Source organism: Pezoporus occidentalis, unplaced genomic scaffold, assembly GCF_034315485.1.
Source record: "Pezoporus occidentalis ecotype Australia unplaced genomic scaffold, CSIRO_AGI_Poc_V1 ctg194, whole genome shotgun sequence".
Lineage (NCBI taxonomy): Eukaryota > Metazoa > Chordata > Aves > Psittaciformes > Psittacidae > Pezoporus > Pezoporus occidentalis.
The window spans coordinates 18,638-899,484 of NW_026913791.1; the positions used below are offsets into that span (position 1 = coordinate 18,638).

Here is an 880,847-nt window from a genome sequence, read left to right on the forward strand (position 1 = left end):
TTTCTCATGAAGAAAGTGTATTATTTAGAGTGGGACTTTCACCTAGGATGATGTAGTGGAGTGGGTAGGTGGGGTGAGAAGGATACAGAATTATGGCCAATGTGTGAGGTTAAGTGTGATTTTTTTTAAATGGGACATGGAAGTTATTTGCATAGTCTTTTTTTAGTTTTCTTGATAAGTTGACTGTTTTCTGATAGAATTACTTTCTTGACTGATTAGTAAGTTAAGTAGGGGTGTTCAGTTAAGGCTGTTGTCTTTTTTCATGCTAAATGCACTTTGTATTAAATGACTTTGTATTAAACTGAACTTTTTTTGCATATTTCTAAGAAGTTAAGATGAAGCAGTACTAGATGGTGTGTTAAAGCGTAGACTGTAGTTTATTGTTTCTAAGGCTGTGGGACCACTTTATAAAGTTCACATCCTCGCCTTTGGTTCTGGCCACATAATCCCACTCTTGTGATACAACATGGTGTCCTATATGACCCACATGAAAAACTGATCCATCTGGACCCATCTGAAAAGAAAAAAAAAAAAAAAGGTGATGCCTTCATCTCAGACCTCTTTGTAGATTCACTTCATAGCATAGTTCCACAAATATTTGTGTTGACAGAGTTGTCACAAGTATTTGTGGCAGATTGGGTGCTTTGGTGATACGTATAGATTAGTTGTGATTAGGTAAAATCCTGGGTTCTGCCTGTCTGCTTCTTCCAGTTATACCCAGTTCCAGTTTTCCTGTTTCACAGTTGAGATCTTTCTGTCTTCTAGCAGTTCATCAGGATTTCCAGCCTCTTTCTGCAGTCAGCATCCACTTATTTTGCTAATGTAGCTGCTCTCCTTACCTATTTGTTCATGTTTAGCATTTCCTGTAGCCTGCCTTCATCACAGTTCCACCAGGATTTCTGTTGTTAGATGCTTCTCTATCCCAAATTCCAATTTCTTACTACAAAACAAAAAAAAAACAACTTCTTAAAAAAGTCAGATGTGTCTTAGGCACTAAGAGACTTTTAAAAAATTCCGTATTTGTGCACAGAAATTACTAATTATTTTGACTGAGAATTGAGGGGAAAAGGCAGCAGGGTGGGAGTATCAGTCTGAGGCAGATGCTTCAATGTATGATTTCAGTGCAAACTCTTAATTTCACCAAGATGGAAGAAACTGAAAGCAGTTTCAGAAACTGAAATACATAGAGGATTTGTCTGTATGGCAAAAAAATTTGATAAGAGTGGTTACTTTTCTAGAGTTCTGCTGTACAGTTACACTTTTATAGTTCATATTTAGTTTTATATTGCAACTTCATCTTGGAATGTTTGGCTGGAAAAGGGGTGATGCTTCTATCATGCCCATCCTCCCAATAAATTTCCTCATAGGTATCCCAGAAGAGTGACAAATATCAGTGCAGGCAGATGATTTGATAATGTGCTGCTGCCTGGAAGGGATACAAAGGAATGGATGTACATTGCTTGTCATTGTCATATTACTTGCTGGTTTGACCTTTTTCTTTATTTTGTGGTTTTAGAGGAGTTAGTGTAAGACAGCGATGGAGAGGAGGAGGTTAAGCTTTTGTTTTCATGCATCCTATTATTTCAGTACCAGTTTCAGCTTACTTGTCCATTACATTCCCCCCCCCCCCCCCCAAAGAACTAGAAACATTTTTTTTTACATAAGATGATCTCATTCAGAAGTTGTTTTTTATGTTGTTTTGCTTTTTCCCTCATATGAAAGAATATGTTTGTTTGACCTGTTGAACCCACCTATTTTAAGGAAGAAAATTGAACTATCTGTCTGGTTCTTTGCCAGTTTTAGTTTGTGGTAAAGCATGTCCCTTGCGAGTTTGCTTTTAAAACCTGTTGATAATTTTTCCTACTGTTGTAAATTTTTCCTTTTTCTTTATTTTATTTTGCTATCCTTATATATAAGATAAATATAAGTAGTCCCATTCTGATGATCTGTATTTTGACCATACGTAGTATAATATTACTCTGTCAGAGATGGCTGAAATCTCAGACTAATTCCAGATCGTGGAGCTTCATAACTTATTTATTTTTACTTTTATTGTGTTTAAACTTTTATTGTAGCTTCAAGCCACTTATTGTTATCTATTACCTCAAGTAAGGTCTTCATAGTGTCTTTTGATGGAGGTTATTTCTGTCACTTGAAAGTATTGCTTATTTTAATGTAATGTAAAATCGGAAAAATACAGTGTCTTCTTCAGAAAACTGATTTCTTGCTAATGTGGTTATGCTAAGCTCAGTATGTGTGGGAAGAGATGCTGGCATACTCTAGATGTGATAGACTGGTGAATATAATTTGTTAAGTGGAATTCATCCCTAATTTAGTAATACCACTTTGTTAGGAAGTGGTATGCTTTATATGTGGAGATAAACCGAAGTCCTAATAATCTGATGTCTGTGCAGGTTCTCGTCTGTTGAGAGGTTCTACTTTTTTTTTTTGTCTTGGGAAACTGCTTCTGTAAGGGATTAGATTCTGTTTACATAAATAGGTTCTGCAGTCTTCACTTTACACAAGACACTTTCCATTTTTAAAAATGTAGTGTTAAATAACATACTACTGCTCTGCAGAGAATTTTAAGAATTGCTATTTTATACCACAGAGATACACCAGTTTTATTTATTAGCTTAAGTCATCTAGGAATAACACATTTAAGCAGCACTATGCATGCTTACAGTGTATAAAATCTAATTGGTTTTCTTTGTCCTGTGTCACTGAAATAATGTGGTCTGGAATGTATAGCTGATAAGGTAATGGTGTGATGATCATGGTATCTCCAGGCAATTGGAACATAATAGCTTATCCAGGATACCTTTGGTGTAATTCTCTGTGGAAAATACAAAACCAGAAGATGTAATTTTATGCCTGCTGCCCCTGTGGGCCATGGCATTGAACATCTGTGAGGTCCTGCTAATGATCAGATATTGTGTGCATGCATGCTTAGTGTGTGGATGCAGTGATTGTTTACAAGTTTATGGTGTGCTCATAATAGAAGGTAATGACAAACAGGAGATTCATGATAAATGTTATGCTTTTTCTTTGTTAAACCACTTTAAGACTGAATTACAGATACAGGGTCAGGTCAGGCTCAGGTTTTGTCAACACTGATGATAACTGTTTCTGAAGTAATTTTGGAATTTACTGCAGTATGGAACTAGAGAGTGCTACTGCTGTCAGGCATCCACAGTTGCAGTATCTGAACATTGGAAGGCTTTAATCTTTATCACCATGCACTGTTATCATTAAGCATGAATTGATACTGATTGTTAGATGAGACTCAGAACAGGAAGAGAATAGATTGTTTTGGTTCAGTAAGATTGTGATTCAGTATACTCTAGGTGAGATGAAGAAACTGTTGGTTGGCTTCTTGTGGAAGACTATAGCTGTTGTCTGTTTTCATAAAGTAGTGACATCAATTGACTGTTGGAGACTTTTCTGTTGCAGGAGTCTGTGTCCCACCTTACCCCACCTTTCTCTTTGTTGATATTGTATGTAATGTTAAGATACTCATCCTAAGTACCATATATATATATATATATATCACCACATAATTAGAGGCTTCCATTGCTTTGGTGCTTTCAGGTCCTGTATGCTGGTATACCCAGTATGTTTATATACTGACCTCTTTTCTTTACATTTATAGCTTAGGGACGCATTGAATGTACTTTTAACTGTGTACATTTTTCTTAATTCTGGGCTTCCTTTAAACAATCAATTTTTACTTGGTTCCCAGATAGCCAGTACTGGCTTAACTCAGTGAAGAAATTGGTTATTCTGTGTATCTAGGGAAGCAGTTGCCTCTTTCTGCTGTCCTTTACTCTTCGTTTCCATCTCTGTGTAAATTTATTTCCTTGTTGCTAGATGTTTTCACACACACAGCTCAACAATCACTATCTTCTGGTTAAGTTAAATAAAAATTCTAGTGTAACTGATGACTATGGTGTGTATCAGTAGAGTCCAGTTAAAGCTATGCAGTGCTTTAAGGGTTCTCAGGTGCTAAACTGCATACCCTAAAACTGCATCCTGCACTGGCATCAAATTCTGGCTTGTATGTGAGGTGTATGACAATTTTTGTGCAGCAGCCAAACTTCAGTCTAACTCTGAAGAAGTTCCTTAGTGATTAACGTATGACCACTCCCTGTAAGGTGTCAGTATCAGCGCTCTCTGACTGTCTTATGAAGGTCCTTCCCCTCAGGAGACAGATCAGAGTCCCTTTCTTACTTCAAAGCTTTGTCTCTGTCTGCATTACATTCTGCTTTCACCTCTGAGTTCTTGATTTACTGGGCTTTGCAAACCAGCCATTTTGCTTCTTAGCTGATTCTTTCTCTTCAGACTTTTGAGTCTTCATTGGAATACTCCTTTCTTAATTGTTGATGTGGCTTTCTGAAGAACTGCTTAGACCTAAAAGTGCATTTAGTTTTCCTTGCACTCCTTGTTCTAACTCATAAATGTCTTGTAAAATGGGCAGTGTTCAAAACAACGAATTAATTTTCCACTGAATTTTTCTGCTGTGGGAGATGTGGTGGTTCTAGGTGTAAAAAAGAAACATGTAAATGGTTATGAAATGTAAAGAAATAGTAGTTTATTTTAAAGACATTTTTTCCAGTGAAACTTCTGGGAGGTAAAACTTTATTTACCCCACTGTGGTTTCTCTTCTTGTGATATTGTTCCTTTTGTTGTTTCTAAAATGCTCTTGCATTTCCCAAAGGTGACTAGGCACAGCAGAGGTTGTGTCTTTCCTGCTGTGAGTAAAAGCAGGTTGTTTTGGAGATGAAATGTACAAATCTGAGGAAAAATGTTACTGTTTCAGCCATTTCTGAAACGTCTTCTGTGGATGTTCTTTACTGATGGAATGGTAAAATAATAAAGATTTTTGATATTAAGCCTCTTTCTGATTGCATCACTGCTACATTTTGGTTTTGGCTTTTTCTGTATCTTTTATTTTACCAAAGTTATTGCACTATGGGGTTTTTGTTAAAGTGTGTTTAATTTTTGCAAAAATCTCTGTCAGAATATCTCTTTACTTTTGTTATGTACATATGTCTTTCCTTTCAGCTAAGGGGAACTGTAGGAAAGCCAACGATACAGGTTTAAGTAACTAAGAGTGTACCTGAATATTAGAAACAGAAGGAACTTGATGGCGAGGGGGACGCAAGCTGAAATGATATTGGACTCTTTGTGGTGTTCATTTCTCATTGTTTCTGGTTCCATTACTGGTATGTCTAAGTAGCAGCTGGACCTTTTTGTTCATTTCCATTCACCTCCATTCACCATTTACCTCTTGCATGTTCACCTGTTTTCCTGGCCTTATTTTTCCACTCTTTGTATGTGTTTTATTATGACAGTTCTCTGCAGTTTGTTGAATTAAGAAATTCCACTGAATAATTGAAATCTAATTTGATTTAGTTATCCATGTAATAGAATTTATGGTGCTTCATGTAACATCATCATAGAAACAACTTTTATTATTTCACTGTAACTAGATAAAATCCATCTCCTCATTTGGCTCAGTTTATATTTTGAATTGTCAACTTAAATGGGGGTTTGTTTTCTTCTCTCACCAGTATGAAATCCTAAGTACTTGAAAATAAGGCAATGTCCAAAGGCTTTGTCATATATAATCTAAATTTAATAACAGTGTAGAAAGAAAAATGTGGACAAACCTGTCAGCTCTGGTTACACATCGTGAAGTTTTGAGTCGTCAATATGAAACTGAGTTCACTTTTGTGAAGTCAACAGGTTATGAAGAAAGATTCAGTAATCACTATTCTATAGGGATTTATGGTAGTGCTAGATGTTCATTCATTACATGCTGTTCCTAGTATGTTTTTTCAAGTAATAGCTGTTGGGCATGGGCGCTGGTGCGTAGACTCTGCAAACAGCTGAAAGCTTTGTGTGGCTTTTGGATCCGTAGATCTGTTTCTGTCTTTTAGCATCAAAACTGGTTCACTTCCATTGTAAACAAGGTAGACTACATTGTTTTGCTTAGGTGAAGAATAGGTTTAATGTGAACTCAGGAAATCATTTCACTACTGTTGCGTAGATGAAGGTTATGCAGGGATTTGCAGCCAGTGTAAATTCTGAGTTGTTGTCAACTGATTAAAATTAAATAGCAGAACTAATTGTTTTTCACTGTGTATCTAATTATAAAACATGTTTTGACAATGCATTTCATAATTTGTTGTAGTATCATTCACTACCTGTTTTTTATGTGTCTGGTCAAGTATCTTCTGAGGTTTGAACACCCTAACACATGACTTGTCATGAATTCATTTGTTTGCACATCTTTAGTATGATACAGTGAATCTCTTCTAAATAGTGAAGAAGGATATTTTGCATCTGAAACCTAAATTAGCATTTCACATTCTTAATTACTTTACAGCGTTACTGTTCTTTATGTAGGACACTTGTAAAATTGCTAATTGCTTCTTAAAAAATCTGTTACTGTTTGTATGTCCTGTTGCAGTCTTTTTAGTAATTAATAAATAATTTAAATGTTGATGCCTTTGTTTCTTTCCCAACAGTTTTCAAAGTCTTGTTAATGTGATGGCATAAACTAGTTACAAGGCATTTGGATTGCATCATGGATATCGCCAACGGTCAGTGATATTGAGTGGCGCAGTAAGAGTCTGCTGTATGAAATGTCAGAAGTCTGTATTTCTTCTAGTTTTGCAATGGTAAGTTTTTTGCATTTTGTGCTAAGTAAATAATAACTTTTAAACTTGTTATGTAAGGTATATTTCTTTAGAAAGTAACATACCAGCAAGTCAGTAACAATTTCTATCTTATGTATTACTTCTGATGTCTGTAGAGTTCAGCAGTAATTACCAAAGTGTACATTGGGTTTAACTTACTTTATTGGTATCCATTTGAAATGTAAGTTACTCATCCTTAACGTGTGCTGGCCGTAATTAGAACAACCTAGGTGAAATGGAATATCTAAATGACCCTGGTTTTCATGTTTGGGCTCATCCTCAAATGAGATCACTTTTCAGAAGGTATTAAATGTGGGTGGTGTTGTGGTTTAACCCCAGCCAGCAGTTAAGCATCAGACAGCTGCTTGCTTCTTACCCTCAGTGGGATGGGGGAGAGAATCAGATCAGTAAAACTGAGAACAAACTTGTGGGTTGAGATTGAAGACAGTTTAATAGGTAAAGCAAAAGCCACGTGAGCAAGCAAAGCGAACCACAGAATTAATTCACCACTTCCCATGGCCAGGCAGGTGTTCAGCCATCTCCAGGAAAGCAGCGCTCCATCACACATAAAGGTTATTTGGGAAGACAAAACACCTTAACTCTGAAGGCTTCACACTTCTTCCTTCTTTCCCCACCTTTGTATGCTGTGCATGATGTCATATGGTATGGAATATCCCTTCAGTGAGTTGGGGTCAGCTGACTGGCTCTGTCTCCTCCCAACTTTTTGTGCATCCCCAACCTAATTGTGTGCAGTGTGAGAGGCAGAAGAGGCTTTCGCTCTGTGTAAGCGGTGCTCAGCAACAATGAAAACATGCCTAAATTGTCAGTGCTGTTTCCAGCACGAATCCAAACCAAAGCCCCATACGAGCTCCTAGAAACTAGAAAATTACCCTAGCCAAAGCCCGCACATGTGTAAAAAGGGGGAACATACAAGCAAGTTTATTAATGGGGGAAAGAGGTATTAACAACTGTTACAGACTACATAGTTACATGGGCGGTTTTCTCTCTTCAGCTCAACTACTGGTGTTTTGCTCATTTGCCGTTTGCCATATTATTTATATTTTTTCTTAAGGCAGAGTTCATTGGACATGTCACGCTTTGTTCTGCATTGTTAGTTTTAAATGGACAGAATGGAAGCTTGTACTACAGTTCTTTAGCTGTATCTCCAGGAATGCAAACAGTGCAGCTTTCCAGGCATCCGTGAAAGGCAGCAGAAATACCTACCAAGCAGGAAGGTTGTAGCAGCAGAAATACAACACAGTTTTGCAACATTTAAAATTTCTGCTTTCTAACTGCCTTTCCTCATTAAGCAAAATGATGTGGTGTCTTACACAGTTGTATCTAGAACTACATCAAGCAGTGCTTCTAGAATATGTTACTTTCGTTAAGAAATCCTCCTTGTCTTATGAATACCTAAACAGAGACATTATAGCAATTACTGCTAATTGCTTAAGAGATGTACTGGTCTTGTCCCATTCTGTCTGTTCTGCTCTAGTACCATCTGATGCCGAAATAGTAAATATGTGAGAATTTATGCTGTCTGCTCTCCCTCCCTCCTCTCTTTGCTGAAGATGCAAAATGAAATAGTTTGCCTCCATTTGTCATTTTCAGCCTTTCTAAATAACATGTAAAAGGCTTGATTCTGTATTAAAAATTTTAAGTCTTCACATCATGTCAGTTGAACAGGTTTGTATAATCTGAAATTTGGATAGATGGAAAAGGAAAAGTATATCATTATGTACAAATGTGAATCCATCATGGATATTGTGAAAGGTTGTTGGTGGTACGCAGTTTGAAACGTTGAATTTTTAAAGATGAAATGGATAGAAGGGTAAGACTGAACTGATTTCTCTTAAAGATGTTATTTTGAGATTGGACAAATCGAGTACTCCTACATTTCACCCTGAAATCTGAAATACAGACACTCAAACTGGAGTGTTGAGAGAGAACTGTTTTAAACTTAGCTTTCAGTCTTACTGAACTTAAATCTGATGTAGGTGATGATTCATCTCACCAACTGTATGAAAAGTTTTGACATGGAGAAGGCTTGGGAAACACCCTTCTAGTACTTCAGAAAAGACTACTGAGAAGATAGAGCCAGGCATTGACGTAAATGTTGCAGAAATAGGGGAGATCCCGCCTAGGTGTAAGAAAAAACGTTCACTGTAAAGGTTGTTAAACACTGGGACAGGTTGCCCAGAGAAGCTGTGGAATATCTGTACTTGGAGGTTTTCAAGACCCAGCTGGACAATGTCCTATGCAACTAAATGTGAATTTAGTCTTGATGCTCATTTGAGCAGGAGGTTGGACTAAATTGCCTCCCAGAGTCCTGTCCAACTTGAATGATTTTATGTTTCCAATTCAGGCATTTTGTTTTACTTGGTTTTTACTATTAATGACTGTAACTAGGTTTTACTGTTGTGATTTATTTTTTGGTGCCCTGTTAAATTAGAGTTGCAGTTCTGTTTTGTTATATGAGTGATCTGTTTTTGTTTGAAACAACAAGTGAGCAAGCAAATATGATTTTAATGATTTCCTACTTCATGTGTTAAACCATGTAACTGGAAATTGTGGGATATTAAGAATGTGATTTGATACCTCTCATTTGATGAGACAAATAATAATACCAATACATTATATGATATGTACAATACATAAATACAATATTTTAGGAACTGGAGCCTAGCTGGAACATTCCACTCTTACATAAGGCATAACTATGAACAACATTCACATACAAGTACTAAAGCCCGAACAGCCACAAATACCAAGTCAGCTACTCTAGCTTAGATGGAAAATTTCTTTAATGCCCTAAAGAAATACCACAGAAAGAAGTGGTATTAATACATTGCATAGGCATGTTCAATTTTATGTTAGATACATTTGTGACAATGTATTCTTCAGATTTTCTATGTCTGTAGGTGTTGAAGTATTTTTTTTTCTGATTGTTTTGTTTACATTTTTTGAAGGTTTCCCAATGAGTGGAGCATGATGAACATACTTTAGGGACTTGCCATAGTATGGCTGCTTCTCGATCTACTCGTGTTACAAGATCTACAGTGGGTTTAAATGGTTTGGATGAAAACTTTTGTGGTAGAACATTAAGAAACCGTAGTATTGCTCATCCAGAGGAAGTTTCATCTCATCCTCAAATACGGTCAAGGTCACCAAAGAAGAGGCCAGAGTCTGTGCAAACTCAGAAGGGCAGTAACGGTGGAAGAACTACTGATTTGAAACAACAGAGTGCACGGGAGTCATGGGTGAGCCCTAGAAAAAGAGGGCTGTCTACTTCCGAAAAAGATAATGTTGATAAACAAACTGTGGAAAATTGTGAGAAAAAACAAGCAGAACCTGTTTCACCAGTTTTGAAAAGAATTAAGCGTTGTCTACGCTCAGAGGCACCCAACAATTCAGAAGAAGACTTGCCTGCTAAAACAGAGAAGGAATCATTGGAGCATAAAAGCTTAGTGTCGGACAATGATGCAGTCTCTACAGGGACTAAGCGAGCTTGCCGATGTCTTATATTGGATGATTGTGACAAAAGGGAAGTTAAAAAGGTGAATGTCTGTGCAGAAGGATTTAATAATTCTGCAATAGTTGATGAGATTGGAGGCTATCAGACTGTCAATGGAGTTGGTGAGAGAGACTCAAATTCTCTTAACTGTGATGACTGTCAGCTTGATGGGAACACTAAGCAAAACAGTGCTGGTTCCTGTACACCCAAGGACAAAACAGTAGCAGAAAATGGAAACTCATTTGCCCATTCTTCATTGTTGCTTAACAGCAGCAAGGAGGACAGTGTTGTAGACCATTATGTGCCTTGCACAAACTCTCAAGAACAGGTAAAGTTAGAGGACCACAAAACAATAAATGACTGCTTGCCTGAGGAGCATGCTACTCAGGCATATGAGCCAGCTACAGGGTCCTTTTCTGAAATCCAGTCATCTTTGTTAAGGGATTCGGAGGAGGAGGTAGATGTCGTGGGAGATAGTAGTGCCTCTAAGGAACAGTGTGCTGAAAACACCAATAGCAACCCGAATACTCATCATGACAGTGCATCGAACTCAGGTGAACCTGAACCACATTCTTCAGTGCTGGACTGTGTTTCAGCTCCAGTGACATCCATGTCAGAACTTCAAGAACACAGATACACATTGAGAACTTCACCACGAAGGGCTACCCCTGCCAGAAGTAGCCCTACTAAAAATAACTCTCCTTGTAGAGAAAACGGACAGGTTGAGGAAAATAATCTTAGTCCCACTGAAAAGAATGTACCTGTAGGTATTAATAATATCAATGGATCTCCCCAAAAGTCTGAAGAAATTAAACAGAACGAAAAAGAGAGAAATGGTAATACGGGAGATCATGGGAATGATGGACTAAGAAAGCCACTTTCTGAGGCTAAGCTTGTTGCTGGATATGTACCATCTGCCAAAGAGAGTGCCAACATCCACACTGCAGAGGATGATGAGGAAGAGCCTGATGTGTATTACTTTGAATCAGATCATGTGGCATTGAAACACAACAAAGAGTATGTGTAACTATGGTAACCATGAATTCTGCTTTTGTTTCTTACCAAGAATATATAAATTAATAAGTATCTAAAGTACTTTCATGAAAACTTAAGTGTTTTATAATTTTCATACTCTACAGTCTTCACTTTTCTTCCTTGTTTCTACCTCAAATGAAATTAAACTATTTAATATGCAGTATGGTACAGCAATGTGGTTTATACATTTCTAGCAATATGAATTCTTAGCCAGAACTTTTTTATTTTAAAACACATCTGTTACATCTTTTCTCAAAAAAACTATCTGGAAGCAAAACCAAAGGAATTATAACCCTTACTTAGAGTTCAGTTATTTTTCAGCATATCAAAGAGGCACAGCACACACAGTTTACAAAATTATCATTCTGTTTTACGTAGAATTTAAGTTTAGATACCTATTTTCAGAGTGTAATGGGAAAGACTTAACTTTATTGTGTTAATGAAGCTAAATTGATCAAATGCAGCAATTTGAGAACTTTCTCCAGAGTAAACTTTGTCTACATTGCTGTTGATATTCATCAGATATAAATATCTACATGTTTATTATTAGAAAAGAGCAGTAACTTGGTAACTTGGTTTTGTATTTATCATCTAAATGTCTCTAAGTAGAACTGTTGCAATCGTATGTTTGTGGTAACTTTAAAAGATTCCTGAAAGAAAAGGGCAATTTTCTCAGTGAAGGAAGTTTACATGGAGAAAATTTTTCTTCACATGATAGATGGGGCCACAGTTTCTATTGCAGAGGCTTTGTAATGCTGTTTTGATCTCTGTGTTTTGCAGTTTAGTAGATGCTCTACCTCTTGTGAGTAGTGAAAGGTCAAATACAGATGATTGTCAGTTTGTTGCATATGAAGAGTTAAACTGCTGCTTGTTGTTTTTGTATATGATCCAGCACAGTTGTAATGGATATGGGGCACAAGGCACAGATGATCGTTTAATTCAGTAGAAGTTTGGCTGGATTTTTTTGGTATTAGAGTTGCATTATTTTTAGAATGAAATTTGGTTCAGTACTGGATATTAATAAATTATTTTAATTGGAGAAAATTCTAAATTAGAGCATGGTTCCAACAAACTATGATTTCAAAATAATGAGCAAATATTTGCAGCTTCAGCCTTGAGCCCAAAGTGTATGCACACTTTTTCTGGTAGACAGAGAGAAGATTGCTGTTTCCTTAATTATAAATGGGGGAAAAATAGACTGTTGTCTTATGGTTTTTAGATGATTTTGTATCTGTGTGTAGCATGACTTTGCTAGTTATGTTACTACAAAGTTACATTAGCAGTGTATGTTTTTGTGCGGGAGGTTTAGTGTTTATTAGGGAAAGGACAGTAAAGATCATATCAGATTTTTAGAAGTAACCTGAATTTTTACTTATTTCAAATTAAACATGTCTGAAATCCATAGTTTTTAAAGATCAAAATCTGCAATTGAGTGTTAGTGCTGTAAAAAGGATCAACAAAACAGGTTTTGGTGGGTTTGTTTTGGTTTTTTGTTGTTTTTTTTTTTTTTAATCTGTTCTTGCACTTAAACACAGCTCTGAAATGTTCTTGAGGAATTTCAGGAACTAATGTTTGTTTAGTTAGGTTTTGACATACGCAATTGCTCTGAAGATACTAGCCTGTTAGAGTTTGTTGGAAAGCTTTTGGGATTGCAGCTAGGACTTGGTGGCTTGCTGGGAACTTGCTGCATGAATGCAGAATTCAAGAAATAATTACTATTATTTTTATCCTGTCTTACTGATTTTGGGTGCCAAAAAAAGTCAGAGCTAAAATTCTCTTCTAGATCAAGACAGAATAATTTCTACTCTTCAGAAGGGAAGCATGCTCCCAAAGGTAGTGTGTGTATATATATAATTGGGAAATTATGGGCAGTCTTTCTTTATAGTAGTTTGTTTTTTTGAAGAAAATAAATCTAGTATTCTGATGGTTCCTGTTGGCAGTAGGATCCTTCTAAAGAGCTTAAGTCTGTATTTTGGTATTTGAGTGCACTTGTCCTTTACCTGGAACTTTGTAGTTCAAGAGTTACAGTGCACTACAGCCTTTTTAAATTTTAAAAATACCAGGGTTCAGTAGAGGATACTGGTAATTTGCATGTTGCAGTTCTTGAATAGTGTCTTAATTATACCTTTGTTTAATCTCATTTGGTGCTTATTGTCTAAAAATGTTAAACTGAAAATGAAAAAGGTTTTAGCAGAAATATTTTCCTCGATTAGTCAGATGCAAAGAATTTCAGGGTTCCTATGTGTCAGGTAATGGCTGTTTGCTTTGCCTGTTATGTATTTCTGGCTGTGCGAAATATGCCGATCAGATCTTCAAATGATGCAGAGCTTTGGTTTTCTGTGCTTCATCAGTCTGTGATTAAACTTGTCTTGATGAATGATTATTCTCTCTGGTTTGTATTTCTACTCTCTTTTAAACGCAAATTCAGAGAGACAAGTAGCATCTTGGCTAAGTTGAGGAGGCAGGTTTCTCAAAGAAGGCATTAGTATCATTCTTTAGATGTTCCACAGCAGGAAAAAAAAAAAAAAAAGCTATATTCCTCTCTGTTGTCGAAGCAATTTGTTATGTCTGTAAACTTACATTATTTCTTGTTACATTACATAGCTTGATGACATACACATTCATACAGCTGATTTTCACTCTCCAAGAAATTATTATTGTAACATTGGTAAAGTATGAATATACCAAAGCTTTCAACAGCTGTTGATAAGGATTTCTATAAGAAAAAAAAACTAAATGTATATTGTGGTATTTTTGTATGAACTTTGTTGCTTTTTGACTGCTGTCATGTTTAAACAGCATTCATATATTGGTATTTCTGGGTAAACTGGATGATATATTAGGAAAAATAGTCATCACATGAAGCAAATCATGGAATATTATTATTTGGAGAGAAGGCTGAAAGGGTGGATGATCCACAGCCTCCATAATAAAATAGATCTCTCCTACAAAGACACATCTGAGATCTCTAAACAGAAATTTTATTGCGACATAGACACTCATGTAGGTAATAACAGGCTGATCTGGGAGACTGTATAATTGTAAAGTATTGTTAATTTTTCTGTTATTGCACACATAATTTGAATTTTTGTGTATTATGATTCCTCTCAGGATAATGTGGTTTAGTGCATATTTGAGAAATGTGCTTGTATGTTCTAGCTCAGAAACCTTTGTGTTTTCTCTTGAGATACTTTCATAAAGACTGAACTTGTTGATTTAAATCTTTTTAGACTGCTTAATTTTATATGGTGTGCTTAATGTTTTGTGTATGTCTTTTCTCAGGAGTTTCCCATATCTCTGTACTGTATCCTTTTATAGTTTAATTCTTTCTTATAGTGCTGTAGCTTACTTTAATTTTTTATGCTATGCAGTATTTTATTCTCAGTACATTTCCCCCTTTGCCCAGTGTTTCATTTAGTGCCCTTTTTTCTTTCTTTGTTGTTCCTTTCTTTCTCTCTTTGGAGGTTTGCAGTGTTTGGCAGGTGTTAAGTTGCATGAGGGGAAACGCTTTATTTAACACTTAATTCTGAGGTCTAGATGAAATTCTGATTGAGGAATTGAGTCTTCGTATGCATATAATGCAGTATACAGGGTGTTTCTAGAATCCTGTAGACTGTGGTTAGCTTTGTAGGAACCACGTAGGCCTGGAGGTAAGCTCACCGAAATGCAAGAATTACGCATGAGCACTTGCTTACAGGCATTCAGCTGCTGGAGTCAGGACCTTGCATTTGTTCAGTAGATAAATATTTTCATACATCTTTCATTTCATTTATTACTTTATAATATTAAAAATAGTAATAGCTGTACTGACATTTAAACTGAAGACAGATTAAAATGGAATATTTTAATACATGTCTTTAAAACACAGTCTTGTGAATTCACACCTAGTGTGGGCTGTCTTACTGCAGAGGCCTTGGGGACAGAGGACCGTGTAGGATTATGCAATCAGATTTAATATAGCATTGACAATTCATAGTAATACTGTTAATGTTTTTGGGTGCATTTTTAATGTTACATGAATGTGAGAAAGAAAAGAAACATCTGTGTCATTTCCTGTGATATTTTGTATTTAGTTCTGTCTCAAATGTTTCTGCCTAATGAATCAGATTGAAACAGTTCTCCATGAAAGTTACTGCGTGTGACTTGTTAGAATAGGTTCTGGTGCACCTTGCTGCTTATTTGAGAAGTGCCTTAAACAGACTCTTCTTAAAGTGTAATTGTAATATAATCCTGTACCAGTCTTTTTCACTAAGGTGAACTTCTGGTTTTACCAGCACCATGTTTTTTCCTTAATTGGATGACAACTAGTACTAAAAATTAAAACATTTTTTATTAATATATTTTTAAGGTAAAATCTCCATGTCTTATATATTTTGGGCAAGAATAAACATCAGTTTTGTAATTTATCCCCATATGTTCTGATCTGTGTCCCAGAATTATGGTCAAATTTATCACACAGTATGGATTTATTGTGCAGATAAGTCAGATAATCTAGTATTTATTTGTTAGCTAACTAGGAGTAGCCAATATTGTAGAATAAATTATCTTCCTATATTATTTTTAAGGACACCTTTGTCTTATTTTTTGTGAGGCACAGCTTTAGTCTGAGGAGACTTTGATTCTCACGTTGTAGTAAATGGAATCGATATAAATCAAGTTACTTTTTGTAGTAGCAGTTTTAATCCATACTGGGGTCAAAAATGCAAGTTGGCAAGTAACTTACAAACATGTAACCTCTGAGTACTTCAGAGAATGTCATCAATATAGAAGAATTGAGGAAGTACACATTTTTAGTGTCGAAGAATAATAGAAGTTAATAACTTTAAAAAAGCATATGTGCCATATATATTAGATTTAATTCACCCTTTGTTCCACACAAGAGTGGTGTGACATACACTGATACTATTAAAACATGTTAGTGTAGTTGGCATAGAACCACATTTATTTAAGAAATATAAGAAAACTTTGCTATATTTTCCATGAGTTTAAAGTATTAAGTGTTTTGAGAATTTTGTTACTGCTAATGTTATTATTTTATATGTTTAATAAGATAATTTCTATGTATAAATACTTATCAGTGGAGGAGTTACAAGTGACACAAAATTACTGCAGGACTGAAGATTATGTTTTAGTTAAGAGTATTTTTGTAATCATAGAATCATGTACATAAATTAGAGTTCTTAATTTGCAAGAGAGAATGCCTTGGGCATGTGCTGCATCTTCTTTTCTCTGTCTAGTAATAGGCTTAACTCTAGGAGCCTTTAAATGTCAAGTACATTTGTCAAATTCATTTTTCTTTCTTGAGCATAGTTATCTTGCTGTCAACCACAGCACAATCCCAGTGAACAGCACTATCAAGCAGTGTGATTCTCATTTAAATAATGCCTCCTGTGGAAAGCAAAGCCTCATTTCTTAGGGATTTGTGTCCTTTGCTCCTTGAAGTCTTTTCGCTCCTGATGTGCCTGATAACCTGCTTTTGTTCTTCTGCCTGTGCTCTGACCTTCAAGAGTCCTCTGTTGCAGCATCCTGTGATGATCCAGAGTGTGAGCTGTCCAGTGCAGAGCCACTTCTGTGCTGGCTGTCTTGGTATCAGTATGTGTGGGTGCTGACCCGAGAATGTGAAGAGTAATAGTTCTCCAATAGCCTTTTTCTTGTGGAGACAGTAATTATGGTCTCTCACTGTTTCCAAACTGCCAGTTTTTAGAGAACATATGGGAACTTTTCTTTCAGAGTTGTTTGATCAACATGAATCAAAAATCATGGCTGGCAGGGGGAAATGCAGAAATTTAAGGAGAAAAAAAAACAAAAGAAACTCCAAAAACAAGACCACAAACAAAACCCCCCAAAACCTAAACAAAAACCCAAAACAACAAACTCCACAAACTTTACTATGTTAATACAGAAAAAAAGAAGAAAGTTATTTTTCTACCTCTTGATTTGGAAATGCATACCATTTCTAAAGATCCTTATTAGTAAATTCATCAAAACTGGAAAATTAAGTATTAGTAAATATTAAACATGTTTTCAATGTGTAGGAAATACCAGTTGGGGAAAAAAGTTTTTTAAAAAAATATTCTTTGGAAATTCATGGTCCTAATTTAAAAAGAGAGAAAACCAAGGAAAGGTGGGGTCGTAATCTTTTCCCCTGGCACAAGGGAGAGTAACGGTCTGGCTGTGTTTTTGGCAATGCACACAAGGGATGCTTAGCAAAGGCAGAAATGGTGAAGTATGGTTATGCCAATGTAAGGTGTACCTGGTGGGACAAGGAATAATTTATATTATAGCTGCCTACTTGGTAGGGAGGTACATGCATTTCACTAAAATACTAGTAAGTGTAGTGTTGCCACCAAGAAAACAAGAACATAGTGACTGGCAGATGCTATGAGAATGCAGCTATCTTTACTCTTCAGTTTTAACTAAACTAGCTTGAATAAACTCCATTACCAGACGTAATATTTGTTGTAATCTTACATGACATTTTGATAGCATCTCCATTATGAACTGCAAAACTGAGTGGCAGTATCTTTTAAAAAGGAATTTTATGATCAGTGTATATTAATGTTTTAGTATCAACAATAAGTTCTAATCAAGATACATGTTTCTTTAGTACATACAAAGTACTCAAACTATTTTGAGAGGAGGACAGATCCTACTTTCAGGTTTCCTTTAAATTTTATTCTTGATAGGAATAGCCAGCTGATTCTTCAGTTTTTCAGCATTGCACATCTTTCTTTGCTTTGTGTAGTTCAAGGTGAAGATACACTGTTATTTTGTATAACAATCTTTTGGAAGTTTTATGCTTCCTAGGCCAAAGACCAAACATGTGCCTGTCCATGGATTATTATCATATTGAGTGCTAATAAAACATTTTTCTAATTTTCGTTCTTTAGCCAAAAAAAAAGATTAAGTGAATTTTTTTTGTGTTGCTGTTGGAGCATTCGGTTTCTCATGATTGCACATCTTGCTCTTGTAATTCAGTTACAGTCTTCAGATATTACAGTAACAGAATACTTGAGGGGATATGCTGTATATGTATATTCCTAAGGCAAGAATATACACCTTAATTAACTGGGGGAGTTGTTCCTTGGGTTTTAGTAAAAATCTTTGTAAACTAAAATAGAGTGTGTTGAAGGAGTACAGTGATCAGTGGTGTCAACTTTCTCCAGATGTTCAGAGGATTTCTGTGCAGTTGGTCGGTCTCATGGTAATATGGGTTGCCCCTTTTTGGGAAGAAAGCCTCTTCTGAATTATTTCTTCCCCCAGCATCTTCTTAGGAAAGTGTCTAAGTGGAGATGCTGGAGGAATCTGTGGTATTTTTCTCAGTAGGGGAATTGGGACCATTACAATTAGAAATTAGGAGCAAGAGTTGAGGATGTGCTGTCAGTCTGTCTTTCTGTGCCCTTTGTGAAGAAAATAATTTTACTGCCACTTCATCATGTCACTCCAAGCCCTGAAAATAGAGGGATGACAGGGACCTATCTCTTCTTTCCTACTAAATGTCACTGTCCCGCAGGCAAATACTTTACAAATTGCTGTTCAAGGAAGCTCAAAAAGCTATATTAAAATGTGTTAACTGGAGGAGGGCTGATGGATGATGTTTTAACCTTTCACGTTGACAAGACTAAAACAAGTTACACATTTGTTTAGAGACACAGAGACCTAATTGCTACTAAAATTTTTGAAAACTTGTTGGAAGTGTGGGTGTTTGGTGAAAGTGCTTTTGTACAGCTAGTATTAAATCCTGCTGAGTGCGGTGGACAGCTCTTGACAAGAATGAAGCCTATAGAAGTGTATGAGTGGGTGTTCTGTTTCTGGGACAGAGTTAAGGATTTAAAAGGAACGGGACATAACATTGGTTCATAACCAATAAAGTACCAGTAAGGTGCTTGAAATATGAAGTTTGGCACTGTGAAAGTTAGAAGGAAGGTGAAAATAGAGTGGAAAATGGCTTTTTTGCATCCAGGTAAAAGACTGCAGAAGGGTTTCCTAGTTTGGTTGAGGGTTTGTTGTTTCTTTTAACAGGTTTTGGCTTAGTTCTGGGGGTTGGTTGGTTTGTTTGTTTGAAGTAGGGGTGTGTTACTGCCTGAGGCTGGCATTTGGAAATAGTTTGTTCTGTTACTGGCAGGGTATACTTGGAGAAGCCACTTAATGTATGCTTTAGTTGTTTCATGTATAAAATGGAGGTACAGTTTAATGTCTTGGAAGTCTTTTAGAAGCATGTTGAATATGAATAGAGAAAGTACAGTAAATTGCAGTATGTGTAAAGAGGTTAAGCTAGAGTGGAAAATGATTTCATAATGAGTGGCTGAATTGACTATAAGTAGATTACCTTGGTCATAGTATCTAAGCATTAGGTAAGCAAAACCCTACCATATGCAGCTTTATTCAGGCAAAGGTGCTTTTATAAGTCCTGGTAGGACTTGGTATGTGCTCTTGCTGATTATGCCCTTAAACTCTTTTCTGTTTCTGAAGGGAGATCAGGGAAGGACCACTCTTTTATCAGTGTCTTTTGCTTCCTTGTTGCTGTCATGTGTGTTCTACAAATCTAGCATTGAATCCCAGCACTCCTGCCTAGTGCAGTAACAGATTTGAAATCTCTGGTGCACATCAAAATAATTCGTGAGCAACTAGACAGTGTCAAAATTACTGTGTTCATGGCACTGGCAAAGGTCTCAGGCCAAGTTTAAAAGCTGGAAGCATTATCTGGTATTTGTGAACTGAAACAAACAAACAAAACCCAAACCAAAGCATTTATTTGAAATCAGAAGTTTATGTTTGATCTGATTTAAAGATTTCTTCAGGAAGCCAGTCTCTTACTGCAGCTGGTTTAACTTGGGAATTTGAACTGCCATTAATGTTTCCCTTTTCCTGCAGTAATCTGCAGTCTTACGATGTATTTATTATAATATTTTCTTATAAGAAAACTAATAAGGGATTTCTTTTCCGAATCACTGTTGGTAGAAGAAAATCCGAAGTGATGAATGACTAAATATAGGAGAGCATGTTTTAATCTGTACTTTGCCAGAGTGCCAGTAGATGGCAATAAAACAAAGACTTGCTTCAAGCCTCCTTATTGCTGATACGTACCTATTTTGTGTCCCTGCTCTTAGAAATACAGAAAAAAAATTCGCTTTAAATTAGATAGTGTTTCTATATGTATTTTAGCCATGTTCTGTATGAGACACTTAAATCCTACCTGCACAAGAAATAATTGGTATTTCTAATACAGAATTTTAGTTATGGTACACACATTTTTACCTTCTAATACACAAAAATGGTGTTACAGTACTTTTTATCATATTGTGAACTCTAGAACTGTAGAAGTGCATTTATTTTGGGAGGGGAAAATGATGACCACCAGCTGCACAGCATTTTGTCAGTTGAGAGGATAAATCACTTCTTTCTTGTTAGGTGTCAAGGTGCGCATTTTTTGCGTGATACTAAATGATAATTTTAAGACAAGTATAGTTGACAAAGTAGCTTTTTTATTTCAAGTAACTTTTGTGAGCATCCAGACAGTAAATTGTAGGGAACGCTGTGTGCTGATTTTTATGACAAAGCAGAAATAATTTCTTGCGACAGTTTTCCATTGTTAATAAGTGTCACCTTTGTCACCTGCTAGCTTGTAAGGCTGTGTTATATGCTGCTAACCTTTTACAAAAACACTGAATAGAGTTGCATTAGTGATCTAACAATAGTTAATATTTAAGTAAGGGAAAAATTATTGTGATAACAGTGGAAGTGTCTTGAAATCGTATGTGGTACATGCTGAAAGCAAGTAATAAACATTTAGCTATGTGTCTGTAAGACTGAATATTATGTGAAAATTTGAGGCATTCAAAGTTGTGTGAGCTCATATGTGTATATGTAAATGAGAATATTCATTATATCAGTACTTCAAAGGTGATTAAGTAAGGTTGAAAAAGATGAAATAAGGACTAAACTTTGGACTGGCAAGGACCTCCTTCCATTTATTTTCTTTGAGGGGAGAGTAGAAGTAATACTGTTGTTTCCAAGTCTCTAGCTTTAAAAAATTATGTTGGAATATTAGATAAGGAAAGTCCAACTATAGTGCACAGGAGTGTTTTGAGATACCTCTTGATAATTTCAAATTTATGCATAAGTTTACTTTGGATAAAGACACGCAACATAAAAATTCTTTTTTATGGATGAAACCAGTGGCAGAAACTTTCTCATGTGTTCTGAAGAATGTTTGAGCATTAAGACTTTATAGGGGGCTTATATTTAGAGGAAGCTTGGCATTTTTGTGGTGTTTTGGTTACCAACATCCACTTTTATGTCTGCTCCTTATATTGTTCAACAAGACAAAAGTGATGCTTCACATTTAGGTACTGCAATTTAACTGGAAAGCTTCACTTACTTTATTTCATCCATTGATTTGAATTAGCTTCCTGAAAGTTTTGATTCCATATATATTCTAAATTTCGTTGGCTCCCGATGCAAAGAAAATAAGATCTGTGATGTACCTATGGGTACATAGATCTGAAAACGTAAATACTTCTATCACAAGATTGGAAAAAAATGGGGGAAAAAGACAGATCTCAGAAAACTGTATCAAAGTGGAAATGGGTCTCATTAAAGTACTAGCTACACTATTTTCAAGCTTTATCATAGATGAGAGGAGGCTGCTGTGTCCCTAATCACTATTAGAACAAGGTTTATGGAAATGAATAGTGTAATAACTAATTGCTTATGGCAGGACTTCGAGAAATGTGGCTCTGCTATGTCGTAATTATTTTATGGAGCAATCTAAAAGTGTGGAGTAATTATTGCTGCAGCAGAACTACTGAATCAGCAGGAATCCCTGCTCGTCAGTATCAGTCTTAAAGAAGTGGCTTTTGTTTTTTAAATATTGATCCCTCAAAACCCCATGTTAATCAAGGTTTCTCAGCATAGAGATTCTGAAACTGTTTCTGTACTATAGTGAACTACTCAGGTGTTCATCTGCAAGATTCCTGGCAGTTAACATAGTTTAAGAAATTACAAGTGTTTCAGTACTGGGATTGTGGAAACACAAAATTGCATTCTGTAGCATGAAAGTTTTCTTTCAAAGAAAACTGCTTCGGGTTTTGAATGTGCTAACAATTTAGTAATTAGAACTGAGAAAAATGTAACTTCTGTCAGTGTAGAGGATATGACTGACTGTGAGTTTACGCAGATTATGCAGTTTTAGTTGGATGAGTTTGTTTTGGCAGAGGAGAGAATTTTCCTTGGTAATTCCTTACAGATCTTTCAGAAAAAGTTACGTAACTGTAGCTGGGTAATTTAGAGATTTCTCTTTGAGCATCCATTGAAGGATGGAACCAGTTTTGGGTTTAGTGAACAGGGTCCCAGTTAACTTTCTTTTTATCTTCATTAGGCTTTTTAAATTTTGGAGGATGTTAGCCCAACTGCAGAAGGTAGTTTGAGTCATAATTGTTGTGCTTATGTACACAGAACCTTGGAAGACATACAGTAAAATTGTTAGCCATGAGTTTTTTCTTTTTTTTTTTTTTTTATATAGTCCTGGAAATTATGCAGACAGTCTGTTGCTTAATGCGCCATAAGTATCATGTTACTGCTTGAGGCTGAGAAGCCAGAACAGACAGAGGCTTCGAGAAAGTGCTCATGTGTGTTGTTATTTGGCTTACTGCTTTTTCTGAGAAATACTTGGCTTTATTACAGTCATGTAGGGCCAGAGAACTAAAAGCCTATAAAAACATGTGAAAACAGTAGTGGTTCAAAACTTAAAAGAACATATGTGGCCATATTATAAGACAGTGAGTTAAGAAGTTGTGTTGGAATTTAAAAGGCAATGCAGTGGTTTGGAGAGAATACAGCAAATCTGAAGCACCTGAATGTGGACCATGCAAACTATGCATTTCATGATTAGTATTTTCAGTTTTTTACTGGCAATGTGAGACCCCAAAATTCACATTTTGGTGCATTTCAGTACTTCTGATATTCATTTGATAAAATTGCAGTCTTATTCCTGGATTTCAGATTATATTAATTCGTATGAACTGGAAATGTATGTTAAAAGTAAATAGCTCCAAGATAATACTTTTCTTCAGCAGAGTTAAAAAGAGCGCCAGGAAATCTTTGTCTGAACAGTTTGTTCAAAACCCCCCTTTTCTCTCTTGAATTATTTCATTATAATAGTGCTATATAGGCACAGATCAGCATCACATGACATGTTTTTGAATGATCCTTACATTTTTCTAGTATTATATATATGTCCATGAAGACCAGAGGTATCTTTTTTGAACCCTTTGTGTTCAGGTCAGTGATTGCTTCAGTGAGGTCATGTGACTGTTTTAATGAGGGAAGTAATTGGAGTTGAGTGTTCTTGTTTGGGTTTTTATTTCTCCCAAAGTGCATTTTCTTCTCTTTCCATTCAGGCGAAATTATTTACGGCCACTTCATTTGAATGGTTTCTTCCTCCACTTTACACACGATTGTCATCATTAAATTAGTATTTCATCTTAATCGCCAACATTTGGTTGCTGTTTTTCTTCTATGTAAATGTTTTAAATGAAATTATTATTTTCTTTCAATTTCATTTGGAAAAGCACAAAGCTGGGCAGCAATCTGTTGGTAGTAACTAAGATCTTAATTCCATGTGTGGTGGAATTCCTGTAAGCCTGTAGCACCAATGTGTGGTTTTGTCTCAGGTCAGTTTTGATGTGCCATTACTATGTTCCTAAGTTATTTCTGAGTTCATTTTTCACCAGTTCAAGAATAGTCCCAATAATTATCTTCCTTTATGTGAAGTTATTTTGTTTAGAAGAAACTGGAGCACAACTTCCAGTACTGAAAATATTCCTCTACTGTTCCAATATCTGTGTCCTATTTAACAAGCATTTTAGGTCTTAGTTGCATATAAAATTGAACATGTGCAGACAAATTTAAGTAATAATAAGTTCATAACATAATTGTATCCTACTGTTTTTTAAACGAGTTCAGTATTTTTCAAATTTGAGAACATATAGATATTTTTTATGTTTTCAAATATTATAGTTGAGTGGAAAGAAAATTACCCTTTTTCATGGGGAGGCAGAAGTTTAATGTCTAGGTAGGAACTTCAGTATTTGGTGGTACGAAGCTTGTATTTTGCCTTCAGGCTGTTTACATCCCTCTACTTAAATCCTTAGCCAATTACCAATGCAGTAAATTGAAAAACTTCCATTAGCTCAATAACCTCTGGATCTTTTCTGTAATACATGTGGAATTCATTGTGTTAGGCTTGTCTTTGTTTAAGCAATAAGGGAATAGAAAGAAAATTTACTGTAGTAGTGAATAGATCTTATCTGGTTTTATTATACATTAGGTTGCATTTTGTGCTGAACTAATATACAGTTATAATATTAAATGTCAGAAAACATGTGCATGAAAAAAGTTGATATACAGTAATTTGCAGCAAAGGGGCCATGGGTGACTATATGATTTGGAAACTGAAGTGGGCAACTCTAAGTTTAAAGGTATTAAATATACTTACCCATTTTTTAAGGCTGTGTTACAATATAGTATGATTTCCTGAGTCAGCTTTATAGAAAACAGTTTGGGAAACATACATTATTGGGTAAGGTATGATAGTCACATCAGTGACTCTTGAGTGTATCTGATAAATAGACTATCAAGATTGTGTGTGAATCTGAGACAGCAGGTTTGAGGGAAGGCTCACATTTTCATTTAACTTATATATTCTTAGAGGAATCTGTTTTGTATGTATTTATTTTGCAAATCACTTATTCCTTGGTTTATTGTTACATTTTATAAATGATTCTCATATTCTGCTCCAAGATGAGGCTTCTGCGAAATGATAGATGCAGTTTCTAAGCCATTCGTGTCCACCCTGTGAGTGGTTGAGTGAAATGTTAAAATTCTATGGTAGAGCCATTTGTATTGGTTAGAAGGAAGCTGATTTTGAAGTCAGAGACTTTGTAAGCAAAGCTTGTTGGTCATAGCTATTGAGAATATGAATAGATTGTCCTTGATACCGTACTATTCTAGCTAGTGTAGAATTTACATTTAAAAGAAATCACTGGGGTTTTTTTTTGTTTGGTTTGTTGGTTTTTTTACTGGGTTTATATAAACTCATCTACTTCTCAAAATAGATTTGGTGTATTTTTTATATAATTCCGTAAAAATGCCTGTGAACAGTTTCAGATAAGCTATGAAATGTGGTAGGTGCTAGTAGGTAATCATGCCTAGTATTTAGATGGGGGCTGGTGTCACTTTTAAAGATGAATTTAGTGAGACGTTTTCCTTTGTCTCTGTAGTTATCAGAGACTGTTACAGACGATTGCTGTACTCGAGGCTCAACGTACTCAAGCAGTTCAAGACCTTGAAAGTTTAGGCAGACACCAGAGAGAAGCGCTGAAAGATCCTATTGGATTTGTGGAAAGACTTCAGAAGAAGGTATTTCAATGGGCTTTACTTAAGTCTTACTTTGAGGTTGGTTGGTTTTTTTTTTTGTAAATAACTAGTAATGCATCATCTATAGAAATCAGACTTCTGTATACTGTATATACTTGCATAAACATTGAGTTTAAAATTCTGTATCTGCTGAGCAAATGTTGCTCTGTTTTCATATTAAATCTGTAAGACCTAGGTCTTCAATGATTTTATTAGATATGCTTTCATTCCTTTTTTTGGTATGTAGAAATGTAACCTTTAAATTTCTAATTGTAGTTTAGGCATTTTAATGTAGAGGTGACTGGAAGTAATTCATAGAAGAGCATCAGATCAAGAATTCATAACTTTCTCATTAAAGAAAGTTAAATGTGCTGTGAGTGTAATTTGGTAGGGTATGTTCCGAAGAGCAGGAAATGTAGTTCGTAACTTGCAGCCAAAATGAACACTAGAAAACATACCTGCGTTCTGGATAACATAGAATATTGGGGAGCATTAATTTTGATAAGGAAACATTTTATTTTCAAGCTTTAATAAAAACTAGCAACAGGGATACTGAAAAATGCTTAAAGTTTGAATACTTTCTTGCTGCCACATCTACCAGTGGCAAACGTGCTTGACCTTCTAGTCTAGTAGCAACATGTATTTCAGTGAAGCCGAAGTAGGTATTTTATGGTGCTGTTACAGTATCACAGTATCACAGTATGCTGGAGATTGGAAGGGAACTCAAAAGATCATCTAGTCCAATCCCCCTGCCAGAGCAGGAACACCTAGATAACGTTACACAGGAATGTGTCCAGGCGGGCTTTGAATGTCTCCAGGGAAGGAGACTCCACAACCTCCCTGGGCAGCCTGTTCCAGTGTTCCGTCACCCTCACTGAGAAGAAGTTCCTTCTCAAGTTTAAGTGGAACCTCTTGTGTTCCAGTTTGCACCCATTACCCCTTGTCCTGTCATTGTTTGCCACTGAGTAGAGCCTGGCTCCATCCTCGTGACACTCCCCCTTTATATATTTATAGACACTTATAAGGTCACCCCTCAGTCTCCTCTTCTCTAAACTATAAAGACCCAGCTCCCTCAGTCTTTCCTCATAAGGGAGATGCTCCACTCCCTTAATCATCTTGGTTGCCCTGCGCTGGACTCTCTCCAGCAGCTCCCTGTCCTTCTTGAACTGAGGGGCCCAGAACTGGACACAATATTCCAGATGGGGTCTCACCAGGGCAGAGTAGAGGGGAAGGAGGACCTCTCTCGACCTACTAACCACCGCCCTTCTAATACATCCCAGGATGCCATTGGCCTTCTTAGCCACAAGGGCACAGTGTTGGCTCATGGTCATCCTGTCGTCCACTAGGACCCCCAGGTCCCTCTCCCCTACACTGCTCTCTAGCAGGTCGTTCCCCAACCTATACTGGAACCTGGGGTTGTTCCTGCCCAGATGCAGGTCTCTACACTTTCCCTTGTTATATTTCATCCCGTTATTCCCTGCCCAACTCTCCAGCCTGTCCAGGTCTCGCTGGATGGCAGCACAGCCTTCTGGCGTGTCAGCCACTCCTCCCAGCTTAGTGTCATCAGCAAACTTGCTGATAGTACACTCAATTCCCTCATCTAAATCATTGATGAATATATTAAATAATACCGGTCCCAGTACTGACCCTTGAGGCACTCCACTAGTTACAGGCCTCCAACTAGACTCAGCCCCATAGACTACAACTCTCTGGCTTCTCTCCTTCAGCCAGTTCGCAGTCCACCTCACTACCTGGTCATCCAGTCCACACTTCCTCAATTTAGCCGTGAGGATGCTGTGGGAGACTGTGTCAAAGGCTTTGCTGAAGTCAAGGTAGACCACATCCACCGCTCTGCCATCATCCATCCACCGTGTTATTTCCTCATAAAAGGCTAAGAGATTGGTCAAACATGATTTCCCCCTGGTGAAGCCATGTTGACTGCCCCTCATAACCCTCTTATCCTTGATATGCTTTAAGATGGCACCAAGGACAAGGTGTTCCATCACTTTCCCAGGGATGGAGGTGAGGCTGACCGGTCTATAGTTACCCGGGTCGTCCTTCTTGCCCTTTTTGAAGACCGGAGTGACATTTGCCTTCCTCCAGTCCTCAGGCACCTCTCCCGTTTCCCAGGACTTGGTAAAGATGATGGCGAGTGGTCTAGCAATGACTTCCGCCAGTTCCCTCAGCACCCGCGGGTGCATCCCATCTGGACCCATGGATTTATGGACGTCCAGATTGCTCAACTGATCTCTAACCCATTCCTCATCGACTAAGGCAAGTCGCTCCGTCGACCTGACTTCATCTAAGGTCTCAGGGGTACAGGGCTCTTCAGGACTGCCTGCAGCAGAGTAGACAGAGACAAAGAAGGCATTCAGTAACTCTGCCATCTCTGCATCTTCTGTCACCAGGGCACCCATCCCGTTCATCAGTGGGCCTACATTGCCTCTGGTGTTAGTTTTGTCTGCCATGTACTTGAAAAAGCTCTTTTTGCTGTCCTTGACCCTTCTTGCCAGGTTTAATTCTAAGGAAGCCTTAGTCCTCCTAGCTGCCTTCCTACATCCCCTAGCAGCAGCCTTATATTCCTCCCAAGTGGCCAGCCCCTCCTTCCATGACCTGTAAACTCTCCTCTTCCACTTGAGCATACCCAGCAATTCCCTATTTAGCCACGCAGGTCTCTTGGCCCTCTTCCTTGACTTCCTACGTGTCGGGATGCTCCGATCTTGAGCACGGAAAAAGCAGTCCTTGAATGTCAACCAACTATCCTGGGCCCCTTTTCCTTCAAGCAGCCTTGCCCATGGGATTTCCCCTAGCAATTGCTTGAAAAGGCCAAAGTTTGCCCTGCTAAAGTCCAGGGTTGCAATTCTACTTGGTATTCTACTAGTCCTACCACACAAGATCCTGAACTTCACCATCTCGTGGTCGCTGCAACCAAGGCAGCCCTCTACCCTTACTGCTTCAACCAGACCCTCCTTGTTAGTGAGGATGAGATCCAGCAGCGCTCCTCTCCTGGTCGGCTCATCCACCATTTGCAGAAGGAAGTTATCATCCACACACTGGAGGAACCTCCTGGACTGCAGCTGGGTTGCCGAGTGGTCCTTCCAGCAAACATCAGGGAAGTTAAAATCCCCCATGACGACCACGGCCTGTGACTGTGAGGCCTCTCTCAGCTGCCTGTAGAAGGCCTCGTCAACTTCCTCACCCTGATCTGGTGGTCTGTAACAGACACCTACAACAGTATCCCCCCTGCCAGCCTGCCCCTTAATTCTCACCCCCAGACTCTCAACTCGCTCATCATCTGTCCCCAGACAGAACTCTGTGCATTGTAGTTCCTCTCGCACATAAAGAGCAACCCCACCACCCCTCCTGGCTGGCCTGTCTTTCCTGAAAAGGACATAGCCCTCCATGACTATATACCAGTCATGTGAGCTGTCCCACCATGTCTCTGTAATTGCCACCAGATCATAGTCTCCTGACTTAACACAGGTTTCCAACTCCTCCTGCTTATTTCCCATGCTGCGCGCATTGGTGTACAGACATTCCAGGGAGCGAGCTGAGCACACCGATTTCACCCTAGGATTATAGGAGGCCTCCCAGTTTTCATTAATTCTGGAGCGCTGCCCCACTGGGGCAAGCCCAGCAACAACCCCATCCCCCTTCAAATCTAGTTTAAAGCTCTCCAAATGAGCCCTGCGAATTCGTGCCCCAGTATCCTTTTGCCTCTGTTCTCATAAGTTTGTTGACACCTAGGTTTAAAGAGAGGTCTGATAAAAGCCCATTGGTTTCAGGAGTTGTCTTTCCATTAGATTTTGAGATGAGCTAATATAATAGCATACATGATGTAGTACTGTTCCATTTGATGATCATTATACAGGGAAATACTAATGATTGTTGAAAGTATGTGGTGTATTTTTGTCTCTAAATAAAAAGAAGGTTGACCTTGAAATAAAGTGCTGAGTTTTGCAACAGCTGTGTTCTAGTCAGAAGACAACAAAATCAGTGTAAAACAGATGTAAAGTTTATCAGATGGTAAAACTCAGAATCTTACAGTTTCCTGTTTTAAAAAAGGTACAGATCCTGGGCAAGCAATATGTTTAAACAAAACAAAAGATAGCAACAGGATTTGGAAGTCAGAATATAGTTGAATGACTTACTGAAGTCATCTGATTTCAACTGTGAAATACATGCTTTAAAGATTTATGCTCAATAAGCCATCATTGACCGTGCCGCTGCATATTGTATATGCACTGTTGTGTATTATTTTTGAAAGATACCTTCTTAAAAAAGACTGTGTGCTGCATGGCACTTGAAAAAATCCAATTTTAAATTCTCCTGTTAGCTAAAAAGCAGTATCAGGTTTTCATAACCTATCAGGATTTATAGTTTTATGTTTGGATAGGCAGCAGTTGCATTAAATATTGCTTTTCATTTCTCATTCTTGTTTTTTCAGGTTGATATGGGTCTTCCATATCCTCAGAGAGTTGTTCAGCTCCCTGAGATTGCCTGGGACCAATACACCACTAGCCTTGGAAATTTTGAGAGGGAATTTAAAAACAGAAAACGTAACAGTAGGAGAGTAAAGCTGATTTTTGACAAAGGTAAAAGGAAAGTGGGCATATGTCATAAGAAAGCAGCGACCAGTGTGGAGGTTTAGTAATTCCTTTTTTGTTGCTTATAGTAGGTATACCTGCAAGACCAAAAAGTCCTTTGGATCCCAAGAAGGATGGAGAGTCTATTTCGTACTCTGTCTTGCCTTTAAGCGATGGTCCAGAAGGTTCTACAAACAGTCGTCCACAGGTAGTTGTTACAAAATGAAAGATAAAATTTTACAAAATAGGGTTTTTTTTTCCCTTTTTTTTTTTTTCTAATATGGGGTAGGGATAATCCTAAGTGCTGCTTTAAACATTAATATTGGTGATTATGTCATTCATATACTCAAATCAGAGAACTTATTTTGGGTTTGGGCAAATTTTAATTCAAATTTTCATGCATTTTTTTGTTTAGGTTTTGGTTTTACTTCAGAAGGAAACAGTTAAAATCAAGTTATCCTGATTGTACTTTTTCTAAATACGTGTTCCATTTTTATACTGTATTTAAGCAGATGATAAGGGGGCGACTTTGTGATGAGACCAAACCTGAAACTTTTAACCAGCTGTGGACTGTAGAGGAACAGGTAGGAGCAAACTGTTCCATTTTGTAGCTGTAGTAACATACGTGAGAATAAAAGCTAATTTTCTAATAATGTTTAAAGGCCTTAAAAATAGAGAGTCCCATGCATGTAGATACTCATCTTTTGACAACTCATACCGCTACTAGAAAAGATCTATTTATGTTTTTTCCATGTTGATTTAGAAAAAACTTGAGCAATTGCTGTTGAAGTATCCACCGGAGGAAGTAGAATCCCGACGGTGGCAGAAGATAGCTGATGAACTGGGAAATAGAACAGCAAAGCAGGTAACAAGTAAATCCCTTTCCTTGAGTTCTTGTTTTTTAAGCTTTTTAGGAAGCGCTAATAACAGATTATATCCATTTCTCTCTTCAACACCAAAGTGATTTATTTCTAATTTGGGGTTTTTTTTCTGTCAACACCCCTCCTCCCCCAGGTCATAAACTGAGGGATTAAAAAATAGGGTTTATTTTTTGTAATGTTCAAAAATAAAGCAGTAACAATTATTTTTTTAGGAAAAACATTTGACTGCTTGGGCACCGTTTGCTTTGTGCTGTGGTAAAAGTGATGTCAATCACTGCATCTTAGCACTTGATACAGATTCATAGAAGATTTGTCTGTAGATGTCTTTTTTAATAGCAATAAATGAAATCCAGTGTCTTATTAGTAATCACTTTCTCTTAAAAATGTGACAGGAAGGCCTGCATTTTACTATTAAAATGTGACTCTTGATCTCAAACACAGAATTTTAAAGGTGCCCCAAAGCCCAAGGGAAAGCTGCCAGACCTAGATGTTCATTAGATTTAGACAGCTTGCATTTAATTCTATATAGATAGTGACACCAGCTGCTTTCAGGTTGAGTTACACCAGAGTGCTGAATTTCCTTCACCTCAATACTGCGGAATGGGCACACATGTGAATACTTACAGACAGAAGAATTAGTTCTGTACTGGGGCTGAGACCCGCAAAAGGACACAGTTACAGAGTCACTGAGTATATCTGCATCTGACTTGTTGGGATTTTTCCCTTAAAATTACATAATTTCACCATTTTGACCAGAAGTTAAAATTGCTGATGTTCTGTGCTTACAGTATTTTAATTTTTCCTGTTTCAGTTGTGTGTGTTCAGGTAAAATTATAAAACATATTTCACTTTTCAAGATTACCTCATCTCTGATTGTATCTGTACTTACAGGTATATTTCTCCATGCCTGAAAAAAATGTATGCTTGCTTATTTTATAAATAAAATGTAGAAGTACTTTCTGTATGCTGTGTGATTTTTTTTGTCATTGTTAAAGTGTAAGTTTAGCTTCAGCAGATTACAAACTACTAAAATTCATTCTGTTCTATCACATTTTTTGCTGGATTTCCTGTGTACTTTTAAACAATGCTAGGTTTTTTTCTTCAAAATCTGCCTTTGAGGTATCTCGAAATACTACAAAAGCAGTATTATAACATAGGTAATGGTTGGAGTACTTCTTGCACAGTAGAAAATGAGGATTTCTTGTTCTTATATTATGAACCAATGTAGCAATGCTGCAAAACTTAAAAGCGAAGGCCTGTTATGTTTCATCTGGCACTTAACTGTCACATGTTGTTTTTCTAGGTTGCCAGTAGAGTGCAAAAATACTTTATTAAATTGACTAAAGCTGGTATTCCAGTTCCAGGAAGAACTCCAAACTTATATTTATATTCCAAAAAGGTGAGATAATATCACAGCAGTAATTCTGTGTTTCTGTTTTCATTTGCGTGCAAATTGAGTCTAAATCATTACTATCATTAGTGGATTTAAGTCTTGATTAGTGCTTTCTTACAGGCTAGTTCCAACTTGCATGTAATTTTTACTTAATAAAGTAATCTTTTGCTTATGCCATTTGGACTGTAGAGTGAGTTGAGTGCTACTGTAGTTTTACATCAACGTGTTAATTATCTTGGGGACATGAAGTGTCAGAAAAGAGAACATGGCAGTCAGATTGCAGGCTGAACTAAGAGGGTTGAATGATTGGTCTTTGTGTACTTTTTCCTCATTCTTAAGTTTACAGTACATGATCTTGAAGAGGATGAAAACCCTGTGGGAAGCAATAAAAAGCCCTGTAATTCTTGTTGTACAGTCATCTTCTAAATAAAAAAAAAACTTAGAAAATTATATATAAGTGAACTAGCACAAGCATAGACTAATGACTGAAATGTCATGTTTTATTTTGATTTGCAACAGATAAGGTGATTGAACTAGAATTGTCATAGAAATGACCATTAAAGTACAGTGCTTTTCCAGATCTTGAAATGGATGAGAAGAAGATTTCTCAGGCCTGTATTCTTTTACATTTGCAAAAAAAAAGACTAGAATTCTGCTCAGACCAGTCATATATTTTGATTTCAGTAATGTGGTACTTTTGGGTACTTGTGATGTTTGAAGAGAGTAGTCTCAGGTTCTGTGGGGGCTTTGTTTGTTTTGTTTGGTTTTTTTTGTTACCATTGTGTTTAGAAATTTCTTTAAAATCTATTAAAATGGCATTTTGTAGATTAACACTACTTTTTGCATCCCGGTGTCCCTGATGTTTTCTGTTTAAGAATAGAGTAAGCCTTACACTGCTCTGCAAAAAGGCAATTTGCCCATTTAGTCCCTTGAAAGGTTGGGAACAAAAGTTACTGCCAGAGGGGCACGATACAAAAAATCTACCACATCTCATCTTTAATGATTTAGAATGTTACACATCCCCAGTTGTCTCTGAGGACTGCAAACAATAAGTGCTTGTATCAGGGGCTTTCCAGTTTGCCATCCAGCATGGTAATGCCGTTTTACTTTCACCGGGATTTTACCCTACTATTCTGCTCTATAAACAGAAGCAGGGAAGGTGCAGGCGTGACTCTGTCTGCCACCTTGACTATTGGAAAAGCGCTTTTTGGCAGAAGAACCAAAAAACCAGCTGGAAACTTTGATACCTTAAATACTGTGGTGAGATTCATGTGTCAGAACCCTAAATTTTTGTGCAGTTTACTGTGGGGCTAATTTCAAAAGGGGTTAAAAATTCATTTCTGAAAATTATAATGCTTTAAATTCTTTATGTCACCTTACCATATTAAATGACCTTAGTCACATGTCTTTTCTTCTCTAAGTTTTATTTGGGAAACTGTTATTATGGAATGTGAGTAATGCTGTCAGGGAGCAGATAACTGTATTTCAGAAACAGTGGGAATGCTTCATCGGTACCCATGTGACATTTTAACCATATTTGTCACTAATTTGAAGAGTGAGCCATAAAGTTACTTAATCCTGTTGCTCAGCATGCAAGTACAGTATAACCAAGAGTGAAACATATTTTTTGTAAAATTATTAACATTCTTCTACTGCAGTGGTAATGTTACTGTCCTACAGATTTTTCTTAAGTGTATATGTAGACCAGATCTATCTTACATCTATTTTCGCATTGTGAATCATGTCCTCATTACCAGGTCTTTAGAGTAAGGTCGTTGTGCCCTGGTTTGTATTGAGGTAGCATCTCCATTTTATGTTTGTATCCCACGTAAGAAAAACAGGAGATACAAAAATCAAGCAAATATTGTGTGTGTCAGAATTGAGCTCTCAGTCTGCTAACATAGCTGTCTACTTAGAGCACAGATTGACAGGCTGTAGTTTTTCCAAAGTCTTCAGTGCAGATAACATGTGGCAGAAAGGAAATGCAAAGGGTTATTGGAAGCCTGTGTCATGCTTATGCTGTGCTTTTCCTTATTTTGATATTGAGTATGCATATAAGCTTACTGCAGTATTTGCTTAATTGCCAATGATACAAGTATGGAAATTGGATGCTATACTTCAAGCATGTATCTGCTGGAGGATTAAAACCATAGATATATTTAATGTAAGTAATTGCATCAAAAGGGATGTTTCACAAGAAGGTTCTTGTGTTTCTCCATGGGGATTGCCCAGGATGTTTTTTTTAAATGGTTACTGGGGAGGTGAGAAGCCTATTCAGTTCGTGAACATCCTGTTGAAGTTACTGTGTATATCTCTTCATATGGCATAATGCCTCTTCTGATAAGTGATACAGGAAATTAAACAGGATGCATTAGTTATATAATTATATATAATATATATTATATTATATATTATATTATATATAATATAACCTTTATCTACTATTGGTGAAAATAAAACCAAATCAGAGATTTAGGGCTGTTAGGCAGTTCTTCAATTATGGCTTATCATTTTCAACGTAATGCTTATATAATATCATTAATGCACCTGATTTTAAGGTTAATCCAAAAGACACATTTCCCACAGGAAAAATGCTAAACTGTCTGCTTTTATATAGCATTTTAGTTTATTCTTCACCAGAAGTAGAATTATGTTAAAAAGAGTATTCAAATCCTCAATTAAATTCCTAGGTCATAACTCTGTGCGCAACAGTGCTACTATTTAAGTAGAGACAGTTTTCCTTTCTTGATTTCCAGATTTGCTATTGAATGCAGATCTGTTTTTTGTTAACAGAAAATTTAAATCACTGTGTTAGCTCAAGCTGAAATACTGTCTAACCTTATAAACGGAATTATTTTGAGGGGGGTTGAAATCTTAAAGGAAACCAGAAAAGCAGCAAAACCCAGGAAGTCAGTGATCATGAAGCAGGTGAAAAAATTCTACGCAGTGAGTAGTACATCAGTCTTAGAATAAAATGTTCATTTTTATTTCCTTTTTATTTCATGAAGTGTAGTTCTTCTGCAGATCTGAGATAACCATCTTCCAATCGTAACTACAAACTTCATCTCTTCCCTGAAGAGTGAATGGAGCTAGTCTCAATTCCTTGTTATATTTCTGTCTGCATTAGCCACATTCCATTGAAGATAATTCATGTACAATTTGCGTTTACAGATACGCACAACTGTAATATACTGCTAGTTCCCTCTTCGGAGGTCAGATCCCTTTTTAGAGATAAATGGTTGTACTGCAGTATTACAGGTTTGTTACTGATACAAGAACCTTTGGGATAAAAGGTCTTGCATAAAAAGTCTCAACTTACTGCAAACATTCCTTATGCTTTTATCTGTGTGACAGAAGCTAGACACAGTGTAAGACAAGTGGTTTAAAAAATCCACTTTTCATGCTTCTGTTTTTGATTCACTTTTTTTCTTTAAATTGAGGAATGTAAGATTTGACATTTAAGATGTCAGAATGGTGGCCTGGAAAGTAGCTAAGTAAAAAGTTGAGTCAGTTTCATTCACCCTAAATTCTTCTTTTTTCATATTTAATATTTTTCCATGGGGAATAAGTAATGAGGGCTGAGTGCCTTTAAGTAATCTATTTTAAACCTGCTGTGCATGCTATACCTTCAGACAGCATTAAAGTTGAAAGGTTTTAGATATACACTAATGGAGTAATTTATCTCGTCTAACATTTTTTAGGTTCCAGTCAGTGCCAATGAAAAAGAATCTTCAGAGAGCGATTCTTTCTTTACTCTCGGGAACCTTTTATGAAACCAGTGAATTGCCTTTTCTCTCCCTGGACTAGGAAAGAAATCTGGACAATTAGCCTAGATTTAGATTTTTCTAAGGCACAAATTAATAAATTGATGATTAGTATTAATTATGAACTGGTCTCTTGGATCTTGGACCTGTTCAAAGCTGCTTCTTTGTTTAGTTTCACATTCACGCTGTTCATGACTCTTGGAAGTTTTTAAATATGTGTGTACTTCAGTTCTCAGTCTTCAAAAATTGTAACAGCTTTATTTTCTGTTTCTCTGTTGTTGTCAGTCTCAGTTATTTAGTGGTAGAGCTTTTATGGTAAGGGCTCTTTTTGTCTGCATTCATACCAAAGAAGTGTTGCGCTGTTCATCTTTCAGTTGTTGTGGTGGACAAAAACTCCAGCTGTATGAGGCTCTGATACAGAGTTTTAAGTAGAAATAATGGAAAAGATGATAGCCTATTTAGTGCAAAAGAACAAATTTCTGGCAAGGTTTTACCAATGAGGATTACTTAAATAATAGCCAAGGAATGTTTTTAAAAATATATCATTTTTTTACTGTAGTCATCAAGTAGACGGCAGCATCCTTTAAATAAACATCTTTTCAAACCTTCAACTTTCATGACATCTCATGAACCTCCAGTTTATATGGACGAAGATGATGACAGATGCAGTTTTCACAGCCATATGGATACTGCAGCAGAAGAGGAAGTATCGGTATGTGATTAAAATCAGTCAGAGAATGTCTTGCTTACTGTCATTTTAACTTGTTCAGTGAATAATATGAAGATTAAACACCTTTGCCATAAAATAAATATCATCAAATCAGTACTGAATTGTGGTAAGATTCATTAGCCATTTTGAATTTCAAATACATAATTCATATAATGGCCTCCAATTGCAGAAAACTTAGCCCAAGTCAGAAAAAGAAGCATGGAAAGGAATGAGTAAACATTTTGGTCCTGAAAGACCTTTAAAAAGTTTTAATTGCATATTTCCAAAAAGTGATTTGACATGAGATAGGTTTGAACATCATATGAACTCTATAGTTAAGATTCTGGTTAAAGATGTGTTACACAGAGCTCTGCTGAAATTTGAATGCTGCTGGCATCTTTTTTTGTCTTCCTTCACTAGCTGAATTAATTATGGACTTTTTGGAAATCTGCTTCAAAGCGTGAACTAACAGACTGAGTTGTCAATCAACAATCAAATTTATGTGTTTAGAGGCAAATTCTAGTAGACATCCTAACCCAATGTATTATTACGTTGTGTAGCGTTCCACTTTCCTAATTTATCACATTCAATAATACTACTACAAGAATTCAAATATGTATCTTTCCCACTTACATACAGAATCATAGAGGGACTATATCCTACTGGTAGGATGCTCGGTAAGTTTCGCAGCTGGTGTGAATCACTGGTGTTACCATGCTTAGAGTGAAGAACCTGACTTGTTACTTTTTTTTGGGGGGTATGTGAGCTTAGTGACATCTTGTGTGTGAACAGCTTGTTGCATAACAGAAGTACTGAGGCCACCCAGTGGAAGTCCATTTGTTTCTTTTACTGACTTTTTTACATGCACTGCATAGTCTTCCTTATTAAATTTGCTCATCTATTAGTCAGTCCTGAATCTCATCTTCACTCACATTCTGTATTCTCTGTCGGACTGTCTTTTTGTTCATCTGCAGATATTTTGGGTAATGTTTCATATTCCTGTCAGAACCTTAAAAGGCCTGAAAAGAAAAAAGTGTATTAGAAGCGATGCAGGTTACTATTTATCTCTGTAGAATTGGTTTTGAGCAAACAGTCCTTCATCCTGTATTGTTTTTAAATACCTGTTTTAGAACTGTTCTGCATATTTTCCTAAAACATCTTGGTTTTGCCATGGTGTCCTAACTCTATTAAATATGGTGCCATAAATCAGCTGGGATTTATTTTAATTAGGCTATGAGCTGCTGGTTTACATTTGTGCAGTGATAATGGTGGACTTATCCCATCCCACCCACCCTGTCCTTCTCCCCACCCCCACTGGGTTAAGCTTTTCTTTCTCCTCTAGTGCAGCCTTTCCAGCTGGATATTTTTATGCCTTGCAGTAATATAGAAAGGGAAAGGTGAGCTCAGTTACCAAAGAGATCCCCATTATCAGTGCAAAATAGAAGCAATTTGGAAGAAAAAGGTGATAATGAGATATATTCAAAATGAATGTACAGGATTCACTTCTAATGGTAAAAGTCAGGTCTCTTAGTGACAGTCACTGACTTAGAGAAAAATACTTTGCATCAGCATGGTGGAGAAGAGATTCAGCATAGCAAGAAAATTATAGGAAAGGTTTCCTTTGACATCTTTACAATGGAAGTACCACGTGCTGTTCCCTTGTAAAGACAAAAGATTTTGCCTGGATATTGCCAGTCAAATTGACTGGCGTAACCATTCCTGCAAAATTGTTTTAGTATAAATGAATTGTTACCCAAGTAAAGATCCTCTGTTCTCAACAGAATGAATTTACTTTCCTGTTATGATTACTGTATTTTGTGAGTAGTCTAATTGTTTTAGAACACAACTACTTACTATCGCAGAATGCAGTGTCCACACAAGGAACTATTCATTATACAGTTATTTTACAGACAGGCAGGTTTTCTGAGAAAAACCTGTGAGAGTTGCATGGAAACTGAATCCCTGTTTTATATTAAGAGACTGTAGTTTTATCACCACACAATTTAATCATGTCACTTATCCTTGAATTTTTTTTTAATGTTTAGTCTTTCATATAGGCTCATAATTATAATTGATAAGGCCTTAGAAATTCATCACTAAAGAACAAGCCTTCAATAAAGTTACTAAATAATGCAGATTCTTTAATTGTCACAGATTTGTAAAAAAGAAGTTGAAATTATGTGTATAGGCTACATTAGAAGAATTTTGATTACTGTCTTGTAGTTGTTTCCCATAACGGAACATTCCTGTCAGTATAGGATCTGCAAACTGCTCTACATCAGTAAAGACTTGTCATCTTTGAAAACAGCTGGCATCTACCAAGTACAGCTGCTACAATTAAATAGCCATCTTGAAATGGGTATCTGAATTAGAATGAGAGCTGCTGCCTTCTAACATTGAGGTCTTCAAACTTTGTGGAAGAAAAATGCATGAGAAAAAACAGAAATGGCATGTTTCTTTTAAAAGAGAGAATCATTTGTTGTAAATCCCTGGCAAAGTTGTTTGCACCAGCCAGTAAGGAGACAAAATTCTTCATGATTTAGCAAAAATAGCCATCTATTTTCTTAAGCTGTTAAGAGACAGCATGAAGTAAAGGGATGAAAGAGCTGGATAACTGAAACTAGTACTCTTCCAGTCATGGAATGAAGCTTCTCATCACTTTTTTTCTTACAGGTATAGGTGAGAAGTTAATATTGTTGAGATTGACTGTCTTATAATAAAAAAATACATGTAATGGATGCTTGGTACTGACTTGATTTATGGATATTTTAAAAACCTGAGTTTGTGTAAAAATTCTTAAAGCTGTAAAAAGTTTTTGGGGTGTCATTTGTTTTTAGTATTTTATCTTAGAAAGCACATCAGAGCAGTTGATCATAGCTATCATTAATATTATTCCATACCATCCCACAGAATAGTAAAAAGAAAGAGCAATTAACTTTGATAAAACTGAACAGAAATTTCAGTTCTCAAGTATAATATCTGTTGCTAAGCATTTTAAACTAAAATAAAGCTAAGGCTTCTACTACAGCTACAGTTTTACCCCCAGTGTATGGATAAGTTGATTAAGTGCGTATTGCAGTTAGGCATGTAATGATCTCATCTAATGAGCTAATGAGAAAAAAACCTGGAATTAGTTAGGCGCTCCTCTCTTCTTTGTACTACAGCTGAAGTCTTCACCAGAATCAGCTTGTTTGTGTTTTTTGTTTTAGTGCAAATAGTAAAGTATAAATAATACAAAATAAAGTGTAAATTTTGTATATGCTGTTTTGTGCTAGGTTTTAAATAATAATTGCCCAGTAGAGTTCTTAGGATATATTGCCAATGTTTTCTCAAAGGTTATTAATTATACATAGGGATTTATGGAATATACAGTCTCAAAGTAAAGAATGTTCCTCATTTTTCTTTAACGATGAACAGGATGAAGAGAGTATTCCAATAACATATCGAGAGTTACCTGAATACAAAGAACTGTTAGAATTTAAAAAATTGAAGAAACAGAAACTCCAGCAGATGCATGCAGAAAGTGGATTTGTGCAGCATGTGGGATTCAAGGTGAGTTTAAGAGATGTTCTTCTGTTACTCAGTGGATTGTAAATATTTTCAAAGACAACATGGTTTGGATTTCCTAAAAAGGCTTTGTTTAATACAGCACATTTGGTTCCTTGGTTCTTGCTTACTGTTGTCTGCTTTTTCTTGTACTTTTTAATAAAATCAACCCAAGTAACTCACTTTTTCTCATAGCTCAGGTTTCACTGACTACTGATACTGTGTGGAAATGAATAAGCATGCTGCCTTTTCCTCATTTTTGTTATGAAAACACAACCTGAGAGCTGTATTAAATCATTAAAGATTTGATTTGACACTACACTCTGATTTGACAATGATTCATTGACGGTGATTCTCTATCATTTTGTCTCTACCTGAGGCCAGAGAAGGGACAGAGATTTCAAATGAGAGCAGTAATAGATTAGTAATTTGTTTGTTTTATAGCAGCTTCCCAATTCTATCAAGTACTGACTTGCAGAAGTTGAAGCGACGACATGAAACAGTGGTTATGTGAAACGAAGAAATTAAATGTTAAGTTAAAATAATGTGTTGTCTCAGGCTGCATGAAAGAAAGGACGTCTCTAAACTATATTTTCTAGTTTGCAAGGGATTTTCTGTGTAGCTGGTTGCTGTGTCAGAACAGGTTCTTCAGCTGGTCTAGTGTTATGCAGCAAGTATTTTTTCCTAATCCCTATTTATATAAGAATGTGAAGGTACTCAGTTTAAATTTCCATTCAGAAGGACTGGAAAATTAAGACAGGCTCATTAGCTGACATTGACAGATGTAATCATGTAGTTAAACCACCAAGGTGCTCTTTATTTTTGCTATTTCTCTTTGATTTGGGAAGATTAAAAGAGTGAAGTTTTAAGACAGATCAGACTCCTGCGTAACAAATCGGTTGCTTTGCTAAAACTCTGAAACGTAAATTGGCATTATGCAGTGTAAGCATTCAAAGTTTTAGAAGTTTCTTTGCGATCTGAATCTGATTTTATTATGCATTATAGTAAGCTATGAAATGGCATAATTATATGCTATTTTCCCTTAGGAGTGGTGCCTTGCTCCGTCCACGGGGTTGGATGTAGCTCACCTAATCAGCAGACATTCAGAACACTTGGTTCTGCGTGGCCTTCAGCCTCATTTACTACACATTATTCAAACTTTACTTTGAATAATGAATTATTGAATCCCTAGTGGGCTTTTTATGGCTTTCATTGCTGTAATATCAGAGCACTTTGCAAATAGGTTTTTTTTTTCCTATAGAAATGAAAGGCATGGTATTATTTCTGCTTCATGGGGAAAGGGAAGTCAGAGCACAGAAATTAAGGTCAAGGGTTTCCACTGTCTTGGTTCTCAAATTGAGATAACGGGAACCAGATGGTTTTGGTTTTATTTCAAGTATTTAGTATTATTCTGAAGTTGATGTTTTCAGAGAACAGTCCTGAGTGTGCTTAGTCCCTCATTATCAGCCCTCAAACTCTGAAAGCCATCTGTGGAAGGAAGGGATGCAGCTGTATCCCTTTGCAAATAAATCTGTTTGTAAGGTGTTTGTTACCCTGAGTGGATTAATTGTGGCCAGGAATGAGCTGTTGTTCAAATGGGTTTCAGGGATGCTGCGAGAGAACTTCAGGTTCTGGAGAAAGATGAGCTATGGGAGCACAGGGAGGTTTCCCATGTTTTCAGTCCTATCTCTCCAGCACTGTTCATAGTTCAGATTTTTTGAAAGTTCTCCTTACCTCCAAGTCCCATTTCCCAGGTTTTCTTTATCAAATATTCTTGCATTTCTGTCCCTATTCTCCATCTTCTCATGAATTTTTCATCCAGTCTTGATGTTTTGTTTGCATTTTGTTTCCTCATCTTCATGCCACACTCTTCTCTCACTCAGCTCCTGTTGTGTTGTCCCTGATTCTTCTCAGGGGATTAGCTCTCCACTTCTTGCTCAGCTTTAGTTTTAGACTTCTGTTCCCTTCCCTGAACATGTTCTCCTGCTTCCTTCCCAGCCACCTGGCTTTTCATTCCAGCCCACGTAAAATGTGGTGTTACATTTCCGAAGTCTGATAAGGACATCAGTCTGACCTGTTGCAGTAGCCCATCAGCAGCCTCCCAGCAAGCTCTGCTGGTCTAGTCCTGCTGCTTTCTTCTGCCGTGGAAAGTGGATCTATAGTTAGACATTTTCTATGGTTGGACATAAGCTATAGAAGCATAACATTCATGTGCTGTGTCACAGCAGTTCTTACAGCCACGTGGGGATAAGCAGTGACTGCAGGCAGGACTAGGTCTGCTTCTGTTGAGCAGGAGGATAATGTCAACATGGAGCATTTGGGACACAAAGCGAGAGAAAAATTCATCAATCCCCAGGGCTCTGGAGGGCCTCTCGTAGAGTACAAGGACTTCTTTATCCAAAACACATTATGATCTCTGGTGAGGGGAATTCAGCTCTGGGCTAGCAGTAAATGACATACGTACAGGTCTTCCTTTATGGTGTATTGGTGTACAATGTTAGTAATGCAAGTGGTTACAGTTGGTGTGTTTTCAGTGCTCTTCCATTTGCTTCACAGTGCGATAACTGCGGAATTGAACCTATCCAGGGTGTTCGGTGGCACTGCCAAGACTGCCCTCAAGAAATGTCCTTGGATTTCTGTGATTCTTGTTCTGACTGGTGAGCAGCAAACACTTCTACTTGTTTGTAATTAGCTTGAATCTCTTTATGTGGCTTAGTTGCTATGTATGTTGGAAATCTTTGCTCCAGCATAGGAAACATATCCTGTGTTGGGTAAAGTGGAAGATACTTTAGTTTGTATTTCTGGGAGATACATTTTGTAACATATTCTGGATGTATAAATCTTTTTTTCCTAATGCAGTGGACAGGTTTGCGACTGTTGAATAGTGGGGGAAATTACACTTTAGGAATTAATTGGTACCAAATTCGGTATGAATCTGTTAATATGATCACTGTTTCTAAAAGTTAAGGAAAATGATTGAATTTTAAACTGTTATCTTTTTCTTTCCCTTGCAGTCTGCATGAAACAGAGATTCATAAGGAAGATCATCAGTTAGAACCTATTTACAGAGCAGAGACATTTTTAGACAGAGACTACTGCATGTCCCAGGGCACCAGTTACAATTATCTTGACCCAAACTACTTTCCAGCAAATAGATGACATGGGAAGCAGATCTACCATCTTGGGCTTACTATCCTCTTTGAAAAATAACAATGGCACCATTGTTAGTTCTGTGCACATTTTGGAAAGACTCTGCTTTCCCTGAAATGTCACTCACAGCATGACAGCTTCCTGGGTGTACTTGTCAAACTACAGCTTTGAGCTGTCATGGTTCTAGATAACTGAACAGCAGCTGAACATTCCTAGTGTGCAGAAGGTTTCACTGGGAGAGTTTTCTTTCACCACGTTAGTCATTTTTAGGTGGTGAATCTAAACACAAAAGAAAAACATACAAAAGGGTGAGCCAGAAATGAGAGCACACATTAAAGATAGAGTAAATTCCAAAGGCTTTGAAGAACTTGGTTATAATGAGATCCAGAGGAGATGAAGTATTTATATAAAAACAGTTTAGTAGCTTGCAGTTTTGTTGTGAAATAGTTTTCAGCACAGTAACTGACTTCTTTAGGCAAGGTTTTAACCAATGACAGTGTTTGCTTCTAGGATGTACTCTAAAAACTGCTCACTGTCTCGGCGATGGTTGGTTACAGGCCTTTATTAAATTGGAGCTGCTTAATCCCGTTGACTTCCAATTTTATTAATTTTGGTTGGGTTTTTTATTTTATTTTTTAAACCACAACAAACTCTATATTACCAACAGTGAAGCACTACAGGGGGCAACTGTGGCATTGCTTCCTTAACCAGCTCATGGTGTGTGAATGTTATAAAATTGTCACTCAGATATATTTTTTAAATGTAATGTTATATAAGATGATCATGTGATGTGTACAAAATATGGTGAAAAGTGCCAGTGGTAGTTACTGTGTAAAGTCTCTAATACTCAACATTAACTCCTTTAAAATAAAATACACAGCCTTCTGCCTCTGTATTTGGAGTTGTGAGTGCAACTCATCAAAGAAAACTGCCTAATATAAATCATATATATGGTAATAATTTTTCCTCTTTTGTAGTCTGCACAAGATCCATGAAAGATTGTATTTTTATTACTATTTAAACAGTGATTAAATTTAGCCTGAGCAGTGAGCAAGGGTTCACATGCATTCTTTTATACTGCTGGATTTTGTTGTGCATCATTTAAAACATTTTGTATGTTTCTTCTTATCTGTGTATACAGTATGTTCTTAAATAATGTTCAATTGTCAGGAGAACTGTGAGAAATAAACTATGTGGATACAGTCTGTTTATATATAGAATGCTTGCTGTGACTTCCTTTCTGTGTAGTTCTGACTTTTTAATCAAGATGGAAAACATTCAAAGGACATTTTAATACATCATGCAAACAGTCACTGTGCAGCCCTGCGAGATGCCCAGTGCCCTCCTCCTCTGCTGTTCATTTCCCTGGGAGCTGGTGGTGCTCTGCGCCTACTAACACCCACCTCGCCCTTGCAGCGTTAGCGTTCTAGTTTTACTTGTACCTTATGCGCAGACTGTTCTTTATCAGATGTCAGAAACCCCAGATTTCAGTAGCCTCGGGACACTGTATGCCATTGTCTGAGAAGCTTTGTAATTATTGTGACATATTTTAGTTAATATATTTTCTATTGAACTGTATAGCTTGTGATTCAGAAACACTCGCTGATTTTATAACTGTGAGAAACTTTCAGTTGCTTTGAAACTTGAATACTCAGAATAATGAGCTAGAGAAGAAACTAATTTGACTTAAAGAGATGGCAATAAGAAGGATAATTGGCTGGCTGCATCTAAAAACTTTAAATATAAATTGATTAGAATGAAGTGTTGCAATACCTTTAGGTGTAGTTATTTTTTGCTTTAAAAGATGATTCAAAGCATTTAATCTGTTCAGAAGGTAATACAGTACAGTTGCTAAGACACTGAGCAGGTATCATATGTAAACATATCTCACGTATCTTAATATACTTAGATGAATTTAATAAACCTTAAAAAATACTACACAAAAATTCACAGGATGTATTTTAGTTTTCAGTCAGAAAAGATTACTGCCCTGAGAGGCTCTCTAATGACTAAAGCATGTGCTTTCCACACCGTTCGTGCTGTTTGTAGGAAGCTGAAGCTGGGGAAGGTGTTTTATCGGGGAAAGATTCTGTGGTAATGCTTGCTTTCTGTTGATACCCTGAAAAAAATGGTTGGATGAGAATAATAGAAGTGCATTAGTGAAAATGTTCAGTCATCAGTTTAGGATGGCTTGGGAAGAACAGCAAGCCGTGGTGTAATTCGAATGAGTTTGGAAGCAGAAGGAGGATTTCAAGTCTGAATCACCCAAGCAAGAAGTATCATGGATAAGTCCTCTTTTTATTGACTGTGTATAAATATTTGTATTTCCATATGCATGCATATACAGCTATTTCTGTTGCATACATAACATACGCAAATAGGTACCTAATGCACATACACTCAGTCAAGCATGGGAGGTTTTGGTTTTTCCCATTGAAAAGACCAGAAGAAGCAGAAAGAAAAATTAAAACTGAAACTGTATGTTTTGTAATTTGATTTAAAAGAAAAAGAGGACTAGCAGCTGATGTTGCCTGTGTTCCCATCCCACACAAGTACGGTACTCCACACTTTTTAACTTATATTGTAATTACAAGTAATAAAAGATACTGCAGAGCACCTACACAGATGAATTTGCAACTTCATGATAACTCCAGAGTATTTTCCTGCTTTCTGAGGCAGAGTATTTTACTTTAGTTTTTTGGAAAAACTACTACAACCCTGCAGCACACAGCTGGTGGTGCTTCCAGGCTCGGTTTAGAAACACCAGCCTTCTTCAGCTGACGCATTCTCAAAGTCTCTTCCTTAAAGCTGTTGTACTGCAGGCGTTACTGGTCACTTGATGGCACTGGTCGAGGTGGAGAAGCACTTCTAGAGCATCAGTGGTAAAACGTAGGCTATAAAAGGACCCAGGAAAGAAGGAACATCCAGGATATGAAGGATAAGGACGTTTTAACCAGTCCCTTACAAATAATTGAATTAGCATTTACATGGCAAATGCCAAGGAAGAGAAAGGAACCAGAAGAATGTGCCCTGAATGGAAAAAGGACATACTCTGTAAGCATGCCAATTTGAGCGCTATTTTCAAGTCATGTACTGTGCTTTGAAAAGGATTAAATCCGCATATACTGTAACAGAAATCATTACTCCTCCTTTTTGTACATGTTTTATTTGTATTATGTCTTCATTACAAGAAAGGTAACTTCAAAAATACAAATCTGCCGCATAAAGTACAACATTGACAGTAAGAGCAGTCATGCAGCCCACTTCAGCTGTGAGTTCGTCCAGTAGATCCAGTACGAGGATGCAGTTACTTCACAGGAATGTCGAACAAGCTTTTATTTAGCTATCAGTATACCAAAGAAACCACGATACTTTGGTTAACCGAACAGAAATACGATGTGACTATTACAGACTTCTTTGCAAATATTACAGATAAATGGCTTACTAAAGGTGCAAGCAAAATGAACCCAGTCACCCATAATGGTTTCCTATTTTGTTATCTTTTTATTCCCACCCCCCTCCCCCCCTCTAAGTTTTGGCAATGCCAGTACAAGACAATAGATGATCTGAATTTTGCAATTGAAATAGTTCCCATGTAGGATTTAAAGAAATCTCCATACATTCTTTCTCATAGTCAACTTTATATGTAGACTTAATACAGTAAAACTGCTGTTGATACGGGTAATTACCGGATTGCACATTTAACTACACAATACAATCATCATTTTCACCTCAGCTCACAAAACTGGGAAGTTGTCATTTATAATATCTTACAATTCTCAGCACAAGACAAGTCCCAGAAATGGCGTCTGCTCCACAGTAATGGATTGACAGGCTTCCACGGTATTAGTGTCTTCACCTTCAGTTAATTTTTCTGCTTCTTGTTGCAATACAGTGTTCTGGGGACATGGGAAAAGTTTATTTTAACCTCTAGCCTGACTGATTCCAGCTGTCTCACAGCTGCATGTAACAGAGAACAGATTTTGGTCTCTGAAGCCCAAGAACGAGCCAAGTGACACCATTAAAATTAATACTGTTAATTAAAGTAATAATCAATGGGAAACTTGTATGCAGCAATGTTAATATGCTAAATGGTGAGTGAGGTGGTGGAGGAGCTCGCTGCCTGCCAGGCACTGTCTGATTTCCAATCAAACGAATGAGATACCAACCAGAGCTGCTGTTCATGCTGCTTTAAACTCGTGAAGAGCAAACAGCCAATGAAACAAGATGGTTCTTAGAGTTAGCACACAAACCACTCCACTGAGTGTGCTGTCGGAACAGAGGAAAAAAGATTTTGCCTAAAAGAACATACCACATGCACGAATCCAGATACCTCTCGAGAAAGCAGTATTGCTTTGAACAGCATTTTAGTCATGACTGTCAAGTGCCCGTGAGTGAGGCTGCGAACACAGTTACTGCGTTTCTGTGGGATAACAAAATGCCGCCTCTTGCTTGTTCAGAAAAGAGTCAATGGTCTTGCAGATGTCCAGAAAAACCTCCTCTTGTGTTCTTTCTGCATCAACCTGTGGAGCAGGCAAAACACATCAGTTTTGATTAAGACACAAAGATTTATCTCAGAATCTAAACACTGACACCAAAAAATGTTCCAATATAAAATAAAGGTTGTTGCGTTTCATATTATAAGCATTCCAGTGTAGAGAAGCAGCTTCCATAAACCCAGTTATTCACTGTTTCCACAGATTTATGTGAGAAGTTTCTGTAGGCTCCATCGCCTGGAGCAAAGTTCGTGAATCAAATGAGGGAGCTTAAGCTCCTTCTCCTTAGTACTCATGTTTTAAAGTGAAATTACACCTCTGATATAAAGAACAGTTTCAAAAGATACTTAGAAACTATTTTGACATTTAATACCCTCTGAAAGAAAACTAATAGAATAACTTGGGTATCATACCATTAATAACATGAATAGTACTGACTTGTTAATTTGTCATCTAAAAGGGTCAGGCAGGGTATGTAATGCTTTGATGGCCTAAAAGCTTTCAGGTGGCAGTAGCTTGTGTTTCCGTGCATTTGCACTTGCAGGCTGGGTGAACTGGTTCTGGTTTCATGATGAGCTTTGGGCGACACATGTTTTACAGTGGCGCTAGTTTTGTTGTACAAGAACTTGCTTTCATTGAAGACTTTTTTTTTCTCTAACACCCCAAGGATTCTGTTGTGGCCAGAGGTTGTCCAGGCTGTTCCAAGTTACTTTTTGTGACTGGACTTTCAAAAGCATAGTGAAAGCCTTGAGCCTTTACCCAAAAGCAAGCTTCCTCTCTGCTCCTCCATGCTTGGTCTTTCATGCATGCATGCCATGGAGTTTGCACACATTTAAATGGACCTATGAGAACTTTGCAAGAGCCTGTTCTGAACTGTGCGCTGCATTTTCATCCCCAACTAGGACGCCAGACAACTGCAGTGTTTGAAGGAGACATTCGTGACCATCATGCTTCCTGACAGCTCTTTGTTCTGCAGGAGACTAAGAGGAGTTTCTAACTCCAAGAAATGTGTTTCTAAAATAGGCCGTGCAGTTCCTCTAGACACGGTGTTGGCTTGCAGCCTGTACAGTCTGACTGCACTCCATGTACGTTTAAGTCCCACGGTGCCAAGTCTTGTGTGGGAGTCAGCAGCTGCTCCTTGCAGAGATCCAGCAAGGGATTGCATTCACACTCCATAGCTTGGTTTCGCTCTTGGTGGCATCCACAGATGCTGTGAGGTTTGGTCCCTTGTTGCATCCTGTTGGAAGTGTTGGCACATCCAGGCAGCCTGCCTCCACACGCAGCAGTTCCAGCACTGGGAATGGCCAGCCTGGCTGGCCTTTAAGGAACTTGCCCAACTGGGTCCAGGCCTGCAGGACTCACTGCAGGGGTATCCTACAGCCTGAGCTCAGCTGCCCTCTCCTGCCTGGCAAGCTTTCAGTGGCTTCTCTGGCTTCCTTCTCTTGCTCTCTGTCACACTTGTGCTTGCTGCTTTAGGTAAAGCTGAAGTACGCCTATACTGGAATAGTTTGTGAAGCAGCAGGTGGTGCCTTAGAAAGGTCAGTTCTCAAGGGCTGCACATCTCTCAGAAGCTTTCTGGGCCACAGAAACAAAGGGTTCAGGAGAGGGTTACTTATGAGTAGCAAAGAGAAAAGAGGAATGGTGAGCCATTCTGGACCAAATGCGCACCTTCTCCAGTTACAATAAAACTAGCAACTCCCATCTCTGCTGCCATAAGCTTGTTTTGCCTGTCTCAACTGCAAAGACACCTTTTTTCATATTGCTATCCCACAGGAAATATACTACTACCAGGGCGAAGGCTACAGCCGTTTCAAAGCTCTCTTGTCTTAATATGTATTTTTATTATCTCTTTATGCCATAAATACATGTGCACTGATCTGACCCTATCAGAACAGCTGATTGCTGCTGGCTTTTCGGTGACCTCGTCCAGAGCTGGGTCTGATACTCAGGTCTAGGTCTAGGCACTTCTGATGAAGAACTGGGTTTGTAAGAGTAGAAATTGCCACCCTTTATGGCTGGCTGGAACACTGACTTCCAAACTGCCACGGTAAAATACGGGTAAGCATGACAGCACCAGTGCTTCCCATGCTGGCCTCCTAAATAACAAAGGTCCGATTCATAAAACTAACTTAAAGTCATGGCACAAAACTAACTTAATGTGACAATAAGTCACAGCCAGTGCCACAGTAATTCAATGGTGCTCTCTGCAGCACCAGGAGAAAACAACTGTATTTCTCATTCTCAGATTACAGCAAATTTCATAAATTAGAACTATTCTCAAGGTTATTCAAGGCTACTCTCTCCTCATAAAAGCAAGATCCAGATACAGTTTTCCATAGTGCTTCTGCATTTTTGACACTTGTGGCTTCTGGTAACATCAAACACAGAGAAATTTAATGAGCTCATGTGGAAAATGACTGGACTAATCATCTCCAGAGTGCAATGTTGCTCCTTCTGGCATCAAATCAGCCAATTAACTTTTCAGTCATCAAATCTCCATTTGTTGTAGGTTTGGGGATTGAGAACCCTAAATGCATACTGCCAGTGAGAAAAACCTGAGTGTCTGTAGAGAGGATGGCTGAGGACCACTGCATTCAGACAGACTGAGATTCTGGGATAAATTCAAATCAAGTTCAGCTGTGTAGTCACTAAGGTTTATATCTTTGCCGCTAAGAGGGTGTTAAAAACCTCTTTGAGACTGTCCTGGTTCTTGGAGCAATGGATCAAGCTGTCTGGAAATGCAGTGGAAACTGCCCAATACCTATTTGCAATTGGTGTGAATTTACTGCTGTTTTATCTCTAATCCCCTGCTAATGTTTCTGATGTATTTTTCTACATCTTACGGGTCACAAGCCACCACGGGGGTGTGACACAGAAACACTTGTTCCTTTGTTTCCCACCTACTTCCCTACCAGGGTTAATGATTCTCTGACAACCTTTCAAAAGACAGCAGTAAATTACATACCTGCTATCACCAGTACCCTTGATTCTCCCTCCTCTAAATGGAAAATTACACATTTGCCCCTCCCCTGAGACATTTCTAACAGGGGATCAGTATGAGAAGGCTCAGAAGTGGAAGATGCTGAGAGGGTGGATGGTCTCTTATTCTTTCATAACAGTTATGGACAATAACTGCTGCTTACTCAGCATGTGACTTCAACTGATTTTAGAAAGAAACAGTAGAACACTGGAATAAGAAGAAACAAAGAAAAACGCATTTTGGTTGAGCTTCATAGGCTAATCATGTGATCTGAAATAGAGAAGGTTTCTGGGCATCCCTGAAATCCTCTGCTCTGGACTGCCTTACTTATTTATTATACTCTTGCCCTTACTCTCAAATTACCTTGAATAAGGAACCTGTATTTAAGACACCTACCGGGTATCTTACTTTAGCTAGATAGGATCAGTTTTGTCTTGCTTGACTACCAATGCATTGTTCTTCTCCATTACTTGTTACCCTCCTACATACTGTCACTTGAAGAAATCTTTAAAGGATGAGTCAGGTATTAGAAACAATCTGGGTTTTTTTAATCCCTTTCTTCTCAATTGACAGAGGAATACATATTCTAGGGTATTTACATTTAGCCATGTTAAAAGACAAGTAGGTGCCTGCTAAATTTTCAGATGCACTTTCCGGTGCAGCTGTCGTGAAAATCACTGAGAAATAGATTTTAAACCCTTAGGATCTACCTGCTTACTACAGCTACCTTAGTGCGTTTTGTTTCATTTAATTTCATTCATCTGAAACATCTGATTCCCAGAGAATCAGGCAGCTTGGAGCTGTTGTTTCTGTGAGTAGTGCCTTAGTCCCTGTGTGGGACTAAGTCCCAGTGCAAGGTCTCTGTTAAAAAGCACCCTCAGCCAGTTTTATCTTCCCTTGTAAATACATCCCCAGCAGTTCCATCACTGTTCTTCATCTCAGCTGGGGTGCTGAAAGGATGACTATTGTTTATTCCTGTCACGTTCACAGATGTTTCACCTGCACCTTCCACACTTCTACTGTTGAGCAAAAGCACTGACAGCTAATCTTGGTCAAAAGGGAACAGTCCTGATCTTTTGGCAGCTTTGTCAAGCCACTGCTCTTGTTCAGAAGTCAGTGGAATGGAAAAACATTCCATTTCCAAATATCACATTAGTTATTTAGGAATGCATGGATGCACAATAATCTAGGTTTAGAGAAGGTCACAAAATTCTCATTGATCAAAATGGGAATGCTGTTACAACCATATACCTTTGTCTCTTCTGTGCAAGTAAAGCAAAGAGAATTCCTACTGACTGCAGAGGAAGCTAAGTCAGACTTGAGTTTTTCTAGCCCTGCTGTGCTCTTTAGGCTCCTTCCATCCATGCTGTAACACCCATTTAAATGCAGAGAATAAGCAAGCTAATGTGACAACGTAGTCTCAAGCACACCTCGATATAGTGTGACAGCCCAGATCCTCCTCCCCTGAGTCCTCACCTAACAGCTAACTCTCACAGCAGACTTTTGCTGGCCTTATGTCCAGGACTGAATTTTACATTTGCATATTCAATAGGCCTGTTTCAGGACTGAAAGCTTTTAGGCTGAATGGGACAAGTTGAACACGTACCACTATTAGCATGTGCTGTTCCCGATCTGTGGAAAACTTTGCCCAGCCCTAAATACACTTAAAATGGAGAAATCAAATAATACCAAATAATACCAAACAATACCAATGCCAACCCTATTTTCTTGTTAAACGAGTCTATTTAAGAAACCTGATTTTCTTATCTGTGGCAAAGCAGGGACTGTGTGCTGCAGTTAAGCCCTACAAGACATGATCACTTACACAATTTCACCTAGAATTATTAAAGGTGCTTAGTCACACACTGCATGCTGGCATACGTAAGTTGGCTAGAAAAGGTTAATATTGAATCTTCATGGCAGTTAGGTGGTGTTTAATATTCCTCTTAAAATCTCAGCATTCTCTGAATGATGAAGAAAGTACATGGCTGGAATCTCAAGGGACACAAAGCTCACAGGGGCCTTCCACTGAAGAGCTGTTCCTGTTAAAAAAAACAAGCCTGGGCAGGAGTAACTTCCCAGAAGAAGGCAACTAAAGATTCTTTTAGACCCTTCTTCTCTTCCTTTCTTAAACAGATTTTCTTCAGATGCTTTTGGCCGTCGCAGACTGATCTGGATCTGCAAACAGCACCTTCAGGTAAGACACTACTTCCCTGAAGTCTTCCATCAGTATTGCCTGAGGAAAAGCATGCACAAGCCTCTGGTCCATAGTTACATGAAGGTCCATGGGTTATTTTAAAAACATCCATTAGTGTAGATGAGAACTTATTTTAAGAGGTCTTTAAATCAACATTTGTAAATCAACGTTTGTGGCGTTGCCTGAAATGGATTAAGAAACACATAAACAGTTCTTTCGGTGAGCAGAATTATAGAGGCAGCAGCATCTTTATGGCAGCATTAGTATCTTCATTCAGTGTTGGTCAATGCTGCAGAGTAATAAAACCCACTTAGGTGTGAAAAGATTCCCAAAGCTCAAAACATGTTATAATTAAAATCAGAACGAAAAATACTAAACACGACAGGTTTGATTCTGCTCAGGCACCAGGCTGCAGGCTTGTACCCAGGGCTGGCTGAGGGTGACGAGGACAGCTTTGGGAGGCTTAATTTTAAAAGCCTGCCTCTGGTGAGTATTTTGGCACTGTTCTCTAAACGCTGATAAATGACTGAACATGTACTTGTCTGCTTCATAAGGGTTTGGGGGGACACACATCTCTTTACTTAAATCCATAAGGGAATCCCATCTTTGATACCAAGTGTGTATTTTATCAGTTTCATAAAAAGCAGATGAGGTAGACACTGCAATACAGAGTACCTGTGTTCAAGAAAAATAGACCATGTTTTTGAACCTTTAAAGGATATTTTACATGATAATGTTTACAAAGCAGATTTTACAGAGTTTTCATACCCAATAGCTCCATCCAGAAAATGGAAGCACGTTGAACACCGACATTCATCAGAAACAAGTACAATACAGACATTGTCAGACAAACAGTGTAACCCTTGTTCAAGCAATGCACAAGTATTTTCTAACATGCAAGCACACAATGCTAGCTCCTCAGAACACTTAATGGTAAAGAGTACAAAGCACATATCCAGTTCTGACCCCCAAACTAGGCAAGTCCCTTAAGGAGCTAATGAGCTATAAGCTTTCAAGAAAAGACTGCATGATTTAACACTGCACAAATTGCATAGGAGATGGAGCAGAAACTTGCTTCTGAAGTATTAAGGAAGGACAAGGAGAGTCCAGGTCAAATGAAATAAGGCAGACCATAAATACAAAATCCATGTGGAAGTATTTAGTGTGGTTTCGTTCTCTCTCTGGGGCTGTCACTTCCTTGATGCTTCAAAAAGAGAAACGCTGTGGTAGGCACAGCTCACTGAAGTAAGAGATACAGAAAGCTCCGTTTTCCTTTGCATAGCACTGTGTTGGTGTATTGGGTACTGGACTGAATTCTTAATTAGACACATCCTTGCAATGTTGGCAAGGAACCTCATCAAAGAAAATACAAATAAAACCAGATAATGGTTCTTCAGCTTAAAAAAAGAAAAGCAACTGAATTTTTTTTTCTGCCACTCTAGAGCTTGCCTTCGGTGTACTTACTGTGGGCTTAGCGAAGAACACAAATCAGGACTCTTCCTTTGAGTATCATTTTCCTCAGGACTACATCATTCATTCTGTTCTCGGTCAGGATATGGGTGCATAAATTAGCTGAATGTTTCTCTTTTGGGAACTTTGTAGAGGAGAAAGGTTTGGGATCTGTGATTGCATGTTTGCTACCACCTCTAGAAAAAAGCTCCCATAACATTTCCAGAAACTATTATTAGATTCTTTCCCTTTTAAGACTAGAAGGATCAGTAGGACTAGATCTTTCTGTAGCTGAACATAAGGGACAGTTTGCCAGAAGAGAGCAGAAAAAATTACGTAAACCCCATAAACTTCCCATGTAAATGAGTTCACAGATGTGCCAGCATATACATCAGGTAATTGCACTGATGGAATATTTCTTGCTTCTCTCTAAAGTTTTGATTAGAGGATAAAAAGAAAGCTTTAAATATCACATCCTGAGCAGGTGTAAACTGAGGTAATTCACTGAAATTAATATAACTGTATCATTTAAAATATCAGCAGAAAAATCTTTCTTGTGTGCAGGTCTGTTTTATTTCAGGATATACACTGTCAGTTTTGTAAATTTAACTAAAGGGCCTTGGATTAACATAAACTTTCATCTTAATTCTGAAAGCCCCTATAAAGAAATAAACCTGATACTTAAAGAAAAGCTTTCCATCATTAATGTTTAATAAGAGAGTCTATGCAGGTGAGGTAGTGATTCAGGATATTCTATGATTCTATGATATGTTCTCAGATGCAGGATAAATCTGTGGGTTTATTCTTTCAAGTTCTACTGTGGAACCCAGAAGTTTGTAGAAGTTGTAAATAAACCAGGGGAGCATAAGATGAGAACAAACTAGAAAGTGCAGAAATGAATACAATTCATCAATGGTGTTGTGACAGTGTTTTCCAACTATTGCTTATATGATGGAAGTAAAAAGCAATAATTTAATTTAAAAAGTCAAGCAGTTTACCTTGCATAACTGTGTCTTCCTTTCATAGTATGCAATCATAGGTTTTGATGCTTGGTAATAGCTTTCAATTCCTTCCTTGATGGTTTCAGCATTATCAGTGTGCTGACTGCTCTGATTTCTCATCAGAAGGCGACTGCTCATTGTTTCTGTGGAGCAGTCCAGGCAGAACACAAGTTTTGGTTCCCCAATCTAGAGACAAAGGAAAACATCAAGTTTTCAAACTGCTGGCCTGGTAAAACTGGCTTTGTTTGGATAATTTTAAAACAAAATGCTACCGAAAAGGTCATCAAGGAATTTATCAGCAGATTACTTCTGAATTTGCCTATGCAGAAGTCATGCTTATTTACAAACAACTCTTTTTGTAGCAGCACTTAGCAGCATTCAAGATGAAGGCTGTGTTTGATGGGGCTCTACATACACAGAGAAAAAGTGATAAGATCTGAAAAATGCTGGCTGGGCTAAAGCCAAATCTGGACTGCAGGCTGAGTCTAAAGGGATAAACTCCACTCTATCAAGTAAAATAAATGTGTTACAGGATCAGAGAAAAGCAATGTGGTAATTTTTCTATGCAGTTACGTATTAGGTCCTTCAGTGATGCTTTCAGGCTTTTTCTCATTCCTTCCCTTTTTAGCAGGGATTTGGAGAACACCTTTTAGGAAAGAATGAGAAGTTCTTGAGAAAAGACAACTGCTCTTCACACTAGTGATCATCAGAAAATCATGTTTTTACAATGGCTACAGCAAAGAAAGTCTAAATGACTGACATATTGGAACTGTCATTGCTAAAATTGTTGAAAGCCCTTAAAGGAAAAAATATTCTAAAGGTAAATATTCCATGCTAGGCCTTCTGCATTTGACTGAGGATGTCTGGATTATGTTGACCTTTCCACCACCGTAATGACTTTCTAGGACATGGCTGAAGCAAGGGAATATGTTGGACAGTGCAATGACAGGCTTTTATCCATCCATTTTTTCCACACAGCTCAGAAAACATAAATGCTATTAGTAGCAGCAGTATTGGGTGTAGGGATTAAAAAAGCCAACAATGCAGTTTTAACAGTGCAAAAGACTTAGATTGAGAAGTTAAGAAAGATGTGGGCTCATACAGTGATTCAAACAAATGTCCTTTTTGTATAACTGGACTAGGATGGTGAGAAGTTATTTCCTCCCCCTCCACATGAGGAACTCTGTGTCTTTTCTAAATTAGAATAAATGTGAAATGATTCCTTTAATCAGTTATATCATCACCTCACAATGAGGATATAAAGGAGTCCACAGATCAGATAACAGTATCTTGTTTGATAGACCAGGTCTGATTTGCTTTTGAAAAACCTGTTATGTTTCTCTTAAAAGTTTCAAAGTTGCTGTTCTCCGGAATTCACAAAATGTTACAGAAATGTCATTCTGCCAAGTTAAAAAATTGCAAAAGTAAAAGTCATCAGATATTACAGCAATTTGTATGACTGGATTTTTTAAAGTTACTGTTTTCCTGGCACAATTTAGCTTAAATAATGTGTGTTGTGGGAACATCTGCAGGAAGCCAAACAAGTCTAATGTATTGGGTCTTTATTCTGTCTTACTGGGTATCTTCTCCCTGCTGATGTGGAACTTATAATTTAATATTGTTTTTTACTTTCCACTTAGCAGAAAGACTGAGGAGGGAACAGGGATGTGCTTCTCTAGAATTATGGCTAGGTAAAAGTACAGTTATATCACAGAAAGGAATTGAGCAAAACTGGCTGGAGACTGAGCTTACATAGACTTACTGAGAAGCTTACAGCCAGCCAAGATCACCCTGTGAACACTGAAGTGCATACACGGATACAACAGGGTTGAGTTGGCACGTTCAAAATTACCACTTGGGGTGCTTGTATTTTACTCCAAATGTCAAAGGCAGCCCCGGGCTACAGGATCTTTTGCTCTGCAGTGTCTACAGGAGCTGAAAGGAGCTCTGCTTTTGCTCTGGATGCATCAAGACTTGTTTGCCTGGCAATGCCTCAGTCCAGGACGCTCCAATCTCTTAAATCCTGCTTTATAGCATACACCAGTGTTCACAGGACATGACACGTATGCCTGCCAGAAAAGTAGTACTGCTGAAATAGTCCCTCCTGCTACACAAAATGAAAGAAATCTCCAATGTCTTTGTAACAGTGCATGACATTCTAGTAAAGGAACTAATAGATCGACATTTCTGTGAATGGTGTCTATAACAAATTCTATTATGCATTATTTTGTGCAGCTTCTGATGCCTATGTCTTGCTAGGGTTTTGTGGTAATCAACTAACCAAAGCAGCTAAAGGTTCAGATGATCCATGAAAGTTTTATTACCTTTTAAACTTGAATGGGAAGTTTGTGGAGTGTAATCTGAATATAAACTTAACTATTTACTCTAGCTAACCAATAGTTTTCTCCTAAACCCTGGCAAATTCATTCATAGGGCTTATAGAGAGTATTTTCTGCAGATAGGGAAATGTACAGCTGAGACCTCTCAGTAGGTCTTAGCACATACTGAGGAAATCAATAACTCTCTGAACTGCCATGCAGTCACTTGCAAAACACTCTTTTTATGGCTGTGCCACCTCTTACTCATCACAAAAATAAAATCTGTGTTTTGCTGTTTCACAGTGGTAGCACGCTGTAAAAGAGCCGGCTCAATGGTAATAGATACTGACTGAAGTTATGTGCTTTCATGAACCTACCTCAAATAGCGCTCGATGAGATTTTCACAGTAAGTACAGCAGCCATCCACTAGAATTATACAAATGATTCTAAAAATGGTGCTTTCCACTAAATGTGAATTGTTCCTGGTTCATATTAAATTTGGGTAAAATCAGCTTTTACTTCTGCTGGTATTAGAGGGTCTGTGTAGGTGAGGGCAAAAGCTGGAGTTATATATTTATGGGGTGCCCAAGTTTCAGCGATCAGCAGTACAATGCTGTTGGGTTGGCTGTTTACATGTCCCCATTGCAATCAGCTAAAGATGGGCACCCAAGCAGCATCAAAAGTACAGGTGTACCTTAATAGGAGTTATAACAGCATTACAATTATATGATTACCTTGCTCTCAAACTCTTCTGCTTCTTTCAGCTCTTGGGGATACCCATCAATCAGAAAACCTTTTGTGTCCCCCAACTTGGAAATCATGGCTTCCTTCAGTAGCTTTAGGACAATACCCTGCATTGAAAAGAAAGGGAGCAACTTGGTTAATCATAAGAAAGATTGATACATTGTTTGTTACACCGACTTTAGTCCTAGGCCCTTGACAACTGCCTTGTTTTGCTAAGAGCAGGTCCTGTAAATACAGGTGTTTTTCTTGTCCTGCAGGCAGCAGGGCATCCGTTTTTTATTCTCTCAGGTCCAGCTGTGCTACATAGGTCTAGTGTTGCAAACCATCCAAGAGTTCCCAAAATGTCCTCTAGATAGCTGGGAATATTTCATAGATTCAAAATTAGTACCTATGAAACTGGAGTACTGCTGCAGCATTTTGCAATCTGATTGCATTTGCTACATCATTGATATAATTACACTACATGGAATGCGGTAAGAGACCCCATCTAACCAAACACACTGAATAGCAAAGCAATCAAAATCAAGACTCGGCACAGCTTTTAGTTTCCCCCAGGCAGCACTTCCCAGTATCTTTCATTAACAAACACATTCTACGATCAAACTGCACTTGCTGAAGACCCATCAAGAGTTAGGGCTGTGGACCTGCCATGTAAAAGTCAAGTCCAGCTGGGAACGACAGACTCTGTCTTCATAGTGACCATTAAACTGCAGTCCAGCTGCTCTGGGATGTCAGCCAGCTCTGCAGGGAACTGCTGCAGGCATTGTAAATTAGAGTAGCTGCCAGGAGGACCAGCTCCGAATCTAAAATGGGAAGCTACAAAACTGGCATCAAGTTTCTGTTCCCTGTACTTATTCTTACATTTTGCAATGCATAGTGCAGCTTGTGTCTCACTGTTTTCATGACTAATTTGTAGCCTCTCTGAATCAAATGCAAAGAAATACTGGCAGAGAAAGAAAGATCTGGCAATGAGGAAACTTCTCTCTCAAGATGCAGGTTAATTTTACTTAAATCATCAGCTCTAGTCTCCCATTTCCACCCTTTTAGACAATCTACTACCACTGCCTTTGTTTAACCATTAGGACCCCAAATAAAACTGTTGCTTACTCCAGGCACAGGTTCACCACATTCCATGATGTATTTGATCAGTTTGCTTCTCTCTGATAATGATGATAACTCATTTTGGAGAAGGTCACCAGTGGACAGGTGAGTAAATCCATATTTCTTGGCTAACTGTTCGCATTGGCTACCTTTGCCAGAGCCAGGCCCACCTTTGTGAGGAAAAAAAAATATAAAATTAGAAAAGACTTCTAACTTCTCAAACTATAGCAACCAAGAAAATGGGAGGAAATGGATGAGACTGTCTATTTCAAAATTCACTTTTTTTTTAAAAAGACACTATACAGTAGAACAAGTCAGATACTTCCTTTCTGCTGGCTCAAAATGTGCCCTGAAGTTGAAGGAGTTAACAACAGTGTGAAATCTCTTGCAGGAAAGAACCTGTTCCTAAAACACCATTACCATGTAAAGGGACAACATAAACCAGACTGCCGGTGGGGAAGGATATTTCAGTGTATGTTCAGCTTGATAGCTGCAACAAATATTAGCAAACTAACATCCACTGCATCCTTGGGAGAGAAATATTTTGCCCCCATTTGTGGAATGGAAAGGTATAGGTAAAGAGATGGTGAAACCTGCCTCTGTTATGTGGGATACCGCACACATAGGTGTACATTAACTAAACTCTTTTGTATTATAGTGAACGTAAAATTTCACAGTGCTTGTGCTGTTTCGCTTGGAAAGCTTTCACATCCTGGCATGTCTGCAGGTAACAGAGCTAGGTACTGAAGCTGCTCAATACTGACAAAGGCTCGGTCATGGCCTCCCTGCAGCCGCAGCACTGGCTTGCTCTTCAAGCATGCTGCAGGGAAGTGCAAGAATAAAACACCGGGCAACAAAGGGCACATGGAGACCTTGTTACCACCTGCTTGTCTACATCCACAGCTGTAAAAAACAACTGAAAACCACCTCTGAGCCAAGCCTGGAGCCAGACACCAGGAGGGGTGCAGGGAGTTTCAGCTCAGGTGAAGCTGCTCAAATGATTTTTCCACAGGCTGAAAGGAAGGTGTCTGCAGCCGGCCCTGCCCCTAGCCACTGGGGGTCTGTGGGAGACAGGGACAGGGGGTAGGGTAGGGCAGGGCAGGGCAGGGGCTCAGGTGAATGCTGCAAGTGTCAGAAATGGCACCTGAACCCTCCCTCCTCCGTTTGACGGGAGAGAGAACATCACCTCAAGAGACCCAAAATTGCCCTTTTTTTTCAGGGGCAGTCCCAGAGACCTTGGACATCCCTTTGCTCTGCAGGTGCTGCCATTGCCCTGTCCCACCTCCTCAGTGGAGGTGCCTGCTTTTCCTTCCTCACCCTGAAGGCCAAGATAAAGAAAACCTATTTCAGTCATGCTTTTTAAGCAGGTGACTTCTATTTATCAACTGTTTGGACTTGCAAATATGACAACACTCTATTATGTGGATGCATGATGCTTGAAAACATGTGATTTTCCTTTTTGTTTATTTTTCCATGAGAAATATAGGAATAATATTCATAATAAGAGTGAATTTGGCACCATCTCCTCCTGACTTGAACTTTCTTCTGATTTTTGCATTCAATTTAAGAAATAATTTCTCTGAGCATATAATTTACAGAGAAGTTACAATACTGTAGCTGAGAATAAAAACTAGGCCATAAGGAGGTAGCATCAAAAGAACATTTTTGGTATACTATAACCTGGAGTCTTTTACTTCAGCTTGACAAAGACAATTATCAGCCCATGGTGTGAGAATCACACTTGTGCTACAATTTTAGCTGGAAATATATTTGTCACAGTCTCATTTTCTTGCCAATGTGGGTTGCATGTTGTTTTTCTGTTGCTTTAATAAGACGAACATTTTTCTTTTGTAAAAGCACTGACTGAAAGAAAACAAGGAATAAATAAGCGTGGCTACAGAGAAATGGATGCAGAGAAATTACAGACAAATAACCTGTAACATGTAGTCATAATTTCATTTCTATTCTGTTTTGGTTTCTTACATTAGTAAGTTTGTGTGTGTGTGTATGTGCTTGTTTGTACATTGTCTCCTGGTCTTGAATACATTAGCAGTGCAGTAATTGCATCCTATTTATTTGGTGTATATACACAGTATTAGAGAAAAAAAAAACAACAACAAAACCAGCTATAAAGATTACTTTATTCTGTTTCTTATGTAACTGTTTCTCTTCTGAATGTGGAGCCAAACAGAAATTTCATGTCTCTTTGTGTACTAAATAGACTAGATCTCTTTTAGATATAACAATGAAAGGACAATTTTGTGTTGATTAACAGGTAAATATTAAGGTAAATATTAATGTGCTTCTACAATAACCTTTATCTGTTAGTATCTTAAAAGAGACCAGTAACGAGTGGCATCCCTCAGGGATCGGTGTTGGGACCGGTCTTGTTCAACATCTTTGTCGCTAACATGGACAGTGGGATTGAGTGCGCCCTCAGCAAGTTTGCCGATGACACCAAGCTGTGTGGTTCAGTTGATACGCTGGAGGGAAGGAATGTCATCCAGAGGGACCTTGACACGCTTGTGAGGTGGGCTGATGCCAACCTCATGAAGTTTAACCATGCCAAGTGCAAGGTCCTACACCTGGGTCAGAGCAATCCCAGGCACAGCAACAGGCTGGGCAGAGAAGAGATTCAGAGCAGCCCTGTGGAGAAGGACTTAGGGGTGTTGATTGATGAGAAAACAAACATGAGCCGGCAGTGTGTGCCTGCAGCCCAGAAAGCCAACCATATCCTGGGCTGCATCAAAAGGAGCGTGACCAGCAGGTCAAACGAGGTGATCCTGCCCCTCTGCTCTGCTCTTGTGAGACCTCACCTGGAGTATTGTGTGCAGTTCTGGTGTCCTCAACATGAAAAGGACATGGAACTGTTGGAACAAGTCCAGAGGAGGGCCACGAGGATGATCAGGGGACTGGAGCACCTCCTGTATGAAGAAAGGCTGAGAAAGTTGGGGGCTGTTCAGCTTGGAGAAGAGAAGGCTGCGTGGAGACCTCATAGCAGCCTTCCAGTATCTGAAGGGGGCCTATAGGGATGCTGGAGAGGGACTCTTCATTAGAGACTGTAGTGACAGGACAAGAAGTAACGGGTTAAAACTTAAACAGGGGAAGTTTAGATTGTATATAAGAAGGAAATTCTTTCCTGTGAGGGTGGTGAGGCACTGGCATAGGTTGCCCAGGGAGGTTGTGAATGCTCCATCCTGGCGGTATTCAAGACCAGGGGACGAGGCCTTGGGTGATATGATTTAGCGTGAGGTGTCCCTGCCCATGGCAGGGGGGTTGGAACTAGATGATCTTAAGGTCCTTTCCAACCCTAACTATTCTATGATTCTATAATGCTGCGAGACTGACATACATACAGGGCATATGTATGGCATACACCATAATGAGAATTACTGTGCCTCCAAAACATTAATTAAAATCGACCATGTTTACTTTTTACAGAAGAGTTCCAACAAAGATGAGATTAAAATGCTGAGCTCCTTAAAGACAAAAAGACATAATTAAATTACATTTATATGCTGAAAATGGTAATTTTTATGGCCACTGCTATTAATTTAGTGCCATTTGATGAGTAGCAAAGCATCCTACTGCTTGACAAATGTGTATGACCCACTTTACAAAATCTTGTGCTTTCGTATCAGCGAATGAGATGACAGTTCTTGCTTGGCCTGATAAGAGAAAAGGCTGAATGCCCCCAAGAAATTCAGCATTGAGGGCCAAACACATACTTGGTGTTTACACCAATACTAACTTACATGCCTGAAGTTAAAGTATTAGTTAATGTCTTGTCTCTTTCTGAAGACTATTATTTAATGTGACTGAAAAAGAGCTATTTAGGTGGGAAAGAATGTGAAAGTGCATTTTTTTGTTACGGATTAGATAATTCCCCCCTGCTCAAAGTATGTACTTAGAGGGATGCTACAAACCCAGCTTTAATAGCAAATTAGCCATGCAGTCATGAGGGTTACTATCAATTTGTAGTGTTGCAAAAACTGTATTTTGCTCTTTTAGAGGGTCTCCTTATTAACTCTATGTATTTTTCTAAAAAGAATAAGAAAAAGATAATAATTTATTTGAAGAAAGTTTATAAGGAACAACAGCTGCATAGAAAATATAACAAAAGCTAGCACAAAGATATTTTCAATTTAAAAGGCTTCACTGCAACTTGTTATGCTGTTTTTCAAACAGAAAAAAACTTGAGGCATTGAAAAAGGTAGTGCTGTTTTCCCAGAGCCTAATTGTTAGGAGGAGGAAAATATGTCCCCACTTTTGTTGAGAAGGCGTAAGATTCTTTGAGAACATTGTCATTTTTTCTGCATGATGTCATCTTTTACTTTGCCTATGCATATTTTGGGGAGAAAAAAAAGATTGTGTTAACAGCCTGATTCATGCTAACTTGCTATTCAGATTAATCACGTTGTCTTCTAACTTTCATATATGACATGAAGGCAGAGTTAAAGCCTATAAAATGGCCAGAGGAATTACAAGTATTCTGTGACCTGCAGGAGAATGTAGAACTGCCAGCAGACCTTCAGTGTTAGCACACTTGTACTATGCTAGTATCACTAAGCACAGACCATACTGCTTAAAAATTAATTCCTTAACTTAATAAAAATAAGAAGTGCAAATTAAGAAATTGAGCACATTTTATCAGTCAGTGAGACTGTTCTTGGAAACTGAATCCTTTGTGTATCCCTTTGTGCTTCCTGATACAAAGAGTAAGCAAGTATCTGGAATCAAGGTACTAGATAGAGCACAGAAATTAAATGTGGTTCTGTATATTGCTTTTCTGTAGACAAGGCTGGATTAAAAGATTTACACGCTCCCTTAGTGCAGTTTTCCCTGCCATTATGTTGATTCAGCTGCCTGTGAAACTGTGTGAGGAAATCATCTGGTAAATAACTTTCTGGCAGCACTGCTGACTTTAGTGGTTACCTTTCCCTGTTTAATTATTGACTGTAGAAATGCTTCATAGAGAGCACCTCAAGAGGACAAGAAGAGTGGTCCCTGTGGGTAGGAAGAAATGACAACCACCCAAGCAGCACTTCTGAATGTTTAATTGCCTGCCTTAGATCAGTGAAAGATCTCGGTTTAAGAAATGGAGACTCTTACGTTTGCTCTCCCTCATGCCCCAATCTCCCTAAGACTATGACAGACGCAAGCCTAGGCATGTGATTCAAAGGTACCGGTCTGGCCTGGAGCACCAAATCACAAGCAGATGAATTAATGATGCTAGAGGGACAGGAACAGATGAATTAGTGATGCTGGGCCTGCTGCTGTGAATGAGCAAGGACAGGAACAAGCAGCATGAACAGTTCATGAACCAGCTTTTCTGCCAGAAATATTAATAAAGCAGAAGTGTAATACAGACAGACTGAGATGTCTCTACTTGAAACTTGCCAAGTATTACAAGTTTATCATACACCAAAATAACATAAACATTTACATAAAAAGCCCGCAGCAGGATTTACAAGAGAGTCCCACCGTTCATTTTAAAATATTTCCAATTCTAGACCTTATTTTCATAATGATTATCATCCCTGTATCATGGAAAAGTGCTTGCAGGGGAAACCTAGCTGCACAGTTGGCTGGAGTCTCAGAACTGAAATCAAAATAACCCCAGTCAAGTTATCCTTCATATTCAAGCTATGATTTTGGAGGACTTGATCAGTTTGGCAATTCTATCAATGCTACTCGGATTATTTATACAAATAAAAATATGCCTTAGCTTCAGAAGATGGCCTTTGGAGGCTTCTCAATAGCACCTCCTCTGCTGTTCATGTATGATTTTGGTCTGAGTGAAACCATATATGAATGATGCTACTGTTTAAAAATAACAAAAACAACAACAAAACCAAAAAAAAGCCCTCAGCATTTGTTTTTCTTATTTCTGAAACATGATTTTAATCAGAAAACAACTTGGCATATGTTAGCAGAGTGATGTGATGGCCTGGAACACCACTGTGTTTTCACCATTTTCTTGAAGGAAACATGTTTATTTCATGGCAAGTCAGAAAAAGCAGTCTTCGTTAACTTCTACTGCTATAGCTTGGACTGACTGACTTTTTAGTTATCAGCACTGCTCATCCTGTGCCTATCTGATTTTAGAAGGAGCTGTAATACAGGAGTTGTACTGTAATTAGGCTGGAAGGGACCTCTTCTGGTAAAATGCCCTACTCAAAGCAGGGCTAAATTCCAAGTCGGATCATGTCATTCAAGGTCTGGCATATCTTAGACAAATAAACAGTTTTATGGTTTGTGATCTTTGGGGTGTTTTTTGTGGTTTGTTTGGTTCGGTTTCGTTTTTTTTTTTGGGGGGGAGAGTGTGTGGTTTGTGGTTTTTTTTTTGTATGCACAAGAAGCCACTGGCTGCAGCTGGTAATGTTTAACCTGTAAGTGTAGGTGGAGGTAACATCTTCCAAGTGTCAGCTAAAAGGCTGGTCTTACTTACATTGAGTTTAAACCATTTGGTTCATCAGCAAGAACAAAGATTCTACAGAGGAAATTAGACTGACTGAGTTTTAAACACCATGTTTAAGAGTAAGTGAGGAGCTTGTCTCTGGTCCAAAGTGCAGAAAGATTCCTGAAAATTTTCTGCTTCAATTTCAGCCTCTACCAAAGCCAAACGTGGTTGGCTTGAAATACTCCTGTAGAGGATAGGGAGAGGTAGTGCTTCCAGTAATTTTGTTAGTTATGACAATTTTCTGGATGTGATATACAGTATTGCATTAGTTAAGAATGATGAACTCATATATTGTTCACTGCAGTTAAGAGTTTACGTTTTGTATTGCTCTGATGAAAAAGGTTTTTTTGGTTGGTATTTTTCTTGTTTTATTAATGTTAGTTTTGTGGTTTTTCTTTCTTTTGTGACTGCCAGTAATTACGTAAGTTTTGAATATTAGCACATCCCACAAATTTCTCCTGTTCATTTTTTAATCATGAATTTTACTTTTCAGGCCAAATTTAACTTGCTTTTGCCTCTTTTATTACTGTGCTGTTATTTTCCATGTTTTTGAGTTGCTGTTTCTATGTCTTTGCTTAGCTGTCTGGATAAAACGTTGACATTGTTGCTTAATTAATCCAAGTTGGCTATTCTTCCAATTCCTACGTTAGTTCTAATGTAAAACTTTGCTAATTAATAATAATTTTAATTATTCTTTTTTTTCGTCTCCCTTTTTGGACAATTTTCAAGAGAAATCAATGGGGGAGGGAAATTGTCTGCTTTTTCCCCCTTTTGTCTTATAAGCAGTATCTCAGTTTGTCAGCTCTGGCAGATGGTGTGTGTATTTCAATTAGTCTGTAAACTACTTGAAATGCACATCTTTAGAACTCTAGTTTTAAAACAACTTCATAAGCATCTTAGTATTTCCTCATGAATACATCTGTGTAATGAGTAAACATTCCTAATAACACCCAAGACAGTTTTTTCCCATTCAAGTATCTACAGCAGTATGCTTCAACTCATCTTCTCTGCTGTCTTTCTAGTCAAGGTATGGTGGGCTGAACATTACTAGTGCTGTCAAGTGCAATGGAGTACTGAGCCGCTGAGAATTTGTGGTGCCTTTTCTTTCCCCCTCACTCCCCTCATGTATGATAGTTTTGCTGTTTTCTTTTGAGGCTTCTTCAAAGTTTTCTTTTGTCCCTATGCAGTTCACAGAGATCAGACTTCAGCGCGATTGACACAAAAGGAAGACAACTTTACTGCTTAGGCACATAGAATTCAGTTGCTTCCTGTGTATTATATTAAACCTGGAGAGCATTGTGCATGTGCATGTGATTCAGGCAGATTGACCTGCCTGAAAAGGCCACAAGAACTTGTGGCCACTCCAAGCTAGCACCAGCAAAAAATCTGTCTCTGGGAAATACCATTTATCCTCACTGCCTAGATGGAGTTAAATCAAGCTTTTTCAGTCAAATGAACAACCACAAAGATCTCATGATGGTAAAAAAAATTCCAGGATAAAAATATACACCCTTACTCTTCAGGTCAGACTTCATGAAGCTTTTTTCAGGGGTGAGAGGATGGGGGTGGGGATGGGAGTATTTTGGGAAAAAGTATAAATCATTCTGCATAATTTGTGGAAAAGTAACCCACCACACTTTTCATCATAATATTTTCAACAAACAAAACTTAGAATTTTGATTAAGCACCATTTTCCTCTGGTCCTAGACAGCATTTACTAGAAAGTCTGAGGTGGATTTAAGAGCAGGAATAAATAGAGGAAAAGGTATGTTTTCCAGTTTTACTTGGAAGATGTCCTATAAAAAAAATTATAAATGAAAACTAAAACCCACTCTTTGAGAATGAAAAAGCAGTCCAGAGATAAATGAAAAATAGCCTTACCATGGACAATTTCAGAGGCAAAAGTCCTTGAGTGTCTTCACTTTTTTAAAATCTGTGTTTGTACAAACCCAAGCATAATTTTCCAATAAGATATGTGAGGCAGAGAGAATGAGAATTTGACACTGTAGTGAACAGCAGGAAGATGTACTTCAGTAAGCATGGAATTAGAGTTTGCTTAAAGGCTGAAAATTGTATTATGCATCTTTCCTTTAGGAGAAGTCTTCAACAAGCTCTTCAGGAATCTAATTTTACTTTTCCAAACACATCCACCATCGGTTTTCAAGAAACTGAGTATTTAGTTTAATATAGGGTAAGGTGAAAGTGCAACACATGAATGTGCTATCTCATCACAGAATCCTTTAGGCTGCAAGGAACCTCTTGTGATCATCTAGTCCAAGAACTCTGTTATATCAGGGTCAGCTAGAGCAAGTTGTTCAGGACTGTGGCCAGATGAGTTTGAAACACCTCTAGGGATGGAGACTCAACAGTCTCTCGGGGCAATCTGTTCCAGTGTTTGACCACCCTCACCATAAAAAAAATGTTTTCTTGTGTTCACATGGAATTTCATGTATTTTAAGTTGTCCCCATTTTTTCTTCTCTTGTAACTGGGCACTACTGAGAAGATTCTGACTCCCTCATCTTCCCTCCCATCAGGTATTTATACATATAGGTAAGATCCCTTGGAGCCTTCTTTTCGCCAGGTTGAAAAGTCCCAGCACAATCACCCTCTTCTCATCTAAAAGATGCTCCTTTCCCTCAGATATCTTTGTGGTCCTGCACCAGACTTGCTCCAGTAAGTCATTATTTTTCTTGTACTGGGGAGCCCAGAATGGACCCGTACTCCAGATGCAGCCTTGTCAGTGTTGAATAAGGATCACCTGTCTCAATCTGCTGGTATTGGAATGTATTTTTGGTACCTGTTGAATTCCAAATGAAACTTCCATTCATTTATGACTATTTTTAGATGTCACTTTTTTTTTAACCCCTTTGGAAAAAGAATGCACAATGTGACTTACTTTTATGTAAAATTTCCCATGTTTAAGCATCTCTCCTTAAACAGTTTCCTTGCAAAACAGTTCTGAAAAATTCTGCTTGATACAAAAGCAATTACTCTTTCCAAGTAATTAGTAGTAAGCTTTAAGCTGAAACTTGTAAATACTCTGGTTATAATTTTTTTTAAAAGGCTGTTCAAAATTTCTGCTAATTACATAGCCTCATTTATAGATCAGCATTAACTTAGCGCTTTTTCTCTGTGGACTTTCAGGAAGCAATATAAACCTTGAACCTGCAAAGCATCAGTGCTTGCTAAGTATCATGCATGGTGATGAGTCCATTGACTGTTTAACAGCCTGTTGAGCACTTGCAGAATGGAAACCTGTATTTAAAACAGTTGTTTCACAAATGAAGAGGTGAAAAGACCTGACTTTTTTTTCTTTCTTTTTTTCCACCTAACCCTCAAAATTCTGAGTTATAAATCCAATCTAGTAATGTTTTTACTAATGCTGGTGAGGCACCTTTGCTGCTACACAGCACTAATGTAAGAACTATAAGGTCATTTCGAGTATGTTCATACTTCAGCAGCCAACCTGCTCTGAGCTTTACACAACTGTTGTTAGCATGGTCAGACCCAGGATAATAACATGATATTAAATCTTAACTCCCTTTCAAAAGACTAATCCACCACTGCAGTGTAAATACTCTTAACCAAACTATTCTGCCAAACTTTAAAAGAAATCACATACTTGAAGCTAAGTAACATGGGGATTTTCAAATGTAGCAGTTGAAATAAGGAATCCTACTTACCAACAACAAAAATTATGTTTGATTTCCTCAGGTCTTCTGAAAAGTCTAGAATGAAAAAAAATTCTTAAGTTGGCAAGAGCTACTGATTTTTGATTAGATACTTCCCATACACACTGAATTGTGTAACACTCAAGGTGATCTGATTTTACCTGACTTACTTTTTGTTATAAGGCTCTACATTCCAAAAGGAGCTATTATCCACAAGCCTATTTATCTCCCAGTTTCATAGTTCTCACTGCAGATATGATAAAAATATTGTACCTGAAAATCAGACCCTGCACATGCACAGTTTCTTTAAAGGAGAGAAGCTGATGCATCTTGATGTAATAAACTGCCTCCTGAGCCACTGAAATTTTCTCTGTTATTACATTATAATTGCTACAGAAGTTTGTCCACATCCCATTGAGATTGCACTATATCTGAGATGCAGTCTTAAACTCTCTTGAGCCTCAAATTCATCCAAATAACAGTTCTCTTAACTGAAATCTAAGTACTACTGTCATTTGATCACCCAAACTACAGTATGTGCTACAGCTTCACCTTTTGCTGAAATTGCAGTTTTTAAAAAATCAGTTCCTTCCAGTCTGAGTCCCAGTCATTAGCCTGATTATACCAGTAGAGATCTGGCACCATCCCAGCTTGCTGGGATTTTACTGTCTTTGACTTAATCCCTTACAAGGCACATTAATTTACCACATACAACTTTGTTTTTCACAATGTGGTGTGTACATCTTTTATTACATAATACCATTATCCATAAAAGGTTTTGATTAATCCTTTCGTTCCTCTCAAACTCTTAGCATCTCATACTTTCAACAAGCTTTTAATAAGTTCCAATTTCTGAAAACACCTATGAGATCTGATGTGATTAACAATAATATTTTTTAATAACTTTGGATCCACTGTCTTTCACAAGATTTAACTTGCATTCAAAGAGAATTCATATGATAAAATCCTTTGAGACCTAACTTTCACAATATAAATACCTGAATTCACTTTATCTTGTAAGTAACTATTTAAATACAAGGGGAAATCAAAGGTTTCAGAATGAAATGACAAGTGACACTGAATAAGAAACTCACCTCCTGTGCTCTCATAACCGGAAAAACTTGATTGATCCTCCTCCTATTAATTAACAATTGACAAATTGAAATGGACATTCTGCATAATTAGCATTTCTTCTTTATCTGATTATCTGTATACCTTAATATCTTCTCCATAATTTAACCTCTCAGTTTTAATCTATGTTGAGATATGGTTAACAATGTCACTGTTGGTACAGTTTCAGTAGTACATGAGCACAGAGAACCCAGGATAACTTGAGATGTTTAACTGGCCCATGCTGTTTTTGCGAAGATTAGCTTTTTCAGTGCCCAACTGCACAATTCCAGCGAACTATATAAGCAATCAGTGTGCATGCTGAATTGCTTCTGAAGAAAATACGGTACAATAAGCTGTTAGTAGTGGAAAGGCAATACTCAAGTAAGTTCTTGAAGTGAACTACAATACAGAGATGAAATTAAGTCTTTGGTCTAAACCAACTTGAATGTGTTCACCTTCAGAATGCCACACAAGCTGCAAGCTGATGAACTACAAAGAGGGATTGCACCAGGGAAATGTAGAACTTGGCATTTTTTTTTGTTTTAATCCTGATATTTGGTCACCTGGAGTTATTTTGTCACATACTATATAGTACAACCAATGAGGAATTACAAATACTGGCCAGCAAGAGTGTCCGAGTGGAAGTTCTTTGTTCTTCTTATAAATCAGAATTATATATATGCTGGACATAGTCTAGGCTCTTGAGTGTCAATATACTCACACTATCAGTGCTTTAATCTAATCTATAAAATATCAATAATAGCATTGGCAGTAATGTCCTCGTATTACATCAACAGTGCACAATATCAGCACTGAATACATTATGTTAGTGCTCTCAAAAAACAACAGGGTTATGAAGCTGTAGTTTCCTACAGTTTTGCTTCAGTGTGCTGTCAGAAATAGGCACTGCTAGACATTTGTACAGCGGCATGAACAGATGAAGTGAAATGAGCGACGTGGTGAATAGAACAGGTGAACTGCTGGCCACTGTCATTTGCAAGGCTCTGGCGCTACCCTTGCAGGTTTCTCCTTGTGTTCCCATCATCACTGAAACATAAGTACTCTTCATTAGGCTGAAGTATCATTACATTGGCTACACAGAACATTTTCATTTTTTTGAATCACAGTAATTCTCAGCCTATTACACTGCAGCAGAACTGCCATCTTAAATATAAAAAAAGGGGACGGGGGAGAGGGGGCAAAATTGAAAAAGCAGCTGGATCCACTATGTTTGCAGGAGGAGAGTATTTCAGGGGGGAAAAAAAAACCCAACATTTTCAGATGAGAAATTAATCTTTTTCCTACAATTCAAGTGACAGTATTATCCCTACCTTTTTCTTTGATGTAATAACACAGTAAAATATTTGCCCCTGCAAAGAATGTTACATATAAAAGGCCTGGGTTTAGATTCAGTCACTTATCATGACTTTGAAGGTTTACAGATCAAAATCATTGTAGGCACAAAGTTCAGAGTAAAGTTTCTTTAAAAATGGAGATCACAGTCCTAAGTTTATAGTCAAGTGAAAGAGGCATTATTACTTTCAAGTATTGCTCTTTGTTCTCCCTTGTAATTGCAGAATAAAACTGCCTCTGAACCCTGGTGGCCTGTAGGTAATAATAAAGGTCAGTTTAAGTCAGGAACAGCTCTAAGGTTTTAGAGCTGAAATATGTAAAACTAGAGACAGAACTGAAGCTAAATAGGCTATCAGCTGCTTTTTTTTTGACCAACCACATCGGCTTTAATAGAACAACAGGTTAACAGACCAACAAGCCATGCTCACATAAGGAACAAGTGCTATGAAAAGCCATTTAAGTGAATTCTAATTGCAACTCAAAAGCAGTAAGTGTGAAAGCGACATTGCTGAGAACCCAGAACATCAAAATAATGACTTCTGTTTCTGTCTGTAACTGCTCACTTTTCAGGTGCAGAAATAGTTTCAAAAGAATTGCATTTTTGTTTTCCGCTCCCCCCCCCCGAAGGACACCTGTTTCATAATTCTGTATTTCAAAAAATAAGTTATTCCATAAAAACAGTTTCTCAGACAGAACTCAACAGCACCCAGCAGGGGTGTAAAGAGGACCTGAAAGCCTGGTCTCTAGGAGAGACAAAAGTCAGGAGTGACAAATTAGAACAGTTGGGCTACAATTACTTTGGCTTTGATGACAAGCTATTCCTACACAGGTTTTGCTATCCTATGCTTAAACTAACTTAGAACCATTTCCTTTCACCCCTTTCCTCCCAGTTTCCTCAAAAGTACACCAGTTTTTCTGCTGATCTAGGTGAGAAGCTAGATCTGCTGTTTGATTTGCAGTCCCTTGTAGAGTACAGCAGAGACTGTCCTCCTGGTTAATGTCAGTCTCCTCTTATTTACATTTCACAATACCTATTTCTTATTGTGTCTTTCTAGCAAGTGGGTCTCTAAACTGTGAATGGCTTCACCTGTATCAGCCTGAAAGTACTGTGCTGCCCGTTTACCAAAGTGCTTTGGAAAATACCTGCTGGATTTTGCAAGGGATCATATACGGAACGAATTCCCACATAAGGAAGAAGTCCCACCAATTACCAGATTCCTAATAGTATTATACACCACGTTGCCATGAGGAATACAGTGATTTAGCAGCAGAACAGTCTCTGTGCTCATGGTATAGCCGTTTCCATTTAGTTGAAAACAAGGTGAGGAAGACTATAATCTTGCACGTAATGAGTTTTGAAGAATAGTGAGTAGTCTGTAATTTAAGATGCCTTTAAAGCCAGTTTATAGCTATAATTATTATCTGGAAACATATCAGTTAGTGGGGTATAGCTGTGTAACTGCTTAAACACCATCAATAGTAAAGTCATTGTTAAATAGGTAACTTTTCTACCTATAAAGAATCTCTCATTCGATATTTTCCTTCAGAGTTGGAAAATGCAGGCTTCCAACTGTATTCTAACCTTTTGTCGTTTAGCTCATTAATAAGAAATATCTGACTAGTAGTATGTACTTCATAGGTTAATGAGTTTAAGTCACTGCCTGTCTTTGCTGGGTGTGACGTAATTTCCATAATCAAGAAATATGGCAGCAAGTCATGGCAAATAATAAGGAAATGATATAGAATTCTCCAGGTCATTGAGTATTGGTACTAATGAATTAGGACCCTTAAGTCATATTGCTTTCAAGAAAGCAATAAAATATATATATATTTTTTTCTAATGATGGGACATTTCTTCATTAGGATTTAGCATTTGTAAATGTTTGTTACCTGATGGAACGACAAAGCTTTTCTGTTACACATTAATAAACTCTGCTCCAGCCCTTGATGTTTTTTTCTATTTTTGTAACATGGAATAAAAAGTTCTCTCTTATCACCTTTTAGTTACTTGAATGCCTCTCAAAAAATAGTGATGAAAAGTGCCTGATACATTTTATTCAGATTTCTAACAGATATGACAAGAGTTCCTCCTAGAAATTTACTGAAGAGGATAAACAATCATGGATTAAGGAGCAAAGAGGCAGTACAGCAAGACTGAATTTAAAATACAACATGATTGTTGCCTAAGCTTATACTCAATTTTCAAGATTGAATTAAGGAATGTAAACATTCAAAGGAAAATATTAGGCACAAATTACTTAAGCAAATAAAAATTACGTGTTTATCTGCCTAAAAATATTTGTTGAGAGTTCAACTGAATGCATAAGCATTAAAAAAAGTCAAGCCAGGAGCACAGACAAATGTAAGTTTAAGACTGACATAATGTATACAGCAAGATCTACGTAGTTTAATCAGGGTGATCTCATCAGTATCCCTTTGGGAGTGCAGGTATCTAACCACCAACTTCTCAGCACACTGTAGTTACATAATTCTCCCTTTGCTGTTGTCAGGTATGCAGAACACTTGTGCTTCTCCAGCATTTTATTTCTTCAAAGAACACTCAAGTTCCACATATATCTTCCCTGTAGTTTCTTCGGGAGTAGAGGCAAGGGCAGGATTTCCATTCTAGCAAGGAGTTCCATTCAGACTTGACAATGTAAACACAGTTGTATATGGAAACAGAACTAAGTTTAGGACTTACATTTCCACCTTCTCCTCTTTAGCCTGTAGAATATTTACTTTGAAATCTTTGTGCTAGTAAGGTAATGTTTAATGAGATTTTAAATGTTTACAGATGACGCTTCTACATCTAGTAGCCTTAAAATCAACTTAAGCTCTCAATGACATAAAATCTTTCACTGATTGAGACTAGTTCAGGAAATCAGAAAGCAATACGTCTGAGCACCATCTGGATATACAGTTTACCTGCTCCAGCACAGTCCAGTCTGCCGCAATCTATGCGGTTTTAGAGTTTGACATGTGTTTGCAACTGCATTTATTAGGCATCCACCTAATCACAGAGGATGGTATTTCAGATTAGATGTATGCAGCCTCTATTTACAAAAATGTAGTTATTACTGAGTGGGGTCCTTGCATATATTACAAAACATAAAGACACTGAACAAGCTCTAGCTAGCCAAAGCTAAGCATTGAAAAAATTGGGGCTAGTCAGAGCTCATTAGTGTAATCTGTCTCTTAAATGCCTGTAAGCACCCATGTTTTGTTTTTATGAGATATGATGGGCTAGCTGCAGGTTTTATGTATGGGCTGTGGTCCCTGGGAATGGGGTTTATGAGCCATACAGTTGTTTGCCATTAAATTTGATTCATGATTCAAATCAGTTTCTGAGGCTGGGCTGCTTTATGCGAGTATGAGTTAAAAGTGTGTCTCTGGAAAGCATGGGTGGCTGTGCTCTGATCTCCTCTGGTCCAGAACTAATGAATATGTCTAAATGAGATAGGGTACAGTACGGATGCATTCAGGCTTCAAGGTTTTTATTTCCCTGCAAGGTTTATCTTATACTGCTCAGCAGAATGGAGTTATTTATGTTAAAAGGGCTAATAGTAATTAAGATAACAGAACAGTGCTACGTCACTTGAGGTGTTTTTTGTTTGTTTGCAGTGCATAGAAAGTGCAAGAAAGCCTAGTGTTTGTAATAGCATCTTCAAGATGCTGACAGATTATTAGATTGTTATGATTCCCTTTAATTTCTAGGTTTCTAGCAAAGACAAGAATCTCTATGCCGTTATTCTTTTAAAATAAACCACATTATCAGTTCTGAAGATAGAACAGATATCTACGTATATGGAGGTAGAAATTAACTTGGTTTTAACACTTGTCAAAAGCTAAATTTTAATTACCTGGCTTTTAAAGATATGAAAGATTTATTTTCTGATTTTTCATTTGTTTCTATTTGGTCTTTGATAGCATAAAAAATAATAGAATAATTACCAGTTTTTTAGAGGGGGGAAAAATTCACAGTCTGTTTGCTATAGTGTGTGGGGTTGGGTCTTTAACTTCTGTTGTTTGTTTTTTTTGGCTTGGGTTTGTTTCCCCGCCCCCCCCCCCAAAAAAAAAATACACATGATTATTAAGCATGCAAATGAAAGCAAAATTTCTTTGATTTCATACTGATTTCCAGACCATGGCAAACTGAGTAAGATTTCAAAGAAATTAACTTTGAACGGCAAACTTACCAACTAAGGTATGCAATAAGAACACCACTCCCAGCAGAGTAGGAGCATGCTGCATGATCAGAGCAGCATAAGAGTGTTCTGGTAAACCAAACACTTCATCTTAGGTTCAAAAGGCTGGACTTGAGGGAACAACATTGATCTAACTTGAAGAAAAATTGGGGCTTGAGATTTAAATAGCTTTGTGTTTTGAAGAAACTTGAGAGACTTGACACCCATATTATCTGTGCATAGTTATTATCTATTGCTCATTTTAAAGTACTTGTCACATACTGTGTTCAGTAGATCTGTGCCTACAAATTTTACTCTTCGGTAGATTTGTGCCTACAAATTCTTCCCAGAATTTATCACTACTTTTCTTTTAGCATTATTTGTTTTTTTGCAAATCATCATCACTCCTTAAATGATTCTTGTCTATGTGGAGTATTAATGTTCTCCCCCCCCCCAGGGGCTTTTTGATACATCAAGCCACTGCAACAGGTAAGTGCAGCAGGGTACTTCCAGTGCATTTGATCCACAAACTCGGTGCTGCTGAGCTCCTTTTCTTAGATGATCCTAATGAATGGATCTCTCAAATCACCATTAGCACTGTGTATGCAGAGTCTCTCTGACCTCTCAGGGCAGGGTTCTCTGCCCTGAACTGTTACATTGCCTTCTGAGAGCTGGAATTCAGTGGTTTGGATTTATTTTCTTTTTTTTTTTTTTGCTTATTTGTGGTTTTTTGTTTGTTTTGTTTTTACCTTTGGATGAAAAAGGCTTTTCTGCAGGTCAGTCTCAATTCAATTTACAAAAAGAAAGAAGAAAAACATCTTGGCACAGAGAAGGACAAGGATAGCGTCTTGTAAGAATAAGACCAGCATGTGGTCTCAGATCCTGTGATTTGCTGCTATTAAGACGAAAATTGACAGCTGTGCTCAAATTTTACCTCTCAGAGACCTTCTCTGCTTAATGTTTGACCAAACATATTCTAGGCTTACTGAAATGCCTATTTATGTTTTATTAGATAGTTTTATAAATTTCCATAAGGAACTTCCATGGTATTTACAAAGCACTTCTCTGTTAAGAAGGGATTTAACCATGGGACTAAACAGTCCACTGATCTGAGATGCACTACTGTGAAGGAATTCTAAAACTAGGCCACTCCTTCTGACTGGAATTTAAGCCCAATTTGACTAAAATTGACTGCAAAATCACGGGATACATAAGGAGTAAGAAGACACCAAGCAGGAAACATATGGCTTTCTAAAAATACATAAAGGTTTATTTTTTCAATTTTTTTTTTCCCCAAAGTGTTTCCAATGTAGCCAGAGAAGCCACACTTCTGCTTCAGAACAGTACACAGAAGTTTAAAGAGCAGTTTTCTATCCCATATAGTAAAGTAGCATCCTTGCAATCGCTGCAGTTTAATATGTAAATGTAAAAATCTATGGTATGTACTTTTACAGTGATTAAAAAATATAAATACATTTTATAAAAAGCTGTTTCTTCAGCGCTTTAAAACACAGGATTTTTTTTTTGTTAGAAGCAACTTAAAGGAAGGGCTTTGGCAACTGTTTAAGGGATGCTGGGCTATGTGAACAGAACCTGTCCAAAGCCCGAGTAAGCTGTCTAAATCTAGGAGGTGGAGGGATTAAAATACTTGCTTGCATTTATCAGCTTTAGATGCAATTTGAAGTGTTCTGATGTGGATCCTATTTACATCAATTGTGTGGGATGCTTGATACTCCCCAAGAACTCTGCAGGTTCCCTGGGCTGTAAAGCTAGACATGTAAAATTCAGAACTCCAATTTAGCTGTAACGGTATATTTTACGCATGAAAGGATAAAGCCTCAGTTTGCCAGCAAAGGGGCAAACTGGTGTGAGGGAAGGAGGTACACTATCCTAGTGCTATTGCCTAGAAATAGGAGGGTAACATACTGTAAACTCTAACACTTTTGTTCTACAGACATCTTCCACTGCCCATCACAGCTGCAGGCAGCGACTTTTGGTCCAGAATCTGAAAAGAAATGGGCAATGCCAAGACTTCAGCTAACCTTGGCAGTTTAGGTGTCACTAATATACATATCACCAGAAAGTAAATCCAAATTATGTCTGTGAAAGGAGGAGCAAACAATTGTTGCTGACATTCCAAAAAAAAAATGCAGATTGAGCCTATAGCAATATTCTTGCCCATTTCACCACATTTTCACACATGGGGGAAAAGAGAGTGCTAGGCTTTCTTTTGCATGCCTTTACTAGAGTGTACAATGGTGATTTTGAAATAGAAAAATAATTCTTCAAGCTTACAAAATGATATAGACGCACCAAATCACACTTGGCTTGAGCTTATTAAGGGAGCACTTTGTAACAGGCAAACTGTAGTACTTTGTTTCTGGAACTGATTTCTTTTTTTTTAAGCATTTAATAGGATAGTTTCCATGACAACTTGAACTGAGCAGATTGTTCACTGACTTCAGTACATTCCTCTTAAACATCTTTCTCTGTAGGTAGGCCTGCCTCTCCAGCTCTTTCATTTCTTTGGGCTCTTACTCATTATCTCCTTTTGCAGACATCCTTAAACTAGATTGGACTCCACCTTTCTGCGCTCTTTAACAAAAACAACGTGTTGAGGGGTCAGAGTTTCACGATCATTTTCTGAGTTTCCTACAGTCCGTTTTCTTTTCTATCACGTACGCCTGTTTCAATCCATTTCCCTGTAGTACCAGAATGTGTTATTCAAACTGATACTGCTGCGTATCAGGGAAAGAGAAACGGACACTGCAGAAATGTGCAGCATTAAAAGCCAAAATGGCTTCTGGATACTCCTGGTCATTTTACTAAGACCTGTAATGACTAATGCTGCACACATATATGAATAAAACTGCTGTTATACTATAAGTTCCTTATGTTTTTATGTAAAGAGAAGGCACGTGATTAATATAGTACATTCTAGACCTGACCCCTTAAATATTTTAATCCATTTCAAAGCTTTAGAAGTTGCAATGAAAATTTACTCTTGGAGATGTGCAGTTTGTTCTTTGTCATATTGTAATGATAGAACTGTAGGATAGCTAGGGTTGGAAGAGACCTTAACGATCATCTGGTTCCAACCCCTCTGCTATGGGCAGGGACACCTCACACTAAACCATGTCACCCAAGGCCATGTCCAACCTAGCCTTGAACACTTCCAGGGGTGGGCTAGCCACAGTTCCAGTGCCTCACCACCCTCACAGTAAAGAACTTCTTCCTAATATCTAATCTAAATCTATCCTCTTTTAGTTTAAAGCCATTACTACTTGTAATGCCAACCCCTGGACTACTTTGTCTGAAGAGTTAAAAAAATTACTTGGATTGAATCTTTGATGTAAAGAAAATTGAGTCAAAACATTGAAAACTGACATGAAACATAATAAATGGAGTAAAATGGCCTTTGGATTAATCCACAGAGCTTTAGTTAAATGAGGCTTTCAATTTGCTGCTGCCCATCAGTTTTAGGAATATTTGTGTTTTGCTTCTTCATTGAAAAGGGCTTTCGGGGCCTTTTCATTATCTCTCTTAAATATTTAAGTTTAAAGCTATGATAATCAGTCAGGCTAGAAATGTTGTTATAATCTTGGTAGAAATGGAGTCTGTTTTTCATCAGTTCACTTAAAGCTTTCCTCCTGCTTCCCTAAAGCCTGGATTTGTATGTGCTCTGGGTGGGAAATGACAGCAAGCTGTAAGAAGAATTGTCACTACATGGCAACAACTTCTAATCAAGAGCTTGTTTCCTCTTTTTAGAATGAGAGTAACTCTCTTCGGGGTTTTTTTTCCTCCACTACTTTTTGGTTTTGCTTGTTGCTTTTCAAGTGAGCTGTCACATTTTCTAATTATAAAACATTCTGCACTTGCAGCAAAGATTGGGTTATGCAATTTTCTTAATTCAATAGATTGCTTGTCACTGCTGAGCAGAAAACCTTTTGTTATCTTTCAGTCTTTTTCACACCTATTTTTCCTAGGTCTTTGACGTACTTAGGACGGTGAATGGGGGAAAAGAATCATGAAATAGTTTGGGTTGGAAGGGACCTTCAAAGGTCATCTAATCCCACACCTCCATGATGAGCAGAACATCTTGAACTATATGAGGTTGCCCGCTACCACATCCAGCCTGGATGTCTCAAGTGATGGCGCATTCACCACCTCTCTGGGCAACCTGTGCCAATGTTTTATCACCCTCATTGTAAAAATCTTCTCTTCCATATCCAGCCTGAATCTCCCCTCTTTTAGCTTGAAACCATTACCAGCAATCTCTCTTTTGCATACACCATTGCATTTACTTAATGCAGTCTTGACACTGGAAGGACACGGAAATGCCTCAGTTATGACCTGGTAACTTACTTTGAGGCACAAAAACATGTTTCAGTGTTTTGTAGATGTGAAATATTCCCCTTTTCCCCAATATTAAGAGGCCAAACATATTTCTAAGGTTTTTACTTGAAGTATACCTGATTTTCATGTTTTCCAAATTTTAAATTACTAATTCTAAAAGCACTTGTTTAGGAGTGGATTCACTCTACAATCATCCTCTAATTAGTCTAAGCATTCCTCAGACTAGTTAAGGTTGTCTTGAAAACCTTGTATTCACAAGAAAATAACTGGATGATCTTTTTTTCTGGAACTCTGATAGGATTTTGTGATGCCAATTTTTCAATATTCCCTGAATGCACTTTGGCCTGAATGCACTTGAAATAAGCCAAATGGTGTGCTTCTAATTAAAAATCCAAGTGTTAAAGGATAAAGCTTGTCTGATCTCTGGAAACAAGTGGCATTATATTCACGGCTGTTCTGGCAAAGTTAGGAAATTGAATGGCAGGTATAAATGAACCAAGTGACCAGTGTATCACACTTGAGAGCATTCCAGCAGCAAAAGAATCCTTATTAAACCAGATACTAGTCACAACAGTGAGTTCTGCAAATTGAAAATATTCTATAAAGCTCATTAGAAGCTGTGCTATTGCACCCAAAAATAAGGGGCCTAAAATATATTCCTGATGCCTTAATATGGGTGAAAATATCTGAACATAGTTTATTGTGCTTTTACATTTTTCAATCAAGCCGTGAACATAGTAATCATCACCGCAGAAGCTATACGGATTGCTACCATGTGAAACCATCTAGTTCTTCCACAAGGCACACTGAAAGAGTATGTCTGCTTTTATTTTTATTTTTTGGCTGAGTATCTTTTGGGCAGTCATTCTAAAAACCTAGATTATTCCTTCTGTAATATAGGATCTCATAGCTACAGACCTGAGAGAACAGAAAATAGTTATTAGTGATTTGGAGAAATAAATAGTTTTTCTTCAAAAAAGAAAAAAAGTGGGTATTTCCCACCTGCCTTTCAGTGCTGTAGGGACTTAGTGATTGCAAGTGTTCTAGTCCTACAAACATCCATGCACAGCCAGTAGGAAACAATCAGCTTGCTTTTAATTTAGTTATATTAATTTAATTGCATGTTCATTTATAAAATGTACAATACAAAGCTCAAGCTTTTTCTGAGTTGTTTTTAATTCAATTTCCCCTACCTCGTCCTCCAGAAAAGCCAGGTCTTAGTCTGCATTAGTGTTGCTTTGCACTGTTTCAGCAACAGGTACCAAGTGTTTCTTGAAGTACTTTGCTGTATTTTAGAGCACTCCTAGATGCTGATAACTGCATTGGTAGTTGGAACCACACCACTTGTTCTCCTTGTTCCTGCCTGCCGTAAGAGAGATTACTCTGGAAAAAATAGCATTCATTTAAAGAACTCAGATACACCTTTGCTAGCTTAGGCTACACAGGAGATTTTCCTGGCTCATTCCTACAATGAGAAAACACAAAGGTATCTGCGTATGTCCATTTTAGATGTGCCAAGTGATACTCATGCCCAGCTGTGGCTTTGTCTTTAGTACATATTGTGTACTGCGCTAACCACCAACTCCTCTTGTTCAGCGACTACCAATATGTTCTGCTAAAATTCAACCATTTTTAGCAGCTCAGCTGTGTAAGGTTGCTTAGAAACCAGCCTTCTTATCCCCCACATTCTCATGACAGATTTCCTATGCAATAACATCACTTCATGACACATTTGTATCCTCATACGTGTTCCTTTTCCACTTGAGATTCTCTGAGTAAAGGTTGCTGGTGCTTCACCCAATTCATAAACAGCATGTGGTAAATCACCGGAGTATTAAATCACTGCAACAATAAAAATGAACTCAGATTTTGAATGCGAGCAGTTCCTTACTCCTGAATGTAGTTATCGATCTTTTTGTGCAGATAGTAATTTCTAATTTTGTTTTTCAGACTTGATAGCTGGATGTTATTATGACTTTATGACAATCTCCGCTCCCGTCTTTGCTTCTGTATAGAATACTTGCTTGCACCATTTCAAAATTGAAATGGTGAGGGCTTTTGGTTGCAATTGCTTTCTCCTTTATATTTTCTTTCTGTTTGTTCAAGGCATCTCAGATGAACTGGGCATACAGATTTTTACTAGTGATAGAAATATTTTTTAAAATGTCACTAATAAGTATCAAAGATATCAACTTGCAGATTAACAGAATCATTGTAGCTACTTTGTATTGAATGTATCTCTCTGACTGATGGGTTTTTAGCACTGTTTTTACTTTGTTTGTCCTTTTCTGTTTGCTAACAGTATTGCACTTTTGCCAGAATGGCAATGTGTTGGGCTGGCAAAATAATGAGAAAGGCTAACTGACACATCTGGTGGAAAGAGTATTTGCTATTGACCAAGACCATAAGGTCCCACTGTAGTTGTATTTAGTCTCACGTAAGAACCACAAGCAAATTGATGCAAATTAGTGTTTTTATGAATATATCATCAGTGAACCATGTGGTTTGAATTATAAATCAATATAATTTTCATATATTTTTTTCTGTTAATTTTATTTTGTTACTATAAAACTTATGCTTATTATATTTTAACAGCATTTCAAACATTATGTACCAAGAATATAATTTTGTTACTGTTCATACTCTGCCAAAAGAATGTTATTTAAAATGTTAGTAAAATGCAAAATTTATATAATCCAAACATGATTTAAATATATATTCTGCTTTATAGGGCATAAAGGCCTAAATCCTGCAGTAAAGAAGTAGTACAATCAAGACAAAGATAAATTTAAAGGAGTTTCCTGGGGTAAAGAATGTTTTAAGAAGAATTTATGAAAGAATGAGATTTAAATTTGGATTTGGGGACAAAGGTAAGGTGTCTGAAAAAAGCCAAACTGAAATAACTGATCTGAAAAGAACAGTGAAAGGATTGTAAACTAACAGAAAAGAATAGGGCTAGAACATGTCACATGATGCAGGCGTGGATAAATTGTTGCACAGAATACTGTAAAACAAAACCAATGAATGAACAGATGATACTGAATGAAATTCAGTTTTGTTGGTCCTGTTTTTACCACTAGCTTTAAAATTCCACAAGAAAAGATATCTTTTGTGAATAATGAGGCAAGAGGTGAGAAAATTCACAACTGCATTTAGTTCTGATAACAGAAACACAAAATAACATTCATTGCCAATCCTCTCCAAATCTAGAGGAGTGTTTGTGGTATTTGTGAAGAAAATGGAAGCAGAATTGTGTAAAAGTGAAAGGCAGAAAGCAAAACATACAAAAACACCACCCTTAAGTATGGTGGTGTGATAAGCAGTTGGCTTTAAAAATAATTATAAGTCATTCTTTTAATGCTTATCCACACCACAGCAACAAGAACAGTAACACTTATCCTTAGCACAGTATCCAAGCCACTGGAACCTCATGTGTTTCAGTCTGTGCCCATTGCCCCTTGTTTTGTCTCAGGGCACCACTGAAAAAAACCTGACTCCATCTTCTCTGCACCCTCCCATCAGATTTCTGTACACATAGATGAGATCCCGTCTGGGCATTCTCTTTTCCAGGCTGAACACTCAAAGCTCTCTCAGGCTTTCCTTGTAGGAAAGATGGACAAGTTCCTTAATCATCTTAGTGACCCTTCGCTGGACTCACTTAAGCAGCTCTATATGTTGTACTGGTGAGCCCAGAACTGGACACAGTAGTCCAGATATGACCTTACCAGTTTTGAGGTGAAAATGAGAGGGGAAAGATGGATACAACATTTTTCCACCTCCAGCCTTCTTTCTTTCTACATATAGGGAAAACACTATCAAAATTCAGGTTTTGGATGTGGATAGAATGGGATCAGTAGAAAGGTTGGTTTCAACACACTGTCAGCATCTGTTGTCGTTTCATTCTTCTTTATTTCTTCACACTTTTTCAAGGGGAGAATGTTCGATTTAGTGTTAGTTATGTTTCACACTTCGTATTTTCATGCCTCTTTTTTGAAAAGTTTTTTACTCTCCCTTCTTAAATATACAATAGGCAAATTGTACAGTCCATTCCAATGATTCTATTTACCATGTTTTCCAACATTTTAAAATCTGTGGAGGAAACTCAGCAATCACAGAATCATAGAATGGTTGGAAGGGTCCTTAATGCTCATCTAGTTCCACCCCCCTGCCACAGTCAGGGACACCTTCCACTACATCAGGTTGCTCAAAGCCCCGTTCAACCTGGCCTTGAACATTGCCTGAGATGGAATGCACAGTAATTGAAGAAATGGAGGATATGGGCTTTTAATACCACAATAATATTCACTCTTTTCTCCTAACCAGAAAAACAACCTCTGTGTATTACAGATTTACTCATATTGCACTTAAAAAGATCTTTGGCTTAGGTACCGTTAAAGTTCCACCACCTTGTTCAGACAAATTGTAAAGCACAGTATGTATATAAACTAGAAAACTGTCTAGAAAGAGGCCATATATACAGAAAATTACCTGGTCTTCAAAGTCAAAATCTGTATAAACAGGATCACCAGAATCCATAATCAGACTGCAATCAAATTCATTTGGCCCTAAAATAGGAAAGAAAATTAGACTTCAGAAATGGATTGGAAATTTTCACTTTATGTGGTAGAACACTATACCATTTCCAGTTGTCTTTGTGTATGCAAAAACTGTTATTGAGGAACCATTCAGATTTGCTGTAGTACCTGAGTGAATGCTGTTCCTTCAACAAAGCCTTCAAAACATCCATAAAAGCTACCACAGACCTTAATAAGGAATGGTTATACTAAATGGTGTATTGCTTCAGCCTAGATTGCAATTTTATTGGGCAGGGTGTTCTGTGTGCCATGACTTGCAATTGTAAAATTGCCACAGGCACCTTGACTCTAGGGAGAATAAAAACCATGTTTAGGAAAGAGAAAGGAAATACTGACTAACTTGTGATTAGCAGATAAGGATCCTAGATTGATGTTGATGGGGGACCAAAACAGCATGCTTCCAGCAGCAATGGTCCCCATTCCTATCCTACCCCTTTTCAAGATGACAGTGTGGCTCTGACCCTTCTCCCCATCATCTCCCTGTAGCAGGATCAGCAAGTCATGCATATTCTTGCACTTGGGATGACAAAGTGCATCAAGGCTTCAGCTGCTGAGAAGCCTTGATCTTACTGAGCTTTACAGTTTAGCTTCAGCAGGTTAAGAGAAATTGGCCTTGGTATTTCAAGAAATCATATGGGGGGTAATCATTGCGAAACCACAATGGGAGGATAAACCACTAATCATCTTTCTACATAAACAAAGGAAAGGTATAGCATGACATATATGCCAGCATTATCTCATTCCTGAGCAAGGAATGTCTCCTGTACTTGCTAGATTGTGAAGCCCTAAACCAAATCCTGTACATGTTCAACACAAATTAAAATATCAATAGGTGTATTTTTCACAGCATTGTTAGAATAACAAAAATACAGTAATGAAACACAGAGATCTAAAAATTGTGACCAGCCAGTAGCCACAGGTGAGTCCAACCACTATCTTCATGTGGGAAGCAACAGGTAACACCAGGGGAAGTGTTAAGATGTGCACTGGTTTGTGCCCTTATGTCCCCAGACCAGCTCAGTGATGAAAAAGAGACTATAGCTCTCTCCCTCCTGAGTTACAGGTGTGTCTATCTGGTATGATGCTCCTGCAAGCACTGGTGGTGAAGATACGTAGTGTTAAGACTATTGCTGACCTGGAGTTTTCTCACCATTGTAGATGTATGCTTCCTGTAACAAGCATTATCAATAACAGATTTTGCAGTTCAATTTGTGCCAGATGCATTTATGTATTATCTGCTTTTGTTTCCTTTTAAAGCTTACATAGTAATAATCTATGTAGTTGGTAAACTAAACATCACAAAGAGAACAGAGAGAAACTGGATGTCACAATGACTAAAACCATAACTGTTTAGTAGAGATGATGATGCAGGGTGTCTTAGTTTGCAATCCATATTACAGTTGCTGCCAAATTAATCTTTGATGCAATCCTAGAATATGCAAGAGATACCAGGGAAAGAGCTGGGTCTACCATCTGCTGGTGGGCTTTGTGTCCCCCCCACTGTTCATGTATACTTTATCAGGTTGCTATAAAAAAAGTAACAGAAATGGATTATACTCTTGCTGCCATCCAATGTCACATGTATATAGGCAGCATGTTCTCTGGCACATACACTTTACGATCTTTAGAAAATACCTGTGTGTAAAAGATACATGCAACCAAATAGATTTACAGCTGCTGAGAGAATATTAATTTTTTGATTTATTTTACACAGCTGACATCTTGCTCTTAACATTGTATCATCGTTGGTAATATAACTAAGCCTTAATCATCACCCGCATTCACCTATCTTGACACATCAATCACTTCTAAAGGCCCTTGCGTGCAAGTATTTGATTAACTATCACTTAACCAGCACGAGCAGTATGTATCCTTAGCTAGAAATGTTAGTATGAAATATGGTGCTGCAAACTTAAATGTAAAGGTCAGGCTGAAAATGAATACTCATGCATAATGTATCTTAAGCAATAAAAGCCATAATGGTTATACAATTTTAATATGGTCAAGCATCTTAAGACCCTTTTTCTTGAACTAGGACACCAATTTCCTTGGGGAAGCATATCTAGGGTATATTCAAGTAAGGTCATGAAAATTGAAAATATATTGCTTTTCTTTCTTTGTTCAATAAAAACTAACAAACTCCATAACCATCTATCACTGAACAGCATACAGACTTCTCTACCCTTCTCAAATTGCCTCAAGACACATCTACCAGAAATTAACTGAAGCAAACGGCTACTCCCAGGGCAAGACAAAATAACAAGGGGACATACAAGAGCACTTGTAAAATCCCTGGTGCAGTTTGAATAAGGATGAGTAGTTTGCTATCCTCCAGCTCAGTTTGTTGTTGGAGGGAGCGTATTTTGTTGAGTTTGGACTAAATCTTCCTAAAACAGGTCTTCTGGGGAAAACAACAGGCTCACTAACTGCTAGTATGTGTGGCAGCAGAAGTGTACCAGAAAGCCACTTTTACTGGGAGTCAGTAATTGTGGTAGGAGGTGAAGCTGCTGAGGAGGCTAAAGCCAAGGGGAAAGTGTTAGGTTTCCGAAGCTCAAGTTCCAATCAGCACCATTTTATATAAAACTTTTGGCAGTGTTTAGCTGTCAAGAGAAACACAAAATATTGGCTTAAGGAAAAGGGCAAGACTGGTGAAAACATTTGGAAGCAAACATGTCCTGCTGCTTTCGGTGAGTCTGAGGGCTGCACATCTGCTCTGACAGCAAAACAGGGGATTGTAAATAAGGCTCATTGCCTTTTCTGAGTAAGTCGTGTTTTTCCTTTGACATGTTGGTGCACTGAGAACTAGGCTATAAAAATATGAATGCTTGCTTACCACTGGAGGAGAGTCTTACAGTCTGAATTGTCCTAATTCCTTTCAAAGGCATGCCCTATTCCACCAGGTAATCTCAGCTCTTAGTTACCTTAGAGCCTTCCTGTGCTTGTATGAACCTATTGCAGCTGATCTAAGTAACTGTCTCAATTTCAAAAAGGGAAACTCAACCACTAAAAAAACCTCAATAGAATTAAGAAACTGCATTGAAAGCTCTCTGCCATGGGGAAATAGCTTGCAAGCAGCTGACCTGAAAAGCCACTCCTGCAACTTAAAATATGCTGCTTCAATTTCACTGCATGCATAGAGTAGAGATAAGGGGAAACCTGGTCATTTTCATGTGCCCTGTGATTTCCCTGGGGGAAAACCAGAGAGGATTTTATTAGGTCCAGTACTGCACAATTAAAAAATAAATCAGTTGGAAATTTTTATTAAATCCTCATTAAATGAATAATCAGCTCTCCAGGGAGGAGCAGGCTGCTGAAAAAAGAAACAGCAGAGCAGCTAGAATGCATTCCTTTCTCTTTTTTTTTTCTTTTTTCTTTTCTTTTCTTTTCTTTTCTTTTCTTTTCTTTTCTTTTCTTTTCTTTTCTTTTCTTTTCTTTTCTTTTCTTTTCTTTTCTTTTTTTCTTTTTCTTTTTTTTTTTTTTTTTTCCCCGGGGTTTCTGCTCTGACACTGAAGGCATCATTCACAAAGATTAGTCTTGCTAGAAACCCAGAGGATCCACTGACACAGCACTGAGGGACGAGTTGAATTAATGGCTGGCTGCAGTTGTACAAGGGTGTGCAGACAAGAGATCCTCCTGCCAGGTCTGACAGTCAGTGAATGACTCCCGTGGAGTCACTTCCTTCACCATGAGGCTGTACTTCTAAATTTTATGCCATATTTTACATATTATTTGCTGCTCCTCAGATGAATTTCACAGGATTAGTTATGGAAAGCTGAGAGGGTATGGCTATTACGGCAAATGTGTGATTCCTACCCCAGAAATGCACCCCGGAGCCCAACGGCATCATGGCCATAAATGTCCCTGGTCCTGTAAAATATTTCAGTGTTCTGAGCCTGGGTGCATGTCACTTTCTCTGAAAGTATCACTTTTCCCACATGCAAATGTCACACATTGCTTTTTCACAGTTCATTAAATTAATTTATACAATGAAACTAAATTGTACCAATCTGTCTAAATTTATCTGCAGTTGATTTAACTTCCCACTACAAGGTATCTATACACCATCATGTGAGTTAATTAAGTCTGCTTCTTGGACCATTTATGTTTTGGCAAATCAGCTAATGTATTTCCAATCCTTGCTTATATTCATTACTTATTTCAAATCCTGATAACAGTTCTATTCAATATGGTTCATTGGCTCAAGTATGCCCATACTGATATTTTAACAACCATAGTATTTGCACTGTTCAACATCGACTGTCATAAAAGTAATCTAAGACTATCCTGTGAAATACGTTGCTTCTCATAATAGCATGTTTAAGCTCAATAAAATAAAAATGTCTTTTTATGTTATAGAACATGCTCTGAAGCACTAACAACTCAATGCATGTTGCATATAAGCACTTGGGCAAGACAAATGCTTAGAAGATAAATTTCAAGTGGAACATAACAGAAATAATTTACTGAAGGACTGATAAGAATTAGAATGGTTACCTTGTAATTTTTCTCTTGGTAAGATGCTTCTAATACAAATTTTATTGCAACCTTACACTCTTGAGTTTCATAACAGGTTGCTCATAGCAACAGTCTTACTATGTCACAGAAGGCAATGAGAAAGTTGTATTTTAATTTATAAAATAGTTTTCTTTCAGTATATATTCTTACATAGTTGATTACAACTGGATTTTACAGGTATAACATATGAATTAGATTGATATGGAGGCATGAAAATATTAGAAATACTGTTTACATTAGCTGCTAGCAACTAAAATATACTATAATAGCACTAATAAAATTAAAAGACAAAAAGTGAGATCAAGGCAATTCTGGAATTGCAACTCTAGAAATTAAATATCTGGTCTCATAGGACCTATAGAAATCCTGTTTCTTGATGGTTGAACTTGATGATCTTAAAGGTCTTTTCCAACCTAAATGATTCTATGATTCTACTTTGAATCTCCTTACTATTATTGGTACTTTGAATCTCCTTACTATTATTGGTACTCAGGTTAGGCACGAATTCAATGATTATGGCATGGCTTCTGATAAAGCTTATAGCTCTCCAGCTATTTAGGCGAGGGATTTATTAAGTAGATCAGATTTTCATGGAACTGACTGAAACTCATCCAGAATCACTACCTTTTTTTTTGCAAACTGTTTACCTTTTGTCAGTCTCTTTGTCAGAGCAGCACCTTTATCCCACTTCTTTCATCTTGCTATTCAGTACTTAGCTCATTTAAGTAGGGAATCAACAGGTATCTATTAATACAATGCTATACATTGTGAATGCCATTTTAGGTTTGAAGTCATTCTCTTGCCTCTAGGAATAAGGCTAAGCAAAAAAGAGGTAAGTGTGCCACCTAGTCTTTATTCTTGCGTGCATCATCACAAAGCTGACCACTAGAAACCTGGGGTTTTAGCTAATACACTTTATATCATTCTCAATCTCCCACCCCGTCTTGTTAATTTGTCTTTTTGTAATTTTGAACTTTATCAAAAACATCCTTACAGGTGGGTTTTGTAGGTTAGCAAGCTTGGAACCCCCTTTCAAATCTTCAAAATATGGCCTAATCATTCTGTCTGAAGCACTTCTCTTTACAGGTATCTTGCTAGCAAAAAAAAGTAATCCCCCCCTTGTCAAAAAAAGACAATAGATGTATTGCTACTATGAGACCACATTGTGCTTCATCAATTCCTTCTTCCTTAGCAGCTCCCAGATGATTGTTCACGATTACAAATACCTGGAACTACCCTGTCTGCCAAATTGTTGTAGATGAGTTTTACCTTAAACAGGGGGGAGATCACATACATGATTTTTTTTACTACATATATCTAATTTTTGTTTTAATAAAGCTTGTAAATTTTTTAGGAAAATATTTCACTTAAAATTTCTTTTTCTTTTTGTATGCTGTTTCTGGAGACGTTTATAACCTCATCTACCTATATAACCCTCATGGTCTACTTGGAAAGCAGCCAGGGATGCAATCTGTAAAAAGAAAAAGTTGTGAAGTTACCAAGGAACATTTTACTGTTCCCCTCAAGGAAAATATCTGACAGATGTTACAGATTTTCATTGCTTTGATTTTTAGCTTCAATTCTTTTGCAGTCTTTTGTCCCTCAAAGGCTTTTACTTTGAAGACATTCAAGCCTCAGTAAGCACAAATAATAAATATATAAATAAATAACACTCCCAAATATATGACTAATATTCACACATAGCTTCAGAATCAGTACCAATTATTAGGGAGGAAGTACCATTAGTCTCATAGGACTGGTTTTATGGTGAAGACTGAGGTATCACCTGAAACTGAAACTGCTGACAACTGGGACTGATCAACTTGCAAAGATTTTGTATTAATAATATAGTTGTTTAGTGGACTATCTATAGTATCTTAAGGTGAACTTGTAGATAAACAAGATGTTAGGTGGGTTGTATGACGCTTCCAAGTGTAATGATACTTTTTTGCCCTTAATTATGCAATTGTTTGAGAGTGGTCAAGACTTTGCTACAGTACATACACACATACTTGAATATGAAAAAGGCATCCCACCAACGTCAAATGCAATATAAAAAGGTAGTTCTTTAAATCTTACTTAACTCACCTGTTGCAGCCTCTTTGTTTGCAAATAGTTTATTCTCAACTGCTGAACTTATGTCAAAGAACACTTCTTCTTCATCTCTGTCTGCATCAAACTTAAAAAAAAAAAAAAAGTTGGTAATCAGACACTGCTTGCTACTTGGCTATGTTTTACAGAAATATGATTTTATTAAATTAAAGGACATTAAATACAGTTGCTCTGGATTTTTTCTTATTTCTTGAATTGAGGCCAGGTACATCACTGTGGAAAAAATGGAATACGGTAATCTCAAATTACAGGAGCAAGCAAATAACGGTCACAGCAGATGACTATTTTCAATCTTTCTGTTTTAGGATGTGGAATGAACCCCAGGGCAAAAAACATTAGATTAGTGCTTCCAAACTCATGAACTTCAGTGGGCTTTTTCTTCAAGTCGGATACTGTTGTGCACCTCTGCAGATATCTTGCCAATACCCACCTGCCATGGTAAAGATAATAGGCAAGAGGAAAAGCCATGGAGAAAGAGGTTTAAATCCTAATAGGACCTTTGCTGGAGATGCTAACTTTTATATAGATGAAGTTATTTTCCAAGTATCTCTAATACAGTGTGATACTTAATTTTAGATACTGAGCTGCTTGTCCAACACCCACCATTGCAAAATCAGTATCACGCTTTGCCTTATGATGATTTATGTGTTATCTCTATTACTTAAGCTTTTTTGTCACTGGTAATGAGATTTGCTTTCTTATGGAATTTTCCATCAGCATCTCAAGGTAAACTCAGAGGCAAATATCAGCCCAAGAGTTTAAAGTGGCAGATGCCAGAAAATAGTGGAAAAATAGGGAAATAATATCAAAAAGACAAGAAGGATTCTACAAATTGCATCTTTGTGAACAAAAGAAAATAGAAGCTTGTTGGACACCAGAGAGTGCGGCAACCATTGTAGAAATTTTGCTGTGAAATAAGCTTAACTTCAACACCTGTGTGCTCAAATCTTCATTGGTATTAGTCACAATTTAAATCTTTATGGTTTTAATATTTAGCTTTATGCTTAGCTCAGCCCTAGACTTCATTACTATCATAGGTAAGTCTCTATAATCATCAATACAGAGAATTTTCTGACTGGCTTTTCGAATTGAGTTTCTGGCTCTGACCCTGAGGACCACTAGGAAGTTCATCTTGTGATGTGGGTAGACATTTATCTGTTCTTGAGGAGTTCTTTAGTCATTCACTGTTACTCAAAACTCAAAGCCTTATTTTTTATTTATAAAGCAGAAATTTGTGTTTATCTGATAGAAGGTTTACATCTTAACTTGTGTCAAAACTGGGGCTTGTGGAAGAACATGTCTTAAAGTTGTTGGGCTACTGTTAAGAAATTTATTATCCATGCACGACGAGCAGCTTTGAAATTTCCTTGTTGATGTCCTGGGTTCAGCAGTAGCAGTCATTTTTCTCTTTTAAAAAAAGAGTATTGATCTTTGCATTAGCCTGTGCCTGAGGAAGTGTGGGGATATGCGTTTCTGTCACTTCCCAGCAAAAAATGTACATGTTTCATTAGATATGGTAGGGAAGACTTATCATAAAATACAATGTTTGTGGGTATGTGTACACATAAAACCCAGTAAATTGTAATTGGGTTGTGTCTGATTGTTACTGTGTAGGTCACACCACACTTGGAGAGATGACAGGTTTGCTTTCTCATTAGTACCATTCCTCTGAATAATCCAGTTTACCATGAAAAAAAAACACATGATCAATCTCAAAACGTTCTGAAGATTCCAAGAATTTGAAACATCGACTTCCCCCATTCAAAGAACACCAGCTGTGCTTCAGTACTCTGAAAATCTGGGTTTTGTAATGAAAGCCTGTATTGTCACCCAAAGAAAACCAATTATTTGAAGCTTGCACATAGACTCAGTTTTCCCCTCACAAAATGAGAATTGTAATACCCTGAGCCACAGGAAGACAGGGCAGCTTTCAAAGGGAAATTATTTTTGAAAGAAACAAAGTAACCATGTGAGTTCTGTACTTCACCAAATTGCTAAACATTTCAAAATGAAATCCTTGTGATAATTATTGGAGGCTTGAATGAAACATAAAAGGTACTCAAACAACCCTATTCACAAAGAACAAACAGCAATAAAACCTGTATTTTTAGTAGACCATGTCTATAAATCAATAGGTTCCTTTCCCTCTGAAAACAAATCCCAACTTCAAAACATAGCTCTTGGCAACTGAATTATCTACTGTATCTTTATGGATGGCTTAGTTCAATTATAGTCAAGGCCTATGTTTTATAGAAATATGATTCTATTAATCATGCCAGTGAAAGCACTTGCAAAACACAAGACACCAACTGTATTGCTACCTGAATTGATATCATCTTTACCAGTGATACAGGAAGAAGCAAAGTACCTCTTCCCTGTGAGGTCAATGGGGTTTCAGGTTTGAGCTCTCTCTAGTGTTTACCTCAATGAGGCACTAATGACGGTTTTGTACTTCACTGTGTCTATTTTGTTGGACTGGGAAAGATGAGGGAGACCTCTGAGGACAAGAGAATCATATTAATTTACAAGCCAGCCTAAATCTCTGAGCCAAGAAAGGCTTCATAAACCTTTCTGAAGAACATTTGGGGGCTATGCTTGGTAAGAATCCAGTAAAGTCTTTTGCCTGCCCAACACAGACATGTGGAAGCTGCTGGGCAGCAATCTCCACATCACTTCTGTGAGTGGTCCTGCTTTCAAGATTTATCTCCCTATGACAAAGGAAAGTGGGGGCTTTTTCTACCTTCTCTATCCTCAGTCAGTTCAGTAATGGTGTTTCTGTGGGAGAAAGAGGTAATAAAGCATCATTTGGGAGGATGTGAATTTAACAACACCCACACGCTGTAGTTACACCACATACTGTTCTGCTTCCACCTGGTTTGGAGGAACACATCCCAAGGATTAACGCAGGAACAAGAACAGATCTCTGAATCATAGAATGGTTATGGTTGGAAAGGACCTTAAGATTATCTAAGATTTCCTTTTAGCTGATTTTCAGCTAGTTTTGCTTTACTCTGACATCATGGTAAGTAAAGAAATTACCAGTAGAAGTCATGTACCTCAGTATATATTGATTTTATATTTTTTTAAATAAATGGTGACTGCAAGAATAATGGGTTTTCTGGAAAGTTTATCCCAGTTTCATGTGAACATAGTTGAATTGGAGGATTTGATGCTGGCACAGTTATATCTCAAAATGATGGAAAATATTTTCTAGATCTGTGCTGTAAATAATTCTAGGGAATAATAATTCTAGGGAAAGTAAATAGTTCTAGGGAAAGCAGGTTTTACTTGCTGCTCTCAGAGAGAAAATGGTTAGTGTTTCTAAATAAGCACCCAACAAATCCCAGCCAACAGAAGGAGCTTCACAGAAAAGTACCTGAGTTGTTGAACACTGTGAATCTCACTGGTCAATGACGATAAATGGAGGTTTGGTAATACCAAATATACCTCTGTATATATTGGTTTCTTTTGTTGGGTGTTTTTTTTTTTTTTTAAATAAACCTAGCTTTTTCCTCATGTGTATTCAGGGGAAGCATCAAGGAAACTGCAGTTAACTAGAATTTTGGGTGAGGGTGAAGTGAATCAGCTCGGCACTGCCCCCTGAAGACTGATTCAGCCCTAATGCCACTGCTAGTCTCTGCAGGTGGTTTATCCAAAATGACAGCCCCAAAATAAAGGGAGATCATTATAGTCGTTCAAATTAGAGCACAGGAAAACCAGAAAGAAGTCCGCTTGCAGCAGACTCAAAGAGAGCTCTTCTTTGTGCACTTTTAAATAAAGTTAGAATAGGAGAAAGCACAGTCGTCCGTCCCCCCCCCAGGCAAATAGGTGCAGTTAAATAACATTGGCAACAAAAGATAACAATGTCCTCTATTTTAGAACATGACGAATGTCAATGAAAATAAAATAAACCATGTCCAAATTAAAATAATGGCATTGGGCTGATTGCTCTATGGTAATATTCTCATCCACCTCAAAATCAAATATGATTACAGGAATTGGATGATGAATGCTCTATTTGCTCTCTTTGCTGGCAAAGATTCCAACAATAACTGCAATTCATACATGTCTTGAGCATTTTCCTAGTCATTGAAACATGTCACATATAGAAATGCCCTAAATATTGTACATTTAAAGGTACAGGTGACCTGATTATTAGACCCACTTGCTGCAAGGTGGTCTTTCGACCTCTTGGACTTGCCTCAGTAGAAAGTTATTTGTCACTGGTCTTCAAGAGCAGGAGTAAGCACAGACTGCTAAGTCTCTGACCACTGTAGTCAATGCTGGTCAGGAGAAAAAACCAAAGGAGTTGCTTTGAGTTTTATTTAAGTCACTTCCTCAGGTAGAGACCTTCCTGTGGTGCTTGACTGATCTTTGGCTGTGGAAAACAGGCCATCAGACCTCCAGTCATATAAATAGGTTAAGAGATTTATTTTTTTTTTCTGTTAGACAAAGCAATGTCTCTGAAGGGAGATTTATAGTGCACAATTAAGTGAACAGGAGTCGGGTTGTGCTGCTTAGTCAGGGGGTCTAATTAGATGTAGGAACAGGAGTGCTGAATGTAAGCCAAGTGATAATGACATCAAGGTGTTTGGCACAGGGGTGATAGCTCCTGGATGCTCAGAGCACTGCTAGTATCGACAGCTGATAAACTGGAGGGAATTCCAGATGGGCTGTGAGAATGATTCCTTGCCTACCATGTCTAATAAGGGAAGAATTAGAGCTGAGATCAGAGAACACTGAAAAATATGTTTCCTGTAGCTTTCTATGGGAAAGAGAAATTTTAGAAGTTGTTATATGAAGCAGACAGAATTGTAATATGCAAGGATGAAAACAAGTGAGTCAAATTCAGAATTGAAGCAAGCAGCAAAATTTATTCCCATGTCAGTTTCTTTACTGCTTAATTAACCATAATTGGCAACGGATTCCCCATGAATTTAAAAATTTACATACTGTTCCTAAAAAGAATTGATTAGAGTCTGCAGTTTAAAAATTGCTCTATATAGCCTTAGCTGTCACTTCTAACTTTATAATCATTAAGCAGCTATATGCGGAAGTGAAAACAATTATTGTTTAGGAAGTGGAGAAATCATCCATATATTGTTATCTGAAACAGAGGAGGGTGTGACACAAAAACTTGTGTCACAGTTATCCCATGCTTTTGAAACAGATAGCTAGTTTAGAAGTCTGATTGTACCACTGTCAGAGTGCTGGTAGTTTTTGGTGGAAAAGGTGACAATCCTTTAGGTGGTAACATAAAGAGACTCATAAGATTGAGCAAGTTATAATGATTTTTATGTGCTAGTAGCTAAAACTGTGACAAGAACAACTCACTGTTTTTATTCAGACTAGTTTAGGCAAGGGTTTGTTTCTGAAGTGAAAACATGAAATAAGAAATAGTTTTATTTTAACCTTGGTAATACTAAAAAGTGAAGTGAGACACATTTACGTATAGAAGTGCTGCTTTGATTCCCAGACACCCACATAGAAATGCTTTTATTAATGTTGCTCCATCCCTGATTTGCTTCTCTTAATAATTACAAGCTAACTGACTGGTGCAGTTACTGCTACAGAACTGCCCAGGGAAGTTGTGAATGCTCCATCTCTGGTGGTGTTCAAGGCCAGGTTGGACAGAGCCTTGGGTGACATGGTTTAGTGTGAGGTTTCCCTGCTCATGGCAGGGGGGTTGGAACTAGATGATCTTAAGGTCCTTTCCAACCCTAACTATTCTATGATTCTATGATTCTAACTGTGGAAAAAGGAATTAAAAAAAAATCAGCAATATGGGAAAACAGTAAAAATATGTGAAGAAAAATGCATAAGGTAGGGTAATAACCATTGGAAAGGGAGGACAGGAAAAAAGAGACGAAGGCTTGTATAGGAAAAATAATAGAGAGGGACTGAGGAATGAAGCTGTAATGTGCAGGCTGGGAACTCAGGGAACATTTCCCTATTATAAAGTACTCACAGAATCACAGAACGGTTTGGGTTGGAAAAGACGTTAAGATCATCTAGTTCCAACCCCCTGAAAAAAAACCCTCTGGGGGAGCCGCAGGCAGTAGGATGCAGCTCCCCACCACCCTGCCATGAGCAACGCTGCCCCAGTGAGCAGCCCCAGCCCCTGCCCCAACTTTTAACAGTACTATTTAAGAAAAAACAAACCAAAAGCAAAACAGAAACAAAAAACCTCCAAAACGCCATAAAATGGGAGGAGGGGACACAGGGAAGACATATTTCTCTGTAATCCATTCCTTTAGTTCTAATATTTTCTATCTTTTGTATCAAATACTCTGAGATCTCAGATTAATTTTTTATAAGATCTTGTATCATGTACAGAAGAAAATCTACAACTGAAATTACACTAGAGCTTACCAGTGATTAATAAAAAATTATGCAATTAGGAGAAGTCATAAATTTGTATTGCACAGAAATTTAGAAAAGAAACCAGAGATTTTATCACCATCAATATGACCTGAAGGAATACTCCAGGTTATCTAAAATAAACCAATTAGCACCTTATTTTTTACCACAGAAGTTCCAACAGGATTCACAAATCATTGCAGAGTCCCCATGGTTTATCATTAGAGTTTCTCAAGTTCCGTTTGTCAACTGTCTATTGCTACAAGCGCTACTTCTAAACAAGTGTGAGGCTGAATGTTCACCAGCTCTGAGTGGAGCTGATAGTTCTGTAGGGGCTGCTGCTAGTTGTTTATCCCAACCTTATTTACTCAAAATCTGAAGCCACTAACTATGTAATTTTTGAACACACATGGACAGAATCCAGTGTGGTAACAAAAAATTAAAATTGAACCATCCAATTCAAGTAATATCTTCTAATAGCATTAGTGAGAACTGAAATGACCCTCAGAAGAGTAAATAAGCAGTTATAATGGAAACTACCAGCTAACTGCTTTATATACTTCAAAATGTGAAAATACAAACCTGCACACACATATGCACAGACAAATCAAACCTGCTCTGCTTCTCTAGAAACGAAAAGATGGACCCTGAATAGATTTAGGGATTTTGTTATTGCTGACATGAAATGCAAAAATTACATCTGATTCTGGCTCACTCCCACATTAGTACAGAAGAAGACATCTTGGGACACTTGTTCCATTGCTAATCGTCACCCTGTTCTATTAATTTGGCAGTAAATAGACAATGCAGTTACCACAAAAGAGAGGCTTTGGGGTTTTTTCCTCTTAAATTTATTTTCTATTATTTCATACTAAACTCAGGAACTTAGTGCCATGACATACAAGTATGAAGATGTTCTGATAGTTTCATTCCCTTCACAGTAAAACTCGGTTAAGCCAACTTGTGTATGGAACTCATGATATGAGCTCTATGATACCAAGTAAATGGTACGTCTTATCCAAAGAAACAGTAAGAAGCAGAAGTAATAGTCCATCTTTGTAGGTTTATGTGGAGTAATAGCTTTTGATAGGCAGAAAGAGGGGCAAGTTCTATCTTTATGCTGTGATGATGTTGCGCAACACCCTGACCTATCAGTTTTCAGCTATTAAAAATTAGTGTCTTGGGCAACGTGGTGGTGAGAGTTGATGGGACACTGCAATTATGACTCTTGTAGAGCAGGAAATCAGCAAACTGAAGGACAGCCAGATGTGATTGGGGGTGACAGCAGAAATCGATTATTTGGTGGCATGGTAGGTAAAAAAGTAATGAACTGGGAAGAAAGCAATTACTTGTTTGGTAGAGAAGCTGATGGAGAGAGTGGTGCCACGGGGTGGTTTTAGAACTTCCATATTTTTCATGATACTAAGATGCAAAATTTTTCTGTCTGAGCAGATATTTAAGAGCACTGGCTGGTTATTTTTTTTTCCCAATAAGGATATTAATCTGCATAGTTGGTGACTATTATGTGGAAAGCAAATATATTGCTGTTTTATTTCTGAAATAATTTTTGCATCACGTTTTCTGTTTCCTTAGAGGAGCTGTGAGTTTCCAACAGGCATTGTCCTCCACTACAGTTTTATCTCTTTTAAATTTTTTAAGCTGACATCAGTTTAACATAATAATAAACAATTCACGATGTTTCAGCTATTTCTCTACACTACTATGGCCCCTACAATAAATATTCTTTTTCTTTCTGAAGCTGACATCAGGAATCAGAACTGAATTAGGCACCATATGCATTAGTTCACATAGTATTTAAGGGGCATGATTTGTATGTATTTCTTCTGGGTTATCTGACTTGTCAACTTCTAGGACTAACTTTTCAAGCTATAAATATAGCCAACATCTTTTACATATGAACTCTCCATGCATATCCACTTTTCATAGATTGAAAATTTGCTCCTTAACATGTATTACATCTGTCCAGCAGCTCCTATACTAAAGTCAGCTATATTAATAATTTTTGAAGATTAATTAAAAACAGGGGATGCTTTAGCACATACATATATAGAGACATTTTCTACCTTGAAAGCACAAACACACTTTCTTATTTTTAAAAATATGCATTCCACTGTTGGAGTAATTTTCGCTACGTGTTTGCTTTTTAAAGGGAATTCATAGAATCACAGAATTGCCTTTAGAGGCAAATGGTATTACAAAAATCCAGAACAGTCATGTCAAGCATCAAGACAGATCACTGCTGGAGAGCTTGAATAGAAAACTGAATTACAGTCTGAGTTAGGAGATGCTCCATGATTTATTTGTCACTCAGTTCCTGTAGAACCCAGGAAAACACTCAGCCTGAAGGAAAGATCATCTTACTCTGGCCACCACTGGGACTAGAATAAATGATTTGATTTTTTACTTTAATGCACTTAACCCTCCAGGAAAGGAAAGACATTAGTGCTTACAGAAAGTCAGGTATGATTAGATGCTGTCCAAATCCTCATACAGCTTTAATAGCCCTCCGTGTCTTAGCTCGCAATAGCCATTCCTTCCTCTTACATTATTGGAGCTCACAGTGACACTGCAGATGACGAAGAAATAATGTAAAATTCAGTATTTCGAAACCCAGGCAAAGGGAAGAACAGCATAAACAAGTCTCATGGAGCTCAGTCAATAACAGCTGTAGTTGTCTGTTTGCTATCTTCAGCGGTATTACAGGAAGATCTAGAACTACTCAACTCTTCCCCAGATACTTTTGTTTTTTTCATTCTACAGCAATAATGCTTGTCCTCCAGTAAGGTTTTTTTCCTAGGAAGGCTTCTGATGGAGCTTGGATGTGTCCTTGTTCTTCAGAAGTTCCTGGGAGCTCACCCTATTTCATGTAAAACAGGAGACTCTTTGGGAATAAACCAGTTAAGGTCTGCTTGCTACACTGTAATTCCACTATTTCCTCCAGTACCATATGAGATATTCCCATTCCCAGAGCACCCAGTTCAGTGAAATAGCTCATCACTAATATGTTCAAATAAACACTTTTCTCAATCCCTTTAGTTTTTAATATTGAGCGCAACAGTATTTCCCAAAGGGAATGAGCCCTAAAGCTTCAAGAGATTAACGAATACGTTTGTGTGTAGAAAGATGTTTTCCTGAATGACATATAAAAAATACCTGTTTTCTATTGCCTGTATTGCTCTCGGAGCTTCTGTGTCACTGTGCCTTTTGTTTAAAACAAAACCAAACTGTTTTCTAGTATCAGCTCCCACAGCATATACAGATCGCAGGTGGGCACCCCAAATAAATATATAGGAACACTGGTTTCCCAGGGAAGGTCCATACAACCAACAACTGTAATTCAAATACGGCAACTAAAATACATTTTAGACAAACTTGGAAAAAAAAACATTTCTTCCTATAAATATTATTTTCTTCCCGTGATAACCTGCACTCTGCTTCAATGAAAAGCATTGATACTGCTGCCAAATACAAGTATTTTGTTTTCAAGATCAATAGCACTTCTACTTTTGACTTTTGTGGCAGAGCTTCTGAATGAAAAAATAGTAAAATATTGTAGGTTAGTCTTTTACCATTAGATGATGTCATAACAACTATTACCAAAAATATGACTTTTGGCTGTGTCTCATCACAGTTCAGCTACCAAATGAAGGCTAACATGAAAAGTCCTGAGTTAATTTCTGCTGCAAATGTAATTAGTTAATAAAGCATGAGAACTAGTGACTCGGATGCAAGAACACGCATGGGGTATACTATAGGCTTAAACATTAGCTGTTGTGGGGTTCTCATATGCAAAATCTGTATTTAATTCAGGAAATAATTTGGTATTTGTAGGTGTCTGAAACCTTAGCAATATCCGTAATTTCATCTGCAATAGTTGAATTTCAAATTGTAAGAAGCAGAACATTTGAAAATTATTAGCTTTTCCTGTTTTTTTTCTTCCTACAGCAGGGGCAGGTTGGAACTAGATGATTTTAAGGTCCTTTCCAACCCAAACCATTCTATGATCCTATGTTTCTATGCTCCTTGGAAGACAAAAATATATTTTCCTTGACAGATAAACAGTTCCTGAGTATTTAAATAAATTCTGACCCAGGATAAGCAGTGTTTCCAGTGGTGGTCTCTAGGTTAATAAACTTTGTAAATGGCATTGGAATAATAGTATTCAGCAAATGTCAGTTTGAGTTCAGGATGGGCTCACAAAACCAACTCCCAGTTGTACTGCCTCAGGAAGGACATGAGTTTGTTTCCTGCAGCAAGAAGTGAGAGCACTGCTATTTTAATATCTGTACCAGAAAGTTCTGTTTATCTGTCTAAATTATTGGAGCATGTTGTTTCAGAGCACAAAGGAGACTATTTGGTTTATAAATGAAAGCTGGCAAGCTACGGAGATAGTGACAGGAACTATTGCTTTAGTCATCATGGAATATGACATTCTTGCATCTAGCGTGTATTTTCTGGAACCAAATGTAGGACAAAATCCCACGTGATTATGTAGGCAGAAAACATTTTTTAAATATCATAAAAAAGTGGATGAAGTGGAACTGATTGACATAATTTATTTAACTTTTCAAAAGCTTTTGACAATATTTCTACTCAGAAGCTATTAAATAAAACATAATTTTAGGGAAGCACTGAATAATATAATGGGAAATGTCCAAGGGATATGTTGTCAACTATGAGTCCAGAGAATGACAACTATACTGATGAAGCAAATAGTACAAATCATAAAACAAGGGCAGCTCACCCTGACTCGGGAAGTAAAGTCTGAAGAGGGACAAGAATATTTTCCGAAAATGTCTGTAATGTGACAATAGTGGCTGTCCTCTACATGCCTGTGAAAAGAAGTCCCTCTGCAGATTTCTTGTCAGCCCCTTTAACTACTGGAAGCTGCTCCGAGGTCTCCCTAGAGCCTTCTCTTCTCCAGCTGAACAACCCCAATTCTCTCAGCCTGCCTTCATAGGAGAGGTGCTCCAGCCCACCGAGCATCTTTGTGGCCACCTCCCTTGACCTGCTGGTCATGCTCCTTTTGATGCAGCCCAGGACATGGCTTTCTGGGCTGCGAGCACACACTGCTGGGTCATGTTGAGCTTCTCATCAACCAACATCCCCAGGTCATCCTTCTCCTCAGGGCTGCTCTCAACCCATCCTTGCTCAGCCTGTATTTGTGCTTGGGATTGTCCTTACTGTATAGTTTCAATTCAATTGATACTAGGCTTAAAGATACCTTCTATTGCATTTTTTTCCTGTTTAAGATTCTAATTAAACAAAAGGCATTCAAGAAAATGAAGACTTCTTTACCTTTGCAGTGAAATTATTTAAAGTGGGGGAAAAATGACAATGTGAATACAACTGGGTATTTTGCTTACAAAAGAGATTGTGCGGGATTTTAGATTCCCACACTCATGTTGTTTGGTTTAAGCTGTAGTGAAGTAGAAACCAAAGTCTTTTTAAATATTATTCTCTGTAACTTTTTAAAATTCTGAATGAGATGATAATGGATAATCTGACTGTAAACATCTTTTTAAACAGAAAACCCAGATGATCTTAAGCCTAAACCTTAGGTCAGGTTTCTGGCCTGAACTCAGTTTTCTGACATGCTTTGGCTACCTGTCGCATTTTTAAGTAATATATTATATGGCATTACACATTTGTCAAATTCAGTTGGTGGGTCTCACCCCTAATTAATAATCATTAATACAATTCCCTCCGTTTGCATATCATAAAACTTACTAGATCTTTGAACTCTTATGGAGTATTATATCAAAGGTAAATTATTTTTTCATTCTAAGGAGCATGATCTTCTCCAGGGGGCATAATAAATATCAAGCAAGAAGTATCAATAGTAAGACTCCCTCTAAGAGTGGACTTGTTACAATTTATACAACAAAGGCAAGATTTGCAGAGTTTTCATTCAGATATGCTAGCTCTTAAGACTAGTTTTCAAAATCTTAAGTTAAAAAAAATGCTTGCATTCTATGCAGTCATTACAACTAAGAAGGAAAGGGAAAATTTCCTTCTACCTGGAGTATACTGTTCAAGCTCACAGAAACTGTTGGAAGTCACTATCCAAATTTCCAGAGAACTGCAATCTTATTTAATTCTATTAGTTTTCAGAGTAGTTTACACTGTAAAAGGAGAAAAAGAATTTAAAGGTAGATCCTAATTCTTTGTAAAGCTTACTCTATTAAAATTCTGCCAAAGGATTAGGGGAACTAACTGCTTCCTCTAGCATGGACAGTCTGCAGAGAGCCCATTTCTATATACTGATTCTACAAGCAATCAATTTTGCCGACACCAATTTTTAAGCAATTCCCTGATGTTAACTCAACACTCTATTACCTCATGTAATGAAGATCCTGAGTATTTGCCTGTGATTTAATTTACAAATGTTTTCCTACAAACCCTTCTCTAAGGTGTACAACTTTTATAAGTGCACAGTCACTGAGGTAGAGAATGACTCGCTTTCTGTAATTATGTCCCATCCTTATTCTATTATTTGTCCTTATTCATCCCCAAGCAAATCATATATTTGAAAAAGGTTGGAGTTAGGTCTTGTTTTATACCTCAAATATCAGCCATTTTCTAGTAAATCTTTTTTCAGAGCACTTTTTTTTTTAAATCAGCAAAGTTCACTGCTCTTGTGCAGTTCATGGGAAAAAGGGAATTCTGCAATCTTTTTGAACTCTGCTTAAAGTAAAAAGAGCAACCGTGACCTTTAACTTAAAGAATAATTCATATTTACAAGGTATGTTATTAGAATGGGGTTATAACAAATTGTTGTGCACCTTCACAAGAAGCTATTAAATAAACTCTACGTAATGTTCTCTCTAACATAACTGGTTGTTAAGCTAAAGGTGTTAGTACCCCCTTAGTTTCTTTCCAAGAAACACTGGCATGGTTTCTGTTACCAAGTCATAACCTAACTTATGACAGAATATCCAGGCATGTTTAATTTATTCTGTATTACACTCACCCTACTAAATTTAGTGATTTTTCTGAGTGGTCTCCTGGCTGTAGTTTAAGAATATAATGAATAGTTCTTAAACCCAAACTCATTTCAGAAACCACATGGCTCCTGACCCTCTTTCTAAAGTTCAAGAGATAGGAGAGAACATGAATTGCATAAATGAAGAAAAGCCTCTGTTCATGGTACTGGAATTGAGCTCATTTGTGTCTTACACCCCATGAACAAGGTTAGAGATGAAAGCACAAAGGATGCACAAAACCTGTAATGGCTGTTACAGCAGACTGAGGTGACATACCTACCATGAAGGACAGCAGAGATAATGTTCTTGTAAAAGAAACAAAACAAGCTGTGTTGGCTTTATGTGTATCAGTATTATTTAGAATTTTATGTGGTGAAATTCTTACTATAAGGTGGAGACACGAAGAGGATTACTGGATTTCTTTTTCAGTGTATTAAGGAATGATAAATTTAATAAGCAACTTGACTACAAATAGTGTTGCCCACATTCTAGGTTCCCTTTTTGTAATTGCTCTGCATTTGTACAGAAGTCTGTTCTTTCCAGTAGAGCAGACCAAAAAACCACAGAAAGCAGGACGCAGCAGGAAACTAGTAAAAAGTATGTTTTTTAATGGCATCTTGCAGTGGTAGGAGAGGGTGATGACCTCAGCATTACAAAACCCGTATTATTACCAAATGACAATGGATGGTAGAATGTAAGAAATGACAAGACTTGACTTGCTAGACAGAGCAAAGAATTTTAAAATACTGGTATTTAAAACATGAATGTGAAGTTTCAATTTGACATTCTATTTAAGGACGGGAGGAAAAATCCAGTGAAGGACATAATGAAACAATGTTAAGATTTGCCTAAAACCAATGTACTGTTAGCAATTACATTTTTAACAAAATGGATCAAGAGGTAACATATGTCTGACCAACCCTAGATATAGAAATCATATCAAATTACAGTGAAAAGATGCCACATTTCACACATTAAGTCCTCTGCTATACTGTGATTGGCATGAATGACCATGCGGTTGGAATAAAAAGAGATTAATCATTGAGAATGGAGACAACAGTTCTTTTGTCATGGAAAATTACAATGATAATTGGGATTGCAGCATTATAGTCACATCTTGTGAGGTTATAGTCACATCTTGTGAGGCTTCTTTTCCCATTTTAAGTAGATTACTGGATTGCAGAATGTGACATGGTGACAACAAAGTGAACATATATTCAGTGGCCATTAATGAAACAAACTGCAGCCCTATATCAGATGGAAAGGTACAAATGTTAACCCTGGGAGTAGAAAGGATAATAACTGTGCAAGAGAATAAGGAAACATACTTAGTTATGGAAACATACTTAGTTATAGCAAAGACAAACTGTGGAGGATTCACAAGGGAGTCTTTACCAAGAACCAAGTATCAGTGAATTTTAGAAGAAAGGATTTATTAATTCAGTGAAGTGCTGAGTTCACACAATTGTGGTGTTTCCTAGATCTGAAATATTTCATACAGTTTTTCAAAGCTCTGTTTGGTTGTATTAGAAAAAAAAAAAAGAAAAATTCTCCAAAGAGCTATTAGAAACATTCTAAAGGATATTCTGCAAGGGGGGAGGTTAAGAGAAAGCTATTTTTCTCACTGTAATACTGTCTAGTGTGGTGTATTCCCTGAGTCAGAACGGATGAGTGGCTTTTTCAGCACTCTCAGTTCTCCACCAAGAGTGTAGCTGTGTATAACCCTGTCCTGTTACACCTAAATGCTGAAACATGACTCCAGAATGCTAGAGAAAAATGCCAGAACAGATCCAGCAGTTTAATTGCATCAGACTTCCTGCTGACAGTCTGAGCGTTTCTTCTCCATTTTGACACTTAAAACGGCTTCCATCAATACAATATCCATGGTATTCACAAATGTGAATGAATTCAGTTTTATGATGCATTTCAAAGTAAAAAGTGTAATCTTTTATGTTGCTCCTCTCTTACATGCAGTATATCTACAGGAAAGGAGTAACAGGAGCAAATGCTCAAATAATTACAGGATGATACTAGATCTCATGACTAGAGGCCAGTTTACTCAGGCTCATTTCACCCATTTAAATCAAAGTTGAATTGATATCAGAACAAATATTCAGTTGCTATGTCCATCAGGAAACAAAAATATTTAACAATAGCTAATGATACTAACCTAAGATTCAGAAAATTAGAATGTTAAGTACTGGAATTGTAGGGCATGAGCCACTGGTGTAGTAACATTTTAATAGGACTGTGAGAGTGAGAGCTGTAAGACCATCCTGATTCTACTAATGAAGGAAATTGCATAAGTTGATATCTAAACTTTTTTGATCAAATGTCAGCAAAATGGCTTTGCCATGTAGTTGGAAAAGCACTGACTATAAACTTTTCATAGGGAAGATCCATCACTGGTAATCAGGGCTAGAAATCACTAATGGAACTTTTGGTAAGAAAGTGGCATTTTAACATTTGCAGCAAAGCATGGCTGAAATGCAGCTTTAGTTTTTCTGCTGGGTGTTCACAAAATCAAGTGTAGTTTAGGACAGGAAAATTTGCTTATGGATGCCAAGTATTCCTGATTCAACACAAGAGGACTTTCCAGAGATGTGGTATTTTTTCCAAGTGGGTTTCCTAATGTAAGTCTCCTCTAAATAAGAAAAATAGATCTTCTTTAATCCTCACTTTAACTATAAAAAGGAAATTGGAAGCTAATATTCACTCAAAGGATGCAGCTTAATTACCTTAAGATGAACTGCTCAAAATAACTTGAAGAATATGTAGGGCATGTTTCTTTAAACATCTCCCACAGTTCATTTCTCTGCATGATAACTTGGCTTAATTACTTGTCTTAGCTTTAGCTTCAGATCTGTAAAAAACCTGTTAATTTTAAACACATACCAGTTTTCAGAGTGCCATAAATGGATAAAACCTGGGATAGTATGTCAGAAACAGTATTCCCTCTCTCTTTCTGGACTCATTGATGGCTAATTCTATAGCCAGACGTCAAAGTTTATTTCTTTTTTTCAAAGTTTACTTATTCATTCAAGCTACTGGGTGTACAGGGGGCAGGGCAGATTTCAAAGAGCTGGTATTTATTTAAATCATTGTTCCTCCAAAGTTAGAAAATAATATAGTGTTGCAGCAATGCTATTCGCTTCAGCAAAGAATTTCCCCCCGCAAGGTTTTTCTCTATGCTTGCCATGTACAAAGAGGGCATGTTTCCAAACTTGGTTGTTCTCTGGCAGACATTACTATTTCTGGTATACTTGTCGACATAAATCATATAATTAGAGGCTGAAAATGTTTTAAAATTGAAGTGTGTATGGTGCACATGCTTCCACATACACATGAATTAATCATCTATCTTTCCCATATAAAATGTGCATATATTTACAAACAGTTTGTTTAGACACATTTCCACATAAATTTCATTTACATAGCTCCTTTTATATGTTCTTTAAAGTATCTCACAAAGCGGTAAAGCAAATAGTTTTGAGACAGTGTAAAACCTAACCACATTGCACAGACCTTCTCTAGCTCAGCAGCAACACAGAAAACAGTTACAGGTTCTTTCTTATATCCCAGTTTTTTTTCTGTAACAGAGCTACCAAACAAGCTATCTGGATTCCTCTTCACACCCCCACTTGGTCATGCCCAAGAAACCAGAAGTACCGTGAAGAACCAGTCATCTTAAAAGCTAACATGTTCCTGCAAGACTGTGCTCACGACTGTGGTATTTTTATAACAGCTGAGGCATTTGAAAATATATTGGTAGCATTGGGCAAATCAATGGGAAATCTCAGCTGTACCCTCTACAAAGTAAAGCAAGTTCAAACCCACATCTACGACTTGTGGGGAGAAAGGCTACACTCACAATGAGTATACATACAACAGGTCCGAGGGAAATAATTTTTTCCAAGTCTGTATCAATTTGCAGCCAAAATGCAAGATCCAAGGAATCAGATGCCATGTATATGAGATCCTGAACCTGCAGCAGGGGAGTGAGAGAGCACAGCGGAGGTGGTGGCTAACAGTCTCTATTGCGAGCATTACTTTACGGAAAGGGGTATGGGATTCTTTTAATTTTCTTTTTAAGGACTGTTTAATACAAAACTGCATGGATGAGAGTAAGTACCACTACCATAAAAACAAGAGAAGCTAGTATTTCTGTATTCTCCCAAACCAGATGCAAGTTTCTCCACCAAGGAGATGACTCTTGGAACTGGATTCTGGTTTGGGAGAGGTGCCAGGCAGCTGTTGCCATAAGGACTTGCAAGCAGGGTGGAGGTTCAGGTCATGCCTCTGTATAACAACTTCCTATAGATAAGATCTGGATTGACCTTGAGAGCTGGTGAAAAGGCTGCAGGACCCACATTTCTCACATGGCCAGGAGGCCAAGAATTAAAGGAGGAATTCCCCTCAGGGATATGGTTTAGTGGTGGTCTAGGCAATCCTGGTGTAACGGTTGGACATGATCTTAAAGATCTTTTCCAACCAAGATGATTCTATGCTTCTGTGAGCAACTGGAAGTCCTGTGGAATCAGCATTCACAGCTAAAAAAATAAATAAATAGAAAGCCCAACCCTATAGCTGGGCAGTTATATGGTAACACAGAAACTTTAGAAATAGATTATAACTGATATTTTCATCAGCATATTGGTAAATCACAGCCTGTAGCTGAAGTTCATGTCAGTGTGCAATGCTATAGCAAACCCCCTTTTTTTAACCAAATCAAGAGAAAATTTATATAACATGGTTCCGTGGGGAATTTTTCTGTGACAGTTGACAGCCATTAGGCTTGTTCGATGCTAATGAGGGCAGACAGCTACATAAGTTATTTCCCTCACCCGCAACTATTTGACTTCTAAATCTGTGCTCAAAACCCATTTCCAGCTTCAGCTGCTTTTTCTGGGTTCCCTTCACTTCTCTGACTAATCTGAATGTCATTTTAATGTTTTGCATAGGCATGGTAAAGTCCCTAAAAGGAAAAGTGAGACAATGAAGATATCAGTGAAATCAGCATTTTATGCCACAGGACGCTGTCCTGCTCTGGCTGCTTAAATAGCATCCAAAGACGCCTTGTAACATTTAGAATTTTAGTCTTGCTAAAGGCAGTCTTTTTTTCTTAAATACACACAGACTTATTAACATACCAAGGTTGACGCTGAAGCATTATGTTTACATAAAATTATTACAGATAAGGCAGACTGGGCCTAATCCTGTCTCCAGTAAGAGGAACTTCCACTGCTACAATGATGAGCTCTGTAAATTCTTTTTTCTGCCTAGACTAACATATTTCTACAAAGAAAAGCTAAGCTCTCCAAGAGCAACTTTAATAACTGTGACTGAAAGGTTTTTGTAATGCAATGATCTCCTCTCCATTGAATACACCAATATCTAGACCAGATTAGAGTCCAAATAAAGTGGAGATTTAGACCCTTTTCAAAATGGCAAGATGCATGATGTGTATCACTGGGGTGGGAATAGAAGAGTTTTAAAATCCATCTGAACAAGGCAGAGTAGTTTAATTACCATTTCTTTTCTACCTAACTTCTCCTCTATCCTACCATTAGTTTTGGTTTGATATAAGTAACTACTTTCTGAAATACAGGTCAGCTGGAAATACAAATCCTGCATGTTATCTTGCTCTCTTCACCTCTGGTAACTTTTTCCTCCGATACAAACAGAATAGCAATAACCATAGCATGCTCTAATTTTCTACTTTACTGAAAATGGCTGATTGCTACCAATGGATTTATTTTATATAATAAGTAGTTATCATTTTTTTCTTGCACTGAATTATCAGTAAAAAAGTACAACTGTGGTATTCTTCAATGTGTGTGAGCACCATCTAATATCCTCTCAATGCTCATTCCTTTCTCTCCTGAGTATAGTTTCTGCCTATAACTGAGAAAAACTTAACTAAATCAGGTGAGAGGAAAAAAAAAAACAACATGTTTTCTAGGTGAAGAGGCTGTTTTCTATGGCATTATTTATTTATTTATGATTTAGAGTTAGAAACATTATAATACCAGTGCTACAACAGTTTGTTCATTACGGTCTGCCACGCTGTATTGTTGTGTCCTCTAAACTTCCCTGCAGTAGGATAAATCACATCTGATGGCATGTAAATGAAAAAGTTTCCTGGTTAGAATACTTTTATATCATAGTAATTTATTCAAAGGTCAGTGAATGTGATCTCCTTGAGCTTTATCCTACAGTTCTTAAGGGCTAGGTAGCTCAAACCAGCAAGTCTAACAATGATGAAACATCAATATAATGTCCAAAAGAGAAAAGTACCTTGAAATTAACAAAATAATAAATCAAGTTTCAGTTAATTTTCCAGCTGATTCTTAAGAAATTCTTTTAATAGGAATCTTCTTTAACAGCACGTTCTCACCAGACAACAAAGATGGGCTGGACTAGACCTTCAGCTAATACAAACCAATTTTCTCCTGAAACAGCGTACCTAGGCTGGGGTACCAGGGGTGGGGGTAGAAAGAAGGATTAACTTTTTATTATTTGTAACTAACAGCACATTTTTTCAGAGCATGCTAGCTCTGTCTCAGGACAGCAACCACATTAAAAGCATTAAAGCACATTAGTTGCATAGGGATTCAGGTTTTTTCATTCTTTGCTTTACTTTTTCATTATTATCTAGTTAAAGAAATATTAAATCAGCATTAGAAAGTGAAATGATACCATCCTGTATCTCCAGGAGTACTGTAGCCAAAATAAGAAAGTACCTAACAATGATTCTCATAGGTGAGTGATATGAACCACCTAAGTATTTTTAATTGAACAGCAAGAAGCTTGTATACACAGACCCTTTTATTTTGAAGTTCTCTACTCATGACACACCTCAACAATAGCCTTGCTTCTTGGGCATACATACCAACTGCCATGTCAGCACCTGAGACCAAATATAATAATATTCTAATATATTCATCTAAACAATTGCTAGATGGCAAGAAGGATATTAGAATGGATTAAACTGTGCTCAGAACTGAAGTCCTCTGAGTATCTGCAGATCATCTAGGCATTTACATTTTCTCCTGTTTATAATTTAACATCTTCCCCCCCCACACCCCCCCACACACCCAATTTGTGGCTTAGCTATTGTCTAGATAAACAATATATAATGTTCTAAGATTTTTGTAAACTTACTGATACAATAATTGCCAGCATATGCATCTATTTATATCCAATATTGTGATATCTATTATTATTGCCTTGATACCTTTTGGAATAAAGTTTGACTTAAGTAAAGTCAGGTTTTGGTATGTTAGATCTATTGAAAGATTGCTAAAAGGAATGCTAAACACAGACCATGTATTCAAGAAAATATCAGATATTTACTTCTCTTTCTTAATTTTAATGAAGTTTACATTGTTCAATTTGAACAACAATCCAAAATCTTGGATACTCCAACTTCATTATTCTGAAGACAGGATTTTTCAGAAAGGACAGAGTTATATCTCCCCATTTCTTAAAAGTACTATAGGTGGGGCCCTCGTTTGTATTTTTGAAAACAGAAACCCAGGTCAGACTCTGAGACCACGGATATCATGCACAGACTGAAAACAAGGCATATACAGCAGCAAACAAGTACAAGATATGCATTATATAAAATTATCAAAGATGAAGTGGGGAAAAAAAGAGATGAACGGAAAGAATTACACCTAAGTAGCCTCATCAATACAATCTGAAATGACGAACATGGTTTTTACTTCTATTAACTTAACCAAACTATGTTAACCCCAATATGGAGTAACTGTTGGAGCAGGAAAAATTATATTCTTTGGGAATTTACATGTGTATTTCCTTGCTCATACAGTGTCTAACAGTAAGCTATAATTTTATCAAACGTCTCTTCATTTATCATACTTAGTTATATTTCAGTTCATTTTTCTTTCTCTCTTAGTCTGTTCATTGATGAAGCCCAACATATTTAACTAGGTGTTTAAAATTTGAGTTGTGGTTCTAAAATTATAACTCTCCATAAGACAAACAGTTCTGTTTCTTTTCCCTGAGTAGAATCAAGCCACTTGGTAGAAGAAATGTTTGAGATTTAGAGCTCTGAATACCAGTGACAAGGTGCAGGTAGAGATTTAAGAAAAATGTAAAACTTTTTTTCCTCCTGGTCAACACTGACCTTGCCTGACATTGCCGCAAGGATTCACTCCTCTAGGAATTAGTGTACTGTAATTCTATTTTATGCTGTTCTAGTTCTTACACTGATCTCATCCGTGTAACATTTCAGTGCTCTCCGAGTTCAAAATTATAATCATCAGGATGAATGTGATTTTCTTTCTTGCATCCTCTTTCTGCAGGGAAATAATATGCACAAGTGTATCAAATGACGCATTAGCGTTAATACCACATGTATTACACAAATACATAATAAAGGCAAGTCGAAGAGACAATGATTCCACAGGGAGAAAGTGGTGATGAAGACTGCAGTGGTTCTTGGATCCTACGGTTTTCTTTTCTATTGATAAAAGGCTATGAAAAATTATATAATTCTTCTATTATCAAAACCAGCAGAAAGCTCAAGTTCCCCAGTGAAGAAGACATTGGGGATCAAAGCCATTTGGAGTAAGAAAATATCTCTCCACTGATGTTTTCTTAAAGGAATAGTTGGCAGAGATATACTTCAATGTCCCATTGGATAAATGAATTTCCAACAAAATGAACAAACGAAAAGAAATTACATTGTTAGAGGAATGTCAAAACTCTGTAGATGATGCTGATCTATAAATTCACCATGAAGAAAAGGAACAAATGGTGATAATGTAACCATTTCTCAAAGTGTTATTTTCAAATTTACAACGTGCTCTACTAGTATGTAGTTTCCTGTGTGGACTTAGCATGTTTCCTCTGTTTTGAGATCATATGTTTTAAAAAATGTCCTTTTATAGAAAGTTTCAGTTGCTTACTTGCTCTGCAGTATCCATACCTGATCTCCTTTTATTACTCCTTCCCCAGCTACTCCTTTCTCTCGTCTATCCCCCACCACCCCAGTTGCCTTAGGCAACTGGAAGATGTATCTTCCATATGCAATGAAATCCTATGGAAATGAGGTCTGGCATATACATTCTTTGTCATCTACAGAAAGGGATCCTATTATCCACTGGCCACGAAATTACTTGTGTCTCTCATGGCTTGGCCTTACTAAAACATCCAGAAAGGGAAAAACAGCTGAACTGTAGCAACTCTAATGACAGGTGAACAATGTCTCCCTTCCAAAGTCTAATTCCCTTCACTTCTACACCAATGTAAATTTAAAGTAGGTGATCCTGCCCCTCTACTCTGCTCTTGTGAGACCTCACTTGGAGTAACTTGTACAGTTCTGGTGTCCCCAACATAAAAAGGACATGGAACTGCTGGAACAAGTCCGAAGGAAGGCCACAAGGATGATCAGGAGCTGGAGCACCTCCAGTATGAAAACAGGCTGAGAAAGTTGGGGCTGTTCAGCCTGGAGAAGAGAAGGCTGCGTGGAGACCTCAGAGCAGCCTTCCAGTATCTGAAGGGGGGCTGTAAGGATTCTAGGGAGGGACTCTTCATTAGGGATGGTAGTGATAGGACAAGGGGCAACAGGTTCAAACTTAAACAGGGGAAGTTTAGATTAGATATAAGGAGGAAGTTCTTTACTGTGAGGGTGGTGAGACACTGGAATGGGTTGCCCAAGGAAGTTGTAAATGCTCCATCCATGGCAGTGTTCAAGGCAGGGGTGAACAGAGCCTTGGATGACATGGTTTGGTGTGAAGTGTCCCTGCCCATGGCAGGGTAGCTGGAACTTGATGATCTTAAGGTCCCTTCTAATCCTAACTATTCTATTATCCAATGATTCTAGATCTCTGTGGAATTACAACACCACACTTTGAGTAGATACCATATAGTCAAGAAGTAAATTCAAATCTTAAGAGATTTTTTTTGATATTAAAGACATTTTTGACGTTGCAGAGTCAGTATTATCTGCATGTGCTGTTTACTTGGTCTGTAGCAGACAGTAATATAATGTTCACATGCCACATTATCTTTTCCACACCCATCACAAACATCTCCTTTCTTCAAAATCTAAAGAGGTACCTAAGGTGAATGTTACAATTTAAATTATCCTCATAATTCTCAAGAAACAGAGCTAAATGTAGAAGATGAAACCTCAACAGGAAAAACATCTTCTGTTTTACCTGTCTTATCCCAGAAAAGGAATTCAATCCACATGCCCCACATGCTTTACCTACAAAGGCACATTTTCGCTGAAGAGCTAAGTATGCTTTCTACAGGAGGAAAGGCTATAGAAATGTAATAAAATACACACTTCTTCAATAATGGGGAATGACTTCCTAAAATTCCAGTCCTCTTGTCCTTCCAAACACAATCCTCAAACAGAACAGATACTTGCTAGGGAAAACAATGTTGTAATTTCCATAATAACTGAAAAACAATTTCATAATTTTGAAATTCAGAAGGATGTTGAAGTACATTATTAAGGCATCATTAGATGACTTTGCAATTAAGGATGCTTTGGCCCATCATGAATCTGACCAGCACATAGAATTAGTCATATTTGCCATGAGGAGAATGTACCAATGGGAACTACACAGGTTATTTAGACTACCAAAATAAAAAAAATATGCCATCTGTGCTCTCATGGTGCCTGCTGTAGTACCATGTTCTGTGCATTGTTACAACCAGTCAGTAATTCAGAACATGTCAATAATTCAACATTGTCAACTGCTTATTGAATTTGTCATCATTAAACACTTAAATACTTCAGCAAATACTTGCTAGCCCTACTTCCATAAAGTGCTTCTGGCTTTCTTTATGAATGCAGCTTTTGGTGTGTTTTGTGTTAGACATAGTGAGTAATTTCTAAGCAAAGGGTTTTCAACTAGTTGGTAAAGCATTTCATGCTTGCAGCAAAGAATTTACATGGTGCTTACCATGTCACCTGTGTGCATGTGAGTTTTGCTTTTACTGCATTTTGAAGATAATACTCTTTCAGAAAACTGGAAGTTTGCTGTCAGTAACCATGATTTATATCTAAACCACAATTTGATTCACCAACCCTGTCTTAAAGCAAAAGGTCCAAGAAGCCAAGTATAACCACAGCAAAAATTAAGGTTTCAGAGGTATATACTAAAGGACTTACTGTGATGATTAGCCCTTTTTCCTGGAAATATTTAACCAATGGAACAGCATTCTGCTTGAAATTCATTAGTCGTCTTTGAGTGGCTTTCAGGTTATCATCAGGTCTTCCTTGCTGTTCAGCACGCTTCAGTAACCTTTCTTTCAGCCTTTGACTGGAGCATGCCAGGAACACCACCAAATCTGGCGTACAGATCTGTAGAAAGAGCAATTCAAGAAATATCTGATTAAGCCGACTACCCAGCACTGCAGGACTCAACAATTCCATTATTAGGTGAGGCTCAGGTATGCTTTTCAGACTATTCTAAATACATAGTTGACAGTTATTCTGTCATTTCCTGAGATGAACTAATTATGACAGTTACTTTTACTACCACATAACAGCTTTAAGGCACATATTCACATGAAAGTCTATGAAGGTTAAGTTTCTGTGTTAGACTTTTTCATGCAATACGGACATTATCAAAAGTAGCTCTGTTAAATTAAGGTTGCTTCATTAGTAGTAGAAGAATAGTAGTAGAGATTTGGGGAACTTAGAGAGCATACAGTAATAAAGAAATCCAAATTATGACACAGATTCTGAAAGAGAATGCTACAGATTTCAATGCCTTTCAGGTCAAGGAACACCATCTCATGAAAGGGAATGGCTGATGCACCTTGCAGCAGACTGGGCAGACAGACATCTCAAGCCCCAGTGTGGACATCCAGCGTGGATTGGAGCTTCCTAACATACAGTACACAGGGACTCAGAAATTATAACTGCAAATCAGGGATCTAGTAAAGTGAAGGACAAATGAAGTTTATACATTAGTAGTTTTACTGAGTATTTCCATTTCTATGGATCCTAGTAATAGTGAAGAAATATGGTAAGAAATCATTAGGTGACCCAAGCTGTATCTGGCCATCTCTTCACTTTGAACACTCACTTTCAAACACCTTCAGGACTAGCATTTATGATGTACTCAGGTCTGTGAAGTCAGTCTGTAAAGTGTAGGACTTAAGCTTTTGCGTATCACATAACTTCACATACAACAACAAACCTCACAGATGGTACTTAGAATAAATAGATTGCTCATGAAAGTATTAGCTTTAACAGAAAAAGAGGAAGGAGACAATAGTCTCTTTCTGTTTCAAACATGGGCAGATCTGTCTAACACAAACATGAGAGTGCAGCTTTCCACAGTCAGTCTCAGTTCTTCAAAGAAACTGCGTCTGAGTTAAGTGCAGCCTCACAGCAAGGGAAGGATATGAACACCACCATCAGGTGTGCAGATTCTCATCTGCTTCTTCCCAGAAATGGACTGGCCTCACAGGTCAGTTCCTGTTGAAAAAAATGGGAAAGCATGCACAATGCATTGTAAAATGGGGATAATAATGAGGTAGAACACAGTAATTATTGTGGAAAATCAATTAATTAGGTTTTCATTATTTCCTATTGCTTTTTAAAATGGAAAGTTCTCTACAGCAGGTGAATACTGCTGTTCTTAATTTTTTTACTAGTAACAGCAACAATGCAAAGGACAGTATCAGAATCCCAGGAACTAAAACTATTTTTTCTAACACTCTAGCTTTGCTAATTTGAAATGCATTTTACTCACAGAAATAAAATGTCAATGAAAACAATGGTTTAAAATTCTCAGTTCAAGAAGCCTAGTTTCAAATGAAGTATTGTCTAGAAGGTTTTCTGTTGAAGTGGAAAAAAAGGTAATTCAAACATATTTGAGGTAGGAAGACAAAGCAGATTCTGATTATGTGATATCTCTATGAATTAAATTTGAAGAATATTTATTTTTATCATCAGAAAGTAGCTGAAAACCATTTAATAAACAGAAGCCTCTGCTTCATTTTAGATGCATGAAAGGGCAACATCTCTTCTATATCCATAGGTAGTCAGACCTAATAGCACTTAATGTATTTCTTATACATGCATTTACAACCTGTGGGGTAAAAGCTTAAAATGTTATTGATAATTCACTCCTGTTTTCAGGAACCACTCTACTTCCACCTACCTCAACTGCACGTGTCTGCAAGACATGCTCAGAAATACTTTTAAGTTGGAAAGAAACAGGCTAGTGTGAGCATACAGACATCTGGGATTACTTCTCGAGAAAAATCTAGTTCTCCTGCGTAAATATGAGTAAAAAATTGCTTTTTTCTAACACAGGAAAAGGGCTTTTTATGACTCATTTACAAAAAAAAAACGACAAACCCAAACCTATTTTTTAAACTCAGAACTAACTGTTGTGGAGTTTTATGACTGGGGAATAAGTTTTATTCTGAGACTTGGCTTGTAGAAGAGGTGTATAGAACCAGCACAGACAGAAGAACTGGATTCCATCACTGATTTTCCATAGCATGCTTATCTTTTGCTAAAGGCAGAAGGTCTTTTTCATGTCCAGAAATGCATGTGAGGAAGGACTTCAGGTTTTAGGGAAATAAATTTGACTAGTTACTAACTGGAACTCAGCAGAAGGCAGAATCTTTGCCTATGGGAACAGACAGGTTTCTGGTTATTTACAACCTTCTGAATTTTAAATGGGACATAGAATGTGTGGCAACAACTCAGAATAAAACGGGTGGGTACATCCTCTCATTTTTTTAGAATAGTATATACAAGTAAGTAAATACTACTCTCTTTGGGTCTGAATATCCTCTGAAACTGGAACTGGGAGTAAATTGAGAGTAATCCCATGCAAGTTGGTGGTGCTACTGACGTAAAGCAGTAAGTGGAAAGATGTTTTCTCTAGGGATATTTTCTACATCTCCTCTTGTTAGTGAGAGTAGTGCGGTTGTTTGCTAGAAATTAGATGATTACATTCTCTCTCATTATTCCTCATCAGGCACTAGACAAAAATGCTCTGTTTCTTAATTCCTGGTGTGTTCTACTAGATACTCCTGAGAAAACTCATCTGACAGCTCATGAACAACCATCATTAATTTAACAGTGCACTTTATTCTAATTGATAAAGGTTTCTAGCAAGCTAGCTTATGTCCATTGTATGGGTGCTCTCCCTTGTAATTACTGAATTGCTTTTTATAGTTCCATCTCTGTTGGGTTACTAGACTGTTTGCATAGTTTTTTCTTGGTTTAGAAAAGCAAAATAATGAATCATGTTGTCAAAGAATGAATCCTGCTCACAGTTTTTTTTTTCTCAAGTAACTGCTTTTGAACCATATTCACAGTGCCTAAGAAATAAGCTTCCAGAAGATTGCCCTGGCTACATAATTAGGCCCCCTAATAATTGATTAAGAGCAGCAGGTGTCTTTAGGGAGAACAGATTTTCATCTGTGCAGTGCAGCTAGTAAATAGGAATCCCTATCTGCAAATGTTAATGCTAAAAAGAAAGGTCTAAGCAGACCTCTGGTTCAGAACTGCCCAGCAGGCACCTCCATTTGCTCTTCTGAGGATAAAGAACTGAAAAGGATTGAGCTCTCCTTTGGCTAGTTTGGCTAGCAGAGTCCTTGTCAGAAAAATAGGAAACCTGAGGTCTAGGATCTCATACCCAGCAGAAAATTGAAGCAGGACAGTGTTCTACCTTCCAGGAGAGAATACAGACAGTAAGACTATTCCACAGGCTTCCTGCTCAAGTTTGGCTTTAAGAAAGTAATGGAAAACTCACAGGGCCAAGGAGAATGAATGAGAGGAACCACAGCAGTGCAGATAGCTGATATGCTAGCCCTCCAACTCATACAAATGACTGGGTACATAGATCCAGTAGGAGACTGTACCTGAGGCTATCAGCCTGGAACAATTAAGTGGAGATTTGGGAGAAGGGAGATAGAAATCGAGGAAGGAATGAAACGAAGAAGACACACAGACCATGGTGGGAAAAAAAAAAAAAAATGCCTTTACCAGAACAAAAACCTATTGCAGAGAAGAGATCCTTAAGAAGATTCACAGAAAGGCTGCATTCATTTTTCTAGTTGTTCTGGAGCCCACACTCCTGGCCAGTGACAGAGCAGGTTTCCTACAAGAAGCTCTTTGCAGAGCATGAGCTTGGCAGACAGTCATAGCTTAGCTGCCTACATACAGGTCAAACACCTACATCAAACTTTTGAGGGGACTGCAGACGTCATTTCTGCTTTGAGGTTTAAGTACTGGACTTGGAGGAATAGTACTGCTGTCCTTAGCCTGTGAGACTGTGAAAGTACAAGTCAGTTTTTCCCAGCATCCTATATATTGTCATCTACATAGTTCTACTTTAACACAATTACTTTCCATAATAATCTTCATAAGGAATATATTGGTGAGTTAAACAAAGTTAACTTGTATCACAGCCACGATTAACTAGTTATTCTTTGTAGGTGTAGTGTATTTATGAATATTCTTAATGACATTTTAAACAAAGAATCAGTAAAATCTACTGCCTCTTCATTATTTAAATTAAAATTTACTTCTTCAAATACAGTCTTGTCACCCAGGCCATTTAACACAAAAATATTTTTAAGATAATTTCTATAAAAGCAGTCTTTTATCAAGGAATTAAATTATATTCATTAATGAATATTTTATTCTAGTACCTTTTCCCCATTTCATTTCAAAACTTACAACTAATATATTTTAACCAAATTTCATCTGTATTTACACTATTGAAACTAAACATTAATATTGGTGAAGGAAATGATGCAATCAGAAGTTATGTATGAATGATTGAAAGTGGAAAAAACCCCACCAAACTAAAGCAGTAATTAAAATTAACTGGAAAACACTGAAGTGAGAAATTATTTCTCCTGGGAAGGGTAAGAACACTGCCATGTGAGAGATTACATACAAAGTCAAACTACAGTTTCTTCTTCACAAGTCATTTGAGTTCAATACACCAGTCAGAGGCATTTCATTACAGTGCTTGTGGAGAGGAAGATACTTAGCATGCTTGAGCATGCTGGTACTGTAGCTGACTTGCTGAATTTCAAGCTGACACGTTAATGGTAAATAAACCATTTCCTCCTTGGCACTTTCGAACGTGTGTTTGGAATCTAAACCTTTGTACTATTTGCACTCAGCAGAGATCATGGATACCTTAGAAATTCATTCTTTAGGATAGTTTTATGCCTAGGCTCAAACTGAAAGGCTAAATAAATCAGTATTAAATCTGTGCTGCTACACAGAAGGATTTCAAAATTACCACAACTCAGAAATTATCATCTATTTAAAACAAACATATAAACTGGCAGTTCTCTTTGCTTTTACGACATTAAAATTCATGTTTTCACTCTTATTCCACAATCATGACTGCCTGGAACTTTGTTTTAAAGTGAGAACTGAGATTCTCATACTTAAATGACTTTGGGGCTTTATTAAAAGGACCCCTATTCAAGTGTTGGTGGTATTGATTACTTTCTGAAATTAAGAAATGAGCGTCAGGGTTTGGCAACAATCCAAGACTTCCAGTGAGAGAAATTATGCATCAAATATTCAGTTTTCAAAGAGAAAAATACAGCTCTAATAAGAAGTTCAGAGAAAACTCAAACTCACAGAAAACTGCAATGCTCACAGCTATGAGCTCTCACAGGCTGCAATGACTCTGCAATGAGGAACAGACCATTAAGAAAAGAAGCTGGTGTGACTGACCAGAATAGCAGTTGCTGCTGCTGGTTGGCAAGCACTACTGAAAATCTGAAAGCATCACTGATACCATCTTAAAGACTTGCCTTCTCAAAAGATATAGATATAGAAACAGTGATATTAATAACACTAAGAGGGGAAAAAAGAATCAATTCAAATGTAAAATTCCTCAGATGTGTAAAGTGCTTTTTAATTTACTTACTCCACATTGACGTTATTGCTGGGAAGCAGTGTTTATTACTTCTGGTTTCTAGATATGAGCAGCAAAAAAAAATACTGGGAGTGCTGCAAATGATACATTCCTTTATCTTAGGCACTTCAGTCATTGAAATGTAATGTGCTTTAATACAATTCTGCCTAGCAACACGTTGAGAACTTAGTGTCCACACAAGCGTTTGGCAACATAATAAGGAAGAAATAGTCGTCTTTTAGCTATACCTATGTTTGGGAATGTTAGCATAAGTTGGTTTGCTTTGACTCGTTTACTAAAAATAACATTTTTTTTGCAGAGAAAAGTTCAGCTTCTGGATTAGTCAAAGGGATAAAAATGCGCTGGTAGTACCAGGAGCAATTATGAGTGAAGTTCGAAATAGTTCATTATTATTTTGGTTTTCTATACTAGAACATTATGCAGGACAGGTACTGTAACTACAGTTCAAACATATAGGTATCCATTTGATTTTTTCACAAAATGAAGAAATCCTGAAAGCTTAACTTAAATAGTGTCAAGTGCCAGTAACAGCTATGTGAGGCATGAAATCGAAAGAATTAATTTAGCATAAATAATTTGTTACCTTAAAAAGTCTGTAAATACAGCACAGTTAGATTTTACATGTGCTTGCAAGAGAAAGCAGACACCTTAGCTGACCTTTTCCTCTACTAATATGATGAACCATTTCCATTATAAATTAGTTTATCTTTACAATAACTCACCACAGTTCTTATTGGTGAAAGCCATGTAACAATAGATATAAAAAGGTTCAGTAAACAGCATTCAGAAGGCAGCTATAGCATTACTGTTTGGGAGCAAGACAGATTTTATTCCTTTTGTGCCTTGCCTGTCCGCTGGTCATGACCTGCTTTCCACAACATGCACTGGTGGAGAAAGGGGAGATGATCTGATGTGGCTCAGACCAAAAACTGTACAGGCTCTCTCCTGGTTCTCCTTTCATTGACCACTGTGGCTACCCCATATCTACTCCAAGTTTTGACTTCCTGTCCCTTTATGTGAAATTTGGTTCGGATACTTTCTTGATCCCACTGTATTATAACTCACAAAAAGGAACATAGGGGTAATAAAACAATACAAACTTTTCAACGAAGACCTGACATGCTTTCTTGAACTATAATGGTGTCAGGTTTGTGTAGCCTGTTTTGTTTACAGACTTCCTATTTCTCTCACATTTGTTCAATTACTGTCTGAATATCTTGTATTACTCATCTCTATTTCCATTCAGTTCTATAACTTGTCCTCCATGTTCTGCCCCTACAATTCATCATTGGGATTACTATACATATTTTTGGAGTTTGTTTCTGTCTGTGTAAACAATGGCAAAGGAGAAAGGCTATACAGTGCAAAATGCTGCTTTTAAACTGAATGCTTGCTTATTTCAAGCTTCCATGATGTGGCGGTTTTGGCTGGGAGTTTATTTTCTTAGCTAGTATGGGCTCTGTTTTGGATTTGTGCTGAAAACAGTGTTGATAATACAGAGTTGGTTTTGTTATTGCTAACCAGGGCTTGTAAGTCAAGGCCTTTTCTGCTTCTCACACCACCCCACCAGTGGGTAGGTTGGAGTCGCACAAGAAGTTGCGAGGGGACACAGCTGGGACAGCTGACCCCAATTGACCCAAGGGATACCTACCATATAACATCATGCTCAGCATATAAAACTTTGGGAAGAAGAAGGAAGGGGGGGAATCTTCAAAGTTATGGCATTTTGTCTTCCCAAATAACTGTTATGTGTGATGGAGCCCTGTTTTCCTGGAGATCACTGAACACCTGCCTGCCAATGGGAAGTGGTGAATGAATGCCTTGTTTTGCTTCGCTTGTGCATGCAGCTTTTGCTTTAAGCTGTCTTTATCTCAACCCACAAGTTTTTTCACTTTTACCCTTCTGATTCTCTCCCCCATCCCACAACAGGGGAGTGAGCAAGTGGCTGTGTGGTGCTTAATGGTGCTTAGTTGCCTACTGGGGTTAAACCACAATACATGGGGTTACAGATGAATATGCATTCCATCATACTCAAATAATGAAGGATAAGTGAACAGTCACTCTTGTCTGCTGCTCATTCCTTCCACTGGCATCTACTTTATATCCTATATGGCTGAAAGAACTGAGAAAGGCAGCATATTCTATTTACCCTTGTACAAACTTACCATCATTATTTTAATACACATCATAAAATCCAAAAGTGTTCTAGCTCCTTTATGGAACAAATGATAAAGTCTCTGTTCAAAAGCACACAATTGCACTTTAGAATCCTTGTAATCAAAACAATTAACAGCTATGAAGGGATCATGAGTGAAGAAAACAAGTTAAATAAATAGTAACTCCTACTTCATGCATTTTTTGACAGTTCCCCTAAGTGTAACCTTTAAAATGGCTTGTGTTATACAACTTTTTCTGCTGTTTTAAGGTACATAAGCATGCAAAGATCTTAAAGGGACTATCTGTAAGAGTATTCACCCATGACAAAATGTTACTAGCAATAAGAATTAGTTCTTACTCAGAACTTTTTATCAACAGATCTCTGTTCTACACAGGGTGTCTTTGTAAAAATAAGAAATATGAATTACAGAATAATGTGATTTGACTATTTGCATTTTGTGGGATTTCACCATTTTCTTCAGAGGGATATTTATTTCATTGCTTAATAGGTCTTCTAATCATAAAGTGCCTTACTAGTTAAGCAACACTGAAATTAAAACTAATTATTTAATTATTTCTCATCTTGCGGTGGAACACACCCGCAGCATTTTTAATTGCAGACCTACACAAATCATCACAACAGTTAATTACTGAATTCTCCACAACCCAATTGTGTTTCCCATTGAGGGATCTCTGAGGGCCTTAAAAGTGCTAGCATGCTTAATGTAAACAACCTGACATACTATGGATTACTGTCAGCCTCATCCCATGAAAGAAAATGGATACCACATCTGCTGATAGTCCTCCTTCCTTATCACAAGGCCTTCCTACTTATGGGTGTAGCATTATGGCTTATTAAAAGAATTTTAAGGAAAAACAAGCATATTTTATTTCTTTAAAATATAAATTCAAGCTAAAATACTGCATATATCCCACTGGATTAAATACATGGTTTATGTTGACATATCTACATCCTTTGGACATTTATTTCCATGGCTTTACATATGGTCGTATGAGAGGTCAGCTGCGAAAAAAGGTGAAAATGGGGAGCTTAAGTAAACTAAATTTTCTTTCCTGTCCTCGTATAAAAGCTCTATGATTCTTTCTTTCCTTTCCCATATTTATTTTAGTACAGATAAGGCTGAAAGGTGGTCCTATATAAAGTGCTTTGGGATTTTTTTAGAGACACAGTCATCTGTCTTTCAGGAAGAATCAGGCCTTAAGCAGTATGATGCAGCAAAACCCATTAGACTGAAAACAAATGGACTCTGAAAATATGGTCAGGTCTAAAATGACTAAATCTGAAAAAAAAAATCCCAAACCCAAACAAACCAATCTACAGGATCCCTGAAGCAATAGCACATACTAAGAAGGAGCCAAAGTTTAGGATTTCTATCATCTGTCAGTCAGGTTTTTTTCCATGTAGGTTTCTACAGTCAACAACAGCTAACCAGGCTGGCAGAAGGGAATGTTTCACATTAAATGAGGAAGTACTATAAAAACGTATTAGAAAGGTACAAAGGGAAGGTTCAAACATATATGAAACATATGAAACATCTTTCTCATCTTCTACAGCACTGCCTGAGCTTTTTCTGTTACCTCCTGGACTCCATTTCTTGGTGGTATTACTAATGGACCCTGTGATGGGTGTGCAAATGTTTAACTGGTTTTCCTTTGTAGAAAGAAAATCTGACCCTAGGGTAACTCAAAGCACTTAATTTAATTCCTGTCAGTTCTTCCTGTTTCACATCACCCATTCTTTCATAAACCAACGTCATCACAAAATTATAGCAGTAAGAAATGCACTCAAGTCACACTATCACACAATATACAGGACAAAAAAATGAGGCAAGGAAGTGACCATTAAGCCCAAATTTCTGATGTTTCACTTATAAAATAGTTTGTTAATTATAAAGGGATATAGTTGGCAACCATTGACTTTTTTCTGTAATAACTATTTTGTCTGTTTCCTTTCATTTCCTCAGTTTAGCCTTCTTTATTTTGCCCAGAATAACACCTTACAAAAGCACGCTAATGAAATGCCTCGCTGGCTGCTTTGTTTCGTTATTTCTGTCTTGGCAATGCCACTGGGAACTCAAAGAACAGAAATGGTAGTTCACCAGAATTTGTGAAGGACTTTGAGACTCTGCATGAGGCACTCTAAAAATTCAGCACTGAAACCACAACCTTTACTTGTGACCATAACTGTTATGTTAACAGTGTTTGATCAGAAAATGACATAAGCTGTTTGTTTTTCCACTGAATTTAAGTATTTTTAGACTAGTTTAAAATACATGCATGAAAACAACATGTGAGTAGAATTTGGGAATACAGTTTTAGCTGACTAAACCTTAGAATTGTAGTTTAGATACCAAAATGATCTGAATTTCTAAGAAAAGAGCATCATTTCTAGTTCACAAAAATTTGCAGAACGTGGGCAGTTTTAACCCTTATTTTATTCCAGTCTTTCCAATGCACTGTAATAAACTTGAGATTAAAAGCGTTGTGAAGATATACATTGATTTAAGTATGTTTCTCTCAGTGTAGATTAAATTGACAAATAGATATGGAAATATAATGTCTTTTCCCTTTCTAAACCACTAAGATACAAAAAATAGGAACTGTTAGACTTGATGTTATTTTCTTCTTCATCTTGAGAGGGGATTTTCATAGCTGAGGTAAGTGGCTTGGATTATTGGTTATCTTATCACATTGCCTTTTTACAAAATGTTCTGCCTTTAGCCAGGACACAATATAACATAAACCAAAAGGATAACGTTTTGTCAACCTATAATTATGAACTTGCAGGGATTTAAAGAGCAATGCTCAGTTAGAAATAACATCTAGCCTTTCTTGGAATCTGACTGTGACTGATGACTTCAAGAAGCTTAAGTGTTGCAAAGTTATGTAAGTTATTTTAAGAATAAAAACAATCTCTTACTTGGTCCTCAAAGGAGATTGCTTGAGCAACATCTCTAGGAAATCCATCAATCACTATACCCTCTTCATCAGGGATCTGCATTAACCTCTGCTTTATCTCAGTTATGGTTGTTTCCTTACACAGAGAAAAGAAGTTAGTTATTTCATTTTGTAGAGGAGGTTTTCTTGATGGTGCACATTAATACAGAATGTACAAATCTTTCAAAAGTAAACATTAACACAGGATACACTGTACCTGAGGGGCCAGTTCTCCAGTAGTAATTATTTTGGCAATTAGACTCCATTTTCTATTGCTGCTTGTGCTGTGTATCTTCTTCCTTAACAATTCACCAACTGATATGTAGTTAAATCCATAATGTTCTGCTATTTTCAAACTCTGTGTTCCTTTACCACTTCCTGGGCCACCTATTATTAATTACAAGGAAAACATTAAATTAACCTTTCATCTCAAGTACCCAATCACATGTGAAATCTTTGTTATCATCACCAATTTTCCAGCCGTTATTAGAGCAAATCTCACAGCTGCATGACTTGTTACCAGCCATTAGAAATGGGTCTCATCCACCTGATTGCAAAGGTAACAGTTTGTGAAATGAAGTAAAAAAAGGAATACAAGTCTACTTGTGAATTAAAACCAAACACACTCTTTTAGACCTGACCTCATTCTAAAGCTGCTCCTGGAAAGGAATTTTTCTTGATTTGTAGTAGAGGAACAGACAATGAACTGGTCCCTTCTTGACCTCTGTGAATCCAAAGACAGACAGATAGTCTGAAGTGTATTCATGTCAGTAAGAATCATACTTGATTAAATGAGACAATTAAATCAATGGACTAGTCAAGAAATGGAACTAATAAAATCTGCTCCTAAATACGCTTGCATGAGTTTCTGAGGTTTTCTAATTTTAAAATACAGAAAAATATTAAATAATCAGCTGAGATGTTTCCATAGTGATTTGGTACAAAGACTTTTATTGAACTACACATACTTCTGGTATTGATGCTTGAAGCATCTGATAGAGAAGCAATCTGTTAGGTTCAGCTTGCTGGACAACTTGAATAAAGAGACCCTTCAGTACAGCACAGGAAGAGTAGGTATTGAAACCACAGAAAACAGCTACCTTACATAGTGAGAAATGTTGAAGCAAAGGTCAGCTGGACAGCATAATCAAGAATGCATGTAAAAAAAAATCAGACACTATGTCTGAACTAAAAGGGCACACTACAATGTGAGGAACAGAGAAACTGTAATGCAGGATGTAAAACCAGGAGATTGTTTTGATTAAAGGAAATGCTTATATATAGACAAGCATGTTACTGAACAGCATAACAAAGCAAAACCAAACAAATGTTTTTATACTAATTCCCAACACTAGTAGCTGTTTATTTGGGAATTGTGTGTAAGAACATTGAATTTTATTTCAACAGCCAAAGACTTGAAATTTATTAAAAATATCAATTTTTTATGAACTTTACAACAATGTAATGACAGTAAATATGAACCCAATGAGCTTCTTGTTAGTAATCATATTCTTTCTTATATTATCTATTATTCCCATAAACAGCTTTTAGGCATTTATATAATGAGTATAGATTTGATTGCAGGACAAGCTTTGCAGTATTTCTTCATAATATGGTTGTGACACTCTGTGTAACCAGATTCAAACCTGTGCACCAGTATTACATGTCAGAGAGCTTTCAGTGTTACCAGTAGTCACCAGGAACTCTTCTGTATCCCGTTGCTGTATGGCAGCTCTCCATCTGGTCTTTGTAACTCAGATTGGGACCCACTTAAAGAGAATGTGCAGGGAAACCTGTGCGTTCTTATGGTGTTCCCATACCCTGCCCACACTTAGTCATACCCTTGGGAAAAAAAGGTTTTAGCATTACCCAATTAGTTTAAATAATGCTTAAATCAAGCCAGGTTAAGATAAATGCAAATATAAGCATTTATTTGGAACAACCAGCTAATCAATACAGCTACAGATGTTCTTAAAACACATAAGCAAAGAAAGAAAAACTGTATCTTATCTCTGTACAGTAAAATTACAACTGAAAAATATTTTCCCCTCATTCACTTCACTTGCTGTTTCTCTTCTGAAAGGCATCTGCTTTCTCCTTTCAGCAGATTACGTCATGTTTTACAGCTAATCTTGCATTTCAATTCTTCCAGGTGATCTAGATGGGCTTAGTTTTTCCAGTTTGTACTCCTTTCATAGACTGTTGAGCTATCCTCTTTGTTAGACTAAAGGATGTTTCCCTTTTGCAGATATGCGAGCATCTGATATACCAGGAATAATTTCCTCCACTTAAGTGGCCACACAGCACTTCTGCTTCGGCTCTCCCCTCTCCCTATAACGGCATGCTCATCCTTCTCCACGACAAATGCATTTCACCAAACCTCACATTGTGTTTCATCCCTGTTTGACAAATGTTCAAACAAGATAATTCCATGTAGTTTACAGTTTATAATAGGTTCTTGATAATCTGGAATGGTAGCAGGTTTGGAGTAACTGATTCCCAACGTCTTTTTTTCTCACATGGATGAAAACAACAGCACTAAAGGTGCAGCTAATTGTTTGACGATTGCTGCCAGTTTGTATGGAGCAAATTTTTCCAGGTGAATGAACAGGATTATTACTCCTTACTGGAATTCACTCTGTTGTAAAGATTTCCAAAAGCAACCCTCTCTCTATACAAAGCCACATACTGCAATCTAATGAGCATAACACACAAATAATGTATCTTACATGCGTGTGTGTTTATACATACGTGTATTGTTTATTACTATAAATTTAAGCAGCTTTATTTGCTGGCAATAGGCCTAGCTACTGGAGAAAAGGGGCAGTTGGTTGCAACTGCGCTTCAGAGCAAAGGGTTTATAAAACATACTGGAGCCAATGCTGTGCATAATTCCTGCAGATACAGAACTTCTAAGGAAGGAGATTCAGTTTAACTTCCCCAGAGACTCAAGACACATTTGAAACAGACTGTGTTGTATCCCAGAAAATAAAGATGCAAAATATATATAGGTAATGTAGAAAATTAGAAAGAGAAAATGTGACAACAAGGAAAACAGTATCTGCATTCCAACAATGATACAAAAGATGCCAGAAACATTACTGTTACTTGAAAAAATATCAGTCTCTGTAAAACCATAAAATAGCTGAAAAAAACTTTTTAAAACCAAGTAGACAGACTTCACACTCCTATTAGGAAGAGCTTTGCTTTGCCATTAAACAGAAGAAAAGAAAAACGTGTAGTCTGGCACTTTGAATTTCAAGCAGAAAAAACCTAATAATATGTCTGCTTTAATGTTCACAAACTTCTCATACTTTTTGTTTTTCTAATCCAAAAATATCCCTCTATGGATAATCCCTAAGTGCAATTATCTGTTTACAAGGTAAGGGGAAACACTCAGGTAATAAAATAAGAGAAAAGTGATAGGACAAAATTACTTCCCACAGCAAATCTCTGTAATTTATTGAACTATGTATCCATTCCTGACTGTTCAATAAATCATACTGAAAAACTGTTTACAAAAAATCACTTTTGTTTTTCATTCTTTTAACTTAGTCTGAGATTACACATTATTCAAGAAAAGCATGATGATTTTACATACTTCTTAGAAGATATCTAAACTAGTGAACATTTGCAGCATCTAAAATTATGTTTTCTAACTGGTTTCAAGTAATGATTTGTAGGCCCCAAAAGTTTTACTAAAGCAGTTGTTTTAATCTAGTTCTGTAAATGGATTTAAACCAACTGGCCAGCCGCTGGCTGACACTGCTATCTTTGATCTATCCTTTAAACTTTGATTGTAAAGGAAAATATAGTCTTTTAATATTCACTAATATTTTTTATTAAATGCAGTTTAAAAACTAATGCCACCAGGTAATTATTTCTTTAAGATCTTTGTATTCAGGCTGTATCAACTGTAAAAAAGTGTTTGTCAAAATCTGCTAGGAAACACATTTGTAAACACAATTTAGTCTTCTGGTGTTATAATGCCTTAGAAACTTCCCAGTGATTCAGATGTGTGCCATCCTGGCTGGTTCCATCTGGTTTTCCTAAAATCCAGTCACATACTCACTTTGCAGCTTTGCAGCTTTACATTTCACCAGAAGACTTTTCTGCTAGCACAGACAAAAGCACTCAACACCCCTCCTCCCCCCCTTTATAAGTGAGTTCTCTTTTGCCTTGGAGCTACCTGGTTCATTATAAGAATGACAGATTTCACAAAGCAAAGTTGTAAAATCCTTTATGGAAGCATTAAAAAGATCTTGGGCTAATGCATTATTAAAGAAAAGTTCACCAAATGTGCAAAGCAGAAGACAGGTCTTTAACTTCTTTTCAGTACCCAACAATGAAGGAGACCGGTACCATCTGAGCTAGGCAGTACGATTAGTTATCACTAGTTAGACATAAAAACCTTGCATAACTGAAGTTTTCACTGTCATCTTCTGCAAACTGAAAGATACGCAACACTTCTTTTTGTGTAGAATATTTGTCTCTTGAAATTAATAGTGCACTTTTTTCATTTTCTCCCTTTCATTCAGTATATTATTATTCTTTGAATAACTAGTTGAATTTGGGAGCAATTTTCTTGATACTGTGCAAAATTGGACAGTAGCTGCTAAGCTACATATAGTATTGTGTTTCTAACAGATCCCACTATAATAGAGAGACTCAGAGAAACTCATTTGTAAAATAAATTTGAAATAGACTTTGTAGATTGTTTATACTGTTCCCTATATAAATGGGGGAAGAAAAGCTCTGTAAAATCCATAGTCTGTTCGCTATATGCTGGCATTCAAGGATTTAATTTCAAATACCCCTGCACTCAGTTCCAGGGGTGAAAGCCAATCTCTCTTTATCTCACCTAGATCAAACCTTCATTCATCACTCTACTGCAACACAGCTATATAGATTTCAATGCCTTAAGAGCCTTCTGTGGTCACTGAAAAGGAGCCAGTTTTTCTCCTTTATGAAAGGAAGGCTAGCTAATTAATTAAGATGAAGGAAAGGCATGTGTTACTTCTCCATCTACTGCAAGCTTGATAGGTCAAAGGTGCATGGAGATGTTTGCATGTTGAGATTTGTAATTCTGAAACAAAAGTTTAACAAAATTGAAAAACCTAAGCAATTCTTTTTGCATACCTGAAATACCTAGCAAACTGTCTGCTTTTCTGTTTTCAGTATATTGCAATATCACATTACTACGAACTGCTGCGTGCAGAGCCTAGTCTCTTTTACTATTCTACGTACTATTCTCTGCTATGGAAGCAGTATCTCTCTTTGATATGTATAAGGCTTTACAGACTAAAAATGTGATTCTCCACCACCTGACACCTCTGCTGTAATTATTTAAATAGTCCAGAGAATCAGGGAATTGGGCCTGGTGATAAAATTTCAAAAGGCAACTATGCCCAACGACAAAGAAACTGATTCAGGAAGCTTAAATTCAGAAAAAGAACAAAATGTAGATTTACACTTAAATTGCAGCTATTTCTTAACAAAAACTATGACTGTCTGAGGCTGGAAAATACCAGTGTCAGGAAGGACACTGAACAGCACACAAAAGGGAACTTGGGGAAAGAGCACAATTACCTAATGATAACTGATCACCCACTGACCAAGAAGTTAGCACAGGATTCATTTGCCAAACAGATGTAAGGGTTAATTTATCAATGCAATGGACTAGTGACCACGTACGCCCACTCCAGTTGGGCATACATGAGCTCTCAAGGTTCTAAGTACAGAGGTCAACAGCTCCCTATCACCTTTTTGATCTAGCTTATCCAGTATTCTTAAATACCCTTTTTTGTGAGCCGGTTTTAGTACAACTACAATTGTGGTTTAGTTCAGATCTGGATCACACTTTGGAGAAGCACTTTGGTTCACATGGTAGAGCTGTCTTGAAATGCATGGGCCAGGTTTGTTTTAGTTTAAATCTAACTGGCAGATGTGCTCCATATGCAAACCATGAGCTCTCCAGTTGCTGATAGGCAGTTTACAGAACATGACCACAGGTGCTCACTGTAACCTCTAAAACACTTACAGCTGGGATGCTATATCCTCAGCACTAACAATTTCACTTCCTGACACACTCTAATTGGACTGCACCACTTGCTATTGAAGATGGAAAAATTGTGTTAGGATATATAGAGGCATTCAGTGTATTTGCAGCACAAATAAAAAGGCAAAGTAACAAAGATATGATCTTGTCAAACTGACTCTGCCTTCATACCTATGACAAGGATAATTTTTGGTCGAGGTCTTGCAGGATCAAATACATCGTACTCCTCAATTAGCTCAGCAGTTTCGGAGAGGTCGGTGTCACTCTCTATGGAAAATTGTTGGATTGGAGGGAGACGGTCATACCGTCGGTACGGGAAGTTCGAATTATCAGGCATCACTGTAAAACAATAAGATAAACAGGTAATTGTGTGGAAATACACAGAAAACTCAAAATCTATTGTGCACACAGATCTAAATAAGTATAATAAACATAAATATCTCCAAATTTTACAATGTGCTTGCTCTTACTGTAGTAAATATCCCTTGTCTCTATTTAGCTGATTTATTACACTGGAAGCACTAGAAGCCAGTTTTCTTTGGTGTTTCTTTACGAGTACATAAGCTTTTCTGTGGAGATCTGCCCATAGCACCTCAAGTTCAGCAGTGGCTTCTGAGAAGAAAAGCCTTGCATTGTGCCAATAAGCTATAGTACTAAGCAGAACTCTTCTGGTGATACATGTTGTGCAGAGAGATAGAGACAGTATTCTTGCTAATTATTTTAATGAAATGCTGGATGAAGGAAGAATAACTATGGCAACTGAGAGATGAGCTAATTACTCTTTGTTAACATTACAAATAAAATAATTACAGGTAGTGGTATAGCATTTGCTTCGACTTTCTGAGATGCACCTTTTTCTATGAGTTTATCATTTACACTGTACTTAGTAAATTAGCCCATAGCTCCCATATAAACTAGAAAAACAACCTAGTCTAACTGCACTGAAGCAAGTATGTACATCATCAGTCAGAACCAACTAAAGATATAAGTCAAGTGCACTGAGTCAACTTTACCCCTATCTTTGCAAATGTTTTAGGGAGGATACGAGAACTCTCTCCACTACTGTGTTAAACATTCACACTGCAAACATCCGTAATTAGGCTGCAAAAGACTACAATTTCCTCTCTTGCATAGCATCCGTTATGGAGGAGAAAAGCAAACACCAAAACTCAAGGAAACGGAATCCTTGAATCCTTTGCCTAAGGAAAATCAGAATGAAGCATGATCTTGTATACAAGTAAGTATAAAATAATTCAGTAGCGGATGTAAAACCACCCACAGTGCATGAAATACAACAATTTTTATATTTAATACATTACCATTTCTGAAAAAAGACCTCCTGGGCTGTCCTCCATTGAGTGGAGGCAGGGTCTTCTTTTCTGGGCTGACAAAAGTGTCCCATTTCACTTTTTCTGGCCCTCCAAGCTCTTTCACTTTCTGCAAACAGCTTTCCAAATATTCAATTGGGTCATCGGGTTTGTAACACATTAATCCATTCAACAGGCTCTGCAACGTAAGATCAGAAATACACACTATAACGACAGGTGCCAGGAAAAAACAAGCACTTTGACTTTACACTGAGAAACCCCATATTCCTCGTACATTCAGACTCTCCATTTCAAGCAAATGTGTGAGAGTGAGGCCTGTTAGATTGGTTTGGTTTGCCAATGTCACAAAAATGATTCAGGCAGGAAGCTCGCACCTTTGTCTTTATATTTGCCTCTTTACACTGTGATCAAACCTGAAAAGAGTAAAAAGTTCCCTACGTTTTTCTTAGAACTACACCTGGCAAATCTACATATTGGCAATGCACAAGCCAGCCTCAAAAGTTACATACTCTGTGTAGCCTACTACACCACTAGAATGTATCTTTTCCTCAAAGACTGGTGCACCCACAAGTATCTTATCTGTATTCTTGAGTCAACACTTAAATAATGAAAAATCAAGAGGAATACTCAAATTTCATCTTGATCAGTACTGGAGGAAAAACCCCAACCCCACAGTTCATAGGTGCTGCCAGATCTAATTGACAAGAAATTTCCAGCCACTAGAACACCCCTGCCTATGTTATGAATTCTGCACTAGTCACACCTATGAGCATTATCTGGAGTGTGAAAGAAGGAAGGAATGTCAGGCCCTGCTCTGACGCACAGTAATTGATTTTTCTTGACAAAGTGATACCTAAGTCATCAGCTCACCTCTTCACAAGACAACCTCTTAACAATGCCTTTCAGGGTGACTTCTGTTTCTTTGCGCTATTACTAAATTTTGTCCAAATAAACTTGAGGGTCACAGTTGGCATTATAATAAACAGCTCCAGTTCAGGATTTCCTCAGTCCCTTGTTATCTACACTTTATACAGTGCTTATTACTTACACACATTTAAATTTATAAAATAGGATGTCATTCCTATGCACCTCTGCCCTTACTGTACTACTTAACCGATGGCAGCAACTACCCATGTATTTCTGCAGATGTGCACTGATTTTTAAAAACTGCTAGCTCGTGCGTTAAGCCTCTACAGAAAACCAGTTCTGTCTGCATCTCCCGTTAAACCATTCACATTCTAAACGCTGTAGTAAAACATTAGCATGGTGCAAGTCCTGTAATTTTCAAATACATAAAAAGATGTCTAGCTTCAGAACAGAGCAGGGAAAACACGTAAGCGTCTCTCTGTGTGTGTTTTACACAGATGGGAGGATGTCTGCTTAGGAACAAAATAAATCAACACTGCACAGAGAAATAATTATCAACCATGAGCAGCAGGTAACTTGTCGGAAGCCAGCCCAACCCTCACCGAACAGTTGTGCGGTTATTTCCTCCAGACCCATGAAAATCTGGAGAAAACCTGGAAGACGCCCCCCGCCCGCATTCCTCGGCGGTCCTCTGCCCTGCGGGCACACAAGTTATCTGCCTCCCCGGGCTCTGGAGGAGGGCAGACCGCAGCGCTGCGCCGGGTGCGGCCGCCCGGCTCCCCGTGCGACCACGGAGGCTCCGTGCAGCAGGCAAGGAGCAGCCGCTCCCCGCCGGCTCCGCGGCCGCAGCCCCCACCCCGGGATCCGCGCTCCCCTGGCAGCGCCCCCCCCCGGCCCTGCGCGGCGCGGTTCATCGCGCAAGGTACGCGCGCCTCAGCCCCAGCTCCTCCGTCCTTCCAGCCACCTTCAGCCCGCGGCCCGCCGCGGAGTCCCAGCGCGGAGCACCCACCCCCCGACGGGGCGAAAGATGCTCCCCCCTCACCCCGCCGCCTCGCCTACCTCGAAAAGCTGCGGGATCTCCCTGCGGGCCAGATACTCCTTCGCCTCACCGGCGCTCATACCGCCGGCCGGGCAAGCGGGGGGCCGGCGGGGCGCTGCTGGGCAGCGCCGAGCCCCGGCACGGCGCGGCGGTGCAATGCGGGAGCCTCGGGAAGGCTTCCGCGGGCGGGCGAGCCGGGGCGGGGAGAAGAGGGAGGCAGAGGCTGCCCGCCTCCCCGTCCCCGCTGCACGGAGGGAGAGGGAGCGCGTTTTCTCCCCGCGGGAAGCAAGAGCGTGCGCAGGCTGCCGGGGAAAGTTTCAGGGTGTGCCGGCGGTGGGGGGCCGAGCCTGGCTGCGAGGCGCGGGCAGGGTGCGCCGGAGTAGAGCGGCCACCCCCCGGGGAGGCACCGGCTGTTTCTGATGCCCTGAAACGCGCCCCGCACGCCGGGAGTGTGTGGCAGCACTGCGGAGAGGGCTGGGCACGGGCGTAGTGCTGGGGAGGTGGTGGAAGCTTCCCGTTTACAGAGGTCTCTGCCCTTGGCATCGTTTTTTGGCTTCTGGAAGAGTGAGGCATTTTGTATGCTTTGGACTGGTAAAAGGCCATGAGCTGTGATCACTCCTGAGAATCTATGATCTGTGATCACTGGGTCACAGGATGAGACCAGAAGACATATCTGGTACAACCTTCTGAGCACAGGGCAGTTCTTGAGGTGAGCACAGGGCAGTTCTTGAGGTAAGAACAGGTTGTTCAGGGCTTTATCTAGCTTCATCTTGCAGAACCTCCAAGGATGGAGACCGCATCTGGATGGACTCTGGACAACCCATGCTTGGCTGGCTTTTTGGTGAAAAAGGGTTTTCTTATATTCATTTAACATTGCCCTTGTCTCAATTTGCCTCTTGCCCAACCACTGCACCATTGTGAAGAGTTTTGGTCCATCTCCGTAATATTTTTCATAAGCTTTAGAGAGCTGCTCTCATGTCCGTTCTAAGCCTGCCACAGCCTGAACAAGCCCAGTTTCCTCAACCCCTTTGCAAGGGCAAGTGCTCTCAACCCTGACCATCTTCGTGGCTATCCACTCAACTCACTTCAGTTCATTAATATCTCTCTTTCACTGGGAATCCCCAGATGGGATGCTAAATAGGGGTAGCTTCTGTGATACTTTGTAGCATACTGGAAGTCTGAGTAGATTTGTTCAGTTGCTTAATTGTCCTACATCAAGTCTGATCATAGAATGGTACGGCTTGGTTTGGAAGGGACCTTAAAGATCACCTAGTTCCAACTGTTCTGCTGTGGGCAAGGACACCTCCCACTAGACTGGGTTGCTCCAAGCCCCATCCAGCCTGGCCTTGATGGGGCAGCTACAGCTTCTCTGGGCAGCCTGTGCCAGTGCCTCACCACCCTCATAGTGAGGATTTTTTTCCCCCTAATATCTAATATAAATCTCCCCTCTTGATGTTCCAATTAGATTTTAATTTTGTTGAGTATCTTTTCTAAAACAACATCCATCTCATTTCACTGAGGCACGCCCTAACAGAAATAGGTTACATAAGTGCAAGCCTATGAACAACAGTGCACAACTGCTTCCCACATCTTGGTATTTTTCGGACATAGGGTAGGTCTTCTCAGGAGTCTTTTAAGAAGCTTCCCCCCCTTGTATGTGAATTGTGGATCAATATCAGCTGGCAAGTTTTTCTCAGCTGCAGCTATGTACCTTGTTTTGCTGCTTCTGTAATTAAACTGACTCTGCCCTGCCTCCAGCTTTTTATGTAGACACTGTCCTTTCTACTGGAGAGGCTTCCAGTCCTTGTTCATTCCCCAAACTGCTAAATGCTGCCCCAGAGGCAGTCCTATCATCTGACAAATCGGACTGGAGGGTTTTCCAAGCCATACAGTTACTCCCAGCAGCCTCCACTCAAAGGGCAGCCACTAACACCCTTTTGCAGCAGCCCACTGATGGATGGCCCACTCTCCAATTCACCTAGAGTATCTCTGGAAAACAGTTTGGATTAGGCAGTTTAAGACCCTTTCCAGCCTCACTTTTTATGAATCCAGTGCTGCCCACTGCGGGAAGCTGCAGTAATGTATCACTGAACTGGCCCTTCTCTTATGTTTAAGGCTGACTTTAGTTTTCACTGGAGAGTTTAGCCAGCATTCATCTGCAGTCTTTCTCATCCTCCCATGAACTCTGGACGTGGCTTTAGCTCCACTTTCCCTTTCTAAGATTTTAATACATCCAAATGTAAATTCATTGAAGAGCACAGTATCTTAATTTTGATTGAGTAAAAAATAGAGCAGTCTCTAATGTCCTAATCAAAAGGTACAAGATAAAACTGCTTTAAAAAGACTTTAAATGAAGCTTGCCAAGAGGAAGACTGAATTAAATAGGTATTTTCTTAAAATAAGATCTTTCCTTAGGAAGACTAATGGAAGATGCCACTCTATTTAGGAAGGCAGAGCTGTGGGTTTGGCATTTTGTGGGGGTTTTTCTTTTTTTTTTAATTTTGTAAAATAAAATATCAGCTGTATTATTACTGACTCAGCCAAATTGCATTTACAGGCTTTCAGCATATATATTTTTACTTGTTCACCACTTAGGGGGTAAATCAGTAGCTCATCCAATGTCCTGGATTGATAGGGAAAAATATTCCCTTTTACATGCTTTCAGTGGCATCTTCCCCAGGAATGTAAAAATATGTTGTGTAAAGTTTTGTCTGATATGTTTGGTTTTTCCTGCAGGCTCTCAGGCATTTTGCTCAGTCAGATAACACTAACAGAAAGTACAAATTCTGACTGTTTTGCTATGAAACTCTTCTCATTATGCACGTTTAAATTATTGTTTCAAAAAAAGAGTGATTTTGAGCTCATGTGATTTTTGTTGCACAAAATCAAAATCTATGTTGCAGAAATTACTGCCTCAGAAAAAAGATGGCCATTTAGGAAATCTGTCAGAATGACTGTATGAAGTGTATCTGGAAAGGATATTTTTTTTGGATCTAATAAGATGGCATTTCCTTCTGGAAGTAATTTTTTATGCGTTTGCCTTTGGCAAAATTCCTGTACTGAAACAGGGTCACAGGTGGATGCTTCTCAAAGGCTATGAAGAACATCAGCAGCAAAGGATTGAGAATATATTAAGTTGGCATGCAAAGTGGGTTATTTGCCATACTTATTTCAAGTATGTAGGCAAGGTAAAGGCAGCTGTTAGAAGGTTAGCTGGTTGTCCTTTAACAGTATCTCATCGAGATGGAAATGAAGTAGTTTTATGGCTTTGGAAAATAACACAGGATGCAAAAAAAGTCCACATAAATGAGAACATGGAATTGAATTCCAGAGCACTGCCTGTTCCTGAAGGTACAGCAGCTCTTCATGGTTCTGGGGTGAGACTGAAGGATCAGTTTGGTTGTACTTCTACCACTTCCTGTCTCTTCTGGTGAAGAAGCTACAGTCGCAAGAACAAAAATTTGCAATCAAAATGATAACATTTCTGGAAATTCATCTTGAAAACTTTTTATGGATCCTGTACCACTAAGTCGGTTCCATTACCATTCTTATTGGTGCCTCCAGTAACTACACGAAGCTGAACTAATAGGAAATTAGTATGGGACCAGCTGGAACATGCTGTTCTGGGCCTTCTCTTTTTGGTTAAACCAATTACCTAACACCCATAGCCTCCCATCAAAGCTAACTGGGTTCTATGTTTTCAAAAATCACTTCAGAATCCCCCAGTATTTTATGAGTCTTCTAGTTTTTTGTCTAGTGCCTGCTCAAGCACTAGTGGCTGGCATTTTTCACACAAGCTGCTACTCTGCTACCTACATTAAATCAGAACCAATGCTCTTGGATTGATGTGCTTTCACATGCTGGTGCAAAGTACATTAACAGTTTGAGTTTGTAGATTCTGTAACAAAAAACAATTATCTGTAGCCTTTTTGATAGAATATGCTGAATTACATGCTTCTTCTCCAGAAATAATATGCATTTTAGTGTAAATGCAGAACTTATTTGCAGCCCTGTATTTTGCTTAGTGTGGTATAAATTCAGCCAAGACTGCTGCAATGATGTTTTCATTTTAATGAGAAACCTGTTTCGGAACTCTTTTGCTACAGTGCTGTTAATGCTTTTTTGTTTAAGCTCTTAATGCTTTTTTGTTTAAGCTGCCGTTTACCCCCTCCCTTCTTAAACTTTTTTTTTTTTTTTTACTTTTCTACTCATATCGACATGTTACTGAAGTGAATTAAATCACCAATTGAAAGGTAGTGAAAACTACCTAGAAAAATCTATTCTCTGGATCTGATTTTCACTGAGTCCCAGAACTGCCACTTGACGTAACTTTTGAGGACATCAGGATAAATAAAACCTGGGATGGGATAAAATGTGCTGTTTAAAAGTGTGAGGATGAAATGTTGATTAACATTTCAATGTAAGACAAAAAATATTAAAAAAAGCCATAACCAAGTCACTGTTAAGCTTTGTTTTGATAAACTGAATAGCTGTAGCTTCTACTTTCCAATTACAGTGTAATCATTCTTGTGACCCTTCCCTGAACAGTTTCCAATTTATCAACAGGCATTTTAAGCAAAGGCATTAACCAGGACACACTGTTCCAGAAATGGTCACACCAGTGCCAGGTACTGATGTGACTGAGCCTGTATATAACACCCTCATAGTCCTCATTTTGTTGTTTTCATGCTCACGGGCTGAGTTTGTGATGGTGTTCACCTTTAGCTGGTTATCTAGCAGACCCAACAGCTCTGCTTTCCACTCAGTTTTCTCACACAGATTCCTCCACTCGAGGCTCAACACCTGCTTTTTATTCCTTGATGCATGACTTCATGTATTTGCTTGCATCCAATTTACCAAGAAAGCAGCATGCCCAGTAGCAGTAAGCTGTCCCCTTTGTGAGTTGCCACTTCACTAGTCTTTGCTCTCTAGCAGGGGTACCAGTGATTTTCTTTTTTTTTTTAATCAATAGAACTGTTATAGAGCACACAGCCAAAACACAGCTCCTAAGGGACCAAACCCCAGTATTTTCCATTTACACTTCATTTTTTGAGACCACTGAATCATGAAATGTAGGTGCATTAATTTTGATTCACTCAGCTTTCCTAAACAAAATATCTTGCAGCACTAAATAGATACCACCAGAACAGCACACTTTAATTCATCAGCCAAAACAAACCTTCTTGAACAAGTATCTGTGAATAGATCCAAGAGAATTGTAGATTCAGAGAACAGGTTGGATCTATGCTCAAAAAATGGTATTGACTAGAATTAATTAAATTCCATATAAACTATATTCTGGTACATTCTTTTCAGTTCTGTTTTTTTTCACTAAGTTCCATCTTAGATGGACAGGCCCATAGCTCCCTGTGCCAGCATCCTTTTAAAATACCAGTCTAATGTATTCCCAGAATGCAAATATTTCAAGGATTCTTACAGGCCTGGAATGTCCTTTCCAGCTGTTTTAAAAATCTGATGCAACTTATCAAATATGCAGATTTACTCAGTTGTTTTTAGTGGCTACTATTTATAAAACTCACCTAACTACCTACCTGTAATGGAGAATGTTTCATCATTATCCTGTGGTATAATTGCATCACCTGATTATTTCTCTGTATACAGAAATGTGAACATATTCCAGTCATATTATTAGGAACTTTTTCTTTCTTTTATTCAGAAAAACAGCTCTTTTAACTGCTGTTCTGCCAGTCTGACCATTGAGGTTTATGTAATTTCATTTCCTTTCTCAATTTTTACAGTTCTTAAATCTCTCACATATATTCCTTACAGCTTCTAGTATTTGTTATAGATGTTTTTTTTTATTATGTATCTTTGTTTTCAAGCCAAATTGCTTTTTAATCAGTGCTATCTTCCTTTTTTTTTTCTTTTTGAGCCATAGGTTGTTAGTACATTGGCTGTTTTGTAGCATTTCTTAAATAATTCCAAATTATCATGCTTATTTTTCCATTTAAATCCTTGTTCTTGATCTGGCTTATAATAATTAGATATTATGAGGATATGGTAAAGGCATTATGTAACTTAATAAATTCAAGGTTACCACCACAGGAAATCCTTAGGCCGCTGAGAGATGAAAGGCAGGAGATCCTGTAGAGGTTTTCCTTGTTTTTAACTCAGTCCCTAAGATGGCTGGTCACAACTGGTGAGAACACAGATAGGGGCTCACACAGACTTTGTAATCAATCCATGACAGCTTCTTGATGCTTTTTTTGCTTTTATTTTATGCCAATTATAATTAAATATCCGGCCCCAAAGTATTACAGAAATTGCTTTTAGGAAGGATTATTTTATTTTCCGCAGTCACCATTTCTCAGTAACTAATTAATAAACACCCCGAGTCATTTAATACTAAATTTTCAACAACTTAGAAATGCTGTGCTATTTTTTTCCAATAAAGTCTTCATTCCTTTGTCTTTTCAGCCTAAGGATCCAACCACAGATTTTAAGGTTCTAATCTGTCTCCAAATAATACTGTCAATAAAGCATTTTCAGTTCATCTTGTTTACTCTTTATGAACTAAGGAAATGCGGGTTGCTGTAGGAAAAAAAAAGACAAAAACAACACAAAGAAACACAGCAGAATTCTGTTATAAAATAGGCTTGAACTAAATAATGACTTGTGGGTGGTGGTGGTGGGAACAGAAAAAGAATTCAAGCACAGCTATTAAACTTTGTCTTGGGAATACTATGGAGCCTAAGATCATTAAAAAGTATGAGTGTCTGCTACTTATCATTTGGGGTTTATTTCAGTGCTATAATGGACAAGCACCTTGTGGCATTATTTCTATAACCTGTTTTTCAGTCATACAGTGAAAATCTTCCCTACTTGAAAATCACCTTGATACAAAGTGCAGCTCTTGAAAACATAAGCCTCTTTATTTATTTATTTATTTATTAAACAGTAAACTAAATGAATCGACAGTAATGCCAACTTCCCATATAAAGGGCTTAGAAGAGTCATATCATGATTTTAGGAATTGTTCACACTGAGAAACCTTCAACATTTTCTGGTACTTGTATCTTTACACTGGCACAACACATTGTGATGTCAAGTCATGGGGAAAAAGGTGCAAGTTAATTTGATGTGATGATTTTTTTTTTACTGATGGTCAAGAAGTATTCTTGGCAGGACTTTTTCCAAGTAGGGCTCCAGGACATTTTAAAATACCAAGTTTTGCTTCACTGTACTCAAGAGAAGTCAATTTTGGTCAGGTTGTACATGTATGCCAGAGAATAAAATAAAAATATGTGAATAAATAAAGAAATAAAAATTCCTGGTTTGTGACATGGCAATTTTTTTTACTTTTTTATATTTAGGATTTACAATGGTTAGTGTTGGTACTTGCTCTTTCTGACATCTATCATGGCAATAACTAGTGCTCTGGTTAAAGCTAAGAGTCACCTATTTCCATATTCACTGTATATTCAGTATATTGCCACATAGCAGTAGCTGTCAAAATCTCAGTCAGCAACTAGTGTTTGTTGTTTTGTTGCTAAAGAACTTAGTTTCGTTAGAGCTAAAGCTCTGTTTGTTTTTCATAATGAAGTGGGAAATGACTGTCCAAACCCCCTTTTCCATACCCAGGAATGCTGTCATGTAGGCAGGTACTGGCTCTCAACTCTGAATTCTCTTGTAAGGAACACATTTTTTTGTCAGGGAAGTATTAATTTTGATTGAGGTAAGTTGTTTTTCAGTGAGCTAAGGTTCTTGAACTCATCAGTTTAACTTTTTGTTCTTGGATCACGATGAACAGAATGCAATATATAATTAGATAAAAACCAGAATATAGAACAAGGGCAAGATAAAGAAACTACATCTTAAGACACAATAAGATGAGCTGAGAGACATGAGAGAAACTGGCAAACGTTTTAGTAATGAAAATGTTTTAATGGTAATTCAAAATTCATCCTTTCTGCTGACACACAAAAACATTGCCTGAATTTAGTCACCAACTTCAGTGAATGTTTTCGTGACAGTATAACAAATGAGAATTGGATCAAACACCTGTTTTCAGTAGAAGATGACACCCTGCCAGATGGCTTATTAGCAAATACAACAGTTGATGAAACTGTCACGAGATGCTTGAACTTGAACTCAGATTCAACAAAGCATGGGTTGAAAACTTTCAGCTAAATGGAAGAGTTTAGCCTGATACTGAGTAGTTTTTAACATTTGAAATTACTAATAATCATTGGCACTTCTTGAATCATCAAGACTTTTTTTTTCCCATCATGCTATCCAATAAAACCAAGTAGTTGTTCAGCTGCAGTGGTAAAGAGGAGCCTTGGCCTTATCTTACTAGTAGCTCTTAAAAGATGCAGCAATTGTGCTCTGGGAATAGAACAGAGCCTGGCAGGGTGCTGGAGTCATGACCCAAGGCAGGGTTCAGGAGAGGCTCACTAAGGACAGCTGTTTTCAGGAGAACTCCTTATGAAGTTCTGCTCCTCTGTGAACTCACTGTCTCAAGAGGCAGGTTACTATAAAAAGACACAGCTGTACAAGGGACAAACTCTGTGCCTGTGGCTTTCATATTTATTCATAAATGTTCAGAAAAAAACCCCAACAAGCTGACTCTTGTGTATTTGGAAAAGTGATCACTTGCTTCAAATGTTTTTTTCTTGTATATCCTGATCTTCATGGGTTCATGAAGCAAGGCCTGTCAGTATCTTTTAGTTCCTTTTATCCATGTTTTCTCATAAAATGAATCACTAATATGATCCTTGCCCTGATTTATTACAAATTTGAAAGAATGGCTGTCTTGAAGTTTACAGTCTTAAAAATGTCTTTGCAGCTTTCAGACTACACTGCAGCAGTGAGAAACCAAGAAGTTAATAACTTTACCATGTGTTTGAATACTTTCTATCTGATACACCAGAAATGAATTTGTTAGCAATAACACCAAGCAAGTAATTTTTTTCTTACTTTTTAAAAAGTAATTCCGTACAAAAAATGGATCAGATTCAGGAATTTTTCTAGAGTCTTTACTTTCTTTTGTTGTTATCTTATAGCTGAGTTGGTACTTTTGGGAGAGATTTGCACATTCAAAGATCTCTTAAATTATTTCTTCTTTGACATTATACAGTTACATCACCTCTGCACCAGTTTTGGACAGAATTTTTAAAATTACCCCATAGTGTAGCTGACATTTTATTGTTCTATAGAAGTTGAGTGACAATAAATGCTATTTTACTGAATTTTCCTGGCTTTCTGCTGAAAGTTTTTATTCCCTCAGCCTCTGGGCTAGGGAAAAGAGAATCACGACTTCTAGAGGTAGACTACAGTTGCCTAGCTGACTTCTTCTATGGAAACAGCATTACGAGCAATTTCTGGGAAAAAGATTGATTTTACCATTCAATATTACTAACACACACACACACAGACATACTCCCTTTCCAAAACAAATTTTTCATTTATGAATCTATGAAGATCTCCTCTGAGAGTGAGAAGACATTTCGTTTCTAGAATTCAGTGCAGATAAATGGCCTAATTGATGACTTTATTTCACAAAAAGATTTAAAAACTAATACAGCAATTTTAGATCATCATAACTAGATACAGAATTACTGTAGGAAATGGAAAAGATGGCTTATACTGTTCTGGTTTCTAGAGGTGGGTATAAGGCAGGCAAAATACATTCAGCCTCCTTAAACACTTTTAGAATCTCATGATAAAAATCTATCCATGGAAAAGAATCTGCATTAAAAATGCTTCTCATAACATGGTAATATGTAACAATGAAAAAAATTTGAAATTGTTTTCCTTATCTTGCAGAAATATGCAGGCAAACAGAATCAGATGAAAGAGCAAAAATGACTATATAGTAAAACCACCCAAAATGTTTTAATAGTGTTTGAAGTATCCTGGTTTCAAGACGATAGGAAATTAACACTGGATGCTTTCAGACCTTCCAATAAGAGGTGCTGTACAGCTGCAAAGCCTTTATTATTTTCATATTTAACAAAGTTAAATGATTATAATCCTTATTTCAAAGCTAAGTAGCAAGTAAATGTATGTAGCCTTGACCTCATATCATGATTTTCATATCATTATGCTGAAAAGATTAATCTTAGTTCATTCTTAATTTGTTGTTTAATTGTTTGCGAAACTTCAATCTGGAATTCTTGCAGTCCACAAATAGACCACACACTTCTGTACCTGCTAAACATATATTATTTTCTTGAGATATATATGTAATATGAACATACAGCTGAAATGTAAGATAATTTTTTCTAGCATTTACAGAATGTTATAATGACAGAATTTTTGTTTAAGGAAATCTTTGATAAACATCAGAGCGTTAGAGTGCAGGAAGGTGATTTTCACCAAGATAATACCTTTGCAAATGCGTCCATTAAGGCACTGATTAGTTGAAACTGACTGACTGAAGGGTGCCTTTTCTCCATACAAAAATTGAATGAGCATGTGAATTTGAATGCCTACCTTAAAATGTAAAAGTTTATTAACCACAGTAAATGCAGCTTTTACATTTTCATGTAATATATATTTAGCAGCTGAAACAGTTAGTTCAGGTCATAGAACACAACAGATACCTGGAAATGACAGGCACATATTCATGTATTGGTAATTCCTGTATCACTGGGACTACTTCTTTTCTTAATGGTCTCTTTCAGTTAGAAAAAATCTCATCCGGATACAATCCTTAAGACAAAGATAAGGTCAGGTAAAAATAAAGCGTTTGGATTTTTTTTTTACTGATGAGAGTTGCAAAATGACATAAAAACCATACAGATTTTGTAACAGCATATTCTCACCTGGGCAGCTCTCCTTAGTTTGCACAGTATCCTTATCAACTTAAGCTTTTGGCTCCAATTTGGCTTTTAAGAAAGAAACTACCTGGAGGATTGCCTAGTCACCAGTTTACTTTCTTGCTGAATGTGTTTGGTTTCATCCAGACTTTCTGCTTAGTAATAACCCATTTAATTTTTTAAGTAAAATTCCACCTTGCACTGAGTGCCAGCACCGTAACGGTGAAAAGGCCTTTTACTGACCTTCTGCACAGAAAAGAATTTCAGCAAGACTCACTTTTATAAATCATAGCTGGCTCCCAAGCAGCATGATTTCAATTTAAGAAATCATTCTGGCACTTCTACTTTGGAACAGCTTCCAGCAAATATGCTCAAATAGGTACTTTTAATTTCAAAGGGCAGAGAGTTAAGAATTTATTATGTGTTGAAGGATACACCATGCTTAGTTCAGCATGAGCTCTTTCCACCTGATCCATAGCAGCTTTTACAGTACCCTGCTAAATGAAGCTAAAGAAGGAACCAAAAGCTCTGCTTTACAGAGTTTCAGTAGTAAGAGAAATTATAAGGGGTTTCTGATCCACTGCCGCTTTTGCTCACAGCTACTCTAAAAAGGATAAGTGAGCTTTTGTATAAAAATATTTTGGGTTGTTTTGTCTTTCTACCCCAAAACTCCTGGAAAAAAACAGAAATAACCATGCATATTTACTTCTAAAAAATTTAAATTGTTCCTTCCATTGAGACTATTTCTTTAAAAGTCTTAATGGCTTATCTTTGGATTTGTTTTAAATTTTGCTGCTTGAGTGCAAACTAATGAGTTCTGATAGAATTTCAGTACCCATCACACAGCGATCTACATAAGCTTTCCTGGCAATTTACTGGATTCAGTTTTAGTTAGTGTTCAAATATTTAATGTTAATCAGTGTGATTGTACTTAGTGTACAAGTGATGTTTTTTAAAGTTGCCTCACTGCAACTTCAAGATCTTACTTCTAATACAATTTCATGAAATTGAGTATTTTTTTTCAGGTAAAGCTGATGTGTATTCAACCCTTAATTTTCAAAACTTTTGTTTGTTTTCTCATATAGTTGCTGAGTAGTCCTCAATGGAGTAAAATCTCTTGCCTGCCAATGAAGAAAATTACTTGGTATATGTATATTGCAGGCTGTAGAGTAGTCTAAGAATACACACAGTAACTTTAAGTAATGGTTTGAGAGCTAAAATGAATCCGTCTGCAACACGGCCCTTTACCTGAGTTAGTTTAACCAGCAGAGCTGGGACTCCTCCAGCTCAGTCACTACAGAGAACACCTTCCTGAGGCATTCAAATACTTGGTGTGTTTGGACACGTGACAGATTTATCACAGAGATGTCAGAACGAGTACTGGAATCAAAATGATGATTTCTTAATGATTCTAAGCCATGATATGTTATATCCACTGCTTGAAATTATGCTTATATATTTCACTTTATTTAGAGCAATTTAATTAGGATTCCTACCTTGTTCCTAATTAAGAAACCCATTAATTTTCCATTTGAGAATAAGCCCTTTTGCAATATTAATGGAAAAATACAATGGAGACGGTAATTAAAAAAGACAGTGTTTCTTTACTGCTATATTATTCACATATTTTGTTATTTTAAGAAATGAGAATGTTTTGACAAAAGTTTTCAGCATTGCTTTCTATTGAGAAAAATATTGATGCACTGAGACCAAATGTGATGTGCATTCATATTTCATGACTGCCATTGCATTCAACAAACTATGTAAACAAGCTGCCACTGTTTTTTGATGTTTTGTTTTCTCATATTTTATTTATTTTTACCAAAAGGATAAGCTGTTGCAGTGGCTCATAACCTCGCGTCTTCTGAAGACGAAATACTGGATTTTTACACAATTCAACATTATGGAACCTCCACACCTCCTGGTATTTGTATCATTAACAACAGAATAGAACTAATGACAAGGTAAAAGGTTAATTCATTAAGAACAAATGTCAACTGAATTTCATTGTCAGTTGCAAGGTTTTTGCCTGTGTTCTATTCTGACCTCAAAAGACACTGTAAAAAATGTCTGTAGACTCACTTTGTAAATAACAGTATAAAATATTGTCCACTTTATGATTCCGATGCAGAGGTAAGCAGTGTAATCTATGGATGAAAAGAAGTGTAGGTTCTAATGTGTTTAGCCAGTGTTAAAAAAAGAATCTATTGAGAAACACAATTCATTACAATTGTTTCAGCTCGACAGTATTACAAGCAAGACTTCTTTCAAGTTATTTTTCTTTGGAAGTTCCGTGTCTGTTACTCTCACCATATTATTTTTGCATATTTTTCATCAGTATTCTTTGCTATTGTAAATCTTCAAAGTACAAACATTCTGTAGTCAAGCCAGTCTTCCAGTTACAGAAATGGGAAAAAAAAAACCAAATGAGTAGAGTTCTATCATTAATTTGATTACTGTTGTTTCATTCAGGTTCCATATTTGAAGATAGCCATTTTATCAGCTCAGATATCAAACTGTAGTAGACTTGTCTGGTCAGTACGATTTTTTTAATCTATTGTATTGACAGTCAAAATGAAGAAAGTAATAAATCTGCATTTTTTTAGTGAGATAATACAGCTGAGCTATTACTGATGATTCCTTAGGAATCAGTCTTGTTGACTTACTTCATTGCAAGAGTGCCTTTTCATTTTTCTTTTGGAAGCATAATAAATAGACCCAAAGATACATTTCTTTATCTTCTACAGTAGAAGATTATCAGGTAGTACATGCAAGTCTCATAAAAATAGGAAAAAAAACAAAGAACAAGGATGAAGGCTACAGAAAAAGGGCTACACTATGATACCTACAGGTAATATAATCAATACATTGTTGTTAATACCAACAACATTAAAGATATTTAATTGGTATTGTTGGCACAGAAGAAAAAAGTTTGTGGTCAAAATGTGGCAGGTAAACTCTAGTTGGGACAATCCCTGTTTTAGGAGTTTACAGAGTTACCCTTGGGATTGCTGCCTCTCCTCAGAGGAAGCCAAGGATTGTTTGTTCCATGCTGGACAGGAGCAAGCTGACAGATGGCTCTTAGGGGGCAATTTCTAGAGAGTATGGATTAGAGGATTAGGGCCTGAGCAACCTGCTGGAGAAGGAAAGAATCTGGAAGGGCACCAAGATGTGCATCAATGTGAATAACAGCTGCAGTTACAGCAGCTTTTTAAATGGTTGTTTTAATCACAGATCATTTTGGGATACACACTTGGTGTCCCTTCTAATTACTCAGCATGAGGTACAAGAAACATTGTGGCAAAGGTCAAGCTAAAGAGACTCGGAGCATGAAAAATGCTGTGATTAGCATGAAAACAAAGCAGAACGAAGAACCAGAAGCATACGGTATAGGGCTTAATTTCTAGGGAAAAAAGCCCAGTACAGGCATGGGAGCAAACACCAAGTCTGTGCTGAGAGCTGCCTAAGGGAATAAAGATGAAAAAAAGGAAGGCAAAGCTTTTGGTACAATCTTGCTGGGGAAAAAAAAGAAGACATGATACTACCTCCAGGAATAATGCCTGAAGCACTGGCAGACTTGTGTGTCTGATGAATACTAAAGCCTATGAAAGACTGAGACTGCAAAGAAATAAAAGGCAGAAGTAGATCCATTACAAAATACACACAACCAAGCTACAGGAATCCAGAAGGCAAACCAGAGACAGATTTAAAAATGTGAACCATACACTGTATTACGCATCACGTAAAATAGAGGGAATAATGGCCATTCTTTTGTAAGATCCCAATGAGTCTGTGAAACTGAGTTTGCCCTAACTCAGTGCTGCATCTGCCCTGGGATGGAAAGGCAACAATATGACCCGAACACCTACACTCTAAAAGTAACACCTGCAGTGTGACTGTAGTTGATCCAAACATTGCTCTCACACTGCAGCAGACAGCATGTGACACAAGACTGATGAGTTTGCAGCTCCGCTTTTACATCAAGAGCAAGCCAAACCTTCCTGTAGATTGCAGAACCAACCCATGAGAAACAGCAGCAACACTAACTGGACACGTATGCTTAAACTATTCTGACCTTTGGTGAAACCTAGGATTTCAAATGTCTCATCCCATACAGGTGATCTTTCATGTAAGGAAAATTTGCTACAGTTCTTAATTACTCAGCACAAATACTGGATGTTTGCTTGTAGGGCCCATAAATGATAATCTATGTTTACACTATTCCAATGCTACTTGACAAAAATTTTGGTGGGTTTTTTTCCATTTCTTTTTTTCTTATGTAGCAAATCATACACAATGGCCTGAAAAGAATGTCATTCAAACTGAAAGTCAAGTATTCCAGAGAATTTCACAAGGTTTGGCAGTTTTTATGTGAAACAGATGTTTCCAACTTTTATTTGCAGAAAATATGTTCAGTACTTCTCACGTCAGGAATGCTTCTTGGTAAGCTGAAGTTACCTTTTGGTAACATTTAACCGAACTTTTCATTCAGTACAGACATCAGGATTTATGCCTGATTCAAAGACGTATCATCAGGATACAGCTGATGGCATTTTTCTATTGGAAAAGCTGTTGACCAGAATGCATGATACCAAAGGATGATGAATATTTGTAGTAAATGCAATGAGCAAAGAACTGAGCTTAACAGAAAGAAGTTCAGTCAAAGGTTAAGACTTTCTGTCACATTTTATCTATTCAACTCCACATGGGAGCTGAAAGGTAACAAGACGCTATCCAAGTCAAAGCGCATGAAATCAACTCACCAGTTTATAAGACTGCATGAGTACATGCTCTGAAAGATAGCTGCCTATCCTTTAGTATTACTGACGCATCTTGAACACATCTCAGAATGATCAGAGGCCTAAGCATTTGAAAGGGCAAGGAAAAAGCTTAAGCTTGTCCCTAGTCTTAAATTCAGTTAGTTTTTTAGAGCAAGAAGCTAAACAGTGGAACTTACAAGCAGGCACCAAGGGACAGACACACATAGCGCTTCTCAGATGTTTCATAAAAGGTTCACCTGGGAGACGTGAGCACAACATGAGTTGGTGGCTATAGTTTTTGATAGGGAGTTTGTCAGCCTTAGGCACAAAAAGAAAAGGCTATCTAATTACATGTCATTATTTTTATTGAGGAAACCAGCGATGCTTCCAAACAGCAAATGCAATGTTGTTGAAATTCCAACATCAATACATGGAAATATGCTGCTGTCTGAGAAAGTCATTACTGATGACAAGTACACAGAGCAGGAAATAGCTTCCATGGTTCATGGCAGGTTCTGAATCTTCACTAATGGAAGCCATCAGGCAATTGAACAAAGGTGGTGACAAGATGAGTTAGTGGAAATGAAAGAATCAAGACCAGGTGGTTTGATACATTGAAATAAAAACCTGATGATTCATCAGCTCAGAGGGATGTATGTGCCAAAGGCAAGCCTTTAACAGGGCACTTTGACAGAAGACTCAATTCCAGATCCCCCTCTCTTCTCCACCAAAGGTGGTCGTTCTCCCCAGCTCTCCTCTTTGCTCTCTAAGGCAGCTTTTGCCCTGCAGCCCAAGGCCTCAGGTCATCCTCAGCTTGGCGTGCCAGCGTCAACAAAGTCCAGCGATTCCAGCATGTTCTTCCTAGGCAGCTGCGAGGTTCGTCTGTTGTTACACCCCCAGGAGCCTCCCAAGCCAAAGGCCAGAGTGCTTTAACTTGTCAGCCAGGCCTGTCCAAGGGATGAACAAGGTCTGGGTAGGGCTGCAACACCTCATGACACAGCCAGAATGAACACGTATGCTGAAGGCGGTGGTGAGATCTGCTGCCATCCCTGCCTCAGCTCCGTAAGAAACGAATTCTAAGCAGGCTGGCAAGGCCGAGGGAGCTCTGGTATGTGACTGCGCGCGTGGCGCGCCTCAGAGCAGGCACACGATCCTCCCGACCGCCGGGCCGCCACCGGGCAGCCACCGCGCCAGCCTCCACACGGAAACTACAGGGCGCGGAGCCACAGCCGAGCATGCGCAGAACTCGCTTCTCCCCTTCCGGCAGCTGCGGCGGCCGGACCCTGGCGGAAGAGTCAGGGTAAAATGGCGGCCACGGAGTCCGGCGCCAGCTGGGTCCGCGCCGCCGCCACCCTACTCCTAGGGTGCTGCGGGGCAGCGCTCACCAGCAGTGTCCAGGTACGAAAGCTGCTGGGAGCGGTCGGCGGGGAGAGAGAGCGGAAGGTGCTGTGCTACCCTGCAGGCTCTATGCTGCTGGTTTCCCCACCTCCCTCTCTCCGCGGCCAGAGCCCGTGCCCACTGCCCTGGGCTGCGCCGGGGCACTTGTGGCGCCCCTGAGAGGGATGACGCTGGGCTCGGCGGGCGCGGTCTATGAACAACTCTCCCCACCGGCTGTTCCGGCAGTGCTGCCGGCCCCGGGCGGGGGGTCGGTCTGTCCCTCCCCCGGCCCGCCTCTCCCCGCTCCGCTCCGCTCTCCCCTGCCCCGGTGTTCGGCGGTAGAACCGCGTGGACTGTAGTGCAGGGCATCCCTGGAGCGGTGGGCTTAGCGGGCACGTGTAACTCTTGTAAACTGTTCAAAGTTAAGCGAACAGTCTTTGAACGTGTTTGTAAGTTTCTGAATCTGAGCTTATCTTTGGCTACACAGTGTAAGTTTCAGTAGTCGGGGTTTTAGGTTACTTTTCCGGACTTTTGTGGCTTAAGTTATGTGTGAATGGAATTTCATCGGTTAAAGACCAGGGTGGGGTGTTTGGGCCGTCTAGCTACCTGGCCTCACCTGGGCTCGATTGATTACCCTGACCCCCTCCCGCAGGTTGGAGACGGCATTTACCCATAGCGATGGGAGCTAGGATTGTTTATTTCAGGTGGGAGTAGTTTTGTATTTCAGTAATTATGTTTTTGCACGGTGCCTACACTACACCTGGAGTGTTGTTTGCATTTGAATTCTGCTTTATTACAGATTGTCATACTTGAAATTAATTACGAACAGGACAAAAAATAGCCAAATAAAATATGTCTTTATAATCAAGCTGCCAGTTTGCTACTTGGAATACAGTATGCTTTACATTTATTCTAACAAATGCTTTTTCTGTTGCTGTGTGTTTTGTGAGAAACCACAGGCATCAGCCCAGTACCCCTCAGAGATTTATCAGAATCTGATTAAGAATCAGCAAGTCTTGATTCTTGTCCAGTGACAGACTTACTCCTTTACCTCTGCAAAGTCTTTATCCCTTTTCTGTGTCCTGACATATGCAATCTGTTAAAGAAAACGGCCCCTCTTTGCAAAGCCCAGTGGGAGCTATGGAGATCACAGACTATAAGAAGGCTGTTATCATAGATCCTGATTTTGGAAGATAAATGTAACCACCTTGGATTTAAAATGGGTTAAAATTGCAGATTCACTCAGCTGCTTTTGAAAAGATGATATGGACAAGGAAAATAGAAATTAATGCAAGCCTCTCTTCTCATTAAGGGAGAAACTGTAGGTCAATAAATCATTTTATTTTGTTCTCAGTGTCCTTTGGAATAGAGATGTGTGGGCTTTTGTTTTAACTAAGCTGCAAGTGACTAATAGTTCTTTCTCCTTTGTTATTTTACAAGTTTCAGGGAAAGATTTGAAGCAATTAACTTGCATGAAATAGGAAAACCAGAAAAAGACAAACTACCTCTTGAAGCTTTTGTAAGATTTATTCAGAGTTTCAGTATGGTAAACATACGCATTGAACACTGTCTTGTGGAAAGAATAAAAATGAGTAGTCATTTCTTATTACTGAAAAACATCTAATGTCTCCATCTTTCAGGATCAAGCAGAACAGTTCTTTAGAAGTGGACATACAAATAACTGGGCAGTTTTGGTAAGTATGGCCCAGGTATTTTTCTTCCAATAAAGTTAACAACTTTTCACCAGGAACCATAGTAGCAACAGTCACTCAGGAATTCTGTTCATTTGAAAGAAATGGAAAGATAAAGACTTGGGAATGAATAAATTTGAAATTGTGCATGCAAATTTATTACACTGTAATAAAATTATCTTTTCAGTATGACTACATTTCAGGTACTCAGAATGTGCAGCTACGTGGCAGGATTTGTAAAACAAAAGCTCTGACAGCATTAAAACAGTTAAATTACCATAGTGCTTATTGAACAGAAGTGTAATTCTGGTATCAGAGGATTGTATCTCTTAGACCAGAAAGGCACACTTGATTTCTGCTTCTTGTTCATACTTAACCTGTTGACTTGTGGTAACAGGCTTAGAATAAAATAAATTCAGGCAGCATGATGTTTAGATCAACTGTTCTTATGCCTTTTTTTTTTTCTTTGCCATGAAGCTATTATTAGCTTTGGATCATGCTTCACAATTGGTTCTTAATCACAATTTGGGTCTTAATGACTAATTTGTTTCAGAACATGATTGTAATTACTCAGTAGCAGCTGTTTGTTTTCCAGATACTAAAACTGAGCAATATAAAAGAAAAGTTAACAGTAATTAATTAAATTAGAAGGAATAATTTCTATATTCTACAATGAACAAACTCAAAACTATTAAAATATCAATTACTACTCTAATACTCTTAACAAGTAGGTGCTTTTATGCTCCATAAAAACACACAAAGAAGGTGGAAAATTAGGTCCAAGGTGTTATATTTTCTCTTCTCAACAGATTCTCTGGTGGTTATATCTTTTCAGTAGTTCATAGGTAAGCTTTGTAACAATTGCTGCTGCTTTTTGAAGCAGTAAAAGAGGGAGGGTTTTACAGCTATCAGGCCTGGCATTGTATTGCAGTCCTTCATCAGTAGTTGGAATTAATATGCCACAGTGTGAAGAGCTATATTTAAAGCATAGGAACGTTTTCCACTGTATTGTAAGAGAGGTAACAGAGGAAAAGGGGCAGGTGCTAATACCTTGAAACGTCATAGCTAAGTAGGCCGCAGTTAGTTTTCAGAGCTTTAAATCTTGCTGAAAGGCAAGTATTCTCATGGGCTGAATCCCATGGGCTTTTTTTCCTGACTGACAGCATGATTGAGACACAAAGGGATCCTTTTAGGCTGAATTTTTATTATTATTCAAGCTACTACTCATTTCTTTTTATGAAAAGGCTAGAGACAGAAATGTTACATAGTGTAACTTACAGATGTTTCTATTTAAGAAACATACATTTTATCTGTGTTTTCTGTTCAAGGCCAGGTTGGATGGGCCTTCGAGCAACCTGGTCTAGTGGAAGGTGTCCCTGCCCATGGCAGCGGGTTGGAACTAGGTGATCCTTAAGGTCTGTTCCAACCCAGGTCATTCAATAAATCTATGATTAAATTAGAGCTTTATATTTAAAGCTGAAAAATTAAAAGACCTGTTTAAATGCTTGTTACTGCTTCTCTGTTTTTGTGTTTTTAAAGTTACCTCTTCTAACATGCTTCTTTCTGTGTTTGAAAGACTTGTAAAAGTGAAAGAAATTTGTCTCTGGAGCAGGATTTCAGTCCTTGGTGTGGAACAAACAAAAAGTGAATAAAAGTTAAGCACAAGTACAATGATAAGGCTTTAGTAAGGAACTACATCAGATTGCCTCTGAAGCTTTTTGAAATCTCATTGGTTTAAGGCCTTTGAGGACAGATTAAATAATACCTGACCTAGGGATTGATTTAAGTGCAGGAATGGCTGATCCCCAGCACTTTGCCTGTTAGAACAGGGAAAACTGAACTCCTTTGAAATTTTTGAGAATTTGTATTCAGAGTTTGGTTAGAGCTCACTTAGCTCTTTATTATATTTGACTCCTTAAATACAAATGTCCTCAGTGTATTTTCCCCTGTGTATGGCTTCTGCATGAATTCACTTATGCGTTTGTGCAAGAATGATCCCAGAATGGGTTTGTTATTGAGATGAGAACTCTTCCTTTGATTTCTCTTTGATACAGAGAAAGCAAATGAAGAAAATTTAGCTTATCCACTTATTATTGCTGAATTATTCCCTGAAGTGCCAGTTTTTATACTTCGTTGGGTTTTATGCCAATTTTTTCATGAGTCAGTGTGTTAAGAACTGATTTTTTTTTAAGATTTTATTTTCAGCATTTGCAACTTTGGTACAACAAAGACTTCTATAGCTTATATCATGAGGTTTTTGGTGTTGCTGTGTTCTTTCTGATTTGTTACTAGTTTGTTGATATTTCTGTAATCACAGTCTTCTGATGCAGTGTGCCAGGCTATTTTTATCTTTTACAGTATTTAGTATGATTTTTTTTTTCCTTCTTTTCCCAAGGTGTGTACATCTCGATTCTGGTTCAATTACCGTCATGTGGCAAATACTCTCTCAGTATACAGAAGTGTCAAGAGATTGGGCATTCCCGATAGGTGAGGGAATATTGATTAATACCGTTCCTTGCAAATGTACTACTAAAAGGCACCTTATTGTCTGAAGCAGTTTAAAAATACATTTCTCTTCCCAGTTTAACTGGCTAAAAGTAAGAAGGAGGGATGTGATTACATCAGTGTATTGAAAAGTGTGGCGATACTGTTCAAAAAATATGCCAGTTGGAATAGGTTAATTAGGTTAAAATTACGAGGAGCTATCTGGCCACTAAAATATGCCACTTGGAAAACTTGTGAAAGCATAATGTGAAAATTTATAAATGCATCAGCGGTGACTACTCTGAGATACAGCTTTTGATGTACTTTCAGTGTGGAGATGTTAGTAACCGTAACTGAACTGAAGTGTAAGACTTCCACATCTGCAGCTACATTGAGAGTCTCTAAAAGCCTGAACAAAGCTGCTGCTACATTAAAAGTAGCCTTGAAAAATCCATTTTATGTTATGTTTTTAGAGAAACCAGAAGCTTTGTCCATACCAGTTGTGCTTCTTAGTGATAACACAATAGTCAAAATAGTATCCCTTCTTTGACAATAGGATGAGGAAGGTGAACAAACTGTTCTGAAGTGTCTGAGTTGTGTTCTGAATGGAAGTTGGCACAGTTCCATCAACTGTTTTGGAATGCAATTTACTTATACCAGAATTGTGCACCAACATAATAGGCTATATCCGTAGGCTTCTGTGGAAATCCTAGTGGTTCTGATTTTTCATGTTTGTTTAGGGCACTGGTACTTTCTTCAGGATGTCTGCGTAAAGAAGTATGAACAGCTTAATCATTGCAAAATATATGTTTTACTGGATTGAATTTGTATGGCATTTTTTTGTCAACATCCAAACTGTGGTACCTGGAGTCCCAAGCTAGTTTCCACTCAACTGTGACTGTGATGCAGTATCATCCTGTTCCCTGTGTTTATTTTTTAAAAAGAAGAAGTGAGTTCTTGGTTTTTGAAAGAGGGGATGTTGAAATCTAGCTTTTGGAAATGTTTGGGAGCTGTAAATCCAAGGCAACATACTGCTGAAGCACTGTGGGCTGAAAGCCACAGAAATACGGCTTTTTTCTTTTTTTGCAGGTTGTATTCGGAAGCATCTGTCTTCTTTCCTTTATAGCCTTGGAAGAGTAGGTACCCTAGGTATACTACCTTAGGAATTCTTTCACTAGTTTTGCCCTTACCTGAGAACTTTCATGTTCTCTGAATCCATCCAGCTTGACCATGAATGTCAAAATAAGTGTCAGTTTTAGAAATACTGCAAAACCTAAAGCATATCTAAAGACTTCTGTTGTTCAGTAGCCTAATCTGTTTCTTAGCCTTACCCAAGGATCTTGAAATTGATCTCAAAAAAACAGCAATGCTGTAGACTAAGGTCAAGAAATAACACATTGGAGAAGACCTAAAGAGAGAGCATGCCTGTTTTTTCCCCCATTTACAGCAGTTTTGACATGGGTTTGTGTGGATTTCTCCCTTAGACAAACTTCTTCCTCTGTCTGTTTTTCTTTTCATTTATCATGGTTTTGGGGGTTGGGTTCTTTGGAGGGGTTTGTGCATAGCCTCATTTTGAATGGAACCATGTCAGTTTGGCAATGTAAGTAGGTTTATCCTCCAACAACAGAACTCATTAGGAGAATGATTTGTGGTTTATAACTGTAAAGTGCTCTGGTTTGTTGACATGTGGACACAATGCTCTAATTTGCAAAAGAAAAGTTTTGCTAAAGTAAAGAAAAAATGAATTCAAAAACTGTTTCTGATTCCTGGAATCATTATGCAATATAAGTCGTGTATCATGAAAATATTACTATAGTATATAATTAGGTTACTTTGGCTTAACTGTTAAGCTACGAGTTAACATCTAGATTGTTTTGCTGCATCTATGAACCACTTGTATGCAGTGGTTCTGTTTAACTGTCGTGTATTCCATATGCATGTATACGAATGCCGTGCAATATACAAACTCTGCATGTTTGTGCTCACCTGTCTGTACTACTACAGATCAGAACCTTTTCCTGAGTGCATGTGATTACTAATTCCTCTTTTTGAATAAACACATTCCTAGCAAAAATACAGGGCTAAACTGTAGGCCTAGTGATGTCTTAGTGTGGAATATTCTCTTCTGACTAATACAAAAAATGGATGTACACTGACTATCTCAGTAAATCTGCAAGGCATATATTCTCCATATAGTTCTCTTTTATAAAAATAGATTTGTACTGCTGTGCATGTGTGGAGAAAAAAAAATCTCTTTATTTCTCTTCTGTAGCTCTCCTCTCACTTCTATCATTACACCTTCATATTTATGCCAACATTTTATTCCCATTGAAATAATTTACTGTGATTATTTCTGAGGATTTATGCTTATGTTATTTTGGACAGCATTTCTCTTTTTCTCCCACCCCTCTCCCCTTCCTTTTTTGGTGGGGTGTGGAGCCTATTAGCACTTAATAACGAATAACTTTATATAAAGTGCTCATGCAGGCATATAGGTGAATGATGACAAGCACAGGAATGATGCTTAAATAGCACACCACAGTTTAATTTATAGCTGTGTGCTTGAGAGTCTGAATTAGCAGTATTCTTTGCAGGATACAGAGCTTTCCTTTTGTAAGCATTGTTTGGGAGAGCACAGTCCATGAGAAGCTATATCCAAGACAGGGTTATCCAAGGAAAGAACCAACTTCACTTTGTTCCAGACATCTCTGGCACATTCTTCCAGTGCTAACAGCCTCCAGTGACCTCTTGTTTCATATTTTGACCCAAACCTTGCCCTGCTATGGGTAATAGAGGTCTTTGGCTGCATGCAAGTTGGAACAGTTTTATAATATGCTGATTGTTTGTTTTTTTTTTTAATTGGTAATACGAAATGTTGGGTTGTTGGGGTTTTATTTTTTATTTTTGGTTTCTTTATTTCTTCTTTGAACTATGAAGAAGAAAAAATGTCTGGTGTCAGCCCATTTGTGTTCTTCAGCAAAATTCCAGTAACACAGATAGTCATACAGTAGTGCATCAGATGCAGTATAATGGTTTGAGAAATGTTCATGAGCTCCTCAAATTAAAAATTGTCATAATATTTTTAAATGATCTTAAAAGGTGCAAACAGGCTTGGATTTCTTCTGATTTAGTGCCCCATAAAAATCACATTTTTTTATGAATAGTTCTGCCAGTCTAATACCAACTGCTCTTGTGTTCATCTTTGGCCTAACTTAATCCTATAGCTGTATAAGAGGTAGCTGCATTTCTGTGTGTGGTATCCTCATAATAGTGAGGGTGTACATAAGGAAATAGGGTGTAAGTAAGCAAAGTTTCACCTATAATCCCAGGAATCTTCTTAGTTTTATAAGCCATTGTTGTAATTGTGGGACAGTTTTATTGTAATTTCTGTTTGAATGTTATATGGAAGTAGAATGTCTGAAATATTTTTGTCTTGTTTTCCATAGTCACATTGTCCTGATGCTGGCAGATGACATGGCATGTAATCCCAGAAATCCCAAACCAGCTACTGTGTTTAGTCATAAAAACATGGAGCTAAATGTCTATGGAGATGATGTGGAAGTGGATTACAGAAGCTATGAGGTGATTTCTCTTAAATTAAATCACTGGGTCTTTGGTTTTAGTGTTGGTTTAAAGATTTATACATCACCTGTGAAGTCTGAGGAAGTCTTTCTAGTCACATTTCTGGTTTTGGGCTAGGCTTTTATTATCAACTGATAGGTTTAAACACCACACCCCTCCCCTCCTTGATACTTGTTTTATTTTATTTGAAGTTTGTTATACTAGAATCATGTTATAATTCAGGTAATGAAATTCCCACAATTAAATGAATATATGGAACCCCTTGTATGTGTTAGGAATCCAAGTATTACATTTCTCTTTGGAAATGGTTGTTCAGTGTCTCATCTTGCAAACTCCACCGCTGTGAAATTTCTGGTGTGCAAGTGAAATGTTTACTTGGCATATCTACTTACATTTCTAATGTTAAGCATATGTTTTTATCAAAATACACAAAAGCCATAGTTTATACATTACTGTAAAGTAATTACTGTAAAGAAATCTGCATTCTACCATCTTTTCATTTGTGTAATATTCCTTCAAACAGTGTCTTTACAGTTAATCTTAATTTGGACATCAATTGCATGGTTTAATAGTGCTGTATAATCATTACTAACGGTTTATGGGGGAGAGTTAAGTATGTAGTAGATGTTTTATTTCTCTGAAGCTTTGTATAAAGAAGTGAAGATACAACACCGAAATAGAGGTATGTTCTTTTCATTGTGTTTTTTCCTGAGTATGGATTTTTTGCTAGCGTTTGAGCTGTGTACGTCTGCATGAAGAGGAAGTGGTGTTTTACAGAATGTTTTACAGTCGCCATCCAGATGGGTCTTACCTGAGCTCTCAGACTTATGTAGCTGAAATTAATCTTATTTTACCTTTTCTGTGTTGCAGAGGGAATTTAAGTTTATTTTTCCATGGTAACACACGCTAATGTTGGAGCATGTTTTGAGTACATGAACAGCTTTGACAAAATAAAGCTATACACTGACGGCATTTCAGATGAATGAAAATGTATTAAGAAATTATAATGGCATTAGCCTTATTTGGTGTAACAAAGCAACAGGCGATGTTAGTGGAATAAAGTAAAAGGTACCATATGATTATGAAACTGCAGTAAAACCTTAAACAGAAAATGTTTGTTTATACAGTTTATACCATGAAGTAATACTTTTGGGTATATACACTGCCTCTTTTAGTGTTCCATTACTTAATGTAACCCAGGCTATAGTTGTTAATTGATATTTTTCTCTTTAGAAAATTAGTTTGTGCTTCTATTCCTAGGTTACTGTCGAAAATTTTTTGCGTGTATTAACAGGAAGAATCCCACCAAGCACACCACGATCTAAACGTCTTCTTTCTGATGATAGAAGCAATATTCTAATATATATGACAGGTAATTACAGGTTTCTGTATACAATTTATTGATATTGTTCCCTTGGATGGGCCTGTTGAAAGCAAGAAATCCCATTAGGAGTCCAAACAAACAAAAGGATTGACAAAAGGATTTTTTTTTTTTCCTTTTTTTAGCATGTAATACTAAGTAAGAAGAAGCCTATATGGCAGTAAGTATAGTTTCTATCTTAAATAATGTATGTATACTGTTCTCACTGTACTAATAACTTTCTTTTGCTGGAGTCTGTTTGGAGAAGGAAAATTGTGTTTGCCTTTTTTATTTTTTTTAGAGGAATGGTCAGCTGGACTTCCTCTCAGCTACCATCTTGCATAACTTCTGCTTTTTTTTTTTTTTCTGCCAGGCCATGGTGGAAATGGTTTCCTAAAATTTCAGGATTCTGAAGAAATCACAAATGTAGAACTGGCTGATGCCTTTGAACAAATGTGGCAGAAAAGAAGGTGAGGAAAAAAGCATTATTTAGAGGTTAAATATTGTGTTTCCTGAACATGCCTGAAGTCTTAACCAGTAGGCCTTGCTTACCTTTGGCAGTGATACTGTCTGTTGTCCATAAAATTGCATGAAAGTTTACATTCAGAAAGAAGAGTTTTAATTTTTGTTTGCAGCTTCCTGCAGTTACAGCTGCTCAAATGTACTGTGCTTTGACTGAACTTGCATCTTAATGAATCAGTATAAACTCTTCTGTTCCTTGGGTTCCTAGCAGCTGTCCTGGTAACTAAAAAGCAAAGTATGTGAATGTTGCTTAAGGAGAGATGGATAAAGAGGCTGTTTTATTTTTTTTTTCAGGTACAATGAATTGTTGTTTATTATTGATACTTGCCAAGGAGCATCCATGTATGAACGATTTTATTCACCTAATATAATGGCCTTGGCTAGCAGCCAAGTAGGAGAAGATTCTTTATCAGTAAGTAGATTTTTGTGATCCTGAAGACAGATTTCAAAATGCCTGAGTAAAAAGCACAGGTCCTATTGTTTTTGAACTAAAAATTTCCCTTCTAATTGCTGAATGTGTAAGGTATTTAGTTACAAAGTGAGGTTTTGACAAAACTTGTAATTGCACTTTTTCTGCCTTTTTTTATGTGCCATCCCAAAGAACCGGACTAATGGATTTCTGTGCTTGCTGGCCCATTTATGCATAGCCTAGGATAAGAAGAAATTTTATGGGAAGATTGCTGGAAGATATGTGTGGGGAATATTCAATCTAGGACTTCTTACACTTGATGAACCTATTAGAGAGGGTCCAGAGAAGGGAAACAAAAAGATCAGAGGCATGGAGCACTTCACCTATGAGGAATGGTTGAGTGAAATGTGGCTTTTCAGCCTGGAGAAGACTCCGGGGAGACCTTTTTGCAGCCTTTCAGTGCTTAAGAGGGGCCAATAAGATGCTGGAGAGACTTTAGCAGGGCCTGTTGTGACGGGACAAGGGGTAATGGTTTTAAACTAAGAGGGGAGATTCAGGCTGGATGTGAGGAAAAGAATTTTTACAGTGAGGGTGGTAAAACACTGTCACAGGCTGCCCAGAGAGGTGGTGGATGTGCAGTTCCTGGAGATATTCAAGGCCGGGCTGGATGTGGTTCTGGGCAACCTGATCTAGATAAAGCTGTCCCTGCTCATTGCCGGGATGTTGGACTGGATGACCTTTGAAGGTCCCTTCCAACCCAAACTGTTCTATATACAGGAAAACCCCAGACCACTACCTTTCACCTGCTGTAGTTACATCCCAGCTGAATTACAGACAGAGTGATATGAGAGAGATCCTAGCTGGACCAAAACCATCAAGTCAGGGTTTGAACCTATGCAGACCTGAATCTGTGCAGAGCCTAGCTCTGAACCTGTGCAGATCTGTAAGATAAGCTGTCTCTCCCAGCCCTGTTTTCCGAGTTCTGAGAAGCTCAGGGCAGCCCACAAACCTTTACTGAACCATCAAGAAAAAGGGGTTCCCTGCTTTTTCGCAAATGTGGAGATTACCAGGATACAGTGTAGAAAAATGAAGATAAACTGTATTATTCAGCTTGTCAACAATATGTTTCTTTATGGGTGGTCATTTTCTTTGTGTAATTTGCCTAAGAACAAAAAATTGTTATGCTTAACTTTTGTGACATGCTGTTACATTCTATTTGCTCTCTAAATACTGAATTCTTTCCTGCAAATGCCCAATAACTGCTGTGTGTTGTTTTTAAGCATCAGCCTGATCTTGCGATTGGTGTTCATCTCATGGACAGATACACATTCTATGTGCTAGAGTTCTTGGAAGAAATTCATCCAGCCAGTCAGACAAATATGAATGACCTAGTAAGTAGAATATTGAACATTCATGAACATGCTAATGATTGTAACAGTTTCAAAACTGTTGTCTGTAGGGTTCTCCAAATGCTTTTTGTTCTTCTGCCTTTTCTCTTGGAAGCAGTTTTGGGGAGAGGGTCTTTTTGCCATTATTAAATGTAGTGATGGTGTAACACTTGATTGTCCTCAGTGTGAAAGTGGCTTGCTGGCTATGGAAAGAGATTAACCAAAATTAGCCAGATTTTTTTTACTGTTCATTGGAAAATTAATATATTATTCAATATTCATTTTGATAGGATGAAACATTTGCTCATGAAAAATGATAGTAGGAAGCTTCTAAAATCAGCTTAATGGGTAGTAGACACTTTATAGATATGGAAAAGCAGACACTGATTGTTTTGCAGAGAGATTAAGCATTTAAAATTCTAATGGTGCACTCACAAATGCCTGCAGAGACTAATTGCTCTGTATATCCGCTTAGATTCCAGAGCAAGATACATCAAAATACATCAGTGTTTGGAGTTAATTATATCTTAGATAAATATTAATTACAGCTTTTGGGGTATGAGGGAGGAGGAAAAAAAAACCCAGCCAAGCAGGTAACCTATGGCAAAATTTATGACAATGCCTGTGTAAGTTAGATGTGAGATGATATAAAATGTAAGTGTATTTTATTTATTTATTTATTTGTAACTTCACTAAAGTAATACATTATGCTTTGGTGCCTTGTAGCTGTAAATCCTGACATACTGTGTCAGTGATCCAAGAGCTGCTACTTACAGAACACATTGTCTTTAATTCATTTCTGTAAAAGGAGCAGCTGCTTGAAAGTTTTATGCCACCCTCTGTCTACAGAGGATGGTGTTAGCCTGGCTGCTAGATGTGTAGTAGAATTCACTGTAAACAGCCCACACATGACAGATTTTATGTTGTTACAGAATTGATTCAGTGACTAAGATTCAAGGTTCTTTTACTACCATGGGATTGAAATTTCTGTCCTGTAATTTAATACCTTCTGACCATGGGATACAGATGATTTTAAAATAAATCTTGTTAAACAAGAATATGCAAGTCCTTTATTGATTCTATCTTTTTCTAGCCAATTTATTCAAGCAGCACTTTAGAACTATTCTGTAAACCAGAAAATTAATTGCTGTTTAAAAAAAGTCATAACAAATGAACAGTGGTTTCTACTGTGTAAGAGACCATCTGGTAAGTGGTATAACTACTCTAGCTAGCTAGATACTAATCCAGTTGTTGTGGAAAGTGTAGAAAACTTGATAGCTGGCCAAGTAGTTTACCTTTTCAGCTCTTTGGAGAAGATGTTTAAACATTCTCACTTGTGTTTTTTCTTATATGTGAAATTCTCAGGAAGAGCTGTGGGAAGTTAACCCATACTGGTAAATTTCTTACATCATCAAAGTCATCATATGCTGATGTGCTTATTGTTGGTCTGGGAAGGGAAGAAAATGGACTGAAATATATAATGATTTTTGATGAACATGCAATGACTCATAATATGTATTTCAGCAAATGTGACCACTTTATTTCAAGTTGGTGCTTTTCAGGGCTTTATCTAAGAGTTCCGAAATGGCATATGGTTAGTCCATGGTAAGGATATAAACCCATTATTTGCCAACAGTTATAGGTGTACTTTAGAACTAGAATGCTTTGTTACAGTTGTGCTGGTTTAAGAACAAAGACCTACTTTTTATCCCAGTCTCTCTTTTTTTTTTTTTTTTTTTTGTTAATGCTTTCCAAACTCAGGACAACATTTTAAGTGGCTCATTAACCAGCTTTAAAATCATCACCTAATGTTCAGTTGTTCGATCTTCTGATATGTCAAATGTCTGCTCTTTTGGAAGAGCTGTGTATTTGCTACACTGCTTCTATTCCATCATCTCTGTACTTTTCTCCAGCCACTCTTAAAACAGCTTCTTCACATCCACCTAAGGTCTGGATATTGCATTCCTGCAAAGAATGAGGCATCTTTTTCATGATCCACTCCACCTACTCCCCACCTGCTCCGTCTGTGTTGCTAAGGGATAACATAAAGCTGTGCAATTGACTGACTGAGTTTGATCACAATTCAAAAAAATAAAGACTAAATTAAAATGTCACACATTTGAAGTTTTAAAATAAGTCTCAAATACATTTCTAAATGAGCTATCATTTGTCATAAAATAACTAAAAATGTTGTTAAGAAAAGATAACAAAGTTCCCATTTTTGGGAATTGTTTAGCTTTACTTGACTAGTATCTTATTTTAAAAAATTTATGAAAATGGATACATGAACAAATGTGTTTTCTTTAGCCAGTGTTCGCTTTTTCTTTTGTCAGAAGACCTTAGTTATTAGTGTTACTCTGCTCTGGTCTAATTGCTTTGCAGTCCTTCTTTTTTCACACTAGTACTGGATAGGTAGATTTTTTTCATACTGAAGTTGTCGTCTCAGTGCCATTGCCTATTTTTGTTTGATTCATCTCAACATCTAATAGTAGCAAATTGACAGGTTAGAAATAGTTGTGTGGAGTATCGGTTTCCCAGTTTCAGTGCTGATGCAGTTGTTTTGGGAGATTTACACTCTCTGGAGCTTGGTAGAGAGACTAATTATATAACTGCAGCATAGATTTATGCATCAAGTAATGGGATTAAAACAAGTACTTACCTTTTATAGCTTACTTCAGAGACTTAGTTTTTATGTTTGTGCCCTTAGTTGCAGCAGAGCTGAAGAAAATTGATGGCGTTTTCTTGAACCTGAAGCTTAAGAGGGTTTGTGTGCATTGACAGGTGGCTTTGTATGGGAACGTGATGAGTCTACTTCATTTTCACTTCACAGGGAGGGTAATAAAAAGATCTGCTCTGCCCCTATCTTTTCGTCAGCAGCTGTGTGGTACTCTGCCAATAGGAAAGTTTGGAATCATTAAAAACCAGCTTGGTGGATATGCGTGCTTGTGTGCTTCTCTTAAGGTAAAGGTTGAAAGTGAGCTGAAGTCTCTCTGGGCATTAGGCAGCAGCCTAATGCTGTATATTTAGAGGCTTAGACAAAAAATACAAGGTGTGGAAGAGAAACTGTAATGGAGCAGAAAGGGGGAATGGGAAGATGGAATCTGTCCTCTGTGAAGAAATGCCAGGTACATTGTTTCCTCTCTGGGAAGCTTTTTAAATGTAGGGCACTGTTGTCCTAAGAGGAGGAGCCATACAAGCCCATGTTTTTTGTGTCAGGCTGAGCGCAGAATTTCTGCTAGGAGGTATGGGCTGAAACTCACAGGCTTTGTCAGACACAATCCAGGGTAACTGAGGTTGCATCTGCGCTGAATTAATTAGGATGTGTGATTTTGTCCTAAGAATGCAATGTTTTAAGAGGTGATCTGTGATTAGGTGTATGAACTCTAGACCCAGTGACTGATGGACCTGGTTTGAAAATCGCCCGGAGAATTTAATATTAAGGAAGATGAGCAGTCATGTGGAGAGTGTCCTTTATAGTCCTGTGCATGAATCTGTTATGTTGAATGTTCTGTGTTGCTGGAATGCGTGAAGGCTCACATAACCTACACTGTTACCAGGTGGTCTGCGGGCTGTTGTTGATTGGACAGCAACATTTGCTCATGAAACTGTCCAGAGCACTGTAGAGCTAGTGCCTCTATCTAACAGGGTTGTGTCTAGCTCCTGTGTCTAGTAGAGTTGTGAATTTCACTGTGAAGTGCATTCTAATGACTGAGACATGAACTCAACTTTCCAAGCTCATCAGGGAGGTCAGACAGTGAGGCCTTGGGCTGCATTTCATGGCACTGTAAGCTAGGTAGCATTATTAATAAAAATATGAACCAGGTATTATTTATTATATTATGTTATGTGCATTACAGGGTCCCTTGAAATAAGAATCTCTCCAGATGGGAAATATTGGAGACATTCATGACAAGTGTGGTATTGTGTCCAAAATGCCTTGGTGTTGTCTTGACTATCTGCTGTGTACATTACAATCTTATTATTTAATAGGCATGCTGTCTTCTTGGATATCAAAATGCCACAACAAATCTGTCACTGTTCCGCCTTCTTATTTACTTCAAATGTACCTTTATACAGAATTGAGTCCATTAAAAACAGTTTATTTGTGCTGTTTCTGTCTTCCATGTGTTGTAATGTGTGTTAGATACCGGGGATCTGATATATAGACAAAATAGATGGGTAAAAGAAATAATAAAGTATTTAGGTAAATTGTAGGTTTTACAGGATGACTCTGTGAACTTCATGTACATAGAACACCTTTGATATTTGAAGATCCTAATTCTGCATTAATTTTCAGCCTATAAACTAGAAATAAGACTGAGACTTTTTGATCAAAATGTAAATTCTTGCTTTTTTTTTACAAAAACCTGTACTGTTACTTACTTCTCAAAGCTTGTTTACTCTTGGATGCCTCTGGTAAATATGAAGAATTTATACCTGTTTGTGCTTTTTGGAAGGTTATAGCAGCACTGCTGCATCTGTATTAAAAGTAATTTGTGCATTTAATCAGTTAGATGTAATTGATGGTTGACTTTCTCAGAAGCATTTCTTAACTCAAACAGCATAATCGTGAGGATAAAGGTTTTCTGAAATGCACAATCAAAATGTATATGCCTTTAAATGTTTTTGTTCAATCATTTTTTTAGCTGTGGAGCTTGTACTGAAATTAATGTGAGTTTGTGTATTATTTATATATTTTTTTCAGTGATTTAATTTTGGAAAGTGTATGTGGAGACTAGTGATGAATGAGGAACAGGATATGATTGTCCATCTTGGTTTCCAGTTTCAGGTCTGTCCAAAAAGCTTGTGCGTTTCCACACCTGGGCACCGAACTGATCTCTTTCGGCGAGACTCTCAAAATGTTCTGATAACAGACTTCTTTGGCAGTGTGAGAAAGGTGGAAATTACAAGAGAGACAATTTCTTTGGATCGTGACATAGCCGGATTTGAAAGCAAGTAAGTAGTCACTCTTTAGACTTGATTTGTATAGCTCTGTGCCACAGAAACAGAATAGTGGTATAGCTGTCAAGGAGAGAACTCTGATTTGCTGACATTTCTTGCAAAGAATTGGGGAATTAGTAGGGACCTGCTACTATGATGATGCTGGGGTTTGTCAGCTAGAACTTTGTTTAAAAGTGTTCATCCCTTTATTTAGACTTGTAAAGAAATACTGCTAAGGACCAAGGTGCAGATGTCAACAACAACAAAAATTAGTCCATCTTTTTTCCTTATAATTCCTTCTTTAATGTGCAAAAATGTTTTGTTACTGTAAATTTGTAATAGATAAGCTCTGAGTATAAGCCGTCAGTTGTTCCATAACAACTAGCTCTTTAATAAATGCTTTGTTTCTGTTCTGTGAATCCTCTGGCTTTTGGCATTACCTGTCCTGACAGTTTCTGTTGCTGAGATGCAGTGATACCTTTGAATAAAACTGTTGGTGCAAGTTCATTAATAGTTGTAACAGGGCTTCCGTTACTTTGGATGAAGAAAGAATTATAAACTACTTTGTATTTTTGGTATTCTGTTGCCACCTATTGGGAACATGTAAAGGAAGATGTGCTTGTTCTTTAGAGTTTATTTATCATTGCACTTCCATTTCTGTTGCATCTTTTATGTTCCATGATACAGTCTTCTAAGAGGAGGAAAACAAAAAAAAAAGGTTTGAAATAGTCTGATGTACCAGGGCTGAAATATTTTTCAACCCATAGATTTATGCAGATCATTGTCTGCCTTGTTGTTTACTGTTGCTGAAATCAAAGAATAAGTTAGTGGGTAGCAGTTTACACATGGTTTAGTATAATATTTCATAATTATATGAAATTATGTAGTATTATATGAAATTTAGTAGTAGTATTGCTATTCCACACAATTATATTATTGTATTTATCTCATATTTTATTTTCATACTGTATTTTTATCCATATAGTGTGTGTTAGGACTAACAGTATATATATCTTAAGCTGATTTTGTGACTCCTTATTTTAGAACAGTATTTAGTGACACTGGTTTTGGTTTTTTTTTGTTTGTTTGTTTGTTTTTCGTCAGTCAAGAACAGTATTGAGTGACACTAAGTTTGGTTGTTGTTTTTTTTTGTTGGGTTTTTTTTTTTTTTGGTTGTTCTAGAGGGAAAAGGAAAAAAATCTTTTGGCAAGTAACAAACATTTTGCCAGTCAAGAACCATAATGGAAACTTATTTGTGTGGGTTTCTAATTTGTGGATGATTAGAAGGAGAAATAGGTTTTGGTTAACTTTACTGTTCTCAAGCTGGAAGTGACTGGTTGGGATTTTCAGTTTTTATTTTTGAGTTAGTTTGGTGCCAATATATGAGGTTTTTTTTAGGTGTCTGTCACACTGCTGAATTTGGACACATGGAAGCAGCGTTGAGAAACTGGCACTCGTACATGGAGCAGAATATTATCCTTGTGAAATGCTCTGATATTTAATGAGAGCTGTATTACATTATCACAGCAATTCCAGTCAACTTAAATCTGTGAAATTGGAAGGGATGGGAACATTCTGGGTTTTAATAGCTAAATAGTTCTGCTTTAGCTTGAGACAGTCTTTGAGAACATGTACGCCTAGGAATGGAAGCACACAGCAGCCACTTGTGGAATACTGCCTCATGTCTGTAACGTATGTGACCAGTTTAAGTGTTCTTGTATAAAACAGTAAGTTACTCATTGCACTATATTGAGATACAATTTTAAAAAAAAGTATTTTGATTCTCAGCTTCTTGTTCCCACTTTGAAAGAGTTTATGGATAATGTGTTTTTTAATAGAGAAGAAAGTATGGACTTCATGGAAAAGTGCGGGAAAATTGTAGCATAGCCCTCTAGATAGTGATGTGGAGTGCTTGATAAAATTCCTTAAACAGAATTCAGAGATTAGTATCTCTTGGTATGACAGATCTATTTCGCTACAACAGATTTAAAAATTATAGCTTGAAGCGAATTTATTAAAAATGTTAATGCTTTTAAAAATGCAGTTTTGGAGAGCCTGCTCTGCAAAAAGCAATTACTCTGGTTTTATGTAAGGAATATTATAAGCATTACACGTATCTGTTAGGGTGTTAAGAAGTCAGAACAGTTCACAGATTATGGAACCTTTGAAAAGATACTTCCCAGATTGTTCCACGTTCATATAAAGATAACCCAAGAATGAAAGAATGTGAATTCAGTCTTAGTAAAACCATTCAATGCCTTTTGGGAAAGTAAAATAATTTGGGAAAGATGGGACTAGCACAGCCTGGTTTATTGTTTTTGCTGTCATTGGGAGAGAACTAATCCAAGCATTTAAAAAATCAAATAATCCTTCCAAATTAGTCATGAATAATCTTGTTCATGCCTAGTTCTGTTTTAAGAGTCTTTGGAAAGAGGGGAAGAAAAAGTCATGCAGAATTGAACTTGTGCCTCTTCAGGGGTTTGCAAGAAGCGTTTACCAGGAAGTATCTGATAGATCACAAATGCATGCCACTAGTACAAATTTTGATGTATTACATTGGTTATGTAGTGTGCAGATCTCATCCTGACAAAATGTATGTAGAATCTGAAATCTTTCCCTTTTTTCTGTATTGCATTCAAGTTACATTTTTTCCTAAAAGATAATTTGCAGAGGTCTTACTGGTTTAATATTTGATATAGTCTCTTGGCCTCATTCTTTTATGACTCATTTCCTCTTTGTTTTATTCTTCCCTCAATGTTAGCTTGATACCTTTTTCTCTTTCCCTTTTATACACTGGTGGCAGTAGAATGCTGCAGAATAGTTATGTTACAGAACATAACCAGAAGATGAAACAGACCTCAACTCTGATGCACTCTTAAGTAGTCCATGTTAGATCTGATTTGTTTCTTTGAAAGTTGCAGGAGTCATATGTGCAGGTAAGGTCTTTAAAAAACAACCAAACAAAAGAGATAACCCGCTGATAACACAGGTAATGGGTAGAGAAGATGCTGTCATGTGAGGCATGATCATGTTATCTTAGTGCTGGCAGACTGACCCAGTTTTCATCTACCATACTGCTGTGGCTTTGCCAAATCTTTTCAGTAGAAGTTTGTTCTTTTGTTACACACTTGCTTAGCAATTACTTTGTAATAGGGATCCACTCCCGAGCTCAGTGTGAGCAATAGCTGTGCAGCCAGACCAGAACTGACAGTTTCATGTTGAGCGCAAGCCGTGACATTGCTCGAGTGAGGCCTTTGAGGTGTTCTGCAAAGAACAACTGCTAATTAACCAAAAGAGGAGGCTTGCTCTCTGTCCACGTAGTAGAAGGTGACTATTTGTGAGGAGAAGCTTTATACCATAAAAAGAATCCTCTGCTGTTTTCCTTCTTCATAGCAGTTTCAATCTAAGCTATGTTCACTTCAAACGACTTGTTCTGCAGCTGCCACAGGCCTGACTGCGTTTGTAGCTGCCAGTTTTAGAAGAAGACCTGTCAGTCTGGGGGTTCTGGGGTTTCTGATTGTATTTTTCTACATTCCTGTGCAAGAGCATAAAGTAACCAACCATTAAGGAGTAGAAGAAATCCTGCATCTTTGGAGAAGGAGCATTGCAGAGTTTAGTATATATAATAAATTAGGAGCATGTCTCTTAAACTTGGACTGTAACTCTTCAGCCAGTTGCAAGGAACACTTTCTTCTTTTCAGCTCCTCTCATGAGGAAAAGATACGTATCAGCAAAAAGCATCCATAAAAAATTGGGATGAGTATTTCTCCTGAGGGTAGTAAGAAGTGAATTAAAGACAGCATCATATAAAACCATCCCAGTTTCATTGCTTTTGAGAATTGGGCCTCATATTTAATACTTTATTGTGGTACTACTGGCAGTGACTGTTTTCCTGAAAATGAATAAATTAGCCACTTGTGTTAGGGAGGATGCTTTTGTAACAGAGTAATTGCTTCATTTGCAGTATGTTAATGGCTGTTGTTCTCCCAGTCTGTTTTTATTTGCTAGTGTCTCTTTTCCCATCTCTTTCCTCTACTTACTTCTTTTCCACTAGTTATTTTCTGTTTGATGTGCTTAGTAAGTAAAGTTGCTGTTCTGTGTTCCGTGGGGATCCAGTTTGTGAAACAACAGGTTGGGGTCTTTTTTTTCTGGCTAGTATATGCTGTTCAGATCAGCATTTTTTATCTTAAAATAAAAAAAAGCTGAGTTTAGTCCAGGATCACCGTTCACTTTTTGCCAGATGCCTCAGACTTAACTCTTTGAAGTTCTATAAATAATTTTAGGACTACATCTGAAAGCTTTTGTTCTCCGAGAAATTCCCTGTTCTCATTTGCATCCTGACCTGCAGTTATGTTAGTGCTAAGTTCACATCAGCTCTTCCCCTCTCCCTGTATTTCCCGCCTCTCCTGTACGCGAAGGCTTTGAACAGAGTTGCAGTACTTGTCCCGGTGGCAGAAGGTCCGGGCACTCCCCGTCTGGCGGAGGAACACTGTCTCCGTTCTCTGCGCCCAGGATGCCTCCGCCTTTAAGCCGCGACCGCGCTGCGTTTTCGGCTGCCGCGGGCGTCGGCGAGGCTTGGCCGGCAGGGGGCAGCATTGGAGCGGGCGAGCTCCAGCCGCTATTGGGGGCTGGAGGGGAGCAGGCGGAGCGGGATCCTAGTGGTACTTGATGGGGAGGGGCTGGTGTGTTGGGGTTCTGTGCTTCCAACGCCATTTGTATGACAGTTTGAAATGAGATGGGGAAGGAAAGGAGTTGAAGGTTTTTTGTTGGGTTGTTGTGTTTTGTTTTTTGTTTGTTTTTTTGTTGTTGTTGTTGTTTTTTTGTTTTTTTTTTTCCTTTAGTGTAAATTTGAGGGGATAGTGTGAAATTTTTATTTTGGGCTTTTACCACTGGACAGCATCCTTGTGGAGATGTGATGTGTTTCAGTTCCAGAGTGATGCATCAATAGAAAAAGTACTTGTAAATTAGCAAACTTCTGCTAATCTGTATTGAGTTGACAGCGGGAATGAAGCTATTGTTATGAAACTCATTATTATTATGCTGTTAATTCCAGATAGCACTATTTTTCTGGAAATATATGCAGATGGATTTCATAATACTGTTTTTTTCCATGAACCATGTTAATCCATTACATATGTACTGTATTTTCCTCTAGTGCCTTACTATGAAAGCAGAATAAATTTCTAAGTGTGGATTTTTTGCCCCATGTGCATTTTAATAGCCTGCAAGTAATTACAAAAGATGGGTGAACTAATACTTGCTGGTAAATATATTGCTATATTTCTTAAAGTATTTTGTAAATACGAGTGATTTTTCCTTGCTTGCTAAAGATGGGTCAGTATATAGATATACATGTATACATAGGTTCCTATACCTCCTAGTGTAAAATAACTGTTCAAGGTAATGCAACTAAAATTAATAGGAAGGCTATAGTAGGAAAAATTGTATAGGAGGCTAGTGTTTCACTAGAACAACATCAGTATAAAATAAATAAGGATGACTGACAGGATCAAAAGGAACTGCAGGTATAAATTGTGTTGGGAAGTCTTTAAATATACTCAAGTGTTATGATGGTAATTATAGTCCCTATTTAGCAAGGGATTTTAAAAAGCAGCTTTAAAGAATTCATTATTTGTTCATTTGGAAGGGTTTTTTTGGACCATCGTTTTTGCTGGATTTTGTTGTTTGTTTTTTTTTTTGTTTAAAAAAAAATAAATTTGAAAAACTCTATCTCCCAAGTCAGGGTTTTTTTTGGATTTAAATGATTTTTTTTCTCCTCTTCCTCTACTTTTAGTGTTTTTTTTTTTTATGACATCCTGCATTTCTTCTATGAGAAAACTTCAACTAAGAGTGCCAGGTTGTGCTTCTATTTTATGTTGTTTCCAGTAGAACCCTACTTTGTGGAACTTGCGTGTAGTTAATATTAATATGCACCGATGTCAAGAGAAACCCTTTGGTCTGTTGAGGTGCTGTGAAGCACATACAAGTCAATGGAAATATTAACTTCAGCTTTTGAATAAAGTCCAGAAGCTACATGTTCGTGACTTGCATATGCAAATTGACTCACGCACATCATAGTGTTAGGTGATGGATAGGTAATGTCTAAAATTGTTGCATGGCAGATTCAAAAGGAGGTCTTAAGTAAATCTAGTAGATTTTAATGTCATCTAGATAGCTGAGAATATCCAGAAATCACAGGATGCTCAGTCTATGGTTTTTACTTAATTTTCTTTTGCCCACTCCTTTTTATGCCATTCCTGTATAACATTTTTACTTTGTCTTATTATTTCTTCTTCACCTCTTCACCCTGTGATCTTTAACTGCTATTATTTTTGCAGTTGAGTGGGCTGCTCTATAATTCCAGTCTCCTGAAGTGCTTGTTAGTCTTTCTAATGCTCTTTATATGGAGGTCTTGGCTTGATCTTCTTGCTTTGCTGTCCAGGTGCTAAATACAATTTAATGTCTGTTCTTAGAGGTACATCTGTAGTAGCGTGCTGTATGTTGCTGCTCAAGAGCACTGCACAAACAGATGTAGAATTTGGCATAAATCAGACCAGGAAATATCTTAATGTAATTTTGGCCTATTCTCAGTGCTTTGAGATAGCTTGATAATTTCAATAAGAAATTACTTCCTGTCAAAAATACCAGAACTGCTGTTGCTGTTGTTTGTTAGGATATACTTTTTTGTGTGATTAAGTGGTAAAAGGAGATAGAAAAACTGTGTGCAAAGACCTGCAAACAGGCAGCTTGAAGCAGTGATTATGGGACTAAGTTATGTCTTTGGAATTTAGTGGCCAAGCATACATTAGCATTCTTTATGCCCCAGAAATGAATCTGGGCACATAACTATTAAGTCTCTGGGGCTCAAGCAACATTACTGTTTGTTTTTTCTTTTTTTTTTAATATGGTATTAAGGCATATGCAAATGCTCTTAGTCCTTCCTTGTTCTGATATTGTGAAAAAGCTTACACTTGTTTGTTGAGTGTCTGAGGGATTACCTTCCAGATGGTCAGCGATTTCTGCTGCTGAAAATTCCTGTCTTGTCCAAAGCTGGGGGGGTGAGGGAGAGGAACGTTCTGCCTTCACAACACATTTGTACAACTGGTGGCTAAAAGACCAGAAAATGATCTCTATCTGCACCTCTCAGGTCTCTAGTCATAAAGTTTATTACTTAAATTCAAGTCCTTGAAGCCTTACTTTTGATTTTTTTTTTTTGTAAGCTGTAAAGTGAAATGTGAGTTTTGAGAGAAGAGTGGAACTCCAAAAAAAGCACTGCATTACTGCTAAGTATCTTTTTTTCTCTGTCCAGTTAGCTGTTAGAGTAGACTAATGTAGATTTCTGGCAACAGGAGAGCATGGAAGTCACAATTGCGTCAAAGGATGGAAAGAAAAATAAAAATGACTACAAAAGGTATTACTGATGCCAGAAAGAAGTGGACTTACACATAGCTTGCTGAGCAATGTTTAATATTACTTTACAAAATAACGTTTTATGTGCTTGGTCAGTATCAGAAATCTGTAGAAACTATGGGAGGGGAAATAACAGATGCTGAATGTGTCTACCAAAGTGCCCAAGTTACTGCTAAGATTACTGTTTAAAATTTGCATGACAGCAGAATATTACCTGTGTGGCAAGACTGACCTTTGAGGAGAAGAAAGTAATTCTGTAAACAAAGAACTTTGTACAAAATGGGATTTATTTAGCATTTTTGTAGGCCTTGATTTACATGAAAGGTTGATATTGGTAAATACCAGGAGACAGTAACAAGAAGTAATGAAGCACAGTAAAGTGGTCTGCATTTTCTGAAGTAGAGAAAGAAAAAAAAGAAAGGAAATTGGGATACAAAGGGAGTTGGAAGAATAGCTACTCAGGGTTGGATATGTTGTAGTGTCTTTTGAATCCTAGTCAGCTTAATTCCGTTGGCTCCAATTACTGTTTCAGAGATTTCTGGGGTTTCAGGGAAATATAGTAGAGACTGTGGATATTCAGCTTTCATAGAATGGTGACAGCCCATCTCTGTTGTGCCAGTTAATGTTAAAAAAAAAAAACAGACTAATTTGGCCACAACTTTACATGATACTGAAAAAGAATTAAAAAGCATGAACTTAGTCATCAGCCTAGAGGTCAGATCTAACTTGGAACTTCTAAGATGGGAAGAATTTATCTTTCATAAAATGAACTGGAAATTCTATTGTGAGTATATGCATAGAGGTGCGTTTATATTTTGTAATATAGCACCAGAATTTATTACCACTGAAAGCAGTATATTTGCGTATCATAAATGAGACAAATATATTTTTATTGCAAACTGAAATGACTAGGTTTTTATGTACCCTGACTATGTGTATGTTTCTTATGGGTGTGAGAATGGTTCAAATCATTGGACTTCTGAAAATATACATTAAAACCACCAGTATTGTTTAGGGATTTCCATTTTTGCTTTGTACGTACATACGGAATTATATAGCACAGAATTACCTGGATAGCATTCTGGTGACTGGCAGGAATGAGGATTTAGAAGTAAATTTGGAGAGGGGGAGTGTGTCACCCTCCCACCCTCCTGAGTGTTCAGGCATGAATTGCTCAATCCAGTAGTTCCCAAGAGAAGGCAAGACCACAGTGGAGGCTAGGATTTCCTTTCCTCTGGTGAAGGGAATAAATGTTGAGTATTGGTATTCACAGTTGCTTTAGGATAAATTCCTTGAATTATATGATAGCTATTTTAAGTTTCTATTCCTACTGGTTAAAAAAACGCCAGCCACTGAAGTCTAGCTGACATACAGATTTGTTCCAATACTAAAGGGAATGGTTGATCAGAAACTGAAACGATTAACAGTGTTGCGCCTTCCTCCTACTGCTGGAGTTTTAATTTTGCGCTGGTACTTTCTGTGTCAGTCTCTGTGTAATTGCTATTTAAAAAATAAAAAAAAAAAGAAATCAATTCTGCAGGGACCAGATGCAGAGGAAAAGGCTGAATAATACTGACCATGTATTGGGACATTTTTAGTTCCTCCACCAGTCTTTCAGAATAATCTTCAATGGTTTATAATCTTTAAATTGATGGTATGTTTCCACTCTTTTTATGTTTCTTTTCTCAATATTTAAAACAAAGTATATTAGATTGTTGGTTTTTCCGTGCTGAATGGTAAGTGACAGACGTTTGGATTTATACAGTTTCAGAAGGTGTGTGAAAGGTTATTTTGTAGAAATGGGCTACCTGTTGTACTTTGCAAGAAGTTTAAATTCATATTTAGCATGACAGGGGTACTCCTATTCCTTCAAGTTAACCATTACTGAAAGTGGTTTTGCTGGCCTGGGATGTTGCATGTTCTTAAGCCAAAACTGGGTTTATTTATTCTTTTTACAAATCTGCTACCAGAGTAAGCCACTAAAATGCATATCCCACATTACTTAATCCATACCGTAGCTGGTCCCATGTAGTTTGTTAGCCTGTTTAATTTGTACTCTGCTGGCATAGCAGAGCCTGCTGCCCTTACTGCGGGAGAGATCAACTGCAAGGAGAGAACAGATGGTCTTTCTGCTCTTCACTGAAGGCACTGTATCATGAAGGGGGCAGAGTTAATCAGTGGCTAGGACGTGCTGGCCGGGGTGGCTGACAGTGTCCTCCTGGCCAGCATGACTTGCTTTTCAGTTTGTGCAGACCCCAGATGGGCTCTTAGAAGGACAGGAGGGCTGGGGCTGCTTGGTGCCAGTGTGTTTTCCCCATGGCTGCCTTCCTGGATCTGCAGTCCAGGGCAATGGTTCTGCTGGCAGAAGCTTTCCTAAACTAGGGGAACAAATCTGGCTCGCAGATTATACATCTGAATTTCCTCCTGAGCAGCACAGAACTCTGAAGGATAGGAACGGTTAGATTTTTCTATGCAGTCAGAAAGATTACGTAAGTGTAAACTCTGTGAAAGAAGCAGATAAGAGTATGTTTTTTCTATAGTTCCACAGTGTGAGGTAGTGCATGTAATATTATAACTGTATTAAATAATTCAAATGAGATCAAAACCAAAGAGTTACTTGTATTCCTGGATGATTTCTGGTCCTGTGTTACCTGCAAGTGAGATGCGTTGCCATAGGCATGTTTCAGCCTCTCTGAAATTTCAGTAATATCTTTCTGTTTGAAATAGTAGGACAGAAGTTACATCTCTACATATTTAGCAATTTATGTCTCATTTTAGTTTGGGAGAATATAATGAACCCTGTAGTTACTGTAAGGTTTATCTCAATTTAACTGTAACATAATATTTAAGGTTCATAGTTCCCCACTGACTAGTATTTTTTTTTTTTTTTCTATTGGTTACTTAAAGAGTCTGAACCATGACTTCCTTCTAGAATAGAATAGCAATGAAGACTTCTTGCTGTAGGTCTAAATTCTATCTGGGGAATTGGAGCAGAACAGCCACTTAGTGAAACTGCTCTAAATCTCAGCCATAGAGGACATAACCTCTGTTTCTTCCTTAGCTGTCAAACAGAATGCCCTAGTTCCTTTTTCCTCTGTATGTGGTTTCCCTCTGATACAGTTTTTACTAATAGGTATTTTATTATGAAATATTCTGAGCTGACTTCTATCTTATTAGATGCTTAGGGGGCTTTACAAATGTCTCCATAAAAATATACGGTGTTCCTGTGAAACGGGTAAATCTGCACTCTGCTTTAATGTTTTAAAACTGCAAATGGTGTATGCTCACAAAAAATGCGGTTAGATGGAACATTGTCCTTAAAACACAATATTTCTACATGGCTTGTGAATCTAATGGCACTATTGAAAAATGTTAGACTGTGCATTAATCTTTGGGTTTATAAAGTAATTTAGGGAGGAGAGGAAAAAGTATTATGCCAGCTGTGGCAGGAAGATTTTGCATGCCATAGATTCAAAGGTTCACATCAGTGGTTGCTCTACAAATATTTTATACTTATAGTGGTTGCATTTTAAGTAACATGTGTTTGTTCGGTTACTAATGAGTAAACATCTAGGAAGCACCATAAAAACAGCTTCCTCAGTTGCTGACATTCTTGGGGATGCTTCCGAACAGCATTGGGGGATGTTGAAATGATATGAGGAGGGACATACTTCCAGTTAGGTGGTGGAATGTGGAGGGAAAAAGTGTACTGGCAGTGTCCATATTCTGGAGAGGGCTTCCATTATTGGTCACAGAATTCTTGTTGTATTGCACTTTCAAGGTTTTCTGCAAATGTAGTTATTTCTTTAACACTGTGAGAAAGTATACATGAGTCATTTGGTAATTATGAGCCAAATTATGACTGTTCTTAAATTCAGCTAATAGTAAACGTAAAGCATTTAAAATTATAATGCAGTTCTTAAAAGATTATCTCTATAGAATTCTGTGTACACATATGTGAGTTTTATGGTTGGTAATGATAGGTGCAAGAGATGCCTTAGGATAGTAGCAGTTAGTAGTGGACATGGAATTTATTTATGGTAGTGCATCACCCATGAGGTACTTAGTTGTGTGTTTTTAGATATCATACATAATTGTTTCTTAATGGTTTCCAACTGTTTCTTTCTACTTTCTCTGGATGTAAAATGAAGTTCTTTACAAGACACATTGAGACTGGGAAAAAGAAAAAGAAAAGAGGGAGGGGAGTTAATTTTACGTGTCAATGATTATATCATAAAATGCATCTGTGGAACAGACCTAATCCCTATGCAGCTGTTGCCTGTATCTGGCTGTGAGCATAAGAGAAAGCTGTAGAAACTATGGCTGATACAGATATCATTAGAACGGAGATCCTGCCTACTGAGGAAATCCCTCCATCTTTGAATGTGCCAAATGAATATGCAACCTGCACATGGTAACAGACTGAAGACTCAGTAAAGCTAGTGTAATATGAGTTGAAACAGGGAATAATTAATGTGTTAATGCATTTTGTGCCTCCTGTGCTCATCTAGTAATCAGATTATTTTGCTAAATGTAATCGGAATTGCACAAAAGAGTAATTATATAATACAGCTACCTTCACCATAAATTTGAAAAGAAAGAAAATCAGTGAAATGAAGCAAATTGTACATTATTTATTCTCATTTGTAATTGTCCTTGTAAAATAAAAGAGTAATTTCTAGGTATGCTTCTTTTCATACTGAGTTGGGAAAAAAATAAAAAAGCTAATAGTAGAGGAGGGAATCAGGAAGTCAGTACAGCCAGAAGTAACAGCAATATGCATGCTAGTAGTCTACCGAAGTCAAAAACCATAATGTGTTTCTGGTTATAAAACCTGAAAGCAAGGAAAATTTCCATATCGATGATACATGACAAAAAGGTGAATTATTATTGTTGAGGGAAATGAATATTGAATGCAACCCATCCCTAAACAAAGTAATGCAAAATTATGCTCAGGGTTGAATTCTACAAAATAGTAGTTTTCTTAGTTTGTAAAGCCTTTCAATTTTTGCTGACATTACTGATACTGCTTAAGAGGATGACAGTATTAAAGTTGAATTAATTTTACCTGAGGTTATTTCAGCAGCCAACACTACTAACTGGACCAAACTGTCTCCAGGACAGCCCTGCCTATTTGCACTGCAAAGTAAAGTTAGGGGCCAGAGCCAGGTAACAGTGTTCAAGTAGCAGTCCAAGAATGCTACTTTTGGTCTTTATTTTGTGAGTGAAGTAGGTAATCTGTTTGTTGCTATAACCTGGTGTGGATTTACGGATTTAGTGATCAGTCCTGTGTGTTCGATGAATTTTGTGTAATTGTTTAATCAGCTCAGTCTGACTGAATCCCTGTGTCTGAGATGCTTTATGTGAGTAAGGTGGTAAGTACTCTTGAGAGGAGCTTCCTGTCCGGAGCAGGAAAAGATGACGTTACCCTGTAGAAAATACCAAGTGAGCATCTCCTTTCCATTAATTCAAGGAAAATCAAAACTTCAAATCTGCATTGAAGAATTTAGCTCTAAACTTCAGTATTCTTGGAAAAATAGATTTAAAATAGAGTCTTAATGCAGAGTGTTTGGAAATGAGTCAAGCCTTTGCACATGCTTCATCTGTTTGTTAGCATATGGAGCTTGTTTCCTGTAGGTTATAGACCAACTTGGTAACAGACTATGTGCTAATCTTAAGAAATATTTTATTGAAGTGACCAGAAGTATTTCTGGTCTATGACAGGGAGGTTTGATCTAATGTTAATCTACAGTGTAGTGCAGAAATTAACTCAGTTCTCATTTTGTTTAGTTGTGTCTTCTGTTCCTTAGGCATTACTGATTTAGAAGTTGCTCTACCTTACATGTACTGGCATGTTAGTTAGTATGTTTTACCTGAAAAATATTCAGATTAAAAGAAAGAAAGGTACTCAGACACTTAAAACCCAAATAAACAAACCCCCTAAAGCTCCCGCTTCAATTGCTAGTTTCCAGAATTTAGTACAACTTGTCATTTTTCTACTTACTACTATGAAACACCAGGATTCTCATCTGGTACAGTATAGAGCACCTTAGTCAAGAAACTATTGTTATAGAACAGATAAGATTAAAAAAAGTCATTGGGTTTGATGAAAACCTGCATGAACAGTGGGGAAGAAAGCCAAAGTTGCCATAGCAACCACCAGTGCTTTAGAGAGAAGCTAAGTAAAATGAGGAGACGTGTAACAGAAAAATGAGGGCCATTTCGTAGATCATTAAGAACAAAAATGACGTTTTAAGGCAAATATAATTAATACTCAGCTTTTATCACTTAGAGATCCCTGATAAGCAGCAGTTTATCTTTGAAATAAAAAAATGAAGACCACTATTAATAAAGAAGTTTTAGTGTTGAGCCTGTTAGACCCTTTTAGAGAGGCACTTACATGAGTTTGGTGAAAAATGGGTGAAAGTTTGATGAAGTTAGGTTGGTTTTTTTTTTTCCTTTTTTTTTTTTTCTCTGCAGGCAGTTTTCTGAGTAACTGCAGTCTTAACCTGTATGATGGCATTTTCACAGCCTATTCCATTAGTTGTCTAAACACAATCAAAAGTCTCCCTAATACAAACATGATCCCACAGTGGGAATACTGTGAGTTCTTTGTGGAGTGGCACATTGGGTCAAATGACTGTGTAGTGCCCCCTTCAGTTGAGGAGCGATAAAGGCAGCTTTACAGTTCTTGGACATCAGAACTTCAAGAAAGAGCAGTGTTGGTAAGTTTAGCCGTGCAAGTTGCCCATACGTAACAGGTTTACATAAAATAATGTGTGCAGTTAGTTGCGTGTGTCTTTGTATCTGAACCTATGTTCTGCTATCAGTGATTAATTTAGGAGTAGATTGTACTTAACTGTCCTAGACAGTACTGTAGCCTGCAGCTTTGGATATGTGTCAGTACAGTTGTTACTTGTCTGTTCCTTCAGAAAAAATAGGCTTTGTTTCTGAATAAACAGATTTTATAAACCATTGTGAAATGGAAATGTTTTCTTCTCTCATAGAAGGATAAAACACTTTGCATTATTCCTCAGTCTTCCTGAGAATCCGAATGAAATATATGTGATAAGTTCCTTGTTGTAAAATGGGCTTAGTATTTTTTTCTCTTCTGATATCGCACAAGTTACAAATTACATGTCTATATTGAAGTGAGAATTAAAACTGATTAAGCTGAAATTATGAAATAACAAATATTGAGAAAAAGAAAGGTGATATGAATTTATGTGAATGCTCAAGGACCCTACTCTGGAAACTTCAGGCAGGAGATCTTCTCCACTTTGGCACTGAACTGTTGCTTATTTAATTGCCCCCATCTAGAAAACATTCTATAGTTTCTGTATAGCATGATTTCTGCTCCAGATTAAATGCAGCAGACTTCTTTACTAGAGTATGTAAATTTTTCCATAGGAATAATTGTGAGAAAAATGTATTCTGGATCAGTTCAGTGTTTAAATCAAGTCCTAAACGGGATATTTAATGCATTCTTGTCTATTATCAGGTTGTGGGTTGACTTGAGAAAAGAACTTTTCCAATGCAGCTGGACTTCACATATTAGTTTTGTCCTGGGGAACTGCATTATAAAGCAGTAAGCTAATAAACACAAACTGGAGTAGAACAGCTATTGCAAAAACAGCATAGGGGCTTGTTCCTGCTGCAGTTGGACTTTATCACTCGTGGTTGTAGCTCCCTGAGGAGCCTTTTTACCTGCAGACAGAGCCCTTTGTGCTGTGTGCCTTCCTCTGCCAGGGGTGTGATCCTAAAGTCCTGCGGAAATCTTCCAAATCTCAGTGTGCAGCCTTGCTATCACATAACAATTCTGTTAGGACTGTTGAGATTATGTATGGTGTGCTCTGAAGAAGTACTGTTGACATGTACTGCAAATTAGAAACTTGGAAATGTTATATTGGGAAACAGTTTACTATGGCATCTCTGTGAAGTTCCTGCAGAACTTAATGTAAGAAAAATAGTTATTGTTTCCTATCATTGTTTTTAAAGCTATGATTTTATAGATGTGTGGAAATGGGAAGTGTAGTGCTGTTAGTGGGTCATTGGGCCATGAAATATTAAGCATGTTGCGAGAAAATGTGGTATGTCATGAGGTAAGAGCAGAGCTGAGCTCTGTTTTGGCAGATTAAACTAAACCCCACTAGGTGGTGCAAGCAAATAAATCACTTTGCAAAATAATTCTCTCCAGATGAATAAATTTTGGGAAAGAGTGTCTTTCACTAAATTGAAATATACAGTCTTGGGGGGGAGGGGGGGAGGGGCAGGGTATTTGCTAATATGTACAATAGTTATTAAAATTTAACACTTAACTGTCCTAGACTGCTGTTTCCACATACAAGAAAAAAGTGTGTTATGATTTTGGCTTAGACATGTGTTATCTGCCTTTCTTATGGTATAGGCTGATGTCATGATGCTGTATGTGTAGCTGGGGTGGTGGCTTACAGAGGAAGCAGCAGAGGACTTCCACTGTGTTTTGCTGCACTATCAAAAGTGGCTGCTGTGAAATAATATCCTTCGTGGGGGCTTACTGGGGCATTTTCAGACTTAACATCTGCTTGGAGAATTCTCTGTCAGGATCTCTCTTGTGACTGTTTATCCTCTGCCAGTTTCACTTTGGATTTGCTTACCTTTACAGCACTATTGTGTACATACAATCAAAACTAATTATAAGAAAACTAGATTTCAAACAGTAAGTTACAGTAGTGTACTGTCAGTTTGCTGTCCTGAATGGAGTGAGTGAGGTTCCAATAGAAAATAAATTTTGAAATATAATGTATGCACTTGGTCTGGAAGGGTTAATGTAGTATGTCAGTGGTTCTATCATCACAAACAAACCAACCAGAAACCACAAAATAAAACCTTAAACCTGGAAACACTCCTTCATTGTGCTCCTGGAGGTGATTATAGTTTAACATTATCAGTCTGTGTTGCGCTGGGTATAGCATTGTCTTGAATTCAGACTAGATAATCTTTCAACAGCTCATGTTTTAACTGTTTTTTCTATTGCTTCTTCTTCTCCCTGACACTGAAAAGGCCTCTTTTGTAATGGTGGTTTTTACTAAAGATGGACTGGCTGGTTGTTGGTCAATGTCTTTTTATAGCCATAAGATCAGCAGCAAAAGTATTTGAATAAAAAACCCAAATTCTTGAGATAAGTAGAAATTCCTGGAATCTTCCAGTTGTGGAGAGCCATCAGCACTATCATTTTATTGTCATAAATCATATTTTACCAGAGTTTGTCTGGCTGCCCAGTGGACCTCAGGCTGCCAACTCCTCTGGGAAGGTGATGGTACCATGGCTCTGCTTGTGATACTGAGGAAACCCCTGCCTGGGCTAAAGGGCGAGTGCTGCAGGGAAAATGTAGTCAGCTGCTTAGCAGTCAGCTTGAGATACTACGTCGTCTTATTGCTGTTTTGCCCAGTATGTCTGTCTTTCAGGTATTTCTCTCTCAATGAATGTTACCACGTTTCATTCCAGGACTCTGTAATAAGATAATAACTGCAGTCACTAACCAGCTCTTTAGTGAGAGTTCAGTACTTTACAGTGCAGTATGTTTACTGAAATGGAAATTCTTTATTTCAAAGTGACTCATGTATTCATTGGTGGGGATGGGTGCATTTGCCACATTCATCCTAGTCTTGGTAAATACAGCAGGAACAGTTTTTTGGTTTTGTTTGTTTTGATGGGTTTTTGGAAATAAGGTAGGAAAACATTAAAGTATAAAAAGCCTGAGCCCATGAAATCTCAGTTGACCAGCAGCCATAAAGAATGCATATGCTAGCTACAAATCGTCAACACATACTCAGAGTTTTACAGTAAGATTTTGTTAGTGTCAGTAGGGTAGCCATAGAAGAATTGTTGCATGAGTTATTAGAGTTTAAATGGAAGAATTTTTTTTTTTCTATTTTTTTCTTAGTTTCCTTGGGTCTGGAATACTTGCTTGCCATTATACGCTTTTGGTTATCGTTAACTCCAAAATCAGAGTAGATGGTGTATTTAGAAGGCCTTTATAGTGTGTATATTGAAATACTTTGGTATTCCTGCTGAAAAAAAAATTGGTACCTATTGTTTTAGCTGTTAATATTATGGTGGTGTGTGGGAGTCCCACTCATGAATGAGCATCCACTGTAGCTAAGCAATGAATATACCTGAAGGATAGATAAATCTCTGCTGCCATGGTGCTTACGTTCAAAGTACTCTAACAATTTTGGTGACAGAATGTTAAATTCATGAAAACATGAGAGAAAATGGATGATTTCCTTGTCTCTAAATTGAAGAGATACCAATTTGATAGGTGGACCACTCAGCGGATGAAGAACTGTCTGGATGGCTGCATGCAAAGAGTTGCGGTGAATGGCTCAATGTTCGGCTGGAGACCAGTAACGAGGGGCGTCCCTCAGGGGTCAGTGTTGGGACTGGTCTTGTCCAACATCTTTGTTGGTGACATGGACAGTGGGATTGAGTGCGCCCTCAGCAAGTTTGCCAATGACACCAAGCTGTGCGGTTCGGTTGATACACTGGAGGGAAGGAATGCCATCCAGAGGGACCTCGACATGCTTGTGAGGTGGGCTGATGCCAGCCTCATGAGGTTTAACCATGCCAAGTGCAAGGTCCTACACCAGGGTCGGAGCAATCCCAAGCACAGCTACAGGTTGGGCAGAGAAGAGATTTAGAGCAGCCCAGCAGAGAAGGACTTGGGGTGCTGGTCAATGAGAAACTTAACATAACCCGGCAGTGTGCACTCACGGCCCAGAAAGCCAACCATATCCTGGGCTGCATCAAAAGGAGCGTGACCAGCAGGTCGAAGGAGGTGATCCTGCCCCTCTGCTCTGCTCTCGTGAGACCTCACCTGGAGTATTGTGTGCAGTTCTGGTGTCCTCAACATAAAAAGGACATGGAACTGTTGGAAGAAGTCCAGAGAAGGTTCACGAGGATGATCAGGGGACTGGAGCACCTCCCGTATGAAGACAGGCTGAGAAAGTTGGGGCTGTTCAGCCTGGAGAAGAGAAGGCTGCGTGGAGACCTCATAGCAGCCTTCCAGTATCTGAAGGGGGCCTATAGGGATGCTGGGGAGGGACTCTTCATTAGGGACTATAGTTATAGGACAAGGGGTAACAGGTTAAAACTTAAACAGGGGAAGTTTAGATTGGATATAAGGAGGAAGTTCTTTCCTGTTTGGGTAGTGAGGTACTGGAATGGGTTGCCCAAGGAAGTTGTGAATGCTCCATCCCTGGCGGTGTTCAAGGCCAGGCTAGACAAAGCCTTGGGTGATATGATTTAGCGTGAGGTGTCCCTGCCCATGGCAGGGGGATTGGAACTAGGTGATCTTAAGGTCCTTTCCAACCTTAACTATTATATGATTTAGAAATTAAGTTTGTTTTCCACAAAACATTTAAAATACGAAGTTAGAAGGTGCGGGACAGAATGTAAACTCTTCACCAGACTTCATGTATTTGATAATATGTGCCATGCAAAATTGTGTAGAAGGACGTTGTCTTTTGGCTTTTACATGTTTTTCTGTTTCCCTCACTTTGAATCTTTCTTGAGCATATTACAGTGCCGTTGGAATTCTTCCATTGTTTCTGCAACTGTTAGTTATTCCATATGCAGGTAGCAAAAGAGAAATCTGGCCTCATTATCTGTACTAAATGAACCAAGAAACTTAATTCTTGCCTTAGTTTCATCGTTGTTTTATGTATATGTGTATACACAGACACATACATATTTATATATAGGGTTGTGAAGGACCTTGGCAGCACTGGGGATTTTGCTCTTTTGTGTAAGGTGTATTGAGAGCCTGAAGTTCTAAAAGCTGAGTGACAGATGGGCATTGTGATGTTTTCTGCTTTATGCAGTCTCTTGCTGACGGTATCTACTGATAATGTATACTTAACATTCACATTGACTGTTAAAATGTTTTGTAGATTTGAAACATTTGCAAGAAATTGCTTTTAAATAATGGAAGAACCTACCGCTGGAATGAGATAAAGACTGAGATTAGGTTATTGATACTAGGGCTTCAATATTGGTTAAAATTGCAAATAATTTTTATGTAAACCTTTACATTTGTAAAAACCAAAAAGCTCCAAGCAAAACAAACAAACCCATGAATAATCCTCTGACAAAACAGTTGATATTTTTTGCGTGTTGTTTTTGAAAGTAAAACCAGATCAACCCATTTAATGTATATACTTCCATAAGACAGTCTTAGAATGTCATGGTCAGGTTAAGTTTGGTCATGTTCTGACTGAATACTGAAGGTTGACTTTTAAAAATTGAAGTCCTATTTTCAAAAATATTTAATATTAGTCATTGTTAGACATTTTTATTAGCAGAATAATTCTACTAATTCATAAACTATTTTTACTGTGGGCAAGGTCCAACCCATATAGGTGTTCTTGAAAAATGCACTTTATTTTTCAGGAACTTAACATTTCATAGAAGTAGCTTTTGCTTTATTACATTATGAAGACTATCTTTGCTTAAACATTGCTTAGTATTTACCATGTTGATAATTAAGATGGTGTAGAATTTGTATCAACATAGATAAGGAAATAACCTGAAACTTCTATGAAAAACCTTTTCCATGTTAAATGGTTTTACCTCTTTACCCTTGCGGTAAGACAAAACACTACAGAGAATTTAAGGTAACTGAGAAGGAAAGATGGGGAGGGACATGCCCATAACCCTCTTCTGTTCCTGCTTTAGCCTTGCCCCTTGGAGACTGCAGAGAGAAAGGGAGCTGATAGCTAGTGGCATGCTCCGAGCTATTGCATCTGTGCCTTCCCAGCAAGAAGAGAATGAAATAACCGTAAATCTGGACTTGGCAAGTGTCTGAGATGCCAGATCTTGTGTCAAGTATTTGGATGAGAAATCACCTTGGAACATTAGAAATCTGGGTAGTCCAGCCAACTTTTTGTTTTAGGAACCAGGAATAACTTGCAAATCCACACGTCTTGTACAGGTATAGCTGGCAGATATTAAAGAATTAGGTGGCATAGAATTAGGTGGAAGGAGATAGTGTGCCTCTCTCTGTCCCACAGACGTCTGTCCCACAGACCTCAGACCTAGTGGCTTGCATGGATAGGCAGGAGAATTCCCGATCATGTGCCTGCTGGAAGCTTTGCGAGTGATGTGCCATATACTTGACCCAGGCAAAGTATGACTTGCTGCCAATGCTTTTGTTTTCCTGGGAGCTGATCACTAAAGTCATTCAGGCTTAAAGGCTATGATGTTTGTAAAGTCCCTGAATTTAACGTAGGGCATGCAGTGGTCTGTGGTGGACAGGAGATGAGTCCTTTTTGGTCCTAATACTATAAGTAAGGACAAAAAGGCAGACTATAAAATACCAATATGAAGAAAAAGGATGATTTTTTTACAGGGTCAAGCATTAAGAGTTTCATTGTTCAACATCAGCAAACTCAGTAAACTTCAGTACCTTGGCCTCGGAGAGTATAAACTGGTTACGTGTGTTTGAACTTGAGGTTTCATCTGCCATTAACAAGAACAAACAAAACCAGAATACAGACTTGAAAGTGCACAAGTCACCTATCGATAACAGAAAATCATGGTCCAGAGGATAAGACTGATAAAAACTTCACAGCTTTCTGTGAAGAAATGTCCTCCTAACACACTTGGCAATATGTTACATAGATACATGTAGTGACAGGAGATCTAAAGCATTTACTGCTCGCTGACTGGAATGCTACCTGTTCTGTCTGCCGTGGTCGCTCTTAGGACTCTTAGGGTTGGCTACAGAGAGGAACAGTACTGGTGAAAGAAGGGAAAGCAGTTGGTTAAGTTTTGTGGTATAGTGTTTTGCACTTCTTGGTGTATCTTAGTTGTCAGATTTATGGAAATGTGTTACTGATCATGTTGTATTCAAAAAGATAAAATGCAACATCAAGTGTTCAGGGGAGACTTGAGTGCACAGTAAACCATTTTGCAAAAGCCCAGAACTGTAATTTTTATGATTAATTTTCTGAGTGCTGAGGGTATAGCATGTTTCTTTCCAGAAAAGCTGGGTCTATTATTGGTACCAATATATATATGGTCTTTTATAAACTTGTAGAAAGAAGTTCAGTTAGTAGGTTTTCTCAGTACTTCATTTCAGTAGGGGCTGGAAGCTGGCAAGCTGATTAGCAGCCTTGCTGTAAAGGATCTGGAGGCGGTGGTGGACACCAGGTTGAATATGAACCAGCAGAGTGCTGTCATCATCAATAAGACAAGCTGCCTCCTTAGCTACATGAGGAGGAATATGATTAGCAGATTGAGCAATATTGCTGTTACTTCTCTTTGATGCTGGTGAAGCCCCACCTGAAATACAGAGCCTGACTTTGGCCTTCCCTTTCAAGAAAGATGCTGAGATAGGAGAGAGGGGTTTCTAAGATGGTCAGAGCCTAGGCACACAACCTGTGAGAGGTGGTTGAGAGATGCTTGCTTAGCCTTAAAGAGAGAGGAAATGTAGGCTGCAACTGTTTGTCATGGAGATTGTGAAGGTAAACTCTTCTTTTGGTGACGAGGGCATTGGCTGTGGCTTGAGAGGTTCAGGTTGTACATTAGAAGTGGTTTTGCAAAGAGGGTAAAGTAGCACTAAAGCATGTTGCGCAGGGAGATTGTGGAGGTTTTGAAGAGTCAGCTAGACAAAGCCATTGCTGACCTGATCTAGTGCTGGGAGGTTGAACTGGACGATCTGTGAAAGCCCTTTAGAAACAGCACTTCTTTATTTCTGTGTAGTTAGCTACATTGATTAATTGGAGTCAGGGGCAAAAAAGTGAAGTAGGAAGCTTGAAATGGGGAGGTAAGATAGAAGGTCTGAAGAACAGGCATTGTCACTGCTACTTAGATTCTTACACTGAACTATACAGTCTCATGAGAAATTATAGCTGGATGGTACATTACATGACTCATGAACTGAAAAAATAGAAATATATCGAGTAGGTGTAGAAATACTGGAACTTAAAATATATGTATTCCAGGGTTTTTAGAAGGTGCTTGTTGAAAAGTATAACAATATAAACAAATGCAAGGACATTGTTTAATTTGAACATACGCAGGAAGGAACGGTGGTATTAAACAAACTATGAACTTTGCTATAAAGACTGTGTGTAGCCACTGAATAAAGGTGCTATCCTGGCACATTTCCATGTTAATTCTTTGTTTTAAAAACACCTTCCTGCTGTTTTCTCTGGCTATTTGTGCACTGGCAGGTGGTGTTGAATTGCTCTACATAAAGATTAGGCACTGCTGATAAACTTTCAGTTATGAAAAATGAACAAGCTTGCTTTATCCATCTAAAAATATAATTCTAACAGGTACTGGTAGTACTGTTTAAACTGCATGTGTGATGTGATGGCAGGGGAGGGTTTGGTCTTTCTGTAAAATTCAATCGCAGGTTTTCAAACTACTAGTCATAAAGCAGTAATGACCTGTGGGGTTTTTAACCACTCTTTTAAACATTTCCCATGCAATTAGGAAGAATAGAGTCCAAGGAGGAAATTTGCAGCCACAGTTACTATGTAGAGCACATAGCCACTTCAAACTACATTGAATATTTGCTACTTCAGTCTAGGTGGCAATGTTTTTTTCTGACTGGTTTGGACCATTAGTAGAGGCTTCTCTGATGTTGCTGGCCTTGTCCCATGCTGAACATGCCCCGAGTTTGGGAATTTTGATGGAGACATTTGTTCTTTTTTTTTTTTTTTTTTTTGGCCAAACCTATGGGAATAAATTAACATTGAGCAATGAGTACCTACTTTTAGCTGTGGACTTAAATTGTGATTTTCAGTGATAGAGACTTAGCTAGTCTTTTTATCTCCATTTTTTGATTAGCATTTTGTGCTTCAGCAGCATCATCATGTTGAAGTTTAAATTAATTCAAAAGAGATTTTCTAATTTACCTAAAATGTGGAATATTTGAGATAACAAAATGAAGCCCTACAGGTCATGTGTTTTCCAGTAGTAACAAAGTCAGTTCTGCTTACTTAAGCTGGTGTTCTTTTTAATTCCTTTCCTGTGTCTTGCCTAAGTATAAAAATAGAAGCAGGAAGAACAGAGCGTCCCTTCAGCAACTACACATATTTTGACAAAAGTCATTGCTAGAGAAGAGCGAAGACACAATATTGGTCACCCTGCATTAAAATTTCTATCACCTCTTTTTAGGATCTTGGAATGGTTAAAAATATGTGGCTTGACAAAGGTTAATCCCACAAAATTCTTTAGATAAGAAATTATGTGTGGATCACAGAAAGGCAGAGGAAACATTTGTTACCTTCTAGTTTTATCCAGTTTATGAACAACAGATTATAACTCAATGTGTCTGTCAGATTCTGGGAACACCAGCAGGTCTGTTTGTGATCACGTCCAGCAGAAATCCCTGTGCATTAAAGAGACTGAAGGTATTTTTTTAAACTCCAGAAATAAATCTGTACAACTCGTTTGGTTCAAAATCTTTCACATTTATTTGAAAAGAAGTGTACAGATTACAGAACGTATTTTCTAAATCAGAAGATACTTTGCTGCTTTATTCTGCAGCAATATCTCTGTAAAGGCCAGCAGACAGGAATAAAATCTTTTTTCTTTTCAGTGTAAGTTAGTAGCTTGCTTTTTCAGATAATCATAAATCTGATTGTGTCTAACGTTGATTTAGTTTTTAATTTTTGCCTTAAATTTATATTTTTTACTTTACCTCCTTATTATGTTCATTTTTGTGCAGTCTTTTCAAGCTGTCTTTCATAGTGCACCACTTGCTGCATTACAGTTCTGCAACCATCATGAAGTGGAGGTCACAGCATTGGCGGACCGGAGAATCTTCTTGTGCTTGGCATGTGAAATGCATGCATATTTACACTGTAGACATAGCTCCTCTTCTCCTCGTCTTTGAGTAATCTTTTACCCATTCAAAGTCATGACTTTCAGACTCCACAGCAGTGAACTGAGAAAGATGCATATTAGCATTCTGTTAGTGTCCTCCAAGGTCTCCCAAGGTAAGCTGCCAGCTGTCCAGCCTACCAAAGCTCAGTACTATGATAGTGAATAAAGTTGGTTGCGTTATTAGGTATATCAGGTTTTTAGAGGGGAACACCCACAGTCACCTGAGCAAAGGCTGCGGTAACAAAGAGTACACTGAATGCTTTCTTAAGTAACCAAAAGACTTGGTTTGACCCCTTGACTGAAGAAAGTGATGCCGTGAAGGAGACGTTGTGAGGATTTTCCCAGAATGATTATGCTCTTGGGTGTTCGTGTCTCCTCTTTGTGAGAATCCATGTGGTAAATAAGCTAAGCAAATCTTGCATTCCCTTAAAAAGATAATAAAAAATGATTAATTAGCACACTTTCTGGGGAAGAGCAAAGTTAACCGTGATCTCATTTTCAAGCACTGGCATTTTCCATGTATTAAGGCTTCTGTTGTTTAAACATACCCTATTCTTTAATATGTGTACATGTGTAAAGTCAGGATTTAGCAGATAGATCAAGTACCTGGCATTAATCCAAGGTCTAATTCTTAATCTTCTATAGTATGGATATGGTAGATAAATTTTTCAATGGCCAATTTTAAAAACTATTCACTCAAACCCGACATAGCTCATTTCAGCCTCTCTTTAATAGGAAACCTAATAACTTTTTGTGATGTGGTATATAAAGCTCTGGTATTTTGTTTTGTTTTTATTGCCAGATGCATGTGTGTTCTTGTACTTATAGTCAATAAAGCTATCAGCACTATATACAGATGTTGGTTAATAATTTAAATCTTTCTGTCTGGGGTGTCTGATTTAGGCCAGCGCTGTGTTACTTGCATCCTTTGGTCACATACTGACTGTCCAATCCATTGCAGTGCTGCTTTCAAGGTGCTTCTAGAAGTGGGACAGTCCATTTCAGTGTTTCGTTTATACTATTCAGGGGTTATGTGTTAAACAAACCAGGCTGTGCTTTAGGAGCAGTGTGAGCTGTGTACATCTACAGCAAATAAAGAAGGTAATCCTCAAACACCTTTTTCCGTAATGCATTTTTGTCTCTCATATCTGCTTCTTTACCCTATCCACACTCCTGACTTTTGATTTCAGTGATTACATGTAGTTTCCAAGAGAGATGATTATATATTAGGACTTAACTATCAAGGAACAGTAGCTTCAAAGAGGTGCAGTATTACTTGTGCATGGGTCATATGCATGAAAGAATGTGTGAACTGTCCAAACCATCAAATGTAGAGATTGTATAGGAAGGAAGAAATACTGGCTTTAGTCCTGTTGCCTTATATAATTAGTAAATGTGTGTATTTACCCAGAGAACCAGGTTTTGTGGCTTGTCCTGTTACCTAGACTTTTCTCTCTAAAAGTGTCTTAACAGCCCATTTCTGCCTTGAGCAAACCAGTTAGTGATCACGTTGCTCTTTTTTTCCCTGTATTTTTGTAATACTTGCATGAGATAAAACATATCTCTGCCCTAAAGCCACTGCAGCTGTTCTGTGTAGCAGACCGTAGGCTGCATTAGCACTTGTGGCAAAATATGCCACCTCTTGATGCTAGGGATTTATTTTACTTTAGCACACGTTGACGCGCTCAGGATTTTTCCCATGAGAGCAAGCATGCAAATATAAATAACAAATAAGATTTTTCACTAAATATCTTGACACATTTTACTGGATTTAGGTTCACTTTCTACAGTTTGCTTCATGCTTACTTTTCTTCATCTAAGAGCAGTCACAGTGGCAGTATAAAAATAACTTTTAAATTGAATTTTCAAGATCCTCCTCTTCTGCTGTCTCTTAGTGCTTCCCACTTCTCTTCTGATTTTCTATTTCTTTCTAGTCTTCTCCTTGAAAATCAGGATCTCCTTATGCTTTGCGTTACCAGCTGTCAGGCGTGATGCTGTATATGCTGATACTCTGCTGTGTTAGCTTGCTTTGGCACTGTTGGCAGCACTCTGCTGTCATGCTCAATTGAGACAGAAAGGACCGTTTCTTACTGGGAAATTAATTCATGAAAAATGACTTATTTTTGTGCTAGAATTGTTTTGAAAGGAATTAAACATACAAAGAAATGTGTATTACAATAAATTAGCCTTTAATTTTATAAAGGTTCAAGTGTCAGATATCAAAGAACTAAACAGTGAGGCCAGTTAATTTTGTGAAATTATAACCTCAAATTGCTCATGTGATTTGAGCATAAATTTCATCAGCTGAGATTTTTTTGTTTGTTTTGTATTTGTGGGCTTTTTTTTCTGTACATAGCTGGATTTGAGCACAACAGAATACACCCCAGGCATCTGGAGATGATCTGTGGGAGGAGAGTAGTAACCAATTTACTTGCATTCTTGTATGAAAGGAAGAGGCAAGGTCAGGAGGATTGTAATGAAGATGATCTTTCTCCTGACCTGTTCTCTTACTCCACCCTGCAAGAGAGGAGGAAGTAGAACATCCTCTTCTGTGTTGACCTTTTTTACCTCTCCTGTTACGGCCTTCAGTGTCCCTTATGCTTTCTAGAAGAGGATTGCCTCTTGCAGGTAATCCTGCCATTCATGGAGGCCCAGTGTTAGAGTGCTACGAGCTTTGGGCTCATGTAAAATGAAGTATTGTTTTTTTGGCAAATTTCTTTCTCCTTGGTGAACAAAAGCCTTTGTGGCTTTTTTTTTTGATCCACTTGCAAAACTGAACAAGCTAACCAGTCTAGACAGAATATGAGGCTGCTTCTGTCCTTGTAAATTAGATAGTCAGACTGACTTGCAGGCATGTATGATGTTTAATTGTTACCATGGTCCCGGATATTATTTTGGCTCATGCCGGCCAGCACTTTCCTGGACAATGTTTGTACATAAGATATGTGCTGTGAGTACCTAGTTTTGGATGCAGCCCTCACTTTGGGGCAGAGAATTCAGCCATGTAGTTGTGAGCTATGTCATGTTGCTTATCTTACTGGCAGTAAGCTGTCTCTGTTCTTATTGAAAAGACTATTCAAAAAATGACCTCTGTGCCCCCTTGCAGGGGATTTAAGGCTCCAGAAGCTGTTTCTGGCCTTTCCTTGGGACAGACAAATCTTGACTTTACTCCTGGAAACCAGAGCTTTCAGGATTGATATTGCTTCCTTTCATACGCAGTGTTTTATCCTCTGTGCTGCTTATAGGATAGCAATTTCTTGTTGCATCATCCAGTTTTCACCTTTATTAGAAGGAGTGACTGTACAACAGGTTTTGTTGGCAAAATAAAACAAGCAAAAAGACATGTAGAGGAAGTTGCCTTATACCTGTTACACAAATATTTAGACCAGTAAGCTGGTGCTTGCTCTGAGAAATGAAAACGGGATCTATGGAGCCTCATAATAATAATTCTCTTCAGAGGAGTTTATACTGCTTGTATCTGCTAAAATGAGTACTGAAAGTGCTATGACTGACATTGTTACACAGCTAGAACCTAGCATGCTGGACATTGTGAAGCACTTCAAAGCATTTTCCAAATGGACTGTAATAAGTACTAAAAACTGAGGACTGGAAGTTACCTCTCAATTTGTCACAGATATCATCACTTGATAGGAAAATTGGAAAGGTTATTGATACACTGCTTTATTAAACCTGCTAGCTCAAGGTAATGACTTGCTCCAGGTAGAGAATATAGTTGGGTAAAATTTGGTAAGCTTTTTTTTTTTTTTTTTGGTCAAGAGCTTTGAGGTCCCATGCTTTAATTTATGCAGTTTCATATAAAAGACTGAGATACATGCTCATCTGCTTGAGGAGGCTTATCTGCAGGAGAGAAGAATCAAAACTCTGTTTTGTACACTTGACAGCTAGTACGTCACTGAGTATGTATACAAGAACTTCATGGCATTTAAGCAAAGATTTTGAGAGAACAGTTGAGAACTTTTTCTCCAAGCTAGCTGTGTGCATGTGTTTATGTATGTTATTGTGGGGGTATATATATGTAGACATGTGTATGTGTATATACTATAATGTGCACCTGTGTAATCTATATCATACAGTGTATATATAAAATATAGTGTAGTTCAATTGACTTGATTTATTTTTTCAGAAAGTAAAATAAGAAATAAAGTCTTTCTTAATGTTGAAAGGCTCTTATCAGCCTAATTTCAATTTAAATCTAATTACTTGAAAATACATGTTTATATCATTTTCCCCTCTCTATTTTTCTAGTAAAGCTTCCTAAGGCTCAAGATTATCTTGGTAATTTTCTCCATCTTTTTAATCCTTTGACATTTGAAGAAAGGTCTTTTTTCCTGCATTTGGCAAGGAGGGTGTTTGAATATGCAAGGGAATGCTGACTGTCTAGACAGAAAACATTGCCAAATGTACGAAGTCCTTGATAGAACAGACAAGCCTTTTTTTTTTTTTCTCCCAGCTAACATTCAGTTTACAGTAATTTTAGCTGTTACTGGCAGCTTCAAGTATTTAATTTTGGGATTTGAGATACTGGTTTCTTTTTTCCAGATTTGCAGTCTTTACAGATTTGCAGGTTTTCCAGTCTGTAAAGACTGTAAGAGATAAGTGTTCCAGGTAATTGATGAATATGTTGTTCTGTGTACAGCGGTTACATATGTACAACTATGGCTAAGAAATGGGTTTATGTAGCTGGTATACACAAATCAAGGTCTTGTGTCAGCTGTCAGGCTCCCAGGAAAACACAAGTCATCTCAAATTCACACTGACTGTGATATGTTTGCTAGTCAGTACTCCGCAAATGGCAGAAAGTAGAAAGGAAACGAGTGGAAAGGTTCCTTCTGCACACTGCGGTGAAGTTGCTGAGCTCACTGTAAGTTTTGACGATTGTGTTGGTGTCCTGGCTTCAGCAGTGCATTTCATGCTGCAAGTACAAATTCATCATTGCCGTAATAGTCCAAAATCCCTTTCACTAAACCAGCTTCAGTAGTTCAGAGCTTGCTTTCTTAATTTTTCTTAAGCACATTAAATGGTTCTAGACGGGCTGTCAGTATGATCTTTGAATTATTGCCATATTTCTTTCTTTCTTTCTCCATTTTAAAATTTCTTATACAGTAAGACTTTCATACTCTGTTCATAGCAAATTTCTGGGTATTTAGGCTTTTATTTGGAGCTTAACAGCATAGCAAACCACGACAGAAATTCACAAATGGAAGAGATGTGCATTTATTGTCCTTTCTTTTACCACAGCCTGTTGACTCTCAGTGTTGACTAAGCCTATAGTTTCTGTCTCTCACCTGGCAGCTGGTCTGCAGGTAAATTAACCCAGCAAATGTGTATCATTTTTAGACTAGGGTGGGTATGAGGTAGTAATTTGAAACTGGGAAATAATGTCTTGGCCATAGTTCTTGTCTGAAAGAAATTCTTCAGCTTAGGGAAAGGCCTTGTTTTCGTAGGAATCTTTTTCTGTCCTTCATGTCCTGTCATATTACTCAAATTCCCGTATTCAGAACTCTGCTGAAACACTGAGGAATGGCTGATGAAAACCTTGAATGATACTTAGAAAATGTAGCATATGCTGTGCAGTTTCAGTAGATGAAAGCAGTATGCTTGAAGGGTTTAAAACATGCTTTCGTATTAATTTACTATCATTTAAATATAATGTCCTGGGTTCAGCAGTAGCTGTCATGGTTCTCCTTCTTGGTAGCTGGTGCAGTGCAGTGTTTTAACTTTTGGCCTGGGAACAGAGCTGATAACAATGATGTTTTGGTTTGGCCAAGGACTTTGTGAGCCTCATGCTCTGCCAGGGAGGAGGGGAAGCCAGGAGGAAGCAGAGACAGGACACCTGACCCAAACTGACCAAAGAGGTATTCCATACCACAGCATGTCATGCCCAGGATGTAACTGGGAGTTAGCCGGAAGGGCTGGGAGACTGCAGGGTTGGAAGAGGTATGGGTCAGAGCTTGGTCGGGCTGGGGGGGCCGAGTTATCAGTTGGCTGGTGGTGAGATGTTGTATTCTCTTCCCTTGTTATTTCCTTTATCATTATTATCATTGGTGGTAGCAGTAGTGATTTGTGTTATACCTTAGTTACTAAACTGTTCTTATCTCAACCCATGGGAGTTGCATTCTTTTCGATTCTCCTCTCTGTCCCTCTGGGGGCAGGGGGAGGGCAAGAAGGGGGAGAAGTGAGTGAACGAGTTACCTGACTGGGTTTAAACCACGACATAAGAACTAACAATTCAGAATCTGTAAGAGACTGCTTATAGATTCTGAATTGTTAGTTGCAACTACAGTTTATTTGGAGTTTAAAGGGATATGATGCTTTTTCTGTGTGAAGTATTCTACTCTTCTTGTTCACGCTGGTTCTTTCGCTTTTTTGAAACCAGTAGTACACACTACTGTGCTGGCAAATGCATGAATGTTTGTGGTGTTGAACTTCTATTACAGCTGAATGCTGATGTGTACTTGCAGCAAACACAGGAAATGGTGAAGAATGCCTCTTACTTTTTGAGTTGGTCATATTTGAATTATGTTGGCATGATTGAGTGAAGGAGCTTGTATTGCTAACAGTGCTGAATCTGCTCTGTAAATACAGAAGGCTTTTTAGTGTGGGGATTTCAATCCAGTTTTCACCAGCACTTTGTTCACCTAAAACAAAATGTGTAAGTTTTCTTAGGTTTCTGCTGGTAAATCTGTGGTTAATGTGCGTCAGTCAGGAAAAACTCCACAGTTACGCACATTTCTATTTACTAAAAATGTTTTCTTTCATTTAACTTTGTAAGAAATTAAGGTCTTGAAATGCACTTTTTCTTCGTCTTAAGCAAAATATTATCCTAGGTACTATATTTTTTACAGTAATGTACCTGAAACTCTTAAATTTCAGTAATTTAACTTGGTAAATAGTGTACTAACTTCCACGTTAACTTCCATTTCTGCCCAGGCTTCCAAAGGATGAGTTGGCAACAGAACCACTAAAATATGCTGAACAGCTTCCTGTAGCTCAGATAATACACCAGGTATGTCTTTCTATTTTCAGTATTTTTTTTGTTTTTGAGAATGAACAGCATCTGTAATACTTAAGCTGCTTTTGTAGGTCACACAGAATCAATGTCCTCATGCTGTAAGTATGTAAAAAAACCATACTGTTGCTCAGTTGACAACTGCTAGATTGTAAAAGTCTTATTCTGAACATAGCAATGAAAAGATGTTTGGTGTATAACATAGTTAACACTTCAGAGGTTGCTGTTAAAATTGCTGTCTACTGATAGGAAAAAAAATAGATTAATTTCTCTGAGTTTGCATTTTGACCTAAATCATATTCCCATTCCTGAAAAAGCACCAAAGTATAGAGTCATTTTTGTAGAATAATTGTCATGACAAGTTCAGTAGGGAAAACAGTCTCCCCTCCTAATGCAGTTCTGAATTAGCACTATTTTTGACTATAGTAGTGTCATCCTTTCTGCTTTCCACAGGTTTTTTTGGTTTTGTTTTAAAAAAAAACCACAAAAACAAACAAAACAAACCCCAGAGATTGTGATTTTGCCTAGATTGTGCCTTCTAACTGTTTTAAAAACATTATTCTAACTTTATTTAAAAACGTAGACTAGTTAGGGTTGGAAAGGACCTTAAAGATCATTAGGTAAACAAATGAGGGGTGATCTGAGCTGAGATTGAATAGAAGGCTACAGTTTTTATTATAGCTTATCTCTTTTGACTCAATTTATGGCAAGGAGGAGGAAGAAATCTTTTCTATGTGAAAGGTTCTATGTTCTGTTCTTGCCTTTTTCTCAAAGTTCAAGGTGTGATTCTCAATCCATCTTTCTGGTAGGTTAGAAGCCCAGTCTGCATTCACAGGTCTTCTCATTTTTTTGCTATTAGCCACAATGGGCTCTGCCTATTTTGTGAAAACACTCATAGCCAAATAACATACGTAAAATTTGCGATACACTTTAGAACAAGTGTGTTGAGACTTAGCGACTCTCCTCTAGGTGATGCTTTAAAGGAAGCAAAAAGATGTACTCTGTTGCTGTCAGAAAAAAAAAAAAAACCAAAACCCCAAAAAACCAGCAACAGCAAAAAAAAAAAAAAAAAAGTCGGATTACCATTTTCTTAATGGTACTTTGACAGTGTGATATCTTTCAGGTAATCTGGTGTACTCTGACAAATTGACTTGTAAGTTGGGGAAGATAATGAAAGTTCATCATGGGAGGCAAAATGGTGCTGTTCTCACCGCCTTGAGATAAAGAAGACTTCCAACCTGAAAACTGGGACTTGGTGCAATAAGGCAGATAGACCATGTTTGATAAAGCTGTAGTTTCAGATGGAGCTGGTTTTGAATGCTTGAAGATCAGAGACAAATAAAAGTCCACCAAATGTCAAAGTTGCTTACAATATCCTTTAAGTATTAATTATTATTGTAGAGCTTTCTGAATAACTTTGTCATGGATGTTATTAAGCATTTGAGTTGCACACTGCAGGCGGTGCTGGTTCTGCCTTAAAGGAAACATAAGCTTTATTTTAAAACTTTAAAATGTACAAGTCTTTTCTGTGAGATGTAAACACAAGGGATTAAAAAACTTCTGGCTGAAATCTGCACCACTGGGAAGAATCTCTGATGTGTTCAGAACATGGAAGATTGGAAATCAGGGCCAGTTTGTATGTCAGGAACTCCCTGGTGTTGTCAGAGCTTCAAATGACCCAAGAGCCTGCAAATGTCACATTTAAAATTCTGTCTTCATGCCTGACTCTTAGCATAAATGAATTAAACAGCAGAGCAGGCAGCCAGTCAATATGTTCTTAACAGTGAGAGTGAGCAATGAAACAGTTTGAGGGTTGTTTGGAATCAGTAAATAGAAAGTGCACATATTGGCTCACCTAGAGGAAAATCTCAAATAGGAAACAGAATTAACCTTTAAGATGGCCGACCAGACGAAATGTCATAGTAATATTTTTACTACATTAGGTGGGTAATAACCACAGAGGGTTCATTTGGCTACTGTGTGTTACACTGCAATAGAATATTGCACTGTGGAAAGGCAAAAGCCTGTTTTTTGTGTACTCTTACCTGTTTACTATAACAGATTTACTGGCAGTACAGAGCCGTGGTCTGCTCAGAGCTGCAGAACAGACCCAAAAGAACTGCAAACAACCCTGATGTAGAGAAGTAGAATAAAATGTTCATTGTTTAGCTGTCATGTCAAGAAGTCAGACATCATTCCCTGGGTTTGAATGGTGTACATGCCTTTTCAAGCCTTTAGGAACTGTAATCAGCTAAATATACTCTGCACTGGTGTCCTGGTGAATTACTGCAGCATATGTTATAATGTGTTGTTTCTGAGGGACCTGTGACAATTGGGATGTGCAGTGAGTGCAAGGCCCATGTTAAGTTTATAAGAACAAATATTTTTTAATTTAAGAAAAAAGAAAATATGAGTAAAAGCAGTGAATACTATTTGTGGAATTATGGTGCTCCATCCAAATAAATAATCACTGTGTTTAAGTGTGGGCCTTGTTGTTGGTTCTGTATCAGATTAAGATTTCTGTCATGTTAACCCGTGTTTTGTTTACCTATGGGCAGAAATAAGAACAAATATACATTAGAATTTCACAGTGGTAGACAGGCATCCTAAATCAGTATAATGCCAAAGTACATTTTAGTTGTATTTGTTAGCCAATGTGGCTGCTAATTCTATCCAAATTTCACTGTACATGTGTTCTCCTGAACACCAAGTCTACATGTTTTCCTTGGGTGTTTACATGTGATTTCTGACATTCTTTTTGGTACTTCATCTCTGATATTTTAAAAGCTTTTATACTAATGAACAGAAATGCCCTTCTGGTTTTTGTTTCAAAAAACACAACTCCCTCCCAAAAAAAGGAGGGGGGGTGGGGGGGTGGGGTGGGGTGTGTGTGGAGGGACTACTTTAATTCTGCACTTGTCTTTAGCTGAAAGAGATCAGGTGAAAGAACGGGGAAAAGATTGTTTTCATTTATCATAAAGGATATTCATTTCTGGCCTTCCAGTTCAGCAGGGTGTTTTAATAAAAGTACCTAACTTCAGTGGCAGTGCTCGTGCTCTGAATGTCACTATGTGTTAACATATTTTGCCAATCTTGGGGTTTAGGATATTGAAAGGACTTAAACTGTTACAGGTGTCTTACTGATTGAAGAATGTTTTATTGATGAAAGGCACATTTCAGTGGATAAATGCCAGATCTCCTGATGTTGTTATAATTGAAAACAAAATGAAACAGCAAATTGAGATCATGATCAACTTGCATGCTTGAGTCGATTGTAAAATATTAAGCAGATAAAGTGACGTGCTGTTAAAACAGGATGGCATTTCAGGAAACTGACTTCCAGCCTGTGGTAGCAATTGCAGAATTTACCTAAATTTGGCATGGCTTGCAGTTGCACAGTTACTTAAAAATTGAGAGTTCCTAAGTATTTTCTTACGTAGAGGAATACATGGGGGAGTGTTGGATATAATTTCTAATTAAATTAGATTGAGTTTCCTTTTGGAGGTAGGTCTTAAGCTTGTTGGATTTGTAGAGGTTTTTAACCGGTGTGTTCCTGTAGCCTCTCCGTAGAAGCCTCATTGGAAAATGCCTTGTGTAATCTCAGGAGATTATTACTGGGAGATGATGCTAACCTGCTAAATGAATGTGTCTCTCTCTTCCAGAAGCTAGTTGAGCAACTCGTGTGAGCACCATTAGCTTTCCTGAGTTTAGGCTCAGAGACATTAGGGAGCTGCCACATCCACTCCACTTTGAGGGTGTTGAGTGCAGACCACAATAAGGGAAATTAAATAAGAAATTTAAGAAAGCAGGTGGGAGGGGGATCTCCGGAATTACAAATGCCCAGGCTGATGGCCATCAGAGATGACTGTAAAGTTGTAGCTCTGTATTAAGTCTTTCAAGGTCTTTGTTTCTGTAATTTCTGTGCTTCTGTGTCGAGTTTGCCCCACCCCAAGAAAATCCTTTTGCTTTGAAGATCAGTTTTTATTCATTCTCAGGACCTTGTTCTCGCATAGTAGAGGGGTGTTAGTTTATTGCATTTGTTGATATTATTCTGTTTTCATGCTGATTTAATTGAGAGAGGTTTTCTTAAGCAGCATTTGGCAGAAACTGTTGAAACAGTATTAAGAAAATAGAACAAACTGTTTTATAGATTTTCTGAAGTATTTTTGTTTATCTGTATCACGACAATTTTAGTCTCAGACTTAAATATTTTCACAAACATTAAAGTATTTTTATGTGGCTTACAATCTTTGTGAGATGCTCAATATGAAAATCATGTGCTCGTACAGCCTTGAAAGCATAAATTTAAAATTTAGGCATTGCACTGGTGCCTTGCCCATTGCCCCATAGCTGTCCTTTCTCAGCTATATTTTCAGGCAGTCAGGGAACTACTGCAGTCAGTGATGTTATTCAGGACCTTCATATGTAAGCTGGTAGTGCAGACAAACAAAAGGTTGTTTCTCTCTTATTCAGAAATTAAGTAGCATGTTAGCCTAATGAAGCCTCATGAGCAAAGTCTTAACATTCCTGAAATAGAGCATATTTCTGAGTGCAGCATTTTTGTAAAAGATTTAAACAGCAATTTTTTTTTATTTGCTGCTGTTTTTCTCATCAGTTCTTTCCAATCACAGAATACAATGATGTGGAGTTAGCATAAATTACTGATGATTTGTTTTTGCAGACAAGGCGCAGCTGCTTTGTTTTGTTGTTTTTCATCTGGGCATGAGGGAAACCCTGTGGAAGCAGAGGCCTAGTAAAGCAGTCTCTTTTCTTCCATCTTCCTATTAAATGACTGTTGTGGGTGATCACTCTCTACTTTGGATCATTATTTTACTGCTTCTCAAGCACAGGGGAAGTTCTGCGTCTTTATCTCTTTGTTAAATTCAAATATTAGATTAGACTCCAAGACACAATAAAGATACATATCTTGGAATTAGTTTTCTTTCAGATGCTGCCTCCCAAATCTTAAAAATCTAGCAATAATTATGAGGAACTTAATTTCTGTAAGGGTAGACTACCAAAATATTCATACCCGGCAAACTCTTCTTTTGTCTGCACACAACACTGCTTGGCAGAGACAGAAAGGAAGCATAAGTGTTTTTTGTTGCTGACCAAGCATTGCAGGGGAACTGAACGTAGTATTAAATCCTTCCAATTACAGATGAATACAGTGCAATAAAGAAATGCATTGAAAGGTTTCTTCCATGAGGAACCTGAACAGTCAGTTGTAGGGTTCTTGTTTCTAACCATTTCCTACCAGAAATACCACACTGAACATTTTCTGTAAGTCAGCTGTCCAGAAACATTGGAGAATAGTAGCTTTTTCTTGGCAGAAATGTTGCATGCATGGTCCATCCTTTTTTCCCCTGCTTATGCATTAAAATATGTAACTTTGCCTCCTTCCTTGCATTTTTAGAGATTAAACCAAAGTGTATTTTAACAACAATAAAAGAATTTTCTCTTCCTATTATACAGCTTGGTTAAGAACAGTTAGTTAAGCGGTTATCAGATGTGCATGTTTGATGTGCATGCACATTATTAGCTTGTCTGGGCATCAATAGGGTCCAGTCTCTGCTGTCATTTCTTGGAATGTGAATTTATCACTTCCTCGCACAAGTGGCATCCAGCAAGGTGATGGTAACCCCTAGACCATGTTCTTCCTCAAAAACAGTCACCTCTTCACAGAGAGGTAGTAGCAGAAGCAGATGCAACTGATGCAGTGTTTTCAAAATGACCATTTTCAGCTACATTTTTCCTACAGTTTGGACAAAGAAGTATTGCACCGAACTGTTCAGATTTCTGAGGTCGTGTCTCCATTCTCTTTCCCTGACCCATGAAAACCCTTACATTTAAAAATCGGCATTGTATCTTCAGTTGTCTTTGGCACAGAATGGGACATCAGTTTGAGAGGCAGCTCAGAGTAGCTTAACTAGGGCCTGCCCCTCCAGTGGCCACACTCTCCCTGTTAGATTCCTGTGCTCATTAAGCAACAGTGAGCTCAAAACTACTGCTTAAAAAAGCCTGGCTAGGGATGTGAAGACAGCTTTTCCAAAGCCAGATACAATAGATATCAGCCCAAATTGTATGTATATCCCCTGAAAATTTTTGTTTATATTTCTCATGAGCAGGTGAGAGTGAAAATAATTGTTACTCTGTTGAAACTGAAGTAAATTTAAGGCTTTTGTGCTTATCATGGGAGTGCGCAGTTTGCCTTTTAGAACAGTGGTAATGTGAGTTGTTGTATGTGAATGTAGCGTAATCCATTTAATGGGTTATGAGACATCAGTTTCATACCCACCAGCACATAGAATTGTCAGATGTTCTATTAAAAAATACGTGAAAAGGTACCCTGGCTTATTAGTAGCTATAATTGTTAGAGGTGTCATGGTGGATTTGCAGCTTCTTTAAGAGGTAATTCCTGTAAGTGTTTCTTTTTAATAAGCACTATCTAAGATGTAAAATGAAGGAAGAGGTTCAAGAAGGGACTGTCATACATCAGGCTTTATGGAGTGCTGTAGATCTTTGTGGTTTACTCATTTGAACTTCAAATATCTGCATTTGGAGGGTTGTTAGTAACTGTATGACCATGACCTCTAAAAATTATTTATGTATAAAAATGATCTGTGCTTTTTTTCATCTGAACCAGCCATGTGTTTGAAGATCCTGTATGCACAAACTTTTCACTATACATTATTGATCTTTCTTTGTCTTTGTTTTGGCTTTGGACTGGTTGTGCCATGATCCCCTTTTGTTGGGCTTTGCAACCAGCTCACAACTGTGATTTTAAAACTGTGGTTGTTGTTTCTATTATGCTGTAGCTGTGTTTGAGCTTTACAGAAAGAGACATGTTCAAAAATGCTTACAGCTTAAAGTAAACTTCACATAGCATGTTGGCAAAAAGCAAAGGAAGGTTAACAGTGAGAGATTCTGATTTGTAGACTAAGGCCGTAAAGGACCATTATGTTAATCTCTTCTGACTTTCTGCACAAAGTACATAGATATCTTATTTATGTTCTCCCTTCTTTGTGGCTGTATTGAAATTAGGAAGGTTAACTAGAATTAAGGGAGTGAGTAGGGGCTGGTAGATGTTTAATCAAAACATTGTAATTATGGAGGGAATATAAATGAGGAGAACAATTACAGCATGTTAGTAGATGTACATGATTACAGAAAGTATGCTGTTACTGAAGAAGCAATATGTATGTGTCCCATGGGTCTCAGTTGATAATGTCACGTGAATTGCTGCACAGTGCTATAGATAAAAGTATCAATAGCGATCTTGCTTTGTTTTGGGCAGCCGATATTAGAACTTCTGCTGTCATTGCAAAAATAAGGAGGTTATTTTTAAGTGAGTTCTGTGATTTAAGACTCTTTGCTCTCCTTTGTGATCATAATAAGCTTGGCTAATGTCAGATCTTTTTTGCTAAAATTATCTCTCCAGCCACTTCATCCTCAACTTTGTAGTCCTCTATTAAGCATATAATTCACTTTTTTTTATCATTCTTTGCTTCCATGGGACTTTTCTGTGATACCCTACTCTGCATTCATTTGCATTTGTCATTTATAAGCCTGGATTCTTAGATGTTCTGAGTCTTTTTGGATTTATCTGCACTGGGTCCAATTTATTTGCTGTTCCTTCAAATATAGGAAAAGTGAATACTATTTAGGTCACTGTGGTGAGTTGTCTCCAGTGGGGATTACTGAATAGGTTTTTCAGTGCATAATGGTATGCAAATAATATACCTCTGCTTCACATGGGAATAGACTAAATATATGCCCAAGCTTTTTGTGACCTTAATATGTTTGTAGGCATCATAATACACCATGTGCTGCTGTATCCGATGTACAGATACTTCAGCTGTGGTTCAGGGCAAAGAAATGTATGAAATAACTGTGAATTTAGTATGTGATCCACACACAGTGTATGGAAGCGTATACTAGCTATATAGCTGATTTACTGTTGTAACATAAGCAGTGGGTTTTAATAATAGTCACCATCAATAAAACAGAAGATGCTTAATGTCTTGCACTTAAAATACGCTAATTCATTACATTGGTAGAGTGTCTTCATGCACGATGTGAGATGAAACTGGAAAACACACCGTAAAATGATAAATAAGTTACTCCATTACACTGGTTTTATGTTTGTGGTGTTTCACATGTAAAAGCACCTTTTAAAAATTTTGCTGCTTTTTAGTTTATTACAGGTTCCAGAGCAATTCAGAAAACAGATGCTCCATGTAAAAAAAGCTTTGCTTTAGTGAAGCTTTCTGTGCAAGAGAATGCGTTCTTCCTAAAAAACTTCATTTTACTTAAATTAACTTGTATTTCCACTGAGGATGGCTTATATTAAGCACAAAGGGAGGCTTAGCAGTTTAGACTTCGATCAAATAAACTGCGTAACTAAAAAGAGAAGATGCCAAGCCTCGCACTCTTGTACTTGAAAGTATTGTGTTCGCTCTCATGGGTATTTGAGATTAGAGAAATTATAAAGGCTTTGCATAAAAACAGGGAGTTAGAATTAATTTTTGCTTAAGCAGGGAAGTGTCAAAGCCTATTATGGTAATTTTTCAATTTTGTCTTAACTGTTCACACATTTTAAAATGGTTGTACAATTGAGCGGAGGCATAATTGATGTGTTGTGGTTTCTGTTTTTTAGCTTGGGCTGTCATGAAACATAGTTTAGGTGCATTTAGGCTTGGAAGGAATAGGTGTGCTAATTAAGTAGATGAAAATTTTCATATCATAGTGAGAAAATTTGCCTAATGGATTGAAATAGTATTCTAAGAATGGTTCCCCTGTTCTTAATTACAGCCAGGTACCAAATATCAATATTACTCATAGACAATTAAACTACAAAACCTTAGTGAGAAAGCTTAATTCCTAGCAGTAGAATTTTGGGGTTGTGAAGACTATCATGTTCATTATTATTATAGTAAATAGTAGCAGTAAAAGTCTACATTAAAAAAATGTTTCTTAATACCTTTATTTATTGTCTTTTAATGTAAATTAAAAGCTGAAAATATCATAGAATTAATTGTTAGTGCTACAGTTGTTTAAAAAATAACAAATCTTGTCTGTATCATAACAGTCTATAAAGTGGTAGGGTAGTAACATAAAATTTATGCTTGACCTAAAATGAGTTTTAGGACTTCTGTAATTAGAGGAAAACTGATTTAGTAAAGCCTTTCAATGGTAAATTAAAATCACTTGTTCTTTTAGTAAATACAATATTTAACAGAAGAAATAATCTTCTGGAGTCGCTTTCGTTTTGGTGATCAGTTTTGCTGGTCCATAGGAGGAATCTTTGTTGGAACAAGCTTTGCATTTGGGATGACACTTACTGGCAAACTTGAAAGTAAGTGACAGTAAGTGGTCATAGGTTAGTGGTAACATTGGTCACTGTTTATGCAGAGAAAGGGTCTCCTACCTAGCTTTCAGCTAATTTTTCTGCAGAAGCCTGTTTTGGCTATGAACTGCCTTTGGCATCTCCAAATTATGCCCAACTTGTTCAGAATTTTTCTGGCTTTGTCTGCAGTAGAAGCTGGCAAAAAGAGATCTGCTGTATCAGAGGGATGAGGCATGTTGTGCTTTATCGCTTTTGCTGAGACTGCTGAATGGCTTCTGACAAGGTCCGCTTTTCAGTTTCTCTTAACAGGTGTACCTTAAGAGGAGTCTGGTTCCTCCTTAGCTCTTCCTTAGAACTATCCAGATAGAAGTACAGTATGGCTGTGCAGTTTTTGTGAGACACAGCCTGGATAGGCTCAGCATCTGTTCTGGCTGTTAAATTAGTTCTCTATTTTACAGGTTTCTGGTGTTTTGTATTTGTGTCCCTGGAGTAATAGTGCCAGGAATAAGAAAGCCAAGTGTGTCTCAGATGTCTGTGTGAAGTAGAAGGAAAGAAGGGGATTTGTTAGAGCCTTAGGCAAAGGGCAACGTATTTTTAGTTTTCATTCCTTGTTTTATAGCTTAATACTGATTGCACTGGCATAGAAACAATGCTAGTGTGTGTGTAAGCCCATATGTAATTTAAATGTAAGATTAAGTTCTTACTTAATTTGTGTTACCTGTCACTACATACATGCAGGATCAGGGCCTTTCTTTGTAAAGCAGGTTACTGGAGTATGTTATAGATTGTCCACGACGCAAGATTTAATTCTGTTTTCTGGTGTCAGTTCAGTGTTCTGTAACGTTTTCATTTCTCACATTATAGTTTTTATTAATCATTACTTTTTATTGTTTGCACATGAAAGCTTCTCTGATAGACAGTGTTTATTTAAATGGTATTTCATTGAGTAGTAAAATTAGCAGTAACAGTTTTGCTAGGTTTTTTCTTCTATCTACTGTATTTATTCTGAGCTTATGCAGCATAAAAAGTAGCTGTTACCAATAAGCTCACATTTATAAGGAAAAAATATAAATGTTATCAATCTTAGCTTGACATATTGTGCAGTTCTGTGATGACAGATACCTCTCTGAACACTTTTCCTCAGGTGCAGGCACTGTTAACTCCAAATATATTTACTCATTTATCCCACTTAACTTTGTAAACTTAGCGAGGTGTTATTGGTGATTTTTTGTGTTAAGTTAATTATATTTTGTTTACTCTTCAATGGCATGCTGTGAGGAACACTGCAGTGTAACCCACAAGCTCTTGACAGGACTGATGAATGGCCAGAGATAGAGATATTGGCAGGTTGCTCTCTGGTGCTCTGTCTAGAATTGTTTTCCTAAATAATTCAGAGGGTTGAAATTTGATGAAATTATTTCCATTTAAAGAATGAATGGAAGGGGTAAACGAATAAAGTCTCCAGTAATGGAACAGTTGTGTTTATACTGTTGGACAGACAGGACAGCATCCTGCATCGTTGTTCCTGCCCAAATTCTTTGCATGAGGTTGTGATTTAGCTTTGTGCAACTGATTACTTCTGTAGTGGCTTGCTTTCTTGCTTGGCGTGTGGCACTCTGCCTTAGCCAGCCTTCAGCCTTCCCCTGGCCTGAGAGGCCCTGCACATTGACAGCAGTCTCTTCTCTGGTGTCCCTGGAGAAGCCTGGCTCTGGTGGTGGGGCTCTGATTTAGTGAGATTGTGTATTTTCAGGAGGGAGTGCTTAACACAGGAGACCATCTACAAATGCATGGTTGACAAATGATGAGTAGTACTTAGAGGGGACTGAGTGACACATGATGTCAGTAGGTCAGTAACCTGTGGTTAGTTTAGCTGGTTGGCAGGAATGGTGCCACTAGATAAAACCATCTGTGGTTTTATCTTTTTTAAAAGACTTAACCTTTCAGAAAGAAGTCTGGAAGGGTGTGTATTAGCTGTGCTCATTCATCCTTCCAGAAAGATGTCTTTGAGCCCTATTCAGCTGATGAACCTAGCGTCATGTGAATGTCATGTGGGAACAGTGAGCACGTATGATACCATAAATGTGCCATTCTTTCCTAATGACAGCTGCCTACAAAAACTCTCTGCAAGAATGGATCTGCTCTCTGGGACTCTGTTCTTTGACATACCAACCGTAACAGAGATGGCTTTCTGCTGTAGGTCTAATTATGTGCAACTGCTTTGTCTATATTTCATGATTCAGTTTTGAGGTTGTATAGCAGCTAGAGTAACTGAAAGCATTAGGTTGATATTTCAGAACAGTTCTTTTTCCTTTTTTTTTCTGCTCACATAGAAAGTCTATACAACATAAACTTGGGTGAGCATACTTGTCTGGCATATGAGTGCTAAACCGTTGAATGCAAAAATTGCCTTTTAAAAGCTGGGTGGTGACGGGGGACAAACCAGTCTATCACCAGCTGTAATACACTGGTTTCTCCCTGAAAACGAAAATGTTTTGCAAAAACCCCACAGCCATATTTGATCTTGCTCATATAAATGTGCAGGCATCTTTTGCCTCAGCCCTGCTCCGTGCATTTTTTCATGCCAGCCTCCTAAATGTAATGCCGGTTTGACTTGTGCAAGCTGGAGCTAGGAAACGTGGAGCTCTGCTGCACACACGTATCATGTAGCACACAGCTCAGGGCAAAGGAGAACTTTTAAAATTAGAATTGTAGAGCTTTAAGAAATGAGCAGTGAAAGCTACATGAATAAGGCATATTTATTTGAATTCCAGTTTCTTATGATGTAGCTGTTGAGATATTTGATTAGATCTTTTACTCAATATGGCATATTGAGCATAAGATCTAATGTTGTCTAACATCTGTTGTTAATACAGCCTGTCACCTGGAAATAAATGAATAGATACTCATGGGATATCTGGAAGAAAGAAGTGTGTTTAGAAGCATCACTACTCCTTTGAAAGGAATAGCATAATAATTTATGAACATCATGGTTGCTCCATATAAACAGAAACAACTTGGAATTTTAATGATCAAAATTATACTTCATAATGGAAGTTCTAAGGTATGCAATTAATTATATGAGATTAAGAAAAAAAACCCCTTCCTCAGAGTGCATTGGTTTGATAGCATTTGAATAGACTCACCTTCTGGTCCAGAGAGATGATGTGGGGTATCTAAGTTAGATTTCCAAGGAAGACGTGGGAGTGCTCTGCTCCTTTTGAAGGGTTGGGCTGAGCGAGGCTGGAACTTGGGGAAATCATCCCAGACTGAAACAGGTGGGAAGGAGCCTAGGCATGCATGTACTGCCTTGGCTCTGCTGAGCTCAGAGGTTGGTTCTGCTTCTGCTCCCACTGGCATTGTATTTGTGTGAACAAGATCTGCCCCACAGACTTTGGGGTAATCTTTTCTCAGGGGAAGCATACTGCTTGGGAAAACAGTGCTCCAAGAATAGCGTGGCCTTGTTTACACACTTGTAGTATTGTGAATACAAAATATCTTTGTCCCTCTAGCAGTCCCTAACTACCCCTTTCACCTCTGTTCTTTGCAGCTGCTGTTTCTTTCTGCTTAACCCAGAGTTTCAGGAGCAGCAAGTTGTTTTCATATCTGATCATTTTGGGAGGTACTCTCCACTGAGCTCTGCCCCCCTAGTGTGTATTTTTGTTGTTTTCTGACCCCTCCAATTAAGGACCTCAGGAACTTTATAATACTGTTTGTGGCGTGGCATTGTGCACTGAATGCCTTTACTCTTGCTTTTACTAATAATCTGCCTCTTTCTTAAATTAATTAAATATAAACATATGAAAAAAGGATTCTTCTTAAAGTAGCGGTGGCCAAGTTTTGGATACTGAGTCTGCTTAATTAAGCTGCTCACCTTTTATTTTTGCATGCTTTGGCTGGCATGAAGCTTTGTGTTTGCAAATGCAATTCATATATTTGCTGTGGATTTAGGTGCCCTTCTGTAAAAAAATCATGATTGTGGCTTCATATAAAATTATGAATTTGATTAAATATTAAAAAATTAAGCTCAATATACTTTAAATAGATGTAGGTGTGTTTGTTTTTTTTTTTAAATACATCTTTAAATTGTGACTTTTTTCCTCTCCAACTAAAGCATACATGAGTTCCATAATGTAACTCCCTGGCAGTTGAGCAGGCAGGAGCTCAGCCTTTGTACCTGAGCAGAGGTAAGACCTTTGCTGGGCTGGTATGTCAAAGACAGATTTGAGTGGTTGCTGCTGCCAGTATAGAGATGTGTTTGCTAGCTTTGGGTGTAGCAGATCACACACCTTAGTTTGGAGCCCCCATAGTACAACCCCTGTTATGTCTCCCAGGCAGGCATCAGTCATCTGAGCACTGGCTGGTCTGGGAATTAAACTGCACTGGGTCCCAGGTGCTGGAAAGCTCCCTTTGATTAGAAGTATATTATGTCTTGTGTCACAGGTTGGAAGATTAAGGAATAATTATTAGAACTTTAAAGTGCTGTGAAATGCTGAGAGATAACACTGAAAGTAGAGAGTAATAAGTAGAAGTACATTTCTAAAAGGCCGTTACAGATTACGTATTTTAGAAGGAAATGAAAAACTAAAGCTGTCATAATGATGTTGTAGTTTATATTATAGTGATTATACAGTTTTCAAAGTAAATATTTAAAATGCAGTTGTTGCCATTGATACATTAACTTCGTTGAACTGCTTTTCTTTCCTGTGTTCTTGAGTTTTTTTGTTGTTGATGAGTGAACTTTCTTCGTGACTGTATTAATATTGATGATATCCATAATCATAGAACTGTGGTTAATAAATGGAAACTGGGAGATTAGACAAAACTCCTTTAAATTGTTTTGCAGATTAACAGGCACCGTTTATGTTGGATTTCTCTTAGACTTTGATCTTTGTGTGGGCACAAAAGAGGATTAAACTATTACTAGATGGCTGGAGTTGTTTGATTCCCCCACCCCCTGCAAGGACCCCAATTCCAAACTGTATCTGACAAATCAGAAGTGCATACTTCCACTAAAAGCTTTGAGGACATACTTTGTGCTGCAATTTGCTTGCGATTCGTACAGATTCAGTCTGAAATAAAACATTGTGTGCTTTGTCATAAGAATTGAGAGGATTGCCCAGTTTGAAATTTTAAATTGCAAGTAAACCTGAATTATCATGGAGTGCCTCAAGGAAATACATGGTTTGATATTGGCACGATGCGCTGCATAGCAGGATTTGGCTTTTCCAAGGGGTTTTCTTGTAGTTCAGCTTGAGATCAGTAGGTTGTTTTTTTTTCTGAGATGAGAAGTAGGTGGGTTGTTTCAGTTTTGGGTCCGAGGTTGGCCTTGGGTTTCAAAGACTTGTTTTGAAATGTGGATCTTTCTTTTTCCAGATTTCAGTACTGGTCTTTAACACAGACCCTAACATAAAACTGGGTATCTTGAGATGCAAGAAAGAAAACCTTTAGTATTGTACTGGAAGAAATAGAAACGTTCATTTAAATGAAGAATGACCGAAAAGAAAACTTAGAAATTTACACCCCAGGATACATAAAATTCACCCCAATGGTCTAATATGATGGTGAGCACCACACAGACAAGTGTGTATCACTTCCCTTCAAGTGCTTCCTGATCCCCAAGACTAGTAGAGGTGGAGAACCCCACAGAGGGGTGTGCACAGGATTCTCCCTGTGCCATAGCTGCTGCTCTTTTCCAGGCAGCCCCAGAGTCCTGGGTGACATCTTAAACCACATGTGCTGCAGTAAGTAGGCCAAAACTGGGTCTAGGGAACTCTGCACTGAAACTGCAGAGACAATTAAGCATTTGAATTTAAGAATTTGAAATACGATAGCTGCCACTTTAATGGGCTCGTTGGAACACAGCACTTGTAGTGGTTTGGTTTTGTGCAGTTGCATAAGAGATTTTGCACTTGTGGTGCAAACACACCATCTGCCTCAGGTTGGGGAGGACATTCCCCGTAACAAGGATGATGTGCACATCAGTTTCCAGGTTTTGCTCACTTTCTTAAAGCCTGATTTAGAATAAGATGCTGGAGGAGACTGCAGAATTTGCATATCCCTTTTCCATTTGGGAATTACTACAGTCCAGACTATATGCACTGCTTTCTCTACTGCTGCCATCCAAATGCGAATTACGAGTTTAACCCAAAGCTTTCTGTACCTTTATTTTGTCCTGACTGTGAACAGTAACGCAAAGGGAGTTCTGTTGGAAGAGGACTGTAGGGTATGGATTATAATCATACTTACCATAGTGTTTTCCCCATGAAATGTTAATACATGATATTTTAATTTTTTTTTTGTGATGTAACATTTTAAAATTAAACCACTTTTAATCTAATTATCTTAATTCAGCTTTAATGCTTTTTCATTACTTTTTTTTTGCATAGAGCTCAAAATTTGAATTGAAGTAACAAGTATCGCATGTTTTATGAAACACCTTCATTGAAAGTCTTGGATACTTTCCATTTGGGTCCCTCCAGACCCATCCAGTTTGAAAATACACTGTTTTATCCTCTCCTTAATTACAGTACTTGGAGCAACTCTCTGTTAACTGTTCTTAAGTTCCACAGGATAATGAGTCTACTAGAACTAGAGAGCATATGACAGAAAACTGTTCACAGGAGGAAGCTTGCTGTTGCTTAGCTACCTATCTTTTTAATTTGGAATCTCCAACAATTCGATAACGACTAGCCCTTAAGCTGCTAAGTGTATTTGTTCATTTTGACACACCGTACTGTGTTACATGTGCGTTCCACCAGTGTGTACCTGCTATTACTGGAGAGATAAAGAGGGTGTTGGTGTTATGTTGTGTATATTGCAAACCCAACCTATTATGTCAGTTACAAAAGCAGCACTTGGTGTATACTGAGTTCTGAGGTGGGAACCACAGCAATGAAATTCAGAGTAACTCGAGCCAACAGAGCTATTGCTTCTGCTCCTCCAGATCAGTCCCAAATACGAGAAGTTATGCATCATTTGCAAGTTCTGCGACTGATCTGTAGTCTTTTAATAGAACACATTCTCACATCAGTTCAGGCATAATAAGATACATAATTAATTGCAAAGGAAAATACTGCAACACTTCACATTTTTTATCCCTTTAGCATTTCCTCTCAAGTGAGAAAATGCGTGACTTTCAAAAATAGCCTTTTGCAGAAATTTGCTGGAATAAGACTCTGAACTAGGGAATGTGCATAGGATAAATACTGAATTATTGGTGGTTTGTTTTTTTTTTTTTTTTTTAGGAATCTGGGAAAAACTTTATATTCACTAGTGCTTTCTGATCAAACCTAAACATGGTGCAAAGGAACAGCTTATCTGGGGACTGTTTATGGCCATAGAACTAGTATAAGCGTAGAAAGAAACTCTGTTTTTTCTAAACCATTTTTCTGGTATGTGGATCTAAAAAGGAAATTTACTCATTTGCTCTTAAAGTGATTCTGTCTTGCTTTAATAATTTTTCCCACTGGGAGAAATCTCTGTGACTCTTCCCCGCCTGTCTGCGCAGAACAGTCAAAGCACTTTATGCAGCAATGCAGTTAAGGCTTAGCTATGTTCATAGAAGGGCATCATGCCTTGGCCTCTGACTTCATCATGCAACACTGCTGGCATTGCTGTGACGGCTGGGAGCAGTGCCTGCTTCCTTGCTGACAGAAGTACACAGGCAGTGCTTTTGCTAGTGACACAGCTGTGCCAAGAGGAAAGAACTGTTGGGTCTGCCTTTACAGCGGTGCTGGCTGAAAGCTCTTTGCCAGCCTGTGTTACAAGCGCAACTTGCTGACATAATTGATGGAAGCAGCAACTCCATTTTACACAGAAATGAGTTTGATTCACAGGAGCAAAATGCAGCTTTTTGTAAAGGAGCTTCAGTGCTGTTTGCTGCTTGTGGAAGTGCCCAGCTGGACAAAGATCTGTTATTGACATTTTCTGTGTTATATTTGTCATGATTTTAGAAGGATGAACTTGTCGGTTTGACAACTGACTACATTTTTAATTCCGTGATGAACTTGGGAATCTATGATCAAGTTAATTTAAAGAAAATTACCTATTTCAGCTCTTATACTTTGTGGGCTTAGATATGAATCTGTGTAATTCCATTTTAGGTATTCAAAAGGTTTTGATGTCTGTATGCCCCTAGTGGAAAATCCTGGCATATTTCAGTATAATTTTGTGCTCAGTTAACCTCACTATTGACTTAGAGATGTACAATAGAGTTACATCTCTTTGCCTTTTTACTGTGGTTTAGTATGTGTGTAGATTTCAGTTCTGGGTCTGTAAATCTTTCTGATGAAGATAATTTATTTTTAAAATTACTAAGTAATCTTAAAGGCTGTTGTGTAGCCTCCTGTATTTTTTTGTCATTCCTTCATGTTTTTAAGTCTTCCCATTTTAACATTGCATCTCATGGCTTTAAACTGACTGTATGCGTGTCCTTGATTTCCCAGTGCGGAGCCACCACTGCACTGGCCTCTGTTTCCTTGTGGAATTCCATGGATGTTTCAGTATATGGCATGACAAAATGAAAAACCATACTCATAGATCACCTTATAAATATTTATTCATATAAATTCTTTAAAGAAATTAAATTATGTGCTCTATACAACATAGGAGAGAGAGGCTTTTAGTGTCACTGACTGCAAATTGAAGTCATTTGTCTAGAAGGGTCAGATGCCACTTTGTGGTAAGGTATTTGTCTGAGATCCAAGAAAGGAAAGATTGATAGTACAAAGAGGTGGATGAAACAGGCACTGCAAGAAGGATATGGGTTAATTAGGAGGATTTAAACAAGAAAGTTCTTTTGTGGGGAAAAGTGTCGTGTTCTGTTACTTTCAGAAGCGAGGTGTGCTGGCAGCCTTCTTGAACATGCAGAGTTGGTTTTCTCTGCTGATGTGGAGATGTGTGGTTGTGTCAGCAAGGTGGCAGATTACCAACAGCACGTACGCTGATGATGAGTGATGATGAATGCTGCTTCAGAGATTGTGGGGCTTGTGTATACACACACCATCTCTGCTGTATCTTTGGTTTTGTTGTTGTTGATGTAAATTATAATGGTGGTTCTGTGATTCCTATATCAGAGGCAAATCATTAATATTTCAGACTGCCAGGTTCTCCGGGTGTCTTGGGTGACATGGCTGTTTGTTATACTTTTTAATTACAAACATAATACTTGAAGGAAAAATCCTAAAGCTAAACCTCTGTAGCTTAGAAAATAAGAGCAGAGCAATCAACAAACATTGTTCTCTTGTTGATAGGGAAGCTGTTCTGAAAGAACAGATGCTGCAAACTGTTCCTTATTGCATTGAAGTTCACCAGCCACCTGCTACATTTAGCAGAGAACAACAAGCTCCCATACACAGATTCATGCAGAAATTGAAACCGTACCATCTTTTGTAGTAGTTATTTCACAGGACAGAAAGGGAATTTTAGAATTGGCTTAAGTGCAACAAACCCAGAATACTGTCTGTGCCCCTTGTGCCTCATTCTACACAAGGACAAAATAGTGCAAATCTTTCAGCAAGGCAGGAATAAAAAGCTCAGCCAGCACCTCAGTATTCATTATTGTAATAGTAAATCACCTCTGTCTGCCTAGGAGATCTGCAAAACATACCTGCTGAGGGCAAGAGGAGGCACAGGCATGAGGGACTGAGCCCTGTTTCTGAATATGGTAATTCTGATAGTCGTGATGTTCTTAACTAAAACTGCATTCACCTAACTGCACCTTATTCTTAGCCCCAGGGACAGATCCTGGGGCACATAGCAGCTCTTATCTTCTGCAATGCATTTCTCACTGCATGTGGAGTATCTGAGAATTTCTTTAAAGAGGAGGAAGAGGACAGGCAGGTTTTATCTTGTCTTACTGCTGAGTGTGATATAGAAAGGCCCTAACAAATTGCAGTGTATTGCTTTTTACTGAAGATGAAAAAATTGTTGAAGGGACAGGTATTTGAACTGAAGAATATATTTCTATGTTAAGAAAAAGCAGTTAGTCTCAATGAGGCCCCTGGGATATGTGATTGACATTAAAAACAATCCTGTTTTGTTTTATTATATTCCTTCAGTAACAAATCTTAGCTTCTCATGTGGTTAGATACCTGGTTTTTCATATAATTCTGAGTACAAAAGGACCAGTAAAAAACATTCTAAGTGTTGGAAAAACAGCACTCTCTTTTCTCTGTCACATTTTCACTTACAGGAACTGTTTTTCATGTGGCATTTTTTTCTTGTATTAACATGAGGCCAGATACAAGAAACTCAGTCCAAACAAATAAGTTTGAGCATGTTCCACAATACTGATCAAAGTGCACTGTCAAAGTGGTGTCTCAGGCATAGTTCTGGTCGTCTTTTTGTGGTACTTAACCTCCCTCCTTGAGTGGCAGCTCACCTCCCGCCCAGCTTTGCCACCACATCAAGAAGAAAGCTGCCTCTACTTCAGGAAGAAATACAGCTTATTGGTATTTTCTCTACTGCAAGGGCATTTTTTATTTGCACTTGATCAACAACACGGTGCCTGTTTGATGTGAAAACTGAGTATGAATTCTTTGTTTTTCTCTTTTTGTTTTTTTTTTTCTTTTTTTTCAGAAACCAAAACAAAAGGATTGGCATCCTCCTGGAGGATTTATTTTAGGACTCTGGGCACTGATCATCATAGTTTTCTTCAGAACGTATGGAATCAAGCACATGAAACATGTCTTCTGAATTCATGCAAACAAGATGACTGCCTTGACTGCTATGTTGGATTCTTTGGTGTCACCCGAGTTCCCTGTATGTGTGTTATGGCTGGAGTGAAAAACAGTGTTGAGATATTGCTTCTAAAAGTTCTTTTGAAGTCATGTCTTCTGCGCTTTCTTCTGCAGAGTCTGCCGAATGATTTTAATGTTACTGGTCAGAGATACCGTTTTATGTTGTCTTGTTTGAAACATATTTTAATGCTTTTCTGAGCAATTTTTCTTTCTGGATAAAAAAGAGGATGGACCTAAACCAACTAACAATTTCTGAGGCTGCGAATTGTAAATGGGCAAATTTTCACCCCTGTATATCCAAGTAAATCTTAGAAATAGTCAGCCTACCACTAAAGAGCTAGGCATTGCGCAGAATATTATTTAAGGTGTCATTTTATCAATGTCAAGCCATTTTGCAGGCTTTGGAATGATGTATTGAAAGCTTTCTTCACAAAAATAAACATACCCTAGAATACATGGATTTTTTCTTATTCTTTCTTCTTCCCTGTTAAATACAACCTTTAGATCAGTCCTCTCACCTCAGGCAGTTTTGAGTCTAGGATTCGATGACTTGGTGAAAGTGAAACAAAAATACATGATGAGCTCAAAAGTGAAACTGACTTCACCATGTCCACGAGGAACCCTTTCCAGGTGAGGTATTTTTCACTGCATACAATATGGACTTGGATAATTTCGGGATCTTCAGTGCACTGGATTTTTGCAGAGAAGAAGAAAATCGACTCTGGCATCAGAATGAAAAATGTTATAAATCGTTCTGTTTTTCTGAGCTCTTGGAAAACGAGCTTCATCACCTAGGTTTTGTAAATCCTGTTTTGGCATACTGATTTGTTCTTCTTGGGTTTTTACTGATGAATGTATGCTAAAAGGGTTTTGTCTGTATAATATACTGATACTAGCAAAGAGAAGGGCAAATTGTGCATGTATAGAAACAAGTCTGCCAGCAAGGATCTCTTTTGCAGTATGCTTTTGGAACCTGTTCTCAAGCTTAATCATAATAAAGCTTACATGATGCATACATAGTGTAAATGCTAGATACAGCTCTCTAAAAGTTACTAGGAAATATTTATAATCACACATATTATTAGAGCCAATATGTTTCTCTTAGAATATGGTGTTGAGCATTTTCATGTTGCACAGAACAGGCAAATCTGAGAGCGTAAACATTTTTGTTGTCCTTTTTTCTTCTCTTTCAGGTTTGCTGTGGCATCATGTCCTCAGGTCAGGGGTAGCAAACTTGTCAGAGCTGTGTAGGTGCTCACTGGGGGGGTACAGAGGAGGCAGCCATGGAGGCTCCCAGCTGGATCCAAGGACTGATTGGCAGAGAACAATGAAAACAGCAGTGCAGTACAGCTCTTGAGTATTAAAACCTTATTTTTTTTCTCCATGCACCATCTAGGCTTGGAGAGGATAAAAGCACAAAATGATCTGTATCAGAATGTAAACACTCACCTGCTGCACCTTTGTTGTGCTTTTTGGTGAACAGCAGCAGTTGTTTTCAGTAGCTCACACTAAGCATCAGGAATAGGAATTAATTTGCATTTAAACCAAAAGATTTTCTACACCACTATCCTTACAGTTCTGCAAACTGATATTCTGTGCTGGGTAATATTAGAGGCTTCTTCCCAGTTTGCTGATGAGCAGTTTTTATATAACTGTTGCACAGGTACCCCCTGCCAACAGCAATGCAGCTTCCTGTGAAATATGAAAGATCTGGTTGCTGGGAGTGATTGATGGGCCTGAGCAGCATTCCAAGTGTTGGAGCTTGGATCTCTACACAATGTATGAGGTTTGGGGTCGGTGTTTTGGATAGCACCTTTCATAAGCAATGACTTTCTGTCCAAAACCTGATGCAATGGTGACTTTTCTGAAATTCGGAACACATTCCTCCCCCTCCCTCCAGCTATTTCTAATGCAACAATCGACTAAGATCTGTTGTAGACAGACTGTATAGAAATGCAGATAGACACTATAGAAATGTGTAGACCCAGTACAGAAATGAATCCTACAGAATTTCTGAGAGGATTTGCTTAGCTTTCATTTTCTAATCCAGCCTTTGATACTCTTTTTCAATTGTCATGAATAATTTTTAATCAAATATTTATTCTATAGGCAAATTTTGTCACACTTTAAGAAGTGGTTAAAGTGAAGCTGATAGAGCTTTGTGCCTTGCTTCGGTTGCAATTACACTTCTCAGGCTCCTCAGGCCTTATTCAATTTTTCTCTTTCCCTCTTTCAGCCACCTTTTGCAGGAAGCAATAGATAGAAACATCTGCAGAACTCAGCTGAATTTTGCAAGTAGCAGAGGATGCCAAAGATGCTGTCTTCTTAAAAGCTTATTTGCTGGGGGAGAAGGAGGCAATTAGGTGGGTTATTAAAATGCAATTTATGAATGGAAGCACTCAGTAAGTGTGCCTGTGAAGGTGATTAAATTGAAGTGAGAACAACAGTTCGACTGGAATGCAGCAAACTGTGCTTCAGGCAGTTTCAGTGTTTTTCTGTGCACAGAGTGGGGAGCTTAAATAGATCGTTCTCAGAATCACCATAAAGTTGCCTGTGATAGACTTATGAGACGGTATTTTCCATACTGTGATAACTTTTATCTCTGGAATAGTTATACCCTGAAAGCAGTATAGACATGTCACAGAATTGTCTGTAAATGTGTTTTGTACAATTACTTCTTTCTTTATTTAAATCTCATAATTAATTTTCCCTGAAAGCTCTTCAAACTCAGTTTGGGATCTGGGCTCCAGGAACCAGCCAGGTCATTCTCACAAACCATTTGTGTTTTGCAGGCCAGACAGTGTGCTCATTCAATAGAGATGCTTCCTTCTTTGTGCACAGATGATCTTTGTAATGGAATCCAGCAAACAAGCCAGATGGCAGTTTCTTGATGTTTCTTTGCATAGAAACTTCTAGAGCAAAGTGAGATGTCAGCATTTTGTGAGTCTCCGTAGATAGGTTTGTGAACCAAGCTTGCCTGGGCTCGCAAGATTTCGTACATTCATGTCTGCACCATATACCACGTAACTGCATTGACAGGTCTTGCAGCAAGTGTCATGGATGTTGTTTCGAATACTCATGGATGATAAGCATGTAAGTGTTCATTTCATTTCAGCTTTTTCAGGATCACATATTGAAAGATGGTACGATTTTGAAATGAAGAAATGGTAAGTTAACAGTAGGGTGATATTCACATACACATTCTGTCATGTCTGCATTTGATTTCTGAACTCTATGAAATGCTGTATACATTTGAGGATGCTGTTCTGAATGACAAATGTATGACCATGCCCAAACGTTTACACAAATGTATGACTCTAAGCTACACTTTTGTAACAGGCTCAACAGTGAGATTTCCACAAAAACAGTGTAGAGAGAAACCAGAGCCATGAGCAGGCAGCATTTCGTTGGTCTGTGCCAGCAGAATCTTTTTGTGTCTGTGTGGCTGTCGTGAAATGCTGTCATTTTAGCGTAAGAAAAGAACATGGGATGTTCAAAAGCCTCTTTATAAATATCATTAGTGATAGCACATCTCTTCCAAAGAGGGGACTCTGAGAGTTTGTATTTTTTTGTCGGTTGTTTTTTGCCCCCAGAGGTGGTCTCCGTTATTGGTTACAGAAAAGCAAATATAATCTGGTGTCAACACACATTCCATTGTAGGGTGTCTGCAAATCGAGCCTGTTTCCATCTCATGTTTCAGCAGTCAGGGATTTCCATTCCCTGGTACCGCATGCACAAAATGTACTGGATGTGAATGGATCTCGTGGACTTATGTGCCTTCAGATGGACATTGCTGCATGGTAAAGCAGGGCTGAGTTGACATAGTACTAAATCAGTGATTTGTGAAGGAGGAAAGACCAGATTCAGCTGTAAATTTATCATGGATGGAGAGGATTTGCAAAGTGGCAAGGACAGGGAGGGGTTGTGCTGTATCCCTGTAAGAGAGGTTTGAAGGACTGACCCTCTGAGGCAGACAAGTGAAGTCTGCAACCCTGGCAATTCTGATACTGCAGTGTAGCATTCAGGGGTTGTTATGAAGCTCAAGAGCTTCTTCTCTGATGGATACTTAGAGGGAAGGAATTAAAAGAACTTTCTGGTCTAAAGATTTCCAAAACCTGACCCAATTACTCCTTCGGTATAGATGGGGAAATGAGATGCTGCCAGTTGCTGGTAATTAGATTTGATCCAGTGCTTTATTGTGTTGTGCACTGAAAAGCTTCTACAAGTTCAGGGTTGTTTGGACTTCATAAGAACAGGTGAAGTGGAAGGCAGTTCACGAAGTGGGAGTGGTGCATTTCACAGAGATCATGGCATTTGGAGACAAGGCAACCTTTGTATATGGTACAATCTGGGAGTAAAGATTGGGCGTAGCACAAAACTCACTGTGCCTTCCAGCTGTGCCTGTCACACAGCACTGTGTGACCTGGTAGAATTTTACCATGCTTCAGACTGATCCACCTTTGGACGAGGACAGGCATAAAATATTTCACCCGAGAGACTAATCTCTCCATTAAGTGATGAGCTACAGAAAATAGCAATGTGTATAATGAAAGTGTCTTCTCAACCCTCGAGCTCTATTCCGCTGGAATATGAAGACTGAATTGAGGCAGTGCTGATGGAGTGGAAAGTTGTGGCTTAGTTGCAGTGGCTGTCCTGCAGAAGTTTCTTTCCAGTATTCTACAAATTGATTGCATGTGCCACAGAAACTTTTCAGCATTCACTTCAACACTTCTGTACAATAATGAGCATAATAAGTTTTGCATTTTTTAAGTTGTGAAGGGCAAATTTAAACCCAAAACAAAAACCCACAAAAGAAATTTATTTCTCTTGGAAGATATCCTCTGCTTTGTGCACTCTACTGTTCTTTCTGCTTTTCCTCTTTCTGTGAGCTTTTAAAAATAATATGCTGTAGGGAAATGCATCTTGGAAGTGTGGGTGTTTTATGATGGAAACTAACACTGAGATCAGCATTTCATAGCACTGATTTCACTTGCAAGTTTTTTAAAATGAGTTACTTTTTCTCCCTTAATGAGGATTTCTGCCTGATTTAGTGATTAAATTGATAGTGTTTAAGGTTTTGGTTCAAAGTTTATGAAGACGTACATCTGTTAAACTTTGTGCCATGTCTTCTTCCCCACGCAAATATTAAGAACTAACTTTTTTTTTTCCTTTAATGTATATGCACAAAGAACACTGAAGCCTTCTCCAAAACTGAGCCAGGTTTGCTGCTGTGGCCAGCAGGCTGAATAAAGATGTGAAGTGTATCAGTGGAAGTTACTTTGGTGGCATCACTTAGAGCAATCCATTGACCAGAATAAGCTATAGCAGGAGCAGACTATTTCGAGTGTCACAGCAGCGCTGGCAAAGCTCCAGCTTAGTTGCTATTTCTTTTGAAGCAGGTTTTTTCACACTGCTGACCACTACGCTCTGGTGACAGCTCTGCAGAGACCAGGCCACTGGGCTCTGGTTTATTTGGGCGATTCATGGCATGTAATGCTAGTTCCTATGTCACTGTTGACTAATTTGAAATAGCAATTACATTTCCTTTCTTGCCTGCCCCAGGACTGACTGGAAGCATGCTGTCATGTATTAAATGCATGACTTGATCCACTGGTCTTGCATGCAGTGAGCATTTAAAGCTTAGGCTTTGTCCTTATATCCTGTTCCGCTACAATGGTGCTTATTTCCTTCGTCAAATGCTTTTTACCAGTGAAGAGTGTCACTAAGAATTAGATAGAGCTGTTTGGTTTTTGTTAAGTTAATTTTTCTGTACTGGTTTTCCTGTGCAGGTTAAGTTTGTGGTGCAAAATATCATGACTCAGATTGTGATGATTTTAGGGTCCCCTTACCCCCCTCAGTCTTCATAGTGCAAATGGAATGACAAATGGCCATCGGTGTATCACTGCAATGTGTGTTTGTGTTCTGTACAAATCTTTTATGTCCCCTTCCCTGCATTTGTCCTTACCTTTGAAGTCTTCTTGTTTGTATAGGTTTTCTGCCTGTGCTTTTGTTGCTCATTTTTGTATAGCTGTTCCATCTCTTGCAATCTCATTTGCAGCTGAGTGATGAGGTAGCTTTTTAGTGTTTCATGCAATGCTTGACTACAGATGTGGAGGCATATTAAAAATACTACTGTATGGGAAGTTTTCCAGTTTTGTCCAACACAAACAAATAGTCCCATTGAATTCCAGTAACCTCTTTCCATTTTGGCTTTGTGTGCAGCCTGGTTACAGCAAGGATGCAGTGGGGGGAAGCACATCCTTGCTCACTTATTTTGCCTTTTTTGTTAAAACATAAACCTAACCTGAGCTCTTGCCTTAAACCACACCAAATGTTTCCCTTTGGAATTTCCTTCAGTTTGCTGTTAACAGACTTGCATCATGCTATATGTCTGCACCCTAACAGGCTCCAACTGATCTGATGGCCAAAGTGATGTCAGCAAAGTACTAAAACCTTATACCTTGCTAAATGTGCTTTATTTTCTGTGTCCTCCCTATACATCAGGAAGTATCTAGTGTCCTAAAAGCTACTGATGCTATTTTAACAGCTGTCTGGGTTGTGTGAAGGATTAGGTGTCACTGGGCATCTCCTATTGGAGTTAAGCTTGTTCTGAGAAACCAAGTTACTGTGATGACTTTCCTTGGCTGCTGGAAAGGTTAGTCTCACTGTCTGAGCTGGATGCTTTGACACTGCTTTCAGTAAAACGGGAATGTTGTTAGATCTTGTGGCTGCCTTGCACGTTGAGTGTGGCAGGCCTGTAACTGGGCTCTAGTGTGTGAGCTGATGTTCATTGTACGTTTTTTTTTGTGCCCCCCCCTGTATTTTATGTATCTGTTTATGTAGGGTCTAGCTCCTGTATCCTGTGTCTACAAGTGACCTCTGGTAGATGTCAAGGAAGAGTATAGAAAAGCAGAGAAAATGTATTGTGACATTTTCTGGTGGAATTCTGCCTGTCACCTTAAGCTGATGATGTGTCTTCTTAGCCTTATTTCAGATGTTCAGATGGGTTGCATAGGTGAGGATCTCTTTTATCCCATGGTACTGTTGTTTCTTTGAAAGTCTTTTAGAGACACCTTGCAAAAGTAGCTGTGGAACTCAGAGTGGGTCTTCTTGTCCACTTGCTTGAGAGAACTTGAAGAAATCTAAGTAGCTTTGCAGGGCATGGCTTTTATTACCAAAGCTGCATTACATCTTAGCCAGTGTATCTTCTTTATGACTGCTAATTCTGGTCTTTGTTAGTTTTCTGTGTTTTGTGACTTGTCTTGTGTAGCTTCCTGTCTTGCCTTTCTTCCTTACAACTCCCAGTCAAAGCACTCCACAGTGAACAAGGAGCACTGTAAGTTGATCGTCTGCTGAGTGGTTTCTCTGGCTTGATCTGGTGTTCAGCAGCAGACAACATGAAGAAGCGTCTCCCTTTTCTGCTGGCAGTGCACGAGTGTGTCCTGTGAGAGCTGAGTGCCCTCCTCCTGCAGAAGGGAAGCAGATGCTGGGTTATGGCCTGTTTTCTGCACGTCTGTGTTTGTCATGGAGCCTGTTCTACAGGCAGCTGTCATAAAAGTCACCATCTTTGTCTCCACTGTGATACTGGAACTCCATCCATACAGTGGTAAAAGGGTTTCATTTGACATTTTAGGCTTTTTTTTTGTGATTTTCAGTGTAGAAAACATTTAACAATCAAATGGTTTTAGTGGTATCTAGTGTAAGCAAAGCCATTTTACAGCCATTTTACAAAACATCCTTTGAGTTTTATACTTTTCTGCTTCAGTACAGAGAAATTTCTCAGAACCTAAGACTCTCACCCTTTTGTATTGCCTTTTTTTATTTTATCTTTTTTTTAAAGGGTTGTCCTTAAATATTTTTCTTCTCTTTTCTCCTTATAAAATCTTATACATGTGATGGGCAGGGTGTGCTTTTGCAATAGGCGGCTGGAAACTCGGAAGTGATGAGTATTAACTGGGGTACCAGGAAAATTGAAGTACTAATGCCTGTGAAATTTTCTTCTCCTCTGCACTATATTTTGATGATTTAGAAGTGGTTCTTTCACTGTTTAACTCTTTATGGCTTTTTTGTTTAGCTTTTTAGTTGTGGGGTTTTTTTTTTAATCCCAAAGCTGTTTTTCATTGAGCTAAGAACCGCATCTCCTTGCATCAAATAAACTTTCATTAGTCAGAGGTGATTACCAGAATTTTTTGAGGAGTTTATATGGCACTTGTGGTCGATTCGTAGAACACTGGAGTTTCTGCAGGACAGGCATTTCTCCTGCGCCACAGCTTTTCACTCCAGCTCCAGACAAGACACTGGTCTTCATATTCCAGCAGAATAGGGCTTGACACACAAACCACATTTTATTCCTTACTCATTAGATATTCCTCATCAGACCCCCACAATGTTTTTCTTGCTGGTTTTAGATGATTGTGTCTTTGCCTCGTTAGAGCTATTTCAGGTAAAAATCGCTTAATTTGCTCTGAAGATTGCCTGAGAAGTGCTGCAGGGCAAGACCCAGGTAAGCACCTCCTGCAAAATATGATCCATTTTCACTCCTGCTCACACGTATGTATATGCAATAGGTGAAATTGCCATCATATGTTCTACTGGCTAGAGCCAGTTCTAAGGCTGCAACTTGGTCTTCGCAAGTTTCATAACCTCCCCTTTCCGTGGGTTCCTTACCCAGGAATAAACGGTATTAACTTGTCTTTTCAAGGTGCTTTAACACTTTGGATGGAAGGTTCTCTTCAAAGTGAATCATGGTTTTGCTTTGTACCGTGATGCTGGTAGCTGAGCATCTTGCAACCATTGTGCCAAAATAACAGCAGCAGTTGGACTTTTCTGTTCTTAGCTGCAGAGATACTTTGTTTATCATTCTCAATTCCACTTGTACATATCAGAGCATTTCTTTGAGATGAAAAATAGCCACTCTGGTGAAGCCAAGCATGAAAGCGTAAGGTATGCACAGAGTTCAGAACTAAAGTAACATAGATCTTGAAATTGCTGATGCCTGTAAACACCGTTTTGCAACAGTTTTTAACATGTGAAATGATGTGTGATGAAGATCATGAATCGATCAAATTATAGTGAAGAGTATAAGATGACAGCATAGGCCAGGGAATGGCAGCAGTGCCGAGTTTGTACTGTTTATCTCTGGTCTGGCAGCATTTTCTATCATGAATCTGTTTAGTTTATAACTAGGCTATAAAACCTTAGTTCGGGCTGAAATGTAGCAGTATACGCTGTGGTTCAAAAATTGTGCTTTTACAGAAAAATACATCAGTAATTTGTAAATTAAAATTGCAGCACTTTAAAAGCTATTTATATTCTATATAAATCTGTGTGATCAATCCTATTTAAAACTTGCTGTCTCCTTTGCTTCATCAGATTCATTTTGCAGTGAGTTTTATGTACACATGTCATGACTTATTTATACTTCTTGCCATTAGAAGGGGGAACTTGCTGAGACTTGAGGAGGTTGCTGGGTCAAGGCTGAAGTGAGTTTTGGGGTTGTTTTGCTTAAAAGACTGGATGTGTGTATGGGTAACAAGAACACAGTTGTTAGTAACAGAAACTGAAGAAGGAATATTTACCATCCTTAGGGTTGCCCTATTAGAAGTTAAGATATTTAGTGTCAGTTTATCCCATGTTTCTTCTTCACCTTCTTCATGCTTCATCTGCTCTACTTGGTATTGACCAGTGTTTCAGACAGGAAACAAGCATGTGGAGCACAAAGGAGCCTGTCAAGTCCCCATGTTTCTACTGAATACTGAAAGTAGATCAGTGTAATCTATGTTAAAATGATTTTGTTTTAAAAATAATGTAACAAAACATTTAGCATACACATCCTGTGGCCCTTCATTAATGGAAAAATAAGAGCTCTATTTTAGAATGGCAAGGTCTTTTTATTATTATATCACTAATAACAAAAGGATAGTGGCATCAGAGGACCTACTATGATTTGTATGATCTCTTTGCAATCACATTAGAAATGATCTGTAATCAGTTTGACAGAGTTCATCAGTTTGAGCAATATATGCTGGTTGCACGCCCCAGTATGCATGCTGAAAGGGATGTTCAACTTACCATTAGTTCAAAATCCATTCTGTCTGTTGTGAAATCCAGTGGAAGGAATAAAACATCAGTGTAAGGGGGAGAGTTAAACACCAGCTGACAAGAGCCAGGTTACAAGCAATTGGCAATAGAGCTTTGTGCTCAGTTTGTATGCCGAAAGGGGTGTACCAGGAAGAACACCGAAAGACAGCTTTTAAGGCAAAATAAGGTTTAGTTTCTTGTGGAGGGCTGCAGCAAGGGGAGTGGCTTTTGCAGGCCTGCCTTTCCGCTCCAGGCAGTGTTACAGGGGTAGCACTTTTTGCCTCTGACAGGGCAGTTCACTTTGTCCCCAGAGAATCGGGGTATCTGTAGGGTAGCTGCAGCTACTGCCGTCCAGTTTTGGGAAGACCGTGGGTTATAAGTGGGTTTAAATGATAGTGAGTTTGGTCCCAGTTCTACGTATCACCTCTAAGGTTCAGCTTCTTGGATTTAGACATTTTAAGGTAGTATTTTTGTTCTAGCTTTAGCAGCTGTCTAATGAGAGACACTTTTTATCACCTGAGGTATAACGCTTCATGCAATAGTTAACTCCTACTGATTACTTTGAAGAAATTAGAGATTCAGTGTTTTTGAGGCAAAAGGAAAAGTAATAGTGTAACTGAAATCTTCTTTATTCACAAGAAGTAATGTAACCCAGTAATTCACACTGTGAGGCTCCACTTACAGCACTCGCATTGTCCATCCTGTGGCTTGCCATGCACAAGTACTTCATGAAGAAACTGCCAAGTGTAACTTTGCTTTTTTCAAGGGGACAGTTTTGTACTCTTGAAACTCTTTTCCCATCCCATATTGAACACGATCCAGGATCTCGGAGGTCAGTGGAAATCTTGGAACCATTGGAATGCCAGGATGTTTGCAGCTGCAGTGTTGTAATATTTTGTTTTTGCTAGTGTGGCTGGTACTGTAGAACCTGGTAGTTTAACATCTTAATTTCAGAGATTTGGTCATGGTGTTTCCTGTTTCATAGTGTGTTCCCTCAGGAGGGTTGCTTCCACAGCCTCTTGCAGTGCTACAAGAGGCAAAAAAGAACACAACCCCTCCAGCCTTAGCCTTCACTGAAAAGCATGCTGCTATAACCAGTGATCTTTTTGTATAAATTTTGCCCTCCTTCCTCCTACCCCTAATTAAAAAACAGCAGCTTGACAGCACAGCAGCAAATGCACATTAATATCAAACAGAATTTTCACTACCGTTTTCTTATTAACATAGGACGTCAGTATGTAAAGTTAGCTAGATCTGCACATGGGACCATTCTTGCTGTTAAAGGCTTTAGGCTGGAACAGAGCCCCAGCTTTTTAAAAGAAATGCAACATTTGCAGATCAGATATTAATTACATGCTATATAGAATTGTATTTTTCAAACAAATTTTATAAATAAAAAGCTAGGCCTTTCAAACCATCAGCAATATTAATTTTGGATTTGAAAGATAAACAGCCACCTAACTGTGAATTAGAAAAATACTGGCCTAGGTTGCATAAAAACCTCCTTTAAATAAATACTGTAAGTTTTCACTATGAAAATTCAGTGGCATTGTACTTTAAAAAACTGTAATGATGTAACCATCTGTAATGATGCTCGAGTTGTTTATCACAAATCACATACACATACAGGAAGTCAGATGGCCAAAAAAGGCTATGTATGGGATTAACACACAGCTCGACAGAAAGTACTCTTGGTATGCTCTGCTCCTTCATCATAACTTCCTGACTGTTGTTGCCGTGATCAACTGCAAATCCCGGCACCCTTCTCCCAGAGGTTGCTTTGCTGTTCTAGAAGGTCCAACACCCCAAAGGCTGATAGAGGTGACTGTGGTTGTGGTCTTGTGCATTCGCCCCTCAGACCACCGGTTTAATCTCAGGGTGGTTTACAGTGAGTGGCTCTGGCTTCCAGTCTGGTTGGAAAAAGTGAATATTGAATGTCCGTGCCCAGTTCTCAAACACTCGTTTCTCTGTGATAAAACGGTGATGGCTGCCCTTCCGTCCCCGCTCGTGTGACATGTACATTGTACATTCGTCAGGTCCCAGAGGTTCATAATAATGATAAGGTACTGAAGGATGATTAGGATCCCTGTGGAAGAAAGAAAATAGATGGAAGACCGAGATGTTCTTTTTCACTGATTGAAAAGATGCTATCTTTAATGAACTGATGGGCTTAAATCCACTTTTTCTCCCAGTTAAACCAAATTTCTAGGTGGCTGCATTGGTTTTGCATATTTAATACATCAGAATACGGCAGAGGTGTTTTCCTTGTTCTTTCTATTGCTCTCCTTTAATCGCCTCCTCCCAGTTAAAGAAAGGACAGCAGCAGCTCAAAACCAAGGAAGAGTGCTGCAGGGCTGTCTTACTCTGAAATTTGAAGCAAAGTGCTTAAAACAGATTTATATCTAGATTGTGATTTGTAAAAAGCCTTGCAGAGGTGTTTACTGGGCTGGGGAAGAAGGGGAAGAGAGAGATAGAGGGAAGTGGTTATCTGTGTCACATCAGCTCAGAGCATTCCCAGCATGGTACACAAGGTTCTGAGGGCACGTTGCTGAGTGCATATGCATGCTAGGTCAGTGATAGAGTCTGCTGTTGCTGGTTTTATATAATCATACATCTGATGCACAAATGAGTTCTTTCTGATTCTACAACAGCAACTTTCATGTATCTAAGCTAAAAATTGAAACTGTTCTGCCACAGTATACTCCTGACACTGTGAGCCCCCTGGCATTAACCGGCAGGAAATGTGTACTCCTGTGGTGACACACAGGGTATGCTGAAGACCAATTACATATTTAGGATGAAGTTCATTTTAGCAGTTCTAACCTCAATGTTTTGATGTTATGTTCCGTAAAAGGCACATCTGTATTAAAATAAGCCAGTGATTCATTCTCCTTTTGTTTTACTCTCTATGTTAAACTGTACCCATTATGTTTTTACTTTGGGCACAGGCATTTTGGGCTGACAAGGACACATACAACCCTCTATCATAAATTCAAAGAGAGATGCCCCAGACAGAATTAACCCAACTGTATTGATCTCCACAGCTCCTATCAACAAACTGTTTTGTAGCAGCAGAAAAATAAATCCAAATACTACCATTTAATGAAGTCTTGGAACTGCTCTGTGTTAAAGCCTGAGCTAAACAGGACACTAGTACAGAGCAAAAAATCTCATGCAGATTCTGGGCTGTCAGCTCTAATATAGAGTTGATTATTTTCATTTTGAAGAGGTACTATTTAAGCTTACTTTCAATTGAATGAATCTACAACCTGTCAGTATTTTGTCCTGGTCATTATTTTTACTGTGTAATTCTGTCACCTACACAGTTCTCTAATTTTTCTTATTTTGCCATTATCCATATAGTATACGCACTGGTAATGTACAATACTGCTGCTGCTTTCCATTTGTACCATAGATTAATGTTTTAATTCAATCAATCTAGCTTCCTGGTAACACAACACAGTGATCAATCATACAGAATAACAATAAAATTACATTTCTAGAATAAGATGGATTCTAAATTTACTATATATATATTCCCACCGGAATATGTAAGACTGAAAAGAAATCCTTCAATACCTCACCTACAGAAAACATATTTGTAATGTAAAATATAACCCTAATCTAATACTTTTTTAAAAGCTACAACTATTAGATCTCACTCTTCAATTAATTTTTACAGACTTTTTTGATAAATTGGACCTCTTATTATAATCTCTTAAATTAATTATTTTTATGGTTACTGTTAAGTCTAACAGGACACATTTTAATGTACTAAATGCACAGGCCTCTGCCTATCATTTAGACTGCTCTTCCTCTCTGCACTGAAGCTGGATTTTACTCTTGTGTTCTTGAGGGTAAACCTGTGTTGCTCTGGGTAAATGAACTGCTTTAACATGGGGATTAGTAAAGTTGAAATCAGACTTTGAACAAATGCAGTCACAGTGGGGAAAAAGCCCAGCACTGCAGTAGATTTGGCCAGGATCCTCCACTGTCTGTCTCCTCACCCCAACCCTTTTTGTTATGAAGGCCTGAGTTGGGTTTGCAGAAAATCAGTTGCTGTACATCTCTTCCCTATTCCTTTGCTGTAACTGAAATTAGCAATGGATGGAAAGTCGGGTCATTTTTTTTTTCCTCCACACAAAACCCAGAGTATACAGGTACAGGGTGCTGGTGGATGAAACAGAGGAAGGAAAAAAGGCTCGATAGTGATCCTCTTGCTTCTCCCTCACTCTGGTAACTTAGTATTTACCTAGGATTGCACTCTTCTGTTGCCTCTTGGAAGAAACATTTGGAAGCCTCCCAGTAAGTGCTTTCTCTCTTACATTACTAGTATTCTACCGGTGGATATTTTAGCAGTGGGTTCCCTTTTGAAGACAGGGATTCCACATTGCATCAAAGGCTCTGAAGCTAGCACCAGAGTGTCCTAAGCCCTTAGCTCCAGGCTGTATAGTGGGTCACTGGGTTTGGCCCATCAGAAACAATCCAGAGCCAACTGCTACACAAGGCCTGGGAGGAAGAGAGGCACGGGAGCATGGTTTGGGCATCCTGTGGGGTTCAGGCATCCCCTGATGGGTGCTGTCAGGGCTTGCATTCAGGTCTGCTGGCTGAACTGGATGTGAATTCAATGCAAAAATGAAAATGCTGGTAGCTTTAGAATAGCTCTCCAAGCCTACTCTTCAGCTGACTGAGGCTTTGAGGCTAAATTCCAAATGTCATATTTTGGATTTAGGAACTCTGAAAGGCAACTTACTTAGGATGTTTTGTATGTAGTCTTTCTCCTTTCATGGGAGTTCTGGATTCCACTAGATTGCATGCTAGTAAGGTTTGCATTTGAACTCTGGCTTGAGTAGCTACACCGTAACCCAAATTAACTGTACTGTTATTTTCTAACTTTGCAATTAGCTTGTGTCACCAGCAAATGAAATGCATGAGTAATTTCTATACGGAAATTGCTTGCCACCTCATTTATTAACGTTAAAACAGATGCTGTTTTATCACTGACTGATACTGGACATTAATCAGTATTTTGTCAGACTTTGCATGCATATTAATATCACAGCTGGGAGAATCTAGGAAAGTTCCTCTGTAAAATACGCTGTACTTCCTGCCTAACAGCCTGCCAGCACAGCAACCGCCTAAGCACTTGTAACCAGTGTCAGTCTTCTACTGTTTGCCACTTCAGTGCACATTTTCCCACAGATGGTATCCACCCACAGTGAAAGCTGAAAATACAGCAAACAGTGTTTGCCTCATAAGAAACAAGGCAAAAAAACAAGGGCATCCCATATCACATTTTGGTCACATCTTCTTTTACAGATGAAGAGATATTATGAATCAATCCCCTGAAGCTGTATGTACGTTTTGTAAAATAATTTGTATTTTGAAGGGTGAATAAAGGGTCATTAATATGTTGAGTGATGGGCAAGGTGCTATGCCAGGACTGTGAAGCTTTCTGGATATTTTTTTGCCTTCTATTCCTAGGATCCCATTTTTTTGAGCTCTGGAAGAGTCCTGTTTGCCAAATCAATTATGCATTTTGTTATTAAGGTAATGAAGTGAGATTCAGGCATATGGACAAAAGGGTATGACTGTCTCCCACACAGTTTACGGTCCTGTGAGCACCCCTTCTTCCATTAAGCCCCAGGGAACATAAACTAGCAACAACTGCTTCTTTGCATTTGATTTAAAGCGACTGAAAGAGGAGACGGGGAGGTAAGAAAACACTAGATTTAAAAGCTGTACCCAAAGGAATAAATTAAGGGATTTCAAATGCCAATTTTCAGGCAAATTATCACAGATGGGAAATGGCCTGGCAGTCAAATGAGGATTCTTACAGGAAAATGATCTGGTTCCATAATTGGAGCAAAAATTATTCATATTAGTTAAAATAAAGCTTAGAATTAAGCTTTAAGTTTCTGGTAGTTCAAAAAGGCCCATGAAGAGGAGGGGGGTTAAAGAGGGCTTTTCTCACTAATACTTCAAGTCGTCTTTGTGTGCATGAGTAGCCAGATATACCTGCAAGGAATCAGCCTCTTGCTGCTACAGCTACTCCAGTGTTGGAGTTACTACAAGCTGCATTAAGGCTTGTCTGTGTCCTTCCCTCATACTGGCGATGCTGCAGAGCCACCACAAGAGCAGCAGCACTGAAGTGCCTTCAGGAATGGTGGTGCTTTCATAGGGAGGCAAGAGGAAAATCCTCCATATCCCAGTTTAGGAGGGAGTCCTGTGCATACAGCAGTCTCCTAAAGGGAGCTCAAAGAGGGAAATGCTTCCTCTCTGGGGTATTAGTTTGCTCCAGCAAAGGCTAGGACTGAGCACTGGAAAAATACATCAGGATGGCTTGTCTTTTTTGTGAGAAATGCACATGCTCTCCAAAATCTTTGCAATGTGCAAGGAGGCACAAGGTTTCATCTTACTCTAAAATGTGCAAGTCAGATGTATTTAACAACATCAGAGCAGTATCAAAGCCATTAACCCTTACTACAGCATAAATCTATAGCAAAATAAAGGGATCCAAAGTAACATATAGTTTTGCTGTAAAGTACTAAAAATTTATAATAATCAAGTCACCAATTCCAGTTCAGCTATAAAAATCAATGTCCAGTGAAAGTAAATAGAAATGAACCTAAAAAATGTTGTTGCAATTAATAGTGACAAATCTTTTAGTCTGTACTCCAGACTCCTTCACCAGGCTAATTTCCCTGCACGGGTGGGAAGCAATTTGGTTAATGATCTTAAGCTAATAATGTGTAGCAGAATCAACAGTATGATATTCACGGTACCTTTGAGATGTCCTTCACGTTACAGATGTGATACTAATGGAGTTCCATGACAGTGATCACCCACACTCATTACTTACTCCACAAATTAATACTTAAAAAATAATGGGTACTGCTGCAGTTTAAATTTGGAGATACTAACTCTGAATAGAGAAAAGAGGTTTGGGTTTATTTTAATCTTAGTGATTCTTTTGTTGCACAGCAACTGAAGTACACATACCATCTTGTGAACACACATGAGAAATAGGGTGGGGTTTGTTGTTTGGGGGTTTGTTTGGTTAGTTTTTGTTTTGTGGTTTTTTTTTCATGGTAGGTTTGTATTTTGTCTGACTGAAAACCAGGAAATGTGGCTTAAAATTGCAAAACACTTTTTTCTTTCAACTATTCTATTTTGTTGTCATATTTCTTTGAAAGGAAGCACTGTTTAACTTCCTAATGAGTGGCTGAAGAGCAAACTAAGAAGGTTAACTGTATTTATGGCAAGAGATTCCTTTTGTAGATCTTCATGGATAGCTTCTTCCAGGCATGGCAACTGCAGTTTTCCCCTTCATCACATGGCAAATAAACCTGAAGTAAAGACACTTTATATTCTTTTCATTAAGAAATGACCTTTTCCCTTTCATAAAAAGGGTGAATGTACCTTTATGTTAGGATTTTTTTATGCAGGCTGTAAGCATTATTACAGCTATCAGTGGAAGGACTGAGCACAGCCTTTTTTGTGTTATAATTTAGTGTTATATCCATTTTATTTTAGGATGTATCCTAATATAAAATGTAATAAAAATAAAATGTATCAGCTATATGAAAGCCTTTCATATGGTCTCTACCTGAAAAGTTAGTATTGAACTTTGCAGTGAATTGTGGTCTTCTGCATTTTCAGATCATCAGTTTATTCAGGAACTACTTCCATGTGCCACTGGAATACTTCTGGAGTAAGGCAGACCACCCACTTACAGAAACTGAAGAAGTGTGTCTTGGCCAACTGCAGTGACAGGAGAACTGAAATGCTGTGCTGCGAAAGGTATTTATGTTGCCTGGAATATCTGATCTGGTTTGTTATTTTCCTTGGAGAATTCATAACGAAATCTGGCAGTACATCACAGCATTTATCATTAGTGTTCTGTTATAATTTGTAGAAATTCTCACAAAGTGGTATTTAGTGTTGACATTTTATAGCGTAATTTCTTCCGTGATTTCTGCTATGTGCCCAGGACAAATGCAGATTCCGGAATGATCTTTTCAGTGCTCAGAAGGAAGTCAGAGCAGTCCCGTTCTCTGACAGATGAGCTAACCTGTCACTGCAGCCTTGCTCCCCTTGCTCTGGAAAGGATCTTGAATTAGTCAATGGACCAGACCTCAGTGAGATCACTCTATTTGCAACAGAAAATTCAAACAAGTACTTCTTAGTGAAAGGGAGTCGTGTGCAGTTGACAAAGCATTGCACTGATGCCACTGTTCCAGACTGCCAGTACCAGCTCTGTGTGCATCACTGGTCACTGAACAGGGCAGATGGGATGAGGACAAGGTGTGGCCACACAGGTACATTTTTCTGAAAGCCCAGAGTGCCAGGCCTAGGAATGGATGGACAGGTGATAGTTAAGTCAGCATAAAGATTGTTGATGTAAAACAAATCTGTATGAATTTATATCAGATCAGTACTTTGCATCATGTGGCTAAATGTGATTTTGGTCCCGTAGCTGAAATCCTGAAGACTGTTTCCCTGTATCACTGCTCCATAGCAGGAAACCTTAACCAGCACCTTGCATCTAAGTGGTGAATATGTCTGGAGGCACAACATATCCATAAAATGTACCCAAGCTGTTGGTTCATAAACAGTGTGAAAGGGGGTAGTGATTTAAGCTCAGCTCCCACTGGCAGAATCTGTGTGCTGCTGCTTCTGCCACTTGCAGCCCATGTCCTGAATGCCCCAAATGGGCGATTACAGGACTGATCATCTATTCTGTGTAGGTCCAAATCCTGTTTGGTTTTTGTTTTTTTTTTTGTTTTTTTTTTGTGGGGATTATCTAGGAAGCTAGTTTACTGGAAGACTGGGATTTATGTGACAGATCCAACAATTTTAATTGAGCTGCATAGAAAGTTCAATTTAGAAACTAGTCACTGTGAGATCTCTGTTCCTCTATTAGCTGGGGGGAAACTTTAAAACAAAAGTAATGTTTTCCAGTTCTACTTTTTTCAAGACTAATTTCATGCCAATTACTGCATTACTTTTAGCTGATAAATATATTCAGAGACTAAACGAAACCAGCAAGATGGATTAACTCTCCCACACTACAAACAACATTTTTAAATATTTTATATAACATAATTAAATGCTGTTTGTTGTCTTCAGAATCAGATCTTTGGACGTGTTAATTAATTGCTTTAAGAGGGCTGAAGATGTTGCAGAGAAAAAAAATTAAAAGATTCAGATATTTATCTGTAGCGTTCAACCTTGTTGGCTAATAATGGTTCCAAAATAATTCCTACCTGCAGAAATCCGGTGGCACCATGCCATAAACATTTATCCTGTCACAGAGCTCTAATGCGATAGACATTGTGAACCAGCCCGTGCTAAGCCAAGTGTTGGATATCTTCCTGAAAGCAAAAACATAATTAAGTTTCTAGGCTGACAAATAATTTGTGATATATCTGAAGCAACTTCTGGGCATTTTATTTTATTCTTGTGAAAGGTTATGAAAATTGGGCAACCAAGACTACTTTGCTTGTGCACCTTTTAAGGCTTTTGGTAGTGTCTTCTGTCAGCAAACTAATCTATGCAGAAAGTGTCCTTGCTGTAATTAATTTTGGGCACAGCAATGTTAATATTTAGCTGACCTTTTGTTAAGTTTACTGTAAGTGACTGAATCTCCATGTGCTATATTTATAATCTTCTGCTAGTAATGTATACACATCTATAATCACATACTAAGTGCTCAGGAAGATGCATCATGAGGGGTAAAGAGGGCTGCTTAAAATGCTGCCTCCCACAGCATGCAGAGGAGTGTGTCTGCTGGAGCGAGATTGAGCCTCAAGTGCTTGGTCTAACCCTCTTTCCTCTTACCCTGTCCATGATTTGATTTCTAGAAGCTCCCAGAACCTCACTGTGACTGCTGGCAGGAAACTCTTAGTTAGCTGCTATGCCTGTCCCTTAGCCAGCTTGGGAGTGAACCTGCCCGGAGTTGCCTCCCTGCCTGGTGGGCCCTTTGAATTTGAGTGACAGTGCTGCAAGGGAGCCCTCTAAGGCAGCTCCTTTCCTGGCCTTCTCTGCAAGATGGGAGAAATCTTTAAAAGAAGCACAGCTGATCCCAGCATTATTTATGCAAAATAGGAGAGATCTCCATGTAACTGCTCACAGATGCAAGAGATTTAGAAGCTGTGCTTAAACTTTGCTGTAGCACAGGTTCTGATCTGAAAAAGGGCAACAGTAATGTTTGGTCTTCCTAGCATTTGCCAGTTGTTGCTGTTCAGTGTGGATGAGCTGGGTACTATAATGGTTGCACAGCACATACACTGAAAGTTCTGGTCCTATGTTAAGTTCCTGCACTGTCCCTATGCTGGGGGAATTTTGGCAGTCTTGTAACAGGAGGGTCAAGGCAATGCCAGAGAGAAGCACATCTTAAAGGTGTTGTAAAGGCATGTTTAGCGGCAGCCCTAAATGACCAAGTTGGGCATCTCTCTTAGAAATGGAGGCATATAAAGTTGGGTATTTGCTCCAGAAAAAACAAGTTCACTCAAAGTCTCTCTTCAAATGTTGCTAAAGGAGACAACTGGCCTCCCTAATGCCTCCCACTCAGGTAAAGAAGTCCTGCAGGAAGAAATTCATGGTGGTATCATCTGTGAACCAGAAAGGCCTCAGATTCCTGATGGCCGCCTGTCACAGTGATTGGCTATCCTTTCATCTCTTGCTAAAACTGAGGCATGATGAGAGCACGCACAGGCTCATGGCTGGGTTGTGTGCTGTATCACGCTGTACTGATGTGGAATGTACATTAACCCCATTCTACTACACCTATATCTGCCTGACACCTGCGAAGTTTTGTGAGCCCCCCCAAAAAGCATAGCAAAGAACTCTCATCAGAGCAGTCACCCAGGTATCCCAGGTCTTGACCTCAGTCCAGGGCCGTCTTTTACAGTGACAGCAGGATGCACCACAATCCTGGAAGCAGGGACCTGAAGCCACAACAGCTACTGTAAGCCAGTGCCAGTGATCACTAACAAGTAATTCAGTAGGAAAGCAGCTTCCTAAGCTAATGCTGAACAAGTTGGTTCCAAGTAGGTCACCTAAGGGCAGCAGGAGGGGGATGTTTTGACCACTGTCACATTAAGGAATGCCTTATACGAATGTTCCCAGTTTCCTCAGTGAGTTAGACTGTTACGAAGGAAAAAAAACCCAAGTGGTAGTATCAATACCCGCTGCTTAACTAAAAGTGTCTGAAGGATGGTGGAGAGCCTGTGTAGCTTGTCCTGTCCTTTGTTGGGCATCTGACAGTGTGTGAACACCTGAAATGTACATTTTTATTGCTCCTGACATACAGACTTTCAGGCTAAGCTAGCATTTGGAGAATAACATGATTTAAGCATCTCATTAGTTCCAATTATGGAGCCTTATTTATTTTCTGAAATTGCACTTAAGCTTTGGGGGTGGTGGTGCAATTTGTCACATTGTCATAGCTAGGTCATAAGCTCAGCAGAGGCCTTCAGGCACTGAAACAATACAGTGAAACCAGTAAATAATTTTTGGTTCAAAATCATTAGGAAAGGGAGAGATAGGGAAAAGTCTAAAAAAACAATCGCGTTCCTGAGCCTGTGAATTGCTAGGTAAATCAGGAACACGGTCAGGCTAAGAGTACTTTGGAGTAATGTGCACAAGGCCACTGTTTTACCCGTCTAAGACTTTACATTCCAAAACCAAGGGAGCAATTATATCTAGACCATGACCGAAGTGGCTGTGCTTTACACAGGTCCAGCAACCCAGCTAGGCTGCCTGTCGGGTTAGTTTTCTTTTTGCTTACATACACTTACTTTGTAATTTAATGTTTTCAATAAATAGGAGAATAACTGAATTTAAATAAACTGGCTTAAAAGCTAAACAATGAAATAAAATTTAAAACTTAACTCAAGTATCACTCTAGCCTCTTTAAATACCATGTCTGTAGGACAGCAATACAGACACAGGGTTACAGTGTCTTGCCTTTTCAAGATCTGAAGAAGAGTCCAACAAAAGAATACTGTTTTTATACCTACTCAGCTGTAATGGAAGGATATGAAGAACTGTCATGTGCTTATTAGGGGAAATTATTAGATATTCTTTTATATCCTGAACTAACACACTGTGCTGATAATTCTGTAGTGCACACTAAATTACAATTAAAGGCCTTTCTGCTCCACCAAAATCTCATTTATAATCTCTACGGAAATACTCTTCCTGCAGTTATTTCATTTATGCTTCCTTTATCTAATTACTGTAATATTGGTTCTGAATCATATTTTCTTAATGTGCCCTTATTCAATTATAAAGTTATTTTGAAGTACAGGTACTTTATAATACCAAATATATTGCTCTGCAGCCTTTGTCATTCACCAAACAATTTAAGTGGCAGTGTTTTCTGAAGGTTTCCCTTCATTTCAAAATCAGGTGGTTTTTTTTTGAAAAGCACAATACATCCAATTACCTTTATTCTCATCATTCTCAAGACAGAAATGAATGGTTTGATCATTGCAACCTTGTAATCAGGCTTCTCTCTCCCTCCTTTGTTTTTTGCAGGCACTAATGTCAAGAGCTCAGCAGAAACCTCACAGGGAACAGCAAGCAGCATTCTGGGCTGTACAATGTTCTGCTCCTGCCCCCACAGCTACATAAATTTTCTCCCCTTACTAATTCCTTCCTACCCGTGTTTCTTTTCATCTTCCCTCTCTTTTGCTGTACTGCCTATTCATTTATTTTCATCTCCCGTTTTAATCTTCTTAGTCCTTCAAGTATGCTGTATGTGCCCTCTAAAGGAGCAGTTCGTACACAGCAGAGCCTGTGATTTCTTAAAAGCAACAGGACTTATTCATGCAGCTGAATTTTGCTAGTGTTCATGTGCCCTTGATTCACACTGGGAGTATAGGGTGCCCATGACTGAGTCTGCTATAAACTGGTTATAATGTCATTAATGTCTCAAATGCCTTGAAAGTATTTCAGAAACCAAGACTGAGCCTGGTGCCTGTGCAGAAACAGAAATGCTTTCACCACATGCACAGCTATAGGCCTCTTGCTCCCCATGGGTGGTGCAGAACCAGAAAGAGGAGCTTGCACAGCAAGTATCAGGAAGGGAATGGGACTGTGGCTCTCCCTGGCAGAACTGACCAGACTGAAGCAGAGGAGGTAACTTGTTCCTCAAAACTGGGAACTGCAAGTGGTCTTACACTGGAAAAGTAATCCAGGAAAGGAGGTGGCAGTGTGCACTCCTTGTGTAAAGGATCTGACCCTTAGGGCTGATGGTGGGCCATGGTACACTGCAACTGCAACTTTGTTAACTTACGTGCCTTTGCAAACAGTGGGCATACAAATAGATAATCCTTTGCACTGTTCTTGAAGGGTTCAAGTGCTTAATTCACCTTCTCGCTTCACTGTACTTTAGGTGAACAAACCTGGGAAAGACCGTAATACATCAGAACTGGCAGGGTATCTCCCCTTAGTATCCCTCCTCGTTCTGACAGAGGCAGTCTCTGGCAGAGACCCAAGCAATGCTTTGAAGATGAAGAGAAAAGGACCTTTAATGGTAAGAAACTGACCAAGTTACTGTGAGTCAGTCAAGAACTTAGATGCATAGTTCGATACACTATAACTGAACAGAGCTCTGCAAGCAAACTGAGGGGGTATGACAAAGGCAGCGAAATGCCAAGCAAAGATACAGTCACCTTCAGCTAAAAGGATACAAAAGCTTCCTTTAACACTGGTTCTGCCTTTGTTGTGCAGCCCAGAAAACACAGTCCGTGCTCTTGAGTCCTCCCTCCCACACACTTTGGTGTGTATGTACAGTATTTGTGAAGCTAGAAAATCTCACTATGAATTACTGCACAATAAACCTACCTCTTCATTTGTACCGAAGTGGTGGGGACCCTGTTCCACTTTTACAGCAGCATATTTAATAAGTAAAAAATAGGAGTTCATTAAAAATAAATTTATTTCTTGCTAGGAAGTCTTTGGTTTAAATGTCCATTTTCAGACATTATATGCTCAAGTCCTGCAGTGGGTCACTTACTAAAATTTGATTTGAAGATCTGCCTACAAGTCATAAACAGTCTCGTAAAGATGTAACTATCGTAATAACTTTCCTTTTCCCGGTTGGAAGTATAAGATGAACTGTTTTGAAGCACCTAATGTATAACTAATGTTTATTTGTTTTACAAGAAGCTTTACAGCTGCAATGTTCCAAGAATGCTTAAATTCAATAAACAGCTATTATAATTCACTGAATGGTGACATTTCCTCTATAAGAAAACATAACCTATCCCTTCTGATTTTTCAGAATCAGTAAAAAAAAAACAACTTCCAGGTATATTATCCCAAAGTGAGACTTAAACAGCTCCTGCCTCCTTGGCTGTGTAAACAGTACATCCAGCTTCTGGTATTCAAAGTTGATGAGGCAATATTCTATACAAATTATTTTGATGCATATTTTTTACTTATGTTACAAGTGATGTTATTTGGCATGTCATATTATATTACGACTCATGAGGCAGAGGATTTAATGGGTGTGATGGTCCCTCTGAGCAGATCTGAAATTGGTATGTATATATATAAACTATGTTATTTTACTACTGTATAAACATGCCCCAAATGTACCCACATAAATTCTCACCTGTCTTTCCCAGTTTCCTGTTTAAAAAGGTCATCAAATTGAAGCATCTTGTGGCGAGAAATCATATATGCTTTTAATTGAGGAAGTATCTGATTCATCAGCTGCAGGTTGTTATACACCAAGCCTTTACCATCTCTCCTCATGTAGCTGCTAGGACCCCAGAAGATAAACACGGCTCCGTGGCTCATATTTAAGAGTTCGTTGCGATTTCGCAAAATCCTCTGAATACTGGAGTGTGCAATGACTCGAAGGCTTGTTTTGTTTCCAACATCTTTTCCATAACCTCGAGTAGGTGCATCATTCATTCGTATTACACACTCTGTCTCGTCGATTCTTTCACCTTGTTTACTTCCCAGAAGGTGTCCAGAGCTGGTTACCAGTGCACAGCTCTTGCAGTGCATTTTTAAAGGCTGCAAAGACATACATACTTCAAAATTAGCTGTAGACATCTTCGCACCCACTACATGACAACTATGTTTTACATGTACATGGCATATTTTACAGCAAATATCTCAGAGCACTTTATATAATTCTCTGCCAGCAGTTTTCTGAAATAACTGGGGACACATTATCTGCACATTTCGTAGATGGGGAAAATGTTGTGTAGGTCTACAGCCCTTAAACTTCCTCCGTGGGTTCAAGTCATAGAATTATAGAATCATAGAACAGTTAGGGTTGGAAAGGACCTTAAGATCATCCAGTTCCAAGCCCCCTGCCATGGGCAGGGACACCTCACACTAAACCATGTCACCCAAGGCTCTGTCCAAGCTGGCCTTGAACACCGCCAGGGATGGAGCATTCACAACTTCCCTGAACAGCCCATTCCAGTGCCTCACCACCCTCACAGTATATCCAAGTCCTCACCACCCTTCCTTATATCCAACTCCACTGTTTAAATCCTCCTTTCCACTGCTGCTTCACACAGAGTATTCAGAGCAGCTCCTATACTATTCTTGGCTGCCAGGACTGTACTTCCACTTGCCATAAATGAGCTATAATTAGAGCATTTTTGATTATTCCCTTTCAGTCTTTTGCAGGACATAATCAATTTTAAGTCCTCATAAGCACAGGCGTAAATAGCTTTTCAACCTTGGGGTCAGGGAATTTTGCTACAGGAAGAGAGCTATACCTTGGTCCAATCCTTCCATGCTATTTCCAAGTTGCTATAGAACAAGTGTTCGTGTACCTCTGTGTTTCAACAGTCAGAGCTGGTCATTAATGTCTGTGTATATTTTACATGACAGGGAGTTAGTGCACTGAACTTTTTCTAGCTTGTCAGGTCATGTTTAAAAGTTACACAATAAAATGAAACAAGGAGGTGCCTGATCAGTGAATGGCTGACCTAATAGAATCAGGAGAGTAAAACAAGCTTCCATGAAAATGAAAATGCATGATAAATCCTATTATTGAAGTATGCCACCAATACAGATATAAGTAAGGTAAGTATGAAATTGTATCTGCCGCTCAGCATGAGAACTAAAAAGGGGCCAAGGGTTATCCTCGAACTGCTACTTTGTAACAAGAATACAATAAACTGGGAGGTAAAGACTGTTTAAAAAGGTGGCCTTCCAGGAAACAGTATCTTGCAGCATTTAAGACCAGTAACATCGTATTACAGAATATACATAGCGTGTCTTCTCCTTTCTTTGAAAAAATACAAGTGAAACAACCAACCCCAAAACCAAAACTGGCAAACCGAACTGTGGTTGCTCACTGGTCCAGGCTTCCTTGGAAGGCCATCTGGATCTACTGATCTTCTTCCCTAAGGATGTCCATCAGAAATTTCTTTTCATTGCTAACCATGAAGAATGGCATTCCAATACCATCCTGGTGAGTAACAGGTTGGTTTAATTCCAGAGGCTCCAAATCAGGCACACAATACACAGAGAACAGTTGTCTCCTGCAAGTGGCACTGGCCTGATCCTGTAACACCAAGTAGATCAAGTGTACCTAGGAGGTGACAGTATTCATTGCTCTGAAGAGTGCTAGCAACCTAAGCCCATCTTTTACAACAAGGGCCTCAACACCTCGGGTTCAAACCCTGTGGTCTCCATGGCAGCTTGTTATTCATGCTATTACAAACATGGCTAACATACCTCCAGGTGTAAACTTACTTGGTGGGTTTATTAGCAATGAGGGGACATTATGGTGACACACAATTACACTTAATATCAACCACATGTATATTGGAATCAAATAACTAAATCAGTGTGAAGTGAGGCACAGCTTAAAACTGTAAAGCTGAGAAGAAGACATAGCCTAGGTTTGAGATTATCTCAGACTTCCATTCCAAAATGGCCCCCAGTATTTGAAGGGGATATGTTACTTAAGTAACTTGGTTTTAATTTTGAAGGTAGTAAGTGGTTGTAGTCTGAGCCTTTCTTCTGTGAGAATACCTAAGAATGATTAAATGCTTTTCAGTTAAAGAGAGAATCTGTGTAATGATACAAGCAGTAAGCTTTGTATCTCCATCTTCCCCAAACTGTTAACAAAGTCCCATTTCTTTCACATACATGGATTGTAATCCTGAGCTAATGATATGGGTAGAAATGTTCATGCCTTTGTGAGCCAAGGTTCCTAATGCAGTATTTACATGCATTTTCCTTCAAGCTTTCATCTGCCAGTTTGATGAATTACCAAGCAAAAGCTCTAAGGTGAGCTAGCTGCTCCACCATCATGCTTGGGAAAGCAAGATGAAGTGCTAATGAGGTTAAAGGAAATGTAGTCAGCACCAATATTAACTCACATGGGTTTGAATATCCACATAGCAAGACATTTTCACCTAAACAATCTCTGCTGGTTTCTGGCCTACTGAGCTAAGACTTACTTGTTTCTTTTAAAAGTCTGCCAGAGAATCCATCAGTTGTTAGAAAACAAGGGCCACCATCAGCAGAGCTGTGAACACTTGGGGAGGGAGGGTGAGTGAAGGGATGTCAGCATTTGCTAAATGCCAAACACTAACACCCCCCAAAACACCTGTCCCAGATCTTGTTTGAAAACTGTTTCTTCTGGGAAAAAGTCTTTAGACTGAGAGATATTCAGGTATAGCCCCGCTACTTGAATGATGCATGGGGGCTGAGCCCATGTAGCTGCTCCGGGCAAGTCATTTTCAGTCACCTCACTCAGAGGCTTTCAGTTGTCTACAAAACTCACACCTAAAAACTGTCAGATGAATTCACAGCCAACAGCCACAACAGTCTCCTACCAGCTGTTTATAATGCTTTGACAATATTGAAAGCAAGGGGAGAAAAAGCTATTGGCTGTAATATCATCTCGTTGGGAGGCAGCAGTTGCACTAGAAATGTCATCTACTTAAGCAATAGTAATGGAGGCACAAGGCAGTTCTTTGGGATTGATGACCAGCTGGGAAAAGTTGATGGCCTGAGAATAACCAGGGGCCATTAAGCCAGAAGAACATTAGCTCCGCAGAAAGCTCTGTTACAGTAATTATTACAGTGATGTTTGGGAAAAAAGGCAAACAAAAAAAAAGCAAACCCATGACATATGAGTTACATTTCAGGTAGGAGATGCAGCTCTTGCTTCATGAGCCTTGCTTCAAAATGACCAGAAAAGGGATAGGGTGAGAGGCAGGTGAGTTTTATGGCATCTGTATTAATTACCTTGAAATGTAGCATATTGGGCATGTAAAAGCTGCTGACACTCAGTCATACCCATTGTCAGTAAGCAGCCACAGTTCCATATGTACCTGAATCACATGTACAGCACCTTGCACAACATGGCAGTGCATGTGGCTATTTGGGCAACACAAGGCAGTCATATCAACACTGACGGCACTGAGACAATGAACAAGCCAAGAATTTGCCACAAAAATTGCCCAAATTACCTCTCAGTTCCAGTCACCTAAAGGTACATCCAGGGAAAGGGAGAAGAGAGGGTACAGGACAGCAAGCTCACAGCGTGAGAAACCCGGAAGATGGCAAAATCAGTTGCTGCTTTTCTGGGATAGATGGGCTATCCCAAGGGAATGAAGGAAGCAGGTGAACCTTGCTGGTAAACCCCGTAATAGCACCTTAACGCTGTAACAAATGAGTGCAACCTTGCACCACTGTAAGTATCACAGGCCAAACTAACTCCTGGCAAGTTTCACTTATATAGATTATAGCCTGGGAAGTACTGCTGCTATATGACATACCTCTGATTTGTTTAATACCAACCAACAGACAAACAGAAACAAAAAACAATACCACAATTGTTTCTGTATATTCCAATTTGAGGCAATCCGCTCTGTTATTGACTTTCAAATCTATGTTGTTCAATGTTAGAAAAATGTTACTTTCAGACACTTTATTACTCAAAATAAATCAATGGAAAAATGTTATTCCTGATTCAAAATGTTACTCCTAGATATAATTATTTTCTTTGTGATGCAATCAAAATTCCCCCCCCCCCCCCCAAGTCTCTTATCTTAAAGCAGATTTAGAAAACAAGACAAATACTTTCAGTAAAATCAGGAAACCCTGGCAAATACATTTTTTCCTATACGGAGTACTTAATGACCTACTTTCAAACCCCTGGGTTCAGATCACTCCATTATCAGTAGTATAGAGTATTTTATCTTGGGATAAAAACAGCAAACAGCAACCAACCAACCAACAAACCAACCAACCAAGAACAAACCCAAGATCTTCTGGAGTGAAGAACACCTCACTACAGAGTTCAGCAGAAAAAGACTACCTGTCAGTTCATGAACACCAGCATTCCTCATAGATACATCTGGAAAAACTATAGATGACTTCAAAATAAATATATTGTGAAAGACTGGGAAAAGTTAAAGAATATCCAAATTCCTTTCAGATGAATGACCTTTAACTAAGCATTTGAGACTTACTTATGGCTTGTTCTCGACTGCTGGGTCATCAGCCACTGGCAACAACACTGCGTAATTAATGCATCTCCAGTAATACAGTATTTTGCCCTGGCAGCTTCAGTTCTAACTTTTTATTTGAAGCTTTAAGCTGCTTTGAGGTTTCTTACAAGCTCCTGGCTTGGGACCACTGCTCCACTAGGCTGGTTCCTCCTACCCAGTTTTCCTCTCCCGGAAGCTTTGAGGACAATCTCCCTGTCACAATGGACACCCCAACCTCTGCAGGAGCTCCAGGCATCCTCAACCCATTGCTGGCAAGTGACAAGTGGCTGCTCCAGCTCTTGTGAGCTCCTGTCACTCAGCACTGCTCCAAGTATAAAGCTTCTCTATCCATTACATCCATCCTTCATAAGCAAGCTATACATACTGTTTCTATCTGATTGCCTCCTCCTTTTCCCTAGAAGGCTGACAATTATAAAGGCCAAATCTGTTTTTTTTTTTTGAGAAATTTCTAACAATCACCTTAAAGTAGAATAGAAACCCTGAATCCTCACACTTGTGGAGGATTCTGTAAGTCAACACAGCAAGCTGTGGGGCTCAACCTGTCTCGTTAGTGAAGTGCAGCTGCACTGTACTGTACTGTACTGCACTGCAGTAGTGATTTCTACAATGCAAGTACTCTGAGAGACATGATCCTGTGAAAATAATGCAAGATCCCTGATTATTTTTGCTTTGTAATATGTTGATGTTTCATAAAAATAAGAAAACAACTAAAAATGAAAATACATACAAGCACAAAGGTTTGCTTTGCTATTTTTCAAGTCCCATCTATCTGATGCACTATGAAATGATGCTCTCGAACTAGTCTCCGAACAGTAAAAAATCATTCAGATGCATAGTGGGACATTTCAGGTAACACTTCTGTATATAAAAAGCTGGAACAAAAAACCAGACTGAAACACTTAACGTGTGAAGAGAATTTTGAACTTCAACCAAGTTCAACTTGCTCTGGTACATACCCCTTTCAAGTCTCTGGGAGTTTTGATTTTGTGGTGCCAAGTTCTGATCTAAGAAATGATTTTGCTTTGACTTTGACATTTTCACATGTATGTTCAGATGCAGAGTGTAGCTTAATTTCTACACTCTGCATGTCACCCCAGACTTCTCCCTCAAGCTTTGTGCATTTTTATTCTTTAACCCTTATGCTAGCAGGTACAGAGACCTCTTAAAGAGGGGGGGAGAAAAATCCTCTGAGCAAACACATTTATAATTTTTGTTGAACTAGGCAGTTGGAATGTTGGAGCATCTGCCATGAAAATAAACTGCATTATCGCTGAACTAAAAACACTGATTGTCTTGAAAACTATATCCTAGTGGCTGATACCACACAAGTAAACAGAAAGGGTAGGAGATACCACTTGCCCAACATTGTTCATCCTTATGCAAATCTAAGTAACAAGTGTTTGCAACAAAACTTTGCAATTCAAAAAAGGCCTGGCAAGTCTGTTCATAAAGATAAATGCATGTCTGTTTAACAAGATAAGAGATAAAACAAATGAATTTCTTATTACTTCTCTCTGTTTCTTGGGCTGTGGAGCTTGCATATGCAAATGTTATGGAAACATTAGCATCTTCATTTCCCATTGATTCTTCAGAGTTAATTATATAACTGGACTCTGCCTTCAAATATTTGATAAGTAGAAACAGTGAAATAACCAACCTTCAGCAAATGCATTCATTACAGTAGTGATCACAGCACCCTAGGCTTTATTCCTCCAAGGAATGGAGTATTTTTGTTTTCCATGATACTATACTGATGGGCATCTGCAAAACCTGTAATAAAAGTACAATCATTCTATTTTGAAAAGGCCCTTAGACATGTCTAATTCAATTTCAAAACATGAGGCTGTATTATGAAAAGAAAATAGAAAAACAAATGTACTCCATAAAGCTTTCACTGGGATAATTTTCTTAGAAAAAGTACTGTTAAGCACATTAGTCACTGAAGAGCCTTCTGCTTGTGTGAAGTGTTTTCCGGCACATTAACTCTTTTTCAGGGAACTGCCTGCTAGTCAAAGCTTCCATTAGATTAATTAAAATATGGCTCCTCTCACTGGAAAGAAAAGGCATGAGTTTGGTTACAGGACATTGACCACCTACAGAAACTGAGCCCTTTCTAGTTATATAAAATACACGCAGCAGCAGCACACGAGACTGAACAACAATGTAACTTTTAGTATATGAAGCACATTTCTCCTCTTATTAGGAAGCATGATTACAGTTGCTGATGTTTTCCCCTAAGCCACCTGAAGTGAATATAAGGTGCAACCTTGCAAATTGTCAGCACATATAAAGCTAAGATTTAGAGAGTAGTTTCTATCCTGCATCCTATAGATGTGTCCCATGAGGAAGATTAGTATCAATCATAGGCTTATTGGAGAGGGAGATAGGATACAATGATAACCTGAAGCTATCAACTAGAGTAATGGTCTAAGAAGAAAAAGCAATCAGAGAAAGAAAAGAATATCCTCAATGAAAGACGGAACTGGAAAATCAGGCAGGAATGTATCACATTGATGAACATGAGCTGTTATACAAGAGAGAGAATCATATGAACAATATACAGACTCTAAAGAAATGGTTATTACCTAATGTTTATCTTAAAAGGAGTGCAAATAGACATCCATATTACATCAAACTCCTTTACTTCTGTTCTGCAGCTAAAATACTTGCATTAATATGCAATAAAGCCATAACTATGGTGTCTTACTATGCAAAATGTTATCACTGAAGTGTCAGAAAAACAGGAATTATTTCAACAGCCTACAAAAAAGGGTATTGGACAGTCAGATTTTTGCTTTAGGAAGTTTTCATATCAACTTCTCTTATCTGCTTTGGTATGTTTTGGCACCCCTTTCCAGTTCAAATGCTCCATGGACATACTTCCTCAGCTGCTCTCTCTGCACCTGTCATGGATGTGCAAAGGTGTTTTTGAGCTTCAGGTTCAACAACACACAATGTTCCCAAGGTAGCCTCCATAATCATATTGATACTAAAGACAGATGCTAGAAACAGGTATCGGCAGCAAAACTGGTCAAAACATCCAGATGAAAAGAAAACATTTTGGAAACAGATGTTTAAAACTATCTATATCTGCAACTCTGTATCACTGTAATATTAACTGGTTTCGGACTACAACTAAATTTGAAAAACAATCCTCTGAATTCAAGGGTCAGCTCTTGAGATTTTTTGGGTGGATGGAAAAATTCAGCACTGAAATGTGCCTACTGAGGGATAATTAGATAAGTACAGGAGATGGCACTCTGTCTGCCAATATGGCATTGCTTCTCCAAAGAGATGCTCTTCAATTCATAGCAGGATGTTGAAACTATCTTCTGAGTAAGTTAGGGGTAAATAAGTTTGGGTGAGAAGGACGAGGTTAACTCCCAGTTTCTGGTAACTGGAGAAAAAAGCTGTCTGGAGACAAAGAAGGTGTCTCTTGGAAGAAGGAACTCTGAGCTGGGCAAATGAGAAGAGAGAGACCTTGAACAACTGAGCCAGGAAAGAGCTGATATCAAGTCAGCTAATTACAATGAGAGAGGTAAGAGGTCTATTTCTGCATCTACGTATTTCACAGACATTTATAACTGTGCATTCTCTTGTGGCTGTGGCACATAAACACACTCATTGTATTATTATATGCTTTACCATCAACTGATTTGAATGAAGCATAATTCCCAGGCACTTGGCTAACTCTCTTCAGTATATTCCTTGCTTAAAGATGTAGGTTATCTATAACTGGGGAAATGATATAAATTAAATCCACAGTTACCCACCCGTGGTCAAGGAATCTGAAGAGTAGAAGGGCATGCCACAGAGAGGATGCAAGAGGTAGGTTTAAGTACAGATACCACAGAAATCAAGGAAAAAATATATCATCTTTAAGTGAGCAACAGCAGAGATGGAACCTTCCTGCAATAAGGTGAAAAGTGGAGTACCAGGGGATTTGTGGGTGCTTTATACACTTTATCTGCTTTTCATTTTACATTTTTAGTCCTAAATTGTATTCCTTGGATGTGATGTGTCGTTTGAAGTGCATTTTACCTTGTAGTGACATTAAACAATTCCTGCTCACTTCTTCCTGCATGGGTGGGGGAGTATATTTCACTGGATCACTCCTTGGATCCATTTCATAATGGGAATAGGAGGCAAAGGTAAGTAAAAACAAGGCAGGAAAAAAAAAAAAGAAAAGAAGATAGGTGGATGATACCGGTTTCTTTAGTGATACCTAATGCACATAAAATTCAGCCCAAAATGCTACAATAAGATGGGTGATGGTAGTCATGGAAGAATGGAAAGGAGAGCATGGCAGCATGACCAAGAAGTGCTAGGCTGCAGAGGTTTTCTTTAAAGCATCTCTTAATCTTTCATTGTTTCAAATCACCATTACTGAATGCCTTGACATCTAACTGATATCCGTCAGCAGGAAGTTTCAAATCCTGCAAGCAGTGGTTGGACTCTGTACCATGCCTGGCTGCAGCCCAGCATTCTTGTTTCATGTGAATGAACTTCTGTCAAATGGTTTCTTCAGAGCTATAGGCACATTCTAAAGTAGTTTTTCTGCACTGGACATGTAGGTCATCCTTCCAGCTTTATTGCCCCCCCAGATAATACCCACCCACCTAAACAGGATATTTTTACAAACCCAGACCTCTCTAGAGCCACAATTTCTGCTCTCAGGAGAGATGACAGGATATTTTCTTCTTGCAGGAGAGAAATACTGAAGTGTCAACAGTTTTTTGTACAGGAATCTCTCAGTAAAGAATTAAAAAAAAAAAAAAGACGACCAGCTACTCATCAGGTGTAACTGCGTCAGTCCACTGAACAAAGATGTGACCAGGTAATTCAATCCGTCTTTACTGCATGGCCCTTGGCTTGCCCTCAGGGGCTGCTTCACCCTGCAGCAGAATGGTCCAGGACCCTCTGCCTGCAGCTGCCCAAACCCCACCGCCTTGCTGACAGGGCAAGGTGGCACCAGGTATATCAGGTGGTTCTCAGGAGCTGCCTGATGCTTCACCCTCAAGAGCCCAGCAGTCATGTCTACCTTACTGCATGAGCAGAGGTGTAACATCTGACCCCAACAGCCTGCAGCATCCCCAGGAGGGCTCTGTGCAGTGCCCCTTACCTATGCTGTCCTCACCATTCCCCTCCCTGTGCCACACAAGGCCACCCACAGCCCCAGTGGCTGTCCCACTGATGTCTCTTGCTGTGTGTGACAAATACATCTTCAGAGGACAGGGCAAGGCAGGGCAGAAAGGGACACCAACAGTGCAGGAAAGGCAAACACAGTGACAATCTGCCAGGAGATGGCATGAGAGCATAATCCTGACTCGGCCTGCCCAGTTGCACACAAGTGTCCAAACTGCTTGCAAGGAAGAGGCCTTGAGGACAGCTGGCACCTGGACAGTATTAACCAAGTGGGAATTTCACCCTGGGCATAGCAGTGTCTGCACTGTGTTAGGCCTATTTCCCAGTTTTGCCCATCTGAAGAGAAACCAACACATCCTCCCAGGAGAAACTGTTGCTCCTGTTAGTGCACACAGCCAGGAGGAGCATCTGTCCTGGAAATCCACATTTGGAGAAACAAGCAGCCAAACTCCACTGATGTGTCAGCATTTAATTATAGAGCTGGAATGTGGTTCGAATCTCTCCCTTTCTATGTGTCCTGCTTCCCAAAACACAGAAAACAGCACCAGTGCATGCTTTCTACCTCTCAAAAATAATTATCACACTACAGCTACGATAATTCAACAAAAATTAATTACGTTCTATAGAAGGGGACAGGTTCTGAAATTTTAGCTGGTTTGCTTTTTAATTATTGTATTACATTGAGAACACAGCGAAATCTTTTTAACATGCTAGACGTGCTGCAGGTTTTGTTTGCTTTGAGAGACTGCAATGGATGCTATGTTTTCATTTAATTAAAAAAATAAGTTACTAAAATAGTCTATTTTGGTTCAGTATGCGTTTGCTTTACATGTGGATGGGTTCACATCAGAAATGAGGTATTTTTTTTCAATCTGTATTGAGCAACAGACATCTGGGAAAGCAAATAAAGAACAGATCAATGTATTTTCAAAAGAAAGCTTGTTAATACAAAAACAAGTAGTCCTGTCAAAACCAGGTTATTTTTGAATAGTCACCATTTCCAAAGGAATCAATCTATCCCATAGCTAAATAGGGCATTACCTTTTTGACAAGAACAACATAACACAACCTCAGAAACTGGAATGCTTGCAGAAACCTCACACCAAGTATGGAGAGGAACTTGTAAGAGCAAGTGGTGATAAGAGAAGGGTGTGTGTGTGTGTATGGTTTCAAACAGAAAGGAGGATAGATTTAGATATTAGGAAGAAATTCTTTACCGTGAAGGTGGTGAGACACAGGGTGCCTGGAGAACTTGTGGCTGCCCCATCCCTGGCAGTGTTTAAGGCCAGACTGGACAGGGTCTTGAGCAACGTGATCTAGTGGAAGGTGACCCCGCCCATGGCAGGGGATGTGGAGACAATCTTTAAGGTCCCTTCCAACCCGAACCATTCTGTTATGAAGTATGAACTACCTTATGAAGAAACAACTTGTCTGGGTAGATGCATCATCACTTCCAGCTACGTTTCTGGGGGGCATGGCTAGCTGTTTGAATGTAGGGTGGGTTGGCTGAAACAGGCACACCATTTATGAGAAAGAAATACTAATATCCAGCTCCTGAGCAGCCTTAAAGGGGAATCAGAGAAAGATTTTGTCAGATGCAGGAAAAGAAGTGTAGGCACCCAGTTCACTTGAAATTCAAATGAGGAAACAGTGAGTTGGTGCTTTCAGGGTTAGGCAGCAGCTAAGCAAAGATTTTTAATACTGCAATTTTACATTTACATTTAGGAGTGGAGCTTTAATTGGGTTAAGTCCTGCCTTACATACCAAAGCACTACACAAGCACTAACTCTGTGTTCCAGTATTAAATAAAGTCCTAGAGAACTGCAGCCACATACCTGATTCATCACTCTTTGGAAGGCTACAATAAATCTGTCATGGAAGCCTACTAATTGCTAGTAAATCACCGTCACAAGCATATCCAAAAAGAGTAAAAATGAAGAGCCGAACATTCAAAGAGCTCTGGGGTGAAATTCTGTCCCTTTACAGATGAACCTGTAATCTATGTGAAAATAAATGATATATAATGATTACTAAATTTGAAGTCAAATCTTCACATGGGGACAATTCAGTAAGATTAGGTGACTACAGGACTATAGAGCAGCATCAATTATGAAGCCTGAAATAGTGTCATATCCCTCAGAGGCTACAAGAACTCTGAATTGCTTCATTCACCAACATCAGAAGACATTCACTTTCACCAAAGGGTCTGGGGGTTCTCATTTGGAAGAGAAAAAGAAAAAAAACAACCAGAAGGCATGAGCCCAAAGATGACTGGCAATGATCCCAATTTATCTGAGCTACCATTTGCACTGCCAATTGATGGGAAATGAAGTGTGATCAATTCTAGGCCACTGTACATCGTTCCCATTGACTGACCTGCCAATCCTTGATTGAATAATTAGTTAAGATATCAATATCTGCCATTTTGCACAATGCTCACAAGACAAAGCTCTCAAGTTTTCATAAAATGGACAATTATCACGTTATCTCTAACTACATTTTCTTTCACAGATATGACTAAGCCTTTATATTGCCAAAATATGGAATAAAAACATAACGGTGCATAAGAAGTGGTAAAATCCAGAAGCATGAAATCTAGAGGTCAGTGCAACCCCTGAAGTAATACAACATACATTTTTAATATTACAGGTGGATAATAAGCCATATCAGAAAGGATTAGATCTGTGCTCCTCATAGTTTACTTTAAGTAGCAACCTGTCTATTTTCCATTCTCAATATCAGGGGAAACAGCTAACTCGGGTATTCGGTGGTGACTGACAGCAATGCTGACACTTTAATAGCAGCTACTGTTTAAGAGCACTATCACCATTCTGTGATTCTTAAATAAAGATTTAATCTACTTTTGATGCAGCAGAGCTCTGCAGACCAGGCAATCTGCTGCTAGGGCACATGAAAAGGTGGGGGTTTCTCTAATCCCATCACCCAGTCCCACACCGAGTGTGTAACCAGCTGTTCCAAAGCCATAAATTTGACTAGGAAAGGCTCTGCCTGATATTATGCTTTACATTACAGTCCCAAATCAGAACTGCTAGCAAACAGGGACACAACAGTTACTTTTCTATCTCAGACACAAATGGTGTTAACTGCAAATACAAATCAGTTATTCAGTGCAAAAATGATGACTTGTAAATTAGGCCATTTATAAGCACCCTGGCATTTCTATGTTTAGTTCACACGCATGGACATAGTTTCCAAGTATCCATATGCCATAGCAGTATCTAAGGACATCACTTCTCCCAAAACCATTCTGTCACGGCTTTAGGTGCCTCACCACCTTTCCCCTTAATTCTCATATCTATTCTCTTATCTGCCAATGAAGAGCAAAACCAGAAATGGAAATGTGCAAACTGAAAATGCAAATGCATCATCTAAAATGCAGGAAAGTGCTAGTAGTGGCTTACAAGGCAGAAATGAAGAAACCATGTGAAAGAGAAAATACCCTACTCCACATCATGGATGACTAATTTCTTCCCACACTACACTGTAATAAATACTAGCCTTTGCTAACAAAAGAACAGGAAAGCTTTTTACCAGAGCTAATAAAGACATGCCCTGCTTAATGTTCACTTCAGTGTGCCTAAGTGGCAGACATTTCTGGTTTGCTGGTAGTAGCCACTCAGATAATCCAAAGAAAACAGATTCTTCTTTCCTCTGGGGCTGATGACAGGTTAAAGCATTATGCCATAGCTTGGTATTCACAAAAGGCTTCTTTGGACATGACACCAACCCTATCCTAGGTCTTTATTATTCAACAGGCAGAAAATATTGCACCAGTGAGGTCCTATTACTTGCTGGCTGATTGTTTTTTCGATCCCTGCACCCAACAGGTGCATGTTATAGCTGCCACATGCCTTAGTATATTTCTGTGGCTGCTGCTGTAGTGCAGTAGTTTGCATAACACTTTGAAGTGAACAGTTCTTAAGAGAGGAAATCTGCATTACACAGGCAGCACTTGTATCACAGACGAACTATATATTCAAGTTCAATGCATATCTTTTTATGTCAAACCAGCTTTCTTGTGCAACTCTTTATCAACAGAATTCTCTAATTAGGGAAGTGACACAAGTTGGACTGATCGCCCCCCTGAATTGTTTCAGCAGTGTTTGCCCACCAAGTACAGGCTATACAAGCTCTGTGCGGCCGGCAAACTCTTACTATGGAAATGTGATTTACATATATGTTTACTAATTGCAGACAAATACAGTCTGTGCATTTTGCATGCTGAAAGAGCTTTCTCTCTTATGTTCTAAATGATGCCTTTTAATCCTATTTGAAGACCAGTTATCCAACATTATGTTGCAGTATTTTATAATGCGTTTGTCCCTCCTGGTTGAAATGACCAACTCAAACCCACAGACAGATAAATTGTTAACACCCCATCTTCATCAGAAATAACTGTACACTTCCTGTGTTACCCATGGCAATTTGCATCTTAGTACTTGGTGGGCCTCTCCTTTTTTTTCTTTTTCTTTTTATCTGTGGTTTTCTACAGGGCTTAGCTCTGGTGAGTATTAATTAAGCACTGTGAGCATCATGGTAGAAAATGACTCCTTTCTCCCTGCTAGCAAGACTTGTAGCAGGGTATATAAAACATAAAACAAAATATTCTACCCTTTCCAGACTAGCCCAAAGCACAAACAAGTACTAGCATTCTCTTTGTTGTTTTACCCAGAGCAAATGCTACATCAAGTTCAAGACAGACAGTTGCATCTCGAGCAAACTGGCTCCAGGAATCAATCAACTTACCTCATCCAAGAAGATGTCTAGGCTTTTACATTTGCGGAAATGGTTACTAGACATTCAGTAATAATGACAACATGAATGGCTGACAAGACTTTATTTTCCTCTGAGATTGGAAAATTCTGATTCTGTTTGGCAATAAATGTAAATTATTTACTGTGTAAAGATATGGTAGATACCATGCAGTCTGCTACACACGGGTGTACATAATTCTTATATTCCGTAATTGTGCACTATATATGCATTGATAGAACTGCCGGCAGAATATTTCTATTTTGAATAATTTTCCACATATTAACCATTCATCTTAATATCATGACTTTCCTTATCTGACTATTTTATCAAGAATTGTTAGGGATATTTATTCAGCTAAAGCTTACTGAATTGAAAACTTTCAGTTGTTTAGCAGGTCAGGGAAAAAGTGGATAAAGAACCCTCAGGACTGCGCATGATGCCAACACCCTCCAAAATAACATTTACTAAGGAGATTTTCACAAGCAGCAATCTCTATTTATTAAAGCGGTAAAATCAGTCTTTCAATATCTGAAAGAATTAAACATTCCCTGTGAAAATCAGCCATACACCATCACAGGAGATTCCCCTTTATCCAGCATCAGTTAAATTTCACTGTCTAAATTTCTCCTTTACATCTCCATTTCCAACTGCCTAACACACTTCAACAAGCTTTCAAAGGCAGGCTGGCATCACAGAATTCTCTCTCAAACCCAGGCGGCTTCCTCTGCATCAAGTTTCTCCACTCACTATTTTTTTCAGTGTTTTTTCCTTTCCTTTGTGGTTGCTCACTCCCCAGTACATCTTCATTTTCGAGACTAAAGTCGCTGTGCCACATATATGCCATCGCAGTGATACAACGTAAGTGAAGCACATACGGCAAATTAAGACCGCATTTGAAACATCCCTGAAATCTGTTCTGAAGGATGAAGAGAACACATAAAAAACAGGATATGAATGTGCATTTCAGGATGTTAACAAAATCAGTCTTTTTTCTACTTCTTTTGTATCTGCTATTAGCACAATACTACCAATGATGGACAAACTGCAGCCCATGGACAGTTTGTAGAATCTGTCTTCCGTATGTATTCATCACTTGTTAAAAACATATGGCAGTTACTTTATGAAAGCATATTTTGATAACCAATACAAGTTCAGGTCTACGTTTTGTTTTGTTTTGTTCTTCCTCCCAGGAATACAGTGACAGTTGTTTATGACACATCTGCAAATTAACAGCTTACTGGACCTTAGTAGACAACCTAGTTGACTCAAGCATCACCAGCTGAGAAGGATGAACTGCTGCACATAAGAGCGTTAAATTGATTACCCGTTTACTCTTCTTACCATATTGACAGTTGTTACAATTTTATTACATATTTCATAATATTGCACGTTTTTCTTACATCTCCACCTCCCAGAATGGGATTAGGAGAGAACAAGTTTCTCAGAGAAGATGAGAAACTGAAAAATGTAACGTTAAGTACACAATGGAACTTCAAAAGCAAAGGAAAAATAAACTCCAAATACAATAATATTTATAGCTTATGATTTTTAAACCACAATATTAGTTGGACACTGTTTCTGACTTTTTGACTTGGGTTGTCCAGAGGTATGGTATCTAGGGAGTGTGTGAAGAATGGTCACACATGCACACTTCAGACTTCTGTAGTTATCATAACTGACATACTGCTGCTTAATCTGTATGTACTTGCTATCCAGAAGTTTCGAGTAATTCTACCTGGGAAGTGTTGCACCATACTCTCCTTTTTAGCCTGTTAAGTGTCAGGATTCCCACCAGCAGTTTGGAGAACAGTGCTTTGAGGTCGGGTGCTCTAAAAAACTTAAGCCCAGCATTTCCTTGGCCTCAGTTTAATATGTCCTCCTCCCCAAAGTAAGTTCTGCAACACAACCTGAGAATTTCCTGAATCTTCTGCAGGGTAACATTGCCTTCAGCATCACAACAACTCTCTGCTGGGTCACCCTGCTGCTGGCTCCATCCCTCTATGACAGAACATGCCACATAAGTTTCAGTGAGTCTGTTCTATTCCATCCCTCTCAGACAAATGCACTGGAGCCTCTATTTCATGGACTCATACAATCGCAGAATAAGCAAGGTTGGAAAAGACCTGTAAGATCATCAAGTCCAACCATTACCCCAGGACTGCCAGGACCACCACTAAACCATATCGCTGAGGTTTGCATATTTGCTTTGTTCTTCCCACTACAGTAAAAGACTTGATTGTGCTACTTCTCCTCCACTTTTCTTTCTGAAGAACAAGCCAGTAAGGAGTTACCTGCCACATGTCCTGGTAAAAACAGTAAGGCCATTTGGACCACTCTTGTCCTCTCTGCTCTTGCCTTCCTTCTGAGAAAAACCAGCAACTTAACTCATTCCTGCAGGCAAAATTTCTCCTCACCCTGGGAGAGTGAATTATGTGTTTCTCTGTCCAGTTCTTGGCACTGATATACAACCCCCAAGTGACAATGGGAATTAAAGGAATTAGAAAAAAGCCACCATGAGTGAGACTGTAACTCTCATTGAAATGTTCGGCAAAATCCTTCATGCCAAATGAGAGAGATGCTGCAAGATGCCTTAAAAATTGATCCCAAATGAATCAATCACCTTAGTAAGATTTGGCAGGACTGATCTGCCTCACAAAGCCAGCACTGCCTCCTGGCATCCTGAAGGTAATCATTAGTGAGAAAGCCAACAACTGAATGAATGTAGAAGCAGATGAGAATCACTTACTCCTAGGGCAGGCTTTAGCTCCAGAGATAGCCTGAACTACTGCACCATATCACTTTCCTGCCCACACTGGAAAGCTTATGTTCTGTCTCAGAGGATGCTTTCAGAATGTGATAACACAATGAGGAAAGTACAGGCTTAAGCGTGCTGTTTGCTCTCTCCAGGCTGGCAAGCTACCTACTTACATGAAACAACAATCGTACATGCTATTTTTTTCCAAGCCTTACTGGACAGTTCAACAAGGATGAGATGCTGCTGCTCTCCAGCACAAATCCTAAATTTTCTGCAGTGAACTATGATCACCAAGAGTTGCTGAAGCGAAGATATGCCATGAGATGACAACATGGCTTTCATCCATCTAACCTCATTTTGCCATAAAGGAAAATGCATCTTTTAAAAAGCTCTTTCTTGGCTAGCAGTAAATATGCAAGTAATTTATCACCAACAATACCATTATTGCACTGAAACTGATTCCATTTAAAGAACTTTCAACCCTTAAAGGGCTTCAAGCAATTCTCAGTAAATTTCCATGCCTAGATATGTCAATAAATTCAGTCTCTTAAGCTGCAAGAAAACCCATCATGGGAATAATACTCCATTTACCAAATGTATGCAAATAAATTTGACTAACAAAAAATATCACTTTAAAAACAGAAAGACAAATACTATTTGTACTTATCAGTATTAGCACAATTTTGCCCCATTTCCTTTGTTTTGTACCAGACAAACTACGAAAATGTGATTCCTTCACAGGCAATAATCCTGCTGAGCTTCACCTTTTACCCCAGTCTCTTCATGAAATTCATTCTAGCTGCCGAGTGTGACAGGTATGCAGCAATATACACTTGGTGATGAGCACTTGTGACAGCATTTAAGTTGACCCAGTTTTCAAGCTAGTTCATATATCTTAGTGTAAAAAAAATCCATATCAATGAATAGGACAGGAATGTTATTATTACATTATTGTCTCTACTGACAACTCCCCAAAGAGAAAAAGTGATCCTTTTTCTCTGTATTCAGCCTTTCCCATTCTTAGGTCATTTTTATTCTAGAGGCACATTATTGTTATCGCAAAACAAGTATATTAAAAAAAAAAAAGGAAAAGAAAAAAGAAAAAAAAGGAAAAGAAGAAAGGCAGTCTTAGCAGGGATATGGGAAAGAAGTGCTTTGTCCTAGGCAAGTTGCATTACACCCTCACAATCAAGGCAAATTCTCCCAGATTTATGGGTACAAATGCTTCTACATTAAAATCTCTTTCAAAATAACTGTGCCCGTCCATGATCACACCTTTTCTCCCCTCTCAGCACCCACAGGGCTCCTTAGCAGAGGTCTAGTGTCCAGTTCCTCCCTTCACCACCAACAGTAACACAAATTTATTCCCATTATCCACATCCTAAAGAAACCAGCAATCTCCACCATCATTTCAATAAGGCATTCCTGTCAAAAGGTCTAAAAATTCTGATATCTTTAGCCTTTCTTTTTGGCAAACAAACCATTACACCTGATCCTCCCACTGACCAAATGAAAGTCAGACTGACCAGTATTGCTTTGAAAGGTTCCTTTGTTCACTTCTCTGCTTAGCTGTCACATGGGCACATCCTTGCTTGCCTACTATTAAATATGAATTTCATCTTACTATTTGCAGTCCTGCTTCTTAAGTGTTTTTTACAAGCATGAAAAATGGTAGTTTATTGCTTCCAAGCCAAGTATTCTCTGGTCAAAATCAGAAAAGCAAATATAAAATCCCTCCTCCCTCTCTTCCACATCAGATTTGTTTCATAGAAAAGCCATTTTGTTTTCTCCCATCTATCTCTTAGCACTTGGGATCCAAACATTGAGCTAGGTTCTTTCTTCTTCTATCATAGAGATCAATTAGGATTCTGCACTCTCTGCCAGTTGGCAACTTGGTTGATGAGGAATAAGGCAGAAAATTAATTCAAAGTTCAATACTCTTTTCTATCACTTAACGCAGAAATCAGCCACAGAAAAAGGAAAAACTAGTGTGAATAATGAGAACAAATGGTGAACAGAGAGTGTACAATATGCTTGCTTGAAGGCTAAAGAAACTAGCTGATGCTCCAAGGACTTTGTGAGTTCTATGCAAAATGGTCATTGGATGATATGCAGAAAGAGGAGCAGGGGTTAAACCAAGCTCTTCCAGCATTCAGCTTGCACTTCTTCTTGCTCAGTTCTTTGTGCCTAAAGGCACATCTCCAACAAGAAATACAAAGTACTCTGACCCCCACATTAGTTTGTACTTTAGAGATTAGGGTTCTTTCCTTAGAGAAAAAAATTGTAAATCACGTCTCAGCAAGGAAGACATGAAGGGTTTACATTCTGCATTCTACATAATCATTCTAACCACGAGGCTACTCTTCAGGGCAAAGCAGAGGACCTTCTGGTTTAATTGAACATTAGATGTTTTCTTGTAAAGGTGACCTTGATCTCTCATTCTTGAGAAAAAGGTGAAGGAACTTATTTCAGGATCAGTATTTAAGACAGCATGAAGGAAGTTGTTTCTTCAGAGCCATGAATAAGCACGAAGATAGGATACATTGACATAACCCTTCACTCACTGTTTGCTGTTATCTCTTGATTTGTATTTTTGGTGTGGTTGGTTTGGTTTTTTTTTTCCAGGTAATTGTACACTGTATTAAATGCATGTTACCGGATATTTATTTACTAAATGCTGCATGAACCAAGGCGATCTGGCATTTTATATGCACACACAAGGCTCAAACAGTATCTACTAAAATACTTAGGATCGTCAAATATATTGTTTTACACATTTAATTCACAGGCATTTCTGAATGTATACCAATTCTTTCTTTTTTTTTTTTTCAACAAAGGGAAGCTGCTACTTCCTGCAGTACAAGTCTAGTGCAAAGCTAGACTTTGCACTGGTTATGTAAGCTCTGGTTATGTAATATGCTTTGGTTTTCTTCCATGCATCTTTATCTCCATCACTAATTTTGTAGTTTCAAGTAAATCCCAATGTGTATTTCCTGTGAGAATATGAAACATCGTCTTTCCTTGACACTCACAGGGAAGCCCAGATACTGCACTGCTTTTCCCGAACATAGATTTGAGTATGCTCTTGACAGAGAAGTGCCCACCTTATTGATTCAAACAATGTATGAGAGGCATCAAGGCTGCAGCAGTAGTTTAGCTGCTAACATGAATCACAAAATCTTTTTCAGCACATTTGTAGTGGGATCTTACTGCACTGAACACTGATACATAAATACAGTTATCTGACATAATGTAATTTCAGAGCAAAATCAAATCAGTGCATTGACTTAATACCAGGTTCTATGCGACAGTCTCATATTCTTGGCTGATTACTTAGAAAGTGCAGCATAAACAGCCCTGCGCAAGGAAAAAATATCTAACCTATAGAAAGTAAGATGAATAACCTTATTGGACAGATGCACTCTGAAATTTTAATTCTGCTTCAATTCCTGTTTAGCAGAAGTTCATTAAACTTCTACATCATGAGTCTGACCTAGAAAAGTAAATAAGTACTCTGTTATTCCCTTTAGAGCCCTGAGTTACTAATAAGGAATTATAAATCTCCAGTCACTTTGTCAAGCAGCCAAATACATCCCAAGTGAAACACAACTGCAAAGTTCATAAAAATGAGAGTGATTGAAATGCAAGACTAAAAATGTGATTTGTTTTATAGACCATGAATTAATACCACATTGTTTCCGCCTTTGTGAACTACAAATACAGACAAGCAGGAATGCAGAGAATACAGCTATCTTCACCTACGCAGGTCAGCTTTTTCACTGACCCTTGTTTGTCTCCTCCTTGAAAACATCAAGTTACTGCACTTACACAGCACTATTCATCATAGATGTATACATGTTATGAAGACAGATAGGTAGTTTAGATGTGAAGACACTGGGGAGCAAATACCCATAAACATTCACAGAGGCTTCAGCCAAAGTCACCATGCAAGCCAGTGATGGATTTGGTAATAGGGCCATAGCACCCTGGATCGAATTCCAGATCTGAAACCCACAGCATATCATGGGCATTGCTCCAGTGAAACAGTAAGTCTATACATTACTAGAAATTTATGAATAATCGCATTGAAGATGCTTTCTGAAACAAAGCCACAGTCCTCCTATGCACAGGGTAAAATCTGGGCTCTGCTGGAAAACTTGACACACTGATAAAAATCCTCTTGGCTCCAGCGGGTCTAAGAGTTTCCATTCCTTTCTAAATGTTTCTTAAAAATCTGATTTGGATTTGTTGATTCATTTGTTGGATGACCTCAGTTGTACTATCCAGGCTATGTTAAATATAGTAGCTTGAATTGTCATTACCTACAGCAATTAAGCCTATAATTAGATCCCCTTCAATGTCTTCTTGACTTGCAAATGCATCCCTCTAACCTTCCCTGATACTGTTTTACCATTTGACCCTGGAATATCTCTGGGTAGCTTTTCCTGGTGCAATGATTCCAAAGTCCTCTTTGAAGTAATCTGGCCCAAAAGCTAAATGCTAGTTTTAACAGTATGGTGAGAATTATTTCTAATCAAGTTTCTTCTGACTAACTACAAAAGACCTAACGCTCATTTACAAATCACCGTACTGCAGTTTTCCCCACTGCTTTTGCAGCTGTCTGCCAGAACCCAGTTTTGCCTGTAGAATGTTCTGAATGCTCCTGAAACTTCAAAATCTGCAATTATATGTAAACACTGATTCTGGTTTGGTTATATTTGGTTATATTAATTTGGTTAGGAATTCGGTTATATTAAGAAAACTGGTGAGCTCAAACTTTCACGTTGTGAGGCTCACTCAGTTCACTGTGAGGAAACCCTTCTAATGGCACCATAAAAGCCCTAAGGTCCTGCCTGCTACCAGTAATGAAGAGGGCATGCCTTATTCAGAAGAGTCATGTTCTGGTCATGACTAAACCTTCTTAAATCAGATACTGCCCATTTCGCTGCAGCCTTCTGAGGACAGAAAGGTCTGTACTATGTGTATTCTGCATAACTCTGTAAAGCAGTTTAGGACTCTGCAGTATGAAAATAATTTAAGATAAGTTATAACATGGCATCACAATTTGAATTATACCTGATGCATTTGTCATGCTGATTTTTAATTCTCTATCCACCTCTAAAGCTGAGATGGCACCATTAATTACATAGCTGGAACACTGTACCTGTATAAAAATGTGAATGAAATCACTAAATTAAGATTGCCTCCAAGAAACTGTTGCTTAGTCTCATTAGCAATACAAAAGCATAGCAATTGAAATGCACGCAAGAAGCTGTTTATTCAACTGGCCAAGAAACTTCACAGTTAGTAAAGGCAATCTTAATCTACACAAAGAGAGGGTTAATTAAAGATAGGCAAATACTTCATATTCTTGTGTTTCAAGTATCTTGTGCTCCATTTAAATAGGTGATGAGAAGACAATGGATCCTCTGGAAGATCACAATGAGATGTGAAGTACATTGTCTGAAAGATATTATAAAATCATGTGCTAAGATACTAGCACGTGTACTAGGAAAACGGAAATTAAAATCTTGTACACTTGGCCCAATTTGCATGTATTTTAGCATCCCACTGGGAAAATAAATATGTTTTGTAACTACTGACACCTTCGATGAAGTCACTGAGGGGGTTTTCCAGCTACACATAGTGTTTCAAAGACAGAATGTCACAGGCTTTCCAGCTCTCACAGAAAAAGACAGACATGGCTTTGGGCTGTGGGAAAGTCAATGTTTTACGGCTATATGGTTAAAACCAGCTAACAATCCACCAATTATTCTGTAAACTCAAGAGTAATGCTAGCAGCTGGACAGCCTGTTTCTCCACTTCAGGCAATTTAATATCTCCTATCTTTTATTTTCCTTTTCTCTCTATTCCATAAAATGCCAATAAATCCTCCTTTTCTTTAATCTAAGCTTAATTGCATTTTTGGCTGTTATCTTGGGAAATTGCTTTTCACATTCCTGAGGGAAACAGAACAGTGCCCTCATGAGAGCTGAACACAACAGTCAGCCCACTGGTCAAGATCAGCAGAAAAACTTATCTCCTTTCAAGGAATTGCCTCAGAGGGGTCAGTGGTACCATTATGAACAGGGAAAGGGCTAAATGACTTGAGGACACAGTGCACCATCAGGGACTCAGATACATGTAAGAGACTACTGGTAGTCAGAGGTAGGATTATGTACAAACATGCTAGGAATAGGATGGATACCTTAAAGAGAATTTCAAAAGCAACATGTTCACTGAAACGTAGTGAACATGCAGAAGTTGTATTATTCTAATTATAAAAGTATAATTAAAGCAGTACAATTGTCTTAATATGGATGCAGACTTAGAGGTATAACGGTGTTCATTCCATGATAAGCTAGTCTTGACACTATACATCTATGCCCATGGCAGATGACAACTATTTCCATTAGGGATGTGAACACTATAGAATAAAAACCACACTGAAACCAGTCCCAACAAAGAAGGCACATTTTAACAGCAATGTTAAATTTCTGTTAAATTTAACATTTTAATTTAACAGTTAAATTTAAAAAGAAATGGGGAAAACAGGGTTCTTCATAAAAAAGCATAAAAAAGCAGTTATCTTCTGTTTGTACATCAAAGGCACAGCATTATCAACACAAAGGAAACTTTGCTTCTCATTGATGCCCTCCTCAGGATTTGCACGTACAGCCTTTCCACTAATAGTCCTCCGTATTGTGTAATTACAGAAGATGGAAATAGGCCTGCAGTTAGGAGGTGCTTTCAATGGAGTTATCACTTTGCAAGTCTGAGCCTAGCGTTTTTATCATTTTTGATGCTTTGTCTCCCTGTGCTACTTGGAATATTTATTCAGATTATTCAGAACATTTCTGTTCCAAATATTTCTATTTTCAGAATACAATTTAATGTATAGACAGAGCAACACTGTCTGCTTCCTGACAGGGCTGATAAGAACCAAAATGTTTACAATGTAAAACTGTCTGAGAAGCAAAGCAACAGAACCGACCTCTGCAGGACAGGTGCTCAGACAGGAGTATCTACTAGTAAATCTGAAATGTATCTCACTGACAGAACCATTCTAGCTGCTCTCCAGAAATACCTCTGAAATACCAAAGGAACTCATGAGTATAGCCAAAACTATTTTTCATGTAAAACCACATCTTCCCCTGTTGTGGCCAAGATATATTCTGGACATGAACATATTCAAAACATTTTGCTGGGACACCAACATACATGTAGGTTTTTTCCTTGTACCTGAAGGAGTATCCCTCTGAACAGACTGTGATGTGCTATAACAAGCATACATATTGTCTTTCTCTGCTTGGATTTCTTCAATGGCTCTACAGAGTGTGGAAACACGTTACCCTTTGTGTTGTCCTTAGCACTGAGCACTGTTATCTCCAGTCGCTCTCTTCAGCAATGCCTCCTAGAACCCAAACTTGCACCTAGATCTACTAAGCCACTGTCCATATCAAGTTGCCCTCCTGCAGCAATTGTACAAGTAATTTGCAAAAAGATCACAACATCCATAATTCTACTATGACAACTTTGTGAGAGGCTTGGAAGGAAATAAATAGCCCTGAAACAAATTCTGCTTTATGAATTATTCTGATGCAAATTCATACTCTAAAGCATTCCTCTTGTGCTAGAAGAAAGGAATATAAACAACTGAGAATTTATTTTTATATTTGGATTTACAGGGGCCATTATGAAAAATTGATTGACTGTGACAAACCCCGAAACAAATACTAATTTAAAGAATTTGGTGAGAACCACAGTAGCGATGAACAGCTAACCCACACATTCACAAGAGTCACAGTCAAAAGATGTTAATGTCCATTACTCCTATTTAATGTTGTGGATTTTAAAATATTTTAGCTTAGATCTTTAAAACACATAGACACAGATTAATTTAAATCTGTTTGAAAGTAATGAGGATTTTTATCAAACTACTTTTGAAGAACTGGCCCTCTGGATTTCTCAGGGTATTATCATCACAGTTAATGCATTCGCATAGGAAAGAAATTGGCTTAGTCACACAATCCATCAGCTGAGGTTTGCAGCACTCTCCTCACTGAAGAAAATCATCCTGTATTAAAATTTTGAACATTTTCAAAATGCTTTAAAAGCTACAATTGTTCTGGGCAGCTGGGGCCCTTCCTACAGTGATGACTACTATGCTGGTATCACTGTAAAATTAGAGTTCTAAATCCACCGAATTCCGAATTATGCTAAAACTACTGGGTGCTGAATGTACCACGCTGTCATGGCATCTGTGGGCCAGTGAGCTCCAGCAGCTCCCTGGGGTGCAGGACCAGCGGGAATCCTCAGGGACTGGCAGAGCAGAGCCTCATCGCAGTCAGGGAGTAGAATAGGTGGGGGGCAGCCCCATGCCCAGGCATTAAGCACCTCCATGGGGATGAGGATGCACTGAGGCCAGGACAGGATGTTAGCCCATGGGCTGGACCTGGCTCAGCAGGGCTGGGCTGGGGCAGAGCTGGAGCCTGGCAGCCTACAGTGTTAGTGTTGCTGTCACTGGGGCAGGGATGGATGGCCTTGGGATGAGTTGAAATGAAGTTCCTAGGCACACAGGAGCAGTGTGTAGAGCTGTTCACATCCTCTCCAAAACAAAAGCAGAGCTGCTATGCAGCTCATGCAAAAAGTATCTGTAGATTTCGAGGATACAGATGAAGAAGACAGCAGTGCAGGGAAAGGGTTCTGTCATAAAGGAAAAGCTGGACAGCATTCATTTGTGCTGCAATATGCAGTTCACAGCAACATCAGTGTCAGATCTAATGATCTAGTATTTTAGTATTATGACATATATGGGTACCAGACAAAACATTTAGATGGCATTGCCCATCACTCCAGATACAAAGATTCCATGACAGCATGGTCAGATCAAGCCACACAAGCTGAGTAACATCATTTACAATTTTACCAGTCTAAGGCCTGTCAGAGAGTAAGACACCAGGCTATGTTCTTTCTCCCACATGTATCATTCTGACGAGTTTTACAAAATTATAAATTTGGTGTCATTATTTTATAGTAAGATATGAGATCTTTCCATTTAAGAGCCCTAAATGTGAGATACCAAGTTCAACATCAGAAGTAGTCAACTAGTATCAATTCTGGGCAGCTTGTGCGCATCCAACCAAGAAACAGTTAATGGCAACAGCCCTTTTTTAACTTCTAAAGACAACCTGTGGCCAGTTCTTCAAAAAGTCACTATGAAATTCACTTTGGATTATCTATTTCTATTTTTTCTCCAACTTTTCCTAATGCAGCTTTAAATAAACATGTTCAAATAAAGCTAGCAACACTCCAGCTCTGATAGCCAGAATCAGTCTCGACCCTCATTTTATCTTATCTGGATCTAATTACTTGATAGTAATGTAGAGTGCCAAAGACATTTTCTGAATTTCACTAAATTATTATTAGACAGATTTTGGTTCAAATCACTCAGTATAACACTATAAAGCTATATATATATATCAGTTTATTTTGTAGTATTGTTGCTTGCCTGCAGATAAAGATCACAAACCTTGGCTGGGCTTTTAAGTAAATCCACAGACTTCAGGACCAATCCCATAATCTGATCCATGTGACTAATCACATCAATTAGTTTGTACACATCCTTCTCAAATAGAAAGGTGCATACTTTTTCTCCTGAACCACGTTACGTGCATTTATTACAAGTGTAATGCATAGAATATGATATTTCAAATAGAGTATCATACGTGTCGTGCATCAGCTATGTCACAAGTAGCCACTGCTTTTTGTGAGGTGTGTCACATGAGCTGCCGATGGAGTCTGTCAAGCAGTACCTTGAAATTCAGTTATATCTCAGTGGATGACTGGTTAATTTTAGAGAGTCTAGACAGGAAGTCTGAAAATTAGCACACATAAATTTGAACCAATCATTCCTTTGCATTTACCAGCCACTGAACTACTGGTATCTATGGGAAAATGACCAGAGCTGTCTGGAATATCAATGACAAAACCCACAACAGGTGGGTACCCATCAATAGACACTGACGTATCTACCTAATGACAGTTGCACCATGTTTGAAAGGATATACAAACTCTCTAAATGAGGATGATCATGCCCTCAGCACCTATTAGCATTAATGGTCAGTCCTGGTGGAAAACCCAGATGATTCAGCCTTAGTATATACAGCACGGTATTATGTGCCACGTGAGCAAAGACCAGCTAGGTTTTCACTAATCAGTTCTGAGAGTGCCAAAGGCTCACTGATTGTTTCATCAACTCAGGTTTATTCCAAGTATAGCTCATCAGATTACAAGTCTGACAGATGCTGAAGTACCTTACAGTGTTACACAGCTGATGAGCACAGTGTTGCAACAGCCAAAATGAACGGAAGCAGAATCTTTCTTTCAAAGCATATTCCACAAAATACTAAGCTTTCTCCTTTGGAATGTACCTCAAAAAATAACTGCATCATGCGCAAGTTCTTAAATATTCAATTCAATATCAAATTAAAATTCAATATTAATATATTTAACTGCATTCTCCGAAATAGTCTACTTCTACTGTGTGTCTACAGTGATGCTTCTATACATGCTGGAGTAATATTAAATGTGGCTTTTGGTATTAATGGATCAGAACCAATGCAAGGACACAGGATGGTTGATCTGAGAAAGCAACAGGCACACAGACATTAATTGAACAATATACCTGATACATGAGGTAATCCCCATAGTGGATGTTTCACATGCTTCAGATATGTTGCTATAATATCACTGCTCTAAAGAAATACTTCAACCTTCCTCTGCAGCCTAGTAAGTAGTTAATAATCCTAATGTCATCTAGTATATTTTTAAACACTGTAAAACATTTTGTGCTATTTACCATACACACATTCAGCCTAACCAGGAGCGACACACAGAGGTATATATCCTCACACTTGTTCTGAGAGCCTTATTTCTACTAAGAGGCAGATGGCTTTGGATCACAGGACTTTAGAACCTTCAAAACATTTTGCAGATCTGTAGGAAACTTCCACTGCAGCAGCACTTACAAGAAGCACAGATATTTGTAGGTAAACCAGTTACTTATTTTATCCTGTGATGCTTCAACTTTCTTCTTGTATTTTTTCTGGTGTTTGATACACTTACAGTACTTATTTTGTATGTAACTGTAACTATGTACTAGGTAACTGCAACTAGGGTACTATGGTAAATTGGTACTATGGAACTGTACCAATATGATAAACAGTACCTTCTAGCACTTCAAGAAAGTTCTCACCGTTCAGCTGCAGGTGTACTATAACAGTTACCTGACTCTTATTTTAGATGTTAACTTGCAACTTCCTGCCTTACCTACCGTCATCGTACTTAGTCCTCAGATTCTTAAGGTCTGGAAATTGATCTTTTTATTATGTGTTTGCAGAGTTCCTGGCACATTTAGGCTTGGTTCCCTGCCTGTGCCTTAAAATACATACACAATAACAGAGTTCTCTACGGCAGTTCTCTTGGGCTGCTACTCACCCACGCCTCAGCGCCCATTTCTTTCTAGCTCTCTGGCCAAAGCAATGCAAATCTGTACATTCCACTCACAGCAAGCTACTGCACCTAACAAAGGCCAGCTCAGCACAGCTTGACCTGTACAGCCACACATAATAAGTACAATTTAACAATCCTTAAAAAAAAAACAACAAAGCAATAAAAACCCCAACTCTCTAATCTATACTTTGTAGGATCCATGGAGTGTATGCTGATTTACAGAGAGTAACAACTGATCTCTCTGGTAGAGCAAACTGACACTTATTCTGATCTTTTTCAAACAGCCTCTGACCATAAATGCACAAAATACCATGCATTTTGGTATTGTTAATGTACAGCATTAAATTGAACATGGGGCAGAAGGAGCCCTTATCATGCCAAGGCTTTATTTCTGGATAAAAAAGCACTAATGCCACTTTTATGGATCACGTCAATAGTAACTAATCAATAGCTACCCATGTGCAGATTTAAGTAGCCACATACTTCTAAAGATACTGGATCACTTCGTGAGAGGCCGTGACCTCCCGAACGCACTGATGACACTTACATGCACTGGCAGAAGCCAATGCCATTTTGGAATGAGACTAGTGTAAGCAGGAGTCTACTGCTGATTACTACAGCCCTCGCTAGCACAAGAGTAAAGCATATGCTTAAATATTTACTTACCCCCACTGAAGCAACAAATAAACTCACATGCTTAAGTACCTCACTGAAATATAGCTGCAATTATGGTGTGTTCTTCCTGCCAGCATCTTTCAATAAAGACCTCCAAACTATGTGGACATTTCTGGAGTAAGACTAACAGTGGCTGAGAGGAGGAAGCCTCAACAGCATGGTCATTGAATCATTTCTTAGCATTATCCAAGTCAGTATTTGCATGCTACTCTATCCCATACATGCGATGATATCCCCAAGTATTCAGAAAGCCAATGCAGTCATGCCTCTGAAATACAGTAGCATGCATTATTTGACTAAACACCGTGCCTCCCCAAGGGTCTGTGAAGCAACAGAAAGCCAGAGCCAGTTAGGTATTAAATAGGCCTTAAAACTGATTCTGAAGTCCCCTTTCCTAAAATCCTCTATAAGGAATGAAAAAAATTAATAAAATCTTCATCCTAGTAAGTAATTCATGATGAACACAATCTTTGGAATTTGAACACATAATTAAATGCTGCCATCATTAAACATTTAGAAAGTTTGAAACGCCTGGTACAGTTGAAAATACCAAATTTGTTAGTTACAGAGAAGTGTGACTTGCCCTGATTATTCACTGAACCCCTGACATGCTGTAACAACACACAGCACTGATGCTGGAACTTGGAACCTGAATTACTGCATTTGATGTTTGCTCAGAAGAGAAGGTTACAGACTACAAAAGAAGCTTTGGGCTTTCAGACGTTGTTTTCTTTTAAGAATCTGAAGTTGTACAGTGAAGGGACTGAGGGGGAAGGAGAACTGCTTGGAGGGAGTTAGATAAGTCGCGGTATGAAAAATTTATAGATGTACGTAAATATCTCAGTTATGTATTTAATGGTCAAACTTACAACCTTATGCCAGCACTGTGAAAGGCAATGAATCATTTGACAGAATAAATACAAGTTCATAATGGCACATCTGTACCTCTCAAACTAATATCCCATCATAACCATTAATAAGTGGTTCCTTTGGAGGAAAAGAAAAATACGGATGATGATCACAATTTGAACACAGATTCTCATCACAAAAAACTTTCCAAAATGCTTTTGATTTTAAGTTATTAAAAAAAGCCAAAAATAACCCCAAAGCTTCTTATAAGTGCTTTTCCCCTCACTTCTAAGTTCACTTGGTTTTACTAAAATGCAGCTTTTCATTTTTAGGTGCAACATAGTTTAAAAATATACAGTTTTCCAAATATGAAAAAATGGTTCTGAAATACTTGAAATAAAAAAAAAAACAATACATTTTCTTAAAATGCTTTTGTCTTCTGGCAGATTATCCCTAAAAATGAAGACCAGTATACTGATACCAAAGTATGTCTTCTTTAAGGCTTGTCCCTTTATATGCAGCATCATACATGAGAATGGTGAAAGAAACTCACCCTCTTTACTACTATAATATGGCTCACTGGCAAACACAAATTATACAAACTACACATAATACTTTCAGATCTATTCCATTCACTTAAAAACAACTGGAGAAACACTCCTACCAAGCAAATTATTTGATATTAAATCAGTAATTAAAATAAATTTAATTTAACTTGGGATTCTTTTTTATCTTAGAGCAAAGTAAGTAAATAGATCCTATTTGGTTTTATGTTTATGCTTTCTTTGATCTTCAAGACACAGGGAAATATACTGCATATTAAAGTAATTTTGTATACTTACTGTCATTAATTCCTCCAAAACCACAGTCACCAAACCACAGTCTCATTTTAAGATGGCATATAGCAATGCTCAGAAGTATTACCTCTCTCCTATGGGTTATTTATGAAGGCCCATTAAAAAAGGCAAAGGTACAAGCTATTAATTTATCCAATAAATCATAGAATCATAGAATCATAGAATAATTAGGGTTGGAAAGGACCTTAAGATCATCTAGTTCCAACCCCCCTGCTGTGGGCAGGGACACCTCACGCTAAATCATATCACCCAAAGCTTTGTCCAACCTGGTCTTGAACACTGCTGGGGATGAAGCATTCACAACCTCCCTGGGCAACCTATTCCAGTGCCTCACCACCCTAACACGAAAGAACTTCCTCCTTATATCCAACCTAAACTTCCCCTGTTTAAGTTTTAACCCATTACCCCTTGTCCTATCACTACAGTCCCTAATGAAGAGTCCCTCCCAAGCATCCCTATTAGGCCCCCTTCAGATACTGGAAGGCTGCTATGAGGTCTCCACGCAGCCTTCTCTTCTTCAGGCTGAACAGCCCCAACTTCCTCAGCCTGTCTTCATACGGGAGGTGCTCCAGTCCCCTGATCATCCTTGTGGCCCTTCTCTGGACTTCTTCCAACAGTTCCATGTCCTTTTTATGTTGAGGACACCAGAACTGCACACAATACTCCAAGTGAGGTCTCACAAGAGCAGAGGAGAGGGGCAGGATCACCTCCTTCGACCTGCTGGTCACGCTCCTCTTGATGCAGCCCAGGATACGGTTGGCTAAACTAACATTTAGCCATTTAGCTACCGGTAGCTAAAATAACATTTGTTATATCCTGCAATGTTCCTTATACTCAGTAACATTTGGGTTTTAGAAGGCAAGTTTTGTTCTTACAAGTTATGCTCATGCAATCACCTACATAGGAATAACGAATGCGCACAGCTGTCAGAACACATCTACAACTGTATTCAGACAACCAAGCTATCAATAAAAACACCTGATACAGAATAATGAAGGATGTTTACAGCTGCAAATAACTGACCATATAGGATAGCTTTTATTTAGTGTTTTGTGCCTAGCATCAAATTTAACTTCACTTTTATTACAGTGTAGTTTGGGGAGGTAATTAACCATAAATTCATTCTATGCTTAAATTCAAACCACCTTTTTTTTTAGAATTAAGGCTTTCTATGACAACAAAAGTGCATCTACAGAAACACAATTTAAAGATAGACCAGTGTAATTAAATATGACTGAGAATTCTGCACAGATCCAGGCTGGATGCTCAACTGGATTTACTCCAAAGAGGTATGTATGACTCTTTTGAGCACTGAGTATCGGGAAATTTGACAGTGCTAAGGTCCTCCAAATCTCCATCTGTTTTTGAACAGGTAAGCTGTCTGCAGTAGTTTGACTATGGCCATAAAGTCTAGCATTAGCTAGAGTTATTGGGCTCAAACCTAATTCCTGTTTAAAGACATGGAAGTCTGAGGTGGAATCAAGCTGAGGTATTGATCCCCATTATATGTAATAGGCAAAACAAGCATCGTAAGCCCTTATTAGTACCATAAGCCTCCAAGATGTACCGAGCACAAAGATACAACTGAAGTCTGGGAAAACTGAAAGGCAGAAGTAAAACAAAACATGAAACAGAATTAAATAAGCAAGTAGGAAGTAGAAAGCAAAAGAAGTAGAAAGGAGAAGAAACAGCTAAAGGCAAGAAAATGTGAAACTCAGTAAAGAGCATTACACTGTAATATAAAAGAGAAAACTTCACTTACAGAGTAGGCAAAAGGCAAAAGTCTCAAAGAGAGTACTTTTACAGAAAATATAACCGATAATGACATGGGACAATTTTAAAAGAAAATGTCTTTAGTAAGTGGGAACACAACTCATGGTCTTTCAAACACATCTCACAACTGTAATTGGTATTCAAAGAGGATCAGAAAAAATAACACTCATCAACTTTGTTCCCAACATCAAAACCAGGTTAGGAAAGGAAGGTGATCAAAAGCACACTCCAGCTACCAGCCAACTAGGTAAGGCAGTGCAAGGCGTTTACGGGAGAGAAGGAGCTTGAGGGAGGGGGGCTGGGTCACACTAACCCCATGCAGGACGACTCCACCGTGAGCTGCAAGATCAGCTGGTGTGACGATAAGCAGAGAGGTCTTAAGGCACTGACCTCCTGCACTGACTTTCAACCTTGTCCTGGGTTCAGCAGTAGCAGTCATTTCTTCTCCTTCTTGGTAGCTGGTGCAGTGCAGTGTTTTTGACTTTCAGCGCTGATAACACCGATAGTTTTAGTTATTGCTCAAATGTTTACTCTGACCAAGGACTTTCTGAGGCTCATGCTCTGCCAGGGAGGAGGGGAGGCCGGGAGGAAGCAGAGACAGGACACCTGACCCAAACTAGCCAAAGAGGTATTCCATACCATAGCACGTCATGCCCAGTATGTAAACTGAGAGTTACCTGGAAGGGCTAGATCACCGCTTGGTCAGGCTGGGTATCAGTTGGCGGGTGGTATTGTCTTCTCTTCCCTTGTTATTTCCCTTATCATTATTATTATTGGTGGTAGCAGCAGTGGTTTGTGTTATACCTTAGTTACTGGACTGCTCTTATCTCAACCCATGGGAGTTACATTCTTTTGATTCTCCTCCCCATCCCTCCAGGAGTGGGGGGAGGAAGGGGGTGGGGAGTGAGCAAGGACTGCATGGCTGATTTACGACTGAGCTTAAACCACAACAAACCTACAGCTATAGGGAGAAAAATTTCAATCCCTACCTACAATACAAACCCATCAGTGGGTAAATGAGCTATTAGAGGTTATGAAACCACTCTTGTTGATTAAAAAGTGTTTGGATTATACTCTGTTCCTTAAATCTGTATATAAACCCAGACCCTGTATCACACTTCTGTATGGAGAGTTGAAGTAACAAGAACTAAGCTAGTACAAGGGCACAGCACCTCTTCAGAGACATACTTGCAAAACAACAATGAAGCGTTGCAGAGAATACGTAAGAATATTGAACAGGACTTTTCTTACATCTGAAGTGAATGACCTAACTTACAGATGAAAGAATAGGAACTGTGTTACTTCCAGCCATGTGCAGGCAGTAGGAATCATTTGACCGGTATTATAGTAGCTTTCAAAGGACTGAATACTCAAAAGACTAGAGCAGCTGTGCCAGTCCAGCTGAGAATTTAAACTGAAATCTTGGGAAAAAGAAAAAAAAATCATATAGTTTTATTCTAAAAGGAACGAAAACTACAAAATCTCTTTTTCTGGTTTCAAGAAGCCAGAGCTTATGCTAATGAATGTATAGGATGGGAGACAAGCAATGCCCTTTGTGTATCATCATTTCACTTAAAAGCTGTTAGTAGATGGTATAGGAACAAGTCAAGTTTCTAATTCAAGAACCCCTACGCTACAGTGTTAAGATTCATGACACAAGTTCCTCCACATTTCAGCTTTTTCATATTCCAGGAACTAAAATAGTTTTCAGAGTGCAAATCAGAATAATGTATTATATGATCACATACAATATGTATACCCCCATACAGGTCTCCAGTGGAAATCCATTCTATCGTAGATATCAGTCTGTTACAGTCCAGCTAGAGTAACTCAGTCCTTTAGCTCCTATTACAGCACCCTTTGGTTTTAAACCCGTGGATCTACAGTACAAGCTCTGGTGTCTGTCATATACATTACTAAATAAAATACTGATATAACTACTAGAACAGCTCAGCATCTGAACTTATGCTGGCAGTACTGTGGCTTTCAATACTACATAACTGGAAACTCTTTGGAAAGGAAGCAAAAGGAAACATATCTCCTAGCTTCCTGGAGACAAGAGATTGCATGCCCCAAAGTAAAGAATTATTTTAATTTATTGGTCAATGACAACAAGAGCAAAACACTATCACAGAATGCATTTCAGTATTTATTACTAATACTTAAAATGCCCCATACAAGTCACTGATGAATTCAATATTGACTCCAAGACATCAGAATCCAAACCAAGTCATATTCATTTAATAAATTCTAACTGAGTACAGGATGAAAGTACTGTCTACATTCCTGGAATGCCTAATGGTGTGTACATCACATTAGGCTATCTGACATTCAGGATGAAAACCAAGATAACCCTAAGGAACAACTAGTCATTAGCATTCTGGAAGACACAGCTGCTACTGAAGGTTATGGTTGAGTGGATAGTTTGGAAAAGCACCGAATTTTAGAGAACCACCTCACAGGGGGTGGAGCAAGGAGCCAGAATATGGTGCCATATACACTCCTATCAAGAGACCTGAATAATTAAGGTAAAAGCTGACAGTTCTTCAGAGTAACAAGCTTGCAAAAGAACATGAAGAAACAGCAGGTTTAGGACTATAACTCTCCAAGTAATGACACAGATATCTGTAACATGATGGACAAGCTTATGTTAAACAAGCACCTGCCCTTATGGAGAGGAGTGTACAGCCTGTAACTACTTAAATTCAAGGTGATGGTACTATAACCCTAGGATTACTGATTGTCCTTCCTCTCATTTCTTAATGTGGCTCATCTTCTATCATAAATCTCTTAGATGTCATATATATATATCTATATATACAGTAAGTCTTCACACTGCCTGCTATGGACCTCTAAATATTCTTGCTTCACTACCTACAGAACAACTGAGTTCTCCACAGCAAGATTCAAAGTGACAGATAAAGCTTGCATTAATACACATGTGCAACCCCCTCATCACTACCACCACTCTCTAAATGCATATGCATGAGGGTCTATCTGTCTATCTATCTGTATGTCTATCATCTACCTATAACAGGACAAAACAAAGGACAGGAAGGGAAGACATTACCTGATACGCCTATCAGAAATGCCGCTACAGCAAATTATTCCATTCTGAGTGCTAATTTACCTGATAAGTTTTAAGGGTAACTGTCACACACACAAAAACACACTTCTGGTAATAAACCCTTAGCTGCTCTAAATAACCAAAACATTACAATAAATGAGCATGGTGAATAGTCACATATCCATTTCTCATTGATTTCAATGGGATTCAATGTACCATATCTGAAAAATTATACTGTGCAGATGATAAAACACATACAGCATTACAAGAATAATAATGGGTATTTCTTTCTTTAACACATAATTCTATAAACAGTACTTTGTATATTATATTTATTTTAGGGCATGTATAATACATTATGTTCCATTAGAATCAATGAGGAGTGAAAACACAATTACTGAAAATTATTTGGATTAAGATAAAGACGATTGACCTTTTAGGTTTTTTCCATGCCTTCAATGAAACAGGCTGAAAAATACATTTAAAATTACATTTACATTTAATACTAGCATAAAGGAACGAGACTTGTGACATCCAGAGGCATGGGATGGACCTACAAACCAGACAATTAAATTGCTCAGGGGAATAATGAATAAATGCCAGATCAACTCTTCATGTACTTTCTTACTACTTGCTTCTTGTCTGTCCCTTACCAAGCTTAATTTTCTACCTAAATCAAACACTGAAATCATCAGCACTTTTCTTGCAAAAACTAGAATTTAGATTCTATAGTATATGCTTAATCTTCTGGAAAACAGCATTAACACAAGCACAAGCAATTATATCAGAATATCAAATAGACGGATTTAACAGACTTCTGCAAAACCCATACATATGAACTCATTATTAAGATTTAAATGCTTGAATAAAACAATAATGCTACTTATGAAACATGTCTATGAAATGCTGATAGATTCTGCAGTTGCCAAGAGTAGCAACACACACCTGAGAATAACCATAAACACTGTAGCTTAAAACAAAAATGGAGTTGCCAGCTCCTCTCATTGAGGGAAGGAAGATAAACAGGGAATACTGACAGCAAATTACAGAAATTACAAATACTAAAAGACATCAACAGGCCGTTTTGTAGTTGTATCACAAACACACTAATGCAAAATACGAAGTTTTCTCATGCAGGACACAGGCAAATTAACTTCAGAATCAAAGACTCTTACATTGTCTTCCAAGACATTAATAGTGAACTAGCATAGGTATATTGCTACCTCAAAAGAAACATTTTCCTTCCAATTTCTACAAACTTAATCACGTCTCTTCTACTTCTTGCTTTTTTAAAGCACCCAAGTGCTATGGGGTGCTTCTTTTGAACTAATGAGATTAGAGACTTGTATTATTACTATCTACTAGTAAAAGGGAAAATGTGCCTCACTGGACTTTAAAAAAGAAGCTTTCAGTATTATGTATCTTAATGATGTATTTCATTTGAATGCTCAGCACCAGACTGCACTGAGATAACACACTGAGGAAACTGAGGAAATAACACACAGGAAAATTAACTCTTTTTAAAAAAATGTCACACTGAGATGATATATAAAGTCCAACTGGCATTTTTGAGACTACTGTTCTTCCAATAGAGGATTTAACCTTTACTGAAAGAAGATCAAGGAGGCAGTTTCTCTGACTTGGGAACAAATATTTCACCAGCTTCCACCTTAGCACCGGCATCTCAAAATAATCTGAGGTAAACACAGCTGCAATATAACTAAAACCTGATTTATTGTCATCATTGGGCTTCAAAACACAAACTTTTTCTGTTTTAAACCAAATTCACTATGTATCACTAATTCACCACAGGTGAATTATTACTACATCTTCATCCCATCCCATATCCCAACACTACATATCACATTCATATCCTCACTTTTACTGTGAATAAGATGATGAACCATTCTGAAATACAAATCTGAACTGGCACAACAGAGGCATTTCAAAAGCTGGAATAATCTTTCCAAAAGCTTTATCAGTGAGAAAATACTGAATCTGGTGTCCTCTCCCTCATACCTTCAAAACTGGTGATTTCACATACACCAGTGGATTAAATGGCAAAGATGGCAAAGAATGCCCACTGCTTTGATAGGTAGATATGTTCTCCAGCATGGACCTCCATGGGCTGCAGAGGGACAGCCTGCCTCACTATGAGCTGCACCACAGGTTGCAGAGGAATCTCTGTCCCAGTGCCTAGAGTACCTCCTCCCCTCCTTTACTGTCCTTGGTGTCTACAGAGATGCTTCTCTTACATCTTCTCTCTCTGGCTGCAATTGCTGTTGCACAGCTTTTTTCCACTTCTTAAATATGTTGTCCCAGAGGTGTTACCACCATCACTGATGGGCACAGCCTTAGCCAGTGGTGGCTCCATTGGCACTGGCTGCCAGACACGGGAAGGTTCTAGCAGCTGCTCACAGAAGCCACCCCTATTTCACTCCTGCTACCAAGACACTGCCATGCAAACCAAATACAACATCTGATTTTGTTCTCTACCCAATTTCATGGCTGAAATTCAGCCCCCTTAAACAAGTAAGTATTTGCTGCCTTTCATCAAAAAACCACAGCAGATATGCAGCAGGTCCAGCAAGTGTGGGTACAGATGTGAACTGAGTCAGTCTTACTCTGCCTAGCCAGGCTGTACCTCTCAATCAGCTGTCAGTATCCTCTTGGTCAACCACTGTCCAAGAAATAGAGATTTCTCAAGCAAACAACACACGCTTCCTTTCAGTCTAGGAAGCAGCCCTGTGGATCATTTCAAGCCCATAGGCTGCCTAGTTCATAGTGAAATTATCACTTTGAATTTCCTCTTTAAACTGAGAGTCATAATGCTGATCCATTCTTTACCCTAAGGGCTCAAAGCACTTTAGGAAGAGCTATGCAAATGATAGGTATATCATGTCAAAAGAACAATCAGTAGAATGGGACTCTTTGCCCTGTGCTTGAAAGCACCTGGCACCTTAGAGCCTCCTCTAGAAGAAGGTTTAAAGGAATAATGTTAACATAAACAAACATCTTATTTTGTAACTGTGTCCTGTTTGCACTGCCCTCAGAGCCAATTAATTCACTGTCAGGAACAACAGCAAGGTCTGTTAATAGCAGTCTCCTTGTATGCCCTTGAATAAACTATTTCTCACATACTGTCATATTATTTTCATTTCTGTACTAAAAAAGCAAATGAACTGCACAACATCACTCGCTGAAGCCAAATTATAATTTAAATGCTGCTTTCAACAGAAAGCATTAGGTAAGACCATTTCATGGGAGGTGCATCCTGTAGAACATCACCCCTAGAAGAATACATCCACAGTGAGTCTTTAGAGAAGTGTCTGAACAGTCTGCTTAAGACAAAAAATGTAGTCATTGGGATTCTTGAATTTTGGACAGATGAGGGTGCTGACAGCATTTGTTCTGTATTTTCACTCTTTCTAAACTGCCTCTGTAGGAATGAAAATTCAATGTTTACAAGTGGGAGCTACAGCAAAGGTTAGGAGACAGACATAGAACTTTCACCACCAGTTTCAGCCTTGCTAATGCCTTCGACAAAGTTATCACCATATACTTTACTGGTGGAAAGGCTCTAACATCTCAGGATGCAGAGCCTTAATTTTCTTGGGAGGGGGCACCCTCTCTGAAACCCGAAGCATATCCAGACAAAGACAAATTCATCTTGAAATGCTGGGCGTTTAATATCCAAAGATTTTAAACTAAGACTAGTTAACTTAGTCCTAGTTTATACTAAGCCCATTTCACACTCCTAAAATATTATACAGGACTGTTCAAGTGGGCACATTGTGAAGTGTCCAAGATTGGCTTTACACCAACCCTTCCCTCAGCCATTAGTACAGGCTGCAGCAAATGGGATAGAATTGAACCATTCTGTTTACCACAACAAAGGATGATACCAAAAGGAGAGAATAATTTTAGAGTTAGCATGGAGCTGCTCTAACCCTCACCTGGGGCCAAAAGTGATACAGTCCGGCTCCAGAAATAGTTTGCTCCTTGAATTTCTCTTTCAGTCTCAACTACAGGACTAAACCAGAAGTCAGTTGCTGTGTAGTAATATTTAGACACAGGATTTATATTTAAAACAGTAAATCTCTCAAAAAGGCATACAAAAGTGTAAGAAGTATTTTTACACTCATAAAGGGTTTCTGCACCTGTATCTCCAGTTTCAAGTTGTGTGACAAGTCCTTCAATCTAATCAGACAAACCATTTTTTGTTTGTTTTTCTAGCTTTTTTAATACATGAAAGTGCTCTTTTCCATTTCTTAGATTTAGAATAACACATTTAAAAGGCATTCAGAGCTCACATTAACATCTGACCAGCAGCAAAAATTGTCATTTCTATTTTATCTTTCTTAGCTCCCTGATTACAAAGTTCTATTAACTGAAAGACGGCACCAGTTCACAAAGATAATCAAGAAGAAAGGTCAGTGGTTTATGAAAGGAAGTTCTGGCCTTTCAGGGCACCACTGGGACTTGAGCTCAGTGCTTGTCTCAAGAATGAGAAGACAGAGATTCAGTGTCCCTCAATAGTATAATCCTTGCGCTGCTCATAAAATCACACAGATTTCCTGAGATATGAGGATGATCACTGAAACAACAACCCTCAAATGAGAATTCCTTACAAATACACAGGCACTATCAGAATAACATATGACAATAAGCATTGCCAAAGTCTGTATTTTATTAAAACTTAGACCTGTTGACAGAAAAACAAGTATCACTATCACTCTCACCCTTTGAAGCAGAGAATCCTAAAAAATATTTTAAAATACTGTAATTATTTCCCCAATCGCAATTCTGTATTTTCACTGTGGCTCAAATTTCCTCTGCAATATTCTCAGTTGGGCTCCTTTAACAATGGGATACAAAGATTTTTAGAAACATTCAGTGCAGGAAATATTTGGGACCCAACCACTGCCTTGGACTGCAGCCTCCCATTCTCCCTAATCTGTATGAATCTGACAGAGAGGGCCTGACCTTGCATGCTACTTGTCCCTTCTACCTTCAAATTTTATTGATCTATAGATTTCAGCACTTCAAAGTAGAACCAGAAATATCTACGCACCAACATAAGAGTTCTACTAGGTGATCAGCAGCTGATGCTTAACATCTCTCATACCCATGCCGGCAGCACTGGATGCCTCTGCTAGGAACAACTGATTAGGTTGCAGACATGGGTACTAATCCTGTTTCTGCTCATTTCCTGGGGAGAATTCCACAGTTTTAGCAAGCAAAATTGGGCTCTTTTAGTAACAGCATTTAATTCGTAGCGTTTCCTGACCTTGTATGCCTCTTCCTAGCTCCACAAAGCAGCATGTGGGAATGGCCTTGGTCACCCAATTCTACGTTTTTGTTCTGCCAAGAAATACAAAGTTACAAGAATGCCTGCCCAATCTAAGACCCTCAGGAGATGCACAAGATGGATTATAATAAAGGAAAAACAAAAAAAGCTTTTTGAGGCTGCCTTCCCTGACAGAGTCTCAACATCACTTCATGGATTACTTGTCAGGGTTCACCATTTATGAATTTGTGAGTCATGTATCTGGCTTAAGCCGCAACATCATGGCAGGAATATGTGTATTTCAGTGTCTAATCAGGATGGTCTGGTTTGTACACATTCCCTCTGAAAACTGTGTGGTGCGGCTTTTATTGCAGTTTTATTATCCATGATAACAGGATTCACTACTTGCAGTTCTCTTCTCCAACTTTCCTCATTTAAATGACAGGAACAGAATTATCTTTATTTTTACTCTTTGAAAGGGAAGAGAAAAATACTTACTTTAATCCACTGAAAACAAAGCAAACTGAGGTCATTTAGACTTTAGCTGCATAATGTTAAGCCTGAAAGACCACCTTAATTTTTTTCAAAGAAAATATTCCCTAAATCCTCTACTTCTGTATCCAGTTGCTCAAACCTCATTACAGCCATACAGAAAATAACTGAAACTTTTCGTAACTGTATTCTTCTAATTTTTGTACTTGCTCTTTAGACTTCACAAATTTTAGTCAAAGAAAACCTAGAGCTATCTAAACACTGAGCATACAGTGGGTGCCCTTTCAGTCTACAGAATTTCAGGAGACCTACGGTTTTCATCTAATGGATCAAACACAGTCACACCACAAGCGATTTTCCCATGACTCAATGTCCAGGGAAACGGTGGATCAGCATTCACTGAAAGGTTAAGGTCTGAACTGACAGTCTAAAGTCAAGAGCTTTGCTCTTAATGATGATCTTTATGGGTATATGACAAGATTTTTCCTGGTCTTCTCAAACTGTTCTTGTTTTACAGCATTGTGACAGACTTCATACTTCAAAACTATCAGTCACTTTATGCAAGCACATTTATATTCAAATACATTTCAAATCAACCTATTTGTTAGTCATCTTCTGCAGTCAGATAAGGATTTTATTTTTCTTTACACTAAAAAATGAGGGGATTACTTGAATATGCAGAGAGAAATCTGAGATGCACCATCATGATTCTTCTCCCCATCAATGAAATTAACATATCTGATTTTTAAGCAGAATGTATGTTTAATGTCATATGACAGATATCAAATGCACAATTGAATACAATATAAAATAGATGCCAAATATTGTAAGGTATAATCAATTAATGAACTTTGTGTAAGTAGTTGGTGCCAGTATGATGAATACACTGTTTCCCTAAGGACCCGAGGGTGCCCATGTTATGCTGTTCAGTGCCTGTATTTGCACTCCCCATTAGAGTTTATTAAAGCCCAAAACACTGCAGCCGTCCTGCAAATATCAAATACCATGCTTAAAGAGTTAACCTGCCCTATGTCACCAGAGTTAGTGCAAAATGTGTGTGGTTTCAACGTGCTCTGAAAAACAAGTTATTTATTTAAGTGCCTGTGTACTCATTTAGAGGGAGCTCTCAGTGTCTCTGACATAGTAAATGACACTTTGACAGAACCTGAAAGCCAAAACCAGCTGCATGGTCTTCAAAAACCCTGTTCAGCCACCACCTAAATCTGAGCTGAAGCACTGCTCTTTCTCTGTGTCTGCTATGATCTGACAGGGTATAAGTCCAGCAGTCTCAAAGGACATCCAACATCTTCACATATGACAAAGCTGTGGGAGTTACACAGTTCAGTAAAAAAAATTAGACAGCTCTTTGGAAAGTTACCAGGTAATGCTGTAATCTCCACTTTATGTGCTTCTCAAAGTATGTGCTTTAAGAGCTTCTGGAGCAGGATCTCAAATGCCTTACACACCTTTTCCATATAAGATCCCCAACTCAAGACCACAAATCAGATTCTCTTTCATTATCTTTTATCTGGGCTAAACCATCCTCTATGATTCTGTCCCAGCAGAAGAGCTGGACTGCAAGAGAACTTGAGTATTTTTCTGACGGGTAGCTCTATACAGAAGAATAGATATCTCCTATTGAGGTGCGTAACTCTCCCAATCCACTGCATATATCTCCAGTGTTATACAGAACAAGGTCTGAAATTGCACTTCCAAGCCACACACGAATGTCAGGTCTCTCAAGTGATTGCTTGTGCACCTATCCCGAGGTTGACCCCCCACAGTTTTCAAACTCCTACCTGAAATTCCTTGTTGGGCACTCAAGGTCAAAACTATGGTTTGAACTTTTTTTGTTTTACTATCCCTCATGAGGAATTAATACTCCTGTACTTTAAGGCAGGAGTCTCCATTTAATGCTTTTATGGCACCTGGAGATCCTCAGAAGCAAGGCAATATGTAAGTATAAAGTATTATTATTTAATGAGTTGAGGGAAAGAATCTCTTGTTTCAGAAAATGGGACAGTAATATGTGTGTAAAATATAAAAACAGACACTTGAAACTATATTTGCAGGAGAATGGGAAAGGAAATTGTTACTTGAGGGCTTCTTTTCTGATTACTTCAAAAAAAAAAAGCCTGATTAGAAAAGTACATCTTAGGCATCTATCACACTCCGAAGCTTCTACATAGTGTATTTTACGTACTGCTTCAACATATAACCCAGACTTCATTGTATGATTATGTTGCCACTTTGAATGAATACTTGCACTAATTGCACTAGTTGGCTATTATCAGATAATTATTTAAAAATTAATCTTCAGAAGTTTTAGGTAGGACAACACTAATTAAATTGTAGACATCCACAGTGAAATGTAAACCTCTGATACCTATAGCATAATACTGTGGCTCCTTACTACCAGTTTTATACCCTGTTGGGGCTAAAATACTAGCTTTAATCTTCCACAATGAATTTAACTTTGCCTCCCAGCTTCACCATTCTTTTCATACAGTTTTGTTTCAAGTCTTGCCTTGTCTAAATATGCTGCAACTATAGCACACTTCCTTTTCTGTGACTTAATGTTGTAATTTGAAAGGAAATCATAAGAATAATTACTGACATAATAAAACATGAACATACTGTAGACAACTCTATGGACTTTTAATTAGGAAATGTAGGTCCACAAAATTTCCCTGTTGTGTCAATGGGCTGTCACCCACTGCGCATCGTATTTTCATTAATTTAGTATTTTGAACACCTTCTGTCAACTTTGTCTTCGTATTTCACAAGCATAAACATAAAATTACGATGCTGCTAAGTAACAGCTTGAAATGCAATCTTCTCATAGAAATATGTGTAACACAGCTTCTCTTTTTATTGATTGCTCTGTGCAAAAATAAGGCATAAATACTAGGACAGTTTATTCGTTTTAATTTCTTTGCACTTAGACATGGCCTCAGTGTAAAGAAGGATCTAACCAGACTCTGACAGTTAAAGATTAACAGTCCTGCCATACCAACAGGCTTGACAAAGGAGCTTAACTTAATCCTTAAGGCAGTATGTCTTATGTGTATTACTGCATAGGAGCACAACTTTAATAAACACAGTGTAATGTAATTTTCAGTACTTTTATTGATGTAAAGTATGGGATATGAAACAGAAAAAAATATTGACAGATCTATTTGTTTTCCAAAGGAAACAAAGAGAAACTAAAAAGCTTACCTTTTTTTCTTAAGATTACTTTTATTTTGAATTTCAAAGTCTCATTGCTGTGCACAGACTGCTACACAGAAAACCAATTCCAACAAAAATAGACAAGCAGATGCAACCTCATCATCCACAATCAAGAGGCGCTGGGACTACAATTTCAGCTAAACTGGCTTCCACAGTGCTCTGTTATAGCTGGTTTTACCTCTAATTCAGTCACAAGGTTTTCATACACTTCCTGTGAGTAATGCATTCCATTTTAAGAAAGTCTTGAGAACTTACAAATCTATTGGTCCTCAGACTTAGTATGAGGTGGCTGAAATCACCTCTTGCAATTTCAAGTAAAATTAATGTTGTTTTTCTATTGGCTACAGACCATGAAACTTAAGCATCATACATGAAAGTTCAAATGTTAGGACACTAATTGTCATGTTAAAATGATTTGGTTTTCCACAGTATGCACTACAAATAGGATATGTTATCTTCATAACACACTGAAAAGTATCCCTAGGAAGTGGCATAATTAAAAAAAATCATTTCTGAGAAACTTTAATAAAGCTGATGCATGTTATCATCAATCATTTATTCTGTATGTGTCTGAGAGCACTGATAAAAGCATAATGGCTCTGATTTTAACATAAACTCTTAAGGTGCTCCAAACGCAGCCATTTCACCGTATTCCATACCTATATGAAGCCCCAAAGACAGGTTTTCAGGTTCTGTGAATTGTCTCAAACCTAGTTTTGATCTGAAGATATCGGCTCTTACAGGTTACATGTATATGTATGTATAGGGTATGTTGCTATTCCATCTTGACAGCAGTGACAGCTCTGACAGAAAGACAGAGCATCTGCACCTTCTACTGAAGCCCAAGACGCTGAACATACAGCATGAGAGCAGAAACATGATCCCCACACTTAAAGGTGGGTATCAACCTGAGCAAAGTTTCAGATCAGCAGAGCTGGGAGTGAAAGAGGATTCTAAAGCTTCATTTCACTTTCCAAGTGAAAATGTCCACAGGCATAATTAAATATACCCTGAAAGCTGTTCTGAATTGCAGAAATTGCTGCAGATCAAAAGGGATCACTGTGCTGGTGAAATCAGACACGTTAATACCAGAGATACTCTCCTGGCCCTGATACCCCTCCTCTACATCTACCAGTTGCACAAAGTACCTCATTTATGCCCTTAAACCATCATGGATACACCAACACTACTCCTGAGAATGAATATTCGGCAGACCTATAACCAGCTTCATTGCTGCCCTGCACTGCTACTGAGACATAAAGCAGATACAGCAAAAGTGAAGAATTTAACCCTAGTTTTGATTCTACTTGTGAAAAACTAGAGCTTTTAGCTATTCATAAAAATTAAAAGATAAATCAAAATTAAATCTATGGTAATTACATACAGAAAGAGTAACATTAAGGCTCAGCAGTCTTACGTTAGTGAAGCTATTACTAAATATCCTATCAGCAAAAATTCTTCGTTGACTGAAATTAAGATACACTCCTCAACATTTCCAAAGAAATATGCAGGAAATATAAATGGTAAGAATACCAGAAAACATAAACGAAAACACAAACATTGCAAACGAAATAACCAGTCTATAGAAATAGCCATGTTACAAGCAAAAACCCCTCTTAACTTCATGATTTTATGAAGCAATTAAAATCTTTTCCTTGATAAGTACATGCCCAGTGAAAAGAGCCGATTTCATCATAAATGGTAACTTAGTCATCTAAGTAGCATGATTTAGTTAGTCATCTAAATCATGCTCTGTGAACTTAATTTAGGGTCTCATTTCAAACTCTGAAAGATGATCCACAGCATCATCTATCATATAGGTTGCTCTACAAAAAAGAAATGCTGAAAATAGTCTCCTTTGTTAAGTGCACTAAACTGGTGGCAATCTAATGACCAAAATTTAAGTAATAAGAGTACTCTGAGGCAGGTAAGTAGAACTTCTGACTGAACACTGAGAAGTGTGCAATTCTACAATAAATCTGTAAGCTGGAGTTATATTTCTCAATTGTATTAGATGGGAAATTCTTGGTGGTGTGGCAGAGGACTGAAAACACTCCTCTGCAGCAGGATTAGGAAACCATTCAGATATGGACTAGCAGGTTTTCACAGGGAGATGCAAGCAAATACTGACCATGTTCTGTACAACCAACCACAAGCAAACTCTGCCCATGCATTGAGATAGGAGGATGCAGAGAAGCTCTATGGTGTAAGCTACATAACCGCACCAAATACACTGCTGAGCCCAAGATAATAAACCCTGCCTCTCAGTCAAGCTTATTAGTTCTGGCTTAGCAACATGCTAACTGCAGCTACTCAGCTGCCAGAGCAGAGTCGATGCATCTCCAACCAGCTCAAAGGGAGGGCAGAGCATGCTCTTGTCTGCTGGCAAAATCCCACACAGCCATATGCTTAGACATCATGTCAGCTGGCACTCGGCAAGAGGGGGAAACCCTCACTGAAGCGCTGGTTATTATGTATAGTCCCATTCATGTCCGAGGTAGCTCTCATGGCTAATGTGAGCAATATTATAACAAACTGTCTCAGTCTTTGTAAGGCTCATGAATCACTATTAAAAACAGGAAGAAATCCAGAGCAGAATTACAAAGAGAATACATAAGTAGATGAACAAATGGAAACAGCTGTGACTTTGCCAAAGGTTTTAAATTTTTAAATTGTATTTTGCAGAGTCACCAATAACATCAATAATGAGCATTTTATGGAATATAAGTGTTAAGGAAGAAATTATCTAAATAAAAAAAGTGGTTTGCTATGTTTTGTTTTTAAAAAAAGAAGAGCCCACCTACAATTATCTAAGCACAGGCAGAGGAGCTGGGGAAGGACAGGCAGTATTAACTCTGCATCACGCTGGCAGCTGCAGTGAAACCACTGGCTGTATGGTGAGGTTTTACGTTCCTATTTTAGAATCAACTAATATGCCAAGATGTGTAAAACTAACCCTTTTACAGTAGCATTAAGAATAAAATGGACAGCAACAATATTTAGGAGCACATGTGTCATTATTCGAATCTCCAGGGATGAAATTTAGCCAAGTGTCTGAAGGACTGACCCAGAGATGCCAAACTGAAAGTTAGAGAGGAGGCAAGGAAGGGACAGCACAGGTGGTACAACAGCACACACTCACTGTGAGCCTCTGGGCTCCGCGTAAAGACTGAGGATAAGGTTTGGAGAGCACTGCTTCCAGGCATTTGGCCAAAAGCTTTCTCATGAAGACTATGGACAAGTCTTGGAAACCACAATGTTTTCTAAACATATCTTTGCTGTGGCCAAATGCTCAATCTTTGCAAATACAAGGTGCATATAGTTTGGCTGGCTGAAGTTAAAGAGCAGCTAGTATGTCAAATGCTGTTTTCAGTCCCTGACACTGCACTTGAGAATTGCTCAGAAATGTTTTGAGCATGTCTGTACCGCTATTACCTTGGCACCCAATGTAGCTTCAGCCTATCTTGCTCCTGAATGCACAAAGCAGAGCCAGCCAGCCCCTGAAGAAACTTACCTGAAAAGATCAGGGTTTACTTGCTCAGATACAGTGTGACTATTGCGCTCTTAATACTGTGCAACTAAAGCTAACAAGCCTGTCTCAAACTGCACTATGAAGGCTTACTGATCCAACCTTCACTAGCTTTGGGATCTCTGCATCGCACTTTAGTGGCCCATAACCATGTGCTACCCTCTTGTCAGTTGCCTTGATTACCTGTTTCCTGGGATGCTTATGTTTCATACAAGTCACAAGGGTGAATTTCATTGAAACTGAATAAAAATGTCTACCCACAGAGAATGCAATGCAGGTGAGAAAGCATAAAAGGAAATGGGCCTGAATGTAACCCACGCCACTACCTACAAAACTCAGCCTGGTTTCTCAAACTGGGAGAAAAGGTTTAAACCTCATGCAGGCAGCCTGGTAAGTAGCATGTACTTGGTGATGAATGCAGTCTCCATAAGCTTATTTCTCAGCAAGCCATTTCTTAAGGAGAGCAATAGTCCTTTAACTTTCCTGTGCACAAAGCTCAATACAGATATACATTTACACAAACTTGCACCATTGAATTTTTCTTTTCCTTAGAGATAACTCTTAGACTGATGCTCTGCTGAGTGTTATTAAATTTATTTTTATGACCTGCTATAGCTGAGGGCAAGATACAGTCTAATTTAATATTGTCCAACAGTATAAAATTTACAGAATATTTTGTTTCAGCAATATTAACATCATGCCAGTACCCGAGGATGCTAATAACATACTAAAATCAAAATATAACATTTACAAAACAAAAACACATATTCCAAACATACTGACTGTTTACTGAGAAACATTCTCTTCTTTTCAATGTTATTTCTTACTAAGCCATCCATTCTGTAATGGAATTTTTTTCTACAGATGCAACAAATTCGTAACAAGTTGTATTCAACGATGAAGTACATGTTTCTATATTCTTGTTCTATGTTGCTTACAACAGTCCAGATTATTAAATCTCAATTAAGAAAACCTGATCTATGTGGCCTGTAACCCATATAAACCCATTGCTGTTCCTCTGATTGGACAATGAACATTCTGCAAGAGTTCACTGTCATTGTGAAAAAAACAGTATTTAAAGAACCCAATATTATTCTCAAGTATTCTTACAAGCTTGAGTTGCACAAGAATCTAGTATTCATTATGGCACTTAATATACACATTGTACTGCTCTTACACTGTATATCTCTTTGAATACATACCAGGCACTAACAGTATTACCAGATGTGTCTAACCTCTGTTCAAATGTGGTATATTCTTTATAGGAATGTATACATGCTCCTTAGCACCTGTTGTGTCTTTCATGTAACACCATCAAGGGGCACCCCAGAACTCCACTTCTCCATTTGTATTTTGCACTTCTGTTGCAAAAAGACTGAAGACACAGAAGGTTTCAGCTTTGACCTGTCCCCTCACTTCCCATGTGACTCTTAACCGTATTTGGGTATTTTCAGAATGACAATGGAGAACACTTAATAGCAGTTTCTGAACTGGAAAATATTTGCTTTTCCAGCTGACAGAAAACTTCAGTAACTAAGCTGGTTTTAACCCTTTAAGCCTTAACTGTTAGAGCAAAGAAGAGTGATGACTAATGGAGACTGCTAAGGGATGAGGTGAAACAGAGCGAGGTGAAACATTGTAATGCTTCACCTCACCTTCAAAGCAGCTTTTGTGCTGTCACATCTGCTTATATAGGCACCAAAAGGCTGCTGATTTGATCATAATTGCCCTAATTAGAAGTTCAATTAATACACCCAGTTCTTCCTATCAATGCCACCTCAGCAGCAAGGTTGTGCATACAGAGTGCTACCTAGTAATACAGGTTAAAACAGTAAGGAAGGTCACTGGGAAAAGGAAACTACCTCCAGTCTACTGTTCTGAGGATATCACATAGTTAGGATGACACTCAATATCCACTTACGCCCCAGGACAAGCAGAAAGGGAGAACTTAAGGAACTCTATTGAGAGATATCCATCAGCTGTGAACAAAAATTACATTTCCTGTCATTGAAAATCTCATTTAGTTCAGACTTGCTTCCACTAAGGATTAAAACCCTTCAAAAGAACACTTTGTCTTCACAGGAAGATGAAAATAGCCTAAAATGCTCACAGTGAAAGACTCTGAAAAAAGTGCACAATACAGTAACATTAAATGGTTATCAAATATACTTCAGCACGTACTAGGTATATAAATGTGGTCATTGAAACTAATGATGAAAATGAAAAGAAAACAATTCAGGGGGTTTGTATGAGAGACAGGCAGATCTCACTAGCAGACAAAGTGTTGCCAATTCCCTGCCTGGAAGTATTTGCATATACATCAAATGAAGCATTCTGCATGTTCACTAAAGAAGACAGGGAAGCAGACAAGGGAAACGGACAGCACCCACTTATTAAAATATGATGCATAAGATATTCATAAACCAGGAAAGAGGGTATTTACTCATTTGTCACTTTTCATGATTCAGGATAGAGGCTATAATCCAGAATCAATCAAAAAACAGAGGCACAAAATAAATAAGAGCATCTTCATGCTTCTGCAATTTTTCTTTTATGAAGGAAAAAAAAAAAGAAATTTGTCTTAGTCAGCTGTAAACCCAAGATAACACTATGACCAATTTCTGGTATCAGACACTGCTGTGAGATGTGACTTTTTAGCAATGTGATAAAATTAAAACATGATTCTGCATTAACTGTCTCAACCTGACCCTCCACCTCCTATTTATGTTTGGACTGAAATCAATCATCAAGATTTTGTGATACAGTCTCTGAAATAATATTTGGTTCAACTTCTGTGAAAGAATAAAGCTACATCACAGGATGTCACAAATTACGTGGGGCAAGAGCTTCACCAGATATAAACTCCAATACTTTCTCTGTTTTCAGTATAACAATTATTATTTACTCTCCTTTATCTTCTTGATAACCAGGAAATGATCAGAACACAGCTAGTTTGTGGTTGGGTAGGGTTTTATGCATCACATTAAACAGTTAAAATAATAACACCATACATTACATATAAGCCAAACATCTTTCCATTTTCAGGGACATCTGGATGTTTAACTGTACCTGTGTTCCTTTTAAACAATTATTTTAAACAACAGGCCCTGACCCATGCCTGGAGTCACTGTCTCCACTAGTTGGATTCAATATTTAATGGCACTTGTTTTAGAATAATGATAACTGTGAAAAATTACTTGGTTTTATTCCCCTCATAGCATTTGTGTTCTCTCTCAAGCAGACACCAGAGTCAGGATTCTACCAAAAAAAAATATTTTTGTCCAACTACAGAATATGGACTTTTTCATAAAATAAATGCATAAACTGCACAGCTAACTGATATCTTTATTTGAAAATACTTCAAGATACTTTAAGTAGGAACAGTGCCAGGCTAGGACTACTGGTTGTTTGCAGAGGTGCCAAACAACCTGGAAAGCAGTAAAATGTACCATCATTTCCTATCACTGTTGTGCACTCTGTATTGCACACTAGGTAGTATCATCTAGCACACAGAAGCTGCTAAAGATTTTGGACAGCAGTCATCAAAAAGAATGAACCCAGTACTATGATTTGTTAGGCTGAAAAAACACACTACTGCAGTAGCTCAAAAGTAAGAAAATACAAAGCATAAGATAGTCATTATTCAAATGTTGGGTAAACCTGGTAAAACAACTGTCCCTACCCTGTCTGTGGATATTCAGTTACATTCTCTGACTCTCACGGTTTTAAATCTTTTCTTAAGCTGACAGCATTATGAAGGGGTTTAATAAACCTGCAGCTTATCAGCATAAAAGGTAACTACAGTACCTCAAAACAATAATAAAATAGATCTTAAAAAAGCCAGGAAGCCAACCAAAGGGTGAACCAGGGGCCTCCAGGACTCCCCCAGCGCCTGGATCTTGGGCAGACAGAGGTGTCCCCAGCAAGGTTATTCTAGAATAAAGTCTCCCCCTGGCGGATCTCTCACATAATAAAAGCTCCATCAAATAATTGCATAATATAAGAGGTAACAATTTCAGAGGCAAGTAGAAACATGCAATGAAATCATGGTACATGGTTTACAACTCAGTGGGCTTGATCCCACCTCAGGCAAGACAAGCTGTTTTTTTATAAGATCCCTTATGATTTTGTGATAAATTCATTTGAAAGACACTACAACCCTCAAAGAAATTTAATTCTTTCCCATCTCCACATATGTTCATTATGAAGGTTGGTTTAGTGACACCCTCCACCTGCCCAAGCCCAAAACAGTAAATGCTTGAACTATTTAGGTAAAAAATTCCAATTCCTAACTCTTTATATCTAATACTTATTAAAAAGTATATAAAATATTGTGAGATCCAACCTGCTATTTTAAGTGCACAAAGTTTAATACCCTGGGAAAAAAAAGTTTCATGCCAGAACAACTTACTGTGTCTCAGAGCTTAAGAAGCTATAGCACTATTTGCAGAATGAGTCTTCCTCAAACACTTCATTAACTACACTGTTCTCTGATCTACACTAATTTAAAGGGATCACAAAGATTTCTTTGCATATGATGATTTACATTAGCATAAAGAAATCATTGCAATCACGTAAATTATCACATTGATCTCAATGCTCTCAAGGTATTTAAATGTGGTTCTAATAAATCATAGATTTTGTCTGCAAGATTGATTTTGATATGTTTTTTTTCTTTTCTAAGAAACAAAATCCTTGATGGCTTGAAATATTATTCAATTACATATGTGACAAATTCATATTTTACTCGCAGTACCAACTGTTGAGTCAATACTGGGTAGAAAGCTTTTTAACTATCCAGAGACATGTTCTCACATTCATTTCAGAATAGTAATATAATAGTTAAATATTTTATTTCTTGCAAGTTCTGGAAGAGTGTTAGGTTTCCTCCTTTCATTAACACTCTCTTATTTGTATGCAGTAATTGCTTTAAAAATATTAGCATTGTAATTTCTTGCTAGCACTATGATAAATCAACAGAAAGTCTTATCCCCATGCCTCTGCACAGAAGAGCATAATTCTGCCTCCCACGATGCCAGTGAGAAAACCTCTTTAATTTCAGGATTACAGTCAAAGAACTCACGAAAGATGTTAGTTTGACAGCCTGGGACTCCCGTCCTTTCTAACTGCTGAACAGCTGCAATAACTAAGCAGTGCTACACTCTGCCAGTACGTGGCTGTGAGAAGCAACAGCTCCTCAAAGTAGAAGCATAGCTGCTGCTTCTCCATTTCAATCTTTAACCTTTCAATAGTAACCATCAGCAAACCATGTTTTCTGTTCCAGATGTGGGAGTTTTTAGGATATAAACATCTGGCTATTGGGAACAAAAAGAGATGTTATTCATTCATTTCAAACGTCCACCACCAACGACTGCTGTTGCTCTGGGACATGCAGAGGCAAAATGCCAAGAATCAATGTCTGAATTTTCTTGGTTTAAGAGTTCAGCTCAACAAGAACAAAGTTTGCACTGCTAAACTGCACAAGGCTGCTAAAGCTGAGAACATGGGTTCTGATCTCTGCTGCTTGACTTGGGAAAAACAGGGCTTGCAGAAACCACGAAAGCAAAGCACTAAGAAACAAAACAGCACAAATCTGACCGAATGACAAAAGACTACAGCAAAAAGACTATAGCAAAAAGACTATTCAACACAGTAAAAAGAATATTATGTATTTTGGCTGTATTTTCAGAAACTGCCTGCTTATCTTGACAGGATGATTGAGAAACTACAATTCTTATTGAATATAAAATAAAAGGAGGAAAATTATTGGTAATTACAATACTGCAAGATCTATTTCAAAATCATTGGTACTTTACTAAGCGCCTTGATTTTCTGGCAAACAGTCTCCATATATGATCACCCAGCACTACTAAACGAGCTGTACTGTTCACAGTGACAGACATTTGTAATATATAGTATCTCACAATGTAGACAACTGTCAAATTCTATCCCTGAAATATTTATACTACCTTATGACAGTTCCTGTGTGTGTCAATACTCATATTTTAATTATGGATTTATAATAACATCAGTACTTATCAAATAGCTTTTACATATATGTGCATGCTTACTCATATTAAATACATCAGAATGGGTACGCCACCAAAAACATGACACATCTCCCCATTAAAGCTAACTATGGGATCCAGGAACAAAGTCTTCCTGAAGTCAAGAACCTGTTTCAGCTCCTAGATCTGAATGATCTAGGCATTAACCTCCCATAACTGTCATTCATGCATGAACACATTCCAAGGATGAATTTAGTATAATGGTCATTCAGCTTCAGGTCATTCAACCTGACAGATAATCCCAAGATTCTATGTGGGAAATTAAGGAAGCTATATTGTGAAAATCTACCATCCGTTGTCATTTCACTCTGACACCTCTGTGCCATCAGAAGAACATGTACCATTGCTGAAGTCATTCCTCCCTTACCCTTCCCAGCCCATTGTCCTCATACAACAGGTACTCTTCAACTCCCTCCAGGCCTCCGTTCCTTCAAGTATCACCCCCTTCTCACAGCTACAGAATTTTATCTTGCTCTCTTCTTGCCACTCTCCTAATAGTCGTTAAAACCTCCCCAGTTCCTTCATTTTCTCCCACTTTGGGATGGACTTTAATGCTGTATGCTATTCAAGCTGTCTTCTCTGTATTCTCCATTGTTCCACCCAAAAAAAAACCCCATGTTCTCTGAAAATATTTCACCATTTCTCAGTTCTTGCAATCTCTCTCCCTCTTCTCATCATCACCGATCCTGTATCCTTCTTTTCCAAGCCCTTAATGTCTGTGATTATTTTGCATTCTCCACTTTTATTTCTGCAGGAAACCTATGTACTCCGGGATTATAAATCCATGTTAAATATACAGGTCTGTTAAATTACTAAAACACATACACTATTAAAAGTCAAAGCTCTTCTCTCCATCTCCTTATGGTAATACAGTGTCCTCACTCCCCTGTAGACCACAGTGACACAGCTCTCTGCATGATCTCATGTGCATTAAAATAAAAAGCACGCTGGGAACACAGCAGGGACTGCACAATCTTCTTTCTGACCCACAGAAGTTATGTGGAAAAGTTATTAAACCTTCAGCAGAGTATTACTGTGAGGTATGAGCTACATCAAATGAAATTCAGAAATGGAGTATCTGTGAGGTTTGGGCCATATTATAATATATTAAAAAAGAGTATTATCTTTCTCCAAAACACAGGGAAACACTAAAATTACTCTGGAAAATAAAAAACACAGAATAATGATTTTAAATATGTTCTATTAATGAGGGGTGTTCAGGAGTCAGAAGAAACCAACATAAGGAGTTATGGTATCAGAGGGGCTATTCACATAAACAACCTAAAAAACTCCCATAGATGCCTTTTCAATTATTACTACTTACAAAAAAAATGATAAAAGAAAAAGTGCATATATATATCTACACCTCATCACTACAGTCATGTTCAAGAAGAACAGAAGAATGATGAGGGAACACTTCAACACAGTAGGAAGCCCCATGGCCAAACTTGCTTTTTCTACACAGACATGACGCTTGAGGATTTCCAGAAGAATCATGTAAGAAAACAAATAAAGCCTACAAGGGACCATCATGAGCTATTTTTCTGTGTTAAGAGCCCTACAGATAACTCTTGCATAGAAAGTGAAGCCAGAAGGAACAATAAAAATCTCTGTATATCAAAGTCACTAGTCTTCACACAGTGCCTCTAAACTGAGCCCAGTAACTTGTTTGACAAACATATTTTTCAGAAAGATGTCAGTCTGGATGTGAAAACATAAAGTTGAGAATCCTCATTTTCTGTGCTTGTTTTTTACAGTAGATTTTTACTGCAGGAAGTGTGTGTACTAAATATTATCTGGGATTTTGGCAGAGGGGGTCCTTGGAGTTTCCAGGTAAGCGCAGCAAACTGAACACAGCACAAGAACTAGAGCAATCTGCCTTCTGAGAAAATTACTGAAACTCAAGTATCTCTTCAGCATGGATGTGCCACCTTGTTCACTTTATCTCATTACGTCTGTCCTGTGAGATATCAAAGCTTAGGCTGTCTATCTCTGGTAAACGGGTATTAGGGTCTGACAATCCAGCCTTCTAATTCCTGTGTCAAGGGGAGGGACATCATTCTGTTCACCATTAAAGAGATGCCCCCAATTTCTAGAACAGAGACTATGGCTGACAACTTCTGCTTCCCAGGGGGAGGATGAAAAGGTCGTTTGTGCAGGAGATACAGTTCTCTTGGTTTCCCAAGACAAAATGAGCTAAGAATAAACACTTACCTACTGACTTTTCCTTCCAGCAACTAAACTTCCTTCTTTAACCCTTCCCAGCATCATCATAAACATACATTTGTAGCGTACCTCTAGCATTCATCACTAGAAACAAAACACTTCACCCTCCATCTTCTACAGGTCAAGGGAGGAGATGACCAACACTGCACATAGGCCTAACAGCAGGCTGGCCACCGGGTCCTGACCCTGTTAATCCACGCACACAGGGCCAGGGGCAACGGCACGTGTAGGAGCCAGCCCTGACAGCAAGATAGCCAGGCCAACGCGATCCCTGAGAGGATAGCCGGCGGGCAAGGAAGAGAGCTCTGCAGGTATGGGGCAGGTTCCCCCTTGGAAGGAAAGGGCAGCCCCACGACCGAGGCTCACCTTATGCTCCAGGACGCTGATGTAGCCCTCGAGGAGGCCGGCCCCGACGGGGAGCGCCGGATGGTGCTGGCCGCGTCCCGGCGGGCGACTGGGCGCCGCCGCCACCTGCTGCTGCCTCCGCCGCGGCTCCGGGCGACCCCCGCCGCCGCCGATACCGCCGTACATGAGCAACAAGCTGGTGCACATGGTGGTAAGCGCCAAGCAGACGGCCAGCCCGTGGCGCTGCGGGGGGCAGAGAGAGGCAGCTCAGCGGGGTCCCCCCGCCGCGGACCCAACCCCGCGCACCGCCGCCCGCAAGTTTCATGCCACCGGAGATCCGGCAAAGTGCGAGGAGAGAACTGGGGAATCTCCTCGTTCCTCCTCCTGCCCCCTCCCCACCCCTGCTTCCTCGCTTCTTCGCCCCTTCGTGTGCCCAGCTCCCCCGCGCCTCTCATTCCCATGCAGCCGTCTCCCGTCGGGCATCTCATTCCCGCATTCTAACGACTGTTAGGGATTATAGCGCTTTCCCCCCACACACCCCGCGCGGCTACCTCCAACCTCGTCCTTTAAGCATATCGGTTTTCTATCCGCTCCTTAAAACGCGCACACACACACAAAACCCCCAAACAGCGAGCAACACGAATAAAAGAAAGCAAGCGGAAAGTTCTTCGCCGCCGCCGCCGCCGCTGTGGTTCTGTTCTTTGCGCGATCCCGGAGCGCCGCGGGGCTGCAGCCCAGAAGAGGCTGGAGCGTGTGCAGGGGGCCCGGGGCAGCCCCGCGCCGCGCCGCTCCTCCCCGCTGCCGGAGCCGGGATGAGCAGTGCCAACAATGCACTTACCATCAGGGTCTTCATTTTGTGCGCCTCCCGCTCCCCAGCCCTCCCGCTCCCCGCTAGGCTCGGCATGGCGGGGAAGCCGCAGACATGGCTCGGCCAGGGAAGCGCCGCCGTGGTGGGGATTACAGGGGAATTACACCCGGCCGGACCCTCGGAGCCTGCCAGAGCCGGGTCCTCGGCTGCCCCGCCTGCCTCCGCCCCCTCCTCCGCCTCCTCCTGCCGGCGCAGCGGCGGCTCCAGGGCCGGTGGAAGTTAACTTCTGCCTCCCGCTCCGCCGGCGAGCCCCGGGCGGGGATGGGAGCTGGCGAGCAGCGGGAATGGCCGCGGCAGGTACCGCGCGGCACCGTCCCTCCGGCCCGCGGTGGGCGCCGGGCGAGCGGGCAGGGTCGGGGCAGGGGCTCCCTCCCTCGGCCCAGGCTTCTGTCCTGCTGGTAGCACCGGGGCACGACCCTCACATGATGTTCTTTGTATTTTTCCCTGCCAGAGAATTCGTCGCTCTCTCGCCGCCAACTGGGTCTCCCGAGGCTGGCGGCGTTCAAGCAACTCTTTATAAATTCACGTTAGTCAAAAAAAAAAAAAAAAAAAAAAATTAAAAAATCGACGCCTTCAACTCCTTGTGCGGCGCTGACACCGCCCTCTGTCACACAACCTGCCCCAAGCCATAAAAACCGGTTTCAAAACCTTTTGGCAGAACACCTCTTCGTTTTTTAACAGTAAATCTCACAGGCTTGCTCCCCATGCCATCTTTCTGGTTTCTGAGGACGGACATTTTCCCACCCCTAAGCAGCCTCCCAAAGTTTTTTATTATTTCTTTCTTTGTATTAATGGTGTACAGTTCGGTTCTGAAAACTTTATCAGCAGGTCTCAAATTACACAGATTTCTTGCTTTGGGAATTCCACATTTATGCATGTGCCCCTTCAAAACAAGCCATTTTAATGTTGATTTCTTATGGAGTTATTAAACTGACAGCATAGCATTAAAAAGAAAAATCATCTATCTCCTAATCATGAAGATATTTTTCTTGAAACTACTGATGGAAATAATGGTTCTAATAGATGGCTTCTCATTTAACCTATAACTATGTAACATTAAAGATTACATTAAGGAGAAAACGATCAGGAGGCTAACTCAACCATGGTCACAATAGCAGCTTTCTCAAGGCTGGAATTGCCATTGACATCCATTTTTTATTTTTACTAATTCACTGGAGGACTAACAGTGAAACAAATGTCATCCCTAGCACAGGCACAGTGTGCAGCATTCAGTGCCTTTTAAGAAACGAAAAAGAAACAAGAACATCAGGGGACAGCACAGTGAACACGCTTCATCATTCCAGAGAAGAATGCCATACTGCACACAGGCTTGCTATTTATTCAGTTTGTGGGTTTGGTTTCAATAGTACCAGTTGTTAAGACAAACGCAGCAATATAAGAAGAATCTTATCAGGTCTTGGTAATTCTTTATTAGGAGATTGCATTTGACACTCAAATTAGTGAAACAAAGGGCCAACTTGATGAATCATTGAAAGCAAATTATCTGTGGCTCTCCCAGGCTTCCTGCAAGAGACTACAAATGGCAACTCGTGCATTTTACAGTGCTGTTTCTCAACGACCAGCAAAGAGGTTGCTGGTGACTGACCTTTCTAAGCCTTTCTGATGTATTTTGCCATGCCAAAGTGAAGCATCATTTTTATGATTTATGCTAGTGGCTGTATGTTAGACAGCTGTTACACAGTATGTCAGACCAAATTCATTAAACTTGTGGGTTTTGGTAGAATAGGCTGATTTAAAAATCTACTGATAAAGGAGAGAAACTAAATTTTCTAATTTAATGCTTGACTTGAATAATGTCCAGCTTTCTGCTCGTCAAATATTTAATTAGATTGCCATGATGGTCATAGACAGTATTCTTGGCAGTCAAATGCTCACTGAAACAAATACAGTAGTGTAATGTAAATCCTACAGAGATTTTTATGCGTAAGTATGGGAATTTTAGAAATCATCTGGAAAACAGCCCAGCTATTTAATTTAATTTTAAATTCCCATGAACTAGTAGTTCTAGCTATCTGGAGGTTTGTCTTTTAACACTGTTGGAGTCTACATACATGTAGATACACACCTGTATACCCAACAGTTAGACTTGCAAAAAGGAGAAGACGATAGGTTGAACTCATAAGGGTTGAATCAACTTGGAAAAGAGTCAATACAGAGAACATCTTAAAGTCCATCTGACTTCTTGCTTCAACCAACTTATTTTCAATATGCAAGGGATATTGCACTGTCTGTGCATTTCTATTCCTCTTTAGAGCTAGGGGTATAGACAGATTAAAACATAAACATCTGCTTTCTCTAGTCCAGGATAGATTTTTCAACAAAGTCTGAGGAGAACATTTCATCTGCATGGGTAGGAGTGGGTTGTCCCCTTTGCCAATCTACCCCTCTTGTTTCCAGCTTTCTGGCAGCTACAGGCTGACAAAACAGTCTAATGATATAAAAATGTGCTTGTGGCAGCTTCTGGAGGACCTAAGATACAAATGACTAAAATAAAAATCCATGAGTAGAGTAAGAAAACCATGTAAGAAGTAGTGATGCAGACAGAGACAGACTTCTTAAAACTGACAACAGACTTGGAGCAACAGAGCTCTTTCACTGATTCCTAAATAAAATTGCTCAAACACCAACTGACCCTGAGCTGTCTGGATGAATGGAACTACTATCTTTTTATAATGCATTTTAACCCAGGTTGTCTTTCAGAGATTTCATTGTATAGATATAAAACACCCTTTCAAACTATGGCTGATTTTCATGAGGCTGATCTAGAGACAACACAGCATAATCTACACCTTGATATAATGAATGGAATGAGTACTCAAGTGGAAGAGACTCTTCATCTCTGCCAGTCCATCTCAGCAACTGGTGGTAGCCAAGTTGTACAATGGAAGTTAAGGTGAAGTCAATGGCTGGTATTTCTGCTGATGACCCAGATGATATTTGCCAGGACGTTTTTCCTGAGAGCACTGGATACTACCCGTGTGAGTCCAGCAAACCCTGCTCTGGACCTTGCTGGCACTCTCTCCTTCCCTTGCTAACCAGAGGCAGGGTGGTTGTGGTTGCAGTCAGTACACAGAATGCCTACACACTGGAAGCTGGAGCTACTCTTCAGCCCTGTCACCTCCTCAGAATGAAAGCCCAGACAGTCTTAAATGTTTTATTATTTTGTGACTCGTTGATGGCAGTGTGGCTCCCTTGCTGCAAAAGAAAAGAGGATGTTTTAGAGCTCTGTTTTAGATCTGTGCCCAGTTTTAAAAAGAGTAAGAAAATGAAGGTTTTGTTTATCTACTAAGCTTTACAAAGAGTGAGGAAAAAAAGGGATCTGTGTGATATAAGTAGTTAAACTCTAGGTGAGTTCTGCCTCTTAGTCTGCAGGAGTGCTGAAAGCACTTAAATACATTCCCATCACGCTATGTGTATGAAGATGCTTTTCAGAAAAAAATATTGGTGATAGAAGTGCTTAAATAGAATGGAGGGAGGGGGGAGTTTAACTGTATCAGGACCACTTTGGTATCCTTATGCCTTTGAAATGAAAAGTCTGACTTACCAAGATTCTGTAAGTGGCTAAGCATGAGAAAATATTTGTTCAAACTATAAAATTAGTCTAAAAGTGATTCCTGTTAAAGTTGCATTGTTTTATCATTTCCATTATGCTCTGTGGTCTGTGAAGCCTTGGATCTGTCTCCTCAAGAGTAAAATCCTGGGCCCACCAAAATTAACTCCTATACATCTTTTAATTCTTTTTGCTGGTGCAAGGAGCTCACAAGCAAGTAGAAAGTTCCCAGTTCTAGTTCTGCAGCCTCATGAGTGTCCTGGGTTCAGCAGTAGCAGTCATTTTTCTCCTTCTTGGTAGCTGGTGCAGCGCTGTGTTTTGACTTTCAGCCTGGGAACAGTGCTGATAACACTGATGTTTTCAGTTGTTGCTAAGTGATGTTTACCCTGACCAAGGACTTTGTGAGGCTCATGCTCTGCCAGGGAGGAGGGGAAGCCGGGAGGAAGCAGAGACAGGACACCTGACCCAAACTAGCCAAAGAGGTATTCCATATCAGAGCATGTCATGCCCTGTATACAAACTGGGAGCAGTTACCCAAAAGGGCTAGGTCACTGCTGGATGGGGTGAGGTATAGGTCTGCAGGTGGTGAGGTGTTGTATTCTCTTCCCTTGTTATTTCCTTTATCATTATTATTATTAGTGGTAGCAGTAGTGGTTTGTGTTATACCTTAGTTACTGGACTGTTCTTATCTCAACCAGTGGGAGTTACATTCTTTTCGCTTCTCCTTCCCATCCCTCTGGGAGTGTGGGGGAAAAAGGGCAGGGGGAGGAGTAGATTGCGTGGTTCTGATTTACGGCCTGGGCTTAAACCACGACAATGAGGTATTAGCTTAAACCACAATCACTAGCATAGAAAAGAATATTGCTTGTCCTGGACCTCTAGCCAGTGATATTTGGGAGGATGGCTGGGAATGTCACTCTTCACGGGGAGAAGTAAGCATTTTTTGAAGAGAAAAATGAAACCAAAGATGCTACTAAGGAGGTTGGAAGATGATGAAAGTTTGTGTGAATTAATGGGCAGAGGGGAGGTCAAAGGTATATAGGAAATGAAATATATCACACTGATACCACCTCCATGTGTTGTTTTATTATTTATGTATACATGAAATTTTAACCTCTTTTTCCTGAGAGAAAGGGCTGCATTTTTTGCATTGCAAACACAACTGGTACAAAACATTCAGCAGCCAGCAAAGTAATGAGCTTACACTATAGATTTTTCCAACTGCCCAGCAATTCATGAAATGCTTTTCAAAACTGGAAATATGCATTGAGGATTGGTCAAGAAAGGTAGAAACAATATTACAGATCAATCAATACTGTCTCTTCTTTATGAAAGCAGGCTGCCTTTGAACTTCTGACAGAAGCAAACAGTGATAGATGCATGAAAAAAATGAAATATTGCATGAAAATAGAAGTGCATATGAAAACAGAAGGGAGAAAATAGTGAGATAAGATCTGCTGAATCTGCTGTTTTTTGGGGGGGGGGGGTTGTTTGTTTTTTTTTTTTTGTTTTCTTAGTTTTCTCCCCAGTCGAGGAAGTATAAATAAAAGTATTGGATGTTTCAGAAAAAAATCTGTCTAGCTCAATTGAATGGACTCATTTGCTTTAAGACCACATGTGAAACACCATATTTCATTCTAATCACTTTTGCGCGGGGGAGGGAAAGTTAAGCAAGGCACATCCTGGAGTATACGGCACACTCAGAGTTCCATGTCTAAATTCAGAAACTTTGAAGGTTAAGAAAACAGCACAGGGGGCTGTGGATGGGGGTATCCAATACCACTTGATCAAGCCAACAGGCATGACCAGAAACTGTTCTTCATGGCCTTTTGTTTTACCATCCACCACCAAAACAAAAGAGCATACATAATCTCTATAAACAGACCACAGATTTAAGAAATAAAGCAACCAAGGACAAGAGATTGGATACATTTGAATATTCTGGGGGTAACTTTGCTGCAATAAAAAAGATCTCCACAGGGTCCCGAATAGCTTGGCTTTCATTGTGTGCATGTCTGCTACTTTTCAGAGAAAAGCTATACGAACCGGAAGTCAAACTGTTAAATAGAAAAGAATTTCTAAACTAAAAAAAAGTTACCAAGCAAATATCAGACATGAAGGAAAAAAGGAAACAAAGAAGGATAAGTGCTCATTATGGATTGGTTTGCAGTTCTTTGTGTATTATTAGAGAGTCGATAGAAACTCTCCTGCTATTACTAAAACAAACACAAACATCACTTATGATGACAGGCTGAACAACAGCTGGCAACAAGGGGATCCATTACCATCAAACTGAAAAGGCACAGTCACAGAATCAAGTAAAGTCCTACAGTGGTCAAGCTATATATAGCTTTGGTAATAGCTACTGTTCTTATCTACAGGTTTATAGAAACCAACTTTACTATTCATATAGCATATCACTATATAAGCATATATGCAAATGCAGAGCCATCAATCAGTTAATGCACAGTGTGAGAATAGCTGCCAGTGACTCCTGTCATAGCTCAGCAATTTCATGCTCGTGTCCTGTGTGCTTCTAAAATTACATGTACTTCCATTTACCCAGTATACACCAGACACAGCTACCTAAATGAAGTCTGGGGGATTAGAGCTTACTGCTGAGAGGTTCCGAGTATTGTTTCCCAGGGAAAGTGAGAGGGATTGAAGGAGGGTCTCTGCATTCAAGTGAGCTGCATGTAACAGCATTGGTTCTAGCCATTTGCAGATTCATATGGGCATAGATTTCTACTAGGAAATATCAGAGATCATGGGCCTGGGGTGCAGTCATTTTAAAGGTATGGAGATAGTGACCATATTTATATGGCTTGCTTAGTCGCAACTGAACATGAAATCTGGACCTAGAAGAAATCTGGCCATGGAATTATTTCCCATGTCCAAATCTGGGACTGCAAACCACCCTAAAAACTCTTCTATCCAGGATGAGTAGCATTGTAGGAACTAGCCTGAAACAGTGGGAGAGTTTCTCCACTGCAATAGATACCTAACTGAATGCTTCAAAGCAGCTGCTAAAACAGATGGATAGTCCTCCTTTGCAATGTGCTGTGTCCTTATTTAAACATTTCTGCCATATTATTGATATTTGTCACTTTTAAACAAATACAAAAACAAGTCTTCTCTCATACAGGATAGATGTCTTGGGTGTCTACTGGCAACTTCAAATCATGGATTACAGCAAATCCATGGCTATGTACCCTTTTTTTTTTTCTTACATTTCAGGGCAGAGGACCAAGTTCAGCTCAGCTGCAGAGCTGGATCCAACATTTCCTGCAGCAGCTGTACCCTCCTTTCTTTGAACTGCTATTAATACTTGTTATCACATTCCCCAGCCTTTGTCACCACCACCTGCCTCCTGCTTTTGAGTCAAGTGAGAGAACTTTAAAAAATCCTGTACTTTTCCCAATCACGGTTAAATATTTTATTCAAGGTTATGATTATGTATCTATTCTCTCCCATAAACTATAGTGCCAGGAACATACAGACTCCATTTTTGTTGCAGTGCTTTGACTGCCTTCTGATTATTTCCTTGGTGGGAATTGCACTTGGCCTTTAGTTTTGCTGAGTTTCTCCAGAGACCAGATCATTCTAATCGAACACTCATTCGTCTAATAGCTTTATTTTCCCTTTTTGCTTGCGATTTATTTCAGTTTAGATGGGATTATTTTATTTCTTCTTTCTCTACAATAGTGTCTGTTCATATGGTAAGTATCTAATTTTATTTGATACCAAAAGCCCCCAAATTCTGTAAGGTTTGTTCAGTTTTTCTTGTGATCAGTACTTCAAATGTGAAGCTAAGCTCTGTTTGCCATGTGCTGTTGCTGTCCTGAGTTCAAATAAATGAGGCCTTAGGCCATTTATGGTTTAGACCATAAATTCAGATGTCAAAGGAACAGGTGGCAACGTGACACAAGCTGTTCTTGCTCATTGTATGAGTTTCCTCTGCTCAGTGCCCTACTGCTTCATCTCTGTCACAATCCCAAATCACTCTCCAACAATGGTTGCTCCATTTTGCCGGGTTCAGTTTCTGTCCATTGATAAATGAGAGCTTCTCTTCTTCTAAGCAATATCAGTCTGTGGAGTTTGGAATCCAAAAGCATACCTATACTGGCACATTAACTTGGGCACAGGAGCATATTACTGTGACTAAAGCCTTCTAGGATGAAGCTGGCTCACATCACCCGGCTTGGAGCCTGTGCAGAGGAGCTCGGGTCCATCTGCACACCAGCTCCAACTCACTAGCAGTCTGCTAGGTTGAAGCACTGTGGTTTGTGGTTCAAGAACTTGCAAATAGCAGTGAAGAACAAAAGCTTACCAGAGAAGTGAAAACAACAGGCATGATGCATTAGCATAAAATAATGCAATAGCTGTTCAGTCACTGATTTGGGAGATGTTTTTTGTACACAATTTGATATCCTGCTGGTGAGAAAGTGCGGACAATATTGGACTTTCTTCCTAAGTGAGGAAAGAAGCAATTATCTGCCAGTTTTGTTTGCGTAGCTGGCTCAATCATTTTAATCAACGAAACTACTGACTTGGTCTGTTTCTTTAGGATCCTCAAAAAAATTTATCCTAAGCACTATTCATCTTCAAGTATTGTCTACACACTATGTAGTCCTCACAAAATACATGTGGCCTCATCCCTATTTACAGAAGATAGTTCTGTAATAAAGGTAAGAAATGCTGGACACTCAAATCCAGTTAAATATTCATAGCTATGAATATTTAGTATCTTGGGTACTGAAGCTCATGAAGCCTGAAGTTAGGCACTGAAAATTAGAAGCCTCTTTTGGAAATCTGAACCTTCTTGACTTCTCAAAAGCAAGTGTTCTGACTTCTCAGCATCACTTGAGGACTGGTGTGATAGCAATGTCTCCCTTCTCAGCTTGTAGTTAAAAAAGTCTCTAACAGAACTGGGCAGAAAGCGACCTCATACAAATGCTGCCTTGGAACATTACTTGGCTGTTATTCTGCACATTTCTAGCTACTGTAAGTTATAGAATCTCACAGTCTCTCATGAGCAGTTATCAAAAGCTGATAAGACACATTGGAGCCTAACGGGCCATTGGAAAAACAAGTCTTTCCTTCACTCTTCCCAAAAGATAAAGATGGACTATGCACAGGCTCATTTAATGAGAAACAGGACTGGCCTTTATTAGCATATATGCTAGACATATGGTCCAGCTCTGGTTTTAAGTTTCCTTTTCTCATCTTCTGTAGGGACTTTGCTCAGCCCTTTTTGCTTTGCACCATCTCTCTAGCCAGCAAGGTACAAGAACCTACAAGAAACTATGCAGAGCTGAGCCAGAAATGTCCAGGAGCCCCTGATCTCTGCAATACTTTCAAATTACCCTTACTGATTTTCCCAACACATTACACCTTCAACTAACCTTTCTCAAATCCCCCCATCCTCATCTTCAAGTAGATACACCTTCACTTATTCTTATTTTCATTCTGTTGTTATTTGTTTTGTGTTTTGTTTTTTGGGTTTGTTTTTTTTTTGTTTTGTTTAGGCTTTGTTGTTTTTTTTTTAAACTGTCCTTTGTCCAGTGACTGAATATCACTTTTCAACAGAGCATGGGGTGATTGCTAGCACAGCTACTTATCTGTAGATATATTATTACAGCATGTCTTTTTTGATTAATTAGAAATGCAGCACTGTACTTTTAGTTTCAGAGTCTGGGCATTATTAACTATCATACAGAAGAAAGAGTGCCCTATTCACAGCTTTACATATTTGAGGGTGAAAGAGAAAGGGGAAGAAACTAGTGTGACAGAAAGAATATATGCAGCAAATATGGATACAGCACAGTGTGGGAAGAACTTTGAGGAGTATGTCAGGAATAAACAAGGTCCTAGACATCACCGCAGGCAATCAGGAAGTCAAAAGAGATATTAAGAAACGTATTAAGTCTGATCTGCACAATTGCACTCACACAAGCAGAAAAGATAGCTTTGGGGCCCAAAGGCTGACCTGGGCTGCTGACATTTCAAGCCAGCTAATTAGGATTTAGCAAAGGAAGTAGAAGATAGTACACAGAGAAAACATGGTATGCAATGGCTGCTCTCTGACCATGCCAAATTTAAGGGAAATACCATTTCTAGATCTTAAATAGAGAAACGGTATAAAGAGAAATAACATCTCTGCTTCATGCTACTTGGAGCTTGAGACCCATTAAGAGGGAGACTGTATTCAAATCTGGGTGATTAAAGTGTATTCCTAAATTGAACCCTAAATATTTCTATATAAGGATGTTACTTCTTAGCATGCTGTGCTATCTTGAAAATACAGCTCTGATCTAAGCTGGATCTTCATCTTATCTTTCATCTCACCCAAAGCTGCTTAGTCTTTGTTTACACGCTGGCTGACCTTTCACATTTCTAGTCTATTGCTATCGAATTGTTCATAAATCTTGTCATCATTAGACAAGGTTAGCCTTCACATTTCAGAAAGGGAACACCTTTCTGCAAGCTGATGTTGGCTGGTTTTGCATCTTTGTAACACTAGATTATGCAAACCGGGTGCTGACCAGCAGATATTCTGCAACGCCAGGGTGCTGATTGTGGCAACATTGAAACAGACTAAACCATACAGGAATACCGGTTACATAGATCTATTTTACTCCTAAATGCAGGTATTAACAAATTGGCAAAGTTATTGGCCAATTGATTCAAAGTATAAGAATTAAAATAATTCATCCTGAACAATGCGTAGTTTTATTTTATGTTTAGTACAGTAGGTTCACCTGCATGAATTTGCTGTGCTTATTTAATATCCTCTTTAAGATGAAAAATGATGCCAGTCCTGCGGTAATAGCATCTTTTGACGCTGAGAAAGCATTTCACTGGATTGAATGGCAGTTTCTCTTTACTATGATGGAAATTTTAAAATTTGCTGCAAATGTATTGCATCAGTTACACTGCTCTGAGCAAGGATGCATACTAATGTCACAATACTATCTCAATTTTGGCTTTCGAGGGAGACTAGTCAAGGGTGCCCACTGTTGGTGCTATTTTTGGTAATGGAAGCAAACCAGTCTTTAAAAGACTAGGGAGATTGGGTGGCGACTCTAAAATAGAATGTGTTAGAGCTGAGGGCTTGTATTTGCAGAACTGCCCTTTAAATGGTATCCCATTTTATTATACATTAGTAACCCTTTTGAGACTCTAAAACAGATTCTGCAGGAAGCTACATTTCCTAAACAACTTCTCAGATATTCAGTAGATGAGGATTCCTCTGTCTCCTGCCTTCCTGCTTCCCCCATGTGAAATGTCAGACCCTCTTCTATGATATTTTAAGATTCTTCCTGTACTGTTGTCCAGCATTATGCTCACTTTAATAACTCTGAGAGAACGTCCTCCCTCAGTGGTGCTCTCGGGTACACATCAACCCTTACTTGAGCCTCTCCCATTCCTAGTTTCTCTTTCTGTTCTCTCACACACCAGATGAGCATCTTGCAGATAGATGTTGGCAAAGACCCTTCCACTACCAGCTCATGTAGAGCTCTAACCTGTAACCTCCACACCACTCCCAATGCTACATGTTTGGGAAGCTAGAATTAGTCCCTATGGCAACAGAGAAATCAGCAAAGTACAGGTGAAATGCTGAGAGGTAGCCGATGAAACCAAGAAGCTGGTTCTAATTTATCAGAGGCTTCTGTAATTAGGTGTAATCAGATCATCATTCCTTCTATGAAAAAGATTGCATGGCCAAGGAAATACATGTTTACGGTAGGACACAGGTGAACCAGAGAAGGTGGTGGGACATTTGGTTTGCCCTGAAATCAGCAATGTCTAACTGCCACTAGCTCTTGACATCCCTTGCCTTTCAGTAACACGGTAAACTGAGGTCTCTATGGAGGGAAAACCAACCTAAAAGTCCTAAATGCTAATTTTCCAGTCTCACACCGTAAACAATGTTGCAGCTGAAGGACCTTTCTGAAAAGTCATTACTCTTATTCTCCTCTTATTTTTATTTGTGGACTTGTAACAGGTTTAAATATAGGGTGACGTAAATTAAATACACATGAAACCAAACATTTAGGAATAAAGCCCTTTCATTACAAAACCTGAGATTTCACTGTTTAGAAGTTAAATGCAAAATCAGTAAATAAAGTTTAACAAATGTAAACTGAAAGGCAAAATGAACTCACTCTGATGAGTTAATGTAATTCCCTTATGGAATGCTAGTTTCCCTACTATAATTAATTTTAAACACTAAACCAGTATGTCTGGGTTTTGATAATTATAAAAATGCATTCATCCATGTCCTTGCAAATTATTAATATTTATCATAAGGAATATCCTGTTGACATTAAGAATCAAGGGAGACAAAGTTTTCAGCAAATTGTTACATAGCTTTACTAAAACAATAATTGAGTTTTAAATACCTGTGGGTCCAAGCCAAAGAGACATATAGGGCTAAATCCTTAAGCCTCCTTCCTAACATCAACCTCACAAATCACTCAGTCAAAACATGCACTGGACCTCAGGATCAAAGATTTGAGGACTGCAAGTGTGTGATACTGCCAAGTATCCTATGTGCTCACTTCATTCACGTTCCAATCCTGGGAGCCAAGAGTATCAAGTGTTCTAAAGGGATGAGGCCATAATGGTGTTATAAAAAGATTATAAAAGCCCCGGTAGTTCTCTTCCATTTCAGGGATAACTACTGATAAGGAAGCTGCATCATGACACTTTTGGGTTACTTCTCTGACATTTCAGCAACACTGATTATCAGTAGTTCTGTTCATGGATATTTTTAAGCCTAAGGCTTCACACTTGTAGGAACTCAAGCTCATCATCACTAGCAATAAGAAGCTTCCCTTAAGTCAGCAGGAGTCAATGGGGGTTTTTGCTTCCATAGAAGCTGCTGGATCAGATGCATACCGTCTAGTTATATGTTGGCTTAGTGGTTATGATAAACCTGAAAAGCAGGAACTGGTACCAAATATGAGGCACAGAATTTTGTAGTTCCAAAAACTTAGGTTCCATCTAAGTTTCTTTTCCGTTAAAAATAAAATAAGACAAAAATAAACCCCTCAAAAACCACTAAGCCCACCACTACCACAAAACCCCAAAACCCCACATATCTCAATAATTTCTGAAATGAAATCTGACCAGAATGTGCTTTCCTTCAAAATATACTTCAATGCAGATGCAGAAAATTGAGCCATTTAATAGAACAGCTGATTCTAACATATTAATTACGGTATGCGTGTAGACATATCTGTATACACGAGTGTACACATTAAAACTTCCTTGCTTGATAGGTTAGCTCTTAAACTTCAGATAATTTGAATGAGTAAGCAGGAACTCCCCCATAGTAACAGCAAGGATTACAATAGCAATGATCTACAAAACCTATTGTCCATCAGTTTCCACATTCATGAATTAGTGGACAACAAGTGTCATACCCACAGGTTAGGAAAAGGGAACTGAACATTGGTGGGACTATCAGGAAAACTTTACAACCTTTTTGTGGCTGATTCCTGTGGCAAACTGAAGGAGCTATGTTTTCAGGAGCTACCCAGAGTTTTTCTTTTTTCATTTTTGCAGAAGCAGAGCAGCTTAGCTCTGTTTGTGATGGGGGCTGTGAAAACAGATGAGACAGATCTAGATAAAACAAGATGTGTAGTCGTTATCCTATCTCTACTCAATGACTAAAGGAGGCAGGAGCCACAGCAATGTCAGCACAGGCAGATGTGCATTACTCCCTGTGCAGTGGTGACGCAGCAACCTTACACTTCTACAATGCAAATGAACTTACTGCGGTTTCATGTACTAATGGAAAGACAAACCGGCAAGTTAGGTAACATACTAAATATACCTATAGACTGACCAAAGAAACTAATAAATTTACACTAATCCAAAAATATCTGAGGTATACAGGACAACCATCATGGTGTAAGACAAATGGAAGAGCTGATGATGTTTTAAGGATGAACAGTTCTTGCCTCTGAAAGGGAAGAGTTTTAATTGGTTTGTGCTCTCTCATTTTGATCTGCCATTCCCAGTTTTGTTCTCCTTGCTGACCATCGAGAGAGGAGTGAAAAGAGTTGGAGTGTGTGATTGTAGGGTGTTATTTTTTATGTCAGCATTCTTCATTATTGAGTTGGCTGTTTATACTGCTGAAGTGTAATGTTGTGAAGCAGATGAGCTGGTAAGGTATGAAGGGTATTCTATAACCTTTGCTGTACTTTCAATTACCTTACAGTAACTTGGAATCCAGAAAGACTGCTCTGAGCAAAATCAAAATACAATAAGATAAACTCCATTAGGAACTGAAGCACTAGGGCTGTTATTGAAGGACAGCAAAATCATCTAATTAATAGTTATTGCATCAAAATCATGCAGCAGTTGCAGTAATGACACTGATGATATTGATACCATTGAAGATGGAGTTTAGTTCAGAATGGAAATGAGCAGAGTATTCATCCTCAACTGTATATTGCTGTAGGCAGTGGAAGGCCTCAGAGCTTCTTTGTTTTGCTGTTCTGTTGTTCAGCTGGTTGTCTTTGATAGTGCAGCTCCAAGCTATTAATATATACATTTACACAAGACGGAGCACGTTCATTTCACTGGAGCCCCATGGCTGACATTTGGCCATACTGAAGAATAAGCATTTATTGGATTTTATTCCTGCTGTTCAGTTTTTCAGTGACAGCTACATGTAGGTGGATAGTTATCTAAGGGGGTCTTCCAACTTCTTTATAATTTTTATAAGCCATTTCTCTCTCTTCTTTGGTTTGTGAAAGCTGTTGGCAGCAGGGAATGCCAAGTCCTGCATCCTGAGATAAGGTTTCATTCTCATCAGTATTTGGTTTCTGTTCAGGCTCCTGTTGATATGTTTTCTTTCTTTCACTCTACTGATGCATCTGTTTGGCTTGTGTTATTGTTCAGAAATAAACACATCACAAAAGTCTTCCAGTAACCAAGCTGATTTATGTCGGTAGATGAGGTCTTCATCGAATGTCAGGGTCAGTAAAGCTCCTGCCTGCTGTGATATTACTGCCCACTGTCTCACAAGCACTATTTATTAATATGAAATGTCAAATCCCAGAACAAGAACAAAAAACCCCACTGAATAGGACCAAAAGCTAACAAGGGAATGCAGAGAATTACCTTGGCATATACCTTGGGAATTCATCACAGTATTTTATGCCCATAACAGTAGCACTTTGATTCTGAATGGGTCATGCCATACAGCTAAGCTCAAGAGAGTCCTGTGATCAGTAGAGTCAGAGTTACATATCCTGGGTAAAGTCCTTTTTGAGTACCACTGAATTTGATAGCAAAATTATTCCTGACTTGAGCAGAGAAAAAGATTTATTTCCTTGTCTCTCTCCAGACTTCACTCGCTTGCCATATAAACTTCAAGGTTGCAATTGCAACCCCAGGTGGGACAGAGGTGCAAACAAGCATTCTAGGAGTTTACTCAGGTAAGTGACTCTGAAATACCCAGATGGACAAAAGTTTACCATACAAAGAGTATCACAGGCCTCCAGAAAAACTGTACAAACCAGCTATAGCACCTGTTTAGCTAGACACCTGCAGATTCTGCTAATTAAGGAATACTCCTCTGATGAAGATCTGGTGTAAGAGCTCCGAACTACCCACTTTCAGAAGAACTTGTTAAGAAAATGGTATCCACTCTAAGTACCTCCCTGGCTTCAAAGGTGGACACTTGTGATGGAGGCCAGCCTTTGGCTGTGTACCTTACTTTTTACATCTCTCAGCCGTAGTAAAATGGGTCACCTGGTGCTGAAACTCCTCCAAGCGAGTCTTATCTGTTGCCTCAGGAGCAAACTCACTGCTTGCTTTCTTTATATCTCAATTTATTTTCCCTAAAGGTAACACTTCAAAGCAGCAACTAACGTTCTGTAACCTTTTTATTGGTTCATCTTAACACCTGTTCATCCATTTACAAAGAGAAACTCTGTGAAGAGGAAGAATGTAAATATAGAAAGTATTGTAGTGGCCTGGACATATTCCCAGGCTTTACCATTAATATTTATGTTTAGTTTCAGGAATAATTGTAGGTTTCAGTCATTCTAAGTTGTGAATTTGTACAATGACTTAAACAAGTTATACAACTTGTTGATGCTGCATATCAGAAAAACTTGACAATCTTTTAGTCCAGAGCTGCTGACAGCACAGCTAACTGCTCCATTTCACCACGTATACACGCCACAAATCCTGAAAGTTCACTTTTCCTAGGACCTTCCTCTGCCATTCCCTGGCTTTTTTCATGAAAACTTTTTCATGCGTTTACAAGACTTGTCCAACAATTGGCATAGATCAAAAGCAGTCAGGACTGTTACTGAGAACATAACACAGCAGCAGAAGCAGAAACACTGAAAAATTCCATTTTCAAAGAGTGAGGATTACCATGGTTGTTGTGGTTTGTAACCTCCAGTCCCCAGTTACTGAGTACAGGGGAACCTCTACCCAGATTCTCAGCACATCAACACACATAAGGCCATCAACTCCATATCACCTATCAGAATAAAACTTAAAGAAAATTCTGCTCTTTGCTTTCCCCTGAATAGGGAAAGCAAATCTTTCTCTTGTTTATCATCAGCATTTCTGTCAGTACCTTGTCTCACTGTATGTAGTCTTGCATTGACATGTTAGTATGTGGTCATTTGTTCATGATTTGGATTCAGAAGGGCTGGCAGGTGTTCACTCTGGATTCCCCCAGAGAACCTGAGAAAAAGTTATCAGCTTTGTTGTTCCACTAGATTTATAGGATTATAGCTGAAATCAGACCTGGATTCAGGGAGTTTTTTTATCTCTAATCAGTAAGCAATGACGAGGGCTAATATTGTTCATGTAATATGGGCACAAACTGTCTATAGGATACAAGAACATCATTCAAACAAGGAGTCCCAAACCTAGTTTGCTGGAAATATTTGCCAAGGGAATACTGAACCAGAACTCAAGACATTTCTGTTCAGTTCTATAGCTCAACCAAACATCTAGTGTCTGAGTGGGAACAAATACCCTCACCTTGTCTATATAAGTGGGAATATTTTGTTTGATACAAGATTTACAAAATAATAATACCATATGCTGGCTAAGACAAAGTTTATGAAAGCCAAAGAAGTATTTAATAGATAGTGTTAAACTTTTAAAGATCTGTGCTCTCCCTCAAGACCTGTGCACAAGAGGTGCTAAAATCTGGCCTCCTTCCTGACACACTATGACTGAAGTAACATTCAAACTTTCCAAAGCTTCCTCTTATGTGAAACTCAGCAGAAGGGAAATATTCTTGCCTTTTAAACTTCTGTTAAGCTTCATTATACTAATTTTGTTAATTGGTTATTAAGTAGCTGATCCTAACCCTTCCTTTCAAGTCTACATCTGCTCTCATCACCATTTCTTAGTATTTTTTACAGTATTTACTTTCTATTATTTTTTTTTTAGGGGATATCCAATGCATTTATTTTGCTATTTTTCTGTGTATGCCTCTGCTTGACTGTTTTTTACCTCTCTGTGAAATACAGAACATTTGCTTGCAGAATAAACTTCATGAGTGAGTTGCTGCATTCAGTAATATTTTTCCCCTTTCTTATGCTACCACATGCAGGGCGGCCATTCTGTCTTGCCAAAGTAAACTCAGCAAAGCCAAGGCTGCCAGCTAGCAATCTGTGTTTCGTCTGGCATTGCTGGAGCAAGTAGCGATGTGTGTTATCTACATATTAAGATCATCCTTCAGAGTTAAAAACTGGCCATTAGAAAGCAAGGGTAAGAATGCACAAAAGTTACTCAAAGTAAAATGCTTTCTAAAAACTGCACCTGCTTTTATAAGAAATGGTAGCTCCAGGCACCACACACATCTTTTCATACCGGCAAACATAAGTGCAGAGGAAGGTATAGTAAATGATTAGCAAGTGGAACCACCAGATCTGCCAAGAAATTGTGCACCTTACCAAATAAATGCCAGCCAGGTTAGGCAGTACAGACACTGACTCTGGCCTTGGCACCTCTGAGCAGTAACCTTTGCCCTGCTAATAAATGGTAAAGCACAATGGCATTTTGGTTTACCAACATATGGTCAAGACCAGCAATATCTCAGTCCTCAAAAGGAAAACTCTCTCTTCTCTCTACTTCTCTATTCTTCTCCAATACTTCCCTCCTTTTTTAGAAAAAAAAATTTCATTTTCTAACTATCTAGCTAGTAGTATGCCCCTCTGTTACCAGTCATGAGCAATATTCTGTGCACTTGAGTGCACAACCATTTTAATGAGCTTTGGCAGAACATCAGATTCATTCTCTCTCTCCCTGTCTAATTACAGTGTGCCATTTGTGTCATTGTGGTTCAGGATCTATCAGCAGATCTATCAGAAATACCTATTTCTAGGGATTTATAAATAAGCAATAATAATAAGTTTTAAAATGACTGAAGAATGGCATGCTTCTGCAGTATTTCTGGCTCATTTTTACACTTTTTACCCAGTCGGTTTAAGATGTTTCTGAGGTCTTACAGCCTTGTGTAAAGAGCAAAGTTTCCTGCTATTAACATATGCTATAAATTAATTCATTTTGGTACTTCAAGGTGTTTCATAAGCTCTTGTAAAACAATTCAGTGACAAAACAATTTGCAAAGCCTCACATATGGTTCAAAGCCCTCATCCTGCAAGGACAAGTACACATATTTTACTTCAGCAGACATGCTTGTATCTAAAAGATGACTGGTGTGCTTAGAGCCAAGCCTGATGAAAGTCTTCAGCAGACCTAGATCTGCAGTAACAGGCTGAAGCTACTTCTGGACCCTAAATATTGATAAATTACTTTTAAAGTAATTTTCAAATGCTTTGTATTAGTTTTACTCATTTTCCAGCCTTGGTTTTCTCAGGACTCAGATCCTGGCAGAAAGATAAAGGATTTATATAGAGTTTTACACATGGACCAGCCAGGGACATAAATTGCTACAGTGCACTGTATGCTTTTCTCACGATGAAGGACAGGACATTGCCATCCTTTCCAGATTTTTCTGAACCCAACAAGGATTTTGCTTGAATAAAATCTGCACATAAGCTGATAAAGATGGTGCTCAAGTTGCTTTTGATTTGTTTTTAAGCTTTATGGGTAGAAATACATATACAGACACACAATACATGTACAAAAAGTTGCTTGTTTAATTTTCTAAGCTGTCAGTCATTTTCTAGTAACTGTAGACTGTAATCCAAGGCAAAGTCAAAAGGTATACTTCCTGCCTATAGAGAGGGGATCCTAAAGTTTTTCAGGGTTATAAAGCCATCAGCTTACACACTAATCAGATTTTATAATATTTACTATTTCTTTAGTAGGATTGATTCAGGGTCCACTCAAGAGATTTGGAAAATGAAGGTATCTATCTTCACAGCTGTTATCTTGCTTTAACACAGGAATGAGTCCTCCACTTTGCTTACTCCTATAATAGAACACATATTCAACTTTCCTGTAAGTCACAGTCTCAGCTTCACCTAGTGACTAAGCAGTCAGCTGCACTGTCTTTTTTATTAGTCCACTTCCTTGGCAATGCTGCAATCTGAGCCCCAGTCTGGAGCTCTCATCAGGCCCCTGAAAGGAAATGCAGCTGTGAAGTATGACACCTAGCCTGGCTCCGTAGAAGCAAGTCACTGGGTGACCTGTGGAGCTCACAAGCTGTAGAATTGTAAAGAATGTGACAGATAGCTGTGAGGGTGAACAGAAAAGCATCCCTCCCCAGTCAGCCCCTTCACCGGATTTCATGATGCTGCTAAATGTAAGTTAATGCTTTCAAAATTTACTTTCTTTTCTGCCTGGGATCTGCTTCCATTGTGCTGAACATCTTCAGGGTTGAGAATACAAAAAAAAAAAAAAGCACCCCACCAACTAATAGCTAAAATGAATGGCCAAGAGACTGTGCTGTAATAGAGACAGAGGCCTGAGTCCTGGGGAGCAGCAAGACAGGAATAGGAAAAAGGGAGCTCCTTAAACCCAGATGTATAGGATTCCGTGTGACTGTATTGAAACAGTCCACAGGTTATGTGACTCCATACTCTATCATTCCTGTGTAGAAGCCTCAGCATCTGAAAGACTCCATGGAAAGTGGCTCTATATCCCTTTACTCTTCCAATGCAAAGCTCAAGTGATCTCCCCATGTTAGTGTACATGAAATAATTTTCATTTAAAAATAATAGGAACCCATGGGCTCCGTGTTTAGATGATTCTGAATTTGCATACTAAAAATCAGTTCTCAGCTGCAGGCACCTGATATCTCAGTCATATGTACGACTGAACAGATAAAATATGTAAGAGGTAAAGCAGACCTGCAATTTCCACTAACCAGTGATATCTGGCTTGACTAGGTCATCTCAATGCAAAGAAAAATACAATAGTTCATTTAAATATATCTGTTATTTCCCTCCTATTATACCAAGAGTATATAATAAAGTTAGTAGTTCTTCTTTTTTCTTTCTACAAACAGAATTAAGACAGCCAAGTTGATAACGTGAAGAAAGAGGTGCTTTATAGGACGTCACACATGCACAGCAATTTTTATTACCATAAGTCCACCTCACTCCATACAACTATTTCACATGCTTTTTGCTTTGTTGCTGTACTGCATTTTCAAGTTGCAAGTTTGTTCTATGAATACAGAATGTCATGGCTCATGAGCTGACATTGTCAGCCTTTGCCCACTATCTCCTGTTTTCATCTATGTAGCTTTCTGGCTGCATTATCTGTAATATTTTTCTCAAGAACTAGTTTAGAAGTGGATGATGGAGTGTTACCTCCCTTATCCAACACACATGGATCTTCTCGTAAGACAATACACAGGCAGTGTCTGTCCTGTTTGCAGTCTTTCTTTATTTTTGTAAACAAAGAATGTGTAAAAAGCTCTATTATTAAATTATTCTGAATTAAAAGTAGAGCAGCTCCATTTACCTGCATCTAGCCATGACTGCTTAAGTACCTGATAACATATACCTCTCTGCATCTTACGGTTTCACCTTTCTTGTGCCTGTCTTTTCATGGATCCCTCGGGCAAGGAAGAATTTTAATCTCTCAACTATTCAGTCATGAACTTCCATATCTACAGTCCAAGTGAAATCCAGGTTTTACTATCTGGGACTGTTATGTCTTATTTTCTGCAGAACTGACTGACATTGTTTCATTAAAGGGACTGCAGGTGCTAAAAAAAATGGTGTTTCAAAGCAAAGTTGAGGAGGACATTCAGAATCTGTTGATTTTGTCTACCTTCATTTTTCAGGTTCATTGCAGTTACCAATAAAAGCCACCTGCTGCTTCTTGTGGGGACAGAAGTAGGACCCACAGTGGCCACATCCAATTATATATTTTTTTTTTTTTGCATTTAAAAGTTATTTAATTTAATTCCATCTTCAGGTATTTCAACTCTCAATAATCTGAAGTAGCATAAAACATATTGGATATGTCATTGCTTTGTGACTGTCAGTTAGTGTTCATGTAAACCTGGGATTTGATGCAAACCTTTATGACTTCAAGCGTGACATTTACCTTACACTCAATTTTCCTATTTAGAAAGCAGCAACAGTGGCTTCATGGGACTGGTGTGTGGATAGACAAACTTAACGACTGTGAGATTCTCCAATACTGTTGAGAGGTGGCCACAGAAGAATTCAGGTAAAATCTCTAATACTAATGAAGTGATCCAGTGAGGATCACAGTAACCATATACATAAACAACTTCCAGCTGGCCAAACGCTGCTGGATGACTAGTGCGAATTAATGAGTAGCCTTGGCTCTCCATTTGATTCTCTGATTTCTGTTCATTTGACAAAGTATGAAAAAATCAAATAGGGGTTTACAGTTTTCCTATTAGGCAGATGGCTGAGGACTATTTCCTCATACTGCTTTGACTTGGATCTTATTAGCCATGTCAACAAAATAGTGACAGTTAAAATGAGCTGCAGTGTGGTTTTGGAATATCTCTCTCCTTTCCTATATACAGGTAATATTTTCCAGAGCTTGCTTATAGTTCCTGAATATATATAGGAGGCTATATAGGGCCTGGATATAGCTCCTTTGTATTTGCAATGTGGCAAAAATAATTAAAAAACTGGCCTCATGGAGTTTAATTCTAAATCTGAAAATTAAATCATACAAAACACAATTTTATGAGTCATAAAAGTAAAGATTCTAGACAAAGAACATTCAGCATGGGTCTAACTTTCATTACAGCAGTTTTTCATACCATGAACTGATTTTAAGTAATAAAGATGCTCCCTAGTAGTGCCCATTAGTCCTTTGGTGCAGGCTAAAGAATGGATTCACAGAGCAGTAGAGATTGAAGTTCAAGGATGCTTTCTGACACAAAAATACAAGAAGCCTTCAGACTCCTGAAAGGTATCAGAATACAATATAATCCTGGTGATAAAGAAAGGAAAATGCCAAGCAGGCAGTGCAGCTTCCCAAATGTCTACTCAAAGAATGGAGGGCAGTGAGAATGTTCTGGAAATAGAGAGAATTATAAATAAATGAGCACAGCTGGACAAAGAAAAGACCAACTAAATGTGCACAGAGGTAATTTTAGCTAAAGAAGAAACACTGAATAAAAGAATATTTGGAGACATCAAGAAGAAAAAATTACACTAATGAGAAATTAGACCAGGAGGATTACCTTACTAATGATTCAAAAAAATGACTGAGCTGCCTGCACTGTGGGTTTGTTTTGTTTTGTTTGTTTTGTAAGTTTGGTTTGTAAAATAGAGAATTAAGAAAATGTGGTATGGACAGGCAAGTAGCAAAGAAAACTGTCATCTCTGTATGGCTGGCTCAGAAGCCCAAAGCTTTTACTACCCTGCCCCAGGGCAGGCTCACCTGGAGGCAGCATGTTTTCCCCAGATCTCTACCTTCAGGGAAAGTTTTCGAACCCCCAAATTTTCAGTGATTTGTTGCTATCAGTGAAATCTGACTTCACTGTATGGCAACAACAAGCTACAATAACATTCACAAGAAGATCCTGAGCCTGGCTGGCTATAAAATAAGGAGTTTGTATCAAGTCAGACCTCTCTTACAGTTTGAATTGCTTTAATTCTGGGAGATGGAAACACTGTGCATAGAGAAACATGAAGATACGGAGCTAGACAAGGCCTTAGGAGAAGTTCTCTTTGCTCTGAAACAGAGTTGTGAACAGAATCATAGAATCATAGAATAGTTAGGGTTGGAAAGGACCTTAATATGAAGTTCCAACCCCCCTCCCATGAGTAGGGACACCTCACACTAAACCATGTCACCCAAGACATGGGTTAGCCTATTTTCCTTTCCACAAAATCCTCTGGGAAAAGCTTACCAAAATTCCAGAGGCAGCCTGTTCCCAACCTTTCATCTTATAAATCAAAAGGTTTTCCTAACAACAAAACAACACTGTGTTTTAAACAGACCCATTTCTCCCTTTTATTGTAAGTAGACACAGGAAAATAAAAATCCCCATATTACTGTTATCTTCATTACAATTCAGGTGGTTCATTACAATCACAGGTGGTTATTACATTCAACTCCTTCTTTAGGAATCAGTTCTACCATCCTTTCATTTCTAAACCTTGTATTGTTCTTGCTGGGCATTCTCTCAGGTTTCTCTGAACTGTCTGTAGGTTTAAGTGTGAAGTTGCAAATGGAATACAGCGATCCTTGGAGAGCCCCAGCAGTACTAAAAATCATGGCATAATTAGATCACACTCCTGTTCCACACTTCAGAATAGCATTTGCTTTTTCTACACAGCATCACATTTGTGCAGTGACTCCCATTCAGTTTATGGCCGTGTAATTAACTGCAGTGATTTTGCATGGCTAATCCGTTCACAGTGTGTTGGTGTTTCCATCTAGAGACCTGTCTGTGTTGGTTGTCCCCTTACTGATTTCAGAATGCCTTTCCAATTTATCATCACCAATTGCACTTCTAATTTTCCCCTTGCAAACCTTCCCAACCTTTTGGCCTCATCTGCATTTATGGGTTTTCTTTCACCCTCCATTTCATAATCTCAATCAGTAGTGTAATGCTTATACAACCAGACATAAGAAACATCCTTGTGGGATTCCACTTGTTATGTCTTCTGAGTTTGACGTACCAACAGACTTAGCAAAACACCTCTCATAAGATCTTATTTAAAATATATTGAAATTATATTAGATATGATCACTACCAGCAACAGGATGCAAGCAAAAATTGCTGTGAAGAGGAGGCTAGCGTGTTTTATCTACAACAGTGACAATTTAAAGGAAGTAGAAAATACATACTTTACGTATCAGCGTGTAATTTCATAATAAATTTGGCAGGTTTATATTCTAGTCAGAGATAGAGAAATTATACAAAAAACCCTCTTAAATGTTATAAATGAGAGTAAAAATAATAAGTTCTTCCTCCAAAAATCAAAGTCATTCCTTGTTATGCTTTGAAGCACTGCAATCCTATAGAAAGGAGATACTGGAAGTCCAAAGAGACAGCCAAGCTTGGCAAATTAAAGCTTACAGTGAAAAGCTGAAGCAGCCAAAACAGCAACTGATTCTGGGTTGTGGAAATACTGTATCACAGCCCAGTTATGTGATTATCTTTCTCCTTGCAGCTCTGGTGAGACTGCACATAGAATTCTGTGCATAGCTTTTGGCACTCTAATACCAGAAAGGTGTCAGTGAACTAAATATAATTCAGAAAAAAATCCTGAGAGATTATGTGTTGATTAGAGAGGATGCTTTTGAAGAAGGATTAAAATAGCTAAGTTAAGATTTGCTAAGGAATGACTATAAGGAACTAAAACATATTTAAGAAGGAAGAAGTGAATTTTTTAAGTTATACAATGGATCATAATAATGAGTTACAAAATGAAGGCAAAAAAGCAAACATTACCAGAATACTATGAGAAGCTTCCTAACTCCATGGCCAAGGTATATATCTACCAGGAATTAATGAAACCCCCTTTGTCAGCAGTAGCAGAACTGGCTTTAGAAACTCAATGAAAGCCAGGAAATGGATGTCATCTCAATGAACTTTCTGAGCATATGACAGTGTTATCTCACTTCCATCTTTCAATCTCACTTAACTGTATCAGAAACTAGACCCTAGATTCAATTTAGAGTATGGGGTTTGAAAAATAGGATCTCTTAGTAAACCTTTCCAGAAGGCAGTAAAAGGTTATTAACTAAGGCAAAAATGCTATTAATGTCTCTCAGACTTAATGACTAATCACTGCTCGCTAGTGTTAAGCAACAAATGGAATGTTTAATTTTGTTCATGTCTGAGCAGCTAACCAGCAAGTGGAGGAAGTTAACAAAGGAAACAAGCATTGTCCTGGTCACATGGATGACAAGATTATATTAGATTTCACTTAGATTCATAGAAAGATCAAGGCCTTTCTCTTAGGTGATTCCCACAGCTGCATTTGTAGTAATAACCCTGCTTCTTAGACATCATTGAGAATTTTCTCTGAACTCCATCATTTGTTATATACCGTATTTATCTAGATCTACAATTCACACCGCTAACAAGAATCCTGTGCCAGTGGAAGTAAAACCAGCTGGAATTTCTGCGCACAGAATTATATATTTAGCTTGTGAAATATTCTACTTGTTTGAAGCAAAAGCTGCAAATGGCCCTTTCACTGGAAGAGAACCAAGTTCATACTCATATCAGGTGAGCTCACCTACTTCAATTGGAAATACAGAACTTCCTACCAAATAAATGAGAAATGGAATTTTAAATCTATGTTATGCCCCTTTCATTCCTCCATTAGTGATCCTGCCTTATAAGTGAGACGGAGGTACACACCATGTATTTTGATATTCATTATGCCTTTAATTACTGCATCCTAACAGTGTCATGTTCTTTGTAAACAAATAAGGGGACAAGGCATAACAATCTAAACCACTTACAAGTGTTAACATGATCCCTAGCAAAGCAGCCAGAGGTGCTAAGCAGAGATTGGCCAGAGACAGCACAACAAAGCCCAGTTTCTGCCAGAGATTTTCATAAGAGAAAGAATGGACTTTCCATGAGCATGCAAATATTTGATATCACTGCCATTTTAGTCTGCGTAGCAGGGTGCAGGCAGCCTGTTGGGCCATTCTTGCTGTAAAACATTGGCAAATACTTCTTTGCCTTCAAGGTTTGGTCTTTTGTAAACGAACTAATGACTTAAGTAACAGATGCAGGAATTAAATGGAGGCTGAGAGAATATGTACAAAATAATTAAACAAGAAAAGCACTACCGTTTTAATTAATACACATTATTCTTTTTTTTTTTTATGACAGGAATCACCTCCAGTATTTCCATTGCTTCTACCACAAGATGCTGTTTCAAAAATACTGTTCGAATTTGGTTTTAAAACCTAAATCAAACTATAAATGTGTATGTTTAAGTAATTTGCTGAACTTTAGTCCGTATTTATTGAATTTTTTTAAATGATACAAAATTATTAAATTATTATTTTTCTTTTTTAATAACCAGCTTCCATTGTCATTCTGTAAAAGCTCACAGAACTTACTGGAGGACATTTTCCTGGAAAAACCTAAACGTAGAAACAGATTAGGTACACGTCTATTTTGTACTTCAACAGCCACCTTTGATAGAGAAAACAGGCGGAAACAAAACAGAGATAAAGAATGGAGATTGTGTGTCTTGGCAGACAGATCTGCATTACCTTATACTTTATTATTAATATTCATATTGTGCCCTGGGTTAGTCACACAATACATCCTGAAAAATTTAAAAGGCATAACTTATCAGAGTCTTTTAATCTGTTTAAGAGATTTCATTGAGTTGTATTAAATTGACAATGTCGAAATCCAGAGACTGCTCCCCGTCTCTGACGAAGTTATCAAAATCAGATGAAAGTAAGCTGTGCTACAATTGTTAGGCAGGAAGCCCACCCAGGTTTTCTGCCATACTTGCTGATGAAACAAAAGCTATAGCTTGTAGAGAACAATTGAATATTTCCATGTGTTATCCTAGTAATAGCTTTCCCTGTAGAGAAGTGTCTCTTGCTTCCTGCTAACAGCAATGCTAGCTCCCTAAAATCTGACAAATGGACTGTGTTCAAAGTTGGCTAATTGGAGTCTCAGTAGTGTGGACGTGACTTTTATCGCTTAAAGCTATGACAGTTCATCTGTTCTCAAAGGTAATTTAAATAGAAAGCGCAGACTATTCTTTTGTCATCCATTGCTATATGCTCACAAGTGCTTGCTGTCACAGTTGTCAATATACTCAAAAAGAGAATTATTGTGAAGATAGTTTCTATGCATTCTTGAAGAATCTGAGTTGATTCAATAAAAGGCCCTCAAACATGAAGATAAGACAGTTTGCTTTAGCAGCTTCTATAATATTGTTCTTGAAGCCTAAAAACAAGATAATATTGTGCCTAGTTTTGGAAAGTTTAGGATTTTGGATTGTCAGAAGTATGTAGTGATTTCCATTTAGTTTGAATTCTTAAAATAAATACCATTCTGCAAAAATACAAGTTGTAAGAGCCACACTTAATTACTCCATTTTATACCATATTTTCTCCTAAAATGTGTGATAAATGTTGTCAATAACTGATCGTTTAGATTGATTTTAGGCTAGGCTGAATGTTCACTCCCCTGACTGCTTTCAGATGGGAAAGTCTAATGGCAAATTAGCAGACAGCACAGTCATCTGGATTATGCCTGTTGCACATGCCAAGGAATCCTCATTAACATTTGAGAGAAGCATATTTACAATCTTTACAGCCTGATAAACACTGAAAAAAATTACCCCAGTAAGCTTGCTTCTGATCTCACTTCAGTTAAGCAGTGTACTTGGTACACAGTTTAAACAGGTAAGCAAGCAACATCTTCAATTTAAAGGCTCCATTTGAATGCCTGCAGTTTATTTGTTTACATCAGACTTAAAGCAAGAAGATGTAGGAAGCAGCTGTAGGAATCATACAGGCAACATCTGGACTTCAGACAGTCTGGTCAGTAATAAACTAATGATACTAGATCATGGTTATAAGCCACTAAAATGAAAATGTGAACTGGCATTTTCTTCCTGTAGCTTAAATGGTCTTCTCTGTAAAATCTCAGATGCAGCGTGTTAAATTCTGAGTATCCAGAAAATTGGAAAAAAAAAAAACCCTCCTTTTTTTTAAATGTAATTTTTACAACCATTTTAAGTGCTCTAAAAATTTGGTTATAGCAGACTTCCTGAAACTTTGGAAGAAAAGATGGGATAAACAAGGCAAGATACTCTATTTAATGTTCAAACTGAGCTCCCAACTCAAGAGACCTTACAAATCTTTTCCATAAATACATTTTTATCCAATGCTGTGGCAAATCACTGCTGAATATATTAACAATTCCAGTAACCACTTACATATGCAAGTTCTTTTTCATATGACTCATCACTATCAATATATCTCAGAAATGAAACAGAGAAGAAAAAAGACCGAGTTGATTTGTAATTCATAAGTCAGTCAGAAATAACTTTTTTAAAAACAGGTTTTGAAACACTAAAATCTGTCATAGTCTCAAACCAAAAAGCCTTCACCTTGTTCTAAAAAGAATAAGTACAATAAACCTAAAAATTCTTATTTTAGAGGAGTATCTTGGCAAGCAGTGAATAAATAAAATAACCTTATTTTACCTACTCTATTTCAAGGCAGCAACTTCCACTCTATGTTCAGCCACCTCTGACTGCAGGACTAGTCAAAACCAAATCAATACAGCGATTTGACCAAAAGGGTACAGCAGTATGTCCTCCAGTTTCTCTGAGATGGCTTGCAGTACTCTGAATTACTATTAGGACTGAATATAACCTAAACCATGGCAAAGTAGATCTCTTTATCATATCTCCTTATTCCACATTCACATCAGATGTAACTAAGATTAAAGACCAGTTTCACTTCTAGAGTAGCCCAACTTCCCTTAGCATCTCTCAAGAAGCCAAACCACGGGTGATAAAAGGGCTATATGAAGCAAAGCACTCTATCTAGGCTATTTGAGAGTATGTTTGAGTCAGATGCATGAGGAGTATTGCAAAAGTGAGCTGGCAGAACTGCTGAGGATTATCATAACCCTTGCACATCTATGCTGATTAAATTCTGTAAGGCATTCATGTTTGCAGAAAGCTCAGCCCTGTATGTGTATGTGTGTGTACATATGCAGGGATTCATCCCAGAGATCACTGGCATAAAATGCAAGTTTATATAAATTGTCCACTCTCTTATAACACGAGCACTCATCTACACCAACAATGCCAAGATCTAAAATAAAGGTACATGGAAGTCTTGGATCTGATTCTAATTTTCACTAAGTAACTATATGCTTTTGACCATGTTTGGGGGCTGTAAATGGTGTGTAAATCTCAGCTAAGCAGATATTTTTAAAGATTCCTTTTCATTGCTCAACAGGTGTTCAAAACTCCTTTGAATTAGAATCAGGCCCCACCAAAAAACAGGACAGTACATACTAAGATGACTAATGACAATGGCTTCAATGCATGTCAACATACACATGGAGATAAATTCATAATGTAATTAAAACAGTTCAGAAATTCAGGAAGTGAAACACTCTATTTGCAATTTAATTCACACTAAGCCAGATTAAATTGTGTTATTTTTCTCTTCCCACAGAAAACCTTACTGGTATTTTTGGAAGTGTCTACATAAGCATTTTTTTTTATAGTTCATGAAAATAACAGAGGATTAGGCCATTTATTAACTGGAACCTGACAGCATGTAGACATGTGGTGTTATTTGCATAATAATTCAATTTAACTTCTGTGGAACTACAGACATGAGCAAGTGACTTATGTCTTTAAAAGTTTGTAAGATCAACCCGGGTTGTTTTTTTTCCTCCTTCAGTATTGTTAAATTTGGCCTTTTGCAAACACATGAGTACTGGACTATGTCAATTTAAATGAAGAACCGATGCGCCTTCACATACTGGTTTATACTGTAAAATAATCTTTATTAACTTATAAAACTTTAAGAAAGAATGACCCTCAGCTCGATATTTTCCTGACATTAGAAATCTAACAAAAGAGAAACAAATCCATTCTAAAAAGAACGTAAGAATATGTACACTCAGTTAAATGCCACTGTAGTGATTTGATAAGGTAATGGAAAAAGCTGTGTTTCTGTTCGTAGAAGTTACTATTCTGCAAGTAATTTTTACTAGTTTTGCTATTATTTTGTTATTTATTCTCTAGAATTTGGATTAGAAGATTTGCATTTTTATTCTTTTACACTGTCCTAAAGAAAGTTAGACATGTGTTTCCTGCAATGGAGATACACACAGTACAAAGGAATTTCATTTTGCTTTTTTTATTTAACTAATACTATCACAGAAACTTTTTAGCTCTGGATGAAAAATCACATCTCACTGATTTTACTAAATGTCAAGAACTGTTAGGTTAATATAACAGTTTTTTAGCTGCTTGCTTTTATTCTCCTGTGCATAGCTTTCACTACCCCTATTTTCCTTCATTTGATCATAATACTAGTAATAAAACTTCACTTCACCTTAATAAAATGGAGTCAAAGCATCTCATTTCATATATTTCTATTTTATTTTAAATAGACACTGATTACTGATCTGAAAACATACTGTCCTATACTGTTGTACCTTTCTGCCTCATTTTTCCATTTATACCCATTGTTGACTGTGATGGAATTATACTAGCAAAACAATATGATCTCAGCCTTGAGAAGATGTCTCTCTGCTAGGTCAAACAATTTGCCATAATGAAAATTGCAAAAAGAAAATAACTACATTCTCTAAACAGTCAAGAACACTGGCCTTTCTTCTCCATGCCTCACAATAACAAATTGGCCTTGACAACTTCCATCACAAAAACATTTTCATCTGTAGAAGATCTTATAATTCTTGCTCTGAGTGATTGCTTTTAGATGACACATAGCAATAAATATGAACTTTATTTAGTGGCCAGTGCTTCTGAAAGCTGCAAGCCAACTAGAGCAGCAGAATATTGAATACATAAAACTGCTATTAAGGAAGGTTAAGGCTGTGTCATAAACTGTCTAAAATGTTATTATTATTTCAAGCTCAAGCTGATATGTGTGTGTACTGTTGGGAGAAAGAAAAGGATACAATAGCAAGAGTGAAAGCATAGTAACAGTCAGAAAAAGTTGCCGTAATAATGACTTTGGGATGACTTCAATACAAACAAGAGTAGATCCATTGTGGTTACACAGTCTTCACCAATGATACCATATCAAAGTTGTTCAAGACCTAGCTAACAGTCTAGAAGATGCAAGAATTGGCCTCGTTTGCAATGAATATAATGTGAACAAGAACCGTCATTACAGAACTGAATGTTAAACTACATTTCTTCTTTTCTGTCTCCATTATTAATGATTTTATGGCTGGAATAATAGTTGATGGTGTCCATCCAGAACAGAAAACATAAAAGGCCTATTAAGTCCATAAATACATAATTCAGTTGTATTAACAAATAAAGCTTGTATTAACAAATACAACTTTACCATTCAACTAACAGAATGCCTCTGTACAATCCTCTCCCACTCCACAGCAGCCAGTCTTTTCAGGGATCATTGGCTCTTAAAGATTTAAAAATGGTGTTGAGCAACCATCACTGTCCTAGGAGCATGTTCCCAGGACACTGCTGTGTGCGGTTTCATTTGCCCCCATGAAAGTAGGCTCATCTCTGCCTTTTAATACTGACTTCAGCACTCGCTGTTAGGAAAATATGGATTGTTTACCTCTTCAACAAAGTCAAGGAGAGGCCTTTTCCACAGACACAAGCCTTTATACTTTCAAATAGTTTGGCCAAAATGCAGTCTATCCTAGACATTTATTTTTTTAGCGCATTTAAATATTGTGATATTCTAAATCCCCATCCAGGACTCAAACCACAAAGACATAGCACTATAATCCTCAACTCAGCTAACACTTTACCTTCACATTAAGGTTATGAATGGTACTACTCTTTCAGTGAAATTTGCCCTCGGAACTAAACACTTGAGTCTTAAACAACAGGGACTTTTTAATTTAAGTGTGAAAAAACAATGCAAAAGCCTTGCCACACTTTTCAGATTCTGCCACAAGGTAATCCACCAACCTCATAAGCCTACCTACCATTTCTTATAGGTATTAGTAAAAGCCTAAAGAACATGGGCAACTTTAGGGCCTGTACACCCAGCCAGGAGGAGTTTCAGGGTGTGCACCCTTTTGTTGAGAGAACTGCTGAATTCAACATACATCTGACTGTTGTGAGTTAAGAAAACAGCGTGGGTAAATCGACACAGGATTGGGAAAAGTGCTATCCCTTTTTTTGAGCATTCATAACCATTACCTGATAGAATAACATGGAAAGTTTGCTATTCTCAAAAGAGATCAACAACAAAAACTTTTAACAGCTACACAGCTTTCTGGGCTTTCAGCAAAGAGGAGGCACCATTCTGGAGTGGACAGCTGGAGGAAGGAGGCCTCAAATTTTGACCTTTAAGCAGAGTCAGCTATGGCTGCATCCAGCTTTCTTGATTAGGACCTATATTCTCAGCTTGTTTGTTTTTCTGCTTTGCTCCAGATTTTTATTTCAATTTCATTCCTTGTCATTTGTGAGAATGTCTGATGGTGAAACTGCAAAAGAAAAGCCAGTACTCAAAGGCTGGGTTTTCAAGAATGGATTAATTGTTAAAAAAAAAATAATAATCCAAAGACATTGATCAGATGACTGCAGTTAACATTACACAATTAAGGAAGTCAACAATGAAAGCCTTCTATACCAAGTTATTTAGTCTATATCCATTTTATGAAACATTATGCTCACAGGGAGAAGAAAAAAGTCTTTTCCTTAGCTGGCTTTGGTGATTAATGTAACTTAAAAGAATCTCATGGGCTCTATTCAGTCACTTCATTAACCTCTGGAGTCCAAGCAGAGTGAGCATGTTGCACTCAGAGTTCCCAGATATACCTTGGTGAGGTAGCTACTATGCCTAGAAACCTCTCCAGAAAGACAGAATCAGAGGCCAACTCCTTGTCCACTGGAATTGATTATGATGCTTCAGGAGTATTTGTGATTTAATCAGCCTTTTCCAGAAATATCCACTGGAAGATACCCACTCATCCAGGCTGCTTCATCCACTCACCCAGAAAATTTACATGGTAACTATAACTCACAAAGATTTTGTAAACATTGTCTTTTCAATTTAACATCATACGAAATGTTCAGATTTGAGCTCAAAAATAGTGTTGCATGCACTTCTCTTTGTTTCCTCACTGCTGGCTGGAATAAAGCCCAATGGAGTAACCCATGGTCTTTCTATGACCATGGAGCTTGTTCAGCATGTCTTGCATAATAGCTGTGGCTGGTCCTGCAGCTAAATCAGACCCTACTCTGTTGTTCATCTTCTCCAAACAACATTTCTTGGATCTTTTTTTAGATGAGTCTTCAAACTAGTAATTTATCCAAATTTTCTGTTTGGCAAATTTCTATTGCTCCAAATTCAAAATGCTTCCTTGCAGTCTATCCCTATCAAACAACTTTGTCATCTACCTTGTTCCTGTCATCTTTCCCTCTTAATAAGCTTCTCATTAAGTTTAACTATCATCAGCTACCTGTGTTAAGGGGAAAATATGCTAAAACCTATTTTAGCAATTTGGTTTACTCATTCACGTTGTCAATTAAAATACAGTAATTTTACCTTCACTATATCTTTGAAACTACATAATTCACCAATCAGTCATAGATACAAGTTTCTCAGTTAATATTGATGGGCATTGGCTCAGATATTGAAAGACCACTGAAAGAATCATCTACTGAACAGATGATTTCTGCACAATAGTGCTGTTGTAGCTATGATGATTTGTGGATATAACAGAGATGATCATCATACTTCTAGCTACTGTAATGAAAAATGTAAAAAGGAATTATTTCTAGCCTGTGTGAAATGTAACCTACATTTATCAACTAAGTTATATGGCTTGCAGAACGACTTACGCTTATGTGAATTGTACATAAAATCATACATGAATCTGGTTGAAATACCAAAAATTCACCATCTGATAATCTGCTGACTGTGAAACTCTGAACTCTGTTACGGTTTGGATCACGAATAAAGTGTATGTTTAATTTTACTTCTACCCAATTCCCCAAAGAGTTGAAAACAGGGTAAAGTTAACCAAGTATTTTCTGATACCTATTTGCTTAACACCAATCACATTACTTTTTTTTTTTTTTCCATTTTACTAGCTGGTGATTTTGTTTGTGCTTTTTTTTCCCCTCTCTGCTTTTGTGTACCCTTGAGTTTTACAATCTAGGGATCCTGGAAAACAAAGCCAGTTCTGGAGCTGTAAAACTGACATTTACAGTAGAAGTTTGCTACACCTACTTTGCTCAGAAAGAACTCTCCCACAAGAGAACAGAACATCTGAATGACATCTTCAACACCTTGGCAAATCTAGTATAACTGTAATCTAGCGCCAGACACAGAAAGAATTAATTACCCAGTACCTCAGTACTGAAAACATGATTATAACAAGCAGATAAATGTCATGTACACAGACATAATGTGGTAACAACTTTCTACTTTGATAATGATGTAGATTTGAACTGCAGTCTAGAAGCAGAGATCGTGAGGGTTTTTCTGTGCCTTTCCCTGTGAAAAGTCTACCTCGGGGGGGGGGGGGAGCAATTTTTTGTGTGTGTGTTTTATGACCTCTTTCTGTTTCTATCCTCAGTATATGTTCTACAATATGGGAAGGAATTTGGAAGAGAAACATGTTTCTCTTTAAAAGCACTTAAATAAACCTATTTATTTTCTGTAAATCAAATATCTTTATTGCCATATAATTTTATTTTTCTTATAATGTATAGGGTAGAAAATATGATATATGAAATGCTTCAATTTTAGGTTAATCACTGAAAGAAAATATAGCTTGGTAATGAGGTTAAGAATGAAAATGTGCTATATAAAAAAAACCCTTATGTGATATACATTTCAAATGCAGTTTTAATCAACCCCTTATGGAGGAGTGTGAAATGTAAGTAATAAAAATGACATACAGCTCATGAGAGTTTTAAAATGACATGAAATTATTTTCTAAAAAAAGGCTGGATAGTCTCACAAATAATGTTATTGGGCATGAGGTATAAACTTTCCCAGGAAATTGATTTGGGCTGACAATTGTTCGTACCAGCAATTTCCAAAGCAACTTCTCCATGCTTGTCAGCAAAATGAACTCACACAAGTGTTAGTATAGGTGTCTTAAAACTTATTTTTTCAGTGTCATTATAAAAAGGCTAATTGAGACCAGACAGCACACACAAATTATATAGATCATGAGTGTCTTGTGAAAAAAAAAAAGAGGATTAGAAATTATTATAGGCAGAGTGATAATTTTAAGGGTTTCTACTTATTTTAATAAAGTTTACGTATCAGTTCCAATTGTAACATTTGAAATCAACAAGTCCCTCTCGCAAAAATAAGTAAACCCTGGCATACTTATGAACAAATGTCAAGTATTGAAGCAAAGGGTATTAAATAGATCATTTTATTACCATGACTGTAGCTAACACTAGGAGCTGGGCTTCCTTTCTGACAGAGAAAAAGTCCAACAAATTTAACATGACAAAAGATAAATCAGTGCTCTCGAAAAGCTATTAAGCTGTAAGTGTTAATTTCCCCTTAGTTAAATCTTTGCTCCATCACCTTGTTATATATGAAACATTTCATAAAAGTGAAAAAATGGTGCTTTAGAAATACTGAAGTCACAGCTTTATGTCTTCTTGAATAGGTCAGGTTCTTAAACTTTCAGTAAAGGGTAGCTAAATGCAGCTATCTTTGAAAAAGCTAAAAAAAGACGACACACATAGTGCAGTGAAGAGAATCTATGAAAAATCAAGTATACAGACATATCTCAAATAGATCTCATTGACTTTTAGAAACACTTCGAACAACAGCTGTAGCCACTGGGGTGCTGTAATGACATACCCCATTATATAATGTAACACTAAGTAAATGTAGGAGTGGAAATTTAACAATCGGACGCTTAATGGCTGCAATTATGGCAAAAGAATAATGAACCTATTAGACAGAAGAACTGGCAATTACTCTAAAGCTTATTGCAATACAGCTGTGAAAAAAGTAATACAGAAGCATGCTTAAAAATGGTTATTAAAGGGGATAATGCATTCTGTTTACCTTGACAGAAGCAATTTTTCTTCTGAAATGAAACGGAGCTTTTTGGCTATCAGACATGGGAGCTCAGATGTGATGGATCCTGCTATTTAAAGGCAATGTATTTTTAGATATGGTTTTCTAGGTATAAATGATGTCTACACTAAGACTATAATGGCTAGATTTATCAGCCAACAAACAGACAGAGGAAGATGTTTAAGAACGCATATGAACAAAAAGAAAAAAAGCATGCAAAAACTTAAGGTACCCTCTGAGCAGTCTAAGTAGCCTCTCTTCATGAACGGAAATAGCAAAAGTTATTTGTCTCCTATCAAGACAGATGAGGTGCGAGACCCATTAGCCAGCTTACAGAATTCCCATGTTGGGATTCAGATATAATTTATTTGGTTTGTTTAATTTTCAGCTGTACACATCCCAGAAAGGGTATAAGCAAACAGAAAGAAGTGTGGTATAATGAAACAAGGAAAATTGTAGAAGAGAGCCTCAATTGTCTTGTGTGGAAGTATAATATTTGATTATAGCACCATATAATTTTTTAAATTTCAGCTTTCTTTGGACAGCCAGAGTCAACAAATAAGGGTAGAAAGGCCATGAAAGTGTTAGTAACTGATACAGGATGTGTTGCTTGTCCACATAATTGGCAATCTGACATAAATTTAGAGGACAGCTGTGTCAACCTTGTCCAGGTCAATGATTTATCTGGTGACTATGTTAAGCATTGTAGAACGTTAAACGTTTCACGTCAAGTCATGGCAGTCTTCCTAAAACACACGTCTCAAGGCTGACTAATAATCAATCTATGTTCATCAGCTCTCTATTTGATTCAGTGTTTCATAAGGGATTTATTAAATACAATGCAGCTCTCAGCCATACAGTCCATCAAACAGCTCAAAACTTAAACATGGATCTAAATTTGGATGGCAATGACTGCAACTGCAGAAAGGGCCTCAGGGCCCATATCTTATCATTTGATGCAGATGGTTAGAAAGAAATAAAAACTTAACCTTAAAGGGCAATGAAAATAGGATCAACAAATTGAGAAATAGAGTCTTAGAAGACAAAACACGGCGCCTTATGAATGGCTTTGTAAGGCCAGGAACCAAAGTAATCAAAAAGTTATGCAGTAGCAAAATTCTCAAATTCTCATCAAGGGGTTTGCTCTAAGCTTGCTTACATCACAGAAATTACTATGTACAAATATAGGTTTAATCTTGGCTTTAAACAGCATGACTGGCAGTCTGTGTGTATTTGGTTCAGGTTCTGGGACTGGCTTTGGCTGCTTTATGCAGCCACGGCTGCTCAAAGCAGCTGGAAAACTGCAATGAGGGGCTATAAAAGTGTTCCAGTTTGCTCTAAATTATTCAATAGGTCATTTAGGCCCAAGGCCAGTACATGAACATGGGTACAGAAAAGCAGCTTTGAACTATGGCTGTCAGTTTCCTGGTACAGGAATTAATTTTGAGAATGAAAGGAATGATGTTGAAATTTGACCTACGGACTTAAAAAGGTTTCTGTTTAAGAGCAACATGAAATGAAAAATCAGGCTATTCACAATATGTATCAAGTATCGACCTTGTACTGTGGTACTTTTTTTGTTACATACTTTGGCTACTCTATGGAGCTAACTCATTAGTATACACGTTCCCTGCACACCTGCCTCAGAAAGTGTTAGTTCCTGAAATAAGCCCCCGATCACTGCAAGAGCAGCAGGGCTAGCAGCCTAGAAGAAACACACTTTTGAATCTTAGGAATGGGGATCCTACAGGCTATGGCAAAGCACGTTACAGAGACAGAAGCAGAGAAGACAACTAAGGAGTTCTGAGGTAAACACAACCTTGTATTTCACGTCCAGAGTCAGAATTCCATTACTTCTGGAATGCAGGCTTTTTATTTATTCTTAAAATACATAAATATATATACTCACAGATGACTTGTGGGTGCTATAGTGTGAAAATTCAGTATAATAATTCCCCTGAAAAAGATACTCTTCTTACTTTGAAGTATAACATGAAGTTAGTGACACTTACACCATCACTCCTTAAGCATGTCTGCCAGACAAAATGTCATGATACTATAAATGATGTCTCTTTTTCCACATATGCTTCCATCATGTTTCCCTCTTCTTTGCACAAGACGCTGCTGTAGAGGTTTTAAACCGTACTTACCCTAGCAGTTACATCACCATGCAAATTATACTTACATCTTTCAATGTGCATGGCTGTTTTACTGCTGTCTAAATTATTAGTCTTTTCAGATTTCAATGTATTAGTGGTGTCTCTGGCTGGAAAGGTAGTGCTCTCACACATTTAACCCAAGCATGACTGAAAATGTAACTTTCAAAGAACAGTCTGTTTGATTAGTGTTGATGCATGCATCAGACACTAGTAAGAAAGACAAAATCCAAGAAAACCAGTATGAAGGAAAGTGGAAAACCCATGCCATGAAAAACTGCCTTTAAAGCAGGATGTTATCCTCGGTTGTCATCTGCTGAGAATATATTTGTTCATCAAGTAATAAACAAACATATCCTCAGGTTCTGAGCTTTGAAACGATACTACAGAAAAGCACACTGCTACTATAATCAAGTTTAGCCACCATTTGGTTTATGGCAAACAGACCAAATGGTATTAATTAACTTTCTCTGGAAAGAATGATTCATTGCAGGAGAGGCAGTGTTTTGAAGACCTCCCTTCAAACTTAGCTCCTCAGAGATGATGCATGTTGCACGAGACTGGAGAAGAATAGAGACTGTCTTTGAAGAAACATTAACATGCAGTGCCATCTTTTAAATGTTCTAATTGCTGGTATTCAGCATTTGTATGAGTAAGACAGTCTGTTTATATAAAATTTCTCTTTCTTGTTAACTTCCTTGTTCCTCAGAATTTGCTGAGAGTTGTTTGTGCTTTTTCTCTACAAGCTGTACTCATCTGGGTGCCCCTGTGCTCATTTTCCTTCAGGGAGAAACCCCTTGGTCTTATACTTCTTGAAAGTTCTTAAAATATGTGTGCTTTTTGCAGCATGGTTATCTTTGAAATATTACAGAAAGTCACTATTAAAAAAATCTAGGTATAATACAGAAGGATAATGCCAGACCAGTTCATTTGAATCTTCTTGAATGGGGTGATATAATTGATTTCCTCAGGATGATTATTCTATACAGTACAGCTTCCATTTTTTTCTTCTTCCCCCCCCCCCCCCCTTATTCTCATTCTACATCAGACCTTTTTAAATGAACTGTAGGTTTTCCTGGTTCATTTAGCTCTGTCTGCTTCAAATATGGTTTTATTATGTGGTAGACTTTCTACAAGTGTCTTCTTTCTACAGTAAACTCTTAAAGTAAATATGTTAGCAGAGTATGAGAGCTTGCTAACCAAGGATTTGCCTTGTTTTCCTGAGAGGTTCCTCTCAAAGGAAAATTCTCTTGTCACAAAAAATTGCACAAATTCTGCTTACGATGTCAGGACATGTCAACTTGGTGCAGCAAAATACAGAACAGGTCTCTGTATTAGTGGCAATTCAAGGCTGGTGGCAGCCTCCTATAGATGTAGTAGCTTGGATCTGGAAACAGAATCCTGTTTATCAAGTGGTTCTGTGACCAAGTAAGAATTCCTGCTGTGGTACAGAGAGGATGAAGTGTTTTGGATTCAAGCTGCTTTGTGTACACCTATGTTGGTGTTTCTAAGCTGTATGGTAGAAACTCTACAATGTAAGAAGCATCTATCAACATGGCTAAAAATGCATCCAAAGAGATATCTGTGAAGACCACAGCACATAGTGAAGTAATACTTTAAACGGGCTAACTGGAATAGCCACATCATTCTTGCCATTAGCTATTCAGTAAGATGAGTGGGAAACATCAGCTCAAATGGCTCTCTGTGACAGACACTCACAGATCTGGTCCATAATAAGCTAAACACACCCTGACACCAGACTACAGCATCAAGTTCTTAAATGGAATGACTTGTAAACTCCTGAATTATGACTAGTTGGTGGAAATAAATGTGAATAATTAGATCACATGTATTTAATGATTGTCTGGGTTTTTTTTAAACAGTAAAATATGACTATGCACTGTTACATTTCTTGAAAGTGCAACTAAGCTGTATTATTTATAAGACAAGTATATTACTTGCTTAGCTTTTGGAAATCTGTGCTTTAGAACTGGTCTGACATCTTCATAGTTAGCACTGAGATGTTGATGTTTTAAAGAAAAAAAAACAAATCATGCCTCCCGAAGACTCACAAACTTGAAGTACATCTGCAAACATCAGAAAATGTTTAGAAAGTTTGGGTAAACTCAAATTTCATGAGAATTGTTTATCCCTAATTTGCATTCATGAGTCATGTAATTGTCAATGAGTTATGAAACAGGGAAGCAGGTGGTAATGTCTGCACACTGGGTTATGAGAAGAGTGTTCTGAGGCAGGAAGTGTTTCAGTCTGCAGGAGAATTACTGTGACAGAGTGAATTCTTTTTGGTTACCGGACAAAAGGAATAGATCTGAAAAAGCAGTTTAACAGGCCAGGAAGATAAATGCTCTGGCTATGTTAGAAAGTCTGTTATAAGAAAAGAAAGATGATTTCTCAGATGACAGATGTGAAAATACTGCAGGCTCAAAAAACACAAAGCACTCTAAGGGCTTCTATTATAACTAGCTCATCCAGAGATAAGACAGTAAGATCAGAGAGATACACTTGCAATGAGGGGAAAAGAAAAAAAAAGTCACCCCCTCTTAATTCTGCCCAATGGCCTCATTAAAAAAAGAAAATAAAAAAAAATTCACCACCTTGTTATAAAATTGAGATCCACTGTCTGTGTTCCTCCACTCTGGCACAGGCTGTCATATTGCATGACATTTGCATATTCACATCAAATTTATACTGCTGCAGATCTTTCTCAGCAGCATTATACTACAAAAAGTAATGTACTAAATATCCAGTCATAGAGCATCCTGTGGACTAGAAAGAAGAAAAGGTCTATATTCCTCCAAAAAATTGTTTTGGAATGTGTTAGACTACGTAACTATTTTGCACTTCTGGAATGTTTCTAACCACTAGTTTTTACATGCTGCTTTTTTGGCTGCTAAAAGAAGAAAAAGGTTGAGACCAATGAGGTGGGAGTTGGGCTTCCCTAGTTCATCTGAGGATCAGTTCAGAAATTAGCAGCAGCATGATAGCTAGGCATGGGTAAACATATGATGTAGTTGTAAATCCTGGGAAAGCACTGCATAGTATTTATAGTGTAAAATTCTCCACCTGTCGTAAAGCAGGCAATCCTTTAGGCTTGTTGACAGATATATATGTCAGATTACAGTGGACAGAATTAAAGTTCTATTAATTGCTAGATCACTACGGCAGACTAATGAAATTTAGGAGTAGCATTGCTAATTGCAAAAACATTCAGAAGTATTCTTGACACTGAGATCAGCATTTCTGACTTGTCCATTTTGAAAGATGATAGCTCTGTACTGAAAGCTAAAGGCAAATGTTTTGTCACTGGCTTGTTGCATGACAAGCTCCATTTAGGACTAAACCATCTGTACTGTGCCAGGAGATAGAAACCATGTAAAACACTACAAACTTAAGAGTCATCATGGGATCTCAACTGTATACATCTCTTCCTCACTGCAAGTCTTTGAATGGACTCTGGAAAGAAACCTGCATGGGAAAGAAGTGAAATTCTCCAGTGGTTTACTCTGAAAGCTGCAGTTCATCTACCTGAACACTTAGCTTGCCTGAAGAGTGAAAGCCATTTTATTGCAACTAGTAAGCAGAACTAGCTGGAAGAAGAAAAGGCAGGAGGTATCGATTCGGACCAAGGGTGCTAAACAGAATGAGAATCAAAGGTGAAGCAAGGTCTATCAATGAGAATTTTCTTGGTTTCAGACTTCCAGTGCTCTAAGGTCTTTGAGAGAAAACGTCCCTAGGATTAAGAAATGTTTTGCTAAGCATGCTTTTGTCATTATTACCTCAATACCAGTCCATGAACATACTGAAGCTGCCAGGCTCTCTGGTGCTGTCTCGTCTTCCAGTGCATTAACAGATCACTGCAAAGCAAATTAATCAAGTCCCATCTTTCCTTTATATGTTATGTCTGTTAGTGAACAGGTTAACAGAGCCAATTCATATCCAGCAATGAAAAGCCTAGCAGATTCTAGCATTTGTGAAATGTCAAGTAAATTTGTGTGCATATGTGCATATTTCTAGACACTGCAATACCTTCAGGCTTGAAAAATAAGTAGGATCACAACAGCAACAGTCTTTAGGCAAACAGATAGAAACCCCACACTCCTGTGGTGGTTATAAATCTCCAGTTCCATACCTGCCAAATGAAGTATCATCCTTCTGCCACCGTTTGCTTAATTTATGCATACATTCATCTAGGAAGTATAAGCCTGAACGTATAAAATAATCTGTATGAAGTGAGAATTCAAAACACCAAATTACTAACAATGGATATTCAATCATCTGCTTTGAGCCTTAATTTCCAGTTTCTTCATGGACAGACTTCTGTGACCAACATGCATGTGTAAAAGCTATTGTAACTGTGCCTGCAGCAAGAGCAGCACTTGGCAAGTAAAGCGTTCCTTGAGACAAGGTGGTTATAAAATTGCATACAGCTCTATAGTTTTCTGCTCTTAACTACTGCTTAGAAATAGACCTCTTTGATTGTCATTAAGAAATTAATTTAGCCAGTTATGGTACTTGTTGCTGGTTTATATTACATTTTGCAGATTTCCAGTTTAGTGCCAATGAGATGTAAACTTCCTCTCCTTCAATACATTAAGCTAATGTACTACCACATTAATGTAATCAGATGATCACAGCACTTCCCACCATGTGCAATTTACTTTTATAGTGATCAGTGCAGAAGTCATCAAGCTTCAGTTGAGCTGTCCACTGTAATAATAATCGCCTTGCTATGTAGTTTTTAGTTCATTATTATAGTGCAGTCATACTTTCCATAAAAAGAGCTGGTGGCTATGAGAAAATATAACCTGCTGAATACAAAAGGAAAGTTAGTTTTTATGAAAAAAGTATTTGATACTGGAAATTAAGAAATTTCCCTTGTTAGAATTAGCAGAAGGAATTAGGTTTGAATGTTATGATTACAAGAACTGGAAATTTCATATTTTTCAAAGCTATGCATGAGGTCACCTGGGACAGAAATTCCAAAAGAGGGCTCACTGCATATCAGCAACTTTTTCAATAGTGTAGTCAAATCAGGTACTAGCTCCAAGAGCCTTTAGGCATCTAGGCTTGGTTTGGAGGCACATGCTTCCTGCAGTAACAGAGTGATAGAGCAATGCAAAGAGGAAATGCATAATAAACTTGCATAGTTTGTGAAACTCATAAGCTTATCTTACAACCTGGTTACATCATATATTCTCTTTGAAAATGTTATAGATAAATTTGTGCCAGCCGCAGTTCATCAATTTTATGAAATGATGTTTAATGAACGCAGCAGATTCCCATAGCATAGGATTGACTACAGAACCATCATGAATAATGAACATAATGAAAGAAATCTACCTCCAAGCACAGAACAATCTACTGACTGCATCATCAGATTAAAAAAAAAAAAGTGACTTAAAGAGTTATTTGCAAATATCATTCTGTAAACAAATTTGAATATAAAAGCCACACAGAGTTTGTTATCCTTCAAATCTGTATTAAGAATTTGTCATCTCTGAAATGGCAATCCATTCAAAGTACAAAGGCAAATGTGCTGAAGGTGCCAGTTTGAAGTACCAGAAATACCAGAACTAGGGCAGAATACAGCTGAGCATAAATTCCTGCTAAAAGTTATCCTCAAGTGAGTGATCACCAGGGAGTAAAATGCTTGTGCCTCCACTTCATAGAGATACTCAGGAACAATAGTGCACTTATCACTAATCAGTACTATTGCCACTGTACTCCAGAAAATTGTGTTTACAGAGGCTTATTGCTTCCTTTATTTTACTGTCCCAAGTGGACATGGATCAAAAATGGTGCTCACCTTTCCCCAAACAGAAATAACAATACACAAAGAAAATCCCCAAATCACTTGCCTCCCCATTCAGACAACAGTTTGAAAATAAAGAAAAAAAATAAAGAAAAAAGGATTTTGTTTTTATTTTCAGTTACTGCATACCATATTCAGGCCATTATCACATATTGAAAGATTAGTCAGCTGACAGTGTGGTCACCTGACAGAGTTGGCTCAGTTTGTCCCTTTTTAGCCATTTTCGATCCAAGCCTAAGAAAGGGAAAGTCAGATTGAATCTGCCAGTGTTAAACCTTCTCTGGAAAATGTAGATTTCTCTATCATCTTGCTGCATTTATCATCTCTTTGCCTGCCTCCTCATCTCCTCATTAAAGGGGAAAATTAACTCACAGCAAGGAGGAGGGTGAAACAAACATCCAAAATGGGATGAGAGCTTCCAAAATACTTTACAGATAGGAGAGACGCAACTGCCACAGCAGAGATGGTGTGATAGTAACACTTGAACTCCATTCTGACAGCTGCTTAGCTCCACCTTCGCGCAAATGCAAACAACCACCAGGACAGGGCAGGTGAAAGCAATCTGGGTTTTTCTCCTCTGTCTTCTGAACTAAACCTGAGCTGCACTTCAGTGAGAATCTGGGATCTAGAAGTTCCTCCCTGCTGCACTACAGCACAATAAACTGTGATTTTTATTATGTAAAAAAAAGGTAAACAAAACAGTAAAGGCTTGCCCTAAAAATACTGAATATAAAAATATTGCTGTCCTTGAAGATAACTAGTAAAAACCTGGCAAAACCAGAAGAGAAGTATGTAGGGTCCTGTGCCTGATATGAAGTTTAGACATGCGGAATACAGAGTTTTAAAGAGGGTAGTTACACCTCAGCTGAGTTTCTTAACTGATTCATTTATGCTCCTTTATACTCCAAAAGTACATATACTCTGAATAGTATAGTGATACCCCGACTACAGACAGAAAAGTTTTCAGTTGGTTATAGACATAGTAAGGGGAAAAAAACCCTGACTGTTTATTTGGAAGCTACTGTCTCCTGTGCAGAATTATCAAGAGGAAGGTATGAATTTATGACACCAAGACAGAATGGAAAAACTGGCCAAGAAGGTGAAGGAATATAAAGAAGTAGGAGGCAAGATACACTAAATGAGTGATGTGGATGCTGATTTGAATGCAGAAATGTTGTTTACATTTTTAGGGTGAGTAAGATGTGTTTTAAGGGATCTCAGAATTAATCAGAAGCTTATTCATGCAAAGCAGTATTATGCATGGAGCCTAGTCTCAGTAACTCTGCTTCTCAGTGGCTTTTTTAATGTTTCAGGAAGCCAATTAAAATACACAATTATAAGCAATCTGGTTATGTCACTGCATTTCCTGGATGGTAAGTCTGTAAAACGATGCTTGGACTTTGTATAATTGGGCATACAGATGTCTCCCGGAGGAACCGTAATGTACATAGAAAAGATACATGGGTTTTTGTTTGGGTTCGTTTGGAATGAGAAGACACAGCCCTACTGCAAAGCATATTTGTGAAGCTGGGGAAAAAAAAAATAAATGAGGTTGTTGCCATCTGGCTCTTTCAAAATGATCCCTATAGAGATCTGTCTCTGTCTATTTATACCATATCCATTGTCATTATATCTGACTGTCCTGTGAGACAGCACTCTGGGCAAGAAACATAGAGAATGATACTCTGAAAATTATGGAGATGATTCTCAGTGAAAATTGGCATAGCAAGATCAGTGAATGAAGTACCTAGCTTACGCCAAATGAGTATCTGCTCTTATGAATGAGCTGCCTGTTGTTAAAAGATTTTAGAAATACACTTGTCATGGCTGTTCTTGGTGTGCTCATCCTGTCTCAGAGACCAGGAATAAGGTGAAATGGATTTTTTGCTTTCCTCTTCTGGTAAGCATTTCTGTGTATGTACAAATGTAGTCCCATTCACGCTAGTATTCATGGACCCTCTCTAATATGTATTTGTGTGTGAATACATTTACATAAGAAAAGCTTATATATCCACCTATGACATTCTCTAAGAATCACTGCTAAGAGAAGCTTGGAGGGGCCCTGAGAGAGAACAGTTAAAGATATATAACTGTAAATTAAATACAACTACTGTATAGCTAACAATGAAGGTGGGTAGGCAGTATTTGCTATTTCATATCTTAATTCGTGAATTCAAACAGAATACCATGCTCCTCTAAAAGCTCTTCCATTTGTAGCTCGTGCCTGTGTATCTCCAACTGCCCTTACCCTTCATACAACTCTCTCCTTTTTATAAGCCAATAAACCCCCTAACAGGCCCTTCCAAGGCTCATTTTCTGATTAAAAACATTGTGGGCATCCACTCAAGGAACAGGCGCAATACCATGTGATTTAAGCATCCATTCACACCATTCAACTGTTAATTATTCACAGTAAAATTCCATGAGGAAGCCACAGGAAAATGTGTTAACGATATCTTAACAACAAAGGTACTAACAAAAGATACCTGATCTGGGGTAAGGAGCTGGTTTCAGCAATTAAAAGGGGCTACATTCAGCTAACGGGTTTCTCCTTTACTCACTTCATATACCACCCAAATAATAAAACTCTTTAAAATATTTGATCAGCCAAGGGGAAAAACCCATAGAAACTCCATTGACTTTTTTTGGTACAGTAGAAGAAATGCTGTAAATATCATGTGATTAGAAGTTAAGTGTTCTATCAGTCTTTGTAAACTGTACCACTAAGCTTCAAAAAACCCAACCTCAAAAAAAAAATCCAAACCCCAAGGAAACCCCCACCATCAACCCTGACATAATTTTTAAGCTCAAAAAGGGTTCTGAAATGTTGTTCTTTCTTATCAAATCCAGCCTAACACAAGGCAGGGGGCACTGACAGTTGCATTACTCACATGTAGCATACTTCTCCCAGTACTAACACCCGGAAAAGGGGCTCTCTGCTTAATCATTTCTGAAGGTTTTCAAACTGGCTTTCTGTTTATTATCATAGACTCAGCATTACAGCTGCTTAGGTATGTAAATACAGCATAAAAATTGCTAGGTGTTCAAGTACAAAAGAGCATCTACAGCAGAGCAACACTGAACAGCTTAATTCTCTCCTTTTTAACTCAACTGAGAGCAATAAGAGGCAGTTCAGTGCTGGTTTCCACGACATGCCTGAAACCTCTGCTCACTGCTGGCCTAGCACACTGCTAGTTGTTTTGACAAAACACTACTATGGAAATCCTTGCTAAGATATAGGAACTTTCACTGGGGTGAAGGACTGTGGGAATGCAAACACCTTAACATAGTATTCTCACTGAACCCTTTCTGGGCTCCACCTCACAGCAAAAGGTCTGATTCTGATGCACTATTTAGTGTAAAAGGGTATGAAATTTAAATCAAAATCAGTCATAAGATTTTTTCCTAGTGACAAATCCACTCAATCATAATTGAAGTAGGAAGTATTCCTAATGCATCCACCAGGATTTTCACCCTAACCACAGCTGCCAATTGAAAAACCAAACCAAACCAAAAACCAGACAAACAAAACCTAGTTCAGGGAGTATGAAATAAGAGAACAGTGGTAGCTGGCTGATACAGGTGAACACCAGGTTAATGTTAAAATCTTCATAGGAGCTACTCTTGGATAGGCTGTGAAATGTGAGTGTTTATCTGAGCCTGGACATGTACTTACATAGCAAGTCTCTAGCACATTCATTTTTCTTCAGCATTTTGCTATGCATAACTCTTCTAGAGAAGCCTGGTAGCAGATTCTTTCCCTACCTTTCAGCCACCTCTTAGAAGAGCTTCTTCTACTTTCTATTCTTTAGGGTTCACTGCTGTATCTTTTCTTCTAATCACATCTAGCTCCTTTGCTGTAGGTTGATTTTTCTTTCACATTTATTTCCTCAAGGGAAATATAATTTTTCCAACTATACCTTTTGTTCTTTTCTCTTTAAGTCACACAACTATCATTCTACATCTCCCTGTAAAAAAAATGTCAATTTTATATAATCACTCAGAAATCAAAATAGAGAATGTGTTTCCTGATAGTTTTTTAGTGTTTTTGATAGCTATATAATGAGAAGAGGCTTTGCATTATACTTCTCTTGTGTCCTAGTTGGATATTATTTGTATTTAGATCTTGACACAAGCAGAGCTTGAAATTAATTTTCATGAATATTTGTAGTAAAAAGAGGAGACATTTGAAATGATAATATTTAGATTCTATTAACATGCAATTGACCAGCTTGCAGACAGCAGAACAGAGGATCAGGAAGAAATGACCTAAGATCCCTGTAGGACTCAACATTCAGGCCTGATTCTCCATGTGGCTTCAACAGAGCAATGCTGATATACTCCCACACAGTCTGGGCTTGTTCTCTGCAGTGCTGCTGCACACAGTACTCTTCTTTTTAACATGTTTGCCTTTGTCTAACTAAAGTTTATTTTCCTGATGTTCAACCAACACTATTAAAAAAAAAAAAAAAAAATCTTCTGTGTTTTTAAGCTCTAAAATGCAACCAATGGACTCTGTTTGGCTTGATGCTTTTTGGTTCAGTCTCCATGTGCAAACTGAAAGACCTTCAATACCTATTTCCTTTCTGATTCATCTCCCACGGATGCATAATATTCCCTGGAAACTCTTCCAGAGATGAATGTGCTGAAGTTTCACTGTGTAGGGGTAAAATACTATATTATGTAATGCTGAATTTTAGTCCCATGTCAGAAACTTTCATCTGGAGATATTACAGCACCCAAAATGTAATATTCCAACTTTTGTATTCAAGCATCAAGTATTTAACTGCCAAATAAATGCTTTGTCAGCTGGACCCCTGGGACCTCCAGTGATAATCTGGAGCCCACCAGACAATTCTCTGAGTATTCTTTTTACTGGGAATTTCTTGGGGAAGTAGCTCAAGCTGGACTGTGTCTATATAAAAGCAGCAGTCTGAAAATAAAGCAGTACTTGCATCTTACATGCCTAGATGAAACATCATCATGGGTTTATTGTCCAATGTTCTGCAGTAACAGAGAGGAATGGCAGGCAAAGCCTGGAAATTAATAAGATGCTTTCATGCATGTATCTATGGGGAGTCTTCATTAACACTGAAGTTGAACCTTTTTAGAGATGGCTAGACAGTTTGCATGGTGCTCCTCCTGGCCCATTACTGATGGTATTTTATTAGCATTGACACCAAGATTTTACTTACAGATAAGAGTTTATGACAGCACAAGTGCTTGTATGAAAGGACTGCACTTCATTAGAATGTATTTTCTGACTCCGTGTATTCTTCATTAACTTTTAAACATTTTACTAATTAGATTTTACTTTGTGAAATGGACACTAAGTAGGATGGCTTTTATCCTGGTTCCTACTCAGTGAAAAAATTATGGGATTGCAGGCAGCAAATGTTAATTGAATACACAGCTGTTGCTGAGTTCAGCTGCTGCCCTTCTCTTCCTGCTGCCCTTTTCCAGACTGAAGGCTGCCATTATTTTTTCATTCTTTTGACCTCTTCTAAGGGCAGCTCAGAAAGGTCAGGCTGCTCTTTTCTTTCCTCTCCTCCAGATCAACTGTCAGTCCAGACTTCTCCAAGTATCTTTCCATAGTTTCTTATTACACAAAATCTCCCTGCACACTTTTATTCTTACCTCTGGTTTATTGTTCCAGTACTAATACATCAAAATTTAGACGTCTCCAGGCACCTAGACAACCTCTTAAAAAAAAACAAATTATTTAAGACTTGCCATATGATCAGATAGGAGGAAGAAAGACACCTAAAGCAAAATGTGATACAACCTTCCAATAGTTTCATCAAAATTCGCTTGCTGCCTGCCCTCAGCCTGTCTCTGTGACCAAAGGGGAAACAAACAATCTTGTCCTGAAAGTTCAGAAAGATGTCCATAGGAATGGTGAGCCACTGCCTCCACCTTCCCTTTTTTTTTTTTGTTTAACCCTAATGACCCATTGCAATCGAAGCTTACATGATCATAGACACTGCTTGCTTGCAAGTCTGTCTGCCTCCGATTATTAACTTTGTTTTTTACTGGGTAATTTAAAACTAATTTCACAGAAAAACTGAAGTCTCATGAAGCTCAGCAGCTAACTAATAGGAAAGAGCCCCTACTAGCGCTTTGCATGTAGGAAAGGCAGGAGCAGTTTAAATTGTCTCTCATTTGCCCAGAGGTTGCAAGGAAGTAGCAAACAGGGGAGTCAGTACACATTTATTAACTCCACCAGAAATTTACACATAACTATAATCAGCCAAAGCATACTTCCTTTCACCATCAGATGGCGCAGAGGTTGGCAAAGAATATGGGAAGGAGCTCTGAAGCTATCTTCAGAAGTTACTCCAGTAGAAAGTGCATCTGCAGACACAAGAAAGGAATAGGGAAAGTGTGGAAAAAGACAAGTGGACACAGAGATGCCACAGAGTATAAGGATTTTAAGGGACATGGGGGAATCTGGAGTTTAATCAGTGGAGAAATGCAGACCACTGAGGACAAACCCATTGCTAATTAGACTTTGTTACTCCCAGAACTTGTGGCTTACATCCCATCACTAGCAGTAAGTACAGAAACCATATTGACAAGAGCTTCTTCTAAGTATTCACTCTATTTAGCTTTCTAGATCAAAGACAACATCTTCAAATGAATCTGGAAGACAATGGCATGAGTGGCCTTACGGGGTAACAAGAAACTTCAGCTTTTATTTATATCAGTGAAATGAGATGCAGTCACATAACCTTCAAAAGCTCAGGCAAGTCTAGTTATTTCGTTCTAAATGAGTGTATCAGCACTTGCTCTGTTCAGGTGTCAACATTTTTAGGTTGAGATAATATACAGAATTTTGAAGTAAAACTTTTACTGTGTTATCTTTCCAAATAGCCTGACTCCAGTATTCATACTGTGCCCTGAAAGCATAGGGTTTCCAGAGGACGCTTGTCCAGGCCTAATAAAAGCATTTGTAAAACTGTCCATAGAAGTCTCTGCATATGAAATCAAGCTGATCCTGGACAGAAATGGCAATGCCTTTATTAAGTCAAGCATTTTCTTATTGAGAGATTTTAGTACTCTCATTAACATTAATAGCACGAGAGCAATGTCTTGTTCAGAGGAAATATAGCAGCGGAAGAAAGAATGCTCCAGAGAAGAAAATTTCCATGGGTCTTAAAGATCCTAGGCACAAGATACAAATGAGAGAGACTTCTGTGTCTCTGAAAAGTTACCTTGTGTTGCTGACAGAAGAAACACGTCTGACTCCGAGTCAATTAAATACTGCCCCCCAGTCTTGATTCCTATAGCCAACGAGTTTGATTTTAGCTATTCCTCATGCATTCTAAGTGATGAACATACTGGTTTTGTATAATTTGGATGTGAGTAGCACTGCTTTGGAAAATCATGTTGCATGAATTTCTCATGTATCTGAATACAATTTGCTTACTTGTTCAGCAGAAACATATATCTGGAATAAAATTCAGGAAAAGTTACAGGCTTTTCATCTCCCAGGTCACATACATTTTCAGGCAAAATATTATTGAGTTAAATTAGACAAGTAAATGTGGATCACCAAAGTAAGAAGGCAAACTTAATCTATCCTGAATAATCTTTTGGTTTCCAGAAGTTTTAAATCTTTAATACTGGAGAAAACCAGTATACTGGCAACTGGGCGTACTGGGGTCTGATGGCATCTAAGCCAGTGCCCATTGTACCTGTATCAAACATGACTTTAGGCATACTCAAAGGTATGGCATGGGAGGAATTAAATTTATTCTTTCACGTCTTTATAGCTAGTACCTTTTATCTAGTTAGTATGTAGCCTGATCAAATGAAGAGTGTTTAAATACTTGGTGACTTGTCACACTGGGGCCTTCAACTGTTTGAAATGATAGATTATTTTCAGACAGTTGCTACTGTTCAGTTATGCATTTTTTGTTTTGTGATGCATGTAATCAGTCACCATATCCACAAACACAAGATTTCCCAGTGGAAACAGTTTTAAAGATAGGACTTCTGTTGCTTTCATGCCATATCAAAACAGGGGCAAGCAATATGTTTTCAGCAACAAATATCTTACAAAATATACTTAGGAACTAAGGGTTCAATCCTGCCATTCCCAGAAATTTTAGGATTTACTGCTACTGATAGAATGGTTAAGGCAGTATGTTAAGTCCAGATCACTTCACATTCCAGGCAGAAAACTGTTTTGAGGGAAAAACCAGGGAGGTTATCAAATTCCAGAATAAAAGGGTAAGACACGCAAACCATTTACTCAAGAATGAATGTTAAGTTTCTTTGATTTAAACGTTTTCAACATTATTAACCATTTCTGTGACCAAAGCAGGAAGAAAAACCTGTAACCAGGGCTAAAACCTCTCTTCCTAAATACTAAAAGAACCTCTTCCCAATCAGGAGGAATGGACAGTTTTGCAGCTGTCCATTGCAGCACCTGCATATCCAAGCCTGTGACAGAGCCCATCAGCACTTACTGGAGACACGCAGAATGGTTGCAAGCCTTCTCTGGGAGACAATTGACCTACACATACCTTCTCTTGGCCCTGACAAATCTTCTGTGTTTTAGATGAAGTAAAAAGGAGAGTTGCAGGAAGTCCACCTATATTTGCCCCATGCATTCCACCAGAAGCTTAGAATCTTTTGATATATTAAAACCAGAAATACTTTATGTCTCTGACAAACTGCAAGATAATTTTTGATATGGAGATGTACAGTGATGTTACATCACTAAGTGCAAATCATCGGCCTTTAGCATGCTGAAGGCAGTCAAAATAGTATCTTAAGATTTCAAGCCTCATAAAATGTAAAACAGAAGAACACCAAAACACAGATATGAGCTTTGTTTGTACATCCGCTTCTATTAATATTGTGTAGGAATATTCCCCCAGGACAATGAGTATGGCAAAGCTTTGCTTATACATTGCTGCCCAGAGGATACAGACACAGTTTTTATATTTCAAATCTTTGTTTTGCTTAACTTCAAAGCTATTTCCATAGCCCCCCTGTGAGAATCAAGAAATCATTAAGCTGGGTGCTGAACAGACAGCTGGTGGCCTGATTCAGGCCTGAAGATTTTCCCTTCCCAGACAAGATTTATGTAGCCAACTTCAACAATAACTTTCCATGCAATTCTTTTTGATTAGAAGTGTGCTTAGAAAACAGTCCATTAAAACTGAATGAAAGGTCAAGTCACCATTTGGGTAATTACATTGTTTTCAAGAGTGATCAGAGAGAACTGTGGTAACATATTGTGGATTAGTATCTGCCACCATATGGCACTTCAAAATGACAAATAGAAACAATGCATATACTTTGTTAAAGAAGCAAATGGTAAGCAATTTTTTAAACAGCTTTATAAAATCAACCCTTCGTATTAAATACAGGAAACCTGTGGGATATTTTGTTGTGTGCATCGCTGTTAAGTACAGACATATCCGAGACCATCAAGACCTGGGCAATTCTCTTGTTATGTCTGACTATTTGAAACTATTCCTTTGTATTATCTGAGAAATCTTTAAAGCATCTCTACCCCTAAGGAAACACTTGAGTTGCTTAAATACATGCTTAAAAGGCAAAGCAAAGACATCAAAGTACCAAGGTTGAGTACTTAGTACCATTGAGAACAGAAAACCAAATGAAATCCTAGAAATCTAAATGACACACTTTTCGTATCAGAACGGCTTACAGAACAAACCCCAAGTTTTTCCTCTTCCCTACTGCTTCCCCTTTCCACAAGCCATGAGAGAGGCTTAAAAACTTAGAACACAAAAAAGATGAAAAGGTATTTTTCTCTTACCTCCTGCTTTCGAAACGCTGAAATGTACACAGGTCAGCTCAGAGGTGCTTCTGCAAGATGAACTGCATTTTTAAATGTGGGGGGTTGAAGGTTTTTTTTCTTCTTTCTTTTTAAAGAGAGTTCTTGTATGAACCAGGTCTTCAGGAAACAAATCACAACATGATGTGAATATGATGTCTTCAAGAGCTCAGAGCCATGCGCGTTGGTGTGCCTTGAACAGCCCTGGACAACACCCACCTGGAACCCTTGAGCTCCTGCTGCTGGGAGATGTTAAGCAGAAATGGAAGTGCTCCAGCACACAACTTTGAAGGTCAAGTAATGATGTCTCCTAAGGCGCCACGTCCCTGGCACCGTCCTCCCCAGCTGTGCCCGGGCCAAGAAAGCTCTTCCAGGATAACCCTTGTCCTGTAGCCTCTCCAGACAGAGCTCTGGGTTGGAAATGGCTGGCTGGAACTTTCCAGAACAACCTCTGCTGCCCCGGAGACTGTCAACACACCTGGGCAGCCCCAGGGCCATGGCAACTGCCAATCCCGTGCCTCTCTTCAAGAGTGACACTTCTCTACTCCAATGAAAACTGTCAGGGAAGGTCCCGCCCCCAAAAGGCACCTGGAGAAGGTGCAAGGGTGAGGCCGCGCTGAGAGGCTGCCTCCTGCCTCAGCCTTTCCACCCTCAGCTTCGCCTCTCAGACCGGGATGAAGTCATCGACATGCACAGAAAGTTCCCCCCAGAACCCAAGCACCTGCTTCCATCAAAAACCTATGGGAACAGATGGTGCGAACAATCGCATGGAAATCGTGCAGTCCCTCTCTTACCTTATCATTCCAATTACATTCTCCTAATCTACAAAATTGAAAGGTAATGAGAAGTATTTCCTTAAAACACATTAAATAACACTGTCAAAATGCAAATTTATTCATTAAGTATAAATGAGTGTGTTAAATATTCATGAATTGTTGCTTGCAGTATATAATTAATCCCATGGTCTGTGTGTCCAAAAGCATTTAGGAGATAAAGAGTTGTGAAGACAGTGCTGTAGAATGATAACATTTAAAGCATGTTTTTAAAAGCAGAGGTCACAAGCCCTCTGGATCCTAAATTATTACCAGTGCTTATAATTCATTGTAATACCTCTTCATTATGTACACATGCTTTCATGATTCAAGGTTTGCATCTTCAACCCTTGCTGTATAATAATCTATTCAAGGAAAGAAATACTTGAGAGCGGAAGGTGCCATTAAATTATCCCGTTCACTACTGATGCACTCAATACGGTACTATCCAGATTTTAAAATTCCCAAGGACTGCAAATCTGCCCTTGAAAAATGATGCAGTTTGACTCCCTGGCCCTCCTTTCTCTGAAAAAAAGTGCATTCTGACACTAATTCGAACAATCACTGGGGCTGGTTGCCACTTCAAATGTCATGAAAAATAAAACAAAGGCGTCAGCACCAGGAAAAGACTGGCCTCTTTGTGCCTTGTAGTCATTTGTGGATACATAAAGTCCTGTCCTAAGCTTGAAGTAGGAGCTCCCATTGATGCCAATGAGAAGTATGGCACATAAAGCACTGGGATGTTATAGCTCAATGTCCTTAACTTAAATATTCACTCTTTTGTCCTGTGTTTCTTAAATTCTCACTGCTTCCTTTCATGTAATTGAAAATGCTTTCAGAAACTCTGTCAGTCTGCTTCATACTTTTTTTTTGAGAAGAATCTTTGAGGTACTGATGAAAAGAACTGAGTTTTTCAAGATAGCTTGAAGAAATAACAGAAAATAAAATCATTGCAGTGTTCATAGTAATTGCTTCCACAATGATCTGATAATCTCAAGTTGCTTACTGTACACAGCTTTCACCTGGCTGTTCAAGTATGAACTCTGCAGTCTTGCTTCCTGACACAACACTTGCAGATAAACAGTCCAAGGCAGTGACTTATCTATGGTGTTTTAGTGTACCAGCTTTCTATCATGTTATTTTGTGTGTATGTATGCAAATTAAGTATCACAATACGAAGACGGATTCACAATTCCAAGTAACTCAACCTGTTGTTCACAGTCAAAGAAACTAGACATTTAAGATCTGTGAGGTTATGCTCTGTCAATTCTTAAAATGTTTTCCTTGCAAAAATCTAACAAATTGTATGACATTTCTGTGCAGACATGCTTTGCTCATTCAAAGCCAGCAAGAGTATCTCTGCATGGCATTGGCTTGCACTGTACCATGTGGACATATCTTGCAAAGTTTGGTGCTGGAGGATTTCCAGTTTCTATATGGTGTCTTCAGGGGATACATTTGCTTAGCTCTCTTCCTAGTTCTGCAGAACTAATACATAGAACAAGGAAGCAATCAGACTTTTTGCTAGGTGACATCACCATATATCAAGTGTCTTTCATCAATCAAGGCTCTAAGTTGATGAAGCAATGCAACTTGTAGTGCGTCAGGACAATGAACGGAACATCTTTTCTGAAGTTACGACAAAAAAAGGCAATGTGAGACCAAATGGATTTGATTAGTCTTATTTCAAGGCCTGAGCAGTAGTGCTGGATGAAATATAGACACTATAAGAATGGGTTTGAAGGAAAAGTTGATCATAAAATGCAGGACAATGTTTCATAATTTCTATTAAAGTCATCAAACCCCATGACCAGGCAACTTCAATCCAAACACTGTTGACACTTAGTTTACAAGACATTAGTGATAAATGCTTTTGTTGTAATTAAAAAGCTGTGCAAGTTTACCCGGATGTGCTGTAACCAGTAACTTATCTCTTGTACCAAGATGAGGACAGACCTCACCTGTCAAAGACAATTAATTTAGATAGCTCTCCTCTGGGCAGGAGAAGAGTTGATTGGAAATTCTCCTGTAGAATGTTCTGCTTTTTCCAGTGAAGACTGCTAGTTGATTGTCATTTAAACGTCCCATAGAAAGATGGATATTTTGATCAATCTTCTAACAAAACAAGCCAGTTCTTAATGTTTCATTTTTTTGACAGTTCCTCTGCTCAATTTACATACTGTCTCAGAACCTAGACTCTGTAGTTCCCAAATTCTGCCAATCCAGGAGAGAGATGGGAGCTGCTAGCCGAGGGACTAGGCTGCCTATGGAGCTCTGGTTTCTCTGTGGAACAATAAAAAGAAGGGCTCAAACAGATGTGTTAGAACAGCCTACATTTTAATCTGCAAACAGACAGCCTTCCCCCATCTCTGATTCACTCCTGCCCAAATTTCAGAATCCCCCAGAAGCAGAAGTGTTTTTCAAAAATGGACAGTTAGGGATCATAGCCAAACCAATCTGGGAAAAAGCTGGAGGTACAAAAATCATCAGAAAGATTGTTTTGCAAAGGAAAAGTAGGTAACAGTCCAGTGTTCCTGCACAGCCTGGGCTCGAGGTATGTTTTTAATATTGAACAGTCCAGTGTCAGAGAGCAAGGATCATCAGTGATTACACATTGAACATTAGTGACTCTGCTTCACAGGTGGTTGTCTCACAGATTTTAGACAAGTTTAAGGAACCCTGAATGTTGCTTAAAGAGAATGTCTGCATGATCCTCAAGGATGCTTGGCTGGCAAATGTAGGAAGACAGGAAAAAAGATTCTGAACATGGAGCATCTGCCTTTTGATGCCAGTGAAAGGATGGCACAGTTTGAGTGGTCTCCTGTTCAGTACAAAGGCAAACAGCCTGCTATGGAAGAGGCTGAAAATGAATGCTAAAAGGGATTTGATGTAAAAAAAACCAAATACAACCAAACAGAAAAGGAAGTTAGTCGTCATTCAGCATGAAATCAAGATAGCAAACCCAAAATTAGTCAAGGATATAAAAGTAGTAGATTTTCTATAAAGCAGTACTAAGGAGTCTGGGTAAAAAAGGAAAGTAATCAGAATTACTTATTTATAAATTCAGTTTAGCTGGTATTACTGGCAATAGATAGGAAGAACTGCATAACTGGAACATTAAAATCAATGCTTATAACCTATTTTGGAAAGATCAAGCAGAGAGTAGGGGGAAAAAGAGCGGAACTCTATGAAAAGAGACATATGTTTTGAGGACACTGGCAGCTCAGAAGCAAATGCTCTTGAATGCAGTGGATCAATACTCTAACGGATAAAACACTAGATGGGATAGTAGCTGCTGCTGCAAATCACCAAATCATAGAAGAGAGCAGGATGACTGGATGCCTTTGTACCTTCTCTAATGTGTAGGAGCAAAAAAGCTGTGCTATCATCTGAGATTTCAGTCTGCCTGACACATGCCTAAGGTTTCATGACACTGGTACTAAAACCTCTGCAGAATTTTTGGACGTCATGTACAAACATTTCTTAACCCAAAAAGGGAAGCTCAAAAAATGAGAATTTTATGTGAGATCTCATTTCACAAATAATGAAGAGATCATAGGACTTGATAAGAGAACTAAATATTAGTGGTTATGATAATAGCTTGATTGCTCTTTATGGGTGTAAAGAGAATGAAACCCAAGCAGTAATACGGATAGTGCAATCTTTTTACCAAACTGAAAATTACTGTAAAGGAAAATCAGCTATGAGAGAGAACTGGTCAATAATTGGAAAATACAAATACTCTATTTGATAGCTGCAAAATTAGGAAAGCTGTATGTGTTAAAAAAATATCTAGCTCAAGGGGGTAATGAAAGCCTCTACATAATTGTAAATCATCGAAATGAAGGAAAAAAGTTGATAACACTGAATACAGAGTAGAAGTAAGGAATTACATAATAATTCTTCCAATAATTGTAGCCGACAAGAAATTTATGGCCATAAAATTAAGGACAGTATTTTTCAAATACATTAGGAATCCTGACAATGGTACCAGTTCTTTATCAGATTGTAGTGGAAGATTTGCTAAGATTAATGAAGACAAGAAAGAAGTCTTCAATAAATATTTGTATTTGGTGTTTAAGGAAAAAACAGACAATTGGTGATGTTCTATGAGGATGATAAACTACCAGGCAACAACAACAACAACATATCAACAAAGAAAAACATTAAATAGAAGCTTCTGAAGTAAGAAAATATTTGCGTAGAAAACTTCAGATGATTACTATCCAGGAGTTGTTAAATAGCTGACTGGAATCTATTGTTATTACTGCTTTTTGCCAAGTCTTGGAACAATTGGGAAAGTTCCAGAAAGCTGGAAGAAAACTTATGTTGTGTTAATATTTAAGAAGGATAAACTTAATGACCTAGATAATTACAGTCCCATCAGTCTGAAATTGATCTGGAGCAAAGTAATGGAATGGCTGACAGGGGACTCAATTACTAAATAATTAAAGAGGAGAAATATGGTAAATGCCAATCTAAGTACAATATGGAAAATAGATACTGTCAAACACATTTGCTGACTTTTTTTTCCATTATTTGTGACTAAAAGTGAAACACAACACTGTTGATATACTTTGATTCTATATGACACTTGATGTGGAACTCATGACATTTGAGTTAAGAAACCATAATAATACGAAATTGACATGTCGCACATTAAATGAATGGAAAACTGGTTAACTGACATTTCAAAACATGAATTTAAATGAAGAATGATCACAAAGCAGGAATTCTGCTAGGATAGCTCCCTGGGCATACTCTGGTTAACATTTTTATCAACAATTTGGAAGAAAACCCAAATGTTTACAGAAGACTCAGTCATTAAGGTAGAAGTTGGTAATAAAAAGAAAAGATCACTGGACTCGTTGACAAGGATTATGGGGTGATCTGGTGCAAATTAATAAAGTAAGTTCTAAATGTAAAGCCACAGGGACAAAAAATTCGGGAGGATAGGCTGGCTATTCTATAAGGGTTTGAAAAGGTTAATTCAATAATTAAACCACTTTTTAACTGGAGCATCTGGGGCAGTGTTCCAGGCCAAGTTGGACAGAACCTTGAGCGACATGGTCTATATATTATGAGGCGTCCCTGCCCAAAGCAGGGGGCTTGGAACTAGATCATCTTAAGGTCCTTCTCAACCCTAACTACTCTATGATTCTATGAAAAAGAATTGACTAAATTTGTATTCACAATCCATGTCAATACTATTAAGTATGAATGTACTTCAAGAATAACATACTCCACTGTCCTGAATGCAAAGAGGATGAAGTGAATCCGTATTACATCATGCTATTAATATGCAGTCACAGCTCATGCTGTAATGGTTCTGAAGGGAACATTACAGTGTATTTGGAGAGTATGTCTGAAAAATAACACCCAAGTTCTTAATAAGCTCCTTGGCAGCATGTAAGGTTTGAAGGACCCTCAAAGCTGAGCATGTGAATGGCATTTTTTCCCTTTGTTTAGTTTTAAGTCTTATCCCAGAAATGCTTTTTCCTTCCCCTCATTGTGGTGGCTGACAAAATAGCCCACTTAAAGGAAACAAATCTCTATGCCATGAGTACCTGCGTACCAGAATCTGCCCCCAAATTAGATGATAGCAGCTGCTGCGTATATACCAATGCTGACAAACACACCTGGAATCTCCAGTCCTTTTATGTACCCAGTTAATCTATATATGTTTAATTCAGCACACACTGACAAAGTTAAAGTTTACACTTTGAAGCCTGTTGCTTTTTGATGATGCTCTTACCTGGGCAATAAACCAAGTAAATTAAAGGCTAATTAGAGGAGTTCTAGAGTCTTTCCTCTCTCAGCACCATGGAGTCCATTGTGTGATGGAAAAGATGCAGGTCCTCCTGGTACTCGTCAACATTGTAGCTGCAAGTAGGGGTTAGCATCTTTCCATGAGATGTGAACTCTCCCACATCCATCAGCCTTACACAGCTCATGAAGCATGTGCTGGATGCCCAGTCCAAGGGGTTACAATGACATGATTTCAGAGAGTGCTATGCTCTGAGAGACTGCTTGAGGGATGTACCCTTTATGGGTAGGGTCCAATGTACCATTCCTACAGATCTCCATTTCTGTGTGCATGAGTGAGTTCAACGTGTATTAACACACAGAAATAAAAACATGGGTTATTGTAAGTGCAGCTTTTGTGGCTAAGTTTACCCAACTTTACCTGGTATGTTGAGAACAGATGCTATAAATGTCTTTAAAGTCAATTAAATAATTTATGTATAGTTTACATTTGTGTGCAGAAGATTTTGATACTTTCTAGAGCAGAGATCTTTGTTTCTTTGAGTTAAGTGAACTCTCGGGTATTGTTATAGTGGCATAGACACAAACAAAAATAAAAGTGTTTAGCACAAAATTGTGTATAAATTATCTCAGATGATTGAAAATTGTGTATATTTATTCATATTTCAAAATAACCCAGGCACAATTTTGCAAGTACACAGAAGCATATTCTCCAAATGGGAGCAAAACCAGAGAAGCATACAGAAGAAAACACATGGCAGAACATCTGAAATAAGTATAAATAGTATGAAAGTTTTCTAAGTCTACAGTGATATCTACTATGAGTACACTTGTCAGCATTACAAAAAGGCAACCAAATAATACAAGTAATAAATAGCATAACATGAACTTTCTAAATCAGTTTATGTTAGCAGCATATAGTAGCAACTGTTCAAGAACAGAAGAATGCTTGTACATTGTATATAAATGCACATATGCACAGTTATACAACTGGAAGGCCCCAAGAACAAAAATACCCAGGGAAAACGATCAAGGTAATTTTTACATGTGATACAGTATATAAAAACAATGCATGCATTGTTCCAGCATGTTAATGATAAAAATCACGTCCACAAGTGGAATCAGAGTTAACTCTTCATCAAACTGAGCACTTTCCATGCTGTATCCATGCTGGAGTACTCTGTTTTACACTACATTCGTTCTTTATGGACCACATTTGGATGCTAATTTTAGGAGGACTCAGACGTTGTTGATTCCCATGATCTGACAGGAGGAATCAGATCTCAGATTTGAAAGAAAAATACCTATTAAAAAAAAAAAACAACTCATAAAACCTGAGTGGAGGGGGGACACATGACAACAAAGGGCTTCTGTTCAGCCAAAAGATGGGTGAAGAGGAATGTCACTTTTCTGTGGGGCAGTCAATACAGTGGCCTCACTTAGCAAGCTATAGTTTGTATGACGGAGTGGTCCTAAGGATATGGACAAGACTCCTTTTGGATGAAACTAAAAAATGTGCTCCAGTCCCTAGTGGCATTGAGCCCATGGCCCAGACTAAAGACTGCACGGAATGGAGATCAGGTTCTTAGCACCAACACTTTCAGGCTGCACGTCTGATTCAGCTGAGCCAATTCCTTACTAACACAGACATAGGCTTCAGAAATATACAGAATAAACATGAATTCACATGTGCTACAACCTATATTTAGCATATAAATTAGTTCTACTTGTTCTTGCTTGCCACTATCAGGAAAAAGACTTTCCCTCTAGACCCTATTTCTTTGTAGATGTTTGTGCATGTGTCTATGTATGAGGAAGGGATAGATGAACAGCCAAAAGAGTAGTGAGAACTCACTTTTCTTTTTTCCTCTGGCCATCCTCAGAAATACTATTTTCAGCAGCAACAATATGAAAAAAAACTACAGGCATCTTTGTCAATCTTCTGCCATTCCTGTTAAGAAGATACTCCTATAAATGTCAAAAATTTGTGATCTCCACCTACCAACATCCTGACACTATCTGTATCAATAAAATAATTCCCAATGTTTCACTCAGACATGAGATCTACTTAGAACATAGGATTTGTGACTGTTAGCACTAAAGCAGGTTCACAAAAGCAAGCTTAACTATTTCTACTATTCCAGTGAAAAATGCCAATTTTAATAAATATTTCCTGACTGGTTTCAACAATTTATTTCCTGTCAGCTGCTAATGGCACTTACAGAGCTCCAGCAAAGTGCTTTATGCAATACGTGATATGAGATAAAGAAAAAGCATTACTTAAGCTGCTTAAACTAGGTTTGCACACAACTTGCGTTATTTATTATAGTGTGAGAATAAAATGTGTAACATGCTATCATGCATAGTACATGGTAAGAACATGCATTAGTTCAAGTTTACAGTAAATCAGAACAACAGTGGCAGATGCTGACAGCTGCTTATCTTGAGGAATTCCCAGAAATAGCAGCAAGTGATGCAAAAAAAGGCGCAAAATCAGCTATTTAAGACACCCATAGAACAGTCACTCTTGGTGAGTTAATCATACAGACAATAACAAAACCCACAGATATCTTTCCCACCACATTCAAAGAAACTGAGTTCAGCACTTGGGGTGAGAGTGTGCCCCAAGCAAGGTTATGCTGCTGACTTGAGGGAGCATCCCTGCTCTGACACACATCACTCTTTGCCCCCAGGTTAGCATCACCAATCCCCTGGCCTCACCGAAGGGGAGGATGAGCAGACTTTATGCAGAAAACAGGCTACATAAGTCAGTTGGAGAATGCACTCACCCCATGGGGCTGGAAAGGGCCCAAATCTGTGGCTGGGCGAGGAAACTACAAAAGATGGGGAGCAGGTCTGGATATACCACACAGATTGTTCCAGCTTCTGCAGAAGCCCTGTCTTTCAGTTAGGAGAGACCCTCTCTTTCTCCTGCCCCTTTCTGGAGGGTTTGCCTAGGAGACTCTAATCCAGAATGGACACATGAGACTTCTGTAGATTATACAATAAAAGGTTTTCAAAGACCTTACTTTTCTCTGTGTTATTGGCTGTACGTCACAGCAAGGGCTGGAAAAATACACGTGAATCTAGTGTTTGGCTATTTATCATTCTTCAATCCCCCATGGTTAAGTCACATTGCTGTGCATCTTCTCAGGAAAGACCGAACAGAATGAAACACATCTGCTGAAAATGAAACACTTTCTCCTCAAAAGAGCTATGCCTAGTCAAGAAAAACAGACCTATTTTAGTAAATACATGACTCTGTTGTATGTAGTACACCCCAACACCCAGAGACAGCTCCTATGTAATCCTTTGGCACTCAGAGTTTCACTGCTCTGGGCACCCTAAGGTTCATCACAAACAAACCCCCATGAAAATGTCATCAAAATATAAACATCAATATGTAAAGTGCTTCTGATTTTCTGCTTACTGAGGGTGACATCCAGTTATAATTCATGAGTGAAACTTCTTTAATTCTTACATACTTGGAAGTGTTCTCTGGTTGAGCATCTGGGTTCTCCTGCCAGTTATCTTTATGTGGGCTCCTACTTTTGTCCAGCCCACGAGCAGGTAAAGACTCCCTGCATCAGCACTCCAAGTGTGGGATGGGCTTCTCTTTATTAACTATGCAATGCATTATGTGCAGATTGTACTTCTCAGACAAAACACTGCTTACCTTAGTATCCAGGATTGCAAAGGTTTTACTTAAATGGGTGCTGTATTCATAAACCTGTTAAAATAATTTCCGTTAGTTTTGAATTGAGTTCTCAGAGATACCTACATCAGTGAGCCTTCAGTTAACTTGTGTCAGGCTGACTTCTTCATCCCTGGTGTTGTCTATATAGAAATCCTTAACACAGAATTTACCTCTACTTTGGCCTGTAGAGGGGATTTTTTCCCACGTAATTCCTACTAGAGAGAGTAAGACAATAATTCTACAAAGGAGCTAAAGGTAGTCAAAGAATCAGAATACTTTGGTAAAGTATTTTTAGGAGAGATCAATGGGTACTCCTCTCCTAAAGCACTTTAGGGGCATTTTTTAGAAGTTGGAACACCATCTGCTCCTAAGTAGAACTCTTACTCAGTCCTTCCTTCTTACTGATGTAACTGATACAAGCAGTCTGCAGATGGAGCCTCCCAACACAGATGGAAAGGGAGTTTGGCTGGATACAGAGACTACGTTTTCTTTCTGTGAACGTGCCTTGATATAAGCTGAGGGATGCAATCCAGATATCTAGTGGGGTTGAAAAGGTTGGGATCATGTGTGCTATATATGTTTGGAAAAACAAAGAACAGGTTTTTATGTTACTCAGTTAATTACCTGTGAATTAGTAATTACCAGTCAATAAGATGTTTTTTTTCTTTTCCCCTTGGGAAAAATTCTGCTCCTATTTAAAACCTTTTCCTTGAAAAAAAAAACCCAAAACCCAGAATGTAATGCACATAAAATATAAAGTGTATTAAAATCTGAACATTTATTAAAACCAAGCCTACAGCAAACCAAACAATAAATGCTTTTCTTTTTTTTTCTCTTCAAGAAATGTATTTTAAATAACTAACTAACTATTTAAGAAAACATTTGGTGACTACTTAGCTGACTGATGGCAAAAAAAGTGCACAAATTATTTGAGAGTATTCCGCTATTAGCAGGAATGTGAAGATCTATTTGAAAACCTCAGGTAAACTCCTTGCTTGTTTTATACACAGGAGTAGTTGATTAAAAGAGGACTGCTTGAATGAATAAGCAATTAGGATCTGATTACATTCAGGTAAATTGTAGTAGGCTTTATTTTAAAGAATTAATAAATGACTCTCAGCTGATGTCTAAACTGCTCTCAGAAGGTCATCAAGATCTCTTACTGCCCAGCCAAGTACTGAGATTCCTTCTTCATTGCCACAGTGCTGATTTTTAACAGATTTCAGCTAAGTAATTTCTTTGTAGAATCGTCTTTAACACTGTGGTCACAGTTCCTTACCCATAGAATAAAATCTTGCAAATATGTGTTTAGTTTATGCTAAAGACAGGCTCATTTAAATAAGGGAACTGATGTTCATTTACTCTAGTGTGAATGAAGCCTGCTGCAATGTTTCTAAAAGTGGATCTGCTCTAACTGCAAATCCAAGCAAAGAGCAACACTTTTACTATGCTCTGTGGCAACTGCACTCTAATGATGTTCTCAATTTTGCTGTACACTTAGCTGTTCTTAGAGCTGTATTTTTCTTAGCCAGCCTCTGCGTGAGATATTGTTTCATACAGCGTGCAAGCACTCTACAAGGAACTTCAGCATGAAGCACATATTTTACAAGAGTTTTATGGCGATCTGGCAAGTCTTAATTATCTTAAAAACTTTTGCAGGATTAAAAACTGCCTTTCATATGAAAACAACTTGCTGGGAAGAAAGACTGTGCCTCATGAGGATGCTTCTCATGTAAATGTGCCCAGCCCAACTGCTCTTCCATGTGCAACACTTTCATAGTAGTTTTCTGTTAACCCAAAGACCTTCTAAATGCAAGTTGATTTTGACGGATACTCTCCTTCTCAGCTCCTCTTCCCACAAGGGAATTACAGGTTTTCCCAGGCTGCTCTGAGCAATATGTGTGGAACATTGTCCCTGGTTCTGCATATCCTGCATTCTTCAAATCCTGCATTACAATTTTTTTTATTAGCTTTTCGTCTGTCCAGCCATCCATCTGGACTGAAAAGTTGCATATGCATATGGTGCTAAATCTAGCTCACTGTCTTTTCCTGCTGCAGCTCCTCATCCATCCATGAGCCTTCCCCCTCTTGATTTTATCCCATGCTATATTAGCCTACAATTGATTTTAAACTCCAGGGACAAGAAGCAGCCAGTTCAAATTATTTGTATAATATAGCAGTGCCTGTAGCCTTCAGACACTTTGGGCACCTCTCCTGTGAGGCATTATACAAATACATTGCAAATGAGAATATCCGTCTCAAGAGCTTACAGGAAAGTCAGTCAAGACAGGGAGTAGAAAATATTATTGTTTTCCTTTTCCAAACAGAAAGGTAAGACATCCAAGTCACTCAAGAAGTATGGGACGGAGCCTGCATTTAAATAGAGATGTTTATACAGGATCACAAGCATGGTCCCAGTCTGTCTGACAGCCAGCATGAATACTTACAGCACTAAAGTAAGCAGTGAAAGCTGAGCTATATTGAAAATAAGATCAGAAATCTGCATTTACAGTAGCAAATAGAAGGGGAGAGAGAGATGATACCCTGGCATCACCTACCAACAGCAGGAAGAAACCAGTGATCAGGAGGAGGAACACTGGTGAAGAGATCTCCTCCTCATCCCAAGAGTTGCAGCTGCTGCCGAGAGAATATATATGCCATGAACATATAAAATATAGATTTATATATACAAATATACAATAGGAAATAGTCAGTATACAAATACTTACATGTAAAAATAGCTTTTTACTTTCCCCTTTTCATGATTTACAAAAGCATACAAAGTTTCCTGTTGGTTAATGTTTAAGTAGTGTGAGTAAACCCTGTGTGTCATGTTTCACACATAATTCTTTCAAGTGTTCACAGTATTGGCTATTACAGTGTTGAATCTGACATTCCAGATATTAAAATATTCATAGGACACATTCTAAACTTAAAGCATTAATTTAAATACAGTTTAAATAAAACTTACATGTATAGTTGAATTATGGTCATATTACAAATGAGTCTGCTGCAGTTGAAAACATTCTATGAGAGTAAGCTTGGAAATACATATTTCAACTAGAGATGAGTATATTTTAAAATTCTTGAACTACCTCTTGATGTGCAGATAATACTGCAAGGGGGTGAGTTTTTTCAACTCCATTTGAAGCAATCCAAGCTGAAAGAACCCCGTATTAGAAATTAGGCTCAGCAGGCAAGCAGATGCACAGAACAATTCATCATCAGATCCAGACACACTGTCACTTTCTTCAAATACCCAACAGACAAGAATAAATGACAGGTACCATTGTTTTTGTGTTAAGAATAAATGCTCTGTAGCATTCTTCATCAGGAAAATGCTTTATGGATTTAAATTAATCCTCACAACTCCCTTGTGAGGTAGATAGATACTATCCCTGCTTTTAAAGATGGAGAAACTGGAGATTTTAAATAAATGATGATGACTGCCTAGGAAATACTGTCAAAATGCAGGTATTTGGATGTTGGAGCAACTCTAAGACACAACTGGAGTAAATGGAGATGTTTGTGAGACAATACTAGCCAGCTTGGGTAGTGACAGTAGGGTTGGTAAAACACCCAAAGGTTCAGCATGGACTGCAAAACACAATCTTTGCTAAGTGCCATGCTGCTGGAGCTAAACTGTGGGACAACAGCCTCCAAAAGTAGAAATCACGTAATCCAATCAGGTGCAGCCTGACCAGGGTGGAAGGAAGTTGCATTTCAGAAGTTATGAACTAATTGTGAGCCTTAGAGTAAACAGTATCTTCTCATGCAAGAGTTGTGTACAGTTCAAGAACCCTGTTTAGCTCATCTCTAATTTTACCATATATGCAGGTGCTTGCATGTGTTCAGGCGTTTTTTTAAATCAATTCACTCATAGACTTTGGAGGTCTGTATTTTACCTCCTATTTCTTTTGTGGAAAATTTCTTCCAATACCAGCTGCAAATATGAATTTTAATTATGTAAGGTGATGAACAAGTTTTAAAGGACCATCATGTCCTCTGTGTGCACCTGTATATACAGGAAATCTCATCTGTCTTTAATTGCTACTGCCTTGAAATGAAATCCAGTTAAAGCATAAAGTGCATTGTGTGGAGTACAACCCTAAGAAATAACAAACAATGTGTCTGCCTCCCAGAGATGATTAATTTGCTTAACAGCTGAACCATCACCCTCTTTGTCTTCTGGCTTTTAGTTTAGTGTTACCTAGGCTGAGAAAGGCCAGCCAGATGTAAGCAAAATTGTTGTAAACTGAGGCATTTTTGTAATATGCTGTTAAGGGAGTGTTGAGAAAACCAGTATCAAGACACTGTCCAGTTGGGGTGTGTAAATATTATTGTGTGTTTCTTGGCCCATTTAGCAAATACTTTCTTTTCCGTGATAAACCTATGGCCTCCATATGGAGCATTTTCATGCAGAAAGTATTCCTCGCATTCATCTCTTCCTGGCTCGTAATAGTGATAGGGAACTTTACGAAAGCTTTCTGACCTAGAGAAAAAAAACAAACCAAACAAGAATTATTTGCAATAATATATATATTTCCAATAAGTATATATATTAATATATACTGCTTCTCGATAGAGGATATCAGCATCCTTGCTTGTATCAGAATTAGTGCGTCTAGCAGGATTAGGGAAGTGGTCGTCCCACTTCACTCTGCACTGGTGAGGCTACACCTTAAATAACGTGCTCAGTTTTGGGTCCCTCACTACAAGGAAGACATTGAGGTGCTTTGCCTGTGTCCAAAGATGGGCAGCAAAGGTAGTGAAAGGTCTAGCAAACAAGTCTTGACCAGCACAGTCTCTTCCTCATAAAGGAGCAGCTGAGGGAACTGGGATTGTTTAGCCTGGAGAAAAGGAAGCTCAGGGGAGACCTGATCGTGCTCTGCAATTACCTGAAAGGAGGTTATAGCAAGGTGGGTGTCAATGTCTCCTCCCAAGTAACGAGTGACAGGTTGAGAGGAAATGGCCTCAAGTTATGCCAGGGGAGGTTTAGACTGTATATTAGGAAGAATTTCTTCACCAAAAGAGTTGTTAAGCACTGGACAGGCTGCCCAGGGAAGTGGTGGAGTCACCATCCCTGGAGGTATTTAAAAGACGCGTAGATGTGGCACTTAGGGACATGGTTTAATGGTGGACTTGGCAGTGCCAGGTTAACAGTTGGACTCAGTGATCTTAAAGGTCTTTTTCAACCTAAGTGATTCTGTGAATTATCTGAAATCCTTTCTACGTGTCAGCACCTGAGCTCCTTCACAAAATTGTATAAGGGCTTTCATTAGAGCATGATTTCAATTATTTTTTCCTATGGAAAATGAAGCTAACTGTATCTCTCAACATACACTGGTCTTATCAGTCAGTAAGAAGCTGATGGGCTGACTTGTATGGGTACTGCACATTTTGTTTAACCAGTGAGAACTCAGTCCATAGGGCTCCATCCCTAATCAGTCTGTTCTCATTGGATAGCCCCAAATGTTGAAACTGGTTCTTGAACTGGCTGAATAAGACAGTTATAAGAACAATATATAGAATTGCAGCTTTAAGGGAACCCATCATTCTCTGCTGCCAACAAACTGGAGTGCTATCGTGCTGTTTACTGGTTTTGCATCAGTGCTATGCAATGTCAGCTGGCTGAACTCTGTGAGGACAACTTTAGTCCTGTCACCCCTCATCTCAGGGAGACTAATGTGTTTTCATAAACAAAGAACAACATATGTTCATTCCATCTGGATGACTCAATCAGTGAGATCTGCAAGTTCTAAAAAGTCAGTCTCTAATGTTAAGATACCCTAATTAAATAGCTGTGACTCAAATCCCAAAATCTTTTTGTTAGGGTTTGCCAGGAATGAGTCCCACACTGGAGTAACAGAGAATGAGGAGTGAGTGTCTGCACAAGGACTTTAGGAGCTGAGGACCCACCAGACTGATTACATGCAAAACTTGAACCAGTCTAGGTACAGAATAGTAGATTTGTACTAATATCATACACTGTTTATGACATTCCCTGGTTTTCTGAATGAGGAGTAGTTACATTTTGTATTTTTATACCATATGCTGTAGATTAAAACATTTAACTTGGACTTCTAAAGACTGTATTTAGTTACACTTCTGACAACAGGATTAATCGTCACTGTAAGGTCACCAGCAGTAGTTGGTTGGAATTTATGTCAGTTTACTGTGATAAAGCTTACAGGACTTGTTTTATCTAATTAGAAACATGCTACTACCCAAAACAAGTCATGTATAACCTAGAAAGTTCAAGTAGGTTTCTCAATGGTGGTGAAATGTAATTTCAGGTAACTATCCTGGGCTAACAAGTTTCTTTCACTTCTAGGTGTATTTGGCATTCAGAGAATCAACATATTAGTATTTCCTCTATAGATTTGTTTTAGCAGTAGAAGTAAGTACTAGAAAAGCAGAAATAAGTCAGAAAAGTATGAACATACTCTGCTTCCATGTAATTCAGGAACTGCAAAAAATCTTTGATTAAAAATAGTTCCTTATGACAACCAATGTTAGATTTTGTAAATGTTTTTATCAACAGTAAATGCCATATCAGGACTAAATATGTTGACAATACTGTCACATCAATGCCAAACAGTGGGAAATGACTGCCTGATCCATTCTGGGGATTTATGATATTAAAATAAATTGTGAAATTTTGACAAGACATCAGAATTGTAGATGCATGAAAATAATTTCCTGTGATCTTACTTGCAGTAGGTGTCATTTATCATCCCATAGACGTGAATTCCATAGCAGGCATCCATAGCCAAAATTAAGGTAAACCAACCCGTACTGAGATATGAACCTGACTGGACCCTGTAAAAATACAAAATACACAAAACAATTAAAGAAGTATAATCTATTGCTTGGGACAAAAGGCATAAACCAACTTGACAATCTGTCAAAACCATACAACTACATTGAATTATTTATAGATATGCTCTCATTCTTCCCAGCTTGGGGCCTCAAGCAATTGTCCACAAAAGAGATACCGTGTTAAATATCTGAAGCCAAACAAAGCATCTCCCATAAGACAGAAAATAATCTGGTTTTACATGTGAAGGGTAGCAATTAGTAGAGTGTGTAAAATGAGATAAATTTCACCAAAAAGCAAACTACTGGCAGAGTTTGTGCTGTGTGCATGTGAGTATGCACCATCCTCTTCCACAAGCAAAACCTTAATTTGCAGTGGACTAGTCTCAGCCTGAAAATTCATGCAACAATTAAACTTTTAAGGACATTTGGATAAAAAAACATTAAATACAAGACTTTGAAAAACATTACTCTGTGCATATCCCTTTACATAAATTTGTGTTATCATTCTTAAAGATAGCACAGCAGAGAGAAAAACACAAGAGGACAGTGCCCAGATTGATAGCCTTTGATCAAATAACTAGGTGCATTAAATCAGTCCTAAAGTATTACCTGGATGAGTGACAAAAAGTGATGAGTAAGGATTTGGCTCTCATGATGGCTATGCGAGCAAATATATTCTCTGTTAATTACAGACCAAATCCCATTCAGTCTGCTGACACAAATGTTCCCAGTGGGGAACTGGAAGACAACAAAGCTACTCATGTAACCTGGGCAAGCGAGACTTACTGCCTTAAAATCTTGTAAGTAATAAGAACACACTTTTCTCTCATTGCTTATGAACTGATTGAAGTCTAGCTTTGTGCATATATTGCTTTCAGTTTGATTGAAATAAATGAAAATAATTGTCTTAAAATTATAAATAACTTGTCAAATTTCCAAAGAAATAAATATATCACAGAAGTCATAAAATCATCTTAATAGAGCCCCAACTTTGGCTCAGTTTGAGAGAGCTGAGTGAGTAACAGGAAGGGATAATTTAGCTTTATGCCACACCTTTTAGCTCTTGTTTTTTGGGTACAGCAGGGAGCAGTCTGTTCTCCATCATAAGCTAAAGTAGTGTAAGGTTTGCACACAGTTAAGTTTTGTTGCAGAAGAACTCACAAGCAGACCTATGTATGAATCAGTTATCCCCATCAACAAAATCTTCCAAAACCATTTTCATTGCTGGGTAAGACTAAAGCTTTCATGTGGAAAACACACCATCATACAGCAACTTATGCAGCCTATAAAACCCAACTGTCCTGTGAGACAGAAGAAACAACCTCAAGTGTTTCTTGCTGGTTCAGAGCAAGAATGTAGTACATTACCCTGCCTCCCAGGTAAATCTCCCAGTTACTGGCTTTTGGCTCTGATTCTGTGTTAATTCCTTGATCTTGTTGAGGTTTGACTAAGTACTAATTAGTATGACTGGTGAAAAAGTAGTTGTACAACCTTTATAATGACACTACATGCCACATACACGACCAAGATTCATATTCCTTCTCTGATCGATAGCTTTTATTACGGATAGTAGAAAAGCTCCAATGGATTTACTTTCCTAAGGAAACTCCAGTACACAACATTTTTTTTAATTGAAAAACAATTACCTCAACTCCCAGAGAGTTTTACTGTACTCAAGAACACTGAAAGTAGTTTAGGCTACATCTTCTCTTTCTTGCCCATGTCTATCATCTTTCATGGGTTAGCTGGTGTAAACTTTTTTCCCTACCTTTCCTGAAATGTCCTTTTCCTTTGGGAAACTCCTAAGTTTAACTGCTTTTGTAAAGGACCATCCTGGTAATAATAAATAAAGGGTTAACTTAGCACTGAAGAATGAAAAGTGAAAACAAAAGGTAGGGTTTCAAATACCTGTGTTTCATTAAGTGGACACCAGCTATAATTGTGCTTCTTGGCACTTTTATATCCGCAAAACTGTACAATGGTTTATCTGTCCTGTTATGATCTTCATTTCTTCAAACAGAATGTTCTGTTACTGTCTAGCAAAGTGAATTCCCAATCCAATTCATGTTATTTTTGAGTAACATTCTGCCATGATAAAAATCTGCATTGCTTCTAACTTGCTTTCTGCTCTTACACCAGAAGAACACTAGCCTTGAGCTTTTAAAGCCATTTAGAATCATAATAATCATTTATAAGAACACTATGAAGATCAGGAACCTCCAGATAATGGAGGTTTATTGGAGAGTACTATATTGACAGCAGTGTCTGAAACTTGCTATACTCAGGAGGAAAAAGGAATTTTAAAACAAGAATTAATCAATATTTCATGTCCTGTTTTAACACCATTGGACCTTAGTCCTCTCATCTATATACTACACTAGCAGGATAAATAAAAACAGCAGAGTGAGTTCCCAGATACCTTCCCTTGGAGATGAAGTACATGACAGAATACAGATTATATGCTTTAAAACAAAGCACATTCCTCCCATTTTTTTTGCTCTGAAGATAAGTAGGGAGGCAAGGGAATATACTTAAGCAGTGGGGATCCTGGATGATTTGGTAACACCTTAGAATTCAATCTGATACCATAAACATACTTTCAACATTCTAATGAAAACAATATTAGAAAAATGAAAACAATTTTAGCTGTCCCCCAAAAGTCATACATCTCTGCATACCTTTTAAAATATTATCCCATAAAACTGTAGGGCAAAGCTATGTCTCGGCCCTTGCTATTATGCTAACACCGTGCACTCAATTTATTTCTCTACAGGAGAGCTTTACATGTTTAGGCAGGACTTTTTGAGACTCATTAGAAAGAGTTCCTCTTGTTACTGTAATTGAATTCAGATTTCAAATTTTACACACTGAAAAGAATCCTCCTTATGTGTAGCATAAGGCTATGTCACTGCGCAAATCTGAGGGAAAGAGGACATTAATCCCAAAATAAGGGAAATAAGAGTTTGTTAAACAGCATCTATAGAACTACTGTAGGCAAATTTGTTGTGATATATGTCCATACAGCAAATCCAAAATTGTTCCCTATAGCTCACAGTGACTTTTTCTTATACTCTAAAATTAATGGGGCAACAGATCTAGGCAGGAAATTGTCTCAACAGCTCAGGAGAGAATAATGCACCGTTTTTCAAAAAATGCATTTTAAAGATGTCTTCTTCTTTCATGACATGATTTACAGCTGGATGCAGCAATAAAAAGGCAATGCTCACAAAAAATTACTTTGTTTATCTTGAGAATGAAAGCTTATTTTGGATACTTCCTACATTATTAAGATTCTTGAGGAAATGTTAGTGTTGGGATGTAATTCATTCTGCTAAATACCATACAGCATTTCAGGAAAGTACATACCCATATGCTTAACATTAAACATATGAAAAGACCAATGGAATCAACATTATTAGGATACTTGAAACAAAGTATATGCTTACCTATCTTGCTCTTAGGAAAGGTTTAAGTGCTTAAAATGTCATTATTTCAATTCAGAATGTAAAAGTAAGCTCCAAGATTAATATTTATTTGCAACTTTCAAGTCTCAAAACATAGAATTTGCATTTTTAGAAATGCTTTCCATAAACTCCAGTAGAAAGAACTGATTACAGTTTCTCATAACACCTCAAAAATCGCCTTCTATATTTTAGAATATAGTAAAAAAATGTGTTTAGGATTGCTAGAATTGTAATGTGTGATACATAAAGCTTTAATTAAAAATTAATTAAAAATAAAAGCAATTTAGACAGGGTTCATTAGTCTTAGCTTTCCAATATTCAACAAAAAGCATAAGAAATTGATATAAAGAAGATGGAATAGAGAATGCCTTATAAAAATATTGGTGACTGAAATTAATCTTCTTTGACATCTATAACCATGCTTTGATGTAGGCTAAATGAAGGAAAATCTAGTTCCTTCTCTCATCAGAGGAAAGTGGAGGAACATCAAATATTTTCTTAATGATCAAGGGCAGGTGAGTTCAAATTGGGTAAGAGTTTTATTGCCACTGGAGTTCTGATTTTACCACAGAATTCTAGGAAGTTCTTTTCTTTCTTCTGTTGTTTCAGGATTTTTTATGTGCACAATCAATTCTAGCTCTATGGTTCAATGCACTGTAATTTCCAGTGGGGAATTCAGTGGTAGAAAAATAAAAAACTGAAAAAAACAAGAAGTTTGTTAAGCCCGGGATGATCTGTAGACCAGCAATTTGGTGTCAATCTGATTGCAGAAAAGAATTTAGAAGCCTTTTTTTTAAATTCTTTGTGGAGAAATTAGGGAGCACCGAAGGTCAATTAGGAGTGTTAATTAAGACGAAAGACTAAGAGTTGTGGGACTTCAAGAAGCTATGAAGTAATAGAGAGCTTGCCAAAACCATTAACTAGACATTTTTTTTTTTGCTTAATTTCAAAATATTGCAGTAAAATAAAATTCAACAATGACAGATTGAAATGACAGGATTCTCCAGGGCAATTAGTTGAGAAAAAAAAAAATCTTTTCATAAAGGCTGTTTATAGACTCTAATCCTCAGATGACCCTCCTACCAAACTACTGAATCAGAAGCAGCTTTACTTGCAGCAGCTTGTCAGGCCCCTTGATTAATAAGTATAAATAAAGGTGTTGGTCAAAATAAACTGAGAGACCTGTAATGCACAGGGTGGAGGCTTCATAATATGAGATGTCCTTCCAACATGCTAAAAGGTTTTTACAAATGATTCAAAATAAATAGCAATATTTTCAAGAACTGTGCCAAGGTTAGCTTTAACTGTGTTCAGGTAGACATGTCACTGGTACTTATCTGGAGCGCATCAAGATACTGCCAATCTTCTGGGAAGGGGTCAGTATACTGCGGTTTTGCCTGGCTTTCTGCCACTTGCCCTGTGTCAGCCTTGACTGTGACTGACCCTCGGCAATGAGGGTGGAAGGTACATGTTCCCTCTGCACTTCCTTGTTAAAGAAAACCAACTCTTCTCCCTGGGTTACTGTAGGTTTTTGCATTGCCGAATGTGTGTTTCCTTACAACTAAAGATATCGAAAATTGGTCTACCACCACAAACTGGTGGTCAGTTACTTAATTCTACCTGCTGTATCTTCTTAATCTTCTCAATATACTAGCCAAATCAATTCTACTATTGTCCTTATATTGACTGAGAGTTCTTTTTTCTGAGGAAGCATCTCTGAATACAGGTGCTGAGCAAGCCTTCTTTGACAAATTAAATGCCCACCTCAGTCACGGATTTGGTCTATGCCTTCCTCTTTGTATCAAAAATAGAATTACAAATGACAGATTAGAATGAGCTGAAAGAAAAATGTCCCAACTTCTGAGGGAATGGCAAGGTTCATTTTCCTACCATCTCTATTTTGAGGAGCACCTATACTTCTCATGCCAGAAAGCTGTTATCTTGAGAGGAAAAAAGGAAGGAAAATATTTGTACAGGTGAAGTGTAAGAATCTAAATGTTGAAGAGTATTACTCTAGCCTAGGTTTAATTCTGTTTTCTGTAAGACTTAGTGCTTTGTTGCTAGTAGTTTCATTATATACTTTCTGGGAAAAAAAAAAGGCAAAAACGCACAAGAAGAGCAATGAAGATGCAAGCACAGAGAGTTGATTTCACCTGGTAAAATTGGTTGCTATTCCTGCACTCTAAAGATACCTGTTAGGCAGTTGTTTATCATAATTATTCATTCTTCATACATGTGTGCATGCACACATGTGCTTGCTTTGCATTCTGTACTGATGCAGAACATCTAATAATAAACACCCATGTCCCTCTAGCAGTGAGCAGACTGTCTCACCCATTCAAAAGCCCACACCATGCTTCAGGTCATTTTGAAAAGTGAAACATTTATATATGGACAGATGTTTTATTATCCATCATATATAGTTTTATGCAAAGCTTAAACAAATGGAATGCATTATGAATAGCACAAACCACATTTCAGATTCAGGCAGGGGCTCTGCCCAGCAAGATGTACCTGGGAATGGAGAAGTGATGCACTTGTGCTAGCCAAGACTCTTGATAGGTCATCCTTACTGCAAGTTCTGAAAATCAAGTGTGGTCAGGTGGCATACCACCCAATTAACCTCCAGAAATACAGGTTTCCTATCTATATTGATACTGCACTAGTGGAACACACAGAACAAGAGCCTGTTTCAATTGGATTTGCTACAAACCCACAGTAAAGGCTACTCTTAGGTCGCAAAATAGCTCATGAGAATCTGCCTCACAATCTGATTTAAAAAGAGATGTAACAGTTAATATATCCTATGTCAAAATGGCCTTGGAAAAAAGATATGTGGGACACTTCAGAATGATCACAAAAGAGAACAGAGAAATTATGGCTTTAATGTATGACACTGCACCTAATTAAAAAAAAAGTACAACTATTTGACTTACTATTTACCATTTTTGGCAAGGCAGGCAAAACAATATTAGAACTAAGGAAGAATCTGTTACTGCAGTTACTGAAATCTATGTGGCATCTGCGTGGGTATGTAATTTATGCATTTAGTTCCAATCTTTGTGTTCTGTATATATTTTTTAATGCCTTTATTTTCTTTCTCTGCTCTATTCAGTATACACAGGGAAACCTGAAACAAAGAGAGAGAGTCAAAAAGAAAGGCAGCTTAAAGAAATTGACTTCTGCTGCCCAGGCTTCTGTAGTTTCCTTATTTCTGATTCCTTGACCTGACTTTGATGCATCTCAGCTCAGTTGTGAACTCAGGCAACAAGAGAAGGAAGTTATTTCATCCAGACAGAGAAGGCTCCTTCAGATGCCTTTGCTGCTGAGCTCAGAGAAGAAAAGAATTCCTGTTTATCAAGAGTAAGCACAGAGATCCAACTTGCTGCAAAGCACAAAGAAAAGAAACAAGACTAAAGAATTATAATTGTAAACTCTGCCTTCCTGATGATATATGTACATATATATGTATTATTTTGAGGTTACACTCATGCAGAAAAGCCTGTGCTAATCTTTCCAAGTTGAATGGCTTCCCCTCTAGAGAGCAGAGTTGCTAGCTAAATTTTTTACTGCTACTGGGCTTCTGCAGCTCTCACTGACTCTTCAAATACAAATTGTGCTCTTGGTGAAAGCTGTTTACAGAACAGTAAATCCCCAACCCAATCTGTTTTTCTTCCCCACTCTTCCCTAATTGTTTCCAGAAATACATATTCTCTTGATTTTTCTTGAACCAGGAATTCTTTACTTCCCTTTCTTAAGTACAAATGGTGGTCTGAGGCACAGCCCATGCTATTGCATGCGCTCAAGTTATTAGTTAAAGATGCCTTTTGCAAATGGTGCCCTGGCTGCAGTTGTCACATAGAATCTAAAATCAAGCAGTTTATGCATGATTACCAATAACCTTGACCAACCAGAGGTGTACTCTGCAGAAAAAGTAGCATATGACTCCACACATGTGCTTGGATTTCCCTGGTGAGCAAATGGATATTTAAAACAGAAAGGGATTCACACAAGGGTCAACTACCACAACCATGCAATTATGCTTGGAAGGAAAGGAAGCTAAATTCGCATAAGCACATCTGAGGGCTAAGCTCTTGGTATCTTTACACAGCCATTTTTCTCTTCAAAAATCACCTGGGTAAAAATCATTCCACCCTTACAAAGACTGAGTTTATCAGGAAATGCAACTCTTGTGGTCTATGCCAGCATCGCACTTGCTCCACAGTACAGCTACTTATGCTTGCAATGATTGATGGAAATGGGAGGTAATGCCAAATCTGCTTTCCTTGGACAGTACTTAAGTCTGCAAGTTAGTCGTGAGAGCATGGTGCATTCCTATCCCACCGTTTTCCACTTTCTAATACTTACTGTAATCCCTGATGGGTGTGACAAAGGGAGTGACAGCTGAAACCTAGACAAAGGTTTCATGACTTCTGCCGTTGGTCTCTATAGGGCAGCTTTATGTGGTCTTCCCTTCACCAGTAGCTGCATCCAGTTTGCTAAGCACTGATTCAGCATTTTCCCACAGGATGAAAGGTAGTAGAGAAGGATTTAGATTATCATCCTTTGTAACCAAAGTCAAAAGTGTTCCAAGTGGAAGAAAAACAGACAATGACTTTTTCCCACATCTACATTTAAATCAATACTTATTGTCTTGGGTCTTCACATTTTTCTAAAGGGAGGATGCAAACTAAACAGAGCTGCACTTAATCCAGGATCCTCAAAGAGATTTAATTAAGCACTTTCCCACCCTTTTCTTTTATTATTAAAGGGCACATACTACTCCTAGCTGCATATTTTAGTGAAATCTGTTGTAGGTGAATACAGAAGATATTTCTTGATTAGTTCTTATCTTGTCAAGACAAGGTACTGAAGGGAGTTCATCTAACCTTGGCTGAAAGCAGCTCACATTTTTCAAAGAAACATTTTGTATTAGTTTGAGGGGGTTTTTATGCTTAAAGCAAAAAATATGAAACAAATTTATAAAGGTGCACATTGTACGCAATGTTGGGGTGTGAGCAGAGGCTTTTTTTGTAAAGGTATTTTACTTTACTGCTATGGTGAAAATGAAAGAACAGCTATTACAAGATTGTAGCTTAACTCTTTTATTTGAGTGGGGAGAACACTGGACCAGATACTCAGCTCCCAGAAACCACACTGATGTACAACAGATGATATCCTTTTAAATTTTCAACAATCTGCAGTTATTGTGTCAGTTCAATCACTAGCTCTTTGATGTTAACATGGAAGTGCAATGTTATATTTTTCTCCATTTATACATTTTCTACATTTCACATTTATCTGAGAACTTTGCTCTTCATCAGGATGGATGCTCATCCAAAAACAGCTTACGGAGAGCCAACCATAATACTAATGGGAAGTTTCATTTCTGAAAGGAAAATATTCCCTGAGAAAAGAGAACTCAAACCTCACAGATAAGGCCTTTATCAGGGCATATCCCTCTATCAACTTGTTTCCCCCAACTGCAGTATTCATAAGAGTATTTCCAGGTAGTCTAAAATTAGTTCCTAATTTGTTGCTAGATTACTGACCGATTACTTGCATTACAGTAGCATTGCAAATCCTTGTTGTGCAAGGCAGTATACACTCACATGTGAAAATCCCTGACCCAAAGAGTTTAACTATCAAATAATCAAGAAAAACAGATTCTTTGGAGAACGTACGTATTCTTATACCTGGTTCTCACTAGGAAATGACACATACTGGGAATTCCTCCCTTATATTTAAGGTATGTAAATAAGTAGTAATTTAACATGCATGCAAAAGTCTCTCCACCAAGTGTAGCAGGTAGGACAGAATAAAAATAACGCAAGCCCCTGCAGTACTGTTCCATAGAAACTTCTTACAATGCTACATTGGGTTATAAAGCCACATTCTCTGGAATTTAATCCCAAGCCAAAGTGCTCTTCTCTACCCTGCCTATTTGCACAAACCAGAAGTTCCTTTTAGATACGGAACATCAATATTTTTAGCAAAAATTAATGAAATCTTAAATCTAGACAAAATATTCTGATGTGGAAAAAAGAAGAACAATGAGGTAAAAATAGAATTCGTGTGGGTCTGAATATTAATTCAAATGCAAGAGGCCATAATGTAACCCATCAGTCAAGTGTTGAAGATGAAATGCTAATTACCACAGATGTTGCCCTCCATTTTACTACTGTAACTTTCTCAGATTAACTTTTCCTGAAAGTAAAAAGGAACAAAATATTTTTCTTCCCTTTCCTTTTTTTGATATACAATTTATCGAAACACACATATATAGGTTTCATATTACTGTTTATATCAATATTAGGGTCTTGCTTACTCTCTCTATTCCATCCAAATGTCTCTAGTCTTTCATTGGTTACATAATTAACTCACTCTGCCCAGCTATCTGGAAAGAAGATCCTAGCCTCTGAGCTACTAAACCTTCCTTTAACTTTTCCATCTCTCTGTTTACATAATAGCTGGCTTTCTGATGGGCATCTCTCATTGATGTATATTGTGGGCAGAAGAGGTTGAGGTCCAGTTAAAGCCCCATTCAAAATATAGGGTATTAAATCCTCAGGACATGCAAGATTAGCTTTTGTTTTTTCCCTTCTGTTCACCAAAAGCCGCTATATTTATGCAGCAGGGTCTTCTGAAGGCTAGACGCCTGCAGCCACTGACACAAATATTTACACTGAAGGCAGCACCTTGATTGCAGACAGACATATTCCTCATGACAGACAAAGAATGGTGCGTTTTTTTCTCTCAGATGGCAGCCTTTAGAAAAAAGCATGATACAGCAAGCAAGGCAGTAAAGCAGAAGACTGCCACAGAGGAGCTCCAAGGAATAGGACCTATGGTTCAGAGTAGATTCTTTTCTAGCCTACTGAACACTTCCTTCAACATGGGACAATTTCAAAGCATTTTTTCCCATATTAATTGAATAGACTGCAGGAGGGTAAATGTACAAATGGAAGCTGGGAGAAAAGTCTTCATGCTTATTAGAACGGCCATGAAATGCTCTGAAAGATAATTGTTACGGCTTTCCTATCAACTGAAGTAGCAAATTGGTTAATTTTCTGAGTCTTTCATAATCTAGCTTTTTGAGAATAGTAAACTAGAATGATTGAACTAATCATCTAACCAGCTCACTATCAGAGTAAGCTAAGGCCTAGTTATCAACTATGGTGAAGAATTCAGCTTCAGGAATTTGACATTTCCAGTGAACCAAAGTTATTAAAACACATTCAAGAAGTAGGACTGTAGTTTTTTGCTCTATAAATAAATGCTCTGATTTCTCCTACACATATTATATTGCTATTAGTGACATCATCTTTTCAGTGATTCCCAGTATCAGCTAGTTAAGACTTGGATATGTTGCCAATGAAGCTCTGCAGGCAAGCAGCTCTTTAGAAGGCAGCATACATCCGAGGATGCTGTTGCTGCTCCCTAGACATCAAAGTTCAGGACACCACAGTTAACTGAATTCTTATCTGTAAAACATGCAAATATTAAAACAAGCTAATTAATGACAACTAGAAACTACAGCCCACTTGTTGCAATGTAGACGGCTCAAGACTACATCTTTTTGGCACTAAACTGTAAAATTTAAAACTGCCAAGAATCTGTTATATAGTTACATTACAGAGAACCTCAGGTAACACCAGTAGCTACATTGCTTGGAGGAAAAACAGATTAAAAATTAAGAGTTCAATCACATGCAGTACCAGATAATGTCACAATTAGCTTTACAAAACAACATAATTCTTTATGAGACTTTTTCTTTGCTTCTTCATGCTATTGGCCTGATAAGCCCTTGCCAACAAATACATTATACTAATTACAATTAGTTCTACAAAGTGTGGGACAGCTGAAATGATTTATTGATTTTTCCTCACAAAATAAAGCTTATTTTGAATTCCAAATATAGAGTAAGAAAAATAAAGCTGAAGTCCCAGATGATATTTATTCCAGACATGTATGAATGTGAAGATATTTATAAAGACACTCAATCCATTTAAAATGTTAATCTTACAGTAGTTCTTTGGGAAAAAAAAAAACAGTGCAGAGTGTGTTTTATGCAATTAAATTCCTTTTCCCCTGAGCAGGGACATTTAAGGTACAAAGCCAAGCTCTGAGTTGTTTTCAAGAATCTTAGAAATAAAAGCATAGTCCAACAATAATTAAAAAAAAAAAAAATCCAGGCTAACAAATAAAAGTGTGCACAATGTTTTCAGGCAATATTAATGCGGCACTATGTTTGCGTTTGATAGAATCTGATATCCACAAGCAATCTGAAAAGCAGAAAGAACATGAAGCTGTGTTAAATATCTTTCTGCATTCCATATCTAAGCATGGAAATAATAAAGGAATGTTTTTGCTTCAGCTCTTTGAGAGCTCAGTCTTAAGCATTTTTACAAGAACTTTCTTTGTCCTCCATCCTGCAACATCATGAATACTCCTTGAAACATACTGAGATTTTGCTCATCCTGCGAATATCCCCAATTTTGAACTGTATTTCCATGAAGGATGTGCCTGAACTGAGAATCTGAGCAGAATACAGCACTTGATCCTTCATGGGGACCCTCCTCACAAGTCTGTATCTTAAATTCCTTTGAAGTTCCAAAAGAAAAACAACCAACCAACCTAGACTTACTAAAAAATGAATAGCTGATCCAGTTTGATATTCTCCCAGTGCTTTTTATATGCCCCATCTCCAGAGCTGCAACTCACTCAAGCACTTAGATGTAACCCTTCTGAAATACACACAATGAATACATACAAGTAAATAGGCTTTGGTGCAACAGCCCCACTCACAAACCAGCAGGTTTTCTTCCTGATCTTTACACTGCCTTTTGCCACTATACTAGCCATTTTGTCCTCAGTCTTCACAAGAGAAGGCATAGAACTTACGGTCTGTGAGTCAGCATTATCCGATTAGGTCCACTTTCTATGGCTTGTTCAGTCTCGCTTATCAGACACACTGGAAAACATTTCCAATAATAAGCCATAAGAAATCTGCTTTCATATCTGGTGTCAGGCTACATATAACAGAAATCTTTTCATTTTAGTTTTAAAGTTTTGCTTCATTCAACAAGCCGACTTCTGGCTGACACACAATCTAACCTAAAGGCTATGGATCAGCAGGTAAATGCAGAAATTCTATTAGTTTTCAGACCTGCGGTTTACGCCTTTCATTTCAAATGAAATCAAAATCCTACACGTGAATAGGTAAAGCACAAAGTAAAGATCCTTTCTTAAAACCATCCATTACCTGTTACATGAGTATGAAGAAGAAAGCAGTTTCTGCATCTTGTAGATACTGAATATCTTGTGCTCAATGACTCTGGCAAGGGTGGTAAATAGCAGACATAAAAGAGATCCATTTTGAAGAAAAATTAAAACCATGACGAACATTGTATTGGGCAATGTGAAATCCTTCAAAGGTACAAAGGCAGGCATATTCAGGTATGCTTGGCACTAACAAAACCTCTCCAAGCTTGTATAAATTGGACTTCCTTAGCTAAATCCAAATTTAAAAGTCATAGACAAACTTGTCTATGCTTTAGATGTTTGAATATATATCATTTTCCGAAACAGAAAAGAAAAAAAAGCAGAAAGAAAATAATCCGCAGAGAGATTTCATTTCTTCGTTCCTTCTATAAGTGTACATCCTTCCAACATGCAACCAGATTTCCTAACCCGTTTTACCTATAAATACAAGAGATTTATGAATGATTGATATCTGATTTCATTTTATCATTTTCTCTAAAAAAGCTATTTTCACTGGGAGTTCTCAGAGCACTTGCATCCACATTTTGACACAGCCTGAATCCCCATATTAATAGCAGTGATTATAACTCACTTTTGGTGTGGTCAGGCAGAACTTTACTGAAGTCATTGGAATCACTTCTGCTAGATTTGAAATTCTCTGTGAGAATGGTATATTATCTGCTATAGAGGATGAAGTACCTTCTGGAGATAAGGCTTCCTAATACGGGACCCCCCCCTAAATCTACAGAAAAGACACATCTAGATTCTAGCTTTGTGGCTTAGACGTTTCTCTATTATATACATAATTTCTGTGTGTATACACAATTTTCCTTTTCCAAGCGGTGGATGATGATTGTCTTAGAGCATGAAAATCCACTGTGATTACACTAATGGTGGTTTCTTTTTTGTTGTTGTTGCATGTCTCATTCTGTGCATTCAATTAAGGAAACTGTTCTATGGTTTTGCTATTTATTCAGGAAAAAATACAGCTAAAAAGCGTGACTTTTTTGTCTTTGAAAATCAGCCTTAATATTTGTCTTTAAACAGTAAAGACTCAGCTTGCTGGGCTCTCTCTTTCTCAATATACAAGCCTACTCACACCTTTTATTTGTATTTAATCTGTATTTTCCTCTAGCAATAGGTTTGATAACCTCTTGTTTCATTTTTCACTGATGATCACAAGTGAGTTGGTATTCTTTATCATAGCTCTTAACTATTACAATATTCATTCCTCACATATGAATTTCCCATGCATTTTCTCCAAGAGAGGTAGAACTGTAGCTGTTACACAAAACTGAGAAGAAACAGAAGTCTGAACAGTGTGAGATTTCAACTTACATGTTCAGTCATATCAAGAAACATTATGTCAGTTGGCAGTTGGCAGAGTAAAAGCAAATGGAAACTTCAAGATGTAATGTTCAGGTCCAGCTTTTAGTTAAGTCAAAGAAGCCAATTAAATCACAGTTTACAAAGGAATATAAAAACAGTAATGATCATTCTGGCTTACCTCACAGAGGGTGATAACAGAAATGCTGGTTTATCTTGCCCTTCTGACAGCTGTGTGCATGATTTTTTGTAAGAACTTTTGACAAAGAAACAGTGCTCTGTACTGTCCAGTCAAAGGCTGATCTCAATGGTGCTTAGAAAATTAACATTCTGTTTGGATATATTAACATCAGAGCTGAGGAAAGCTAACATAAAATATAGCATCTTAGCTGGCACCATTGCTTATGTAGTACCTTTCATCTCAAAAGGTTCTTGGTAGACTATATACGCTGACAAATGCAGCCACTTGTGGGGGAATGTGGAGGTGTTTAACAGCATGGCAATGGTAAAGGATAATTTAGGATGAGGATGAAGAACCATATATCAGGTGAACTCCCCAACAGCATGGGAGATGAATTCTTCAACTCTGGCAAGAGAGGAATACTGATATGGAGCAGTCTCCTAATGCATTCTTGAATTACCTTGGAAATCACTCATCTAAGTATTGACCAGATATGACTATGTTTAACTTAGAATCATAGAATAAAACAAAAACTTGTTTGATCTGATGAGATCAGGTTGTGTGGCTGCAAGTTTGTGATAAAAAGCCAGTGGCAGAAAGAAACTGCAGATCTCTGAAAAGCAAAGCAACAAACCCCACAACCCTGAACCATTCATATGGAAATTATTCAGTATAAACAGGTAATTTCTTCTTCAACTGCTCATATAATAGTTTATATCCATCTATCATTATGGAAACTACATGGATACACAGATTATTACCATGTGAAACAATGCAGTCATCTTACATCTTCTCATAGGTTTACTAGAATTGCTTGGGGCTTTGCTATTTTAGAGTAATGCCATTATCCTTTACGTTTATGCTGTGTAGCGTTGTCCACCATTGTACAGTATTCATTATTGCACACTTTGTCATGCACTACTTCTGCAGATGTATATAATGTACACAGATGAAGCTAACCAATTTATTGATACCATAGATGTACATTGCACTTAGATCTATCACTGCTATTCCTTATATTTACAAGACAAAGCAAATGAGTTATCTCTCATATACTAGAGGATCTCTCTTTGTAAATGTTGAATGATTTTAGTGGCGACATTATGACTTTGTTATCCTTCAATTTGTTCCTAAAAGGATGTAAGATATAAAAAAATATTGGTAGGGGGAAGGAATATAAATTAAATTATTTTATGAAGATCATTGCTAAAATGACTCTGACAATAAATTTTCACAATTGTTCAGGAACAAAAGCTTCTGTAAGTACCTGAAAACAGTAGCACAGGTGGAGGAAGAACAGAGAACATCTTCAAATGAGGTCATTCAGGTTTGTCATTTATTTGTACAAACAGAACCAGAAAGCTGCTCTTCAAATAAGGCGTCACTTCTACGGGCCTTGAGTGATGCTTTGCTCTTGTTTTACCTTTGTATTTTTATCTGGTTTCTTTAACTGCATGCAAAGGATCATCAACCATTTGAAATAATGGTTGTTTTCACACACTGTGGAATGAGTTGCCCGTTTCTAACTCAAAAACTGCAATGCAGACTAGAAACCCTCCTTAACATTTAAACAGAGTTTATATAGGATGTGAGAAGCAGCTGGAGTGGAAGTGTTTTGTACAGAGCAGTGTTTGAAAAGATGTTAGATGTTATCTCCCCCATTCTTCAAATACCACAGTAAATGAACACACAAGAAACCTTATTTCTCCCAGGAAGGACTTTTTAACTTACTTTCATAGACATTTCTGGAGTTTCCCTTTAAGAAGAGAGTCTGGAATGAAGGCATAGCACATACAAAATTATCTCCTCTTGATAACTTATTTCAATACTGCATAAATTGTATGAAATGCAATTCTGTATTGAGTGAATGTGTGAAAATTAACCATAGAAAAAATGCATTTTATAATGCAATCCAGCACAGAAATATACATTGCCAGCATGTTCATTTCTAACAGTTTAATATTGCAAGTAAACAAGACCTCACAGCATTAGAAAAGGTACAAAAGAACAAATACTACCAACAAGCAGAAAAAGCTAAGACTCAGGTAGACAAAGCTAGCTCTATACAGTTCAGCTAAATCTATGCTGAGCTTATGTACCACTCTTGCTCATGCTCAGCAGCCTTTTATACACTGCCTGAGTAGAGCTGTGAGGTAAGTGGTGTTACAGCTCCAGCTGTTTATCATCATCAAACAACTGAAGGTTATTGATCCCACAGTTCTGGCAGCACCTGATGCAGGTCTCTAACCTGCTCCAAACACAATAACCAGACTAGACCAACTCATGTACATTGGAAGCATAACAGCAGACAGCTGACTTTGCCCTGTCCAGTTAGGAAGCAGCTGTGTCTCAAAGCAGTCCAGCCAGGAATACACACCTTGACCCTCCAGGAATGTGCATTCATCAGCCTTGATAGAGCAGCTTCCTAGAATCTTCTATTAACAGGAAATTGGGAAAGAAAAGCGTGAGGAGAGAAAAATATCTGATATTTTGATTATGGACAAGTAAATGGCTTCAAAAAGATTTTGTGCCTATAAAGACAGTTACTGGAACCACATATTTTTCAAGCCTGGATTGAAGCATGCCTAGTATACACATACAAAGATCACTGTTGTAATGGTAATTGCTTTGCCACTCCAGGAGTCCACTCCAGGAGACTGAGTAGTAGACACAGCTGTGATTAAATATAATTCAATTCACCTCTTTGTATCTTTTGCCTGTCACTACATTGATATTTACCTGAACAGTGGTTATAAAGCCCCAGAATTCAAATATTATACAATGCAACAGAGTACTGCCAACTTCAGACAAGCCCACTAGTAAAGCACTCCTTCCTAAGCAAATGTTGAGAGCTTTTCCATACTTCGTATTAGGTTCTTAACTTTGTTCAAAAATAATCATGAAAAGAGGCAGAAAAGATATTTGACAGAGTGGTTAGGTGAAAGCTTACATTACTATGGATTCTCATTTAGCAGCAGCAGGTAGATGAGTTGAATGCACTTTCTAGAAAATGCTCTATCCTTTTCTTTTCTCCTATTTGTAAAAAAAAAAAAAAAAAAGTTTCAATCTGATTTTTTTTTTTCCAAAATATCCTAGAAGTGAAGTTTTAAAATTACTTGTGTTCTATGTGATTGCTTTTGGGTTTTGGTCTGTAAATTAAGTAGGCATTCTGACTTATTAACAGAAGCACAGATAAGCTATGAGGGATATCTAAATGTCTGCTCTTGCTCCCGTTGAAACTGCCATCAGTACTCTCATTGTCTTCAGAGTCATAGTATCAAGCCCAGAAGAAGCAGCATATTGACAGAAGATAAATCTAATTCTCGAGAAGTTGCATTAAAAACTCACAGTAGTCTACACGACAACAGGAAGACAATGTGCTTGGCAAACACAAGTTGCAGAAAGCAACAGCTAATTCAGCATATCCCATAAGGGGTATAGAATTCGTCCAAGGAGTTCTTGAATGTGTCCCTTAAAGCTAGGCAATGTGACAGTACCAATGCAATTGTGATGGAAAATCAATCAGAGACCCATTTAAAAAGTAAAAATCCCTAGCTGTTTCTGCTCCTGAATCTCAAACAGACCTGATAAACCTGAGGATTCCCTGTTACAAAAAACATATTCAACAAATTATCATAAATAAGTGGGTTATATGCTTAGTTTTTGTACACAAAGAGAAACCTTAATGCGAGCTTCAATGCATGGAGAACTTTCCAAAATGCAGTTTCAAACAAGATTAAACCCCAGTAAATCCTCTTTCACTGTGGCTCACTGTGCTGACTGTTCTTTCACTGAACACAGGCTTGAAATACAGGGAAGCTGGTTTTTCAGACTTCCATCCTTCGTTGGCTCAAATTCTCACAGAGGTTTGTTTTCTCAGCCAACCCTTCACATTCCTCCCACAAACAAGTGCAACTCTACTACAAAACAGACATCAAAATGACTGCTATTCCACAGACTCCAGGCTCCTATAAGCAGGAAATAGACAAGAGCCAGATACTGTTCAACCACATCTCACAGAGTAGTGCAGAATTCCCATCAATAAGCTGACCTGGTGTTCCTAGTGGTTTTGTATTTCTTGTTCTCCATCTTTTCCAAAATATTCTTTTCAATAAAGTTTGACTGAATCTTCAAAAATTTAAATGGCAAGCAATCAACTTTGAAGCCAAAGGAAAATAACCATTTTTCATTACGTAATTTATATTTCACTCAGAAACAGTATCTGAATTTTAACCTATATGTCATCCACAAATGAGCTTGAGCCTCACCTGAAATAAACAAAATCTTGCTGAAAAAAAAAAAAAAAGTACCAATAGCCTTTTCCCTAAGTTCTAACAAAAGACCGGAATTACTTGGAAGGGAAACAGTGCAAGTATTGCACATACTGCAAACATTTTTTTGGTATGAAGCAGGAATTATTTTATAACTTTTATGGGAGGAACTGTGAAACCCATTTTCTTTTCCTTCAAAGAAAATTAAAAATCTTTTGAAAGTCTGTAATTGTTATACTCCAAAGTATGTATTAGGCACAAAGATGAATTTTCCTAAGAAAACAGTAACTAAAAATCCAGTCAAAAGTATCTAATCATGAAACTGCACTTCTGGTTCCTTCTGGAATAAACATTAGGATCACAGTGATTAAAAGGATGAAACCCAGCAATTAATTAATTATTTGTAAGGTCAGAGGAATAAAATCCTCAAAAAGCAGATACATTCCCATGGGTTTTGCTGAGCCACTTTACGCCTTCTAAGGGCTATGCCAAGAAAAGGTCAGTTACAGAATCATAGAATCATAGAATGGTTAGGGTTGGAAAGGACCTTAAGATCATCTAGTTCCAACCCGCCTGCCGTGGGCAGGGACACCTCACGCTAAATCATATCACCCAAGGCTTTGTCCAACCTGGTCTTGAACACTGCTGGGGATGGAGCATTCACAACCTCCCTGGGCAACCCATTCCAGTGCCTCACCACCCTAACAGGAAAGAACTTCTTCCTTATATCCAATCTAAACTTCCCCTGTTTAAGTTTTAACCCGTTACCCCTTGTCCTGTCACTACAGTCTCTAATGAAGAGTCCCTCCCCAGCATCCCTATAGGCCCCCTTCAGATACTGGAAGGCTGCTATGAGGTCTCCACGCAGCCTTCTCTTCTCCAGGCTGAACAGCCCCAACTTTCTCATCCTGTCTTCATACAGGAGGTGCTCCAGTCCCCTGATCATCCCTGGGGCCCTCCTCTGGACTTGTTCCAACAGTTCCATGTCCTTTTTATGTTGAGGACACCAGAACTGCACACAATACTCCAAGTGAGGTCACATGAGAACAGAGTAAAGGGGCAGGATCACCTCCTTCGACCTGCTGGTCACGCTCCTTTTGATGCAGCCCACGATACGGTTGGCTTTTTGGGCTGCAAGCGCACACTGCCAGCTCATGTTCATTTTCTCATCGACCAGCACCCACTTCTCTGCAGGGCTGCTCTGAATCTCTTCTCTGCCCAACCTGTAGCTGTGCCTGGGATTGCTCTGACCCAGGTGTAAGACCTTGCACTTGGCATGGTTAAACTTCATGAGGTTGGCATCAGCCCACCTCACAAGTGTGTCAAGGTCCCTCTGGATGGCATTCCTTCCCTCCAGCATTATCAACCGAACCACACAGCTTGGTGTCATTGGCAAACTTGCTGAGGGCGCACTCAATCTCACTGTCCATGTTAGCGACAAAGATGTTGAACAAGACCGGTCCCAACACCGATCCCTGAGGGACCCCACTCGTTGCTGGTCTCCAGCCGAACATTGAGCCATTGACCACAACTCTTTGTGTGCAGCCATCCAGCCAGTTCTTTATCCACCCAGTGGTCCATCCATCAAATTGATGTCTCTCCAATTTAGGGACAAGGATGTTGTGTGGAACAGTGTCGAATGCTTTGCACAAGTCCAGGTAGATGACATCAACTGCTCTACCCCTGTCAATCAGTTCCATAGCCCCACCATAGAAGGCCACCAAATTGGTCAGGCAGGATTTCCCCTTAGTGAAGCCATGCTGGCTGTCACCAAGCACCTTGTTGTTTTTCATGTGCCTTAGCATGCCTTCCAGGAGAACCTGCTCCAAGATTTTGCCAGGCACAGAGGTGAGACTGACTGGTCTGTAATTCCCTGGGTCATCCATTTTCCCCTTCTTGAAAATGGGGGTTATATTTCCCTTTTTCCAGTCGTTGGGAACTTCACCCAACTGCCATGACTTTTCAAATATGATGGCCAGCGGCTTCACAACTTCATTTGCCAGCTCCTTCAGGACCCATGGATGGATTTCATCAGGTCCCATGGACTTGTGCACGTTCAGATTTTTAAGATGGTCTCAAACCAGTTCCTCTCCTACAGTGGGCCCAAGGTCTTCATTCTCACAGTCCCTGTGTCTGCCTTCCAAGACGTGGGTGGTGCAGTCAGAGCCTTTGCCAGTGAAGACTGAGGCAAAGAAGTCATTGAGAACCTCAGCCTTCTCCAAATCCTGTGTAGCCAGTTCTCCCGAGAGCTTCCTGAGGGGTCCTACGTTGTCCCTAGTCTGTCTTTTATTTGCTATACCTGTAGAATCCCTTCCTGTTATCATTAATACCCCTAGCCAAGTTTAATTCTAACTGGGCCTTAGCTTTCCTAACCTGGTCCCTAGCTTCCTGGACAACATCCCTGTACTCTTCCCAGGCCACCTGGCCTTGCTTCCACCTTTTATAAGCCTCTTTTTTTCCCTTGTAGTTTCCTCAGCAGCTCCTTATCCATCCAAGGAGGTCTCCTGGCCCTCCTGCTGCACTTCCTTCTCGTCAGGATGCAATACTCCTGAGCTTGTAGCAGGTGATCCTTGAATATCAACCAACAGTCTTGGGTCCCCCTGCCCTCTAGGGCTGTAGCCCATGGAAGCTTACTAAGCAGGTTCCTGAAGAGGCCAAAGTCTGCTCTTCTGAAGTCCAGGGCAGTGAGCTTGCTGCACGCTCTTCTCACTGTCCTGAAGATCTCAAATTTGAGCATCTCGTGATCGCTGCATCCAAGGCTGCCCTGGAGAGTCACATTTCCAACGAGCCCTTCCCTGTTGGTGAGCACGAGGTCAAGCATGGCACCTCTCCTTGTCAGCTCCTCTATTACTTGCAGAAGGAAGTTATCTTCTACACAATCGAGGAACCTCCTGGATTGCTTGTGCCTGGCTGTACTGTCCTTCCAACAGATGTCAGGGTGGTTGAAGTCACCCATGAGAACAAGGGCCTGCGAGCATGAGGCTGTTCCTATCTGTCAATGGAGTGCTTCATCCACAGGTTGTCCTTCATCAGGCCGTCTGTAACAGACCCCCCACAGTAATGTCTCCCATAGCTATATTCCCTTAAACCCTTACCCACAAACTCTCTGTTAACTGCTCACCTGTCTCCAGAGAGAGTTCCATACTCTCCAGCCTATCCCTAACATAAAGGGCAACTCCCCCTCCCCGCCTGCCAGGCCTGACTTTTCTAAAGAGCCTGTAACCTTCCATTCCAACACTCCAGTCATAGGAGCCATCCCACCATGTTTCTGTGATGCCTATGATATCATACCCCCATAGACGTGCACACATCTCTAATTCCTCTTGTTTGTTCCCCATATACAGGCATTTGTATAGAGGCATCTGAGCCAAGCTCCAGCTGAAGCCGGCTCATTGGCTGGAGCGACTGGGATAGCTCTGCATTGCTCCGCGCATTTATTGTAGGTGCTGGCAACTGACTGGGAATGTTGGGATGGAATGATGCCCCCTCCCCCAACACATTTAGTTTAAAGCCTCCTTGACCAGTCTGGCAAGCCTCCTACCAAAACTGCGCAGACCAGTTCCACCAGCCCCCAGTAGACCTGGCCTACAAACTTGGGTCCCGTGTTCAAGACACCCAAACCCCTGACTGTGACACCACCCTTTAGTTGAACTAATCCGTGCTTATACCTTAGCATCTCCATTGAAACATGTCTCTCCACTGTGGAATTATTACTTGCTGCCTATGACACTAAGTCTCAGAAACAGGCTAGACTTGATCCTGAATGGAGGTGTGGCTGATGCATCTTTCATAAGCCAAAGAAGTTTATACACTGGGTGTCTCAGGAGACTAATAGCCCAACTTCCTTTGGAGTATTTTCCTCTTCTGTCTGGCTTTCAGAGCACTTCTTTTCCTGATACAGTAACTATAGAGCAGAAAAGAGACCATCAATAAAAATTCAACATCAGAAAATTAACTTTGTGAGACAAAACTAAAAGGAAAGTCAAATGTGTTTGCTTATGTTCATTTACTCCAAAACCAGGGCTTAAATATTCACTACTAGCTGTGAATTCATCTTCTCGAACTGAAACCACAGCCTTCCTGATTGGGTCTCAAAGGCTTTTGCCACACTAAGCCATCTCTTCATAGACTGAGAATCCTAAAATCTCACAGTGAATGCCCAGTAGCAAACAAACAAATGAAACAACACATCACAGAATAAAAGCAGCTGTAAAAACCCCTTCATGTTAAAAATTTGTTGTCAGCTGACAACTCCATTCTTTCTTGCTGTAACTTGTAATACCCAGAAAATAACCAGTTCACATTTATCACTATTTACCAACACCAATCTCTCAGGTCTCAGATCTTGGACCAGCTACAATTACCACCCACTCCATATTCATGGAATCCATCTCCTTCTCATACCATCTGTTCTTTGTCCTGGACTAATTATGATATATAAGGCTACCTGCTCTGAATGCTGCTCCTAGTTATCTTACTATCGGGTCCATCAGAACTACAACTTTGAGGCTGCGCATGTTGTCTCTGAACACCCGGTGGTTACTGGAGCAGAAAGGCAAGTTTTAGGATTAGTACTGCTTCTTTTGCTGTTATCACTCCTTGTTCAGTGTTGGAGGAGAGATTCTCTCTGATCTCTTACAACTACTATGCTTTAAAGCTATATTTGGTGCAAACAAATCTAGTTGATACTGGCCTCTGTTGGATAACACAGGGTCATGTTTTGAAATTGGACCTTGAAAGGACTCTTAAGATTTCCCTCTGAAAATTAGGCTTTGATTGGTCTATTGGGGAGTAAGCCTGGTTATCAGTGCTAACACATGCATTTAGACTCTTAAAGAAACCTGACAGGTGCCAGACACAGAAATTATCATTTTCCTCTGTGAGTCTGGCTCCATTACACACATGTTCAGATCCCATTTTTGTTAGCCAAAGTCCTGTTTAAAAGATCATTTTACAGGTTTTAAGAAGCCTGCAATGATTTATTCAGAATTTTCCCCTTTTATTTCTGTCAGATATTAATAGAACAGCAAAGAAAAATGTTCCTCTGGTTTAAAGAACACATTTTTCTCTATATCTGCTTCTGCTTACGTGAGAGAGGGGAAAGGCTCTGATAATCTACAGTACAAGCAGGAGAGGTGACAAGGGAAAACTTATCTTTTAAAATGCTTTCCTGTTTTACTTCAAGTGAAACAGGCAGTTAATATGCTAGAGGCTGTTTTCTGTGCAGCCTGAAACACTAAAAAGAAGCAGCATGCTAAATAACATGTATAGAGCCTGCATCATAAAGCAGCAGCTTAGTTACTGTTGGAAAATCTGTGACAACCTGAGCTGGATGGACAGGAATAAAGGTTTAATCAGCTTTTTAGTAAAAAGTTAAATACCAGTGAGAATTTTTCTTACTATCTGTCCAATATTAAGAACACTAAATAATTTGAAAAATGATAGTGATGGTAATATATGCAGCAAACCACACAAGACTTTACCCTTGCAAACAAAGTTCAGGAGCATTTTTGTTCACAGGAAAAGCATCTCAGTTTGAATTTGTATGATAAGCAAATATTCCCACTTCTCTGCTGGTTTGGAAGAGAGGTTAATAGAGGTGAAACATTCAACCACCATGTCTAACATACACATTTTTTTGTGCAAGAAATCGCTATTCCTGCTTCATGATTTTATCAGCCTGGATGTAAGATCTGCAAAATGGAGAAAGGTTTACAAAATGTAAAAATGACTTTTAGAACAAAATAGAATTATATATTTATGTTTCTGGTCCGAAAGTAAGCTAGGGCAGTCATTTCATTGAATAAACAAAGATGAAGTCACCACCTATCTCTCTGCTGGGGTCAAAATTGGGATTTGCAGATCTCATCCACTGAGACTTGGATCTTCAGACTTATCCAGGCTGGTAAGATTCAATCCAAAAAGTAGTAACATTTAAGTGGATTCTATTTCTGTTCTGCTTGAATTAACTGTCTGAAAGATTCATTACTTACATTGTTCAAGGCTCTGAACAAATCTGAATTAACTTCAGTGGTTCATTTTCTTAGGACACAGTTAATTTGTACACAAGTGCAATCTGAGTTTTACCAGTGATTTAGGCTGGCCTGATATGCACAGGACAAAAAAAAAAAAAAATCCTGAGGTAATTGAATATGTTAGAACCTGATTCCCTTAATTCACATTAAACCCAAATGTATAGACTATTGTAGCTTGAAAATTTTTTGATGTTAATAGCACAAGTGATAAAATATGGGTCTAATCAAAATTACTCAGCATTGCGCATTAAACCTTTCAGTACCCAGTTACTCATTGCTGTTTCTGATGAGAAATATGATATTCAAGGGTGTAACCTAACCTGCAGCAATAAATAACACATATATTAAAAAGAACAGGTTGATGGCAGGGCTACTAAAAGCTGTTCTTTTACTTCATGATCTTAGCTTTGAACCCATCTGTAGCAGTAGTACAATAGTTATACATTACCATTTTATTTAAAAGTAATGAGGTCCACAGACTCATGAAAATCATAAAGTGGATGTGCTTGTCAGAAAGCAATATTAATAAGTTTGGGCTTGGCATGGGGATGATCTTCCTTTAAGAAAAGGACTAGTGTGTTTTGTTTTGAACTTGTCATTTTGATTTTTCTGGGAGTCTCTTCTTGATTTTTGTTGAACAGCCTTACAAGGGACAGAGAGAGACCTTTTGGGGATGTTCTGTCACATGAAAAGTCTTTATCTTACTGTCCGCCCAGTTTTCTAAATAAGCAACCTGTCATGCTCATATTAATTCACTCAGGCCACAGCTGAAATTCATTTTGAAGCTCCTATTTCAGCATTTTTCTTCTTGAATCTATTGAGCTTGTTGTGTACAAACACCAAACACAAAGCCGTCTCTCACAGAAAGGGAAAACAACTAAAAGAAAAGGAAGAAACACACTCCCCCCCCCCCCCCCCCATATGCTTTGGGTTGTTTCTCTCCTCCCCCTGCCCTTTCAGTTCAAACAAGTGTCTGTTTTGTGCTGCAGAGACTGGTACAACACCTTAGCCATTTCAAAAGAGAGACTGCTTTATGAACTCATGGAAAATGGCTGTTTCATACAGCAACTTGCAGATATGATCCTCTGACAAGCAGCACTCATTAAAAGAGCATCAGCTGGCTCAAGCTGAAGTCTTGGTTGTTAAGGAAGTAAGTCAGACCCTTGGGGATTTTACCACCATTTGTTCAACAAACAGTCTCTTTCTGTCTAGCTGTTTAAAAAAAAAAAATCCATTTTAAAAGTAAATCTTTTGTAATGGGCTCAAGAAAATGTATGGGATGGGAGGATTGAGAAGTTATCTATTATACAGGCATTCTGTTCACATCCAGGATGATTCTGCCTTGATAAACGAACAGTGACACTATTGGCAAACCTGGGATTTGAAGTAATGGTTCATTAATGCAACTGCACACTAAGTAATGTACTTGGGTGTCAGCATTCTGCTGGGTTTTCTTCCTCATTGTAATGCTCTTTTACCTCCTGGATATGCTTAAAAATATCCTGGCACTCCTGTCAATATATTAGTTTGAAAAATGTCACCATGGGCCTGGAACTGTTGTGTGTATATGTAAGTGTTCTGTGACACATGCATTGGTGATGTGAGTTCAGTCTCCTGTAGAGATCCAAATTATGATACAATTGCATTGAGCTTATAGAGTTCTCTCATGCTGGGATGGAGATGGTGTGAGGAACTAAATTCACAAAACAGAGCAACGTGCTCATACTACATGGTTTGAATAGCTCTTCCAGCAGCACGCAGTGCACATCTTGCTTTTCTTTAGAGGAATGAAGAGATTAGATACGGCTGAGCTGGGGGTGCGAGGTATTCAGTTCTTCCCCTTCACTAACACAAAACTCCTTCTGACCAGAGCTTCCACTATTCCTTCCTTCCCTCTTCTTCTCTTTTTTTTTTCAAATCATTTTCAACAATTCTCACATCTACCTGTCAGCCACCAAATGTCTAATATAACTGTTTGTATAGTCCATGGCTCTGTTCCAACAGGGTGAGTGCTCAAAGGCCCTGGCAAGAATATTTTAAGGTGTCATTTAGGATTTAGGATCTGCTTTGAAAAGACAACTGGAATCAGGTTTTAAGTGCACAGAGAGTAGGGGAGGATCTACTGTTAAGGGGAATGACAACCAAAAGGGACAGACTTAGTAACTCTTTCAATCTGTCACCTATAGATGACAGAAATATGATTAAGCCGTCTTTCTGTGATCAGAGGGGAAAAACACATTTTCAGCACAATTATGCAGGATCACGTTTAACTATTATCATATTTGTCAGAAAGAATTGCTAGTCATTGGATGGCTTATATAAATTTATTGTGTGAAAAAATCAGAAAAGGTATGTGTAATTGTTTCAAACACAATTCATTAGATTTTAATTTGTAGACTGATGTGACTGTTGCAGAATAAAGTGATCCCATGCTTCCTGCCCCAGGAAATTCTTGGAAATTAGATATTTCAACTCAGTGGGAGTCACATTGCAATGTATTTTAAATTACAAGAACTGAGTTTTTTGCTTGCTGTTGTCCATCTGTGTTACATTCTTTGATTTACTCCCATACACAGAATGTATAGATTGCTTCTTATCTACATAGCTTAGTGCATCTCACACAGAAAACTCAGGAAGGAAATCTCAAAGGCAATTATGTTGGAATTAAACAGCTGCAAGGAATCGTCAAATGCATTCTGGCCAGACCCAGCGGGAGTGTTTGAAATAGTTTGAGCGCCTGTGCAAACTCCCCTCACGTGGAGTTTTTGAAGGAAGATACAAGTTTCTGGTCAGGATTTTAAATTTTACAGAATTGCTCAGTTTTCCCCAGTCCTATGAGGACATTACTGTCAGCAGAGTTCTCCTTTGCTAGTGGCTACAGACTGTAATCCATTTCCCCTGCCCCCACAGGTAGGGAATGTGAACACATATCCGCTGCAGTTAATGGGATCACCTTAAATCCTTCAGCAGCAACTATCCTACTCCATTAACCTGCTGGGTACTGGTTGTAACAGAGGCCAGAGTGTGGTTCAATTCCTAACCTATCTCAATTGCCACAATATTTCTTAGGGCACCATTTACCAATGCATCTTTGCACAAAAATGAGACCGAATGCTCTGACCCAGTGAAGATTACCTACTGTTCAAACTGTAAAGCACATCAAGGAGCATGCCAAACTAATTCCACCAGTGGTGTAGGATCATGTCATATATTTGACAGTAAGCACAGGCTTTCTTATCTTGCCCAGGGGAACCTCCACTCATCATTTTGGTTTTTGATGTGCAACACCTAGAGAACAAAAATACTTAGCAAGTTGCAAACATTAAGGGTGCACTTGAAAACTTCTTGTTCGAATCCCAGCTATCTGATATTGAATGTGCCTGTTGGCACATTCCAAGCCAGAGCAATCTTAAAAACTAAACCGAATGTACTATTATTGATCTGATTTTGTCTGCTGTGCAAAACTCTGTCAGCTGTTCCCCCTGAAGTACCTATGCAGTTTACATGGCTGAAGGCCACTGAACTAGAGAACAAGCTGATTGATTTCCTATTTGAGTCCAACAGCACTTTAGCAGCATTAAATATTATTTAATGCACTGATTACGATTTAATAAAATTACCAAAAAAACACCTCAACCAGAAACAGCAAGCACCACCTCTCGCCTAACCAGAGTAGCATTGTTCTATCTCTGAAGCAAGCACACTGCCTGGTTGCATTGGAGGGTCACATCTTGATTAAGCAGAGTGTCAAGAGTATTGATAGCATCTTTTCAGTATTCTTGGGAGCGGCCATCAATAAAACCCTAACAGACTAGAAAGATTTCTACTCTCTTTTTATTAATCATGAAAATATATTTACAGTTGGAGCAGAAGAGCATTGTACAGAAGCATCAGTCCTCTCTGCTCACATCCACATTGCAATCCCCTTCCATTTCATAGGAATTGAAGTCTAAAATGGAAGTCAGTTCACATGAATCTTCCTGTTGCAAGCAATTATTGTTACCAGAAATCTTCAAGGAAAATGAAAACAAAGCTCACAGGAAAATCAAAATGACAAGTTCAAAACAAAAGCCCATTAAAGCTTAAAGAAAGAAAATAGATCTATTTCCTTTACCAACTCCAACTTAATAAAGCAGATTCTGACAAGCATAGTCGTATTATATATACAGCTGCCTGCTTCCACATTGCTGATTGTTTTATATGAAACGGTGTCAAGAAACTACCCTTTCAATAGTAGGAAACATCTCAAGTGTATTTACTTTAAAAATCAAATGCAAGTGAACAGGACACGAGTTTAATTTTTTTTTTTTTTTTTTTTTGTGGTAAGATTCCTCTCTCATTTCTGGGCTGCAGCTGTCGGTTTGTTGCAGACTGTTTGACTTGTCCAGAGGACGCAGAATGTGGACAGAATCTCAGATTTTCAGGGCAGGGCAGAGAGGAGAAGTTGTCTGCTGCAGCTCAGCAGTATGTGCTGCGGGTCAGATAGGCAAATAAAAATCTTTCCCCTCACTATAGGGAGAAAATGTTTCTGGAAATAATTCACTGCAACCGCTCTCTGCCTGTTCTCTGAGTTACTTGTTTTACCAACCACAAGAGGTGCAAATCATCTCCTGGGATACGTCAAACCCCTCATGTCCCACTAGGGTATGTAGATTCCTCATTGGAGGCATTCAGCATCTCATGTGATTTGGCCCTTAAAGCACAGAGGTGAAAGAATAATAATAATAAAAAAGAATGAAATGAAATCACTTGCATGATTCAGATGCATGAAATAAGGAATCCTCCTGAATGCATACTGCAGAGGGTGAGCAGCTAGTGAGGTGGAGCTCCTGAGCAGAAAGGGAAAAAAAGTTCTATTTCCTATGTCAATCCCATGGCAAATATTTGCAAGGGCTAAGCAAGCATACTTAATTGGCTACTCTTTTTGTAAGCAGAAGCCACAGAAGATGTTTATCTTCAAATCTGATTTCATACCTTTGCTGTCACTGAGGAAATTAAACATTCAGCAAGTCACTCTCTCTGTCAAATATGGAGACAGTTGGCAAATGAGGCCATAAAGCTAGAGATTAATTACTGGCTGTATGAATTGTTGCTGTTTTCCTCTGTCAATTACGTCATGGTTAATCATGAAGTGAGCTCCTGAGAGTTTTATATCGTTCCTCCCTGCATTTTTCAGAAATAAAAAGCAAACAAATGTAACCAGCGGTCATTCTAAGATCTCTCTATCTGCAGCCAGGAAAAGTTCTGGGAGTTGCAGCACATCTCTCCATGAAGATTAATTTAAACATTTTAATCTCAGAAGGCAATTTAAAACTAACAGATCAGGACATATCATGATTTATTTTATGAGTTTGAATAATATTTATGCACACATTTACTTCTGGTAAAAGATTTTCTGGTTACTATTTGTAGGGGTTTCATTCTTTTTGGGGCTCAGTACTGTTTACTTTGGGCTACATAAGACTTGTCATAAATGGTCCAGAGCAAAGAGTGAAGAGAAAGGGAAGAATGGAAGGAAAGTATGTAGTGTAAGTCAGTCATCTTAGTCATAATTACTGAGCTCAGCATTTCTCCCTGTGAAGTTACTCTGGACTGGTTTCCCCGGGGTTTCCACAAGAAGGGCCAACTCTACCAGATTAATGCTAAATTTTATTAAAAAGTTGAAATATGATTTACTATTAAAAAGGCAGCTTACCGGTATTCCTCTAGCACTTTAGAAAAGACAAACGTCCCAGTTTACTGCACATAGGTTTGGTGTTTTTTTTAATGTGTTGTTAGAGTTGAATTTATTAAATAACACTAGATATCAACATTAGACAATATGAATTTCCTACAGGAGATTAGATGAAAAGAATGTCATCAAGGTGCGTGGGTAGGTGAGGGGATGAACTCTTCACACATACTAATGTAGGACACTAGAAGCACAGCTGAAAATTTCACCTTAGATCACAAGGGCTGTCTAATCCAGTTCCCATGTGAGTTAAAGAGTCTCCATCCGTCAACTTTGACACAGGACTAAGTCTACCATAAGGAGAGAGAGAATGAAACTATTCACACCCAGTAGTTTTACCCATCATTTCTTTCCTCCCTACAGTGTTATGATCACACTGTAATTAGCACAATGTCTAGCAATACTCCTGAAAGGACTCTGCAAGATCAAGGATTATTCTCAAAATTACCGTACAAATCCATAAATACCTTTACAGAAGTATTCTTCTTCCTTTCATCTGACAATAAGGACAGAAAGCTAAGAAACCTGCTCTGGATCGAATGACAGCTCTTGCTGTCAGAGCGGAAGACCTCAATAATTTTGATTTCAAATACAGGAAGGCCCAATGTACTACGCTTCCCTTTAAAAATTGTTAAGACTGTGCATTAACTAGGAAAAAAAAACACAACAAACCCATGAACAACTGCATCTAATTACCTGATCAAAAATATCTTTAAATGGGGTATTTGGTTACAGTTTGCGCTTGGCACTGCTCGGTGATATAACTTGGATATAAGACAAGAGTTTTCACACAGTTCTGTGTCAGAACAAGCCATTTGTATAATTTGAATTGACTAAGAACAGATTTTTAGTCTTATACTGGAAAGACTGGCAATGCGTGAGATAAATAAGATATGCTGCTCAAATAATAAAAACTAGCAACTATTGAGGGCTTATAATTTGAGTTTGCTAGACATAAAACTGATTGAGAGCATCACTGTCTTTCTTTTCTGCATCATAGAAGCTGACTGGTGTAAGATGTCTGTTGTTTCTTGTCTACTGATCCAGGGATATTGTATTTCCAAACAGTTAGGGAATAGAGGCCAGCAAATACACTTGCCTTCATCTGGAAGTGAATGTACTGGAATATGTTATACACATACGGCTGTTGCAGAGGTTGCGCCAGCTCTGTGGGTGCGAGGAAGAAGACATGAGAAAGGACTATCTTTATGCAAACATACAGAAGAAACAGGCTCACAAAGTAACAAAATATTTGCTAAGTTTAGATACAAAAAACATGTTTTGCTCCCTATGTTTCAGTCCGTGTCCTTATCATCTGGCTAGTAAACTCCACTGCCCTGCGTGGGACTAGGCAAGATTACGGTTCTTGCACTTGTTTTCCCCTAAGGGAATCATGATCTGACATGAACCCCCTTTTCATACTTACTATCTTCAGTGATTACAATTAGATCTAAACACTCCCTTCAGCTGTTTTAGAAATTCAAACCTTAGCATAGGTACTCAAATCTTACACATAATCTTTTGCTAAAGACTGTAATTCCTGACTACATTGAGACTGGTAACCTCGATTTATAGGTGCATACGTTTTAAAGAACATAATTAATTTGATTCTTTATTAGACTTACCAATAACTAAAGAAATAATGGGTAGTTATGCATTTGGAGTAAAGAGGCAGTAGTCTGGGCTGTGAAGTATATAGTGACACCCAGTCACTCCTGTGAACTGCATATCCCCAGTATAGCACGGCAGGAAGTGGGGACTACCGCTACTCACCCTACAAGTCATTATGAGAAAATGACTTTTTCCAATCAAGTTATTATGGTTACATGGTTTTACCTTCTCTGTTTACTGGCAGTATGAATTACTATAATACTGACATAAATATAATATATCCTTTTTTGTCTTATTTTAACAATTGGGCGGCTTTCAGGTTTGGCCATAGGGCTGTTAAAATTAACTGCAATATGACAACAGTTGTCATGGAATATCATGAAAAGATCAAAAGCAAAACATGGTAGTATCAGGTAACAAGGATGAATTATTGTGGTAAATTTGTATTCATATACAACCTTAGAGTGATACCTGACTGGTTACATCCCTGACAGGCTTATGCATAACAAATCTTCAGTCCATGGTGATGCACACTGGTTATTCCTAATTCATTTCAAATTCTGAACTAGACCCATGCAATTATTTGAAAACTGTGTATGCGCTAAGCTGATTGTTTCAGCACCTACTTCTTATACAGAAAAAGGGGTGAAAAAAAGAAACAACAAAGAAGTGACAATTCTATGGGATGGCAAGCTTACTCAGCCATCACAGGGATACCTGAAAGGCCAGGCACTTCACTTTCCTTAGTACAGATTAATTAGCCAGATGTGACTCCTAGATCTCTATTTTTAAATAATGACTTGCATAAATCTCTGAAGACAAGAATTTAGCACTGCTACATTACACACCACCATGGCTGCAAGATATTACTACCAGTGGAAATTCAAGTTTGCAGAAAACTAGTGTAACATTTTTCCATGAACAGTAAGAAAATTAACCCTGACCCCTACATAAATTGACTTGGGCTCACCTCACTCTCTGATATAACACTACAACAAATCACATCCTCATATGTCTTATGCAGCCATGGAATTGGCAATATTAAAAAAAACTGGCAAGGTGCCTGCGCTTCAGCTAGAATTTATACTTGTGAAAAGGGAAAAGCTTGGAAAATGTTGCAGTTAGCAATGGTAAGTGCATTTGTCCCAAGGCTCATGAAACCCCCGTTACACACATTCAGACATGGATACTCAGACCTTCAGTAAGGCAAGCAGAACTATTCTGCCTTTTTTCAGATTGTTTTTGTAAACTTGTACTTATTACCATTGGGCTCACAGCTCTCATTCTGAGCAGATGCACTGGAGTAGGTTTAACTACCTGCAGGTTTCAGATAAGAGTTGTTCCTTTTTCCAACTCAGGTTTGAATTCCCCCAATTCATGTAGAATTTCTCTCTGCAGTCATGGTAAAGACAAAGTGTAAGATGAAAGGAATAGCTGCCTGCAGAGTGATCCTCAATAACTGCATACCACAGGATATTGTCACCAGCTAGAATAGCATTCAGGATTCAGGTGTCATCGATGAAAGTGATTTTTAAAATGATAGTCAATAGAATTGCCATAACATTTCTGTGGGGAGAGGGAGAAGACATGAAACACTCCAGAGCTGATCTATGCTGCAATATTAAGTGAATTACTAACATTTTGCAGTAGGCTTGTCTCAAGGAATACCAAAATAACTCAGCTTTGAAATAGTTACTTTACAGGCTCAAAAGATCAATGGATAATTACTGTGTATTTTGGTAATTACAGTAGATATGATTTATGGTATATTTTAATTACTACAGAGAGCCTAGCATGAAGGATGAGCACTTAAAAGTCAAGATAAATATGTGAATATATTGCCTATAAAGATAAATCCATTAAGTAACATATACTTTACTGATACTTGCAAGAAACTACAAGACTACATAATAGACCTTTTCCATTTGTTATGTAAATAGCTGATGAGTTACAGGACCATCTCTCACTGTTTGCCAGATTCAGCAAGACAAGCTGTGTTCCTCGTCATGAGCATGTACCTTTAAGAATTCCAGAGGAAAGAAAACACACAGTGTTTCAGTTTAAATAGGTGACATCAAATACTATTTTCTTAGCATTATTTCAGCCTTATGCTAATGAATTCCAACACTGTTGTAGGTGAGTCTCTCCTCAATTATGCAAACTTTGGTCTTTAGTATAGAGGTCATTATGTGACACACAAAAATTGTATAGTAATGAGGTTATTCACATTCTGTTACAGTGCATAAGAATTGAAAACCAAAAGTGAAATTAACTTTCTTCCTGGTCTTTTTTTGTCTTCATATATTCAGGCTAATAACACAGTGGTATGGTATGACTGGGATACGAATATTTTAGAGCACAGCATCATACATATCAGAAAGCAGACATCACAGTGAGGAGTACTGCATTAACACCCCACTTCTGAGTGCAAGGAGATGAATTTCATATATAATACAGTGTGATGTTTACCAATTCATTACAATGACCTGGCTTGCTACTTTCTCAGAAAACTGCAAAAAATAAAAATGTCACACGTATTTGCATTCAGGAGGTTACTGTGTATCACTGCACACTTCTGCTGCTGTCTAAACAAAAGTCTGTTTTCTGCTGTCAGTCTAATGGCTCAGCTGCTAACCCAATCGGAACTGCCTTTGGGAGGCATCAGGGGACTCGAGATACTGCTAGCTTGAGGCATAAAGAAGATGAGGCTCTTTGTTCCCCAAAGAAAAGCTACTTTCAGGACAGCCTGTATCCTGCAGGATCTTCTTCTGGAAGTTATTGGAATAAGCTGGAAGTGTGACTACAGGCAAGGAGAGGTAGCAAAGAATGTCTGGCTTAGAGAGCTGGTACTAGATTTTGTAGAAGAAAGGGGTTTGAATTGGTAAGAGCAGGACTGCAGATTAGGGAGCTTCCTTAGCTCAAGATGATGCAGAATACATCTTCAAGGAGAAAAAGCCATGTTTAGTGTATGCATGGATATAACCTCCACGTGCTGGTACCTCAGCTTGAACTCTCTCTGTTTCAACTTACTATTTTGTTGGATGTTTTTATACCTAAAAGAATGACTTTACAACATATGGTCCTGGTGTCTTTAAAATATGTCTTACTCTGTAGCTACCAAAGCAATTGGATTAAGACAAAAATAGGTTTAGTACTTTTCCCCCAAAAGGTGTTCATTAAAAATCTGCTGAAATCTACAAAACCAAATGAAGATCGTAACTGTACTTCAGAGTGGCACTCTAGTCTGGACAAGAAAAACTGCCCAGCACCCTAATTTTATGGAATATCAACAGTGGTGTAGAACATATATTTCCAAAAAGAAACAGAAGACCTATGGTCCCCCATGAGGGACATGAGGTCTTTCTGGGAGTGATGAGAATGTGCTGGAAGAAAAAGACAGGGTCAGAATTTGCTTTCCATTTTATGGGAAATTTTTGACAGTTGAAAATTCAATTTCATTGCAAAATAACAAAGGTAATTTCCAAAGCAGAATGCTACAAGCTGTGTCATCAGCCATTTTTTATATTTACATTTCCGTTTAAAAATGAGTTTTGAATTTTTATTTACTGTTTTTCATAAACCAGCAGTAATATCTGTTATGCACTATTTTGAGTCTACTGTACACATGACCTATAAGAATCATGTGATATTCAGAAAATGGATACAGATGATTAATACTCACTATTCCTCTGCTTTTCTGAATGAAGAACACACCTGTGTAGCACAAAGTGTTCAAAGCAAGATATAGATACTCAGCTAGAGGAGTGAAGTGTAAAAAGTTCCATGTCTCCTGTCTGCATAGTAATAAAACAGTGCAAGAAATGTCTACCCAAGAAGCCTGACCTTCTGAAGTAATGAACACTCAACAGCTACCAGTGAGGTTGCTGTAAGTCAGAATTCATTTAAACCAAAGTGAGTTATTAAGGGGAAGATTTTCACAAGGAAAACATGCAGTTATGGGAACAGATATGCCAGGTGTACCTTGGGAAATCTTATCACTGTCAAACTCTGAAGTGAATATCTAACTTTTGGTACCTAAGTGTGCAAATTTTAGCTATATTTTCACTGTGCTTTGTGCACAAAGGCTCACAAATAAAAAGTAATTTTTAATTTGTGGTGACATTTAGTAACTCTTCTGGGCAATGCTCGAGCCAGAACTCCTAATCCAGCATTTATTCTCTCCCCATTTCTCCCTTTTTTCCTCTTGCAGAAGATCTGTTGCCCTGCCAGTACGTACAAAAACCATCATGACATAATCCTGCTACACAAAGTGTTCTTTAAAAATTAGTTATCCCAAAACAATCACTTTTGTGACTTTCTGGAAGTCACAAAGGGAAGAATCCCATCATGTCTTAATGCACCTTCCAGAATTTCTCAGCTTTTGGGAGATAATAGATGTTCTCTGACTCCTTTGTCTGAAACGCCAGGGTATTTATGTTGAGATCCAGGGTCTGAGGTTGAAGCATTATCACAAAAGCAGCAAAGTAGCAACAAGTTCTAAATGCAATTTTCTGTGAGACAGAAGTACATTTTGTTCCACGTTTACATTCAATGATCTTTTCATGCTGAATGCAATACCATTATCACATCTATTTGAATTATTTTTGTGCTACAGCACAAAAGAAATAATTCTTAATCACATGGCCAAGTTAGACTTGCAAGTCATTAGGAGACCAAAGTTTCCTTCTGAGTTAAAAGGGCTGCATCATGAGAGACGTGGATGTGAAGAAGAGCTATTGTTTAGCTGCAGGACAAATCCTGTACTCCGCACACTGCAGACTGGCAGATTGCCCAGCACTGGGCTGCTCTGCTAGCACAATCAGTTCAATGCAGTTTCAACCTGAAAGAATTATTCTGGATCCAGAAAAAGAAACTTGTTAAGTCTGTGCCAATTGTTTACCATCTTTGGAGTGGTGCTGAATGTGCCACTAGTGAGTACTTGAGGTCTGGAACAACAGTGTATGAATGAGGATACAAAATTAGCTGTCTCACTTAACTGTATTCTTTACCTTTACTTGGCCCAGGCAGGTTAGAGGAGGATTCTACTTGCTGTATTTTGAAAAAAAAGAATCAGCTTCCATTAATAAATAATGTCTGAGATTGGTCTAGCCTGTTTATTCAACAGCAGGTACAGCTAAAATTTAGAAATGAGAGAATCTGTTGTAATTGCATCCAACAGTGAGCGAAGGTCTTCCAGGGAAACCTCTGCCTGTGAGGCACTCTTCCAGGCTGGAAAGCAGCAGATATTACAGCCAGTGATTCTCATTGCTCTCATCCCTAATGATTTTTGCCCAGGAGTCTCAGAAGGGACAGGGTCTCTGTTCTGCACCAGGAAGCAAACATGGCTTCACTAGGATGAAATCCTGGTATAAACACGCTTTGCTGTAAAAAGTAACTTGGATCAATGTGGCTTTCTGTTCTGTCAAATAACAGCAGCACTGCATTGCACCATTTTCTGTGGGTGATCCAGCACAGCCTGGATGCTATTTTGGTACTACTAGAGGTAGAATTAAAGGTAATGGGCCACAATGATATTATGGAAGGAGGGGGCACAGTGGGGACAGGGAGGTCCTCCAATGAGTGGCTTCAGAGCCTCTGGACCTAAATGATCCTTTCCCTGAATCCATGGGACTGGAAGGTGCAAAACTTACCTACTCAGAAATTAAGGTACCTTCTTCATCAGAGAACTGAGCTATACACTATCTGTTCAGTGGCTTCACAGCTGACCTCCTTCAAAGATACTTCTTATTCCCTTCCTGTACCTAATGCTAAACCTTCAGCCTTATGTTTCCTTAATATCTTTAACTATTTAGATATAAATATTTGGTTTGGGTGAATGGGCTTAGTAGCTCCTGAGCCTAAAAAATTCTTAGTTGAAACTAAGTACTTTTTTGGAGGAAGCACCCTCTGTGTTCAAGATTACTCTTGTATAGCAGTTTCATTATATAGTTATAAGAGTGCAGTCTTGAAACTTCTGAGATGAACTCTTCCCCATGAATTCTGAATTGCACCCCAATAGTAGCATTAACATGCAAAAAATTTCCTGCAACATGCAATTTTTATCACAACTATTAATGAAATGCAACATCATAAACAATAAAGTTTAATCGGTAACTGAAGTGTCTATGGCAATTAAATAAGAAGGAAGTGTTCTGGAACACAGCAGGATGGATTACACTTTGAGTCATTTACATTGCAAATGGATTTTAAAGATCTTATTGATGGAAGTTTGAGTGAAATTAACATTTTTAGAAAATAAGACATTGACTCTACAGTGCTTGAGAATGCCCAACTTGGCTTAACACGAACGTGGTAACTGGAACTGCAGATGGAACTAATGGGAACAGCTAATAAATATGAAGTGCACTGAAGACAAACGTAAAAAGAAGCTTAAGAGAATCTAGTGCAACGACATGACTCGTTAGTGTCAGGCCACACTTAAAATTGAAGAATACATGTTCAGTTATACAGTAAAGACAAAATGTGAATGTATTTCATGCCTGCGTATTTGAAACTGAACACAGCTGCTTCCTCTATAGTCATAACTCTACCTGAAACACTGTCATGATTTAAGAGTCAGAGCAAAGGTCCTACTCCAAGACAAATTTGTGAATAACTTAAGTGGACAAGTGGTGGAACACTGTCACCTTGTTTCAACTCAGTTCATTCCACCTGAATTATTCAAGCTACAACAGCAAAGCTGGATAATCGGCAGGAGAAGGCTGGGTAAGAACAAAAATAAAGAGGAAAAGAGCCAGGCAGATGTGACTTGAGGCCAAGATTTCTCCCTTGCGACAGGAAGGTAAAGAAAGCATTAGTGTTAACTCTTTTTCAGAGAAGTCAGTGAAAGCTAAATAGGGGAAGAATTACCACCGGCTGTTTCACTGAGAAAGTGAGTTTTGGCTTTGCACAGGCAGACCTGGAAGCACATAAATCCCCTGGCTTTGCAAGAGGACAGGTCACCTCCAAATCAGGCTTGTCCCCATGCACCTTGCTACCCAGTCTGCATTAAGACTCACTGTGATCCCCCAGGGAATGGGTGCTCAAACATGTTGAAATGTCCCGGGTCTTGATACAGTGACTGTGACTGTGCAAACTGCACCTGAGAGCCTCACAGAGGCTATTTGGCTTTTGAGCTATCCATGAGGATACATTTAGGAAGAGGCACTTTAGGTGCTTCATCTGCAGCATAGTGGAATTTGACCTGTTCTCACTGACAGTAGCTATAATATGGGCAGTTGAAGTTTCATTTTTATGATAGTAAAAATGGAAAAATATTAGCTTTTGACTCTTTCATTTCACATTTTTCCATGAACATTAAGTGTTTTGCTTTTCAGACCAAGCTAATCTTTAAAACTGTCTGTCATCTCTAACTGTCCTCGTATTCAGGGCTTCTGTTGTTTTCTCATGTCTCCTCCACTAACCCATGCTCACCATATAAATCTTAGTGAAATTTAAGGGACAAAATTTCAGATTTTGGAGCAATATTAAAATTTCAGTTGGTTTCATAAAGATCCTTTGCATTATCCACTTTCTCATTGAGGCAACAGGTGAATAAACAGAACAAAAAGGTATTTGTCAATAGCTTCAGAAATAAAATCCCTTGGCACTTCTGTTCCTACTCTCACCCCTCTTTGTTTGTATATTTGCAAACATCACAGCATCAAAAGATAGGATTTTCAAAAGCTCTCCGGTGATTGTTTACTATGTTGCTAGAGCAGTAGGAGGTAAAAGTGCCCCTTACCTAATGGGAGCCCTGATCAGCCTTTGCTGATAATAAATCCCATCTCCAAGGTTTTTACTTTCCAAGAATGCTTGTGGAATAAGCACTGTAAGAAGCTCATATCTTAGCCATGGGGATGTCACTCTCCCTGGAATATCTGCTGTTTTCCAGTGAATCACGGAGGGGGTCATTTCTGCTACACAGCTTTGGCAGGAGAAAAATTTCTCTCTCTTGCTCCTTGGTATTACAAGGAGACGCTGCTAGTACCTTTCCTCTGTTCTGAGGTACAGGGGGCAAAGTGAATAGACACATTTCTGAGACCTGCTTTGCACTCCAACACTCACTTCTCTGCAACATGAAAGAAATGCAAAGGCATAACACAGTGAAAGCAAAAAACCTAAATGCTATTCAAAGGCTTGAAGGTTTTGCTTTTTGCTCTTCTAATAGTGCTGAAATGAAATGAAGCTGGATCTTTTTAACTGCATGAAGAAAACCTGATCTTGCAAGTGATGGCTGCTCCCCTACTGGTGCTAAGCGCTTCTCTGATCACTTTAGAACTCGGGCGTTCAATGCATGTGCTGCATACCTGTGGGGCCAACCTCAGCATTTATATTTTTACTATTGCAAGGTGAAAGAAAACCCTGAATTCTCAGAGTTTGTATTCTTAATGTGTGGAGCGACCACGGAGCTGAATTTTGGAGCAAAGCTTAGCAGCTGGAGGGCACATGCAAATGCCTGCATACTAAGTGGCTGGGAGATTGTTTTTGCTTGAACTCAAACTTCTGTTAAAGGACATGACATATGGAAATGGCTCCTTCAGGATCGACTCATTAGTGCTCTTAAGACCTCTGATTCACCTGCCATTTTAAAGGCAAAAACTTCCACGAGTTTTGTAAATATTAAACAAAATAATGGTGTGTGCACAATTGCACAGGCAGGTTTTCAGACAGCTTGGGAGAAAAACACTCTGTGTTTCATGTAACAAAAAAGCACCTTTCTTCCTCTGTGAATGTCAACTTGTTATGGGTGGTGGTGAATTCTTATACCCAGAGATGAGCTTATGCTTACGCAGCCCTGTGTGACATGAGATCTAAACCAGGAATCATTCACATTTTGCAAAGGGTCTTGTGTCTTTGAAATGAGATAAATCTAAATCTTCACTCTGAAAAACATGTGCCTTTGAGATATTTGCTAACAGGTAGGCTCAGATCAGAGGTCTAGAGTTTGAAAGTTTTTGCTCCCTGATACCTGTGTTTCTTCCCTATGCATAACAATGCAACAAATAGGTAAGAAAGGCTGCTTTATAATTAGAGCATAAGACAGCATGGGGAGAGAGAATATTCACGCAGCTTAATTGAGACACTTTTCCTGAGGCTTTCTACAGCCATTGAAGAGCAAAAACTTCACAAGACAACTCAGAGCCCCTAAGTAGGCCTCTATTTTTAATCACTTCTCCCTCTGATGACTCTCAAAAGGACTCCAATAGCTGTGAAAAGAGGCTTTCTCTCCAATGAATTCAGGAGCAAGAAAGCTAAGTCTGCTAAAGTAGGTTTCTGAGTAAGATTTTAAATCTCTTCAGTTCTGTTGTGTATTGCACAAGACTCTGTGGGTGACAAAAAGCAGGTGCCTCAGTTTTCTCATCTGTAAAATGGGAGAGTTGCTGCCCATTCCATCCACCAGCTCCAGGCCCGTGAGGCTAATGCTGAAACATGAAAAGCACTGTGGTTGTGCAATGGGAGTTCAAAAGTCAGAACAGAGAGGATAGGATGCTTCACATTGCAGCAATCCAGATACCATCTCCACAGATGGAATTCCACATTTCTAGCAGACCTTCACACACATCCTAACCAGAAGGAAAGAGCACTACCAGACCTTAACATGAAGAAACTGGAATGTGAAGAGGTACTGATATAAATGCTATGGCGCAGCAATTTTAAAATCTTTTATGATTTTAAAGCATCATAGAGGTCAAAGTTTAATAACTGTGGTGTATAATTCCCTCTACTTAAGCTCTACTCTTCTAGTGTTATTAACTTATCCACAGTCTAGACATAATATGCAGCGAGGCAGTCTGAGCAATGCTCTGCCAAGCTGACAGGATCAGCTCTTCAAGGGATGTAAGAGTAATTCTACTCCAACTTACTGAATCCTCTTTGGACAAAAACCTGCTAGTTGAACAGAAGGTACCACAACGTGTCGTATAGTACCGCATATAAGCAAACAGTTGTGGCTGAAAACACACAGTTGAGTGCAAGAGGAAGGTTAGGTGTTGCCTAAGTTGGGGCAAAACAGCTCAAATTCCACCCTACTCATGTAAAATACCAACAATGAAGGGGGTCAGTCTGTTTTTACTACTGAAAAATGCTGAGACCAGTCTGACTCAACTCCATAAAATTAAACCTAACAAAGGTGTGAAACTGGATGTTTCCTGACAGAAGTACCACTGAACGGTGACAATGGCTTATCTAGTCAAACACAGTTTATCTTTGGATGAGTTATTACTACCATTCACGTTTCGCTGAGCTAGTAAATCTAGCCAAGTAACAAATGACTGACAGCCAATTGTTATACTATAAAAGCTTAGTCCTACCTTTCAAAGGAAGGGATTCTAACAGGAGTGTGTAGAAATTCCTCCTTTGACTGCGGATGTCCCTCAAGGTTACTCCTTAAGCATAAGTGAAAGAGAATTTTCCATGGTCATCAATATGGATAACATCAATTTCTACTTAATAATTATTAAGTTAGCTTTACATTATAGTAAATAGGAGTTATAGTCATTTATACCATGTAGTAGATGTTCTGATTAAAGTCCTTTAGCCTCATCGTAATATCATTACCTATCATTACCATCATTATCCATACCAACTATAATAAACCCTTTATTTTATATATAGTTTGCTGTCTTTAATCCTGAGGACAAAGTGGTATAAGGATTGATTACCCATATAATAGACATAAACTGTTGACCAAGTCTGACATTAGGTCTTGATGCAGCTACACCTAAACTCCTCTCTGAGAAGGTGTTTAGAAAGCAAGGGAGCCTTTTCTGAACCTTGGGACTCAATGTAAAGGCCTCCCTAACAACTTTGTCTGATTTCCTTCTCTGTCTGCTGACATCAGCTGTATTTCAGAAAATGAATGGGATAGTTCCACATGTACAAGTAGCAGTTTTCACTAATGTCATCTGACTCCTAAGAATAAAAGGTTTGGTTTTGCTTCCCCTGGAAGCACGTTCAGACTCTAAATTGATAAAGGTAGTCACTTTGCTAGAATTACTGTAAGAACAAAACATGGCCCAACTCAACATGTCACTCTGGAGGAACCCACATTCTCACAGCATCAACACAATCAGTCCCCCAGATTCAATTAAACCAACAATTTATTCAATTAACTTGGTCTTCTTTCCCAGTGCTGGATTTTCTCAACTGCATCCATGAGGAGACTAATCTGAAACACACCCAAGCCAATGAATTACTACTGCTGGCTTCAATAGTTTCAGATTAGTACCTGTTTAAAAGAACTTGGACAGCCTTTTGTTATAAGAAATGGTCTCAAATATTTAGCAATAAAAAGCTCAGCATTTTTAAGTTGTTATGTAAAAGAAGTGATTTTTTTGCACAGGTCAGACAAACTTGTGTCTGGCCCACAGCTAGGAGAGCATTAACATGAATTTTTATGCATTCAGAATTAAAACTCAGTTCCTACAAAAACTCATATACCCGAAATATCAAAATTTACTTTCTGCAAACCTCCATACCAGATGTGATTACTTGACTGTTTGCAGAGTTAATGTGAGAATATGAAGTAGATTAATTTAAAAATTAAAATGAATATTCATAGAAGTTTTCGGTTGACATTATTCATCCAGCTTTGTTTAATACAGAGGCCAAAGAACAAATGAGGAGGCAAGAACCTACCAGTGTCCTTCCTTTTGCCTCAGCCTTTTACACTTTCTGGTTAGTCTGCTGCTGTCTAGTTCTGGCATCAGAAAACCTTCATTAGTACTAGCATTTATATTTAAAATAAAAAAGAAAGAAAATAACTTCATTTTGCTCATCCCAAGACACAATGTGGAAAAGAATGTGGCATTTCTTAGTTGTAGAAACATTTTACTGGGGATAACCTCCCTTCCTGTGGTTGAGTCTATCTTTAGAATTAGTATTAATGCTGTGACACTATGCAACAGAAGTGTTGTTTGTTTCTCATTTACCAAACAGATAAGAATATGGAAATAGTTTCAGTCCATTTGTTTGATGAGCTTCCTAAGCCAGTAATAAACAAATCAATACAATTAGTTTTGGCTCATCATCATTAGAAACCTTCACTACTGGGATACAATTTAATTATACCTCTTGTTCCACAGCAAAGTAAAGCCTTTGAAAATGGACTACTTTGCCAACTATCGAACCAGAAGGGAGGAGCGAGAGGATACATCAGTGATGGAGGAGTTATTATCTAAACAGGGTGTACAACATACAAAGCATATTGTGCAATACAATTTCCCTGATTGCAAGTCTAAAATATTCCTGCCATTAAGTGCTTATGAGCAACCCAATGTGAAATCCAGCTGTAAAATGACTGTGTATATGACATGCTTCATGTAAATGCTGCAATTAATACGGCATGCATCAATCACTCTTGGACTTGATTACAAACTGCAGTAATCCTAATTGATTAATTAAGCTGCAAAGTTACATACAGTAATGTAGGTTAAAAAATCCTCACCATATGTGCGCTAATGTCCCAAAATACGTTTTCATTGTGGAGATTAATGTTGTTACTTTGCTCTCAGCTCTGCATCTACAGTCTAACAAGAAGGGCTGCACTAAACATGGACATCACCAAAACTAGAAATTATTCAGTACAGGAATCCAGCTAGTTATAACAGAGGTAAGGGAAAAAAACATTCCCATTCAAAACCTCGGGAATGCCTTGGGGAACAAAGAGAAAAGGGCTGAAATCTAAATATGAGTTTCCTGAAGAACCCCTGCACCACAGTTCTGCTGTGGGAATACCTGCTGCAGAACAGTCCTTACTTCAGGGGGGGTAACAGAAAAATCTCAAGTTTTAGGTGCCCTGAATGTACGCTTTGAGTGGCAGCTCTCCAACACATTCAGTCAATGCCTCAAGACTTTAATTGTTATTTGTGCACCATCTCTTTGGGCCACAGTTGCAGTCACTCTTCTCTAAACTATGTTTGACAGGCCTGAAAGCAAGTATTACTCCAGAGAGGGGGCATCTGGGGTAGAACAGTGCCTACCTGCATAGGGAGAGAGACTTAGATAACCTGTGGCTGGAGATGAAAGAGCGACACAGGAGAGAAAAGAAACCTGTAGCGATCTCCCCATCATGTCACTTTATCAAAGGCTAGGTTTGCCAGGCTTTTATGTGCCACAGTTTCAATACTCCAGGGAAAATATCTTTGTGAAATTTAAGGTGACTTGGAGCATACATAATGTAATTGGGATCACTCAAAAACCATTATATTCACAGCACACCCAGTTCAAAGCTCACTATTGTGTTTATAACAATACATCTTTGGATGACACATTTTAGATCAACTTAAAAGAACTTTTAACACAATCAATAAATGTTATCTCCAAATTAATTGCTTGGATTTTTAAAAGTATATTCTTGCTCAGTACCCAGCATCAGGCATGGAAATCAATGCGTTCTACTGTATAATTATCACCCTATTTTTCATGTTATTTTTGAATGACACTAAAAGGCGCAGGGGGAGAAGTGTTTTTAAAATACAGGATCTGCTGCATGTGTACTTTGTGAAACTGGGGTATATTTTATCTATATGAAGACTTAAGATGCTAACTTTAGATAGCCTTTTTTAGGTATCTTGCTGTAAACAGATGCATAAAAATTACAGTAGGTTGTTTTAAATGAAATTCAAGTAAGTGTCATAAAGGCAATGCTAGCACCGTAGCACTGTGGTCCATCTAAGGCTCTGCTTTCAAACTATGTGGGGTTGATTTTCAGTTTCAGCTGGTCTCCAGTGTTATTGGAAAGGACCAACTCATCCTGGAAGATAAGTATAAAAGGAAATTACGTTACGGTTCCCCAGTAATGCCAAAGTGACACAGCCAATTCAGCATTTCAGCGGTACAGTCCCAGAGTGAGCATCTGAAGATTTCCAGAAAATAATTAGATTTTTAAAAAGCCTCTTATACAGGCCTCTACATTTTGCTTGGCAAAGTCTGTGAAAAATAATATGGGCTGTTTCATGTTTGTTTATGGCTTCTTTTGTCATCAGGACGTGAAGCAGTAATGTATTTTTTTACTTCATACATGTATGCATTTGCCCTTCCTGAAGTTTAACACTTTTGCTTCTTTTTCATTGGGTCCCTGGATTATAATCTAAAAGTAGTGGTCTAGTATCACTTAAATTGTCATCTGAGTACAAAGCTATTAAACACAGCTGAGCTGATAAAAGGAAAGAAGCTACTGTTGGTGAAATGTACAGATGGTTAAGCTCTGTAACAAATTTTTCAGTCTCTTCTCCTGTCACTAGGAGCTGGTGTGGCAGAGTGGAGAGGGCACTGTGTTGTTGGAGCAATTAAAAGCCCATTTTATTTTCCAAGGATGTTCAGATTGAAGTGTTCTGCTTTGCTATATTGTCTTTCTAACACCTTCCTCAGCCTCACAGGACATGACAGTGACTGCAAGCCAATAAAGCAAATTGTACAAGAGGTTACAGTTAAGATGAAAGGAATGTGAGCTTGGGGAAGGAAATGCAAATTTATTAGCATAGTCATGCCTGAATAGCATGGGGAGTCGAACCTTTGGCACAGTTCAAGGATCTCTCAACAGGCATGTTCCTGCCTCACTCATTGCCTCTACTGAGAGTCCAGGGGAAAAGCCAGCAATAACCTTAACTCAAAGGATCTACAGTGAATAAAGGAAAGTTAATCAAACACAGGCTGTTATATTAAAAATGTAGCAAGACCATTTTCCAGGATGTTTTATCCTCTACAGCATAGTAAACCATTAACATAAATATAGGAAAACTTGATCCAAACATACTTTGCTTCTCCAAGGCTGTGAGATTTCACAGTTTTATTGCAAGTAACTACCATTCTTTGAGCCTCGCTTTCTGGAATCACTGGCTAGATGGGAGGTGCCACTTTTGGTAAAAAAAAAAAACAGATCAAGCCATCATGATTTTGGAAAACAGCTGGAAAACATAAACTCTGGAAGCCCAAGAACAAGAATACAAAGTGACAGAATTCCATGTCCATTTATTCCATTTATCCTGAAATCTTATTATCTAGACTCCAGCCTTGAATACCTGGGAATGATCGCATAGACACTTACTGACACCTCAAAAACAAGCTACTGTTCCTGACCCGGAATCTACGTAGGTACTCAGAGGAGAAGCTCAACTGTATGTGTCAATGCAGATGCAATGACGAGTACACATGCCATTTCCAGAGATGCCTTCTTGCAGCATTTGGTGTTTTTTCCAATAGCATTGTTTCACTGCACCAAAGAGACAAAGTTCAAAAAGCAAGAAAACCAACACACTCTGGGACTTGAAGGTAAGACAGCTGACTGAAGCTGTGACCTTGCATGTCAGTGAAAAAAATGTAAGGCTTGTTACTGCATGTCTAGAAACCCTTTCTGAAAAGAAAACACAAAGGCATTTATTTCAGTGGGCATTCATTCAATTGAGTGCACACATTTTGTGCTTTTATCTCAACATCTGATTATACACATGCAAAACAATATTTGATTCTGTCATCAAGCGGGCAATTTTGTTGTTTTATCATTTCTTCTAAAACAGATAATAGCTGCAAAGAGTGCAAAATCAGGCTAAAAGCTTTAAATGCAAAAAAGCTTACCTAGGCATTTTCTGTGGTGCATCACCATCTGACAGCTTTTTACTGATCGAGTCATTCAGATCTACAGTTACAATGTCCATTAGGGTCTTGCGGTGAATTCCACTACCCGATTGTTCTAACAGCTCTAAGAGGATAAAGCAGTATGGCCAAATTCTCTATTTCTAGAATGCAGTTATAATAATAGGCCCATAACTCCTACAGGAACCACTTAGCAATATTCAAATGCTGTGAAGTACTGTAGCTAGAAAATCTAACAGTCATAACTTTAAGACCCCTCAAAATTGCTCTGCTTTACGAGATTTAGCTAAGCTTATCTGGGAAATTCATGCCAATGGGAATCAGACATGTGCATCTGCAGATGCTAGTTCAGAGGACAAGTCTTATGATTTCAGAATATATTCTTCTATTCTAATTGAACCCAGGATGTTGACAGATTGCTGTAAAACTCAGTCCTTTTCCAGTGTCATTATTTCCTCCAAAACTGAGTGGTTGGAGTGGTTGATTGTTATGGAAATGAATGAAAAATGTCAAGAGATCCTGAATTTTGAGTGTTCTGCTCCTGATATAAGATCAGAATGTACTGTAATATGTAATTAACAGTGTATCTGCCCAGTGTACTTTGTTACACTGCTTTTATAAACTGAAATAAATATTTCTTGTATGTTTACATCCAGATGGTTAACTTATATTAGGTGTACAACACATAACTTTTAGTATCTTTATATGCAGTTAAAATCTCAAGCAAACGGTTGCATCACCATAATTTCTTGAATTTAATATGATAATAATTCATCAAGTCACTTAAAAAGCATTTGGGATGAGATTTTAAAAAGTAATAATTTCACCTGATCTAAAGATCCAGTAACAAGGGAAAGCTGTGGGTTTATAATCTTGCTTCAGAAGAGAAAGTCTTTCACATAATCACTCAAAATTTTAATTTCTCTGCACAGAATGAAATTCCAAATGGTTTTTGACAGTCGTAACTCTTATGCAAACCTATATCATTTTAGCAGCTGAACATCAATTCACACCATAATGAAAAGCAAATCTTCAAAGTTCTCTCTCTTCCTTAGCATTTAATACAAATCGATGACACAACATGACCGCTATCACAACATCTCTCCTGGGAGATTATTTTTGTAGTTAGCTTCACACATTTAATCAACTATGGTAAGATCCTAAAATCACTTTGCTGCCTTTTTTCAATTTAGCAAGACTCAGTCTCCTTCCAACTTTCAGTCAGCATGTAAGTTAAATAATACTGGTTGGTTGTGGATTAATCTGAGGGTAACAGTTATATGTGGAATAGCATACACTGTGTTTTAATTTAGTGATCTAATTTAAGCAGAGGAATTTTTGAGTATATGAATCACAGATGATATGGTAGTTTATCTTTCAATAGGTCTCTTGCTATAAACTGTAAAGTTCACTCAACAAGCTCAGTAAATCATTTTGTATAAATAAACTGACTCCTAATTGTGTGCTGACATTCGTAATAGTGCAACAACACCACAGAGCTTTCTGTTTTATTTGGCAAAGTACTCTTTGCAATATCATTTGTTCTCTTGCTCTCTCAACACATATAGGTTTAACCGGAGCTCCAGGATACACTGCACACCGTCAAAGAATTCATCAACAGCCCAGCAACCTCTCTGTCACTTCTTCATTGCCTGACTTTATGAAAAGGGCTGTTAATTCAGTGTGCAGTATCTCCGTCCTAGTGCTGCTGGAGTGATGGCCCTGATTCCTCCTGCACTTGCACTGTTCTAAATCTGCAACAGCTCCAGTGAAATAATCAGTAAAACTGGTCTTTGTGAGAAGAAAATTAAGCCCTTTATCTTTCAGTGGGTAAATGTTCTTTCTTATTGTAAAGTAAGTGCTTTTTCTGTATTGAAGCTATTAAAAATGTCAGGGTGCATTTCACAATGTCAGAGACACATTTTACTTTTATTGACTAAATTCCAGTTTGAATAATTACAAGAGTCAGTTAAAAATATGTTTTCAACAAAAAGGGGCAACATTTTCATGAAAACATTTTCCTTCCATGCTGCATTTTCCCCACTGTCAAATGCACAGTTGTTCTTCCCTTTCACTCTTAAATGCCTCTATGCTGTTTAGCAGCCACTGCATTTCATCCTAGAGGTAACTGCATTTCACAGTGGATAAAAGAGACTCTTTTATAAATAGTAAAGTTAATTATTTCAAGTTATTTCTTCATTTCCACCAAGATTAGCTGTTATAAATAAATACATTTACAGTCATCAAATACTACTGTCTAATTTCCCATTAGATTCATTCTCTACAGTTCTTTTCCATAAAATCAGACTCAGCTTTTTTCCTACAAAAAGGCACATGATTTTTAATTCCATAAGGATTATGTCTTTGGGTCAAAGCATAACTGCCTAAAATAAATAGAAGCATAAAAGGGTGACTTGGAAATGAAGAGACAATATGCTGGACCTGTTTAAAAGACATCTGGTGCCCCAATTCACCGATAGCAATGCTGGAGGGCATTTGTTTTCCCCTGCTATGTGAAAATTCAATTTCCTTTGACCTAGGGGGAAATCATATTTTTATCGATTAAAGGGAACAAAAAAAAAGCAGACAGAAACCCAATTTTGTGAGTATCACACAGAGCATCTCTGGCCTTGCATATGGTGTACTACTGCTTTAAATAAAATAGCGTTGCTCTTAATTTCTTTAGACAGCGGCCAGATCTAGGGAGCCAAGTGTGTATCTCTGGGAAGACCAAAGGAGAAACAATTCTGAATCTTTACTTTAAGAGTTAGCCTCAGGCTCTATTATTTAATAGAGCAGCTTGGCAGGGAAGGTATATAATGTTTTGTAAGGTAAGAAAGGGTCTTCATTCCCCACCCTGGCATCCGATGTAACTAATGAGCTACAATTAAAGTAACATTTGTTCTATTCACAACAGACTAAAATACTATGGGGTATGTGGGCTTAGCAGTGCTCTGGAAAGGAGAGGCAAACAGAGCTTTTAAAATCCTATCAACTGTGTGGCAGGCAACCTCTGCACCACTCTCAGCAGCTCTAAATTGTCCTGAGTTGCTGCAGCTGTCTGCCACTCCCTAAAACACCACCAAGAAGGTCTTCTTGATAATAGCATCCTCCCAGTGACTCCTGGACACATATCTGGCACTGACTGACTGTGCTTTGCCCAATTGACTTTCTGATCCCTCAAGGTTATTCACATGGGGGGTGTAAATGCCTTTTCAATCAGCTGTTGAGCTGCTGTGAGCAACGGGAAAAATGACAGACAGCCTTCTAGAGCTGCATGTCTTCCATTCAACTATCCTACCACTGTGCCTACAGCTGAAGTTCTCAAAAGCATGGGAAGGTGATGGGAATCCAAGTACCCCCAACTACTGCGGAGCAGCTACCATCCTCAGGGCTGTTACAACCCAGCAATGGCTCTGCATGGTGAGGGGATGGGTGGTAGGAACTCCTGGACCACCTACAGAGAAGGCAGCGATGTCATGAGGATTTACCATAAGCCTTTCCTGAGGCCCCTGCCTGGCCAGTGGGTGCACTCTTGTTAACAGCTTTAGCACTGGTGAGCGGCAAGAAACATTTGGAACAGTAACAATCAGAGCTGAAATCTGCTCACAGTGGATGGGAAGGTTAATTCACTCCTGAACGGGAGACACCACAAAAGGTTGCCCACAGGCATAGGCCTGAGCAGGCACTGTAAATCCAGTCGAGCATCAGCTTAAGCTATCTTACTTCTTTGCAAAGAGTTTCTCCTTTATCATTCCCTCCAGTGGGTTCCTTGCTCTGCCCTTCATTCCACATATCAGGGGGAATAGGTAATGACATTAAGTGTTAGGTAGAGTTGCAAGGCAGTCCACAGACAAGTCTGACCCAGCTACAGCTCTGTAGATCCCACAGGGTAAGATTACAAGGTTAGGAGAAAATGTGCTACAAAGAGCACAATCACCGTCCACACTGACATTGCCGAATTATCAACCTACTGCTGCACTAAAGACAGTGCAAGTTCCTAAACAAACACACACTTCAGCACTGTTAATTCAGTCTATCTGTTTCAAAGAAAAGGCATTCCCCCAGACAAACACAATTAGCTGTCCCTCTTCTCTTAAAAAAGAAAATGCAAACTTAGTGAAAAATAGTCTGTGTCCAACCAATGCTCTAAGAACTGAGAAGATCAAATGTTACTGTGCCAACAAGGAGGAGTGAATTTCAGAAGAAAAGGCAGTCAACCGCAACTGCCAACCATACTCCTGCTTAAGTCCACAGTAGTGTTGCCTTAAATGTCCCAGCTGAGATTAGTCACCACAGAACTAGAACAAAGCAATTTCAGCCATTTCTAAACTCAATTTTTGCACTGGAAGGATTCCAGATAACTTTGGACAGTAATCTCACTGCAGTGAGATATGCCAAGACTTTTCTATATCCAAGTGAACTTTAATACATCTAGGATGTTTGAAGGACTTCTGTATAAGAGTTAAAAGCTTCCTGATATTGTTCACTATAATCACTTCCATGGAAAAATACTTAACAGCCATCATTCCTACACTTGGAAGAGGCACTCCAGCTGTCTAGCCAAGCTTATACTCTTTTTTGGTACCTCACTCGCTTTCCTGTGTCACTTTTTTCCTCTGTCCCAGGGTGGAATTCATTTTCAGATCCAGTTTTATGTTGTCAGAAATAACTAATTTTTAAGAACCAAGATGGCAGCTAGACCAGAAAGAGTTTGATATAGAAGATGAACTTTCTGCTGTACTAAGAGCATGAAAGATATTACCTCTTTCATGCCTTTACCAAAACCTTGAATTAAGTACAGCAACATGCTAAATAACTGTATAAACCTATTAGAAGACATAACACATAACCAGAAGAGACTTAAACACTATTTACCTCACATTCCTTTGCTAATCAAAAGTTAAGCGTCTAGGTCAGGCATCTAGACTCTCTTTAGTCAAAAGAGAAGGGGCAGAGAATTTGTTTTATCTGCTTTTAGACAACCCTTTCAGGAGAATAGATGCTTACCAAAACCTTCCTGAAGGGAGGTGAGGGAACTACCTAAACCAAATGTCTGTTCTTCACATTGCCAAAGTGACCCACTGAGTCTACCTGCATCAGGGATTTTATATATCAACATTATGTCATTTCAATGAAATTCTTTGTATTTTATATTTAATATGTTAAGAACACACACTCAGCTATATTTAATGCAAGCCTTCAGTTTTCACTGGATTGGGAGCTCTTGCCTGCAGTAGCTATCTCCTTTTACGTTAGCATTCTGTGTCAAGAAGCTGCACCCTATGACATTAAGGGTCTAAAAGTTTTATGACTAGTCTGTAGCACTAAAATCAAAGAATCCAGATCAATGGTACAGATCACAGAATGCATCACTGGGAGCTTCTCACCATTAAAAAAACATGTTTCATGATCTATGTTGTAAATACACACTCAATCAATTTTTAAAACACATATTGCACTGAGTGTGTAGTGATGGTAATGGGAATGGCAAGAATGTCACTGAGATATTCTGCCCAAATGTCTCCCCTGAGTGGAAGAAGTTTTATTGAACTGATATGTGAAACTATCAAGACGGGCATTGCAAATACAGATGCACACAGTTCGTTAGTTACAGCCAGAATCATTCACAGAACTGGCAACTAAAGTTATGACCTCTAATAATGCTAAAAAACAATTCTGTAAGGCAGTTGTAAGGTCATTACTTCTATAATCCATAACAGTGCACATCACATGACGAGATACAATTTATCTTCATACAATCTTCCATATAGAGGCTTATAAATACATTTTCCTCTGATAGATAAGGTAATGCTCCATCAGAATTCTAACTTTTTCCAGAAAATATATTCAAACAACAATGAAAACCAGGCTATTGCATTAGCCTTGATATTACATGAGTGATTACAGGTGATTTCTTGGGAATCAGAGGAGAAAGCAGAAAAGAAAAACCAACCCATAATCTAGTCTGAATGAAAGCAAACCATACCATTTTGAATTCTCCTGTTCTGCTGCCATGCACCTACAAAATGAAAGCATCTCTTAAGTACAGGGTGGGAGAGGCTGTTGATCACACTGCTTAGCATCCAAAGGGCATGAAAATAAGAAGCAAAAAGGGTCTACACTTTCCGTATGTATATGCAGCCCACTGAGTACTATTCAGTGCTAGGCTGATACAACTTCTTGAACTGTAACAGTAAAGCAATTTGGAGTTCAATTGTACTTCAAATGGAGAAGGCTCCTCTAGGAATGAAAAGAATCAATGACTGCATATTAGACATCACAGACACAACTTTTGTGTGAGCCTTTAATTTGAAAGCAGGTTTGGGCCTCAGTAGAAAAGCATGCACTTTGTAACCTTGACTTTAAACAGTATTTTCTCAGAAAGTTTTTTTAACTGAGATTCTTTCTCTCATATTGCCTTCCTACTCACTCAATTCCTGGCTTTTGCACGCCAGAGACAGAGTTACACTTTGGAGTCTTCCACTTTAAAAGCAACGACTGAGCTGTATATATTGGTGCTGCAGATTTCTTTAAAAGTTTTAAAATATTACTAAGCAATAAACCTCTACATTGGTTTATTATATCAGTTTTTAACCCTAGAAACTTAAGGTCAAATCTAGATTAGACAAACTGGTATAACTTCATAGTTTCACCTCTTTGTGGCAGTGCTTCATGTATGTATTAAAAGACCAGTTTATGTTAGTTGGACAAGTAATCTTTGCTCAAGGAAGAAGACAAAGGCTGGGACAGCAATGTCACAGCAAACTCAAAACTGGGAAGGTTTTACGAGGTTCTGGTGCGTGACATTTCTCTGTCACTTTTATGGGCACTCAAATTATTCAAGCTATTTACACAAAGGTGAAGAATTTCAGAGTGTGAGAAGGACACAACTTGCCAAAGCAAATCAGAAAACTAATCCCAGTTTGTAGGGACAGAAAGTCATTATTAATAGATGGCTGATTGAGTGCAGCAAGATGAACTGTTGCCTGTAACTGCAGAAAGGAGAGAACGATCATATCACAAAATTATCATGCCTCTCAAAGCACACTTGGTGATAGCCTGAAAGGAATGAAGGGGCAGAGAGACCAAGACATTAGAAACAATGTTGTCTGTTTAAAATATAGTACCTAGATAGTTTAATGCATCATTCTGCTATAATATTGGAGTACATTACTTTTAGATGTGGCCAGGATACACCGGGAAGCCTTAATCTTCAGTATATTCCCAGCATATCCATCTTTTATGTACTACCTGTGGCATTTTATAATACTAAGGTACCTGCAGCGTCAGCATTCATGCAGAACTTCATAATTATGTTTAGGAAAAACAGCACAAGGGGTTTAAACAAATGTTACCGGGAAATCTCTGCTTCTTCAACTAATGAAAACATCCTACAGTAATGTTCATAATTCTGCTTTCTAGATATGTCATGGGAATTCCATGTAACTTCAGTGAAAAAAAAATAAAGAAAATGCCTAAATTGCTCAGGGAACTGTTTCATTTTCAGATGTAATACAGGCTATTTGGTCAAGGAGGTGCTCTGGAAAATGTTTTTGCTCTATATTTGTACCTTGCCCACTGATTATAAGCAGTAGTTACTGATGATCAAGAAATGTAAACAGGAATAAAACACAAGGAAAACTACACTGCAAACTCTCGCTTTTCCTAGAACTAAACCATTTTCCTCACTTTGAAAAGATAAACCATCTCCTGATGATGCAAGATTCCATGCAGCAATCCTGTCTTGTGAACAAAAGTGCAACACAATGTCTGACCTCCTGACTTTGGCGGGGATGTATTGTTGAAAATGAGATTAAAGATCTGCTGTTCAGAGCAGGCTTGGATTTACGGGGATTTGGTGGCAGTGAGGAGAGGTGAAGAAGGTGGTAACAGCTGGCTGAGAAAGCTCTAACACTCTTAAATTCACAGTGCAGGTGAAAGGAAATATGCAGCACACAGCAAGCACAGATTTCCTACCCTTCCCAAAACGAAAGTTTGCACCAGGTTCTATTAAAGCTGTCTGGATAACATTGCAAAGGCATCTGTGTTCACAGTCTACCATGTTGAGGAAGAATAGCCGCATATTGTAGACTATTTTCATCAGGTATTCTTCAGCTAATTTCATTCCTCTCATGCTATAAGATCACTCATAGGAGCTCAGAAATGCCTAATGAAAAGAGAAGTAGTGTACCTGACTCCAGTCATGCTAAGGGAATTAATCGGAGTCATCATTACCTTAAACACTTCCATTCAGAGCGGGGTTTATGACGAGCTCAAGAAAAGTAAATGCTGTTTCAAATAGGTACCTCTATATATTAAATCAAATAAATGAATTATAAAGTGCTGGCACTTTTTGGCTCCAATCCTGTTATTGCTTAGAGCCATTTCTAATGCAAATGAAGAATGATGCAGCAGAGCTGTGTAGCAATTTTCTTTGATGGGCAGTGCTGACTGCTGGAAAGCAGCAGGAGAGCTCAGATGCAGAGTGTTCCAACATGTCTTGTAAGATTCCTTCCCAAATCTAATAATCACCCCTCCCTCCTGCAAAGTGTGATCTTTAAAGAAGGCTCAGCTGAGCAGCACAGCCCATCTTTGCACAGAGACCAAGACACAAGAGCTGCATCTAGCCATGCAGAGGAAATGAGCAATTTCTAGGGAATTCGCTTAGGAAGTTTCACTTCTGCCTGTTTACAAAAATGCACTTGATATGGATTTGATTATCACTTGGTCACCCAGGACTCCCTTCCAGGTAAGCATGAACTCACATAAGCAAGAATACATTCTTGTGCTCTCTGAATGTCAGGGTAGTGCACCAGGAGCCATTAGGGAGCCCTGACTGGAAGATACCTTCATAACTCTGCCATAGACTTGCAAGATGATACCTGTGCACAACTTGACAAATGACTCCCTGCATGAGCTTTACAATCAGGAAAATTGAGAAATTAAAGTTGATTTTACATCCTGCAGTGCTTTAAAGTCTGTGGATTATATGCAATATGAAATGCTAAATGTTATTAATGAAATTTAACTGGAGGAAGAACACTGACTTTAATCTTGGGAAGGAATAACGGGCCAGGGAACTGTCCCTCTCTTTAAAAAAATGTTTCATACAGCCAGTAGGAGGTTGTCATTAAGTAAAAACATAAATATGTGTCCTGGGTTCAGCAGTAGCAGTCATGTTTCTCCTTCTTGGTAGCTGGTGCAGTGCAGTGTTTTGACTTTCAGCTCAGGAACAGAGCTGATAACAATGATGTTTTGGTTTGGCCAAGGACTCTGTGAGCCTCATGCTCTGCCACGGAGGAGGGGAAGCCAGGAGGAAGCAGAGACAGGACACCTGACCCAAACTGACCAAAGAGGTATTCCATACCACAGCACGTCATGCCCAGGAGGTAACTGGGAGTTAGCCGGAAGGGCTGGGACTGCAGGGTTGGAGGAGGTATCAGTCAGAGCTTGGTCGGGCTGGGGGGGAGCGAGTTATCCGTCGGCTGGTGGTGAGGTGTTGTATTCTCTTCCCTTGTTATTTCCTTTATCATTATTATCATTGGTGGTAGCAGCAGTGATTTGTGTTATACCTTAGGTACTAAACTGTTCTTATCTCAACCCATGGGAGTTGCATTCTTTTCGATTCTCCTCTCCGTCCCTCCAGGAGTTGGGGGAGGGCAAGAAGGCGGGGGGGGGAAGTGAGTGAATGAGTTGTCTGGTTTGGTTTAAACCACGACAATATGAAATGTGGTATATTATGTTTCTACTGTAAATTCAAGTACAGCAAATTTCTTCAGAGACTGCAAATTATCTGGCCAATGTGAAATGATGCATAGATATCAGGTTTACAATGGAATAGCACAGGTTCTCTTCAGGATATATACAGAAAAGAATAAGCCACAGCTAACCTTAATTTCTTGGGCTTTTTTGATGTGTATCTCTCACGAATGTGGGATGTGGCACTGACTGGAAACCCTGAGCTACCAAGATGCAACACTGCTGGCTGCAGCCCAGATCCCAGACCTTCAGACCCAGTAAGACAACAACAGAAGAAGCAAAGTGTTACAGAGGTAGTGAGGAAGAAAGACCAAACACCCATGTCTGCACTAGCCACCCCCAAAACACTGAACAGGTGTCCTGCTAGCAGAATCACAGAAGAGGTGAATCCTTTGTAGAGTGTGTGGCTGGGGGCACTCAGAGAGAGACCCAGAGGTGGTTTTCCCCAGTCCTCAACACACTCTGCTACATACTTAGGGGGATCAAAGGTATTTATAGTGTTGCATCCAAGGGAAATGTGAGACATGGCATTCCAAAGTGAATGAAAACATCAATAAAAACACTTCCACTAGGATAGCAGAAGGTCTGGAGAACTGGGCAGGCCTTGCTGAAAAAAATGGCCAGGGAAAAAAGTCTTCAGAAAGCTGTTTTCCAGTAAAACTGACCAGGATGCTAGACAGCATTTCTTCAAAAATATTTCTGTGGTTTTGCCCAGACTTTTCCACCTGAGGAACGACTTCAGAAATGGAGAAGCAGGGCTTGCTGAGATCCATATGTTGTGGTGAGAAGAGATGTAACTCCGAGCTTTTTCCACAAGATTGGGCAGGGTAATCTGTCCTCAAAGGGCATATTTACCGGAAATCATCAAAGATGAATTTGTGGTTTCCACTTTCCTGATTGGGGCGGATGGTACTGTATGATTGCTATTCCACGTCCCCAGATTTCCTGCTGTTTTCAGTGTTTTGCACTTTAAACTGTTTCACAACTGACTTTGGTCTTTTTTTAATTTATTTATTAAAAAAAAACCACTTCCATCCATTTAAGTAGTTGATGCTTTCACAGCCCTTTGACGTTGTAAAGCGCTGCAAATTTAGAAACTGTTCTTAATAATCATTTGGACAAATGGATCCAGAAAATTGCATATTGATGGAAGGAGTTTATGTTCTTTGCAGTCAAATATTTCCTCGCTTGTTTCATGCAAAATTGCTTGGCCAAACAGATTTTCCCAAGGCTCTCACAATAATGAATGTAACTTTCTTTTGTTTCTGGCTCTTCTCCGAACCCATCAGGAAAGGGTAAAGCATAATGACATAGGTCTGCTGTCTCCTGTAAACCTCTGGGACTGTTTTCTCTAATGTGATTGTTTGAAAATCAGCAGTTTTCTGCCAGGAAATAAAATAAGCCATTTTCCTTCCAAGTAACACTGAAAAAATCTGAATGCCACAGAGCCTACTCACTCATGCAACATTAATTTTTAAAAGAATCAATTTTGTAATCTTTCAATTATGGTTTATTATAGTGATAATAATCACTGAGAAATCAGGGTTTTTTTTCCACTGCTAGTGCTGGTGGCTGTCATCAAACCACTTTCAGCAATGCTGAAAACACCTGGACTAATAAACTAAGCATTATTTATTTATACTTCGATTTTACTTATTTAGAAATGTATTAAACATCAATTCCCTTAGCAGTTGGTGATGTTACAAAAACTAAAAGCAAATAAATCATATCTGTACTGCATAAGGACCTAAAAGTTACTGCCAGTCTGACTGCCTTTCACTGTCAGAACTGACAAGTACTTACAATGCCCAAACAAACCACATGGACCTTGCTCATTGCTAGTGCTACGGAACACATGAAGTGAGTCTCCATGTGAACACCTCTTGTGCTGGAAGCTCACAGAAAGAAAGGCTGTCCTGTCTCCAGTCAGGCAGTCACATACCAGATCCCTTTTCTTTTCACGCTGGAGTCACACTGTACTGGGTGGTTGGTACATTTGAGCACCAACATGAAACATTTATGATAGATAGTACATATACATACATATAAATCGCCATGTAACAGCTCCAAGCCTTTACCAAGGCTTGCATATACAGAGCTACACACTTGTGTAACAGGGAACACAAATTGTTCATACAGCAGATCATGCCAGAGCTTAGCATTTAACAGCATGAGCACAATGGGTTTATATTATGTTCATATTTTACAATAAAAATTGCATAGAAAAGTCACGTGGTTTCTGATCAAAGTCTGAGCTCCCTGCTGCTTTAATTCCTGTAACCAACAATCATCAATAAATAATCATGCACAGCTTCTGCATCCCACTGTGATATTTTGTTTTTGTTTTAAGTACAGGATGTACTGAGTTGGGATCTGCAATTCCAGATCAGACTCTCAGGTGTTCTGCTCCAGGATTCACGTGGAAGAGCAAGGGCAAGGGCATAAAAAGCAGAGCTGATCTTCATCAGATACCTTGCAAGTCTGTGAGCTGTTTTAAAAGAGATTGTGCTGAAAACAGGAGGTGTGTTTGAGGCAGTATATTTCACAGTAAAAGGACAAAAGGTTGAAAGAAGAAAGCTATATAGATGACATAGTTACAAACAATGAAGCAGGAAATCAAAGAGGAAAAAATGTGGATAATATCAGTAAAGTAATGACAGAGAAGGAAAAAACATATCTGAAGGAAAGCAAGAAATGTGCCAAATGAAAAAAAGCATCCCATTAAAGAGAAACATGAACAAGAAAGAATTTGCAACTGAACTACAGTGACAGCGCAACAGCCGGCGATTGGAAGGATCTGAGATGATTCTTCCAAAAGCACAGAAGTTGGAAATGCTTCAGGACTTACTTGGGGTCAGGCCTCACAGACAACGTGCACCTTAGTATGTACTGAGCTCTCCTGTCAGCCAAACAAAGACTCAGACAGTAACCATGCTCTAAACACCACTATATAGCCATGTACACTGTGGCTCACAAATTCACCCCACCGTTCGGCTCACTGGAACAGAAAATTAAACCCTACCTTTGCAAAAACACCTACAAGCAGACAGTCCTGTAGCTGGATGCACCAAATAACTCAGCTGGCCTCCAGCCTTACCCTCTTCTGCAGCAGCCTGGAGGTGCCTCAGCCACCTCAGCTATGGGCGAGAGCAAGAGGAAACGTGGTAGAAAGGTGGAAGTCCCCAGTCCCCTTCCCTTGGCAGGAAAGGTTTCTCTGCCCCCTTGGAGAGGCCAGGCTGCCACGGACTTCTGGCAGTGGTGAGGTTGCCAGCTCTATCTGTGGCTTACCCTCTTCTGTCACCATCTTTACCTCCCAGTCAGTTCTAGAGCACTCCCTGGGTGTGTAGGGAATAGGATACTGCACAGCAGAGGAATGGCAGAAGGCCAAGTCACTCATTCATTCATTGAATAAAGAAATCAAGCCATTTGTTTCTGAAATGTAGGCAATTAACATAAACTAATTAAATCATAGAATCATAGAATAATTAGGGTTGGAAAGGACCTTAAGATCATCTAGTTCCAACCCCCAGATATCACACTGCTAGACCAAAGACTTTCTCTATTGATGTCATTTAGTACATTACCTAGAAAAATCCATGAAATTGTATTTTTAATGCCTAGTTTATAACTGCTTAATTCATATCTCTTAATTCTGTTTTGGAGTAAAATATATTAGATGATACAGTTCCCACTTCCACGAGTGTGGCATTTAAAGGTAACATTCAACCATGCAATTATGTTTAGAAAATATGCACAGTATTGAAAACATGAGGACAATCTTGTATCTTTGAAAATCAGTGTAGTCTGATCTGGATATACAAATATCAAAATGCTGGTTAATGATCTTGTCATTAAGATAATTTGGGAGCCCTATCCATGCATTCCTGAACTAAGCGATTTTAACTTTGAGCTAAATATCCCAATACACAAAATGAGAGACCCTATCCATGTCAAAGCACTGGTTTTCTATTTGTTCTTGCATGCTCCACCTCTGGATACAGTAGAAAAGGAACTTGCTCGTACGCCTGAAATACAATTCAGTTGTAGACAACTAAACCAAAATTGACAGAGAAGATAGATAGTACATACATTTAACATTTCTCATTCACCTAGAGAGTGATGGTGCTCTATTGACTGACTCAGTGTCAAACTACCTTCATTTTTTTAACACATCAAACCTGAAGAACCTAAAATTATCTTTACAGTTTTGTTCAGTGCAGCCATGTTGCAAGATTTGACTATCTCTAATAATTTAATTTAAAGAATGTTCTTTATGAAGACTATAAACACACCTTGATAATAAAAAAAAAAAATCCCCAAACTTGTAACAATAAAATGAAATAGTATTAAAATAGTCACATTCTGAAGTCCATGGTGAATAGACACAAACTTAACTGAAGCATGGAAATCTACAATTCTGTGCAAATTGTTCTCTTAGAGGAAGTGCAATAATATTGTAAAATGTAATTAGATATAATCTTCCCTGTTTTCATTACCTATGAACATTATGTAAAGATAAACTAAAGCATAATGAGTCTTTTCATTACCACATAATTGTTATTTTAATGGTTACATTACAAGTAATATAATACTATACATACTTCCACCTCTCATATTAGTGGGCAATTATTTTGAAACTTTCTATTATAATTTACCCTCAGAGACCAATATATTAATGCCACCATTTGAGTAGAATAATGACCATGGTTTTGAAATCAATATGATAGCCTCAGGGAAAAATGCAAAGTAATAATCAGGAAAATGTTTATATTATATGCCAGTCCTTGTCCTGGTACACAGACAGAAGTTTAAGGAAAACATGTGGAGCTGCTGCTGCTACACTGAAATTGATTGAAAACATATGAAACCAGTGGCTATTATTTCAAAACCAAGGAAAACTTTTAAATTATCCACAATTAGAAGCTTGGACATGAGACTGGAATAAGTCTTCCCTGAATATATCATCCCCGAGTACCATTCTAAACCATACCTAGAAATATTGCCTGAAATACTCAATTTCCCACTGATAAACAATGAACTGGCTTTACTTACTTACCCATTCACCACCTTTCTCTAATAACCAAGTAAAACCATGTAGCTTGGCAAGAAGCCACTAGTGCTTAGACAGGTCTAAGCAATGCATAAAGCTTGAGATTATCCTGAAAATATCTCGTATAAAGTTAAATGAAGTTTCATATCCACAAGGCACTCCATGAGCAAGACCCAAAATACCTCTAGGAGTGAGAAGGCTCTGGGATGCCACTGCAGCAGGGAGTCCCCAGCAGGATCTGTACAGTGGAGCTGAAATCCGACTGCTGAACACTGTGTTTTCTTGAAAGAGGAGGTAAAGGAAATTTAAGACCATGAAAAAAGCCTGGAGGAGTTAAGGACCGCTGCTTTCTTCCACACCAAAAACGAAACATATTTCAACAGTGTCATCACTAATACAAAATCAGAGTGGCACAGAATGAAACAGCAAAAAACCACAACCACTAAGATCCAGCAAAGACACAATTCTCCCTTGATAAAAGAAAAAGCTACATGTGAAAAATGCTAGTCACATTTCTTAACGGACTAGAGGAAGGTGTGAAAAGAAAGTGAAGACGGATGGACACAGGGTAGGGAAACAAATAATACTTGAAAAAATTAAACTAAAATTCTTCTTTCAGAGGAATACTGCTTTGCAAATATTCTTCGGATTATTTTCTTTCCCATACGTTTTGATTGATTTTAAAATGTCAAGAGACTGCTGCTAATTTAATGTGGAAGGAAGTGCTGGAACATTACCGTGTTTGGTTGAAAACAGGTTATACAGAAACTGGTTCCATTTTGCAGTTCCAGACCATTCCAAACCAAAATTAGCACTAAGAGACTGAAATGCCTGCATAAAACGTATGTAAGTACACAACATTCAAAAAGCCCTATGATTTCTGCACAGAGATGGCTCCTGCTTTCCCCCAGTGTCATTTTCCAGGGAAGTCAAGCTGTAAAAAGAGGATAAATATTCCTTGCCTCACAAAGGCATTTTGAGGCTTAAGTGTTATCTGCAGTGTTTTAGGAAATGTTCTTATGGAAAATGTTTGGGATGCTCTTCAGGGACAGGAGCACTAGCATCTCTAATGAAGGTACTTCAAGGAAAACTCCAAAACAACATATGGAGAGCAAACTGAACACAGAGCACATACTTCTGACATTTATCTTTGTTTTTATTGTTCAAAGCATGCTGTTTGTTTCTTAGGATTTCATCTGTTATCACTTTCTTTCCTTTTTCTGTGTCCTATTCTGCACTAGTGACATCACCTGCAGCAATTTTTGAAGTTTTGCAGCAAATCCCATGCTTTGAAAGTTTGAATGAGTCATGTAGAGAATGTTATTAGACAGGGAGTTCACACCTCCTTTCTGTAACTAGTATGGCTGTAACAGACAGGATATGCTTGCTGGGATGGCTGACTTTTAAAAATAAAAACAAAGAGAAAGAACTCTCCAAAGACCAGGATGGGATGGTAACAGCAAACTTGCAAAGGACAAATATCGGCATTTAGAAACCTTTCCTTCTATAGCAGTTGCATGTTTACTGAATGCTAACGTACTGGGTAGCATTGGTCAGGTTCTGAGATGAGAGCTGTCTCTGGTATGTGATCCCAACTGTACTGAATGCTACTACAAACAAGACTTGCTTACAAAATACTGAAAATAGAATGCCTGAATCCTTGAACACCTGTGTAAAAAACTATTCTCCTTTATACCCAAACTAAGCTACATGCCGATCAATATCCAAGACATCAGACAAATTATTTGAGGACATTCCTCAAGACTCAAAATAAATGCCCACAGCTCTAGATATGTTTTTCCAGACTCTTATAGCTTCTAAAACCTCCTGAAGGTGTGAATGCCAGAGAAAAATTGCACATGCTGCTCCTGTGTATGTTACTCTTTAGATGCATATCTGCCTCACAGTTAAAAGCTCAGAGAATTTGAGTACCACAGGAACTGCATAGGATGCAGTCAGTGATTGTTTTCTAAGCACAGGCTGTAGCATATCCCAGTAGCACATCAAGTTTTCTGAGAAGTGTGGCTATGAATCCTAGTTATAAATCCATGTGCACACATATATATATATATGTACATTTTCACTGTTCTGAAATTGCAGCCTGAATTCTTTATATGGGACACATGATAACAGACACATAATAAAACAAAGTAGAAGATCTGTTTTGGTTTTATGTAGGTAAAAATACATATTGAAGATGTACATAAGCAAGTGCTCAGTTAACACTGGGTTTTAAATCAGTTTAATGAGACACAAAATTTCACCATTTTCCGCCATTTTTCTTCCCACCTATGTGTAGGAGGTCTTACACGGCCTTGATTTCTTACCAATTAAATTTTTAGTGCAGTATTTGTTTACTAATCTTTCTAAATTTTAAGGTAAAATACTCTGACATCAGTTCAAGCTAAATTATTTCTACTTTCAAACAGTTTTTCTTTTGCTGTGTTGCCTACTTGTTCAAAGCTTTGAGAAAACAATCTTTAGAAAAGATCAGTGAGATATTTGAAATCAGTTCTCAAACACCTTTTCTTATAAAAGTCTTTCCTACTAAGTTTTACTAGCTAGTGGGTGGACAGATGTGCAGAAAATGTTCTCTCTCTGAAGCAACAAATCACTGTAGTGTTTTATTCCCTATCTCCTAAAGCTGCTGTCCTCACTTGAGAAGCAACTCTGTAACACAAAATCTCCCAGTGCATCTCATGCAGCTTGATTGCAGCCTGTTGCCTTGTGCTCAACACTGTAAATACAGTTCAGTGCACTTTAGGGAGCTTCCATTAGAAAACCCACAGTTACCAGTAACCAACAGGTATCATACAAAAGCAATAGCACCATTGCACTTATTTTCTAATTCACTTAATATACCTTAGGAAAGCATTGCTGTATGACAACTGATGAGAAGTAGAGACTTCAATTGTAATGGCTCTGTTTTTTAAAGATAGCTATTTCACCTGGCAGCAAGGCTGAGTTACAGAAATAGATTAATATCTTGATTTTTTTTTAAAGTTAATTCTGTTCCTTTAGAATTTTAAGCTCATTTAGGAAAATCAAGGTCTACTTTAAGCCCTGTGATCTGAAAAATCAAAAACCTTGAAGTACAGAATATGATCCAGTTAAGCTTCTATGAACACCAAAGGCTTAAGTCAGAATCTATTCCTCTGCTAATTTTTCCCTACAAGATTTCTGCCTTTGCAACTATAAAATATCTTCCCTACCAGCAGCAAAACTGGAACCACTGTGATCCACAGTGCTGCCAGGATGGCTAGCATCTGAATCACTGATTTACATAATCCTTTCAAAAGGTGTATGTTCACAGGAAGCGAGAAATGTTGAAGCAGAATCTCATCTACATGTGAAATCCCAGCGTTGCTCATGAGGGGTATCAGCAATACTCTCATGACCATAAAAGCTGCAGAATATCTGGAGGACTGGAGGGAAAAGGTGTGCACATAATTAGGACAGTACCAAACACTGTATAAAGACTCAACACACAGTTTGTCAGGAGCAGAAAATGGATTCAGTGGCACTTAAAGAAGATGTGATAAAATAAATGCAATAGATACTGGATTAATTCAAGGAAGATGTGAAAATTCACAAAGGTAAAGTAAATCCTGATTATGTATTTCTTGACTTAAATCATTAGGTAAAAAGAAATAACTTCATGGCTAAAGTCAGCAACCACCAGAGGATCAATAGGTCTCTGAGCCCACAGCAATCTATATGCAGCCACAGTTTTATCACAAAATATTAGCTAATATTGATATTTTTAATAAAGTTTCACTTCACTAAGTAATTAGTGTAATATAGTAGGAGCTGTGTTTTTTAACAAAAGTGCTGCCGCTTTGCACAGCATTTAGTGCATGCTAATAAAAAACGGACTTCTTCTATTGAGTTCCATCTGCCTAATAGAGAAAAATGTTCATCTTAATTAGGAAAATCTTCATAAAGAGATATAAATGCAGTTACTAATGGGCTGCAGGGAATAAATCTAGGACACTGAGGAACAACTGGTGTTTTACCAGGAAATGGAAGAGTGAATATAAACCCCAAAACAGTTGTTAGCCGTCTGGTGATTGACCACAAACAGCAATAGATGTTGAGGGTTTAAGTGTTTTATAATGAAAAATCTATTTATTTCATTAAGGTTTCACGCTTTAGACCCTCGTTTTTTCAGGTAATAAAGCAGTCTTGGCCAACAATGAAACTATTTAAACCCTCTATGAATTAAGACAGACAAATCCATTAGCATTTTTTGAAGGAATTACTTTATAAAAAGAAAGAATGGAAGTGCCAAGCAATGGTTCAAGAAAGATCCACCACCAAGCACCTGAAAAATTGTCACTATATGAAACACGTATTTTGGCGTTTGCTATGATGCTCACAGGCAGTTGAGAAATTTTTGATGCCTATATTGGTCCAGAAGCAAACATTACATCATCATGATAAAAGCTAGATCAAAATGTAAACTACAATTCGTTTTTGACCTTAACAGTGTTTCGACGTCTTTAACAAGGCATTATAGATCATTCTGAATCAGTTTTTCCATTGTCTTCTTCCAAAAGTTCTGTAATTTAAAGATGCCGATTTTCCCTCAACTCTGCTCATGTTCCTTTCAAAATGAAATAAACTTTCACTCATCTTCCAGAGTTTAAATACTTATTATATACTTCTTTTTTTTTAAAAAAAATAAAAGCATGTTGATACAAAGCACTGATGAGAAATACTGTCCAAGTCCCAAAATCTGAGGCAGATTCAGTGTCAGTGTTCACTGCTTCCCAGTGAAAAGCTGCTTTCTGCAAATATTACCTAACACTAGCTAAGATTTTATATTTTCTCTGAATTGCCTTGATAAGGAAACTAATATGTATATGTAAGGAAGTGCAAAAGTGAAGATAGCATTACTATATCATTCAAGTTAACAATCAGAAATATGGCATAAAACTGACATGCCGACCACTGACAGCTTTACTACCGCAATTCACAGAGAATATCACCAAATAGTAGAAGTTGCAGCTACTTGAGCCTCAGGGAATGTAATTTCATTTATTCATTTCAATGACTTACTAAAGCTTCATGTAGATTAGTCAGACACATCAAAAATCACATATTAGCTGAGGTGAAGCTGTGATGACTGCAGTTGTCTAACAGTGTCAATCTGAACTTTAGATGAATATAATTTGATAGCTCTAAATGACAGAGATATAATATAGATCTTGTGTAGCACCGACATAATGTATAATTAGTGAGCAGAACTAAGTAAAATAGCAGGTTGAGCACACCCCCAAGTTTTGAATGCAGAAGTCAGTGATCAGAACTATCCATCTTTCTGCCTTGAATGATAACACAGCTTTCTAATAACCCAGCACATAGCACCATCTGACATGAACAGAGGAAACCAAGAACTTATGGGAGCAGAGCACAAAAGCAATTTAGTTTCTTTGGGATGATCCAAGGTATTAACAAAAATTCTTCAAAACCAGCCTTTGACGGTAAATATGGCTCAGTGAGCCTGTCTTGTAGACATACGCTTGCATGGCTAAAAATCTTGATAAAATGTGGTTGAATTGAATTGTTTGGGTATAGGATGTGTATTGTTAGAGTTAAGACAGCCTGTGTAGAAAGTCAATTGTCTACCAAACTGGCTGCTTTGCAGAACATTATCTCATGTCTCTAAATGGGAATTCTAGGAGCTGAGAATACATCTCCTCGGAAAGCTCAGCAGGCTCTTTTTGGTAGTTAATCCATGCTTTGAGCAGTATCAGCACGTGTTACTGGCTGTTTGCTGGGGCTCACCGTCCTCTGTGTGCAGTGGGACAGGAGTATCTGATCACACCACCAGCTCCAAGAAGGAATATGGAGTTGTGTCAGAGGCACTGCTGGAACATCTAGTGCTGAGTGGATAGCCTGAGATATTTGTAGTATAAACACAACTGGAGTCTGCACTCTGGATGGCATTAGGCTCTTTTACTGATATTAGCACAGATTTATTTTATCACTGCTCTTTATCATTTTGAAAGAGACTTTTAATGCAGACTGTTTTCTAAATGATCCTTAAAAGACACTCCTTTCTTCCTCATCACCTTCACCTAAGGCAATAACATCCAGTAGCATTGATCTATTTGCTGCTAGTTTTCATTAATTTTACCCTCCCTAAGGGTGGTGCAGCTTTGGTGCCAGCTAATTAAAAACTATTTAGGGCTGTTCAGTGCATTTTATCAGAGCAGAATTAGCTCTGCTGCTTTAATGAAGACTACAGTTTTTCCTGATATTACCAATTAAATGTTGTTGTATCATATTGCATTTCTAATGCATGCAAAGATATACATGGTTTCAGAGCCACTTATCTGGATTGGGGTACATACAAAGATGCCACATTTAGTAATTACCTAATGTTTCCTCAAATCCTTTCACTTGACTCAATACATATACCAAAACATTACTGAAGTACAGGAAGATGCTGCCAGGTTTATGCTCCCTCTAGGGAAATACCAAGTAAAATGCATTAATGAAAAATTGTGAATGCCTGGTAATGACTATTATTCATGTATAACAATTATTCAAAGAGGATGAGCATTCACCACCTTGAACTCAAATGCTTCGTTAATGAAGACTCTCAGAAAGAGCATATGTCCCCCAGATACATAACACCGCATGCAAGGTTCATTCTCAAATGTGAATAGACCACGTCACATTGTACTGCTGTAGAATTAAAAAATGCTAGAATTAAACAACTGCAAAATAAACAAACTTGTTTTTTGGAAGCTATTTAAAGGCAATTCTTGCTTCTTTCATGAGCCAATGATAAATCATCTGTCAATATGCAAGCTGTGCTTTTTGAACCTGCACTCAGTGAACTCAGGGATGAAGCTCCTACATCAGTGATGCAGGACCAGAGCTTTTCTGAAGTAGAGAATTGACTGTGGCACATACCTGTTAGCTGCTTAACATCCTTAAAACTTGAGTACTGCTAGGATGGAAATACTCAGAAATCCCACTAATTACCAAAAAGGATGGTACATCACAAAGTACAAATAGAAAGATCATTAAAGGCTTGACAGACTGGAAGTCTGTTGCAATTTTACTATACATTAGTAGCATACATTGTACATAAGGACAGTTTTCTAAGATTAAACTAAAATAGATGTGGTTACGATCCACTCAGTATGTTTTAAAATGAATTGAACTTGGTTTCCTTCCAGAATTTTTGCTGGAAACATGTTGAAACAGACCCCTGTTCAATCTAATATTGCAAGCAAAAGTTGATGCTTCTCTGAGGAACTGCAGGAATATTTGGCTGAGGAATCTGAGTCTGTCTGAGCATCATAATAGTCTGGCACAGCACGTGAAACTATTTTCATCACCCACAAATCTCTCGTGCTCTCTCTTTACTGCCTCCACAAATGCCACATACCTATCACAGCTCCATGATTCTCCCTAGAAACAGCAGGTGGGTCTTGTGAATTGAAGATGTTACAGAAAATGAAAGTTTCCAAACTGAGGTCCCCTGATTAGTAGGGAACTGCAGGATGTTTTCTTGTGATAGAGAGGGTGTTGGCTGGTGACATAAATTCTTTCCCTTGTTTCTGGCTGACAGGTGCACTAAATGATGTTAAAAACATCACTTAATATTTGACATCAAAAAGTAGGACTAAAAATGAGACTTGCAGTAGATATGAAGTTATTATCTGATTGCCACTGTGAGAAATGATAGGGTTTTTTTTCACAGTGTTAAAGGGAGGTATGTGCAAATGTAATGTGATGTGGGTCATGAGGCAGGAAATTTGCTGTTGTTCTCAATGTGAAACATAGTTGTAATGGATAAAGGAGAAAGAACTTTGGCCACTTTGACAATAGGCTGCTTGAGAACTGTGCTCATAAGCACTGGGAGAACAGAAGTACAATCTGCCTTTGACATGAAAAGAAGCATTTGTATTGTGTTAATTGCATAATAACAAAACCTTGAGATGTGTTAATTTGTTGAACAGGAATGGATTAGTCTGAAGATGAAGATGCTTTAACATTGGATTGTGAGATCTTTGGTAGGATATACTAAGGCCTGACCTCACAATAAGGATTTAAATAAAGTATTGTAAAGTCACTGTGACCTGACTGACTGTTAACATGGAAGAGTCATAAATATAAGCAAATTTATGTTTAGCAATTCTATAATGTACCCATGATCACATTTAGCTTGATTAATATGTAAAGCAGGTGACCTGGATTATTAGAGAGCATTTTCTGAAGAATGGATCTTATGTATTTTTTCTATTAGCCTCCGCTCATCAGCTTGTTCAGTGAAACTAAAGAAGCCACGATAACCTTGGCATATTTATGACACACAGTTGCTCACTCCAACTCCAGAATCACAGCAACAACATATACACATGGTGAACCACCTCCAGGCTAAGTTCTTACCTATGTTTCAATAGTTTTAGAAATGGAAAAATCAATTCTAACCAGGTTCTGACAGTTCAATAACAAAGTGAATCTAAGAAGAGAGAATAAAATCTTCTACTTCCAAAGCTAAGTCAAAAGTTTGGACCCAGTTAAACTGCTGGTGAATATAGAAATATAGAAATACAGAAATATCTGTCGTTTTAGTTTGGTCAGAATAGCCACAGTCTTTCAGAACAGCAAATTCATGATATGTTATTTCCAAAATTATTACTAAGGCACAGCAGTAATCTAGAAACTCCTTCCTACTTAAGCTCCAGTGAATCTGTGGCAGGTGCTCTTCCACGCCAAAACACAGAGGATCAGAATTTTTGCAGCTTGGTTATAAAATCCTGCAATTTGTGGACTTAATTCCACAAATCCAATTTCTGCTTTGAACATAGCAGCCAAAACAGTGGTCCTCACACTTTCTTCTCCTTACAGCCCCCACTCATGCAGCATAAACACACATTCTCAGGCATGGAAAATAGAATTTCAGTATAATTCTGGTAAAAACCTAAATCTACTACAGTATCGCTGATAATCCATTTTCACCAAGAAACAGAAATGATGCCTAACCCTGAGGTTTGTGTTTGAAGGAAAGCTACAGTGAATCTCAACAGAGAATAAAATACAATATCCAGAGTTATTATCCTGAGGTTGTGCATTTGGAAATGTTGTTTGTGTAGGATTATCCTCTTCAAATAAAATGTCAATCTAATCAATAGTAAATTGAGCTGAAAACAACACACAGCTTTGAAAATGTTTCAGGAAGACATCCAGTATTTTTGGGACTCAAGCCAACAGAAATGGAAAGAACAGAAGGTAGCGTAGGTGGGGTAAATGGGGCCTAGCTGCTGCCTCATCAAGTGCTTATAACAGTCAAAACCGTATAACAATCCATTAAAAACATATCTGGTGTTTCATTTACTAGGTGGCATCCAGCACAGACTTCTCTCACATACCTTTTGTCAAACATTATAATTGTTCTTTAGGATACTAATTGGTCGTTAGGACTTACCGGTCTTTTCCTGTCTCCTTCTTAAATACTGCATCACAGTAACTCATGCGCTTTTCTGTTGTCACATAGATTTTGGCAGTTGGGTAGCTGTCAACGGTTTTCTTCAGCATGTTGTACACAATGCCATTTCCATCCTTCCTCATGTTTCGGAAAGGTCCCCAGATCACGTAAACAGTGTTGTTGGTTTCTTTGAAAAAGTACTCGGGATTCTTGAGAAGGAGAGGCACGCTTGTGTGAGAGACCACTCTTACAGTTGTCCTCTTCCCAACATCCTCCTCATAGCCCTTTGTGGGAGCATTGTTCATCCTCCAAATGCAGGAGGACTTGTCTATCTCGGCTCCCAACTTCTGGCCAGCCATCTGTCCCGAGTTGGAAACAACGGCGCAGAAGTCACAGTCAAGTCGTAGAGGCTGGAGGAAAGAAAACAAAAATATACGGCAAGTCTTTCACTGTACAACAGGAAGACTGAGAGGAAAAACAGATTGATAGCAATGTTTCTCTTTAAGAATGCTAACAATCCCCATGTGATAGAGCTGGTAGAAACTCCTACAATTACAGAGTTCTGAATGCAATCCTTTATAGTGAAATAGGTGGTTTAAATCTTTTCCTTTGTTCTCCATCTTGCAAAGCCAACTAGAAAAATTATCTTTTTTTTTTCTTTAAATCTTACTCTTCCCACTAGTAAACAACAAAAGCAAGAAGCAGAAGAAAACAATATTTAGATCAGTGCATTCTTCTCTTTTAACATGCTGTTGTCAGCAATAGTAGAGAAAAAGTAATGCTGGAAATTTAACTACACACTGACGGTATTGAGGCATCTGAATGAATAGTTCCCAAATCCGTGGTAGAAGTCAACCATGAGATGTAACTCTAGCAGTATGAAAATCCTGCAGTTGGAAAGGAGATGTGGACAGAAGAATATATTATTCTCTCCAGACAACGGTTATGACCTATGAAAAATGAGAGGCAGATGGAATGGTGACACATAAACTAGGAACTTAATGCTGGGCAAACTGAAGGCAGACTTTCCTGACCATGTTCTAGGATACTATTTCTCCAGTAAGACCTGAAAACAGAAAGAGTTGTCTAACAGAGTTATAGGGATCTACCGAATGTTCCATTTGTCAGAGTATAAAGTTCTTTTGTACCAAAGGACTAAAAGGAAATGCCCTGTCCTTAAGTTCAATTGTATGAAAAGCTTGGTTAGAGATCTAAATCAAAGGAAAACTAGATCTATTAAAAAGGCCCTAAATAACCAACTCCCCTCTCTTCCCTCCCCCCCCCCCAAACCTACAGAAGACAGTCCAGTCCACAGGTCATCTACAATTCTTTGTATGGTCACTAACTTGATCTTTTGTCCAAGGGACTTCAGTTTAACGTTTGTTAGGAATGATTCTCTCCATGTCCTTTGGATATTTAACCTGACAGGGTGCTAGGTGCTTTTCTGATTAGACCTGTGGTTACTTCCCTTCAAAATCCCACTGCATGTAGCAGATGAATATCCTGGCTACATTTGACCACTATAACCTTAGGACATAATGGCTGACAAAACATCAAATTTCGTTGATAATTGTACACAATGCAAGGATAAGAGATAAACATCTGAAGAGAGCCAAATTATAACAGCCAGAAGATTTCATCTTTGGATGGCAAATATTGTACTGAGCTAAGGTGCATTCTCAAAGACTTCTGAATAAATCTCACCATTGCAAAGGTTTGATTTCTCTACTGTGATTGGTTTGATTTCTCTATGAAACTATGAACATGAAAATGTTCTTTCCTCATTTCATCAGAAGTTAAAGATGCCTGACTGCATGCAAAAGCATTGGCAATGTCTCCTTTACAGAGAACCATGTATTTTTTTTTATAGCTGTTGTAGTTTAGAAAGCTGTCCTGCATAGCTCTCTGACAGCAAGGATGAAATCCCAGGAGATGCAGCTGAACACAACAGTCTTTCTGTTTACTGCTTAGTTACAGAAATCCTCTCTAAGATACATTATGAGGACATGGCTGTGTGACCTAAGCAAACCCATAAGCATAACTCACATCCTAACATGAAGTGAATGGTTAAAGTCCCAGTAGATTAATTTATGCCTTCCAGGGTGAACTTTCAAGCTAACAAATGTTGAATATGAAACTGCTAGATAGGAAAAGCCAATTTGTTCAAGAATCCAGTCCCATTTAAATTTGTCTCAACATAGGTGTTGTTTTGGGTTTTGGGGTTGGTTGTGTGGTTTTGGTTTTGTTCTTGTTTTGTTTGCTTGTTTGTTTGTTTTTCTCTCCCCACAATATTCCTTCTTCATTAAAATGGGGCTCATCTCTTAAATTTGGAATTGTTTGATTTTCTGACCCTAGTTAGAAATGCATTGCACATTTTCTATTCACAGAGTGTAACTGTTCTGCTTGAATAAACTGAGTACACTCACTCTTGCAATTGTGTCCCCTGGTTTTCTAACTCTTTTGTTGTGATTCATTTATCTTGTTTCAATTTATAAAGCACTTTCATAATATTGAATGCCTGCATTAGGTCAACATATAATCTGCTCTTCTTCAATAGAAGCAGAAGCTTAACCCCTCCCAGCCCTATCTCAAAATAGCTTTTACAATGTAGAGAAATTGCACATGTCCTAATACTCTTATTTCCCAACAGAGATGCCAGAGAGATTTAGAAGACTGACTGACACCCATGACAGACATTCCACTGGTGCCAGAATCATCCACTGACTTCAGTATCCTTTTTGCATCATATCTTCCTCAACATATCAGAAAACACACATCAACATTCATTCACTGAACCCCCATATGGAGACAAGCTGGCAGCTTATGGTGTTTGTAAGTGTTTATAAGTGTCACAGAGAAAAGGGGCAGTTTCAGTAATCCACATACAACAGCTTTCTCATTTTCCTCACTTAACATGACATTCCTGTTTGTTACTACACCATACCTCAGAAATGGCTGTCCATCACGTTAAGATTCAAAAGCTGCTCAAATGTAGCTCTCCTGCCAGATGGCTCCCACAGGAGCTATTCAGGCACAGGGATTTGGATTCCCAAAGGGCTGGAATTGGGAAGCACCTGTTTAGTTGTGGCTATTGCTTCTGCTGCTGAACTAAGACACAGCTGACAGCTCCCTATGACTCTTGAGGAGTTGGAGTGATGTGCTGTTGTCTCACCTCACTCTATACTTTTGGGTCCTACATCCCATATGCAGATTTTTGGTTGTCAGGTTGCCCATGATAGCCCTAACTTGCATGAGAAACTGCTGCTTTTCCATTTAACTTGCTGCACTGTTTGTATTAAGGATGGACAGAAAGCAGAGAGACAATTCTTAAGAACAGAAACTGTAATACAGGGAGATGAAAGCTGGAGAATTAGAGAAAATGCGCCTTCTTGCTGATCTGTTTTGTAATTAACAGTAACTGTTTACAGATGTCCACACCACAAACACCAGGATAGCGACTGATGTGACACTAACACATCATGAGCCTTATCAAAGAAGCCAAAAGCACATCTGCCAGGCAGCCCAGGCTGCCCTCCCATCTGTAGAGATGGTCCAGCAACAATGGGATTGATACAGATTGGCAAGACCATACAGAAAAACCTGTGCTGTTACAAATTTATGATCTCTGGACCGAGATGGGGAGGAAAAAGGGAGAGGGGAGTTAGCAAGCGGCTGCGTGGTTCTGAGTTACCGGCTGGACTTAAACCACAACACCTTCACAAGATCTTAATTCACTTGCACTGTAGATATATGAGCTAAAGAAAAAAATGTAAAGAACCCTTCACCTCGTCTCCTTTTTCATGTATTTAGACATGTATTTCACCTCTACACACCACCAGGGCTAAGCTGTTATTGCTTCTAGAAAATTACTCATTTTGTCTCTGGCCAGAAGGGTGTAGAAGCCCTCAGCAGAGCAGCTGGGCATGATTCTGACAAATTGTCTCATCTTTTTCCTCAATGATACATTGTAATTGTTGAGGAGCACTTATATTTTAATCAGTAAAGAAAATGAAATGTCTGACCTTTCCATTTCCTGTGCAAGCTTATAGACAATAGAAAAGATAATTAAAGTTGTGAATTAGAACTTGCAAAACAGTGCTGTCTCTCTACCAAAGAGAAATAGCTGTGTAATAAAGGTCACTTATCAAACAGTTCTAGTTATTAAATCTTTGCATTTAGCACTGAAGTGACTTCACAGAATCAAAGGTCAAATCATTAAATAACAAAACCAGTCAGAATTAGAAAAGGTCACAAGCAAATCTAACCAGAAATAGGTCACAAAACATGATTCTCTCCAACAGAGGGTTTAAATGTTTGGAAAACTGGTTACTTTACAATCTGAAACAACTCCTCCACCATGTCAATTGTCTCCACCAAAAGACTGAAATTCCAGTTACAGGACCGTGCATACGAGTGGGTTTCCCAGTGGCTCAGGTTTCCCAGAGAACAGATTGCCAAGTTTCCCAACCAGAGACCTGTGGGTCTGCTGAAGTCCCAAGAGGAAATGATCTTACATCATTCTATTAACCTCTTGGCTAAGACTTCAGCACAAGTGTTCTGGGTTCAGTGGCTTAAACCACAACAAGTCAGTGGAGTCCAACAAAACCATGTCTTGACATACCAGTCACATGCTAAGCTCCTATCTTAGCATAGACTGGCAAATTCACTCTTCAGTTGGACCAAACCTGGCTCAGGACTTAAGCAGATGTAATTTACACTGATGAAAAGCTGAATTTCTCTTGTGACTTCTTAGAGCTATAGGCTGGTGGTGCTCTGGAGAGCTCAGTCCAACCACTAACTCTGTTTTGCTCTGTAAATCCCACAACTAATCATACAATAGTTAGGAAATTCAGATTAAACTTTCCCAATTGTTACTTTCTGATTGTAATTTTGTAAATTGGACACAATGCCCATTCGCTACATAATGAGGCAACTATTAGCAGCTTGCCACATATTAATTTGCTCCTTTAATGTTGAAACAAATGAGATCTTTTCTTATAATCATCTTATTTGAATGAATTCTAACAAAGCTGATTGAACAAAGCTCCAGAGAGACTTTCTTTATTTCAGTGCCATTTATCCTTCCACTCTTTTTGGACGTCTTTAGAGTTTTAGAGGATACAACATTTATAATGATGCCAATGGGGAATAGGTTGTGCCTTTATTCTTCTTGATGTTCTTTTGAGGTCTTTGAAATGAAAGGTACAAGAGAGGCATTAACCGTCTGGCATTGTTTTTATTGCTTTTCTCTACTTTGCAAGCATAAAATGTATTTTAATTTTTTTCTGTGTTTCAGTGATGATCAACCAAGCTGGATTTATCTACACTTACACACTTTCTTCAGACCTCTAACTGGGAGGAACGAATTGCCAGGCTTATCTAAGACAAAATTCAGCGCATTTAAAGAAAAGAAATGTAGTACTTGTGTGTTCAACCAGAAAGAGCTATCAATTTAATAGAGCACTCAGAAGCACTGTATATAAATCATGTTATATAACTAACATCAAGTGATAAAAGTAAAAATGGTAAAACCCACAGGTCTGATTATCCTGAGTTTGTGGTAGCTCTCCCTTCTTTCCTGTGGTAGCGTTGTGTTTTTCTAGTCCTCAGCAGTTGATTTTGGTCCTAGCCTTCAGCATCACATCCCAAAAACCATCTCTGTCTTCATAAAAATTAACGTAAAAATTTCATAAAGATTGTAGCATTTTGACATTATTTTTAAATAAGCCCTATGTCAACATGCATCCCATTTCCAAATAAATAGAATATGATCTGCCTCTTCATAAGACTGTTCTTGAGACTCAAGTGCCTGGGATATTTTATTTAGATGACTGTCAGTGATATATACATAAGTACTAGCAGAAAGGTTTTATTTAAATTGAATGAACTAGAAGGGAATGCATAGGAGCCATGTAATGGGACTACTCTTGCAGTAAGAGACTGAATAAATAACCATCACTATTCTTTCTATATAAATTGACCCAGTTGTTACAGAACTGCTATTCTTGATTTGCAGTTCACGTTGCAGCTCCCTAGAAGGGCTGTATCAGCCCTTTGCTTTAATAAGTATGTTGTGGATTCCTGATGTCACTGGTAAAGAGACAGAAAAGGGAAGGAAGCATGGACTTTGGGTAGAGGTTGAAACTTGTGTGCCAGACTCTCCAGCACCATCTGAACCTTAATTTGGTAAGTGTATTTTTGAAATTTCAGCTTGCTTTCTCATGGAAAGGGGAAAAAACCCTACAAACCCCACCCTTCTGAACACGAACCACAGTGCAAAGTGATGCGGTGTCATCTTTCTCACTTTCAAGACAGCTCCAGTAACTCCATGCCAGCTCGTAACTCGTTCAAGATATAGCAGAGCAAATGCTCACCAGCATGTTGATTTTGCTGCTGCTATTGGAAACAATATGGACAGCTTTGAAACAAGGCAAGAATCAAGTACATCGCATGATGCTGAGAGCTGAAAAATATATGCCTCAAATATATTTGAGAAAACTCTTGAGTAGCAAGAGTCAAGTGTCTGATTATAGAAAAAAAACAGGCCTTTTTTATGCATTTTCCTCTATTCTAATATGAAGAAGAAATTGAAAAGTCAAAAATAATATCCCATTCAATAATCCTATAGAACAAAATTTGTGTAAAACCATGCCCAGCTTAATCAAAATATTTTAACTTCCTATTTATTAAAAATCATATTTAAATAGTTTTTTTAAAATGGAATTAAAATGCTCCTTCATTTGAACATTTTCCTGTATTATGAAAAGATTAAAACATGATAGTTCACATTAACAGTCCCTTCCATTTTTTCTTTTTTTTTTTTCCCTGATTTCCAGCTGAAACTTCAGTAAAAGTGACACCTTTTAAATAAGTGTACACTGGTATTTTCTTCTGGAATCATAAACTATTGAAAGATTCCTGATAGCTCTATTGGTATAACAGATGCAAAACCAGAAATGTGGTGGAGAGTAAATAAATAACAGGAGACATTTTTTGTCTCTCCGTGGAGGGTTAATGAAGGAAGGAATTTGCCAGATTCAGTGTTTCAAGTAGAAGAGAAACACCCAGCAGACCAGCAGTGAAGGACTGATGGTCAACAGCCATGTGGGACTTTGAGCACTGAAAGAGAGGCAGGTGAAGATAGTGGCCTAAGGCATTGCCTGAAGGATGCTCTCAGTCGGTAGAAGCTGCACTTTAGTTTGCATCTTATGTGGATCGTAAATTCTCCTCTCCCCAGGTAGGATGGCAGAAGGGACATGCTCTTATTAGCATGAATGAATGTGTCACAAAAAGGGAAGGAAGCAAAAGGAAGCAGGATACCAAAAGAGAGGACAGAAAAATATCAGAGAAGAAATGAAACAGGCTATGACAAGATAGAATATAGTTTAGGCTTTGGAAGTGAGACATGTAAGTGGAAACAGGATTTGAGAAAAAGTAAAATACTGATAAATAGCCAGTAAGATAAACCATGATGCTGGGGATGAAATCTAGCAAAGAGAAGAACCAAAACACCTAAAGATGTTTGTTAATATTTTTGTTGTGAAGAAAGCTTTATCAGATATGTCAATCAAATAACTCAGCATTAGGCAGAGAGAATAGCTTTTGCCCTATAAACTGCAACTGCCCAAGCAGAAAACAGACGGAAACAGATACATTCGCTCCAGCATATAGTACTACAGCTTGTAGGTAACCAGAAACCCTGACATCTGTAAACATACAGATATCTACAGTTCCAAACCGATGCAATCAACATTTCTCAAGTAGGGTGGAGAGGAGGGATAAAAACACAATCTTCTTTGGTACATAAAGTATCAGGATAAAAGTACAAATATGCCCAATAACATATGTGGAAATGTTCATGTCAAACACAGTTGAGAATTGAATGCCTAATTGTTATGGGAGGGAGGCAAACTCAATCACACAAACTCTATACAGAAAGTTCATAAGGTAGGCACTAAATAACATTCAGTCTGAAAAATAGCCCACAAAAAAATTAATTTCACAGTTGTTCAAAATAGAAAACTGAACACACTATATTAGTTCTAGAGCACTAACTTCATCCCAGTGCTTTAGCTGGTGACCATAAATAACCAAAATGTCTGCGACATTCCATCTATCGCTCATTCGCAAATACACAGGCTTTGAAATACTATGGCTTTGTAATAGTTCAAAAGTCGGGAATTCTTCCAACCAAATGCTGCTTGCTGAATCCAACAAGTCATTTATCTTCAAATCCACCACGTTGCTCACTTGCCCTTGTTAGCACATGATGGCTCTTGAATTTTGTGCACAAAACTTACTAGAGAAACACAATTTAAACCAGATTCTGTCCATCAAAATTCATAAATAACTCCAAACAGAAGACAATTAGTTGATCTTAACTATGGCACGCTTTCTGTCACTCTACTGAGAGACTGTATTTGCAACAGTACATTTACTACCAGCACTTGATCCGGAAAGTTATTGGTATCATAATATTTAGTGTTACTTTATCTTCTTCAATTCTCTGTTTTTATTGCATTTTTTTCTCTCTCTCTTTTTTTTTCTTTTCCTATATAGCAATAAGGAAGATAAAATTTTTTCTCTGTACAGGCATATTTGCTCAGCAAACAATACAAAACACAAGGAGGTAAAATGTCACTTACAATTCAAGGAGACATAAAAGATGGGAATGTGCTGTTAGCACATGGACTGCATAGCGAATGAATCACAGTACGAAAGGACAAAACCAGTTTCTCACATCCAGTACCGTGTACGGCAGTAGAGCACATATAAAACATAATCCTCCCTTACAGAGTGGACTTTAGAATGACATCCTTGAAAGGAACCAAGGCCGAAAGGACTCTCTCCACAAAAGGTGTTTTTCATTGCAAATAATAGTATCTATGCAAAAACACCAAATGAGAATTCTTCACTATGAAATTGCCTGCTATAAGACTATGTCTAAGGAATTCTTTGTCACATATGTAAAATGTTGATTACACTGTAACTACTGATTTTAATTTGTATTTATTATAAATACCCGCAGATGGCAGTAAAGTATATAATGTATACAGCAGATTTGTTCCAAGTTTGCTTTCTCCAATAACCTCCTGTTATCAGCACTCGCCGTTAATCATGAGCCATTATCTAGGAACTTATTTGGCTGAATCACAGAGCAGGAATGCTTGTTAGGCCTTTAATCTAGATACATTTGAAAAATTTACAGTCATAAATACATTATGGGACTTCTAATATGACATTCACATCTTATTTCAGGTCAATTTATTTGGGATCTGATATGGGAACATTGTATCAAGGTAAGCAACAAAAAACTGTCTCAGAAAAACTGCCTTGTAGTTCCTTTTTTTTCCCCATGAAAATCCACATAACAGGCTGGAAAACCTAACCCCTAATTTATTTCTGTTCCATGCTGTCTAGACCTATTATTTAATTTTGTCTCTCTTGGTGGTCTATCTCTCAAATTATTTGTATGCATGGAAGGAAAGTGATAAGCTAAAATGCTAATTATCCATTTTTTTTGAAATTAAAAAAAATAATATCCATGCCAGGCATAACAATAAGGTTTATTACAACAGCATTAAAAACCAGTAACATTTTTCATTTGACAAAGGAAGCCTTAAGAAGCTTTCTGAGTCCAGTATTTTTAATTGCAGGATGTCTTATCTGAAAGAGAATACATACTTGCTTCTGGCCACATTTCTTTCTTTTCCCTTTACTGGTATTTTGGGAATATTTGCTGTACTACTTTACAACTGTCAGCTTTAAAAATGCTTAAAATCTTCCATAAAAATGTCATTTGAGGTTAAAATTTTGCTTTAAGGTCCTAGTCCAAAAAAATAATTTGTTATTTAATATCTTTTATTTTTAGATATTGAAATCATTTCAGTTGCAGACAGATACAAAGTTAAATCAACATTTTTCAGATACTTGAATTTTAAAAAACAACGGTACTGGGTACTAGGACAGAGATTTAAACTGGATTGGAAAGTTCTGCTTAAATAATTAGGAAGATTTATTTTAAAGTCTTTTAAGTTGCTAATGGAAGCTCTTGAAGCACAGCTGCATGTTTAAAAACTCTGAAGTTAAAGGTCTGTTTCAGATGAAAAAGTCATCGTACATATACTCTCTTCTGATTGCTTCTACATCACTGCCTCAGTCTGTATGTCTGCTAACCACTTTTCAATCAGTGCAGGTTTCATTGCAAGCTCTAGTTTGTGTCATGGACTAGCACTATGTCTAATAACTTTATAAGCACTCTCAAGTGGGATTTCCTGGGTTAAATGATTTGTAAATAATTCAAAAATTATTCTGTATCAGTTCTCCTTCTTCATGGAGCTTCACAATGTAGTTTCTGCTACTGCCACATCCCACACCAGCCCAATTTCCCCCTCACCTTAAAGCCTTTGCTAAAGATAAGCCCCTGAGCACAGTGACCTCTGCCAAACCTCACTGAGTCAATAGGGCCTCGTGCAGGACCATGCATCATCACTACAGAGCTCAGAACAAGATCAAGGCCTGAGGAGGTGCCGAATAACACACGCACACAAATTAGGCGGTACATGATGAGGTGAAGCATGCTAGAAGCAATTGCAAAACAAAATCTTATTAAAAATTGAAAATAATAAATCCTATTAATCTTTTCTCCATGATAAGAGTCTGGCCTGACAACAATACAGTTGCAAGATATAAATAACACTACCTCCAAAATGGGTAGATTATAATCATATAGCTCTTCTACCTATAATTTAAATTTTTAAGAGAGAAATTAACTTTTAGTCTTTCACATATCTTAAGAAGAAAAATATGACTTTAATGTAGCTATATGCTGACTTTCTAGGAAAATCCTTCATAGCCTCCATTACAGTCAAAAGCAAAACTTGCACTGACACCACTGGGACCATAACTTCACCTAATGTCTGAATTTTGGAAAGAGAAATTTGGATTCTCAATTCACAGATGGAAAGGTTTTTCTCTGTAAACAGACTCGGCTGAGGGAGAAGAGAAAGAGCAAGGAAACATCTCATGTGACATGTCCAGCTTGAAGTGACAATCTGCAGGGCTGGGTCCAACAAGACATATTCTGCTCTGAAGAATAAATTTAGACATGAGACCATAAAATGACGTAGCTCAGAAAAAAAATATTCTGTGTGATTACAAGACCATGGTGCTGCTCCTTTGCCTGGACAGCAGCAGAGGCCTCTCAGCTATGATCCTGCTTCAACCTGTGAAAAGGATGCACGGTATTTTCTTGAGGTAAGCTATCCGCTCAGAAAGCCAGATGACAGTCTTCCCTTTCTGTATGTGAACATGTATACTGTTGTTCTGGCTTACCTGGTGACTACTGAAATTATCCCTCCCCACCCCCAAGTCTATTTCAGGAATGGAAACCTTGGAGGTCATATTAGCTTCCTGCTCTTGCTGGCATGAAATGAGTTAAGCCAGATTTGACATTTCAACCCTGCTTGTGAGTGCACAGGGTTTTTTTTTTGGGGGGGGAAGGGGGAAAGGGCTTGTGAGTTTTTTTAAACCTATTGACATAATGAAGCTTGTGATTCTGTGATTCCTTACGTTTCTAAGGACTGCAGTGACAGCAGGATCTTTATTATTTGACAACTTGAAAAGCAATCTTAAAAGTCAACACCAAAGCTTATCAGCTGCTCTGTAAGTCCAACTGATACAGCAATATCCACCACAGTTCTGACAAAACAGCTTCTTGGGGACAGCAATAAGGAAGGAAACTTGGTTCCCTCTGATAGCATCTGCCTGCTGACCACTTTGGTTTGCTGGATCTATGAATACAACAAAATACATGTCAGCTTATGTCCTAGAAACAGAAGAGATAGTGGAAGATTGACAGCTGCTTTCTACAGCAAACAGATTGTGCCTGGTTTCTGTAGAATACAGTTAATTTTCGTCTTAGTGGCTGATACAGTGCTATTTCTCCTCCTTCCAGAACAATGCTGCTCCATGCTCCATGATCTGTTGCATCTCTAGCTGTCAAGAGCTCACAATCACACATAGGGAACTGGAGAGGCTAAATTCCACCTCCATGCTAAAAAGAAGGTTTGAAGCACTACAGTATGTAGCTAAGTAAAAAACAAACCCAAACATATATATACTGAAGTCATCAACTAATTCTAAAATAATCATTCAAAAGAAATGCCCATGCAGGCTGCAGCTGATGTTGAGTGAAAAGCCCAGAGGACAGCAATGAACCTTGGCTTGCATTGAAATAGCATTTCTTCATTTCCATGAGCAGTATATACTGTAAAACTTTTCTGTAGTCATGTCAGTGCTATGTTCTCTTGTCTGCTTAGTGACTTAAAATAATTAAATTCATATGTATGTATTAGCAAAACTAAAAGCAGCAAGATATATACATATGAAGAGTTTAGATGATGTATTAATTTCATTATAAGAAAATATTTACAAAGCAAATGCGAAAGCTTTGGCATCTCCTCTCTCTGAGTCATACACCTGCAGAATTATAGATGGAGTATGAAGAAAAATGTGTGTGTGTGTTCAGCTACCCCATCATACAGAAGATTCTGCCCAGAAGGGTCTCCATCCCTAGAGATTTGCAAAGGTTAGCTTGGCACAGACCTGCCTTAACCTTGATGTTACCCCTATTTATAGATGATGGTGGACAAACTGAATTCCAGAAGTTCTTTCCAACCTTTGTTCTTGGATTGGTTTTTGTTTTGTTTTGTTTTTTTTTTCTCAATAATTCTATGATTCTATCCCTTTAGAACAAATTTTAAAGAAAAAGACAACACATTTTTAATAGTGAGGACTATTCATCACCATGGGAAAACAAAACAATAAACCAACAACAAAAAACACTCAACAACCAAACCCCCCCCAAAAACCCAAAAACCAGAAAAAGATTGAAAGTTGAATGATTAATGAAAAAATGTTCTTTTACTTGTTTGTTCTTCTTCTTTCTACTGTCTGTCACACACAAAATCACATATAAAATACAGCAGGAGAAAGAAACATGCCTAAAATAAAAATGGGATGCTAATATTTGACCTGCATGTCATATCACAATCCTGCACAGAACCTACACCTAATAAATCTTATTCCTCATAAAACATTATTAGGCACAGTTACAAGACTGGAATCCCAACTGACCTAAGATCATAACCACAAGTGCACTCCAGCCAGTGTAGCACAGGTTATGGGCCGGCAACAATGCAATTTTCTTCCTGGCGTATGTGAACTAGGTCCGGGGCTGTTAAACTGGGTGTTTCAAATAGTTTAGGTTCATTTCCTCATAGGATATTAGTAGAGGCTGTAAATTTTAGTTCAGTCCTCCTCATAGCTCTTCTTTCTAAGGCATGTTAATGAATAAGCAATGAATACAAGGTGATCTATACCATGTCATGCCTGGAGACCAATTTGTGAGTTATCATTACTACTTTTATCTCTACTAACAGTGGTGCCTCCATCAGTACTGGAACTCTGACAGACTCTGGGGTTATGAGATGAGTAAAAAGAAAGAAAAAAAACACTGATCCAGAATGAATAAATCTTTTCCAAAACAGAGGTCAACACTGCTGCCTTGTGCTAGTGACCACTAAGCAGTAAGCTGTAACTTCACAGGCTGGGACAGAGGGGAGAAGGAGAAAAGGTATGTTGCAAGAAATCGAATGCACATTGAATCCTAGAAAAATGAGGAAAACTCCCAGATAATCAGACCTGCAAGGCTCCAACTATAATACAGCAGAATTATAGGGGCTACAAAATGTAGAAAGATGAAAATAAATTCTGAGAAAGTGTATCACAAGTGAATACTGCACTTATCCCCTCCCCTTGGAACTGTAGCAGCAAAACCATTGCTAGCTCTGTCACAAGATCCTTGCAAAAATCCTGCAGACCCTGTTTTTCAAAAGAGCAATAATTAAAAAATAAAGTCCTGTGGTGCTTTTCCTCTATCAGCCCTGTTTATGAATTCATATCACAGCATGAAGGTTATTAAAATCCCATATGTGAGAACCACACACAGCACAAGCAGATATGAATTGGCATTCCACAGAGATAATGCTATCTAATGGGCAAAACAAGTAGCATGGTTTCATTCTTATTCAGAGTACATTTGGAAAGGGCAAAGCATGTAGCTGCTGCTCATGGATACCTGACCAGACACAAACCATTTCTTATTCTTACTTGTTGATGAATAAGTAAATGTAAAGAGCATGGCTGCTATCTCGCTGGGCCTTGATATTCCCATAACACCCTTTTACCCACAAACCAGTTCACGTGGGGTGGACTAAATGCTATTTGGGCAACCCAGATACAGTAAATAATAAACACATTCCTGTTTACATCCACATACAAGCATTTCAAATCAAACTGTAATTAACTGTGGAGATAACCAATACACCTCACGAATTAATTCCAGAGTCCTGACTATCCAATAATTTATTTTCCAAAGTTATTAATTTATTTACCATTTATTGCTGAAACAATTAAAACAGTTGATGCTGTGCTCTATTTTGCTGCCAAAAACGTTTTGATCCCAAGTAGCAAAGAGCCATTTTGAACACTATCAGCAGCTGGAAGAACTTTAAGGAAAAAAAAAAAAAAATAGAAAAAAATCGAGGCAACTCTTTTGGAAAAAAGGTTTATGAGAGAACCCCACACTAACAAACCATAGACATGCATGTAAAGTTTCCCCAGTTTTCAAATACTCTGAAACTTCTGTAAGAAGAAAGCAACACCCGGTCCATGATTCTAAAAAACTTGAGTAAAATTTCATGTCTAAAACACATTCTACTTCAGGACAACGATCAACGGTTTGCAAGGCTGTTTCTCTGATTTGCATGTATAATCAATGAGCCATCACAGTGAGACCACAGGTGTCTGATGGCAGTCATCACTAATGACAGAGATGGAAAGCACTCCAAAATCGGAGAGGCAGGATCTGCCATGAAGCAGCATGAAACAAAACCATCTTCTGGCAGGATTAAAACCTATGTTCTTGCCTGCTAAGGAAGGGTTTCCTTCTCATCCATATCTCTATGATCACATGCTGCTCCTCAGTCCCCCCAGCTTGAACAATCATGGCTGAAATTCAGAACTGGGGTGATGCTGTGAAGTCTGTTCAGATGTGAACTTTCTCTAATTTCAGGAGTGTTCAGATTCAAGATTCTCGTTCATACACTCTTTCAGCTGCAGCTTACAATCTTGTCACTATATGATGGGCACCATCACAATATTACACCATCTGTTTCAGCTGCTGGATATTACTTACATGCTACAATCAACATCGCTGTCAGAAATTACAACCTATATCAATATTTTACAGAGGTAAAGGAGGGAAGACAGTGAAAAGAAATTAAGTTTCATAACTAATGACTCCTGCCTTCTAAACTGTCTTTACGCATGAGACAATTTGACTTGGGATTTGCTACCTGACTAGGATTAGCTACATTAGAACAGGAGCCCCAAAATAAGACATACATAAAACTTAATGATAACTGTCTGTACCATGACATTCCAAGCACAGAATTTGGAATTCTCTATAGGAATTATATCTGCAGGAAGAATAGTTGTCCTTCCTATTTCTCACAACTAAAACTACAGTCAAGTATTTAATACTGTTCCACAAACAGTATTGGATATGACACAAGCTCTTTGGCTTGCATTCAGCATGCAAGCATGAGACTACTGGCTAAATATTTCAGGGTCTTTTTCAGCAGCCAATTCTTTCCAGTTTGTTGGTTTGTTTGGTTTTTCTTTCCCATAAAGAATGGGGAATAACAGATCTCAGGCAAGAGCTTGATAACATTCTGGTTTGCACTTGAGCCAAGATGAGCTTTGTAGATGCCTCCATGATCTTATGAGCATTGCCTCATCATCTCACAAATGCTGATATATCCAAGGCCAAATCTAAAAAGAAACGTAGGTGATCCTTAGGTGACAAATCAAAAAAAATGCAAATCCTGACAAACCCCACTACTTAGCACACAGTCGGCCTTAGTTTTCAAGACGTCTTCCTTTTAGACTGGAACATCTTTGGTTGCTGAAGTTCCACATGACACCTAGGCTATGATTTTCCAGCACCAATCTGAAATGTTCATCGCACAGACATCCAGGAACAAGACTTTGTTGCAAAATGATTGAATCCAGCAGATGAGGTCAGAAAAGGGATTGGTCAGTGATCCTTTTGGATCCTATTTCTGTCTTCCTAACACCAAGTAAAAATTGACCGTTTGTCCTCAGTTTTTATTTCCTGTTACATCACCAGCTAACTTATAGGATAAACTTCCCTGTGATGCTGAGACTTTTTGTTTTTCTTCAGAATCTTTAGGACGAAAAAAACAGATTGTGGTGAATACTTTTGTCAGTTTGCTTCAAATGTCTTCTGATAATGCTTTCTTTGGAGGGCTGGGGTTAGAGAGGGAGGCTGGTAAACTGCGACTGGTTTGAGCCACTGGTGTGGATACTGATTTGTATTTAGAGCACTGTGTGAAATGTAACAGCTGACATAGGCAAACACAGGAGACCTGCTGAAATTGGAGCTCAGGAACACAGTTCCAAAGGCATTTCCAAATCTTAGAGAGATATTCAAGATGCAAAGCGGACCACATCACGTGATTAATGAGACATCCAGTTTGACCTTGGTGTCAAAGAAAAACATGTTTATATCTGTAAATATGTCAACCTAAATTTCAGTCTTGTTACATTTTTTATTTGCATGCGAGAACTTCACTGCTCAACACAGAAACTTGTGAACTCTTCACCTTTAGGACATGAGTCTTTATTTCAGCATTTTTACTACTCCCATCTTATAACAGACTGCGTGTTTTTCTTACTGTGAAGTATTCTATGGTTTCTCCAGTGAGAAATACAGCATACAATACAGGGGAATTCAGAGCCCAAATGCTAGGACTTTGTATTATTACACAGTAGTCAGGAACATAGAACTACATAAATCTTCAACTGTCTTGAAGGGAAAAGCAAAGAGATGAATCCAACTATTCCTAATCTTGGCTGCAGCTAAAGAATGGTCCAGCATCACCTGTAAATTGGAACAGCTCAACAGAAGCTTAATTTCTGAAGACGTTTGGTAGGAAAACCAGGTAGTGACTACTGTATGGAGTGCTTGGCCTAGGAATATACATGCCATGCATTTATTCCATAGCGGTGCTAAAAATTTTACTGCCTGATTACGAATTGAAGAGGATGATAATAGTAAGTAATTTTTTTTTTTTTCCAGATTTATGAAGGAATGATGTGTGGTTTTAAAAAGGCACAGCTACAGTGTAATCACATTGTATAATGTCAGTCCATGCAGGTCAGGTCACCTTCTAGAACAGTGTGAACAGCTCTTTTTAAAGAAGTAGAGGAAGAGATAAGTTCTTCAGGGCTGGGGAGATCTTCTATGTCTGATTACCTTCAGGTTGGAGGATATAGTCCTTGCAAAATACTTACGGGTGATGCCACAAGAAGTCATGTCAGTTTAAGGTTCTGATGCCGCAAAATTTTTAAAGTCAGCTGTTTTTTTTGGGGGGGTTGTTGTTGTTGTGGGTTTTTTTTCTTTTGGGGGGAGCTTCTTTTTTATTGCAGGTTTGGTTTTGGTTTAGTTTTGTTTTTTTTTCTTATACTACTGGATTATTTCTGTTTTAATCACAAACTCAGAGCTTTGTTCTATGGTGAAAATAAGAGCCTACCCTTGTACCTTTTTCAGTACTGCTGTTACAAAACATGAGGAAAATAACTCCATTTTATTTTTACCTTAGCTCCTCAAAAGAAGCCTTACTGCACCTCTATCAAATAAGAAGAAAAAAACAACACACAAACAAAAAAAAAAAAAAAGGAGAAAAACTGACTTTTGTTCTCCTGACCTTGGGAAATAACAATTCACTAGAGCTTTCCTTCATTTTCCCACTTCATTTCTGCCAAGTCAAGGAACAAAATAAATATCCAAACGAAAAAATTTTCTATCAGTTTTTTGAATACTTTTGGGACAAAAATCACTTAGAAGGGATGTGTCAGGGCACTTTGTTTTTTCCTCTTCTTTTCTCAGTCTAGGGAAGGTATTGAAAGAGCAAAAGCACTTATGAGTGCTGTTTGGAGCATAAAATCCCCTGCCATCTATCTCTCACTAGGACAAATTTTGAAAAGAAAAGCACTTAGAAATCTCCTTTTGTCTCCATCCACATTATTCCTTTTCTCAGATGTGTTTTGAAATAAAAATAGAAACGAATGCTATTTTCACTGTTTTGATGTTCAAATCAGGCATGTCTCCTCCAATTTCTTCCTTTGCATTTGCTCTATAACAAATACTGGTTTTGGTATATACCTCATTCTGTTTTTCCCTCTTTTTAATCTCAACATCCCCTTCCCAATTCAAGTAATGAGATTATGATGTTATAATCTTGTTCTGAGCATGACCTTTGATTTCTATGGATTTCTATTCTAAAAAAGATACTGGCCAGATGGCAGCAGTATAAACTTTTAGCTAATTTAATTGCTGCATTAACTTTCTAAAGCAGGGCAACCTTCACTGACAATGGCAATCATCTTCTGAGCTACAAATCAAATGTGTGCTCAGTGGGAGCAAAATAATCAATATAGTTTTTAATAAGCAAAAAAGCAAACATAATGCTGAGACATACATAAAGGGGTTTGAAATTATCTTTTCATTCTATCCAGCAGCAATGATAGTAAATTCAGTCTGGGCATTTGAATTCGGCACAGATTTGGATCGGCTGCTGAAAGGCCAGGAAAAGCAAAGAGAATAATCCATGCACTAGAAAACTTATCCATCAATGGAAGAACTTGGTTGGTGCAGAGAACAGAATGGAGGAGATGTGATAAATATGTAAAACATGCTGCAAAGGATTCACCATGTCTGCTCTACATGAGCAGAGCAAGAGAGGTTTGGGTTAGACTTTGAGCAGCTTTCTAGGAAGTGATACATTAAAACATGGTTATAAACAATCTTGCCAGGGGCACAATTACAAAGTAGATAACTCCTGAGGTCCTTTCTTATCCTGTTTTCTGTGATTCAGTGAATTTTAGTAGGCTTATATGCACACAGCACTTCACAACTTAGCCTTCTTGGTAACACTGAAGAAAAGTGGTGCTATTTGGTGCAGTACAGTAACAGTCTGTAGCTCAGCACTGTGCTCTGCACTACATGGACTCCAGGCATCCTTTAGCAAAAAGATAGCTGGGCAGATATACCTGTATGCATGCATGTGTATGATTAACTCATGTACTATTAAAGCAACCTGCAATTTGACAAACCCTAATTCCCAGATAATGAAATCTGCAAAATGAGAACTAGCTGACCATAATGTAGTAGCAGCAATAATTACAACTTCTTTTTAAAAAGTCAATAATATTCTGTTAAATATTAATGGTTGTTTTAAAACACTGCCTGACTTCAAAGTTCAAGCTACAACGAAATGAAACTGAAATGGAGGTATCACTAACCCTCCGCCTTTTAAGATTTATAATGAAATTTTGCTTAAATGCAATAGGAGAGTTGCAGACAACCTTTCTCTCCTCCAAATCTACTCAAATGTTACCTGAAGTATTCCTAGTAAACTCTTGCTTCTTGATAAGAGTGGACTGAAAGCTGTGTTTGGGTAAAAGCTGTATTTCTTTCTAGTTGAATACAGCTTTAGACTTGCTATACTTTTTTTTTCTTTCAGTAGAAAGAATAGGAATAATTGTGGAATAAAGTACAACTCATCATGAGTAAGGATGTCACATTCCATTCTGTTGTAAGCTCTGTCAAATGACAAGCAATTAGACACCGCTTTCAAGGTTGCTTAAATGAATAATATTTTGTATGAGTTACTTCTCAAAAACATACCACAGTCTGGAATAGGGATACATCTACACTGTCTGTGCCTTTAAATGCATATTTCAAGCATAAGAATTTCTATCTATGCAAATAAAAAAGAGTTGTTTTTAAAGTCAGTCTGAGCGTGTGCATTTTCACGTTTCTGATCAGCTCTTCACTGCTGCATTTCCAAATTCTTTACCATATTGTCAGCATCATCTTCATATGTAGCTGCCAGTGGAAAAGAGATCAGATGCCACAAATTGCTCAGGGGCGATGAAGCCTTCCAGAGAAAGTTTCTGAGCACAGAAACTAACAGAAGACAGAAACAGAGCCTAAGCCTGCTGTGGTCTGAATTTGCTTGGGATTCTCCTGTGAAGGCAAACATATATTTGCTTACTGCAGAGGCAGCAAACATATCCTATGGTAAAGAAATGTTAGTATGTGGCTACTGTATTCAATAATTTATTCAAGAAAAATATAGCTATGTTTTAAAAACAATGCTAAATGAATAGCATACTTACTTAGAAAACAGATTAAATCTGTAGTTCATGTGTTGCTTGGTTCCAAGTTCTTGCAAGCTTATGTGCTAACAAAGTAACGCTCTCACTTGAAAAAAACAGACAATGGGGTTCCAGTGGCCACAAACTTTGATAAAACACAAATAAATTGCATGTAATCTCTGATGCCCCCTGCATTACAGAAACGCTGTGAATCAGTGACATTCAGCTTACCATCAAAGAAAACCCATCACTTGTGGAAACAAACATGCAGAGATTCTGCTGCAGCAGATTCCCACATCCATCACAACAGCTGAACTTGTCCAGTGAACTACAGACTGGCCTCAATATATGCAAAACGGTTTAAATACTGAGCAACTCTCTCTGGAGCAGACAGACTGATCTCTGTCATTTCCCATATGGGAAGCAAATACTGCAGTCACTCAGAGCTCACTGGAAATAGAACCACTTACAGCAACACAGCAGAGGGGTCTGCTACAATAGAAAGAAAAGGTTATAAGGCAAACTAAAGACTACAAGCTTTGGAAAGACAGTCTGTAAAAGCTGATATACTTTAATTATTAGCACCGGGATGTGAGAGCAGATTCCCAAGACTCTTTCGTGCTGTCTTTGACTTTACACTTGTAAATATTAAATGTAATAGTACAACAAGGTCACTCCATTCCACACAATGATGATGAGATTTTCTCTAAGTCGAAACCTTTGGACCACTATTCAATTTATTTACTTATTGCTTCAACTGGATTACTGATATGTCCAGAAAGAGCTAGATTTATACCAGCGGTAATTAAAAATAAAAATAAATCCTGACTTTGTACAAGTCTGCTAATGCACACAATTTCATTGCAGAGAAAGGAAACCGTGGACCTCATTCCCTTTTCACACTAACATAAACCTGACATCCTGGGTAAGCCACTCATGTCAGCAGAAGAAATAAGAAACCTGCTCTGCCACTATAAAGAGATCGGAACACAGGAAGGTAAAGAGACTGCACAAGTTTCTGCTGAAAAATTGCTGTGCTGAGGGAAGATATTGTTTCTGGTTTATAAATGCACTTTTTCTACTTTTGCCCTTGCTGATGAGCACAAAAAAACAGCAATTCTGTTCTCCAAAAGCATGATACATGAGAAATAATAATTAATACAGATACCCATTAAATCAAGATCAACTTGCTTAAATGACCTTTTTTTTAAGTAAGGGGTATTGTTAAAAGAGTATGTAAGATAAGAGTACAGATGAAGTACACACGTTTCACTCGGTTGAACTAACATAGTAAGAGTGGCATTTTCAAATTGAGGAGTCTGAACAATGGCAGCCATATCCATTTCTGAACTTCTAAGTTGGTGGAGCAGCCATCAGGGCTACTTCTGATATCAAGTTATTTTTCAAAGAAACAGATTCTTTCTAGTCTTGTAGCAAATGCATAACAAATAATGTATAACTCACACTCCCTTGAATCTAAGCCCGATAATGTCACCTTAAGTAGCACATCCTTCTGAATAGGCCTTCTGCAGACGATAACATTATTCTTCAAGTGAGCTATTGCTTATGTTCACTACACCCCAGAATATTGCAGTTTGAGGCAATATTCATTTTGATGCAGTTTTGCTTGTGCTGTTTAACATTTGCTCTCTCAAATGGGGAGACTCCACAAACAGATGAAGGGAGGAAGAAATGGGAACAGAAGATTAACAAGGCCAAAGGTGGGCAGGAACAACAAATCCCATTCGGAGCCAAAGTCTAAATCAAACTTAACAATATGTTCCTTGCATATTCTGGCCCAGGGGAGCAAATCTGAAGTGACAGTTTTTAATGGCAAGATCAAGACTTTGTCCTGTTCAGGGATCTGGTATAAATACCTGACAGTGATGGGTGAGAGATAAGAAAGCAGAACCAGACTAGTCACAGTGGTGCCCAGTGACAGGACAAGATAGAATGGACATGAACAGAAATACAGGAAACTCTGTTCAAACATATAAAAAAATTTATGTATTGTGAGGATGGTTGAACACTGGAAGAGGTTGCCCAGAGATGCCATAGAGCTGCCATCCATGGAGATATTAAAATTTGACTGCACAAAACTTTGAGCAACCTGTTCTAGCTGGCTGTGCTTTGAGGAGAGGTTCACCTAAACAATCTCTAGAGTTTCAAAACCAGAGGCAAATATCTTGATCAACCTCAACTGTGCTATGTCTGCAGGAAAGACAGAAAGATCAGTCACAAAAGCGCAAGACTTCTCTCTCCCCCTTCCCACCCCCCAGCAAAACAGGAAGGCTGTGTTTAAAAATCTTGCTTGAAATCTCACTGTTCAGCAAGGAAAAAAGGAGTAAGGCTAGACATATATTTTCTGGATCTCAAAAATGATTTGATACTGCTTCATCCAACAGATTGATTTCTAAAGTGGGAAAGAATGACATTGAGAAAGACAGAAAACAGAGCAGGTTATAAATCTTTCCATAGAAAAGAAAACAATGATGTCTATTAAAGGAACATTTCAAGGTTTTGGTGTAGAGAATGTGCAGTGTCAATCGGGTACCTACTAGAACCACTTAAGCTTTTTATCTATCATTTATTGCCATTACAAAGAAAATAAGAGGATCTAACGTAAGTCAAGTATAAAAATAGAAAAGGATAGTAAGAATTTTGTGCTAAGGAGAAACAAATGAACTACAACCTACTATGCTAGCCAGGGGTCTTTTCTTAGACGTTGCAGGGTAATTTCCAATCTCACAGATATCCCAGATAGTACCATCTTCTCTGCATCCACAGTGTAGATAATTACACCAAAACAATGACGAATGAGGGGTAGCAGTTTGTACAGATTGACTTCTATTGTTTTCTTTGGCTGTTTTGTGGGATTTTTTAAATTTACAGTTATGCATAGGCATCAGCCCATGTTCTGGAAAACCAACCCAGGAGTCAAAATACATAAAGACCACACATATTCAGGTTTATTTTGACAGGTTAAACCATTTTTTACAAAGGGGTTCAGAAAGAATGGTACGATGAAGTGTGAGCTGAGATGGAATGGTAGTAAAAATCCTATAGTTTAAATCATAAAAGGAAGGAGTGAAGAGTAGAACACTCAGAACAAGGAAAGGATTTTGAGTTGTTGATAAATTACACACTAAGCCATGTGCTCAGTATATTTTCAGTTGATGTCACTTTCTGAAATCACTAGAGAGTAAGACCACATTAGAAATATTTTAATAAGCATCCTGAGCATTCTTATTTTCAAGAAGGAAGTTTACTCTGGAATAGGGAATATGCTTATGCAGTATAAATGTTATTTTTGCTTCACAGCCTTCATTGTACACCCGCTGACTAGCTCCCCCTAAAATTTTATCTATTACAAACTGGTGTAATTCAGCCAATACAAAATGTACTATGTGCTTCAATGTTTTGGGAACCATCCCAAAGCACATGAAAAATCAATGTCTTTATCTGGTTTTGGACGGGACCCCTGATAAATGTATCTGTTGTTAACATGAACTGAAGAATTGTGCTAAACGAGTATGACAGAGAATATGAGACAAATGAGCTAATTTGCATATAAGCACTTAAAGACTACTAATCTATCTTAGATACCAAGTTTTAAACAGTGTTAGGTGAAAGCACTTGAACACTTCAAGAACAGCTTGTTAAAGAAGCCCAAATGTAGCAGCAGCATTCTGAATAAGCAGAGATTCACATGTCCTTTGGCTTGACCTGTCATCTTTATTTATTATCATCTGACCATCTATGTTCTCCGTGTTTCTGATTTTTATTCACATGAACAGGGTGTTACAGGAAAATGTGACTTTACCAATCCCTAACTAGAAAAGTGAAAAAATGTGTCACAAAATTCAGATATGGAGCTCAAAATAACAAAGGATCTGAAAAGCTTCTGTTATTTACATATGTGCCAAGACTGTCAGAGCCTGTACCAATCTAAGTCTTAAAAAAAAGATTCCAGTGGACTTCACAATATGAGATAAACCAATAATTTTAGGCTATGCTATAATGTAATTCATTGCCAAATGATTTCCATACAGTTTCTAAAGGAGAGAAATTTAAAAGAATATAAAGCTTTTTAAAAAGACTGGTAAAATTGATATAAAAACTGTAATCAAAGATTCAATATAATTTCAGAGTTAGCTATCTATTTTCAGTACTACTTCAGGTATTTTGTGGAAAGATTTCACAGTCTTAGAGGTTTTTTTAATGTACCATTCCTCATTCTAAACAATCAAAAGAAAAAGATGCATCTAAAGACAATTCCCATGGAAAACTAAAACAAATATTAAGTACTTTTTGCAGCTGAAAGGTCACTTGCAGCTTATTTTCCGTCATAAAAATAAAGTTACACCATGCTTCTTTTGTTCCATTACCCTGCTAAAATTCATTTCCTTAAAGGAGAAAAGAAAAATAAAAATCCCTTAATTCCTGTGAATCAGTCTTTAATTATAGCATGTTCAATTCTAAGTTCAAGAGCTACTGGTTCTGGAAAAAAATACAAATAGTGCTTAAAAGATGATGTCTGCATGGCTTGATGTAGATAACACAATTTGTGATTTATTTTTCCCATGACAACTTTTTATTTTAGGTAAAGTCTTAGAATAAAGAAGGAAAATAAGTGTTTGTGGAGACAATAAGCTGAAAAAAAGCCCAAGTTTTTCAGGCTTTCTAATCCTGAACCCTACCACCTGGGCTTGTATTTTGATAGTATCATTAATGCTGAAGATTACCTAACAACACCATCTGTCCCTTTGATATGAAGATAGATTTAGTATGAGCAAAAATACAAGAACGTAGTTTCACAAGGAAATGGGACTGTTTTAACTCTGCAACCTCTTAGGGACAGACTGGGAAGGTGGACAGGTACAGGAGTAAAGGAGGTGTCTTTAGGAATGAATGCTGGCAAAGGTGGCTCTAACTCAGACATCTTTATATTCAAACTGTTGTACCTTTTCTTTGAAAGGTAGGTGAAGGGGACCTGGCTTCTGACAACATCAATTTAGAGATCAGGGCATCTTACTTCAAGTGGGAAGCATAGGTAACAAAGCCCTTGCTCAACCTTTGATCATATCCACATTCAACTGAAGGCATGTTTCAGAATAACAGCACCTTACTTCAAGTAGACCACTTACAGTACAATTGTAGAGGCATAGCTCAGAACAGTAGCGTCACTGAAGCACTAAAGTAATTTCTTCGTGTGCACAAGACAAAAAGTCTGGATAAACGTTCTTTGCTTTCCTGTCTATCATTCTCCTGTCCCATTCTCTCTGTTTTTCCAATTCAATGTTAATTGTTCTTCTCTGGTATTCTGAAAAGTTCCAAATCACACAAGCAGTTAATGTCAGTTAGAAATCTGCACTTTGGAACTAAGATATCTGGCTCCACATAATATATTTTCCAAAAGGAGAAATGGATGAAATAAAATTTTCTTCTAAAATGAGGGATATAGCTAAAGACTGCTCACACTCAGGGGAGAAGAGTCTTAAAAGCACAATCCTCATTAAAAAGAAGTTTCATCCATACCATCATCAATAAGCCATGAAGAATAAATGCACAAGCAGAACCAGAAATAATGCAACACAGTGTGTAAGAAAAGAGGCTGCACTGAAAACATAACTAACTTCTTAAAAATTATTAAGCAAAGAAAACAAATACATCACCACTGATGTAAACCCTTCAAAGCTCTGACAGCCTGAAGCTCCCTGCTCTGCAGCATGATATCCAAGGTTCATCGCAAACCCCTGTTTATCCAAGTAACTGCATTTCTCAGTAGTTCTACCTAATTAACAGTTTGACAATGAAGGAGGCAATGGGGAGCATATACATGTAAATACACCAAAAATATGGTAAGGAACATTAAATGTGTAAAATCAAGCACTGAAAATTTGGGGAAGTGTCAGAATTAAGATTGCTGTGCAGCTCTAATTGGGCAACCTTGTGTGCACGCGTTATGATACTGTCTTTAATTACCAGACCACCTACTATTTTTTCCACTGGACCCCTGCCTGCACTGACTGACATAATGAGCAGCTATTCAATGCCTTTGTTTTCTTGTTATTAGTCAATGTGTCCCCATGCCTCATTTATTGAGCACTGTTCACACCCTGCTCTGAGACTTATTAATTTCTGCCTGGGCTGTCAGAAAGTACTTACAGTAGCTCCTCACTTCTCAACTACCATTCTGAAGAGAGACAGGAAAAGGTTATATTAGCCCTTTTCAGCAAAAGGGGTCTGGGAAATTAAGGTGAAGGTTATAAATTAAATTAAGAAGTGTGCACTCACTGGCACACAGAACCTACAGCAATTAGAATTCTTCAGTAATTTGTATATTCAGATAATTTTCATTGACTTGAGCTATCTCCATGAAAGATGAGAGCTTCATAAATCAGACCCAAGGGTCTCACACAAAGCATTCAGAAAGTAAACAACACACAGTTAGTAAAAACATGGTTTGATTAGTTTGGAATCATACAGAAACTGTGTAACTGAGGCAAGAATAGAATCTAGCAGCTAGCCCCAATGCTTAATCATGACAGGCTGGCCTTCCGTTCCTATAACATCCTTCACACCTTGTCATTTCTTCAGCAAACGAGGCAGCAGTGATAGCAACCTTCTCTATACATTTCTGGCTGGCACCAGAAATGGTAAAATCTGGACAATGAATGAGGTTGAAGTTATCCCACAATGCACCACCATAAATACATCAAATAAGTCTGAATTAAAAGTGGGCAGGTTATTCTATTTATGGCATCTCCCAGTTCCTTTGCAACCCTACTGGTATTATGTTGAAACAAGGGGGCACAAAATCACAAAATGGAATATAGAAACCTTTAGAATTAGATTTAAGTAATGTTAAGTTTGATGGCTTTGTAACCGTAACAATGGAAAATTACTGAGATGCATGATACATAGAGAAAAAAAAATAGAGTACAGCTAGAGAACATGATAATTTTGTTGGCAAGTTTGTTCCTGGAATTTTCTCCCTATCGATGTCAACTTCAAAGGTACGTAAGCATACCAAGAAACACAAGAAATCTGCCTACAACATGACAGTGACATCTACGCTGTCCATGGCAAGGCCAGAAATTTCTTATCCAGCATGCACATTTCGGTCCGTTCATATTTTCCCTGACTAATAAATATTAAATTTAAGAAATTAAATATTCATATTAAAGAAGCATCCAAAATTTTGAGCCTAACAGGCAGTCATATTCCAAAATTCATTATGTAAACTAATTAAGAGGTATTTTACAAGATTATGTTCTAATTTGCTTTTTGTGCCTTTCATCCACCAGTTCTCCTTTTGGGAATACAGATTATTCATTGGGCATACAAGCCCACCACACTGCAAGCATAGCAAAATAGAAGTCTAGAGGTCAGCACAGTCACCTTGGATTCAGGCAGCCTGAGTGGTGGTCTGATCTGCCACTGACCTGCTTTGTGATCTCAGGTAGATAAGGTCTCATTTTCCCAGTCTGCAAAAAGAGATTGATACTTGATCTCATGAAGAACTGCATGGATTTGTTATATTACTGTTATTGAAAACAAAAGCCTCCCTACATCAAACCTCTCCATATGTAAAACTGAGTCTGAAAGCAAAGTATTTAGCATGGTCCATTTAGTTAGAGAATTATCATGCATCCTGCAAAAGCCCCATTTACTCCCCACACACGGACATCAGCAGAGTTGTGCCTCTGACCTTCAGGCATCACCCTGCAGGGACTGGCAAACAGACAGGCAGATCAGTTTCAGGGAAGCACAGCAGGGGAAACCTGAAGCACTGGCATGTGCTCCATCCGTCACATTTAAAATGAATTAAAATTTCTTTTTGCAAAGTCCTCTTAACTTGTGGATTTAGCTACCAGTCAGCTCCAGACATAATGCAAGTAAATGCAAGGATTCTACAATGGAATTTTGGATAAAGCCTTTCCCAGGTGCCCACTTCCTGTGCATAGCTGGTGCGCAGATATTAGAACTGAATATTTCAAATAGTAGAATCTAAAAATCTGTATAAATATAGGTCCTAGAGGAATGATTTCAACTGACTATTCAAAAACATAAAGAGGTCATCTCACTGCTAGGAAAACATAATTAGCAGAGTGACAGGTTTTTTCTCCTATTAGCTCTGCAAAACATATTAATCCTGAAAGAATATTTCCTTTCAGTTTTGCATAGCAGTGTGTACAAATAGAAATGTTAACTGCCAGGACATAATTTTCAGTATGCTTGTCTTACTTCAGATGTGTGTTTTCTGTTTGGAACACAGCTGTTCATATTTCCCAACATGAGCTTCAGTGCTGTAAATAACTTCTCTATTGAGGGCTACATTCCCAAAGTACTGCATAGAGGCCACAAGTACAAGTTCTGTTAGTGCTAATGTAAGCTGTGTGCATGCAAATCCATGCACAGCACTTAGAAAATGTGAACCAAAGACCTTGACCCCACTACTTTGCCACTGAACCAGAATTGCTCTATTTAATGCGTTGACTGTGACATAAATCAGTTTTTTTGAAAGGCTTTTATTCAGCTAAAAGAACTCATCTGTGATAAAATTTAAATAGATCATGTTGCAGAACTGCATTAATGAAGAAAATTACTCCCAGCAACCTGGAAAACAAAATTATTTGGAAACTGAAGGTTTATTGCCATGTATTTCTCAATAGTAGAAGTCCGTGTTGTGTTTAGCTCAATTTCTTTACTTCCGTATTTCAAAAACAAGTCCTTTGCCTGTCAGCATAACACAGCTGGCAGCACTATTGCCTTTACTCTGGAAGGTCAGAGATGCACATCTCTGACTGAGACATGGGCTTGTATCCAATGCTGACACTGCAACAGAGCATTTGGGGGATGTCGCTGCACAGTTAGAGCTGCCTGCCTTCAGATGAGACATTAAACCAAGGTCATTTCTGCCCATCAGTGGGGACCACCTAGGTGAAAGGTAACAATCCCATGGCAATTTTCACAACAGTAGGACAGAAGCATGATGGTCTTAGCAGTATTTGCTCCTAACAAATAGCTTCTGGTATCTGAGATTCTTTGGAAGCAATTGTTAAGCAAAATAATAGAAATCCATGGGACTATCTAAACCATGTCAACAGTGTTGTCCTCCTTTGTAAAGTTTTCTCTGTTTAGGAGGAAGGGTAGCCAGCTACTAAGCACAATGAGAGTACCAAGTCCAAGTACACGTTAATACATTTTGCATGGATGTAGCATATACTTGTAAGTTTTTAAAAACATGGATTCATGAATTTCCAGTTTCCAGATGGCAAATTTACTACAATAATTGTCTGTCCTGGGTTCAGCAGTAGCAGTCATTTTTCCCCTTCTTGGTAGCTGGTGCAGTGCTGTGTTTTGACTTTCAGCTTGGGAACAGAGCTGATAGTGATGTTTAGGTTTGGCCAAGGACTTTGTGAGCCTCATGCTCTGCCAGGGAGGAGGGGAAGCCAGGAGGAAGCAGAGACAGGACACCTGACCCAAACTGACCAAAGAGGTATTCCATACCACAGCACGTCATGCCCAGGATGTAACTGGGAGTGAGCCGGAAGGGCTGGGAGACTGCAGGGTTGGAGGAGGTATCGGTCGGAGCTTGGTCGGGCTGGGGGGCGCGAGTTATCGGTCGTCTGGTGGTGAGATGATGTATTCTCTTCCCTTGTTATTTCCTTTATCATCGTTATCATTGGTGGTAGCAGTAGTGATTTGTGTTATACCTTAGTTACTAAACTGTTCTTATCTCAACCCGTGGGAGTTGCAGATTCTCCTCTCCGTCCCTCCGAGAGCAGGGGGAGGGCAAGTGAGTGAACGAGTTACCTGACTGGGTTTAAACCACGACAGTTCTTGGCGCCCAACGTGGGGCAAGATAACGACAGATTTGACTGGATTAATAGTCACTCGTCACAATGCTGATTTATTGGCTCTCAGAGTTGTTTTGCTTGATCTCACAGCTTCAGACCGTTGTAACTTACGTAGAGCCGGTATTTGCTGTGATAGTGTTTATCAAGTATGGGGCCTGGGCTAAGGTTCTTGTCTCACTGTGCTTTATGGCAATGGCTTGTAATACGGGCGGGCTCCAGCAGCAGGGCGGGACGGACGTGGCCGTGGACTTGTACGTGGCCGTCCGGCTGCTCTTCACCGCCCTGGCCCTCACCCTACTCTCCATCTTCGTGAGGCTGCGGGGAGCCGAGGGGGAGCGGCCCCGGGAGCCGGCGGCAGCCGAACCGGCCCGGGAGAGCGGCCCCGGGGACCAAGCGGCGGCGGGAGCGGGGCCGGAGGCCGCGAGGGGACGGCTGCCGGGGGAGGAGGTCGGGGCGGTCGAGGAGCAGAAGGAAGGGGCACCCGAGCAGCGGGAGAAGGCGGCGGAGGAGCCGAGCCCCGCGGAGGAGCCGAGCCCCGCGGAAGAGCCGAGCCCCGCGGCCGAGCCGAGCCCCGCGGAGGAGCCGAGCCCCGCGGAGGAGCCGAGCCCCGCGGCCGAGCCAGAGCATTTCCCGGAAGCCGCCCGCCGAGCCCCAGGAGGATGCAGGAGACCACGCAGCATTTCCCAGCAAGGCAGAGGAGGAAGAGCTGGACTCAGGAAAAGAGAAGCTGGCGGTGGGAGAGCCGGCAAGCACAGCAGCTGCACCAGCCCCAGTGACAAGTACAGCAGCTACACCAGCCCCAGTGACAAGTATAGCAGCATCGTTTGAGAGTTCTGAAGGTTTTGAATGGCCTTTGGGTGTCCTTGGTACCTGCCTGCTGATTGTGATGGGGATCAGCATGTTGGCACACACACAGGCTGTGTTCTACCCACGACCATTTTGTCTGATCTCAAAAGTTAAGCAGAGTCAGGTTTGGGTCTTGTCTGGGGTTAGACAACAATATAGGGGGACCAAGAGGTTTTCCCCAAGGCTGGACAGCCAGGAGTGGCAGGGTGTGTGGGACAGTATGGGCAAGTATCTAGTCCACTGGGCCCCTCCAGTGCTTTGGAAGCATTGGAGATGGAAGGCAGCTGTATGGAGTCCCCAGCAACAAGCTGCAGAAACTGCTGAAGGGGACAGTGAATTATTTTGAGCCTGGTGGGCCCAATGCACTTCAGGCCATCAGAGCAGAGATGCAACACAGAGATGGACTCATGATCGAGGGGTGGACTTAGCAATGGACACTGTTGCCCAGGTTATTCACGAGTGTGAACACTGCACACAGTCTCTCCTGCTCTGGAAGACTGTTACAAGAGATGGAGCCTGACATCATGGACCAGATGGACTCAGCAGCTTTATAGGGACTGGTCCATGCACTAAGATAAGAGTGCACTGAGATAAGAGTGATGGTATATTGAAAATGTGGGATCTGAGCATGACGTGAATGGTATGGAATAAGGGGTATAATGTCCTGGGTTCAGCAGTAGCAGTCATTTTTCCCCTTCTTGGTAGCTGGTGCAGTGCTGTGTTTTGACTTTCAGCTTGGGAACAGAGCTGATAGTGATGTTTAGGTTTGGCCAAGGACTTTGTGAGCCTCATGCTCTGCCAGGGAGGAGGGGAAGCCAGGAGGAAGCAGAGACAGGACACCTGACCCAAACTGACCAAAGAGGTATTCCATACCACAGCACGTCATGCCCAGGATGTAACTGGGAGTGAGCCGGAAGGGCTGGGAGACTGCAGGGTTGGAGGAGGTATCGGTCGGAGCTTGGTCGGGCTGGGGGGCGCGAGTTATCGGTCGTCTGGTGGTGAGATGATGTATTCTCTTCCCTTGTTATTTCCTTTATCATCGTTATCATTGGTGGTAGCAGTAGTGATTTGTGTTATACCTTAGTTACTAAACTGTTCTTATCTCAACCCGTGGGAGTTGCATTCTTTTGATTCTCCTCTCCGTCCCTCCGAGAGCAGGGGGAGGGCAAGAAAGGGGGGGAAGTGAGTGAACGAGTTACCTGACTGGGTTTAAACCACGACATTGTCAAATTAGGTTAGTATCATTCAGTAAGTGTGCTTCTTTAGGAACAGAGAAAAATGCAAGAAATGTAAGAGTGTGGGAAATAAAAGCTATTTCTGCACCGTTTTCCTCTGAGCCAAGCAGGCAAGTTTATTGTACAGCTGGTGACAAAAGTGGTGGTTGGTGGCTGGCTGCTCCCTCTGTGGCTAGGCTTTGTGACTGCAGGGAGAGGATCTGATGAACAGATATGGGCATTTTTTAGCTTTTATAGGACTAATCTAGATTGTAAGGTCAAGAGCAGAAAGAAAAGATGGTACAATTACCAATGGACGTCAGGCTGTCATTCTGAAAGTGTTAAAATATCACATCTTTTAATAAGAGCTAGAACAATGCAGAGATGTCATGGAAACACGGTGTGGTGTACTGAACTTGGGGAACAAGGGAAGTCACAGAAATCTCCCATTCTGATGAAGGATTTCAATTAATCATCATGAAGTATAATCAAGCAAGAAGATTTTTGAGTTTTTTTCTTTTTCAATCAGACACTGTCTGAACCAAAGGTGAGGAGGAATCAGGAGCCTATAAAGAAACCTTTGGTACAGCATGAGATTTGATGAGAAAAATATAATAGAACTCTGAATTGATTTGCAGGCAAGAAATTATAAAGCATGTTTTTCTTTCTAAGGAAACCCTCAAAAGGAAATTGAGATGACTTGCATCATTCAAGTATTGATAAAATAGGACTCTTCATTGTGTTAATTTGAGCAATCCTAGGCAGGTCTCAAGTAAGGAAGTATGCTGCTTTATTCATCCATAAGAACGGAAGAATATCAGATGAAGGCAAATCAGACTAAAGTTATCTTTGACCACAACTGAAAATGAGAAGCAAAACCTAATATATACATAACAGATAGTGAAATAAAATTAAGCATACAAATAAAAATGCTGATTCTATAAAAATAAGGAATACACATATACTTAACATCTATCATGAGAATAATTCCAGTGAAGTCACAATTGGATTTTGAGAGTAATTTCAGTAGCAACCTGTTTCATTTCTATAACACTATAATGATTTCATCAGTAACAAATTCTCTAGTTAGTATCACACTGGAAGGTTTTAAGATGGCACCATTAAATAGTATCCATAATTGTTACAATCAACTACATATTACACAAAAGGGTGCATTTGTGTATGAGTGTTAAATGTACCAATTTGCCACATTAGCATTTTGCTGAAAGTAACACTCTGAGCCTTCAAGAGCCTATTACCTATGGACGAAAGCTCATGTCAAGTCTGTTTTCTGCTGCAAAATGAAACCAGGCATCCTTTCAAAGTAGAATTTATATTGCAGCCACATATACTATTAATTGCCATAAACTGTTCAGTTAAAATGGGGCAAAACACAGGCTTTTAAAATGCCACTGAGCTTGGTATAACAGTTGTTGATACACAGATGTTTCCTCACCTTCTTTGAGCCTCCTTTGCTTTTAAACTATTACAGGAAGTGGTGCCCAGTGCTTTGCAAAGGCCGACAGAATCTGAGCTGTGAACCATCCAAAATACCAAATCTATTTAACAGGAAGCGAGTCTTGCACACCCACACACTGGTTCCACAAAGCATGAGAACCTGAGGTCTCATTTACAGTGATACTGGGAGCAAACTGAAATATGCAATCTAGAAACACCTTTGTCCTCCGAAATCACCTAGATCATTAAATAATAGATACTACTTCTGCACAGAACAATTTTTAAAGATTATCCTATCTCAAATATTTCTGGCATCCAGAAATGTCTAGTGGCTTTGTATAGAGATACTCATATTGAAAAGAAACAAAAATGTTACATTCATGAATCCTCTAGCAATTTAAAATTTCAAGCAGATTTTAAGATGTATTATGCAATAATATCTACTCACTCACATCTAACGTAGAAATGCCTGTTAGTGATATGTAGTTGCTAAAATTTTATTTACGTTTATAAAGATCTTGCCAGGCAAACTAGATTTTTCAAAGCAAAATGACATGCCTAGTGAGTGAAGGGAAATTATGAGAGGCACTTTTGTATTTGTAAAGACTGATAAAAAGGCTGATTTTCAGGAATTCAGCATACAACTTCCTAGATAAATGGGAAATTAATCTGAATGTACAAGAACTGCAAGTATATACACAATTCAGGTGTTTTGAATGTAAAATGAGCTGTTAATTTTTTAACAGGTCTGACACATTCCATTGTGAAAGCTGTTCCTCTAATGAACAAACATTTAAACTTGAAGAATGCTACTGTAGACTGAATGGAAAAAAATAATGGCCAAAAAGCCTACTCCAAGAATAACTCAAACCACTGTAAGTTTTCTTACATGGACTGAAACAAACAACAAATAACAACACAAACCTAAACCAAACAAAAAATATAACTTTGGTTTTAGTTCTAAACCCTTTTTAGTTGGTCTCATACACACATTTTTGTGATCTTTTCCTCATTATATCTGCCTTATCTTTATAATCTTCAGGGGAAAATAAATGCTATTTGCAGAAAGAGCAGAAACGGATGAGGAAAGTAACAAACTGGGCATAATCTTGGGAAATCATAAAGTGATTCATCCCATGAAAAAAAATCCAAGACAATTCATGAAAAATAAATCCCAGGTAATTTGATATCTAGAAGCAAAGGTAAAGTTAGGTCATCTCCCCTCTTCCGTTACAGCTAAATCCCATGCTGAGTTACAGGAAACAGAAAACAAGAATAGAAGAGGGGGTGAGCTTTTCCTATAGACGAATTAGGAATAATAACAAGGGGTTTTGCTTGATTACATGGTGAGAAAGTTTGAATTGTATGTGTCTGTATACACTGGAAGAGAGAAGAGAATGAAAAATGGACCCAAGTTCTTTAAAGAAGCAAGAACTAAAGAGGTATAAACAGCTGTGTTATTTTCCTGATTTCAGTCTGAGGAAAACTGAAGTGGTGAACTACAGTCTATTACATGATCTTCCAAGGGATGCAGGCAAAGGCCCCAGAACTGTAAATATAAAAGCAGACAGGTTAAAATCTGAGTTAATGTGGGATAGGGGTCAATCACATACTAGCAGGGAGATGAGTAGCCACTTGTTTTTTTTCAGCACTGGATTTTATTTTTTGTGTGTGCAACAATTTAGCACACACTGAAACTTGCAGGAAAAATATATGTGTTATTCATGCTACTTGTGGTAGACTGGAATGGGTTGCCCAGGGAGGTTGTGAATGCTCCATCCCTGGCTGTGTTCAAGGCCAGGTTGGACGAGGCCTTGGGTGATATGATTTAGCGTAAGGTGTCCCTGCCCACGGCAGGGGGGTTGGAACTAGATGATCTTAAGGTCCTTTCCAACCCTAATTATTCTATGATTCTATGATTCTATGACGTGTGCATGACTGGAAGTAATACTGGAGGAAATAGAGGTCTTAAAAAAAGACACTAATCTCAGAGACCTCAGAGTGTCACTGTAATTTCGTTTGAGGATTCTGTTATGATAGTACGCTTGCAGAAAATTATTTCTGCACTGTTGAGGTGAACAACCTCACAGAAGACCATTTCTTCCCCAGGAAATGAAGAGTGGATAACACCCACCAGAACTGGAGCAAGCTATTTAAGAGCAAGTGGATGGAGCACCACAATGCTGCTTTCTATGTGATTATCAACAGCTTGAACAAAACATTTCAGATTTCATGACAGAATTTACCTTGCATTGTGGTCATCAGAGTTGGCAAATCATTTTAAACCCCCATTCATTGTTTGAAAATTACTTCTTATCTACAATTATCTGTCAGTTTGCCTTCTCATTCTCAGCTATCACCAAACTCCATAACTACAAATGTTCATTTCTCCTTGATTCTTATGCTCAGCTCCAAAATAATTTATTAGGAGTTACACATGCTTATCAAAGACAGACAGAATTCATGCAGAAATTAATGGCAGTCTATGGAAGTTGCTATATATCATTATATAATACATGCCAACACTGCTGTCACAGTACCTAGATTGCCTCATCCTTTGTTGGTCAGAATAAAGCGTTAATGCAGTGCAAAGATGACTTTTGTTGTTCTGACAATAAAGTTCTGGTTGCAATGCAATACTAATAAGTGATAATCTATCAGGGATAGTCGATCACCAATCATTCTACAACAGCAATCTGACTACCCCCATTTTACTTCTTGAACATTACCAGAAGTGACTTGATCCACATGTGTTACCTGCTCTTGATAAACAGGAGCCCTTTACAAGCATGATGATCCTGAAGCAACAGAAACTGAGACTAACTTTTAAGACTTGCAGCCTGTTCTGATGCCCGTTCTCTTCAGAGTAAATGATTAACACTAATTATCATTATTTGCCTCACAGTAATGTTACCAGCTCCACCAGTTCTCATTGATACTAGTGATGACAAGGAGCACCAAGGACCAGCTGGGCATGGATAGGACGACTCCAAAGTGGACTCACCTGAGTGAGGGATCCCACAGGACAGTCCCTCTACCTCCAAGACACTCTCTTGTGGGACTCTCCAAAGGTCTACCATTGAGAGGATTAACGAAGAAACACCATCTACTATGTATTTGAGAAAATTACATTTCTCTGTCTTCTAACTAGAAGCTTAGCCTCAAAAACACTGAGAAATGCCCGTACTCAGACTTTGGGACACACTGGCATGGCGACAAATAAACCATTTTGGGGGTCACTCCATTTGAGAAATAAGTTTTGCTTGTAAAGACATTGGAAAGAAACTTTAAAATGTATGTGAGCTCTGACCTGAGCCACAATTTTGCAATAACCTTTTCTGGTTTGAAATCTGTTCCCAGTTGCTTTTCCAAAGTCTGTCACTTGAAGGCTGAATTAATATAATGCATTCATTTTGGGGCTCTCCTAAATCTCCAAGCTATGCCTTCAAAGTATAGTAGCATATATGGGAGGAAGAGGTAACCTGATGATCTAGTGAAAGAAATTCTGGGCAATGATGGGCAAGCCAAATCAGAAAGAAGGCTGAAGAAAGAAATCAGCAGTTTTGGACAACATACAAGGGATCTATAAAGGAAGAGCTGACAAGAAACAGGATAGACATCACAAATGTTTTACATGCTAGAAACAAGATGACATGAGCTGCAATACAGTAAGCTAGAAAATGTTAATAAACCGATAAAAATAATTGCACAAAAGCCACCAGAGAACATAATCGTCCATCATTGATCAATTCCATGATATACTTTATGTCATCAAATACAGGGGTTTTGTTTTTATCTAAAGGCCAAACTTTATAGTTCACCTTGGTGACTCATTTCTATAGTAGGATATTTGCCAGTGCTGATCTAAGCTTTCAGTGTAATGCCCTGGAACTACTTTGGGATGACTCCTGTGCATACAGTCAGGAATTTCATAGGAGTCTGAAGGCGTCTGAAAAAAAGCTTAGAAACATTACTTTTCCAACATGATGCACTCCAGAAATAATATTTTCTCTTTATAAACACGAATCCTAGGAACCAGTACTCAAAAAGGCAGAAGGGAGGGAGGGTGGTAGCATCACTGCACTAGAATCAGGGAAATCAACCCAAACCAACTTTCACTTTGGCTGGTGTAATATCAATATGAGGCCCTTGAGCATTCTTTGCCATCTCTAACTGGAGCAAGTAGATTCTGCCCCCTAGAGAGATATTGATTTAAGACCTGTGGCATTTCCATCAATTTCAAATTCAAAACTCTGGGTCCTAACTACAACAGACTCTTAAAGACAAATTCAAGAAGCTGTACTTAGAAAAATGATGCTATTACTTGCAGAAAAGAGGATCTGAGTGGTATGAACAAGGCAAAGGCAGTAACGTGCACCCCTGGGGTTGGGGAAAATGGAGGATGAATTGTTGTTATTAAGTGGACAATCCCAAAATCACTCTAGTAATTTCTCTGCAGTCGTTTTGGGAATTTCATTTAACACTGTATTTATATATCTAACAGGGATGCCAACTGTTTTTCTGAGTGACAGGAAACAACAGATTACTGTAATCTCTGACTAGCTGAATATGAAAAATATATCAAGTGGAGAGAAGAAAAAATAATGATGAAGAAAAGAAATACTGTAAATAACACAGAACTTCATTTTCTCCCCATCCCTCCCCAGACTAAACTGCTTTTCATTTTAGGGTGCAACCCTATGGACACAATTTACCATGAACTTTTCAGTGTTGGTGGTAATATCATTTGTTGGTTTAGAGGTAGTTCAAAAACAAGTTATGAGGAGTACACAAAATTTACAGCTATACCCACAGAAAATGTAGCTCCTTGTTGCAGAAGTTATATCTCTATCAAGTAGAGCTCTAAGTTGTACACACTGCCAGTGTAGCAGTGCCAATAAGAGGCATGAGGTTTTTGTTATGACAGTTATGCAGGCTCTTTTACAGACCAAATGACGCGTATTTAGTAGTATGGATTAATGTATTCAGCCAGACAAGAGAGGCTATCCCAGGAAAAGCAATTATTGCTGGTGCAATCTGCATCTGCTCTAAGAGGGTCTCTGAGCTCATTTCTCTCTATGCAGCAGTTATAACAGCCCACCTGTTCCAGCCCTGTCTGAGGGCAGAAAGCACAGATTAACAGCTCAAAATGTATTTAAGGTTCATATTTTAATCTAACAAAAAGCCTAAGAGAAAAGGCTCATGTGGAAAAACTTTCCACCAACTCAGAGAACAACAAAAAAGACAAAACTGTATTCAACCCACAGAGCCTTGCAGCAGAACCTGAAGCTGCCAAATACAGGCTATGACAGATGGCCATGGGAGCAAACTTGGAAAGCAAAGGCTTTCAAGGAAGATGGCTGCAGGTTTAAAACAAACTAGCAATTGGTGTGATTGTCAGTGTTAGGAGTCTGTCTCCTGAGCAAGTTATAGCCGATGTGTTTACATGCACACCCATGCACGTATGTGTGACTGTGTGTGTACTGCTGGCACATTGCTTCCCTGCAGTATTAATAGCTTCAGGTCAGCTCAGTTCTGCACATCCCTGCCAGAGAAACTATGCTGGGCAGAAGCTCAAACAGCTAATATCACTGATTGCCATAGCCACTAGAAGCCCCTTGTGTAGAAACAATTATATGAGCAAAATTCCATTTTCACAGGCTCCTTTTACTCTGGATTATTTTATACACCAGTGTGAAGTGTACCTTAACTGTCTTCAGCACATCAAAACTAGCAACACTGCAAAGGATTCCTTGAGTCTCTGTGAGAAATAGATTGCAGGAATAAACTCAGGAGGGTGACACTGAACTTCTTATGACCGACGCATCAATTGTTAAACAGCGGTAGCTCTTTAATATGCTATCATGTGAGTATACAATAGAGCACTGCTCTCCCAACTGATGAAATGGAACACCAAGAAGATGCTTTGATAAGCTAGTAATGCAAAACAGCTCATCCTTCATTTAGCAACTATTTTCAACAAAAGCTGTAATCACATCATGGTAATGGAATTCAGCTGTCATCCAGAATAAAAGTAGTAAGTTTTTTCTTCCTTCCCCTGCCCACAAACCTCACTTACCTGCTCATTACACTTGCCCACCTTTCCTATCTTCCCCAGTGGTATGGTCTCATTCAAGAAGCTATTACACCAAACCTCTCTGCTTTAATCTTTACCAGCCCAAAGCATACTCCATTCAATTTTATAGAATCATAGAATCATAGAATAGTTAGGGTTGGAAAGGACCTCAAGATCATCAAATTCCAAACCCCTGCCATGGGCAGGGACACCTCACTCTAAACCATGTCATCCAAGGCTCTGTCCAACCTGGCCTTGAACACTGCCAGGGGTGGAGCATTCACACCTTCCTTGGGCAACCCATTCCAATGCCTCACCACCCTCACAGTAAAGAATTTCCTCCTTATATCCAATCTAAACTTCCCCTGTTTAAGTTTTAACCCGTTACCCCTTGTCCTGTCACTACAGTCTCTAATGAAGAGTCCCTCCCCGGCATCCCTATAGCCCCCCTTCAGATACTGGAAGGCTGCTATGAGGTCTCCACGCAGCCTTCTCTTCTCCAGGCTGAACAGCCCCAACTTTCTCAGCCTGTCTTCATACGGGAGGTGCTCCAGTCCCCTGATCATCCTCAGCCCCATGATGGTAGCCCCATCATAGAAGGCTACCAAATTGGTCAGGCAGGATTTCCCCTTAGTGAAGCCATGCTGGCTGTCACCAAGCACCTTGTTGTTTTTCATGTGCCTTAGCATGCCTTCCAGGAGAATCTGCTCCAAGATTTTGCCAGGCACAGAGGTGAGACTGACTGGTCTGTAATTCCCCGGGTCATCCATTTTCCCCTTCTTGAAAATGGGGGTTATATTTCCCTTTTTCCAGTCGTTGGGAACTTCACCCCACTGCCATGACTTTTCAAATATGATGGCCAGTGGCTTCGCAACTTCGTTCGCCAGCTCCTTCAGGACCCACGGATGGATTGATTCAGGTCCCATGGACTTGTGCATGTTCAGATTTTTAAAATGGTCTCAAACCAGATCCTCTCCTACAGTGGGCCCAAGGTCTTCATTCTCACAGTCCCTGGGTCTGCCTTCCAAGACGTGGGTGGTGCAGTCAGAGCCTTTGCCAGTGAAGACCGAGGCAAAGAAGTCATTGAGAACCTCAGCCTTCTCCAAATCCTGTGTAGCCAGTTCTCCCGAGAGCTTCCTGAGGGGACCTACATTCTCCCTAGTCTGTTTTTTATTTGCAGTGTACCTATAGAATCCCTTCCTGTTATCCTTAACACCCCTAGCCAAGTTTAATTCTAACTGGGCTTTTCCTTTCCTAACCTGGTCCCTAGCTTCCCGGACAACATCCCTGTACTCTTCCCAGGCCACCTGTCTTTGCTTCCACCTTTTATAAGCCTCTTCTTTTCCCTTGAATTTTCCTCAGCAGCTCCTTATCCATCCAAGGAGGTCTCCTGGCCCTCCTGCTGCACTTCCTTCTGGTTGGGATGCAGCACTCCTGAGCTTGTAACAGGTGATCCTTGAACATCAACCAAGAGTCTTGGGCCCCTCTGCCCTCTAGGGCTCTATCCCATGGAACCTTCCGAAGCAGGTTCCTGAGTTCCATACTCTCCAGCCTATCCCTAACATAAAGGGCAACTCCCCCTTCCTGTCTGCCGGGCCTGTCTTTCCTAAAGAGCCTGTAACCTTCCATTCCAACACTCCAGTCATAGGAGTCACCCCACCATGTTTTTGTGGTACCAATGATATCATAACCCCATAGACGAGCACACATCTCTAATTCCTCTTGTTTGTTCCCCGTACTACAGGCATTTGTATAGAGGCATCTGAGCTGAGCTCCAACTGAAGCCGGCTCATTGGCTGGAGTGGCTGGGATAGCTCTACGTTGCTCCGAGCATTTATTATAGGTGCTGGCAACTGACTTGGAGTGTTGGGATGGAATGATGTTCCCCTCCCCCAACACATCTAGTTTAAATTTTCCATTTAACTAAAGCAAAGCTCCACTGATAGAAGATCTATCAGGCTGGCAAACTGCAAAACAGGTTTGGCTCTTGTTTTCAAATGGTCTCAAGTCAATTTTCACAGTGCCATGTCTCTGATTTGGACAGGAGTTGTTTACACTTCTCACGTGGAAAACACAACTAGCACCTTTTTGTTGGGAGTCTAACATTACCAGTATAAACCTCCCCTCAGCTAGCAGTAAAAAATATCTTCAAGAAGGTGGGAGAAATCTCTGGAAATTACATATAACCCAGATGGATAGCACCTATGACACTAGGCACCTTTTCCAGTATAACCTGTAAGCTCTGCTCAACAGATCAATCCAGACCATGACTGTGCATCATAGACATTTATTTCTACCAGCCCAGATTCCTTAGGGATTGACTTTTGATGACACAGCTCACTGCCTGATAGTAATCTCTTCTCAAGTCCCTTAGCCTTTTTTTTTTTAAAGCAGATCTGCCACAGAGGGAACACTGCTTGACTCATCACACTGAGGCTCTGTGTGGAGCAGATTTAATTCCTTTGTATAGTATACTCGATATATTTATCCTGGCACTTGACTTTTTCCTCATGAGACACCATCAGAGTTGTGACAGCTTTAAAAACCTAAGCTAATTCCACACATACAGAGCAAAAAGGCTGAGCTGGCAGGATTTACTCTACTGAGGACACACATCATCTGTGCTCCCTTCTTTCCTGTAGGTTCATAACAGCCTGAGTGGTTTCAAGTGGACCTTGCAGCTTATTCTGATAGTTCTTTCTCCTCCTCAGCAAAAGGTGGGTTGCAAAGAGGAGGTCAGTGGGGACTCTGGTGATAATTTGTTTAGTGAGGTCCATTTCAGTAACATAAGATGTGCTCCTGGAGTTGCTCGTTTCATGGTTAAAGTCTTTGGCAGGATTTTTATTTTCAAGTGTGTGCCTAAGGCTCCCAAGGAGGTCTGGTATAATAAGTAGAACACAGAGGGGCAAGAGGACAAGGACCAACAACCCACCAGAAAAATCTATCCTAGAAGTGTAGCAAACAATGTGATTGTCATTAAAAATGTTATGTAGCCAATGCTTCTGTAATATTTTCATGAAAATACAGTCCTGAAAATTTATACAGCAGAAGCAGAAAAATATCTGGAAGAATTCATAGCATGTTTGGTTTCACTTCCCTTTATTATTGCTATTATTATTACATGATTACTAAGGCTGAAATGGTGTGAAGTGAGCAACTGATATAAAGTTGTGCCTTAGAAGGGATATAAATGATAAACGACTACAAAAAAGATGACCTTTTCTTAACAAAATACCCTATGAATTCTTAAGCTATAACAATGAATTAGATCCCAAAGACAGGATGGAAGTCATAGATGTGTCAAAAATTAAATATTAAAGCAACATTCTGTCACAGTGAGTTCCAGTTTATGTAGTTTTTTAATCTCTCTAGGACCCAGTTCTTCTCAGCAAGAAGAACAAACATCTCTGAAGTCAGCTGAATACACCATGCAAGTTCACGGCCTAGTATCTTCCGTTTTGAAATGAAGCCCAGTGCTCTTCTCCAAGTTCCTTTTCATAGTGTCATTCTGAATCCATCACTAACAGAGGCAAAACCTAAACCTTCCCAGGTTGATCACTAGCTTTACTTATGTTTAGTATTTTGTATGAAAACTGCAGTGCTTTTTTAAAGTCTATCTTATTTGCCATATCTGGAAAGAAAGTGATATTAAAGCATCCAACATATTCTTTGCCTTCTTTGTGCATTTTTTGATTTAGTCCTTCAATTTTTAGAAGAACAAGATCTCTCGTGATTGGTACTGGTCCTTCCTATGATTATTCCTAACATGTTTGACAGCTATGCTATTACTATTGTTGAAATGGTATGTGCCTTATCTGCCAGATAGCACATCACATCTCCTTATATTTCACAGAATCAAAGAATGGTTTGGGTTGGAAGGGACTTGTTCAAAGACCATCTAATTCCAAACCCTGACACAGGCAGGGATAGTTTCTGCATGTTATGTTTTTTTTCCTCTATACTTCATATGCTGTTGGCTTTTAATGCAATTACTTTATTCTGTATAAAAAATAAAATTAAAAAAGGAATACACAGATATGTATAAGTTCTGTAGCCTCCTCCTTTATTTATTCATATCTGGGATATTTCAATGTTTGGAAACTTCCACTCGTTTCAGCAGAGTTTTACCACAAGATTTCTGGCAAAAAGATTAAAAAGGAACTATCCTGTATGCTCACAAATATATGTAACTGCGTGTGCCACAACTGGGAAGCAGCTAATGCTTATATAGTAAGTTATACTAGTTTTTTTTCAGGTTAAGAGACAAAATGGTATATGATAATACGATCCGAATTTATTTCTTCAATATCAACACAGCATTGATGAGTTTTTCAGTTACAATAGGATTAAAAAAAAATAAATCCAAACTGCTACAGTGCATTTTCTTTTTGTCTAAAGCTCATCATTATACTGTGAGATTCTTCAATGTTCATGACACAAAGGCTCTTCTCTCCCTCAGAATTCATTTTAGATGAAGCCATTAGATCTCACAGTTGCAGTTTAATGTAGGGATTTTAGGTCATCTCAGAACTTACCCGTTTCCAAGAACAGTTTTAATCTTCATATAGTACTTGAATATGCTTTTTATAATTATGTTTCAAGTGTTATTGCAGCTATATTTCAGATTTTACGTAAGAAAATGCTATATTATTTTAATACTGACAGTAGAGTAAAACTCTATTCAATATTCACCTTTCAGAAAGCACAATCAAATATCCAAGAATATTATTAGACTTACCTAGCATAAAGTTTGAAACTGCTAATGGGTTTTAAATTGATGTCATAATGCTGCAATTTAAATACATGATGTTCATTAATTTTGCCAGAACTCTTTGTAGAGTAAGAGTGGTATGAAAGAAAGGAGGAAGGTTTTATATTCAATACCTGCTTCTTTTTATCTGCTTGCCCTTTTTTGTTACACAAGAAGAATCATCACGTCAGGTTGGTGTGAGGGGAGAAGTTTACCCAAATTACGATAGGTTTCAATCAGGTAACTACTGTGGACTTGTAGCAAAGTAATATTTTCTATGAAAATACCAGGAATAGGATAAAAGTAACTAACACATGATAGGCATGACATTTCTTAAGGATGGATTTCAGGGAGCCCATCACTAAAAATCCGTAGGTACAAAGTGGAGGAAATGAGGGACTGAAAGGTCATCTTGTCTGTACACCTATTTTTCACTGAAAGGTCAAAATTCATGTACTTGAGTGAGAGAACAATATCGCAAAACAGGCAGCCATAGTCTATTGCACATCTCACGGAGTGCTCTCAGACGTGGATGTGGAGAAGGGGAAAGAGATCCCATTGCAGAAGACTACCAAGTGATCCTGTTCTCTTGAGGGAAGCAAGGGCAAAAATTGGATGGAAATTTTCTAGGTAAAGATTCATCAATTTCAGAAATATCTCAAAAGTCAAACTAAAACGTTTCTAGACATAATGGGCCAGTATAGTACAACACTTCACATCTATTTATACTTCAAATACAGTATGTTTACTGTACATAAAGTCATTTTTTCCAAAGCTGTTGCTATAGCTACATATCAAGGAAACCATAGCAACAACCCTGTATTATGTACAGCTTGAATTAGGGATTAAGTTGTGACTCTCTTTTGCATTTTATAATAAAAACTCCCATACAATCTAGTTCTGGTAATCTTAAATCTTTTTCATAATTTTTAATAAAATAAATTCCATAGTACTATACTGTCAAATACACAACACCCTTGAAATATAACTTTACAGCATAATTCTTATCACACCTAATAATATACACATTGCTGGGTTTTTTTCTTGAGATAAACACCAATGTTCACATGACCATATATCCTGATCTTCTTTAATGCAAATCATTGATCATTTCACCTTTAACTACCAAGTAAACCACCAAGTAATTGCTTTTCCATCATCTCATAGGGTTTTCAAGTTTCATCCTACTCAGCCTTACCCCAAAAGAAATCAGCTCCTCTTAACTTCAACTTCTTTTATATGGATTAAAGCCTTAGGGTTGTTTTGTTTTTTCCACAGGAAACACATTTGCAAGTGAGAGACAGAAAAGATAGAATAGTAGTTCATCTACATTTTCTAGCTTCCCTGTTATGTCAGATGACTGACTGGGTTGGTGGTAAATTACTCTAATTACTCTGTTGTTGACCTTGTATGTGCACTTTTTAAGTACACTGAGAAGTTGGGATTCAAGAGCCTTGGCATGCTGTAAGCAGCCATGCTTCAGAGTGAATCCCAAGAAGAACAGGTAGAGGAAGACAGAGAATAAGTGTGAAGAAAAAAAGGAGGAGGATATTGGAAGTGGCTGACAAACAGGAGGGAGTGTTATCGATGACCCAGCAGTATGACAGGCTTCAAAAGACACTCTTAGAAGACTATGAACACATTCAATAGGTGTGCAAAGATTCTGTCACCAAAAGAGAAATCAGAAAGCCAAAATTCATAGAATCATAGAATAGTTAAAATTGGAAAGGACCTTAAGATCACCAAGTTCCAACCCCCCTGCCATGGGCAGGGACACCTCACTCTAAACCCCTGTCACCCAAGGCTCTGTCCAACCTGGCCTTGAACACTGCCAGGTGTGGAGCATTCACAACCTCCCTGGGCAACCCATTCCGGGGGTCACCACCTTCACAGTAAAGAATTTCCTCCTTATATCTAATCTAAACTTCCCCTGTTTAAGTTTTAACCTGTTACCCCTTGTCCTGTCACTACAGTCCCTAATGAAGAGTCCCTCCCCAGCATCCCTATAGACCCCCTTCAGATACTGGAAGGCTGCTATGAGGTCTCCACGCAGCCTTCTCTTCTCCAGGCTGAACAGCCCCAACTTCCTCATCCTGTCTTCATACGGGAGGTGCTCCAGTCCCCTGATCATCCTCGTGGCCCTTCTCTGGACTTCTTCCAACAGTTCCATGTCCTTTTTATGTTGAGGACACCAGAACTGCACACAATACTCCAGGTGAGGTCTCACGAGAGCAGAGCAGAGGGGCAGGATCACCTCCTTCGACCTGCTGGTCACGCTCCTTTTGATGCACTCCAGGATACGGTTGGCTTTCTGGGCTGCAAGCGCACGCTGCCTGCTCATGTTCAGTTTCTCATCAACCAATACCCCTAAGTACTTCATGCCTTTAAAAGCCTTCTCTCCTATCTTCTCTTCCATCACATAACTTTTTTATAATTCATTATGATATAAGTACCTCAGCTTTTGGTCCTTGATGAGATGGCATGTGCCCCATTTTGCAAAAAATCTTGCCATGTTTGTTTAGGGCATTAGCTGTACTGGATCTTCTGTTTATGTCCTGGTTTCACTGAAAGAGTTATTTTATTTCTCCTTCCTAGTAGCAGGTGTAGGCTGTGTTTTGGGTTTCTTTCATCTGAGAACAATGCTGATAAGACACCGATGTTTTAGTTGTTGCTAAGTTGTGCTTATGCTGATCAAAGACTTTTCAGTCTCATGCTATGCCAGTGAGAAGGGGGCACAAGAAACCAGGAGGAAGCAGAGACAGGACACCTGACCCAAACTAGCCAAAGGGGTATTCCATACCACAGCATGTCATGTCTATTATATAAACTGGGGGGAGTTACCCAGAAGGTGCAGATCTCTGCTCTGGTCAGGGTGGGCATCGGTCAGAGGTTGGTGAGTAATTGTATTGTGCACCACTTGTGTTTATTGAGTTTTTTCCTTTCCTCTTTTCGTTTTATATTCTCTCCCATTTTTATATCCCTTATCATTAGTAGTAACAGTACTAAGTTTTATATTATACTTTAGTTATTGGACTGTTTTTATCTCAACCTATGGGGTTTACATTAATCACTGGAATGCTGGAAACATACGCTGTGCCCCACGTCACTGCCCTGAACACTGTCCTAGGCCTTATGTAGCCATAAGAATAAGTCTTATGGCTACATGGCATCCCAGAAAGAACTGAGTCAGGCAACGAGGCTCATTTACAGAGCAACCTTATAGCCATTGAGCCAAAGAACATGGTGTTGAGTGGATATATCACATCCCCTATCATGCACCAGCCTCTGGGAAAATCAAACAGTACAACGGGCTGCTAAAAGCTACACTCAGAGCAATGTGTTGTGGGACTTTTAAACACTGAAATACACATTTACCAAAAGCCACCTGGTTGGTCAACACTAGGGGATCTGCCAGAACTTTTACAACTGTAGAGGGTGATGAAGTTCCTATGGTGCACATAAAGAATCTGCTGGGGAAGACAGTCTGGCTTATTCCTGCTTCAGGTAAAAGCAAACCCACTCGTGGTACTGCATTTGCTCGGGGACCTGTGTGTACATGGTGGGTAATTTTGGAAGATGGTGAAGTCTGGTGTGTACCTCCAGGGGATTTCATTTTGGGAGAAAACAGCCAATGAACTCAATTATATGCTGTTGACCGCTATGTAACACTCTACAGCAGCTAAATACCCATCTCCACCTCTCCGGAGTTTGAAAAGACAGTATGTGTTCTCATGATCATCAGCAGAGAATAAAGTCATGGGAAAAGCCAGCAGCAGCAGCAGGAGTCTCCCAGTACTGTCCTCAGATCACCACTGACTGAAGCCAACTTCCCTCTGATCATCACCCCAACAAAGAATGAACTTTGATGAAAGCAGATGAACTCAGCAGTGACCAGACAAGTTCAGAGGTGGCATCAGCAGGTAACAGCTCCACACTACACACTGTCTCTCCAGCCCTGAAAAACTGTTACAAAAGATGGAGTCCCACATCATGGACTAAATGAGGTTATCTTACATACCATAGCTGCATAAAAAAATTGAAAAGAATATCTTACTTCTGTGAAATGAACAGAAAATCAATGTATTTGGCATTTACACAGAAATGAGACATCTGTGGTTTTAATCTCTATGGTTTTATTCTCAAATCTCAATTTGAGAATTGCTGGTCTTTTTATTAAAAATAGTACAAAAAAGCTTATTTTATAAAGTAATCTGTGTTACAAAAATTGTAGTCTGAGAAAGCTATGAGTGTGAGTTAAGAACATGAGCGGTGTAAAAGCTTTTCACATGGGCTGCACAATGAAACTTCCCTCACTCAGGGAATAATTAAGTCAAAAGATAGTGCATTCACAATTAGCAAGGCATGTTCAGTTTCTTCATTACCATTTTAATTAGCAAATATGAATGTAATCTGCAAATACAAGGGGGAAAACAATTAAAATTACTAAGTGTAAGGGGTCCTTCATGACCTAAGCTAAATTAAGACAAATGTCTTACTGATCAATACTGGACACCGACATTCAGGACATTCATTTCCATTTACTGTTAGAACTTCCAAGCGTGTTATCAAATTTAAGAATGAATTAAGGCTCCTACAAGCTAAATCTAACCTCTCATGAAGGCAATGGTGAATAAAAATGTATTAGCATGCTCCTCTCCTCTCCACTTATCAGTTCAGACTGATAGTGATCAAGTGACCATGGCAGCTCTACCTCATTCAGATTCCATGCCTGCCTCTGTGGCAATAACACAGGGACATACAGAACACAATGCCCTCTCATTTTTAGTGTGTTGCTGGTCCTTTTCTGCTTAAGGTATGCTGGCGGAAGACTTAGTACTTCTGAACTCAGCAGCAGCTCACATTCATTTCACTAGGACTAGGATTCACACCCTGACTCGAAGAGATTTACTTTTAAGTTCTTGTATGTTTTCTGCTCTGCAGATATTGTACTTTGCTCCCCAATATGCTCAGTGCTGCAACTTACATGGACAACAATCAAAAGCTACAGAGGATTAAAAGAAGCTGCCTCCTAAAAATTATAGTCTCTCTCATTCTGATTTTTGTATTTAACACTCTAAAGGTAAAAAAAACAACTAACCTGTCCAATACACTTTTAGGACTGAATATCCTGAAGTAAACTATTGTCATTCTCTATTATATTCATGAATATAATAATAACGATTTTATAACAAAACATAAGTAGCAGAAAGTGGGAATCTGATGGTATTTCTCATGACTGACAGGGCTATAAGAAACAACTTTTAGAAAGACTTGATTTTTGTTACCTTATTTTGCACCTGTTACAATGAGCATGCAGAAAGAGATAGGAAGAGTCTAGGGGAAAAGCGCTACGATCACTAAAACGCGCCATCGTTAGGTATTCTGCCAACTAAGACAGCTTAAAGCAGAAGTCTCTGTAAGATCTAATTTTATCACACAAGCAAGTATTTTGCAAATCAGATACAGGCCAAAACTTTGTAAAATACAGACTGGAAATACATATCTGACTTTTGAATAGCCACCAAGTGTTAATGTAACAGTTTCAGGAAAATCCGCTAAATGTCTAGCTTTACACATTTTCTACACTCACATACATTCATTTCACAAATCATTCACTTTTCCTCTTCCATGTACATATAAACACAAATAAACTACTTTGTTCTTGGGTCTCCCACACAAAATTAAACATTTTTAGAACTTTATTACAAACACAGAGAGGAAAATCTCCTTTTGAGTTAAAGGGACTGAAGGCTTGAAATCAATATAAAAAATTCTCTTGCTTGTATAAATACCAGGTTTTGCTGCAAACAAGCATGATTTTGAGGCTAGCTCACTGTTCTCTCCACTGCAGACATGGAGGATATTTTAAATATTCAATGGTAGCACACTTTAAAAAAGACACTTTGCTCAGAAACATTGCTTGCTTTAAGTTCTTACACTAGCAGGGTGGTAGAAAAGCCAATACAGGAGATCAGAGAAAGAGAAATCTTCTCATCCATTTTACTGTGCTCTTGATACCAAGGCTTACCTCTTGCGTTTTCACATTTATATATCCGTAATGAGTTCTCAGAGGCTGCCTTTGGCCATTAGAAAATGGTATCCATTTGACACTGGTTTGTCCGAAGCAGTTCAGGATCAAAGGGAAAGTTACTTCATTTGTGAGACGAACAATGATCAGACAGAGGAATGCGGCAATGAAACTCACAGCAAAAATGGACTTTCGCTGTAATAAAAAGAAGAAGAAAAATTATTCAAATTAAGGATTGGTTTTAATAAAAAATACATACTTTCTATTGTAGGATGAAGGAAAAACACTTTAGAAAGCTTTATGTGAAATTATGTCCATGGCAGCTACCTTACAGCAGGAGCACAAAGCAACAGGTGACGAGATCATTTCAATTTACATTTCAGAGGTTTTTAGAGTTTCTTTTAGAACTGGTTGGAAATAAATCCATTTTGATTAAAAGAAAAAATAAGCCTTTTTTTTTTTTAAGTTTCAATAACCATCTATCGGTTTTACATTTTATTTGTATTTGGAATGAAGATTTTACGTAAACGTCCAAACCAAAGTCTCCATTCAAAATCATCAGTGCTCTAGACACAGGACAAATACACGGTGGGAAAATGCCATCTGCAGCCACACCACACAAAGTTTAATGTGAAGAAGATCACTACAGATTGTATTTATTGTGCAACAGAACTCCTGTGCAACAGAACACATGCTACAACCTTTCATATTGTAGGATAAATGCTTGGTGAAACCAGTACAACATTCTGCCTTATTCCAGGTTCATGAATTTACAAACTGAAGTACTACTATCTTGGACAAGTTAACCTCCACTGTTAATAATGCAACAGTTCTGAAGCCTGGGTGTGATTAGCCTTTGTTTTCCACCTCTAACCAATCCAATTGATTGCACTGGTGAATATAACCACAGTAAAATACCAACTTTTTCCCAGGGTAACTCCCCAGTCTGCAGGAGGAAAACTTCAAGAAATATGATGTCCCCCTTGTTTTTAGATATTTTCTAAATAACTGTAGTAAATTACTTCCAGAAAAATTACTCAAGGACAAAACATGTTAGTTTGCATATGTAAAGATTCTAAGTATGATACTTTATCATAAAGGTTATTTTTAAATTCTCCCTGAGGGAATGGAGCAGTGATCATTTACAGGTGTTTTTACTGTACTTCAATTACATTCTAGATTTACATAACTTGCCACAGTTTAATCACCTTACTGAATGTAATTCTATCCCTCTAAACAGTACAATATACAGAAAAGAGAGGGGAGGGGGAATTATTGGCCTAAAGGCCTACATACCTATATGGTAACACTTAATGCAGGATGACAGAACCTGATCACCCCAATTCCTGTCTATAAATAGCACCAACCAACAGGAATCTGCAGAATGTACATTTAAAAGCAATTCTGTACACGATGGCAACAAAATCACTGAGCTACAATGATGATGAACAGGTGAAAGGCGAGCTCTGATTGCAGCCACATAAGATGAATCTGTTCGTTGCCTGGAGGTTCATTTGACAGTCTGCAGAAACTAGAATTCAACATGTTGAACAAAAAAAAAAACAATGATATTTATCCAGCAAACATATTGAGAAAGCTGTAGACAAAGTTTTACTGAACTCGCGTGCACAAGGGCTATGCGCCCATGCCCAAGGCCTAAGGGCGCTGCTGCCATGCTTTGGTTCAGACTGAACACAGAAACTGTGAGAATCACTGGGAATGTTACTTTATTCCCACACACAACAGTTAAGCAAATAGTACATTAAGGGGTCAACTGAATGGCTTTATCTGCTTTGCTGTATTAGGAGCCTGCAATTTATAAGATAGAAACAGTGAAAGGCTGAGATGGAAAACTTGGGTGAATGAGGTTACTCTGAAGAGAAATGGAAGAGGATGATGAAGAATAGTACTGTGGCAACATGATTCAGTGAGAAATTTTAGTCAGCTAATGGCTGTGCAATGTAAAATTAAACCCAGCAAATCTTCAGAGGGCAGCACAGCAGCCACAAGCCAATCACAACTTTCAGAATTCATGGAAGCCACCGCACTTCATCTGCATTATAACAGATTTACATTAAATTGCAATAAACTGGCTGGGGAGCCCTTCTCTGTCACTTCTCTTTGTACCAGATGGAGTCAGAAATATTTAGCTATATATCAGGGCCTTGTAAGTGTTAAGAGCAGCCATGATGTGCAGCACAAGTGTTAATCATAAAGCAATGAGGAGGAGTGTGGATTAGTAATATTATTTATTAAAAATCAGAATTATTGCAAATATTTAAAGGAGAATATAGAGTCTCATTCCACTACAACAGCATGCTTCAATCAAAATGTCCACAGCAGGAAGCAGCAATACTGCCCTGTATACCTCTACCTAGTTTCCACATGTTCTATCTTCCTGGTTTGTTGAACACCTTTTTTTTTTTTTACTGCTTTTATTTTGTGCAGATATGTTCTGAACTTGAAAACATTGCAATCAGCTTTGTGTGCTTCTCACAGGGAACTGTTCTAAAGGGCCTCTGCCCCTTGAAGAATTCAGACTGTGCAGCTAGATTTTGTGGCCTTCATTACAATGACATCTGATTTTTATATTTCCTCTCCTTAACTTCACTGTACTACAGGAGGTAAGAAAAAAGTATGGCCTTTTGTTTTTTAGGTAAGAAAATCTCGTTTGAAAAAAAAAAAAGAAATCAGCAAAGATTTTTGTGCGTGTTGCTTAATCAGAAAGAACCTGCACAACCTAGGAACACTGCAATGAGAGAAAGGTGTTTTTACAACAGAAAGGAATCAAAGAATCTAATTGTTTTGGAAAAGAAAACACAACCATACCCAAACACAGTGTCAACTTATCAACTTGTACAAAGGAAGCTTGTGTTAAGTATTCAGTTCCCCTGTAGTTTTTGTTAAAGCCATGAGATTCAACAATATGCATTCTTTAAGGAAAAAAAAAAATATTGCAAAGGAATTTCAGTGGCTCCACGAGTTTCACTGTAAAAATATTGAAAAACAACAAAGCACCTACTTATCATAATTTTAACCTCCTTAAGCATCAAGTAAGGCAGCCTGCTCAGTGGCCAATAGTATTCTAAAGGGCACCTCTAAAAGTAATTTGCTCTCCTTAAGTTCCTCCATCCTTTACCTGCTCAAGAAGAAAACAAAACCAACCCAAACCTGCTATTTGTTAGTAAGTGCTTATTGAAAAATCTCCCTTTCTGAAGATAAATGGATTTTGCTATCCTTCCTCTGATAAAACTTAAAATTCAGCATTGGAGACACCAGGAATTCTACATGACATCAGGGTATGACAGAGAAGTATGAAGCTATATGCAAGGATGAATACAAGACTGATCTCAAAATTTGTCTGATTCAATATTTTAAATACTTACACATTCTACCATTTGAGAGAGCTAAACCAACATTAGTTAGCAAGTCTGCGCAGAAACAAAACTTATTCCTCCTTAATTTTGAGTTCTCATGAATGCAAACAGCCTCTTGACAAAAGAAATGTTTCCTTTAATATGGAAACATCCCCTGCATAAATCTCCATTGATATTTATATTCTTCTAGCTAATTTAATATAGATATTTTGAGGTTGCCAACATTTAAATTAAAAATGCATATTGAGTTATAAACATGTTTTATATATATTGAGTACACAATAAGATATATTTTAAACAGTTTCTTAGCTGGATGACTTGCATGGTATATTGGCTATTAGCATTTATAACATTTTATTTCACTCACTATAGTACATGACTAGACTAGATGACAGTTTCAAGAAGAAAATTGCCATTCTTGTGAATGCAGGATCCTACAGCAAAGGAGCAATGGAGTTTATGACACTAAGTAACTGCTCATTCATGGTTTCAAAAGAAATAATAACAACAAAAAGGAGATAAAAGTGATAAAAGTGGACACCTTCAGATCAGAGGGCCAGAGCACCTCTCCTGTGAAGACAGGCTGAGAGAATTGGTGGTGTTCAGCCTGGAGAAGAGAACACTCAGAGTACACCCTAGAGTAGCCTTCCTAAACCTAAAGGAGACCTACAAGAAAGCCGAACAGGAACTTTTTACAAGGGTATGTAAGGATAGAATAAGGTGCAATGGTTTTAAGCTGAAGCAGGGTAAATTTAGATTAGATATTGGGAAAAAATTCTTTACTGTGAGGGTGTTGAGCCACTGGCACAGGCTGCCCAGAGAAGCTGCTGGATGTCCCATCCCTGAAAATGTTCAAGGCCAGGTTGGACGCAGCTTGGATCAACCTGGTCTAGTGGAAAGTGTCCCTGCCCATGGCAGGGGGTTGGATTTATATGAGCTTTAATGTCCTTTCCAATCCAATCCATCCTGTGATTCTATGATCCTAAGAGTACCTGGAACCTCACTGGGCAGAAAGCACACACTAGAACTAAACAGTTTCTTCTCAACCCTTTTTACTCTGTCTCCATAATAATATGATTCCAGTTTCAGTTATTTCTCAGACACCAGGCTCATTCTGTCTAGTGTGTACATAAAATCAATAAGGAGTAGGCATGATTCATACTTCTAAGGCTTCAATTTCTATTTACATTGTTAAAATAAGCACTCAGATGAAAAAAAAAAGAAAGCTGGTTAGGATTTCATTAAAAACTTATAAGTGTATATATGTATATTTGGCAGCATGGTCCCTAACACTATTTATAATCTTCATATCATCTGGTTTTGGCTATTTGCCAGTGCAAGGGTGATTCCTTAACTTCAGTTGCTGGGAATGTGACAGCCTGAACAAGTGTAAGTAATTTTTCTTTCATAGTCTACTAAAATGTGTGAGATGAGAATTTTTTATAGTTCAATAATGCCTGATATAATAAGAAGACACAAACATTTTTTTTGTGTTGTATAGAGTTGTCTAGTGGGGAGGAAGAAAGGAAATGTTTTCAGCATAAGAAGAGAATTTCCCAAGTTGTAAATTTTACTGAGGCATGCACTAAGAACCTTTACCTTCGAGTCCAACCACTACTCCCTTCCACTTAGAACGTATTATATAGCAGAGACTATCAAACTTCACAAACAGTAATAAATCCCCATCCTATTGAGGTTAACAATAAAAGCCCATTTCACAGATGCATCAACTGAGGCTGAAAGCAACTTCCCTAAGTTCACAAAGAAACAGAAGCTATTCCTAAACTTTTAATCAGAACCTGTTTCTCAGGTTTATTGTTTCTAGTATAACTGCCTGAATCTGTTGAGTGCGAAAGTTGAATATGATATTATGGAGGACTCCAGTAAAGAACCCTTGGAACCAGTGAAATTTCATGCTCCAAACAGTAACTGAAAATAAACTTTTTTCCAGAAATTGATTTTCAATAGTATTCATTTTTTGTTATTTTCATGGATACATGATAACACTGCACTTGGAAGAGCAAATCAAAGGTAAAGACTTCACATGAGGGCTTTGAGTCTCTTAGATGACGCAGTGTGCAGTAATATTGTATTAGTTTCACAATTCCTACCTTTAAGAGCATACTGAATAACACAATTGCTTTTTTAATATCTCTGAACATTTTACTACATTTATTACAGGACTGATGAAGAGTTTTAGGATTTTTTACCCAAGTATAGCACCAATTGAAAACGATAATGGCTACACTTACTGAATTTGTTTCATTTTGTAGACCACTGTATGTAAGAGGTAGTTTTATTTAATTTTCTCTTTTGTAGTCTTGAGCATCCTCTTCAAATGCTGCTTTCTGTTACAACAGGTGTAAAATGAAGTTCTTTCAACACACTAGTTCAGCATACCTTACTGATTTTGCTGGTATTGGAAATAAATATGCCTTCCAGCTATTTTGTTTGTCCTGAACCTTCTTTAACAGGGCTGCTGGAGGGACACTCAGGCAGGGGTCCTAGAAGTTTTCAAAGAGGGAACAAGACTACATAGCAAAGATCCTTTTAGAAAGAGACACATGTCAAACAACATTTGCATAAAATCGGTAGCTGCAGATTTATTTTCTTCTCCTCCAGAAGTGGAAGTTAACCTGAATATGTTCAAAGGCTCCACAGGAGGTAGCTTGTCAATGTTTCTCTCTCAAGAGAAGAGAACAAAGCAGGTGAGGGGTTATATCAGAAGTAAGATCTGGTTTGGGTTCAAACTGGATTTGGGTAACGGGTTAAAACTTAAACAGGGGAAGTTTAGATTGGATATAAGGAGGAAGTTCTTTACTGTGAGGGTGGTGAGGCACTGGAGTGGGTTGCCCAGGGAAGTTGTGAATGCTCCATCCCTGGCAGTGCTCAAGGCCAGGATGGACAGAGCCTTGGGTGACATGGTTTAGCGGGAGATGTCCCTGCCCATGGCAGGGGGGGTTGGAGCTTGGTGATCTTAAGGCCCTTTCCAACCCTAACTATTGTATGGTTCTATGATTCTAAGCACCAATAAAATTAAGATTAATGCAAGTTGTTGATTTGGGTTTTTTTTTCTGAAAACGGAAAGGGCACCTTTGCTAAACTGGAATGTACGCAGCCAGGAAGCTGAGGAGTAAGAGCAGAAGTAAAAATAGATAGAAGAGGTACGATGAAAGACACATGACTTTTAGCCTTCTGTATGGCCTGGAAAATATTTCTTCTAAGAACGTACCCTGTTTCAGGACTGTGTTCATAGCTTACAATATTTGAGAAGGCATGAAGACACATTACTTCGTGCATGCCCCCTCTGTAGGAGCTCTAGCCTTTTTTATAGGTAAAGCAGCTGAAGAGCTCTCAAGAGCACAGCTCATTGTACCTCTTTTATTGTTGTCATTTGTTGAAAACATGTTGTATAATTCAGTTTTCCCTATGATTCACAAAGCAGTCTTATGTGAATGGTGGTGTATCTAGGTTCATACATCTTGACATAATGTTTTGCAAAGCAAAATAAAACATAGTTAAACATCTTCATTAAAACAAAAAATCTGCAGAGTGCCCCCAGGCTCACTAGAGTAAGACCTGAGCAACAAACAAAACAAAGAGTTAGCACGGTGTTGTCCAAACAAGTGATATAGCAGCATCAGTCTATCTTAAAAGTCTTTGCTGCTAACATATAAGATTATTGCTGTTGAAATTTAGTCTCAGGTAACTGCCTAACTTTATTGCATAGAGCATTCCCATCAGAAATAGCACACACATTTGGGTAATAACATGAAATTATGTAAGGTCAAGAACTTCTAATTTTCAATGAGTAGTTGTTGAAGTGTTCTAAACGTCTCCTATATGCTATCACGCATTAGAAGTTACTACATTTGTAAAGTGCTGGTGATTCTGACTTCTTCAAATTGCAAAGCATTTCCAGACTTTGGGAATTAATCTGTGTCACTATTCTCTCTTGCCCCAAACTCAAAGCCTGACAAGAAATATCTTTTTTTTGGCTGGAGATACTCTTATTCCTTAAAGTGATTTCAGGCTTTCCAGCACTTTGAGTTCTCCATATCCTACAGTGACTGTTTCTCCACTCATTTCCTGCATACTCAAAGCTGGATTTGTATTTCCTTCAGCAGTCTACTTCTGGCCTAGGGTTCCCTATGCAAACAGTCTCTGCTCCCAACAAGGCACAAAAACATCATAAGCAAAGATCTAATCTTCACAAAGTCAGTACCAGCAAAGCAACTAAACTTCTGAGCAAGGCATGCCTTTGGTCAGTCTGCTACTTCTCTTTGTACTTCAACTGAAAGCTGTCCAGTAGCATAAAAGATCTACCCAATTAAAATGCCTATGGCAAGAGAAGCACACTTCAAATAAGGTTGTTGATTTTTCATTCTATAAGATCTGTTAAGAATATTTAATCAAAAATTGCTGTTACTCATTCATCGATGTCCTTCACAACTAGGGTGAACTTCATTAGTAGCTGTAGAGGTGTATAATATAAATACTAATGTAGTTATGTAGTTTCTGCATGATAAAGTAATATTAGAGAGGAACAAAGCCTCTACAGTACAGCTTGCTTTTTTTTTTTCACTCTGGATTATTGCCCAGCTCTTATCAATAACTTGGCAAGCTTTGAGACACACACACAGGTTGACATACACTTACCTATAATAGAACTGCTGGTACAAGAACTTGTGATCTTTCAACCTGGCAGTTGGTTGTTACTACTTATTGAAGTGCCACCTGATTGTAGCTATTTTTCACCTGCTGCTGGGAAGTTCAAAGAAAAAAACACCTATATGTGAGTATTAACTCTTACTCTGCCAGATATACCTCACATAGATGACCTCTCTCTCTCCCTTACAGAAGTATATAAAGATTCATGAGAGGGCAACACCAAACGAATGAATCCCTAATTCAACGGTTTTCACAAGCATTCTAAAAGACACCCTATATGTGCCAAAATCTTTGTGAAAAATCCATTTCAAAAACTTGATTCTTTCAACCAGAAATAACCTCAAAAAAAGCATAAGCCAAAAGGAAAGAAACAACAGAAAGCCCCACAGATGCATCAAGATGGATTCTCAGAAAACAATAAAATACCAGATGACCTCTGGTCTGCAGATCCCTATGTATGAAAAGAAGATGTAGTTATTAGAAGACTATTGCGTTTCTTTGTTACTGTATATGAAATATGAGAAGTATCCAATTTCTTGTTTCAAAAACTCACAGGAAAGGGAATGTCATGGCAGAAAGTGAGTTAAACCCAATTTCTGCTCCTAGCAGTAAAATCATTGGTGCGGTTGGTATGCAGCAGGACAAAAGGAGGCTAATCACATCCTATGTGTTTAGCAAATTCTACACTGGGATGTAACCTCCGGAAGTACTAATGCTAGATGAGAAAAAAAAAATAATCAGACAAAATTAAACATATGACAGCAGCTTGGGGCAGAAGAATCAAAACTAAATAAAATGTTGTAACCCCATATTCTCAGGCTGCACATCTGTGAAGAAAATGTCTTTTGCTGGAAACCTTCACTTGCCTGCAGCTTCTTTCTACCTGTGGGGGAATGTTTATTCTACAGAGCAAAAGCTGCAAAACCACGAATTAACACAACTGAAATGTAATTGTTTACACCATCTGGACAAACCCGAGCTGCCTCCATTGAATTTTCCTCTGCAAATATCCCTACCTGCTATGCTGGACTTGAAGCTAGCAAAAGTTGGCCACATGCCTCAGTTTCCTTCTAAAGGCCAGATAACACTGGAAGACAAGAGAGATTCTGCTCAGCTCAGCGCTTGGCAGGACTCCTGCTCTGGCCCTTCACACGAGCTTCATCCCAGGCGGTTCTCTGGGAGGTCAGCACTTTTGGAAAGTTGCTCTCTCTGCTGTCTGCCACAGTGTATGCAGTGCACCTGCTATTCAGGAGCATGGAAACACAAGCAGGTGGTCATTATTCATTTCAGTCCTGTGTTAGGCACCCTCAGACAGGCCGTGCACCCTAATACAATGCAGATTAATGTCTTGTTCCAGTGGCAGGATTGCAAACACTGTTTACTGTGAGGAGGCATATGGGCTCTTTCAAGGTCTGACTGAATGGTGGCTTTGCTCTGAAATACAAGTGCTGAATATAAGGGCTAGAGACCTCCTTCACAGCCACCAGGCAAAGGTCCAAATTCAGAGAGCAGAAACACAAGCTTTTTCAAAATGCTCTCCCCAAAAGAAAGGAGGATCAGTGTGCATTAGAAAGAAGCTGTTCTTAAGAGGAGATGATGCTCTTCAGCCAGGCTGAGGGGAGTCTTTTGTTACTTGAGCTGTGTAGTTTTTCTTTATTCCTTTGTTCTTTTTTTGCATTTGACCAAGAGACTCTCTAGCACAGCTGTAGCCACATTGTCCTGGGTTGGCAGTAGGAAAGAGCAGCATCCACAGACAGCCTTTTACACAAACATTTCACTTCATCAGACTCAGAAATCTCCCTCTTCTCGTTGGATAAACCTGCTTTAGCCTCCCTCAACCATACATAGCTGCCACATGTCATCAGAAAAATAAAATCTATCATTCTATTCCTCCAAGCATTGTTTGCTGCTAGTACATGGAGTAACATTTCAATAGGCATAATCATTTATAGCTGATAAAATGAAAGACCTAATTACAGAGAAGTCTAGGCTGAGACCAGCTATTTCATAGAGGAAACTTAGAAATTTCTGCCATATAGCTGGGAGTGCACTATTTTTAGTGAGAAAAACACCTTCCCTGCTTAATTCTTGTTCTTTTCTTTATGCTGTTTTCTCTATTGAAAGCATTAAAAAAGGGGCTTTGGAAAAAAAAAAGATTGATAAAGAAACTAGACACCAGCATGGCAGTGTCATCTCTGAAGAGATCTTCAAAGCCAAGATTTAGATGTAGATTTTAAACTATTTCTGTGGCATACAACCCTTCAGGGCAGCAAACATCTGAGCAAACGGAAGCTTGTGAAGGATGTGGTATTTGCTGGGGTGGTTGCATTAGGGTTCATTCTATCTGATAAGTTCATTTTTCAGTGCAAGAGCAACATGCCATCTGTAGGATATATAGTGAATTAATTTCTAGGGTGGGTTTTTAGGCAGTTGGTTTTGGATGAACTTGCAGAATTCAGCAAGGCACTTTTGTAGCATATGATAATGATCATATTATTATCACAGCACTACAGCTTAGAGCTTTCTTTCTAAGATGCAGATCAACTGTGTTAAACACTGTATGCTTATAGCAACATTTCAGGATCCAAATGAAAAACTGAATGCAGGCTTACATTTGTAGGAAGTGCTGCACTGGGCAATGCAGCATCTGTACCCACACAGAGGGCCAAATGACCGATACATTTTTGACAGAGACTTCCTTTTCAAGTACTGGCATGATCTGACCCTGCAAAGCAGCAGGAACTTAAATAAAACTTCTTGCCTGTTGATCACAATCATATTCCTTCTACATGCAATAGCCAGGTCATTATTCATCTTTGGATAACATGAGCAAGAGGTTATCAGAAGTTGCCACCAGGGAGACTCTCCAGATAGCAAAGAATATGCAGCACTGTAGTTATAGAACATAATGACTGCTCATTCACTGCTCAAGAAATTGATGACATCCCTCAGTTGAATAAGGAGTGCCTTAAATCAGGGCACCAAAACTCAATAAAAGCACTGATCAAGGTAATGGCCTCAATTTAATTATGAGCTTTATTATGTCTTCTCTTTATTAGATAAAAATAAAATAAACTAAAACAAAACTAAAGGTGTCCATAAAGCACTGAGCTTGCGGCACAGCCTGGTGGGGCAGTGCAGGACAGACTCCTTGGTGGTTCTGACAAAACCACATCACTTTCCCTTTTGTGCTGACCTCTCACTTCTAGGAATTAGGAAGATAGTTTTATGTGAACTAGTTTTCATCAGAGGCAGCAAAATAGAATTTCACATTTACAATAAAATCCATGATCTGAGACCTATTTTTTTGAAAACACACAGTTTAATGGTGTACCAGCAATGGAACAGCACCCAAAAGCCACAACTGGGAGCCAATCTCCATTGTACTAAAAGCCATAAATTCTTTGGATTCATTATTTCTGCAGAACATCTCAATAGGAGCTAGAGGAAATCATAAAAATTGATAGTTTTCCAAAAGAAATTCTTTCAAGCAGTAAAGTTTAATCTCTCACTGATCTGTTATCCTGATAGAATAGTACAGGGACAGTAACATATATATCCTACCCAAACACACATTTTATCATCGTATCACACTCCCTTCATGCTGGGTGAAGTAACGGAATTGAACTTGACCTTCAAAGCCCTTGGAATGCAACAAAATATCTTTGTTTTCTGACATTTATGGGTGGCATTTCTGCATGGCTGCTTTTATTGCCTAGAAAATAATGGTGAAAGCTGTGTGTACAAACCTCCTATAAACACTGACAAATCACATGAAAGGAAGACAGATTTATTCAGTGTAGATTACTCCAGAGCTAATCTAATCAAATCCAAGATTTACATTTTTAAAGCAGATCAAAAATTCATAGAGTTAGCAGTTCAATACAATAGATATATTTTACAGTATTATTTTAATCTGCAAGTGTAATTGAACTTATTAGGATTTTCTGTGCTTTTATGATTGCTTAAAAAGGCTTTATGTGTTTCATATGAAAATGCATCATTAAACTAGCACATGCACAAGGAAAACACTGTGGAAAATTCAAACAGAAGATTGTCAATCTCTGCCTAATAAAGGTTAGATAAAAATACATTGGGACATGAACCTACATTAAAAACTAAAAGTACTAGGTGTGAAAAAATATACCCTAACTTGAAAGAAACCACTCTCAGCCACCCTGCCAGAGCTGATCCAGAACATTTAGATGGAAGAAATGTGACACAAATGTGCACCTAGCAAAGTTTTTTATCCTTTAGTCCATGAAATATAGAACACTGTCAGGTGTCAGGATTTATGCAAACCCCTGTTCCCTTCATGCTCATTTCACTTATTAACATAGAAGAATCAAAAGTAGTGGGAAAACCCCAGAATTCAAAATGAGCAAAATTTTTGTATGGCTGCAAACTAAACTTAAGTGGCAACACTGCCTTACACAATCTGTGGGCTGGTCTCTAGAAGACAAGATGGGCTCATGACAGAGAGGATGCACCTCTGCAAGGGGACAGACACAATTGGTTCTTTGTTGTTCTGCCTGACATTGGGCAAGTTGCTATTACCCTGTTCCTCAACTTCATTGTCTGCAAAAGTACTCTAAAATTCACCGGGTCATTTTGTTTTGGAACAACAGCAGAGCTTGACCCAATTAGAAGCAAGTATTTCACCAGGTATTTCATTCAAAGGTAAACTAATGTCTGGTTATTCAGTTTTATGCCAGCATATCTAGCTACTTGCACTGTAGAAAAAACAGCCGCTGAATTCTCTTCCTCCTTCATTTAGAGATACCTCTAATTGATTTAAATGAGAGCAAGAGAAAGCCAGAAGCATAATTAAATTTGAAAAGGAACAGTAGGAAACATATCATTATAAAATTTTATTTGTATTCCTTTCCAGGGCCTTTGTGTATCAGGTACTTAATTTGCAAAATCAGAATCCTTCAACTCCCACTTCAGTGAAGTCCGGCATCACCAAACCCAGCTCCTAAGTATTCTAGTTGAGATCTGTGGGACTTAATATTCCATATTTGTAGCTCACACCCATAAGGAAACTTCCTCAATTGCCAACTGTACAAGCCTTGACTTGGATATGCAAAACAAGTTCTCATCTTCAGTTTTGCTGCTAAAGCAGGAAGCAGGCTCTGCCCACAAGCTTTCTGTAGAATATAAACCTCTCCCACACACTAAGAGCTCACAGGCCATTTATTTTCAATGCTCTTTAACACCACTCTGGTCTAAAACAGTAGAATAAGGCCACTCATACCCTAAAACACTCATAGCAATGTCTCACAGGTTACAAGATAGTGTTTTACCTTCCTTTCAGGGAAGATGCCAATGAGATCAAATAATGTATCCCAAGACTCAATTTTCCTGATTTTCATTTAGAGCCAGAATCATAGTCTGTTATTTCTAAAAAAGAAACATTATTTTTAATGCTGGAGTCTCTAGGATTTATGATATTAAAAAGCATGTGTAACGAATGCAGTGATGTTACTCTTACATCTACTGTTTTATCCATTTTCAATATTTTCCATTATTTTTCTCAAAGGTCTACATTTTAGGTAATAGTTTTCAGTTTTTATCTCCAGCTTTACCCCAGTGCTGTTTAAAAAGCAGTTACCAGTAAAAGAATGAATCTGGACAGGACAGAGTTCCCTACTGTCCTGTGGCCATATGTGACCAACCATCTTTCATGGTGTCCAGGTTGTCTGTCAGAGCATTTGAATTTGCAGTAATTGGTACAGTCATTGTAAGTTATGAGAGTTTATGATCTGTTTCAATCACTACAAGTCATGAAAATTGTCTCAGTGCTCTAAAAAAAGCAACACAAGGTTTTCTCAAGGAACCTTGTCATTTAGCCATAAAACTCAGCAAATAATGCTGTTTGTTTAATTTAACAGTGCTACACAGATTAATGAGACTCACTGTCCACTACTCAGGGGAGGAACACAAAGATCCATCCTAACTTATTTCATTTCCAGGTTTATTCATTGTAAGTGTTATATAATGTGACATTCACGCATTACTGAAGAAGTTAAAAGAACAAATGCATATCACTAATCAGCTGATTTTTCATTTTATTTTAGATGTCAAAATTAATGATGCCCTTCCTTTTTCATTAGATTTTTTTTTTATATACTTTGTTTCATTAAATCAGAAGCAGAGTAAACAAGCAATCAGAAATTTTTCTGTGTTTTCCTTGCGTAACTAAGCCCATAGTGTTAGAAAATACATTTAATCTGTTTAAACCCTAGGTCTTTTGGAACTCCAAGAACTTTTTTGGCTAGAAGACCCAACTTCAGATGTTAATGTTCCAAGACATTAAATCCTGATATTTTCAATCTCATTCCTAGTTATTCAGGATTCACCACAAATGTCACCAGTCAAGTTTCAGCTGGTCTTACTCCATTTACTCTTGCCTGAAAGTTTATTACCTCATTGAGTGTCACAAAATCTAATTTTATACCTTCTGACCATTCTTAGATATTCTAATCCTCCACAAACTCATGCAGCACTCCCCATTTTGCTGTGCTGGGTATTGCCTCCACTTCAGCAGCTCCCTGCTACCAAACGATACTGTTTTCAAATTTTTTCTCTTATCATAAAATAGTTAGGGTTGGAAAGGACCTTAAGATCATCAAGTTCCAAACCCCCTGCCATGGGCAGGGACACCTCACACTAAACCATGTCACCCAAGGCTCTGTCCAACTCGGCCTTGAACACTGCCAGGGATGGAGTATTCACAGTTCCCTGGGCAAACTGTGCCAGTGCCTCACCACCCTTAAAGGAAAGAACTTCTTTTTTGTATCCAATCTAAACTTCCCCTGTTTAAGTTTTAACCCATTACCCCTTGTCTCATCACTGCAGTCCCTCCTCAGCATCCCTATAGGCCCCCTTCAGATACTGGAAGGCTGCTATGAGGTCTCCACACAGCCTTCTCTTCTCCAGGCTGATCAGCCCCAGCTTTTTCAGCCTGCGCCTTCAGTGACCTTAATTATTTGCTGGTGGTGAGTAACTGTATTGGGCATCACTGCTTGTTGAGTTTGTTGTTTTATCTCTATCATTTCCCTTTTCATTGTTGTTAGTGTTATTATTATTACTATTATTGTAGTAGTAGTATTATATTATATCTTATTTTAATTATTAAACTGCTCTTATCTCAGCCCACTGTTTTTATCTCACCCACTGAGGTGGGTGAATGAGTAAGCGGCTGCATGGTACTGAGTTGCCAGCTAAATGAAAGGCCGCTATACTAGAAGCAGGTTTCTAAACAACAGACTGCGTTTGACATATCTAATTAGTCCTATCTGTTCTCAGAAATTTACCTTTGATATGTCTCCTCTCAATTAGTTTTAGCAAGCTGATCCAGATTCTTCTTGTATCTTCCAGTAGGCAGCCCTCCATTCTCTTGATACACTAGCTTCTCAAACCCTGCTCTTCTGCTTTCAGGTCACCTCCCTTGATTGTAGGTATTGCACTCACTCTTTCAAAAAGGATCTTACTAGTGTGCATGTATCAGCTATAAAACTTCTCTGAACTAAAGGTATTTTATGGTTCAATTTTATCTACATGCCTGGTCATCTTGTGAGTCATCAGCATACCCATAATAAGCCCTATGTCATTTGCTTCCACCTGATGATCTGCCAGTATATCAAGCATAGGAGCTGTTTGCTTCCTTTGGTTTTCTAGGGCTTGTCTATTTGATTTGCTTTTTATTTTCTTTTTTACATTACAGAACATCCCTGAAGTCTTCTGTAACTATAGCTTTGGTATTAACCTTAAGAGACAAATGACCTCCAGAAAGCAGAAAGCTTTTACAAAAAGACTTTCAGAACATCTCAGGTCTCAGTAATGCCAGGCAGAAGAGAAGAGGCTGCAGCAGCTAGAATAATAGGAGTTGTTAGGTTTAGGGTCAGATATTTGCAAAACACTCTCCCCTTTCTGTCAGAGAAGTTACAGGAATGGGTCCTAAAAACAGTATCTCAATCCATTTTTAAGTCTCTAGACGTGACTTCAAGAACAGTTTGCAAAGGCCAGCCTTAACTCATATTACTTTGGAAGCATCTCAAGGAAACACACCATTCACAGGTTGCATTGTGAAAAAAAACTACCACAGTCAGGTTTACATATGAATGTTTATTATACTTTTAAACAGACTTAAGAGGAATTTTCACACTAAATGATTCAGTCACTCAAATTTTGACCCAGATTGTACCAAGGAATGCCAAGTATTGTCCATGTAGGGTAAAAGCATACAAAGCATTCAAGGATGAAGTAAACTACTAGGCTTACGCACATTTTATTTCACCCTCTGCCTTCTTTTATTGCTGTCATCTCCTAAAAGCCTCATACTGTCAACCTCTAAGAGACAGCAGACAATAGATCCCTTTAAAGTGAAAAGAAAAAGAGATTTTGTGACATCATAAATCTGAGGATGATAAAAATCAGTTTAAGTAACAATAAGTACAGAAAGACATTTTCTGCTCATCTTTCACTTTTGTCTCTTGTTATTAGGCACTCACAGAAGTGGGGAAGTAATACAGCCTACATCTTACACCCAAAATATTTCCCTTTGGTGGTCCAAAGGCTACTGAAATCTATAGGAGAGCTCTGCATTTATTAAAAACCTTAGAGTTTTCTGTGTCTTCCCTGACCACAGGATAGATTGCCTACATTATATTTATACAAAAATCAAGGACAAATTACTAGGAGAAAGGAGAATCAGCGATTTTCACAAATCATATATGCAGGAAAAGAAAAAAAAACAAATACAACAATTGAACAACCAGTCCTCATATAAAACCTCAGTTAGACAATCTCTTCTTAATAGACATTCCCTCACCACCTGCAGCAAATGCATGCCACAGCAGGCTCTGCTGCTGACCTGGGTGAGATGCTGTTCCTCTATCATACAGAAGTAAATGGTTTGCCCTTGGTTTAATCACATTGTAAACCCAATACAAGTGCAAACAAAGTTGCTCTTAAGAAGCAACAAGGTCGATAAGATAAACTAAAAGCCCATTAAAAATCGTGCCAGAGGGAAAGAAATGATACAATAATAGTCCTCTAAGGCACAAATTCAAAACCAATCTGATCAAAAGCAAAACAGTTCAAAACCTGCCAGTTACTCAAACGACCTAAGATTCAAACCAGGTAAGGTAATCACATCACTTAGAAAGCAAAATTTGATTTTTTTTTAATTATGCTATTGTCTTGATGAATAAATCAGGTTAGATTCATTTTATTCTCTCGTTCTACACAGCACATTTACAACAGTACTGGAATGAGATTTAAAAAATGCCATTTAATAGAAGTTTTTTAATACCTATCTATGATTTAATTTGATCACCAAATGTGATCTATAATGATATTAATAGATAGAAAAATCCATAGTAGAGTCCATTATTGTTGAACTTTATCATCTTTTTAGAAAGTACAATAGTAAAATTACCTATTAATTAGATTAATTTCAAGGAAGCGTAAATCATCCTCACTTACGATACTTGCTTGCAAAGCTACTGTGAGAGAATAATTAATAGGCAATAGTGCAGGAATATTATTCTGAGCAGATGTGAACCTTGAACTTCCAGTCACTAGACCTAAATTCTAACTAAGAATACATCATCCTACGGAAACTTCAACATCTTGGAGTGCTGCAGGAAGGAGGAGAGGAAAAAGAAAACAAAACTAAGTAGATTGTTGATACTATATATAGTCCATATTACTGCTTAATATGACTGCAAATTAAAAGTGGATGCAAGTAAAAACCTCTGAAATTCAGAACTTCAAGGTGAGAAGGACTATGCCACACAAACAATGGAGACACGCTCTTAAAAAGAGCATATCTTACAAGTAATTTCATTTGTAACCTATTCTGCTGGCAAACTGTATGGCCTTAGGCAAGTGTTTAACCCTAAGCAGTAGATGGCAGGAAACATACAGTATGGAAGACAAAAATACATGGTTTTGCAGTTTTTCCTCACCTTTCCATCACATGAAATCAGTTTCTACAGATTCTGGATTAGATCAGATACATGCCTCAGACATCTATCTGATTCCCAGGTCCTAGGTCTAAATATTAAATTTTAAAGCCTTTATGGCAGCAATACCATGCACTAAGCGATGAACGGAAAGCAACCAAGACTAGAATCTTGTACTCACATGTACAGTTTTAACAGAAATTAGTCACTGTGTTTTCTGATGAGTTGTATGTCACATTGCGCTATTTGTCTAATAAATTGTAAAATGTATTCAGTTGTGATGGATGGAGCTCTTATCTGTAAAACCTCTTTATAGTATACTAAGAGGCTATCAAAATATTATTTTTCAAAAGCTGAAGACAGAATGGTTTTCATGCACACAGACTCCCAGGAACACCTGGGACAGATGGAAAACACTGTTCTGCTCTGCAGCAGCATTCCCCCATGTGATGATTCCTGTACTCTGTTTTACAACATCCAGGCTTTTAACACAAAAACTGTGCAGAATAAAAGCAGATCACTGAACTGAAAAACCTAGAATCATGTATATCAAGATGTCAGTAAAGATCAAACTGAATCAATGTGCATTGATAATATTGGGACTAAACAAGGAAAGGGTGAAACAAAGACAGGAAGAAGCTTCTTCCCATTCCTTGAATCCCCAGTTAGTTTTTAAATCCTATGTAATGCAATGTATTGAGTAACAGAACATGATAAACACTGCTGCTTTAGCTATAATTTTTTGACAACTTATAGCACCAAGTAAGAACACTCTTTTTCTTGGGAAAATACTGCATTTTTCTGACAGGCTATTTAACAGAAGCTAAGTGTGATGCATTTAAATGAAATGTGTGCACCAGAGGGTCAGTGGAAGAAGGACTTCACAGTACGGCCTTTGATCCCCAGTCAGAAGTATTTGGTGTGGCATTCAGTAAGGCCTGGAGTTCTTCTATAACAAAGCTTCGAGAATAAACTCCACCAAAACCACCACCTGTACTCCGCTATCTCTCTGGGAAATCTAGTGAAGTGAAATTGATTTTCTTTTTTCATTAGCGAGGCTATTAAGCATGAGGCACCAAGAGATGAATGGAGAGCAAAGCCACATAAAGAGACAGAAGCATCTGAAAATGCTTTTTATTTGTTGCACAGTTGCTTTTTGAGAAGAAATGCCTGCATGGGTGGAAGATCAATCTCCGTCCAGACTTCACTGGCAACACACAAAGGAGACTGCGTGCATCCAGAAACCTGCAGGTGCAATAAGTGACCACTGCAGACACCTGATCCTAAATTTGTCAAAATAAAAGAACATTTCTCTTACTTCTGAAGGACATCCTCGCTCACTAGACAGCGTTCTAGTAAAAACCACATATTGCTGATAGCCTGCTTTGACTGTTCAGTATAAAGTAATTTGAAACCGGTGCTTGCAGATGAGGTTAAGAAACTCATTATCCACACATCCCCCTTCCCATCCTTTTCTTTTAAGCTCACGTCCTCGTCATTTTTTCTTTGATTTTCTCCTGCTTTGATCATCCACAGCTGACCGTACAGATTTGTTCCTTAAGTCATCTTTCAACAGAAGTAGAAGTGGTAGGAGAGCTGGAAACCAGACTTAAAAGGTGTTGGATAGGAGCACATTGCTGCTGTAAAACAATGGGCCCTTATTCTGATCTTGTTTATTCCTGATGCACTAGTTTCATGACTGGTCTTCCAGGCAGTGTGATAAAAGCATTGTAGGCATAACGTTTTATTTTCTGGTTGTAGAACAATTTGGCACACAGTGACAAAGAGAACAAAGAAGGATGTCCCCACTGCCCTCCCCAACACATGCACACCTTAAGATGCAGTTATGGTCCTATGAGAGCAGAATGAATTCCTATGAGCAGAATTAATAGGCTACTCTATTCTTTAACATCTGAAGAGGGCAGAAGTAAAAGAAAAATGGAACTTCAAGTGTCTTTTCTTTCAAACAAAAGGAGGATATTTAAACAGGAGAGTCTCATGGGAAAGATTTCATACCATTACAACCAGTGCACTTGTACAGAATATAACAGGAATGATAACATTACTAATGGAAACAAGGCGTCCCCTCAATTTTCATGCGGAATGTGGATTGCAAATTAGAGAAAAAAGTGCCAGAGCTAAAGATCTCCATGTATGCATGTGCATGCACACATACACCGCTCACCCTTTGCAATTACTTAATTGTCATGTCAGATCAAAGACAGTCAGAGTACAGATGGATGATTTCTCATCTGCATCTAGCTGTGGACTTACAGTTTGTCATTGGACCTAGGTAGTAGCATGAAGCAATATTATACTCATTAGTCCCTGGAGGTTTCTGCAGTTTATGATCAAACAGAGACGAGTTTTCCATCTTCCCACTGCTCGTATATCATTTAGCATTACAAGATATTCCATGAATAATGGAAATAATGAAACCACATCTTCCAAGACACTCTCCCCAGGCCAGAGATTGTATAGACTGTGCTTATCAGCAAATTATGTATGCGGTAACTAGCTGGCAGCTGCCATCAAGCAGAGTGTATTAACAGCTCAGCTTTGCCTGCCTTTCCTTCACCTGGGACTTTACTTTGCATCTCCCTCTCCTAAATGGACGCTAATGTTCATAAAGCTTTTAGGAATGTAAGTAGCTCTGAGATGATCAGGAAATCAGAAGTTACTTGGAAAAGACAGCTGGACAGACAGATGAAGAGGCAGATGAATACTATGGTTGCATCAGCATTATTGCCAATAAAGCTGGAATACCGACTTCATGTTATTTCCTTGTGGTTCTTGCACATCATAATTTAAAAATAAATAATAAGGTAAAGACAGACTGAAAAACTTTTAAGTATGGATTTCTCTCATTTGTCTACAAACTAGGACAAAAAAGAACATCAACGCTCTACATGCTCTTCACATTTATGAGAATTTCTTGGCAGACTTTATTTCTTAGGAACATTAAGATGGGATACAACTTACTGAGTGTTGAGCAACAGCAAAGGTCCTTTGGGACTTATTTAGTAATGTAGGCCAGAATACTCTAATTCTTGGTCCATGCTGGCTTTTGTAAATTTTATAACAAATCCAGGGCCATGCAGCAAATCATTGTAACTATATAGAGGAGAACGGCAAAACAAAACTCTTTAAAGCAACTAAGATAGAATTTAATCCTTCTAAGCCAAAAAGGATTTTTCTTGAATTGTCACCAAAACTGAGTGCATGTTACACAATTTTAATTCCATTTGTTGGAAGTATAGAAGCATTAACTACTTCACTGTTATATGAAAAGTAGTATCTACAGGAAACAAATATCTTTCACATAAGAACTGCATGCTGAAAACATGCTAACATTGGATTTTTTTAGTGGGGGATGTCCTTGTTAATAACTTGAACAGGAGAACTTGTCTGCTCTCCTCCTTTTCTTTCCCTAGTAACTTAGGTATGCATTTGCAAGTTTTGACAAAATGAGAAAGAGTGCTAGGCTGGTTTCTTATCTCAGAGGTAACTAAATTCAGAAAAGGAAAAACAAGTAGCTGATCAGATCAGCACCTACACAAGGTCAGACAGGCACAACTCAGCTACTCCACATTTTGCTTGGCGTTCTGTTGGCTGGCCAGCATATGCACATCACTCCAGGCTTAACAGATCATTTTCCATCTCATGCACTAAGAGTACAGCAAGGGACAGCAGGTGAGCAAGGAAGATAAAGGGCACGTTAGATCACCACCCATAGAGAAAAACTTCTTTACTTAAATACCAATGTTTTTGTACAGAAATTCTAAAACTCTCTTGGTATCTCATCAGACACAGCTAGCTGAAGTTAGAAGAATTCTATGTGCCATTATACATGCATAGCTCAAATTTGCTACAGAAGATGCTTTAATGCCACAAAGCTGGGAAATGCAAATATTTGTTAAATCATGTAAGACAAATAATTCCACAACCACACCGCACTTACAGAGCCTGATTTTCTCTTCATACATACCAGCTAATGTGGTGTTTTACAATTCCTGTCAATTGAACTATTCCTCATTTTCATCAGTGTGAAAATAATTCAGTTCAAGATTAAGCAACAATAAAGTTTTTTAAAATCCCGTGAACTAAATAAAAGGCTGAAAGATGCATATACGAGAGGCTTTAGTAAATTACTGATCTTTACTGGACTGTATTATCTTTTCTATCAATGGTAAAAGTTACAAACTGATAAAAGGACAAAAATACATTGTTATACAATCATGCTTTTCTGGCATCTCACTAGAGATGGGACTCCGGATGCATGGGAGACTTATACAAAAAAGCAGGGTTGGGGTGGAGGTGAACAAAAGGGAAAAAACAATAGTCCTGAAATTTAGAGATGTACAATGCATGTGGATAGAACTACACAGTTTTTATTCCCTGGGATGTGCTTAAATACATCCTCAAGGCAGCAATGTGATTACGATGAATCGGTGCATTGAAACATTCTGAGAATGGAAGCTGATCCAGTTCAAACAAGTGAGAAATGAGCATGCTACAATGTCGAATATTTAATTAACTGAAGAAAAACAGAGAAGACTCACTAGAGACAACTCTTTTGCTTTCCCAGGCTTTGGCTAGCTGGCTCGAGAAACATTTCAATTGTTAAAGTCAATTAAAAGAAAGAAAAAGGGAGAGAGGTGTGCAAGAATCTGATACTGTTCAGTTAACATTTTGGTTTAAGATTTTAACAACAGCATCTTGAAAAAGACCATTTAATGTGTAGGAAAATGTCTGTTCCCGATTGGTTTAGCATGTTCCAGAAATTCTGTGTGATTATACTTCAGCCAAGAAGATGGAGAAAGCTGTCTTAAAGGATTACAACCTACAGACTTACATTTCTGATTTGTACAACTGCTGGAGGGAATCATTGAATGAAAGCATTTTGTGAGGGTATCGCGCAGAATGTGCATCTTGAGAAATCTGATTGGTAACAATTGTGCCATTCCTCTGAAGAGTCCACATGAGTATCACAGATGGCGAGATAACTTGCGGTAATTTTCTTACCAAAGAACATTGAATCAGGCTTTCAGCTTGAGTCAATAATTTCCTATAAAATTCACTAAAGGAGGTTTGGGTTTTTGGTTGGGAGGGAGTGGTGCAGTTGGGGGTTTGGTTTTCTTTTTGATTTTGGGGTGTGTTTTTCTTTGGGGAGGGGGGGGGTAGAGAAAGAATTTTGTACCTGCACTTCTCAGATTTTGATTAGCCCAGCATCCATGTCTCTGCTGCGATGTTGGAATGTGTGCTACAAGCAGCAAGTTGAACATTTCTGCCCTGGTGATTCTGAGTGCACATGTAGGCTAATGTCAGATTTTGACAATGATAAAGAACTCAAAATATGGGAAAGCAAACTGTGGAAAACCAGCATAACTATAACTGGCTTAACTGAGATGTCTGGAAGACTATAGAACCGAAGGCCTCATCCAGTAATCACATTGTAATATCTTTACATTATACTGCACTAGCTGGCTAATGCAGTGTCACCATGTCTTGCTACTCTGAGCCTATTGAGAATAACTGGATTCAGTTATGTTTACAGTGGATTTGTAGGATGAGGCACCTAAATCTACAAATAAGCCAACCATGTTTCAGTATACCAAAGGATTAGTTAAAAATAAAAAAGTCAAAAAAATAAAATTAAATCAAGTATAATATCCAAGCTACTCATTTGCAGCTATCCCTCAATGTTTTAAAGAGTTCTTACCAAATACACTGGACACAGAATGGACAAAGGAGACTGTTAATTTGCAGGTGCATTGTGGAGTGTAAGGATTTATAGGATTGTCCTTTAACATCTAACTAGAAACACTGACAATTATGGGCCTTCAAAATACACACCACTCTGCACTTCAGACAGCCTTCTGCAACTGAAAAAAAATAAGCCTTCTGCTTTGGTATTTCATTCCTAGTTCTCTATTGAGCAGCCCTTCCCATTTCATTTATAATACCTCTCATAAGGTAAGATCATATCAAGCCAATCGTCTACTTCCACACACTTCACATTTTCTAAACTGTCAACAGACAAAACCACCAGTGTCTAGCCACTGAGTCAGGAAACAGCACACCTGGAGTGCAGCATCTCACTGGATTGGGTATTTACTGTGGTGAGGATCACTATACCAGCAATCATAGATAGTCCATGTTTGTTATTTGGGAGATAAACATAACTCAGCCCTTATAACTCAAATGCTGTAGTAACTTTGCTCCCACGAATCTCATACTTTCCCTGGATAGCACAAAACCTGGGGGTGCTGGAGGTTTCCTGCCAGTGTTTGTCTCACTGGTGTATCCCTCTACTGCCTCTTCAGGTTTACCACATGCTCCCTCTTCACACAGAGCCCTAAAATCTTTTCCACTGGAATATGCACAAAACTGGCTGCTTGTCTGCAAACCTCCTTCCTCTGCCAATGTGTTAGCGATTTGTCTGAAGAGTCTGCTTTAATTCTATATCTCACAACTTTCATTTACCTGGCATTTAGTTTTGTTCTCAGTGGTTTGCCTCTGGAGATCTTTTTCCCTTGGGAAGAAATGCTGCAGCTCCATTGATCGGCCCATGCTCTGTATATAGCAATTTCACAGGAGTAGACTATATTGCTTGAACTCTGTGGCACATTTTCCATTGTTTTGCAACAGCTTTAAGGTTCTCAAAAGGGGCTTATCAGCAACACAATTATCTGGTTAAAAGGCTGTACATCTCTGAGCACTGTCATTCAGTAAGCCCACCTGCACTGAATGGAATAGCATCCTTGTTGCAAGTCTAGATCATATTTGGGGTCTCGAAAATCAGACAATACTTAAACTCAAATACAGAGTTCCAAGGAAATCACCAAGGCATCTTTTTAGCCCTTGCTGCTTTTGCTTGTAGCTGATAAAATGTCAACTACGTATTCTTCCCAGAAATACAGCCTGGGAATTTGCTTCTGCTGCGGCGAGTTCAAAATAGTTTCTGCTATGACAAACTCCTGCACAGAATCCTATTCAAACTAAGATGACTATGTTTCTAAGCTGTTTCCTGTGTAAATCTCGCTTTCAATTTTATGAAGCAAATTTAAAAGTATTTGTTGGATAAGGATCTATCTATCTATAATTTTAAAATCTGTAAAGATTCTGATCTCAGGAGTGGAAATATCCAATCTTCCACGCAAGCTTGGCTTTTAATTTCCTTCCTGCTTTCCTGTGGTTGTACTTCAGACACCTTTTTCATAACACTGTTTCTGAATTATCTATTTTTCACTTGTGAAGTGAATCTACCCTTGTTACATTAGCACTCTTATGCAAAATACGTGGTTTTAAACTCCCAGATTGCCCAGTCTCCTCAGCTTCTATCACTGAAAAAGAATACTTTTATTTTCTTTTTGTAGTCAAACAGTGTTTTGATGTGAAATGTCTAAAACTTGTCCCCCAGCTTTTCTACCATTACGACTTTTCCTCTAGAATAGAAGTCTTCCCATCAAATGAAAGGCATTAGTCCCTTTGTAACCACAGCACTTGAAAAACTGAATCTTCCATGGCAGCTGCAGTCTGCTAGAGCCTATAGGTAGATATTTGGAAAGGTCAGATCTTCACATTTAGCCTTTTCTGCTGCTGGTTTTTGGTTTGTGGCACGTTGTGTTACAAGGGTTACACGCCTGTGCCAGGAAAAAACATTAAAGTTAGTATCCAAAATAACCAAACAGCAATAATAACTGTTTGCAAAGGAATGTGAAAGATACAGTATTTCATATTTCAACAGAAAAGACAGTTACCAAGTTGACATTATCTAAATGAGCAACATGCAGTTGGGCACTCCCAACATTTCTATTCTTTCTGTTAGAACAGATTTCAATGACAAAGTTTCTTATCAACACTGGCATGAAATTGGCCAGCTGTGCTTCGAATCCTTTCAGCAAATGGTAAGTTAGGACCATATTTAGAAAGTCATGAACAAAGAGTTAAACTTTGACCCATGGACATCAAGATAGTAGGGGATAAAATATGCAAGCAAGAAACATTAACTGTTAACTGGATCATCAGCAGCATCTATCCATAATTATATTCACTGTATTAGAAGTAGCTGTACATGAACAACAGAATTACAGCCTGAATGGATCAGCAACGCAAGTGATCTGCAGCCTTGCCTCTCTGTCCAGCCATTTGTGTGTTACCCAGCCACAGAGACGTACACTCCTGAAGGAGTAGAAGGTTCCATCTGCCTCAGGACCCTGGCATAGCAGAATGTTCTCCTTCCTATTAAAGGTATACTCAAAGAACAGACTTTGATAGTAATGTACACATGAAATGAATGAATTGCAGATTTTAGCAAGCACATGTGCATTCTATGGAGCAGGCAGACCCTTCCTCAGTGCTGTGCAAGTACAGCCCCAATGTGCCTTATGAGGATCCTGGAGACTTCTCAGAGAGAAACAGCATTGCAACATCACTGACACATAGCAGCACTCACAGGTTTCCTGCTTGCAGTGCATCAAGTTTTGTCACATCAGCCTGAGAAGGCAAGAGACACCATTCAGCAGCTGCAATTTAGTTAATAGTTTTCTTCCTTTGCAGTCGAGTACTGTTGTTTCTAAGACAAAATTTTTCAGCCATGCATGCAACTATGCTGCGGAGGTATTTAATTGACCACTTATTCAAGCACTGTCCATCCCAAACAAAACTCTTTGGTACACTTACAGCATACCTGCTTATGTCCTACCCAGAAGCACAGAGCTTCCCCAGAGGCTTGTTCACATGGTGGAAGAAAAAAGAAAAAGACCTTACACCACTTGAGAAGGGCACTGACTGGCTTCTACATTCCTGAGTAGCTGTCTCCTATGCAATGATCCAGTTTGCTGTAATGTTTTCTAAATCCTATCCACCAGTTCTATCTCTGCAGAGAGAGAAAGTAAAGGGGCTCTTAAGAAATGTACTTACTACAAAGTCAGAAACTGGGCTACCAAAGTCTGCGTGTGTGAGTGGGGAAACATCATCTGTCATGAAAGCTCAAGTTTTTCCCAGACTACTTATTAAGAACACAAAATAGTTCTATTTCATATTTCTACATAGATGCTCCAGCCTTTGAGCCCAGTTCTTGTTGTTAACGATAATGCCTGACAGGTAGATGGAGGTTATAATGGCTCCATTATAAAGGAAACACAAAAGGATACAGAGTTAAAGGTTTCACAGCTTACCATCTCTGTCACTGCTTGATGTTTAAGCTTTTGAATTCTTGTCTTTGCATCTTCCTTTTAACATTTTATAGGAATTTCTAGCTGGACTACCTATTAAAGCAGCTGTGTTATTTGCTGCTTTTATCCAACAAAAGGCTCCTTCTTTAAAACAAATAAAAATAAATGCAACAAATGTGTAGTTCTACTCTTGCCCTATTGATTTCAAAACCCACAGGAGTTTCAGTATTGTATTATCACTTACATGATAACTTAGAATAGAAATTGTTCAGTGAAATGCACTGAGGTTCACCTTGAGACCTGACTCTGGTTGGGCTCTATCCTCCTGCATTTTCGTTTTGCCTTCAAACTGAGTATTCATTTTTAAACTGCACCAAAGCATACATATAGCTCACGAGAAAATTCACAAGAGGAGGCCCACTAGTTTTAGGAACAACAGTGGAAAGGATACGAACAGAGCAGTGTGAAAAGATATCTCAGCAAGGCTCTGCCTGACTGAAGTCTCTTCTGCATTCAACATTTGAATTTTCTACATTATTTATTGCCACCATCAAAAGTTTAATCCTTAAGGCATCATTCTACATGCAGTTGCCTTATAAGCACATGAAACCCTAGGTAGTTTAATTCCAATACAGTTATGTAAATTATTAACCTCATCTCCAAATATGATGTTCATTTCATCCAAGGAATTGTATGAGTTCCAGAACTTTGGTGTGGAGACCAGATTTCTCATATTAAAGCTCATTTTCGAGAGCTCTGTTAAATGAACTTTCACTTGAAGACTATATTGTAGACAACACCATTTTGTAAATTGCAAGTAGGACCAAGAAAATGTCTCCAAACCCAAACACTTACCTAATGGATTCATATTTTCAACCTACATTTCCTTTTTCTCTCTAGCTGACCAGACAAACATTCTAAACTCTTGCCCCCCATCCAGCTAAAATCTCCAGGCAGATTAACCTACGGTTGTGGCTAATTGTAAGGTACCTTGAGGTAACAATACTTGGAGTGCATCAAACGTGATAACTTAGGATGTGACAAATCTCACAGAAGAGAACTCTCTGCAAGCAGCACTTCTATTATTCATTCCCTACTGTCACCCTGAGTGTTCTCAGAAGAATTCTCCAAATGTCACCTTCCCACTAACTTTTACATAGCTACATACATGTGGCTAGAAATACTGCTTCAAGTATATCCCAGTGTAAACGTTCAGTTTCCACATACACAGAAAATGCATTAGTTTCTTCTAAAGTAAAAAAAAAAAAAAAAAATAGATAAAAGAAGAAGAATAAAACAAAATAAAAGTTGTGTCCATGGAGCCGGTACATCCTTCTATGTTACCCTCAAAACTAAAATCAAAGAAAATCACTAGAACTCTAAACAGCTTCCTCCAAGGGTCACTGAAGTACACAGAAATGCATAGGCTGATATCTTTCTTCAGTGGTTTTGACTTTGTATTTTCCTGTTCAGTTTGCCTGTAACAGTAATTCAGTTGTTATACCCCATATTTCACCCCAAAATTCATATCTGAGAAATAACAGCACTCTGCAAATATCTATATTCTTGTACGAGGAAATATGTATATTCTTTGTTAATATTAGTTTTCATTTTTATTTGAGAAGTTTTACCCATCTAGCTAGGAAAAAGATAAAGATAAATAAACAGTTGTCAAATGGAATACTATACATCAAGCAAGGGGCTGTTTGGCTAAACTACTGATAAGTACCACTGATAAATGAGAACAGACCAGAATTCACTGCTTGACCAAACTGGGGAGAAAAATCTTTGTATATTGTACAAGTGAAAGAAAACATCTACAATGTGTATCTTCTATAAATATCCTCATATTTCTTAAGTGGAAAGAGAGAAAGTATTCTAAGATTTGAGAATGAAAACACCAATGCCAACTCAACTGAACCCATTTTAGGATCTGATCCAGAGCTCAGTAAGTATAGGTACGCACAGCGCATTTCCACAAGGCATTAAGCTGTTTTTTCTGTAGGCAATCACCAATAACATTGCTGCTATGTAAGAAGTAGTTGTGAAGCAGACAGCAAATATCCAGAAACTGCACTGCCAATAAGTGCATTTATTTTTTTTATTGTATAATACCTTTTGGACATAAGTTTTTAGAATCCAAACATTACAAGCATTTTAAGTGGACTTCTGGGTTTCTTGAGCTAGCCTATTGAAACACTGTTCTGCATGAGTAAAATGGCTCACTTCCTCCCCTGATTTCTTTTCACCTTTGTCTTCAGAGAAAAGCTCAGATTCCCTCAGTAGCTTCCACGGTCAAGATCTTGAATGCATTTAAAAGTATTTACAACGTGTGGTAAAGTAAAAAATGCTTCTCACAACCAAAGCCTTCAGGAACAGTTTTAATTCTGTTCCATTCCATTCCTTGTGACGTGTATGCATGTATATATATTACAGCCTGTATTTTGAAATGAAGGCAACTAATGCAGATAGGTTAAGTAATCCAGATAAGGGTGGACATCTGAGCTCACCAGATTCAGCACACAAACCACAAGATTATTACAGTTTATTAGTTTAATTACTTTCAGCACGACCTCAGCTACAAAACTGACTTGTAAAACTGAGCAAACACCACTCATTTCTCTTGCACATTTTCTTATTGAAAAATAAACAATACCCTTTTCCTTAGAGCATAAAGGAAATGTGCGTCTTGCAGTTTGCTCTTCCTTAGACAGCAGAAGTAGTATCAACTTGCCTAAAAATTATCTTTGGAGGCCACATCTGGTTAGTTTAATTCTTCAAAGATTGCCTTGCTCTGTCACTTGGCTCTTTTTTCTCTGTCATACATTAGCTCGTTTTATGTCTGACAGTTCTTTTATTACCAGATTTCATTCTGAATCCGATTTCCCCCCTGTCTCATTACTTCTGTCTTGCTCTCTGTTCTCTTCTTTTCCTGCCTGACAATTCTCTTATTAGTGGATTTGGTTTTGCTTTTGTTTCATGCTTTCTGGTTTTATTCTCTTGTGTCTTATTTTTGCCTTTTACTTATTTTTCTCCTGTCAAGGCTTCCTTTTTTTTCTGCCTATTCTCACTAAAGGTATACACTTTTGTTTAAGGTTACCGTATTTCAGCATGTTGTGAATTGGTTTGTCATTAGATATTGCCATGCAGAAGGAACCAGGTTTAAATTATAGTTCCTTCAGCCTTTTGGCCTAAGAGCACAATCACTAATCTAAGTATCAGCTTATTTATATAGCCATTAGCTCTGCTTCTCTGCTACTGCAACATGCCTTAGATCTAAACATACTGGTTAAGACGAGGACCCTGATTTTAAATTTATTACTTTCTCCCAGCATTCTCCATAAACCATTCGGTTCCCTCCACTTAGTACAGAGAAAAGGCAACACACAAGCCTTGCCTTCGCTCTGTTCCTCGCAGGTTCTCCTGCATTAACAGACACCAACATTACTTGTAGTTCCTTGTGTCTCAGCTCCTCCCAAGGAAAATAGTTGAGCGTGCACTTCATGCCCTCTTCCTGCAAGACATTTCAGAGGGAAAAATGAGAGCTTTTGTGTGCTTCACTGGGGAAAGGGTGGAACTGCTGCTATTAATAGGCTTCATCCTTCTTTAGTGGTCTCCTAATCCTTTAAAGATCTCACTGTACAACAAAGATGGCATGTGTCCTAGGGGCTAGCAAGTGCTCCCTGGGGCAGAGTCACCATTTCCAAGTGGTCAGGTCCCTGAGTGAAAACCAAGGAGACCTTACTTATTTGCCACCTGCATCACTAGTTTGCTTCAGGTGCCAGAACTTGAGGCAATACCAAGAAAGCACTACTGGGATAGGGGCTTGATCTGAAAGGAGATGCTTGGCCTATACTGATAGATGGGGATCTCCTTATCAATGAGATATTTATTTTTATAGGAGTAGAAAACACAGTTGGGTGAACTTGAGTTAGAACTATTCTATGACTCTAACTTGCTGCCACTGGCTGCAAGGAGAAGGAGAGTATTGGCTCACTGCCCCTTCAATATTGTTGTTCTGGTGTTTTTCAAATTAAAAGGGACGTATTGCAGTCATAAAGTTTCTCTTCTATGCCTATGGATGGATAATTTCTGCTTCCAAAGGCACCAAGAAAAGGAGCTTTACTAGATTTCTGGGTGAGAGCTCAAACTGATTTATTATTTGTCAAGAGACACATTAAATAAACTTGGCCTTTTTTGCTGTCATCAGCTGTCTGAAAGACATGCTACAAGCGTTAGAGTTTCTTTTAATGCCACAGCACTTACATTACAGAAAACACAGCTGAAGCATCTTATATTTGGAAGAAAGGTATGGTGTCAGGGATGACTACTACTTGCTGAGGCTCTTTGTTCCTTAGTGGGGGACCAGTTCCTGCGCAGTGTCTCCCATACATGTTTACAGCTGGGGTGAACAAAGTGGCAAATTATCTTCTGTATATTAAAATTTGGTGAATCAAGAGGAGAATAAAGTGCCATGTCTTTTTCGTAGCCTATAAAGATCTCTGTAAAGTGACTCAGCATTCCTTTAAGTTTCATTACTGCCCAGGTACAAGGAGCATACTACTACTCAGTTATTTTCAGAACACAGCTTCTCTATTGCTGCTAAAGGAATTTCCATGTCATTTTTTTGTTGACAGGTCACAGGACTTTCCGCACAGTTTCCAGCTCTGCAGACTTAAAAATCAAAAGCAGTACTCCGTACAAACAGCAGCGCAGACCATCAAGACAATGATTTCTGCTTAATCTTCCAACACTAAAGAAAAAGCAAATTGTGTGTCATGCACCATGGACTGGGCATACTAACACCCTGTTCCATTTGTTAATGAAATCCAGGCAAAAGGATATAATGCATACAGAGATATGGGGCAGTGTAACATAAAATGTAAAGGCATGCAGCCATGGAGGATTATTTGCTGTATTTAAATCCTGTGGGCATGCATCTGCATGAACCAGGTACTAAACCTTCCTTGCTATGTAGAAGTTCTGTATTCTTGGACCAGTATCACATTCTTTAAACTGAGTACAGGAGGAGAAAAAGGAAGAAAATAAAGAAAATGCTCAGAAACATCATTTTGGTAGGGCAGGCATTTTTTTTTATTTCCTTTAAACAGACACATCAGCACCAATTTCTCAGACTAAATGGTATTAATCACATTACCACGGTAAGCCCCACAGCAAAGATGATTTATTTGATCTGCTGATAAAGAAGGCCATCTCTGTTCCTGCAAACTCGACTCTTCTCCGGCAAACTCTACTCTTCTTCACATCACTTAAGTTACTTATCTTATGATTTAAATAGAATTGGGACTAGATTGCACACCCTTGATACAGAATTTCCACTAACATTTCAATAACTGTTCACCACTATGCATAAAAGCTCCTATTAGTGGTCTTTGAGTGCTGCTGAACCTGATGTAGCACTAAACTGAAGCAAGCAGGCTGGGATTAGAAATTTCAAAACCATTTAGATGCCTTAAAGATGCACTGCTGTAATCTGCCTTTGGGAGCGATCTGCCCTCATAGCTCAAGCTACTGTGTTAGCAACGTACTCCAATTCCCGCAGGCTCTCCTGAAGCCTAGTTATAGCTACCGTAAGCCCTGTTTCAGCATTCTTCACTGTCTGTGCTGGATTTAATCACAAGAAACACCCCATGCACCCTTTCTAGGACAGCCAGAATCAGGTATCTGTGGACACATGCTGCTTTTATACTAGAACTATATGACAGACCTTCCATTTTTTCCAGCAGATAGAGAAAAAGAGGAGTCAAAAGACATAATAAAATTCATAAAGTCAAATCTGCACCCCACAGAAATTAGAGACTGATATTCATTTGAATGTAAGACAAACTCTGCAGGCCAGCCCCTAAATCTACTGTACCTGTTAGCCTCCTACTCCATACTGAGACTGGCAAGAAACACCAATTTTGCCTGCAATTATCAGCAGAATCCAAGCAGCCCCAAATGGAAGATGCATAAGGAATCCTGGTTGCTCAGTTTCACAACCTTTGTTGCTTGAATTCAGGCCAAAGCAGGGACTGTTTTGCATCTGAATGCTGAGCTGAAGTCACAAACTGCTCCTAAGTTTTTGCCTGGAGCCCATCTATACTGTGTTCAGAGTAACTGCACATGCCAGAATCATCACAGACACTGCACACTTCTGCCAAAACTCTATCCACTTCACTGGAACTTAATTTGGCCCACAGTCTGAAATTACTTAATTCAAACAGCATCTTGTTATGAATTTGCTGGGCACTATCCCACAGTTGTTTATCAGCAGGAAGACAAAAATTTAAGATACAGTTTATATTTTCAAAGGCCAAGAATTGCTGGCTTTATAATAACACTATTGACTTGCAAATAAACAGTAAAAAGGAGGGTAAAAATCTATTAAGCAGGATAACATCCCTCTCAAATACTCAAATTATATCTATCTAGCACATAAAGAGGCAAGCAAGGCTTCTGAACCACTTAACACTTCATCTGTTCAGAAAAACTCTTGGATATTGTTAGCAGATAAAAGATAACATCTTGTGAAATGAATATTAATTCATTTCCTTTTCACTTACTTCAGATTACTTGAGATAAGAGTAAATTACCTCAAATACATCTTGTTGTTTCCTTTATCAAAAAAAAAACAAGGTTATTCTGTACTCTTAAAACATATATTTTCAGTTTGTATTTCTTCCCTTCAACTCTTGGAAAAGGTGCACATAGTACCAGTACTTTCCATCCTGTATCCTGTCCTCAAGAAAAGTCTAAGTGTACAGAAAACAAGTGTCAAACAAGGACACAGCTGAGCCAAATCTACGTGTCTTGATTTTTCACCATCTACTTGATCAAACATCCCCAGAGTTCCAAAGTATTTAGATGCAAGTGTCAAGTTAAGGCACATGAAAAGAAATCTTCAAGGAAAAAGGAAAGCAACCTATGGGCAAAAACACTGTATCAAAATGCACACAGGTTTCAAACCATACTTATGGGAAGCTCTCCCTCATAAAAGCTTGTGTTTGTCAGTGAAAAATGCATCCAGAAAGTAAGCAAACTCAACTGTTTCAGAAGCCAAGGACCAACTCACTGCCAATTTCATAGCCTTGTAATTTCCAAGCAGGAACTTTCCTGACTGAAATACTTTGTAAACGGTTAGTATTTTTCTGGTATAGAAGCACTTCATCGACACACTGAGGTGAGCACAGCAGGCTGACTCTGAATGTGTCAACCTTAAATGAGTTGACTCAGGTAGGCATCCTTTCCAACTTCACAACATGGCTTTTCATCATTGTTGTTTTAAAAGTTGCTCCAAAAGTTCAGTGGAGTGAGAAATAAATACTAACAGATAAAAACTGTAAAGGAAGTGGAAAGGCTATACTATTACTATAAGACTAGATAAACTGAAGACAAAACTACGCTCTGTTTTTTTATATTCTTGCTATTTTCAAACAAAACCCTCAGTCTTCGGTGGAACATAATTTCTGATCAATCAGTTCTCATCGAGTGGTTCAAAACCAATGACTGAATTTTGTACAAACCACAAGAAGATTGCCAGTGGTTTATACAAAATTCTATGTCTTACCCCTAGTAAGGCTATTTCATGAGCTGCTATATCCTGCAAATCTCATCTAAAATCGAGCCCTGCCTCTCAGCTATTTGAGATTTAGATGAAATGTTTTGCTACCGTTTCACTGTGATTCAATTAAGATGAGAGCTTAAAGGGAAACAAAACTTCAAAATGCAACTCTGCTTATACCCATTCTTATATTGCTTAAAATACCAAAGACAACTTGCAGCAAAAAATTTCAATTGCTGCAAAAACTTAATGGGCCTTAACATTTCATATTTCTGCAGAGCCAAACACGGACAGACAAACTACAGGTTGATGTTATTTAGAATACTGTAGGACACCAAAAGAGCACTCCAGGGTAAAAAGCTCCCTGAAGCTAATATTCTATGTTTGAACTGACAGCAGTGACATACATATACGGTGTGATAATTCCTGGGGACAAAGTCATGATACAAATGAAACAGTCTTCAGAATTTGGAGGCACAGATTTGCTGGTCATGTCATTTGCTGGTGTGAATTTGCATATGTACATCCAAATAACAAAAAAAAAAGGTTAAAAAGCAAAGTAGGCTGAAAATTATCTTGAGAAATAAAGAAGTTCAAGTATGAATTCTCAGAAAACAGAGAAGTAAATACCTGCATACAGTGTGGAAAAGGAAGAGATGGTCACAGAGGGCAACCACTTGGCCAATTGGTGGCTGTGTCATATTCACACTTCACCTGACTGCCTAAATATAAAGAAAAGTCATGAGTCCTACCTAGCCCTGCGCTTTCTAGAAAACCATCAGTTACAAAAGCAGATCTATCACCACCACCTTGACTAGTGCAGAAGGCACTTTATACTTGCATGAAACAAAAATAGGAACTGATTGAGTCTGCAGTAACACATGAGTTTCAGCTGATGGGCCACTAGATGCAGTGAGCAGCATGCCATTGTTTTTCCATCATCTTCCCTCTCAGTTGTTATTTTTAGGTTTCTGTTCTAAGAAAAGAAGTCATAGACAACTACATCCTGCTCGTTCATTCATCATGTTCAATAACCATATTTCCTTATCAGTTCTGTGCAAATCTGCTTCACAAGGTATACTCAAAAGTTGTCCACACTCACTGCATTTCTGGTCCATATACACATTTCTGGTCTGAATACATACAGACTAGCCAGCTACCCTGGGGCTCCTGCAGCTCAGGCTCTGTCACATCACTGATGTAAGAGAGCCTTGCTATGAAGGAAAAAAGCTAGAAAACAGAGATTTTAAAAAATCAGAGGTACTGCGAGGAGGTGACATTTCACACAGGCTGAGGGAAATCAGCCAGAAAAGAAAGAGATAATGTGAGGGGAAAGGAGGGAGGTAAAGATACAATGATGTAAGATCCCCACCCTGAAGCAACCAGTATCAATTCTACTGCTACTGATGGAATGACTTTTTACTCATTAAGAAACTCACCTTAGTCTGCTGGTGTCTGTTCTGATTGTTTCCAGAAGAGAGAAATTCATTAAGAGTGTTAGATAACGATATGTCCATAAGATAAATGAGTCAATATAAAGGTGTTTCAATGTCTTCATAAGGTCACAAGTAAAGAGCCCAGACATCTATTAGTGTTGCAAAAGCTGTTCAATATGAGCTACCACAAAGCAAGCTCCAGCAGCACCCTGTGCATACAGCAGCCATGTTCAGGGTGTATACCTTGGCCCAGCATGAGCTAGACAAGACTGCTAAGGCTTTTCCATTAATACATTACCTATTATCAGGAAACGAAATGCTTCCATGGAGAAAGCGTGAGATCTTTGCTTACAGAAACCTTCAGACATGAGAGAAAATTCACAGAATTCGTATTTCTGATACTCCTTTTTGACAGAATTCATTAGCCAACTTTGGAGTCCTGCAGTTTATTTTGATTAAGATGAGAAATTTATGATAGAACCAAGTATCTCATACAATTCTCTCTGCCAAGAAAATAAACAAAAACAACTCCAAAAAAAACCCACCAGACTTGCCTTGAATGGAACAGAAATTAAGGTAAAAAGAGGGTTTTTTTTGTTACTCAGACAGTGTCACCCTTCTTTCTACCAGACAGTCAATCCAGAAGGATTTTTGGCCTTTCGTCGGGACTAGACTGCCATGGATTTTGTGACTCTATCCAGTGCTTCAAATACAGCCCTCTCTCATTGCCCTAGTACTCTTTCTACCTTCTCTTGCCCATATATCCAAGTCTTCATAAAATGATATGCAATGAAACCTTCTGCCCACATACACCCTGTGCTTGCTCATGTTTGAAGTGGAAGCTGCTATCCCTCTGCCATCTGTTCTGTAAAAGAGCATCTCTGCTTCATAACGGTTTTTCCAGATGAAGGGCAACTATTGTTTCCCTGTTGGTAGCAATAGTTTTAGTCTAATTCAGAACAACACAGAGTATTAAAAAAAAAAAAAAAATACTGCAATACAACCTAAAAAGAAAAAAGAAAAATTTTAAATAAAGCTGCCTGGAGAGCAACCCATGTGGATCTGTCCTGATTTAAGCCTTTTAAATGAAGCCTTTTTGATGCTAAAGAAAAGCAATAGCATGAAAGTGTTTGTGGTAAAAGGCCAGCTTGAAATGTCCTTGGCTCAAAGGCCATCCAAGGCCACCTGTCTTTGCCTTTTCTAAATATGGATCTCCACACTTTGTTCATTTCTTTTCAAAGCACAAGTGGAAGTGCACCCCGCTTGTGGAATAAATTTCATTTTAAAAAAGCATTTCAATTTTGGGTGTCTGACCCTGCAACTGCAGTGTCCATATCAAACAATCAATTAAGACAGCTAATTTTTTCCCTGCAAAACAGCTGCTTTTCAGTGCAGTGTTGTGGTGTTTCACACCCACACAACCATTTTTTGTCTCTTGTTCAAGCTAATATTTCTGTTTAGCCTCCATGGCTTTCCTGTCTGATCCATGAGCAGAAATTATGGATTCCCCGCACTGTGTGTTTGTATTCTTTGGTCCCTAGCTATAAACATGAGATTTTTTTCTTGTTAAAATTTTCTTTGAAAAATTCTGATTTGCTGTCCATTTTTAAGGTCAGGCTTACAAAACATGCACAACCTACCTGTGCTTGATAGAGCTTGTTAAATATTTTATTTGTGTTTTTATTAACTGGATACAGCCCTCTGGGGCACTTTTAGGAAGGATGCTTTTGAAATGTAAATGTGATTGATTTGATATTACAGCTTATATTATTCTTCTTGCACAGTGCCATTGGGAACAAGAGAATGGAGTTTCTCTTTTGACTGGTGAAAAGGTCCAATGGTAGGTATTTTCCTCTTCTATACACAAAGAGCCTACTAATTTCTAAAAACTGTTAGCAGTGTTCATAAGCTCATGCCAGCCAACTTTTAGTGCTTCTTCCCTTTTCTGAACTGTTTTGGAATTAAAAAAATCCAATAAATTTGATACTCCCGTTTAAGAGGCAAGTTAAAATCTACACGTGATGCAGACACAGCTCCGTCTTTAATAGACTGAATAGTACAAACCAGACCATTCTTACCACAGTTGCTAATGGAAAATGCATAAAGCAGCAGAGCTAAGTGGTCTAGAACATGCTGCTTTGTTTGCCATCATGAAAGAAAAGGTGTAAGAGCAAGAGAAAAGTTTTCAAACCCCTATGATTACTTACTGGTGTTGTGGGAATGCTTTGACTAGCTTTAAGAAGAAGTTAAAAAAATTGCCAATTCCTTTATGTAACACCAAATCCTTTAAGATGAAGGCATTCCAGAAAAATATTCAAATATCTGGAACTGATGGGCAAGCACACTCCCATTTGAAACAAGGGGGGGATGGACATAGCAAACGTAGCTTGGCAAGGAAATCATCTTTAGTTTCAAATGAAGCACATTTGTGCTTCTACAACCTATCAAATCCCAACAATTTAGCAGAAATATTTTTGGCTGTAATAAACAGTGGAAGCCGCTTCAAAATACTGATGTATTGTCTGGGGAGATATTAAAAGTAAAACAAGTAACTAAGAAGCTATCTGCATTTCACACATACAGTATTAAACTACACCCACAAGAACAAAAGGCATTTGTGTAAAATTTAAGCAATATTAAGCATGCAGTTTTTCCAGTGAATTGGTAAAGCTCAGAAGATGTAACTAATTAGAACAGAAGGCTGCAACAGTTAGACTATTTCAGAAAGAATAGTTAAGGTACGTTGCCATATGGTTCTGAAAACTCATTTAATGCAATCCAAATAGAAGAACATGTGCATATACCCCTGTGAGTTGCCCAAGCATTAATACCGCCTCCTAACTCAGCCATTTAGTACAGGCACAACTGCTACTGAGCTTCATGACTTTAGACAATCAAGGTAAAATTAAACTGGGAAAAGATTGCAAAAGCTGTGAAAACAGCATAAATCAGAACAAAGTGTATATTCACCTATGTGTTATATGACATATGATTTTCCATTCTGCTGAAATAGCTAACAATGTATAGCAATAAACTTTATAACTTCAAAGGCATGACCATATCTTTGCACAAACTCACACGGTGGTTAGGTTAGTGCGGTCACGCAGTGGATCCTGAGGTAACAGACATAATCTATATAACATCTCAATTGCAAAGCTACATGCTCAAAATACAGAGCCACAGCTAGAAATCGCTACTAGAAAAGGCCCTCATGTTCAAAAGGATCAGGTGCCATCTGCTTCTATTCAGGTGTGCTTCTTGAAATAAATCAATGTTAAGTTTAAGAAAGAAGCTGGCATGACATTTGTGAATCCAAAAAACAGACAAAGTTAGAAGTTGAGAAGATAACATTTAAGACCTTGACCAGCAAAATTTGGCTGCCATTCATTTCTGTGAAAATGCAAACCTTTTTCTACTAACGAAGAAGCAGTGCTGTTGAAAGTTAGCCCCACTTTTAACTAGGATGTCATGCTGTTGATATTGATCCAGAAATAACCCCAGAACCAGAACTTTGGCTCTCCCTCTGTCAAACTTGGAGAGAGTCTGGACCTCATTTAAATGCTGAGGCTTAGTTCACCACCTAACAAACTGCTCATCCTACTACCCGAGGAAAGAATGAAAAAAAAAAAAAAGAAAAACACAGCAATGAGTACTTTGAAAGCCTTATCTCTTCTGCTGGATCTATTTTCTTATCCACTGTGTTTCAATCTATCATCATATAAACTCTTTGACTGTTACTTATTTTTACCATTGCACTTAGCATGTTTTGGGCATCAAATAAGGCACAAAATAAGTCCTTTTCTGAATCCAAAAGAAGAATGGAAGACTTTTTTGGCTATTGTTTAACAAATAAAACTGTCTCATATTCATGCTCCCTGGCCCAATCTTTAGGAGTAAGACTATAATCCCCTGGAAGGTTTCAGTAACAGGGGAACTGTGTTCCAGTTCTGTAACCGGTAATTGCCTTCAGTGAGCTCTGTGCTGATGCAAGGACACCATGCACAGGAATAGCTGATCTGCTCACACCATCAGTGATAGGATAATGGGCCTGTATTCTTACCTGTTCCAATTCCTGAATTATAATCACCTGGGGCTGAAGACACTGCCTTAATTGTGTATGGTTTACAACCAGTCAATGCAAAATTAATTACTAACTTTTCCAGTCTCCAAAAGACATTTAAAAAGATTTTTAGACCTATACATTTTTAAAAAGCATCCTCCATTGATCTACATCTCTGCCTTAGATCTGTGTGCTGTTTTCTGCTCCCTTCAATCTGAGTCTTGAAAACAAGGTACCTTTTCTGAATCCCAATGCCTAAATGTATTCACTGACATTTAGTAATATGTTTTACTGCTCTGGCCTTTGAGTATGCTATATTGCAACTACCTGGTCATCCCATAGTTTCCCCACAGGTCAATGACACTTCTAAGGAGGGAATAAGCAAAATGCTATTTGAGCTGATGGTATCACTTTCTTATTGCAATGCCTTTGAATTAAAGGTTGTAAATAACAGTAACAACGCAAGGCAGCTCATTGCTTTTGGTGTCAGCTCCCTTACAGAAACTACCTTATTGCTATCAATGAGGCCACGCTCACAACAATGGGCTACAGAAGAAAGCTGCATTGCCATTATTTTTAAGGAGACAATAGATTTTGCAGAAAATTAATTCTGAAAACGATGTGGTTGTGAACAAGATTTTGTGAAAGCTGCATCACTTATTTTGAAGAAATCTGTGTGATACAATACACAGGGAAACCACAAACAGCATTAGCTTAACAATCATTCCTCAATGTCATTTCCCTGACTGGTAACTTTTAGCTACTGTGAAAAGTAGCTATTTAAAAAACCCAGTATTTAAATGTGCAAGACAGATCACAGAAGATTCTTACTTTCAGAATTTTGCATCATTAAGCAGTCTTCCAAGAGAACATAAATATTATACATGAATTTATGATTTATTTATCTTTATCCTAACTGCTTCAGAGACTATAGTCTTATAGCATGCTGAAATCCAGCCATCTCTGTAACAGAGAAACTAGACATTCGTTGCCCAAACCAGCACACTTTGGGAGAGAGCAGAGAGAAAAGGATCAGAACAAACACTGTATGCAAAAAGGTGTTACAGGGATGTCAATTCTATAAAGTGAAAGATACACCTATAGAGATTTCATCTGAAAGCCTCCAATTTTGTAGGAACAGATACAATGAATAAAAGCCATAAGGGCACACATGTTAGAGCAAATGATAGACTTCTTAATTCTTGGTATGTCGTTTATATGTACAGTGATTGGACCTTTCTTCCTTGAAATCAGCAAGGGAGCTCCTATTGACTTCCATGGGGACTGCCTTTTCCGTGTTATGTTTCAACAGGGGAGACCTTCAGGAAAGGTGAATAAAAAACTGCTTCTAAGCAGAAAATGCCTCTTTTGAAAATAATTATTAAACACCCTTTTTTGTCCTTATATCCTTTTCATTCCCTCTCCACAGAAGAAATGAAAATCTGGTTTTTCATCTTCTCAGATCAGCACTGCCTTTTGTTACAACTGTACCAATGCTGACTGACTAGCTTTGATTTTTCAGTCAGCTATTTCCCATGATCTTTGTTCTGACAAATTAGCTGGACATCAGCTACCTAAATACACATGCCTACTACCACTTTAAAAGCCTTTATCTGTAGCTCTTTCCAGGAAGGCTGTGTCATACCTACCAGTGGAGTGTGCATGCTTCTGTTGCTCCAGAAAACGTCAAATGGCACCAGACACCACATTGAAGCATCTGAATCCCATTGTTCAGTACAGACCTTCCCAAAGCAGGAAATATTAGCTCATCAGCTGGATCAGGACAGATGAAGAGGAAGCCCAGAGCTTTAGGTATTTTTGTATACAGTTCCACTGTTAATCTTTAAGGACAGACTCTCCAAAAGCCATTATTGAGCTTATAGATTTTATAGTGGTGTACCCTATAAACTCACTTGGGTTTACATATTAGTCACTGCTATTTTGTAACAATAGATGGTTATAGTAATATTATTTCATGTTGTTTCACAGTTAGGGAAGATAGAATAATTATTTGGGAATCCACAGGCAGCCAGTGAAACCAAGTAAACGTTTTGCTGTTCAAATTGTGGCATGAAAGCAAAATTCTTCATCAAAAGCACCAGTATAGATTTTTCAAAATCTCTTTAAATACCTTTCCTACAAGCTCTGTAATAATATGTAATACTGTTTTCTCCTGACTCCCAATTGTGAAATTAATCACTGAATTACCTAATGATTTCTCAGGAACCTTTATGATGCTTAGCACATTCTTTCTACACCTGATTTGTCTTTGTGTTTTAGAATCAATTGATTGCAAGGAAATATTTTAAAATATGCATTACTTGGAAAACAGCTTTGATAAGAATAGAAAATGATCACCTTCTGCTGGCAGGAAAACACTGCTACATGTTACAATAGCTGGACTGAAAGTTGAAGTGAGGTTTAGATGACAATATTCAGAGTTAGAATAAAGCTGGGTGAATCAGAAAAGTGGGTAACACAAAACATCTGGGAAGAAGTCAGGAAGTTTCTTAACCCCCTGTTCAGAAGTACGCTTGGCAGCTCCTTGAAATTTGAATATGCATTTACACTAAACACCAAGTAGCAATTTGGCATGTGTTCTTTAGGACCAAAACACTCCAACAAATTCTTCTAGAAAAGAAATGTGTTAAATCATATTTCAAAATATTTCAAACCCTCTGTTCTCTCAGATTAGGGAGACCATGGTGCTTTGTACCACTAGTTTTGGTGCAATTGATTTACTTCCATAGAAGTCATTCATCTATCAGCACAGAAAACATAAATGTCAAAGCAGCTATAATTTATGTGCACCAACAAAGTCATCTGTTATGCTTGCCTCTTTTTTCTTTTAATCCAGCAAATAGGAAGCAGCTTTATTAACCTTTAATAGAATTACACGTGGATTTTTAAAACAAAGTATCATTGGGTGACTTCCACCCAGGAGTCCTTCTGAGGGAACAAGAGCCTAAGCTGCAGACCAGTAACCAGTGCCTTTTCTTGGCAGTATCATCTAAACTTCCTTGCCTCAGATTCTTATCATGGAATCATAAATAACAGTGTCATAATGCTGATGATCTATGAGGCAAACTTATTCCCATGGCCAATACTGTCAGTAAATTTAGCTATAAAGTAGTTCAAAAGGAAGCGTATGTGTGAAGAAACACACATACACACACACACACCCTGACAGAACAAACAATTCACAAAGAAGCACGAGTCACGTCCTCCATTTTTTCTACTTACTCCCAAATCACTTTATTCTAATTGTTCAACCATCTCTAATTAATTTTCCCCTTTAGTAAACTGACTAGATTAAAACAAACAAGGAGAAAAAAACCAAACAAAGCAAAGCACCACAAAGATGTCTCTGTTCAAGATTTTTATGTCTCTGAAAAGCAGGGGGTGGGAGGGAGAGAAAAAAAGAACATACCCAAATAGAGTAGCTGTATGTGATGACTTGATAGATGAAGTTAGAAAGCAATAAAGAATCCTATAACTAAGTCACAAGAATATGGCTCTAGCGAGGTCTCATCACCCATGCTCTGAATCATTAGGTGTTCCAGTAACAGTCACATGCTAAAAGGTAGGAAACTTGGAAAAGAAAACCCGTATAGTCTGTTTGCTTCTGAGCATGACTTGACTGAAGTCATGGAGAGCAATGGAAGTTCATGTTCTTCAGGAGAGGCCCCATCTACCCATGCTTGCTCACAGACTGCACTCGTGAACCACCGTTTTAGCTTGACTATTAAGTGATACCATCCCCTTGAGGCAGGAGTCTGTGGGATTACATCCTATGTTTAGTTTGAGATCTTGTTCACCAACTGAAAACAAAAGACAAGAAAAGATGGACTAAAAGATGAGACACACAGTAGGAATGCAAGACTAATAGCATTTCAGCAATCTTTTTTAAATCTAGACTTGAAAATTGGGGGGGGGGGGAGGGAAGCAGGTTATAAATCTGCTCTTTAAATAAGGAACCTTTCTCAACATTTGTTCTGACACTCTATAAAAATAGAGGCTTGACAGCAAGTGTATAGTGAAGAAGAAAATCCACCTCAGAAAAGTATTTTAATATCAAAGTTCCATTTATGTATGTGCAATTTAGACAGCTCCATATTTTTGGTCTAAAGTATTTACTACCAAACAATGTGGTGATCACAATTCAATTTATTCCAGGATCAGTGGTGCTTGTTAAACTCTCAGTTGGTAAGGATCTCAAATTTTGTAGTAGACTTGCACACTTATGTAATACAACAAATGTTAAAGAGAATAAAATGATACAAAACAAGTATAGCAGAGGCCAGAAAATCTGTATGCTGAAAAACAAAACAAAACAAATCCATTCTTTTCAGAAGACATTACAACTTTATGCTACACGTTCCCTCTTGGTGCCCAGACCAAGAGGCTGCATATGCAGCCCAGCAAGCCTGGGGACAGAACAGGGAGGGAGAAGCAGCACAAAGGCATCTAGACCTGTAGTATGAACATTCAATATCACAAGTTATTACATGGAACTTACTTGATGCTATGATATGCTGTTCTCTTTAATTTTCACTCCATTATACCACCATGGCATCTCACTGTCAACACAGAATGCCTAGAATGTATTTTTACTACTCTCATAAAGTTTTGGTGGGGATAAGACCCCACTAACTCCAAGGTAAAAGTCACCTCTGTCTAGGATACTCGTTACAGAAATAGGATAAGTTTAAATACATCTTCCACAAGTGAAAATAGATTTTTAAACAGTTTCAGCAAATATGTTGAAATTCACTTAGGGTAATCCTGTTCCAACCTAATTTAGTATTCAAAATCCACTTTAGCAGTTTAAGAACTAGTGTCTTTTTCAACACTATCAATTCTTTCTGGTATGCAGCTTCAGGAAAGCTCCTTTGCATCCCGCAAGATCATACCAAAAAGCTGACTTGATAATCACAGCCATGTATACAAGAATATACGAGGCACAACATAACAAGGTATTTTAAATATCTATTTTTATCCTCAAAGGATCTACTCAGAATACACTTTCTGCCAGGAATAACATAGCTACAGTGCAAAACATTATGACTGTCTAGGATTCATACAGTATTGGGGAGATTATTTTTCTTTCATTGTTTCAAACTAAACCCAAAAAATGCTAGCAGGAATAGCCTGTGTAATGGACCTCTTGATTGCTGTAAGGTTAATCTTTCTTCACAGCTATCTCATCCCTACAAATCTGCATTAAACACCTTCCAAATGACAAAACAAACAGGTAAAGCTAAAACAACAAAAACACAAATACATGAAAAATATGGGTTCTTCCTTTAAAGTATCAAGAACATGAATTTGAATTTTCTGTCTAATGCCTACACACTGTAGCTTACAGGAACATTAAAAATGTATAAACAGAATCTGAAATAGCTTGAAGAGCCACAGAACAACACATCTGTTATCCAAATGGAAAGTATCTAAAAAATTTAACAGGTTGTGGAAATTATTTGCTTTATTCTTTTGCATTGCACACAATTGCTGTATGTTCTTCTCTTCTAATTGAATCCTCTAAGCTACAAGAGTTTAAATAAACACAAATGTCCAGTCATAATATCTGTTTATATCACTCTTTGAACAAGCATAACTGCAACAAATTAGGAAGAGTCTTTAACTAGTAATTAGCAGCATTATTACAAAAGAGAAACAAAATACTTGAATAACATTCTCTCAGACCAAAGCTACCAGCTGTAGTAAGGGAAGGGCATCTCAAAATGCTTTTGAAGACCTCACATCACATAAGAGCATGAATTGATTTAAGAAAGTAGCAGGATAAGAAAGAATACAACATGCTAAGACTCATGCTAAATTCACCCGTTTAGAACACTGGGAAATGCTAAATCAAGAACATCTTCACGTACTGTAAGGAGGAGAGAAAGACAGGTATGAGACCAGGGACAAAAAAAAAAGAGACTGACCAAGTGTAACCACAGTAGGAGGGGAATGTCTTCAACGTGCATGAACTGCCTTTAGTTTGCACTGATGACATGCACACCACCATTCTCCTGTCACTCCAGAAAAATTTCAGAAAAACAACAGCAAAATCACCACATCAAAACCCAACCTACATTGCAAACCATATTTTACTGTTTGCATAGGCTCCATTTTGAGGTTGTCAATACACTGAAAGAATCCACAAGAAAATTAATGTGATGCGGCAAACCAATGAGAAAGGTGTATTTTTCTTCTATGTCTTGTTCTGCTTCATTAGCCAGCAGGAGTAAAGCTTGGAGTGTGCAACTGAGCTATTTGTCTGCTGTCTCAGAAACACACCAAACACACTCGATATGCTTGAAGAAAACAAAACAAACAAAAAAAAAACTAAAAAAAAATATGTCTGACTTCTCGATTGTTAATCTGCCCCTGACAAGTCATGCAGTTTTCATGCATCTGTACCCAACCAACCAGAGAAAACTTGATGTCCTTGTCCTCTGGTGATATAACCAAGTCTTTCCATTATTAAATATATATATACGTTAAAAAATAATCTAGAACCAGGGCCATGGATCAAGGAAATGACAACCAGTCTTTTCTATAGCACATTGCCATTTGACAACTAAGGCTGAGAAAGACACTACCACTTCATGAAAGAGCAGATAATTAATTTCACTTCCACCAGAAATGCTCTTTCTAGGAAGGAATCTATTTTTACTTCTTCAAAACCATTAAAATATGTCTACAGCCAACCCTTATTCAGAGCTAAAGGCAGTTTTTAAATTACCAGTTATGATGTTAATTCTTTGTTAACACGATTTGTGATTTATATAGCAAGCACACTTTAACGTAACTATAATTCGCCCTCCTGCTGCTAATTGATGACAAAGCACTACATACGTCTTTTAAACTTTAAAGAAAAATTAAACATAATTTTCTAGTACATTGTTGACCTTTATTGTACCCAAATTGCTTTAAATAATAATGTTATGATGATCTACAAACCAGTAACTTCCATACCCTGCATACATGTTACACACCATCAACCAATTAATATATGTCTCTTTGCAATGTAAATATTAGCAAAGAAAAATGGAAGGGTAATATAATGTAGAACCAGAGTAACGTGGGTCTGAACACATTTTCCAACTTTGAGACTTTGTTATCTGTAATTTTGAAAGAAGTCATTTTTTTATTTCAGACACTGCTGCAAAAGTATATATAATAGTTATAAAGCCAAGCCTTTTTCTAAAAAAAAAAAAAAACCAAAAAAGAAACAAAAACCCCCAAACCCTTTTAGTTAGTTTACACATATTTCTATTTCCTTTAAAGCCCTCCTTTTTATTTTACCATCAGAAATTCTGATGAAGGTAGCCAGTGTTTGTTGCCTGACATTTCTGTCAAGAAGAAAACCAAAGATTTGCTTGTCTTTCTCTCTGAATCCCCAGTACATGTCTGAGAAATAATCAGTACATCTCATTTAATACTGCAGAATATTTCTGCAAATAATCACTGCAGTTGCAATACTTGGACCCAGATGTCAGAGGGTTATCTTTGACTCTCTTGTTTTCAGTGTCTCAAAGCTATTTCGTATTCAGTATTTCCAAAGCACACTCTTATGTTGGGTGCACATCAGTACAAACTAATTTGGATCAGTACTATTCCAGTTTTAATGATTTTTCCTTCCTACAGCTGCTAAAATGTTATTAATTTCAAATACTCCCCAAAAAGCTGCTGCAAAACTTATTTTCTAGTTTTCCCAAAGCTTTTATTGCTATGATTATTTCCATTGGAGCCCCTTCAATCCAAATGAAGCAGCAGCTATTGTTACACCCCGCAGAACTCAACTTCATCCTCTCTGTTCACCCAAGGTTTTCTTTCAGAAACATGCTGGCAGCAAACTCTGTTACCACTTTCAGTTCATCTGACCATCATTTCATTCTCTTCAGAACTCCGGGCAGCTTTGAGGCTGACGAATGTAGAAATGAAGTAAAGTGTCCTCCTTCTCTTTTCAATACTCCCAATTTGCTGTTCCTTGCTCTGCCTTACACAGAGGTCAAATAGTAAAATAAACCACCCTCTAACCCCCCACTACACAATTAAGTTGTGCCAGATCTTCGCAGGTTTTAATTGTAGTATAATCATTTCAGCCACATTTGGCCTCCCTTTGGACTTTCTGCTGTCAAAATTTCTGAGATTATCTTTATTCACAGAAATTTTGACAAAAACCCCCACCTGAAACTGCAGTTTTAAAGGTTGCATACAACAGAGTTCATTCAAATCACAGTCTGCCTTTGCATGCATGCACTGGAATGCTACAATTGTTATAGGGGCAGAGAACGAAATCAACACCATGTGACTCTTCCAACAACATAAGCAAGCTATAGATCAAACCTGAAAATAACATCTTCAATAATAAATACTTGCACAGAACTAAATGATCCAGCCCAGGGAATATTCCTAAGCTTCTTAAGGTTCTAGAGTTAAACATGATTCTTACCACCACCTCAGTTTAGGCGGATTAAAGCCTTAGCATAACTATATTAGTTGAGAACGTGCTCCTATAATTCGACAGAAAACAGAGATAATATCTTTAAAATATAATACTTCATGTAGTACACAGTGGAAGAAATCCAGAAAATTACAGACGACATTGACATGCTTGCAACTACATGAAAACTGTGTGGCCACAATCAATAAGGCTTTTTAACTATGACATCTTTGCATAACACTGGTACTTACTTAACAAGGTAAGGTTAAAGCGAACGACTTCAGTGAGAAAGGAAGGCATCCCAATTTATTTCTAGCACACTATTGAAGAATCCATTTGAAATTAGGCAGATATCTATCTAGAAGGGCACTAAGTCATGATACCCAGATCGCTCATACAGTTCAGAAGAAATATTTTTTGTAAACAGGCTCAGGTCAAGAAATACCCCCAGAGTTAGTGATAAGTGCAATTCTGTCACACAAGTTCACATGTATGCCCTAGGTAACTACAGAATTTAGGCAAACTTGAATTAAGGGAAAGAACTCTCTTAAGATCTAAAAAAGGAACAACAAAATTGAATTTGCTTGATTAAAACAAATTTGATCTATTTCCTGAAGGGAAAAAAGCTTGTCTCTGATCAATTTAGATTCTTTGAGGATACTGACAAGATAAAAATCACAGTATAATTCAACCTATTCATTTTTAACAGAAAAGAAAGAAAAGAAAACATACCTCTGAAGCAAACTTTAAGGCGAGAGCTTGAAGTCCTTACAAGGACAGGGAATTAAATTGAAGAATAAAATCTGAATAATGGCCAAAGGTGATGAAAGAAGTAAACTTTTAGGAAAACCAGCATCTCTTCCTTTCCCATTTATGTCCATAGCCACAAGTGGAGGAGAGCCTATACAGACTCAGTCCTGTCCAGCAGGAAATGTTGGGGATCAGGCAGCCAGGTAAGGTTTAGTATAGGAAGGTAGAGACCCACCATCCTCTCCTCACCTGCTACACTATTAGGGCTTCTGCACATGGAACACACACTTTGGGCCACATACTCCAGCAAAAGCTGCCTATCTTCCACTGTATGTTGCAGTTGCTATGGAAGATGTCATGCCCTCGTTCAGCAGGGCACAAGGACCTTAGGACAACAGCTCCCATGACCCTTAGGGTCACCTTAGCCTTCAATCCAAGGCAAAACTAAAGCTAAAATCAGTAAGAGGCCTGGGTGGAGCTCAGAGTAGGCATAGTGCCTGGGAACTACTGATGACATGTGGGAGCCCGCAGGCAGGACCCTGCTAGAGACCCTGGGGTTCAGCTGAGAGAACTGGACACACACACTTGAACAGACTCCAACTTTACGTGCTGGAGAAACCCTGGACCTTTATGGAGATTAACCTACACACAACACGATCCAGTAGTTCTGTAGAATTAGGATCAATACTGTCAAGAGGAATATCAGTGTTAGATGGATAACAGATAGCAGTAGAAGAAGATTTGACTTTTTAAATATACTCAGTGGTCATAAGTAAGTGAGCACTGCAAATTATATCAAACACAGATGAAGGCAGATCATTTAAGAGCAGGTGCACAGGCTAACAGATAGCAAATCAGTTCAATAACAGATAGCAAAGCAGCTTCAACCAATATATCTTACAGCAAAAGCAGAAGAAATTCTTGCAAAAATCTCTCCATAAACAGATGAAAAAGGAAAGATGCAGGAATGTACCTCTAATATCCCTAAATCAACAATGGTGGGTGCTGCAGATTACAAGGGAGTGCTATGGCTATTGGAACACAGCAATAGGCTACACGGACCATTGGTCTAACAGAGCAACGTATTTATGTTCTGTAAAAAAATGCAAGCTGTTGAGACTTGAGTGTAGAAATATAGGCTCAAATACAGGCAAGAAGGGGAAACAGCTCAGTGTGCAGCTGCAATAATAAAGCTGACTGTGAACAAAGACAGCCATCACTACCACCAATTTGGCAGTTCAATCAAGTTTTTCAGTCCCCAAGGACTATACAAATGTTCATTAATGAGGTAACCAATCTCTTTCCTACTCATTTTCAGAGGACTTGACAAAAAAAAAAAAAAATCACACACACACACACAAAAAAACCATAATAAAAGCTAGTTTCCCAAGCTTGCTGTTTTACAATTATACTGCTACCCGATAAGAGATTTTATGGCATATTCACTTATAAGGCAACATCTAGACATCTCTGCATTTAAAAAGTGCTTGATGAGATGGGATAATACACAAACAGAAAGGAAAAGACCTCTTGGCTCCATCCCCTTTTATTCTCCCACAATGAACTTGGTGACAGAAAAAAATTAACTCCTTCAGATACCTGATATCAGGAGCTAAAAACACTGAATCTCCCTCCTTCACACAAAGAGCAAACAGTGATCATGACAATGTACCAGGGTCCTGTTTCTGAGCAGGCAGACATGGAAAGAATTCAGTTAGAAATGGAAATCCTTCTGATCACAATGAAAAATTGCAGTGAAGCTTGAGAGAGGGAACTAGAATAAGAGCAGCCACATTAACATCTGTAATGGGAAACAGCCGCCACAGGGTACAAACAGCATTTGGATTTTTCAGCACAAACTGGAAGGATCTATATAAAATTTTTGAAGCATTTTGAATCCCCAGTGTCTGTCATACACCAACAAAGCATTGTAATGAATTTGGAGAAAAGGTAGATTGGAAGGTTGCCAATCCGCATGAAATAGCCAAGTCACGCTATTATGAAATCTTTCAAAGATGAGCTAATGTGCAACAGATTAAAACAGGGAAATTAAAATATAAGAAACAAATAAGAATGCTCTGGAACTCTGTTAAAGGCCTACATATAAATGTAAAGTTAGTAAGCAAGGCCACATCCAGAGATTAAATATGGTATAGGCTTAGAGTCCATTCATCCAATGTTCAGAAGGTAAGAAAGCAAGCAAAAAGCAAATGAACAAGTACAAAACACAGATGAACTTAGTACAAAGATGTGTGAAAATCAGGAAGAAAAATAGCCAAGAGCATAAAGCAATGTTTTACACTTTAATATGAAAGATACTTTAAAGCAATGTTTTAATGGCTTTAATTTGAAAGAGACTACACCTTAGATATGAGGAAGACATTTTTTACTCTGAAGGTGGTGAGGCATTGTCAGAAGTTGCCCAGAGAAGCTGTGGCTGCCCCATCCCTAGCAGTGTTCAAGGCCAGGTTTGACAGGGCTTGGAGCAACCTGGTCTAGTGGAAAGTGCCCCTGCCCATGGCAAGGGGTTGGAACTGGACAAGCTTTAAAGTCCCTTCCAACACAAACTGTCCTATGATTCTACGAATATTTTGCATAACAGGTCACATGCACAAACTGTGGTAAAGGCAGTAATTACACACAGCTTCCATACAAGAAAACAAAGCACCATATTGAAGTAGGGAGCAAGAGGAATCAGTGGCTTGGAAGGGAACATTTTGCATATATGGCATTAATGCCATGCCCTGTTTGCAAAGCAAAACCAGCACTAATATAGGGAACGACACACATGCACAAAGTCCAAATAATTAAATGCAGTATGAACATTAGTCCATGTAAGACATCCACACAGATTTCCTCAGAATTGCACAAGAAAATAATGCAAAGCTATCGTCAGAAAACCAACCAGATAATCATGAAACTGAAGGAAGTGCACAGGGCTTAATTATATACAAAAAACACCAAAGAATAAATATACATACTGAAGTTCCAGAAGGTACAGACAACACAATCACTGCCTTCTGTTAAAACAAGTGAACGGGTGTTCCTAGCAAGGCTAAACCAAGCAAAGTATTCCTATGAGAGATGCAGCAGATGAAAAATAAGGGTGCAGCCTGAGTATGTCTCTTTCAACATGATACAGCCATCAGAAGTATGATGAAGCTTATTACCAATCATCCCACCTTGAAGCACTACGTGAATGAAAAGGCAATCACACAATGTGATACCAGTGAGATGGGGCTTGAAGGATCATGCCTATAAAAGGGACAGTCAGTACCTTGTGTGTGAAGGTCACTATCACCGGAGGAAAAATATACACCCAACCAAAATGTCTTGCAGTAATGTCTGCATGTGAAAAGTTTGGTTCAAGAAGTTGAAAATTAGAGCAAAAATACGTATTCTTTACATTCCTTTGTTTAAACTACCTTTGAAGACAGAGTCATTCAAGGCAAAATGCACAGCAGCAGAGCCACATCTGTTTAATAGACAAGAATTTATTCATAAACAAATTACAGAGGACTGGGATATATTTCACAAAACAGCAAGTAAATTTATTCATGACAAACCGAGTCATAACTGGGAAAGCTGAACAGGGCAAAATATGCTCTTGAAGCTTGATCATCAGACCACAAAAAGAAAAAACCTATTCTATCAAGAATATCTTCTTATCTGAAAGGAAAGATTTAGAATTGCTAAAAAAAAAAAAAAAAAGTCACAAAAATAAAAATTTAGGTCAGCTGCAGTTCCAAACATAAATTAAACTGTGAAAGATTAGCACACTCAGAATCAGATAGGTTTCCAGCCATTAAAGTGCCAATTTGTTTTGCCTTTCCTTGACTTGCATATACTACAAAAATACACAGACAAATTTTAAAAGCGTAATTAAACCAAAATGAAAAATGTATTCCTTTGCAGCACTGCCATTTCTCATGAAACAGGAAGATAGGGCAGCTTCCCAAGAAAGGGTGTTGTAGAAGAACAGTCTGGCCACAATCACGGTAGGGTACAGGTATCCATCTCCAGACAGGGCTCAATGATGGGAAAGCAGAAATCCCAACTATTACGTGGTCTTGCCAGTCAGTGTATCACCGTGGCAGGTTGTGGATCACAGATGCCACTGCATCTCTCTTTGAAGCATGGGTCTCAAAAGTGCGGTTGTATCTTCTGCTGTTGGCAGGGGTTAGCAATAACCACTCGCTCCTGCTAGAACTCTTCCTGTGCTTAAATTACACAGATGGTGCTTCGGGTGCCAGAGGTCCCACTTTAGTCCCTGCTGACTTGCATCATGTCTTTTCTTTAAGCAGCTATGGTTTATTACTCATCAGTCTGCAGGGTTCTTCTGTTCACATCTCTGACTAACTATTAAAGCACACTAATATGGAAAATGTACAAGAAAATGGACTTTACATGATTAATGCTGTTTTTATCCAAGGCAGTAAAGATCTGCTCTATGCATTTGTAAATGTTGTGGGGAAACCAAGAAGTCTGGCTGGATCCCAAGGATGTGCTTATAGCACTAGAGCCATCAAGTTTAAAATCTCATTTTCTAAGTACTAGCTTAGATAAATACTGCAGCCCACAAGTGGAGAAGGCTTTTTCCCAAAGCTCTTCTATAATGTTAAAATGTTATTTGCTGTTCAAGAAACCTCGAGTCTGAGGAAGGCCAAGTAAAAAAAAACTAAAATAAAATAATGAAGTACCTTGTCATACTTCCCAAACGTACCCACATAAAACAGTTTAGGCAGAAGCAGGAGTTGAAGCATAAGTAGCTTCCAGTGAGTCCTCCAGCTTCTGCCTGCAGCACAACTGTGAGAGGACTAGGTCTGAGAATTTTAACAGCAGAAGCATCAACTTCTTCATGATTCCTATCCCTTTAACATTATTACAGTGTTAGAGGACCCTCCTCCTTTTGAAGCAATTTGGTTCTCATCCATTCAAAATTGTTTCTGCAGTGCTGGAGGAAAGAAAAATCCAACTTCAGAAGCAATGTGAAATTTGTAAGACACAGTTTTCTGTTTGAAAAAGTTAAATAGCTTTCTCAGCCTCTTTGGCTGATAATTTAATCCCTCCAGTGGCAGATTTTTTTTGGTTAAGTTGCTGGAAGAACTGTTCTGCTTTATAGTCAGGTGAAAAACAACAATTCTTTGAAGACATCCCAGTCTGGAGAAAACACAGGCAAAACATTAACTTAGTCCTTGGTCAGGATTGGATGTAGGGGGCTACTTGAGAGAAACTAATTCTAATTTCAACTGCCCAAACATTGAGAGTCAGGCTTGTAAAATGTTAAATTCTTTTTGCATAGGAAGGCGCACATCTTGATTCAGCCAGGGCAAAGCAGGTTTTTCTGACCTCTATGTGATACACAACTACCATTTACCCAAATAACCTATATCAAGCTGAAAGACTTGAGTTATGCATTTTAATTTAGGAGTGAAATACTTAGTCTACCATAACCACAGAAAATAAAAAGCCAAAGCACAATGTTACACAAAGCCTTTGCCATGGGCAGGAACTGATGAGCAAAAGGAAGTCCAGATAGTTCCAAAAGCCAAATCACACCCTTGCAGCACAAAGTGGAAACGCTCCCACAGTTCCTGCCAGGCGAAGCCAGAGGAAAACCCTGAATGATCACAGGCCTGCAACCAAATCACTGCAGAGACAAGTAAAGAAATTCTCTGCACCAGCTTCCTGAAGATCATGCTGACCTGACCTACTTATTATCACTATGCCAGCTACAACATAGTTTTGATGCTCACAAGGAATCCCGCTTCCACCAATGTCAAAATATGTATGGGAAACAGGCAGAGAGTGCTGAAGAGGAATTAATTCCTGGCAGGCAATTAGCAGAAACCATGATGTATGAAATGCAATGTAATCATCCTATTAATGCAGTGTTCTATTTAATAAAAGCTATCCCTAATTTAATTCAGGGTTCACTGAAGGAAAGAAACAGGCCAAACCTTTCATTCGGCACCTCCACCACATACAAGTTACAAAGCATCTCCCAAAACTGAAGTAGGTATTTCAAGAGAAGCAGCCAATTTCTTCTTAAATACTCGTGGTGATGCAAGTCCGCCATCTCCCTAGGGCACTGTTCCAACGTTCTATCCCTTGAGTGCAGTGAAAACTAACAAGAGTCACTAATGATACATTTACTACAAAGGCTAGGTCTGTTCTTGATAATATTACTAGGCTTATTAGCAGCACTTGTTACTGTTCAGTAGATCCTGCTGCATTACTGAGTAGTGCTGATCAGTTATGTACAGATAGTTCTATTCAAAATTGGCTGCAGTCTTGCTTTTAGCTGGTAAATTCATGCTCTCACTTTGCTGGGTTTATGCACATAGCTCACTTCCCACATTGATTTTAAGGCCTCAGGGCAGGACATATTTCTTTTATGACTTTTACTTGTTCTACATGAATTCGTATGCACAGTTGTAAAGTGCATCTGAGATGAATATATAAACACATTATCTAGCAAACTATGTGAGTGCTAGCAAACTATGAGCAACCCAACTGAAAAGTGGCAGCTCTGACAAGTATCAGATACATATGACAACTTTCTCAAAGTCGTGTCTCATTTAGTTTCCCATCTCTGCTTTCCTACTGTTATACTGCCACTAAATTGCCTCACTTCAACTCCCACTCTCAAATTCTCAAGCTCTTTCTCCTCTCAGATTCAACCAAAAGGCCATCTACCAAACTCATGTACTGGGCTCACAACCTTACCTTGCCTTTTGCGTTTCTGCTGCATCAGTTATCCCTTGATCTTTGTAAGGACGAACAGAGGCAAAGGCCCTAGTGTGAAATAACTAAATTGAGAAAATGGGACACAAACACACATACACAGACAAAAAAATAAACAAACAGAAAAAAAAGAAAACAAGGATACTATAATACCCCTGGTTTTACATGAAAGGCAGCTAAACTCAGCACTGTGACGTAAAGCAGTACTGACATCTGCACTTTAGAATGCGTGGTCTAATCTGCGTTGGAATCCCTGGTGCTTAATCTGTCAGTCACCACATGCAGATTTAGTATTTACTGTGAGGTATTAATTCTCGACTGTTTCAAGCATAAAAATCATCAGGGTGGACGATACATCTAAGAAAACCTCTTATCAACTCTTTTCACAGAGGTGCCCTACTTTGTTTTAATTAGTAAAAAAGCAATCTTATCGACTAAAAACTTAATCTTACCCTAAGTATTTTGCCAGTGTGACCACAGAAATCTCTCTGAAACAGACTCCAACATGAGGCTAAATTCTCAGCAAGAACAAAACCAAAATAAACCTCACACAGTGGCAGATTAGAACCAAATCTCCTTTACTGTAAGTGGCAGAGAACTTTGGCAGGGAAATCTTTGGGAAGGTTTTTCACCTCTGGACTGTACCAACTTCCGTAGTTCAGAACAGCCTTGCATTTTACCCCCAGGTTCTTTGATCACTCTGGATGTAAATCGTGAGTTATAACAAGAGTACACTACTTAGCCACGTCATTCATGTGTCTACTGACCCCAAGCATTTGCAAAACAAAGGTTTATCTGTCCTTCCTAGTGTTCTTTTTCTTTTAGAAAGTGGAAGAATAAGTAAAATGGATGCCTATAGAAAGGAAAAAGTAGGGAAAGATTATCCCCTTTAGGAAGGACAGAAAACAGTGAATCTGAAACAAATGTAAGTAATTATCCCCAATCTCCAAGTAAGTAAGATCTAAATTACATTCTGTTCAAAGTGTTTCTTTGCTTTTCTATTACTAGTGTCATACAAATATTAGGCCAGAAGACCCATTCCTCCACGGAGCTAATGAAGCATCGACCATATTGAGGGTGTGATGCACTGAGCACAGCTCACTGAAGCCCACTTGTAAGAACCCAAGATAAAAAAAGTAGCACTTTGGTAAAAATACCGGTGGCCCACAGTTGTCTGATTGATAGTGATGGAAATAAACTTCCAGGTCCATCACCATACTCGGATCTCCTAATTCCCAGGATCACTTTTCTTGGTATTTTCCTGAACTATTTATAGCATATTTTGAATGTGTAAATTTAGTCTATGGACAGCCTATATTTGCCAAAGTAAGAGCTATACATTTATTAATACTTCCATTCAAGGAAGCAGAGTATGCAAGACAAGGTGTTTATTTTATTTTTATTGACAATAATGTTTCTGTCTGATGGAAGGCTAAGAGCTTAAATAAAAAACCTCCTTGAAGTGAAGGTCAGCACAATCAAATACCTAGAACTCAAGGCTTAATTCACCATATGAAGGCTAGTAAAGGAAACCATCAGAGACTACTTTGCACAATCTTATAGTATGGAAAGGCTGGTATACCAATTGCAGCAACAGATTTTTATATAGGGTTGCTGAAATAATTAGGTCAATTTAACCATCCAGCATCCAAACAATTCTAAAGAGCAAGACGGCTTGCTAATTGTGAGCTAACACATAACCTCAGCATTGGTCCAGGCAAATAGACCTTTTTTGTCACGAGAGAAACAAGACAGAATATTGTAATCTTGGCACCTACTGAGGAATTATTTTCCTTGTTTTAGACTGGTATTTAAAATCACATGCATTTTAAAAATTATGAAATACAAACAAAATTACTGTATCAGAACTACAGGCATGAGCTCAGTAAACACTACTTCGAAAGGTTTCCTTCAAAGACCCTACACTTTCAAATCAAATTAAAAAGTCATGCATTTAACTCTGCTCTGAAAACATTCCAAAATCATTATGAGTCGTATGCAAGCCAGATTTTCACAAACTTGGGCTAGTGCTGTATATAACCAATGGAATAGCAAAGATAAATAACACAGATAAAGCCTGAAACAGCAAAGATAAATAACAATGTTGTGCTTCAAGATGTCCCAGGACTTAGTTACAAATTAAATAATACATCACCTTCTTCAAGGAGAAATCATGTAGCTAGAACTCCATGAAATGTTTGATCCGGCTACAGACTAACTGCAGACAGACATCTCTACAGTGTTATTGTTATTGACAAAACTTCCACAACAGGGGCGCAACCTAATAAATCATAAGGATCAATTATTTTTGCACTACATTCTTTACCATCTCAGTTCTCCAAGCCCTTTAAGTAATTTCCTTAGGAGTTATTCAGAGCAATGGCAAAGAGTCCTTGGAAAAGTATATTTAACTTTGTCAGACTTCTGGAGATTTCTGTGAGCTAAGATCAGGTATTTATCAGCATATTCTGTACTCTGTATAACACATGCTTACGTTAAGTACCAGTTTCTGTTCTCAGCAGCTCTCCCATGAAAAAAACTTCTCTTTTGATGTCATGGGATCATTTCAGCACCCCTGGAGAACAGCATCCCCTTCTTCCCCACACTCTTTCCCCTGCATACATCCTCAGAAGCTGGATCCAGAAGAAACACAGACCCAGTGCAGCCCATGCATCGAGTGGTAGGACTGATTAATCAGTCCCAGATTCAACTGCTTCAGGCAGCCACTGTGCCTGCATCTGTATGCAGATGCATTACCTCATTGAGAGCTCCTTCAAAAGCAAAGCACTGATAAAACAGTATGTCATTAAATACTTGTCTTTGGAAAGGTTTCTGATCCTACTGATATAAAATGCTGACATTTTGTGCCAGTATGTGCTAGTTACTCCAAACACTTCATTAGAAATACAAAGATATTTAAAAAAAAGAAAAAAAATTTTACAAATCCTTTCTTGCACAGTAGACAATTCAGATGACAGCTCTCAAACATCATACTTTATCAGTGCACTAATTTTATGCCTTTTTTTAACCAATAAAATATGGAGGCCCTCTAGACACTGTCTCTCACAGAAGACAGTACAGTAGAAAAAAAAATCTAGTTTATTTGAAGTTGATATGAAATTACTGTGAATTTGGTCAACAAACCAATGAAGTAGGGCTGCTTGAAGCAGACCACCTCCCACATTTCAGATCTGATCACTGGAACATCCACCCAGCAGTAAAATAGCATAGGTGCAAAGACTGGAATCATGAAGGAAGTTGAACAACACACTCACAATGGATCTTTGCAGACACCCTTCTGGATGTCATGAAACTTCAGCAACAACATTTCTGATCTTTGTAAACCCCAGAGGGAGAATCCTGTACTAGAGCATGTTTATTAAAACCTCAATTGATCCTTTCTTTAATAGGGGCATCAAATTTGCTTTCTTTAACCAGAAAGTCAAGGTGGATATCTAGTGATGAATGTGTTAGGTATTTGATACTCCTAAGAATCACAAGCTTAGATCCTATCAGCAGTCTCATAAATATACTCAACTTCTCAAAGTTTACTACAGAGAATCTTTCAATAGAATCAAAAAAAAATAAAAAGGGGAGGGGCAACAAGAAGGTAGTTACAGAAGGAAGTAAAGAAGCTGCCACATTTTACCCAACTTAAACCACCATTCTTCTCACACTATGTAAATGAAAAATAAATAATTGATCATTCTCTTAACAATGCCCAAGAATTATATTGATTGTGCAACTTAAAGAGACAAAAAAAAAAAAAAAAGCCATCTTAATTCTTACAGTGAACATAAAGAAAGAGTAATTACAGAACTACTGGATGGAAAACAATCACTGTATTTTAGTTAAAGCAGCTGAGACTAAGTGGTATAATGTACTCATCTGTTGTCTGTCATAATGAAGGCAGTAATTTGTTCCAATACCATTTAAGTATCTTAAATCATTTGAAATGCATGGCAAACTCCACAATGACATTGCAAACATTTTAAAAGCTGTAATTTTGTTGTGAATTTGAGTTCAGGATTAGGGTGGTAACAACAAGGTGTGATTAAAGTGAGACACTTTCAAAACTTCCAGGAGGGTTTCAGAGTCAAGGATGAGGATGCTGTTTCCCTTGGAAACTAGTCTATGCGTATAGCTGCAGTGTTTAATATGGATTAGATGGCATAGTTACTACTAAGTACCTATAATTATTCTTCTTTAAACTGAACAAATCCAGAATAAAAAGATTTCCAATCTCTGAGGTACATAAACAGATGCTCAGTAGAAAAGCTCAAACAGCAAGAGTGAACCACCAGAGCAGAAGAGGTTGCCAGTCTTCAGGCTGTAAATGTAATAAATTTCATGTGGGTCCTCCTTTATGAGGAATGATTGCCACAAGCGCTGTTCAATCTTATATTTGTTTGTTCTCCCTACAGTCATTATTGGTAGGATATGTTTCACTTGGCATAGGTCTTGGAAACAGGCTGCATTTCAGGAGAGCAAACTCTTTTAAATGCTTTTTTGTTAACAAACACATCTTTTATAAGGGCCACACATAAGAGATTTACCAGGAAGCAAACTTCCAGGAAAAAAAAAAAAAAGAAGTATTTATGAAATATTGGAAGAACATCATCTTTTAACTGGATATATTTTTAGCCCCATAGGCTAAATCTGCTCCTGACCTGGAGCACACTTGCAAATGCCCTTGATTTTATGATCACTAGAGGTCTCTAATGTCAGCATAAGCACTGCAGCAGCCACTTGCCCTGCAGACATGCATACACATGCTTAAGTCTTTGAATATGCACTCAAATGCAATCTCCACAAAGAGCACTAGTGGAAATCAGCTGAAACTAAAGGCTATAGCTAAAGGCAAAAAATCTCATACGGTTTACAATGAAGTCAACCATAAGAAAAAAAAAAAGTGCACACAGATTTAATCTTTTAACCTGCACTGCTGAATTACAGGGACCAAGAAAAATGATATGATTGGAAAATCACTTGGGCTTTTAAGAACTTGAAGCTATTATACATCCATGAAAAAAGTGATAGAAAGATAAAGCGGTTTAGGTTTTACGTCAGAGACGGATCAAAGTCAGTCCCAGACTGAAAGTCTATTTAAATCAGTACTTGATAAAATAAACTACATTTTCAGATATAAAATGTAAAAAGTTGAAAGACTGATCTACGAAACCAGATCTGTTACCTGAAATTCCCTGATTACAACACACCTAAATAGATGTCAACTCTCCCAACAGCTCCATGTTAAAAGAAACACACTTGTGAGAGAACAAAAGCACCGCCATCACATTAAATCCAAATTACAAGCCTGTACAGAGTTAGTGCCTTGACATTCCCCTTCGTTTTTTAAGACACACAGTTATTTAGTAGAAAGTGTTTGATAAGGAAATACTAAATAAGTACTACAAAAACAATTATGGGTGAAAGTTTGTTCACATTTTAAAATTAAATTTCAGTGTGGGATGGCTTTTATGTTTTCACTGATCAACAAAGTATTTATTTTCAGTGCGCTATATTAATGGTGCCAATTTAATGGAAGAACATAAGCAATATACCTCAGGATTTGGAAAATATTCATGATAGTCCACAAAAAATTTGAAGTTTGTTATTGCAAGTAAAAAATAACCAAAGTACAACCTTTATTATAAAGTGTCCTGACAAAAATAAATTCTTAATTTAAAATTAGTTCTCTATAATCACAGGATTCATCAGTAAACATTAATGTACTTTTTAAAATTGCTGGCTTTTAAGCATATTAAACACTGAAATCTAAATCTAGGCAGGTAAATGTTACAGATTTGCATAATATTAGGAAGGTCTTTGGCATTATTTAAAGCAGCTGCTGGGAGCAGGGACACATCAGTATGAAAACTTTCTTTTGAGCACAATCTAAACAGGGTTATTGTTCAATTTATTTATTACTGTTACCATGATATATGATAGCACAATGACTGTCCTAGCCACAGTGGACTTGTGTCATGCTGCTAAAGAAAAACAGAATTTACAGTAACTACACATTCCTCATTTTTAGCAGTGATCTAGGACAAAGTCTTCCTAAAGTATAATTCTTACAAAATGCAGCACTGTTGATGTCAAAATCTAGTGCAAAAATTTCCAGGGATTAAAAATTAAGTCTCAGATTAGTAAGGAGCTCTAAATCAACTGAACGCTCCCCTTAAATATCTATAATTTAAAAAACAAGATCATACCATGAAAGAAAACCCTAAGATTTATCAAAAGTAAATGGGTTTGAAATAGCTTTGATACTCTTTATTCTAGAAAGATACTACTGAGATAGAGATGTCATATATAAAACAGAGCTGTTATTTACAGTTGCACCTACTCTAGATTTAATGCTCAGCCTTCCAATGCAGAGTTGCCATTTTCCCTCTAGTATGGAGACTAGAAGGGATAAAAGAAAAAAACTATTCTGCATGGAACACGTACCTTTAGATCCTGTTCCTTTGACATGCCCATGCTCTCTGGTTAAATCCTTTACCACCAAAACAACAGTTGACACCTCTGCTGCTGGAACAATAGCTGCATTTAAACAGCAGTTTGTTTATTCCAGATCTAGATAATCTAATTATCCCTCAGGATAACTAGCAGAATTCAAGAGACATTTTTAAAAATAAAGTCATAAAGTCACAAAGATGGTAAATCTGAGCAAGACATCACTGGCTTACAATGATACAATAAATTAGCAGAAAAGACGGTAATGCTCTTCTGAAGGACCGCATAAGCTCAGAGTTTCATTTCTTTCTCATTCTTAAAACAGTTCTGGTTTTTGAGAACAAAGTGAAGAAGGTAGAAGAGAATTTACTAAAGAAGTATATAAACCATTACAAATTAATTTGTCAGCCACATTAAAGCTTTTATCATTTACATATATGTAGATATAAACAGAAAAAGTTGAGTCTGAAATTGTTCTGCCTTCTTCAGAATTCTAGAAGCATTTCTTACTATTTTGGGTTAGAATCTTACCACACCTCTCATTCCATATCAGTCAGTAATAAAGTCACTCTGCTGATTCACATGTAGTGGTAGTAAAATAGTGCAAGTAGTCTACCAAATGAAAGCAATTATTAAAAATAAAGGTAAATAAAGCACTATAACTTATAGGTACACACTGAATACAGAGTAACTTACTACCTGAAAAACAAAAACAAACAAACCAACTAATCTATCAGTCAATAATAATCAATTAGGTTTGCTCTCTAGGGTTTTTTGTGCCATCAAAAGCATTTAGGACAAAATCTCACAATGACACCAGAGGAAACCCTTCCAATTTGTCTGTCTAGTCAACACATCTCAAGCAGGAGCAACCAAAAACTTGCACAGACAGTTTATTTTGAGTTCAAAGAGCAATGCAACAGATGAACAATGAACAGAGGACAACAAAGAGAACAACAATCATTCAGGTGATGTTCCCTATACCTTACTAGCTCACAATGAAAAAAATAGGTTTTTCCAGCTGCTGGGATCAGGATGTAGAGAACCAGAAGGCCCCTAAATAAAGCCTGATACAAATGGAAATTATATTTTTTGTTTGTTTGCAACTTCATGTTTTCTTTAGGTACATTGTCTTTAGTTAAAATACGAATCAGCTTTCACTTCATAAAATTGGAAGAAAATTTCTAAATAAGGACATTTCAAAAATAAAAGATTTTTGTGAAATTTTAATTTTCATGGGTACTTTTTTACGCCATCTCGCCTCCTACCCTTCATTTCACCATCCCACACCCCTTTGGGAAAACCCATACAAGCTCATGAGTTATTTCACTGTCAATAAAAACATAGTTTTCAATGAAAAGTCAGTTTTCAGCAAAAAAAGAAATCCTCTAAAGGGAGCTACAATTGCAGCGAATTCTGGGTAAACAGAGATATCCCTGCTTTTCCAGTTCTCTGTAAGCAACACAGTTTTTCTCACTGGTGCCAGGGAATACAAAATGATTCTCCTTACAATGCCTGGAGTAATAGTTGAGGTTGTGCCTCTGCTTATGCCTTTTGCTCTCTTCAATGTTCTTACTTCAGCAAACCTCCCACTGGTGTCAATTAGAATTTTGCTGGAGTAAGCACTGCAGGGTATGGCCTGTTGGCATTAAATAAGTCATCATTTCTAATTGGCATTTTAAGTTCTGTCAAACTACATACTACACGTCACACTGCCTTAGTAAATGTTTGCACAGAGTAACAATTTGGATCATGTTCATATTCACAAGTGATCCAAATATATGCTGTACAAATACTGAGGTTATGTGAGACTTATTTCAGAACAAAAGATATCTAAATCTATTCTTCTTAAATTAGTATGTACTTTGAAAGTCATAAAACAGCCCAAAGTTATTTATTTTGGGGCAGCCACATATTTCTTTTAGATCATTTGGGCCAGTGCCAGTACATACTGAAGACCTTATAAAAGTTGTTTTATCAGTAAATTCATCCTCAGTTACTTCTTAAACGTAACATTATTCATCTTGAAAAGGCTGCAACAGCATGCTTACCATTTTTTGCAATTACACTAGCTACTATCAACACACCTCAAAATCTCTCATTATTGGGATTTCTTACTGGGACTTTCTGCCTGATAACACTCCTCCTCCCATTTCAAAACAGGTATTAAAACCAAGCTTTTCATCTGTTGTGTTTGCTATATTATTCTCTCTGGATGGCTATTCTTTGAAGCACATTGGGACTAACATTAGTATAAACCTCAACAGATGTTGTAGAGTACAGCATCAAATTATTATTTTTTTTTTTTTTTTTAAGATGCTGAACCACTTCACATAATAGCATTCTGGATCAGTAGAGGACAAACTCCACACTGATGAACCACCCATCTTGCAATTCCTTTTCACACATATGCTTCTGTTAGCTTCTATAGAAATACATGTAGGACCCTAAATTCTTCTAACCTTCAAAAGCTAGGTTTTCAGACAGTTTCTTCAAAGAAACACAGAGACTTTATTGAGTCTTATGACATATATTTCAATCCAGAAAAGATGTTTTTTTTCCTGTCCTGTTAACCCTTTTGCACACCTAGAACCTACCGATTTCTTGGAGCACTGATCTATTTCAAACATCTCTATGCTCAATTCATGATGCATCTTCAGGATTAGTGACAGCTAAGAGACAGAAAATACAGACTTTGTGTAAGATTAAGTCATGCTTAAAGAGAATGGGTAACTAGAAACTGAAAGGAACACATGAGCTTATGTACACTACACTTATGTAGAGGCAGAACAAAAAGTGAAGAGAAGACACCTCAAGAGCCAAATCAAGCGGATTGTTTCTGTAGCATCCTGGAGCTAAAAGGCAAATTACAATCAGTACCTAAGTAAAACTGAATTTGACATCTCTTTTCTATTGAGAATAGGAATTATCATTTTACAAACCTGCACTTTGGAGCATCAGTGTCAACCTGTCTGGGATGTAATTTAGATTTTTCAGTAACATAAAATGCCTACTCTTCTGTAGTCATTAGTGGCTGGCATAAACAGTCTGACAGTATTATAAATGAAGGCCCAGACAGTTTGCAACACTAATCCAATATTTTGCCAGTAGTTCTAGAGCTCACTGAGAGGAGGGAAAAAAAAACCCACACCTCTTCAATCAGAATGTTTTGGGTTTGCACTGATGGCTTGCAAAACCAACCTGGTTTCTGTTGAAGATCTAGAAAACGCACAGTGGAGTTAAGAATTACAAACATTTATGCACATGCTGAATGTTTATATGATGGAAAAAGATACAGATTATGAGTTACTTCTTATAGATTAATCTAAAGCTAATAAGAAAAACGTTTCTTTTGCAAAGGAAACAGAATGAGATCTCTCATTCCCTCTAGTGGCCACTGGAGCTAAGACGCCAGCTTCAAGAACGTATTGGAATTGCATCCTTTCATTTGATATATGTAACTAGACTGAGCTCTGCCGTGATGTCGCATTTTAAGTGAAACTCCCTGAAGAAATCAATTGGGAATTCTGCTTAAAAAACAGTGGCATATTATGGCCTACAGTTGCTTAAGGAAGATTTCTTCCCAGCAGGGACAAAAATGAAGGTCATTCTCTAAGAAGAGAGAGCACTAACGCTGGACTCAAAGTAATTGAAAATTACATTAACATTTTGATTGTTTCTCCCGTGTTGTGCTTGCCTGGGCCTCAGATCAGAAAATATAAAATAAAGATTTAGGAAATGTGAAGCAAGAGAGAGCTGTTTCTCGCAATTCACGGCAAGAAGCAGGCAATCTAAAACAAATATGAAAAGACAAGCTGGTTTTTAACAATACCCACTTCGATCTGACAGATCAAGAAGTTGGAAAACATTAGGTCTTTTGCTCCTCAATAAAAAGCCCACAAAACATCATTTTTCATCTTATTGCTTCGTTTAAAATTCCATGAAAAGGGAATAAGAGTAGTCTAATTAAACAGTAGAGCAGCAACATGTGATTATAGCATCTAATGATCTAGGTTAAGCAAAGAACTCTAGGTACTACAGAAATTTCAATCACAAACTCAATACTCCCCATACAAAAGGGGAATTTTGAGGAGTTTAATATATGCAGAAAAAAGTAATGTATTATTGCTAACTTTCAGGTTAACTACTAATGCTAAGGAGTGGTGTGAGGGGGATTTTACAGCTCCTGGTCATGGTGGATTAAAGATAAAGAAAATTGTCAATTTACATTGTGCAAGTGTGGCAACTATTGAAAGTATTAAGATATGATTAAACTGGCAGCATATGGTACAAAGTTAGTTCTGATATCCCCATTTTAGAACAAATAGAAGAACTGTATTTCTATGATGGAGCACATATAACTGATTGAGACACAGGGGATTAGCTGGTTTATAAAGGACACCTAAGACTGGACTCATCAGACTGGCAGTTTGATGAAGAATGTGAAAATATCAAAACTGAAATATACTTCTATTAAGAAGTATCTACAAATTATTTTGTTCTACTGCGACTATAAAATAACAGTTAAGATATAATTCTCACTTCTGAGCATAACTCATCAAAAAAAAATGGAAATTAAATGAGGGATAAAGACAATGATCAGCAGTGAGGATGATCAGACCAGAGATTTAAAAATGGATATGGTGAAAGGCTAGGGTAAATACTTCAATTAATTCAAAGGAGAGAGGACAATGTGATATGCTTGAAATACATAAAAGGCTACTGTTCTTTGTGCCCATTAGACAGTACAAATAGTAAAGGGATTAAGTTTCAGCAAGACCAATAAGGACAACATTTTCAATTTTAATGAAATACAGTATTTTAGCCTGCAAGGTGTTAAGAACTAGTTAGACAATCATCCATTCAAAGGACCAGTGTAGCTAATCTTGCCCTAAGGCAAGATCAGAGGTGATCACCAGGGTCCTTTTCAGTCCTGTAAATCTATGAGTAGGGGAAGAACAAGACCAGTGACTGAATCTGAAAGACAGAAGATAAAGCAAAACAAGTGAATTAACAGCAAGCACTCTTAAACACATTAGCTTAGTAGGCCAGAGAATTCATTACCAGGGGAAAATAGAGGTTGAGTGTTAAATACCATACTAAAAGCAATCATTCATTTTTATAGACACTGAAAAATATCCTCAAACTTACCAGGACTGTGTAGCTATAGCACTAGCAATGTGATTATTTATGGCTGTTTACACAGTAATTTTGCAATACATAGAACAGTCCACTTGGAAAGTGAGCGAGGATGAGACTGAACACCTCCACAGTTTCCTGTCCTAAAAGACAGGGCACCAATCTACATGTCCAGACATTAAGAGAAAAATATTGCCTGTCTCAGTACTCATAAGAGCCATAATCCTGCATTTCAAAACTAATGCATTAGCATCTGCTTTACTATGGTTTGTACTCTGTTTAGCAAATGTTCTCCCTTTAAAAACAGCGTAGGTAGGAGCTAAGAAACTTATAGGAAAGTGTTGACATTTCTGGAGAAGTGGAAGAACCTGCTCCCATAAGCTCCAAAAAGCAAAAACTAGATTTAACACATTTTTCTTTCCAGGAAGTTGGTGTTCTCTTATCAACATTTAATGTTTCTTACCATGGAAATGGGATATCAGAGGGTGATGCTAATAACCTACACTGCCTTTCAGTTTCATGTCATCCAGTTTGAATCATAACCAGACTAGTGAGCCTAAGTGACAACAGATGACATGAACTCAGTAGGAAATGGAATTTCCACCTTTCACTAACGTATCACCATAATTTCGTATTGCATTGCAAGTTCTTCATCTACAGGCCTGACCTCCTACCCTTTTTTGACTGAACGCAACACAATGGTCTCAACTGAACACACTAATGTGTTTAAAAATAAATGAATGAATGGATAAATAGATAGATCAGATAAATAGGTAGATCTCCTTACAGAACAACCCTCCCACTGTGGTTTTTCTTTGGAGATTCTGGTTTCTCACTGGGGTTTCTCCAACATTAGCTTCAAAGCAGATGCTTTCCTCCATGTACTAGAAATGTAATAATACTTTCCCAATATAAGGACTTGCTCTGTCAGTAAACTAGAACTAGGTCACATTTCTGAATGACACTATTCAAATATTACATCTTACACAAGAGTGATCACCCACTATTTACATAGTTGTTGTCAAAATCTGCATGGTTGTGCTGTTTGGCTTTGTTGCAAATCATCCCTTCTTACAGAGTGGATTTAGTGGTTAAAAGTTGTAATACAAACAGTTATTTTTGTATTAATCATTGTGAAGGTAAATATAGAAGGGAGACACCACTTTCTAAGGTTCTGAGGGAGAACCTTAGTGATCATGACAGCTTGGAAAATGACATGTTAAAATATACATGCGGGTAAAAAAGGCTCTAATAGAGTTCACTATTTCTTTTAAAATTCTAAGAGCGCCCTCTTGTGTGAAAACTGACAGACATTGCTCTGTGCGCGATGGGGAAAGATGATGTTTTAAACTCTGCAACATCATAATTACACTCTGCCTTATCGCCCAGTAACTTTGCCTATTCTTGACACATAGGTTTTTTTTTCCAACCTGTTTCGTTCAATTTCTGTTCTCAGACACATGAGCAGGCAAAGTCAAAGCAAAAAATCAGTGCAAAATAATCTACTCTTGATCTTGTCTCATAAATACAGTTTCCCCCAGTGTTTCCTTACTCCGCTCTGCAGAAGTGATACTCCCTCCAGGCTGCAACACTGACACATACCAGACCCGAATAAAAATAATGAGATAACAGTCAACACATTCAAGCTGATAGGAGAAAACTCAAAAAACCTAACTAGAACTGTGAGAGGCGAGCGAGCTGGGGACTCAGCTTGCTTTGCATTGTCCACCTTCAAATCAGTTTGCAATGGGAAATTTCCAGAAAACAAAGGCCTATTTACACTGGTATGTCAGTAAGAAAGCATGATTTGACACAGATGATGAAAACTGAAAGGCATCACAGACACTTGCTTGGAGACAACATATTGACTAGTGCCACAGACTTCAGATTGACAGGTGTTCATTAAAAGCCAAAACGCAAGCAGGCAGAGTGAAGCCAAATTTACTAGGGAAAATGCTTGTTGCCTATTAAAGCTGCCATGATTACCCAAAGTAGAGCAGGCTCAGCAGTGCTGAGGGAAAGGGAGTAAAAGCAAATAGGGAGAAAGGTAGAAAAGACCGAAAGCAAAGGTAGAGAGATGAACATGAAACTCTCATAACTTGTGTTACTCATTCTTTTAATCTCATGTTTGTCTTCCCCTAGCAATTACACCGAATATCATAGAATGGTTTAGGTTGTAATGGACCTTAAAGATCATGTAGTTCCAACCCTCCTGCCACAGGCAGGAACACCTTCCACTAGACCAGGCTGCTCAAAGCCCCATTCAGCCTGCCCTTGAACAATGCTAGGGATGGGGCTGCCACAGTTTCTCTGGCCAGCCTGTTTCAGGGCCTCACCACCATCATAGTAAAGAATTTCTTTCCAACATCTAATCTAAATCTACTCTCTTTCCATTTTAAGCTATTCCACCTTTTCTTATCTCTACATGCCCTTGTAAGAAGTCCTTCTCCAGTATCTTGTAGGTCCCCTTTAGGTACTGCCATAAGGTCTCCCTGAGCCTTCTCCAGACTGAATAACCCCAACTCTCTCAGCCTGTCTTAATAGGAGAGGTGCTCCAGCCCTTGAGTCATCTTCATGACCACCTGTCTTGACCTGCAAGCCACACTCCTTTTGATGCCAGTCAGCCCAGGATGCAGTTGGCTTTCTGGGCTACAGGTACACATTGTTCAGTCATGTTTTGCTTCTCATTACCCAGTACCTCCAAGTCTTTCTCCTCAGGGCTGCTCTAAATCCAATCTCTGCCCATCCTGTGTTTGTGCTTGGGATTGCCCCAACCCAGGGGCAGGACCTTGCATTTGGCATTGTCGAACTTCATGAGGTTCCAGCCTGTCAAGGTTCCTTTGGTGGCATCCCTTCCCTCCAGCATGTCAGCTGCACCACACAGCTTGGTGGTGTTGGCAGATTTGCTGAGGGTACACTCAATCCGACTGTCCATGTCGCTGACAAAGATGCTAAACAGCACCAGTCCCTGTATTGACCTCTAAGGAATGGCATTTGTCACTGGTCTGTACTCAGACATCAAGCCATTGACTGCAACTTTTTGGGTGCGATCATCCAGCCAACTCTGTTTCAGTCAAACCTATGTCTCTCCAGTTTAGAGACAAGGGGGAGAAGTCATGTGGGACAAGGTCCTTGACAGCCTGTCTTCTGTAGCAGCACAAAATTGAAACTAGACATCAGCTTCAGTCCTTTATAGTCCCCATAGTATATTAATTTTCTGATTTGGAGATTTACGGAAATGCTGACATTCATCTCTTGGTTAAAATGCTAGAATGTTGCTCATAAACACAGACTTTTTCTCCTTTTAGATAGAAGGCTGACAAGAAAGGTTTAGCTGCTTTCTAATCATGATCCTGCGCATGATAGGCTGTGAATTTTATGAGCTTTATAGTCTTACTGCTTACAATTCTAAAAGCATCTGGACACAGACATGCTTTTGCTCTCTACATTCTTTAAACAACAGTAGTAATAATTAGCAACTGTGAACAGCCTAATTATCACATGAATGGAGAAACAACTGAAAAATGCAGTAGAATTAGGACCCAACAAACATCTAAGACTTTAAAATCACAGAAACTTTAGCAACAGATGTCATTTAAAATTTTACCTGCCACCACATCATTACACTGAATATTATTAATAGGAGGCTCTAAATTGCATTATGAGACTTGAGGGCTGATTGAAGAGACTTCACAGTATTGATGACCTCTTTCCCTGTGTAGACACTTAGTGGGTGTCTGAACCAAGTTAGTTTCCAGCAGACTTATTTATAAAAATATATACTTTTACCTCCGAGATAGCTTCTTGTCTGTTCTCAGATACCAGAGAATGAATCTTCATATGATCAGCTCTGCATGTGTGTTGACAAAACAACTAAAGAAAACCCCTGATATTGTTAAGAATCTACTGTTATTAGAAGCATAGTACTGTCTGTTGAAAGTGAAAGAGAAGTGGCAAACATCATTCCTTGTATCTTAAAAGAAAATTCCTAAGACACATGGACTAGAATGCTAAGCTGTCCTACTGAATGGCAACTACCTTTATTTCTGCCTTGTGCTTCAAGAGGATTCTAAAGTTTAAAAAAGAACCAGCACTCTTCATCAACCCAAATATGAAACACCAGTATTTCTAGCTCTGCTTTAATTATCCACAACAGAGTTAAATGGGCTGTTATGTTGCAGAACATTGATAATCAGTTAAGAAAGGCTAAAAGAAAATGCAAGTTGTGTGACTGCTGACATTCACCTTTGTAAAAAGGCAAATCAAAAAACAAGGAGCGCAGATTAGATTTAATGAAAAATGACACACAACTTCCCCAGAATATTTTGTGATATTGGCACATCTGTCACCAATGGGATTCCTAGAGAGAAAATGCAACATGTAAACACCAAGGTGCATTAAGAGCTATTTAGAACAAACAGTGTTATCTATTTTACAAATGTCTCCATATGCCAGACCCACTCACTGCCTTCCCAGAGTCCCACTTTAATAACACAAAGTTTCATTAAATCTTCTGATAACTGCTGGCCATAAGCGAAGCCAGCAAGACATTCATCTCATCCTGCAAAGGAATGAATCTTAACAGAGCATGTGTGCAACTGCTAACCCATCATTCTTTCCCATGTACCCACACCCTCAGCATTGCAAGTAAGCTGGAAGTGGGCTGGGATCAGGCCAAGTATTTACATACCTTTCTTTCCTACATGCTTCTCTTCCAGCCCATGGTAATATTTAGAGTACCCTGTGCTAACACTGAGAGACACATAATAGCGTATGTAAATTATTTCTGACAGAAACAGTGAAGCTTCATTTTTTATTAGTGAATTTTGCTTTTTTTTCCACAAGCCAGAAATTTAATCCATTTACCAAACCATAAATTATGTTCTTGGAACTTGCAAATTTTGATTGCAGAGGTATTTAGTCACCTGAGAGCCATAGTATATTTTAAGATACCTCCGAAAATGGCTTCCTGCTTTTTCTTACAGCTCGGCACAAAATCCGCACCACAAAAAAACCCAAACTCACTTAAAAAGGGCTAAAAAAGAAATGCAATGGTTCCTACATATGGCAGTTTGTGACTGTTACTTTCAGCAGCTGAGTGTTCTTGTTCCTCTCACAGCTTTAGCAGTAGATAAAGGGGGGTGGAAGGGAGATACCCTCCAACACAGCAATTCTGGAGTGCCTCCAAATCCACAGTAACATTCCTCCAGGACTTTGGGGACTGACAGACAGCACACTGAAAGCAGCACCCACTGCTTTTTCCTTTAACATTATTAAAGCCCAGCAGCGCCACTGTCACCCGTTAACATCCCAATTGCCTGAAGAACAATTTCCCTGCCCTCCAGTCTCCTGCAGCACAAGGCACAGAGCTGTCACATCCCTTGCAGGTTTTTTGCCTCGGCAAATTCAGTTTACGCTTTTGTTTATTTCCTAAGTGAAATCCAGGCTGGATTATTTATCCAGGAAGGAAAATATGTTTAAAGCCACCTGAATTTGTCTCTCCTGATAATACTCTAAACAAGGAGTTAAGAAATAATTTTCCCTTTACAAAAAGGAAGGAATCTGGGGCTTTAGTAGGCAGCAGTTTAGATCATCCCAGCAATTAATCCCAACCAGCAAAATCTAGGTCAGTGGAACTGAATGGAAGTCAGACAGCTCCAAAGAATGAAACATTCAATTGTTAAAAATTATGGAAAAAAAATAAGATCTGGTTAGGATAAAGGTCATATGAAAGCTGCCAAATGGAAATACAAGAGTTAACTGGAAAATTACCTCCTCCCAAATACAACAATCGACTTAAAGAGTTTGACTTGAAACAACAGAAGAGAGAATTCACTGTAGTGAAAAAACGCAGCCATTTTGGATCTATAAGTAAATATTTATTGCAGTGATCGCAGGCTTCACCAAGACCTTCTCTGACATCGTATCAAGATTAACAGAATCAGATCCAGTATTTTACGGAGTTATGTAATTTCTGCTAGGACAGAAAATAGCTGCTGCTCCAGATAGGTCTCCCATGGCTTTACAATGGCTAGGAGCAATGCAAGACCTACAAGTTAAAACACATTACTTATGACAATAATATGCATTACTTCATTCTCCTGCTGCTGCAGCAGGAATGTAAAACCTTCCGATTCTGTTTCACATAAAGGATTACAGACTGCTCTGCAGAACTGCTCCAAACAGTCTCTGCTCAACTTCTCCAAACACAAAGCTCCAGCTGACCTACAAATCCACATGGATATTCCGTAACTCACACTGATCACAGATTCAGAAATGAGAGGTGCTAAGAGGACTGTTGACAGGACATCAGCTCCTGGAATTCTGTTACTGCTCTGAGTACCTTTAGGGATTCCCTGCCCTAAAAGGTGAACTGAATGGGGTAACTGAAAAAAATACATATTTAGAAGTGTCCTACCAGGTCCTTGCAGCCCTTTAACAATTCTAAAGCATGATATGGAAACAATGCCATGCCCACCACTCCTCCATCCCTAGTTATACCTACAAGTTACAGTTAATTGCTTGTTTGTATGCTTTTTTTGTGGGAGCACCCATCTACAGCTATCTAAGTTTTTCTAGTGGTATAAGGATACCTCAAAAAGTACTCCCTGCAACAGGAACAAAGAAAAGGTCTGAACTCCAAGCACAGGATGCACAAAGGCCCCTGGACTGTCATCATGGAGTTTGTTCTGTTTACCACATGAAAGCAAAATAATAAAGCCTGTTGTACTCCTTCTACTTCTCCACAGCACAAAACAGGATCCTGCTGGCCGTTCCTCATCAGAGGCCCTGTGACACCTCCAGAAATCCTGCATCTGCATTGCAAAGATAGGTTAAAGAGCAGCTTTTCTTGAACCCTCCTTTCATGTACTGCAGAGAAAAGCTTTGGAGTAGGCAAGAAATGAGAAATCTGGGTCACACCTTGCAATGAAAAATTTAGACTATTTAAGTGATAGAAAGACTTTGACATATTCCTACTGTTTTAAACCATGCCATTCTGTAGGGACTCCTGGGAAAGATCTTCAGACAGCTCATGAGCAAGAACATGAGCAGGCAGTGTGCGCTTGCAGCCCAAAAAGCCAACCGTATCCTGGGCTGCATCAAAAGGAGCATGACCAGCAGGTCGAAGGAGGTGATCCTGCCCCTCTACTCTGCTCTTGTGAGACCTCACTTGGAGTATTGTGTGCAGTTCTGGTGTCCTCAACATAAAAAGGACATGGAACTGTTGGAACAAGTCCAGAGAAGGGCCACGAGGATGATCAGGGGACTGGAGCACCTCCTGTATGAAGACACGCTGAGGAAGTTGGGGCTGTTCAGCCTGGAGAAGAGAAGGCTGCGTGGAGACCTCATAGCAGCCTTCCAGTATCTGAAGGGGGCCTATAGGGATGCTGGGGAGGGACTCTTCCATTAGGGACTGTAGTGACAGGACAAGGGGTAACGGGTTAAAACTTCAACAGGGGAAGTTTAGATTGGATATAAAGAGGAAATTCTTTCGTGTTAGAGTGGTGAGGCACTAAAATAGGTTGCCCAGGGAGGCTGTGAATGCTCCATCCCTGGCAGTGTTCAAGACCAGGTTGGACGAGGCCTTGGGTGATATGATTTAGCATAAGGTGTCCCTGCCCACGGCAGGGGGGTTGGAACTCGATGATCTTAAGGTCCTTTCCAACCCTAACTATTCTATGATTCTATAAGATGGAAAGATGTTATTACTTGGCGCTGATCTTGTGCTATTCTCTCAAAACTCCTCAGACATTTGCTTGGGGGTTGTTTTTTTTTATTTCGGTTTGGAGGATTTTTTTTTTAATGTTGCCTTTTTTGGTTTGGGGTTTTTTGTTGTTTTTTATTCACCTCAGCATTGTCCTCCAACAAGCACAGAAAACAAAAGTTTTGAGACCAAGAAAGGTCAAGGCACTTGACCTCATCCACAGAGATGGGAGTGGAGGATCCCTCTCCTTGGCCTAGAGCTGTATTTTAATAAACTTAAACTTGCCATGACATTCAAATAAACACACATGTATACACTGTTAGTGAACTGGAATGGAGAACATTTGTTGTGGACAAGGGAGCACCAAATGTATATAGATGGATCTGTTCAGCTAACTACAGGCCTTCTGCACTACTGCAAAGACATTCACATAATTCTTGCTTCTGGATTGTATTTTCATCAATAAAACTTCTTCCAGGAGCATGATCCAATGCTAACTTGGTATAGTACTAAAGATCAATTTCACAGAAGTTTAATTTTTCTTATATGCCCAATAACATCTATGAGCTGTCCAGAGAGCTTAGGATTTGGGAATGCTTAGAAAAAGATCAAAAAGTCAGACTCTTTAAGGCATGAGAAAATACAAATTTATTTCCTGGACAACAAGAGGCTATGAGCCACTGCTCACAAGCAACAGATACTGATGGGACTTGAAGAGACAGTTTGAAGGTTGCAGACACTCCTTGTAAAAGTGTTCAACAGAATAATACCTATTAAAATATTCACTAATATTTAAATATAACTTACTGCCCTTGCAGCGCTTTAAGTATTTACTACAAAGTCTTCTTAATGCAGGCATGCAAATAGTTTAACATCAGCATTATCTCACATCTAAAAATAAAAAAAATAACAAAATTACTTAAGGAGCGCTCTTACATGCTTACAAGACGTTGACTGGTTGATTCTCATAGTAAAACAGTATTATTCTTTAAACAGTATTTCAGTATTTTTAAAAGTGAGAGAAGTGAATAAATGCACATTGGCTCATAGCTGGGAAAGCAACCTGAGCAAGGATTAAAGTGCAGGAATTCCAATCTCCCAGTTTAATGCTCGGGTAATCAGAATAGAGGTAAGCAATAAAGAAACTTCACGTCTCTAATGGCCACATTTGTGGTTTTAAAGAGCTACCAACCTCTTTAAACAGAAAATTTCTGCGCAGCATCCAGAGATGTTATCCAGATGGCCACTGTATTTCATCATAAGGAACACTACAGTACCATTTTCTACACACAGAGTTTCCAAAGTAGAATGCCTCTAACCACAAGAGGAGCTTCACTTCAGGTAATGATGAGCTTCTCTAGACTGCACTGAGAAGCTATGCTGAATATCTTCTTTCCCCAGGTAGCTGGGGAAATAGTATTTGAAGTGGTATAGATAGGCTGAGGAGGGATAATTTTTCATTGTACCTTTCAAGAAAATAAAAAGGAAGCACCAAGTAAAATTAGAGGTGCTTTCTGTGCATGTGGCTTATTTAAGCTGTGATACCCCTTACCACAGTACATGGTAAAACTATGTGATTTTGTGAGAAAACCTGCTCAAGTGCATGAAAGAAGTTTGTTTACTCTAGTAAAGAGAAATCACTGCTGGCACAGGAGGCCTCCCTTCCCAAATTGTTGTGAGTTGGGAGAGAGTGGGAGAAACACTGTCTGATGCTTGCTTTGGTCTTTTATTTCTGCCAAGTATGCCTTTGGTCTCACTTTTCACAGCCAGTCTCATATGTGCATTAGTATAATTTAAATGCTTATCATTACAATGATATCCAAACATGAGGATCCAAGCACCATGCTGGATGAACACAGGACTAGAACAGCTTATGACACGAAAGGGATCAATACCTGCTGGTAGCCCTAAAGCACCTGCACATAAGTGGGGATGGGAGCACTCAGATCTCCCAGTCTCACCACTCAGAGCACCCCACACAACAGCTGCAAAATACTTCATCATGTCTACAAGTACCTATTTAAACTGCCTCCTTCAAAATAAACACCACTTCAAGTAAGATACTTGAAAAACAAGTCAGAGGCTTTGGGATCCTTATAAGATAATATACAGGCTCCTATGACCTAAATTTTCACTGATATCAAAGAAGCGTAAATCAAGCACCAAATACGTTTCTCATTGTGTGCCCAAATGCTTCAACTGCTTTCCAAAAATGAGACCGGGTCTCAGCAATCCTGAATTTTATTTTTTTTAATGCCAGGCTTGACAAGCTTTTGAAATGTTACCCTTTGGGCCAACATAATGCCATCTCCAATATTTGATGCCTGACCTTAACAGTCCTGGCAGGGACCCGGCTTCACAGCTTGCAAATCTGTGCAGAGACAAACATCTGGCAGTAATCTGGACGTGGCTCCTCTTTAGCTGCCTGATTAACAGCACACACTGGGTTTGGATAGCCGCTATCTCAACCACCTCCTTATGCCTGTAACCAGACTCCCTGGGGGAGGACAGGAGCAAACCACAAAAAAAAAATATCCATAGAACAGTCTCTGGAATCGATTAGTCTATTTGGTCAATAATCTTCATGCGTAAGATTCAGGGCCTGAATTCCAGTTGTCCTGACAGCAACACATGCAAGGCTGGTAAAGGAAAAAACAAACCTGTTGCCCCATCTCTCTCCACAACTCTTTCTGCCCATTACCTGGTGTCAAGACTCTCGGGCAAAAATTGCTGATAGATTATTGGAGAAGAACAAAACCAAATTAAAGAGCACTGCCAGTCACCATCTGGGCTATTCTACAGCAGAAGGGAAGCTGTTATGACACAGATACACATCTACTAATAACCAGACAGAAATAACACAGATTTTAGCATTATACTGTATGGAATAGGACCCGAGAGCTTTCAAATGATGGATGTCAGCATGCTCCTATGCGGTGTCTCACATCAGGAATCCCAGAGCCTTTTCTCCAAGTCATCACCAACTGGTTAATTCCCAAGTTGTAAAAAGTAGGATTCACAGGGTTTGGAGGGATTTTTTTGGGGGTGGGGGGCTGGGGCTGATATTTTTTGCTTGTTTGTCTGGTTTTGATAGAAACATGGCAAGTAATAGATATACCAGGTCCAGGGAAAAGAGCAGGGTGGCTGAAAAATCAAATTGAAAGCAAGAGAAGCTGCAAGAGAGAATGGTCTTTAGAAAACAGGAATCTTATTGTAACATCTGTCAGTACCACACATTCTTAAAAAGGGAAGAAAGCAAGGCAGGAGCATAAAAAAAGGATCAGAGGTTTCCGAAATGGATGCAAAGAAATGAATATAAGGCACAAGGCTAAATCTAACTCAAATAATGTCAACGCGCTAAGAATGGTGCACACATTACTGTTGACAGTGCTGATAACACAAGCTGACAAATCTCCTAATATATTAGGCACAGTTTTTTTCATGCAATATCAGACAAGCATGACTTCTTATCCCATTGATTTCATTCCCTTTTCTGCTAGCAAAAGGATTGAGTTCAGTCAATGAGCTTTTTTCCATCGACTTTTGTGAGCTCTGGCTCAAGCCCATACTTGTCAGGGCCAACGCGTGGTTTACAGTATTTGTCTTGCCACTGTCCAAAGAGAAAATAATTTAAGTGTTTTGCATATCCATTTGCTGAATCAGAAGGAAAGCAGATTTTGTGAACAGCAGTAGAAAATAGCTGGGAGGAGAAGAGATAGAATTAATTTTGGACCTTAACAAGACAAATTACTGAGCCATTCAGTCAGTAACTGACATGCTAGAATATAGTCAGGGGTCCTAAAGACTCTAAATGCACCCAAGTCACCTACACAGCCTTTACATTCTAGCAGGAAGAGCAGGATTAAGGGAGTCAGAACAGAAAAAGCCAGCTTTGCTCATGCACAACCAGACTTGGTATCAGTCTCCTTCAGGCTAGACACTGTGTTAGTGTACCAGAAGTGAAATAAGATGTTATGGATTAATTATAATTATGACTAATACAAATGACAACAGGTCTAATAATGTCCCTTTTGCTTACACTCAATAAGAGCATCATAATGCTACTAAACTAGAACGCAGAGGTCTGCACAAGAAAGTACTTCTCCTCCATCCCTAGCTAACTCATCAACTTAGAATAGGAATCCAGTCTTTTACAATGTTATTATACTGAAAGCTCTTTTCTGTATGTAGATTTCAAGACACCACAGCCTAGAGTCATTAGTTTAACAAAGGGTGCAGAAACTCTGTACAAGCAACACTGTAGAGCAACTGCTTGTGTGAAATGCAAAAAAAGAGAGGAAACTGAAAGGAGAGCAAAAGCTACTGAGCTACTGAAGAAGCTGCTACAAACACACTGTGATTAGTTGCAATTATGAAGGGGTGGGTTGGTTTGATTTTGGAGCTTTTTTGAGAAACCAGAAGATGTAGGCAAAAATCTTTAATGCTTCATTATTCTGCTTAAACATATGGATTGTAAACCACCTTTTTAGCACCAGATGGTGTTCAGAAATTGAATTGTTTTGCCCACCTGTGCTTTGTATTCTAACATAACCTGCCAATACAAACATCTTCACTTTTATCTGAAAGAGTGAAAAACCTCCTGCTCTTCCATACTCTTAGCACTGTCTGCTGCCTCTCTTTTCTCTCAAGGCAGAGTTAAAAAGAGAAAATGATTTCCATGTTTACTCTTATTTCTCCTGTCATGCACCCAGCACAGCATCTTACACTTCCAATTTTGCATGCTCTCTCCAGATATAGTCCTTGAGAAAATATTTTGACATTTCTTTATGTTTCCATGCTACAACTCTGAATGAATTTTCATTATATTTGGGTTTTTTTCCTTAAAAAACAAACAAACAAAAAAAAAAACAAACAAAAAAAAAACCAAAACAACCAGGCAGACAATCCACATGCAGCTGCACATTTTGAAGGTACTTTCAGCTAAGCTTTCCAATTATAAATTATTAAGATGTGACCCACCACCAGTTTGCAGAACAACAATCAAAATACAGTTGTGGGGTTTTTTCTATTTTATAGGCTGCTTGAAAATATCCCTACTTGGCTCTGTAGTCCCTTATCCTTGCCTCTGTCAAGGCTTTTCAGGCAGTTTTATGATGTTCACAAAAATGATTTTTGCATCCACAGTATGATTAAAAGCTCTATTTCAGATGCCAGCCCCACATATAAAATCCCATTCAGAGCTTTAATCAGTCTCAGTTAGCCTCCACAGTGAGATAAGGGCACACTGGCACTGTGATGAGACCAACTGGCTGAGAACCAAAATAGTTTGAGGGTCAGCCAAGGAAAGTAAAAATTGAACATGTTAATTCATGACACTGCTGGAAAATGAAGCAAAGAGCCATGAATGCTAGAAAGGAATAAGGACTTTGACCCAAAGCAGTCAGCAGGCAACTCCTAGTCCCATTTTCTGCTTGTGTTTGTGACTGTCTAACGGCAATTTCTCTGCTCTGCATACTTATTTCCTTCACCAGTGCAACTCTGCCACACAAACTAGATCTTTCAGATATTCGCTGCCTAGCTAACAGTAATACTAGCAAGAACCATGATGATCAACTTTAATTTAAGAACATGCCCAATTTCTTCTTTAACTAAAGATTGCTCCAACCACCAAAGCAAAAAAAAACCCTCTTTTCTTTGCTGACAGGCATGCTGTACGAAGAAAGAAAAGGAAACTATGCACAGAGAAAGGTAACAACCACCTCCAAACCACAGTCTTAAAATATCTTAGGCTGGAATATAAGGCAGGGTAATTTCAAAATATCATAGTGCCACATGCATTGTTTACCTGTGTGGATAGTTCCTATGAAGTTAGTTTTACAGTCAGCTTTTCCACATGCATTGTTGAATTCATTGTTGCTGCCTAAGAAAACAGCACCATACTATACGGGACAAATCCCCACAAACTACTTTTATCAGTAAGCGTGAACTACAGAAAACACCATGCCGTACAGATTGAATGCAGTGTTCGAAAAGTTCTCTACAATGGCCTCAAAGGAGCAGAGCATAACTAAGTGTTTTATGATGGTGTCTCAGTAACTTATAAACACTGTTCAAACAATTTACAAAACATTAGCAATACTAAGCCATACTAGCAATGCATTCATTTTAACTGACAGAACATAGCTTACTAAACTGGTTTACATATGCTCAATAAATCATTTACAATGAACTGTGAAACCCTTGGAAAAAATAAATACAATAAATTAAGTTCATTTGGTAAATACAGCTATTGAATAACTATTTAATAAAGTAGTCATAACAGACCATATGAAGCACCTGCCTATAGCACCACATCCTTACTATTCACCACTGAAATAGGCAGTCTTTAATAAAAAACATTAAATTCAATTCTAAAGATTATTGACCTGCTCTAGTTGTTAAATACATCATTCATAACACATTTAATGAAACATTTATTCTGAGTTATGCAGCCCTCAAAACAAACACATTTTCACAGCTGTCGAAATAGCACCAGTGTTCTGTGCCGTAACTACTTCACAGCTTATGAGGAATGTATTAACAATTTATAGGCTCTCCTGAGTTAAGACAGAAAACATTAGAGAGGACACACATTTGGATATCTAGCAGAACTGAACACAAGAAGCAGAGAAACACCATGTCAGCACCATGTTTTCTGGGACCTCCACAGTAAATCCCTGCTTGCTTTGGTCCTTGAAGGATCCTTTAAAACTTGCTTGTAGTTCTTGAATGTCTTTGAACTTCTGCAACTACCTTAAGTCTTGCTTGCTTCACCTGCAGATGTTCAAAGCTTACCTTCTGTTTCTACAATGTATTTATGCTTTAGCAGTGAACAGTGTTTTGGACTCGGTGTGAGAAAGCTAGTTGGTGCAATATCTTTAAACAGGACACTTACATTACAGTTATAAATTCAAGATACCAGCAGTTTCAAGCAGCTTAAAAAGCAGAGAAAACCATTTTTTGCCATCAAGGAAGGCAGAATTAAACATATATTTTCTGATTTGTAAACTTACGATACATAAAATTATGCTACATTTCCTGATTATTGACCACCACCCACTCTGGCCTTGGGACATAGTTTTGTCACCCCATTAGAAGATACAGAGATGGCAGAGTTACTGAATGCCTTCTTTGTCTCTGTCTACTCTGCTGCAGGCAGTCCTGAAGAGCCCTGTACCCCTGAGACCTTAGACGAAGTCAGGTCAATGGAGCGGTTTGCCTTAGTCGATGAGGAATGGGTTAGAGATCAGTTAAGCAATCTGGACACCCATAAATCCATGGGTCCAGATGGGATGCACCCACGGGTGCTGAGGGAACTGGTGGAAGTCATTGCTAGACCACTCTCCATCATCTTTACCAAGTCTTGGGAAACGGGAGAGGTGCCTGAGGACTGGAGGAAGGCAAATGTCACTCCGGTCTTCAAAAAGGGCAAGAAGGAGGACCCGGATAACTATAGACTGGTCAGCCTCACCTCCATCCCTGGGAAAGTGATGGAACACCTTATCCTTGGTGCCATCTTAAGGCATATCAAGGATAAGAGGGTTATGAGGGGCAGTCAACATGGCTTCACCAGGGGGAAATCATGCTTGACCAATCTCTTAGCCTTTTATGAGGAAATAACACGGTGGATGGATGATGGCAGAGCGGTGGATGTGGTCTACCTTGACTTCAGCAAAGCATTTGACACAGTCTCCCACAGCATCCTCGCGGCTAAATTGAGGAAGTGTGGACTGGATGATCAGGTAGTGAGGTGGACTGCGAACTGGCTGAAGGAGAGAAGCCAGAGAGTTGTAGTCTATGGGGCTGAGTCTAGTTGGAGGCCTGTAACTAGTGGAGTGCCTCAAGGGTCAGTACTGGGACAGGTATTATTTAATATATTCATCAATGATTTAGATGAGGGAATTGAGTGTACTATCAGCAAGTTTGCTGATGACACTAAGTTGGGAGGAGCGGCTGACACGCTAGAAGGCTGTGCTGCCATCCAGCGAGACCTGGACAGGCTGGAGAGTTGGGCAGGGAATAACTTGATGAAATATAACAAGGGAAAGTGTAGAGTCCTGCATCTGGGCAGGAACAACCCCAGGTTCTAGTATAGGTTGGGGAGCGACCTGTTAGAGAGCAGTGTAGGGGAGAGGGACCTGGGGGTCCAAGTGGATGACAGGATGACCATGAGCCAACACTGTGCCCTTGTGGCTAAGAAGGCCAATGGCATCCTGGGGTGTATTAGAAGGGGGGTGGTTAGTAGGTCGAGAGAGGTTCTCCTCCCCCTCTACTCTGCCCTGGTGAGACCGCATCTGGAATATTGTGTCCAGTTCTGGGCCCCTCAGTTCAAGAAGGACAGGGAGCTGCTGAAGAGAGTCCAGCGCAGGGCAACGAAGATGATTAAGGGAGTGGAGCATCTCCCTTATGAGGAAAGACTGAGGGAGCTGGGTCTCTATAGTTTGGAGGAGACTGAGGGGTGACCTTATTAGTGTATATAAATATATAAAGGGGGAGTGTCAGGAGGATGGAGCCAGGCTCTACTCAGTGGCAAACAATGATAGGACAAGGGGTAATGGGTACAAACTGGAACACAAGAGGTTCCACTTAAACTTGAGAAGAAACTTCTTCTCAGTGAGGGTGACGGAACACTGGAACAGGCTGCCCAGGGAGGTTGTGGAGTCTCCTTCTCTGGAGACATTCAAAACCCGCCTGGACACACTCCTGTGTAACATTATCTAGGTGCTCCTGCTCCAGCAGGGGGATTGGACTAGATGATCTTTTGAGGTCCCTTCCAATCTCTAGCATACTGTGATCTGATTTCAATTACGCTATGCTTTCTGCTTAGAAATGCTGTGCAAAGCCTTAGCTTGCTACTTTGCAGCTTCAGTAACAGCAGAAGCTCTCCAGAATTTGATTCTATTCGTTTTTATTCCACTGAACCCTTGCTGATGTTAATGTTCCCAGAAATCTGATTATTGGTAACAGATAAAATATGTAAAGCAACCAAGTTATCATCTGCATTTTTAAGGTGCTCTGTGCTGCATCATTTATACCATGGAAATGTGTTCCGGGTTACAGAAACACCCAAGCCTGTTTGCAACACCTCTGTAGGGTGAGTAAGACCTGCTCAAAATACCTGCCATGTTTACATTTCTGCCCCAGCACCCTTCTCTTCCTGTTATTTTCCTATTTAAAAAATGAAAACCCACAGTTTACTTGAAAACCAACACAACATAAAGCAGCTTCACACTCCTGCATGGCTAGTAAAATGCTTAAGAGAAACCAAACTCCCTACACCAGGACCAATCAGTTGTCTTGTTACTGAAACTGAAGAATCCTTCATATTTCTGCCCTGGAAAGTTGATGCTGCAGGAAGACAATCCTGGTAATACAACCATTCTGAATAAGAGTTATCAGAGCACCAATTAATTGTATTTTTTAATGGATAGCACTGCTCTATTAAAGTACTCCTGTAAGAGCATTGCTTAAGAAAGAAGATCCTTTCTTGTAGGCAGCATAGGTCAAGCCTCACAAGGCAGACTAGTTAATCCCATTTGAGTGCAGTCAGAGCTGACCTCACACAATTTTCATAGAAATATGCAAAAGCCTGAACAACTCAAATTAATAGAAGATCCTAAGACTTCAAATTCTTGTGGCTGATTGGAAGTTTGTTATTGTTCTATCGTTTGCAGTGAAAAAATACCTTGTTAGATTAGGAAAAAAAAAATAAATATCTGCAGTTTCCCGTTTTCCTAGATTCCAAATTTAACAAGATGGTTCAGAAAGCAGCAGATTATTAAGAAAAGACCTTTCTGAGATGCTGTCCTCATAACAAGATGGCTCAGAAAGCAGCAGCTTATTCGAAAAGACCATTCTGAGATGCTGTCCTTGACAGCCAATTTAGACTTGCACTTAACACAACCACTTGGCAAATTACCCCCGACTGGTTTTGCTTAGACAAAAAACAAAGACAACAAACTGGATTTAAGACAGGACATTATCCTTACTTATGGATAAGTAAGGATACATACCGGGGGGGGGGGGGATAGTCATTATTCTTTAAAGTACCAGAGAGTACCGAAACAGACAGCAGTATTGTTCAATCCATGTATAAGTTAATAAAGACGACAGAGCTGTTGAAGTTGTCTCTTACTTAACATCCTTTACTAAAAGGAGCTATTAAAAGATTCTGGAGAGAGGAAAAACAGGATCAAAATGCCTGGCTATAGCTCCAGAGGAGAGGACCCAGTAGGGAATTTTGCCTTAAGCCAGAATAGAAAAATTCTGATCCACAAAGCACAGCAACAGTGACTAAACCAACAGACTGATAGAACCGACTGTTTATTTACATATTCTCTAAGGTGGAACCTTTCAGTTGAAAAATCTGGAATATTTTGTTGCTTTTGAATACAGAGGTCTGAACTGCTGAAAATTGAGCTTTATTCTAGTCATAGGCCACTTATGGCCTCCAGTCTATCAAACTCAGAAAGTATTAAAAACATTGTGTTCGTACCAGACAATGTCTAAGAACATTTAGGACCTGGGAAAAGTATTAGGCAGACAGAAACTACTCCAAGAAAGACAAAGGATATGAGATACAAAGTCTGTAGCTGCCTTTGCCCCCTTACCCTTTGTCCACCAGAACATGGACATGCATGCAAACATACACATACTACAGTCTTGCAAATGGCAGTCTACTTAAAACCATGCACTTGCCACTGATAGTGGGCCTGCAGTAAGATTCCCTGTAATAAAAATCAATTCTGGGACTGTGGGATGATTGCAATAAACTCTAAAGCTTGCGTGTTTGTTTTCCATCTTTGTACTGAAGCAAAAATACATGATTTACTTCAGGAATCACAGGATCCAAAGCATATGACATCCACCATTTACACAATCTGGCTGAGAACCTGGACTAAGTTTAGCCTAGAATCCAAACAGATGACACATGGCAACATATTAGACATAGGATGGACAACTGAACCTTTCCAGATGTCCTAGGTTCAGCAGTAGCAGTCATGTTTCTCCTTTTTGGTAGCTGGTGCAGTGCAGTGTTTTGACTTTCGGCCTGGGAACAGAGCTGATAACAATGATGTTTTGGTTTGGCCAAGGACTTTGTGAGCCTCATGCTCTGCCAGGGAGGAGGGGAAGCCAGGAGGAAGCAGAGACAGGACACCTGACCCAAACTGACCAAAGAGGTATTCCATACCACAGCACGTCATGCCCAGGATGTAACTGGGAGTTAGCTGGAAGGGCTGGGAGACGGCAGGGTCAGAGGAGGTATGGGTCGGTGCTTGGTCGGGCTGAGGGGGGCAAGTTATCGGTCGTCTGGTGCTGAGGTGTTGTATTCTCTTCCCTTGTTATTTCCTTTATCATTATTATCATTGGTGGTAGCAGTAGTGATTTGTGTTATACCTTAGTTACTAAACTGTTCTTATCTCAACCTGTGGGAGTTGCATTCTTTTTGATTCTCCTCTCTGTCCCTCCGAGAGCAGGGGGAGGGCAAGAAAGGGGGGGGAAGTGAGCAAACGAATTACCTGACTGGGTTTAAACCATGACACCAGATGACAAGCAAATACTGCTAGCAGGAGGGCCAAACCACGTTGAAGTAAAGAAACGTGACTATAATGTTAGAACTCATTCACTTTACAGGCACCAGTGGATTGACCTTTGTCTCCACAAATATTCTACGATAACAACTTTACCAGTGAGTATTTTAGCAGACAGCTGATTTGAAGCTATAGTAAACAAGTGGCAGAAATAAAAATAAGTTTGACAACACATTTGCATCATAATCCTCAAGAAAAAATGTCAAATAAGCACAAAGCAAAGTATTTCTTAAACTCCTTTGAAACCCATCAGAGTAGGTTTGGGCATTATCAACCGGACACTGTCCATGAACAACATTGTGCATTCTACCATTCCAGCAAAAATAATGTGAAATGCAAATAGCAGTGTCTTAACATGCACATTTGGGTGAGCAGAATTCAAGGTTTCTGTGCCTGCACTACAACCCCTGAGAAAAAAGGAAAGGTGTGGATTTCAGCAGAAACAGACCTCTGGAATAAATCACTCCTGTTCATCATATTTAGCTCTATTAAAGGCACATGTATCAAACACTCCCTCACCAATCCTTAATGCCAAAAAAAAAACCCTACAGAATTTTCATACCAATTGTAAGCAATAAACCTGATTTCAGGTAGTCTCTCTTGTGTAATTACATAAAGCTTACTTTCTCAGTGAAAAAGTTAATAACCCTGAATATAGGTTTTAAATGGAGTCTTTGGAAAAAACAGAGCAAGATGAGTCAGTGAACTGCAGAAAAAAGAGCTGAAAAAGAGATGGACTGACTTTGCACTTGCTGTCTCACAAACCAGATTACTAGAAACTTACCAGTTTAGCTATATTTTCCTTTGCAGTTGAACACAGGCACAAAAAGAAGAGTTACACTCCACCACTTCAGAAGATTCTCAGCTGAGTGCATTATGTATGAAGAAATTACACTTAGGCTCTAGCACAAAAAACATCTGCCACATTAAAGTTTGCTGCCAAATACAATTCTTTAAGCTTTCTTAAGAGTACTGCAAACTGTAACTCCTTTCAAGAGAAGCCTGCACTTAATTGCAGAGACATTAACAAAGCATTAAGAATACTACATTCAGGATAACCAGTAAGTAATTAATTCATGCCCCAAGCCAACTGGTAAATGGTTCTTCTGCTTCATGACTGAAGGGCTACCATTTCCAGCTCTTCAATCTATCCTTCCCCTTCCAATGTTTTTAGTTCTGGCACCTCAGCAAGATTAAAGAGAACAAAAAATGTTTGACCTGCCCATAAGGTGAGGATGATTCTGTTAACACAGCTATTAGACACGTTTCAGTAAACCTGCTACATATGGTGTACTACAATTAACATTATGAATAGCGGCAGCAGCACCACAGAAATCATAAAATAGCAGAATAATTAAGACTGGAAGACCTCTAGAGATCACCCAGTTAAACCTCCTGCCTAAAATAGGCCTAATTTCAAAATCACATCAGGTTACTCAGGGCCTTGTCTTGTTGAATCTTGACTATTTCCAAGGCCTTTTATGCTAGGCCTCTGTGCCAGTATTATTCCAGCCTTAGTGTAAATCTTTTTTGCCTTATATTTAATTGGCATTTCCCTTGTTGCAACCTGTGGCCGCTGGCATTTTCCCTTATGCTTCTCTGAGAAAAGCCTGTCTCCGTCTTCTCTAACCCTTCTGGAGGTAGAGATTGCTAGAAGCTACACCCTAGATCATTGCTTTTCTATGCTAAGCAAACCCAGACTCTCAGACTCTTCTCATAAGATTTTTCTTTTCTAACAACTAGGACATTAGTGGGTGGTTATCTGCCTCCCACTATGCTTTGCAAATGAGAAACCTCAGACTTTGGGATTTTTCATTTTTAATTTTAGTTCCTATAGAAAGCAAGCATGTACACACCAACTTCCCATACACACAGACACGCTCGCTGTTTGTTCTAGTGGATGAGGACAGGGGACAAGCTTGCCTAGCATTTGATCCATCAAGTCCTTTCCATCTGCACTGTCACACTTCAGAATTGCTCTTGGCCTGTGGCAGGAAAAGAATAGAGACAAGCCCTGATCCCCCCTGGGTGCCTACATTTACCAGGGAATAGACAAGCTTTAAAAATCCATACAGTAGTTAAAGACCTCTCTTTTGAAGAGAGGCCTTAATTAAGCTAGATGACAGACTGTCATTACAAGAAATGCATTCAGACACCTCAATTCTTCATTCAGCCCAGGTGCAATCCGTTGTTGGCTTTCAGAGCGGCAGCAATAGCCCCATGGTCCTGCTCCCATGGCAAAGGAGCGCTGCTGCATGCAGATCTCTTAGTGCAGGCAAAGCTTGGGAGGCAACACTCTGCTGTCCCTCAATTAGCCCTCCCACATCTGGCTTTCACTGAACAACATTTCTCTCAGCAGGACAAGAAACAAACAAAGTTTTTTGAATCCTCTTTTTGCCAACCAAATGAAACAAACCAACCAACCAGCCTACTATTATAACACAGAAAGGAGAAGCCAACTTTACCTTGCTCTCACAAGAAAAACAGAAGCACCCAGTGATACAGCCTATTGTATTATGCATGCATTGTTATAAAATCCCCACCTGTGGCATGAATTACCAAGAGTCTAAGATACAAATGAACCCTAAGAAAGCATTCCACATGCACTCCCTCTTGCAGCACTGCAGTAAATCTTACTTACCCACACTTGTTTAGTGCTTCGGTCACAACGAAGAAATTGAAACAGAAAAAAGGGCCAGACTACCATTCTGTTGTTTCTTCCTTATGGTAGACATCTTCCAGGCTGTATATGGCTTATTACATTTTACCACTTCTGTGATGGAAAAGTCTGTCTCCTCATCCATATGCAGTCAGGGACAGCCCCTGCTTTCCTCTCTATTCCTACCACCACTTGAACCATCAGCCAAATTCAGAGAGGACTGGCTGTTTTTCACAGCTCTTAGTCTCATATTTTTCCCCCACTGTGGGTCTGAGAAGGAGAGGATATACTCGCACGTAGCTACTTTGGAGTTTGGCAGAGCAGTTAGCCAGTTGAGATATTTATCTTTATTTAGAATCATTGTGCAGGTGGAAGGAAATTCTGAAGCACTAAAGAGTAAGAAAACTAAATTTCAGATTTAGGTTCAAGGCTCTCCTGCTTACATCAGATCTGCAAAGAAATAAGGCATGAGTGCTGTAAAAACCAGATAAGATAAAACTAGTTTTTAGGCAAATTTCATATTCAGTCCCCCACACAACAGCAACCCACATGTTTTCCTGTTTATTGCAGAAATAAGCCCAACAAAATCTTGATGTAAAACTAGCTGAACCTTTAAAGTCCAGAAGAATATTACAGTACAAAGATACATGAAATTCTACTCCTTCTCAAGTAACTTTTCTGAATACAGTATAATTTGATTTTAGATTTATTAATGGAGTTTTTCCTATAATTTCCAACCGAGGCCTTATTACAGCTGCTGATGAAGTTGCCATTATAGAATGCTTTCAGGGATAGCCCGGTTCTATTGCAGATGTTTGATAAGATGTGGACAGCACTTCTGGGATTTCTTTTCTGACTGGCAGAGTGTAATGAACTGGGAAAGTGACATCTCTTATCAAAACTTATCCCAAGTCTCTATTATTAGACCTCATCTCCAGACTTAGGTTATAGAAGAGTATCATAAGGTATCTTATCTATGTGCAGACTAGCATTTCAAAGCAGGCATTGCCTAAATCTGCTTTGAATTAGTTCTTTGCATGTGCTGTTATACTTCAAAGAAATTACTTCAATTAAGTTTAATTACTTCCTTCCACAGCTTTGGATACAGCCCTTATTATATTTCATTACCTTTCTTCCTGGACTGCATGGCAATAGATGACTAATAAAAGTACAAAAACAAAGAAACTATTAAGCAAGTACATTACATACATCTAACAATACTGTACATGTATTGCACTAATTAAGTCATCAGAGTATGCAATCACAAAAATGGAATATTAGGAGAGGACTTTTCACACAAGATCAGCAAAACCTGGCTCATTATCTGAGGTTTTTACCACCTTTCTTACCTAAACTATAAATAGCTTTAAATTCAAAAAAAAAAAAACCAAGCCTACTAAAGCACAAAAATAGCTTTTCTTTATACACAAGAATATCATAGAATGGTTTCTGTTGGAAGGGACCTTAGAGACCACCTAGCTCTACCCCACTGCCATGAGAAGGGACACCTTCCACTAGACCAGGTTGCTCAAAGCCCAGTTCAACCTGGCCTTAAACATTTCCAGAGATGGGGCAGCCACAGCTTCCCTGGGCACCCTGTGCCAGCACCTCAACACCCTCACAGTAAAGAATTTCTTCTTAATACCTAATCTAAATCTCCCCTCTGCCAGTTCAAAGCCAGTGCCCCGTGTCCTATCACTACATGCCCTTGCAAAAAGACCCTTCTCCAGCTTTCTTGTAGACCTTCTTTACGTACTGGAAGGCTGCTGTAAGGTCTCCCCAGAGCCTTCCCTTCTCCAGGCTGAGCAAGCCCAACTCTCAACCTGTCTCCATAGCAAAGGTGCTCCAGCCCTTGGGTCTTCTTCATGGCCTCTGGACTTGCTCAAGCAGGTCCATGCCCCTCTTGTGTTGGGATATATTGTAATATAATAGCAAGGCAATAAGTCAGATGCCAATTCCTCTGTACTCTGCTTGTTTAGTAGCTCCAGAAGCATGCAAAATAGCTGAATCCTTTTGAGTCATCTGGAATACTATACCTATGATTCAATATGGATCCTATAATCTCACTTTTTTTCCAACTACAGATAGTAGGAAAGATGAGGTAAAGCAACAGTAACTCTACTTAAGTGAAGGAATTCTTCTCATTTCATTTGGATGAGAAAGTCTCAAGTACTGGCTTGAAAAACAAAGCATAACTCATTTATATAAAATTGTTAATGTCCCGTTTGAACCAAGGTTAAAACAATCCTATGTCCACTAAAGGGAAATACTAGATCAATGTTATCATAGCATTTCTGGTCCAAGCAATGAGGTAACCTTTTAAAAGGTCCCTTCCAACCCAAATCATTCTACAATTCTATGAAAACAGGAATTTTTAATCATTAGTAATAAAACACTGATAAGCAATATAACTAACAAAATATACAGCTGTTTATAGAACTCTACTGAGTGAAGAAATATGTGATTAGTTATCACACATCTCAGGCTGCTAGAGCTGTAGACCTTGAAGACCGAGTAACAATTTCAAAACTCATTTTCATTTGGTGCAAGAAAATAAATGTTTCCTCCTAGCAAATAATTTTTAAATGAATTGGATATTTGGGGTTTTATTATATTTTAGTTCCACACAGACACCCCCCAAGGAGACCTCCCGCAGTTTTATCTGAACTACTGATGAATTTTCCATTTGCCCATTTTACAAGGATGTTTATTTCCATAAATTGATTACATTTTACTATAAATTTCTTTACAGCAGGTTCATCCAGTGTTTTCCAAGACACTTTACAAATACAGCAATAGTGGCTTAATGGTGACATCAGCAAATTATGACAAGCCATGGTACCTTGCTTTGAGGGCCAAAAGGAAATTTGACTCTGGCCTTTTTCACAAGGGGCCAAAGACTTCCTCTTGTGAACAAGATTTGGCAAACAGAAAAAACTAAGAAGCAGCAAGTCTGTCAAATTCAGTTTTCTTCTCAGTGTTTCTGATAATGTTTTCCTGCAGATTTTGAAGCTAAAAAGCAGGTACAGTCCTTTTCCACATGTCTGTGACCTGCATGATATCTGTCTTTTGGGGGATGCACTTTTCACTGTACAATTGTTCCTCACTGCAATAGCCTCAGGCAGACTTGAAACTGATGATCAGAGGTAAAAGGCAAAATGGAAATCTGTAGCTCTAACAGCTCTTGCAGTTTGCATTCAGAACAAGTACACCAAGCCAGCTTTTCCCACTGGAATCAATGAATGGTGAGGAGTAATAAGGTCTCATGCGAGACCTCAGTGAGGAAAAAAGCACAATCTTCTGGTTAATTCATAAGTTCCATGAAGCGTAACATTAGTTTTATCAAATACAGAAAGGTGAATTTTCAGAAACATTCATTTTCCAACCCTCATCTAAAATACCAGACGCACCAAGAGGCGAAGCAAGCAAAGCTTTAACAAAATGCCAGCTGAGCTTCACCTCAGTTACCTCAAAAGCAGAAACACCCCCTGGAGACAGCAGATGAACTAACACACTGCCTTCCAGACACACAGTCAAACTTGGAATGCAGACTGCACTTTATAAAACAACAGGAAACAAAATACCTTCAGAGGCCAGCAAGACACTAGACCACAAGCAGTTTTAATAATCTTTATTTGACAGACATAGTTTTGCTCTTTCAATAAAGACCAACTACAGCACAGTCATTCTTCTTGTCTCTTGGTGTCGTATGGAAAATTTTGACTAGTCTTGTTTGGCCCCACTATACAACAAACAGAGTGGACTTCGAATGGTTTCATTAAGATTTGACTGATGCAGTTATGGATAATTCTTTTCAGTAAAAATATTTGGCTGTAGGACAAAGTGCTGAGTAAAAGACCACATCTGAAGAAATGAAGGGCTTAAAGGCATAAATCCAACAGACATGGTCACTGTCTGTTAGAATGGTTGAGTACAATTAGTGTCTAGAACTACAGTATTAGTGCTACCAGAACACACTACTGCCTCCTAAATCATAGAATAGATTGGGTTGGAAGTGACCTTAAAGACCATCTAGTTCTAACCCCTCTGCCACAGGCAGGGACACAGTCAAATGTAGAAGTTAAGCAATGCAAATATTTTGTGGCATGCAGAGTTCGTGAAGGACCATAAGTGAGGAGGTGCTGGCACATACCGCTATGCTGTAACAGAGGGGAAAGTGAGTAGCTGTAGATGGCTCAGAGGTGCCAGTCTCCGAAGCCAGAGCCACACTGAGGAAAGGGTGAGTCATTGGCTCCCTGGGATAGCGACCACACATGACTATTTGGTTCTTGGATTACACATTTGGCTCTGGGATCTGGGTCTGTTCTCGTGGTTAAGGCAGCAGTTACAAACAAGGAGACCAAGTCTCTATATTTAGTATTGTCAAAAGGAAGTGTGGTTACATGGGGGAAGCTTTTATGACATTTCCAGGTCATGGGTTCTCCAGTTTCATCTAGAGTGACTTGGTAAAACCACTAAGATACCTTAATTGGTTTAATGCAGTATGAGTGGGCAAATGGCAGCAAGCACAAAGGAAAAACATAGTATGAATTACACTTCATACTAAAAGTTGTGAACTGCAGAGACAGACTGCCAGGTCTCAGTAGAGCAGTTCATGCTGGCTAACATGCACACTATAGTGAGGAGACAGTTCAAGAAGCATTCCTAAAGATGCTGTTTCTTTTATCTTGTTTAGAATATTCAGTGGCTTTTTTCCCCATTTCCCTCCTGAATAAAAACATTTAGTAAGGTAAAACTATTTTTTCTGTAAAAATACTTTAATGCCCGCCCCATGGAAGGAAATGAAAGAATGGTAGAAGGGGGAGAGAGACCCACACCAACACAGATGTCTGAAATGCCCTCAATCACATGGAAAAAAAAAAGTTACAAAGATTTTCTTCTGGCAAAACTTCCATATCCAAATTACAAAAGATGTGTCTTCTACCAGCTTTTTTTCCTCCACATTACACATTTCACATCTCCTGAGGATTCGACTGGAGAATGAGTCAGTCTCATTCTCCATTCCTTTTTTTAAAATGTAAAGCATCTTTTTTCTCCCCTTCACATCAGAAGCACTAGTAGGAAGCTCTCTTCTGTTAACAGTTAATTATACCTGACTAGCTTGCCACAGATGAACGCAAACTCAGGAAAATTACAATAGATCAGCTGACAGGCAGTAACTTGTAAATAACTTATTCGCATGCCTGAAGGGCCTAAGCTAGGAAAGTTTATTGAAATTCCTTATTATTTTTCTAATCACATAAACCCCAGTGTGGACACACACAAACTGGGATTAAAATCTTTGTTCCTCTGACAAATCAGTGCAAACAAAACAGTATAGGAACTTTACTCAAGTCTAACTGCATCCCACAGCAAAACACAGCATATTAAAACATGAAAGACTTTTTGGATTAATCAAAAAAATAAAGTGCCTTCCACTCCTGAAGAAGGGCCAGATTTTAGGAATTTAAGGGAATCATAGAACCACAGAATCATAGAATATCAGGTTGGAAGGGACCTCAAAGATCATCTAAGACCAATATTTCTAGGCAAAGCATAACCAGACTAGATGCCCCAGCACCCTGTCCAGCTGAATTCTGCAAGTATTTAGTGCTGTGTTTAGTGTCCACCACTTCTGAGATCATTCCAATGGCTGATTCCTCTCACTGTGAAAATTTTTCCTCTTGTGTTCAGGTGGAATTGCCCCCAGGATTAACTTGTGCCCTTTACCCCTTGTCTTTTACATGCAGCTCCTTGTAAAAAGAGAGTCTGTCTGCTTTGTGGCCACCCTTTAAATAGTGGGACATGGGAATAATGTCACCCCAAGCCTGCTCTTCTCTAGGTTGAACACACCCAGTTCTCTCAAGCCTTTTCTCATAAGGCAGCTTCCCTGTACTTTGGTCACCTTTATGGCCCTTCTCTGGACCCTTTCCAGCCTGTCCACACCTTTTTTATATAGTGGGGACCAAAAATGAACAGAGTATTCCAGGTGTGGCCTGACAAGTGCTGAGTAGAGTGGGGTAATGACATCTTTATCTCTGCTGGTGATACCCTTAAAGGAGTGTGTACATAAAGCACAAACACATAATTTAGAATCATAGAACAGTTAGGGTTGGAAAGGACCTTAAGATCATCAAGTTCCAACCCCCCTGCGTGGGCAGGGACACCTTACGCTAAACCATATCACCCAAGGCCTCATCCAACCTGGCCTTGAACACTGCCAGGGATGGAGCATTCACAACCTCCCTGGGCAACCTATTCCAGTGCCTCACCACCCTAACACGAAAGAATTTCCTCCTCATATCCTATCTAAACTTCCCCTGTTTAAGTTTTAACCCATTACCCCTTGTCCTGTCACTACAGTCTCTAATGAAGAGTCCCTCTCCAGCACCCCTATAGACCCCCTTCAGATACTGAAAGGCTGCTATGAGGTCTCCACGCAGCCTTCTCTTCTCCAGGCTGAACAGCCCCAACTTCCTCAGCCTGTCTTTATACGGGAGGTGCTCCAGTCCCCTGATCATCCTCGTGGCCCTCCTCTGGACTTGTTCTAACAGTTCCATGTCCTTTTTATGTTGAGGACACCAGAACTGCACACAATACTCCAGGTGAGGTCTCACAAGAGCAGAGTAGAGGGGCAGGATCACCTCCTTCGACCTGCTGGTCACTCTCCTTTTGATGCAGCCCAGGATACGGTTGGCTTTCTGGGCTGCAAGCGCACACTGCCAGCTCACATTCATTTTCTCATCAACCAGCACCCCCAAGTCCTTCTCCGCAGGGCTGCTCTGAATCTCTTCTCTGCCCAACCTGTAGCTGTGCCTGGGATTGCTCCGACCCCGGTGTAGGACCTTGCACTTGGCATGGTTAAACTTCATGAGGTTGGCATCAGCCCACCTCACAAGCGTGTCAAGGTCCCTCTGGATGGAATTCCTTCCCTCCAGGGTATCAACGGAACCACACAGCTTGGTGTCATCGGCAAACTTGCTGAGGGCGCACTCAATCCCACTGTCCATATCAGCGACAAAGATGTTGGAACAAGACCAGTCCCAACACTGATCCCTGAGGGACACCACTCGTTACTGGTCTCCAGCCGGACATTGAGCCATTGACCACAACTCTTTGCATGCGACCATCCAGCCAGTTCTTTATCCACTGAGTGGTCCATCCATCATAATTTCACAGTCTAATGTAAAATAATATAATAATCATCATTCAAAGTACATCAAGTGATATTCTACTGGCCTCAGTGGCTTTTTAGTAATACCAGTACGTATATTAAAGAGGTAATAAATACCCATTATTATTTCCTAAATGTAATATCATCCCATCATTCCAAGAGGAAAATTGCTTTCAAATCTGAGTAAACAATAGATTTAGAAGAAATTAAAATTGATGATTAACAAAAGGTTGTGAAATTTGCAGGAAAAAAAAAAAAATTGGTATTTGGTTTCTGGCTTTTCTTATTTAGAATTAAAACACCAAACCTCATGGAATGACATCTCATATTGTTACATGTGCAGAAGGGCATTCCTTTTGCCAAAGACTTGGCAAAGTCTTGCTAGCAGTGAGATTATATATAGTTTTAGGGAAAAGTATTTTAGAAAGAGACAGAAGATAGAAACCAACCAAACTCACATGCAAGGAGTATATCGTTAGAAGATACAGGATCTATGAATAATTCAGTCTGCATCTCTTCTCTACAAATTGCTATTCCCATGAAATAAACATGGTTTTGTGATTACTTCCAACTGCTCCATACCTGCACCTTACCTGCCTAAGCTCACATTCCAAGCCTATTGTTAATGCAAATTACCACAGAATATACCTTTCATAAGAAGCTATTGCTTCATTTCATTATTAGCAAGTTTGGTGCCCCAATGATGATTTTAGGATGTCACAGATTTGCTGTACAAATATACAAGAACTGCTTAACAGAACTGCCTTTAGACAGCACAAGCCATCACTCCTGAAGAGTATCACTTCAAGATTTCATCTTCCAAATCCTCCCACTTCAGTTCCTGCCTCAGTTTTGTTCTTCTCAATAGTAAAGATGAAAAAGAATATCCACTATGGTATTTTGTCCAATTTCAAAGTATTAAACTGAGAATTATCATATTTTCCAGGTGCTTCTGCTAAAATGATCAGGAGCAGAATAACTGTCATTATTTTGAATACACCCCCATTTATAGAAATTTTGTCCTGATAACATGATTTCAGTTGGTTGACTGGTTTTTAAAAAATAAAAGAAAAATAACACACCTGTACAGCTCCTGAAAAGCATACAAATGCACCAGCATATCCTACTCAATAACACTTGTGACACTACTAGCAAAAGCATATTTATAACAGTGTAAAAGCAATACTTGTATAAATATTGGGTGTTGGGGGGGGGGGGAGGGATATGCAGAGTATATTCAGTTAATATTTAACAGTTCTGAAATGAGATACAGAAATTCACACCTCATCCAGCCATGTTTCATCCTGCCCTCCGGAACACAACATACATCACAATTACACGTTGTCATATTTCAGTCCAAGTTCCCATTCTGCAGAAACCAATGAACCCGTGGAAAAGTGCTGGTCTTTTTTATCTCAGCAGGGCAAGGATTATTTACAAGAAATGCCACACAAAGCTCAGTAGATGCAGGTTTTCTTCCAACAGAAATAGCAAATTCATCCCATGTGAGTGATTCTGACAATGAGGCAACTGCTCCCTCAAGCTTTAAGAGATGACAGGGCACCAGGTAGAGTTTTACTTTATTTCTTGGGAATACATCCAATAAACAGAGCATCATTTACCCACCTTGCTCATTGATCTCCACAAAGATCAATTCTTCCTGGCTCCTAAAAAGCAGTCTCAGGTACTAGCAAGATAAAATACACCTCCACCTCTTCTTTGTTATGTATGTGCACAATTCTAACATTCTATGCTATGAATCAGACATGGTTGTAGAGCAATTGGTAGGCAGAAGAATGTACTGGGAAAGCGTCATGGATGACAACCACAGAATAAATAATAATTTTAATATCTGAAAGTCAAACTAAAAATCTAAAATAAATTTACAAGCAATTCCATTTTTCTTGCAGAAAACAGCTCTTTATTTTGTGGTAAAAACCACTCTGGGGAACAGCTTAGTCCAGAAATTATATTCATCCAATAATCACCATTAAGATAATCTCCTTCCATTCCATGCTGTGTGTGAGCCTTTGACCTTTCCCAACAAATACACAAAATCTCCCCCTCCCTTCAAGCCACAGACAAAAAGTCCCTCTTAAAAAAAGTCCCACCTGCTGCATGAATTTGCTTTCTTGGGAAAAGATGAAAGAACAAATCCTGGACAGATCAACATGTCCAGTACTACGTACACTACTGGAAGGTGCACAGATACTGCTGGAATGAAACATGGCAAAGGAACAGAGAAAATGCTGAAAGCTCTGCCTTTTCAGGTTAACTGCAGAGATGTTGCGATAGTAGTGACTAAAAACTAAATAAATAGCTAAAAAATTGGATATTTTAAGCTGCATTTCAGGCCCCCTTAAATTAATAGCTAATGTTTATAGCTACTGTCACAAAACAAAGTATGCTTCCCTCTGGCTGACATCTCACAAGAAATAAAGAGCACATCTCTCCTTCATCTCAAGGGGTTTGGTACGTTACGTCAAAGAGGTTGCTGCTTCCTATGATGTTTTATGTCATCCTATGACACGTCAAGTTATCTGGCATTCATGACACATCAAAATGAAAACTGAAAAAAGAATGAGACATAAAACACTGAAGCTCACATGTAAATCCAAAAAGGCTGAATTATGAGATTACCTTTTATAGGTGATTCCATACCTGTGATAATGGGCACAGCAATTGTGTATCCCTGGTCAGGGGAAAATCTAAAACATCTGGGTGACACCTTTCATTGCTAAAAGATGATCTGCAAAACAAAAACCTTTCCCTCATTACTGATGTATTACATAACTATTTAAATGTAAAATTCTAAGCATGAGACAGCTCCTAATTTCATGGTGGTTTTGTGGTTTTAGTTTTTACACCTCTAATGAATTTTAAACCACCTAAAGTATGCTTACATTGGAGATTGTCTTGGCTTACCTACATGGACATCAAAATCAAATTCATTCAGCCAAAGCAAGTCCTCTTGTAGGATTAAACTGACTAGACTGCCATCTCCTTCTGCTTGGGAAGGGGCAGATATTTTATCTTTAATGTATAATTAGTTTAAGGCTGTTGTGTGAATGAAAAGTTATTTTATACTTCTTTAAATTTAAATTTTCAAGAAGCCAACATAATAAAAAAAAAAATTACAAAGTTCCGTGTACTACACTCCATAAATTCCTATATAGTAATTAAACATCAGTGGACCATGATAGAGCAAATCCTAGCCCTGCACATTGCCAGACCGATTAATGCAGCTTCATTCACTTTGGAGCAATTGAGAGGTAAATAATGCACAGCAATAACAACAAAGTATTTTAGTTAGAATCAGAATAATTTTAAGAAATGCATTGAAAACAGAACTATCCAGTGTAGGAGGAGCATCAGAAAGAATTAACTGTGGAGTTTTACTAGTTTTGCTGGGGTGCAGCAGGGGAAAAATCAGCCATAGCAAATAAGGATAGAATGATCCAACAAGAAACCTGGTTAGTGCCTCAGAGCTCCTGAGGCAGTAATCTCAGGATTACTTCTGTTTTCTGTAACTCCTTGTTGCATCTGCCTGTTATTTTCCAACTCATCTGTATGTACCTCATAAAGGGTACCTGTGTGTATTTTACACCTTCAGTCCCTAGAGATATTACCACATATTCCTAGGGATGATTCTAGTCACAACAGAAATACCACATCCCACAAACCTATTGATCATCATCAGGTTAAGACAGGCTGAGAAGAGAGTTCATATTCCAGTGAACCTGCAGCAAATTTAGTCTTTGCTGGGAAATGACCCACAGATGGGCATCCTCCCATGAGCAGGGGAGGTCAACTTTGTTCCTTTCCCTGCGGTCTCTTCAGCTCTTGTCATGTCAGAGGAAAGAGCACAGCATGAGAATCAAACAGGATCCAAGTACAATTCTCAGCAGAGGAAAACAGATGGATGTCATGCATAAATACTGCTGCAGACAATTTAGCAGTTGAGGCAGTATGTGAATTATCTTGGAGCCGATTCAAGCAGGATATAGAGGTCATCTCGATGGAAGACCCTGCATCCTTCAAATCCCTAGCAGTGAATCAAATGATGGTGAAATACAAAGCCTACCAGGCAAAAGAGAGCAGAAGTAAAACAAGGAATGTGCTTCTGATGACACAGAAACTTGGGAGGAAATATCTACAACCTCCATCATGTGCACAGAGGTTTAAAAAAAAATCAAATTAATTACTAAATATCCAGAATGACAAGCATACAAACAGCAGGACCACATCCTTATAGAACCTTCTGCCTCCTCCCTCTGAACAGCTACTCACCAGGGTGGAAAACTTAATGTAACAAGATCAGCTTTGCTATGAAAAGTGCAGATGGAGCGTATGCCTGTAGATAGTAACGATATCCGTATTACTGCAATGTCTGAAGACCACAGTCAAACACAGGCCGTTGAACACTCAGAGAAAGCTCTCAAAGAAAATTCCTGTCAAAAATAGTTTACCATGTGAACTAAAGGGAATGCAACCTGTGGATTTAATTAAACCATCTGAGATAACCTGGCAACCAAACATGCAAAACAATCAGCTGAACACACAGGTATGATCAACTTCGACAGCATCCTGCAGAAAACTGCTACAGGCATGTGCTGAAGGGGTTGGTTTGGTTGAAACTTGCAAGTCACATTTTGCAAAACAGTTCTTTCAGTCTTTGAATTAGATTAAAAAATGAAACTATTAAAGAGACTTCAAATTTTAGTTGGCCACCTGTTTGCTCTAAGAGAGCTCGCAATCAGCTGTGGTAATAAGAACATCACCTCACATTATCCGAAGATTATTTAGACCACATGATTTCACTGAAGGTTTCAACTCACTTGTGATCTCTACTGGTCGAATGTCATGTCCTGTCTATAGGCACATGAAGTAAGTGCCTTTTGCTACCTCACAGTGAATACAAAGCACACAAACCAGAAGGAAACCTTTCCCAGAATTCATGCTTAGTCCTTACTGTATGGGCCCATCACGCATGGACTTCTTTTATTAAATCTACCACATTAAGCCTACACAGTTAAAATTGTACTATGATGATGATACAATCCACCCCCATCATCTTTTTCAAAAACCTCCATTTAAAAAGAGGAGTTTGTAAACAGGGGAAGGAATAATCCCCTGCAAAGTGCAACATGTGTGAACTGTTACCTATTTTGTTTGCTTTAAAATATCTTGGTGGGGTGTATCAACGTTGTACAGAGTATCATTATCATTCACGTTGCATCCACTGTAGGACAACAGGTAAATTGAAGCATCATTTTTCCATTATGCCAAAAGTAGAATTTCTTTGAAATAATTTATTGAGTAACATTTGTCATCATTTTAAAAGGTCAGCAGCTCGTACAGTAGAAGTTGAGGAGTTCAGCATCTTTAAAGTCAATAGTGACGACCTAAATAATAATCACTATTAATCTAGTAATCAGCAAGGTGGCATGTAGCTACCATAGTAACAGGCATATGATCAACTGTTTGCTTCCAAGAAATGCCTACACTTCACTCAGATCCTTTGCCACAATTTTTAAAGACATGATGAAAAAAATAAAAACACATCCTACATCTCAGAACTTGCCTCTTTCTCTGCATTTCATCAGCAGAAGAGAGGTTTCATTCTCAAAAGAGCATTTCAAGAGTTTTAATGAGGTCTCGCTACTTACTGTGAGACAAAGCCTCCAGAGCCCTGCTCAGTACCAGCCCTACCAATCGTACCTGTGGAGAGTGCACACCACCACAGAGACAGCACGTGCCCTAGTGTGAATCACCTTCCCAAGCATTTCTACAAGGGTTACACACAGAGATTATTTCATGCAGCAGCCACAGTAAAAGGAGATCTTGGTGTCTAAAGGTTACACACCTTTTTTAATACGCTCTCAACTGTTGTAAGTAACTCCAGCTAATTATTAATAGCCACTTCTGTTCTTTGCACTTTACAGACATCTCTCTCCAATCTTATTTATATTAAACTCTCACACGTACAGAACTCAAATATCCAACAGGGGCAGGGAATGGCACAAGGCAGGGCCACAGAGGCACTCAGGGCTGAAGAGGTAAGGATACACAGGTGTTCTGGCTTTCAATCCACTGTACCATCACTTATTTAAAATCTATACCTCTAGCACAGATATTTTTTATTATTATTATTATATTTTTAATGTTTGTAACACAGGCTAGCGACTGAATAATGAGAAAGTCAGGACAAACCTTCAGAAATGTGGGGGCTGAAGCTAACAGGTTTGTATTTTCAGGAAGGAATTAGCCTGGTGTCACATAAAAATACACATATTATTCTGAATTTCCTTGTTATGGTAAAAGCTTGAGGAGTACCTGTAGGCGTTATATTAAAACTTAAGTGCTGTTGAGTATCCCTATCTAGACATTTAAATTACCCCTATGGGATGTCTGTCTGAGAAAGTCCAGCCTGCCTTATGGCAAAACTAATCTTCACATAGCTGTTTCACTTTTCATCCTTGCACCTGCTTGTATTAACAAGATTAAGAATTAAGCTCTCAGAGGGCTATCTGTCATGGACTACCAATTTATCTATTAATTTAATCATCAGAACCACAACCAAACAGAGCTCCAGGCCTGGGCAAAGGGAAGGTATTTATTGTGTTATAATGCAAAGTCTAAAAGGCAAGCCCTTCAAAAGTCCTGCTTATGGCAGGCTGTCTCACCAGACTGTGCAGAGGATTTTTTTTGTAAAAGGATATTCTTATTTAACTGTTAGGGCCAGAGGGATGATTTTGCATGCGATTTCTCCACATGGTTAGAAAAATATAAAGAAATTCTGTCTTCTGAATCATGTGCAGGTCCAAGCTAAGTCATTCAGAGAGTGTTTAAACAGGAGTGCACATGCTTATCTTTATGAAACCAGGCTCCATTCATGGAGCTCGTATCTCCTCACCTCAAGCCAAAGCTTAATACAACACAGTCGTGTCAGTGCTGTCGGCTCAAAGGAGTTTGTTACTATCTATCTCCAAGCAGAACCTGCTAGTTCAGAGCAGTTTTTGCCATCCTTATTAACTGCCACAACCTACATGCTCACAGAATAAAACTCAAAATCACCCATGTACCAGAGACCCAGGAGTAGAGAATGAATGAAAGGGGAATGCAGTGTAGTAAAATAAGAAGTTTTTTTTAAAGTTGAATGCCATAAAAGAAGTGGTAAGAATTCGGTCCAAGGAGACACAGGAATGTTTATTATTTGGGTACTGCTTTGAAGCTCTGCAGAAGCTTTTTATTTATTATTATTATATACCAATTTTGCTGATGCGCTGAAGGTGACTGCTACAAGAAGCCATCCCAAAGTTTGGGATAATCAATCCTTTGTTAGAAGATCAGACTGAAAATACCAAAAGTTTCACAGATCAGTTTTATTTACTAAAAGAAACAGAGCAAAAATATATTCAAAATATACACTGTAGGAAGCAAGGCACACAGCAAAGGAATCCAAAACAAACCACTTCCAACAAGCCAGGCACAGGAGAGTGACTCCCTGCAAGTGACAGCACTGCAAGGAAACAAACGCTGTTTGTTCTCAACTGACTGCACTTCCGCCTCCTCCCCTTTCATTCAATACTTAGTACTAGTGATGCTCCCTCCATCTCCATGACATGCTGGTTGCAAATACTTTTATCTCTGTGAGGAAAGCAGGCTGGAGAAAGCATACGATCACATGGTAAGTTTATGCTTATATTTGCTGATATGAAGGAGAAAACCCTTCCACAAAATAGGTCATTTAATTAGTAAATGCGGTTAAATATGAAGTATAATTGTGTGGAGCTTGTGGATCTTAGGTAAATTCAGCAGGGGAGTGTGTGCTTAGGGAGCAACTGGGACAGCTGTATACATCTGCAACCTTTGCTCTAAAAGCAGTAAATGCTGCACAGTCAGTGAAAAACAGAATAGCTTCCTTCAGTTCTTTCCTTTGTACTAGGAAGTCTGTTGCCCGAATGCTATTGATCCTGAAGGAATTCAGCTCAAAGTCAGCTGAGACAAACCAGAGCCCCTCACCACCCCCCCTCCTATTATTCGGTACACACTTCCCTTCCCACTAGCTTGCAGTTCTGACAATGCAGGGAAAGAGGAGAAGAATGGCAGAGGGAAGCAGAGCACAGCTGTACGTTGCAGAATCTCTCCATATTCATTTGAAAAACAAAGCCAGTATTCAGAAAGACAAGGAAGATGCAATAGGACCATACCGAATCCATGCCTCTGAGCAGCAAGGGGCTCTCTAACAATGCATTCAAGCAACAGATAGAGATTTACCTTCAAAATGCAGGCCATGTTCTTTCTCTATCCTTCCTGCCACAGAGCAGCAGGATTCTACTTTGTGAGCAGCAGTTCCAGTGTCAGGAAAAAGGCTGGTAGAGCTGCAGAACTGCTAGAGCCTACATTCCTGTAGATCCAAATAAGGGTACCACGCATCCAGGATCCGTTAGTCATATTAGTCTTTTTATGCTCCGTTCGTTCCACCCATCAGCTCCTACCACTGGCTGGGAGCCAGCCCAGTACCTCCCCTCCGTCACATGACCGAGTTTGATTCATGGCTCCAGCATGTATTTTCGTAAGCTCCAGGACGCTCTCGCACAATACTATACGTACAAATAGCAATCTATAGCATGCAGATGTTTTGCAACAGCTGCAAATCAAGCTGCATGCTTATAATTAATCCCTGTGCCACTCTACATGTTCTCAGGAGACAGCTGCTGCCACTCGGTCAGGAAAGTCCAAATTCTATCAATCATTTGGGCTCTGAAAAGATCCTTACGCTGCTTGTTATGGTTCAGCACTTTTCATTGCACGGATGGCTTCCCTATGAGAGAGGATCGTTATCAGCAACAAACACAAGTATCCCACCAGAGGTGCCTGTGCTGTGCTGCATGTACCTTTTTGTGTAAAGGGCTGGCATACATCACAGGGAATGGAAAGTGTGGGTTGGTGTGGGTATTTTTTTGTGTTGTGGGGTTTGGTTTTGCTTGGGTTTTGAGGGTTTTTTTTCTTTTCAGGAGGCAGGTATTATTTTTATTTGTGCAAGTCTGATACAGGCTCTCTGAACTATGTTTGGACTTTTCTACACTGTTGTGGGATTAACTGCAGATTAATACATACAGCTGTTGAAGAAATAGTTCATTTTGCATTATCTCATCAAATTCAAATCCTTATCTTACATACTGTGTACTGTATGAATATACACTATATATATACAAACAAATATGGAGGTTTTACTTCATGTTTGTCACTTCTCCTGCAGTCTCTTTCTCCCCCTTTTTTGTTTTCCCGGTACTTCTCATTACTACATCTTGGAACCCTCTGCATTTTCTGTACTTGGCACCTTCCCTGTATTCCTTGTGTGCTACATTGCTTCACTCCTGCTGCTTTAACACACACCATCTCCCTCTCCCTTAATAAATTCCTTGTAGCGGATGTCTTCATCCTCTCTGCAGTGACTCAGGGTACCTGTTTACATGCAGCCAATACACTCCAGTTAATGTTATGAAACTGCTCACCACAGAGCTCCTTAATATGTGGAATACAGAAGGTGTTAGCACTGAGCTGCACCTGTAATAGCCAATTCTATTCCATGTCTGGCAAGTCTCTACTATTCAGGTGCATTCTCTCTCGACAGAAAGTAGGTTGAAACTGAAGGAACTAGCTGTCCTCATTTCCACGCAGGGGCAAATCCTCCCCAAGAAAACAAAAAAAACAGAAAGGGGCTGGGGAGGTTTTCTACAGGCCACACTCCCTGGCTGCCTTACCATGCCCTTTCAAAGGAGATGCCAATTTGTCTTTGGCCTTTGCACCACCCCTCCAGAGCACCACCATTTTACATGGGTCCTGCAAACTCCTCAGCAACTCTCACCACTGTAAATCTACCTCTTTGCTCAACTGAAATTTGCTCCAGATGAAAATTGTAGTATTGCTGGGGAGACAAAAAAAAAAAATTTAATTTCTAACTAAGAGTTGTGTAACAAAAGGAAATATTTAACCAATGAATCAGTGGAAGAAGCTTGTGAGAAAGGGACCATTGGTCTTTTTCTGCTAGAAGCTACCACCAATCAGTGTTAACTCATTCTGGATTACAGTTTGTGCCTCTCTAAAGAGTAGTTATTCATAAGGAATTATGCACCAAATCTCTGGTTCTTAATAAGATACACTTTTTTTCTATTTTGTTTCCAATTAAAAAAAAAAAAAAGGCTATTTTTCTCTCCAGCAGTGAAGAATCCAGTTTTTCTGGAACTGAAACTATTCCTTCCCTCTGTGTAATGGGCTTAGGAAACGTTTCCATCTGAAACAAATGAAAGATACTCCATCCCCTTCCAAGCTCCCACCTTTACCAACTCTGTAAAGGGCAAAAGGAATGAGACTTGGATATAGTCCTGAAAAGTTCAACCATTTCAATATGTCCAAAGCATTGAGGGATTTCCAGTGAATGATATTCCTTGAGGAAATACAGAGATATGGGTAGGTGTCTTAAGTATTTCTCTGACAGACTTTGATTCCAAACACCACATCAGACAAAGTATGTGGACCTTTTACTTTTAGACTTTCTGTAAATGAACATTAAACTTAAAGATATTACATCATTACTTCACTCCAGCAACAGCCACCCTTCCTTCCCTCCTGCCCTGTGACTCACCACAATCCAACCACCTCATATCCAGCAGCCTGCTGGGATGTCACTAGGACACCTTTTTAATGGCATAACAAACATAATTTCTTAGATTGCCCAACAGGCAGCTACAGCCCCTCTATAAAACTTAGAAATACAGTCAAATGCATTTCCTGGAATACTAAAAGTGCTCCAAGTGTTCATGAGTGGCTCACCACATGCAGAGGGTGCCGTAGCTCCTATTGGCCATTCCCAGCCAGCAGGGACCCTTGCAGCAGCAGCAGCTAGTGTTTCAGAAAATGCTCTGCTGGCGCTTGTAAGCACAAGCCATAGGAAACTCTTGTGTTTGTTCCCTGCAAATGCAGGCAAAACTTGAATTTTCTCTTCCACAATTTAATGTAGAGAAAACCTAAACGCACGCCTTTTAGAAAAATACGCACTTTTCTGTAAGGAACAGCAAGAGATTCCACTTTATTTGCTCCTGAGGACAAGAACGGAAGGTGTGACTCCAGCTGAGATCACTACAAAAAGCAGCAGAAACCCCAGTTTTAGGCTTACCTAATTTTACCTCAGAGAAACTACATGGGGAAATGCATCCACCAAACGGAAAAAGCAAACAAACTCTGTCAACACATCTTTTCCATGAGCCTCATGAAGTGTTTTACTTGAACTTTAAATGCGCTTGAAATCAGCTTTAGGTCAAACATAGCTCACACAAATTTCAGTCACACCTACAACTTTCTGTACAAATTTAACATGGTTGTTGTTGCCTGCTAGGGATATCAGAGGGAGCATGAAACTTCCTTTCAAGTCTGAGTCATCATAACACTAAGATGTTACTGCTAGTTCTGGGGACAAACACCTTGCATATTTACCATCTTGTTCAAACCTTTCCAATACATTTGTATGGGGGAGCAATCTTAGGGAAAATATGGTTGGTTGGGCAGCAACTCTTTGCAATTCTAGGTCTTAAAAGCTAATTCTGTCATAATAAATCAATCCTTTGTGGGGAAGGCTGATTAAACCCCCATTTGCCAAGGGTAATACAGCTACACAATACCAGCATTCAAGTAAGAGTTTCTCTGTACTTCCAACAGAGCAAGTTCTGCAGGGCCAGCCTGCGCCATGAGTACTGCTGGATTGGTTTGCTAGGTGAAGGGACATCATACAGCTGATGTTACCTCTTGTAAGAGCTTCAAAGCCAAACCCTCACAAGTAGGTAACAGATTTAGACATTGTTAAAACCATTCTCTCTATTTTAAAAGTGAGTGCTTAGAGAAACTCTGAGAACTATCATCTTCTCACTAACTGTTGAAATCAGACAGTGGCTCATCTAGTGAAAATGCACCCAAAAGGAGGAAACTATTTTAACACTTGCTGCCTCAACAAATTTGTATCAGACAGGCATGACAACACAGCACTTCTCACCCTTCATGGGCAACCTGAGTCAGTGGTGGAGTAACAGATCTGCTCTATTGTTATCTCTTCTTCCCAATCTTCAGTATCAGTTTTTCCTTACCTCGTGTAACTTACCTTTAGAGGTAAGCAACCTAAGTTAGTCAGCAGCCCAGTGGCATGACAGAGGTAGAAGACAAGATGGTAGAAAGACAGCAGCATATGATTTGAACAGGAAATCTTATCAGGTTATCCAAATGTTAAATGTAATTTTAGTTTAAACCTTTTCATGAGCCTGACTTTTCAGGTAAGAAAAAAAGAGGTGAGCTCCTGCTTCACTTTGTCTGAAGTTCAGAAGGTGAGGAGAACACATGGGAGTTGATACAGCCCAAATCCTATATTTACTTTTCAGAAAATCCTTAGAGCTTCAAACAAGCATGCCAGATACACATTACTGAAAGAGCCCAACTGGAAGTATATTGCCCTACCCAGCTTCTTGCTCAGCACAATACATCAGTGCACATCATGCCACATTTGAAGAAAAAACAAGAAAAAGAGGAAAGCTTAGTTGTGAACTACTTCTCTACTTCTACATGTTCTTCTGGCAGGAGACATGGGCTGCTCAGCACCATTAATGTTATTAGAAATTCAGCTCATCACCTCACTATTATTCAGTGTCATGGTAACAATTCAGCACAGCCACAGAGCCCTTCCAGACCTTTCATGTTCTCGAGTTCCCCCTGGCTCCTTACACACATACAAACACACTCAAATCCTTGCCTCCCAACTCTCTTTCAATTAAACATGCTTTTAAAAGAAAAGAAATACACAAGTTTTGGCCAGACCTGGTAGTTTAGGAAAAAAAAATTTCCATTTATTCTCTGTCACAAGACAAATCTTTGAATAAGGTAAATGCTAGTTAGTATCTGTAGAATAATAAAGGATATAGTCTATTGTATATCTGTAGTATATAGCTTTTAGATAAAGCACACATTATTATGATTCAAAAGAAAATACAAAACACTGTTTTTAAATGCATGAATATACAAATATTAAAACTCAAAGGTCTGTAGAGGTTCCTGGAAGCAGAACACAGCAAACCCTACAAATCAGTAATCTTTTCAGAACGTTGTCATTTTATTTTTATTCCAACTCCAAGAACATCAAGTTTCTGGCTTTGAAGTTGCTTATTAAATAGCGATAATTTACACTAAACAATAGACTGCTCTATTTAGTATTAATGAAATAAGTGTATGTCATATCTCTTATTTGCAAGTTTGTTTTAACAGAACAAATTGAATTTAAAATGCAGCAAAAAGAAGTGCTTGGCGAAGAGCACTGTCCATCTCCCCAAGCAGCTCTCCTCCAGTTAAAACAGCCTAAGCAACTCTGAAGAGTGTTGTGTTCGTTTTGTGCCACCAGCTGTTTTGCCTGAATAAAAATAGTAAGATAAAGAAATATATAACTAGGAAGTCTCCAGGAAAAGAAAACCTACCAGTAATATTCTGAAGGGCATTCAAAAGCTAAATGATGTGTTTGAAAATGCACTGTCATTTAAAGATAATGTTGCTGATTAGAAAATATGGCTGGCTGACAGGCATTGCTTGCAAGTTCTTCAGCCAAGGGCATATTTGGTTTTTCCACTATTCACTTTTTACATTTTTTGTTCCCATTATCAATGCCTCACACTCCTGCTATTTTTATAACATCTAATTCTAACATCACAAAAACTTTATTTCACACTTGGAGACATCCGTGTCAGTTTGCCCTCTAATGAGATTTTATCTTGGAGAATACAGCTGTTCACATAAAAGGAGCTTAGTAAAAGGAACCAGCAACAATTTCAATCACAGTATTGAAGGCTCTTAAATTGGAACAGAAAATTTAAATCCGGCATTTCAACTTAGAAGAATACCTTCTCCTGAACTGTAGGAGAGAGTGTCCCCTCATGCTTCCTCCAAAGATCCACTGCTGTTATGGGCTGAGCTCTGTAGCTATCCAAATTGCCTATCCTTTGGAAAAGGAAAAAAATAAACAACACACAGAAAACCCAATCCCTATCCCTTCCTGAGACTTTATCTAATGTTTCTTTTCACTTGAAAGGAAAACCTTAAAGGCACAGCAGTAAAGACAGATTTATTTAATAAAGGAATGAATTAATTTTGGGTTAGGGAGGGAAAGAAGTGCAGGAAGTTTTTGACCACTCTCATGTGAAATACCCAAAGGAGCTCAGCCCCAGCACTGCCAAATCTGAGCCACCTCGCTCAACAGCAGCCTGCTACACATCATATCATTACAAAACTCTGAAGCAAAATGCTGTATCTTGGTCTTGAAAAAGAATTTCCCTCCAGGAAAAAAATAAATAAACCAGCCTCCATGCTGGGAGCTAAATGGGAATTTGAGAATCCTATTTTTGATAGAGAAAGCCGAGACTGTGGAAAACAGGAACCCGTATCTACTTCACAAGCTGGAAAATAGGGGAAGGACAACTGGCACTCACCTTGCCTATCTAGAGCCCCAGACACTATCCTTTTAAGAGGCACTGTGTAGACACTGTGATGACTGTCAGCATCTTCTGAGGGTTCTTGGAGGTCTTCCCTTACTCTGGCTGACAGCAACAAAGCTCCGAGCAGGGACAGCAGCAGCCACTGCTCAACAGTCTGCTCTGCCATAAACAGAAAGCCAGAGGCAGGTGCCATGCACCACCAGGGACAACAGATTCTGTGTCCCGTATCATCTCAGGAGACACGGGGAGCAGCATGGCAGACAGGATAGGAGTCCAGGACAGAGTTCTGAATATGGCTGGGGTCCAGAAAAATATGATCCTGAGGGCAGATTTGTCCAGAACTTTCTATTTTTAATTAAAACCAGCACAACAGAAAGCCAAAAACAAAGGACTTTTTTCTAATCTCAGTATCAGGGTTTAGAATTCCTTGTAGTCACAGGCTTTCAAGAGAACAGACAAATGTAATCAGAAACAGGTCATATTCTGCAACAATTTATGAACTGCACTATCTCTACTAAGGCAAGAAGCATGCACAGGATATAAACTAACACAAGGCGTAACTTGTGGTCTTGGTTCACTGAGCATTATGAGTTGGCATTATTTTAGTGTGCTGTGAATGGGTATGTAACATGATAACAATTTTAGGAATAAAATATATCCAAGACAAAAATCTGAAGCACTATTTCGTTCAATTACAGCCTCAATATTTAGACATGCAATAAAAAAAAAGTGGTTTATATACCAGAAAACTAAGCAATGTTTTCTTGTTAACAAAGGTGAAATATAGAGAGATTTACAGAGACAGAAAGTTCCTAGAACCCACATACTTATTAAACCTCATTTTGCACTTGATTCCTGAGTTATAAAACGAATCGAACTATCATACTGAAATCCATTAAGATTCTTTCAATGAAATTCCCTTCTTGGCATATTTAAAGTCTTACTTAGCCACAGTTTGAGAAACAGAAAAACTAAAAGCTGCTTTCAGATCCTGAATCATGAGTTTTACTCCTCTGAATTCAAATAAACTGATACCCTACTCCTCTATTAAATTCATAGTCTTCTTGAAGCCTTTAGAGGCACTAACCAGCTATTATGCTGTGTCCTAACGGCAACAGACTTTGCTCCACTGGATCTAAAGAGAAGAAATTATCTACCTTATTAAAGCTAAGCTACCTTGACCCATGCAAAGTGCCAGCAGCAAAAACTTTGCTGTACTTTGAAGAATCCATATCCATATCAAACTATAAACATATAGCTTTGCCTTTTTCCTGAGCAGGTCTTCCAAAACACTGATAGCTCTCATACGGGATTTTTAACAAAATACATCCCGTGTAATGCTTTTAATTAAACCACAATGCTACAAGTTTATAGCTGACGAGTTTGCCTCTGAGTTTTCTGCACTGCTGTGTAATACTCAGCTAGAAGATAAAAAGCTGTAGTTATACAAGGATTTAAGGTCCTTAATGAGTTGGCAAACTTTTGGATATTGCCTCATTGGAACAACCAGAGACCCTGACTTTAAGGATTTGGGTTCCAAACACAAGAATTGCTTCACACACAAATTATATTATTCAAAAACATGCAATTAAATATTTAGAATTGAACACAAGAAAGAAATACAGGAATTCAGCCTGGGAACACAGCTCTCTGAATTTTTAAATGACATGATCACACAATTCTTTCCCCAAAGGAAGTTTCTGGCTTGTGGGTTTGGATTTTTTAGCTTTTTTTTTTTAATTTTATTTTATTTTTAGTTGTCTTTCCACTTCTAGTTCAAAAGGTGGAACGTATAAAGGATGAGAGTGAATCAGCATTACATGAATACACTGTTTCCTACAGGATCACTGCTTCACTTATTGGAAAAAATTATATAGCAAATGAGAAATGGTTTTAAGGAAAAACTGCAGAAGTAGTCTGATTTAAATCATTGAAAGACAGCAGCTGTGAAGAGGTAGATTCTGAACTTGTCTCCAATATAAAACCTCTGCAGAGCTCTCTGAATTAATAACTAGGCACTAGTATTACTTTCCCTCATTTTCTAGGCTCCCAATTTGAAACTATAAGGGCTTATTCACTGATGCTTTTGGTACTTGCAGCTGCAGTTGAAGGTAATAGGAGTTATATATTGAGCACATTAATTGATACATAATGCCAAGTACTCTGAAAAATGAGATCTTAGGCACCTATAATGGACAGCAGCATTAATGGACACTAACCATTTTTTCCTGTGACTGTCTCTCCTATGAAATAGTAATAACTTTTAATGTGGATTTGTCATATTACAGTGAATAGCATAAGAGCATCCATTAGGAAATTGGGCATCCTGTGTTCAGGAAATGCTTTCACCGTCATGAAGCAACTTGTGGCATAGGGCCACACTTGGGCAAGGAGGAGCAAACAGAATATTAAATGTCTGCTCTTTGCTTGCCATCTGGCCAACCTCTGCATGTAAACAAGTCAGGAGCATTAGAACAAAACCCAATCATGTTATTTAGAGCTCTGCATAATGTTTAGGAAATAATTTAACCAAATTAAGACTGCAGAGGTAATCAGCTTGGCATTTAACTTCTGAGAGCCAAGGTTTGTTATTTAATATAATTTTTATTTTAGTATCCCAGAAACCAGAGGCATAAATTCCATCTCCTACCATTACAGTGACACTCAACAGGGTTACCAGTAAAGCTTTCTAACTCCCAGGACCCAAGACACCATTCCTCAAAACCCAGCAATTCACACAAAAGCAGTCACTTTGAGACCTAGAGGACAACCTTTCCCTAATAGGTGTTAGCAGCAGGGAGAGGCAAGATCCTGTCCCATGACAAACCCCAATCTAGCCAATACTGACTGCCGAATCTACCAACTCTGCCATTTAACAGAATACAATTTAAATCATCACTATCAATGAACCCTTTCTCAACTAGAAGCTACACAGAACGTATGTCATGGTTATGCTAAATTTGAGCAGGGGAAAACCAGACCAACCGACCAAAACCCAAGTTTATTTTAGGAGTTCAAATAACTTTAGAAACAAGAAGTCTCAGAGTAAGTCCATTTAATGGTCCCTGGACAATTAGAAATGTGGCACGTTTGTTAACTTTGACAACTTATGATCCCTGTTGATCCTGATGTTTCAGTTAAAGTAATTTTAAAGTTTTCAGAAAAGCTTTAAGTCCTCCATTAGGTTTCCCCAGGCTGAAAATGGAAGATGCCTGCATCCATTACAGAGGTAAAACACAAAGATTTGGTGGTCTGACTATTTTTAAAAAGCCAGGTTTTTGAGCAATTTAATCCTGCCATACATCACTCTAAGCCAGTGAGGGTCTTCACTGGCTCAGTGGCCTTCGGTGTAAGATACCAGGCTTTGCAAAGATAATTCAATTTGCAAACTTTTCATTGAAAGTAAGTTGCATATCTCCAGGACAAATTTACCATGTTTTCAGTCACACCATCATTTACAAACCTTTGTATCTACCATTCCTCCCTCACTGCAATATAAAGACCTCTGTAACAATATTCTCAGCAGTTTCAGTACATATTTATTACTATTACAGTATAGTCACAGCCCGCATCCCAGCAGCATAGGAATCAGAACCTAGAGCCAAAAGCATTTGAGAACGTCTAAGTGAAATATGTTTATAATGCAGATTTTTAATGTACAAGATAAGTAAAGAGCTTTCCCTGCCCCTATATTTTAAGGATGATTACCAGCCTATCATTTTTTATGTCTTTTCTTATTATTGATAGCATGGTTATTAATGTTTGCAAATCACATAACACCCTGATTTTCTTGCAACAAAAGTGCAAATAGAATTGTATGTGAACACCAAGGAGGGAATAAAATAAGTATAAAGAGATATATTTTAAATAGAAAACATTTCAGACAGAAAATGTTTTTAGTCATCCTCAGGTGGGTAATACTCCACACTTCCTTTCCCCCCAGGGATTTATTAGTATAATTAGTGTTAAACTCAGTATTTTTGTTAATTCAGCAGGAAGTATCAACGTTAAAAATAGCTTGTGATTTGTCATGCACACCATAATACAGTTTTATCACATTTTTTATTATTTTGAAAGCCTTCCAAGATTTTCCTTATCAAGATGTGACAGAAGTCTTTCCATAGCTCAGTTGTCTCTCTAAAATGCTGCAGTACATAACAAAGAAAAAGCTTTATAGTTGGAGATAAACCTACTGTGCTTTCCATTGTAATAAAATTTACAGCAGCATTTGGATAAACTGGTTTCATCAGTTCTGAAAAAGAAATACATTCTAGGAGCTAAGATTGACTACATGCCCATTCAGGCATTCTGTATAGCAGTCATGGAAGCAAGAAGCTGTCAGAACAAGGTAAATTAAATTGAACCAGTCCTTAAAAGCCTCAGATTTTGGAATCTGCATGCAAGCAGGATGGCTACTAACACCAGGGAGTGTCAGAGTACATGGATGATCTAGATTTTTTTCCTGTGAGATTAAATGGAATACTTAGCAGCAAACACAAAGTTCCTCTATTTTATTCATCCAAAATGCAGCTGTCTTTTACCGTTAAAGACTCCTAAAGTAAAGGTGCATGATTTTGGAGCTGGGGGTAGAGAAAGTTTTAATTATATTGGACTAATCCTCTCCTTCAATTCCCTTAGTGAAGTATCATTCCAGAAATGCATGCACAGGAGAAATGGCCAGTTCCACTGGAATTTACCCGGGACCGTATTTATGTCCTTGGTATAAATCACAATCCTGAGAGAGTTTTCATTAAAAGATATAAACTTGTTAAGTGAGGTCATTAACAACTGAAGAGCAACTGGTTCTGAAGTGCCAGGAAGGACAGCTTTTTAAGTCATAGCTCTGTCATATCCTTCGTATTCTTGGACAATTTGCTTTGCGAGTTAACATTTACCTACCTTCTCCTGACAAGAATAAAGAAAATTGTTGCAGTCCTGTAAAAAATCTTAATCCAGTATAACAGCAACCAGTAAAGATTTTCCCATTTGGAAAAATCATGAAGGGTATCACATTTTGCAGTCACACGTTCCTTCTGTGAACCATGTGGCTGCTGTTATCTAAGGGCTGTAACAATAAAGTCAGTCAGGGCTAAAGGTCTTGGGGTAATATGGGAGGGGAGTGGGGTGTGGAATTCAGTTAAATCATAGTCAGACAGGAAATTATCACTATTGACTTTTGGGAGCATTTCCTTCTTTCTTTCCCCTGGTTACTATTTTTAGACCCCACAAAGTGAAGCATCAGCAATTCCTCTGAGGGACAGCAGCTCTGCATTAAAGGCATGAAGCCACTGACTTTCAGTTAAATAGACTGGCATTAGGACTCTGTAAAAAGCTGACAGATTTGTGCTTAATTCTGTTTTCACAAACAGAAATTAAAACTTTTTCTACAGTGAAATTCTTGCCTTGTAACATAACATCCCAAGCATAAGCCCTAGGTGAGAGCAGATTGGTGAATTTTCAAAGTAGTATCTTAAACCCATTGGGGATTTCAGTGACATTTACATTTCCACAGTGCCCAGTTTATTTCTATCTGGGTTTCAGAAGGCAGCCATTATTTGCATTGCTTGAAGCTTTTGTTATGCACAGTCAAAACAAATACTGTTCTCCAAAATAAGTTCACTGGAGGGGCAGGAGAATTTAGCTTTGAATATACTTCAGATAGTCAATCTGCTTTAAGCAAAGCTTTTGGAGTTTTAAAATGCTATTCTGTCTCTCCTTGAGAATAGCTGCAGAGAAAGATCTGGGATTCTTCCCCCCACACCTGCTCTCCATCCATCCTTCCCTCTTTCCAAACCAGCACAAAGCAGTAGCAAGGATGACTGGCCATAGCCAAGTTAGAATAACATTAGAGATTGCCCCTGTAGTATCATAATAATGTATTCAGATAAGCGCTAGAAAATAGTAAATACAGCAAGGAGAGATGGCTTGCCAGAGGAAATTATCTCAGCTGGAAAGCAAGAAACAAACACTAAACACCAACATTTCTGCTTTACTGTTTGCATGTTACAGTTCACAAAAAAATGGTGAAGAAACTTCCAAGAGGCAAAACAAAACTAGATCAGGACTCAAAGTTTGAGAGGAAGAACCTGAGAGAGAGAGGGAAAACGAAGACAAGGTTTTTAACACCCAGACATCACCATCACACAGATGGGAATTTAAAGCTTTGAATCTTTTCTGTATTCATTTATATTTTATTTCCAGGAGACATTTGTTGAAGTGTTTGGCCCACATTTGCAGTTTGCTTCTAAAACCTGGGCTAGCACTGCTAGAACAGATTTCTATCATAAGACAAAATTCTTTCACCATCTTCTACACCAAGCCTGTGCTCTTACCTGTTACTTGTAACTGACTGTTCAAGACATGGCTGAAAAACAGTACTGACTGGGGTGCAAACTCATTACCTGCATGACATCATGAAGCAGTTCAAGCAATGTTGGCAACTACTTTCACAGACATCAGAGTACATTTCAAGTAAGGACCAGTAGTTTTACTAAGTATGTAGTTGGCAGGGTTGGTTACTACAAAAAGCTCTTAATTATATTATCATCAGGAGAGCCACTTGTCTTCAGCAGCAAATACCCCAATAAGAGATTATTATTCTTTGACCTTAGTGTACTCTAGTTTCCATGCAATATTCTTCTTTGGTATTTCCTTGATACCCAGAGATAAGCAGGACTCTTGTTTCCTGGACATAGTACTATAATTAGTTATAAATAAAACCATTAAAGAAAGATAGGGATGTTTTTTAAAGCAAAAAAAAAAAAAACACCTGGAAATACACTGCTCATCCAAGCCAGCTCTACTTGTCATTACAGCAAGAACTACAGAGATGAACAGCAAAAGTAGAGAACTGCATTGCTCACCCTCTTCCTCCGCAACATCAAGCTGGCTGTAGCCTGCTCTTGGATGCAGGCACATCCAGAGCTGGGATAATGGGTGCACATCTGCCAGCATTCCCAGAGAGCAGAACTGTTCTCTCTGCTCTTGCAGATACCTTCACAATGGGAGACATCTTAAGTACACTTCTAGGACAGGGAAGACTCCTGAACTTGGGCAATACCACCAATAAAAGCAGCAATGGCTGCTGTCTGTCAGCTGTTTGGGTGGCAATCGTGCTGTATCATGCTGTTCGATAACCTCAGCAGTGAAACATGGACCTCTGCTGCTACACAGTGTTTGGTGGGGGAAAACAACAGCGCACGGAAAGCAGTGATGGTGCAAACTCTTTTCTGTTTTCAAAAAGACTCAGAAAGGAATTGCTCCTGTATGCATGCAAAAATCAAAGTGAGAATTGGGAAGGAGGTTAATTGAGGTATGGATTAAAGTCCTGTTCTAGGACTGTGGATACAAAAGAAGTGCTGGAAAGCCCTTAGAGGTTAACGTAAAGAACACAGAAGGGAAGGAAAGACAGAAGAAAGACAAGCTGCATGATGTACCAGGTTTGAACACTTGAATAGGAGAGCAGGAAGATCTATGCAAAACCAAAATAACAAAAACCCCTAATTTTTTTATCCAGAAGTATTTACTGTACATAGCTCTCCAGTCACAGAGTAGACTAGCAACTTCAATGATGAACCAACTTCATTACAGGTTTTTATAGAGGCAATCAAACTGTGGCTCTGTTACAGCTTGAAGTAATCTAAACTCTTTCCTCTTCAAATTTATTTTCAGCAAGATCAACTCCAAGAGCTGGGACCTGATTGCATGAGTGCGACTGCTAGAGAAGAAAAATGTGTGTGTGCACGTGCAAAGGGAAGGCGAGAACAGAGTAAATGCTGTGAGGACAGCACAGTGACTGTTTATGTTTCCTTAAAGTTCCAAAAATCCTCAGAATAGCCACAGAAGTTTTTAACCAAGAAATAAGCAAAGCTCAGAGCTCACATCCCAAGTGAAGTCCATGAATAGAGCAGAGAATTTACCTAATATAACAAACCACAGAACAAAAATGCAGAGGGGGAAAAATGGATAGAAAATACAATGTAGAATAAGAGGGAAACCTAAATGCAGGGTAGCACTTGTAGGAATTCTGGAGACCACTGTGATAATGGACAGTGTTCCAAGTACAGGGTCACCTGAACTACAGGTAGTAAGGGATGCAAGGGTGTCATATAAAGGAATTACACAATAATTTAGATTACATTCTGCATGCAAGAGAAGATCACACAATACAAGACAGCAAAATATATTTAATGCTCAGATTAGGACCAAGACATGACCTCAGCAGACAGTAAGAAAACTGGATGCAAAACAGAGATGAAGGCATCAGGCAATGTGATATAATAGCTACAAAGATTTTCCCAGCATCATGCAAGAGAACGGAGCAAAGTCATCCAACCAGGAAAAATACTGACACAACTGTTAAATCACTGGGACAGTGTAAATTAAAGAAAAAAAAACCACTGGCCTAAATGTCAGTTACTCTCAGTTCTAGTTGGCTGTTACTAGACAGTATTGCTGGATAATATTAGTGTCTCCTTATCCACTTTCAAAAATAAGCAGAAGACATTTTACTATTAAGATTATAATGGCATCACAACAACATGACCAAGATGATGATCTGCCTCACAAGACTCAGCATCATACAAAATAAAATGTTCATGTACGGTTTTAAGAGAACAAGAAAGAAACACTAACACAAGCACAGTTACAACAGAAACACACAGCTAGAATCCCATCTATCATCTGAAAAGAGCTAAGAAAAAAAAAATCTACAGTAAAAATAAAATGGCGTTATAACAGCTTTTTGATCTGTATGAAATACTTGGGGCATAATTCAGGAACACCTGACCAGAGGCTTAGCAGGCTGCTATGGCTATGAGGTACAACACAGTACATGGCAGATACACTAAACAAAGCTCTGAAAGCTTGACCTCTGCATTTACACAACACTGCAAGCAATGTTGTTCCACAAACAACAAGAGAACTATGGGAGAAAAGATGCTATAAACCTTTTGTCTTCTTAAATGAAAAATATCTTGAAATTTGAAATGCAGATGAGAATCACAGAAATATTACTAGGTGCATGTTATGACAAGCTAGAAGGGTTTCTTTCTTCAGGCTGGATTAGCAAATTTCATCTCAGATATTCCTATAAGGACATTGAAATCCAGAAGTAAAGCAGGATCCAAAACAGTTGAGCTTATTAGATAACCTACAGCATAATTAGCCACCAGTGTGGGTACATACATATGTGTTCTGTGGGTGTACGTATATAAAAACCTCATATAATTAGCTGCTTTTCTGTGACTGAATATGCTTCAATTTCTTCACATTAAACTTCAAAATTATTTTATATTTGTCTCACTGATTTTAATGGCAGAGTTACCTGGTGAAGAACTTAAATAGTGAACATGTAGATTTGTGTTGGGAAGTACAAGAGAAAACACCTTCCTGAAAGTATAATAACCAGACTTTTTAGTCATTCAACACTGTAGCAATAACAGAGCAAAAGAACAATACTGAAATCTGGAATTAATGACCTCCAAAGCAAAGTGTTCTAACCCAAATTCCTATAGCTGTGGTCTTCCTCCTGCGACTTCAAATGCAAACCACTGACAGGGAAAAAAAGTAGTACATTTTGGTTAAGGTTTCAGCAAAGGGCAGTGAAACAAAATAACACTGGAGAATAAACTTGTTAGTATCAAGCCCTCCAATTCCCACTGAAGACTTTTGCTTAGGAGCATGCATACTGTAGTATTCAGAGCATGTTCACTTTTAAAGTGACAAATTCAAGAAGTATCCAAGCCCATACACTGACCTCCCTTGCCCTTCATGGCATCTGGCTGCGTAAAACAGCTCACTGCAGTTCTTAAATACCATTCAGAACTACAACAGTGCAATTCATAACTTGTACTTAGCAGAGATGCTCAGGTGAGAAGACTGAATTACTTCTGAGTCAGAGCTTTCTAACGTGTCCTTTGTAATCTTGCTGCTCTGCTTTCTTTGCTATTACCCTCAAGTGCAGCATTCTGTAGCATAGATGCTGTGAACTCAGCCTGATTTATCCAAACTCTATGAATTTTTATATTTTCAAATAGTTCCACAGATCTAGAGAATGATATTAATTAAATCAGACTTAACATTTCTATTCCTATATGACCTGTGGCCCTACTGATTTCTTTTTAACAAGAACACACCCTCCCCCCCCCCAAAAAAAAAAAAAAAAAAAACAAAAAACACCTAAAAAACAAAACAAAATAAAAAAATAATAGGCATTCAATGGTATGGACCAGGTTATGTCATATATCTAGAAGATCATAAAGCAGAAAGTGTGGAACACACTGAGGTGGGCAGGATCACCTAGGGCTGTCATGTCTTACTTTGAAATCAGTCTCAAGAGGAAAAGGAATAAAGGAAAAATAGACCTCATTCATCCCAGAGCAAATACCAGCAGCACACTGAACATGGACCAAGAGCCAGTTTCATTCCGTTATTTCTTGAAATAATGGAATGGGCTTGTCTATCTGAATTCCCCAGTTCTGTTAACATCTGGAAACGGCTGATGTTGTCCACTGAAGTATTCACAGTCATTAGGAAATAAGCTATATTAAAAAATGGATATGCTCAAGTAAGCCTTCAATGGTCAGTCATGCTTCAAACTGGATCCTTCAATTTTTAAAAGATAACCTCCTCTGCAGAGTTGGTAGGATACAAAACATGGCAATACTGTTGCCTGTGACTAGGCAAACATGATGCAAGATGAGCAGGAAGGAGGGTACCACCCCTCTTTCTATTACTCTAGTCTGGCTGCTCACACCAAGAGGCCTTCCATGTAGTCTCCATATGTTTTCCGTTTAATTTTTCAAAATTCCCTGAAGTTGATCTATCATGTCATTTGGACTTGATACCTACCACCACCCACAGTGGTGTGGCAGCAGTTCCTGACATACATAGAAGTAATCCCTTGGAGGAGAGTTAATTACTTCACTGGAATAGTTGCTCCCTGGAACTAATTATCTTTTTGTCATCTTCCCTGGGAAAGGTTTTCTGAGAAGAATCCTGTCTCTGTTGCCCCCATCACTGTCTCTCACATACCCTGGTGAGTGAAACTTGGAAATCGATTGAGGATTCTTATCCTCTTACAAAAGAGATCAGAAAGAGACTGTCATTGATGAGCATTCTCAGATTTGTGATCTGTGTCTTCCCACTGCTTGCCGCAGACCCTCCATGTGATTGCTCTTTGAATCTGTGTGCTCTTAAATGACTATTACAAACTGATAAAAGCAAAACAAACAAGCCTGAGCTATGCTGGATGGACTCCACCTACAGTATATTCCCTGTAGGAAAAGAGTAAATGGTCACATATGCTTAACATGCTAATTACACCCAGAATTCCCTTCCCCCAGCTTAACACTCATAACCTCATAGGAAGGTGTTCAACTGAATTTATTTCTTTGGAAATACGACTGCCTTCACTTATTACAGCTCATGTGCTCCTCAGTAACCAAGTGACTCCTACCTGAAACCAAAGCCTCAGATTGAATTCTGGCACTTCCTCTTCTCTTACTACTGAATTTTGTGGTAATATTTTGTATCAGTTACATGTTTTTTCTGCTGTTTCAAGAGGTCAAGCAGCCTTGAATTGGCTGATGTTAGTCTCCAGAATGAAGGTGGAAAGCGACAATGATTATAGCAGGAGTCAATGTGCTTCCATTGTACTTCCTAAATGAGTCCTCCCTCCCCAGGACTGAAATAATGCCTTCAGCTTAAAAACTTCATAAACCACATCTTTGAAGATCTCATACAAACACTTTCTGTAGTTACAGAACATCTCGCCACTACTCCAACATCCTTCTGCCAAGAGTAAATACTTACAACTTTTCTTATAAAAATCTGTTTCATTAAAAGCATGGGAAGGAGAGGTATTGCTGCCTACTTCCTGCATAATACACAGTTATGGACCATCTGTTAGGGAATAAGAGACCTTTGTTCAAGTTCCTCCTCAGCTGAAGATTATTCAAACCTTCAAAGAGCACATAAAAGCAACCCTTGCTTTAAGGTATTCTTCAGTGGAGGCATCCTCCATCTCACATGCTGAACTTGGCCACTGTGTGGCAAAGATATCAGTGGAGACCAAAGAAGGCACTCCCCTCATCTGTTGGTGAGCTTATGCTGGCCACAGGTAACATAGGAATACAAATGCAAAATAATGTTCATATGTCTCAAAAACCAGCCAAAAAGGCACCCTCACCCAGCTCTACAGCACCCAGCAGAACACCAAATGTCACTAGTTTTCACTACTGCAGTTGTCACTTCTGTGACCCGCCCAACACAAAGTACAGCCTGACCAGGTCTGTCTGCATGGGATGACAAGCACTCAGTGTCCCCGCAAAGTCCCCGAGACTGTACCAGCACTTTCTGCTAAACATCTGGAGTTGAAGACTGATCATCTCTGAAGTCTATAAAAAGCTACTGCTAACTTGATTTGACTTTTACCTTAATGCCTTCTTTTTAACTTAGGGCCATGCATCACCAAAGCAGTTTAAAGAGTACTTCAATACTCGGGGTTACAAACAACTCCATATGGCTGTACACATGTAACATCATCCTTTATGATAAAGTCTCTCAGTGCCAAATCAAACCAAGTCTGGCACATGGTTGTGACTATTCCCTGTACAGGAGACATAAGCTGTTTTATTGTGAAATTCTTTCTCAGCCCTGCCATTAAACATCTCTTTTGTTACAACTCTCCAGGGTCTCCACCATACCAATTGCGATGCATTATTTCTTCTTACATGTACCAGAACATAAACGCTTGTACAAGTGAGTCTACAAACTGGGATATGACTGCATACAGGACTAAGTAATTACCTAAACATACTAATGTGAATCCAGATGCTAAAATTCACATGCAGCTATTTAACAGCACAATGTCGTCTATTGGTCATCATGCAACACCATACTGGGAAGTAAATCACAATGGCTTGCATTGGAATAAGCAAATTAACTGAAGAAATTAGAATTCACACCCTCTTCGTACCTACTATTCTTCTTTGTACCATATTAAGGTGGTCAGGGTTTTCTGAAGTCTTTTTTGAATTATCAAGCAAGTTTAAGGCTTGCCTGCTTTACTCTGAAAAGCTAAACTAGGATGTGTGTAAAAGTCACCTACATTCATCAGTGGAGCTTGGCCAGTGCTCTCCTCCTCCAAGGGCTCCCAGTAGGAGCTTTTATTGTTGGCTCCAGCTGACAAAGCAACTCATGTTGCATACAAGTCACAATGTTTGGGAAGCATTGTGATCCTAAGGTTATCAATGCCAGGCAAGACACAGGCAAACCCAAAAAATTGCACTGTTGCCCACCTCCCAGAGTGATGCTCTCTTGTCATTGTTCCAGACCATGGAGCAGTCTGTTTCAACCAGTTTCTGAATGAGTTTCTTGACAGTACAAAAAAAAAAGGACTTATAAAGTTAACCACCTTTTCCAGACACCCCTTGCCAAAGCCTCATAAAGGGAGCACCTACCTACCAGATGCTGCGCACAGAAAGCTGGATCATCTGTGCTGACTAACTTGAAACTGAAACCTTACAGTGATACTAAGAAAGAGTCCAAACCCCCAATTTGTAGGAAGAATATTCATCATCTCAGAAAGATCAAAGACTAGCTTACCAAGTACAAAATAAATACATGCTGTACATAGTTCTCCTTATTTTGATACCTGGCTTTGCTAGCCAATATAATGCTCTCTGCCTAGTGCCAGCCAACCCTGGATATTTTCACACAGCAATACCCTTGCCTCAGTTACAAGTTCTCCAAATCCTGCGCACTCTCACATGATGCATCTGTTTCTCTAGGTAATCAACTAAAACAGTGCTTAAATTATGTCTTGGCCTGCATTGACTCCAAAATTTAGATTTATCACTCCATTTCATGATTTAAGAAGCCCTTCAGAGTAGAAAATACATCTTGTTATTGACAACTCCTGCCCTATAACATCACATTTTTTTGCAAGGTACGGGCATTCAGTGTTTTACAGTGCTGACAACTGTATTCTACCAAAATTTGTTTGTGAAAACTCTTGGGAAAGGTAAAGACAACAGAAATCCTAAAGAGCTGTTCATTGACCTTTCACTCTCTTTAGAAGGGCTGGTCCCTCTGAGATCATATTTTTCCCTCTTTTAGAGAAATCTTACAGCATCCTACTCAGAAAGTGTTACAAGGATTATTCTATGATTCTATGTCAGGTGAAGTGTAGTAAAATACTTTTATGTGAAACAAAGCTTCATGCTGATACAAATAGAAAATAGATTTGTTTCCATCTTTATGCTGAGATAATAAATAGAGAATCAAACTGATATAAGCTATCATTGGGTTGTTTGAAAATGTGCCAGAACATCAGAGGGGTACAGTCTTACCAAGAATACACTATAGCAGAGGATACACATTAAGACTAGAGCTATTCAAATAAATGATTTTGCAGTTTTCTTAGGGAACACAAACTAATTTTGGGTTAGTCTGAAATATTGCTGTTTCCTGGGGGAGAAAAGCTAACAAACCAACCACTCAGATCAGAAAAAGACATTTCTTTCTTCAAGGTTTTAACCTTCCAAAGCATGTCTGCATAAAAATCTAACAGAAGAAACATCTCAGAAGTTTATTGCACATTCTGTAAGAGAATCATCAATACTATTTTTCAGGCAGACTTTGAAATGGTCACAGTTTAAAGACGAAAAACTAGAAACACATCAATCCTTATTCACATATAGTGTTAAGTTTCCATTATAATTATTAATGGAAGGAAAATTGCAGGATAGGTTTTATGCCTGCTGCACAAAATGCAACACCAAAATCTATATACTTCTATTCCCCCAAAGAAAACTGGAATAAATTGTTATTTTTTTCCAAACCCTTGACAATATACATAGCAGAATGCCTTAACCTTTCCATATCTATGTATAGATTTCTACAGAACTGTATTTCATTCAGAGGAAAAATAATAACCTTTCCATTTAAGGCCTGCCCATTAGTATTTCCTTGTCCACTGGGCTGCAATGCATGTAGTAAAGGCTTTATTTACTTGTTCTATCTGCTTTGAATAGATGGATCAAGATTTAAAACAATAAAACACTATTACATGTCAGTTACTTCTGACATCAGTACTGACACAGGAGATAGTCCCAGGTCAAAAGACAGGCTTTGATTGCTGTTCCCATCACAATCTCTTACATATTCTGTGCAAGTATACTAATCCATATTGAGCCCTAAAGGTTTTTAAGTATCCATAAAACAGAAGCATATTATTTTCTATAAAGTCATTAAGAAGTTCCCTACTGTTCATTCTTTTGAAGAGTTTTCCACGACCTTCATTTTACTTTTAAATAAGAAGCCCAGTGTTACCTAACATGCTGCCTCTCCAGAATCTATCAGCAGCATTTTCTTCACAGCCCATATTTAAGTCTTAGCACTTAAATAGCATTCTACATCCTCAAAGCAAGCACTCTACAAATATTTGAACTAATCCTCATAATACTTCAAAGTCCACATTAGTTCAATAGTTTAAAACAGAGAACGGATTTATAACAACTATGAAGGAAAAAAAAAAAATCATTTCAAAACCAGAAATAAATACAGCATGCATTCACTATCCTGAGCATGCAGAGATCATGAGGCATGAGACAAAAAGATCATGAAGCCTTAGAGAAAAAAAACATCTGAAAGGTGTTAGTATTAGAAACCCAGCACTGCACACAAAACGCTCTGAGAACAGAAAACACTAGCAATAACACCCCATCAATACAGCTTTACTTGTAAAACCAACCTTAAAGACCACATCCTCCTTCTTCCATGCTTCCCCAACATCAAATGAACTCTCAACTTACTCTCCTTAGTGCAAACCCTGAATAAAAAGCTGCCCATTTAGAAAGCAATTCTCTCACCTGAGTTAAATCTCTATCAGCCATAGAGATCAAGGTGCTTGTTAAGCATTTAGCAGTAAAGCAACCACCCCACCCTTTCCTGGGTAATCAGAAGGCAGCTGTGACTGAAGCTTGGACAGAGCTTCTGTTCTGCAGCTGTTTTGCCAAAGCCAAGGTATTTGTCGTGTCCTACCTGTTCACTTCTTTGGTAACTATGGTAGGTTTACAAATTCTACAACAGCTGCACACATTAAAGCATTTTAAGGACCAGCTTCTCAATGGTATTTAGGCATGTAACTCCTTTACTACAGCCACAGTCAAACATCTAACTACCTCTGTGGCTCTAGGCCTTCATTCTGTGCCATCTATCATCTGCCAGTTCCAGTTAGAGCTAATCTGAGGATTTGGCACAAACAGCTCATTTCCTCCAGTCAAGTCTCTTTTGCTTCTCTGGCTCTCTCTTTCCATCCTGTTAGAGGCACACAGTTAAAATCTGTCACTATTTATTGCTTACTGCTGGGACTCCATTCAGTATCTCATTTCACATTTAACTTTAAAGTAGACACAACCAAGGTGGACAATGGGAATCTAATTTGGATAATCAAACTGGCAAATGATGCCAGCATCTGACCACTTTCCTATAGAAACTGTGAGAAACTCAGTTCAAATTCAAGTTTAGAAACTGCCCAAGTTTAGCAAAGACAATTTTGCTGTAGGTAGCAAGGCTGCCTCCCTCAGATGCCACTCTGGAAATATAACAGGATGTTGGAAGAACTTGATTGCCCAGCTGTTCAGCAATTTCCAAATCTGCATAAATATAATAAATTATATTTTATTATGAAATATATTCAACAGCATAAGAAGAATATGTCCTCTATGAGTCACTTAGGACAGATAAAACAAGCCTACCCAGTTCCTGCCACAGAAAGGAAGGGTCAGGTACTAGCCAGGGCTGGCACATCTGGGGCTGCACTTGCAGAGCTGAATGTTGCTCCTGACCACAAAGCCACACACAGAAAATCACTGTGGAGTCAGTGATACACCAAACTAGTCCCTAACTCGCGTTATTTTGGTCCATTCAGTAGACAAAATGTAAATGAAAAAATTAGAGATTTTTTTCACTCTCCCTGATAATTGTATCTGCTACATAAGAGAATCTCTCCCAGATTCTTTCATACAAACTGTCTCTATATCTGCAGGGCTGACAACTTAACTGCAAAAGGGAAAGATTTGGGAGGCAAAAGACACAGAGGTTTTTTTCCTGGGGAAGCTTAATTAATTGGTTTTATAGCATATTAATGACATTGGGTGTTTTTTATCATTACCACAACAGTTATGGAGGACAAGAAATAGCCCAAGCACTGTACTTGGTGGATTGATTTTTAGATTGTGACTTGAGTGTTCTGTACTTTTTCTTTCAATAAATAATCACTGACCATATGACACTACAATATAAAGCCCATCTAGTGCAAAAAAAAGGATGTGTTGGGGGATTAAGAGGGGGCAGAAATTGAGCTTTTTTTTTTTTCGAATATGTTTCTATGGTGTAGAAATCTCAACCCACCTTTTATGTATTCACTTAAGTCCATGCTGGTTTGATTATATTTTGAAATTGCCTGGGTTCAGTTAGAAGGCACCACTCTCCACCAAAATAGGTAAATACAAAGGATAAGATGGCAATTAAAGGTTGCTTTTTCCCCAGCTTCTGCATGCACAGTTTCTCCTCACTGGCAGTCACAGCTAGAGGACTACAGTGCCATCTCTCTCTCTGAGCCATGTTTGCAACATCATTTAACCTGCCTTCCTTATAGGACAAAGTTATTGTCAAGATGAATTATACTAGGGTATGCTAAGCAGGCAATCAGTACAGCTATTGTGCACACCACCATCTCTTTTGTATAGCTACAGACATTGCCCCACTGCCATTTCACAATCATTTCACTGTGCTCTTCCAGTTTCAGTAACGTCTTATTGAAAGAATGGAAAATACCATTAGTTTACATCCTCTGTGCTATGTGGTTGAAATACTGCAGTTATGTAGCATGCCAAAACAGTGAACTCCTACAGAAACATTGGTGCTGGATTACCAGGGAAGATAGCTGAGATAGGCAGGCAGACATACATGTTTAGCTGGCACACCTCATGAGCTCAAAAGGACCTTAGGAAGGCTAGTAATGCTCTTCTGTATTCTTGCCTTTTTTGTTCTTAATTGCTGATTTACCCAAAAGAACAGATGAGGGAGAATTTTTGCCATGCCAATTCTACCATTGGGTGTACAGGCTGCTCCAAAGGAAATAATCTGCTGGAGAGCTGGCTTGGTGCTGTATTAAAAAGATCTTTTCAGAGGCCAACAAGTTGGTCCATCCTGGATCAAGTTCAGGGCATCTCTTGCACAGCCCAGAAGGATGTTGTGGTAAGCTGTATCCATTACTGTTCTTTTGCATGCTGAATCCACAGTTTTCAAAAAATCCTTGTAAAATTGTAATGCTTGCATACCCTTCTGCTCTCATCAACATCGTCTTTGGACGTTTGGTAGGATCCCTTTGTATCCCTTAGCACTTGTCACTGCATTGAATTTCCAGCTTTCTGAGATATGTTGGCATCTAGGAACGAGCACAGGTAACTGCAGCCAGCACCTTTGGCTACCTCCAGCTACCAGCTTGGTAAGAGGCATAAGTTCAGTGTCTTAAATGGCAAAGAAGAGATTTCTCAAAGCAAGCTGGTAGCTTTCCTGTGAATCTTGCACATCTAGCTTGGGAAGCTTAGGTCTAGAGAGTTTTCAGCTTATTAACCTCACTATGTGACTTCAGAACTGCAGAGATTGTCTTGACATTTTAGGCCAGTCCGCTGCAGAATCTCATGGATCTTTGTTCATATAAGCAGTTAAGACTATAACATTTAAGACTATATGATTTAGAAAGTGTCCTGGTCAGCCTTAGGTTACAGGTTGTATGTGGTGCTTACCTGGCTAAGGGGACATGTGTTAGGAAAACTGTGTTAGGAAAATACAAGACAAAAATTTCAGCCTCAACTAGTCCTCTGAATTCAAATTCAGTAAACCTGGACAAACACTAGTGGCACAGACACTCACTGAATCATAAAAATATTATTTAAAACACGATATTTTGCTGCTTCGGTGTAACACTTTACCTTTCAGGTCACTAACTTAGAGGGTAACAGGAAAGGAAGGGTAAAACAAATAGAAACTCAAACCCAGTATACACTTTCCCTTTCTCTCTCACAAGAGAAAGCTTTTTCCATACAATCATAACTCCAGTAGGAAAAGAATTGTGATGTAGTTCAAAGCTACTAAAGCAGCAGATCAGCACAAGTGAGCCAGAATCAGTGCTAACGAAGAACACATGCTACCAGTTACACACTTGGAGGCTAATTTTCAGTAGTGCTGAGCACTCACAATGCCAGCTGAATTCAAGTGGAATGGTAGGAGATCAGCACATCAGAAGATCAGGCTCTTTGATTTAAAGACTATCCGGAGGCAAAGAAAGCCTACCAGTGGGATGAAAGAATGGAAGACAATGACCGTCAGTAAGAGTCAAGTATTCTGGGAAAACAAATTCAAGCCAAGAAAAAAATTTCCTCCATGTCCCACTCTTCAGAAAGGCTTAAAACTCAGCACTCAAAGAATCCAGGGGTAAGAAATATTTGTAGAAAGGAAAAAAGTGGTAAGTGGTGCAGTAGTATTTCAGAGCTGGGTTTTCAGGGTGACTGCTGAACAGATGCTTGATGGGAATACGTAGGGGAAGGCCATCATGTTCTCCAACAGGTAGAACCCAGCTCTGCAAACGGATGGCGTAGGAATCCTTCTCCTGCAGGAGATAAAGCACAAGCAGATATCCACGTACCCAGCCCTGTAACTTGATTGCCCAGCTGTTCAGCAATTTCCAAATCTGCATAAATATAATAAATTATATTTTATTATGAAATATATTCTCTCTAGTACCTATAAATATGACAGCTTATTGCAGAGTCTTGATTCAAGAGTATTTCTATGCCCTCATTTAGTAATTGCCTCACTCACTGAGAGCTACAGCTCTATCAAGACGATCCTAGTGACATTCATTATGCAGCTTATACAGTATTAAAATACTAAATGCTTACTAAATACTAAAAACATGTCATCCTCTACTCTTTCGCCTTCTCTACCAAAAAGGAAATATGAATAAAGCTTGATATTTTTGGTAACCACAAAGGAGGAGTTGAATACATGTATATTAAATACCAGCAAAAAATCACAAACGCTTTCAGTTTGTAAATTAGCACATTCCCAGTTGTGTCAAACTGCAGGCTCAGGACTGGATCAACAATCTCAAAAAACATGTGAAAAATAAATGGAAAATGAATAGTATTTCAGCCTATTTTGGCAGACCAGAGAGATTAAATGCTTAGCCTCTTTTTTAACTTTTCCTTTACCCTTCCTCATCCTAAAGACCATACACAGCAGGCATGGCCCTCAGTTGTATCCTTCTGATGTTTCTCTATCATGATAATTTATTCCTACTTCTGGAAATGCAGAGATAGTCTGAGGGAACTGGACCATAAACAATGTGGGGCAGTAACAAAGGGACTCATTCTATGGAATGCAGAACATAAAGTCCAGAGACACAACCAGTTTGTATCTCTTCTAATTTTAAGACTGTCTTCACCTCTCCAATCACTTAATGAGTAAGGTTGGAATCCACACAGCTGGAAAGTGGGATGATCCCAGAACCTGTGAGAATCCACACAAAACTTTGGTGGTTTTGTTTTTTTTTTTGTAAGCATGACCCACACTGCAAACTTTTCAAGCAGTAAATTCCCAGTGCTTCCCTGACTGTACTCTCCTTCTGAATGCAAGCAGCGTATTGTAGAGGAAGAAAAAGCATGAGTTAACACAGCCTCAAACATGCTTAGATGCACAGAAGCTCTCATCTGGCTGGAGAAATAGATGGAGGCAAGGCATTTAACCTGGGAGAAGAACTGCAAGATAAGCTTCCCCTTGGAGACTGGACAGAGGAAAACAAGGAGATTCTAAAAGGTAAACAGAATATTCAGAAAAGGCTTAAAGGAAAGAAAGTGGAAAGGACACGTCATTTTCAAGTTCTTCAGGAAAGATAATCTTTAATGGCTCCCTAGATACTCCCAGATACTAGGATTGCTAGATTCTAGTGTACTAAAACCCCAATTAATAGTTTATCTCATCATGCCAATGTCTAGTCAAGTCTCATACACTGCAGTAGAACATTTTGAAAGAACATTTTTCAGTTCTCTGTAGAGAGGGGATGGATATAAATATATATCCTTGCTTTGCTGTGTTATGCATTAATAGTTACCAGTTATTACCAGAACCAAGCAATGTGTGAATACGTTATTTTAAGCTACCCCTGCTGCAGCATGTAGATGCCTTGAGTTTTGCCTATATTTATGCAATTAAGCTACATGTAAGTTTCTACTGCAATGTGTTGAGAGCTTCTCTCTGGAACAGGCTTTCAGTAATACAGATCCTGATAAAGCTTTAGTGTAAACACACTGCTGAATATTGAGGATGAAATGCAGAAGATTTCAGTGCTGAAAATAAAGCCAGGATGTCTATGTCTTTTCCATTGTTGGCAGAGCAAGCTTTTCTAAACAAGAAGTGATCTTGTCATGAATTTAATTGATGCTATGTGTAGTGCACCCTAAGTTCCTAAGTGTCTTTCCGTATTTTTACTGGCTTTTATTATTTTCAAAAATAAGTGAGAAAAGCAAGAAAAAACTATATTCTGATAGTCTAATTCTTATATAGAGAGTGCTCCTCACATGCTTTGACAAAAATTTGGATTATATGGACTATAGGTCCTACTTCTGCTGCCTGTTGTAAGAAACTGAAAGAAAATGAATAACTGGAAAATAAACATGCCTGGAATAAACAGCATTCTCTTGGACAAAAGAGAACTCAATAGTGTTGCCATTAAAGTTTGTACATGATTAATATTTACTGTGGATCATTAAACTGCATACAAATACTTGCGTGAAATTCCTATTGATACCTACAGAGGAACTAATCAGTAAGCCAACAAACTACATTGAAACTATAATCACTTACTCCTTAAAATATTAGGTAAATGTCTAAGCACTAGTTATGCCTGACCAGACTGGAGATAGTGCAGCTTACTCTGTGCATACAAGCTTTCAGTTATAGTCCATACCAGTCTGATCCACCTTGCCCAGTAACTAGGACCCCAACTGAAACTCAAGAGAAGGTATTTCTCTTTCCTTAAGTTAGTTAATATGACTAGTGCTTAGAAACAGTTGTAACTGATGTGTTTGAAAATGAAACATGGTAAGAAAATTATGTTCTTCTCCAGCTAGCATACAGGGAAAATTTCTGCTAAAGATGAGTAAATTTAAGATGGATCATGTAAAAAAAAAAATCTTCCAACTGCAGTTAAAGAAACCGGACACAAAATGTTTGCAGGGTTTTTTTGTTATGTGCAGTAATTACAGTTGTTGTAGCTATGTCAATGTGTGCATTTCAAGGATATTATAATCGCCTCTTTCAGGGAAGGAGGTTACAGCTTGCCAAAAAGTAAAACAATTGACAGGAAATCTGCCCCTCTTCTCTCAAAAAGCATCCTTTCCCTCCATGAGACTTAGATAAACATATTTATAGAAGGGTAGTCCTTCATTCTCTGAATAACCTGATTATAGAACAGTAGGCACTGCTAAGGGCAAGAAATCAAAATTGATGGTCTGATGCAATATTATTAAATCTTATTTGATTTAAAAAAAAAAAAAGGGAAAAAAAAAGCCCCAGCAGCTTCCAGGCTGCTATCAAAGTTTATGCAGCTAAAGTAGGCAACACAGTTTTCTTCTAACAGTGTATCACTGTCGTGGTTTATACCCTAGCCAGACAGCTTGTTCACTCATTCCCAGCGAGTGGCGCCGGGCTGAGAGCAATCGAGGCCCCGCCCCGGGGCTCTCCCCTTCCCCACTCCCCTGAGGGATGGGGAGGAGGATCAAACGAGTGCAACTCCCATGGGTTGAGACAAGAACAGTCCAGCAACCAATGTACGACACAAATCACCACCGCTACCACCAACGACAACAATGATAAGGGAAAATAACAAGGGAAGAGAATACGATACCACCGGCCAAGAAATGAGTCTGATCCAGAAGCCCCTCCTGTCCTTCCAGGTAACTCCCAGTTACCCCCCACCCCGGACATAACATGCTATGATATGGAATACCTCTTTGGCTAGCCTGGGTCAGGCGCCCCATCTCTGCTTCCTCCAGGCTTCCCCTCCTCCCTGGCAGAGCATGAGCCTCACAAAGTCCTTGGTCAGGGTAAACATCACTTAGAACACCCAAAAACATCGGTATCACCAGCACTGTTCCCAGGCTGGAAGTCAAAACACTGCACTGCACCAGCTACCACAAAGGAGAAAAATGACTGCTACTGCTGAACCTGGGACATTATCCACCCCTTATTCCATACCATTCACGTCATGCTCAGATCCCCCATTTTCAATATACTATCACTCTCCCACATATATACATCCATATACACACAGACCAAGAGAAAGAGATCATTTTCTTAGTGCATGGACCAATCCCTATAATGCTGCCGAGTCCGTTCAGTCCATGATGTCAGGTTCCATCTCTTGTAACAATCTTTCAGGGAAGGAAAGGCTGTGTGCAGTGCTGGATCGTTGCCTGCTGACGCTGGTCGTTCCTTTACTGCGGAACTCATCCGGTTCTATCAAAGTTCATTCTCTGTTGAGATGATGGTTGGAGGGAAGTCAGGGCTAGTCACTGGTGACCTGGAGACATCTAGTTGATGGGCTATAAAAGTATTACACAGCAGGCAACAGCATACAATTAGGTTCATTGGCTGTTTTCCCCTAAAATCAAATCCCCTTGAGGTATACATCGGACTTCCCTGCCGCAGAAAATATATGGACTCAGTCAGAGATCAATATGATCAGACATAAAGCCCTTTATTACAAAGCCTTAACCCCTTAAATACTATTTCTTACATGCACTTACAGTGATTTGGCATATTATAATTGGATACATGTCTTGAAGACCCTTTGCAACTAGCATATAATTGGTTAAGCACAGGTGTGAGAACTTGACCTCAAAAGCTTGTCAACAGTCCGCAGTTCTCATTACCTCAGTGAATTCCAGCTTCTTATCTTGCTTGCTTAAGCTTCCTTGGGCCTCTCACGGCCTTGCTGTATCTTTCAGGATTATTCAGAGTTTATGTACCAATTATCCATTCTCCTGTGAGAACACTGTCTCCACACTTCCCCATCTTCCCGCATTACCCACCAAGTATATCCAGGTCCCTGAGCAAAAGCAATCCCACGAGTGGGTTTGCCTTTACCTGAAGCAGGAATTACCCAGACTGTCTTCCCCAGCAAATTCTTCATATGAACCACAGGAACTTTGTCCCCCTCTACAATATGTAAAAGTTCTGACTGGGCTGGGCCAGCCCTGTTGGCAGATCCTCTGGTGTTGACCAACCAGGTGGCCTTTGGTAAGTGTGTATCCCAGTGCTTGAAAGTTCCCCCACCCATCGCTCTCAGTGTAGTTTTTAACAGCCCATTGTACCGTTCGATTTTCCCAGAGGCTGGTGCGTGGTAGGGGATGTGATTACACACATGGCATTTAAGATCAAACTATGCACTCTCCCCCACGTTTAGAATCAGTTATCTTTAACGAAACCGAATGCTTTAGAGACAGGAAGCAGTTCTACTCTTCTAAAAAACCTGAACAGAACAGAAGCTGTTTAGAGTGTTCAATAACATGTGATCAACTTTTCCCTCCAAAAGAGTAGGCAGGTTTTTAAGTCTATTCCCTAAACAGCATTTTCTATCAAAATACTTGTTAGGTAGGGATTGTTCCCCGCTCAGCTGTTGGAAAATATGAAAAACAAATATTGAAAAAAATCCATAGCTTTCTTTTTGCTACAGAGTTTACTGATTTGAGGTTTTAGCACAACTAAATTCTGTTTGAAGTATGGAGATGTCTCTCATTGGAACTCCAAAATAAACAAGAAACAGCCAAACCCTACCAAAAGGAAAAAGATAAGATATAGAGCAGTTATCTCCCCGTCAGCATGCTAATCAAAGAATTCACCCTTGATTTCCAGCAAATACTTCAGCTAGAGCAAGATGTCTTTATGTACTGTGAGCTAAAGAAAAAATATGCTCCATCGACTGTGCTCTGGAAACAGTTTCACACTTGTAAAAGTAAGCTAGATCATTTTGGAGAAAAGGGAGCATTGAGGAATCTAAGCTCATTTCCTTTGCAGAATCCACTCATCTATTTAGGCTCCATGCTAATTGCTATCTCCTCCCTTTTGGTAAGTATTGTCACGTTTTTAATATATTTTTCCACCTGTTTGGCCTGCAGTCTATTAATACATAACCAGGTTGTGGACATATCATCATCCTATCATGTATTCTACATACCCACACATAGCGCCTAACTTTTGTCACCTCTTAAATGTCCTGGAAATACCTTTCTTTTCTCCCCCACTTCCTCTTCAAAGAATGCATTGTAGCAAAACATACTTCACAAGTGCCAAAAAGGCATACTGAAGCACATTGGCAGATTTTCTTCTATTCCAAAAAGCTGTCTACGCTGTAGTCTGGGCAGCATGTGCAATGCATCTGCTCCAGCAATGACCTTCTGGGAAAGTGCCTTACCTTCACCTTATGGCATTAGTGTGCACCTAGCAAAGGTTGTAGTCATTTGGCTGCCTGCAGCACTAGCTTCACCATAATCTGATGCCCTAACGTGTATTGACAAACTTATTATGCAGCAAAAAACATGGCCAGCAACTCCTTTTTATTTTAACTCCTCACCTTCTGTGCTCATCAAAGCATTATAAGCTCTGCTTAATGGGCTTTGCCTCGGTGCTGCTCCTAGCCCTCCTTCCTAGGCATCTTTACCTCTTGTAAGTATTGTTATACTTCTAGCCATGCTACAGCAACACTGAAGGCACTAAAGGATGGTACTGGTCTTGTGACTTCCCCGGCTCTTTCACATATGTTTTGATCATACGAGCTCTCTAAACCATCACAAAGGCCCATAGGTGTATCGAATCTGGAAATATACTTGGTAAACATTCTAGATCTATGTCACCTGCATGGCTTGAGCTGGGTGCATTCCTAATGGTTCAGTTTCTTGTGTTCTAGACAGAGTCCTTCATTTTTTTCATACAGTTTCCACCTTAACTTGATATCCTGCTCTCATCACCCTGCTTGGAGTTGTTACAAGTTGATGCAGTGCTGAATTCTTTCTTCACTGAGGCTTTCTGCTGATGCAGGAAAAGCAGTATCAAATGCAGCCTTTGTGTTTGAGGTTCCCTCTAGCTCTAGTTTCTGTTGACAGTGGAAAGCCTCCTCAGCCACCCTGATGGCTTGTTTTTTTGGGGTGGGTTTTTTTTGTTTGGTGCAAACAAAACCGAACAAAAAGAAGACCTGTAACCCATAGCAAAAGTTGTTAAAGGGCTGATACTTATTTTTCTCATTAGTGCCCTGCTCCCAAAACTTAGCACTGTAAAATTATCTCTACCCTATGGAAGTATTGAATGAGCACTACATTTAGGCTTTTTTGCCTGCTGTTTCTGACGTGTTGCATTTTATGGAGGCTCTTGATGACACTCCCAGGACAAGTGTCAAAATGCGATTATCGTTTCTTTTGGCAATATTTCTATTAAATTAGATAGGCCATCAGCAGCAATATTTTTGACCTTGTACTTTTGAGATCCAAGAGTGCACAAGACTACACAGCAATCTGTCAGAAGTAATATTCTCTCTCTAACATGAGCTTGAAATTGTTTGTACTTAGAGTAATTTTTATCCTTCAATTTTATAAAAGGAAGATGTACAATATTTATCCAAAAGTTTAACAGACAGCAACAATTATGGCTAACGAAGACCAAGGGACAACATTTTATGAGAGTTTGGTATTTTGACCCAACTGGATCATATGATGTGTCCTATTGAAGTGTGTCCCCTGAAGTGTGGATTTTGTGTTAAAATAGCCATAGCTAGCTACTGTCACAGGTAAAATGGTGAGGTTATTGTAAGGTCTTTTTCATCTGGAGAGAAGACATAAAAAAAACAAAGTACTTCAAAACTTCCTCTTTTATTACTAAATTCATGCTGGTAACATCCTTCTGCCCACTGCATTATGCATTGAAATCTAGCAATTAAATACTAGCTCATTGCTCAAGATTCAAGATATGTTTTAAAAATTTACTTTTTGTTACAGGTTGAAAGTAGCTGGTGTTACAATGGTCAAATATTTTATTACAATATGTGCCACTAATCCAACATAAACATCAATGTATCTTACCTGGAATGTTTTCACAGAACAACTTTAAGACCAAGACAACTTCCAAGGTAAATTACAAACTTTAAAAGCTATTTTTGTTAACAAAGTTATTCTTATATTAATCCACAAAAATGTGTTTCATATTTTATTTATTATGTTAAACAAATCTGTCAAGCCTTCATCTGGAGATATTAAAAAGATATGTGCTGCCTCGCTTTTATGAATTATTAGTTACTGGAATAATTTTAAGAAGCTTTATTTATGTTTTTACTTTAATGTCTGGCATCATCTGCAAAATACATTACACTCTCTCTAAGCTGGTATTTCATGATAGGGAATCACAGATCTTTCAATAAGCAAAGCAGGATTCAGAATCTTTGAAGACCTGGACTAAATCCCAACACCCAACTTCCCCTACAATGCAGGGAAGGAAGAAATATGCATGAAAACTTATATTGCCCAGTGACTTGGGAAGAAAAGGTAGAAAGTGTGATTCATTTACATATTTACTTACCTGTAGATAAAAATACGCACATGTATTTTAAAAAATAAAGAGAATAAATAAAATCCAAAATGCCAAACCTTATATAATTAAAAATAAAAATAAAAATAAAACCTTAACCAAATTTCTACCAGAAGCATCTTTATCACAGCTCTACCTTCTTACAAAAATATTGTAATAAACACATCATTGGTAAAAACGTGTTACGGTTACACTTGGAACATTATAGGAACATTCAGTTGCCCATACATAGGCACATGGTGCCATTTAAGGTGCTCTTGGTGCCTGCCTAGCCTCCAGCTGCCATCCAAGAAGGCAGCTCAGATTCTGTGTCACGTCTGACAGCCCCTCTCTGTCAACACCTAACATTAAAAAACAAAATCAGATAGTGCAGTATTCACCAGTTATAACTGAAGTTTACTTTTAGACTTGTTATCAACTTGTTTTGCTACTAGTCAGTAGCTTAGCTAAAAGTCCCATCCAACATTCTTATAATCTTGAACAGAAACAAGCATAAAATAATCATATAGGAAATAGCGAGATAGAGATTTTACACATCTAAATGCAATCTCTAGTAATCCAGGTCTTTTCCTATGCTAACAATAGAGCTGTTTAGATTTAGCAACAGAAGACAACTGCATGTCAGAGAGGCACAGTACAAAATAAGAAACTTTTAATACCTGTGAAAAAAATGACATTATTAGCATTCATAGCACAGCCTATAATATACCACATTTCCATTAGCTAACAATAACATCCGTTTGATCTATACAGAGCAATTCTGGCTAGGAAGATCTAATTCATGGGCACAATCTCATTACACCATTGAAGACCAAGAGGACTATTGCTGCCTTTCCTGCACACCACAGGAATTCCAGGGACAGACTGTAAGGACACATTCACGTTTAATTATTATGAAAATGTCACATAAAGAATAAGAAAGGAGTTAAATCAATATACAAAGATTTAAACTAGAAACTGGTAAGGCTTTAATAACACTCTGCACGGGAATTATGCTTCCAATAACACGCAAATGTATTATGAAGCTTTAGCTGGTATAAAGCAGTTTCTTATGACTTAATGTATTTGAAAAGAGAATGGCTGTACTTTGTGGTAACAGAAGTGCCAATTATGAATCAAACCCTCAGTTTAATTCACTTAATTATAGCTGCAGTTAAAGCAAAAAGCCATGTTTAAATATTTTCAGCTGGTGGAAGTGGAAAGACAACATTCATTTCCTCATATTTATTGGAGCACAGTAATGGAACCCCAGCCATTCGCTGCACTGCCATGCACCCTGTCAGTGCTCCTCCCCCAGTGGCCATTCCCCTTTTTACCTACTGCAACGCCTCCAGCCTTACCTCTGTGTCCCCGGACACCCAACCATGTCAGTGTCACGAGCATATACAGGAGAGGGTGAAGAAGCTAGAGAAGCAATTTTGGAGGATGCCAACACTTTCAACACTTGGTGTACTGGGTGCCTGCGCCCAGGCATTGGTGGGAGGCTGTGAGGGGAGGGCATGGCTGCCCTGCGCTCAACACAGCCAGTTCCAACAGTTTCCACAGCAGCCCCACTGCAAGGCATGGCTGAGCCCGTCACCAGCACTGGTGGTGGCAGGTTTGAGAAGGGGGAAACTGCATAAGGAAAAATGTGTGAGAAATGAGCCCTGTGAGCACCCAGGTTGGAGAGGTAAGAGGAAGAGCTGTGGCTGCCTGAGCACATTCCCCTGGAGACACCACGGTGGAGCAGATGTTTTCTTCAAGGACTGCGGGGCAGCCTATGGAGAAGATCCATGCTGGAGCAGGGGAAAACATGAGCTCTACATTGCATAAACCAAGAACAGAAAATGTACTTGCTCTGCCACAAGCCATGTAAATAGCCTTTGAAAAAATCCAACCCAAGATTACCTTGCCTCAGCAAGTGCAAGCAGCAGCATCACCAACCATTTTGTAGATGGCTTGCGGTGGCCTCATGTAAAAAGCTGCTGTCTTCAAAATCTTCGTCATTTTACTTACTAGTGAAGAAAGAATGAGCAGTTCTGTTCTTCCAGTATAGACACTGCAATAAGCTAAAAAAACCTAACCAAAACATAATACTAGCCATGTTGGTGTGCTAGGTTCTAGCTGTAGATTAATTAATAACCCTCTACAAGAAACAATAGCATGCTACAGAGTATTTTGAAGTAGGGACTTCTGTTGTATTACAAAATTTTTGCCTCATAATCATAGAATGGTTCGGGTTGGAAAGGACATTAAGATCATACAGTTGCAAACACACTGCCATGGCCAAGAGCACCTTCCACTGGACCAAGTTGCTCAAAACTCCATCCAGCCTCTCATTGAACAGGGATGGGGCAGCCACAGCTTCTCTGGGCAACCTGTGCCACTGTCTCACCACCCTCATAGTGAAGACTTATTTTCTTACAGCCAATCTATATATATGGAAACATTGTTCCATTTAAAAAAAGGCCTCATCACAATCTCGACGGCTGGAAAGCCATGACAGAACCTGAGAGCTCAGATTTGTCCTGACAGCTCCTTTTAGGATTTAAATAGCAGTCTTCAGCCTCAGCCCTACATCTGCTTTAGCTGGAAGCTAGCGAGAACATCCAAAATTTACACAGATGGACCCCTTTTGGCCTCAGGACAGCTGCCAACCCTTCAAAAGCCATTGCTATTCTGTTCCCACTGCTCCACCTCCAAGAAGGCAACCATGACATTCCATGTACATTTAATACCAACATGAAATATTTATTACCCTTTCCAGCTTTGAGCTCTGTTTAGTGTTTTATCTCAAACCTCAAAATGGCACTTAAAAAAACCCTGTACAACTGGAAATATGTCAGTCCCTAAACCCATGAATGCTGCAGTTAAGAAACCCGCTTCACAGGACCGTAATTAAAAGTTTATTTGCATGGTACATAATCAACACTCTTACACTTGAATTTTTTTTTTCATTGCAGTGATACAGGAACTTTTTAAGAGATCTTAAAGGATTTGAACCTGCATTATCTCATTATTGTTACATAGTCTATCAATAAATAAATACATTGTGTATAACTGGAAGTGCCTGCCATATTCTTCTTTACTGTCTACCCCAACAATAAAACTCACTCTATCATTCCCAAGCATTTAAGACCCCACATCTCAACTTCCAATGCAATACAAAGCCCTTATACTTCAGCATCCCATCTCTAAAAACCTACAAGAGTGACTAGCCCCAGCACAGCCCACTGGCCAAGCATATGGGAATTTAGGTTACCCATTGCGCTTCCTTTCCTCCATATACAACCTTGCCCCTGACAGTTCGGGCACCCACAACCTCTGATCGCCTGCACAAGCGGAAGAGGGACACGATGTCAGCAGCTGGTCTGTAGGACCATGTGAATGAAAGCAATATCTCTACCCACAACAGAAGTGGAGGATGCGTGCCGAGACCCAGCTGGAATGATGCAGGAACGTTGAGTGGCACAGCACAGAGGCTGAGCCAGGGCACCCACCACAGAACAGTGACATGACAAGAATGTTGCACAATGGGGACACTTGTCAGGGCAGAGCTGATGTGCAGCTGAGGGAACAAGAGATGTTCAAGGAAAGGCTGTCAGCCTGGCACAGCTGCATGCCATGTGTGGTTTCACAGGAGGAAAGGGCTGAACCTGAGCACTTCCATGCTCACAGCCACCCCAACTGAGTGCTGAGGGGGCACAGCCTGCAGGCTGACTAGAGGCTCTGGAAGCCAAATGCCAATGAATCACACCTCAGTATGCATCTGCCCAAGCAATGCTGTTTTAGGATGTCAGCACCCTCCTTCCCAGGCCCTCCATGTGGGCATAGAAGGTTAGGTTTCAGTTCTTCCCCAAGGTGGACTAAGAGTTTAATTCCATTTCAAAGGAGTGGAAGGTGTTTAATAAAAATAAAAGGAAAAATTACAGACACACAAAATCTGAAAGAGCAGAGGTAATGCCAGGAACAGCCTGCAGTGAGGGGAAGGCTCTCACCTTCCAGACTGCAGCTCCAGATTCAGGTACTTGCACCTGCTCCCCAACAAACTTCTTTGAAGAAGCAATGCATTGATATATTAAGAACTCCTTCTTAGAGTAAACATCTCAGAACAATTCTCACACTTCTGCCTTCTGCTGCTGCCTCCTTCAAAATTCTATCCCTCAAGCCCAGGGGGAAAAAAAAAAAATTAAAAAAACTAAAAAGCACTTAAAAAATACACTTTGAAATCCTACCAAAGTTTGTTTTCTGTTATGTTACCCCCTGGCTAGTCAACATCCTTTCATGGCTTTAACAGTAGCTGCCAAGAAGTGGCCTTCAATTTGCTCAAACTGCAGAGGCGAGTTCCAGCCGGATATTCATATTTTACATTATTCCTGTTCATTAAGCATTTAAAAATACACAAGTTATTTAAGCTTTCAGCAATGTGTCAAAGACCAAAGCTTCTCCTTTACTTCAGAAGGACGGTACGTTAGTTCTGCTCACCTCTGTTTTTGCTGAAACAGGTGAAGTTACAGCTCACTTCACATGACCTTGGCTATTCCCTATTGCACATTCAACTTCCACCTTATTAGTCAGACACAGTGTTTCCAGCAGAAACTCCCTCCCGTTTCAGAAAGCCTCATGTGTTTAAACAAGAAGGGGCTCCTGCCAATACTCATATCCTCTCACTCTCTTCTATCTAATGGGGTAATACATCTTAAGGATTCTTGTAGTTCCATAATTATGGGTATAAGATGTAGGACTTCCTCCTATTTTTAAACAGTGCCAGCTCATCTCAGAAGGTTAAAAAAAATAAAAAAATTTATCTTATTGCGTGCAACAGACTAATAAAAAGGCTATGTATCAGCATAATAGGCAATGTATAACTGTTACAGTTCTGCTTGTGGAGGAAAAGTTATGCAAAGCACCCTGCCATTAAGCATCTGGAAGGCAAGAACACCCCAGCATACTATAAAGTGGTAGTCCAGTTCCTGGCAGCTCCTCAGTTGCAGGAGAATTAGGTACATATTCCAGATACAATGCTTTCCCTTGTGCCAGCAGTGCTTATGAACAGGTCCAATCCATCCAGACAAACAGAACACACTCCTTCCATCTCTTAATCATTGTATACTCGAAGAAAGTCACACAAGTTTCAGTCTACATATGTGGAGAATAAAACACAACTAGGCAGACAGGATAGAACCTTGGGAAGGTCCCTCAGGCACACCTTGATCAGTCATTCTGTTTGCTAGTGTTACATCCCTGACACAGAAGTGCTCAAGACTGTAGGCCCAGAAAGGAGCTGCAGAAGCCTCCCAGATTTCAAAGACATGAGACAAGGATATTTCTACACATCCAGAGTCAGCTGAATGAAGCAAACATCTAAAAAAAATTCCTTTGACTTTATCTGTGTTAGCAAATATACTCAATAGCATGATTGCTGCAACTCAGCAGTCTGTGCTGATGCTTCAACAGAAGCCAGAAGAGCATTCTCAGCTGCATTTCCAGTTCTCAGTTTTCCTTATCATTTAGTGAATCCTGGAGCGGGAAGAGAGGGCAGAGAGAGAAAAATTAACAGAGGAGGGGGAGATTTCCCCATGATTTCTTGTGTGCCCATTTCCCCTTCAGTCCTTACTCCAAGGGAAGGATCGAAGAATCTCAACCAACTCTTTTACCCACAGGGCCAGGCAGTGTTATACAATCCCAACACTACAATAGATATTTTGCCACAAAGAGCTGCCCCACCACATTCTCCCTCTGCAGTTTTATCTCTCCTTCTACTACAAGTTTTAATTTGAATGATCTTCCTTTGGGAAAAGAAAAAGAAGCATCTCTGCGCAAACGTCTCTCCTCCTAGCTGCACTAGCATGAGATATTTTTCTTTACCTGGGTTAGGAGTTGATGACGTCTCAGCTGTCTATAGAACTGCAACACATAAGGATCAGCTCTCACTACTTTGGGGTCAAAATCCAGAACACGGAGACCTGCAAGGCTACGTGCTCGGGAGAGAGCTACATAAGCCTGCCCACTTTCAAAGACACGAGACAAGGAGATTTCCACACAATCCAAAGACATGCCCTATCAAAGAAGAACACAGACAAGTTTGTTACAGAAGAAACAGAGAACGCTGTGTTGTATGAGCACTAACCGGCCCATGAGTCTGTCAAAGGTACCATCATTGGTGTACAGGATTGATTAAAAAAAAAAAAAAAAGGAAGTCTCTTGTTTGACTGTGTAACTCACTAAAAGATGGGAATCACTGCAAAGAAAATGATGGTTTTCCACTGTCAAGTAATTGCTAGCAGACAGTAGAGTCACCTAACTAACTCCACAAATCCCATGTAATGAATCCTGCTATTTTCACTCCTAGTACTTAGCTGGAGGAGCCACCACTCCCAAGCAATCCTCAGGCATCCAAGACAGAGTTTGGGTTAGGCCTGGCCAGCCCTGTTTGCACCCAGAGACATTGCAGGAGGGAGCAGAATTTGCAGCATGGCCTGGTTTAGACAGCAGCATGTGAACAAACTCACAGATCTCCAAGTGTATGAAGCCTTCTGAAAATGTAGGAACTTTATTAGCTACACTGAAAAACCAACAATGCACACCACCAAGGATGCACAGGTGCGACTCCTGCAGCTTGCTCATGTACACTGCAAACTTCAGGGTCGCTCATGCTAATGACTATCAGGGAAACACTACCTCTGATAAGCCCACAGTGGTAAACACCACTGCTTGAGAGTCTAACACCAACTATGTAGATGGCAGCACCTTAATGGAAACTTTAACAGTATTGCTAGCCCACCCTTGACCCTATAGACAAGTATCACAAGCAGAAGATGTGCTGCCTTCTCTGCAGCTAGACACACATATTCTAGAGGACCCCCACAATGACACTGTCAGTTTCCCTTCTTGTTTTACCAGAAATGGAAGCTCACCCATGAAATAAGGCTTATGATGGTGTAAAAGTCTATCCACAGCTGATAAAAACACTCACCTGACTCTTGTGAATGGAAATGGCCCATGCTAATTTTAAAGGCAACTGTTGACGAGTCAGATGAACCCCTGATGGTCCTTTGAAGACCCATTTCTCCCTTTTTATGACCTGTGTGATCCCACAGAGGAACCTCACCTTAGGCAGCCCTGTAGGAGTAGAAGCAGGAAAGAAACAGGGATGTATTCCTGCCCCACAACTGCCAGAAAGCCAGCAGCCTAACAGCACTTAAGTTTTTCCTCCTTCCCCATGTCAGTCTTTCATGAATTTTAGAAGTACATTAAAAAAAAAAAAACTAACTAGATAATAAAAAAATCTCACACCAGAAACAAATGAAACAAACAAAAAACACATCCAACCAAATAAAGCTAAACCTGCACACAGTAAATAGGATGTCCTGAAATTACGTTTGGGACCCACTTAAGCAGCAGAATTAAATTCAGGAGTCAGGTAATTTATCAGTTGAGGTGCAAAGAAAAATACACACTGCAGGTAGTAGAGCATCACCCTCCAAGTAAAACAAACAAGAAAAAAACAACACACCAAGACTTGCTTCAACAGAACAGACAGGAAACATAAATGAGCATACACAACTAGAGAATAAAGGAAAGCAAACACAAGAGGCTCTACAGATAGCTACAAATGGTACAGCACATGACATCACAGCTTATAAGAGCCAAAACCTCTCACTGCAGAAAAGACTTCCTCGCTGTTTTCTCTGAAATTATTCTTACCAAGCAGTAAACAAAATTAACAAGTCATCAGCTGTCAATGATGTTATTTTGGGTTCCCCCCCTTTTTCTTCAACAAAAGATCAAACAGCTTACTTACCTTTCTGTTCACTTTCAAATCCTACAACAACTCCTCGTGCTCCATTCACAAGCCCTTGAGACACATCCAGATTCTTAGCTAGCATCACCTACAGAGAAAAAGAAAAATCCCTTAGTGCACTGGCTTTATAGCCTATTCAGCCATCTGCAGCTAAGTTCTAGCCAGGAGGCATAAGCACAGCAGGCTGATACGACCACAGCCACATCATCCTATTGCAGGCTAGGGCACCATCTCCAATTTGACTGAAATTATTTCACAGCCTTTCTTCCCAGGATTCCCAACTACATCATTCTGCAACATCAAATACTTCACTTGAGCTGCTTCTGCTCACAGCTGTGAGCTGAGGTCCAGGGAACAGATTGCCCTTCCCTCAACATCAACCAGCCTAGACATAGATTCTGGAAACACCTAAGGAATAACTTCCTGAGGCAAACAGTGCTTCTGCTAGGCACAATCCTTTCCATTCCAACAGCCCTAGTTTGCAGTAATGTGCCCAGTCCTGCAAAATTTAGCAAGCTGTGCTATAACCTTTCAGGTCAGGAGGGCTGCTGTACCTGAAGGCGAGACTGCAGGTAAGGACTGCCTGTCCTCTGCTTACTGAAACCTAAACCTAATTGGAAATATGCATCAAAGTCATAGCAGTCACCACTGTCTACAAGACATAGACCTCAACTCAAATCAAACTAATTCTATGAATAAGATTGAAAGCAGAAAGAACACAAATATTGAGATAGAGTCATCTGTCACCCTGGCATAGCCATTCTAATGTATAGAACGCAGATTCTGTACAGTCTACTCTATGCATTTATCTGCTATTCTTTATTTTTCTTAGGCTTTCACAAATGTGCGCACACACACCTACCTGAGCTCCAAGCTTTAGCTCAACTCTACCACCCACAGGACACTGAGCATCAATTAACTTCACTAGCATCGGGTCACTGTCCAAAGCCTCAAAAACATGCACTTCTCCTATTAAGGAAGAACATAACAAATTGCAACCATTTAACACACTGTACCCAGCATCACAAGGTGCTCAGTGTTTATTTCTAATAGCTGTTCCTCTTTTAACATCCATTGTGTTCTGCTGGTAGGACATCTTCACACAAACCTTGTCACACCTAACAGCAGAAAGTTCACTATGCCTCACTTCCCACCATAATTCCCAGAGCATGAGAAGGCTTGTGGATCAAAAGCCAGCAGTAAATAAGAACTGAGCGATCACCATTTTGAGAAAGTGACCGGTTTCACTTGCAGCCAACAACAGATCTCCACAGAGGACTAGGAATCCTAGGGCCAGACAGGGAAGCATAAATGAAATAGCCTTTAATTCAAGCTCTGGCTGGGTAGAGCATGGCCTTTCTAAGATGCTAGAGAAACAAAAACCAGGAGTATGGAGGCAATAAATGACCCAGTCTACCTCACAGCAAGCAATGAGCTATTTATTACACACCAAGAAGTAACAATGTGTATTTTTAAGCAAAAAGCTGTGAAGTTTTTCCCCAGACAGCTCAACTCCAACACCCACAGCTTAGGCTGATGCTGCTGCACATGACACAACACCAGGCTCCTCCTGGCACCACAGTATCCCCATTGCACCCACTCAGTGCTCAGCCCCAAAGCCAGCAGTTTCCTCCAAGGAGTTCACCTGATAGCTGTTGCAAGCGCCTCTCATTAGTTATTTCTACATCATCTTTATGAGTGCAGAGCCGTGTGGCCAGGATCCCATCACGCTCAGACCTGTTATCAGCAGTCTGCATCAGTTGTCTAGTAACCTCCTCTGTGCACCTGGTAACCAGGAAAAAGGGATTATTACTTAAAGTGATCGGGAACAGGTCATGAGAAGCAGTAAGCTACACACAGCTAGATCAGGCTGTGCAAGCCCCAGGCCTCTAGAGAGGAGGATAGGGAGAGATAAACACACAAAGATGGAGGGAGAGCTGTGCCACTGTGTGAACCAGCTCTGCCCTGTAAGCATCCAGGTGGGGATCCACTGAATTCCTAGCAGAAATTGCAAAAAGGAACCCTAGAAAGGGTTCTTCCTTACTAGAGCAGCATATATGAAGCCTCCTTACATTAACAGAAGGATTAATAGCTATTGCCCCCAGCCGTGCATTCCTGACAGAGCACATAGAAGTAACCAATCCACTTTCCTCTGCTCCATCAGTAGGAAGCAGATATTACAAAGAGAGACTAATTTCTCCTCACCTGCCTAAACGGATTGCACTCAGGAGCGAGACAAAGGTCTTGTCAGTCTGTCTCCGCACTTCAGTCAACTCCATGTTTATGTGGATGCATTTCCTCCAGCTTTTTGCCTGGTAAATTATTTTCTTGTTATAAAAGAAGCAAACTTGAAGTATGAGAAAGAGTTTAGGGACAGTTTTGTACCTGGAAGCAGAACGTGATTTCTTCATTAGCCTTGCAGACTGGGGGTAGCTGCAAGAAGTCCCCACAGATGATTAGCTGAATTCCTCCAAAAGGCTCATCCCGTTTTCTGACTGCCCTGAAAAGGAAGGAAGAGAGAAGTTCTGAATGCCCTCCTGGACATAGGCATGTCTCGGAAGTTACTTCTTCGCTTGTAAGTATATTCAAACATATACCACTTGCGGCAAAAGATGATCCTATTCTCCTCTGCTGTAGCAGTAAACCTCAAATAATTAAGCAATGCTACCACAAGACATTAAACGTGCTCTGCTTACCCACCCAGACATCATTACCAGACTTGATTCTTTAGTAGCTGTTATACTACAGCTGCCTCTCTGCGAGACAGAACTGCTGGGCACAGCACAGACAGCTAGATTCTGGACTTGGCTCTGCAGATAACACTTGGCTCCAAAGATGGAAACCCAGGGAATGTGGACATGAGCAAAACCTACCTAAAGATAAAGATCTGCCTAGATGCTGGCTATGATTTCATGCTTCTTTTCAGCCCTATGCCACTGGTTGTCTTACACCCATTCACATAAGCAGCTGGGATATTTAGTAAAATTCATTTCTGTTAGTTGTTTGACCTGACAATTGCTCACCTTGCTACTGCCTCCAGCCTGTCAAAGAACTTGCCATCCACCATTGAGATCTCATCAATAATCAAGTGCTGGCAGGACAGCCAGTGCTGGCGCACCCCAGGCCTCTCTGCCAGCTGAATACACTGCTCCAGCGGAGCCTTCCCAGAGCCGATCCCTAGCAGGAGAGAAGAAAGCAAAGCTTTGGGAAACTCCCGATTCTTTAGGAAAGGAACAAGAGCTCCCAGACCCACTGTCAGGCAGATCATCACCTGCAAAGGCATGGAGAGTGGTGCCACCGATGTGGCAAGCTGCCACTCCTGTGCTGGCTGTAGCATAGGTGGTCTTTGGAGGGAGGGAGCCCACAATCTTCTTCAGCAAGAATGACTTCCCGGTTCCTTGGAGGAGAGGAGAGAGAAGCAGTAGGTCAGTGGTGATGCCCAAGGGCTTCAACCAGTGACAGCCACCCGGCCCCTCACCTGCGCAGCCAGTGAAGAAGATGCTCTTCCCACTCCTCACAACTCCCATCACAGCCTCCTGCTCCGCCGAGAGCCTCGCTGAGGGCCGCCTTTCCGCGCGGGGAACCTGCGGGACAGGCAGCGGCACACCGTGAGGTCAGGGCCAGTAACCGTAACCGGTAAGCGGGGCCACTCCCCTCGCCCCAATACTCACCTCCACCGGCGGCTCCCCCTGAGCTTCGCCCCCGCGGAGGCGGCCTGGGGCGCGCAGGAGGTCCCGCTCCTGCAGCGGGCTGATGATGGCGAAGGCCGCCGGCGGCCGGTCCAGCAGGCGGGGGACGCGCGGAGTGCCCCGCTGCCCGGCTGCCACCTTGACCCGCAGGAGACGGAGGAAGCGGCGCAGAGTGTCTGGGGGGCAGTCGGAGAGGAGGACCTGGGCGCCGCTCGGCCCCACCCGCACCGCCGCCCGACCCTCACCCGCGAACCGCGTGAAGAGCCGCACGCCTTCACCGGCCAGCACGAAGCTCAGGGCCGCCGCCGTCGCCCCGCCGCTGCCGGCGACCACCCGCAGCACCGGCTGCCGCAGCTCATTGCGGCCCAGCAGCACCAGCGCGTCCCGCATCACGCGGCGCCTCGGGGCCTGTCCCCCTGGCAGCGGCTGCTCCACGGCCACAGTGCAGCGCAGCTCCGCGTCCTCCATGCTGCCGCTATCGCCGCCGGCATCGGCCGTTCAAACCCGCCGCGAGCTGCCGCCGCCAATCAGCGCCAGGGGCTTTAACTCGGAGGCCAATGGGAAACGGGAAGGGAACCGGTAAAAGAGGCGGAGCACCATATAGACCAATCAGCAGCCTCATCGGGGACCACGTGAGGCGTTGCCAGCCTACGGGACGCCGCGCAGCCCCAGGGGACCATGGCCGCCCGCAGCGCTAACAACACGCCGCTGGACCCAGTGCGGCTGAACCAGCTCCTGTGCGAACGGGTACGGAAGGAGCTGAAGTGCCAGCGGCTGCACACAGAGTACAGCGTGAATCCGCTCCAACCAGGTGAGGCGGCGCACGGGCGGTCACAGAGAACTGGCGCGAGGTCCCGAGGGCAAGACGAGCACAGCACCGGGCGGGGCTGAGGGAAGGCTTGCGGACCGGCCGGCCCCCGTGAGGCCAGGGCAGGCCGTGGAGAAACAGGCTGCGTGTCAGAAACAAGCAGCTTCACCCGAGAAAGCCAGCACAGGCTAGTGAGAGGGGCAGAGCTGGAAGGAGCAACCCCGTGGGCTTTTCTTTTGCCTAAGTGAACAATCTGCACCCTCAGAGGCAGATCGGCAGCATGACAGATTTGCCCCGATTAGACAGTGCATTGGGGTTAGGGTTAGTGAGGCAACTATCTGGGATCCAGAACCCACGGATCCTGAGCAAACACTACAGATAGCATAGGTAGCCTCAGCGCTATAACATATTCCCTGGCTGATTTCTATCTGTCAATTCAGTTATATCATAATCTGTGCTGGCAGATGAGTGATGTCAACAGATTCAACCACGTACAGCTTTTACAATAAACCAAAACCAAAAGAAATGAAAGTAACAGCCTGAAACTCAGCACTCTGTGGGCCATCTCTTGGGCAGAGTGGAAGTTTGCTGTGGTGAATGCACAGAGCACAAAGCAGTAGTGCCTTTAGCATCCTTAACCCCCTTCCCTTTTTAGACTTTAAGTCTGACTCACTTTGTTCTGTTCTCATGCTGTTCTTCCTTTATAACTTCAGTGAAGTAGCTGAGCCCAGACTGAAGAATAACCAAAAAAGAACATCTGCAGTGACAGACAGCCTTACTTAGCTGTGATGCTATGTTCACATTAAAGTAATTCATCTCTACAATTTCTTTCCAGTTCACACAATCACCAGGAAGCCTATGTCATGGCATGATAATATAGAAGAGCCAGCAGATGGTAAGAAATCTCTTAACAGCTTGTGATAATTACATAAGAAAATTACTAATAAATAGGATTTTAAAATTCCAATTAGTCTAAAAAATGACATGTGGAAACACCGTGTCAGTGTAAGAAAGTAAAACTCAGTTATGCTTTTGTTAAATGTAAGGCAGTTTTTTTCCAGTTTAAGGCCCTTTCCTATTTTCATTATGAGTACAAGCTTGCATTCATGTAATTATGGTTTTGTTTCAGTTATACTATAAAATTCTGTTTGAGAATCTAAACCTCTTTCAGAAAAAAATAAAAATCTAGAAACATGTTTTATACATACATGCTGCCTGTTGTTGCAGATTCTACCTAACCACCAACTGCTTAAGCGGCTGCCAAGTCTCACTTTAGAGCATTAGTAACAGGAACCCTTACAGCAAGTGCTCCCTTATTTTCTAATTCATGCCAATTTTGTCTAAAAACCTTAACAGCCAGTTAAGATTGGCCTGCCCTAGTCAAGGACTGGGGGGGAAGAGGAGAAAACCAAAACAGGGGAAAGCAGCAGGTCTCAGGCAACCAAGAAAGATAAGAAATAACACGAAGTGCTGGTTGATACTAAATGTGGTGTAAGAAAATTAACATGCTACAATACAGCAGACAGGGATGATAGAATTAACAGGACAGTGTAGGTAGACAAATCTAGAAACTTCATCAGATAAATTTGAGCAGAAATGTCACCATCACACCACCATTTGCAGAAGCATAGAGGTTGCCTCCAACCTTGGCTTTCTTGTTACCACTTGGACAGCATTAAGATGTCCTAATGCACCCAATGGGTAACTGTTTTTTAAACATAACTTTCTTTCATTTGTATTTGTGTCCCTTAAATCAACAGAAAAGTTTCTGAATCTTATTCACCATGCAGCACTGGAACCAACAAAGAAATATTCAGAGCCACAAACTGAAAGTCAAGAAATTGGCTGGAACACAAAACCTTTGGTAAGGTGCTTAAGGACTCAGATCTTTGCAGGATTCAGAGAGGTTCAGCCCATCACAGTGGAATATATTCACATAAGAAAGTAATCTGTGACAAACACAGGAAACAGGAATGAGTATGATGAGCACAGCTATTCATGGACAACACTCTTTTAGAATTTACACCTGACTCTTCACAATGGCATAGGCTTGTGAACACAGAAACAGTAGACACCCCCCTGAGAAACTTGCATGCAAAATACCTACAGTCACAGCTGACCCCAAGCACATTGCCAAATGCCACATACATAGTCATGGGTGTTTATTAAAGCCTTCTGCCACAAGAAATGGCGTAGTGAGCAATGTGAAGTGACATACAAAAGTACTATGAAAAGAAATGTGCTGCTGTACAACCAAATTGCAAGCAGAACCATAAAATTAATAGTCAGCTAAGTATACCTGAGGCAGAATACACCAGTGAAGATTCATTTGGGGAAGTGTGAATAAACAGGAGAAATTATTAACAAGCTGAGACATCAACCATATTTGACAAATGAATAGCTGTGACAATAACTGACTTTGTAGATTTCTGTTTCGAGAAAGGCAAATGAAGGCCTGATTAATTTTGGCTTGTTAAGAGAAAAACCAGGATGAGAAGAGTCTTCTGTAACTTTTCATACTGTACGTCAGGTAAACTACTTACTCATGACAAGGCTAGACAGACATCCCCAGCAGGGCTTTACGCTTCCAGATACTGCTGGTAGGATTAGACTGGCAGGAAATTCATGTTGGCAACTAAATTTGTATGTAGAGAAGTAAGTTAAATTGAGAGTCAGGACTCATGATGCTGTTTTCATAGTGTTCCTTTTTCCCCAGGCTCTACGATAACGAAGCAGTGAACAGTATAGTCTCAAATAAACAGTATTCTATTTGTTTGTCACTTGGGCATTTCTTAGCAGCAAGAACACCATGTATCACTCTTCTCAGGAGGGACAACTACTATTACTACTTCTAGTGAACACGTGACTATTCATCATTTTTCCTTCCCAGGTCCCTATGGACCGTACCGATTGCAGATTCTACTTCCCACGCCGGAAAACTGAGGTCACTAAATAAATGGCTGCCACAAGCCATGGGGAGGAGCAGTCTGAGAACCTGCAGTAGTAGAGTGGCAATGCCACACAACTTAGAAGCAGTTACTGACATCTAACATATTAGGCCCTGCTTGTCATTAGGTGAGTCTGGTACGTTTCTGGCAAGAGAAAATGTGAGAAAAGGGAAGAGGGAACCTCAGTCTGTCCAGAATTGTGGCCTGACAATAGTTACAGAAATAAACCTGTTTGTAAGATTGCTGCATTTTCCTTGCTGCTGTTTCCAAACCCATCTATATAAATAGTCTAAAAACCACTTCAATATGTTGACAGGCTTCAGACTTCTTATTCTGACCATCAACATGACCCAGGATTCAAGTTTACCAAATACATGTCAGCAGTAACTGTGGAAAAAGTTGTCAGAACAGAAGGAACAAAGGGCAGGGATCAGCAACCATTCGTAACACAGCTAAACATGAGTTAGACTTAGCTCTGTGCAAACCATTTAATGTGTTCACACACCATAGGTTTAAGTAGAAAACAATCCTTCCACAAAACAGACAGTAAGAAGAAATTAGTGATAAGGCACTTTTCTTCTTGCCACTTGGAAGCATCCAGCTTGCTCCACGGTTAGCTGCTTGATGAGAGCAGAAACACATCTTGCAACACACTGAAACACAGAAACCCCATTAGGGAGTAGAGTCCTCTTAGCGTGCCCGGCTCTTCATTTTCTGCCTTGCTCTCTTTCCAGGTCTCTTCTGCAAAAAAAAAGGACAATATTTCTTTCTGTGTCCTCAATATCCATTCTAGCTCTAGAGCTTGCAGAGCATACTTGTCAAGAACTCTATAGAGAGGGACATTTGGAGACACAGATAGCAAAAAATATTACTTGCTAATTCTCCCCATTCACTTCCCTGCTGAGATACAAAACCACTATCCTCAACTCTGCCTGCAACTGAATCAAGCTCAGCTCTGAAAGACAGGCAGTATCACTTCCCGTTGCTGGAGGCACCCTTCACATACTCAGCTCTCCCTCCCAGACCAGGACTGGCTTCAAAGCCAACTCAGATCATTTGCATGCAACATTTTGCTTACATTGAGGGCCTTTTTCCCTCTTTTTCCTCCTTTTCCTGGGCCCTTGTTGTGAGCCACTTTTGAACTGAAGCTGGATACATCATTAAAACTCTCCTGTGTGTTCCACTTGGAGCCTTTCTTCTTCCCACCAAAACCAAACTTCTGATTCTTGTATCGTCTTTTGGCATTTGGTCTGAAAAACAACCAAACAGCATCATGGCCTATATTCCTTTCCTCAGGAATACCCAAGAAGACACATATATCTGGTGATGGACTTCCATTAGCCATCATAAACCTTCCCCCTCTTACTGAAAAGGCAAAAAATAGCACATTTCAGTCTCCGTTACATTCTGGCCACAGTTTTCCTCCTCTGTAGGGTCCAGAAAACCACCTTGGACTTGTTTCAATGTTAATCACAACAGCTTTCTCCTTCCACAAAATGATCCCCCAAAAAACTAAAAAAAAAAAAATAATAACCAGAGATTCTGCATTTGAATTTCCTTCTTTTCTGGTCTCACCCTTTCTTTGTTCGTTGATTTGCATTGCCTTTTTTATTCCCCTGAGATGACGTCTGCTCTTCATCTAGGAAATCCAGCTTGTCAGACAAACCTGCAAGAGCAAAGACATGACAGCTACCACCACAGGAAATACAAATTTTCAGTCGAAGCAAGTAATAGTAAGAAATCACCCTCATTGAAGAACAGCTATCTGGGAGGATTTTCACTAGCACAGAATTCTGCACAGCTGCAGTCTTTCAAGCTTAGTGCCCAGCACTACAGATTGACACCACACATCACATGGCCGTACACTTGCTCATACATTGCTGCTCCCACTACACATTTGCTCTCTTAGAGAACTTTACCTTTCTGGTATTTTTTAACTGCATTCAGCATATTCTTTTTCTCCTTTTGTCTTCTCTGCAGAATCTCAGTTTGCACCTGGGATTAGAAGCAAAACGTTAGTGCTGTCCTTAGTAGTGTCCCACACATAACTTCAATAGCTCCTCCTCACCTTCTTGCCATATTTTCTCATTGCACGGAGCTGTTTCGCTTTCTCAGACCTTTCCATTGCTTCCTGTTTACTCTTCAGCTTCTGTCGAATCTTGTTGGGGGAACAGAAAAAATAACATTTATCAGTAATGCAGAAGAAAATATGAGAATTTTATGTTTGCTGTGCAGTCCTGAAATCAATAATTATATGTGAACTATTAATGAGTGTAAAAAAAGGAAAACATCTCTCAATCAGATAATGCTTTATAGGGCACAACATTATTTCAGCTGAGGGCTGGAACAGTTATTACAGAACCTCCTGAACTGATTTGTAGCCAAAATCTCTAGAGACAAGACAGAGCCTTATAATGGGCTGTAACAGAACCAAAACATAAGTGTATCTTGTCACATCTTGTCAGCTTACTAAGGTCTATGTAGAAGATTTGAAAGTTTCTTTCTTGTCATTTAAAGCACTGAAGAAGAGTCAACAATCCTTTCATGCCACATCTTTTTCGTTCCCTCCCTGTTAATAAACGTTTCTATAAAGATGCCACATTACAAGGGATTACGACGAGTTCAACCCAGACCATCTGGCTTCAGTCTGTGACTCCACTAACAGATAAAAACTCTGTTCTTCCAACAGAAGCCACCAAAAGAACAGTAATGTGCAGAACTCACTTAAGCCTCAGCACAACCTAATTATTAATATTCCTCTTTTCTAAGAGTAGTCTATCAGCCAGCAAAACAGTGATCAAGTCATCCATGAACCTCCAAATTAGCTTCTAGCTCATGTATATTTAACTTATACAGTGTAGTATCTTTTCCAAAACTAAAACAAGAGTTAGGCTTCCATTTTAAACAAAGATCACAATCGAAAAGCAAGTTCACAAAATTATTTTCCATGCAAATCTGCCTTACTACCCAGGATAGATTAATTCAGCTGTGAAAACACAGTTCAAAATCACAAAGAACCAAAACAGGCTGACTATCAACAAAGGGTAATACTTAAATAGGTAAAAAGTATCATGTTAATGCCACAGTTGACTGCAGTCTTGGGACAAAGAGCATAAACACGACCAACTTCACTACTACTGTTACATGTATGGAGAATTTGCTTCCATTTTTAATATTAAATACATTCAGGACAGAATATAGTAGAAAAGAATATATGCTTTTCTGCTTTATGTTCCAATCTGTTATGGAAGTCCACACACTGCACTGAAATACCTATTCCTGTGAAAAACAAGCTTTCAAACACAAACATTGTCACGGGCACTTGTCAGAGATGAAGTATTCACACATCACACCTTCAAGTCAATCCCTAACACAGGCTAAAAGCAGCACATAACACAGGACAGCGAGCCATTATTCACTGAACATACCTTCTGCATTTGTTGGTCTGATTTGGCCATCTCTGCAAAGTAATCATCTGGCCTTCTAGTAGGAACCTGGAGCTTATGCAGCCTTGGTAGGGCTTCCAGGACTGCTGCCTGCGCCTGCCGGTAACTGGGGAGACAGCACAGCACCAGCTCTGTCACTGGCATTGGGCATCTCACAACACCAACAGGAACTCTGCTCACATAAGCTAGCAGATACAGAGATCTAGCAAGCATTGATCCAGAATTGTATCAACATTCCATGCTACTATAAGCAATTTAGGTGCCAGTACAGTATTAATGCTTACATCTTGCACATATACATTTACCTAGTTTCCAGTTACAGTTTTGTATGGTGAATTATAAAAGGCAAGGCAAAACAAGAGAACTGTAATAACATCAAAGCAAATTCACAAAGAAAAAGCCATACCCTGTGCTAAAACCACAGTGCTGCAATCAAGGAACTTTTTAAATAAACTTTTCAGTAAAAGATGGAAGTCTGCTGTGAGGAAAGAAATTCTTTCCAGTGACAAGTTAAATATACTGTCATTAAAAACATTCAGAGCCACCAAATGTGGCCCAAGAGTGCCACAGTGACAGCCAGTGTGGCTGTCAGCAGCACACCTGCAAAACACAACACCCAAGCACGCAGCATTATGCCAAAACCCTGCAAGAAACCTCTCTTTTTGACACTTACAAGCTCATTTCTCTCTGGAAATCATTCTCAGGGTCAACAGCGTCTTTGTTAGAAGCACTCTGTGAAACGGGGTCCACGACCTGGCCCAAAGTCACATCCAGCCTTTCCACCCAAGCCAGATGCTTCCTGAATTCGGACAGGCACTGCTTCAGGCCTTCCTGCGAAAGAAGCACAGCCCTGCACACCTCCGCAAAAAACAGCCCCCCCCCCCCCCCCCGACTGAATGTCCAGGTGCACCCTGGAATGCTCCTCCAAGGTGTTGCCCCCCAGATCCTCACACCAAGGCTGGCACCCGCCAGGCCTGCCCTGCCCCGACACCCCGGGCCCCAGCACTGGCGCAGGCTCTTCTGCCCCGCACCGACCCGCCCCGCAGGCCCCGCTCACCGCATCGTTGCGCCGCTTCGGCCGCTCCTCGAGCACCACGTTGAGCCCCGGCTTCAGCTCGCCCCTCAAGAAGGCCTCTTGCAGCTGCGGGAAGGGCACCGTCAGGCCGCGCCGCCGGGCTGCCCTACACCGCGGCGGCCGCGGGAGGCCTCACCGCAGGGCCCTCTCCCCGGCCCCGCCACCGCAGGCTCACCTCCGAGTCCGAAAGAGAGGAGTCCTCCGAGTCCGAGCCGGAATCAGAGAGGGACTCACGCCGCGCCATGCCGCCACCGCTGCCCACCACTTCCGCCCACGTGCGAGCGCCGCCGCTGCCACTTCCGGGGCCGCCGGCGCCGCAGTTGCTACGGCGACGGCAGCGGCGTCGGCGGCAGCAGCCCCATGTCGGCCGTGGTGGCGCAGCCCGTGGCCGTTCTCGGCTGCCGGCCGGGGGTCGCCGGCGGCGTCTGCTTCTTGGAGGATCAGGTCGTGCTGCACGTGGTGGGGGCGGGCTGCGTACAGCTCCACCTCAAGCAGAAGTGGCACAAGTTCATCCCAGGTGGTCCTGGTCCCGACCCCGGCCCCGACCCCGGCCCTGGCCCCTGTCCGCCCTGACCCTTCTCCTCCCCGCAGGCATCGAGAAGACCCGGGGCGTGCAGACGATGGCCATAAGCCCCGACCGGCGGTACCTGGCAGCCGCAGAGACGGTAGCGGATCAGCCGGTGCTGACGGTCTACGACCTGTCGTCGGTGCCGGCGCGGCGGCGGAGGACGCTGTCTGCCGCCGAGCTGCCGGAGCGTATAGCGGTGTCTCTGGCCTTCTCCCCCGACTGTCAGTACCTGGCTGCAGCCACGGCGCCCCCCGAGGGGCACCTCACCTTCTGGCTCTGGGAGAAGCAGCGGCTGATGGCTGCCATCCGCCTCGAGGTCCCGGGCAGCAGCGTCTGCCAGGTAACAGCGGCGGCTCTCACGGGCTCCCACCCGCTGCCAGCCCCGGGGCCGTTCGGATCCCCGCAGCCTTGCCACGGGGGTGCACGCAAACACCTCCGCAATTGAGCTGGGCCAGCGTCTCTGCTGCTTGTGTTTAACGTTTTGATTCACAGTTGACTGGTTCTTTGGGAGCCTATTGCACTCTTTCAAAAACGTGGGCAAAAAGACCAAACTTTAGTCCAACAAGTACTGGGTGCCAGGTAGGTTGGTGCCATGTGAGTTCAGTCTGCAGGATAAGTGCCCAGTACAATTTCCTGTGACCACATGGCTTCTATCCAGGGCAAGACAGGAAGGAGCGGGCTCCACACTGTAGATTTTATGTAGTTTCCATGGCCTTTCTTGCCATCTGCTGTTGGCCTTCCTCGGCAATAGAACACTGGGCTAAATAAATTTTTGCTTTTGACCCACAACGGACATTGTTATGTCCTTGTCTTTTACATCACATGAGATCTGTGGTGTGGGGCCAGTACAGCTGGGCAGTGTGTGTGCAACATGTCCTTTGTCTCTCTGCAGAAACACTTATTAAATATACTGTCTGTGTTCAGCAGGCATAGCACACATCTTGAAAGCTCTCTGCATGCTTGCACACCTTTTCCTTCCTGCAGTCTGTTCTATGGGCAGGCCATAGTAGTAGCCCAGGAAGAGTGCCTAGGAGCAGGCTGATGGCACTCAAACAATTCCTGCGTCCTTCTTGGGTGAGGTCTTTAGTATCTTTCTTGCAGGGAGCTAAGAGGCTTTCAGTACCTGGGTTGGCTGGACCCCAGCTGCTGTTTTTTCTGGGGTACAGCTAGACGGAGAGGTTGTGTGAACTACTGACTTCATGAACTCAATTTCTAAGAGGAGGAGAGTGACTTGAAAGACAACTACTGTCTAAAGTCCCATTAAGCATGAAAAATGAGATCTAACTACCACTGCTATCCTTTATGTTGGGTATTAAGATAGCTATCCCACTTTTTCTACCAATAAACACCTAATTATGTGAATTAATATGTATAATGGGCAAGGTATGCCAGAAATAATTTATTCCTGGCCTTTAGGAATGAATGGTCCCACTTCTCATGAAGCTTGCCACTGGAAGAAAAAAAAAATGCTAATCAGCAGTAAAGAGGTACTTTTGCCTTACTTTTGGCAATCCTGAAAGTCAGAGACAACTTTCCCTTTGGTATTGCATTGTGATTCAGATAGCAGCTTAACAGAGTTAACATATTTGTAATATCATGTAAAATTGATATACACTGTTCTGAAAGGGGGGAAACTGCAATATGTGGTTATGATGGTTATTTTTTATTCTTTTCTGTATTCCTATATGTTTCTAAGAAACTTCTTCCCTTGTTTGTCCTCCTGTATCTATTATTGAAAGTCTTCATAACAAGTATCATATTTGCTTATTTGTGAATATAGTTGTATAAAATATTTTCTCTCTTTTTGTGTTCCACAGGTGAGTTTTAGTCCTCAAGACAATGCACAGGTTTGTTTCACCGGAAATGGCTTTTTTAAACTTTTTAAGTACAGTGAAGGAACTTTGAAGCAGATGAATTTAAAAAAGGGAATGCCACAAAACTACTTGTGCCATACCTGGCTGTCCAAGGAGGAAGTTATATGCGGTACTGACACAGGCAAACTTATCTTGTTTGAAACTGGAGATCTGCTCTGGGAGACAAGTGTAGAGTACAGAAAACCACACAGGGAATTAGAAGAAGATGCGACAACAGAATATGAGTGGTAAGTCTGTTAAATACTAATAATTTCATGCTTGTTCATGCAGATTAGTTGCAGGTCATTCACTTATTTCCTTCTTGTCCAGTTTGTGAATAATATTTTGATTGCTGCTGATAAACATTTTTTTGTTTGTCCTTCAGTATTCTTATGTCTTTATGCATTTCCTGCTTGCATTTTTTCTGTTAGTTCCAGTGTTGATAATGGTTCACAACAGGATTCTTTGCCTCAAATATCTGCAATTGCAGCTTATTCCAAAGGATTTGCATGTTCATCTAGCCCAGGAATTGTTCTGCTATTTGAGAAGACCAGGGGAAAGGAACTCTACGAGGAGAGTCAAGAAATCTGGGTAGGGAGAAAAAAACTTTTCCTGGCAATAATGCAGCAGAGGCCTGTTTAGAGGGGAGGGGTACTTCCAATTCATTTATTTATGATAATTTTTAGCACATCTCTAAATTACATTTTAAGCATTAGCTAACTCTCCTGATTGAAAGGAAGGGAGTTGCCAGAGGTCACATAGAAAGGCAGTGACAGGTGAATTTTGCAAGGTAACTCTGCATGTTCCCTCATCTAAAATCTGTTTTGAGGCTGCTAGACATCAGGAAAACTTTAAGAAACTTTTATTCATGGAGACTTTTGGAGCTAAGAAGTACTCTAAATCAATTTTGCAGAACTAGTCTGCTTAGGTTTTTTTCCAAGGCAAAATTTTTGTCTCTTCAGATATTTATGAGACTTTTCCACTATTAAGTAATCCATTAAGATTTATAACTGTTCTATAGTGAGCTGTATGCATTGACTTATTTGCAGCTCCTGGATAAGAACATTTAGCTCTGATGACCTCATCAAGCCTTCATACTCTAAGCCTCAGAGGTCAGATCTTCCCTATGTAAGAGACTCTGTAATAAGGCTGTTATCAACCTGAACGATACATTGCAAAGAACTGTTACTTTGACATCACAATTTTCAGGCAGTTTTCATTCTGACACTTGCTAGGTTTTTTTCTCAATGTTTTTCTGCTACCATTTTCAATTTTGTTTAAGGCAGTGCTTAAGTTTACTGTTGATACTTTTTACATCTGTAATGCTATAGATACAATTATATTATCTTGTCCTCTGTTCCTTGCTTTGCAGTAGTTAGATACTATTAAATATCTAAGTTTTCTCATTGATATTAAGTATATGCTTATTAGAGTAGCATTACAGCAAAAGTTTTTGTGTGTGTATGTGTGTGTGCATGCCTACTACTAAAACTTGAGACCTGGAATATCCCATGGGATACATCTCTTTTGCAGCTTCCTAAGGACCAGTTCAGCAGTGATCCAAAAAAGTCAGGCAGACAGAACATTATATGTATATGCTTCAGCCCCTCAGAGGAAACAATGGTTGTTAACACACATAAGAATCAGCTTTACATGTTTACTATGCTCACCACTGATTTCATGAAGGTGAGTGCAATCCTATCACATTCCACATCCCTAATGGCCAGTAAGAGGTATTGTAATGGCACAGGCTGTTTAGTGTCACTTTCTATAATGCATTCTCATAAATACCATCAAACAGCATCTGAATCCTTAAAGCTCATGATATGATGAGTTCTGTGTGCTTCTCTAGAGCTGTATTTCAGCAGCCCCTTGCTCAACCATCCCTCCATATGAATACCTGATGTTATTCAGGAAAATGAGAGAGGACACTGTTAAGTCTGTTTAAGGATGCTGAACTAGTTAAGTAAGTGTTGTACTAGTTAAGCAAAGCTTTAACAGAGAGACTTTTAACAGAGAGAATTTTAACATGATAGTTTATGCTCCACTTTAACATGGAGAGTTTTTAATGCAATGATAAAGCTGGAACAGCCATGGGAATCTCATGTGACTCTAAAATAATAGTCATTGAAGTCCTAGTTAGAAGTGAAACCTCTTTGTGAAGGACAAACTTAATGAAAAACATTCCCTACTCTGAAGGCATTAAATAATAAAAAGACAGGAGATAAATGTATTATCACGAAATAGACTGGCTTGGAGTTAAATATGTACAGGCATATGGAAAGGTCTTTACAGGAGGGGGTTTTGTAGTTATGGGTCCTTTTTCTGCATGCAGCGTAAAATTTTATTTGGGCTTCACTTTGGGATGTACTAACTAAACATCCTGATTAAGATGCTTATCACTCAGCGCTGGATTGTTTTTAAATATATGTCTGGCCAAAAAGTCTTAAATGAATTCTATTTATTTATAAATAAATTTTATTTATTTATCCAGTTTGCATTTCTTTGGACACCTAAAATTACTTTCTGCTCTCACTAGTGTATGAGGACTGTGGAGCCTACATCTTCCCCCCCATCACTTTTCTTGATTATTAATTATAAAGTTAAAACTGATTCTAACATTGTTATGTTTTCAATATTATGTTCAGACCTGTGCACTGAAAGGAGTAAGTGGTTTCCTCAAATCTCTATTTGGTTACTGCATGCAAAGAGCAATGGTAGATTTCTTACCTGACTTACTGCTTGTAGTGAAATATTTGTGAATTTTTGTTTTCATTGCTTCTCAGGAGAGGATTGCTTATTTTAAATATCTGACTTTCCCATTGCATTCTGCTTCCATTACTGGTCTGGACATCTGTGTTTGGAAATCCATTCTTGCCACTTGTTCCCTGGATAGATCTGTCCGCATCTGGAATTACCAGACAAAGTAAAGAGTTGTTTGTGTTTATTACTACCTTTTGCTTTTTTTGTATATTGTATCTAGCAGGCAACAGCAGCAATTTCTCATGAGTGAGAGTGTTGTTTTGGTAAAATTCTTGTGTGGTGTGGGATGTAAATGGTCTTACTGACATTATTTAGGGTGTGTGAATATGCAGTGCCTTTAAAACCAGTGCCAGAAGACTCCAAAGCCTTTTTTATTAAGCCATATTTGTGTCAGACTTCTCAGGTGTATTGAAGAAATCTTCAGGAATGTTTCATTCAGCTTTAAGTTACTGCTGTCCCATCTCCTGCTTCATAGCCATAGTTCTTAAGCAAAATGACTCTAGTTTTTAAGGTTCTGTGGGAGGAGAGGGGGAGAAAAACAAATCTCAGAAGAGATATTTATGTAGGTTTGCAGTCAGCAGCTCATTTACCTTCTTAATCATATTGCAGTAAACAAGGATTTGCTCTTGTACCTTCCACACTTTCTCTGTGAACCAGAAAGTTCAGATTTACCCTTGTTTCCTGTAACATCTGTGTGATGATTACTTAACTGAATGACATTTCCTCAATGAGAAGGCAGAGACAGATTGTAGCTGCAGGTGTTCTTGCTGGGCCAGATAATGTCCCCTTCTGCATGCACAGGGAGTTTGTACTATTCCATACTGCACAGTGGTTTTCTCTTTCAGCACTTTGGAGCTGTATAAGGAATACTGGGAGGAAGCATACACAGTATCACTTCATCCCACTGGCCTTTTCTGTTTGGTTGGATTTTCTGACAAGCTACGATTTATAAGTCTACTGTATGAGGACATGCATGTCTTCAAGGAGCTTGCTGTGATAAAGTGTAGAGAGGTAAGGAGAGATGCAAAAATGAAATAGAGGAGTTATAAGAAGCAGAGTGGCAAAGAACATAACAAAAGCTAGAAACTTCTCTAATAGACACTAGTAGGATTTAGGATATCAAAGCATAGAGAAAAGGAGTTTAACTTGAAAAATAAGCCTGGAGGCCGATGTGTAATGTGCACCTAGGAAGCAGCAGAAGGGGTAGTTTGCTCAGAAATGCTCAAGGACTGAATTTTACAGGGAAAAGTTACAATTAAGAAAGCAGTAAGAGGCTAATTATGTCATGGGGTTTTCTTTTTGTGCAACATTCTGATTTTAGATGATGTCATTGGAATTCAATTCATGAATGTTATTATCTGCTGCATCTGCAGTAATGGGTGGTTATTTTGTTTTTGTAGTGTTCATTCAGTAGCAGAGGACATCTTTTTGCTGCAGTTAATGGAAATGTCATTGAAATTTATTCCAGCATCACCTTTGAGAATATTAATAATCTGAAAGGACATAGTGGGAAGGTTAGTAAACAAATCCTATGCAATACAACTCATTAAAGTATGAACTAGTTGGTACGATGCATTTTGAAAAGGTAAAGTACAATTTTGGATCAGAAATGGGCCCAAAAATTAAAATTAGAAATTCAAAAGTCAGTTTTCTTTAGTCAGAAGTCAATGTATGCATGTATTAGACACATCTAAAGAGTCTGTTCTTAAACTGGAAGTGAGTGACTGGCAGGTAGCTGAACCAGGAAAAATATCCCATTAATAAATTATAAAAATGAAATGTACTACTCACTGTTGAAATGAGCTTTTTCCTGACAGTGGGTTCATAAAGTAGTTGTTCTTGATTTATTTTTTTTTAAATATAATTACTTGAGAAACATCCAGGGTTTTTTAAGTAAGTCTTAGAAATACAATTACGAAGTTGACATGGATTTACCAGTAAAATGACTCCACGCTGTGTGTCTGTAACCTACATATCAGGCTCCTTGGTGTGTTTTGCTTTTGCCAGATACGTTCAGTTAAGTGGAGTGCAGATGATACTAAATTTATCTCCTGTGACACACATGGTGCTGTGTATGAGTGGAACTTGTCAACAGGTGAAAGGGAGACAGATTGTGTGCTCAAGTCCTGCAGGTACAGCAGCATTGACCTGTCTTCTGATGCCAAAGTCATCTTTGCTGTTGGATCTGACCAAACTCTCAAAGAAATTTCAGAGTCTTCGGTGAGCTAACAAGGACTCTGGGATTTTGCTAAGTTTTTGGGGGGAGGGTAGTAGTGCTTTGTTTTTCTTATCATCCATTTGGTAAGCAGTAATCAGTAGGGTTTTGAGAGCTGCAATATTTACTGACACTTTTCTTGTGTTCTTGTGTTCTTTATCATGAAGCCTGAGATTATGCTGTAATTTCGTATTTTTATAAATTCTGATTTACCTAGAAATCTTCTAATCCTGCTAACTAATTTAGCAATCTTATATCTACAGTTTTGCTGAAAGCTAAGTGTATTGCATCTCCTACTGTAGGCTACATGGGGTTTTTTTTGTTTTTTTTTTTGGTCCATAAAAGAAGTAAATTGTATTTAATAACCATTACATCTTTCAGAAGTGATCAATGTGTGGAACTTGGCTTGAAATTGTGCTTATCTATAAAGCTTAATATTAATGATAGTTATGGCTTTACTCCTGAAGGCATGTCGATTCTTTTGACTGCATTATTTGCTGCAGACAAAGGAATGACAAATGCTCATGCAATAGGTAATCAAATACTATTGGGGAACTTAATGTAATGTGAGGCTTTTGTGTGGTGGTTTTGTTTTGCCTTTTTTTTCAGATCCAGCATGAAGTGCCTGCTTTTGATGTTGTTTATACTGCAGTAGCTGTTTCTCATTCTGGGCACACGGTATTTGTTGGTACGTCTCTGGGGACAATTCGAGCTATGAAGTACCCATTACCTTTGACAACGGATTTCAATGAGTATCAGGCCCATGCGGGTGCTGTTACAAAGGTAACATAAAGTATTTCTTTTCCCTGCACTACAGGATGCACATGTCTCCTTTAGCACTGATTCTCCTTCGCATTTCATAGCATAATAAAACTGTTAAAACTGAGGTTGAGCCTCCACATGAAGAATGAATATTACAGCATTCATAGAAGTCTTCTCCCTAGAAATAGATGTCACTGGATAAGCTGTTGTTGGCTAAAAAGTGGCTTGCACCAGGATATGTAACATGGTATTTCTCTGATGGTGAAGTTTAAAATATAGGTCTTTCTGGAAAGACGAAGATAAAGTTACCGTAGAATCATAGAATTGTCATAGAAATGACAGGGAGTATATGGGTGGGGAATAAAATTTGGAGCAAAATCAAACTGCCTCTATTCTTCCTTGTCTCTGCTATTATTTTGTTGTCTTTTCATTCTAAGATGTCCATAACAAATGATGACCAATTTCTGTTGACTGCCTCAGAGGATGGCTCTATATTTATCTGGAAAGTCTACGAGAAAGGAGGTGGGATAGTGAAATGGCAGAAGGAAGCTGAGTATGCTGAGGAAGTGTTGATCCTGAGGTCAGATATAAAAGAGAAGGTAGGTGGAGCAACTTGTGAACATGAACCATAGAATTCCTAGTGTACAGCTTATGAATTACTTTTGCATTTTTGTGACTAGTTGTTCCTATATGGCCTTCTGCTTAAAAGAGCTTGCATGCCTTTTGTCATAAAAGAGATTACAGTAAGTAGCTGCAGCTGCTTGTTAACATGCAGACTGCATTGTATGAACAGTGAGTGTGGAGAAAGGTTTAGATTTTTCTCTAATACTTTTCTGAATCTCTTGAAGGCAGTTTTAATGGAGTAGGGAAGTCAGAAGCTGCATTTCTATAAACCATCTTATAAGACAACAAAGGAACCTTACTTCTAGAATGTCGTCTTGGTCTGTCTGTCTGTAAATTCTCTGCAAAGGCTGTCTTTTATAAATGCATGCATGTAAATAATACATCCTTAACAAGCTGTTGCTAAAGGCAAATAATCTCTCTGTTAGTACTGTCTTCTTATCCGTGTTCTAACAGAGTCAGGCAATGCTGGACCTGCAGATTCGTGAGAAAGAGCTACAGACAGAAAAGTATTACCAACTAAGTCTCAAGGACATGTACTATAATGAAAAAATAAAGGAATTAGAAGATAATTTCACTCAGGAAATAAGTTCCCTTAAAACCAAACACCAGGTATGAATCATATTGCAGAACCAAATACCAAGAAATCCTTCACTGAAAGGTTGTATCCAAGCTTGCATTATATATGTATGAATGCCATAAAGCATCTGAAAAATGACACATTCCTTTCCAATACAGATGTTCTTGATATTTGTAAAGCATGAAGCTACCTTTGAATCAACTGTCTTGTAAGTACAACAGAATGCAATAGTTATCCTAGGGAGCCTACAAGTATCTTTACATAAAAACAGTTCCAGCAATAAATGCTGACTGGGACCAAGGACCAATAAGCTCTGTCACCCTTGAGGAGAAATGGGACCATGGCTTAAAAGCTCCATCCCACATAAAGTCGCAGCTGCTGCAGGATCCTACAATTATTCTTCTAAATGCCACCTTTGTTGTGCCCTGGCTGCTTAACATTTTTGAGAACATCTGCTGAGATGCCTTGTATGCTTTTTGAAAATAGAAGTAAAATATATTCCCTGGATTTCTTCTGTTTATGTATTTATTGATTTCTCTGTGGTCACAAAGCAGGAGTTCCCTGAAAGCAAAAGCCACAATAATTCTTCCCAGTGTCTTATTTATTTATGTCCATTCATTCTATTCTGTCCATCTGTCTGTTGCACACACCACATTTCTGACCTGTAATTTGCTATATTTCTGGACACTTTTTAGAGTTAGAAGGCAAGTGATGTAGTACAATTGGCAATACAATCTGGCAGTAAAATGACTTAAGTGACAGATTACACATCATGTGATTCAATTCTGACAACCTCATGTTCTTTCCAAGCTTTTGGATGAGTATTATCCTATCCTGGTGATTTGTTACTGCTTATTTTGTTGGGTTGTACATAGTCCCTTCAAGCAGTATTTCAGTTTGACTCCACATAAAGAAGGATTCCAGTATGAAAGCTTCCCAAGTTACTTACTAGATTTATTATTTTATGGTCTTGTCATTTTCAGGTGCTCCTTTTGGCCTTACAAATGTTCTGGCAGGTTTCTGATTTTGATTTTTTTTTTAGGAAGTTTAATTATTCATTTTACTGCTTTTTTCAAGTAGTTTCTCAGGCTCTTTGGCTTTTCTCATTGTAGCTTTTGCATTTAAGTAACCTGAGTTTTAACCTTTCATTTCTCCTCATTTTTGTACAGCTTTACCTTTTACAACAAAACCTTTTCACTTCTTATAGATTCTCTGTCTTTTACCTGTGCTGGTTTTCTGTTCTGTGGTTCTTCAGATCTTGTCATAGAGTTCTAATAATCTCAGCTACACTGAAACTTCTTTAGGCTTGTTGATTATAAGCTTGCAAGCAAATGAGTTTGAAGGTGAATAAAACTTTTCTAGGCAGGCAAACTGTACTTTCCATCCAAGTATCAGTACTTGTTAAGATTAAACTGAATGACAGGCTTGGGGCTAACCTTTCTAGTTGTGGCCAGCAGGCAAATGAAATATTTCTGCTTATACAAGACCCACAGAGTTGTTATGAGAAGAAAGTGAAAAAATTGTACCTATGGTACAATTCCCAACTTTTCTGGGAAATTTCTCACCTGTTTTTTTGTTCCAGTTCTTTGTGATTTCTTAGAAGATTAAGTCATTTGTAGTGGTAATCGGACATTCCAAGCAAATGGCATTCAAAACTTGCTTTTGCTTTTGTATGTGTCATTCTGTGCAAATGACAGTGTTTTAGGCCCTCAAGATTGCTTCAAATGAGGCAGAAAGCAGCCTGAACGTTAATATCTGGACAACAATTTGTGGAACTGCATATTCTTTTCAAGCAGGCACACACAAGAAAGTGGAGGCTTTTGTAGCTCACAAACTTTCCTTCTTAGATTAGGATCATAGAGTGTCCTCAATTATATGAACTCCATTTGCTGCTTCTCCTTAGCTTTCCGTAGTTTTGTAACTTGCCATAACAAACTAATCTCTGGGAAAACTTGGCTTAGTGACACGTGGCATCTGAATTTTGGCAAGAGATTTCAAACATAACTTCTTTTGTGTATGTGTCCCCCAACAGGGGCAAGAGCACAAACGATTTGGATACTGCTTTGCCTTGTTTCAAATAAAAATGTATTTGTCTTTTTCTTTTTTTCCCCCAGAATTTACAGAGAGAGAAAGAAAACCAGGAACAACAACACCAGCTGCAAGTGTCTGAGCTGATGGATAAACAGGCCAGGGAGATGCAAAAGCTAGGTTAGACTGGAACAAGTGTTTGTAACTAGAATCCGGAGGAAGCCGTTAGTTTCATAGCAAGTAATGTGACAGGGAGGGATTACTAGAGTACAAGAACAGGGAAAAATGCATGAATGTCATATAGGTATTACAGACCAAAAATTTCTCTAAACTGCATTTGTTAAACACACACATGACCATGATGAGAACATGTACATGGGCACTGTATCTTGGAAGTTTGAGTTTTGAGGTTAGTGATTTCTTCATTTATCTTATAGCTGACTGTGCAAGGGTAGTGAAATCACACAGTTCAGCAAAGAGGGTGATATACAATGCAAACAACATGGAAATACCTGGACCTTAGATTCATAAACAATATATGACAGAAGTACTGCAAATGAGTACATAAAGCAAGTCCACCCAAAACTGTACTCTGTAGCAGTTGTGCTTACACAACTCTGTCATGGCTGTTATCTCAAGGGAATGCCTAAACTAATTGTTATTAATTTGTTGTAATAGCAGAGTGGGGGACCTTGGTATAGGTTTGAGACTTGTTAAAGCTGGAACAAACCACCATTCAGCAGGGATATAGCAGGATATTCAGAGATACAACAAAGAAAAGTGGATGGTAGCTTTGGAACAGGCATTATTAGTGAAGTGGTAAGTTAAAGGAAGAGCAGGAAACTCAAGAGATGGTTTCCTGGTGTAAAATTTTATATGTCCACAGAGTCTAAAAGCCCTGTATATCTGAAAAAGAAAGTGATTAAGTGCATCTAGTGTAACTTATTGTAACCAGCTGCAAAAAAGATAGTACAGAATAAGACATTGATGACTGTAGGAGGATAGGATACACCTCTTTTCTATTAGTTTTATCCATTCTGTATGTCTTCTCTTACCAGAATCTGACAGTAATCAGAAACTCTTAATGGAAAATGAGAAATACCAGGAGATGCATGAGAAATACCAAAAGATGCAGGAGGAATATGAGAAACAACTACACAGCTTGGAAGAACGCAAAAGCAAGGCTGTGAAGGAACTAACAGCATACTATGAGGAAAAACTTAATGAGAAATCTGTTCTGCTGAAAGAGGTAGGAATCTTGATTTGCAGTTTGAGTTACTGACCAAGTTTATCTCCAACTCCAAAGACAAAATGTTCCCTAAGACAGCAGAGGTGGGGTCCCTCCATGCAAATCCTGATCTACCTGTAACCCTGGGGAAGTGTGTTGACAGGTAGAATAGTAATAAGGAAAAGCCATCTGAGATACCAATTTCTCTTACTTCTTACCTTGAGTAAGTAACATGCTAAGATTGATATCCTTGGGAATTCTCAGCTTCACCTCTCTTTCTCCTAGATCCCAGAACTCCTCTTTATTGATGTGGGCTAGATGATACATTTACTGTAATTATAGAATCATACAATCATAGAATAGTTAGGGTTGGAAAGGACCTTAAGATCATCTTGTTCCAACCCCCCTGCCATGGGCAGGAACACCTGCCACTAAACCATGTCACCCAAGGCTCTGTCCAAAAGAAGAAGGCTCTGCCCAATTGATGAAAGAAAGATTCAGTCACCTTGTTCTGGTGAAGAGATAACATTTCTAAGGTGGTGAATTCCATTCCCAAGTCCCTGAGGTTCTTGCTGGCATAATCTGGGGGATGAAGAGAAATACCCTGCGTACTTCAAAAAACCCTGCACATTGAGGTCAAAGACTTAGCTTGACAAAGGGCAGCTGGATAACTGATACTTATGTATCTAAAGTCAATAAATTCTACGAACGTTCTGTTTGCAGCCCTATGTTGCAATAACAATTTGGAAAGAATGTGAGGAATGACTGTGAGAAGCATACAGATCCTGATGCAAACCTGAGTGGTTATTTGACCTAATGCATCAGAAGCAGCAATTTTAAAATACATTCTCTAGTGTCACCCATATTTGCATTTTCTGCAGCCAGAATAAGTTTGTTGGTGTTAGTGTTTGGGCCAGGTTCCTACCTTGAAGCATCCAAGTCTTAAGAATGAATTTTTCTTTTTTTCATTTTTTTTTTTTTAAGAAGAATCTTTTTTATGTTTGTCACAGCAGTTTTTAAAGCTACTTTAATCCCCTAAGAAGTTACCTTAAATGATATTGCTGCAATTGACAAATCCACAAAATATAGATCCTCCCAGGAGAAACACAGTTACAGATAAAGAACCCTCTTCTTCTTTGTCCTTCTTCCTTATCTTCTCTAATGTTTGCTTTCCCTAACTGCAGACAGAGGAGGATATGAGGCAGCAGCTTCGAGCACATGAAGAAATTAAGAAACAGATTTATGAAGATGAAGACCAAGAAATCATGGAAATCAAAATTAAGTATGAGCGACAACTCTGGGAAGAAAAGCAGTCCAACATGCAACTGAAAGGAGAAATTGGAGTCATGAATAAAAGGGTATTTCTTATTCTGTGATAGGATCAGACCTGCACTTGGAGACTTATAGCCAAGGATTGAATGTGATGAATGACATGTCAAATTAGTCTAATTTAATCTGTAAATACATGGCATTTTATACGAGAACAGTAGCCCCTTCATGTATCAGATTGTATGTTTAGAATATTTGGGTAGAAGAAGCTGTGTGCTTATCGTATTGCCTTCAGTTCCATTGTCTTCTAGACAGCAGGAGTTTCTTCATGTGTCCTTACAGTCTGATCATCACCATTCCTTGGTTCTGAATTTCTTGGCTTCACAGATCTTAGTACCGAGGCAGGGATTTTGAGGGTACCCAAGAGCTATAAACTAGGCATGTTTCTCATCTACTTTTGAAACTTTTAGAGATGTATGGCAAATGATCACCTTCAAATAATTTTCCATGGCTTGAGCTCTATTTGAAGCTGATGCTTGGGTATAATAACCATACCCTTCTTGTCCTGGATGCATATTCCTTGATTCCTTGTAGTGCAGTGAGTATTCTGTCAGAATATACAGAAAATGCAAACACAAATACTCAACTCCCTTTTGAGTTACAGGTATTTAAGTGATGTGATGCTCCTTCATCAGATCATAGTTTTTTTAGCTATCTTTTATCTCACACTGTCTACAAGGTATCGTGCAGAGTAGGGTGGCTAAGTTGTGCACAGGTTTTGGAAACTGTTCTTTGGAGTTCTTACTTGTTTGCCTCTCTAGTTGAACAGCCTACAGAAAGAGCTCAAAGAGCGGAACAGGTGCATTGAGGAAATGAAATTGGCACAGCAGAAGCTGCAACGCTTCACTAAGTCACTGGAAGATGACATCTTGTCACTGAAGAATGATATTCAAGAGAGAACTGTCACTATCCAAGACAAGGTAAGAAACTGGACAATTGTCTAAGATCAAAATCACCCTCTCTTAATTTAATACAGGTATTTATTTTAATAGTATCATGTTGTGGCAGTATCACATGACTGGAAACAGTTTTAAAGAATTTGCGATCTTTAGTTTGGGGTTTTAGTTTTTAGCCAACATTCTAAGACTTTCTTGGGGAGTTCAAGTTCAGGATGTTGAGTTTGTCATGCCCTGCTCTGGGATCTGTAGACGGCTCTCTGCATTATTTGCCCCTCCCTTCTCACCCAATCTGTATGGATGTGCAACTGAAGTTCAGCCTTCCACTAGATCTGTGACTGCTGGTCTTGCCTGTACCATATTTGTGCCTAGTCCTACAGGTCTGTTTAAGATGCTGTGTCTGATTCACATCTGTACCTATTTCTCTCAGGAGAAGCATATATATGACCTAAAAAAGAAAAACCAGGAAGTGGAAAAGTGCAAGTTTGTACTGGATCACAGAATAGCGGAGTTGAAGAAGCTAATAGAGGCACGTGGAAATGATGTTAAAATAATGAAGAAGCAGATCTATGAGGTGAGTAGCACTCTCATTTGGCCTCTGATACTAAGTCCTTTGTCTGAATGCAAGTCCCATGGAAGATTCTACTCTCTTTGTTCCTTGACTTCTTTCAAGGATACACAGCATTGATTCAGTATCTTTACAGCTAATAAAAATATCTGTGCACAATAGCTGATATTTTTCTATCCTATGCTACCAGTGATCAACAGAGTTATTTAAACTCCTGTTTCAGTATTTAATTCTAGGCTCCAAGTAATATCAGTTTGGCTTAAAAAATAGATCCTGTCCACATACCCGGTAGAGTTTGCAAGACAGTGCCTGGTTTACTGATATGGAGGAAGAGAGAATGAGCTTTACTCAGAAAAGTTGCAGATTTATGCAAACATAACTCTGTTTAGGGGTTAGGCACATGCACAAATAACAGTTCATCAGCTGATCCATGGAAAAATTGCATGCATTCATACTTAGCTTACAGCAAATTCATTGAAGGAACTTATTTATGATAGAAACTTACTGTGACCTCTCCATAGAAGTAGCTTTAGATCAGCTAATCAGTGATTTACTAGCTTTCATAAGTCTGTTTATTCAGAACAAAAGCCTTTTAAATAAAATGCAAGCTAGTGAACAATTTTTATGTACATCAGACTAGCATGATGAAAGCCCTGTTCTCTATTCTAGTCACCATCTTATGCGAGTAAATGCTGTAGTACCCTTATCACTTCCCCCCCCCCCCCGTGTTTTACATAAGTAAGTATGCACAGCTTTTCACTGCATTTGTTTCTTTTCAGTATCAGGTGGTTCCTATCGTTGCACTTAACTCTTTCCAGCATTGACTGTTAATTTCCATCTCAGGCAAACATTTTTATTCATATGGAACAGCAAAGCTCCAGTTCAGCGCAAAGAAACAAAGGGGCATCTCATCCCTTAAATACTTGTTACTCAAAGGGGAATTAAATGTCCCTTTTTGTGTTTTCCTGTATGTTCTGACAGAGGGCAGCGTTGCTCCAAAATTTACTTTTTTATGTTGTAATTCAGCCTGAAGGGGGATCTACTCCCTCAATCCTGTGTTTCCAGTCGTGGTTTTCCTGTTTTGTGTTGTTTTTTCACGTCTCCTTTTAGTCCTGATTTCCTCCTCCTGCTTCCTTTCAGACGGAGGGCGAGCTGGAACGATTCCACAAGGAGAGCACACAGCTGAAGCTGAACGTCACGCAACTGCAACAGAAACTAAAGGCAACTGACAATGAGATGCATAGGGAGAGGCAGAAGGTATGGGGTACAACCACTGTGCAGGTCCTACATAATGAAGTTTGTGGGGACAGAACACTGCAGAAGCATTAATCTGAGCAAACCGGTACTTCAGGGATCCTGTGTCCAAGGACCAGGAGAGTCTGTAGTCAGTGGGGACAAAGAAAACTTTCAAGCCTGCAACCAGCTTAGAAAGTTGATGTTTAAAACATCCTGTTAACGATGTGTCAGTTTGTTCAATCAACACATATTCTCCAGAGTTTAACAGAGCAGTGAGGCAAATGTTTAACACACTACCCTTTCCTGCCCAAGCTTGAAATCTGGGGACACTTGGTCTAAACAGGAGCAGCACATAGGCTACACCTATCACTTATGTAGGTATTAGTAGGATGAAATGAATGGTGGGCATATTAATGGGGGAGATGAGGAGCCCTTCTCTTTGACAACAAACACATCAGACATAAGGGAGGAAAAGTGAAGGGGAAGGAATTTAACAGGGAGTGGAGGACTGAGGAAGCAGGTAGAGGACCCTGGTTGAAACCAAGTGAGAAGGAGAAGGCAATCTTGGTGTGAAATCATCAAGTTGTGCATGCGTCTGATCAGTGTTTAGTGGCTTGGATTCTCTTATTAACTGTTTCTGTGTTGTTTCTTAATAAGAATGTAGGTTGTTTTGGACAGGCCAGTGAAGGGATAGCATGCATGATAGTCAGCCACTGGTTATCAGATGAGATCTATGGATGCTGACACTTACATTACCTAATGCAAGTACCTTGGATTATTATTGCTGGTAAAACTTATCACTGCTCTTCAAAATGTAGTGCTTATATCCCCAGTTGTTATTTTAATGACTTTTTTTTTTTTCAAGTAAGTGGAAATAAAGTATATGAGAGCTTTCACCAGCTCTATTAGACTTCCTAGAAAATTGCACATAATGGAGTGCTCTGATGAGCCAAATAAGAATGTACCTACATCATTCTTGCAGAAGCAAAATATGGAAGCTCTCATCAAACGATTTAAAGCAGACCTTCATAATTGTGCGGGCTTCATTCAGGAACCGAAAAAGCTGAAGAATGGGATCCGTGAGCTCTACACCAAGTATGTGCAAGAATCAGACTTGGTGAGTAGGGGCCTTCCCCTTCTCCTTGCAGATGAATTTCTCTGGTAGTGTAATTACTAAGACAACATGCTGTGCCCCCTCAGGAGGAGACTGAAACGGCACAAAAAGATTTGCAGCCCGAGTGCATGAGACAGAGAGAGTACCTCGAGAGGAGTTTGGAAGCTTTAAAAAAGAAGTTGGTGAAGAATCAGGAAACTCACCGAGGTGCTTACTTGCGCATTATGCAGGTAGTAAGCTTTTTCCTTGTGATATGGAGAGGGAAAAACGAAGCAGCTGCACTGAAGATACTTTAGAAGCCTTACCACTATGGTTTCTTAGGACTTTGAAACAGTTTTGATTTGCTTCCTCACCAGAAATTCCTGAGTTTTTCAAGTGCTTCCATTCAATGATAATGTTCATTGAGCTACTCAAGTACTATAGTTTTCTGGATATAAAGAGCAAGATTTCTGAAGTCAGAAATTCCTGCTGTTTTGTGAATACTTTTTGTTTACCTCCCACTCCCTGATATAAAATGTGATGGAGAATCTCTGCTGCCTGGATATTTTTTAAGCAATTTATTTCCAACAGTATTTAGAATTGCCATTATAGTCAGTTGGTAGCTGTCTGAGTGCCAAGCTGAACTTGCTATGTGTTAGTGTTTAGGAGGTAATTTTGGAGGAAGAAAAATAAGTCTTTGAAAAATACTTCTTTGGCCTCATAGTCGGTCTGAATTCAGAACTTTCTGCTTTGCACATCAAGGTTTGCAAGGAAGTTCAGAACCATATGATGAACATGCCTATTCATACAAAGATCTCTTGCTCAGAAACTTTGTTATTTAAAAGACAAGGTAAACTTGTGACTGCTAGGGACAAAGATCCAATTTATTTTCATTTGGAGTGAGAGGATCTAAAGCCCCACACCAAACATCGTAGGAGGACAGCTTTTTACAGTCTTTTCTTACCATGATCTCCTTCTGCTCAGTCAGCATTTCCTTTTCCCCTCACTAGCACTTTCTTCATTGTTACTTTATTTTGCTTCCTCAGAATTATTAGACCCCAGTCCCCTCCTAAGCCATCTGCTTTTTGCCATGTATTTATAGTGTTTCCCCAGGTCTAGGCAGCAGCAACCTTCTTCTTCGGCCTTGTTTTAAGTTTTTTTTATTCCTTCTGTGAGTTAGATGCTTTTAGCACAAAAGGAGATGGCTTCAGAAAAAAACCTGAAGAATTTCCTTGCTGAAACAGGGTGACAGATGGTGCTCATAATGATAGTACTTGATGTCTTGGATCAGTAAGCCTAACATAAAATGATGATTAAAACTCAATTAATAAAACATCTGGAAGATGAAGATATCAAAGGTTCTAACCTGCCTGGTTTCTTCAAAGAAAAAGCAGATCTCTGAAGTAGATTAATGAGATTTTACAGCCAGGAGGAATTATCATGGTCTTCCAGCCCTTCTCAGGGGGCTTTTAAGACTAGCTAAGACAAACTTCTGTCAGGACTTGCTTTGAAAGAGTAAATGACATTCCAATGGCCATCTAGCACTGCTCGAGACTGGCATTATGTGAGGTATCCAAAGCATGCCTTTGGGTAGTTTATCTTTTTAAAATATTGCCACTTATGATGAAATTCCATGGGTTGGAATCATGCTATGTTCCAAAACTTATAAAAACCCACCACAGGTAGCTGAAAGCATTGCTATTCTTGGGTCAAGCATAATGGCAGCTGTTTAACATTTGCACTAGCTGTTGATGTGATAAGGTATTTCAGTGTCTTTGTAAGAGGCAAATACACAGTTCCACTTCTCATGAATTCAGAAAAGAAACATTTAGTTAGTTGTGCTCCTCTGTCTGAATCACGAGCAACAGTTTTATCATCCTACACTAGTATTAGCCCATACTGGTTCTGCTGAAGTCTTTGAATCTGTTGCAACAATGGGTAAAGTACACTCACTTGTACTTTCACAACTCCTTCAGCAAGATGCTTTGTGGTAGGCTATTATAAAAAATAATAATTAGACAATTGAACTTTTATGGATTTAAAATTGTCAGAAAAAGTACAAAAGATTAATACATAGCTAACCTTTCCTCATAACAGCATGTTAGCAGAAGATATCTCAAGTCTCTATATGCTTTATATATTTCTTAATAATTTGGAAGGGATATTGGAAAGTGATATCTATCAGAACTAATGAAGAGGGCTTTGAAGATCAGTAAGGAGATACAGGTAATTTAAAAGTGAACAGACACATAGTGGCAAGTGAAAAGCAAACTAATAAATGCTGGAGGGAGAAATGGAAATTCCTCCTATTATTTCTGAATTAATTGGATCAGTCCAGGAAGGGACCTGAGCTTTCCTATGAAACTTGAAAGGAACAGGATACCTTGGAGTGCAGCTGCAGTTAGGAAAGCAAAACAAATATTAGTTTATTTAGCTAATATAGTTTGAATACTGTCATGTTTTGTATCAAATCTACTGTGGCCTTATCTGAAATGTTGTGTACTGTCCTGATGGTCCTTTACTTTCTGCTTGTGATACTGCTTCTATGCTGTCCAGTGGCCTTCCTAATGATATGAAGATACATATTGCTGAGCCAGATAGTACCTCTGCTTTCCCTCATAGGGAGTATTGGTTTTGCAGGAAAACATGTGTCTGATTAAGGAAATTAATGACTTGCGGCAAGAACTGAAGGCAGCCCTCACCCAGCTACATCACCTCAAGTCAACACTGAAATTAACCAAGAAAAGAGAAGCAATTCAAGACATAGGTGAATAGTGCTCCTTGTATGTTTTCCTTGTTGTCAATACTCATTTCAGAAGCCCTTTTTGTCTTTGGTGAACAGTTCTCTTACGCTCTCCAAGTTTGTCTGCTTGGTGAAACCTGTTATATTTTACAACCTATATATAGTATGGGTATAGTGTATATAGTACAGTATATATATATATATATAGGTATATAGCTCTACTCCTTCAGCCCTGAAAGATGCATTTCCTTGTTCATGCCAAAGAATCCTGCAAGGTGGACCTTTGTTACTCTGTCATGTTCTCTCTGATTTTATCTTCCTAGCTCCCCCAAGTGAACCGCTGCCCAGCCCAGCTGTCCTGAGGTTGAATGCAGAAAAGGAAAATGAGAAAATCATAGAAATGCAGCAGCTAGAAATTCAGTACCTGCGAAACCAAATCCAGGAGAGGGGGCAAAGCCGTGCAGTTCAGCTTCCTGAGCTGAATCTGGAAGAAAGTCACAAGGCACAGCAACAGTGATCTAGTTCAAGCATGTCTTACATTATTGTATCATCCTGGCAACATCAGAAATGCAGCAGCATAGATTAGACTTCTGTGATTCTATACTCTTTCCATTAGAAGCATTCGTGCAGCACTCACTACTCTGAACGCAAGGCAACAACTTCACTCCTTCCCCTTCTACTTTCCTGGAATCTTCCCTTTCCATGAGGCCAAGGAGCCAAGAGAAAAAGAATAAATTTGTGTTAGTGCAAAACTGATCTTTGAGCCTTCATGCTAGGACAGGTATGCACCTTCCTCTTGAAAAATAGCGTGTCCTAGTTCAGAAGAGCTGGTCAAACTCTGTAAACCTTTTCTGCTAGAATTCTAATTTGCTGTCATTGTGCTGAAAAACTCAGTATCAGCCTTTTATTTTCCAGTATTGAGTTGCTTATGTCCATACAAAGAACTGCCCACACTTAAGACAGATGTCAGCATTATTCCAAGCAGGTATCCAGTCACAGACTAAAAATCAGTTACCTTGTGAGGGCAACCTTTGACTAGTGAGCTAGAACCCTTGCTCAAGACTGCCTCCTGTCTGGAGATGCATTGTCTCATCTGTTACAATCATTTCAGCAGGACAAAAAGGCAGCACAGTTTCAAACTCTGAAACCTGGAATAAAGTCCAAACCCTGCGTCACAACTCTTCCATACCTTTGCTAAATTAACCTTTGCTTGTCTTCTTCCTAGCATCTGCAATCCCTTTCCTTCAGTTTTTCTGTGAAATTCTTCTAGAAAGTCACCGTACAAAGTACTCATGTATAGCAAAAGGCAGGGAATCATTTATTTAATAGTGGGAGGAGAAAAGTACTTTTTTCATCCTTTGTTGTCAGTGCATAACACACTGGCTCACTGAGGAATACTGCACATACGTCAGAAGTTTAAGCTACTGATTGAGCTTAAACTCAATATAATACCATATATTGTTATAATACTATATATGGAACTATATAGTATTCTAAGAGCCAGTACATTGCTGTTCCCATTTCCTAATCTGAATTGTAAAGAAGTGACAAGTGGTTTCTATGTTAAACAGAAGATGGTGGTGCCAATGCTGGATAACACATAAGCTATATTACCATTAGCAATACTAGACTCATTTCTAGGCTGACACCATGGCAAAACGAGCGCCTATGACCTGGAGACTTCAGCTGAGTGCTTTGGCCAAGAATGTGGAATTAAGTTTCTTTAGTCTTACTTTTTTCATTTTGCAGCTGTAACTGGTATGGAGCATGGGTTTCACAGGAACAAAACGAATAAATTACAATGGAATTGGTCTCTTGATGTGCTAACTTAGCACCCTTTCTTCCTCCTCCCCTCCCCATATAATCGTCTTGATACTTCCTGTACAGAAAGAGGATGTAATTAACATAATTAACAAATATTTTAGAAACTAGTTCCCTCTTAAATTTTCAGAACACACCCATTTTAATTTGCTGGACTCCCCTGTGGTATAATTTTCCCCTCTCTCCATCACAATAAATAGAGTGGCAGAAACCACTGCTTTAATAGATGTGTTTTAGAGAAATGGAATCCATCTTCCTGAAAGAGAAGAATCTTGTCCTCATAAGAGGAAGAAGCATCTACAGGTGAAGAATGATTTCTAAGTGGTGATTAATATGCTTAAAAGTATGCCCATGTGTCACCCACATTAGAAAGATTTTAAAGGCAATAGAAGGCCTGTCAGATGAAGCCTGGGTACAGAGCTGGCAGACTAGGTTCAAGAGGATTTTGAACTTGATCTTAGTGGCTAAGAGGCAGCTAAAACACTGTTCATAAGAGAGAACTTTGAAAGTCAGGCACAGCAGAGGGTTTCAACTGAGGTTTATCAGAAACTTGCTGGAAGCAAATAGAGGTACAAACCCCTTCTATACTCGGAACACTAGATCAAGGGCAATTTCCCACACACGTGCTGTAGAAATGTTTTCAGGATTAAGTTGTAACTGGATTATGATTTTGAATGCCAATGATCTTCTGAATTATCTCAGGCTGCAAAGACACTCTGCTTCATCCTGTCTTGGTCTGCATTGTCTGTTTCTCCTGTTGATACCTTTCTAAAGGCACTAGTAAGCATCTCATGCGCTTATAAAGTTACAGTCCACTTTTAAAAGTGAATATATGGCTATCTGTAAAGCTGAATAAGGTTTCCCCTTGATAATGTGTTTGTTAACTGGCCCAACTAAAGGTTTTTCTTACAATTTTTTTCTTAGTAAGGAAAAGCTCGTTGTTCAAGGATATTCATATAGCAAAATCCACCATGCTCTATTTGGTGTTTTAGGTTTAGGATAGGTGATATTTCATAAGTTTCAGAAGATCTGTGAGATCTTACTCAAGATAGATTTTCAAAGCTGTTGCACTATTCCGTGTCTATTTTATTAGTGTATCCTAAGCTTCCCTTCAAATAGCCTGCTAAAAACCTAGCATGCGACTTAAATAACTGAGCCTCCCTTTCCATTAGTCAGGCAAGAGCTGTTGTTCAGCCCCATTCTCTTCTTCCTACATCTTCCAGGAGATTTTCCAGCTGCTCAAGCTCCCAGTAGTGATCCCTTCTGCTGTCATTAAGGCCAGCCACAAAGGAGGGGGCATGCCCTTAGTCTGGGAGTCCCATTCACCTGCTGACTTTAATGTTCCTGCTACTCCCTTTTATTTCTCTTCCTCTCTCAAAGGAGTCCTTTTCTGTTTCCCTAATTCCTCTCAGAACTGACACTTTTTACTTTCCACTAAATTACCAGGAATTCAGAACTTCTGCAGCATGGCAGGCTCTGCTGATGCCACTGTCTCCCAAGGAGAGGATGCTGCAGCTGCCTGGTGATAGAGAGATACCACCACAATGACATCTTGCCTCACATAAGTGCCTGCCTGGACTAACACCATGCAAAGACCCAGTCCTGGTGTGTCCCGATGGCCCTAACCAATACAGCAGTGCAGGAGCTGTTTTGTTTAACACCACATAACAACAAATACTTGCCGAATGTGTCAAATCTCCCCTAGCGCTGCCAACCTGGCTGCAGGCTTCCTCTCACCCACTGCCTGGGAGCTGCCCTCAGGCTCTGGCACCCCTTCACCTCCAGCTGGGAGGAAATGAGCCACCTTCCAGGATCGGTGTGCGGCCAGATCCTGCCCGGGGAGGGAGGGAGGGGTAGCGCCTGCACACCGACGCGGCTCTGGAGCCTCTCCAAGGCCAGCAGCAGGTTTGCTGAGACGCCACCCTGCTGGGGAATGCACCTGCCCGGGCGAGAGGTGAGGGCTTGCAGCCTATCGCTGGTGCTGCCCGCGCCGCACCAGGAAGGGGAGCGGGCAGCAGCACCTGCTCCTTGGCAGGCGGCTGCCGGAGGAAGGGAAGAGATTCTCCCGGTGAGCTCCCTCGTTAGCTCGATCCAGTGGAAGGAAAGCCAGGAAAAGCCACTGCTGCCAGGCAGGAGCAGGGACAGTGCAGCGCTGCCGTGTGCGGGCAGCATCTGCCGCAGGTGAGTGAGCCCTCCTCTCCGGGACCGTGCTGTGCGGGAAGGGCCGGGCTGCATCAATAGGTGATGGCAGGCTGGGGGCTTCTTCGGACATACTTCTAAAGAGATCTGCCTCTCGCTTCACATTATTTCTTCCTTGCACCATCGTGTCTCCTCTCAGCACATAAGGAAGTTTCTTGTTCCTTCAGGACTCCTAGGCTCCCCCTGGCAGAGGTGCATCAGAACAGTCTCCGTCGGGTCAGAATGATGCCTGCCTTTTATGAATACCGGGAGGAAGGGGTACACGAGTCTTTATAATGGAGCATGCCAAAGCTATCTAGACCTCTGTAAAAAGCACCTGTGTGCTGACCCTGTTACAAGAAGTCCTCCACCATCCTTACTTACCCTTAGAGCCTCTAGGCTGAGTGGAAGGAAGGGGCAGTCATCTATCACCCAGGGCTTCCCCAGGGATTCACAAATGATGTCTGGTGGCAGGAGTGCTGGTGGGACAGACTTGCTTCTGGGAAAGCATTATCCCTCTGGTGGGGTAGGGAGGGTAGGCTCCCCCCACGAGGTACAGATTAGACAGCATAGGTTTGCATGGATTTTGAGCAGCCCCAGAAAGGAGGAGCACAGGGAATTGGTTGATGTAGTACCCAAAGGAGTGTGGTGGATCTGTTGCTAGGATTTTGGGTGAGACAGACAGATGCCACATAAAAGCCTCATTACTCCAATTCCCTGCAAGTTTCTCTATCCCTGTTTCTGAGTTCTTAGGAGAAGAGCGGGGACCCTCTCAGTCGTCCCAAGGCAGGAATGTCCCTGCTCCCAGGGGCACAGACAGGCCTTGAGCTCCACAACTTTCAGATCTTCTGATTTGTGTGTTGACTGTAATTCAGCCATAAAACAAGGTACATGAGCTTCGGTCTCTTGGAGCCTACGAGGGAGTTAGAATAGAATAGAATATGCTTAGGAAGCATTTCTTTACCGAGAGGGTGGTCAAACACTGGAACAGGCTTCCTCCAGAGGTGGTCAATGCCTCACACCTGTCAGTGTTTAAGAGGCATTTGGACAATGCCCTTAATAACATGCTTTGATTTGGTCAGCCCTGAATTGGTCAGGCAGTTGGACTGGATGGTCATTGTAGGTCCCTCCCGGCTGAAACAGAAGAGAGCAGAGCAGAACAGAACAGGTTGGAATAAACTGGAATAGACTTGACTGGAATGGACTAGGATAGGATAGGACAGGACAGGACAGGACAGGACAGGACAGGACAGGACAGGATAGGATAGGATAGGATAGGATAGGATAGGATAGGATAGGATAGGATAGGATACTTCAGTTGTTAAGGGACCTACAACAATTCAGGACAGACCAAGTTAAAGCATGTTATTAAGGGCATTGTCCAAATGCCTCTCAAACACTGTCAGGCTTGGGGCATGAACCACCTCTGTAGGGAGCTTGTTCCAGTGTTTGACCACCCTCTTGGGAAACAAATGCTTCCTAAAGCACTGTTGCATCTGTCTGTCTCTCTTCCTAAAGCACTGGGAGTTGGAAAAATCACATGAAAGGATAGGAAAATATTTATGCCTTCTGGACTAGAGATTTCTGTGAGGCACAGAGTGGTAGCAAGTCCATCCCAAACAGGGACGGCTATGGCCAGACCTGGCCAAGAAGCACATAAGCTATGATGGACTGGAGAAGCAGAGGAAGGAGATGGCTTGTGTCTGTCTGAGATTGTGAGGCTCTGTTGATCTCATCTGGATTGCTCATGCAAAGCGTTTCATGTACTGTTATTTTACAGTAAATCCTGCCAGACCCTCCCGGTCTCCATGGTGCTCACAAAGTCCACATAGCTGCATAAACACCTTCCAAGGTTGGAAGTGCTACAGGAGCCTCTCCCACCCCTGGCTTCCCCTCCTGAACGCTTTGGGTAAGCAGTGTCTCACAGGGTACCCCGGGTTCAGGGATAGGAGGGAAATGAGGAGTATTTCAGCAGCTGAACTTCATGGGGCTCTGAAATGGAAGTGTTCTTGAACATACATACAGTGCATGGCCCCTCTGCCAGATGTCAGACAGAAATAAATGTATACCGTTCCCAGGGGGTCAGCAGGAGTGTGCCTCCCACACCTGCAGCCAGGAGTGACCAGAAACCAGTTGATGATGACCCACAATTCCCAGTTAAATGTTGTCAGAGTAGGAAAAAGAAAAAAGAAAGAAAGAAGGAAAACATGACCACTGTTGTTTTCCTGCATTCCCAGTGCTTTCCTGTTCTTCCTCCCCATCTGCCAGCCAGCAGCGGGGAAGGACAGACAGCCTGTCCATTTCTTCCTGAAATGTGACCTTCAGGCAGAAAGCATTGTGTGGCTGGGCTGGTCCTCTTTCTTTTGCACACAAAGATGGGAGCGCTGAAGGTACTGGGTTCAGTAGTAACCAAATGGTAGAGAGTAATGACCTGTGATACATGTTATCAAACCGGCTGATCTGATGGGGTAACTGGTTTCAGCTCCCAAAGGGTCTGTGTTATGGTCTATCCCAGAGCAGTGAGATGAGGTAGCAGGTAGCCCAAGGCAACAGAAGGGGCAACTGCTGTGGAAAGGCTGCCCTCCCTCATGGCAGAGCAGGGATCCATAGCCCTTCCTTTCTCTCAGTGTGACCTGGGCAAACTTATGTGCTGCATAATGCCAAGAAACCAGATCAGCAAAGTCGCTGTGAGATCTAGTTTCATCCCCTCTCCAAGCAGAGGTGGGTGATAGCCAAGATAGGGCTGCTTTGATTTAACACAGTCGTATGTTAAGAGGACAGAAAGCAATGCACCCACCCTGGGAAACTGCAGTTAGATTTAAGGAAAAACTCATTCGTGGTGAGGGTGGTTAAACACTGGAATGATCCCAGAGGGGCTGTGCATCCTCCATCCTTGGCAGTATCTAGCACCTGAGTGGATGGGGCCCTGAGCAGTCTGTAGTTACCTCTGCTTTAAGCCTGTGGATGGACCAGGTGACTTCTCAAGGTCCTATCCCACCTAAATTATTCTGTGATTCAGATACTGTTATTAGCAGCACAAACCCTCCCAGTCTGGAGAAGCCCAAGCAAGTGTAGGCGCTCAGAGCAAACAATTATATTCCCAGAACACTTTGAACAGACTCAAGGAAGCATGGAGGCATACTTCAGCAGAAGCCTTTGCCTCTCAAAATCATTCATTCAATAGACCTTAATATAACACTGAGAAATCAGTGCTCACAGACATCACATTTTACTTTGTTCTGCAGCCAGATACTATAATGGCTTTGTCTTGTTCCCTGACCTTCTTCTGAGCAAATAAAAGCTGAAATGGTTAAATATGAAACAGTAACATGTGAATGCCGTGCCGTAGCTTGATTTCTGGTTGCATTTTCCCTCACTGTGATTTGTGCTGTTGTGGGGTTTTTTGCTTACTGTTTGACTCACAAGTTGTGTGTGCAGCTTGGACCAAGCAGCAGAAGGCCACAGACTTTGCACTTCTCCAAGCTTTACTTTTTTTTAGTTCAGACTCTCAATCTAATCTACAAACCTGCTGTCTATTGGACTCACCCATTCTGTGGTAAGGAGGAGATAAGGAACCTCTGTGCTTGGAGAAGGAAAGGCAGGAGGAAGCAGTGATAATCACCGAGCTAGTTTGCACAAGCTGGGGAAATGTTCTCTCCTCTCTACTTTGAAGGTGCCCTGTGACATCCTCACCTTCTTGGGCACCTGTGTCTTGGGCACATGTGGACACACAAGGTATCTGCTGTCAGATGCAAGATCAAAGTGGGTCTCAGCAGTCACAAATCTGCACACTCAGCCACAGCTTTTTCCCCTCTCTATTTAATGCTTTCTGATTGTTCCAGCTCCAGCCAGGAGCTGCAGCTCTCCCATGGGCTCCCAGGCCAGCGTACCCTCTGGAGCCTGTGTTTCTGTGTCCAGGTGACCGCAGCACCAGGGGAGCAGCGCAGCAGCTCACGCGGCACCATGGGTCGCGGGCCTGCAAACCCGGGCTGGTTAGAGACTTCCTGGACACGTGCTGCCAGCTGGCAGCAAGCCCTGAGCCACGTCCAAAGTGACCTCATGCTCCATCACAGCCGGGGAGTGACTCAGGAGGAGCTTGGGCTGACACTGTCAGGCGGTGTCTGGCTCAGACACCCCCCACACTATTGTTTTCCCTCTCCCCCCAGCCCACATTGGCTTGCCCCCAGTGGAGGGTGATCTTCAGGTGTCTGCTGGTAGCAAAGGCATTGCCATAAGAGGATGAGGGGACTCTCTGAGGACAAGGAGAGCTGTGGGAGGAAACATCCCTGCTGTGTGCAGAGCTGCCATGCGTGGAGGTCACACATCATCCCCACCCGTCTGTAATGAGCCCAGAGTCCCAGGGCTGTGCAGATCAGGGCAAAGTGTGCTTGGCACAGGCTGACGGGCTCCTGGAGAGCCAGTTTTATCAGGGAGGGTGCTGCGTGGCTGTCCCCACTCGGGAGAAGTGACACAGCTCTGACACAGGGGATCTGCATCAGTGCCTGTCCCCACCACAGGCTCCCATGGGATACAAAGCTGTGGGTGTGTGTGTCTGTGATGGCTGAGGGTGCATTGTCCTGTCTGGGAAGTGACCAGGAGGCAGTTCGTGGGTCTGCAGGATCTGCTTCGTATCTAAAGGTCTCAGCTATAACCTGAAATGCTCCCATGCTGTCTTCATCACCACCTCTCCTTGCTTTGGGTGCTCTCTGTGCCGGAGGCTCCCTCTGGTACTGTGGGACCAGTCGGAGCACTCGTGTGCTAGGATGAGACATGTAAGAGAAATGCAAGTGGTTTCCACTCTTGTTGTAAAACTGTACCCAGAGAAGCACTGAGGGGTGCCAGGACCCTGGGAAGGTGATGAGCCCCAGAAGCTGTGCTGTGCCGAGGGGAGCCCAGCTAAGCCCAGCACCACAGAGCCTGCCTCCAAGCTGCAGCTACCACTGCAGCTCCCCTGCTCCCCTCCATCGGTGAAGGGCTTCAGGGACCAGCAGAAAAAAGAGCTAAATCACAGGGTTCCAGGTCCCAGCTGTCTGGGGGCTCTTCCCAGGGAAGTGCTGAGACTGCTGCAGATGTAACCATCGTGTTTCTGCAGGGAACTTGGGAGGGGGAACCACTGGCAGTGAACAGTGAACGGGGCTCAGAACATGCAGCAAAGGCAACTCTTGCTCTTCCAGGGACTGGACTGGAAGGGTTAAGCCCCGGTCCTGACCCCCACCTCCCGCTGTCCTTCTGGGCAGCAGAGCCAGTTGGTGACAAGAGGCTGATGCTGATGAAGGAGCATGTGAAGCCAGAGCTGTGAATGGGGCTTTATCCCCAGGGGACCTGCCTCTGCTCCATCCCTGCCCTGCTGCCAGCACCAGCTGCAGGCATAGTCCTGCGGGCAGCCATGTGCCAGTAGCCTCTGAGCTGGGCACAAGGGGCTGGGGAGGCAGGAGACTCGCCCTTGGGGCAGGCTGAGGTCCCCACAGTGTGTGGAGGTCTCCCGGGAAGACGTGCGTGGCTGATCCATGCTCCAGTGCCGGGGGCTTTCATGAGGGAGGCAGGGGGAGCTCTGCAGGCTAGCTTGGGGCGACTGAGGCCCTGGGTTTGGCAGGAGATTGTCTGGGACAGGGTCTGTGTTTAATATCTTCTCTTCTTGACTCTTTCAGATGAAAGACACGGGAAAGGAAGGACGCAGCCCTGGTTGTTCCCTTCTGGTGCTGCTCCAGGGATGCTCCACCACCTCCTGCAGCCCTGCCTGGGGAGTGGGCTCAGCCCCAGCACATGGACCATAGCTCTCCAGGTGGCACTGCTGCAGAGGGCAGCTCCAAAGAATGAGACAGAGACATCCCCACTTGAGAAACGCAGCTGCCTTCACAACTGCTGATGTCTGGACACTTCTCTTCACTGTAAGGGTGTAGATCCAACTGTGCAACCACCCCACAGTGTCCCCCCCACCAGCCACGCACCATGCCGGAGCTGGCGGAGCTAAGCAGCCCCCGCACCCCTGCGGACGCGGACCACATCCAGAGGAACATCCTGGAGGAGCATGTGGAGCTCTGGTGGTTCCAGGACCCCAAGAAGTCCATCCTGTGCTACGGGGTGGCCGTGGCGCTGATCCTGTCCTGTGGAATCGGGGGCATCATCCTGCTGTACAGCACCAGCAGCCGGTCCGGGGAGTGGCGGCTGGCCGTGGGCACCACGCTGTGCCTCCTGGCCCTGCTCGTGCTGCTGAAGCAGCTGCTGAGCTCTGCAATCCAGGACATGAACTGCATCCGCAGCCGGGATCAGATTGAGCTCCTCAAGAGCGGTGGCTTCTCAGACTGCCTGGTGCTGCTGCTCAGCGCCCTGGTGCTGCTGGTCTGCGGGGTGGTGCTCACCATCCTCTCCACCACGAGCATGCAGCTCAGCCCCACGCGGCCGCTGGCCAGCATGTTCACCAGTGGGGTTGTCCTCCTGACTGCTGGCAGCGCCATCCTCCTCTGCCTGCTGCTCTACCTGCTCTGCACGTCCTGCCGCCAGGCCGCTCCTCGCAGCCTGGAGACTGGCGACATCCGTGTCTTCACCATCTCCGGCCGCCTCACTCCAAGCAGGCGGCTTCCTCCCACCTCCAGCATGGCCAACCTGATCTGAGCCAGGACACCTCTGCGTGAGCCTCTGGATACAACCCGTCAGCAGGGCTGGTGCTGGCTTTTCCTTGAAGGAAAGGGGAGTGTTGCCGTGTGCCTCACACTTCTTTCGGAGATGACTGACTGGCATTTGCTTTGCCCCAGGCTGATGGCATGGCAGGGACCTGGGGCACCTGGACAGGCTCTGACCTGACACATGAGGAGCTCAGCACTGGCCTGGTTGGTGGTGTGTCTCCACAAAGCCTCCTGCAACAGCTGCTGCCTGCCCGGCTGTGGTGCCTGTCACAGCATTAAGGTGAGCCTGTCCCGTACCCATGGGGACTCTGGTACTTGCTTGGTTCCCGCAGTTCCTGGAGCTGTTGTGCGCTCTCCTGGCAGGGGAGGCTGTGATTGAGGGTTGCATGAAACTACCCTGTGCTTTGTGCAGAGCTGCCAGCTACCAAGTGAAGTAGAGCCTGTAGCAGGTGATGAATGGCAGGAAACACTCTGCGTGTCAGCAGGCATGCAGTGCCAGTGAAGGGAGGCTGGTGGGAGGTAGGGCTGCAGGGGCTGCTCCCAAGAAAGCATCTGTGTGCCTGTCAGAGTAAGCTTGGGATTTGCATGGGATTCCATGTGCCAGAGCCCCGGCATGGCTGGACCTCACATGAAATGCTGTTTGTGTTTGCAATGCTGGGATCTGTTCCAATATTACATGTCTGCAGCCCACCACCTTCTGTGGTTTATCAAACAGGTGTTACCTGTTTGATGTGTTATCAGTGCTGCTCTGTGTTGGGGCTCTGCTATCAATGCTAGCGTGCTCCAGCCACGCAAGCCACAAACAGCAAAATGCAGTCACTGGGGATGGTGGTGGGATGCTCAAATCCTGGGGCTGGGCTGATGTTCTGCAAGGGCAGTGCAACGGGGGAACATCGTTACCCTCAGAGAGGAGTTTCCCAAGCAGAGGCACCCCTGCTGCTGTGGGAGCACTGCAGCTCATCCCACTCCCTGTGCATTCCCACGCTGCTTCTGTCTCCCAAGTGCTGCTGCAGCTGCAGGGTGGAAAAGTTCTTCTGCTACCACTTGGACTTTACCTGCAGCTTTTTGGTGTTTTATCTCTACAAGGTGTCTATCACCTAAGTGTCTTTCCCAGAGGCAGACTAACAGCTCACCCCTGGGAGCTTTTACTGTGACTTTAGGCTAATTTACCTGTCAAAATTCTCACTTCCTCCAAAGACCCACAAACCATTTCACTGCCCTTTCCATAGACACAGATTGTAACCTCCTAGCAAAGCTGCTCCTGCAAAACCTTCTCTTCTTCTTCCTCTTCATGTCTGCTCCCATCTCCCCCTCACCTGAGCTGCTCTGACCCAGCCATAATTTTTGCTCATTATTTGCAAAGTTCCCTCTGTAATGGAACATGACTGAGCCATTACTTTTTGGTGTGTAAGTACCAAATTTATTTGGAAGAGCATGGTAGCTCGTTCCCTTAGTAACAGCATGAATCACTGTCCATGCTACACCTACACTGGAAGCAGTGTCAGAGTTCAGCATCAGTGAACCCCACCAGGTATACACTGGACAATGAAGGCTTCATCCTTTCACAGCTCTGGACCACACCATCTCTGATGCACTTGATCACATGAGGGCACTTCTGTGTTCATCTGCTCCTGCTGCCTCTCCTACACCTGCAGCCATGGATTTTTTTTTCCCAAAGTATGGGAGCAGCATTTTAGCTTTTCTTTTTGGACCTGTTATTTACACATTTTCCTCTGCCACTTTCACATCATCCATAGATTTTATTCAACTGCTGTTTCCTCCTTTCTCTGAATCATTTCCCTTAATCTGCCCAAGATTTCAGAGAGTGTTACTAAGCTCAGGCAGGTCCTTCTATGCTAAATTCTCAGCAAATAGCCATCCTACCCCTCTGGGCTGTTTGACCCTGGGTCCAGTAGGGACCCCTGTGCATACCCAGGGAGGAACAGGCCAGAGCTGGACAGTTTTGTGCCATCGCCATTGCTGCTGCTCTGCACATCTGCATCAGTGCATGTGCAGTTACACCACCTCTGCTTCTTACTCCCAGCCCCCCCAGCCTGCACACATGGGCAGCCCACAGCTGCCTGCACACCGGCTGTTTTGCACATCTGGGCATTCCTGAGAAGGTGCGTGGCTGTGCCCAGCTCACAGCTCAGCGCTGCCTACATGCCAATGTGAATCCTCCCCTCCACAGCCCCTTCAAAACATGCCCCAAGTGCCCATGAACTATGCCAGGAAAGGATGCTTGTGGGCAGTGTCAGCAACACAAGGAGATACTGTCTGAGAACGGGCTGTCCCTGAGAACGGCAGCTCGGGTGTCTGGCTGCCCAGAGGGACAGCCTGCACTGCCCCAGTCACAGTCTCTGTCTGCAGCAGCAGTACTGGTCTGCTCCTTTCTTGGCTCCTGTGTTGTGTGTGGAAATACTTAATAAAGTGTAGCAGAAATCAACTGTGTTGAAGGCTGATGCTTGAGTGTTGGCCTCTCTGAAGAGCTGGGGGTGACAGGACTATGCAAAACTGGCCTCTGCTCAGAGAGCCCAGGGCAAAAAACATGGCAGCCCAGGGTCTCTCCTGAAACTGTGATTTTGGTTTACCAGCAAGTGTGGCAATGCACCCACAGCCCCCAAATGCATATACTTATTTCCTGATACACACCTTGCACCTCCAGAGGCACATGCATCTCCTTCTGCTTAAGGAACTATACAGCTGATCCCCCTTACCACCACGCTGTGAACAGAAGATCTTGCCATGCCTCCGAAAGATGCTCACATGGTGCATGCAAAGCCTCCTGATGATGTCCATGCCAGTTTGTAGAGAAGCTGTTTCACCCTGTAGTGAGGCTGAACCTTGTGCTTCATGGCAGCAGCTACTGCCTGCAGCGACCCTGGAACCAGTCTGCCTGCATACCTGCCACTGCTCCCATCCGCCAGACTCAACCATGGGGTCCTCTGACTGCTTCCTAGGAGGATCCCTCTGAGAAGGCTCCTCTTTTTCTGCTCTGATCCCCTTGTATTCCCAGATCCGCATGCCAGATACAGTTCCCACCACTGGCCTGCCAAGCTCCAGCCCACTGGCACTGGAGCTGCCTGGAGAGGGGTCAGAGGGGCTGCCACGCTCCCCCGCACATCAGAAAAACAAGGTCAAAGTAGACAAGCAACCAGCCACTGGGCACTGAGGGATGGGAGTGTGCAAGATCCTGCATAAAAAAGCCTGGGCACTTGTATTTTAATCTCTTTTAAGACATCACTGAGACCTAAATAAAATACTGAGTGTAGAGTGAGTTTATGTGATTGAAAAGCATGTTGAAAAGCCCAGAAATTGCCCTCCAAAAGAGAGCTGAAATGCATTTTCCCAGTCCTCAGATTTAAATATCCTATTTTACCTGAAAGCTATCCACGATTTCAAAAAATTACAGCATATATTACATATATATACAGTGTGTGCTGTAATTCAGATGGAGCTGTTAAGATGAACCCAGAAGGCAAAACATGAGGCAGTGATTGCAAAAGTAAATCTCACATTAGAAATACATTATTTAACAACCAAAACTGGATGACCGCTGAAACAAGCCAGCAGGTTTTCCTCCTTGTGGCTATAATGGCACATTCCCTCTCTGGAAGGTGCTCTAAGTCACTGGCCTGTGTTGCTCATGCAACGCCCAACCCAGTCGTTCCCTTTGGTTTACATTCTCTGACATGTATTATTTACTTTTGTACACACTGTGCTCTGTAAATGTCTTCATGACCACAGAAATAGAAAGGCAGTTTACAGTGCAACGGAGGTTTGAAGGAGATGGGGAATTAGCCGTGTGGCAGGGCTTCAGGAAATGCTATCCCTGTGATGATGTTTCATGCTCTGGAGCAAGATAAGAGAGATTTCCAGGCTATTGGGGATGGGAACAACCAGGTTGTGCTCTGGGAATTCTGCCCAGCCAGATGGTACCAGCTTGTGAATCACTTTACTAAGGAGCGTGAACGCTGCTGCTGCTTCCTGCTTTTAACTCGTGTGATCCACACAGACACAACTGGCTGGGTCATAACTCACAGTTACCGATGTCTCATGTGCTGTTTATAGTGCCACAAACATGACAGGAATGCAAAAATTATAATGTTCATCTAAATCCATGCTTAAAGATACAGATGGGATGCTGCAATGGGTGCCAGGGGACAGTGCACGTGCCTGCCTGACGCCACAAGCTGCTAACAAGTTTGCTCATCTCTGCAGAGCTGGCATGGAAAAGGTAAGTGCTTTCGTAGCACGTCTTGGTGGAGAGGGATGAGAGAAAAGAGGGAAAGGGTGCACTGTAAACAGCAAGAGGGGTGGGAAGCAGCACTGTAAAGATGTGCACAGAAATCCTGCGATGAAGCAGCAGATCTGCCTGTGCCACAGTGGGTGACAGATATGCTTGCACAAGCACACTCGTGCCACAGACCTGTTCTTTCACCACCACAGTTAACATGGAAGGCATTTGCAGTCCTTGAAAGCACATGCAGAAGAATCTGCACCCCAGCTGCGGGCTGACAGGTCTCCTCCTGGCACTGTCACCAGAGCTCCAACAAACCATCACAGACAGAGGCTTTAATTACACTTTTAATCACACCCTGGAGTGACAACACATTGAAGGACAGAGCAGGGCTGTGTCTGGCAATATGGGGCAGTGGGGCTGATGCCTGAGACCCTGCAGAAAGCATCAGGGCAGGCTTCTCTTCCCACTCCACCAAACTGCCTGGGTGCAACAGGCACCATGTTCTTCAGCAGCAGCACCCAAGCAAGGCTGGGAGAGCAGGAGCAGGTCCGGTGTCCCTGTGCTCTTGCATCCCCACTGGCATCATGCTGGGGCTGGCTGCCTTCAGCCTCCACCATCATTCCCAGCCCATCCTTTCTCTCCCCTCTTCTCCACTCCTTTCCTCCTGCCCCCAGCCCTGTGGGGCTAAATGCCGAGGGAAGGTGGGAAAGGGCAGGATGGGGATGGAGGTGAGGGAACAGCGAGAGGCTGCTGGACCACAGGCTCAGATGGAGAGGTGCAACTGCTGCTCCTCATCCTCTGGCACCTGCTCGCTTGGCTGGATATAGTTGTCCTCGATGAAGCCATCATCATCCTCACCTTGCAGGTCAGCAGCACCAGGCATGGGGTGGCTCTCGCAGGTCCCCTGGCCTGAGGAGCCCCTGTCCCAGCTGCTGCTGTCCTCCATGGGGCTGCCTCCGATCGAGCTGGTTTCGGGCAATGGCCGGTGGTGGTAGCTGGTGAAGTTCTTGTGGAAGACCTTGCACTTGGCAGCCAGCGCGATCAAGATGGAGATGCCAATTGCTGCCACCAGGAAGCCCACCAGGTACGGCCAGCTCCTTCCCCCTTTGCCGGTGGGTGGTGCAGTGGCTGCAGTGCAGAAAGATCATCAGGGTTAGGGCAGGTCAGCCTGGGCTTACCCAGTGCTCTTCAGCAGCCAGCCCTGTATATGCCTCCAGCATGCAGCCAGCATAGGACTGCTTCCATTAGGAACAATATAAACGCTCTTCACCAAGAGCTAGCTATCAAGAACCTGTGGGAAAAACTGCTGGCTGGCTGATACTGGTGCCAGTCACTGCAGGGTCTATGCTCTGTATTGCTTTGTGGCATCTGCTAACTTTTCTGTTCCAAAGCCAGCAAACACCTCGCAGGTGGTGGCCACTCTCCCCACCAAATCACTGCACAATCAGTGGCCCCTGGGAGTGGGGCAGAGCCACGGGTCCCTGCCTACAGTCCCTCTGGGGTGATAGAAGGGAGGAGGGAGATAGAACTTATGGACACCTTCATAGCTGCACAACTCACTGTTGCTGTAGGTGACTGTGATCTGCTGCACCGTGCTGACCTCCCGAGGAAACCGCTGCTTCACCCAGCAGCCCAGATCCTGGGAATCCAGTGCTGCAAGCTCCCGGCCCCGCAGCCACGGGGGTGATGCACAGGTCACCTGCACAGCTGGGAGACACACAGGATAAGGTGGGACAGGGGGTCTGTCCCCATCCCCTCCCCAGTTTAGAGAAGACGATGCCTGCTTATTCCTGAGTTGATAGGACACCTCACAAGATGCTCCTGGGTCTGACCTCCAGCCTCGCTGGCCCTCAGCACATTGTAAGGCAGAACCAAAGGAAAAGTTCCCTGGCCAAGGAACTGTGTGAGTGTGTGACTGTGATTAGCAGGCTTCTTTTAACTGGATAATGCCAAATTCATGGATACTGATAGAAACCCCACTGTCACAGGGCTGCTCTTTCCTGGGGGATGAGCTCAAGAGGGTTGGAGCCTAATCCGGCTCCACAGGAGGAGCTGCCAAGTGCTCAACACCTCTTGAAAATTTAGTTGCTCCATGGGGATACATATAAGTGTATTCTGGGGCTGAAGCATACATGCAGCCCCTTTCCCAGTAGAGTGGCTAAATTATCCTGCTCTCATTCCCAAAAAACTTTGGTATCGTGTGTAACTGCAAACAAGGAAGAGACATCACCTTCCAGTCCACTGTCCCTCAGCAAGGTGGGAGAGGTCCCAGGGAAGCCTGCCCAGGGGTTGGAGCAAAAGGATTGAGTGGGACCCCTGCCCCAGAGCTCCTCCTGCCCAGCACCTCCTGTGCCACCTGCCCCTGTGTGCTCACCTTGCCTGCGCTGCAGCCACTGCTGCAGAGGGTGTGCGCTGCAGTCGCAGAGCCAGGGGTTCCCTTCCAGCTGGACCTGCAGGACTGCATCCATCAGCTGCAGGCTCCACGTGTCCACAGAGACCAGCGCATTCTGCTGCAGGTCCAGGTGGAAAAGCGCCTTCAGTGGCAGGAACAAAGAGGCCTCAAGCTCTTGCAGGCTGTTGTTTCTTAGGAGCAGTGTGCCCAAGTTTCCCAGGCCCTTGAAAGCGTCCATGTGGAAGTAGGTGATGCTGCAGCTGCTCAGGTCCAGCAGACGCAGTGCTCCGAGGTTGGAGAAGGCTGCTGGGCTCAGCACCAGAAGGGCATTGCTAGAGAGGTTGAGGGTGTGCAGAGAAGGGAAATGCATCAAGAGAGTCCTGTGATGGGGCATGACCAAGGAGTTGAAGGAGAGGTCCAAACTGGTGATGTTGTTTGGAAGGGAACTTGGAGCATTCTGGAGGCTCTTCCCATGGCAGTCGGCCCATCCCTGGGAAAAAAGCTGGTGTCTGAGATGTGCTTTATGTTCTGGGGAGGATCTCTAGACTGAGACTCCCCAGAAGTTCAAATGTCTTAATGAATTACCCTTGCAGAGTTTAAAAAAACAAAGACACAAACAAGTTTAAATAACATATGAGCTGCTCAAAACAGAAGTTTGGTGTGGGTCAGGATAAATGGAGAAAGGTGAGCAGGACAGCCCAGCACTGAGAGCAGCTGACAGAAGGAGTAAAGGGGGAACATGGAGAGCTGGGGGGAAACTCAAACAGATGAGGTGGATGTGAAGGAAGCAGGTTGTCACCCTCCTGTCCTCCCTTTCAGAGCAGTTGTTATGCAGGGTCAGCTTGCAGAGGGCCTTCCTTTTCCTTCCCAGTCCCCAGGGATCTCCTTGTATGACACAGGGCATCCTCCCCAGCTGGAGCAGCAAAGCAGGCGAGACCCTGCCTGCTGCGAGGGCAGGCAGAGTGATGGCACCTGCACCACGCACCCATGTCAAGAGCTGCTCCCAGGGCCTGTGCAGGATATCCCACCCATGCCTCCAGCCCTCCCGTGTTTCTGAGGATGCACTGTGAGTGGCAGTGGCTTAGTGCAGTTCGGCTGCGTCTGTAGTAGTAAACAGAACACACTGGGGACCACTCACTATCCCAAAAGACCAGCAGTGCATGCTGAATGGATCAACAGCTCCACACAGATGTACTGGATTTGCCTGAAAAACAGGGTGGCCAAATTCAAGCTGGTTGTGGGGAGCAGTGCCCAGAATGTGTTACTCTTCCTTGGGCTTTATGTGAGGCCAAGCCAAGATTTTTGAGGTCTGTCTCAAGCTCACATAGGGCTGGGGTCGGGGAGGCTGGGGAAAACAGGGCAAACCTTTTGAGGAACCATCAGAGAGCTCAGTGGGCAGCACTGCCCTGTGCCATCCTTTTCCTGCAACAGCAGCTTTTCCTGCTTCCTCCCGGCTCCCTCCTGGTGCAGCCTAGCTGCTGGCTGCAGCACTTGTCCCAGTAAGATGGTTTAGTTACACTTCCTGCTCCTTGCCAGGCACTTGGGGGATGCTAACCCCACGTTTGCCCTGACCCCTGGCTTCAGGCACTGCATCACCCTACACTGGAGGAGGGAGTAAGGGACTGTCCTGGACTCAGCTGTGATAGAGTTAATTTTCTTCCTAGTGCTGTTGCAGTGCTGTGTTTTGGATTTGGTGTGAGAACAATGCTGATAACACACCGATGTTTTAGTTGTTGCTAAGTAGTGCTTATCCTGATTCAAGGACTTTTCAGTCTCATGCTGTGCCAGTGAGGAGGGGCACAAGAAGCCGGGAGGAAGCAGAGACAGGACACCTGACCTTAACTAGCCAAAGGGGTATTCCATCCCATAGAACATCACATTTAGTACAGAAACAGCGGATTTGGCCCAAAGGGACCGGCTGCTTCTCAGGACAAGCTGGGCATCGGTCAGTGGGTGGTGAGCAATTGTATTTTGCATCATTTGCCTCTCTTGGATTTTATCCCCTTCGCTCTCATTGTTTATGTTTATTATTATTACCTTTATTTCCATTATTAAACTGTTCTTATCTCCATGTGTGGGGTTTACATTCTTCCAATTCTCCTTCCCATCCCACAGGGGACAAGCAGAGAGATGAAGCATGTATGTTGGTACTTAAGTTGCCAGCTGGGGTTAAACGACAACAAGTGGTGGGAGCCCCTCAGGGATGTGCCTCCCTCCTCTCACCATGCATCCCTTTGGGCAGCTGTGTTATGGCTGCAACCAAGCCACCCCCAGAAATGCCACAGCTCAGATAAAGCTTTGCCATCCCTGCCACGCTGCGGTGAATGGGCTGGACAATGTGATGTGCTCAGCCCGAGCCTGGGAGCAGGGCAGCCGGGCTGCAGGTGTGGGTGACCCACCCCTGGCCGCTGGTGGCCTCTGGCACAGCACATCTCCCAGTTAACTCCGCTTGCTCCCGTGGGGTTTCCTTGCTCCTCATCTCTCCCGCGGTGCAGAAAAGGAGCCGCCTGGCAGGGCCTGCTGCCCGCAGGCACACGGTGCCACAACCCCAGCCATGCCTACCCCTGCCCACCCCAGCTGCTGCCCGTGCTGGAGCCCCCTCATGCGCCTACCTGGTGGTCGAGGTTGCAGGGGTGTCCCGCCGCCGTGGCCCAGGCGCAGAGGAGGCTGCAGACCCCGAGCAGGCAGGCAGGAGCCATTTGGCTCCAGGGAACGGCAGGGCTGAAAAACAAGCCTCGGGGAAAGCCGGGAATCCGGCAGAGCCGGCCGTGCCGGGCCAGGTGTGGCCACAGCCGCAGGGCACAGGGCCCCCGCCAACCCGCAGGGCCCGGCCACACGGCTCTGCAGACCCCCGGGAGCCAGCCCGGCTGCGCCCTGGCCACGCTCCTGCCGCACGGGTGAAAGGTGGCAGCGCTGGTTACACATTAACCGCCACCACGCCCCGACACCTCCCACCCGCTGCAGTGGGTGACCAGGGACCAGCCTCTGCCCCGTGCAGCATGGGGCTGCCCTGGTGGGAGCAGAGCACTGGGAGGCAATGGGTGCCGGAGGATGCGTGGGGCACCTCTGTGGTACCCCGATGTAGCAGCTGCTGGGCTGCTGCGAGGGGGTGGGACGGGACAGGGGCATGCAGCAAGCCTCGGACAGAGAAGCAAGGGCTGAAGCAGCAAGAAAGGGTCTTACAGCAAAATAAAGGTTTTATTGGGATTCAGGTGGAAGGGTGTTTAAAACGTGCAGCAAATGGGCATGTCCCTGGGCCTGGCAGTGGCTCAGCAGTGTTGGCTTTCCAGCATTAGAGAGTCATACGGCTTCCTTGAGCAGCTCCTGTGAAGGTCCCATAGGATGCAGGTGCCCCACCGCCTCCCGCAGCCCCCATGCAGACCTGCCATTCATCAGCAGTGCTCTCTGCCAGTCCTGCCATGGAGCCAGTGAAAATCTGGGAAATGGTGTCAAAGCAGCATCCTGTAGGCGTTCACTGGCACATGGCTGGGAGATGCCCCCATGCCCATGGGTATTGGAGCAGTGAGAGGGTGAGGGCTGGCAGAGCCTCTGCAGCAGGAGGGAGGCCCAGGTTCTGTTCCATGCTCCCTCACTCCCTGCTCCCGGTTCCCACTGCTCCTCAGCAGCAGGAAGCCACCTGCCAACAAGAGCAGTGTGCATCTGCAGTTTCCACCCTGCCAGCAACCAGGACAGGGCAGCCCTGCTGCCCTCAGCTGCCAAGGGGCTCCTCCGCAGCCACATGTCCCACCCTTTCCTCAGGAGAAGGGCTTCCCAGCAGCTTGTCCTTCATCCTGAGAGTGTGTTGTGGATGCCAACACAGACAGGTATGCCTGCTCCCTGCTGCACTGCCGAGGCCACCAGGCAGGCTGGGGATGCTCTGCCACCCCACAAGCGGGCTGCTCTTATGCCTTGTGGCAGCAGCCCTTAACCCAGCCTTGCAGGGACTGCCTGGGACCCGTTGTGCACATAAAACAAACAAATGGCCAGAGAAGCAGGGCTAGACAATGTTGCAGAGACAGCCCAGCCCATCAGTGGATTCACAGGGCGTTTGCATTTCCTATCAGGAAACGTATCGGTGCATTATGGTTTCTGGCATGCGATGCCCTGCATTAGAATGGGCAAATGATAACAAAAAGGGGTATTTTTGTCGCTCTTTTTTTTTTTTTTTAGTCCATCATGATTCAGCAAAAAAGTTGAGGTCTGTGAATTCAGCAGAAATTCAGGTGTTTTTGGCATGCTGTGGGCTGGGCAGCTGGAGCTTTCTATGTTACAGAAGAGCAAGTGTGGTGAGCTGCTTTGGCCAGGCTCAGCTGCACCCAGCTCCCTGGTTCCTCCTTTGGAGGTGATACATAAGGTTAAGCTGGCCCTGATTGGGTTTCCCCACAAAACCCCCCAGGGAAGTTTCTTGCGCTATCTCCCACCTAAGGGATCCACACAGAGAGACACCTCTTACCCAAGTGTTCCTAGAGAAAAATGCAAGGAGACAAATCAGCTTTGGTCAGATTCCTTGATGGATCCCTGAGATCTGAGCATCACCTGGTGTGAGAGCTAACTCCAAATGGCTCCCATTCCCCAAAAGAGCAAAGCAATGCACCAGTTCCCCTCGGGCAGTAAGAGGAGCCATGCTGTGCTCCAGGGAGCAATGGGCAGGGCCTGCGGTTGCAAAGCCTTTCCGAAGTGTTTGTTCTGTATAAATCATCCTGCCCTCAAATGGAATAATCCTGTCCTCAAACAAATCCTCTTGTTGGAGGCAATGTGCACCACACATAGTGCACCATAAATGTGCATAACCATAATGCACAGCTCTGTGTGCTGCTGGGGGAGCACAGAACGAGTTGCTTCCCCAGGGGCTGCACGTGTAAGCATGTGGTGGCACGATGGCAATATTGTTGTGACCGTGATAGGCAGTGAACTAAGGGAAGAAATCATTCATTTATCTATTTATGTATCTGTCCTCTTCCTGCAGCTGTACTGAGTGCACGGATGAGTCCCTGACCCAGCAGCCTTGCAAATGACTTTGGGGTTCACCAGGCAAATGGGGATGTGCGGGCTTCCCAGGAGGGTGCCAATGGCAGGAGGGACCAGCCTGGCTGCCCAGCCCCTGCGCATCTCACTGCAGGATGGCCTCGTGTTCTGCATTTGCATTATGGTTGTTCCTCAGGTGCTCCAAGGGGCTCCCAAACCCAGAGCCCTTCTCCCATACACAGCCCATGGCAAAGCACCATGCTTAGTTTTCCAGGCAAATGGGGGCAGCTGCATCTGGTGTCACTCTATTTTTTGAATCCTCTCCATCCCTCCTGTCATGGGGTGTCCATGTGGCTGCTCTGGGGGAGCTCCTACCCACTGCCATCCCTCCTTTGGCTGCTGTGGGCACCACGCGGCCCTGGAGCACACTGTAAATAGTCGGAAGCGATGAATGGATTTCCCCTTCCTCTCCATGTGTGCTTTAGATTTTTGGCCGGATACAGTACAGGCTTGGGACACACCAAAACATGAGGCTTGCTCCTCGGCAGCCCTGGCTTTCACGTGGGAACAGTTTGATTTGTGAAGCGGTGGGAGGTTTGCTGGGTGAAGCTTATGCTGTTTTCATGGGGACTACCATTCATTTTCCAGGCAAGGTGCCTGGAGCCTGCCGGAGGCTGGGGCAGGAGGGCTGGGTGAGGGGACAGCAGTGCCATACCGTGCTGTGCCTGTGCCACTGCCCATGCTGGCACTGTGCATGGGAAAGTGCTGGGGGAAATCCAGGCTTTCTGCTGCTTTCTGCTTCCTCCCAGACATGTTTACTGCAACATGGAGGGGCTTCTCCCAGGGCAGTGGCCACCCTCCTGTACAGGCTGGTGGCTTTTGGTCACCCTGCTCTGCCTAGACCCTTTCAACTGGGACAGTGTCCTCGCCACGGAAAGCTGCAGGCGTGAGTCAGGCCCCAGCACAACACAGCACAGATGGGGCCGTGCCTCAGCACCCCGGCTCGTGGCGGCGGGAGGCCGAGGTGTCACGAGGTGTGTACGGCCTCAGCATCACCGCACGCTGCTCACCAGGGACAGCCCGTGCAGGGCAGCTCCTGGAGTCAGGGCCGTCTCCGAACAATGGGTGGAGAGCAGGAAACGCCGCATGGGAAACAGGATTTGGCTCCGCCACCGCCGCCAGCCACAGCCCCTTGGCCCCTTTCCTTTCCCTGCTCCAGAGAGTCCTTCCCACAGCCCTGAGCCACAGGGCTGCACCGAGGGGACGGGATGCTGCCACCCAGGCGGACTAGGGCATGAGACCCTCCGCACGGCAGGCAAGGAGGGGGCCCAGGACACCTCCTGGCGGGGCTGGGACCTCAGCATGGCTTGGGAAGCCCTGAGCACGCTGCCCTAGCCCCAGAGGGGTGGGTGCCTGCTCCCAGGGAGAGCTGCCACCAGGCAGAGGACCTCAGTGGACTCTTTGCCACCAAGCTTTGCTCCTGAGCAACCAGGTGGCCACCAAGCAAGCAGGGACAAAGGTATCTTCCTCGCCGTGCCCAGGCTATGCCCCAGTGTAGGTGGTCCCGGCTGCCCTGGGCACTGAGCAGCAAGGAAGAGGCAAGATGAGGGGCACGAGCAGGAGCCAGGGGTCCTGAGCTGCTGCTCACGTGGAGCCCTTAGGGCAGCTGCAGCCTCTGGCTCCGACCCCTGTGGCTGGGACATGCCAGGGATCTTCTGACCTCTGCCAGATTCGGGACACACTCCAAGGACATGGGACTCCAGGTTTATCTTCTGCTTCTCCTCCCATGGCTGGCAGGTAAATCACCCCTTTCACTCTGCCCCAGGGAGCAGCCCCTGCCCCACTGAGGCTTGGTGGGATGAAGCAGCTGTGGGATTTCAAAGGCACCATCAGAGCAGGGTTTAGAGGGAGGAACATCCCTTTGTGATCGGCCATTTGGAAACCTCAGAGGCCAGCAGTGCCCTCCCTGCCTGCCTCTCCCCATCATGGGGCTGGTGTGTGGGCAGCTTGTAGGAGGAGAGGGGCCCAAGACCCATCCTTGCTGCATGCTTGGCTCATGGTGGGGGGCTGTGCCCATGGGAATCTCCAAAAGGAGAGTAGAAATGCCCACCGTGTCATCCCCATGGGTCTGCACCCAACCTGGCTGTGTCCTGCCTGTGTGTCCTGGGCTGGGGGTGACAAATATGTCCTGAAAAGGGAATGTTGTGAGGGTGACAGGATCTGGCCCTGAGGCAGGGCTGAATGGCCTTGCCCTCGTCCTGCTGTAATGTGCCTTCATGCTCCTCCACCCCAGGGGCCATCCTGGACATCACCCTGATTGCCAACGTGCAGAGCCTGTCCCACTCTGACTTTTACCTGTCCTGCGTCATGGGGGATCGGGACGTGAGCTACCTGCAGATCGAGCGGGAGAACAAGATCGTGATGACGCACCCTAAGACCGGCTTCCAAAACTACCGCAACCGCAGCAACCACGTCCAGGCCAGGGGCTTTTCCATGGCCGACCTCGTGGGCATCCTCTACTGCCTGGGGCGCACCCCAACCGAGCAGGCACAGGTCGTCTACGTGCACAACAGCCACAACGGTGAGAGGCTGGGGGGACACATGGGAGCTACCTGCTCCATGCTTCACAATTCCAGTGCCAGCCAGCACGGTGGCGGGATCCTGGTGACCCACAAGCTATGTCTGGGGTCTGCCAGTACCCGTGGGGTGGATAAAGGAGGGATGTTCAGCTGGAGGAGGGTGGCTGAGGCCCGCAGGAATGGGCAGCAGCATGGGCAGACGGCTGGGCTGGGATCGGTGGCCGGAAACAGAGCAAGGTCTAAGAGGAAGTCGGGCGGCCTTGGAGGAGGTGGTGGGGTCTGGAAATCATTAACTAGGGTGGGAGGCAGCCCACTGGAGCTGTGCCAGCCTTGAGCCCCCACCACAGGCTCACAGGGAGGAGGCAGTGCTGGGGTGCACCTCCAGCAGCCCTCCGGGTGCTTGGCAAGCGCAATGCCACAGCAGCACTGCCAGGGCACACCACAGCCAAGGGCAGTGTTGGGCTCTTGTCTTCCACTCTCATTTTGGGCCATATGGCCAGTGGCAGAGATAGCACGTGGAGCAGTACTGTCCCACACTGAGCCCCCAGCCTTCACTGCCCTCCTGTTGCAAAACTATTAGGACTGAAATTTTCAGTGGTAGGTGTTTGCCTTAGGAGGATTTCTAGCTCTTTTTTAGACAGTTTTGTCTAAAACAGGTAACCTTTTGCTGAGAAGGAAAGGTGGGGGATACAAGTTTCCCTGAGTGTGTTAAAACACAGCTTTATCAAGCAGTTCTATTATCTCCAAGATGGAAAACAGAGACTGTTGGTGGGGTCCAAGCATCCCCCAGGGAGCAGGAATCAGCCTGTGTCCTTAGCAAGAGGCTCAGCATAAAAATGACAGTGGTCCTATCAGGAACAGGGCCAGTCTGGGCAAGCAGAGTGTCACAGAGATGCCGCTGGCACAGAGGGAGGGAGGTAGAGGCACCAGCAGAAAGCATAGGGGCAATGGTCAGCAGCAGGGCAGCGAGAGGGGGCTCTGCACCCCCAGTGTCCCTGTACATAGGTCATGGAGGGAGGTGACAGCTCTGGGGCTCCATCAGTATGTCATGGTGTCCCATGGTGGGAGGGATCTCAGCCAGCCCCCTGCTTCTGTGTCAGCATAGCCAGGCCAGAACAGCACTGTGGAGGAGCTGGTCAGGGTCTGGGTCCAAGCCTCTGTGAGTTATAGATGGCAAAAAAGTGTCTCTTTTGCAAGTGCCAAACAAGCTGCTGTTGTCTGTTTAATTTAGAAAAGTAAAAAAACCAAACCAACGATCAAAAAAAAACCCACCCAAAACAAAAGGAAAAAGTAAGCAAAAAAATCACAACTTTGCAGGGGGAGGGAGGGCTGGGTACAGACACCTCCCCCCTGCCCTGACAAGGCTTGGCATATATCATCTCTCCTGTTCAGCCCTGAAACACAGAAAAACAGGCTAGGGTGATAAAGCAGCGGGTGGGGAATGCTGTTAGAGGAAAGCTGGCATCTCCTGAAAGGTCACGCTTGAAGAAGAACACAGGAAGGTTGATAAACTTTAGCAATTTTGCTGTAAAAACAAAGTAAAGTGAACCAAATTGATCCTGAGAAGCAATCTCAGAAGGGTTTAAATCTGGGAATAAACTATTTTTTATAATATCCAGAGCAGAAAGATGCCCAGAATAACAATTGCAGAAACCCAAATTTCTTTTATCTTTTCATCCGTGTGCGCAATAGAAAAGGGGAAACTTGTTGGGAATCTGCCTAAAACACCAGTGCTGGTAGCAAGAGACAGGCAGTAAGTAGCCAAACGGAGCAGCGTGGCATTGCCAGGCCAGGCTTGCTGTAAGCATGAGTGGAGGGCAGGCAGCAAGGCTGCTTGTGGGACACCAGCCTCTCTTAAAAGCTCTCTGGGGAGGGAGTTACAGGTCTGTAAACCCCAATCAGAACCATGGAAATCAGTAGAAACTGCAGTATTTGTGGTTATGTGGTCCCTGAGGAAGAGGCAGGGTGGGTGACTGTGGTGAGGATGCTGTGGATGACCCAGTTGACACTATCTGCTTGGGTTCCTGGAGAAAACTGGGACAATTCCCTTTCAAAGGCTCTTTGGGAGCAACTCTGCACCCAGGGGGTGGCAGGGCAGGTCTTTGAATGGGTAAACAAATGACTAAAATAAAGGGAGCAAGAATAGGAGTTAATTTGTGGTTCTTGACACACGGGGAAGTCCCCACTGGCATGGCACGGGGGCTGTGTGGGGACCTGTGCCACCGGTTGTGGGTACAAACAGCTGAATAAGCGACCATGCCAGCTGCTGTCCCCAGGATGCCTGCAGAGATGGATGGATGGATGAGCTCTGGGGGGCTGCAGACACTGCTGAGCGGTGATGGAGGACAGATACAATTCAGTGTAGGTAAAGACAAAGTGCTGTGTCTGGGGATCCCCAGGGGACATGTAGGGCTGTCGCTCCAGTGAGTGAAAGGAATGAGACAGGATGCAGGCCACATCTGTGCGCCCTGTGCAAGGCACTGCAAAGTCCGCGGTAGAAAGATCCCTCCATGTGGGGAGGGGAATTACCGGGATGCGTGACCTGCAGTGCCCTTCCCTGGGTGTCTGCAGCGTGTGCAGCTTCCTCCCAGTCCTCGGCCTCACTGAGGCGGGACACGGGGATGGATGTGCCTTAGCTCCAGCCTGGTGTGGCTGGCTTTAGCGTACACAAGCTGGCGTGACGGAAGGATCCGAGAGGCAGTGCCTGCCTGTGCCCTCTTTTGTGTCTGTCCTGGCACACCCAGGGCTTGGTTTCCCAGGTCTTAACGTATTTATAGCCTCGTCTGTGCTCAGAGCTGAGCTCTGGCTGACTCACAGCAATACGCTGGGAGCTCACTGCTGCTGCACGCCCCAACACCTGGGAAATCAGGAAAACAGGCGTGACAGGGCCACTGGTCCTGTGGGCTGACACGCAGCCCTCCACATGCCTGCTTCCCTCCACCGCCCCTCGCCTGCCCGTGCTGTCACTGCCTGACCCTGCACCCCCAGAGACAGCAGCAAGCGGGGTGCACTGTGCGGATTTGTCCCAGCCATCACCTCCCCAGGCTGCTGCCACCCACATTGCACCCCAGGCTGGTGCTGGCCAGGGGTCTGGGTGCCACGTGCCACTTCCTGGAGTCATGCCCACAGCGGCTGGAGGAGCCAGTAAGGCAGAACCTTCCCTGCAGAGCATCACGGGGGTCCCAGCTCCCACATGGGGTGGACAGGGAGGCATGCATTGATGTCCCAGCAGAACGTATGGTGGGTGCTGGCCTGCACCAGAGCCGTATTTCAGGGTGCCTGGGGTGCTGGCACTGCCCTGCAGTGTAAGTGCCCTGGGGGGTGACCACTGCTCAGGCTGCTTCTCCTCCTTCTCCACAGCCCACCTCTTCCCAGTGAAGGCCACGCAGTCTGTGAACATCGCAGAGCAGGCCACCTTCTCCGCCCGGGTCCTCAAGAGGAAGCAGACAGATGTTATGTGGAAAAGAAATGGCAAGTGGCTCCGAGAGCAGGCCAGGTGCTGGGGCTGCTCCCAGCCGATGGCTGGTGCTGGCCCTGGGGGTGCAGGGAGAGCCCTGGGTCACCTTCTGCTCCCTTGCAGGCACTTACTACCAGACCACAGACCGTGGCGAGGTGCGGGGTGACCTCGTCGTCCTGACACTCCCCAACGTCAGCGTGAGTGAAAATGGTGTCTACAGTGCCACGTTCATGGGGGACAGCCCTCTGTGGAGTGCCTTCTACCGCCTGATCGTGAGAGGTGAGCAGGGCCCTGGCCCCCTGGCATGTGGGGCCATACCAGGGTCCTGGTGCCACCCCGAGCCCTGTCCGCTCTCTCTGCAGCCTGTCCCGCAAAGAAATGGGGACCGTCCTGTGAGAAGGACTGTCCCGACTGTCTGAACGGTGGCATCTGCCATGACCACGTTGGTGAATGTGTCTGTCCTCCTGGCTTCATGGGCACCCGCTGTGAAAGAGGTAAGTGCTGGGCTGTCCAACAGCGGGAGCTGTGGCCAGGACATGCAGGGGGGCTTGCTGCACCCCCAGACCTGGGCACTGAAGCCAGATACTCCATGTGTATCCCCAGTGCCCCTCTGCCCAGAGTGCCCGTTTCCAGAGCTGGGCTGGACCATCCACCTCAGCAGGACATGGCTCCTCTGCCTGCTCAGGGTGGTGACACTGGCTTGGGGCACCCCAAGCCCACAGGCAGTGCAGGGGTGAATGGTGGGTAAGGGCAGTCCACACTTGTTTTTCCAGCCTGCAGGGAAGGCCAGTTTGGCCGCAATTGCCAGGAGACGTGCCAGAGAGCCCAGGGCTGCAGGGGGCTCAGCTTCTGCCTGCCGGACCCCTACGGCTGCTCCTGTGCCTCGGGCTGGAGTGGCTCCCGCTGCAGCCAAGGTATGTGTACATGGGTGTCCATCTGCTCACTTATCCAGCCCGAGCTTCCTCCGGGACCTGGCTCTGCTCTCCAGCAGCAGCAGCACTTCTCCCAGCCTGAAAATAGGCACAGGCTGAGCAGTGCGGCTGCCTGTACCAGCTGCCTGTGGTCTCTGCCTGCACCATGGCTGGGGGTAGCAGCGAGCTCTCCTCTTCCCACAGCCTGTCCCCCGGGATACTACGGCTCTGACTGTGCCCTGGTGTGTGCCTGCCAGAACGGAGGCAGCTGTAACCGCTTCAGTGGCTGTGTCTGCCCGGCGGGCTGGCATGGGCAGCACTGTGAGAAGTCAGGTGAGGCTGGCATGGGGCTGTGGTGGGTTTCTGTTCACAGCCTGTGGGCTCCAGCTCCTTCCTCACTGGTGACTGAGGGAGTCATCAGCTCCTGGCCTCACCAGCCAGTGCAGCAGCCCACCTTGCTTGCAGAAATAGCCCCTAAACCTATGGAAACCAGAGCACTGCATGGGGAGCATCTAGTCTGGCCCCCAGGATTATTAGCATTGCTGAACCTGGAGCATGGGGTGGGGATCAGCGCTGGACCACAGCATCTGGTTCAAGCCCCCTGGCACCATGGTGCCAGCCTCTCTTGTGCCTGGGGAGGAGTGGGGCCAGCCCTAATGCTGATTTCTTTGTGCCAGACCGCTTCCCCCAAATCATCCATCTAGCATCAGAGCTGGAGTTCAACCTGGGCTCAGAGCCCATTGTCAGCTGCGTGGCCACGGGCAACCCACTGCCCACCAGTGACAGCGTGGAGCTGCGCAAGGCTGATGGCACTGTGCTCAAGGTACTGCCATGCCCTTGTCCCACCAACATCCCCATGTTGCTGGCTCCCTCAAAAGCCTCCATCTCCCCAGTGGGCTGCTGGGCAGCTTCAGGCTGGTGGAGGGAACCAGGTGGCTCATGGCACTCTCTGTAACTGCAGCTCATCAAAGCCATCATCGAGTCAGGGCAGATCACCTGCGAGTTTCAGGTGCGACGCCTGACAAAGGCAGACACGGGGCTCTGGGAGTGCCGGGTCTCCACAACCGGAGGCCAGGACAGCCGGAAAGTCAAGGTCAACGTCCGAGGTGAGGAAAGAGTGGGACAAGATGGGGTTGCTGGGGGAGGTTGACAGCACGGTGTGGCAATGCAAGACGCTCCGCATTAGACGGGGAGCCACCTATCGTGTGTTGCCATTCCAGCAGACAGGTTTGGGTGCTGATAAAAGACTTCCTTGACAAAGCCAAACAGGGCCATGAGGTGGCAGACGTACCCACACTCTGCTCCTCATTGCTCCCAGTCCCACTGGTGTCATTCCTTCCTTCCCCTCTTTCAAGTGCCACCAGCACCCCTGAACCCTCCGAGGCTGCTGGCCAAGCAGAGCCGCCAGCTCGTGGTGTCACCCGTGGACTGCTTCTCTGGTGACGGACCTATCGTCTCCATCAAGCTGCTCTACAAGCCCAAGGATGACACCTCAGCATGGTCATCCATTGTGGGTATGTCCATTAGGGGCTGAGGGACACAGGTAGGATCTGGACGGGAGGCGGTGGCTGCTCCAGCCAGTGGGGATCTGGGGTGGGCAGAGGTGCTCATCCTGGGACCCACATGGGGATGCTGAGGAGGATGCTGGTGGCAGGGCAGATTGTGGGTCATGGGCATGGCTTTGACATGTCCTCTTGGCCAACAGTTGACAACAGCGAGAACATCACCCTCATGAACCTCCGGCCAGTGACTGCCTACATTGTCAAGGTGCAGCTGAGCCGGCCAGGGGATGGTGGGGAGGGCAGCAAGGGGCCCGAGGCCATCATGATGACTGAGTGCCTTGGTGAGCCTCCATCTCCCTCACCTTGACCCTACTCCTAACCCTGCATGGTGCAGGCACTGCAAAGCCCCAGGGCTGATGTGCAGTGATGTTTTGCTGCCTTTGTGTTTGCAGAGCCCACAGTCAAGCCTGTGATCGAAGGCTGGTCCATAGAGGAGAAAAACACACTTCATGTCAACTGGAAATTGCCAAGTAACCATGAGCCAGCACATGGGTTCATCGTTCACCTCTTCGACTCTGCAAAGCGGCTGGTCTCTGAGAAGAACATCACTTCCATCTCTGTGCTCTCTGCCCGCATTGGGGACCTGGAGTTCAACAAGGAGTATGGGCTGGAGGTGCTGGTGTACCACTGCGCCAGCCTGGGGCCTCCCTCCGACCTCTATAAGGTCATGATCAACAGTAAAGGTGAGTCCAGCAGAACATGAGGAACTATTTCAGGGACTTACAATGATAAATCAGTTATAATTGTAACAGCAACCATCCCCAGGTCTGGCTGCTTCTGTATCCCGTCTCTGATAGAGCATGAACAGCTGCCTGGGGGAAACTGGATCTTCATTTCCCCATTAGACTCCACAGGCTTCAGCACCAAGCAGCTGAGAAACACCCTAAGCTGAACATGACATTCAGGCCATCAGGAGTGATGCTCACAAACAGATGTGTCCTCTGCACCCTTGCCCAAGTACCTGTCTGTACTTGCAGCCTTTACAACACCCTGTAGCAACAAGTTCCTCCATATAATTATACTTTGCATGAAAAAAATATTTCCCTTTGGTTCACTTTAACCCTGCTGCCTGCTAATTTTGCTGGTCACTGGGCCATGGGGGACCTGCAGTCTCTCTTGTGGGCACACACACACATTCACACAGCCCTTCACATAGGGAAGGTGGAGCATCAGCCTGATCAACCTTTCTGGAAGCCAAGGAGGGAGCGCGTAACTCCTTCGTTAAGGCTCACTGCCACTGGTACATGCTGGGAGGGCTGATGGGCATCAGGCTTGGAAGATGTGAGTTTTTCTCCTCTCAGTGCATGTGTGATTTGGGGTTAGGGATGTGGGCAGGCTGGAGGAGGCTCAGAGGTGGTGGTGGGAACAGTGTGTGAGAGAGGGTTGAAGAAATAAAATATCCTGAGGGCTAGTCAATACACAGACATCTAGCCTGACAGGCCAGTCCCTGAGGCTGGGAGCACTTGCGGTACAGTCCTGCCCCAGTGTTGTACCTGGAGAGCAGCTCCACCTGCTCCTGTACCTCCTCCAAGCAGGGAGCAGAGACCCCTGGAGGTCCCTCAGACCTGGCACAGCTTTGGTTGCCACTGGCATGCACAGGGTCCAGTCCTCACAGCACCATTCAGCCCATGCAGCTTCAGGAGCCCTGTCCTGGGACCGAAGCTCTCCTTGCCTTGTTCCAGGTCCCTCCTCACCACGGTCGCTCTTGGCAGAATCCGTGTCTGACACAGCTGTCAGGCTCTCCTGGCAGGTCCCTGAGTACCCCAACGGGGGCATCACCAAGTATATTGTGGAGCTGCAGCAGGTGGGGGGCACCAGTGAGCCTCAGTGGATCGACACTGACAGCGGCGCAGAGACCACCAAGATCGTCGGGGGCCTCAACGCCAGCACCAGTTACCAGTTTCGCGTCCGTGCCAACTCCCATGTCCCAGGGGAATGGAGCCAGCCTGTGAAAGCCAAGACCCTGGGGGACGGTGAGAAGGGTGTACAGCAGGCAGTGAGCTCACAGCTCTGCTGGAGCTTGGGCTCAGCATCTGGGTCAGCAAGGAGTGACCAGGGTGCTCATGATCACCTCAGAGACTGGCACTGAAGCAGCACCCCAAGACCAGAATACCTGTGGGTGTCTTCAGAAATCCTGCTCCTCCTAGTCCTGATGGGGCAGGGGTGGCATGGTGACAGCACAGCATCCACACTGTGGCTCTGCCTTGACCAGAGGGTGACATGGTGCGTGAGGGACTAGAGAAGCAGGACAGAGCTGGCATGGGAGGAGTTGGTGGGTGGACCCAGAGCTGGTTGGAGGTCCAGAAAGCAGAAGGTTCTGTGGCTGGGACCAGGCAGTGACACCCTCATTCCTGTGCCACTATGGCACCAAGAGCCTGGGATATGGTAGAGGTGTCTTCATGTGGTCCCAGAGTGCTGGAAGAGGGCTGGGTGCTTGGTCTGCACAGGGCTCAGCCATGTACCATGACCTTTCATCCCTCCTTTTGGCAGGAGCACTGAGCGTGCCACCCAGCCTGGGCAGCCAGAGCACTGAGCAGGCAGGAATAGACCAGCAGCTGCTCCTGGCCATCGTTGGCTCCGTGTCTGTCACCTGCCTCACCATCCTCTTTGCCCTCCTGGCACTTTTCCTCATCAAGAAGAACTTTTTCCACCGGCGCCGCACCTTTACGTACCAGTCTGGCTCGGTGAGTGCTGCCTGCCCCGCCAGGACCGTGTCCCCAGCTCCCCTCGTCCCAGCCCGATCCAGGTCACGCTCTGTAGCCTCCAGTCCGGATGCAGCCAGACCTCACTTCCACACAGAGAGGGTGCGGAGCCTGCCCTTGCCCAGGACACCTGCCCTGCCGGGACTGCCGCGCGGGCAGAGGGGTGCCCGGTGCTGCTAACCTCACCCACTCCCATCTGCCAGGGGGAAGAGACTATCCTGCAGTTCAACTCGGGGACCCTGACCCTGACACGCCGGCCCAAGCCACAGCCCGAGCCCCTCAGCTACCCCATCCTGGAGTGGGAAGACATCAAGTTTGAGGACATGATTGGGGAGGGCAACTTCGGGCAGGTCATCAGGGCCATGATCAAAAAGGATGGCCTGAAAATGAATGCAGCCATCAAGATGCTGAAAGGTGCGCATGGCAGGGCTGCAGGGTGCAACTCGATCCTGGACCATGCCTGGGGCTGTGAAGGGGCATGAGCCATCAGTAGAGATGCAGGACAGACAAACTGGCTGAGTTTGTCAGTCCTACAACAAACACCTCAGGCCTTTGTTGTAGGACTGAGGTGTCGATCTCTTCTTTGCTTCCAGAATTTGCTTCAGAGAATGACCATCGTGACTTTGCAGGGGAGCTGGAGGTGCTGTGCAAACTGGGCCATCACCCTAACATCATCAACTTGCTGGGTGCCTGCGAGAACAAGGGTGAGGGGTGTCCCCCTCTCCCCTCTTCCCAGACCTATGGGCCCTGCCCAACTGTGTATTCCTCTTTGCTGGGGTGAGTCCCATGAGCCCAACCTTCTCCTGTCACCCAGGGTACCTGTACATCGCCATAGAGTATGCTCCCTACGGAAATCTCCTCGACTTCCTCCGCAAAAGCCGAGTCTTGGAGACAGATCCAGCCTTTGCCAAGGAGCATGGCACTGCCTCCACCCTCACCTCCCAGCAGCTCCTCCAGTTTGCTTCAGACGTGGCCAAGGGGATGCAGTACCTGAGTGAGAAGCAGGTACATCCCCAGCAAGCTCATCAGAGCATCCTTTTTCTGGGGCCAGCAGGCAGCATATGGCTCCTGCTGACTGCTGGCCCCTTTCAGTTCATTCACAGGGACCTGGCAGCAAGGAATATCCTGGTGGGAGAAAATCTGGCCTCCAAGATTGCTGACTTCGGCCTCTCCAGAGGGGAGGAAGTCTATGTGAAGAAGACAATGGTGAGGCAGGAACAAAGCATCTCCATGAGTCCTGCCTTCAGTGGGAACAACCCACCATGCCAGGATCGGCCGGGTAACCTCTGCCCTCCATCCACAGGGCATCCCCCCTCCTCTGATGGTCATTCCCTCTGTTTCCCCAGGGTCGCTTGCCAGTTCGCTGGATGGCCATTGAGTCCCTGAACTACAGCGTGTACACCACCAAAAGTGATGTGTAAGTCCTGCATGCAGGGGCACTGGGGCTGAGGCATGGCTGTGGCCATCTCCATCCCTCTCCGGGGTGGTCAGTGCAGCAATGCTTTTGCTCTGGGTGCTGCAAAGGCTGGAAGTGATGCTGATGCATCTCCCTGAGGAGCTGCCAGCTCAGCCCAAGCCCTGGCTGCCCACTCCACCCTGAGCTTAGGGTGATGCCCTATGGCCATCAGTGGGGCACCACAGCATCAGCTCCTGCCTTTTCAGGTGGTCATTTGGTGTCCTGCTCTGGGAGATCGTCAGCTTGGGTAAGGCTCTTCTGTGTCCCCTGCCTCCACTCAGGGAGGAGGACTGCCCCCCTCACCCCACCCCCAGAGGGGACACCTAAGGGACCATCCACCACAGCCAGTTGTGTGTCTCTGGCCACAGGGGGGACGCCATACTGCGGGATGACTTGTGCTGAGCTCTACGAGAAGCTGCCCCAAGGCTACCGCATGGAGAAGCCACGCAACTGTGACGATGAGGTGTAAGTGTGCACAGAGCCCCACATCCCCCTGACCCCACTGCCCCATGGGGCTCCCACCAACTCACAGTAGTTCCTGCCTGGTTCTCCTCTGCATTGTGGCGGGGGGATGACCTCGAGTCCCACACCCCGAACACCCTTCCTGGGCTTTAGTTTCCCGCCTGCTTCCCCTCACCTCCCACAGATAGCTTTTCTGCCCTCTCCACCTCCATGCACACTGAGCCACCACTGGCTCTCTGCCACCAGGTACGAGCTGATGCGGCAGTGCTGGCGTGACCGCCCCTACGAGCGCCCACCCTTTGCCCAGATCTCCATGCAGCTCATCCGCATGCTGGAGGCTAGGAAGGTGAGTGGTGACAGCTCAGCAGGAGGGGTACTCACCCTGCATAGTGCTTGCCCGAATCCTGGAGCAACCCTTGGGCTTGGGGGGGGATGACGTCCAGCAGCAGAACCTGTGTGACCCCACTATGCATGGGGGTAACCCCAGCATCACTTTTTGGGGTGGCGAGCATGCCAGCTGGGATGGGAGGTAGATGGGGACACTGTCCCAGCTGGCTCCTGACTGGGGTTCCCCTGCAGGCCTATGTGAACATGGCCCTGTTTGAGAACTTCACCTACGCGGGGATTGATGCCACTGCTGAGGAGGCGTGAGGCTGCACTGACACCGCACAGAGGGGCCTCGCTGGCCCCAGCTGCTGGGACAGTGCATGGGGACAAGGAGCTGCCCATCATTCTCCAGGGCCAAGCATCCAAACACCAGTGCCCCTTGCTGAGAGCGTCTTTGCCACAGCAGGACTGTGCCAACCCCTCCCTGGCTGCCCACCCGGTTTGTGCTGGCCCCACTGGCATGCCATCAGCCACCAACACAGCCCCCTGCTGCTAGGGGACATGCTGGGATGGCCCCAAGGACAAGCAGCAGCAGAGTGTTTGCAGCAGAACAGGCAGGAGAGGGGCTCTCTCAGGAGCCAGGGCACTGCTGCCTTAATCCACGGACACAAATGCTCAAGCTCTGGGGCAAGAGGGGAAGCAGTGACCCAGCAGCTGCCTGCCCTGCAGCTCTCCACATGCTCTGGACCTGAAGTGGTGCCAGTGGGACTTTGAACATCACAGCCTGCCAGCGTGGGACAGGGCCTCCCCGAGTGGAGTGCAAAGGCATTAGGGACAGCATCAGCTGTGTGCAGCCTCCAGCTCTGCAGTAACCCTTTGGATGTGCCAGTTCTGCCTTATGGACAATAAACATATTGGAACAGACAACCAGGTCTACAGAAGGGGAGGTGGGGACCCAGCTCTGCCCCCCTGGTGGCACTGGGGAACAGTATGCAGGGCCTCAGTGGTATGCTGCTGTGATGGGCACTCTTCAGGATCGTGTCGCTGTTGGGGTCTTCTGCTGATCCCTAAGGATGCACCAGGACCCCCAGCCAAGCCCCAAGTCTTATCATGCCAGGTGGATGGGTTTTCTTAGATCCATCTGGGATCTTTCCCCCTGCAATTTAAGATTTTGTCCTGTTCCCGGGGGATATGGAGAACAGATTGTGTCCTGCCTCTCTGTAGCTGCCTCTTGCACGCTTGAAAACCCTTCCTGCATCTTCCCCCTGGTTGGCTGCTCCTCCCAGGGGTGGCCCTGCTCCTCTGGGCAGTCCCTGCGGGCTGTGCAGCTCCGCGCCTTGCCCAACCTGGCCAGCTGGTGCCTGTCCAGCACTGCCTGAGTGCCAGTAACCTGCTGTGTCTCACAAAGGGACTGTGGTGGTCAAGCACCCTGTTCAACCACATGCTGCTGGGGTGATTCCCTCTCCTGTGCTGGTCCCTTGAGGATCCCTCCATGGGAGCTGCTGCCCCAGCCTGCGGTCCCTCATCCTGCACTGATGGTGTTTGCTATTGGCAGCAACAGTGTGTAGGCTTCATCTCTGCTGGCTTCAGCTTGCTAAACCCCAGTGTGCCATCCAGCTGCCTGTCCAGCCATCTTCTGCAATCTGCAGGAAGCAAGGGATGGCCCTCTGGAGGCTGGAATCCCAGCCAAAGGCGGGGGGGGGGGCATTTGCATTTGTCCTAGGCAAGTGTTTTTCCCCAGAAGGTGTTTCAACCCCGTCAATACCGTTTTGATTGCCCATTGTGGCCTCCAGTGCTCTTTGGTGTCAATTGCAGCCATCAGTAAGCAGCCTCTCCGCTCCATCACTGAAGTCCCCAGTGAAACAGTGATGAGCACAGGCCTCTGCAGGCAGCCTGTTGTGTGCCACCGGCTTTGCACCTCCTCCACTGCCAGTGGGAACAGCATCTGGGACAATGTCATCAGGCCTGCTCAAACCTGCTTTTGCCTCCTTGACGGCAAAGCCTGGTAGCTGGATAGAGAAGGAAGTGGGACCCAGTACACACCACTGTCAGTCGTCACAGGGTGGGATGGAGTCGGAACAGCCACTCCACGTCCTTTCAGCCCCCAGCAGCCTGCTCTGCCCTGTCTTGCCCTGCCCCACACAGGGGCCTCCCTGTTTTCTCAGGGGATGTTTTTCTTCCTACCCCAGCCTCCCTGCGTGCCGGTAGCCACAAGGGCAGGACGTGCTGCCTATCTGATAGGAGCAGTCTCTCTTGGCACTGCGGCTGGCGGTGGAGGGGGCATGGCATGGTGGTTTTGGGCACAGGGAAGTGCCGGTGATGGGGTGGGGGGAGCCTCCAGCCAGGCTTCCTGAGCTGCACAGCCGCCACTTCCCAGATAAAGGTGTCACCCGGAGGAGCCGCAGCAGCTCCCAGCACGGTGCTGGGAAGCGCCAAGAGCAGCACACACATCCCCGGCACACGGGTTGCAGGATGGCAGCCTGCCTGCACCGGGGCCGGCTGCTCCCTTTGCTCCCTGCTGTTCTGCTCAGCTTCCACAGCCCGCTGCTGGCCACCGAGCCAGTGACATCAGAAGGTAGGTCCTTGGGGCCATTTTCTTCCCCAAACGATGGGCCAGAGATGAGATGGCACACTGGGTATGGGCAGCAAACATCCCATGGCAGCCAAAATCCACAGGGCTGGGGAGGGAGCATCCCAGGAGGGTGTTCAGGGTGGGCAATGGAGAGCCCTTCTGACCTGTGGGACACCCTGGGGTGCCCTGAGCAAAGGGACATCCCTGCTCTCTGCAGGTAGGACCTGGCAGCCCCTGGATTCCCCTTTGGGTTACCAGCCTGTGGCTCCCAGTCCCACACAGGTAGCAGAGAGGCTCCCCATGCATCAATATCAAGGATGAGCCAAATTCAAGCTAACATCTGACAGCACAGCTCTGCACTGTGGGTAACACAGCAGCCCCACCAGGCTAATCCCAAAGCTCCTGTGCCAGCCCTACCGTGATCTTACTGCCCTCATGAGCATCCTCAGCTCAGCCCATAGCTGGCCCCAGCCTGCCTCCCTTCACCAGGCAGAGCCACTTCATGGCTTTCTCCCATTGAAGGCCTATCCACGCTTTCCTTGAGCCCCTCCTTGGCCCTTCTATCACTTTCATAACACCATAAAAAGCATTCACTGAACCAAATCCTGTCGATCTCCTGCTCATCTCTCCAGCTCCACTCCAGGTCTCTGTCCACAGCAGGCTCAGGAGCACATTTTGAATCACCCCCATAGGGGCAGTGGGAGGAAGGTTGGGGTTGGGCTCATCATCCCCCTGCCCTCAGCTCATGGGACATTGCTGTGCCCCAAGGGCTGCAGAGTTGTATGGCCGCTCTGATAGCTCACCAGACCAGTGTGGCTTCCCACCAACGCCATGGGACCCCTTTGCCACCAGGCTGCTGGGACCCAGCCATCCCAACCCCTGGTGCTGGGACCTGGGGGGGTCACAGGGTTGGCATGAGGCTTGGGGCAGGAGCAGTGGGGTGCAAAAAGAGAAGAGGAGGTGAGGGGCTGTGGGCTGGGGGGTGGGTTGTGGGCTGGGGGAGGAAGGCAACATGGCTGGGAAAGGAGGAACAGGGCTGGGGATCAGGGCAAGAGAAGGGACAGGAGAGCAGAGGGACACTGACATGACAAGGACATTTGGGGACTGTCACTTATTCTTTGCCCAGGGTGGGCTCAACTGGCAGTGCAGGGGGTGTGTAGCAAAGGACAGATGCACAGAGAGCACAGCCAGGCAATGGCAGGGGTTTGTTGTGGGGCAGGCCCTGGGGAAGGGAGCACGTCCCAGGAGGAAGAGGAGGAGGAGGAGGGCTTGAGCAGGTCCCAGGGCAGAGGCAGTGGGGGAGAAAGGAGTGCTGCAGCAATGCTGGGGGCAGCAAGGCCGCTCCTGTGCTTCATGCATCTGCATCTTGGGGCTGTCCTCTCTTCCCTGACAATAGGGACTGGCACCCATGTGTCAGCAAAGCCACGAGTGCTTGGGATAGAGATCCTGCAGGGTGTGATGCTCTAGTTTATCCCTCCAACAACAGGGACAGCAGCTTTCTGAGTGGGGCAAAGAAACCCACTGCCTCTCAAGCAGTCCTGGGGCTGGGGTTTAAACATCCCCCCTGCTCAGGACCACACATCCCCATGCCAGCCCAAAGGCCCTTTCCCTCTCCTGAGGCACTGCTCCTCCTTATCTCACTTCCGCGCACCTTCCGGCTTGAGCAGGGCAGGGGTGCTTCCCCTCGATCACTGGGCCCTGAGCCCCCCGCCAACCACAAAGCTATTTTGGGATGTTTGTTTATCCCAAAGGACCCCACGTGCTGAGGAGGGGGGAGCAGTGGGGCCGACCAGTGGGAGCCCTGCCACCAGCCAGGACCCCAGTGCAAGCCAGCAGCCAGCATGTACCCTATCCTTCCCCGCTGTGCCAAGCTGTGCCTCAGCCATGTCCATGTCCCCCAGGTGCCTGCACAGACTGACTTCAGGTGGCAGCCAGTCAGTGAAACATGGGGCAGGGGGATGTAGGTGGGATGGGGACAGGTTTGTGCCCAGGGGTTCCCTCATGCCCACACTCTTCCCAGATGCTGCGCTGCTGGCAGGGGTGCCCGAGGACATCCTCTGCTTCACCCGCTCCTTTGAGGACCTCACCTGCTTTTGGGATGATGACGATGAGGAGGAGGAGGAGGCAGTGAGCAGGATGTGCCACTTCTACTACTGGTACAGCAGGTAGGAAGTGGTGGGGACACAACCCATCTTCCCCTTGCCCACAGAGAGAGCAGCAGTGCTGCAGCCCTCCATCCACCCCACTCGCTCCCAGCTGCAAGGAGAGATGGTGGAGGGCCCACAGCAGCCACCGCGCACCCCTTGGCTGTCCGAGTACCATGGGGATGGTGCCCTGCAGTGGATGGGGTACAGGGAAGATGCTGGTGACACCGAAAGGCACTGTGCCCCAGGTCCTGTCTCCTCCAGCCTGGCCACAGGCAGGAGGCATGGGGTGCTGCAAGACCCTGCTCTCTGTTCCTCAGGGACATGCCCACAGCATGCACAGTCTCCACATGGCGTCACGGGGCCGGCAGGACACGGCACGTCTGCATCTTCCCCAGACAGGATGTGCGGCTCTTCACCCAGCTCCATCTCCGCGTCCTGGACGCCACCAACAACCAGACCAAGTACAGGCGGGACCTCAGCGTGGATGCAGTGGGTGAGTCCCTCCCACTGGGCAATATGCCTGGGACACCAGGACAGTCCCCAGGCCTGGGTCCCCTGCCCTTGTGACCACCGTGGGGGCTGGCAGCACCCTGCATGCCAGGCGTGGATGCAGCCCTTGAGGGACCTCTGCAGGACTGAGGGTGCCTAGACAGGGCCTGCTGCAGGAAGGCAAACACCTGGCACGTTCCCCACAGGTCTCATTGCTCCCCCAGTGAACATCACAGCCCGCTGGGCTGGGGTTGCAGGGCAGCTCTGCATCTCCTGGCAGCCACCACTCGCTGACTTCCTGAACTTCTTCCTCTATGAGGTGCAGTTCTGCCCTGTCAGCTCTTCAGACGTGTCCTGCAGCACCGCAGCAGGGCAGCGCCCTGGGGACCCCTCCATCGATCTAGCCATCAGCACCCATGCACCCACCACCGGGGCAGCTGCAGCCTCCCCGGGAGCGGGGCAGGTAGACAGAGGGGACAGGGATGGGCAGGGGGATTTAGGGGGTGCAGCTGCTCCTCAGCCTGGTCCCTCTCCCATAGCGGCTGGTCCAGGCCAACACCTGGGTGGTTCTCCAGAACCTGCGGCCAGGGGTGAGGTACCACATCCAGGTGCGCAGCAAGCCTGACGGCACCTCCATGGATGGTGTTTGGGGACCATGGTCGCAGGCAGTGGCTGCGGAGACACCCCACTCCTCCGGTGAGCAGCCATCCCCACCGCTGCAGTGCTGGCAGGCACAGCAGGGAGGCACCCATGCCTGGGGCTTCGAGGGTTGGAGGGCCTGGGGCAGGTGAGATGCAGCACACAAGTTTTGGGGGGCCAAGGGGTAGTAGCCCCCTCCCTCCCCTGGCTCTGTCTGCCCAGGAGACATCAGGCTGTGCTGCAGCACCCCTGACCTGCAGCACGTGCGCTGTGAGTGGAGCTGGGACACCACAGAGCTCCCCAGCTCACACCAGCTCTTCTACCAGCAATCTCCAAGCGGGGCTGGCACAAGGTAAGGGGCATGACAGGGCCACAGTCCTCAGGCAGAGGGGTGGCACAGCCCACTGTCCCATATCCCACTGTGCGCTGTGTCCTGCCCTGCCACCATGGGCCTCGCACCTCCCCACCACCACTCCCAACCACACTGCCCCTCCAACTACGGGCAGCACCGGCTGCGGGGACAAGGGTGTTCACAGAGCAGAGCTGGCAGCGGATGAGGGGAGTTGGGCCACCACAGTGGGGCTGACTGGCTCCCTGCTCTTCAAACAGGGAAGATGCATGGCAGGAGTGTATAGAGGTGAGCGTGGGGACGCTGGGCTCCCACACCTGCACGTTCCAGCCCAAGGTTGACAGTGCCATCTCTGTCCTGGTGAATGTCACCCAGCCCCATCCACTGTCCACACTCAGCTACTTCAAGGAGCCCTTCTGGCTGCACCAGGCTGGTGAGTCCCACTGCCACCATGGCTCCTGCCATTGCCCATGCCTGGCTTATGGGGGACACAGCATTCTATGCCCCATTCCATGGCAGTGACACATCGCCATCCCCAACAGTGCTCACAGAAGCCCCACAGATTGTGCAGGCAACAGTGTCACAGGGCCGGCTGAGCCTGCAGTGGCTACCGCCCCTGGAGGTGCTGGCAGAGCAGCTGCTCTACCAGATCCGCTATGCTGTTCAGAACAGCCATGACTGGAAGGTAAGACATGGCCCGGGCTCACCCAGGTAGCCCTGCCCACCTCTGCTGCTGGCACATGGGCCACATAGGGTCAGGCAGGGTGGACCCACACCCCAGTGCTTCCCTTTGGCCACCCCACAGCAGCTGTTGTCTCCAGCTCAGCTCTGCCCCACAGGTCCTGCAGGTCCCACAGGCAGCCAGGAAAGAAGTCCTGGATTTACATCCAGGCGCCCAGTACCATGCCCAGGTGCGGGCCCAGCCCAGCGGGCCGTGGTACAAGGGCAGCTGGAGCGCCTGGTCCAAGCCTGTCGTGGTTGATGCCATGGTCGATGCGGGTAAGGAACAGGGCGGAAGCAGAGGCTGCAGCCATCAGAGCCACAGGCTGAGCATGGGAAACGGAGTGCTGCAAATGGGATAGGGAGCACCAGGTGAAGGTAGCAGGGCTGTGAAGGACTCCTCAGTGGCAGGTCTGGGGAGGGTTACAGTGCCAGCGTTCCTCCGATGCAGGCTGGACCATCCCCAGCGTTACGTTGGTGCTGCTGCTCTTCACGGGAGCGCTCCTGGGCCTGCGGTGCACCTTCCCCTCCCTCTACAGGTAAAGGCTGTGTCTGGGGCTGGGAGTGGGAGTCCAGCACCAGACCAGGGGTGCACCAGGGCACCCCAGGACTGGGGTTTGCTTTGAACACCCCCTTCCCCGCGCTCAGCAACATGAAGCAGAAACTCTGGCCCTCCGTCCCCGACCTGCACCGCGCACTGGGCAGTTTCCTCCACGAAAGCAGCAAGCACGGCCAGGTGAGGGGGCCGGGGCAGGGCCCACCGCGGCCGAACCGCCGCGGGCAGCCCCAGGGGCAGGGCCCACCGCACCCCTCCCTGTGTCCCCCAGCCCAACGCCTTCTACAAGCAGCCGCCGGAGGAGGAGAAGGAGGAGGCCGTCCTGCCCTGCCTGCTGGAGGTGCTGCCCGGCCCGCGGGGGGAGGCGGGCTCGCCGCCGCCAGAGCACGCTGCGGACCGGCTGCCCAGCACCGACATCGCCAACCAGTCCTACCTGCTCATGAGCGGCTGGGAGCCCCGCGGGCCGCCCGGAGCCGCGCCCCCCGCCCTGACATAAAGGAGACGCGCAAACACACGGCCTCCTCTCCCGTTGTCTGCGCCCCGCGCCCACAGGGAAGAAACGCGGCACTACCCGCCCACCCGGCACCCGTAGCCGTCCGGCGGGGAGAACCCCGCCCCGTCCCGCGGATCAGCCAATCACGATGTGGCGCGCCGTGGTCGCCATGGCAGCGGGGAGCGGTTGGGTTTGAAGCAGCCAATGGGAGGAGCGGTAGCGCGGGGTTTAAATGCCTTCGGGGAGCAGGGTTGCGCGAGCGTCAGTCCTAGAGCGGAGGTGAGAGGCCGGGGCGCAGGGGGAGCCTGAGGTGCGGCCATGGCGGGTGGGAGGCTGCGGTGAAGCGGCCCCTAATGGGCGGCTTAGCGGGTGTCCTGTGGTGGAGGGGCCCCTGAGGAGTGGCTGGGAGGGCGTACTGCTGTGGTGGAGAGCGGCCCGGCCCGGGGCGGGGGGGGTCTCCTGTGGTGGAGAGGGCCCCGAGGTGCAGCTGGGGGGGGGGGGGGGAACCTGGCGGAATAGGGCTGCAGCCCGGCCGGCTGATGTGGGTCCCGCTGACGCTGCGATCCCGCAGCGCTCGCCATGGCGCAGTTCGTGTTCGAGACGGATCTGCACGGGCTGCTGAAGCTGGACACGCCGATCCCCAACGCTCCGCCCGCGCGGTGGCAGCGCAAGGCCAAGGAGAGTGGTGACCCTGGGCCCGGCCCCGCCGCCATCGTGTCGCCCATGAAGCCGCTCAATCGTTCCCACAGCTCCAGCAAGACGCCGTCCAGAACACCCGGTGAGCGGCGGCAACACAGGACAGGTCGGGTGGGGGAGCGTCGCCCTGGCTGCTTGCCTGCAGCCGTGGTGCTCTGAGCTCCGTGCCAGGCTGCCCTTCTGGTCAGGCAGGATGAGGTGGGCTACATGGCGTGGCTCCTGGAGTCGCCCATTTTCTCTCCAGTACGAGAGGGCAGAGCTGTATGCATTGAGGCTGGGTGATCCTCCAGTTGAGCCTTGCTGGCACAGATGAGTGTTTAGACAAGTGTGGGCAAAACGGTCTGCTGACAGCTTTATAACAGTATTTTTGTAACCTCCCCTTATCTGTGATCTCTGGGACTGTTTTTCTAGGCCCAAGGAGTTGTCTCCTGGCACTCCCTCACCTGAGTTTAGTGCATGGGGGGGAGGAGGAGACAAAAATTTGAGTTAACTGTGACTGGGTGGTATGACTTGAGTCCTGCTTGTCTGCAGCATGTCTCACAGGTGTGATGTGGTGGAGTGCTGGGTTTGCTGTCTCTTGAAAGCTCTAATACAAGCTGTTCAATAGCTGTAAGACAATATTTATTTTTATTATAAATATGATATTTATGCATGTGAACACAGGTAAATCTGGATCCAAAATCCAGAGCACACCAACAAAGGCCGGGGGTGATCGCTACATTCCCAACCGCAGCACTATGCAGATGGACATGGCAAATTTCCTCCTAACCAAAGAGAATGACCCTGCTGAAGAGTCCCCTACCAAGAAGGTAAGCATGTTGCTAAGTTATAATTACTACAGTGATTACTATCAAACACCTAATTCTTCCTGGTCTCTTATCGATAACTTATAAACTTAAAGTTCTGTCAAGTGGGCACATGGGGTTGACAGTCCCAGCCACCACTGCTTCCAGCTCTGGGCTTTAAGAGCTGCAGGTGAATGCTGTAGAGTCTGCAGATGGAACAGGCACTTAGTTGCTACACAGGAGCCTGAGTGTAGGTGCTCTATAGAGCTGTCTCCCTAGATGCAGAGAAGAGCATAGTCTTACACCTCTGCTTCCACTCGCTAGCCCATGCCGCTTCTGGTAGCGAAATTCAGCTTTGGGCTAATGAGGCTTTAAAATGTAGCAGGCTGCTACAAAGACACAAAGCTGTGAATCTGCTTGGAGAAACTGCTGGTGGTGTTATTCTAGGACAATGGCTACATGGGAGCTATTCTGGAACGTGTACACTGTGTTCTGAAAACTGTTTATGAAGCATTTAGTCCCTTAGGGCTGTGGCTTTCCCCACAGGCAATGAGACACTGAACTGGCCACTCTTGTATATGAAAATATTGAGCTGGACAGTGTGCCAATGTCTGAAGAAAAACTTTGATGTGCCTGCCTGTAGCTGACTCCCACAGCACAGTTTTATACCTCCTGGTTTTAGGAGAAAGGGGCTTGGGTATATGCCTGCCAGCTGCAGTCTTAAGTGCAGCATGGACTTTGTGTTTTCAATGCATCTTACTGAGGATGGTTTGTCTCCAGGAACAACAGAAAGCCTGGGCAGTGAATCTGAATGGCTTTGATATAGAAGAGGCAAAGATCCTCCGCCTCAGTGGAAAACCACAGAATGCTCCAGAAGGTATGACACAGGGTTTGTGTGAGTTAACTCAGCTGGAGGGATCTAGGCAGAGGAGCAGCAACGCAGAGGCCCTGTGTGTGGACATGGGAGAGATCAACTGGCTGCTTCTTAAGGTTCCTGTGCACAGTGGAGTCTCCTTTCTTAGGGTTCTTGAGGTTGTGGGGTGGCATAAGTTACAGTGAATTTGTTTACAGAAGTTGAAATGAGTGTTAATTGCTCACTTGTACAGCAGGTGGCAAAACTTCCTGAGGTCTGCAAAAGCTTCAAACTCTACTGTGCACTGGTAGTTGAACTGCCAGTAAACAAAATGGGATACAGAAAGCCAAGTGCTTGTCAATTAAACCTGTTCTTGTGAGTTAGAGAATCAGAGCTTACCCTGGTTCAGCAGTTTATGCTGCCAGTGATGAGCACAACTGCAGTCTTCTGAGTGCATTTCTTCCCTCAGGATTTCTTTTTCACTGGAGGGGATTTCTAGTTGGGTGAACAGTGCTCAGCTGGGAGGAAACATTAACTCAGGTTAACAGATCTGTTCCTCTGCACACAGGCTATCAGAATAACCTGAAAGTGCTCTACAGTCAGAAAATAACACCTGGATCCAGCAGGAAGAATGGCAGATACATTTCTTCAATGCCAGACCGGATCCTGGATGCACCAGAGATTCGCAATGACTATTGTAAGTAGGCTGCAACATCGAGTGCTGGGCGTGGAGATCATTCCACATGAGAGCAGGATTCCTAGGTCCTAGTTCAGTATCTTATGCACCCAGACCAGCACTGACCACTTCTGGAGTGTCCCTCTCTAGCCTTTTAGGGAACAGTGGTCCAGAGCGCTGTGTAGGTAACTTGGATCAGGGCTATCTGACCCCATTACCTGGGCATGGTGACACCTAGAAGGCTGGTGAAGCACTGGTGAAAGGCAGGGCTGTCTAAACACAGTGTGACCTGCATTGCTCTTCCAAATTGTAGATCTGAATCTCATTGACTGGAGCTCTCAGAACTTCCTGGCGGTGGCTCTGGACAGCTCTGTCTATCTGTGGAATCACACCACTGGTGAGATTATCCAGCTGCTGCAGATGGAGCATCCAGATGATTACATTTCTTCTGTGTCATGGATTAAAGAAGGAAACTACCTTGCTGTTGGCACAAGTAATGCTGAGGTCCAGGTGAGTGTAGGAGTAAAACTAGAGCTGCTTCCTAGGGACTGCCAGAACTGGGGGCCTTGGGACAAAGGCTTGACTAGTGCTAGAAGAATGCAGTGCATCCTGACTTGCCTTAACTGGTGTGGCATGGAAATGTCCACATCCAGTGACCAACTGCAGCATGCAAGGCACAGATTGGTTGTAGGTTTTTTCTGACACCTGAAGTTGTCCTCTGCTCTGTAGGTGTGAGATACCAATTCTCTCTGCCCCTGTGCTGATGAGGTTGAATGCCAGAGCCTGTGCAATGAGGTTCCTGGGCAAGGCAATAGAGCTGGGTTTCCTCATCCTCCAGAGAATTTCTTCCTCTGTCTCTCTAGCTATGGGATATACAGCAGCAGAAACGCCTCCGAAACATGACCAGCCATTCTTCACGTGTGGGCTCCCTCAGCTGGAACAGCTACATCCTGTCCAGGTAAAGCAGTGGGTGAAGGGCAGCATCCAACTGTTGCAGATTCCTATCCTAGATCAAATTGGTGCAGATTAGGGATGGCAGAGAGGAATTTCTGTCCTTGCTTGGGATTCTTCTTACTCAGCCTGTTCTGTCAGGACAGTGGGGAGAAGGCCTCTCTGTTCTCTTGCCCTTTGTGCTGAAGTTGTGAAGAACTTCTGTGGCTACTTTGCTCACTCCACCAGGCCAGTGGCAGGTACAACAGTCTTGGAACAGCTCAAAAATGGTCTTTGGTGAAAACCAGCCTGACACTGCAAGTCTTCTCTTTCTGCAGTGGGGCACGAACTGGCCACATCCACCATCATGATGTCAGAGTGGCTGAGCATCATGTGGCCACACTTGCTGGCCACACGCAGGAGGTTTGTGGACTCAAGTGGTCTCTAGACGGGCGCTACCTGGCTAGTGGTGGCAATGACAACCTGGTGAACATCTGGCCATGCACCCAGGGGGACAGTGGGGACTTTGCTCCTGTACAGACCTTCACGCAGCACCAGGGTGCTGTCAAGGTGAGTGTAGGGCTGCTGTGGGCACATGCCTGTACATGCCTGTGTGCGAGGCAGGTGTGCAGCACTGGCTGTGCACAGGCTGCCCCTTGCATATCTTAAGATGAACCTTTTTCTCTCAGGCTGTGGCGTGGTGTCCGTGGCAGTCAAATGTTCTGGCCACTGGAGGTGGGACTAGTGACAGACATATCCGCATCTGGAATGTGTGCTCTGGCACCTGCCTCAGTGCTGTTGATGCCCACTCCCAGGTGAGACATGAACACCAGCTTGGAGATAAACACCTTCTGGCAGGACACCTGTACAGAGCTGCTGGCACTTGAGGCACAAAGGCATGGGAAAGGAGGGGACCATGCTCACCTCTGGGTGGTGAGCATCAGCACAAGCAGCCTGTCTTACCTGCACTACTGCCTCTTGCCAGGTTTGTTCTATCCTGTGGTCAACAAACTACAAGGAGTTCATTTCAGGCCATGGCTTTGCACAGAATCAGCTGGTTATATGGAAGTATCCAACAATGGCCAAGGTCACTGAGCTGCGAGGTAAGCTGGGCCCTCTGTCTTTGGAAGAGATGGGTAATAGAGGCTGAAGACAGGTCTAATCCTTGGTTAGAGCAGACCTCGGGTCTAGCCTGGAGCATTACTGATGCAGAATGGTGTCCAGGAGCATGCTGCTAGGAGCAGCTGAAGAAACACCGCTGCTCCAAATGCATACCTGGGGTGTGAATTGATGCTGCTGCACTATGGTGTGGAGATGGCTATGCAAGCTGGTGGGGAGTAATATGATCAGCCCATGCCTAACTGCACACCACCTCCTCCTCAGGTCACACTGCCAGAGTCCTGAACCTGACTATGAGCCCTGATGGTGCAACAGTGGCCTCAGCAGCTGCTGATGAAACGCTGCGGCTCTGGCGCTGTTTTGAGATGGACCCCATAAAGAAGAAAGAGAAGGAAAAGGCAAACAGTGCCAAAAGCAGCATCATTCACCAGGGCATACGCTGAGTGCACAGGACTGTTGTGGGGAGAGGGGCTTATCTTGTTGTACAGTATTTTAAAAGTTAATAAACTGCTCTAGTTTGCCTTTTTTTGTTTTTATGGAGTCTGATGGAAGAGAAGGCCATGGCTCAAAGAACTGAGGTTTGCAATCTGGGCAAGTGGTTGAAGCTCTTATTCTTTAGTGCCAGTTTGCAGAAACCCTCAGCCTAGCAAACGTGTGAAGTCCTGGGAGACGGAGGATGCTATGCAATGGCTAAGACAGGTATGACTTCTGCCACACACACCCATGCTGACCACAAGCACACCAGCTCCACCAAATGGGGAAGCTGTAGCTGAGGTGACTTCCTACCCCTCCAACACTCATCATAGTGTGTTAACTTAGATTGGATATAAGGAGGAAATTCTTTCCTGTTAGGGTGGTGAGATACTGGAATGGGCTGCCCAGGGAGGTTGTGAATGCTCCATCCATGGCAGGGGGTTTGGAACATGATCTTAAGGTCCTTTCCAACCCTAACTATTCTATGATTCTAACTGCACTGGGGCTTGGAGGAAATCCCCCTGACTTGCTGGGGTGGCATAGCTGCCTTTGCAGTGACTTTAGTGTTGAATTTAGCTGAATGCTACCCGGGGGGGGGGGAAGGTGGGGCAGGAGCTATAAATATAGAGTGAGATGCTCTATGTATACTCATCCCAAAGGACAGGAAGGGATTAGCAGTGGCATTGTAGACTGATGCAAACCAGAAGGTTAGTTTACATTGCCACAGCCAGCCTGGCTATCATGTAAGAAGCTCCCAGTGTGTAGCCTTTAGTCATAAGTTGTTCCAGCATACCTGATCCCTGTCCTGCCTTTGTGCTGAGGGGAAGCCCTATTGCCTTGATGATGCTGCATGCAGAGAAGCATGCAGATGCTTGGTAGAGCTCGACTCTTCAGCAGTTGAAGAAATGCATTCTTTCCAAGCTCAGTTATGTTGGTGGGAGCATATTTGAGCTTTTAGCAAAAGCCAGTGCAGCTACTGCAGTCATGCTGCTCTGCATATTGATTGGAGCTGAGATGTCTGAGGGTGTGGGACTGCCACAGACCCATTCAGCCCCTCCTTCAGCTGCACCAGGGGCTGCCAGGGCCACTGCACAGCTAATTAGCACCTCATCTGGGGCAAAATAGCGTGACAAAGCCTGTGCTGTGATTAGCTGAGGGTGGATTGTTATTAACTGTTTTCACCTTCCCCTCGGCACAGTACTATGCTGTACTTGGCACCAGGCTCCTGCTCTGCCTCCTGAGTTTAACCCAGAGGGAGCCTTCTAAAAGGAGGTCCAAGGGATGAAGAGGCAGCTCTCCCCAACCAAATCCTAAGGCAGCAGCTGAACCTAATGGGGAAGAGGGCAGGGCCCTATATGGGTTAGACTCTTCCCCAGAGCTGTGCTGCTGCTGTAGCAGCCCTGCCCCACACCCCTGCAATGATCCAGGATGCAAGGAACCTGCAAGAAAGGCTTCTATGTCTGAAAACTGGTGCAGTTTTTGCTGTGGAAGAAAGCAATTCACCTTTCTCAGAGAAAGCTTGTCTTGCCTCTCTCCTTAGCACATACCCACCCTGCAAAGCTGTGCATTATACACCCCACGAAAACCCCTGAGCATTACTAGAAGGTGAGGGTACTGCAGTGTCTTCCTTTGGCCCCCACACTAGAGCAAGGAGGTGCAGAGGAAAGAGCTGGGCACTGAGCCAGCAGGCCCAGGAAATGCTGCCATATACGGTGAGGATTCAGTTCAGATCAAGAGCCCCAAATGACCATGACAGCATGTAAATTACCAAGGGCCACAGCCAGCCCATGGAAAGGTCTCAGCTAATGGGAACAATTGGAGGAAGGGAAAGCAGAACACATGCAGGGAACACCCCCTTTTAAAAGGCCAAGCAGAAGTAGTTCAAAAGTATTGTTACTATTTCGGGCAAAAGCACAAAGACAGGGCCGTGTTTACCAAAAGCCAGCTGAAGGAGGGGGAAGGAGGCTTGATGGGAAAAGCTCCATCTTCAGCTGGACTGTCACCTACAGCTCCTGAAGAGAAGGCTTCTGAGCACCTACCTAGGGTTATACATCCCTTCATCAGGGACCAGAACGATGCTCTGACAGTTCTTGCCCAGAAAAGCAGCAACTGAGACACCACTACACAGTGCAGCAGCCAGACCCTGTTTAAGGCTTCATACATACAAGAGCACTAAGCCCTGTAAAATGTGGTGATGCCCACATGCAGTTTGGGTTATTTGGTCACACCAGTTCAGGTCAGTTGATGTTTTCCTATGTTCTGGGGCATGAGTATAGTGTACGGTAGCTCAGGCACAGTCAGCAAAGCTTTCCCTCACATCCAGCCATGCCCTAGGTCCAGCATCGGCTGGACAGCCACTAAAGCTCTCCCCACACCCCAAACAAACCTATAGTGAACAGCTTTCTTCCTGGCCACAAGCTACCCACCCCTCTGCCCAGGCTTGACTCAGCACCTAGGCTAGCCTCTCACAACGGCATGGGGAAGGCAGCACTGCACCCCAGCAGGGAAGCCAAACTGTCTCAGGTGGTAGAAACAACAGAGTGCAGCCAAGGCATGGTGCACTGCTGTAGCAAGAGGAAGAGAGCAGGAACACAAACCTCCCTCTGACCGACCTGAGCTACATTCTGCACAGATCCACACTGCAGGGGCTGTCACAGCTGGCAGCAACTTCACCTTCAGCAGATGCAGAAGCCAAACTGCTGTTTCCCCATCACCTGGGGTTCCAGGGTCTTTATTCCCCACTCCACCACACCTCAGCTCCCTGGGATGTCTGAAAGGCAGCAGCACCTCCTGGGCCAGTGCCCAGGTCCCAACACACACCCTGCTCCACCCCAGCCATTCTTTGACAGGGTGGAGCCACTTTCACAACAGGAGCTTTGACACATTTCCTGCCATGAGCACTGCTCTACCAGCACACTTGGGAACAATCTGCCATCTGCTTCATCAGCAGACTGCTGCCGCCCTCTCCCCCCAACACAAAAACCTGCTATGCCAGCTGCTGCTCCTGGCCCTGCCTCAACCACGCTGGGCAGCACCAAGGACCTGGAACAGCTTCTGAGGACAGCAAGCCAGGAAAAAAAAGAGGGCTGAGCCATTTTTCCTTCTGTCTGTTTATTTGTGATAGAAGAGCAGCCCAATCTGACAGGGCCTGGCTCCTTCACCTCAACCTCAAGGCCAACAGCACGGTTTTGGTTACAGCCCAAGCAAGTGATGGGCACCAGGACCAGGAGAGCTGCTGCACCGCCCTGCTGGTAGGGCAGGGTACACCTTCAGATGCACAGGGGCAAGATGTGTTCACATACACCACAGCAGCGCAGGCAACAGCCATCCTCTGCTGTGCTCACACTGGGCCAGAGCAGAGCTGGGCCCAAGCTGGAAAGCCCAAGAGCTGATTCTAGGGGCAATTATTGCTCAAGTCTTGAGTATGCAGGAATGGAAAAGGTCCAAGGCAAGGCTGAGCTTGGCCTCCCCCACTCTGGAGCAAGGCACCAGCTGCCATACGGGATCACATAAGTGTGGCTGAAGCACACACTGAGCACCTAGCTCAGGCACAGAAAGGCAAGGCAACCTGGGCTCAGCGTGTGGGAGAGGCATTTCAGGCCATCACAACCCCTGCTACATAGTAGGCACATGGCATGTGTACTGTACTGGGCAGGTCTGGGCCCTTGAGTTCCATATACACCACCACTACATTCTCCATCGCTACACCTGAGCACAGCTATGCCAGGGCAGGACCTCCCACCCTGGGCACACAGGGATTAAAAGGGACATGCAGCACTGTGGCATGGAACAAAGTGGCACAAGGCACAGTAGAGCAGGAGCACTCACACTGGAGCTGGCAGCAGCAAGCAGCCAGGGACAAGCCTGCTCATCCACACAGGCTCTCATGAGACAGGGAAGAGGAAGGGGCACCAGGACAGGGAGCAGTCTCTTCTTTTGGTCCTACTCAGAAGGAAATAGGCCCCAGGCAGAAGGGCCAGATGTAGGCACTTGGGGAAGTTCCTTTGGAAACACTGGAATGGGACTGCAGCCCCACAGCTGTGATGCAGGCAGCTGCCTCTCTGCTCAGCAACACTGAGAAACAGCACAAGCCCTCCAAGGAGAAGTTGCCCATAGCTGCTCAGAGCAGAGGGGCTGGGCATGCAGACAGGACAGCAGGGCTTGGGCACAGGGGTACAACAGTCTGTAGGCACTTGACTTGGCTAGTGGTACCCAGGAGCAGGGGAACAGGTCCCAGCTGCCTCTGCCCCGGGGCTCTCATTGGCTCTGGGAGGGCCTTGCCCTCTAGTTGGCTTTGACCTTGCCGTTGGTGACAGTGCCATTCTCGTGGATGCTGCTACCGTTGTGCTGGGCTGCTTGTTGAGCCACCCTAGGCAACCGTTTGCCCTTTGTGTAGGACTGGTACCAGAAGTTGGAGAAGAGGATGAAGAAGATGGTCCCATAAATCCAGATGAGGTGGACGAAGATGGGAAACTGGTACTGACAGCTGGGCATGAAGTAATACTGAGAGATGTGGACAGAGACAATCACAAACTGTGCCTGGGAACAAGGCAGAGCAGGGATAAGTTATTCATGGGGGCAGGGTTAGGGACACCCCCACCCCCTCCCCCCCACAGAGACCTTTCTAAATTAAACCAATAGGCTCCTTTCCCACTCTGCAGTAGAGTGTGTGCCTCCTTATGTTGAGGCACAGCCAGCAGCTGGACAAGGCAGGCACAAGCCTCAAGGCAGCACATCTCTCACCCTCCCGGTGTGAATGAACCCAGGGGCAGCAGATCGAGCAGCACCCACACCCTAACCAGGCTGGTAGGGTTGTCAGAGGTCTCAGAGCTGTTAGAAACCCAGAGAAGCTACAGAAGAGACAGCTACAGCTTCTGGCTGCACCTTTCACAGGTAGAGGGGCTGGCCTGCCCCCCACAAAAGAGGATGAAGGCACATGCTCTCCTCCACAGCAGACTCACCAGCTGGATGGCTGTGATGTGCTTCTTCCACCACAGATACTTTTGGAAGGCAGGTCCTGCTGCTGAGAGCCCATAGTACAGGTACATGACAACATGCACCATGGAATTGATCATGGCATGGAATGAGCCCATTCCCCCTGTTCAGAAAGATTTTCATTAGCATAAGTTAGTCCTCTGGAGCAGTCAGTGCTACAAGAAGTTTCTAAGAGCCCAACAGGGCCAAATCCCCTTGTCAGCATGCTGCAGCTAAACCCAACCTTTCCCCAAGCTGTGCACCCCTACAGTTTCCATCTTACCTGGACCAAACCTTGCTCCCCACCACCAGCTCCAAGGCAGAACAGAATGGTGGAAGAGGTGCAAGAATGTGACCTGTTCATTCTTCTTCCGCAGGACAAAGATCACCTGCAATGAGAACCAAATCAGATCAAGGACCTGCAGCCCTGGGAGCAGATGGGACAATAATTTAGTGTCTGATCTCAGTGGCAGTTCCCCTTCCCCCCCCCACCAAGCTCACTGCCACTACCCATTAGATCATTCCACAGCTTCCAGAGCTGTAACACACCAAGAGTGTCCTCTGCAATAGCCCAGCATGTTCTTCTTGGTTATAAAGCCTGACAGAAGCACTACCAGGTCAGACTGGAAGGGCTGAAGTACACACCTATCTCAAATACACTGGGCCCCAAGTCCCTGCCCAGAAAGCAGTGACAAGGCTTTCTCACAGTAACTTACTCACCGTGTCTGTCAGTTCGATGAACTTTGAGAAGACAAAGAGCCAAGCAACACTGACCATCTGCAACAGAACATGTTAATATTAGAGACCCACCTAGACTTGAAATGCCCATTGATCAAGAATGCTCATGCAGTAACCCTGGGGTGAAACCAAGAGCCAGAGACTAAGTCTTCTGCCTCAGGAAATGCAGGCAGCCATGACCTAGCTGTCCAAACAGAAGTACTAAAGGCCATCCCCACTACTTGGGAGAGGGACAAGAACTTACCCTGAGGGCCTTGGGGTCCTGCGAGAAGTCCACAGGGTCACATCTCCAGGTGTACCCAGTAAGCCACCCCGCCATCAGGAACTGCAACAAGAGCATCACCAGGGTGAGGCCCCACACATCACCCACTGCACTTTCCAAGCCCTGCACAGAAGTGCAGGCAATAGCCTGCAGAAGGACCCCCCACCATCTATGCAGCCTGCATGCAGGTTTTCGTATGCCAGACAAAGCCTGCCATCAACAACTCACCTCATAAACTATGTAAAGAGAGAGGCCCACCAGAAAGAAGTTGTATAGCACCATGAACTTCTTTAGGTTTAAAGGCTTCCTGTTGGCCATTAATCGGGGACCCAAGGATAGTACAAAGTAGACATATGCCAGGAGGATGCCCATCACAAGGAATGGGGATTGCATCAGTGGATAATCAGCGATGCGGGGGTCTGCAGAGAAAGCCACAGCGCAGAGTGGTTAGCATCCTCACCCCAGGCTGCTGCCAGCAATGCTGCTGCCAGGGTGGACATAAGGAATGACAAGTCTGTTCCCCTGGGACAGGAGTGCAGGTCTGGGGGGACAGTCTGGAAACTGAGGCTGGTAAAGCCAACCAAACTCAGTAAGGTACAAGGGCATGAGTGCCCCAAAACAGCCTGCACACAGGCCCTGAGGCAAAACAGCCCAACAGGCAGCGCAAAAACCCCAGAGCTGCATCTACACAAGGGAAGAGGCAGGATGTAGCCAGACCCAGACTACTTCAGGGGTGACAGCCACCACCCCAGTGCCTGTGGCAGGAAGGCACGAACTGGACAGAGCCAAACACTCACCTGCTTTCTTCATGAAGTCCTGATACATGGTCACAATCCCCTCCATGGTGGTGGCAGTATCTATGGAGAGAAGAAGGGCAGATCAGGCAGCTGTTTTCCCAGGAGGCTGCCTGCAGAGCACAGGCCTGTGGATCAGAAGATCTCAAGTACAGCTTCAGAGATACAGTCATGTGTACCTGGCCAGCATTGCTCTCAACTAATCCTGCACCAGGATCTACTACCCAGTGGAACCACATGCTCCCCACTTCTCACTAATCCTGGCCCTGCCTCCTGAGCTCTGCTGGGAACCCCATCATACACTACCAGCAGTCCTTCCAAGGCAGATCCTAACATTTCAAGCTAGGACAGCTTCCAGCCTCAGCACTGTATCTCCAGCCCCTTAGTCTTGGTCCTGCTGTACAGGCTCAAGCATTATCACCCATAACCATGATGTTGCTACCAGCCTTGCCTCCCATACCCACCTGCACAATGCTCTCTGCCTGACCCTGGTGCAAGGTCTTCAAGATGCAGAGCTGGCCCACAGCCTCCACAGAGCAGTGCTTTTACAATCAGCTTTGGGCTCCTGACCACTGATTGCTGCCAGAGAAGCCACACGGCATCACTGGCAGACCCACTGCATGAGGAAGGAAAGCCATCAGTTCAGAAACACACGTTTCTGGTGCCAGAGTTCCTGGTTTCACACCCTTGCACAAAACTCTCCTGACATGAACTACCAAGCCATAACCCAGCACCTCAGAGGTGAGCTGCAGCTACTTGGCAATGACATTTCCACTCCTCTTCCAGACAGGGGACAGTATCTGTGGTGGAAAGGATATAAGGCTGCAGAGAGGTAGTCTGGTTCTCCCCATACTTGCTCAGCCTCACTCTAAGCACACACCAGTGATCCAAACAGATGCTCTCCATAATAGCAGGAAGGGCACAGGCTCTTGTTGCTGCAGGCAGGCTTCAAACACGTTCACCCAGGCCCCTGTGCTCCCCAGCCTAGAGAGCAGCAGAAGGAAGGCAGCGCACAGGCTGACTCACCCTGCTGCAAGGGAGGCATCCCCAGAGCTGCTCCCAGACCTCCGAAAGGCTGTATGGGAACCACTGCCCACAGACAGGCCCAGGGAAACAGTCCCCAGCGCAGTTCCCTCAGGAAGTTTGCTGCTGCCACTACCAGGAAGCATGGAGCCTCTCCCAGACCAGTAGCCAGAAGAACCTCCCAGTAAGGTCCCAGCTGGGAGCACCCAGCAGCCATTGCTACCTCAAACCCCCATCAGCCAGCACCAGCATCGCTCTTTCAGCTTCACTGCAAGTGTAAGAGCTCAGTAAAGTCCTCTTTGCTCTAGCTGGGACCCAGATGGCAGCAGCAGACACTACCAAGCACCTACATGACAGGCTTTGCTGGCAGCAGTGTTCACAGGTGCCTGGTACACAGCATTCTGCATCACCATTCCCTACACCTCTCTTGAGTGCAGCAACAGTGCTAGCTCTGTGCCTGCCCAGTCATACCCTCTCTGCTGTTCCAAAGTGAGCACCACCCAACCTCTACAACAGCACTGGAGTGGAAGAAGTCTTCTTCACACCCACCCTTCCCACAGTACCCATTCTTCCAAGCAAGGCTCCAGAGCAGCCTGCACAGCCACACACCCCAGGGACAGAGCCTAAGAAGTTTTGCTGTGCTTCAAAAACACAGAAAGTGATTCCTCATGTCATCATGGAAGCAGCTGCAACCCTAGGGCAAAGCCCACTCAGAACTGACCCCCATACCTCATGGGCATCAGCAGCAGAATAGATGCTCATCTTTCTAGTCCAATATTTAAAGGGGTTTAACAGCAAATACTACTCACTTGTAGTAAGTAATACTTAAGGTCCTGGGCACTGCCAAGGTTATCCACTCTCCACATGCAGCAGGGGCCAAGAAAGCGTAGCAGGAACTAGAGCATCCTCAAGAGCCACTCAAAGCTCCAGTTGTGGGAAATGCAGTAAGTACAAGTCCTGAAAGCTGCTGAGCTTTATGTTGCTTTAATGGCTAAGAGCAAGCTCCAAACGTGTCCGTCTAGTTTCAGCTTTCAACCACTACATCCAGCTACACCTGTGCTACATTGAGGAGCCCTCAAGAGTTAGTTCCCAGCACAGGTACCTGACTACTAAAGCTCAGTGTTTATCTTATCAAGCTGAATGAGTCACCTTTACTATAGGTCCAGGGCAGACAGAACTCTTGCAGAGTGCTTGCCTACTTTAGGCAGGCTGGGATGAGAAGATGGTATCAGTCACCTACACGCTCGGAGCTACATCTCACTGGAGGGAAACACCTGAGCTCAGGCACTATAGGTTCCTGTACTGACTGCAATGCCAGCAGGGCTCCAGCACCACTGGCCAATGAGGACCCCAAGTCAAAACAACTCAGGGAGACTTGGGTGAGAAGACTCACACTGACAGACCTGCTGAAGGCTGCACAGAACACACAGCAGACAAGGGTCATCCTGGCAGCAACCCTGAACCCAGACAAGCATCCCATGCAATCAGTGGAAACAGCCTGCTTCCGCACAGCACTAGCAGAGAAGTTCCCACCAGTATGAACAGGAACAAGTCCCTGCTACTGCTCTGTCTTGTGAAGTGCCTCCAACACGCCATGCATGCCAGGCAATCCACCTGTCCTGACCATGGGCTCTGGGTAAGCACGAGGACCTCTACCAGGGCAGAACTAATAGAATCACACTGCAGGCCCTTATGAAAAGCACCTATGCATGTCCCACAGCTTCTCAAGGCAGGACACCCTGCTGCATTCAGCTAACAGAGCTGCCACATCTTCAGGGAACCCCCAAGGTTCTTGAGTCTTTGCAAGGGCTGGTGTCCACACTGGCATGCTACACAGTCCTGCACTAGACAGAGGCTGAAGTGTGCCTTGCTCAGTGAGTAGATGCAAGTATGTCTAACCCTCCTCTGTCTCCCAAGGGAGAGCCACTGGCCTTGGGGTGTTGGCAGTCAAGATGCAAAGGGGTAGTTGTAAAGCAGGGCTAAGCATTACCTTCACTAAGCAGAAGGATAAGCGCGCTGGTCTGGCTGAGCCATGATGGCTCCACACCAGCCTTTTTGCTGCAGGCAGAGTTCTTCCAGCACAAGCGTCTTGGGAACCTCAACTCACCTCTGCCATTTCCTCTGTGCACAACACCAGCACTTGATGCATCTCTGCCCTTGAAGAGGGGTTCACCATCCAGCCAGGCATGAGATCTTACTGCCCTCCATGCTACATGCTGCAGATGTTTACAGCTCAGTGGCTGGCATCTGTCCTCTTTGTACAGGGGAGACACTCTCCTTTGACTCCTCCTGGATCCTGATCCTCTTGGGCAAGGAGCTGGGAGGAGACGGGGAACCCAAACCTGAGCCTTGAACAGCTGAAGTCAAGTCAATGGGCCCAAGCATCCCAAAGCACCAGGAACCCTTGGGGCCCAAACACACCCTGCACAATACCTAGAGACCTTGCAACACAACTCCTTCCACTTCTCACCAACGGAGAATCACTTCCCCATCTCGGCAAGAAAGTTCCCACTGTTTGCAAACCAGAGCATCAGGCCCCACTCTACCACAGCAACCAAGGCTTAGATACTTGGTTACACCAAGCAATGCATACACTGCACATTCCCAACAAGCTATACAGCTATTAGTGCAACCTCAGCAAGAATAGCGAGGCTCTTTATAACCAGCCCCAGCAGTCAGACAACATTGTGAGCCACGACAGAGACCAGAGCTCAACCCAGTTAGTTTTGTCAATAGCCCCACAGGGTACATCTCTTCACACAGCAGCTATTGGCAAGCAACACTCAGCCCCAGCCACCCAACACTCCTGCCTCCCCATCAGCTTTCGAGTCAGAAATCAGTCCTTTAATAAGTGTGAAAGCAAGCACCCTCATCTCCCCACTACTTTAATTACAGGCAGCACCAAAACAGTCTAGTAGGTGGCCACAGAGCTACCAGTGCAGGGTGAGCTGGCACAGGGCCCTTGCTGAACTGCCTAAAGCAGGCCTGGTCACTGCAGGCATCCCAAGGGAGTAGCAACCCTCCAAAGTCAGGGGATAAGCAGATATCAAGCTAACTCACATCCCTGACCCACAGGCAGGCAGCAAGGCTTGACACAGCTCTGAGAAAGATGCATCTTCCACCCCCAGCTCCCCACCACAGCACATTCCTGGATCTCCAGAACATCACTGTCAGGTCCAGCAAGGCCCACATGCAGCTCCATGTATCCAGGGAATGTTTCCCAGCAGAGATATGGGGACCTGTGGTTCAGAAGAAGCTGCCAGCAGCAGCTGCTGCCACTGTGGAAGGAGTGGGATTGATCAACCCAGGATCTGGTGGCCCCAGACTAGGCATAGAGAGGGCTGTGCACAGCACACACTGAGGCTGGCACCTCAAACCATCACCGGGAGCTGTCAGTCACAGCTGCACGAGACACGTCCTGGAAGCTCACGCACAAATGAGTCCAACAAGATGAGGAACACAAACCCATATCTGCCATCAACAACACTCAAACAGCGAGGCAGTCAGAGCAAGACAAGAGTGAGAATGAGGCCAGCCAAGCAAAGCCTTCTTTATCAGCTGCAGCAGGATCACTAAAACTAAAGTTTATCATGAAACAGAAAAGCGGATTTGGCTTTCCTCCTGCTGATGCTCTGTGCCCAGGTGAAAAGGAGACTGTAACCAGACAGTGCACGCTTGCTTCACATCTCAGGACACCAGTTCAAGCACATGCAGCAGAGAGCTGTATTCAGGTACACTGCATTACTGCTAACTATTTCAGCCATCTTATTAAGGATTTAGTTAAGGTACTGTTGTCCACATGGTACCTAGGTAACATTCCCCACACACACCCTGAAGAGAGATGCCCGTGCACCAACCCACAGGGTGCATAAGACAAGTCTGGAAGGAAAGCAGGAGCTTCTGTGTTTCAAATTCAGAACCCCATCCCAGCAGAGCAGGGCAGAGCCAGAAAGTAGCTTCCCTAACCTGGCACCTTGGCTTTGAGAACTTAGAATAGAATCTGTTAGTTTGAGGACAACCAGTTCCAGAACTCTCAGCCCACAACATAACTACAAAGTCTACAAGAAAACTTCATGCTAACACCACCAGATAAGTTTTCCTATTCGAATCACATCCATTTGTTACTTCCTCTGGCTTGGCTACTTCATGCTCAGTATCAAAGGACACAGCTACCAGCCTGGTACCATATGCTCTGCATCATCATACTTGGAAGCCAGTACAGGAGGACTGTGTTCACAAGACAAGGGATGCAAACTCTCAAAACCTTGACATGCAACAGCTCTTGCAAGAGCTGCCACTGCAACCGGTGCAGGAGTTACACTGGCTTGCACTGCTCCTGGCACACAGGCTTCAAGCAGCAGGAAGTGACCTGTCTGAAGCCAAGGAGTTTCTCCATCTTCACCAAGTGTGTGTTAATACCCTACCACTATCTCACACTGTGTCTGTAAAACCCTGAGGCCTTTGGATAGCATGCTACAAACAGATTAGGCTCTCCCCTTCCCATGGAGGGCTGGAAGCAGGGAGACTCCCAGATTAGCAGGCAAGCTCTGCAGAGCCTGGGCAATCAGAGTGGCACCTCGCAAGCCTTCAGGGGAAGAAAGTCCATTGCAATAGGATATAGTAACCTTGTACAAGAGGCAAGGCAGGTCATCAGACTTCAAGGTCCCACAAGAGCATGCAGTAGAAGATCTATATGCACAGAACAGTGTTTTTTCAGGGACATCACCTCCCCTGACTGATCAGGCAATCTCTCAAAGTAGGCTTACTCCTTATCACATTCCACACTGGTGGCTGCATGTGCAGGACACTGGCATCAGTACAGATGAGAGCAGCTGGGGAAAAGGCAACACTAGGCAAGAAGTCCAACATAGCAAGGAACAAAAGATTAAAAAAAAAAAAAAAAAAAAAGAGAGAAAAGACGCAAAGGGCAAGATATCTGCAGAAGGGGAAAACAAGGTACTTCCTTCCTATGCTAACAACACTGAGCTATGTCCGCTTCCTCATGCTGGGAAGGAGATAGCTGGGCTCCTCTCTGAGGGGATGGAACCCAGCAGCCCCCCAGAGTGCACAGGGGAGCACACCCAGGAAGGACAGAACTATGCAGGCAGGGCTGAGCCAAACCAGCTCCTAACACCCACTTCAAGAAATAGGTCAAGCCTTCCAAAGCCCTCCAGCACAGGAATACAGAACACCCCTATCTGGAGGTGGGACAGTCTGTACCAAAGCATTCATCTCTGGTTTTAATCACTATGCAAGTGCTTCACTACAAGGCTTCGCCTCAGTTCCCACAGCAGTGTCTGTAATCATTACTGTGTAATGATTACATTGCTCTGTCCCATCCAGGCCTGTGTATTAATTGAAGAGGCGCATCAAGAAAAGATGGATATTAAAAGCCTACAAAGCGAGATGCAGAAAGACTAAAGTCCTTCCAACAGCTTTATCCAGATGATTCAAGACACCCAATAGTGAACCCAGAGCCACTTCTCATTGAGACAAGGGGCTACTGTCTGGAATTTGCCCTGACATCAGCACTGGGCCACTTATATCTTCCACACCGAGGCAGCAGCACAGTCACACAGCCACCTTCTAACAAGAGAAAGGCATGTTTTCTGACAACACTAGCGATGTTACACTCCAGGAGCACAGTATATGCACCACAGATCCCCCAAAGCGTAAGGCTTAATAGATACCACCTTCAATAGGGTTCAGATCCCTCCACACACAAAGAAAGCATTAGGCCTGATTATCTCCACAAGGTATACATGGACCACTCAAAGCCAGGGCTCTTGTTGCTACTGCTGGTCCTGTACAGAAAGGGAAATCCTCTTAGGGTTAAGCAGAACAAAACATAAATCTATATACAGGACAAAGCTATAAACAAACCACGAGAGCAAGCTATCTGATCTGATACACACGCTAAGAGCCTGCAGAACTTGCTGCCACAGTGACAGCTTACCACCCCGACCCATCCCACAGGAAAGAATCAACCAGAAATTAAATACCCTGTGAGACTAAGGGAAATCAAGCACCATCAGACCCAGTTACCACCTCCACGATCCCCAAGCTGCTGAAGTCTCAGTTGCATCCAGACACAGGCCTCCTGATAGGGAGCCGGCTGGGGCAGCTTGTCATCTCTGAGCAACAACAGCCCCACAAGTCTTGCAGGGAAGAACTCTGGCTCCTGGGGACCAGCTCCTCCCTGCAGAGCCCAGGCTGCCTCACCTGTTTGACTGGCAAGAACCAGACTTTCCAGCCCAAGTACTCCCACCATCTGACAGCCAGCAGGACACATGCTAGCATAAATCCAATACAAAAGTACAGGAATACAGAAGATCTCGTGGACCATCACAGGCACCGCTCCCAGTATCTCCGGTAATCTTCTTCCTAAAGGAAAGATCTCAGCCTGGGTGTTAACTGCCCTGTAACCCCAACAGGAAAGAGGAAAACATTCACTGCAACCTTCAAGGACAGTACCAAGCCAAGCATGCAGCAGTGCACCTGCTTCTGATGCCAGCTTCAGAGCTTCCTAGGGATACAAAGCTTTTTTCCACCAGGAGAGAAAGGAGACACTATGCACCTTGAACAAGCTCACTCATTTCAAGACATTGTACAACACTTCTAGATCAGAGTGAGTTTGTCCTCCCCTATCCTTAGTTTTAACAGTACTTTCATATTACATTTCTACCATCAAGGACCATAAAATCCCTTCCCCCCCCCCCCCCCCCCTTCAGGAAGCAGGTGACAATACAGAGGGCAGGACTGCAGAGGCCCAGGCTGTGTGGGTGGCATGGCTTAATCCCCACAGCGAGATGCAGCAAGTAGATGCTGCAACACCTGGCACCGTGCTACTTCCCATAGGAACAGGCTGTCAGCAGCTGCCCACACCCATGAGCTAGAGGGGCTTCCTAAGAAACAGACAAGATACAGCAGCCTCAGTCAAACCCCAAGGGTTCCACCAACTGTTTGACTCCCTAAACCATCCTCAAGAAGCTGCCCAGCAGGTCTGGTGGGAAGGTCAGCTCCGTCCAGCTAGGAATCTGCCCTGGCTGCATTCTGGCAGAAGAGAAGAGGGTCAATTTGGGGCAGCACAGGATGGATGCGCTGCTGCACAGGCAATCCTGGACTCCAGGAGGGTAAGAGATGCTCTGATGCACTATAGCAAGGAAAGCAGCCAGTTATCCCACACTATGCCAAATGAGTATAGGGAGGGGTATTTCGCCCACTTCTTCCTGTCCTTAGAACTCCAGAGCCAAGGGGGTCTGGAAAGCACCTGACAGTAGCCCTGCAAGAAACAGCCCGAGCACTGAGGCATACAGACCATCACCCCCAAAGCCTCCCCTCCTGCCCCAGTGCTCTCTCATTCAGCCTGTTACAGAGATCAAAAAGCAGTTTTCCCAACTGTCCCTTCATTACAAGGGAGGAACAGGCCCACATAAAAGACAGAGAGCAAACCCAGCACTGCCTGTGGAAGGTTAGATGAGCCATTTGACCATGGTTAAATCTGCAGTTGCCCAGCAAGCGCAGACCCCGTGTATGACCACACACCAGTCCGAGATGAGCTTGCAGCCGGGCTGTTGCTGCCACCAGGAGGGTGACAGCGACCTCCTCCTCCCACCAGCGTTCCAGAGCAAGGGCCAAACACCTACACGAGCCGGCACTCAAAGCTAACATTGTGTCGCGGCGGCGGGGGAGGCCTGGTACTGCCACCCTGCCCGGAGGAGGAGGGAAGAGCCATCTCAATGGTACATTGATGCTGAGGGATGTGTAGGAGAAAGATCTCCGGCTACCAGCGCCACCGCTGAAGGCTGTTCCTATCCTAACGCAGCGAAACCCCAGCAGACCACGGCCCTTCCCAGCTGTTTAACATCCCGCAGCTTTCAGCCACGGCCGAACCCAGTGGCCGCTGCAGGGCGGAGGGCGTTAGGGAGCCGAGCGGGGTCCCAAAGCAGCCCCAGCAAGGCGGCTCCAGCACAGGCTCCCGCCCCTGTGCAAGCAGGGACCCCCCCCCCCCTCCCGGTACAGGGAAGCGCGGGCGGCTCCCGGCATGGCCGCGGGGTGTGGCGCCGCCGGGGCCTACCGCCGCTCCGGGCCCCGGAAGCACGGTGCTGCGGCCCGGCCGAGCGCCGGCATCACCACCAACGGGGCCTGTGCTGCCGGGGCTGGGGAAGGGCCCCTGCGGGGCCCAGGGCGGTGACTGGGGTTTAGGGGGTGAAGCCACCTCCCAGCGAGCCCCGGCCGAAGCTTGCCCGGCTCCTGCAGGCCGGGAGCAGCAACGGCAGTTGCCCCAGCACCACCGCAAATGTCAACTGCGCGATGTCGATCCCCTTCCCTGAAGCTGTGCAGCCACCAGACCTCGGCCCGGAGAGGCAACAAGCCCCTGGCACAGGGCCCGTCACCGCCAGCAGAAGGGGGGCAGTCCCAGCACTGCCGGGACCCTGACCCCAGCATGGCCGCCGGGCAAAGACCTGCCGGGACACAGGCCAGGGTGCGTGTGCCCTGGCGCACAGCCAGCGGGGAAGGACAGTCCTTCCTCCTGGCAGGCTGGGAAGCATCCCAAGCACCGCACCAAGATGGTGCGGAGGAGGCGGCTCTGGCATAGGACTGCCCCAGAGGAGGGCAGCCCAGCTCTGGGAAGGGAACTGCACCCTTCCCTGGACACCGGGGACCAGGCCATGAGCCGGGGAGCACCATGAGGACTCAGTTGCTCTTACAAACTTCAACAGCCCAACTTACACCTTGCTTATCTCCCTCCTTCTGACACAGGCAGGTTTGTAAACTGCTGGCCTGTCAAACAGGCGCTCTTCAGCGGCTGTGGCTGCGCGGCTCTCTGACATCGGGGGGCGTCGCTGGGTTTAGGGCGGGTTTAGCTGCTCTCTGGGGGAGAGGCAGCTCCCCGGGGAAGCCGAGGGAGGGGGGGGCAGCAAGAGGAAGGAAACGGTGGAAAATGGGCTGGGAAAAGGGTCGGGCAGGTTGGCGTGTGGAGGGTTGGTGTGAGGGCATGAGGGCGATCAATACAGATCGATAAACAAGTGGCACATATGGTGTTTTTTACGAGTGACACGGCGGCAGCTACCACAAGCATCTGGAAACAGGACAGGACGCTGCAGAGAGGTTACATGGGTCTGCATGCTGTTCCCAGCACCTCTTCATCCTGTGGTGTCCTCACAGACTTAAAACTGTCAAAAATGGCTTGATCTGAAGCTGGTTTCAGAACTCACTGCTCTAATTAGGAGTCACCCCATTTCCAGCTTAATTTGATGCACAGCAATCCATTAATATCCATTTGCTCCGGTGCCAGCATTGTCTTTTATCTCACATAGGTCCTTGCCTTGGTATTTATGCTCCAATGTATCTGTACACAGCAGTCATCTCCCTCTCAGCCATTACATGGAAGACTAAACAAGTTTTTTCCAGCATTTTCTTACTAGCCAGGCTGTTCCTGCTCCTGATGCCGTGGTAACTCTTCTGGCCATGTGGCTGTGCAAGTTCCCTCTCCTGAAGGCAGGTGACCAGGAGTTGTCACAGGCTGTGCTCACCCGGTGAGAATTCCCTGTCTGGATACAGCCAGGGCTGCATTTGCTTCTCTGTGCAGCTTTCCAGTGACAGCTCAGAGTCACTCTGTGCCTGGTTACTCCTTTAACTCCTCTCCTTCAGGTGTTTGCAGTTCACCAAGTCCCCCAGATGAAGTAAAGAACTGCGTTCCTGGTGACCTAAATGCCTTATTTTTGGTAGTACAGCGTTCCTTAACACTCCCCTACAGTGCTAATGCACCACAACATAATGATTTCAGCAGATCACACCTAGTATTTGTGCCAGTCCTTAAGGAAATCAGTTTATAAGAAAATCCACAAAGTGCCTTAGTAGTAACCTTCTGTGTGTCCTGATATGCTCCTTTTCACCAGGCTCTGCTTTCATCTTGACCTTAACAACTCCTTCCCACATGGAATTCCTGTGCTCATTTCAGCCCCAATATCTACTGAGGTTCCCAATTGGTTCCAAGGTTCCTAGCTGCTTCCCTGAAGCCCACACAGGGCCTGTGGCTTTATAGAATGTTTTTTTTTTTTAATTATCAGGTTAGTCAGACATACTACGCTATATTTTATCCCACTTTCCATTTCCTGTCCATGTGCTGCATTACTCTTTAACTGAATACTATTAACATCAGACTGGCAGGCCTGCAGCTGTCTGGATCACTCTTTCTCCCTTGTTAAGTGTAGGCATCAGTCTTGTTTGCTATTCTTCCCTTCTTTTTGTCCTCCTTTTATTTTGCTCCATTACTCTATTTTTATTTGTTTCATAGACCCATTCAGTGGAAATCTTGCCATGTTGTTTGTCATGATATGAGAGTTCATCAGTGAATTCCTTCGCACTCCCTACTAGACACTTTTCCACCTTGTATCCACATCTCACATCTTTCTCCGTGCATTCCTTCTCTCCTCTGGATCCACCCTTGCTGGCAGGCTTGTCAGGCTCTAACTATAAGCCCCAAATTGCACAGCCCAGTTACTTCCTGCTATTGGAATAGATTTCCAGGTCACTGTCTTTTCTTCTGCTCTGAATGCAGGTTGTTTCTCCTCTCTCTCGGTCCTGGACTCTACATCCCTGTCACATCTGCCATCTCCACCATTATTCCTGTGCAGTATTTTCCCTTCAATTTTCCCTTGCTACCACATCTTGTGTTTCTCTCTTAATTCTCCAACACATCAAATGTATTTTTCCATTTCATTTCTCCTCTATTAGTTGTTTTTCTTCTTTTCACGCTCACTTGTTCTGATGGGTCACCTTTGTTTGTGTGTCTGCCTGGCTTTCACTTCTCATGCTCAGTGGGTGTCTGCAGTTTTGTTCCCCCTTCCCACCATGTTCTGGAAGCAGCAGCAGCCTGGGCAGGAGCTCCAGTGGGTGCAAGGACCTTGATCTGCTGATGTGATGGAGAGTCCCCTCCTAACCCTGGGGACAGGGCTCCAGCAAGGACTTGATGAATCTGCTGCGTATTGTGGATCTGGGTTTCTGTCTTCCAGTTTCTCTAGAACTGTTTTAGGAGTGGTAAATGCTCCATCCCTGGTGGTGTTCAAGGCCAGGTTGGACAGAGCCTTGAGTGACATGGTTTAGTGTGAGGTATGTCTGCCCATGGTAGGGGGGTTGGAACTGGATGATCTTAAGGTCCTTTCCAACCCAAACCATTCTATGATTCTTTGGAAGCAGAGTAGCACAAGCATACATAGCAAAGAAAATCCCTCAAAAATAAGGGAGGTGAGGGTGCGGGAGACCAGGCCAGAGTGATGTGCCCCGTTGTGTACAGCCTGATGGTCCCAATGTGTCTGCAGAGATTATTTTTATAAATGGATAACATTCTTCATCCATCTTGAACCCTGCCTGTGTGACATGAACTCTGAGACAGAAGCTGTTTGCTGCCAGCTGAGTGTGTCGCTCTGACAGCAGCCTGGACTCCTGAACCAGAGATGATCATGTCACACGCCTGCACAAGGGTGTCTTTCCTGCACCGACCCTTCCTTCAGCAGGCAAAGCCCTGCAGGTCATTAACATTTCACCTGCAGCTCATGAAACAGCCTGGCTGTTGTGCTCTTGGTGGCAGCAGCCTGATCTGCACCAGGCTCCAGGCTGGGAGAACTTAAGTTCCTTCCTCTGTTGCTTATTCTGGAGAACAACAGACCATTTCCACTGTAGCTTTGATGAGGTCTTGCTGATCCTTCTCAACGTGGAGATCCGATCTGTTGGAGGTGGGTGTGAGTCTCTGCACTCCTCCTTTCTGATGTTCTCTCTCTCAAGTCTCTCTCTCCAGCTTTCTCCTTGCTTCTTGCAGAGCCAAGTGCACCTCTTTCTTCCTGTTGCTCTGTCTTGGTGCAAAAGCAGGCCTGTACTAATGTAACTTGCTGAAGGCACAAAGATGGAAGCCATCATCAGTGCACAGGATTATCTGCAGACTGTCAGATGGGAATATCTGGAGAAACTAAGCAATGAAAAAGGAACAAAATTCAGTGAAAGGTTGTGACCTTAGGGATTAGTAACGATCATTTCTTCTGCATGTGATGAGAGATGCTGGGTGCAGTTTTCTCAGTGTTATGCCTTTTCTGGTGCCAGTCTTAGGAGTGTCTTAGGATCGCCATCAGTGGGGAAAAAAGGAGTTTCAGCCTCTCCAGATACCAAGTTCCTCAATTTTTCTGGCAGAGATAGAAATTCTCAGAATTCTGGCTTTCTGAGGAGCTGAGATATCTTTTTGATCACATCTGATTTATAAAATAAGTTTATATTCTCTAATTCACTGAATTTATAACTGTGAATTTATCTTTTAAGTACTGAAAAATTGAATCATGGGATTTTTATGTGCCAAAAGCAATGACATTGTTCAACTTGAAAAAGCTAAAAGATAATAAAAAGACCAAATTAATTTAGAGAAATTAAACACATGTGCCCTGTAATTTTTCAGTAATGTATTTGACATACATAGTTAACAAATTCACCTGCCTTATTATACTTGGGGTGTGAAAAGATTTCCAGATCCTCCCATGCTTTTCTTTTTAATCCTGGAAAGCCAGCAATTTTGCAGGTGATCAGATAAAAACACCGAATGTAAATTGTCTCTCTGATGTTGTTTATCCCTTTCTCCCGAGGATGGACCTTAAAGCACTATCAACCACACATCACTGCTGATTCTCTGTGACTCCATGACAAAAAATGACAAGTTGGTTATGCTGGCAACTGCAAAGCATCCAAGAAATGCTCCTACACCACCTCTGTCTATACTGGGAGAATAAAACAAGGCTTTCATGGCCACTAAACGTGGAGACAGATGGCACTACTCAGAGCCTGAAGGAGCATTAAATGCCATAATGCTAAGTTTGTGATTTCAGCAAATGGAGATGGGCAGACAGGCTGTGCCTGAGCGAGCCTGCTTCTGTAAGCTCAGCCTGATGCGCTGCTTCCTTCCACGGTTGATATCAACATCAAGTGACTCATCTTGTGCAAACTTTTGTCTGTTATTTATGCTGATTACATCACGCTGGCAGTAGAGGCCGGTTACCCCCTCGCTGTCGGTGTTGCTGTCTTCCTCCTCAGCCAGAAGAAATACCTTCACTTCAGTCCTAGAATCTAAAGTTCCTAGAAGACCCTCAAGCTACCAGAAAACAACTCACAACATTTCTATAGCCAGCAGGCATGAAGTGACCCCGCTGGAATCCCTGCTGTAACATGAAACTGTAGTTTTACTCTAAAACATGACTTGAAAAAGGCATACCATGAGATAAAAGGAAAGGTTGTAGCCTCACCCAGGAGCTTGGTGGTGGTGCGCTGGAGTGCAGATGCTTTGATGGCAGACTTTCACCCTGGTGTGTTTAACTGCCGGACTTTTCTTGCCAGCCAGAGTGGGCAGCATGCAAGACTGAGGTTTCCTGATGGGATGAGAATCCTTTATCAGCTGCATAAAAGCCAGCAGTCTCTCCAGTGATCCTTGACAGCCACCTCCGCAGGCTGGAAACATCACCCCAGCAATGTGCAACACCCTGGGGTCTCCACAACATGCCAGTAGTCTCAGCCCGCTCAGGACCTGCTAAAGCATCCCTATTTGTTCCTGTGGCCTATTGGATAACTTTATGGATAATGGTGCTTGTTCCAAATACACATGAGTCTTGGGTGAAGAACAGGCAGCAAGAGGCTGGAGCAAGTTGCTTGAAGAGACTAAAAGCCTGGAGAAGCTCTTCTTCAGTGCCCCTGCATGGCAGCAGGCACAGCAGGGCCAGCTCATGATGTAGAATGGACTGATGGGAGGCTGGAAAGGGTCAGGATGTTTGGGGGCTTCAACACATGCAGCACAACAGAAGTCCTTGCTGCTACCAGTGCAAGCGTTTGTTACTGTCCATATGCAGCAGGATATGGGAGAAGACCACAGCAGCTTTATGAGCTCTGTCTCTGGTAGGGACTTGAAAACTGCCCCTGTTCAGGGAGCTTTCAAGGCTGTTGCATGGGCACACACGCTCCTGAAAAGAGAAAATGCAGGTGGTGGGAAAGCCCTCATCCTGCTCATCCCCACAATCTCCCTGAAGCCATTTCATTTATCTCTGTGTTTCAAAGCCCCCAGGACTTGATCAGCTTTGGCAACCTGTCCCAGATTGCCTGGAGCCTGAAGAGAGCAGCTGGGCAAAGCCAGGTGACTTCTCCAACCCACAGCAGGCAGTTGGAACTGGAGTCAGATTTGGTGACTTGACACACACATGCCACACTCCATAACTGCGTCCCAGGGCTGCTCTCCTGGTACGTGGTGCAGCAGTGCCAGGGTGTGAATAAAACCTGAAGAAAAACCCCTCCCAGGTGCTCCAGGCTTCGCTGGCGTGTTTCCTGGGAAGGCTTTGCCTTGACCTGAAGTGGCCACCAAATCCCAGGCAGAGGATGCCCAGAGCAGGGCTCTCAGGTGCTACATCTCAGCCATGGGGCAGCAGGGCAGGCGCTGGTGCGAGCTGCCGGGCGTCAGGCTGAGCACGCTGCTGGTGGCTCTGCAGGACTAAGCCACAGAAAGGACATTGTCAGAGCAGAGGATTGTTCTGGGAGAACAGGCTGCACAAAGAGGGATTGTTTTGCTGTGAAATGAGGCCATGTTTTAGCTCCATCCGGGGCTGGGCTTTGCCTGCCCATCAGGGCTGCAGGCTGGTGGGGGACCTTGCCTGCTCCCAAGTCACTGCTGTCCTGCCTGGCATCTTCTCTGCTTCTGAGGTTCTTCACCAGTGCAGGTCCTGCTGTGGGACCACACACCTCCCCATGTCCAAGGAGCCTGGGGGAACGGGAGAGCAGCAGTGGGACAGCTCCCACAGTGACGGGCTGCACTGTTTCTCCTGGATACCTAGGGGCTACTGTCCTCCCTTTAAGGTACAGATATAACCAGGAGGGAAACAGATATGCAGTAAACTGCTCCAAGATGGTGGGCAGAGATTGTGGCCTCCTTTCTGCAAATACTTACGTCTCCAAAAATTGGTTTTGATGGTGAACATCACATCTTCCATGGATGCCCTCATGCCTGCACTCTGTATGGGGACAAGCATCTCGCACTCAAGCTCCAGCAAGGAACCGCAGGGAGCACAAGACACAAAAAAGCAGCATGCTCAAAATACGGGTTGGAGCATTCCTGTTCCTTCCTATTTTCTCATTCCCTGTGTCAGTGAATACAAACAGTTAAGAGTGACTGCGGGCACACCCACAGAAGCTTCATGTGACTCATCCCTGGCTTGGCAGCTGCTGGGCTTCAGCAGCTCAGGGCTTCAGGTCCTCCTGCCTGACTCCTGCTTGCAGACCCATGCTGCCCAGCTCCATGCCCAGCCCTGATTCTGCAGTGTGAGGCTGACATGATGGGTGCCCCCAAAGAGTCCCATGCAATCAAGTCATGATCTGTTGCATGGTTCACTGACTGGAACAAAACAGACTGCACTACGATGATGACGACAACTGTGGTTGTTTCTATCGCTGAGATGCCTATGGAAGCCTAAATATACATGGGAGCTAAAATCATGGCTCCTCAGCCCCACTTACACAGAATGCTTTTCTCAGGGGGGATATAAACTGTCCCTGTATTAGCTATTGCCATTAGCACTTTGCTTTGAAGTCCCACCACGCTGCTGCAGCGGAGCCGGAGACAAAAGCCATCTCTCCCATCCCACACAGCAGGATCCCAACTGCATCAGTACCAAAAATAAACCCCATGTAAACATCCACCACAAGCTCCAAAGCCCAGTTTCTGCAGAAGCAGCACACCTCTGTGCTGCATGCTGGGGTGGGCAGAGCCCAGGATTGGCACATGACAATGGGAGGCAGACAGGTCCCACCAAGGCCACCTGGCAATAGGCATGGAAGGGGGATGCCTGGGCCCAGGAGAGGAATATCCTGGGAAATGCTGCAGCTTCAAAACAGTGCCCATAGACAGAAGTGATGCTCAAAGCATGGAAAAATAGTGCAAAAGTACCCTGGGGCACAGTCATTGCTCATAGAATCATAGAATGCTTTGGGTTGGAAGGGACCTTAGAGATGACCTAGTTCCAACCCCCCTGCTTGGACATGATGGTAGCAAAGGGAGAAACCTTATGGCAAGCGGGTAAATCAGTGACAGAATCTGAGCAGCAGTGACAAGATAACCACAGCAGGAACCACAGCTCTCGATCCCCTGGCTTTGGAAAGTATGTGTCTCAGACAAATACAGGCAGTAATTTCCTTTCTTTAAAAAACACACACCAAAAAAATAAACCAAAGAGAAGACAAAAGCTTCTCCTCCCGAGGAGCCAGCCAGCTCACTTTGCATTGCTCCTGTGTGCTTCCTCATGTACAGGGTTACCCCTGAGCAAACTGCAGGAGGTTTTCATTAATTTCCAAGTGCAGGTTTCCACCAAGGCAATGTTCATGGATCGAGCCAGAGAGCTGTTGTATCATAAGGACAACAAATAAGCTGTGGAATCCCATCACCCTGAACTATTTTTATGGCATGTATTACAAATACATCCAAACATCCCATCTCTCAACCATGTACTTTTACTACTGCAGCATCCATGTGAGGTACAAAGTGGTAACATTTTACTTCCAAGACAGATTAAAATTTATTGCACTTGGAGGATTTATTGCTATTGGAAGGAGGAATTCAATGGGATTTTTCCAGAGCACCTGTATATTAATTTGTAGGCACCAGCTGTCATGTAGACATGCTGTGGCTCTCCTGAAGCCACCAAGCACATGGGGGGAGCCCAGGGGAAAGCAGAGAGCAACCTGGGGTTTCTGCTTCCACCATTTGGCTGTTTTCCCTCCGTTTGTGCCTTTGATTTTCAAGTGGTTTCTGAGCTTTTCAGTGGCCAGAGGCACATTTTGCTGCTGACTCCATGTATTTGTCTCTCCTTGTCTGAGCTGCAGGCAAGGCTGCTTTGGGAGCGACGCATATGCAAAACTTACCATCTTTTGGCAGCACGCACCCTATAGTGTTGCTTCTTAGCTTATAAAAGCGCTCAGGCTCCCTCAACCCCCCCACCAGAAGACTTCTCCTTTGGTCCCAGATGTTTCTGTTGGAAAGGCCCGATCCTAGCAGGAGAATGGAGACCAGCTCCCCAGCCCCTGCTGGGACCCTGCCTTAGCTGTGCTACAGAGAGTGGGTAAGTGCCTCAGGTAACCCCCTGATCTTCTTCAACTGCATCTCCCCTCACACCTGATGTACTTCACTTCCAGTGTAAGGGCTTAATGACACACACACTTTGAAGACCTGCAGGTTAGAAAAACAAACAAAAGTGATATGTTTTTCTTTGTTAAACAGCAGAAGACACCTGTGTGCACATCTCCACGTGGGGATGGGACAAGAGAACAAACACGTGGCAGATGTTAGTTGTGATGGTCAGTGGATGCAGGAGATAGAGGGAAGTGGTGGCACCACACCAAGCTTCACCTTCACAGCTTCCAGAGGCAAACCAGCCGAGGGCAACAGCAGGACAGGCTGTGGGCACCACCCAGCACGGCTGGGAATAGTGGGACTGTGGATAGCTGGGCAGGAAGGAAAGGCAATAAATATCTTGCTCCTGCCTCTGGGAGGAAGCCAGATGAAGCATTCCTGTCACAAAGGTGAAATGTTTTTCACTCTAACAGTAACTCAGGAAGATGTTTCACAGCAGTTGCACAAGGCAAATGTTAAAATCTCAGCAGTGCAGGTATCCTGCATCTCAACATTTTAAAAAGAAAATGAAATTGAAATCTGTTTTTAAAGACCTAACAGGTTAATGCTGACATTCAGCAAGACGAGGCAGCCTGGAGGAGCTCCAGAGAACAAGCAAGCTGATGCTATGCCAGCATTTTAAAAAGTAAACAGGATGGCCTTGTAAACAGGTGTGTCTGTTCGACAGTCATCCCATGCAAAATAATGACTGCAAAATATGTGATTGTATCAATACTTGAAGCAGAGAAATATAAATACCAATCATCAGGGATTACAGATGAAAAACCAGTCAAACTAACACATCAATTTTTGTGGTATACTCTTCAATGTCAGAGAGTAAGCTGGATGGTACAGCAGCGTGTGTGATCCGGGAGCAAGAGTGCTGGAGACCTGGCCAAGTGTGAGGCAGCAGAGGAGATACTCCCCAGGGGGCTGACACTGAGGATATGTTTCTAGCAGGGAATGCTAAATAGTGTAAAGCTGATGACCTGGAAGGAAAGGAAGTGATGAAGCATGCTGTCCTGGGAACTGGAGCCATGTCAGTGATCTGGCACCCATGAAATCCCTTGGGCAGTGGGGCTGCATGGAGAAGGATGTCCGTCCTCTGCACCAGTGCCCGACTGGTTCCAAGGGGGATGTTGGGTGCCAAGAACAAACCTGTGCCTGTGCTTCTGCTCTCCATCATATTCCAGCACCCCAGCTGGGGTCCAGACAGCCCGGCAGCACCTTCCGTGCTGGGACTGAGCCTCCTCCCTGCCAAAATTATACTACTAAGGAGGAACAGGTTCCAAAAGGGATTGGAAAATGCAAGGAACAAACCCCTGAGGGCTCAGCGTGGCAGCACAGCCCACGCTTGCAGGGAGAGTGTGTTTCCCTGATTGCCTGCTTGGTCCCTGCCTCAGCAGGGAACAGACCAAGCCTTTGCCCTGACCCAGCAGGGCTGTGCTTTTATTCTGGCACAGTGTACAGGGAATGGTGAACCCCTGTTGAACTTACAGGCCACAGTGGTGAGCAGTGGACCATGAATTTCCACCTTGACTTTATGGGTAAAAGGCCTGTTCCTGTTCCCTGTTTAAACATTCAAGCGCTGGCAGTAACTGGGTAAGAGATTATAAAGTCACTCTGCATTTGAAATTCCCATTCCCACAATTAGAATAACATGTCCTAGTCCAGTGTCCCAAAGGACACAAAAGCACAAGGAGATTTGGATGTGAGCCAAGATTGAAAAATGGAAAATATGCCTTAAAGCAAAAGGGACTTCCATCAGTTCAGTTTGTGGTGAAAAAAAGTTACCAGGAAAGCTTGATCATCACATCCGACTGCTGTCTCTGGGACTAACAACTTCCTGGCTTGAGGAGATCCAGTGACTCGAAGGGAATTAAAGAAATGCAGCCTCGATATAAAGGTACAATAAAAAAATTAACTGTAGGACAGCTACCAGCCACTGTAGCAGAGATGTGTCCGTTCGAGCAACTGTTTTCCGCTCTAATTTACACAAGAACTAATTCGGGGCAGCCTGTGTCACGCAGGAAGTTACGCTGGGAGCCGAGCCGGCCTCCCTGGCTCTATAATCTACGGAAAAAAGCCCTGCCTGTATTTCCCTTCCTCCCCTCCAAGTGTGTGAAAGGTCTGGCCTCCCCACTGGGGGCGTTTTTTGGAGAGCCAGGTTAGCAGGCAGCCACGCTGGCCCCAGCACTGACACATTTTAGCTTTATAAGGAAGCCAGTCAGGGAAGATGCAGTGAAGCAGCATCCTGGAGCTCAGGCTCCATGGATGACAGTGCCAGGGATCTGACACACATTCCTCAAACAGCTTTGTGCCTTCCTTCCCAGCCAAAGCAGGGACATGAGATAGAGCAGGGAACAGCAGCCGCAGCAGTGCTCAGTCCATTACAGGGCATAGCCCTGCAGGCTCTGACTCCCCAGCTTCAGGTATTGATCAAACCCTTCCCTGCCTCCACACCAGTTCCCCAGCTGCAGTGAGTGGTTCCAGGAGTGATTCCATTAGGGGTAAAACAGGATCCCATCAGTCTGGCTGGGCTGGTGTCATTGCAGACACTTCACTCATTCACAGTGGGGAACGACTTTGCTTATCAGGGAAGCTGCTTGCGCTTCTAGTTCAACTCTCTGTTCCCAGCTCAGTGCTTTTCAAAGGCCCATACATGAAAATGGGTCAATAACTGCCCTAGTCACAGCTTTGTGGAAGATTTTGTTTTGGGCCACAGCCTCCACAAATAAGCTGTATCTGATTAGCTCACAGGCAAGCAGCACAGGAGCAGCTGCAGGCCGTATCTGCTGAGTGGAGATTTCCTCACCCATAAGATTGCTGGCAGATGCTGTTGAGTAAAATACAGTGCTGCCTTTCACAAGCCAAAAGGGAAGCTCAGGGAAGAACAGCAAGAAGCATGACGGTTGCATTCAGGGTAGCACTGTTGTACTCATATGCTCTTTGGGAATCTTTCCTTAGGCAGGTTATATGTTACGGCTCAAGGGCAGAAAGTAAAACAGGGGTATGGCTTCACAATGATCAGTCGCAATGAGAAATGGGCCAGACCTCATAGCCTGGCTAATTCAGAGGTACCACAGTCCTGAGCAGATTTAAATACCTCTCTGAAGTGACAAATGAATCCTGAAGTAGCTAAGAAACTCTTTCAGCAGCAGAGAACTATGGAAGTGAAATCAGATCCAGCTGGGATTTGTAGCAGCATCAGAATACCAAAGCTCTGTGCTCTGTGCTTCTGTTCCTGAAATGCTGCCTTCTTGCTGCAGGCTTTGTAATAGTCTTTCCCTGTAATAGACTTTCCCAGTATTTTGCTTTCTGGGGAATACCCATAATGGTTTTACAACAAACAAGATGTTTACTGCTTATGTTTGTACCCTGCTGACTCACTTTATTATAGGTCTTTATGCATAATCCTGCAGCTCCAGCACTTAGCCTCCAACATTTTCTGTGTATTTTAGACTGGAGCTACTTATAAGCCTTACCTAAAGGGAAATCAGAGTCCTTATAATCCAACAGATGGACACCAGTGTCTCACAGTGTGCATAACAAGATCTTTATTCAACAAGAGTGAGTAAAGAAATCATTGCAATTGAACAAGCAGAAAAAAAGAGCACAGTGCGCCATGCAGCTCTTCAGGTTCTGTATCAGGAAAGGGTAGTTGTTCTCCAGGCCAGACTGGAAGAAAATAGGATCAATACCAGAAGCAAAGTCCTCTGCTCTGACAACAGAGAAGTACCTGTGTCCAGGAGACATGGCCACTAGCAACTCCACACAAGCCAGGTGTGGTGGCTGCAGCAGGAGCAATGCTGGTAACAGCTGTTCCCCAGGCCTGGGCCATCTCAGCTCATCTCTGATACGGATGCATTGAAGCAGATTTGATGTTTGTTTTTATGCCAGTTGGCATTTTTCCTGAAGAGAGAAAAAGAAAAAGCAAAATCAGCTGTATGAGAGGACATGTGCTCAGGAGCATGCAGGACTCACAACAACCCTCCCTGGGCTTTTCCTGTTCCACTCCAGGTACCATAATAGGCTTTCCTGCTACAGCATCTTCCAGCTTCTGCCCTAACACAATCAATCTCTTCTACAAATTGGCATCTTTCTCCATTGAGAAATCTCCCTGACAATTCCTGTGTCCACCTGCTTTCCTCTCAAACTCTATCCTTGTTCCGTTTTAAACAAGTCTGTCTTTCTCTTTGTTAGGAAGCTCCTACAGGACTGTGGGACCTGTTCAGTCACATAGAAGTTGCTAGCAGCAGCACTCTCAGAAGGATCCAGACTGATCTTCACTTCCATTTCAGAGAGGCAAACACAAGAGCCTGTATCCCCTTCCATTTAGCATTATTTATAGTCAGGGTGTGTATTTCAATTACTCAGCCTCTCTCAGATCTGTTATTTCTCTTAACCAGGTCCACCTCTTGGGCATTCTTACTCTTTGCTGATACCGATCACACATGGGAGTGTGTTCAAAGACATCGTGCTAGCCGCTTACAATGAGTGCACAGTGCTAGACAAAACTAAAATGATCAGAAGAATAAACAAAAAGGGATTAAAGAGCAGCAAGAGGGATATTTAAAGAATACCCCTTCAGAAAGTGGAACGTGTATTCAAATTAGAACATAAATAAAGGACAGCTTCTGAAAATTAAAACTGTGTTGCAGGAGAACATGGGAAGATTTGATGAGCAAATGGCTAAAAGAATAAAGATTACTAAACTTTCTCAAATGTATCCAAAGAGGGTCACTGCCTGCAATGAACTGGCAGGAGATCCCATGTCACACCAGTGCTAAAAATTAGCAGGCAAATACTGTTGGAACATTACTCCGAAAAGAAGGGTGACCAGGACTGTATGGTTTACCCACACCTGGAATACTGTGAGTGGTTCTAGTGTTCCCAGTCTTGAAAACAAACAGAAAAGGTGCAAGTAAGAGTGACAAGTCCAAGACATAATACAATTTTCACACGAGGACATATTAAACAGAACAATAGCTGGGAAGAAAAAAGATAGCCAAAGGGAGGAGGCATGACAGACTTCCAAATAACAAAAACCACTCTGGAATCACTAAGGAATGATTATTCCCCATTTCTCACAACATAAACAGGAAGGGTAAAAAAGGAAGCATGCAATAAAATTACCAGGCAAAAGGTTTAAACATAAAAAGGATTTTTTTTAACAAAACATGCAGTAAAGCTATGGAAGAAATGCTGCAAGTGCTGTAGAAGTCAAAATCATAATTCAAAAAGGAACTGCTGCTATACCCAACGGTCTCAAACCCTGCCTTAAAATCCCTAAACAACAACTGCTGTCAGTGTAAGGTTTGTTCTTAAATTCTTTCAGCCTTGGCTATGGGTCCTGTCACCAGCAGGATAGTGGGACTGACCTTTGGTGAAACGCAGGATAGCTGCTCTCATCAAAAGGGAACCTCCAGGTAACAGGGGCTGGACAAGTGTTCTTGTTACCAGCACACTCTGCTTGGTGTACGCAAGTGACTGTCGTCCCATCCTGGAGACTGTGTTTGTGGGAATGCAGCCAGAAAATCACAGGGGCTGCCTTTGTTTGCAAATCATAGTGGAAATTACTTTCTAATTCTTACACAAACACATAATTAACTTAGGATTACTATTGTTCCTCAAATTCATTTCTGAACAGTCATTACCGTTCAAAAAAACACCAATGAGGATATCAATATCCATAAGCTCAATTAACATGACCTGGAGGTTCCCCAGGCCAAACCCATTCCTGACAGCAAAGGACATATAAGGAAGAATACCAGAACAGGGCAAGCCTACAGTGGTACCTCTGCAGAATACCCCTTATACTAACATATTGTGGCTCAGGGATTTGGAGTCAGGGATGGTAACTTCAAGATTAGCAGCTGACTGCTGTGATCTCCTTCCATATTGATTCCTACACTCACTAAGTCTATTATTAAAATGGTATTGCAGCATGAGTTAAGAAGCTGAAGCTGGATGTCTGGGATTCATTTTAATCTCCGATCCAATTTAAGCCAGTGTTACTCCACTGTTATAACCTGACTCGTTATTAAGGCCATAAAGGAACCTCTTCACTCAGTTATATCTAAAAGGTGACTCGGGAAGACCCTCTACACCTGCATTTCTCTTTCTTGTTCCCTGCATTTCAACTGATCTCAATATGCAACTTATTTACCTGGCTGTCCTGCTTGTGCCATCTGCACTCCTGCCAGCATTGGCTGCTGCTGAGCTGGTGCACCTGACATTGGGACCTGCTGCATGCCTGAAGCACCTGCAATGATGGCACCAGCTCCTGGTTGGCCTGACTGGACAGATCCTCCAGAGCCAGGGGGCCTCCGGTTTGACAGTCCTTTCCCAAAGGCCACAGCTGCTACCAGTGCATTGGTATCTGCAGGGTTGAAAGTCTGCTTGTTCTGTCTTAAACCTATAGAAAAAAAAGTTAGTTTGGAGCATTTTTGCAATCAAGTTTAAAAATTAGCATCCTGAATTTACTTTTCTACTATTTTGGTGCATGTAACAGAGATCAGCTTCTACAAGCTGTCCTATAACAGTCTCAGCAAGGTCAAAGAAGCTGCAAAATCCAAAGACAGTGGTGATCCAAGAGCTTCTCCACGGAGAGCAGAGCATATGCTACCCAGGGAAGAGGGAGCCAACTCCTCCATGCCCATAAGAATATTCCCACTAAAGGCTTTTCCATGCTGGATCCAATAGCAAGTAACAAGCACTGTGTTTTAGACAAACAATGTCAACATCCTCTTTTGGAGGCTCATAAGGAGCATGGTGTCTGTAACTTTTTCTACCACACACCTGCCCAGTTATACTATTAATCCTGGAAAGCAGACAGAACCTGTGCCTGGATCCCTGCTTACACTGTTTGTGTCAAAGATGACAAAAAAAAAAAACTCACAAAAACCCCAGCACCTTTGAGAGTTGTACATAGCACTCCCAGGAATAGAGATCAGGTGATGGCAGAGACCAGTAAAATAAGGATGTCCAGAATCAGAGTCAGAACCAAAAAAGGCTGACCGTGAGTCTGAATAAGCCATTATCTACAGGACATCACACAAACATATCGTGGATTCCTTCAGAACATAGCTAAGGGTTTTCCCACATTCACTGCCACTGTATTTTCACAGTTATTTTTATCAATCCAATTTGATTGGGATGTTTTCTTGGTAAACAGTTACCACCTCCTCAAAAGGGGTATCACAAAGGACTGGAATGACCCCCAGATTTGCCTATTCTGCCATTAGTCTCTCAAGCCTGCTGTTTGGACCCTGCACCCCACTTCCACCTCAGTGACATACCTCCACTTTCAGATTCACGCTCCTCCTTACTGATTTTCTCCAGAAGATTTGAGCACATTTTGTTCAGACTTTGGATCTGTTTCTGCAAAATGAAAACCATCAGAAACCACCAGGATACTTCCAACCCAGAACAAGTCAGTAAGGTAAGCAAACAAGCTTTCTCCTTCCAGGGTCTGTGTAGCCAAACAAGCATTTTGATGGCAGAGCCTACAGTGATTATGTAGACAGGGCACTATGGGGATGGGATAGCCTTTGCTTTTCTCTGCCTGTTCTGATGTGTTCACCTCCTGTGAATAGCCAGTGGGCTGGATACCCTCTGTTTGTGAAACTGTGGAGGAAACCAAACTTCATCCAGGGTGATCTGGAGAAACCTCAGACAGATAAGGGCACAGCAAAAAAGAACACTGTCAGGTGGAAGGGTGAAAGAAGCAGAGTTACAGGGCATCTTGTGTCCAATGACTAAAAGGCAGAGTATCAAACTCATCTTCACCTACCTGTGCCACATCAGGGCTAATTCGAGCTGCATCTGTGATCAGCTGTTTCTCCTGCTCCTCCACTTCAGGGTCAGGCTTAGTTCGAAGATGGTCAGGCACCACCTCATGGCTGAACACTGGCACACGCCCCTCTGTCTGCCTCTGAAATATTTGGATAAGCCTCAGAGTGAGTGACAAGACACTCAGAGCCTCCTCCTACAGCTCCACACCAGAGCACAGGCCATGGTGCTAGAACAAGGCTAGCAGCATGCACTGGGGAAACCTTGATCTGGACAGCATTAGCAGGTTTCAACAATTTGTGTAAGCATTTGCACTGTGCCTGCTTAGTGAGAGCAAACCACAGGGGTCTGCAGTGCAATGCCACTAGCATGGCCATCATCACTTGAAAAGTTTTTTCATTCAAGCAGACAATAAATGTTGCCAGCACATACATTAGATTCTGTAACACACCTCACGTTGGTCAGATGACAAATAGTGCACATCTAGATGTAGATATCTGACAGCAGCACAGCTAGGGCTGAGAAAACCAGCAGCTTGTAAGGAGACCTCCCAGTTACACAGCCCCATCATGACGAAAATAGCATTTATTAACAGGAACACCTCCTATAAGGTGTATCTAGTACATTTGTAGGTGAAAGCCCCCCAGCAAAGCAGTTCATAGGCAGAATTACTCATCACCTTCTCTTTCTCTACACCCAGAGCTGAGGAATGGCAAATCAGGGCAGATCACAAGCACTTTCTGATACTCCAGGACCAACATTCAGAGGGAAGTTTCTTACCATGATCTCCTCATCACGGTCTGGAGACAGCACCAGGGGTATGATAACCTGGTTTCGCAGTAGTGGGGTCTTCTCATGCTTTAGCACTTTGTTCAAGGTGTTCAGCTGTCCAGAAAGCAATGCAAAGCTGTCCAGAACTGAAGGCCTGGGAGAGCAAATAAAGAGGACAGAACATGGAAAGGGATGCCACAGATGCCTTTTCTCTCTTCTTTACTCAAATGGTTGAGAAGTGAGGAAATAACGCTATTATTCCTCAAACCAGTTTATTCCTGACAGTAAACAGTAAAACCTACTACAGTTGTGGAGAAATCCCCACCCCTACTGCAAATAGCTCAAATGCTACAAATAGCTCAGAGATATCACAAGCAGTATACTGGAAGTTGCAGTTTTGGTATTTCAGTAACTTATGTCATTTGCATGGCAGTGTTTTGGTAGCAGGGGTGCTACAGGGGTGGCTTCTGTGAGCTAAAAGCTTCCCTTATGTCCAATAGAACCAATGCAGCCGGCTCCAAGATATATCCACTGCTTGCCAAGGCTGAGCCCATCAATGATAGTGGTAGCACCTCTGGGAGAATGTGTTTAAGAGGGGAAAAAACTATGCAACAGCAATTGCAGCCAGAGAGAGGAGTGGGAATATGTGAGAGAAGCGGCTCTGCAGACCCCAAGGTCAGTGAAGTTGGGGAGGAGGTGCAGTTACTGGAGAAGAGATTCCTCTGTAGCCTGTGGTGCAGACCTTGGTGAAGGCAGGCTGTGCCCCTGCAGCCCATGGAGGGCCATGCTGGAACAGATATCAACCTGCAGCCCATGAAGGAGCCCAGACCGGATCAGGGGAATGCCCAAAGGAGACTGTGACCGCATGGGAAGCCCACACTGGAGCAGGCTCCTGGCAGGACCTGGGGCCTTGTGGAGAGGACCCCATGCCAGAGCAGGGGAGGAGTTTGAGGAATCCTTCCCCTTGAGGATGGAGCAGCAGAGACAACATGTGATGAACTGACCACAAGCTCCTGTCCTCCCTGCACCATTGAGGGGACAAGTTAGAGAACTTGGGAGTAAAGCTAAGCCTGGGAAGAAGGGAGGGCTGGGGGGAAGGTGTTCTAAGATTTAGGTTTTATTTCTCATTACCTTACTCTGATTTGACAAGTAACAAACTGATTTCCCCAAGCTGAGTCTGGTTTGCCTGTGACAGTAATTGGTGAATGATCTCCCCTGTCCTTATCTTGACCCATGAGCCTTTCAGTGTATTTCCTTTCCCCTGTCCAGCTGAGGAACAGGATGATGAGAGTGGCTTTGGTGGGCATCTGGCATCCAGCCAGGGTCAACTCACCCCAGTAATACAGAAGCAAAGCTTTCCTTATCTCTAACTCTCACAGTGCAATTCCAGAGCAAAGACTGAGAACAATTTAACTCCTAAGCAGCACAGCCAAGAGAGACAGTATTTATAGCTTGGCTATCAAGACTAAGCAATAATGAAGCAAAATAACTGGTAATCTTGTCAAGAAGGTGCCTCCCCTTCAGCTTTCTCTCTCTAGAATATTCATCATCTCTCCTGCCTTCTGCAACATTAACTACAAAAACTGACTGCCTGTGAAGCTCTGCTGCAGTGGCAGATGCTGTTCAGGATACTGTATAGTTCATTAAGCTGTAGCTATAACACCTTTATGGTCTATCAGGAAGAATGCCACCTTGCAAATCTCTCAAACTGTCTGGTAAAACACGCAGAACCAGCAAAACAGAGCCAGAAAAGGCCAGAAAGGTCATGAAATGCAGAAAGAACCATTGCTCATTTTATAGTGTGTGAGTCTCCAAGGTAATTTGTCCAAGAAGCTTCCAGTCACTGCAGATGCAAGTCTAGTTTTCACAAAATGTCTAGACCAAAAGGTGTTAGCATGACTCTATACAGCATGAAACCAGTGGATTTTGACTGCTTTTCTGGTGGAAGATATGTAGTGGTTCCCCCAGCAGAAATGTGAAAAGCAAATTTAAACTTACTGCCAACAGGCTGATGTTTTTTAATTATACTTTTGGTCCTTTGAGCTAAGTCTGGAACAGCTTCAGTAGTGATCAGCAGTGCCCCCAGCTCTGTGGGACACCTTACTTACCAAGTGAGTCGATCGTACTCATTCTCCAGCTTGTAGATAAAACTGACTAAAGAGTTCTTCAGGTCAGCTACCTGACTGATAAGTGCCTCCAGGGTCAGCTCCAGCTGCTTCTCTTCTCTCTGAAAGAAGACAAGGGATGAGAACAAAGCCTTACACCTTCCCCAGGTGTTGTGGATCCACACACATGCATCCAATCTCTCCTACAGAGAACCTTCTTTTCCAGGGCAGCAAACACCAGACCCTGCAGGTAAAAATCTTATGGTTTCACACTGACCCTTTCCCCTTAGGTCAGAACACTTAGTCAAGAGACTTGTGCTAGCTGTCCTCTTTAAGATATAGATGAGTAAAGATATTATTGTTTACATCTGCTTTTCACCACATCAGGCAGTCATCAAAGTTAGCTCATGCCACTTTCGTAAGTCATTGAACTAATGTAGCTCAAAGTACATTCACATCTCTCAGCCTTTACTGACAATAGATGTGTGCACAGCAATGTCATCATCCAAAACTTCCCTTTTCAGAGTGAGTACCAGATCCATGGCCTAAAGACTCCAGTTTCTGCACTTCACCTCCTTCTTTACTTTCTTCCTGCTCAAGTGCCCCTTCCAGCTGTCAAAGAAACCCGAGGGTCCTCTTTTACTTGTGCCTTACCGACTGCAGGAGGCCCTGCCGTGACAGACAGCACACACTGACACAATCACACATCACCCCCTGCCTTTTGCTCTGATTACACTGTTTAAATAACCTTTTCCACTGACATCTGCAGGTGAGGGAGGACAGTGACAAAGTGTCAGGGCAGGGGATCTGTTGCCAAAGACATCAAGGCAAATCTCCATCTCTTGCAAAAACCCTCCAGAATCTTATCTAGTCTCACTTACTAACACTACAGCATTGCACAAAGTATAATTAAAGTTCCAACCCTAATGAACTGCTCATGTAAGTCCAGAACTGTACAGTAATAATCCATGAGGAGGGTGGGACAAAGCAATCAAATAATAGAAAGGGAATGCCAACTGGGAAAGCAGATAGCGTGACTCAGGCTGCTGGCATGCTTGCTATTGCATTTGTTGTTCTGTTTAAATACACCAGACCAGTGGGAGCTTCACTGGCGAGATTATCTGGTATCTGCCATGTTTATGAGAACAAAAGATTTTTCTACTTTATTTATAGACTGACAAGACTATAAAGGCTTTTTTTAGCAATCGTTGATCAGACTTCACTCAACCACCTAAGAAGAAATGGCTAAGTCAACTTTGAGGAAATCCAGTCCCCCATGCATGGAGTGGATGCACAGAGTGGATCGCTCGGTGTTCCACCTCCAGATAAGTGCACTCCCCTCCATCTTGTGATGGGACTCAGTTCCTATGCAATTATGAAATAAGTCTACAATTGTGTGCACACTGTGTTTGTGCAAGAAGATTAATTAATGCCTGCATTACAAGCTGGGCTGGTAGCCAGTGGTCTGCTGCAAGGGTGCCAGGCATAGGCACCCAGACAATTCACCTGGCCCGTTGTCTGTGCTTATCCAAGCAGCCCTCGAGAGGGTGAATGAAACCCTATTGCAGAGGTGTTGCTCTTGCAGCAGCAGCATGCTCCAAGCCTCCTTCTTTCGTTGGTTCTCTCCAAAGCCACTAAGAACTGGAAGCAGATGCAAGCATTGCAAAACATGCACGCAATAAGACCAGCCAGTGTTTCCAAGGAATGCTGTGCCTCTCCCAGGCATACGCTATAGACAGGCAGCGCTTTACAGACTTTGTTAGCAATACTGAATTGGCCTGAGGTAGTAGACACGGTTTACAGGATAGGTTGCTGAAGGACCTCCTGATACAGAGCAACTGAGAGGTAAAGATTAAATTCAGAGTAGGTAAACATAAAGCAGAGCATGTGGCAAAACAAAGCAGGGGGACATGACCCAATCCTGACTTTCTGTACACAGTGACATTCTCTGAGCTGATAATGTTATCACTCAGAAACAGATCTCGCGATTATCTGAGGTGACCTATAAAAACACCTGCCCAAGGCTCAAGAAGTGGGGGAAGTAAAAGCAGCAACAGGATTTATTAGGAAAGCAAGCAAAAACTAAGCATCATTACGTCACTGTATAAATGCACGCCTCATGTGCATCTCAAAAAAAGGGATATAGGAGGAATATGTACAAATAAAGGCAACAAGGATGATCATGAATATTCATCGGTTCCATAGATGCAGCAGTTAAAAACAGAAAGGAGTCTAGTATGTGAGAGTGACTGAAATGAGGAGAGGCAATACAACCAGCCCTATAGATGAGGACTTGGCAGGACAATCCACTTTCACTCTCTTTTCTGGGAGGACAACCAGGAGACTTGCATGAAGTCACTAGGTAGCAGTTTCAGGCAAACCAAAGGAGGTGGATCTCCACAGCCTGCTAACCTGTTATTAACCTCTGCAACTCCTTTCCAATGGACATTACAGAGGTTCAAAGTTCACAGTACTTCAAAGAATACCTAGAACCTTCTTCCATCAATGAAAATTCATTCAAGGCTATTAAACATCAGGGATGTGCTAACAATAGTTTATACAGAATCACAGAATGGTTTGGGTTGGAAAGGACCTCAAGATCATCCAGTTCCAGGCCCCCCTGCCATGGGCAGGGACATCTTCCACTAGACCAGGTTGCCCACAGGCCTTGTCCAACCTGGCCTAAGGTCTCCAGGCAACCTTCTCTTCTCCAGGCTGAACAGCCTCAATTTTCTTAGCCTGTCTTTGTATGGGGCTCAGTAGCTTAATTTGCCCTCATAACTTCTTTTGGGCATTGGCTTCTTCACTAGTGTCAAAGCCAGGCTGCTGGGCCCGTGGATCTCTGGTGTGACGACCCTCACCAAGGGCTGAGTAGGAGCGGTGCACCCAGATACCCCCACACACGCTCACCGCAGCCGTGCAGCAAGGGGAGAGTGTTGCACAGCAAAGCATCGCACCCGCTGCTCGAGCTCAGTCTGCCCCAGCCCGGGCTGGGTTTAACCCCTGGGGAGCAGACAGATGGTCCGGGAGTACCGCTGCACTCGGCGGCAACAGGCCCCGCCAGGGCCAGACGGAAGGCGCCAACAGCGACGGCTACCGCTTCAGGCCCAGCCCGCGGAGCTGCGGGCGTCCGCGGCAGGAGGCACCGAAACACAAGGCCCGGCCACGGCGCGGCTCCGTACGCCGCGCTGGCCGCCCGCCCGAGGCAAGGCCCCAGGAACCGCCCGGGTGGGCCTACAGCACGGCCCCGATCCCCGCTGCCCCCGAACCGCCCCACGGCCCGCTGCTCCCGGCCGGGCCGCAGCCGCGCTCAACAGCGACCCTTCCAGCCCTCACCTGCATGGCAGCACCGCCCCATTGCACAGGCCAGCGGCGCTTCCGGGTCAGAGGACGCGGGGCGGGGCGCGCCGGGCCGGACATGGCGGCTGCCGAGAGGCCTGACTCGGAGGTGGGATTGCGCTATGGGAGCCGGGGCCGGGCCGGGGGACAGGGCTGAGCTGGGGAGGGGTACTGGGGAGCTGGCGGCAGGAGCCAGGTGAGGGGTGGCTGCGGTGGGGAGCAGTGGGGGTGTCCGGGCCTGTGAGGGAAGGAGAGAGGTGGGAGTGCGGGGCTGAAGCAGCCTGGGGGTGAGCGGCAGGGCGGGATGCGGGCTGGGGTCCCCTTCTGCGTGCCCTCCTGGGGTGCCCGCCGGGCTGTGGAGTGACCTGGGCTGCTGTGGTCGTGCTGCAGGTGGAGGAGGCAGGGCATGTCTTCCTCCTGATGAAGAAAGACTATCGCATCTCCCGCAACGTGCGACTCGCCTGGGTCCTCAGCCGACTCCACCAGGTCATCTGGGCTGTGCCCGAGCCGGAGCTGGTGAGTTGGTGTCTGGGGCTGGAGGGTGTCACCATGGCCTGATGTGGTGAGGTGGCTCTATGCCGCTCCTGAGCATCTGGGCCCTGCAGAAGGCTTTTACCCAGGGCCTTTTCCTGATTTTTCCTTTGGCTTGACAGTCTGTCATGTTCTGATTATTTGTTCTTGTAGGTGAAGTCAGAAAATGAGCTTGATGTTCTCAGCATCCTGCCCAACGGGTGGCAGCCTGATGAGCCTGTCCAGCCAAGGCCCTATCTCCTGGTGCCCTCTACACGGGTCACCTTCCTGGCCCGCCAGTACCGATTTGTGATTGAACTTGATCTGAGCCCTTCCACAGGGATTGTGGTAAGTGCAGAAGCCACCTCTTTTGGGGTGTTAGGTATGTTAAAAGGCCAGTCCCATTTCTGTTTGATGAGGTTTATTCCTCTGTGTTAGTCTTAAATTTGCAGAAGTCTTGCTTTTCCCAGGGGAAGAGTGCTCCCTGTGCTCCCAGCTAGGAAGTTTAAGTAAGGGCAGATCCTGCTTCTCTGTGGGATGTTCAACATGTGACTTTTGTTTACAGGGATTTGTCACTTTAATCCAGTTGCTATTGGAGAAGGATGTTTGCTGTTGGCTCTGCATGGTGGGGCCACCAGCCTTGAGACTCAAAGTCCTAGAAGGTGAAAAAGCTGTTCCCTTTCTCCATTTCTGTAGGATGACTCAACAGGAGAGATAATCTTTGATGAAGTGTTTCATGCCCTTTCCCGATGCTTGGTGGGGTTGTTAAGACCCTTTCGTATCCCTGGGTCAGACATCATCTACCAGCCAGAGATCTTTGTCACCATCCAGGCATATTCTTCCATCATCGGCCTGCAGTCCCATCAGGTAAAGTTCAGCCCTTGGAGTGGCTCATTGCCTGAGCATCTCGCTGGATGGCTTCCTGTGAACACAGAGGAAAGCCAGGGCATGGGGTAGCTGTTATCTGTGATGCTGCAGACTTGTGTCGTTACAGCATGCAGACTGGTGTGGTGAGGAAGCGTATGTGAGCAACTTCTCCTTTTTGGGCAGGAAGCAGCGGTTTCTCCTGGGGGAGTGGGGCTCAGCAGAGATCACTACCTACAGGCATGGTCTCAGTTGGGCCCCAGGAAGCATTTCTTATGTTAATTCTTTTTAGCCTGTTATAATTGTCTTGGAGCATTCAAGAAGAGCTGATGTGCCCAAAAGCTTGTCTGCCTGCTCCAACTGTGTAGCAGTCGTTTATTCAAAGATATTGCCTCTTCCTGCAAACTTTGCTGCCTTTTTGCGCTGGTATGAACCTGTTTCTTCTTGCTGGAGGGAGCAGCCAGCCCCAGTATTGAGATTATCAACTAGATTTGCTTGAGCCAGGGGAGGTCTGTTTAATAAATTGAAGTCTGGTTTATGGTGGCAGTGTGTTTTTTTTAAATATATCCTTAATCCCTTACAGCTGACTGTTTTCACATTTCTGATGGTGATTCTGATGGTGACTGCATCCTTTAGCTAGGAAAGTGGGTGGTGACAGGAGGAGCCTGCTAGTCTATGCCTGTTCCTTCCTTCTCTCCCCAGCCTGCCTCTGCCCAAGCCTTCTGGCAGGCTACAGCGTTTACTTGTCTGTATGGTGTTTGAAGAGTGAAGCCCTCACTTTGGTCTGTTCTTGGGTCCTACCAAAGTAAACAGCAGGAATTTCTCTGTCTGACAGTGACATTTTGTATGTCATCTTGCCCATCTGTTCTGCAGACACCATCATGCTTTGCCTCCGTATCCTCTGTATTTATACTAAATTGAGCACTCTAAAGTTGTTATGTTTTTCTTCTTTGAAACTCTTTAAAGGCCTGTATGAGGCCAGGAACTGTAGCATCTGGGTGCAGCTCGGTAAGCTATATTCCTTTTATGGAGGGAAAGGCATATATGTGCATCACTCGTCCAGGAAAGCCTGTCTATACTGTAATAATTTACTTTTCCTATGTCACTATGAGGTCTTGCCCATCTGAGGTTGCAGGAATGTGGATAACACGTAGCATCCCACCTGGCTGTTGAGTTCTTTGTCTACACGTTGTATCTCCTTTGCCTCCTGGTTGTGGATGTAGATTGTCTGTGCAATGGTGGTGTTTGTAAATATAATTGTCTTGCCTGTCTGCTTGGGGAGTGTCTATGGTGGCAGGGTCACTCTGGCATGTCACTCAGCCTCTCTTGTGACGTCTAATTTTTTATGTTATTTCAATTTGTTGTTCTTTTATCCAACCACTTATTGGAAGATAATGAGATCAGTCTGTGGGTGAGTTAGAACAAATTAGAACAAGCAGGCCTTCCTTAGAAACATCAGACCAGAGTTAATGGCTTCTAAAAAGGATCCTGTTGCTTTCTCCTGACAACTGCTTTTTCTGGAAGAAGGAAAATGAAGTAGAAATTTCTTGCCCAAGAAGGAGATTTTCTAAAGAGTGATGTGAGCATCTGCTGTGGAGTGCACTGCAGACATTGCTGCTCACAAGGCAGTTGGCCCTGAGCACTAATAGTGAGAACAGGCCTCTGCTGTACCTCTGCTTTGTTAGGGACATGTCTGACACCATGCAGAACTCTGTTCCTGTGTGCCCTTTTGGGGGCTGGTGCTGTAAAACCTTAACTTGATGACTGACATGTGTACCCTTGGGGCAGGTACTGTTCCAGGGCTGTCAGCTGGATGAGACGAAGCGAGAAGCCTTTCTGCACCAGGTTTACACACAGCTATGTGCTTTTGAGAACAAAGTGGCAGAGATGCTTCAGCAGCAGTATGAACCCAAACCGCAGGTAAGCAGGGCAGAGGTGGTTGGGGTCTCTTGGCTCCCTGGAGATTTGCCCCTTTGGGGTAGAGTGACAAGAGGAACAGTGGTGTAGGTCTGGAGAAGGAGTGGCTAATGAGATTGTAATATAACTTTGTGCAATCTACTAATCAGACATAAACATTGAGGAGAGCAGAACCAGTAAGTGGTCAGAAGGACTGATGAGAATGGTTACCTTCCCCAAGGTTCTTCTGCAATAAAGCAGCCAGACTTCTTGTACATGATGGGATGAGCTGTAGGAAGTGACTTCTCTCTAAAGAAGATGGTGGGTTAGGTGATTACACCCATATAATTAATCTATAAACAGCTCTGAATATGCCCTTGGCCCTTGTTACATTTCTTGAATGAAAATACTTGACCATGAAACTGAATAAACAGCCAGTGCAGTTTCGGATACTCTTGAAATGTCTGGCAGATGCTGTTTAGTAGCCATGGGTATAGGTATCAGCAAGTTAATGAAAGAACTATAAAACACAGCTTAGGGTGAAATTAAAAGTGAGACTCTGTAGTGATTTAGAATGGATTTCTCACTGAGATCTCTTCTTATCTTGGAAATGAAGCACGCGAAGGTTACATTGTGATACTGACATATGCATGTCGCAGTCACAATTGTATTTATGGGCACCCTTCTTGCAGACAAAGCCATTATTTGACTGGCAAAGGTTGTTTAGTCCTTATTTAGTATTAGTTAATAGAGCTTGGGCAAGAAGAAAAGAAGTATCAAGATCGGATAAGCAAGAGGCTACTGGTGATCTATTGCAGCTGCATATTTGAAGTGCTTCAAATTGCATATTCTAGCTGAAATTTGTATCTTTGAGTGCTAGGACTGTCAGTCCTAGAACAGAAGGAACATTGCAGGAAGTAAATACCTTTGCCAGTGTGTCCAGCTGGTGGTTTTGCAGTGCTTTGTATGCATTCCTGCTTGATGCAATATTTCTCTTACTATAAACTACCCTATACCTTTTTCCATGCAAATGGGGGAAGGAGACACGCTGCAGGCTAAAGGGACTGGTGAGTCCTGCCACAGGCTGTGGGGTGGAGGTGGGAGGCCGCAGGGGAAGGGCAGGGACTGAAACTTTTTTTACTTTTGAAGTTGCATTAGCTGCATGATTGTTAGCAAGTGTCTGAATGTAAGGCATCTGGCAAATTAAAGTGATGGATACTCAGGTTTTTTGTTCACAGCCACAGACTGTTCCCATTAGTGCAATAACAAAAGTTTAGTTAGTTCTAATTTTCGTTTCCCAGCTCCCAGTCATCTGTAACTTTGCAGGGGAGGGTTTCGCTCATTTTCTGTATTAGTAGTAAAAATGAAGCAATAGTTTATTACAGGGCTGAACTGCCAGAGCCTCTTGAGATGAGGGGACTATAAATGCAGTAGGTTCTTCAAAGTGTAATTATACAAATTTTAGGCTTTGCCTGGGGGATATTTTTCACAGGAGATGCAGGAGAAGCCTACTTGGATTTGCTTATATCAGCACTGCATAATGAGTGCTATTTGAACAGAATTAAATGTACAGGCACTAGGCTTTGTCTTTACAAGGCTCCTTACACCCTCTGCTGCAGGGCTTCGTAAGAGAGACGGGTGTCTTTGCCTCTCCAGCTTTTCTGGGCTTTACTTGAGTAGATGCTGAATAGCTGCAGCTTCTACTAAATGACAAGTTAAGAAAGAGGTGGTCACCTTCTCTTTAAGTGGGAACTGCTTTGTTCTGCAGAGGAGCTTTAGTGACCCCAAAGTGTCTCATTTTTGTCCTTCTGTCAGAAGTCAGCTTATAACAAAGCCCTCAGCTTGTTGTCCCCTTCTTCTGCCCCCCAGGCAGCTTTGTCTAGCTGTCTATGGGGCCCAAGTGACCAGGACTTTGAGATCACATGAAAACTAAAGCTAGAAATGAAGTCTGCCAAAGTGCTCCAGGATTGTGGTACCATGGAGCTGCTAGACTGAAGGCTGTTTAGGAGAGTGAGAACTAGAGCTAGGCTGAAGTCTGCCCCATGGGGCCTTGTGGGTTTTCTTTTTTTTACTTTTCCAGATGGATTTGTCTCCCCTGAGCCAAGAGAGCCCTGGTGATGTGCAGGAGTCATCTGGGAGGAAGCCCAGCGTGTCTGTTGTCACTGCTGATGTTGGCCTGGTCAGCATGGTGCGGCAGGGGATTCTAGCACTGCAGCTGCTCCCCTCCAACTCCAGTGCAGGTTGGCCTTGTCCTCTGGGTTAAGGTTTGCCCAGCTGTTTGCAAAGGGTTGTATTTCTCCTGCCTTAGGCTGAGATTAATTTTATAAGGGCTGGTGCAAAGACCCTTCTGTTAGTGATGAAATTTCAACAACAGCTTTTGCTCTGCGCTCTGTGAGCAAATTGGGGGGGTGGGAATGGGGAGGACAAAACTGAGCCACATGCCTTTTGTCAGTGTTAGGTAGTTTGTGACAAAGCACAGCTGTGACTGCTGCTTGAGACAGCCCAGGGTGTGCAGAGCTATGTCCTGCCTTAGTGCTTTGCTGTCCTAGATGGGAAGTTTGCCAGCTCCAGAACACCTTAGAAGCTCTAAACCAAGCTTGGGATTTTCCTTTCTGCGTCTGCCCTGCCTAAATTTTCTCTCTGGTAGATACACTGGGAGAGTGGTAGCTGTTTGACATGGAAGATGCACTAAGGTACTGCCTTGTTTGCAGGTATAATAATAATTACAGATGGCGTGACCAGTGTCCCTGATGTGGCTGTGTGCGAGACTTTACTCAATCAGCTCCGCAGTGGCACAGTGGCCTGCTCCTTTGTACAGGTATGTCTGCTGTTAGCAGGAGGGGATGCTGCTGCCAACCAGAGCAGGGAAAGGGGGTTGGTGGTGGTGGCATTCACCTCCAGAGGCTAAGAGGACTTCTCTGCCTGTCTGAGGCCTTTGCCAGTCCTCTGCCTTGTCCTCAGCCCTACTGTACTCTCTCAGTTATCTTCTTTATCCATCTTGTAGGTGGGAGGCGTCTACTCCTATGACTGCAGCTTTGGCCACGTTCCCAATGTTGAACTGATGAAATTTATTGCCATGGCCACTTTTGGTGCTTACCTCTCCACATGCCCTGAGCTGGATCCCCTAAGCCTGGATCTGAACGTGTATCACAAGGCATTTCTGCTGTACTCTTTTCTGCGTACTGGGGAGTCCCTGAATCCAGAATACTACTGTGGTGAGGAATGTGAATTCCCTCCTTTCAGCAAATGGATGTGTTGCAGCACCTCTCTTTGGGGTGACATTCCCAGGCTTGGTTATGCTGATACTCTTCCCTTGTCCCCTCTGAGTCATGCCTCCTGTAGGCTCTGGGCACTATTGGGGGATGCCTCCTCATCGGTGACTCCTAGTTCCAGGAGTTGGGTGGATCAGGGAAAACTAGTGTCCTATCTTTCACCATTCCCCTTTTTGTGGTCTTCACTCAGCACTTAGGCTGTGCTTGGAACTTGGAGGGGATAAGAAGCTTTCGTCCAACCTTTCCTGCACACTGGGTAGCTCACAGATGGGGACATGCTGGAGAACTTGGCCTAATCAGGCTTGCAGATGGCAGTTTAGATTGAAAAACTAGATCCCTGAGAACTGTCCCAAATGCCTGTCTTGGTTATTCTTATTTTGTGACTATTAGTGACTGAGAGTATGCCAGGAGAGATTAGTTACCACTAAAACATGGAAACACCCTTTCATGCCCTGGTGATATGCTGGTGCCTTCTATGCTTTCTGTAACTTGGCAGCAGAAGCTGCAAACAGTAACAAGTTTGGAGAGATCTGGCCTGGGACTTGGAAATGTTGAATCTTAAAAGGATCAGGTGTTAGCGGTTTAAACTCAAGGCTTCCACATCCAGATACCTTTTAGAAAGCGCCTGGGAATTCAGAGTATTCCAGGAAAAGGGGTAAAACCCAAAAGCTTGCTGTGTGACTGTTGGAACAGCTGTGCAGTTTCTGCCTGTCTGCTAAATGTGTAACTTCAATGCATGACTTGTCACAAAGACTGTCCCAGAGGAAGCAGGGCCTGGCACCCGACCCTGCCCCTTTTCTGAGCCTCTTGGCCACACTAGTGGACCTGTTTGCTGCATTGCAGAATCAGGAGTGAGTGTAAGTGGTTCCTGAAGGATGTACTGTTCTTCAGGCCAGAAAGTGTTCTTGGCAGCTTTTGTGAAGCAATTTGAGAGGGCTGTTGCTGTAGGATGAGGAGCAGGGGAGCTGCTCCCTCACAAACCCCATCTCTGCTGTTTGCAGTGTCTCAGCACAGACTGTTCAATGAGCACCTGGTGTCTGCAAGCAGCAACCCTGCTCTGGCGATGAGGAGGAAGAAGCACACAGAGAAAGAGGTGCACGCTGACCTTGTGAGCATTGTCTCAGTCCGGCTCCGCGAGGGCTACAGCATCCGTGAGGTCAACATCACAAAAGGTGACTGCTGCATTGGGGACTTGGACAGGGCTCTGTTCTCAACTGTTTAAAGTGAAGGTTCTGCCATCTCAGCAGAATGACTGGTACTGGGGAGGAAGGAGACCTTTTTTCTAAACTCTTAAGTTTGTATTTGTGAGTAATTGCCTGATGCAGGACTGTTCATTATTGGGGTGCTCTTCTCAGACTTATCCTCTGTGTCTTTATGTGCCAGGGGTTGGACAGATTGTGACCCTCTGCATCTTGGAAATGAGTCTCCACAATTGCAGGGAAACTAGTGGCAGAGCTGGTGGGTTTGCAGTTTTCTGGGGTTTCCTCTGCATTTCTCCTTTTCTGCATCCCTTTCTAGTCCTTTGCTAGAAGCACTCCAAAATACACTAAGTTGAGCCCTTTGGTACAACAGATTTAATGCCTCCAAACTGGAGTCTTCCAAAGGAAGAAATTGAGGGAAAGAAGGATATTGTTAGGTGAAAATGACAGATCAGTCAGGACCATGACCAGTACTAGAAGAACATTAAACCATTCAGTGGTCCTGTTCTCTCATCTGACTCACTAGAGATTTTGGCACCTGGATCGTGAGAACTAGCTGCTGACTAGGGTTTTGAGTATGCCAAGGAGTGCCAGTAAACCTTGCCTAACTTTCTGTCTCCAGCTGTGACTAGTGGAAGTGCTTTAACTGAAGGGGCCATGAAAAAAATCCAAATGCAAGTTACGAATTACAAGCAAGAGAAGACATTATTTTTGACTGATAAAAAGCCTGGAGGGGGGATTCTTAAAACATGTTATAAACATTTACAGCACATGGTGATCTAGGGTCTTTGCTATTCATTTTGGGTTGTTAGTGCACAGAATATTTTTTTCTATCAGAAAATCAGAGTCTGTGATATAACTCCAAAATCATTCCAAACTTGCCATATGATGTTTTCTATGAATTTACTGTGGTTTGTCTTACAACTATGTAAATATCTTATGCCACTGCTCTGCTTTGAAGATTATCCCAGAGCGTCACTACTCTTTTCCTCGCTCCTTTCTAAACTCACTGAGACCAAATTAGTCCTTTATTATCCTTAATTAAGTTTATCCTCCTTCTCGGGCATTGCACAAGCTTATTTAAGAGCAATGCCTTTCTCCTTGTAACCTCCCTTTTGGCAGGTTAAGCAAGCCAATATTTCAACCTGTTTTTGTAAGGGCAGGCTTTCTGTTCTGTTTATTCATCTTAATAGCACTTCCACCCCCTTCATTTGTTCACTTTTCACAGTTTGGTCTTGTATTTCTTTAAACAGTTATAAGGGTGTTGTAAATGTGGTTTTGTCAGTGCCTTGTTCAGTAAGGCTAATACTTCCCTGCTTCTGAAGTAAAAAAAAAAGATATCTGATAGACCAGAGTCATATAAGCTTTCTCCATTATTGCATTGCATTGTTAGTACAGAAATCCCTGCATCTTTCACACACCTTTGCTTCCAGCTGATGAGTCCTTAGGGGTGTTTTATTAGGCTTTCTTTGTTTAGTAGTCCCTAATTGTGCTGTTCTTCACGTAACAGTACTCTTAAGTTCATCTTCCTCAGTTCATCTCACTATTCCTGTGTCATGACTGAGAACTGCAGTTCTTTTGGCTTGATGCTTCTTACAAACTGAAGGAATCTAAACCAACTTTTGGGGGAAGGTTGATAACAATTGTATTAGGTGGGATAGTTTCTGAAGTTGGCTTTCCAGGAATATCCCTGATTTCTTGTTTAAGGAGTTTTCTGTTAAAAGTCTGCTAAGGTTTCCTATTGAGACAGCTCTTCTAGTAATGTCTGCAGATTGCTTTCACTAATCTCCTATAGGTGTGGCATGAGATATTTCCTTAAATCCAGGCAGACTAGGTCCATTGCACTCACCTTGACTAGGAATGTCTATGAAACAGTCTGACAAGTCAGTTCCTGTCCCAGCTGGGCTCAGTGTGGTCTCTTTTATCCTTCTATGCACCAGTTCACTTACAGCTTGAGCAAACTGGAGAAAGAGCCTTTCTTTAATCTGGCAGCAATGGTGAAGTTCTCTTGGTGACTCTGAAGTCCTATATAGAAATGCTGGAAGATGTAGTACGTGTGGATACTTCAGAAAATAATCAGACAAGTTCATGTTACAGCTTTTTGCTCAAAGGTGTAGCTACAACCTCTGGCTCAGGATATCATAAAGTACCAAATTTCTGGACTTGGGAAGACTATATCAGAAATATCACCACATGTTCACAATGCTCCCTGAACTTCCCTCTAGGTATCTTCCTTTTAGCCCTTGGAATGCTAAATGGATTGGTCTTCTGTTTTCACAAGAGCAGAGAGCAGAAGAGCAGCTGCACTGAATCAGTGTTACCTTCTGTGGAGAAGAGCTTTGGACAGGTTCATGGGAAAGGGTTGAGAATAGGGTAAAGGTACATCATACCTCCTTCCTCATTTCCTCTTTTCATGCCCTTTGAGCACTTTCTAGCTCTTTGCAGCTCAGGGGCTCCATGAGCCAGAAATATTTTCTGTGTATTTTGATGAAGTTTTTTTTTAGAAGGAATTTAAAACATGAAATGTCTGAGCTATCAAAAATACAGTGTGTATTTCTATGCCAGCCTTCAGAATAGTGGCAGATAATGTTACTTATATATTGCAAAGGCTAAATGCTCTGGGAAATTGCTGGCTGTGAGCAGAAAAATTGTTGAACTAACATCCGAAAGTGGCATTTAAAAAAGATCAAGACATTTAGACATTCAGCACTGCTTCTTGCTAAGGAAAAGCATGTTTGGCTGATCAGGGCTCTCTAGGCCATTCTGTAGAGAAGTGTATAACAAAGAACAGTTAATTAACCTGGATTGCCAAAAGCTTTTGCCAAAACTTGCAAGCTAAATGGTTTTAAGGAGCCAGCTGGCTGTGAAGCAAGAGGAAAGGGTGCAGTTGTGGACTTTGACACTGTCACTTTTCTGTTTATTTTGCCAAAGGCAAAATAGAATAAATAGCTAGCTTTGTGCTCAGGGTTGCCTGGAGAGGTTGTTTGTGATATTTATAAGTGCTCTGGTTACCCTCACTGTTTGATTTTAGCTATTTGAGCATTTAGAAGGCTACTATGGTTAGTTAGGAATGCAGAAGTGCTCACAAAAGGAGAGGATTGAAAGGTATGGAAGGAAGAGAAGCTGTGTTCAGCTGTTTTCCTGTTTCTTTCTGGGACAGTGTCAGAGGATTGCCCCCTGTAACAACAAAAAATTCTCACTGACCATTTTGTGTTGCTTTGTGCTGAGGGAAGCCCAGAGGGCATTTTTCAATACTTATCTTCCTCTGTGAATCAGTCCAGCACTAAAAGTGGCTGAGCACGAGCTGGGCAGTGAGAGTGGCTGCTCTCAGTGTCAGGAGTTGGGAAGACAAAGTAAGTGGTTTAAAAAACAGAGCTTTAAGAAAGAAATCAAAGCAAAAAAAAACCCTTTCATTAGCTATAAAGCCAAGAACCAGAAATAGATTGTTTTGCAGAAAGAACAAGCTAAAGATTCATCTAGGTATGACTTCAAACTAAGTAAATATTTTTGCCAGTGTTTTTAGTGTTGCTTGTTGGATGGTTGGAATTGGATAGTAGGAGTGAGACCAGGATGACTAATGGAAACAGAGGTGGAAGTAGGAAATATTTTCATTAATGATCTGGGCAAAAAATGTAGGAATTTACTTGTTATGCTTGCTGTTGTTGAAATAGAAAGGCTTTGTTATGAGAAACAAATACGGTGCAGAAAGTGGAGGATGAGTACTAAAGCAGTGAGATGACAGTATGAAATGGAAAGAGACAAATTTATACCTTCTTACTTAGCCTCTTTGATAAACAATATTTGTACAGAAGCAACCCTGGGAAATGCATTTACAGTAATGCAAAACGCCCATCGTGGACAGTATTAGTGACCTGAAGTAAAACCCTAGTAATCCCTTAGATGAATTACATCTGAAATACAGTATCCATCTTTGATCATCTTTGTTCAGGAAAGATGAGTTCTTGAGGTGCAGGAAGGTCTGGGAATGTTAGGGGAATGGATATTCTGCTGTAGGCTGAAGACCAAGGCTGGTTTAATCGGCACAGTAACAGCTGAAACTGGGGGAGGATTTCTTCCTCTAGTGCACACTCCCTGTCAATGTTACGGGAATGAAGCTTCTCAGAATAAAAATGGTTTAATCAAAAGAACAACCGGGCATGAATTTGGCATGGACTCTGAGAGGCTTTTCTAAACATTGATGGGGAAGAGTGCTCTGAGGGAGCCTCCCAGCAGGGACTGGGGGAGCAAAAAGCAAGATGGCTTTAAAATGGAGTGTAATCAGCCTGTGAAGGGGATGCCATGATGTGCCTATGACAGCAGCAAATGCAACTCTGCAGGATACATAGGATCCAGGCTGATGACCTGTTCGGACAGTTTCCAGCACATCCAATCACTTATCTCACAAATGCTACAGGTCTGGCAAACTGTAGAGCAGGCTGGACATCAGAATAGATGATTGAGCAGTTGAAACAGCAGCGTGGCACTGTTACAGAAAGTCATGTGTTGCCCTGGGTTGTTTTGGTACAGATACGTATGCACAGTCAGCAGGAGTGTGACAGTTTTTTTTCTCTTCTGGCTCAGTGAGGCTTGCTGTCGGGCATTTGCATTAATCTTGCTAGAGATGCAATGGCCTGCTTAAAGAAAAAGGTAAAAACTTACAGTCTGAAGAACAAGTAAATATTCATTCCTAACTTTGGGAACAGAAGAGGGTGAGAACATGGTGAGAACCTTTTGATATTTAAGGTTCTAGATTGCATGAAATACTGTCTGTGCAGGAAGAACATGGAGTTTAATTCAAGAATTGGACCTCACCTTCCAGGTTGTTTGTGATTTGGGCTCATCATGTTCAAATGTCTGTGTTTCTGCACCAGGATAAATTAACTCTGCAGAGTGAAGATGAGAAAACTTAAGAGCTTAAAGGCTCTGCTCATCTGTGCAAAGGAAGAGTTTTATTAAAAACAAAGATGAGACTATGAAGAAAAGTGTCCACTGCAAATGTCAGCACCTCCTCTGAGTTTCAGTTGCCTTCTCTAGTATACATACTACATGTCCGTTTGAAGAACTGTTCACTGAATGCTACTGTGTGAGCAAAGCTTTCCTCTTTTGGGGAGAAGAGAGAATGACTTCAGCTAGAGCAAACAGTTGTTAGATAACTTTGTCCTCTCATAGGGATCAAACAGTCTCTTGGTACTCATGAGTCCCTGCTCAGAGATAAAGCTCAGATGTGTACTAAACAAGCACTTGAACTTATTCCTGTGTTCCCACACAGGTGGGTCTCAGCTGGAGGTGAAATTAGTGCTGCTTTGGAAGCATAACATGAGGATAGAGTACTTAGCTGTGACACCCTGGCCTCTGGACCCATCAAAGCGTAGCACATGGGTGGAGGTGACGATGGAGGGAAGCTATGACATCTTGCACGACATCAGTTGCACCATGAGGAAGCCTATCACCAGTCTGTACCGCACTACAGTCATCCGACGCTTCTGGAACACCTTGCAGAGGTGAGCTGGACCGTTCCCACCAATTCCCACTGTCCAATGTAATGAAGGAATTCCTTCCTTAGCATGCTGGGGCATAGGTTATGGCAGGTGACCATCCTAACCCAGGGTCCCAAACGCATAAGAGGCATGACTGGCAGCAGGCTTGCCATCTAGCCAAGGAAAAGACTGAAACTGGCTTGTGACCTAGTTTGTAAGATTGCTTCTTACCCCCAAGCCCTGATCCTGTGATGCAAACCTTAACTCTGACTGCCATCCCATGGAGGTGCTATGTTCTTACAGCACAACCTTGCAGCTGTGCTGCATGGTCACAATAGGAGTGACACCTCATGTCTCTAAGGCTTGAAAGCCCTGTGGGTTATAACCACTTCCTGGCCAGGGTGACCGTTAGTCCCAGCTATTCATCATATTCCTTTTCTAGCACTTTCTTCCCAACTCTGATCATCCTCCTTATATACACTTGAACTCCCTTAATGTGCTCTTTACAATCAGGCATTGAATCCCAGCATTGCCCTAGGAAGCTATATTAATGCAGGTGGACTCCCAGTAGAGAGGGAGTGCTATGTGTGCAGGCATTGGGTGACTGTGGGGCAGTAAGGGGGAGAGTATGGGCTTTGGTGGCTAACTGCCTCTTCTATTTCAGCATCAACCAGACAGACCAGATGTTGGTTCATCTGCAGTCTTTTGACACAGTCCCAGAACACTTCACCATTCCTGAAAGCACCAAGAATGGGGTGCCCCTCTTCTACATCCCCCCAGGCTCCACCACTCCGGTATGTTCCCTCTTTCTCCCACTTAATGTGGGAAAGGTTGTCCTTCCTCCCTGTTCTGTCTTGCACCAGGGGATGTGGAGTCCTAGCAGGCAGTCAGGAACATCTGTAGCTCTCAGACTTCATCTCTTGCTCTTTGTTCAGTAACAGAGTTCAGATGCAATGCAGTGCCTGTGAACATCCCATCTCATAGTTCTTCCCCTCTGAGGCATCACCCTATGTTTTTATTGCTGCAGCTACACCTCTGAGCCCCACAGCAAGTCTCCTAAGTGTGCTGTGAAGTCTTCTGTAGCAATGTGTGACTGATGGGGAGGCTGACACTCTCATTTTTGCTATGCTTTTTCAGTGGATACTTCATATGTGTGGAGTTGCTGCTGGCAGTCTTGTGCCCTGGTGATGTAGCTTAGCACCGTCAGGTGAAGATATAGGATGTGCTGAATAGTTGTTTAATGGGCTCATTGCTCTGAGCACTCATGTGGAAGGTGCAAGAGAGACACTTGTCATCTGCACAGCAGAAACTAAACAAAATATGAGGTAGTAGTTTTCACGGCAAAATTCAGACTCATTGAAGCTCACTGAGCAGAAGTGCTAGCATATTATCTGTTCCCTGACAGCAGTGTCCTTGGCACTAGTAGAAGATGACTAGCAGATACCAAAGCTAGGGGATCTGTAATTGAAAAGAGCTATTTATTTTTACTGCTTAAGCCTTTCTTTAGGTTTGCCTGGTAAATTTCCACTCTATATAGTTATGGATCCCACAGTATATCTGGAGCATCGTATCTTATGGCTGACCACCACTTTATTTCTGTGTCAGCAGAGTTGCTATACGTGGTGGGATCGCAGTGTTACCATACAAACCTGTTAGAGTTGCCCAATGCCACCCATTGCTGGTACCCTATTTGCATGAGCATTCTCAGATGAGTTATCTCGGTGTTTAATTGCTCTGCTAACACAAGCCATATATCCCTCTCTTAATCAGAAAGCGCACCATTACATATGCTGTCTTTTCCATGGTTGATTTACATGATGCTAAGTAGTTAGATTCTTAATTAACTTGACATTTCAGGAGCCTAATTTATTTTTGCTTACATCCTACTGCCTGTTTCAGTGTGAATGCACTTTCTTTCTCTGCTGAGAGGCAGCTACCGAAAGCAAGGGATGTGGCTAGTCTTCTAGGCCCACACAGGTCAGCCACTTGCTGCATATTGCTCTGTCGTTTTCTCAGGTGCTGTCACTGCAGCACAGTGGGTCTGACTCCAGCCATTCCCAGTTTGCCTCTTACTGGAAGCCTATCCTTTCCATGGATGCCAATTTCTGGCAGAGGTGGCTGCACATGCATCGTATAGTCCTCCTTCTGGAGCATGACACGTATGTATCTGATGTAGGTTAGCAGTGTGGGCCAGCATGGGAAAGCAGGGTGTCCAGTTCAGCTGAGCTGCAGGGTTGCAGCTGTCTTACAGGTGCCTGTGGTCAAGAGAAGGGCCTTGCTAGTGGGACCTGATGCTTAGTGATGGCTCATTTATCTGAGAGGGACTGAGGGCTGGGAAGTCATCTTTGTCGAAATGGGGCCTGTTCTCAGGAGCATAGATTGTTTCTCAAGTCTCTCTTGGGTTTGGGTTTCCTGATTGCAGGGGGTGTGGACCATCCAGTTTAAGCTATCCCTGGTTTTGTTTGCTCTTGGAAGACATCTTTCCCAAAAGCATTGTTTTCCTGAGGCTGGTCCTAATTGCAGAGTTATGTGAATAATAGCCATAAATTGCATGCAGGGAGCTAGGAATAATCCAGGTCCCTGTGCACTCAGGGAGTGTGGCCCTCGCTAACAGGCATAGGCAGGGGAGATGCTTGGGTGTTGGCTGTTGTGGAGCAACAAGTATGTAGTGAAATCTCTGGGCTTTGGGGGAAGAGAAGCTGTGGTTCTAAAATGACTTTCTGCCACATCCTGCAGGCCTGTGCCCAAGCACTTGCACACACCGGGCAACAACGGCCGCTACAGCACCATCCAGTGCCGCATCTCTCACTCAGCACTCACCTCCCTGCTGCGGGACTGGAGCAGCTTCGTGCTGGTGGAGGGCTACTCCTACGTCAAACTGATCCATGGGTGAGTGGCTCTGAAGCAGCCCTGTGTGGGGAATTGGGCATGTGGCCAGGCCAAAGATCCAGTTAGACCAGTATGTTGTGATGGGCCAGAAGCAGATGTCTAGAGGAGAGGATAAGAGCAAGACAAGGGGATGTGAAACCCTGCGTATTCTGAACTGCTGCCATTGTGTTCCAGGCACAGCTCAGAGGGAGAGGGAAGCCATCTGGGAGGTTTCAGCTAAAACCAGCATATGTTGCTGCCAAGTTTTGTGGGTTCATAGGCTCTGTGAAGCAGGCCTCCACTTGGTCTGACACAACAGCTAGATCCATGCTATTTCAGCCCTGTCTTAATCCCTCCTCCCTAGCTCTGAGGATCCCACTCCTTCCTCGTTTTATGTGGTGCGGATCATCTCCAAAGCTCCCTGCATGGTTCTCCGGCTGGGGTTCCCAATTGGCACACCTGCACAGGCCAGGAACAAGGTGAGAGCTGGCTGGCTGCTTCCTGGGGTAGGAGCAGAGCAAGAAGTTCTGCATGAGAAAATGGTGGGTAGATCACAGGTGATACTATAGGCAGGTGTCCTCTAATAAGCAACTGCTATGTTAAGGCTTAGATGGGTGTGAATTTACTGTAACAGAAAGGGACAGTTTGGACAAAGCTTTCTGTGTTGAGTCTCTGGAAGATTTAAACCCAGAGACTCGAAGATCAATAAAATACCTGGTCACATGAATGTTTTTCCCACTGCTTAATTCAACTGTGGGGCTTGAAATGACTCAAAGGTTATCTAGTCTATCCTTGTGACCAAAGCACAATCAATACAGCCTGTCAGGAGCAGCAGTACTTGTCTGACTGCTCTATGAAGACCTCTGTAATGGATGTACTACATGTACTCTAGCTATCTTGCTTCAGTAGGTGGTGAATTGCATATATATGTTGTATCACTGGGGCAAGGAGGAATTAGAATGAAAATGTGAACGATGCCTTGCTGTACATTTTTTGCTCTCCCTGAGCAGTACAGGGAGAGAAAAAATGTGATACCCAGATGTTTTAAAGAGGTGCAAGTCTGCTAGATAGACTTTTAATAACCTTTTTGTGTCAAAAGAAATGGGCTGCCTTAGGCAGGGGTGACTGCATGAACTGTTTCTCTAGCTCTGATGGCTGAGACAGATCTAAGTGTTCCTGGGTAAATCAGTAACTATGGGAAAGATATCCTGCTATTAAGCTGCGTGAACCTTTTGTTATCAACAAGAGGTTTATCATTAAACCTTGATCTTTTGTCTTCATGAAAGAAATCTTTGGTATGCCTCACTTAGCTTTAGTGTTAGATTAGTCTGAGGAGAAGGTGATAAACATGGGAAGGACCATTTCATTTTGACATAATGAACCCAGGTAACACTAAATGCTCTGACACTGGAGGATCTGCAATTTCATGTCTTTAGGGGATCCAGGATTTGGGCACTGGTTGCTGGGCCAACATGTGGGCTGGTAATGCCAAGTGACAGATTTTTTGAAGGAGTTTCCTCTGGCCGGTGTAAGCTAATACCTGTCTCATGAAGAAGGTGTAAGACAGGGCTCTGGGCAAGCTCCAGATCATTGCAGCAGGAGCTGTATGTAGATCATAAATTGTATAGTGCGCACCTTTTTCTTATTTTACTTATTTTTTTGCCTGCCTAGGGCTGATGAGCTACTTCCCAGTGTAGAGGGTGGCATCGGAACTCAGCCCTCCTTTTTTAAGCGGAAGGGGTTTTTGGGTTGTGCTATTCAAATTTCCAGTGTTTAAGTGAGGGAGAGCACCTAGTACAGTCTGACTTTCAGAAGGCTTTTAGTGAGACTCCGTAGTGCACTGTAGAGCTAAAGTAGGGACAGGGTGTCAGAAACTGTCTTGGGGAACAAATCAAGGAAATTGTGGAAAAAGTGCTGTGCTCTCATCAATGCAGAAGTTGTTTGTGTTTTCCCCAGTCTTTTTACTAGTCAGAGGTTTGGGAACTCATCTGTGGAAAGGTAAGAGGTAGTGGGCTGGGAAAATCTGCAGGTGGCACAAAGCTATTTGTTTTTTCTTTGTCCTTACAACCTGTGTGCTTTGTGGACGCCTAAGGAGCATCATGGGAGCTGGAAGCCAGTATTGATAACTGCAGAACAGTGCACCTTGGATTTTGGAGCTTTAACACCCAGCAGTGATTCTGTTATTGGTATGAAACTGCAAACGGAACCCAAGTGGCATTGTGGTGCAGAAAAGAGCTCTGCTTAATATTTTGGCCTGGGGACACTCCTTTCCTTGAAAAAGGTATAATAATGATGGGAAAAGTTGCTGAAATAGTGTTGAGAAGGGAGATGGAGAGCTGCTGTTCTACTGTTTGCCGACAATGGTAATGGAAATTAAAACGAGTTGAACAAAGATCATCAAAAGAAACTAGCAGAACCATATCCAGAGCTGCTAGAAGCTAAAAAGAGTAATTTGGAAGTCATTTTGAAAGTATCTTGGAAAATATTAACCTAAAAAATAACCTAAGCCCTTGAAACCTTTTACCATAAAGATTTAACACATGAATGTGATAGTGGGGGAATGCATCAGCAGTGGGAACAGTCTGGCTCTGTCTTACATGCACTAGTTTACATTTACTGAAGGCTCTTGAGGAGGTGGGGAGGAATGAGGGTGGCTACTCGGACTGCTTCTGTGGAGGAGCTGGCATGCAGTTAATTTGTTTTTCATCAGAGTTATAGAAGGCAACTTCTTCAGCCTTGAAATGATCTTTGAGGGTTTTATGGTCCTTTCCTTTGCTTTTCAAAATATCTGTAGTTGTTAAAATGGCCTAATGACCCAAGAGCCTTGTATTGTCTTGATCTTGGTCTTGCTGGTGCCTCAGAAGGTTAATGACCTTTAACGTGTACCTATCTGTACATTTAAGGAGTGTTTTCTTCCTTCTAGCCAGGCTATTGTTCTGGAAGCTTATTTTGACTATCTTTTGTCTCCAGACAAAGGTGGTCACGTTTACTTTTTTGCTTTTGCCATGACAGATAGTGGAGGAGTTACGGGACCGAATCTTGCAGCTGCGCTTTCCCCACAGGGTCCAGAGCAAGGAGGCAACTCCAAAAGCAAAGAGGAAAACATTTGGCAGTAGTTCTCCCTCCAAGTCTCCACCAGTGGCTGGGGCCCAGTCAGCCCTCTCAGACAGACCCTGCCTTGTTGTGCTTCACAAACCTTTGGAGAAGCTACTCATCAGGTAGTGATGGAGATGCAGGCCATCAGCACAGCCTCCTTGCCCTGGGAAGTGGAAGAGAGGAGGGTCTGTGCCTGGTGCTGCCAATTGCAAGATGAGAGTGCCATGAATCTGGTGCTTGTTGGGGTGGGTTTGGGTTGCGTGGCTGGGAATGGCAGCTCTGTTCTGGGAGGGCTGTGACAGGCAGATTTGTTACTCCTAACTAATATGATGCAAAAGTAAGTTCAGTTACTGCTGTCTGAGCAGGATCCTGTGCTGGGCTAGTCATGTTCTGCTGCTGCAGGGCTATGTCCTAGGCCCAGCAAGTGGGCTGTAAATCTAGAGAGCTCTGGCCCTGAGCAGAGCCTTCTTTCCACCCTGGTGAACCACACTTCTACCCTCTCCTAGGTATGAGAAGCTGCCTTCTGACTATCGAGCCCCATTCATTCTCAATCTGGAGCATCCCCCGGTGTCTGGCCCGCTCACTATGGTAGCAAATCGTACTGCCTCTTCCACCCTGGCCTCACTGTCCCGCTACTTCTATCACCAGCGTTGGATCTGGAGTGTCCAGTCAGGGCTGGCACCAGCTGTGCCCATCACTGCTGTAGCCCAGCTCCTTTCTACACTCACAGAGTAAGTTGCACACCTGAATGGGGGTGCTTTCTCCAGCTGATCCTGGGGATGCAGAGAAAGCAGGGTGAATCTGAAGCATTACTATAGGTAACAGTTGAATCTGCCATGCAGAGGGTTTTGGTCCTGTACACAGCTTCTAGAGCTACTTGGGCCACTGCTTTACGCAGTTCTGCAGCCAAAGTTGAGAAAAAGGAGGGTCCTGGAAATCATACAAAAGGGCAAGAGGTGTTACTGTGTCTGGAGTATGCTGGTCTTCCCACAGGCTGTCCTGTGCAAAGACTTGCATCTCCCCATTCTCTGTATAGCTCCCTGTCTTGGAAAGGAAGGTGTTATCGGGTGAAGGGTACAGTCATTCCTGCATTTTAAGCTTGCAGTATGGGTAGAGAAGCCTTCCATGTCTCTGTTGCCAGGGTTCGTCTGTCGGAGGGTTTCCACTTTGCATCCAGTGGGGATGGAATTATCAACATGGTGCTGGAGCTGCCCATACAGGTGAGCCTGGGTGCTGTAGTGTGGACATAGTCCTTCATTGCTTCTTCTGAGGTGGATTCACCTTCCTGTGATGGGGTTTACCATCCACTTCTAGCACACACCCTTGACATGTGCAGGGAGACCTGCCTCCTCCCCTGAAGTAAAGCAGCTTGTGGGTTGGGCATTTTCCTATCTTCATCTGCAGTTAAAGAGCTGCTTTGCTGGTAGGGCCACGCTGTGCTGGAGAGGTTCTTGGGGCTGAGACTGCTGCTAGTGGAGCTGGGTGGTAGGCTGTGTTGTGCAAGGGAGCACTGGGTACATGTAGACTGTTGCTGCTGGCCAGGCTGATGCAGTGTCTCCCCTCCAGATCGATGGCACAAGCGAGAGCAGCAGTGGCAGGGAGAAGCACACCTGTGTTGTCCAGTACATCCTCTTCCCACCCCACTCCACCTCCACCAAGGACAGGTGAGGTTGTTGCCCTTCTCCCAGGGAGGGTTGCCAGTGGAGTCATGGCTTCAGACTTGCCCTTTGCGAGCAGTGTGGGAGTACAAACAACAAGCCATCATGGGTTGATTACCAGTTAGCTGGGGCTTTCCCTGCAAGCCCAGGGTTTGTGTGGCTGATCTCACAGCTCTGAGAGGAGCTACAGTGGGCTGCTGGCTCTATGCCATCTTGCAGGACTTGCCTTATGTCTTTCCTCCAGCTTTTCCACAGATGATGACAATGATACAGAGGTAGAGGCCATTGAGGTGGACACAGAACTGAACCTGGTCACTGAGTGCTGGGTAGAGCCACAGAGTGGCCATGTCCACAGTACTGCTGAGAACTGGAAGCACCTCAATGGCTTGCCTTACCAGAAAATACCTAAAGCGGTGAGTCTCTGAAGGGGTAGGGGCATGGACCCTTTTGTGGTATATTGCAAGTGCATTGCAACACTGCAGGCCAGTTATTGAGAGCCAAAAGAGATGAGAATGCTGTTAACAAAATTGGCCTACTGGTCAGAAAAGGTTTCTGCATTGCAAGGCTGTAGATGTAGTGCTGCTCTGGGGTAGGTGGGAGCATACAGATTACTTTGTCAAAAGCCAGTTCCATTGGAGGAAGCAAGCTGAACCAAAGCTGGGATTGCAGACAGCACTGCCAGTGCACTTCCCGAACAAGGCAAAAGAGAGGCTAAAGGGCTGGTGGAGAAGGAGGGAACTATGAGACAGGGCAAGTCAGGCGATGGGATTATGAGTGCCTCCTCTCCTTGCTTTTAGACTGTTTTCTCCTGCATTTCGGGGTAATAATTCTGCTTCATACAGCTGAGCCTTGACTGCTTATTGCAGCTCTATCCCCGGGACCTTGCGTGCATTGCCACCATGCTGACCTTCGAGTACATCAGCCAGTTGTGCCAGAACAAGGAATGGGTCTGCCCTCCTTCAGAGACCAAAGCTACCGAAGGTGAGTCCAGCATGTATGTCCTAGCAGGTTTGATGGAGGAAGAAGCAGCTAGCCTCTGAGTGTCTTGGGATCCATTAGAGTTTTCTGGAAAGTGGAACAGGTATTTTGACCACAACTTTCTAGAGTTTGATGGCTGTGGGTCACTGTTGCACTTGTGCTCAGCTGCCAGAGAAATGGCCTCATTTTTGGAAGGCCAAAATAGCACTGAGACTTTGTGCCAAGGCTGGAGGGGTGACCCTGAATGAGTAGAAAGGTTGGACCAGATGACCTGCAGAGGTCCTTTCCAACCTCAGTAGTTCTGTAATTGTGTGAGAGGGGCTGACTTCTGGAGCAGATGGAAGCATCTGATCTGACATGATTAACATAGTTCACTGAGACGTCCAAGAGTATGTGAGAGGTTCACCCCTGTCAAGCAACCTCTTGAAGAACCTCACTATTTTTGCTTTCTTGTCACTAATTCAGCTCATCCTAGCTCTTTCGTTTGCTTGCCTTGCAGCGAGTAACACAGCAGATACTGGGTGGGTTTGAGAGTCAGGATCAACCCAGAAACTGAGGGCAGGGCCTGAGGGAACCATATTGGGTCATATCACTGACCCTGTGCGAGAGGTCCAGGAACGCTCAGAGCCTGGACAGCAGAGACTCTTTCCCGAGGAAAAAGACAGGAGATGCCTGCAGGGATGTGCAGAGCCTGTCAGATGGAAAATCTCCCCCAAAGCAGGGGCATCCTTGTCCCTGACTGTGCTGGTAATTCAGGCTGCCTCTGGCTCCCAGGGTGATCATTGCTCTCCTAGCCATGTTACCTGCAACACTGATATTCTGGTTCTGTCCTCTGGCAGCTCCATGCTCAAACTGTGTAAAGTCTTAGAGTGTCTCCCTGTCTGTTCTTGTATGAAGGTGGAAATAAGCCCAGGGGACTCTTACAGTGAGGTACCTCACTGTAGGTAGTTCACAACCTGCTGCAGCCTCCATCAGGCTTTGCTTTTCACCCACTTTCATTATTTGTATTCCTTTGCCCTCCTGAGCAGAGGGAGTTGGGGTGGTGTTAATGTGTACCTTCACTTGTGCTGACTGCACTGCATTTAGGACTGGTACCTCTCATTTGGAGGTGGCCTGGGAGACAGAGCTATGTGGTGTCCACTGGCATGTTACATTCCCAGCTCTTGTTGCAGATCCAGACATGGGGGCTGGTTTTCGAGTGCATGAGATCCCATTCCAGTTCAACCTCATGAAGCTGTTGCCCAGGTGCCAGCAGGTTGAAATGTTCTTCCTGATGCTGACAAAAGGTAGGTACTTCCTCACCACATTCGTCTTCCCGTTCTCTCTCCATGGCTATGAGCAGCCTGCTTTGTGTGCTTGTCTTCCTGGGTAGCAGGCATGTGAGAGCTGCCATGCCTCTTGCAGTAGCTCAGTGCTGTTCTCCCCATCTCTGCAACCCCAGAGCTGTCCAGGAATATTGCTGTCTGCCTTGGGGTGATAGTTTTGGAAAAGTTTCTTTCGAGAGCATTAAACTTAGACTGTTGCTCTGTGGTGGTGGCTTCTTGTCTGGAGCCCCAGACATCTCCAGAACAGTTACAAGTGGCAGGGTGAGTCAGTGCAAGGTAGCTAGTGATGATGAAGCTGGAACTCCAGGGCTTCCTCAACACCCTCCAAGTCAGCCTTGCAGAGGTGTGGGGGAAACTCCCGGCTGTGTGAAAGTGCCACTTTGTAAAGAGCTGTCTGCTGGGAGCCTGGGCAGGTGGTGGCTGGGGAGATGCTGTTGCTGAACATGGTTCTGTTTTGGAGCAGAGAATGAGGAGATGACCAAGGACTCTTCGTTTGTGCCCAATGAAATGCTACTAAACCTCTTCCATGGCTGCCTGCAGCATGACCTCAGTGACCGGGAGATCCCCATGGCTGATGCTGATCATGTGACTTTCATGGAGCAGGTTCTGCAACGAGATCGTGATGGTCATCAACCCCCCTTCACACTCCCTGTGATCAGAGGTAAGGGCCAGGAGCATGGCCTTGCTTTCTCAGCCCTTTTCCTCCACTGGTGTTTCTCAGGTTGTTTTCTCTATGCTCCATTTCAGAAGAAAGCCTGAAAGCCTCTGGAACCCTGGAGCAGCAGGATGCTTCTGCATCCTATCATCTTGTTGGCAGCAATGGTACCAGAGATATGACTGGCTCCACAAGTACTCTGCAGGTACTACTATGCTGCTCTCCCTCTCCTGAGCCTCCTCTGAAGGCAAGGCAGCAGCTGTTGAAGAGCAGGAGAGTTAGTGGAAGGGTTGAGAACAGATTGAAAGGCTGTTGTTTGACTTGGGCCTGGCAGCAGTTTGAGCTGTAGCCTGCTGCTGAAGTCAAGGAGGAATCTCGTAGATGTTTGGATAGTTGCGGTCACGGTGGGCCTAGCCTGTTAGAGCAGCACTGGTGCTGTGCTGCAGGTTGCTCAGAAACCATGGGCTTACAGGTCAGAACTGGCTCCAGCAAAGCTAGCTAAGCATCTCTTGACTGTGTGCTGTGTTTCCTGGAGCCAGGCTGCTCTCAGAACGGTGCAGGGGGTGGCCTGGGTGATTTCTGTCCTGTGCCAGATAGCAGTCATGGAGAAACCTGCTCTGTGTGTTTCTACGTGCCTCAGGGTAAGCCTGTGCTATGAGTTTATCCAGCTTCTGCTCTTTCATCAGAGCCTCGGCAACACAGACCTGCCTGAGGATGACGTGACCCTGAGTGACGCAATGGGGCCCTTTCCCCCACAGTGGCGATGTTATGCCAAGCTGGTCAACATGCAGCACGTCTTCCTCACCTTCCTGCCAGCCACCTTCTCAGGTGAGCCTGTCTGCTGTGTGGAGTGAGAGGAGGAGCAGTCTTCAGTGCCTCCTCAGGAAGAGAGCAAAAGCAGAATCAGCTCTGGTAGGATGGACAGATTATTGAGCAGCAGAGTCTAGACCCAGTCTTTTTGCACTATATGAACAATAATAGAGTAGTGCCAAGTGCTGCATGCAGTGCTCTTCTCTCCTTGGACATGGTGCTGCCCACAGGGGATGCACCAGGGCAGGGGGATGTCGCTTTGAGTTGTTTGCTAGCTGCAGCCATTGGGTAATTTTCCTAGTAGGGCTGTTAATGAATAGAGTAAGGAGACTGCTCGTGGAATGGTCTGGGAGAGTCCCTGCTTCTGGGCATTGGCACTGGTCTGGCTTCCACTAAGCTGCTGGTGAAGGCTGCTAGGCTTTGCTGGAAGTATGCTCTGGAGCTGCTGATACACATAGAGGTAGCAGGGACATTTGTCCTCTTGGGAATGTAGAAGGGTTAAACTGTTCTCACTGGACAGAGAGTGATTTTAGTTTGTTTTCTTCCAGATGTACAGAAGCTGATGGCTTGCGGATTAGACAAACCTCCAAAAGATGAGAGTCAGTCTGGGGAGGAAACCCTGGGACCTGTCTGTGCAGAGCAAGTCAAGGATGAGGCTGAAGAAAGGGATGCTGCAGTGCCATTACCTACCCTCAGCATAACACCAGCCCACGGTACCACCCTCAGGATAGCACCTTGCTAAAGTATCAGTATCCTTGCTATTCCTGAGCACATTGTTGAACAGATTGAGGTAGGAAGAATAGCAGGCTGCTGCAGCCTGTCAGCATCTGCTGTGCAGTCAGCAGTGTCAGAGTCAGGGCAGGGGTCACAGTGAAGTCTCAATCAGCTTTCATGATGTTTGGGAGGGGGGAGGAGGGGGGTGGTGGTGAGGGGGTATAATGTGAGCTGAATGCCCATGGCCCAAGGCCATCTCCTGCTGGGCAAGGAGGTTGCGGGCAAATAGAAACTCCTAGGAATGGCAGTACTGGGCTGCACTGGAAAGTCAATGACTCTTGTGTCATGATCCAGACTGGCACTACAAGCAACACATTATCCTAGGGAGGGGGGCACAGGTCTAAAGGTATATGGGATTTGATTGCACAGCCCCTAGTGCAGTCAGCCAGGCCTGCAGTGAGGGTGAGGGCTTGTGCTGCTGCAGAAAGTGGTGGTGGCTGTGGTGAACAGTCATGGCTGCCCAAACAGAGGATCAGAGTGGCCAAAGGGCTGGGTCGAGTGGTTGGGTGCTGGGTGAGGAGAATAACCCCTGAGGTTTGAGTGTAAAACAAATGCCTGTGGTGCTGCTGTGAGGGCTGTGACATCTCAGCAGGAATGAGGATCCCATCAAAGGCCTTTATCTCAGAATTGTTTCTTTTGCAGAAGTGAGTCGTGATCCTGGAGAGCAAGGTGGCTCCTCTCGCAGAGATGTGCATATCTCCTTCTGCCACCAGAACTCGCAGTCTGAGCTAGGTGAATGCCGCCGATTTCGCTGCCCCATTTACATCTACAGCTGCTCTTTGGAGTTGTTAAGAGAGCAGCTTGTCAGCCCACGGGCACATCGTCCTCCTCGGGACATCTTTTTCAGGTAATACCAACCATACTTGATTCCTAGACAGGAAACAGGAGCTTCCTTGACATGAGGCTGGCTCTAGCCCTGACTTTATTCTCTTGGCTTGGCCTCTCTGCCTAACAGCAGCCATTGCTTTGTGCGTGCCCTACAGCCCTGCTTTATTGGTGCCAGAGCTATTTATAGTCTAAAATATGCTTCACTGGAGCTGAAGGCTGTGGTTCCTCTTTTCCAGGTCCCAGTCTCTGGAACGTCCTCCTGCTACTGCTTGGCTGGACCACAAGCATAAGGAGTTAGTGAGTTACTGCACGCTGCTGCAGGAGCACTCCCACCAGTGCTATGTGAAAGGTGAGGAGCAGTGCAATGGGAGCTGAGGAGGGTTTGGGGCAGGGGCTAGACCCTGGATCTTCTTTTAAGAAAGCAATGTCTTGTTTTTCTTGTGATCTTACACTAAGCAAAAGGAGGAGCTGTGGGACTGCTGTCCCACCAGGAGGGATTTAAAGACACTTCTGCACATTCCCTGTAGGTCTTGCATAGGCTGTTCCTGGACATGTGGGGTGCTGTGAGGGGACGTCCCTTCCTTGAGGTTTTCCTCACACCTTCAGGGTGGCAGATGCCTGGGGTGCTCTGATGCAGCACAAACTCAGGTTAACGTGCTGCATTAGGCATCCTGGCTGAGCCTTGCTTGCCAGCACCGGCACAAACTACAGCTCTGTATTGGGACTTGGTGAAAATCATATGTGGCTGTTGCCTGAGTCCCATGGTGCATCCTTATGGTGGAGCATTGAAGCTCTTTGTTTGATCTGTAGGGCTGTTCAAGAGCCTTCAGCAGTCTCATAGCATCAGCTCGCAGGACCTACTTACAGCCATGGACTACTGTGAAGAGCTGCTTCAAGAGATTGATATCACCAACTTCCTGCTGACGGTGTGCAGCCATGTCCGCTCATTCCGAGAGAGTCACCAGCATTTCCATACGCACACCAAGACAGCCAGCTTCCAAGTGGGTAGCGTAGAGCAAGAAGAGGAACAGAGCTCTAGGGAGAGAGGCGTCTTGGTCTCTGAATCAAGGTAGGGGCCCATCTTGGTTTTGCTTCTGTTCTTAGCTTTGGGCCCAGGCAGATCTTTCTTCAAGCATCTACTGCTGCCTGCTAGAAGGAATGTTGTAGGGTAGGGTCTAACATGTAAGAAATATTTCCAGTGGGATAACCACCTGTTATGATGCCCAGCAGGATCTCTCTTTTTATAATCTCTCGTGACATCCATCCTTTTGCTTTCTCTTCCAGTCTTAGCTCATTGTCCTATCTGGCTTGAGCTGGAAGCCAGTTTGTCTGCAAGTAACTCTCAGACTTGTTTCTCAGACTCATTTGAGGTTGCTATTGCCTCTGGAGAAAATGGCAGGCTGGTTACCTTTCTCTAATGCACAGAGTGGTTTGGGTTTATTTTATTAATTGAAACTGAAAAAAAAAGTCACAAGAGAAATATCAAGGCAGAATTGGAATACGTTTGATGCTAAACTTCTGTCCTGTTCCTTAGGGTATTTGTAAGGTTTGTATTGCCTCTGGAAACTTAAAGAGGGGAAAATATACTCTGTAGTACCTTAGTGTCTGTCAAAAAAACCCACCTTTTTCAGGTCCTTTGTCCTCTGTGCTTGACTATTCTCAGTTCTTTTATGTGAATTTGTTGGGAATCCCAAATTCTGTTTCTTCTCGTACTGTAAATCATCGAGATGAGGCTGTGGTTTTGAAGAACATTTAGTGTTTGGAAAGTCAGATGCTTTCCTCAAGTGCTACTTTCCCAAAAAAGAAACTGTGGGAACTTTTCTGTGTTTGTAAGGTATTATGGATCACCTATCCCAATGCATATTGTGTTATCTTTACTGAAGGATTTACAGCTTGTGACACATTGCACCCATATCTGTCATCTGTATTACTAATTCAAAGTACTGGGGAGCACTTTGACCAAACAACATCCCACTCCCCAGATTGCTTTTTCTGAGTTTTAGGGACTGATTCTGTCATGGAGCTGTTAAATGAGTGTGGGCCTGAGCTTTGTACTCTGCTCTGTGCTGCCAAGACACTAGGGGTACTGGCATGGTGGTGTTTGCTGTGACATGCCCTGGACTGGGTGTCGGTAATTCAGATTGCTCCAGGCCTGTCACTATACTCAGCCACGTGTGTCTCTTTCCCAGGAAGGGTGTGTAGCATACCTGGCAGTGGGATCAGCATGGTTAACCTACTTCTGGCCTGGCTTCAGACAGCCCAAGTGCTTATCTGTGTTAGTGAGTAGCAGGAGGCTTTCTGGGGCTGTAGAGGTGGTGGCTGTGTAAGTCATATCATGTTTACATGTTTACACCAGTGAGGTGTGGGAAGCTGTGAGGTGGGATGCAGGCAGGGTACATAATACATGTAACTACTCTTTGTTTTTGACGTACCTGTCTGACCTGTCCACAAACCTGCCAGTGCGGAAATGGAGGACTACAGTGAGCAGGACTCCCATAACATTGCTAGCCCCACAGAAGAGCCAAAGAGTACTGTGGGCACCAGCTGCTGCTCAGAGTTTCCCCTCTCACTACTGGAAATTGGGCAGCCCTGCCAGGCTCACCCTGACCTACATAAAATAATCCAGGTGAGGAATGTGGAAGCTCAGATTGCTCCTGCAGGGTAGAGCGGAATATCTGCTTCACAGTTGGGATTTCTCTTTTAGGAAAAATTCCTGGAAATTGGAAGTTTACATTTCAAGCCAGTGCCATCAAATCCTCACTATTTCTTCTATTGCCCACCATCAGCCAAGAAAGAGGTAGGTATGGTATTGCTTTGGCAGGCACCTAGTCCTTGTGAAGGGAAGTAGCTTTGCTTGGTTTCAGATTTGGATTTGGGACTGGCAGACCCATGGGTAGAATGAGCCCCTTGGGGGCCCATCAACAGCCTGCTTCACTGCCTGGCATGGCTGTAGTATCTGCCCTTCCTCTCTCTGTCTCAGGAAGAGGCACCTCGGGATCAGGCAGACAGGAAAGGCAGTGAGGACATGGAGGGATCAGAGCCAGAATTGGCAGCTGAAGAAGGTAAAGATTGCTAGCTCTGTCCTGGAGAAGAAACTGTGTGTAGTATCACTGTGGTGATGCCTTTCAGAGCTTGGCTGTCTCTGGAGATGTGGGCCTGACTTCCTAACAGGGAAATCTCTTGTCAACAGGAGCTGTGTCTGGGTGCTGCATTGCTACTGAGAGTGACCCAGAGCTGGAGGTGGAGTACCGTGAGAAGCTGGAGCACGAGTTCCCAGATACGGATTCCATGTCAGACTCCAACACAGTGAATCAGGATGATGACTCCTTCAGCGTCCTGGGAGGGGATTCGCTCAATGAGCAGGAGTTCCTGGAGCAGGAGATGCCCCCACTTTTTGTGCACCTTACCTGCTCAGTGAAGCTGCGTAGCCAGCACAGCTCCATGCCTGTGCAGTCCCTGCCAACTTGTCTAGGTAAGAGCAAGCCTTGCTGTGAGGCTCAAGGGCAGTAGGGCATCTGTCAGGTCCCTTTTGGGTGTGCGGCCCTTGGAACAATCATGCTGTGTCCTAAACAGCGGTCTCTCTGGACCAGCCTTCACTGTACAGAGCCCAGGTCTCCCAGCACCAGACAAAGGCTTTTTCACCATGTCTCCCACTTGCTGTGGGATTGGTCCTGGAAGGTTGAAAGGATCATGGAGAATGGTGGCCTTCTTGAGCTTGTCCAAGCGTGTGGGACAGCTACCTCTTGCTACCAGGCTGTGTGTATATGTAAGCAGAACTGTTTGTTGCTTGATCTGTGATCTCTCCTCAGGGGAAGTTCTGGGCTGCCTGGAAAGCTGCCAGGGCTTGAACACCATTGACTTGGGGGACCTCTGTGTGACCCTGGACATCTTCGTGCTGACGCTGCCCCTAGAGATAGAAGTTGTAAATGCAGACATTATTCACAACAGGTAGATGGAAAGAGTCACTCACCCACCCTCTGCCTCCCCTTCCCTGCCAGCCAGTCTTGGCTTCTCTTCATGTTCTGAGACTCAGGATTGTCCTTCTCACTGAGCTTGCCACAGCCCTAAGAAAACTAAGATTTTTCACAAGATAGGCTCATCTTGTCTAGAGATCCCTTTTCTCCTCTCTGGAGCTTGTGTCTGTTTATCCTCTCTGGCTCAAAAGCTGGAGCTCAGCCTGCTCTCCCCTCCTGTGACAGATGCACTTCAGAGAGCAGCGTGTCCTTTACACGATCTCCAGGGCAGCCATCCTCTTTCCGCTCAGATGAGGATATCATGCACAACTTGGAACGGCTCCCATCCACAGGAGATGAAAGGTATGGCATTGCAGATTGCAGGTGTAGCAAGCCCCTCATGGGTTCCTTTTGCTGCCTAGGAGCTGAGCTGTGATGGCTGCTTGAGTGAGAATGACTGGTTGATTTTTTTGTTCCTCCTTTTTCCTAGGCACCCTGCGCTTTCCAACCTCCCTGGAGTGCACAGGCAGGCTATTGAAGCCACTATGAATGAGGTAAGCCACTCTTGCCTTACTTCTTCCAGCTGGAACAGTGTGGCTGTTTCACACTTCCTAGCCTGTTCTAAGCTATAACCTCTATCAACTATCTGACCTTGCTGGTATCACACTTCCTAGCTGTTTCACACTTCCTAGCCTGTTCTAAGCTACAACGTCTATCAACTATCTGACCTTGCTGGTATTACACAGGCTATTGGCCTTGTACTCCCCAAATTCTTACTGCAGTTTGGGTGGGACAGGCAGAGCTCTCTTCCAAGGTCCTCTTCTTAGGTACGTTCAGAAGGACATGAGGGATGTAAGTAATGAGAGGGGTTGCCCTCGGGTGTTGTGACTTGGATCAGAACTGGGGCAGCCTTGCAAATGCAGGTCATGTAGGTCTTGCTCTGCATCCTTGCTCTGCTCAGATTCGCTGGCTCCTGGACGATGAGATTGTGTCTGCGCTGCGCCACTCACAGGTCATCAGCACCTCCATCCTGCACCGGGTGGCCACCCACATCTACAACTCCAAGGGGCGGCCCAGCTGCCACAGTGAGGTGGTGCTACTCCAGTTTGTCTTTGGACCTGAGCACTCTCTGGAGAAGTTCAAGGAGGTAAAGAAAAAATCCTGAAGCAGCTTCATATACTTAGCTAGCAGGATGCTTATTCTTTGTTGTATTGCAGGAGTTCAGAAGAATGGTGGTGCCAGGCTACATGCTTAATGCAGAAGGCAGTGACTACCACTACATCTCCATCAGCCGCCTGCACTCTAGGCGGGCTGCCCCAAACCCTTCAGGAACACCCTCCTTGCAGCAGCCAGCTGGAGGGGGCACCAGAACAACCCTAGGCCAGGCAGGCCAAGAGGGGAGCAGTGAAGCAGAGGCAGAGGGCTCTGAGCTACACCACACAACCTGTGCCCTTGCAGAAGAAGCCCAGGGTCTCTGGGGATGGCCGGAGAGTGAGACACGCATTGTGCCAGACACAGGAAACCCCGTAGGTGGGGACAGCCACATGCGGGATGAGGTGAGGGACACTGAGGTGGTCTGTTGGTGGGAAGGTGTGGGACACTGGTAACAGAAGGTGAAACAGGAGGATGATGGAACCAGTTTTTTGGTGCCTGTTTTTCTGGTCCTTTTTGCAACCTTGATTTGTGTGCAGGTCCCAGGAGAAGCACTGAGCCTTGAGCAGAGCAGAGCACCCGGCCATGACTCCCTGGAGGAGGCAGCTCCAGAGACAGCCATACAGTCACTACCATCCTCATCATCTGAAAAGGGCAACAGTGAGAAATCACCGTTGGTGACACCAACTGCAGCAAGCCTGGCTGACTCCATAACACAGGGCAGGGAAGGTAGGAGCTGCGAATGTGGGCAGGATGTACCTCAGCCTTGGGAATTTTCAAGGGAAGAGCCCGGTTCCAGTTGTGGCATACAAAATATGACAGCTATTCCTGTTCTGGTCCCTAAACACCAGATTTGGTACCCAGCACTGTTGCTGTTTTCCTTGCCAGGGTGTTGGCAATTCACTGCCTACCAGTACCCAGGGTACTAGGCTGTGCTGCTACACCAATATCCCCAATGACATGAAGTTCCTGGTGACTCCAGGAATGGCTGTGAGAGCCCCATTCCCCAGCACTACCTCCCAGTGGCCAGCACTGCGTGGTTGTCCTGTGGTGTAATTCTTCTCCAGCACATGGGGTATGTGAAGAAGTTTAACAGATGGTTTCATAATCAGACCCTTTTTCTCTTCTCTTGCAGGCTCCAGCAAGCAGCGTCCCAGTCGTGTGCAGAGCCTGGTGTCAAGCCAGGGCAGCATGGACTCTGACCACCTGGGTAAGTCTGCTGGGATGGGGTGACTGACAGCATGCAGCCAGGCACTGGCAGTGACATAGTGCAGGGGTGTGAGGGGACAGAGTGCCTAGGCTGGGGACCTCTGAGTCCTGAGGATAGGGCTTGTGAGTAGCTCTGATCTCCCAGAGCCTGCCATGACCAGGGAGGAGGCTGGCTTGCCAAACCTGGGACTGAAGTGAGGATACTTTGCAGGTTATGATGGTGGAAGCAGTGACTCGGAGTATGAGGAAGCACTAATGAGTGACCAGGAACCCAGGTGTCCCCTCATGCCGGATTTCTGGCTCATCATAAAAATCCAGCAGGACCGAGTAGAGGTCTATTACCACACACGGTAAGGAAGGTCTCCTCTCCAGCCACTGCTTCTCTGTACAGGACCTTATTGCCACTCACTCAACTCTGAACAGGGTCTCCTCCCTGCCCAGTGTGGGTGGGGAGCTGCAGGACTACACTGGTGCTCCATAACTGGAAAGCTGCCATCTTTCTCCACTGCATTCCTGTTCCCAGCACACAGGGACAGGCACTCTCCAGGTGCTCTGCTGACCCATTTCTCCCCTTCCCTGTAAAGCAGCCTGAGTGTGGAGAAGGCAGCATCAGCAGAGACGGAAGAGGAGCAGCCAGGGGAGTGCCAGAGTCTCAACCAGGTGGTGGTGAAGAAGATCAGTGAAATCTGCAGGGTCGTCAATCAGGTAATAGATCTGCAGAGGGGAGGGATAGGGCTGCTAGTCATGAGATGGCTTAGATGAGAAAGGACCCCTGGAGGTTGTCTGGTCTGAGCCCAACTCAGAGGTGAGGCTGGGGAGCTACTTTTGCTGGTGGAGTCTCAGCTTAGGGGTCACAGGAAAAGGGACTCAGTCTGGCCCTAAGCCCTTCTCCTTGTTACCTTCTGTGGACTGTGCAAGCAACAGAATCAATCTTTTTGCATTCTTTACAGCGCTTGCTGCTGCAGGACCTGCATGACAGCCACATATGCAACTCATTACTGGTGGCAGAAAGTGAGGAGGACATCTGGAAGAGTGAAACACCCTATACTTCATACAGGCAGCGCGTTATGCCCACAGATGGTATGAACACTGCTTTGGCCATGCCTCAACAGCAGTGCAATTGCCTGCCCATGAGTGACTAAAGATGGTGACTTGTGTGCTATGGACCCAACTATGTCGTATGTTCCTTGTAGATTACTCTGTAGAGGAGAGCTACCAGCCCCGGGACTACCTGGCTGCCACCATGCAGTTCATGCCAGGGCACTTTGCTTGCGATGTAGTGTGGAGCACACTCATCCATGTGCATTCACGCCTCAAGATGGGCCCCAACATGGGGGTCTCGCGAGGTGAGTACAGCCCAGTACTCTCATTTTATGTGTCAAGAGTCTGGCTTCTGGCTGGATTGGTGCACCAGAGAAGGGTACATGGGATAGCTAACATCCCACATTGCTCACAGCTATCCAGGCTCTTCGCTCGGTGCTCAACGCCTTCTCGGTGGTGAACAGGAAGAATATGTTTGTCTACCAAGAACGCGCCACTAAATCTGTTTTCTACCTCCGGTAAGAAGCCAGTGTGACTTGTTGGCCTGGCCCTGCTATATGTGTTATACCAGACTGAGAGCTCCTTGGGGCAGGAAGTGTCTGCCCAGCCTCAGGGACCCTGCTGTGACCCAAGCAGCAAATACCTGATTCCTAATGAGTTAGAGTCACATCAAGACATGCCCCTTCTCCTCTCCCTTTGCTAAGTCTTTATGTGAGAGGGAAAAGGATTTTTTTAAGGGAGCCAAAGAGCAATTTTTCCACAAGCTCCATATTGTAAGGTCTAATACTCAGAAAGTGCACAGGGGAGAGAAGGGAAGGATCTGTAGAGGTATCGTGCTGTCACCCTTGTGAATGGAGGCTGACATGTCTTTCTCCTGTATTCAGGCTGACTGAAACCACCTACAGTGGGAAGGTGTGGGAAGCAGAGAGTGTCCTTAGTCCAGCATCTCGCTCACTGGCACTGACACGCAGCCAGGAGCCCATTTACACTGAGGACCTGATGGTGAGTCTGCTGTTCTCTAAGAGTGGATGTGGAGTGGATGAAACTACTTAGTTCCAGCAACCTGCATTTTATATGGGATAAACATACACTAGATATGTTGAGTGGGGCAGCAGTGGGTGGGTTCTGCTGACCTTGGTGATAGCCCAGGGCAATGACAGATCTAGAATTCACATGGAAACTGCTTCCGTGTGGATGGTTTTGCTTCTCCAGGGTTCTCGTTCCTCTCTGGACTCAGCTTCCTGCCGCAGTGTGGACTCTGCCCGTCCTGTGGGACAGATAGACAGGCACATCCAGCTGATGGTCCATGGTGTTGCCCCAGCAGGTAGGTGTTACAGCACCTGGCAGCAGATGGGCTGTGCTGATGTAAGGCAGAGGAGCAGAGCTCTGTTCCCCGCCCTCTTTGCTTGAAGAGAGGGAAGGTATCTCCCTCCTGAGCAAGCTGATCTTCCTTAGTCCAAAGCTACTTTCCATTGTGTCTGCATGGGAATGTGAGGAAAGGATCCATGGCCTGCAGTGAAATTTCCTGCAGGCAAGGTGGTTTGTGCCAACTTTCCTTATGCAGGAGTGCATTTGTCTTTACCTGTTGTACCAGTAGTCCTTTGGGATCATAAAAGGGTAGAAAAAGATGCCTGAAGAAATTGATTCCCTGTAGAAAGTGAGTGTGAGGGTGGTACATTTGGAACAGGCAGGAAGGGATGACTGTGGTCATTCATACTGGATAGGGTGAAAAAGCTCCTTGTACCTCTGCTTACTTGTCAGGGCCTGAGATCACAGATGAGCTGGTGAAGGTGCTGCGCAGACGCCTGGATGAGGCGACCCTGGATATCATCACTGTGATGCTGGTGCGGAACTGCAAGCTGACACCTGCAGACGTGGAGGTACCTCACTGCTCCGCTCATCACAGAGCCTGTAACACTCTCCTAATTTTTGACCTAGTTCAGCCTTCCCTGCACCAGGGCACAGAAGGCCAAGGCAGTTTATTGTATCCCGTTCCCTGCTCTAGTGCTTGCTCAGGCTGGCATTCTGAGGCACATACTGTGTGGGTGCCAGGGTAGGTGGGAGATCGTCTTTACTGGGATTTGCAGCAGGGCCTTGTTGTCATACCCCTGGAATATCTGCCCACATCTGTCTCAGGGTGCTATCTATGGATCAGGGTTTTGCAACACCACACTCTGCTACAGCATAGCCACCTGGTTTGATTTGGATCAGTATCGGAGCCTCAGGGTGTCCTGCTGGTCTCACCTGAGTTTGAAACCCTTCTCTCTGCAGTTTATCCAGCCCCCTGGAACGCCACCCACAGAGGTCCTGCACTTCGCGCTGCCACCCTCTGCCCTGCCTTGGCTCCATGCGGTGGCCTACTACCTGCGCCAGAACCTGCTCATCTTCCTGCACACCCCAAAGTACACAGACAGCAATGTGGAGCACCACTTCAAGGTGAGGCGGGCTGTGAGCTCAGGCAGCAGTCTGCCCAAATTCTACCTGCTGCTGGGGGTGTTTCTTGAGGCAGCTCAACCACCGTGTTCCCAGCTCTGCCATGTAGTGTTAGAGGGGAGCAAACACCTGAAACCTGGAGGCATTTATCAGGACTGTCAGCAGTTTCTGGACAAGCCTTGCTTTCATGCAAGCAGTCGCTGTGCAAAAAGTAGCAACCACAAAGCTCAGGCCTACAGTCATCTCCCAAGAGAACTGGAGAAGACCCTGTTGCAAAGCTGAGCTTAGATTCTTGCATGACTCCCTCAGGTCTAAGGACTGAACATCACGATTAATAAAAGTCAGCATGGCCATAGCAAAGATAGAGGGTGAAGCGAGATGTATAGTACCATATAACTGTATAGAGCTCTAGGGTCTTACTTCAACCCAACAGTGATGAAGGCTGTGCTGGCAAGTGATTTAAGCAGATCTGGATTGCTTACTAGAGGTCTGGCAATGAGCTCTGCACATATATGGGTCTTTGCTTCTGGTTAAGCAAGTTCCCTAATCTGTCACTATTATTCCTTGCTCAGCACTACTTCAACCACAGTGGGAGCATCCCTGACCAGGATCTCTACCTGTACAACAAGCCGGGTGGCCAAGGCACTGGTGGAAAAGGTATGTTTAACTCATTTCTGAAACAGGGTATGGGGTTGTGTGTTGGGGAGCTGCTTCCAGTGTTAGAGAGCTCTGGGTGACTGAGGAGGTCCAGTGCTGGGGTAGTGTGTTCCTCCAATGGCTGGGAAGTGGGCAGGGTGTGTGCCTGGGAAACCACACACCCTAGCACGTGTGGTGGAGCAAGCTAATGCCTTCCACAGAGCAACTTGCTAAGATTTGCCTGTTGCTGTAGGAAGCAGCTCTGGGTTGCAGTACCTGTGGGGCAAAACACAGCAGGGCCTCAGCAGCATGTGGCACAGAGACTCAGTGGGGCTGGAGATGGGAGCAGGGACAGTTGTTGCAGGAGTCTTGCTGCTAACAGGTAGCTGGATGCTGTGTGTAGCTGAGCACAGGCAGTGGGGGCAGTGTCCTTGCTCTTTTCTCTGGACTGCTAGAGGAGGGATTGGATAGGGCCCATTGGGCAGCCGGCTGTCATGTCATGTTTTGTCCAGGCCATGTGGTCTGTCACCTGGCCATTGTGTGTCTTGTGCCCCTCGTGCACCATCTGAATGTTCTTCTATTGTGTAGGTACCATGTCGGACCTTGTGCAGCACCTCTTTCCACTCTCCCACTTCCAAGGTAGCACCTGTGGCTCCAAGTATTAATCCAGTTCCCTTGTTCCCTTTCCTGTGCAGCCCCTCTGGTCCCTGCTGTTCTTGTTTTCCTTGTGTTGTGGCTTCAGCTCTGACTCCTCTGTGTGTTTATGTGTGTACACCCATTTAGCTGAGCCTCCTCTTTCTTTCTGGCTGGATAAATGAGCAAACAGAACCTGCTGTCCTGGGATGGCAGCTCTGCAGTCCCTGGCTGCTGGGAGCCCGTGTGCTGCCGTGTTGGCTTGCAAGCAGTGAACTCCACAATCCTGCACCCTTTTTCCCACAGGTCCAAACAGGCATCTCCTCCCTGAGGAAGACAGGAATCATGATGTTTCAGCTGTGGTTTCATGCTTCAGGGTGTAGCATCATCGCTCTCCCTGTAGCTATGTCCTGGGGTGGGATGTTCCCTTGCATACCAAGGGGCTAGAGTGGCTGGGCACAGTTGATGTGTACTTTGTATTGCAGTGAGCCTGGGTCAGAGGGGTTTCAAGAGTCCCTCATGGATGGGAGGTAATAGCTCCTTTGTACCCCACCTCTCCATGGAGTGCAATGGTGACTGTGTAGCCAAACTCCAGTGCATTGGGCAGTAAGGTTCTTGGCAGTTCTTGCAAACTTACCTCTTCCTATAGAGCTCAGGTCTTGAGTTTCTTACCTGTTTCTTACTTGTGATCTAGTGATTACATTTTGGCTTCTCTGCTCCTGTAACAGGTCTGGAAGTCTTGTTCCCTGTGGCAGGGAGGTGAGAATTCGTGCTGGTGGGACAGGGCAGCCATCATCTCTGCCTCAAGAGACTGAGCCAGTGCAGGGTGCTGAGTGCTTGGTACTTGCTTGGAAAACCAGCTCTGTCTCAGGGAGCACCTATAAATGAGGAGTCTGCTCCTGTGGTTGCTGACCTGGACTGCTTGAAAGCACTGCTGTGGGAGCACATGCCCCAGAATGAGGAGGACATGGGACATGGTGGTTATTTTCTCTTATGTCTCCCCTTCAGATAGACCGAAGCAGAGCAAAGGTACAGGAATGGATGTGTTAGTGAAATGTGCCAGAGAGGGAGAAGGCGGAAGGGTAATTCCTCCAGGAGAAGAGGGGAGTAACTACATCTTGGTCTACAATTATGACATGAGCATCCACTGTCATTTTAGTGGGCCTGGGGCTGACTGTCATGAGGAGTTTGTGCCCTTTACTGTTTAAAGAAGGAAAGTCTGCTTGGTACAGCTCATATTCACTGCCACATGGGGTGGATTTGTTGCTCTTGATACCTCTGTATTGGCACACACATCCTGGATTGTTGCCCGGATGCAGGCGGAGGCTGTGTGAGGTGGGAGTCCCCCTGTGTGAGGCTCCATGCCCTGCTCTGAAGAGGGCTAGGGCTGGGTAAAGACCTGGTACCCTCTACCTTTGATAGTTAGGAAATTATGATCTTTACCACTGTTTGCTGGATAAACTGTTGTTCCTTTGCCTGTCTGGGGAGACACATGCTGTAGGCTGTTGCAGAGCACCTCTGACACAAAGCAGCTTCAGATGGAGGGGTGCTCATAGGTGTCGTTTCCTCAGTGTGAGTGCAAGTGAGCTGCCCTCTGACTTCAGTGCCCACCTCTGTCCTTTGGGAGCAGCTCTTTCCATCCTGCTGCTCTCCCACTTGTATCTGGCATGTGTATGTTTGCTGCAGAGCTTATGTTTCATTAGGAATGATGGAGAACAGGTGGTTGTTTTGATGATTAGACCTTGACACAGTCTGCTGGGGCTGAATTTGTCTCAGCACAAGGAGGGTGACATCCTCCATGCAGGGCTGTGGATCCAGTCAGGTGAAGTTTGGTTGCTCTGTGGTAGCAGAGTCCAGTGTCACTCCCATCCTTGCTGGGATGGAGAGGGACAGAAAATGGGCTCAGCAGTGCTGTGAAGTTGAGGTTTTTGTCCTGATCTGAACACATCACCCTTTGGCAGTGTTGGGGAGGCTGTGAAGCAAGCATCTTGCTGCTGCCCTGCATCTGAACTGTTCCATTGTGAGTGCACAAGGCTCAATGTAGAGAGGCTACCAGCACAGCCTACATTTTACTCTGCAGCAACTCCAGGCTAATACTAGGTGTCAGCCTGCTTTGTCTCCAGTCCTGCTGGCTGGAGTATACAGGGAAGGCACCTGATCTTGTATGGGTGTACAGTGAGGAGGGGGCTGTGAGTGTGATCTGCAACAGGTGTCATGTGTACAGTCTTCCTCTGCAGGCACTCAAGATCCTTCACAGCCTGGAGAGGGCTGCTGGGGAGTATCTGGGCTCTGTACTCTGTCTCTGAAGAGGATAGGGATGGTGAGCCCCATCCTGGATCTCTCTACATAAAGGCCCACCTGGGGCAAATGGAGAGATACTTTTAGAGAAAGTATCTCCATTTGGGGGTGGACAACCCAGGAAGCTCCTGCAGGGCAAGGCAAAACCTGCTGTGACTTTCCGGGAGAGAGATTCTTGGAGCAATGGAGACACCCTGTGCCAAACACCATGCTTCTTACCCTGGCTACTCACAGGCACAGCTAGCCCCTGCTCCCCTGGCTGCATTCCCCCCTGTGGGCCCTGCCTGCCACATGGCACTGTGCAACCCAAGGAGTGACATGACAGTGTCAGGTGTGGGGTGGCAGGTTGTAGGCAGGACTTGCAGAGCTGTACTTGGTGCTGGGTTGACAGAGACTGTCCGGGGCTCTCCCCTGCAGGAATCGCGTGCATTGCCCTGACGTTTGTGGATGAGCATGGCAGCCCCACCTCGCTGCCCCATGGGGAGAGGCCTGACCCTCTGAAGCTGCCTTCCTCCTCACCTATTGTGGGCCTGCTCCAGGACACTGACTTCGAAAGCCTCACAGCGGTCAGCAAGCACCAGCCAGAGACTGGCACCCTGCCTTCAGGTACAGAGTGAAACAGGGTACAAGCTGCTGATTCCCTACTGCTTCTACATCCCCTGAGGCTGTGGAAGGTGGGAATGCAGAGCCATGCAGGCCTACCCTTTCCCCACAGAGCCCCGCGTGCTGGTGCGCCTGGATATCTGGGAGAAGGGCAACATCAGCCTGCTGCAGCTGTCGGAGAAGCTGCGCGGGGCCCTGCGCCATGCGCTCTGCGATGCTGTCATGGAGTTCCTTGTGCTGCCAGCCCCGCTCTGTGTGGAGGCCTCCTGTCCCCTGGGTGCTGCTGACCTGGAGGACCTGAGCTCTGCGGGTGAGAGCCCGTCCAGCACGGTGACCTCGAGCCCCCTGCATGGCCCACAGGAGCTGGGCTGTGCTGGGGGACTCAGGCTTTGGGGGCTGGGAGGGAGGAAGCTGCTCTCCCCTCTGCAAGATGTGCTCTGCAGGAAAGAAGCATCATGGAAATTAGGGTTGGAAAAAGTATTTAGAGGTCTGTGTGCTCCCCAAGACTGAATGCACTTTGCTAGATGTTACTGAGGGCTCTCTCCCTTCTCTCCAGCCAGGCTCTGGCCAGCCACAGTGGGATACACGGGGACACCAGCACTGTCACAGTGGGAGGCTCTGGAGAGTCTGATTTGCTCTCTCTTCACAGGAGGCTTAAGGAGGACCATGTCAGAGACCAAGGGCCTGGCCCTGGCCACCAGTGGGGCTAGCAGGAGCTGTCCTCCACCCTTGCATTTCACCTCTGCCCCTTCGTCCAGCTCTGGGGAGCCAGTGACACCCACAAGCAAGCTGGGACGCCGCAGCTTCTGGGACATGCTGGTAATGTTGCTGAGGGACCAGTGGGGAGCAGGGTGTGTGTGTCCTCATGGTGTTAGGCCAGGAGGAATGGAGAGGAAGGATTTGACTGGGGTTGGGAGACCAGGCTGGTAGCAGGAACTTTGGGATCAATGTACTACCTAGATGTGCATGTGCACAGCATTAACTTAGCCCCTTCTCCCTAGAGCAAGGCAGAATCCTCGGAGCTGGGCAGCCCCAAGACTACTGATGACATTGTGCTGGAGAAGCCAGAAGAGGCTCGCACAAGGCGGCGGCACAAGACTGAGAGTGTCAAGCAGCAGCAGAGCCAGGATAGGGCCACAGCCACAGCAGAACTGGAACAGGCACAGAGGCAAGCACAGCCTTCAGGCGAGGCAGCCAGGCTGTTGTTCTCCTCCATCTGCTGTACATCACTCCACAGCCTGACATCCTGCTGGCTCTATGTGTGTCTCAGCCCTTTGGACCACATCCCCTTTCCTTCTAGTTTCTCCCTTCCACAGCCAGTTAGTGGAGCTGCCTTCCACACACAAAGCCTCAATCCTTACTGCTGGAGTGCTGCTGGCAGCACTGCTGTTTCTTCCTGCCAGAGGTCTGTTCTTTGCATTGTGGGGCCCCATGCAGCACCTGACACCCCTATGGCTACTGACAGAGGGACACGGCTCAAGGGCTATAACAGCCCAAAAAGGAGTCTCCCCAGGCTCTGCTCTGGAGACTTTTGTGCCTTCCTTGTTGTTGACTGATGTGGTATAACTGTGCTTCTCTTCCCAGGCGCCGAGCCTGCCAGTTGGAAGAAGGGGATGTAGGTACCATGCACCCAATCTTCAATCAAACCTGCCAGCAGTGGATGGCATTCATGAACCATTTGGGTATGTGCCTCAGGGCCCAGCTCCTCCAGATGGGCTGGGAATGGGCCTTTCTATCCAGAGCTTGGAGGGCAAGTCCTCATGGCATCAAGCCATCTGTCTTTATCTCTTGCTGATCTCTGCTTAGCTATGCACCCTGTCTCTCCCCAAACCTCACTGGAGTCCAGTTGGTCTCATGGCCAGCATCAGCATTACAAAGCTGTGGCAGGAGCACTGGCATGTGTCTCTGCATCTGAACAAACCCACTAAGGCCTGTAGTTGCATCTTCCATCCTCCAAATCCAGGGCTTTCTGGACTTGGCTGCAGTAGCTTTGGAGAGACCTGGACTCCAACAGCAGCTGGGGTAGGGATTTAGCTCCCAGATGTAGCAGGGTGGGAGGATGTGAAGCCTCTGCAACATGCTCTGGGGCTGTGGAGCTGCACGAGAGACCCCAGTCTTGCAGGGAGAGAGAGTAGGAGGTATGCCCTTCATATGGTGGGATTTGGGTCTGTGTATCTGCCCTGTTGCTGCATTCTGGATACTTCTCACTTCAGTGTTTGTACTTCCTCGCACCTCCAGCTGGCAAGGTACAGCTGTCCTCCTCCTATGAGGAGTAAGCCAGGGAGCAAGGGAGGAATATAAGGCTGTGCACAGGGTATGCAGGGAGTTTGGTTCAGGTCCTACTTCAGACCAGAGCCTGAAACCAGGGGTTATTTCAGCCTTTGTCTTCTTCTTCATATAAGGTCCTTGCTCTCCAGCTCTGCCTGTCCCAGTCCCTGGCAGGGCAGGAATTTGGCCTGTTTGGGCAGCAGCCTGCAATGGGGCTCCCTCAGCCCTCTCTGCTGCCCAGATGCACAGGGCTTGGCTCTGGGTCATGTTGGCAGGTTGTCCTACACTAATTCTTGCATGTAGGGTGCCCATCAGTGCAGCAGTGCTCGGTGGAGATTGTGTCCCGTTTCCTCCTGTCCTCCATCCTGGTGGAAGTGGTGAGCCTGGTCACTACCCTGGCAAGTGATACCACTGTCAAGGTGTTTGAGCAGATCTGGTGAGTTACCCAGGTCACGGGGGTGTTTGGCACCAGCAAATGCCCATCAGCTATGCCACCCTCCATGGCTCTATGTGTCAGCCACCTTTGGTGCTCTTCTCTGCAGCTGCCATGGTGGCTCTGCCTTCCTGCCCTATAAGCCTGGACAGAGTGCCAGCCCTCGCCCTGCAGCCGTCAGGCACTTCATCCTGCTAGGACGCAACTTCCAGCAGTGGCGGTGCAGCACGGAACAGGGTGAGCGCCCGAATGGGGTCCACCAGATGATGCGCTGAGGGTGGGAGATGTATGAGAAGGTTTCCCCTCCTTGCTGGGACAGGCTGCTTGTGCCTGGGTGTAGACAGTGAGCTGTCTCTTTTCAGCTCCTGAGACCTTACTCAAATATGTCTGTAACTGCTTATTTCAAAATGAATCGAGCAGTACTGTGCCACATTAATGATGTGGGATGGAAGAGCGGGATGAACTGGTACTGAGGGTCATAACTCTGGCTTCCTGCAGCTCACAAAGGGCTCCAGCGCTTTGAGGCCATGGAATTCAGTTCGGCAGAGAGAGGCTCTGATCCCAGCCTTGTTGGACGAGATCTGGTGCCACGGCAAAGATTCCTTTTTATGGAGATCATTGACAAAAAGGTAGCAATGGTGCCTGTGTGGTGTCTCCTAAAAGGCAGGCTGTTCCAAACTGGCCCAGGGATAGAAAGCAGAGAGAGAGTGCCTTTACAGGCACTCCAAAGGAGCTGTGCAGGATGTTTCTGTGTGCCACATGCAGAGCTGGAGGTTCCCTGCAGCACTCAGGAGTGCCAGGGAGCAGCAGCCTTTGCTGTTTCTGACTTTAGCTGCCCCACTGTTGGACTGTAATTGCTCTTTCCCTACCCTCAGCAAGGCCCACATCAGGCTGGAGGCTTGCACTGAGAGCACAAGTACCACCACACTGCTGTGGCTTTTAACAGTGGGACTCTGAATGAGCTGTTGCCAGTCTCCCTGTCTGTAGCCTGAAAGTGGCTACAAGTACCCCAACAAGTACCATGCAGAGCACCTGAGGTAGCCTGTGTCATTATGTGCAGAGCACCTGAGGTAGCCTGTGTCACTATGCAGGCCCTCTCTGAGTGGGTTCTTCAGCCTTCCTCCTCCTCTTCTCTCTCCAGCTGACACTCTACACCTACAACTGGTCCCCAGACCTGGGGGCCAACCTGAACTGCTCCCTTACTCGCCTGCTGCAGTGGCAGAATGCCCGGTCCCACATTGTGCACTGCCTGATCAGCCAGAAGCTGGGACTTTTCCACCACCACTGCTTCATGGACACGCCATGGCATGAGGACAGCAAGCAGGTAGGGCACCCTGCTGGGCAGGGCAGTTCTTTCCTCTTCAGGAGGGGCCTTATCGGTGCAGGGTCTGAGGAAGGTTGTAGGCACTTGTGTGCTTTTGTGTGCTGGTTGGCAAGGCATTCCCAGGTGCTCACATGTCCTGACTGGTTGTGTCCAGTCAGGCTGTTGCTGTCTGCTCTTGGAGACAGACAGAGGTGGAAAGGGAAGCCAGGTCTGGTGGCTGGCAGCACTTGGTTGTGAGATGTCTGCAGATGGACAAAATTGTGTTTACTCTGTTCTTATGGGTCTTTGGTCCAAAGCTGGCAGTAAGGAAGCTTTCATGGCTGTGTTTGCTTGCTTAGGAGCCAAATCCTTTCCTGAACTCCACTTTGGAGGTGGATGCACTGATCCGGAGCTCCAATCCCCCACCTAGCAAGGAGCAAGGCCGGCTGAGCAGCTCTGCCCGCAGCCTGCCATCTCTGCACTTCCATCCTGATGTGGTACCCTTTGATGAAGCTCTGCGGGATGTTACCACCATCAAGAGAATACCCCATGGGCCTGAGTCGGGACCTTTTGACCCTGTGTCTTGGCATGGGGCCCAGTTCTTGGAAATCAAGAGCATGGAGAGGAAAGGTACAACAAGAGGGCTGTCACAGGAGTATGCCTAATCATCTTGCTCCTGGAAAAGTAGCTCAGAAAGAGCAGAACAAGAGTTCTCAGCTCCACCTGTCAGGATGCTGTGAGAGAATGGTTTATGGCCTACATAGGGTGGGATTCAAGGGGGGATGGCGATACTTAGGGCTGTGGCTTGATGCTCTTTCCTTTAGAGTTGCTCTCTTTCCTTTAGAACTGGAGAAGCAGATGAAGATTGAAAATCTCTTTGTTACCTGGCAGCAGAGATCAGCGCAGTCCAACATGCCTATCAGCGTGAGTGCAGCCCTGGTGGACAGCAGGCTGGGCCTTCTTACTGTGCACTGAGAGCAGGAGTTTCCCCATAGCAAAGGGGAGCTCTGGGACTCAAGAGCAGGCTTGTATGCTGGGGATGGCATTTAACATCAAGCTCTCTGCTTGAACTTCTGGAGCTGCTGGTCTCTAAGCACCACAGCTTGTTCCCAGGCTTGATGAGGGATGTGTTCTGTAACTGTGTTCCTCTTGTGCTGTGCAGCTGGCAGACCTGGAGACCCTAAAGCAGTCCTCACGCCTCGTTCACTACTGTGCTACCCCCTTACTCTTTGACCCAGCCTTCCGGCAGCAAATCCAAACTGACCAGCAGGGCAAGGTCGAGGGGAAGGTGAGTGTCAGCAAGTGCCAGTGGGGTGGGGCTTTGTTTGCTGGAGCAAAAGACAGCTTTGCAATCTTTTCTGAAGATAGGGCTCCTCTGAATTCACCTGTGTATTACAGGATGAATTTGCACCCTCTAAGATGGAAACTGAGATCCTTAGGTCCTCAAAGCCTTTCTTCAGCAGCCGCACCATCCCTGGGGAAGACTGACTTGCTTTTTCTATGCAGAGAATTCAGAGCTGAGCTTAGCAGAGACATCAGAGAACACAGTCTGGTACTGATCCATTGGGGAAGCAAAACTTCCCCTTATGCATTCAGCAGCCAGACATGGTAAACCTTTCCTGGACCCAGCAAATAGCTGGAACAATTGAAAGCAAACCAGCTGAATCGTGAGCAGGTTGCAACCTGACAGACTCTAACCGGTGCAGATCCTGTACTGGCTGTTCATGGTCTCTGTGTGTGTCAGAAGGGAAGAACAGGCTGTTGTAATTTATCAAAATGTCAAAAGGATTCTGACAGGGTCTTTAAGCAGAGGTTGCTACAGAAATTGAGTACTCGCAAGCGAAAGGAAAAGTATCATCACAGGATGAAAACTTCACTTTGTTTTTGCAACAGGGCAAAATGAAAATTGGTTATTCAATTTGAAGAGTCTGGCAGCAGGGGTTTCAAGGTTGTGTAGTAGGTTCTGTATCTCCAGATCATTTATCGCAGTACATATAAGAAGCCAGGCTTTGCAATGCTGTATGGCTGTTCAGATAGGTCAGAACAGAAAAAGACTGCAAGAAACTCAAGAGGAACTTGAGTAGCCTGTGAAATGAGAGCAACTGTGGGAGCTGGGACCTGGTTCCCAGTAAAACAGAGCACAGTGGAGAGAGAAATTTGAAATCCTCCTGTATTGTACTCTAACTGCACAGCCTGTACAGAGCAGACAGCTCAGTGGGTTCCTTCAATTCATGAACAGTTGGATACAAAAAGCAAACCATTTAGAATACAGCAGAAAGGGTGTTAGTATTATGGGTGATATTGCAATACATTCCTAAAATACTAGTGTTTTAATGTCTTCATCTGAAAAGTAAGTGTGAGACTAGAGAGACTTGGAGAAGGTCAGACAGTAGCTGCAAGTAAAGAGACTGCTTCTGGAGTAGGTGAATGAAAGGCCAGATAGGAATATGTAAAAGAGACACAGATTTGAAGTAGATCAAGAAAAGAAACATCAGAGATAGCACAAAGACAAGGATTATTCAGCACATCAAGAGGAGAACTGGAAATGGTTAAAAGAAAGCACTGTTCCTTTTAGTGCTACTAGATTTACTAGAACTACTAGTAAATCCTGAGAAGTCAGCAGAATTCATAAGGGGATTGGAGTCTTACCATGACAGTAGGAGCTGAGGCTCTGTTGAACCTTGTGTGAACCAGCTGTGAGCCATTAACACTTTGTGGAAGCCATTCTGTGGGGGAAGATGTGAATTTTCCCCTTCTGCCAGGGCACCTTTTCCTGCAGTCTGTTGCAGTGCTGTTAGGTCAGTCCATGGCTGGGTAAATCTTGGACCTTGTGTTTCGGCATGTGCACTAGGGCAGTGTTTGGGGCACCAGCTGTTAGTGCTCTCTGCTCAACCAGGACACTTGGTGGTGTCCCAGCAAGTGCCACCTCGGAGCCAGTCACCACAGGTTTCCTTAGGAAACTCTTTTCTCTTCCAGAAGCGCCACCGCTCCAATGACTCCGCAGCTTCAGGGAGAGACCGCAGCCACAGCTGTGACTCTGCAGAGGGGCTGCCTTGCAAGGTGAAGGAGGAGCCCTGGCTGCAGGAGATGTGCAATGCCTTCCTGCAGCAATACATCCAATACCTGCAGAGCATGGGCTTCATTTTGGTCCAGGTGCGGCCACCCTCGCCCACCACTCGCAGGTCAGTGATGTTCTTGGAAGCCTGTTGTTGGAGAAGGGCCCACGCACTGAGCCATGCCCTGGTTTGACACAACAGGAGATGTTGGCTCCCCTGCTCAAGGCTGGTTTTGCTGTCATTTCCAGTAGCACAAGCCGGATCCGAGCTCTGGCAGCAATGGGTGTAGAGGGAAGAGGGTCCTTTTCCTACACAAAGCCAAAAACAGAGGGAAGTCCAAAGGTATGTATCTGTTAGAGGGGTGGAATGGGATGGAAGTCAGGCTGTGGAGTGGAACTGTGGTTCTGGTTGGCTTTTGAATCAGTTTCAGGCAGAAGGATGTGAAAGAACAGAGAAGATGCCAAATTCAAAAGAAGTCTGTCTAGACCAGAGCTGTCTTTGGGATGCTGGGTCAGATGAGACCTCCTTGACCTTCTGTGTGTCCTCCTGCAGCCCTCGGAGCCCTTGCCTGGGACTGTGTGGAACCAGGAGAACAACAACCTGGAGGGGGCTCAGAAGCAGAACAGGGTGACCTGAGATCAGGACAACTGCCTTTGAGTGTGATTCTAGAGGTTTATCTATCACAGAAGCCTCAGCATCTATGGTTAAGGGCAACTCTGAGGCAAAAGGATCTTTAGTTAGAGTGAGATAAATGCTGCAGTTAAAGACGCCAGAGAAGATAAAGCTGGAATGGCTCTAATGTGAGAGCAGGCTGAGGGTTCTGGTGTCTAAAGAAGTAGCAACTAGAGAGGAAAAGGACAGCTCTACCAAATTGCAGCTAATCTGGAAAGGGATTGACTTCTTGCTGCCTTACTTCATGCAACACTTAGACACCATCTATTGAAAGTATTGGGAGCCAGTTTCAAAACTGAAGGGAGTGTTTTCTTTATGCAGCAGGTAACAGTGGTCATTATCAAAAGGTTTTGTGAACACTCAGAGCTTACTGAGTTTTGTGAATGTGAGTTTACAAGAAAGAATAGGCAAATACCTGGAAAAGGAATCAATCTGAGTCACTAGATAGGCAGAAACCACCTGTGGCTCATGAAATCACCCAGGGATGATAGAGTAAATAGCATTTGCTCACCCTTTTCTGACACTTCCCTGGATTGTGGGCAAGACAACGCCTTACAGTTAAAATGAGAGCAATCCACTGGGATTACTGAACAGGGGACAAATGAATTTGCTGGCAGCTAAGCCCTGAGTCCAAACCGGATGCCTCTGATTCCTGCTGTGTCAGGCAGATGTGATGGTGTGGGGAGAGCTCATCAGGGAGAGGTAGGAGTGAGGTTTTATGGGCAGCATCACCCCTCTGCTCACAGTATCCTCGAACTCTAAAGATACCTTGTTGTGAGCATGCAGGAGGTGAAGGGAACAGTGTGCCTGGTGTGCTCTCTCAAAGGCTGTTTATTAGGTTAGTTAGAATTCTTTTCACAGTCAGCTCTGGCATGTCTGCCTTCCTCTCTCCAGTGAGGGTGCTCAGTTGCAAGGCTCCACTATTTCTACCTGTGCCACAGAGCCTCATGGCAGCCTCACACCCTCGTACGTGGGCTGCTCTCCTGTGTCAGATAGCTTCTTCAGCTTTGTCCTTCTCTTCCCAGAGCACAAGCCCTGCTGTTGCCACCTATCATTTACAGAGAGCCCTTCCGGGTGGGATTGTGCTGATGGAGTTGGCCTTTCAGGTAAGAAAGAACAAGAAACAAAATATGATCTCTGTGGGTTCAGGGACAGTCTCCAGAGGTGACAAAGTGAGTGATGAGGGGTGCACCGGGCACATGTGATTCTTTGTTTCTTGTCCTGCCTCTTCCATGGTCCTGCAGGACTCTGGAGCAGCTAGAGATGGTTCTGCAGGGACCAGAGCAGTTGCCTGGAGGGAGGGCTAATAAAAGATGCAAGGGCTTAGCACTAGGTAGGATTCTCTGTGATCAGCCATGTATTGGTCGGGCTGGCTTAGTTCAGACAAGAGGGGAAGCAAAACATGGAGCAAGAGTTTGTGGGATCCAGCCCAGAGGGTGAAGCATGGGGGCTGTTCTCCTTTCCTGGAGGGGTCCAAGGCCTGTGCTGTGCTCATGTGCTCTCTCCTCCAGGGCTATTACTTCTGTGTGAAGCAGTATGCACTGGAGTGCTCGCGAATCCCCATGGGCCAGTCTGTAAATTCTCAGGTAATGGCTTTGCAGGCACAGCTAAGGGGCAGGGGCTGCTTTGGGGGAGCAGTGATCTTTGGGACAGAGTGGGCATTTCAGGTGTAGCAAGTTCTGGAGAGCTGTGCTTCCTCATGGAAAAGCAGAACTGCACAGAGCCTTCTGCAGCCACATGCCCTCCATGGCATGCTGCTTGAGCAGATCTGCACTGCAGTGCAGTGAAAGGGGTGGGAGGTTTGGTGACAGGATGACTCTTGTCCTGGCTTGGGGAGCAAGATAGAGCAGACTGGGGAGGAATAGGAGCAATTCTGGCAAAGATGACTGCTCCAGGGGAAGTCCATGCATGGAAAGCCAGAAGTTCTCTGCTTCATTTGGAATGGGAACAGGGATGTGTGAACATGCATGGCTACCATTTGCCAGAGATCACTTTCTGCACTATGAGCCCTGGTTCTTGATACCTCTGTGCCTTACTTGCAACACCATGGGGTTGCCTGCTCCCTTCTCTTCTGGTGTGTCAGGGTGCCTCATGCCTGTCCCCAGGGCACTGGGTGGCTGCCTCAAAGTTGGTCAGCCCCAGCCTGCCTGAGGCAGGAAGCACGCATGACCATAATGTCCTTTCCAAGCTGGCTCCATAGCAAGGCTGCATCTTATATGTGCTAAGAGTGGCTCTCCTAAGTTTAGAGCCTGCCTCGCCTGAAGGTTTTCTGAGCCTTTCCTGAGAAGCCTGCACATGCACAGAGCAGGGTTACCAAGCTGCCGCTGGCATTGCAGAACACATCCAGGCTCTCTCTGGCTGACTTGGGAAAAGACTTTGCCTGGTTTTGCAGTGGGAGGGAATGGTCCTGGGAGGAGCGGGCAAGAGGTGTGGGACTTGCTGCAGAGGCCTGGCCAGCCTTCCCACGCGCTGGGACTAGCCCAGAGTTCCCCCAGGTGGAGCAGTTGAGCTTCTCTACCCCTTCTCTCGTCTCACCCTGAGCCTGTGCAGGACAGGCTGGATGCAGGAGCAGGGCTGGGCAGTGCCTTGCCTCTCTTCCCACTGGCTGTGCATCTCTCTCCATCAGGGCACTCTTACAGCCAGAGCTCGCAGCAAGAGCTGCATGGGACCCAGCTCCGTCTCTGAGTCTGCGGTACGTCCTCTCCTCCCACTGCCATGCTGAGCACGGCAGGACCTGCCAGTGCAAGGCTGAACCTCCCACTGGCTGTGCTTCCACCCTACCTGCCCAGTGCCTGGCTGCAGGAGCTGCCTCTTGCCTCCTGTGCCAGTGCCTTCCATAACAATACTTACCACAGCAGACAGCACAGCTTGGGAAGAGGATGGGGTGGGCCCCAGGTGCTGGCATGGGGGCAGCACCTTGTGTTTCTTGCTTTTTGTCCTGCTTTTCCTGGGGCAGAGGGATAGGCTCCTCTCAGGGCTCATCCTGGCTGTGTGAGATGTCCTCTGGCTCATGGCGGCAGCAATGCAGGTGGTGCAGAGAGCGAGGACAGCCTGTTCTCCTGCCAGTGCCTCCTGCCTGCTGGTTTTCCCTGCTTGCCCCCTTCTTAAACTAAGGGATTATGATGGGGGTCAACTGCCCAACGATGTCAGAGAGCCAAAAATATAAACGTGTGCCCCTGGCATGTGGGCAAGGTTGAGGCCTTCACCACTGCTGTTCCTTGGCACAGTAGCTGCGTTTGTGGTGAGATTGTGGCCAGGAGTGAATGTGTGAAGGCTGGTACTGCATCGGTGAAGAACCAGTACGCTGTGCAGAGGTGATGGCCATGTGCTGGAGGGAACCTCTCACAGCTGTGACACACCAGCCACCACTGGATCTGGCTGCCCAGCAGCCAGCATAGGTCCATATTAGATACTGAGCACAGGGCATTAGCAACTTTGCTGTAGCCCATCTCTGGTTCCAGCTACTCCCCAAAGGCTGCCCTCTGCTCTTAAGGGACATTCAGAGAGTCAGTCTTTGCCTGTAGATCCAGAATGTGCTGGGGCTCCATCCCCAGTGTGTACTGCACATAATCGGGGACTAGGCAGTTCAGAGCAGCACTCAGCTGAAAGGAGGCCGTGTCTTCCTTCACAGCCAGGTGGCTTTCAGCTCAGGACGGGGGGTGAACCTCATGCCAAAAGGGGAGGTAGTGCTGATCAGTCTGTGCTGCTACTGGAGACCAGGAGTGGGGTCAAGTATGGAAGGAGCCACCAAGCTGGATCCCTTGGGGCCAGGCCTGCAGGTCTGCTATTTGCGCTGTGCACACAGCTTCTCAGCTGCATCCTGCTCTAGTGTTGGGGCAGGGGTGGCTGCAGCTGGCTCTGCTGTGTCTTGCTGTCAGCAGGGCTCTGCAGATGGGTGTGAGGTGCCTGGTAACATTCCTGCCTTGACTCCCTGTCCCTCCGCAGCTCTCTATGCTCTTCACAGAGGAGTGTGATAAGGTGCGGGACCTCATGCACGTGCATTCGTTCAGCTACGACTTCCACTTGCGTATAGTCCACCAGTACCTGCTGGGTTCCCACATGACTCTCCGCCAGGGCTACCACCTCACCAGCTTCCTGGAGGATTTCATTGCCCACCACACCGACATCCCTAAATTTGGCCGCAACCACGTTTTCCAAGGTGTGTAGCTCAACACGTGATCAGTCTGGGGTTATCACCACAAAACTTGGCAAAAGGTTTTCCAAATGCTTTACAAATAAACCTGACCTTTGAAGTATCCAGAGAGGTGACAGGGAGAGGGTGACATAAGGGGCCCAGCTCTAGGGGAAGTCCTTGCTGCCCTGTTGTGGAAGGGAGGTGGATTGCTCTGTCCCCCAGAGTTGTTTCTAGGACACTGCCCAGGTAAGAGGCACCGGGTGTCTCCTGTGATAGCAGCGTGTCCTCTTCCACCAGGCACGCTGGCCCTGCCCACCAACATGATCACCGCACACCAACTGTACAACTACATCGCTGACCACGCCAACACCTACCACATGAAACCCTTGCGCATGGCCCGGCCAGCCGCAGGCAGTGACAACAAGAAGGGGACACCAGGCACAGAGCAGAATGAATATGCCCTGGTCTCCATTTGGAACAGGTGAGTGCACCTGCTGGAGCTGCCCAGGATGGGTGGGCATACCCCACTCCTGGGGACACTGCCCCAAGGCACCAGCAAAGCTGACTTGCTTATAGTGCCAGGCAGCAGTTCTGCCCAGCTTCTCTGAGATGGCCACAGGGGTGGTGAGAATGTGTGTACACAGGCATCTCCCATAGCACTTCTGAGGAGTCCTGCTGTGTTGAATTTCCCATGCCCAATAGTTTTGTTGTGACCAAGAGCTCTTGAGGAACCAAGTGAGGTCCCCTTCATACTGATGTGCTTTTCCTCCCAGCTCTGGCTCCTACAAGGACTCTGAAGGTCTGCGTCATCATGATGACTTTGATGTATCCCTCCTGGTGTGTCACAGTGCAGCACCATTTGAGGAGCAGAGTGAGGCAGAGAGACGCATGCTCCGGTGAGCGCTGGGTGCCCAGAGACATGATGCCAAAGCTTCCTGGTTGGGGAAGAGGGTCTTGGGAAGGAGTGGTTCTGTCTGGGACATCACAGGCAGGTTTGGTGCTTTGCAGGGAGCTGGGCAGTGTCCTTGTCTGGGCAGAGAAGGACCCTTATTGGCAGGGACAGAGAGGCCCACGGTCCGCTTGCAGCCCAGCTGGGAAGGGAGCAGCCCTTCCCCAGCTCACGAGTGTCTCCTTGCTCTCAGCTTGCGTTTCTACGTCATCATGACAAGCCAGCGGGAGCTCTTTCCCCGGCTCACGGCCGACATGAGGCGCTTCAAGAAGCTGCCGCGCCTGCAGCGGGAGGTGCTGGAACCTGTGGTGGGCCGGGCAGCCTGGGAGGCAGCAGAGCCAGAGACCAGCCTGGGGCGGCAGCAGCCAGCGGAGCGGGAGCTTTGGCAGGACGTGGAGGACAGCAGCGAGTTCTACGCAGGGGGAACGCAAGTCAAACTGGGGCCGGGACTCTTCTACACCTCACCACTCTTCCCCTTGTTGGCCTCTGAGGTGGCCTCAGCCCAGAAGCAGCTCAGCAGCATGGTGCAGCTGGCCAAATGCCACTGCCGCAGGGACAACCTCTGGAAGCGCCTCTTCCTTCTGGAGCCCCTGGCTTCTGACAAGCTGAAGCTGGGCAAGCTCTCACTGGTGGAGCTGGAGGAGCTGCTTGAAGCCGTGCATGGCAAATCCATTGCTGATGTCGACCCCCAGCTGGTGAGCAGCGGGGATGGAGTCAGGATGAACAGCAGCTGCTGTTCTGCTCTGGGGATGGAGTGGGCACCAGGTGAACAGGGCACATCTCTTCCTCCTTGGTAGGAAGATAGAGGTAGGACCATAGCTCCTAGCTGGCAGGAAAAGGGGGAAGCTGGATGGACCTGTCTGTGGAAAGTCAGCATGCCTCAGTGGGATGCATCTGATTTGAGGGATGAAGGCTGCTGTAGTATTATGGCTGCTGGTGCCATGGCTAGAGGGAAGCTGAAGTCAGCCCTTTTCCATGCCTGCAGGAATGCTTCCTCACCATGACCGTCTCCTGGTACCAGAGCCTTATCAAAGTCCTGCTGAGCCGCTTTCCCCAGAGCTGCCGGCACTTCCACAATGCTGAGACTGGTACCCAGTATCTGGTAAGACATAGCCCATGACCTACCTGCATCCTCTCTCCCCTGTGCAGAGCCCCTGCTTCCTGTGTGAGCCTGGCATGTGCTGTTAGGATGGCATGGGCACCATCATGATGTTGCTCTCTGCTCTGATACTGATGCAGCATGAAGTGTGTGCTCCTGTGGTACAGCAGTGTCTGTTTGCCTGCCTCCAGGCAGATGGGACACTACACCTGCAGAGCCTTATGCCATGTGTATCCCCATGATCGGGCAGTGTCACCTGTGAGCCAGGCTGACTTGCATCTTCAAGGTTCTATCATGCCACTCATCCTGCATGTTAGCATGTCCCTGGGTGGGTGTTTGTATCCCTGTCCTGGAGATATGGGACAGTTTGTAGTGTGTAATTGTCTTCTTTCCAACCTGTGCTGTGGTCCTCCTGACAGGTTGTGCTCAACCAGAAGTTCACGGATTGCTTCGTTCTTGTGTTTCTTGATTCCCATTCAGGAAAGACGGTAAGAATTTTGGAACATAAAAGCATCTGTATTGGCTCAGGACAGAGATCTGTTTAGATTCATCCAGCAGTAGCCAACAGCAGGTGCACATGAGGAAAGTCAGGAAGTCTGGAATACCTCTCCTAAACACTGTCCCAACATCTGACAATCTGTGGCTCAGGCACACCTTGAGCTAGAAATGGCATTTCCATTTATTTAATAGTCCTCCATGGATTTGTTTCCTTTGGTTAATTTCTGACATCCATGATTTCCTCTGACCTGCAGATCCAAGAACAATTATAGTCTAGGTGAAGTCCTTGGATTGTTTTTGAAGCTCCTTTGGCTCTTTTCACGTGAATCCCCTTTATTCTTATATTGGAAAACAGTAAGCAGTTGATCCTCTTTTTTATTTCACAAGGTTGCTTTTGGATCATGCTGTCAGCTGTCCCTCTGTCCAGACTAAAGAGTCCTCCCATATTCAGTACAAAGCCGGATCACACTGGGTCTGGCTGGGAGAGGTTGCCAGAGCTGTGGGCTGCACCTACCTGGGCAGAAGGGAAGAGGACCTGCACTGTAAGGGTTCCAGCAAATCTGCACAGGCCTTGGTGTTCACTGGAGTTGAGGGAAAAAATACTCTGCTTTCAGCTACGGTGCCAGGCAGGGTGCAGGATGTATCCCAGGGTGTGCAGGTCCATGTGAGTGCAGGGGATCTACAGACACCTGAGTTCAAGCAAGGCTTGTGCAGTGTAACTGATCCCTTTGTGAATAAATCACACTCTATCTTAAAAGCAGGAAGGGGCGACAGAGGAGGTGGTGTCTGCTGGAAGGCTGCTCGGTGCCTCCTGACACGTGATAGTGAAGAGCTCTTCCCATCTTTTGCTGCAGCTTTTTGTCTTGGCCAGTTCTATCCTCTTCATGCCAGTGGTAGCTCAGAGCTGAAACCGCTCTTCACTGTGCAGGTACCAGCTTCTTCCCTGGTCCCTGAGGTTCATCTCCGCATCTAAGGGTGGAATTTTTGCTAACTCCATGTTGCTATGTTAAGCAAGATGAGCTCTTAAGCCTCCCTTCCCCAGTGGCATTATTGTCATTCAGAGCCTGTCAGGGCTCAGGACAGCCTTCATAAATATAGGTATCTGGGACTGCACCCAGTATTCCTGAGGAATCTCAGCAGAGCCCTCAGCGATTGCACTGAGGCTTTTCTGTCCCTGCACAGTGCTTCTGGGAAATCCTAGAGTGGTATTTGCCTTTTCATGGTCATGTCTCACAGGTCATAGTGTCATTTTGTGCTTACTGATGTGATACACCACACCCTCAATCACCTCTCCCAATGACGCCAGTCTTACAGCAGAAATCCTTTGTGTTCCTTGCCTTGCATTTAATATTCGTCCCATTCCTGTTGCCTCTAGGGCTTTTCTTGCATCATCCCAGTCCTCTTTTGTATTAGTGCCTCAAACTTTATCAGCACGCTCCTCATCTCTGTGCCAGACTCATTAAAGTACTAGGCAGCATGAGTCCCAAAACGTGTTCTGGAAGAACTCCCATTTGTAACCTCTCTCCAACCTCCTTCCTCCCCTTTCAACGCTACCATCTTCACCTTATAATTTTTGTGTTAATTCCTATCTTTGCAGCTTACCTAAATTTCCCATGTGGCACCACATCAAATTCTTCCTGAAGTTCAGATAAGATATGATTCCTTTGTCCAGAAATATTACCGTATCAAAGAGAACTCTAATGTTAGCACATCACTTTGGTAAAACAGAGCTGCATTTTCATTGTGGTTCTTCCTCTCTGAGCCTGCTCTAAAGCCTTGCACAATGCTGGAGTTAGGCTCACAAATCACCTTCTCTTCCCTCTTAAATGATGGTGGTGCATTTGCTGTTCTGCAGTTACATAGCTGCTCTCACGGCATTGAGTTTGTCAGGGGATCCTGGCTATTTGGGAAGAGCAGGGGCTGCCATGAGGGGAGATCATGAGGGGATAGGAGGGGCGGTCATGAGGGGAGATCCTAAGAAAATAGGAGGGGCAGACATGAGGGGTGATTGTGAGAGAGAGCAGGGTCAGTCTTGAGTGGAGTTCATGAGGAGAGATCAGGGGTGGCCATGAGGAGTGAGGGAAGTTCAGGAGGGGAGAGATGGGGTGGTTGTGAGGGGAGATCCTGAGAGGATAGAAGGGACAGCTATGAGGGGTGAGGGGAGATCATGAGGGGAGAGCTGGCCAATGGGGGGAACGGGAGGGCAGCTGTGAGGGGACATTGTGAGGCGAGAGCAGGGGCAGATGAGGGGTGGCTACGAGTGGAGATCAGTCCCGAACTGACGGCTGGGCTTGACGATCTTAAAGGTCTTTTCCAAGCTATTTGATTCTGTGTGCTGTGTTTCAGCTCTGGAGAACATCCAGCCTCTGTGTCTTGCCTCCATGCTGGTGATCTGAGCACACCACACCACTCATGTTCTTCTGTGTCAGCTCCTGCAACCTTCTCTTCTGAACCCTGTTTTCTGCTCCCCTCTGCCCTTGCCCTGCCTTGTCGGTACAGTCACTGATCAGAATGGAGCAGCCAGCATTTATTTTTAGGATTGCAGTTATTACATTTAATCTCCTCCCCTTCCCCATTTGTTGCACTCCTACTCTTTGCCTTAGGAGAAGAAATTTCCCTCTTGATTTCCCTGGAAGCCCCTATTATTGTGGAGGCAGTAGGATCCCCTCTTCTCCCGAGGCTGCTGCTGGGGGTGGAATAACTGTAGATGCATGGGGGCTGGGAGAGAGTGAGTGGGCAAGTCCTTACATCTTATTTCTCCAGAAAATTTGGGAAGAGGCTCAAGCATGCTCTGTCACAGGAGGAGGTGCTAGCTCAGTGCCATTGGCATTTTAGGATTTGTCCTAGTACCTGCCTGGCACTGCCAAAAGAGAGTGCCCATGCACCTGGGGTAGTGCCTGCACAGTGCTTGCCTGAATCTTTCCCCTGACCTGTTCCTCCCTCTCAGCAGAGCCTCACCGTGGTTTTCCGGGAGCCGTTCCCAGTGCAGCCCCAGAACAGCGAGAGCCCCCTGCCACAGCTTGTGTCCACATACCACCACCTGGAGTCGGTGATCAACACCGCTTGCTTCAACCTCTGGACAGGCCTGCTCTAGCACTGGCACCCACATCCTCGAGCAACACGTGTACCGCACCTCCTGGTGCGGCTGTGCCATGGGTCACCATGGGGAAGAACAGGCTCTGGCACCGCAGGCAGCACTGCTGGTGGCATGCAAGGGTGTTGAGCTGAGGAGCCTGGGGATATGCACCTCCATGCGTCGCTGGCTGGCTGGTGTGGCCCTCAGTGCACTGTTGTCAGTGGATTTGAGACTGAATGACCTTGAACTGAACTGCAAGGACAGGAGCTTGGCTGCTGTGGCTTGGCTGAAGCAGAGCAATTCTCAGGGACACAGCTTTGGCATCTGCAGGTGAGTTCTGCCTGCCGGGAAGGCACGGAGGAGAACACAGAGCACCAGTTCTGCACAGGGCAGCACTGCACACTGCTCTGACTTGAGGTGGAAAGACTTCAGGGCTCTGAGCAGTGAGGCTGCCCACTTCGGTCCCTTTGCTTTCATCAGGAGAGCACTAAAGGGGACAGGAAGTGTGAACTGGACCAGGGGAAGGTTTGATGGAGATGTACATTAAAGCCATTGATGTCTCTGTGAAATAAACTGAACCAGATTCCCACTCTTATGCTGTAGGCTAGGATGTGGAAAGCCTCCCATAGGGAATGCAGAGGCAACCCTGGCTGCAGGACTGGCTGGATTTGCTCTAGAGTCTCATACTTGCTCTGGAGTAGGAGCAGCAGGACAGGCAGCCCCCAGCCTGTTACCTTGGTTCAGGCAGCCTAGGAGGAGGCTACTTGCTTCTCTCCCCATCTGCTGCAGGGACAGTGCTGGGCACTGGCACCAGCCTTGAGAACTGCAGGACTTGGAAGCCCAGAGTCCTTTTCCCACAGCTCCAGGCACCAGCTGGAGCTGGACTGGGAAAACTTGCATGTTTCCCTAGGAGTGAATGCTCCCCTCAGCAAGGGAGACTGGCAACCTCTCCCTGGATACCCCTGCAGACTGGAAGTAAAAGTTCTGTGTACCTGGAGTCACCTACAGTGATGCCCAAGCCACCCCCAGATATGACATGCTGCAGATGGTACTTGTGTAGATGAAGGTCCAGCTGCTTGGGCTGGCCCAGTAGGGCCTGGGGAAGGGAAACAGGATGTACCTAACACTGCCCTAGGAATCATTCTACCTACCACCACCCCCTAGTCATAAGAGAATAGACATGCTCCTCTGCCAAGCTATTGCTTTGACTTTTATTCCAGCAGTTTCCTTTTACTCTGTTGCCTTGCTGGTCCCACAGTGCTGCAGCCCTCGACTCTCCCAGTATGACCGCAGCCAGCCCAGACCTTCCAAGGTGTCTCCTGCAGTGACAGACAAAGTCTCCTGCTGGCACCCCCAGGCAAGCTGGAGCAGCTTATGCTCTGGGTAGGGCTCTCATCCCCAGGCAGGGACTCCGATGCCCACAATCTGCCTGTCTTTGCACACTGTACAAAGCCAGCTGGTCAGTACTGGGATCTGCCCGTGGGGCTCAGACCACCTGCAGGTCCACTCACCTTTCGGAGCATACTCGCACCCCACATAGCCAGTGTAGCCGAGGGACTCCAGGAGCTGGAAGATGTAGGGGAAGTTCAGCTCCCCAGGGCTGTCGGGCTCATGCCGCCCTGGCACCTGTGCAATCTGGATATGACCTAGGGAGGGAATGGGAGATGCTTTGTCTGAGGCAGCCCTGCCTGCCGCCTTCCCTTAGGCACGTGATGAGGTGATCCAAGAGCAGTCTGGTGCCTGCAGCCAGCTGTAGCAGAGTGTGGGGCAGGAGGGTCCCATCTCCAAGCCACTCCTGCCCTATGGACAGAGAGGAGCCAGTTTGGGCATTACCAATGAGTGGGAAGAATGTCTCCAGGTTGCGTGACAAATTCCCATCCATGATCTGGCAGTGAAAGAGATCCTGTGGAGGAGAAGACAGATGGTGCAGCTGTTCAGCAGTTAGCAGTCAAGGATGGCTGTCTTATGGTCCTTGTCACTCCCCATATCCCCGGGAGAGGATAACAAGCCTATATCCCCTAGGACTCCCCAGTGCGTTCGTGTAAGGTTCTGTGGTGGAGGGTGGACCCTGGAGATCTTCAATGCTCACTCACCAGCTGCAGCTTCAGGTTGGGCCGTCCCACCTTCTCCAGGATGGCAGCAGCTAAGGGTGCAAGAAATGAGAGACCATCATCCCCAGGCTGGAAACTTCATGGTGAAGCCCTGAGACCTTCCCCTCCTTCATTAACTGTGCTCCCCCAGCATCCCCCTGCAGGTGAGGCAACCGCCTGCCTTTCAGACCTGGGGGATCCTTCTCTTCCCTTGAAAGAGACTTTGGAGAGAGATGTACCTTGGTGCGGGGTGTTCAGATAGTAACGAGGGTCAGTGATGCGGTTGTTAATAGGCTCCACCAGTCCAGTCATGTCTTCCTGTAACATGGTAATGTCACACTACAGAATACCTCTCACCTTGGCAGCAGCAAGAGCTCCTTCCCCATTGCCAGGCAGGTGGGGGATTCTCCATCTTGGTGACCTAAGAGCTGCACACATGGAGCAGGACCTGTTCCCCGCTTACCTGGGCCAGGAGTTCAGCAGCATATCTGAGATTCTCAACAAAGGTGGTTTCCATCTCCACTGCCACTGCTGCCCGGTCTGCACCCTGGGGAACCCGCCCAGCCATCAGGTGGATCCTGCAGACACAGAGATCAGCCACAGGAGGCAGCTCCACTATCCAGGCAGCAGGTTGGGCCTAATACACGTTCCTCTGCCAATGGAAAACGGGGCCAGGCTGAGAGGGCAGACACAGAAGGGGGTAAGAGGAGCCATGTCCCATGCAGGAGGCACAACAGGCAGCCCGCAAACTGCAGGGACACAAACACAAACCATCCCACCCCAGAATGGAGAGGGACCTCTTTGAACCTTTCGCCTGACACATTGTAGACCTTGGTTCTTCCCTCTTTTGCCAGCTGCCTCCAACTCTTTCAGCCTGAGAGTGGAGCTTACTTCAGGTCTTGCTCCTGGGGCTGCCCTGAAGCCACTGTGATGAGCGGCAAGCATACATCAGGGATGGGATAGGGGCCAGTGCCGGGCTATGCCAGGCTGCATGCAGGATCCATGGCTGGGGGGAGCAAGGCTCTTCGGCACCATTTGGGCGAGGCATACACTGCAAACAAAAGCCTTTTCAAACTGCCCGTTACCAGAGAACGTAAATGGGTCTGGGCAACCCCTTGCCTGCTGGCCCATGCCAGCTTTGGACTGTGTTTCTAAGAGAAAGAATGATGCGAAGTAAATGGAATCAAAGGGCCACGTTGGTTCTCTGGAGGGGGTTGTGCCAGACTAATTGCATCTCTTACAGTGTCTCTGCTGTGCTGTAATCCATAAAGCAACTGTTGTGTCTTGGGGGAAAGGATTGGTATGACTGGGGGGAAAAAAGGGAGGATTATCACAGGGACTGGCACAAGGCAGGGTCAGCCAAGCGTGCCTGGCAGCTTTGGATCAGCTCCCAGGGAGCACATTTAAGACTGTGGCACTGCAACCAGGGGTCTGCAATGAAACGGGCCCAGCCCGACGCGGCCCTGCAGAGGCTCGGTGACCTGGCGGGCTGTAGGCACGGCAGGGCAAAGGGCGAGCTCCGCTCGCGAGAAAAGGTGGAGCAGGAAGGCTGTAGAGCAGGACTGCAGGGGAGGGCTCCGGTGCCGCGGGTCGGAGCAGCCGAGGCGTCGCAGCAGCGGGGTCCCGCCGGCACCTACCTGGGGCAGCCAACCCCCTTGGCGTACTGCACGGCCGCGGCCAGCCCCTGCCGGAAGGCAGCCTGCCGCCCGGGCACGGCCGCCAGCCCCATCTCGCCCGCCTCCTGGTCCCCTAGGAGAGAGCGGGGAAGGGATCAGCGGCACCGGGGCACCCCCGTGCCCCCGCCTCCCGCAGCCCGGGGGACGCGGCGGTACCCGGCGGCGTGTTGAGGAGGGCGATCCGCATCCCCGCCCGCTCCGCCGCGGCCCGCAAAGCCTGAGCCGGGCAGTCCGCGGGCCAGGCTGCCTCCGCCGCCCCGAACCCCGCGGCCGCCGCCGCCTCCAGCCGCGCCGGGAGCGCCGGGAGCTGCGGGAACAGCCACGAGAGGTTGGCGGAGAAGCGCAGCGCCATGGCGGCGTGAGAGGACGGGCGGCGCTGCCCGGGATGGGGCGTGGCCATGCTGCGATGGGCGGGGCTAAGCCGGGTATGGGAGGTGCCGGCTGGGTGTGGGCGGGGTTATGCAGGGCAGGAGCGGGGCGGAGCTGGCGCGCTCCCGCGCCGCCGCGTGGAGGGTGTCCCCGGCGCAGCCCCTTCGCAACGCCCATTACCCGCGGCGTCGGAGCGGGGCTCGAGGTGAGCGCCTCACGGCTCCCCCACACACGCTGCCTGCCAGCGTGCAGCGCGGAGCTGGCTCCGGTGTGCACGGCAACAGGCAGAGCCGGGCCCGCGCTGCCTGTGACACCGGTCGGGTTGCTGCCTTCGTCGGGGGGTGTGTGTGTGGCTGTCGCACGGCGCTGCCGGCGTCCTCCCTGGGAAAGGTGTTTCTGCCAGGTGTTGGCCTGACATCCACAAAGCACCGTATTAATTGGTTTCCTGGGGAGCTCGTGTCTAACAGTGTCTCATTATGCAGGAAACGCTTTCTCTTTCGTCCCATGCTCTGCATATTTTACCATAAAACATTCATCTGCACTTCTGCAGAGCTGTGGCTCCAGTGTGTGGGAGTCCGGCCTCTGCAGTGCCTGTCCCCAGCCCCTGTCCCGTGCGCTCTGCGCACCTCCAGCCGCAGCTCACAGCCTGCAGGGCCGGCGTGCGTGTTCTGTCCAGCGCATGGGCTCACGGGGGTTGTGCTGCGACTGGCAGAGCTGTGATGTCTTGCAGCCCCTTGTGCTGAGCCTGTCCTGGGGGCTCTCACTGGTATCTCGCATGGTGCAGCTCCCCTGTAACTGCAGCAGAACAGCTCCCTGGCCCCCTGCAAGCCCCAGGAATTGGTTTTGGGAGAGCCTGACAGCAGCACCGCCTTGGCAGAAGTCAGCCAAAACACTGGGGTTTTGGTGGGAGGTCAGGGCAGTGGCAGTGAGAGGGAGAGCAGTGCTGAAGCTATCTGTTAGAGAGTCTCAACTCAATTAAAGTTATTGATTAATCAATTAAGAGAAACTTGACTCAACTTCTTCAGAATTATCCAAGCTGTCCCCAGTGATGGACAGTTGTGCAGGTGGTTGTGTTCATGGCCCCAGCACACCTATCCCCCAGTGCACATGTCCCCACCCTGCATTCCAGGGCATGTCCCCAGCATTCATGTCCCCAGCATGGGCCCTGAGGACACTGAAAGAAGGTAGGTTGAGATTGGATATAAGGAAGAAGTTCTTCACTGTGAGGGTGGTGAGGCACTGAACAGGCTGCCCAAGGAAGCTGTGAATGCTCCATCCCTGGCAGTGTTAAAGGCCGGGTTGGACAGAGCTTTGAGCAACCTGGTCTAGTGTGAGGTGTCCCTGCCCATGGCAGGGGGTTGGAACTGGATGAACTTTAAGGTTCCTTCCAACCCAAACCATGCTATGATTCTATGACACATACTGCTCCCTGCCCACGGCTGCCATGCCAGGGGAGCACTGCACCTTCCGTACCTCCTTCTGCAGCCCCGCTCCCTGGTACATGGGGGTTGTCATCCTCTTTAATCACACCCAGGAGGTGCTGGAGTGCTCTGGACTCAGCACTGGCAGTCCGGTGGGTGGATGAAGGAGCCCCAGAAGGAAGGGTGGCACCTGCCTGTCCTGGGGCTGCAGCCTTGCTGGATCCTTGCACCTTGGACTAGCCATGCACTGCTCCGACTGTGGCAGCCCTGGCCACCACATCCCCAGCTGGAGACCAGGCACCGCACAAAAGCCCAGGGGCCAGCTGGTGGGAGCAGGAGATCTTTGCCTGTGGGGCAGAGCTGAGCCCCATATGGGTGACCCAGGCTGTCAGACAGGAACACGGGGAGCCCTAACAGCACTGATGGCAGGTGAATCTGCTGGGTTCTGCGCTGAAGCGTTAATGGCGTCTTTATATACCTGATAATATATCGCATTGATTTTCTCTTGTTATAACTGTGGTTCCCGCATTGCAGGCCAGTGTTTTGTCACTTTACCTTGACACAGCGCAGGGGATTTACTCCCTGCTCTGGAGCTGTGTGCTGGGGCCCTCTCCCAACATCCTCTCTTTGGGGGAGCTGGCAGGAGTGTGGGGTCAGACGGGCCCCTGTGTCCCCCCAGGGATGTGGGGAGGGTGCTGAGCAGGAGGGAGCTCGCTGCATCCCTGCTGCCACCAGGGAGTTTTATTGGCCCAAAGAAAACGTAGCTCCTGCACATTTTATTAGCGAGCTGACATTTCAGTGCAGACACAGCCCTGGCCTCCATGGCAGCGGGTGGGGAGGGGGTGGGTGCCCCCCACACCCAGGCAAGTGCCTGGGGTGCCCTGTGGCACCAGCAGCATCAGCCAAGACAGTTCTTCCCCTGCTCACCCTGAGCCCACTGCAGTGGGGGCGCCGGTCCTCCCAGTACCCCATAAATCCCCCAGCTCCTTGCGCTGCAGGGAAGGTTTTATCTCTCTCCTTTCTGAAACACGTTTTAATTTAAATTGACATTTCTGAATTTTAACTACCAGTCCCCGGGCTCCCAGGTGGCCCAGCTGGCACCCAGCCGAGCTGCTGCTGCTGGGGTGGATGGGTGGCACTGTCCCACTGGGGTCTGTCACTTTCTGTCCATCCTGGGCACCCCCAGATCTGTCCCACTCCCCCTGTGCCCCCCAGCTATGCAAGGTGTTACAGGACTGGGGCTGGGATGGAGCACCCTGGGCCTCCCTCCTCCCCTGGGTGTTCTTCTCTACGCTGAAGCACACCAGTATTTTGCAACTATGTTTGTTTTTTGGCTTTTATAGGGAAGAAAATTATAGCATTTTTATGTGTGGAAAAAGGGTGGGAAAAATGATCCGCATGTGTCCTGGCACCTCACAGAAGGAGCTGCAGGAGCTTTGCTTGTGATAAATCTCATGATTTTTCACCAAAGACAATCTTCCCCAAGCCCATCCCCTCTGGGTGCAAAGGGACCAAGAGATAATAAGCCAAAAGCCTCTCCAGCAAGACCCAGAACCAACCCAGCACCTATCCCTGCCTCTGTCCCTGAGGCCAGTGTGACCCCACAATGGCCATGCTCCCTGCTCTGTCACCCAGTCCCAGCCTGGGCATCCCTCCCAGCTCCCCCATGTTGGGAGAGGCTTTGCGGAGTGGTGCAACCTGGCTGGCTGCATGTGTATCCCCAGCTCTCCTTTTTGCCCAGAATCCCACCAACTGGTCCAGTTTTCATGGTCCTGGGATCTTGCACTAAAGGGATGTGCCAGCCCCAGTGCCCACTGTGCACTCTCTGGTGGGATGCATCACTCCACCAGGTCCCTCTCTGCTTGCCACAGCCCGTGCATACTGTGCAGAGCGAGCTTGTTAATTAGCATCTTCCTGCCATGGAGCTGCCTGCTTTAAAGATGCTGGCTCCTCCCAAAGCTGTGACGAAGATTTCCGTGGGATTCCTTAATGAGCACTCGCTTTCTTACAGCCTCCAAAAACACTTGGGTAAAAGAAAATCTATAAATCACATTATGGGAAACAAGTGCCCAACCTTTGCCAGTTTATGGCTATTCTTCATCAGGGAGAATCACAGAATCAACTAGGTTGAACCAGGTGGGAATGTGACATAAATCCCAGTGTGGCCAAGGCATGGCGGTGAGGAGCGAGCACCCCGGTGTCCCCGCGGCTCCCGTCGTGGATGGGCTCTCCATCACCCAGCTGGGATTTTCTTGCTATTCCAAGATTTCATGGGAAATTAATGAGAGGGCCAAATTCTCCTCCAGTTCCTGGAGGAGGCCGGGACAGGCAGTGCCTGGGCCTGCTGAGCTGGCAGACGTTGTTTAACATTCCCGGCAGTAATTAATAGATGGCTTCATCACTCTTGTATGATTCAAGCGTGTCGTCCCGCGTCTCTCCAAATACAGAGCAGAAATATTTGTTAAACCTGGCTGGCGTTTGCACCTCATCATTAGCACTCGGGCAGCTCCAGCGGCTGCAGGATTTATGGCCTTGCCAAGATTTCTTTTGGCCTCACGGTGCCACTGCCATCCCTCCCTCTGCTGCCAGCCCCTCCTGGCAAGAGGCTCCCTTTATCACTTTCCCTCTGATTTATGTCCTGCCAGTTGCTACCTCTCCTTTACACCCTTTTCCATTCATTGTGCTGCAGCATTGGGCTTTGGCTGAACCACCTCCCTGAGCAGGGACACCCAATGAAATTCAGCCCAGCAAGGCTCTGCAGTGGGATGCAGGGGAAGGACCCCCCTGGGGATGCTTCACCCCACAGTGCTCGCTGGGCTGGTGAGGCTGCACTGAGCAGCGAGTGACCTGTGCGGGGACACAGCCTGGTGACAGAAAGCGATGGCTCAGGGAGCAGGGGCGGATCTGGCTTGAGGGAGGTGGCAGCTCATTACCCAGCACTGGTGGCACCCCGAGGAATCACTGCAAAGACAAATTAATATGAGCCTCCCAGCTCATCCTCACTCGCAAACAAAAGCAAGCAGGGACTCCCTGGAGCGCCCCACTCATGGTGGTGGCACAGCACAGTGTCAGTCCCTGTGCCCACAGTGGGGACATGGTGGTGACACAGGGAACAGGCACTCAGCAGTGCCCCATGGCCAACCTGATGGGGGACAGCAGGGCCTGTGGAGGGAAGGGGATGCTCCCACTGCTGCCTGCCCAGCTGAGCCATGGCTGCCGAGCTGCCCTGGGTCGGGGCTCAAGGGAGCAGCATCTCCAGGACACAGCCTGGCCCTGGCTCCCATCCACAGCCCCATGGGGCTCAGGGACCAGCCCCGTCTCTGCCATTCCCATCACACTCCAGCCTCGTGCACCATGCCATGGGGTGCAGGAGCCCAGCAAGCATTGCACCCCTCCCCAGCATGGCCCTGTGCAGCCCGGTCACCATGTTAAGCCATCTCTTAATTAATCAGGCTGATTGTAATATGTTTTTAGGGCATTAAAATTCAATTGTGGAATTCTCCGCTGGCTGGGCTTGCAATGAATACAGAAGTTTGCCTAATTAGAGCTGACACGCAGCCGGCGGGAGAACCAGACAAACGGTCCCACCAGGGCTGCCGGCCTCACGCCCCGTGCCTGGCCCCAGCATCCCCATCCCTGCTGCTGTGGGGACCAGCACACACACCCCTGCCGTGGGCACCCCGGCCCTGTTGTGGGCACAGGAAGGGCAGCGCTGCCCAGCTATGGTGGCCCTGGGGACATCCCCAGCCATGCACTGTGCCAACCCTCTGGCCAGGCACCAGCCAAGAACAGCTGAGATGTTTCCTTATCGGCAGCATCAGGTCTTTGCTGTCATTACCACAGCAATTATCATCTCATTTGGAGTCTTTAGCTGCCATAATCTGTCTCTTGCACTGATTTATTCCACAGGCCTCTTCCCCAGCAGTGCAGAAGGGAAGGAGCCATCAATAAGGAGGCAACAAGCTCCATCTCAATGGGGAAGCTTCTCCCAGGTTGGAGCAGAGCACAGGTGCCCTGTGACTGGAGCATCCTCCCATCCGGAGCAGGCCCATAGCTATGGCCAAACTGAAACCTGCCACCTCCCAGCACCGGTTTGGAGCCAGTTCCCCCAAATCTGGTGTGTGTTTATTATTTCGGCTGCTGTTGGCACCAGCACACGCAGGGCTGAGCCAGCCATGCACACAGGCAGGAAGCAGAGCAAGGTGTTCACTCTCCAGGGACAGACAGAGGGATGCCAAAGTCGTAGCTTCCTTGTCTTAACCCTGTCTCCAGACGGGGCTGTTACTTGGAGGTGGTTTTCTCCCTGTTTGTGTCAGTCAGTACCTCCTGTCACTGCCACCAAGAACTTCGCAGAGGCTTTTCTCACCTGCATTTCCCGACTGCCAACTCACACTCACTGCTCCCGCTTTCCCATTTCCCTGGGCTCTGTGCAGCTCTCGCCTTCTCTTTCACCTCCTCTCACAACCAGGTTGTCTGGGGCTTTGCCAGAGAGCAGTTTGGTGGCAGCCCTGGGGACAGTGACAGCCGCTGGGCAGAGCTCCCCAGGCACCACAATCTGCCCCACAGGAGAGGCAGTGATGGGATGGGGACGATAGGAGAGTGCCAGGTGGCTGAGAGCCTGAAGTGGGCTTATGCCATGATCAGAGTCACCTGGGGGCTGCTGCATGTGATTGCCACAGCTCCCTGGGCTGCAGCATCGTGCCTGCCTGGCTCTGGCCCTGGGGCAAGAGGGGTCCCCTTGCTGCTGTTGAGCTGCCAGCCCAGCTGCCCCCATCCGTGGGGTGACCCCAGGCATGGATGCTGGTGGCAGCAGTCACCCTCGCTGTGTGCATGGAGCAGGATGCCATCCCTACGGTGCCTGTGGGAGGGACTCTCTGTGCCCCACAGCCTCACTGGCACCCTGAACAAGACAAACCCAGCACCACAGCTGGTGCCCATCCTTACTCCCACCCTCATCCCTATGTCTGTAGTGGGATACCACAGCAGGACAAGGGGAAGCCACAGCAGGGCACGGGCAGGAAGCCATCAAGTCCCCACACCTCAGCTGAGCCCGGCTGTGGGGTACAGTGGATTGGGACAGGCAGGGTGGCAGAGGTCCCTGTGGTCTCATGGCTCAATCCCAGTCCAGCAACACGGCTCCTGTCCTGTCCCAGCAGCCGCTGCAGCACAACCTGCCTAATGGAATCCATTTATATGCAAAATCCCTAGAAAAAAGCGGTAATTAATGAAGTCCCTTTCATTACCATTATGCAAATGCGATTAATTTCAGCTGTTATGAATATGCAAATATTACAATTATGATCTAATTGCCAGTGTGTGTAGGGGAGCAGGCAGAATATCAAGTCTCAGCACAAGCCCCAGGAGCTTTGGGGTGCAGAGCCACTCTGGAATGTCGTAGGTGGGAGGGGGGATGCCCAGCTCGGGGGGCTCTGCCTGCTCTGTGTGTGGGGCCAGGCAGCAGGGAAATGCCTCAGTCACTGCCTGCCCATGCTATGGGTCCTGTACGGGCCTCCTCTACCTACCGCATAGTGCTCCAGGCAGGCTCCCCACTGTGCCATAACCCCTAACCCCTGTGCCAGGTAAGTCTGCATAAGGGCTGGTGCTGAAGAGTTCCCAGACAACACCGTCCATCGCTCTTCAGCCTTATAACACATCCCTGAGCTGCAGGGAGGAGGAGGAAGAGGGTTACCAGGCAACTCAGTGCTGCAGCACTGGGGGGCAAGGAGGCTAATGGCAGCAGGAGACATAGACCTGCCCTGACCCTGCTCCCTTGCAGCCTGCGAGGTGGTGGCCCTGTGCCCGCACATGCTGCCTGCGGGGTGCTACCACTGTTAGTAAACCCCAGTTGTGTGTTACCAGCTCTGCTGCAATCTCGGAAGGGACCACCATCATCCTTGGTGCAGCTGGGGCACCTAGCCCTTTACTCACCATCTTGTGGGGGTTTTGGCATTCCCCACTGCTGATCGTGCTCTGGGCTCATGAGGAGCTTGTGGGAGACAAGTAGCACAGCTGCTCTGGCAGCGGACAGGTCCTGGTGCAGAGTGACCTTGCAGTAGATAAGTTGGGCTGTGGGGATGCCTTGCATGCAGATGCCCTGTGTGGGGCTATAAGGATGTTATGCATGGGGCCAAGAGGATGTCCTGCTTGAGACCATGGGGATGCTCTGCCTGGGGCTATGATGATGCCCTGTGTGGGAACATGAGGATTCTCTCTTTGGGGCCAGGAGGATGCTCTGCTGGGGCCACGCTCCTGCAGGAAGGCAGACAGCAGGGTGTGCTCCTACACCCTGCAGCACACAGATGTTACCCAAGGAAGGGCCAGCAGCAGGGCCAGTGCTCCCTGTGCCAGCACTGGGTCCCGTGGGGTCAGTATCCCGCAGGGATGCCTCTTGGAGGATGCTCTCTCTCCCGCACCACTGCGCTGAGCCCTCACTCTCGCTCCAGCGCACAGCCCCTCCTGGGCCTGGTGGCAGCTGAGGCTGTGCACAAGGCAGCGCAGCAGCTGGTCCCAGCTGTGCTTGCAGCAGGCAAGAGACCTTCCCCAGGGGCAGAGCAGCTCACTTCTGCCCCAGTGCACCCCAACCCCAGCCTGCCTTCCCTGCCAGGGTGACAGCCCCTTCCCAGCCCTCACCACGGCCCCCACATACCCTGGAGAGCAGAGCAGGGGTCCCTCTAGCTCTGGGTACAGGCTCACAGGTCCCCCCAAGGAAGCTGGAGGGGGTGTAAGGACACTGTCAACCTCCTGGGGACCCTGGTGCCTGCTCCCCACAGCTGCAGCAGCCAGCCCCATCTTCTCATCCCAGTGAGGTCGTCAGTCCTGCTCTGGGGCTGGGGAGGGTTTCCTCACCCACCACCATAGCCTTTCTCCCCACAGCAGCAGTGACCAGCTGAAATCCATATCTCCCATCTGTGTCCCTGACATAGGGATAGAGATCTCCCATTGCTCACACTAATCTGAGCATCATGTGCTTTAACAGGGGACTTTTCCTTGCAGCAAGGGAGGAGGAACTGAGCAAGGCAGCAGGCAGACTGGTGGCTGGCATGGTTAGGCAGCCCCCATGCCTACACCCAACAGCACAGCCTGGGGACCCCCTTCAGCTTGTCCACAGCCCAAAACTCCAAAATCCCCCAGCCTCTTCCCATGGGGAAACTAGGAAGAGGAGGAGAAGTAAGAGGAGGAGGTGGAGAGGCTTCTCAGAGCTACTCCTTGGTTTCCAAGGCAATGAGACGTAATGGCTGTTCATCCTGGCAGGGTCATCCCTCTGTGCTGGAGCCTGGAAAGGGGCTTGGAAGCAGCCACAGACCCCAGCCCCAGCATGCCGGCTCCCCACCCCATTGGGAATTGCTGAGCACCCACAGCCTCATCCCCACTGGTGCTTGTCCTGCTCCATGCAGGTCAGCACGGGCCAGGCAGTGCTCAGGAACACAGGGAGTTCAGCACAAGATGTTCCCTGTCAGCTGCCATCAGTGTTGGGGATGGAGCTGGATGTTCAATCCCCAGCACAGCTGCTGGTGTGTCCTGCAGATGCTGGTGGTGTGCCAGAGCAGGGGTGACCCCAAGGGTTTCAAACCAAGAGAAGCACCAATGCCTGGCATTTCTCCCTCATCTCTCCAGGGCGGTTTGAGCACCCATGGGTGCCATCACCACTGTGTTCAGTGGCCCTCCGGCAACTCACAGTGGGGACTGGGTGCTCCATCCCTGTGGGTACGATGAAGGCACACAGCCTGGCCTTGGTCCCCACACCACCCCTTGTGTTTTCCCAACTAATTGAATTCCGAGAGATTTCTTCTCAGCAGCGCCAGTCGATGACCCCCGTGTTACCAGCCCCCCCAGCCCTCAGGGCAGGTATGGATGAGGGGAAAGATTGGATTTGCGGCCATTTTCATTGGGATTTAATTGGGCAGTCTCACCTCGTTGCCTTGATCCCGGGCGCTGACGCGCGCAGCCGAGGCAGCAGCTCCTCTTATTTATCACTTTTCAAATATTTGCCTCTTCGCAGCCGTGGGAAATCGATGCTCCTGCCTGTGGCATGCCGGGAGCGACCCAGCCGGGCGGCCGCATGGCTGGGGATCCATCAGCCGCTGCCATCGCTATCGACAGGGTGATTGGGGTTTAAGAGGCACTTTGATAGCAGAACCGGCACACATTAAGTGCTCGTCATCAGGGGATGATCATGACTTATTACTGCTAATTCTCCCTGTGCAGTGGCAGGGCCGCAGGACTCTTCTTCGCTGATCGCCACACGGCTCCGTGCCCAGGCGCCGGCGTGAGGCTCCAGCTGTGCTCCCAGTGCTGTGCTCCCAGCTCAGCCCTCAGTGTATTTGGGATCTCTGTCCCCTGGGTGTTGCTGGAGGGCTGGGGGCTTTCTCTGCCCCGCACCACGCGTCCAGCCAGGGGGAGATTGAGTCCCTGATGAGGTCCTGGCTGGGCTGGTGGAGGGGCTGCAAAGCTCCAGTTGTAGCCACAGCCAGCACAGACACCTGTGGAGGGGTCAGATGCCTGCACTGTCCCTCTCACCCTGCTCTGGGCATCCCCAGGGCCAGCACTGCCTCTGGCCCCTCTATCTCACACCTTCACCTGCCTCAAGCCAGCAGCATCCTGGTCTCTGGAAGTCTCAGCTGGACAGGAGACAGGACCGGCGCCTGTGGGAATGGCAGCACTGTCAGGGTGACCCTGTACTCATTCCAGGTGGATCTCAGAGCTGGTGGTTGTGGTCATGCCAGCTTGGCTCTGGTCCCATGGTTGCATCTCTGGGTCCTTCCTCCATGGGATGCCCCAGGATCCCTGTGCAAACCTGGGCAGCCTCCAGCCCTGGCAGCCCCATTCCCTGGTGGAGCTATGGTGGGGCATCCACCAAGCCCTTCACCAATGTGGGTTCTCGCTGTGAAACCAGCCAGATTAGTGTCATCCAGCACTGTCGCTTGGAAGGCATCCGGTAATGAGCAGCCAGAGAGAGATCCTCGGTGGCAGCAAACAGACGCTGCTGTCACTGTGCAGCAGCTCTGGCACACGCGGGCTGCCAGCTCAGTGCTGGGACCAGGACCATGGCAGTGCTTCCTGACAGCCCTGTGCAACGGATAGGGGCTGGAGGTGACCCCGTCCTGGCCCGTCTGTATGGGGAAGGGGATGCCAGCCCTCCTGCAGCAGCACAGGGGCACACAGACATTACCCAGCCATGGTGTGGAGGACAAAGGTTTTGGCAGATGGATGCCAGAGTCTTGGAGGAAGAGCACATAGAGCTGGGAACGGCGCTGTGCTTGGCTGCTGTGATCTCCCTGGCACCCATCCATCCCTCAGCTCCATCTCCAGCCCAGCTTGAGCTCATGCCCTGGTCAGTCCCACCTTGGGGCCGCACCAGCACCAGCTGCTCTGGCAGTGAGGACCCTGCTTCTGATTTACAGCCCAAATTTATTCATGGCCAGGTCAAACTCATCATCCCTGTGCCACGGCTGTGCCCTGGGTGCTCATCCTCTCAGTGTGCTACGAGAGAGAGCCTGTCCCTTCCAACTCCCAGGGGACACAGGTCTCCATAGGGATCTCCTCAGATGGACAGCAGGATTTCTGCCAGAGGGCCTGAGCCCTGCTCTCTTCCCCAGCCCCTCGCCCTTGTCCATGCACCCCAGCCAGTTCATGTTCCCTCTGCCTGCCCCGGGGTTGCAGGTGTCTCCTTCCTGTCCCCACAGCCACCACCCAGGGTGACATGCTTCACCCGCTTGTACCTATTGCCATGGCAATGGGTGCTCTCTGCCCTCCACCCCATAGGTTAGCCCTTAACAAGGGGCTAACGAAATAAAGAGGTCAAACCAGGCCCAAGGGGGCTGGTGACATGCTGCTGACCCCCGACTCATATGGGCTTGGTGCTACTGCCAGCAGTGACCCCAGCAGGGCTCCCTGGGGCTGTGCTGCTTGTTCCAGCACGAGGAGCAGGTACCCGGCCATCCTGTGGGAGCCCTCTATGGAGATGAAAGATGGAGCAGAGGCTGAGCTGGGGCCCGGGGCTTTGCAGGATGGGAATTGGTTTCCTTGTTAAGCGCTGGGTTTGTTTTTTTTTAGCAGGCTGTTTATGGGAATGGAACCTCCCCGTGTGAATTATTCATGGCCCCTCACAAGATCATTCTCAAAATATCAATTTCTCCCAGTCACGCCAAGCAGCACTTAAGCCTAAAAGCTTTGTTAAAGTGAACCGCTGGCCCAGTGAGCCAGGGAGGGAATGGGAGCAGCCGGGAGTGGGGCTCTGCAGGGGTGGCCCTGCACCTGCCTTGCTGATCCTGGAGCTGTGGGGCAGGACATGGTGGGAATTGCAGGAGGGGACCCAGCGTGGGGTGGAGGGTGGGCATGGGGATGGCGGGCATCACCCCAGCAGGTCACTGCAGCACGCTGGGACCCTCCCTCAGGTTCTCTCCTGAGCAAGCTAATTCCCAGCAGGGGGGGATCTCCCCACTCTGGGCATCAGCAGCGTTTAAGGAGCCACCTGAGGAATTAATCAGGTGGAGGAGCAGCGATGAGCTCAGGCATTAGCAGAGGGCGCTGCAGGAGTTGGTGGGAGGGAGGGAGGGAGGAAGGGAGGGAGGGAGGGAGGGAGGGAGGGAGGGAGGGAGGGAGGGAGGGAGGGAGGGAGGGAGGGAGGGAGGGAGGGAGGGAGGAAGGGAAGGAACCACTGAGAAGCAAACCAACCCAGCTGTGGCTGCAGATGGCACAGTGATGCTGCTCTCCCTCAGGGATGCAGCCAGGACACTGGGATCCCCATGCATTTGCACGGAGCACTGCTCAGCAAGTCACCCATGCCTACTGGGGGCCATCAGTACATTCTGCTTTGCTGCTGGCATGGGGAGGAGGACAGGGTCGGCAGGAGGAGGGTATCTCCAGCTCGAGGGCCATGGAGAAGCACCCCGGGCAAGGCATCACAACAGCACCCACACCAGGGCTACCCTGGCACTTACCAGGGATACCTGACACGAGGCAGAGGCAGTGCCACATCTCTGACCCTGTCTCATCGGGGGCAGCCCTGAGAGGCAGTCGGAACCCTGCAGGCAACAGCTGGTCCGGAGCAGCACTGCTGGTAATTACTAATTAAAATGCAGATGCTCCCGAAACTGCAACTTGGAGTTTCTCGAGCAACTGCTAAATCAAAGGCAATGAGGCAGGGAAATGCCGAGTCACGCAGTGGGTGCCACCGTGCGGTGCCAGCGCGGGCAGGGGGACGCTGGTCCTGCACGGGCACCCCCCAGCATGACCCTGCCTTCCCCCTGCTGCACCCCAGAGCAACTCCCGCAGCCCCTGAGCAAGAGGGGCTCAGATCCCAGAAAGGCCAGGTTGTTTTCTCCTCCAGCACAGCCTGCCTTCCCCCCGCGATCACCATGGTGTTGGGTGAGTGGGGGCAGCATCCAGCCCACGGACTGGGCATCCTAAAGCAGGGATAAGGACTATTTCCCTCCTGGACCATCCTCTCTTGTCTCTGGGAGCAACCACTCACAGGAAGGCAGAAATCCCAAACAAATAGAAAACTCAGAGGTTAACGTGCCCTGCGCACAGAGCTGTTAAAATGTGTTTTATGAGGGAGAACACATCATTTCTCCTTAAACCTCCACCTGAGCACCTTCATGATGTCACCCCTTGTGTGTGTCTCACTGCTGCGCTCAGCCTGGTACCTCAGGCTGTGATGCTGCAGCAAACCCTCTCCTTCATCACTACTATTTCACAAGTCTTCCTCACGCCAGCAAAGTTTTTGCATCCTCACATTGCCTGTTAATGCAAATAGTAAATAGTTTTGGTCCCCAGGGATTCTCCTTGGCATGGCTTTTCCCTGATACCTCCCCATTAACAAGGCCATGTAAGGAATCTGTCCATGAATCAGTTTTTAATGCATCTTCTGTGCCCTCTTAATTCCTCTTAAAACAAGTTTTTAATCAGAATATCATGTGGCAATAAGTGAAACGCTGGAGAGAAATGAGTGGTGCTCTGCTGGTGCTGCTGCCCAGGCTCTGCTCCTGCCCAAAGACACAGCGGGTGTGTTGTACATCAGCTTTTTGACATGACCCCAGATGAACCCTCCGTTGTTTCGCTGAGCTCAACATCTCACACTTGGTCTTTGCTTTTTGTACCTTCCCTTTTTAATTTGCCATCCCAGTCCAGGGGAAACTCTGGAAGCTCTGCCTCCGGCACGCAGCTCAGGCCAGGCTCCAGGTTTTTGGGCATAGCTTCACATGTCCATCATTTATCCAGTTAGGAGGACTCATCAGGAAGACCCCTCAGCAATGGGTGGGTTACCTGCACCCAGTGACCTGCCCTGCTGCACCCATGCAGCCCCTGCCACCCCCCCTCCCACTGTAGGGCTACAGGCTGGCTGCCCACAGGCATCACCAACCCCAGAGCAGGTGCCAGTGGGGCCACCCCGGTATCCAGGTGCCCTGAATGGGAGGATGTCAGCGTGTGACAGTGTGATCATTTCCATAGCAACAGTGTGTGACAGCGCAAGCATCAGCTGCTCCACAGTGATGCTGGGGTTCCCTGTCGGCATGTTTCTCCTGGAGGGAACCAGCAGTGTATGGGCACGCGCTGCTGAGGACGGGATGTGTGCGACTGCCATGAGCCTGAGCTCCGTTCCAACATACCCATGGCTGGTCCCTGACTGCTGCTCCGCGAGAGTGGGGCAGAGCTGTGCCCTCGGCTGGTTTGGCAGAGGCAGTGTGGGGAGCAGGGGACCACCTCACCAGGTCCCCCTGCCCCACAGTGAGGGCAGAAGCCACTCAGGAACATAACAACACAACAGTGCTGCAGCATGAGTCCCCATCCCTGGCAGGCACAGAGCAAGGCAGAATCCCCATGTGCCCTGTACAGAATGCATGCACGAGCACACAGATACTCAACACAGCATCCCTGCTCCAAGCAGAGCTGGGAGGAGCCCACCCTGAGCCCTGGCGTGCAGGAGCCCAACATCTCCCACTTTCCCTATGCAGGTGATGCTGCAGCCTGCTCTGTGGCCAGGGTGAGCACCCATGGGCCAAGGGCTGGCACTGAGCACAGTGGTGGCTGCGTGGTGGCTGGAGACACAGCAGGGAGGGAGGGAGGGAGGGAAGGAGGGAAAGAGGAAAGGATGGAAGGCAAGTGACCCACACGTGAGTGCTCAACCTTGCTCTGGTCCCCAGCATGCCTGTTGCTTGGAGAGAGCTGCCAGAGAGAATGGAGTGGGCACTTAATCTCTCCTTGTAAGTTTAATTAATGGGCTGCAGCGCTCATTCTGTGCTGCTGCCTTAATTGGTACAAGCTGCAAACGCTCTGGAGCCTGGAAAAAAACATTTGGAAATGAAAAATATATTAAGCAGGAAACAGATCAATGGCTCTTAATGAAGCTGATTCGGGGCTGCCTGTCGTCGAGGGGCCGGGGGCCGGGAGACGACATCAACGCCCAGACAACATGGCCCTGGCACCCGCCGTCATTAGTGCAATGAGCAGCCCTCACGACAAGAGCAGTAGACCTGCTCCTGGCCTCAGGAGAATGGTCTGGGGCTGTACCCCTCTGTGTAGGGCTGCAAGGCTCTCCCCTTATGATTCTGGGGGCAGCTTGAGCTCTCCTTGCACAGCTGGAGAACTGCAGGTGAGCACAGCTGGAAAAGCCAGCCCTGCACATCTGGTGCCCCCTTCCACCCTGCACAGCTGGAGAGACACCCCCAGGTACAGCTGAAAAACCATCTCTACACATCTGCAGTCCCTGGCACAGCTGGAAGGGTGACTGCAGCACACCTGGCCCATGTAGGGCTGCCCCAAGAGTACCTCCATCCCTGTGGGGCTGCAGCAGGGTGGCCGAGGGCTGTGGGCAGCACTGGCTGTGTTTCTCGGTGGTGGTTTAATTCTCCCTTTACACAGGGATGGGGCATGGTGGGGCCAGGCTGGTTTGCATGAGGAGGCCAGGGGGCTGCGCTGAGGGCTGTAATTGCCTCGGCTGTGCACAGAACATTAGCTGTGCTTCAAAGATATTTACACAGGGGAAAACAAAGTCATAACTCACCAAATAAATAATCTCCCAGGCAGAAGCTCAGGGAGCAGGTGCCCCCCTGCACTCACACAGCAGCCCCAGCATAGAGCATCTTCCTCCATCCCTAGTGCTGGGGCACTCAGGGAGCTGAGGCGGTGGGGTCATGGTGCTGGGGTGCAGCAGTGCAGCCCCCGAGGCACAGAGGGGTGAGAGACCATGGAATGGGTGTAGGCAGATGTCCCAGCTCCTGTGCAGAGTGGGGCAACTCCAGATCCCCCCAGACCAGTGGGGCCAGGGGAGTTTTGCAAGTGCCCCACATGCTAATGCACACCCCAAGAGCACCCATCACCTGGAGCCTGGGCCTGTGAGACCTATAAATCACCCTGAGCCCTGCATGGGAGCGGGATGCTGCACAGGAAACGGAGACCTCGGCACTAGCCCATTTCACGCAGCACATTTCATTTAATATTTGGCATTTCTCTTGGTCTGCCTGACAGCCAGTTAACAAGTTAGCAGGGCATGGTATCAATAGCTCCAGACTGCATAGATTAAAATCTGTTTAACAAATACATCCCAAGAATAAAATAGCAAATGAGGGCAGTGCGACCGTGAGGGCTGGGACTCTGCTGAGGCTTCAGCACAGCTGGGAGCAGAGCAAACCGTGTTTGGGTGACATCCAAGGAGGCTCAGTCACCAAGCGACCAAGCAGGAAGACCCGGTGGCTCTCAGTGCTGGCAGAAGCAAGGAGGACCCAGCACAGCCCAGTCCAGATGTGAGCAGGAATCGTGTGGGGTGAGCAGCCCCTCCGCATCCCTTGTCTGCTCAGCAATGGGCTGGGGTCTGCAGGGACCACTTTGATTTCCTGCTTCTAAATCCCAGCCCCACTAATGTGATTGCTAGAAGCATGTGGCCCCTAATGGAGAAAGTACACTGCAGCCTGCTGCCTGCCTGGGACAAATTGCAAATCTCATTATGGGTTATGTCCAGATTTTAACGTGATAACAGCTCCCCAGCTCAATTACGGCTTTGGCGCAGTCCCTGATGATCCCCAAGAAAGGGTTAAGCAGCTGCCATCAGCCATGCTCTGGGTGCAAGAGGGGACAGGGGCTGTTTATGGAATTTCTCTATGATGCACAGGGTCCCCAGAGCTGCCCTTCAGCGGCCCCACATCATCCCCTAGGATGCCTGGCCCCGGATGGGCTTGTGCCAGCCACACTGCCCCACACACAGGCCCCTGCCCCATGGGCCTGGCTCCCTGTGCTAATCTCAGTGCTGGGCAGCAGCAGCAGAAACCCATCCCGGACCTGTTTTCCTCCCACCACGCAGGGGCACTCGGGCCCCACTGGGTCCCAGCATGGCTGCTGCTCCCGGCTGGCCAGGCGCAGGCTGCTCCCCACGGTGCCTTGTTAGAGAGAGAGAGAAAGATAAACGGATAAATAATTTAGAACATGCAATCCTTTGCACCTCTTCAGTGCTCTACACTTTCAAAGCCCTGCGTGCCCGTTAACTAATGAACGACATCAAACATGCTCTCGCCTTACATCTCCCTGTCTTCTGTCTCTGTACTAACCTCTCCTGACTCTCTGTCCCTGCGGTCCCCAAAATCCCCCAGGCCCCCGGGCATGTCACAACCAACCTTTTCCTGCAGCCTGGGCTCTGTGGCAGCAGCCCATGCCCAGGCAGCAAACCCCAGTGCAGCACCAGGGGCTCAGGGAGCTGGGGTTGTTTAGTCTGGAGAAGAGACGGTTCAGGGGGGACCTTACCTCTCTCTACAACTACCTGAAAGGAGGATAGAGAGAGGAGGTGGCTGGTCTCTTCTCCCAAGTAACAAGAGATAGGACAAGAGGAAACAGCCTCAACCTGCACCAGGGAAGGTTTAGACTGGGTATTAGGAACAATTTCTTCACTAAGAGGGTGGTCAGGCATTGGAACAGGCTGCTCAGGGAAGTGGTGGTATCACTGCTCCTTGAAGTGTGCAAAACCCATGTAGGTGAGACCCTCAGTGACATGGTTTAGTGGTGGGCTTCACAGTCCTGGGGTAAAAGTTGGACTTGATGATCTTAAAGTACTTTTGCAACCTAGCTGATTCCATGATTCTATTCTATGACTCCCCCCTTGCTGCACCCACTGTCGCTGGGATTACTGGTGAGCACTTGTAGTGGAGCGATGGTGAGACTGTCACATCTTAGCTGTCACTACGCATTCATTACTCAGTATCTTTTGCAAGTTTTCAAGTGTGTTACGGAGTTAAGACCGCATAAATACAAGGATCATTTTCCTTCTCCCCGCAGCCGCCGCCCCGCAGCAGGGTTTAATAGCTGTTTAGTGACATGCAGGGATGTTACTCAGCAGGGGGAGAAGGATCCCACATCCTCAGCGGTGATGGATGCGTAAGTGTAAATTACTCACATTGAGTATTTAACTGCAGGAGTGGTGGGCTGGGGCATGGGGGTCGTGCTCAGCCCCCCATAGGTACACATTGCTCCTGCAGAGCCCCCTCTGCTCCCAAGGGATGCACAGTCAGCCCTGCTCCTGGTGTCACAGCCCCGCACTGGGGATGCTCAGGGGGCTCCAGCTGGCTGCGGGATGAGCAGCAGGAGCAGGCAGGGCTATTGCTCACGGGCACCCGCTGCCTGCAGGGTAGCAGAAGTGGGGTTTAGTCCAAACAGCGAGGTGTTTTCAGAGGGCTGGAATTAATAACACAAACCCTCATTTAAAATTATATTAGGCTATCAATTACTGCCCGAGCATCCAAGAGCTCTGCTTGGCAGCGTCAAATTGCCAGCTGTGATAAATGGTTTTATTGGAATTTCATAAGGTCTGAATTATTTGTAGATAGGAAATTTTCAGAGATTAATTAAGATTTTGTAACGAGCCAGAGCAGTTTGTGGCAGCTTCCCCCTCACTGCTGGCCTGGGGCAGCGTCAGGGCTCTCCTGAAACTTGTCCCCAGGCTGTCCCCAGGGTGGCTCTGCCAGCACCGTGCGAGCATTGTGAGGAAAACCCTTCGTGCTTGGTAAATTAGCGGAGCTTATCAAAACCTGGGTGGCCGGAAGGTTGCAAGGAGCTCGGCTTGAGCCAGCACAGCTTCTGCACAGGAGCATCCAGCCTCATTAGTTCTACTGGAGTTCTCCTAATGCTTCAGTAAAGAGTGGGTAGAAGAAAAACCACTCAACAAGTTTTTTCAGACTTTCAAAAGGCCTTTTGACAGGGTCCGGCACAGGAGGTTACTGTAGAAATTGAGTTGTCGTGGAGCAAGAGGGGAAGTATCGCCATGGATCAAAGGTTCATTGAGAGAGAGAAAGCAGAGGAGGAATAAACGGGCAGTTGTCACTCCAGTGCAGGGCAGCTGCAGGGCTCGCAGGCTCCACCATGGCCCCGTGTCACTTCTCATGCTCGTGGAGTGTCTGGGGAGAGGAGCAGCACTTCGGGGACACGATGCTGGAGGTGTATCAGGGTCTGAGAGGCGGTCAGGCACAGCAGGTGCGGTGCTGGCAGGCAGGGCCACGCTGCGGTGAGCATCCCTTGGGGGCTGCTCATGGGTGAATGCAGCCTCCTGCCTCACACCTCGGCAGACCAACACTGTGCTTCTTGGTTAATGAGCTACAAGCCTGAGGGAACACGGCCTGCATGTGCAGGGATAAGGGTAGAGTGGGGGCTGCAGAGCTGGGGAGCAGGCAGGGCTGCAGGCAGCCCGCCTTCCACATCCCTTCTTCTCATCCATGCTGTGCCATCTCAGTTATCCCAGTGGGAATGCGGTTTGTGGCAGAGCCAGCCCTGCTGGTCTCTATCCCCCCACATTGCCCCTGTCCTCACACGGTGCCTAGGAGTATGGTTTTTGTATGGGGCCACTGATGGGCAGCGCAGTGCCTGTGGGTCAGAGCTCCACCAGCCGGAGCACTCCCAGGGGGCCTGTGCGGGCAGCCAGGGTAGGGAGCTCATGGGCAGCCCATGCACAGGCACAGGCAGGAGCGTGGAGCCAGTGCCATGCCTCCATGTTTCCCATGGCTACAACACATGGTGGCATGGAACAGCCCGGGTGAGCCTTTATTCTCCTCTAGGCTCCAGGAGTCTCCCCCTCTCCTGCAGCCATCTCCAGCTCCTCGTGCCAGGGAAGTTCCCTCCTCCATCTAGCAGTGCTGTCCAACCCAGCTTGCTGCTTTGCTGTCATGAGCCCGCAGCTCCCTCCATCCCTCCCTCCCTAATTGCTAAGAGGCAATTACCCACCCGGAGGAGGGATGGCCGTGATTGCAGCATGGCTGGCTGCACGGCCGGTGGCTTCCCCAGCACCAGAGCCTGGCCATGGGGACGGGCCGCATCCCAGCCCAGGCTGCCTCATGTGCGGATGTGGGCCCCACAGCTGCCCCTCCTGTAAGGCCTTGGGGGGCCTGTGGGGCAGCAGGGCTGTGGGGTGCAGGTGGTGAGCGCACGTAGCAGCACTACATGGAGCAGTGATGAGCTTACACAACCCCTGTGTGGGTCCAGCACTCACTGCCTTGCCAGCCCAGCCATGCCTGTGCTTGGGGATGCCTCAGTCACAGGCAGCAGCAGCAGCTGGCTTCTCCCAGTTCCTAGGCTGCTAATAGGACTCGCTCCCAAGGTTAGTAATTGCCTGGGGAGGATGGTTGAGTCTCAGCTTAGCCATCAGACAGGCTGTCCTGTCCCTGGAGTCACCCTCTGCTCTGCCAGTGCCTGGGGTGGGGGATGCTCAGCACCCTGAGGTGCTGCCAGCGTCCACCTCTGGAACACAGCCCAGCTCCATCTGCCTGTGGCATGACAGTGAGAGGTATGCATCCAGGGATGCCACGAGCGCTCCTCCTCCATGGGACCCTTTTGCACACACGTATCCGAGATACAAGAAGCAAAGGGGGATTGCCAGGTGAAGCCAAGCAAGCAAGACCATGATGGGTGCCTCTGAATCATCTGTGCCCCTGCATCCTGGCTGGAGAGGTGCAGATACAGCAGGAAATCTGGGGTGTGCTCTGGGGAGCACCCAGCTGGCATGTCCCACACAAACACAAGGTCAGTTGGGGTTTGGCTTTCTGGCTGCCCCATCCCACACCCTTGTCCCCACAAGGGACCCCAGCCACTAAGGAGGGTGCAGAGCTCCCTGCTCCAGCCCCCCACCCCCAGAACCTGTTCAGCGGGTAAGGGGCCCCACTGGTGCCTATGTGCAGATAAGGGAGGGAATGTAAATACCCTCCCAGCTCCGGCATCCCAGCTATCTGAAGTAGCAAGTGCCTCCAGAGCAAATTCCTCCCTCTCTGCCTCCCACATCAACTGCAGGGGCCCCCCTGCCCGATCTGTAGGGATGTGGATGCCCCTCACTGTCCTGCAGCCCCCATTTTCAATACCCACCCCCCCCCCAAAAAAAAAAAATGTGCCCTTTCCTCCTTCCCCTCTTCCCTAACCTGGCTCCCTAGGAGCCTCCTGGGGCACCCCACTTTGTCACCCCCTCCCACCAGGACCTCTGTGGAGGGTGGTGGTGATCCCCCCATCTGGTAGCCTCAGCCTCCTGCTCAGACTGGTTTTGCCGGATGAAAGTCTCTGTCATGCAACAGTGCCAGCGGTCAAGGGGCTTTGCTCACTCATTTTGGCATTTTTCATTAGTTTTGGCAGCTGAAGCACAGCCATGCTGGGGTGGGAGAGGCCTTGGAAGAGGCTCAGGGAAGTTGCAGGGACCTCAGCATGGGGCACCCAGCATCTCTGCCTGGTGCTTTGGCTGGTGTCATTGCATAAAGCTCCCTTTTGTGCTCTGAAATAAGTCACCTTCCACCTTTTGTGGGCTGGGGCCGGACAGCCCTGCTGCCACCACAGGGGAGCAGATGCTGTAAGGCTTTGGGAGCAGTCACTGGTCTCCACTGCTCCCCCCCTCACCTGGCAGGGTTTGGATCCCATCCATCCCCTCAGCACTGCCTACAGCTGCTCACGCCGCTGCCTTCTGATTAGGAGCGGGTGCCGTAGCACAGCAGGAATGCGCTCTGCCATGCCAGTGGCAGGATGCAAACCAGCAATGCTCTGAGAAGCAAAATGCACCTGAGGAGAGCCCTGGGGAGACGGAAAGGAGAGGGCACTGGGGGGGACGTGGGGACACAGCATTGTGAGGGGCTCGGTGTGAGCTGGCTGCATCACAGCATCCTGAAATGCTGCATTTGTAGTGAGGGGCTCTGCCAGAGAACCTGTTGATATGGCAACACTGCACGGGGGAAGGGGGGAGCTTGCTTCTGTGTTCCCTCCATGTTCCCTCCACAACCAGTGTCTCCTGGAGCTCCCTTGGTGTCCCCAGCCAGGATGGTCCCTGGGGGCCACAGCTGGGGCAGAAACTGGTGGTGGAAGTGGGTGAAATGCAGTCAGATGGAGCAAAATGCTACACAGAGCAGAAAAACAACCCAGCGCTCACACGCAACACAGGGCTTTCAGATCCCGTTTGGATAAGAGGCATGGATGTCCCTGACGGCTCCTCTCTGTATAGTGATATAGTGATACTCAAAAAGGCATTGAGGAGAGGAATGGATGGATGGATGGATGCTGGAAAGAGAAACCGCTCCAGCAGCATGTACTGGTGTGGCAGAGCCAGAGCCTGAGCAGCCCAGCTCAGTGAGGGACCAAACACCAGCCATGTGGGGCAACAAGCTGTGACCAAGGTTTTCATTGAGAAGAAATTCAATAGCCTGGCAGTCTTCATCAGTATTTGCTGAGTCTCTCAAAACCAAGAGAGCACCTGAATTAGATGGCTTGAGAAGATATTCTTATGACACACAGTTAAACTGTGGAGCTCACAGATGCCAGGTCTGATGGAGGCAGTTGGGGATCACTTCCCACCTGCCCCAGTTTTGCCCCGTTTCTGTGTATCCGCAGAATCATAGAATCAACTAGGTTGGAAAAGACCTTTAATATTATCAAGTCCAACCTTTACCCCAGGACTGCCAAGTCCACCAGTAAACCATGTCAATCCATGGGGTCTGTGAGAGCAGGCAGCCCTGGCAGTGCCTGCTGGCTTCGCCCAGCCCTGTTCAGCTGCTTTCCCATCCATACTCTTCCACATGCCCACCAGTGGAGTCAACTTCAGAGCAGCACTTTTCCCAGGGCTATCCATGTTTGTCAGGAGATGGGCACCATTGCACAGAGTCCCCTGCATCTCCTTGAACTTGTTTTTGGAAATGTGATAGTTTTCCTGACTCTGAAAAGTCACAGGATAGCAAAAAGCCACCCCTGTCCTCCACCACTGGTACTCAGAAGTATGGGGAAAGCACAAAGCTCTCCACAGCACTCATCACCATCACTTGAGAACATTCACAAGGTGGCAAACATGGCCAGGCCCATCAGGTATCAGTTGTCTGGATGCCAACACTGATGCTGGAGCGGTCTGGGATGCAGGCTTGGGGTCACAGCCTGGTGGCACCACCAGGCTTCAGGTCTGGCTTTGGGAAAGGTGCACTTGCACTCTCTTGGGAGTCTCTGGTGGTGGCAGACAGCACGTCTTTAAAATCAAATGGTGCTTAAAATGAAACCTCTGAAGTGTGATGGATGAGAAGCGGTTTTTCTCCACATTTCCAAATGGATTTTTGGTTGCAGGTCTGCTGCTGGCCTCCTCACCCTTACCACAGGTGCCAGCTCCGGAAATGCTGATGGCAAAGCTGCCCTCAAGGGCATACAGGGCATGCTGGCTGTGAACCCTGGGAAAGGTGAGCACAAACAGCAAGCAAGGAATTGCTATGAGGTGTAATTAAACCAGACAAGGAGCAATTCCTCACTGCACAGAGCTGAGCTGGGCTGCTTTAGAGCATGGTCAGATCCATTTTAAGAGCTGCTGAGCCTTTAATCTCACCTGCTAATCCCCTACCTGAACCTTTCCCTTCATCTTCCAGAGACTTTGGTGCCTTACCACCACAGGGTGGTCTCTTCAGAGGCCACCCCGGAGTTTGGTGCCTCTAGCAGTCCCTTTTCTAATGACCAAAGATGTTGCTGACACCACTGCAGAGGTTTCTCTCTGGTGTGGGGAGACAGGGCTGTATGCCCAGCCCCAGCACAGCTCCAGCCTTTGCAGCGATGCTCAAGCTCTGCTTTGGGATGCTCAGGGATGTGTGTGCTGCCCATGGCTTTCCCTCCCCTTGGGCTTGTTTTCTGCCCACCATGACCTGCTGTGGCCAATGTTACTCTCAACCCTGGATGTGTTTTAACAGCACGGACATGTCCCCCGGGCGTGGGGCTGCAAAAGCAACGAGTGCAGTCAGTGCTGATGCAGCAAATCACAGCCCCAGCACAGGGACCACTAGCAAGTGCCAGAGGGCTTCTCGTAGGTGGCAAAATGAGTATAGATAAGTGGTAAAATAGCTCCTTGCCAGCCCCCCCAGCAATGTGGTTGGTTGACAGGCCCCAGCCTGGTTTTCCCCAGAACACCCCTGCCCTCCCTCAGTCACTGGGGTGGCTGCAGAGAAGGTGCCTCTCCCCAGGAGCTGTCCCATAGGTGAAGCTGTGACCCTCTGCAAAGCTCTCTGCCCAGAGGCAGGACATTGGGTGAGGTGTGTGGGCAGCAGGGGCTTGGGCACAGCCCCTCAGAGGGGATGGGACCACAGAGATGACCTTCAGGAGCAGTGGCAGCATCAGCCGCCAGCCCTGATGCAGGAGGCAGAGCAAGGAGGTCATTAGGAGTGTCAGATGTCTGTGATGGCATTACACGAGTCCTGTCTCCACACCCGGTTAATTATTAATGGGGTCCGTGCTGTTGCCAAGGGGGACACAGCCAGGCTAACCCGGCACCATCACACTGTGCAGTGACTGCTGCCACAAGTAAGCCTCCCACCCCAGCAGCCCCCAGTGCCTGCAACACAGCAGTGAGGCAGCCCTCGGAGCAGGGAATCCCGCATCCCACGGAGGAGCTGTGCCACCAGCCAGGGACAAACACATGTTCACAATAACGCCTCTCTTTTCTCCCCTGCAGACTTTGTGCCTTTTTTCTCATCTCCTCTCCTCCTGGCTTTGCCATATGCAATAAGGAGTAAATAAAGAATACTGATGTAAAAAAAATGAAAGGATCAAGGGAAAGGCTGGGAATCCTTTCCTTGGGATCTCACTCACACCAGCCCTGGGGCTCCCTGCTTATGTGGTTTGCAGGGCTATGGGGCTGCCTGCTCTGCAACTGTGATGCTGCAGGCAGAAGGGACCACCAGTGAGCCCAGCTGGTGTGATGGCACAGGGATGCTGCTCAAGACCCTGATGGGGACTAGAGGAAGGGTATGACTTGTACAGGCAAAACAGGTGACTCCCACTCCGAGAAACATATTCAAAGCAGTGCTTGTGTGTTTCAGAGTATTTTCCCCCAAGAGGACTCTTGGAAGCCCCAGTTTGGCTTTCAGCTGCTGTTTGAGTGGCTGGAGAGAAAGAAAAAGAGATTTCTGAATTTCAATAAGAGCCCCCTTATCTCAGCTTCCTCCATAAAGGCTGCTCCCCATTCTCTGCCCTCCAGCCTCCTTCATGCAGTGATTTACATGGCAATGGCTTCTTCAGCCCAGGGTTAAATGGGGAATTTGCACTGGTGCCTGGCTGTCAGCTTGCCCTTGGGGCAGGGGAGCAGGAACCCAGGTCTGCCCCAGCCCCCTGCCCATGGCAAGGGTGCAGCAAGGAGCCACTCTGGTTAGTGCAGCAAAAGCATGGGGAGAGCCTTGGGCAATGGGGTGAGGGGTTCCCCAAGGCCACCCAGGACACTGGTGTATGTGAGGTGCCTGGATAGCACAAGACTCCCTGTGGGACCATTGGAGCTTGGCACTCAGGGTGGTTTCCTCCCTGCTCCTGCCAGATGGTGACTGGTGCAGAAAGGCAGAAATGTTTAGTAGATATTTCTGTTCTGTATTTGGAATGAAGCAGGAGGATATATTCATCTCCAGATGATACTGTGGATGGAATATAAATCCTGCCATCTGTAACAATGGGGGATGTGAGGCATGATCTCCTCAAATTCAGCATTTGCAGATCATCCGGACAGCTGATGCTCAAGAGTCTAGAAGGAACTAGCTCAAGCCAACGTTGTGATTTAACAGATCTTAGAAAAATGGGCAAATTCCAGAAGACTGGAGAAACGTCAATGTAGTTCCAGTGTTTAGAAAAATTTAAAAGCACAGCCCAGAGACCTGAACATCAACCAGCTGGCTCATGGGGTTTTGTGGGGTCTTATTTTGGACAGGCTTACAGGTCTGGTTTTTAAAGGTGAGTGTACCAATACAGCAAACTTGGATCTCCTCAAAGCATTTTGCTTATTACTACATGACATTTGGATTAAGAAAACCCCCGCGCTATAGAGGGAACTATCAGGGCACACACTTCATGGACTAAAATCTGCCTTAGACAGATCTCCCAGTGTGGTGGTTACTGGGGAGACTTCAGAGTATGAAGGTGTCCTCAGCAGGGTCCCTCAGGGAGCCTATTCTTGATGCCACAGGTGTGTGTTTTTATCCACTGATCAACCTGGTCATAAAAAAGCTGTGATGGTGAAGTCTGCAGCTGATGTAGTTCTGGTGGGGGTGTTAATAATGATCAGGCCAGGTTGCTGCTCAATTATCTTCTAAATTGCCTGGTAAAGTGGCCATAATCCAACTAAATATGTTTTAATACGCCTGCATGCAGGGGAAGGCATCTGGGAACAAAGACCACAGCCTTTATCTCTGGGATGGGTCTTGGAAAGCTGTGACTTGGAAGAAAGGTCTGGAATGATTACAGGTATCTGCCACTACATGAGCACACTGAAAGCAGCTAACACCTTTCTTGAATACATAATGGGAGAATATCAAACAAAAGCAGGGGAACAATGTTGCCTCTGTTCACGTTGCTGCTGTTGATTACTATGGATGTTATTGCGAACTTGGGTGTCCAGAATTACAAAAACCACCAAAGCTCTGCGAAGGAAAGCCATATGTACTGTATAGGCATCAGAAATCAAGCTCTGCTACAAGACTGAAATTGTACAAACTACTCAGCTTCCTGGAGGGATGATTGAGAGATGCCCTGACCTCAGCCAGAAGAGTTCCTGACACTTCAGCAGTCTCTGTCTCACAGAGAGCAACAAGATCTGAAGGCTGAAGCAGAAGTTAGAAAAATTCAGCCTGGAAACAAGACACAAGATCCTGGCAGAAGGGCGGGAGATGCTGGAAGAGCTGACTAGAAGGCAGCAGATACGCCAATTTCACATCAAATTCCTGTATGTGAAGTAGGTAAATCCACATTCCGAGGAGGCTTCACAGCCCTGGTGTGCGCAACCTGTTACACACCTGGGTGTGCTTCAACCACCAGGGGAAACCAGGACTGCCTATGCTGGCCTGGAGATGTTCATGGCCTGCATGCCACATGGGATAGGAAGTGGCTCAGGACTGAGTTTGATTTTGTTTCCCTCTCTCCCTCCATTCCCAGGATAGAGGGTCCAGGTCAGCAGGGCACTGGAGTCAGACATGCTGTGGAGGTGGCCTAAGATGCCTAAGGAACCCTTGATGGTGGCTCTGCTCCATGACCTTCAGGCTACATCCTGACAGTGCTGGAAAACACAGCAGTGTCTCTCAATACCAGGTACCTGCCTTGTGCTAAGCTGAGCCCATAGCAGCACACCTTGTGCATGCCTCTACTCAATCACCTCTTCAAGCATCCTAATCCTCTCTGGAAGATGGAAATGTCTCATTTGGTAAAAAAAAGCTGCAGATTGAAAGCAATATTTTTTCCTTTTTTTTTTTGTTTGTGGATATTTTTGGTGCTGTTTTTTGGTTGTTTTTTTTTTTTAATGAAGAAAATATATCTATTTTGCTGAAATGATAAAGTTTGGAAGTTTATTTCCCCTGCTCTTCTCCCATGTCTTCCCCCTAGCTGTTCCTGCTCTGGAGCAGAGCAGAAGGATGGTGGGTGGGGACTGCCTTATGACTTTTCCCTTTCTAGCTGGAACAGAGCCAGACTTCCTCAACTTTGGAAAAGTGACAAGAGAAAAAAAAAGAAGCATTAATTCTGGTGATCCAGAATGACAGAAAAAGAAAAACAGGAGTTTGGGTGTTTTGGTTTGTTTGGGGCTGTTTTTCTTTTCCCAAAGAAGCAAAAGAGGGCAGGGAAAGGGAAATCCATGAACAAGCAGGTGGAGAGAATGCGACAAAAATGAGGGAGGGTGTGCGGAGGTGCTCAGATTCTGAAAACTGAACCAAATTAAGGAAAAGCTTTCATTGGAACCAAGTGAAACGGAAACAAGATTGAGATTTTTCTCATGAAGTTGCTATTCCATTTGTCTCTGTTTGGGCAACAGCTACAGAGCCCTGGCGGGGGCACAGCAGCATCGCTTTGGGAAATGAGCTCATCTCCTTTGCTAGAGGAATTTCCTGCACAGCCCCTGCACCAGGCAGCCCTCAGCAGGGAGAGGGTCCAGAGGAGGTGTGTCCCCGCATTAGGGCTCTGCATGGGGGTTTCTAACTGCACAGGCAAGAGAATGAGCCTGTGATGGGAACAGGAAATTTAGAGGGAGAATTAGAGAGGGAATAAGCAGAATATGTCAGAGCTGTCTCTGCGTTGAGGCTGGAAACCAAGGGACCAGGCAGGAGGAACGAGAGGTTCTCATGCATGAAGATGGTTGTGATTTAGCAGGCGTTGCTGAGGCCTGGTGGGAGGGTATGCGACCGAAAAAGCGTGCTGAGGCACGGCGGCAGGAGGAAGCATGGGTAGGAGCACAGGACCGCCAGCCCCCCGCACCAGAGAGGGGGAATAGCAAAATCCTGGAGATGACAGCAAAGGCAGCCCCCACCACTGCAGCCATGGAGCAGTTTTACACCAGCACAGAGCCTCGGTGTGGATCACAAGGCTCATGGGAGGCTCTATCGTTGTTTAGAAGAAAAGCTCATTTCTATTCATAATTAATTGCAATGCAGATCAACGGATGCACATGTGGTGGGCTTAAAGCTTAAAGCGCAAACATAGGATTGTTGGAAACTTAGTGACTCATTAATAACAGACAAGCTTGTATGGAGAAGATCATTAAGTAGATGAGTTACAGAGGGCTGTGAGAAACTGCCATAACCTGAACCTCATCCAGAGGCTTTTAGGGTGAAATTCAGCCTGGGCAGCAGGTCAGCTGCTGGCCTGTACGTGGTTATCACATTAAGATACGGGGATGAAAAAGCTGGCAGGCACCAGCAGGGCTCTAAATCCCACTCTGCAGAATAAGCAGCTATTTATGCTGTATAATTTCCAAGAGAAAAAGCTAAAAACAAAGAAAATAAAGGAATAAGACATTTTCTGACAGGCAGGAGTTCCTATTTGCTAAGTTTCATTGGAAATGCAAGGCGAGAATCATTTCATATTTAGCCAAATATGCCACAAACGAAGCAGAAAATAATTCTCCCTGGTAGTGGTAGAGTTGTGCTGGGGTGCATTCTGGCAGAGAGGGCAGAGACAAGATTGCATGTGCAGTGAATGTCAGCAGAGCAAATCCTGAGAGGGGCAAATACACTGCAGGAAGAGGCGAAACTTTCCAGGGAAAAAGAGAAATGAGAGTGCAGCCACCAGAAGCTGGCAATATTGCCAAGCACCAAAACCCATGCTTCCATCCACGCAAAATATCACATATTTAATGTTACTGCCTTCCAGCTTCTGAGAGGGCAGTTGCGTTATGTTTTAATGCCCTTGTCAGAAACTTCATGGAATAAAAACCTATTCCCCTCCCCCCCAAAAAAATAAAATTAGCCAGAACTGGTGAATATGTCTGCAAAGATGGGCTTATGGAGGTATCCTTCAAACTGGAGCCATGGGCAGTGATGTACTGGGCCAGCCCTGCCCTGAACATGGGGTGGTGGGCATGAGGTGACAGATGAGGGATGATGGGCTGCAGACCAGGAGCCTCCTGGAGGGGAGGCAGCAGGCACCTCTCCTGGGAATGGGGAAAGGCACAAACCACTTCAGAAATCACCATTTGAAAGAAATACAGGGTACTGCAGTTAAGGGAATTAATCAGAAGCCTATAACAAAGACTGCTTTGCACTTAGGATATAAAGAAGAATAATAACACACAACAGAGTTTGTCTTTAAGCAAGCACCAGGTAATACATTTCCAACAATTCTATCCAGATGCACCACTTGAGAACCTCTCCTAATTTTGTAATCAGAAATCTTTTTGCTGTAAATGCCACAAGATGACATATAGGGAGAGATTCGCTCTGTGTCACCCTGCACTCTTTGTGACAGTTGAGTCCCACTTTAGTTTAAAGGTTGGTGCACAGAATGTCATTTGCATTAGAAAAAAAAAAAAATCAGCTGAAAAGTAGGAGCAACATTTGCTATAATAGGCTTAACCCGGGAGGATTCTCAGATATCTGGCTGGGCTGTGGCTGTCTGGAAAGGGAATAACTCATTAAGCTCCAAAGATTGGTTGCTCCAACGATCTCTCCAAAACAGAAAAAAAAAATCCCACTTTCAAGAGACAAAGCAAAAATGTAATATAACAGATAACGTAATATAGAAAATCTGGGAGTTATTGAAAGGATAAGGAATTTCAGATGGAGCTAATTCTGTATCTGTCACTGAAAAGCCAGCTTAAGGAGGAAGATGCTTTGGTTTACATTATTTAAATGAAGCTGCAACCCATGAACACTGTTCTGTGAAACTGCTGTATGACAGGCAGGTTCCCAGCAAAAGGGAAAAAAAAATTACTGTGAAATGAAGGGCATTTGCTTCAGCAAACAAACTGTGAAGAGACAAGCTTAAATCTAACTTCAACAAGATCTTTAATATGCTATTTGGATGTTGTAAGGGTATGAGAACGCCCTTTGATATTAGTCCTGCTTCTGAGATATTTCACATAGTAATTGCCTACATCTTTAAGGTACAATGTATTGAAGCTATGGTGATTGCTATTTTAAATTGGGCAATGGCTCTAAAAAAGCAGAGCCAAAGAGGCAGGCAAGAACCACAGAGAGCGAAGACACTTCAGAATGAACTTTAAAAGGTCAAAATTTGGTCTAGCAGAATTACCTGTACTGGCTCTGAGCTGAGCTACAATGGCTTTGTTGCCAATTTAGATAAAATAGAAGCAATAATTAGAATGTCTAGCCTCTAGGATATAAAGCGGATCTACGGAGATTTATGAAAACAATATACTATTTGGCAATATCTATTCTTAAATCTATGGCCAGCATTTCCTCAGGAGAGAAGTGCTGCAGTCTGAAATTGCCTGGCGTTAGGCAGGCAGAGAGAAAAGCAAGCACTGGGAAGGCTAAAGCCATGGTGACAGAGACCCTTTAAGCATGCCCTGGGATCGCTGCCCAACGCCTGCCTGCTCTTTACGGACCCTGCCTGAAGGCAGTGAGCAATGAAAGCCGGGTGAGCCATTCATGGGCTTGTCTCGAGAAAGCCAGGCAGGCATTTGGCACTGGCATGGATTATCATTTGAGCCTTTGTGGGGTCTTTCTCTTGTGCCTGCCAGTGGCGTGCACCACGTTTCCCTATGGTCTTGACAAAAGTGGGACAAGTAATCTCCATGGCAGGCTTCTGTCCACCCAAAACCTGTGCTACCCAGGGCGTCAGCCTGTGCTAGCAGTGCTAAGCATGGATAAACACAAAACCACCAAGGGTCTGGCACAGAAAGAAGAGGCTTTGCAGAGCCTGCCTTGCACAAGCCCTGTCCTGCCAGTTCCACCACAGCAAAAAGGATTAAATCAGGCTGCAGACTGTTCCTTCCTTAGGAAACCCTGCAATTGCTTAAATCCAAGAGAGGCAGCACTGCCGAGTGCCTCAGGGGAAGAGCCCTGCTCCAGTTCTGTGGGAGTGTGGGATAGCCAGACTGGTCTGTTCCCTTCAGACTCTAACCACGGTAATATACAACTGCTGTTGTCAGCATCTAAATTTGGGCTACCAAACGCTGTAAGTAAGCATGCCACACATAGGGGTTCACTTAAAAGGCTCAGCTTCAGGAGGTGCTAAGCACGAAGTCTTTCCCACAGCAAAACACATAGGCAAAGCTGTCTTAAACAGCTTTGGAGTCCTGACATACATATATTGGATGTGTGGATGTGTCAGACACTCTGCTGTGTTTATGTCCCACTGCTCAGCATCTCACAGAATCACGCCCATGCTGATCAAAAGGAAATAGCTAATAACATGAAGCTCCGGGTTGAATATCCTTTCCTATTGATATGCAAACGCTCCTGAAGAAGAGCAAAGCCATTCAGAGTTTTCACCACCCCAAATGCAAGGGGACATCTCGAGTGTTTGGCAATGACTTACTTTTTTTCCAGGCCCTCCCTGGAGGTGCTGCTGCACCTTCATCAATCCACTCGCTAGACAGAGCCAGCAGGTTGGTGCCAGGTCCTTTGTCCTGTTCCCATTTAGCTGCAAGCGGCTGATGGATGGTTCTGTCACCTGTGGGCAAGGATGGCCAGGAGTACGTCATGCAGGGAGAATTGCAGTGTGAGAGACCAGGTGGTGTGTGTAGCAATTCAAAGATAATCCACTGGTATAAAATGGCAGACAAGAAGTGCATAGTTGGAGAGCATAAAAGCCAGCATCAAAAGTACAGTGGAGAGTCAGGAAACAAGAAAACATACACACACATGGCAGAGCCATGAGCCACTCATTTAATCTATCAAAAAGATGAGGGCACCAGATCCACATGAAGGCAAGCAAGTGCCAAAATAACGCACACCTGTAACAGGATATGTGTGAAGTATTTTAAATGTCTTCCACGTGGATAGCTTCACTCTAGTAACACTGCAGTGTTTGTGCATTAATATTTTTATTTAGAAATAAGAATGGAAGAGCAGAGGAATTAGGGAATAAATCTGATTCTTCCAGCAACTGAAGGCTGAGTTGTGCTGACTCGAGGGTGATTTGGGTTGGAGAGAACTGCTCTCACCTACCTTCCGTAATGATAATGAAGGAATTGAGGATTCGTCTGCAGGAAGCAGTGGATTTATGAGAGAGCAGCTGGAGAGGCCAAGAGCAAAGGATAAACACAGGGATGGTAAAAGAGTATCTGACAAAACTCAACCTACATATTGTAAATCTGCAAGTCCAGACACAGCGCGCCTGGGAATTTTAACAGGAATCTCTGAAGACAATCTTGAGAAATAATCTTCCCTTCATCTCGGGCGTTATCTGAGCCCTGGGAGAGGCCAAGTCTGAATCCTATTAACAAACGGCTGCGAAGATGGGACAGGAATCTGCCGCCCACCTGCCCGCAGATCCTTGGCGGGAACATTTCAAACGGTTTGATTTGGGGTGTTCTTTCTCATCCCTCTGTCTCCTCCTTTCCTGCTTCTCCTTGTTGCTGCCTCACCGAGCTTACAGCCTCTGCCCAGGGCTCCACTGCCGGGCACCCGGAGGCAAGGCAGCCCGCAGGCAGCGCTCACTGGGTGCCTGCATACACAGCCCAGCTTCACTCCTTCCTGTCTGTCAGGAGCAGGTATGTTTGCACTCCACCTTTGCTTTAGCACATGGAGCTGTTTCTTACAAAGCCCAAAGGGACCTGGATGTCAGTGGGGAGGGAAAGTGAACTCAACATCTCATTTTCAGACTCCAGCACCTCACATAACCCACAGGCTTTTTAAGTGCAGCCCCTGAAAAATATGTATTTCAGTAACTTCCTTTCTCAGATAACCCGCTGAGCAGCCATGCATCTCTGTCCCTTACCGGGAAGCAGATGCATTGCCTTCCCCAGCTCTTTTTTGTTTTGGAAAGGATTAAGATGTGAGAGAGCTGGTTTGATCTGGGGAGCAAAAGCTGGGGGAATCAATAGTATGAAGTTTCTTGAGGATGGGGAAACTCCCCTTTGCCCAGCTCCTCCCAACACACAGCTCAAGCTGAGGGTGAATCACAGAGCTTGTGAGCTGAGAGCATGAAAATGTGGTAATGAAGAAGCCAATGTGGGATGCACCTTGAGCCTTATAAAGTAGCTTGTGGTCTTGAGAGCACTGCAATAATCAGAGATGCTTCGTAATCAGCTACTGCAAAGCACCCAACCAGAACCTGTTCAACGCAGAGGGACATTCAGCAGGTGTGGAGGTGGGACTGTGCTGCCTCTAACCCACTCTGTCCCTGTGTGTTACAACTCATTTTCTTCCCTGTTTGAGGAGATCACCCTCATTATGCAGCCCGTGTTTCCATCTCCTGTGTGGCCAGTCCTCTCAGAGTCATTCTTGTGGTGCTATAACCAAGTTTTCTTAAAAACTGAGAGAAAACTCCATGGATTCAGAAAATTTGGTGTGGGCTAGAAAATTGGTTGGTGAGTCACAGACTCAGATAGTAACCATAAAAATGAAACCTCAAGCTCGGGAACAATTTTAGTGACGTTACCACAGGAGACGGGACCAGCACTTGCATTTAAAGTTTCATTAAACAGAGAATGAGGTAACACCATTCATATCAGCGTCACCAGTGGGCACTGAGCACAGCCTGGGATATATCCAAATCTGCCTGGGAACATTATAGCCACGGGCGGGATGCAACAAGACCAGACCCAGCACTGACAAACAGCGGTATGGAACCTTGGAGAGAAAGAGGAATGTGGTGGGTTGACTCTGACTGGATGGCAGGTGCCCACCAAAGCTGCTCTGTCACTCCCCCTCCTCAGCGGGAACGGGGAGAGGAAATATAATGAAAGGCTCATGGGTTGAGATAAGGACAGGGAGAGATCTTTCACCAATTACTGTCACAGGCAAACCAGACTCAACTTGGGGAAATCAGTTTAATTTGTTACCTGTCAAATCAGAGTAAGGCAATGAGAAATAAAAACTAAATCTTAAAGCAGCTTCCCCCCACCCCTCCATTCTTCCCAGCTTAACTTTACTCCCAAACTCTACCTCTCCCCACCCTCACAGCAGCACAGGGGGACGGGGAATGGGGGCTGTGGTCAGTTCATCACGTTTTCTCTGCCACTTCTTCCTCCTCAGGGGAGGACTCCTCACACTGTTTCCCTGCTCCAGCGCAGGGTCCTTTCAACAGCAGACAGTCCTCCATTAACTTCCCCAATGAGAGTCCTTCCCACAAGCTGCAGATCTTTGTGCACTGCTCCAGCGTGGGTCCCCTGCTCTGTTACAACTCCTGACAGCAAACCTGCTCCAGCGTGGGCTTCTGTCTCCACGGGGCCAAACGTTCTGCCAGGAGCCTGGTCCAGAGTGGACTTCCCATGGTGGCCCTGCTCCGGCATGGGGTCCTCCACAGGCTGCAGAGGAATCTCTGCTCCAGCACCTGGAGCACCTCCTCTCCTCCTCCTGCACTGACCTTGGGGTCTGCAGAGCTGCTCCTCACATATTCCCGCTCCTTTCTCTGTCTGCAATTGCTGTTGCACAGTTTTGTCCTCTTCTTCAACACTGTCCCAAAGGTGCTACCACCATCACTGATGGGTTTGGCCTTGGCCAGCGGTGGGTCTGTCTTGGAGTCATTTGGCATTGGCTCTGTCAGATACAGAGGCAGTGTCTAGCAGCTGCTCACAGAAACCACCCCTGTAGTTCCCCTGCTACCAAAACACTCTTATGCAAATGCCACACAAGGAATAGCTGGAAAGGAGTGAGATCAAGGCTAAGGGGTGAGATCCAAACTAATACCATATAATCTTGCAGTTCAACAGCCTTGAACAGAGCTGATGCGGCATCCATCCAGCGTGGAGGTCCATGAAGAGTGCTGTGCAGCAGCTGCCATGTGAGTGCCTGCTCCCATGTGGCCCCTCACCCTGTTCTTTTGTCCCAGCTGAGATGTGCACCAGCCCTGGGGACAGATCTCTCTTGCACTGGGCTCTTTTCTCCTGCCTCCCCAGAGCAAGAGGGACTCAAGCAGCAGACGCGGGCAGCATGTTGTAGTGTGTGTCCAGTTGCCTGAATGCAAGTTGTTCCATGTTTAAAGTATGAAAAATGTTCCTCCATTTTGAGAAATACAGGTAGCAAGTAATAGGAACAATGTTGGGATTAAAGCACATGGCTATGGAAGACTGAAGGAACCAACTTTCTATAACTTACCACTGCAAAGAGTCAGAGGGGATGCAGTCTTGCTCTATAAATACCTTCAAGGTAACAATATAAATGAAGGAAGGGAATTCATTCACGGTCTCAGAAGATGGACAGACAAGGAGCCTTAAATTAAGGAGGAAAAGCTGGGGCTGGATGTGAGATGCTCTCAGCAGTGAGCATCCCCAGATAGGGCACTCAGCTCCCCATGGCACATGAGGCTGAAGTGAGGCAGGATGGCAGCAAGGAGCAGCCCATGAGCCTGCTCCTCACACACTGCCAATTGCTGGCAGATAAAAGTCAGAAAGAGGTTTGAAGCTCTGGCTTGCAACAAAATGACCGCTGGCAGAGCAGAGACATGCTGCGAGCTGCAGAGTTCATGTGTTTGCTGTGGCGAGAAGCTCTGCCGGTGGCAGCAGTGGTGCAGGGCTCCTCGCTCACAATGGGACATGCAGGTCGGGTTAGTGTCTCATTTCAGGGGAGCTGCCAGGATGGGTGCTGGCCATGCAGGGCACCTCCTTGCTCCATCTGGGGCAGAAGGCAGATGGGAGACCCCAGCAAGACCCACCAGGCATTGCCATCCCCACAGCTGTGTCAGAGCAGCTCCTTGGAGGGTTAGGTCCTACTGCCACTTCCATAAATACAGAGCATATTCTGGTTAGGACATAGATGAGGACAAATCCAGTATCGAGTGCTGCCACACTGTGGTGAAGTGGCATTTCAGATGGTAACACCTGCAAGACCATGCCATGGAGGACTTCTGGTTGGACCCTGAGACAACCCTAGGTTGACCTCAGGGGACACCTGGGCTGGTGTTGGCAAGAGCTCATGGGCACAGGCCCAATTTAAAGCTTTTTGGTGACCAACCCGACTCTTCCCTGATGGACCCAATTCCCGGCCGGGTGCTCCCAATAACATGTTTTCCTTTCCACCACAGGTGTTGGGAATGTGTCCCTTATTGTAGTAATATAAATGTGGGGAACATTTTGTTATTAATTTAAGTTTCTTCCATTTTATTTAGGCCCATATTTCCTGTTTGTATCCTCTTACGTGATCCAAACCAAACAGCTTTCCACACTGGGCTCCATAGACTTCACAGAATTGTAGAATGGTTTGAGTTGGAAGAGACCTTAAAGATCACCCAGGTCCAGCCCCCTGCCATGGGCAGGGGCACCTTCCACTAGACCAGGTTGCTCCAAGTCCCCTCCAACCTAGCCTTGGACACTGCCAGGGATGGAGCAGCCACAGCTTCTCTGGGCACCCTGTGCCAGCACCTCAGCATCCTCACAGTCAGGAATTTCTTCCTAATATCTAATCTAAACCTACCTTCTTCTAGTTTAAAAGCATTCCCCTTTGTCCTACCCCTACATGCCTTCTTAAAAAGCCCCTGTCCAGCTTTCTTGTAGACCCCTTTTAGGTACTCAAAGCTGCTATAAGGTATTCCCTGAGCCTTCTCTTCTCCAGGCTGAACAACCCCAACTCTCTCAGCCTGTCTCCACAGGAAGTGTGCTCCAGCCCTTTGATCATGTTCATGTCCCTCCCCTGGACTCACTCCAGCATCTCCATGTCCTTCTTACTTTGGGGACCTGAGAGCTGAACACAGTAATGTAGGTGGAGTCTCACAAGATTAGAGGGGCAGAATCCCTCCCTTGACCTGCTGGTCACACTTCTTTTGATGCAGCCCAGGATACATTGGGTTTCCTGTGCTGCAAGTGCACACTGCCAACATCAACCAACACCCCCAAGTCTTTCTCCTCAGGGCTGCTCTCAATCCGCCCTCCACCCAGGCTGTATTTCTGCTTTGGATTGCCCCAACCCACATGCAGGACCTTGAACTTGGCCTGTTGAACATCAGGAGTTCAACACCCCTCCAACCTGTCCAGGTCCCTTTGGATGGCATCCCTTCCCTCCAGCATGCCGACTGCACCACACGGCTTGTTGTTGTCAGAAAACTTGCTGAGGGTGTACTCAATTCATGTCCATATCACCAACAGACATGTTAAACAGCACCCGTCCTCGTACTGACCCCTGAGTAATGCAACTTGTCACTGGTTTCCACTTGGACATCTAACAGTTGACCAAAACACTTTGAGTTGTTGCAGCCAATTCCTCATCCACCGAATGGTCCATCCATCAAATCCATCAATCCGTGCCACCCCAGTTTAGAGACAAGGACGTCATGCAGGACAGCATCAAATACTTTGCACAAGTCCAGGTGGATGATGTCAGTGTCAAGCTGCCCTTGAGATTCACATTCCCCACCAGCCCCTCCTTGTTGGTGAGAACAAAGTCCAGCATAGCACGTCTCCTCATTGGCTCCCCTATAACTTGAAGGAGGAAGTTATCAGATTCACATCTCAACAGTTTGTTCTCCTTTAGGCATGACCCTGAAAACTGACACTGTACCAACACAACAGGGTCATACAGTAGGTTTATAAATCTTGGTGCTCAAGTATGCAGAAAGGTACCCAGGGGGACTCCTGAGATATCCAGCTGCCCAACTCACACCTCCTTGCAAGGCTCAAAGCCCTCCGGCAGGAACCCTGACCCTGCATTTACTTTAAAAACAGTAAATCTTGTCCAGGCAGAACATATTCCTCTTTGAAACGCTGCACAGAGATGACTGAAGCAGAGGACTCCACTTCCCCTTGGTCTGAATGACTCCCTCCAAAAAACTTGTGTCTTTCCAAGGTGCAGCTCACTTCCTTCAGTAGCTCCTGCCCACACTGCTGAGATTCATGACCCTGTTTAATTATTAATCTTTCATCACTGGTGCATACAACACCCCCAGCTTTGGGACCATCTGCATGCACAAAGTGTGCTATCAATACTCCATTGCAGATCATTACTATAGAAGTTAATTAATACTCTGCTTAAGTATTAGGCCTGTGGCAACCTGCTGGAAACTCCATACAATCAGCAGACTGTAGTTTACTGTTGCTTGTCATTCACCCCCCTGGCATCCCAATTCCCCCATTTTACCAGTCTCAGTTAACTTCTGAGGTACAATAGCTCAGATTTAGATGAGCCCATCTTCCAGCCGCTATGAAATTTGATCAAAAGGAATAATTATATCAAGATAAATAATAGTTTTATATAATGTGTATTAATAAATGAAACTTTATATAATATAGCTATGTAGATATTATTATACATAATAATAAAGAGGCTACAGCACAGCCAAGCACAGAGGCAATGGGATCTCCTGACCAGAACTTAGGTACTACTCTGTTTCTATACCCCAGAGTTTCACCAGTTCTTTTGGCCCCAAACCAAGCTCCTCTGCAAGTGATTCCCTGCCAAGACCCCTGAGTCCAAGATGCTGTTTCCCAAGTCCTCATTCCCTAATTGTAGCCATTCTTCTTGGTTTCTAGGTAAATGAGTTTACTATTTCTCACATTGAAAGAGGTATTTTTTGCCTGTTCCTGTGTTACATGCTGCAGCCTGGATTGCTTAGTAAATGACTCTTTGCTGTTCATCACCTGCAATGCCTGGAAGGGTAGCTGTGGAGTAACAGCCACCGCTCCTGGCAAGCAGCACAACAGTTCATGCCAGTTGGAGGGACCTTCTTCCCCAAAGCAGGAAACTGGCAACACAAGCACTCACTTTCCTCTTTCACCACCCACCTACCCTCAGCAGGCTGGCAAACACCATTTGCTGGGTTCCCCCACTCCTTTGCGGGCACACAGGTTTCTCAAGACATCTTTGAAGGAGTCTGGAAGCAGAGGGCGAGTAGTGAGATGACACAGTCTGAAGATGATAGGAAATTATTCAGGTTACTGAAATGAAGCTAAACACAACTAAAACTGATTGCAAAGAGTGGAGGGTGATCTCATAATATTGAGTCAGTGAGTTTTAAAATGAAATTCAGTGTTTGTAGCTGCAAAATGATACACGGGAAAAAAGTAACCTTAACTCTACATGCAAAATGGGCCCTAAATGAGCTGTTAGTACTGTGAAAGGGGTTGTGGAGTCACTCCCTGTGCAGAAACATGAAAACAACATCTCACAACTCATCACCAGTCTAAAAAGTAAATCTAAGATTAGGAATTATTTAGAAAAGAGTGGAGAACAAAACAGATTAAATCACTGTTGCTCACTAAATCCACCTTACAGCCGTGTCTTAGATACTGCACCCAGTACTGACTCCTCCGTTTTTCTTCACCTTCCTTCCCTCCCTACTTCAAGACCATGCCAATGTACCCAGAGAGGTACGAAAGCCTATGCTATCAGCATAGTCACCAGATACTTGGAAAAGTTGAACAGTGAAGTGTCAACATTTGATGACAGTAGTTATTCAAGATTAAAGGACAAGAACTCACCATGAAGAGATTTGAAGGATCTTACTACTCAGAATGACCGGACAGTAAAATGTTGTTAAAATCAATGTATATATCTGCACTGTAATAAGAACACACAAATCTAATTTCAAGAACATGTTTTGGTCTGTGAGTTGACTATTACCACACAGAGAAAACATTTGAGGCTATCACAAAGAAATACCTGGAAATGCGATCCCAGCGTTCAGTATAGATCAGAAAAACAAGCAGAATAATTGAGGAAGGAATACAGACCAAACCACTAAACAGGATCAAATCAGTATAAAAATCAAGCACCATGTGTGCTGGGTGCAGGTCTGGTTCCCTGTCTGGAAAAGCAGAGAGCAGAGCTGGGAAAGAAGAAAGCATATTACCAAGGGTAGTTGAAGTCCCAAGCACACAGGGACACAGGAATGGCTGAACAGATGAGGACTCCTAACCTGAACTGACACAACTGTGCTGAACATTTACAAAGTCCTGAACAGTACAGAAAAGCTGAATTGGAATTTACTGTCCAACACCTCTTTCAATACATGAGGCTGGGGGCATGAGCAAAGCAACCAGATGAAGGTTCAACGCCAAGCAGAGGAGATATCCCTTCAGAGGAGAAACAAATGAGCTGAGGAGCTTTGCTGACAGAGGGTGCTGAACATGATGAAGGATCACAGCATTCAAGAAGCAGTTGAGCAGATTAATGAAAGAAAAATTTATCATAGTCTATAAACTGAAAAAAACCCTGCTCACCTCTTCTGCTTTAGGAAAAGCCTGAGTTATGACCAGTGGGATGAGGGACAACAGATCAGGAAGGCACCTGCTGCTGTGTCCTGCTTGGTCTCCTCTCCATGAACTTTTGGTGCTGTCCCCTGTAACCTTGAGGCCTGTGAGGGCAGCAAGTTGTGGAACAACACCTGTGCATGGAAGGATTAGGATTATGCATCCTGTAAAAGGCAGAGCTGAGGAGCTGCCATAGAAGTCTATAAAATAAAAAATGATATAGAGAAAGTGATCCAAGATAAACTACTCATTCCTTCTCACTACACAGGAACTGGCAAGCTCCCAGCTGAAACGGGTCACAGGTATAAAACCAACAAAAGAAACTACTTTTCCACATGACACACATATATATATATTTATATAAAAATACGTATCTATAACATTGTGGAATTCATTGCCACAAGATACTGCAGAGTATAAATGGGCTTAGAATGGGATTAGACAAATTCATGAAGGATAGGCACATTTGTGGCTATGAAACAATCCTGTGGTTACAAATATTGCTTTAGAAGCTGAAGAGTGCCGATGTGTTACAGCTCTAGCTAATTCCTCCCTGGCCTGAGTGACTGAATACAGGTTCTTAGGTTTCTATAAACTATAACATTTTGCATACATATTATAGAAAGTATTAAGTGTAAGCTTATGGTTTCTGGTATATTCTTAGCCTTTGGTGGAGAATGCAAATGCTATTTTAGGGCATACTGTGAAGAAGGCACGTTGCCAAGACAAGGCTTTGGTGCAGACTGTCTTCTTTCATCTAGTATCAGGGCTTTTCGCATTCCAGTATTTCCACAGGTTCTGCGCCATCGACAAACTAATGTTTAAGGATTTATATTTTCGTTTTTCTTCACTGCTAAAACTTTCAAAATGTTCATGGCCAGGAACTGGTTGCTTGGGGCTCTTTAGTCACATCTCCTCCTGTGAGCGTTCCTCACTTACCATTACATTGCCAAACCTGCGTCAAAACTGTCAAGGAGCCACCCGCCAATTCATTTAATCTTTAGCATGTTTGTTTGTGTGTTTCTAATTTATTAAGGAGAATGTTTGGTATTAGGCAATTAGAAGTCTAGCTGTAGATGGTATTAATAGACTATTACTTTTTTAAACTGAACTTGTCAGCTATTCAAAAATATATCAGATTAGCTTGGTATTTTCTATAAATTCGATGGGGATAAGATCTATTTGCCAGTTTTAATTCTTCACCAATGTGCTGTACCAGTCATTTCATTCTTTTGCTGCGGCTAGTTGGCAAGATGAAGAGCCTACAACTGTGTATCTTCTTAAACACTTAAGCATTACCAGTTTTTTAACAGATCCCTGAGCTTTTCTGAATTCCAAAACTTCTTGAAAACCTGTGGTAATAATCTGGACAGCTTCCTGGCTGGCTCCTACAAAATTCTCAGATGCAAATTATCTAAGCTACTGATTTAAAAACGGTGCTATGCATTGCCTTCTATGATCAACGAGAGTTAATTATGTCTCACCATCATTTAATGTGACAATGTCATTTATCTTTTCCTCTGAAGACAGAAGATGATGATTTATAAAAAACTGTGCTTTTACAATTTCATCATTTCTCCTAATAGACCAATCTTACCGTTTGGATTGTTTTCATTCCAAATACACTTACCAAAAAAAAAAAGGTTTTAAAAATTAATTATGTTAGGCAAAGCTTTCTAGTTTCACCCTGAGTGATTCTCCTTTTAAAAAATGATGAAGATTAATCAGGATTTGGGGTTCTTCTATGCTAGTTCTTAAATTTGTTTGGCTGGTGATTAACTTCCAGCAACAAAAACTGCTGCTTAACTCAAACTGAAACGATAATTTGAGATAAATGTGAAATGGAAGAAAGGATGCAAATGAGTCAGTCCTGCCAAGAGCTTTCTCCCACTTCTGACCATGGTTCTGATTTTCAATTTCTCTCTCAAATTCTCCCTACCTTATTAAAAAAAAAATAATGCATATATAGTTTAGTAAATTCATCAGTTCTGGAATTTGTTTCGCAGAAAGGTGAATTTAGTTGTAGGGAGGCTATGCAGAAAAGACACAGTACACACTGAAGTGCATCCACACAGGAGCTAAAGTGGTGGGATGGAGGCAGATGGCCATAGCTACAAGATGCTGGAGAAGGTGGAGATGGACTGTGGCTGTCTGAGGATGCGGGAGCCAGGCACCAGCCACCCATCCCTAACATCCCCAATGTGCAATGCCACCCTTCATGCTATGGCAAGGGAAGACAGCTATTATGACTGAAATGCATCTTGCATCTCAGTCCCTCCCTTTAAGTTGCTTGTAATTGCCTCACACAAATTCTGCTGGATCTCAAGTCCTAGTTCAGATGACATTTTTCAGCCTTTCAGCAAATCCAATCTGCCATTTTGCATTTTGCCTGGGTATAAAAACCCCACAGACATGTCATACAGCTTTCCATCATAAATTTTGCAGAGGCAAAACAAATTGTATGAGAAGGAAATAGCTCAGTCTGTTTAAATTAAGAAGTTCTGCTTTCCTTCATACTGCTGACCGAAAGATTTTAAAATTTCAGGTGACTTAAGTATTCAAGAAATTGAGTTTATTAGCCTCTATACAGCATTAATGATAGGTTTGGTTTTCCTTTCAGTTAAGTTAATACATTAAATAATATTGATGTTCAGCATTCTAAAGATGGTCTCAGAAATACTGTCTATGAAATCAGTAGAAATCTTCCTATTGACTTTGACTGGCCCAAGGTTTTACCCCTAGCAATTAGCAGTCATTCTACTGTATAACTTGGCTCCCTGAAGGTCTGCAGAGCTCAGTGTAATTATAACAGATTGTGTAATCAGGCTGGCAGGACATGAGACCAGCAAGGAGAACCATGACTTTCCCCTTTATTTTTGTTTAATTTAAAAATATTTCCCCAAAGAAAGGGTAAATTTAAATGAATACATTTTCATTATCAATGTCTAAACCACAGGCTAATGATGAGGATGAGTTACAGAAAAAGATTCAACAAAACATAATGTTTGAAAATATTTACATGTTCTATTTCATCTCTAACGAGGGAGAAGATGATGTACAGTTAAGGCTGCCAGGCTATTCTCTAATATGACTGGAGTAATCTCCCTAAAAAGAGGGAAATAAGAGGCAGAGGGTGGGGGAGAGAGACAGAGACCAAGAGAGAGCCCTGTGAGTGTAAGATGGAGTCAGCCTTAAGTTAGAATTTCCTTTAGCTTTGTGAGTATATTAGACAACTGACATGATTTAGAAAGATAATGTCAAGGCTGCTGAGCCCCAGACTCGCTTCCCTTCCCCCATACGACTGTTTGCAAACTTAGGATTCTTCATATTTGTTTGCCTTCCTCCCAAATGCTTTTAGCTTAAACCAAGCATACAACCATCCCCTCAGTGTTTCTCTAACCTCAGCAGCCACCATCGACCCTGTGACGCTGCCATACAGTTGAGCCCCCTACAAGCAAACCTCCATCAGAGGCAGCGGGTGCAGTCTGGCCATGCCCCTGGCCAGGATGCCTGTGCTCAACACCCAGCACAAGCCCTAAGCCTGGTTTTCAAGGAACAACCCCAGCAGGCTGAAATAGCTGTGCATTTGCTGGAATTCAGAAGCAATGCCAAAAAAGAATATAAGATAACAAACCCATGTGCACACGCACCGGGGGGTGGCGAGAAGAGGCATGGGGAGGGAAGGGAAGCAGATGGGACATTTAATTCAGGGAACAAACTAATTTAAATCTTTCAAAGAGTTCGTTATTATTTCCAGAGTGTTAAGATTGCATTTTTTGCCTTGCATATAAAATGCAACGTCTCTGTTTGGAAAAGCTCTAAAAAAAAACCCAACCCAACAATGTACAATGAAGAGAAAAAGAAGTCCAGAATGTTTTGATGATATCCTTCAAGAATACTATTATTTATATATTTCACAGATTTCTATACATAATCATAAATGTGCAGTTGGTGCAGGTCTCTTGGGTAAAGGCAAAAGCAGGCAGATTTACAAAATGGGTTTATGTGCCAGGGTGATTGTAATGGCTCCTTCTGTCAGGTAAATACATAATTAGGATGTTTTCAAATAAATATATTATGCACATGATTGAAGCCAATCCAGGATGCAGGATAAATATTATGGTGTTTTTTTTTTAAAGTTGTATAATTACATATCTACCCATGGAGCTTCTCGCCTGATAGGCATCTATTTATGCAACACCACACTGTGGCTTTTCCACAGGTGCTGTAGCAGATACTTGCTGAACATGCAGCCCGGCTGATTTTTAAACTGCAATATTTCAGCGTTCTCTCAAAATACCAATTCTGCCTCAACCCCTTTTTGCCTAATTGCTTCTTAGATTTATTGTTTAATTAAAACCGTTCTTGGGTTATACAAACAACAAATCCCACTAATGTGGGGGTTTTCCATATACAAATTATTTTCCGAGGGGTTATGTGTCTTCAGTTTGGGAAGGGATTTTGTCCTTGGCTGAGCTGTCACTGCCAAGCGCAGCCTCGTGGTCAAAGCTGTAAGCTGAAGTTTATGATGGCAGCGTGACAAAGCTGTATCTATCAAGTCAAAGTGGCAATACTAAATGCCATTTGAAAGACTGATGCAGTCTTTAAGCCAATGCAATAAAAACTCTTCTTTACTTTATAGCATTTTCATACAGAGTTTCATAGCACGTCTGGTCATGCACTAGGGAAAAATAAATAAGGTGGGAGTGATGAGTTAGATGAGGAGGCACCCCAAGAAGACTCTGAGGGACATCACCTCCATGACAAGCTTTTCCTCAAAGCCTTCCTCAGCTGGCAGTGTCCCATGGGGACACGCAGGAGAGGACGGCATGGGGACATACCACAGCACTGCCCATGCACTCTGCAGCATTGTCTGAATTGCTCACTAACAAAGTGATGTTTTTAGACACCTGCTCACAGCCTGGACATCTACCTCCTGGCTTCAGATCTGAGACTGGAGCTGCAACCCCTGTTTGCATCGTTTTGACAATACAGAAACCTCTGTTAAAATCCCTACACCCGGAGAAAGTTCTGGCCAGACACTCAAGTTTCAGCAGCGTGACTGCCCCTCAGAAAAACAAGAGTGGTGTTCGGATATAAACTTGCATTTGAATGTTTTTATAGAAGGAACACTGAAAAAAAAGGAAAGATTTTCTGCAAGGAGCATATGCTGCAGTTCCTGGAATAAGAACCCAGCTCCTGCGAGGATTCTGGCTGTCTCCAGCCTTTCAATATTAAAGGGCTCTCCAGCAGATTAGGGTGGCATAATAGAAGTTAATAAAGATGAAACTGGACAAATTCAGACTAGAAATTAAGATGCCCATTTTTAACAGCAATAGAATTAAACTGGTTCCAAAGGGATGTGAAAGATTGCCTGAAGCTGGAGCCTGCCGAAGGCATGGCAGCGTTGCCAGCAGTTCCAGCGGGCTTGCAGGTGGGCTGGAGGATGGCTGGGAGAGGGAAGCTCGGTTTAGGGCAGCCGTGCGCTGGAGCAGGAGGCTAGAGAGGGTGGTGGGATGGGAGGATGCTGCAAGCCACAGGCTGGGGGAATCATGCAACCACCTGGAGGGAGGTTTGTGGGGGCAGAGCTGCCAACTTCTGTACCCCTGTGACCTTCTGTTTCTTTCTCTATCCTCAGCTCATGTCCCTTGGGTAAAGGCCTTCCTACAGCCCAGCCTCTCCCAAGTGCTGTAGGTGTCCCCTTTCCCCATGTAGCCTCCATGCTCGTCTTCAAGGAGCTCCCTTCTCCCTTCTGTTCCCCTCCAGCATCTGTCAGTGCACCAGCCTGCCGCAGAGGGGAAGGCTCCAGCTCTGTATCCTGCTGGGGAACTGGGATAGAGACTTGTGTAGGAAGCAGGAGGAGAAGAATGTGTTTGTTGCCAGGGTTGGGATGGGGGGATTGCAACAGTTGCTACCGTGAGGGGCTGCTTCCCTGCTCAGAGACAGGAAAAACAGAGGATGGAGGTGAATCGCTCTCTGATGCAGAGGTTCTCTGTCCTTTTACATTGTCTCTCTGATGCAATGTATAAAAACATTAGGCATATCCCTGCTTCACCCCAGTGCTGGCTGTGCCATGTCCCAGTGGTAATGCAAAGCAGCTACCTGAATTTACAGCTGCTTTATACAGCCAGCACAGAACATAGCAACCAAAGCATGCAGCACTCGGTTCTACGGCTGGAAGCATTGATATATGTCTTAACCTAGAGAAACCTTTTAAATTCAAAGTAGGCACAAGGCAATACCCTTTACATTAGGCTATAATTTTACACATAATTTAGGCTAACATAAACTATCACTGCTGCAGAATGAAATGTCAGTTATCCAACAGCAAAGGTATAAAGTAGCCCTGCCTTCCCACCACCACAGTGCTTCAGCCCAGCCCTTGCACACCTTCACCTTGTGCTGGTGCCAGTGTACATGAGGCTGCAAGGGAAAATGCATCAAGATTAAAACTTGCCTTATTTTGAACCCAGGTTAGTTTTAATCCAGAACTGTCCCGATTTCATTAGCACTGCAATCACTTCTGTAAATGGAAAACATGGTATCAGGCAGGAATAAGATGATGTAGATGCTTCTTTTTGTGGCAGCACCAGATTTTTCTGCATCCAATTGCATGTGGAGGTCAGGTCCCTAAATCACTGAGTGTGCCTGGCTATGCACGGAGATCCCCTGCATCAGGAAAATGGGGAAAGGCTTCTCTAGGTGGTAGCTCTGATGTGCCCCAAAAGCTGGGGAAGGTGCAATGACTGGAAGAAAGATATGGAAGAGAATAGGCTCATCTTCCTCCCGGCTGCCTGCAGCAAATCCACACCCAACTACAGCAGCTGAAGCTGGTTTGTCTCCCCTTCTTTGCAGTTTCATTTTTATCAGTTTCAATTGCTCTAAATCAATTCCTAAGACAGTGTATGATCTATGGTGCGCCACAGGAATGCCCAAGGGAACTTATTTGTACAACTTTCTTTATGGATCATTTTGTATCTTATAAAAGTGGGATTTTGAGTGGTGGTTTTAGTTCTTGATCACCAAGATAAATTGTTTGAGAATTTAGGGTTCTTTACTTGCTTTTAAAAAATCACGTGGTTTATCACACCTCTCCTCCTCAATTCAGTTGTTCCTTTTCCACTCAGAACTGGCTGGAACATAGGGAGAGCAGAAACTGAGTCTGTCATTCAAACCAAATATGAATCTGATGATCACACTGTTTTCTTTTGATGTCTTTTCTAAAGTGGAGTTCTTACAGTAATTAAAAATACGAAGTAGAAATTAGAGAGGAAAAAACCAAAACCCACCTTCAAGAAGCAAGATTCCTGCTAATGTCCTGTTGAATGAAAGGTGAGGGGGGGGTGGGGGGGGGTGGGGGAGAAAAGGATTACAATTTTCCTGGTTTTGTGAATTTTGGGGGGTACCTTAGAATCATAGAATAGTTAGGGTTGGAAAAGACTTTAAGATCATCTAGTTTCAACCTCCCTGCTACGGGCAGGGACACCTCACACTAAACCATCTCACCCAAGGCTTTGTCCTTAAACAGCATCAACAAAGATTTTGGGGAAACAGGGACAGAGAACCTCTCAGATCAGACCAGACATGTGTAACCCTATGTCCTGCCATGACCAGCAGCTTTCGGTGCAGATGAAGGTGTAAAACTAATGGGATGTGTGCAGACTTCTGTGTTCTCAGCTTGACCTCTAATATTTAAAGGCTGACTTGCACCCAAAGCCAGAAGACAGAATACTGCTGGATGCTTTTTAGCCATCAGAATTGACAGCACCAAATATTCTTGGTATCAGAGGAATGTAGAGCAGAGATAAGATAAAAATTGTGAAAATCTTCAACATACCAGCAGAGTGCATTGAGGGGATGAAGGAATGGAAGATTGCGGGTGACAACCCTAGCCTCTCGGTCACAGGAAAATCTCACAACCTGAAACTTTACCCAAACAAAACAAAGACTCCAGCACAGCAGGTACAGCCCTCCTTCTTGGGAGAGAATGGGGAGAGAGAACAAATCACCCAAGCCTGACATGAGTCACATCACTTCATGCATGACTGAAAGATGCTCAGCTACTACAGCCATGAGCCCTGGCCAAGAACCTATATAAGGGAAAATCTGGCATGTGATGTGCTAAAGCTGTCCAAAAGACTTGCAGGTAGGAAAATGTGGGTTAGGGAAATGGAAATGTGGGTGAGTTCAGTACCTCTGTTTTGAAGTTTGACTTGGAGGCAGCCTGAGCAAGGAGAGCCTGGAGAGATGGAGAGGACAGCCAGTCTCCAGGGCAGCGACTCAGCCCTGCTAGTGCCCAGCAGCAGAGTGCTCTGGGGGCTTCGTGTGTGTGTGCATGTGTGTGTATGTGTGCAGGAGGGAACAGGGTGGAGAGAGAAGAAAGACATAGGCAAACCTGGAAAGCTGCTGGGACAAGGGTCAGCAGAAGGCAAAAGGCAGGTGAGGCTCAGTTTAGAGAAGGGTTCAGGAGGAAGCCTTGAAGCTTTCTGTAGGGGCCGTGGTTCAGTGGGAGACAGTCAGGAATGCCCAAACAGCTCATTTCATTTGCTGAACACACCTAACCCTTCAGTTTTGGAGAAATGCCATTCAAGGTGCTTCTAAAAACAAACCCAAACACCACTCTGTAGTATTTGCAGAGTGACTACTGGAGCCAACCCTCCCATACTTTAAACAGCACTGCAGAAACCTTTTATTCCCAAATTTTAACAAAGTCTCTATGATGTTCATAGCCTGTTCCTGACCCACTTTATTGCTCTTACCTAAATTTGAAAACAGAAAAATGTGTCGTCAAAGTTGGGACACATTTTTCAGGGACAGGTTTCCATATCCATTGCTCTGAACACCTTAATGGGAACAGCGCTTAGAAAAGACACTGGTATCTCCACAGAAGCAATTGTTATGCTGATGCGCTGCATCTTTCTGCTGGAAACATGATAGAAGGGTTAGTTAAATTTAAACAAAATTTGTTCCCTGAAATTCCAACCATATATAATAGGAAAATCTATAACCTCCCTGATGAACAAAACAGCCCTTGCAGCTGACGTCTGAAGCCTGCGCCTGTTATTCCAACAGAGGTGACCTCTGAAACAAGAAAGCCATTCTATATAAACACTGGGTTAAGTGACTTTCCCCATGTCTCCTCGAATAACACCCAAATATCTTTTCTTGTCAAAACCTTGCACTTGTCCCATAGTATACACAGTAAACCATGACAACTGGTGACTTATTTGAAGGCTGGAGCCCAAAGCAAGAGGTGCTGGTGCTTAAAGAAGTTTAACCAGTCACCAGCCTCTAAAATATTAAGCTATAAAATACAAATCTATCTTTACAAAAGCAGTTTTAAATGATCTGTCAAGACAGCTGGTCCCTCCTGGGTGCTTTTTTGGGGGGGAGTTGAGGGGAGGTGGTAGAAGGAATGAATTAGAGGGAAAAAAAAGAATTCTTAGGAGATCATTTCAGTTTACTTCTGTAATATGTGCATGCTCCACAATAGGGTAGCAAAATTTAGGGAACTATGTAAGTCCTGTTAAAGCATGTGAGATTAAGCATCGTATATCCCTCATTCTGGCCTCTTTCTGGGTACAAATCCTGCCCTGTGAGTGTTGCAAGGATTAGTCCTGCAGAGCAGAGAACTGCTGCTCCAGGCTTATTCTTACCACTGCCGGTGATCATCACACCACAGTGACACTTAACAGCACCGCAACCTTCCCCAACACCATGGCATTCCCATGCTGTTCACATGGACCAGCCACCGCGACCTGGTCTCTGTGCAGAGTCTGGATGCCGAGCTTCACACTGAGAAAATTCACTGTTGGATGTAAGGGGAATAAATACAACTCAGATGCGAAGTTCTAATTCTGCCAAGTTCACAGCTTCCTGTCTCACTCCAGGCCAGCTCTGGTGCCACTAATACTTCAACTAGGAGATCCTGGATTTCCCATTCACAGCTGGACAGGCCCCAAAACCCTCCTCTGTGCCCTTATGTAGAAGGCTGGAGCTCCAAATGCTTCTGCTTGATTTCTTTGCAGACCTCAGCTGCAGAGCAGAGCTATAGTAACCATGCTGTGCCCGAGGGATTCTGAGATCCTTCCAAGGCCACTCATGCCATTCACACACAAAAGGTTGAGATTATCCAGTGGGCGCAATGCTTTATTCTCATCAGCTTTTCAGGACTAGTGCTTTCAAACACCGAGGTAAGAATACGGGACTCCCCATTCATTGCACCTTGAAAGATTCACATCCGATCTTCCAAGCTAAAAAGAAAATTTGGTAAACATCAATTGTGTCAGCTCCTTTGGGGATATAAACATCAATCCAGTATATCTGTCCTGTTTGCCTGTCATCTGTTGCAGCAGAGCTGTGGCCGGGGTGATCCTTCTCCCAGTCACGCTTGCTGTATCTGCTCCCTGAATTGCCCTTTTATCTTAGGTGGCTGTTGTCAGAGGGTGGGTGCTGTTGTGCACAGAAACGAGGGCAGAATCCATCCTGCAATCAGACCTGAAGTTGATGATACTGTCAAAGAAAAGCATTAGCTTTGCAATCCTGAAAAATATTAAAAGCTGGAAAGAGGTGGAGTTCTCCGAGAGAGGAGCAGCCATTTGAGCAGAATAATTTTTGGTGCTGGGAAAGAGTATTTTAGGATACTCGCCCTGCTTTAATGTGAAACATTGGGCATTACTTCATCTGCTGCTTGGTTGTGAGCTGAAAATTTGAGGTGGATTTTTATTGCAGAAAGAGGGTGTGGAAAAGTTCAGTCAGCACAAAAGTTTAACCTCACTAACAAGGTCTATAAATTTGCTGCAAGGATAAGGCAATGCCACTCCCTTTCCTCTCTCAATGCTTAGAAGGACAAGCATTTAATCAAAACCCACTCCTGTACACATGAGCTGTGTTAGTGGCATTCCTCATCGCATACTTGCAACCCAACCTTAAGAACAGAATTGATTTTGAGGTCTCTGAACATAGAGCCCAGTATTTTCATAACTGCTTCATGGCTTATTTCAAAATGGTTTCAGTGTGTTCTGAGAACTGAATATAAAAGTAGGCAGGACTAAAAAATATGAAAAAAAAAAGAAAAAAGAATTAATTGGAATTTTGTTTGCAGAGGCTCCTGCTTGAACTGGTGTGAAAGCGAGGAGGGGAACTGTCAGTCCCAAATGGATTTTCCGGCACGGCTGAAATCAGCCACAAGATTTGATCCAATATCAGGAATCACTTCTTAGCAGCTGTCAGGAAAAAAAAACCAGCTTGTTCCCCACAGCAAGTCCAAAAGCCCAGTGACACTGCAAACCTGGGCCAGGCTGGTATTGCTGCTGCAGCCTGACTTGGATCTGAGTGCAAATCTGTCACTTCCTAGGTTGCTGTGATCTGAAGGCTTGCACTTTGAATTTTCCTCCCCAGGTTGCCCTGCTCTGAAAGCTTGTGGTTTGCATTTGCACAGGGCTATAAAAGCCTGCAGGCACTGACCAGGCTTTCAGAACTGTTTGAGCCAACCTGTCATCCAGCACATGGCACTGGGGCCAGCAGCTGATCTCATTTCACTGCTCTGCCACCAGCTCCTGTGTGATGTTAGCTCAGTCAATTAGCTTCTGTATCTGGTTTTCATCTCTAAAAGGGGGACAGTAGTAATTTCCTACCTCACAGAAGTCCTGTGAGGACAAATATATTAGCTTAGGAAGAGTTTAAATACTAGTACAATTAGTGCTCCTCTTCATCCCTTTCACAGCCTGTGTTTTGCAGACTGGAAGCTTGGGGTCTGCCAAACTGTAAAGGATCAGAGCTGAAGACCACCAGAGCAATTCTCAGACTGGCTGAGCACAGATGTCATTGCCATAAACACCAGAAAAACACAGCTCCTCAGGGACCTGATAGCAGTGCAAGGAAACGCAGAGGGGAGCAGAGACCACTCCAGTGGCAGACTCTGTATTTTCTATATTGTTTGCTTGCACTTACATGTGCATCATGTCTTTTAGTTTTGCCGTTACCATTCATTTGGGGTTAGAAAAGGAGAGTGAGCTGGTATTTCTGGGACTCGAACACATGGAGACCATGCTGCAAAGAATAATTACTCATCCATAAATCTTTTCTGAACAAGTGATTGCATTTTGGGAAGAGTCTTCCATGAGCCAGTAGCCATTAGTACTCCAGACTTTGTCCCTTAGCAGGAGGTCATTTCAATTTTGGTCTTGGTGACCAGCATTCCCAGGGCCTTTCTCTATCACATTTTATTCAGTCAGGAGCAGAAAACTTTTCCCATTTAACAATACCCAAAATATATTTACGCACCAGGAACAAATTGTCAGGTACTGCTTTTTGTTTTGGTTGGTTTGTTGTATTCCCCCCCCCCCCGAGGTAAACAAACTATGAGAATTATTACTCATGCTTACATACTCTGTAGGATCTCTAAGGCATCAATCAAGAGGGTATTCGCTGTGCTAAGCACTATGCAAAGCCACAGTAAGGGAAAGCACGTATCCTGACCAGATCTGGTCAGGCAACTGAGACAAATGATGCAGAAAGGGAAAGATGCCTGTACCTACTCTCCAGGAACAGAAATCTTAAGGGCCTTGGCCAGGAAACAGAAGCAAACACTGCTTTAGCTTTGTGACTGTGCTTTTATTACAACACCAACTTCTATTTCTTCTCTCAAGCACAAGCTTTAGTAAAGCAAAATTAAGGTCAAGTTGTTATCCTCAGCTGCAAGATTCTCCAGTCCAGAGAACCTAGTGCTGCACATGAGGAAGCATCAGGGCTGTCTCTCCGAGGCTGCAGTTCCTTCAATTGGAGAAGAACAGAAATGGGCAACACAGATTATTTTTTATTATTATTATTTGGAGCATAACAGAGCATTCCAATAATTCTGTCTTACAAAGGAAATGAAAGAGTCTTGGGGGTAATATTGAAAAAATGGTGGGCAGTCAGAGTCATGGCCATATGGTCCTCAAGCTGTGCTGTCAAGCAGATCTACAGATGGAGATGTATTATCTTACATGAGCACCAAGTTGAGCATTGCACCAGGCACTTGTGAATCAGACCAGGAGACCTGATGATACAATTGACAATTACTATAAAATCAGGTGAGAAAAAGTCATTGGCAAGAATACTCCCTCAGAAGAAGAAAAAAAATGCAGTTTGAGCAAGGACAGGCTCTGCAGCTTACAGATTCAATCCAGAGCATTTAGCAAGTTTAGCAACTCCTGAAATGAGAAGGGAAGTTGTTCTGACAAGTCTTAAAGAATTCAGAATGCTGGTCTTTTCATTTTATACTAGTTTATTATGTTAAAGGCAAGCAAACCACCTCCCACCATATCCACAT

At 41.7% G+C, this 880,847-nt stretch overlaps 18 protein-coding genes and 2 long non-coding RNA genes across 49 annotated transcripts; 11 read left to right on the forward strand and 9 right to left on the reverse strand.

The window, feature by feature from the left end:
* Positions 1-6,533: 6,533 nt before the first annotated feature.
* ZZZ3 (zinc finger ZZ-type containing 3) lies at positions 6,534-44,920 on the forward strand. 4 transcript variants are annotated; one of them, XM_062617223.1, is made up of 12 exons: positions 6,534-6,686; positions 9,674-11,235; positions 25,536-25,674; positions 30,119-30,266; positions 30,347-30,465; positions 30,767-30,841; positions 31,021-31,122; positions 32,442-32,537; positions 36,855-37,007; positions 40,422-40,556; positions 43,107-43,207; positions 43,565-44,920. In XM_062617223.1, exons 2-12 carry the CDS (start codon positions 9,725-9,727, stop codon positions 43,707-43,709), a joined length of 2,724 nt encoding a protein of 907 aa, XP_062473207.1. In that variant the 5' UTR covers positions 6,534-6,686; positions 9,674-9,724; the 3' UTR covers positions 43,710-44,920. The 4 variants fall into 4 exon arrangements, with proteins under 4 accessions (XP_062473207.1, XP_062473208.1, XP_062473210.1 ...); XM_062617224.1 differs by having other exon boundaries at positions 30,770-30,841; XM_062617226.1 differs by having other exon boundaries at positions 30,350-30,465.
* Positions 44,921-47,247: 2,327 nt separating this feature from the next.
* On the reverse strand, positions 47,248-137,487 carry AK5 (adenylate kinase 5). The gene is made up of 14 exons (XM_062617228.1): positions 137,072-137,487; positions 135,137-135,323; positions 133,989-134,156; positions 127,977-128,146; positions 127,743-127,856; positions 116,872-117,063; positions 92,326-92,416; positions 85,616-85,692; positions 71,216-71,258; positions 70,134-70,178; positions 59,993-60,156; positions 58,876-58,992; positions 55,821-56,009; positions 47,248-48,223 (listed from the first exon to the last, which is right to left on the reverse strand). Exons 1-14 carry the CDS (start codon positions 137,129-137,131, stop codon positions 48,113-48,115), a joined length of 1,728 nt encoding a protein of 575 aa, XP_062473212.1. The 5' UTR covers positions 137,132-137,487; the 3' UTR covers positions 47,248-48,112.
* Positions 137,488-153,830: 16,343 nt separating this feature from the next.
* On the forward strand, positions 153,831-221,973 carry PIGK (phosphatidylinositol glycan anchor biosynthesis class K). Its single transcript, XM_062617240.1, is given in 12 exon segments — positions 153,831-153,848; positions 153,850-153,993; positions 155,613-155,666; positions 158,059-158,150; positions 161,594-161,729; positions 162,990-163,101; positions 163,463-163,559; positions 163,906-164,023; positions 165,301-165,411; positions 170,192-170,364; positions 201,592-201,667; positions 221,598-221,973. Coding segments are annotated over 12 exon segments (1,248 nt in total). The 3' UTR covers positions 221,715-221,973.
* On the reverse strand, positions 159,024-657,035 carry EBNA1BP2 (EBNA1 binding protein 2). 2 transcript variants are annotated; one of them, XR_009964489.1, is made up of 10 exons: positions 656,847-657,035; positions 656,654-656,737; positions 656,270-656,427; positions 655,579-655,702; positions 654,219-654,308; positions 654,070-654,145; positions 653,726-653,816; positions 653,229-653,400; positions 652,723-652,891; positions 159,024-159,039 (listed from the first exon to the last, which is right to left on the reverse strand). XR_009964489.1 is itself a non-coding variant. In XM_062617249.1 (9 exons), the coding sequence occupies exons 1-9, from the start codon at positions 656,913-656,915 to the stop codon at positions 652,841-652,843; spliced, it is 915 nt and encodes a 304-aa protein (XP_062473233.1). In that variant the 5' UTR covers positions 656,916-657,035; the 3' UTR covers positions 652,625-652,840. The 2 variants fall into 2 exon arrangements, 1 of the variants encoding a protein (XP_062473233.1); XM_062617249.1 differs by lacking the exon at positions 159,024-159,039 and having other exon boundaries at positions 652,625-652,891.
* Positions 232,452-358,824, reverse strand: ST6GALNAC5 (ST6 N-acetylgalactosaminide alpha-2,6-sialyltransferase 5). 4 transcript variants are annotated; one of them, XM_062617244.1, is made up of 6 exons: positions 358,584-358,824; positions 358,347-358,484; positions 303,969-304,190; positions 246,468-246,877; positions 241,108-241,215; positions 232,452-233,924 (listed from the first exon to the last, which is right to left on the reverse strand). In XM_062617244.1, the coding sequence occupies exons 3-6, from the start codon at positions 304,152-304,154 to the stop codon at positions 233,693-233,695; spliced, it is 936 nt and encodes a 311-aa protein (XP_062473228.1). In that variant the 5' UTR covers positions 304,155-304,190; positions 358,347-358,484; positions 358,584-358,824; the 3' UTR covers positions 232,452-233,692. The 4 variants fall into 4 exon arrangements, with proteins under 4 accessions (XP_062473228.1, XP_062473225.1, XP_062473227.1 ...); XM_062617241.1 differs by lacking the exons at positions 358,347-358,484; positions 358,584-358,824 and adding an exon at positions 304,786-305,352; XM_062617243.1 differs by lacking the exons at positions 358,347-358,484; positions 358,584-358,824 and adding an exon at positions 304,499-304,745.
* Positions 239,515-246,082, forward strand: LOC134162925 (uncharacterized). The gene is made up of 2 exons (XR_009964490.1): positions 239,515-239,641; positions 244,385-246,082. It is a non-coding gene; the product is annotated as an uncharacterized LOC134162925 (long non-coding RNA).
* On the forward strand, positions 359,001-409,770 carry LOC134162926 (uncharacterized). 2 transcript variants are annotated; one of them, XR_009964491.1, is made up of 5 exons: positions 359,001-359,201; positions 371,749-371,922; positions 374,473-374,593; positions 408,743-408,853; positions 409,654-409,770. It is a non-coding gene; the product is annotated as an uncharacterized LOC134162926 (long non-coding RNA). The 2 variants fall into 2 exon arrangements; XR_009964492.1 differs by lacking the exon at positions 371,749-371,922.
* On the reverse strand, positions 371,356-625,082 carry ST6GALNAC3 (ST6 N-acetylgalactosaminide alpha-2,6-sialyltransferase 3). Of its 3 annotated transcripts, XM_062617247.1 has the most exons (6): positions 624,975-625,052; positions 570,254-570,315; positions 497,750-497,944; positions 447,202-447,611; positions 375,354-375,461; positions 371,356-373,131 (listed from the first exon to the last, which is right to left on the reverse strand). In XM_062617247.1, the coding sequence occupies exons 4-6, from the start codon at positions 447,558-447,560 to the stop codon at positions 372,945-372,947; spliced, it is 654 nt and encodes a 217-aa protein (XP_062473231.1). In that variant the 5' UTR covers positions 447,561-447,611; positions 497,750-497,944; positions 570,254-570,315; positions 624,975-625,052; the 3' UTR covers positions 371,356-372,944. The 3 variants fall into 3 exon arrangements, with proteins under 3 accessions (XP_062473231.1, XP_062473232.1, XP_062473230.1); XM_062617248.1 differs by lacking the exon at positions 570,254-570,315 and having other exon boundaries at positions 624,975-625,082; XM_062617246.1 differs by lacking the exons at positions 570,254-570,315; positions 624,975-625,052 and adding an exon at positions 602,973-603,455.
* PIF1 (PIF1 5'-to-3' DNA helicase) lies at positions 641,085-648,902 on the reverse strand. Its single transcript, XM_062617238.1, has 11 exons — positions 648,377-648,902; positions 647,977-648,289; positions 647,729-647,882; positions 647,091-647,205; positions 646,911-647,017; positions 646,351-646,490; positions 645,568-645,674; positions 644,706-644,793; positions 643,878-644,023; positions 642,770-642,961; positions 641,085-642,421 (listed from the first exon to the last, which is right to left on the reverse strand). Exons 1-11 carry the CDS (start codon positions 648,860-648,862, stop codon positions 642,395-642,397), a joined length of 1,875 nt encoding a protein of 624 aa, XP_062473222.1. The 5' UTR covers positions 648,863-648,902; the 3' UTR covers positions 641,085-642,394.
* Positions 649,005-652,398, forward strand: CFAP144 (cilia and flagella associated protein 144). The gene is made up of 4 exons (XM_062617250.1): positions 649,005-649,205; positions 650,038-650,097; positions 650,963-651,066; positions 652,093-652,398. The coding sequence occupies exons 1-4, from the start codon at positions 649,073-649,075 to the stop codon at positions 652,156-652,158; spliced, it is 363 nt and encodes a 120-aa protein (XP_062473234.1). The 5' UTR covers positions 649,005-649,072; the 3' UTR covers positions 652,159-652,398.
* On the forward strand, positions 657,032-677,910 carry CFAP57 (cilia and flagella associated protein 57). Its single transcript, XM_062617231.1, is given in 21 exon segments — positions 657,032-657,188; positions 657,263-657,579; positions 659,057-659,683; positions 660,626-660,778; positions 661,879-662,018; positions 662,701-662,866; positions 663,256-663,369; positions 663,863-664,075; positions 664,680-664,853; positions 665,270-665,431; positions 665,910-666,065; positions 668,148-668,241; positions 669,120-669,310; positions 670,474-670,647; positions 671,380-671,538; positions 671,945-672,088; positions 673,223-673,339; positions 674,301-674,435; positions 674,519-674,662; positions 677,052-677,178; positions 677,478-677,910. Coding segments are annotated over 21 exon segments (3,858 nt in total). The 3' UTR covers positions 677,672-677,910.
* A 2,963-nt stretch (positions 677,911-680,873) lies between these two features.
* Positions 680,874-690,579, forward strand: TMEM125 (transmembrane protein 125). 2 transcript variants are annotated; one of them, XM_062617230.1, is made up of 3 exons: positions 680,874-681,156; positions 682,934-683,062; positions 686,802-688,491. In XM_062617230.1, exon 3 carries the CDS (start codon positions 687,103-687,105, stop codon positions 687,763-687,765), a length of 663 nt encoding a protein of 220 aa, XP_062473214.1. In that variant the 5' UTR covers positions 680,874-681,156; positions 682,934-683,062; positions 686,802-687,102; the 3' UTR covers positions 687,766-688,491. The 2 variants fall into 2 exon arrangements, 1 of the variants encoding a protein (XP_062473214.1); XR_009964488.1 differs by lacking the exons at positions 680,874-681,156; positions 682,934-683,062 and adding an exon at positions 690,442-690,579 and having other exon boundaries at positions 686,725-688,056.
* Positions 690,580-692,345: 1,766 nt separating this feature from the next.
* CUNH1orf210 (chromosome unknown C1orf210 homolog) lies at positions 692,346-697,319 on the reverse strand. Its single transcript, XM_062617229.1, has 4 exons — positions 697,024-697,319; positions 694,394-694,901; positions 693,580-693,726; positions 692,346-693,147 (listed from the first exon to the last, which is right to left on the reverse strand). The coding sequence occupies exons 1-4, from the start codon at positions 697,108-697,110 to the stop codon at positions 692,783-692,785; spliced, it is 1,107 nt and encodes a 368-aa protein (XP_062473213.1). The 5' UTR covers positions 697,111-697,319; the 3' UTR covers positions 692,346-692,782.
* A 3,280-nt stretch (positions 697,320-700,599) lies between these two features.
* Positions 700,600-713,759, forward strand: TIE1 (tyrosine kinase with immunoglobulin like and EGF like domains 1). 3 transcript variants are annotated; one of them, XM_062617232.1, is made up of 23 exons: positions 700,600-701,173; positions 701,670-701,957; positions 705,316-705,426; positions 705,536-705,691; positions 705,775-705,906; positions 706,186-706,326; positions 706,528-706,656; positions 707,001-707,146; positions 707,285-707,429; positions 707,679-707,837; positions 708,029-708,166; positions 708,278-708,568; positions 709,568-709,858; positions 710,376-710,689; positions 710,791-711,001; positions 711,181-711,291; positions 711,402-711,592; positions 711,680-711,793; positions 711,934-712,004; positions 712,250-712,290; positions 712,412-712,508; positions 712,752-712,851; positions 713,085-713,759. In XM_062617232.1, the coding sequence occupies exons 1-23, from the start codon at positions 701,128-701,130 to the stop codon at positions 713,154-713,156; spliced, it is 3,495 nt and encodes a 1,164-aa protein (XP_062473216.1). In that variant the 5' UTR covers positions 700,600-701,127; the 3' UTR covers positions 713,157-713,759. The 3 variants fall into 3 exon arrangements, with proteins under 3 accessions (XP_062473216.1, XP_062473218.1, XP_062473219.1); XM_062617234.1 differs by having other exon boundaries at positions 710,376-710,569; XM_062617235.1 differs by lacking the exon at positions 701,670-701,957.
* A 1,338-nt stretch (positions 713,760-715,097) lies between these two features.
* Positions 715,098-720,806, forward strand: MPL (MPL proto-oncogene, thrombopoietin receptor). Of its 2 annotated transcripts, none has more exons than XM_062617236.1 (12): positions 715,098-715,407; positions 717,425-717,569; positions 717,869-718,044; positions 718,247-718,503; positions 718,580-718,736; positions 718,902-719,031; positions 719,289-719,461; positions 719,571-719,713; positions 719,868-720,027; positions 720,200-720,287; positions 720,397-720,484; positions 720,576-720,806. In XM_062617236.1, exons 1-12 carry the CDS (start codon positions 715,152-715,154, stop codon positions 720,798-720,800), a joined length of 1,998 nt encoding a protein of 665 aa, XP_062473220.1. In that variant the 5' UTR covers positions 715,098-715,151; the 3' UTR covers positions 720,801-720,806. The 2 variants fall into 2 exon arrangements, with proteins under 2 accessions (XP_062473220.1, XP_062473221.1); XM_062617237.1 differs by having other exon boundaries at positions 718,616-718,736.
* Positions 720,807-720,936: 130 nt separating this feature from the next.
* On the forward strand, positions 720,937-726,381 carry CDC20 (cell division cycle 20). Its single transcript, XM_062617239.1, has 11 exons — positions 720,937-721,076; positions 721,369-721,575; positions 722,157-722,302; positions 723,059-723,155; positions 723,700-723,828; positions 724,121-724,317; positions 724,671-724,765; positions 725,076-725,307; positions 725,427-725,552; positions 725,723-725,840; positions 726,121-726,381. Exons 2-11 carry the CDS (start codon positions 721,377-721,379, stop codon positions 726,297-726,299), a joined length of 1,518 nt encoding a protein of 505 aa, XP_062473223.1. The 5' UTR covers positions 720,937-721,076; positions 721,369-721,376; the 3' UTR covers positions 726,300-726,381.
* Positions 726,382-729,424: 3,043 nt separating this feature from the next.
* On the reverse strand, positions 729,425-735,589 carry ELOVL1 (ELOVL fatty acid elongase 1). The gene is given in 10 exon segments (XM_062617268.1): positions 729,425-730,869; positions 731,292-731,428; positions 731,588-731,693; positions 732,025-732,081; positions 732,287-732,367; positions 732,533-732,723; positions 733,102-733,161; positions 733,563-733,606; positions 733,608-733,714; positions 734,931-735,589. Coding segments are annotated over 10 exon segments (1,095 nt in total). The 5' UTR covers positions 734,988-735,589; the 3' UTR covers positions 729,425-730,614.
* Positions 735,590-754,834: 19,245 nt separating this feature from the next.
* On the reverse strand, positions 754,835-762,512 carry MED8 (mediator complex subunit 8). Its single transcript, XM_062617336.1, has 8 exons — positions 762,504-762,512; positions 762,185-762,214; positions 761,974-762,092; positions 759,875-760,019; positions 759,096-759,236; positions 758,602-758,683; positions 757,470-757,718; positions 754,835-755,212 (listed from the first exon to the last, which is right to left on the reverse strand). The coding sequence occupies exons 1-8, from the start codon at positions 762,510-762,512 to the stop codon at positions 755,148-755,150; spliced, it is 840 nt and encodes a 279-aa protein (XP_062473320.1). The 3' UTR covers positions 754,835-755,147.
* Positions 762,513-765,307: 2,795 nt separating this feature from the next.
* SZT2 (SZT2 subunit of KICSTOR complex) lies at positions 765,308-823,555 on the forward strand. 16 transcript variants are annotated; one of them, XM_062617252.1, is made up of 73 exons: positions 765,308-765,418; positions 765,700-765,825; positions 765,994-766,167; positions 766,516-766,686; positions 768,472-768,603; positions 770,660-770,819; positions 771,291-771,397; positions 771,584-771,794; positions 772,853-773,023; positions 778,320-778,551; positions 779,192-779,321; positions 780,544-780,686; positions 781,264-781,416; positions 781,760-781,874; positions 784,408-784,613; positions 784,998-785,222; positions 785,633-785,711; positions 786,058-786,155; positions 786,394-786,562; positions 787,016-787,130; positions 788,288-788,413; positions 788,916-789,113; positions 789,200-789,312; positions 789,794-789,935; positions 790,466-790,630; positions 791,334-791,538; positions 791,756-791,868; positions 792,330-792,588; positions 793,980-794,145; positions 794,224-794,316; positions 794,500-794,581; positions 794,710-794,991; positions 795,329-795,467; positions 795,719-795,835; positions 795,963-796,026; positions 796,434-796,619; positions 796,690-797,028; positions 797,164-797,353; positions 797,760-797,834; positions 798,045-798,183; positions 798,418-798,538; positions 798,784-798,913; positions 799,027-799,179; positions 799,290-799,392; positions 799,759-799,876; positions 800,087-800,198; positions 800,636-800,754; positions 801,146-801,310; positions 801,880-801,964; positions 805,292-805,480; positions 805,590-805,787; positions 806,127-806,296; positions 806,479-806,645; positions 807,062-807,159; positions 808,049-808,181; positions 808,288-808,415; positions 808,677-808,807; positions 809,320-809,502; positions 809,841-810,111; positions 810,326-810,405; positions 810,644-810,769; positions 812,458-812,663; positions 812,786-812,879; positions 814,235-814,315; positions 814,721-814,795; positions 815,836-815,901; positions 817,155-817,368; positions 817,642-817,825; positions 818,118-818,240; positions 818,487-818,988; positions 819,279-819,395; positions 819,812-819,880; positions 822,838-823,555. In XM_062617252.1, the coding sequence occupies exons 1-73, from the start codon at positions 765,311-765,313 to the stop codon at positions 822,982-822,984; spliced, it is 11,076 nt and encodes a 3,691-aa protein (XP_062473236.1). In that variant the 5' UTR covers positions 765,308-765,310; the 3' UTR covers positions 822,985-823,555. The 16 variants fall into 16 exon arrangements, 15 of the variants coding, with proteins under 15 accessions (XP_062473236.1, XP_062473238.1, XP_062473239.1 ...); XM_062617254.1 differs by having other exon boundaries at positions 822,841-823,555; XM_062617255.1 differs by having other exon boundaries at positions 812,789-812,879.
* A 600-nt stretch (positions 823,556-824,155) lies between these two features.
* Positions 824,156-827,084, reverse strand: HYI (hydroxypyruvate isomerase (putative)). Its single transcript, XM_062617269.1, has 8 exons — positions 826,889-827,084; positions 826,694-826,805; positions 825,520-825,634; positions 825,296-825,374; positions 825,060-825,109; positions 824,800-824,869; positions 824,478-824,612; positions 824,156-824,285 (listed from the first exon to the last, which is right to left on the reverse strand). Exons 1-8 carry the CDS (start codon positions 827,082-827,084, stop codon positions 824,197-824,199), a joined length of 846 nt encoding a protein of 281 aa, XP_062473253.1. The 3' UTR covers positions 824,156-824,196.
* Positions 827,085-880,847: the final 53,763 nt, after the last annotated feature.

Bases quoted from the DNA above. Each gene is read 5' to 3' on its own strand.
- ZZZ3 (XM_062617223.1), top strand. From the start codon at position 9,725: ATGGCTGCTTCTCGATCTACTCGTGTTACAAGATCTACAGTGGGTTTA. The intron at 25,675-30,118 runs GTATTTCAATGG...TTGTTTTTTCAG, and splicing joins TGGAAAGACTTCAGAAGAAG to GTTGATATGGGTCTTCCATA. The intron at 30,842-31,020 runs GTAGGAGCAAAC...ATGTTGATTTAG, and splicing joins TGTGGACTGTAGAGGAACAG to AAAAAACTTGAGCAATTGCT.
- CUNH1orf210 (XM_062617229.1), bottom strand. From the start codon at position 697,110: ATGGCTCCTGCCTGCCTGCTCGGGGTCTGCAGCCTCCTCTGCGCCTGG. The intron at 693,727-694,393 runs GTGAGCACACAG...TGTGTCTCCCAG, and splicing joins GTGGCTGCAGCGCAGGCAAG to CTGTGCAGGTGACCTGTGCA. The intron at 693,148-693,579 runs GTGAGTTGTGCA...TCTGCACTGCAG, and splicing joins CACAGTCACCTACAGCAACA to CCACTGCACCACCCACCGGC.
- TIE1 (XM_062617232.1), top strand. From the start codon at position 701,128: ATGGGACTCCAGGTTTATCTTCTGCTTCTCCTCCCATGGCTGGCAG. The intron at 706,327-706,527 runs GTATGTGTACAT...CTCTTCCCACAG, and splicing joins TGGCTCCCGCTGCAGCCAAG to CCTGTCCCCCGGGATACTAC. The intron at 711,292-711,401 runs GTGAGGGGTGTC...CCTGTCACCCAG, and splicing joins GGGTGCCTGCGAGAACAAGG to GGTACCTGTACATCGCCATA.
- SZT2 (XM_062617252.1), top strand. From the start codon at position 765,311: ATGGCAGCACCGCCCCATTGCACAGGCCAGCGGCGCTTCCGGGTCAGA. The intron at 794,582-794,709 runs GTAAAGATTGCT...TCTTGTCAACAG, and splicing joins AGAATTGGCAGCTGAAGAAG to GAGCTGTGTCTGGGTGCTGC. The intron at 812,880-814,234 runs GTATGTATCTGT...TTCTCTTCCCAG, and splicing joins AAACAGAGGGAAGTCCAAAG to AGCACAAGCCCTGCTGTTGC.
- ST6GALNAC3 (XM_062617246.1), bottom strand. The intron at 375,462-447,201 runs GTAAGTCCTAAC...GTATTTTTACAG, and splicing joins AAGGAGACAGGAAAAGACCG to GGTCCAGTCAGGTTCATATC. The intron at 373,132-375,353 runs GTAAGATCACAG...TTTTTTCTCTAG, and splicing joins ATAAATGACACCTACTGCAA to GTCAGAAAGCTTTCGTAAAG.
- CFAP144 (XM_062617250.1), top strand. From the start codon at position 649,073: ATGGCCGCCCGCAGCGCTAACAACACGCCGCTGGACCCAGTGCGGCTG. The intron at 650,098-650,962 runs GTAAGAAATCTC...TTAAATCAACAG, and splicing joins TATAGAAGAGCCAGCAGATG to AAAAGTTTCTGAATCTTATT. The intron at 651,067-652,092 runs GTAAGGTGCTTA...TTTCCTTCCCAG, and splicing joins GCTGGAACACAAAACCTTTG to GTCCCTATGGACCGTACCGA.
- HYI (XM_062617269.1), bottom strand. From the start codon at position 827,084: ATGGCGCTGCGCTTCTCCGCCAACCTCTCGTGGCTGTTCCCGCAGCTC. The intron at 826,806-826,888 runs GTACCGCCGCGT...GCTCTCTCCTAG, and splicing joins CCTCCTCAACACGCCGCCGG to GGGACCAGGAGGCGGGCGAG. The intron at 825,375-825,519 runs GTAAGCGGGGAA...ACCATGTTACAG, and splicing joins CTGCTGAACTCCTGGCCCAG to GAAGACATGACTGGACTGGT.
- ST6GALNAC5 (XM_062617241.1), bottom strand. From the start codon at position 304,851: ATGCCGAGCCTAGCGGGGAGCGGGAGGGCTGGGGAGCGGGAGGCGCAC. The intron at 304,191-304,785 runs GTAAGTGCATTG...TGCCCCCCGCAG, and splicing joins ACAAAATGAAGACCCTGATG to CGCCACGGGCTGGCCGTCTG. The intron at 233,925-241,107 runs GTAGGAATTATT...TTTCTTCCACAG, and splicing joins GTGCCACCGGATTTCTGCAG to GGATCCTAATCATCCTTCAG.
- AK5 (XM_062617228.1), bottom strand. From the start codon at position 137,131: ATGAGCGCCGGTGAGGCGAAGGAGTATCTGGCCCGCAGGGAGATCCCG. The intron at 85,693-92,325 runs GTGAGTTAAGTA...TTCCTATTTTAG, and splicing joins AAACAAAGAGGCTGCAACAG to GGCCAAATGAATTTGATTGC. The intron at 48,224-55,820 runs GTAAACTGCTTG...CCTGCTCCACAG, and splicing joins GGAAGACACAGTTATGCAAG to GTTGATGCAGAAAGAACACA.
- CDC20 (XM_062617239.1), top strand. From the start codon at position 721,377: ATGGCGCAGTTCGTGTTCGAGACGGATCTGCACGGGCTGCTGAAGCTG. The intron at 725,308-725,426 runs GTGAGTGTAGGG...TTTTTCTCTCAG, and splicing joins AGCACCAGGGTGCTGTCAAG to GCTGTGGCGTGGTGTCCGTG. The intron at 725,553-725,722 runs GTGAGACATGAA...GCCTCTTGCCAG, and splicing joins CTGTTGATGCCCACTCCCAG to GTTTGTTCTATCCTGTGGTC.
- PIF1 (XM_062617238.1), bottom strand. From the start codon at position 648,862: ATGGAGGACGCGGAGCTGCGCTGCACTGTGGCCGTGGAGCAGCCGCTG. The intron at 648,290-648,376 runs GTGAGTATTGGG...CCTGTCCCGCAG, and splicing joins AGGGGGAGCCGCCGGTGGAG to GTTCCCCGCGCGGAAAGGCG. The intron at 644,024-644,705 runs GTAAGTAAGCTG...CTACTCCTACAG, and splicing joins ATTTGAAAGTGAACAGAAAG to GGCTGCCTAAGGTGAGGTTC.
- TMEM125 (XM_062617230.1), top strand. From the start codon at position 687,103: ATGCCGGAGCTGGCGGAGCTAAGCAGCCCCCGCACCCCTGCGGACGCG.
- MPL (XM_062617236.1), top strand. From the start codon at position 715,152: ATGGGGTGGGGGGAGCCTCCAGCCAGGCTTCCTGAGCTGCACAGCCGC. The intron at 718,045-718,246 runs GTGAGTCCCTCC...CGTTCCCCACAG, and splicing joins CCTCAGCGTGGATGCAGTGG to GTCTCATTGCTCCCCCAGTG. The intron at 719,462-719,570 runs GTGAGTCCCACT...CATCCCCAACAG, and splicing joins CTTCTGGCTGCACCAGGCTG to TGCTCACAGAAGCCCCACAG.
- EBNA1BP2 (XM_062617249.1), bottom strand. From the start codon at position 656,915: ATGGCGCGGCGTGAGTCCCTCTCTGATTCCGGCTCGGACTCGGAGGAC. The intron at 656,428-656,653 runs GTGAGCGGGGCC...CTTCTTTCGCAG, and splicing joins CGAAGCGGCGCAACGATGCG to GAAGGCCTGAAGCAGTGCCT. The intron at 653,401-653,725 runs GTGAGACCAGAA...GTTGTTTTTCAG, and splicing joins AATCAACGAACAAAGAAAGG to ACCAAATGCCAAAAGACGAT.
- MED8 (XM_062617336.1), bottom strand. The intron at 759,237-759,874 runs GTAAGAAACTTC...CAAATATTTCAG, and splicing joins ACCGTGATGAGGAGATCATG to AGGCAGACAGAGGGGCGTGT. The intron at 758,684-759,095 runs GTAGGTGAAGAT...TTCATTTTGCAG, and splicing joins TTAGCCCTGATGTGGCACAG to AAACAGATCCAAAGTCTGAA.